The sequence below is a fragment of the Balaenoptera borealis genome (genome assembly GCF_965194805.1).
Source record: "Balaenoptera borealis genome assembly, chromosome: 4".
NCBI lineage: Eukaryota > Metazoa > Chordata > Mammalia > Artiodactyla > Balaenopteridae > Balaenoptera > Balaenoptera borealis.
The window spans coordinates 55,362,167-56,192,189 of record NC_138861.1 but is presented as its reverse complement, the minus strand read 5'-3'; the positions used below and the strand labels follow the sequence as shown (position 1 = coordinate 56,192,189).

Below are 830,023 nucleotides of genomic sequence, written 5' to 3'. Positions count from 1 at the left end.
ACCTCCCACGCTCGGGGTGGGAGGGCGGAAGAAGATTCTCAGGGGAGAAGCTCTGGAAAACCAGCTTAGAAATGCAGCGAGAAGTCCGTTAGCGGGCGTAAAGTTGTTGGCATTTTTAAGCCCCCAGAGTGACATACCAACTCCTGGCCGAGATGACAGACACCGCGCACAGCCAGCGCGAAAACCGGTCCCCGGGCCACCTCCCTGCTCGAAGCCAGGACCCCAGGAGCCAGGCCTGAACCCTCCCGGCCAGGACCCCAGACCCGGGATTCCGGACCTCGCTCTCGTCCCCAACACCCCCCTCATCGCCTCCCCCATCCCCCCTCCACGTGACAAGAGCCGGAACCGTCACTTCCGGCGGCGCAGGCCACGCGCCTGCGCGGGGCGCCTGGCCTCAGTGAGCGGTCGGCAGGGGCGCCGCGCCACCAACGGCCTCGAGTGGCGGGCGGCGCGGGTTCGGCTGGGGCGGCAGCGGTGCCGCGGGATGCTGTCCAGAGGGTGTGCGGCCTGAGCGGACCAGCCCACTCCGCGGAGGGGCCGGCCGCCCCGCCCCCTTCGCCATCTCCCTCTATTGCGCCCTCCTCCGGGACTCGCGGTCCGGGCGCCTGGTGCGGCGGCGAGGGCTCCCGGGGCACTGGCGGAGGCGGCCGCGTCGCCCTCGCACTCGGGCCCGCCCCCTCGCGCCCCGCCCTGTCCCCGCCCTCCTCGCCGCCCTCTGCGGGAGCCCGGCAGCTGCAGCGGAGCCGCGGAGCGGGCGGCGGGGCCGGGGCAGTGCGCTCGGCGCGCGCGGAATGTGAGGCTCGGCGGGCCGTAGCGCGCTCGGACGCTCGGACGAGCGAGGGGCGGCGACCCCTCGCGGACGCCCGGCCGCGTGCCGGACCGGGCACTCACCCTCTCGCTCGCCCTTGCGCGCGCCCCGCGCCCTCCAGCGCGCCGGCGGGACCATGAAGAAGTTCTCTCGAATGCCCAAGTCGGAGGGCGGCGGCGGCGGCGGTGGAGCGGCGGGTGGCGGGGCCGGCGGGGCCGGGGCCGGCTCTGGTAGCTCGTCCGTGGGGGTCCGGGTGTTCGCGGTCGGCCGCTACCAGGTCACCCTGGAGGAGTCACTGGCCGAAGGTACAGGCGCCTGGGGAGGCTCGGGCCGGCAGGTGAGGGAGGGCTGGGGTGTGGCGGTAGCTTCTCCAGGTCCTCGCCCGCTTGTCTTCTCGCGCTCCCGGCTCACTCTAACCCCTTCTGCCTCCTCTGCCTGGCCAGCGGGGGCTCTTAGAGTAGCTCGGGCTCTCGCTTTTAAGTCGGCTTTTCTCGCCGCCGGCAGCTCTGACCCGTGCACAGTTATTTCAGTACGAGTTTGTCATTTTCAGTCCTTCTTGACGCAAAGAAATAAATAGGAAACGTCTTAGCGAGTGCTGCGGTGTCGTGATTGGACCAGTGACTCATTAGAGGGTCAGACCGAGCAGGATTGGGGCTTTTCTGTCCCCGCTGTGGCTCAGGGGGGTGTCAAGCGTTGGCCTCACCACTCGCGACGCAGGGCACAGGACTCTGCAGCCCCGGCTGTTCAGCCTGGGTTTGCTCCTGCTCAGTCATCAGTTGAAAAACAATTTATTTCTGTGCGTGCGCGTGATGGAGGTGATACTTTGCCCCAAATTCAGTTAGTAGGTTGCTTTGGGGGAGCAGGTAAACTTGAAGTCCACTTATCTTTGTTTTTTAGAATCTTCTCTATCAGGCAGGGTGCTAGTCATACCCTTTCGGTATGTCTTCTTTGATAAGACTTTAAAAGACGATATGAAAGCAGGTTAACTTTCACTTGAGAAGTTTTGTGTTCGATTCTTCATTATCTTTATCAGACTATGTCAACAGTTGAGAGTCTGCTTACAAAAAAGTTTGCTCCATTAAAAAAAAAAGATCCTACACTTTTAGTTTTGTATTTCTTGTATAATTGGCTTGTAAGAAATACTCTTGTTTTATTGCATGCTTCACTGACTTGAGTTTTTAACTGCAGAATATTACAAAAATACTTTACAATTTCTCAAGAAGTTATTTGTTGATAATTTGCCCTTTTAAGTTTCAAGATTAAGAGAGAAGAAACCAAAGACAGTAGTTTTGGTTCTCTGAGGGTCAGTTGTTGATGTGGTTTGGAGACAAGTAGACTGAGATTCCACTTGTGTTTTTTGAAATGCCATAAACAATAGCAAATTAGTACAAAAGAAAAACCTGAAGATTTTTGTCTATAAAATATTCTAAAGAGAAAGAAATCTTGAATTATTCAGGATGGATGTCATTGTTTTGCAAGCCATTGCCCCTAATAATGAGCCTAGCTGAACCTTAGGTGGGAGGAGGATCTTTAGCTTGTCAAATAATGAATGTATGGTAATTGGTGTTGATAGACAGATTTACCATGCTGTAAAAGTTCCTAGTTCTTTATTATACGTTAACTTCAAGTGTTTGAGTTGTAGATTAAGCTATAGGTTTTAAGAAGACATGGCTGTTAACTCACATGCTGTACTTCTGTTTTTGAATTGTTGTAGTAACTAAAGGGTGGCTTGAATAACACTACTCACTTCATTTCACTAAATCCCAGATGGGTCTTTTACTTAATAAGAAATCATTGACATTTCATCAAGTTAGACTTTGGTAGCTTCTACCGCTGCTCCACGCATGTCTTGTCATTACCCTGAGCAAACCATTTTCAATAAAAAAGAAGTAATTTTGGAAAATGCAAATACAAATGAATTTCAAAAGGGGAGTGCTCAAGCACACACACACACAAAATTTAAAAAGATGTTTCCGTCACTAATGTCACTATTAGAGTGTTCCACTTACTTTTGCCATAAATTTGTCATTTCTCTTGGAAAAATCCGTAATCAAGTGCTAGGAGGAAGCAAGCGTTGAACAAACTCTTTTGGAAGATGGCACTTCCCCAACGCGACACCCCAGCTCCTGGAACTAGGCTTTTGGCCTTCCCCAGAGGGAAGGCTGAGGCCTAGGCTTTGTTCCTTGTGTATTTCTTCTATTTTCAGCACGCGCACCACGGAAATCATCTGTATTCGGTTTACTTTTTGATCCTGACAACATATTGTTATTTCATATGCTTAATATCATCTCTTCTTTCTGAATAAGTAATGCTACAATTTAGATAAGATGTTTAAGCACAAACGTGGTTTACATTCAAGAATGATCCTTCAATAATTTACAGATACATTTGCCCAATTGTAAGATTAGGGCAAGTGCTTGTGAAAAGGCGTTACTGTAGAGTTTAGAGTACCTGAATTGGGGAGAGGTGTACCATTGAGTGGGAAAAGGGTAGAAGCAAAGACAGGTCAAAAAACAAACTTAGTAGATTTTACATTTTTGCTTTGTGTCAGTGTTGTTTAAATAGAGGCAAGACCCTGTAGATGCTTTGTCCTGAGGTGTTTTTGCCATGCTACTGCAAATATAGGCAGCTTGCTCAGAATGACCTCTGCAGTGTCTTTGAGTCTTCAGTAAGCCTGGTGTGAGTGCTGCCGCCCCCCTCTTCAAATACATACTTGATTTTCATTATCCACGGTAGTCACGTTCTATAAAGTCGCTGTGACCAGTGATTTAGCAAATACTGAATCAGTGTTCCTAGGGGAAATAGTGTCAGGGTACCGCAAGCCTGTGTTTACAGCATTTTTGTCAACCAGTCACTATATAACCTTGTTTTATGTGTGTTTCTGTTTAAAGACACCTTGTTTAGTATATATTGTTGACTCGTTAACATTGAACTAATGGTCAACAGTACTGTAACTCAAGCCTAAATGAAGCTTAGTGAATACACAGATTTTCTCTGTAAGGGACATCATAGCCTTCTTGCACTAAGAAACGCTAGATGGACAACACTTGGGCACTACGCTTGGGGGCTCTTTTAAACAACAAACTCACCAATAAAAAACACAAAAATGAGAAAAACATGACACTACATAGACCTTGAAAAGGGCCCTTGTTTATAGCAGTGAGAGCTGAAACAAGGCAGAGCAATACCTCGTTGATTCCAGCTGGCTTACTCAAAATTTTCACCACTATGCGCATGTCTGCAAATAACTATGAAAGTGCCATTGTATTGATTATGGGATATTTTATTGATTTCGGGGATACAAATAAATTTTAGCAAGTAAGCAAGTTTACAAATACGAACTCTCCAAATAATGAGGATCAACTATATGTATGTATGTATAGGTATGTGTATGTATGTATATATTTACGTGCACATACATGTTTTATATATTATATATATTTAAAAACCCCACATTCTCAGGGGTATACTTATGTTCTATGTTATAACTAAACTATTGGTGTAGTTTCCTTTCTGAAATATTATACACTTTGTATCATAATCTCTTTCTAGTTAAGTATATAGATGTTTGAAAATGCTGACAACTTGCATCTTTTTAGTTCTTGCTCAAAGTTGAGAGGACTGATATCACAGTGGGCCATTTTTATGGTTTTCCTCGAAAACAATTTAGTTTCAGGAGTGGAATTTCAACTTCGGGCTATAGAAAAGAGGCAGAGCTATATGTGAATTTTAGCTTGAAACAGTGTCAAATTGTCAAGCACATATAATTCAATGTAACCGTCCAAGTTTTTACTAAAACGTAGGACTGCTTTTGGATCGTATGCCTCTGTAGACCTTCAGTGCTAGTCAGAAGCATTTAATATTGATTGATAATGCGAAGAGTGGGTTGTCAAGTAGACTTTTTCCCTTAAGTGTCTTTGGTAAAAAGCGGACTTATGGGGAGCGTGGAGAGCAGGACACCATCCAAAATTTGTTGACATAGTCTAATCATGAGGTTATGGGACTGGATAGGAGTGGTATTTTGAATACGATTGGATGCATAGGACTTTCTGACATGGGCATGGGGGTTATTGGCACTGTCAGTAATTGGAGGCCAGGAATTTACTACAGAGTTCTGTAAAAGTAGCTCAGTAGCTCTCAGAGTTAACTGCTTAGAGTAGGGTGAATTTAGGCTAGGTGTCAATTCTTATTGTTAATTTTACAGGAGGGTAGTAAGGTACATGTGATCTTGTAGGATAAATCAGTAAGAATCTTTAAGCATGGTATCTCATTTGCAGGAATTATCTGTGGCTACCCAGTAACATGTAAGTAAAAGTTCTTGAGAGATAACAAAGCAGAGGGGAGGATTTAGTAAAGATATCAACAACTGTTACTATTCCCCAACTATTTATTAAATGCCTTTTTTTTTAAATGCCAGGCTCTGTATTAGGTGCTATTTATACAGCAGAGAACAAAACAGGTATTTCTCTGGCATTATGGAACTTACAGTCTAGTGGAGAAGATAAATGTTAAACAGAATTAATCAGGTTAATGTAGTTAACAATTTTGATAATTGCCGTGAGAAGAAAGCATAGGGTTTTATGAGAGAATAACTGATTCAATTTGTATTGGAGGATGAAGGAAGGCTTTTTTTTTTTCTTTTTGATATTTTAGCAGAAATCTGAAGTATGAGGAGAGTTAAGTAAAGGCAGAGGTATGAAGGTGGCGTGGTATGGAGTATGTCATGAAGAGAGAAACTCCTATGTGGGGAAGAGTTTCAGGAACTGAAATATGTCCAGAGCTATGGACTATCATGAATGAATCACATGGAAGAAGGATCCAAGGTGGTTTTGGAGAGGACCGGGATCCAGGTCTTTGTATGCCATGTTGGGGATTTTAGATTTTGTCTGAAAATGCAATGGGAAGCTACTGAAGGATTTAAATTAGGGCCGTGACACGCTCCGATTTGTATTTCCGTAAGATCATGGTGTTTGCTCTATAGAGACTGTTTAAGAGGTATACAAATTAGATGATTAGTTAAGATGATGGCAGTGGGGATGGAGCCTGATGTTACTAATGCTTGAATGGGAAGACCTGGTTGTGGATTGGATGGAGGTGGATGTTGTAGGAAGTGTGAAGAATGACTTGCTTATGTACTTCTTGGATGAAGGAGGTGCTATTTATTGAGATGGGGAAGAGTAGAGAAGGAACAGGTTTGGGGATGGGGGGGTTTGGGAGGATATCCAGTAATTCCAGACATGTTTAGTTGAGATACCTGAGAGGGGAAATGCATGTCAAGTGAGAAGTTGAATATATTGTCCAGTACTCAGCAAAGGTGTTTGGACTTAGACACGTACTTCTGATTGGTGAGCATTTGGCTGTTATTTTAAGCCCGGGAGAGGATTGGTGTAGGCAGAGGGTGTAGAATGAGAAGGGGAAGGCTCTCATGAAGGACACCTGTGGAACATTGGTCTCAGACATTAGAGTTTACCAGAATCATTTATTTGGAGGGCTTGGCAAAACACAGATTGTAGAGCCTGACCTCCAAAGTTTGATTTTGTATGTCTGGGCGGAGCCCGTAATTTGCATTTCTATCAACTTGCTCATCAATGCAGATACTGCTGCTCCAGGAACAGTGCCTTGAGAACCGGTGATTTAGAGTAGGCAAAGACTGAAAAGACTAAAAAGGAGCTGCCAGAGAGGCAAAGGAATACCAGGAGACTCCGATGCCTTGAAACTCAGGAGTGAAGGGGAGGGAGGGAACAGTTGTGTTGCTGAGAAGTCATCTTACTTGGTCACGTGTTTTTGGCCAGGCATTCATGATTGTCCATGCTCAGTCATTCACCTACCTTCTGAGTCTTAGCTGTGGTTATTTCCTAGTAATGCTTTTTGCTCCAGCCACAGTGTGCGCCTCTCCTCCTTGCCCTGTGATTGAATCCTCTGTTTGCCTTTCACTCTGCTTGTGGCTGTCTAATCCTAGCTTCCTAACTGCTGGCTGTGATCACTCCCTTCTTCCTGTGGACATTTGTAGCTGTTTGCTTTTTTCCCCCTTATCACATTTAATCTTTTGTCTTGAGATGCAATTATGTAAGCACTTGGAAACACTAGGGAGGTTAATTATTGTTCCTGTCTCAAGGCCCCTAGCAGATAGTAAAATTCTTGAGGCTGAAAGGACTCTGTATTAATTGCTTTTTGTGTCATAAAAATTGCCTCACTGTATCATGGACATTCAAATACTTTTCAAAGGAAATGATTTTTGACTTTTTTTTTTTTTTAAACCAGAATTCTTTAATAGAATTTAAGACCTAATTTGCGAATTAAGAAGTACCAGTGGAGGGCTCTTTAGTTCTTGTCCCCTCAAAGGTCTTCTACTTATGTCTGGGGACCCTGAATTTTCTACTTTGGTGAAGACAAAGTTTCAAGACAAAGTTTGTTTAAGGCAAAGTGTTGTTTAAATTAGCTTTCTTGAAACAGCAAAGAAAGAATAATGTGGATGCCCCCTTAAGTCATCTTTCTCTATTGACATTATATTTTTCTTTATTTAGCAAAGGTGGCTGAGTTAAAAGAAGGAAAGTATTTTTACATGCAATTGTGAAACTGTTTTATATTCTGCAGTTGATTTTGACAGCCTTTTTTGGATGGAGAGCTTTTTGAGGACAGGGTCTTATTTATTTATCTCTGTATCCTTACTTCCTGTCCAGGATTTTTTTGTTGTTGTTGAATTAAACTATCAGGAAACATTGTTTCCTTTTCTGTAACACGTAGTTAATACCTATTATGAAGATCAGTAGGTAATGTGTGATATTGACAAGATAATTTGTGACAGTACCTAACAGTGCATGCCGGATCTCTCAATCAATATGGCTTAGTTTTAGGTTCAGATTTAGTTACAAGCTTTCAGTGAAATCTGATTCTGGCATTGTAGTACTTGCTTTTAGATTAGGTATTACATTTATCCTGAATTAAGTTTCACGTTTATGTTTGTAAAAAATCTGAATCATTTTGATTAGGTAATTATTATATGGCATTCAGTCACATATGATTTTTATGTTACAATCAGCTGTATAGAATTTTGACCTTGATAGCAGCATATGCTTTCACAATAATATTTAAGTAATTTGCAGTAAAGGATATTACATAGAATCTTATTAACAGATGCTTCTCTTTTAGGTTGTTTATGTTATCATTGTAGGGATAGCGGCTAAGATGTAAATTTGATTGTCTGCTGATATGTTTTCTCTAGAGGTGGCAGTTTTATTCAAGGACAAGATACTGACACTAAAACAATTCCCAATTTTCAACACTTCAAAAGTATGTAGTGGAAACTATACATTTATGTCCAATAAAGGGGCTAAATTGCACTGGTATGTCAAATTTCTTTGCTTTTAGCTGTAGTCAACTTTGTGTGCTTAGGGCTGAGCAAATTGGAAAGGTTGTCTTTGGTTATTTTAAAAATAATGGAAATAAATTAATACTTGTTAGTATTTTTCCATTATGGAGTGTGCAGGAGGGATAAATAGAAAATTGATGTTGTTAGTACTAAGGAACATACTAGAAGGTAGAATTGATGTCTGTTCTTACATTGATTCCTGATCTTCTTTAGTGTTCTTTACTAATCTTGTGTATTATCTGGGGTTCTCTTTCACCCCTTCTCTCCGTGTTTTTTTTTTTTTTTTTTTTTTTGGTCAAAGCTTAAAGTAGAACATACACATTTATTAGAACACGTTTGGTGGCTATCAAAATGATTAAAACCTTGATCTGGAATTCTGACATTAAGAGTCTGAATGGCAATTTCAGTGCTGCATAAGGTTTCATCAGCAAAGGCTTGAGACTGCTCATTCCCTGATTTTTTATCCTGCATCCATCTGGTGAACCATTTATGTACCCACAAGCCACTGTTTTTAGGGGACTCAGTTGGGACATTGAGTGGTTAATGACTGAGCCGTTTTAAATAGTTGGGCACTTAGTTAATTTGGAGATTCTCTGTCTCTGTATGTATCATCTTTACAAATGAGATCAGTCAGCACATTTCTGCTAAGTTTCAAAACTCTCTGTAGGAAAGTGGTTGTCGGGCCTTTCCACAGAGGGACTTTGTTTTTGGAATTTTGGGTTTGTCTTAGAATTCCAGTAACATTAAGGGCATAGTTTGGGACGTAACCTTTGGAGAGGCACTTTGCAATGGATATTATTTTAAAATGTGAAACAATTGTCGCTACTAGTTTTCCTATTTTAACATTATATTAAAATTTGAAATGATGCCTTCTTGGAGGCAACTATTAAAAAAAAAAAAAAGGCAGAACTTGGAGTCGGGCCAGCTGCTAATCCCAGTCAATGCCACTAACTCACATTGTAACTTTTTTTTTTAACTTTTTTGCATTTACTTTATTTTTTAATTAAAAAAATTTTTTAAATTATTTTTTAATGTTTTTTGGCTGCATTGGGTCTTCGTTGCTGTGCGTGGGCTTTCTCTAGTTGTGGCGAGCGGGGGCTACTCTTCATTGTGGTGCACAGGCTTCTCATTGTGGTGGCTTCTGGCTTCTCTCATTGCCGAGCTCTAGGTGTGCGGGCTTCAGTAGTTGAGGGTGCGTGGGCTCAATAGTTGTGGTGCACGGGCTTAGTTGCTCTGCTGCATGTGGGATCTTTTCTTTCTTTTTTTTAATATTGTGAACATTTACATACAATTAAAGTTCTTCAAAATCAGAATTTTTCAGAATCATCAATATACCATAGTCTACCATTCCAATACAATTTTCTGTTGAACTTTTTTCCAGTTTTTGACATTATAAATAGAAAGTAAAGAACATCCCTGTGCAAAACACATTGTCCACACATTGTGACATTTTGACCTCAGTTTCCTCAAGGAAAAAAAATGAAGTGGGTAAAGATGAACCTGTAACATCTTTCTCCATTTTAGCATTCTCTGATTCTGTCTATATAACTGAATTTTACTTCTCCTGGTGATAAGAGAGGAGCATGAGAAAGGAGGGATAATGATGAACAATTTTAGGATTGAGACTGTAATGAAAGGATTGTGTTTGATTATCATGCATTTGAGGTTTATTTATTTATTTTTTTTTAAAGGGGACGCTATTTATTTATTTATTTATGGCTGTGTTGGGTCTTCGTTTCTGTGCGAGGGCTTTCTCTAGTTGCGGCAAGCGGGGGCCGCTCTTCATCGCGGTGCGCGGGCCTCTCACTATCGCGGCCTCTCTTGCTGCGGAGCACAGGCTCCAGACGCGCAGGCTCAGTAGTTGTGGCTCACGGGGCTAGTTGCTCCGCGGCATGTGGGATCTTCCCAGACCAGGGCTCGAACCCGTGTCCCCTGCATTGGCAGGCAGATTCTTAACCACTGCGCCACCAGGGAAGCCCCTGCATTTGAGTTTTTTGGCAAACTTCAGTATAGGGTAGCAATTTATTTTTTATTCCACGGTATAAAGTTATTTCTTAATCATTGGAAAAAAGTCTTTTCTAAGAAGTTGTCTTATGTGGTAGCCTTAAGGTAGGGGATGGGTGCTCAAATAAAATTGTATGGCATTTCAGAGTACTATTTAATTTCAAAGGATGTACGGCCTTAGTTGCTGCTTTTGTCATTTTAGTAATTTGTGTTCTCCAAGTGATTCATTTATAATATATGTATTTTAGAGGGTATCTGGAAGTAAAGAAACTTTCTTGTTTTTCAAGTTTTTATTTGTAAAGAATATATGAGGAAGGGTATGGTTATACTTTATCTGAGTGAGTTTTCGGATAGAAAATTTAACCATGATATGTGTGAGGAACGTTACTTTTTGTTTCCAGTGCTGTCAGCTCTAGTTTGGGTCCCTAATACTTCTTAAAGAAGTACGTTCTTATGTGGACTATCCCTCCCATTTTATGCTCTTTACTCACCAAATCAACACTTGTATTCCTTCAAATTTATTCTCTCTGAAGTGGACTTCTGATTATGTCACCCTCTGATTTGCCTAACCAAGTGAAGTGCAGACTCATTACTCTGGGATTCAAGGTCCTCTGTAATGTGGCTCCAAGCCCCTCTCCAGCCTTAATCTCTCACTCCAACCCTAGGTGTATATCACTATTGCATATGTACTTGATATCTTCGGCACTTCTCTGATGCTTTCTCATTCCTGTTTTTCAGCTTGTGCTGTTACATTTGCTTAGAATGCAGACACCTGCCTCCCCAATTCTGTTGAAATTGGATCTTGCAGAATACATTTAAAATACAGTTAGTTATTTGCAATCTTTATTTTTCCATGAAACCCTGTTTGCAACCAAATGAGTGTAATTATGCCTTCCTTTGATGCCCTGTGTAGCAACTCTTGCTCATATTGCACTTATTTTACACAGCTTTGTTCTATTCCAAGAAAATGTCTAATAAAAAGTTTCCTCTGCTGCAAGATTAAAAGCTCCTTTAAGGTTTGGCTTATGTTCATCTTATATCTCTTGCAGTGCTGTACTCATGATAGGTATTCAGTACATTTGTAAGAGATTGAGTTTTTGAACTGAACAGCAGTCAGAAGGCCAGTAAAAATTTACTGTAAAACAATTGGATAGCAACCAGAGTTGACATATCCTGCTGTTCAGTTGATATTTAGGAGCAGATTGGCCCTGTTTTTCACGTTGTGTCCCTTTATAGAAATTAAAATAAGTAGATATATTTGATGATAATGTAGGTACAGTATTATCTAGATGGATGAAAAAAATACAACCAGATTTATTTTTGGATTTCTAGCCTGTTTTATTTTTGTTATGATTACAGGAACAGTACATCTTTGTTTTGTGCGTACTACATTGCTCTTTTTATTAGGTATGACTCTCAGAAATATTCCAGCCTGAGTTCCCTTGACCTATGGCATCTTTAAGAAAGCCACTACTGTGGGACAGAGAGAGCAAGCTGAAGAGGCCTAAAGTATGTGCTCTGAGTAGCTGATCTTAAGAAAGTAATAATGTTGGAAATGATCAAGTGGCTATGGCTTTCTCTTGAGTGGCTGATAAGTACCAAGGTTTAATGTGACAGCCAGAATCTAAGAGAATGAGAGATTCGCAAGAAGGGGGTCTCATCTCCTTAATGCTCTGTGTGAAGGAACATATGATCATTACTTTGGGAAACGCCTCTGACTAGTCTGTGATATCAGAGGTGATCATTTTCTAGGTAGAGAAACATTGAATTTTTAATTTTTTTTTAGATTAGGAAATTTGTAAGCCTTTAGTGTAACAGATCAGAGGGTAAAAAACCAAGTCCTTATGCAGTTTTCTTAGTAGCTAATCATTATCACCCTCAACATTCTTCTATTTCTTCTTTGGTTTCCTGGAAGAGAGGTTTCCAGCACACTCCTTCGCTTGCCTAATTGCTGTATTTACTTATTTTCCTTAATTTTTTTGTGGCTGGGCCATTGTTCAGGCTGGCTGGAGCTTTTTACATACTTAAGTATTGTCTTTTGAATGAGATGGTCAGTGGTTAGTCTAAATTTTAATATTCATTCTGGAATCATTAAGATATTAGTACTAAAATGACTTACACATAATATAGTAAAATATTTTACTTAGTGAATGTTGTCAGGACTATTTTTCTAGGGAGTGGGATTATGCATCACTGGTCATGATCCACTTCTTCATTCTCTGGCCTGCATAACACAGTCTCTCCTACTGAATGTTAATGGCCTATCTATTCTTTGTGTACAAAAAAAATGATGCCACTGAGTCATGATCAGTAGGATGTGTGTCTTGAGTTATTTTTCCAGAAGTAGGATGAGTATGTGCTTAACTGTGCTTAGGCTTTTTAAAAAAAAATTAATTAATTATTTAATTTATGGCTGCGTTGGGTCTTCATTTCTGTGCGCAGGCTTTGGTTGCAGCGAGCAGGGGCTACTCTCCATTGTGGTGCACGGGCTTCTCATTGGGTGGCCTCTCTGGTTGCGAAGTGTGAGCTCTAGGCATGCAGGCTTCAGTAGTTGTGGCATGCGGGCTCAGGAGTTGTGGCTCGCAGGCTCTAGAGCACAGGCCCAGTAGTTGTGACGCATGGGCTTAGTTGCTCCGCGGCATGTGGGATCTTCCCGGACCAGGGCTCGATCCCGTGTCCCCTGCATTGGCAGGTGGATCCTTAACCACTGTGCCACCAGGGAAGTCCCTGTGCTTAGGCTTTTAATAGTCTCTTTTGTGATCAATGACAGAAGTTTGTAAGATAGTTAACTAGTGTTGTACTGCAGTAATATAGACCTAAAGAGGTTTTTGTTTGTTTGTTTACCAACTAGCCTAGTTCAAATCCTAGAGAAGAGTTAACCAGATTGTTAAATCTTTGTTAATTGTTCGTCTTTTAGCAAAATATTATTTTTACAATTCTAAGGATCTCGATCCAAATTGATAGTTATATATTTTTAAAACCCAGTGAACTAGCTGTTACAGGTTTATGTTTTTCAGCTCACTGAAGTGGGAATTTAAGAAATGTTGCAGATACATGGATTGAACAAACATGTGTTTGTGTATGGCATTTTGCCCATAGTATCCTGTCTGTAAGGAATGTTAGAAGTGAGCTTGCAAGGTGCTATATGAATCCATCATGTTCAAAGTTGGATGTAACCATTTTGTTGTCCTATACATTTCTAGCATGAGAAACTCCTATTTACAGAGTTACGGTTCAAATTTGTTCTCACTTTAGAATAGTGGCTGTCTTTCTTCATAAAGGCTACGTGTATTTTAAAAGGTTATGGTGGGCCATTAGGTGTATTCTGAGGTCAATTCTATTGAGTTTTGCTTTTTGGAGGACTAAATAAAGGGATAGGGATGGTGGGTGGTGTACAAGAATCTGAGTTAAGGCAAAGACCTTCTCACCTTCCTTCAGAGAGGATCCCCAGTAGTCTATTAACTGGAGTTGGTGTTGCTGGACTAACAGTCTTTCTTTTAAAATGCTGCTGCGCCATTAAATCTCCCATAATTGTAGCAATTATCCAATTTCGGTGCCCTTATTTAACTATGAAAAAATAGAGTAAGGGATGAACCAAAGTTACACTGTTAGTGCTGGTTGTGGAGGGCAGAATTTAGGTCTCAGGACTTTAATTTAGCACTTTTTCTACCATGTGCCCTCCTTAATTGGCTCTTGCGCACATTCAAGCATTGGCCTTTGATTGGAGTGGGACTTCAAGCAGGCTTAAGGGACCAGGGGACTTTTAATATTCTGGAAGCAGCTGGAGTATTAATGGGTACCTGAGGAGTCTGAGGTGGAAGGAGGTATTCCCAAACATTTTTGAGTTAAAGTTTTCCCACTGTGCTCCTTGCTGAGGCCATCAAACTATGTGTTGCAGTTGTTTAAGATGTCAGGATTAATATGAAAAGGTTCAAAATTGCAACTTCCCCCAAATTAGTTTGTTGTCTCAGTCTAGAAAGATTCAGTCCTAAGTGAAATAATGTGTTTGAGAACTGTGAAGTAAGTAACATAAAATCACATTACTTTAGCTTCTTCATTTGAATCTAGCGTAGCAATATCTGGGAACTCCTAGTAGGGAGGAAAGTGAAAAGAAGAGAAATAGCTGACTTCTTATCCCCTACTTCCTTCTGTTCCTAGTTCAAGGTTATGGGAACTTTAAAGCTTAGCGTATGATGTGCTGTAATATCAAATCCCCTTTTGTATTTCATTTACCCAGTTTATGCTACATTTATTCAAAATAAAAAGACACAGGTTCTTTCAAGTTTTGTTTTAGATCATAGCACATATGCATCTGACTTAAGCCTGGAGTACTACACTTCTGAGTTTTTGCAGGAAATAAATTCATGTGACACCATAAAAATTTTCTTAAAAATGACACGACATTACTTCTGTGATATATGTGGCATATTTTTATACACATGCAAGTGAAAAGTTAGAATGGAATGGTCCTTGATCTATGATTTAAAAATATCAAAAGAAAATTTCTTAATATTTTTTATTAAACTATGGGACTATCACCATCATTATCAAGAAGCATTTATTTAATGTCTGTATTTTTCTAAGTAGAGAGTTTTTTTAAAAAATTGAGATATAATTGACATATAAGATTATATTAGTTTCAGATATACAACATAATAAGTCCATATTTGTATATACTGTGAAATGACCACCACAATAAGTCTAGTTAACATCACTACACATAGTTACAGAATTTTTTCTTCTGATGAGACCTTTCAAGATCTACTGTCTTGGTAACTTTCAAATATACATATAGTATTATTAACTGTAGTCACATTATATCCCCAGGACTTAGAGCTTTTTTATAAGCCAAAGTATAACCCCTCCCACCACCCATCTACCTCTAATATCTGTCTCTCCTTTACTTCAAACTTTAGAGACTACACCCCCTGATTATCTTTTCCCTCTTTTTTTCTCCATTAGTTATCTGATTACTTACTATATATTACTTACTATACTAATTACTATTAATTACTTACTATATCTATTCAGCATATCAACCTGTTTGTTTTTCTCATCTTAAAAGACAAAAATGAAAATAAAGCTTTTTTTGTGGTCTTTTCATGTCTCTTTCTTTCTGTCATTGACTTTTCTGAAAAAATAGGCTTCAGTAATGGTTCTCAAAGTGTGGTTTGTGGGCCCCAGGGGGAGGGATCCCCAAGACACTTTGAGGGGGTCTGTCAGGTCCAAATTATTTTCATGATACTTCTAAGACGTAATTGCCTTTTACACTGTACTGGCATTTGCACTGATGGTTCAAAAGCAGTGGTGGTGGTTAAAGCTGCTTTAAGACAGATCTACACAGTTGGCACCAAAATGTATTAGTAGTCATTGTATTCTTCACTGTCACATGCACTCATTTGTTGTTGTTGTTGTTTTAAAGCCAGTTTTTCTTAAGAACGTCCTTATGAAGCAGTAAAAAGTCTTTTCTCAATCTTGGCTCTTGAGTCCATGTCTTTTTTTTTTTCCCTGCTTGTGGTAAAATACACATAACAAAATTTACCATTTTAACCATTTTTAAGTTTACAGTTCAATGGCATTAAGTATATTCACATTGTTATGCCACCATCACCACTATCCATCTCCAGAACTTCTTCATTTTCCCAAATTGAAACTCTGTATCCATTAATCACTAACTCCTCATTCCTCCTTTTCCCCAGCCCCTGGTAAGCACTATTCTACTTTCTGTCCGTCTGAATATGACTATTCTAGGTACCTCATATAATTGGAATCTTACAGTATTTGTCCATTTGTGATTGGCTTATTTCATTTAGCATAATGTCTTCAAGATTCATCCATGTTGTAGCATGTATCAGAATTTCTTTTTTAAGTCCAAGTAATATTCCATTGTATGTATATATCGCATTTTGTTTAGTCATCCATCAGTGGACACATTTCGGTTGTTTTTGGCTATTGTGAATAATGCTGCTATGAATATAAGTGTACAAATATCTGCTCAAGTCCTTGCTTTCATTTCTTTTTGGTATATACCCCGAAGCAGAATTGCTGGATTAGTATGTGAAAAATTCTATGTTTAATTTTTTGAGGAAATGCCATACTGTTTTCATTGTGGCTACACCATTTTAAATTCCCACTAGCAGTGTACAAGGGTTCTGATTTCTCCTCATCCTCACCAACACTTGCTATTTTCTTTTTTAAATTTTATAATGGCCATCCAAATGGATGTGAAGTGGTGTATCATTGCAGTTTTGATTTGCATTTTCCTAAAGATAAGTGATGTTGAACATCTTTTCATGTGGTTATTACTGGTCATTTGTAAGTATGCATCTTTTTAATATGTGAATAAATGGGAAGTATACATGAAGTCCTTGCTGTATAATGAAGTATAGTGGTGTAATTGAGGAAAAGCACTTAGGTGATTGTTTGAGTTGTGTCCTGAACCTGCTGCTTTTTTCATGGAAGACTTTATTTGCAAGAATGACTGACAAACTATGGTTATTTATTTAGATTTGGGTATTTGGCAGACATTTTCTCAATTAAGTGAGCCTGTCACTGCAAGGAAAACAACTGTTTTTAATGGTAAGGTTTGAGCTTTCAAAAGAAAATTACAATTTTGGAAAACTTATATCTGCCATTGTGAACTTGACAGCTTCCCATCACTTAAAGACTTTTCTGAGGAGATAGGTGATAATATTAACAAATATGATTTTTAAATTATTTATTTATTTATTTTTGGCTGTGTTGGGTCTTCGTTTCTGTGCGAGGGCTTTCTCTAGTTGTGGCAAGCGGGGGCCGCTCTTCATCGCGGTGCGCGGGCCTCTCACTATCGCGGCCTCTCTTGTTGTGGAGCACAGGCTCCAGATGCGCAGGCCCAGTAGTTGTGGCTCACGGGCCCAGTTGCTCCGCGGCATGTGGGCTCTTCCCAGACCAGGGCTCGAACCCGTGTCCCCTGCATTGGCAGGCAGACTCCCAACCACTGTGCCACCAGGGAAGCCCGACAAATATGATTTTTAAAAAAGGGTAATGGGAAATTTGGTGAACTGTTATTTTCCAAATACATGACGTTACAAATACAAGATCGACCATTGGCTTCTAATATAACAGTGCAAAAAATTCAGTGATGTGGTTTTAGATACCATGTTGCAGTGACCTCTAAGAAACCACTAACTGTTATGTTTTGCTACAGTAGCAGAGAAGAATATCCATAGTTATTGGAAAAGACTATTAAGATAGTCTTTTATCTTTCCCTCTTCATGTATGTGTGAGGCTAGAGTTTCTTCATATGCTTCATTCAGCCAAAACCACATCACAGAAGATCTACTGCAGAAGCAGGTATGAGAATCCAGCAGTCTTCTATCAAGGCAAATATTAAAGAGCTTTGCCAAAATGTAAAGCATTGCCATTCTCCTTTCTAAATTTTTGTTTCGAAAAATACGGCTATTTTTAACAAAATGTCATCTATATTGATGTGTAATATTTTTATTATTATTTTCAATGAATTAATAAACATTAAAAAATTCTGTTTTAATTTCTAATCTGGTAAATGCAGATTGGTATAACCCACATAAACGAAAGCTCTCTGGGGTCTTCCATAATTTTTAAGACTGCAAAGGGATCCTGAGCCCAAAGGGCTTGAGAATTGTTGGGTATACATTGTATGGTCTAGCAAAACTGTGTAATACAGTAGCCACGAGCCACATGTGACTGCTACTTGAAATACGGCTAGTCTGAATTAAAATGTACCATAAATGTAAAATACACACGGGATTTCAGAGCCTGAATGTGAAAAAAAAAAAAAAAAGAATGTAAAAGATCTCATTAATTTTATGTTGATTGCATGTTGAAATAATCGTATTTTGGGTATTTTTGGTTAAATAAAATGTATTACTAAAATTCACTGGTTTTCACCTTTTTAATGAACGTAGCTACTAGAAAATTTAAAATTACATATGTGGCTCTCGCTATATTGGACATACGTTGGACAGTACTGGTCTGTAACGATGTACAGTTCAATGTGTGGACCCTACACTTTGCAGTTGGGGTTCTTCACCCGGGGTTCACAGACATCCATGTGTGTTTTTCTTAGGAGAGGGCTTATGACTCTCATCATATTCTCAAATGGATATGTGACCAAAGAAAAGTTAGGAATGTGTTGTAGAATGTGTAGACAACTTGCCTGAGTTACTGCTTGTAGTTACTTGGGCACTGCTCGTGGCTTGGATCTGGGGGAATCCCTTTCTCACACTTTGAATGGCTGGGTGAAACCTGTGGTGCTTGGGTTTTGGTGAGATGTAGTCTTGGCTGCTCAAGTTGGAACCTTGAATGAACGATCCCACAGAAATGTCTTTTTTTTTTTAGCGAGACACTAGGTATTATATAGTACTGTTAGTACTAGACTGCAGGTTGACCTGAGAACTTAATTATCACATGTAGGATTGTTGCTGTGGGAAAAATACTCTGAAACCCAAAGAGTAGTCTTAGGAGCTGTCAGAACACAGTCCACTGCTAAGTCAGGGATTTCATACATTTGATGCTTGGAATCTGATCAAATGAGTGAATTTCTTAACTTGATCATTCATAGAGGTTGAAAATAAGATATTAAGCATGTGTTAAAGTGACAGTACATTCCAAAGATGAAGTTATGGGATGCTTGCAAACCATTAATCCCTAATCATAGCGGGATTATATAAACAAGCCGCTGATTGGAGGATATGTGAATTAAGTGGTTGCATGTTTAGTTTGAGTTAGGTCCATGATGCTGTTATGTAATAGATTCTTGGCTTATGTTGTTCTCGTCAAGAAAGTCTTCCTGAAACAGTGAAATTTCAGGGCCTGCTTCAGTGAAAAGAGAATGCTGGATTGAGGGTATTCTAAACATAATTATTTCATTACAACTCTTTGTATGTTGGTTATATTGCCCATAGCATTTATCACAATATCCCATAATAACTTATTTTTGTCTTTCTCTCTCTGTAGACTTGTAAAATCATGTTTTCCAGAGGCTAGCCCAGCCACATACTAAAATTTGTTGAAAAAAAGAACATAGGAAGAACCCCCGTCTCATGGTTAGTTGATTGCAATTTGGGTGAGATGCATGAATATAGTGATTGGGTGAAGAGAGAATTGAAGGTAGGCTAAGAAAGCAGATGATGGTTGTAGAAAGCAGATGATGGGTTGTAGAATTGTAGAATTTAACTACAATTAAATACTTAATTGTAGTATTAAGATGTATTAAGATGTTGTTGAGGGAAACTGGGAAAAGTTGAAGGTGTAGGTTTTTTGTACTTAAGAGTTATAAGGCCAGGGAGTCCCAAGGAGAGGTTAGCATAATGCTGAATTTGGGAAGAAAAGACAAATTTAACCACAATATATAAGAATTGGCTAAAATTTGATGCTTTTGAAGCCTGATATTCTGGTGAGCAGGAAGTTGTGAAATCAGTGAGGGAGGATTGAGACTTAATACCCAGGCTTCGGATTTGTGAACGGAGGAGTTTTGAGATGTAAGAAAGGGAGAAATCAGAGTAGTAGAAAACTAAGTTTATATGTAGTCTTTTTCAGTTCTACAAAACAAAACAAAAAAACATTAATTCTAAAATCTGACTTTTCTGCTGTAGGAGAGAAAATAAGGATAAGGGAGGGGAAAAGATGTGACTAGAAATAACAGAAAGGAAAGTCAAAGATAGTGACTTCATTACAGTCTTACGCATGGGAGTTGTGATGAGGTGTCCTAGGGACTGGTGACAGAGCAGGGACGTTCGAGGGGAATATTCCTCTTTACTAGAATAACTGGTTCATTTTAAATGTATTAATTTTTTAAAAGTAATTTTGGGGAGTCATTCTCTAATATACTGCTTCTCAAACTCTAATAAGTATGTGGATCACTTGGGGATTTATTAAAATACAGCTACTGACTCAGCACATCTGGGGTGGGGCCTGAGGTTCTGCATTACCAGCAAGCTTTTAGGTGATGCCAGTGCTGTTATTTCCACAGGTCACATTCTCCTTTAGCCAGTCTCCTAGGAGGGAGAGAAAAAATACCCACCAGAGTGTTCAAAGCAGTTCATGATGAACGTCTGCTTTGTTAATGGGCTTCAGGTTGATCATTAGTAGATAGCAGGGCTAATGTAAGAGTTCTTAAACTTTACTTGGGGTGCTTATTGAACAGATTCCTGGACTTAAATCCCAGAGATTTAATCCTAGGTTTAGAGAACTGTCCAGAAAACTTCAGGTTTCATAAGCACTCTGTATAATTCAGCAGTGTTGGCATTTTGATTGGCATTACACAAAAACTGCATATTAATTTAGGATTGAGCATATTGACAATATTGAGTATTCCTTTCCAGGAACATAGCATGTCTCTCCATTTTATTGAAGTCATACATATGAGAATTACTAGAAATCTTGTAAGATTTTGGTTGAAAAACAAAGAAAAACGGGACATAGTACCTGTTGGGTGCATGTGAGAAACTTGCCTAAACTGTTTCAAAGTCTCTCTCATCTTTATTACGAAGGTCCTTTAAGGTCAAAGGGGACAGTGCATTAAGTAATTTACAGTTTATGGGAAAAATTTTTAGAAATATTGTTATATATATATATATATATATATATATATATATATATACTCACTAGGGGAGGAAATAACTGGTTTTATTTCTTTCCTTAGCTTTCTTTCTATACCATTTCTATAAATTATTTCACTCTGAAAAGAATTTGTTCTTAGAAAAGCTGTGATCGTGTACTTTCGAAGGTGTGACTTTCTAACAGTTGTCTCTGAACAGATTCCTTCAGGTAGGCAATATTTTTAGGGAAGTTGCAGTGGTTATCTGGAACCCTTTACTCAAGAGTTTCACTTTAGTCATTGTTAACCAAATGTACGCATAATTACTATTATGCTCTGTCAAATAAAGTATATTCTAATATAAACCTGCATGTCTTAAAGATCCGCAAGCTGAATGAGAGAACTAAAGTCTGGGTATCAGTGCTTTTAAGACAAAACTTGTTTTGATTTTTTAATGGTACTTGTTCTGTCTGAAATTTTAAATATCTTTATAGACCATTCTAACAGATGAAAATATCAATGATAAACATTATCAAATTACTACATATTGACATATTTTGATAGAGACTTTTAATTGTCTAGAGAACTTTCTCCTGCATTGCCAAATTTAATGTGTTCACCAGTTCTTAAGTGGACAGGACAACAGCACCATTTCCATTTTTACAGAGAAGGAATGTGAGGCCAACAAAGGTCAGGTACCCTTAGAAGCCAGTTCATAGGGGATATATATAGGACCAGAATTTGGAAAAAGTTATGCTTGCTGCATATGCCAGTAGAAGTAGTAAAAAATAACTTTTTTTGGATTGCATATTTCTTTGAGAATCTAATGAAAGTTATATAGATCCTTTCCTCAGGAAAATTTACATACATACAAATCCTGCACAAGATTTCAGAGAGTGTATAGATAGGCAAATTACTGTGTAATATATTTCTTGATTTTCTGTGATTTTTACAATATAAAAATGATATTCAAGCTTTTGTGTTTTAGTAGCTTAGATAATAGTGGCTATAGGTACTTATAGTATACATGAAAGTAATGGGAAGTAAAAGCACATAGAGAATTTATGTTTCTAACCTATACACAGATACTTGATTTTGGGGAGGAAATTCTGCTGCTGATTCAGATATTTGTGTGTGTGTGTGTGTGTGTGTATTCAAAGAGTTTTATGTACAATTTTTCTCTCAGTATGATTGGCTTTTCTATTAAAAGTACATAAAATGTTTGTAAGGCTGTGTCTAGTCTTTTTTTAAAAAATTTATTTATTTTTGGCTGCGTTGGGTCTTGGTTGCTGCACACAGGCTTTCTCTAGTTGCCGTGAGTGGGGGCTACTCTTCGTTGTGGTGCGTGGGCTTCTTATTGCGGTGGCTTCTCTTGTTGCGGAGCACGGGCTGTAGGTGCGCAGTCTTCAGTAGTTGTGGCACGCAGGCTCAGTAGTTGTGGCGCACGGGCTTAGTTGCTCCGCAACATGTGGGATCCTCCTGAACCAGGGCTCGAACCTGTGTCCCCTGCATTGGCAGGCGGATTCTTAACCACTGCGCCACCAGGGAAGTGAAGTCCCTGTGTCCAGTCTTATCTCTGACTCTCAGAGAGTTTGACCAAATTCTTCCTTACTGATGTGCTGCGGTCATACCAGTATGCACAGATGGGTTGTAGGTGTGCCGAGATGGTTCCGCCTCAGCCCTCAAAGTGGCCCTGTTGTGGTTGGAGGTCCCTGCTGGTCAGCTCAGTCCAAAAGCAGACTGTCATTTACATCATTTACCCAGGGGGCTGGCCAAGTGGTTGGACAGCACTTAGTTGGGTAATAGTACTGGATGGTTTTCTATTAGTAGGATAAATGCAGATTTAGACAATGGAATATTAAGCCCAGGGGATGGTAGAGGCTGGTGAGAAAAAATATGCTCTACTCTGCCTGACAGGCCTAATTAATTAGGAAATAGATTCAAGCTGTCTTTAAAAAGAAGGAATTAAACAAGCTATTCTTTCAGTTTGAGTCTTGTGTTTAGTAACATCAAGATAAACCAATTTGAAACTTGTAGAGTGGGCTTACACAGAATGTTTAAATATGTGTCTTTTTTTCTGTGCCAAGGTTTTGCTATCAGGCCTTGAAATAATAGACACTGGCTCTCTGCTGATACTTTGGCTCTGTGTGGCGATTTTTCTCAGTAGTCCCCTCCTCCCTTTCTGAAGTAATTACAGAAGGCACTGTGTTTACTTGGCACACTTGAGATTGTTAGACAAAGTGCTTGCATAAGCATCAACATGTTAGGGCTAGTGTAGTGATAAAGGATAGTGCCAGGAGGAGTTAACATATCCTGTTCAGTACACTCTATATCTTCTGTGACTTAAAAACAAATGTTTATCTTACTTGTACTGAATGAGGTGGAATTACCATGCCTCCTAACTTCTCATGCACATTCAGCAACACAGTTTTTTGTGGGTTTTGTTTGCTAACCATAGGCTGTAATGTATGGTTTTAATTCTACTTTAATGAACCAAATTATGGAATGTAGTTATGGGTGCAAGTTGTTTAGTGTCAAGTTAGCTTAATTTAATTTCTAGGTGTCGAAAAAAATGGGTTTTCCTACTCCTCTGATCATTGCATGTTAATGTTTTAAATTGGAAAGGCTTGAACTACAGCTGTCTTCAGAACTTTGATATAGAGCTATTTTTATTTAATAAAAATATGATTTGTATTTTAAAGTAAATATCTAAAATAAAAAATGGAAACAACTCATTTGCTAATGGACTTTAGATTGAATTGCCTTGCTTATATATAAGAAATATCTAATATATACTAAAACTATAAACAAGATTTTGGAGGATGAATATATTTTAAAAACTTTGTAAACCTTTCGTTGTATTTCAGAAGTTTTTAAAAAAGAATTTTCTTTTAGTATTTTTTTTTCTAGTAGCAGTTGTCCAAAATATTTTAAGATGGAGTTAGAACATTCCGTAGTGCTCAGTGGGCTCGTTTTCCTTTGCCTGGTGTTGATGTTTTACCTGTCCTTTATTCCCCCAGTCTCTCTATGTGATGAATGTATTCACAAACATAAATTCCCCAAATCTCCATCTCTGTAGTACACACCTCCTTGCCTCTGTTGTAGACATGATATCAAACTATTAAAATATAAAATACCAGAACGTCTCACCAAATCAACAACTTCTCTGTCTTCATTGGAAGGGAAGGCCACTCAGTCACCCAAGCGAGAAACTAGAGATGAGTCTGTCATCTCCTTTCCAGGGATACAGTGCCTTTATTATCTTTTGCCTGGACTCTTAAAGTAGCTGTGTGTGTGGGTGTGTGTATTAATGTCTCACTAACCTCTTATTAATGGTCTTCCTGTATCCTTTTAAGACCTTCTTCTTCATACTGAAATACCTTTCTAATTTGTCTCCTGCTTCTGCCCTTGACTCCTCTTCAATCTCTTCAAACAGTGCTTGCTAATTATTATCTTTTTTAAAAATTATTTTTTTGCTATTTTTTTTGACTGATTAGGTTCTCTTTCCTTTATTTCATTTTTTCCCCTCTATTAATTGGAAGTTTTATATATATATATTCCCTCTACTTTTTAGCAGTTTAACACAAGACTAAAGTTAGTATCTATTTACTGCACAAATATTATGAGAACCATAGAATGCTCTAACTCCTATATAACATCACCATTCTCTCCTGATTTGTGATATTATTGTCCAGGATTTTGCATCTATCTTCACTTTTCTTTAATCTACAAATTAGACATTACACTTATTGTTTTATTAGTCAGTGTTTAATAGTTATCCTCTTTGTTTATCATTCTTTCTTGTATGTCAGGCTTTCCATCTAGGCTCAGCTGCCTTTACTCTGAAACATTCTTCCTTTAAAGTTCCTTTAATAAAGGTCATTTTGTTAGCCTGAAAAGTTTTTATTTCATCTTCATTCTAAAAAGACTTTTGCTTGATACAGAATTCTAGGCAGATAGTTATTTTCTTTCAGCATTTTGGAGATATCATTTCATTGCCTTGCTTTTATCATTGAGAGGTTGGTAGTCACTCTAATTGCCTTTGTGGGTAATCTGCATTTTCTCACTGGTGGCTTTGATGTTTTCTCTTTGGTGCTGTATTCTTTTACTGTGTTGGTATAGGTATGGTTTTCTGTTATTTCATTTTAGTATTTTTGGGTTTTCTGAATCTGCTGATTGGTGTCTTTCATCACTTCTGGAGAATTCTCAACCATATCCTTTTTAATAATGCCTCTTAAGTGACAGACGTATATTGAATCTTTTCACCATATCCTCCGAGTCTCGTAACCTCTCTTTCCCATAACCTCTCTTTGACCCTTTGTGCTACATTTAAGTATATATCAGCACTCTGTTGCATTTAGATATATATTCCAGTTTTCCTCCTTCAGGTGTGCTTCATCTACTGTTTACCATTTTCAGTTATTGTAATTTTCATATTAGAAATACAATTTGTATGGTGTTATAAAATTGCCTGGCCAATTTTTTTGTTCCTGTCAATTTTGATAACCTCTTAATCCCTTTTTATACTGTCAGTTTCCTATTTTGTTTCTTTAAATATGTGGAACATAGTTATTTTATATTCTGTGTTTGGTAATTCCAGTATTTTTTAGTCTTTTCAAGTCTCATTGTGTAGTTTGATTGTTCCTTCTGACTTTTGTTCATGGTGGCTGGTTTCTTGAGTGCTCAGTGATTTCCTTCCTTCTTTTAAAAAATATTTGTTGTCTGCTCATATTCCATAGAATCTCAGCGGTTGGAGTTTTTTGAGGTCTGAGTGTCTTCCTCTAGAGAAAATGTGAGTTTATCTCTAGTAGACTTCTGGTTATACCCACCTGAGCTACTTTAAATTGTTGGCTTAGAATTTTTTTTGCTTGGAAATCTCAGGAGACTCTCTCACTTCATTCAGAGCTGAGGCTAAGGTCGAGGCATGTATCTCTTTAGCATCATTAGCAGGGTGGATTGGTTTCTATTTTACATTGAGGGTGAAGTGCTTCGTGGATCTAGGCTATATGTGGTGGTCCCATTGTGGCCTTCTGCCTTTCTCAGTGTTGGCCTTTGGCTCCAACGCAGCTTATGGATTCATGCTTTCTTCTTGTTTCCTTTTGTTTCAAGGAATTCTCTTGATCTGCCTCCATGATTATTATATCCAGCATTTTAAGGACTACTGTACTAGGAAGGTAGTCTACCATGAATCTCTAGTCTCCCTCCCATGTTGCTAGAAACAAAAATCGTAATTTAAATTTTAATATGGTCAAATTTATTCGTTTTCATCTTTTTGAGTTTTTAAAATATCTAATGTAAGAAATTCTTCCCTACCTCAAAGTCATACATACCTTTTCCTTTTAAAACTTCTGGTGTTTAATTTTTTAATATTTATATCTTTAAGTCATCAAATTTATGTTTGATGTGTTATGGGGTAAAGATCTAATTGACTAATTTATCCTTTTCCCAATGATATATATGCAATGTTTCTGATGTCATTTATCAATTTTAAAAATAACTTTCATATATAAGTCGATTTGTTTCTGAGTTTTCTCTGTTATTCTGTGGTTCTTATGCCATTATATAATCTTATCAGAGTTTATAATCTTGATAATCGGTAAAGTGACTAACCCCATTCCTTTATCTTATTTCTTTAAAAAATTGTTAGCTATTCTTATTAATTCCTTGCACTTCCATGTGAGCCTTAGAATCAGCATATCCAATTCCATGAAAAACTATTAAGATTTTTATTTAAATGACATTGAATTTATCAAATAATCTATGAGAAATTGAAAACTTTGTAACATGGAGCCTTCTTTTTCATAAATATATATAGAAAGCTCCACTTATTTAAGATTTCTTTGTCTTTTATTAACGTTTTATAATTTACCTCGTACATCTCCCATACATCTTCTGTTTGATTTATTCCTTGGTGCTTTTGTTGATGATATTGTTGTTATCATAAATGATATATTTATATTTTTTCCATTTTTCTCTTGGTTGCTCCTGTATAGGAATACAATTACTAGAGAATTACTTCCTAATGCAAATCTGATGAATATAAACCTTTGCTTAAAATTCTTCTGTGGTTTCTTTATCTTATGCAGGACAGAGTTCAGGCATCTTAGCACAATGATCTTAGCAGTGATCTTTCATGGTTAGAATTATTTCTGACTCTTTACCATGCCTCATCTCCCATAACTTCATAGTTTGGGACCTGTGCTTCAGCTATAAGGAGCTAATTGTAATTCCTTGGACATACTCTGATTTTTAAAATAAAAGCTTTATTGAGATATAATTATATATCATAGAATTCAATTTAAAGTGTACAATTTAATGATTTTTAGTATATTTTAGTATACAGATCTTCCTCGACTTACAATGAGGCTGTGTCCCAGTAAATCCACTGTAAGTTGAAAATATCATAAGTTGAAAGCACATTTAATACACCTAACCTATCAAATATCATAGCTTAGCCTACCTTACCTTAAACATGCTCAGAACATTTATATTACATCTGCCCACTTACAGTTGGGCAGAAACATCTAACACAAAACCTATTTTATAATAAAGTGTTGAATGTCTCATGTAATTTATTGAATACTGTACAGAAAGTGAGAAACAGAATGGTTGGAAGTGTTTCAGTTGTTCGCTCTCGTGATCATCGGGCTGACTGGGAGCTGTGACTCGCTGCTGTTGCCCAGCATCACAAAAGAATGTCCTACTGTATAACCCTAGCTCGGGCAAGGATCACAGTTCAAAATCTGAAGTATGGTTTTTCCTGAATGCCTATTGCTTTTGCACCATCATAAAGTCATGAGTTGAACCATAGTAAGTCGGGGACCGTCTATATTTAGCGTATTTGAACTACCACCACTATCTAATTCTATAGACCGTTTTCATCAATCCAGAAGAAGCCCTGTACTCATTAGCAATCACTTTGCATTTTTCCTTCCTTTCCCCAAACCCTTGCAGTCAGCAGTCTGTTTCCTTTCTTTATGGATTTGCCTATTCTGGGCATTTCATGTAAATGGAATAATATGTGGCCTTTTTGTCTGACTTCTTTCACTTAGTATATTTTCAAATTTCATCTATGTTTTAGCATGTATCCTATGTCATTCATTTTTATGACTGAGTCATATTGCATTATTTGGGTAATGCTACATTTTATTTGTCCATCAGTTGATGGACGTATGGGTTGTTTCCACTTTTTGGCTATCATAAATAATGCTGTTATGAACATTTGTGTACAAGTTTTTTGTGAATGTTCTTCTGGGTATATTTTCAGGAATAGAGTTACTGGGTCGTATGGTAACTCCATGGTTAACTTCTTGAGGGACTGCCAAAGTTTTCCACAGTGGCTGTACCATTTTATATTCTCTTGAAATTTATGAGGGTTTCCAGTTTCTCTACATCCTCACCAATACATTGTCTGTCTTTTTGATTATTGCCATCCTAGTGGGTGTGAAGTGGTATCTCATTATGGTTTTGATTTGCATTTCCCTAATGATTAATGATACTGGGCATCTTTTCATGTGTTTATTGGTCATTTATATATATTCTTTGGAGAAATTTCTATTAAAATCTTTTGCTTTTTAAAAAATTGGATTCTTAGTCTTTTCTTGTTCAATGGTAAGAGTTCTTCATAGATTCTGGATACTAGATTTTTATCAGATAAAGGATTTCTAAATATCTTCTCCTGTTCTTTGGATTATCTTTTCACTTTTTTTAGGGTTTCAAATTGAATATTTTATTAACAGTGCAGCTGTCTTTGTCTTTTTACTTTCTTAATAACGTTCTTTGAAGCACAAAAGTTTAAAATTTTGGTAAATTCCAATTTTTTTTTCTTTGGTTGATCGTACTTTTGGTGTCATGTGTTAAAAAAACCATTGCCTAATGCAAGGTCGTGATGATTTACACCTATATTTTCTTCTGAGTTATATAATTTTAGCTCTATGTTTAGGTCTTTCATCCATTTTGAGTTAACTTTTGTATATGGTGTGAGGTAGAGGTCCATTCAACTTCATTCATTTACATGTGAATATCCAGTTGTCCTAGCACCATTTGTTGAAAAGACTTCTTTTCTCATTGCGTTGTCATTCTTGTTGGATATCAATTGACCATAAATGTATGGGCTTATTTTGGACTCTCAGTTCTGTTCCATTGAGCTATATGTCTGTCCTTATATTGATTGCTCTAGCTTTGTAGGTAGTTTGAAATTGGGAAGTGTGAGTCCTCCAACTTTTTTCTTTTCAAGATTGTTTTGGTATTTTGAGTCCCTTGAGTTTCTATATAAATTCTATATAAATTTTAGGATCAGGTTGTCTAGTTCTGCAAAAAAAAAAAAAAAAAAAAAAGAAAGAGAAAAAAGGATTTGATAGAGATATTGGGAGTTTATTTATTTTTTTAAAGTGGGGATTTGGGGAGTACTTGGGGAATATTACTGTCTTAACAGTTCATTCTTCCAATCCATGAATGAGGGATGCTTTTATACTTATTTAGATCTTTAATTTCTTTCAGTGATGTTTTGGAGTTTTCAGTATACAAGTCGTTCATCTCTTTTGTTAAATTTATGACTTTTTTTAAGATTATTGATGCTCTTCAATAGAATTGTTTTCTTAATTTCTTTCTCAGATTGTTCATTGCTGGTGTATAGAAATACAATTGATTTTACAATAATGATCTTGTATTGTGTAACCTGCTGAACTTGTTTATTAGCTCCTTTTTGTGTGGATTTTTCAGGCTTTTCTATGTACAAGATTGTCATTTACAAATAGGTATTTTTACTTCTTTTCAATTTGAATGTTCTTTTATTTATTTTTCTTACCTAAATTACCCTGGGTAGACTCTCCTGCACAGTACTGAATAGAAGTGGAAAGAGCAGACATTCTTGTCTTGTTGCTGATTGCATGGGGAAAGTTTTCAGTCTTTCACCACTGAGTATGATGTTTTAGTAGATGCCCTTTATCACACTGAGAAAGTTCCCTTCTATTCCTGGTTTGTTGAGCACTGTTATCATGAAAGTGGTGGACTTTTTCAAACGTTTTTCTGTTTTTATTGAGATGATCATGTGCTTTTTTATTCTATTAATATGTTTTATTATGTGATTGATTTTTATATATGTTAAACCAACCTTGTGCACTCCTGGGGTAAATCCCACTTGGTCACAATGTATAATCTTTTTTTTTTTTTTTAAATATGTTTCTGGATTTGGTTTGCTATTATTTTGTTGAGAATTTTCACATTTGTAGTATAGGGACATTGGCCTGTAATTTCTTGCAATGTGATTGGTTTAATAGAATGCATTAAAAAGTGTTCCCTCCTCTTGCTTTTTAGAAGAGTTTGTGAAGGATTGGTGTTAATTCATCTTTAAACATTTGATACATTCACTAGTGAAGTCATTTGGTCTTGGGCTTTTTTTGGTTGGACGTGTTTTGATTACTAATGCAATATCTTTACTTGCTACAGGTTTATTTAAATCTTCTATTTCTTCTTGAGTCAGTTTGGTAATTTGTATCTTTATAGAAATGTATTGATTTCATCTAGGTTATGTAATTTGTTGACATAAAATTGTTTCCCTTACAATTCTTTTTATTTATGTGATGTTGATAGTATATCTCTTCTTTATTCTTTTTTGTTTGTTTTTATTATTTTTTATTGGAGTATGGTAGCCTTACAATGTATTAATTTCTGCTGTACAGCAAAGTGAATCAGCTATATGTATACATATATCCCCTCTTTTTTGGATTTCTTTCCCATTTAGGTCACCATAGAGCATTGAGTAGAGTTCCCTGTGCTATATAGTAGGTTCTCTTAGTTATCTATTTTATACATAGTAGCGTATATATGTCAATTCCAATGTCCCAACTCATCCTCACCCCCCCGCCCCCATAGCCATACATCTGTGTCTCTATTTCTGCTTTGCAAATAGGTTCATCTGTACCATTTTTCTAGATTACACATATAAGCGATATACGATATTTGTTTTTCTCTTTCTGACTTACTTCACTCTCTATGACAGTCTCTAGGTCCATCCACATCTCTGCAAATGACACAATTTCATTCCATTTTATGGCTGAGTAATATTCCATTGTATATATGTACCACATTTTCTTTATCCATTCTTCTGTTGATGGACATTTAGGTTGCTTCCATGTCTGGCTATTGTAAATAGTGTTGCAGTGAACATTGGGGTGCATGTCTCTTTTTGAATTATGGTTTTCCCTGGTTATGTGTCCAGTAGTGGGATTGCTGGGTCATAAGGTATTCTATTTTTAGTTTTTTAAGGAACCTCCATACTGTCCTCCATAGTGGCTGTATCAGTTTACATTCCCACCAACAGTGCAAGAGGGTTCCTTTTTCTCCACACCCTCTCCAGCATTTATTGTTTGTAGATTTTTTTGATGATGGCCGTTCTGACCGGTGTGAGGTGATACCTCATTGCAGTTTTGATTTCCTTTTCTCTAATATTTAGTGATGTTGAGCATCTTTTCATGTGTTTGTTGGCCATCTGTATGTCTTCTTTGCAAAAATGTCTCTATAGGTCTTTTGCCCATTTTTGGATTAGATTGTTTGTTTTTTTGATATTGAGCTGCATGAGCTGTTTGTATATTTTGGAGATTAATCCCTTGTCAGTTGCTTTGTTTGCAAATATTTTCTCCCATTCTGAGGGTTGTCTTTTTGTCTTGTTTATGCTTTCGTTTGCTGTGCAAAAGCTTTTAAGTTTAATTAGATCCCATTTGTTTATTTTTGTTTTTATTTTCATTACTTCAGGAGATGAGTCAAAAAAGATATTGCTGCGATTTACGTCAAAGAGTGTTCTGCCTATGTTTTCCTCTAAGAGTTTTCTCTGGCCTTACATTTAGGTCTTTAATCCATTTTGAGTTTATTTTTGTGTATGGTGTTAGGGAGTGTTCTAATTTCATTCTTTTACATGTAGCTGTCCAGTTTTCCCAGCACCACTTATCGAAGAGACTGTCTTTTCTCCATTGTATATTCTTGCCTCCTTTGTCATAGATTATGTGATCATACGTGCATGGGTTTATCTCTGGGCTTTCTATCCTCTTCCAGTGATCTATATTTCTGTTTTTGTGCCAGTACCATACTGTCTTGATTACTGTAGCTTTGTAGTATAGTCTGAAGTCAGGGAGCCTGATTTCTCCATCTCCGTTTTTCTTTCTTTTTCTTCGTTCTTAAAGAAAAAAATTTGGTTTTGTTGATTTCCTCTGTTAGTTTTTCTATTCTCTAGTTAATTTATTTTTACTCTAATTTTTATTATTTCCTTCTTTCTGCTTTGAGTATAACATGTCCACTTTTTCTAGATTTTAACCTGAGGAGTTAGGTTATTGATTTGAGAGCTCTCATCCTTTTTCGATGCAGTTGTTTACAGCTGTAAGTTCTCCTCCAAGAATTACTTTAACTGCATTTCCTAAGTTTTGGTATGCTGTTTTTTTTCATTTTCATTCATTTTGAAGTATTTTCTCATTTCCCTTGTGATTCCTTCTTTGGTCCATTGGTTATTTATAAGTGAAATTTCTCAAATTTATTTTTGTATTTGATTTCCAGTTTTATTCCATTGTGGTTGAAGAACATACTTTGTATGATTTCAATCTTTTAAAATGTTTTTTTTTTTTAATGCACTAACATATTTTCTATTCTGTAGAATGTTCCATATGTACTTGGTAAATGTGCTTTCTGCTATTGCTGAGGGGAGTGTTCCATAAATGTCTTCTAGGTCCAGTTGGTGAATAGTGTTCAAGTCTTATTTTCTTGTTGACCTTCTGCCTACTTATTCTATCCATTATTGAACGTGGGATTTTTAATTCTCCAACTACTATTGTTTAAACATCTATTTCTTTCTTCATTTCTGTCAGTTTTTGCTTCATGTGTTTTGGGGTTTTGTTTTAAAATATATGTATGTTTATAATTATTGTATTTTTCTGGTAAATTGACCCTTTTCTTGTTATAAAATGCCCTTCCTTGTCTCTGGTAACTATTTTTGTTTTAAAGCCTAATTTACCTGATGTTAGTATAACTATTCTGGCTCGTTGTTTGGTTACAAACATTTGTATGACATATATGTTACCATTCTTTCACTTTCAGCCTGTTTGTGTCTTTGAATCTAAAGTTTTTTTTTTTTTTTTTTTTAAGTAATTTCTGACTCTTTATTGATAGCCTCTACTTGGAGACATGATTTTTGTACATTTCTTTAGTTCTCTAGAGATGGTTTTCATTAGTCCTTTCAATGTATTTGTAATAGCTGGCTTAAAGTATTTGTCTAGTATGTCCAACATCTGGATTTCCTCAGAGGTGGTTTCTCTTGACTGCTTTTTTTCCCCTTCTATATGGACCATAATTTTCTATTTCTTTTCATGGCTGATAGATTTTTGTTGAAAACTGGGCATTTTAAATAACATAATATGGCAATTCTGGAAACCAGATTCCTCCACTCCCCAGGATTTATTGTTGTTGTTTTTTGTTTAGTGACTTTTCTGGAGTGATTCTGTAAAGTCTGAATTTTTTCTTTTCTTTTTTTTAATGCCCCTGAAGTCTCTGCTCAATTAGGTTAATGGTCAGCTAGTGATAAGACATATTTTGTTAAACACCTGGAATCAGTAAGTCTTCCAGCTTTTGCCAAGGGGCTTTATGTGTGTGTTGACAGGAATTCAGTTCTCTGATGCAGTTTACAACTGTGCTTATCCTGCCTTTCCTTGTTTTGCAGAACCTCAATGTCAGCCAGAGATGAGAGGCTAGGGCCTTCTCACTTCTGCCCTGGGCATGCCATTTTACTCTGTATGTGTGTGTGGCCTTCTCAGTTCCCAGGACCGTGTCATAGCTTTTCAAAGCCCCCTATAGATACCTTGTTTCCTATTTTTCTATGTAAATTATTTTGGTGAACTTCCTGTTATCCCCACCTTGTGTCACTGCCTAAGACAGCTGCAGTGTTATAGAATTGTTGCTGATTGTGTTCACCAACCACTTGAGTGATAGAGCTTTTTGCAGTGTGAGTTATGAGTCGGGTTAAATAAAGACAAACCCTGAGAATGGAGCTTTTCCAGGGAGCTACCTGACAGGTCTAATAGTGATGAGTCTTGGGCTTTTTGGTAAGTCTAAACCTGTTTTATTTCTTCCATTGTCTGCAGAGCTGCAGTTACTGTGGTTGTGAGCTTTATCTTTTCAAGACTACTGTGGAGCTGGGAGAGAATGATAATAGGACAAGTTAAGATGTCACAAAGCTCACTGTTTTTACTGAGATTGTCATTTTTCTTGAATTATTGCAAGTCTTTGTGTAATTTCCAGAGTTGTGAAAATAGAGGTTTTGACAATTTTTGCCAGTGTTCTTATTGCTTTTATGGAGGAACAGATTTTTGAAGGTCCTTAATTTTCTATTTTGGAAGTGTCCCACCTCTGATACTTTTACACTTGTTTTTTCCCCCATGCTTTACTTTACCTGTTTGGGAACTACTATACATCTTCAACATTCAGCTCATGTATTACTTCTTTAGTGACAACCTTTCTGATTTTTCTCCATATACTACAACTTTTTTTGTTTCCATATGCTTTGAATATAGCTCTTTTATTACACTTGTTATGATACTTTGTTTATCCATATTTCCTATAAGATTGTGGGATATTTGAGACTGCTTTTAATCTCTAGTTCCTGAGAGTTGAAGAATCCCTGGAGATTATCTATAACTGTCAACATAATTTTACAAATGAGACAGGCCTAGAGAGAGTAAAATAGTAAATACTTGACTAAGTATGTTTCTGAAACCCACTTTCTGCTAATCATGTAGTACATAGTCATTATGCACTTAATTATTAATATTATATAGAATTATAAAGCTGTGGTTATGTATTGTTAGATATTTGCAGGTGAAAACAAATCTATTAGATTTCATATATACATGTGAAATAAGATTAGGAGATGATAGATATAAAGCTAGTTAATTTTAAACACAATAGGAACTTTTTTCTTTCTGAACTTTATAAAAATAGTTTAAAAAATTGGTGTATATATATATAAGTAGTTTGATCTTTTTGAAAAAAATTACAAATGAGTGTTTTTGCCAAGTAATCTCTATCAAGAAGCTTAATTTTTTCCATTGATAAAGGAATTTTCTTATAACATGTTTTAGAAGTCATTTAAGAAATTTTAGGACCACTTTATAAATTACACAGGTTAATTTATTGACCTTTCATGTACTGGCTTCCACATACTGTTTTTTTTCCCCCAAAACGTTGAAACCCATCAAAACCTTTATCTCAATTTAGTTGACTTGGTTAGGGACAACTTGTAATGCTTTTGAAATTCTGTCAGTCTCAAGAAGTGGGAAATTTCCCACATTGTAGTTATCGAAAAGAATTTATGACCGTCTCTGAAGTCTGTTTCAAACAGAAGTGTTAGAGAACTGTGTTAAATTTTAGCGATGATGTGGAAAATCAATGTCAGTAACTTTGGTGACAATATTTATATTTTGAGTCTCTGGGCATATAATGTCTATACATGCAAATATATAATTTCTTTTGCGTAAGCTGGATCCTAAAGTGACATTTTAAGTATTATAGGGAACTATCTGTATTAGCCCACTTTATCTTATTGTTATCTAATACCCAAAACATAGGAGTATCATAATTCTGAATTATTGATTTTTGTTTGTAAGCTTCTACCTTGGAAACATTTTATATGGTTCTCAGTTAATGAGAAATACATGATATTTGTATTCCTATAGAAATAATCTTATAAATGAGGGCTAGCCTCTAAGGCTTGATCCAGCTGCTAATGTATGCGATGCCCGTCTAGGACTCTCTTAACTGCAAACAAAAGTTTGCAGTTGAATACATCTCAGCTTAGTGTACTGAAAAAGGAATTGTATTAGTTGAAAGACAAGAGACTCTGTGTCCTGAATGAAGCTGTACCTGAAGTCAACTGAGATTGCTCTGTATATACAGTCGTCCTTTGGTATCCACAGGGGATTGTTTCCAGGACCCCTTGGGGACACCAAAATCTGAGGATGCTCAAGTCCCTTATATAAAATGAGTTAACATTGGCATATAACCTATGTACATCTTGTATACTTTAAGTCATCTCTAGATTACTTATAATATCTAATACAATGTGAATGCTATGTGAATAGTTGTAAATACAATGTAAATGCTATGTAAATAGTTGCCAGCTTGTGGCAAATTCAAGTTTTGCCTTTTGGAACTTTCTGGAATTTTTTTTGGAAGGGGGGAAATGCTTTCAATCCGTGGTTGGTTGAATCTGCAATGTGGAAGCCGTGGATACGGAGGGCCCACTGTAGTCTATTATATGTTTAAAATTATATTAGCGTTTTTTTAAGCACTTTTAATGCTTGCACAAAATGCCATCCTATGTGACATATTTATGTAATTATTTGCATGTTGCTGGAAATATAGGTTTCTGTATCTTCACTAATAATTTCTTTATGGTAGAATTCTGTAACATAAAATCATGAGAAGAAGAATATGGATATTTTTAAGGCTCTTGATATATGATATATAATCTTTAAAGTATGGTTATGGTGGAAATATTTTACTAATTTCCACATCCACCAAGAGCATATAAAAATTATTGATTTTAGAACATCCTTGATGACAAGTATAATGAGGTTTTACTTTTAAATAATTGTTCTTTTTTCTGGGAAATTTTTTTTAAGATTCAGGAACACAACTATCCTCCTCATGGCTATAACTAATGATAGATGTATTAAGAATTCACGTATAAATAAGCATAGCTCTTAAATATATCTCTTTCACTTTGATCACTTCTCTGGACTTTATACTTGGAAATCTAATTGCCATTTCCACATCTCCAATTGAATGTCCAACAGGCATCTCTAACTCAACATGTCCCAAACTGTGCACTTGATATTCTGTTCCAAACCCTCCCTGTTGTCTGTCAAGAACTGTTAAGATGTTGAGATTTACCCTACTTGTTAAGCTGAGGAGTTAGCCTGCCATAGTTTCATAGATGGTGGCAGAAAACATGAGACAAAAGATTTTATTACAGTAATAGCTATAGCCAGAGTATCAGTGTTTGCTCCACTTCCCAGAGTCTCAGTTCCCAAAGAGCAACATGAAAGGGCCAGGTGATGCCTGTACATGAAGTGGATTGTACTGTATTACAGGAGAGGAACCCTGAGTTTACGGAACCACAGTCTTTTATAATGGGCATTAAGTTTGCTCCAGGGGAGATGGGGGCAGATGTTATCTTTATTATGCTGGGCAGTAAACGAACGTTCCCTTTGCTCTTGAGGGATACACTGGCTCTGTCTTCTGAGGCTGTTCACTATGCAGACAGTCCTGAAAAGATAGTCCACCACAAAGGCAGTTAGTGCCCTGCTTGCAAGATGGGCAGAAATGCGAGAGACCCATGTTAAATTGTTTTCCAGCACAGTCTTCTCCATCTCAGTTAATGGTGACTTCATCCTTCCAGTGTCTCAGACCAAAACCCTTGAAGTCATTTTTAGCTCCCATTTTTCTCACATCCAGTGTTGTCAAGAAATCCTGTCAGCTCTCTCTAAAAAATATATCTAGAATGTTTTCATTTCTCACTATTCCTACTGCCCTGGTCAAAACCACTGTCATCTTTCAACAGAATTATTGCAGTAGCCTACTAACTGACTCCCCTACCTCTAATGTTGCCTGCCTTCACTCTGTTCCCCACACAGTGGACAGAGTGGTCATATTAAAATATGAATCCAGTTATGTCACTCCTGCTCAGAACCATCCATTGGCTTTCCATTTTACTTAGAGCAAAAGGCAAAGTCTTTACTCTTATCCATATGTAAGAGCCTGTCTGATCTGTCTCCCTTTGAACCATTTGCCCTCTTTTTCTGTTATACTGTCCTTTGCTCATTCTGCTCCAGGCTTTCTGGTCCCTTTGCTATTCTTCAGACGTATCAGCAGGCTCCTGCCTTAGGGCCTTTGCACACCCTCTTTTATCTACCTGGAATGCACTTGCCCTCATTCCCTCACTTTCCATCTTTACTCAGAGTCACCTCAGGCTTTCCCTAGGCATCTAGCATCCAGATTAAGCATTTCAACCTCATCCCTACACCCAACACAATTTTCCAGTCTACGATCCATCCCCACTTTAATTTTTTTCTCTTCAGAATGTATCATTATCTTCTATATAGTGCATATTTTACTTGTATATCTTGTTTCAGTCTCTCTAGGATGTAAGCTCACAAAGAGCAAGGGTTTCTCTGAATTCCATATAGTTTTGTTTCTAGCACCTAGAACAGTGCTTGGCACCTTGTGAACAGTTAATATATGTTGTTGAATGAATGAATGAATGATTTACGTGGTAAAGAAGTGAAATTCTGTTTTCCGAATTTGTACTGTGTGTTAAAAGTATAGTCAGGGAGGGGATATGGGGATATATGTATACATATAGCTGATTCACTTTGTTATACCGCAGAAACTAACACAACATTGTAAAGCAATTATACTCCAATAAAGATGTTAAAAAAACATGGGGGAAAAAATATAGTCAGCACCAAGGGAAAATGGTGAATCCGAGGTTAATTGCATTTTATTCACGGAAGATCAAAGTAGTAATTGTAGTTTGTGAATTAAAGTACTACCAGCAGAACCAGTTTATTTATTTATTTTTTTTGAAAGTGAAATAATATTTATTGAATGCCTTTATTTTGTGAGACAGTCAAGCCAAATACATACTAACACAATTATGTTTAACCCACAGAGCAATCCTATGAGGTAGGCAGTTTTATCCTCATTGTACCATTGAATCTCACTGAGGTTAATTAACCTGCATATGATAACCCGGTTGGTAAATGGGAGATTACAGTTGAGTTCTCCTTAAATACTGTGCATAATGCTAAATTAAAAGTAAAATACAATATTCACTGGTAAAAAAGCAAATCATTAGGCCTTAGTTCCTTTCTCAAAATATTCAAATTAAGAATTTCTGAAATTTGTATGAACAGTGCATTGATACAGCATACACAAGTCAAGGTTGATTTCACTTGTGATCCTGGCATGTTTGCCTTCTTAGACCTCAGATATATAGATAGCAGAACCAGTTTATTAATGTTAAGTCATTCACTCAATAAATATTTGAGTGCCAGGCAAGGTGGTAGGCATTGATGATACTGGGGTAAGTGAGGTGTTACATAGTCTCTGTCCTTATAGAGCTCACAACCCAGTTGAAGGGAGAGGCGTTGAATAAGTATAATAGGTACAAACACTGTGGTGGATAAATTTTTAGAAGTTCCTGTTGTAGGGTTGCAAACTCAGATGCCTACACAGGCCAGGCAGGTAATGTAAAAGAGTAAAGTGAGCCAGTGAATCACGGAAACTTCAAGAATAGAGGGAGCTGTGATGAACTGCAGAGCACATGCCCAGTGTAAAGAGGATGGCAGGTGACAGCTCCATCTGATTGATGTCATATAGGAATGAGGACCCTCTCTTTCCTTATTTCCAAGTTTTTCAAGAGAAACTGAAAAATCTAGATTGTCATCTGAAATATACCGATCTTCTGAGGCACTGTGCAGTCCAAATCAAACATGGTTTTGACCTACGAGCCTCTTCTGTATAAAGAATACTGCTTATAAAGTAAGGTTCTATCAAGAAGAAAACTCTGGGGGGTTGGGGGGGGCATTGTTTCGTTTTGATTATCCCAATCTTCTTTTGTTCCTTCTAAATTTTAATGTTATTCCCAGATCCTACGTAGACTTTTTTTCTGGCATAACAAAGACAGGTGTGGATATAAAAATCAGTAGAATGTGAGATTTATGAGAAAAAAAAAACCCTCTGGCTTCATCTTATCAGTGTTGTGTAATTGGACTAGCTGCTTACCTTCTTTCTCAGTGTTTAGTTTATTCCTCATCTGTAGAATGGGAATAACAGTTAAATTGCCTCATAATGTTATGAGAACTAAATAAGGTAATGTGCTTAGCAATGCTTTATGTATTGTCAGGGTTGTATGAATGTTGTGCTCTTGCCTTTTCACTTTTCAACTCCCTCTCCTTTTGTTCTCCACCCAATCAAATGTAACTGATTTATTCTTTCATTGCCTTGTAGTAGATAGAACAGATACAATAACTTTGGCATGAATTTAAGTTAGTAATTCTTTTTAGGGATATTTTCACTTTTAAAAAAGAAACTTCTGGAGTCATTGCCTTAACCTAGAGTAACGAAACTGATGTATCACAGGCCAGTGGTCATTGGCTCAAATCCCACAGCCAAATAAGTGCCTGTTCCACTTAACTTGAAGATAGTTTCAAGTGACATTGCTTTCGTTGGCAATGGTTGGAACCAGAAGTTGCTGAACAGCTTAGTATTTCTTCTGTCTTGTTGACTAGCATGATGTCTGATGATATACACAATACAGAAAGACCATGTGTAATTTTATCCTTTCCTCTCATTTCCTTCCATTCCCTAGGGAAATAAACTTGATAGAAGTAAACACTACTAAAGCCCAGTCTTTCATAAACATGAAGTGCTTGTGTGTGTCGGGATATTGGAGCGTAAGGTATCTATAAGATACCATAAACATTTTCTGTGGTTAGAGACTTATGTTGCCTTTGGGGAAGTTGTGAGTCCGGATAATCAGCGGCATTGTTGTTCCTGTAAAATAATAATTCTCCGTGGTGCTGGTGGAGTTGTTGAATGGCAAGGGAGAGAAGAGTTATCTGGGGAAAAACATCCTAGGTCTTTTGTTCTTTTTCTTACAACTTTATTGTGAAAAATTTCAAAATATGCAGAAAATTTGAAGGAGTAGTACAGTGAATAACCATATGTTCATCACCTAGATTCAACTACTAATAACGTTTTACCACTTTTTTCTTTATACATTTAAAAAAAAAAACACATGGATAATTTTGAGTCAGGACTGTGCATTAGAAGAATTATTGTTCATTTTCTTAGGTGGGACAGAGGTACTGTAGTTGCATAGGATAAAGTATGCATTTTAAGAATGTGTATGTGTTTAAATACTCATGAATACTAATGAGTAAAATGACATGAATCTACAACTTACTTTCAAATAATTCACCACCAAAAAAACGTTTTATGTTTTTTTCAAAACTAGAATTTAATTAAGAATTATGTACTGAATTTGATTGTAATGTCTCTTAAAATCTAGAATAACCCTACCCCCCTCATTTAAAAAGTTTCAATTTATTTAAACTAAAAAAAAAAAAAAAAAAGAAAACAAAAGCAGTTCACCCATTTCTTTCAATCCCCCAACCCTTCACTTCTGGCAACCACCAATCTATTCTGCGTATGAGCTTAGTTTTTTTTTATATTTATTTAAAAAATACTTTAAGATTCTACATATAAGAGAAATCATATGGTATTTGTTTTTCTCTGTCTGACTTATTTCACTTAGCATAATGCCCTAGAGGTCCATCCATGTTGTTGCAAATGGCAAGATTTCCTTCTTTTTTTATGGCTGAATAATATTCGTGTGTGTGTGTGTGTGTGTGTGTATGGCACAGTTTTAAAATCTTTTCATCCATCAGTGGCCACTTAGGTTGTTTCTATATCTTGGCTATTGTAAATAATGCTACAGTGAACATGGGGGTGCATATATCTTTTCAAATTACTGTTTTTATTTTCTGCCAATAAATACCCAGAAGTGGAATTGCTGTATCAAATGGTAGTTCTATTTTTAAGTTTTTGAGGAACCTCCATACTGTTTTCCATAGTGGCTGCCCCCAATTTTAATTCACACCAACAGTGCACAAAGGTTCCCTTTTATCTACATCCTCTCCAACATTTGCTATTTTTAGTCTTTTTGATAATAGATGTTCTAACAAGTGTGAGCTGATATCTCATTGTGGTTTTGATTTTCACTTCCCTTAAAATTAATGATGTGGAGCATCTTTACATGCACCTGTTGGCCATATTTGTGTCTTCATTAGAAAAATGTCTATTCAGATCTTCTGCCCATTTTAATATCAGATTTTTAAAAAAAGACTATTGAATTGTATGAGTTCTCTATTTTGGACATTAGCTTCTTATCAGATACATGATTTGCAAATATTTTCTCCTGTCCAGTAGGTTGCCTTTTCATTTCGTTGTTAGTTTCCTTTTCTGTGAGAACTTTTTAGTTTGATGTAGTCCCACTTGTTTAGTTTTGCTTTTGTTGTTTTTGCTTTTGGTGTCAGGTTCAAAAAATCATTGTCAAGAGCTATGTCAAGGAGCTTACTGCCTATGTTTTCTTCTAGGAATTTTATGGTTTCAGGTCTTACATTCAAGTCTTTAATCCAGTTTGAGTTAATTTTTGTGTATGGTGTAAGATAGTGGTCCAGTTTCATTCTTTTACATGTGACTGTTCAGTTTTCCCAATGCCATTTGTTGAAGAGACTGTCTTTTCCCCATTGTATATTCTTGTTTCCTTTGTCATAAATTAATTGATGATACATATCTGGGCTTATTTAATTAATCTGGGCTCTCTATTCTATTCCATTGCTCCATTTGTCTTTTTATGCCAGTACCATACTGTTTTAGTTACCATAGCTTTGTAATATAGTTTGAAATCAGGGAGTGTGATGCTTACAGCATTGTTCTTCTTTCTCAAGATTGCTTTGGCTATGTGGGGTCGTTTATGGTTCCATACAAATTTTGGAATTTTTGGTTCTATTTTTGTGAAAAATGCCATTGGAATTGATAGAGATTGCATTGAATCTGTAGATTGCTTTGGGTAGTATGGACATTTAAACTATATTAATTTTTCCAGTCCATGAGCATGGATTACCTTTTCAGTAATTTGTGTCTTCTTCAATTACTTTCATTAATGTCTTGTAGTTTTCAATATACGGGTCCTTCACCTTCTTGGCTAAATTTATTCCTAGGTATTTTATTCTTTTTGTAAATGGGATTGTTTCCTTAATTTCTCTTAATTAAGAAATTCATTCATTTTTAGTGTATAGAAATGCAGCATATTTTTGTGTATTGATTTTGTATCCTGCAACTTTACTGAATTCATTTATTCTAACAGTTTTTGAATGGAGTCTTTAGGGTTTTCTATATATATATCATCTGTGAATAGTGACAGTTTTACTTCTTCCTTTCCAATTTGGATGCCTATTATTTATTTTTTCTTGCCTAATTGCTCTGTCTAGGACTTCCATAAGATGTTAGGAAAAGACGCGAACAAAGTTTTTGGCCAACCCAATATTTTGCTGAATAAGTGCGGTGAGAGTGGGTATCCTTGTCTTATTCCTGGTCTTCACGGAAGAGCTTTCAGCTTTTCATTTTTGAGTGCAATGTTAGCTGTGGGCTTATATGTCATATATGGCCTTTATTAGGTTGAGGTACGTTGCCTCTGTACCTGCTTTGTTGAGAGTTTTTACTATAAATGGATGTTAAAGTTTGTCAACTGTTTTTCTTTATCTACTGAAATGATCATATGATTTTTTTTAAACATTTTTCTTTATTTTTTTATTTCTGGCTGTGTTGGGTCTTCGTTTCTGTGCGAGGGCTTTCTCTTGTTGAGGTGAGCGGGGGCCACTCTTCATCGCGGTGCGCGGGCCTCTCAGTGTCGCGGCCTCTTGTTGCTGAGCACAAGCTCCAGACGCGCAGGCTCAGTAGTTGTGGCTCATGGGCCCAGTTGCTCCGTGGCATGTGGGATCCTCCCAGACCAGGGCTTGAACCCGTGTCCCCTGCATTGGCGGGCAGATTCTCAACCACTGCGCCACCAGGGAAGCCCGATCATACGATTTTTATCCTTCATGTTGTTAATGGTATATCACATCGACTGTTGTGGATGTTGAACCATCCTTAAATCCCTGGAGTAAATCCCACTTGATCATGGTGTATAATCCTTTTAATGTATTGTTGAATTCAGTTTGCTAGTGTTTTGTTGGTTGAGTATTTTGCATCTATGTTCATCAGGGATATTGGCCTGTAATTTTCTTGTGATACCCTTGTCTGGTTTTTATATCAGGGTAATGCTGGCCTTGTAAAATGAGTTTGGAAGAATTACCTCCTGTGTTTTTTGAAGAGTTTGAGAAGGATTTCTATTAACTTTTCTTCGAATGTTTGGTAGAATTCACCAGTGAAGCCATCTGGTCTTGGACTTTTGTTTGTGGGGAGGTTTTTGATTACTGATTCAGTCTCCTTATTAGTAGTAATCAGTCTGTTCAGATTGTCTATTTCCTTTTTTTCTTTTTATTTATTTATTTATTTTTGGCTATTTAGATGCTATTTTTTAAAAAATTTATTTTATATTAGAGCATAGTTGATTGTCTATTTTGTCATGATTCAGTCTTAGTAGGATTTGTATTTCTAGGAATTTATTTCTCCTAGGTTGTTCAATTTGTTAGTAATCTCTTATGATCCTTTGTGTTTCTGTGGTATCAGTTGTAAGATCTTCTCTTTCGTTTCTGATTTTATTTATTTGAGTCCTCTTTTTTTTCTTGGTGAGTCTATCTAAAGGTTTGCCAATTTTATTTATCTTTTCAAAGAACCAGCTCTTAGTTTCGTTGATCTTTTCTAGTGTCTTTTTAGTCTCTATTTCATTTATTTCTTCTCTAATCTTTGTTATTTCCTTCCTTCTACTAACTTTGGGCTTTGTTTGTTCTTTTTCTAGTTTCTTGAGATGTAAAGTTACCTTGTTTATTTGAGACTTCTCCTGTTTCCTGAGGCAGGCATTTATCACTATGAACTTTCCTCTTAGAAGTGTTCTTGCTGCATCCCATATATTTCGGTATGTTACATTTCATTTTCATTTGTCTCAAGGTTTTAACTTCTCTGTTGATTTCTCTTTAAGCCATTGGTTGCTCAGTAGCCTGTTCTTTAATCTCCACGTTATTTGTGAATTTTTCAATTTCCTTTGTGTAATTAATTTCTAGTTTCATAGTATTGTGGTCGGCAAAGATGCTTCCTGTGATTCCAGTCTTCTTAAATTTTTTTAGACTTGTTTTGTGGCCTAACATATGATCTGTCTCGGAAAATGTTCCATGTGCACTTGAGAAGAATGTGTATTCTGTTGCTTTTGGATGAAAAGTTCTGTACATACCTGTTAAGTCCATCTGGTCTATGTGTTATTTAAAGCTGATGTTTTCTTATTGATTTTCTGTCTGGGCATCTATCCATTAATGTAAGTAGGGTATAAAAGTCCCGTACTATTATTGTATTACTGTCTATTTCTCCTTTTAGATCTGTTAATATTTGCTTTATATATTTAGGTGCTCCTATGTTGGGTGCATAAATGTTACAAATGTTATATCTTCTTGTTGGATTAATCTCTTTATCATGTAACACCCTTCTTTGTCTCTTTTTACAGTCTTTGTTTTAAAGTCTGTTTTGTCTAATATAAGTATAGCTACTCCAGCTTTCTTTTGGTTTCCATTTACATGGAATATTTTTTTAATCTCTTCACTTTCAGTCTGGGTGTCCTTACATCTAAAGTGAGGCTTTTGTAGACAGCGTATAGATTAGTCTTTCAAAAAATTTATTCAGTCACTCTGTGTTTTTTGATTGGAGAATTTAATCCATTTATATTTAAAGTAATTACAGTTAGGTATGTGCTTATTGCCATTTTACTAATTTTTTTCTGCATGGTTTTGTTGTTTTCTTTCCTATGTTCTTCTCTGGCTTTCTTCTTTTGTGGTTTGATGGTTTTCTTTAATGGTATGCTTATATTTCTCTTTATCTTTTGTGTATTTACTACAGGTGTACCTTGTTTTATTGTGCTTTGTTTTATTGCACTTCACAGATATTGCATTTTTTACAAATGAAAGGTTTGTGGCAACTCTGCATTGAGCAAGTCTATCAACACCATTTTTCCAACAGCATTTGCTCACTTTGTGTCTCTGTGTCACATCTTGGTAATTCTTGCAGTATTTTAAACTTTTTCATCATTATTATATTTTTCTTGGTGATTCGTGATCAGTGATCTTTGCTGTTATTACGAAGACTCTCTGAAGGTTCAGATGATAGCATATTTTTGCAATAAAGTATTTTTTAATTAAGGTATGCACATTTTTAAAGACATAATGCTATTGCACCATTAACAGACTACAGTTTAGTGTAAACATAACTTTTTATATAATGGGAAGCCAAAAAATTTGTGTGACTAGCTTTATTGCAATATGCTTTATTGCAGTGGTCTGGAACTGAACCTACAATATCTCTGAGGTATGCCTATATAGGTTTTTGCTTTGTGGTTACCGTGAGTCTTACATATAACAACTTGTATCTATAATAGTCTATTTTAAGTTGAAAACTACTTAATAAGTTTGATCCCATTGTAAAGCTCAACGTTATTACTCCCTCCCGTTTACACTTTATATTATTGATATCACAATTTACCTCTTTTTATCTTGTGTATCTCTTAACTAATTATTGTAATCATAGTTATTTTTACTACTTTTGTCTTTGAACCTTCATACTATTTTATAAATGATTAATCCCCTGCCTTTACTTTGTATTTATCTTTCCAGTGAGATTTGTTCATTCATATGTGTTCTTGTTACTATTAGTACCCTTTCTTTTCAGCTTAAAGAAGTCCCTTTAACAAATTTCTTGTAAGACCTGTTTAGTTGTAATAAACACCTTTAGCTTTTGCTTGTCTGGAAAACTCTTTATCTCTCCTTCACTTCTGAGTGATAACTTTTCCAGGTAGAGTAGTCTTGGTTAGAAGTTTTTTTCTTTAAGCACTTTGAATATATCATGGCACTCCCTCTGGCCTGCAGAGTTTCTCCTGAAAAATCTGCTTATAGGCTTATGGGGGTTCCCTTGTATGTAACAAGTTGTTTTTATCTTGATGCTTTTAATGTTGTTTCCTTGTCTTTATCTTTTGACATTTTAATTATAATGTGTCTTGATGTGGGTCTCTTTGGGTTCCTCTTATTTGGAACTCTGGGCTTGCTGGAACTGGATGTCTCTTTCCTTCCTCAGGTTAAGGAAACTTTCAGCCATTATTTCTTTAAATAAGATTTCTGCTACTTTCTCTCTCTCTCCTCCTTCTGGGACCCTTATATTGTGAATGTTAGTCCGTTTGACGTTGTCCCATAAGCCCCTTAAGCTATCTCCACTCATTTTCATTCTTTTTTCTTTCTGCTGCTCTGATTGGTTGAGTTCCACTGCCTTGTCTTTGAGGTGACTGATTCTTCTACTTCATCCAGTCTGCTCTTGAACCCCTCTAGTGTATTTTTTAGTTCAGTTATTTATTCTTCAGCTCTGTGACTTCTAGTTGTTATTTTTTAATATTTTTTATCTCTTTGTTGAAGTTCTCACTGTTCATCTATTCTCAGTTTGGTGAGCATCTTTATGATCATTACTCTTTATTAGGTAAATTACTTATCTCTCATTCATTAGGGATTTTTTTTTTTTTCTGAGGTTTTATCTTGTTCTTTCATTTGAAACATATTCCTCTGTTTCTTCATTTTGCTTGACTCTCTGTATTGGTTTCCATACAGTAGGTGAAACAACCACCTCTCACAGTTTTGAAGGAGTGACCCCGTGTAAGAGATGAATCTTGTCATTCAGCCCTGCCTCAGCTTTTGGTTGTCTCTTAAACATCTGTGCTTGCCCAAGCAGCCTATTACATTTTTAATACCTCTCAGTGGTTGTGGATGTGCCAAGACTTGTCATTGTCCCAAAGGGACCACTTACTTTCAGATAGTTTATCAACAAAAATCATGTTTTAGAGTTTTTTTCAAAACTAGTAATTAATCAAGGATTATGTATTACATTTGATTATAATGTAGTCCTGCTCCCCTCATTTTTGTACTCCACATATGGAACACTGTACAAGAAAGCTAGCCAGAGTTAATCTCTCAGACTTTGTCTGTTTCTTTGTGTTATCATTTTCCATATTCTCCTAGCCCCTGTTTTCTGTAAACTGCAATATAAGCCATAAGTTTTATTAGGTTAAAAGTTTTTAACAAAGGTACTTCACAGGTGATGCTGTTTAATTACTTCATATTCCATCACATCAGGAAGCATATAATGTCGATATTAATGCCAAATTAGTGACCCCCAAATTTCTCCCATGAAAAGGAATGTTTTTCCTTTTGATACTTTGATACCATGTGACTATCCTATTTCTCATAAACCTTTCATCTAGGATTTTGTCATACAGTGGTGATCCTTGCTGAATCAGTTTCTTAATGTCATATTTCTCAACTTTGAGAGTTTTCTCCCAGTTCCACTGACAGTCTCTATCATTTTGGGGAGTGAGTAGAGTCCTTCATGTTGGGCAAGAAAACGGGTTGAGAACCTCAGTTACAGGAAACATTTAATGGTATCTAATTTTATGTAACTTTTTCCAAGTTGAATTTTCAGTTCTTTGGAAAGAAAATACTGATTAGGAACTGAGGGACATTCAGAATGCAAATTATATCTGATGAAATTGATTTCTTGTAGTGACTGGGAAACTTTTTTGCTTGTAGTCAGGTTATGTCAAAGAAATTAGTGTATGTTAGGTTTAACAAGGCAAACCTTGTTAAAAAAAAAAAAACCTTTTTTTTTTCTTTTCTCAGAGCAGTTTGGTTAATTCAAAAGTGACTTAACAGTTATGTTCTAAACACATTGATTATTTATTTTTCACTTACTATTGTGTGAGACCCTCATCAAATTGCTTAACAACTAGTGGAAGAGACAGATTGATAAACAGGATCAAATATGCTATATGGTATGGAACAGAAAGCTGTGAGAATTTTAAAGAGGTGCTGTGCATACAATTAGGAAGCCTAATTGTATGAACAAATATTTATTAAGGACCCAATTTGTAGTGACCTTTTGGACCACTACACATCCATTTTGAATTATGGTTACATTAAATGTTTCTTAATTGTTGTTTGATGACATACTTCTCATCTTCCTAAGTAGAAGATAAAATACATCCTTAAGTACAACTACTAGATAAGTGGTTGCATTCCAACAACAATTTTTTGACAGCAACTGGATGTCTATCAATTCAGTTCAGTTCTGACAGTACCCAGAGTAGGTGCAGACCCCACAAGTGGGACCAGTCCTAGAAGATTGCCCCCGTTTCAGATGACAGGGAACCACCAGCACTTCTGATGGACTGGGCTGACTGCAAATTTGGGTGTTCCCATGACACCCTCTTCAGGTTTGATAATTTGGTAGAACTACTCACAGAACTTAGGGAAGTGCTATAGTTATGACTACTATTTTATTATAAAGGATACAAATGAAAAACCCAGATGAACAGGTACATAGGATGAGGTCTAGAAGTGTCTCTAGTGCAGGAGCTTTTGTTCCCATGGAGTCAGGATGCACCACTCTCCCAGTATGTTAGTATGTTCACCAACCATGAAGCTCTCTTTACCTTGTTACTTGTAGTTTTTATTGAAGTAGCTTAACATAGGTATGGTTGATTAAATCATTGGTCATGTGATTGAACTCAATCTCTAATGACTCTTTTCTCCTCAGAGATTGGGAGGTGGGATAGGAAAAAGTCTGAAAAGTTTCAACTCTCTAATCATACACAGTAGTTGGTTTTTCTGGGACCAGCCTCCAACCTGAAGCTATCTAGAGACATCACCAGTAATCACCTCTTTAACATAACAAAGACCAATATCCGTCATTAATTATTTTATTTTCATGGGATTTTGAGAACATTTGGAATATTTTATAGTATTCTTGTAATCCAATATTTGGAAGTATAAATTTAGCTTTAATTTAGCAAACGTCCCTGGAACTGGGCTTGAACAATATGTTGCATTGGACATAGAAATATATAAGTGGAATTTGTGGTTACTGCCATAAATTCTTTTGATTTATGTATAAAATGAGTTAAAAATTGAAGTATGTGATAATATAGTCAAAACTCTATATAGAGGTGCCTGAGGGAGTGAGGAGCATGAATTGGGTTGGTCCTGAAAGCCTTCTGTGAAGAATGTGTGTTGGAGAATTTGGTGGATTATGGATTGGTGGCAAGCAGATAATGGTCCTCTCTTGGATTACTATAATGTCTCAACTAGTTACCTCCCACTAAATACATTCTTCAAACAGAAACAATATTAGCTAACTAATACTTAATCAGAAAATTTTGGAAAATATAGTATTTGGAGAAATACAAACAAATTATTCCATTTCATTCTCAGAGCAGGCACTGCTGAAGACCAGTACAGTGTTTACCATGTTTAGGTGTAAATCATAGTTGATGAACACATCATCTCTCTATGTAGAAGACTTAACATTTTGCCAGATCTATGTCTGATATAGGATTGATGAAATTATCAAACTTTAATTTTTAGGAACAGGGGTTTTACGAACAAAACTTAGTTAACATTTTTCCCCTAATTTTCCTAATCCATAGGGATAAATTTACTTTGTTATATGTACGGTTGAGAATGGATATAAAGCAGGGGTCCCCAGTGCCCGGGCTGCAGACTGCTACCAGTCCGAGGCCTGTTAGGAACTGGGCTGCACAGCAGGAGGTGAGCGGCGGGTGCGGGAACGAAGCTTCCCATCTCTCCCCATCGCTCACAGTACCGCCTGAACCATCCTCCCCCGCCCCCGCAGTCCATGGAAAGGTTGTCTTCCACGAAACCAGTCCCTGGTGCCAAAAAGGTTGGGGACCGCTGATGGATGGAATCCATGGTTCCTTCAGGAATTTTTTTACTGTGGTTCAGTGTGTACTTAACTAGGTTGTGCATCAGAACCATCTGGGGGACTCCCACTGCCGCCCCAGTTAATAATCAGTTCATATTATTATATATTCATAAGAACATATACGGAAGTAGAATAATGAGTAAGGGGTGGTTTAGCAAAATGTATGTATTTGGCCTGACTTGAGACCTTCTGATTCAGACTTGTCAGAACCTGGAAACTATTCAAGATAAACACACACACACCAGCTCACCAGGCAATTCTGATGCATAGTTGTGCTTGGGAATCATCGCTCTAGGGGAATCTCTAAAATATCTCAAAACAAATGCTATATAAATGATTTATCTTGACCTGTACCCATACTACTTCTGTATCTAGATATATTCTGTTTTAGCATTGACTTTAATTTTTTAATCAAATAAAATTTGAGCAGCTTAAGTAGCACTTTATTAATGCTACTAATTCGTTAATGTTTGCATATGAAATTATGTTAAATGAACATCTTTTAAAGAAATGCCCTGAATTGTTAGAGCTTTTACTTAAAGTACCTTTCCCAAACATCATCTTTTTCTCTCCTGGTAACTGCCTTGTGAGGTGTTTGATTTGATTTCCCCTACATTATATACATGGAAATCCAAATCTATAAGGTGGGAGTTGTACAGTTTCTTATACGTGCAGTTAGAGGATATGGAGACTCCGGAATGAATCCGTACTGATTCTGGACTGTCATCCTAGGAGCTCTTTTCCCCTGTTGTCTATCCCCAATAGTTTACTTTCCCTTTGAGCATTTTGCACTGAACTGGAGTGCTAGTGCCTTATCATTGCTGAGTTTGCTGTGTTAGAAGGGCTGACAAATTGATAAAAGTGACATTTTAAAAAAAATTTGATCTTGAAACTTCACTGAATTTATTCTAACAGTTTTGTGTGTGTGTGTGTGTGTGTGTGTGGGTGGGTGGGTGCGCGTGTGTATGTGGAGTCTTTAGGGTTTTCTTTTTTTTTTTTTTTGGAATTTTTGAATTTTATTTATTTTTTTATACAGCGGGTTCTTATTAGTCATCCATTTTATACACATCAGTGTATACAAGTCAATCCCAATCTCCCAGTTCATCACACCACCATCCCCACCCCCGCCGCTTCCCCCCTTGGTGTCCATACGTTTGTTCTCTACATTTGTGTCTCAATTTCTGCCCTGCAAACTGGTTCATCTGTACCATTTTTCTAGGTTCCACATATATGCGTTAATATACGATATTTGTTTTTCTCTTTCTGACTTACTTCACTCTGTGTGACAGTCTCTAGATCCATCCAAGTCTCTACAAATGACCCAGTTTCGTTCCTTTTTATGGTTGAGTAATAGTCCATTGTATATATGTACCACATCTTCTTTAGCCATTCGTCTGTCAATAGGCATTTAGGTTGCTTCCATGACCTGGCCATGGTAAATAGTGCTGCAGTGAATATTGGGGTGCATGTGTCTTTTTGAATTATAGTTTTCTCAGGGTATATGCCCAGTAGTGGGATTGCTGGGTCATATGGTAGTTCTATTTTTAGTGTTTTAAGGAACCTCCATACTGTTCTCCATAGTGGCTGTATCAATTTACATTCCCACCAACAGTGCAAGAGGGTTCCCTTTTCTCCACACCCTCTCCAGCATTTGTTGTTTGTAGATTTTCTGATGATGCCCATTCTAACTGGTGTGAGATGTTACCTCGTTGTAGTTTTGATTTGCATTTCTCTAATAATTAGTGATGTTGAGCAGCTTTTGATGTGCTTCTTGGCCATCTGTATGTCTTCTTTGGAGAAATGGCTATTTAGGTCTTCTGCCCATTTTTGGATTGGGTTGTTTGTTTTTATAATATTGAGCTGCATGAGCTGTTTATATATTTTGGAGATTAATCCTTTGTCCTTTGATTCGTTTGCAAATATTTTCTCCCATTCTGAGGGTTGTCTTTTTGTCTTGTTTATGGTTTCCTTTGCTGTGCAAAAGCTTTTAAGTTTCACTAGGTCCCATTTGTTTATTTTTGTTTTTACTTCCATTACTCTAGGAGGTGGATCAAAAAAGATCTTGCTGTGATTTATGTCAAAGAGTGTTCTTCCTATGTTTTCCTCTAAGAGTTTTATAGTGTCTGGTCTTACACTTAGGTCTTTAATCCATTTTGAGTTTAATTTTGTGTATGGTGTTAGGGAGTGTTCTAATTTCATTCTTTTACATGTAGCTGTCCAGTTTTCCCAGCATCACTTATTGAAGAGACTGTCTTTTCTCCATTGTATATCCTTGCCTCCTTTGTCATAGATTAGTGGACCATAGGTGCATGGGTTTATCTCTGGGCTTTCTATCTTGTTCCATTGATCTATATTTCTGTTTTTGTGCCAGTACCATATTGTCTTGATTACTGTAGCTTTGTAGTATAGTCTGAAGTCAGGGAGTCTGATTCCTCCAGCTCCGTTGTTTTCCCTAAAGACTGCTTTGCATACAAATTTCAAGATTTTTTGTTCTAGTTCTGTAAAAAATGCCATTGGTAATTTGATAAGGATTGCATTGAATTTGTAGATTGCTTTGGGTAGTATAGTCATTTTCACAATATTGATTCTTCCAATCCAAGAACATGGTATATCTCTCTGTTGGTATCATCTTTAATTTCTTTCATCGGTGTCTTATAGTTTTCTGCATACAGGTCTTTTTGTCTCCCTAGGTAGGTTTATTCCTAGGTATTTTTTTCTTTTTGTTGCAGTGGTAAATGGGAGTGTTTCCTTAATTTCTCTTTCAGATTTTTCATCATTAGTGTATAGGAATGCCAGAGATTTCTGTGCATTAATTTTGTATGCTGCAACTTTACCAAATTCATTGATTAGCTCTAGTAGTTTTCTGGTGGCATCTTTAGGATTCTCTATGTATAGTATCATGTCATCTGCAAACAGTGACAGTTTTGCTTTTTCTTTTCCAATTTGTATTCCTTTTATTTCTTTTTCTTCTCTGATTGCTGTGGCTAGGACTTCCAAAACTATGTTGAATAATAGTGGCAAGAGTGGACATCCTTGTCTTGTTCCTGATCTTAGAGGAAATGCTTTCAGTTTTTCACCATTGAGAATGATGTTTGCTGTGGGCTTGTCGTATATGGCCTTCATTATGTTGAGGTAGGTTCCCTCTATGCCCACTTTCTGGAGAGTTTTTATCATAAATGGGTGTTGAATTTTGTCAAAGCTTTTTCTGCATCTATTGAGATGATCATATGGTTCTTATTCTTCAATTTGTTAATATGGTGTATCACATTGATTGATTTGCATATATTGAAAAATCCGTGTCATTCCTGGGATAAATCCCACTAGATCATGGTGTATGATCCTTTTAATGTGTTGTTGGATTCTGTTTGCTAGTATTTTGTTGAGTATTTTTGCATCTATATTCATCAGTGATATTGGTCTGTAATTTTTTTTTTTTGTAGGAAATTTGCCGGGTTTTGGTATCAGGGTGATGGTGGCCTCATAGAATGAGTTTGGGAGTGTTCTTTCCTATGCAATTTTTTGGAAGAGTTTGAGAAGGATGGGTGTTAGCTCTTCTCTAGTTTGATAGAATTCTCACCTGTGAAGCCATCTAATCCTGGGCTTTTGTTTGTTGGAAGATTTTTAATCACAGTTTCAATTTCATTACTTGTGATTGGTCTGTTCATATTTTCTATTTCTTCTTGGTTCAGTCTTGGAAGGTTATACCTTTCTAAGAATTTGTCCATTTCTTCCAGGTTGTCCATTTTATTGTTATAGAGTTGCTTGTCGTAGTCTCTTAGGATGCTTTGTATTTCTGCAGTGTCTGTTGTAACTTCTCCGTTTTCATTTCTAATTTTATTGATTTGAGTCCTCTCCCTCTTTTACTTGATGAGTCTGGCTAATGGTTTATCAATTTTGTTTACCTTCTCAAAGAACCAGCTTTTAGTTTTATTGATCTTTGCTGTTGTTTTCTTTGTTTCTATTTCACTTATTTCTGCTCTGATCTTTATGATTTCTTTCCTTCTGCTAACTTTGTGTTTTGTTTGTTCTTCTTTCTCTAGTTTCTTTAGGTGTAATGTTACATTGTTTATTTGAGATTTTTCTTGTTTCTTGAGGTAAGCTTTTATAGCTATAAACTTCCCTCTTAGAACTACTTTTGCTGCATCCCATAGGTTTTGGATCATCGTGTTTTCATTGTCATTTGTCTCTAGGTATTTTTTGGTTTCCTCTTTGATTTCTTCAGTGATCTCTTGGTTATTTAGTAACATATTGTTTAGCCTTCATGTGTTTGTGTTTTTTACATTCTTTTCCCTGTCATTGATTTCTAATCTCATAGCATTGTGATCAGAAAAGATGCTTGATATGATTTCAATTTTCTTAAATTTTCTGAGGCTTGATTTGTGACCCAAGACGTGATCTATCCTAGAGAACATTCCGTGCGCACTTGAGAAGAAAGTGTAATCTGCTGTTTTTGGATGGAATGTCTTATAAATATCAATTAAATTTGTCTGGTCTATTGGGTCATTTAAAGCTTGTGTTTCCTTATTAATTTTCTGTTTGGATGATCTGTCCATTGGTGTAAGTGAGGTGTTAAAGGCCCCCACTATTATTGTGTTACTGTCGATTTCCTCTTTTATGGGTGTTAGCAGTTGCCTTGTGTATTGAGGTGCTCCTATGTTGGGTGCATAAATATTTACAATTGTTATATCTTCTTCTTGGATTGATCCGTTGATCATTATGTAGTGTCCTTCTTTATTTCTTATAATAGTCTTTATTTTAAAGTCTATTTTGTCTGATGTGAGAATTGCTACTCCAGCTATCTTTTGATTTCCATTTGCATGGAATGTCTTTTTCCATCCCCTCACTTTCAGTCTGTATGTGTCCCTAGGTCTGAAGTGGGTCTCTTGTAGACAGCATATATATGGGTCTTGTTTTTGTATCCATTCAGCAAGCCTGTGCCTTTTGGTTGGAGCATTTAATCCATTCACGTTTAAGGTAATTATTGATATGTATGTTCTTATTACCGTTTTATTAATTGCTTTGGGTTTGTTTTTGTAGGTCCTTTTCTTCTCTTGTGTTTCACACTTAGAGAAGTTCCTTTAGCATTTGTTGTAGAGCTCATTTGGTGGTGCTGAATTCTCTTAGCTTTTGCTTGTCTGTAAAGCTTTTGATTTCTCCATCGAATCTGAATGAGATCCTTGCTGGGTAGAGTAATCTTGGTTGTAGGTTCTTCCCTTTCATCACTTGAAGTATATCATGCCACTCCCTTCTGGCTTGTAGAGTTTCTGCTGAGAAATCAGCTGTTAACCTTATGGGAGTTCCCTTGAGAAATCAGCTGTTAACCTTATGGGAGTTCCCTTGTGTGTTATTTGTCATTTTTCCCTTGCTGCTTTCAATAATTTTTCTTTGTCTTTAATTTTTGCCAATTTGTTTACTGTGTGTCTCAGTGTGTTTCTCCTTGGGTTTTTATCCTGTATGGGACTCTCTGTGCTTCCTGGACTTGGGTAGCTATTTCCTTTCCCATGTTAGGGAAGTTTTCAACTATAATCTCTTCAAATATTTTCTCAGGTCCTTTCTCTCTCTCTTCTGCTTCTGGGGTCCCTGTAATGTGAATGTTGTTGCGTTTAATGTTGTCCCAGAGGTCTCTTAGGCTGTCTTCATTTTTTTTCATTCTTTTTTCTTTATTCTGTTCCACTGCAGTGAATTCCACATTCTGTCTTCCAGGTCACTTATCCGTTCTACTGCCTCAGTTATTCTGCTATTGATTCCTTCTAGTGTATTTTTCATTTCAATTATTGTATTGTTCATCTCTGTTTGTTTGTTCTTTAATTCTTCTAGATCTTTGTGAAACATTTCTTGCATCTTTTCGACCTTTGCCTCCATTGTTTTTCTGAGGTCCTGGATCATCTTCACTATCATTATTCTGAATTCTTTTTCTGGAAGGTTGCCTATGTCCACTTCATTTAGTTGTTTTTCTGGGGTTTTATCTTGTTCCTTCATGTGGTACATAGCCCTCTGCCTTTTCGTCTTGTCTGTCTCTTTGTGATGGTGGTTTTTGTTCCACAAGCTGCAGGATTGTAGTTCTTCTTGTTTCTGCTGTCTTCTTGCTTCTGTATTTCTTCTTGCTTCTGTTCTTCTTGCTTCTGCTGTCTTCCCTCTGGTGAATGAGGCTATTGGTAATTTTTTTTTTATTTTAAAATTATAATTAAGCTACAAAATATCCTATGCCAAAATAAGTTTTAAAAACTTAAGGTGGAAATTTTGTTTATATGTGACAGAAGTAATTGTCCTTTAGAATACCTGGCTATGTGTTTCAGATATGATGCTTTCTCGGGTACAGTTAACAGACTGTGGCATAAATAATGAGGACATTTATAATCTTACATGAGAGGTCTGGAAGTCTTGTGTAATTCAGTAGCCGAAGTAATTCAGTGTTCTGGGTCATTTTCTCTCTGATTCTTTTTTCCATCATGACCACATATGGTTGCCATAGGTCTAAAGATTATATTCTTATAGAACAAAATCCAAAAGCTGGAAGGAAGAGCAGAGCCTCGTCATAGAAATCCTTTTTTTGTTTTGTTTTGTTTCTTCTGGTTGGAAAATCTTTCCTGCAACCCTCAGCATACTTTCCCTTATGTCCCATATAGCCAAAATTGGTTACATATTCAATCCTAAATCAGTTGCTGACAAGAGGAAACGAGATTCCCATTATTGCCTTAGAACAGTGTTGGTTCAACCTCTGGAACTTTAAAAGGGACCCACCCATATGATGCTGTTGATGTCTCATATTAAATCACATCAGTGTTTTGTCATCACTGAGATGGAGAGGCTGATGGGTAGGCAATCACTAGTATTTGCCAAACTATAGTGATATAGTTAAGTTGTAACATTTTCCACATCCTATATAAGAAATATTCCCACTCAAATGATATTTGTATATTTTAACTTGAGAAGCATGTTATCCTGTATGTGCTACTTCATGATTGGCATAGGAAGCCAATGTTTTGGCTGTTAATTTAGTACAATGTGTTAGTTGTTTACTGTTCTTATTTTTGTCTTGTGTACAATCAGTTTATTTCCCTGTGAGATTAAGCTCCTCAGTGCCGTTACATGATTTTGGCAGGAGCTTCAAACTCTTCTTATTTAATCGATTCTTGTTCTTCTAGGTGGATTCTCCACAGTTTTCCTGGTGCGGACTCATGGTGGACTCCGCTATGCATTGAAGCGAATGTATGTCAATAACGCGACAGACCTCAACATTTGTAAAAGGGAAATTACAATTATGGTAAGTGAAAGAGTAATTCCATTTGAAAAATTTGGTGTATTTTCTTTCAGTTTTTCACATAACATTAACCAGCCTTTAGGCAAGCTGCTTATTGGCTTGGGCACATCTAGATAACCTTTGAAGTGTACTCTTTATAGCCATACTTAGGGCTAAATACAAAGAACTCCTACCTTTCCTCCCTTCCCTATTGTAGTTCAACAGGCAAGCTTCTCTGCTTTCTTTTTTCCTTTTTAAAATAAATTTAAATTATGGAATATTTTGAGAAGAGAAGAATTTAGAAAATTAGTGAACACCTGTTTACCCCCTACCCTACTTAAGAATTAAAGGCTTACAGATACAGTTGAAGCCTTCTGTGTATTCGTCTCTAACATTATCCTTATACTGTTATCCTCATCCAAAAGGAAACCCCTATCCTGAATTTGGTGCTTACCATTCCCTTGGGTATTTAATACATTCACTATATGTGTTACTATTCACAGACAACAGTTAGTTTTGCTTTTCATTTTTAAAATCATGCTGTAAAGTTGATTTGTGTGTGTGTGTGAACTCTGTAGTATTGGTAAGGTATGTTTCAGCAAGGAAAAAATTCTTCTTTAATATTAGGAAAAGTGAAAAATATTTTAATACATCATTAAAGAAAATTTCAGTTACTCAGTTAACTAGATTAAACATTTCGAGAAAATTACAGAATAAAACTTTCCTTTTTTTCTAGAGTTGCTAATTGTCAGTGCTCTGGATGGTTTCTTATTCTTGTTCTCCCCTCTTTCTCCTTCTCCTCCTCTCTTCCTCTTTTCTTTTATTATTTTCCTCTTCCTCCTCCTCATCCACTGTTTATCAAGTGCTAATATATATATTTAACATTTTTGTTTTATTGAGGTGAAATTCACATACTACACATTTTATAATTCACATTTTAAAATGAACAATTCAGTGGTTTTTAGTACATTCACAGTATTGTGCACAGACTGCCTCTACCTTGTTTTAAAACCTTTTCATCACTCCAAAAGGAAACCCCTGCCCATGAAGCAGTTGCTCCTCATTCCACTCTTGTTCCAGGCCCTGGCAACCACCCGTCTATGTTATGTCTTGATGGATTTACCTATTCTGGATATTTCATATACATGGAATCAAGCAGTATATGACCTTTTGTGTCTGGCTTCTTTCACTTACCATATTTTTAAGGTTCATCCACATTGTAGCACTTATCAGCACTTCATTCCTTTTTTTGAGTGAATAATATTCTATCATATATACTATATATGTATCAAAATTTGTTTATGTGTTCATCTATTGATGGACTTTTTAAAAAAAACATGGATAGACATTTGGGCTATTTCTACCTTTTGGCTATTGTGAGTAGTGTTGCTATGAATATGTGTACATATGTATTGTTTATTTTCAGTTCTTTTGGGTATGTATCTAAGAGTGGAATTGCTGGGTCATATGGTAATTCCACATTTAACTTTTTAAGGAACCATTAATTCCACAGCAGTTGAACCATTTTCTGTTCACACCAGCAGTGTTAGTTAGGAGGGTTCTAGTTTTTCCACTTCCTTGTAAACACTTGTTACTGTCAAGCCTCCCCAACTGCTAAGAGGGAGATTTTCTTATTTTGTATCAACATCTTTATCAACACACATATTTTGATCCTTTTTGTTTGAAGATAGGCACGTTTGTACAGTATGACATATCAGAATTCTGCCTTTATTGTCCCTATCCCTTAGCTAGACTAGAGTTGATTAGGCTTTGAGACTTGCTTTTTTTCAGGTAAGGCTATTAGTCAAAAGGGTGAAAAGATTTACTCTGAGATAATAGGGAATCTTAGACTAAGTTTTCTAACTTGAGCCCAGATATGGTATTGTACTGTAATTCTTCCTTTCAATAGAATTTGTATAATTTTCAGATATATAAAATATAGTCATCATCAACCTCAGCAAAACTCAGATCCTATGCTTTTAAATAAGATATTTTGGGGAGGTGAGCAGTTGTCTTCCAACTGTTTTTTGATGACTAATCCTTCACTATTTATGTTTATTTATGAATTATTCACATGTTCAGCTGCCGTTAGCCAATATCTCAAATTATATTAAACACTTAAAACTAGGTTTATTTTAATGATAGTGGATGTAAGTTATTTTAAACAGTATTCTTGATAAGAGTTTTTAATTTACAGACAGACCTTATTTAGATCATTATGATTTTTAACCTTATAAATGTTGATGATTGTCTTGTACTAGGAGCAAAAGTGTCAGATTTGCCATGTTCTTCTTATTTTCTTGTACTTGTAATATTAGTGTTATCTTTATGGTTTCTTTACAAAAATCCTTTTTAGCTATTTGTTTATTTTTTTAGGTTATTTAGTTAAAAGTACATACATTCATAAATTCACTTGACTAGGTGGACATAAATTGCAATATGTTGCAGACAAAACAAACAAACGAGAGTGTAATTGTTAGTTCATAAATGTTAGAGCTTAATTTCTTTATCTTTTTAAGATAAAAATAAGTAAAAGTTCTGATATTTTATTCTTGAGTCCCAAAGGACTATCTTGTACACTCACTTTTGGAAACTGTTACTTTTTTTTTTTTTTTTAATTTATTTATTTTTGGCTGCGTTGGGTCTTTGTTACTGTGTGCGGGCTTTTCTCTAGTTGCTGAGAGCGGGGGCTACTCTTCGTTGCAGTGCGCAGGCTTCTCATTGCAGCTGCTTCTCTTGTTGCGGAGCACGGGCTCTAGGCACATGGGCTTCAGTAGTTATGGCACTTGGGCTCAGTAGTTGTGGCTCACGGGCTCTAGAGATCAGGCTCAGTAGTTGTGGCTCACGGGCCCAGTTGCTCCGCGGCACGTGGGATCTTCCCAGACCAGGGCTCGAACCCGTGTCCCCTGCATTGGCAGGCAGATTCTTAACAACTGTGCCACCAGGGAAGCCCTGGAAACTGTTACTTTTGAATGAACCATCTCTTTCTTCCCCAATGAATTTAAAATAAGTATTCATTAACTATTTGCTTGTTAGGAACTGACAGTCACATATAAATAAACTTTCCATTGAAACTGTAGAAACCTTTTTGAAATGTGTCAGATTCCATACTTACACCTCAATCTTACTTTTTGAAATTCTTTAAACATATCAATTTAGACTTGAAATCATTGTTAATGATAGACCTTTAAAATATATGTTTGCCAGTTTTTAAAATTTTGTTTATTTTTTACAGAAAGAGCTGTCTGGTCACAAAAATATCGTGGGTTATTTGGACTGTACTGTTAATTCAATTAGTGATAATGTATGGGAAGTGCTTATCTTAATGGAATATTGTCGAGGTAAGTATTTTTCTGCAGTTGTTTTATGCTAAAAAAATTTGCCCGTAAAAATGGGTTAGCAGGTGTCCTGGTTTCTCCCAGGGCAGCTGTCACCTAATTCTGGGCATTCATTGCAATCTCAGCTTTAATTATTTGTCTAAATAAGGAGTGCTGTTAAAAAGTATTTAAAACCTACTCATAGTTGATGCAGTGATGATATGAGCATTATTTTAATGGACAATTAGAAAAATGCTGTTGGGTTTTAAACAGAAAATCTAAAACATAAAGAACAGTCACCTTTCCTGTTCCCTATACATTTCTTCTATAATCCAACCAAGAAGAGCATACTGTGTCCATATTAGTGTTGGAAGATTTTTTTCCAGCACGCTACCATGTTATCTTTGAACGTATTAGATGTAATAAATGCATTTTGATCTATAATTTTTATAAACTTACATTATGTGGTCTTTTGAAAACATCAGAAGATAGAAAACCACATTTTATTTGGATATAATGTGGTGTTTTCAAAGAAATATTTGCTTGTATAGTATGCCTTAAGAATTATAATAATAATTTTTAAAGTCCCTGAAATTTTTTTTTTTTTTTTTTACTTTAATGGGTGTAATGGGGGCAATTAATCCATTTCCTGCAAACTTGCTTTCCTCCCTCCCCCATCAGACTGTATCTGACAGTTTGGATTCTAGGGAGCCCTGGTTTATATATAAGTTCTCTTAAGACAGTTATGATTGTTAATTATGGTACCAGGAACTCTTGTCACTTCCTGAAGGTTGGAGGAGAAGGAGGTTGGTGATGATAATGGAGAAAATGTGGTCTCATTTACTCCAGTCTTGTAAGAAGGGGGAAGGACAGAGGAAAATGAAATGAATCAATATTATAATATCTATTGTGATATGTTTGTAACTTATTTCCATATATAATGTAAAAAATTAGATATTTTCTTGATTGTTTTTCCTTATTTATATATCATCTTCTCTACTGTAAAGCATTGTGATCTCTTTAAGGAGACGATACTGATTTTCTTTATCCTACTTTCCTGAATTCTAGCATTTAAGGTGCCAATTCTTAGCTGGATGAGAGTTGACTAATAGCTACTTGTAACTTGGCTACTTGTAACTTTTTAAAAATAATTGAATTGAGCATAATTATAATCCTGGATGAGTTTAATTGTCATCCAGAAAACATTTTAAAAGGGGAGCTAGATGAGCTTCAGTTTTTAGGCAAGTGAGTATTTGGGAGCCAATGGTGCAGTCTACTGCAGATAAAATTAAGTATCTTGTTAAAAAAAGTCATATCAAAATTTAAATGGGATGGTATAGCATTTTAAATTCAGTGGCAATAAGTGTAATCTCAGAGAGATGAAGATTGTTGAGGCTAGAAAAATGTTGACTTTTTAAATTTTAATGATGAAATTGGACAGAGTATAAAAGTTCTTGTTTAGATGATAACTGTTTGAAAAATATGTAAAGATTTGGGAGTTACATGCACCTTATTTTAAAAGACCTTCAGTATACATTGTTTGCTTTCTGAATCTGATTTTTAAATTTTTCATTAGAATAATTTTACTTTAATTTTCAGAAGACTTTGATTTTGAATAATGAAATTTTGTTTGTTTCTACATTTGAAATGCAGATCAAATAGAGCTTTTTAGCTTTTTTTGGGGACTGGATTTTGTGATTCAAGCCTTCTAGCCCAAAGATCTCTGAAGGGAAGAAAGAAGATTGACTTTTGTTTAAAGTTTATTCTACTCATTACAACATTGAAAGTGTGGAAAAGATAGAATGAGTTCAAGGTTATGATTTCTTTAGCTGTGAAAAGATGTTTCAAGAATGTGAATGAACACCAATAAAACACTTTTCTTACTGTTTAATTTTTGGATAAAATGAGTCAGGGTGTCTGACAAACAAGAGGATGGAGGAAATTGCTGCCTAGTCAAGTGCCTCAATCTTATATGAGACACTTTGAACAAATTACAACCAAATGGACCTGAGTTTTCTGAAAGTTGAGGATTGATAGGTAAAATAAATGTTTTTTTTCCCCGCTGCTTTAAAGTTCTAAGAAAAAACACCTATTTCAGAAAATATATGAGTATGCTGTTTAGGCAGTAATAATAGAAGGAACAGGTGTGTATGCACCTTCTTACAGATTACACAGTAGCAGACATTCATTTATTCACACTTGTTACAGGAAAGTTTCAAGTTAACATAAACTTGCCTTTTCAAATTTCCAAACTTGATTTCTGTTAGAATGCTGTGAATGAGTCATGTATTTACTTGCATTCTTAAAATATAATGATAATAAACTTTCTCTTAGTAATTAAGAATTGTCATTATTAGATTATCAATTATTATAATACATTGTAATATTTAATAATCCTCTCGGGGCTCATTGTTGTGGCTATTTGATTTTAGTAAGTTACTCTGCCCACTATCTCTTAACCTGGTTTAGAGCATTAGCCCCTTAACCCATCTCTCTTTTTCCACTCTTGTGATTCCTCCATCCCTCAATCAAGGAGATCTTTTAAAAGGTCAGATCAGGAAGTTTCCTTGGTTCTCAAGATAAAAATCTCAAGATAAAATCTTGATTTGTTTGTCTTGTCAGTATCATCTGACTTTACTCTCTTCTCTGCTTTCTAGACCATACCCACAGTGGTTCTCTTGAAGTTATTCAAAATCATTAAGCTCTTTCCCAAACTAGAGGCCTTTATATATGTCACTTGCTGTCACTAGTGTGTTCTCCCAGATCTCTGCCAGGTTAATTCCTGATTAACCTTCAGTCTCAACATAAATAATCACTTCCTTAGGCCTTCTCTGGCATTTTCTTCTCCCCATCCTCCTTCACTAATTTAAATTTGGGTTTCTCTCATTTTATCCTTATTGTACGTAATTATGATAAATACTTGTGTGATTGTTTAGTGTTTATCTCTGCCTTTAGACTATAAATTATAACCATAAAGAATAACCATTTCTTCAAATCTGTGATGCCATCAATTACAAGGTACACTCTGAATTTGAAGATGTTAAAATATGGCCAATAGCATTAGCAGAACGTCACTTATTTTAAGATGTTCTCATTTCAGAGATGTAAAATATGAAAAAAAAATGTATGTCATTGAATCAACACAATATGGTATAATAAGCATCCTTACATGAAAATTATAAAAAAAGCCAATTCCCCATTACCTGAGACCATAGACATTTCTTACTCTCTTTGTTTGTGGTAGTCTTCATTTATTAAAAATATGTCTTCTCAAAATTACTTTTTTGGTTAGCTGGGCAGGTAGTGAATCAGATGAATAAGAAGCTGCAGACAGGTTTTACAGAACCAGAAGTGTTACAGATATTCTGTGATACCTGTGAAGCTGTTGCAAGGTTGCATCAGTGTAAGACTCCAATAATTCACCGGGATCTGAAGGTATGAACTTTAGTCTACTTATGGATTAATGCCTTTTAAACTTTGGAGTTAAAAATGTTCTTGGACTGTCTTCATATAAACCAGTTTTTATTACTAGCACTGAGATTGGCCTCTCTGTCCCCAGCTACATGTCCTGAGGCTATATAAAGACTGACTATAGAATTGACATTGTGCTTTTCATGACCCTGAGGGTTGCTAGCACGGCTGTAGAGGTGGATTTTGTGCTCCCTACTTTGCTTCTGTTTTACAGAGCAGGCTTCTTTAAAAGGTTTCATATGAACAAAAATATGAACATCACTGACACAGGTTGGATATCCCTCCACACTATTCTTCCCAGTTCAGCACTCCTCCTATTTCTTATAATTCATTTTAAGCATCAGGGTGTTTTCCAGAGATATTGGAGGTGACCATACATGGGTCTCTTTACTCATTTATTTATAATTTACTGTAGTTTTAGATAATTTACTATAATTTGGTGATGATTGTCACTCTAAGGTCACTTTGTCTTACATTTTCATGGAATCTGACCTCTTGTATATGGTACCCACTTGTTAAATTGGAAAAAGTGCCCAAAGGGGATTGGACATTCCTGGTATCATATTGCTTGAGCTATCATTACACATATTGTTTAGAAGCATAGGTGTCCTCTTTGATACCTGCAAACACTAAGATTACAAAAATTCCTCTTCCTGAAATGCTTTATGCCCAGATATCCCATGGCTAATCTTTCCCCCACTTCAAATCTGCTCAGATTCACTTTCTCAGTGAGTCCTGTCCTTACACCACCTTATTTATAATTACAACCTAACCTTTCCATACTCTACTTGTTCTACCTTTTATTATCACTTGTCACTTTCTCTGATACTATAAAATTTGCTTATGTATTATGTCTGTTGGTTATTTTCTGTCCTCTCCCACTACGCTGTAAGCTTCCTGTGGGCAGGGATTTTTCTCTTGTGTACTGATGTATCCAAGCATTTAGAACAGTGCCTGGCACATAGCAGGGTCTCAATAAATATTTAATGAATGAATGAATCCTAATTCTGACTTATTATACAAAATTTATGAAAAGTGATAATAAAATGCTCTTAAGATACAAGAGAATAGAAGATGTCACTTAGAATATAGGTTGTTAACCATGAAAGCATCATCTAGGGACACCTGTACTGAAAGGATACAAGTCAAGGCAAGATTGAAATACTTGACTGCAGACCTCTGTCCCTTAATTTCGATAACCAGTATAGTTCATTTCAGTTCTCTTGAATATGCAACTTTTACATTTTCCCCAATAATTGGGTCTGATTTTTTTGCACTGTTGTAGCTCATTAACTTTTTAAATGTAAAGTTGATGTTTTCAGCTGAGTCTTCTTGATTTTAAAACAAAAAAGACATTGAACTGCATAATTTTATATAGACCATATTTCATATACTTAGTTCTTTTTACATGTGTAAATTTATGCAATCCTGTGTTTGTTTTAAGTAAGTTTCTTTTTTTTAAGTTGATTTCTTGTATAAATCTTTATTTTGTACAAATATTGAATATTTTTAAAAGTAGAGTAAAATGAAATATAGAAGAAAAATTGTAAAGAAACTGTAATGTGAGTATTTTGGTAGAGTTGAGAGAAATTGAATTACTCATTTAAAACTGTATCATAAAAATAAAAAATATTGTGTAAAAATATTAATAATAGTATCATTTATTGCATGTTTACCTTATTTCAGTCACTGTTCTAAGCCCTTTACATGTTTTAATTCTTTCAGTTTTTACAACAATCCCATGTAATAGATATTATTATTTTCCCCATTTCATAGATAAGGAGACTAAAGCACAAGAGTAGTTAAGCAAGTTGTCCAAGGGTACATACGCTAATAAGTAGCAGAGCTGGGCTGTGAACCCACATTCTCCTGTTTTAGAAACTGTGCACATAATTTTTATTTAAGTTACTACAACTCTGATCTCTAAGTTAAGGCATAAAGTCAAATCTGTGTTTTTCAGTGTAGTATTTTAGATAAAAATGGAATTAGGAGTCAATCAGAGGTAGAATTGTAATGGTTTTTGTTACCTTTCTATAGGTAAGCTAAGTGTCAGAAAAGGAGAAAAATGGAGGTGTAGTATAGACTCTGACTGCCACTAGTTCTTCTCTTCCATAGAAGCAGTTTTTGAGAGGACTTAGGGTTCCTTGGCTCTTGCAAAAATCATCCTGGGATGGGAGAAGCACTTCTCTGTTCTTAGTGAGAGAAGCAGTAGATAAAGTAAAGTATATTTTTGTTCTGAATCATTTGTCCTTTCTCACAATTTGAGGTATCCTCTTTCTCTCTCTCTGTCTCTACCTATCTCTCTCTGTCTCTCTCTATATATACATATCAGTGTTTATTGTGTAAAAACATTGTTATAAAAAGATAATTTTCACCTTGAAAATACTACTAATAATTGCATTTCTTTTCTGAAGGTGGAAAATATTTTGTTGAATGATGGTGGAAACTATGTACTTTGTGACTTTGGCAGTGCCACAAATAAATTTCTTAATCCTCAGAAAGATGGAGTTAATATAGTAGAAGAAGAAATTAAAAAGTAAGTGTTATCTTTATTGTGCTTTGTCTCATGGGAATTTTAGTTAACTTGAGTCTGTGACCAGCTCTTTTAATATAAATTTTAGGTATTCCATTAATAGATTTCTTTAAGATATTTCTGTGCCATAGACATTGATTAGTTTATGTCTCATCTAGTTCAATAGGAAATACATTTTACAATGGAAACAAAATTTTCATCTGCATTGTAAACAAATTTATCAAGAAATTTGTTAAATAAGCTATAGTAATTAGTGGAATCATTAAAGGGAGTTTGAAGTTATTGCTGAATTCAGTTAAACATCTGTTTTTATCAGTACTGAGGATTTGTGCTTCTTAGGAAAAAATTAAATTATTTGAAAACATTAAACTTCATATTTAATATTAAGAAGATTGATCTATTAATGCATTGGAAACTATGTGGAAAACTTGTTACTTTATAATATTGTATTGGAAAACTTTCTGTTAGAAATGTAACTCGTATCTGCCTTACGTTTTCTTAATCTTGTACTTTCCATGGTTGCTAGAGTACTATTATAAGGACCTTTCCCTGACTTTTCTGTTTTCTAGTTTTAGAAAATAGTACTGCTTGTAAATCTTAGGTTATCTTAATAAAATGATACAGAATGCAGAAAGATCTGTCAGAATAGAAATTTCTAAGTAGCTGCCTTTTCTAAGTTGCTTTTCTTCACTTCCTGACAAATTCTCAATTGTTTAAGGCTGCCTAGGAGCTTTCGTTTGAACTGCAACATATATTTTGAGATAGCTGAAGTAGAGCTGATCTTACTCTGGACCATTTGTATAAAACTATGGTTTTCTAGACTTAACATATTTCTACTCAGGAAACAGCCTATGATGATTATGTTAGATTCCATAAAACAAACTCCTTAGTAAACATATAAATGTCCTGAAGAAACAGAACAATGAATTATTGAATTAGCTTCTTGTGGATATTTGTATATACATATAATTTAAAAAGATTGGGTTGTGATGTATAGTGACAGCTGCAGAATTCTGCTCAAGCATCTTTGACTTGCTGGAAGTTTCATTTCTTGCTGTTAAGATCTGAAGTATAGTTAAGGTTCAGCAGAATTGTACACTAGTGATGAATGTAATAAGCTCATGGATTCTTGTGCTTTGTGGCTCAGTTGAGGAGTTAATGATCTAACCATTTATTCAGTTAACAGGTAATTATTTAGGGCCTACAATGTAGTGGACACTGTTGATGGTGCTACAGTATAGCAGTGAACAAAAAAAATAAAGTCCCGTCCTCATGTAGTTTATATTCTGGTTTCTTAGATCGCTCCTCTGTAGTAGTATCATCAGAATGTATCACCCAGTCAGGGTAATTTGGAAAAAGTAAGATGGTAGAATATTGAGCTTTAAGATACTCTGTAAAATGAAACATATAAACACTGAAAATGAATCCTAAATTATGCCATAATATAGGAATTCCTCTGATATTCTAATAATTTCTGCACCACTTTATTCTGTTCATTGAGCACTACTTTATTCTGTTCATAATGGATTTGGAGTTTTTATACTGGTAAATATTTATTCACAGTATCTTTTAATTCCAAATTGCTTATGCTGACAGTCAGTTTTAGAATTGTACTTAATTAGTGTAATTAATAATAGTTAATTATGGCAACGAGATTACTTTTAAAGCAACAATTATAAAAACAAACCTAAAGGAGATTTACTACTGTGTGCAAGGAATTATGTTAGAGTCCATAAAAACAAGCTGCTTAATAAACATAGAAATTAATTTTTTGAGAAGGTGGAAGCTTTACTTTTAAATTAATAGACTAAAATATTTTGATAAGGATATTTTCATAGTCAAATTGTATTATTTCATAGAAGAAATTCAAGGAAAACTACGTTTCCCATACGTCACCTTTATTTAAAATTTTTCAATTAAAAATTGTTTTTATCATTATAGATGCAATTGCACTTGTTGAATAAAAATGTGTATAGATGCTTTGTATTGTTTAATCCTTGATGGACTTTTAATGAGCTTTTAAAATAGTATTATTTCTTTATAATGTTATCGAACCTAAAAGTTTTTCGTAGTATTTTATGTAGAAACAATGTAGTATCTGTCTTTTTTTTTATATCTCCACTCCATTTTACTTATTTACTGCCAGGTATACAACTCTGTCATACAGAGCCCCTGAAATGATCAACCTTTATGGAGGGAAACCTATCACCACCAAGGCTGATATCTGGGTAAGGCCAAGAAAGGCTGACATTTTCACTAACCAAATTAACAAAATCTGATTATTTTCCCCCTGTCCTCCGCAAGGTATTTCCTAATAAGTAGCAGAGAGTGGTGGACAGTAAAGCTTCTTCTTCAGAAGAAAAATATTAGCACATATTATCTTCTTGATCCTGAGATGGAAAGCTTAGGTATAAAAAGGCAAATAAAGGATTTCCATATAATGTAACTTTTTACCACAGTATTTTTTAGAATTTAAATTATATATGATTGTTAACATTTTTTTTTTTATTTGAGTGCAATTTTGGTTGATCACAGTATGGAAAAGCTGGACATAATTCTTACGTAATATTGTTTATAATTTTCTGGAGTATTTTAGGATCTTTTTAGTGGAAACTAACATGAGTAAAACTTTTTAAAAATTATAAACATACTGTTGACTAACCTGTATATATTGAGGTTCTTTATCATTTAGCATCTATATGTGGATTGAATTATTGAGATATATCATGTTTCTATAGAGTTGAACTTTACGTTAGAGTGCCCACACTTCTTTAGAACTTATTTCAGAAGTAAAATGTGTTTGGGCTATATTTAATAAACTAGCAGGAAACTCTATTTTAGATGTGAATTCATTTAAATTTAACAGGTATTTAGCCATATCTACCACTAGTGGCTATGTTAGGGATGGAGGAAAAATACTCCTTTGGAAGTAGTTCTAGAATTTCCAAGAAAAGTCATTTATTTTGTTTTAAAACATAATGTTTAGAAAGTAGTCGAGTGTAACGTGTGAACCCAAATGAGTATCTTCTTGGTGCCCCTCTCCTGGCCTTCTCTTACAGGGGTTGGGATACCAAGTATTCTTGCAAGATAATAAAAAAAAGAGTATCTATCTATGATTGGTTTTCCTCTGTCTACGTAATATACACTTTTTCACCGATGGTTCTTAAATCTTGTGGTAGTTGAATTTTTGACCGTATACATAATTTAATCAAACCGGGAATAAGTTTGATTTAGGTAACTTGATACTGCTTACAGATCACCAGCTTGTGTGACTCAAATTCCATTCGCTCTTCTCAGCATTAACATTTGACTCATTAAATGGTTTATAGTAAATGGCTTGCAGTATAATGTAGAAAGCAAATTCAGTTGGATCTTAATTTATGAGACGAAGGTGTTAATTAGAGGAGGTAATTGTGGAAGTCTTTTCTGGCCTAATTTTGTGACTGATGTTGAAATCCACATTACCTAAAAGCATATTTCAACAGCAGAGGAAACAACAGACATTATAGCTTGACTGCTGTTTTGAAATCATCAAGGGTTGATTTAAAAAAAAAAAACAAAGTCTCTAAGAAGGTGATTGCTACCCAATATCTTAACAAAAAGGAGGGAATCTTTTTTTGTTGTTTTCATTTTTCACCAGGCTTCGAATGCATGCCAGGCAGCATACTAAATTGTCAGTGATAAGTTTAAAATTTATACCATTTACAGATTAGTATATGGGACAGTATTTCTATAATGGATAACTTGGTATAGCTGTGGGATGACAAATAGATAACTCAAAGATAAAAAAGAAGCCAGAAAAGTAATCAGAAAACAGAATCTGTGTTTATATGCTTGACAGAGTTTTAATTTCCATGATGCCATTTTAATGCTTGTCTTAGCTCAGATGAAATGCTACAACATTTTAGGTGTGAATTCAAGAATACCCAGAAAAAAAATGCTGCTGATTCAGAGGGTTATGATATTGAGGTTAAAGTATTCATTTAGCATATATATTTTGGGGAAAAAATTTTTGTTTTGAAGTTTTCATTGTAGGTTATTTTTATCCTGAGAACTAGGATGCTGATTTTATTGACCAGTAGGAAATTCAGTGAGAGATGCTTCATGTTACCTTTTAATGAGGAAAATTAAAGATGGTGATACTCAGCCTTCAAAATAAGGTCATTCGTTCCCTCCTGTTTCTTCAACAGTTCTCATTGTATCAAATGGATAAAGAGGGAAATGCCTTTGGTGTGAAAAAAAATTAGGACACCTCACTGTGCTCACACTCTGTAAAGCAAGAGTATTTTAGATTTATGTTTTTTAAGTACACTGGCATTGCTATCTAAAATTGTTATCTGGGAACTCCCGCAACAAAAGACACGTTACTAAAGGTTTGATTGACAAGATAAAACTGGCTAAAACGCAGTTTGCCTAACTATCATTTGGGCAGAAGAAAGGTGTAATTTAATGCAGATATTACACCATTAATAATATATTTTTTAGTGCTTTTAAAGAAGGCTTACGCTCAATTTGCTGCATAAAAGCTGCAAGTATCTTCCTTATAGAAAAAAAGCATTGTAAATTTTTTTAAAGCCACATTGAACTGGTTATTTCTATTCAGAATCTTAATAGTTTTGTTAGTCATATGGTAAACAATCTAGTAATGTTTTTGAACTAATATATTGAAATTTCTAGAGTCTTCAAACTTTTTTCATTGGAAGACTGTTATAGTATTGAAAATAATGTGTTGTAAGTTAATATTGTTGAACTCAGAAAGGTATTTCTGTATATTGTGATCTTCATAGTAGTTATAAAACTAGTGTATTTGTTAATTGGGTTTGCTAAGTTGCTGTGTGGAGAAAATCCAACAAAGGAAAGCTGATTTGCTAATTTTTAGATAGGCCAAATTTCGGTTATTGCTAATGTAATTGTATAGTTACTCCTGGATAATTTTATATAATCAATTTAGAATTAGAATCACCCCTTACACTCATAAGGCTTATAGGTGACACTTCCTGTGACAGCATAATGATTTCTTGAGCAGAAAATCACATTTTATTACTGTGTCTCAGGTTTGAGCTGTTGGCAGTTTAGCTAAAAATTTCCTGTGCTACTTTTCCAGATGCAATTTGTGTTTTAGGGTGTTTTGTCTTCATTGTCAGCAAGTAGATTTATTGGTGCTCTGATGTCTATGAATCCATGCAAGTGAAGCAGACAGAGCCCTTCCTTTTTGAGTTTTATATAGATTACCCAGGTACAAATATGACTAGTGTAATGTAGAATTAAAATTGTAGGATTATATATAGAAGTAGAGAATTAATTTTTATATTATGTGCTCAGTGAATAATATATTCTGAAATAATGACGTGCTCATGAAATCAGTGAAAATCAGGGAATAATCAGTATTGATGGTTGTCTGCTAAGTATAACTTCTGGTTAACTTGTACTTGGAATCTCAGGATTTTAAAACAGATATTATAGTGAATTTTCAAAAAATTCTGATCGGAGGAGCCTTGTGCTTACATCGTTGGTTGTTATAATATGCTAGTTATGTACTAAATATATATTTTCCTTGTGAAAGAAATAAAGGTGTAATTTTTCTCCCAAAGGGAACCAGCCACTTCTAATTTTAGTTATATCATTCATGATCTAGAGTTCCATGATAACATTAATTCAGCCAGCTAGCCACAGATGTGATAGAAAAATATGGTAATGATACAGTTAAATGCCTTTTTAAAAATTAAGTGCATTAATTTGTTTAAGTTGTAATTTGTGGAAAGATTGATCCAGTATAGAAACATTAGGCTTTTATTTCTTTTAATAACATATTTAGTTTTTGGTTTGTGGCTCCTTTTTTTTGTCTTGTGGTTAAGTTGATACTTGAGCTCTGATGATATTCATGCTTTGTTTTACAGGCCCTGGGATGTTTGCTGTATAAACTTTGTTTCTTCACTCTTCCTTTTGGTGAGAGTCAGGTTGCTATCTGTGATGGCAGCTTCACCATCCCAGACAATTCCCGTTACTCCCATAACATACATTGTTTAATAAGTAAGTACTTGGAAAATTTATTAAAAACATTATAAGATACAGTACTTAGGGCCTGCTGTTTCCATTCCTTTACCTAAACCTAGTCTTTTAATTTCATGTATTATAATTTTATGAAACTATAGTCAAGAAATACATTTAAAAAGATGTTTATAAGACTTCTATAGGAATGAACGCAGATTAATTAATGATTAGTACATGGGTATTTTTAAGCTCTAGATAAGGTTTTATAGAACATAGAGATTATGTAATTAAAGAAACTAGAATTTCTGGAAAAACTTAACAGCGTAACATTTAGTTATTCAGTCTTTGAACTTTTGAAATCCAAATATCCAGATCTGTTGCTTCTTTAGATCACAGTATTGCCAATCTTAGATAGTAGTTTATTTGGCCACTCTTTTTAGTATTCCTTATTGATTATAAAATTAGAAAGCAACCTAAGCGTATGTCAGAAGGAGAAATCCTGTGGGCCTTTGATTCCAAAAGAACACCTCAGTTTTCATTACAGCCTCTTTTAAGAATTTTTTCTTCCTTTTTGACAGGTACTGTAATTTAATATTTTATATATGCACATGGTACAATTTCTGAAAAAGATGATTTGGGGGAGGGGGAGGATCATCAGATATTAAATATGTTAGGAAGTTGCAGTATTTAAACAGCACTGCTCTGCACTGTTTCAGTTAAAGTGTTTCTAGCGTTTCTACTCTGTTTTTTCCATTTTAAACATCCTCTGTCATAGCCTCCAGCCACTGAGATCAGTGCAGTAGAAAAGAGGGTCAATGTAAATATATTTGAGGTTTTGTATAATAAAGATAGCAGGTCAACTCAGTGGGGAAGAACAGATGGAAATACAAAACTATATTATGCACTTGTGGATGAAAAATCAGACTGGATCTCTACTTGAAACATTATGCTAAAATTTCAGATAAATCAAAGACTTAAATGTAAAAAATAAAACATAAATGTACTTGAAGAAAATAGGTCTGAATTTATTTATAACACTGGAATAGGTAATGTGTAAACTAGGCTTTTAATCTCAGGACATAGAAAAGATGAATCCATGGACATATAAATTTAAGCCATTAAAAGTTCCCCCAAACCATGAACCCAGGCATAAAGTCAAATGACAAACTGGAAAAAAAAATTTATTACACACTTGACAATTGGCTAACTCATGTAACTCAAAAAGAAAAGGGCAAACACTCCAGAAGAAAAATAATCAAAAGAAAATGGAGCCTAAAAGGATATCTGGCTTTACTTTGCAAACTTATTTAAAGCATGATCTTTTTGTTTCTTTAATGTGGATTTGCTCATACATGTTGGAATTTGGAGATTATGTCAGTTGAACACAAAAATTACATTGCTTCACGTGGAATGCTTTTCCTAGGCGAGGGGAGGCAGGGCGGGGGGGGGGGGGAGCTGGTGTTATAACTTGTAGGGGAAGGAAGTAGCCTTGAGCTTGGCTGCTGCACTGCCAGCTTGTAGACTTTCCACTCTAACTGGAGAACATTAATATGAATGCTTGTACCTGAGGTTTCCTTCCCAGAGAGGTCTACCTCTCAGCTTTTGTGTGACTCTCTACCAACGGAGGGCCTCCTGACTAGCACCCGTGCTGGCTCGGAACTGCACTTTTATATTACTGGTTGAGACCCTCCTAGTCTTGTTTTGACGTGTTTTTATGTCCTCGTGGCAGCTTTCAGCCAAATTAAGCTACCTGCCTGGTCAGCCCAAGTTACCTTCCCAGATACCAATTAATGTTTTTGTCAGTGTTCTGGTGACAGAGCCGTATAGTTTTTTTTTTCAGTGGTTTGTCCCAGCTCTCTTTTCCTCATTAGCCCTGTTATTTTTAGCCTGCCATTTTGCAGAATGTGAATTTTTTTTGGAGAGCAAACATACTTTAGAGTATATTTGAATAAACTTCATACCCATAAGCTGCTCTGTCTTATCCAGTTGCTTTCTTCCTTCATTGTCCAAAAATTAGGGCATCAAAAGCATGGAAAAAACTCATTAATTGGAATGCTCAAAAAATAGATGGAGGAATTTACTTTGGCTGTTGAGTGTTCTGGCTAATTGAAGTTTAACCTTTTATTGAAGCCCTTGTTGTAAATCATTGTATCTGTGGCACTGTTTTGTTGTTAAGTATAATGCTTTAATCACAACTGGGCTGAGGATTTTATTGAGGATCTTGAAGTGTCTTAGCAACTCAGTATCCTCATTGGACAAAACTGTATGAGAGACTGGACAGTATATACCCTGATTCATGATTTAATTTGCTTATAGTGATGAGATCTTAATTTTTTTTTGTTTTTTGATAGTTACAACAAGAAATTTCTGGTTTATTTGCCAGCTATAAATGAGAGATTTTCAACATTTGATTCAGAATGCAACACAGTATAGATTCTAAGAGATCCAATCATTTCCAATCTTCCCTCTTGCCACAGCCAGTTTATATCTCAGGTTTATAAGTCCTGCTTAAACTTCAGACACAGGCTCCAGTACACTAACTCTGCAACTTAGGATTAGGTTCTCATTTGAGTAGACTGATAAATCACATACCAGCTACAGCTCCTACAGCCTGTAGGGATGGGATGGGATTCTGTTTCACATGTGAGGCTTCTTTCCATTTGAAATCTTATTTTCTTGTGTTAGGTTTGTTTGTTTTCCTTCTCTGTGTATGTGTTTGGGTATATGTGTTTGTGTATAGTCGGAAGGTAGAAAAGCTAAACACTGCAGACAATTTTAGGATCTAATTGGACTCTAGTTCATTGATGCTTTACTGGGCATCATATGGTTGCTTTATTTTTCAATAAATGTACAGATTTTAGGTTTTATCAATGTTAGTATAAATTCGACCATGTATTAATTTCTTTGAACTGATTTCTCAGAGCTAGGCAGAAATAAAAAAACAAGGTTGAATAAAATAAAAACACTCAAGTAAATGTTGGTATTTTATCTCCTGTCAAAGGGCTTTTGTGGACTTTACTTTTTAAATATTGTCTTGAGTAGTAAAAGCTTAATAACAAAGTAGAGATTTTTTAAAACCGGAACATACTTATCTATAATGCAGTGGTCTTTAGAAAACATTTAGATTCTTTGCAATTTTATTTTTTACATTTTTCACATGTGACCTTGCCTGTTTCTCACCATCCTATTTAGGTTTCTCTGTCTGCTTTTATAATAAACTAATTGGTGATTTACATTGCTTTCAAGTAAATTCTACCTTCAGAAACCAGAAACTACCTAGCTGTGCTCATAGTTTTTGAAAGTGAAGCTTTTTATTGCCAACTGTCTATTCATACAATGTAGTTGTCCCACATTTATTTATAAGATAAAGCATTTAAAAAATATATCTTCTTAGTATGAATAGATTTACTAATGCTGTTTACATCTATTTTATATGATTCAAGATTTTTGAAAATGAAATAGCCATGCTTAATCTTTGCTAAAACTGTATGGTTTGTGGTTATATAAGTACTTGAATACACTTTTGATTATCACCAGTTTGGTCAAGGGTAGTTATTATTATTTATATAATAATATTTAATAAATTAATGATAATAATTGTTAATTATATTAACTACTGTCCACAAAGCTCAGTTTATTAACTTTCTGCAGACTTTACTTCTTTTTTTTTTTATTTTTAAACATCTTTATTGAAGTATAATTGCCTTACAATAGTGTGTTAGCTTCTGCTTTATAACAAAGTGAATCAGTTATACATATACAATATGTTCCCATTTCTCTTCCCTCTTGCATCTCCCTCCCTCCCACCCTCCCCATCCCACCCCTCTAGGTGGTCACAAAGCACCGAGCTGATCTCCCTGTGCTATGCGGCTGCTTCCCTTTACTTCTTAAAAGTAGCAATTATTTAGAATTTTTCTTCTTAGCTTCTGTTAACTTTTCCAATAGACAAGTAATGGAGATGGATTGGGGGGGGGCAATGAGGAGAGAAGCACTTTCCATTTTTGGATCTAAGAGTTGAAAAGAACTTAGAGAATATTTAGAGGAGAATGAGAAGCATAACTAACGGGATTACTGAATAGTTTTGAAGAGTGAACAGAAGGCTGGTTGCTTCACCTTTCTTTTAGCTTCTGTTATGGTGGTTAAGGAAGTACATGTGGAGATTAAGAGCAATTTGGCTTTCGGAGCCAAATGGCCTAGGCTTGCATCTGCTCTGTCACTTATTTGGTACAGAATATGGGGCAGCTCCATTTATTTCAGTTTGATTTCTAAAATGAGCATATTAAATTACCTACCTCTTAAGGTTATTGTGAAAATTAAATGAATTATGAGAAGTGCTTCTTAGTATGTGCGAGTACTCAGAAAGAGATGGCCTTTAATGCTACTATCATTATTACTACTACAGCTCCCACTACCACTACTACTGATGTCATTATAATTCTTCCTGAGCTAACCTAATTTTTGATTTTCTGGGTGGGGGTCAGGGCATCTGCTGTCAGATACTAAGTAGGATGTACTTTCCCTGCAGAGATTTCTTTGGATGCTTTGAAGCCAAACTTGGTTTTTCGGGTTAAGGTTGGATATCAAAGGTTTACCATAATTTATCATATATTCCAGAATATACTGTTAAATGTAACTACTAAGATTAATTTTCTTACCTCTTAACTTTGTGCAGTGAAATAGTGATATATAATATATAATGAACTAGTCTGTTCTCTGTATCTGTCTTTTTTGTTTTTTGTTTTTTTAAGTGAGATCATATGGTATTTGTCGTCTGTCTGACCAGTTTCACTTAGCATAATGCCCTCACATTCATTCATGTTGTTGCAGATGGCAAGATTTCCTTCTCTTTTTTTAATGACTGAGTAATATTCCATGGTATGTGTGTGTGTACGCCTCTCATTTTCTTTATCCATTCATCCATTGATGGACACTTAGGTTGCTTCCATATCTTGGCTTTTGTAAATAGTGCTGCAGTGAACACAGGAGAGCAGATATCTTTTTGAGTTAGCGTTTTTGTTTCCTTCAGATACATACTCAGAAGGAGAATTGATGGATTATGTGGTATTCTATTTTCAACTTTTTGAAAGACCTCTGTACTGTTTACCACAGTAGCTGTACCAATTTACATTCCCACCAGCATTGCACAAGGGTTCCCTTTTTTCCACATTCTACCAACACTTGTTATTTCTTGTTGTTTTGATAATAAATAAAATTTATTTTAATACCTGTTTTCTGTGGGAAGCCAGGAACTTGCTTATTTAGATAACACTTAAAATTTATTATGGATGTTAAAAAAATACATACAAATATAGGCAGAACAGTGCAGTGGTTTATCATGTACCTGCTACCCAGCTTCAGTGATTTTCAACTCATGGCCAATCTTTCTTCATTTATGCTCTTCACCCACCGTCTTCCTATATATTTTTTTGTTGAAGAAAATCTCAGATATTTTAATGTACCTTTGAAAAGAGATCAGAGATTAAGATAGGGTTTCCTTGAAGGTTTTCAGTCATTGGCTCTGGGTTACCATTTGGGGAGATGTAAAGAGAGGGCTGTGATCAATAACTTCTAGGAACAGCTACCAGGGCTATCCCAAAAATACTATCCTGAGTGCCGTTTAGTCTTTACATTATGGTTGAACACATTTATTATTAGCTGTGAAATTTGGTTTCATTTCAACCGTCCATAGAATAAGGTCTGTAGAACATCTTTGCCTAACATGTAAGTTTCTATAATACTTTCCATAGGTCAACAGACAAAAATAACAAGTTAATTCTTTAAGTACTTATGATTGCAAAATTAGAGTGGGTATTTCTCTTTTCAGGTAAATTACTGTAAGTGTAGTAACTGGAAGTCTGTGTGAGAGAAAAAGTGTCTTTGTGGAAGGAAACAATGTTGACAAATTTTAAGCAGGAACCTTCTTTTGAGATCTCTGTCCAAAGTATTTTCCTATTAAATTTGTTGAGCTGTTAGATTAGAGATGCTGGTTTAACTTTTACTTAGGAGCTGGTATGGATCCCTCATTTTATGTAACTTGAATGGAAACTACTTCATTGGATTTTCGGTGTGCGTCCTCGACGTACGGGTAGGTTAACTTGGCCACTGCTGTGCTGCAGCAGCCGCTGCTTCTTCAGCTGCTCTTTTTGCTGGAATATGCAGGGATGGTGTACTTTCCTTTGCAAAATTAGAATAAGCATAATTAATTCGGCTGCCTTGGGCAAGTTTTTTTTTTTTTTTAAATTTATTTATATTATTTATTTATTTTTGGCTGCGTTGGGTCTTTGTTGCTGCGCGCGGGCTTTCTCTAGTTGTGGTGAGCGGGGGCTACTCTGTCGTTGAGTTTGAGAAGCACAGGCTTCTCACTGCAGTGGCTTCTCTTGTTGCGGAGCACGGGCTCTAGGCATGTGGGCTTCAGTAGTTGTGGCTTGCGGGCTCTAGAGCGCAGGCTCAGTAGTTGTGGTGCACGGGCTTAGTTGCTCTGCGGCATGTGGGATCTTCCCGGACCAGGGACTGAACCTGTGTTCCCTGCATTGGCAGGCGGATTCTTAACCACTGTGCCACCAGGGAAGCCCTGGCAAGTGGTTTTTATCAGGTAGTCTGATACATCAGTTGGAAATACTGTGGTGGTTTAGTCATATGCTACCTTCAGTGCTGAGACTGTTTTGCGTTCTTAGGTTGAATTAGTGATATTTGTGTCAATAGAAAGAGTCACACAAGTAAGAGGAGCAGAGAAGTACCCTTCCATTTCTATATGGCTTACTTTTTAAAAGTCGATTTTATATTTACAGTAGAAGCAAGCTTAATGGGAATGGTCTTGTGCTGACTCACATGATCATATTAAGTTGGGTAAACAAGGGTGTATTCTAGCTTCTCTGTCTGTTTTTAAAAACTTAAGTACTTGATTCACTTTTGGATGAATTAGACACATGTATTCCTTAATCCGCCCCTTCTCCTCAGGAGCATATTTCTATAGATGATATGGTTTTATTGTCATGAAGTAGGAGTTAATAAAACACTAGACTTGAAGTTTAATTATTGTGAGAGAAAATGGCTTTGGATCAACTACTTAAAAATTGAAATTGTCATTTTTTGGTAGATATGCTCCAGTGTTTAGCTGGATTAGGACTGATACCTCTACACTCCAGATTACATCATTCAGTAATGTAGGAGTACATTTTGCAATCCATTCTTTTGGAGAGTTTGGAAAATTACATTATTAAGTGCTTTAACAATGCCTTATTGAGATTTTTTCTTTTTCTTTTTAAATGGCTGATAAGCTTCAATATAAAAATATTCAGAGATAAAAATGTAACCATGTTCTACTGTGGGTTTCAGCCTCTTCATACTTTGAATTTAGAACCAAATTAGAGATGGGGCACAGGATCTCATTAGATAAAATGACAAAGCAGATTGCAGAACGGACTCCGAAGCCAAATGGGCCTATTAATGCATACACAACCCCCAAATATACTCTCACAGAGTCATAGACAATGTTGGAAAACCATGGACTTCCTCCTCAGAAGTAGGCCACTTGCAAAAAAAACCTGGTTCTGTAGAGAACATACATGTCCTGAGAATAAACTGTTGAAAGAAAGAGCAGCAGAGATGGACACGTGTGGGTGCTTCTTTCTTTTTTTTTAGTCTAAATTAGACAAATCACTGTCTTTCCCTTGGAGAGGAATGTATTATACTAATAGAGAGAGGTCACTAGCACAGTGGTTTTCAAACTGCTTGACAGTGATCCATGGTAAAAAATACATTTTATATATACATACACATAAAACAAGTTTCTTGAAACATTGCTTATACTTACAGTAATGCGCTCTGATATTTTCTATTCTACTTTACTAAAATAAATGCTAGTCATGACCTTTTAGGCTGATTTTATGTCACATAAATGGTATCAGTACAGTTCGACAAACTAAAGTGCCTCCAGGAGATGTATTCCCACATGGAAACATGAGCCAGGGGAGTTAGAGGTCCTTTTGTTTGCTTATAAGATGTTATCAGTTCTACCCACATTGGTAAAAGTCTGTTTAAATTTATCCCCATATCATGTACTGTTGTTACTTTTAAAACATGTAGTATCTGTTGGTATCAAGATAAAATATAACTTTGGAGGATGAAATAAACCTTGTAGATTTTTCAGATCTTTTCTGGATTTGAATGAAGTTGAATATACATTAATAAATATTAGAATTAAATGTTCTGAGTTAATTTCTAACAATGGTGATACAATAGTAAAATATCAATTTTATAAGTTATATCTGTTAGCCTTTTTAAGTATATAAAATCAAGTGATATGCAGAATATAATAAAACTGAGTTCAGAATCTCCCAAATAAATTTTTGTTTGTGCTTAGTGTCACTTGCCAAACAACCATGTTTTTAGCAAATAAATTTATCATGCTGTTGGAGATGTATTACACATTGTTCAAATATTACTTAAGTTTGAAAGGTAGATTTAATTCATTTTGATTTATAATTTTAATTTATCTGTTTATATACCTTGATATCTCTGTACATAATTTTGTTAGTAAATTTTAGAATATTATCTAATTAATGCTGTAAATTTTACATTGCAAATAGGTTTAAAAATGATTTGAGTAAGATAAGAACTTAGAGTTAATCAATGAAGCAGCGTTAGAATATGAAGAATACTTTAACAAAATATGGATTTTTTAGATATATAATTGAGTATAAATGTCAGCCTTCTTGTGAAATTGTATATTAACAAGTAGTTCAAGAAATTGACAAGTGGTAGTGGTCATTTTGGTTAGAAAAAAGGTCAGGCCTTTCAAGCAATGCTGTAGGTTTGGTGTGAAATCTGTTCATAATAGAACCATAAAATTATGCTTATACTTCTGAACATGATGTGGATAGCATGTTGAAATACAGAACTATGATGAATATTGCTGTCATCAGCATGGGAAAAAAGCATGTTTTAGGAAAATTATAGTGCCAGCCTTGTACTACTTTGTTAAACAGATTATAATGCATACAATTTAGTCTTCTCTTTATGATTTAGGAGCACTTAAAAATGAGTAGAGGTATTTTAGATAATTGTGAAAATAAGGACCCCTACTACAGCCCTGGAACTTTTTTGGATAATTCCCCTGTGTTTACTAAACTCACTTTTTCTTTTGCATTAGGGTCCCAGAAAAATATTCATATTTGTCGTTCATACTTTCAGTACAGAACTGTTCTAGGACTGATTTGTCTTTAGTTTGGGATAATGTATAAAATAGCAATTCTAATGTTTTCTATATACGTTAACAATGTTTGCTGGAATCATCACTGCTCTTAGAATGGAAATATATATATAATATATGTATATATATATTTATTTTATCCTTTTAATGTACCCCTAATTGCGTCCGTGTTCAATGAAACGTCTTAACATTTTGATCTTTTCTTGCAGGGTTCATGCTTGAACCGGATCCAGAATGTAGACCTGATATATTTCAAGTGTCATATTTTGCATTTAAATTTGCCAAAAAGGATTGTCCAGTCTCCAACATCAATGTAAGTAGTTTTGCAAGTAGGATATGAATTTAAAATCCATTTTATCTGTGCAGATATATATACTTTCGGAGTTACTTGTTTCAAGACAAGTGGTCTCATAGTATGTTTGTGATTAGTATTTTTGACACAAAGCTGCAGTTGCCAAACTACGTACTATGGTGCTCTGGGGAGCTACAGTGGACTTGAGGGCACTGCAGGATATTTTGCATATTTGAGGGAAACGCAGTGACCTCTGTCTGATACAGCACAAACTGCTGTTATTAAGTTGTTTGGGCCTAACTGTTGAAGAAACAGGACTGTTAGATTTTTGGGGAGCAGGTTGGGGCCGGGGTGTCATGAAAAATTACTGAGACACTGAGCACTCTAAAGTTTGGTTACCTTTGGCATAAAGAGCATCGGCAGCATTGTAAATGCAGAGAACTGGGTTCAGTTCTGTCTTTATCAGTGACTGATTTTGTATATTTTGGGGAGTTACTTAATAGTTTGTTACTTTTTCTGTAGAACAGGGATAGTAATTATGAGGATTAGAAATAATAAATGTAAATCCAGTGTCTAGGGCAGGGAAGCTGAGTTGGTAATAGCTATCACCATGCAAAGGCTTTGAATTGTATCTGGTGTCTGCATACTGTACTTAACTACATCAGATTAACAGTATATGGCGAGTCTGCTAATTTTAATAAAAGTCTAGAACCATCAGTGATTTTTAAGCTGTTCTCAACATTGTGAAGATCATTCTGGCCTGACTTGTTCTTATAGGTTTCTTTTGTGTATAACTTAATCCACCCCACTGAGAATAAAGAAGGAATTTGGTACCTTTTCCTTTTTGTTTCTTGAAGTTCTTACTATGTCAATATAATATATTCTCGGTTGAAGCTGAAAGTCATTACTAACATTCTAGCAATGAAAGTAGCTTTATTTGACGTTTGCCTGGATTTTTGGCTTTTCACTCAGCAAACATTTATTGAGTACTTACTATAAGCCAGACATTACAGAGGATAAACAAATGAGTGAAGCCTCTGCTCTTGTTTTCTAGACTTGACAAGCAGTGTCATGAAAATCACCTGCAGTATGTACAACAACACTGTATTCATGTGCTTGGTGTTCTGCTTCTTCTTCCAAAGAGTATGAAATAGTCATTGATTTACAAGTGTGATATAACCCTTTATACCCAAGATTCACCCATTTGTAAAGTGGATATAATGAGGTGGTTCTGTTTATTTTCCAAGGGTCTCTGTGGAACACAAATATATGAAAGTAACATTTGTATAACCTGCACTGATACTTGCAGATATATTGTGAACAATTTATAGATATCTGAGGTGAAGAGATTGTCTCAGAGACAATACTTTTAAAATTTAAGAATGTATCTGTAGTATTTAAGTAAAGCTTTCTGCAATTGAAATGAAAACTAAAAAGAAAAGTTTTATTTTTTCTTCCAAGAATTCTCCTATTCCTTCAGCTCTTCCTGAACCGATGACTGCTAGTGAAGCAGCTTCTAGGAAAAGCCAAATAAAAGCCAGGTAGGCAAAACTAGGCTGAAATTTGAAAAGGCATTTAAAAAAAAAGAGGACAGTTCTTGTTCTTAATCCTAGCAAGTGTCATTCATTAAATATCATCTTCACCCACAAAAAATGTCGTATTCCTTATTGCAAGTACAGAATAAGCTTTTTTATATGATATAACAGGGTTTGACAGCAGTTGCGCTTGAACTGCTCTTTCTCAGCAATCACGAAGTGATTGTGTAACTGGTGATGTTACACTGGGTCCTTTTACAGGGGTGAGTTGTCATTTCATCACATGGCAACTAATTTAGGAGATTTTATGTTTTACTTAATAGCTAGTATGACTTTTTTTTAATGTACTGAAAGAAAAAATAGCTATGTATAATTTATAATGAGTGGTTATAATGGTAATACTTTTAAGACTGATGAAGAAATATAATGTTTTAAATAATTTTTATAGTTCTTTACTACATTAATGTTTGATACGAATTACATAGATTAAGACCTAAATCTGACTAATGATTGAATTAATGACTGATTTTTCTTTTTCTCATGCTTTTTTTTTTTTGAGTTTAAAAGTTAATAAGCAGGACTGTATTTTAGATTATCAGGCAGGCATAATATTACATTTGGGGAGATTTCTTGGTCACCGTTTTTTGTATTATATTTTACTTATGCAAAGTATTTTATTTGACATAAAATACATAAAAAATATTTGTCACGCACTTGTTACATGCGAGATACAGATACTGAGTCCACAAAGAAAAAGCAGCAGTGTTTATTTCCAAGGAGTTCTGATCCAAATGAAGATAGACGGGTGAACAGTCACACCTTGATAGATATCAGGCAGCTCTGAAGGTGGAGGAAGGGAAAGAAGACAGGAGCACAGGAAGAATCCGGTGGGAGTTGCTGGGCTCTTTCTTGAAGGATGAATAGTCTAGTCACTTGGCATGATGGGCAGTGAAACGACAGCAGGCAAACATTGCCGGTGAAGGACAGCCTTTGTGAAACTACGAGGCTGGGGCATAATAAGGGCACATATACAGGAGTGGTAGGAAATGAAGCTGGGGAGGGGTAGGTAAATATCAGTCATGAGCAACTTTGTTTATATGTCATGCTGAGAAATTTGGATTTTGGCCTTTAGGCCGGTGAATTTTCAACTTCGCGGTCAGTTCTACTATTTGGAACTTGGTTGTCAGGTGTGTTATAAATAATCTGTTATTTGTAAATTATTGAAATATCACTTGAGAATGACTTAGTTTTTTAAAAAAAATACGGCATCACTCTAAAAACATTATCTTCATTCACTTAAATTTAAAATACTCTTTTGAGTAAGAGATGAAGGAGTAATGTGACATCTAACTTGCAGGAATCCAGCATGACTGACTGTCTTAACCCATGACATAGCTGTAGTTAGCAACTGCTGTTATAGTTGAGTGGTCATTATGAATTATTGTAGGGCTTGTCAGTTGAATTTTATTGTTACTTGTATTTTAAAATAATTATTTTGTTAATGATTAAATCTTTAAGAAAGTAGATACAAATTTTTTAAAAAGCATGAGTCAACTGAACAGTAATGCTCTGAATATCTTTTCACCATGACGCAAGTTACAGCTATACAATTATAAGGAAATGAAATAGTTAATGAAATAGTTAACTAAAATTCACAGTGCTATTCATAGTATGTTAAATCTATACATTATGTATATTAAAAATATAGGGTTCATTGGTGCTTATTGGTCAGTAATATAAGTTTACTTTTAATTGATAGTATCAGTAAAGAAGTTGAAAAATTCTAAACGTTAAAAAGTTGTAAATCTTTTTTTTTTTTCCATGTAAAAGGCATATTTCCAGAGAGGGGAGGAGGGGGAATCTTTAAATAGCCAGTATCATTATTAACATATTTTAAAGCTTTTATGAATATTATCTGCCTGCCCTGCCTTCAACCCGTGGCACTTTTTGTTTCACTTCTTAAAAGCCCCCATCCACCTCCCCAAAACTTGCATCTGCTCTTGGGACTGTTACACATGTGAAGCTTATGTGATTTATATCTTAAAGATGGAAGGGTTGAGAATCAGTGTCCTGGCAGAAGGAAACACTGAAGGATTTTAAGAGAAGAGAGTGTTTGTGTTTTAGGAAGATTGTTCAGGCTAGTCAGCAGAAAAGAGAAGAAAGGAAGCAAAAAACCAGCTCTGTGTCTGCTACAATAGTGCAAAGGAAGCTGCGTAGCAGTGTTGATATCAGTAATTACTCGTTCTTTCATTTTAGTTAAGTTTGTATTTTCACTTTGCCAAATCTGTCCAGGCATTCTCCTCCCATTTCTTCATAGACTGCTTACTTTCTTTTACTGTCTGATGAAATCATATTTATGTTTAACCTCCAGTTCTCACCTGAGCCTTCTCTAGCCAAGTTAGGTTAAAGGTAAAATTACTCCTCCATGAAACTCTTGACAGTACTAGCTTAGCGCTGGTTACTTTTTCTGTCTTACATTTTATTATATTTTCATGAACATGTGCCATATCTTTCTAGGTAGACTGTAAATTCTTTGAAGACAGGGTACTGAGCCCTATTAGCTGGATATCAGTAATTGTATAATAGATATTGGTACATTAGTGAAATAAGTTAGGAAACACTAGACTAAACAAAGTCTGCAGAACTTTTAATATGCTTTTTAGAGGTTTGCCCTGCTCATGTGTGTTGTGAATCCTTTACGGAGCTATTTAGAACCAGGAACAAGGCAGTGTGAGGTCTGGCCTATATACTACCCACTTAATGAAGAATGGGTAGACAAATAGGAAGATTGTATACAATATTTCCCCCAAATTACTTGAGTTTAGGGAGTACAGCATTGGTTTTAGTGCCATATGCATAATTTGAACTCAATAAATAATTAGATTAAATGAGATATAATTGGTTACATGTATACATGATCTTTTTATAACCTTTTAGTTCTATTTTCATATGACTTGTACCATCCCCATCCCATCTAAAACATAAATGTTATTTTTAGAAAACAGCACACATACAATGCATTTCTATGATTTTCCAAAATCTTTTGATTCAATTTCACATCCTTTCTTTCTGAGAAAGATAGTTGTTGAGAGGGCTCCCTCTTGTGGTATCTCCAGATAGAGGAAAGAACTGTAGAGTTCTGTGCAGTTACGATAGACAGGACTTTCTCTAAATGCCGCAGATGTGTACTTGATAAATCATATGTATGCAAAACTTTTAAGCGTCAGATCATTTCGAAAATGTGCTAAGGGAACTTGATAAAGAGAGTTTATTGCAATCCTTTTGAAAAGTGAACATAGACCCTGTTAAAAAATATTCAAGTTTTTGTTCTGAATTTATAGAAAGCAGAGTTGATAAATATGTAAGTTAAAGATTTTTCCTGGCCAATTTTGAAAGAGAAAAGCAAATGTCTGTGTCTCCTTGAATTATATTTAGTGTCTCTTGCTTTCAAAACTGCTTTCCACTTGACCACTCACATTTGTGGCCTAAACTAAGCCCTAGTGGGAAAACTTTTATATAATTTCCATTCAGTGTTTTAAGTAAAGCAAAGTTAAAGATTCAAGACGCTGAATGTGAGCTGATAGCTCCACCAGTTAAAAGTTTTGGCTTCTTTTGTTTTACATGCCTTAGGGCCTATTCTTTTTTTTTTTTTTTTTTTTTTTTTTAGGCCAGGAGTCCAAGCTAAAGGACACTATTGTTTGTTGTTTCTTATTTTTATTTCTCTGACTGGTTTAGAGAGTTGGCTCTCAGTTTTGTCCAAAACCTTATTGGGAAGACTTCTGTTTGCTTCCTTTATTTTATCTCCTTAAGAGCAATTCTATACTCTTTTCTGCCAGCTCCGGTGGCAGACTATAAGTGGTAGCAATCTGGCTTGAGGAAATTGGTTAGGTTTATTTTATTTACTTTCTTATCTTCATTAAACATTTAGTACTTGAAAATGAGACTTAGGAAGAAGCCAAGAGGACTAACATGATTATCAATAATAATAAATATGCATCTGTTGAAATAGATCCTTTATAGAACAAATAGTAAGTTAGAAGTGATCCCAGTATTTAGAATGACATGTGTTCTTCTGTTGTAGAATAACAGATACCATTGGACCAACAGAAACCTCAATTGCACCAAGACAGAGACCAAAGGCGAATTCTACCACTGCCACTCCTAGTGTGCTGACCATCCAAAGTTCAGCAGTACCTGTTAAAGTCCCAGCTCCTGGTGAATTCAGTAACCACAGACCAAAAGGTGATACAGCTCTGCCAACCTCGTCCCCTTTTTAGTTAATTTACATAAACCTTTTATGGCTTGGTTTCCTAGAAATGTAAATTATTGGCAGACTTACAATTGTGAAGCAGATATGTCACATAGTGCTTTAAGAAACATAAAGCTACTAATGTCTAATAAACCCACCTAATTGTTTTCCTGATGTTGTCAGCAAAGGTAAGGTACTGGCAGTATAAAAGTATGGTATGAAAAGCTCACAATCTGCTTATCTCTAGAGTCATCAACTAGTAGGGTTCGAGGTTGATACTAAAGTTCAAGAGTATAGAAAATTCTATATTGTATTGGAAAGGAGGAATTTGAAACTCTAGCCTTACAAAGCTTTAATGTTAAAGTGTTTTCAACTAGTATGTTTTAAATTAGGATACTCTAATTGTTAAAAGCCTACATTTTGAGTCTTAAGAACCTGGATTTGAGTCCTGTTTCTCCTATTTTTTAGTAATATGTGTTATGAAAATCCTAGTACCTATCTTATGGGACTGTTGTGAAGATTAAATGACTGTGTACTATAATGCCTGCCACATAATATGTCCTTAAGAAATGTTCACTATTAACTACTGTTACTACTATTAGGTAAAGTATATGCTCAGGGAAGACGTTTATGTTATCTGATGTAACATATGCCTGTGGTGATCAGGCCTACCTGATGGAGGAATAGGGAAAGGGAAAAGGGAACAAAAGGGGAATTTGAAGTCTTTTATGTCCAATTCCCATTTTACCATTTCTTAGCCTCACCGTTCTCTTCTGTAAAATGGGAAAACAACCATTCTGTCTATTATAAAGAGTAAATAACAAGTTGTATGGTATCTAGGAAAATTCTGTTTCATAGTAAGCATTCAGTGTTAGTTTTCCTTTTTCTACCTTTTGGGTTGGAGATGTTATTCTTTTTTTTTTTTTTAATAAAGCTGTATTTATTTATTTGTTTAATTTTATTCCTCTTTTCTTTTTTTTGGCCGTGACATGCGGCACGAGGGATCTTAGTTCCCTGACCAGGGATTGAACCTGTGCCCCCTGCAGTGGAAGTGTGGAGTCTTAACCACTGGACCGCCAGGGAAGTCCCGCTATTAGTCTTCCCTATCACATATTTTGGCCCTTCAGCCAAAGACCACTAGGAACACACTTATATTTGAATAAATTTGGTTTATTACTCAGGTACCCTGGAAATCTGTGGGAGTATCTCAGTAAGAAGGTGTCTGAAAAGACGTATTAAGGGATTCGGGCTTGTTTTAGGTAATTTTGGGGAGGTGGGGCTATAATATCATTATCATCATCTAGAAGGAGGGAAGCAAAAGCCTCATTTGAAAATGAAGCAGCATTTAGTCATATTGGCCAGGATTGAGAGAGGTTTGGTCATTTTTCTGGTTTGGACAGTGTTCCTGATTTTGTCAGTGTTGAGACATGATAATGGAGTAGTCTTGTCCTGGTCCATCATGCTCATAGGATGGCTTTGTCTGATGCCAGTGTTCTGTAAAATTGTTTATGTTTATCATGAGAACACCTAGACCTAAGTGTGTCAGGCCTACCCCCCCATGTCAGGGGCACCATTTCTCTTTCTTACATACTTCTAGCTTAAGTTGAAAAAAAATACTGTTTTTCCCCCCATATGTACATCTCTTAACAGTGCTTTTCTCACTAAATCTTATATAAAAAGTATGGAATGTAAAAAAAAAAAAAAAAAGGTCATGAAGAACCTAGGGGCAAGACGGGAATAAAGACGCAGACCTACTACAGAATGGACTTGAGGACACGGGGAGGGGGAAGGGTAAGCTGGGACAAAGTGAGAGAGTGGCAAGGACATATATACACTACCAAACGTAAAATAGATAGCTAGTGGGAAGCAGCCGCATAGCACAGGGAGATCAGCTCGGTGCTTTGTGACCACCTAGAGGGGTGGGATACGGAGAGTGGGAGGGAGGGAGACACAAGAGGGAGGAGATATGGGGATATAAGTATATGTATAGCTGATTCACTTTGTTATAAAGCAGAAACTAACATACCATTGTAAAGCAATTATACTCCAATAAAGATGTTAAAAAAAAAAACACATGAATAAATTTAAAAAATATATTCAGACAATACACTAGCATTCAGAACAATGTTGAAGTCCCCATTCTTTTTCTTTCCAGAGTAAACTAGCAGCAGTTTGGTATACATCCTCCTAGTCCTTTTTTATGTTCTTGCATGCATATACACAGATATAAATAATTCACGTTGGGTTAAACACAAATGGATTCATACTATACAGAGTTCTCTACAACTTGATTTTTTTTTTTAACTTAATATACTTTGGAGAGCTTTGCATATCAGTGCATATAGATCTACCATGTAGTTTTTAATAGGTATGTGATACTCCATCATATGAATGTACCATAGTTTATAAAACCTTTTTGGTTATTTCCAATATTTGCTATTATAAATAGTGTTGTGGTAAACATCTTTATAATGGACACTTGATTTCCATGTTAGCATTCTTCTTAGGAAGCTATTAAAGTATACTCATTTACAATTATTCAGATACTGCCAAATTACCATCCAAAGAAGACTTCAGAAATTTACGCTACAGCACCAACAAGGTGTGAGTGTCCTTTCATCCCTGTCCTTGCCAACACTTGATAGTATTGGTTTTTTAATTTTATTTATTTATTTATTTATTTATTTATTTATGGCTGTGTTGGGTCTTCGTTTCTGTGCGAGGGCTTTCTCTAGTTGCGGCAAGGGGGGGGCCGCTGTTCATCGCAGTGCGTGGGCCTCTTACTATCGCGGCCTCTCTTGTTGCGGAGCACAGGCTCCAGACGCGCAGGCTCAGCAATTGTGGCTCACGGGCCCAGTTGCTCCACGGCATGTGGGATCTTCCCAGACCAGGGCTCGAACCCGTGTCCCCTGCATTGGCAGGCAGATTCTCAACCACTGCGCCACCAGGGAAGCCCAATAGTATTGGTTTTTTAAAAATGTTTCCCTATTGACAGGTGAAACATTTTTGATTTTATTTTAATATTCCTGATTAACGGTACTGTTTCATGTTTACTGACCATTTGTTTTCTTCTGTGAATTGTCTTTTGCAATTTTCCATGAGATTGTTTGTCTTTTATTTACTTTTTATTGCTCTGAAGAATTTTATCTTCATGTATTCTGAATATTCTTTGCCAAATATATTGTAAATATTTTCTTCCAGTGTATCATTTGTCTTTAACTCATGAATTTACTGAACTTCTGTGAGCCTTCATTTCATCATTTGCAAAATGGGGAGTAATAGTATGAGGATTTAATGATGTACTCGAAAGCATGGTTTTCATGTAGGATTGTAGTGATGGTTTTTGGGAGTTCTCTGGTGCTCTGTGGGCTTGGCTTGAGAACCAAGGAGCTCTATTCAGCTTGAGAACACTAAAGAGAAGTCACAGTTTGTGAGGTGAGAGGGGAGTTCCATGAGTTATTGCATGATGCTCATTGGCTTGTGCTTGGGCTTCACCTGCAGCTGAAAGTGTTCTGCAGTTAGACATCAGGGCCTTAAAAGATGAATGTATAGCTGAGGAGCTGAACTTTTTAATACTCTTCCAACTGGAAATAAATACACTTAAAAGGCTAATCGTGGTTATGTCTGTGTGGCGGAATTATGGTTTTAATTTTCTTCTTGTATTTTTATAAACATTTTCAAGAATAATTAAAATGAACATGCCATTTTTTTTGTAATTGGAAGAATTAGAAATAGTTATAAAACGATTTTCATAGAGGTGTTGAATTTAAGGCCTGTGGAGTTTTTTTTTTTTTTTAAACATTTTTATTGGAGTATAATTGCTTTACAATGGTGTGTTAGTTTCTGCTTTATAACAAAGTGAATCAGTTATACATATACATATATCCCCATATCTCCTCCCTCTTGCGTCTCCCTCCCTCCCACCTTCCCTATTCCACCCCTCTAGGTGGTCACAAACCACCGAGCTGATCTCCCTGTGCTATGCGGCTGCTTCCCACTAGCTCTCTATTTCACATTTGGTAGTGTATATATGTCCATATATACACTACCACTCTCTCACTTTGTCCCAGCTTACCCTTCCCCCTCCCCGTGTCCTCAAGTCCATTCTCTAGTAGGTCTGCGTCTTTATTCCCATCTTGCCCCTAGGTTCTTCATGACCTTTTTTTTTTTTTTTTTAGATTCCATATATATGTGTTAGCATACGGTATTTGTTTTTCTCTTTCTGACTTACTTCACTCTGTATGACAGACTCTAGGTCCATCCACCTCACTACAAATAACTCAATTTCGTTTCTTTTTATGGCTGAGTAATATTCCATTGTATATATGTGCCACATCTTCTTTATCCATTCATCTGTCGATGGACACTTAGGTTGCTTCCATATCCTGGCTATTGTAAATAGAGCTGCAATGAACATTGTGGTACATGACTCTTCTTGAATTATAGTTTTCTCAGGGTATATGCCCAGTAGTGGGATTGCTGGGTCGTATGGTAGTTCTGTTTTTAGATTTTTAAGGAACCCCTCCATACTGTTCTCCATAGTGGTTGTATCAATTTACATTCCCACCAACAGTGTATGAAGGTTCCCTTTTCTCCACACCCTCTCCAGCATTTACTGTTTGTAGATTTTTTTTTTTTAACATCTTTATTGGAGTATAATTGCTTTACAATGGTGTGTTAGTTTCTGCTTTATAGCAAAGTAAATCAGTTATACATATACATATGTTCCCATATCTCTTCCCTCTTGCATCTCCCTCCCTCCCACCCTCCTTATCCCACCCCTCTAGGTGGTCACAAACCACCGAGCTGATCTCCCTGTGCTATGATGATGGCCATTCTGATTGGTGTGAGATGATACCTCATTGTAGTTTTGATTTGCATTTCTCAAATGGTTAATGATGTTGAGCATTCTTTCATGTGTTTGTTGGCAATCTGTACATCTTTGGAGAAATGTCTATTTAGGTCTTCTGCCCGTTTTTGGGTTGGGTTGTTCGTTTTTTTGATACTGAGCTGCATGATCTGCTTGTAAATTTTGGAGATTAATCCTTTGTCAGTTGCTTCATTTGCAAATATTTTCTCCCATTCTGAGGGTTGTCTTTTCTTCTTGTTTATGGTTTCCTTTGCTGTGCAAAAGCTTTTAAGTTTCATTAGGTCCCATTTGTTTATTTTTGTTTTTATTTCCATTTATCTAGAAGGTGGGTCAAAAAGGATCTTGCTGTGATTTATGTCATAGAGTGTTCTGCCTATGTTTTCCTCTAAGAGTTTGATAGTGTCTGGCCTTACATTTAGGTCTTTAATCCATTTTGAGTTTATTTTTGTGTATGGTGTCAGGGAGTGTTCTAATTTCATTCTTTTACATGTAGCTGTCCAGTTTTCCCAGCACCACTTAATGAAGCGGCTCTCTTTTCTCCATTGTATATTCTTAAGGCCTGTGGAGGTTTGAAGACATTAACATTGATGAAAAATGAATCCTTCTCTCTCTCTTCTTGCACTCTCCCTCCTTTTCTCCCTTTAGGGTTAAAGAGTCATATTTGAATTTATGGTAACTTGTTGGAAGAGAATATAGAAATTATAGTATATTGCATTTCCTCTTTTTGAAGTTGTCTGTCTCATCCTTTTTTGGTTATTTCAAAAGTTTATTCATAGGATTTTCCTATGGTAAAATTTATAAAGCTTATAAAAAAATGCCCATTTAGGAGACAGTGTTAGTAGATTCACTAGAGCAGCATTTATTGAACATCTGTTATGGAAAAAGTTCTTTCGGGCACTAAAAGAAATAATAAATAAGTCTTCACCCCATCCTTCAGTTAGGAAATAACCATGTAAACAATTAATATGTGCAAGGCAAAAAGAAATGTTATAAACTGAGTGGAAGCACTAAAGGAAGGAAGAAGGAAGAGAGATTTGAGATAAACTTTAAAGGTAAGAAGAGTTGCAGTGGGTGGAAAGTGGCATTCTAGACAGAGAATCGTGTCAGCAAAGATGCAGACTCATGATGGTGCATGATACAGTTGAGAAATGTGGAACATTTCAAATTGTCATGGTTGGTGTGTTCACGGAGAGATGAAGCGTGACAGATTAAGTGTCTCTAGGATGTTGACCTGTTCACGAGTTGTAACTGACAAAATTAACTTTCATGGGTACTTTTATTATAGTAAATAATCCCTTTAGACTCTACGCATACGGAAGTTTCTGTAAGATAAGGATATGAATGCCTTGGTTAATGATTATCGCAGTGCGTGTTTTGAAATGCAGCCGTTTTATTGAAGTCATGAGTATGTTAATGTAAGTTTTTGGAAACCTCTTTTAGGAGCGCTGAGACCTGGAAGTGGCCCTGAGCTCTTACTGGGTCAGGGGCCCGCTCAACAGCCTCCACAGCAGCATCGAGTACTTCAGCAGCTACAGCAGGGGGACTGGAGGTTGCAGCAGCTGCATCTGCAGCATCGTCATCCTCAGCAGCAGCAGCTACTTCAGGATGCTTATGTGCAGCAGGTGATGCTTGCGTTACTTGAGATACAGAAGTGCTGTCGTGGAATTCATGCCGCTCTTGAATTGCAGTGAATCCCCTTTTGTATCATGGGTGCTTTGAACTGTAGATGGAAGTAAACATTTTGCTCAGTTTCCTGATTATTAAAAGAATATGTAGTTTGGACTTCCGTAGTGGTGCAGTGGTTAAGAATCCGCCTGCCAATGCAGGGGACACGGGTTTGAGTCCTGGTCTGGGAAGATCCCACATGCCAGGGAACAACTACGCCCGTGCGCCACAACTACTGAGCCTGCGCTCTGGAGCCCGTGCGCCACAACTCCTGAGCCCACATACCATAACTGCTGAAGCCTGCATGCCTAGAGCCCGTGCTGCGCAACAAGAGAAGCCACTGCAATGAGAAGCCTGAGCACCACAACGAAGAGTAGCCCCCGCTCGACGCAGCTAGAGAAAGCCCGCTCACAGCAGTGAAGACCCAACGCAGCCAAAAATAAAAATAAATAAATAAAAAATTAAAAAAAAGAATACATATTTTATTTGCATTCTGTGAGATACTCAAGAGTACTCCTGTTGTAATAGGTTGTATCGTGGCTTTATGAAGCAAAGGATGTTCACCCAGTCATTTGGCATTGCAAATAAGTACTGCAATTTATGATGAATATTATCTTTTTCAGGTTACATTTTGAGTTCATATATATAGACTAAAAATGTTATTGTTGGAAAGGTGATATTAGACTTTCAGAAGTGATATTGTCTTGGGTTTTTGTTCTTATTCTTTTTTTGCCTGTGTTGGGGGTGTGTGTGTGTGTATGTGTATGTGTGTAGGGTTGGCATTTAGAGTTGGAAGGGACATAGAAAAAGATGACCGTAAGTTCTAGTCTGTCCTTTGCCTCATCAGAACCTGCACATCTGTAGTTTCACTAAACTATTTTAAATTTAATGACTGTCTTCATTGTCCTTCCATCATTTCCTGAACTATTTTTGAGCCAGTTATATGCATGGTACTTCTCATGGGTATACCCTGTCCTCTGGTCTTGACTGATAGACCCAGAGTGGAGGATAGTTAAATAGGGGTGCCATTGGATGGCCAGAAGATACCATTGAAGGGGAGACAGAGGAGCATGGGAATTTACTGTAATGGTTCCTGGACACAAGTCACTTCAGGGGTCTTCATCAGCTGGTAAACGTGTTTCGGTTCAGGTTTCTTCCAGACATCCTTAAACTGTGCTGGAGATGGTTTTAGTTGAATCTATTATGTTTCATAAATAATTTTGAAACCAATTCCAATAAGCTGATTTAAGTTATAGTCACTTACTGACTATAGGTATCTTACATTAGTGTTTGGACTATTGAGTACCCAAGTCATTGTTATGGTAAGATCAATACCTAAAAAAAAAAAAGGCTCTCGCACAAAAAAGGCATGAGTAATACTGATGAGTTTGTTTTTCCAATTGTAGTATCAACATGCAGTGCAACAGCAGCAGATACTTCAACAACAGTTTTTAATGCATTCAGTATATCAGCCGCAACCTTCCACATCACAGTATCCTACAATGGTAAGCGTTATGTAATTTCTAGAGATTTCTCTCTGAGTATACATTCCAGTGTTGGAATTCACAGTACGAATAGTATTATTCAGAATTTAATAATTCAGAATCAACTCAAGTTAGTTTATTAACATGTATTTTATCAAAGCCAGTTATGTATTCTCAAGCAGCTTTACATAGGGCTGAACGTGGATCTGGCACATCTTACCTGATAGTATATAAGGAGATGATTGGTTACCCAGGATCTCTTGTCATATGTCTCTCTCATTTGGCAAATGTCTGTTGAAGAAAAGAAAAGAAACCCAAAGGAAAGTTGCATTTGCTTCAGAGAATAGTTTGACCTGTTTTTGCAGCAACCGCTATACCAAGTGACTTTAAACTACCATATCATTTTTTCTTAAACTATTTAAAGGAGAATTTTTGAATCCTGCCGGGTGACCCTAACTTTCCAGTTCCTTTTTTTTTTTAAATTGAGATATAATTGACATAAGATTATATTCTTTTACCTGAAACTATCTACCTGAGATAACGTAATAATTCGATATTTGTATATATTGCAAAATGATCACCACAGTAAGTCCAGTTAAACAACTTCTTAAATAGATTGATTTCATCTTGTAGTTTTCTAGTAGTGAGCCACTCCTTCAGATAAAAATTGTTTTTCAGGTTCCTGATTCTGTTGCCAGTGTGAAAAGGAAGGAGCGTAGTAAATAGGTGCAATGCTGACAGTGCTTTAGTGACCTTGAGCGTTGTTCTGCATAACGGCATTTTTTGTTTCAGATGCAGCAGTATCAGCAGGCTTTCTTGCAGCAGCAAATGCTAGCTCAACATCAGCAGTCTCGACAACAGGCATCACCAGAGTATCTCACTTCCCCTCAAGAGTTCTCACCGGCCTTAGTGTCCTACACTTCATCACTTCCAGCTCAGGTTGGAACCATAATGGACTCCTCTTATAGTGCCAACAGGCAAGTATTTTTCCATTGAATACAAAGGAAGTTATTGTGGGAGTGGGTGTTATCATGGAGTGGAGTCACTAAGTGGCTCCTGAATTAATTTAGAGCCCATCTTAGAGTTCCCTTTTTTTCTCTTACTAGTCCTCTCTCCTGACCCCTTTGCATCTCCATCCTTCTTTCCATTTCCATCAGTTAATTCTGCTAACTGCTATTTGCAAATAAGGCTTAGCAACATCCAGCAGCATTTAAAGCTAAGAAAATTATTAGCTTATATGTTAAGACATTCTTTGTCTGACAAACTTAGTAGTTTAAAACGATGATAAACATTATCTCACACACTTTTCTTTGGATCAGGAATTTAGGAGTAGCTTACCTGTATGGTTATGACCAGGGAAAGGTCTCTCATGAGGTTACAGTTAAGATGTTGGCTGGGGCTGCAGTCCACTGAAGGCTTGCCTGGTACTGGTGGATCTGTTTATAAGGTCACTCACATGGCTTTGGGCAGGAGGCCTCAGTTTTTTGTCACATGGATGTCTCCAAAAGGCTGGTTGAGTATTCTCTTTGGCAAAATCAAAGACTGTTTTGAACAAGGAATTGTTTATTCTGGTTTCTTCAAGAACATGTGGTCCAAAAGAGAGGGCAAGGAGGAACCTTTGATGCCTTTTATGATCTAGTCTCAGAAGTCACACGTTGGCACTTCCACCATATTTCATTTGTTAGAATTGAGTCACTAGATCTAGCCCACATTCAAGGGCAGGGGAATTCGGTTCCACCCTTTGAAGGGAGGAGTGTCAAAGAACTTGCAGACATATTTTAACACGTGTTTGAAGTGTAGGTTAAGGTGACACCCCCCATTGAGTTACAGTCTGTGAAGAAGAATCCATAAATTCATTCCAGGAACAGGAGGAAGGTGATTCAGATAGGGAATCCTAAAGTTGTAAAAGGATCATTGACAGGCAGGAGGGGAATGCCCATTTCTCTTTGAGTTTTAACCTCTCTTATCTGTGTTTCTAGAACTCTGAAAGTCCTTAAAGGTAGTTTTGGAATTAGAGATGGGATTCCTTCATACGGAGGCAGGCTTAGACTTTGGCAGTTGGTGCATTCCTAGAGTGAGTTCTAAACTGAATTACATTTATTATTAAGATACCTAAGTTATATTTACTAGAAAGACTATCTACTAGTTGGCCAATTCTAGCTTTCAGTAAGTGTTTAAACATTCCACTCTTGGCTCAACTATACTGAAGGGGCTTGGGCTAGGGGATTAAATGGGCAACTTTTGCCCTTTCTTCCCTTTCAAGATCTGTGTGGTGGCAAATAGAAGTGAGCTCCCAAGGGGAAGGTGAATTTAAGGGGATGAGTCAAGGCTTGCAAAATTGAGATACTTCTTTAGAAGCACATAGAGATTCTCCCTCCATTACCAGTGTTAGAAGATGTGGATCTGAATTATTAAATGAACTTGACAACTTTGTTATACTGCCCAGTGCCTATGCTGCATTTCCAGGCTGGGTTGAGGGAGAGGTACCCAGGTATTCTTAGGTTAAGAAGGCTTTAAACTCTCATCTTCTATTAAAAGCCAAGAGGCCTATTGGATAACTTTCATAGAACCAGTAGTCCTAGGCTCCAGACTATAGATATTTTAAACACCATGAATAATTTATTATACAGAAAATAACCCTCCTCTAGTTTTAGGCAATTCCTAAAGCAATTCTAGCAGCCCACCTTTTGTTGGTAGCTATGTAGAGAATGTCTTTGTCAAAAGGAAGATTATTGTGGTGTCTCTCAGCATAACCAGGACATAAAATCACCTTATTCAGTAGTGATTTTAGAGTGATACTGTTTGATATGGCAACTGATTTTCACTTTAAGGTTTATTCACTATGATAAATAATAGTTAATATTTATTTATTTATTTATTTATTTTTTTTAACATACTTTTTTTTTTATGACTATTTGGTTTTTTTTTTTTTTTTTAAAGTATTTATTTATTTATTTATGGCTGTGTTGGGTCTTCGTTTCTGTGCGAGGGCTTTCTCTAGTTGTGGCAAGCGGGGGCCACTCCTCATCGTGATGCGCGGGCCTCTCACTATCGCGGCCTCTCTTGTTGAGGAGCACAGGCTCCAGACGCGCAGGCTCAGTAATTGTGGCTCACGGGCCCAGTTGCTCCGCGGCATGTGGGATCCTCCCAGACCAGGGCTCAAACCCGTGTCCCCTGCACTGGCAGGCAGACTCTCAACCACTGCGCCACCAGGGAAGTCCCAATAGTTAATATTTAATGAGTGCTTATTTATTTATTTATGTTCTCTCTGCTTTACATGTATTAAATCATTTAATCTTCTCAGTAACCCTATGAGGTAGATACTGCTACTCTTGTTTCACAGATAAGGAAGTTGAGACCTAGAGAAGTTAAGGGACTTGCCCAAGGGTACACAGCTAGTGACCTTTGTGGAGGTAATTCAAATCCCATGTGGTCTCCCTTCCAATCCATGCCCTTACTGCCACCTCCATCATAATAAAATGATCTGCTTTTCCAAGTATTTATAAAGTATGAACTAGGAAACTTTAAAATTTTCAACTATAATGTATTTTTTTCCTCTCTTAATTTTTACTCTAGGTCAGTTGCTGATAAAGAGGCAGTTGCAAATATTACAAATCAGAAGAACATCAGTAACCCACCTGATATGTCAGGGTGGAATCCTTTTGGAGAGGATAATTTCTCCAAGTTAACAGAAGAGGAACTGTTGGACAGAGAATTTGACCTTCTAAGATCAAGTAAGGGACACTTGAAGGCTTATTTTGCTTCACAGTAAAATAACAGCTCTATAATTATTCAGCAAGGCCAAAGACTGTTTTGGGATGGTAAAGAGAAAATTCTTTTTGCGCATTTGAGGGCAAAATTCAGGCCATCTTCTTTTACGTATACTATCAAACTATATTGTGTGCTTTAGAAATCAATTGCTTGACAGTAGCTATTAAACCCAAGATTGCTGATAATATGCTGATTCCCAGCACTTAAATACGCATATCTTTGAATGTTAATTCAGAAATCTCCAAAAAATGGAAAATTAATGTTCAGATAAAAAGGGAGAGATTAGTATCTTGTCTTACTAATCATTTTGCAGCTCTGTTTTCTTGCACACTCAGTAGAAGATATTGTGGGTCTGAGATGCCCTTTGAAAGTGCCTGAAAGAAAACATGGGCTACTACATTATGTTAATGTTTTGTAATGTCCTTTTAATGAGTGGTGACATAAACGGGCTGCCTTGTTGTCCTGGTATGGCAAAAGTGAAATAAATTCTTTTCCATTTTAAATCAGATATCTCAATGTTTTTACTTGCAGTCATTGCCTTTTCTTAAACTACCTAATATATATGTCAAGTCTCACTATACATATTTTAGAAGTTATTTTTTGGAAAAGGTATGTATGGAGTATTTTGGGGAGGTTGCAAAACAGTAGCAAAAAGCTCACTCCTGGAGTCTGTGGATAATTGTCAGGTTTCTGAGTCTTGTGGGTGTGTGTGTGTGCACGTGTGTGCCCAGTGTGTTTCCCCATTTTGCATGTGAAAAGAGGGTCTTGATGGTCCCTAGTTATAGTTCCTAGTTTCTATTTTATTTTAGGTAACTGGCCTTATGAGAACATTTATTAGATGAAGTACTTTGTTCCAAATTGGTATATATTTTATATAAAGTTTATAAATGCCCTGAATTCATGTAAGAATAGTTGTTTGGAGTTTAAATTGGTATTTTACATATTGGTTATATGATTATGAAAAATTAAATTGATTAAATGCAGATATAAAAATGAGTTCTGAGCCTTTAATAAAAGTTTGTTGACTTTGGTAAAACCAAACTTACATTTTTTTATTAAAAAAATTTGTGTTAAACTACAACATTTTTGTTTGGCATTTTTCCTACAATTTATGTTGAGTGGTCCCAAAAGCAAGGTTTTTAAAAAAGGAAGTAAAATACCTCTTTCCTTTAGGGAGATGGTAGGGGGATACAGGGGGTAACCAATCATTGTAATTTACAGAATTATTTTTAAAGCAAAAGGGAAAATTAAAATATTCATTTTACTGTACTGTGACCAGGATAGTAACTAAGGTTTGCTATATCAGTTTTTTCTACTCTTTGGGTGAACACTCCCCTCCCCACTGTTTTTAAAAAATAAATCAATGTATGGAATGGGTAAAGTATTCGCATATTTTTTGTGCCTTATAAAAATGTTATTCTAAGCTCCCTAGAATTTGTAGTGACACCCAAGTGTTAGTTACTTTGCATAGGCAAGAGTGGCGTACAAATATTCATGTATACCTAACTTCATAAAAATTAGATTTAGCATGTAAAACTCTTAACCAGCTATTTGCTTTCAAACTTTAAGGTCTGATTACATGTGTAATTTGTGTATGTGTTTGTATACACATGTGTATGCCAAAGAGAGTTCAGACTTCATTGCAGCATTAGCTATGGAAAGATATTAAATTCCAAATGACAGTGCAGGAGGAACTTTATCTGAAGGTCAGACTTGGAGCAACTCAGCCATTTGGGAAACTGCCTAGATGGTCCCCGAGCTATTGAAATCACTGTCACAAGGACAGTGTACTTAAATTGGCACATAGCACCAGAAAACGTGAATTCTGATACCTGGCCAAGCCATTTAACTAGGTTTAACTCTGTAAAGTCACTTAACTGCTGTTTCACTTACTCATTTATAGACTGGGTATAATGATGCTTACTTCATAGGGTTGTCAAGAAGATTAAATAATGTCTTTTAAGTGTCTGGGCACTCCATCAGTGTCACCTCTGCTTTTCTCACCTTCTGTATAAGTCTTTGGGCTCTGACTCCTGAGGTTATTGCTCTATAACCAGCATTTAAAAATTACATCTAAACTGTCAGGTTTCTCAGCTGGCAATTAAAAAAACCAAGTAGAAGGGGCTTTGTGGGCAAACACATCAACAGCAGAAGTGATGTATGACAGCGTGGAAAGAGATGGAAAAATGTCTGGTTTTCCCTTAATAATTGATAGTCATAGTAATGGGGTTCAACAAAGGTGAAATGTCTTTAATAAAGTTTATAAAGAAATCAATAAAGTATAGAATATAGTTTAGAAAGATTTCCTCCCAGATTTGACTTTATTATAATATTGAGTCATCTTTAGCACCCGTTTCACTCACAACCAATAAGGTATCTAATATTTGATCTACTTGATAAGGGTTTAAATTACACCGATGGGCAAAAGACCTCTTCTAGAACCTTAAGAGTTTCAGTAGACTAACAGTGTAATGAAAATTGATTGTTGGTCATTACTGGTTGGTTCCTCTGTCGCTATCAACTTTTTCCAAAATGAATAAATTATCAATGTGTTTGGAATATCAAATTTATCTTTTTTCTCAGTACAGATATTTATCAACAATTTTTCAAAGTCCTTTCTAAGATTTTTTATATTTGGCTTATGAAAGCTTTCCAATGAGAAACTGAATACTTCTATGTATGGTCCTTAAAAGTATAGGCATTGCCCATGTAATGATTGTTCAGAATAAAACATTGCCATTTGAGGTTTTATTTTTTAAATGGTATGTGGTTATTTATTTAAAAAAAGAAAAGAAAAAAAAAAAAAGGCAAAAAGATATGCTGTCTAGGAAATATTTTACTTGTGTGTATTTTCCAGAAGGTAATTTAAAAATTATATTTTGAAATACTAAAATTCCAAGATACTAGTAATTGGTGATAAAAAAACTGTTTTTTAGTGATCTTTAAGAGAACAGTTGAATCCAGCTGGCAAAAGGATTTAACATATAAAATATAAATCAAATTCTTCTTGCTTTTGCTTTCAGTGTAACAATATTTATGGTTTGGAATTTTTTACCTGTTCCTATTTAAGACTAAAACATTAAATCGAAATTAAGCGTTATTAATAAAGCTAGTCTCAATATTTTTTACAGTTTTAAGCTTGTATTTTTCATGGTCTTTTGTATCAAAGCATCCAGATTAGTATGTAAACTTTAGAAATCTAATTGTCATAATATTTAATACATTAAACACTAATTAGAATACAGGTGTTTGCTTTGGGAAAATTTTTAAGTTGCATTTGTTTGAATAGTTGTGTAGCTCTACATATTAATTAAAAGTAATACTTGATGGAATATTGTTTTCTTGTTGATAGTGGATTTATTGTTTATTTCTGTTTAAAATTGCATCAAAATAACTAAAAGGAAGAGTAGAAGAAACTAAAGACTGTGGTTGCTTTGCATATTCTACTGAATGTGTTGGGTTTTTTTTTCTGAAGCCACAGTATGAAATAGATATAAACATCTGTATATATAGTTAGTTTGTTGTAAAACATTAACTCTCACCATTTTAAGCTGATTCAGACCTATCACTGTTCCTTTAGGGCAGAATAACAGAACTTTTCAGGTATATTAGAACAGTGTCGAAAGTATCAGATGAAGACTATACTTTTAAACCTTATTCTTTAACCTTTTGGCTATTCAAGCCATTATCCATATAAGCTGCTGAATTAACTTTTTAGAGTATATTAATTTTCTGATGATAGTATGAAATACAGTTTGATTTTAGGATTTTAAAATCCTGTATTTTTGCCATTTGTATCCATTAAACTTCTTGAAAAGATACTGTCTTCATTCAGCACACAATTCTTTTGGGAAGGCAGAAAGAGGTAAGTTTCTTATATTGGACAAATCAAGCTCAAGTTTTGCTCTAATGAAAAGAAAACCAGTTCTTTGAAAATGGGGCTTAAATACATTTTAGGGGTGACTATGTATTTGAAACTCTACATACCATTTTGTTAGTTTTTATTTATAGGTAATTGATAATTAAAAAAATTAATATGTATGTTTATTTTTTATTTTGTGCCCTGGGACCCAGATTATCATGTGAACTTTAGAAATCTAAATGGTTTTTAAAAAATCTTCCATGGAAAAATTGATGCTGTGTTTTTTGGAACAATGAGAACATGATTCATTTTATAGTGAGTTTATTCTGCTTCCTGTTTTGAAATAATTGGATAAATGAACTTTGTATGGAACAGTATGTTCATATTTTAACCTGTGGGGACCCCATATATAAAAAATATTTGTTTACCCCTACATGATAGTATTTGTACTCTTGTCATAACTACATGGTGCTGTTTATACATTTACCATGAATTTACCATAGATAGATGGAGATAATACATCACTGCATGAGGATTCAAAGAACTTTAGTGGTAACTTTGCATTTTTATATGCTGGGAACCATTGGAACAGTAGTGGTTTATAAACCTGGAGAATGTGTTAATATGTAGATTCCCAAGCTTCTATTCAGATAATCTGATTCATTTGTATTATATTAGGTCTGTGATAGGACCCAGGTTTTGTACAAGAGTATAAATACATTTTACACAGGAGTCCTGGCAATTATGATGCAGATGGTTTAGGAAGGAAATCTGGTCCTGATCTTGACCTAAGTACCTGTAAACTATATACTTATATACAAATATATATATGTAAGTATAATTTTATTAGGGCCTGATAAAATTGGTAACCCACAGGTATCCTCTGTGATTCAGTGAATCTTAGGCCTCTCCTTAAAGTTTGATTGTGGCTTCCCACCACAATAAATTAAAGACACCCTTGGTTATATAAGGTGTTCTCCAACCTTATTTTTTCAGAAAGTTGCTATGAAAGTAACTTCTTTATAGTTAAGTGTTGGACAACAAAATATGAAAAAGCTTTTTTTCATAGTACAATCAGCATTTGTTACTGATTTCCTGAATTAAGTATACAGTGAATACCTTGAAAAAGAACATCTAAAATAAATTTTCATTGTTATCCATTTCTGTATTGGATTTGAAAATAACCTCTTAAGTTTTGGAAATTTTATTTGTGCATAAATCAGTTGTCAGATGTGTTGCCTTAAAATATTAATTAGTGCTTCAACAAAATTTTAAGTAAAAATTTAAACAATCTAAAATTTCATGTGGATATTGCAGAGTTAGTTTTAGCCATAAAAGCTCATAATTGTATCATAAAGGTGTTTAAAGAATCAGTTGTCCATAGCAATAATTGAGTATTTTCAGGATATTGTAGACTCTAGGGCCTTGCCTTCTCAAGCTTGCGCTCCCTGGACCAGCAGTGTCATGTCCTCTGGAAGCCTGTTGAACTGCAGAATTTCAGGATCCATTCCAGAACCATCCAGTCAGAATCTGCATTTTAACAACTCCCAGGTGATTAGAATGCACATTAAATTTGAGAAGCACTGTCCTAGGAGATTGCTGCTTTAACTTGGGGCTTTTTTTGTTTCACTCTGCAGTTACGAGTCATTTTTAAAGAATTCTCATTCTATTTGGATTCTCCCTCCCCATCCTGCCATCCCTTAGAACTCAAATGAAACCAGCATAGTTTACCCATAGAATTCCTTAAACATGAAAAGTATAGTCCTGGGAATGTTTAAAATATCTGTAAGGGCAAAATGGGTCCCTAATAGCATATGTTTGATTACCAAGAATCAGAGGATAGAGAGGCATTTTATAAAAATCCAGAAGTTCTCAACTGATAAAGTGCCTGCGATGTGCAGAGTTTAAGAGCAGGGAAAAATAATCACTACTAGGGAATTAGGATACATTAAATCTTCTTCAGACATACCAGACCTGCTCCCACCTTTGAGCCTTTGCTCTAGCACTTCCTCTGCCTGGTGTGTTCTTCCCCAGGTATCTACTCCTGCCTCCTTGGAGTCTTTTCTCACCTGGTACCTGTTAGAATCACTCTGTTTCACTCTGTTTATTACTGCAACCTGTGTCTGCTCCCTTAATTCCTTTTACCCTGCTCTACATTTTTCTCTCTAGCTTTAACAGTCTCTATTTCTCATGCTTGTTGCTTGTCAGTCGTTTTTCCATGCCAGCATATAAACTCCATGAGGGCAGGAGTCCTCTTTTTGTTTGCTATTGCATGCCCATTGTCTAGAACAGTGCCTGGCACATACTAGATGCTCAACTATTTGTTGAATGAAAAAACGAATTCTGTTGTTAAGGCTTTTAATTTAGTAGAGAAATATCTATATCTTTGCATTTGTATGTATGAGAATGGTTTAACCAAGTAATATGAGAAATGAACAATAACATAAAATGAAGTAACATATAGTGAATTACTTTTTATTGCTATTGAGAAATAGGATTTACCTATTTTATGAATGAAGGACCATTTGCAGTATTTTTTCCATGTGTGCTTTCAGAGAAAGTTTGCCAAATATGTCTCTGTTTAATAATCTGGGTTTAACTTCAGATCCAATATGTTACAAGTTAAAGACAACTGGTATTTAAATAAACCAAATTAAGTTATTTACTAGGTTAATTGTATTTAGTGAAATCTAGCACTGTGATTACATTGTTACACTTGGCCTTTGTAGCAACAAGTATGTATGAAAACTCAGGACTACCCACTAATACTTAAACGGATGAACTTTGAATCTCATATTTTTCAAGAAGGCTTTGTTTAATTTTCACGTTTATTTATACTGTATGCCACTTTTAAATTTAAAGATCGTTTTGTTTTTATTTTATTTTTTGTTTTGTTTCATCTTATTTTTGCAGACAGGCTCGAGGAGAGAGCATCCTCAGATAAGAATGTAGAGCCACTTTCCGCTCCACATAACCATCGTCCAGAAGATCCTTTTGGTTCTGTTCCTTTCATTTCTCACTCAGGCAAGTTACATAAGTAACATCATCACTATCCGTAAAAAAGTACACACAAGAACAATAACAGCAACAAGGGCAAAAACCCTTATTATAAAGCCGAAGTAGGAATCAGGTTTTAGTTACAGCAGATAGAACAGAAAATTATTTTAACCTTTAGCCGTCCTCGTTTTCCTGATGTTCTTTCCATTGGGTTATTCAATTTGTGCCTTTTGCAAACACAGAAAAATGCTGATTTGCGTAGTAGAACCATAACTGGTTCTTTCTACCTCGACTGTTGGATAGTATTGAAAAATTTCATGCATGAAAATATCTCTCACTTTTATATACTTAAAATACATTTACAGACATTTTTACACTTAGCTTTTGCTTAAAAATCCTGTTTTCCTAGTTTATACATGCTCTCTTGTAGCTGTGTTTACAAAGTATTAGTGACTTTGTTACAACTTGTGACAAATTACCTATTTTCTTCTTCTTGCTTTGATTTCAATCCAGAATTTAATTATTCACCATTTAAGAATATTTGTGATAATGTTTTCAAAGTAATTACCTAGTTAATGCTGTCGAAGATAACTAGGATGGAATAGGATCCCACTCTGGCATAAATGGATTTTTGTGTTTGTGTAGTTAGAGTGGGAAAATTGAGTTTAATCTTAGAAAAGGGAAATGCATTGCAAGAAATTATGCTTTACTAGAAGGTAAAGGTTTTGTTTAATATATTCAAGGTAATTGTCAGCTATGTTCTTTGCTTCTGTTTCATTTATTTCTCACTCAGGCAAGTAAAATATGTGACATCATCACTACCATTTAAAAAAACTTCATACAAGAGAGAACAATAACAAAAGAAAAGCATTGTGAATGTAAAGCCAAAATAAGAAATAGGTGTTCAGGATTTCTGATAATACACTGAAGCAATGTTATAGCCTTTCAACATTCAGATTTGGTTATCCAGAACAGTACAGTAACTAAGAGTGTTTCTGTATACTTTGATGTTCCATATTTTTACTCTTTGCCGTTTATTGAAAACAATCCATATTTTTGTCATTTTCTGTTAGCTTCCTTCAGATTATCTTTTTCATGAATGATATGAAATCATTAACTGGGGAAGACAAATTGACGGTGTCAGTTTACTTAATATGTATAGATGCACTCCCTCACAGCCCCAATACCCTAGGTCAAAAACTGTTACTGTCTTTTTGGGTTTTTTTAAATAATAGCACAAATGGTCTTTATAAATTCTCAAGAACGTGGTACTCAGTGACTTCAGATAGTGATCCATTTGTGGCAGAAAGCGGTTTCAGTACTAGCTCTTTTTCGTGCTCTAGAAGGAGTTACATAATCCCCTTCAGGTTCGTACATATCTATGCAACTTCTTGTCTGTTCTTTAATAGCTTCTGAAAGAACCCTGGGGAAATGAATAGTAGAATCAGGAACTAGAGTAAGCCTCAGTGATTTGCCTTTTCCGTGGGCACCCTTATTTTGGGGTTGGCCTAGGATTTCTGTAGTTAGAAATAATGCTCACAGATTTGAGCTTGATTGCTGCTGTTGCTGTTTTGTTTTTCTTTTTCCTTTGGGTATTTAACTTCTCTATTAGATTTTAAGCTTGCTGAGGGTTGAAAACATGAATTTTCTGTCTTTGAATCCTTCCCAGTAGCCAACCCAGTAAGTACCTATTAATATTCATTGGCTGTATGAAAAAATTAAGACTATTCCTAAAAATTCATACTCCTTGGTGTTAGGACAATGACCGTAAAAAATGCCCTTTGATATAAATGCTACTGCTCCAAAAAATATTTTAAGATTTAGTGTTAATAAGAACACTGGAATAGTTTGGTTATGAAAAATTGAGTACATAGACTAGAATAAAGGAGGGAATGGTCATAAGAGAAATGTGCCTCCAGAGAGAAGACAAGGCAATCACTTTGCTATATTAGCTTTGTTAATTTATTTTTATCAGATTCAAAATACATAATCAAAATTTAAAAATCTGAAAATAACTTACTGCCACTGACCTATTCATCATCAAGATTAGAAATACTTTTGTTATAAATAATTTTTAGGTAACAATAAAGTATTTGAAGGCATTCATTTTCCTCTAAGAGTAAAATAATTGAATCTCTGAAGCAAAAAACTTCCTCATAAGCTTTATGAAGAAATTGGAAAAAGAAAAAGGAATTCTACCCATTGAAAATATATTTCACGTGGCATTGTGAGCATCTGGAGATTTATAGGACTAGGACAGAAGAAAGGCAAGAAACTACTTCTAAGTGTGTGTGTGTGTGTGTGTGTGTGTGTGTGCAATACAGGGTGATATGTATATGTGATAAGCCATCTTACTTGAATCTGAGAGTTGACAATTCTGAACATAATTTAATTTTAGGTAAACCATATAGAGAATGCTAGTTGAGAATAAAATGAATTCAATCATGAGGCAGAATGCTATAAGAATTCTAGTGGCAAAGTGCATTTAAGGAGACACACTGTCTTGAATCTAGTGTTCCTTACACTGGTTTTATTAGGAATTGTGTTCCTTTTATTTTGAAAGAAAAATTTCTGTTAAAACTTTTAATCTTAACTTTGAAATTAATGAATTAGTTTTTACTTTGCTTTTCTTCAGTTGATCATAATTTTATAAAATTATTTTTAAGCTAAATTTTAAAGTTAAAATAATATGTGTATCTACTTTAAAAAGTTGGATTTAACAAGGTTTATAATGAAAAAAAGTCACTTCTCTGCTTGCTCCCTCCCTATACCCTTTCCCTGTACAGACTCCCTGGAGATAATTTTTCACTTCTGGCATTGTAATATGTCATGCTTATTCTTCTATTTCTTTTATTTCAATTTTAGATGATGTGTATAGACTTTGTATTTTGGAAAATGATGATTTAGATTAATTACACTGTTAGCACCCAGCCCCAATCACATGCACCTGTCCTTTCACTAATTTCCAGTACAGTTTTGACAGAAGGGTTGGTTGTTCATGTTGTTTAATGTGTACATTTTATGCATATGTAAGTATTTGTCACTGAGGTCCAGTATACCATTATTACATTTCCTTCTATAAGGTTTTATTTTTCCTGGAGTTAATTATAATGATGTTTATAAAAATGACTATGTTTTGTTCCCTGGTTTTTTCTGTACCCTGTCATTGATTCATCTCCATTTGGAAATGTAAATTTCCTCCCAACTTAAGGTGGCTGTCATTTTCATTTTTACTTGATTACGTCTCTCGCCGAGCTCTGCAGCCTGAGTTGGTTGCTTCCTGTGCCTGCCACACGCTTATCATCCTAGTATTGTCTTTTGCCTGTCGATCTTCCTGGGAATTCTTGGATCTCCTCTCTTTCTCTTTCTTGGTTAGTAGAGCAACTCCTCTAGAAATTTCTTGAGAAAATATATATGCATGGGGGGAAAACTTTTGAACTTTGCTGCCTTTTTTTCCTAACCTGACACTTGACTGATAATTTGGCTGGGTAAATAATTCTTTGTTGGACATAGTTTTTCCTTGTGAATTTTCAAGGTACTGCTTCATTGTATTCTAGCTTCAAAAAAAGGGATAGGGGGCTTTAACTAGAGGAATGGCTGCACTCTATGCCCCTAACCCTAGGTCCCGTAGCCTCTACTATTTAGAGGCGAAAATACCTGTTTCTTCTCCTTGTTAGCTGCGTGTACTGCAGATCTGGTACGGTCAGCAGCCTTAGTTTGTCTATATGGATGCCTGTTTGTTGCCTCGGCTTATGATGATCACTTTTGGACTTCTTAAGAAGCTTAGCTGAAGGTAACATTTTGGTAGACCATGTCTTCAAATGAATCAAATCTAGCTTTCCTTCTTCTTAGCTTCAAACATTTCTTTATGGGCAAGATTAAATTTTGTAATTATTCTTTTATGCAGAAATCAAATAATTATATCAAGAATCTGTTTGGTGCTGTATAGAAAGGGAATATCTTATTCCATAAGCTGATATCTTAATTATAATGGAATTATATATACCTTGTATGTCAGGTTACTAAGCTGATATTAGTAGTGTGGTGTGTCATAAAGAACATTGACTTTAGAATTAAAAAGCCCTGGGTATGCATCTTAGTTCTGTCCCAGATTAACCATGTGATACCGGCTGTTGCCTAATTTCTTAGAGGGTTTCTGTATCTTAAATTGGGGATAATATTAGCTAGCTGATGAGATTGTTGAAAGGATTAAATGAGAGCATGTTATACAACACGCGGACATCCTCAGTGTTGGTCGCTGTTGTGGCTCTTGTAGGTAGTGTTATTAAATAGTATTTTTACTACTTAACTACTAAATTCCAAAATCTTAGTGTTAAATAAGTTTTGAAGCTGCCATCTAGCTTGTAGTAGTACAGAGTTCCAGTAATAATAAGCTAACTACTGAATTACATCTTTTAATAAAGTGTAGAACCTGTCTATGAAGCTGTTCCCCACCAAGAACTGTTTTAACAGTGCCATTTCTATTTTTATTAAAGCATTAACTCCCAGTATTCTGTACAGTGTACACACAGACATCCTGTTAAAAGCATGGTGTTCGTTCCCAGTCCTGAAATGCACCCAGCCTTCCTTCTCCCCAAGGCATCGTGCTGCAGTTAGTTGAATTACAGCGTGGACAACCTAATTTTAATAAACACTCTCAAATTCTGAAACATAGTATTTGAAGAATTTCGTCACTGAAGTTTTAGATTTCTTGTATTGCATTTCATCTTTAATTAGGTTTGGTGAACTTCCTTTACTCTCCCCAACCCCAGACCTACCTCATGGGTCTCATTATCTAACAGGAGGTTAAATTGAATTTAGGGTTGGGAAGGTCACATCATATATAACGAATACTTGTTGGAACATAAATTACTACAGATTGTCAGTCCAATTGCTGGGTCATTTTATAAGCCATGATGAGTGTACTGTTTATAACTTTAGATTCTAGTAATTCTTGAAGATCAAGAATTTTCCTCTTCCAGAATGTCAGTAATAATGGTTACCATTTATTGAATCCTACTGTACACATACAGTGGAAACAGGCTCAGAGCAGGATCAGTGACTTGCTTAAGGTAAGATAGTTTATAAGCAGGAATCCAGCTCTGTCTGATGCTAAACTCTGTTCTACAAACAGTAGTAAAACAAAAGTGTTAAATGACTTGTTTTACCAGTGTTCAGTGGATGTTCTGTGTGAATCGTTCCACTTGTAGATGTGTTTTTGATGTATTTGTGGGACGACGTGAGCTCCACGTCCAACTCCTCCGTCACCTTGATTCCTCAAGTATCAAGGGACTTGTTTTAAATGAAAACCTACAATAACATGAGTGACGTGATAGAAATGTCAGTTTTAATCAGAGTGGCAAATATTGCCTTGTCGCTTGGCCTGTCTTGAGAGAAATCATACAGATTTTGATAAAACCTTCTAATCCAGTAATCCTTGGGTCTGGCATGGTAAATTGCTGAGAAATGATGGCAGGCAGTATGCTTCCAATTCAAAGTGAGCTTTAAAGTCTTACAGCCCCTCCCTTATACCCCAAATGATGAGACAACAGAAGGCATGTAATTACAATAGCAGTTTCAAGCCATTCATCCTCTATAATCCGATAGCAAGGAAAAGAACATCAAAACAAAATTTTCTTGAAACTGGAAGCTTCTTATGTGATTAAAAATGTACCACCTGTTTTATAACTAAAAGAACTGTCCTCTAAAAGATGGAAACCTGATTAGAAGACTGGTAATATGAATAGTATGATGCAAATATGCCCCTCTCCCCACATTGTTTTGGACGTATTCTAAATATTTTGTATTTTTTGATATAGTTTATAAAGGTTCATTTATGTGGTTTAAGAATACATATGCAGTATTTATTTAAAATAGTGTGGCATTACCCAGGATCTCATTCTTTTCACAAAGTATTTGTTTAAAAGAATACTAATAATAAGTATATGAAAGTCTGTGAAAATTGATGATAAATTTTAGCTTTTGAGTTTGGAGTCATCTTTTGGACTGTGTAAGACTATGATGTCTTTGAACTTTTAACATCTAGAAATATCTTTTTATGAAAACTTGAGCTTGGAATAGATGAATTCAGGTTCTTATGTTCTTCATTTGGTGGATTCATGTTCTTAAATTCATTTGGTTAGATAAGCTTGTTCTTCAGAACCTCCCAATTGTTTATACCTTTGTCAGTCATTTTCCAGATCACTAGAATCAGGATTAGTACATGGGTTTCACAACTGTTAAAGTGAATGATAAGTTTCTTGAAGTCAGGAATTGTCGTATCTTTGTATACCCCGTACAGTACCTTGATGAATGAATTCATTATCAAAGTATACTTTGGTAATCTAATATAAACTTTCTCTCTCTCACACACCCTAATAGTTAATGAGCTTTCACTAGATAAGATGAATTTTATTAATGTTCAGCTCTATCAGGTAAGTTCCATTATTGTCCTTATTTTACAGATGAGGAAACTGAGGCTTTTTTGGATGTTTATCTTCTGTGGATTTTGTAAAGTTGTATATGCTTTCATTTGTTGATAAAGCCTTATAGTATTTCCAGAACTTAACCCTACAGGGTTAAAGTATTTATCGTACTGTTTAACAAAGCACTGTTTACTGAAATAGAAACAATACTGTGCTCATTCTATTAGTTTTTTGTTTTTTTGTTTTAGTTTTTTAAAATTTTCAGGCATGGCTTTTGTAAATTTTCAGGCAGAATACAAAAGGAACACAAGACAAGTCTGTGGTTGTATTTTGTAGAGGGTTGGTGCTAAGCTATACTGAATGTTTGCTGGTGATGATATTCTACTGGTAGTTTAATTGTAGAATTTACAGATGAGAGTTTTAAAACTAGTGTCATCAGCAGAGAAGTCACTATGGCCTTAAACTTGGACAAGCCATTCAGCTTTTCCCTAGTTGCAAATTATTTATGTATATAAAGAGATTGGACTAGGTCTTTAAAAATCTCTTCTTGTTTTTTTGCTTTCAAGATATAGTTGAAACTATGAAACAGGATTAAGGTCACTGAAAGAAAGAAATGAGAAGAGAAACCAGAAAGCCAGGGGATGAGCATTGGTTGGTAGCACTGCATATTTTGAAGTGGTAGGAAGTCATGATAGTGCTCTGCCATGGAAAGCAAGGGGAACATTTTTGAAGATGTGGTTAATAAGATTGAAGGGGAAAGATCATAGCAAACCTTACAGGGCGATTTCACCCTAATGTTGTGTGGGAGCCTAAATGGTGGGGAGTTAAGAGATAATGTATGAAAACCCCTTGGCACTGCATTTTCACTCAGGACAATATTAGTTACTATCTTCTCTGATTCATTTCTCAGTACCATTAGAAATGTATAGTAGGTACTCCACAAATAACCATGAAATGATGGTATAATACATTGGCAATAGCAATAATATAGCCCTTGACTGAGTACCTACAACGTGCCAGCACTGTTATAAGCACTTTACCTGAATTCTCACTTTAATCTCCGCTACATTTCTCTGAGGCAGGTATTATTGCTGTGTCCCTACTTTACAGCCGAGGAAACCGAGACACTAAGTAATACCTGACTCCAAATGAGAACACAGGTCATCAAAGGACACTTTGATGAAGTAAGGGAAGTATACTGTATATTTTGATATAGACAGTTACCAAATGGTTAATTTGGTATTTCACTTGTTTAGTAAATGCTTGTTATTTTATGGATGGTACTGAATAATTGAAGCTCTACTTTGTTAGCTTTGAACTACTATCTTGAAATTCTATATAAGAGGTATATTAAGCCATAAAGCAGTGAGGATAAGCAGAATTTATGTGTGTAAATAAGTACTAGTTCTCGAGAGATGAATTTATATGCCACACGAGAATTTAAGACTTCATAACATCATTGCTGTTCTTAATAGTTTACCCAAATCTGCACTGCCTATCTTAGTCACTCACCTTATTCTCAGGATTTGGCTCTGATTAGATTTTGGCTATTTCCTGCAATCAAACCCAACCTCAAAAGATGAGGATTACTCAAAAAGCTGAAATTTTTACAGTTTGTAGTTAGTTCCAAGGCACAAAACAGAAAGAAAAATATCCTGACTAGAAGCCATCAAAATATCATTCCACTGTATTTAGTTTGAGGAAAGAAGAATGCCCTACTTAGAGCCAAAAATAAAGATTGGTCAATATATGAAATTTTACAGGGTTTTACCAATATCATTTAATGGAGAAAAATGCAACCTGAGGTATGATGCTGGGCACATTCTAGACATTTGTTTATGCTTTAAATACATGTTCCTGGCGCTTATTGTAAATATTACAGCTCCCCTTCTACCTACCTGAAAACCAGCCATTTTTGTGTTAATAATACAAATCCCAGTAAATATAGGGATTATTAGGATTTGGGATATATTGAATTATAAGGCAACATATTTAGGCTATACTTTTGGGAAATTAACTTAAGCAGTGAAATGATCCTGATTTAAATTTCATGGTAAACCAAATGTGTAATATTTGCTCTAACGGCTTAGAAGAAGCAGTCTAGCACCAAGAGCAAACAGTAGGAATATCTGAATTTTTTTTAATGACAGAAATATGTTTAGGCAAAGAAATAGGTTTTGAAAGTTGATGGCACTCAGCTATGAAGTCACATTTTAAAGCACTGTACATTGTACAGTTGGTAACCAACTTTCTAACTTGTAATACTTATTTTGACAGTCTTTTGTGCCTTTGGAACAGGACTAAAAGTCTTAGAATATATTGAAGTAATTTTAAAAAATTTTTATTGGAGTATAGTTGATTTACAATGTTGTGTTAGTTTCTGCTGTACAGCAAAGTGAATCAGCTATACATATACATATATCCACTCTTTATTAGATTCTTTTCCCATATAGGTCATAATAGAGTATCGAGTAGAGTTCCCTGTGCTATACAGTAGGTCCTTATTAGTTATCTATTTTATATATAGTAGTATGTTACATGTTGATCCCAATCTCCCATTTATTCCTCCCCCCCTTTAATTTCCATTTCTTTCTCAGTTTTTTATAGCTTCACAGTGAAGAGAGGAAAATTAAGTGGATGGCTGTTGTCACAGAAAGCGAAACTATGGTTGTAACTTGCAGCTTTGGAGCTTAACTTTTCCCCAGCAGGAGGTGCTACAGAGAGATAACCACTTGTACTTAAAATTGTACTTCATGGTGCTTAATATTTGAGCTGCTCTTAGTATGCTGGCAGAGAGGCCCATTGCTGCTCTTGACTCTATGTTAGTTTATGAAGGAGTGGAAGGATGGAGAAATAGGGAAACGTTTAAGCAGGGTCAGGGTGGGTAGGTTATGTGAATATGGGAGAAAAAAGGAATTTGGATAAATATTTTTGATTGCTTGTTTTAGTTTTATGAAGGGGTGACAATAAAAGAAATAAAACCAGTCTGTATACACCAACCAGAAATTTCCCCAGTTGCCCATACTTTTCAGGGATGTAATCTGAAACCCTAAAGATGGGATAGATCATTGCGGGTGTCTTTTCATGTTCTTTTTGAAAGTGATCCTTTCAATTTCTAATATTGTGCTCTCAACTATAGCTATTTAAAAATCAGAGATATAGTTTCCAGGATCCAAAATGCACCCTTGTGGTGTGTAAATATACATTTGTTTGCCTGCTTATTTTTGGCCAGTTCTAAAGTAGACCTGAGCCACTCTTGAATTAGCCATAGAATTGCACCCTCCTCTCTGCCCCCTCCCTATTCTTCCCTCTCATCTTCAACCACTGGGTCCAGAAAGTAGGTAGGAAGTTGGAGTATGATGTATGAGATAATTGAGTTTGGCCTTGCTCTGGAGATGATGACAGTTAACTTTACCAAGTGCTTTTGAGTCAGGCACTATCTTAAGTCCTTTCTTTACAACAGTCCTACAAAGTAGAACCTGTTATTATCATATTATTCTCTCGTAATATAATAATATATATTCCCTCATGTATGAGGGAACAGAGTAGAGAGAGGGTTTAGCTGTGGTCTTAGTAGAGATTGTTACTGGGTTAACTTTATTAGCTCTGTATTGATTTTGCATAAGGAAGGAATAACAGTAAATCGGTAAATTATGATTAAAAAAGGGGTTTTCTTTCCCCTCTCAAAGAAAAAGTGCATGATCATGGTTCTGTTTAAAATGCTGAAAAACTAGAAACAACCTAGACGTAAAACAACCTAGAGGTAAATAGTTCAATGCTATACATACAATGTTTTATTATGTTTCTATCAGAATTACTAAATGGACTATGTTGATACCTGTAAAAGATGCGTTAAAAATGGTAAGTGAAACCCTACAAATTTATATCCACACTGACAATTTAAAAAGCAGATCTGTATAGCACTTTACAACAAAGAAATACGTATCTGTATTAATACAACTTTGAGAAGCTGACAAAAGGCAGACAGAGTAGGGAGTAGAAAGTGACAAATGTGTTTTGGAAAGCAATGTTGACCATTTGGGTAAAGGAAACAGTTAATTTAGAAGACAAAGATTAATATAAGAATACCAAGAGAAGGACTCTTGTCCTATGTTAAATATTCCAGAAGATTTCTAGGAACAGAACTCTGTGCCCTAGAAATGGAACATTTTCCAGGGAAATTGTAGAGCGGCATTTTCCCTAAGTGCTTTTTGCAGAATTGTTTATAAAGGTTAATAGGTGTTACATGTAACAAATAAAAGTGTTTGTAGTGAAGCAAATTTGGGAAACCCTAGGCTTCATTCAGTCAGATTCTTCTGTGTACGATGTGTCAGCACCTTTAGTACGATAAGCATTTTCCAGGTGAGTGGTGGTGGTGAGAGGGGTACATTGTAGAGTGCAGCATTTCATAAACTCATTTGCCTGAGACCACAGAACTGTTTGCTTCTTGTTACGGGAATAGCGTTCTGCAGAAGACACTTTAGGAAACATACTGGAATGTTCCTGGAGGTGTCCATGAGCAGGCAGGAGGGGTGGTGCCCGTGTGGCTCTCTGTGGGTGGGTAAGGAGCCTGAGGAGGTACTAAGTTAACGTGTATCTTAGAGGGACTGTCCTAAAGTCAGGGGTGATTGCAAGTCTTTGCCATCGCATTTTTTGCTTTTGGATAAAAATTCATGAAAATAAGTGCTCTGGCTAATCTAAAAGTAACCTTTGTTTTTAATATCAGAAGTATGCTGTATGGAGAAGTCAAATGAAAATCTGCATTTGATTTGATTTTAATCTGTTAGGATTGAAGATAAGCTTATTATGAATATGTAAAGATACAGCATATAACTCTTGGCTGGTTTCAGGGAACTGGCAGTTGAATAATGGATGAAGATTATATTTGTATTTAAGTATAACTGATAGAAATCTCCACATCTTCTCTCCCCCTCACTCCTCAGCCCCACTAGATTTCCTCCCCACTCCCCACTTCACGGTTGTCAACAACCTGCATGAGCTGACCGGAGCCAGTGGCGTTTCCGTCCTCAGTTCATTGGGCTTCTTTGCGTCACCCTGCGCAGTTGTCTACTCCCTCCCCCGCAAACACTCTGCTCTCTTGGCTTCGGCAACATTACACTCACCTGCGTTTGGTCCTCCTCTCTGGCACTTCCCTGTTTGCTCTGCAGGTTCCTCTGTTGATTTCTAAATGTTCTACACCTGAGGGCTCAGTGGCGGATCCCCTTTTCCTCAGAGAGACGCTGAAGGGTTTTCAGCAGTAGCCACATGATTAGCGTTTCAGGAGGGTTATTCTGGTGACAGTGTAGAGGAGCAGTTTGAGGGATATGGGCCTGGAGGCAGACAGGCAAGTTTAGAGGCTAAGGAGTTGCTGGATGAAGATAAGGAGGGGATGGGATAGACAGCTGGCAGAGGGAGAGGAGGGACCCGATTCCAGAGATTTTAAAAACACTTATTTGGTGGGAAGAGGGAATACGATTTGCAGATTTCTGCTAGTTTGCAGAACTTGGTAGGTCGATGGAAGTGTTCACTAATTTAGAGGGAACTGGTGAGGACACATTTTAAGAGGAAAGATGATCTCTTTTGAAATTACTGAGTTTGAAGTAATGGTAGGAGATACATATTTATGATAAGTATTAGATGGATAGATGAGTATTCATGGTAAGAATCAGAGATCCACTCATTACCGTGTAAATGCTGATAACATACAAGTAGTTAGGACCCAGGGCAGGACATGCAGAGGGAGAAAGACAGCCAAGGATAGAACCCTGGGGAGCATACATGTTAAGGAGATGTTAGTGAAAGAGAAGTCTCTACAAATATGACCAAGAGGGAATAGTCAGAGAGGTGGGAAGACAACAGTGCTGACTTTCAAAGAGAAGGAAATAACTCACAGGTGTCCTATGCCATGGAGACCACTGTGTTAATAACGAGAAAGAAATGGTCCTTCCATCATAAGGTATAATTAGTTTCCATGACTAAAGACTATACTTTCAACCCTAGCTAATTGTTTTGAAAATATCTGATCTTAGAGGGGAAGGGATAAATGGATATGTGGTTGGATCAATTCAAATTGTTTCCTACCTCTGGAAAATCAATTCAATACACCAGTGTATTGGGAGGGCTGTATATTTTCATGTAAACTAACATACTATTTATCTTTACTATATATCATACAGTGAAATTGTAGAGCACTGTATTTGATGCAATTTTATTACCTATCATACAGTGAACATACTGATAGTTAAGATTTTTATTAAAGTAGCATGCTTTTAATGTAATGTCCAGTAGTATAGGTATGACAGTTTAAGGAAGATGTGGCATCTAGGGAAGGCAGATATCCTTGGTACCGTCTCAGTTCAGTAGCTGGTCCTTAGTTTTGATCAGGCTGTGGGGATGCACTCATATGTTAACCCAACTCATAAGATAACTTGTTTACAAAAAAACACCAGAATGCCAATTTAAAAATTACACAGCGAAACATAACTAAGCAGATAAGCTATTCACGCTTGCTGATCTCTGTGGGAAAACTTTATAACAGAGTTGAAATATAAGCAGAAGGCTGTTGGGTAAACGTGGGATCTGAGCAGGGCAGCTGTCTGGATAATCTTAGTTTGAAGGTGGAAGAAGAAAATGTGCTTGTGTACTGTATTCAGAGTCCTGTTCTGGGTACTGTAAGTGAGACTTAGCTGTCAGCGATCACCTAATGGTGAGGAGGTGGTGTGTAGGGTAGAGAGACAAGTAAGTCTGTCTGCACTGAAGGACCTAACCATCGACTATGAGGCCAGGTGCATCCCCCAAGCCTAATGATAAAGAACTGCCCTTACATCTTCCTCTAAGGGAACTGCCGTGAGTGATCTGTAATGCTTTGTGTTAGCACATAATGTTTACTGCAAATGGTTTTTGAAATGCATTGGAATGATATTAATAATTTTTCTTTGAATCTGCAGGTTCTCCTGAAAAGAAAGTTGAACATTCATCCATGAATCAAGAAAAGAGCACTGCAAACCCTATCAAGAATACAAAAGCAAGCCCAGTATCTAAAGACCACCGGACTGGAAAGAAACCCCCAGAGAATCCGTCAGTACACGGTCCAGTGCAGAAGGGGAACGATGAATCCGAGAGTGATTTTGAGTCAGACCCCCCTTCTCCCAAGAGCAGCGAAGAGGAAGAGCAAGAGGACGAAGAAGTTCTTCAGGGGGAACAGGGAGAGTTTAACGATGACGACACGGAGCCGGAAAACCTGGGTCACAGGCCTCTGCTTATGGATTCTGAAGATGAGGAAGAAGAAGAGAAACACAGCTCCGATTCGGATTACGAGCCGGCCAAAGCCAAGTACAGCAGCGCAAGCCCGGGCTACAGAGACACAGCTGGCAGTGCAGCGATCCAGGACCCGAGCGCAGCACTTCTCTCGCCCACGCAGTTACCCTCGGACGTGGGAGCGGGGGCTCCCGGACCGGAGTTCGATGTCTTCGGCGCTGTCCCCTTCTTTGCTGCGCGTGCTCAACAGCCCCGCCGAGGGGAGCCGGAGCAGGACCCCTGCCCCCAGAGCCGGCTTCCCGCCGCGGGGCTGGAGCCGGAGGAGTTCGATGTCTTCACAAAGGCGCCCTTCAGCAAGAAGGTGCCCGTGCCCGACGCGCCCGCTCTCCCCGCTTGTCCGCAGAGTGTGGATATATTTGGCTCCACTCCGTTCCAGCCCTTGCCCGCATCAGCAAGTAAAAGCGACAGCAACGAGGACCTTTTTGGGCTGGTGCCCTTTGAGGAGATAACCGGCAGCCAGCAGCAAAAAGTCAAGCAGCGCAGCTTGCAGAAACTGTCCTCCCGCCAGAGGCGCACGAAGCAGGAGGCGGCCAAGAGTAACGGGAAGCGGCACCACGGCACGCCCACCGGCGCCAAAAAGCCGGCCAAGCCCGCCTACCGCACCCCAGAGAGGGCCCGCAGGCACAGGAGGGTGGGCCGCCGGGACTCCCAGAGCAGCAATGAATTTCTGACCATCTCGGACTCCAAGGAGAACATCAGCGTTGCCCTGACCGACGGGAAGGACAGAGGGCACGTCCTGCAAGCCGATGAGGGTCTGTTGGACCCCTTTGGGGCCAAGCCGTTCCACCCCCCGGACCTGCCGTGGCACCCCCCGCATCAGGGCCGGAGCGACATCCGTGCCGACCACAACCCCGTCCTGCCCGGGCGGCCCAGGCCGAATTCACGCCACGGGTCGTTCCCCGGGGCAGATGCGTTGAAAATGGATGATTTTGGTGCCGTGCCCTTTACAGAACTCGTGGTGCAAAGCGTCACCTCACATCAGTCCCAACAGGCCCAGCCAGTCGAATTGGACCCATTTGGTGCTGCTCCGTTTCCTTCTAAACAGTAGATAACTTCTGATGGACTCTTCTTATTAACTCCTGTTTCAAAGAGAAAAGTATGAATAGTTTTATGAATTTGAAAGAAAATTTATTTGTATAGCTCTTTATATCATTCATTCTTACAGGTCAATCAGCATAGGTGATTTTTAAATAAACCAAATAGAAAAAGGAAGTATCTGCACAGGGTAGCAACTCCACGTCTCTTCCACGCAGGAGCAAAGGGAGCGAAATGGCAAGCTCTAACCTGGGGTTCCAGCTGCAGATGTGAAGGCACAGAAGTCCAGGGGAAGCGTGTGGGCCCTTTCCAGTCGTGTGGTCCCTGAAAAGGGACTGGAAAGCTGCAGCTTTATTTTTATAACAGAATGTCACTTTTGTGTGCGTATCCGAGGCTCATTCCAGAATCCAGCATTTAAAACTAAGGTTGTTTGTACATACACAAGTTGCATTTGTGGATTTTTTTTTTAAGGTCTCTTCTAATTTCCACATTGGGGAAAAAAAAAAAATCCACTTCTCATAAAGAATGAGGAAGTTATTATCTGGAGAGTGCAGAGATTTTAGTCCTTACACCTTTCTCTACAAAGCGGAGCCAGAGGTCACTGACTGTTGTGCCTAAAACTGTTTCATTTAAAAAAACAAGTGCCATTAATATGGAATATCTATGTAGACACCTTGAACAAAAACTAAAGAGAGATATCTGACAGGTGGAAAAATGTAGAGAAAAAACATGATACAAAGAAAAAAACACTCTACTTCAGGAACACTTTATGTTCTGGTTTTGAATGGCTTCTTGCTCAAAACTTATCATGTCCCTAGTAAAGCAGATTATTGGAAAAACTGGGAGTGAGGACAAGGGTCATATAGAGATTTTATTTTAGGGAACAATATGTAGCTAAAACCCTGAGCTTTTGAGACGTTTACAATGTAAAATCATGTTGCATTTAATAATGTGCTTTATTAAATTACCACCTTCGCCAACTATTCCCCAAGTCGTGAGCAGCAATTTCTGAGTTAGGTCTGGAGGGTGGAGTAGTTTTAATAAAGTGCACGGAACAGCGAAACCCACAAAGCCTTACCGGCAGGACTCGCGCATCCTGCCGCAAATACCTCTGCACTAGTAACAGGAGATCTGAGAGTGGCTGTGAGGTGTCAGATGACCAGGGGCTAGCATCTCGACTCTGCTAGTTAGCTGATTGTGTCTTTAGTGAAAAGAACCCAGCTACCAAATTGCCTTTTTCTTAACATCACAAATCCTAATTAGAAACTTGAGGTTTTATAGAAGTTGTTTAATAAGATAGAAATCACGTCTATGAATTAATGTGAATAGAGTATCTGTGCTTCCTGTGTCTCCAACTATTTTAAGTTATAATTAACTGTCCTTCCCTATCAAATTAACATTTAGAGGTTTCTAGAACCATTAAAGCTATTTACAAAAAAAGGGTGAAAACTCTTTTTCAACTGGCACTCTCCTCGATTGCTCTATTTTAAATTAACTCTCTTTGAGCCCAATTAAAATGTATTTTATGAGTAATCATACTAGAGTCTCTTAATTATAGTGCCCCAGTTGGGTTGAGCTATTTGCCCGTTTTCACAGTTCTAAACTTGGAAAGAAGCAAAGTATACGTAACTAAACCATCTATTTTTTATTGCTTCTCTCTTTTTTATGTTTTAAATCAGATACAACTTTTGTGGACAAAGGGGGAAGCAGTATGTGAATCAGAGTGAAGCAGAGGCAGACCAAGCATGACATTCATTACTGCTTAAAAGCTGTACTTTTAGAGCCCAAGTGCACCAGTTATTTGTCCTTGTGCCAAAGGCAAATATTATGTTTGCACCTTTTTTTTTTTTTTTTCTGATCCTCAGGTTGATTAATACTGCTAATGCAAATGCTCAAGTAGATGTGCTTTAAAACTTTACAAAGTAGATTCAAGTGATACTTTCTTTTAAAAGTGAAGAGTTGATGATTACACATAGTAAATTCATGAACTACAGTAGGTTTGTATCAAACAGAATCTGTTTTTTAATGAAATCTGTTGGTTGATGTATACACAGTATGCTTCTTTGACTATTATTTTAGTCCTTAGCCTTGGTCTCTGCTAGACCTCATGAGTTTCTTAATTTAGAAGCGGTAGGGATGAACTAGTATGGTTTCCTTGGGATGTAAACATGAAATACCTAGAGTCTGTCTGATACCAAGGCCTTGCTTACAGTTGTTTTTCAATACACTGAATAATTTTAAATGATTTAGATACTGATAGACACTTTGGCTTATAATGCTGGATAAATTCTAAGGAAACACTTTGACACTGTTTAAAATATTTACCTTCTTTTGTTTATTATATCATAGCCCAGTGACTTTTCTCTTGAGATTATAGCTCAGAAGAGACATTTAGGACTTAATAGGGGACCCAATGGGATAGAAATGGGGAGATTCCTTTGTGTTGAAGTAGAGGCATTTTCCCAAGGAGTACAGGATTAGGGTTGCTTTCCATTTCCCATCATGTTTTCCCACTACTGTTAGGTTGTAAGTCACTCCACACAGCTGATGCCCAGGTAATTAATTCCCTTAGAATTATGAGAATAAAGCTCACAAGACGTGTGAAAGAGCTTAACACATACTTGGTACACAGCACTCAGTAAAAGTTTGGCTCTATTATGGGATGGTCCAATTCTTGCTTAAGGAAGGAAAGTTGAAATCATGTTCGTATTAATCAGTTGTCCTCTGTGCTTCTTTAGCATGTAAAGTAGTCATAACTCTAAACCTGTAATACTTGAACATCACTAAGGGAAGTAAAATATTATGAAGCTAGCAAAAGTCTGAGGCCAAAGTTATTTCTGTCCTAACAGCTTTAATAATGCTTATTGATTTTGAATCATCTTTTTAAAAGTGGACCATTTGCTTATTTTAATATTATCACTTCAGCAAAATGTTAGTGTTAAAAAGATCAGTTTTTATGGCACTGAGGAATGTATCTGCTAAGACACAAAAGAAGTTGCTTGGTTATAGATATTAGGCAGAGGAGGAGAGGTTGTAGGCTGGATGAAAATTTAACTGACTAGAATGTTTATTCAAAAGTATCCATCGGGAAAGAGTGTGATGCTTCCACTGACTCGCCCCATCCCTGTGTGTGTGTGTGTGTGTGTGTGTGTGTGTGTGTGTGTGTGTGTGTGTACGTGGGCACAGTTATGACATTATTTGGAATTGTAGATAGATAGAAGCAGCTTTTGATCCTACCCTGTTTATTGTGTGACAGTGATTGATAGACTGCTGTCCTCATCTTGCTGGTGGGAAATACTAAGGTGAAGACCCCTCCTCTACTCTGGTGTTCATCAGGCGGAGTAGTTTTCCTACTATTCAGGCTCTCTGCTTGGTTTATTTTAGGTTGTGGTACTTCATATCAGCATTGCTAGAAGGTACATGTGTATTAGTATCACTAGTTCTGAGGAGTTTGGGTACATTTGTTTTAATATATATATAGAATGTGCAGTAAACATTTTCTTTTTTTTTTTTTTCTTTTTTAGCAAAATTACACATCATTTTAGGTCCAATGTTGAGCTGACAGATCTACTGTGAGAATAACAATGATAGTTTATTTGAAAACTTTTATACACAGTGGTGTTTATATATTAGGGTAAATATATAGACGCACACATGCATGTACATGTTACACCTCTCTACTGTGGAGTTAATGTGAATTTTTAAATTTTAAATGGAATTGCAACCACAATCATTACTAAAGGAACATTCACTCCTGGTGAGGGTTTACAAAAGCCACTAAAAGAATAAGGTAGACAGATGAAAATGCAAATGGCCATCATTTGGGGTTATTTTTATTTAAAAATTGTACTACTTTTGAAAGAGAATTGTTTTTATTCCTACGCTCTTTTTGTGATTGAAAAGTCATCTAATAGTAAGCAGAATAGTAATAGTAAGCTACTTTTTAATTGCTGGCAAACAGCTTTAAGTGCACTTTCTTTGATTACACTTCCATTTTTTGTTAAACTTGAATTTTCTGAAGCCTTTTATGTACCACTAAGCAAATAACTTTAACTTTTAATAAACCTGATTTACATCTTTATTATATTTCTAATTGTTGAAAACATACTTTCTAAAGTTAACTTCAATCCTCACATACAGCTGGAAAACTGTTCCATGAGACAGAATCAGTTGCTTTTTTTTTTTCTTCCTATGTCTAATTAATTAAGCACTAACTGATTTTAGTACTATATTGCCTTTACATTGCTTATTCTCATTGACTGAATCCTGTCCCTCATTCACTTTGTTTTGTTTGAAATTTAAAGTTATTTTCTTACTGTATTTATCATACCTACTGTTTTAATAATCTGCTTTCTTTAAATGCAATAAATCCCAAATGGATTGCATATTCTTTATAATCAGTGACTTCAGAGTTTTTCATTATTTGTCATCTTATTAAAAGTTTTGGATGCAAACTTCTAGTCAGTTCTTTCATTTACACCACAGACAGACATTAAGCACCTATTATGCACCAGCTAATGGAATAGAAAATGAATAAGATTAGACCTCTCTTCTAAGGAGCTCACAGTTTTGGATTTAAGTAAGAAAACACATTTTGACCTAGCATTTATACTACAAAAACAATAACACAACTTGTTCAGGGATTACAATTACTGATACTTACAACGATGAAGGTATGGCAAAAACATAAGACTTTGAAGTAACTTTTGAATGTTTGGCATAGTTTTTGCATTACATATAATTTATTTTTTAAACTCTTTAAAAACTGGTGACATTTTAACTGTTAAAAAATATTTAGTTTTAAATAAAATACTGTAGTCCTTGATTATGTCAGAAAAGAGGCTTTGGCATGTTAAAGAGAAACCTGTTTATTGGATTGATGGACTAAGTTTGGCGTCAAGATCGCAATATTTTTTTTTTTTAAACATCTTTATTGGAGTATAATTGCTTTACAATGGTGTGTTTGTTAGTCTCTGCTTTATAACAAAGTGAATCAGTTATACATATACGTATGTTCCCATTATCTCTTCCCTCTTGCATCTCCCTCCCTCCCACCCTCCCTATCCCACCCCTCTAGGTGGTCACAAAGCACCTAGCTGATCTCCCTGTGCTATACGGCTCGCAATATTATCTTATGTATTATTCCACAAACTGGAGTTTTAGATTGGTGGCTTGTGGAAAGATTCAACTTATTTGTTAGAAATGAACTTCTTCTTTTCGTAAGTAGTAACATTTACCTAAAGTTATGTGGAAAAATCAGGGCTTTGTTTCTTTTTAATAAATGGTACAAAGGAGCAAAATATCCGATGATGATAAAGGTTATTTAAAAAGAACAGTGTGGGATGTGCCACTGTTCAAATTCAGTTATAGTTAACTTCTTTCGAGAAGAGTGTATGCTGCAGTTAGAGCTGTTTATTTTGAGTAAGCTCACCCCTTTTTAAGGAAGTCCAACTCCAGCATCATATGTAAGATGTAGTTACGATTCTCCTGTTGAAAGCATGAGCTTTTGAAGTTTTATTTGTTGCACATTTAAAAAGATAGTTCACTTTTGCTTTAGATTGTTGGCAGTACTGAATTTACACGTGTGTCCTGCAGTGTTTTTGATCCCGGGTTTGTAGAGCATGACTACACCTTGGTGGCTATCATTCCTGTCCTCTAAGGATGGAAGTTTCACTGTTCATCAGAGACCCCCACTGTTGCTACCTCTCCTTTCTGAAAATGTTTTCTCAAAGGTAGTTTCAGTTTTGGATCATTCTCCCGCTATTCTACTCAGGAAGTATGGTACAGAATTTCAGGGGATGTAAGTACCCAATAGCATCCGTAGCTCTTTTCAGTGTAAACACAGTTATTGTGAAAATGCATGTAAAAGACACTTCTGCCCCTCCCCTAATAGCTGAGCTGATTCTTCACTGCACACACTTCGGCAGGGGTAAAATTACCCAGAATGATGATTACAAGTGAATACAGACCTACTCAGCTCAGCAGGAATCCAGAAATGCAGGCTTTGCCCCTTGATATTAAATGCAGGGCAAAGGATATCTCTAGGTAGGTACCTGCCAAATGGAGAGTTGTACAGCTTTATGCCAGTCAGTCACAATCTTCAAATCGGTTACTCTGTCCAGGCGGGATGCCATTAAGATGTGACACACATTCCCTGAAGCTTCATTCCTGATTCTAAAATATGATTGTGAAGCTGTTATGTATTATAAAGAATGACAAGCAGCACTTAACATATTTAGCAAACCCAGTTTATTTACATAATACATATTTTGCCATGCAGCTCATGAACCGCACTCAGTGTAACAAGAAAGACAGGCACTATCTTGCTATTTGAAAATGGTTTTATATAGAAAGATAATTCTCTTAAATGAATTAACTACAACCTTACAAATCACTGTAGACAATTTAAAACAGCCATGAATAATTTTAAAATGTAAATCTGTAGGTAAAGAGCTTTTATAGTTTACACACTGGTAAAATTAAAACCAGTCATTTTTAGTACTGTAGCTGAATAGTGTACTTTTAATCTTATTTTAATAAATCTACAAAACAAAAATAAATATACATTATTACAAGGCTCAGATTCATAGGCAATTTTTTTTTTTTTTTTTTTTTAGGCAATTTTAAATATTCTTTAACGTTAACAACGTCTTAAAAATTTTGCCAGTAGTGATGTGCACACAGTAGGTGGTCAGTAAATGCTGATATACAGAAGTGTTTATAGTTGACAGCAATCCACATTCATTCATTCCCTACTTTATAATAAGTACATTATAGTAAAGATAAAAAGAACTTTCTTAAAATATTTAATATTTTCATAAAAAAGATGAAATGTTTACAGGGTATAATTTAGTTCTCCTTTACAGTCAGACCTGTATGCTTTTCAAATTCAAGAACAGTCTTAAAGTATGGTCTTTTTATCGATTAATTCAGATGGCAAGTATTAAATAATTCATACACTATAACAAAAAACAAGACTATTTCTAAAAATTAAAAGAAAATGAAATTTAAAGTTCAATATGTTTTTATTTTGAGAAGATTTTATAATAAAAAAATGCCGCCAGACCTAAAATAACTGGACTTCTCCTTCATTTTTATATTAATTATAACTATGCAGTATATTCTGTTTGACCAAAATGACAAAATATCTGTTTAAAAGCAATAATACCAAAAAAAAAAAAAAAAAAAAAAAAAAAAAAAAGCAATAATACCATGTAAGCCAATAAGGGATGCTTTAGGGAAAATATATCCTATTATCATTTCACCAAAATCTTCTTTCACTTAGCATATGAATCAAATTTCTGGCCTTATGAGGTAAAATGGCCATTTTCAAAGTGGCGTTCCATCATAATAATGGGTATAATGTGGTGTGCCCTTAGCCTACTGGGGGAGAATTCTCCTTGCTGAGATACTAGCATGGGGAATTCATATTCCAAAAACACTACACTGAAAAGAAATACAAAATTTTACAGATGCATAAACTGAGGCACATTAAAGTAACATTCCAAATATCAGATGTATAAATGACATTTTGGGAATAAGCTTCACCATCAATCAACACCTCCTGATACTTAGAAATTCCAGTGTTCTGAAGATACACCAGTATTTAAAGCAGTTCCTGTCAACCCATTAAGAAACTTGGGTAATATTTTATATTCCAATAAACAACATGTTTTTATGAATGACTGCTTTATGGGATTTAACTTATGCATATGAAAAGACCAGAGAACAAGAGTGCTATGTTGTATGATGGGGCAGCGAGATCTAGTTTTTAAGTATATACAATGCAGTTTCAGGCCCAAATATTAGATAGTGTATATCAATACTGTGAGTTATCAGTGCAACACTAACACATGCATAAACAGAGAAAGACCAGAGCACAGGTGAATAATCATGTCATCAACTGGGACATCTGCATGACTTTGTTCTAAGGCTTAAGGTTCATTTCAGCGTCAAGAACTGGGCCATCTGGATTCTATGCCCTTGAAAGTAGCACCCATGTACCTGGGAACCCCCATCACCAGGAAATTTAAGACTGCAAACTCAAGAGAAGTGAAAAGTCTTCTGTTATAGGAATTTTGGAACGCCCAAACTACCGTCTACTGGCAAGAGCTCAATTATTATATGGAATTAAATAATATTTGAAATTGAAAAGCTTAAATGGCTAATAACTTGGTTATTAAACCACAGAATTTGTTGCCTGGTCATGTAATCGGTTCTTAACATGACTTTTACCTGATGGGAAATGACAATGCAAGTTCTTTTCCCTTTCTCAACGCCTCTCTCAACTTAAAGGAGAAGGGGTTTAAAGTTTTTGTTCTAGCAAACTAAAAAATCCAATGTTCCTAGGGAGGAGAGAACCTACAGCTGAAGGAAATAATATCTTAAGCGCCGGTTTCTCACAAACATTGACAGGCTAGTGATTACTCAAAATCACGATCAGCTTGTGTTAAACACAGGCTTATCGCAACCCTTGCCTTGATTAGGCACTTAAACTTGATCATCTACTCTAAGTATCACCTATTAAAGGAATCACACAAGAGGACTCCATTTTATAATGGAGGTGAGCCCTTCCTAAGGAAGTTAAGCTGGTGTTCAGTAAAAGTACTATTTCTACACTGGCTTCACATTCATTGTCATTCAGATGTTTGTTATGAATGCCAACTAATTTTCACTTTCTGTACAAGCAGCAAATTAGTAGTCTTAAGGGCCCATAAAACAGTTACAGATCCCCAGGTATATTTTTCCATTTTTATAAAGTATTACTCATGATATATCAAACCAGAGGGAAAAGGAAAAACTAATGGGAATCTTAGAAATAGTGGGGTATACAACTCCCTGTTATATATTGCTTAATAACTGAATACACCAGGTGGCCATACCTGAATTCACAAATGTGAAACATAGTCAGGACAAGGCTTGCTATGTCTGTACTGCATGACATACACTGTTGACTGATGCCACCAATATAACATCACTACTGCAAGGACATGCCATATTTGGTGGCTTGATCCGAGGTAGTTTAGTTGTCCTGGAAGGGAAGGTAGAGAGAAAAGAATATCGACTGTAATTATTGTGATATTAAAATAAAAATATATTTCCATCTCTGGCCCTGGAAATATGACTGAGCAGCAAAAAGATTTTGGCAGTCTCAGAGCACCTGGAGACCGACTGGAGATTAATTCAGACTGAAGTGTTTTCTAAAAAAATGTTAATTCATATTTGAGTGTGACTGTAAGGTGTTAAATTCATTAAGTATACTGGTGAATTTTAGAAATACTATTCCAAATGTCTTTTCAAAATTAAGACGTGGTTAATTTCAGGAATTTGACCTTTTGTCTCCCATGTCTCAACTTATATACCTGGTGAAGAAAAGACATTACATGAGAGAAGCAAAGGAAATTAGTGCTATAAATCATGGAGTTTATTAGGTATGAAGCAGATACACGGTTGTGTTTGGGTATAAGTCTACTTGAAGCACTTTTTATTTTAAGCAGGTGTGTAAGGAGAAAGCTCAGACCTGAATCTTGTGCTATCAGACGAATGGAACAATCTGCAAAATGTAATTAGTAATGAGTAATTAACTAAGGCTGATTAGTTCATATACAACTTAGGAAAATTACTTCATTTCTCTTTGTGGTTAAACAAGTTTAAATTCCAAGGAGATTAAATAACTAACATGTGGGAAGCATCTTGGAAAACAACAAAATAAATAACAAAATACAGAGCCATAGACATTTAAATGTAAATAATTTTTTCTTAGTCATGGTGCTTCTATGGTCACGTAATGTACTGGGTTGGCCAAAAGGTTCGTTTGGGTTTTTTGTAATATTTTATGGGAAAACTCGAACGAACTTTTTGGTCAATGCTATAAATATTCTCTAACCTTCTCTGTCTTCTCTTACCAAGAATAATAATCAGTATAGTAAGTAGATTTTAAAGTGTAAGTCAACAGGATCTTTTCTGTGGAGGTTCTTAGCCTCTTTTTGGTGCCATGGAACACTTTGACAGCCTAGTGAAGCTCACAGACTCATTTCTAAAAGCATAAAACACTGAGGATTATAAAGAAAACTGATTAGTTTGTAATACAAGTATCACAGACTCACTGAATTCTGTCCATGGACATCTTGGGGATCCCTGAACCCATCAAATACCACTGTGATGTTCATATACTAAAAAAAAAATTAACCTGAGCTGAAAGTAAGTTCTTAGGTTTAAATTTTTTGATTTCACAGTATTCACCCACCATCTCACCACCACTACAGCATGTTTCTCTTTAGAGCCAGGTAATAAATGAGGACTGGCCAGACAAGGAGTGTTTCATTTTTTATGATCTCTGTATCTCTGCTCAAATGTACCTGTATTTGCACACATTCAGCTACATGGGGCATGTTTTATGTCAAGCTCATCTTGAGAAAAGTTAAGTTACATAACGTTTGACCTTTTATAGGTGCCCTATATTAGACAATTGGGAACTTTTTAAAAAAATTTTTTATAAATTTATTTATTTTTGGCTGCACTGGGTCTTTGTTGCTGCACGTGGGCTTTCTCCAGTTGCGGCGAGCGGGGGCTACTCTTTGCTGTGGTGCACTGGCTTCTCATTGTGATGGCTTCTCTTGTTGCAGAGCACAGGCTCTAGGTGCACAGGCTTCAGTAGTTGTGGCGCACGGGCTTAGTTGCTCCGCGGCATGTGGGATCTTCCCAGACCAGGGCTCGAACCCGTGTCCCCTGCATTGGCAGGTGGATTCTCAACCATCACGCCACCAGGGAAGACCCCAAGTAGGAACTTTTGATCTGAATATTTTAAGGCCTAAAAACACTATGGCCATAATCACAGAGTGCAGACACCTTTCATTGGTTAATTTTCTACATCTATGATGAAGAAGAAATTAATAATAAAATAATTATTAATAAAGTGATACAAAAATGTATTTTACCAAAACTGTTTTCTGAGGAGAATTCTGACCCTGCCTGGCAGATGGGTGGTCTTCAATTCAGGGACATGTCCTAGTTATGTTCCCAAATCCTAATGTTTATATTCAGGTTCTTCTTTGTAGTCCGTCCTTATTTAAAACTCAGTGGAGAAAAGTCAAGTGCAGAGAGGAATGCCTGAGGTTCTGCAGTTTATTCATTCTATACTTCGGGGTTTCTCATCCTTTCTTCTTCCCCAACACACATGACGAGTGGCACGTCCTATCTTTGATTCACTGTGGAAGAGGTTCTTAACCCAGGAAGAAGGGAAGACAATTTGCAATTTGAATTTAAACTGCTCCCCTACTTCTAGCCCCCAAACCGAAAGACCACTGCCTTATGTCTCCTGTTATTCTTGACTTGAGCCAAAGGTCACCTGGACTTGCATCATTCTGTCCCTTCCTAAGCCACATATTTCATTTATGAAACTGGGGTTGAGGGGCATCATAATAACAATTGCTAAGATTTATTGAGTGCTCACTACTCGTGAGGAACTGTGCTAAATGTTTCATGTGCACTTTCTCATCTAATCCGCACAATGACCCCAAGAGAGAAATGTATTATCTTCATGTTTCAGAAGAGAAAACTGGGCTGAGAAAGCTTATGTGACTTATTTAGCTCATGCAGCTAGAAAGTGGCTGACGGGAGATTTGAACCCAAGCAGTCTGACTCCAGAGCTGAAGCTCCTAAACAAGCAAATACATGTTCTGGAGAACATTATTCACTCTACCCGGTGTCCTCTTAGTTATTTTCTATCAGAAGACGTTTTCCTCTGGACTGAAGAAGCAGGGAAATCTGTCCTTCTCTTAAGTTCCTGGATTGTGTGTATCTTGGGGACATGAAGACCCTTAACTTAGATTAATTTCCTCTTACCACTGGGTGCCAGGAAGCTGAAAGCCAGACTGATGGGCTTTCTTATATAGAAACTTACGATAGATACATTATGAAGGAATCCTAAACCTGGCTTCTTTTCATTATCCTGTTATTTTCCTTTGCCTCTTGTTTGTTTTATGGATCTCGCACATATATTGATAAATTAATTTTTAAGCATAAGCTGGTATACAAAGAAGTAAATGGTAATTGCTAACTAGTGCTCCACAAAAAAGCAGTGCCTGGGAGTTCATAACTGTGAAATGGTGGTGACCCTATCTACTGGACTCAACTCATACTGTGACAGTGAAAGATAAAGTTTGTGAAAGCCATTAGAAAGTTCAAGTTTTAGATAACATTTGAGAAGAGAAGAGCCATTCTATAATCAATAATATTGGAAAAAAAAATCTAAGTTTTGATGCTCTGAAACATATACCTCCACTATATATTTAGAATAAAGTTAGAAAACCATTATACAAGTGATACGTACCTGGAAAATACCTTTCTGGAACTTTGGAAATGTAGAATAGGAAAGCAAGAAGAGCAATCACATACATCACAATTACACGGGGTGCAAAGTCCTGAAAAGCAAAACATATTTTTTCACAGATCCTGCCCACTGTGATTGAATTCTCAATTTCTTATAAATCTAATTCATAGAATTAGACAACACACAGGAGTAGAATTCATAGGTGGGGTTTAAGTGTGTTAAATCTGAATTGCTTTTGCAGACAGTCTCCAATGAGAGAAAGCTTGCTCTCAATACTTCAGGAAGCAGTCCAGAGGAGTGGAACACAGAGACAACCCTAAAGGTCAGGGCACCAGGGCAGCTAAAGCTTCAACATAGTTTAGGTCCTAAGGGCGTCCAACTCCATCTACAACGTAGGTGCCTGGGTGGAATACGTATGGGAATGGCGTTGCCAGCTGAATAAGGAGAGACTAAACAGGGATTTGTGGCTGGAAAAGAGCCAAGAGGCTTGGCCCAACAATGAAATCTGTTCCACCATCCCAGACAAATGGCTCTCTTGAATACTACTCTACAAAGCAGTCCATCTCACAGCTCTCTTGGAAAGCTTTTCCTTGCTCTTAGAAAATCAGCCAGCTCTAATTTATACATGCTGTTCCTATTTCTGGTTATAAACCTAATTTACCAAGAAGCCATTGAAGAAATAAAGAGAAATTATTTCTCTTCCCTCTAACAGATATTTGAGAATCATCATGGGCCCCCTCCCCTAAATCCTATATCCTCAGACTAATCAACCTCAGATTTTGCAAACATTCTAGAACACAGCTTCACCCTGCCTCCCAGGGTTAGCTCTTTGGAACTTTTCATCTTTGGTTATGTGCCTCTCTTTCCATCTTTTTTTGCTGAACACAAGATGGTTCCCTTTTTTTTTTCCTTTTCTGAATTTCTTCAAAATCTACTGGCTTAATGGGTCTGGTTCTCTTTCTTTGTCACGATAAGCATAAAAGGATGTGTTTCCCTCATCCCAAAATTTCACTCACTTCTATGTCAGTAATTAGTTATTCATTTCTGGTTAGGATTAAATCTAGAGTGGCACTTCCCCATTCTATTTTCTGGGCATCGAAACTGTCAGAAAAACAATGTTTTCACAGATATCAGGATCACTGAAGTTATTCCTCACTACTATCTCACCTTTCTCCCAATTTACTCATCTTATAAAGAAACCATCACCGTCATCCTCAAGTTGGCAAAACAGCCAGATCATATCACTCAGTTCACTACACCACAGACTTCCTTTCTTTTTAGTTTTAGTTTTATATGCAGATGCTTTCCACCACGCTGCTGCCAACAGTATGTAAGCCTACTTTTAGTCCCCCCTTCTAAAAAAATATAATTCCTTTGAATAAAACCTGCATTTAAATCCCTATATTCCAAAGGTCCCATTGCAACAAGTGTATGCGATTTCTTCTAGATTTCTTGGCATAATTAGTTATGTTAAAAATTCTCAAGTTTACTCTCTAGCACACACTTAAGGCATTTTTATATAAATCTCTAAGAACTTAAGTCTTACTTCTAATTCCCTTCTCAAGCACGCTGAGGAATTCTCACTGAGGTTCTTCCTAATGTACTCCAACTGCTCCCCCATAATAACTAACTGTCTTTTATTTTTCAATATATTTTCCTTGCTGGGTGGAATGTGCTCCCACGGCTCTAGCTACCAAGACAGTAATGACTGTCAAATCTCCATCACCAGTCTCGAACTCCAAGCTAAATCCAGACCCTATCTCCACCTTTACATCCCACGGGTACCTCAAACTCAGGTCCAAGAAGAAATCCTTCCCAACTCCTTTTCCTCCACAAACAAACAAACAAATCAACTGCTCCTACTGGCATTATCCCTGCCTCAGATGACAAAGCTGGAAACTTGGGAGTCCTCCTCTACAGTAAGGACTTGGGGATTTACAACCTATGGGTAACAGAAAGAGAATTAAGAATGTGTCATCTCATAGAAATACATCCCAGAAGAAAACAGTTAGACTTCTACCACTACAAGGTATGTTTATTTATTTATATAGAGGTGAAAAATTATTGCATCATTATGCAATTAGAAATATGCCCTCAAATGACAAAGATCCACCTTCTTGGACTGATTACATTACTTTACTGAAAGGAATAAAATTGAAAGGACAAAAAAAAAAAAAAAAAAAAAAAAATGGGAAAAATACTGACCGCACTCAACCTACCTGTACGATAGGAGCACCGATTCCTCCATTGAGCCAAACCCAGTGAAGAGTAGGGATCACTCCATATCCCGAAACAGAACAAAAGATGACAGAACGGAGCCTCTGCCACTGCTGTGTGAGGTAATTGGGATGGATCTGAGCGAAGAACACCGCCAGGATCATGGCAAGCACTGTGATCAAGTACACCTGCCGCCAGTACTAGGAGGAAAGGAAATCACATTTTAATTGTTATTAACAATACGGGAAGGAAAAGAGTAATTTTCAGTTTTGGCTTCTACATTACACATTCCAAACTCTATTTATTTGGTATTTTCATTTCCAAACATGATTGCCTTCCTTCCTTAAAACAACACACGTTGCATACGACTGCTAGGTTTCTTAGGATGATAAACCAGACCCCAAAGTGAGCTGGTAAAGAACACATTTATTCACACAAAAGCATCTCCTGAGTACCTATTATATGCCGGGGTGATTTAAGTCCTGTGGAAACAAAGACGACTATGACAGGGGCTCTCTCAGTGGGTGAGCTCATAGGCTATGAGAGGGGCAGACATATAAGCAAATGATTATAATCTAATGATAAGTACTGTAACTGATTGTGAAGAGAATGTTGTAGAACTACAGAAGAGGGAGCAATTGATACCTGGATTAGCTAAAAAATGCTTCACAGAGGAAATGACATCTCAGCTGGGACTTGAGGAATATACAAGATTTTCATGAGAAGAGGGAGCTCTCAAGGAGAAGGAACAGCACACAGAGCAAGGAAGTTTTACAAAGGGAGGCTGAAAGGCAGATGTACTGTCGGGCTAAGTATTCGTACTTTACCACGCTGGCACTGAGGGAAAAGCAGAGTCCTTGAAGAAGGAGATGACGTGGTTGTTTTTCCAACTGACTTATTAGAATAACTCCGACATCAGTGAAAAATAGAGAGAGATGACAGGAAGCCAGCTAGCAGATATTATTATAGAATAACTGATTCAAGGAGAAAATAGGAGCATGGACTTTTGTTGAACAAGGTAGATGTTAGCACCAGATTCAGGAGACATCTTTGAAATAAACTAAAGTCTTAGTGGTTGACTGGATGTGTGAGAGGGCAGTAGAGGATGGTTCAACTGTTTCTAGTATGAAAGGCCATGCAAATGGCTTGTACTAATGAGCAAATGAACAAAGATAGTCCAGAGTGTGTGTGTGTGTGTCTGTGTGTGTGTCTCTGTGTGTGTGTGTGTGTGTGTGTGTGTGTGTGTGTGTGTGTGTGTGTGTGTGTGTGTGTGTGTGTTGGGGGGAGAAAATGGGGAAGCATGAAAGAATGTTCATTTAAAAATATATCAAGTTTGAAGGACTTAGAGAATATTTAGGTATCTAAATGAGCAGCTGAAAAGCTGGTCTTGAAGCTCAAAAGTTAGCATCACCTAGGACAGAGTTCTTAACCTGGGCTCCAAGGACTTCTCTGGGACCATTACACTTCTTGAAATTCACACGTCAAAATGACTGGTCAGTTTGTGCCCAAACGGACATTATCCGGGATGGAGGGTCCATGGTTTTCAATCTCATTCTCAAAGCAGCCTGCGTTCCTTAAAAGGTAAAGAGCCACTATAGCAACTGAATATTTGGAAATGATAAGATACCAGAGGGATGAAAACTTTTCCTTTAGATGATCATGGACTGTATTAGCTCTAACAGTCCTTTTTTTTCTCTTTAATCTACCTTGGACTTCTAGTTTTTCTGAAAAGAGATTTACAAAAAGTGTCCCGCTAGTCTCTTTGATGATCAGATATATTTGGGAAGAGGTAAACAAAAAACAGGTTTCAGAGAAATACATAATAAGCAAAACAATTCTAATATTACTTGACTGTACTCACGAGCCTTTTTTTTTTTTTTTTAAAGATACAAACAGTTTCATGCAAAATGAATAAGTTGTGAAAGGTGAGTAGATATGAATAGTTTACTACCAAAACCAAATCAATTTACAAGGTAAATGGCATGTACATTTAATTTTATGCTTATGTTCCAACGTAATCAGGCCTAAAAAGCAAATGGCTCACGTATAAGTGGCTACAATTATTAATGTTCTTACGTTCAAACCAAGTTATGATTTTTCGCTTTGCTAGTTTTACACTCCAGCAGTGTTGACAGTTTTCTATTATTGCGTAGCAACAAAGGTCCTACTTAAGAGTTCCCAACAGTCAGAGGACCCCTGCACTGCAGCCAATGCTCCTAGAAAGTGAAGGCTGGGGATACGGCTTGGACCACCTGCTCCACGGGGAGGGCTCGGGCACGACAGGCTCTAGTCCTGTGACTAGTAGGTACACTGCCCCTGGGAGAGCGGCTCAGTCTTGGCTCTGTAAGGGAAGGAACTAAAAGGATAAGCGGAAAACAAAAAAAAAAAGTATGGTAGGAGAGCAGGAGGACAAGAGAGTAGGGTCGATGGGGACCTTCTGAATGGGAGGCCTTGAGATGTACTGAGCCCTCAGGAAGATTCAGTTTGCCTTCTTGGCTGAGACATGAGGAGAGGGGGTGGTTTGGTTGGCCAGCATATTTAGATCAGTTGCTGTATAATTTGATCACAGTGTTTCAAATGCTGCTTTGCACAAGGCAAAAACTGACTTTTGTAACTTTAGGGTCAGAAAGAAGAGCTGATCTAGAACTCACAATAGACACATGTTTGTTCAAGACACTCACCACCCATCTGGTCCAAACATAAGACTAAGGAAAGGAAAACATATTTCTTACATAAGAACATGGGTCAACACACTCGCAGATATACCTTTTGCTTTTTTCTCACTGACAGAGGAGTAAAGGATGAGAAGGGAAAATGGAAAGCAGCAGCTAGCTTCATAATTTTAACAAGTGCTAACTTTACCTTCAACTCTATAAACACAAAAATAAAAGATACATAATGTACATCTGAGGAACCATGTAGCTGTATGGGTTTAGTGGGGAAACATTAATTTAATGTTTATGTTAAGTTTCAGAAAATAACAACATATATATATATTATTTTCCATTCCTTTCCAAGTTAGTGAAAGGAATAGGCACTGATAATAGATGTTAGAGATCACAAGGCCCTTTTGAAAAAGGCGTTTATGCCTCCACCAGACTTTTGTTTCTTCTATAAGTTAGTTAATTATGTGCTCATTCAGAAGTTCAAGGGAACCATGGCAAGAACACCCAAGACCTATATAAGAAAGGTAGAGTGTAAAATGTTTTAAGTTACTTACATTATTACAATAAAATGCATAAAATACGCCAGAGACATAGCAGCCCAGTATTCCAATAGAAATTCCTGCATAATCTAATGCCATCCATCTTCGACAGGTTTTTTCTGATCGATGGCAGGAAAAAAGATGATAGCCCACAGAGCAAAGCATACAGACCTATGGAAAATAAAACAAGTCTTAGCAAAGTGAAACAAACAAACAAAAAAACAAAAGCAACTCATGCATGATGTTCATGGAAGTGGTCAGGTCAAGTCCAGGCTTTTCAGCCAAACAGACCTGGACATGGACCCTAGCTTTGTGCCTGACTATATGTCATTTCCCTAAGCCTCAGTTCCTCATGGGTAAAATGGGGACAACAATCATAAAGAAAGAAATCTATAATGATAACTATTTTCTAACATAAAAAATTTAATGAACAGTGTAGTAAAAGGAAATCTACTGAGGCTTATTTTGATCTATGAATAAGTTTCCTTTTAAAAACTACTTACTACAGAATACATGTCCTTAAAGAAAAATAAATCAAAGAATATGGAATTGTATGATGTAAAAAAAAATAAACCCCTCCCAGTCAATCTATTCTCCAGTGGGAGCCACTGATAACATCTTTTTTGTGTTATTCCAGATATTTTCAATGAACATATCAAACACCTATGATATAGAAGTCCACACACGCAAGAACACCATATATACTTCTTAATCAAACAGAATCATACGGTCTGTTCTGCTATTTGTTTTTTTCACTTAAGACCTTTTATGTCTGTATGAGACTTCATTGTATAGAGTTTACTTTTAAGTTAAACATAGCTTTGCTGCATTCAAGGAAAAGTAATTATGACTTATGCTGACTTTATACGTTATCAAATTGAGAGCAAAGCTAATGTAATTGTATCAGTTGCTCTGAAGACTGATAAGGTTTCTACAGCTGAACTCCCTCTAGTCATTAAATACCTACTGCGTGTCATACAGTGGGGATACAAAGATGAAACCTCTACTCTCAAAGAGATTTTTCTGAAACAAGTGAACAAATGGTGATGTAGGAAGTCCTATAGGAAAAGTCGGTGCAGAGCACAGTTAGAAAATAGAGGAGGGAGAGTACCAGGTCTGTGGGTGCATGTGTGTACTTGGGGGTGGGACTGGCGGGCAGAAAAGAGCTACATATTTCATACAAGGGTTGCCACCTGAGCTGCACCTTAAGTTGACCTGGCATTCATCAAGGACATAAATAAAGGTGTGCACAGGTTTATTGGAGGGCCCATAGGAAAAGCAGCATATTGAGAAACACAGTATCATTAAGGAATGCTATGTGGCCTTCTTCATGATATGATTATGACAGATCCTATACATCAAGGAGTTTTAACTTCAGTGTTATGGGCTCTGTGTGATACTTCTGAATATTTTAAGTGCACCCTTACAGAAAGGCTGAGATGAGAGGTTACAGGCGTAGCCCTAGGAAGCAATGACTAGAGCCTACACTAAGCCAGGGACACTGTGGGTAGGGAAAATGGGCCAGATAAATGGTCATCTAGCTATTCTGTAGTCTGGCCATTAAACAAACCTAAGTCCCCGTAGCCTCTATATCAATATTCAAAACAAGGTTCCTAGCCACAATCTCATTTCTTCATCCACTATCTAAAATCCTTAACAGTCTGTGGCTTTGGCTACTACAAGTCAGAGTTTATTGACCCAATTAAACATAACTCTAAGAAGCTTGGTTATTTGTTTTCTCTGATTATCCTTGAGATAAAACACAGTAAATTCAGAGAACATGAAGGTGTATGTTCTCACTGACAGGGAAAGATCTCATTGTCGCAATGCCTAGTGACACAAAACAGCAAGCGCAGAGATGACCACAGCTCAGAAGGAGGTAGATAGGAAAGGTAGGCAGGCAGGTGTGAGGCAGCTGTGATAACACAAACATCTGGAGGAATCTGAACCCAAATGTCAAATGTGGAAGTGGAATTTCAAATGACTTTTCTTCCAAATACTTTTGTGTTTGCTTGAATTTCTACATGAGTATATGTTATAGTAATAATAACAACAATAAAGCTAATTTCATTGTGAAAAGGAAAATAAATGTGGAAAGAGAAAAACTACAGTATCAAGAGGAAAGTAAAATACATGGTATTCATAGAGAACATCTGAGTTTTAGAAAAGTTAACCTAGACTTAGTATGTTCTGTTTTAAAAGGGACGTGTTGTTAGAGTTGCTTAAAAAGCTGACTGAAAAATTATCTGACACTGAGTATGTCTCCGTTTTCTGGAAAGTTTCCTCCTGTGGAGTATCTCACTCTGTCCAGGTGGACAGGCAATTAAGCATGACATCCTACGTCTAAGCTCCTTGCCATGATACCCAAATACCTCGGGATTGGGTGAACAAGTTATAAATATAATTTCATAAAAATAAAAATAATAAAAATGGTATTTGTAAGTAGGGAAGATGTGCTCATTTGCCTTTAGAAGCTGTACTGTGTGTAACAGAAAGATCATTGCACTAGCAGTTAGGAGAAGAGGGTTCAACTGTCCTGCTGAACAATCCTGAGCAAGTCACTCTAAACACTTTGGGTGTTTCTTCACTGGCAGTTTTTTAAATTATTTCGTCTTCTCAGTTTTGCAATGCACTGCTTTCTTAAACCACTATGAAAATGAATGTGTGTTCCCTGAAATAACATCAGCTGTGGCTGGGTGGATAAAGGGCAGGCCTGGGATAGAGGAAAACATGTGGGATCCTCAAAGGAGATAATATCTGTATAACAGTAGAGTATAAACCAATTTTTCTTATATTCAGCACATCTTAGTCTATAAGATACATCTAAAAATTAAGTATGGAGAAATTGATTCATTTCCATTTTAAAAATTGGGATAGATTTTAAAGAGATGTTTAGGCTCCGATCAGGACAAAAATTAAACCTGAGAAAGAGCATACTTTAAAAAACACTTAAAGAAAAAATAATTTTCTAATAAGAACACAAAAATACAGAGTATTCTTTCCCTCAAAGAAATTTAAAATATGGTTCTAGGAGCTAGAATTAGAAGAAAAGGGGGAGGGAGATGTTCCCAGTGTGTTTCTTGATCATTTAAGTCCAAAGTTTTGAGTCAAATGATGAAGGCCTGAAACTGACTATTACACAATGAAAGCAACACCTGTGCAGTTTACTTATCGATTCCCCTCTCAGAGTAGCAGCAGGTTAACTGCAGGGAGTGCTGGCCTACTTTTGGAGGGAGAGGCATGATAGCTTCTTCTTTTCATTTCTATGATTTTTTGTACTCTCTGCATTTTTTTTTAAATTTAAAAAATATCAACTGGATTTTGTTCCACATTAGTTTTCTTTTTCAGAATTACCTGTTTGAAAAATTATTAAACATAACTTTTAAAGGCACTTTGTTACAGATCCCGGAAGAAAAATTAAAGTGCTGAGGAACACATACAAGAGGCTACAGAGGAGAAGAAACTGAAAGTATCTGAAATCAGGCACGTGTAAAAGGCCCAAAGGAAATTAACATTAAAGTGACAGAAAAGATTAATGCCAACAAAACAAGACATTAAAATTAAGACAGTATGGAAACAACAAATACAAAAGTCATAGACATATAAAAGATGAGAAATCTTCCCAAACAAGTTTTAAGCAGACAACAGAGTTCTACTTTAGTCGGCAAATACAGTACAGAGATTCCTATCTTTGTATTAATCTTAAAGCAGAGATGTCTAAAAAAAGGAAGAGAAAAGAAAGAAATTTTCTCAATCTTTAAAACTTACTGGATTTCAAATATACTCTAATAACATCCAAATACACTCTCATAAAAACATACTTTGGATGCTTATATTATGAAACTGAATAAGCTAACCTATATGCTATTTGGGGGCTCTTTAAAGCAAGTTGTGGGTGTGAAGTAAGGTCACCTGCCCAAGCTTGTCTGACTAAAGTTCTCTTTACCAATAATAGCGTTTGTGAAATGACTTACCTGGAAGCAGAAAAGGCAAATAGAACAAATTACAAAGTCTTCTCTGGATGCACTTGCTGAAGGTAACACAGATGTCATGTCATATATTCCCAGCGTGAAGAAGAGAAAGAAACCCAGCAAATGACTCCAGATGTTTACCGTCTCATTAGATAAAATAAACAAACTGGAAAAAACCAAACGTGCAGCTCAGATTCATATCTGTTCGCTCACTGTCAGCATTTAAAAGTTTATGGACAATTTTGGGGATTATCTAATACTTGCTACTTTAAGCCCTTAACCCCATCTTTACCTTTCTAAATTTGATATACCATCTCCATCAGTCCTGGGATCTTACAGTTTTTTCTTGCTCACCTCTATTATGTTTACCATTTCCTTCCTCAATTAGAGTTATTTATGTATAAATTCCATCTCATCCTCCAGCTTATCAACTCCCTGACGGCTGGCATGATTCATCTTTATGACACTACTGTTCCAAGCACAGTGTCTTGCTCAGATTAGATGCTAAATGTCTACAGAAACGAATGTGCAGATTAAAACTGGGTGCTAGCTATCATACTCTGACACTCAGTAATAGGTATCTGAAAACCCGCTAAGTATAAGGTTAGGCACGAACTTAAAATACCTTTTTAGTACTCATTACATGCAAGTGCAAAGTTAAATAGACTAGAGAGAAGCAGGATAAATGCAAATGGATCCACTGGAAATGTCCTTTAAGACAGGCATGCTGCAACAACTTTGCTGTGGTTGTTTTGAAACCAAACTAGTTTCCAGGTGGCACGAGTTTATTCTTTTTTTGGAACGACAGGAGGTTACTTTTACTATCAGTACTAATTGCCCTCTTTCAATACGCCCCAACTGGTTTGAGTTTAAGCAGTCTTGGCAGTGCAGGCCGGTGCAGAGCGTTCCCCGCCGACCAGGAGTCAGGAGGCTCAGTGTCCCTTCACTCCCACCCTGGGCAACAAATTAGCTCTGGGATCATAAGCAAGTCACTTCACCTCTCTGGCTTCAATTTCTCCATCTCTAAAACAAGGGAGCTGGATTAGATGCTGCTTCAAGTCCCTTCCAGCTCCTTCCTTAATTTTGTGAAATGTTTCTCCAGCTGTGGATAAGACTCATCAGATTATCGAAAGGTGATGTCATGACTAAAGGTTAAAATTCTCTTGCAAAATCTAATCTTTTGTTTAAACTAAAGTCTTTGACCTTCACTGATTCAGAATCCTTATTGGTAAGCACTAACATATAACTCTAATACTGAATTTGCAGCAGTCACCATGGTTCACATTTTCCCATGTCATAAACATAGCAGGGTCTCACACAATCAGACGGTCACCAAGGATAAAGTGGATCTTGTACTGTGGATTTCAGGCTTTATCCTGTATAAGCATCAGGTATAAAAACTACTGATATTGGGGAGTGGGGGAAGAGATGCCGGAATGTGAGGAGACACATCTAACCCCAGGACTGTTTGACAGCCAATACCACATTCTGCCTGTTGCCTCAGAACTTTTCATTGGTGAAACCCAGTATACACTGATTAACTGAGCAGAGAGGCATAATCTTGGCATGTTCCTTCCAACTAACAAGAGTATTGGCAGAACAGTTGTGACGTACAAAACCTCTCCTTATATCCAAAATGTGTCCTCGTCCCTCTAGACAAAGGGCAAAAGCTGAACCTGGAAAAGACCAAGCTGGTGGGAAGAGCACTTAGCAGAATATCCCCAGTAGGGGATCTACTCTTATTCTATGAGAAGTTAGACCTATACTCTGTTCTGCTTCAAAATCAACAATCAACTTCATCATCATCATCTATTTGGCTTCAAATTCAATGACCATGGTGATAACAAGTCACCATTTATTGAGAGCTTATTATGTACCAGGCTCTGTGTAGCATTTTACATACACAATCCCATTTCGTCCTTACTACTTTCTGAGGCATATACTGTAATTACCCTCATTTTTACAAATGGGGAAAATAAGGCTGGGAGAGGTTAACTTTTGTTCAAGGTCCCACAGCCGTTAAGTGGCAGATCTGCACACCCAAGTCTTTTTTACTCAACAGCCCAAGATCTAAAGCACTATATTTCACTCCTTAATCCATGAAATTTGGACCCTAATATTAGAACGCAGAGGTGGGTATAAAACTATTTAAGGCAACTGACTACCTGCTCTATCCTTGTGGAACTCTACATCCAAAGCAGGGCCCAGCTCTGATTTCTTCTGTAATAACTTATGCAAAGGAGTCAAAGGGGAGGAAAATGGCACTCAGGATTCAAATTGTGAAGTACCGTGGGCCATGCATCGAAGCCAAGTAGGGACGGACAGTGATGTCACCTTGTGACCCTGAGTCAGAGAAGCACTTTAAAGGCAGGCAGGGCAAAGGAACTGGGGTAAGACCATGCCAAAAACAAGATCAAGAATCAAACATGTGGTTGCTGCTTGAACAATTCAATGGCTCACATTCCAGCAGTGGGGTTTGTCACTACAGTGACCTGAAGCTAACCAACATGGGTACCTTAATTCTCTTAAAGTGGGGTCCTGTAATTAAGTACATACAGGGAGTTTTAACAGAAAGCTAGTCTAAGAACTAGAACACTAATTTTTCAGTTTTGTTTTTTTAAACCCAGGCTTTCAAGGGACTCAATTTTAAGAGTTTAAATGATGAAGAAATTCCTTTTTTAAAGACACTTCTATAGTGCTCTAGTGGAGGGCAGTGCCTGTTATAGGCTCTCTTTGCTATAGTGCTTTTCCCACACAGCGTTTTTTCACAATGGTTATTATGTAATAGTATAATTAGCTCTTTAATATGTGTCCCCCAGGCTAGTATTTTCATTAGAACAAGGGCCATACCTGCTTGTTCTTTGCAGGACCTGGTAGGGTACCTGGCACCTAGCAGGGGTTCCATACTATCTGTTGAATGAATAAACCAGGATTTCTAAATGTATGGCATTGTGAACTTGTTTCCTATTATACAGGCATTTATCTGGCCCCAAACATCTGAATTTCCATAGGGCTGCCTTAAAAATAAACAAAGCTTAGGTATACACAGGGGCAAGTATGGCTCAGTCATTGTCAGTGGGGTCGATTCCAACATGTATCCCAATAAGCACCAAATGGAATAAAGGATGTAAAATTCCTTTGTAAAGAGCAAAGCCCCACAGGAGCTAGTGATTATGATCATTGTTACTATCATTAGTCCATGGATCAAGTAGCCCGGCGGCGGAAGAAGGAAAGACAACGAGAAAGGAGAGGTGGCAGAAAGGGATGAAAAGGTCGGGGCAGCTAGGAAATGATGGGCACGGAGAAAAGCGGGGAAAGCAGCAGGCGGACCAGACAAAAAGGCTGTAGGTGAGGAGGAGGGGCCGCCGGCGCGCCCCCCCAGGCGCACCCAGCGGAGGCGGCCAGACTGTACCTTTTGATACACAGCCTGGAGGGCAGGTAGGCCCGGTAGCCGTCGGTGATGTACGGGTTGTCCTTGAGGGACACGGGGATCTGCTCGTAGGTGTAGAGGCGGATGCCGCGGGGCACCAGGACGGGCCAGTACTGGTAGCTGCCCAGCTCGATATAATGTGCGCTCTTCAGCAGCTTCTGATGCATCCTTCCCGGCCGCCGCCGCTCCCCAAGCGGGGAGCTCGCCCAGGCCCCGCCTCCCCGGGGAGGGGGCTTCGCCCCCGCAGCCCCCGCCCCGGAGACCAGACGTTGCGCGAGGTCCTACGGCCCGGCCGCTGCCCAGGCCGGGCTCCGCTCACAGGGCGGCCACTGCCGTCAGCACCCCGGCGGACCCGGCGGCGTCGTAGCCCTCTCTGACGTCAGCACGCCGCGGCGGGCCCCGCCCCTCGGCCCTGACTGGGGCCGAGGCGGCGGGGGCGGGGGCGGGGCCGCGGTCCGCGCGGGCGCGCCTGTACGCAAGGACCTGCGGGTTTCGCCCGGGGCTCCCGGGCAGCTCGAGCGCGTACGGGCGGCGGGCGGCCTCTCCTCTTCCGTGAGGGGAGCGCGGTACTGTACAGCGAATTCAAGTGGGTTTTTTTCTTATTCTGTTTTTAATTAGAAGCAATATGTGTTACATTTTGAAAATCAAGGGGAAAAGAGTAACTGGAAGAAAAATAGGAACTAGAGCTAACTCTTCACCGGTTACTTTTTATCGTGGAATCTCACACACTTGGGGTCAGAGGGCACCTTCGAGATTTTCTGGGCTAAGGTCAGTCCTTGCAAGTGGTTGGAAATAGAGGAAAACTGATGTACATGGAACTATACCAAAACCGAGCATACGCTGAGTCATAAAGAAAGCCCCAGCACATTTAAAGCACCAAAAGCATTCAGAGTGTTTTCCCTGACCACAATAGACAAACTAGGAATGAACAAGAAAACCGAAAAGCCCCAAATGATTGGAATTGAAACAAAACCCTCCTAAGTATTTAATGGGTTGATGAAGAAATCACAATGGAAATGAGAAAATCTACTGAACTGAATGATAGAGATGAAATATATCAAAATTTGGGGGGCAAATGTTATAGCTTTGTCTCCGGCTACGAATTATGATGCAAATGCTTATTCATAATGGCAACAGGGCAAAACATCAGTTTTGCATCCATATATGCGGAATCTTTAGCCCATTGTTTGGCTACATGCATGACGAGAATCATTCATGATGCCTATTATTTATGTTTTGTTATTGTGTTAGTAATATTAGTTGCTGTGTGAGAGGCGGTATGGTTTACTGATTAACTTCTGGGCTTTGAAGCCTTGCTACCTGGGTTTGAATTCAACCATTTACTAGCTAGCAAGTATTTAACCTCTTTGTGTCTCAGTTTTCTTACTAGTAAAATAGGGATAATAACAGTACTTTGTGTTGTAAGGATTAAATCAGTGAGTCCATGTAACACTCTGAGAAAACTGCCGGGCATATTGTTAGCCCCCCCAAAATGTTATCTATTATTAGAGTTCAAGGGAAGATATATTAATAGATAAAACTAGACAAATTTAGATAAATCCTAAACGGACTTAAATGTCATGTAAAAGGAAACACTGAGACTTTTTTTTAAGCCATGAAGCTAAAACTAATATTTAAAAGCTTACTGTGTGTTCAGTACATTAGCTCTGCTTAAGGTTACTGTGTATAGGAATTCTCATTTCCTAGTGGAGGAAGATCATGCCTGGGAATGCCTGCCATGCTCATAGAAGTCTTCTGGGAAGTTCCTTCAGCATGTATTCACGCTGGTGCCACAGGAGATTACCTTGTGGCCACCGGTGACCCAGAGTTGGATCAGTGGCCCATGAGATGTCCTAATGCAGATGTCCATGCAAGAGCAACGGTAATTAGCTTTCTTCGATCAGTTTCTTTCTTGGGAATTTGGCCTGGAGATGCGGGAAGAGAGCTTGTAACCTGGTATTTGAAACAGAAGTAGAAAGATGCCCAGAGATCATCAGAGACAGAGACCTGAGAATGGCGGCTGCATTATGATAATGGTGGGACACTAGAGTGAAGAATTAGGAATGGCAGCTGCTTTTATTGTCGTGAAACCTGTTGCAAAATGACTTCTGGACTGACTTCAATCATTTATAACCGATGTCAGTTCTCTCTAATTCATTCATGTGGTTTCATTTTTAAAGTAAGCAGTCTTTAACACTAAGTACTTAACTCCCACCCGTGCTTATGAAATGAATGGACAGATATGAAAACATAGATATAGCAACAATCCATGTATGAATCTAGAGAGAAAAAGAGGTCTATGAGTAAAAAAATGGAAAGAGCTCTATTTCTTCTTCCACTCAGGTCTGTAAGGCAGTGGAAGCAGAAGTGACATTGTTTTAGGGCATCTCTAACAGTGATAACGCAAAGGGGAGAGGGCACAGTTCCCCACAGATAGCTATGGGATTTTGCACTTTGAGGGCTCTGGCTGTTCAGTCATGGTGCTTGCCAGAAGACTTCAGTAGCATACCTGCTAAAGGAATGCCAGGGCCTCCCCCTCCTGGTGGGGGATCAACAGCTGCATCTAGCAGAAATCTCACAGTGCGCTTGAAGTGACAGGATGGGGAACTGAACTGCCCAGTAGGAGTTACTGAGAAAATGGCAGCATCTCATCATAAGCACCTGTGGTGAGACACATCTTGGCTTTAATACACTTGTGGTAGGGGGTGGGAAATTCTCGAGGAGTTGGGAGTCCTACATCTTCATGTGGGCCCAAGAGCCAGGAAACTTCAAATTTTTACTGTTGCTGTGATCAGTCTGTGTCCTACAGGGATTTGAGGTTTGGGGAAACTCAGATTGTGCCTTGTTTTATAGGATGGCTTTCAGTGATCTGGGATGGAGAGACATGGGGGCTTCATGGAGCATCTGGGATATTTTTCCCTTCCCTCCTTCCTTCTTGTTTATTCTTTTTACATTTTTTAATAGCTCTAATATGATATTGGAGCGAGACTTGCAGGTATTGGAATGGACGCACCATGGAAATTTACATTTATTGAATTCCAATTGTGTGCCACACATTTGTCCCAGAAAACAGAAATGAATAAGACATCTTTTAGATAGTCATCTTTACAAATCTGCACAGCAAATTGACATTTTGACTGCCTCCCCTCCCCCCCCCCCCCATGAAACTCTCTTTTCTAGACTTTTGAGACAACTCACACCTGGATGTTTTCCTTACCTTGCAGCCTATCCATTACAGAGGCCTTTGATAATTGCTATTTCTCTACCTGAGTATTAAACCAAGGTGTGTTTTAGGATTCTTTCTTCAGTTTTTTAAAAAATATATTCTATTTTTACTATATATATTTCTGTGGCTTCAGTTACTATCTTTAAGCTGATGTCTCACAAATCTGTAGTTTCAGGCCAGATCTCCTTTCTGTGCATCTGGATTCACATACAGAACTGGACATGGAAGCCTGAAATAATGAAAATGAACTTATTATCTTTCCTCCTGAATCTGTTTTTAACCCTGATTCCCTGTTCACTCAGTCTCTTAAGCCTTGGAATTATCTCCTCCCTTGGCCGTATTTTATCAGTACCTTCTTTTCCTTCCTTCTCCATCACCACAACCTTGCCAATGATTTCAACCCTCCTGTCAAATTAGGCTGATCTGAAGAAACAATGAACCACAAACAGTTCATCAACTTAACTATATCTTCTTTAATTCCATACCCAAGTCTCTGAAGAAGATGACAAAAATGGCGTGGATTGGTATCTCTGCAAATTCAGTTTACAGTTTCTGTGGAACTTTCAACACCACTTTGGATATTTTAACATTTGCTGGACACCTTCTACTCCCCACCCACCACCTGACATTAGCAGATCAACCCCTTCCTCTTTCACAGAGAAACGAGAGGTCAGAGAGTGGGAACTTCCTCAACTTTCTGCTGCTAACCCTCCCCCTCTAAGCTCACCCCAAATTAAAGCCCATCCTTTGTTTCCTTTCCTTTGTCTCAGTAGAAATGACCCCTTTGAACCCGCTACTTCAGGTCAATCTGCTACCTATTTTCTGGATCATGTTCCCTTTAGTCTCTTCATGGATCTTGCTCTGTCAATTACCTTTCTCTCAGATGTATCTCCAACATTCCCCTGTCTGTTTTTACTTTCCCTTTGGCTGTCTCCCGGGCTGAAGTCCTCAGTAAGTTCCCAGATAAAACTGAAACTCACAGCTCTCGCGCTGTGCTTTCTTTTTCAGTTGACACCTTGGATGTGACTTTTATTTGGATAGGATCTTTGCATATATAATTAAGTTTAATATCTCCAGATCATCCTGGATTTAGGGTGGCCCATAAATCTGATGACTGGTGTCATTGTAAGAGAAAGGAGAGGAAGATTTGAGACACAAGCACAGAAGAAGGCCACGTGAAGACAGAAGCAGAGATTGGAGTTATACCACCACAAGCCACAGAACCCATGGCCCATGGCACCACCATATGCTGGAAGAGGCAAGGAAGGGTTCCCTCCCAAAGCCGTTAGCATGAAGGTGGCCTACCCTACAGACTTAGGACTTCTGACCTCAGAACTCTGAGAGAATAAATTTCTGTTGTTTTAAGCCACCAAGTTTGTGACAGCCCTAAGCAACTAATACAGATTTTGGTATTGGAAAGAGGGGTGTTGCTGTAACAAAAGCTAAAAATGTGGAAGTGGCTTTGGAATTGGGTAGTTTATAGAAGTTGGAAGAATTTTGAGGTGTGTGATAGAGAAAGCCTAGATTTCCTTGAAGTGGTGGGTGGTTGGTAAAAACAGGGATGTTAAAGGAAATGCTGATGAGATCTCAGAAGGAAGTGAAGAGTGCAGTAGAGAAAGCTTCTATCATCTTAGAGCATACATGTATTGTCATGAACAAAATATCGGTAGAAATATGAATGTTAGAAGGTTCTTCTGGGGAGGTCTCAGGAGGAAATGAACATAGCATTAGAAAATGAAGGAAAGGAAATCCTTGTTATAAAGTGGCAGAAAACTTGGCTGAATTGAGTTCTATTGTTGGGTGAAAGCAGAACTTAAAAGTGATGAACTTGGATATTTAGCTGAGGAGATTTCCAAGGGAAGTGTTAAAAAATCAGCCTGGTTTCTCCTTGCTGCTTATAGTGAAACATGAAGGAAAGAGATAAATGGGAGGAAGGAACTGGTAAGCAAAAAGAAACAAGCATTTGATGATTTGGGAGATTCTCAAACTGTCTAGATCACAAAGAATGCTAAAATTAGGAAATTCATTGTTGGAAAAGCATGCTCTGGAGAGAGGATCAAGGATGTGGCTGGGCAACCTTTTGCTTAAGAGATTGTCTTGTAACTTATGGATTTACTCAACCATTCAGCAGAAGCCAGGAATAGTATGGGGCTATCCAGGAAAGATCTGTGGGGACCCTTCTGTCTAATGGAGTAGACCTCCATGTCATACAGAGGAGGCACACACAGTTTTTGAGAAAGTTGTATTAGCAGAAACACAGTTTGGACTGAAGGGGACAGAGAGAGGACAAAATGAAGGAAGGCTTGTGGACTTCTGAGATTCTACAGGCAGGAAGCTGGCTGATAGAGTTATTTGTTTGCAAACATGTGTTACCCTTCAAGAAAAAGGAAGAAATGTCTTCAAGGGCAGAGCCCCCGTGACACAGAGACTGGCAGGGTCCTGTCATAGGCCCAAAGAACAGAGCATCAGGCCACAGAGGATTATTTTCAGGCCTTGAAACCTAAAAGAATTTGTCCTGCTGGATTTGGAGCTTAGTTGGGAATGGTGACGCCTTTATTCCTCTTTTGCAATGGGAATGTCTATCCTGTGCCTGTCCCACCCTTGTATTTGGGAAGCAGGTAGCATTTTTTCTAGTTTCACAGACTCTACAGATAGAGAAGAATTTTGTCACAGGATGGATCATACCCAGAGTCTCACCCATACCAGATTTAGATGATTTAGATAAGATTTGAGACTCTTGAGCTGATGATATTTAGATAAGATTTTAGAGTTAATGCTCTAATGGGTTGAGACTTTTGGGATTGTTGGCCTAGGGTGAATGCATTTTGCATGTTCGTCACACTGTAGTGGGTTGAATGGTGCCCCTCTTCTCCCCCCCCCCCAAAAGATATGTCCTCCTGGAACCTGTGAATATGGCCTTATTTGGAAAAATGGTCTTTGCAGATGCAATTAAGATTTCAAGCTGAGATCAGCCTGGATTGGGTTGGGTCCAAAATCTGTGATGCCACCACCATCACCATCTTCCCTGGGTCTCTGTTAATAAGTTCTTTTTAGTCCTTATTTTACTGATTTATCTGCAGCACTTAATTGCTGACCACTTTCCCTTTCTTTCCTTCCTGAGTTTCAGTAACCATATTCTCCTGATTTTCTTATTTTTCTTAACATACTACCTTAGTCTCTTTTGTGATCACTTCTTCTTTTGCCTATCACATAAATATCCATGTTCTTAAGGGTTCTGTGCTTGATTTTTTTTTCTTGTCCCTTTACATACTGTAATTAGACTGTTACTGTCTTGATTCCTATGGTTTAATTTCCACATATATGCTCCTAGTTCCCAAATTTCCATCCTGAGCTATACACCTAAATATCCAGTTTCTTATTACGTATTTCCACTTTGATGTCTCTCATGACCTTCAAACTCAGGAACATATTGAAGCAAGTTCAAACTTTTTCTCTTCAATTCTTGTTTCACCCATTTTTATGGATAACACCACCATCCATCTAGAAATTCAGGAGTTATCTAAGGTAAGAGGTGGAAAATAAATACAACTCATTTGCTGACCCTGATGGATAAGCAGTGGCTCCTGGGAGAGCTGATTTGAGTTGTAAAGAGTATAATTTTTTTTTAAAGATTTTTTTGATGCGGACCATTTTTTAAGTCTTTATTGAATTTGTTACAATGTTGCTTCTGCTTTATGTTTTGGTTTCTTGGCTGCAAGGCATGTGGGATCTTAGCTCCCTGGCCAGGGATCGAACCCACAACCCCTGCACTGGAAGGAGAAGTCCCAACCAGTGGACCGCCAGGGAAGTCCCTGTAATTATTAATTAGGGATGCCTGCTCTGGGCTGGGGAGCATCGTTCTAGTCCTACTCGTTTGCGGTTATGCCCTAGATTCTTCCCTTATCTTCCTCTCTCACATTCAAATAGTCACCATATACTGTTGGATTCTGTCTCTGTTACGTCTCTCAAATGTATCCCTTTTCTTCATTCCTGTTGTCACTGCTCTAATATGTCACTAGCTACCTCTGGTCCCCACCTTCAACTCACAATTCAGTCTCCACCTCCATGCCCTTTAAAACCTAAATCTTATTTATTGCTATAAACAGATGGAGAGACAGACAAACCTATAATCTCTCGCTATACCCTACAGGATATACTTCAAGCCCTTTAACATAATATACCTCAAGACCTAGACCCTGACTTAGGATTGAGATGAGCCTTGTCTCTCCCAGCAGCCTTACCCACCAGACACGTGACATACCGAACTGCTCGTAGTTTCCTGAAGGCACCACATTATTTCCAATCTCCTTGCCTTTGCACATGCTGCTCCCTCTGCCTGGAATGCCCTTCACCAATTTTTCCCCTTTCTTTGCCAGAATAACTCCTATTAATTTTTCAAGTCTCTGCTGCAGCATTACGTTTTCTGGGAAACTTTTCATATACCCTTATTCCAGATATAGGTTCAGTGCTTTTCCTCTGTGTCCCCTTGGTGTGTATGCAAACTGTGGAATTGAACTTACCACACTACAGTGGAATTACCTTCTTTCTTGTAGGTATTTAGTGTCCTTTGAGGAATCTATTCTGTTTGCAGTTGCCGTGCCTTAGGTGTTAGGTGGTCAATATCTTTTTTTTGACCATGCAGTGCAGCATGCAGGATCTTAGTTCCCCAACCAGGGATCAAACCTTTGCCCGCTGCGTTGGGAGCGTGGAGTCTTTTTTTTTTTTTTTTTTTTTAAGTTAGCGACTATGCAAATATCCATTAATGGGGAATTTTTTAAAAAAATTTATTTATGTATTTATTTATTTATTTTTGGCTGTGTTGGGTCTTCGTTTCTGTGCGAGGGCTTTCTCTAGTTGCGGCAAGTGGGGGCCACTCTTCTTCGCGGGGCGCGGGCCTCTCACTATCGCGGCCTCTCTTGTTGCGGAGCACAGGCTCCAGACGCGCAGGCTCAGTAGTTGTGGCTCACGGGCCTAGTTGCTCCGCGGCATGTGGGATCCTCCCAGACCAGGGCTCGAACCCGTGTCCCCTGCATTGGCAGGCAGACTCTCAACCACTGCGCCACCAGGGAAGCCCTGGGAGCGTGAAGTCTTAACCACTGCACCTCCAGGGAAGTCCCAATATCTTTTTTTTTTTTAATTAACTTTTTTGGGGGGAAGTCATTATAGACTCACATGTAATTGTAAGAAATAATAGAGTCGTACCCTCACCCAGTTTCCCCCAGTGGTAACACTATAGTACAGTATCACAGCCATGATATCGACACGGACACGATCCAGGTACAGAATGTTTTCATCACCACAAGGATCTCTCCTGTTGTCTTTTATAGTCACACCTACTTCACTCTTACTCTCACCCCCTCCTTAACCTCTGACAGCCACTGATCTGTTCTCCATTTCTATAATTGTGTCATGTTAAGAATAGTATGTAAATGGAATCATACAGTATGTAACCTTTTGGAGTTGGCTTTTTCCACTCAGGATAATTCCCTGGCAGTTCATTCAGGTTGTTTCATGTATCAATAATTTGTTCCTTTTTAGGGCTGAATAGTACTCCATAGTATGGATGTACCACCATTTGTTTAACCAACTACCTGTTGAAGGACATCTGGGTTATTTCCAGTTTGGGGCTATTACAAATACAGCTGTAATGAACAATAGTGTACAGATTTTTATGTAAACATAATTTTTCATTTATTGGGGATAAATGCCCCCACATGCAATTGTTCAGTCATGGTTGTATGGCAATTGCATGCTTAGTTTTATATGGAACACCAAACTGTTTTACAATAAATTTTTAATGAATAAAGGAATGAGGATATAGCATTGTTCAAAATCTTTAGAGTGAATATTAGGATCAAATAAATCTGTTTCTACTAATTGCATAGTCAATCATATTAGCCACAAGAATGATATTCTAAATACATTGAAACATACTGCAGAGCAGAAATCAATAAAGCTTAAATGTGATAAGCTTCTTCATTACTCTAGGAGTCAGGGTTTTTATCCTAAACTGTTTATAGCAATAGTGAGTTAGATTTCTCGCAAATGATGTGTAGACACTGCACTATAATGTTTAATCTCTAAATGGCTGCACTTTGAAAATTACATTTAAAAGCCTCCATAAATGATAAACATAGTTTGTTAATCACTAACGTACACTAAACATGTAAACACAAATCCCTTCAAAATTTTTTTCTATTTTTATAGTGTTCCACTGGACACCATAAAGGTGCTACAACCTTGATAGCATTCTCACTTCATACCAAGTCTATCTTTTTATTTGAAATTCATACCCAGCACTTAGAATAAGGTTCTTCAGGTATCATGGAAGGAGCATGTGCTCTAGACCCAGATGGACACGAGGCTGAATCTGAAAAATATCGCTTCCTGGCAAGTTACAGAATCTCTCCTGGCTTTTATTTTCTCATCTGTTAGGTGAGGATCCTTCTAAACAACCTACATGACATGACATGACAGAGCTCTCAAGAGAAGCAGATGAAATAACATGTACAAAGTGTACGAAAGGCATCAATAATGTTCAGTTCCTTTCTCCTATGGCATTTTTATAAATTTTAAATTTGGATTTATCTTTTTTAAAAAATGTATTTTATTGAAGTATAGTTGATTTACAATGTTATGTTAATTTCTTCTGTATAGCAAAGTGATTCAGTATGTGTATATACACACACACACTCTTTTTCATATTCTTTCCCATTATGGTTTATCACAGGATATTGAATATAGTTCCCTGTGCTATACAGTAGGACCTTGTTGTTTATCCATTCTATGTATAATAGTTTGCATCTGCTAATCCCAAACTCTTCTATGGCATTTTTAATTTCCTGAGTAATAAGTTTCTAAGGCTTATTTATATACTTTGTCTTGTTGTCCAGGAGATTTAAAAGAATAAGTTTAAAAAAACCCAATCAGATCCAAGGAAATATTCAAGGGTAGTTGTTATAATCTGCCAATGAGCCTTCTTAAGATTAGAGATCGATATTAATATAAAGAAAAACAATTTATGCCCCATTGAAAAAGTTAACATCTTGGGACACAAACCTTATATTTCTTGACTTCTTTTTTCTTGGTAATGAATATACATTCATTACTAGTATACATTAGTTCAGTTCAACTAAGTGAAGGAATTGTGTTACTTAATGTGGACTAATATATTTTTATTTTTAATAATTAAATGCAATCAGAAACAAGATCACCACTGACAGAGCCCGGAATTTTAAACAAACACCCATTTAGAGAATGGCCAAGAGCACAGATCAAGAACTACTTAGAGAGATCACCATTTACAACAAGCAGGAATAGTAGCTTACTAATCATCTTGTATCTGATTTGAATTTATAAATTTGAGAAGTGGTAGCCTTTCCACCTGACTACTTGCTCTGCAAAATTTAGGAAGTTAAGTGTAATTGATGAAAAATGCAAGTTGACCTAATTTTGCATTTTTCAATGTTATTTTTGGATTACTATGGGGAGTCTGTGTATGTCAGAAAGAAGAATGAAAAGAGACATTTACCAGGAATATAAAGGAGCTACTCTACAATAAAAAGTGATTGGGTATATGTTTCAACTCTGTTGAGGCTAATAAGAAAATAGGTTTAAACAGTGGCGTTAAGCCAAAAAATCAAGGTTTGGCTCTGTTCTCTGGAGGCTAGGTACCACATGGGCAAGGTAGGGCTGTACCACAAGGCCATGCCTAACTCTGAATATCATCTCCATCAGTCCAACACAAAGGTCTGAATGATTTTGATTGGTCTTCTTCAGGAAGACCCCATTAAAATGTGTTCAAATTACCGTGGTGATATGATCTATTAGCCCTTGGCATGGAATAGTTTACCAGATCAGCTAAGTTGCTACCTAGACTGGAGCCCCGCGAAAATGAAGCACAGGCAGTTTAGTTTTGTTGGGAGTGTGGAAGATTATGGGAAGTTCCTGGCATCAAGTGTTTATAAGGAAGAATAAATGAGCTGAAAACGAGGTGGGGGGCAGAGAAAAGGAAGCAGGAGCACCCTGGAGTCTTGCAGGATCAGCAGACTGGAAACTTTTCAAGAACAGGAAACTTGTCTAGTTCGCCATTGTACACCATTGTTCACAGGTTAAATACCACAGTGCCTGGAACATAGTACCTGAACAAAAATGTTTATTGAACAGATGGTCTAAATTGGGAGGTGGTGTCTATTCTGAAAGGAGAGACAGAGCTCCTTAAATTTATATACCTAACGAAGTTTGCCTAAGCCTGGCCTTGCTGAAGGCTGTAGAGCCGTGGTTGGGGGAGGCTGTAGAATTTCTTTCTGTAAGGTCTTTAAAAACAAGACAGACTCTTATCTGTCGTGAAGGGTTTCTATGCAAAACAGAAGAATGATCTGAATAATTTGAAAAGCCTCTGACCCTCTTCATCCTTGGGCTTTTTTTTTAAATTTCAAGAAATGCATTGCAAAAGCATGTACAACCACCATTCACCATCAAGTAAGCAACAGTCATCATTTGTTGTGAGGCTGTTGTATGCCAGGCAATATGCTGAGTGTGTAACCCAGTGTGCATTGCCGAATTGTTTGATTTTTGAGAATTCCTGTGGATTTTACCATGTCGTGACACAGTCGTCCTGCAGGTGTCAGTCTTTCCCTGCAGAATGTTACCCATTGAGTCCTTGACTTCAGCCTTACACCGAAATAGGGCTGAGAAACCAGTGATTTTTAAAGTTGGTAACACTAAGGTTAAACAAAAAGATTGATTTATTACCTATATCTGAAATGAACTCCCTAAATATCAGCCTGACTGTTAGAAAGTTAAATTCAAAAAACTTTTTAAAAAATAGAAACCTTGGTGATTAAGTTCACATACTTTCTGAATGGCTTTGCAGTTTTACCTTATCTTTAGCCTAAAAGAAGATAACTTGTCCTATTTTCCTATTTTCTTCAGGAAAACTGAAACGACTTGTTTTTGAAAGGCAAGCTCAGAAGATGGATGAAAAGCTTCTGGCCTCCACTTATGCCTCGTTTTGAACCGCCCTGTCTACCTCATTTCTGACTTCTTTTCCCTTTTCTCAGAGGGGTTAGTGTGACTGAGCTTGGGGAAATGACTGGTCAGCTCTGACTGGTTCCTGGCAGAGGCAGAGCTCATCAGCCTCACTTCCCTCCACCTGGGGCTCAGCTTGTCCTTCAGGCATGTGGCCATAGCTGGGGCTGAGAGTACAGCCCTACAGGAACATGCCAGGGCAAGATGGAAGAGTAAAGCAGAATTAGCAATATGCCCAGAAATAGCAAATTTTGAATTGTTATCCCATGGTTTTTGCAAAAACACTCTTCGAGGCTTGCATCACTTTCTTGATGCTTCTGGGCAAATGCACAAAATATTTTCACCCCTGTAGCTCTGTATGTGGCTCTGGTGAGTCAGTATGTCATACACAGTGACAGCATCTGATTTTCTGGTATACTCTTGAAACATTTAGGGTTTCGCATCTCAGAGCTGTGGAATTTTTATCTCTTCCATCAGACCCCTGGGTCCAGCTTGAAGGCAGTACTTCTTAGAGTGCGGTCTGTTGATCACCTGCATCTCAATCGAGGGGGTGTTTGTTAAGGGAAAAAAAGGCAAAATCTTAGACCTACCTGTCTTCAGAACCATAGAACCAGATTCTCTGGAGGATTTACAAGAAACAACATTGATTCTTTCCCTCACTGAAGTTTGAGAAGTACTGAAAAGCAGTGCTCCCAGGAGCCATCAGTTCCCTGAGCACAGATTGCAAGTCTGATTTGGTCCTAGCTGCCAGCTGCTATCCCTGTTCACATGGGGTATCTTCAGGGCTCTTCCCCATTCCTTATTCTCAGTTGAAGTTTATGCCCAGAGCCTTTATTCACTAAAGATGATCTGAGACTCTCCAGAGTTCAGTGCATTTTAATGAAGTCCCCACTGATAATGTCAGGGGACCCTCAATTCCAGCACATTTATTCTGGATTAAGTCTGGCATAGTCAGGACCCCCTGCTTACCTTTCTCCTTTTCTCCCCCCATCTGTCGGGTGGTATTCCTGGCCACCTCCCTTCTCTTCTGTTCTTTACCTAGCAAGAAATGATCTCTTAAGATCTGATCCTGGGTCCTTCCTCAGGGACAAACTCCTCAAGTCCTCCAGGAAGAGGTGGTTGATCAGTCACAGAGCAGGGCACTCACTGCCTCGCTCTCTAATTTGTTTCCTATCAGCTTCTTGGAAGTAGTTTTCACCTTTTTTGTATCCCTGGCATCGAGCCTAGTGACTAGGACATAGTAAATGCTTACTGTGTGCTGACTCACAAAAGGATTTTCAAAAATCCTACCTCCCACTTCTATTTCTGTAAATCAGTGTAAACCAAATATTAATAAGTAAGCTCCTTGACGATAAGGCCCAGGGCTTCTTCATCTTTAACATGAAGAAATGAACCTATGCATGAAAATGTATCTCTCTCACTTCTGTTTCCATGTACCAATTTGAGATACTATTATATGGAACACTAAGGGGAGGGGCCATATCTCCCTCATATCCAGCTCTTGACATAGTATCTAGCACATACTAGCACTTGCTAAATGTTTGCTGAAATAAAATTCAAGAAGCTACCAAGAAATCACTCTCCGTGAACTCATGTAGTACAGCAAGAAAAGATAGCCTAACTTTTACATATGCACCTGGAATGTTCTCCCCGACAGAGAGTTAAAGAACTTGTCCTGGGTGCTGCACTGGGTAGAGATGGGTGCAAGACTAAAACCCAGGGTTGCTCAGGTGTGGAGGAGCCATTCAGCAGAACAGAGAGATGGGGTGCTTTCCTGGGTCACTGGCTGGGGAGCCCCCCAGTGAGGGTTGTAGGTAGTCCTCATTTTCCAGAGATGACCATTCAATACATACATGTCACCTTCCACCAAGCAGTTTTGCTTGTCCATCGTCTAACCGTAGTCTAGGGGAAGAATCTAGGAGGCCTTGTAAAGATTAAAGTCCATTATATGATAGTTTTAGTATGTGCATTTCTCCATCACAGGTGGGAAAAAACCCATCTTTTTGAGCCTGTTGTAATGCAGCATATAGAAGGTAGGGGGCAGTGCTGGAATACAATATATATGACAGAGGCAGAATTATAGAAGAGGTGACTTAGGCAAACTTAAGGGTCCTTTAGAGTCAGTTGGTTGAATTTTCTTGCTCTAACAGCATCCACTACCAGCACCAGCAAAAATATTAATGATCATGTATTTCATGGCTGGTGAGTGGCAGCGTTGATCTTTTGAACCCAAGTCTACAGATTTTTAGTTCACAATGTTTTTTATTACACTGTAATATGATTTCTTTCAGTAGGTTTTTTTGTTTGTTAAAAATAACTACCTATTTTTCCAGATTGTAAGAATAGTAAATTATCCTTATAAAATTCAGTCTTAGAGACATGGATGTTTAAGAAGGTAAAAGTGTCCATTTTCCCAACTCCCTTCCATATATAAGTAATGTTAACAGCTCAGTATATATTCTTATACTTTTTCTTATATATAAACTTATATCTTTTTAATAGAAATAGAAACATATTATGGATACTTTTTTCCATTGAAAGCTTTATGCAAAGTGCACCACGACTTGCTCAATGCACATATGGACTAATAGGTTTATGCACAGCTTTTCTGAGCTAATATATGTGGTTACTTTTAAATGTTGGTCCTGCAGCTCCTAACAATTGTTTTTCTCCTGTTCTTTTCCAGATTAGCGTTATTGTGATTTTAGCTCTTTTAATTTGTAACACATGGTGTGATTCAAACCACTGAGTCTTAGCATCTGTCAATGATAAGATCATTCTTTTTAGTGATACAAGGATGGTTGCCCAAATGTGGCAGAATTTGGCTTTTCATTTTTTGTTATGTTATTAATCACTGTAAAAAAGAACTTGTGGTAATTTTTTTTTTTGTAAATTTTTATTTATTTATTTATTTTTGGCTGTGTTGGGTCTTCATTTCTGTGCAAGGGCTTTCTCTAGTTGCGGCAAGCGGGGGCCACTCTTCATCGCGGTGCGCGGGCCTCTCACTAACGCGGCCTCTCTTGTTGTGGAGCACAGGCTCCAGACGCGCAGGCTCAGTAGTTGTGGCTCACGGGCCCAGTTGCTCTGCAGCATGTGGAATCTTCCCAGACCAGGGCTCAAACCCGTGTCCCCTGCATTAGCAGGCAGATTCTCAACCACTGCGCCACCAGGGAAACCCTTTTTTTTCTTCTTAAGCTTCAGTGAGTATCCTGAAGTCTCTTTTAAATTTCCACACAAAATTAAAACTAAGGTGGTTTTGGATTTTCCAAAGCAAAACTACTTTTCTCTGTCCCCCAAATTTGTATTCTAAATCATTTATGTAGCACTAGCTGACACTGCTCTCTCACACCTGGGAATCTTGTATGCTGCAGTCATAATGATGGAATAGGGCAGTCTGGCATGAGCAGTGGATGGGACTAACGTAATGGAGCCACATTGAGGCCGCTGCTGTGGTTAGAAAAGCTCACATTAGGACTCCCTTTGCAAAAGAGCAGTGACCTGTCTTCTTCAATACTGTCCCTGATGTTACTGATTTAAGGGTCTGGTTTTTTCCTTTGAACTCTTTCTCTTACTCTGTTTAGACCTATTTGTTTCTCATTTCATTCATTTTAACTTCAATTTTAGTATGTATTTCTTCTGATATAATTTCTCTATCTACATATATACACTTTATGAATATAGTAGTAGTATTATATATTATATATACATACACTTTATTAGTACAGTATTACTTGCTTAACATATAAAGAAATATACATTTTTGGTATTGGGTGTATGTGCTCAAATTCTTTTTCCTGATGGTGGTGTACGATAAAAAATATTTGAGACCACTGTACAATATTATGAATTTCTTGTGGACTTGGATCATTTCTTTTCTTCTTGATATCCCTAATTGCTTAGCACAATGTCTGGCCTATAACAGGGGATTAATAAGTATTGTTGGCTGGCTGGCTGGCTTGCTGGATAGATGGATAAATTAATAAATCATGTGACTGTGTTTCTCCTCTTGAGCAGGAGGTTATCTTAAGTTACCATTTAGTAAATACTTCAGGTACTAAGGACACATCTGGGTGATCAAACAACTAGACTCTGATAATTGATCTAGATGCTATGTTTGGATGAATTAAAAACTGATTCAGCTTGCCACATTTTCCAACAGTCCACCAGATTGATGGATTACCGCAAAATAAATGGTGAATATGATTGAGAAATTTTATGTAACTCTGCTCCCCAGGATTCATTTGTCTTAAATATTATCAGAATCCTATCTAGGGTTTAGCAAATGACATGATCTCCACAAACGTCTATGTTTAGATTTCTTTATATTTCTTCTCCCTTTGGTAAAAAGGTCATGTGGTTAGAGCAATACAATGACATGATCAGGGATGAAGAAGCAGGGGGAAAAGAAAAGTCCTGAAAAAGGTTTATGTGGCTCATATTCAACTGAAATGTTGACCCCCCCCTAACATTAGTCTTCTCACCCCCCAACTCTTTAAGGCAACAGTGAGGGGACTGAGGGTCATTGCCAAGCAACAGTGCCTCTGACTCAGTCTTCATGTCACCTCTCCTGTGGCTGATTTTCTCCTACGTTACTGCCATTCTTGATATTCCCTTTTACAACTACGTAAAACAGGACCTAGTACATAGTAGGAACTTGAAAACTGTTTGTGTATGAAACATGTCTTCTCTGTATAATTTGTGCTCACGTACATGCAAACGTACATGTCTTTGGTTGTGGAGGTGGTAGTCACGTGCCGGCCAGGGCAGGGCTGGGGGTGGTGGGGGGGTGGTACAGCATCTACACACTGCTCACCCAGCGTGGCTTGGTCAGGCAGTTCTGTTCAGCACCGCCTGTCTGCCTGTTGGTGAGGGAATGGCTGGGGAATGGCTGTTATCTTCTTCAGCTGTATCTTCTTTGTGATCCTCTTCCCCTGTGCCAATAGATACATAGACAAAAAGGCAGGTTGGACACTATAATAAACCCTGTGCTCTTTCCATCAGAATTTCCCACATCAAGTTCAGCTTGGTGCATTGCTGATGTTCTCTTAATTTTGCATGGTTGTTTTAACGATGTGGGCAAAATAGAAGGAAATGTGAATTTCTATAAATGGGGGCATAGTTTGGAGTCCAGCTATGAATTATATGAGTGTGTAGTTTTTGTTGATAAGACCATTTTCTGCCTCTCGCTCTTCTTTTTTTGCCTTGCTCAAAATCACATATTAGACATGAATGCCCTCTCTTAGTGCTGGTACCATGATATTCCTGACCAATTTTACAAGAGAAGAAAAGCGCATTGAGGCAGAATGGTTTCTACTAGCCAGTGAGGTGAAAGTTGTTCATATACTCTTCTTTTTATTGTAACTCAAGTTAGTTAACTTTTCAAAAAAGGTTTTAAGAGCCAATTATATGTGTCAGTGATTTTCCTTTACAGTGGGTGATTTAGCACATGTTACAATACAGCTGTCTTTTATGCTGGAAGAAGAATCTGAATCTTCCTCAGAACCATAGTAGAGAAATTGTTTATTACTCAAGATCTAGAACACACAATTTTTAGCCATTACTGGTAGAGTTACACTTTTTTCTTTATTGTCTGTGATTGGTACAAAGTGTAAGCCACAAACTCAGGCAGGCAAAAGATATGATTTTATTTTTCTAAAGCTTGCTTAAATTCTATTGTAACCTGTAACTGAACTGAATAGTGCCCCTCCCCAAATTCATGTTCAGGGACTTCCCTGGCTGTCCAGTGGTTAAGAGTCCACGTTTCCGCTGTGGGGTGCGTGGGTTCAATCCCTAGTCAGGGAACTAAGATCCCAAATGCCGCATGCGTGGCTCGGCAAAAAGAAAAAAAAAAGGAATAAACAAATTTGTGTTCACCAGGAGTCTGTGGGTGTGATGTTATTTTAAGATAGGGTTTTTGCAGATATAATCAACTTAAGATGAGGTCATGCTGGGTCAGGGTGGGCCCTAATAAGAAGAGTGGAACACGTGAACACAGTCAGGGAGAAGTGTGCAGGTGGGGTCAGAGATTGGAGAGATGCATCTACAAGTCAAAGAAGGATAAGGATTTCTGGCAACCATCAGAAGCTGGAAGAGGCAAAGAAAGATTCTTCCCTAGAGACTTCAGCCCTGCTGACATCTTAACTTCAGACTTTTAGCCTCCAGAACTATGAGAAAATGAATTTCTCTTGTCTTAAGCTACTCACTTCGGGGTAATTTGTTATGACAGCCCTGGGAAACTAATATTCAGCCTCTTTTTAAGTTGGAGTAGCAGAAAATTAACCTCATTAAATTTGGGGAATCCTTCCTCTTTCTCTGGAGTTACTTTAAGTAACAGCAAGATGTGATGTTGAAGTGGGGACCATCAGATCCTTGACATCACCAAGCCACACTGGTGTCCCTGATCCCTGAGCTGTCTCCCAGTTGGCCTGCACCTATTTCTTCTCTGAGATATTAACATCTCCCAGGACTTTAAACTAGGACAGTAGATTGCAAATCCCCTCTGTTCTTGAACCCCACAAACCTATTTGGTGGTGTTGCCACCTCTCCAGAACTTGGCCTAAGGAATGGCTCAGAGTTTATTACTGATGCATGTTCTCATTATTGAGGATTATTTTTCTAGCTCTTTATTTTTCTTCCCCCTTGTGGTGGGAAGGAGGTGGCAAATTCTTGCTCATTCATGTAGCTTTCTCTGAGATCTTTTGTCCATGTCTTAATTCTTTTTTTTTCCCCTAACAGCCTAAATTAGTGACTTTCAACTGGAGGTAATTTTCTCCCTAGTGGTCATTTAGAGATGTCTGGAGACATTTTTGCTTGTCACAGCTGGGGAGTGGGAAGGTTGCTACTGGCATCTGGTGGGTAGAGGCCAAGAATGCTGCTAAATGCACAGCTCCCGATACTTCCCAATTCCTCTTTGATGTAAATAAAGTATTTACATTAAAATATGAAATAGAGCATAGCATTTATTGGGACTTCTGAATTGGCTAGATAGCTAAACCACCTAATTTAGGAGGAGAAAAAAAATCTACTTTGGAGCCCAGCCTTTTTTGATTTACTGGAGGTGTTCAGATGAATTAGGCAAGTGCATATTTTAGCGAATTCATGCCAGGCTGTGAAGAATGTTGGGCTGAGAATGTATAAACATTCCTGCTTTTCTTACCAGCTGTTTAAGCAGGCAACTTCACACCTCTGGGCCTTGGTTTTCTCATGTGTTAGCGGTTTAAGCTAGGTTATCTCCGAAATTCCTTCCACTGAATTTTTCCCTGTGATTTAGGAACAGATTGTGAACAGAAATTTTTATATATAGATTCTTAAAGGTACTAATAAAAATCATCTTTTTTTCATGGCATTCTTTGGAAATATGGAGATTGCTAGTTGTTCAATAAAATTTATTCTCTTCTTCTTTCACGTGCCCATAAATTAGAGTAAAAGGATAAGCTTCGGGGCTTCCCTGGTGGCGCAGTGGTTGAGAGTCTGCCTGCCAATGCAGGGGACACGAGTTTGAGCCCTGGTCTGGGAAGATCCCACATGCCGCGGAGCAACTAGGCCCGTGAGCCACAACTACTGAGCCTGCGCGTCTGGAGCCTGTGCTCCGCAACAAGAGAGGCCGCGTTAGTGAGAGGCCCGCACACCGCGATGAAGAGTGGCCCCCGCTTGCCACAACTAGAGAAAGCCCTCGCACAGAAACGAAGACCCAGCACAGCCATAAATAAATAAATAAATTAAAAAAAAAAAAAAGGATAAGCTTCTATAATAAAGAGACCCACCAATATAGTGACTTTAAAAAAACAAGACCAGACCACATTTCCTATATTCCTTTGCATTTGGATGTGATTAAGTTCTCTCCAGTAGAAGGTGAGGGGAGGTGAGGTGTCTAAACTCTGACCCTAGTCCTGAAGGCAGTGGGTGTGCCTCCTTCATGCCTTCCAGTTTCCTCCAGCTGGAATCCCTGGTCATCCAGTTTCAAGCATCTAGGTGACATTGATGCCCTGGAACCTCAAATGATGGAACGGAGCAGAACTGTCCCACCAAATTGCATTGCTGTCCTCAGAGCTGTTTGGGGTAAGACACAAAATGGTTTTTTTAAGTCACTGTATTGTTAGGTGTTTTAATTATAGCAGCATAGCTTTTTACCATAATAAGTAGAGGAATTCTCTACATAAAGACTAAAACAGCAAATTTCAAAAAAGGTGCATGCTGTTATATCCAGTATGAGGTGCTAGTGTTGACTCAATATTTCATCACCAAAATATAAGTCAAACATTTTAAAGCAAGGAGAGGATATAGAAAAGATTAGGTCTATCTTGTTCATAATCTCTTTTTTTGTCACCAGGCTCTGTACCATTTTCTCTTGTAAATTCTGTACCAAATAATAATCCTCATAATCTACTTTGAGTTGACCTGTTTTGTTTTAGGCCTGACCTCTGCGATCAGAGAATTATCAGTTTCTCTATCTGCAGTTGCTCAAGTTTAGACTTAGTGTATTGTCTTTCCTACCATACTATTCCTCTTCTGGCTCTCTCTCTTTCTGGACTTAATGCACGGCTGGAACATAGGGCATGTGGCTATCACCCCTGTGTCTATGCACAATTGTCTACTGTAGCCATTTGGAAAGAACACCTGGGAGAGATTTCTTCCCTTTTTGCTGCAGGAAGGTAGAAGCAGAGGTAAAGGGGACTGGTGGTTTAGATCATCTTGGCTTTTATTGGAAAGGCAACAACTTCTTGCCAGTATTCTATAAAAATCACTACTGTGTGGCAAATGTTCTCTTTGGCTATTTTTATTGTGACTCATCTGTAAATTATAATAGTAATAATTATTAAGTATTAGTTCAAATATTATCCTAATTCTAACTCTGAACTGTCATCATGTTAAATGAGAATTTCATGTTTTAACTATTGTTGGGATAGATATTAATTGAATTACAAGATCATGAACAAGAGAAAGACTATAAATTGAATATTTAATTTTATATATGTTCAAATGTGGACAATTAGGTTAATCTTTCTCCTATTGATTTTGTTCTGTCTTAAAGGCAAAGTTCATTAGCTGAACTGTGACCTGAATGAAAGTGGCAATGATCATCTTATCAGTCTCTCCTCTTAGCTTTCTTTATATGGGCCCATCTTATGTACTTGGCATAGGACAGCTTGCAATATGGCTGCTGTTTGAAATGAAAATCCTTCCTAGGTTAGTAAGGTGATTTGGGTTAGAATGTTAGTTCAATGACTTTTTTTTTTTTTAATGAACTTGGAGTATAACTTCTGCTGATAATTTTAAATTGGTTTTTTGGAAAGAAAACTTTTTGCAAGCTTTAACTTGATATTAGTTCATGCGGGCCTACATAATTGATTTTTGTTTTTCAAGTGACAAAATGAGAGTTTAAATCCATACTTGCTTGCCGTGACTTCATTTGGATTTGACAAGGAGACCCACCTTTCTTCTGCTGTTCTGAGTAGGCAGCTGTGGATAGTTTCACAGGAAGCAAATCCCCAATAGGGAACTTTTTGGAGTTGTTGCATTTGCTCTTTATGCTCTCTGTGTTTTGATACACTGAACAAGGAATGTTGATGAGACATGAGGCAGAACAGCTTGTTCCTCCACAGCTATTTTGACTTTGCAATGCTGGCAATAGTAAAAAGAAAAAAAAAAAAAGTTTAGTGTGTTAACTAAGCAAACACATGGCGCTTGGAAGAAGGCTACGGAACAGCTAGGCTATTCTTGGTATCAAGAACCCTATTGCCTAGGGACTTTGAATTGCAGTTCATGAATGCATAGTACTTGGAGTTCTACATTTCTCTAGGTGTCCTTTGTCTCTGGGCGTGTTAATAGGAGCAAATGGTGTTGCTAATGACGTAAAATCCAAGTTGTGTTCAATAATCAAATTTCAGTACAAAGAAGATGCCTTAGAAGAAGAGACACCTCAAAGGATTCAGAATGTGATTATGGAAACAAAATTTGTTAAAATAAATACCCATGCTACTTTGGCTATTAATAAATATAGATTATCCTGAAGAAATAGAAAATATCAATGATGGGTGTTGGTTTGATTAGTGGCACTGCTAGGGATTTTAGAACAATGTGGATTATAAGCCTGATTTTGTGAGTTATTGCTGCTGTTCTTCACGGAAGTGATAGTGTGCCAGCTTTGAGCCAAGGCTTAAAGAGGCACGGCAAGCTTCCATCTGCCTCTTTTAAGCACCTACAATCTGCCATGAGAAGAACATGCCATAGGTAGCCACAGCTCCTTTTGCCAGGGTCCCAGAATCAGAGATGCAAGGAACCAGCCTGAACATTGGCCAAGCTGAGCCTAATTGAGCTCAGCCAATCCACTGCCAGCCCGCAGACCTGTGAGGGAAAAATCAATATTTTGTTGGTTTTAAACTCTTGAAATTTGGTGGTTGTTATAGCAAAACCCGACTAATACACTTTTATGAGAGGTCTCTAATTTCAGGCTGTTGGTATGTGAGAACCAGAGCATATCTGACACAGATTTTATGTACTGTTTCAGATAGAAACCACTGTTACTCTCTGTGGTTGCTGCAGTGTAGTCAGGTTTACTGACTACAACTCCGAGTGTCTGACTCCCCTCATCACTTTAGACTTGAATGGAATCCCAGTCCTGGGTGTGGCATCTGGCATCTTAAGTGGCCACCTAAAGAGCTGGATGACAGAGTCCAGAAGTGTGGTGTGCTAATTCCCATGGAACAAACTTTGATCACTGGGAAACTGAAGATGGGAGGGAGAAAGTAAGTATCCCTGACCCCTTCTTCCTCTTTTCCATGGACAGTTCCAACCACACAGCCACATGGCTCATCTGAAGAAGCCCTGTGTGGCCAAGCAGATGCTTCTGCTGAAGGATTTCCTCTTTTTACGACTCATCATGAAGCTGTGGCCAGCATGTTAACAAGTCGTTTTGCATGGCTTTCCATCCTTTCTTGCCTCATTTCCCTTTTTTCCTCACTTTTATTGCCCTACTTTTCACATCCCAAAGAAAGCACCAGCACTTAATCTTGATCCAGGCTCTGTTTTCTAGAGACCCAAACTAACACATAGACCTAGGCCATCATGTCAAGAAGAAGATGATAAAAATGGTGATTATGATGATGTCAGCCAATATGTATTGATGACCACTTACTGTGTGTCTAGCAATATGATGACTGCTTTGAATTCATTTCGTTTAATACTCACTACAGCTCATAAACTGGGTAATATTATTACTTCATTTTATAGAGGAAGAAATCAAAGCTTAAAAAGGTTTGATTATTTGGCCAAAATCTCATAGCAAGGAAGTGGAGCCAGCATATAAACCCAGATATTTCAGATGTCGTATCTTATGAGTTAAACCACTAAGTAGCACAAATAAACTGCAGGGCAGGTAATGGGTGCCAAATTGCAATGTCTGTGTGCTCCGGAGCACCCAATACAGTATTGCATATAGTATACATTTAATGTGTAATTTATTGATTTTACAAATAATTTATTAAGCTTCCACTTATTAATAATATTCTGATATAGACTCATTCTACTAGCATTCATAGATGGTCAGTTTTAAAAAATCAGTCTCTAAGAGCCATGTTTAATAGTAAAACATGTTTTAAATCAGAAGATCTTTTAGAATTTTATAGGGCTAGAGAGAGACCATAACAATTATCTTTGTATGTTTTTTGAAAGTAGTATTATTTATTTGAACCTGATGAATTTGGAACAAAAGGATAGTTATGACAGTAGGAGTACTCTTTTTTTTTTTAAACCCTCCTTGTTGCTTTATGGAGGCAGCTTATTGTAGTATAAAAATAGTGAACTAAAAATAAGTGGGTGTGATTTCTTCCCTTGAGGTTTTCACTAACAAGCTTATAGTTTGGGAAAATCAGTTTGGACTAGAGCTTCAGATGCATCATATGTAAAATGCAAAATTGGTTGAAGGCTATTTCTACCTCTGATAACATTTGTGATTTTCCTGAGGTTATTGGGGAAACTATATCCAGATGGCATCTGAAAACAGAGTTAAAGGCACCCTTTTCATGATATGTTCTGCTCTTTCCCTCTCCCAAAATTTTTTTCCTCTCTCTGTTTCTCAGTATTTCAGATTACTTGTTCTTTAGAATTCAGTTCAAATACCTTTGTGTGTGTGTGTGTGTGTGTATGTGAGAGAGAGAGAGAGAGAGAATCTTCCCTGCTTTCCTAGACAGTTTCCTACTTTTTACTCCTGAGTAACTTTACTTATCTATACTATAATTCTTTCTCTATCATATGTGATTATTTGTGTCTATGTCTATCTCTCACTAAACTGTGGACATTTTCAAAACCACAACTAAACATTTACTATACTTTAAGAAGGGAATCAATTGCAGTGGTATTACAGAAGCTACATCTTTTTTTTTTTTTTCCCCTAGATGCCTTATGTACTCATCGATTTTAATTAGGTATGAGCAGTTTGAGAGCAATTTTTGTGATCACCAAATTCCACTTTTGTAAAGATATACTAGCTCAAATGCGCAAGGAAACATGTACAAGGCTGTTTATTATATCCTGTTTGCAATAATAAGAAACTGGAAATATTCATATTTGTCCTTTAGTAGAGGAACAGCTAAATTCTCCTCCTTCTGTTATCTTTCTCCTCCTCCTCTCTCTCCTCCTGTACTAGTTCTCTACTAGTACTCCTTTCTTCTCTACCACTAGTGCTACAACCACCACCAATGACACAGTATTGATGCCACTACCAACAATAATTAATTATAAAGAGCTTATTGTATTGAGGAAGGGAGTGGGGAGACAGTATTTTGGGTGGTAGTAAAGGGACTTTTAAAATAATATTTCATATTTTAAAAGGACAAGACATTCTTTTTTATGGCTAGCAATTTAATCTGTTCTTTCTATGAAATCCTTATCAAGTCTAAGATTATGAAAATATTGTCCTATGCTTTCTTCTAGATGCTTCATGGTTCCAGCATTTGTTTGAGGATCTATGTTACATCTCACATCAATTTTTGTTCATGGAGTGAGGTAGGAGTTGAGGTTTACCTTTTTTCTTCATAAGGGTATCTAATCATTCCAGGATCATTTGCAAAAAGATTTTCTTTCCCCAATAAATTTACATGGCACCTTGGTTGATAATCAATTGACCATGTATGCTGTGGGTGTATTTCTGAACTGTCTGTTCTATTCTATTTGTTCATCTTATCTTTAAGCCAATACCACACTGTCTTGATAGATTTATCAGCTAGTGTTAAGTCCTCCAACTTTGTCCTTTTAAAATAGTATGTTGTATAATCTAGGTCATTTGCATTTCCATATGAATTTTACAATTGATTTGTCAATTTCTTTGAAAAAGATCGCTGAGATTTTATAGGGTTTGCGTTGAATGTATACATCTATTTGGGCAGAATGGATAAAAACAATATTGAAAATTCAAATTTATGCATGTGGTTTCTCTTTCCATTTATTCAAATCTTTAATTTTTATCAGAAATGTTTTATAGTTTTCAGGGAAGAGGTCTTGCATTACAATAACGTTCTTAGGTATTTTTGTGATGCTATTGTATATGATACTGCTTTCTTTCTTTCACTTTTCAGTTGTTTGTTGCTAATATATAGAAATACATTGTCCCCAAAGGTTTTCCATTGCACCTTCCTTTAACCCTTTCATACCTTTGTCATCCCTATGCAATCATTGATTTGCTTTTGGTCACTGTACCTTAGTTTGCACTTTCTAGAATTTTATATAAATAGAACTATGTAGATTATACTCATTTTGTCATTTATCATAATTATTTTGAGATTCAGTCATGATGTATCATGTATCAATAGTTTATTCATTTTTGTTGCCGAGTAGTATTCCATTGTGTAAATATGCCATAATTTGTTTATCCATTCACCTGTTGATGGACATTTGGATTTTTCCCAGTTTGGGCCATTAAAAATAAAGCTCACTGAACATTTGTGTACAAATCTTTATAATGGACACTTTTTTTCCATTTACCTTGGGGTAAATACCTAAGAGTGAAATGGCTGGATTTCATGGTAATTTTTTTAAAAAGCTGATAACCATTTTTCAAAGTTGTTGTACTATTTTGTAGTTCTGCCATCAGTGTGTGAGAGTTCCAGTTCCTCTATATCTTCACCAACACTTGGTATCACCAACCTCTATTGATTTGTGTTTTAATCTTGATTTTAGCCATTCAAATAGGTGTATAGGAGTATCTCGTTGTGGTTTTAATTTGCATTTCTCTAATTACTAACCATGTTAAGCATCTTTTCATATGCTTATTTGCATTCATATATATATTGTTTTTGCTTAAGTGTCTGTTCAAATCTTTAGTTCTTTTAAAAATTGAGTTAATTTTTTTCCTGAATTTTGAGAATCTTTATGTATTCTAGATACAAATTTTTAAATCATGTATACTGTTTGGAAATATATTTTCCCAGCCTGTGGCTTATTGTCTCATTCTCTTAACAGTATGTTTAGAAGAGAAGAAAATTTTGATAAAGTCCAATTTTTCATTTTGTTCTTTCATAGACTGTGCTTTTGTTGTATCTAAATAACCTTTGCCTATCACAGGGTTATAAAAGTTATTCTTCCATGTTTTCTTCTAGAAATTTTATAATTTTAGGTTTTTACAGTTAGGTCAATGATCCATTTCCAGTTAATTTTTGCATGTGGTACAAGGTATGGATTGAAGTTTACTTTTTGATTATGGGTACCCAGTTCTAGCGTCACTGTTGAAAAGACTATTCTTTCTCCATTGGATTTCCTTTGCACCAATGTGGAAAACAGTTGTCCGTATATGTGTGGGTCTGTTTCTTCACTGATCTCTTGGTATATATTTATACCATTGTCACATTCTCTTCATTACTTTGATTATAAGAAGTCTTAAAATCAGATGGTGTTAACTCTCCAACTCTGTTTGTCTTTTCAAGGGTTGTTTTTGACTATTTTAAGTCCTTTGCATTTGCATACATGTTTTCTGAATTTCAGTTTTTCAGTTTCTGCAAAAAGCCTGCTGGCATTTTGATTGGAGTCGCCTTGAATCTGTAGATCAATCTGGGGATAAATAACATCTTAACAATATTGAGTCTTCTGATTAATGCATATGTTATCTATTTATTTTGTTTTTCTTTAATTCTGTTCAACAATGTTTTGAGGGTTTCAGTGGTCAGGTTTTCTATATTTTTGTGTGATTTATTCCTAAGTATTTTGTATTTTTTGATGTTATTATAAGTGGCATTTTAAGTATTCCATTTCCAATTACTTGTTGCTGGTATACAGTAATTGAATCAATTTTTATATGTTGATCTTAAATCCTAAAACTTTGATAAGTTCACTTATTAATAGCATTTACTCTAGGTTTCATCAAATTTTTACACAGATGATCATGTTTTCTGTGAATAGAGACAGTTTTATGTGCTATTTATTACTTTAAATTTCCCCCAAGTTCTGCTTTAACAAAATCAGATAGTTTGTACTCTTTTTTTGGTCTGGCTTCTTTGAAACAGTATAATTATTTTGAAATTCATCCATGATCAAACTTCCTCTATATTTGTCCTGATTTTCTGTATAATTTTCCTCTCTATTATTGAGTGGAGTATTTATCTATAAATGTGTATTTGTCTAATTCTCCTTGTAGTTCTATCAGTTTGGTTTATGTACTTTGGCCTCTGTTATTAGGTTTGTAAACATTAGGATTATTATGTCCTTTTGATGATTGGACCCCCTTATCATTGCAAAATAACTCTATTTCTGATAATTTTCTTCTCTCTGGATCCTATTTTGTCTGATATAAATGTATTCACTCAACTTTTATTTTTATTAGTAAGTTTTATCTTTTTACATTTTTTGACTTTTAGCTTATTCAAGTCTTTATATTTAACAAATGCTTTTTGTAGGCAATGTTTTAGTTTGGACTTGCTTTTTAAAAAAATTCAGTTTGACAAACTCTAGGGTGTTGAGACCATTTATTTTCAGTAAGATTGTTGATATGGTTAGGTTTAAGCCATACTGATATTTGTTTTCTATTTGTCCCACCTGTTCTTTGTTCTTCTCTCTTTTTCTACCTTCTTTTGAATTAATTGAACATTTTTTCGTAATTCTATTTTATCTTCTTATATTTTGGCTTAAGACTATAACTCTTTGTTTTGTTATTTTAGTTTTGCTTTAGGGCTTATAGTACACATCTTTAACTTATAAAAAAGACACCTTCAACCATTTCACATATAGTATAAGAACCATTTCACATATAGTATAAGAACTTGAAAATACTATATTTCTATTTCTTTCCCCCAACCTTTATGCTATTTCACATGCAGTATAAGACACATGGGAAAACTACCCAAGTCCAGGGTAAGAATCATCCTGAGGTAAGAGCACCTGGCACCCAGGCAGGCCTGTAAGTAAAAATGCCATCTCACATTTCACATTTAGTATAAGACCATTTCACATATAGTATAAGAACTTGAAAATAGTATATTTCTATTTCTTTCCCCCAATCTTTATGCTATTGCTATCATACATTTTGTTTTCATGTATGCTCTAAACTGTGCACTACATTGCTATTATTTTTTTTAACAATTATCTTTCAAGAAGATTTAAATAAGGAAAATATCTAATATCTTCAATCAAGTAGTTACCTTTCATGTGCTAATCATTCCGTTATGTAGACCCATACATCCATATTGTATCATTTTCCTTCTTCCTGAAGGACTTTCTTTAACATTTCTTGTGGTGTGAGTTTGTTGTTGATGAATTCTTTCAGCTTTTCTGTGTCTGAAAAAGTCTATTTCACTCTTGTTTTTGAAAGATATTTTCACTGGATGCAGAATTTTAGATTGACAGTTTTCTTTCGTACTTTAAAGATGTTGCTTCATTGTCTTCTTGCTTACACTGTTTCCCATGGAAAATCTGCCATCATTTATTTTTGTACCTCTCTTTGTAATGTGTGTGTGTTTGTATGTGTGTGCATTTACTCTCTTTGTTTTTTAATATTTTCTCTATAAAACCAATTTTGACCAGTGAGATTATGGTATGCCTTGGTGTAGTTTTTCATGTTTCTTATGCCTGAGTTTGTTCATGTTTCTTGAGCTGCTTGGATATATAAGGTTATAGTTTTTATCAAATCTGGAAAATTTTTGCCATAATTTCTTTAAACTATTTCTTTGTCCCATGCCTCTCTCCTCTCCTTTGTGAACCCCAATTTCACATATACTGGGCTGCATGAAGGTGTTCCACAGCTCTCTATCGCTCTACTTGTATCTTTTAAAATTCTCTTTTCTCCCTGTTTCCATTTTGGATAGTATCTGTAGCTTCAAGTTCACTAATCTTATTTTTCCCTGTTATGTTTAATCTGCAATTAATCCGATCCAGTGTATTTTTTACCCCACACATTGTATTTTTCATTTCTAAAAGTTTGATTTGGTTCTTTTCTATATTTTCCATGTCTCTATTGAACTTTTTCAACATATGGAATGCATTTAAAATAACTCTTGTAACGTCCTTGTCTGTTAATTCTGTGATCTGTGTCATTTTTTATTAGGATTCAATTAGCTATTTCCTCATTATGGGATATATTTTCCTACTTTTTCATATGCCTGGAAATTTTAAATTTCATATGAGTTTTATCCTGTTGCATCCTGGGTATTTTTATATTCCTCCAAATATACCCGAGTGTTGTTCTGGGATGCTATTAAATTACTTGGAAACTGTTTGATCCTTTGGGTCTTGCTTTTAAGATTTTTTAGATGTGAGCTTGAACAGTGTCCATTCTAGGGTTGTTTTCCACTGCTTCAGTAAGACCTTCTGTATACTCAAAGCCCCATGAAGTTTTCCAGTCTGGTTGGTGAGAATAGGCATTTTTACTTACAGGCCTGCCTGGGTGCCAGGTGCTCTTACCTCAGGGTGATTCTTACTCTGGACTTGGATAGTTTTCCCATGTGTCTGTGCTGATCAGTACTTTGATAAATACACAAGGGTGGACTCATTGTAGATCTCTTAGGTTTTCTCTTTGTGCAGCTCTTTCCTCTCTGGTATTCTGCAATAAACTCTTGCTGCCTTGGGAGTGTTGGACCCTCATCGCTATCTTCCTAACTCAGTGTGTCTCTTAGTCTCCGTTTCTGAAGACTCTCAGAGTCTTAAGACATAGTTCAAAACTAGGGCTTGCCTCGTTTCCCCCACCCCCCTCTTTAGGAATCCCTATTCTTTATTGTCTGATGTCCAGTGTCTTTCAAACCATTGTTTCATATATTTTGTCTGTAGTTTGTTTCAGGCAGGGGATTAAATCTAGTCCTTGTTACTCCATCATGGCCAGAAGCAGATGCACACTGATTTATTTTTTAAATATAAAACCAACCTTGATTTTCTTGGATATACCCTACTTGACCATGGTTTTTTTTTTTTTTTAAATGCTGGTTTCAGGTTTTTTAAAAAATTTAGTTTATGAAGGATCTAGTCCTTCAGTTTTCTTTTCCTGTAATATCTTGGTCAGGTTTGTTTTTTTTTTAACATCTTTATTGGAGTATAATTGCTTTACAATGGTGTTAGTTTCTGCTTTATAACAAAGTGAATCAGCTATACATATACATATATCCCCATATCTCCTCCCTCTTGTGAATCGCTCCCACCCTCCCTATCCCGCCCCTCTAGGTGGTCACAAAGGAATGAGCTGATCTCCTTGTGCTATGCAGCTGCTTCCCACTAGCTATTTATTTTATATTTGGTAGTATATATAAGTCCATGCCACTCTCTCACTTCGTCCCAGCTTACCCTTCCCCCTCCCCATGTCCTCAAGTCCATTCTCTACGTCTGTGTCTTTATTCTTGTCCTGCCCCTAGGTTCTTCATAACCATTCCAGAATTATGCTGGCCTCATGAAATGAGTTGGGAAGTGTTACCTCTATTTTCTGAGTTTGTGTGTTTGTATTTTTTTCTTCCTTGAATATTTAGTAGAATTCACCTGTCAAGCAAATTTTGCTTAGAGTTTTCTTCGTGGAAAGTTTTTTGAGTACATATTTAATTTCTTTAATAGATAAAGACCTGTTTAGATGTTCAGTTTCTTCCAGTGTAAATTTTGAAGTGTGTGTTTTGAAGAAATGTGTTCATTTCACCAAAGATATAGCATTTATTGACATAAGTGTTTTCATAATATTCCGGTAGCATTCTTTTAAAATCTGGAGAATCTGTCCTCATAGTCCTTCTTTAATTCCTAGTAGTAATAATTTATGTTTTCTCCTTTTCACTTGATAAGACTTGCTAAGCATATATCAATTGACTTAATCTCTTCAAAGAACCAACTTTGACTTTATTTTTAATAGTTTTTTTAATTTTTAAATAGTTTCTCCTTTCCCCCTCTATGATGCATTCTGCCTTCTGCTACTTCACCAGCGATGAAAGCCTTCACTGGTCTCCTCTCTCTTAGAATGGGATCATAACTATGTAGATTTTAATTAATTTCGCTTTATTTATGTTTTCAATTATCTTGATAGGTTAAAAAAAGCTATGATTTTTGTGTATTATCTGGCTTTTCCCTTAGTCTTAGGTTTGAGCAATCATCTCCATGATTTCTGCATTCTGATCTTTTTGATTAATTAAAAAATTTATTTTAAAGCAAGCATCTTATTAAAGTCAAAAAAATGGGTTTTCAGGCAGAGTTCTACTTTCTACTGTCTGTGTAGCCTTGGATAAACTACTCTCTGGACCTGCTTTGCCCACTTCATGAAGTAAACTTTTAGCTACACATGGGCAAAGACTGGATCTATATTTTATTATCATTGCATCCTCAGTGCCTAGCAAAGTATCTAGTATGTACTAGGCACTAAATGGATAGTTATTGAACCAATGAAAGAGACTTGAAAGAGAAAATTGGATCTGATTTTATAAATTTTAATTAGCTCTAATTTTTAAACCTAGTTGAGTATTTTTTCACAAGTTTAAAGATTGGAATATGGCTCTTAAACAGGAATCCATAGAAATCTGTAGATCTGAAGAGGTATTCAAGTTTGATAAATACTGGGTTAGAAGATGGTTAAAAGATTGGCATTTGTGTGTTATTAAAAAATATGAATAGGAAGCTCCTATTCTCACAGGAAAGCCTCAGTTGAGAGGGAAAGCTGAGGCTGCAGGTCCATATTCTGCATCGAAAACATGGTAGTGATGCCTGGCTTGATACAAGATGCCTGCCTTAACAGGGTTAAGAGTCCGAGGGACAGAACAACAGGTCGAACCCTTGAATTTGTACCAGAGCCCCAGGAAAAGAACTGAAAGAGTGTGTACTTACTATCTAAAAGTGTAGTGATAATGTGAGGTGGGGGAAAAAAGATCATGATATGTGTGTGTGTAGGTGTGAACACAACATATGTATGGAGAACCCTCTTTACTGGTCCTTTAAAGTAATGTTCATGAAAAGTCTCTGTCTGGACTTTAGCTAAGCTACTCCATTGTATTGCTGTCTTGGCATCCATTTTGTTTGGCCAAGCAACCTGTGGGGGACTTAAACTGATACTTAGTCCCCTCATGCAAGGGCATGCCCTGGACAACAGCCTGCAGAGTCACAAGCAAATTAAGTCCCTGACGTGACTTCTCCAACAGCCTTATGATCGTTGCTTCCCCTGCCTCCCAGGGTCTTCACTTGTGCTTCCCTAGGTAAGACCCCTGTGGAGCCGACCAAAGCTCTGCTCTTTTTGGTTTCAATTGACCAATCCAGACTTAGCCCAGGAACCCCAAAGCACTCCACCCATGACCCTCATAAGGGCCCGTGCCCCAGGTCCTGTTGTTCTCTCTGTGTCTGCACCCTGCCTTGACCTTGTGGTGTGGTCCCTTGAGGCATGTTGTGTACTTCCTCTAGGACCTGTGAGTGATCAACTTCTCCCTTTCAATTTCTATTGTGGTCTTTTGTTGACTACCATATGGCACCCTGTGTTTCACTTAACAAAAATTAATTTAACGAAGTCCTAACGTTCTTTGATTTAACAAAAATAACCAACATTTATTGAATAGTCTATGTGCCACTCTCTGTTCCAAGTTCTTCACAAAAAGTTTAATCCTTATAGTAACACTGGGAGACTGGTACTATTTCTGTCCTCATTATTCAGATAAGGAAGTTGAAACACATAAAAGTTAAACTTGTCAGCATTTCACAGCTAGTAAGTGATAGAGCTGGGCTTGGACCCCAGATAGTCAGGATCTAGATCTTGTGCTCCTGACATCTCTGCTATGGTGCCTCCCTGGAAAGCATCTTAGTATTTTCATTGTTGTTTCTGGTATTATTGTTCTTATTATTCTGTACTTTGTTGGTAGATACTCGCTATGAATTCGTACTTGTTGGATTTCTACAGTCTTTGTTTCTTACAAAGCTTAAACTCCTGCCTTCTTTTTTTTACCATTCTTTTTTCTTTTCTTTTAGAGATCTTAGTTTTTTGACAAATGAAAAATTTATATATTTAAGGTATACAACATAATATTTTGATTTATGTGTACATTGTGAAATGATTACCACAATCAAGCTAATTAATATATTCATTACTTCACATATTTACTTTTTTTGCAGTGAAAACACTTAAGATCTAATTTTTTTGTTGTTTCTTTCATTGCCTCCTTTTTACTGAAATGTGGTTGATATACAATATTGTATTAGTTTTAGGTATACAGCAAAGTGACTCAGTCATGTTGTTATTTTCCATTTTAAGTTATTATAAGTTATTGAATATAGTTCCCTGTGCTATACAGTGAAGGATCTACTTTTTTAAAGCAAATTTTAAGTATGTTATATAGTATTATTAACTGTAGTCATCATGCTATACATTAGATCCCAGAACTTATTCATCCTGCATAACTGAAACATTGTCTCCCCATTTCCCCCCACTTCCCTGGCAACCACCACTCTACTCTCTGTTTCTGAGTTCAGCTATTTTAGCTTCTGCCTTTATTATCCCTAAGCTTAGCCAGGGCTTTTTGTTACCCTTGAAATGAAAGCGAAATCAACAAACATCTGTTACAGCACTGCTACTAGAATGACTATATTTTAGAACTGCCACTCTTTTTTTCTGAATCTGGTACCATAACTACTTGAACTAAAGATATTTAAAAGTATCAGTCAAGGTGCTGGAGCAGCAGTGGTGATAACAGCTCCACCTGTAGTGACAACAGTGAATGTGGCTGGGTCCATGGATGAGGTAGACAGATTTAATGGTGGCAGAGGAAATGCTGGGATTTCACATCTTTGTGTCTTCAAAATTGACTTACTGAACACAGATTATGGAAGTACAGTGGAGAAAAATATGGAAACAGCTCTCTCCCTCATGTACCTTATAGCCTATTGAAGGGAGATCAATAGCTCATGGATAATAAAAGCAAACACTTGAATAGAACATACTATGTACTGGACACCTTTCCAATTGCTTTACATGCACTGTTTCACGTATTCCACCCAATAATCCTAGGAGGTGGGTACTCTGATCTCCAGTTTGCAGATGAGAAAATTGAGGCACCAAAGGTTAAGAAACTTGCTCAAGATCCCACAGCTAATAAACAACAGAGCTGATATTTGAACCCAGGAAGACTGGCTCCAGAACCTGGTCCCAAACACTATCCTAGTCTACTAACAAATGGTGAGTCAACTAACAACTGTGAGAAGAGCTACAGAGACAATGAGAGGATGAGGGCGGAACTGAACCTAGTCTGGAGGGTCTCGAAAGCCTTGCCTGATGAACTGATGAGGAGGGGTGAAAAGACGCAGCCAGGGAAAGGTGTGTGTGTGTGTGTGTGTGTGCATGTGTGAAGGGTGGGGTGGCTGGCGGAGAAGCTGGAGGAACGTTCCAGGCCAAGGGAGAAGCTCATTCATAGGGCTTGTTGTAGAAACATCTCTGTAAATACCTTCAAAGTCAGGGGCAACTTGTGATTTTTTAAAATGCAAATTCACTTCATGTACAACTTTCAGGTCCTATTTCATAGCATAATGCAAAATGATGCTGGGTTTGTATATGCCTTTAAGCCAACTGTTGAGCACGTATCTCTTATGCTTCCTGCTTTTTAGGCAGTGAATGGCAAGAAGAAAAGGCTTGGGAATCCTGGAAAGCTAAGTTTATGTCTCAACTTCTTAGTCACAGTCATTTCTCAATTATTTAGGGTTGTGCTCTCTGTTTTGTTTTGTTTTTTTTTGACTAATAGAAAATGTCTTAAAAGTGCATATCTGAAGGCTTTCATTGCTTGTAGCTATCTGGTAACCATCAAACACCCCCAAGCTAGACAGTCAGGTTAGTTCTGAGCCCTATCCCTGAGCCAGTGGGTCCTTAAAGAGGAAGCTATAGTTTAAGCAAAGGCAAAAGGAATTTGGAGGGCTGTGGATTCAAGTACTACAAAGACAGAGTAGAGAGGAATGTGAGAAAGGGAAGGAAGAGGAAGTGGAAGACTGAAGCACTGAGACTTCTTTGCTCAACTTGGTTCTGTTCTAATATGTAGAAAAAAGAGATGAACTAGGAAGCAAATAGAAATTAGATTTTTAGCAAGCTTTTAGTGATTTCTCATTAAGTGACACGTGGTGTTTAGTGTTCCTAATGAGTTGCACTAAAATTATTTTTACATTTTTAGACATCTGTGGAGTGGTAAATGTGTTCCTAAATATTAGATATAATTACAAGGAAATATGTTTATATAAATCTATTTGGTAACAGGTTCTGAAGAGTTTTTTTTTAATCAGGATTTTGGATTATACATGACTTTGATTTGTCTCCTCCTTTGTCCTCATTGATCGAGAGCTGACTGTATTAGGTGTCTGAACTTGAGTGGACATACCAGATCTCTTTGAACCTTGGTTTCTTTTTTTTTTTTTTTTAGATTGATTGATTGATTGATTGATTGCTATGTTGGGTCTTCGTTTCTGTGCTAGGGCTTTCTCTAGTTGCAGCGAGCAGGGGCCACTCTTCATCGCGCTGCGCAGGCCTCTCACTACCGCGGCCTCTCTTGTTGCGGAGCACAGGCTCCAGACGCGCAGGCTCAGTAGTTGTGGCTCACGGGCCTAGTTGCTCCGCGGCATGTGGGATCTTCCCAGACCAGGGCTTGAACCCGTGTCCCCTGCATTGGCAGGCAGATTCTCAACCACTGCGCCACCAGGGGAGCCCAAACCTTGATTTCTTGATCTATAAAAAATGAAGCCACTCCCTGGTGGCGCAGTGGTTAAGAATCCGCCTGCCAGTGTAGGGGACACGGGTTCGAGCCCTGGTCCGGGAAGATCCCACATGCCGCGGAGCAACTAAGCCTGTGCGCCACAACTACTGAGCCTGCCCTCTAGAGCCCACAAGCCACAGCTACTGAAGCCGCGTGCTGCAACTACTGAAGCCCGTGCGCCTAGAGCCCATGCTCCGCAACAAGAGAAGCCACCGCAATGAGAAGCCCACGCACCACAACGAAGAGTAGCCCCCGCTCGCTGCAACTAGAGAAAGACCACGTGCAGCAACGAAGACCCAACGCAGCCAAAAAAAAAAAAAAAAAAAATGAAGCCAATATCTCTATTACTCAGGATATTTGTAAGGATGGCATAGATAATATGCAGCAAAGTATCTTGTGTAAGGTCTGGTACAGGCTAGATGCCCGAATCATTTAAATTCCCTTCCTTCCCTCCTTCCTTCCTCCCTCCCTCCCTTCCTTCCTTCCGGCCTGTCTGCCTTTTTTTTCCTGTCTTCTTCCCTTCATCCCCTCCTGGCAGTGGAGTAGGAGGTACAGAGGCCGTGTCTCAGGTTTGCTACTCAGAGGCTGGTGAGCTTGACTTAATCTTTCTACTCCTTAGTTTTCCCATTGGTAAAATGAAAGAATTTATTAAATAGGCCCTCTAGGAGTCCAGCAAGTTATCAAATTCTACAATCCATTTTTTTTGATTCTTGAGTTATGCATGAAAATATTTGAGTGTACTTCCAGTCACAAAGTTGTTCCAGTTTCTGCCTGTCAGAAAGAAGGTGTTGATCCTAGCTTTCCCCCCTTGTAAACCTGGGAAAATTTCCACAAAAACAGCTTGACTAAATTTATAGGTTCCCAGCTGAGTCAGCAGAATCCAGGCAGCTGAATGGATGAGTTTCTCTTAGCACAATGATGTTTGGTTACACAGCTGCAGCACTGGGGAGAAGAGACTGAACCAATATTTATGATGTGAGACTGTGACTTCAACTTTAAAACTAGTTCTCCTGGAGGATTTAGATCATGCTGTTTCATTTCCTTGGAAATATGAATAGCCATGTATGGTAGGCCACATAATGCCCTTCCTCCCACAAGATGTCCATTTTCTAATGCCTGGAACCTGTGAATATGTCAATTTACAGGACAAGAGGGATTTCGTGTGTGATTAAGTTACAGATTTTGAGATAGGGAGATTATCCTGGATTATCTATTGACCCTAATGTAATCACAAGGGGCTTCGTAGGGAGCCAGGAGGGTCAGAGGAAGAAAATAGTGATATAATGAAGTGGGGATGGGGGCATTGAAGATGCTATGCTGGTGCCTTTGAAGATGGAGGGTGGGTCCACAAGCCAAGGAATGTAGGCAGCTTCTAGAAGCTGGAAAGGTAAGGAAATGGACTCTCTCCTAGAACCTCCAGAAAGAATACAGCCCTGCCAACACCTTGATTTTAGCCTGTAAGACCGATTTCAGACTTCTGAACTACAGAATGGCAAGATAATAAGTTTCTATTGTTTCAAGTCACCATGTTTGTAATTTGGTAAAGCAGTAATAGGAAACTAATATACCATGACTACCAAAAGAAAAACTCTACATTTTGAGTCATTTATTCTTCCTCCAAATAAATCTGGATGAACAATTCTAAGGATGGGAGAAAAATTTTACCTACTACAACTTGGTAGTTGGAGAAAAGCCTTGGTGATTGGAGGTGGCCTGGACCTTCTAACACTTTGAGGTAAGAAAGGTTTGAAATTTCCATTCACTGGGGGGTCCAGGTGGGCTACAGAAAAAAGCTTCATTCAAGGGAGTTACTAATTTACCGAGGTGGAAATTGGTTGGAATGGGTCTGTTTCCTGTTGGGAATCTTTACAAGCTATTCAATTTCAGCTCTATTTCCTCTTCCTGCTCCAGGAATATGAACAAGATTGCCCCAGGAAGGCCACTGAGTATTGAATAAGATGATATTGAGACATTTACAGGTCTGCTGAATTATTCCATATCTCCTTTCCCCAGTCTAACTTTTCTATAAAGTTCAATATGATTTCTTTCCCCTGCTAAAGGTAGGTGGCTGTTAGCAAGAGGGTGTCTCTCAGGTAGAGCAACAGGGAGGGGTCATGAACAGAAAAGCAGCCATAGGTGGACATTGGGTGGTTCTCAATGAGGTTTTTTCTTCTCTAGGTTTCAGTGCAGCTTTGCTATAAGTTAAGAGGGACCCATCTGGAGGTCAGGTTCTGGGGAGAGGGCTCTGAGCCAGAGATTTGTGTGCAGGAAATTTCTTTAAGAGTCTTTTAGGAACACTTGTTTGGGAAGCAGAGTTGGACAGAAGGAGAACTGAAAACTGTGATTCAGTTGCAGCAGAGCCCTCAGCTGATCTCACAGGAAGCTCTGAAGCTTGAAAAGCCCTTCAGAGATGTCCTAAGTTTAGGTGAGGGGAGTGGGTCTTTGTACCCCCATATTGACTAGTCGTTGGATATGTGGCTGCCCCAGGGGAGTTTGCTTGATTTGGGGGTGAGGCATCTCCCTTCTGCTGAGGGCAGTACCCCGGGAGGGACTCAGCTGTGACCCACAAGCAGCCAGCACATCCAGGTAGCAGGGGAGACGGGTGCCTGCGTCCTGAAGCAAGGAGCTGGGTGGTGTACCAGAGCTACCCTACACCAGTGAGTGAGTGTGGAGAAAGGGAAAGCAGAGGAGTGAGATCGGCACCAAATTGATCACTCAGCTGGATTCCGGAAAGATGATTTATAGGCTCTATGCCATTGGCTTAGCGAAAGTTGCTTGCTTAATTACTTAGCTCCACTTTCCAGGAGTAACCCTTTTCATTGCTTCTACATCCCCATGAGGGTGAAGAATAGAGAATTAAAGTAGTTGAAGGTCAAAGATAAGCCTGCCTTTAAATCTCAAATTTCAACCTTGTTGAAAAAGAAAATTTCCATGTGCCTTGTCACATTTACCCTCTGAACATTTTCATCTCTGCCTTTTTTTTGTCTACCCTGAAGGAAATAGCATTAAGCAAAATAATTATACAAAGTTGGGGAGCAGAAAGGAAATCAGTGCAATTTAAGGACTTGGATTCAGTGTGACATATGTTTATGGAACTCCTACTGGGTCCAGACCAGATATATCATCAAATATTTATTTTAGGTAATAGAAAATCCATAGATAAGTACTTTTTTAAAGCATAAGCAGGCAGCAGTGTTGGACTGATGGCACATTAAGAAAGTCAGGAGTCTCTGGAAATTATGTTTTACAAATTATTCTTAGTTTGTTGCTGTTAAGTTGATGAAAAATCTATTTTCCTCTATAACTTAAGTAACACTGTGAGAACTACTGAAGGTAGAGTCTAGCTTAATTACATAAAGTTTCCAGTCTTTCTAATTGTTTATTCAGCCCTTGTCACCTCAGTTGTTAATTTTCCTTTTTTTCTTATCTCACTTTTATATTTTACAAATATCAGCCCCACCCTGTGTATCTTTATTATTAATTCATTCAACTTCTGTTACACAGAGATCAAACATTTATTCCTTTTTGAACATTTACTTCCCTACAAGCTTAGAAATATTTGACTGACAGCAATAGCTACCCCCATGGAGCCTGTGTAAACATGGGTTTATGAGCTGCTATGCAGGCCCCTTTGGTGATTTACTTTCTGGTTATTGGGATTTATTTATTTTTTGATGGAGTGGTAAATTATGAGGCTGTAGACCTCGCCAGGTTTCCAGGTATCAACTCAAAAAGCCTTGCTGGAAAAACTGTGGTTGGCATTGCAACACAGAGAATGACCAATGATGCATCATATATTTTTAATAGATATAATGTTTTAATAAACATTCTCCTCCTAAAGCAATGGATTTTAAAACAGGCTTTTGCCTTGATGTAGCCACCCAGCTGTGAGTTTTATAAGGCAACAATCTCCACATCATTAGATGTTATGACTAATATTCTAGCAACTGAAATAATAGCTATTTACATGCACATAAAAAGTTAAAATGACATTTAAGGTGCACCTACCCTCAGAAAAGTGTGCTTGTAAAAGTGATATCACAAGTTCCAAATTCATTTTTCCCATATTGACTTACCTTGCAAAGATCCCTTGCAAACCAAAAGGTAGCTTAGGAAACTTATCCCGCAGTGACACCTGGGACCTCTCCAACCTTGAGAGTAATGTAGGCTTGCCTTCCACCTCCAATCCCACTGCCCCTTAGAGTTCAGGCTTCCTGAAGATATCTGCCGATTTCATTGGCTCGTGGGTGTGTGGTCAGTTCCCATCTCTGCCTTCAGTGTTCTTATAAAGGAGACCTGAGAGAGCTTCCTTGCCCCTTTCCCATATGATGACATAGCGAGAAGTCTGCAACCTGAAAGAGAACCTCACCTGACCATGCTGGTGCCCTGATCTTGGACTTCCAGCCTCCAGAATTGTGAGAAATAAATTTCTGTTGTTTATAAGCTATCTAGTCTGTATTTTGTTATAGCAGCCGGAATGGACTAAGACATCTCCTAAGTGATTTATGCTATTAGAAGAATAAACTGAGCATATTTGGCTCAGCTTCTGCTATTTCCTCCAAATAAAGTATTCAAATATAGCATGAGTATCTGCTTGGATTATGATGATGTCAAGGATAATTTATTTCTTAAACTTAATCTAGTTTTAGTTATATAAAGTCGAAGACTGTATTTGATGTGAAGGAACTAAATTTTATTCAACCAAGTTTTAAAAATAACTTAGACTTCTGTGGATCCTCCCATGATAATTTCTTTTCTTTTTTGTATTATTTAAAAGATGTTGCTATATTTCCCATTCCTGAATAAGGTGGAATAAGTATCAGTGACTATCTCAAGCTTCTTCAAAGCTTTTCTTTACCTTAAACTATAATTTTGGGTGTTTGCAGGATCACGTTTTTAGGGTCCTTGTAAGTGAAATGAATCTGACTGGATCATTTTTCATCTTGTTCTACATTCTAATTTTGAGCTAAATATAACATTCCTTTAAGTGGTCCAACCCCCACCCCCCATGCTATGCATAAATTTCTTGAGGGTTTGAGACTGAGTCTCCTTTATGCCCTTTCCCTCTTGTAACCTTGCCTATAATAGGTGATCAGTTTTCTCCATAGAGTGAGTTCTTTTTTTTTTTAACATCTTTATTGGAGTATAATTGCTTTACAATGTTGTGTTAGTTTCTGCTGTATAACAAAGTGAATCAGCTATAGGTGTACATATATCCCCATATCCCCTCCACTTGCTCTTCCCTCCCACCTCCCTATCCCACCCCTCTAGGTGGTCACAAAGCACCAAGCTGATCTCCCTGTGCTATGCAGCTGCTTCCCACTAGCTATCTGTTTTACATTTGGTAGTGTATATATGTCAGCGCTACTCTCCTACTCTCTCACTTCGTCCCAGCTTACCCTTCCCCCTCCCTGTGTCCTTAAGTCCATTCTCTACGTCTGTGTCTTTATTGCTGTCCTGCCCCTAGGTTCATCAGAACCATTTTTTTTTTTTTACATTCCATATATATATGTTAGCATACGGTATTTGTTTTTCTCTTTCTGACTTACTTCACTCTGTATGACAGACTCTAGGTCCATCCACCTCACTACAAATAACTCAATTTCGTTTCTTTTTATGGCTGAGTAATATTCCATTGTATATATGTGCCACATCTTCTTTATCCATTCATCTGTTGATGGACACTTAGGCTGCTTCCATGTCCTGGCTATTGTAAATAGAGCTGCAATGAAGATTTTGGTACATGACTCTTTTTGAATTATGGTTTTCTCAGGGTATATGCCCAGTAGTGGGATTCCTGGGTCGTATGGTAGCTCTATTTTTAGTTTTATAAGGAACCTCTATACTGTTCTCCATAGTGGCTGTATCGTTTACATTCCCACCAACAGTGCAAGAGGGTTCCCTTTTCTCCACACTGTCTAGAGTTTTTATCATAAATGGGTGTTGAATTTTGTCGAAAGCTGTAGAGTGAGTTCTTCCTCTCTTAGTTTAGTAAGGGAGTGTTAGCCTGTGAAACTGTTTCGCGTGTTTGTTGGTTAGTACAGAAGAAAATATGGATTGATCTCCAAATCTCCATACTCTTATACCGAAACCATCTTTGATCAGGCATCCAAGAATTTTTGACTACTTTTACTTAATTATAACAGTGAGTATCGCTGCACACATCCCTTACTCCTTAGTCATTTAAAAGTGTTGCGGCATTTTATAAAGAATGGGGAAAAAAATCAGAGACCTTTTTCTTAATCGCTATAGTGTTTATTAATATTAATGAAACAGCATGAGAAACTTGCTTGAAGAAAAAAAACAAGAAAGTGGGCACTGGGTACCAAGAAAATAGAGTTGCCTTCTTGTCAGGAAGTAACGCTCCTATGACTAAATCCAATTGCTTCAAAAATGAGGAGACTTATTTCTTGTGATTTGATTGCCTCTCTCATCTTATCTGTAGGAATCCCAGGTTTCACAGTAGAATCATCCTGGCGTATGCTTTCTTTTTCAGTTTTGATACTGAAAAAGGAATACTGCACTGCCTAGCACAATATTTGAACAGCATGCCCACGGCTGCAGCTGAATCTTGAAAGACTTTGCGGGTTATGACATTCCCCTAAATGTGCTGAGCTTTCTTTAACCTTTCATAAAACATTGTGATCTTTATGGACTGTATCATATTGTGCAGTAATGTGCTTTATTGTCCACAGAATAAGCTTTTCTTAAAGATAATTGGAAAGCTGGAAATGGCTGCTATCGGCTGATTTTTTAAAAATACATTATTTCTGAAATGGGGCTGGTGTAATAATGACCCTATCTGTTCAAGATTTAAGATTTGTCTTGGCAGAGAAAATTGATCCATTTCACCTTTGTCTAATGGAAATTTTTATCTAGGATTATCTGTTTATGTAAATGAATGTTCCTCTGAAAAGGGAACTTGAGGGGCTGTAAATCTTGGTGACACTTCAGTTTCATAGGGGAGAAATTGGAAAGGATTCTAGTATTTATCTGCCTGAAATTGGTTATAAAAACAAAATTATCTTCATGTACCTCCAGCATCTGATGTTTCCTGGAATTTCATTATATTTTTGAATAATCCAGTGCAATAATAAGAATGGTGTTTCTATGTTACCTCATTCAGAAGTTGTTTTTACTTTTTCTATTTTCCAGTTGGTTTCTGATGCTGACATTAAAAAGGAAGTGAAGCCTTTTGCTTACTCACTCTTTTAGGGATGAGATTTTTTTTTCTGCGTAATCTTAATAGTCTTCAGCTATTGTAGGCTCGTTATCTGAGGTTATGTGAAATGTGTTAGCAGGACAGCCGTCATTTCCCTTTTTAAAAAACTATGGCTTTGGAGAACAAAAGTATGGACACCGAGTGGGGAAAGAAGGGGTGGGGGTGGTGGTGGTGGTGGGATGAATTGGGAGATTGGGATTGACATGTATACACTAATATGTATAAAATAGATAACTAATAAGAAACTGCTATATAAAAAAAAATATAAATGGCTTATGAATTCTGATCAGTTGACCAAATTCTGAGGTTAGTTTCAGAATTGCTCTACATTAAACAAAATATTTTGGTTCTTCAAAGTAGTTTTTGTACCAAGCATACTCTATCTATAGTATTTGGAAGTTGTAAGGTGATAACTTTGAAAAGTCATCACTGTTACGACAAAGTCTTTTTCCTCACGTTTGAAGGAAAATTGGAGAGTGAGATCAAATCATTTAAATGTCAGCTCATCAGAGAAAAATGGAGGTTAAAATTTTAATTGCATTCACTTTTTAAAAGAAATGAATTATTTCTTTATAGAGACTACTAACTATTACTATCTGGTAGTTATCAGGATTACACTGTTTTTATGTTTGTCTTGTAGCTACTTGCTTGGAAGTTTTTCTCCTCTAGAAAATATTTGAGTTATTTCCCCAGGATTTGAAAAAGAAAAATATATTGGCAACATTTTGCATTCCAAAGATGATATGAATGTAATTATTTAGCTATGTGACATTAGGACTGAAAATTGGTAGGAAATTTTATTTTTTTAGTATGAGTCCATTTATAACAAAGGGTAGAAAGGCAGCAAGCAGGAGTAGTGTTTGCTGCCGGGAATATTCTTCTAACAAATCATATTTTGACATCCATATTCACATTAATCATTGCAGCTGCCTTCCAGTATTAAATGGACATGAACAACAAGTAGGGTACAAAAATCATCCCTATTTTTCAGGAAATTGAAGGAAAATCTGGCATTATGGGATAGAAAATAGAGCACTCGGCTGGGAATCAGGAGAACAGATCTGGCTGGCTAAAGAATTGTGTGACTGTGGAAAGGTCATTGCAGCTTTCTAAATCCCAGTTTCCTCAACTTTAAGATAAAAATTGAAAACCTGTGCCAAAACACAGCTGCGCTGTGAGGCGTCAGAACAGTGGTTACTTTGGTGGGGAAGTGTTGGGAGGGACTTCAGTTGCTGTGGGGTTTCTGGAATGCTGCCAATGGTCTCTTTCTTGCACTGGGCGTAATTTACATAGTTGTGTTTACTTTGGGAAAATTCCTTAGGCAGCAAGATGGCCCAATGACCCAGGTACTTTTCCGGTTGTATATGTAGTTTAATTAAAAAGTTTCCTCAAATGCCTGCTATTTCACAAGATCCCTGGGGGGACTGTAACTGAAAACATTTGGAAAATGGTAATGTACATTCCAATTTTAGATTTAAGTCTTTGCAAACATGTACAGCTTTTTTGGTATAGATCACATGTATTGCTTTCCATATACCTCTAACCTGACCTCTTCTTATTTATTTATTTTTACTATGTGTTTCAGTACCATTATGAAAGTCCAATAAGTTTATTTTCTAATAAACTTTATCTTAGAGCATTAGTTGAGAAAAAAGGCCCGCAAATGCTATCATATGCAGAACCAATGCCATTATCACAATCTGAGACTCTTTAAATATTTCCTTTTACCTGGAAGATGCCTTGAACTCCCAGTCATTCATCCTGGTATCTACTCAGCAGCTTTTAAGGACAAAGATAGAAAACAAACTTTAATTGCACCTCTACTGACTTGCAAGCTACTCCCTGTATTTCTTACTCAGAGCCCTGGATGTTCTCATATGCTTCTTACTTTCTCCCAGCATCCCCCAGGCTTCTTTGGCTCTTCACTCTTTCCTCCCTCTGTACAGAATGGCTTGAGACTGCACTTTGGAGAAGATGTACACGGAACCCTGTCTGCAGGTGTCTGTATAGAAGGAAGGTACGGGTAGGGCATCAGGGCAGGTGGTGCAAATTATTGGGCCCTCGACCTGACGAGGTTGAGCATCAATCCACATCCTGCTTCATGTTTCTGTTTTCAGCCTTTTCCTCCTGTTAAGGAGTCGTCCCCCCCAACCCAACAACCCCGCAAGCCACACTTTTTCTTTTTCACTAGAGGGAACTCTCTTGGCAGCCCTGATTATTGACTGTCTAATCTTAGTATCTAAGTTGATTGCAAGCACTAAATACTGGTAAAGCTACATTTCCTCGACTGCTGAAGGAGGACTATGTCTCTTTATAGACCGAGAATTTAAGACATACATTTCCATGTGGTGGAAAGATGTGGGGCTAGGAGCAAGAAATCCTGGGCTCCAGGCTCCTCTATGCTGCAATCCAAGCCACATTGCAAAGTGGGTTGAAGCATGTTTTCTCATCAGGAACGTGGAGATAATAACTGCTCTCTGCCTAATCAGGCTTATTGTCAGGATTTAATGAGAGAATGCATTCTAAAATGTTTTGACAACTGTAAACTGCTTTGCAGAGTTCAGAAATTAATAAGTAGGGTTTTCATGCTGGATGCAACCTTTTAAAACATCTAGTTCAAGTCCAACCTTCTAATTTTAAAGATGAGAAAAGTATAACTATTAAGTTTTTCATATCAATGTTAAAAATAGCTCTATGATAAAAATAGTTACAAAATTGATATGTTCCAATGAACAGAAATCCTTCATTGAAACATTTAAATTTATAAAAACATAAGGGATAAATATTTGAACCCCTGAAGAATTCTTTGCTTTACAAAATCTTTCTTTTAAGTAGCAAGCCTTCTCTTTCAGGACCTTAAAAATTGTTCCAATACATATCTCTTGTACGAGGCTAGGAGTAGACATTTAGATTATGAAGAAATATGAAGTCAAGATGCTTCCAAGGAATATTCCAGAAATGCCAGGCCTTTGGAAGGCAGATTAAAATGTCAAGGTTGTGGTAGAAAGCAGGAGGTGTTTGGGGGACCCAAGGGCAGGACTGGCCTTTCCACCTAAGCTGGAGCTCCTCAAGGACTCTTCACTGGTTATATTTGTGAGGTATGAGGTAGCCTTATGCAGAGGAGACAAGAGTTTCTGCAGTGGGTCAGCCTGGGGTTGATTCTGGCTTCACCGCTTGTTAGCTGAGTGGCTTTGGGGACATGACTAAATGACTAAGCTTCACTTTCTATAGCAAGAAATATGCATGGAGCACTTACTATCAGAGTTGCAAGCACCCACTGAGAAGACCTTGGTAAAGAGACAGTCATCATGCATGACACAGTGAGTTCCCTTCTCCCTGCTGCAATCTCAAGAGTCTCGTACTGAGGTCTGAAGGGGTCCAATAAATAATACCACCTTGCCCTGCCTGAGGACCAATTCAGAGCCAATTGCATGATGGATGTAATATATATATTACAATGATACAAATATTTACCTATGTATCTGTGTTTCTATCTATGTGTCTATGTTTCTATCTATCAACATCCAATGTGAAATATATGTACCAATATCAGCTTTATTGCTGATAAAAGCTGGCTAGGAGGAATAGCTTACATATGAAGCAATAATGAACTTCTTGATACAGCATCCCAGAACTAGACCACACACTCTTGTCAGAGACAGCATGAACCAGCCATGGGCCTTCCCACGTGGATGCCTGCCCCTGTGGACTCAGGGTGTTGAGATGAAGACAAGGGTGTTTGTTTTCCTTGGGCCAGTCTTGCTCTCAGGAAGAAGGAGCGAGGAAGGCGCTAAGCCACTTATGTTTAATTTCTTCTTCCAAACTCATTAGACTGGTAAGTAACTTAACTTCCCTGCAAAAGAGAGAGAGTGGCAAGAGGGAGACCAGGGATGTTACATGAATGGATGTGCTTCCACTGGGAAGAAAATGTCAGCTGTGAAGGTCAGGATTTCCCTCAAAATGAGCACAGGGGGCGTGGTGCAAAGTATGTGGGAAATGCATGTTTGATGGATAAATGAGTTTGTATTTAACCCTAATAGAACTTCATTTTGTTAGATGAGAGTGATCATTTCAGGCAGTACGGAGCACTTTGGATTCTGGTTTTCTCATCTGTAGTAAAAATCATCCTACTTTCATGTGCTTATTAGAACAACATAATCAATACACCATCAGTGTCCTGATTTGAGGTACTAGAGGCTGACTGTTTTACAATGCAGGGCCACAGGGTGGGGTCATGGCTTAGTCCAATCACTAAAAGTCGACCTGCCTTTCAAGGTACCATTCCTTCATTAATTATCACTATTACTCAACTAGTGGATGATCTTTTTAGCTGCACTAGCTCTCTGTGTACATCTCTATTGTGGCCACAAATGTATCATGAGATATTTGGTCAGATGCTTTCCTGACATCAAATTATGCTATGAAATAGCAACAGTTTGGTGTAATAGAGAATATAGAGGCTCTATATTATTTATAATATTTATAGAGGCTCTACCATTATTTAAAATTTAAAATCAAACATAGGTAAAAAAACTTTCCACTTCTCACAATAACTAAGAGAATATTTTTATCTCAAAAGCAGCCTATAAAGACCTCATAAAATTTCAACCTACTTTTTCACTGTCAACAGACACCCGTTGGCAAATGTATTATAACTATGTATATATCTCTACTCTGTAGACATGGAGAAAGCAAAGACCCAGACAATTTTCTCGATAGATCAGAATTCACAAGTAACAGCAGGAATGCTAGAAGCTAGTCTGGGTGGGAGAGACACACTCTGCATGAACTCTTAATTTTAGTCAGCCGTGCTGAGAACAGAAGTCACTGCCAACTGGTTAGATATAAAATAAAAAAATATTATGTGCTTGGCGGAGTGGAAAAGTCATGCACTGCAGTAATAAAACTCAACGTATTTGTCGCCCAAAATAGAAAGGGCACAGTCTAAAACTTGAGGTTTGCCAGGTTGGAGGAAGCAGAGAAGTTTTATATTTGTCAGTGTTCCCTCAAAGCAACAATATCTTAAGTGATATGAGACATCGTCCTGCTGGATTTCGGCACATGAAGTTTATCCAGTGTCCCTGTGGCTGCGTTTTCCTTAGAATGTCCTTCTAAGTGTAAAGGGGAGTTCAGAGGCACCAAGTAAAAGGACAGAGGCCATGTAGTGTCTTGATTTTTCTCTTCTTTTTCACTTCTCAAATCCTAAGGGAGAATCGCATCATCTGAGGGCTAAGTTATTCAAATAGTAGCTTTTCTCCTATCTGAGGCACTCTGCTACCTGTCGTCCCCCCTCCCCACCAACCCCGCAAGCCACACTTTTTCTTTTTCACTAGAGGAAACTCTCTTGGCAGCCCTGACTATTGACTGTCTAATCTTATGTAATTAGCAGTATGATCTTATGGATTTTTAAAATTAAATTGGTCATGTATGATTATTTGGATAATAATCCAAATGGATGTAAAGTAACATCTTTCCATCATTAGAATGATTTTTGAGAACTTTTTGGGCAGAAAACAATGCCCACTTTTAGGAAGTAGTTGCTTGTTTTGAAAAAATTCAAACTTACAGTAAATTTGAAACTATACACACCAAAAAAAAAAAAAGAAAAGTAACTATGTGACGTGATGGATGTGTGAATTAGCTTGATTGTGGTAATCATTTCACAATGTATACACATATCAAATTATCATGTTGTGTACCTTAAATATATGCAATTTTTATTTGCCAATTATACCTCAATAAACCTGAAAAAAGAAAGTATAATACAACAAACTGCTGTATAACTTTTCCCCAGCTTTACCAATTGTTACCATTTTGCCCCTTTTGCTTTATTACTCTCTTTCTCTCTCTCTCCACACACACATACACACATACACACAAGTGCACGTGTGTATTGTTATTACTGTTTTTATTGTTTTTGCTGATCAGTTTGAAAATACACTGCAGACATTATTCCCCTTTATTTCTTAAAACATCAGCCTGTTCTTCTGAGGAATAAGAAAATTCTCTTACAAAAACACAGTGCAGTGATCAAATTCAGTAACTTTAATGTTGAAACAATGCTGTTATCTAGCATATACACATCTTACCAGCTGTTTAAATAATATTCTTAATTTTTCAAATTCCAGTTCTAGTTCAGGATCTCTTCATGGCATTCAGATATCAGGTCCATTCAGCTCCATTTAATCTAGTATAGGTTAAGGATTCAGTCTTTATCACAACATTGACCTTTTTTTTTTTAAACACGGGAGTCCAGTTGTTTCGAAGGATATTCCTCAAGTAAGATTTGTCTGATTGTTTTCTCATGACTAAGTTATGCATTTTTGTCAGAAATACGATATTTGCTGTTGTGTCCCTCAGTGTGCCACATTAGGGGCATGTAGTGTTAGTTTGTTCCATTATTGGCAATATTAATTTGATTGGTTGGTTAATGTGGTGTTCATTAGTTTCTCCACTGTGTAGTTATGGTTTTCCCTTTTTTAGTTAACAATTTATCTGTGGGGAGATAATGTAAGATGTTGTAGATATTCTATTCCCCATCAAGCTTTCACTTAGTGGCTTTAGCATCTATTTGTGGTCCTTATGTGTATCTGTTATTACTGTGATGTTTGTAAGATAGTTTTATAACTATATCAGTCTTTTTATACTCATTAATTGGCACTTTAATGCATAGAAGAATTTCCCTTCTATCATCTTATGTAATTAGCAGTATGATCTTATGGATTTTTAAAATTAAATTGGTTATAATCAGTTGCTATCACTATTCACTTTAAGGCTCAAATTGTCCCAGATTTGGTTGATGGGAGCCCCTTTAAGCTGGGTCCTAAGTTCTTTTTTTTCATGTTTCTGTAATTTTTGAGAACTTCCTTACTTTTTGGAACAATAAAGGCATTCTTGGAATGTTATATTCCAAGGATCCCTGGTTCTTTTTAGTAGAGAATGATATTTATAAACCAAGATCTAAGCAACTGGTATGCTCATGGCTATTGCAATGTCATTTTTTTTAGACTCCTGTATGTGTGTGTGTGTATATGTGTGTGCAGAATGAGCTAGGAAATCTATTTCTCTCTCTCTTTCTGATTCTGATTTCTGATCTTCCTTTCACTCTCCCTCATATTGATACTTCTAATTCCAGTCCAACACAGCAAGATTATTCATTACTTTCCCCCATTCCTTATTTGTATCTCTTTTCTCTGACAGTGAGAACATTGGCTCCAAAAAATTACATTTATTTACTCTATTTACACACTCACTAAACAAAGTAGTTTTAGAATACTTGTTTACCATCACTGACAGCAAATTTGCTAAATAGAATTCAAATTTTCTTTGTAGTTCTTTTTGTCTTTAGACTGAGTATATAATCAAATTGCCTTCTTTTTTCCTTCTTGTTCATGGCTAAATAATTTTATCTATCTATCTATCTATCTATCTATCTATCTATCTGTCTATCACATTTTCTTTATCCATCGATGGACACTTAGGCTGTTTCTATGTCTTAGCTGTTATAAATAATGCTGCAGTGAACATGCGGGTGAACATACCTTTGTGAGTTAATGTTTTTGTTTCCTTTGCTAGATACCCAGACATGAGATTACTGGCTCATATGGTATTTCTGTTTTTAATTTTTTGAGGAACTTCCATACTATTTTCCAAAATGGCTATACAAATTTACATTCCCACCAGTAGTTTACCAGGGTTCCCTTTTCTCCATATCCTTACCACTCTTGTTTTCTTTTGTTTTTTAATAATAGCCGTCCTAACAGGTGTGAAGTAACATCTCATTGTGGATTTGATTTGTGTTTCCCTGATGATTAGGGATGTTGAGTACCTTTCCATATACCTGTTGGCCATCTGTATGTCTTCTCTGGAGAAATATCTATTCAGTTCCTTTGTCCATTTTTTAATCAGGTTATTTATTTACTATTCATATATTTTGAATATTAACCCCTTATCAGATTTTTGTAAATTTTTTTCCCATTCTGTTGATTGTTTCCTTTGCTGTGCAAAAGATTTTTAGTTTGTTGTGATCCTACTTTTTAATTTTTGTTTTTGTTGCCTGTGCTTTTGGTGTTAGATCCACAAAATCATTGCCAAGATCAATGTCAAGTAGGTTTTTCCTGTGTTTTCTCCTAGGAGTTTTATGGTTCCAGGTTTCATGTTTAAGTCTTTAATTCATGCATTTCAGTATCTATTGAGATGATTATATAATTTTTATCTTTCATTCTGTTACTGTAATGTATCACATTCATTAATACGCATATGTTGAATCATCCATGCATCTCAGGGATAAATTCTACTTTGTCATGGAGTATGCTCCTTTTAGGGTGTTGTTGAATTTTAGGGTGTGCTAGTATTTTGTTTAGGGTTTTTGCATCTGTTTTCATTACAGTTACTGGCCTATAATTTTTTTTCTTGTGGTGTTCTTAACTGGCTTTGGTACCAGGGTAATGCTGGCTTCATAAAATGAGTTTTGTAGTGCTCCCTCCTCCTTAAGTTTTTGGAAGAATTTAAGAAAAATTGGCATTAGTTCTTTTTTTAGTTTTTGATAGAATTCACAAGTGAATCCATCTGGTCCAGGGTGTTTCTTTGTTGGGAAGTTCTCGATTACGGATTCAGTTCCCTTACTTGTTATTGGTCTGTTCAGATTTTCTCTTTCTTCATGATTCACTCTTGGTAGGCTGTATATTTCTAGAAATTCTTCCAATTCTTCCAGGTTATTCAATTTATTTGCATATATTTATTCATAGTTGTCTCATATCCTTTGTGTTTCTGTAGTGTCAGTTGTAACGTCTCCTTTTTCATTTCTATTTTATTTGAGTCTTCTCTATTTTCTGTTAGTCTGGCTAAGGCTTTGTTAATTTTATCTTTTCAAGAAACCAACTCTTAGTTTTATTGATCTTTTGTATTGTTTTCTAGTGTCTATTTCATTTATTTCTGTTCTAATATTTATTATATCCGTCCATCTTCCAACTTTGGGCTTAACTTGTTCTTCTTTTTCTGGTTCCTTGAGGTTAAGGTTAAGCTGTTGATTTGAGATCTTTCTTTTTCTTAATGTAGGTGTTTATCATTATAAACTTCCTACTTAACAGTGCTTTTGCTGCATCCTATAAGTTTTGGTATGCTATGTTTCTAATTTTGTTTTTTTCAAGATTCTTTTCTTATTTATCTTTTGATTTTCTTCTTTGACCCATTGATTGCTCAGGAACATGTTGTCTAATTTCCATATATTGATATTGGTGAATTTTCTAATTCTCCTCCTGTTATTGATTTTTAGTTTAATACTGTTGTGGTTAGAAAAGACACCTGATATGATTTCAGTATTCTTAAATTTGTTAAGACTTGCTTTGTGGCCAATCATATGATCTATCCTGGAGAATGTTCTATTTGTGCTTGAGAAAAATGTGATTTGGCTGCTGTTGGATGAATGTTTTGTATATGTCTGTTAGGACCTTTGCTCTATAGTATTAAGTGTACTGTTTCCTTAGTGATTCTCTGTCTGGATTATGTATCCATTGTTGAAAGTGGGGTATTGAAGTTCTCCATTATTATTGTATTGTTGTCTATTTTTCTTTAGTTCTGTTAATATTTGCTTTATATATATAGCTGCCCTGATGTTGGGTATACATATATTTATAATTCTTATATATTTTGGTTGAATTGACCCCTTTATCATTATATAATGACTTTCTTTGTCTCTTGTGACCACTGTTGCTCTCTTTGGTTACCATTTGCATGGAATATCTTTTTCTGCCTCTTCATTTTCAGCCTATGTGTATCCTTAGAGCTAAAGTGATGTTCTTGTAGATGGTGTATATGTTTGGGTCTTATTTGCTTTTTTTTTTTTAATCCATGCAGCCATTCTGTGTTTTTTGGTTTGAGAATTTAATACATTTACATTTGAAGTAAGTATTGATAGGTAAAGACATACTATTGTCATTTTGTTAATTGTTTTCTGACTGTTTGTAGTTCCTTTGTTCCTGTCTTCTTCTCTTGGCATCTTCCTTTGTGATTTGATGATTTTTGTTTGCAGTGGTGTGCTTTAATGTCTTTCTCTTTATCTATTGTGTATCTACTACAGGTTTTTTCTTTGTGCTTACCATGAGGTTTACAGAAAATATAGTTATACGTCTATTTTAAAATGATAACAACTTAACTTTGTTCACAAAACTTTACTCTTCTACTTCTCCCCTCCCCACAATTTTTGTTATTGGTGTCAAAATTTACATCTTTTAATATTGTGTACCCACAATATAAATTAATTTATTAAGAGATTATTAATAATTAACAAATTATTGTAGCTATAGTTATTTTCAGTACTTTTAAAATTTTTATACTGGAGTTAAAAGTGATTTACACACCACCATTACAGTGTTGGAGTATTCTGAATTTGACTATATACTTACCTTGACCAGTGAGTTTTATACTTTCATATGTTTTCATGTTGCTAATTAGCATCATTTTGTTTCAACTTGAAGAACACCCATTAGTCTTTCTTGTAAGGTAGTTCTAGTGGTGATGAACTCCCTCAGCTTTTGTTTGTCTTTGAAACTCTTGATCTCTCCTTCATTTCTGAAGGAGAGCTTTGCTGGGTATAATATTCTTGGTTGGCAATTTTCTTTTCTTTCAGCATTTTGAATATATTGTCTGACTCTCTCCTGGCCAACAGGATTTCTGCTGGAAATCTGCTGATAGTTTTATGGCAGGCAGTGGTGGAGGTGGTGGTGGTGGTGGGTAGTGTCATAGTTGCTTTGCTTTTTCTGTTTTCAAAATTCTGTGTCTGTTTTGACTTGATAATTTGATTATAATGTGTCTCAGTAAATACCTCTTTATGTTCAATGTATTTGGTTTTCTTTGAGCATCACCAGTCTGGGTGTTCATTTTCCTCCCCAGATTTTGGAAGTTTTCTGTCATTATTTTTTTAAAGAAGCCTTCTACTTCTTTCTCTTTCTCTGCTCCTCTGAGACTCCCATAATGTATATATTCTGTTGATAGTGTGCCATTAGTCCCATAGGCTTTCTTTATTCTTTTTTCTTTTTGTTACTTTGATTAGATAATTTCAAATGATTTGTCTTTGAGTTCACTGATTCTTTCTTCAGCTTGACTGAATAAGCCACTGAAGCTCTCTGTTGAAATTTTCAGTGCAGTCATTGTACTGTTTAGCTCCAGAATTTCTGTTTGGGTCTTTTTTATGGTTTCTATCTTTTTGAACTTCTCATTTAGTTCATGTATTGTTTTTATGATTTTGTTTACTTGTCTGTGTTCTATTGAAGCTGTGACCTTCTTTAAGTCAATTATTTTGACTTCTTTGTCAAGCAATTCATAGATCTGCATTTCTTTGGGGTCAGTCACTGGAGTTTTATTTTGTTCCTTTAGTGGTATCATAGTCCCTTGATATTTCATGTTTCTTGAAGCCCTGCATTATTGACTTCACGTTTGGAAAAGCAGTCATCTCCTCCAGTCTTTACTAACTGGCTTCATTAGAGAAAGAGCTTTACCAATCAGCCCATCTAGAGATTCTGGAGGTCTTTCTGATCTTTTCTATGGATGTGCCCAGTACACTCCTCTTGTTCTTTCTTGGGGGCAATATCTTAGGATTGTGTGCCTTTTCTCAGTCCCACAAAGTTGGGTGCTGAGAGAATTCCATTTATTTTCCCTAAGGGAGTGCCCTGAAGTGATCAGGTTATGTGCCTTCTCCCAATCCAGAAGAGTCAAGTTGGATGATGATATCCATGAGCTGTCTGTAGAGGCTTGCATGCTCCACTTACAGAGGAGCACAGGGTGCTGGCTACAGGGGAGAGCATGTGGAGTGCTGGGGGCATGCAAGGATTAGTTATGGGAAGCTCACAGGTGAGGTATCCTATGGACTTCATGGGCAGGGCCCTTGGTGGTGACTGCGAGCTGGTTAGTACAATCCACAGCTGAAGGCCACAGGCTGGTTGCTGTGAATCCCTGCTCTTTTTCCTTGCTCCTAGCTATCCCCAGACTATTCATCTGTGTTGATTATCTTTGTGTTCTGGGTTGGTGATCCAGAAGTAGGCCTCTTTGGTAGTGCCCTGCAAGGCTTGGAGAATCAAGTGCACACTTTGCTCTTACAGTCCCCTGTGGGAGAAACTGCAGGCTGAAGAGGTCTCTCTAAGTACTGGTGGAGGGGTAATGTGGGTAAAGTAAAACTGTTCTTCTTACCTTCTTCAATGTGTCTATTCTCAGACTTTTTGCTACACTGGGTTGCTGGATCCTCTCATTGGACTCCGGAGCGCCCATAAATGTGTTTTGGAAGTGTGATTGCCATGTTAAATGTTAAATGCACAAGTAGATTTTTTTAGATATTGTTAAACTTCCCTTCCAATAATGCAGCATTCTTCATTCCCAGCAATAATGTATTAGAATGTCCATTTCCTCATACCCTAACCAATTGAGTATGTTGTCAAGCTTTTGAATTTTTTCTCTTCTCACAGGTGAAAAATATTCAGTGTAGTTTTTCTCTTTTTTTATATGTAAGTGAGGTTGAACATATTTCCATATGTTTATGAGCCATCTTTTAATAATTTTTTTGTCAATTGTCCATTTTTCTATCAGGTTTCTGGGTCTTTCTTTCCCTTGATTTTAAGAGTTGTCTATTTATTAGAGACATTAGCTTTTTTCCCATTTTATGTATTGTAAGTATTTTCCCCCGATTTTTGTTTTTTGATTTTGCTTATGATATTTTCTTAAACTCATATGTAATCAATTTTGTCAATATTTTCTCTTAGTGAATCTGGATTTTAAGCCATAGTTAGAAAGATTTTTCCCATTTACTTTCTTCTAGTATATGTATAGTTTCATTTTTTATCTTAGATTTCTGATTCATTGCAATTTACTTTTGTATATGATGTGAGATATTCTATTTTATCTTTTTCCAAATAGATATTCTATAAAACCAAAACAATTTATTAAAAACTATATCTATGTCCATGATTTGAGGTATTACCTATATTAACATGTTCATGTATATTTGAGTCTGTTTCTGGGACTTTCTATTCTATTTTTCTTGTCTAAGTATTCATGCACCAGGGTCCTCTGTTTTATTTATACTCTGTGTAATATCTATGTCTTCTCCCCAGATAGCTATTTTTCCTATTATTATTTTAAGATTTACATTACATATATTTATTCTAGTTAGGGAAATATTTTTATCCATGTGTTTACATCAATTTATTTTAAAATTACACAAACATTTTAACAAAAATGTTCCTGTTTTGATAACAGTGGAATCCATCTTAAATTAGAACATTGATACAAATATGTAGAAATCAAAGCACTGCAAATAACCTATAAGATAAACCACTATCTTTAAAATCTCTAATAAATAATACCCATGTCAATATGTTTTAATTCTACTTGTTGTTAGTGTATTTTTTTGGAACATTTATAAAATTTGTCCAAGTTTTCAATCAGTAAGCACAAATTTGTTGCATGCAAATATGCAAAGTATCATGCTAGGCATTGAATAATATGATGATGATTAAAATACAACCTTGTCATCAAGGAATTCACAAGATAGTAGAAAAGATTGTCAACAAACAAGCTACTACAGTACTAAATAGCACAATATAAGATACACAGTGGAGGAATTTTGGAAGAGAAAAATCAATCCTTCGTGGAGGTCTGAGGGAGGGTCCTAGCACTTTGCAGGGGGAGGAGGCATTAAAATGAGTTCTGCAAGATACATGCGAGGCAATAAGGTAAAAGAACACTGTTGGGAATGGGAGACAGAGCAATAAGGGAGAGTAACATGCCTACAGATCCCGAATAAAGGAAAAGAGGACACTGGAATTAGAATTGTGCTAAAATTAAATGAATGTTCAAGTGAAGGTCATTTTATGATCCTTTGAAGTTTATCCTGAAAACAATGCAGAACCTCTGAAAGATTGCAACAAGGACATGATATCCAGATTGAAGTTCTAGAAAAGTCATCAGCAATACCGATAGTGAGCATTCATGTATGTCAATCTATGTTAGCAGCACTTGAATTTTTTGTTAGAAATATGTCTTCCTTGTTGGATGTTTTGGAAAAAAGAAAAATACATTGCCTTGAATTGTGGCGTTTTCTACACTCCAGTAAAATAAAAGCTTCCTGAGGATGGAGGCCATAACTTTTATTCCACACAGAGTATTTTACAAAATAAAATATTAAGGACCAGGTTTTGAGTTGATTGACAGTCACCGTTGTTTGGGGATGTTAGGATGCATGCCCGATAACATGGAATGCAGTTTTATTATGAAATAGTCTCTCTTTGTGAATGCTGCTGCTCTTTTCCTTAGCAGTGATCGGTTTCACAGAATTCTATTTTAACCTGTAAAAGTAAACCCAAAGAAACATTAATTATAGGCATCTCAGGTAGATAAGAAGATGAATTGACTTTTCAGCTTCCACATACGAGTATCTCAGTGGTAAAATAAAGAATTTTTCCCCTGGTCTCTCTTCTTTTTTTTTTTTTTGAAACATCTTCATTGGAGGATAATTGCGTTACAATGGTGTGTTAGTTTCTGCTTTATAACAAAGTGAATCAGTTATACACATACATATGTCCCCATATCTCTTCCCTCCTGTGTCTCCCTGCCTCCCACCCTCCCTATCCCATACCGCTAGGTGGTCACAAAGCACTGAGCTGATCTCCCTGTGCTATGCAGCTGCTTCCCACTAGCTATCTATTTTACATTTGGTAGTGTATATATGTCCATGCCATTCTCTCACTTTGTCCCAGATTACCCTTCCCCCTCCCCATATTCTCAAGTCCATTCTCTAGGAGGTCTGTGTCTTTATTCTCGTCTTGCTCCTAGGTTCTTCATGACCATTTTTTTTTTTTTTTAGATTCCATATATATGTGTTAGCATACAGTATTTGTTTTTCTCTTTCTGACTTACTTAACTCTGTATGACACACTCTAGGTCCATCCACCTCACTACAAATAACTCAATTTCATTTCTTTTTATGGTTAAGTAATATTCCACTGTATATATGTGCCACACCTTTATCCATTCATCTGTTGATGGACACTTAGGTTGCTTCCATGTCCTGGCTATTGTAAATAGAGCTGCAATGAACATTTTGGTACATGACTCTTTTTGAATTATGGTTTTCTCAGGGTATATGCCCAGTAGTGGGATTGCTGGGTCGTATGGTAGTTCTATTTTTAGTTTTTAAAGGAACCTCCATACTGTTCTCCATAGTGGCTGTATCAATTTACATTCCCACCAACAGTGCAAGAGCGTTCCCTTTTCTCCATACCCTCTCCAGCATTTATTGTTTGTAGATTTTTTGATGATGGTGATTCTGACCGGTGTGAGATGATATCTCTTTGTAGTTTTGATTTGCATTTCTCTAATGATTAATGATGTTGAGCATTCTTTCATGTGTTTGTTGGCAATCTGTGTATCTTCTTTGGAGAAATGTCTATTTAGGTCTTCTGCCCATTTTTGAATTGGGTTGTTTGTTTTTTTGATATTGAGCTGCATGAGCTGCTTGTAAAGTTTGGAGATTAATCCTTTGTCAGTTGCTTCATTTGCTAATATTTTCTCCCATTCTGAGGGTTGTCTTTTCATCTTGTTTATGGTTTCCTTTACTGTGCAAAAGCCTTTAAGTTTCATTAGGTCCCATTTGTTTATTTTTGTTTTTATTTCCATTTCTCTAGGAGGTGGGTTAAAAAGGATCTTGCTGTGCTTTATGTTGTAGAGTGTTCTGCCTGTGTTTTCCTCTAAGAGTTTTATAGTGTCTGGCCTTACATTTAGGTCTTTAATCCATTTTGAGTTTAATTTTGTGTATGGTGTTAGGAAGTGTTCTAATTTCATTCTTTTACATGTAGCTGTCCAGTTTTCCCAGCACCACTTACTGAAGAGGCTGTCTTTTCTCCACTGTATATTCTTGCTTCCTTTATCAAATATAAGGTGACCATATGTGCATGGGTTTATCTCTGGGCTATCTATCCTGTTCCATTGATCCATATTTCTGTTTTTGTGCCAGTACCATACTGTCTTCATTACGGTAGCTTTGTAGTATAGTCTGAAGTCAGGGAGACGGATTCCTCCAGGTCCGTTTTTCTTTCTCAAGATTGCTTTGGCTATTCGGGGTCTTTTGTGTTTCCATACAAATTGTGTAATTTTTTGTTCTAGTTCTGTGAAAAATGCCATTGGTAGTTTGATAGGGATTGCATTGAATCTGTAGATTGCTTTGGGTAGTATAGTCATTTTCACAATGTTGATTCTTCCAATCCAAGAACATGGTATATCTCTCCATCTATTTGTATCATCTTTAATTTCTTTCATCAGTGTCTTATAATTTTCTGCATACAGATCTTTTGTCTCCTTAGGTAGGTTTATTCCTAGGTATTTTATTCTTTTTGTTGCAATGGTAAATGGGAATGTTTTCTTAATTTCACTTTCAGATTTTTCATCATTAGTGTATAGGAATGCAAGAGATTTCTGTGCATTAATTTTGTATCCTGCTACTTTGCCAAATTCATTAAATAGCTCTAGTAGTTTTCTGGTAGCATCTTTAGGATTCTCTATGTATAGTATCATGTCATCTGCAAACAGTGACAGCTTTACTTCTTCTTTTCTGATTTGGATTCCTTTTAATTCTTTTTCTTCTCTGATTGCTGTGACTAGGACTTCCAAAACTATGTTGAATAATAGTGGTGAGAGTGGGCAACCTTGTCTTGTTCCTGATCTTAGAGGAAATACTTTCAGTTTTTCACCATTGAGGACTACGTTGGCTGTGGGTTTGTCATATATGGCCTTTATTATGTTGAGGAAAGTTACCTCTATGCCTACTTTCTGGAGGGTTTTTATCATAAATGGCTGTTGAATTTTGTCAAAAGCTTTCTCTGCATCTATTGAGAAGATCATATGGTTTTTCTCCTTCAGTTTGTTAATATGATGTATCACATTGATTGATTTGAGTATATTGAAGAATCCTTGCATTCCTGGGATAAATCCCACGTGATCATGGTGTATGATCCTTTTAATGTGCTCTTGGATTCTGTTTGCTAATATTTTGTTGAGGATTTTTGCATCTATGTTCATCAGTGATATTGGCCTGTAGTTTTCTTTCTTTGTGACATCTTTGTCTGGTTTTGGTTTCAGGGTGATGGTGGCCTCGTAGAATGACTTTGGGAGTGTTCCTCCCTCTGCAATATTTTGGAAGAGTTTGAGAAGGATAGGTGTTAGCTCTTCTCTAAATGTTTGATAGAATTCGCCTGTGAAGCCATCTGGTCCTGGGCTTTTGTTTGTTGGAAGATTTTTAATCACAGTTTCAATTTCAGTGCTTGTGATTGGTCTGTTCGTATTTTCTATTTCTTCCTGGTTCAGTCTCAGAAGGTTGTGCATTTCTATGAATGTGTCCATTTCTTCCAGGTTTTCCATTTTATTGGCATATAGTTGCTTGTAGTAATCTCTCATGATCGTTTGTATTTCTGCAGTGTCATTTGTTACTTCTCCTTTTTCATTTCTAATTCTATTGATTTGAGTCTTCTCACTTTTTTTCTTGATGAGTCTGGCTAATGGTTTATCAATTTTGTTTATCTTCTCAAAGAACCAGCTTTTAGTTTTATTGATCTTTGCTATCATTTCCTTCATTTCTTTTTCATTTATTTCTGATCTGATCTTTATGATTTCTTTCCTTCTGCTAACTTCGGAGTTTTTTTGTTCTTCTTTCTCTAATTGCGTTAGGTGTAAGCTTAGGTTGTTTATTTGAGATGTTTCTTGTTACTTAAGGTAGGATTGTATTGCTATAAACTTCCCTCTTAGAACTGCTTTTGCTGCATCCCATAGGATTTGGGTACTTGTGTTTTCATTGTCATTTATTCCTAGGTATTTTTTGATTTCCTCTTTGATTTCTTCAGTGATCTCTTGGTTATTAAGTAGTGTATTGTTTAGCCTCCATGTGTTTGTATTTTTTACAGATATTTTCCTGTAATTGATATCTAGTCTCATAGCATTGTGGTCAGAAAAGATACTTGACACGATTTCAATTTTCTTAAATTTACCAAGACTTGATTTGTGACTTGAGATATTATCTGTCCTGGAGAATGATCCATGAGCACTTTAGAAGAAAGTGTGTTCTGTTGTTTTTGGATGGAATGTCCTATAATTTTCAATTAAGTCCATCTTGTTTAATGTATCATTTAAAGATTGTGTTTCCTTATTTATTTTCATTTTGGATGATCTGTCCATTGGTGAAAGTGGGGTGTTACAGTTCCCTACTATGATTGTGTTACTGTTGATTTCTCCTTTTATGGCTGTTAGCATTTGCCTTATGTATTGAGGTGCTCCTATGTTGGGTGCATAAATATTTACAATTGTTATATCTTCTTCTTGGATTGATCCCTTGATCATTATGTAGTGTCCTTCTTTGTCTCTTGTAATAGTCTTTGTTTTAAAGTCTATTTTGTCTGATATGAGAATTGCTACTCCAGCTTTCTTTAGATTTCCATTTGCATGGAATATCTTTTTCCATCCCCCTCACTTTCAGTCTGTATGTGTCCCTAGGTCTGAAGTGGGTCTCTTGTAGACAGCATATATACGGGTCTTGTTTTTGTATCCATTCAGCCAGTGTATGTCTTTTGGTTGGAGCATTTAATGCATTTACATTTAAGGTAATTATCGATATGTATGTTCCTATTACCATTTTCTTAATTGTTTTGGGTTTGTTATTGTAGGTCTTTTCCTCCTCTTGTGTTTCCTGCCTAGAGAAGTTCCTTTGGCATTTGTTGTAAAGCTGATTTGGTGGTGCTGAATTCCCCTAGCTTTTGCTTGTCTGTAAAGGTTTTAATTTCTCTGTCAAATCTGAATGAGATCCTTGCTGGGTAGAATAATCTTTGTTGTAGGTTTTTCTCCTTCATCACTTTAAATATGTCCTGCCACTCCCTTGTGGCTTGCAGAGTTTCTGCTGAAAGATCAGCTGTTAACCTCATGGAGATTCCCTTGTGTGTTGTTTTTCCCTTGGTGCTTTTAATATTTTTTCTTTGTATTTAATTTTTGATAGTTTGATTAATATGTGTCTTGGTGTGTTTCTCCTTGTATTTATCCTGTGTGGGACTCTCTGTTTCTCCTGGACTTGATTAACTATTTGCTTTCCCATATTAGGGAAGTTTTCAACTATAATCTCTTCAAATATTTTCTCAGTCCCTTTCTTTTTCTCTTCTTCTTGTGTGACCCCTATAATTCGAATGTTGGTGTGTTTAATGTTGTCCCAGAGGTCTCTGAGACTGTCCTCAATTCTTTTCATTCTTTTTTCTTTATTCTGCTCTGCAGTAGTTATTTCCACCATTTTATCTTTCAGGTCACTTATCCGTTCTTCTGCCTCAATTATTCTGCTATTGATCCCTTCTAGAGAATTTTTAATTTCATTTATTGTGTTGTTCATCACTGTTTGCTCTATAGTTCTTCTAGGTTAAACATTTCTTGTATTTTCTCCATTCTATTTCCAAGATTTTGGATCATCTCTACTATCATTATTCTGAATTCTTTTTCAGGTAGACTGCCTATTTCCTCTTTATTTGTTAGATCTGGTGGGGTTTTGCCTTGCTCCTTCATCTGCTGTGTGTTTCTGTCTTCTCATTTTGCTTAACTTAACTGTGTTTGGGGTCTCCTTTTCAGAGGCTGAAAATTCGTAGTTCCCGTTGTTTTTGGTGTCTGTCCCCAGTGGCTAAGGTTAGTTCAGTGGGTTTTGTAGGCTTCCTGGTGGAGGGGACTGGTGCCTGTGTTCTGGTGGATGAGGCTGGATCTTGTGTTTGTGGTGGGCAGGTCCACGTCTGGTGGTGTGTTTTGGGGTTCTGTGACCTTATTATGATTTTAGGCAGCCTCTCTGCTAATGGATGGGGTTGTGTTCCTGTCTTGCTAGTTGTTTGACATAGGGTGTCCAGCTCTGTAGCTTGCTGGTCATTGAGTGGAGCTGGGTCTTGGCGTTGAGATGGAGATCTCTGGGAGATTTTTGCTGTTTGATATTATGTGGAGCTGAGAGGTCTCTTGTGGACCTGAACTTGGCTGTCTCACCTCAGAGGCACAGCCCTGATGCCTGGCTGGAGCATGAAGAGCCTGTCCTCCACACAGCTCAGAATAAAAGGGAGAAAAAGAAAGAAGAAGATAAAATAAAATAAAATAAAATAAAGTAAAATAAAATAAAATAAAGTTATTAAAATAAAAAATAATTATTAAAAATTTTTTTAAAGTAATTTAAAAAAAAAGAAAGAAAGAAGAGAGCAACAAAACCAAAAACCAAATCCACCAATGATATCTAGTGCTAAAAGCTATACTAAAAAAAAACAAAATAAACAAACAAAAAATGGACAGACAGACCCCTAGGACAGATGGTAAAAACAAAGCTATACAGACAAAATCACACACAGAAGCATACACATACACACTCACAAAAAGAGAAAAAGGGAAAAAAAAATATATATCATTGCTCCCAAAGTCGACCTCCCCAATTTGGGATGATTCATTGTCTATTCAGGTATTCCACAGATGCAGGCACATCAAGTTGATTGTGGAGATTTAATCCACTGTTCCTGAGGCTGCTGGGAGAGATTTCCCTTTCTCTTCTTTGTTTACACAGCTCCTGGGGTTCAGCTTTGGATTTGGCCCCGCCTCTGCTTGTAGGTCGCCTGAGGGCGTCTGTTTTCGCTCAGACAGGACGGGGTTAAAGGAGCAGCTGCTTCGCGGGCTCTGGCTCACCCAGGCCGCGGGGAGGGAGGGGTACGGAGGAGGCGGGGTGAGCCTGCGCGGCAGAGGCCGGCGTGACGTTGCAGCAGCCTGAGGCGCGCCGTGCGTTCTCCCGGGGAAGTTGTCCGTGGATCACAGGAGCCTGGCAGTGGCGGGCTGCACAGGCTCCCGGGAGGGCAGGTGTGGAGAGTGACCTGTGCTCGCACACAGGCTTCTTGGTGGCTGCAGCAACAGCCTTAGCGTCTCATGCCCGTCTCTGGTGTCTGCGCTGATAGCCACGGCTCGCGCTCGTCTCTGGAGCTCCTGTAAGCGGTGCTGTTGATTTCCTCTCCTTGCGCCCCAGGAAACAAAGAGGCAAGTAAAAGTCTCTTGCCCCTTCGGCAGCTGCAGACTTTTTCCCAGCCTCCCTCCCGGCTCGCTGTGGTGCGCTAAGCCCTTCAGGCTGTGTTCACGCCCCCAACCCCAGTCCTCTCCCTGGGATCCGACTTCTGAAGCCGAGCCTCAGCTCCCAGCCCCCGCCCGCCCCGGCGGGTGAGCAGACAAGCCTCTCGGGCTGGTGAGTGCTGCTCGGCGCCGAGCCTCTGTGCGGGAGTCTCTCCACTTTGCCCTCCGCACCCCTGTGGCAGCGCTCTCCTCCGTGGCTCCGAATCTTACCCCCTCCGCCACCCGCAGTCTCCACCCGCGAAGGGGCTTCCTAGTGCGTGGAAACCTTTCCTCCTTCACAGCTCCCTCCCACTGGTGCAGGTCCCGTCCCTATTCTTTGTCTCTGTTTTTCTTTTTTCTTTTGCCCTACCCAGGTACGTGGGGAGTTTCTTGCCTTTTGGGAGGTCTGAGGTCTTCTGCCAGCGTTCAGTGGGTGTTCTGCAGGAGTTGTTCCACATGTAGATGTATTTCTGATGTATCTGTGGGGAGGAAGGTGATCTCCATGTCTTACTCTTCCGCCATCTTGAAGCTCCTCCTATTATTTTTGTAATTATTCTTGCATGCTTATTTTTAAAATATGAACTTTCGTATAAACATGTTTAGTTTGACAAAAAATCTTTTGGGCATTTTTCTTAGTATTGCTTTACATTTATAAACTTAAGGCCAACTTGAATTTTAATTATTGTTAAATGCCCAGCACCTAGCATGTTGCCAATCTCATAACAGACATTTAACAAATACCTGTTGGATGGACAAATGAATGAATAAATGAACACTTTTATGGTTTACAGGTTTTATAACTTGACTCAAGTAGGCATGTCCTTGAATATGTTATATTCTAATGAAAAGTTTAAAAGTAACTTCTTGGGATAAAATTCTCAGTCACAATGTTAACAAGTGTATTTTTCTATCTTAAGAAAAAGGTCTTTATGTAAAATTATTTAATAACAACCACCCTATAGCATCTTTGAATGTATTAAAAAAAGGCACCCTTTCCTCAGAAACTTCACTATCATTTGTTGAAAAAATAATATCCTGAGTTTTTAAAGGATAAATTACTTCATTATTTAAATAAATACACAAATACATGATCTCTTACATGGAACTAGTTCCCCTTCGTCTTGTGCTCAACTGACTCACGGTCGTACAGGGCTGTCCTACATAATAGTGTTTAAAACAGATTTGAAGTAGGGTAATGACATGAGCGATGATAAAAGTTTCATTTTCACTTGAAGATGACAAGCCTAAAGACTAGAGGTAGGTACAATGTTCTGAGGTTTTCTCTTTAAGGGTTTCCATTAGCTTGTCTCTACTCTCTCTTATGACATAATTCCTATATCTTTGCAAGAAGAGATTTATTTACACCCTTTTCTGTGTGTACACACATGCACACAACTCCTTTCATTTTAAGAAATCCCAGTAGGCTTTTTAATCTCTTTGTGCCTCTTTCTCTGCTGAAATGCAGCTGCCTCAGCTATGGAAGAGAGCAGCCAACTGGCACAAGACAAGAAGTACAACAGTTGGCAGAAAGGAAATTTTGTTAATGACACCAACAATGTGAGTCAGTTTTCTTGTGAAAAGCTGCATGATTAAATCTTTGATGGAGAAATGGCAAACTTTTAGTCATCTCTTAGCATAACATGTTAGTCTTTATTACATACAATTTTTCAGTATCAATGATATTTCTTTTTTGAAAAGAAGGGAGCAGGGGAAACCATCCACCAACAAAAGATAAAAAGCTGTAAATATCGTTTGCCAAACTTTTTTATGTTTATGAATGTAAATTTTGTCATTTGCAGTGCCAGGTGAACAGTTAAGGATTTCCCTGGATTTATGGGAAGTTTTCCTCACTTACACATGATTCTGGGTAGGGTTAAAAGTGTCAGGTTTGAGAGCCAATGATTGGTGTAGCTACTAGAGCATGTTTCTTTCTGGCATCATAAACTCCATGGAAAGAGTTCAGGAATCATAATACAGGTGCGCTCACTGATGCATTGTTTGGATAAGCTCCCATGAGCTTTCATAAGGCTTTTAACTCACCAAGAGACAGTCTTCCATAGTAGTTAGAGGCAAAGAGTGTTGTCAGAAAGACCTGGTTCCTGTCTTGGCTCTGCTGAATTATTTTAATAAGTTAATAAGCTAATTTCTCTAAATGTTAATTATCTCATGAATAAAATTGGGTTGTGGATAAGACAAAAGCAATACACCTGTGTTGTGAGGGTTAGAATAGGGGATGCTTAGCATTCTACTAGCTATTATGTTCATTAATTAAGGTAGAACAGGAAGTTCTTCCCAGTTAGCTGTTTGTAAATGTGAACTGTGCAAAGTAGGGAAGGTTAATGGAGCAATACTATTGTTCTAAGTCTACATGTCATCTCAATTCCACAGAGCAAACAAGAATCTGATATCTAGTATTCAGTAATTTAATTGCCTGGAAACAATGGGTCACCACAGGTTTTCAAGATATTTTAGGGCAGTCTTTCTGGTGCCTTCCAAAAAGAAGCCACTGATCCTATTGTAAAAATGTCTTGTAAGATGTTTGTGGGACAGGAAAAAAAAAAAAAAGACGGGGAAAAAAACAGCATTGGGCAACTTAAGAGGTGTTAAGACTCAGTAAAAACTATGGCAAAAGTATCCACTGTTGATAAAGCCATTTTGCTCAGATGCAGAGCTATCTGATAGAAATTTCTGTGATAATAGAAGGAGTCTGTTTCTGTGTAGTCCAGTATGGTAGCCACGAGCCACATGTGTCTATTGAGTACTTTATATGTGTGTAGTGTGATGGAAGAACTGAATTGTTAGTGTTATTTAATGTTAGTTACTTTAAATAACCAAACATGACTAATGGCTGCTGAATTGGAGGGCATAGCTTTATGGTGTCCAGGCCATAACTGGAAGTGTAAATTATTCTGAAAAGAAAGCATCCCCTCAATCAACAATTTTTAAAGATCAGTGGTATGCCCTGTACCAAGATGACTTCCCGCTAGGTAGCATTTGTGTATATCTTCAGCGTAATTCTTGGGACATGGTTTGCCAGCACTGAATAAGTATAGCCCTGTAAATTTGGTTTTTGGATGCGCTGTAGTTCAGTAGGACTGAGCACTCACCTGACTAGGGCAGCTTGGCTGCGAAACCTTCATTCTCCCCACCCCCACCTCCAAGAGCTGTTATAAACACTGGAAAAAAATTGTGGACCATCTGTAGCTGCAGATGGGGATTTGTGGACGGTGTACAAGTTGCAGTCATGGAATCAGCAGAGATGCCCAAAATATGTCATCCAAATTGACCAGTCAAAATGGTGAGGAGAACATTATCTTGTTCGGATACTTGGTCTCACAAACACACCCTGGTGAATGGGCCCCTCATGGGGTCACAGGCTCATTCCGTTTCCTCATTCTCTGATAATACTACTGGTTTAACTTTCAGCAGTCTGGACTCAGTCTCAGGGACAGTTTCACTGCATGACCATCTGAAGTACCACAAAATGCATCGCTATTGGCATTTTCTACTATTGATTTTTTCCTGCACAAAATAAGTTGTGAGCAAGTGATCTTTTGTCTTGTTTGGAGCAATGAATACTGTGGGCAATGGATTATGTTGATTTGGTTATGCTGGTGAAGTAAAATTTTTTTTTTTATTCATCATCTTTGAGTTTTTCTTGTGTGAAGCCTCTAACGTACATAATTTTGCCATGTCAAGCTTAAAGTCACATCGAGGTTAATAGATTAAACTGTTTGAATTTGCTGAGAAGGCCACGGTTAAATAGGCAGTTATCAGCACCAGACCATGAGGGCCACTTAAGGTAACTTGGTTTATTTGTGAAGCCAACAGCCCCTTTCTCTCAGACCTAGAATTTTATACTTCTCTAAGTTGTGATAGATTCATATATTGCATTTAAGATGCATTATAATGATATTGAACATGGGGCGGTTTGAGCCTATGTATCTGGTAGAATGATTCAATAGAGAATGCCAATGTGGAAGAAAATAAACCAGAGCACCATTAACCTGGGTCTTTATTTGAGAATGCCAGGCTTCAGGAGACTCTCACAGGGCGTTTTAACTTGGAGAAAGATGTGGAATATTTTATAGGGCTTTAGCAGGAGGGGTCTAGCAGAAGTTCAGCATTTCTGGAATGCTTGGTTAAGGACAGTTCTCAGAGGAGATAGAATTTATTCTGTGGATGAGCAATGATTATTGAGCAATTTGGATTTTATCAAGAGGGCCGGAGAGGAACAGTTAGGGGCTAAGCCCAAGTACAAGAGGGTGGGGAGAACAGGCTACAGGGGACAAGGAGCTGCAAGAACCACTGTGGAAAATTTGCAGTCCTTCAGTATCTCTCACAAGTTATGCAATTAAAGAGTGTAATAGTGCTTTCTTTCAAGAAAAGAAAGTTAGGCTAATGAAGACCATAGTTCCATGGGTTTTTGTGACTGGGGAAATACATATTCTGAAGTAGGATATGAACCAAGCATTTTGGGGGCACAGTGGCTGTGGCCATGCTAGGTGGGCATTCTTACCCCCCACTCCTGTCTACAGGGAGAGGCTTGATCTGGATCTGTGGATCCCTACTGGCCCCTCTCTACCCCTGGAGAAGGAGGAGGGCTGGGCTTGAAAGGTGAGTTGGGAGGAGAAGCAAACAGCATGGCCCAGACCCTCCCAGGCCTGCACAGAGGGTGCAATCCAGGCAGCTCACCCTGCTGGGCAGTGAACTTGGAAGCACAGCTCTGCACTGTGCTGGTCCAGGTGACTGTACCCAGGTGTATGAATCTGATTCAGGGTGTACCAGCCAGGTTTGTGGCTGAAAATCTCACCCATGTTCTCTAGACCAATTTTACCAGTAATACGAGTGATGTTTTGATCTCCATCTATCTGAATTATGCATCTATTTTTCCATTAGTTCCAAATTTAGAAGTGGGGGGACAGGATGATTTAATTACTGACCTCCCAAAGGTAGGTCAATGGGCCTAGGAATTCTTGGGATAAATTTTAAATTATACTGTTGGTACATGGAAAAAATACATGGGTGTGATCTGGGCCACTTTCGGAATTAATTTCAAACCAAATAATAATAATAATAGTAAAATGATCACTGCTATTCATTAAACACTTAATATGTGCCAGGTAATGGCCTAAGCACTTTCCGTATGTTGTCTCAGTTTTTACAATAAATCTAATAAGTACACGTGATGATTAACCCCATTTTTTTCAGGTGAGGAAGGTGAGGTTTAGAGAGGTCGAGTAGCTTGCTCAGGGTCACTCTGCTGTAAGTGGTCATTCATGCCACACAGTTTCTCATAGGCCTGAGCCCTGCATCTGTCTCCTTGTGTTGGACCAGCTCACACCCTCACTGTTCCCTGGTGACTTATACAAATGGCCACTCTAGGGTATGGCCTTGAAACTGCTTTCACCTTCCTCCTGATTCCCTAACACTTTTTCTTTGGCTTTTATCTTTCTCTGGTTCCATATCCAGACTTGGATAGATGCCTCTGATCCCATTCTGTTTTGCTGACCCTCTGAACTCTGCTTGTCTCTTTTTATACCTCGGCTTTCCCATGCAGTATTTTACTTTGCTCATATCCTTGGATTTGTGGTCCCAATTACCTTGGTTATAAATATCAGATACAATTTTAGTTAACTTAGTCTCTTTCTCTTTTCCTGCAAGAGGAATATGATTCAGAGGGACTGAAGGAGGGGATTTAGACAGTAAAATCTTATATATTCAATGCTCAAAACAGCTATGTTATCCTGTGGTCAGGAAAGAATTATTCCTCTGAAATAGCCTTGCAGTATTTGCGTTACTGCTAAGTGATGCCTTTTGGAGAAAAATGCCCCGCAGATGATCGTGAGTTGCTGTCAGTGCACACAGAAGAGTAGTCAAGGTGAGGCTGAGATATTTAAGCTTAAGAGTCAGGCTCTGGGAGAATGTAGAGGACACCAAACACCCAGTTCAGGGTTTAAACAGATTAGACCCTGTGTTGGTCGATCCCCTAGAGAAACCAGCTTCACGTGGTAAATGTGAGGACCAAGCCCCGGAAAATGTGAAGTCAAAGCCAACAGGAGTACATGAATGGGAAGGTCTGGGGAGCTGGGAAGGCCCAAGGACTCTTGAGATCCGAGGTCCACTTTGTCTTGAAGGCACAGCCCTCTCACAATGCAGTCTTGACAACCATCTTCTAGGTACTAGGACTCACTGTTAATTGTAATCCATTTTGCTCATCTGGGCAATCGGTGAATATCTATCGAGCCTTTGTTAGGTGCACAGCACTTTCAGGAAGTACACGATATACTAGTGAACAAACTTTACATGCTGGTGAGGGAAATAGGGAGATTAGCAGTCATTGCGGGAAGGGCTGGAATTGTAGGGCCCTGCTGGAACGTCAAGGAGGGACGGACATCCAACCAGCTGTCCTTGAGAGGTCAAGGAAAGCTTCCTGTCTGTAGGCAGCGTTGTCTAGTCTTGGATTTTCAGGATAAGTAGGAGTCAGCAAAGTTTGGGGAGAGGAGTAAGAGTATTCCAGGTAACATGCTTGAGAAACCGAGGGCAAGAGAGAGCACAGGACCCTGAAATTACCCAAGGATGTTCAGATTAGCACAATCTCTGAGTGTGATATGGGGAATATCAGGAATTGACTCTGGATAGGGCAGCAAGAGGCTTGTAGCTCATGTTAAGGGTTCTGGAAGCCACTGAAGGATTTTGAGCAGGAGAGTGATCTGGTCAGGAGTTTATTTTACAGAGACTGCTGTGGCTTGCTCAGAGAGCAGAGTGGAGAGATATAAGTTCAGACACTGGGAAAACCAGTGTGCAGGTTGTGGAAGAGTCAAGGTGAGACGTGACAGTGCTTTGAATTGGTGTTGTAGCTGCATGAATAGAGAAGCGGATGGACTGCAGGAGCATTTTGGAGGTAAGATCTGCAGGGTTCTATTGTTCATTGGTGCAGGAGTTGAGGGTGAGGGCTAATTAGTCATTAAGGATGACTTCTAGGGTGGTGCTTGGACACTGGGGTGGATGGTATGGCCGTTGATGGAGACAGAGAACACGGGAGGAGAATAGGGCTGCTAGGGGCCTCTGATGACTGTCAGTTTAGTCTGGGCCATGCTGAGTGTGAGGTGCCTGTGGGATAAGCAAATGGACCTGTCCAGTAAGCCGTTGGATGTGGGGGTCTGAAGGCAGATCTGGCTGGAGAAGGGGTTGTGTAGTCCAGAGCATGCAGCTGGCAGCTGAGGCCACAGGAGTGGATAGGATGGAGAGCTAGTGTGTATGGAGGGATAAGACAATTTTTAGTGTCTTCAGTAATGAAAAGTGATAATCACTGTCTGAATAAAGCTTTAAACTTTTCTGTGCTTTACTTTGAACAAAAGATTTCTAAACTCATTACTTTATGCAGTTTCAAAAAGATCAGTACGTCGATCAATTTCCTTTATTGCCTAGGGATGACTAAGGTCTTGTTTTTCATTTGAATACTTTGAACATCCCTATTCTAATAAGAAGGGCCCCTTTCAAATATGAGACAAGCTAAAACCTGCTGTGAATAAACTTTATGTTTTAGCATGATAAGACAATGATTATTAAGTATGTATTGGTTCTACCATGTGTGCTGACATAAGAGCACTTAACAGGAAGTATGTTTCTTGCCCTTTGGCTATCAATCTTAAACAGTCACATCTGTCATGGACCCTCACAATGCAGATTTATCAGCAAGAAGATAGGAAAGCATGCATCAGGGCCATATTTCTCCCTACCTACTCTCTTGGACATCCCAGAGGCTGGTCTTGCCCTAGCATTCAAATGTTGTTTCTGAACAACAGACAACGTTACATGCAGTGGTGTGTGCTGGTAAATGTTAAAAAACTGGCTTTCTGGGAAAAGATAAAAATAAAATAAAAAACAAGTCTTGATTCGTAACACTGCTGATTTCTGTGCTGTCAATATTCCTATGTTGGTCAGTTTCAAGCTTCCAGCCTGACCTCCCTGACCACAGAGCTGGGAAGAGATGTGTAAAACCAGCACCCACCAGCTGGTGGGGGTCAGCTCCTACATGCCTACACCCTCTTCCCATTTCTGCAGACAGGTTCAACCTGGCAGACAGTATTTTGTTAAGAGGTGCTATATTTTGTTATAGTTTTGACAAAAAATATATTTTATCGTGTTTGCTACCAAATATGTTGGGAGTGGTTCCCAGACAGATGGAAGGTACTTCCAAAAGAGTGTATGTGAAATCAAGGAGGACAAGAGTTGTGGAAGGGAGGAGGTCGAAAGAAGAGGGATTCAGTAGAAAGATCAAGAGGCAGGAGGACAGTAGAGTTTTCCCCGGTTTTGTTCGTAGAGCCTTGCATTGCACCAGCGGGTGGGTGCTGGGCACTGTCGCCCCACTCACGGGTGGGTTAACTGCGCGGGGCTGCGGAGGCTGCAGGAACACCACTGCTGCTGTTGGAGCCCCATTCTCAGCCCAGAACATGAGGCATTGTCCAAACTGCCGCTTACCAGCAAGTGTCGAGGCCTCAACAATCAGTGTCAGTGTTTCTGTTGTTGTTGTTTTATTATTATTTTTAATTGCGGTATAACTGACAAACAGCGGTTGGTGTTCTTTGAATCTTCAGGCTTTGACTTTCCAAATCTCAAGTTGTCTAGAATTCTCAAACTTTCCCTTTCTGGATATTGAGGTTTGGAAGAATAGCTACAAAACACCCCAAGCCAATCCACACCCCCCCCTAACAGAAAACAAAGAAAAAACTGTTTCAACGTAAAGGATGTTCAGGAAATAATTTTTAATTCTTATAATTAAGTTAAAAATCCAAAAAAGCTTTGATTTAAAGTCTACCAAATGAACAGTCTGAGGAACTGAATGGCTTTTTAGAATGAGCTTTGGTTTAAGATTATATTGAGAACTTTACATTCATGTTCTTCAAGCAACAGTCCACATAAGGCTCTACTAAAACAATCTGGCTACAAACTATAAAAACATTTGTTAAACAAACAAATTCCAAAAGACTTTTTTTGTCAGTGCAATCTCAAGTACACAAAAAGAAAAGAGAGAAAATAGTTATTTGCTTTGTTTAGTGAAAGATTCTTTTTTTTTTTTTTTACTTAATTAAATTAATTTATTTTTGGCTGTGTTGGGTCTTCGTTTCTGTGTGAGGGCTTTCTCTAGTTGCGGCGAGCAGGGGCCACTCTTCATCGCGGTGCGCGGGCCTCTCACTGTCGTGGTCTCTCTTGTTGCGGAGCACAGACTCCAGATGTGCAGGCTCAGTAGTTGTGGCTCACGGGCCTAGTTGCTCCGCGGCATGTGGGATCTTCCCAGACCAGGGCTCGAACCCGTGTCCCCTGCATTGGCAGGCAGACTCTCAACCACTGCACCACCAGGGAAGCCCTAGTGAAAGATTCTTTGTGCCTGAATAGTCTATGGATTATTGTTTTTTAAAATATTATATTCTCTTTTACAGCCTAAATCCCCTAGGTAAGAGTTCTTGCCTGTTCGAGGTTTATGTGTTGAGTCATGAGTGTCTGTTTATATACGTATGAATCTCTGTGTGCTTAAATATAATACTCAAATAGATGCAAAACATAAATATACTCAGGGGCCGTAGTTAAGAACTGATTAAACAACACACTGAAGAGGAATGTATGATGTTTTCTCTCTGCTTCCTCTCTTCTCGCCCCTCCATCTCTCTCTCTCTTCCTACTGCTCTTTCTCTCCACACCTCTCACCCTTACCATTGGTCCTGCCCTGCCCACTAAAGCCTCTGCACCTTCCTGCTTGTAATTTGTCGCTAATCAGCTGTCACTGTCATAGCCATGATAAGAGGTTCATCTCTGGCTGAGGGTAATGGCCTTAAAAGTCACAGAGTCAATGTCAATGGGATCGCTCCAATTCAATCACTGAGCTGAATGAGGGATGGCACCTGCTGACATTAGCACTCATTTTGAGCTCAAGCATCTGGGCCCCAGTAAATAACCATCAGTGGGTGGGTCTGGGGGACAGGTCATTAGCCCCACGAAAAATAAATATCGCTTCCCTTGATGGCTGCGAGTAATTTAGCTCAGACGAGGAAATTTCACCCTAGATTAAGTATGATGAGCCAATATCAGTCAGAGGAGGCCAAACAGTGAGAGCTTGATGAGATAGAGGGAAATTTATATTCAGCTGGCTGCATGTGAGATGAACTCAAAGAAACGACTTACCCTTCCGGCCCATCTTCCTGTGCACACTCGGTGGTGGGTTTAGCTCATTGCTTGCCTTTTCTTCTTTAATTTTTTGGAGGGTGTTCGAAGTAGCAACTAGAGGCTAGACCAGGGAGAAAAAGGAGGACAGGATTCAAATGTTTCCCCACTTTGCATTTGTGGTTTTGTCCTCTAGCGTGTAATGTCACAGCTTTGCCCTTGTGCCAGCACTTGGCTAGTGGAAGGGCTTTGCCATGCCTGCTGGCTCTCACATGCAGACCTCCCCTCCTGAGAGAGCAGACTCAGCTTTAATTGTTTTGGAGGCCCTGGAGGCTCCTTTCCAACACTAGTAAATAAGCTCGAGAGGGAGATCAAGTAGGACTAGGTCCCTCCTTTTTGATGCTTGGGAAGGAAGAGCTACCACCCTTGATTCACAAGAACATCTTTTTATTTGTCCCTCCGATGTGATCCATCAAATCCAGAAGGGTTATTAATAGAAGGTCCTTATTAGAAGCAGTTTAGCTCACTTTAGAATCATACTTTATATCTGTAGGGAGCTGCCCTTGGTCCACCCTCTCCCTCATTGAACCTGATACATCTGAAAGCTGGGTGGATCAGCTTCCCAAGCAGTCTCTTACATTAGAAACTGGAGACAAGATTATTCTTTTGCTGCCTGCTTTGATAACAGACTTTGGAAGGTGTTTCAATAGCATATATATCAGCCACTAAACTATTTTCTAAGTCATGCCCATCTGATAATTAGCCAAAAATTCTATAGCATTTTTTAAAAGCAAGATTTTGTTACCTGACTTGTATATGTGAACTATGTTCTTATAGTTCTAGAAACGGTTTCATTACAGAGAAATGGGTCATAGCAGCAACAGTCATGGAGACCCAGAGGATGGTAAAGCATGGGTGCACGTGTAGTAAAAGGGAAATCTTGGACAGAGGCATGCGATGCAGATGCACTCTCATGTGGGAGATAAGATCAGTCCAGACTTCTGTGAAAGCTCTCACTCTCATAAGAGCTCAATAAATACTTCTTGATTGAATTCATAGAGACCTGCTGTGATAACTAAATGCACCTCATCTATGAGCTCATGGTACCTGTGTATTCAGAACGATGATCACAATTGTAAATGTAAAGGTATTTAGGTATTTATTTGTTCTTGATCTACAGTCAGTGCTCAATGAGTATTTGATGGATGAAGGTTAAACAAATATTTGCTTTAAGTCTCCCCTTATAGACTTTAAATTCCGTAGGAGCAAAGCCTGTCTGTGTCTTCGACCATTATATTCCTGTGCAGAGCTCAGGGAATGCCATGCAATAGGTGCTCAATAAATATTTGACAGATGAATAAAAATTTTTTGAGCACTTCTTATATGTCAGGAACTGCGTGAGGGACTAAAACGTATGGTATATATAAGATGGAGTTTATTATTTAATTGAAGAAAAAAACATATCCATATATAAGAAGTTCAAAAAAGAAGAAAGATGCACATGCTATACACAAATATTTTCTATGAGATAATCTGATGTTGCTTCTGTTTTTACCAACATGTGATATGAATTAAAGAAGGGAGTACTACCATTGTACAACTAAAGCTCTTGAGTAATTCCTGTAGGAAAGAAAATGTACTCCTTGATCTATGGAAATTCAAGTACAATGATTTTATGTTTGGTTCTTACCAGGTAAATGCCCCCAGGATATATTCTTGTTGAACATGTCAGACTCTTTAAGCTCTTCTGCCTCTTTAGCTGGTAGACTTTTTTCAGAGTGAGTTGTGAGATTCACAACTTTGTGATATATGTAGAGAAGGTATTTTATCAATTGTACAGATGAGAGAAGCAGAGGAATTAAAGAGACTTGCTCAATATCGCAGATAAAGCCGCACATAGATCCCAAGTCTTTATCACTAAACAAGTAAGGGAATAAGAAGGGCAGCATAAGTGTTAAAGTCTTTAATTTATCCGCACAGTACAATATTATCATCGTCCTCATTAAAAGACCCTCATGGACAGAAATGCAAAATGAATATAAAAGAATTCTTTTATTATGGATTTTATTATAGATACTTTTGTATGCGTCTATCAAAAAAAATTAATAATTGGCCAATACTTTCTGGAACCACAGTGGATGAAGTTTTCTGAGTCAGGTTATTTTAAAATACTAGCTATGCTTCTGGCAGGCTAAGCAAAGAGGTAAAAAAATAATTACTCCCATACTCCCTATTTCAATGATCTGAAATCAAAGAAAATTTTTTCTCTGCAGAATCTTTGGTATAAGCAGATTCTATTGATCAGATTACTTACGTTTTTACTTTTGAGGCAAATTAGATAACACTGATTCTACACTTTTGATTGTTTTGCAAAAAAAAAAAAACAAATAATTTTTAGAGTTGGTGTTTTTAAAATGTAGAATTCAAGTGTTCAATAAATTAAATTTAAAAAATAATGCTAATTTTAGGAATTAAATTATTTTCTTGTATTGGACAGCATATTTATTTCCATAATGAAAATTCCGACTAATAGTATTTATCCTAAGAATATTTATCTTATTCTAACATTTTAGAAGATGTATGTGTATAGATTCATACGTTTTGTATATCAAAGTGGAGATTGTTTCAGAATCAGATGCTGCTGTTTGTGTGACTAGCAGGTTGTCTGTTTTCTCTGGTTGTTCTCTCTCATTCTAAGAAACTATGGTCAAATTTTACTGTCTTTCTATGTAGTATACACTGAAGTGAAATCTACAGAGGCCCAGGGATTTAATTTCTTGAATATTTATGTTTGGCTTTTAACACTTTGTATAATCACAACATGGTTAAGCCTCATGGTTCAGCCTTAGCTGAAAAGTGATTTTTCTTATTTGGTTTTCTTATTTTAAGGTTTTGTTGCTAAAGGTGAAAAGTAGTAGAGCCAAAGGTTTAAGGGTGCTGACAGGTGTACACGCAAAATTTGTGGCTCAGATTTGGTCACTTTGGTATATGGGCCAGTGTTGTAGCTAAAACAGTCTTATGCTGGTCAGAGTAATTTGAATGAATTAAAGTCAAGTATCGAGTGTGCATGAGTGTGTGTGTGCATGTGTGTGTGTATGTGTGTGATGGATGGAGGGAAGAGGAATGGGATATTAATGGGCTCTTCCTTCAAATTCTGAACATTTCCACCAACCTTCCTCATTGTCACCATAGTCCTCTGCCCACTTTGACTTGGGAGTGGGTGGAAAAAATAAGAAAGAGAAGAAAAGAAAAAAAGTGGATGAGTGAAAGAAGAAAGAAGAAAAAGTAGAATTTAGTGTATATTTACATACATAGTAAATATAAATATACAGTAAATTAAAAAACTCAACAACAAACCAACCTGGTGCAAAGGCTCCTATAGAGAATAGGATTACTCTGTTCTAGAGGTCAAGGAGCTAAATGCTAAACACTTTACATACATTATTCTATCTAATCTTCACAATGATAATATTCCCATATTAGAAATGAGAAAAGTGAGGCTCAAAGAAGTAAAGTGAATTGTCTAAGCTCACACAATAATAAAAGGCCATGTCACACTTGGAACCCAGGTCTCTTTGATTGCAAAGCCCTGCTTTTAGCCACTGCATTTAGGAAATGCTTGTTCAGTTGAACTGAGTGTATAGAGATGCAGATTTTGTTTTAGGTTGTTTGGTGTATGTGGCCACCAATACAGAGAATGGCTGGGATATGTATGTCAGAATGACATTGGGAAATACATATATTAGGCCTCATCATTGGAAGGAGAGATAGGTGTTTTTTGTGTTTTGTTTTGGTTTTGCAGAAAAAGCAGGAGGATGTATTGTGTTTTGAGAGTTTGGCAGAGAAGTTGGTGCAAATGGTGACTGTTGTGATTTCAAACCATATGAAACAATACCATCATGGCGGAGGTGAAGACTTTTGCCTTTAGTCTTAGGTAATAAGGGACTTCCATTTTTCTTCTTTTTGAGAAAATGCACACCCTGTTTCTAAACCCCAAAATTGAAGGATGAGAGTGCAATAGAGCTGTGTTCTATAGAGCTTACTAAAATGTGGCCACCACTTGGTTAGTTAGGATTTTTGGATTATCCATGCTCCTTGGGCTTCTTCTTTTCACTCCTGCTCCAGCATTTAGGATGTGTCACTTTTGTTTCTGATTAGTCACCACAGAAGAAGGAGTAACGTTTGGCTTTGCTGGTTGTTAGCAGGAATTAATAGGAGATAAAGGTCACATTCCCTGGTTAAAATGAAGCTTAGGCATAAATTGTGTATAAAATATTCCATGTTTTTTCTCTTCCCTCTTAGCATAGTGACCTGAGAATTCTGTCCTTTGTAAGTTTGAAAATAAGCACTGGATGTTTGTCAGTCAACATTTGTAAGTACACACACACACACACACACACACACACACACACACACACACACACTCAATAACAACAGCACTTTGTCCTTCAGACTCACTTTACAGGACAGAGCTCATTAAATTTTCAGAGCTTGTCTGTCTTTCCTTAATCAGGTAGACAGGGTTGCTATGATGTGGTGATGATGGGGTGGACAGGACCTAGCTCAGAGCTAAGTAAGCCTACAGATAATTGGACTAAATTGGGAATTTTAGTATTGTAGGTTTTAATAGTAAATATGTTTCCTAGAAAGTTATATTTAAAAAGTTTTTCAAGTTAAACCCTATACTAAATCCACTGGGGTGATTTTTCTAAGAAAAATAGTCCCCCAAACCAGTATATAAATATCATACTTTTAAAGGATATAATCTCTAAATCCATTTGTTTTAGAAGTACCATTTCCATTTATTTAGAGTTTCTTTCAGTGGCGCATCCTGTAAAGATGATGATGACGATGATGATGATGGTAGTGGTGGTGATAAAGAAGATAAAGATTAACAGTATTAATACAAGATTCATCAGCAGGATAGTATTAGTAATAATAAATTACTAGAGCAATTTTGTTATAAGTTTTTGAAATGAGATTTTGGGGTTGTAGAATCTAAAGGACTTTGTCGAAAGGAAAAGATAAAAAATTTTAATTTTCATATTTTTACATTTCTCTTTTGATTTGGAAGTCTTAATTGTCCCTTTTATTCTGTAATAGCTGGCATTTATTATGACTTGATATCTGTCTGCAGTGTTTGTGCATGAGAAACTAATGAACAAACAGTTGACAAAGTCAACACAGTAAAGAGGTTGATGATGAATTGATTGCTATTACACAGGTATCCTGTGCATTCTACCAGTTGACATTTTGAACTTCTCCCCTAATGCAGGTTGCTTTCTCTCATCTAGGAAATAGATCAAAGGCAGGCATTCCCAATTAAGCCTGGTGAGGTCCTCTACCTCCTAATTACAGGCTAACTTACTGTGTCTAACTGTAACAGACATTTTGTTAGCAAATTGCTTTGGACACCCAAGTATGCCCAATAAAGCAAATAGTAAAATATTAGAGTTACTGGTGGAAGTGTTCAATGTGTTGAATTTTACGCTGAATAGTCTATAGTAATATCTTGGAGTCACCTACTTTTTTCTTTTGCTTTTCTTTTTAGAGGATGTTGTAATTTGACCATTAATAGCAAGACTATGACTTAAAAGTCATAGGGAGAGAAAAAAACAATGACTGTTGTCAATTAAAGAACTTAGAAGAATTTGCAAGAATATTGTAGGAGGGAATTCAAGTTTGTAGTGATTACAACGTTGTGGGAGGAGATTGATAACATAAAAAAGCTCATATGAATTTAACCAAATTGTATAAGAAGAGATTGTTGCAAAGAGTGGATTGGAACCCGAGTTTGTGTGAGTAAGGAAAAAAGTTTTATTTTACTTTTTGAAACTCTTTGTTCTGTTGCATTTTTTTTTTCTGTTTGAATTTTATGTTGATGGTAAGCCAAATGATTCAGATTTACATCATTGTAATACTGATATAATGGCAAAATGTGAGATTACAGAATGTAGAGCTCATAAATCAACTGTATTCTAGATTTATTTTTAGACATTTTACAGAGACACAGATGAAGCAGTTGATAAACTAGAGAATGGCTGTTTTTTAGCCATCTATTGTGCAATGTATCTTTTCTCTTACTTCTAAAATTTTTCATTAACAATTTTTTTCTTGAGTTCTCTTTACACTTCTTATTAAGATCAGGGTTACCATACTATTATCCACTCCAGACATCTTTGGCAAGTTAAATTTACTGGCTTCTGACTCTAGAGATGGGGTTAAATCCTTCCTTTTGTTTTTTGGTTCAAAACTTGTCCAACAGGGCTTCCCTGGTGGCGCAGCAGTTGAGAATCCGCCTGCCAATGCAGGGGACACGGGTTCGAGCCCTGGTCTGGGAAGATCCCACATGCCGCGGAGCAACTAGGCCCGTGAGCCACAACTACTGAGCCTGTGCGTCTGGAGCCTGTGCTCCACAACAAGAGAGGCCGTGATAGTGAGAGGCCCGCGCACCGCGATGAAGAGTGGCCCCCACTTGCCGCAACTAGAGAAAGCCCTCGCACAGAAACGAAGACCCAACACAGCCATAAATAAATAAATAAATAAATAAATAAATAAATAAATAAATAAACAAACCCAAAGTTAAAAAAAAAAAAAAAAAAACTTGTCCAGCAAACTCTTGGCAGTAAACCTGAGAGGGGTTTGTCAGTAGACTCATTGTTATTTGTATGACACCTTTGTTCTGTGTAACTTTTTGAACCCAGATCCTTTGGTTCATATAATTTAAATTTAACCAACATTCATTGAGCACATATTCCTTCCCTTTCTGTTCTTTAGTTTACAATGCAGTATATACAGCCCTTTATAGTTTACCAGGAATATGGAGTCTTTGTAATTCTTTACAGTTTCTAAGGAATTTTTGTCCATATTTTCTCATATGACATTGGTTTTATGTATACATAGATTTATGACATGATTACTACTCTGAAGATGCTTCCAATCAAATTGAAAAGGTAAACATAAACCTAAATGACTTATTACTCCATTATGTAACTTCTAAATAATCTTCAGTAGAGATTTGAAAAAGATATAATAAAATATAAGAACATATCAAATTTGACACTTTCTTACATAGATACACATGGCCTCACTTTTAGATATTTGGAAACTTTAAAGTGCTTTTTATTTTAGAATTTTTACATCAGATATTTGTATTAATAATGGAGAGAATAATACCTAACACTTGTAAAACATGTAATACTTTTTGAGGAGCTTTTAAATCTTGGATTTCATTTTATCCTCATTAATTTGATAATCTGCTGAGGTTCTTTTCTATCCGTTGATTTGATTACAATTGCTACATAGCAAAAAGAGAAATGGAATTACACTATATTAGATCTTGAAGGAAATATAAAGATTATCTAATCTAATGTCTTTACTTTAAAAATGAAACTCAGGCCAAGGTTAAGTGACTCATCTTAGGTCACATTGCTAGTTAGAGCCAAATCTTCTGACATTAAATCAATCGCGTTTTCTACCAAATCACACTGATCATGTCCATTACGGGTTTTTCAAGGCTTGTGCTCCGGAAGACTGATGGGTTCAGGTGTGAATTATCCAGTTTGACTCCCTGTCCCACCGGAATGCACTGTTCACTGCTTGCTCTCTCTTTCCTTCCTGTCTTCTTTCCTTTTCGTTTCTATGTCTACCTCTTTCTGTTCTTTCTTTCTTCTGTTTATTCAGATATTCAGTCATTCATGTACACTAGACAATCATCTGCTACATCTGTTTCATCTTTGCTTGCTAGAGTACGTGGTGGCTGAAGTTATTTGATACTGATACCATGGTATCAGATATGGTATTAGAATGCCTGTCCTGAGTATTTGAATATTAAAATGAGTCCATTTCTAGAACTAAAGAAAGTAGGCTTATGAAATAGAGATAGAATTTGTAACACTTCACTGAGTTCCCCAAGAATTTTTGTTGCTAGCAGAGCACGTTAACAACGTCTACCTAAGAGTGTAGATACTGAAATATTTCTGATCCATGGTTAATCTAATGTGGTATTCTCTGTCTGTCAAGGACACCAATGAAGTTTGTTGTAGAGTCCCATTGAAACCTTCAAAAGGTAAATGTAGGCCAACTCTGTCTCAGGGGTGAGGTGGCGGCACTCTGGGCTCAGATCTCACATGCATGACGGGCCCTGATTTAGATTTTTCAAGATCAGTTGTATACAGTCTCAGAGATGTGTTAACAGGATTGAAGGCTGTTTATCATAAACATGAGACCTTTTGTCTCATGACCACACCTCAACACCTATACTGCCCTATGTATTTTTTAAAAAAATTTATTTAGTGCATTTATTTTTGGCTGAAATGGGTCTTTGTTGCGGAGCGCAGGCTTCTCATTGCGGTGGCTTCTCTCGTTGAGGAGCACAGGCTCTAGGTACATGGGCTTCAGTAGTTGTGGTGCATGGGCTTAGTTGCTCTGCGGCATGTGGGATCTTCCCGGACCAGAGCTTGAACCCGTGTCCCCTGCATTGGCAGGCAGATTCTTCACCATTGCCCCACCAGGGAAGTCCCTGCCCTATGTATTTTTAAATCCTGTAATTATCTTATGACTAACCCAGTCTACACTGTATGCTTTTCTGCAAAATGTGTTAATTTGTTGAATGTGTGCATTGCATATATACATACTACAATTTTAACTGTTTTGGCTTTTTTTTCTTTTATCTTTAAAAGCTCTGAGATCCTCAGTAAGACATGGCAGAGACTGTTTTAAACTTTCAGAATCCATTTATTTTGTATTTAACTTCTCTTATATCTTGTTACAGATTTATATGGAAGTCGATATGTTTTTTGTGCTTAGATTGAGTTCTCATATGTTCTGCCTAAACATAGCCTCAGTAATACAGGTTATAGTGCTACTAGCTCTTGTTTAATTTAAAAGTTTCTTCCTTTTGCCTTTGGTGAGATTCAGTGCTGGTTTTTCAGGGTATGGGACTGAATCAGTGGTCACCTACTTATACCTCTTGTGATTTTATAGACAAGTGATATGTCCTCTGTGCTTCTTAGTTACAGAATGGAATATGCCAGTGCCCCTGGCCCTTTAGGTGCCCATCCCTGAAATTTTAAAAATACCATTGGGTTTACTTTGATGTTTGTTGACCGATAGTCACAAACATTGTCCCAGAAATTAGCACACTATGGCTGAAGAGGAGAATATTTTTTGTTAATTATTCATTTTCATTGTGTGAAAGTAAATCAACTTGGTTTTGGAAATTTCTTTTTTTAACATCTTTATTGGAGTAAAATTGCTTTACAGTATTGTGTTAGTTTCTGCTGTATAACAAAGTGAATCAGCTATATGTATACATATATCCCTATATACTCTCCCTCTTGTGTCTCCCTCCCACCCTCCCTATCCCACCCCTCTAGGTGGTCACAAAGCACCGAGCTGATCTCCCTGTGCTATGCAGCTCATTCCCACTAGCTATCTATTTTACATTTGATAGTGTATATAGCTCAATGCTACTCTCTTACTTCGTCCCACCTTACCCTTCCCCCTCCCTGTGTCCTCAAGTCCAATCTCTACGTCTGTGTCTTTATTCCTGTCCTGCCCCTAGGTTTGTCAAAACCATTTTTTTTTTTTTAGATTCCATATATATGTGTTAGCATACAGTATTTGTTTTTCTCTTTCTGACTTACTTCACTCTATACGACAGACTCTAGGTCCATCCACCTCACTACAAATAACTCATTTTCATTTCTTTTTATGGCTGAGTAATATTTCATTGTATATATGTGCCACATCTTCTTTATCCATTGATCTGTCGATGGACACTTAGGTTGCTTCCATGTCCTGGCTATTGTAAATAGTGCTACAGTGAACATTGTGGTACATGACTCTTTGAATTATGGTTTTCTCAGGGTATATGCCCAATAGTGGGATTGCTGGGTCATACGGTAGTTCTATTTTTAGTTTTATAAGGAACCTCTATACTGTTCTCCATAGTGGCTGTATCAATTTACATTCCCACCAACAGTGCAAGAGGGTTCCCTTTTCTCCACACCCTCTCCAGCATTTATTGTTTGTAGATTTTTTGATGATGGCCATTCTGACCCGTGTGAGGTGATACCTCATTGTAGTTTTGATTTGCATTTCTCTGATGACTAGTGATGTTGGGCAACCTTTCAGGTGTTTGTTGGCAATCTGTATATCTTCTTTGGAGAACTGTCTATTTAGGTCTTCTGCCCATTTTTTGATTGGGTTGTTTGTTTTTCTGATATTGAGCTGCATGAGCTGCTTGTATATTTTGGAGAGTAATCCTTGGTCAGTTGCTTCGCTTGCAAATATTTTCTCCCATTCTGTGGTTGTCGTTTCATCTTTTTTATGGTTTCTTTTGCTGTGCAAAACCTTTTAAGTTTCATTAGATCCCACTTGTTTATTTTTGTTTTTATTTCCATTTCTCTAGGAGGTGGGTCAAAAATGATCTTGCTGTGCTTTATGTTATAGAGTGTTCTGCCTATGTTTTCCTCTAAGAGTTTTATAGTGTCTGGCCTTACATTTAGGTCTTTAATCCATTTTGAGTTTAATTTTGTGTATGGTGTTAGGAAGTGTTCTAATTTCATTCTTTTACATGTAGCTGTCCAGTTTTCCCAGCACCACTTATTGAAGAGGCTGTCTTGTCTCCATTGTATATTCTTGCCTCCTTTATCAAAGATAAGGTGACCATATGTGTGTGGGTTTATCTCTAGGCTTTCTATCCTGTTCCATTGATCTATATTTCTGTTTTTGTGCCAGTACCATACTGTCTTGATTATTGTAGCTTTGTAGTATAGTCTGAAGTCAGGGAGCCTGATTCCTCCAGCTCCGTTTTTCCTTCTCAAGATTGCTTTGGGTATTGGGGTCTTTTGTGTTTCCATACAAATTGTGAAAGTTTTTGTTCTAGTTCTGTAAAAAATGCCATTGGTAGTTTGATAGGGATTGCATTGAATCTGTAGATTGCTTTAGGTGGTATAGTCATTTTCACAATGTTGATTGTTCCAATCCAAAAACATGGTATACTTCTCCATCTGTTTGTATCATCTTTAATTTCTTTCATCAGTGTCTTATAGTTTTCTGCATACAGGTCTTTTGTCTCCTTAGGTAGGTTTATATTCTTTTTGTTGCAATGGTAAATAGGAATGTTTCCTTAATTTCTCTTTCAGATTTTTCATTGTTAGTGTATAGGAATGCAAGAGATTTCTGTGTATTAATTTTGTATTCTGCTACTCTACCAAATTCATTGATTAGCTCTAGTAGTTTTCAAGTAGCATTTTTAGGATTCTCTATGTATGGTATCATGTCATCTGCAAACAGTGACAGTTTTATTTCTTCTTTTCCGATTTGGATTCCTTTTATTTCTTTTTCGTCTCTGATTGCTGTGGCTAAAACTTCCAAAACTATGTTTAATAATAGTGGTGAGATTGGGCAACCTTGTTTTGTTCCTGATCTTAGAGGAAATGGTTTCAGCTTTTCACCATTGAGAACGATGTTGCCTGTGTGTTTGTCATATATGACCTTTATTATCTTGCGGTATGTTCCCTGCATGCCTACTTTCTGGAGAGTTTTTATCATAAATGGGTGTTGAATTTTGTCAGAAGCTTTTATGCATCTAATGAGATGATCATATGGTTTTTCTTCTTCATTTTGTTAATATGGTTTATCACATTGATTGATTTGTGTATATTGAAGGATTCTTGTATTCCTGGGATAAACCCCACTTGATCATGGTGTATGATCCTTTTAATGTGCTGTTGGATTCTGTTTACTAGTATTTTGTTGAGGATTTTTGCATGTATGTTCGGTTTTGGAAATTATTGAAAACAACTTAAAAAGTTTAAAAAGAGCACTAAGTTTTTCAGAAGTCTAATGTTTGAGCTTCAATGTTGACATAATTACAAAAGTAAGACCCAGATGTTATAAAAATATTCAAAGTAAAACATTCCCCCATATGACTTTTCCATTCCCCAATATGACTTTTCATCATCAGTAACTTGGTGGGTATCTTTCCACATTTTTTCTACATCATATAAAGACTTGACAGGTCTTACCATTAAGTTATACTTATTTGAAAATGGTCAAAATGAAATGTTGAATAAGGCAATATTTCATTACTTTACTTTTACTCTAAGTGAGTGAATTCTGTAATTTCTTCCTTCTAAACAGCCCTTGAAATTACTGACTACAATACCAATGATGGAAGCAGAAGTAACGTAGTAGAAATAGCCCCAAATCTTGCAAAAAAAAAAATCTCAGATTCTGGCACTTACTAGCCTCACTAGTGGCATGACTTTGAGTAAATCATTTAATATTTTTTTGTTCTTTTCTGAGATTTGTTTGTAATTCTCTTATTCTCTTACCAGATAAAGAGCCTTTATACATGGGTTTTCTTTTAGAAAGAAATTATTTTATGAATAACAAAGAATGAAAAATTCAGAAAATTTTTACATAAAGGAATCACATGGCAAAAATAAAAGAGTAATTTCTAATGGGAGGAAGAGGTTAGTATTGACTATATTTTGGTATAGAGTAGATAGCTTTATATTATGATCCAAGGTAACACCCAGAATCATTAAACCACATTCTTAGCTTTTAATATAGTTTACCTTTCAAAAGAAAAGAAAAAAATGTTGCAAGAGATAAATCCAAACAAAATGGAAGAAATTTCATTATGATGTAATTCATTTTGCCTATATTCTTGTTTGTATTATGCCTCTCTTTGCAAAGCCATTACATAAACTCTAATGGATTAGATTATAAATTCAACTTGTATTTAAAATTCATCTGTGATACGAATATTAAGTTTCAGGCTGTTTTATATTGCTGGTGTTAGAAAATGAAATCAAGAAGCAGAAAATGTCTACAAATCTGAGGTCAAGTGGATATGTCCAAAGAATTCCAGGTAATGGAAAAGATAGATATGTTTTATCTAGTAAACAGACATACCCATCCATATTTTACTGAAATGTGAAGATGGAAACTATATTATTTACTCTCAAATTTCTTTAGGAACAGTGTTACAATCTTCTTTAGAGGTAAGTATCAAACTTGATGTCTTTCAGGGTTGTGATAGAACATTGCCAATCTATTTTTTGGTTATTGAAATTGGGCTGATAGAAACATGAATGATTCCATGATGTGTGGCAAGGCATTCTATCTTTATGGGCAGAGGAATAGCCTTGGAGAGTTGGGTTTTATTCTCCCTTCTGTCATGCTCCAGTTGTACAGCTCTGATAGTCGATATACTGTCCTTGGGTTTTCCTTAACCAGTTTAAAGCAAAAAACCTGTAGGCATTTAGATACCTACTGGGGACATTCAGTGGTGTACTGCAGTACAGTTCTGATACTAACCACACAAAATTAGCATCAGACACCACAGTTTTAAAGGCATGGTCCCCAGTAAGACTGTCCTCCCTTTAGATTCCAGCTGAGAATTTGGGGGTCCCCAGACCACCTGCACATCTGAACAACTGGCTACAAATCTAGGGCATTCCCACAACCTCTCCCTCAGATTCAATAATTTGCTAGAATAACTCCCAGAACTCAGGAAAGAGCTACACTAATGATTAAGTTACATTATCAAGGATATAAATCAGGACCAGCCAAATGTAGAGACTCATAGGGCTGGCTCTGGGAGGGTCCCGAATGTAGAATTTCCATGCTCTCTTCCCATGGGATCAGGGTGCATGAAACTCCTCCCACACTAATGCATTCACCAATCAGGAAGGTCCCTCAAGCTTTGGTGCTGATAGTTTTTATTGGGGTTTCATTATGTAGGCATGGCTGATTGAATGATTGTCCACATAATTGAACTCAATCTCCAGACCCTAGAGACTGGGATGTCAGGCAGATATCACAGATCAAAGCCCCAGTCATCTAATAACATAATCAGCCTTCATCCTCAATCTATCTAGGATCCTAACGTGAGTCACTTAATTAGCATAAACTCAAGTATGAGTCAAAGAGTGTGTAAATAACAAAGACACTCCTTTTTCTCAGGAAATTCCAAGGATTTAGAGTCTCCCTCCCAGGAACAAGGACAAAAGCCAGTCAGATTCTTGGTTATACAGCAAATGGTGTGCTCCAAAGCCCTCTCTTTAAAAAGTTAGTAGTTTTTTTCAACTATATATGCACCATAAACTAGTCATAAAGTCAGACTTTCTGGTTGTTTTGTAACTCCCTTCTCTTCTAATCTGTTCTTTTCCTTTCCTGGTCTGGTGGAGTATGAAATAGTGTTCTAATGTTGGTAATTTTTTTTTTTCCCTGGGAAAACTATGTGAATCAACATGGATTCTTACTTTGAGGCAAGGTCTAAAAGGATTAAGGCTGAGAATAACTTCTAATTTTAATAAATATTAAAAATATGTCTCTTCTTGCTGGCCCCATGCTTCTCAATATTCATTGACTTCAAATGCATAACTGTTGTGATTGATACTGTAAATCGTAGCAATATGATCAGTGGTCAGAGTTGATCTGATTTGGCTTTACCTATGCGCATGTCTTAGGATGAGACAGGTATGGAAATAATAGGCCCATCACTTTTATTTTTAAAATGCATCAGAGGAACAGACTGCTAAAATCCAACAGTTATTTATAGTTTGGTCTCAGCTCCGCCAATACGGCCTGTGTATAGAATAACATTAAAAAAATTACTGACAAATTTGATTGACTATTGAATTCGATCTGATTGGCTCCCATGATCTGACTCATTTCACTAAATTTTGTTGCCTCAGGATTAGAGTTATTATTGTTCCTTTTTTCAGAGAAACTTGAAAGAGGGAACAACATGAGAAAGCCTAAAAGTCCTAATTTCTTTTGGAACTTTTTAACCTTAATGGAACTAAATTAAGATTTTAAAATATGCAAAAATCATTTTCTATTTGTGAAAACCATTTCCTAACTACATGTTTCCTCTTGGTGGTGTTTGGATGGTAATAATGTATGCCTTTATGGTTTGTGAAGTTCTTAGAAGTATGAAATATGCCACGTGGTGGGTGTTATACTAGATGAAAATACATCAATTTTGATGTTAGTCACAGGGTGTGTTAAATGCACTGATTATGAAAAGCTTTTTTAGATTGGGCAACAGATATTAGGTACCTATTATCCATCTAGGGCTTGTTAGGGGAGCAGGAGAGAGAGAGATACTATATAATGAAATAGTTTATTTGTTGCCGGTAAGCAGCATCATATCTGTTGTTTAGAGTCATGGTTTATTTTGGCCAGGAAATTCCAATGAATCTCAAGGAGAAAAAGAGCATAGAGAAAATATACAGTTATCTCAAGGTTTGAGAACCAGCTGGTTCTTAATATTCACTTTCTGTTGTGGGTAAGAAATTAATATTTAGGTTGGAAAATGAGACTAAATATAGCAATTTAGGAGGAAGTACAGAACTGCATTTATTTTGTGTTTGCTGACTATATTACTGAACACTGTGAGCATGTTTTTTGGTATGAAAATGAATGTTTCTTTTGTGGGAGGATGCCATTTTATGTGGTGTTGAAATTACTCCCCTACAAACTGTATTTTATCTCAGGAAATGATTGGTGTCAAAAGCACTGCTTGTATCAAGATATATGTACAGAGTGGAGGTTGCTCAGTAATATATAGTGCCCTGATGGTTTATGTTGATGGTGTACTGGCACAATTTACATCAGCCATTCTTTTTTACCTTGAACTGTAAGGTACAATCACTTCTGGATTTATATTTGTAAGACTTTTAACCATTTAAGGAGTTATTTTTAACCAATTCACACATATTTATGATATTCTTGTTCTGTCTGAGTTGAAAATAAATATAAAACAGCATTGCTTGTGAGAAAATTGAACGGATAAGGACCTCTTTGATAAGCAGCATTGTTGATGCAAGTCGTAACAAAAGCAACAATTATTACTTTTAACAGTATAGGGTGCCCTTTTGAAATAGGTTGGTGTAGTGATTTAGCACTGAGCCTCTGGAGTCAGACTGCCCAGGTTTCAATCTCAGATCTGCTTGGCATGTGACCTTGGCTAAGTTGTTTAATCTCTTTGTACCTCAGTTTCCTAACTTCTTAAATGGAGAAAAGAATAGGATTGTTTTAACATTTACATGAGATAATATACAGAAAATACATAGAATAGTAAACTATTACTTTAATGATGATGCTTTACAATATCTCTAGTCCTTACAGCAGTTCTGATAAGTTATTTTCCCCTCCAAAGTATGGATATGGAACTGAGACTCAGAGAAGTTAAACGACTTGCCACGAGCACAGATTGGGGACTGAAATGTTAAGTATGGGGTTTCCATTCTCTAATTCATTTCACTAAGTTTTGTTGCCTCAGGATTCAAGCTATTATTCTTCCTTTCTTAACAGAAACTTTAAAAAGGGGATGCTATAGAAATATCTAAATCCTAATTTTTCATGGAATATTTTTTTTAACTCTAATGGAACCAAATATCATATAGTGTGCAAAAATAAACCATTATCCAGGCTACAAATAAGCGTTTTGGGGGAGGGAGTATTAATATTATCACTGAGTCGTAAGTATACAATTTATGCAGTGGGTTAAGTTGGAATTTATTTATAGTTTAGAGAAATTTGGAGAAATTTTTGAGCATGGATGTTGCACACAAACACACACTCTCTACAACCAGTTTTAATTACACGCACATTGATTATCTAATTTGAGTATTACCGTGCTAAATCTTACTTTAAGTTCTCATTAATCTAAATACCTATTTTACTTAATTAAATAATTTATGGATGGATAAACGACAAGGTTTTACTGTATAGCACAGGGAACTATATTCAGTATCCTGTGATAAACCATAATGGAAAAGAATATAAAGGAGAAAATATATATGTGTAACTGAATTGCTTTGCTATATAGCAGAAATTAACACAACATTGTAAATCACCTATACTTTAATTAAAAAAAATTAGGTCAATAATTTATGGAGATTATGAAAAAAGTTTCTCTCTTTTTTAACTGTTGTTAAAAATATATTTATTACAAAAATTTAACATATAAAAATATTGCAGAATATATGGAAGACAGAGGAAGAAATCAATTATAAGCCAACAGGGTGAGCAGCTGGGTTGACTATGTGGAGGTAGTGGGAGGGTGGCGTCCTGGAGAGAGCATGGAAGCTTCACACACCTTGCCCTGTGCATCTCTTCCATTTGGCTGACTGTTCCTGGGTTGTACCCTTGTTAATAAACCAGTAGTCTGGAGCTGTGGAATCTAAGTATGGCTGCCAAGAGGAATCCAGAAAAGCCGAAGAGCACAAGCACGTCACACCTTCCTGTACCCACACACACGTCAAACCCCAAGGAAGTGAGAGAGGATCAGCAAGAAGAAGATGCAACCAGGTGATTGCTGGGTAGGTGATCTGCAGTCTGCATCTTGAAAAACAGTTCTTGGAATGTTTGCTTCTTTGTCCCTGCTCAGAAGATTCAAACTCTCACCCCTCTGCAAATTTTCATCCACAGTGCAGGTGCAGATTCTTCCTTGTGGTTTCCATGTGGCTGACAGGGTCTTGGTGCCTGGTGTCAGGCCTGAGCCTCCGAGGTGGGAGAGCTGAGTTCACGACATTAGGCCACCAGAGACTTCCTGGACCCACGTAATATGAAACGGCGAGAGCTCTCCCAGAGATCTCTATCTCAAGACTAAGACCCCACTCCACGCAAAGGCAAGCAAGCTCCATTGCTGGACACCCCATGTCAAACAAATAGCAAGACAGGAACACAACCCCACCCATCAGCAGAGAGGCTGTCTAAAATCATACTAAGTTCACAGACACTCCAAAACACACCACCAGACATGGCCCTGCCCACCACCACCAGCAAGACAAGATCCAGCCTCACCCACCAGAACACAGGCACCAGTCCCCTCCACCAGGAAGCCTACACAACCCACTGAACCAACCTCATCCACTAGGGGCAGACACCAAAAACAATGGGAACGATGAACCCGCAGCCTGTGAAAAGGAGACCCCAAACACAGTAAGTTAAACAAAATGAAAAGACAGAGAAATATGCAGCAGATGAAGGAGTAAGGTAAAAACCCATCACCAAACAAATGAAGAGGAAATAGGAGGTCTACCTCAAAAAGAATTCAGAATAATAATAGTAAAGATGGTCCAGAATCTTAGAAATAGAATGGAGAAAATACAAGAAACATTTAACAAGGACCTAGAAGAACTAAAGAGCAAACAAACAATGATGAACAACACAATAGATGACATTAAAAATTCTCTAGAAGGAATCAATAGCAGAATAACTGAGGAAGAAGAATGGATAAGTGACCTGGAAGATAAAATAGTGGAAATAACTACCACAGAGTTAATAAAGGAAAAAGAATGAAAAGAATTGAGGACAGTCTCAGAGACCTCTGGGACAACATTAAATGCACCAACATTCGAATTATAGGGGTGCCTGGAGAAGAAGAGAAAAAGAAAGGGACTGAGAAAATATTTGAAGAGATTATAGTTGAAAACTTCCCTAACATGGGAAAGGAAATAATCAGTCAAGTCCAGGAAGCACAGAGAGTCCCATACAGGATAAATCCAAGGAGAAATACACCAAGACACATATTAATCAAACTATCAAAAATTAAATACAAAGAAAAAATATTAAAAGCACCAAGGGAAAAACAACAAACAACACAAAAGGGAATCTCCATAAGGTTAACAGCTGATCTTTCAGCAGAAACTCTGCAAGGTAGAAGGGAGTGGCAGGACATATTTAAAGTGATGAAAGGGAAAAACCTACAACCAAGATTACTCTACCCAGCAAGGATCTCATTCAGATTCGATGGAGAAATCAAAAGCTTTACAGACAAGCAAAAGCTATGAGAATTCAGCACCACGAAACCAGCCTTACAACAAATGCTAAAGGAACTTATCTAGACAGGAGAAACAAGAGAAAGAAAAGACCTACAAAAACAAACCCCCCAAAATTAAGAAAATGGTAATAAGAACATACATATCAATAATTACCCTAAATGTAAATGGATTAAATGCTCCAACCAGAATACATAGACTGGCTGAATGGATACAAAAACAAGACCCATGTATATGCTGTCTACAAGAGACCACTTCAGACCTAGGGACACATACAGGCTGAAAGTGAGGGGAAAGAAAAAGATATTCCATGCAAATGGAATCAAAAGAAAGCTGGAGTAGCAGTTCTCATGTCAGACAAAATAGACTGAAAAAAGACTATTACAAGAGACAAAGAAGGACACTACATAATGATCAAGGGATCAATCCAAGAAGAAGATATAACAATTGTAAATATTTATGCACCCAACATAGGAGCACCTCAATAAATAAGGCAAATGCTAACAGCCATAAAAGGGGAAATCGACAGTAACACAATAATAGTAGGAGACTTTAACATCCCACTTTCAACAATGGACAGATCAACCAAAATGAATATAAATAAGGAAACACAAGCTTTAAATGACACATTAAACAAGATGGATTTAATTGATATTTAAAGGACATTCCATCCAAAAACAACAGAATACACTTTCTTCTCAAGTGCTCATGGAACATTCTCCAGGATAGATCATATCTTGGGTCAGAAATCAAGCCTTGGTAAATTTAAGAAAATTGAAATCATATCAAGTATCTTTTCTGACCACAACACTATGAGACTAGATATCAATTACACGAAAAAATCTGTAAAAAATACAAACACATGGAGGCTAAACAATACACTACCTAGTAACCAAGAGATCACTGAGGAACTCGAAAAGAAAATCAAAAAATACCTAGAAAAAAATGATAATGAAAACACGAGCACCCAAAACCTTTGGGATGCAGCAAAAGCAGTTCTAAGAGGGATGTTTATAGCACTACAGTCCTACTTCAGGAAACAAGAAACATCTCAAGTAAACAACCTAAACTTACACCTAAAGCAATTAGAGAAAGAAGAACAAAAAAACTCCGAAGTTAGCAGAAGGAAAGAAATCATAAAGATCAGATCAGAAATAAATGAAAAAGAAATGAAGGAAACAATAGCAAAGATCAATAAAACTAAAAGCTTGTTCTTTGAGAAGATAAACAAAATTGATAAACCATTAGCCAGACTCATCAAGAAAAAAAGGGAGAAGACTCAATTCAACAGAATTAGAAATGAAAAAGACAAAGTAACAACTGACTCTGCAAAAATACAAATGATCATGAGAGATTACTACAAGCAACTATATGCCAATAACATGGCAACCTGGAAGAAATGCACAAATTTTTAGAAAAGCACAACCTTCCAAGACTGAACCAGGAAGAAACAGAAAATATCAACAGACCAATAACAAGAACTGAAATTGAAACTGTGATTAAAAATCTTCTAACAAACAAAAGCCCAGGCCCAGATGGCTTCACAGGCGAATTCTATCAAACTTTTAGAGAAGAGCTAACACCTATCCTTCTCAAACTCTTCCAAAATATAACAGAGGGAGAAACACTCCCAAACTCATTCTATGAGGCCACCATCACCCTGATACCAAAACCAGACAAAGATGTCACAAAAAAAGAAAACTACAGGCCAATATCACTGATGAACATAGATGCAAAAATCTTCAACAAAATACTAGCAAACAGAAACCAATAGCAGATTAAAAGGATCATACACCATGATCAAGTGGGATTTATCCCAGCAATGCAAGGATTCTTCAATATACACAAATTAATCAATGTGATACACCACATTAAAAAACTGAAGGATAAAAACCATATGATAATCTCAGTAGATGCAGAAAAAGCTTTTGACAAAATTCAACACCCATTTATGATAAAAATTCTCCAGAAAGTAGGCATAGAGGGAACCTACCTCAACATAATAAAGGCAATATATGACAAACCCACAGCCACCATCGTTCTTAACGGTGAAAAACTGAAACCATTTCCTCTAAGATCAGGAACAAGACAAGGTTGCCCATTCTCACTGCTATTATTCAACATACTTTTGGAAGTTTTAGCCACAGCAGTCAGAGATGAAAAAGAAATAAAAGGAATCCAAATAGGAAAAGAAGAAGTAAAACTGTCAGTGTTTGCAGATGACATGATACTATACGTAGAGAATTCTAAAGATGCTCTGAGAAAACTACTGGAGCTAATCAATGAATTTGGTAAAGTAGCAATATACAAAATTAATGCACAGAAATCTTTTGCATTCCTATGCACTAACAACGAAATATCTGAAAGAGAAATTACGGAACAAATTACCATTGCAACGAAAAGAATAAAATACCTAGGAATAAACCTACCTAAGGAGTCAAAAGACCTGTATGCAGAAAACTATAAGACACTGATGAAAGAAATTAAAGATGATACAAAGAGATGGAGAGATATACCATATTCTTGGATTGGAAGAATCAACATTGTGAATATGAGCATACTACCCAAAACAGTCTACAGATTTAATGCAATCGCTATCAAATTACCAATGGCATTTTTCAGAGAACTAGAACCAAAAGATTTCACAATTTGTATGGAAACACAAAAGACACCAGTAGCCAAAGCAATCTTGAGAAAGAAAAACGGAGCTGGAGGAATCAGGCTCCTGGACTTCAGACTATACTACAAAGCTACAGTAATCAACAGAGTATGGTAATGGTACAAAAATAGACATATAGATCAATGGAACAGGATAGAAAGCCCAGAGATAAACCACACACATATGGTCAAAGTATCTTTGATAAGGGAGGCAAGAATATACAATGGAGAAAAGACAGTCTCTTCAATAAGTGGTGCTGGGAAAACTGGACAGCTACATGTAAAAGAATGAAATTAGAACACTTCCTAACACCATACACAAAAATAAACTCAAAATAGATTAAAGACCTAAATGTAAAGTCAGAGACTATAAAACATTTAGAGGAAAACATAGGCAGAACACTCTATGACATAAATCACAGCAAGATCTTTTTTGACCCACCTCCTAGAGAAATGGAAATAAAAACAAAAATAAACAAATGGGACCTAATGAAACTTAAAAGCTTTTGCACAGCAAAGGAAACTATAAAGAAGACAAAAAGACTACCCTCAGAATGGGAGAAAATATTTGCAAACGAAGCAACTGACAATTAATCTCCAAAATTTAGAAGCAGCTCATGCAGCTCAATATCAAAAAATCAAACAAACCGATCCAAAAATGAGCAGAAGACCTAAATCAACATTTCTCCAAAGAAGATGTACAGATTGCCAACAAACACATGAAAGGATGCTCAACATCACTAGTCATCAGAGAAATGCAAATCAAAACTGCAATGAGATACCACCTCACACCGGTCAGAATGGCCATCACCAAAAAATGTACAAACAGTAAATGCTGGAGAGGGTGTGGAGAAAAGGGTACCCTCTTGCCCTGCTGGTGGGAATGTAAATTGATACAGCCCCTATTGAGAACAGTATGGAGGTTCCTTAAAAAACTAAAAATTGAACTACCATATGATCCAGCAATCCCACTACTGGGCATATACCCTGAGGAAACCATAATTCAAAAAAAGTCATGTGCCACAATGTTCACTGCAGTACTATAGTCAGGACATGGAAGCAACCTAAGTGTCCATTGACAGATGAATGGAGAAAGAAGATGTGGCACGTATATACAATGGAATATTACTCAGCCATAAAAGGAAATGAAATTGAGTTATTTGTAGTGAGATAGATGGACCTAGAGTCTGTCATACAGTTAAGTCAGAAAGAGAAAAGGAAATACCATATACTAACACATATATATGGAATCTAAAATTAAAAGAAAGGTTCTGAAGAACCTAGGGGCAGGACAGGAATAAAGACACAGACATAGAGAATGGACTTGAGGACACAGGGAGGGGGAACTGTATGCTTGGATGAAGTGAGAGAGCAGCATTGACATATGTACACTACCAAATGTAAAACAGATAGCTAGTGGGAAGCAGCTGCATAGCACAGGGAGATCAGCTCGGTGCTTTGTGACCACCTAGAGGGGTGGTATAGGGAGGGCGGGAAGGAGACGCAAGAGGGAGGGGATATGGGGATATATGTATACATATAGCTGATTCACTTTGTTATACAGCAGAAACTAACACACCATTTTAAAGCCATTATACTCCAAGAAAGATGTTAAAAGAAAAATTATAAGCCAACACCCCTAATACAGTTAGTAAGTCCAACTGTCTTTTAAATTCTTTATCATATTTCTTATGCATATCTACTTTAATGTAGTTAAAATTGTAATTTACACAATTTTGTTTCCTATTTTTGGTACTGTAAAGCATTTTCTAAGCTGCTACATTGTCTTTTTTTTTTAAACTGAGGTACAGTTTATTTACAATATTATATTAGTTTCAGGTGTACAGCATACTGATTCAAAATTTTTATAGATTATACTCCATTTAAAGCTCCTACAAAATATTGACTATATTCCCTGTACAGTACAATATATCCTTGTAGCTTACTTATTTTGTACATATTAGTTTGTACCTCTTAGTCCTCTATCTATATCTTGCCCCTCCCCTTTTCCATCTCCTGATTGGTAACCACTAGTTTATTCTCTATATCTGTGAGCCTGTTTTTTTTGTTGTTGTTGTTATACTCACTAGTTTGTTTTATTTTTTAGACTGTACATATAAATAATAACAAGTGGTATTTGTTTTTCTCTGTCTGACTAATTTTACTAAGTTTCTCTCTCAAGCTATTCCTCATACTCTCGAGATCCTTCGTGGTGAAAGCCTTTGAAATATAAGCTGTCACTGTTTGCAGGTGACATGATACTATACAGGGAGAATCCTAGAGAAGCTACCAGAAAACTACTAGAGCTATTCAATGAATTTGGCAAAGTAGCAGGATACAAAATTAATGCACAGAAATTTCTTGCATTCCTATACACTAATGATGAAAAATCTGAAAGAAAATTAAGGAAACACTCCCATTTACCATTGCAACAAAAAGAATAAAATACCTAGGAATAAACCTACCTAAGGACACAAAAGACTTGTATGCAGAAAACTATAAGACACTGATGAAAGAAATTAAAGATGATACAAGCAGATGGAGAGATATACCATGTTCTTGGATTGGAAGAATCAACATTGTGCAAATGACTATACCTCCCAAAGCAATCTACAGATTCAGTGCAATCCCTATCAAACTACCAATGGAATTTTTCACAGAACTAGAACAAAAAATTTCACAATTTGTATGGAAACACAAAAGACCCCGAATAGCCAAAGCAATCTTGAGATAGAAAAACAGAGCTGGAGGAATGAGGCTCCCTGACTTCAGACTACACTACAAAGCTACAATAATCAAGACAGTATGGTACTGTCACAAAAACAGAAATATAGATCAATGCAACAGGATAGAAAGCTCAGAGATAAACCCACACACATATGGTCACCTTATCTTTGATAAAGGAGGCAAGAATATACAATGGAGAAAAGACAGTCTCGGGCTTCCCTGGTGGCACAGTGGTTGAGAATCTGCCTGCTAATGCAGGGGACACGGGTTTGAGACCTGGTCTGGGAAGACCCCACATGCCGCGGAGCAACTAGGCCCGTGAGCCACAGCTACTGAGCCTGCACGTCTGGAGCCTGTGCTCTGCAACAAGAGAGGCCGCGATAGTGAGAGGCCCGCGCACCGCAATGAAGAGTGGCCCCCGCTTGCCACAACTAGAGAAAGCCCTCGTACAGAAACGAAGACCCAACACAGCCAAAAAAATAATAATAATAATAAAAATAAGTAAATTAAAAAAAGAAAAAAAAAGACAGTCTCTTCAATAAGTGGTGCTGGGAAAACTGGACAGCTACATGTAAAAGAATGAAATTAGAACACCCACTGACACCATACACAAAAAGAAACTCAAAATGAATTAAGGACATAAATGTAAGGCCAGACACTATCAAACTCTTAGAGGAAAACATAGGCAGAACACTCTATGACATAAATCACAGCAAGATCGTTTTTGACCCACCTCCTAGAGAAATGGAAATAAAAACTAAAATAAACAAATGGGACCTAATGAAACTTAAAAGCTTTTGCACACCAAAGGAAACCATAAACAAGACGAAAAGACAACCCTCAGAATGGGAGTAAATATTTGCAAATGAAGCAACTGACAAAGAATTAATCTCCAAAATTTACAAGCAGCTCATGCAGCTCAATATCAAAAAAACAAACAACCCAATCCAAAAATAAACAGAAGACCTAAATAGACATTTCTCCAAAGAAGATATACAGATTGCCAACAGACACATGAAAGAATGCTCAACATCATTAATCATTAGAGAAGTACAAATCAAAACTACTATTAGATATCATCTCACACCAGTCAGAATGGCCATCATCAAAACATCTATAAACAACAAATGCTAGAGAGGGTGTGGAGAAGAGGGAAACCTCTTGCACTGTTGGTGGGAATGTAATTGATACAGCCACTATGGAGAACAATATGGAGGTTCCTTAAAAAACTAAAAATAGAACTAATATACAACTCAGCAATCCCACTACTGGGCATATACCCTAAGAAAACCATAATTCAAAAAGAGTCGTGTGCCACAACGTTCACTGCAGCACTATTTACAATAGCCAGGACATGGAAGCAACCAACCTAAGTGTCCATCAATAGATGAATGGAGAAAGAAGATGTGGCACATATATACTATGGAATATTACTCAGCTCTAAAAAGAAACGAAATTGAGTTATTTATAGTGAGGTGGATGGACCTAGAGTCTGTCATTCAGAGTGAAGTAAGTCAGAAAGAGAAAAACAAATACTGTATGCTAGCACATATATATGGAATCTAAAAAAAAAAAAGGGTCATGGAGAACCTAGGGACAGAATGGGAATAAAGACGCAGACCTACTAGAGAATGGACTTGAGGACACGGGGAGGGGGAGGGGTAAGCTGCGACAAAATGAGCGAGTGGCATGGACATATATACACTACCAAATGTAAAACCGATAGCTAGTGGGAAGCAGCCACATAGCACAGGGAGATCAGCTCGGTGCTCTGTGACCACCTAGAGGGGAGGGATAGGGAGGGTGGGCGGGAGACGCAAGAGGGAAGAGATATGGGGATATATGCATATGTATAGCTGATTCACTTTGTTATAAAGCAGAAACTAACACACCATTGTAAAGTAATTATACTCCAATAAAGATGTTAAAATAAATAAATAAAATAAATAAATAAAAGTTTTGTCAATTCAGTAGATAAAAATGTTATCATGATGTTATTTTAATTGGTGATTTTGAATACTAGTGAGGTAGAACTTTTTTTTTTTGCGTGTGTGTGACTTGAATCTAATTTTTTTAGTTTGTGATGTTTGAATAGACATTTTACATTTTAATATAGTAAAATCTATTTTTCCATCATAATTTTGCAGGTTTCATACTGATAAAATACTTTCATAAGTTAAATATTTATCTCTATTTTCCTCCTGTTTTATAGAATTTAAAAAATCATTTAACTCCGTAATTCATCTGAAATACATTTCGGTGTACTTTGTACAATGAGTATCAAATTTAATTTTTTCAAATATATAATTTTTCCTCTGATTATTTAATGTTTTCTTCACTGTATATGTTATAGTCTGTTTCATGGCCAATTAATTCGTTCCATTGATCTGTCTGTTGATTTTTGCACAAGTTCTCAATTTGTTTTAAATAAGTTTTAAACTACATTTTGATGTTTGATGGAGTGCCCTTTCATTGTTTTTATTTTTCAAAAAACCTTTTGTGTTTGTATAGTTTGCTCATCCAGAGGAGTTTTAGAATAATTTTATAATGCTTTTTTTTCCAAAATATCCCACTGGAAAGAACTCACACATTTAAAATATTTTGTGTCTCTTTGTTTAGTTAGATCTTATTTTACATTTTCAGTAAAGTTGTATAGTTTTAGTAATATGTTTCACACTTTTTTGTCATAGTTATTTGTAGGCATTTTATATTCTTATTTGCTACTCTGAATGGGATTTTTTTCTATGATAGTTTCCAGCTCGATTTATTGGTGTACTACTTTTAAATAGTTTTTCCATAGTTGTTTATAATAGTTCCCACTGTCAATTTTGGCACCAGAGGGAGCTGTGGTGTAGTGGAAAGAGACCTCGTTAACGATAAGGCCTGACTCTGAGTCCTGGCTCTGTAAATTATTTCTGCTGTAGCCTTTTCCAGATCATCTATAAAATGGGAACATTCCTCCCACCTCTCACAGGGTGTTAGGAAAATTCACTGAGAAACGTTAATGTACATGAGTCCCTTGGCAGATGATCTGGAGGGGTTGAGATTGAGATTGAGAACTCTTGGGGGGTGAGTAGGCACTCACATAATGTGGGCAGCTATTACTCTACCTAGATGTGAGATAGCACTTAATGGGAAATGTGGTCCTATCTCTAGATGAGGAAAAGAAAAGATCATTAACAGCATTTCTAGGATTTGATATTAAAGTCAGCTTCTGATTTTTATGCATTATAAATATCGCATGAATTGAGAGGATAGATTATTAAAATGGCAGCATGTTGTTGTGGAACAAATAGTGATACGGAAGCCAGGGAATGTGGGTTCTGTTCCCCACTGTGCCACGTTGTTGGGTGATCCTGAGTGGTTCAGTCTTTTGGAACCTCAGTTTGCTAGTATGTAAAGCAGAGGTTCAAGTGTGAGACAAGACAGTACAGACAAATTGAAGATTGTTTCTGCAAATGAAATGAGGGTACTAAGTGGAATGCCTGATTTATTCTGCATGTGCTTGATGGTTCTCTAGATTGGGTTCCAGTGGCTTTGGTAGATATATGATACCTGATTTGGGTAGGTTTCATGCACTCTCTAAAATGATCGTCACTGTTGGATCAAAAACCATGGATCTTCCAGGAAAGCAGGGAAGTTCCTTATTTTTTTTTTTTTTTAAATAACAGTGGTAAAAATGCTGCAGGTTTTTTAAAAAAAATTAAAATACGTTTTAAAAAGTCTTCAAACTATTTATGTGGTTTTTTTTAGACGATTAAAGTGTTGACAGACTCTTAACTAGAGCCTTGGGGGGAGCAATGCTGTAATCCAATGAATAACATTCACGAATTCAGGATCATGTTGGATATTATCACTCATTACCACTGTGAGAGAAGGATGATTAAACTAATAGTTACTGGGAGACGTTTCTGGTGACAGGAGGCAATGATGAAAATAAACTGACTTCAATATACATTTAGAATCGGGAATAATGGGACGTGGCAGGAAGCCAATAAATGAACATGGCCCTCCGCTCTGATCAATGAATTACTTTCCTCTCTTTCTCCCTCCTCTTGAGAGCCGCACAGGAACCTTAATGAAAAATCAATAGCCCTCTGTAATTCAAAACTGGAATCAATCATTTGACCTGACTGTTTTATTTTTTAATTTTTTCCTTCCTAAGAGAATCAGCTCAAGACAGAGTTCAGTTGTAAAGATCAGTTCTTCAAAAAGCCTACAGAAGAAACCTGACATCAGTCCACAACAATTTATGCCTGTTATGGCCAAGGATTTTCTTCCTTGGCATTGCAAGGAGGATTGGGACTTTAGATTTACTTTCCACATCAGTTCTTACTTTTAATCCTTATCTTAAAACTTATTTTGCAACCACCATTAGTTTTGTTTTCTTAATGGTTCTATGGCAGTTACTGCTCTCAGTGCTGCAATGTTTAAAACATAGGTTTGTAGCTTGGGATGCTGTCTTTAGACCCCCCTGGGATCGAATGGGAACGAGTTTTTCCAGCAGCCCTCTGTGAATACCTTCTTCAGCAACTGTTAGCTGTGAAGTCTGTGCTCAAAACAAGTCAGGCCCCACATATCCCTGTCCTAGAAGCAATTAGTACAGGCTGAAAGGAAACTGGGATGTGGTTTTAAATTGTGTTTTCTGCTTTTCATTTCAAATCTACATAATACAGGACAGAGGTTTTCAGGGTCTCTACTAGCCCATATGCAGTGATATGCCAGTAAATCTTCAACAACTGACTCTCTTGTTGGGGACAGCTTTTCTTTGTAGAGTTTACTAGTTTCCTTGGTGTAAATATTCACATCATAGCTGATTTCAAGCTATCAACATGACTGTCACTGAACATGGAGTTGGGAGGAGACACACACAAAGGGCTCAGCTTGACAGCTGGTGCGAGCTGGTCCCAGGACAGTGCTGTGACTATTTGGCATCTTTGCACAAATTAGAACACAGCACCCACTCTGGGCAGATACAACATGGCTTAGTCAGTGGTATGGGGATTGGAGTTCAGTCCCTACTTCACCCCTTGGCCAAGCATAGCTGTGCAGTGTATGCGGTGTATTAACCTGCACAACAAGGTGTGAGCTCTGGGAGTTCTCACCTTGGGGGTCCATAAACCCTGAGGGGCCCGTGGATGGGCTTCTTATTGTACAGTCCTGTGTTTGTGTGTGTGTGTGTGTGTGTGTGTGTGTGTGTGTGTGTGCGCCTTTATCTAAGGAAAGGATCCATGGCTTTTATCAGATTTTTAAGAGTTCCTAATTCAAAAAGTTAAATCCATAAAAATTCTAACTACATTGGTAGAAATCTGACGATTTTGGAACTACTTTTAAATGCAATTTCAAAGGATATGGAGCCACAAGATCTAGTAAGAGTCCTGACTTTGTGGCTTTCTAGGAAGAAAGATGGAATAATTTTGCAAGTAGAGGCAAGAACAGAATTTTGATAGGTCTATGTATTTTTTAATACCTCATAGATTTATACAATATTCACATTCTGTATAATGATGCAGTCAGAAGGCAATAGGATTTGATTTTCCTGCATTCATCACATGCCAATCTCAACAACATGCATTAGGAAAATAGGGAAATATTCATCCCTTTCTGCCCTTTGTTAGTGGCACAGAACACTTCAAGAATCACTGATTCCTTTTCTGTCTTTGCCCTGGTGCTGGCCTTACACCCAATTTATGGTCATTTTGCTCAGGCTCATCCTGCACAATTTCTAGCATTCGGAGAATGTTTCTCATGGCAGCATCTAGTATCTGTGGCTGCTGATTGAGGACAAGGAGTGATAAAGGGGAAACACTGATCTCCACTTCAGCGGTTGAGGCTGCGTAAACCCGAGTTATAATCTGAGTGTTGCATATATAGAGGTTTAAAAAGTGCATTCCTGCTTCATATTTTCATTGAGTCATCTGGCAGGTCTCTTTGCCATTATTTTGTAGGGATTCAGAGGGCTTAAGAACATGCCCAAGGAAACTGAGAATTAGAAGCAGAGTCAAGTCCAAAACCCAACTCTTTTCAACTTTTGTCTGATGCTCTTTGCACTACTCCTATTGCTGCATTGTCGTCATATTCCTGCTTTTTCAAAGTGTTGAAGGCTGAAGCAGTCACATGTGCCAGTGAGCCAAGGGTGTGCTGATGGTAAACCTCAAGCCTGATGGTTGGAGTGTAGTTACTGTAATATTCCTGGTGACATTTCTAAAGGCAACATCTTTTGCGAGCAAGGACTTTGGAGAAACACAACCCTGGAGTGGACTCCTGGCTTTGCTCCTGTAACCACTATAAGTCTCAGTTTTCTTTTCTGTAAAATAGGGGCAACAGCACTTCCCTCAAGATTGTTGTGAGGATTAAAGCACTTAGCCCATGCCCAAAAAGCACATGTAGGCATTCACTGAATGGTAACTATGCTAATTATTTGTACCATACTCAACATTCTGATCCATTTACCACAAAAAATCACTATCTAGTAGTTCAGAGTCATAATTTATTTGACAAGCTTTAGTGGCAAATACCTGCACTAAGATATCTGGCAAAGGTTCCAAATAAGGCCACCTGGCCTATTAAATCTTTGTTTCTACTCTCTAAACACCCCGGGAGGCTACCCAAAGGGGGCTAATGTATCAAAGAAAAAAAAATAAAGAAAAGAAAATAGAACAAACCCTCATCTCCTTCAAACCACAAAACTCTCAGGCATAAGGTTTCTGATGACCTTCATTTCTAGCTCTGCGTAAGTCCAAAAAACAGACTGGCATCTCTGCTTATTTTTGTGGGCTGCTCCTCCAAGCATTCAGTAAGTGACATATCATTACATGATATTTCTGTTTCCACTTAATATGGTCCACATTACTGCTGAGTTACAAGTACTTTCTCTCATCACAAATATCCCGCTGCTACCGTCAGTGATAATCTATTCTTCTTATCTTCTGCATTTTTTCCGTGAATGTGTGGAAGATTTCTCCCCTGCTGGACAGATCCCTTCTGCTTCTGTGCCCCTGCTTCTGCTGTGTTGTCTGTTTGCTTAATGTCTGGGCTGCTGGCAAGAAAGCAGGCTCCATTCGTTGGCATGAAGCTAAGTACACCCCACCGTTGCCAAGTGACCATGCATCACTACGCCTGTATTTTAGGTTTCCGGGTGTCTTATCCCTTGACATCTTCTTAAGTCCAAGTGGGGAGGAGCAGTGTTTGAAATGTTCAGGATGCTGGGGCAGATGGATGCATTCCTGGAAGGGAGGCCCTGAGATCTGGCACAGAAGGACTGAATCTGCAGTCATTTCTCCTCCACCAAGGTCATAGTGGGGTTCAATTGGCATCTGACTCCCATCCCCGCTTTCTCCTTCCTTTCAAAAAAAACCTGTTCCAGTTGTCAAAAAAGACTTCCTTTAATTCCTCAAGAGAAGTTTTTCAAATTTCCCATTGCCTTATAAAGGCAAATTAATCCTCCCTCTCTTTTTCTTTTGACTCAATTTTTTAAAGATTTCTATTCTTCTCCCTGCCTTCCCTCCCCCCTTCCTTCCCTTCTCTCCCTCTCTTTCTTTTCCTTCCTTCCTTCCTCTTCCCTCCTTTTTCCTTCTTTCTCTCCCTGCCTCTGTAGAGTTAGCTTTATTTGTAAATTTTAGTTTAAGAGCATGGACTTGGGAGCCAGAGAGCCTGGTTTTGAATTCCAGCTCTGCTGCTTATCAACTGTATGTTGTAAGGCAGGTTATTTAATCTGTCTGTGACTCAGTTTACTCATCTGTAAAATCTGGATAATAATAGAACTTAATTTATAGGGTATTCTGATGATTAAATGAGTTAGTATATGCATGATTGTCACATAGTGAGTCATAAGTGTTGGCTATTACTCATCTATTTATTTATTTATTATTTTACAATCCAGATTTGTACCACATTGACTAGAGACATTTTAGGATGCACTATGATGAGTTTTAAACTTAGAAATGAGAAATAGAAATACAGTGCCTTTTAAAAATTTCTGTGAGCATTCACCCTATAAAATACAGAAAAAATAAAGAAAACATATTTAACGAAAAAGGCATTTCCTAGAACATACTTTGGTGTTGCCATTTTTAGGAGCAAGAAAGAACAATTATCCAGCCCTGAGTACTGTTGGCTTTGGTTGCATGCACCAAATTAAAATACGTACGTAACTAAATACAACTGTAAGTTTTCATTGCAATCTGCTGTATGTATTTTTTTGGGTTTTAGTCCCAGCTGTTCCATGTATATTTAGTTAAATAATGTACCTCTATAAGAACAAGTGTTATGCCTATTTTTAAAGGCACGTTTTAATTAACTGCACATATATGTTTTGTTTTACTTTTATAGAAAGTCCTCAGACTCAGGATTCGTTTTGCATGGCTACCTCCAGAACACGTGAGCACCACTGGATGCCAGAAAGTGGATTTTCTCTCAGGCTTTCCCCAGAGACAAAGCTGTTGGTAAGACCTTGAACTCAGGTCATTTTTCTTTGCACCATCTTATAAGTCTTCTTGGCATTATAGCCAGTAGTTCTTTTGCATTCCAGACAGTGGCGCCCCACATGTAAGAGCTTTATAAACATTGTTTGATGATATTTCTCTATCCTTGACCTGTCAACACGTCAGTGTCTTGTCTATAAAACTGAGATAGTATACCTATTCTTCCTGCCTCACCAAAATTTGTTAAGGCATAACAAACCATCTGTCATATATTTGAAACAATTTTCAGGATTTTGTTTTAGAGGATACTTTCAAATGCTGTTTGTCACCATACCTAGATTTCTAGGTAAGGTCCGTTTTTGTTGATTTGCTGGGGGAAATGCGTATTTAGATTCAAAATCAAATTATCAGGTGGAATATAAATAGAGAAAACAACAAAGTGTGTTTTTAATACTTTGGCATTTTCACATGAGTTCTTGCCAATCAGTTTCTTTTTTATGGCTATAAGCTGATTTTCCTCCCCTGTTAAGAACAAATGCCCTTTATTTTAATCAGTTTCTACTTGCTGACAGCTTTCTTTTTATATGAATTTCAAGTGCAGTAAATTATGTGGAGTTCCTGGTTGCCAAACTGTGCCCATGTAAAATCATATTGGTCCTGTCAACTGATAGACATAACTTACAAAAAGAAACTCTGGTTTGGAAAGCTCAAAAGCTGAAAGTTGGCTATCATTAAGATTTCATTTGCTTCCAAATCTGATTTCTGTTTTATATAGAAGAATAAAGGTTATGATTTCTGTTAAAATTCTTTTTTATGAGTACCAAAACATACACTGCATGCTTCATTAACATGCTGCTCCAAAGAGTAAAATTCCCAATGCCATTTGGTAACTGGGAATGAGGAAGGGGAGATGACTAGATGGCCCTGGACATGGATATCAAGTGGAACAATTAAACCACCTGGAGAACTATAGACATGGAAATGGGACAAGGGGTCTTTCACTGCCAGTTTGCTGATTAAAATCTGGGCCGAGTCAGAAGCGATCTCAAGCCATTAGCATCCTACCCTTGGCCAAGGGCCTACTGAGAATAAAATAAGTATGAAATGGGCTTGTTCAGCTCCCTAGGGCCCCAGCGCATTCAGATATTCCTCAGTGCTATACTCATTAGCAGTATCTTAAGAAAGGAACTTAAGCAAACCAAGTTCTGCCCATCCCCTTTAATTCTGAATGGACTGAATTGGCGGGGGTGAACCTTGTCTCTTGCTTCGATTGACGGTCACTCAATGGAGGGTCCCAATGTCTAGGCTTGTCAATCCATCACCTGTGCTGAGCACCGTAAAACAAACAGTATGGGCTTAGCAAGGCTGTTGACCTTTTGTGAACTGGAATGACATGTGCTTGCAATTGGAGGGTGAGATGGGGAAAAGGAGTAATAAAGGTCTCATTAATATACTAGATTTGGGTAACAATTACAGTGAGTGTTATGGAGACAAAGGGAAGGCTACCAGCCTATGCTGGAATCTCATAGGACTGGAGCTGTTAAGTGGTGGTAAGAGCAAGGCCCGTTTGCATGGATGCATGCACTGGGTTACTTGTGTGTGATACCTCTGCATACACATATGGGTACTATATAAAGTAAAATACTATTCTTCTACGATATGGATGTAGTTTACAAAAGTGTGACTGTATTGAGGATGATTCCACAAGTTCTGATCAAAGGTCTCATTCTTTTATGAGCTTATCTTCTATCAGGCTATAGGAGGTAAAATATTAGTTAAAACAGCCCCTGTCTGAGTTGAGATTTTGGTATTGGAGGGCTGGCTGGTGGAATGGAAAGAGCTCTGAACGGGTTAGCAGAGGACTTTTCTTTTAGACTCAGCTGTCCCACCCGAAAAACCGTGTAGTAGGAAGAAGCTTCTAAACCTGTCTGAGCTTCCTTTGCTTATAGGCAAATCCGAAGATTAGATAGATGATCTCTGGTCTCCTTTTCTAAAATTCTTGCTTCGGTGGTAATGTTGGTGGGACTCTTTACCTTGGTTTTTACTGAGTTGGGGTAATTTCCGATAGCCTTTCTTTGTCTTTCCCCTCCTAGGAAATCCTCTCGCTTTTTGTTCCTTTGAGTTTTTGGAAGAAAGGAAAAAGTGAGGAAGATGGTAAAAAGAGGTGAGAGAGAAGCAGAGCACTGGCCAGGGTGCCAAGCTGGCATTCAGCAGCCCCAGCCGGTGCTCTGCCCCTCTGTGCCTGCCTGGCAGCTAGACAGGAGCGCCTCTCCACCTGGGCGGATGCTGTGCCTCACAGTCAGGGAACAGCCTAGGGTTATAGCTTCACTTTATTTGTTAAACAAAAGGAGGTAATTAAAGGAGCTATAAAAATTCCCTCTGGAGCCTGTACTTGATCTGCACACTGGCTTGGTTTATTAATTGATACAGATTTCCGGTTCAGTTCACCGTGTGCCCATCAGTGAACAGTGATCTGTGTGGTCAGGGTCTGTGACCGCAGCGGTGTGGGGGCTCAGGGCTGCACACTGTGTGAGGTATGGCTCCCCTTTCTGAGCAAGTCAGTCACGGCAGGCAGCCAAAGACACGGATCCAGATATTCAGGTCACACAGGAGAGAGCAAGGAAGGAAGCCAGTGTCACTCATCCCATCTAATGTCCCCCTCTTGCCCTCCTTCTTCTTCTTCATGTTCCTGTTTTCCTGGTACATTTTATTTCCCCATTTTCTTCTCCCCCTTTCCCTTAAGTAGAGGTGACACAGATCAATACCTTTGATGGAAAGTAATAATCAGGCCTATTAAGTGACAAAGGTTTACTCTGTAACAGCTGTGCTGGCGGGAGAGGAGAGCTTGTCTGACTAATGAATCATGAAACAATCAGGCAGTAGCCATTTGTGTTTAGATCTGTAAATATGGTGTGGTTCAAGTGCCAGACCATTGCCGGTGCTCCAGCTGGGGGCACAGATGGTCCGCATTCAGAGCAGCACGAGTGTGAAGAAAGGGTTTTTTCCCTTTCTCTGTCCCACACTGCACCTCTCTGAGCCTCCCCTCAGCTCTGTGAAAGAGTAACTTCAGAGAAAGAAAGGAGACTCCTTTCAGCGGAGGACACACCTCCAATGTGCATTTCACTGTAGGTTACCAAGTACTGGTGGTTCCTAAGTGCTCCACCTGGGTGGAAAAAAATTGCTAATGGAAAATGTCACTGTTTTATATTCCCCTAAGAAGAATTGATATGTATGTGACTCTAAATATCTGCTTGATTTGTCACTGTGAAAAATATTCCTTTATACTTTTCTTATCCATTACTATACTTGACCTCCTGTTTTGTTCTTAGCTGTAAACTGAACAAATTGAGAGAAAAATGTATGTTCTAAGATGAGAAAGTCACATTTATATACAAAACTAAAGTTGTTCTTAAAAAATATGCTAACAATGTCTGTTGGGATTCTCTTTCTCTTAGTTCTTGAGGTAAGGATCTTCGTCTTCAAGAAACCAGAATTTCAAGAGCTAGTCATCCTGACCTTAATTAAATATGGTTTTGTGGGGTTTTTGGTTACCGTTGTTTACCTTAGCCAGGAAAGCATTTTTTTTTTTTTTTTTTTACTAGAAATGGAAGCTGAGCCTCCATTTGAAAAAAATCAACACTTAAAGTCATTATTGGTTGAATTATTTATTTATCTATTAATTTATTTGGTGGATCCATTTTTAATTGTTTTATTTTGTAATTTCTCATGGTGCTCAAAATCTTTGTTACTGAGGAGTTTCTGGTGAGTTCCTAGTAGAACTTGCATTGTGGCATCCTTTCAACCATGGGAAACACATTCTTCATCATTTTTTTTTTCTCACCTTTAAAACATGTAAAATATAGTAGGGGGAAATTTTATAAATGTTTAGGAATAGTTAGGAAAGACAGATATTTGAAAGTATATTCTGGAATTTACATTTTTCCCTTGAATTGGCCTCTCTTTTTGGGATACCCATTTTCTTTTGCTTCTCTGTTTAGAGAAATTAACAAAGAAAATCTTTTTCAGGATGAGCTACAATTATTGAAATAACTGCTATTGATTTTTCAGCTGAAGTGCTAAACTCTAAGTTTGCTTTTAGAATTACAGATATTTATGAAATATTTATGAGAGTACTAAGTTGTGATAAAATAGGTCGAGTGCAGTCTCCAAATAGCTGCTTGGGGCTGGCTGACTCTGTTCCCTAAGGATGGGCTAGTGTGAAGATGGCTTAGATTTGGCTTAAGGTTGCTGGTAATTTCAGTTTATTATTGAACCAGGAAAGAAGCAGTGCAAAGGGAGCAATGAGATTAGGTGGATGAGTGCCTGAATATACTTCCCCTTGGTCTCCCCATTTCCTTCAGAGGTACATCCAAGAGTTTGGTGGTCAAGGCCACCTGGTGGAGGCAGGATCTCAGAAGGGCATGCTCATTGCCATCTCTAATGCTTAGAATGTCACTATTCAAGGATCAATGTCATTGTCATCTAAGGAAAATCTTGCCATGCTATAGCTACATGTTTTCATATACTGATTGCTTCTCTGTGCATCAGGCCTAGAGCAGGTCTGGCCATAGCTTAACAGAAGTCCACTTTGGAAAATAATGGTGATGGATCTGGGACTTGCCCATTATGGGTTCAGCTTAACACTTGGCCCCTCTTCCCCAGACTATTTAAATACAACACCATTCCAATACTTGGCAAACTTGGAATAGCACCTATATAGAACGACAGCTTCCAGATGTTTTCAGTTGACTAATTGATCTAGCTCAGTCAGAAATACTTAAAAATTTGAGGCCACAAATCTCTGAAAATCTGATGGGAGACATGGACCCTCTATTTAGAAAAATGCTTGCTCCTACACTTGCATACATAATATTTCACCACCCAGTTTCAGCGGTTTCAGGGGTCTCCCAGAGCCCACCATGGTCTCCAGGTCAAGACCCCCTGCTTCTCTTCTTTGCTTAGCAACCTGATGAGTCGAGCCTCACCTTGGGTCCTTCAACTCCATCTCAAAATCATGCCACCATCTTGTTTTCTACAGTACCTGACTCCCAGTTTTATTCCTATCTCCCTAGTTTCTTCTTTTTTTTTTTTTTAAATTTTTATTTATTTTTTTGGCTGCATTGGGTCTTTGTTGCTGCACGCGGGCTTTCTCTAGTTGCAGCGAGCGGGGGCTACTCTTCGTTGCAGTGCACAGACTTCTCATTGTGGTGGCTTCTCTTGTTGCAGAGCATGGGCTCTAGGCACGTGGGCTTCAGTAGTTGCGGCACGTGGGCTCAGTAGTTGTGGCACGCGGGCCCTAGAGCATGCAGGCTTCAGTAGTTGCGGTGCGTGGGCTCAGTAGTTGTGGCACTCAGGCTCTAGGGCACACGGGCTTCAGTAGTTGCAGTGCGTGGACTTAGTAGTTGCAGCCCACAGGCTCTAGGGTGTGCAGGCTTCAGAAGTTGTGATGCGTGGGCTCAGTAGTTGTGGCTCACCCGCTCCAGAGCGCAGGCTCAGTAGTTGTGGTGCACGGGCTTAGTTGCTCCGTGGCATGTGGAATCTTCCTGGACCAGGGATCGAACCCGTGTCCACTGCATTAGCAGGCAGATTCTTAACCACTGAACCACCAGGGAAGTCCCACCCTAATTTCTTCTAATCAACTTTTTATTTTCTAACTTCAGTTTTTGCTTTAATTCACTATCATTAATGACCACCTCACTCTTTTCTTTCTGCTAATCTTGTAATATAATTGTTTCTCCAGATTTGTTTTGCCTTTATTTTTTTACTTTTCTATGTTTCCATTAATAAAATAAGTTTTATTACACTTGGCACATGCTAGGTACTTAAAATATTAATAGTAATAATATTTGTTAATTATTATTGAGAGCCTGCCAGGTATACCCTTATTGCTAGTTATCATAGCAATCTTGAAAGACAGGTTATATCCCATTGTATTGTTGAGAGATCTGGGGATTCTGGAGATTAAGAACTTAGTATATTTTTTCCCTTAAACTGATTTCTTATTTTTTCCTTGAATACACTTTTTAAAATAGGAAATGTTATCTCACTCCTAGAAGTGTAAAACAAAAATAATCAATTTAATTGCCAAAAGATAACTATAAAATACATAATACATAAATATTTTTCAGAATCTACATACCACCAAAAATCACCTACTGTATACCCTGTGACATAACCTTGCCCTTAAGCCATACTCTTTTCTGAAATTAGTGCTGGTTTTCTTTTCTGTTCTTCCCTTCTCCTCTCTCTTGCCTCTTTTCTTCCCTTCATAATTATCCTTCTCTTCCTACTCCTACTTGTCTCTCTGAGGCCTTTGAGTCCATCTTCTTCAAACAGAACATCTGATCTAGCCTTTCACCTAGGAATCACCAGACTCTCTTGGGTCAAGAAACCCAAGCATGTATTCCCTGTCCATGGTGTCTCTTCAGTGCAAATATTAGCACTGGAAAAGCATTATCCATGCCATTCTTGCTTCAGCTCCACACAGATGAGAAGGGGGCTTTTGTTTCATAGGCAGCATCTAGGTATTGAGGCTTCTCCTACGTGAGGTATTAGGTTCATTGGCTTGAGAGCCATGGTGTCAGACAAATCGCAACTGCTTCCTCTTTCAGACCTTTATACATTCACAGGTTCTGTTCTCAGCCCTCCTTTGTACTCAATGTATTCTTTTTCTTGAGGTGGTCTCAGGCAGTCCCATGACTTTAAATGCATTTTTATTTTTATTTATTTAAAAAATTTTTTTTATTGAAGTATAGTTGATTTACAATGCTGTGTGAATTTCTCTTGCACAGCAAAGTGATTCAGTTATACATATATATACATTCTTTTTTTATATAAATACATTTTAACTGTGTTGTTTCTCAAACTTCTATTTCCGACCTGGACCTCTTCCTGTCTCTACTCTTGTACCACTCCTCTCATGCAGCAGAATGATTTTTCTCAAGTGGAAATAAGATCACATTATTTGCTGCCTAAAGGTATCCAGTGAGTTCTTTTACTGCTTAAAAAAGAATCCAAGCTTATTAACACATAGGGCACACTGGTCCCTATGTGTTCTGGTCCATCCTACCTCTCTCATGTCATCTCCCTCTATGTCTGCCTTGTCTGTGAAGCTGCAGCCATCCTTACCACCCAATGAGTCCCAATTTCCCTCCTCTGTTTTTTTTCCCAAGGTACTTATTACCACATGACCTATTCAAGATTTTCTTGTTTAGTGTCTGTTTATCCCAACTAGTATGTATTTCAGTGATGACAGTGATATTTACCTATTTTATTCACTGGTGTATCTTCAGTGCCCAGAAAAATGCCTGGCATAGAGTAGATGTTCAAAAAAAATCTGTTGAATGAATGAATCCTAATATTAGTAGATGGAGGATGGTGAGATGATATTCCATTTCCTTTTAGGAAATACCATTTCTTTTCTCTAGTTGCATAGGTTAAGTCAAGGTTCAGATTAGAAGATATACACTCCTCATTTCCCACATTGCATCAAGGTCTGTAAAAATTTTTCATCTCCATCTCTGCACCTCATTTGTGCTATTGATTAATAAAGTGATAGTGTATTTGAATTGGGTCACTCAAGGTGAGAACTAGTGTGCCCCTTCAGATCTTCCTTCTTTTTTCTTTAAAAATTATTTTATTTTATTGTGATTCTATTATAAAAGAAAACATAATCTTCATTTAAAAACCAAACACTTCAAAATTATATAACATAGCTCTCCTCCCCTGACTACATTTCTGCAAAAAAAAAAAAAAAAAAAAAAAATGACCACGTTAGGAAGTTGTTCTATAGCCTTCTTAGATCTTATTTCTTCTTTATAAACTGTCGATTATTTTTATTAAACATTCACATTGAATAGAGAAAAGCTTGCTTTGGGGAAATGCCAAAAGTCGATAAAGGACCTGATCCTTGATGTTGGGAAATTTAAAACTTAAATATGGAGATAGGGCAAATATATGAAAAAGACAATACTTCTGAAGAAATACACAGGCAATTACTAATTAATTCTGTGAAAATGAGAAACATAAGTGCTAGAGGACAAAGAGCCATAGAGCAAATGTGGCTAAATGAGATGACTCGAGGAAGAGTACCTGCTGGTCCCAAATGATGTCACAATGGAAATAAGCAGTTCTTTATCTTTCTGTAGTGCTTTTCTTCCCGTGGTTTAAAACAACCCGCTAGCCCCAAGGAGAAAAAGTGTGCTTAAAGGATGTTCTCATATATATATAGTTAAAAAAAATAGGTTATCCCTCCTTAAAAAAATGGCCGCCATTGTTTTAAGCTGGAGAATCCCTGGAATAACTGTGCATTTCCGTGACACAAATGAATACACTGATATAATTCTATGTAAAATGTGAATGAATTTCTATCTATTCCTATGTAACCAGGGAAAGAAAAAAGAAATCCTTATGGGTGGCATGGGTAAAATTTACTTGCATGTAGATTATAATTTAAAATTGACTTCGGAATTTGTCAAGCCTTTTGACCTGTATTCAGAACACTTTGAGAGGGCTCATGCCAGCAAGTTACAATACTGTATTTATCAGCGGCCACCTGCAGGGCTTTAGTCTCCAGCTGCTGCTTTTTTTCAATCCATTGAAACTTTTAATTTAAAATGGCTGTAGACCAAATAGCATTGACTGAGAAAAGAAAGCCAAAGGGTAGCATTTCCTGAAAGCCATTATTTTATTGGGACAAAAGGGCAAGGTTTCCTGAATCCACCTTCAGAAGTACAGATATTGAACATGTGAACAATACTAGTGTTCTTCCAAAAAACCACATTACACCCCACCTCACTGGGTCTATTGATTGGAATGTTGTGCAAATGAAAGGAAATAAAGAAACCCAAACTGCTTCTTCTAACAAGGTGCCATCAATAATGCCCACATGGGCGAGCATTCCCTGATTTAAGATCTTGTCTCCTTCGTGCATCCACTTAAAGCCCTTGGATAGGGGAAAAACACCCTCCCTGCCCCAAACAGAATGTTAGATTAAGAAAGGTTCGTCCTATTCTGCTGCCCTATTTCTTATCCTGCCAGTTTTCTTGGGCATTCTCTCTCCTGTAGCATTCTTTCTCTTGATCATTTGTAGTACTGACTTGCTGATGTACATTTGTTCTCCTAAACTTAGACCCTGTGTGTGTGTGTTTACATATAATAGGAGCTTTGTTCTGATTTTTGAATGGGAAAAATTTTGCTTTTTGAAGGCATCTTCTTAGGAAGAACCATTGGGACAGCACAGCTGGCTTTTGAAAATGGAGTTTCTACTGAAAGTTTCCTGCTATTATCTTGACAACCTTATTATTATCAAAGCATTTGAATATTAGGTATGACAATGAACACTCACTGCAGGGAAGAGAGGAGCAAGGCCATAAGTGGGAGGGGACCACTAACAATTGTGCCCCCTGTTGCAGCCATAATAATTTAATATTCTCACACTGGGAGGCTCCATTTTGCTTGGCCTGTATTGAGCTACTCGATGTGTTGTTTCCCTTTGGCCAAACCATCAGGCTTGTCCCTTGAACAGCCTGTAAGACTTCAAATAAAGGATCATGCTGATAATGGCCTAAGGGCAGGATTTTTGTTTTGCATGGGAGTCAGTAATTTAACTATTACACAGAGGGAGGCTTCTGGGTTTTGAACAGAACTTATTTCAAGATTGTATTAAACTTGTTGATAGATCAATAGTTTTTCTTCTTATTGACTCCTTGTCTCTTCCTGAAAATTAGGGGTGACATACCGTCTAAGAGATGGAGACTAGATATATTGGAGTTGCCACATGCTGATGCCCTGTTCTGTTTGTTTTGTACTTTGTGGCTGGATACATTTTTTTCTTTTTCTTTTTTTTTTTTTCCTTCAGTGGATTTAACTTTTTTTCTGAATTTCTGCTCAGTATCAGGATGTGAAACTGTCATGTTAAAGATGCTAAGTAGAAGAGACAGATTATTCTTTCATGTAACTCCTACTCTTGTATTTTTCCTGCTATCAATGCAGGAGATAACCTTCCTGAGGTCTTTAAGACATTATCATTTGAAAATAGACTCATGAGCTCAGCTATATCTTGGCATAGTATGGTACAGAATATACTATAAGGAGGATTTGCCTTAGTCTGTATCACATGAAAGATTTTGTTATATTTTTATACCGTAACATCATACTATAACAAACATTTGGAGGATAGTTGTTATGGTGAGCTCTAGGGTATTTCTGAGAGAGAAAAGGAAAGAAAAAGATTAATACACTTTCTTCTTTGTAAAACTGATTTAGACTGTGAAATTGGGCTTATCCAAGGTTATGGAAGTAGCAGAGTGTAGTGTCAAATTAGGGCAACCTGACCACCATGTGGTTTTTGATTATCATGGGTTGTCTCCAAGACCTACTTTTGAAAAGAACAAGAAATATTAGTAGAGCTGTTAAGCATTTGGTCCTTTGTTTTTATTCATTACGATCCAAACAGTGGGAAGCTCTCACAGAAAAATGTCTGGCTTAAAATACCACATCACCTCGGGAAAGTGGATATTTCAGTTACTTATTTTTTTTCAGTTGCTGAATTTATTTTAGGAACTTGAAGCCTTTACCAGTTGATAAAGGGATGGTTTTCTTTTGACCATACCCTGGAGCAGAGTTTAAGCAATGTGAGCTCATTAAGAAATGCCAGGTTGTGGTTTGAAATGTCGCTTTAAGATTCCCATGTCCACAAGGGTCTTATTTCTTGTTTTGGAGTCCTGTGACCTCACGCATGAAGGTCAGAGGGCACTGTGGTACTCTGTGCACTTCTATTGTTTTCATTTGTACTCAGAATGGTGAAAAGAGTTATCATTACCAACTTTCATTTCCAAGTTGGGGTGATAGAGCATTTGACCATGAATTATTATTATTGGTATATTTATGCTGAGTCCCCATGGAGAACAAAGGCTCTTTAGGAAATGTGTCCTGAACAATGATATAATTGTTATCATGATGACAAAGAATGTAGTTTAGGTTAAGGAGCAGACCATCAAGGGAAACACCCTACTCTTTTCTTGTATGTGTGTATGTGTGTGTATAAAGTGCTGGACAAGCAAACAGCTGAAGGAAAGCTTAAGGGAAATTCTTCCTTTTTAATAAGAGCTATAAATGCTGATATATACATGTGTCTGGATGGCCGCATCTCTCTATGAACACCCAAAATTACCTAATCATCAATTTTAAAAGTGAGATGTGAAATAGACAAATAGACTATCCCATGTAGTATTTGCATTTTTAATTTTTAAAGGCACAGTGGTCCAAACTTGGGTCTCAGGGAAGTAAGAAGGAAGGAAAAACAAAACAAAACAAAACAAAACACAAATGCAGAGAGACATTAATACTTGAATTAATTCAGGCTCAAGGTAATTTAAAAGTTCTAGTAGAGAATTTGATGGGGAAAGTATAAGATAAAATTTCCATAAGTTACGTTTGCTAAGTGCTTGGTGGTAAGGATATTAAAATTGTCATCTAATGATTGATGCCGAATGTATATAGCAGGGCCACTGGTTTCTCCTGAGGAGCTCACGATTTCCGTAAGGTCTCACTTGACATCATCGTATTTTACAGTGCTGACTTGGCCCAGGCATTACAGCTAAAGGAGGCCGAATGACATGGCCTCCAGGGGTGTGGACTCTGAAGCTGATTGCCCTGGACTCAGTCCCAGCTCCACCAATTAGTGGTTGTGACAGAAGCAACTTATACCTCCCTATGCCTCAGTTACGTTATTTTTAAAATAAGACTGTTATGTAGATTAAATAGGATGTTGCAGTGCATGGCACATGCTAAGTTGTTTTATGTCTCTGTGCCTCAGTTTCCAGTTTTAGGGATAGTAACTGTACTTCTCCCATAGGGCTGTTGTTAGGATTTAATGAATTAATATTTATACGCAAAATGCTTAAAACAGAGCCTGGCACTGTGTAAATTTTAGCAATTATTATTATTCTACAGAATAAAGATAAGATTTTCTGAACTCCAGTTCTTTTACAAAACAATACACATGACTGTATATAAAGCAGATAACCAACAAGGACCTACAGTATAGCACAGGGAACTATACTCAATATTTTGTAATAAACTATAAGGGAAAAGAATCTGAAAAAGAATACACACACACACACACACACATATACATATATATAATTGAATCACTGTGCTGTACACCTGAAACTAACACAACATTGTAAATCAACTATATTTCACTTAAAAAAAAAAAGAAAACATACACAGCTAACTTCATGAGGAATGTTGTTCCCTTCACATACAATTCTTTAAAAAAAAATCAAAAGTGCTAGTCGGAAATTCTGGCACATTATCACACTTGTATCTAAAGATTTTGTAATCCTCTGTTGGAAGTCACATTAGGGTAAGAAGAAATCAATTTCCATGAAAACAACAATTAATATCATTAGGGACGTGCTCTCAACTTATTTTATCTTAATTATATTTTATTCAGAAAAAATAATTTGGATTCCAGAAAATGAAAAAGTAAATTGTAAGGACTCTCCTCTTACCTCCAGTAAATGACCTTTTTGAGAAAACTTTGTCCACTTTTAGAAGTGACTGACATTGATTTCTGTTAAATTCTGAGTACATTCTGTCCACTAGCAATGATCTGAAGATCATGCAGTTATTAGAGTTTTGTTTTGGAATTGAAATGCCTAATTTGAAGTCTTCAGACTTTGAGCCTTGTAAATAAGTTCTAATTATTTTCATTCATTCATTCATTCATTCATGCATTCATTCAACAAACAATATTAGGATGCCTGTGTGCCTGGCACTGGGCTAGGTGTTGGGTACCTTAAAAAGAACACCTTTTTTTTTTTTAAACTAGACTACATGACCCTGCTTCAGTGTTTTCCCCACTGTGGGTGTGAACTGTTACTAGGTTAAAAGATAAATTAAATTAATTGTGACCAGAATTTCTTAAAAGATGAAGTAGAATTGAGAAGAGCAGAGTATACTGCACATAATATTGTTTCCTGAAACTTTAAAAATATCTGTATTTCAATCTCTCTCTCTAAAACACATATATTTGTCACTATGTAAAATGTATTATTTAAGATTATGATTCAAAAACTTTGAAAAGCCCCACACGCAGTAGTAATCTGCACCTCTCTGCATTACACCCCTCTTCCCCGACCTCCTCTTCTCCAAACTGGCCCCTTTGCTTTCCTTTCAGCTTGCCAAGTGTACTCTCCTTGCAGGATCTTTCCTTGTGTGATCAGCTCTGCTTTAAAAGCAATTCCCTCAAATACATTTCCTTTAGGTCTTTGCTCAAATATCACCATCTCAGGGAGTCCTTGCCTTGACTGTTCTATGTAAAACACCATGCTCTGCATTCCCTCACCTCACATCCCTATCCTCTTTATTCAGCCTTACTTTATTTTTAGAGACTAGAGTTTAAGTAGGCTTTGAGGGACTTCCCTGGAAGTCCAGTGGTTAAGACTCCACGCTTCCAACGCAGGGGGCATGGGTTTGATCTGTGGTCGGGGAACTAAGATCCCGTATGCCATGTAGTGCAGCCAAAAGAAAAATACTAATAAATAGGCTTTGACGTGTTACCACTGTCTGACATAATTTGTTGTTTTTGTTGTTGTTTTGTGTCTTTCTCTCCCTATCAGAATGAACACACCAGGAGTCCAGGGAGTGGTTCTGTTCCCCACTGTACCACTGGCACCTAGAACAGTGCCTGGCGTGTAATAAATGCTAAAAAAAAGTTGTTGACTAACTAAAAGAAAGAACAAATAGATAATGGAATTGAGGGTCATGTTGGTCGTTACTTTATTGCATGTAAATGATCTTGGAAGGACTCTTAATTTAAGTTTCTTACACAGCCCCCAGAGATTTGAACTTGCCCAGGTTTCCAGTTTCATCAATTGCCTTTTCCTTCCCTTTCTCATCCCCCATGATTATGATTGCTGTGCTCTGACAACCTGGAGATCCCAGCAGTTCTGTGAATACACAAAACTGTGTCACACATCTGTGCCTTTGCTCACACTATTCCCTTTGCCTGCAGTGCCCTTCCCCTGACTCTTGCTTCTTCACCTGGGTAACTGTGCTGGCCCTTCAAGGTTCAGTATGATCACCCTAGCTGGGGAAGATGCTTCTTCTCTGTGCTTTAATATTACTCTGTCAATTTTAAACATCTATTTTCGTGACTTCTTCCTTATAAGCTACATGAGAGCTGAAATGAGTCGTTCATGTTTTTGTATTACCAGAATTTCCCATAGTGCCTGGCATGCGATAAGAACTCAATAAATATTTGTTTAACTGAAAGGAAACATGTTTGCATTTTTAGAAAGTTTATTTCTTATCTGTCTGAACTGTATTTCCTTGAAATTGACAACCGACCTTTGTTTGGCAAGTTTTATAAGATCTTTAATCCATTAACAAAGGCAGATATGTTCATGGCTATTTTGTTGTTTTTCATTTCTCAAAAGCAAACATTTCTTACACATTTCTTTGAATGAGAGGAGAGCTTATGTGGCATGGATGAAAGAAAGGTGGAAAGGCCCAGATGCAAACTGCACCCTCCATCATGTTTTTCTGTTGCACACATCAATTGTCTGGGGATGTTTTCTTCTTGCTTTGGCTTTTGCTTCATCTGTCTACTTCCTGAGAACTGACCCCTGGAGATGAGAAAGAGATTTGAGTAAAATGTGAAGTTGTCTTTTTAGATCCTGAGAATACCCTGGTAAAATATTTAGCCAAAATGAAGATTTTGGATTATGTGTGGTTTTCATTTACATTTGGTACTTTAGTTCCCTTTTACTGTGGATAATTGAGAGTTGACTGAATATGTCAACTAACCAACTAAATATAACCCTCTGAGGAAAATTTATTCTTTGCACTCCTTTGCTTTTTTACTGTGATGAAAAGAGGAAAAAAAAAAAAAAAACAGAGACTCAACGGGCTGTAACTTTAATAGGTCATTCCAGCCAGTGCTTACCTTCCGAAAATTCCGATAATACAGGGAAGACAATACAGAGATCAAAAGCAGTGATGAGATTTTTTAGCAGCATTAACCGTCATGACCTAGCAAAATGAAAGAAAATAGTTTAACAGAACTGTCAGCTTCAATATAGCTAATAAAGTCATGGATAAATGTTTATTACATACCAGAGACAGATCATTTCTGTACAGAAATTGAGGATGACCTTTACTGATAACTCTTATCTGCCTGATATCCTGAGAGAAAGGGAGAGGGAGAGGGGAGAGAAGCATATTTGCTGATATTTATGAAAGGAGAAATTATCATGTGCAAATAAAACATTTTAGCAGTGATTATCTCAAGTCACCCTCTTGCCCTTTCTTCCATCCCCACAGACATGCCTCATGGAGGTATAATATAGATTCCTCTCTAGGAGATCAAATGTGCCTGAAAGTGGCATTGGTAAATTCAGGGAAATTCTTCCTAAACTCACCGCATCTCAAAAAGCAAAGAATAGGAGCACTTGGATATGAATACTTACATCAACAATGTTGACTTTTAATTTCTTCTAAGATATTACAAAGATATTGCAATTAGTTAACATCCTTTTAATAAGATGGTCTCAATTTTAACTAGGAATTTCAGAGAAATTCGTAATAACCAATCCACTTCCATTCTGTCATGATATCCATAACATGTTTAGAATTTTTGAAAGACATTGATCTTAAATACAATTACTTACTGATATTAGTATTTTTGTTCTTCTTACGAAACTGTTGGAGGTGGTGATGGTGTAGCTAATGGTAGATGTTTTTTATTTTTATTCATTTGTTTTTCTTTTTTTATTCCAAAAGGAGATTTCCTGGTACCCTAGTTCAAACTGTACAATTCGAGTTGTCATCACAAATATAAGTGAACAGTTGATGTGATAATTGGGGTAATTTAGGGAAGAAAAAGTAGAAGATTTACCTGAAATATTTAAACCCTATGCTTGTTTTTTGTTTGGAGACACATGTCAAATCTCATTACATTGTTCCTGGAATAGTTCTATGTGTCTGGTAGCTGCCCAGTACATTATAATTAATGACAGTATTTAGGAAATCTTAGACACTTGGGTATTTTCCTACATATTCTTATTTTGACATATGTTTATATATAGGGCTAGTTTCACTCTAAACTTAAAGTTTTCTTCAGAAGGCATAAAACCCAACATCCATAATAGATTCAAAGTGGGAAAAACAAACCCGTAGTGAATGGAACTCTTTTGACATTGAAATTGACAATTCTCGTTTTAACATTAAATTTGATTTAGCAATAGAGGTGGAACTGGAAACCTCTTATTTCCTTAGCTCTATGACTTAATTAAATGTCTTTTTTTTTTTCTTCCCTTCAGAGGCTCACTTAATTTTTCCTTCAATTTTTTTCTTAAATAAGCCTACAGGCAACTGTTTTACACACCTTATAGGCAGAAGCGCTGCCAGAAGGGTTGGTTGTGTTTAGGAGCCACTGCTGGCTCTTTGCACTTAGAGAAAGGAAGTGCCTCCCCTCTCTCTGTCTTTCTCCCTCTCTTTTGCAGCTGCAGCTGTCATGCATTACCTTGGCCCATTTGGGCTTCTCTGAGCCACTGATTCTGCCACTATTGAGATAGGATGAGTTTTCCACAATGTCATAGGGGGCTTGTTTGGCATTTAATCTTGAATATAGACTCCACTGAGGCTGGAAAGACAAACAAAATCTTGCAGGTTAGGTAAAACAACAGTTTGTGCCTTGTCGTAAACATGTCATTTTGTGCCTCTGACCCAGTCCCCACACCAGGTTTTCCTCTAAACACTGTTTCTCTATTGACAAACAGGAACTGTTGGTCACACACACACATACAGAAACATGAACCCACAGAGAAGGAGGCAGAGCGGGTGCAAGCATCAGACATGGAAATCTGTCACCTCTCTTTGATCTTTATAGTTGAATGAATTTAGAAATTATAAGTTTGCAAATACATGGTAGAAGAAAGGAACTAGAAGAAGTCTTTAACTGTTTATGTCTACAATCTTAAACTGTCATTTGTTGGAGTTACGGAACTGAAAAGAATAGTAAAATTGTAGTTTGATGAAATTGTACTTCGAAGAAGACTGATTAGATGTTAACTGTAAAAGTCTCTCATTGGAATAACATCTATTTATAGTTTTCTGTGTTGTTCAGATTTGGCGTCTAAAGCAAGTTACAGCAAGAATGAGGTTGACATTTTAGTGCCTATGTGAAAACTGAAAGCCTCGAAAATCTATGTGGATTAATTTCTTAAATATGCTTTTTCAGTGAATGGTTATGAATACTTTGTCAAGACAGGCTAGTCAACCATACACATGTCTGACAAAGGACTCACTGATTCTGGTGTCACGTCTGCAATAGATATTAACCAAAAAGTATATCTGCTACGTGTCCTGGGTAATACAGTCTTTATGTTTTCCCTTTACCAGCACCGTATGTAGCCCTTTATTATAGGCTGCCACACGTAGTAACTCATTGAATCCTAATAACAACCTTATTATATTGGGTTGGCCGAAAAGTTCGTTCGGCTTTTTCTGTAAGAACTTTTTGGCCAACCCAATACATGGGGAAACAGGCACAGAGAACTTAAGCAATTCGTTCAAGGTTATATAGCTAATAAGAGGTGGAGCCAGCGTTTGCCCCAGAAAGTCTGACCCCAAAGAGCTTCTTCTTTATCATTGTACTTTGCTGCCTCTTACTATCAAGGGATTAGAATTGGTGTAGTTAAATATAATAGAGTCCATGTGGCTGTGAGAGGTGTGGTCTGAGTACCAGTGTTATAAGTAGCACTAAGTGATTGGGAAACATAACTGGCTCTTATTTTTCTACAGGTGGAGGGAGAAAAAGAAGGCAAACATAATATATGTTTATAATTACCTATGCTTATGGGGGTAAGGGGGGTAAAAATGTACTTCTCCTACCCCAGGTCTCTTCTAGTACCCCTCTTCATTTCCTGCATTGACTTTTGTCTTTTCTGCCGGTCTGTTTCAGCACTCAATGGGGTGCCTCAGTGCACAGGTCACAGCCCTTTCCCTCACAGAGTTCTCAACCTAGATGGGGAGACAGATTTGAGTCCTGCCCAGGGTGTGAGGGGAAGTAGACGGAGGGGACATCACAAACTGGCTGGGGCCAGGAAGGATGCTTGGTGCAATCTTTTGACTAAAAGGAAGTGAAAAATTACTTTTATAATCATAAAAAATAATTTCTGTTTATAAAAGTAATTCTTTAGTATAAAAAATTTAAAAAGTGTTGGAAAAGTGAGAAGAAAAGTACAGTCACCTTTAGGCTTAGCACACAGAAAGAAATACATAAAATTGTGGTGGATGTCAAGGCTTTTTTTTTTTCTTTTTGCCCCAGGCATATATCTTCATAATTTTGGAATCATATCAAATATAGTATTCAGTATAATATTTGAATATTTTCCTGAACATATGCTCTTCTGCAACATGACTTCTTTTGGTCTGCAAGTATTTATCATATTAGTGTACTATGATCTAGGGTATCTAGGTTGTTTCCACTTAGTCACTACTATAAACACAGGGATAATGAACATCCATAAACAAAAATGTGCAAGTCTGATGGAGCTAGAAGAATATGAAATTATTTATATTTTGTAATTTATGTTGCTCAATTGGAATCTTGAAAGAATATGTCAGTATATATTCCCACCAGCAGAGTATAAAAATTGATACTCTTACTAATACTGGTATTATTATTTAAATTTTTTGCCATTGTGATAGGAGACAAATGTTATCCAACTGTGAAGACAAATATTGTCAATTTGATGTTTTATTTCACTCATCGGTAATAAGTTTGAATATTTTTATATTTTTTGTCTACTTGGATTTCTTTTTGAAATGGAATATTCTCCTTTTTCATCCTCTCAGTGTGAATGTATTTGTTAATTAACTTGTAAAAGCTAAGTAATATGTTAACCCTTTATTCATGATATGTACTAGAGTATTTATTAAATTGTTACTTTCCTTTATATTTTGGTTTAGGTAACTTTGACATGTAGAAGTTTTCAATTTTTACTTGGTCACAACTATCCATTTTTCCAACTGGAAATCAGATAAATGTCTACCTACATATTTTTCTGGTAATATTATGTTTACATTATTACATTTACTTCTTTAGTGCATGTAAAATTAATTGCTCTAACTTTATTTTATCCAAATAGCAGATAAAACCAGAACTATTTCTTGACTGCTTATCTATGTGGTACTCACCTTTCCCTCCCAACAACGTAAACTTCTACCCTTTTAATTTATTAAGTGCATGTGTATTTTCATCTGTTTCTGGGCTTTTTGTTTCATTAATTTGTCTATTATCATATGAAAAAAATATCTAATTTAAATTATTGTTTTCCATCACTGAACATATTCATTATTATTAATCTTTTTAAAAAAAAATTTAGCTAGTTTTGAAAGTTTATTACTTCATATGATCTTTAGAATAATTTTTTCAAGTTCCAAAAAACAAAACAAAATACAGTGTGCAAAACAAAAATAAGACCACATGGAGATTTTTAAAAATTAATTATATTTACAATTTAATATGGAAAAATTTAAACACTGTAAAAATCCAGCCTTGTTATCCGTGTATATTTAATTAATTATTTTAATATTTTCCTCAGGAAATTTTTAAACTTTTATGAGTTCCACATATATCTTGTTAAGGTTATTTCTAGGTATTTAATATTTTTCATTACTACTGAAAATAGGATATTTTAAAGTGGTTTCTGTTGATATGTTGGAAAACTGTTGAATGTTTGTATATGTAGTTGATAAGTGACCATCTTATTGAACTCTTTTATTGCTTTCATACATTTTTCTAGTGACTCTCTTGGTGTTTTCTTTAACACATGTTATACTCCAGAAAGGTCTGTTTGTTTCTGCCTTTCTGGTATTCATACCTCTTACTTACTTTTCTTGTAGCATTGCACTGATTAGAATTTCCATGACAGTGTTTATAAGCTGTATCCCTATATGTTCTTAACTTGAATGGGAACATTTTTACTGTTTTTCCATTATGTAAAATGACATCTTTAATTTGCAAGTTACTTCTTCAACATATTAATAAATAAGCTGTTTAATTTTATTTTAAAATGTTTAAGTCAGAACTTTATCTCTTTATCAAACGCTTTTTTGGCCATTGATTTAGGAGAATATATAGTTTTTCTATTTTTGCTTATTTGTGGATGAAACAATATAATATATTGAACCATCTTTGAATTCTTTTAAGTCATCTTATTTGGTCAGTGTAGAGTTTTGTTCCATAGTTTTACATGGATTTGGTATCTTATCAGTTTTAATTTTATCACTCTTATGGACATCATTAAATGAATTCTGTTTTCCTCTGCTATGGAATAGACATGATCAGTTCCTCAAAAGATGGAAAGAATTTAACCATAAAACTGTCTGTGGAAATTAAATCTTTGGAAACCTAAAAATATCTTTTTTTCTGATTTTCTAAAATTCTTTGTCCTCCATTTTGATCATTTACAATATTTTCTTGTAAAGTTTTCAGTATCTTAAAGGTTTCAATTTCATAAAATTGTTCACAGATTTAATTTCTTCCGTAGTAATTACTTTATTCAAGATTTCTACATCTTTAATTTTGGTAGTGTATATTTTCCTAGAAAATAGTTGATTTGTGAAAATTATTTTAAAATCAATTTTATTGAAGCATAACTTAGATACAATAAATTCACCCTTTTTAAATTGTGATGGGTTTTGACAAACATATGCATGACCACATCAGGGCTGAGATATCAAACAGCTCCATCACACCAATAAGTTCCCTTTTACCCTCTTTTAGACGATACCTACATCCCTGGCTGCAAGCAACTGCTGATCTACTTTACATCACTATAAACTAGTTTTGCTTGTACCAGAATTTCATAAAGGGTGTCATTCAGTATGTACTATTTTTGGTTTGGTTTCCTTCATGTGGCATAATTTTTTAGAGATTCTAACGTGTCATTGTGCCTGTAAGTAGCTAGTTCCATTTTATTGCTGAGTAATATTACATTTTATGGTATACCATAATTTCTTTATCCATTCCCATGTTGATGTGCATTTGGGATGTTTGTAGTTTGAGGCTATTTCAAATAAGGTTTCTATGAATATTTGAGAAGAAGTCTTTGTGTAAACACTCATTTCCACATATGAGTGTAATTCCTAGGTCACATGATAGGTGTACGTTTACCTTTTTAAAGAAATTGTCAAACTGGTTTCTAAAGTGATTGTAACATTTTAGGTTCTCAGAGCAATATATGATGGTTCTAGTGGCTACATATCATCACCAACACTTGGTACTATTATACTTATTTAGACATTCTAGTGAGTGTGTAGTGATACCTCATTTTGGTTTTAAAGTGTATTTCTCTGATGATTACGGAGGTTGAATATTTTTAAACCAACTTTTCTGAGGCTTAATTGGTATAATAAACTATACATATTGCAAGGGTACAGTTTGGTAGGTTTTAACATATGTATACATTTGTGAAACCATCATGTAATCAAGATAATGTACATATCCATATCCAAAAAGTTTCATTGTGCCCCTTTGAAATTCCTCTCTTTTTTCCTCCCAACCCCCATCTATTTTCTGTTATTATAAGTAGTGTGAAAATTCTAGAATTTTATATAAATAGAACAATATATTATGTACTATTGTTTATCTTCTTTCACTTAGCATAATTATTTCAATTTTCATCAGTGTTGTTGTGTGTATAATAGTTTATCCCCTTTTTATCACTGAGCAGCATTCCACTGTGTGGATATACCACATTGTATTTCTCCATTCACGTATTGATTGGCATATGGACTATTTCTACTCTTTAGCTGTACAAATAAAATTGCTATGAACATTTGTATTTAAATCTTTGAATAGACATATTCCTTCATTTTGGTAAATACATAGGAGCACAATGGCTAGCTCATGAGTTATGTAGATGTTTAACATTTTAAGAAACTGCATACAGTTTTCCAAAGTGGTTACTATTATACATCCCTATCAACAGTAAATGAAAATTCCAATTGCTTTGCCTCCTCACCAAGACTTGGAAAGATTAGTCTCTTTAATTTCAGTATTCAAATAGATGTAGAGTGGTATCATATGGTAGTTTTGCTTTGCATTTCCCTGGTGACTAATGATATTGAGCATCTATTCATGTACTTATTTGCAATTTGTATCTCTTCGGTGAGCTGGTTGTTCAAATCTTTTGTCCATTAAAAAAAATCGCTTGCTTGTTTTCTTAGTATGGAGTGTTGTGAGTTATGTTTATATTTCGAGTATAATTATATGATTTGCAAATATTTTCTCTTTGTCTGTGGTCTGTCTTTTCACTCTCTTAATGCTGTCTTAGGCAGAGCAGAAATTTTAAATTTTCTTGAAATCTAATTTATCAATTTTTCTCATATGGATTGTGCTTTTAGTGTCATAGCTAAAAATTCTTTGCATAACTCAAGCTTACAAAGATATTCTCTTATTTTCCTCTAGAAGTTTTGTAGTTTTAAGTTTTATGTTGATATCTATGATCCATTGTGAACTAATTTTTGTACAAGTTTCAAGATTTGGATGCATGTTCTTTTGTTTTTTTTCATATGGATATTAAATTGTTTCAGCATCATTTGTTGAAAAGATTATCCTTTCCACTGAATTGCCTCTGTGTCTTTGTCAAAAATTATAGAACCATATATATGTGGGTATATTTCTGGACTCTGTATTCCCTTGCATTTATCTGTTTGTCTATAATCACTTTCTTCATTGTTATCACATTATGATAAGTTTCAGGTAGTATTAGTCCTTTGTACTTGGTCTTTTTCAATGTTGTTTTGACTGTCGTAGGTCTTTTGTATTTCTAAATGAATTTGAAATGAGCTGGTCAATTTTTACAAGACACTTTGCTAGGATTATGATTGGGATTGTGTTATAAATAAATTTTGGCAGAATTGACATCTTAATGATATTGAATCTTTTGATCCATGAATACAGTGAATTTTTCCACTTATTTAAGTCTTCTTTAATTTCTCTCAAATATTTTATGTTCAGTATACAGGTTATATACATCTTTTTTCAGATTTCCCCTAAGTATTTATATTTTTGATGCTTTTGTAAATTATGTATTTATATTAATTTCCCTTTGATCATTGTGAGTGGACATAAATACAATTGTTTTTTGTGTATCGACCTTGTATCCTTCAACCTTTAATACTAAACTCACTTAATTTTATTATTAAAGATTCCATTGACTTTCTACATGGTTGATCATATTGTCTGTGAATAAAGACAGTGCTTCTTCCTTTACAATCTATGCTTTTAATTTATTTTTATTGCCTTATTTCACTGGCTAGAACTTCTAGTACAGTTTTGTACAGTGGACTTCTTGCCTTGATCTTGATCTTAGAGGGAAACCATTAAGTCTTTCACCATTATTTAAAGTTTTAGCTACAGGTTTTTCATAGATGCCCTTTGTCAGGTTGAGGTAGTTCCCTTTTACACTAGTTTGCTGAGAGTTTTTGTCAGGAATAAATGTTAGAGCTTGTCAAATAGTTTTTCTGCATTTATTGAAATATGATATAATTTTTCTGTTTTATTCTATTAATATGATGAATTACATTGATTTTCAAAGTTTAAAACAAACTTGCTTTACTAGGATAAACTCTAGTGTCTCATGATGTATTTATATATTGCTGGATTTTATTTGCTAAAATTTTATTAAGGATTTTTGGGTCTTTGTTCATGAAGGATATTGGTCTATATTATTCTTTTCTTGAAGTACATTTTTTTGGTTTTGGTTTTGGTATTAACGAAATGCTGGCCTTAAACAATATGTTTAGGAATATGTATTCCTCTTCAGTTTTCTGGAAGAGTTTATATAGAATTGGTATTATTTCCTTTTAAAATATTTGTTAAAATTCCTCAGTGAAGCCATCTGGATGGGGAATATTTTAGTGTCAAGGTTTTTAACTAAAAATTCCATTCTTAATTGATATTGTAATATTGGGATTATCTATTTTTCCTTGAGGGAGCTTTAGTAGGTTGTGCCTTTCAAGGAATTTATCCATTTAATCTAAGATGTCAAATCCACTGGAATAAAGTTATTATACTATTCCCTTATTATCCTTTTAATATGTGCAGAATCTGCAGTGAAGTTGCTTCTATCATTCCTGATACTAGCAATTTGTGGTATCTCTTTTTTGTTTCCCATTAGTCTTGTTAGAGATTTATTAATTTTATTGGTCTTCCTAAAGAAGCACTTTGAAAAGCATTGATTTTCTCTATTGATTTTCTGTTTTCTTTTCAATTGATATCTGCTCTGATTTTTATTATTTATTTTAAATTACTTTGGTTTTAATTTGCTCTTCCTTTACTGAGGAACTTGAGGTCATTGATTTGAAACCTTCTATTTTAATAGACATTTAGTGCTATATATTTCCCTCCAAGTACTGCCTTAGAAACATCCCATAGATTTTGATATTGTATTTTTCATTCTCATTCAATTCAAAATACTTTCTAATTTCTCTTTTGATTTCTTCTTTGACCCGTAAAGTTTGTTATTTGTTTTTCAGATATTTTTCTTTTATACATTTCTAATTTAATCTGTTTGTGATTAGACAGTATATCTTATATGACTTGTAAATGATCCATGTGCACTTGAAAAGAATGCATATTCTGCTGTTTTTGGGTGGAGTGCTCTATTAATGCTAAGTACACCAATTTTGTTGATAGTGTTCATCTTCTATATCCTTAATGATTTTCTGTCTACTTGTTCTATCAATTATTGAAAGAGGAGAGTTGAAATCTCCTTCTGTAATTGTAGAATTGCCTATTTTTCCTTGCAGTCCTATCAGTTTTTGTGTTTGCAACTCTGTTATTAGGTTAATAAATGTTTAGGATAGGTGTGTCCTTTGAATGAATAGACTTCTTTGTCATTGTAGAATGATCCTTTTTTATCCCTGGTGATATTGTTTGCTCTGAAATTTACTTTGATATTAATAGAGCCACTTCAGCATGCCTTTGATTAGTGTTATCCTGGTATATTTTTTCTCATCCTTTTACTTTCAACCTAGTGTATCTTTATATATACAAGGTATTTCTTGTGGGAAGTATGTAGTTGGGTCTTTTTCTATCTAATTTGCTAATCTTTGCTATTGTAATGTTTAGGTCCTAGGTCATTTGCATTGATATGGTTAGGGTTAATTCTGCTATCTTGCTTTTTTTTCCCCCTGTTCGTTATTTTTTTTCCCTTTCCCTGTCTCCTCTACTTTCTTTTACTTTAATAGAGATTATTTAATGATTCAAATTTATTGCTTTTGTTTTATTGTTACTTATAACTCTTTGTTGTGTTATTTTCATAGTTGCATTGGTGTTTATAGTATATATTTTTAGCTTATCCCAGTCTATCTTCAAGTGATATGATTTACTTCATGTTTAGTATGAGTAATGTTTAGTTCTAGTACTAGTACTTTTGGATAGCTTTTTCTTTTCTTGGCTATATCTTCAAGCTCACTACTCTCTTCTTTGGCAATATCTACTCTGTTAATACCACCAATTATATTTTCATTTCAGACATTGTTTTCACCTCTAGAAATGCAATTTGGGTCCTTTTAAAGAATTTGTCTTCCATATCTCTACTTAACATGTCAATTTTTTCTCTAGCTTCTTGAACATATTGAATACAGTTATAATAATTTTAATATGTTTGTATATGCTATTATTTGTTTCATATTTGTTTTGAATTTAATTTATTGCGTTTTCTCATTATGATCATTTCTTTGCATGACTTTTAATTTTTAATTTGATGCCAGACATTGTGAATTTTAACTTGTCGGATTCTGGATGTTTTGCAATCCTATAAATATTTCCAAATATTTGTGCATTTATGTTGTACTTGAAAACAGCTTGATTCTTTCAGTTCTTGCTCTTAAGCTTTGACAAACATGACCATAACACAATTTAGTCGGTGGCTAACTTGCCCCACTACTGAGGGAAAACATTTCTGGGTACTCTACCAAATCACCATGAAGTATGAGGCTTTACACTCTGTCAGATTTGAACAAACATTAATTCTGGCTCTGTGTGTGCCTAAGGGATTGTTCTTTCTAATGCTTCTTGGTGTTTTCTCTCCAGTTTTTAGTAGTTTCTTCTAATAATTTCTGAATATTCAGGGGAGACCTTCTTCAGAGTTCTAGAATACTCTGTCTTCACAGTTCTCTTCTCTTTGATACTCTGCCTTACAAAGTCTGACTGTATTGACCTCCACAGACTTAACAACTTTTTCTTCAACTCAGAGAGACTTTTGCATTCCAGCTGATTCCTCCTGCTATGTACCATGGCCTGGACATTTTCTCCCTACGTTGGGGCCATCATCAGGTTAAACTCGTTAGGTTAGCTGATCTCTCATTGCTTGATTTCCAGTGTCTTGAGAACCATTGTTTTACTTACCTGTTCAGTTTTTTAGTTTTTCAGGCATGAGGAAAGATTTGTTCTCTGAAACTCCATTTTGACCAGAAGCATAAGTACTATTGAGCATCTTTTCATGTCCTTATTAACCATTCATATATCTACTTTATGACATGTCTTGTCAATTTTTTTCCCATTTAAAAAAATTGGTTAATTCATTTTCTTAGTGTTGTGTTTTAAAAATTCTTTTATATCTTGGAAAACTTTTAATGCCAAAAGTTTTAATATTGATGTAGTCCAGTTTATCAGGTTTTTATTTAATAATACTTTGTGTCCTATCTAAGAAAACCTGACCATAGAGATCATGAAGAGTTTCTCCTATATTTTCTTTTAGAAGTTTTATACCTTTAACTTTTATGTTTAAGTTTAAAATACATTTTAGGTTAAAATTTGTATCACATAATAGATGTGGTTCACTTTTCCACCTTTTGATATTAAGTTGTTCTAGCAATATTTGTTGAATGGACTATCCCTTTCAATCAAATTACTTAGACACTGGTAAAATCAATTCAGTTGTGGCTGTTTTTCTAGGCTAACTATTCTGTTCCATTGTACATTATGTCAGTATCGCTGTATTGATTCTTGATAGCTTTACAGTGAATCTTGAAATGAGGTAGTATATGTCTTTCACCTCTGTTCTCTTTCAAAATTGTGTTGAGTGTTCTAGATTCTTTGTCTTTTTATAATTTTTAGAATAAATATGTAAATTTCCACAAAATAGGCCTGATGGAATTTTGTCTGGGATTCTGTCAAATGCGTAGATCAATTTGGGGACGATTTACATCTTAAAATATTGAATATGTAATCCACGATCATAGTATATTTTCCCCCTTTAAAATTTTTCTTTATATTTTCATTAATTTCTCTTAGCAATGTTTCTGTTGTTGTCACTGTACAGGTAGTTCATATATTTTGTTAAATTTACCATTAAGTAATTCATATTTTAATGCTATTATAAATTGAATTTTTAAAATCATATTTTCCAATTGTTTGCTGCAAGTATTTAGATATACAGGTGATTTTTGCATACAGACCTTCTATATTGTGACTGTTAAAATCACTTATTAGTTCTGTTAGTTTTCTCCAGATTCTGTAGGGTTGTCTATGTGCACAATCACATGTAGAGACAATTTTACTTCTTCCTTGCCACTCTGCATGCTTTTTGTGTTGTTTTACTTTGTTTTCCTATGTCAGTGCAGTTGGTAGGGTAGGGAAAGTATTAAACAGGAGTAGTGAGAGGGAATATCCATGACTTCTTTCCCATTTTAGGGAGAAAGTGTTCAATCTTTCTCTACTATGATATTACTTATAGGTTTTTTATATGTATTCTTTATCAGGTTGAAGAAGTTTCTTCTATTCCCAGTTTGTTGATAGTTTTTAACATAATTGGGTATAGATTTTTGTCAAATTGATTTTCTTTATCTATTGAGATGACTATATCATTTTTCTCCTTAATGCCCTAGTTTGGTTAAGTAAATTGATTTTCAAATGTTAAACCATCTTTACATTCTTTGGATAAACCCTACTTGGTTATTATGCATTAACTTTTTCAATGTTGCTGGATTTCATTTGTTAATATTATATTAAGATTCTTTTTTGCATCTATGTTCATGAGAGTTACTGGTGACCTATTTTTGTTATGTCTTTGTCTGGTTTGGTATCAAAGTAATGCTGGCCATTTAGAATGAGTTTGGAAGTGTTCCCTCCTTCTTTATTTTCTAAGATATTTTTTGTAGCTTTAGAATTATTTCTTCCTTAACTGTTTGCTAGATTTCAACTAGTAAAGCTATTTGGGCTTACAGTTTTCTTTGTGAGAAAGTTTTTATTTCCAAATTTAATTTCCATACTAGATGGATGGTTTGTGTCAGTGTTAGTAATTTCTGTCTTTCAAGTAATTTGCTCTTTTCACATAAATTGCTGAATTTACTTGTTTGTTCTCTCCTTTTTTCCTTGATTAGTCTAATTAGAGGTTTTTCAATTTCTTTTTCAGAGAACCAGCTTTTGTTTTCTATTATTTGTCTATTGTTTTTCACTTATATGTTAATTGACTTAACATATCAATATTATTTCCTTTATTCTAATATTTTATAGTTAATATTCTGTTTGATTGTAGCTTCTTAAGGTGGAACTTTCAGATCATTTATTTTATGTTGGAAACTCTTCTTTTTCAACATAAGCAATTAAACCAATAAATTTCCTTTAAACACAGCTTTAATTGCATCCCACAAATTTTGATGTATTGTATATTTTTTTCTATCAGGTCAAATAGTTTTTAATTTTACTTTTTGCTTTTTATTTTTTTAATTAATTTATTTTTTTTATTTTATCTTTTTGGCAGTTTCTCTTTTTTTTATTTTTAATTTTTTTTTATTTTTGATTTTTTAAATTAATTAATTAATTAATTAATTTATGGCTTTGTTGGGTCTTCGTTTCTGCGCGAGGGCTTTCTCTAGTTGCGGCAAGCGGGGGCCACTCTTCATCGCGGTGCGCGGGCCTCTCACTATCGCGGCCTCTCTTGTTGTGGAGCACAGGCTCCAGACGCGCAGGCTCAGCAGTTGTGGCTCACGGGCCCAGTCGCTCCACAGCATGTGGGATCTTCCCGGGCCAGGGCTCGAACCCATGTCCCCTGCATTGGCAGGCAGATTCTGAACCACTGCACCACCAGGGAAGCCCACTTTTTGCTTTCTTATTGATCCATGGGTTTTTCAGAAAAGTGTTTTTTAATTTCAAAATATTGGGGCATTTCCAGATATTTTTTTATTGATTTCTAATTTAATACCATTATGATTGGGTTGTTTGTTTTTTTGTTTTTATATTGAGCTGTATGAGCTGTTTGTATATTTTGGAGATTAATCCCTTGTCCGTCTCATCATTTGCAAATATTTTCTCCCATTCTGTAGGTTGTCTTTTCATTTTGTTTATGTTTTCCTTTGCTGTTCAAAAGCTTTTAAGTTTAATGAGGCCCCATTTAAAAATTTTTGTTTTTATTTCCATTACTCCAGGAGACAGATCCAAAAGGATATTGCTGCAATTTATATCAAAGGGTGTTCTGCCTATGTTTTCCTCTAGGAGTTTTATAGTATCCAGTCTTACATTTAGGTCTTTAATCCATTTTAGTTTATTTTTGTGTATGGTTTTATAGAATGTTCTAATTTCATTCTTTTACATGTAGATGTCCAGTTTTCCCAGCACCACTTATTGAGAAGACTATCTTTTCTCCATTGTATATTCTTTCCTTATTTGTTGTAGATTAATTGACCATAGGTGTGTGGGTTTATTTCTGGGCTTTCTATCCTGTTCCATCGAGCTATATTTCTGTTTTTGTGCCAGTACCACACTGTTTTGATGACTGTATCTTTTTAGTATAGTCTGAAGTCAGAGAGTCTGATTCCTCCAGCTCCGTTTTTCTTTCTCAAGATTGCTTTGGCTATTCAGGGTCTTTTGTGTTTCCATACAGATTGGAGTGGGTGTGGAGAAAAAGGAACCCTCCTACACCGTTGTGGGGAATGTAAGTTGGTACAGTCATTGTGGAGAATAGTATGAAGGTTCCTTAAAAAACTAAAACTAGAACTACCATATGATCCTGCAATCCCACTCCTAGGCATATATCTGGAGAAAACAATAACAAAAAAATACATGCACTCCAATGTTCATTGCAGCACTATTTATAATAGCCAAGATATGGAAGCAACCTAAATGTCCACTGACAGATGAATGGATAAAGAATATGTGGTATATATTTACAATGGAATATTACTCAGCCATAATAAAGAATGAAATAATGCCATTTGCAGCAACATGGATGGACCTGGAAATCATCATACTAAGTGAAGTAAGCCAGACAGAGAAAGACAAATATCATATGACATTGCTTATATATGGAATCTTAAAAAATGATACAAATGAACTTATATACAAGACAGAAATACACCCACAGATATAGAAAACAGACTTCTAGTTACCAAAGAGGAAAGTGGGTGGAGGGATAAATTAGGAGTTTGGGATTAAAGTATACACACTACTATATATAAAATAGATAACCAACAAGGATCTACTGTATAGCACAGGGAACTATACTCAATATTTTGTAATAACCTATAAGGGAAAATAATCTGAAAAAGAATATGTATATACATAAATAACTGAATCATTTTGCTGTATACCTGAAACTAACACAATTTTGTAAATCAACTATACTTCAATAAAAAATACCATTATCATCAGATTACAAACTCTGTATGATTTCAATCCTTTTAAGCTTATTCAGGCTTGCTTCATTGGAACAAGTGTTCTATAATGTCACTTATGTCAAGTTGGTTGATTGTGTTCTTCAAGTCTTATCTACCATCATTTTTTGTGTGTCTGTATTCTATCAGTTTATTTTTAAGTGTTGAAATCTCCAACTATCATTGTGGATTTGTCTCTTTTTCTTTTCAGTTCTTTCAGCTTTTGCTTTAAATATTTTGAAGCACTGTTATTTACAGTATACACACTTATTATTTCTCTTTCTTCTTGGCTAATTGACACTTTTGCCATTTTAAAATATCTATTTTATATTCTGTCATATCCTTTTCCTGCAGTGTACTTTTCCTGATATTGATATAGCTGCTTCAGTTTTCTTTTAATTAGTGTGTGTATGTTTTTTGTTTTTCTATTCTTTTACTTTTAATCTGTGTCTTTATATTATAAGTTCATTTTTGGTAAATAGTATATGGTTTAGTCGTGATTTTTTTGTTCAGTTTGAAAATCTTTGCTTTTTTACTGGAAATTTCAGACAGTTTATAGATAACATAATTATTAACATGGTTGAGGTTAGTTTTACCATTATCCTATTTGTTTTCTTTTGGTTAGTTTTACCATTATCCTATTTGTTTTCTTTTGTCCTATATATACTTTTTCTCTTTTTCTGTCTCCATTTGAATTAGTTTGAGTATTTTGTAGTGTTTGTTCTTAGATATATATTTGTATTATTAGCAATGTATGTTTTATTTCACTTAGTTTATGCATAATTTACCTTATTATAATTTATATTCAGATAATATTTTGCCATTTTATGCATACTGTAATAATCTTAGAGCTGTATACTTCCATTTCTGTCCTCCAATCCTTTGTTATATTGTTGTGATAATTTTTTCCCATGTTATAAACTTCAAAATACTGTTATTATTATTTTAAAATACTTATTTATTTCTTAAGGAAACTTTAAAAATGACTAAAATATTTACTAGATTTACCACATATTTACCATATTGGCATGCATAGGTTTCCTTGTGTATGTTGAATTTCTATGTGGTTTTATTTTTCTTTAGCCTGAAGAATTAATTACTTTAACATTTCCTTAATAGAAGTCTGATGCAAAAATTTCTCTGAGGTTTAGTTTTTCCTAAAATATACTTTTTCCTTCTTTTTTTTCTTGTATTTTATTTATTTATTTATTTATTTATTTATTTATTTATTGAGGTATAGTTGATGTACAATATTACATAAGTTACAGGTGTACAATATAGTGATTCATAATTTTAAAGGTTATACTGCATTTATAGCTGTTATAAAATATTGGCTATATTCCCTGTGTTGTACAATATATCCTTGTAGCATATTTTTTAACCCTCTTTTTTGAAGAAGTTATTCCCAGATATAGAATTCTATTTTTACATGTTTTTTCTTTCAGCACTTTAAAAATGTCATTGCATTGTGTTTTGTACTGCATTGTTTTTGACATTTGAAGTTATTCTTATCTTTGTTCCCTGTTTTACATAACATGTTCTTTTTCAGTGGCTGCATTTATAATTTTCTCTTTAATATTAGTTTTCAGCAATTTAATTATGGTATGCCTTGATATGGTTTTTGTGTTTATTTTCCTTGTGTTTAACTGAATCTCTTAGAATGGAAGGTTTAAATTTTCATCAAATTTTTAAAAATTTTGACCATTATTTCTTCAAATATTTTATCCATCCTCTACTGATGGTTACTAGATTAGACCCAAAGAAATATCTATGACATGTTGTGATATATTGCTTGCTTTGAGAAATAATAATAGCAAAACAACTCCAATTTTAATATTGCTTTATAATTTTGCAAATTGCTTTTATCTACATTTAAGGTATTATTCCAACAATTATGAAAGTTAGTATATTTACTCTATTACCTCATAATGTAATTGAAGGTGACAGACACAAAGAAAATATCAAAGAACATTTGTATAATATGTTGTGATAAGTGATTGCAGTGGAGGCTTGCATTCTTCACCATGGGAAAGCAAAAAAAAAAAGAAAAAACTAACTGCCCTGTATTGGAATGGCTAGTCAGCCAAGGACAGTGACATTTCAGCTGGGTATTAAAAAATGACTATAAGTGTTCTAGCTAGAGGAAAAGGGAAGAGAAATAAGTCATAGAGAAAAGAACATTTGAAAAGGTTTGGAGGTTTAAACAAGCCTTCTTCTTCTTCTTTTTTTTTTTTTTTTTTTAAGCCTTCTTCTTTGAATTACAATGAGCCATTTGTTGTGGCAGAAGCTGGAGTACAAGGGCTTGTGAAAAAAAGAGGCGTTGAACAAATAGGTTGGCTCCAGATTGTGAAGGCCCTTGAGTGCTATGTTAACAAGTTTGGAGTTTGAAATAGAGATAGTATATTGTGCTTCCTTTTTACACTGATTTATTTTAAAGATATCAGGGGAATTGGTGATTTAACCAAAGCAAAGAGTAAGTGAGAAACTGTGACAGATAAGCTAGAAAACTGCCCTCATTTTACTCGCATGGGGCAGAGCTCTTTCCTGGTCTTTTGAGTTTGGGATGTTTGTGATGTTGGTGACGTTTTTTAGTTCAATGATTTAATTGACTAAGCTAAGAAGGAAATATCTGAAACTGACATGGACTCTTGCAAGAAGATTAGCTAGGGAAATATTAGATTTCCCAAATTTAGTCTCTATCCCTTTAAAACAGATAATTTAGCAGAGAATAAAAAAATCTTGAAAATTAATGGCAATTTTGAAACGGAATATTTTGTCAAAATCAAATTCATTTCATTAAATGCTTGAGAAGAATGCAATGAGTAAATGAGGTATGAATAACTGTAAGATGGGACAATTACCACCTCAGAAACAATGTATTTGTAAAGTTAATTCCTCTTGAACATGAACAATCCCCTTACACTTGACCCCTTTCTATTGCCTCTTCCATGCTTGAACTCTCCTTGAACTTTGAAGATCCATCTTGAGAGTATGATATGGCCATCTCTTTTGCATCTGGTTATTTTAACTCCAATTTGCAGCCCTAAAATGGCAATTATGGTGATATATTGCTCAAGTCACCTGACATGGATTAGTATCGGGATCAGCACATTTATGCACAGGAGTAGTGAATGGAGACTGCAGCTATGATTTTAAATGACTTGATTAATTCTGAAACAACATTTCAGAGTCCATTAGGTCCAGCAGGTGTTGGGGTGCAGACTGCTTTTTCCTTAAGCAGCATATTCGATTAAAGTGCCGAAGTATTTTGGATTCAGATATTATTTTTCCCAGAATAGTTCCCTTTCACTCTGTTAAATCCCCTTAACACTCAGCACTCCTGAAAGAGATCCTCTCCCTGTTCTGCCTCTACCTAAGTTCCCTTGTGTCAGTTACTGACCCACCAGCTCTGTTCGAGCAACTTGAACAGTGTGTTCTGTTCTTGTTCCAGAGGACGTTTACGGGATAGAACTCCTGCTAAAAGCTCCTGCTGACTCAGGTCAAAATAAGGCCAATTTTGCTGTTTATCCTAAGGACCATTTCATTAGCAACTCATGTCAAGGTTAGAAATGTGTCTGGTTAATGCCTTGGTTCAGTGCTTTCTTTTACCACTAAAAATACATGCACACAATGTTACGTGTCTTCCTTCTGCCCTCCACCCCATCTGGATGTCACTGCTTTAATAAAAACATGTAAGGCTGGGCTTTTCATTTAAGTTCTTTGGGGTTTCAAATTCCTAGATTCTTTGTTGATTTTCATGGATTCTAAGGTATCTTTCTTTGAAAAATTCTGACAATGGGCCTTTCATGCTTCATTACTTCCAATTCTCTTCTTTGCCACATAAAGAACATTTCAATGGGTCTATGGTGCAACAGTTGTAGAATAATCTCAAAACATGGCACAATGATTTGTTCTGTCTTCTGTTCTCCTAGAACAATGTACTTGTCTTTGTTATAGCACGTATCAACATGAATTCTAACTATGTGTGTATTACTACATCTGTCCTCCTTAGGGGTTAAAACTTGTTCTTTTATTTTTGTGCTAATTGCATATTTACCCATCCTTTAATTCATCCATCCAGCTATCCATTCATTCTCCTATCCTAACACATTTAGAGCTTTCCATTACTATTATTGTTGTTGGAGTTATTTGCTAAACCATGTGCTAGATACTCAATAAATATTTTCAATTACATTGAATTAATATGCTCTTAGAAGCCAAACAAAGAACAAATCGTACCATTTTAGTCACCTGCAATTAATACTGCCCTTATAAGTTTGTAATATAATGACAATATAATAAATACACAAAAATTGTGTAGGAATAGGAGACAGGACACTTGGGTACTAGTATCAGCTTTTTTTTACTACTGGTTGAGTAACTTCAAGAAGTCACATAATCTCTCTGTGAATTTTTTCATTAAAATATAGATAAAACTATTTGCACTACTCAACTTATGGTGCTGTTGAAAGGGTTGAATAGAAGAATATAAGTGAAAATATTTTAAAGCCATCCAAAAATACTATTTGATATGATGATTAAGTATATGGTTATGTTTCAGATGTGGTGTATCTGGGAATAATGTCACCCACAGCAAGAGAAATAGTGTTCATTATGAGGCTAGCATAAATAAACTGATAAGATAATTCTACTGTCCAAAGCCCCAAATTGTAAGTTTATATATACAATTAATATACTCGCAAATATCAATTTCCTTCACAAGAAATGGATACCAAGTTTTGCTATAACAGTTCAAATTTTTCTGTTTTACTAAAAGGAACAGTATAAAAATTGAATACAGATTATTTTAATATTGAAAACTTGGAGGCTGAGTTATCTAATAACTTTCCATGTTGGCTTTAAAATCATTATAATTTCAAAGGATAGCTTATAAATATAGTTTTTTAATGCATGAGCTTAAAAATTGAGACTTTTTCTCTTCTGTTATCTTTTTTCTTGCAAATACTGAAACAACTGTGAGATAGGACATGGGAGTCAGACAAATAGAAATCCTTATTACTTCTAACAACTGAATTAGTGAATATTACTTTAGATTCATGGCCAGAGAGGTCTTGCTAATTTATCACTCGATTTTAACCTTTCTTCTCTCCTTAGAACTATAGGCTTCTCCTTGCAGGGGTAGGTCTTGAGCTACTAAACTATCACATGGGAGAAGAGGCCCAAAAGCTTGCATCCTGCAGTTAAGCAAGATCTGAAAGAGTGGGACCCAGAAGATGCTGAGCTGAATGGACTTCATTACTTCTCCCAAATTTATCAATTAGATCAGTCATTCTTCCATGAGAGGACTGAGTTGAGGGAGAGCCTGAGTACCTCTTCCATGGCTTGCTCCCTGGGGAATAGAGTGAAAGTTTCCTCTTCTAGATGGAAACGAGAGAATTGGTAGTAAGTGTCCTCCATAAATCATTATTATCTCTTACCCACTAAGCAAACTCCACCACAGCAGAACTCTGGCTATGCCAAGGGGGACTGTCAACATCTACTGGACTCTCTGAGACACAGAAGAAAGGCCTTGCCCTTTTATACCTCTTCCCCAGCCCCTAAACCCCCGTCTCACCTTTGCTTTTTAAAAATCTAGCCAAGAGTTTGGTCCTCTTGTTTAACAACAAAACAAATCATTTCCCTAACGTATAATAGTCTATCTTTCACTTCAGGAAGTTGGACTTGTTAGTTGCTAAGTCTTCGTTTTGTTGAAAATATTTAGTGACTCAGTGATATAGTGTTCATATAGGGAAATCATGAAATTGCTCAAAAACTGATTGTTGTTGATTTTATATTGTAGAAGATCAGGTACTTCAAATCTCTTAATCGAAGTCAATAGTAAATTGGTCAATTACTGTTGAAATGAATGAAAAGTATCAAAAGGTTATTTCAGTGTATGATATTTTATAAATGTCATCATTTCAGCATTGTTTTACTTTTTCAGGCAACACTTTCTTGGGCAGGAAAAAAAAAACATCTACTGTGTGCAAGGCACTGTGCCAAATGCAATGGAAAATACAAAAAGACAAAAATATGAAGGGTTCCTACCTACCATATAGGAGCAATTTCATCTACAAGCATTTATATTCTTGTAGAAATGTACTGAAAAAAACCCCAATACTGGAGGCCAAGGACATAATACTGTCCAAAACAAAATAGAACAAACCCCGAATGGCCTGGATTAAAAATAATGGAAAAGAGACTGTAATGCTAAAGGCATGTATTCCAGCTGGTGGGAGGTGTATTAGAACAGACTGAACCAAGACTTCACCAGAACATTATACAGCTGGACAATAGCACAAAGCTCTAAGTGCCTGGGAGGGATCTTTGAATAGCTCACTTAGTCTTTCAGTTTGAATAGATGGTATTGGGCAGAAGCTTCTCATGTCTTGGAAGAGTGTGGGAGGAAAGAGAAGGATATATTATGAATATCTTATCTCTGAGCTTTAAAACGAGAACAGTGAGCTTCTCTCATCCAAACTGAAGTGAGGTGATCAAACTATTCCAACACCAAGAAACTGTGTAACTTAAACCTGGACATCTTAATGCCACAGGGAGTTTCCATAGATGGAATCACTTTATGGAATAGTACACTGTCATTTCTTGATTTTTCTTCAAGTTTCTTTAAGTAAAATTAGTTAATTTTCATGCAATTAAGGTTCATATCATCTTACTGGTTAAGAGAGATGTGTGCCCTCCTGAGAATGCCAAACGGGACTCAAGTCTGCCTTGAAGATCGTATTAGGGTAGTAAATAATGCTAGTTGTGTTTTTTTTTTTTTTTTTTTTTTTTTTTTTTTAATTTTTGGCTGTGTTGGGTCTTCGTTTCTGTGCCAGGGCTTTCTCTAGTTGCGGCAAGTGGGGGCCACTCTTCATTGCGGTGCGCGGGCCTCTCACTATTGCGGCCTCTCCCGTTGCAGAGCACAGGCTCCAGACGCGCAGGCTCAGTAGTTGTGGCTCACGGACCTAGCTGCTCCGCGGCATGTGGGATCTTCCCAGACCAGGGCTCGAACCCGTGTCCCCTGCATTGGCAGGCAGATTCTCAACCACTGTGCCACCAGGGAAGCCCTAGTTGTGTTTTTTATTTGTTGGTTTACTTCACAAACTTTCTTAGCTCCTGCCTCATCATTGAGTTATAGAATTCTTAAAGTTTGAAGTATTTTTAAAAATCATCTAAGAATAATCTCTCACCCATTCCAGTAATGTCTCCTAAAGCATCTCTCATAAATAGGCATAGGGAGTACATGACCTCCTGAGCAAGCCATAGTTTGGTAGTTTCAGTGATTCAAAAGTTCTTATTTTTAGGTTGAAACAAAATCTCCTACTTGACAACTTTCCCCCGGTAATCCCATTTCTGACCTTCAGATAAACACAGAGCAAATCTCCATGCCCCATCTGCAGATAAACTTCAAATGTTTGAATGTAACTCTAAAGTCTTCCCTTAGTTTTTCCTTTGAGCCAATCATATTCATGTCCTTCAGTTATTCTTTGTGTGGCATCTTTTTTCAGTAGGGTATCTTGGGAATATTATTCCTCTGTACTTTTAATTTCATTACCACTGAAATTACCAAACCACCTCCTTCTCTACTTTTTTTTGGACCTTTTCCACGTTTCCCTTCCCATACAAAATTGTTGCAAGGTGACTTGGGGGCATAAATAAGTGCTGGGCTTTGAATGAGCAGACAGACTCGTACAGTTTTAAAAGTTTGAGAGGGATTCAGAAGGGAAAGCTGTTTGCTTGCAAAGAGGGCTGCTCTGCAGACCACTGCTGTGTGCAAGTTGCTCACCAGTCAACTTCTGAATGGGCATGAAAACTTCATGGTCTATTTCCTTAGCATTTAGTAGTGAGTTGGAACAAAACAACTAGTCTTATTAGGTTCTACACGGCCATGTACGTATACCTCCGACCTTAGGTCTACTTTTTATGGGTCAAAACAGGAAAAACTATTTCCAAACACTTGCGGACAAAAATCTTTCTGTGGAAAGGTGTTTTATTTGGAGCCTAATTTATCTAAGTTTTGTGACTGTGTTTATTCATCGCACAGAATAATTTCTCATTTGTCCATTGTTTTTCTTTTTTTTAATTGAAATGTAATTGGCATTATGTTAGTTTCAGCTATGCAACATAATGATTCGATATATGTGTATATTGCAAAATGATCACGCAATAAGTCAAGTTAACATTTGTCACCATACATAGTAACAAAAATTTGAGAACTTCGAAGATCTACTCTCTTAACAACTTTCAAATGTGCAATACGGTATTATTATTATTATTTTAATTTTTATTTATTTATTTATGGCTGTGTTGGGTCTTCGTTTCTGTGCGAGGGCTTTCTCCAGGTGTGGCAAGTGGGGGCCACTCTTCATCGCAGTGCGCGGGCCTCTCACTATTGCGGCCTCTCTTGTTGCGGAGCACAGGCTCCAGATGCGCAGGCTCAGTAATTGTGGCTCACGGGCCCAGCTGCTCCGCGGCATGTGGGATCTTCTGGGACCAGGGCTCGAACCCGTGTCCCCTGCATTGGCAGGCGGATTCTTAACCACTGCGCCACCAGGGAAGCCCCTGCAATACGGTATTATTAACTATAGTTACCATGCTGTATGTTACCTCCCCATCACTTATTTATTTTATAATTGGAAGTTTATACCTTTTGGCTACCTTTACTCATTTCGCCCACTGCCTAATCCCCACCTCTGGCAACCAGCATTCTGTTCTCTGTATCTTTTTTGTGTGTGTAAGATTTTATATATAAGTGAGATTGTACAATATTTGTCTTTCTCTGACTTATTTCATTTAGCATAATGTCTTCAAGGTCCATCCATGTTGTTGTAAATGGAGTTCATTATTTTTTGTGGCTGAATAATATTCCATTTAATATATATACTACCTTTTCTTTATTCATTCATCCATTGATGGACACTTAGGTTGCTTCCATATCTTGCTATTGTAAATAATGCTGCAATGAACATGGGGGTGCATATAACTTTTCGAGTTAATGTTTTTATTTTCTTTGGAAAAATACCCAGAAGTAGAATTGCTGAATCATTGGTATTTCTATTTTTAATTTTTAAAGGAACCTCCATACTCTTTTCCATAGTGGCTGCACCAATTTACATTCCCACCAACAGTGCACAAGGGTTCCCTTGTTCTCATTTTTCTTGAATTGGTATTGCCTAAGAGTTGAAGTGCAAATACCAGTTATTATGCAGAAATAGCCATTTAGTTGATTGTAAAGGAACCCAGACTTTGACTATGATTATTTTGACGTTCAAAACCACATTCCCCTATGAGTTTTAAATCATAGCAGGTTATTCAAGCAGAAAAAAAAAAAAATTAAGGATGTCCTGAAATCCTGGTTTTACGTTAAGGAGAGGACTATGAAAAAAGGTGAATGGGTGTTCTAAACAGTTAGGGAAACTAATATATGTATTGAAGGGACGTGGGAGTGATGCCAAAGGTGTGTAGTGGAGTGGGAGTTCCTGGGAGGAGCATGAGTAAGAAGGTGATACACAGGGGACTGTGTCTTAGATGACCACCTCTTATTAGAACTTCTATAGCTGACACTTTCCCCAAACAACAGTGACTTGTTAACATATTTTGCCTGAGAAAACGAGTAATCCAAACTTCACATCCTTCCAGAGACTAGCAAGTGTACAGACTTCATCATGCCTCAATGCACCACAGAGGGACCCTCTTTTCAAGTCCACGCTGCACTCCTCTGGAGCTCCCCCACCTCCAAACCTTTGAGACACCAGTCTAACACTAGTTGTATCTGTAATGAATGAGGAGGAGTGGCAACACCCCATTCCCTGTCACAGAAAATTCCATTGAAATATTTCCTCTGAAGCAGAATCTGACCTCAGGCACACAGCATCCTTTGTTCACATTTCTCACCCTGCTCCCCACTAAAGAGGTGGATTTTAACACCAGAAGCTCAAGAAAGATGTGCAAAATAGAGCACAGGGATATACAAATCTTTATTTTATTAACACTGTAAATTCCATTTTCTCAGAATGGCCAATTCTTCCCTACCTAGCAGCAAAAAGACAGTTAAAGGGACTTTTGGTGACATTCCCTTTGTTTAATGAAGCTTGGCGTTATGGGCAAGTGCCTTGAACTGCCGTTATTATCCGCATGACTGAATAAGGGCTGAGGGTCCAGATCTGTGCAAAGAGTTTTATTGCAAATAGGCACATTGATCATTCATAATCAGACCTACCAGGTCAGCAGTGCTGAGATGCCAGCAAGCCCTGAAAAAGCTGACCAAGGGAGCAGTGGTGTTCATAGGTTAATGTAATATTCAAGCAGAATGAGATCTTTCCTTTTGTATATGCTTGTCTCTTGGCGTTCTTCTGACAGAGTGGGAATGAGAACCCAAAAGATTTGAACTGTATCCCATATAACCAATCACCAAATCATCCTCTGTTCATCTCAGGGCTCCACAAGTTTCCAGAGCCTGGGCTTCTTTTAGAGGTGCATTCCTTCTATGTAAAGGTTTTGCTTTGGATTTCCATTACCATACTATATAAGGTATTATGGAGCTGCTTCATGTAAATACATTGCCTTCTGATTCCCGATATTTAGTCACATTCAAAAGGGCGCATTTCAGTGAGATCACTATTTGAAGATTCAGTGAGTGTCAAACCACATGTTTGTTTCTTCATTTCTTTGGCTAGTAAGCTTTTAAAATATACTTTTGAACACATGAACATCCTACTTGAAAATTCAGCTTTATGGAAGTTATTGGACTTGTGAAAATGTGATGGACATATTACTATTATGATCAGTCGAAAGTATTTATCTCACAGCAGTGTCTTTGTGTATTGCATTGCCGACACCACAACACAGGGATGATTGAAAAGGTGAATGCCTTCTCCTAGGTTACAAATGTGAGAGAACTAGAAGCACATGCACTTTAGATATTTTGCCTCCCAATTCTGCTCAAAAAAGCAACAAAGCTAAGGAGGTGTTTATCTCTAAAAGGCACAACGGTATTGGCAGGGATTTAAAATTGGAGCCGATTATGAAGTCAAAGAGGAGGAGTTTGAGATTAATAGCATATGGTAAAAGCACCAGAAACTTAATTTGATCTTTTGTGTTCATACAGAAAAATGATGTCACTAGCCCACTGCGGATTGGATGTGCTTTGTGAATTATTTTTCTATTGGTGATGAATTTGCAATGATAAATCCATACGTGATCACTCAATTGACCTTGTGACTAATGATGAGCATATGTCAGATGGCTGGCAAGGGTGAGAGGTTTACTGAGTCATCTGAATGATGAACCCATGAGTTTGTTAGTGTAATTTCCTGATCGGCTATGCTAATTGAACACAAAGTGCACTAAAGGGTTAGGAGGGAAAATGTGACCAATTTGATAATCACTTCTCCAGATACTTGATTCAGGCAGTTATTGGAATTCAACTCAGGCCATGATTCTTCTATCATATGTTAAGAAATGGTGGGCTTCCCTGGTGGTGCAGTAGTTGAGAATCTGCCTGCTAATGCAGGGGACACGGGTTCGAGCCCTGGTCTGGGAAGATCCCACATGCCGCGGAGCAACTAGGCCCGTGAGCCACAACTACTGAGCCTGCGTGTCTGGAGCCTGTGCTCCGTAACAAGAGAGGCCACGATAGTGAGAGGCCTGCGCACCGTGATGAAGAGTGGCCCCCGCTTGCCACAACTAGAGAAAGCCCTTGCACAGAAACGAAGACCCAACACAACCAAAAAAAAAAAAAAAAATTAATTAAAAAAAAAAAAGAATAGCTCTTTAAAAAAAAAAAAAAGAAATGGTGAAGAATTTTTAATCTAAAACAACCAAATATATACATTTACATATGAAAGTGTTTTTAGATTTTTCCCCATATTATCAAATAAATTCAAGATCATCTGAAAATAGTAGTCCGACAAACTTTATCATTGATTTGTGCTTAGTCAAATATTTAGTTGATATTTAGGTCATAGTAATTTGATTTAAACCATTAATTGGAGGAAGCTGAATCATAGAATTTTAGAAATAAAAGGGACTTTATGGTTTAATCACTCACTTTATAAGTAAGTAAGCTGGAGGCTCAGGAAAGTAAACAACTATCCTGAGGCACTAGGCTGGAGATTGTCAGAGATTTAAACCTCAGGGCTCCTAATTTCTAGCTCAGTGTTCTTCGCCTTACACTTTGTAATAATTTGTATTCTTTAGTTTTTCACATGAGTATTCATTTCTGGTGCTCCCAAAAACTTGAAGAATATAACCATTGTGGTAAAAATGGTAATTTTGTATGAGACCCCTATTCTGTTTTCTATGGCTTGTCATTTATTTGGCTAGTAAGCTTTTACAATATATTTTTCAATGCATTCAGTACGTACTCTGTCCTTTTAAAAATGTTTTATTTGGAAATTATTTCCAACTTGTAGAAAAGTTGCAAGAAAAGCACAACGAACTCAACTTCCACAATATTAACATTTTATCATATTTCCCTCATTCTCTAATATGTATCCTTATTATTGTTTCTTTCTGGACCATTTGGAATTGTTGCAGATATAACCTCAGTATTTCAGTGTTTATTTCCTAAAAACAAGGGCATTTCCCCACATGAACACAGTATAACCATCAAAAATCAGGAAATTAGCATTACTATAATTCCACCATCTAATCCACATACCCCATTCAAATTTCACCTTTTGTTTCAGTTATATTCTTTAGAGGTTCAGGATCCAGTTGAGAATCATGTGTTGCAGTTAGTTTTCATGTCTCTTAAGTCTCCTTCAGTCTGGAACAGTTCCTTAGGCTTTTCCTGTGTTTTATGACCTTGACATGTTTGAAAAGTATGGGCCAGTTACTTTGTAGAATGCCCCTCATTTAGGTTAGTCTGAGATTTCTTCTTGATTAAATTTAGGTTATGAATATTAAGCAGGGATACAACAAAAATGATTGTTCTATTATTTTTAGTTTATAATACCAAGAGGTACACTCTGCTAAGATTTACCATTACTGGTGATGCACACTTTGATTACTTGATTAAGGTGATTTCTGCCAAGCTTTTCCTTTGTAAAAGTATTTTGTACTTATTAAAAAATAAGTAACTAATGAGTATCTGTGGAGAGATATTTGAGACCATGTAAGTATCCTGTTCCTCACCAAACTTTCCTCCATTAATATTAGAATCTATTAATGATACTTGTCTGAAACAATTATTTTTTCATAGTTGCCAAATAACTACTTTCTTTTTTTTTAAAGTTTTTCATTTTATTTTATTTATTTTTTAATACAGCAGGTTCTTATTAGTCATCCATTTTATACACATCGGTGTATACATGTCAATCCCAATCGCCCAATTCATCACACCACTACCCCCACCCCCCCACGGCTTTCCCCCTTTGGTGTCCATACGTTTGTTCTCTACATCTGTGTCTCAACTTCTGCCCTGCAAACCGGTTCATCTGTACCATTTTTCTAGGTTCCACATATATGCGTTAATATACGATATTTGTTTTTCTCTTTCTGACTTACTTCACTCTGGATGACAGTCTCTAGATCCATCCACATCTTAACAAATGACCCAATTTCGTTCCTTTTTATGGCTGAGTAATATTCCATTGTATATATGTACCACATCTTCTTAATTCATTCGTCTGTCTATGGGCATTTAGGTTGCTTCCATGACGTGGCTATTGTAAATAGTGCTGCAATGAACATTGGGGTGCATGTGTCTTTTTGAATTATGGTCTTCTCTGGGTATATGCCCAGTAGTGGGATTGCTGGATCATATGGTAGTTCTATTTTTAGTTTTTTAAGGAACCTCCATACTGTTTTCCATAGTGTCTGTCTCAATTTACATTCCCTCCCACCAACAGTGCAAGAGGGTTCCCTTTTCTCTGCAACATCTCCAGCATTTGTTGTTTGTAGATTTTCTGATGATGCCCATTCTAACTGGTGTGAGGTGATACCTCATTGTAGTTTTGATTTGCATTTCTCTAATAATTAGTGATGTTGAGCAGCTTTTCATGTGCTTCTTGGCCATCTGTATGTCTTCTTTGGAGAAATGTCTATTTAGGTCTTCTGCCCATTTTTGGATTGGGTTGTTTGTTTTTTTAATATTGAGCTGCATGAGCTGTTTATATATTTCGGAGATTAATCCTTTGTCCGTTGATTCGTTTGCAAATCTTTTCTCCCATTCTGAGGGTTGTCTTTTCATCTTGTTTATGGTTTCCTTTGCTGTGCAAAAGCTTTGAAGTTTCATTAGATCCCATTTGTTTATTTTTCTTTTTATTTCCATTACTCTAGGAGGTGGATCAAAAAAGATCTTGCTGTGGTTTATCTCAAAGAGTATTCTTCCTATGTTTTCCTCTAAGAGTTTTATAGTGTCCAGTCTTACATTTAGGTCTCTAATCTATTTTGAGTTTATTTTTGTGTATGGTATTAGGGAGTGTTCTAATTTCATTCTTTTACATGTAGCTGTCCAGTTTTCCCAGCACCACTTATTGAAGAGACTGTCTTTTCTCCATTGTATATCCTTGCCTCCTTTGTCATAGATTAGTTGACCATAGGTGTGTGGGTTTATCTCTGGGCTTTCTATCTTGTTCCATTGATCTATATTTCTTTTTTTGTGCCAGTACCATATTGTCTTGATTACTGTAGCTTTGTAGTATAGTCTGAAGTCAGGGAGTCTGATTCCTCCAGCTCCGTTGTTTTCCCTCAAGGCTGCTTTGGCTATTCCGGGTCTTTTGTGTCTCCATACAAATTTTAAGATTTTTTGTTCTAGTTCTGTAAAAAATGCCATTGGTAATTTGATAAGGATTGCATTGAATTTGTAGATTGCTTTGGGTAGTATAGTCATTTTCACAATATTGATTCTTCCAATCCAAGAACATGGTATATCTCTCCATCTGTTGGTATCATCTTTAACGTCTTTCATCAGTGTCTTATTGTTTTCTGCATACAGGTCTTTTGTCTCCCTAGGTAGGTTTATTCCTAGGTATTTTTTTGTTGTTGTTGCAATGGTAAATGGGAGTGTTTCCTTAATTTCTCTTTCAGATTTTTCATCATTAGTGTATAGGAATGCAAGAGATTTCTGTGCATTAATTTTGTATCCTGCAACTTTACCAAATTCATTGATTAGCTCTAGTAGTTTTCTGGTGGCATCTTTAGGATTCTCTATGTATAGTATCTTGTCATTTGCAAACAGTGACAGTTTTACATCTTCTTTTCCAACTTGTATTCCTTTTATTTCTTTTTCTTCTCTGATTGCCGTGACTAGGAATTCCAAAACTACGTTGAATAATAGTGGCAAGAGTGGACATCCTTGTCTTGTTCCCGATCTTAGAGGAAATGCTTTCAGTTTTTCACCATTGAGAATGATGTTTGCTGTGGGTTTATCATATATGGCCTTTATTATGTTGAGGTAGGTTCCCTCTATGCCCACTTTCTGGAGAGTTTTTATCATAAATGGGTGTCGAATTTTGGCAAAAGCTTTTCCTGCATCTATTGAGATGATCATATGGTTTTTACTCTTCAGTTTGTTAATATGGTGTATCACATTGATTGATTTGCGTATATTGAAGAATCCTTGCATTCCTGGGATAAATCCCACTTGATGATGGTGTATGATCCTTTTAATGTGCTCTTGGATTCTGTTTGCTAGTATTTTGTTGAGGATTTTTGCATCTATATTCATCAGTGATATTGGTCTGTAATTTTCTTTTTTTGTAGTATCTTTGTCTGGTTTTGGTATCAGGGTGATGGTGGCCTCATAGAATGAGTTTGGGAGTGTTCCTTCCTCTGCAATTCTTTGGAAGAGTTTCAGAAGGATAGGTGTTAGCTCTTCTCTAAATGTTTGATAGCATTCACCTGTGAAGCCATCTGGTCCTGGACTTCTGTTTGTTGGAAGATTTTTAATCACAGTTTCAATTTCATTACTTGTGATTGGTCTGTTCATATTTTCTGTTTCTTCCTGGTTCAGTCTTGGAAGGTTATACCTTTCTAAAAATTTGTCCATTTCTTCCAGGTTGTCCATTTTATTGGCATAGAGTTGCTTGTAGTAGTCTCTTGGGATGCTTTGTATTTCTGCGGTCTCTGCTATAACTTCTCCTTTTTCATTTCTAATTTTATTGATTTGAGTCCTCTCCCTCTTTTTCTTGATGAGTCTGGCTAATGGTTTATCGATTTTGTTTATCTTATCAAAAACAAGGCTTTTAGTTTTATTGATCTTTGTTATTGTTTTCCTTGTTTCTATTTCATTTATTTCTGCTCTGATCTTTATGATTTCTTTCCTTCTGCTAACTTTGGGTTTTGTTTGTTCTTCTTTCTCTAGTTACTTTAGGTGTAAGGTTAGATTGTTTATTTGAGTTTTTTTCTTGTTTCCTGAGGTAGGCTTGTACAGCTATAAACTTCCCTCTTAGAACTGCTTTTGCTGCATCCCATAGGTTTTGATCATCGTGTTTTCATTGTCATTTGTCTCTGGGTATTTTTTGATTTCCTCTTTGATTTCTTCAGTGATCTCTTGGTTATTTAGTAACGTATTGTTTAGCCTCCATGTGTTTGTCTTTTTTACGTTTTTTTCCCTGTAATTCATTTCTAATCTCATAGCGTTGTGGTCAGAAAAGATGCTTGATATGATTTCAATTTTCTTAAATTTACTGAGGCTTGATTTGTGACCCAAGATGTGATCTATCCTGGAGAATGTTCCGTGCGCACTTGAGAAGAACGTGTAATCTGCTGTTTGTGGATGGAATGTCCTATATATATCAATTAAATGTATCTGGTCTATTGTGTCATTTAAAGCTTCTGTTTCCTTATTTATTTTTATTTCGGATGATCTGTCCATTGGTGTAAGTGAGGTGTTAAAGTCCCCCACTATGATTGTGTTACTGTCAATTTCCTCTTTTATAGCTGTTAGCAGTTGCCTTATGTATTGAGGTGCTCCTATGTTGGGTGCATATATATTTATAATTGTTATATCTTCTTCTTGGATTGATCCCTTGATCATTATGTAGTGTCCTTCCTTGTCTCTTGTAACATTCTTTATTTTAAAGTCTATTTTATCTGATATGAGTATAGCTACTCCAGCTTTCTTTTGATTTCCATTTGCACGGAATATCTTTTTCCATCCCCTCACTTTCAGTCTGTATGTGTCCCTAGGTCTAAAGTGGGTCTCTTGTAGACAGCATATATATGGGTCTTGTTTTTGTATCCATTCAGCCAGTCTATGTCTTTTGGTTGGGGCATTTAATCCATTCACGTTTAAGGTAATTATCGATATGTATGTTCCTATGACCATTTTCTTAATTGTTTTGGGTTTGTTTTTGTAGGTCCTTTTCTTCTCTTGTGTTTCCCACTTAGAGAAGTTCCTTTAGCATTTGTTGTAGAGCTGGTTTGGTGGTGCTGAATTCTCTTAGCTTTTGCTTGTTTGTAAAGCTTTTGATTTCTCCATCGAATCTGAATGAGATCCTTGCCGGGTATAGTAATCTTGTTTGTAGGTTCTTCCCTTTCATCACTTTAAGTATATCATGCCACTCCCTTCTGGCTTGTAGAGTTTCTGCTGAGAAATCAGCTGTTAACCTTATGAGAGTTCCCTTGTATGTTATTTGTCATTTTTCCCTTGCTGCTTTCAATTATTTTTCTTTGTCTTTAAATTTTGCCAATTTGATTACTGTGTGTCTCGGCATGTTTCTCCTTGTGTTTATCCTGTATGGGACTCTCTGTGCTTCCTGGACTTGGGTGGCTATTTCCTTTCCCATGTTAGGGACGTTTTTGACTATAATCTCTTCAAATATTTTCTCTGGTCCTTTCTCTCTCTCTTCTCCTTCTGGGACCCCTATAATGCGAATGTTGTTGCGTGTAATGTTGTCCCAGAGGTCTGTTAGGCTGTCTTCATTTCTTTTCATTCTTTTTTCTTTGTTCTGTTCCACAACAGTGAATTCCACCATTCTGTCTTCCAGGTCACTTATCCGTTCTTCTGCCTCAGTTATTCTGCTATTGATTCCTTCTAGTGTATTTTTCATTTCAGTTATTGTATTGTTCATCTCTGTTTGTTTGTTCTTTAATTCTTCTAGGTCTTTGTTAAACATTTCTTGTATCTTCTCGATCTTTGCCTCCATTCTTTTTCCGAGGTCCTGGGTCATCTTCACTATCATTATTCTGAATTCTTTTTCTGGAAGGTTGCCTATGTCCACTTCATTTAGTTGTTTTTCTGGGGTTTTATCTTGTTCTTTCATCAGGTACATAGCCCTCTGACTTTTCTTCTTGTCTCTCTTTCTGTGAACGTGGTTTTTTTCCACAGGCTGCAGGATTGTAGTTCTTCTTGCTTCTTCTGTCTGCCCTCTGGTGGATGAGGCTATCTCTGTCTCATACGATTTCTAAGAAGATGGCTTAAGTTTCTTTGTGACTCTCAGAGGCGCTTACAAGAAATAACCCTAAGTTAAGTTTCAGTTGTGTTCATGTAATAAGCTAGATTTAGTTTTGCTTATGTGGCTTAAATGTTTTTTTCTACTCAGGGAATTCTCAAGTCTGGTCTCCATTTTGTGTTTAATTTTAACACTAATAAGTAGCTTTTTGTACATTCCTTAAGATTTTCTCCATTGATGATCAGGTTGTCTGAGCAGGGACAAATTTTATTTTCTTCTTTTCCAATTCATATGCCTTTTTTGTCTTTTCCTTTCCTTATTGTACTAGCTAGCCTCTCTAAAACAATGTTGAATAGAAAGGATGAGAGCAAACATCTTTGCTTTGTTCCTTGGAGAAGTTAATTTTGACATTGTAGGTTTTTGTAGAATCCCCTTATATCTTCTTTTCCTAGTTTGCTGAGAGTTTTTAATCATGAGTAGGTGTTCACTTTTATCAGATGCTTTTTATTCATCCCTTTTTAAACCTGGAAATATATTGAATTAAGTTAATAGATTTTTAAATGCCAAACCAACCTTGTTTTCTTGGGATAAAACCCACTTAGTCATGATATATTATTCATTTCATATATTTCTGTATTTGATTTGCTAAATCTTTAAAAGAATTTTTACATCTATTTTCATGAAGAATATTTGTATTTTTTTAAATAATGTCTTTATCTGATTTAGTTATCAGGATAATTCTGACTTCATAAAATGAATTGGGAAATGTTCTTCCCCTACCCTCCTTCTGTTTTCTGGAAGCATTTTGTGTATGTTTACTTGTTTTCCTTAAGTGTTAGGTAGAATTCACCCAGGAAGGTATAAATATATATGGGCCTGTTGTTTTTATTGTGGAAAGCTTATTCAGAATTTTTGTAAATCCAGGTGTTTCAGGTTACATATTTTTGGGTGAACTTTAATAGTTAGTGTCTTTCAAACTATGTGTCCATTTTATCTAAGTTGAATTAAGATAAAGTTGACCTTAAAGTTCCCTCATTCTTTTAATATTGATAAAATATTTAGTTATGACCCATTGTTTTTTTTTGATATCTGTAATTTGAATGTTGTCTCTTTTTCCTGATAAATCTGGATAGAATTATTCAATTGTATTGATCTTTTGAAAGATCAGCTTTTGGCTTCATTGATATTTATCTAATTCTGTTTTATATTTAATTGACTTCTACTCTTAATTATTCCCTAAACTCATCACATTGGGTTAAATTTCCTTTTTTTTCTAGTTTCTTAGTGCAGTAGCTGAATCCTTGATCTAAAATTTGATCTAAACCTTTTCTTTTTTCTAATACTTAAGCATGTTATGTATAAATTTCTCTCTGAACACTGCTTTAGCTGCATTTCTCAAATATTGATTTGTTGCACATTCATATTATCCACTTCAAAATATTTTCTAATGTCCTTTGTGATTTCTTCCTTGATTTGAGGTTTACTTAGAAGTAAGATATTTAACTTGAAAATATTTTGGTGTTTCTAGATGTTTTATTTTTGCTGATTTCTAATTTAAGTTTTGGCCAGAGAAAATAGTCTAAGATTTCCATCTTTTAAACTATATTGAGACTAATTTTATGGTCCAGCATATGATCCATCTTGGTTACTATTCCATGTGCATTGAAAAGACTATGTAATCTGAAGTTGTGGCATTATAGTGTTCTTTAAATGTCATGTAGATTAAGATGATTGACAGTGTTGTTCAGATCTACATTATTATAGGTGGTTTTGCTGGTTGTTCTATTAATTGCTGAGAAATGTGTGTTAAAGTCCCCAACTGAGATTGTACTTTTTCCTTTTTTTTTTTTCCAGTTTTTGCTTCCTATATTTTAAAGCTCTTTAATTGTGTCAAGTATATTTATAATTGTTTTTTCTTCTTTTTTTAGTATTTATTTTATTTATTTATTTATTTTTGGCTGTGCTGGGTCTTAGTTGCAGCACATGGGATCTTTGTTGCTGCATGCAGGATCTTTAGTTGTGGCATGTGAACTCTTAGTTGCAGCCTGTGGGATCTAGTTCCCTGACCAGAGATTGAACCCAGGCCCACTGCATTGGGAGCACAGAGTCTTAGCCACTGGACCGCCAGGGAAGTCCTTGTTTTATCTTCTTGATATGTTGACTTTTATAATGATGAAATATTCCTCTCTATCTGTAAAAATACCACCAGTCTTCAAGTTTATTTCTTATATCAATATTGTTGTTTTTGTTTTTTACAGATAAACATTTAGACAGCTTTCACTTTCAGTATTTGTGTTTTTTTTTTTAAGGTTTTATATGTAGAAGACAGTTCATTTATATCCATGTGGCAGTCTTTGCCTATTGATTCAAGTCCTTTACATTTCATGTAATTGTTGATATGACTGCATTTAGATCTGCTTTTTACTATACATTTGAAATTTTTCTTATTGAAGTTTTTCTTCTTTCATTTTTTTTGCCTTTTAAAAATTAATCAAATAAATTTTAAAATTCTATTTTCATACCTCTGCTAGCTTTCTATTTATATTTCTGCATTTTTTAGTGATTGCTGCAAAGGATAAATATACAGTTTATACCTATTCAATCTACTTAGAGATAATTTTGAATTACTTCTTTTAAAATATGGGAGCCTTATAACAGTATATATTTCCATTTTCTCCCCCTTCTTAAGACAATTGTCATGAACATATCTATTTACCCAATAAAGTAACAAATAACATGTAATAATTTTTTCTCTTATATACACATATAGCTTACAAAAAAATAAAGAGAAAAGAAAAAGTAGTTTTATATTTACCCATACTTTTACTATTTCTGATGCTCTTCATTCTTTCTTATAGATCTGAGTTGTCATCTACTGTCATTTACTTTCAAATTGAAGGACTCCCTTTAGCATTTCTTATACTGCATATCTGTTCCTGACAGTTTCTCTAATTTTTTATGTTAAAATGTTCTTAATTTGCTTTCATTTTTGAAGTATAGCTTTGCTGTAAATAATTTTTTATCCTTTAGTGCTTTGAACATGCAATCCCAATGTCTTCTGACTTTCATAGCTTCTGATGAGAAGTCAGTCATCAAATTTAGCGGTACTCTCACTTTCTCCAAACCTCTTGAAATGTTTTGCTCTGGTTTCTTTCAAGATTGTCTCGTTATCCTTTGCTCATAACAGTTTGTCTCTGATGTGTCTAGATATATATTTCTTTTTATTTACCTTGATTGTTATTTGTTGGCCTTTCTGGATCTGTAAATTAGTATTTTCTACCAAATTTGTAAATTTCTAGTTAATATTCTTTCAAATTCCTTCTGCCTCTCTGTCTCTCTCCTTTCTTTCTGGAATTCCAAATATGTGCACGTTAGACTATTTCAGAGGTTCTGTTCTTTTTTCCTCTGTTCTTTGGATTAGAGAATTTTTATTGATCTATTTAAAGTTCACTGATTCTCTTTTTCAGCCCTGTAAATATCTGCTAATGAACTCATCTAGCTAATTTTATGGATTCCTCCTTAAATTCCAGATGCTTTGCCATCTTTGGGCTTTGTACTCTGACACTTTGACCTTTCTGTGACCAAACTATACATAGTTGGGGAATGTACTTTGCTGGGAAAAGCATTAGGCTCAGATTCTGTATAGTTTTACCTTTCAAGAGATTATTTTTCTTTGGTCTCTTCCTGTGTTTTATCATAGTGTCATCCAGATATTTGGACAATTTATACTCTGAATTTTGATCTATTTCCTTGATTCTCTTAGCGTCAGGATTTCCCCTTTACATTTCTAGCTGCTTTCCCTGCACTGAACTCTGGTATCTGGCACTTTTACTCAGTGTGCCTATGGTTTTTCTCTACATCATTTTCTGTAGCTGTGGGGGTTATTAGTACGTTTGGACCAAAAAGTCATAAAGTCAAATTCATTTTCCTTTCAGTTACAGTTTTAAAAAATCTAAACTCTCTTCCTGCTCTGTCTGCTTTTGAATGTTTTATGGCATATCTAAATAATTGTTCTTTATTTTATCCAATTCTTGTAAATATTATCTGTGGAATGTTTACCTGACAATGTCACTCCACAACCATTTACCCTCTCCAGCATTGTCATAAATGGTGGTGTTCTACGGTGTTATTTCTCTGTTAATTCAGGAATATCTTCTTTCTATCTTCAAAATGTTCAGTATTTCTTTCTCTTTTGACATCTTTTTTTTGTTTTCCAGGAATTTTTTATTTATCCTTTTTTTCCTGTTATTTCATAAAATTTGGAATGGAGTAGAGATACAATGTATCCCACATTCATCCAGTCTTCTCAAAAGTGATTACTTAAATATCATGTGTCTCTTTTAAATTTCATATTTGTAAATCAGCTAAGTCTATGCAATTAAAAACATTTTGAATTACAGTTCTTTCCAAAAATAAGTTAGAGTAAAAAGCTAGAAATTGAAGTAAAAGTTTATTTGAATTTAGTTACTCAGAACAGAGTTTAGAGTTCGGATTAATTGCCAAATTCCCCACTTTATTTTCAGGTACATACTGTCTAATATCTTTGCTCTTCCTCTAAAAATTATTCTATAATATTTGGTTTTTCTATCCTTTATTTCAAATATATTTCTAAGCAGCATCTTATTCTTATTTTTATTCTTGGTTGTATTTTCGTGTCTCATTTACTCATCTAGACATAAACTTCTTGTGGGCAGGGCCTTTACTTTTCATGTCCAGAGAACTAACTCCAAGGCCTTGGGAATGTTGACTAAAAAGTCTATGTTTGTTTTATCTTTCTTCAATTTACTCTAATTACAATAGATGAAGAGAGGCCAATTCGCTTAAGAGTCCTAAACCTGAGCACTTCATTTGACATAAATTTTTTAAGGAGACTGCTTAAAAAGGTATAGATATTTTATTTCTTCCCCACCAGCTGGCTAAATATATAATATCCATTTTTTATTTTTGTTGTTTTTGAAGAAAATTAACTACTATTGCTTGAAAATTTCCCCTGCTTAAATATTTTTTTCTTTTTATACAAAACCTTTTAAAATTTAAGATATAGATGTTCTGCTCTTTAATTTTAATTTGTTAGAATTTTAAGATATTTTTTCAAGCAAGACTTATAAGATATGGTAATGTAAGATTTTAAAAATAATTTTAAGTATTTGTTTGCTCCATGTAGCTATAGTATGCCTATTGTTTTCAAGTCCAATAGTTCAAATAAGTAAAGAATTTATTGCCACTATATCTATTAAAAATGACACAGTGAGGAGCCCTCAAAAATTTGAGATTAGTTAGTTGCACATTACTTTGTCTGTGAATTATTATCTTCAGAGAAATAGATAAAAGATATATACAAGCAATTACTACCCTGTACAGTATATTATTTATGAAAACACTAAAGAATATGCTTATATATTTGTAATTAAGTTACTGATTGAATGCTGTGTAAATCATAATATATTATCTGAAGTTGTTCTAAATAATAAGTATTTGAAAGAATTATACAGAAACAATCTACCTCATCTTTGTTCAGTAAATGATTTGATATATTTTATTCTTCCACATCATTGACTATCATTATGTTTTAGACAGAGATGTGGGGGTATATTAATAATTCAAAAAAAAAGAACCCTTGTGATTAAGTTTTTTGTTTATTGTTCTGAACTTGTGATTTATTTTGACAATTCAAGTTAATAACGAGCATCTTATACTGGAGGAATTCAGTATTGTTTTATTATTTCACTTCTTTCATATTTACATAATTTGTAAGTATTGCATTGACAAAATTACAATAATAATCACAAGAAGCAAACAGTTATTTAATGCTGCCCTTCTCTTTCAGATACCCATGGAAGTTATTATTGTGGATCACCAAATATTTCTAGCTCTCTTCTTTCTGCATGCATAGTAAGAGAGCATTTACCTGTCCTCTTGATAATAGGTGTAATCACGTAACTTGCTCTAGGCTAGTGATAGGTATCATTTCCTTGTGAAAATCTTAAGAACCTGTGCATGGTTTGCCATGTTACTTTTCCCCTGTGGCAGAAATCTTAAATGTGTCTGTCAAATTTAAATCTCTATTATTTTGGGTCCTTGAGAGACTGTGATGAACAGAGCTATTGCTGAATCTCCCTGAACATGAAATGGGCTTTTATGTGATAAGTCATATGCTTTTTGTTTGTTACTGCAGTGTATTCTAGCCTTTTCTGACAGATGCAAAAATTGTTACCCAAGGGAGATGTCGTCATAAATCTGAAATATGTAACACTGGCTTAGCTTTCTGGTGGAAGCCAATGAATAAACTATTTTTGGATTCTGGAAGCATGGCAGTCTGTGTTATGTGGTGGCAAAATATTTAGTAAAGTTGTTTATGAAAATGTGAAAACAAGATAATGTACCTAATGAACTTGTAGCTCTAGGGCAAGGTTGTTAAAAACCAAAGCTTTAGTAGTGTGTGTTCCTTGATGGTGGCTGCATTTGATAAGGAATGATATGAAATAGACAGGACAGAAAAGACTTAGCTTGAAAGTAGAAATGAATGGAAATAGAGTACATGAATTCAAGGTCTTATAGAATTGAAGAGGCAATTGTTTATGAACTCCAACCAGTAAAACATAAAACTGGGAAGGATTTTAAGTTACAAGGGATGATTAAAATTCAGCCTAGTAACAACAATCAAATTAAGGTATATGGCTGTTTAAATTGCTTACAACCTCTGAATGGATTAAGATGTCTCAAAGTAAACTTCTAATTGGGGGTGTGATACCCTTTAACCATTAGAAATGGACAAAATGATTCAGGGGTATGGCTTTCCACCCAAAGCTTGATAGACTCAAGATACCAATAATTAAGTTGAAAGAATATTGCAAAGCAAAAAAGTATAGCAATTTTAAGAAATAAGACTAAAAAGAACTGTGAGTATGGCTATTGGCACATGAGGCTGACGGAAATACAATAAATAAAAAGCTAACTAATTTTTTCCTCTGAATTTTATTAAAAGTGGAAAGTCATGACTTGTTGATATCAAAGAAACCTTGTGGATTCAATCTAATGAGCAAATCTGATTTATTAGCAATTCATACAATTCAACATCACTCATCTTGAATTTACAGAAAGATTCATGACAAAATCCTTTACTATTAGGAATTTTTTACTAACAATATTTCTACCTGTGTTGCATTTGTAGGTATTTTATAACAGAGTTTAAATAGTGACATAAGTCCTTTCTTCACATTGTAAAGTTTTATAAATAATTTACCAACTTAATCAGGCTATTTTTAAAAAGCACATAAAATCTATATACTGGATATTTTCTCTATACATGCCGATAATAATTACTTTCAACACTTTCAAAGCATCCAGTGTTCTACCAATAATGACTAATATAATTTTCAACGCATATAAAAATTATATTTAATACAAAGACTTGATTTTTAGGTATTATTTACATGTTTCCTTAGTCGTATTAAAAAAAGAAACTCTTAACACTATAACCCATTTTATTCTTATTTCAAGGTTCACACAGCAGCTAATCTGGAACTTTGACTTGCTATACTAGTCCTAGAAATTATGTCCTCTAAGTGTTCTCTCTTTGAGAGTTTCTATTATAAAAGATTTTAAGGCCCACATTGAACCAAATAAAAGGTAGTGGGTATGTTTACTCATGTTTATTTATTTCCTTCCTTCTGTTCCTCCCTCTCCATCTTTTCTTCTCCTCTTCCTCATACTTCTTCATTAATAAAAAAATATCAGACAGCATTTGCAAGTACAGTAATGGCACTAATTACATAATTACTGAAAACAAGTCTACTATCTTTTAAAATTATGATCAAAGATGTTAAAACAAAGAAGATCATAATAATTCTGTAATAACAACAGTTCCTCCATGAAGAATAAATCAGTGTGTGAACAAGCATTGAAACACCATATGAAGAAAAAGTAACGTTGGTTATAGACCGAGAGACTTTTCCTGTGATACATCTAAGTTTTTGTGACTCTATGACCCTAGAAACATGAAAGGTACCCCCAAAGAATGATTGATTGGAATTCCTGTAGACTTTAGGGGTGAAAGCATAGATTTGGAAAACAAAAAGAAATGGCAAGTTTCTTTCACCCAAGCATCATACCTTTCCATAAGTAAAATATGGACATACATTTTTTAAACAGGCTATAAGAATCAAATTGTATAGCAGTTGCCTGAACAGATAAGTTGAGTTCTACTTGAACTCTCATTTGACTTTCTCCAAAAAAATGTTATTTCTAAGTTACTCGAATCCTTCCTTAAGCTTCTTGCTCAGTGGGAAGTGTAATGCAAATATTTTCAGATGAGTCACCTCCCTTTATAACTGATTTCTTAATATTTTGACTTTCTGGTTGGGAGCCTGCCAAAATAAGGCATGTCTCATGGATTGCGAGAGGATGGAGAGGGTATAAATAGGACACAAAGGATATCTTTTCTATAAGATAGTCAGATACCCAACTCTAGCTGAAAGTGTCAAGAATCCCATTATTCCCATAATCTGTTTTTAGTTTTATTATGTAAATTTTTAATGAAAAAGTTTTATTTCATTTTAGTCAAAGATACTTAAAATTTTTAAAAAATTTTTATTTGGGAGCATTTATTTCCCATTACACTGCCAAATATCTGTTGTTATAGTCACAGTGTATTGCTCTTTTTGACAGTGGAGGTTCAAAGTCTAGCTTGTTATTCGTGCCATATAGCTTTTTACATAAAATTTCAAATACACCCCTTAGGGAAGACATATATCTAAACCATCCAGGAGCCCTGACATTCCATGGGCAACTCTGTAGCAGGGACATATAAGCTTGTGAAAGCTGTGTAATTCTCTCCACTTGTTTGATTTACCTCTTTGGGGCAAGAGTGTAACCTTCATGTATTCCACCATCTATACAAACTATTTAATGACACATGAGAGCAGTCAATTAATTTAAAAATAAGTTTGGTCACTCTCTCTCATCACTATGAAAAATCATGTTCTCTTAAAAGGGGGTTTTGACATTAGATTTGATTTCTCACCACAACACAGAGATTCAGCCTTCTAAGTGAAAATGCTGCTAAACACGCACCAGCCTTTACTTCCATATTGCACTCTGAATTTATCTTGTTATTTAGAAAACATCTAGTGCAGCATATGAAATATGGAGACATTTTTAGGTAATCCTGTAATCTAAATGTAAGGAGGTAATACTCATTGAGCAGGGACTGATTCTGAAATAGTACTGTTTGGGGGACGTTACAGAGAAAATCCTTCGTCCACAATTTCAAATTGACCAAATTACACTAGAGATTGATTGTGTTTGTTTCAAAACCTATCTTTTCTTGCCAGAGAATACTGTATTTTAATGGATGTGGTTTGAAACAGACCAAGAAGAATGTTTGAAAGTTTCACTGACTTTTATCCCCTCGCAACTTCACCCACGTGAAACTGAGTCACCCATACAAAACAGGTCTTTTCTCCAATACAAATAATTCTTGCAAATAGATACCTGTGAATCATTAGCATAAGTGGGAATTGGCCAGGTTAGGAGGACGCAGGAGAGTGTATATGCAGATAAAATAACATTTATGAAAGCTGAATATGAGAGGGAAGAACACCAGAAGCACAAATTCCACACTTTTAAGAAGCACAAATTCCACACTTCTTCAAAGGCTCATTTGAAAAATCTTTTATGAAGGAAATCAGGAATCAGTTCAATACAGTGGTAAAAATAAACAATTAGAACAATTAGAAGAAACACTTTTCAGTTCTAATACCACTCATGATTCATTTAGTTAATAATTTTGTAATGAACATGTAGTATATGTCAGATACTGTGCCAAATTCTAGGAACCCCATAGTGAACAAGGCACAGTACCTACTCGCAAGAAATCACAGTATTGTAGGGGATATAGAAAGACTCCTACAAAAATCTCCAGACTTACCATCTCTTAGATGAAAATGAAGTTGCATTAGCCTTAATGCCTGAACTTGGCATGAGGCTTTTTGCTTCAAACCTACATAACTTGGAGACCTCAGTTCTCCTTCTAAGCCTCCTGAGTTACCTGAGAATTCCCAAGGGTGTCTCATATGTGCTCACAGGATCCTTTTGTGTTCTCCTTTGGGTTACTGCAAAGGCACTTCTGTCTGGTGCCTATGTGGTCACTGTTAGGTGCCTGGTGTCTTTGCAGTTACTGAATGCCACCTGACCAGTGTTCAGTTTCTTATATTCTCAACCCTGCAAAATCCTTGAGCTACCACCATGTTGCCATTAGGCTGGTATGACACACTGTTCTTCAACAAAATATAAAACATGATCTAAGCCCTACCTGTATGTTGTGCTTTGTCACCTGAACTCCCAAGAAGAGCGGCCTGTGCCCCAAGGCTCACAAAGTTCTGTCAGATCCAGCGCCTGGGGACAGGCTGGAGAAGAGATACACATTCTGTTCTTCATTTCCCGCTTTCCTCTTCCTGCTAAAAAAAATTTCTTCTCAGAAGTCTTTTTCCCCCCAATACAAATAATTCACACAGATAGACCGGCAAATCTCTAGCTAACAATTTAGCATACACAGAAGCATTCCATTTTGTAAATAAACAGTTAATTTTTATATAAAATAGACTATGATAAAAGTTATAACAGAGTTCACTTACCAGATTTTGGGGTGTGCACATAGGAAAGGTGCTGAGCCCAGGCTCAGGGAAGTAAAGGTGTGGGGCTGGATGGAAGTCTCCCTGAAAGACATGACAACAAAGCTGAGAATCTAAGGATGAGTGAGAGTTAGGCTGAGAGGATGCATAAGAGTGTATGTGCAGTTAAAATAGTGTTTATGAAGGCCCAAAGGAGAGAGAGAGAAGAACACATTTATTTAAGAAGTCCCAATTCTTCCCTTCCTCAAAGGATCAGTTGGAAATCTTTATTAAGCTTTCTCCTCTCACTTCCTGTTCATCTATTTATACCCTCTTTTTGCACTGATTACAACCAATCTTCTATTTTAATTATTTGTAAGCATATCTACCACCCATTGTTAGAAGATAAGCCCATTGTGGGTTCTGCTAAATTATTTTTTACACCCTTCACATTAATAACCATTTGCATGTAACAAGTGCTTCATTAAAAGCAACGTGCTTCATTAAAAGCAACATGCTTGAAGTGGCTAAGGATGCTTGGGATAAACAGATACACTTTTTGTGAACTAACTAACAGTGGCATGGAATGAGTGATGTGATAGAAAGCTCACTGGTTCTACGTAAAAAGGAAAGGCTGGGCAAGATCCGTCCTATCTGTTGTAATAATTTCTTAGTAGTTAGTGTTACCAGAGCATTTATGAAACAGTGATCAAAAGAATAATCACTTAGTTCTTTATATTCTACTTCTTAATTTACTAACACTAAATATCTACCTGAGCCAGGCACTCATTTTTTATTTAAAAAAATTAATGAAATAGATTTCATACAAAGTAATATATGACATACACATAAAGCCTAAAGGCTAGTAATAAAACAAAACTCATGTACCTGCCACATAGCTTAAGAAATGGAACATGTCTAAATAGTGTAATGAAAAATTTCTTCTCCTAACAAAATGGCAAACCAACATGGGCTGCTGGATTCCTCCCTCAGCTCTGGGGAAATTTTAGAACTTAGAACTAAAATTGTAGGAAAAATTAACATAATATGCTGGAGGAGACCAAATGAACGTGCCAGCATGCTGTAGCACTTGTTTTATTAGGAAGAAAGTTAAATTGGTCCTAAGTTAAATCCATCCATCATAAGAGCACATATAGAAAATATGACATAAACGGAATAAGAACACTCAATCTGATGGAAAGCAAGAATGGAGAAAAGCAAAGCAAAGAAAAATACAGAAAATGGAAAATATTTTTTTAAATAATAACAGTATTATGTTCTAAAATAATAGAACTTATAATAAAAACAATGGGTTAACTTGGCCAATTAAAGGTAGAGACTCTAAGATTTGATTTAAAATATTTAACAACATTCTCTACTAGAGTACCAGTTTTAAACAATGTCAAGATAATGTTGAAAATAAAAGCATGGGAAAGGATATGTAGGTCAGTATGAACCAAGGGAAAGCTGGGGTAACAATTTTAAGTTTGATAAAATAGAATTTGAGGCTAAAATATAGTTGACTAGAAACATATTGTATACTTAAGAAAGGAAGGATAGACTATCTGTAAAGCCCAGGGGGTATGCATATATAAAAAGAGGAAAGAGCATATGAACAATATGTTTGAGGTCCACACTGTGACGTTCATTGATTACATCTCCTATCCCACCTGCCCCAGAGGTAACCACTATTCCAAGTTTGGGGTTTATTATTTCTTTGTTAGATTTCTATTACTCCATAACAAATTACCAAACTTTGTGGCTTAAAACAGCACACTTTTATTATCTTACAGTTTGTGTGTTCCAGGGGTGCAGGCATTGGCTTAGCTGGGTCCTCTGCTCAGTCTCCCAAGGCTGCAGTTAAGGTGTCAGTTGCACTGCATTCATCAGAGGCTCACCTGGGGAAATATCCCTTCTAGCTCCCTCAGGTCGTTGGCAGAATTCATCTTTTTGTGGTTATAGGACTGAGGCTCTTGTTTCCTTGCTGACTGTTGGCTTGGAGTTGCTCTCAGCTCTTGAGTGTTGCTTACCATGCAAACTTTATCATGGGCCTTCCCACAGCATGTCAGCTTACCTCAGGGCCAGTGGGAGAATGTCTTACTTTAGTTGGCTAATATGGAGTCTTACGTAATGTAGTGTGATTACAGGAGTGACATCGCATCACCTTTGCCCATACTCATAGGTTCCGCTCATACTGCAGGGGAGGATTATACAATGGTGTGACTCATTAGGGGTCACCTTAGGGTGCGTCTGCAGTTTGCCTTGACTTTATTTTTTCATCATATATATATATGTATCCTAAAAATAGTTGTTTAGTTTGTATATGCTTTTGAATTCTACATAAATGGAATAATTCTATATATCATATTCTCTAATTTGCTTTTCCACTCATAATTATTTCTTGATTCATGCATGTTGATATGTCTCACTGTAGTCCAGTCTTTTCCATTACTATGTATATAGCAATCTATGGTAAAACTGTCACAAAATCGATTCATTTGTCTACTTCTGAAGAAAATTAGGCCTATTTCCAATTTTTGCTATTCTGAACAGTCTTGCTATGAGCATTCTTGTTCATGTTCTTGCTGCAAATGTGTAAGAATTTCTCAGGGATTATAATCCATTCTTTATACAGGGGCCAGAGTAAGTAGTCTTTTAAAAACTTAAATCAATTTAAACCCCTCCAGTGACATCTCATTGTACTTTTAAAAAAAAAATTTTTATTGGAGTAGAGTTGCTTTACAATATTGTGTTAGTTTCTACTGTACAGCAAAGTGAATCAGCAATACATATACATATATCCCCTCTTTTTTGGATTTCCTTCCCATTTAGGTCACCACAGAGCATTGAGTAGAGTTCCCTGTGCTATACAGTAGGTTCTCATTAGTAACCTATTTTATACATAGTATCGATAGTGTATATATGTCAATCCCAATCTCCCAATTCATCCCACCTCCCCCTTACCCCCTTGTTATCCATACGTTTGTTCTCTACGTCTGTGTCTCTTATTTCTGCTTTGTAAATAAGATCATCTATACCAGTTTTTTCAGATTCCACATATATGCATTAATATATGATATTTGTTTTTCTCTTTCTGACTTACTTCACTCTGTATGACAGTCTCTAGGTCCATCCACGTCTCTACAAATGACCCAATTTCGTTCCATTTTATGGCTGAGTAAGTCTATGGCCATACCACCCTGAACACCTGATCTTGTCTCATTGTACTTTGAATAAAATCCAAACTCGTTACCGTGGTTTACAAAGCCATACATGCTTTGGCCTTTGTCCATGTCTGTGACCTCTCCTTGGACTAGCCTTACCCTTGCTCATGTTCCACAATGGCCTTTTCCTTTTCCTCAAACATGTAAAGATTTTCATTCATTCTTGCCCTTAGGCTTTTGTACCCTCTTACTAGAATAGTCTTCTTTGTAGCCTTTGGATGTTGATTCCATCCCATCATGCATGATTTATCTCAAATAGTATCAGAGTGGCCTTTCCTAGCTACCAAATCCAAAGTAGCTTCCCACTCACTCTCAATCCCATGACTCTATTCTAATTCATGTCCTAAAATCTATCACTGTGATAGTTTTCTTTGATTTATTAATTTCCTGCTAATCTGTTTATCTCCCCATTTTGAATGGAGTGGCTTGCTATCTTACAGCAGGAATCTTTTTATACTACTCATCTGTATATTCCTAATACCTGGCCAAGTGTCTGGCACATATAAAGTTCTCAAAATTGTTATAGTACAATAAATGAGCAAAAAAATAACTACAGTATCGGAATTTGCAAAAACTGGTTGTATAGAAATAAAAGTAAAAAGGATTATGAAACAACTTTTCTACAGACTGCAGGTGGGCTCAGAGGATCTGTCTGTCCAATGTTCTCCTTTCTTGTTGAGGAATGTTGCCAAAAGCCAAAATAAAGAGTTTTCTTTCAGACAGAAGTTTGAACTAGGAAGATATGACATAACAATGCTGGATGAGTGAGTCTGGGGAAGGGTTGGGAAATGCTGTCTTTGCAGGCCAATCATGGGGCATTTATTTGTTGACAGCCTTACTGGCTCACTAATTAGAACTGTAAAATTTCAGGTGGGTGACAGTAGCTTATATACTAATTCTGCTTTTTGCCGCTGCAACTGCTGGGCAGCTAATGCTATAATTGATGGACACTGCCAGTTGCTGAAATGGATGGGAATTAATATTCAAATTACCATTGTTAGAGGTCATAATCACATTCTCAGTTGCATCTAAAAAGGAGTGTATTTATATTGCCTCTATCAATAAAACAATAATATAATTTTGGGGAACAAACATGCCATATTTACCTTGGGTGTTGAATATTATAAATATAAATATAAGTAGGTACATTAACTTTTAAATTTCTATCAATAATGTATTCAAGTTCTATCCCACCCTCAACTAACAGCCTTTTAAGAAAAACACAGGAAAAATAAAATAGCTAAAGAGATAAATCCTCAAGAAGAATAGTGTTTGTTCCAAACTATTGTTTGTTCCAAAATTATCTCAGAGCTCTTATAATTATTGAACATACCTGATCAATTAAAATAATATGTGCATCATCATGCTTTAAAGGAAATGAAACTTTTGGGAACACATTTTTTGTAATGGGGCATAGCCAGTTAATTGATTCTATATTGGTGAAATAGAATGTGAACTCTTGAAGTAGGATGCTCTTATGGTGGTCAAGGATTTTTGAAATGATAGTATATCACAATATTTATTTTTAAAACAATGATTATGTCATATTCATTCTGTTGTAGTGAATACAATTGGGAGTAAGAAAGTAGTGACAGATTTTCTTTTTTCTGGTTCTCTTCGTGTGCTTGCTTCTGACCATTTCTTTTTGGTTTTCCTCATGGGGTTGCAGCCTTGGGCCCACCTCTATTTTTCACTTACACAGTAATTCCATACTCTAGCTACACCTCCATAAATTCTGATTTAAGTGGTCTGAGGTATGATTGGGCATGAGTACCTTTTCAGTTGCTTCTAATATGCAGCTAGCATTGAGAACAAGCATTTTATGCTGTCTCCTTGAGTATTTCATTCACTCTTATAATTTGATCTACTATGCTGATGATTCACATATGTATATCATCAGCTCTAATTTAACCTGAATTTCACTTGAATAGGAAAATGCATGCTTGTCCTCTCTCCTTGGATGGTTTCAACATGCCAATACTGGACTCATCACCCACCAAGTCTCCTTCACTTCTTCCTTGATCTATTTCCTGCCTAGAATCCTAGAATCAATTATAGTCTTTGCTTTGCCTCTCCTACTATATTCAAGTGTTCAGCAATCCTGACACTTTGTCTTGTAACTGTTTCTCAAGTCTTTCCCTTTCTCCTCACCTGACTTTCTTATGTTTATCTAAGATCTTCTCATCTTAGCTTTCTTAATAGTTTCAACAGATTTCCCTTGTTCAGATCATCTTCTCTACCTTTCAAACCCACTCAGCATATCTATTTGGAATGATATATTTAAAACACAAATGTAACCACACTACTCACAGTTAAAATTCTTCAATGGCTTCTCATCATTTATTAGATCCAGCTCAGGCTTCATAGCAAAGGCAATTAAGTTAATTCCATGACTGACTTATGTTTCCTTTCTCATTGCCTGATTGTACATGATTCACACTTTAGTATCCAGGATATGGAGCGGCTTATAGTTGTCCCTAAACATCAAGTTCTCCTAATCCTTCATATTTTCGTTCATGTTCTTATTTCTGCCTAAAATTACGTTTCCCTGAGACTCACTTTGGGATGAAAGACACACATAGATTGAAAGTGAGGGGATAGAAAAAGATATTTCAGGAAATGGAAAATACAAGAAAGCAGGGTAACAATACTCATATCAGACAAAATAGACTTTTAAACAAAATTCATAAAGAAAGACAAAGAAGGACACTATATAATGATAAGGAGATCACTATAAGAAGAGGATATTATACTCATTATGATATATGTACCCAATATAGGAGCACCTAAATATATAAAACAAATACTCACATACATAAAGGGAGAAATTGAGAATACAATACAATAATAATAGGAGACTTTAACACCCCACTGACATCAATTGACAGACCTTCCAGACAGAAAATCAGTAAGGCAACAGAGATCCTAAATGACACAATAGACCATTTGGACTTAATTGATACTACATCCAAAAAACCCAGAATATACATTCTTTTCAAGAACTCACAGAACACTCTCTAGGATAGATCACATACTAGGACACAAAACAAGCCTCAACAAATTTAAGAGGACAGAAATTATTTCAAGCATCTTTTCTGACCACAACAGTAAGAAACTAGAAATCAAACATGGAAAGAAAAATGGGGGAAAAAAATCATATGGAGACTAAACAACATGCTACTAAAAAAAATCCCAATGGCTCAGTAAATTAAAGAAGAAATCAGAAAATACCTGACAAACAACAACGAAAATTCAACCTCACAAAATCTATGGGATGCAGCAAAAGCAGTTATAAGAGGGAAGTTCTTAGAAATACAGGCCTTCCTCAAGAAACAAGAAATATCTCAAACAACCTAAACTACTAAAAGAATTACATAAAGAAGAACAAACAAAACCTAACGTCAGCAGAAGGAAGGAAATAATAAAGATCAGAGAGGAAATAAATAAAATAGAGATAAAAAACAATGGAAAAGATCAATAAAACCAAGCACTGTTTTTTTAAAGATAAACAAAATTGACAAACCTCTAGCCAAGCTCACCAAGAAGAAAAGATAGAGGGCCCAAATAAACAAAATGTGAAAGAGGAGAAATCACATCCAATACTGCAAAAATACAAAAAAATCCTAAAAGAATACTATAAACAGTTATGTGCCAACATATTGGACAACCTAGAAGAAATGGACAAGTTTCTAGAAACATACAGCCTGCCAAAACTGAGTCAAGAAGAAAGAGATGATTTGAACACTAAAAGTGAAATAAAATCCGTAATAAAAAAAAACCAAATACTTATTTGTCTCACCACTAAAATATAAGTGGGAGCTGTGTCTTACCATCTTCATATCCTAAGTGCCTGCCTGGAACTATATCTGGAATTTAGCAGGCTTTAATTACACACTTTGAATGGAATGATTCCTGACATCTCCACTAAAGCACCATATGTCCTTTAAGCAAATCACTTCAGTGAGTGTGTTTCCCTACTGTGAAATGGTTTGATGAATTATGGCTATAAATTTTTTGTGATCATTTCTCTTAAGACATTTCAGAAAGCATCAGGTAATATATTTTTTTTAAAGGAATTCCTTTATTATTTATTTATTTATTTATTTTTGGCTGTGTTGGGTCTTTGTTTCTGTGTAAGGGCTTTCTCTAGTTGCAGCAAGCGGGGGCCACTCTTCATCACAGTGTGCGGGCCTCTCACTATCGCGGCCTCTCTTGTTGCGGAGCACAAGCTCCAGATGTGCAGACTCAGTAGTTGTGACTCACGGGCCTAGTTGCTCCGCGGCATGTGGGATCTTCCCAGCCCAGGGTTCGAACCCATGCCCCCTGCATTGGCAGGCAGATTCTCAACCACTGCACCACCAGGGAAGCCCAGCATCAGGTAACATTAACAAGAAAATGTCATCTTATTTCACAGTTGCTCCTCCTTACTTGATACTCCCTTTAAGGCATTCCTAGCGCTTTTATGCATGAAGCTGTCCTTACCTAATGCCTAAGTGCATTCTCTCCTTTTTGCACAGTCAATTCTTGATTATCCATGGTCCTGGTAGAAAGGGAGAGTGTAGAGAATCTAAAAATCTCATTTGCATCAACTGCCTCTTTCACCAAATCTTTTGCCAGAGACCATAATGAATGTAGAAAAGTTGGTGGAGGTACAAATGATCTATGAAATGGCAAAAACTCATGTTGTCAGAAAAAAAGAAAATGAAAAGCTCTGAATAATACACATCTAAATAGTCAGTCACAGAATAACATAGAATTGACCATATTTTAAAAATGAGAATTTAGTGTTTATGATAGGTGAAGACTGATGAGTTCCGTTTCTAGGGTATCTAGAAAGGATACTTAGACTTGTTTTAATCATAGGCAAAGTGAATGGTTGCATACATGCTATTGTGCCAGGTGTTCTGGGTTGATCCTGTTTCTCCAAATGTCACATTCACTCTCTTGCCTCAGTGCCTGCATTTCTGTCATTAAAATATACAAAGTATACTGAAAACAGGGGAAACCAAAAATAAAAATAAACCCCACCTACACCTAATATTTTTAGGTCTGGCTATCTTTATGCAATATAAATATATGTTTTTATATTCTGATCACATAGATTTGTAGGGACCATTGTATTCCATTCTCAACTTTAGAAGACAGTTATAAGGTAGGTGAGTCAATGTAAATATTATTTCTTTAGGCACTTACCAAATACTATGTTTTCTCAGTGGAATTGATAAGGTCAGTTGGAACTTTGAAAATGCTCTGGAAGCACCTGCAGCTTTTAATACCCATATCGTTTCAAAGGCTGATATTGCTGGAGATGGAAGATACTTAGATCTTTAAGGCATATTTTTTTGTATTAGGTTTCTCCAGAGAAACAGAACAAATAGGGCATGTGTTTGTGTGTGTGTATGTATGTTTATGTATGTGCAAAGAGATTTATATGAAGGAATTGGCCCATGTGATTATGGAGAATGACAAGTCCAAAGTCTGCAGAGTGGGCTGGCAGGCTAGAGACACAGGAAGAACCGTTACTGGCTCTTGAACTTTCAGTTCAAGTCCAAAGGACATTTGCTGGCAGAATTTCCTCTTGTTTGAGGAAGGTCACGGTTTTGCTCTATTCAGACCTTCAAATGGTTGGATGAGGTCTACCCATATTATGGAGGGAAATCTGCTTTACTCAGAGTTTACTGATTTAAATGTTAATCTCATCAAAAAACACCCTTACAGAAATATCCAGAATAATGTTTGACCACATAACTGGTCACTGTGGCCCAGACAAGTTGATAGATAACAGTAACCATCACATCCTTCATCTGTTAGATAATGAAAGGGGCCCAGGGAAGTGAAATTACTTGCCTGGTAGTTAAGCTCAGACTAGTATCCAAATCTTTTGGTTTCTTTATTGGTACCTTTTCTACCACAGAACACCGACTTTTCATAACTGTGATAATAAGAAAAAAAAAAAGCAGTATTTAGGTCTGAAATAAATGACTCAGAAATAAATGCCAATAGTGTTTCATTAAAAAAAAAGTCTATTGGACAGGACTCTCATGGTATTTCAGAATGTCTAGCATACTTGATCCCTGCCTAAATTGCCAGTAGTAGATTTGTATTATTTAAAAAAATACAGCTTTATTGAGATTCACATACTATAAACATCACCCATTTAAAGTGTACAATTCAGTGATTTTATTGATAGTATATTCACAAAGTTTTGCAACCATCACCACTACCTATTTCCAGAATATTTTCATCACTCCCCATTTCTTCTCCCTCCCTTCCCTAGAATCCACTAATCTGCTATGTCTATAGATATGCCTTTTTCTGGACATTTCATGTAAGTGTAACCATATAATATGTGGCATTTTGTGACTGGCTTCTTTCACTTAGCATGTTTTCAAGGTTCATCCATGTTGCAACATGTATCAGTACTTCATTCCTTTTGACTGCCAAATATTATTCCATTGTATGGATATACCACATTTTGTTTGTTCATTTGTCAGTTGATGGATATTTGGGTAGTTTCTACTTTTTAGCTATTAGAAATACTGCTGATATGAACATTTGTGTACAATTTTTTATGGGGACACATGTTTTCATTTCTCTAGGGTATATACTTAGGAGCGAAATTACTGGGTTATATGGTAACTCTATATTTAACTTTATGAGATGCTATCAGACTCTTTCTATGGTGGCTGCACCATTTTACACCATTAGCAATGTATGTGGTTCCAATTTCTCCACATCCTCACCAACACTTGTTATTACCTATTTTTTCTTTTAAAACCATCTTAGGGGGTGTGAAGTGGTATCTAATTATAGATTTGATTTGTATTTCCCTAATGACTAATGATTTTTAACATCTTTTCACATGCTTATTGCTGTTTGTATATCTTCTTTGGAGAAATGTCTATTCAGATCTTTTACCCATCTCTCAATTGCGTTATTATTATTTTTTACTTTTGAGCTGTAAGAGTTGTTTATATATTATGGCTATAAACCCATTTATCAGATATATAATCAACAAATATTTTCTCTCATTCTGTGGGACTTATCAAGGACACTTTCTTGATTGTTCATGAAGTATAAAAGTTTTTAATCTTGATGAAGTTTGATTTATATTTTCTTTTCTTTTTTTTTTTTTTGCTTGTGTGTTTGGTGTCATATCTAAGAGATAACTGTTTAATCCAGGGTTACAAAGATTTACTCTTATGTTTTATTCTAAGAGTTTTATACTTTTACGTCTTACATTTAGTTCTGTGATCCATTTGAGGTTTTGTTTGTTTGTTTGTTTTATATATTGTGAGGTAGGGATCTAACTTTATTTTTTTAATACAGATATCCAGTTGTCCCAACATCATTTTGAGAAGACTATTCTTTCTCATTCAAGGGTCCTGACACCCTTGTTAAAAATCTATTAACCTTAAATTTAAGGCGTTATGTCTGGATCTAAATTCTATTCCACTGATCTATATGACTATTTTTATGTCAGTAGCACACTGTCTTGATTACCGTGGCTTTGTAGTAAGTTTTGAAATCTGGAAGTATGAGTCCTCCAAATTCATTCTTTTTAAAAGTTATTTTGGCTATTCTGGGTTCCTTGCATTTCCATGTAAATTTTAGGGTCAGCATGTCCATGTCTGCAAAACAGGAGGTTGAAATGTTGATAGGGATTGTGTTGAATCTGTATATCATGTTGAGGAGTATTTTCATCTTAAAAATATTGTCTTTCAATTCATGAACATGTAATATCTTCCCTTTTACTTAGTTCTTCTTTAGTTTCCTTCAGTGATGTTTTGTAGTTTTTTAGTACATACGTCTTGCATGTCCTTTGCTAAATTTTTTCCTAAGTATTCTACTCTTTTTGATGCTATCATAAATGGAATTGTTTTCCTTATTTTATTTTCAGAATGTTTATTGCTACTATGTGGAAATACAATTGATTTTTGTATATTGATCTTGTATCCTGCTCTCATGCTGAGCTTGGCTCCTGTCATTTTGACAACTAGAAATTACTCCCATGTACAGTTGACCCTTAAACAACACAGGCTTGAACTGGGCAGGTACACTTATACACAAAATTGTTTTCAATAGTAAACACTATAATACTATATTATCCTTATTTAGTTGAATCTGCAGATGTGGAACCACAGATATGGAAGATCTGCATATAAGGAGGAACCACATATATGGAGGGTTGACTATAAGTTACACGCAGATTTTCAACTGCATGGAGAGTCAGTGCGCCTAACCCCCACATTGTTCAAGGTTCAACTGTATTTCCAAAAGCTTGTGGATGGGGGAAGGTGGTAATTTGCCCAAATGAGAATCCCAAATGAAGGGAGCCTGAGTATGGTCTGAAAGGTGAGGGTTGAATCTGTTGACCTGAAACAAATAGACTGTTATTTCCCCAGCATAAAGAATCATTATTTGGGATCAGCAGAGATTTGCAGGTCTGGGTCTGCAACCTTGGTGCATGCACCACATGCAAGTTCCTGCTCAGTAAGGGAAGGAGAACACTTTTATAGAGAGGAAAAGGAAGTTGAGAGTCTGTGGCTTTTCATTGGCTGAGTCCTTGCCAAGAAAGAAAAGGAGTCTTTCTTCTTCCTATAGGGCTGGGCTATTGTCACTGAGCATGAGAGGTCCCCCTACTGGTCTCCCAAATCTACTTAATTGAGGTTTCTGTTTATTACTTTTTTTTTTTTTATAAATCCCAGAGAACTAAATGGTTTTCCTGCTTAATAAAAAACTGGATTTCTTAGAATTGTCAGCTGTCAATGCTGGAAATTGGGATTACTAAACCTCTTGACATGGAAGAAGAGAGATGAATGACAAGGATGCACCTGAGAAAGAAAACCTATAGCTCTCATGGTGATAAACGAGTACTAAAGAGAAGAAAAGTCAGAGAGAAATTCCTTGTGGTTGGGATGTCAGAAGAATTGTAAAATATCTTATGTTGTATTTTTATTTTATACTGTGCATAATATCCCTTGATTTTAACTAATCCTTTAGTCAAAGCCTATAACACCTTTGTGTATGTTCATCTGGCATGGCAAGGGAATGAAACACTCTGGTTAATTTTATTCTACTTAAAAGGAGAGCCACCATGATATTATATAGTTTGCTGATTTCCTAAGAGCTAGAATATTGCAAAACATATTTACATTAAACTTTTCCTAGACTAAAGAGGCAACATGGTAAAGTATTTATATCATAGAAGGGGAGGGGAAAGACAGAGAATGAAATGCTCTAGGAAGTGTTTTTCTTTCTTTCTTCCTTCCTTTTCTTTCTTTCTTTCCTTCTTTCTTTCTTTCTTTCTTTCTTTCTTTCTTTCTTTCTTTCTTTCTTTCTTTCTTTCTTTCAATTCCTTTTTCTTCTAATACTTAGTTGACAACACTTAGGTTTTTTTTTAATATTTATTTATTTATTTATTTGGTTGTGCAGGGTCTTAGTTGTGGCAGGCAGTCTCCTTAGTTGTGGCATGTGAACTCTTAGTTGTGGTATGCATGTGGGATCTAGTTCCCTGACCAAGGATCGAGCCTGGGCCCCCTGCATTGTGAGCGTGGAGTCTTATCCACTGTGCCACCAGCGAAGTCCCGGAAGTGTTTTTCATAATTTGTCATATATAATACAATATATTTATGCTGTGGGGATTGTTATTATCATCACTCCATTTCACAGATGAGGAAACTAAAATTCACAGAAATTTAAAAATTATCTGGGGTAGTGCAGCTAGTAAATGGCAAAATCAGGTCCTTGATTCCAAAGCCCTTTCTATTTCCACTATATCATGCTGCTTTTTTAGGGCAGCTTTGTCACCCATCTGCAGGAGTGCTGTTAACATAGAAGACGATGTGAATGGTGCCTGCTAGAGTTGGGAACACAGTGGTCCTGAAGAGGAAGGAAGACTCTGGTCCTAGCTACGTGACCTGGGAAAGTCACTTGCCCTTTCTGAGTCTTAGTTTCTATAGCTGTACAATAAGGATACTAATATCATATCTCTCTCTTGTTTTTTTTTGAAGTATAGTTGATTTACAATGTTGTGTTAGTTTCCAGTGTACAGCAAAGTGATTCAGTTACACACACACGCACACACACACACACACACATACACACATATGTATATGAATGTATATATATGTATATATATATTCTTTTTCATATTTTTTTCCATTATGGTTTACTACAGAATATTGAATATAATTCCCTGTGCTATATAGTAAGACCTCATTTTTTTCATCTATTTTATATACAGTAGTTTGTATCTGCTAATCCCAAACTCCTAATTTACCCCTCCCCCGCTTCCCCTTTGGTAATCATAAGTTTGTTTTCTATGTTTGTGAGTCTGTTTCTGTTTTATAAATAAGTTCATTTGTATCATATTTTAGATTCTGCATGTAAGTGATATCATATGATGTTTGTCCTTGTCTGATTTACTTTACTTTGTATGATAATCTCTAGACCCATCCATGTTGCTGCAAATGGCATTATTTCATTCTTTTTTATGGCTGAGTAGTAGTCCAGTGTGTGTGTGTATATACATATACCCCACATCTTCTTTATGCATTCATCTGCTGATGGACTTTTAGGTTGCTTCCATGTCTTGGCTATTGAAAATAATGTTGCTGTGAACATTGGGATACAAGTGTATTTTCGAATTAACATTTTCTCTGGATGTGAGCCCAGGAGTGGGATTGCTGGATCATATGACAACTCTATTTTCGGTTTTTTGAGGAACCTCCATACTGTTTTCCATAGCGGCTGCACCAATTTACATTCCCACCAACATTGTAGGAGGGTTCCCTTTTCTCCACACCTCTCCAGCATTTATTATTTGTAGACTTTTTGATGATGGCCATTCTGACTGGTGTGAGGTGATACCTTGTTGTAGTTTTGATTTGCATTTCTCTAATAATTAGTGAAGTTGATCACCTTTTCATGTGCCTATTGGCCATTTGTATGTCTTCTTTGGAGAAATGTGTATTTAGGTCTTCTGCCCATTTTTGGTTGCATTGTTTTTGTTGTTGTTGTTATTGAGTTGTATGAGCTGTTTGTATATTTTGGAAATTAAGTCCTTCTTGGTCACATCGTTTGCAAATATCAATATTTTCTCCAAGTCCATAGGTTGTCTTTTTGTTTTGTTGATGTTTTCCTTTGCTGTGCAAAAGCTTATAAGTTTGATTAGATCCCATTTTGTTATTTTTGCTTTTATTTCTATTGTCTTGGGAGAGTGACCTAAGAAAACATTTACGTCAGAGAGTGTTTTGTCTATGTTCTCTTCTAGGAGTTTTATGGTGTCATGTCTTATATTTAAATCTTTAAACCATTTTGAGTTTGTTTTTGTGTACAGTTTGTTTTTGTGAAGAAGTGTTCTCAGATCATTGCTTTACATGCCGATATCATCTCTTGATGGCTGCCCTGGACTTTGTTGTGAATCATAAAAGATAATGTAAGAGGGCTTGGTAAAAATGTAAAGGTGGATAGAAATAAGGAATGTTGAAGAAGAGGTAGAATTCACATCAATCTCTTTATCTGTCTCCAGCTCATCATGAGAAACATTATTTTTCATTATACTAGAGGTGTGTGCTGGTGCCAGCACCTGGAGAGTTTTAGTTAATAGAATGCTGACTGACAGAGGCTCTGCCCCCAGGTATTTCTGTGGACTGAAGGCCTCCATGAGTGCAAGGCTGCCAGCTATATCCAGAATCTGTATTTAAAGGTGGATGCTTGGAAGACAGCTGGAGAGGCTGTGCTCGACTGGGAGTCTGGCAAGCTGCTTAGTATCCTGAAGAGGAAATGAAAAGATCCTGTAGCATGTTCTGTCAGGGGTCTGCAGGAAATGGGAAAGATTGCCCTATTATATTTATTGGAGATATTATTATTTGTTTTATGCTGTGTGGAAGGAGGGCCAGAGCTATAATCTATTGATCATTTAGTTTTATGAAGTTCTCAAATGGGTGATCTGGTATTTTTCTGACAGAGAGGCTATGGTTCCTGAACACCAGTAATAAGACTGTCATGTCATTTTCTTCTCATTGGTCTTTTTATTGCTTTTTATCTTTGCTGATATTACCTCTCTCCAACCTCACCTCCCCGTTTGCAACTGTCTTTTTATCTCCCCCCCCCGCCCCCGACCCAGGGCCACGTTTAGGACCAGCTTGATTCATTTCATAGAATCTGCCCTGTGTTTCTGAGAGATTATTCATCTTTGCTTTTCATGTTTCATCCTGTGAACCAGTCTGCCCGCTGCAGTCACTGTTGCAAAGTCTTCAGAGTAAACACTGGAATGTAACTTGGGAAGAAATAGGTCAGAGCAGCAGAGACCAAATGTTCATTTCGCAGCCACAGTGTGAGTAGAGGGGTAACAGAATGAGGTGGCTCTCTTTGTGGGCCTCAGTTTTCTGTCCACTCTTTCCGGATCTCCTGGGATGCCTGCTCCTTCAAGATCCCTGAGAGTCTGCGTGGATGCACATTGAGAATCTTCCTCATATCAGACACCATGGTTATTATGCTCCTTTTGCTCTATTATCATACAGAGAACAAAATTGAACAGATACATTCTTTCTCCCCCTCGTCACCTAGGAGTGCACTAAAGAACACAAAATCTCCTTAGAAAAAACTGCAAAACAGCTTGGCTCTCAACTGGTGACAAATGAGGAGCAGCGCCCCCGGGTGGTCGCCAGTGACCGCAACATGGATGAAACACCATCCTGCCCTCACGCCAGGCAGTCAACCAGATGAGGCAGTTTCAAGCCATTCACAGGCTGGCTGTGCCTTTGCTCCCCAGGAACACAGAGTTAAGAAAGAGGAGCCTTACAAAAACAAAGAGTATACCTTTAATGAATAGGTTGGCATGCATGCAATGAGAACAGAAAGACCAGCAAGGCAGGCAGTCGGTGCCCAGGCTAGTGAAGAGTTAAGCTCCGAATGGCTGTGGGATGCTGGTGTGATGGCTGGGGAACAACTGCCTAATGTCTTTTAACTGGACTGTTTAGCAAAGCATCATTATGAATGTAATTGTGTGCTTGTGCAGGCCCACCGCACAGAGGGAACGCTCACAGTAAAGGTATGATTGTATTGCCCGCTGCCATGCCAATTACTGGATATAAATGGCAGGGTGGCATGCATATGCCGGAGCTGGGAAGCAGAAGGTTAATAGACGAACAGCACCAGAAGAGCCCATTTATCAGTTTCTATTTATCTCTCCTTGGGAGGTGGCAGGTTTACAGTAAATACCTTCTGTCCTCCTAATTTTCTAATGATGGGGATAATGATGGAGAATGGTGAAGTCATTAACTGGGACAGGCTCTGTGCATCACTCTGTCAACCATATCTCCCCAAGACCTGCAATGAGAAGTGATAGGCCCCAGCTGTTCACCAGAATCCCCTCCTCCCATCCCCTCCACCCTAAACTGCAGGCTTGGGAAATTGCTCCCCAAATGAAGAAGACGGAGGCCCTGGGTGGGTGGAGAAGCATGAGAGAAGGGGAGCGAAGCTCTTCAGACAGAAGTACAGCTCTTCCTGCTATCCTCCCTTTGCATAGAACTTGGAGGAAGCACTGTTGATACAATGCTGGAATGCTTCTCCAGTGATGCCAGAGCTACTGTGAATTATAGGTAGAATTGGATAATGACTCAGTAATTGAAGTGAGTCTGCTGGGGGAGGGCAGAGAAGCAGATTTCACCAAATGTTTTTCTTTTCAAAAACTGGGAGAAATTTAAATTATATATAATTCATTTTCTCACCTCACCTCTAAATGAACTGGAGATACTGGAGGAAAATCCCTCTTGAAGAGGTAGAGCTTTTTCTTTAAAATTCTGAAGGTAGACTAAAACAGCTTAGATTGATTGGCTTGAATGTGCTTTTTTTCCCCTAATAGTGGTCATGAGGTGTCTATTTCATCTTACTGTTATACATAGAATCTTTCAGCTTTTACTTATTCCCTAAACAGCATAACTTAGATTTGCCTCCATAGTTTATAGAGCCCTTGAAAAACTATAATCTTATTTTTTATCTTTTTATGTGGTAAGCCCATTGGCTATTTCTAGAATTTGCCCTCTATTAGTTGAGGCAAGCTGGTATTTTACCTGTATGGGTTAGGGTTATTTTGCTATCAAATAATGAAGAACTGCTTAGGCCAACAATAGCAAAACATGAAAGTGTATCCTAATGACATGTTGTTATCTCAGGATCAGGATCTTGGGGCCTCAAGAATAGTCTGAGAAAATTGATATGCATATTGTTAGTACTATCACTCTCTCACAGGTCTTGCTGCTCTCTACTCACTTACTTCTTTTCTTTTTCTATAAATCTACTCCATTTTCCTCAGAACACACGATGGGAAATAGAGCTGCACATAGTGCCCCGCTTTGTATATTTCATGTGCAGACCTTGAAGATAGACCAAGTCAACTGATCTTTATCTGTCTTTCTCTCTTTCTTTCCACCTCCCTTCTAGGGGTGGAACTCTGCCTCAGTTATTTTCCCATACAGCCGAGACATTGGAATCAGTCATATGAACAGATGCATTATGAGGATGGAGTGACAGAGAGTCACCAGAGATAGGGAAGCTGTGAGTTATGAAGACAACCTATTAGGTGCCCACTATAGCTAATCCTTATAGAATCATCTGGTGGTAGGAAACAGGGGAAGAGCATAGTCCTGTCAGGATTTGCCTCCTGGGAAATTAACTTCAACAACACTGAAGAGTGATAAGCTCTCTTGGCATCAGACCAGGATCAATTCCCTGTTCTGTTACTTATTCACTGTATGATCTTTCCACCTCTCTGTAATATCAGCTCTGCAACAGGGATGCTAATAGCATTGTATGTATTAAGTGGGGAGTCGGGAGGACGAGGTGATGTCTCTGAAGTGCTCAGTCAGCACCCCACGTAGAAGAAGTTCCCTAAATATGTGGTGGCTATTACGGTTGTCACTATGAATTTTCCAAGTCTGATACGTTTCCATTCTCCAATGATGAGCCAGTCTTTTGTAGAAAACTTGTGGTGGACTGTATTTTCAGAAGTGGCCACTTTTCCAACCCTACATGCTCTTCCAGATCATGGTCACTCCCAACAAGATGTGGAGTTATTTCTCTTTCTCTTGGACTTGGGTGGGCCTTTGTGACTGCCTCAGTGAACAGAACGCAGCAGAAGTGGTGCTGAGGGACGCTGGATAATGAAATACGATATGGCTTCTCTCACGGCCAGCATCATGGGCATGTGACCTATGCAGTTGCACAGGGCCCTGCACTCAGAAAAGCCCCACGTTTGGTTTAATGCTCTATTGTTCCTGTCTTGAAATTTTTAGTATTTTTTGAATAAGGGGACCTGCATTTTTCAATCTGTACTGGGCCTCAAAAATTACATTGCCAGTCCTGCTTCCAAATGGCTCTCTCTCAGGACATATACCTTGGTATCCCTAAACCAAAGTGTAAGTAAGAAGACCAGCTACGCTGAAGATGTCATGCTGGAGAGGCCATGAGGAGATTACCTTGGGTTGGAGAGAGATGACTGAGGAGCTCCATTCCTCCAGCCTCAAGCTCTGGAGTCTTCTCAGCCCAGGTGGCAGATAAGTGAATGAACAAGTCTTCAGGTGATTCTAGACCCAGCCTTTAAGTCACTCAGCTGAAACTGAGTGGGGCACAGACAATCTGTCCTGGTCTCACCCTGCCCAGATTGTAGATTTGTGAGAAAAATAAATGTTGTTGTCTTAAGCTACTAGGTTTTGGGGTGGTTTGTTATATAGCCATAGATAATAGGAACCAAACCATTTCTGAGAATAACATTGAGAATGGAGTGTCTTAGTTCTGAAAGAGGTACAGATATAAATGATCAGTTTTTCTAATTTAGAGCACATTAACACTTACTGGTGTTATTACTACAAGAACCATCGTTTTCATTTTCAGCTTAAAAAGTTTTCAGGATATTTTGTATCACAATGTTATCATTATTACTGTCATTAGTTTATATTGTTCTATGAATATGAAGGTGTAATCTAGCAAAGGCAATATAGAATATGAAAAGCTGAAATCACAAATGCTTAGAATCACAGAAATAAGTATAATACAAATAATATTAAATATATCTATCATTTTTTTAAAATTTAATTCAAGTCTTTTTGAGCATTTACTGTGTATTGGGTATTGCACTGGGTGCTGGAGGTCCACAGACAAATGAGACAAATGTGGCCCCTGTCATCATGGAAGTTACAGTCAGATGTGGGTGAGGAACAGAGAGTAAACAAAAATACACATGAGAGAATTTATAATCATAAATAATATTATGTGCTATGAAAAGAAAAATCCACGAGGAACCACTGAGAGAGAACATCCAGGAAGGGCCTCTTTAAGGAGACACATTTAAGCTGAGACATGAAGAATGAAGAAGAGCCGGGAGAGGAGTGTTGGGGCAGAGACTAGTGTGTTCAGAGACCCTGAGATCTGACAGGACTTGGCATTTTGGCCCAGTGCCAGGGACTGGCTGTATGAAGGAAGTCTTTTTGTAACTGGTAGAAAGTTTGGATGTGAAGGCCCAGAAAAACATCAGGAAAATTGAGGAAATTTGTCTTTTCAAGAAAATAAAGCACAGAACTTTTGCTTCATAATTACAAGGCTCTCCTTTTCCTGTTCTTCCCTCTCAGTATTTTACAGCTGTGATCTATGAGACTTCTAGTAGGAGTATTTTTTTTTTTTTTAATTCTGAATTTTTTTTAAAACAAGTAATCTTATTCAGGAAAAAGAACCCACCATTACTTTGGGTAAATACAAGAAAAACATTTCACTGACTAATTGAGATTGTTCTGTAAAGTAATATTTAAATAGTATAGCATTCACTGAAACCTAAGCTGTGAAACATTCTTTTAGAGTTGATTCATTCATTCAGTCTATAAATATCTGTTATGTTCCTATTATGTGACTGGTGTAATGCTTGGCACTGGAAATAGTCTCTGTATTCTTGATATCTAAACATCTAGATATTTACAGTCTAGAATCTAGACTGTAGATAAAATGTGAGCAAATAGACAAACAGTAGTTTTATAGTTATCGTATAGTAAAATCTATGAAAGGGGAGGTACAGGTACTGAAGCATTTAATATGAATTTGGAATGAAAACAAGGATTATTTTAATGTAAACATAGCACCATTATTGGATGAGGTAACATAGATCTTGTACTTTTAGTGAAAATGTTACTATCCATTCATGGATTATTACTTTGTGCCTTATCCATGATCAATGTTTAATCTTAGATTGCCTCTTTCCTGGTTCTGGAATGTGTATTTAGGAATACTTAGCAAATGATGATTAAAAAGTCAAATCTACTATAAAATGCTATTAGCCGAAATGAATTACAAAAAGTAATATAAATAACATTTGGTTGATCTACTGCTTGGACATTCTATGTGAGACTAGCACATAGAATGTCTAATAAATATGCATTCATTATTTGTTTCCTCATTTATTTCTATTGTTTTCTCTTTATGGGTGTAGAAAGTTGATCAGGTTCAGAAATTTAGGACACTGAGAAGAATGTGAACACTATCAAATTTAGAAAGTAATATAATTGGCAGAAAAAGGTATGAAATTAGGAGCTTGGAAGTTTTGCCTTGAGTTTAAATTCCTTCATTCTGAGTCATAATCTATGGTTCTATCATTTGAACATTGGGAGAGTAGTGTTTTTAATGATTTCATGACTGCTCTATAGAGTATGAAATGAAATTAATTAGTGAGAAAATGCTATCTCTTAATAATACAGTTTCCCTCACAAGATCCATTGCCTCACATTGGAACAATTTCCTTGAATCACTCTTGAAACTATATATATTTTTTAAACTAATAAGACAGCTTCTGTTGCAAAACTATATATTAACCTATTTTAGGGGAAAAAAGTAGTTTTATCTTAGAATACATTTGGCAGCTTAATTACATGCTTTAAACACTTTCCTACAGAGGCCGAGGAGCTACTTATTTTGTGGCTTTTCTTCCAAGTGTCTGGTTGTCCACACAGATGAGCTCTATTTTATTTTGTTTCTTTTATTTTTTGGCTGTTCCACGCAGCTTTCGAGATCTTAGTTCCCCGACCAGGGATCGATCCTGTGCCACCTGCAATGCAAGCACAGAGTCCTAACCACTGGACTGACAGGGAATTCCCCAGATGAGCTCTACTTTAAACACATGACTGAAATCAACAACACTCAAAGCTTATTTCCAGAATGTTCCCTTGACATCTTCTCCTTCATCTACACAAGGTATTCTCAACTCTGGTAGGAACAAAGGTTATTAGAATTACCCACGGCAGCTTTTTTCAGCCACACATGTCCTTTGCCCTACCCTAGATTTAGAAGCACTGATACACACTAGTGAAGAATGACCCTGGTTCTTCTAGCCTCCCCCAAAGACCCTTATTTAACTTCAGGATGAAAGACTAGAGATGTCTCTATGCAGCTACTTCTCAGATATTCCTAAATAGTGGTAAGGGACATGAATTGTAAGTCAAACTGCCTGCCTGGGCTCCAAACTCAGGTTATCATTCACTAGCATTGTAATCTTAAGTGTTGAAAGTGATATTATGATGAACCACACAGATCCTCCTTTGGCTGAAGGACTGCTTCTCCCAGAAGGGCTATTGGCAGAGAGCCTTCAGAAGTAAAAAGGCTGTGTGCGCATGCTAGAGTAGATAGCTTATGTAAGACTGGAAACCCAGCAGAAGACTGTGACCCATGAGAGAGACTGATGATATACTAATGAGAAGGGTAGCAGCATCACTTAGAAGTTCAGTGGTGACTGCCCTCTGTAGCACAGGGCTGGAAGGAGGAGATGCCCTTGTGAACCGGACTCACTGACAGCAGTGGGGATAATAGGACTCCAGAACAACAGAGGCCAGGTGGTAGCACATAATCATCAGAACATGAATGGACATAATTACTGCCATGGATGGCAAAGTTAAAGGATGCCTGAAGTCTGCCCACTGACTTAACTCAGGAGCTGGAACAACAAGTCCTTCTTTAAAGGGGATCTAAGAGGTATCTCCACATTCACCACGGTGTCCATAAAGGTAGAATAAGTGGGCAGATAACAAGGGTACTAAATTTACATAATCAAAAGATATGAGGTAGAATAAGTGGGCAGATAACAAGGTTATCTGTGTCCATAAAGGTAGAATAAGTGGGCAGATAACAAGGGTACAAAAATTTACATGGTCAAAAGATATGAGTAATGCATGACCAAGAGGCTGAGGGCAGTTACCCCAATAAAAATGTACAATCCCTTACCCAGTTCTAGATCTGAGCCTGTTGACAGACCCAGAATGCACTGACTGAAGGAGATGCTATATCCCCAGAGTGAAGCATGGTAATGACTCCCACAGTCCTCGAAAGAGATGGGTGGCAATTTACTTGAGTAGCTCTATACTGGGTAAATAGGAGGGAGTACCCAGACATCTTAGGCACTGTTGCTCACAGAGTTTCAGTTGACATTGATACCTGGAAACCTGAAGCATCATTGTAAGCCAACTGTTAGACTGAGGGCAACTTTTGTGAGCCAAAAACTAGACGGGCAGAGGAGTGACATGATAGGACTTATACTTTTAAAGGGTAACTGTCTGTGGTATTGAGACCAGACCCTAGGGGTATAAGACTGGAGGTAAGGCAAGGAGGGTATTGCAAAAATCCAGGGGAGAGATTACTGTGGCTTGAATCATGGTGGCAACTGTGGAAGTGGTGAGATGTGGTCAGACTATGTGTGGAAGATAGAACCATCAGAATTTGCTGACAGATTGAGTGTGGGGTAGAGAGAAAGAGGAATCAAACATGATTCCCAAGTTCTACCTATTTGGCCTTCATGCGTAACAGTTTGCTCTGTACTGATTTAGAAAGTTCCAGTCCAAGTTATTAAACATCTTCAGTATTCTGAAGAAGTGGTAATAGAAGTCTTTCTGGGGTATACTTTTGAAGAGCTTTTAAAAATGAGGAGGTTGAAAGTCTAATATTTTTCACTCTTTTAGGAAGAGTGCTCCTTACCCCAAATGCCAAGCTTAGGACATTGATTAATGTCACTTATTCAGACCAAATAAATCTCTAAGTACTGATGAATCTAAGCATATGAACTAATGCAAACACAGTAATTGTGATGGTTAGTTTTATGTGTCAACTTGACTGGGTTAAGGGATGTCCAGATAGCTGGCAAAACATTATTTTGGAATGTGTCTGTGAGGGTGTTTCCAGAAGAGATTAGCATTTTAACTGGTAGACTGAACAAAGAAGATCATCCTCACCAATGTGGATGGGCATGATCTAATCTGTTGAGGGCCTGAGTAGAACAAAAAGGCAGAGAAAGGGTAATTTGCCCTCTTTGCTTGAGCTGGGATGTCCACCTTCTCCTGCTTTCGGACATCAGTGCTCCTGGTTCTCGGGCCTTTGGACTCTGAATTACATCACTGGATTTCCTCATTCTCCAGCTTGCAGACAGCAGATTGTGGGACTTCTCAGTCTCTATGACCCTATAATCTATCTACCTATCTATCATCCATCCATGACTTTGTGCCCAAAGTCATGACAGAATTATGTGCAAGAAATAAGGGTTTCAGAGAAACTTAATGTGGAAGCAGGGAGAGAATGGGCATACATCCATCTATCCATCATGTTGTTCCTTTTTTTCTGAGAACCTTGACAAACATAATCATCAACTTTATTACTAGTTGATATTCATTACATTTTTATTTGGAAATAGTATTCAATTAATTATTTAGGAAGGATACTTAAAGGTATATAAAACCACACCAAACAAAACCAAGAAAAAAACCCACCCTGATTCACTCTTGTTTCCTGAGACTGAAAACCATAAATCAGAATGAGTTGGGCAGTTTCATAATAATCGTAGAGAAATAGACTAGCAGTCATAGAGTAACTATAGTACTAGTAGATTTGGAAGGGACATTGGGGGCAATCCTGTTCAACCCTTATTTTACAGTTAAGAAAGCTGAGGCACAAGGAGCTTAAATAACTCAAGTTTGGCAGGACTTCAACCAGAACTGCTGTCTCCTGATTTTGCATTCCATTCTTCTTCATCCACACGACCACACTTCCTGCTCTCTTAGCTCACATTAGATGTGCGAAGTATACCAATATAGAAACTTTAGCAAGCCGGGTGGATATACTTTTGTGGGTGAAAAGAATAGGAGATTTTGAAGAGAGTTGGCGTCTTTTTTTTCTCCAGTAGGAGACAGAACAATGTATTATTGTATTTTTGGTTGGTGTAATTATGAAACAGGAGGGAAGTAACAACTGACACTGCAGAAATACAAAGATCATGAGAGATTACTACAAGCAACTATATGCCAATAAAATGGACAACCTGGAAGAAATGGACAAATTCTTAGAAAAGCACAACCTTCTGAGACTGAACCAGGAAGAAATACAAAGTATAAACAGACCAATCACAAGCACTGAAATTGAGACTGTGATTAAAAATCTTCCTACAAACAAAAGCCCAGGACCAGATGGCTTCACAGGTGAATTCTATCAAACATTTAGAGAAGAGCTAACACCTATCCTTCTCAAACTCTTCCAAAATATAGCAGAGGGAGGAACACTCCCAAACTCATTCTACAAGGCCACCATCACCCTGATACCAAAACCAGACAAAGATGTCACAAGAAAGAAAACTACAGGCCAATATCATGGATGAACATAGATGCAAAAATTCTCAACAAAATACTAGCAAACAGAATCCAACAGCACATTAAAAGGATCAAACACCATGGTCAAGTTGGGTTTATCCCAGGAATACAAGGATTCTTCAATATACGCAAATCAATCAATGTGATAAACCATATTAACAAAATGAAGGAGAAAAACTATATGATCATCTCAACAGACGCAGAAAAAGCTTTCGGCAAAATTCAACACCCATTTATGATAAAAACCCTCCAGAAAGTAGGCATAGAGGGAACTTACCTCAACATAATAAAGGCCATATGTGACAAACCCACAGCCAACATCGTTCTCAATGGTGAAGAACTGAAACCATTTCCTCTAAGATCAGGAACAAGACAAGGTTGTCCACTCTCACCACTATTATTCAACATAGTTTTGGAAGTTTTAGCCACAGCAATCAGAGAAGAAAAAGAAATAAAAGGAATCCAAATTGGAAAAGAAGAAGTAAAGCTGTCACTGTTTGCAGATGACGTGATACTATACGCAGAGAATCCTAAAGATGCTACCAGAAAACTACTAGAGCTAATCAATGAATTTGGTAAAGTAGCAGGATACAAAATTAATGCACAGAAATCTCTTGCATTCCTATACACTAATGATGAAAAATCTGAAAGAGAAATTAAGGAAACACTCCCATTTACCATTGCAACAAAAGGAACAAAATACCTAGGAATAAACCTACCTAAGGTTTATTCATGTTTACTTGGAATAATAAGAACTGTGTTATTTATATGATCAAGTGAGATTTTTGCTAGGCCTTGATGCCTAGGCTTCCCCTGGAGCTAGAAAGAGCTGTTGAAGTTTAGGAAGTTGGAAATGACAGTAGTACCCTAGAACTACACTGGAGCTGGTGGTCTGGGGTCACAGCACTTACAAGAGGTAGGAGGGTAAAGGAGACCCAAGACATGCAGGAGGAGGAAGGTTCCTCATCCCCTGACCTGTCTGGCCAGTCCTGGGGGCTTGTGCTTCACACCTCTTGTTCTCTCTGATTCCTTCTTAGCATTTAGTCAGGGACTCAAAAGCTTGTGTGGATAACAAATTCTTTAGAAATAGAGGGAATCTCTAATGAACACTGTAGATTGGGTAGAAAATGATTTTGAGATAAAATCATAAGGTTTTAAAGAAAAGTTAGTTGAAATCTTCTCAAAGAAAATGAAGAACTGGGGAATTTTCTCATATCTGCTTACATGTTCCTTAAATGCAACACATTCCTGATGCTAAGGTATTTGTTACGAGGGTGACGTGAGAAAAGGTGGGAAAACAGTTTCCTAATGCTATTCGTACATTCCCTGGGTCCTCACATCTTTGAGGGCCCTTGTAAGGATCCTGTGTGTGGATCACTGGGAACATTTGAAATTCTCAGGTAGAGAGTACGAGGGTTGGTCCCTGTGGTTCATTTTCCTTACAATTTACCAGCCAATGCTACATAAAGACCAGAAGAAGGAATGTAAATGTTTGTATTTAAAAACTCCAGACTGCTTTAGGGGCAAAATTTACCATGAACTGAATTACAACTGATGTATCAGCTCATTTAGCTCTTGCCTCCTTAGCTTTGAAACATCAAGTATGACATAAATCAAGATGTACATTAACAAAAATGGTATAAAACATCTGTGGATTCTAAATAAGGGAAAAATCACGTTAGTCACCACGTAAACAATGTGTGTGTGATAATTTCCATAAAAACAGAAGGTATCCAGGAACTCAAACAGGCAGAAGAGCTGAAATAAACCTTTTATCCCAATGCAAATAATGTAAAAAAGGAACCATCTATTGTCTCTCCCTGCCCCCCACAGCCCAGCATGTAAGGAGCATTAAAACAAATAGAATGACTCAATTTCTTTAAATTAAGACAAATAGATTCTTCTTGAAAGAAAGGGAAAAATAATTTCTTGTTGAAGCACGTAATTGCTGGCAAATGATCCTCTGGGTATTAAGAAGTCACACACTGCCCATTAGGGTTTGCTGGGACAGTTTGCTGCTTAATTCCGGACAGAAATTCTGCCTTTAAAATTATTGACTATGGTCAGTTTTGAAGAAAGGTGAGCCCTGAATACCCCATAACAAAAATACATGTGCGTTCTTATTTTGTTCTTATGGTCATTGTAAATACCTTTTGGCATCAAATAATTTAGGCGCCAAATTACGTTATGTTCTCAACTGATACATTTCTACTGGCAGCAAAAGGAACCAAAGATGGTTGATTGTGTGCATCAAGAGGCATTAAGAGAAATTCCCAAGTTATCATGCTCTTTCCTTTTCCCTTAATAATGACACATTAATCAAGTAGCCTTAGAAATCACAGATGTGGAGAGTTGTGGGGATAAGAGACAGGTCTTTTTCTTCCTTTGTCCTTAAAATCGTAAAACTTCTTATTTCAACAACCATTGTACCTGAAGTTAGCAGTTTGTTTCATTTGTGCTGTATAACAAAGAGAATGATATTTTCATTATTTGCGGTATATCAGTCTGTTCCTTTCCTTGCCCCCATTAACAATAAAAACCCATGCAGTTTTCAGCCATTATCATTTTTCTCCTGATAAACCATCTGTGACATGGAGACCTTGAAGCTGGGAGTTCTGACCACAATGTTCAATAGACTGTGCATGCAGCTTTTTCAGAGGTAACTGCTGTAAAAAATCAGCTCCACTGTTATTCCCCTCTGTTATGATTTTTCTCTCGCTCCTTTTTATATATGGCATGTAATGTGAGTTCACATGAATTCAGCCAATGACATTTTGCCTGACAATAGAAACTACATCTAAGGCTCTTACTGGATGCAAGAGTTGTCCTTTCCCTTAATTCCAGCTGCTCTTGCTGCTGTATTTAATTGAGGAGCTAGAAGGAAAATGTTCTCACTACAGAGTTGCTTTGTCCATCCTTTATGGAGTCTTTCCTTACAAGGTGCAGGAGCCGTCTGCCTTTTGGATAGATTAGGTCCACATGAACTGAGTTTAACACAGATAAAATGAAAAGGAATTAGATGAAAAGTCTTGTCCCCACCAACTGGTTTCATAAATAAATAAACTCATGTAGCTCTCCAGAGCCTCCTGATTTTTACTTCAAGTCTTTGTGAAGCTGAAGTGATATTAAATGGTAATATGGAGATAATGTCAAACATCAGTTATAAAAATAGATCTAAAAATAAATGTTAATGGATCACTTTTTGTGTTTGTGTATGTATTATTCACGGTTCTCCAAAGAAACAGAACCAATAGGATATGTGCCTATAAAGAGATTTATTTTAAGGAATTGGTACATGTGATTGTGGTGAGTCCCAAATCTGGTGGGGAGGCTGGCAGCCTAGAGACTCAGGGAAGAGTTGAGTCCAAAAGCTCTGCTGGCAGAATCCCTTCTTTCTAGGGAGAGGTCAGTCTTTGTTCTATTAAAGCCTTCAACTGCTTGGATGAGGCCCACTCCAATAATGGGGACTAATCTATTTGACCCAAAAGCCACCATTTTAAATGTTCATCTCATGCAGAAACACCTTCACAGAAACATCTGAATAATGTTTGACCAAATATCTGGGTACTGTGGCACAGCCAAGTTGACACATATAATTAACCATCATAGTGCACATATTAATGTTATATAAGCAACACTCATAGTAAGATATCCCTTGGGAAGTTTACAAAAGCTCAGAAAGTTTCTGAGCAGGACAATTATTTTATTTCCCATACACATACCAAGGGTAAGAGTTTACATTTTAGTTTTGATTATAGACTGTTACTATACATGTATGATCAGGAAGTTTGCACAGTCAGGATGTTCTCTGTTGAGTTCTCCTAGGTTGTAGTACCTGGTATTCTATTGTACTTTGGGGGGAGTCTTCCTGTATCAGTGGACATCTGTAAGGCCCATTATATAGTCACTCAAATAGTAATTTTAATCTCTATCTTCAATTAAGAAATTAGGCTGTTGCAAAGATAGAGCTTATTTTAATTTTTTTGAATTACAAAATATTAACACTGTGTGTGTGTGCGAATTTTTATTTTTTTAGCAAGTCGTTTCATAGAGTGTCTATAATTGGAATAAACTTTGTCTTCAGCTCATAATGCTTTGAGGGTGAACGACATTTTATTTGAATGTTGAATTTTAGTTGAATTTTATTTTTCCTTTGGGAGTATCTGAGCCAGTGATGGAACTGGGTCCAGATGAGGGTCCCTCACCTGTTACTTCCTGGGCCCCTCCTTTGTTCTTTCTTTACTGAGCTGTGAGACCCCCTTCCTTTTCTACTTTACCCCAAGAAGGATGACACAAACATGAAAAGAAATAATCAAGCTGAAGAAGGGAATGTGTATTTGGGGGGAAGAAAATGTTTTTTCACATGTAAGTTGATAATGGAAGCCCAGTGTTCTACTGTTCTTAGAGAGTGTACAGTCATGAGCTCATTTGAGGAGTACAGTTAATATTAATAGTATGAAATTTAAAGTTAACATAATTGTTTCTCTAAAGTGGGTTTGTACCAAGACTACTTCTGTTTTATATCCCATGATACTTTTATATTTTTTAGTAATAATAAGAACAGGTCAGCTTATACTGTAGAAAGTTGAGATTTAGGGTGTATCTTCTTGGTAGTAATTGTTCCTTTGAAGTAAATTATCTCTATAGGCAGTTTAGCTTCCTGGGAAAAATAAGTTCCCACAAATGAGATAAGAAGAAAAGTTTACATCTTGTCTTATTCTACCTGAGACCAGGTTTCATAATAACTGTGCTAATAACCAGATAAAAGCACTACAGATATAGTTGTTAATATCATACGGGGAGGATTAATAACTTTTGGAAACATTTCTCATCTACTCTGATCTGATTGTCCTTATAGATGGGAGATATTATCAGCATTTGAGTTAAACATGAGAAGTAAAATTGAGCGAAACTAGAGACAAATGGATTAATACATCTTTTGAACAATAATATTTAGAGATATTTCTAATTCAAAGTTTCCAGTGAATTTTAAACCCCCTTTGCTAGTTGTCACGGCCCAGAAAGTTGACTATACTTAAAACTTATTTTATTCTTAGTTTTGTCCCTATTTAATGGTTAGGCATATCTTTGAATCACAGACATTTTTCGCTTGCAAAATGGATGATACGAGTCAGATATATGTTTTAGGGAAGTGGCAAGTACTATTTATCAATTGTGTGGTTTTGGAAAACATGATGATACAGATGTTAAATTCAGGATATTTAACTTCTTCACAGAATATGAGTATTACTAAATTAGTTATTGGATATTTTCAAATGTTCATTTTACTAATTTGATAAAAGGCCTAGAGAATAGTTCAAATGACGACCTATCTCAAATATTCTGGAGAAATATATTATGAAGGATAATCATAGGTCATGGAGAGCTTCTATTCATCCAACAAGTATTTATGGAGTGCTTCCTGTGCACTTTACGTATTGTGCTAGGTACTGGGCATATTGTTTTATACACAGAAGCATGGTCCCTGCTCTCATGGGACTTCAAGTCCAGTGGGGAAGATGCACAATAAACAATACCCACAAACACACACATGCGTATACTTTGTAATGAGTGCTATGAAACAAAAGAATGAAGTGCTGAGAGAGAGAAAAACTTTAGGGTAGTTGTGGGGTTTACTTTAGATTGGCAGATCAGGAAAGGTCTTTCTGATTTGACGTTTATGCTGCAGTGTGAAGGTTGAGGAGACTGCCATGCAAAGGATGAAAGAAATCATTCCAGGAAGAAAGCTGAGTGTGTGTGAAAGCCCTCAGCAGGAACGACCTTGGGGAATTCCTGAAACTGAAAGAAGGCTGATGAGATTGGAGCATAGAGAGCTAGAGGGAGAGAGTGGAATGAGTTTGGGCTTTCAGTGTTCAGATCATCATGACTGTGGCAGGCATTAGGGTTTTACTCTAAATGCAAGTGGAAACCACTAACAGGTTTTATACAGAGATATGTATGATATGATCATTCAAACAAATTTAAAAACTCATGATATTTATTTCATGGTTTTAAAAGTACAGGATTTTGATTTTTTTTCACATGTAATATTGCATATTCTTAGTGTTTGGTTGTTTTTTTTGCCTTAGAGTCATTTTTGGTAGAGAAATAGCAGTCATCTATAACAATTACTTAGGAGAAGAGAAAAATTCTCCAGCTTGACATTGGGAAAGATGTTCAGCCACTCTTTTCGATGCCAGAACCCTGAATGTTAAAAATAAAATTTGGTAAAGTAATTTTAAGACAGTGATCCAAGAATATTTGCCTTGAAGTGTATTTACATTTTGTCATGTTACTGACTACATTCAGTAATCAGTAATATATTCTTTCTAAAGCTGTATTACATTCTTTGTAGAGCTCTAGTAAGGGGTGTTATTCTTCAAAGGTAGTCCAGAAATATACACAATGGTTTCAAATACCATATTAGCAAAGCCAAGCCATTGTTTACTGTTCTCTGTATGACCCCGCAGTGGTCTAAATCCTTTAGAGTCTCCTGGGTAAGGTAGGAGAATGAGAGAAAATACTGAGGTTTTCATAATTAAAAAATGCTTCCCAGGAAATGGAAGGAAACAGTTGTTTTGTTTTGTACCAAGCAGAAACCCAGGACAAATGCAATAACAAGAACATACTACTTCCCCATAAAAGATGATGAGGTATTTCATAATAATTTTGAGTGGGTATATGTTCTTTAACTTGTTGAAAATGAAAGAATGGAGTTTGTTGCTTCAGGCAAAAGAATAAAAATATAAACGTGACCCTTTAAAAAAAGTGAGGTGTGCTATACTAGTAAAAGAATTATAAAATGTGATAAAGGGTTAGATATGGACCTCATATGTTTTCTCTAAAGGTATAACATATTATGAGTTCAGAAATTTACAGTTTATATAACCTGCTTTACCCCATATTACAGGTGAATGAAATCAGAATTCTTTGCTGCTTGCCTGGAAGGTATTCCTTCTTGCTATGGAGGATGTGCCCTTGTGTCCAGATTCTGTCCCTGACAACCTGCGCCCGCTTCTCTGGTCCTCAGTTTTCTCCTAGGTAAAAATGAAGACCAGATGGCCGGGGAGGTACCTACTATGCCTCACATCGGGACTTTCCTGCAGTCTGAGCACTGGCCCTGAGCAGGCAGTGTGGGTGGGCGGCCCCGTGGTCCGGCGGCTGGTGGACCCTGTGCCCTCGCCTGAAGGCTTGCAGTAGAAAGTTAAGTCCGCTTCTGAGTGATTTTCTTTCACTTGTTAGAAAGTTCCAGGAAGAAATTACACATGCTGTGGTCATGATTGACTACAGTGAACAAGAAGGAGACTGAAAGACCATAAGGTGGTTTCCATTAAGGGGGAATTTCACTCCAGGGGCACATTATAGTTAAGTTTCTTGGTTAACAGTCCTGTAGTTTATTAGTCTCTGACCTTGTGCTTCTGATTTGAAGCTATGTAACTTGCTCCTGATTCTGTGTCCTCTTGTCTTGCCTGCTTTTGAAGAGGAAAAAGGTTAAAACACTTAGGATGTTACTAATTTTACTGTAAAATGTGGAGTTGAAGTTGGTGTGAGTGATTTGGCCACTTCAGTCTGTGCCTAGAATAGGATTCATTTTCTAAAATGTACTTCTTTTGTTAAAGCTCATCTACTGATACACTCATCATTTTGCCACATACTCCAAAATCTCTGGATGGAAATACTTAAACATATCTTCAGTGAGGTAATTTCATATATTTTCTGAATTAATTCTTAAAGAAATTCCATGAGCTAGGTAATATCCCATTTTTAGAGATAAAATCAAGGATCAGAGAAGTTAAATGATGTATCCAAAGTCATAACTGCTGGGACAGAAATTGTCCTACTGGTAAAGGAGATTAGCAATCACAGACCTATTGGTTTTCCCTTGCTTCACCAGCATGTTAAATTCATCATTTCTGCAATATTAAATATAAGGATAATGAGGGCACAACACAATCAGACGAGTAGCATAAATTTTTATTTTTAAGGTATTAAAAAAATCTCCATCATGCATTCATGGCAACAATTAAGCTCGTGGTAAGGCCAAAGGGTGAGAATGTTTAAATGAGTCTTTTTCTGCCATCCATTATCAACTTGGAAAATCAATACTAATAGGGAAGCACAAGAGCAAAGACTAAGTTTGTTACACGTGATCAGAAAATGAAACAGATCTACCATGTTAGTGTTGCTTTCAATTTATGGTGACATTTACTGAAAATATTCTGCAGTATTTGGCAAAGTTAAAAGAGAGATTATTCCCCAATTAAACAGAGGATCAAAGAGGGAAGATTAGGGAGGGAAATGTTGTCTATTTTTTTTTTTTAAGAAGCAAAATGTTTGGAAAGGTCAGGCTTTGAGTGAGGTAACCTCCACCACTTTTAGTATTCAGGTTGACTAATGAGCACTTCACGCATCATTCTAATGGTTACATTTATGCTGAGACAGAATAATAAAGCACTTTTCAATAACTGGTGCCGATAGCAACTCTATAGACAGAAGCTAAATACTTTCTCTATTATCTACTTAACTGCCAAAACATCTTAGGACCAAATATAAACTATGATTTTATAGTATAATATTTTTATTAAATCCTTTGGATTCATTTATTTAATCAATATTCAACAAATATTTATTGAGCTTCTACTATGTGCCAAGCCCTGTTCTAGACTCTGTAGAAACAGTGGTGTACAAAGTTTTGACATTCACAGCTTAAAATCTTCTCTACCTGGACACCAACATTTACTTCTAAGCGTCCAAAGTACTGGCTTTCACATTCTCTGTATCATCTACATTTCTATTAAGAGCCACGTCAAACAGAGATGCCTTCTTTCAGTTAAAGACCTCATGTTTCTTTAACATAAAGACTTGATGCTTCTTTAACAATCAAAACATATCCAAGGTCTGCCTTTCCTGGCAAACTAATGTCTGCAGAACACTTTTCAAATAGGAAGTGAAATACTGCAACTTATTTTGATGAAGAAGTCCATATTGTATTGAGAGAAATGCTAATTTTCAGGTAGTCCTGTGGTGATTTCCTTAAATGGTAAGTAAATATTGAAGAAACAGCCCTTTTTTAATGGCAGAGAAGTTTTTAAACTGTGACAAGTAGCCACAAAGATGCTTCCTGGGATTCATATGGGAAGTAGCCTAGAGGAAATAAAGTCACTTAAAAAGAATTTCTAAAATAAAAGATCATCAGATGAAAACCAGGGAATATCAGATAACAAGGCCAGTTTTCTCCTCAAAGAAATTGAAGTCACAGGTGAATCCTTCAGTGAATAATATAGAACTAGGGATTCAGTCTGTTCCGTTCACTTAGATCTCTGTGAGTATGAAACACTTGAGAACCCCTGGCTTTAATTGCTGAATGCCAAGTAGTGAAAAAAGATCCACTGTGTTTTTTTAGGGTCTTAATTTATGCATTGGTTGGCTTGCTCAGGCTCCATGAGTCTGGGAGAGCAGAGTGGTCTTCTGGAAGAAGATCAGCTGTTTCTAGCAAATGTTGTACATAGTTTTTTGTTAAGAATTCTTCTCCCCTCACCTTTGGCAGTGAAAAACATCTTTTGTGGAAATAACTACATATATTTCTAGAAGAGAAGTAGAAGCTGATATGTAAGTTTACTTTCTGTATACATACATTGTAGACACTTAGATTTACCTGAAATTAGCAAGTTAATTATATTAAGTCAAATCAGTTAATTGGCAGAAAATGAAAACAATTTCTTTTGTATTTTGTAGACCCAATTATTTTATTGATTACGTCTTTTTTAAATTTACTTTGAGACTTCTGAGTAGGTATTTATTACATTGAAAAAACTGTAGGTAAAATTTCTTTGTAGAGTTTAGTTTTTGTACAATAAGTCCCTTACATATGAACAAGTTCTGTTCTGAGAGCACATTTGTAAGTCCAATTTGTTCGTAAGTCCAACAAAGTTAGCCTAGGTACCCAACTAACACAATCGGCTATATATTGATAGTACTGTACTGTAATAGGTTTATAATACTTTTCACACAAATAATACATAAAAAACAAACACAGAAAATAAAGAAAACATTTTTAATCTCACGGTACAGTACCTTGAAAAGTACAATATTAAGTACAACAGCTGGCATCCAGAGGCTGGCATCAAGTGAACAGGCAAGAAGAGTTACCGACTGGAGGAGGGAGAGGAGGTGAGAGATGGTAGAGCTGAAGGATCGTCAGCAATAGGAGATGGAGGGCAAGCTGCAATTTCACTCACACCTGATGTTGATGGCACAGGTTCTGGTTTCTTGCTGGATTCAATTCTATCTACTCTCTTGAGAAAACGACCCAGTGATGTCTGGGTAGTAGCTCTTTTTTTCTTGTCATAGATGACATGGTAGCACTGGATTGCATTCTGAATGGCTGCTGCAGGCTTCATGTACCAGTCTACATTCTGATCCTGTGCCTCAAAAACTAACAGTGCCTCTTCACATAAAGAAAGTCCCCTCCCCATTTCCTGCATCGTGAATCTCTTTGGTTCTTCAGTTACTTCTTCTTCCTCTTGTCACTCCACTCTCTCAATTATTTTCACATTTGTTTCCGTTTCCATCTTTATCACTTGGAGCTTCTTAGCAGTACCAGCTACATCACTGCTTCTTTTACGCTTGCTTCCATACATCCTGGGCTTGAAATAAAGATACTGTACTACTCTATGCTATACAGTACTGTACAGTAAAGTACACAAAAGCACAAGCACTTGTAGAGGATGCACACAGGTGACAGTGTACGCCAGGCACATGAACTATATTATGTGATTGGAGATACGAACACACGTTTGCATCTTTGAAAGTTCTCAACTTGAAGGTTCGTATGTAGGGGACTTACTGTAATTGAATTTTACATGCCTAAGTTTGTTTTTTAATTGGAAGATCGGGGAACATATTCCATTTGTCATAGTTTTTTCCTTCACTTTGGGTTCTCTCTTTTTCTTTTCTTTTTTCTCCAATGGGCAGTACTGTACACATTTCATGCTTTTGTACATGGGCCACCATGTTTGGCAAAGCATCAGTTCTATTTCATTTCCTCATTCAAGGAGCCAGCTAAATACTCTAACAAAGTTGCAGATCTTTCACAGAATGCACAATGCCAAGACACCTGTCCTCCTCTACACTTCCTCTCAGACAGCACCTTTCTTCCCATAATTCACATGCAGGAGTCTTTCTCTGGGGTTTTGAAATTTAATGACTAGTGAAATCATGATGGGAAGACTATATATATTTAGAAGGCAGCTGAAGTGGCAAACTGATATTTTTCAAAGAACTGGTTGAGAGGATGCTGACATGTTTGGAGATTGGGTTTGGAATCAGGAATTTTTTAAACGATCCTCAAACTCTTTGGGGGTGGTTGCTATTTTAATGGATAAATAATTCTACTCGTTTAAAAAACAGACTTGCTATTTCTTTAAAAAGATGTTTCTACTCTCTCCTCCCCAATTAAAAATCTCCCATTTTGTAGATGTGGCTTTCATTTGAAGCAATATGGTATTCTTCTTTTTCCCCCCATTCTAACTAAACAAACTCTGTAAGAATTAGCTTTGAGTTATTCCATCTGTGGACTTTTAATTTTGTCATAAAAACACAGAAGCCTGGCAGGGAACTCTTTCCAACTGGCTACGTGTATCATCTTGTCTGAAAGCTGGTTAAGTAAGTATGGCATTTAAAATGAAATAAAAAACTTCATTTATGGAACTAGTTCACTCGAAGTGTTTGCCCACTTCTTTGACCATCTGTTTATGTTGACAACCACTGCCCCACATTGTGCCAAAGTGCCCTTGGCTATTAAAAACAGTGTTTTGTGTGTGAGTGGTGTGTGTGTCCTCACACATGTATGTGTTTCTGGGGTGCCATTTTCTTGAGAAATGTCTTGTTAAAGGTTTCATATGATCCATGTGGAGATATTTCAGGTCATTTGCTGTTCAGGAAACATTGAACTGAAAATGCTACAAGCCCACGCATTTTTAAAGACGCTCTCTTTCCTCCCCCTCCCCCTTGAAATTTCTTTTAAAAGACTATGAATATACTATCAAAATACCTGTTGAGTTTGACCAGCATGGTAGTGACATTGTGTGTTGAAGGTGAATCCAAATAGGAATCTAAATATTTCTGAGCACAGAAATACTTTAGAATGACTCCGGAGTTCTAAGCTGTTGGCAAGATTCTTTCTGTTAACAGAAATATTGATATTTAATTCAGCAGATGACAGGGTAACCCTTTTACATTTCACAGTGTAAATAAAGTCTTTGGGGGCAAGATGGCCTCCTTGTAGATGAAGAACTGTGGACACCAGGATTGCCAATCTGGCATCATCATTGTTTTTCATACTTTGAACAACTACTTATTAAAAACCAATCATCTGTGCACAACACTATTTTAAGCACTGAACCAGAGAAATAAAGAGGCACATTCTCATTTGTACCAAAATTGTAATTCTAGTGGGGAGGAGGAAATACAAATGATAAGAAAGATAAGATGACTAAGTGACAGATTTTGTCAAGTGCAGATAAAATTTTTATAGGAGTTCCAAGGATGGAGAGGTCTTGGTGGGCTGCTGAGTGCCAGTGACAAGTCAGCTTCTATTATGTAAGGCTGTACCTTCTCTTTCCTCAAAGCCCCTAAATTATCTGGAATACCTGTGAGTATCTGAGAGGCCCCTAACTTCCCCTGAGCATTGAAATACATAAAATAATGCCAGAGGAGCATAATGAGAGCAGGGATATTTATATACTTGAGTAACTCATGGGGATCCAGTGCAGGCTTAGAAACAAATTAAATGTACGATTTGGGGGCTAGTATAATATACTGTCACAGAACTCTTTTAGGTAAGTTGAATGCGTTTCCTTTGTCTGGCTCTGATCTGTAATTATTATTTTTATTATTACATTTTAATCCTCTAAGAAGTAATGATATTTATTTATTTATTTATACTGTTTGGTTTGTCAGCTTTTCAAATAGGTTTGCTTTTTCTCAAATCATTTTGCATGTTTTACCATCAATTGCCATAGAATTCTTTCTCAGAGCCTGGGTCGGGCTGAATAACAGATATCATTTCTGACAGCTGTAAAGTGAGGCTAATGAACATCCCAATGAGGGTGTCCTATGCCAGGCTTATCCATCCAGCTGAATTTGCATTGTGAGTGTCATGGCCCACTGCTGCCCAGGGCTGCAGTCATTTATTTAATGACTCAGTTCACAGGCATTACAGGGTAACTGCAGCATTTCATATTATTCAAGACAAATAAGGAATGCAAAAATGCTGCTTGGAGAAAAGTAACATTTTAGTTCTTCTCACTGACTGTGGCTTGTTGAAATGTTGAGCGTGATAGTTATTCTTGAGGTGTAAAACGTTAACAATTTCTATTAAGTATAGAAGGTCTATATTTCCAGCTGTGTCATTGATGGCATGCAGTTTTTCTTTGTGTTTATTGGGAAGGATTTTCAAGATGTGTTTATTTTCCTAACCTCCAGTATTTAAAGTGCAGACCATTCATGCATTTAGCAAATTGAACTGGCTTCTAGTAGTTGATACTGAGAAATACTTGTGAGAAAATGCGTTAACCAAAAAGAACTCAGTGTTAAATATGGATTATGTTTCACTTGTAATGAATTTTCTCCCCTTTCTTTGGATCTGTTTCCCTCCCCCCCTTTTGTTCATCTAAAATTAGTCTCGGTATTCAGTCTTATTTTGAATGCTACAAACTTGTTATTAAAACAGCAAGCTACATATAAAACAAAGAAAATGAATTGTCCTTAAGGGGAGGCAAAAAGAGTGTTAAAATAGCAATACAAAGGCACAAACTTCGGTTGAAAACATACAGTCATTAATAATGAAAACTTTTACCCTTTAAGATCTAAAAGTGGTGAAAACATAATTTACTATTGTTCCTATGATTAGTCTCTTGGCACATTTTATTTTGCATAGATTCTCAAGAAATGTTTAATGAATGAATGTATAAATGATTTTCCTTTGTGATGAAATCACACTGATGGAAATAAACACAGAAAAAAAGTCTAGATTCATAAAATGAGCCTTAGAAAATGACCATAAACATCATAGTCAAGACAACCAAGTCCTTCGATTTGTTCTTCCTGAATAAAGATATTTTCTTCTGAAGAGGGGATTTTTGACTACTTAAGAGAAAGTCAAAATTGGAAAAGTCCAACATGAGGTACAATTTGGGAAAGTAAAGTCTGCTGGCCACAAGTCCTCTCTCCCTACTATGAACTCCTACAACTGTGTAACTATATATCTCGTTTATAAAATGAATAGCTCTACACCTGGGTTTAAAGTTGTCTGTATTCATACTGATGGGCAGCAGAATATGTCACCCCTGAATGTGCCACTTTGGCACATGTGGATTATATCAAGCTGAAGAAAATCAAGGCCCAGCAGATTCAGGAAGAGCTTTTTACCTCCCCTTAACTGCCTAAAATAATTTAGATAGGGGACGTGTACCAGAGACAGCTTTTACCAGAGGTAACTTTTGTATATCAGAAAGACTTCTCCGCGTGGCATGGCGAACACTTGTTTACCATACATCTACCCTTCTCATCTTCCTATGAACTGCCTTCCTCCCATTTGAAGCCCCAGACCCCTCCCCTCTTCTCCTTAACGTAGGATGGTACATAGACCTCAATTACCAGACTGCTGGGGGAAGTATCATATTTTTATGGGGCTTCTGTAAGTGGGAAATTTGTTTTTCTCCTGTTAATCTATGTTAAATTAATTTTTAGACCAGCTAAAGAACGTAAAAGGGAAGAAGGGAAAATTTTTCTGCCCCCCAAATACTTCCCTTTCAAAATAAAAACTCTTTGAGACAGGTCTGTGTCTTCTTCATCCCTGTAGTTTTGCACTTGTGGTAGTTCAGTAATTGTTAAATGAAAGCTTGTTTTCATGTGGTCTTTCACAATATTGACGTTGGGAGATATATAACACATAGACCTGCGATAAACAATGACAATACAATGAGCTTGGGTTTAGGCATGAAAGTGTGGTGGGGGCTGGTCATAAGTTGGCCTGAAGACGTTTGAAGAAGCAGGGGAAATAAAAGAGTGACATGAACTTGGAAATTTATATAATGGAGTCCACTTGTAGGGGTCGGGAGGAGAGAAGAGCACAAACAAATGGTGGTATAAGAATGCATGGCTTATTAGAGAGCTTCCATATAGCTTGATGAGGAAATAGCAGGACACACACCTGGAAAGACAGGCAGAGGCAGGTTAGGAAGGGTCTTTCAGATCAGCTTGACTTATACCTGGTAGGTGATGGGAAGCATGGAGGATTTTATGCAGGAGATGATTAAATATTTTAGAAAGATTATTCTGGTAGCAGTGAGAGCAGTGGATGGGAGGGGCCCAAGACCAGAAGCAGGAAGACCAATCATCGTCTGCACTATAAAAAGGGTCATATTGCCATTCCCCTCCCTGTTTCTTGAGATTGCCTCCCCAATAAAATACTTGCAGTTGACTCCTTGTCTAAGGGTCTGCTTCTAAGGGTCCCAAACTTAGACAAAATTTGTTGAGAGGCAGGAGTTAATGGAAAGGGTAAGTCTGAAGATACAGAAAAGAGGAGAAATAATCAATGGAGCAAGGACTTTATGAGTTGAAGAGAGGAGTGGTGGTGATACAGGAGTCTAGATGAGAGCAGTAGAGGTAGCTATAACTGGGTAAAGTGTGGAAGACTTGCAGAGAATTATAAAAGGTTTCAAGCGAGCCAGATGCTGTAATTGATATGGGTAGCAAAAAGACACACTTAAATTATCATACATGAAGCACATCAAAGTACTTAATAAGCATACTTAAACATAAATTATCATTTGTCCTGTTGATATTGGTATTTCATAATTTTGGGTAAAAACCAGTTTCAAACATAAAAGAAATTTGAAAGCTATTCCTCTCTGAATTGCAAAACTAAAGAACAAAATTGAATGTGTTTATTACAAGGAAAGAAGTTTTTACTCTTTTTGGATAACAAAGATGAGACTTTGCAAAATTATTTTATTTTATTTATTTATTATTTATTTATGGCTGTGTTGGGTCTTCATTTCTGAGCGAGGGCTTTCTCTAGTTGTGGCAAGTGGGGGCCACTCTTCATCGCGGTGCGCGGGCCTTTCACTATTGGCCTCTCTTGTTGCGGAGCACAGGCTCCAGACGCGCAGGCTCAGTAGTTGTGGCTCACGGGCCTAGTCGCTCCGCGGCATGTGGGACCTTCCCAGACCAGGGCTCGAACCCGTGTCCCCTGCATTGGCAGGCAGATTCTCAACCACTGCGCCACCAGGGAAGCCCCAAAATTATTTTAAATTAAACAGCTTATTTGTATTTGGCCTAACATATTAAATCATTTAAAAAAAAAAACCCTCAACAACCAGTACTTGAAGAGACTTTCAAATACAAGAATAAAATTTCAGATAACAAATGGAGTATGGCAGTTTAAAACATTCACCGCATTCTGCTTTCTTCACATTTTTTACTCTAAAAGCACAGATTAACCTGTTAATAACTTAACCTTAATGGCCTGATGGCAAGAATCAGAATAGTGATGGCTTCATCCATTCAACATTTACCCATAAATTAATCATGCTGCTGCAGTTCTCTGCCAGACATTGGAGATAAGCCTCAAAGACTCCATTCTTCTCTTGGAGGAATTAGCACTTTAGTAAGAGGACCATACCTATAAAGAAATAATTACAACATAGTGTGATGAGTGAGTTAAGAAAGTCTTTCTACGTGATGTGACACTGAAGGTTCAGAGTGGGTCTCTAAGGATGAATGCGCGATTTAATAGTGTGACTCTGGAAGCTTAGGCGGAGGGAGTGGAGAGAGGGATGAGGAATGAGGTTAGAAACCAAGTAAAGGGCCAGTTTTTGAAAGGCCTTAGGTGGCACATATATCAATTAAGATTATGTTCTGCTGCAAGGATCAGAAAATCTTACTCCAGAGGCTTAAGGAAGTATGGAGTTAGTCTTTCTCACATACCTGACGATCTGGAGTATCTATTTGATAAACACTTACATGATGCCTGTTTTCTAAGTACTTTACAGATAGTAACTCACCAGGTGCTTATAACAACCCTTTGTAATGTGTATTATTTTTATCCCTATTGTACAGACGGAGAAACTAAGACATAGAGTAGTTAAGGAACTTAATATTGCACAAGTAAGTGATGGAATCAGGTTTGAATCCAGACGGTTTGTCTCAAGAGTGTCCTGAGTGACTCCATCATGGATTCCACTCTGACGTCAGGTGAGAGAGACTCACCACGAGAAACAGCAGGGTGAACCCTCCTCCCCCCGCCGCCCGAGGTAGGAGCAAGATTGGCACATTGGAAAACTACAAGGAAGCAGAAACAAGGAAGAAAAGACTCCTGTCTTACCTGAACACTTATTTGGTAGATAAAAGTAAGAACTTTAATAGGAATAATACATTCTAATCATTCAAGATCTCTGTGCTTCTGATCAGGATAAGATAATGTTAATTAAATTGTCAATTAAATATCCTAGAGCTTTGGGCTCTGCTAACTTACTAAATAGCAAGAAATAAATAAGAACCTACAGGATTAGACTCTCAAGAAAGATTTGTCAATAAGAGGTTAGTAAATACAGCCAGTGGTCACTTTGAGTGGGGTTGAAAGTTTATTTAATTCTCTAAACCTTATTTATGTGGGTAATCTTACTCAGTTTATATAATTCTATTTTTAAATAGAGTTTGAAATATGTTTTTATTCTAAACAAATGTATGTTTTTACACATGAAAAACAATAGTAAGCTTAGATTAAAGAACGCTTTATTCTTTCTCTCTCTCTCTCTTTTTTTTTTTTTTTTTTTGGCTTTTTAGATCTTTAAGTAAATCATTATTCCGGCATTATCTTTATAAAACATACAAAACCTATTATGTCATTCCTTTGCTGAATAAGAAAAAAAGAAGTTACTGTTGTCTCCTTTGCCTACAGAAGGCACCGCAATTTGGCCTGACTCTATACTTCCAGCTTCTTGTCCTGCACCTTTATGCTCTGTCCACATGGAATTTCTCTCCATTCTCTACACGCCCTATATCTTACATAGCCGATGCCCTTTCAATCCCTGTGCCCTCTACATTGGTTTCTATGCCCAGAATGCCTTTGTTCTTACACCCCAGAGGCATATAAGCTCAGATTTCATCTCCTCCATGAAGCCCCCTATAGCCACCCAGAGAGAATTATTAATGACTCTCCTCTGTGTTCCCATAACACTGCTAAGCTTTTACCTCTTTTTTTTTTTTTATGATGATGAATTAAGCTTTAATCTCTTCTAACACTCAGGTTTAATTAGATGTACTATATTCATAGAATCAAGGGAATTTGAGTTTGAAGGAGCCTTAGAGATCAGCTAGGACAACTTTTCATTTCATCAGAAATGATTGAAATTTGAAGGGACTTGTCCAATTTACTATTTCTGGCTAGTCCTAGGACTCAAACTAAACCTATTTCCTGGATCTGTGCTTTTTCTATTATAATATGTTGTAGCCATGTGGTAGATAAAATAGCTGTTCTCATCTCCTCCCCTCCCCCTACCTTAAGATGTCCACATTCTACTCCTTGGAACTTTTGAATGTGTTGGGTTATCTGACAAAGGGAAATGAAGGTTGTAGATTGAATTAAGGTTGCTAATTAGCTGAATTTAAAATAAGGAGATTATTCTGTATTTTCTGACTGAGCCAATGTAATCAAAAGAGTCCTTTAAAAGTGGAAGAGGAAGGCAGAAAAGCATCAGAGTGATGTGATGTGAAAAAGACTTGATTAAAGATGGAAGGGGACCATGAGCCAAGGAATGTGGGCAGCCTTTAGAAGCTGAAAAGGCAAGAAAATGAATTCTCTCCCAGAGCCTCCGAAAGGAATATAATCTTTCCAACACTTTGATTGTAGCCCAGTGAGACCCATTTCAGACTTCTGATCTTCAGATAACTGTGAGATAATAATTATGTGTTAAGCCACTAAATTTGTGGCAATTATTACAGCCTCAATAGGAAACTAATATAGGTACTTAGGTCCAAATAAGGTTAAATGGATAACTCAAAGCTTAGTAAGGAGGATTTAAACAGCAGGAGATATATATATATATATATATATATATATATATATATATATATATATATATATATATATATTTTAATTGGGGTATAGTTGCTTCACAATGTTGTGCTGTTTCTGCTGTACAGCGAAGTGAATCAGCCATATGTATACACATATTACACATATCCCCTCCCTTTTGGATTTCCCTCCCATCCAGGTCACCACAGAGCATCGAGTAGAGTTCCCCGTGCTATATAGTAGGCTCTCACTAGTTATCTATTCCATACATAGCAGTGTATACATGTCAATCCCAATCTCCCAATTCATCCCACCCCCCTCTTTCCCCCCTTGGTGTCCATATGTTTGTTCTCTATGTCTGTGTCTTTATTTCTGCTTTGCAAATAGGTTCATCTGTACAATTTTTCTAGATTCCACATATAAGCAATATTATACAATATTTGTTTTTCTCTTTCTGACTTACTTCACTCTATATGACAGTCTCTAGGTCCATCCACAACTCTGCAAATGACCCAATTTCGTTCCTTTTAATAGCTGAGTAATATTTCATTGTGTATATGTACCACATCATTTTTATCCGCTCGTCTGTTGATGGACATTTAGTTTGCTTCCCTATCCTGGCTATTGTAAATAGTGCTGCAGTGAACATTGGGGTGCATGTGTCTTTTTGAATTATGGTTTTCTCAGGGTATATGCCCAGTAGTGAGATTGCTGTGTCATATGGTAATTCTAGTTATTTTAAAGGTATATTTTATTTTGACAACTTTGGATTTATTCTGAATATTTTCAGTTTATTCATTCATTCATCCAACAAATCAATATTGAATGTGTGCCATTTGCCGTACTAGCACTGTGGTAGATTGAATTATTGGCCCTAATGTTTTCACTCCCTCCCTGCATCCACATCCTTACCGTGGCCTCATAATGCGTGAATTGTACGCCTCTTTTGACTTTGGACTTGGCCACGTGACTTGCTTTGCCAATGATATATGGAAAAAAGTGATAGTTTTGAGCCAAGGCTTAAGAGGCCTCACACAATTCTGCTTGCTCTCTTATGCCTTTGTCATTCCATTACCTTAAGAAGAGCTTCCACTTATCTTCTGCTACCTAGCCTGGACAATACATGAAACCCTTGGAACAGAGTACCCAGCTGACCCATGGGTCGTGAGTAAAATAAATGCTATTGTTCTATGCCACTGCTATTGTTGGGTTTGTTATATTGCCTTGTTATGGCAGCAGTAGGCTGGCATTGTTTTGCAAGCCAATGATCTAAACACACTTTCATAAGGACTATGATAGAGGAATATGCAGTATAAAACAGGTATTTCAGAGTACAAAGAAGAGCTGTATCAAAGCACCTAATATGGGAGAGTCAAGGAAGACTTCACAGATGAAGTGATATTTGAGCTGAGTCATAAAAGATGAATTTAATGTCTGTAGGCTGATAAAGAGTGTAGGTGGTTAGATAGGAGAGATTATGCAGGGTAATTACAACACCTTTAAGCAAATTTAAAGGGAATTGAGTTTCAGCTGAAGGAACTGGTATATATGCTGCTGGTTTACTTTGGTTTTGGTTTTTAAATAATTTTTCCATAGACGTGCAAAGTAATATTTATCAGGCACTTTGTTAAATGGATGTCATGTCTGCTTTCTGTAATGATAATCACAAGATTATGGTATACCTCTTTAAGAGAGTAAGAGAGCAGAGAAGCGAGAAATGAAAATGGACTAGTTTTAAGAGGGTCCTCATGGTCCAGGTAGAATCTATGCCTCCTTCACAGGTAAGGGGAGGGGAGGATCAATTTCCTGTCTCTCCTCTTATGCCCCAGAGAACACTACCAAAGTCATGCTTCCTTTTCTGAGATTATTTTTAATGCAGAATTATTCTTTCCAGCTGAATTGCTCCTGGCTCACTTGAATTGTCAAGTGGTCTTAATTGAGCATGGAAATCAATAACTAGTAAGAAGAATGAACAGATTATGAAAAGATCACGACTATTATTTGTTAACTGTGTCGTGAGTGGTGCTAATAAGACCAAATCCATTGTTTTATTTTCTCAATGTCTTGGTCTCTACTGAGCTCTGGGGCATCCTACTGTACCCTAACACTAGTCAGTTATTTCCCAAACGCACAATTTAAGCCACAAGGGGAAGAGAAGAAAGTACAGCATAATTTTCCAAATGATCCTGGGCCAGCAGTATTTTGTCCAGTAAGATACGTATATGTCATAATCACCATTTCAAAAGAGTTTTAAAATTCGTTCAAGAGCACTCTTGGGAATACTTGAAAGCCTATGCACATTGTGATGTCTGTTGAACTTCCCTCTAACATATCTGAAATTTACAATTTTAATTCATATGTAATGTATTTTTGCTACTTAAAAAATTTCATATTCACATACCCAGATTCTATGCAACCTGCGGGAGAACATGCATATTCTTTCTCTGAGGGAAATGGCATGCAATTCTAGCCTAAGCAGGGTTGAAGATGTTAATGAAGAGGGATCTGCAAGTGTAACTAATAAGATCTTATATTTAAACAATTCACAAATAAGTACCATGGCTGAATTTAGATACCAGATGTCAAACCACATAGTAATGTAGATACAGTTGCTTGCCTCCCTGTCACCGGTAGCCAGAAAGAAACAGATGGTTAAAAAGATATGTAGCTGAGGCAAAGCATGGAAATAGGAAACCACAGAGCAGAAATTCTGCCATTTAAGCAACAGTAATTTTCTAGTCTGGAAAACCTGGCTGTTTTATACCTCTACTTATACACTTAAGCAGTTTAAATGTGAAACATAGCAAAAATAGTCGAAGCAAGGTTGGCAACTTGCAAATTTTGCAATGCATAATTACATCTCAAAAATCTCGGAGGCAGACGCACAACAGTAAAAAGTAAACACTTGTATGCAGTTGAACACAATTATGTGGTGGTTATTACCTAAGCTCATTATAGCTTCAGAAGGGGCTCTGTGAACTTGCACTCTAACTAGAGGGCCAGGCAAAATGCAAATAAGAACCAAATTTGAAAGCAAGTGACAAAAAACAAAAAAACAAAAACAGATACAATTTAGACTGGGATCTATAATTTGGCTTTTAAAAATAATCCTCAGCAAGAATCATCCTCATTATAATAATGGCTTGTTTATTCTGCACAACTTGTTTGCAATTACAGACCCTCTTTCAAAGCTGATTTCAACAGGAAATAAGAGCATGCAAAAAAAGGAGAGCTTTTTGGTGGGTCAGTTGTTATAATTAGAGTGGATGCATATATGTATCATAAAACCATTTATGCCTTTACTCCAAGTCTTTTAATTTCAGATTCCTATCATTGAAATTGAAAGCCTCAAATAGTCTAATATTCTAAAAAATCATTATAATTGAATTTCTAATGAGGATGTCTATGGAGCTTTGTTCTTGGTATTTCCATTATAGGATTGGAGTCCGATGCATCTATTATGGTCAGGTGACCATGAAATGATGTGCTACAGCTGTTACAGGACATGTCTCTGTGGTGCTTAATTCACAGCAAATACACTTTTTATTGCTAATGTATTCCTTCATTCATTTCTCTAAATATTCATTCAAATATTCATGGGGTACCTGAACTAGGAGGCTTAGGTCATGGTTAAGGGTGCTAGGCTACCTGAGTTTGAATCCTGGCCCCATCACTTACTAGTTGTATGACCTTGGGACTTTCTGCCTCAGTTTCCTCCTCTTTAGATGAGGATGATTTTAGTATCTCCCTCATAGGATTGTTGTGAAGATAAACTGAGTTAATACACTTAAAATGCTAGAGGGTAACTGGCACATTGTAATATGCTACCTATTACTTGCTGGGCCTTGGGGACAGAGTGGTGAACAAGATGGAGCTGGTCCCTACACTCATAGAACTTATGTTCTGAGGAAGAAGGAAGAAGGCATTAAGCAACCAATCATCTACTTAATTGTTTAACTACATTTGTGATAAGGGCAACAACAAAGCGCAAAAGTGTGATGATATTGTATAAACAGGGGACTTGGCCTGCTCAGGACAGATTTTTGGCTTTCAGAAGGAAGTGATTTTAAAGACCTGAAGCATAAGCAGGAGTTATTTGGGAGAACAGATATTAGGAGAATATTCAGGGAAGTTTTTCTCCATATAAGAGCCATAGGAGAAATCAAATGTTTCATGCGAGGAAGTGCATAGAACTCATAATTAGAGACCCTAAGGCTGAGAGCGACTCAAACAATTACAAAAAGGGCTTGCCCATAAATTGAGTTTTCTTATCATTGCTTCCTCCTGTTCTTGCAGTTAGTCTTCCATCCTTCATAAACCTTTTATCCATGCAACTCACTGTGAAATCCTTGGTTTCATTTTCTTTCTAGTTCATGACAAAGTTGTTTTCCACTGTACCTTGTGGTTTTCAGGAAGTCAAAGTCCCAATTCAAAAATACATGTAAATAGATCTGTAATAAGTGTATGTAATAAATATATGTATATTTGTATGTATGTGTATAGAATGTTATATTAAATTTGAAACTTTTGTTTTACAAATTGGCTTCAGACCATTTGTAGAATTTCATATTCTTTTAAGATTTCTTTAGCTTTTGCTAAGTTTCATGATATTCCTTGAAAATAAGGTTTTTAAATGTTTTAAAAAATAATGCATCGCTGTTCTTTAATTCATTTACCCATTAGACATTTACATTGTTCCCAAATTTTAACCATTACAAGTAGTGCTGTAAAAATACCTTTCTAGAACAATTTGGGCAAATCTTAGATTCTTAGGAATAGTATTAATATATCAAAGACCACGGACTTCTTTTAAAGGTTCTTTGCACATGAAATAAAACTGCTTTGTAGAAATATCACATCAAATTTATCAGCAGTAAATGAAATAGCCGATTTCAATTATTTTTCAACAGTATTGAGTATTGATAAATAAAACATGGAATCTTGTTTTAATTTACAATTACTTTAATTACCATTGTTTGCCTGTTCATATTTATTTTACTTTCCCCATGAATCATCAAATTTTGTCTTTTGACAGTTTTTCTACTAGGATACTAATGTTTTTACACTATTTGTTAGAGCCGTTTTTTATATTAAAGTTAATAATCCTTTACCTGGTATATATGTGGAAGATTTTTTTTTTTAGTTCCCCCTGTTATTTTGGACGTTGTTTACATTTTTAGTGTTTAGGACTTTTTAATTTTTATGTGGTTGAATCTATAGATGATTCTAGTTAGTTTTTTTTTTCTTTTATTTGCTTTTGTAGTTAAAATCCTTCTCACCAGCCCTCCTCAGCTAATTCATGTAAATAGTCCATTTGAGACTTTCAGTTCTCTAAAATATTACTCCTAAATTTAGGCTCAATTTCATAGACATAGAATAAATGATGAATATTTAAACCACTTTCAAGTGGTTATTGAGTTATTTAGACATGTTTCCTAATGTCCACTACTGCAAGCTTATTAAAGTAATAATTTCAACCTATTGTGTCCTTTCTACTATCTTTGTTCTTACTACATTTCAAACAGGTGAATCCTGTGATGTGTTGGTAGTATTTGCCCTTCCCTGAGTTCTGTAATGTTTTCCTCAACTGGACTTCCGGTTTTTGGTTTTATGTGAACATAAAATGGAATTCATCTTCACAAAATCTCTTTATTGGCTATTAGGTTAACATAAAGAAAACAAAAATCATCCAGAATTACAATGTGAACTGGTAAACAACTGGACTTGTTTATTAATATGTAGGAATATTTCTAAGAGATTTAGGTTTATAGAAGTTTATATATATATATTGGTCGTCATCTATATACATTGCAGGGTTGCATTTAAAACAGTTGAAAACTGAAACTGATTTCTATGGCTAAGTTTTTCTTAGAGCCATACAATCATCTAGTGTGCTATTTAATATAGCCTCTTATTAGTTAAATCAACTTAAGAATTTCTCTATTCAACTTCATTGGACTTTTTATGCATGTAGAATGTAGGTATGTTGAAAATATTCGTATATGTTTTGCAAGACAAATTTATTTGTTGATGTATAATATTTTAAACAAGTATTTTAAAAGTTGTATCTATTGGGGCTAATTTTGAGGGGGAGCTTCTAACTATTCCAATGATGTTAGCATTGACAATTTTAGAGCTTTGCTTCCAGAATTATCTTCAAACCAGTTTATAAACCATGGAAAAATATCCAGGTCTCAAAAAAGAAAAGAAAAAGATGCACAACTAAAGTTGATTTACTCTTTTATTTGTTGTATTTCAACAAATGATGACTATTTGACTCAATTATTAAAGGTAGTCAAATGAATGTATTCTAAACTTTGAAGTCATTTGAAGCATCTTGCAGCACACATACTATAAAAGTATCATAAACAGTTGAGGAAACTTTGATGAATGGAAATAAATATAAGGAAATAGTAAAGGGCTATGTTAACCTATAGAAGTGCACCCACTTCATATTTTCCATAGTTGTTAGAGGTAGGTTATATGTTTGTTTCTAACCTTACTTGTAGTCAGAGGAAAGAAAAACAAAATCAATTACATAATGTATAGTGTCCATAAGACAAAATCACTGTTATCTTGGAGAAGTAAACGTTTTCTGATAGTGTGATTGAAATATTTAAAATATCAGAAAACACTACACATAAAATAAAAAGCAACCAAACTGGGAAAATGAAATAGATGTGATACTAAAAGGGTTAATAGTTCTCATGTATCTTTATGACAAAAAGATGAGCCCTCTAATAGAAAAAGAGGTAAGGGACATGAACAGGCAATCCTTAAAAGAAGAAATACAAATGATTAAAAACATTTAAAAAACCCCGATCTTATTAGAAATAATAGAAATGTAGATTGAAACATCGAGCAGAAGTCAGTTTTTTTATATATCAAATTGCAAAAAATTAAAATAATATACTTTTTTGTGAGGATTCAGGAAACCAACAGTCTCAAGCACTGCTGTTTAGTATGTAAACTGATATAATTTTTCTGAAAGGCATTTTTGCAATACATAAAGAAAGTTTTAATAGTTCACTTACCATCTGACTCAGCAATTCTTCTACTAGAAATGTATCATCAGGAAATCCAAGATGTAGTCAAAGATTTGGTAGCTGCAAAAAAGCTCACAGCAATATTGTTTATAATAAGGAAAATTCAAGTATTCTCAAGACTCAACAATGAAGGTTTTCTTTTAATAAATTATGGGACATCTCATATATCGGAATAACAATGAAACTATAGATTGATATTTCTTGACGTGCTAAGATGTTCACATTATACTGATTAGAGAAAAATCAGGTTGCAAAACAATATGTAAAGTATTGTTTTATACCTAATGTTATGGATTCAATTGTATGGCCCCCGTGCAATTTATAAGTCAAAGCCCTAATCCCCAATGTGACTACATTTGAAGATAGGGCCTTTAAGGAGGTAATTAAGGTTAAATGAAGTGATGAGTGTGAGACCCTAATCCAATAGGATGGGTGTGGTATATTAATAAGAGAAAGAGATGCCAGAGATGTGTCCCATCCACACCCCTACCTCTGCACTGCAGTGTGTGCACACAGAGGAAAAGGCCATGTGAGGACACAGCAAGGAAGCCGTCTGAAAGCCAGTAAGATTGGCCTCACCAGAAAACAACCTTGCTAGCACCTTGATCTGGGACTTCCAGCCTGAAAAATTGTGAGAAAATAAATTTCTGTTGTTTAAGCCACCAGTCTGTGGCATTTTCTTATAGCAGCCCAAGTAGACCACTATACCTAACATGCTTTTTAATATATTAGCATAGAAAATTAGCCAAAAAAGTCATACTCAAAGAGTTATCACTGACCACTGAATGGTGGGGATTTATGAGGGTTTTAAATAGGTTTCTTCATTTTTCATACTATCTTCCAATTTTTCTACAATGACATATTGTTTTGTAAAGTAATAAAAAACATAACTTTCCATTTAAAAAACAAAAAAGGATTCTGTTTTGGTGGGGCAGATGATGTTTTCAACAACTTCTCTATAATGCAATAATGAATTTTATATGCCTGCTTCTAATAAGGATCCTCAGTGTAGGTTGGTGTCAACCATTGAAGCGTAATTCCTTTTCAAGTAATTGTACAAAGGTAAAATTATGGCTTTTAAGCATAATATACTGATTGAGTTTGAAATCAGAATATTTAAAGAAATAAAAGAACTGCATGACCGGTCCTTCAGGAAGCTTCAATAAATAAATTTTGCAAAACTTGGCTTCCAGTAAGAATTGGACAGGAGTGGCAGAATATCAAGGTGATCAAAAGCTTCAGTTTTGGAATTAGACATCCTGGTTTTTCTTCCTGCTTGGCCTCTTACTGAGCCATTTCCAGAAAGCTATTTAAACTCTCTTAAGCCTCAGTTTCCTCATCTGAAAAATAGAATAGTATTAGCTCTCTCATAAGATTGTTGTAAGAATTAAATGTAGTAATATTTAAAAAGAAACTACCATAGGACTTAGCTGCTAGGGTGGAACATAGTAAATAATAAATGTTAGTTTTAAAAATAATATTATTTGAGAGTTCAAAGTTCTATTTTCTGTGAAGGAAATATTCTGTGAATGGCTTAAAGTAGAGCTATTCTGCATTTCTGGCTGAAGCAGATACCCATGATTTTCACATCTGTTGTTTTTAGCTCATATGTAAAATTAAAGCCTCTAAAACCAAACTTGGTCTTGATGAGATGTCACCTTGCCTCCATAAAAAAAGAGATTAAGCCCAGGAAGTAATTCTAGACTATTTTTTTTAAACTCAGTTTTGTTCCTAAATCAATATCCATAGTTTTACAACTTAATATTTTATAATAACTAAAGTAATAGTCACATCTGCATAAGGTTATACATATTTCACATGTTAAGTATGCTATGTAGGGTTATACCTCTTTATAGAAATTCCTTCTAGATTGTGAGCTTTAAAAAACTAAGGAATCATAGATAAAACTAATAATTTGGATTTTATGTAACAACAATAACAAACCCCGCAAATCTAGGGATCAGTAAATTGTAGTGACCTTAACAAATTATCTATATAACCTCTGCAAAACTGTCCTTTGCTTCTGGAACATAATTTTCAGGCTTGCATAAATTTTTCCTGATAATACTGTACAGTTGTATAATTGCAAGGATAATGTACTAAATGGCTATATGCCTTATTCCCGAAGTTTGTAAATGGACAGACAGGCTGGTGAGAAGTTTGCAGGCTGAACAATTTTTTGAAAATGTTGCCTAAATGGTACCATTTCCTGAAATATATTTTACAAGTCTTAACAGTACCAGGTAGCTTAAATGAGTTAGGATCCCTCCCTAAACTGTTAAATTAATATCAGGAAGCAATTTAGACACCAAGGAGAACTGAGCTCAATGTGTTAGTGAGATGAATAATTGAAGCCTTTGAAGTGGGTGATAGATCTTACTAAGTGACTGCTCTCTTATAAATTCCTAAACAAGAAGTCTTCATTGAGAAATGGTTGGGATAGCTGCCATTTGTCACTTGGCCTATGCATGCTTAATCACCTGCATTTTCAGACCACTGAAAGCATATTCAGTGTATTGTACACTGATACATCCACTGAATATGCAACCCAACTCCCCTGAGACTGACACAAGCCCTAGGAAGAAATTTGGCTTATTGTTGTTTTTCTGAGCCAATAAACCATTATTGTAAAAGTTAATATATCATTAGGAAAAAATAGGGATTTTACTGTTTCAATGCTCATTTAAGATTGCATACTTGGAATTATATTTTTATTTAAGTTAAAATTTTATATCAGACTTATTGTTACTCAACCCCCAATAACCCAGTTTAGGTTACATTGGCTGGTCAAACAGTGAGTCATGAATTTTATCAGTTACTACAGTAAAGGAATGATACAAGAGAATCTAAAAGGAGGTTCTAACTTCCACTACCCAGACCAGTATCATAAACTTTTCAATTCCTATATGCATAACATATGCTTGTATATATGTGAGATGTTTTAATTTACCCTGGGCAAGAGGCAGCCCAAAGTGATAGTTAAAGAAAACAGGCTCTGGAGACAGACACGCTGGCGGGATCCTGGCCGCTCAGGTCAGTTACTTAATCTCTCTAAGCTCCACTTTCCATCTGTAAAATGGTGAGAGTAATGGTGCCAAGCACACAGGGCCATGCTGAGGATTAAATGACACAGTGTGTGCCAGGGGCTTCGGTCCAGTGACTTGCACATAGTCATCATTACATACAGTTGTCTATTATTGAATCCTCTCATCTGTTTCCCTGCTCACACTATCCTGTGCTTTTTGCTCATTCCATCATACAAACCATCATATAAAGCATTAGGTGTTTATTGTGCTTTTTAAAACCTCTTGATTACATTAGTTGTCAGTCCAGAACCAGCACAATGACGTTGGCTGAGCAGTTAAAACATGAGATTTAGGAAAAGAAAGTCTTTTGATATGCATGCAATATGCAGTGCTAGATACTTTCTTAAACTGTGTAAGCATGTTTTAATAAAGGCAGCAGCAGATGAGAAGAATTTATAATAGCTAAGTTCCATATATTCTTGTTTCGGCTTGATAATTTGTCTTTGGTAAGTATGTAATTTTTTTTTTTTCACAGTAGTTATTCCCAGCTGCATATGTGTGCTGCAGAAAGAAAGAGCATATGGAATATATACTGTGTATATATACATATAGATATTCTGGCACTGGGCGTGTGGATTCACATGCATATACATGCACACACTCGCACTATCAGTCTATAGATGTCTATGTATAGAGAGACAAATATATGGATAGATATATACCCTTCTGCTCTTTTCACTGTGCTACGCATGTCTGAGGCAGCAAGAGTTCTGTTCTCCTCTCTATTCCCCACCCGCCACAAGCTGGAGGGCCAGAAGGTGGGGCGGTACCTCAGGATAATGGCAGCAGAAGGCAAAGGGAGCAGACAGCTGGCAAGCTCTGCCCCAATATGCTTCCCTGAAAGAGGCAAGGAAATTTCAGAAGATGCAATGCCTGAATGGCTCACTTTGCAGAAAAAAAGAAGCAAGGTAAAAATTCCTTAGAATGCAGTCCATTTTAATGGGTCTAGAATTGACCATCTTCTTATCACCACTTGGTAAACATCACCAAAGGTGTGAGTTTATAAACACTTCATCCTGAAAAATATTCCAAAAAGAAATGTCAACTTTTTTTTTTTTTTTCCACTCATGAGAGCTGTTCTCATAAGCTTAAAAAGACTGCCAATGCCAGGTGTCTCCCTGGAATTTTCTAGAACAAAAATGTACTGCGAAACCTCTGCTATCTTAAAAGTGGGAGCATAAGAAATTCTGGATAGCAGATCATAAGCACTACAACTTAGCTATTTTGAATGAAACATTTTCAAAGGTAATTTTATATGCCTCCTTGCCTTCTTAGGCAGATTACTCTAATTTCACACTTTCTTGATGACTCAGGGTCATCATTATGAACAATAATTTTTATTAGTAAAACATAATGCTCTTAGGTGCCACTGAAATGTGTAGGAGTATTCCCCTGTTATTAAAGCGTTTATTTTTCTTTTTTTGCTCTGGGCCATTATTTATCCCAAGGTCTATTTTGTCACTCTTAAATCAATTGTCTGCTTGAATTATGTAGTCTAATTTGTTAGGACATTATAAAAATCGGAAATAATCTCCAATGAGGGCTCAAAGCTTCCCCTCTTGTAAAGTCCTTGAAATGTACAATGTGATAAAAGCTTTTTGTGCTTGGTCCCTGGGTTGTAAGAGGTGAGGTTGATTATAGACTGAAGTCTAGGCAGACAAGGAATTTCTGTCTTCTTGAATATTATGATTTGTATAGTACCTTATAATGTTTTATTTTGTCCATAAATCTTAATCTTATCTTCACAATTAAATTATAAACTTCTTGGGACAGAGACTACATTGTATGCTGTTTTCTTCTTTCTTTATAACACCATATACAGTACTCTACACAAAAACTAGACATTCACTTACTTATACGTAGATTCCAGGGTATTTAAAAAAGTATACTGGTTAATTATTATCACAATTACAGAGGTATAAGATGGGGTTATCACGCTAATTTTGGCAACTGCCAAAAGCACAGGGAGACGACTTATTTGTGGGACACATAGGAGTATTGATGAAGTAAGAGATTTGGCATTCGGTCATTCAGCTCTGTGCTGAAAATGTTCACAGGCAGGCAGTGTGTATGGGCCAGAAATGTATCAATAGATGGCAAAAGCGGTCAGTATTTGTGATTCGTGGCAGATTTAGCTTTCGTTAAGATACCAATGATCAGTGCTAATCTAGTGATTTGAGACTACGGTGTGGTCTGACTGCCATTTTGAAATTACAGTTGACCCTTGAACAACATGAGTTTGAACTGCATGGGTCCACTTATACGTGGATTTTTTTTTCAGTAAATGCGTACTGTGGGACTATGTGATCCTCCGTTGAATCTGCGAATGTGGAACCACAAATATGGATGGCCAACTGTAAAGTTATAGGCGGATTTTTGACTCCTTGGAGGGTCGGCGCTCCTAACCCTTGCATTGTCCAAGGGTCAACTGTATTTGTAAATTCATAATTGCAAAGCCCTTTTCCTTAAAATTAACATTTGAAGTTTCAACAGCATAAACTATCCCATTACATGCATACTATGGTAGGAAAGCAAGCTTTTGTTTTAGATTTTATATGGCGTGATTTTATGTACCAGAACTTCATAAGATTAAAGCCTAGTTAAACTCTGATTTATTTTTATGTTTTTAATATAGTTGAATATTGTACAGCTTATATGCTGAGATATAGTGTGAGAGAGGAGGTCATTTTTCTGCTGATCTTTCTAAACATGATCCAGCTATTTATTTTCTACGTTATGTTGGTTTTAAATTAGGGAAGGGTCAGTGCATAGAACTCCTTTTATTCTTCACTTCCCCACTTGTTTTTGATATGCTTGCAATAACTAGCTCTACCCAGTTCCAACTGTACACCTTCTCAGGCAGTATTTCTTATGCAAGCATTAGCTTCCCACCATCCCTTAGCATTGTTTTCCTCCTTTAAAGGTATTTTCACATTCATTCTCCTCTATGTGACTCTCCTTGACTGAGTGCAAGGAAGATAATGCTGTTTTTCTTACACCTCTACCTCCTTTACCACTCTCCTCACAAGACCCATTGACATCAAAACCAGAAAATGTAAAATTTGTAGAAAGCTTTTAGGTTTTATATACAGATAGGTAAGCCTGGTTTGAGCTTATGAACTAGGTGCATCATACAGTTTATTGTATGTAGGTAAGTTTAAGCCTGTATTAGTTTAGATGCTTTTCGCATCAATTAAAAGAAAGCTCCAGCTCCACCTGCTTGGATAGTGATGGCATTGATAATCTCACATGAGATTTGGTATAGATGAGTGACCCAAAGATGGTATCAAGGGCTCCTATTGTCTTGTTTCTCTTAGCCTCCCTCAGCCTCAGCTTCATCCTAAATATCATTCCACTCCTGGTTTCAAGATGCCTTGGCTTTAGCCAACAGACAAGTCATTACATGCTTTTCTATTCACAAGCAATAGGAGTGTTAGAAATATGCTTCTCAAAGTGTGGAGTATCTATTCTTTTGTTTTTAACTGAAGTATAGTTGATTTACAATATTGTGTTAGTTTCAGGTGCACAGCAAAGTGATTCAGATATGTACATTTTTTCAGATTATTTTTCATTATAGGTTATTATAAGATATTGAATATAGTTCCCTGTGCTATTCAGTAAATCATTGTTGCTTAACTATTTTATGTATAGTAGTTTGTATCTGTTAATCTCATACTCCTAATTTATCCCTCCCCCTTTCCCCTTTGATATCCATAATTTTTCTTATCCATGTTTTCCATGTCTGTGATTCTATTTCTGTTTTGTATATAAGTTCATTTGTATCATTTTTTTTTAGATTCCACATACAAGCAATATCATATGATATTTTTCTTTCTCTGTCTGACTTACTTCACTTAGTATGATAATCTCTAGGTCCATCCATGTTGCCACAAATGGTATTATTTCATTCTTTTTTATGGCTGAGTAATATTCCATTGTATATATATACCACACCACATCATCTTTATCCATTTATCTATCAATGGACATTTAGGTTGCTTCCATGTCTTGCCTATTGTATATAGTGCCGCAAGGAACATTGGGGTGCACGTATCTTTTCTCCTGATATATGTCCAGGAGTGGGGTTGTAGGCTTATATGGTAGCTCTATTTTTAGTTTAAGGAACCTCCATACTGTTCTCCATAATGGCTGCACCAATTTACATTCCCACCAGCAGTGCAGGAGGGTTCCCTTTTCTCCACATCCTCTCCAGCATTTATTATTTGTACACTTTTTGATGATGGGCATTCTGACCAGTGTGAGGAGATACTTCATTGTAGTTTTGATTTTCATTTCTTTAATAATTAGCAACATTGAGCATCTTTTCATGTGCCTTTTGACCATCTATATATCTTCTTTGGAGAAATGTCTATTTAGATCTTCTGCCCATTTTTTGATTGGGGTTTTTTTTTTCTATAGTTAGCTGTATGAGCTGTTGGTATATTTTGTAGGTTAATCCCTTGTTGGTCACACTGTTTGTAAATATTTTCTCCCATTATGTAAGGTGACTTTTCGTTTTGTTGACGGTTTCCTATGCTGTGCAAAACCTTTTAACTATGATTAGGTCCCATTTGTTTATTTTTGCTTATTTGTTTTGCCTTGGGAGACTGATCTAAGAAAATATTGCTAAGATTTATGTCCGAGAATATTTTTCCTATGTTCTCTTCTAGGAGTTTTATGGTGTTATGTTATAGTCTTCTCTTTAGTCTGTTTAGGCCAGCTTAAGTCACATACCCATTTTTGACTAATAACAGCATCAGGCAAGGGCTGAACTCTCTCTGGCTTTGAAACATCAGGATGTCCCCTCTGGGGTGGGAGAAGGATCAGACATCACACACAATCGAGTTCTTTTAGGAAGAAGAAATGAGAAAAAAATATAGAGGCTGGATATTGGGAGATAATCACCGGTGTCTGCCACAACACGATGACATCATTTTAGAAACAGAGCTGTTGATGTTTCCGCTGTTTATGGAGTGCCCACTCTGCAAAACATGGAGATAGGCCTTTAATAAACAGTAATGTGCAGGAACTGACTTGTACTGGTTTTCTTGAGCTGATTGTTACATTTTCAGGAGTTTTGCAACCTGGTTGACAAGTCATTGATAGCTTTAGATTAACCATGTTGGGATTATCTATAATTACAGCCCTTACTTCATAGGATTATTGAGCGAGGATTAAAGGAGTGAATATGTATAAAATAGTTACAACAATACTTGCTAAAGAACAAGTGCTATACACATTAGCTATTGGTATCATTCAAAAAATTCACTTTAAGAAGAAAAATATCACTAACTTTGATAAACAATAAGTATTATTCAGTCAGAGTCATCAAAGGGAAATAAATATACACGAATCACATGTTCTTAACCACTCTGCTTTACTACTTCTTTATAGTCATTTATACACACAGAATACGACACCTATTAATGCAATTATTTTTTCTATTTAAGCTATGTCCAATCTTTTAGGGAGCAAGGTAAGAGATAAATGAATAAATAATTGTATAATACAGAAAAGTTGAAAATATGAATAGGAATAGTAAAGGAAAAAAATTCATCCAGAATCCTATTATCTAGAATATTCATTAATACAATTTTAGTTTATTTATTTCTAATATTTTCCTTGAGTTTGTTTTTTATATATTTGAGATCATAGTGTATCTTCTTTATTCATTTAATATTGCATTGTAAACATGTAACCTAGAAAATTTCCTACAATATTTTAAGAAGTTGGTGAATTTTTTGGAGGCATAGTTTATTTATTTATTTATTTTTAAAAATTTATTTATTTATTTATTTATTTTTCGCTGTGTTGGGTCTTTGTTTCTGTGCGAGGGCTTTCTCTAGTTGCGGCAAGCGGGGGCCACTCTTCATCGCGGTGCGCGGGCCTCTCACTGTCGCGGCCTCTCTTGTTGCGGAGCACAGGCTCCAGACACGCAGGCTCAGTAGTTGTGGCTCACGGGCCCAGCTGCCCCGCGGCACGTGGGATCCTCCCAGACCAGGACTCGAACCCGTGTCCCCCGCACTGGCAGGCAGATTCTCAACCACTGCGCCACCAGGGAAGCCCTAGTTTATTTTTTAATTAATGCTATCAATTAGAAAACTCTTCTATCTTAGATAATCAATTTGGTATTTTCTAGATTTATCCTCTTAAGTTATATTACCAATCATTGAAAGCTACTATTATTATATTGGAAGCAAAACGGAGAAAAAAAAATCTATGTCTGTTGTCACTTGTTTTTTGGTAACTGCTGTGTTTCTTACCAGACCTTATTAGCTTCATGTATTTCATATTCACCTAAGTCCTGGTGGATGGCTGGTAAAATTGAGTATATGCCCATGCCAGTATTGATGGAACAAAAATGACTTCAAAACAAGGCTTTTAATAACATGTATTCTGTTTTCCTTGCAATTTGTGGATTTTTTCCTCCAAACATATGCATATCTGAAATTCAAATCGAGTGCTCCTTACCTCATGCTCCCCTCCATAACTCTAATGAGGTGGAAAAATGTACGTTAATGATGGAAAGTTATTTAGTGCTGAGCAGAGTTAATTGCTTCTAATCACTGCTTACATCCATCTGGTTTTATGGTAGACAACAAACCTCTTCATTGGGCTTGCACATTGACATATTGTAAATCACAGAGATGCACTGGCATCTTGCATATTGTGCTTCTATTAGTGAGGCTGCATTTTCATAGAGCCCCAATGGCAGACATTGGGATACAGATCAACTTGTACATGTTCTGTTAGAACTGCAGGGAGCCCTAGTGAACTGGCTTCCCCGGGTTCACTTGGAAGGTGGTGGAAAGCTACTGCCTATCAAACTCTGGATGAAAAGCTGTGGAAGAGCACCTGAGATTGAATAGCATGGTCCCTTTGCCATAGAATTGGAGTTGAGGTGTTAATATTGGCAATTGTCTAATTTTTTTCCCAAAAGCATAGGGTTAAGGCTTTCATCTACTACTATCATTTGACAGAGTAAACAGGGAAAGTACTGCATGAACAAAATACCAAGGTTTAGAACTAAGCTTTATAACCTTTTATCTTCCCTTTTATTTTGTGTCCAACAATAACAGCTTCTTAAGGTTCAAAGATTTAAGCAATATTTTATCAGAACTTTAGGATGGTCAAAGGAAACCCATAAGCACATGAATTATGATAAGGGAAAGCTTTATTATAGCATAATTACACTTAAGCTAGAACTAATTAGGGTGTTATTAGTACAATGATGTCATTGGTCAATATCTATTGATAATAAGAAACTTAGGAAATTAACATGTGAAATATGACCTGCAATTCTGTGACAATCTAGAAAATTTGATAGGATAGTGTAATTACCATAATATCCTACATTGTAGGTGATGTTATTAGTTAAATTAGGCCATGGCGTGTAAGTCTTAAAAAAGAGAAGCAAGGAAGGAGAAGGGAAGAAGGGATGCGTATAAGAATCTGATACCACTTTTGCCTTCTTTGGCACCTGCTTATCTAATTCCTTCCTGTTAAGGGTGAATGATTTTAGAGAGAGGTAACTAAGTCATAAAAGGTACGAAATTTAAAGCTGACTAGTGATTTAGGTATTATTTGGTAATATGTACTATCTTCATTTCATAAATAATAAAACGGAGGCCCAGAAAGATTAAGTGACTTGTGCAAGACAAGTCAAAGAGTTACTTACATGGCAGCACCAGTGTCAGAGAACAGATCAATGTCACGTGTCTTCACTCAGATAGAAACTCATTAATTTGCAATCCAGACTACCAATGAAACCTAAATAAACGCAATGTGCTCCTGACCTCCACATTCCCCATTTTTATATCCTATGTTATGAAAGAAAAAAATGACAAGTTCTCATCAATTTTTGTGTTGCAAAAACAACTTAGACACTATCGTGTATGATAACTATATATTTAGCTCAATCTCTATATGTGCAATAAAACTCTGAAGTCCTTCAAGCTTTCTGAATCATGAAAGGAGGATTTGTGTAGTTTGGAGTAATAATTAAGTCTAACTTAAATATTAATAAGACTAAGATTTATTAAAAATTGGTAATCCATGTATGTTATACATGATAACTGTTGGTCCAAACCCCTCATTACCTATCAGGGTATATAAATGTTATTTCACCGTAGTTCAGTTTTTTGGACTAATTATCCTAAACTCACTCCTGGTATTTTCTAATATTTTAGTGCTTAGACTAAATTGGATTTTTGTGTCTTCCATGCTTCCTCTGTTCCCTTTACAACTGAGCTGAAATTGAATAAAATAAACCTGACTTAAATTTTTTGGAAAGATTTTCAACACAGCCACAATTTTGGTCTCAAGATTTTGCTTAGATTCTTCAAGGCTGAGGGGAGCTATATGCTCAATTGAACTCGTGTGCTTAAAATGTTTGTTTTAGAATTCTAGACTACCTAAGCAAAATTTTTGCACTCTAGTAAAATATTCACAGGCTCTTCTTTATTTCCCCTTATTCTCTTTCTTTCTTTTTCTTGGTTGAGAATTATGTGTATATACATACACACACATACATACACATGATGTATAACATACACATATGTATAGAATTAAATCATTAGGGAACGGATTTACAAATGAATTGTGCCCCTTTTAAAGTCTCTGCAATGATATTTCACTGTATTTTATTTGTAACTCATCACCTCACTAATGATTTGATTTGATTTTATGGTTGAAATGAGATTTTTAAAACTCTTTTGGCAGTATCTTTTCCCTCCTTCCACATCTTTAGCATTCAACATGAGTGGATGGCCAATATGGCCTTGGTTGATTGGATGAGGGTTAAATGAAGAGTAGCCATTACTTCCATTGCTTTAATTACGCCATCCTCACGCCATGATGGACCTTGCTCCATTTCCCTCCGGTAGACCTGACAGACTCTAACTGACCTAATTGATACCAGATGACAGCTCAAATAAGGCCTAATAAAGAAGTAATCACACTAATCTAATGAGCAAGCTGTTATGATACTGACTTATAGGAAGCTGTTTTTTAATCCCTCCATTTTTCTTTTATTCTCTATAACTACTACTCCCAATCTCCTTTTCTTTTATTGTAGAATCAGAGGACTTAAATGGACCTTAGGGGAGTGTCAGCTCCATTTCCTGTTCTTTGCTCTATAAGATATGCATTGACATAATTTTTTTCATCTTTTAAATATGGAAATGTCAAACATACTGAAAAGTTGGAAGGTTAGTACAATGATCACACATATAACCACCATTCACTTTCAGTAACTGTAAATATTATTTTTTGCCATGTATGTTTTATCTGTACATTATTATGTATATTATATATTTTTCTGAATCATTTGAAAATGTCACATGCATTATAACATTCCATCCCTGAATATTTCATCCTGTATTTTGAAAAATAAGGTAGTCTCCTAAATATGCATATCATTAACAAATGAATAATGATATCCATTTTGTATTCAAATTTTTCCAATTGTTCAAAGTAACTTTTTTTTAAAAAACGTTTTGTTTTCAAACCATATCTAATCAAAGCCCCATTAGTTTATGAACATTTCCTTGCTTTCTGGCATAATAAAATAGTCTTAGGCTCACCTTGTACTTTCCTTGTCCTAGATCTGAAATCAACCATTGTTCCAAGGAGCCTAAGATCAAGATATGGGCTGTTACGCTCATTGCTACAGGAATGTCATTACTTCTATGACTTTTCAGTGGAATAGCTGAGGTGTACGTGTGTGTGTGTGCACACATGTGTTGAATTCCAAATAATATTTCCTCTTCAATTTTAATATTACAGTGTGTCTTAGCTTTTTAGATTAGCATATATATGATATACATATATATAATATTTATGTTGAAAGTATTGTTACCTAATAGCATTAACATATTTAATTGCCTTTTTGTATAATATACATAAAATGGTTTTAATATATATAAAATGGTTTTTAATATACATACAATGGTTTCTAAATTATAATACCAATATTGCATCTAAATCGAGTTAAAGATTTCTCTATGAGTTGCTGTTTTCTTTTTAGATTGTATCCCACTTAGTGGGTATAGCCAGAGTATTACACTCAAAAGTTGCTTGGAATAATATTCTGCATGATTAAGTTATTCATTTGAGTACATGAACAGTAAGATTTATTTGCTTCCGGTTTGGGGGATTGCTTTTTTATTCAAATTTATGTTTTGACTGTGTAAAAAGATTTACATGGGTCAGAAGTCTATATATAAAATAGTATTCATAGAATTCTTACTTCTATCCTTATATATCTATATTTCTCCCAACTCCACCCAATTCAGATAACAATTTTAGTTTCTGTTTTATTCTTACAGTGTTTTCTTTTGTAAAAATAAGCAAACAGCTGATCACAGGGTGTCAATTCTCCTGCACCTGGAGGTTGCACATGCATGTATGAGAGGCAGGGTTCCATATCTGGAAGTCTAGAAAAATCACAGGACAGTAGTCAAGCAGTACCTGGTACAGGTGTGAAATGAGAGGCAAGACTGAAAGAATGTGCCTCCAGGGGACATGAGGCCTGTGTCAGCCCTGCTGTAGACCAGCTAGTGCTAGTGTTGCTTTGGTCAAAAGACAGGTCACAAAACTCAGTCCGCTACCAATCTCAGAAATCTTCAGTATAGACAACATAAGCTCTTTTTCTGTTCATTTGTTTGTTTCTTCATTCAGATCCCTTTATTTTCATTCATACAGTGACTATCCTGAACATTTGAGCCTCATCGTGGACATTATTCTTCTCAAGTTTGAAGATCTCTTACTTCCCAATAAATATAATTTTTCAAATCTAATATTACTATCATTTGAATCTTTTCCCTATTTCTTGTCCCTTGAAAAGCTAAATTGATATACTCTTAGTAAGTACCTAACCTACTCATTTTTAATATTTTTCTATTCTAACTTTTGAAGAAAGCATACTTATTCCTGATTCATGTTTAACACATGTGGAATATCTCCCAAATCCCTTTTAGTTCTACTCTAAGAAATCACATATTTGTGCAATTTTTGTTTATTCTATAAATTACTACCTTTATGCTTCTGAATTTTCTTTGTTCTTTAATTTTGTCCCCACTTTAAAAAAACCTTTTATTACACAAATATTACATATCACTTGTGTAAGTTAAAAAAAAAGATGTAAAAAGGGGGGGAATCTCTCTCTCCTTTGCAACCTTGTCCTTCTGAGACATATGACATAAACTTTTTGCTATTTATGCTACCATATTTTTATCTGCTTATAGAAACATATACACACATATGTAGGTATTTTACCTACCTTTTTCCTAAAAAATGGAATCATATTTACACATCCCCTGGTAATTTCTTTTCTTTTTTTCTTTTTTCTTTTTTTTCCACTTGATAGTAACATCTTCCTTGGTCTATAAGTTCAGATCTAACTTACCGTTTTTAAATAGCTGTATGACATTCATTATTCTGGATACACAGGTTTTTTTCAAACATTCTCTTCTTTTTGTATGTCCAGGTTGTTTCCAGGTTTTGTGATTTTAAATAATTTTACAAGAACTTCTACATATATCCTACATCCTCATGCTTTTATTTCCACAAGACGGATTCCTAAGTTTGGGAATGCTGGGTCCAAGGATATACATGTTTAGTATTTTAATAGATATTCCCAGATTACCTTTTGCTTTGATTTCTAAGATGACCTGGACACATGGATGTTGTCTTAGTTCCTCTGAAAAGACACCTGAGATTATGATTTGGGTGCAAGTAGTTTGTTTGTGATGTCAACCCAGGAAACTAAAGTGAGGGAGACATTAACTCAATCTACTTCAAGAGAAAATCTCTGTGCGAGGGTTATATACTGCTCTCTCCATCAGCTCCAGGTATGGCTCCTCAAGGTACAGCAAGGATGCATCTTACTTGCACCACAACTGCATTAAAATCAGTGGGGCTACGGATCTATGATGTGGTACATCATAAATGCCTGCTATAGATGTTGACTGGAAACTTATTAAATATTTCTTCTATAATTATTTCAATCCAAATATTTTTAAATGTTGTCTTGTTTCATTAATATTTTATTCAACAACTATTTCTTGGGCATCCACTCTGAGCCAAGCACTGCATTAATTATCGGGATACTCAATTGAGTATAAACAAACCAACCAGCCAAAACACAGTCCTTCCTCACATGGAGTTTCTAGCTTAGTGACAAATAAGTGCAGTAAAGGAAAGGAACATGATTCTACAAAAGTGTAAGACCAGCAAGCCCCCAAACCCTGACTTGGACTGGGGATCTCTGAGAAGTATTTGCTGAGAAAGTTCCTTGAGCAAAGATCCAAAGTATGAGCGGGTGCTAATCATGTGAAAGTGGAAGGTGAAAGTGAGAAGTGAGTATTCCAGACAGAGGGAGTGGCATTTTTAAGGGGACTATGGTGAATCTGAAGAACTTACGGAAGGCCAGTGTGGCTAGAATTTTGAGAGTGTGAGAGTGAGATAAAGAATGGAACAAAATAATGCTGGGACCAGTTGATCAAGGTCAACATCAACAACCATACGTCATGTTGCTAGTATGTACCCTTGATGTTATGTGATGACAGTGACACTTTACCTTCATGGTCTTCCTCTCCAAAACTCGTAACCCCAGACTGATCATGAGAAAAACATCAGATAATCCAAATTGAGAGACATTCTACAAAATACCTGACCAGTACACCTCAAAACTGTCAAGATCATTAGAAACAAGGGAAGTCTGAGAAACTGTCACAGCCAAGAAGAGCGTATGGAGGCATGATGACTAAATGTAATGTAGTATCCTGGATGGGATCCTGGAACAGAAAAGGACATTAGGTAAAAATTAAGGAAATCTGAATAAAGTATGGACTTTAGTTAATAATAATGTATTATTATTAATTATTAGTTCATCAATTGTAACAAATGTACCATACTAATATTAATAATAGGAGTATATGAGAACTCTGTATTTAAAATTTTTCTAAATATAGAAGATTTTTCTAAAAATAAGTTTATTTTAAAAAAATAATTCTGAAGATGTAGTGGTTGGAGTTACGTTTTGTAAGGCCTCATAGGCCCTGTTTAAGGTTTTGGTCTTTTTCTAATACACTTGAAGAGCACTGATCTTTTAGACAGATGTACCATGATTAAATTTACTTTATTTAAAATCTCACTGTGGCTGTAATGCCAAGCACTGAGTGGCAGGTGTGGAGCAGGAAATCCAGTTTTAAGGCTCTTAGTATTCTTGGCAGGGGATGATGGAAACATGGACTAGGGTGGGACAGTGGAGAGAGCCTGAAATGAACAGAGTTCATCAATTTTGTGGGTAAAAATCATGGCTTTGGGTAGCTACCTTGACATCCTCAGAAATAATGAGCTTGAGAGAGAAGATAATACAATTCATCTTCTCTCTGCCACTGGGCTGGCTTCCATTTTCTGGTCTAGAGGACTTAATGGGTTTAATGGAAGAAGACTGAATGAGGTCTGGAGTCTTATTGCCAGCTCTTTGGTGAGTAGTAGTAGGCTTTTCCAACTAAACAAGACTCCAAGTTAATGGTTGCTAGTTAGTATAGATTATAGGCTGCAGGCATAGGGTGGTCTCCCTTAAAAGAGCTACCTGCAACTGGTGAATTGTCAATCCATCTCTCTCTTATAGTGTCTTATTAAAAATATCAAGATGCAGTCAAGTCAGAAGGTATACTTACATTCTGGCTCTTTCCATGTGCTTGCCCCTGTGGTATAGGTTCTCTGGGGAAGTGATATCCTTTCAAGTTAGTTCATGTGACAATTTTATAAAATTTCTTATCATGGTATAACAATGGTTACCAACCTCTAAGTCTATAAAATCTGTCTGTGTTTGTGTGTGTGTTTTGCCATTGACATCCTGACCACTAAATGAATGCCACATATTTCAGGTTTTGTTCAGCAAAATCCTAATATTAACTATCGAAAAAAATTTTTATTATGTGTGGGATAAACTACCTGTAATAAAGTGACCAAAAATAGGGTGATTCAAACAAGATAACAGTTTCTTTTTTTCTATAAAACAGTCTGAGGAGAGCAGGTAATCAGGGTGAATAAGCAGCTCTGCCTCATGAGATCATTCGTGGACCCAGGTTCTCTGTCCTGTAGTCTCACCATTCCTTAAGGTGTTCTCAGCTCCCTTGCCCAAGTTATTGTGTGTATCAGTAGTTCATTCCTTTGTATTGCTGAGTAGTTACTCCATTGCGTGGATGTACCATAGTTGTTTCATCCATTTACCAATCAGAGGGTATTTGGGTTATAATCAAGGTTTTGGCAATTATGAATAAAGTTCCTATAAACATTCATATACAGGTTTTTGTGAGAACATAAGTTTTTATTTCTCTAGGATAAACACCTAGGCGTGGGATTCCTGGGTTATATGGTAAATATATGTTTGATTAACCATATAAGAAACTACTGAACTTTTCCAAAATGGCTGCACCATCTTGCATTCTCACCAGCATGTATGAGAGTTGCTAGTTACTTCACATTCTTGTCAGCACTTGGTATTATCAGGCTTTTTGATTTTCGACATTCTAGTAGGTGTGTAGTAGTATCTCACTGTGGTTTCAATTTGCATTTCCCTAGTGGTTAATGATTTTTGAACATCTTTTCATGTGCTTAGTTGCCATTTGTATGTCTTCTTCGGTGAACTGTCATCTTAAATCATTTGCCCATTTTTCATTTTGGGTGTTCATTTTCATAAGTTTTGAGACTTCTTTATATAGGCTGAATACATGTCTTTCATCAGATATATGATTTGCAAACATTTTCTCCTAATCTTTGGTTTTTATTTTCATTTTTTAAAAGTGTTTTAAACAGAGTAGACATTTTATTTTTCATGGAGCCCAATATATCAATATTTTCTTATATGGATTGTACTTTTGGTATTGTATGTAAGAAATCTCTGCTTAACCCAAGATCACAATGGCTTTCCCCTGTCTTTTTCTAGAACTGTCATGCTTTTAAATTTTATGTTTGATCTGTGAATATTTTGAGTTAATTTTTTGTATAGTGTGAGAAACGGTTTGATATTTTGTTTTTTGCATATGGACATTCAGTTGTTCCCGCACCATTTATTCAGAAGCCTCTCCTTTCTCCATTTGAAATACCTTTATTCTTTTGTAAAAAATCAATTGAGCAAATATTTGTGGGTCTATTTTTGGACTATTTGATTGATGTATCTATCCTTTAAGGAAGATCCTAGTATATCTGTTATATAGATGAGGAAATGAGGCTCTAAGAGGTTAGGTAACCTGCCCAACATTATCATAAACACACGCAAGAGTTAGAATCATTCAATGAACTATTAAAAATGCTGTTTAATATTAGACCAAATACTTAACTCTGCTTTAACTCACCACTATATCTGTCCTTCACAGTTTAAAAGATCTTTTGGTCTGCATTTATTAGTAATAATAATAGCTAATATTTAATATTGCTTGCCATGTACCTGCATGATATCAAGACTTTGGATACATCATCTCATCTAAGCTTCACTACAATCCTTTGGAGAAGCTCTTATTATTATACCTTGTCACAAGAAGTGGGACATAGAGATATCATGTAACTTCCTTAAGGTCCCAGAGTTTGTAAGTAGTAGCTGAACTCAGGTCCTCTTATTTACTTTTAACCATTACATCATTCTGTCAAACTGAAAGTCCAGCTGTGCAACAAATCAAGAGTCTACCTACATTTCCTGGTACCTGGTCTATATTTTTCAAAAGATTGTACAGAAAATTCTCCAGTATAATCCATGTGCATGGTTTTCTCCTAACCTATGGTGCCTACAGTACACAAGCACTTTACTAATTGCTTATAAATTATTGTTCAAAACGAGGTTGGCTTTTTTGAGAAGAAGCTATCAGAGAGACCAGAATGCCATCTTGGAGTTTATGACAGGGACTGATGTCCTGACATCGGCATTGCTTATAATAAATTTTATGTGCAAAAAAACTTAGGAGGTTTTGGGGGTTTCTTATGCAATGTTAAATATAACTTCTTCTGGACCTGAATATTAGGGCCATGTAAGATAAGGATCTTAATAGAGTGATTGTTTGAGAACTTAGAGACTCATTGGAGTTGGAAAAATTATTTAATTGTACCAGTTCCACTGTTCTACTCTTCCTTCAGGAATTGTGTTTCCCAGAAAAAGCTTCCTTTACTCCCAGAATTGCAGCAGAGATTCCCATTGTGTATTATCATAACACTCTCTACTTTCTTAGCAACACTTGACACATTTTAATTCTTTATTTAATTTCTCAGTTAATATGTATATTCTCTAAAACACTGTATGAAAGGAGGATTGTGCCTTAGTCAGAGCCTAGCATAGTGACTATACTTACCAACTGTTCCAGAAATACCTTTCAACAAAGTGACCTAGAGAGCAGCTAGGGCCACTAGCATAACTGGCTTCTTGTATACTTTTACAAGGGAGACTAAATATTGGTTATGGATTATCATTCTAGAAAAACAAGCCTATTGGTCTGGCATAGTACTAGTCATATAAATAGGTAAAATTAGCAATTTCCCTTTGGTGAAATAATGGGGGAGAAGATTGGGAACATAGAGGGAATTGCTAATGGCAAAGACACTGGCATTGAACTTCATTGCCTTCATAATTCTACAAAGGATATTCCAGAGAAGTTGCCCTCCCTACTTACTTCCAGTAGGGGACCTCGGGCTTTTTAACTCTTCATCTCAGAATATTGGCAACCAAATCCCATGCTGGAAGACTGTAGACCAGCATAGCTGGTAGTAGGAAAGCAAACTTTTCCAAAAAATGCTTTACTCCTTTTTGAAACTGTCAGCTTGTTTCTTGGAGGTTTGTATCCACCTGTAAACGTGATCCCATACTTTCTAGTGGATGAGTCATGTTGACAACATCTAAACCAATTAATCAATCTTTTAACATTATGAAAAGAGAGACAATCAGATAATGTGCCTCCTAATGAGATAAAGTAGGGAGGTAAAACATATGATTTTTATGATTTATTATTGCCAAAAACCAATTAAATATAAGCCTGATCAAGCATTTAGATCCACTACCCATTTTTCAGGAAATAAAAGGCAAAAAGGAGTGTTAAATAACACCATGGGAATGCATTCCACAAAATCCTGAATGTGGAATATTTTCTAGGACAAATCACATGTATATGTGTATGAAATACGTATGTATGACATAATCAGGGATATTTGAACAATAAATCGCTATTTAGGAACATTAAGAATTTATTGTTAATTTTTTCAGGTATGATAATGCTATTGTGATTCCTTTAAAAAAAAAAAATAGAGTTTTGGTTTTTTTTGGCTGCTCCACACAGCTTGCAGGATCTTAGTTCCCTGACCAGGGATTGATCCTGGGCCACCTCAGTGAAAGTGCTGAGTCCTAAACACTGGACCGCCAGGGATTCAAGAGTTAACTTTTAGAGATATATTTTGAAGAATTTATAGATCAAATGATATGATATCTGAAGTTTAACATAATCCAGCGGGGGTGGGGTATTGTTGAGAGTATAAATAAAACAAGATTGGACGTACATTGATAATTGTTTAATCTAGGACAGGGTACATGGTATAAACCACAATTCTCTACTTTTATATATGTTTGAAAATTTCCATAATAAAAAATATTTTTTAAAAAAGTCACTAAAATAGTGATCATACATTTGAAATTTTTCTTTTAGCTCCAAAGCAGCTGTTCCATTTTTCACAACTCTTCTTAGATCTGTTTTCTATTTCTAAAATTGTGCTGTGATGAAGAATGCTTTCCATAAGTACCCAGGTTTCTTTTCTATGTTAATGTTTATAACATTCTTCAGAAGCTTATAAAGTTTCATCCACACGTCAAAAATAATAGTTGGCTTTCACATTTCTGTAGCATGTACCAGGCAAAGTGAGGAAAGGAATCTAATTCTCCAGTATCTCAGTGTAGTTTTCTATCCACAACTACTACTAAATTATGAGACAGATGACTCATATAAACACCCAGATCCTTCTGGCCTATCATATGAAATGAGAATTTGTTCTTGAGGATAACATCTGTTAGAGAGACTTTTATATAATATCTGACAGCCCCAAGATTCCTTGAATGCTTGACAACTGCCATGGGGATATAACTGAGCAGAGCGGTAGAATAACCAACACTGGAATGATTCATGCTCCGTTAGCCTCACCATGAATTACTTTTTGTTTCTCACAAGGAAGACTGTGTCACATGTGTCACTGAGAGGGAGCATGGGTTCTGAACTAGTTCTGCCACTGTAACGTTTATGGCCAAGGCAAGTTCCTTGTCTTCTTTGAGCTTTATTTGTAAAATGGTGATAGTAATACCTAACCTCACAGAGTTGATGGTGGGGATTAAATGAGATGAGAGTATATAAAATACCTAGAACGGTGTCTGCCATGTGTCTAAGTCATCGTTACCTGGTCCTAGCTATTATCAGCAAAGAAACTGCTTTCCTTGTTTTTTTAAACTTGTGTGCTTTAATACCACGTTTAATGAGTTGGATTCAAGTGTTTTTCTACAGCCTCCCTTGAAAATAGGAAGTTAAGCCTCCTTCCATGTATTTATGGAATGGCTGCACTGTCACTGATTAAGGTGACTTTAGAAGATAATCTTTGAAAATCAGAAACTGTTGTGTAAGATGCCCTCCTCCAAAATCTATGTGATCAGTTCAATTAATTTAGTTATGAGGGGATGTCTTTTGCAATCAATTTATCTTGGAGGTGTAGTATTGATTTTGTCTCTCCAGTATTTTTTTTAAAAAATGGGAATCCCTTTTTTTTCTTGTGAGAACCGCTCCTTCCCATTTTTGGTCTATGTGAGGGGTCAGCAAACTTTTTCTTAAAGGGTCACATAGTAAATAGTTTAGGCTTTGCAGGCTATATGTTCTCTGTTGCAACTACTCAATTATACCATTGTAGCAGGAAAGCAGACATAGACAATACATGAGCAAATAGACATGGCTATGTTCCAGTAAAACTTTACTCACAAAAGCAGGTAGCTGACTTGTGGGCCGTAGTTTGCTGACCCCTGGTGTATGGCATTCAGATGAGATGACCTTCTCCTTCATTTTTAATTTCAAGTATAGCCACGTGAGTCAGAACTGGCTAATAAGTATATTTTATCCATCTGGTCACTGTGATAGACTCATGATGGGCATTTGATTTAAGCTGGACCAATCAGAATTAGGCCCATGGCTTTTGCTATTACTCTTAAGGGAGATGCACTCTCTCTCAATTGGGGTTACTTAGTTGGTAGAATATATTCCTGGGGTTACTGGTGGGCATCTTGTCACCAGAATGGGGAAGTCCACCTGGGAGTAGATCCAGCACAGAAGAACACAGAGCTGAGAAACAGATGTGAGAACTGAGACCTTTTGTGTCAACAAGAGTTAGTTGTTTGTTTCAGGAAAACTCTGGCAGGAAAGAGAAAACTGTAAAACCAATCAATTAAGTTTGCTCTTTGTGTCAGGTGATGCTTTCTTTAAAATCTTCGCAGGATAACATGATTTCAGGTTTATCTTTTGCTATATAAAGTTGGGGCTTTGATTTTAAATATATCTATAAGCTAGAACTATCTATGTCTATCTGGATTAGACCCAGAATTATGAATTATTTTAGAAAAGTTTTGGTCCTGTAAGAGTTAATTTCCTTGCCCCATGGCCCATTCCCAAGAAATTTCAGTGGCGTTCTATTTAAGCAATATCCTGTTAGTCTTCCCATTTCCTAAAATGATATCAACCCTAATCACTCCCAGGGTGGACAATTATCAAGGCATATGGGTCTACATTTAATTGGCCAAGAAAAAGAACTACAGTCCAGCTACTTTCCAGGCAGTGTAAATTCAAACTCACTGACACTTTTATTTTTGGGTTAATACAGACAGTAAAAAGCTGTGAATTTAGGTCACATTGTTTTGCTTTTGTTGAACCATACCTCAAAGCTTTGCTATTAGTTTACTGAAGGTCATTATTAGAAATAGCCCCAAGAAACTTGTTGCAGTTACTAGATGGATATCATTAAGAATTTATTCTCTATATCAGGCAGTGTCTTTTTAGTAAGAATCATGAGAAAAAGTTCTTTCAAATCTCAGTGCCAGGAATAAATCTGATTTTTTCAAATCAATTGAATAGTTTTAAAAAATCTTATGAATATCATTAATCATGAACTTTTTCTCTTTAAACAAACTACTAAGGTACTTAGTGTTCAGTTTATGACTCCCTTTTTGTAGAAGTATAGGATTTTATGGCACATCTTTTTGAGAAATACCCTTCAGTCATCTTTTTATTTCAGCCATTAGTTTCCTTTTATCCCAGTTTCCTAACTACTTTTAATTTATCACATAACACTATGAGATAGTATGTCAATATCTACATTATGCTTCCTTGTTCATTAGTAAATAGTGAAATGTAGCCACGAAGAGAGAAAGGAACAACAAAAGGAAAGTGAGAGGGTATGAGGGGCTGACTTTTTAAAATAGCTTATCTCAGTGTTTTGCCTGGATTGCCACTAGGTGTCTTTTCTGGCATAGGAGAAGCCACGCACATATTCGGATTTTATTGCTTCTCAACATTTACAGGCTCTCAAAGAGAATCCATCTCTCTGGGGACATAAGACCCAGAGTTGAGAGCACCCACAGGATTCATGCTTCTCTGACTCTGGGGTTCTCTTTAGGGCTTTACCAGATGGAAAACTAGCACCTCAGAGCCAGTGATGTGGTGAGCTAACAGGCTTTATCGACAGATGGAAGACCCCAAGTGTGAATGAAAACAGCTTCAGCTTGAAAATGAAAAAAAAATCTGAATCCAGTCTATGTAAGCAAATACCCATATCAAACCAATTATCTAAAGGAATTGGTCTAATGGCTACCTTAGTGACCCTGCATAAGAGATATTTACCTGTCCAATATTTTGTTAATGCTTTTGAATAGGTTAGACTAGGTTGAGAAAGAATGATGTTTTCCTCTTTTGAATGTGAACCTAACGTAGGGTGAAGAGGTCCCTTTTGTTGTGAGTGGTGACAGGAGAGTTACAGTTTGGGGCAAACAGAATTCTAGGCCAACAATTTCACCACACATTGTTTGGAAAACCTTAGGTATATGCCTGTACTCCTGATTTATCTGATTGTAAAGAAATAAATGCGTGATAATTGGATCACATAGATAGATCATAGTTCCATGATTCAGAAATAGAACTGAAGTTATGAAGTGCTTGCCTCAAGTAAGTCTCCAGGTTGATCCCTTTATAACCCTCCTATTTAAAAGTTTCCTATTTCCAGAAATACTAGCATTTATGCAAAGAGGATACTTCTAGTACTTGGTTTATTTATTGTTGTTAAATAGTTTTTATAGATTAATTTTACAACCTACTTATCATAATTATACAAATCTTATAAGAATGCATCTTTCTTTGGTTAACAGTTTATATTTGTTCTATCCGATGCAAAGAGAAAGTATTGACAAAATTATTACAGGTATTATAACCTTTTTTCACTAAGCCTCTGTGTGTTTCTCAGCTTAAAAAGAAGTCCAGATATACATATTCCATTCCACTGACCACTATTTCACATATTTTGGGGGGTTTTAAGTATCATAAAAATTGAAAAGTATTTCTTTTGGTGACTCTAATCTATGAATGTAAATATGCTTCAGATAAAAATCATGAATCTCCACCTTAATTTAGAAGGATCTCTAATATTAACTGAAATCACTTACAAAATGTATTTTATGGGGAAAAATAGATTTTTCCCCCCTCAGGTTCAGACAATCTAAATTCCATCTTAACACTGATTTTTAAATTTTAAAGAAATGATACATCAAATAGAAGGGCAATATATATTTGAAAAATTTTAATTTGAAGAACATTTTATGATTTAATTAAAATTGTAATTGTATCATTGCTGGTAGTAATACTACCAGTAGGTCTTTGATAGGGCAGAATTCTTTCATTAAACCTGAGTGAAAGTATTCAAAGTTGAATATTGAAGTTCCCCTACAACGTTGCCTTCCTGCCGTTGGGAACAGAGAATCCATGCAGCAAAGTTGTAAAGGGCCACACAAACAGAACCATGTCTGAGGTGGCAGAGGAGCTTCACAGCCATGGGACCCTTCTGCACAAGTGTTGACACTGTATTGGTCATAATGGTGCCTGGTCCGCCATCTGTCGGATAAAACAACTCAGCGTGCTAAGCGTTGTTGACAGGACGATGGGCAGGTTGCCTCCTTTGGCGGCTCTCTGGCTGACCCTTCCTCAAAGCCTGGCAAACTTTCAAAGGTCTGTTTCTGCTGGGTAAAATACCATCAATCTGCCTGCCTCAGTATTTCCCTCTTCTTAGGGTACATGCAATATTCTTTCTGAAGGGAATGGCTATTAGCATATTCCACTGTTCTAAAATGGTGAGACTTGGGCTGCCTAAATTGGGTCATGTACCTATAAGCAAAAGGCACATGTAAACGTGCCTTTTGTTTATAGCTAAAATTTACCAGATGCCAGAGGGACATCTGATCGGCAATGGAGGTTAAAGGCATGATGGTTCTAGCGATTACTGCCAAGTGAGAAGGATGGTAAGGTAAGTTGTAAGCTGAATGCCCTCACGTCTAGCTGCTCCTCCACAGAGCAATATGCAAGTGTAGTCAGATTTCTAGAGACAGCCAGTTGTCAGTGGTTAGGGAACAGCTGTGGAATTTCAGACCTTCGGAGGAGGGTACTCTTTTCTTGACAATAACCTGTGATTTTTTTTTTTCCTTCTAAAAAATGGTTTTAGTGAGGTATAATGCAATTTATATACCACAAACTCACCCATCTTAAATATAGAATCCAATGATTTAAACACTGCCACCTATCACCTTTTACTTAAGTAGGCAATCTTCTTCATTATGACAGTGTTTGATAATATGTTGTAGTTATGATTGTTCTGATTTCTATTTGCATTTTAAACTATTAGCAATTACTGAGGGCAGTTTTACATGATGATTGAAGATTAGTGAAAACAGAAACTTAGGTCTAAGCATTGCAGAAAAGCTGGTTCAAGACTATGATCCTCAAATCTTTACTTCCAAACTTCATGTGTAGTCCCATTTTCCTTGTCATGACAAAATATGTGCAGTTTATTTGGTGCCATAATTTGGAGTATTATACTCCCTGTTTCCAGAGATCAACAAATCAATTCATCATATATGCGTAAGATAGAAGCTGTATTGCCAATTTAATGTCTATATGGAGTTTGCACTTAAAAAACATCTTTTTAAAGGCTCTGCAGGATCCCACTTTATGAAGTCTGTATCCTAGGCAACTTCAAAGCTTTCTAAGGAATATGCCAAGTAGACAGCTGCTGTAGCTACTACCAAAGAACAAATCTTTTTCACCTTGGCATCTGGGTTTTCCATTTGTTGGCCAAAATAAGCACAATTTCAGTATTGTCTTTAGCCATCCAATAAATACCAGTGGATAAAGCCATTGGGATTACTGGTGAAGAGCAGTTGTTTGTTAAATGCCATAAAGCCTTGTTATTTTGGCTGTTAAAAATGTTTTCTGAGTTAAAAAAAATATGATAATCCATGTTATTTAACTGAGATTTTCTGTGAATTCCTTCCTCTTCTTCTTATAGCCCACTAAAACTCTGATGGGAAGGTATGCTATAATTTAAAAATTATTGTTACTTAAAACTTGAAATAAATTGTGGAATGAGATTTCAAAGCACAACTTGGATGGCCATACATTCAATAAAACTAATTTATGGAAATGTAATATAATAAACAGAGAACATGGGGAAGATGTATTAAGGACATTACAAAAGACTCATCTCAATTTCCCATTAAAAAATCACCTAGAGTATTATGATGTGTATTAGCCCAGGTTACCTAGAAAGCAGAGCTTGAGACAAAGCTGATGTGCTATTGGGGAGTGCAACCCCGGGTAATAAGAGTGAAGGAAAAAGGGAAATGAGGTCCGGAGGAAGGAAAGCAAATAAAAATCATTTGTTAACTAGTTGGCTACAGATTCACAAAAAACATGGCCAGCTGTTCAGTCATGAGCGGATTTGTCTTCTGAGATGATGTCTGGAATCCCTGTGCCTTAGAATAATGATCAAAAGGAGAAAAGGGATAGGTTTATTTGTCAGCTCCTAGTTGCTCCTGTATCTCTCTTGGTAAAAATTCATGCCATGGACACATGTCATTATGCTTCTGGGTTGTGTTACCTGGCCATTTGGGCATCTGCTGGGGAAATCCAGGCCACACATCTCTTAGTGTGATCTGGTTGAGTTGGACAGGAACAGGTAAACTTGCTGTGCTTTCTCCCATGACAGGGGCCATAGAGGTCTGCCTAAGTCCAGACCCCACTCTGGGGAAGATTGAGAGAGTGGTATTAAGTTAAAGGTGACAGTGGCAGCTGCCAGGATTCCATTGATCAAGTACACAAGACCTGGGAGTCAGGTAGTACGAAATAAATCTAGGGAGTCTCAGAGCTGGATTCAGTATAGAATGTTATTCACTTTGTAGAAATGCAATTTGTACGCATCATTAACATTTCATGAACGTATTCTGGTTGTCTACTCTGTCTTGAGTGAGAGACAGCCAGAAGTACCAATATTGTTAATGTCTGGACTAGATGATCAGGGACTTGGAAGGCATAGGAAAGGAGGATTGGTGACAAGAAAGTCTGATGGTCTTCTTGGAATGGGCACAACTGTGAAGATCTTTGTTTCCAATGTTAATATCCACCAAAGTGCATCCATCTTAATAGTCAGGTAGACAAGATGACATGTTCTATAGTGGTCAGTCAGCTTCTTTCCCCAGCTGCTCTGCTGCTTGTTTAATGGGTCCCTGAACAAAGTAGCCACGATATCAGAGATGGAGGCTATGCATGGGCTCAGCGTCATGGTGTCCCCTTACCAAGGCTGACGTGATGAATACAGTTGTTGAGTACCTAACCTGCTGTTAGCAGAGAGCAACATTGAGCCCTTGATATGGTACCATTTCTCATGGTTACCAGCTATACCCTTGGTGGCAGATTAATTACATTGGATGTCTTCCATCCTGAAGGGGCAGACATTTGTCTCTTGGAATAGACATATTTTGGATATAGATTTGCCTTTCCTGCCTGTAAAGTTTCTTCCAGCACTGGACTAACATAATGACTTGTCCTCTTCATGGCATTACATACAGGATTGTGTCTGGGCAAGGGCTCATTTGAAAGCAAAAGAAATGTAATGATGGGCTCATGCTAATGGAATTAACTGACCTTTCCAGAACTGACATCACTCAGAAGTGGCTGGCCTAATTGAAAGGTGAAATGGCTTACTAGACCAGTCAGTTATGGTGTGAGTTGGGAGACTGTATTCTGAAAGGATGGGGTTCTGTTTTACATGATGCAGTATATGCATTCAGAGACCATTATATGAGGCTGTCTTTTCTATAGCCAGAATACATGGGTCTGGGAAACAAGGGATAGATTTACAGTGCTCTTCTCAAAATAACACATAATAACCTACTCACAAAAGTTTTGCTTCCTGTCCCTGAAACTTTGAGCTATGCTTCTTTGTAGATCTTAATTACCAAAGGGGTTGAGGTTTAGGGGTGAGGGGTGGGGAATGCTTCCATTTGGGGGTATAATAATGAGTCCGCTGAATTGGAAGATGAGACTGCCACTTGATTATTTGGGGATTCTTAATCTACTGAAAAAAATAGGTCAAAAGAAAAATGGGTGTTACTTTTCTGGTTGGGGTGATTGATTCCAAGTATCAAGGGGAAATTTGGTTGCTGCTACACAATGAGGGTAAAGAGGACAGTGTTTGAAATTCAGTGGATTTCTGGAGTGTCTCTTAGTACTTTCATGTTCAATAGTAAAATTCAGTGGGAAACTACAGCAACCACAAAAAGGCAGGATGACTGAGGACTCAGACTCTTTGGGAATAGAAGTCTGGATTACTCTACCAGGTAAAGAACTGTAACGAGCAGAGGTTCTGGCTAAGGGCAAGGCAAATATGCAAATATGGAATGGATAGTGCCAGAAATCATCCAATATCAGCTACAGTCTAATGGCCAGTTGCAGAAACAAGGACCACAGTATCTTTATATATTTTCTTTGCTTGTAATATTTTTATATACTGACCATTTCCTTCTCTCTTCTTTCCATTTAATTTCATATAATAGTCAGTGGAGATTATAATTTAGTCTTTAAGTAACAGCATATTTAGTGGAATTATGACAGAACTTGAGGAATAATTGATAAGTCCAGCAATGGATACAATGACTGTTAGGAGTATGCCTCTCCTCGTTTTGGGGAAAGGGTAAAAATTCATCACTTGTAAGTAGGATAGCTGAATCTTGTTAGGTGAAAATATAGAGTTGTATTATTGTTGTATGGAAGTTCAAATGTGTTAGAAGGGTGCATATGGAGACTGAGTAGCCAAAGAGGTGGTCTGATGGTCTGTGACAATGATCAATTTTTGCTTCCCAGCTCCAAATCTGCCCTTCATTGCCTGCTTTGCAAAATGGAGATGGAGCCTATAAGCATTTATCTTTTGCAGCAGATATAATATTAAAATTTGTCAGTAGAGAGCACTGGAGGAACATTGCAGGAAGAAGGGGGCTTCCCTCCCTGGTTCTAACGTCCTCCAGTTGCTTCTTCTTGCTCGTAATGCCTGGCTGCCAGTGGCACATGTGGGAGACATCTAGTGGTACTCATTCTCGTTGAGCTTCAATGGCAGTCTTGTGGATGGCTTCTTGGCAAGTTACATAGGCACTCACAAGGGTAGAGACCAGTGAGTTTTGTAAACACTCCAGCAGTCATATTTCACAACAGTGGTTCACCTGCACCTTGGAGCGGCATTTCCTGCTTGTTAGTTCCAACCATAGTTCCCTGCCTGCCAGTCTCAGCCCACCTGTACTTGGGAAGGTATTTCTGGCTTGGCAGTTCTGTCTGCAGTTACTTGTCTGCCAACTTCAGCTCACTTGAAACCTAGAGGGGTGTTTCCTGATTATCTAGCAATCATGGATCCATCTGACCTGGGAAAACTCCGTGAACTTCTCTGGGATTCAGTGGTTTCCAACAATACCTTCTCTGATGAGGTCTGAACTCAGATTTAGAGGATCCTCTTCTAAATTTAGTCCTTCATAGAGTATTCTCCCTCAGCCCCAGAGTATCTTCTAGCATTTGTATCCCATTGTACTTAATTATGTTTATAATCCTTATATTAAACTGTCCCTGTTGAAATTACTTTGTGTCTCATGATTCTGTCATGACCGATTCACTACCTATCTGTAAGATTTGGAAGAAATTTTGTATGTCTAGGAGATTTTATTCCAGATATCTTAGTGCATATTATTCAATTTGGGATTCAATTCTTACCCTTGAATATGAACCATATGTCAGGGAAACATTAGAACTATAGACTGCATGGTAGTTAAAGTATTCACATTATAGGAGCTACCAGGATGGGTTACCACTGACCTGTGAGATGGTTTTTAGGTAAGAGAGGAGATTTAAATTCCCTTTAGCCATTTTAATTATAGATAAGAATTACGCTTTGGATAGTTTAAGGAATCCTACTGCTTACTAGACCTACTTAATGATGGGATTTCCCCTAGTCATGAACTTCAGGGGTCAAATTTTTTTAGGTTGGTTACCCAAGTCATTTTATGGAATTTGATAAAGTTGGAAATCTCTGGGCAGTGGTCTGAGATTAATGCAGGCCTCTTTCTGATGTACAAGTGATTGAAAGAAAGCCCAGGAGCACAACCCACCATGAAAGATATTCTCAGGTTCTGAAGACTGCAGGACCCCTCCACTGTTATATCATGGTCTTAGTTGGAAAAGGGCTGCCTTGATGGTTATTCATGCCTAGGAAGCTTCAAAAAAGATGAAGAAATCATGGAGATGGTGTTCCCTTTACCATTATCTTTAAAAGATCATGACAAAATTGTCAGGGGAAACTAAAACAGAAAATATATGGTTCATGTCCCTCCCCCTTCAGACACACTTACATCAATAATGTTTGAAAGATGGGTAATTGGGAAGTAATTTAATCTTTCAAACTATCTTGTTCTTTTTTTTTTAATTGCATGTTCCCCACCCTTCCCCTCACGACTAAACTATAAGCTCCATGAGTGCAACTGTCTTTTCTGTCCTATTCAGCATGGTATTTCTTGTATGCTTATTGTCTTCTCTTTGAGGCAAGTTCACTGAAATACCACCAGTCCTGCTTCATTAGGCTACTTCCAATAGTACTAAACCATAAGATATTAGTATATGTCTGTTGAATGAATGGCAGATATATTGCCCAACTTTTCATTTAGTATTTCTCCATTATCTGCTTCTTAGTAAAATATTATTTGGTGCACTGAAATTGTGACAGTTGTTAATGTTTCTATCACTATGATATGTTTCCAAGACAAAAATTTTAAATGAATAATTTTACTCTTCCATTTAAACATTCTATTGTTGCTCTTTAAAAAGATAATTTAAGCAGTTTTTTAAATAGAAATACTCCAAATATCAATTTAAAAGAATCTTTTAAAATACAATTAAGGGGCTTCCCTGTTGGCCTAGTGGTTAAGAATCTGCCTGCCAATGCAGGGGACACGGGTTCGAGCCCTGGTTCGGGAAGATCCCACATGCCTCGGAGCAACTAAGCCCGTGCGCCACAACTACTGAGCCTGCGCTCTAGAGCCCGTGAGCCACAAGTACTGAGCCCATGTGCCACAGCTACTGAAGCCCACATGCCTAGAGCCCATGCTCTGCAACAAGAGAAGTCACCGCAATGAGAAGCCCGTGCACTGCAACAAAGAGTAGCCCCCGCTTGTCTCAACTAGAGAAAACCCGTGCTCAGCAACGAAGACCCAAAGCAGCCATAAATAAATAAATAAATAAATAAATAAAAATACAATTAAGGGTTTAAGCTAAATGGACATGTACAAAGAAAAATTTAGTGATATCTTCAGGGAAAAAAAAAGAGCAGTCCATATATGAAAAATAAGTAGCAATTAAATCTTTAAAACCGACTTATTTAACATACTTTGAAAAATGTGAATAAATTCATCAATTGAACTTGCTTATGTCTCTTCCTAAGGCAGTTTACAACAGTGTACTAATAATCACAGCATGTGCTGAATAGTGAGCTGTGCACTTATCATGCATTCTTTCATTTAATAAATTAGTATACTTGTCTAAAGAATGCAAAAAGACCTTGAATGTGACTAAACCCACTAATCATTGGCTTATAAATTTATTACAGAGATTCACTTAGAATTCAAATTCCTTTCATCTAGAAATTTGGGGTTTTTTTTTTTCCCTAATTTGTCAGAATCACCTACTCTCAAGATAATAAGGGCTGGCCCAGTTGGTGCTGCCTGAGTGACTGGGGCCCAGTTTTGGTTTCTAGAGGCAGAGGTAAGCCAAGAAGACCCCCACAGAAGGTTATGGGCTCCAGAGATCTGGAGTCACAGCCAAGTCAGGGGTATGAGAAGGTTCAAACACCAACTGTGCTGCTGCAGAGGTAAAATTTGAGGCTCTGATACTAAAGCCAGGAGTTCAGAGGTGAGTATGGTTTAGAAAGCAGTGAAAAACAGATCGTGAAAAAGTTCAGGGCTGGGGATATTTGGATTGATTATTGAAGCTATCCATAGGTGTTTCGATAGTTCATCTTAATAGGTCCAGGAGAGAGTGGTGGTTTGTCTGGCTTAGGAAGACATACACAGGGAAGATCATTACTAGATCTGTATCGTAAACATTTGATTGTTCACTTGGAAATCTATCATTTTTTCCAGATTTTTTGGTCACCACTGAATTTTGGGGAATTTCATAACCTCCCCCCACCACCCCCTCCTCCGCCAATTTTTCATTCCAGGTTTCTCTGGTATGGCTTCCTCACAAGCTTATCTATCCCAATTCCTTTTTCATTTACCATATTCTCCCAAACATCCAGTTCATAGGAAATTGAAGCACAATAGTAGTTCTTATAGCAGACAAAACTTAATGACTTGGAACCAAAGGATCTGAGGATAAGAAGGGACCTTACTAGATTATTTATCCCAATGCTTTAATTTTAAAAATCCACTTATTCAATACTGTTCATTGAGCCCCTAAAATGCACCAGACATTCTTTTAGAATTAGGGAAATAAAGGTGAACAAAAGAAATTGAATACTTGTCTTCATGGGGCATACATTTGAGGATATAGATAATAAACAGATAAATATAGAAATGTGATATAAATTATAGGTAAATGCTACATAAAAAATGATAATAATGACATAGGGAATGATGGAAGGAAGAAAATTGATTAAGAAAGGCCTCTCTAAAAAGTGAAATTTGATCAGATAACTAAGTAAAGAGAGGAGAAGAAATTCATGTTGCAGGTGTGAGGGAAGTGCGTCTGAGGAAAAGGCAACAAATACAACAATGTAGGGCAGGAAAACATTTGAGGATCAGAAAGGGGGCCAGTGAGGCTGAAAAGGAGTGAGAGAAGTGGAAAGAGAAGACATTAAATACATAGGGGCCAGATCACACAAGGCCTCAAAGACCCGTGGTGCAGGATTCAGAACTGATTTGAGTGCAGTAGGGAACCATTAAAATATGTTTATCAGGGGAAAGACGTGACATATACTTTTTAAAAGTACATATGAATGAAGAATGTACTGAAGAAGGGCAAGAGAGAATGCAAGAAGACCGGTTAGGAGGCTCCTGAAGTTGTCGAAGTGAGAGATGATGGTAGCTGGGAAGAAGACAGTCACAGTAGAGGTGGTGAGAAGTAGTCCAAATTGGTATATATTTTGAAGTTAAAGTCAACAGGACTTTTGGTTGACTCTATAGAGACTGTAGTGAGGATAAGAGAGGAGTCAATGTGACTGCAAGGTTTTGGACATGAGTGGCAGGATACATAACATTTACTGAGCTAGGAAAGACTGAGAAATAATCATGTTTTGGTGGAAGAACCAGTAGTTCTAGTTTGGATGTCTCTTAGACATTCAAGCAGAGTTATCAAATAGGCAGTGAATATAAAAATATGGAGTTTGGGAGACATCCAGGATGGAGATACCAAGTTGTAGAATCTGCTGTGTGTTAATAGTATTTCATTGGACAGGATGAGATTACCCAAGGAGTAAGTATAGAGCAGAGAAGAGACTGTAGACTGAGTTCTAGAGCACGCCAATGTCTAGCAGTGAAAAAGAAGAAGAAAAACCAGCAAAGGAGATTTAGAAGAAGTGGACAGTGAAGTAAGAGGAAAACCGTTACTTTTCTAGAAGTGAAGTGAAAGTGTTTGACAGAGAGAGGAAGGAAAACTAAAGTTTGGTTATTGGGCATGGCCAGAAATATGTTGTTGGTGACCTTAATGTAAGTCATTCCAATGGAGGAATGAAAGTCTGACAAGAGAAAATTCAAGAAGAAATGGGAAGTGAAGAAATACTTTAAAAAAATAGGGATGGTAGTTGTAGGAGATGCCAACTCTAATAAGTGTTTTATTTATTTTTTTAAACTGAGAGATATTAGAAAATATGCTGACAAGAATGATCTGTCATGGGTAGGCTTTTGAGTTTGAGAGGAGGACACATTGTCAGACTTTTATTTGTCAAAATAGATGAGCTTTGTATCGGGAGAAGAGGTAGTTTTCTGTTGACATCTTCATTAGAATCAATAGCATTGAATATGAATAGCTCCAGATTCCCTCTTTTAAGGCAAACATAAGTAACTTCCCATAGCTTGCTCTGCCTAACACAGATTCCCAGGCATCTAGGCATGTGGCAGGAGTGGCCGACCTGCCAAACTGTGTGTCTGGTCCTGTGTGATGGATTGGTGGGCTTTGACAAATGGCCCATGCCCGGCAGCACCATTGGAGCTGACTGACTCTGGCAAGATTAATTGTTTTAGATTGTACAGACATCTTTCAAGAGGGAAGTATTTCTGTTTATCTACTGTCCATCACGAAAGGGTCCTTTGTAGCTTGTCATAATCCATAAGGAGGAACAAAACATTTTCATACCTATCAAGGATGCTTTCAACTATTTCCTCAGTTCCTTTTACATCCTCGGTGTCAATAAAAATATATTGATTTTCTTTTGTAGTTGTTAAACTTTCATTCTAAGTTATCCTTAGCACCATCTAAGAGTGAAAATTAAAATGAAAAGGTCTAAAGAGCAAGGTACACCATTATCATATTTGTAAATACTTGTCTATATGTCTTAGCTCCCTTGAGAGATACCATAGGGCCTGAAATGTATTAACTATTCAACAAATGTTTGTTTAATTTATGAGTGAGATACATAACACTATTTTAGGATAATGGGACTTCAGAGGAATATTAAAAAGACTTTGACCTTTTTCTTAGAAGGAACAAATTGATAAAATATATTTCCAAGTGACATATATTCTACCTATATTAGTCAAACATTTATATAGAGATTATTTTATGACAGGCACTGTACTAATTGCTTTACAAATACTAACTCATTTAATTTCTTAAGTTGGTATTGTCACCATTTTACACATGAGGAAATTGAGGGATGGAGAAATTAAGGAAGGTTACACAGCGAATAAAGGGCAGAGCTGAGTTTCAAACCCACGAAGTCTGACTTCCGAACTCTAAATTCAACCATATGGTTTTGCCAAATCATAATGTTTGGCAGTTTATTTAATGTAAAATATTTTTCAGAATAAATTACTGTTGACCAGGAGTAAATATAAATAGAATACTGCATTTCAAACTGCTTTGAAATTTGAGAGATTCGTGGTTTGGGGTCCACAAGACTAATAGTCACTGCTTATTGTACACTTACTCTTGTCAGGTGTCATATTAAGTTCTTTATATATCTTACCTCAAATTCTTAAATGATAAATCTGAGCGATAGGAGTTATTACCCCATTTTAAAATAAGGAAATTAAGGTGTGAGTGGAGGAACAGGAAATCAAACCCACATATGTCTTACTTCAAAACCACAGGTCTAGGGACCCAGCAGAGAAAATAAAAGAACCAACTTGAATAAGTCAACTTCATAGAGAAGATAGAGTCTGCCAGGTTGAACTGTAATGTTTTTCAAAGCTGGGATTGAATTTAAGATTGTTTTGTATAAAAACTCTTATTTTATAACATCTAAATATAAAAATTTCCAGAATTTTTAGATTTATGTTTTGGTCAATAATTTTATTTTAATTCAAGTAGAAAACAATGGAGAATATAAAGGAAAAAAGGGATCAGTATCAATAATATAAATGAAAGTATTCTGGGCACAAAATAATTCATTGTTTTTTTCTTCCTAAAGAAATTTTGTATTACTAGGAATCAAGACTTTTAGGCTCCATCTTCTTTTGTTCACCTACAGTTCTACCATTGTTATAAGAAAATAATAACTGACATTTAGCTTACCATAGCCAGCTGCCATGTAAAGTACTTTATATGCACTGTGTAATTTAATCTTTACAATAACCCTATCAGTTATATACTATTATTATTTCATTGATTAGGAAACTGAGGACCAGAGAAATAATCACTTGCTTAAATTCACTCAGATACTAAGTGGCAGAGGCGAGATATTAACTATGGTCTATATGACTCTGAAGTTCATTAAGCATAGTCATTGTAAATTATAGTAACCAATGATAACTGCTTAACTCTTTAGAAATCACTTCTGTATCCTTTATCACATATGATTTGTGAGAAAGGCAAGTCAGATAAAAGGAAGGCCATAAAGATCTTGAGTTAAGAAAAGCTTTTTTAAAAAATGCACCAAAGACTATATTAAAGTACGTACTTCTGTTCATCAAAATATAAGAAATGAAAATGTAAGCCACAGAATGGGATAAAATAATCTCAAAACCTATAACCAACAAAGGAATAGACTCTTCAGAATTAATAGAAGAAAGGAAGATAACCCATTACAAAATGAGAAAAGACGTTGACAAGCACTTCACTACACCACAGGGCAATGAACATATGAAAAGGTGCTCAAATTGATTTCCATCAGGAAATGCAAATTAACTTCACAATACAATATCATTTTGGCTAAAATATAAAGGTAAAGATATAGAGAGTGACTAGAACCCTCATACACTGCTGGTGGGAGGATAAATTTCAGATATTTTGGAAAGCTATTTGGCAGTTATTTACTAAAGCTGAATATGTATGCATACATACCCCATGACCCTTCTGGCAACCACCTGTTTGTTCTCTGTATCTATGACTCTGATTCTGTTTGGTTTATGTTTGTTCATTTGTTTTGTTTTTTAGATTCCACATATAAGTGAGATCATATGGTTTTTGTTTTTCTCTGACTTATTTCACCTAGAATAATACCCTCTAGATCCATCCATGTTGTCACAAATAACAAAGTGTCATGTTTTGGGCATGGCTAATATTCCATTGTGTATATATGCTATATCTTCTTTATCTATTCATCTGTTGATGGACACTTAGGTTACTTTCCTTTTTTTGGCTATTGTAAATAATGCTGCAGTGGATATTGGTATGCATATATCTTTTTGAGTTGTTGTTTTTGTTTTCTTTGGGTAAATCCCAGAAGTAAAATTGCTGGATCATATGGTAGTTCTATTTTTAATTTTTTGAGGAAACTCCATACCATTTTCCATAGTGGCTTCACCAATTTACAATCCCACCAACAGTGCACCAGGATTCCCTTTTCTCCACATCCTGGCCAACACTTGTTATTTGTTATCTTTTTGATTATAGACATTCTGGCAAGTGTGAGGTGGTATCTCATTGTGGTTTTGATTTGCATTTCCCTGATGATTAGTGATGTTGAGCATCTTTTCATGTGCCTTTTTATGATCTATATATCTTCTTTGGAAAAAATGTGTATTCAGGTCCTCTGTCTGTTTTTAATCTGGTTATTTGTTTTTTTGATGTTGAGTTGTATAAGTTCTTTGTATATTTTGGATATCAATCCCTTATCAGTCATATCATTTGCTAATAGCTTCTCCTATTCAGCAATTGGCCTTTTCATTTTATTGATGGTTTCCTTCACTGTGCAAAAGCTTTGTAGTTTGATGTAGTTTCATTTGTTTATTTTTGCTTTTACTTCCCTTGCCTGAATAGACAAATCCAAAAAGAACTATTGCTAAGGTTGATGTCAAAAGAGCACACTGCCTATGTTTTTTTCTAGGAGTTTTATGGTTTCAGGTCTTACATTTAATTCATTAATCCATTTTCAGTTTACTTTGTATATGGTGTGATAAAGTAGTACAGTTTGATTCTTCTGCATGTAGCTGTCCAGTTTTTCCCAACATCATTTATTGAAGATGCTGTCTTTACCCCATTGTATATTCTTGCCTCCTTTGTCAGAGATTAATTGACCATATAGCATGGCTTTGTTTCTGGGCTCCCTATTCTGTTCCATTGATGTTTTTGTGCCAGTACCATACTGTTTTGATGACTGTAGCTTTGTAGTATAGTTTGAAATTAGAGAGCATAATACCTCCAGTTTTGTTCTTCTTTCTCAATATTATATTGGCTATTCGGGGTCCTTTGTGTTTCTATACAAATTTTAGAATTCTTTGTTCTAGTTCTGTGAAAAATGCCTTTGGTATTTTGATATGAATTGTACTGAATCTGTACATTGCCTTGGGTGGTATGGTCATTTTAACAGTATTAATTCTTCCAAACCATGAGCACAATATTTCTTTCCATTTGTTTGTATTGTTTTCATTTTCTTTCATCATTGTCTTATAGTTTTATAGTACAATGTTTCACCTCCTTGGTTAGGTTTATTCCTGTGTATTTTATTCCTTTTGATACAGTTGTAAATGGAACGGTTTTCTTAATTTCTCTTTCTGACAGATACTTGTTAGTGTACAGAAATGCATTAGATTTTTGCATATTGATTTTGTATCCTGCAATTTTACTGAATTCATTTATTAGTTCTAATAGTTTTTTGGTAGCATCTTTAGGATTTTCTATATATAGTATCATGTCATCTGCAAACAGTGACAGTTTTACTTCTTCCTTTCCAATTTGAATTTCTTTTATTTCTTTTATTTATTTATTTATTTAGTCTGATTGCTGTGACTAGGACTTCCAATACTTAAGTTGAATAAAAGTACTGAGAGTGCGCATCCTTGTCTTGTTCCTGATGTTAGAAGAAATGCTTTCAGCTTTTCACCATTGAGCATGGTGTTGGCTGTGGGTTTGTCATATATGGCCTTTATTAAGTTGAGGTATGTTCCCTCTCTACTCGCTTTTTTGAATGTTTTTTTCCTCTCATTTTATTACAAAGAAGTTTAACAGTACAGAAAAGTCACATGATCTTGGTGGGTCTGTTGAGTGTTTTTATCATAAATGATGCTGAATTTTGTCAAAAGCTTTTTCTATTGAGATGATCATATGATTTTTTTTTTTTTTAAAGATTTATTTATTGATTGATTACTATGTTGGGTCTTCGTTTCTGTGCTAGGGCTTCTTGTAGTTGCGGCAAGCGGGGGCTACTCTTCATCGCGGTGCGCGGGCCTCTCACTATTGTGGCCTCTTTTTGTTGCGGAGCACAGGCTCCAGACGCGCAGGCTCAGTAGTTGTGGCTCACGGGCCCAGTTGCTCCGCGGCATGTGGGATCTTCCCAGACCAGGGCTCGAACCCGTGTCCCCTGCATTAGCAGGCAGATTCTCAACCACTGCGCCACCAGGGAAGCCCTGATCATATGATTTTTATTCTTCAATTTTTTTGATATGGTGTATCACATTGACTGATTTGAGGATATTGAATAATCCTTTTATCTCTGGCATAAACCCCATTTGATCATGGTGTATGAGCCTTTTAATGTATTGTTGAATTTGGTTTACTTATATTTTGTTGAGAATTTTTGCACCTATGTTCATCAATTATATATTGGCCGGTAATTTTCTTTTTTTGTGATATCTCTGTCTGGTTTTCATATCAGGGTGATGATGGCCTTGTAGAATGAGTTTGAATGCATTCTGTCCTCTTCAATTTCTTGGGATAGTTTGAGTAGAATAGGTGTTGACTCCTCTTTAAATGTTTGGTAGAATTCACCCGTGAAGCCATCTGGTCCTGGACTTTTGTTTGTTGGGAGTTTTTAAATTACTGATTCAATTTCATTACTGGCAATTCATCTGTTCACATTTTCTATTTCTTTCTGATTTAGTCTTGGGAGATTGTATGTTTCTAAGAATTTATTTCTTTGAGGTTGCTCATCTTATTTCCATATAATTGTTCATAGTAATCTTATGATTATTTGTATTTCTGTGGTGTTGGTTGTAACTACTCTGCTTTCATTTCTGATTTTATTGATTTGGGCCCTTTCTCTTTCTTTCTTGATGAGTCTGGCTAAGGGTTTATCAGTTTTGTTTATCTTTTCAAAGAACCAGCTCTTAGTTTCATTGATCTTTTCTATTTTTTTGAGTCTCTGTTTTATTTATTTATGCTCTGATATATTTTTTTTCATTCTACTCACTTTCGGTTTTGTTTATTCTTCTTTTTCTTGTTCCTAATGGTGTAAGGTTAGGTTGTTGATTTGAGATTTTTCTTGTTTCTTTCTGTAGGCTTGTATTGTTCTAAACTTCCCTCTTAGAACTATTTTTGTTGCATCCCATAGATTTTGAATCATTCTGTTTCCATTTTCTTTTGTCTCTGGGTATTTTTAAAATTTTCTCTTTGATTTTTTCAGTGATCCATTGGTTGTGTAGTAGCATATTGTTTAGTGTTCACCTGTTTGTATTTTTTTGCAGTTTTCTCCTTGGAGTTGATTTCTAGTCTCATAGTGTTGTTGTAGGAAAAGATGCTTGATATGATTTAAATGTTCTTAAATTTACTGAGACTTGTTTTCTGGCCCAGCATGTGGTCTATCCTGGAGAAATTTACATTTACAATTGAAAAGAATGTGTATTCTGCTATTTTTCGATGGAATGTTCTCTGTATATATCTATTAATTTAATCTGGCATAATGTGTTATTTAAGGCCTGTGTTTCCTTACTGATTTTCTGTCTGGATATCTTCCCATTAATATAAGTGTAGTGTTAAAGTCCCCTACTATTATTATATTACTGCCAATTTCTCCCTTTATGTTTGTCAATATTTTCTTTATGTTTTTGGTATTTCTATGTTGGGTGCATATATACTTACACTTGTTATATCTTATTTTGAATTGATCCCTTTGTCATTATGTAATGTCCTTCTCTGTCTCTTGTTACAGTCTTTGTTTTAATGTCTATTTTGTCTGACATAAGGATTGCTATGCCAGCTTTCTTTTTATTTCTGGTTGCTTGGAATACCTTTTTCCATCCCTTCACTTTCAGTCTGTATGTGTCTCTAGATATGAAGTAGGTCTCTTGTAGGCAGCATGTATATTGATCTTTTTTTTTTATCCATTCAGTTACTCTGTGTTTTTTTCTTGGAGCATTTAATCCATCTACCTTTAAAGTAATTATTGATAGGTATGTACTTATTGCCATTTTGTTAATTGTTTTCTGGTTGTTTTTGTAGTTCTTTTTTGTTCCTTCTTTTGCTACCTTCCATTGTGATTTGATGACTATCTTTAGAGTTATGTTTGGATACCTTTCTCTTTTTTTCTGTGTGTATCTATTATACTTTTTGTTTGTGGTTATGATGAGGTTCATATATAACAACTTATATAAATTTGCTTATTTTAAGTTGATGATCTCTTAAATTCAAATACATTCTAACCACCCTATATTTTTATGCCCCCTCCCTCAGGTTTAATGTTTTTGATGCCATATTTTACATCTTTTTGTTTTGTGTATCCCTTAATTACTTATTGTGGATATAGATAATTTTACTACTTTTACCTTTTAACCTTCCTACTAGCTTTATAATTGGTTGATTTACTGTATGTCTGCCTTTACCAGTGAGATTTTTTCTTTTATAATTTCCATATTTCTAGTTGTGGCCTTTTCTTTTCTGCTTAGAGAAGTCCCGTTAACATTTCTTTTAAAGCTGGTTTAGTGATGCTGAACTCTTTCAGCATTTGCTTGTCTGTAAAACTCTTTATCTCTCCTTCAAATATGAATGATAGCTTTGCCAGGTAGAGTATTCTTGGCTGTAGGTTTTTTCCTTTCATCACTTTAAATATATTGTGCCACTCCCTTCTGGCCTGCAGTGTTTCTGCTGAAAAGTCAGCTGATACTCTTTTGGAAGTTCCCTTATATGTAACTAGTTGATTTTCTCTTTCTGCTTCTAAGATTCTCTCTTTATCTTTAATTTTTATTGTTTTAATCATGTGTCTTAGTGTTAAATTCTTTGGGTTCATCTTGTTTGGGACTCTCTATGCTTCCTGAACCAAGATGTCTGTTTCCTTCCACAGGTTAGGGAAATTTTCAGGTATTATTTCTTCAAATAAGTTTTCTGCCCCTTTCTCTCTCCCTTCTCCTTCTGGGACCCCTATAATGAAAATGTTAATATGCTTAATGTTGTACCAAAAGTCTCTTAGTCTGTCCTCAGAATTTTTTTTTTTCTGTTCAGCTTAGGTGATTTCCACTACTCTATCTTCCAGTTTTCTGAGCCAATCTTGTGTATCATCTAATCTACTGTTGATTCCTTCTAGTGTATTTCTTTTTTAAAAAATTTCAGTTATTGTATTCTTCAGCTCTGTTTGGTTCTTCTTTGTATCTTCTGACTCTGTTGAAATTCTCACTGTGTTCATCTGTTCTTCTTCCAAGTTTGGTGAGCATCTTTAGGATCATTACCTTAAACTCTTTACTGGGTAGATTGCTTATTTCCACTTCATTTAGTTCTTTTTCAGAGATTATGTTTTGTTCCTTTGTTTGGAATATATTCCTTCATCTCCTCACTTTACCCAGTTCTCTGTGTGTATTTCTGTGTGTTAAGAAGGTTGTCTATGTTTCCTGATCTTAAAGAAGTAGCTTTATGTAGGAGATGTTCTCTGGGACCCAGTAGCATGCTTCCCACTAGTCACCAGAGCTAGCAGTGCCCCCATGCGGGCTGTGTATGCCCTTCTACTGCAGTGGGGCTGACTACTGTTGGTGTGCTGGTAGGCAGGGCTCACCCCCATTCTGGTTGGCTGTGAGATCTTGCCTTGTGTGGTGGATGCTGGCCCACTGGAGAGCAGGGTAGGCTTCTTGAATGGTTGACTGCATGGCCTGGGGGACTTGGAGTGGTGCTATCCCACTGGTGGGCAGGGCTGGATCCCCAGTGCTAATAAGCTAGAAGGAGAATTCCAGAATGGCACTTCCCAGTGCCAGTGTTATTGCAGTAGAATAAACTCCCCAAAATGACTGCCACCAGCATCTTGATTCCCATGGGAACTCCTAGTTGCCTCCTGCCTCTCCAAGATCAGCAAGAGGGGCTATCCTAGGCTCCTTTCAAACTACTGTCTATGTGCTGGCGCTCACAGCATGTAAGGTTTTGTGCACGCCATTTAAGAGTGGTGTCTCTGTTTCCTATAGCCCTCCTGCCCTCCCAAACATAAACCCTGCTGGTTTTCAAAGCCAAGTATTCTGTGGGCTTGTCTTACCAGTGAAAGACCTTCAGGCTGGGGAGTTTGATGTGGGGCTCAGATCTCTTGCTCCTGGGGAAGGACCTCTACAGTTGTGATACTCCTCCCACTTGTGGGTCACAGACCCAGGTATGCAGGTCCTAACTATACTATGTCTCTGTCCCTCCTGCCCATCTTGTTGTGGTTCTATCTTTACATCTTTAGTTGTGGAAAATCTTTTCTGCTAGTCTTTAAGTTATGACCATAAATAGTTGCTCTGTAAGTAGTTATAATTTTGGTGTGTCCATGAAGAAGATGAGTTCAGAGTCTTCCTACTTTGACATCTTGGCCAGCTTTCTGTAATTATATATATTCTTGTAGCCATGTCAAAAAAGTTAATAGTAACTTGTAAAATTAATTTTAATATACTATATGTGTATATATAAATGTATATATTTAATTAAAACAATATATAAGCTATTATTTCTATATAAAATCAAAATAAAAATTATTAATTACATACTTTACAGTCTCTTTTTGTACTAAATTTTGAAATCTGCTGTGTATTCACATTTGCAGCACATCTTAATTTGGAATAGCCAAATTTCATGTGCTCTATAGACACATATGACTATTGACTATCATATTAGTAGCACAGTTTGAATTCTATTTTATGTTTACAAATTAGCTAGAATAATTTTATGAGGAGACACTTGCTTCCAATCCTAATTCTCAAGTTCACAGAGGAAGATAGAGCTAGAATATCCAAAAATTACCCATTTGCTCTTCCAGCAGTATGTACATGGCAGTCTCAGAAAATAATACTATCCCTTTTATCTCACTGTAATTATTTGAGTTAAATTTCTTTTGCATATACCCTCCCATTTTTGCCCCATGTTTTAGAGTTGTACTATTACTATATTGACAGAACATGTAACCATTACATTATATATTCTCTTTTACTTCTCATTTAATCTTAGTTCTACCGGTAACTGTATATTTAATGCTCATCACAAGTCTTTGGTGGTGATGTTTCTCTAGTCGTTTTGATTGTCTGAATGAAGCTTATTATACTCCAAGAAGTTTCTTCTCAGTATGGGGACTTTTCCAGAAGGGAGATCTAATAGGTCATTTTTCAGAGTTCATAGGGCCCAGAGTGCAACAGATTCTTTATACCTTACTGCACGCTCATTAGATTTACCCTCTATTGGACTGGTCAAATCCATTTACAGTTTTAGATGCTGTGTCAGTGTGGCTCATTTTACTTTCCAGTGAATATGTGTTTGGTATTGTGGGGTTATCATAATCTGAGGTCCATCAGACATCCTATTATTTCCTTCTGCTTTCTTCTGCATGGATTCCAGAAAAACACAAATATAGTGGCTGCTGGTGGTTTGTCCTCATCCACTTTTATTTTGAGGTTAATTGGGACACTTTGACACTTAGTTTTGTTGTAATTGTCCTTTGGTTTTTGTTTTACCATGTTTTTATATGGAGATCTTGTAAGATGCAAAAATTATGCTGCCATCATAGTTGCCATTTCTCCAGAATACAAAGCTTTTAAATCAGCTTCCTGAATATCCAAATTCCAACTAGGAACACTTGATTAACACATGACTAGGCCATCCCTGTAGGGTAAAGTAGGATGAATTTGGACATTAGATTATAATATACATAAAATTTCTATTTTGGCTGTGTAAACACCTACTACACCTACTATCCATCCTCTGGGCTAGGAAAGCATATTCAGGATTATAGCCAGCTGATTTTCGTCTCTTCTGAACATTGATTGAGACTAAGGAAGAGAAACCACTTGAACATAGAAGGCTTGAAAATAACCTCTACCAAGAGGGAAGGAGAAACTCAACTCCATCCAGAAAACTGGAGTTGAAATCCTGATGATGTACCTATTAATCTCTTTGACTTTTGGGAAGTTATGTATACTCACTGAAATTTAGTTTTTTCATTTCTAAAATGCTTTTTTTTTTACTTGACTAGGAGTATTGGGATTAAAAAAAAAAAGATGCAGTGTTTTAGAGAGCACCTTTAAACTAAACACACTTTTTTTAACAGGCATTTTAATTTTATTTATTTATTTATTTATTTATTTATGGCTGTGTTGGGTCTTCGTTTCTGTGTGAGGGCTTTCTCTAGTTGTGGCAAGTGGGGGCCACTCTTCATCACGGTGCGCGGGCCTTAGAGAGCAACTTTAAAACTAGCAAATCACTCATTTAAATTATTTTTATTAAGTCTTTTCTAAATATTACTTCTGTGCTGCTATAAAAACCAATGGTGGATCCTCTTTGGCCTTAGGGCTATACTGATTTGAATAAGTACCTTTTAAAAGTGCTAAACTAAAATGACACTGAGACATTTGAAGGTTCTCTAACAAAGAAATCCAACAAAGATTTCTCTAACAAAGGCATAATAAATAGCCAAGTTATTACTTTCTTTTTTTAATACAGCCTTTTGTTGATGACACTGGTAAATTTTGACTTCTATATTCAAGCTGGCTGGACACCCTTGGGCCAGGCAGCCATCTGCCTTGGATGCTTCAGGTGTTGTTTTGGCTGAATGTGAGACCAAATGACCTCTGAAACACCTTCTATGATTCTACTATTTCATTAGGAAACAGTGTATATCTTTAGAAAGTTGTATAATACTATATTCCCTATACTTTCCAAGTAACTATATACATAAAAGAATGTAAGAGTCAGTGGAATGGAAAAGCTCAGATGGTCATGACTTTCACATTAATTTGTATCACTGATGTAGGAGAAGAGATAGGGATAGACTAGGATAGGGGCTAGTCTAGGATAGGGGCTAGTCTAGGGATAGGGGCTAGTCTAGGGATAGACTAGGATAGGGGCAAGATGCTGATATTCTCTACTAGAAACTTGTGTATGGATCAGCTGGGGAATAGATAATCATTTTAAAGTTCAACTTTGAAGAAGATAGGCTTTTGGGGGAAATGTGGGGACAGGGGTTGAACCTAGGCATTATAATTGTGTTCTATGTCATATTGTCACTTAAGGTCCTGAGTCCTTAGCTCTTGAATAGCATCCAAGTGTATAAAAATATCTAGAGCAGCATCCTGAAAGGTTTTTCCTTCAAATATTGGTTCTAAAAAATACTCTCTGAAAAAATAAATCATACTAAATGTTAATAATAACAAATAAATCATGTTAAACTTATTAAAAAACACTGCATGCTATATACCCCTCTTGGAGAGTTGATGGGATATTAGCACATAAAAGCTCTGAAAAATACTATAGCTCTGAAAAATACTATAGCTTAAAAATACTATACCCACTTATTCATCTATAATCTGGTGTTTCCAGGTGACACCCCACCTTCTCTTTTTATTTGCAAAAAGCTATTAATAAGTTAGAGACAAGTGGGTATCTGAGATGAACCCAAAATCTTTGAATCTAACGATATGAACTGAAAGTTGGTACAGATGGCAGTGTCATGGATTCATGTCCAGGCTTTCAGCAATCCTAATAATATTTGAGTGCCTGAAACTGGAAAATCAAGTGACCAGCAGTACAATTTCCAGCCATGTTAGTGGATAAGAAGAAGAACCAGAACCCCTGCTGAAAATCATAGGAGGATAAACTTATTAAACATGAGGAGAAAAGGAGTCCCATGTATGAAATATAGCATAGTGTGATGTTTTAGAGTTGGAGAGCCGTACAAAGAATGAATGAGTTTGCTTGGAAGAAATGAGCTAGACAAAGGTTATAAACAAACAAGTATTTGGTTAATATAATTATTCTTAATTCCCTGTGCTACCTCTTACTATGGAGGTTGAAGAAATCTAAATAGCCACTTTTCTAGTTTCACCTGTAGCTGTGGGTGGCGATGTGACTGGGTAATAGTAGTGAAATGTAGGGGGAATTTGAGAAGCTTGTGAGAAACATTTTGCTGCTGTTCAACAATAGGGAGAAGTCTCTGTCTCTTGCAAATATTCTCCAGTTCTGCATCCTTTCTTTAAATGAGGCTTGCTACCAAGAAGTGAGAAAACCAAGGACAAAATGATGGTGGAGTCTGTGTTCCTGAGTAGATGAATCAATTATAAGTACTAATTATGAACTTTTATTTAATAAAAAACAAGCTATGTGTATTTAAGTCATTGTTAGTTGAGTTTCTGTTAATAAATACGCTCTAACTGGTAAAGTAAACGTGTTCTAAAGGGCATAACTATTAGACATTCTGTGAACTCCACTGTTTCAAAGACATGCAGTTCCAAGCTTCCAATAAGATTATAAAGTTATCAAGTATTTATTAAATTAGTATTCTATATCTAGCACCATGCTAAGGATATAAAAGAAACATCAGACTGTCTCTAGCCTTTAGAAACTTTCACAGTAACAAGGATGACAAGATTTAAATAAATAAAACAACTAGAGAATACCTAAGGTATAGTCACAATATATATATATCCATGTTATAAACTATAAATACTATAAACTTTCATACAAGGGAAAGAGCAGTTTGTCTGGATCAAAAAGAGAGCAAGGAAAATCATGATATTTTTATCCCTTTTTTTGTAGAGCAGTGACAGGTAGCCATTCAATAAAAGTTTATTAAATTGAAAAATTATTTCTACAGTCTTGAAGAAAGTATAGGATATGGAGGACATGCAGAACAGGAAAATCATTCCTCTGGGGTCTATACATATGTTGGTGCGTGTGTATGTGTGTGTATGTACATATATGAGACAGGGAAATTAACCATGAGCAATGACTTCAAGAATTGACCCCATGTGTGCTCAAGAAGTTGAAAGTATAATCTCTAGGAGGTCTTAAATGGCAGGTAGAATTTGTATCTAGAGCAAAAAGGAAGCACCATGAGTTCTTGGGCTAACTGAATGAGATCATGAATGTAGAGTTTTAACAAGATTAATGTGATTACAGTATGCAGGATACAGTGGCAAAGAAAAATCATTTAGGGGATTATTACAGCAAATATGAAGCTTAGCAGTGAGTGTTTTTATAAGAGTAGCGGCAGCAGGATTGTAGGAGAACGAATTTATTTATTTATCTGAGAGATGTTACGAGAAAAGCACTTTTTCCTCCCTTGCCTTCTCTCTTTCTGTCACTCTCTCTGACCATGGTTAAATATAACCATTCTCCTATTCTACCCCTGCACCCAAGAGGGCATACATATGTGGCTGAAAAAAAAAAAATATATATATATATATATACAGCAATATCAACTGGACTAACTTTAAATTCATGACCCCAAAATCTCAAGTAAGTCTTTAATGCTATTTGGGATTCCTACTAGATTTCCTGAGCTAAGTTATACTCTCATTCTTCTAGGTACTTTATAATCTTCTCTCTCTTCAATTCTCCAACACCCCATACCCCATATTCACCCTCTCTCTATCTTCATGGACGAACCAGAAACCAACAGAAAACAACCTCCGCATCCTCCCAGAAGTCTACTCTTCTAACCTCATCTGAGCCCATAGATTCTGCCTTGCCAATGTTTCACTTTGGATGTACTGTCCCTTCTCTTATTTAAGTCAACACGTTGTCCTGTGCACTAGATCAGCCCTATTTAAAGTACACACAACGGGCTGCTGCTGGTTATGGACTGGTAACTGTTAACCATGTGTGATGACACAAGTACAGAAATAGAGGATAAATGTATAGAAACTTTTGTAACAATTTGACAGAGTTGATTTTGTCTTTTGAATCTCAGAATTTTAAAAATTGGTGTTGTATATAACGTGACTGTTTTCTTATTTCATGATTCTAATAATTTTTGTATTGTATTTTATAAAGCTTTGGACTTTGACAGGTTGAGGGGAAAACATGGTTTTTCATCACCAGATAGTTTGAGAAACACTAAGTTTGATCCTGTTTCCCTTGAGAATGTCTCTCCGGCAATTGCTCCCTCTCAGAACATAAAATTTTTCTTTAAATCTGTATCATTTCCATCATTATGCAAATAAGCTGTACTAGCTCCCATGTTAAAGTAAACTTCCCTTAACTTGCCGTTCCCCTTCATCTCCCACTCTGTTTCTCTGCTCCTTTTACAGCAAAACTACCTGAAAGACTTGTCTGTTCTCACCGTCTACCGCGTACTTTCTTCCTATTGTCTTTACGCCATTTCAGTGAGGCTTATCCACACCGCCCCAAAATACCTGACTTTGTCAAGCTCACCAGTAATCTTCACATGGCCGCATCCAATGTTTCATTCTTGTTTGTTGTATTTCTTAATCTATCATCAGCTTTTGGCACCATTATTTACTCCTCGTGCTCCTCGAAATTCTTTCTGTGCTTAGCGGAGCAGCATTCTTTGTGTTTCTCTTGCCTCACTGGCCACTTGTTTCAGTCTCCTTTGATGGACCATTCTTACCTTTCTCTAAATGCGAGCTTGCTTCAGGACTCAGTCTTTGAACTTTTTCTAATCTGTACCCATTTTCTTGGTGATCTCATCCAGCTCCATGGCTTTGCTGACCATCTCTAGCCTGATGAGACCCCCGCCCCAGCTTCCTTCTCATTACTGGATCCCACTGATAGAGCCTCTCTGAATCCCAAATTGCATATTGATATATCTAGTTGCCTATTCAGCGTCTGTCTGAACATCGAATTGACATTTCAAACTTAAAATATCTAAAGTAGGCTCCTTTTCTCCCCCAAACCTTTTCCTCTCCCAGCCTTCCACATCTCAGTAAATAGTAATCCCATACTTCCAGTTGCTTGAGTTAAAATCTCTGGGGTCATCTTTACTCCTCTCCTTTCCTTAAACCCTGTGTCCAATTTATCAGCAAACGCTGTTGGCTTTATCTTCAATTTATATTTCAAGTCTGACCATTTTCCCCCACTTCTGCTAGTCCAGCACACCATCACTTCGCTTCTGGATTTCATCAATAACCTCCAAACTGGTATTCTTGCTTCCATTTTTGCTCCCTTACAGTCTTTTCACCACATGACAACAGAGTGGTTTCTTTTAAAACCTAGGTCAGATACGCCAGTCCTCTGCTCAAAACCCTCCACTGGTACCCCTTTCACTCAGAAAAATAGTTCAAATTATTAAGCTGGACCACTGGCTCTACCTGATCTGGCCCCCTGCTCCCACTAAGACTCACCCCATTCCCCTCTCTCTAGCTTATTTCCTTCCACCCACAGGGGGTGTCTTGCTGTTGTTCCTGCACACACTGAACCCTTTCCTGCTTGACAACCATTGCACGCCTACCTCAGGGCCTTTGCATGTACTATTACTTCTGCCTGAAATGCTTCTTCCAGTTATATGCAGGGCTTGCTCCCTCATCTCATCAGATTTCAGCTCATTTCAACTTATCAAGGGGCATTTCCTGACCAGGTTTTGCAAAACAACACTAATCCCCCTACATCATTCTCTATCCCCTAACCCTGCTTTGTTTTTCTTTATAGAGCACTTTTCACCTACCTATTAAAACATTTTGTGTTTGTTTGTTAATTGTTTGTTTCTCCCCTTTAGAATTATGATTATTATGATCAAAATCCTTTTAAAAATTATCTTTAGTCCTTGGAATTAGTTGGGTCCACGCTTGGTCCTTTTGCCTGTTGGGCAAACTAGGCCACAAGCTCACATTCCTCTGCTCCCTGTGTCCAGTGTTGTTGTCTGTGCCTTTTAGACATGACTCTCTCCCACCCACCTGCCCTCACATCCCCACTTCTCCTGAGTGTCCATTACACGGACATTCAGTTTTATAACAGAGTGTGGGACTTGCAGGGGCTCTGCCACAGCCCTGCTCATCCAAAGTCATTTAGTGAAGGAGTCCATTACGATCGGCACTCTCAGAGAGAAATCCCCTGCGATAGAGGCAGCTCTCGGCAGCCACAGTTCTCCACATAACGGCATTCTGCTCTGCCTGGCACGTGTCCTGATGGGGACTCTGCCCCCTGGAAAAATACCAAATCACATGGAAGCATCGAATAATGGCCACTGCAGCAATAAAAACCAAATGTTCCCAGGATTGCCTGAAGAGAAACAGAAGAAACTGAGGTGCTCAGTGGCAGTGGTCAGGCACCTGAGATCCTGTGCTCTCTTGCAGTTGGGTGTGCGCCGAGTTCACAGAGAAACGGACACTTTTACACTCCCAACACTCAAGAATCCTTTTGTGTGGGGAAGGGAGAATTTTTAAAAATATCTTCTTTTAGTTGAAGGCACCTGGGGAATTTTTCCAATAACTAGTGCAAGGAGTTTTCATTTCCAGGCTGCAGGAAGACCACAGAGGATCCCTCCCTTCCCATTCTATTACCTCTATTGAGTCACCACTTCCTTTGGGAGCAGAAAGCAGGGACCAAGAGGAAAGAAAGTGTGTATTTACTAAGATTGTAATTAGGATTGCAGTCTTTCAATGAAGAATTATTCTATTAAACCAGTAAAGTCTTTTGGAATAACATATTCCACCAAATGAATTTCAAACTGTTTAAAGAAAAAGCACATTGAAAGACAAAAAGCATGTTTTGTTAAATTTTACGGTAGAATTGCTAGAATGGGAATAATTTGGCCACATATTAGCAAGCTTATATATTTAAGCAAATAGGAATCCTTTGAGTAGATATAAATAATCAAAACATAGACCTATATCACAACCTTCTTCCTGAAGAAACACTATTTATGTATCTTGGCTAAGGGAAAGCTGTGAAAAATCTAATAATAGACTTCAAAAAAATGCAAGTTTATTACAACTAAATGTGCTTTCTTGCCACAGAGAACAGAATGAAGAAAACGAATTTCAGTGGTAGAGATTTACATAAAAGTTGGATGAATTTTCAGAGGGTGAAGGTCATTATACTTGGGGAGAAACTAGTAATAAAGGATAAACCGCTTTAGCAGTGGAATTCTAAAAATGTTGAAAGCCTTAAACGTTCATCTACACTTAATGTTTGGACAAGTCATAGACTATTCCTGGTTTTTCAACTGTATAATGAAGAGGAAGATCCTTACAGATCCCATTATCTGTAAGCACATCCTTGCTTGGAGGCAAAGGGCTAAACTATTTGAATGGTTGTGGTTTTCCCAGGTAGAAATTTCTTGATCACGAAATAGCATAACTACAAATAGAAAGCCTGGGGCTGTACTCTGACACAACAGCTTCAGGGAGAACTTCTGGTTCTGCATCCTTCTCTTCTGGGGGAAACACACTTTCAGTACCTCTGGTTGCTGGCATGACACCACGTGAGGGGTATATGTCCCCATCCCGGTGACTGGGAAATGGCATGTGCACTAAGCCCTCAACAGCACTGAGGAGTTTTGGGGTGTGTGTCTTCAATACTGTGGGAGCTGACGTTTCCGTTGCTGTTTCCTAGGAGAAAACAGCAGCTTCTGCCTGCCATATGTTCATATAACACTGCATGCCAACTTGCATGCCATATCATGCCAGCCTGGAAACAAGTATGTTCACCAGTACTATATTAGAATCATCCAACTTGAAATCTAATTAATAATTTGCTGTCTTCCTGCAGCCCTTGAAGACAAATGTGAGAGCAACTTTGTCATGTTTATTAAGAATATACTTATCTTATGTTGTTTTAATATGGACAATGGAAAAGGGAAACTTCAGAATCTGTGGAGCGTTGGTGAATCTGAGTGAAAGGTTCAAAGGACTCTCTGTATTGTTTTTGAAACTTTCAGGGAGTCTAAAAGCATTTCAAAATAATTAAAAAAAAAAAATCTGCGATACAAACTCAAAGCTGTCCTCATGTATCAATAGAATAAACAATAACTTTTATAGTATCATTTCAGGCATTTATAAAGTGCACATTTACAAAGTCCATGTCAGAAATTAAAACTCTGATTCCATTAGATCTTTTACAGATCACTTTAGTGTGAATGAGAGATTGAGGGAAAAGTTATGAGAAAATGAATGACGAAGGTCAAGGATGCTGACCTTCCTCTGCTTTACAACCCTGTCCAAGGTTATCCTTGAGAAGAATTTTTCATCGTACTCTTAAGATTGGGCTGTTGGTGAGTGAAGGCTCTGTGTTTTACTGCAATATAAATAATTGGGACCATTTTGCAGTTTTAAAAGGAAAACTTAAGTGATTGTACGTCTTGAATATCTTTACTTTGAGCATCTCTCTTAAAGTGTAAGCAATAAGTAAGGTAAGAAAATACAGGAAGACTATATTAGAATAATACATTTCAGAAATGAAAGCAAACTCAAAATGTCATGCCAGCCTTCTGAGAATTAGGTAGAGGATGTGGTAGGGAGGCTGGAAAATTCAGAGTATCTGTGTTCTAATGCAGTACTTTTCTCATGACCATTAAGCAGATGTAAAGTGACTGGAAGAATGCCACGTATTTGTTAATGTATATTATAACTATTCCTCACCAAAATTTATATATATTTGTGTGTATACACACTTATGTATATTATATATGCTATATACATAAGTCTGTGTTGTAAAAGCAACATCTTTGTAAGTAGTACAAGCACTACTTAAGGCTTCAAAACTAGTTCTTTTCCCAGTAGCAACTACAGACTTATAATTGATGTTTTCAAAAGAGAATCTGTACAGTTTTCAAAATTTGTAGGAGTTTTACTAAAAGAACCACATTTCCTGGAAAGAAGTGATGATTTTATTCTAATTCAATCCATTCTGTTGGATATATATTTAGATCAAAAAACTAGGTACAGTGATTTGAATTAATATCCCACGCAGTGGCAGAAACCTAAACTATATAACCGCTTATTTTTTAGGCAAAATGGTAGAATAAAGCCCTCACTGACCATGGAATGAGACGTGGACTAGATGAAAAAAGCAGTAAGATGCATTTTGAGCACTTACCTTTCTTCTCTTCTTCATGTTTCTTTTGATTAGAAACTACAGTGATGTTTATTGTGTATGAATTATGATTTCAGACTGGGGTTCTTCTCTTGCGGGTTGTGTCAGCAGTGTTGTGGAATGATGCTAAAGAAGTATCAGAGATTCATGGAAAGTGGAGTGGGAGCTGTGATCCACTTCCACTTACCAGTTGCTACCTAACGTTTAAAAAAAAACCATTTTATGATTCTTAAAATTCTGTAGGTCAGTAATTCAAGGACAGTCTGTCTCCACTCCATGGTATTTAGAGACTCAGCTCGGATGGCTTGAACAGCTAGAGATGGTTGGGATGGCTGGGATCCTGGCCTGTCCAGGTTGTTCATTTGTTCACACATCTGGCACCTGGTCTGGGGTGTCTGGAACATCTGGGGAGAGGCTGTTATCATTTTCTCTCCATACAACCCCTCCACATGGCTACCTTGGGCTTCCTTACAGCATGGAAGTCTCAGGGTAGTAAGGATTCTTCCATGGTACTTCCCTCAGAGCAAGCGTTTCAAGATGAGGGAAACAGAAACTGCCAGTCTTCTTAAGAATGAGGCCCAGAACTGGCAAAGTATCGCTTCTGGCATGTTCTATTGGTCAAAGCAAATCAGAGACCACTCCAGTTTCAAAGGACTCCAGAGATTTCACCTTTTGATGGGGAAATGACATACAAGTACAAGGAAGGGAGGAATTGATAGCTAGCTTTGGAGACAAGCTACCACAGCGATAAGGAAATGTTTCAGTTTACATAGTTTTGTAGATACTCATGTAGTCTTAGATAGATGATACTCTATTATTTTTGTAGGTTAAAAAAATCCATGGATTAAATAAAACTATGTTTGAATGTGTGGAAAGACAATTTTAGACATAAATTCAGAGGCAGCTGGAACATAGAAAGTTGTATTAGACCCTGCTGTAGTCTCCATAGGAAAGAAAAAATAGTAGAGACCAATTGCCCGAGTCACTTTAGGCTGGAAAAAAAAAAAAACACACCCATGCAGTAGGGATCAGTGTTGCATTGGCAAGGAGGTACTATTGGTCTTTTTAACTCCAAATATCTATGATGTGTTGTACCGTTTGTATTCTTTTGTGCCCGATAAAACTGTGTCATAAAGTTCACTGAACTGTTAACACTGTCTGTCCATTTGGGGGATTATATCCAAGCATGTTGCCAGGTCCCTGGGATGCTACCAAACTGCATAATCTATCACCCAATGCAACGTGTTGGTGCGTTAAAGGAAGTTAAGTACATTGCAGCTGCAAAACTCCTCTAAGCAGAACACTTCTTCCTCTTCTGTGAAAAAGAGTGCAAAAATTCTTTCATCAGGTTATTTGCAAGTCCCTTGCTCCTCGGTGTCAGCTGCCCTTGGCTGCAAGATAACCATAAAACATTTACTGCAAAGCCATGAAGAATCCATATGTCCATTTGATGTGTCAGGCCACCAAGAAGCCAGAGCTTGTGGGGTAGCATAAGGATATCTGAAGGTGACACATGCTGTCAGTTGATGAACAGAGATGCAGAAGGGGATTCTGGCAGCCTTTATCTTGGCCTTGACAACTTGTGATGGTGACCAGGTGGGGTGTGTTATCTTAATAGTCTGGAGCTCTTGTGAATTATTTGCTGATAGATGTAAACAGCTGTTATTCTTGGTAATGGAAAGCAATTAGAAACATCTGTACTCTTGGCTATGAGTAATGCCTCCTATCCTCACTGCTCCCAAGTGCCAATTGGAAATAACTACATCATGGGGATGGTGTTGGCAATTCTACACTGCATTATGGGCTGATGATTAGTACTGAGCTGTGAAGAACAAGAGGTGAAGTGTGGGAGAAAGAGCTTTTACCTGGGATTTACAAAGCAAGAGGGGAAACTTACTGCTTTATCTGTGCAACAGAAGGCAAGCACTATAGGTTTGGAAAAGTACATTTGCATCAATCTCAGAACTATCTCAATATAAACAGTCACCAGTTCCTAAAGGAAACAATGTTGATTTGTTCATCTGATAGGTCTAACATAGTGAGGAAGCATGGGGGCCAGGTTTGCATCCCAGCTCTGCTACCTATGTGACTCTGGGCAAGTTGCTTAACCTCTCTTACTCTCAGTTTTCTCATCTATAAAATGGGTATAATACCTACTCTATAGCATGGCTGTGAGAGTCAAATGATTAGTATATGAGAAGCGCTTAGAACGGTGCACAGTGAATAGTAAGTACCCAGGCATCGTAGCTATGATTGTTACTGGACCTCTACTATGTGTTTGGCACTACTAGCCTCACAGCCTTGAGTGGAACATTCGAGATGGCTACTCTCATAGTGATCACAGCTTTATGTAATATTCATAAAAGTATTTAAGCCTCAGCCCAGTACATAGTAGAAACTTAACATAGTTTATTTCCCTTTTATTTTGCTTTCTGGGAAAGAGCTATGTGCTAGTTTCCCAAAGACTGAAAACTAGGACCTATGATGGGTCCTAGATACTATGTCAGGTCCTAGTTTTTGATGGCTTGAAAGAAATAGGAATGTGTAAGTAGCTACCTACAGGGTAGATAATAGTTACTTAGAAGAATTTTGTTGCTAGATTTGTTAAGTAATTATATTCTAATACTCTCTCCTCACAGAGATTTCTGTAGATTTCTCCTTACTGATGCTCATTAAGTTACACAGTACACACACATTGTCAAGTTGAAATATACTATTATCTCTATGCCTCATCATTTGGAAAAGATAGAGACCAAGTTCTGTGCCTGAATACAATTGTCACAGTATATAGTTTCATGGTGGAGATTTCAGAGGAATACAAATGTTTCTTATAGGGAGAGGAGATGAAGAATTTGAAAGAATTCTGTCATAAGAAAGGGGAAAATTGAAGCAATATTTTTTCTACAAGTTGAGTATCATTTTAGGAATGATAGTCTACCAGACAGAGACTTTATCTTAGGGTAAGATCATATTTTCACTCATTCATTTAACAACTATATAATCAGCTTCTCTTTTGTTATATATACTAGTAAAATGAATAAGAATAGGACATAGACCTTGCAAAGTTACACTGATTTTTATGCATGTTCTATTGATTTAGAATTTATATTTGATGTTTGCATAAAGATAGCAGATTATCCTGAAATCTAAGTGTACAATCTAGAATTGTGAAAATAGGTCAGGGTTCTAGTTTACTATGGACAAGGATTATAAAATTGAGATGTTTGAAAGGAGAAGTGAAAGGGTTTCAAGAAAAATGAGAAGATCCTTAGAGCTAGGTGATTTAGAACTTAAAAGGATATGCTGTAGCAATATGCTAAATTTACAGTAAGTCTGACATTCTGTTGGATACTAACAAATGCTTATTAATTATGTTTAGGAACCTTACAATATAGGGGGAGGAGACCTTAAACCAATGCTTAATCACCTTGACAATACATTTGCTATTTTAAAAAGGACTAGAATATTTTAATGCTTTTTTTTTTTTTTTTTTTTTTCTGTTGCTAAAAGTCTTTCAATGTCTTGCTCAATTGCTTGCAGGAAGGGAAGGCATGGATTTCACTATTCTCATTTATCAGCTATAGGAACTGAGAGTTAGGGCATCCAATCCATTTTACAGTAATTAATTAAAACAAGAATGACTTTCAATCTTTTGGCTTCTACTTGGAAATCTTGCTCTTTTGACCTTGTTCTTGGTTGTAAGGAGAATGCATTTAAAATGCAAAGTTTGACTAAAAAAGACAGAAGGAGTCAATGGAGACTGGCAAGTGCTCAAAAACATATCTGCAACCATCATGAAGAAAGAGACAAACACTGGGAGAACAGCTGAAAATGAACTCTGTCTCACCAGGTGTCCTGGAGTGATTTATTTGCAAGCTTCTCTAGAAAGAATTTGGCCAGCAGAAGCTTCCCTTTCTTTTGTTTCCATTTCTTGGACTCCCCATGACTATCTCCTCTGTCAACTGCAACCTGAACTCTATCCAATTAACCAGTTCTAGGGATTCATATTTTTTCTTTGACATCTCTCCTCTCCACTGCCTTATTTTTGTCCCTTGTTGTCTCCCACTTGGACTCTTGTAATAACCCTCCAATTGAAATCCCTGTTCCTATTCTTCTCCTCTTCAAATTCATCTTCCACTCAGTTGCCAGTGATCTAGTCAATGAGCATCTGATCACACTGTATTATTTCTTAAACACATCCTATTAGTTCCCATTGCCAAAAGAAGGTTCAAGTTTCCTCACATAGGAGGCCCTGAATTACCCAGTTTCTACTTCTTCAATCCCATCTTTCACTTTCTCTATTTTTAAATTTGTTCCAGAAACTGCTTATAATCACTCTGTGTGTATGTCTTTGTTCATACCATTTTCTTTGATGACAATGCCCTGTTCATGTTTCTTTGCCTGAAAAACTCCTAGATAAACCTATGGATGTCTCTCTAGTTACCTCTGCTAGGAAGCCTCTGGACCTCTCAGGGCATAATAGTGATGTTTTCCCTGTGTTGTTTGTTGGTCCTTTCACTACCATTCATATCTCATTGTTTTTAATGTATCTGCTTGAGGTCTAGACTGTCAGCTACTTGAAAGCTGAAAATTGCACCTTATTGATATTTTTATCCTTAGTATCCTTTATAGTAGGTTCTCAATAAATATTTGTTTGATGATTAAAAAAAATACCAGTGATGATAATTATAATAGTAATGTGGTTACATACTATGTGCTGGACACTGAACCAAGTACTTTGCCTGAATTTTCTTACTTAATTCTCCTCGTAGACCTAGGAGATATGCACTACCATTATTCTCATTTAGCAATTGAGAAACTGAGGCTTAGAGTGAATGTGTAACTGGCATTAGGTCGCAGAGTTAGTGAGTGATGGAGCCAGAGTTATAACAAGTCCAGCTGGCTCTCGTCAATGTTTATCTGAACTGGACTAAATTTTGCCTAAATCCTTGGTTCTCGATTTAGCCCTGCAATTTGCTTGCCATGTAACCTGGAGAGTATGACTCATCCAATTTATGTCCTCATCTAGAAAGGAGAATAATGCCTTCCCTATTTTGTGTATACACAAAACAATTGCTATTGTCCCAATTATCCCAATGTCCCTAATCCTTTCCCACCCATGAACAAGGCCAGATGCCTTAAAAACTGGTCCTTGCCTCTCAGTTCCAAGATCTCTGAAAATCTCTCCTGGCTTCACCTCTTTGTTGCCTACTCCATATGGACTTGATGCTATAGAGACTGTCCTTGTAGTTGCTGAGCCTACTGAACCCTAGGATGCTCTTTTGGATTTCTCATCCTTTCACTCTTTCAACAAATATGTGTTGAGCACCTGCTATGTGCCAGACGCTATTATAGAGACTTGGGGTACACATCAGGGAATAAGGTGTAAAAACCTCTGATCTTGAGGAGTGTATATTCTAGTGGGAGTGACAGACAATTAAAAACAAATGTAATAACTAAGTTAATTATATAGTAGATTAGAAGGTGGCACTGTCAGTGTCTCAACTCCAAGCCATCACTTTGCTATGATGACCAATCTTGGCTCTGAGGATCCAGTGCTGGCCAGAGCTTCTGAGTCTCTCTCTGTGCCTAAGAGAATATTTTGGATAAATCACCTGCTCAAATGAGTTAATTAATCTGAAAATATGTTGTAAACCTGTTTTATATCTGCTTATCTCAGAACCATATTACCTTCCGAGGTGTTAGCCAGCAAGGTCTCAGAGGAGATAACCCAGGACTTCCCAGGTAATAGGATATATCCCTGGCCTTCCTGCCTAAACCAAATCCCTGGTGCTACTGGATGGGAGAGGAGGGTTCAGCTGAAGAAGAGAATAGGTAAATAAATAGATAACATAGACTAAGAGTTGTCAGGACTTGGCCTCACTGGATGTGACTGATATTCGGGAAAAATCCAGGGCTGTTAATTAAATAATTAGCGATTTATCTACTAATTCCACAAACATTTATTGAGCATCTACCATATGTCATGCACTGTTCTATCTCCTAGGGATGCTGTGGTGAACAAGGCAGACAAGTTCTTTGTTTTCATGGAGTACACATTCTACTGAGAGTGGACTGACCATAAGCAAATAAATAAACAGACAATATCAGGTGGCAATAAATGCTATGATGAAAATAAAAGAGTAAAGTGATAGAGAAGGATTAGGCTCTGTTTATCTAGACTGAATACTCCAGAAAGACCTCTCTGAGGAATTGATACATATACAGATATCTGAATGAAGGGAAGGAACCAACCATCTAAAGATCTGAGGGCAAGTGTCCCAGCAAAGGGACCAGCAAGTACAAAAACGCCAAGGAAAGAATGAGCTGGGCGTACTTGAAGAACCCGAAGAAGGCAAGTAGTGGGCAAAGAGTATAAAGAGATGAGGACACAGCAGTAAACAGAGCCCGCTTTATATGGAGCACTGAATGCCAGGGTTAAGGGGTTTAATTTGGAAGGTTTAAATAGAGCAGTTATATGATAGCAATTCTGTTTTTAAAGAAAGTCACTCTGGCTAATGTGTGAAAAAGGAATTGTAGTTATGTCAAGAATAGGAGCCAAGCAATATGTTAGAAGACAATAGTAGCTATGGAAATGGGGTTCATGGATTCAGGAGATATTTTAGAGGTAGAATTGACAAGGCTTGCTGATGGATTAGATGTAGGAAGGAGAAGAAAGGAAAGGATTTCTAAATATTTGCATGAGTAACTATGTAGATGATGGTTCTATGTATTGACATGTTAAAAAACATGAGAGATTTTGCAGGTCTTGCAAGTTTTGTTTTGGGTATGTTAATGAGAAGCGTGTTAGAAATACAAATGAAACTATCAAGAGGTCAATTAGATCTAAAAGTCAGATATAGGTAAAGTTCAAGGCTAGAGAAATAAACCTCAGAATCACTGGAAATATAGATAATCCTTAAAGCCATGGGACTGGATGAAAGAAATCACCTGGTGAGAGGGTATAGCTAAAGAACCAGCTCCAAATTCTGAGGCTTTCCAACATTTAGGTCTATCTGAGAATAAGGAGTCAGCAAAGGAATGGCCAGGAAGGACAGAGGGAAAATGAGCAGAGTGAAGTATCTTAGAGTCAAAAACAGAGAGGCTTTCCAGGACAGAATGGTCTGATGCTCCTGAGAGGTCTATAAAGATGAGAACAGAAATATTACTGTTGGATGTGAAAACGTGCAAATCATTGGTGATCTTAACGTGCAAGCTCAGTGGATGACGGCAGAAAGCCTGCTGGAACAGGATGAGGAAAAAATGGGAGGTGATGCAAGAGAGGCAGAGACTATAGACAACTTTTGCAAGAAATTTTGCTGTGAAGGGGGTGGTAAATGGGGTAGTGGAGAGCAGAATGTTAAGATTTTTTTAATGCACAAAACTAAAGGTTCTTTGTATGCTAATGAGAATGAGCCAACGGAGATGGGAAAACTGATAATGCAATGTAAAGAGAGTTCTAATGGCTGGAGGAAATTTTTCGAAAATCCCCGGGCTGAGGTATGAAGGATGCAGTGGAGACCTGACTTTTGATGGGGGGGGGGGGGAGGGAGGGGCCTATCTTCCAGTGAGACTGGCAGGAAGGCAGAAATGACAGACGTTCTGGTAAACTGGTAGCTTTAGCATTGGAAAGATGGAACTTGGCTCATTGCTTCTATTTTAATCAAAAGAGCTGAGGCACAATTTCCAATCTGGGTACTGGAAAAATGGTGGAACAAATCACAAAAACGTAGAAAATCACCATGGGTGTATGCAAACTTCACAGGATCTATGGAGAAGAACAGAGGGCTTAGGATAGCCTTCTAGTCACTTCATCTGTCTGTGATCAAAAGTGGCCTCACTAGCTATGCATATCTTTCAAACGGTGCAAGTTGGGGAGGAGGATACATAATTTTGCAAAATCTAAAAAGGTATTTTTAGTATCAGGACTAGAAAATTAGTTACAGTGGCATATTTTATTTCTTTGTGGAACCAGGGAGCATATAAATATATATATATTTAATCTTCAATTATGTCCATTGGAATTATAATGAACCAGTGCATCCCCATTAACTGCCACAGGGCCAAGGGCCCTTAACCAATATTTGTTGAATGAATGAATGATGTGATTTGAAGGACTCGGAAAGCAAGGAATGACCTTTTTCCCGGATAGGTGGGGGGATAGTACTTGAAAGAAACAAAGCTTTTGTAAATGTAATGCTTTGTCCCTAAACTTAAAATCAGAAGAGTTCAGTTCAGAGGGAACAGAGCTAAGGAAGAAGCTCTTAGGAAATTTAACTCAACTTTTATCTAGCTCTGGAAATCACTAATCAGAGTACTTTAAAAGGTTGCAGAGAAGGTTGTAACCCTAGGTTACAATTTCATGTTCTTGTCCTGGCAGTAGTATCCCACCAAAGTAATGAAACGCAATATGAATTAGTATAAAGGGGCCTCGTTAACAAAGTATCTTTCTAGTTAGTTCTAAATAGAATCCTGACTGTCATAGAGTGTCTTCATCTATGGCAGGTCATCAATTTTGATATCCCTGTCTATCAATCAAGTCCAGGTAGGAGTATCAGGTTCATTATGTGAAAAAATACCTGCAGTTAATCACCATAGGTAACAATGTATAACAACAGATTCTAGTGATTTTCTTGAGGAATGGTGAATGCCTTTAGGAATGTGCAAATTGAATATGAAAGTATTGATTAGAAGGTAGGTGACCAGTTTAATAAATTCTTTGCAAGAGTGTAGATTTTTCAGTCAGGCGCGTTTAGAATCAGTTGCATATTACACTGATAGCTTTTGCAGCATTGGGCAGAGCCAGTAGATGGTGGTCTTAAGTTGCAAGTTGCTTTTACAGTAACACCTGTCAACATGTGGAATAACTACCACTCTCCACAAAATGCCAAAATTCACTTTCCATTCATCGGATGCCGTAAATTGGAAGAATATGGCACAAGAGAGCATTTGAGGTGATATGTTAACTGTCATAACACAGCACTTTAAAATGATGCAGTGTTTTTATCAGAATATGTTATAAAGAACTTTATCCCTTGTTTATCTCTTCTCAAGAATAAAAGAGATTTTTAATTTCTTAATTAGAATGCTGTCTGTTGGAATTCTGAAGAACTAAGACCAACACTAAGCTGCAATATCTAAATAAGATATCCACTTAACATTCTCTATTGTTAAATGCACTTTAGAGATTCAATTGCAAGAGTATTACAATACCTTGTAATTATGCAGACTGACTAGAATTAAAGACTTTGGAAATTAATTTTGATTTGAAATATTAAATTAAGTAGAATGTTTTATCATAATGGCATAATTTAAAACTAACTAAAAATAGCATTAATAATAATCATGATCACTCTCCTTTCATTAAAAGAAGAGATTTAGCACTAAATTATTAAATGATCAAATTTATGGTGCCCAAGTTAGTAAAGATTTTGTAGTAGTGTAAATCATGCTACATGATTTCTGTCCAGTGGCTATGGCAAATTAGTCACTATAGTAAATTTCAGAGGGTATTAATAATACAAACACTTCAGCGCTGGGAGCTTTGGTAGAATGATACTGCATGCATCCTTGGGCATTCAAATATTCCATTTTTTCCTCCCAGCAGTGTATTATGTAACTGCCATGGGTAGTAGCAGGGATGGACAATTATACCTTGGACAAAAGAAAAGGGTTAGCCTTTTATTTTTATAAGCCAACAATTTATGAGAAGTGATTTCTGCTTCCTAACATTAACCTTTGGCCTCTTTCTATTCAATAGTCCTCTGATTTTATTCTGAAGTTATACTATGTTCTAAGCAGAACATATGTTGCTTGTTTTCTTTAATAATGCTCAGATCAACTCAATTTAACTCTACAAACTAAATAAAGGGAAGAAATGATTTGCTTTTAAACTTATTTAAAATCATCCTATTATATATATACATTATATATATAACATATATATGATTTTTTTTTCATAATTGAATTAGCTGCACCAACATACCAGCTGTGAAATGAGTAAGCAACCTAAAATGGAAAGCAAATACACACCAACCTCTTGAGTGATGAGGCTGGGGTTGGTGATAAGGTGAAGGGGGGTTTGCTTTGTTTATTTTATCTGTTTCTTAAGGAAAGTTTTTGTAGATATTCTGAAGTATTGGATAGATTTTTGTCTGTATTTAATACCTTTGAATGTTTCTTTCCTCTTAAGCCACAGATATGGTTTTTAGTATCTGACCCATATTTTGGAAAGTTATCAGATCTGAAAATCTCAGAAGTCATGTGATATTGCAACTGATTGGTACAGGTGTAAAAATGTGTGATTCACCCAAATCACTCTTTAGAACTTTGTTTCTTTTCTAGTCTAAATATCAATGTCTATGGTTGTCTTGTACTACAAAGACTATGTGTTACATACCTGTTAATACACAATGGAAGTTTTAGAATATTGTGGGGAAATAAGTCACCTCACCATATATACCATTATCGATTAATTTTTGAGAATGTTTAGCAGTATTTTGGACCAAGAATGCTAATTTAGGGTAAACCAGCCACTTGCTACTTTTCTTTTATATAGTAACATTCTGACTGTGAGTTTATCCCATGTCTTTAGCATTACCCAAATTACTCTGGCAAAAGGAAATACATAGTGCAGCAGAAGATGCTCATTGAAAACATGGATTGAAAATGGTGCAAAGTCCAGGTAGTGCATTCTCCTTCACAGAGTTGTGGGGTGTCATTCACAAGTTATTAAGGTAGCCTGTTCATTTGGTCATCTGTGTAGCATGTTCATAGCATTAGTAAAGTAATAGGTGAATGAAATCAACACAACTGGTGTATCTATAGTCTCAAAGTCTCTGTAGCTTAAGGTAATTGTACATATGTATTTTCTTAGCAAATTCATTCAACAGCTGGGATATTCAGTAGAGAACTAAATTCGTCATACTGAGACATTTAACTAGACTCAGGAGTCAAACAGACATCTGAAAACATCTATCGACTCATTAGTATTGTTTCAGTAACTGCTTTGGCTTTTATGTAACTCAGGAAATAGGAAATCATAACATCATAAATAGTGTTAAAGTGAACCATAGATGTAGCCAGAGCAATTTTAAGCCAATCATTTCTCATTAAGCTAATGCTAGTAAAGTTTCTTATTCAGATAAGTTTTTTTTATTCTTTTTTCTTCTTTTGGCTATTCAATGGCCATGAGGTGTAATAAGTTTTAGCAAATTAGGGCTGAGGTCTCTTAGGTTAGTTTTATTCTTCGCTGTAAATTACAGCAGCTTTATAACTGCTTAACACAGCTCCTGAATCAAGAAATGTCACACCTGAATTTTTTTGTTCAGGCTGAATGGCTGGCATTAAAACGAGAGAGAGAGAGCATACAAGCTCTTAGAATTCAGGATTAAAACTGCTGCTTTCAGATTGTCAAACTGATTTATATTTTAACTGTTGAGCAGCTGAAATGGCAACTAAATAGAATTATAATACACTAGCATCTTCCCATATTTTTTCTCTTTGCAGATTATAATTTGGCAAATTATTAAATTTTTGAATAGCACTCTGTGTACCTTCTTTTGTTGAATTGGACTTTGTATTTTGGATTTTATTTTGGATTTCAGGCTCAAAACAGTGAGGTATGACTTAAATTACTTGTTTCTCAGACTTCACATCTGTTATTTTCAGCACAAAAGCCAGTCACTGCTATGAGAAGGACCTTCGCTTAGTAAGCAGCAGGCTTACATAAGAAGATGCCGTGACAATAAGAAGGGTTTAGCAGCTTTCAATAGGTCAGCAAATGAGACTTGTTTGCTGTTTTCCTGTTTTTCTCATTGACAGTTCATTATAAAATGAAGTAGGTTATTTTTTTTTCTGACTGGATTAGCAAAAACAGAAAAGTAATTAATACGTAAAGTACCAAATATGAAATATTACTCTGCACAGAGGCATTTCACACTTCATTGATTTCATGAGTAGGCCAGAGGTGCCAGAACGATAATTAATATGTTGTAAGGGAAAAATTATTATGCAAGGTCAGCAGCATTTCAAGACTTTATAAGGAAGAGGCATGAAAAGATATTCTGAAACTATTTCTTAAATAGGGTTTAAAATTGGGTTTTAAAGGAATATTTGAAGAAACACAGGATCTTTCTATGAGAAATTAGTAGGACTTTTTCATTTATCACTGAAAGTATGCCTCTTTATGCAAGCATAATGTATATCAATATACTGGCATTTGGGGAAAAATATGAATAAATATGTGTGGGTAAGTATGTGTGGACTTATGCTTGGGTATATGGCCATCATTATTTACATTTCCAAATTTTCAATGAAGTAGAAAAATTTAGAACTCAAGCAAATTCATTTATATTATTTTAAAATTACTAACCAATACATGTTCCACAAAAAACAATTTAAATCTCAGAAAAACAAAACCAAAGACACCATTTGTGCTGCTATAAAGATGTTAATCTTTTGGTGTGTATTCTTTCAATATTTTTTCTCTAGGAAATGTATATATTTTTAATGGAATACTGTAGTGTTTTCCAGTGTGTCTTTTCACTTACTATGTGATTATTCCTTTAGATGATTCAATTTTTTTCTACAGAATTTTTAATGGATACATAATGCTTCACTGGATATAGCATAATGTATGTAAGCAATCTTCTGCAGATGCATACAGATGCTTTCCAATGTTTTTAGAAAATTGCAGTGACCATCATTAGAGCTATATCTTGATCATGCCTTTTGGACGCATCTCTAGAAATGGAATTCTGACTGCTTTACAGGTATTACCAAATTATCCTCCAGAAGGGTCATCTCAGTTTACTCCCAACACAGCGTCTGTTTCAAATTCACTCTCAATTGTGATTTTTAAAGCTCTTCTTTACTCTGATGTCATGTAGTAAGTAATGGATTTTCCAGGATTAATTGAAGATGATTGAGAGAAAATCTCTTGAAAGAATTTCAAACGCAAACTATTTTCAGCGATTACCTTAAGACCAAAATAAGCAAGATCATTTAATATTATATTTTTATCCCAAATTGAAAACTACTAATAGCCATCATTTAGTGAGTGCTTACCATCTATTAGTAATAACTTTGCAACAATTCTGTGTGCTTTAATCAATCATCTCATATTTTATCCTCACAATTACCCTGCGAAATAAGTTTTTTATGTCCCTTTTAAAAATAATGGAGCCAAAACTCAGACAATTTATAAATAAATTGTCTAAAGTCGCATAGCTGGTTGGTGGGAAGCCGACATTTGAATCCAGAACAGTATGAATCAAAAGATCATATTTCAGCTACTACAGAAAACAAGAAAGATAACTTGTGACTGTGAAAATATTGTACCTCAAAACAGCACATATTGTAGCTTATTTGTATACTTACAACAACTACATTTTATCTCAGTTTAGTGTCATTTTAGTATTATGACTGAAGGTGCCTGCTTGGATAAACTATGGATTTTTACCACCTGGACCTGTGGTAAGAAACAGTGGGTCTCATTTCTCAAACATGAGGTGCCAGGAAGGCTGGTGCCAGGTTGGCAAAGGAGGTTCTCACCCTTTCTCAGTGCATATGGCTCTCTAGTGTAGGAAGCTACCAGTAGCCCTCTCATTTTCTCTCCTCTGCTCACAAACTGGAGTCCGTACGACAGTTTGACTTGCTTGTTAACCTCCTTTTTGTGGGTGAGTTTGAGGCAATATAAAGAAGGAAAAAGGCAGAAAACGGAGAGCAGGGCAATGTTGTCTTCCTTGGGAAACTTTCCTTGGCACCAAGACATTGTTCTGAAGTTGGACCAGCAGGGAGCAGCCTCTCTGATAGAATGTCTCTCTGCTGACACAGTTCTGGCAGGGCTAAGATGGGAGATGAGAAGAAGATATATTCCAGACAACATTCAACCCCAAATGTAACGGGAGTTGATAAAGAGAAAGGACGAAGGTATTCTCTATTCTAGATATGAAGCTCCACAAAGTAACGTAATTAGGGCCAGAAATTGTCCTGTTGTGGCATTCCAAATGCATCCTTGAGCCTCTGTCCTACTCATTATGAATCTTTATCCTTTCCTCTCCCCCTGCTCCCTCTCTCATCAGCAGGCTAAAGAGAGGATACATCTCTAGCTTAAGCTTGGGGCTTTTTGGCACGAAGCTTGATTGTCTCGGTTTTCTCTTGGCAGATTTAAATTGTTAGAGAAATGAAACTCGTTTGAAAACAGTAGGCCCTGGCAGGCACTCTCCCAGGCATTGCCCAGGACTCCAGGAACAGTTGTCGACTTGCTGCATGGCATTTGTCTAGGTTGGGTTTGATCTTATTCTCAGATCCCATATGGTAAGAAATAATTCAGTTTTAAAGTGTCGTGTGTTTTATGACTGTGGGGATTGAGGTCAGAAGAGAAAGAGAGGTTGCTGCATATGGAGTTTGCAGATTTTTTTAATACTGAAACCAAGATTTAATGAAGATGGGAGATTAAGGAAAAATTTTATCTTATTTGCGTGAATAAGAGACAAAACAAAACAAGGTATTTTGTATTTTCTCTGAGTATAAATCTTTATTTGATTATGGTGCCCTTAACTTTAAGATAGTTCTACCACTATGGAAGAATAATATTATCGACAACTAATATGCATATATAGTGGGTTAGACATTAGAAACACATCACACACAGTACTCAGCTTGAAAAATATTTTAGTATATGAATGGAGAAACAAAAGAAAATAGTACCATTTCAAGTAGTATTAGTTCTAACATTATCCAAGTTTTTGGTTTACTTTGCAAGAGCATATACTGCACTATATAAAGTAACCAGCAGTAGATAATAATATGCTTAGTGGTACTGATGAGACATTTTCCAGCGTATTTACAAGTTTTTCTATAGATTCCTAATAGGACAGAGTAATGGTAAATAATTTGGAGCAAAAACAGCCCCCAAAATACTTGGGATAAGTTTATAGATATGCATAATTTTTAAAACCAATCTCTTGTGACACCAACACTGCTATTTGATTATGTAATTATAAATTTCATCTTCCTTCCTCTATCTTCATACAACCATGTGGGAAAAGACATGAACACTTAACAGCTGGAGCTGTGAACACAGAATGGATTTCAGAGCAACTAAATGTGTCTGCTGCTCCAAAGAACATTTCAGGCATCATAATTAGCCAGTGTTTTAAACCACTAAATCTCACATCTACTACCTCTGTTGACTTTGGCCACTCCACCACTATCAATTCTTCGACACACAGTCTCTTCCTGTCATTTCAGAATCTCAGCGCGTCAAACGCAAGACCCATTTCCTAGACTCAATTTAATATAGACTGTTATGCACAATGATACACACAAAACTATAAATAAAAACTTTCTGTCTTTGGCAGTTCATGGAGTTGAAATAGGTTATCATTTGACACTTCAACCCTGATTTTTGACCTGGATTTATTCCTTACATATCTGACCATCAACTTTAGTTAACCCAAGTGAGTAGAAGCTAAAACAGGGTAGACTAAACAAGGAGTAGAGGATCGATCTGATTAAATCTACCAATTTGTGCATCTGTCTGACTTTCATCACTTCTTATGATTGTATATAAAATACCTGCTGTGGAATGGGGGATTAAGCCCATTCCAATTCTTGATGCTTTTTAACTTTACAGATGTTAAAGGCATTCCTTCAAACCTGTTCATTTGCAGAGCAAGGCTTTTCCAGATGGGAATTAGAAAGCAAGATTTGACAAAATCTGCTTCTCTGTATTACAGTAATGCTCCTGTTTCTGCTAACCCATTCATTTTCAGGTTTGATTTACCTTTTTTGCCTTGATCTAAAAGCTCTGTGGCTTTATAGGATTATATTTTGCTGTATTCAGGTTTTGAATGAATCATAGTGTATGCATTTTAATATGATTTCTCTGATTCCAAAGCCAGGATTAACCTGTTGTTTTGATTAAAAAGATTTTATGTTTAGATTTTAGAGGAAGAGTGTTAAATTTCTCTAGTTATTCACTGATTCCCTTATGTATAAATAGACAAAAGAAAGTATGTTGGCTGTATTGATGGAAGAAAGGGGAAAAAGCACAATTTTATAAAGAGTTTGAAATATTAATACTTAATATAAACTGTTACATAAATCAGAGTGAAAGTGTCCTTAGCACTGAGTTTTGTATTCCCTATTTTGACATCTTGCAAAGTTGAGACTACTGAAGTAGACCTAATTGGAACTATGGTAAAGAGAAATATTGGTAGCTGGTTAGGTCATAGAAGTTGGATATAAAAAATTGGTTACTTTGGTACTTTAAACTTAAACAAAAAGTACTGACTTTTTTTTGTTTGTTTCTAAAAAAGTGGTTATGGAAAGTAGGAAGATGCAGTAGGGGTTCCTGATGTTATTTTAAGGGATAATAGTGTAGGAATAGCAACATCTTAGAGATGCTTAGAATGTGACAGGCAGTGCTCTAAATCCTTTACATATGTCAACTCAATTAATCCTCACAGCAGCCTTATGAGGTTGATACCATTATTTTCATTATATAGATGAAGAAACTAAGATGCAGAGAGGTGAAGAAAATTGTTGAAGCTTAGATGACTGGTAAATGGCAGAACCGTGGTCCAAACCCGGGAAGTCTGGTTCCATTCCATGCTCTTACACACTATACTAATTGTGTTTACATGGTCATACGTCTAGTTTCTGGCCTACCCAGAGATGATGTAAAACAAATTAAGCTCAATCTAATGAGAATATGGTAAAGACCAAATGAGAAATTGAGTAAGCAACTGGTACATTTTTTCTCTCCTGCACAAACTTCCTTTTTTAATGTAGAAATTCCAGATATAGGTTCTACATTCCTAGATTTTAAGCACACTCCCTGTGCCATGTTGCTAAGGTTTTAGCCTGTCACCCATCTCTTTGGACCTATTACCATGTAGTTTCCCTTTGATCTCTCCCTACACTTGAGGAACAGACATATAGGGTGAAGAAGAATTTAGTTGTGAAAACTATAGCCAAACAACCCCGATTTTCCTGCATCTGGGACTGGGGAAGTTTTGAAGTTTATATATACGTTGCTAAATAAAGGTAGAGACAGTACACACCCAAATTGAATTTTGGCAAGTAGAAAACGGTGACGTTTACAAACATGTCTAAATGCAAACCAGCAAGTAACCACTCTTTATTTAAAAAATAATGAACTTCATTTCATCTCTGCAATTTCTGATATTTACAGGAAAGACCCCTTTCCTTTGTTTATGTCTGGCAGCTTCACTCGAATCACTAAGATGCTTTTACCCAGCTTCTTCTTATAAAGAAATCAGACATTACTCTCTGTCCTTAATGAAAGAGGATTTAAAATTTAAATATAAACATTTCAATGTATCTGAAAGATAAAAATGAAGCTGAAGTGAAAAATTACAGTTCATAGTTTTCTGGGGATGGACAGTTTGTGTACTCTTGTTTGCATTTTCAACTAGATTCTGAACTCCTCAAAGAAAAAGCTTCTTATTGACTGTTTTTGTAAAATTCATCCCTCACTCTTCTCTCCCCATCCCCTTACCCCATTCTGTATCGATTTCAGTCATGTGCATATAGTAGATACTTAATAAATATTTGCTGTGTGAATATATTTACTTTCCATCACTGAAGCTATTTTGAGGATTATTTCTCAAACAATAAAGGGGCTTATAAAAACTATAGTAGACAAGGTCTGAAACAGAGTTTGAATGTAAATCAAGCATCTGTCTCCAGGTCTTTGATTTTGACTTCCTCCAAATAGTGCTTGACTGTAAAGCATACAGGCATGTCAGTGAATCTTCTGTTGAAGGGCTCAAGAGGTGTAATGAGAAAGAAGAGGTGAGGTTGGAACTTGCTTTCTGGCTGCACGCTTTGCCTTTCAAGCAGTAACTGAGTTGCAGCATAAGGTGTGAAATTAGGACAAATGTTCCAAGTCCTAGAAAACGAATTATTTTATTTAACTCCATCCTGCTTAGAAAATTTGTTTCAGGATTACAGGCTTTCAGGAGAGATTGGTGACTAAGGAATGTTCAGTTTGAAATGGATAATCTTTGACGATGAAAGCTAAAATAAATGCTAACACAAAGAAGCAGCTTTGATAATGATGCTTACAACAGTATTTCAGTGTTTAGTTTCAGACACGTAAGGAAGGACACTTAAACTCTCAGGAGTTAGTTTATTGCCTAAAATCATAATATCCCCAATGTTAAACACTGGGAATCTGTCACTCCAATTTTCCAGGTTCCCTGGGTAAATTCAAGATTTTCAGGATTGAGAAAGGGGCAAACCAGTCAGATAGTGTAGAGGGGGACGCAAGAGAAAAAAACATATTTGAAATGTTAGATATTCTATAAATAGTGTATATATTCTTCAGTTGTAAAAGATCTTTCTTGTTTAAACAAAAAAGATAACTAAGAAAAACTAGATAGTCGAGGATAAAGTATTATGCTTCTCATAATATTTTCTATCCCCATCATTGATAAAGTAATGCAGAACAGATTATTACAACCCTGAACTCTTGTTATTGATTTAATATGAAATACATAATTTTTTCTTCTGCTCTGAGAGCTCTATTCCTCTGAGAGAAGAATGTCTTTAAATTATTGCATTAGATGAAAGCTCTAGTTGCTTGTACTCAATCTTGAGCTGAGCTAATATTTCTAGACAGATTATTAAAAGCCACTTTTAAGAGACCCCTTTTTCTTTTCTGCTATTTGAGATTTCTTTCCTTAATCAAAATTCCTCCTTCTGGAATTAATTCTTTTTTTGTAATTTTATGTGGAAGTAGAAATAGCTCTATATTGAATTTTTATTATATGGCCAGCAATGTTTTGAGTACCATATATTAACTCACTTAACCGTCACAATAATGCCTTGAGGAATGTTGCTAACTATCCCCATTTTACAGATAAGGAAACCAAGGCACAGGGATATTAAGCAACTTGCCCAGGGCCACACAGTTTCTCAGTATGAAGCCAGGCTTCAGCTTCTGGTGGCCATCCTTTTAACCAATAAGCTATATTCATACATGGTCCTTGAGAGAGAGGACCATGTATTGTTCATCTTTGTATGCCCACACCTTGGTAATCAGTGCCCAGTACGTAGCAGGCACTTACAAAATATGTGTAAAACTGAATACTTTTGAGCTCTAGAATGTCTTTCCTTTCGTTTCATTTCATTTCATTTCACTTCACTAAGTTCTCATCTCTGCAGCCAAACCCACATCTTGTCCCTTTTTATCTGGGTAAGAGCTCCTCATTAATTTCCCCCATTCAGTCTTCAATTGATACCAGTTTAAAGTACAGTTTCAAACTTTTCACTTCATTCCCTTGCTCAGAAATCACCATGGATCCTCATTACTTTTGAACTCTTGCGTCTGGCATTCCAGGCTCTCTATTCTTTGTCCTAGCCTCCCTTCTTTCTTACCTTCCACAGCCCTGTCCATGCATTCAGTATGCCAAATTGTACTACTCAGTGTTGTCATAGAATGCCCTGAGGTTTCACATTGATCCCCATCCATTGACTATTGAATGTCTTTCCTTTGCTGTTGTGTTCTTGTGAGATTTTCACCCTCATCTAATTCTCCATCTATGATTACGGCTATTGATTCTTCAAGGCTCAAATCATTTGTTAACACTTTAGTGACATGTTATACTCAATGATTTCCCTTGACTGTGTTTCTTCCCACTTTTGATCTCTAATAATACTTGACTACATTCTGCTTTATATTGAATGCTTTTATCTTTTCATTTTTAAAAAAGATTTCCTTCTTTCTTGCTAGCTTATAAACCTCTTGAGATGAAGAATTATATCTTCCTCATCTTTATCAAGAGCTGACAATGAAACAAACAAGAAAATCCATGGGTATAACTGTTAGACTACCACCAAATATTTATCATTTTTCTTTCTTGAGGTCTATTTTGAGAAACTTGCTATCGCAGATCATTAAACTTTATAGCAGGAAGAGACACTTGCAATGATTTCATTACTTGCCTTATTTTATCAATAAGAAAACTGAGGCCTGGAGAAGTTAAGACACTTCCTGAATGCCAAAACTTAATCCTTGCGATCGCTTATGCTCAGTCCTGAGCCCTGTCCTCTATGTAATGTTGCCTCACTAGATTTTTGAAAGATGAAAAGTTTTATAACAACAGGATAAAGGACTTTGGAAGTTTCCAAACAGCATCAGGTTAACTTTTCACAGACCCTTCAGTGATTTGTCCAGCAGAAAAAGACTGAAAAGGGTGGTAAGCATATGTTGTAACTATGGTTTGAACGTTTAATCAAACTCTGACTAATGGTTTTCATAGAGATTGGTTATAAAAATTCACTTCCTTACGTTGAATCTTAGTTTATACTTTAACTTTTTTGATATCCGTTATATCAGTTGACACTCTCTCCCTCCAAAAAGCAAAAACAAAACAAAACAAAAACTGTCAGATATCTTGGATAAGTATTGTTTCCCATTTGATGGGTAAAGAATTTCAAAGGAAGCAACTCTGTCAATATTAGCATTGTGACCTTAGCCAGGACATTAGCTGGGAAGGATCCTGCCCTCAGATTGTGGATACCAGGGCATGCTTCTTCCTCAAGAGAGGGTAACTCTAACCTCTGGATGTGACTCTGTGATATCCCAGGTATAATTTTATTAGCAAAGGAGACTGCAAGTGACAGGTGCTGATAAGTCTGAATCAGCACTGCTGAACCAGCCACGACTGCCAAGCCGTGGTGTGGTCCAGCTTGGTTTTCCCATGCGCTTTCAGGTGATGGAGATGTCATGCTTTAACATGTCCAGTTAGGCTACTAATGGCAATCTACCTTCTTAAATGAGACGTTGATGCCCAGAGGGGCAAGGACTCCCAGACACTGAGAGAATAGAACTATTTGGGGAAGTTGTGATAATGACATGGAATGACATTAAGAAATGTTTCCCCTGAAAGATGCAGGCAGATGATTTTTCTAAGGTGGTGTGCAAAATACATGCCTGTGATTGTGTGTGGAAAGAGAGAATGGCTACAGAGGGAGCAATGCTATTAAACTGGATTTTATACTTGCTGTGTACTTCAAAACATGTTTCAGCACAAAGAGCACTTCAACTTACAGTCCAAACTTCTCACACTGGTGTTCGAGGTACCCCTACAATTTTGCCTACCTACCGTGCCACTTTGTCACTTGTTCCTTTCACATCCCACCTGCTCCAGTCACACAGGCTGCTCACTGCACTTACAACCTGCTGATTCAGCAAAATCCAAATAAACAAACATTTGTTCAATGTCCACCATATGCTTGGAATTTCACTAGAAGCTAAAGAAGAAAGGAGGAGGAGAAGTCATTGCTTCTGTCCTTAAGTATTGGAAATCTAGTGGGAAAGACAAGCAAATACATGAATGAATCTGATATGAAATAGAATTAGCAGTAGGGAAGGCAAAGTGTGGAAAGGTAAATTGGAGTTATATGAGGACATTAAAGGGTTGTTTTAATTGTGTGCATGTGCACGCGTGTGTATGTGTCTGTTTAAAACAATGGGAGTCCCTAAAAGGTTTTGAACAGGGAGTAAATGATTAGAACATGGATGGGCATTATGAAGGATAAAATGGAGAGACAGATATTAAAATTAGGGAAGCCACACTTTAAGTAAGTTGTAATAGTTCATGTGGGTTATGATAAGGGCCTAAATGGTAATCACTGGAAGTAGAAGTGAGATGGAAGGGGTGGTGGATTCCAATAGCATTGCAAGAAGAATGCCACTATATTACATGGGTAAGCATGGAAGACATGGTTTGCATCCTGTTTCGGCCATTCATTAGCTTTGTCACCTTAAACGAATCAATAAATGACATAGGCATCATTATCCTTATCAATAAAGTAAAATTATCCTGACATCCATATCAGAAGTGTGTTTTTAGTTCAATGAAATAATCCTTGAAAATGCCTGGCACAGAATAAGCACTCCATGTTATCAATCAGTTATCAATGTTAACTGATATTATGATTGTGGATGAGTTTTAAGAAAGATGGCTGAAGAATTTGACAAGAATATTCTCCCCCAACATTTTTTTTTACTTTAAAGTATTTCTTTCCACGTTCCTCTTTGCCTTGATGGAATCTGCTCAGCTCTGTTGCATTTCCACCATGACTTCCTAGAATAGTCCTGTGCATAGTGAGTGATCTTTCCTGTGTCTGAGTTCCTAAAATATTGATTACCTGTACTTGTCATTAGTTACTTACCATATACCCCATTTTGCTGTTAAATATTTTGCTCCCTTTCTTATTTCAGTTAATTTATAAATTCCTTCAGGGTTGGTGCTATTTCTTTTTTCTTTTCTTTTTAAGATTTATTTATTTATTTGGCTGCGCCCGGTCTTCAGGTGCGGCATGTGAGATCTTGTTCCCTGACCAGGGATCGAACCTGGGCCCCCTGCATTGGGAGCGCAGAGTCTTAACCGCCGGACCACCAGGGAAGTCCCGGTGCTACTTCTTATATTTGTATCCTTCATTGTACCTGCATCAGCTTATACATTTGATCATTATAAAAATTGGTTTATTGATTAATATTGACTAATATGTCAATGCCTACCAGAATTCAAATAAATTGTAATGCAGATTAACCAGAGAAAGCAGTTTCACCTCAGGCTCATTTCTTAATTCTAGAATCCACTTTTAGATCCTCTGCTCCAGGTCTTTAAAAGGACAGTAAAATAAGTTAAAAATATTTCTGCACAGAGTGGTGATAAAGACGGCACCAGTGGAAAAGCAGAAGAGCTCCAACCTGGGGTTTAGCAGGCATGAGGGCTCCAGCTAGCTGAGGGACAAAGCAGAAAGCAGTTGAGTCTAAGGACCATTCTATAATAACCCACAATGAGTATGTAAATTTGATTCTACTTTGTAAGACAAAGATACCCTTTTCAATAGTAGTTAATTTTCATTCCATAACTTACTGTATTCTAAGAGGCTTAAAATTAATTTGTCTGTAATGGGAGGCAGTCTCACTTTAAGCAGTCTCTAATTTCTTTGGAAAATGGCAGATGCTAAGATGCTTCTATATGTAGCAGAAATAGAGAAAAATTAAAGATTGGCTGAACTAATTTCCTCTCAATCTATCGAGTTGGTTTATTTGGCCTTGTACTAGTAGAAGTACATATGTAATTTTACAAACCAACATATGGAATATGTTGAGAGTATGAATGTGTATGTGGGCTTCAAGAGCATCAGAGGAGTTTTGCTTTGAAATATGCACTTTAATATAAGTTGATACCATATAAGTAGAATGTCTTGAAATTATATTGCAGATGTCTGCTTTTAATAACTTGATGAAATTTTCACAGAAGATCTAAGCAGCATGCTTAACAAGTTATCAATGAGTTTTGTTGTTGTTGTTCAATGTCGTATCTTTCTTCTATTTCATTTAGTATCTGTATTTTAAAACTCACCTGTAACTGTATAAGGAAAGATATCACATAAAAGGAATTCCATGTAGAATTGAACTGGCATGGCTCCTGAGATCATATTGAAATATCTTTCCATCTATCTATCCACTCTTCTGTCAGGCTCCCCAAATGTACTGATTTCCTCTTCTGTGGGAAGTGCTGTTAGTACTCTGATGTGACAAGATAGTTATTCAAAGAAAATATGACTGACTTATTCCTGTTCAGTTTGGGTTGCAAATGCCAAAAATCCACAGAACAATCAAAATGGTGGTAGGCCAAAAAAAGAAAGGAAAAGCAGTTGATGACCAATGTTAATCTGACAAATTTTAAGTATATTTTTTATAAAAACGCTCAAGTGCTTTGTAACACCATAACACAGTCTCATTTCAGTTGTGTCATTGCATCATCTGAGATTATATAAATATATATATAATGTATATATCATTATATGTTTAGTATATTTATTTGTACTGCATGTGTGTATATAAATATACACACATATTTCATATGCCATATATTTCATATGCCATATCTATGGCATCGACTATCTCATAATAAGTGTTATGTGTAACTTCCAAGTAACATGATTTAAAGAAGAAATTGCTTGCCTGCCACGTCTTCTCTTTCTCCCTTCTTACAAGCTAGAATTTGGACTAGATCCAACCTTATCCAGTGCAGAGAAGAATATTCTAGGAAATGGAAGAGTCACGAGCTCTGTAGAGAAGGAACTTCCCCACTAGCCTGGAAATGCACACCAGACCTTTAACCAAGAAAGAAATAAAATTCTGTTTTGTTCAAGCCATTGAAATATAGGACCTTTTGTTATAGCTACTTAAAATATACCCAAAGTGATATGTTTGCCATCTTGACTTTTTTATTTGTGCACATTCTTCTCTTTTCAGTCCTGTTTTCTCAAAGCTTTTTTCATATGCACCAACATATTTTTTAAAAGCATGCAAAATCATCCCTAATTGGTAAGGAAACAAGAGAGGTAAATTTACAGGTTAGTTTTTACTATCATTGGAAACATGACATATATCATTGGAAAAACATTGCAAAGTTACTATTTTCAAAGTTTATTTTCAGATGCAAATCTCATCATTTCTTCTTAACCTTTATTAATCAGTGATGATGCAAAAGATAATAGTAGTGGTGGGCTTGTTGAGGTAGGACTTAATTTAACAGGAGAGGAAAAGGAGAAGATGGCCATTGAAATATAGCTAGCTGTTCTGTCTCTACTAGTGAACTCAGGAAGGCTTTTGAAATATAGCTAGCTGTTCTGTCTCTACTAGTGAACTCAGGAAGGCTTTTGTAGCAGACAGATTTTGGTCTGAGAAAAACCATTTGGATGACATTTTAGAATTAAGTCAATAATGCTTCCTCTATTGTTTTGGGGGAGAATATAATTGATAATCTTTTGATTAGGATAATGAATGATACCTCTTTCATATTTCTTGATAGGCTTACAACTTGCTGGGATTAAGTTGGCAGATTTGCATAGAAACCAAGTAGCCTTCTAGGAGTATGAATATGATAACGCAGACCTTTTCACTTTAAGGACCAAAATGATTAGGATGTCTCTAATGAACCTAGATGGCCCAGTCTGAGAGGAAGATCTTCAGATCTTCCCTGAGCTCTTTTATCTCTACGTTATGCTTTTGTTTTTAAGATGTGTTCGTTTTATTGATTTTAAAAATTCATGTTGACATATTTGGCCATAATTTTCTTCTGCTTCGTGGCATATTTTTCTTTCTTTCTTTTTTAAATTGAAGTATAGTTGATTTACAATATTGTATTAGTTTCAGGTATACAGCAAGGTGATTCAGGGGTGTGTGTGTGTGTGTGTATCACATCTTCTTTATCCATTCATCTTTTGATGGACGCTTAGGTTGCTTCCATGTCTTGGCTGTTGTAAATAGTGCTGCTATGAACATTTGGGGTGCATATGTCTTTTCGAATTAGAGTTTTTGTCTTTTCCAGATATATATATCATGACATATTTTTTGTAGTGAGAGTTCTTCATCTGTCATTTATCCTGTTCTTGTATCTCTTTTGTCTTTTAATTGTTAAAATATTTGGGCTGAGATATTTATATACTTCAATGCAATTAAAATTGAGGATATCCTCTATTTAGCAGAATTTCCTCTGATCTTATTAAGAGCCTCAATACCTGTAGATAGTATTTCCCAACTAAAAATATTATAGTCTACAGAGGAGTCAGTTGAGTGTCAAGAAATTTTAATTTTATTAATCATAAAATGCAATTTTAGAGAAATTTTCAGGCAATTTTATTAAAAGATTAAAAATAATACAATATTGAAAAAAATACATTCTTCAGAGAAGTGCCAGTGACACAGTGTTAGAGCCAGATACAGCTAAGAAACTAGCTAAAGAATGTGAATATGAACCAAGAATAATTATCTTCCTTTTTTTACCACCTTCTTCCATTTCCCCCACCCCCAATCCCTACCTCTGGCAACCACCAATCTGTTCTCTGTTTCTATGAATTCAGTTTTTTAGATTTCACATATAAGTGAGATCATACAGTTTCTGTATGTATTTCTCTGACTTATTTTACTTACCATAATACCCTCAAGGCCCATCCATGTTGTAGCAAAGGGAGGGATTACCCGTTTACTTTTGAATTTTCAGATAATATATAAAGAGACATTTTTATTTTGCTTCAATGTACAGATATGTTATTTTTATATTTTTAGCACAAATTTTATTTTTGAAAAGAGCTGTTAATAGAAATATTTCATTGGGACAGCCAACATAATAAAACCACATTGTAAGTTACTATACATATTTTGAAGAAATTAAATAATTTTAACTACTTTTAGTGCCCTATTTCATTCTCAAAAATACCCTGGTTTGGGATTCTTATATGGTTATCTTCCCTGGAAAGTATGTTTGTGAGAGACTTGGAGTCAGCACAGCACCTGAGCCTAGAGAGTGACAGAGGAGGGCTGGTTTCAGGCAAATTGTAAGACTGATTTAGGAGCCCCTTCTGAGCCCCTCACCCTAATATAATGAGTGTACTATATACCTACCTGGGTGCAAATTAAAAGTACTCTGTCAATAAAAAGGTGTAATGTTGAGAGCCCAGGCCTCCTGTGGCGAGGAACAGACATAGTTGAATAGAAGCCTAGGAATAAAGAGCATGCTTTTCTTCCTCCCCGCACTGGCCCCCAGCCCCAGCAGGCTGCACTAAGACACTGTCACGAGGTTGGCATCTCTCTATCATTGCAGCAGTAGCCTTTCCTCATGGGCTGAATTCTTTGTTCTTTAGTTCTTCATGTAGAGAAAGCTGCTGGGACTGACCCCTGTCCTTTCTGGATGACATCTGACACATGTCCAGATACGTCAGCACTACCATGGGTGGAGTTTATCTTCAAAGAGAGACCCCTCCCCCATCATGCATGAAAGAAAATGGTGCTTAATAACTGGATAAAACATTTGACATAGATCTTAAAGATTAGTCCAAGAAATCTTGGAAAATAAGGCCATTATTATCATACTGCTTTTTAAAATTTTTGTTTATATTCCATATATTTCCCAAAGTGAAACATTACCACTGCTACTGTCACGTGGTCATTAGTTCATTTTGGGTTTTCTGAGATCTAGATTCAGTAGAGTTTGATGTGCCTAAAATTTTACAAGTCATTTGAAAGATTGTTCACATCTTCCAGAAAAGCCAGCACGGAGCAAGTGAACGGGGCCTTCTTCCTAAGATGTGCGTCTAAGTAGGATGCCGGCCCATGTTTGTTTCATGTGAGTGATGTCCTGCTTCCCAAAGACATTATTTCACTTCTTGCTCTCATTTGCTAGGAAGCAGTGAAATGGGGAAGCTTTTCATACAAACGCAGAAGCAAGGAGATGTGATATTATTATTTATTTGTTCATTATAAGGACACTTAGCAGGGTAGAATGTTTGAAGAAGAAAAAAAATGTCATCTTTAGTAAGAGGACCTCAAACTAGGCCTTTTTCCTTATTTTGTAGGTACTATTAAAAAAATCTGAAATGTCATAACCCTGTAATTCTTGAGAAGCTAGTTTCCATTATTTTTTCCCTAGTAATTTACACATATCTCTTCTTTATACCCACTTTGAAATCAATTAGCAGATACTGCTTAATGTCTCCTTCTTCAGTTAACTCATTTGTAACAGATTTTTCTATGTAGAATATGGTTTCATGCTTTCTGTACGCAGCTCTGGCAAGCCCCTTTCCAACTAGTTATGCGACATTTCACTCTTCTTAATAGAGAGAGTGTGATGGGAGAATATTCACAGCCAAAGTTTAAGCAATTAAGGGAACATTGATTTCCATATGTAACCACTGAAAAACTGGATGTTTATACCAAGTGTCAGAATTTTGTCTGAGCACGGTAGAGATGGCTTAACTTTGGGCCTATCTTCATTTCCTTATTTACCTTTAAAAGAGAAAGAGAAGTGTGTTTGCTAGGGCTGCCACACCAAAGTACCACTGACTGGGTAGCTTAAACAAGGGAAATTTATTTTCTCTGGAGCTAGAAGTCTGAAATTAAGGTGTCTTAATAAGTTTAGGTTTCTTCTAAGGTCTCTCTTCATGGCTTGCAGATAGCCATCTTCTCCCTGTGTATTCACGCGGCCTTCCCTCTATATGTGTCTGTGTTCTAATCTCATTTTCTCATAAGGATTAGGGCTCAATCATATTGATTAGGGCCAATTTTAATGACCTAATTTTAACTTAATTACCTCTTTAAAGAGCCTGTGTCTAAATAGAGTCTTATCCTGAGGTACTATCGGTTAGAACTTCAACATATGAATTGCGTGGGGCCAGGGGGGTTGCATAATTCAGCGCATAATAGGAACCATGCCTATTACTTTTATATTTCAATAACAGTACTTTAAAAAATGACATTGTTTCTCCTTCTTGCACTTTAAAAGTAATGGAACATGTCTACGATTGTAGGACATCTACATAGGTAAGTATAAATCTTGTTGGCATTTTAATTTTCTCACTGGAAATCTTGTTTCCATGTGCAAGTACTAAAGGTTCTGGGAGATTTTTTTCATTATTGCTCTCCTTATGAAAGCAGCTGTTCAATGAACACGGCATATTTTGTTACCTCATCAAGAAGCAGAGGAAGATTATGTTGTGATCAGGTTTTGTATGGCTATAGTCAATGCTTTTCTGATTGTCTGAGCCCCAGTGATTGATTTAATAGGTCTACTCCAGGGCAGTTACTCATCCCTGGTATTTGTCCAACTCAAAGCTCCACGTTATTTATGTAAACGATGCTTTATATGCCTTCCATGAAGATAAATCCAAGTTGACAGAACTGTTTAAGAGATGAGTGTGCCTCCCAATTGGGATTACAGTCACAGAATTTATCTTTAACTTTTATGTCACTTCACTGGCAAATTGGGAGCTTTGGAGGATAAGAGGATAAGATATGACTGGGAGAATCTATTTTCTGCCCTGAAGGTAGTATTTTGACATTCCAGGAGACTGTGCATCTAGGAAGATTTTGGAACACAAATAAAGAAAAACAGGCTTAGGAACAGATGACTTATCTTTGAAAAATGAAAACACCTCTAAACCACGGGAGAAATCTTAAACCAGAGTCATTTAGATATACTCGGCACTTGGAAAATGTTCTATGTTTAATGAGTGATACATTTTTAGCTTTGGCTAGGGATTTTTTCTTTTACATGGTAGAACATGAGCCTCATGTGTTCTTTACATATGTGTTTGTTGGAAGATCAAAGGGGTACGTGTGATTTCTGGTTTGAAAATGATGGAGTGAGTCTATGAATTCTTTTATAAGAAATCCTCCAAAAGCCAAAAAAGAAAGAAGAGAAAAATTAATACAAACTTGACCTCTGATGGGACTGGGAAATATATGAAACCTCCAAACAATCATAGCAAAGTAAGAAAAAAAGGAGCTGCCAAGAGCAATAAAGGCCAACTGGGACAGATGAATATGTAAAGAGAGGACATGTATAGTGACAGAGCTCAGCAAAAGCTCTACACAAATCTCTCAAAAAAGTATGCTACAGTGAAATATAAAATAATTCATATTTTATTTACAACATTGGGAATAGGGAACATCTCTGGATACTTGGAAGTCAGAGTCAACTGAGGAATCACCTGAACAATCCATATTTGCAGAAAGTAACCTCTGGTTGTGGGAAAAAGGAGGAGAGACACTTTATATCGTTAACAGTGCTGCAGTGTGTCAGCAGGGAAGATATAATAGCTAAAATCACTCAGGCGCACAGGCAATTCTGTCATTAGCAGAATTGCTGGGAGCCTGCAACACAGTCTTATCCACTCTGCCACCCAAACCGTCTTCAAATGGCTGATGGGGAGGTTGCTCATTTAAAAGATGAGTGATCATAACAGGAACAAGCAGAGGCTTTAAACAAAGCGATTACAGGGGAAAAAGAGAGGTAAAGAAATAGGAAAAGCAAATATCAGATGATGAACAGTCACCAAGAAAAATATAGCACGGAGGAGATAAAAATTATAACCACATATGTCATCAAGAATTCCTAAAATCCCTTAATGAGACAATTATAACTGAAACAGAAATGGCCACAGTAGAGCAGAAGAGCTCAGGAAAGATGCCCCTCTAGATACACTCCTTACTCTTCTCTATCCTGATCTGTTCCCCAGGAGGCTGACCTCTAAACTATTCTAAAGGTTTTCTAGCTTCTAGTTGGCCTTGGCCAACTGAGAGTACTAGCAGAAGAATGGAGGGGGAGAAGAGGTCAAGTTATTCCCTTGGGTCCCCCTCTGGGGTCATGCTGGGCTGGCAACATCCCTTGACTAAGGAAGGGGAGGCTTTTTTTTTTTTTTTTTTTTTTTGACGGGTGTTACTTTTTATTCCTTCTGGTTTACAAAAAGAAAGCTCAAGGTGCTGCTGGAGGCCACAGTTCAAATCACCTCTGCAATCTGCCTTAACCCTGAGTGTCCTGTTCCCAGGGGCCCTGCCCAGGAAGGCAGCAGCTCCCCTGCATCTCCATCTGGGCAGCTGAACTTCGTGTGGAGCAGTGCTGTGGCCGCGGGGCCCAGGCTGGGCGTGAGCCACAGAAGCAGCATTAGAAAATGCCAATGCACACGAGATTGCGGTCCTAGTTATGGACCTGTCGTGGGGCCCCATTCTCCACCATGGAAATACCAAGAAAAGCAGAGGTTCAGGAAGGAGAGGCTTTTAAACGGCTCTCTCTTTGGATTCTAGTTACCACTCCCTCCCTTTGCCCCTTCAGACCTACAGTCAGTAACAGTGGCCCCCAAGGAGGTACTGCACTAACCCTTGTGAGTTCCCTACATCTGCTTTCACCTTTGTATTCAATCCCTTTATTAATTCTCTTCAGTTTGAGTGTGCCGTCTGTTTTCTGCAAAGATCCTAACTAAGATGATGAAACTGGCAAAACCCAGAAATGAAGTAGAAGGAAGAAAATTAAATACTATAGACATGAGCCAGATTGGAAGAAGCACTAAGGAGGATAGGTTCTTCTGAAAACACAGGCACAATTAATGGTAGGAATTAGAAAAGATGTAATATGAGATCAGAATAAATATAGTTTAAAAAGGCAAGAGAGAAAAGAATAGATATGGAAGACAGGCAAATCAGTGTCATGGTCAAAGAGAACCAAAATAATGTAACCAGACACATATTTAAAGATATAACCCAAGATAACTTACCAACAATAAAAGACTTGAATCTATAGATGGGATACATATGCCATATCCAAGAGAAAAAGTGAGACAATGATCAACACCAAAATCCATCCTAGAAAAGTTTCATAGTTTCAATATATATTGACATGTAGTCTGCATCCAGATAAAAAGATCAAGAGACTTAAAGGGGAAAAAAATGCAGGATAACCTCAGACTTCTCTATATCAATACTCAAAACTGTGGAACAATCAATGCCAATTAAGGCTTGAAAAAAGAGTGACTCAAGAGTCTTTATAACTAGACCAACTGCAGTTCAACATTGAAGCAACAATTTTGAACATATAAGAATTCAAGGAATATAGTTTTTCGAGTTCTTTTTAACTTCAGCCTTCCTTTGATGAATGGAGAAACTACAACAAAAGGACTGATGATGAGAATTGAATCCATTGTCCCTGGAACTAAGATCATAATGTGAGAATTATGGTAAAGATTAGAATGTAAATGTTAAAAATTGGACAATATAGAAATTATATATCCAACAAAAGTGAGGAGATGAGAGGGAAAGCAGTAAGAGGTGGAATAAATATGCTGATCTCTTTGTATCATAAGATGGATAGCAATATTATTTAAAGCTGATAAAGTAATGGAAATATAAGGCTATGTAGAGATATAAAGATGGATTGATTTTGGTGGTGTCAGGGAACAGATGACACACTCAAAAGGGTGACTGAAGACAGAGAAAGACAAATATCATATGATATCCCTTACACGTGGAACCTAAAACAATCGTACAAATGAACTTATTTACAAAACAGAAACAGACTCACAGACTTTGAAAACAAACTTATGGTTACCAAAGGGAGGGAGGGATAAATTAGGAGTTTGGGGTTAACGTATACACACTATTATATATAAAACAGATAATCAACAAGGACCTACTGTATAGCACTGGGAACTCTACTCAATATTCTGTAATAACCTATATGGGAGAAGAATCTGAGAAAGAATGGATATATGTATATGTTTAACTGATTCACTTTGCTGTACACCTGAAACTAATACAACACTGTAAATCAACTCTGCTCCAAAATAAAGTTAAAATTTTTTTAAAAAGGGGGTGACTGAAGAGAGTTAAATGAGGGTCTGATTATAAAAACCTGAGAAGAACAAAAGAGATGAACAAGGGATGATGTAGCAACATCAGGAAGCTGCTACCATTCCTGGGACAGAAGGGACAAGGGGAGGAAGGTACTACCAGAATATGAAGAAAGAAGCACTCATGGGAGATTATCTGCTGGACAAGAGCTGTTGCCATAGGTAGAGGAAATAAATCAACACTCCAAATTGTGGCTGGGGAAGAAGAGCTGGGGGGTAGATATCCTGTTCTCTTTTTCTCTTTCTACTTGGTCGCATTGACCCATCCCAGCTGGAAACTAAGGGGCAAAGGAATCCAGTCAAGGTGATCAATAGGGGTCAGCCTTCCACGGTATAGAGCAGTATATCTTAGCCACACTAAGTCACACCCTTACACTATGCTCCCCTTTCCCTCTGCTGATCCTCAGCTAGTTGAGTGCTTTACCTGAAGATGACCCAAACCTTTATGCCCATAGGATCTAAGTCATTCAGTTACCACAGTTTGGGGACGGTACTTTTAAGCAAGAGAGTACTAAGATGTGTCTCAGTGAAACTCCTAGGTTCTAGACATAGTCTTCTTTGCCTGAGTATGTGACAACAACCCAATTTTCCTTCTGGAAAGTAGCATCAATCATCCTGTTCAAAATGGTTTGCTGGTTTAGAAGCATGAGGAACCCAAAACGGCCAGGGACAGTCACAGGTTCCAATTTAATACACCTGGTATAAATATTCCTCTCTAGAACACTAGGACCACTAAACCCACTGAGCCAAGACATCAGGGGTGACAAGCAGAAATTGCTTAAGTGGGTTATTAGGCACAGTATGAGAGGGCTTACTACCATCCCACCTCCTGGCTCCCAAACCTGTACATGCTGACAGTTGGAGACATAACACTATACACTGACTCCTGGTTTAAGGCATATAGAAAGTTTCCCAAATTCTCAAGGTTGAATACCACTGAGCTTTCAGTTCAGTTATTGTTGTTTTATAGCAGCCATTTCTAGAAGATGAGGCATAGCGTAAGACGAGTGATTCCACAGGCATGAGCCCACTGCTACATTTCCTTTGTTGTAAAATGGGTTCCTTGTTTGTGTAGCTTTATATGGCAATGAATAAGGCATTCTTTAAGTTCGCAAATAATGGTATTGGCAGAAGTGCTGTAGACTAGAACAGAAATTCATATATTTCTATAAAGGCAAATTGCTATACCCTCCATGAGAGAAGGGATACAATGTGATCAACTTGCTACACTTGGCACTTGGCGGTGGTGGTAGTCATATCAGCTTCGGTGATAGGTATATGTAATATGTTTTCTAGTTCTAAAAAATTAGAAAATTTAGGAATATCCTAAATATTAGAATTTTGAAAATAAATTCAGCTGTCTTTCATTGTAATGAATTTCCAGTCATTGAAGTTGTTCAGGTAAATGCTAATGGATGCGATATTAGAGATTCACACCTTCAACTGAATATTGTATCTTTTCCTTTGAGGCTCTTACCATTTACCAAGTTATACCTCACTAGTCTCATTCATTTTTGTAAATGCTTGTGAACTCCATTCCTGCGTTATGTGTCAAAGTCCCTCTCATTTGCTCTGCCTTTACAAATGTTGTACTATCCCATTTTATCCGTCACTATCTTTGCTTTGCTAACCTCTTCATATCTTTAAATCTCAGCCCCAGTGTCACTTCTTCCTGGAAGCCTTCTCTGTTTTTTTGGTTGTTTGTTTGTTTGTTTTTGTTACAAGTCTTGTTTGTTTTTGTTACAAGTCTATCTCCCTACTAAGTCATGAATTCCTTAAAATACTGTATATCCTGAGTATATCTATCACTCTGTACAGTGCTTGACACAGTGGATGGATGGATGGATGGATTAATTCGTTGATTAAGATTTGTATCATTCTAGCCTAATCAGAGACAAGACGTATAGCAGCATTTCTGCAAAAGGAGGCAAGGCATGTAGAAAGAAAGTGGTCAATGTTAAGGCATATTAATTTTGCTCCAGGAAGTAAAGTAGCTGTAGGACAATAACAAAGTAACAACAGGACAAGTTACAATTTTTAGATTGAAAAGCTGTAGAAACATTACTTGAAAGGAGAGAAAAAATATGTGCTTGTGAACAAATAATTTCCCCTCTTATTTTCTATGGTCAATTCAACTCAAATAGTCTCCGATTATAACAATTTTGCATGAAGATTCAATTTTACTTATGATCTAAAAGACCAGAACAGTCTAGAGAGAAAATTCTATTTTATTGATATATTTCTAAAATATTCTATTCAATAGTACTTTACTTCTTTTACAATGTGAAAGGCGTCTGCATTCCATATTGGAAATATATGGGCCCAGTTTCTGTGTGACCAAATAAATCACTACTATGTTCTAGTTTGATAACTTTGCCCCTGTGTAATCCTATGGATGTGAAAGTATATATGAGAAGCATCAAGATAATTGTTTTGTGAAGGGAGACCAGTGTTCTCTCATGCCCTATAGCCTTTAAAAAAGATAAAAAGAAGGAAAAAACCTTATTAATGCATGCTTGGAAAACAACTGCAGTCATTTTCCTGGCTGAAGATTAAATTATTGTACATTATAGTGTGCATGTCTGTGATAAGTAGATTACTATAGATCATTCCAAGAGAAGGTGGAGGGAAGATTGCACTAACATTAGCTTCTCTGGTATTTGTAGGCTGTAAATTTCTTTAAATGATAGATGTAAAGATGGAAGACAGATGGATAGAGGAAAAGACAGACTCAGATACTGGATGAGTTAGTACTGCAGCCCGCGCTCCAGCGCTGTCTTATTACCACAAGGCTAGCAAGCATCAAAGTCCCCCACATCCCCCCGCTCCCTCCCCCTGAAATGTACCGATTTATATGAAAATTAAGATTACAAATTAAAGCTTGGCTATCCTGGAGTTTTCCAGTTCATCAGCCATCCAATAAAAATGATGTCAAGCCTGTATGCATAATTCCCAGAAGATTACTTTGTCCTTACAGCTAAGCCCTGTCCCTGATATGAAAGATCTCTATCCACTTTTATTGAAATAAAGAACTAACATTCATAATCCCAATATTGATGTATAATCTTCATTATCTCCTGACCCTCTTGAGGTTCCCCCAATCTATATTACTTCAGATTTGTTTATTTATAATCCTTATGTATTTACCTTTACTGAGATAGGATTAAAAACTGAAAAAAAAAAAAGCTCCAAAAAATCCTTATGATCTCATGATTGAGTTTCAGTTCACCAACAATCAACTAATGTGTTAGACTGAGTTTGTTTGTTTGTTTTTGTAAGTGGCTCTTATAGTAGTCTAAGCTTGAAAAGGCATTAATTGGTCCCCTGAGTGTCCCTGTTTCATTAAATGAATTATTGCCAATCCAACCTGGTTTGTGAAATGATGGCAGCATCCTCTTTTCCTATTTGCTAAAAAAGGTGGGGGAGGGGTGCATGAAAAGAGAGACACAGATAGAATAATCCAGATTAACTTTTATCTCTTCGGAAGTTTTGATTCATAACTATGGTTAATTACTGGTAAACCACAATCCACCAACTTTTTCCCCCCCCAAGAGCCTTAATGGCCTCTGGCTATGCCTCGGGCTCTTAACTATCACACTAGTCATTAATGCTGGTCAAGATGATTTCTTGGAGATTATTGCTCATTTTTTTTGTAATAGACAAATCAGACTGTTCCGCACAAAGAATGAAATGGTAGTCATTTTTTCCCCTTTCAAAAAGCATAAACACCTATGACAACCACATTTTACTGTACTCTTAAAACATTTCAAACATTATTTTAGTTTTATTTCTAAAGTGAAAACCAGGTTTGCAATGTCCTGGTTTTCACTGGTCATCATACTTTCTTACTTTAAATGAATTTTTGTTATTATATTTGGAGAAACACATCTTGATTAAGAGATTTGCTAAGTGTTCTTAGTTATTTGTACTTCTTAGTTTACCTTTTGTGCAAGGAAATATTAGGATAATATTATTTGGCTTTTAGATTTGAAAACAGGGAAAATAGAAGTACTTTACTATTGGCGCAGAACTGCTCTGGAGTGTTTCTTCTTAAAATAACATTTATTCTTTGATCGTAAAGGATTCTTGCTTTACCATTATTTGATATAAAGTGGGATTTTGTATAATCTTCATTGGTTCAATTTTTCCTCATCTGTGAATCCTTTCATTTCATTCATTCGTGCTTTTACTTGAGCACCTGTTATTGCTTGGGCATACTCAGAGATAAATCTGAAGAGAATGGAGAAGACACTGAGAAGACAGAAACAGCTTATGATCACTAAATAATTTTTTGCATAACAAGATATTCAAATGTAAAGTTCTGTATTAGAATTATTAGCTTTATTAAAATGTTTACTCACCAATTAGAAGGGAAGTAACTGGAACCAATATTTATTGTGCACCTACTATTTTCTGGATGGGTGCATAATTTACATGAATTATCTTACTTAACCCTTGCAACAGCTTTATAGTCCTTAGAGCAACCCTACAATTATTCCAGTTTTATAGGTGTATAAATTGGGACATTAATATTGTTGAAGATGTGGGAGAAAGAATAAAAAAGAATTGGAGGAAAGATGAAGAAAAGAAAGTTTCAGGTCTTAAAAGCAAACATTGCTTCGTAGTACTCTATGCCTTCATTTGCTCATAGATAAGAAATGCATTTACTCTTTCCTTTGAAAACTGTGGCCCAAGGTGGCAGGACACCTCATGGAGCCCTAGTTTAGATCTTCCAATAGACAGGATAAGAATATTGACGAAGCAGGTTTATCCTACCAGAGATTCATTTGAGTTAAATATAAATATTCTTTAGAGGAGCAAGCCTTCCAGTTATGAATAATTTTGTGTGAATTTTAAAAAATGCTTATTACCAGCTATGATGTAGGATCGCTCTATCTACCTATCTATCTATCCATCCATCCATCTATCTACGGGAAGTGGGGACAGAAGGGGAAAAGGTATTAAAAAAGTGATCTGAGTGTAGGTTATTTTGAAGGAATTCTGGTGCAGGTTAGAGGTGTACAACTTAAGCCAGAAAAGAGTAATAGAATACTGGGTATCAGGGATGGAAGAAGAATTCAGGGTGAAAAAGTGAAAATTCATTTATGCCCTTGGCTTAACCTTGCCCCGTCTGACATAAGACAGTGTGTACCCTGTCCTGGAAAATGTTTATAATTTATAAAGCTCTGAATTCTCAGGGATAAGCCATGAATTACAGAGTGATTCTAAAAGCTTTACATTCTATGATAAGCCACTATAATGTTTTTTCCTCATCAAAGACAGGAACTTGTTTTTTAACATAAGTGACCAAAATGTTTTCCAATTAGAATTGTACTAGTATACATAATTTTAAAGTACAAATACCGCTTACTTTTTTTATTCAGGATGTCCAATTATTCTGAAACTACTTCCTTTCAATGCCCAAATAAAATTCTAATCAGTGATCAACAAAATGATCTGTATTTTTTCTGGACAAGGATAAGAGTGGACCTAATAGAAATTTCATAAACAATATTTGACTTTGTAACAGCTGACACTTTCACTCCTAAACTGATTTTCTAACTCTGACTCTGGATTTCTACCATCAGCTGACAAATGGCTATCAGGTTATTTCATGAATGTATCATTTCGACATGGTTGTCATCCTTATAAAGCAGGGTATATGCAATTATTTAAATATTTCTAAAGCAGGTGCTTCAGAGACTCCAGGTATAACCTAGAATGTACGGGCTTAACCCCTATGTAATATTACCACCCATTAACTTGAAACAGTTGAGACAAAGATGCTAATCAATTAGGCACACAAAAGCTGTGATACTTGAGCCTTAGATGCTTACTGGATATAATCTACCCACCCTGTCCCCTCTGATTCTCCCAATTATAAGGAAGAGAATAAAATTAAAGAACATGTATGAAGTGGTAGAAAATATATCATGGATCTTTGTTTTTCATACTTCAGTACTTTACAAGGGATATACAGTAGGGGCAAATTTTAAGGGGCTCAAAATCTGTATCTTCAGCTTCCAAATGTACGTCTTCCTAGACTGATGTGCCTTAGAGCCCTTCTGTGGTGTTGGTTCTTCTTTCTCAACTTTCCTTCGCACTAATCATTCTGCCACTTTTTAAAGAAAGGCGTATCTCTCACTCACTGGGAATCTCACTAAGTAGGGCACACTTATTTACCAAGACACAAAACTGTCTTGGATGCCAAAGGAACAATTAGAAATATTTATTTCCTAGAAGCCTCTTCATATAAGGGAGTCCGTAACTTTTCAGAATTCTTTATAACATCTATTATTTAACAAAGTTTAACTTATGTACCTCCTTTAAGCAATAAAAGTAGGGACTGTGGGACTTAACACTACTTAGGGCTCTGGTGATGGAAAATCAGCCAGATGCTAATGTACTACTATAGTTTACTAAAGTTTTTGAGTATGTGAAAACTTTCATCACTTTCTTTTTTTTTTTTTTTTTTTGGTGAATCTCTTTTACCTAAACCATGCAAATGGGAGAACAAGTACAATTTGATTCACATGAATAATCTTATTACATATGAATGCCTAGGTCATAGAGAGCAAGAGATAAACTTTTATTAAGCCTCTTTTCTTTTTAAATGAATATATAGACAGTTGATTTGCTACATTTACAGGAATTCACTCCCTTCTTCATACGTCATCCCTTAAAATATTCACACACGCACACATTCGTCATTGCTGAAAAGCTGATTTTTTTTTCTGGATGGCTAGAGACGAAAAAGAAAATGATCAGTTATTTTGCACCAGTTTGAATTTGGGGACAAAAATCTCTGAAAGTAAAAATGTTAGCAAAGTAAAAACGTTAGCAATAACATTTACACGTCTTCTTACAAATTACAGTGCAGTTTTTCTTATACTGTCTCATTACACAATAACCCAGAGGGCATGGAAGTTATTTTTCCCTAATTTATATATGAGAAAATTGACATGCCAGAGGATATCCAGGTAGTAATAAGCCAAACTGGGACTAAAATTTAAGCCTTTGGAGTCAGGTCTGTGATCCCACTCTATTAAACCACCTCTTGTGAAAATTGCTCAATTTGCTAAGGACTGTATTCTCTAAGTAAGCTTTTATAATATGTAGTTGAGGTGATGACCTTATACCAAAAGTGCAAAATCTATCTTAATTTTGGTTAGGAAAGCAATATATGTATGATTTATAATGAAAGGACTTTTTTTTTTCCCAGAACTTCACAAAATTCAATTCTTATATCCATATAAGGAAACAAGCTGTTGAAATAACCCTTCAAGTGTGCCTCAAGGAAATGATCTGTGTCCTTTAAGATTTCAAAGAAGCATTCATGTCTAGGAAAAAGTATAAAGAAGGGCTGTGATAAGTCACTTGGTCTGTTTCATCAGTTTTTTGGCTGAGTACTGTTAATAAAAGTTCTAACTCAGAACACCCAGATGATGAAGGGATATGAGAAGCTAATGACACATGAGTAGAAAGGCATGTGATTCCAGACTGGCCTGTTGTCTGATTCTTAACTGAACATTGAAATGTTTGAGCTTTTTGTTCTGGAAACAAATTAAGAAAAATTCAGTGTGATTTGTGAGTGTTCTCACTCTTCAAGCTTGTGCTATATGCCACTACTGCCAAATTGTAGCTATTGTTTGCTTGACTAGAACTTGGAGGAAAAAAAGGATAAAACTAGGAAATGGGGAGTGGGGCATTGATGTGGGAGGACTGGGGAAAAAATGGGCAGGCAAGTAATGACAAAAAAAAAAAATGCTTCTTTGGACAAATAAATTTAAATCTGGAGAGCATCACCATGGAAAAAGTGCCCTTCAAATTACCTTCACGAGGAATTCAACACCTTACTAGTCTGTGATTTTCAGATGGCAGCATGTAAAACAATCACCTGGAGGCTTGTTAAAAATAGAGGATCTGTTTTGTAAACAGATCTCTGAGCTGGAGTCAAAGAAACTATATTTTTAACATACCACCTGGGTGACTTTGATGCAATAGGTCCATGAACTATACTTTGAGAAAACCTGGGCTAGAAATTCTTACCCCTGGATAGAAATTTTCTCTTGAAATTGTTTCCCACACCACTTTAATCCACATACAGATCTCATACTCCAGTTTTTAAAATGCGATCATTTTCAATTTCTATGTCAAATGTCAGCATGGGAAAAATTCATAGTGTCTAGGGTAATCTATGGACCAACGAACACAACAAATTAATAGTTCAAAAATTTCATATACTGTTAACTTGTTTGGAAGTCAAAGATGAGGAAATATTAACATATCAAGGCATTCTAATAATAATAGATGATGTAATGTCAATTATTATCAATGTATCTCATATATTGTATATACAGTGTTTTTGTTTTACACATTTTGATGAAATATATTTGGAATTTTTATTAAAATTATTAGGCCATCAACCTTATACGACAAAATTCCAAAGACAAACAGGATTTGTATGTGTATTTAAGAATGGGACTCCGAATTATTTAGGTTCTAATCCAAACTGACCTAAAGGCTAGTCACAGATATTTTCGACTAGGTCCAGGGTTGCAGATGAGTGTTAAGACCCTTACTAGTCAAAGTGTGGTTCCTAGCCCAGCAACATCAGTGTTGTCCAGGAACTAGTTAGACATGTAGACACTCAGGCCCCACCCCCGACCTACTGAAACAAAATCTGCATTTTAACATGATCCCCCAGATGACTCATCTGCATGTGAAAACTGGAGAAAACTTCCTTTGAGCTATTTCAGAGTCCTTATCCTTTCCAAATTTTCCCAGCTTTGGACTAACTTCCAGCACCACTCCCCACTTTTCCCACACATCCACATACCCCATTATTTTTAGACAATCACCTCTTGTTTGTCCCTTGTTCTTATCTCTAAAGGGAAAAATCACACCGATTCTAACTAGGTAACTCACAGACTTCATTCACAAGTTTCTCTCTATTAGCCAAAGAAAACTTTGCATCTTGATAATATTTCTGAACAATTTGCTAACAGACCTGAGCCCACCCAGGTAGTTTCTTTAAAGCAGCAAGTAAAGGAGAGGGTGTGGGTCGTTTTCTACAGCTAGTCCAATGGTATTCACCATTAACTATCCTATATCCTTGCTTCAAAGCCCTGCTTTGGCCTCTCTAGGTTTGTACTTAAGGAAAAAGTGGTCAGTCCATTAAAAAGTAATAAAAATAATTTGCCCCATGTAAAAAGAACAACGCTATTACATAAAGCAGTATCATAGGCTCCCACAATTTCAGTGCTGCAGAAGCTGTTGCCGCTGCTAAATCACCGTGATCACCCTGGAACCACTGAGAACATGCTAATTTATGCCCAAAGTATTATTGTTTATTTTACTTCCATTATCTAAGTAGGCACAGTCCAAATTAGGTAGGTTGCTATAACTCTGTCTTCTCCTGGTATGAGACTGGGAAAAGGGATATAACAGTAACAAAGAAAAGCAGCCAACGGTTTTAGTAAATAACACTGCAAAAGTCAGGTATCATTTCTTATTTTCCAATTACTCCAGTTCCTATCATCAAGTTGAGTAGAGACAGTAATGTGCTTGGCGCTAGAGAGAAATCATTCAGGTAAGCTGAGGCTACTCCTTCTGTTTCTCCATCTGCTAAGCTGTTCACACGAAGACATATTGACAAGGGCTCAAGGAAAACATGGAATATTTCATCAGTAAGATTATGCTGCCCTAGAGACAGATGTTAGAAAGCTGTTATATTTAAAAATAAAGAGATAAGCAGATGCTTGAGGGGAAGGAATAAAATAGTTTTAGAATTGGGAAAGAAAATTAAAAAGAAAAAAAGGAAAGATGGAAAGATAGATGAGAGGTTTGTATTGGCATAGGAAATGGCAAATCCTTATTGTGTAGGAAAAAAACTTCTATGTCTGCCTCAGGCAATCATTTACTATTAGGTAGGCATTCTTAGAGTGCATTCTTAGAGAAGATTTGTAAGAAGAGCTTAGCAGGGCTGATCATGATTACAGAGAACAGATTTATCTGTTGTCATAAGATGGTTAATGTCAGGGCTTTGACTTAAAACCATATACACTAGTTTTCATAAAAATATAAACATGAGAAATGTTATATACTATGGTAATTCACATTCAGTGAATATAAAAACATTAATAATAACTCTGGATTTATCTGGTGACTTTCACTGCACTTTGTCAAAAGCGGTCAAAACACTTTGTCTTCACTTATTTTTACTGGGGAAAATAGTAAATAGGATTATAATAGAGGGTTATCTAAATATTTACAAATGACATATAGTTGTCATGTATTAAGTCAACACAACATTTTAAAACAGTAGATTCTCCTTTTTTTGCTATGGTTTTCACACTTTTATAAATAAAATGCAAAAAGTAGCAATAGGAAAGTGAAAGGAACTTTGGCTTTGAATTCAAATAACTTGGGCTCAGATCCTAGATATTTACTTCGCCTCTTTGAGCTTCAGGTTCCCCATCTATAAAACAGGGATAATAATACCTACCTCCTAGGGTTGCTGAGAGGATTAAATATATTGTTAATAAAGGCCCTAGCACTGTGCCTGAACATTATAGGTCCTCAATAAATGGCAAGTTATGTCACTAACAAAAAAACAAATTGATACAAACAAGCAGATTAGATATTCCAATTTAATTACTGGTTGTCCTTTTCTTGAAATCTCCAAGTTCTGATTGCATAGTAGAAGCCCTTACTCACCACTTCCTCCCGCTGGGAAGGAGAATGAGAATACCTCCTCAAGAAAGGGGAGGACGTGACAGAGGACAGGTTCCCAGAGAATGGAAGAGGAAACAGAAAACTTCTACCAGAAAAGATGAAGAAGGAAGAGGAAGGGGGCATGAGGTCTGACTTGACGGTCCTGACTACCCCCTCAAGAATGAAAACCCAGATAAATAATGGCAAAAACAGAAAGCAGAGGAGTTCAGGAGTTTGCCCTGCTTTCTGTTCTGCATTCTCGGAAGAGACAACCTTGCAAGACAAACTACTACAAACAGAATAAAACGGCAGCGTGGTGTGAGTAGGCCAAGGAAGGTTCTGTGATGGAAGGCCTCAAACTTCCTTGGCTCTTGTGCAGCAGGCTCTTGTGTCCACGTAATCCTTCACTCCCAGCAGGGCATGTGGAAGGTTGAGAGCTGACAGTGAGAAGCCATTGGGGTCTCCTTGAGACGACCCCAGAGCAGATGCTGCAGAGCTCACAGGCTAAGCCAGGGCTCAGAGGGCAGACGTGGCCGAGACATGAAGACCTGCAATGCTGTTGAGAAGTGAAAAGAGAGCAAGTGAGCAAAGGAGGGCTACAGGCTCCGACAGAATAAAATACTGGTTTAACCAATGACAGACTTTGGCAGCAGATCAGCAAGGCATTAATAGCCACTTTAGACTAGATATATCTCCATGGAAGCCAGTGAGAATTGAGTGGACAACACAAAGATCCACATGTGGATCTGGGGCTCTTCTCCTCTCCCTGCCGTGAGGACACCTGAACTTTTTCTAACACCTAAAAGCCGTTTCTGCCAGGAGAAAGGGGAGGAGGGAGGACAGTGAAAGGCTGAGATCTACCCCAAAGATCCTATTTTTTTTTTTCTTTCACACACACACACTGTATTTTATTTTTACAAGAGATAGACTGACACCAAGCATTGTACATGGATGACCACAACAAAAGCAACAATGGTTGCAATTACCAAACATGAAACACACTCATACTATGTCATAATATTGACATTCAGTCCAGTAATCCTCCACTGTAACAGCTCCTTTACTTTGCAGTGAAAATTGATTTGTATATTCTTTGCCTCTGAGTCCTTGTGGGATTTTTTTTTTTTTTTAATTCAGACAGAAAGTCACAAAAATTATAATCATCCTCATCAGTTCACTCAGTCCCATGTAATTAATTTTGTTTTTCATCTTGATCTTTTGTTAGCACTTTTATGAGTTCATCAGTTTTTCATTAGAGTTCTGAAAATGCTTCTTCATTCAGTTCAGCAGTACAGTCAGTTACCAGAAACCTGTACTTGTCAGAGTCTTTTCCATGAATTTCTTGAAGATGAAACCCTTTTATACGAACATATTTGCAAAAGCATCGGAGTACACCCAGAACTGTCTGTAAATGACAAAAGACTTAAAAATGACCACTGTTAAAGATTTGATGAAAGCTCATAATAATGCAGTTGACAAGAAAATTAGTTATTTCTGAGATATACATTTTAAAGTAATAACTAGGATTATTACTTATAACATTATACCAGAACATATAAGATTTTTAGAAATTTCATGTAATGTCTGAAACATTTATATTAACATATTTCCATACATATTTCCATACAAATACAAATATAAGATTTTTAGAAATTTCATGTAATGTCTGAAACATTTATATTAACATATTTCCATACAAATAACCCAATAAAAGTTTAGTATTAGTTGTTTTGTTTGTTTGTTTTTTTATACTGCAGGTTCTTATTAGGCATCAATTTCATACACATCAGTGTATACATGTCAATCCCAGTCGCCCAATTCAGCACACCACCATCCCTACCCCACCGCAGTTTTCCCCCCTTGGTGTCCATATGTCCATTCTCTACATCTGTGTCTCAACTTCTGCCCTGCAAACCGGCTCATCTGTACCATTTTTCTAGGTTCCACATACATGCATTAATATACGATATTTGTTTTTCTCTTTCTGACTTACTTCACTCTGTATGACAGTCTCTAGATCCATCCACTTCTCAACAAATGACTCAATTTCATTCCTTTTTATGGCTGAGTAATATTCCATTCTATATATATACCAAATCTTCTTTATCCATTCGTCTGTTGATGGGCATTTAGGTTGCTTCCATGACCTGGCTATTGTAAATAGTGCTGCAATGAACATTCGGGTGCATGTGTCTTTTTGAATTACAGTTTTCTCTGGGTATATGCCCAGTAGTGGGATTGCTGGGTCATATGGTAATTCTATTTTTAGTTTTTTAAGGAACCTCCATATTGTTCTCCATAGTGGCTGTATCAATTTACATTCCCACCAACAGTGCAAGAGGGTTCCCTTTTCTCCACACCCTCTCCAGCATTTGTTGTTTGTAGATTTTCTGATGATGCCCATTCTAACAGGAGTGAGGTGATACCTCATTGTAGTTTTGATTTGCATTTCTCTAATAATTAGTGATGTTGAGCATCTTTTCATGTGCTTTGTGGCCATCTGTATGTCTTCTTTGGAGAAATGTCTATTTAGGTCTTCTGCCCATTTTTGGATTGGGGTGTTTGTTTCTTTAATATTGAGCTGAATGAGCTGTTTATATATTTTGGAGATTAATCCTTTGTCCGTTGCTTCGTTTGCAAATATTTTCTCCCATTCTGAGGGGCGTCTTTTCGTCTTGTTTATGGTTTCCTTTGCTGTGCAAAAGCTTTGAAGTTTCATTAGGTCCCATTTGTTTATTTTTGTTTTTATTCCCATTACTCTAGGAGGTGGATCAAAAAAGATCTTGCTGTGATTTATGTCAAAGAGTGTTCTTCCTATGTTTTCCTCTAAGAGTTTTATAGTGTCCAGCCTTATATTTAGGTCTCTAATCCATTTTGAGTTTATTTTTGTGTATGGTGTTAGGGAGTATTCTAATTTCATTCTTTTACATGTAGCTGTCCAGTTTTCCCAGCACCACTTATTGAAGAGACTGTCTTTTCTCCATTGCATATCTTTGCCTCCTTTGTCATAGATTAGTTGACCATAGGTGCGTGGGTTAATCTCTGGGCTTTCTATCTTGTTCCATTGATCTATGTTTCTGTTTTTGTGCCAGTACCATATTGTCTTGATTACTGTAGCTTTGTAGTAGAGTCTGAAGTCAGGGAGTCTGATTCCTCCAGCTCCATTTTTTTGCCTCAAGACTGCTTTGACTATTCGGACTCTTTTGTGTCTCCATACAAATTTTAAGATGATTTGTTCTAGCTCCGTAAAAAATGCCATTGGTAATTTGATAGGGATTGCATTGAATCTGTAGATTGCTTTGGGTAGTATACTCATTTTCACAATGTTGATTCTTCTAATCCAAGAACATGGTATATCTCTCCATCTGTTGGTATCATCTTTAATTTCTTTCATCAGTGTCTTATAGTTTTCTGCATACAGGTCTTTTGTCTCCCTAGGTAGGTTTATTCCTAGGTATTTTATTCTTTTTGTTGCAATGGTAAATGGGAGTGTTTCCATAATTTCTCTTTCAGATTTTTCATCATTAGTGTATAGGAATGCAAGAGATTTCTGTGCATTAATTTTGTATCCTGCAACTTTACCATATTCATCAATTAGCTCTAGCAGTTTTCTGGTGGCAGTTTTAGGATTCTCTATGTATAGTATCATGTCATCCGCAAACAGTGACAGTTTTACTTCTTCTTTTCCAATTTGTATTCCTTTTATTTCTTTTTCTTCTCTGATTGCCGTGGCTAGGACTTCCAGAACTATGTTGAATAATAGTGGTGAGAGTGGACATCCTTGTCTCGTTCCTGATCTTAGAGGAAATGCTTTCAGTTTTTCACCATTGAGAATGATGTTTGCTGTGGGTTTGTCATATATGGCCTTTATTATGTTGAGGTAGGTTCCCTCTATGCCCACTTTCTGGAGAGTTTTTATCAGAAATGGGTGTTGAATTTTGTCAAAAGCTTTTTCTGTATCTATTGAGATGATCATATGGTTTTTCTTCTTCAATTTGTTAATATGGTGTATCACATTGATTGATTTGCGTATATTGAAGAATCCTTGTATCCCTGGGATAAATCCCACTTGATCGTGGTGTATGATCCTTTTAATGTGTTGTTGGATTCTGTTTGCTAGTATTTTGTTGAGGATTTTTGCATCTATATTCATCAGTGATATTGGTCTGTAATTTTCTTTTTTCGTAGTGTCTTTGTCTGGTTTTGGTATCAGGGTGATGGTGGCCTCATAGAATGAGTTTGGGAGTGTTCCTTCCTCTGCAATTTTTTGGAAGAATTTGAGAAGAATAGGTGTTAGCTCTTCTCTAAATGTTTGATAGAATTCACCTGTGAAGCCATCTGGTCCTAGACTTTTGTTTGTTGGAAGATTTTTAATCACAGTTTCAATTTCATTACTTGTGATTGGTCTGTTCATATTTTCTGTTTCTTCCTGGTTCAGTCTTGGAAGGTTATACCTTTCTAAAAATTTGTCCATTTCTTCCAGGTTGTCCATTTTATTGGCATAAAGTTGCTTGTAGTAGTCTCTTAGGATGCTTTGTATTTCTGCGGTGTCTGTTGTAACTTCTCCTTTTCATTTCTGATTTTATTGATTTGAGTCCTCTCCCTCTTTTTCTTGATGAGTCTGGCTAATGGCTTATCAATTTTGTTTATCTTCTCAAAGAACCTTTTAGTTTTATTGATCTTTGCTATTGTTTTCTTTGTTTCTATTTCATTTATTTCTGCTCTGATCTTTATGATTTCTTTCCTTCTGCTAACTTTGGGTTTTGTTTGTTCTTCTTTCTCTAGTTTCTTTAGGTGTAAGGTTAGATTGTTTACTTGAGATTTTTCTTGTTTCTTTAGGTAGGCTTGTATAGCTATAATCTTCCCTCTTAGAACTGCTTTCGCTGCATCCCATAGGTTTTGGGTCGTCGTGTTTTCATTGTCATTTGTCTCTAGGTATTTTTTGATTTCCTCTTTGATTTCTTCAGTGATCTCTTGGTTATTTAGTAACGTATTGTTTAGCCTCCATGTGTTTGTCTTTTTTACATTTTTTTCCCTGTAATTGATTTCTAATCTCATAGCGTTGTGGTCAGAAAAGATGCTTGATATGATTTCAATTTTCTTAAATTTACTGAGGCTTAATTTGTGACCCAAGATGTGATCTATCCTGGAGAATGTTCCATGCGCACTTGAGAAGAACGTGTAATCTGCTGTTTTTGGATGGAATGTCCTATATATATCAATTAAATCTATCTGGTCTATTGTGTCATTTAAAGCTTCTGTTTCCTTATTTATTTTTATTTCGGATGATCTGTCCATTGGTGTAAGTGAGGTGTTAAAGTCCCCCACTATGATTGTGTTACTGTCAATTTCCTCTTTTATAGCTGTTAGCAGTTGCCTTATGTATTGAGGTGCTCCTATGTTGGGTGCATATATATTTATAATTGTTATATCTTCTTCTTGGATTGATCCCTTGATCATTATGTAGTGTCCTTCCTTGTCTCTTGTAACATTCTTTATTTTAAAGTCTATTTTATCTGATATGAGTATAGCTACTCCAGCTTTCTTTTGATTTCCATTTGCATGGAGTGTCTTTTTCCATCCCCTCACTTTCAGTCTGTATGTGTCCCTAGGTCTAAAGTGGGTCTCTTGTAGACAGCATATATATGGGTCTTGTTTTTGTATCCATTCAGCCAGTCTATGTCTTTTGGTTGGGGCATTTAATCCATTCACGTTTAAGGTAATTATCGATATGTATGTTCCTATGACCATTTTCTTAATTGTTTTGGGTTTGTTTTTGTAGGTCCTTTTCTTCTCTTGTGTTTCCCACTTAGAGAAGTTCCTTTAGCATTTGTTGTAGAGCTGGTTCGGTGGTGCTGAATTCTCTTAGCTTTTGCTTGTCTGTAAAGCTTTTGATTTCTCCATCAAATCTAAATGAGATCCTTGCCGGGTAGAGTAATCTTGGTTGTAGGTTCTTCCCTTTCATCACTTTAAGTATATCATGCCACTCCCTTCTGGCTTGCAGAGTTTCTGCTGAGAAATCAGCTGTTAACCTTATGGGAGTTCCCTTGTATGTTATTTGTCGTTTTTCCCTTGCTGCTTTCAATTATTTTTCTTTGTCTTTAATTTTTACCACTTTGATTACTATGTGTCTCGGTGTGTTTCTCCTTGGGTTTATCCTGTATGGGACTCTCTGTGCTTCCTGGACTTGGGTGGCTATTTCCTTTCCCATGTTAGGGAAGTTTTCGACTATAATCTCTTCAAATATTTTCTATGGTCCTTTCTCTCTCTCTTCTCCTTCTGGGACCCCTATAATGCGAATGTTGTTGCGTTTAATGTTGTCCCAGAGGTCTCTTAGGCTGTCTTCATTTCTTTTCATTCTTTTTTCTTTAGTCTGTTCCACAGCAGTGAATTCCACCATTCTGTCTTCCAGGTCACTTATCCGTTCTTCTGCCTCAGTTATTCTGCTATTGATTCCTTCTAGTGTAGTTTTCATTTCAGTTATTGTATTGGTCATCTCTGTTTGTTTGTTCTTTAATTCTTCTAGGTCTTTGTTAATCGTTTCTTGCATCTTCTCAATCTTTGCCTCCATTCTTATTCCGAGGTCCTGGATCATCTTCACTATCATTATTCTGAATTCTTTTTCTGGAAGGTTGCCTATCTCCACTTCATTTAGTTGTTTTTCTGGGGTTTTTCCTTGTTCCTTCATCTGGTACATAGCCCTCTGCCTTTTCATCTTGTCTATCTTTCTGTAACTGTGGTTTTTGGTCCACAGGCTGCAGGATTGTAGTTTTTCTTGCTTCTGCTGTCTGCCCACTGGTGGTTGAGGCTATCTAAACAAAGATCCTATTTTAAACCTAAAGACGCCACGATACTTTTGCTTGTCATCTTCAAATTCTATCCCATCCTACTCCACTCAAAAAGAAATTTATCTCAATTCTAATGAAATGAAAGGCCTTTTTAGCTCTTGATAAGCTAGACGCAATGTGTCTAATTCTATAAGTCATATTTTCTTTCTGTGAGACCTGGAGATGAAACCAAAATACCAACTGTCTCTTTATTCATAACTTAAAAGTGTCCTTATTACATTAGGTAATAGGAAGTAGTACCTTATGTACATTTTCTCTCCTTTCCATTTTTAAATTCTGCACTGGTAATTTGGGAGGGTCCGTCTTTCCTTCCTTCCTTCTTTCAGTGAGTATGTACTGAGTACCTACCATGAATGAATAATGTGCCAGGAGTTAAGGAAACAAAGATAAATGGGACATGGACCCTATCCTTAATAAGGAAGAAAGGTTTGTGTGATATGTAAATGGAATATATCAATTAAAGAAAAGCTAGTGCAGTATTGCTTCCCATTGCTGAGCAACTGCAAACATAACAAAACAAAACAACAGAACCTTACAACTGCAAACATGCATTCTTTACCCATCTATCAAACGCACACAGAAGTAATAAAAGTTGACTGTTAGGCACAGAGCAGTTAAAAAGCATTTTTGTACAAAATCTTAATTGCAGAGAAGTCAGTTCTCAGAATAACAACAGTAAATCAAGGTGCAGGACATTCAGAAGCATATAATACAAAATCTTGTTTTTTTAAAAAAAGTGTATTTGCTGTAATGGAAGAGTAATAAGATGTGGGAGAATAGGCCATAAAGTCTATCATCACCTTTTTCAAGTTGTTTCAAATACTGTTAAGAGAGGCCTGCAAAAGAAGTTATATAAAAACCAAACATTCTATAGTTCTTTTAGTGTTCTCAGTAAATATTCCTTGGTATGTTTAAGACATTAAGATAAAATATGAATATTACAGTCCTTAATTTATTAGCTTATGAAGTACAAATTTTTACATTACTACGATTCCTTAAAGGAGGGCAACAGCAGCCTGAGAAATACCTTGTTATCATTACTTTCTGAAAACAAAACAGACTTTTATGACCTGACTTTAAAAAAAAATTCCTGTGATGTTCTGAGGATGTCAGTCTAAAGAAATAGCATTGCAGAATGTTTCAGGAAGGCTCTTTGAACCACTGCCATTCACAGAAGAATGGTTATTATCTTCTCTTTCTTACTTCTTCCACCATAAAGCTCCTTAGCATGGAAAGAGTACAAAATTTAGGAAAAGCCTCTGCTTTTATCAGTTACCTCTGACAAAGTTGGTATTTCAGTCATCCTAAATGTACATCATACACTGATTGAAAAGTGACATTACTGGAGATTATAAATTAATTCAACAAATGATACTATCTGATTAGTATTTCAAAACAATATTTTCTCTCTTCCCAACCCCCTCCCCTCTATATCTTCATACAGTGCAGCTACATTTGAAATCTATGGTTTCTGGCATATCTGGGGTAAGGTTATACTAGGAATTTACCAGACCTGTCAGTCTCTAACTTTCTTCCATATTTCATTATATCATCCCAGCTATAATTAGTTGTCTGGTAAAATTAAGAACAGTCTATTTCAGTGAATGCTCATGTGAACATTTAACAACTTTTTGTTAGGATGACAGCTTAGCGACAGAAAGAATCAACCAAAAAAGGAGAGTCACTGAAGTAACCTTGGTTAACTCAATATTGCCAGCTCAATGGAAAATTCTAAGATTTTGCATTTTTTCCCCTTTTTTGTTATTAATCACCCACATATTTCTTGTCAGGAGCGTCAATTTGATGGCATTCCTGCCTCAACTAGCATGTTTTGAACTGACCTGTCTTCATTGCTACGGCTCCCTAGAAACTCTGCTGTTGATGAGCGTTGATTCAGCTGAATGCTTTGACATTCAGCTTGTCAGTGAAAGCTATTTTAATCATTAAGATGCATCTCCCTTCCAAGACTGCAAACTGTTGCTGCTCATACACAACATTCTATCATTTGATTAGTGTGGAGAAGAAAAGAGCCTAAATAGTTGCTATTACTACAGATTATATTAAGAGCTAAAATTTACAGAATAAATAAGTGTGTGTGAGGTATTGTGCTAAGCAATTTACAGGGACTGTCCATTTAATGCTCACTATGGTGGAGTCTCACCATCTGAGTTTGCACCCCTGTTCTCCATTCACTGTCTGAATGACATGCAGTTCTCATCTGTAAAATGGAGTAATAGTACCTACTTCAGAGGGAAATTAGGAGGACTAAGTGAGACAATTCATACACAGCACCTAGAATAGTTCCTATGACATAGTGTTCTCATAGTGTTATTAGTGATTTTTATTACCATTTTGTAGATGAAGACCTCCAGTTTCCTTCACCAGCTGCCCTACTCACCATCACTTCTAAATCTTCTAACTTTAACTGTCTCTGGTGCCCAGACCCAAAAGAAGATAAGGGAAAACGAAAAGTTATTTCTTTCAGGACTTTCTTCTGTAGGTATTTTAACTCCAGTTCCACATGAGGAATGACAGAATTGTGGAAAGATAATACTTTTGTAGTATTAACCTTTTTTTTTTTTTCCCCTTTCTTTCTTTCTTTCTTCACAGTAGCCTTTTCCCATTCAGGCAGCTAGGTGTATGTCTTAGTAATGCCCTGTTGAATGGGATGGAGGTGAGGGATGGTAACTGAAGCCTTAGACAATTTGGGGGATTTCCAAGTAGAGGGGTCATTTCGTCCAGGCTTTAACAAGAGATCTAAAGGCAGCAAGGTGGCAGGATCCCAGTTTCCCATGCCGAGGTCTGTGCAAGAGCAGAAGACCTATGTGTCATGTGACTAAGCAGACAGCCTTAGACAGCTGCACAGAGTTCCCTGTGCCATGTTATGGAGGGCGGGCAGCAGAGTAATCCCAAGCTCCTAGCTGGACATGGAAGCAGAATTTCTCACAGTTCAGAGCACCACTAGGATGGTTCCCATTGTTGCAGAAACTAAGCTGTGTGGTTCCCAGAACTCCTTCCTCTTCCTCCTGGGCATACAGCTAAACTACATTACCTAGCCTCCCCTGCAGTTAGTAGGGAAAATAGGACTGACCTTCAAAACGTATGTGAACCTCTGTGTGTATTCTCTTCCCTTATCTGCAAGCTGAATGTATATGAACCAGTAGAGGACATATGATTCTAGAAAACAGCATTGAATCAGGGGTTCTTCACCTGGGATCCATTAATCAAATTGAGGAGAACCATGAACTTGGATTTGGAACAAAAATAATTCTGTATTTTCCCTAACCTCTAACTGAAACTTAGCATTTCCTTCAGTTATGAATGTAGGCCCCAATGAATAGTAATATTTGCAATACTTGTGACTTTATCACCAATACAAATCACAGGTATTTTCATATTATATTACAGCTGTTGGAGGTATCTCAAGATACAATTCACACTCAATTTGCTTTTAAGTAACAATATTAGACCCACTGCTAGACTTTTTTTATTACATATGCTAATAAAAAGGCACATATATAACATAAGTTTATTATAAAATAATTTGGTAACAGTATTTCAATAAAATTGGTTTCCTTTGTGATCTCACAGATTTTCATGCCATTAAAAGACAATTTTCTGAGGAGTCCTTAGGCTTCATCAGATTGCCAAAGAGGGCTAAGGAAGAGATGGAGTCCTGAATGACTTCATGGAGGAGGGCCCTTCTTTTCCTCTCTCCTTCACATCCCCACCACCCTGCTGACTCATATTGGACTGTGATGTGAGAAATTAGCTGCTATTGTATTAAGTTATTGAGATTTGGAGGTTAATTTTTAGGGCAACTAGCCTAGACACACTAATACCCTTGCTACCAAAATGGCCCAAACATGGCAGAGAGCACCCGAGACCTGAAGAGGCCTCTGATTGGAAAGGACCCAGAAGGGACTCATGAGGACCAAAGATTAGATGGAGCCAGTGAAGATGTCTCAGAGGATACTAACATGGAAGGACAGTTTTGCTAAGTACAAGGAACAACTCCTTCATCTTAGAAATAAAGTTCAATTACAGTAATATAACTGCCACACAATAATTTTCTTACTACTATTTATTATTTTCTTTTTCCCTACTAGGGTGACAGTTATTTTTGTTTCTCACATCAGATATTAAGTGCTTTTGAATTCATCAAATTATATATATAATATATAAAACTATATATATACAGTGTTAAAGCAATCTCCAATTATCTTCATTTACTTAAAATATTACTCAGGTAGAGTGTAACAACTGAAGAGAAGCCAATAACCACGAAGATAAGATGCTGTATAATGTAAACATCAGCCTGTCCTAATCACTGGTGTATACCAAGCGCCAAGCCTCATGCCAGGCATATACACGTTTTTATGAATGAGTAAATTAATCAAACAGCATTTATTTTAATTATATGCAGTGTGTGTCACTCATGACTGGACTTTGTTATGAGAAAGTCGCTGCCTTTTTCATATGTAAGGGTAAGGAGAGTAGGTTTGGAAGTTAAAGCTTCTACACTGAGCCTAAGGGAAATTAGTCTTTTTAAACTACTTTTCAGTGTCTGCTTAGTATTAGTATTAGGGTGTAGTCGGAAGAACCATAATTGTTTTTGTTCTTTGACTTTTCATGTTGATTTTCATACATTCAAGAGTGAAGAATAGCATAATGAACCCCCCAAGTACCCATTACCCAACTTCAGCAATTATACATGTTGCCATTCTTATTTTATCTATTCCCCCTGCCTTGACCTTTTTTTGCTGGAGTATTTTTTTTTTTTCTTGCTGGATTATTTTAAAGTAAATTCTAGGCCTCATATTCTTTCAACTCTAATTATTTCAATATATATCTCTAACAGATAAGAACTTTTTTTTTAACATAATACTACAATACCATTTAGCTCACTTAACAAAATTATTAACAATTCCTTAATAGCATATACAGTCCATGTTCAAATTTTGCCTGGTCATCTCAAAATGTCTTATATTTGGTTTGTTTAAGTCAAACAGTCTCCACAATGGTTGTGTTTGGTCAACATATCTCTAAAGTTTAATAGATAAATTCCTCCTCCCTCTTTAAAACATTTATTTGACATTTATTTGTTGAAGATACCAGGTCATTTGTTCTGTAGAGACTGTAGCTTAACATGTCCCTCTATTATTATTATCATTATTTTATTTTAATAAAAATGGTAGTTAGATCTAAGGCCTTGTTTGAATTCAAGATAAATTTTATACACACACACAAAATTTTCTTTTGGCAAGAATATTTCATAGGTGTCACTGTGCACTTCCTATTGCATTTGGAGGCACATAATATTTGTCTCTTTCATAGTGATGTTACACTTGACCAGTGACTTCAACAGTTGCCAGTCTGATCCATCATTGCAAACTGCTCCAACTTTCACCTAATGGTATTAGTCATTGACAATTGGCTAGATCTATTATTTCAAGAGTTGCAAAATGGCAATTTTATAATTCTGTCATTCTTTCTGTCTTTATTAGCTGTCATTCTATAAAGAAGAGATTTCTTTCATTGACTATGTGGATACCCGGAAATACAATTCATACCGAAAAGGCAGGATAAATGCTTGTTTCTTTTACTGAATGTAATCTACTTTCAGCATGGAGTCCTATTAACTTCCAATAGTGAGCAATGAGTTTCCCCCAACCCACTCTACACTCCTCCCCAAGGTCCACATGTGGTTTTCACAGTGAAACCCATCAGGGCTAGAATGGGATGGGATTGGGCTGACCCAGGTATGGTGCAGGAATTTAGGGGAGATAGGGACTGGGTCAGGGAAGAGAGAATACGTACCTTAAGCAGGCTCTAGGAGGTGGAGTCTGAGTCTTCTGAGCTGTCCTGGGCACGGGGGCCTTCCGTGGACTCACTGGGTTCCTTGCTGTCACTGTCACTATCAGTGGCCAGGTTCTTCTCTTGACAGGCCTCTTCAGAACCAGGAAGTGTGCTGCCCTGGGACCTCCTGGTTCTCCCTGGAGCCCAGCACAACATACCTGCCCTTCTCCTTCAGCTCCAGCTGCCTTGTAAGCTCATCTGCCATCTGCGACAGACCCGGCTTTATAGCACAAGCATCTTCTCCATCTGCATAGTATTTGGGTTCCACCTCACTAACCTGAAAGTTGAGAGCGTTAGAATAGAGGTGCAAGGCTGCCCGGTTACTCTTCCTGACATGCAGGGACACGTACTTGGCATTAAAGTTCTCTATCATGGCCCTGGAGGCCTGGCCCATCAGCTTCTGGGCCAAGCCGAGGCGCCGGTGTGAACGCTTCACAGCCAGGGAGCTGATATGTCCGTGGGGGCCATCATCTGGGTCCTCCTCCAATTTGGCAAGGACGGAGCCCACAGTCTTCCCGTCCTCATCCTCAGCGATGTAAGAGAGCTGGGGCCAGGAAAGGCCATGGTAGAAACAGTATTTCATCCGGTAGTTCTCCGGAAGGCAAAGGAGGTTGCAGGGTTGCAGGTTCATCAGGTCGTCTGGCCGAGCACTGCGGATGTTCATAATGGCGGTGGGTAGCGAGCCGGCTCTGACGGCGGAGACTGGGAGAGAGGGTACCGCCAAGCACAAGGGACACTGTTTGCCTCGGGGGCTTGAGTCCAGGGGGGCCGAAGCTGCGAGGCCGGATGGCGTGGAGGCTGGATGGCGGGAAGGCAGGATAACCAGCAGACGGAAGGGGCGGTGCTAAGATACGGCTTCCGGAAGTGTCCGCCTAGTCCCAGCCAATGAGGTTTTCACTTCATTGTGCGTGTGCGCGCGCATGGCTGAGGGGGTGGGGCAGTGGAGTTCATTATGCTCTCAATGTTTTTTTTTTTTTTTTAATTTTATTTATTTATTTATTTATTTATGGCTGTGTTGGGTCTTCTTTTCTGTGCCAGGGCTTTCTCTAGTTGCGGCAAGCGGGGGCCACTGTTCATAGCGGTGTGCGGGCCTCTCACTAACGTGGCCTCTCTTGTTGCGGAGCACAGGCTCCAGACGCGCAGGCTCAGTAGTTGTGGCTCACGGGCCCAGTTGCTCCGCGGCATGTGGGATCTTCCCAGACCAGGGCTCGAACCCGTGTCCCCTGCATTGGCAGGCAGATTCTCAACCACTGCACCACCAGGGAAGCCCCTCTCAATGGTTTTAATACAATGTTTGATCCATTGTCGTCATTATTCTTTTACTTGTTTCAATTGTAACGTTTTAATTTAGATACATCTGTATAAATGTTCACGAACTGTATAAACCCATGTAACCTGAGTTTAGAGCAAGAACTAGAACACTGCGAGGACTCCAGAAGCCCCCCCTTGATGCCCCCTTCCAGTCCTCCTTGCCTCATGTCCCAAGAGTAACTGTGACCTAGATTTCTAACAGCCTTTATATACATGGACTCATAATGCATACACTGTTTTTGTGTCTTTTTTTTTTTTTTCTACTCGATACTTGTTTCAGCTACCTTGTTGTGTGTAGTTGGGAATTCTTTATACTCTTTCCTGTTTGATATTCCATTGCCTAAACATATCACAACTTATTCACCCATTCGACTGTTGTTGGCCATTTGTATTATTTTTAATTTAGGAATAGTAGGAATAGTGTAGCGAAACGTTCTGGAGCATGTTTTTGTTGACCCATGCATATTTATCTAGGATTAGAATTACTGGGTCAAAACATAACGTCATATTCAACTTTTATGTAAATACTGCCAAGCTATTTTCCAAAATGGTTGCTGCACATTTTCATCAACATTTGGTATTTCTCATCTTTTTCATTTTGGCCAAGGTGGGGAGGTGGGGGAGAATGGTAGTATTATATTGTGGTTTTATTTTGCATGTCTCTAATGAAGTTGAGCACCTTTTTTACATGCTTATTAGCCATTCTAAATTCTTTTTTTATGAAGTGGTTGTTCAAGTCTTTTGTTCATTTTTCTATTGGGTTGTGTGTATTTTTCTCATTGATATTTAAGAGTTTTTAAAATATATATATTCTGAATATGACTCCTCTGTCAGATATATTTATAGTGAATAGCATCCTCCCTTACTGGTTGATTTTTCATTCTCTTAATGGTTATTTCTGACACCAAGTGGGAATTTTAACATAGTCCAATTGTCCACTTTTTTACATTTCATGGTTAATGCTTTTTTGTGTCCTGTTTAAGAAATCTTTGCTAACTCCAAGGTCACAGAGACATTCTTCTATGTTTTCTCCAGAAACCTTTATTGTTTTACATTTTATGTTTACATATGCAATCTGTTGGTATTTATTTTTGTGTATGTTGTGAGGTAGAGGTTCAGCTGTTTTTGCTTCCATGGATATTCTAACCATCTAGCACCATTTATTGAAAAAAATCACCTTTCCTCCACTATATTGCATTCTTGCCTTTGTCATAAATCCTAAATTGCATTTCTAGATACATTGTAAAAATTTTATACCACCTTGATATAGCAAGGTATGTGGTATTTCTTTAATAGTGCAAAGAAGTCATATTTTATTAGTACCACTTGCATGTAACCTGACTGTAAGCCTTAGAATTATCTATGTATCTTATACAGTCTTCCTTTCCCATTTCCTGTCATATCATTACCTGGAAACTCAAACACCAAAATTAATTCTGTTGTGATTAGATGGTCTCTTTTCTTGTACCATTAGCTAGGTCATGGTTATACTCTAACTCATGTAGAAAATGTGTGCAGCATTCTTTCCAATAAGGTTACACACTCCTTTACTAGCTGAAGTAGTCTACAGCCATGTGATTTGTGTAATATAGCTTGAAAAGCCACTATTTTTTGTTGTAATTTAACACTTAGTTGTGTTTTCATTAATAAGTTTTTAAGATTTAAGATAAGACTTTATATCCTTGATGTTTTGATTGACTCTATACATTGAAAAAGTTATTTCCCAGTATTATTTCCATTCAGAAATTTCTGTTTTATGTTAAACGTCACTCCATGGGCAAGGATATATGTTTTGAGATGACATGGCTCTAAAAGCTTAATCCAGAAAGTCATTTGGTTCTTCTATTATAGGTTCTTCTTTAAAAAGCATGGACTATCAGAATTTGAGTTCATTGTGGTCTTCTATAGAACAGCGTATCTTTACTGGACTTCCTAAAGTGTAGGCTTGACAAATGAGGCAGGTGTGACAAGATAGACGAACTTAGAAAAACTCAAAACTCACATATCAATTATGTATCTGTCATTTATGTTGTCATCACTTTTATTTACCTTTTTCATTCCATAGGCCATGAAAGCAAGATGAAGAAGATCCTTGGGCCTGTACAAATTTGGGAAAAAGAGTCACCCTATTAGTAAGTTTTGTTTGTTTGATTCTGTTTAATCCTGAATCTGAGGACTAATCTTAGAGTAAGGCAACAACAGAAAGAGTTTTCAGAGGCAACTAGTTGGACCCAGAAAGAGAAAATGGCATTTACTTTGGCTGTAGTGGGAACCAAAGCATTTCCATGCCTAAGTCTTTTAGAGAGCAAAACACTTTATGACAGCTATATGATAATGTGTAAGAGATCATCAATGAATGAACAAATAAACATTTTTTATACCTACTGAGGTGATGAACTCTCATTGTTTCCTGCATTGTCCATAGTCATAAATAAGACCAAAAATTATAAATTCAGCCATGTGGGTAAGCAAGAATAGACAGCAAAGAAGAATTTTCTACGTTCTCATGTTGCTGCATATTCCAAACCCACCTTTTTTCTGTCCACCAACAGGGCAAATCTACATAAAATATGAGGTCAGTAATTTTGAAAAAAAAAAGTTTTTGAAGTTAATACTGGATTTGAACAGTAGACAGGGGCTGTAAGACAGTTATGAAACTCCCCTCGCATTGAAATGGGAGCAAACAGAATGGATTTAATATGAGCCCAGCCTTCTCTGTTTGCAGAGAAGAATAAAATTGCATATTTTGTTAGGCTAATATTAGAATATGATTGTGTCTTTAGAAGTGCTGTGACTGTGTGGGGAATAGCTATAGTCAGAGAGGTCGGGGCAGAACTGACTCATACTAAAGAGTGGGCCATTCTCTGTTTTCATGAATCTGTGTTCACACCTAAAATAGTTTCTTTTTCCTCACAATGTAAATATATATAGGCTTATCATTACCAAGAAGATTTAGTGCTAGGGTTCTCTACAAGGTTTGTTTAAAGAAGAAAAAAAGACTATTTGGCTTCTTGTGACAAAGGTCATGGCTCTGGGATGTTCGTTTAAATTGAATGCAATAGAAGCTTTGGGTTAGAAGCATATCCAATATGCTATGTAAGTTGTAGCTAGCTAAGCCCAAGAGGGTGGACATTTGTGAAATTTAAGTGGACCTTGGGACCATGAGACTGGTTTTTATCCTAGAAGATGACCTCACTTTTATTGGTATAGGTATGTAACGTCCCAGGTAATGAAGCTGAGACAGGCATCACCATATATATATTTTTAGAAGCTTTGTAACATATGGTCTACACGAGTCATAAGATTTAGGTATCTCATCTTTCAGTGAAGGAGTGGATAACAGAAGGTCATCAACATCTTGGATAAGGGCAGAGTTTCCAATATATAAAATGTTATCTAAATCCCTTTCCAAATGTGGGAGTTCAAAGAAAATCTTTCAATATAGTCTCAAGGAATTTGGGTCAATGTGAATTGCAGGTCTATATGGCTCTTGGGTTGTACTGGAAAAGAAAACAAATTAGAACAAAGATCCACTGCTATAAAATATTCAGTAGTATATAGCAAGCAGGATCAGGATAGCAAGGGGACAGTATTGGGAATGACAGAAAAAGAAGGTAACACCATAGCATGCAATGCTGGAAGATCTTTAAAATTAAGAATATCTCTGCTAGGTTTCTTGCAATGTCTAGTGGATAGAAATGTGAGGGATTCTTTTTAAACATGTTCTTGAAGTAAGCGGATGATTCAGCATTGTAATTGATCCAGAATGTGATATGTAAGCAATGCTTGTAATGATCATTGTGTGTATGGGAGAAGAGCCTGGGAAGGCTTCAGAGAAACATAGCATTTGCTTTGATTCTTCCTTATCTTTTCAGATTTGGTTCAAATATCCTCTTTTTTATGTAGTCTTTTTTGGCTCCTAGCCCCCTGGAAAAATGAATTACTTTCTTATTTGTGTGCTCCTCTCAATCATATCTATGTTTTATGTGTTTCATTTACTTTATTCTTAATTCCTATCTTATTTGGTTCTTGAGGATATGACCCTGTCTTATGAAAATAGTTTTTTTCCCTAAGGACTAGTAAATTGTATGCCTCGTAGTAGGTCTTGAATGGATGCTTATATAATGGATATGTAATTAGAGGTATAAATATATTAAGACAGGCTAAGCAAATCCTTTATGCAGTCCAAATAAATTGTATGATTATAGTACATATTTTTATGTAATGATATCCATTATTGTTGCTAAAGTGTGTAATGAGAAAATATGATGGTACTTATGCTGCATCACTTTCTATACTTAGCATTATTTTCCCTAACCAACTACATTATGTACCAAGTGCTATAATGTCTAGGCTACTCAGAGATGTGCAGATCATTTTCATTATATAAAAGAAAAGTAAATTGAACATAATTTAGCAATCAGTTTACAGCTCTAGATTTCTCTTTTATGCCTGGGAAGTGAGTTGGTCATTGTCTATTGTACTAATATTCATTTTCGACTCCTCACCCATAAACTATGTGTCTCAGACTTACTTTCCAACTAGCTTCCAGGTAGATTTGCTCCATTGGAGGCCCAGGAGGGGGTAGGGGAAAGGAGATGGGAGAGAGGAAGAATGGGAGAAGCCAGGGTATTTCTCCCCTACTAGCTTATCCTTGGGTGGCATCTTCCTGCAGTGGCTGGTTTCCACTGTGCTTTTAGCTCCCCACTAGACAGCCTCTGCTTTCCCACCCGGTAATCATGGCTTCTAGTCTCTGGTAATAAGACTTTCTCCTTTGTCCCTCCAGCCCTAGAAGTGGTAGTGGTGTCTTGCCATTGCTAATCTTTTGGTTGCTTCACCATCCCCTGTTGGCTTCTCAGCTCTTCCATCAGTCATTACCTATGTATTAAATTTCCTCAATTTAAATTACCTGGAGGGGTTTGCTAGCTGGTCCCTGACTGATAGAAATTATAGTAATTGACTATGGTTTTAATGTAAATTAAAATTTTATGTTATTTTTCTCGGTCTGACATACAGAACCTAAATACTGCAGTCACTTAGAATGATAATAAGACAAAATATTCAGAGACAGTCATGGATTCACTGTTCTCAGGTATGGGAAGGGAAGACCTCTTTAGACTAATTGAATTCCTGCTGGCAGAGGTACCAGAAACCTGTTCCGTCAGTTCCATATTATTACCATGTAAGTGTCCCAGTTGTTTCTAAGTACCAATAGGAAGTCAAGTACTATAAGGGTTTTGGAGATTGTCAGAAGTCACTTGTAGTTAGTATTGTGTCAGAAGCAATTTGTATGCAAGCTCCTAAACATCATTGCATGGAAATAGAAGTAGAAGTGAAGATGGCAATAGAGAAGGAGTGATGACCAGAGACTAACTGATTCATCTGAAGAGAAGAGCTCTTTAAGAAATCATGCTGGGCGTAGTGAAAAGAAGTTTGACTTCCATTCTTGGTTCAAATATTTATTTAGCTGTGATCTTGGGCAGACCACTTATCTTTTGGGAGATTTTTCTTTTCTCCTCTAGAGGATAGAAATCTAAATATTAACCCTGCTACTTTGTTTTGAGAATGAAATGGGATAATGTATATAAGAGCTTCATGCAAAGGACTATTATTATTATCAAATATAAATTTTTTTTAATGGAAGAAGTTATCTTGAAGCCCTGAAAGTGCTGACTGATAAATATACTTGATGAGAACAAAAATTTGGGGCAAGGTGAAGGAAATATAGCAGACGCAGAATGGCAGACATTATGAATACGTTTCAAAATAACTAGATTAAGAAAAGTAGTACTGGAATGACAAAAAAGCAAGGGAACAATAGTCTCTAGGTTTTGAAAGGACACAAGAGGAAAAACTAATTTATCTCACATTTTCCCATTTAAATCTTGTAATTTGTTCCATTGTTAGTTACAGAATCAGCCTTTTTAAAAACCTCACTGACACATTTTATTCCATGATCTCTTTGGAGCATTGGATGCAACCAAATGCTCTCATCGTATTGTGAAGTAAGAAGTAGAGTGATTAAGTGAGAGAAATAAAGCTACTTGAGAAATTAGTCATGGAATTTTAGAGAGAACTGAGGATGCCAAATTCCTACATAAATTGCTTTTGGTTTCCTGGTGTGCAACTAGTTGCCAACATGTATAAATGCTGTTGCTTTATAATCTCCATGCTGCATGGTCCTGTCACTTTGAAAGTAGCTGATTTAATTATTATTTTGTGTGTGTGTGCGCGTGCAGAATTCAGCCACTTAAAGAGTGACTTCTTTCTCAAACTCAAGGAGCTAATAACCCTTCTCAATAATTGTCTATGGGGAAAAGCTACTTTTGTTTTTCTAGTGTTTCTTTCAAAAAGAAATTTCATTTAACAACCATGCCAAATGTAGTTTTCTTGTTGGGTTGAACCACATGATATCTTGAATCTTTTCTAGTTCTAAAGTTCTGTAACTGTTAGTCTAGCACAGATGAATTTGGCTGTTGTTGGAGTGGGCTGGTGGGACTCGAAGAGGAGAGGGATGATGTGGTGACATGATCCTGTGATATTAAGTTGAAATTCACTAAATGAAAATCATTTCTTCTAACCTAACAGCAATAACTATTAAAATGTTTGCACCAAAAGGGGAAAACTGGTGGATTCTCTTTTCCTCAGTGTTAGTGAAAAGTCTTTGTAGCAAACAATTTGCTACCTTTCTCAAGCCACAAGAGTAACATATAAACAGTACCACCCTGTTTACAACCATTTCTGTAGCTCTAGGTTACAATTAATTCGCATAGTAGAATGTGTTAGAAGTGTCCAATAATTTAGGGATACACAGTGATTCTAACTGATTATGAGAATTAACACTTTGTGAAACCTGATTTAGCATCAATTTGTTATAAGTGATGAGTGTGCAAGAGACATGGGTACATCTGTACAAAGTCTTACTGCAAAGTGTAGTTCCCGTCATAGCTCTAGGTCAAATAATTGGCTTTAGCTATTGTGGTCATCAAATTCAGGACTAGCTTTGGAGAAGCATAATTAGATTTGGAAAAACCAGTGTAAAAACAGAGAACTGACTTACTTTCCAATATTTCATCCAGAAAAATCATGAGTTCAGGTTTGATGGAGTTTCTCAGGACCCTTAGTACAGTAATTTCCCAGATTCACCATTCAAGATGTGTAATCAAAACAGCTCCATGTTATGAACATAGGTTGTGTGTTTCAACTGGATAAATAATTCATCCACAGTCAAGTTGTAAGTTAAACACTGGTTTATGATTCACTTTTTTAATTAATTCAAGAAATGTGAAGCATATTTAAAATTTTTCTCTCCCTCAGTTTTCTGCCTCTGTGTCTTTCTCTCTCACTTTTGTTAGCACTTGGGTTTTCTCTCGGCTTCCCTTCCCCAACACAGCACAGATTGAACATGCAAAGCACACAACACAGAAGAAAGACGACACCTGGGTCACTAGTCTCCTGGCTCACTTTGCTAATCTGCCTCAACTGCCATCACTAATTAGGTTGAAGAGATGACTACAGCCATGGCTGTTACTGCTGTTGCTGTATTTAAATGCAGTTGGAGAGCCATACATAATTTTTTTTCCACTTGATGAACTTATTATTCAATTTCTAATCTAGGAAGACAAGAGATTAACTTTCTGGAATTTGGGGACCTTTTTACAGGATTATGTACTCATAATGGTGAAATACATCTTCCATTATAAAAGGGTGTTTGTAACTTATCTGCAGAGTTTGATAGATAGTAAAATAAACACTCATGTACTCACCGCTGAACCTAAGAAATAGGCTAACGCCAATACCTTTGAAACCACTTTTATAACCCTCTCAAATATCTTCCTCCCCCAGAGGTGATCTCAACCTTGACTTGTACAGTATTAACCATTCCTCATCAATATCTGTCCTTAAATGACCTATTATTTGACTTTTCCTATTTTAATAATTATATAAGTAAAGTCATAGTGTGTATACTTGCGATTTGCAATTTTTTTGCTCAGCAAGCTTTTGAGACTCATCCATGTTGGTATATTTTATTTAATTTTATCATAGTCTAGTGTAACATTGCATGACTACAAAGAATTAATTTATTAATTCATTTGCCACCCATGGAGATTTGGGTTATTTCAAGGTTTTCTGTTGTTTTTTGCTATTACAAACTGTGTTATTTTTCTATTGCTGCATAACAAATGACCACAAACTTAAAGACTTAAAACAGCACAAATTTGTTATAGTTTTGTGGGTCTGGAGTCTTGGTGCAGCCTGGCTCAGCTGGTTTTCTTTGCTTAGGATCTCTTAAAGCAAAAATAAAGATGTTGGTCAGGGCTGCAGTCGCCTCAGAGGCCCACTGTCCTCTCCCAAGTTTAGTTCAGTTGTTGGTAGAATTTAGTCCTTTGTAGTTGTTAGACCGAGGTCTCCAATTCCTTGCTGTCTGCCAACTGCAGACCTTTCTCAGCTTCAGGGTCCACCCACCTTTCCCTGGCATGTGAACTGTTGCACAACATGGCATTTTGCTTATTCAAGGCCAGCAAAAGTAATATCTTTAGTTTTGAATCTTTTCTACCTCTTTTCAAGGCTCCCTGATTAGGTCAGGCCCACCGAGAGTGACATTCATTTGGATTAACTCAAAGTCAACTAATCAGAGACCTTAATTACTTCTGTGAAATCCACTCCTCTGTCATATAATGTAACACAATCATGGAGGTTATATCTCATCATATTCACAAGTTCTGCTCACACTTAAGGTGAGGGCATTATACAGGATACCAGAGAGTGGAAATCTTGGGGGCCATTTTAGAATTCTGCCTACCACATAAACAATTCCGTAAATGAATAATCTTGAATATGTCTCTTGTTTATTTTCTTGTAATTGTAGAAGTTCTTTATATGTTTTCTAACTCTTCTAAGTTTGGCTGAATTGTTTCAAAATGGTTTTAATCTATGCAGCCACCATTAAGAGAGTTTCTCTTCTATGCATGTTCAGTAACAATTAGAATTTATATTTCAATTAATTTTTATAATTTTCTTTATTAAAGTCTTGTCCATTTGTTAGACTTATTCCTAGATCACTCATATTATAATTTTTAAATTACATTTACTAATTCTTTCTTGCTAAAAACTTTTATGTATTAATCATATTCAGTGAACTCACTAGATTATCTTATTGTTTTTAGTAATTTGTAGGTTTAAAAAATTCTTCTATGTGGACAAATGTGTCATTTAACTAATAATGACAACTTTTCCCCCTTTTCAATTCTTCTGTTTTGTATTGCCTTTTCATATCTTATTGAGCTGGGTAGGTCCTCCATATGATGTTGAATAGAAGAAATAATAAACATTATCTTTTCTTTGTGATTTTAGAGGTAAAGCTTTTAATGCTTAGCCATTGAATATGATGCTTACTATATGTTTTGGGTGGATGTCCTTTATCCTTGTCCTTGTCTTCACAAATTGATGTAAAATTTCAAGGGTATTCTAACAAAACCTCAATAGGGACTTTGAGGAATTCAACAAGATGATTGTTAAATGTATATGAAAGATGAAAAGATTCAGAATAACCAAGATACCACTGAAGAGAAAGAAAAATATGTGGGAACATGACCTACTAGATACCAAAACTACTTATCAGAGATAAAGAGGGTCATTTCATGATGATAAAAGATCAATTCATCAACAGGACAACAGGATAGAACAATTCCAAAGGTTTATGCAACTAATAACAGCTTCAAAATACATGAAGCAAAAACTGATAGAACAGAAATAGTTCTCAATTATAGCTGAAGATTTCACTGTCTTGCTCTAGTAACTGATAAAACATATAGACAGCAAATCACTGAATATATAGAACACGTGAACAGTGCTATCAACCAACTCTATCTAAATGAATTTATGGCACAATTTATCCCCAAATAGCAGAATCTATAGTGCACATGGTACAGTTACCAAAATAAACCATATTCCGGTTCATAAAACAACTCAATACATTTAAGAATATTTAAATTATACAATTCCATTTCTGACCACAATGGAATTAAGTCAGAAATAAATAACAAAAGATACTGGAAAATAACCAAATATTTGGAAACTATACAGCATATTTCTAAATATCTTATGGGTCAAAGAAGAAATTACAAGGGCAATTGGGCAGTATTTTGAATTGAATGTGTTAATACTTAAAAAAAAGAGATGTCAATGGTATTTCTAATGTTATCATTGTTAGATTGGGTGGTGGGTTCACAAGTGTTTGCTTGTTATTATTCTTTAAGGCTTTAATATATGTTACATATATACTTCAGTTTATTAAAAATATACAATTAAAAGATAAATGTAAAATTGTCTGAAATAAACATGTGGAGAATGCTCTGAAGAAAGACCGTATAGGCATAATCCAAAGTGGATTGGGGCTAAATATACCCATATGATAAATTTCAAGCTTTCAATAATAAAGAACATTAAATCTCAGGCTACATTACATAGAGTCACTTGGTTAATTGTTGCTATTTTTACTTCTAAAAACATGTGACCTTGAATAACACTTGAGAACATACCACATCCCATGCTTGTTGCAAGTTCAGGTTCTCTGTAGTCTTTGTCAAAGAATAGAAAAGGAACATATGTGCTCCGTGCAGTTGCTTGTATCATTAGGAAAAAAAAAAAAAAAAAAAAAATCCACAGCATCTGCAATTCCTTGTTTAATTAGATCCTGAAGCAATGGCTGCAGCTGAGCCATTTATTGCTTCTGTAAACCAGAGGCAATAGAGGGAAGATGATTTTCCTAATGTCACTTTTGAAAGGGGAATATGATGGTAACAGCATAGGTGGGAGAACCCAGAGTGAAGAACTTAGACTGACCTCTGATGTAATGGAAACAACTAAAGAGAGGCAGCATGTTCAACATCTGGTAGCAAGGCATATGAAGTGGGGATAAAAACTGTGATGTCAAAGCAGGAAAAACTCAGATTTTACTAGAGTCACCAACCAAAGGATAATTATCAGTAAAATGTCAGCTCCTAATTCAGTTTTTATCATAATATAATGAGTAAATACCTTCATTCTTAAATCATTTTAATTTAATATGAGATATTTTTTGGAATTGTGTGTATAAAGAATTTTCCTGAGATATGCTCCTCAACACAAGCACAAATTGAACCATTGTTAATCTATTAGATTTTTCTTTGAAGTCAATAGTTACATGTTTTTTTTATTGGTAATTTTTAATTATTTTTGGATAAAAAATATAGTCTTCAAATAACTGTAATTCCCCCAGGCGAATATTTACCATAACAAAATATTTGCTGCCCAAGATCATTATATGTATTTTCCTAGTCCTTGAAGATTAAAGTGTAAATAATCCTTCCTTCCCAATATTGATAAACTTGTTTTTTAGATTCAAAACTTGCTTTAAAAAAAGATTATGTCATAAAGATTGCATAGAATATTTTTACTATTGGCTATAAAATATATCTTTAAAAACTCTTAATATTCACGGTACCTCAGAAAAATGACATTTTCATAACACTAAATGGAACCAGAAAAGCGTGTCAGATTTATAAAACTGTTTATTCCTACAAAACTATGAGAGTGGAAGGCTTTTAAAGAGGGCTGGCATGAGGCACTTCATTATTTTGAATGCCCGATTAATGTTCATAGTTTTCCGTTGCTCACTTTTATGTGGAGGTTGGTCTGAAATGCAGTATATTATGCAATGGTTTTGTCATGTATCAGGGATGATATTAACAGTCTAATGCTAAACAGGTTCTGAGGAAATGAAGAGGGAAAAAAATGACTTACTATATTTACCCTGAAACAAGATTCAATCTGCCACTGTGTTTAATGCTATATTTTTCATTATCTCACAAGCATATGTTGAAACCGCTACAGATGATGAAGTTAGCTGCTGGGCAGAGTTATCACCAATGCTCTCCATCTTTATTTTAATGAGAGGAATGAGCAAATTGTTTGTGACCTTTGTCAAGGGCTTCCTGGAAGATAGGAAACCTAACCACAAAATCACTAGCCTGGAGCCCTACTGAATATTCAAAACCACCATTCCTAGAATAAAATGTCTTATAACAAAGCTATTGTTTCTGATAGAGTCTTGTCTTGAACAAAAGGTCCAGCTAAAGGTAAAATATATTTTCTTTTAAAATATTACATGTGTAATATTTGTTAGTGGTTGTATTGGGTCTGTAAGGAAAACACATTTCCCTCAGGTCAACGGATCCTTAAAAATAACAATGCCTGCTACCAGTCAAGATACTGGAATCTTAGCTAACCCTGGCACATTTTAAAAATCGAGCCTCCTGGGTTAGACGGAATCACCATATCTAAATAGCAATACGTAGTAGCATCTATTGAGCACTTACCACTGTCGCTGTGCTAAGCTCTTTACTTGGTTATCTCATATAATCCTTACTCTGGAGATAAATCCTGTGATTATCTCTGTTTTATAGATTGCTGAACTGGACAGAGAAAGACCAAGTAATTTGCCTAAGGTTACCCAGTCAGTGTTGGAGCTCAGATAATGAAGCTCAGACCCAGCTCATCTGATTCTGGGTGCCTCATTACTGCACTATACTGAAGGAATCTGGATTTCCCAAATTGCTGTCTTTTGGGATGATCTTAGTTATTATATAAATGATATATATGGTATTTCTGTCAATTAAAGGATAAAAGTCTTTGGCTTCTGTGGCGCACACTCAATTATCCCACTAAATTTGTAAGAGCAATGGATAGCCTATGTTTCCCTGTAGGAGGATTGCATTTCCATCCAAGAATTATCATAACCCACCTCTACCTTGAAAATATTTTAGACATATATTTGGTACTGTCTGGAGAACAATATATTAGATGACATTCACTTTACTGCTATGGACTAAATGTCTCCCCACAAAATCCTAACCCCCAGTATGATGGTATTTGGAGGTGAGGCCTTTGGGAAGTAACTAGGTTTGATGAGAGAATGAGGGTAGAATCCTCATGATGGAATTAGTGTCCTTATAAAAAGAGAGCAGAGAAACCTCTCTCTCTCTCTCTCTCTCTCTCTCTACCAAGTGAGGACACAGTGAGAAGGCAGCTCTCCGCAAACCAAAAAGATGACCCTCACCAGATACTGAATCTGCTGGCACATTGATTTTAGACTTCTCAGCCTCCAGAACTGTGAGAAATAAATGTTTGCTGTTTGAGCCACCCATCCTATGTTATTCTGTTATAGCAGCCTGAACGGAATAAAACAGATGTCATTCACTTTATTGTCATTACACAAGCGAGAAAGTCTAAGCTAATATAAGCAGGTGTTTGCAAGTTATCACGAAGAACTCTGAACTAGGAGTCCAAAGACATGGCTTGGTTTCTTCTTTCATTGAATAGCCACGTATTGCTCACTCAATCTCCTTATGAATTGATTTCTTAAAAAAAAAAAATGAAAATCACTTTTCATTTAAAAATAAAACATAGTAATTTCTTTTTAAAAATATTCACAAAAAATATCCTTTTTAAATGCACTATAAATACACTTTTTAAATGCACTTCCATATCACTATTTCATAGAAACTCCACTCTCTCATTATTAAATAGATATTTCAAGAGTTATATTATGAACCAGTACATTGAATTTGCCCAAACTAAATGACTAAAGCCCCTGACACTGAATTTCAATCATATAATTTTATGTATGTGCATCTGTTAGTTGAAAAATTGGATATACACTGTCAAAATTTTTTAAACTGAAAGCTGTTTTGTAACATATTTTAAATGGAAAAATGGAATACAGTGTTATTCTCTTAGCTTGTTTCATTCTTGTTTGTTTTTTTTTTGTGGTTTTTTTTTTTTTTAGCTTCAGCAAAGAATTCTTGTCACCACATTAAAGAAATATGGACAGTCTTCAGCAATGAAATTGATAGTGAGCAAAAATGAAAATAAAACCATGGTTAATCATAAAAGACATAGTGAGAAGAGCAAAATTAGGGTTTGGAAGTGAGGAAAACCTATAAGCATTACTTTTTAAGAGTTATATCATTGGAACAATGTTGTTTAGTCCAACCTGACAATCCTATAAGCGATGACATACCAGTGGCACCTACTGATTCAGGTCCTCTTTACAGGGTTAGTCCTGAATGGCTTGACCTAATCTGAGCATGACGTATCTTTTCAGCTGTCTTAAACCTCTCAGGTCCATTTTTACTGATCATTATTCAGTTCTGATCTGGCCTAGCCTCTTAGGGGCTAAACATGAATCTTTCTACCAGTGGCCTCACTACCAGAAGCACATTCACGGAAGAACATGACAAATAGCTGTCCTGGTATGAACTGGCCCCCAGGTGGAGTGCCCACGTGCTTTGCCTTGGGCTAATGGTCAGGACTCAAACAGATGTGATGGGAAGTCTCATTGCTGTTTTATCAATTTATGCCGATTGATTTAATACTATAGTGGCTGCTACAAGAAGTTTGCAAAGGAAAATACATCTTGAAGATAATAATAGCGATATACTCTAGACTTCCATAAAGAAATTCTGAGAGAAGGAATGTTACCTGAAAGTGGTCTCCTACTCGTATGTCTTTTTGTAAAAAATTGAAGTAGAGTTGACTTACAACACTATATTAGTTTCAGTTGTACAAGAGTGATTTAATATTTTTACAGATCACGCATCATACAAAGTAACCCCAATATTGCCTGTGCTGTACATTACTTCCCTGTGACTTATTTATTATCTAACTGGTAGTTTGTGCCTCTTAACCCCCTTCACCTATTTCTCCCATCCCCCGCTGCCCTTCCCTCTGGCAACCACTACTATGTTCTCTGTGAGTCAGTTTCTGTGTTGTTATGTTTGTTCATTTGTTTTGCTTTTTAGATTCCACATGTAAGTGAAAACATGCTGTATTTGTCTTTCTCTGTCTTAACTTATTTCACTAAGCATAATACCCTCCAGGTACATTCATGTTGCTGCAAATTGCAAGATTTCATTCTTTTTTATGGCTAATATTCTATTGTGTGTGTATATATATATATATATATATATACACACACACACACACACACACCCCACAACTTTTTTATCCATTCATCTGCCTTCTTGTGTTATCATAGACGCTATCTTTGGCTGTCGGGATTGTAGTCTGTTTACACTAAGGTAGAAACCATTATTAAAGGAGTAAAAGTGATGTAAAATAAAAGGAGTGGAATTTGGAGTCAGGAAAGCTAATTCCAGGCTACCCATTGGGAGGGTCCAGATAAACCTCTCTCTGAGACATTTGTGGTTAGAGTTCTGCAAAACAGGGCTCTTAATTCCTACTTCATAAGACACTTTATAATATTAGAAAAAGATATATTAAAGACAGCATATATCCTAATAGGCATTAAGTGATCAATTAGTGCTTGAATATGCTTTTGTCTAGAGGCAAACATATTTATTCTTGTTTTATAAATGTAATTCTGACTTTCTGTAACATACTGAAACCATTGCTGATCCTAGTATGAGTGTTACACCTATTCATTCATGCACGTTGCATATTCAGTAAATATGTGTGCACACTGAAAAGTATGCATAGGAACACCTACATCCATATTCGCCTCTAAATTCAGATGCTTTGTGGACTCTCTGAAGCCCATTTGTTTTTTTTTCTCTATGTCCACAAATCCTAGAATAAGACATTTTGATTCAGAGCCTCTATTTCATGACATTTGTTTGGATGATTAAATTGATATAGCAGCACTAATAATGCTATCTGCCAAATGGTCCGCATTCCTTTGTCTTCTTTGATTATGCCACTGTTGGCTAAAGAATCAGGGAAGAAACTTCTAAAATTTGATTTTCTTTGTAAAAGCTGACTGGCTATATTCCAAGGGAGCAAAGCCAGATTATCTTTGGAAATTGAAACCAAAACCCTGGACTTGAGATCAGAGACCTTAGTGCTACCATTCATTAATACTGTTTTGATATCCAGCTCTTGAAAAATACTCTGTATGAACAATTGGGGAGTCTAGCAAAATAGTTTTGACATTTTGCTAACATTAGTGCTTCAACACTGAACCATCTGCTGGAGAGTTCTGAGTCTGAATGAAAGGTGTAAACCTGGATTAGCATCGATATGGTTTTCTATCAAGTTTGGCTTATTCTCATCTCACTGGATGTTTTCCAGGTCCCTTTGGAAGCCAAGATTGCCACTGTAGAGTGTAATGCCATATGTTAAGATTCATATGACATATTACCTAAAAGTCATGAATTATCATACCGTGTCTCTTTACAGAGCTGTGATTAGAAATGTTTATGTAAATGCACCTCCAAAGAAAAATGGTACCCACTGTTAGGCAACACTATGCATGGTAGAAATGACGACATTCCCTGACTCAAGTGTATCTTGAAAATAGTCTAATCCTGGCATAATGAAAAGTCAATGCCTTTTCCTAAATGTACTGATCTTAGAGGGGAGAGGACAGATCAGAGAAGTCACTAGGAATAAGCCAGGAACTTCTCTGAAACAATAAAATTACCAAGAATAATGACTCTAAAAGCTAAGTGATATGTCTAAGAGCAAGTCAAAAATTGCAGAACATATTGTGTTACTCAAAAAAACATAAAGATGAATGTTTTGTTCTGTTGAATATTTCAAAATGTAATATATATACAAACACACCCGTATTTATCCACACATACAAACGTACACATGGTATTCTCTAGTTGTTAATCAAAGATTCTGCAGGTTATAAGTAGAGCTTGACATTTTTCCCTAATGTTATTCAAGAAATGGATAAATGGAGCTCATCTTGGGATCTAAAAATATGACACAATATTTTGACTTTTAAAAGGCTTTGGAACTGCTCACTCTGTATTTCTTTATGCACAAATGGAAGGTAAGTATGTCGAGCTACTATTGCTACTAGTAAAAACAATAGACTTGCACAGCTCCAGCTACATCTCTTATTCTAGTCCCTTGCTATGAAACTTGTTATGGGTTAAGACATTAGGATTAGACTAACTTTGGGCAGGGAGACTGTTTCTATATTCTAACCAATGTTCTATATTTTATATTCTAATTAATGTTCATAGATACTGACAGATATACATTTATACTTTTCTTAGAGTATCTAGGATAGTTGTTTGATTACTGCCAAATGTTAAAAGAAAATACTAATCATTGTAAGAAACAAAGATAAGTCTTTGAGAACAAAACATCAGGCTTGTTTAATCTTCTGGATGTGTGACATTAATTTATTCTATACATGAATTAGTAATGAAAGATTAATTAAGACTGGTAATTCTAGGAACTTCCCTGGTGGCGCAGTGGTTGGGAATCTGCCGGCCAATTCAGGGGACACAGGTTCGAGCCCCGGTCCGGGAAGATCCCACATGCCGCCGAGCAGCTAAGCCCGTGCGCCACAACTACTGAGCCTGTGTTCTAGAGCCTGTGAGCCACAACTACTGAGCCCACACACCACAACTACTGAAACCTGCGTGCCTAGAGCCCATGTTCCGCAACAAGAGAAGCCACTGCAATGAGAGGCCCACACATCTCAATGGGGAGTGGGCCCTGCTCGCTGCAACTAGAGAAAGCCCGCACACAGCAAAGACCCAAAGCAGCCAAAAATAAGTAAATAAATAAATTTATTAAAATAAATAAATAAATAAAAATAAAATTGATTGGATTTGTTATTAAAAAAAAGAAAAAGATTGGTAATTCTATACATCAGCTGTAGGAGAGATATACATTTCTATACATAACAATAAATAATTAATTTTGTCAGTAACATTTTCTCTGTATATTTTAAATGATCTAATATATACGACATTCAAATGTAGGAATGTTTCCACATATAACTAGTCCAAATTATAAAGATTTCCAAATCTTTAGGAAATTATATGGAAGTAAGATTTTTTTATACATACATACATAAAAATATGTACATTCATGTAGCTACAAAATGAATAGCTACACCCAAACTTGCTGGCCCATATTTTACTCACTCCAATCAGACTTGGTGGGCATGTACTCAAGGTTCAGTGTCACTGTGGGATCAGCATGATCGGCTGTCACTGGTTTCACTGACATCTGTCCCCACAGTGAGACAAGCTGCAACATGAATTATTGAAGACATACACATGCAGATCTGTGTCATCATTATGCCAAATAATACACGTTGCCACACTCAAAAGCTGAAAGAAGTCATGGCCGACATTGTCTTTAACCTTTTTGATGATCTGCTACTGTATTACAGGTATAAAAGAGAAATACAACACATTTTGTGATTGGCTTTTGTTTCAGGTTAAAAAAAATCATCTCCCCACCTCCACCGAAGAGTTTTTATCTGCTCTCTTTAGCAGATATTTGCCAAATGGTTTGAACATGCTCATTTTGTTAAATCTTTCTGTTTCATCAGATGATTAATACCCTATAGTTAAATGATAAAAACAGAATTAGTCTCCTCATTTGTAAAGTGATTTCAATTTGGCAGATTAGTAGATGTTACTTCACTGAAAAAAATGTCTCTAATTGGGGGAGTTTGAAGCACCCTTATGAAAAATAATGCTTATATCAGTAATCTTTTCTAAAGTTATTGGGGAATTTAAACAAGAACATTGTGGATATTCTTATCAAACAGGAAATATACTCCAGAATAACAACTCTAGGGTCCATCACTTGAATATTTTATACTACTCTGAAGCAGTGCTATTGTAATACAACCCCCCAAAACCTCACAAAATTATATCTCACACTCAAGTTTTACCTATTATTTTTTATAGTTTTATGTTTATCTATTAAGGGTTGAATGATATATAAATATTTGTAATTCTGGGGCAAATGTGATTGCTATGTACTAATGATGTTACTATTTAATTGAATGATTCAAATATAACTCCTGTGGTTATATTTGAACAAGTTGCTTTAACCTCTCTGTGTCTCAGTTTTATTCTGCTGTTAAATGGCATATTTGCCTGCTGTGCAGCGTTGTTGTATAGGTAGAATAAACCAGTAACTGTAAAAATGCTTCACAAATTCAGAACACTTATTTAATATCTACAATAGTTGTTTATAAGCTAATAGCTCTTATAATGACATTCCTCTGGAGATATTTATTTGCATTTTAACAACAGGATCTAGGAAATTTCCCAATAATTCTAGCTATCCTGTCTTATTTTCCACTCCATTCTTATTTCTATTTCTAAGTTGATTGTCAAACACTCAGAAACTTGAATGGTGTCTGTGGCTCTTAGAAAAAAAATTTTGGTACACTCACTGCTTAGAAGAATGGAGTTGGATATTATTGGGAGAAAATTCTTCTTGGCTCTCTCATGTTTCTTCACCTCTTGTGGTCAGAGGAACTGACTGCTTTTGTTCTGGGCCATTATTTAAAGAATGTTTCCATAGTGAATAGCCTCGGAAGATAACATTTTCCTCCAGAGCAGTGGGCATACGTGCTTACTGTCCCGTGTAAAAGATTTGGGTTTTCTGAGCTCAGAGTTCCTCTCTGTAATGCAACCCACTGCACATGCAGATATCATCTGGCCCTTTTTCTGTGGCCCTGTTGGAACTGGAGCTCAACACAAATAATAGTTCTATGACCGCTGCTGTTATTGCGAGTAATAAACAAATCCTTCATCTTTGACCCAGGACGCTTTTACTAGCATTCATGAAACTGTAGTAGGCTAACTTGTTAGATTGCAAGTACAGTAAAATCTCAGACCCTTCACGATTCTTGGTAGATACTTCTAGAAAAAAACCCCCACTGTCCCAAAGTAGTTACCTCTTCCATGAGGAGAGACTGGGGGAAACTGACCTTGAAATAAAGGAATTACAAGGCAAGAAAGAATGAATGGAGTGGAGTCTAAGTTCACTACTCACTCCTGCTGATGCCAGGCTGTCGATAAAGGAAGGATTAAATGAAGTACAAACCTGATGATGTTGGGAATAGGAGTTTCTTGTGGAGAGATATAGGTAATGAATTCCTGATTCTGTACCTTTAACCTGCCTTCACCCACCACACAGCAAATACCTTCTGATCATAAACCAAAACAGTTCTGATATGGTTCATAGCTATTGCCCAGAAAGTTGCTTGTTCTCCTGCTGACTTGCTCCCATCCATCTCCCATCCAGTTCCTAGATCTTAACATTATCATCTGGTTAATTCCCTGTTTCTTCAGTTTGAACCTGATGTTTTTCTGACTACGAACATCAACACACTTTGGTTAAGAGGTGTTCTTTCATTTCTTTCTTGGATATTTTCTTAGAAATTAGTTGGGATTTTTTTGTTTGTTTTTGGTTTTGCTTTGGATAGCTGGTATATTTCTCTCTCTTTCTCTCTCTCTCTCTTTCTGTCTCTCTATCTCTCTCTTTTTTTTTTTTTTCTGGTAAAAATACTACATGCTTAGCCTTGACAGATCATTCTCCCCTTATTCTCAACTACATACTTGGATCAGATCAATTCCATTCCAAGTTCCTTTTGTGAAGTTAATTAGCATATTTTACCCTTCTCTCTACAGTGATTCCAAGATGGACATAACTTAACCAATCCATTAATCTCAAGTATTTTGCTGGTTATTCTGAATCAGATCTTGATGGAGCTGAACAAGTAGACACAGTTTTGGTTGCTGCAGCAGCCATAAACAGACCTGATGGGATAGAGGAGACAAATAGAGAAACAGGTTTCTGGTCACATAATTTTTCATGCTGGATCAAGGCTTATTGTCTGATGCTATTGATGGACTTTTCATTCAAATAATACTGTAACATTCCTTTTTGGGGTTGAGTTTTCTGATATAAGCAATGGAAAATATCCTAATTAATAAAGATAATATATACTGCCCTGGATTCAGTCCTTTAAGGCTCAATTCTTGGTATTGACAGAATCATTGTTCTGGTTGAGCCAATATAGATCTTCTAAAGTGGTGTTTACAATATTCTGGAGAAAGATTTTTTAAAAATGGAAAAAGAAAAAGAGTATTGGTAAATACCATTGTTTGGGAATGCAAGTTGACCCAGTAAATTCATGTTGCCTCTGCCTGGATTGAGTAAAATTTTGAAGCCAATTAAGTTGGTCCTATGGATTCAGTATCTTTTTTATGTGCCCTCTTTCTTTGTCTATCAGAGTTCTGTAAACTTTGACTCCTGATATCTTGCTTAGTTGCCAGGCACCTTATATTCTTTCTTTCCAGACCCCTGTCCAATCTAGTTCTCAAAGACTTCACACTGAAGTGTTGGTTCCTGTGTGTGCGTGTGTGTGTGCATGTGTGAACTCCCTGGAGAATATGTCAGAAATCTATGAGTCCTTTTCCACCAAATATTCACCCAAATGCATTTAAACAAAAATTTGCATATAGTTTAAGAAGGCTTACTATTTCTCTAAATCTTGTCTATGGTACAGGAGTCCCAGGTTAAGAGCCCATTCATTAAGTTATAAATAACAGATAATACCTTTATGTGTTAACCCCTCCCCCAAATATTTTTATTTGCACAACAGTTAGAATCTTAAATAAAGGATACAGTTCTAACTGTGTAACTCTGTGTACTATCCAGTGGTTGGTATAAGGTAATTTGGGTGAAGGCACCTTCTGTCTTTCCTGAAACCTCACTGGTTCAAAACCTTACCTACTGTATTCTTACTGGTCTAGTATGTGAAACTGGGCATTAATGGGAATCAGAGAGCTAGTTCCTAGTCATTATATTGGAGTAATAGTCTTCTGTAATAATGTAATAATGTACTACATTAATAATGTAATAATGCTGACTCTGTAGCAAACAGATTTGACAGTTGTCTATATGGAGTAATTTTTGCATTGTGCTCCATTATTCCCCAGGCTAGTGTGAGACCAGAATAAACCTTGGAGAAGGTTAGTTTCCTTTCAAACTCAAAGAGTTGAGGGCATACAGTTAATTAAATAAAAAAATCATAATGCACTTCTAGGTACTTGACTAGGGTGTGTAAATTACCAAGATTGCATTAAGTATAAAGTTGTTTTGTGCCAGAATAAGAGAAAAAGATAGACATCTACCTTACTCCATATGTCTTCATACGTCTTATAATCCAGGGTATGCATATGTAACTATAAAATTCCATTTTTTAGTTTATCATATATGCCACACTTTAAATATTATTTGCACACAGCTGCAATATATTTCATTTCTGAATATTGAATCAATTTGTGCTACCTTGCATTTCTGAGGGCAGGATAAAGAATATTGGGAGGGAAAAATCTTTATAAAGAATTCATAGTCTCATTTAAAATGTGATTGAACGAGAAAAAAATAATTTTTCAAAAAATCTGTCTTTCTCTGCTCTAATCCAGTTATAAAAAGGATATATGGAAAATACTTGCATTGTTTGCAGATGATATACTTGTCCCCCCAATGTTAACTTATTTATGAGTATGCAAATTTTATGCAAAATTAGGATACTCCCCTGGGGGTATAACATTCTACTGTCAGCAAGATATTCCAAAAACAGATGTTTTAATATAGTCTTTAGGACTTGATGAGGGAAATTATGAAATGCTATGTGAAGCCAGTTTTTTGTAATTTGACAAATTTTCAAAAGCATATTGAAATCTACTCTAATGTATATCATTAGAGTAGATATACAAACCCTCTTTTACTAGTAATCAGAACACAAAAGGATTTAGTATGGCAAAAAAATAATAATAAAGATGTGTCATCTTAAAGGACTTTTCTGAATTCAGGCATTTCTTTCCTTTTATGGCTATGATTATATTCAGTTTTTTGTGTGTCCTGTACCAAAAACCTGCACTAATTTGAGCTTTGTGAGAATGGATCATTTATTACAATATACTCCAAATACTAGTTTAGCTTGTATAAAGCAAGTTAGGATTACAGATTCTTCACAATTTTCAGAGATTGAGAGCCTTTATAGAATTACTCTAGGTTTAACTATAAGATAAATCCTTTATTTAAAATGGGACAGAAAAGCCCACTGATTTGATATCTCTCCCGCTAGACCTCATTTAATTAGGAAAATAAACAAAAAGCCTTTCTCATTTCATCTCACAGAAATTTGTGAAGTAGTGGCTTGACATATGGCATGTCAGGTGTGCGGGACAGTAGCCACTTCACCTCCTATTTCCATTTCCTAACCATCCATCCCCGACTTCTCCAGCTAAATTCTTAAAGGTACAGAAATATGTTTGTTCAATAAGGAGAACTAGGTCAAATACACCAAAGTTGCTAATTTTTGCGAGCTTCTCCAACATGAAATATTATATAAAGTTGTATTGGTATCGTTTGTAGCCAGAAGTTCTGATTAAACAATGAAAACTCTTTTAAAGAGCTACAGCACAGTAGGCCTGTGAGAAGAACCTTTTTTTTCCCTAATGATATATTCCTGTTTTAAAAAAAAATCTGGGCTTTTGGCTCTCAATACCAATTTGCATGCTGTTTTGCATACATTTACATATGACATTCCTGAGCCCCTAATTCCAAATATGTGAAGTAAAATAAAATTAATTAAATAGGGTACATGACTACAGTTGAATTCCAACTCGATGGGAAGGGCATGGCACACACTTACAAAATATATAACAGATTTAAAAACCAATCATTCTAATTGCATTCCAGATGAAGAGCCAGTAATCCTGAAGCTGAAGATGGCTATGCCTCAATTCTTCTTGGCAGAGGGCTTGCCAGGGACTCCTTTGGCATATCCTGCCTTTCTGACTCTCCTAGTCACATCTATTAGAGGTCACGTCATCGTCATTATTATCATCAGTCTGCATTTTTAACATTTGTACATGTACATACATGATCTTATTTGATTTTCACATCAACCCTCTGAGGGAAACAACAAGAAATGATTTTCCTTAATTGAGAAATGTAGAACCTGAGAACAAGAGAGGTTAAATAATTTCCCCAGAAATATATTTATAGTAAGCAGCAAAGTTGGGGGGGAAAAAGCTGGGATAGTCTACAGTTTACTTCAAATTTGGTGTTCTTTTCTCTACTCCAAGATGCTTTCCCTATCTCCTCCATCCTAGCTTTGCAAATTAGATCACAGCTGATCAGTTTTTTTGTATTTATTACCCCTTTCCCCAAGCTCTTCTGGGGCTCCCTTATGTAGCCTTTTTCCCTCCATCACTTCAGATTCTTAATATTTTAATTTCTTCTCTATTTCACTTCTTTGACTTGTCTTAAGAAAAAGATCTTATAAACTCATTTGTGCTCCAATGTTTATGACTTAATGTACTACAAAGTAATCTTACTTCAGCAAACCTAATGGACACATATTTATGAATTTATTGAGAATCTATTATATGCCAAGCACTTCTCTAGCTTTTGGGTACAACAACATGGAACAGAACAGTTAAAATATATTGCCCTCTTGGAACTTAAATTTTAGGGTCAGGTGAAGTGGAGATAGGCAATAAATAAACTGTAAAGTATATTGAATGCTATAGTATATTGATTATAAAGCTATAGAAAAAACGCAAGAAGAAAGAGGATAAGGAGTGCCAGATTTTGGTTGAGATTTGCTCAGTTTTAAATAAAGTATTCAAGGAATGCCTTGATGAGAAAGTGACATTTGAGCGATGACGTGGGGAGGTAGGAAGTGAGCTCTCTAGAAGTCTGGGGGAAGACTCTTCTGGTCATGTGGAAGAGCAAACAAAGTTTCTGAGACAGGAGTACAACTAGCATATTCAAAGAACAGCAAGGAGACCATTGTGGCCATTGGGAGGACTTGTGCTTTTAACCAAATGGGGAGAAGCAAGTTCCTTCTTCCTCTGACTTTGCAGTCTCCCCCTAGGAACCTCTCTCCCCTACTGACCAAATCTAATATCATCATCTGCTGTAACCCAGCTCTATCACCACAAACTGGAGTATAGAAGAGTGAGTTGAGATCTGAGAGAAAATTGCCCACAATCAACGCAACTCTCTTTCTTCACCCTTGAAGCTGGGCTGGCTACATGACTTGCTTGACCAATAGAATTTGGCAAATTATATTATTTGATTGTCAAAGGTAATCTCAAGAGGCAGCTTTTGCTCACTTTGGTTGCTACCTTGAGATCACCATGTACTGAAGCCAGTCTTAAAGTCTTAGAGGATGAGAAGCCACATGAGGGAGAGCCAAGGCATCCCAGAGGCCATCTTGGATCTGTCAGTTCCCATTGGGAACTAAGAGGTATGTGCTCAGCTATATTTCAAGATTGCTATGCATGAGGACTGCTGTGTGATTTCTGTTATTCTCCTCAATGAAGAGGAGTGTCTAATGCAGTGCTCCTGTCTCTAGCTCACCACTGTATGAGAAACAGATGTCTTAATAATTTGAATAACTTGTCTTTTTAGTAAACAGATCTCTGGATCACAAGGAATGCAGCTAAGGGGTCATATCTATATCTGGACCAGGTGCAGATTGCGGGATAGTGGAGTTTGAGCCTGATGCTGTAGTAATGGGATGAGAGTTAGAGGAGAGGGGTGAGCAATTTTTTTGCATGTGTGAGGGATGGAAATAATTGTAATCAGAGGGTAGACTGTGATCGATTGAAAAACATGGCTGCATTATTTTGTATCGCCTTTCATCAACATGTGTGGTCTAGCTAGTCCAGACTACCAGAGAATGAAAGCTGTGTGGAAAACTGAAGTTCCCTAACCAACAGCTATACCAACCCTCAGACCTGTGAGTAAGACTGTCTTGGATCTTCCAGCCCAACTGGAAGTCTCCAGCTGAATGCAGCTGCAGGAGTAAGCCCAGATGAAACCATCAGAGGAACAGCCCAGCCAACCCACAGAATCAGGAGAAATAATAAATCATTGTTGTTTTAAGTCACTAAGTTTTGGGATGTTTTGACTCACAATGGCAGCCAATAAGCACCATTTTAATAGGATCACTCTAGCTATTTTGTTTAAGGTTGTCTATAAGGGGCAAGGGTAGGGAAAATATGATAGGAATTGGAGAAGGTAGAGAAGCATAAAGACAAATCAAACATAATCCCTTCCCTCAAGCTTAAACTGTAAATTTAATTTTAAGAGACATACAAGATTTAAAGCAAAGAAATGGATCTATGACGGTGGATATTAAGGCAACAAGAAGTGAATAAGAAAAGGTGATTTTTAAGGCTAGGCTCATTACCAATGTCCCTAAAATTAGACAATGCATAAAAAACTGACTACAGTTTCTGGAAAAATAGCATAATAATAAAAATTATATATATCATTTGAATGTATTAACTCATATAATCCTCACAATACCCTGTATGAAAGAGTATATTATACTCTATAAGAGTATATTACACCCATTTTATAGGTGAAGAAATGTGAGGTTAAGTAACTTACCCCTGTTTTATAGCTAGTAAGAATTGGAGCTGGAGTTCAAACCCAGGCAGACCTGAAATTCTAGAGTCTGTGTTCTGAACAATTCACTACGCTATACTTCAAAGCCAAAGAAGACCTTGAGGGAAGGTCTCAGTTAAGTAACTGACATTTATTGAATTTTAATTTTTACTGGATTACTATTAAGCATATTACATTTTATTGGATTCTTGATGTGTAGATACAAGCTCTTTATTTTTTGTCCTTAAAATTATCCCATTTAATAGTTAACTGTGAGACTCAGTCTACCTATAATGGGTAGAAAAAAGTGACGAAAAAATTTTCTAGAGCAGCTGATACTCGAGTTAGGTATTGTAAAAAGAACAAGTGAAAAATATCTTTGAAACTTCTATGCACATCCAAATTCCTATCTAGCTTTCAAATCCCAATATAGAGATGTTTTCTATAAAGACAGTTCTGATTTTCCCCACGCTGAAGTAATTGCTTTCTTCTGAATTTCCTGAACAATAAATGTCTTTTAGAATATATGTGCTGTTGTATCTGATGTTTGCTTACAGATATGCTGTATCTCTTTTCAGATGGAATCCAGGTCTGATTTATGTTTGTATTCCTTTTGTTGCCAATGGGATGAGTGGATAGATGGGTGGAAGAATGAATGTATGATTAGAGGATGGATGGATGGATGAATCAACAAATCTCATGCTTTTGAACTAATTCACACTCTTAACTCAGGTTTTCAACATTCCTAAGGGAATATTTTCTGTAAAAATGTTTTTCTGATGTGCTGAGATAAATTAATGGGAAGGTACTGAAACATATCCTAGAATTGTGCAGGTAGGAGGCATATGCCATATTGTTTGGCTTGATTACTTATCTTTTCACAAAATCTACCTAATAATTATTCTCTTCTGTCTCAAAATTGCCATTTTTTAAAAATCAATTCGTTTTTGGGCATCTGTTTTAGTGTCCATATGTAAGGCACTATTTTACTGAACCGCTGGGCCTTTATTATTTCTAAACAAAGTCTCTCCTACCAAAATATAAGTTTCTTGCTTCTTAATTTCTACTATGGAGACCACTTCATATACTTAAAAAAGGTAAATGAGTTACCCAGGACTATCACATAGTTTGCAGGGGCCCAGTGCAAAATGAAAATATGAGCCCCTTGTTTAAAAATTATGAAGACATTCAAGATGGTGACAGGAGGGCTTCCCTGGTGGCGCAGTGGTTGAGAATCTGCCTGCCAATGCAGGGGACACAGGTTCGAGCCCTGGTCTGGGAAGATCCCACATGCTGCAGAGCGGCTGGGCCCGTGAGCCACAACTACTGAGCCTGCGCGTCTGGAGCCTGTGCTCCGCAACAAGAGAGGCCGGGATAGTAAGAGGCCCGCGCACTGCGATGAAGAGTGGCCCCCACTTGCCACAACTGGAGAAAGCCCTCACACAGAAACGAAGACCCAACACAGCCATAAATAAATAAATAAATATTAAAAAAAAAAAAAAAAAAAAAGATGGTGACAGGAGAGCATTAAATCAAGTTCAGGGCCCTTCTAAGTGAGTATGTGAGGGTATGGGTTGCATACCCATGAAGTGGGCCCTGGAGTTACCCACAGCCTTTTCATTTGTAGCCTCAATAAGTAGCTCTTTTACCACATAGGCAGAGTGAAAGACCTACCTACTCCACTTTCCAGTAGAGGGGAAAAAAACATTTGATGATAATCACGAAGTGTCACTGAATATGCACACTGTGGGGTGGTTAGGTATGTATATATCTGCTCTGGTTATTGAGATATTAGGACTTTATTGAATCTATTTCTACTGGGTTTATGCCGAGGAGTGGACTTGCTAAGTCATGGGTATGCATATGTTCAGCTTTAAGGGATACTGCCAAACAGTTTTCCAAAGTTATACAAATTTACACTCACCAGCAGTGTATGAGAGTTCTGATTGCTCCACATTCTTGCCAACACTTGATATTAAAGCCTTTTTTATTTTAGCCATTCTGGTGTGTGTGTAGTAGTACCACATTGTGGTTCTAATGTTCACTTCTTGGATGACAAATAAAACTGAACACTTCTCCGCATGTTTGTTGGACTTTTAGATATCCTTTTTTTGAAGTGTCTGTACAAGTCTTTTGGCTATTTTTCTACTGGGTTGCCAATATTTTTCTTATTTATTTATAGGAAGTCTTTATATATTCTGAAGATATGGGTCCTTTCTTGGGTATATGTGTTAATATCTTTTCCCTCTCTGTGGGTGGCCTTTTCATTCTCTTAATGGTGTTTTTAGATGAACACTGGTTCATGTTTTTAAAACACATCTCTTTTTTTTTGAATTTTTGAATTTTATTTCATTTATTTTTTTATACAGCAGGTTATTATTAGTTATCCATTTTATACATATTAGTGTATATATGTCAACCCCAGTCTCCCAATTCATCACACCACTCCCCCGTCCAACGCCACTTTCCCTCCTTGGTGTCCATACATAAAACACATCTCTTAATGGAACATTATCAGAAAAAGAACCTAAAAAGACAAAAAGACTGTCTATGAAAAAACATATGTATCAGCATTTGTGCAAATGATACTAAATTGATAATGACGAAGATAAAAGTAATAGACATGTATAGCCAAACAGCAAGAATAACACTGATGATTCATTAAAAGCAAAATCAAAGAATTCTCTATGAAATTGTGGGAACTCCAACTATCTGCATGTGTATGCACAGTAGGATCTTTGTGATATTGCCAAATGCTGTGTGGCAGCCAGACTTCTTAGCAGAATACTAAACGTTCAGTAAATTCTAATAACACTTTAATTTTGATTCACGAGTACTAAAGTTTAATAACACTTCTTAATTAAGCAGGTTATTGGTATTTAGTTTTTAGACCTTTTTCATACTTAAAAGAGTCTCTAACACAGGTCTGATTAATTCCGAATAATGAATAACAAATGCAAATTTCTTTCTGGCTTTTTATCTGCATTCAAATTTGCCTGTGGTCAGCTGTAACTTTCAGACTTTTTCCTTCTATAAAAACTTGTGTTAACCAGTCTTCCCCAAATGCATTTGTATTATTGCTTGCTGCCCCCTAACACAGACTTGCTTGTGATACATACCTTTCACAGACATTTATATTTTGTCATCAAAGGGTATAATTTTGTTTGCTGGCTGTTTGTGATCATTCATTTTTCATCCATTCATTCATTTATACATTCAATAAATATTAGTTGTACATCTGCTAGACACTAGGAGAACAGCTGTGAACCAACCAGACAAAAAAATCCCTGCTTACATGAAGTTTGCATTCCAGTGGAGGAGAGACAGATAAGACACTATATATATATATATATATATATATATATATATATATATATACACACACACACACACACACACACACACACACACACACACAGTAGAGAGAGAGAGAAAGAGAGAGAGAGAGAGTTGAATGATAAGAAACACCATGGAGAAAAATAATTTTGGGAATGCAGATGGAGAGTAGGGGTCGTTTGCAACTTCCATTATTGTGGTCAGAAAAGACCTTAGTAGGAAGATAATATTTCAGCAGAGACCTGAAAGATGAGGAAGGAGCCCTAGCTACATACAGATGAGCACTCCAGGCAGGGGGACTGAGGGAGCACAGATCTGTAGGCAAGGGAGCGCTTAGATGGAGATGACATCAATGTCGTTGTTGTAGACACTACATTCATTAGACGTTGAAAGAGTTCTATGACGATTCTGAGACAATTTGAAATCACAGGCAAAGTTGTGACCTGTGATCAGGAATGAGAGATCAATTGTTTCCACCTTTTCGCACACACACACAATGTGGGGGGTTACTTTATTTCCTGGGCACTGAATTATTCGTAGTTTAAAATTAAGAAAATAATTGTGTCAGAGTCTGTTAGAATTCAGTATGTTAGTATTCCAAAGTTCACAAGGGAGGCAAAAAGCCCTGTGCTGATTATGGTGACGTGTAGCCACAGACAGATGCTGATTACCAGGTGCTGTAGCTTCCAAGGTTCTTCTCCTCTTAGTGTTCTTTTTCATACCTTTATTATTTGGGTAAATGAATAACCTGTTAACAAAATTAGCTATTTATTCAACTGATACAATTGAGTATGTTAATAAATGTGATCTTCATAAAGAAAGAAGCAATAAGACTATTGGTCAGGATTCTATGAACCACTTTTATTACCTTGAAGGTGGGATTTTTGAAAATTATCATGTCCATGTAATTGATATTAATCTAGCTCAGAGCAACTTTTCACTATCCTTCTAAAAGGGTAATGATTTTCTGAGAACTCCAATAAAAATATTTTCATAAACATTTGCAGGAGTGATTATGAAACATGTCAGAAGAACTACAGTGATTACTGAAATATACCATGATGAAAATTGGTTAGCAAGAGTTATTAGAACAGTTTGGAAAAAATCCATCTGCCTAAATAGAAAAACAAAGCATCAGATTCACTGCACTGAAATCATTATTCTTTTTCTTGTTGAATTCAATGATATTGAAATCTTAGTTCAATAATTCTCAGCAAATTATATGTGACATTATTTACTTGTGGATGTATTTTTCTTACAGCTAATACATTTCTAGAGCCTGCCTTCCTTCCCTTTTTCCCTCCTTTTCTTCCTCCCAGTCTCCTTTCTTTTCTTCCTTTTTTCTTTCTTTTATGTGTTTTTCTTTTTATCTGTGCAACATACCTGATTTGTTTAATCTTTAGGAGGGCAGCTATATGGACTACAATCTCATGACTGGCATGCACTCCAGCATTGTGTATTTAGCGATATTCTAGGATGTTCCAAGAGCAGTATCCCATAGGAGGTGAGCTAGGCAATCAGTACCCTTTAACCAATTGATAATTGTATAAACAATAAATTTTAATTTTTTCCATTCCAACCAATAAGTTTACCTTTCTACTTGATCAAATATGATAGCTTCTTTTAAGCTTCTAAAAACCTCCTCAAAATTAATATAGGTCTGAATTTTGATGGTAAAGTATCTTGTTTGTAGAATATGACAAAATATCTTGCCAACCAGAATAATACTATTGGGTGTATGATGTTAACAATTTTCAAAGTGATTTCTCTTTTGACCTTCTTAGTTATTTACATGTAATTTAATTATTTGAAGTTACGTTTTGAAAATGAGATTACCTTTCCATTATGTTTATTTGGTTACATGGGATATCCCTAACACTTTAAATGGAAAAAAAAAAAAAAAAAACAACCCACAGGGATTTGGATGCTTGTATATTAATGAAAAAGAAGTAGATTTAACTAGATAATTCATGTAACAAATTTTTATTGTGCACCTACAGACATGACTCTTGTCCTCCTCGAACTCAGAATAGCATATGGAAGACAGACTGTTGTGATATTAGCAAAGACACAAATATATAATCACAAATTGTGATGTGTGGTGGGAGGGAAAAGAAACAGGTTCTGTGAGAGAGAATGGGCTGGAGAGGACTTACTTTAAATCTGATGGGTAAAAAAGTCTCTGAAGCACTGACATTTAAAGAGACCAGAAGCCAGTCACTCTGAAGGGTATTCCAGGCAAAAGACCACAACGTGGAAAGACCCCAAAGCAAGTCTTACAACCTTTTTGTTATATTTCCAAGGAAGGCTCACATTTCCATTTCTATTTCACTCACGGTGTGAGACATATATGGAGCAGCTAAAGGACTAATTTGCCTTCATCAATCCTTTTTTCATGGCTTATCCTATTTAAAATGTCAGTGTGGCCTCCAGTGTTAGTGACTCTAGTTCAGGACTCAATATGTGGTTTAGATATTTTCCACTACCGATATTAGGTTGAACTAAATGAAGTCACCATTTTTTGTGGGTCAAAACCAGACGACTGCTGGCAATTTCACTTGGTTTCGTCCGCATATCGCCTTTTGTTCTATGGATCCTAGAAGATCTCTAGTAGTAATTAGATCACTGGGATGTTTTTGGAGAATAAATTGGAGAGCATAGACTTATTTTGAATGTTATTCGCCACCTCAATTTCTGAAAGTATTGATGTTGCAAAGAAAATGGGCTCTGTGGAAATACTTTTACCTAACTGCAGATCATCAAATTATGGAAGGGAATTATGCGTACTTCTTACTTTTTATATTTTCGATACATTAGTTTATCAAAACTCCAATATTAAAACATTTTAAAAGCATAGTGTTTTGAAATATTTTTAATATCTCAGAATATGATATTTTTAATGCAATGTAAAATAGTTTTGAAGTTCTATAGTTTTGTTGTTTAAAATTATTATTATCCTTCATTTCTACCACATTTCTACTTTATTGTTATTATTATGTCTTTATTTATACTAGAAATCATATCTCTATCGGTATATCATAATCATGTAGGGAGCTCTTGAAAGATAGATTCTGGGTTCCAATGAATATATAATTGATATCAACTAAATCAGAATCATTGGGAATCTGCATTTTTCATAATCATCATAGGTAAGTCTTCCTTACTTTAAAGTGTGAAAAAACTTCTCCAACCATACTACTCAGCCATAAAAAAAGAATGAAATAATGCCATTTGCAGCAACATGGATGGACCTAGAGATTATCATACTAAGTGAAATAAATCAGAAAGAGGAAGACAAATACCATATGATATCACTTATATGTGGAATCTAAAATATGACACAAATGAACTTATCTACGAAACAGAAATAGACTCACAGACATAAAGAACAAACTTGTGGTTGTCGAGAGAGGGGGTGTGGGGGAGGGATGGACTGGGAGTTTGGGGTTAGCAGATGCAAACTATTATATACAGAATGGATAAACAAGAAGGTCCTACTGTATAGCACAGGGAACTATATTCAATATCCTGTGATAAACCATAACGGAAAAGAATACAAAAAAAGAATGTATATATATGTATAATTGAATCACTTTGCTGTATAGTAGAAATTAACACATTGTAAATCAACTATACTTCAATAACATAAATTTAAAAACAAAGAAGCAAAAATTTCTCCAACCAGATAAATCATAGATGATTGTATATTGGCTTTTCTTTGTTTTAAGTACTTCTGCGGTGTCACTGAAGAATATATGCAGGTGAGGATTAAATACAGTAGCAGCTATAGATGATAGCAAAAAAGCTTGCTCTACCACTTCAAAATGTTATTTGTTTTTGAATTTTATTTTATTTTTTTTATACAGCAGGTTCTTATTAGTTATCTATTTTATAACCACTTCAAAATGTAAAGATATATGTATGTTTGCACTTATAAAAATAAAAATATGATATATTATGGGATGTATATTTCTAAAACTAAGTGCCTGAAAGTGAAATTCTCAAAAAAACAGGAGTAATTCTTCCCAGAGAGAAAGTATCTGTGGTCAATTTTACTGTTACATACCAACAATTAAAAAAAAAAAACTGAATGAATACAATTATAGCAATAATTGTAGTAGCTTGTAGCGTATACACTTTGCAAACTGCTTTGTTATACATTATTAGATTTTTGTTTCCTTGTTTATATTCAGTCTAATTCCTTATTTGATTTCAGCTTAATTTTTTACTTGTGAAATCACTCGGTTTTATTAAATTTGTGTTCCTTTTAAATTTCTTTGGCTCTCAGACGTTGTTAACCTATAACCAAAACTCCACTGAGAAAATAAGTTTTGAGCTAAAGTAGATAAAGTTTACTGTGATTTCTATTTCTGACTCTTTCGAAAACTTTACCTTTATTTGTGGTATCTATGTTTGGCTGAAGAAAGCCATATGGTCAACGAAAACACTCAGAAGTCGCCTAAAACGAATCCCCAGAAAGCTGGTAAACTATAACTTTGAACTGTGATGGTCACGTACTGCTTTTCACCAGCCAAGAAGACCACAACAGCCAAGCTTTTTATAATGATTAAAAAAATAAATAAAAAACTATAAACCCATGATTGTATCTTCTCTCAGGAAGTCCTGGTGGTAATACCTGAATCATGGGTACAAGCCTCATTGATTCATACTAATAGGGAGTTCCACCACACCAACTTTTTCTTAAGACTCTATCTTTCCTTTCATTTAGGGGGTCGTTTCTAGTGGTAGTTGAATCAGCGTTGCAAGTCAGTCTTAAGGATTTAGTTGATCCTGCAGCATTGAGATTTTATCTGAAAGGTCTTCAAGACTTTCATTGTCTTCCAAATGTCTTCCCCTCATTTTAGTTTCTCACATTGTGGGTTCTCTTAGTGAGAATATCTTTTCCCTGTAACAGTTATTCACTTAAAAAGCCTTCAAAATATTACGCTGAAGGTTCTTTGAAGAAAAATACGACTGCTCGTGTAAACAATTAATGGTTGTTAAGCATGGCAGTGTATATTATGACAAACAACACATGCTACATTATGCCAGCTGGTGTAATGATGTGATAATGGCTGACTCATTAACTCTGGCACACAGTTTACGATGCCCTTCTATGACAGGATTAATTGATTCACACATACATTAAAACAAAAATAACTGCACTGAAATTCAGCTGGAAGCCTGGCTCCTCATTTGTCATAAACAATGCCATTGGTGATAGCTGACAAAGACCCCAATACTGAATGGGGTGAGGTTCCCTTACTGACCTCACCTTTGTTTCTGACTGAGAACAAGAGCCTTGGAAACACACCAGAATGCTTCAAGGTACAGGCTTTCCCTGGAAAAGAGTTCATGTAAGAACAAAATATATACACACATATGGTTTTAACAGTGAAATTGTTCAATGTACTTTTTCTAAAGCAAGTCCAGCAACAAAACAACCATTGTTAAAGGGTGTCATCTACTAGAAATATAGTTTAGATGATTTCTCCAAATTATTAGATATTTAAAGAATTTATTTCAGATACCTAATCAAATACTTCTTAGAGAGCTTTTTGGAATTGTAACAAATTCTGACTTATATTAGGCAGTAATAAATAGAGGACTCACCAGGGCGCTAACTTTTCTGCTTTGCCTCAGCTGCCAATTTTATCTCTTATTTTAAGTGTGAGGATTGGTAATGCTTAAAAATCGAGGCTAGGCAACTTTTTTACCTAAAACCTGGAAATGTAATAACAATCTTATTAACTTGGAAGGCTTACTCATTTTAATATGTCTATATTATTATTCTAGGGCACTTTAAACTCAGAACTAAATTATTTCTTTACTAAATGTTTTTTGTTACAACTGAGACCATATATGTTACATTTAACAATTTCTAGTTGGTTCATTAAATAAAAACTAAATTGTATAATATGATTTTCATTTTAAAAGTGCTTTAGATATACTGTATTTATTATTATTGTTGGTATTATTATTACTAGCAATTATGGCATAAATGTTGGAGGATATAGAAAACACAAGAGTTTACCTGAGTATATTTTATTCAGTATACTGAAAGATAAAATGTAATAGAGGAAAAACATGCTAACATAAAAAAATTATAATTCCTCTGATTATTTTCATTAATTTTATTCATTTTACCATTTATGTTTTCAGACCTAAAGGAGGCATGTCACATCTTTACGTTGAGCTTGAATATTCTTCTAGCTGGTCAAGTAACAAAGTGATTTGTTAATGTTAATGAGCGTTAAAGCCTAAAGAGAAGCTCACCTGTCATCTTGGAAGAAAGAAATGGAGTAATCAATTTACCTTTCTTTTTACCTTGCTAATTTCCATTATAGCATTAAGACACTAATTCCAAACTTCTTCATTATCAAGGGATATTTTTCCATTTTTTCTTCCATAGATCACTTTTTATAAAATTTTATGTCGTTATTATCAAACCCATGTATAATGGTGACAACTTAAAAGATTCAATGAAAACATAAAGAATATAATTAGAGATCATCCATAATTTCATAACCCAGAGATATTCACAATTAACAGACTAACATATTTCTTGTTAGAGTTACTTTATGTATAGAGTATATATTTTTTTCTAAAATTGAGATATTATAAATATGACTTTATATCTATTTTTCTTTCTTCTTATGATTATATCCTGAAAATTATATATTTTATTAAGTGTTTCAAAACCAGTATTTTTAATGGCTATTTAACATTTGCTTCAATACCTTCAATACCAATAAAATTTTATTTATTTATTTATTTATTAACATCTTTATTGGAGTATAATTGCTTTACAATGGTGTGTTAGTTTCTGCTCTATAACAAAGTGAATCAGCTATACATATACATATATCTCCATATCTCTTCCCTCTTGCGTCTCCCTCCCACCCTCCCTAGCCCACCCCTATAGGTGGTCACTAAGCAATGAGTTGATCTCCCTGTGCTATGTGGCTGCTTCCCACTAGCTATCTATTTTACATTTGGTAGTGTATATAAGTCCATGCCACTCTCTCACTTCATCCCAGCTTACCCTTCCCCTCCCCGAGTCCTCAAGTCCATTCTCTACATCTGCATCTTTATTCCTGTCCTGCCTCTAGGTTCTTCATAACCATTTTTTTTTGATTCCATATATATATTTTAGCATATGGTATTTGTTTTTCTCTTTCTGACTTACTTCACTCTGTATGACAGATTCTAGGTCCATCCACCTCAATACAAATAACTCAAATTCGTTTCTTTCTACAGCTGAGTAATATTCCATTGTATATATGTGCCACATTTTCTTTATCCACTCATCTGTTGATAGACACTTAGGTTGCTTCCATTTCCTGGCTATTGTAAATAGAACTGCAATGAACATTGTGATACATGACTCCTTTTGAATTATGGTTTTCTCAGGGTATATGCCCAGTACTGGGACTGCTGTGTCATATGGTAATTCTATTTTTAGTTTCTTAATGAACCTCCATTACTGTTCTCCACGGTGGCTGTATCAATTTACATTCCCACCAACAGTGCAGGAGGGTACACTTTTCTCCACACCTTCTCCAGCATTTATTGCTTGTAGATTTTTTGATAATGGCCATTCTGACTGTTGTGAGCTGATACCACACTGTAGTTTCGATTCACATTGCTCTAATGATTAGTGATGTTGAGCATTCTTTCATGTGTCTGTTGGCTATCTGTATATCTTCTTTGGAGAAATGTCTATTTAGGTCTTCCGCCCATGTTTGGATTGGGTTGTTTGTTTCTTTGATATTAAGCTGCATGACCTGCTTGTAAATTTTGGAGATTAATCCTTTGTCCATTGACTTGTTTGCAAATATTTTCTCCCATTCTGAGGGTTGTCTTTTGGTCTTCTTTATGGTTTCCTTTGCTGTGAAAAAGCTTTTAAGTTTCATTAGGTCCCATTTGTTTATTTTTTTTTATTTCCATTACTCTAGGAGGTGGATCAAAAAAGATCTTGCTGTCAGTTATGTCAAACAGTGTTCTTCCTATGTTTTCCTCTAAGAGTTTTATAGTGTCCAGTCTTAAATTTAGGTCTCGAATCCATTTCGAGTTTATTTTTGTGTATTGTGTTAGGGAGTGTTCTAATTTCATTCTTTTACATGTAGCTGTCCAATTTTCCCAGCACCACTTATTGAAGAGACTGTCTTTTTTCCATTGTATATCCTTGCCTCCTTTGTCATAGATTAGTTGACCATAGGTGCGTGGGTTTATCTCTGGGCTTTCTATCTTGTTCCATTGATCTATGTTTCTGTTTTTGTGCCAGTACCATAATTGTCTTGATTACTATAGCTTTGTAGCATGGTCTGAAGTCAGGGAGTCTGATTCCTCCCACTCCGTTTTTTTCCCTAACGACTGCTTTGGCTATTCGGGGTCTTTTGTATCTCCATATAAATTTTAAGATTTTTTGTTCTAGTTCTGTGAAAAATGCCAGTGGTAGTTTGATAGGGATTGCATTGAATCTGTAGATTGCTTTGGGTAGTAGAGTCAATTTCACAATGTTGATTCTTCCAATCCAAGAACATGGTATATCTTTCCATCTGTTTGTATCATCTTTTTTTTTTTTTTTAAACATCTTTATTGAAGTATAATTGCCTAACAATGGTGTGTTAGCTTCTGCTCTACAACAAAGCGAATCAGCTATACATATACAATATGTTCCCATTTCTCTTCCCTCTTGCATCTCCCTCCCTCCCACCCTCCCCATCCCACCCCTCCAGGTGGTCACAAAGCACCAAGCTGATCTCCCCGTGCCACGCGGCTGCTTCCCACTAGCTATCTATTTTACATTTGGTAGTGTATATATGTCCAGGACACTCTCTTACCCTGTCACATCTCACCCCACCCCCTCCCCATATCCTCAAGTCCATTCTCTAGTAGGTCTGTGTCTTTATTCCCGTCTTGCCACTAGGTTCTTCATGGCCTTTTTTTTTTTTTTTCCTTAGATTCCGTATATATGTGTTAGCATACTGTATTTGTTTTTCTCTTTCTGACTTACTTCACTCTGTATGACAGACTCTAACTCCATCCACCTCATTACAAATACCTCCATTTCATTTCTTTTTATGGCTGAGTAATATTCCATTGTATATATGTGCCACATCTTCTTTATCCATTCATCTGTCGATGGACATTTAGGTTGCTTCCATGTCCTGGCTATTGTAAATAGAGCTGCAATGAACATTTTGGTACATGACTCTTTTTGACCTATGGTTTTCTCAGGGTATATGCCCAGTAGTGGGATTGCTGGGTCGTATGGTAGTTCTATTTGTAGTTTTTTAAGGAACCTCCATACTGTTCTCCATAGTGGCTGTATCAATTTACATTCCCACCAACAGTGCAAGAGTGTTCCCTTTTCTCCACACCCTCTCCAGCATTTATTGTTTGTAGATTTTTTGATGATGGCCATTCTGACCGGTGTGAGATGATATCTCATTGTAGTTTTGATTTGCATTTCTCTAATGATTAATGATGTTGAGCATTCTTTCATGTGTCTGTAGGCCATCTGTATATCTTCTTTGGAGAAATGTCTATTTAGGTCTTCTGCCCATTTTTGGATTGGGTTGTTCGTTTTTTTGTTATTGAGCTGTATGAGCTGCTTGTAAATCTTGGAGATTAATCCTTTGTCAGTTGCTTCATTTGCTAATATTTTCTCCCATTCTGAGGGTTGTCTTTTGGTCTTGTTTATGGTTTCCTTTGCTGTGCAAAAGCTTTTAAGTTTCATTAGGTCCCATTTGTTTATTTGTGTTCTTATTTCCATTTCTCTGGGAGCTGGGTCAAAAAGAATCTTGCTGTGATGTATGTCATAGAGTATTCTGCCTATGTTTTCCTCTAAGAGTTTGATAGTGTCTAGCCTTACACTTAGGTCTTTAATCCATTTTGAGTTTATTTTTGTGCATGGTGTCAGGGAGTGTTCTAATTTCATACTTTTACATGTACCTGTCCAATTTTCCCAGCATCACTTATTGAAGAGGCTGTCTTTTCTCCACTGTATATGCTTGCCTCCTTTATCAAAGATAAGGTGACCATATGTGTGTGGGTTTATCTCTGGGCTTTCTATCCTGTTCCATTGATCTATGTTTCTGTTTTGTGCCAGTACCAAACTGTCTTGATTACTGAAGCTTTGTAATATAGTCTGAAGTCAGGGAGCCTGATTCCCCCAGCTCCATTTTTCGTTCTCAAGATTGCTTTGGCTATTCAGGGTCTTTTGTGTTTCCATACAAATTGTGAAATTTTTTATTCTAGTTCTGTGAAAAATGCCAGTGGTAGTTTGATAGGGATTGCATTGAATCTGTAGATTGCTTTGGGTAGTAGAGTCATTTTCACAATGTTGATTCTTCCAATCCAGGAACATGGTATATCTCTCCATCTATTTGTATCATCTTTAATTTCTTTCATCAGTGTCTTATAATTTTCTGCATACAGGTCTTTTGTCTCCTTAGGTAGGTTTATTCCGAGATATTTTATTCTTTTTGTTGCAATGGTAAACGGGAGTGTTTTCTTAATTTCATTTTCAGATTTTTCGTCATTAGTGTATAGAAATGCAAGAGATTTCTGTGCATTAATTTTGTATCCTGCTACTTTACCAAATTCATTGATTAGCTCTAGGAGTTTTCTGGTAGCATCTTTAGGATTCTCTATGTATAGTATCATGTCATCTGCAAATAGTGACAGCTTTACTTCTTCTTTTCTGATTTGGATTCCTTTTATTTCTTTGTCTTCTCTGATTGCTGTGGCTAACACTTCCAAAACTATGTTGAATAATAGTGGTGAGAGTGGGCAACCTTGTCTTGTTCCGGATCTTAGTGGAAATGGTTTCAGTTTTTCACCACTGAGGACAATGTTGGCTGTGGGTTTGTCATATATGGCCTTTATTATGTTGAGGAAAGTTCCCTCTGTGCCTACTTTCTGCAGGGCTTTTATCATAAATGGGTGTTGAATTTTGTCGAAAGCTTTCTCTGCATCTATTGAGATGATCATATGGTTTTTCTCCTTCAATTTGTTAATATGGTGTATCACATTGATTGATTTGCGTATGTTGAAGAATCCTTGCATTCCTGGGATAAACCCCACTTGATCATGGTGTATGATCCTTTTAATGTGCTGTTGGATTCTGTTTGCTAGTATTTTGTTGAGGATTTTTGCATCTATGTTCATCAGTGATATTGGCCTGTAGTTTTCTTTCTTTGTGACATCTTTGTCTGGTTTTGGTATCAGGGTGATGGTGGCCTCGTAGAATGAGTTTGGGAGTGTTCCGCCCTCTGCAATATTTTGGAAGAGTTTGAGAAGGATAGGTGTTAGCTCTTCTCTAAATGTTTGATAGAATTCACCTGTGAAGCCATCTGGTCCTGGGCTTTTGTTTGTTGGAAGGTTTTTAATCACAGTTTCAATTTCAGTGCTTGTGATTGGTCTGTTCATATTTTCTATTTCTTCCTGGTTCCGTCTCGGCAGTTTGTGCATTTCTAAGAATCTGTCCATTTCTTCCAGGTTGTCCATTTTATTGGCATAGAGTTGCTTGTAGTAATCTCTCATGATCTTTTGTATTTCCGCAGTATCAGTGGTTACTTCTCCTTTTCCATTTCTAATTCTATTGATTTGAGTCTTCTCCCTTTTTCTCTTGATGAGTCTGGCTAATGGTTTATCAATTTTGTTTATCTTCTCAAAGAACCAGCTTTTAGTTTCATTGATTTTTGCTATTGTTTCCTTCATTTCTTTTTCATTTATTTCTGACCTAATCTTTATGATTTCTTTCCTTCTGCTGGCTTTGGGGTTTTTTTGTTCTTCTTTCTCTAATTGCTTTAGGTGCAAGGTTAGGTTGTTTATTCAAGATGTTTCCTGTTTCTTGAGGTAGGCTTGTATTGCTATAAACTTCCCTCTTAGCACTGCTTTTGCTGCGTCCCATAGGTTTTGGGTCGTCGTATCTCCATTGTCATTTGTTTCTAGGTATTTTTTGATTTCCCCTTTGATTTCTTCAGTGATCACTTCGTTATTAAGTAGTGTATTGTGTAGCCTCCATGTGTTTGTATTTTTTACAGATCTTTTCCTGTAATTGATATCTAGTCTCATAGCGTTGTGGTCGGAAAAGATACTTGATATGATTTCAATTTTCTTAAATTTACCAAGGCTTGATTTGTGACCCAAGATATGATCTATCCTGGAGAATGTTCCATGAGCACTTGAGAAAAATGTGTATTCTTTTGTTTTTGGGTGGAATGTCCTATAAATATCAATTAAGTCCATCTTGTTTAATGTATCATTTAAAGCTTGTGTTTCCTTATTTATTTTCATTTTGGATGATCTGTCCATTGGTGAAAGTGGGGTGTTAAAGTCCCCTACTATGATTGTGTTGCTGTCGATTTCCCCTTTTCTGGCTGTTAGTATTTGCCTTATGTATTGAGGTGCTCCTATGTTGGGTACATAAATATTTACAATTGTTATACCTTCCTCTTGGATCAATCCCTTGCTCATTATATAGTGTCCTTCTTTGTCTCTTGTAATAGTCTTTATTTTAAAGTCTATTTTGTCTGATATGAGAATTGCTACTCCAGCTTTCTTTTGATTTCCATTTGCATGGAATATCTTTTTCCAACCCCTCACTTTCAGTCTGTATGTGTCTCTAGGTCTGAAGTGGGTCTCTTGTAGACAGCATATATATGGGTCTTGTTTTTGTATCCATTCAGCCAGCCTGTGTCTTTTGGTGGGAGCATTTAATCCATTTACATTCAAGGTAATTATCGATATGTATGTTCCTATTCCCATTTTCTTAAATGTTTTGGGTTTGTTATTGTAGGTGTTTTCCTTCTCTTGTGTTTCTTGCCTAGAGAAGTTCCTTTAGCATTTGTTGTAAAGCTGGTTTGGTGGTGCTGAACTCTCTCAGCTTTTGCTTGTCTTTAAAGGTTTTAATTTCTCCATCACATCTGAATGAGATCCTTGCTGGGTAGAGTAATCTTGGTTGTAGGTTTTTCTCCTTCAGCACTTTAAGTATATCCTGCCACTCCCTTCTGGCTTGCAGAGTTTCTGCTGAAAGATCAGATGTTAACCTTATGGGGATTCCCTTGTGTGTTATTTGTTTTTTTTCCCTTGCTGCCTTTAATATGTTTTCCTTATATTTAATTTTTGACAGTTTGATTAATATGTGTCTTGGCGTGTTTCTCCTTGGGTTTATCCTGTATGGGACTCTCTGTGCTTCCAGGACTTGATTAACTATTTTCTTTCCCATATTAGGGAAGTTTTCAACTATAATCTCTTCAAATATTTTCTCAGTCCCTTTCTTTTTCTCTTCTTCTTCTGGGACCCCTATAATTCGAATGTTGGTGCGTTTAATGTTGTCCCAGAGGTCTCTGAGACTGTCCTCAGTTCTTTTCATTCTTTTTTCTTTATCCTGCTCTGCAGTAGTTATTTCCACCATTTTATCTTCCAGGTCACTTATCCTTTCTTCTGCCTCAGTTATTCTGCTATTGATCCCATCTAGAGTATTTTTAATTTCATTTATTGTGTTTTTCATCATTGCTTGGTTCCTCTTTAGTTCTTCTACGTCCTTGTTAAATGTTTCTTGCATTTTGTCTATTCTATTTCCAAGATTTTGGATCATCCTTACTATCATTATTCTGAATTCTTTTTCAGGTAGACTACCTATTTCCTCTTCATTTGTTAAGTCTAGTGTGTTTTGACCCTGCTCCTTCATCTGCTGTGTGTTTTTCTGTCATCTCATTTTGCTTATCTTACTGTGTTTGGGGTCTCCTTATCACAGGTTGCAGGTTCGTAGTTCCCGTTGTTTTTGGTATCTGTCCCCCGTGGGTAAGGTTGGTTCAGTGGGTTGTGTAGGCTTCCTGGTGGAGGGAACTAGTGCCTGAGCTCTGGTGGGTGAGGCTGGATCTTGTCTTTCTGATGGGCACGTCCACCTCTGGTGGTGTATTTTGGGGTGTCTGTGGCCTTATTATGATTTTAGGCAGCCTCTCTGCTAATGGATGGGGCTGTGTTCCTGTCTTGCTAGTTGTTTGGCATAGGGTGTTCAGCACTGTAGCTTGCTGGTCATTGAGTGATGCTGGGTCTTGATGTTGAGATGGAGATCTCTGAGAGATTTTTGCCGTTGGGTATTACGTGGAGCTGGGAGGTCTCTTGTGGACCAGTGTCCTGAAGTTGGCTCTCCCACCTCCGAGGTACGGCCCTGATGCCTGGCTGGAGCACCAAGAGCCTTTCATCCACACGGCTCAGAGTAAAAGGGAGAAAAAATAGAAAGAAAGAAAGAAAGAGGCTATAATATAGTGAAGTAAAATAAAGGTATTATAAAGCAAAGCTATACAGACAAAATCTCACCCAGAAGCATATACATATACACTCACAAAAAAAGGAAAAGGGGAAAAATTAATATATCCTGCTCCCAAAGTCCACCTCCTGAATTTGGGATGATTCGTTGTCTATTCAGGTATTCAACAGATGCAGGCACATCAAGTTGTTTGTGGAGTTTTAATCCGCTGCTTCTGAGGCTGCTGGGAGAGATTTCCCCTTCTCTTCTCTGTTCGCACAGCTCCCAGGGTTCAGCTTTGGATTTGGACCCGCCTCTGCATGTAGGTCGCCTGAGGGTGTCTGTTCCCCGCCCAGACAGGATGGGGTTAAAGGAGCAGCTGCTTCGGGGGCTCTGGCTCACCCAGGCCGCGGGGAGGGAGGGGTACAGAGGAGGCAGGGCAAGCCTGCGGCGTCAGAGGCCGACGTGACGTTGCACCAGCCTGAGGCGCGCAGTGCGTTCTCCCAGGGAAGTTGTCCCTGGATCACGGGAGCCTGGCCGTGGCGAGCTGCACAGGCTCCCAGGAGGGGCGGTGTGGAGAGTGACCTGCGCTCGCACACAGGATTTTTGGAGGCGGCAGCAGCAGCCCCAGCGTCTCACGCCCGTCTCTGGGGTCCGCGCTGATAGCCGCGGCTTGCGCCCGTCTCTGAAGCTCGTTTAGGCGGCGCTCTGAGTCCCCTCTCCTTGCGCGCCACGAAACAAAGAGGCAAGAAAAAGTCTCTTGCCTCTTCGGCAGCTGCAGACTTTTTCCTGGACTCCCTCCCAGCCAGCTGTGGTGCGCTAACCCCTGCAGGCTGTGTTCACGCCGCCAACCCCAGTCCTCTCCCTGTGATTCGACCGAAGCCCAAGCCTCAGCTCCCAGCCCCGCCCGCCCCGGCGGGTGAGCAGACAAACCTCTCGGGCTGGTGAGTGCTGCTCAGCACTGATCCTCCGTGCGGGAATCTCTCCGTTCTTTCCTCTGCGCCCCTGTTGCTGTGGGGTCCGTGCTGATAGCCGCGGCTCGCGCCCGTCTCTGAAGTTCGTTTAGGCGGCGCTCTGAATCCCCTCTCCTCGCACACCAGGAAACAAAGAGGGAAGAAAAAGTCTCTTGCCTCTTCGGCAGCTGCAGACTTTTTCCCGGACTCCCTCCCGGCTAGCTGTGGTGCACTAGCCCCTTCAGGCTGTGTTCATGCAGCCAACCCCAGTCCTCTCCCTGCGATTCGACCGAAGCCCAAGCCTCAGCTCCCAGCCCCGCCCGCCCCGGCGGGTGAGCAGACAAACCTCTCGGGCTGGTGAGTGCTGCTCAGCACTGATCCTCCGTGCGGGAATCTCTCTGCTTTGCCCTCCGCACCCCTGTGGTTGTGCTCTCCTCCATGGCTCCGAAGCTTCCCCCCTCTGCCACCCGCAGTCTCCGCCCGCGAAGGGGCTTCCTAGTGTGTGGAAACCTTTCCTCCTTCACAGCTCCCTCCCACTGGTGCAGGTGCCGTCCCTATTCTTTTGTCTCTGTTATTTCTTTTTTCTTTTGCCCTACCCAAGTACGTGGGGAGTTTCTTGCCTTTTGGGAGGTCTGACGTCTTCTGCCAGCGTTCAGTGGGTGTTCTGTAGGAGCAGTTCCACGTGTAGATGTAGTTCTACTGTATCTGTGGGAAGGAAGGTGATCTCTGCATCTTACTCTTCCGCCATCTTCTCTCCTGAGTCTGTATCATCTTTAATTTCTTTCATCAGTGTCTTACAGTTTTCTGCATACAGGTCTTTTCTCTCCTTAGGTAGGTTTATTCCTAGGTATTTTATTCGTTTTGTTTCAGTGGTAAATGGGAGTGTTTCCTTAATTTCTCTTTCAGATTTTTCATCATTGGTGTATAGGAATGCAAGAGATTTCTGTGCATTAATTTTGTATCTTGCTACTTTACCAAATTCATTGATTAGCTCTAATAGTTTTCTCATAGTGTCTTTAGGATACTCTATGTATAGTATCATGTCATCTGCAAACAGTGTCAGCTTTACTTCCTGTTTTCTGATCTGGATCCCTTTTATTTCTTTTTCTTCTCTGATTGCCGTGGCTAAAACTTCCAAAACTATGTTGAATAATAGTGGTGAGGGTGGGCAACCTTGTCTTGTTCCTGATGTTAGTGGAAATGGTTTCAGTTTTTCACCACTGAGAATGATGTTGGCTCTGGGTTTGTCATATATGGCCTTTATTATGTTGAGGTAAGTTCCCTTTATGCCTACTTTCTGGAGGGTTTTTATCATAAATGGGTGTTGAATTTTGTCGAAAGATTTTCTGCATCTATTGAGAAGATCATATGGTTTTTCTCCTTCAATTTGTTAATATGGTGTATCACATTGATTGATTTGCATATACTGAAGAATCCTTGCATTCCTGGGATAAACCCCACTTGATCATGGTGTATGATCCTTTTAATGTGCTACTGGATTCTATTTGCTACTATTTTGCTGAGGATTTTTGCATCTATGTTCATCAGTGTTATTGGCCTGTAGTTTTCTTTCTTTGTGACATCTTTGTCTGGTTTTGGTATCAGGGTGATGGTGGCCTTGTAGAATGAGTTTGGGAGTGTCCCTCCCTCTGCTATAGTTTGGAAGAGTTTGAGAAGGATAGGTGTTAGCTCTTCTCTAAATGTTTGATAGAATTCACCTGTGAAGCCATCTGGTCCTGGGCTTTAGTTTGTTGGAAGATTTTTAATCATAGTCTCAATCAGTGCTTGTGATTAGTCTGTTTATATTTTCTATTTCGTCTTGGTTCAGTCTTGGAAGATTGTGCTTTTCTAAGAATTTGTCCATTTATTCCAGGTTGTCCACTTCATTGGCATATAGTTGCTTGTAGTAATCGCTCATGATCCTTTGCGTTTCTTCAGTGTCAGTTGTTATGTCTCCTTTTTCATTTCTAATTCTATTGATTTGAGCCTTCTTCCGTTTTTTTTGGATGAGACTGGCTAATGGTTTATCAATTTTGTTTATCTTCCCAAAGAACTAGCTTTTAGTTTTATTGATCTTTGCTATCTTTTCCTTCATTTCTTTTTCATGTATTTCTTATCTGATTTTTATGATTCTTTCCTTCTGCTAACTTTGGGGTGTTTTTGTTCCTCTTTTTTTAATTGCTTTAGGTGTAAGGTTAGGTTGTTTATTTGAGATGTTTCTTGTTCTTGAGGTAGGATTGTGTTGCTATAAACTTCCCTCTTCGAACTGCTTTTCTTGCATCCGATAGGTTTTGGGTCGTCGTGTTTTCATTGTCATTTGTTTCTAGGTATTTTTTGATTTCCTCTTTGATTTCTTCAGTGTTCTCTTGGTTATTAAGTATTGTATTGTTTAGCCTCCATGTGTTTGTATTTTTTACAGATTTTTTCCTGTAATTGATACCTACTCTCATAGCGCTGTGGTCAGAAACAATACTTGATACAATTTCAATTTTCTTAAATTTACCAAGGCTTGATTTGTGACCAAAGATATGAACTATCCTGCAGAATGTTCTATGAGCATTTGAGAAGAAAATGTATTCTGTTGTTTTTGAGTGGAATGTCCTTAAGTCCATCCTGTTTAATGTATCATTTAAACCTTGTGTTTCCTTATTTATTTTCATTTTGGATAATCTTCCCATTGGTGAAAGTTCGGTGTTATATCCCCTAGTATGATTTTGTTTCTGTCGGTTTTCCCTTTTATGGCTGTTAGCATTTGCCTTATGTATTGAGGTGCTCCTATGTTGGGTGCATAAATATTTACAATTGTTATATCTTCTTCTTGGATTTCTCCCTTGATCATCATGTAGTGTCCTTCTTTGTCTCTTGTAATAGTCTTTGTTTTAAAGTCTATTTTGTCTGATATGAGAATTGCTACTCCAGCTTTCTTTTGATTTCCATTTGCATGGAATATCTTTTTCCATCCCCCCACTTTCAGTCTGTATGTGTCCCTAGGTCTGAAGTGGGTCTCTTGTAGACAGCATATATATGGGTCTTGTTTTTGTATCCATTCAACAAGCCTGTGTCTTTTGGTTGGAGCATTTAATCCATTTACTTTTAAGGTAATTATCGATATATATGTTCATATTACCATTTTCTTAATTGTTTTGGGTTTGTTATTGTAGGTGTTTTCCTTCTCTTGTGTTTCCTCCCTAGAGAAGTTCCTTTAGCATTTGTTGTAAAGCTGGTTTGGTGGTGCTGAATCCTCTAAGCTTTTGCTTGTCTGTAAAGGTTTTAATTTCTCCGTCAAATCTGAATGAGATCCTTGCTGGTAGAGTAATCTTGGGTGTCAGTTTTTCCCATTCATCACTTTAAATATGTGCTGCCACTCCCTTCTGGCTTGCAGAGTTTCTGCTGAAAGATCAGCTGTTAACCTTATGGGGATTCCCTTATATGTTATTTGTTGTTTTTCCCTTGCTGCTATTACTATATTTTCTTTGTATTTAATATTTGATAGTTTGATTAATATATGTCTTGGCATGTTTCTCCTTGGATTTATCCTGTATTGGACTCTCTGCACTTCCTGGACTTGATTAACTATTTCCTTTCCCATATTAGGGAAGTTTTCAACTATAATCTCTTCAAATATTTTCTCAGTCCCTTTCTTTTTCTCTTCTTCTGGGACCCCTATAATTCAAATGTTGATGCATTTAATATTGTCCCAGAGGTCTCTGAGACTGTCCTCAATTCTTTTCATTCTTTTTTCTTTTTTCTGCTCTGCAGTAGTTATTTCTACTATTTTATCTTCCAGGTCACTTATCCATTCTTCTACCTCAGTTATTCTGCTATTGATTCTTTCTAGAGAATTTTTAATTTCATTTATTGTGTTGTTTATCATTGTTTGTTTGCTCTTTAATTCTTCTAGGTCCTTGTTAAACGTTTCTTGTATTTTCTCCATTCTATTTCCAAGATTTTGGATCATCTTTACTATTATTACTTTGAATTCTTTTTCAGGTAGACTTCCTATTTCCTCTTCATTTGTTTGGTCTAGTGGGTTTTTACGTTGCTCCTTCATCTGCTGTGTGTTTCTCTGTCTTCTCATTTTGCTTTACTTACTGTGTTTGGGGTCTCCTTTTCGCAGGCTGTAGGCTCGTAGTTCTTGTTGTTTTTGTTGTCTGCTCCCAGTGGCTAAGGTTGGTTCAGTGGGTTGTGTAGGCTTCCTGGTGGAGGGGACTAGTGCCTGTGTTTTGGAGGTTGAGGCTGGATCTTGTCTTTCTGGTGGGCAGGACTGCATCCGGGGGTGTGCTTTGGGGTGTCTCTGACCTTATTATGATTTTAGGCAGCCTTTCTGCTAATGGGTGGGGTTGTGTTCCTGTCTTGCTAGTTGTTTGGCATAGGGTGTCCAGCACTGTAGCTTGCTGGTCGTTGAGTGAAGCTGGGTCTTAGCATTGAGATGGAGATCTCTGGGAGAGCTTTCGCCATTTGATATTACGTGGAGCCGGGAGGTCTCTGGTGGACCAATGTCTTGAACTCGGCTCTCCCACCTCAGAGACACAGGCCTGACACCTGGCTGGAGCACCCAAACCCTGTCAGCCACACGGCTCAGAAGAAAATGGAGAAAAAAAGAAAGAAGGAAAGAAAATAAATAAATAAAATAAAGTTATTAAAATAAAAAATAAAAGTAATTATTAAAAATTAAAAAGTAATTTAAAAAAAGAACGAACGAAAGAAAGAGAGCAACCAATCCAAAAAACAAATCCACCAGTGATAACAAGTGCTAAAAACTATACTAAAAATAATAATAATAATAACAGACAGACAGAACCCTAGGACAAACGGTAAAAGGAAGGCTATACTGATAAAATCACACAAAGAAGCATACACATACACACTCACAAAAAGAGAAAAAGGAAAAAATATATATATATCGTTGCTCCCAAAGTCCACCTCCTCAATTTGGGATGATTCGTTGTCTATTCAGATATTCCACAGATGCAGGTACATCAAGTTGATTGTGGAGATTTAATCCGCTACTCCTGAAGCTGCTGGGAGAAATTTCCCTTTCTCTTCTTTGTTTGCACAGCTCCCGGGGTTCAGCTTTGGATTTGGACCTGCCTCTGTGTGTAGGTCGCCTGAGGGCCTCTGTTCTTCGCTCAGACAGGACGAGGTTAAAGGAGCAGCTGCTTTGGGGGCTCTGGCTCACTCAGGCCACGGGGAGGGAATGGTACGGATGCGGGGCGAGCCTGCGGCGGTGGAGGCCAGCGTGACGTTACAGCAGCCCGTGGCGCGCCGTGCGTTCTCCCGGGGAAGTTGTCCCCAGATCACGGGACCCTGGCAGTGGCGGGCTGCACAGGCTCCCGAGAGGGGCGGTGTGGAGAGTGACCTGTGCTCGCACATGGGCTTCTTGGTGGCGGCAGCAGCAGCCTTAGCATCTCATGCCCGTCTCTGGGGTCCGTGCTGATGGCCGCGGCTCACGCCCGTCTGTGGAAATCATTTAGGTGGTTATCTGAATCCCCTCTCCTCGCACACCCCGAAACAATGGTCTCTTTCCTCTTAGGCAGCTGCAGACTTTTCCCCAGACTCCCTCCCGGCTAGCTGTGTCGCACTAGCCCCCTTCAGGCTGTGTTCACGTGGCCAACCCCAGTCCTCTCCCTGCGATCCGACCGAAGCCCGAGCCTCAGCTCCCAGCCCCGCCCGCCCCAGCGGGGGAGCAGACAAGCCTCTCGGGCTGGTGAGTGCTGGTCAGCGCCGAGCCTCTGTGCGGGAATCTCTCCGCTTTGCCCTCCGCACCCCTGTTTCTGCGCTCTCCTCCGTGGCTCCGAAGCTTCCCCCGTCCCCAGTCTTTGCCAGTAAAGGGGCTTCCTAGTGTGTGGAAACCTTTCCTCCTTCACAGCTCCCTCCCAGAGGGGCAGGTCCCATCCCTATTCTTTTTCTCTGTTTTTCCTTTTTTCTTTTGCCCTACCCAGGTACGTGGGGGAGTTTCTTGCCTTTTGGGAGGTCTGAGGTCTTCTGCCAGTGTTCAGTAGGTGTTCTGTAGGAGCTGTTCCACGTGTAGATGTATTTCTGTTGTATTTGTGGGGAGGAAGGTGATCTCCCTTTCTTACTCTTCCGCCATCTTGAAGCTGCCTTATATTGATTCTAAATTTCATTTATTATAATGAGATGTGCTGTAATGAATATGGGTCCTATGTTTTGAAAAGTTTGATCTATAAACAAATTGAATTTGCCAACAAATAATTCAGATGCCACATCATTTAAAAGTTAATCAAAATCATATAACTGCAGTCCAGATTTTCAGATCAACATTAGAAATCAGTGTTGTTGCCCTGAATTAGTAATATTTCATCCAAAGTGGAAAGGAAGGGTTATGTTTATTTGTTACTATGTTATTTGTCAGGAAAGCTCATGATCTACCTGCCACGTGTTGACATATGAGAAACAGCTCTGAGACCTACAAATTGACACTACTACGCTAGCAGATAACACTTAGTCACACTTTACAAGGATAAGTAGAATTAATGGTTGGTATTATTTATCCTCCCTACCTTAAGAAAAAGAAAATGTTTTTCCAAAGAGGTGAGTGTGACTATGTAAACCATAGCAATAAGAGTAAGCACTGAAGAATTTTTTTAAAGATAGATAGGTAGGTAGGTAGATAGATAGATAGATAGATAGATAGATAGATAGATAGATAGATATAGAGATAGGTAGATTATTGGCTATGCCTTTCAGGATGAGACATTTATATTGTGGGAAGAACTGTGTCCAGCCTGAGGTCAGAAATGTGCTGTGTCGCTTCTTTGCATGCTGCTTCTGCTTGTTGAAGTTTTCTCAGTGTTTGGTTGGTATGCTTAATAGTTTGTGGTTTAGCATTGTGGTAGCTTCCTTATTTCATTGAGATCTCTTGCTTCTTTATTCTTTTAGGTTACTAAATTCCCCAGAATACAATTCGGTATGCAGCACTAGATATCAGTTTGTCCTAAGGGCATCGTGTGCTGCTTTATCAGCAAATTAAATTCTTTTTTTAAAAGACAATTAATATATTTGTTTGTTTATTTTTATTTAATTTCTTTTGTCCTCTTCTTTTGGGGTACCAACTATTCATTTGTTGGATACCTATTAATGGATATTTATTTCTATCATCAACTTTACAATCATTTTCACTTTCTTATTCTTGCCAATTTTATTTTGAGTGATTTCTTCAAGACTATTCCCTTCAAGCCTACTTGTGTTCCCAACATTATTTTATTAGTGTTTATTCTAGTTTTTGGTGCTTCCAATGTAGTTCATGTATGATAGAGCTTTCTTGTCTCAATTTTGTTTTGAATGAGCTCTTCAAGCCCACCTGTGTTTTGTGTCAATACCTTTTTAGTCACATTTATTCTAGTTTTTGGTGTTTCCCACAGTTTCATGTCTCTAGTCATGTTTATTTTTGTCTCCCATTTCTATTTTAAGCTCTGCCTCATAAATTTTAATCTTTTTGTTGCTTTGTAATGTCCTTTGTATCATTGTGTTTCCTTTTTCAGCTCTCTCCTCTGTGTGGGTATGTATATATAAGATATATATCTTAGTCTGTTCAGGCTGCTAGAAAAAAAATACCACAGACTGGGTAGCTTATAAACAGGAGAAATTTATTTCTCACAGTTCTGGAAACTGGAAGTCCCAGATCAGGATGCCAGCATGGTCAGGTGAGGGCCCTCTTCTAGGTTGCAAGACTGCCAACTTCTTTCTATATCCTCATGTGGCAGAAAGGGAAGGAGTGAGAGTTCTATAGGGTCCCTTTTATAAGGGCACTAATATAAGGTACCAAAGGCCCAGCTTCCTAATACCATCACATTGGGCATTGGGATTTAACATTTGAATTTTGGGGGGACACAAACATAGCATAGCAGCAATCTCTCTCTCTCTTTCTCTCTCTCTCCCCACTCTCTCTGAGAGACAGCTGTAATTTCTTTGAGAGTGTAGACAATTATTTGTCAGACAATTTTCTGTGTCTCTTTGGATGATTACTTTTGTGATGTATGTCTAACACAGTGAATGTTTGCTATTTGCAGACATAGTTCTAAGCCCTTTATGCTAATTCTCTCATATAATGTAAGTGCTTCATTTGCTTTGCATATGCTATTGTCCGACCCCCACTTCTGCTACTTCTTATTCTTCTCCTTCTCCAACTCCTCCTTTTCCTTCTTCTTTCACATTTCTTTCTGATTTTTAGTCAAGTTTGAAGGAATGGAACAAGTTACTTACAGTAGATGGTAAAGCACTACGACTGTGAGGGAATTACGGAGTAGGGTGAAGTTGACAACACATTCTGCTGGGCTTGTTGTCTCCAACACCGTCTCTCAAAATATATTATTTTCTTATACAGTAGGAACATTTCTGTTTGGTGTTCTTGCAGTGTTGCATACAGAAAAGCACTTTATATCCATTGCAACTGGGCTCTCACTAATTTCTTCTTCCCCCTTACTCTATCACGCTTCTAGCAGTGACAAATTCACCACTCACCCTTCTTTTCTCAACCAACCTCAATCTTAGACCAGGAATTGCAAACGCAAGTACCTACTCAAAGGACCAGATATATAGACCTTACAAGTATACCAGCTTTGATAAGCCAGTATATTTTTTACATTAAAAAAAGTCTTCTAAAAATTATACAATAAGACATTTTTTTCTCAGTTTTTTTAGTCGAACTCCAGTAGAAACTACAGTTACAAATAAAAAGATAAACCACATACATACACGCACACAGACAAAACAAAATAAAAAAATAAAAGTTTGAAAAATAGAGGTATCTGAATTTCATCAATCTCTACAGTTTCACTTAGTTATTTTTCCATTGCAATTCAAATAAAATGAATTTCATACTGACCAAGTGCTCACAATTGCCCAGTTCTTACCCTTGATACTGAGCAGGGCCCTATGGGGCTCCTGTGCACAAAAGCCTTTCTGTGTCCCCCATTTCTTTGATTACAGGAAATTGGCTTCATTCAGCTACCATGAACTTCCCTGAGTTCCAACAGGCAGATTCAAGCAGTTTGTTAATTAGGGAAGGGAGAGGATGCGAGACAAAGGAGAAACAAACAGTCAAGAGAAACAATAGTGCAGCCTTGGGGCAAGGTCCTGGTTCCCCATCAAGGGATACATAGAACAATATATTTGAGCTGTTCTGCAGACACTGAAACCCTCACTAGGTGGAAGAAATTAATGGTTAATGGTGGTATGCTACACATAGACCCCAGATCAGTTGGAACCAGAAGGTTGATGATGCTGACTCCTACTTACCTCACCACCAACCAATCAGAAGAATGTCCAGGAGCTGATCACACCCTCTTTGAACCATTACTATAAAGCTTCTCACTACCCCCTCCAATTTGGTGACACACAATTTTGAGGACATTAGCCCGCTGTGGCCCCCTTCGCCTGGCAAAGCAATAAAGCTATTCTTTATACTTCACCCAAAACTCTGTGTCAGAGATTTAATTCGATGTTGGGGTACAGAGGCTGGATTTGGCTTCACCCTCTGCTTTTTCTTGGTGAAACTTTAGTCAGGCCTCTCTCCTTGCTGTCAATTCTGCTCATCTCCAAGCCTGAGCAAACACTAAAAACCAGGACAAGCTCCCTTTATCAGCTTATTCCAATAACTGGCTGACCACAGCAGGGTACTTTTCCTATCAGACTCCCTGGTCATTTCCTCTTGCTTGCCCAACTTCCTCTTAAAAGTTCCTGCTAATCTTTCCTTATGCTTTGCATTTATTTCTTAGGCCTGCCATCACAAATTACCCTAAACTGGGTGACTTAAAACAACAGAAATTTATTCTCTTACAGTTGTGGAGGCTGGAAGTCCAAAAGGTCTTCAAGATGCCAGCAAGGCCATGTTCCCCCTGAGACTCTGGGTACAATCCTTCCCTGCCTCTTCCTAGCTTCTGGGGGTGGCCGTTAATCATTGGCATTCCTTGGTTTATAGCCACATCACTCCAACATCTGCATCTACCTTCACATGGCAGTCTTCCCTCCTGTTTTCACATGGTCTTCGTATAGTCATACTGGATTAAGGGCCCACCCTCCTCCAGTATGACTTCATCTTAACTCTGTGCAATGACTCTATTTCCAAATAAGGTCACATTCTGAGGTAGTGGGGATTAGGATTTCAAATATCTTTTGGGGAGACACAATTCAACTCATAACACTTCTCCTTACCTTACAAAAGAAATACTTTTTCTGTTTTATGTTGAGATGCTTGAAGATTTCTGAGATTGGAAACTATTTCAATAGTCTTTCGTCTAAATTAAGCTTTTCATTATCCAAATCCAGATTTGTGTTTATTTGACAATATTTTATGGTGATATAGTATGATTTCATGTTTAAATAAAATTTGTTCTATCACTTTCTATTAATCCATGCAGGATTAATGAGCAATAAAAGTTGATGATTTGGGAGATTTGTTTTGTTTTGTTTTGTTTTTTTTTCATTGATGACACGTGTCATTTTTACAAAAAAACATAAAAGTTATTTTTTGAAATAAAACCTTCATGAAAAAACAAGTATTTTTTTTCTCTTTCTTGCACAAAAGACAGAAAGAAAGACAGCTGGTGGTGAAATGCTTAACAAGTTACTGGCAATATAAAACTGGAGGCTACATCTTAATTGGCTAATTCAAACAGGGCTGACTTTAAAATTAGACACTATTCATATGAAAATTAAAAATTCAGCCAATCTTCTCTATGACTGACTTTGGTTTAATAACATTAAACCCAAATCTGTGAGTCTAATAATCTACACTGTATAGAAGACATCAGAATGTTTTACTCTTTGTCCAAATATTTGTTATTATATAAACTTTTGGATTTAAAATGATTTCCTTTAGAATTTATAATATATTGTGAGAAGTCAAGTTTAAATACAGAAAACTTGGTGAGTAGCCCAGAAGAGAGTCTTTAACATACAGTCTTTAGAAAGAGGTAATATTAAACATATAACTAAAAGACAGGTCACTGAATGTGTACAGGTATATTTTAAAACAGATAACTTGGATGAAACCAGAATCCTCAAATTTCAACATTTTCTATTCAGATAAATGACAATTAATTCTCAAAGTGAAAGAGTTTTAATCCAATGATTCATCTTCAATGAATCATCTCATTCAAAGAATGGTAGAAACGAAGATAATGAAGCCATCAAGACAACACTAAAGTCAATTCCATAAGTACAGTTAGGAGTAACTTGGAGTAACATGAGCGACTGTTGGCTTAACAAGAGTTCAGCAACTTGGAAATCTCTGTAGATAAGAAGGATCTATGATGGTTATTGAGAAGGAGAAATAATGAGAAGGGGAGCTCTGCAATTAACCACAGGAAATCAAGAGATGCCTTTAGAGTCAGAGAAATAATGCATCTGCCCCTTAATATTTTCTAATAGTAAACTGGAGGTAATGGCAGGTAACCCTCCAGGCTGTGGTAAGGATTAAGAGAGATAGCATATGTTAAATCCTTAGTACATTGTGTAGTTCATAGTAGATATTAATCTTCTAATTTCCTCTTCCCTGGATCATAGGATAGATTTACCAGGTTAAATTACAACTCCCAGTTCAGAATCAGTTCAGCAATCCCATTCAGAAAACAGCATGAACTACACATTTATTTTAAAATTGTATTCTTTCAAAGAAATTGCTATTGAAGTTATTTTTACTCTCAAATGCATCTGTGCCTTTCTCAGTCAAAATGTGAGTCTTTCCGATGTAAAAATTTTATTATTTAACATCTTCATATAAAGATATTTTCTATGGATTAAACCTATGAATGAACAATATTTTAATAAATGCATATGATTTAAAAAGCAGCCTTTGTATTCCTAATCATAGTGCAGATAAATATCTCTTGTCATGGAAATCAAAGAACTATTGCTTTGAGTTGTAACCTGAGTTCTTTCCATAGTATGCAGTGCTGACTAGTGGCTAATTTATGAAGAAAACAACTTAAAGTGTGTATTTTGCATGGCAGAGCAAGAATTCTAGTACTACGTATCTGCCCAGTATGACAGTGTCCCACAACATTATAATTCATTCATTCACACATTCATTCACTCATCCTGCACATTCACCAAGATATTTATTGCCTACTACTCTGTGCCTCATGCTGTACTAGACATAGGTTCAAACACACAATTAAACACTGTAGACAAATGCCATGTTCAAGAAATTAAAGGAAGATCATGTGTCTAGAACACAGAGAATGAGGGGCTCTAAGTGGGAGATGAGGCAGGACCAGACCATGTTAAGCCTTGAAGGTCATGGTGAAAGTTTTAGTATTTATCCTAAGAATAGTGAAAAGAAGTGAAGACATGATAAAATTTGAATTTTAACATGCATATCACTCTGGTTCTACAGCGGAGAAGACCGGAAGGATGAGAGGACCATAATTAGGATGCTATTAAAGTTAATATCGTAAATATCTAAAAAAGGGGAGGATCAACAAACGAGGAGGGAATTTAAAAAAATAAAGTAAATAGCTGGTGAGAAACAGTGGTAGTTTGAAGTAAGGTATTGGTAGCAGAGCTGGAAAAATGTGAATGGATTTAAGAAATATTTATGATCTAAGATTGGCAAGATTTTGTGAAGATAGGGATATGGTCTAGACAGCAATGAGATTTGTGGTAGGATGAGGGAGAGATGTCAAACAAGATTTCTGGATTCCGAGACTGCATCGTGACACCACCGACTGTGATAGAAAACATTACAAAAGGATCATGTTAGGGAGTAAGGCTATTGGATTGGGTCTAATCTTTTCATCAATCTTTCTCCCATACCCAAAGTTTGTAGTACTTCATTGCTTCTATCATTTTTTACTAGATTTTTTCCCTATTACAAAAGTAATCCAGGCTATTTTTTTAAAAAAAGGAAAGAGAACTATAGAAAAAGACCAAAAAAATCATTTATTGTTCTATCAATTTTAATAAAACAATGGTAAAAAATATTGGCTAGATAGTATATGAATATTTTACTTTACTTGAGATTTAAGTCCTTATGAGGGTATATTTGTTCTCAGTCTAACTTTTTGAAAGGAGTCTAAAGTGTAAATCCAGGATAAATTTAAGATGTAATTGCTAAAAGTTAGAAAAAATTCTAGTTAACCTTAAAATTGGCTAAAAATCATTATATTAGAATTTTCTAATCAATTGGAGGAAAGAGGCACTACCTTGAGTTATCTTTAGAGCTTCTCTATTTATTCAGATGTATTGTTCATATCATATATGACTGCAGCTGGCATTCTGAGAGGTTGTCATGTTTCAGGAGAGTGATGACATAGTGGGACACACAAAGATTTTTCTAGGTTATGTAATGTGAGAGAATTTACCCTTTGGGATTTTAAATTGCAGACAGGACCCCTGCTAATGTTCCACTGTTCAAGAGCTCCAGCTTTATTAGGTAATACTGACTTTTCCAAATACGATATTTTATACAGAGTAGTTCTTTAATGTAATCACAAAGTGTGTCGTTAAGGAAATGTGCTGTGTCTTGAATGAAGGAAATTCAGACAAAAATAAATACAGATGAAACAAACAAATCATATAATCAACTTTCTTCTGTTCTACAGCTGACCAGAGTTTAAGTAATTTCATTGATCCTTTAGCTATAAATCGAGAAAGACTAACAGAAATTTTATTCAGTGAAAGGTATAATTCTTCAAAACATGCAATGTTTACACTGGTTAAAAGTTAGTGCCTTCAGGATTCTAGGCTTAGATTTTGTATGTGTGTGTGTGTGTATGTCTCATATCTGACTTAAAATACTGCCAATTTTCTGACAGGCTTTCAGTTCTAGAATGTACAGGGCATACATGTGGAACAGCTAAGTGGTATTTCAGATTCGTTGTTGATATGCTGAGCAATATTAACATTATTTTTAAAATTTGAATTATAAGAGTTTCTAGGAGCCATTTTAGAGTTCTGGATATTATCTCTGTTGAAGAAAGAATACAAAAACTTTAAATATGAGGAAAATATTCATCTTTTACTCATCCATCATTTTTTAAAAATTGAACACCTATTCTCTGCCAAACTCTACTACAAGGGAACAAAAAGGAAAAAGAGAGGTAGCTCCTACTTTAAAGAAGCTTGTAGTCTAGTAGACAAAAGAGGCAATCAAACACATAATTAAGATATAATTTATTAATTGCTCCTAGAGGCAACAACATTTTATGAGAACTCCAAAGAGGTAGCCCAAAATTCAGCCTGGGAAGGAGCATCTATTAGCCAGGAGTCTTTTCATTTGCATGTGATAGAATTCCAACTCAGGCTTAGCCAAACGTGGATTTATTTTCTCACATAACTGAGCAATTGCCTTTGCATATACTTGGGATGGAGTACTCCTGTCAAATACTGGAAATTGTGGAGAGATGGAGATGGGATAACGTCTTCCATTTTAGTAGACTTGAGGGATGGGCAAGTGTCTCATCTCAGTCTCTTTCTTGCCCTGTTGAGAAGGAATTTCGGAGTCCAGAAGCAAGGGATGGAAAGGCCAAGAACCAGAAGTCCTTTCAATGAGTTGAGGCTCATGAGGCTGTGTTGTTTGTACACTGGTTTAGTTGGTCGAGTCAAGGAGTTTATTATAGTGGGCAGTCACTTAGGCTAACAGTTCTCAAACCTGACTGCAGTTTAATATCACTTTCATAATTTAAAAAAAAGTCAATGAATTAAATCAGAATTTCTGGTGATGGGGCTCTAGCATGGATATTTTTAAGTGTTTGGATGTGGAAAGGAAAAGAAACTGTGGTTTTTCTAGACCCAGATGGTGCAGAGACTACTTACCTACACAGGAGAGGGTACAAGTGAGATTTTGTAAAGGACAGCGGGCAGAGCAAATGGCAGTCTCGTGAATCAACACTCCTCATCGTTTTTCATCTAAGGCAGTGACCTCAGCGTGAAGGCTGGAGCAACCCTGCATTGACCAGAGGCTAAGGACTTGGGGAGATGGTATTTCATGAAATAACTTCAAGAAATAACATCTATTATTATCTTACCTTTGGTTTTACCCCCAGTCTGATGTAGCCCCAGGGGAAGTAGCTATCACATTTTTATATTTATTTGCTTATGCCACACAATACATTCTTCAAAGGTAAAGTATCTTATTCATCTTTGTATTCCCACTGCCTGGAGGACACAATACCTGGCACATACAGGACACTCAATAAATGACAACTGGATTAATGAATCTAGTGAGGTCATAGCACTATCTCAAGTTCTCTATCCTGAGGTTATTTGAATTTGTTGGAAAACGTAGAACTTTCAATTTGTGAAAATAGAAGTACTTATCAAAAACTGTACTTCTATAATATTTCGGCTTTAAGAGGTAGCAACTCAGAAGCAGGTTATTATGCAAGATTGACCAGAAAATCTCTGGGAATAAAAACAATAAAATTCATGTGTCTGTTTATTCATTTAAAGAAGCAAACCAAAAAACCTCCAGCTCAACAAATTTTTCTGTTGTATTTTAAAAAATTGGCCCTGTGATTACATTCTAGAGGAGAATAAACAGGAATAGTGTCTTTTCATATAGTTTATATATTCTGTTAAGAACATTCATGAAAAATAATAACCTCTGAAATACCAGCACATTAGGAAAGGTCAAGTTTAAAATGCCACGTTTGTTGGACATTTGACATGCTTTGTTTTCTGTTGGCTGGTATTCATCTTTAAAAATGTCCATTTTGATAGCAGATCTAATATCAAATGCATTTTTTTTCTTGCTGAGTATTCTGCATTTTCTCTTGTAATAAAGGTTCTGGATCCAGACAAGGGCAATTCTTTTGAGGACACATAAGGCAATAGCTTGTAATGCAGTTACTTGTCCAAAGAGTTCTTGGCTCTGTAGTGTTGACAGTAACAGAAATGGATTTGGACATCCCAAACCCAGTCAGATATGACTAGGAAGACAATGAAAGGAACAGATGGATATCTTTACAAAGCGACAGTTTCAGAGGCACACTTGAAGTCATGCTTATTTTTTCAGGATCTGTGAGAAAGGGTAGAGACAAGGGTCAGGGAGAAGGACTTAAATCTCTCTCTGGTGAAAAACCTCTCCTCAGAGTCCTAAAGGTTCTGGAAACTAAAATGCATATTATTCAGGTTTATTATGCAAAGAATATTGAAATTTTGAACTATTGTTTTATGGATAATATATGCCACATTTAAAGGCATATAAATTAACTAGCTTTAGAGAGTATATTTCAGTACATAAAATACAAGTTCTTCATTATTAGGATATGTTTTCCTAGAAAAGAAGACAAGAATAATTGAACCATCACAATGAACCCTACGTCCTAAGATTTCTTTGGGGACATCCTAATGAGAGTCCTACCATGGATCATTCAATCTCTCCCCTTCGCTGTTCTCCTTTGTTCTCTGATTGTTCACAGTCAGCCATACTTTCATATCAATGCAACTAAATGCGTATGCCAATACAACATAGGGGTGGTGAGAGAATTTTACTTAGTGTACAGTTTACTGGTTTCAAAAGTTTTCAAGGCAGCTGTAGCCACTATGGAGAACAGTATGGAGGTTTTTCAAAAACTAAAACTATAGTTACCATATGATCTAGCAATCCCACTCCTGGGCATATATCCAGAGAAAATTCTAATTGGAAAAGGTGCATGAACATTGGGGAATGTTCATAGCAGCACTATTTACAATAGCCAAGACATGGAATCAACCTAAGTGTCCACTGACAGATAAACAGATAAAGAAGATGCGGTGTATATATATATACAGTAGAATATTACTCAGCTGTAAAGAGGAATGAAATATTGCCATTTGCAGCAACATGGATGGACCAGGAGATTATCATATTAAGTGAAGTAAGTCAGACAGAGAAAGACAAATATCCTATGATATTTATGAGGAATCTAAAAAAAATGATACAAATGAACTTATTTATAAAACATAAACAGACTCACAGACATAGAAAACAAACTTATGATTACCAAAGGGGAAAGCTGGAGGGGGAGGGATAAGTTAGGAGTTTGGAATTAGCAGATACAAACTACTATACATAAAATAGATAAACAACAAGATCCTACTCTATAGCAGCAGTCCCCGACTTTTTGGCACCAGGGACCAGTTTCGTAGAAGCCAAGTTTTCCACGGAGGGGGCGGGGAGTATGGTGCAGGTGGTAATGCGAGGGATGGGGGGTGGCAGATGAAGCTTTGCTCTCTCGTCCGCTGCTCACCTCCTGCTGTGCGGCCAGGGTCCTAACAGGCGGTGGACGGGGGTGGGGACCCCTGCTCTATAGCACAGGGAACTTTATTCAATATCTAGTAATAAACTATAATGGAAAAGAATCTGAAAAAAATTATACATATGTGTTCATACACACACACACACACACACACATAACTGAATCACTTTGCTGCACACCAGAAACTAACACAGCATTGTAAATCAACTATACTTCAATAAAAAAAAGTGTTTGGCAAATCGAACCTAGGAGAATGTGGACAAATAAATGCTAAAAACAAGGAAAAAAAAGTTTTCATGGCAGCAAACGTTACCGTGTTTCTAGAGAAGTATTTTTCTCCAATTGCCTATTGAAAACAAAATGCCTCTGAATCTTGTTATTTTGGGAATAGGACATTTTAATAAAAACAGCAATAACCAGAGGGAATATATGGATTTGGAGAAGGGCAAATAATCTATTTAGAAATTGTCACCATAACGATCATTTGTAAGTTTTATGTTACATAAGAAGTGTGATCTAGGGTGTTGTATTGGAAGTTACTTAAATCAGCTCTGGGCAGTTGATAACCACAGAAAGCAAAGTTTTTTTTATTGTGGTAAAGTATACATAATATTAACTGTTTTTAAGTATACAATTCAGTGGCATTAAGTACATTCACATTGTGTACAACTGTCGCTACTGTACACCTCCAGAAATTTTTCTTCATCCTGAACTGAAACTCTGTACCCATGAAACAAAAACTCTTCATTACTCCCTTTCCCCTGCCCTTAGTAACCACTATTTTCTGCTTTCTGTCTCTATAAATTTTGACTCTCAAATTATTCCCATATAAGTAGAACCATACAATATTTTTAATTTTGTGTCTAACTTCTTTTACTTAGCATGATGTTTTCAAGGTTCACCTATGCTGCAGTGTGTATCAGAATTTCCATCCCTTTTTAAGGCTGAATGATATTCCACTATATGTACATAATGCATTTTGTTTATCCATTCATCTGTCAGCGTACATTTGGGTTGCTTCCACCTTTTGGCTGCTGTGAATATGCTGCTATGAACATTGGTGTACACATGTCTGTTCGAGTCTCTGCTTTCAATTCTTTTGGGTATATACCTAGAAGTGGCATTGCTGGATCATATGGTAATTCTATGTTTAATTTTTTGAGGAACCATCATACTGTCTTCCACAGCACCTGCACCATTTTACCTTCCAACCAGCAGTGCACAAAAGTCCCAATTTCTCTACATCCTTGCCAATACTTCTTTTTTTTTTTGATGATAGCCATCCTAATGGGTATGAAATGGTATCTTTTTGTGGTTTTCATTTTCATTTCCATAATGACTAACCACGTGGAGCATCTTTTCATGTGCTCATTGGCCATTTGTATATCTTCCTTGGAGAATTGTCTATTAAGCCCAATTTTTACATGGGTTGGGGTTTTTTTGCTTATGTTTTTATTGAATGGTAGCATTTCTTTATATATTCTGGATATTAATCCCTTATCAGATATATTATTTGCAAATATTTTCTTTCATTCTATGTGTTGTCTTTTTATTCTCTTGATAGTGTCCTTTGATACAAAGAAGTTTTTAATTTTGATAAGTCCCAATTAATTTATTTTTTTCTTTTTTTGCCTATGCTTTTGGTGTTATATCCAAGAAATCACTGCCAAGTCTAATGTAAGAATTTTTTAAAAATGTATTTTCATAGTCTAGAAATCTTGATTACATAACTTCTCTTTCCACTCTTTAGTTATACTTTTCACATCCTCATAATCACACAAAGGACAACTCGGTTGCCAAATAATGCCTTAGTTTTTAAGCCTGTGCTTATAATACACATAATTAAGCCTGTACTGGGTCTATGATTAGTATTTCCTTTTTTTAGGAACTGTTTTGAAATTCAATTTTAAAGATATAGAAACCAAAGAATCACCCAACTCTTCTGTCTTTATATCCTATTTGTCAATAGTTATACTGACAGTACTAATAGCAAACTCTTACATGGGGCTTACCCACTACCAGGAATTGATCTAAGCTCTTTACATACATTAACTCATTTGCTCCTCAAACAATTCATTTATTCCGTAAAACTATCATTATCATTATCATCATCACCATCCTCATCTTCATCTTCATTTTAGAGTTGAAGAAACTGAAGCACAGAAAGGTTAAGTAACTTGGCAAAGGTCACACAGTAAGCGGTAGAGCCCAGATCGAAACCCAGTAGTCCATGCCCTACTGCTACTCCATGCATTCTCTCAATAATGAAAGCTAGCAGTCAAGGAGGGACAGACATGAGATTTTTATCATGTTACTTACCTCAGCATAAACCTTTTGTGGAGCTCTAGTCCTTACAGGAAAAAAAAAAAAAAAAGACCTATGTTCTTAGCTTGATATTCAAGGTTCTTCAAAATCTGGCTCCAACTTTTATTACCCTGCTTTCCAACATTATCTTCCTCTGTTTAAACTGATAAGCTTAAAAACTGTGGAACTTGTCTCTGATGCTATTGCTCGTATTATTTCCCACAAGTAAATTTATTTTCATCTCTCCATCCTTATCTATTGATATCCTATCCATCTTAGAGGTCTGGTTCATATCTTAGAAGGCTGGTTCTGCCATTATATTTTCCTTCTAATTCCAGATACGAGTGTCCTTTCCCTCCCGTATCACCTACTGCATATGCAGTCCATTCATTTGCACATTCATTCGTTCATTCATTCATTCCCTAAATAGTACTTTTCAAATACTGCCTTACTTCATGGCCATTTCTTTATATGACTTATTGCCACTACTAGATTATAGAGTCTTGGAAGGCAGGTATCATGTAATTCCCACTTTTATATTTCCCATGGTACCTAGCAGAGGGGGAACTTAATAAATATTATAGATTGATTCATTGATAAGCTGAGTTATATGACCAAACTAAGATGGGCATTCTGATTTTTATGAGAGATTATTGCTATGAGGATAATCCCTCTTTATTCATAAACTTCTTCATGATCAATGAGAAACTAAGGATTAGAAAACTCACATATGAATTAACTACTGTATACTAAACTAAGCATCAAACTAATCAGGAAAGAAAAAGACAAAGGATAATGAAATCTTGATTTTGTAATAAATGGTGGGCATTGTGGACTGGATATAAGGACTTGTTTTTTAAAATAAGGAAATTCGGGAGGGAGGGATAAATTGGGAGATTAGGATTGACATATACACACTACCATATTTAAAATAGATAACTAACAAGGACCTACTGTATAGCACAGGGAACTCTACTCCATACTCTGTAATGACCTATGTGGGAAAATAATCTAAAGAAGAGTGGATATATGTATTGTTTAACTGATTCACTTTGCTGTACACCTGAAACTAACACAATATTGCAAATCAACTATCCTCCAATAAAAATTTTTTTAAAAAGATAAAAAATAAATAAAATAAGGAAATTTGATAAATTTGACTGGGGTAGAGTTATTTTTAGAATAATGCAGTAGGGTTAACTTAAATGAATTAATAAAAAGCAATACAAAGAATGAGTACTATTAAAAATGGAAGTAACTAGTTATTTAGAAGATTTTTGAAAAGTTATAATGCAATAACTGATTTCTAAGACAAGTTAATGATCATTCTTCTCAGATCTTTAAATCTCACCAAGAATCCATTTTTCACTCCTAAATAATGAGGATAACATCTACTTTTTAAGATGAAAGAATGATATTCATCCTGTGAAAGGGAAAACACCATAAACGAAGTCTTATTTTACATCTCTAATTTTGTCTGCCTAGAAAAAGTGCAGAGATTCTCTTTAATATGACAGCTTCCAGGAAGAGACATGGTAAGTGAAAAGATCACAGGTGAAGTGCACCTAGAAGAACAGGTGGAAGACAGAATATAGGTATTCGGATGTTAAATGCCAGGCTGCTTAGCTTACCTGTGAAATGGTTGCAATTAGCACATTTAAAGCGGTAAGGTAAAATGAACAGATTTCTGTTTTCAAGAGAAGTGCGGCTATGTGGATCCCACGCGCACAGGGCGGCGCCTCAAAGCACAGCCGTAGCGAAGAGAGGCCACGTGGCCCCTGCTGGCCACCGTAGGGCACCGAGTTGCGGGCTCTGAGTCCTAGTCCGTCTCAGACACGGGCCCAGAGTCAGGTCGGTCGCACAGCCAGCGGGAAGATGACTCTCCTCCTTCCACCCCTTTCCACGACCCCAGAGCAACTCTGAAATGAGACCGCTGACATGTCGAATAGACTCTGATCTTTGGAGATGGGAAAAGGAATGCACAGCAGAAAATCAGGCATGAACAGCTGGAGAACAATGTCGCGGCAGAACTTGAAGACACCAGCATCCTGGAGGCTCGAATTGTTGCTTCCACGGTCCAGATTCACAGTTATTAAGAACCTGTGTAGCAAGATCGAAAGGTCAAAGCCGGTAAACGTTCTCTGATGTTGAGCAACTGTAAGCAAGCAGGAACACATGGGGCCTTCCCAGGACAGGCCTTCCCCCATATCCTCTGCTTTAGCTCCTCTCTGAAGTACCTAGCTAATAGTATTTGATGCACATTTCCTGAGTCGTTTTGCAGATATAAAAACCCCCCTCTCCAACAAATGGAAGATATTAACTGCTTGACAACCAGGAGCACATAGCCCCAAGCCTCCTGGAGCCTAAGGGACAGATAATGTTAACCCCTGTGTCACCACCCTGCTACATCACCATCAGCCAGTCAGAGAATTGTGCACAAGCTGATCACACCCTGCGACCACCCCGCCCCCGCCCCCAACCTGGCATTTAAAAGTGCTTTGCTGAATCCCTTCAGGGAGCTCGGGGCTTTTGAAGGTATGAGCCACCTCGTCTCCTTGCATGGCCTTGCAATAAACCTTTCTCTACTTCAAACTCGACGTTTCAGTTTGTTTGGCCTCACTGTGCATCAGGCACAGGAACTTGCATTAACACAACGACTAGAGGAAGAAGAAGCTCAAAGAATGTTCATAAGAACAATCAGAGGGGCTCTGAAAGAACGAATAGCTGGAGATCTGCTCCACTTTCCCCTCTGTGCCTCTGAACAGCTCCTGCAGCTGGGAGACCTAGAAGGCTCTGCCCAGAGGTAAGAGGGCCAGGGGGCTCCCTTTGGGGGTTGGTGTGTGGGGATTTCCAACAGGTCTGGGATGCTGGAAAAGAAACAATAAATTATGTAAAATCAGAGACAGAGGTGGGAAGGGAACAGGAAGGGAGGGAGAACCATGGTGGAAATGTAGAGGTTACATTTGAGAGATGGGAGAGGAAAAGTTAGGTTACTGTAGTATATCTGGTACCATTAATTGTGATGCCTGAACTAAAAGAGTGTGAACAAAAGGGAAGAAACAGAGAGAAGAGACTTTTAAAGTCAGTTCCCCTAAAGTGGTTCCCTGAGACTTAAAACAGTTCTGAATGTTGAGGGGAAAATGCTATGCAATTACCACTGCATTTCTAAGTATTTCTAAATCTGATCTTAGAGAAAACAAGCAGTTTTTATTTTTAAAATTGAAATCTTCGAAGAAAATTTGGCATACCTATAGAAGAAGAAAGTTCAGCTAGGTTCTAATCCCAGCACTTCCAGGCACAAAACAGCCCTAACACCTTGGACCATCACCACTTCTGGACCCCAGTTTCTAAATATGTAAAATAAGGGGCCTGAGGTATAAGATTCCCAATTTCTAGCTAAAATTCATTAGGGACCTGTTTTAAATTTAAAGTTTCATCTCTCTTAGGTTATCTTCTTTTGCAGTCTCTAAAATCTGGAAAACGCAAAGTAAATGTTTCCATTCTCCAATGACATGACAAAATGAGACATGAGGAGATGCTACAGAAACTATTTTGTAAAGATTTATACCCTTTTTGTTAATGTTCTTTTTATTTGTGGGCATTGTATGATTCTCATAATATACACTGGAGCTGGTATGAGAAGGTGAAACTATAGTGAACTTATAGAAACAAATAGGAGAGGAACATACATATAAACAGGCAAAGAATGCATTGACAGCAATAGAGCTGAAGTGTAGAAGCTGTGAGGGGATGAATGAAAGATAAATGATCTTCCAAGTACTCATCTAGACAAACATTTGGTACATAATTTGTTTTTGATACAATTGTAATGAAAGTCATTCTTCTCTATGGAACAACAGGCCAGATCTTTAGCACATTGCTGCTTGGTGCCCAGTGGGCAGTGTGTGCCTGATTGCCAGTGCCAATTTTTAGCGCATGTTCATCTGCAGGATATTAAACAGATTGCCGTCCTTTTGATGTTTGTGAATATGAGTAGTAAATACCATATGATATGAGTCAATGGATTTGTTTCAGGAAAAAGAAAAAGACAAAGAGGAGGGCAAAGAAGGAAGAGGAGGTGGAAGAAGAAGAAACTTGCATCTCTCCCTGAAATGAAGGAATGAGCTAGGTAAGTCTGAAAGTATATCAGTTTTTTGGAGATGAGTAGCAAGCTTTGTATCAAGAAAGGAATGGTACCTCTACCAGCGCTCTCCCAATTTTCTGGCATGTTTAATGACTAAGGAAATGGCTCCCCAAAGAGTCTGTAAACATTTTTTTCAGGAATAGAAAATCACTGGAGAATAGAAAATGATTTTATTATAGTTCAGAATCTTCCAGAATGTGCCTCGCTTAAGTGGCCATAAAAATTGTATGTGTGTATGAGTATGGAAGTATGCACCAAATTATTTGTTGAGCAAGACATAACTATCTTTTATAAGAAATTTATAAGTTATTATTACCTTTTCTTTCATCTTGTAAAAAGTCATAACACAGCTGTTTGAGGTAGACAAAGCCCAAAAAAGCCCTACCAGCTGGGTGAAGCTAAAGGAACATTATAATATAAAAACTTAGATTTTAATCTTACTCCCAGCATGTTTGTAATGACATCTAGTAAGTTATTTAAACTTTTCACTTCTTTTGTATTAAAAGATGTTGAGCTAGAAGCTTTCTCAAGCCCCATCCACCTGCAGGCTCTGCTTACATCATGAAAGTAGTCTTGGAGTTTTCACTGAGAAAATTGTTTTTGAAAATACTAAATTCTAGGCAAGTAATCATATTCTCCTGATGAATCATCTCCTCAGTTCTAAAGCTATACCCTTTTTAGATTGGGAAGGTGATTTTCTTGTTCTTTTCCTCATTGTTCTCAACTGTGAAGCTGAGCTAATGGTAGATATCTGTGGCCTATTTAAAAAAGAGCTGAGAAGAAGTGGTCAGTTTATTCGGTAAGATATACTTCAGGCCAGACAAACCTTATCTTACAATGAGAGAGAGAGAGAGAGAGAGATATCCTAATCGAAGCTTCCTGCTGCAAGGTGTCTACTCATCCCCTGCTCTGGTCACTTTGCTAAGTCATACAAAAGTGGAAACAGGGACATGCAGTTAAGCAGGTTGCTTACTTCAGTTTAGAGTAAAAGCTAGACAGATCAGAGTTATTCTCATTTGCAATCATTACAACATTTTTATCTTGGTTTTTGCCTAGCTCTCTTTTGAAGCTCCTAGTATAGACATATAATGTCTCCTCACTGTTTTGGGTTTGCAAATGTTTTTCAAGCTTGGATTTCCTATGACACTTGAAAAACATCCTTTAATAACTGAATAGGAGAAAGATTTGTGGATTATTTACAATGAACTGAATTTCATAGTTAGTTGAATATAAGATTATTAACAGTCTTATCACCCTCTACTTTTTTCCCACCAAAGGTCAAGGCCTTCTTTTCTTTTCTTTTTGTAAAATAAATCAGTTTGTTGAGGGCTGATATGATAATGAACTGTAATGTATGCTAAACACATAGAGGACAAGGGTCACATGAAATTTCTCTAACGCTCAAATAAATCTGGCCATAAAGGTTGTTGATGGAAACTATGGAGGAATATTTAAATATTAAGTTTATTCATTTTGTTTTGATTGAAACAATCAGAATGGACTATGGCGCTGTCATTTCCGTGGGAGGCTAAAGTAGGTGACTGTCTGAGATGGTACAGTATTTGCTCTAGACTTTGCTGGAAGATTCCTCTAGGGGATCTTATTTGTTCTGATTAAAAAGAAAACAGCATGGAAACAAATTTTCCATATCTAACAGTCATAGAGTAGGTTTATAATGTTCCACCTAAACGCGGATTGTTTAATGTAACATTTATACTGATGTATTGGGAAAAGGGCTTACTGGTGAGTGAATCAATAGCTTCCCTGTGAGCTTATGAGTATGAATATCAAAATAATAATATAAGCACCAGAAATCAGGCACAAACAGATAATAATTTAAGATTCTCTACCAGGTGAGGAGGGGAAGATGCTTATCCCTCTAAGTCTGATGTCTATGGCTGCCACTCCTAAAGCTGCTTCTACATGGATACCATATAGGGTGTCTCTAATTAGATTTAATAGTACAGCTTGTTTCTCTTTGGATACCTTTAACATCCCTTTCCCTTCACGGCCTTCTTTGTTTCTTCTCTCTCTTCCTCCTTACTGACCCTTCTCAGCCGCGACTTGTTTTAATTCACAAACTGTATCTTGGGAAAACAGTATCAGAATTAGATGCTTTTCATTCTCCTGGTTAGTGTTTGAGCTCATGCTCTCTCACTCACACCTATGCCTGACATTAAATGATGACTGCTGTTTTATAACGTGCATGTGATGAGAGGCCATCGTCATAATTTAACTGTGTAGTTCTGCTTAGTAGCAATATAGAGAAATTATTAATAGCTAATTTAATAATAGAATATACAGAAGCTCCTTTATAGCCTTGGGGCAAAGGACTGTAATTTACCAATATAATGTAAGTTAAATTATGAAAGTGAGACTTATAAAGGCAAAGATATAAAAAGGAAAAGATATAATCACAGGAGTATAATATTGAAGAAGTGAGAAAGAATGAGATACTGAGTTTGAGGACTTTTAGTCTGATTTTCTTATGACATCTTTGTTTGTGACTCTTCAAAAAGCCAGTTGCAGTGGGTCCCAGACTGAGAATTATGAACAGATAAATGAAATGGGAAATATTTGTTTTCAATGATACTAGACATTATCATGTATTTTGCCAGCCTAATCACACACATGACTTCAAATAAAGCTCATAGACCTTCTAGAGATAGGGACTGGCACACCCCATGCTAGCAAACTGTAGAAGCAGAGGATATATCAGTATGCTTAATGGAGAAGAGCAAAGAATTAACCTACTTGAGCAAACTTTGGTTATATTCCTTCAGAGTTTGAGGTAAGCTTTTTCTCTTTTTAAAAACAGTTTTATTGAGGTATAATTGACATATAATAAACTGCACATATTTAAAGTGTTCAGTTTGATTAATTTTGACATAAATATTCACCCTTGACACATCACCATAATTAATATAATGAGCATATTCATTCCTCCCAGTTTTTCTTTGTGCCCCTTTGTAATCATGCCTCCTACCCCCTGCTGCCCACTCCTCATTCCCATCCCCCTGCCTGTCCCCACCCCCCAGTTCCCTGGCAGCCACTGATATGCTTTTTGCCATTATGTAATAGTTTGCATTTCCTATAACTGTATATGGATAGAATCAAACACTACATATATACTACTCTTTTTTATCTGGCTTATTCCACTCAGCTTAATTATTTTGAAATTCATCTATGTTGTAGTGTGTATCAGTAGTTGCTGGATAGCTTTTCATTTTATGGATATACCATGGTTTGTTTATCCATTCACCCGCTGGTGGACATTTGAGTTATGTCCAGTTTTTGGCTGTAACAAGTAAAGTGCTATGGAAAAATCTTTGTATAGACATATGTTTTCATTTCTCTTGGGTAAATATCTAGGATAATGTGATAGATGTATATTTAGTTTTTTGAGAAACCGTTAAACTGTTTTCTAAAATGTTTGTAATCATTTTACATTTTCAGTAGAATCATATGGGAGATTCAGTTCCTCTACATCTTTACCAAACTTGATATGGTTTTCTTTTTAATTTTAGGCACTCTAGTCAGTGTGTAGTTATATCTCATGCAGTTTTTCTTTCTTGGTTGTTAATATGGTGAAGTATATTGATTGAGTTTTCTAGTTACACTGATTCATTATCCTAGCTTCCCCCCAGTTGGTCATGATGTCTTATCCTTTTTATGCATTGTTAGATTAATTTTGCTAAAACTTTGTTTAGAATTTTTGCATCATTGTTTATAAAGGATATTGATTTGCAGTTTTTTTGTTTTGTTTTATTTTTTGTAATGCCTTTGTCTGGTGTTGGAATCAGATTAATGCTGTAATCTTGGCCTCATAGAATGAGTTTGGAAGTGTTTCTTCCTTTTCAGTTTTCTGGAAGAGTTTGTGTAGAATGGGTATTATTTCTTTATCATTGAAGAAATAACTCCCATTTGGGCTTGGAGTTTTCTCTGTGAGGAGGTTTTAAACTAGGAATTCAATCTATTTAATAGATATAGGGCTATTCAAGTTATCTGTTTTTTCCTTGAGTTTGGTAGCTTTTGTTTTCAAAGAAATTTGTTCATTTCATCTGAGTTGTCAATTTACTGAGATAAAGTTTTCATAATATTCCTGTATTATCATTTTAATATCCTTAGAATCTATAGTGATATCACTCTCATTCCTGATGTTGATAATTTTTGTCATCTTTTTTTATTAGTCCAGTCTGGGCTTAAAGGTTATCAATTTATTGATATTCTAAAAGAACAAATTTTGGTTATATTCATTTTTGCTATTGTTTTTCTATTTTCTATACCATTGATTATTGCAATCCTCTTTATTTTTTCTTTTCTTCTATTACTTTGCATTTAATTTGTTATCCTATTTCCAGTTTCTTAAGATTGAAGCTGAGGTCACTGATTTGAAACCTTGTCTCTCTTCTAACATAGGCCTTTAGTCCTAGAAATTTCTAAGTGCTGCTTTAGTAATATCTCATAAATTTTGATATGTTGTGTTTTCATTTTCATTATGTTCCAAATATTTTCTATTTTCCTTCTTTATCTCTTCAACTCATGGATTATTTAAAAGTTTTAAATTTAGTTTCCAAATATTTGGAGATTTCCAAAAACCTTTTAAATTTATTGAGGCTTTTAAATCCTTTTAAATTTATTGAGGCTTGGTTGATAGCCTAAATGAGGTCTGTCTTGGTAAATATTTTATATGCACTTGAAAAGAGTATGTATTCTCCTACTGTTGGGTGGAATGTTATATGAATGTCAATTAAGTTATTTGATAGTATTGTTCAAATCTATATCATTAATTTGTCTACTTGTTCTATCAAATGTTGAGGAAGAGATATTGAAATCTCTTACTATAATTGTAGATTTACCTCCTTTTTCTTTCAGTTCTATCAGATTTTGCTTTATGTATTTTGAAGCTCTGTTATTAAGTATATATATGTTTAGGATTGTTATATCTCTTTAATGAATTGACCCTTTTATCATTGCAAAATGACCTTGTCCATCACTGGTAATATTCTTTGCTTTGAAATTTACCTTCTGATATTAATATAGACACTTCAGCTTTCTTTCCATTAATATGAGTATGGTATATCTTTTTTTTTTTTTTTTTTTAACATTTATTTATTTATTTATTTATGGCTGTGTTGGGTCTTCGTTTCTGTGCGAGGGCTTTCTCTAGTTGTGGCAAGTGGGGGCCACTCTTCATCATGGTGCGCGGGCCTCTCACTATCGCGGCCTCTCTTGTTGCGGAGCACAGGCTCCAGACGCGCAGGCTCAGTAATTGTGGCTCACGGGCCCAGTTGCTCCGTGGCATGTGGGATCTTCCCAGACCAGGGCTCGAACCCGTTTTGCCTGCATTGGCAGGCAGATTCTCAACCACTGCACCACCAGGGAAGCCCAAGTATGGTATATCTTTTTAAAATCCTTTTTCTTTTTGACTATTTTTTTCTCTTTTTCTGAAATATGTTTCTTGGAGGCAGTATATATTTGAGTCTTTCTTTTTTATCTAATATGACCATCTTGCTTTTTAATTGAGGTATTTAGACCATTTATATTTAATGTGCTTATTGGCATGGTTAGGTTTAAATGTATTTTCCTACTATTGTTTTCTATTTTCTTATCTATTCTTTTTTTCCTTTTTCATCTATTTTCTGTCTTGTTTTGGATCAAATGAATATTTTTATAGTTCTGGCTTATGTACTAAATTTGCTTATTAATTCTAACTTTTTGTTTTGTTATTTTAGGATTTAGAGTACTTAATTAACAGTGTAACTTCAAATGATATTATACCACTTCCCATATAGTATATGGATCTTACAGTATTTATTACACTTTCATTTATCTACTTCCAACTTTCTTGCTATTTTTGTTTTCTTCTGCATATGCTTAAACTACATACTATATAATTAGTTTCATTTGAGCAATCAGTTCTTTTTTTCTGCTTGAAAATAATGCTTACTGTAGTATTCCACAGTTTTTTTTCCTTTTTCTTCCAGTATATATCCAGCTAAGGCAATTAAGTTAAAAAGTAAGGTATAAAATACAGTTAACAACATAATACACTTTGTTTTGTATCAATATAAAATATTTAAATTTTAAATACCACCTCTTTAAAAAAAAAGTTTCTCCTGATAAATAGTATGCATGCTCATTGCTCGCTCTCTCTCTCTCTCTCTCTCTCTCTCTCTCTCTCTCTCTCTATATATATATATATATATATATAAATGTTTACCCTAAAATATTTATGTAAGTACTGGTCCACTTAAGACTACCCTTCTTCTAAGCTTCATCGATGGTCTCTCTATATGAAGTATATAAGCATATATGTTACACATACCAAGTAAACTACATAAAATATAAATATGAAAAGAAAAAACAAAGGAAAACATGTCCTTCTTCCTATAGGATTTACACAGAAAATTAGTGTAATTAGTGAGGACATGTAAAATGTCTGAAGAATTTTGATGACTATCTTCTAGGAAAATAGCTATGAGAATACTAAATTTCTATTATAAAAACTTACGTTTCCATTAAACATTCAGTGAAGGTATTGTGGTCTCCCTAATATGTGCAAAAGAGGACTTTGGGATCCATTCAAAACAACAACTACAATAAGATGTCCCTCAGTTTTAGCAGGTTAGTTACACCTCTTAATCAAGTGCGTGTAGCACAGAAAACTAAATCCTCGTCCATAAGTGTTAGAAAATGTTTGATGAAAAATTCCATAGACAGAATCTGAATATTCTATATTTTAGAGGGAGTGGAGCAGGATTTCATGACAGTGGAGGGGGTTGACTCCCAGTGGTTGGCCTGACCTTAACTGCTGATGTTAAAAAACACACCAAATGTTTCTGCAGTGTTTTCTGCTGTAATTTATTTATTTCTAGCCATAGGTCTACTTGTAGGGTTCTCATAAGCCATGCAGCAAGTGGTTTATAAATAAAGTCAGTCTGTTATAGCGTCATTACATTAAGAGACAGAATTGCTGGATTTTTTTCATTCTGTAAAGCTCACATCTTGAGAATCCATGTTTGATAATATTATGGTACACCTGAGATGTATCTTGCTCCAATTAACATTATCATGCTAGTCACTATAAAAAAACCCAAGGGTAGACTAGAGAACGTAGTAGGTTCACTACTTTCAGGAGGCTGAGTTGTAACCCAACCCATTGACTTCATCACAGCTTTCTTCCATGTAGAATAACGAATTTCACTTTCTGTGGCTTTTATCTGTGGTTCAAACCGTTCCATCATGACCATTGACAAATCCTCAGGTTTAAGACTCCAAACGTCTACCCCTTCTGCAGCTCCTGCTGCCATGGCAGCTCCCAGGGCAGTTGTTTCAGGCATGGAGGCTTTTATTACTGGAATATGCAGAATGTCTGCTTGCAGTTGCATAAGAACTTTGTTGTTGGTCATTCCTCCATCCACCTGCAAATGACTGAGTGGAATTCCACAGTCATGGTTCATGGCATCCAAAATCTCTCGGGTTTGGAAACAAATAGCTTCTAATGCAGCAAAAGCAATATGACTTTTATTGGTGAACTGAGTGAGACCACAGATTATCCCTCTTGCAGTGGGCTCCCAATAAGGTGCGTATAACCCTGAAAAGGCTGGGATGAAGTAGCAGCCATAAGAAGTACCTACTTCTTTAGCAAGTTTTTCACTTTCTTCTGAGGTCTTTATAATTCCAAGATTGTCTCTTAGCCAGCGAATAACAGCACCGGCTATAGCAACAGAACCTTCCAGTGCATAACATACTGGCTTGTCTTTGCCTAGCTTGTAAGCCACTGTGGTCAGGAGGCCATGTTCAGAAAATACACACTTATGACCTGTATTACATAGTAAGAAACAGCCTGTTCCATACGTGTTTTTGGCTTGTCCTTCCTGGAAGCACATTTGTCCTACTAATGCAGCAGACTGGTCCCCCAAACATCCAGATATTGGCACACCTTCCAAGGCCCCAGTTTTCATTCGGCCATAGATCTCAGAAGAACTCCAGACATTTGGAAGAATGTCCATTGGAATTTCAAAAAAGTTACACAGCTTTTTATCCCATTCTAGAGAATGGATGTTGAAGAGCATTGTCCTACTTGCATTTGTTACATCTGTACAATGGATACCTCCATTAACTCCTCCTGTCAGACTCCAGATAAGCCATGAATCAATGGTACCAAAAAGAGCTCTACCTTCTTCAACAGCCTTTTGAACTTTTCTCACATTGTCAAGAATCCAACGAAGTTTTACTGCACTGAAGTAAGTGCTAAGTGGAAGGCCTGTCTTGGACTTGACGAAGTTATTACTTCCTGGAATTTTTTTGCTAAGCGTCTCAACAGTAGACTGGGTTCTTAGATCAAGCCACACCACAGCATTGTAGAGCGGCTCTCCAGTTAATTTGTCCCAGATAACAGTGGTTTCCCTCTGATTGCTGACACCGATAGCTTTTATGTTGGATATATCAATACTGAGTTCTTGAAGTTTCTCACATGTTTTCTCTATACATTCATAAACTGACTGAAGAATTTCCTTAGGGTCTTGTTCTACCCATCCTTCTTTTGGGAACTCTTGGGTTAATTCCACTTGATGGTGACTAAGTAGTTCCGCTGTTTTTGAATTGAAAACCGTAAAATGAGTGAAGTCAGTACCCTGGACCACTGCCCCCACCAACGGCCCCACAACTGCCGTCTTCGGAGCTGCCATGAAACCAGTAGGTGGGCTCAGCTGCTCCGGTGCTCAGCAGCTGTGGTGCCGTTTCCCCGGTGATGGAGGTGTTGGTGGGGGTGGGGTACGCAGAACGTCAGGAGCGTCAGGATCATAACGCGCAGGCTCAGTAACTGCCTAGGCTGGACCTGAGCTCGCTGGGGCATGCTTTGTCCTCTAACCGGCGCTGCATCTTTTCACCCCACTACTTTGGCTCGCGCTCCACCCTCAACCACTCAATTATCTTTTAAGGAGATTTAAGCTTAAAAAAAAATCGTATATTTACCGACATAATTATTGTTACTTGTGCTCTTCATTGTGTTGTGTGGACCCACATTTCAGTTATCGCGTTCTTTCTGCCTGTAAGATTTCCCCCAGTATTTCTTGTAGTGTGGTCTGTTGGAAATGAATTTTTACAACTTTTGAACATCTGAAAAGCATTTCATCTAGTATTTAAAGATATTTTCTCTGGATATAGAATTCTTATTAACCTTTTTTTCCTTAAATTTCAGTGCCTGGAAACTGTTGCTCCGCCGTCTTCTCTCTTGTGTTGTTTCAGGTGTGAACTTCACTGTCAAACTTATTTTTTAAATGTCTGTTTTTCTCTCACTGTCTTTAAGATCTTTTTCTCTTTATCAATGGTTTTGGTCAGTTTTATGATGATATTACTTGGTGTAGTTTTCTTATTTTCTGTGCTTGGGGCTCATTGAGCTACTTGGGTCTGTGGGTTTATGGATTTCATCAAATTTGGAAAACTTTGGGCCATTATTTCTATAAATATGTTTTATTTTTCCTCTCTTCTCTGCTTTAGGGACTCCAATTACATATATTGGCATTCACTGCTGCTCTACTCATTATTATAATTATCTTCTCTTTCTGTGGTTCATTTTAGATAGTTTTTATTGCTATGTCTTCAAGTTTACTAATCTTTTCTTCTCCATTGTTTAATCTATTAATTCATCTATTGTAGTTTTCACCTCACATATTGTAGTTTTCATCCCTAGAAGTTCAATTGGATTTTTAAAAATATAAACTTAGGTTTTTGAACACATGGCATACAGTTAGAATAACTTCATTTCATCTTCTGCTAATTCTAGCATCTGTGTCAGTTCTGGTTCAATTTTGACTGATTAATTTTTTCTCCTCATTATGGCTTGTATTTCTCTGCTTCTTGGCATGCTTGATAATTTTTGATTAGTTGCCAAACATTGTAAACTTTACCTGGTTGGATTGCTGGTTATTTTTGTGTTCCTCAAGACCTTGAGCTTTGTCTTGGGATGCAGTTAAGTTACATGGAAACAATTTGATTCTTTTGGGTCTTGCCTTTAAGATTTGTTAGGTGGAACAGGACAGAGTTTAATGTGGGGCTAATTATTCCCCTTACCTGTGATGAGATCCTTCAGTGTACTTTACCCAAGGCCCATGAAAAATGAGCTTTTCATGGCTGGTGGAAATAGTCCCTGTTCCCAGTCATGGGTAAATACTGGGTACTGTCATCATTAGTCTTTTCATATGCATCTCTCCCCAGTCTCATGTAGTTTCCTCACACACATGCACTGATCAATACTGAACTGAATACTCAAAGGGGATACTCTGAAAGTCTCCAGAGTTCTCTTCCTGTACAACTCTTTTCTTTCCAGTACCATATTCTGCACGGTCTAGCTGCCTTTGTCTCTCTGGATGCTCAGCTCTATCTCCTCACTACAGGGTTTCCACTGGGCTCCACCTGGGTTTTCCTTCCTAGTGCTGTGGCCTCAATACTCTCTCAAGGCAATAGGATAGGGAAGTCACAGTATTCATGCTACTTGTTTCTTGCCTCTGAGAGATCACTGTCCCTCATGGACTGATATTCAGCATCTTATAAACTGCTGTTATATAATTTTTGACTTACGTGAAATGTCTCATATATTTTGTCCATTTTTTAATTGTTTCAAATGATGAATGAAGATAAATCTAATCTCTGTTACGCCATCATTGTAAGAGTGGAAGTCCACTGAATAGAAGCTTACATTTTCAGATTGATTGTAAAGTTGGTGAATAAATATTTATCTACTCATTAATTTTAATTCATGAAATGTCCAATCAGTGAATGGCAATTTTCTGCATTAGGCCATAGGCTATACTTTTAAGTTAGCTCAAGGATGCAGCTCATTTATCCTTAGTGAAACCAACAGAACAAGATAGAAAATACCATAAAAATCAACAATATTGTTATTTTCCTATTTTAACTGGATCATATTTTCCTTTTAAGTAAACTTTTTAAAGGAAGTCAGAAAAACAAAATTAGCAACCAGATTTAATTTGAATAGTAGGGGACTGAAATCATCAGAAGATGGTACAGATTTTCCTGATATCTTTGTTAAGTTTTAAAATTCAACCAGAGCTTTCCTAAGCAAACATTTAGAGGCAACACTTACCAGTATGCCTGTTTACCATACTATGTTTTAATTCTCATGAAACAGATTAAAAAAATTAAAAAAATTTTTTTCTTCCCAAGTATTTGGCAGTAGTAAACATTCTGTGTACAGATTATTCAATAAAAAGATTTGACCTAAAGTTTGTTTTCCACTTTCCCTCTACCCTGCCACCCCAGTATATACACACAAATGTCCCAATCATATTAGTTTTTGAGCCTAGGGATACTTTAAACATTTTGTTTTTAATACAAGTAACATACATAAAGTCATCAGTTCTGTCTATAAACTTGTTTACATACTAGTTCCACTGTGAGTAAGTTGTAGCCACTAAATAATCAGATAATAAGTGTCTCAATTTAGTTTAGAAAGGAAAGTTGACCAGATTGATTTAACTTTCTTAGAGTAATTACAAACTATTGATGGATTTAACCAAAACTGAGTAGCAATGCTTTTTTTGTTTGTTTGTTTGTTTAAACTAAGAAGCTTAAACTAAGTCTACTATTTTTACATTATAGAAATTAAAAACATTAACTCTTTTGATTGTTAGTCTCTAATAGCCTCCCTATATTTTAATTTAAGCACCTCTGAAATAATCATTGGTACTACCTTATTTTTGAAGACATTATACTTTACAAGGAAATTATTTCATTTGTGTCATATTCCATACAAATACAAATCCTTTAACGATAGTCATACTATTCAGAATAGTTCCCCAAATCAGATATTTCTTCAAAAAGTCTTTTAATAGAAGATTGCTAAAATTAGAGTTGTTAAATGAATTGACTTTCTATTATTACTTATTTACCTTTAAGGTCACTCTTCTATAGTGCAGTTACTTCTTAATATAAAATCTTTTAAATGATGTCCACACTGTAAAGTTCAAAATTTAATTGTTCATTCAGTAATTTGACAGATATGCTTTGAGAGGTTGCTATATATAGGCTCTATTTTAGACAATAATATAGCGATGCATGAAACATTCTTCCTGCACTTATTATAACATCTAAGTTAAGAACAATCCCAACTACTTGTCTATATTGGCATATCTTCCTTTGCGCATCTTGTTTTAGCGAGCCATTCATTTAATTATTATTTTTCCCCTGTCAAGCCCTCTAAATTATAAGTTCAATTAGGGCAGGTATTTTGGCTGTTTTATTCAATCTTGCATCTTCAGCATTTAGAACAGTGCCTGACCCTAAGCAAAAACTCAAGAAATATTTATTGAATGAGTTAATGAGCACCACTATATATGGTTCTCACTTTAACTAATTATCATAAAGTCAAGTTAATTTTAATTTTGATTGCTGGATGGGCTATTGGTTATTCATTTTACAATCGAATATAATAAGGTAGATTGATGAATAGATAAAAAGATGGATAAATGAAAAGATAAATGGTAAAATTAGTATAGTAAAATATTAATTGTAGAATCTGTGTGGTAGATAAAATGGTGTTGGTTCTTTCAATTTTTCTATGTTTGCAAATTTTTATAACAAAATATTGGGAAAATATAATGCAAAAAAAAAGCTGCAAAACAGTTAATAGAGATCTATTTCATACAGGTTCTTTTGTTTGTTTGGAGGAATAGTTGAAAGGAATAAAAGAGTCAATGCCAAGTTTATGTAAATTTGAGAGATTCTTTGGTGGCATAATCTACTTATAGTTGTTCATCCCAAGAAAACCATTAATTGTGAATCATTTTTGTTAAGGTATTTGCACTTTTATTGTAGGAATTTTCTTCTGCTTTTTATAAACCTTGTAAATCTTAGAAAGCCAGCTGCAGGTTTAACCCTTTATTTGGCTTTTAACAAGAAATATGAGGTGTTCAGGAAGGCTGCTACTCTTTTCAGTCTCTAATGAGTGGGAATCAATTTTGAAAGTCTTGATTTCACCAAATTTGCACATACCTTGCCTTGAATTTGAGAGTGTGCACCCTGATGGTAAGGGCACTGAATTATATAGTTTGTGGCTAGGAAATTTAACTTTTTTAAGATTGTGTCATAACCAATGCATCATCACAGTTGGTAATCTTCAAAACGCTGACGCATTTTTCTACATGCTGTTCCCCAATGTGCTGGACCAGCTGTTGAGAGCCATGCCCTCCAATTGCCTGGAAGACCTCTTCTTGGACCACAAATCACCTAACAAACTATCCCTCTTTGTTCTAATAAAGAAGGGAAAAATTAAAGTGAGCTACCGTGGTTTATTACTCACATTTTCTCTGTTAAGCGCGGGCTGTGGGAGTCACTGCATTCACATCAGGAGGCCTTGGCATTCTGGGTAAGCACTCATAACAGACAGGCCAATGAGTTTCATATTCGCAGCTATGAAAGTGATTGTATGAATGCTTGAATCTTGAAATTTTTGACTGTGTGTGTGTGTGTGTGTGTGTGTGTGTGTGTGTTCTTTGTCATTTTCCCAGTGAAAATTGCCCTGACATTGATCTCAATGTTAATGTATTCCTGCTTACATTTGACTTTGGAATATGTTATGGCTAATTATCATTACACAGAATAAAAGAGCAGAACCCTGAGTGAGGTGCTTGGGTTTAGGGACAAAGGGAGGCCTATTCAGCATCCTGGCTCTAGGCCCAACAATTGTAATCGAACATCTTGAAACTGGTGGGACCTCTGCATCGATTTTTTTCCTTTTTCTCCCTCACTTTTTGAAGGGGGGTAGAGGAAGAGGGTTAAGGGATTGAAGGGCTGAAATTTCCCCTTGAACATGATGTCAATATGTTGGCATGTCTCCTTTTATTAAGATGCCATCCAACTGATAACAAGTCCTGCTGTGTTTTACCAACATAAAAAATTAGACTGGAGACCGAGGAGCGGCAGGTGGCTTTTGGCACCAAGAAATAATCACACTTGATGTGGAAAGTAAAGTAAAAGGAGCCATCTGTTCACTGCAGGAGGACGTGAAAAATCACATTAACATATTGTCACTAACATCATGAAATACACAGTTAATAATAAATTTAGTTATCATGGCAAGTCGTGTTGGATACTTACTCTGAAACTGTAGAATGTGAAAATGCTCTGTCTTGCCCACCCCATCTTTTTTTTTTTTCTTTTTGGAAAAAAATAGACATTACATCTTGCTGTGTGTGTGTGTGTGTGTGTGTGTGTGTGTGTGTGTGTGTGTGTGGTGGAGTTGGGGGGAGGAAAGTGTTTCATTTTAAAGCCTAGCTATTGTTCATTATTGCTGACTAAGTGAGCAAAAGAATCTCTCATGCAGATGGAATGAATAACTTATTTGATTCTGCCGCTTATTATCTATCATGTTCCTCTATAGCCTGTTACCTGGATGGAAAAAAAGACATGTAGGCAATAAACAGGTTGTTTTGATGATGTCCCTTGCACAAGACCCAGAGCTTGCAAACCCTTCTGTGACAGGCTCAGAGGTGGCAGAGTGCTGCCTGAGAGGAGACTCAGAGGCTGTGACCTTTTCTTGAATGTCTAATGGGCATCTCACTCTGCCTTTAGTCAGTAAACTGTTCTGATGTGTACTGTCATAGTGGATTTTGTGTGTGATGCCTGCATATACTTTACAAGAGAACAAACGTGTTAAAGCATCAGGATGGGAAAGTTTTCTTGCACTTTTTTTTGGTGCATGTGTTGTTTACATATGTCAATAAAATAAAGAAGCTACAGAGGCTGGAGATCAAACTAAACTTGGGAAAATTGGGGTTATTGTTGCTGAGTCATTGTTAGAGCCATGTTTACACACCTTTTGCTGTAACAGTGCGCTATCTAGTTTCTTGCAGTCATTGTTGACTATCACGACAAATCTGTGACTCAAATCCAGATCATTAGTAGAATTATTAATATCAAAATCTCAGTCTCACTGTTTACAAAATTACAGTTGTCATACAATAGAATTCTAATAAATAACTTGACCAACCGTTATTCCCCAGTTATGGTTGTTGATCTATATCCAGTCATTATCACATTTACTAGAAAGTGGCAATATATAGATAACTTCAAGAATATGTGTATGTAATTGTGTAAAGAACATTAGAATAAAAATCAGGATTTTAGTTCCAGCTCTGACTAACTAGCTTTATGATATTTAGCAAGTCCAATTATCTCCCAGACCCTTTTTTCTTAAGGGTAAAATTTAGGTACTCTCTAAAGGAACTTGTCCCTTCTAACATTTAAAGATTTTAGAAAATGTTGTCCAGTGAAACTTGATTTTTATTTTAAGTTAATAGAGGGAAAATGGTGTGCAATGAGCAGTCATTTTTGGTCATACATATTTACTCATAAAACCTGAATGACCCTGGAAGGTAATATGTGAATTTGGGTTGCTACCTTTCATTCATCAGGTTGTGATGGCATTTGGAGAGAGATCTGTTTTGTTGGAAACGAGGTGGTGGTGGACTTTTCTTCTGTTACATGTGTGGCATTCTGTCACTAAGGGTAAATGTTATCATATATTCCTGACTTAGGTGCAGACTCTGCCACCTCACTCAAGTCATCACTGTGTCTCATGCATAGAGACTTTTTTATTCTTTAGAAACATTTCTTAAAAATGATACAGTTTCTGTTATTTCAGTTAGATTATCTGGACGCAGAATCCACTTAATTTTCTCCACTGGTCTTGGATCATATGCTGGTTCACCTTCCTGGATGTCCTTCCTTCTCTCTTATACCATCTACCAAAATGTCAGCTCATTTTTCTTCTTCATGGAAACCTTTCCTGACCCCTTAACCTTAGTTTAATCCCACTGTACCTTATACCTCCCTTTTTCTAACCGTCATTGCACTTGAATTAATTGTTTGGTGTATGCCATCTCTGATGGCCTATAACCCTCATGAAGGCAGCCCCTTGTCTCTTTGTCATGGTCACCAATAATGCCAGGCATATAAAACATTTAATAAGTATCATTTTATCGACTGATAGTTGGTTACTCAAACCAACTGTCAGGTTTTATCAGGTTTCAGGGAAAATAGAATGGGTCTTTGGCATTGGCATTATTCTACATTTATCCTGAAAGTCTCTGATGAACTTGAGGGTACTATTCCAGGGGTTATCATTCCTATGGAGGCACAGATAGAACTAGACACCATTTTAGGGTTCTTCTGGAGCAATTAGAATGTCTAAGGGACATCCTAGCATGGACATCAAAATAGTTCATGGCTCTTCCAAGGCTCTTAGATTCATTTTTATAATAGCCTGAAAATATATTATCAAAAAGTTGAACAATGTACTTAATAAATCCTCAGCTGGTCCTGGGGCTGATCCAAGAGTATGAATCTACCAAAGCATTTAAGTCTTACATGGACAAACTATTCTTCAGTAGACTGGAATCCATCATTGAACTAAATTTTACCCAGCTTGGGGGAAACATGTAGGTTTAATTTTATGGAGATGAAAACTGGCAAAGGAATATGTTTTATAATATCAAGTAGGAACTATATATATCTCTTCATGTGTTACCTTGCTATAATGTTTAGAATGAAATGAATTTGCCATCAAATTAAGTATGATTTGAAATGATAAAATGAGTTACCTGTGTTCTCCCCAAAGTTATTGTCAGAACTGTTACATAAATAGAGTCACATATGTCACATGGAAAATACGTGCTTAACTCATTTTATATTTATTATTTTAATACATATTTACTGAAATATGTTTATTAGTAATAAATAATCCCAGTAGTAGGAGACATAATTATTGCTCTATTGTTTTATTAACTGAAAATCTAGTAAAAAGCAGCCACCAGGAATGAAAACGTCTGTGGTAATCATCTAAAAAGGTAGATAAAACTAGGAAATCATCAGAGTGAATGATACTTAATTATACTCTCTAGAAAGTTGCCAAATGTTTAGACTTAGGTTGGGAATATTTTGCCACAATGCATAAAAATTACCTCAGACCCTTAGAGGCAGTCGTACAAACTGACAAGCATTTTCAGAATTGACAGTCCCCCTTACCCAGTAGATATTTCATTCCCTGCATGCTGGGCTTCTTTGCAGTTGTTGAAAACCAAGGCAGATGGGCACTCCAGTCAGCCTGAGGGGACAGGAATAACACACTTCAGAGCACCGGGTGCCATGAGATTCCTTCTTTTCATCAGACGGGCTAATAGACCCACGGAGGCCAGGAATTCAGTCATATCCTAGAGGGTCTTGCAGGTGGTCATCATTGAAGTGCCTGGTAGACTTCCTGGCCGACCCCTGGTTTCACAGAGAGTGTTGAAACTATAGCTCTTTCACTGTGACAGCCAGGCTTCGACATGAAATAGCATATTAGAAAAACTCTGATGGTTTTGCAGGAATGGAGAACATTCAGAGGTTGATGCTGATGAAGAATTCTTGTGTTTTTCTTTTCTCCCTCTCTCTTTATTATGGTAAGAACGCTTAACATGAGATCTCCCTTCTTAACAGATTTTTAAGTGTATAATGCAGTATTGTTATCTTAAGGCACAATGTTATATCTTAGATCTCTAGAACTTATTCATTTTGCATAACTGAAATTTTATACATGCTGATTAGCAACTCTGCATTTCCCTCTCTCCTCAGTCCCTGGCAACCACCATTCTGTTCTTTGCTTCTATAAGTTTGACTGTATTTGATAACTCATACTGGTGGAATCATGCAGGATTTGTCATTCTGGTATTTGTTTCTTTTCTGTTTTTGTTGGCTATTACCACATATCCTTAGTAATTCCATCTATCAATAAGTACCCTTTGCTCTTCTTCCTCTGAACTTCTGAGGCATGCAGTGACTCTTGATTCAGCACTATTAATTCCTTTTTAATATCTGGTAACCCTTTTTCTCTGATTACGGTGTAAGCTACCTAGGGGGACAAGATTGCTTGAGTCATTCTATAGTCTTAGTAACGCCTTGCACATAAGAATAATAGTCTATACTTTTGCGCTTCTCCTTTTTCCTTCCTTCATTAATTCAAGAAATATTTACCAAGTATCAACTATTAAATAATTGCTAGAATAGCCTTTGGGATAAAATCGTGAACTAGACAGACACGGTCCTTGTCCTTATGAGGTTATAGTGGTGAAGCAGGCAAAAACTGAGTAAATGAAGGTAAACAAATTGCAAATTGTAATAAGTGTTAAAAGGGAATAAATGACTAAAACTGAGTATAACTGGGGGGTGGTAGAGGTGACTGGATTCTCTGTTTTTCTTGCTATTTGTTTTTCCCATTTTTATCTTAGCTGTCCCCTCTTCCAAGTCAAATACTCTGAATCTCTTCTTTCAGGTGGGTGTATGTCTACAGAATAAGAACCATGAAAGGCTAACCACTGTTATTATTTTCTTTTTCCACTACACCTCTCCTGGGTGTGTATAAGCAGATTGCCTACAAGTAAGGAGAGGTCATGGCTTTTCAGTGACCAGATGCAGTATGCCTTACCAAGTACCATACATACAACAGATACTATGTACAGAATAATTCTGATTAAATTAGAATACAGAAGAAATGCTTTGCTAACACTGAAAAGTTAGACATGTTTTCAGAACAGTACTCTTATTATTAATATCCCCATTGGCATATAGTTTTTACAAGCCAAGAGCCATGCTTATAAAGCCCATAGAAGGTTTATGATGAGTGTGTACAGAAGGGAAGAATGATGGACTCTGGGAGAAAATTATTATTATTCCTTGATTATCCTAGTTCAAGACTAGTTATACATGCCATTAAGCACCCTCTTACATGTCTTAATATATAGCTTTACAGTGGAAATAAACAGATACACAGGCTTACTATGTAAATTAAGCTGCAAACAATTAATATGTTACCTTATAGAAGTGATAAGAAATCAAATATGGCATACGGGTTTATGGCTAACTGAGGGAACATGATTCTTGAATGTACGTAAATACCAGTAAATCCATCAAGTAATCTGCCTTAATATTCTGCAAAAGGTAGACCCTTGAGGGAGCTATGTTTACAAATTGAACTTCAAAAACTAAGAGAGATGAAGAACTTAGAAGCTTAGAAAGAGGTACTATGTTAGTTCACTAGGGCTGTCTCTAAAAAAGTATCACAGACTGGGTGGCTTAGACAACAGAAACTTATATTCTCACAATTATAAGCCTGAGATTAAGGTGTTTGCAGGGTTGTTTCCTCTGAGGTCTCTCTTCTTGGCTTATAGATGACTGTGTTCCCCTCTTTGTCTTCACATGGACTTCCCTCTGTGTGTCTGTGTCCTAATCTTCTCTTCTGAGGACACCAGTCAGATTGGATTAAGACCCACCCATATGACTTCATTTTACCTTAATTACATCTTTAAAGGCCCTATCTACAAATACAGTCACATTCTGATGTACTGCGGGTTAGGACTTCAACATATGAATTTGGGGGGACACAAACCCATATCAGATACTAAAATAACAATTACTGAGTAAGTCAGGGCCAGGGTCTAACCAGGAAAATGAAAACCACTTCAATTATTTGCAACAGAGGGAATTTGAAGCAAGAAATTGATTTCATAGGTGATAGAAGTGTTGCAAATCCAAATGAGATAGTGAGGCAACCCAAGGATTAAAAAGTAGGAAAGTCCTTTGTATATTCTTGCTTCCTTTGTTATAGATTAATTGACCATGGGTGTGTGGGTTTATTTCTGGGCTTTCTGTTCTGTTCCATTGATCTATGTGTCTGTTTTGGGGCCCATACCATACTGTTTTGATTACTGTAGCTTTGTAGCTTAGTCTGAAGTGAGGAAATGTGATGCCTCCAGCTTTGTTCTTCTTTCTTAAGATTGTTTTGGCCATTTGGGGGGTCTTTTGTGGTTCCATACAAATTTTAGGATTATTTGTTCTAGTTCTGTGAAAAATGCCCTTGGTATTTTGATAAGGACTGCATTGAATCTGTAGATTGCCTTGGGTAGTATGGTCATTTTAACAATATTGTTTCTTCCAATCCAAGAACATGGTATATCTTTCCATCTTTTTGTGTTGTTTTCAGTTTCTTTCATCAGTGCCTTATAGTTTTCCACATACAGGTCTTTTACCTGCTTAGGTAGGTTTATTCCTAGGTATTTTCTTTTTGGTGCAATGGTAAATGAGATTGTTTCCTTAATTTCTCTTTTAGATATTTCATTGTTAGTGTATAGAAATGCAACAGATTTCTGCATATTAGTTTTGTATCCTGCAACTTTATCGAATTCACTGATGAGCTCTAGTAGCTTTCTGGTGACATCTTTAGGACTTTCTGTATATAGTATCATGTCATCTGCAACCAGTGACAGTTTTACTTCTTCCGTTTCAATTTGGATTCCTTTTATTTCTTCTCTGATTGCTGTGGCTAGAACTTCCAAAACTCTGTTGAATAAAAGTGGCGAGAGTGGGCACCCTTGTCTTGTTCCTGGTCTAGAGGGAATGCTTTCAGCTTTTTATCCCTGAGTATTTTGTTAGCTGTGAGTTTGTCATATATGGCCTTTATGTTGACGTATGTTCCCTCTATGCCCACTTTTTGGAGAGTTTTTATCATAAATGGACATTGAATTTTGTCAAAAGCCTTTTCTGCAAGTACTGAAAAGATCGTATGGTTTTTGTTCTCAATTTGTTAATGTGGTGTATCACATTGATTGATTTGCAGATATTGAACAATCCTTGCATCCCTGGGATAAATTCCATTTGATCATGGTGTATGGTCCTTTTAATGTATTGTTGGATGTGGTTTGCTAATATTTTGTTGAGGATTTTTACATCTATGTTCATCAGTGATATTGTCCTGTAATTTTGTGTGTGTGTGTGATATCTTTGTCTGGTTTTGGTATCAGGATAATGCTGGCCTCATAGAATGAGTTCAGGAGTGTTCCTCTCTCTGCAATTTTTTTGAATAGTTTGAGAAGGATAGGTGTTAACTATTCTCTAAAATAATGAAATTAGAACATTCTCTAACACCATATACAAAAATAAACTAAACATGGATTAAAGACCTAAATGTAAGACCAGATACCATAACATTCCTAGAGGAAAACATTGGCAGAACACTCTTTAACATAAATCGTAGCAATATTTTTTTGGATCCATGTCCTAAAAACAAAGGAAATAAAACAAAAATAAAGAAATGGGACCTGATTAGACTTAAAAGCTTTTGCACAGCAAACGAAACCATCCATAAAACAAAAAGACAACCTACTGAATGGGAGAAACTATTTACAAATGGTATGGCCAATAAAAGGTTAATATTCAACATGTATAAACAGCTCATACAACTCAACATCAAAAAAACAAACAACCTGATTAAAAAATGGGCAGAAGAACTGAATAGACATTTTTCCAAAGAGAAAATGCAGATGGCCAACAGGCACATGAAAAGATGTTCAATATTGCTGATAATTAGAGAAATGAAAATCAAAACCACAATGAGACATCACCTCACACCTGTCAGAATGGCTATCATCAAAAAGATCACAAATAACAAACACTGGCAAGGATGTGGAAAAATGGGAACCCTTGTACACTGCTGGTGGGAATGTAAATTGGTGCAGCCACTGTGGAAACAGTATGGAAATTTCTTAAAAAGCTAAAAATAGAACTACCATATGACCCAGCAGTTCCACTCCTGGGTATATATCCAAAAAAACCAAAAACACATATTCAAAAAGATACATGCATCCCAACGTTATAGCAACATTATTTACAGCAGCTGAGATATGGGAACAATTAAGCGTCCATCAACAGATAAATGTATAAAAAAAGATGACGTATATATATACAATGGAATACTATTCAGCCATAAAAAAGAATGAAATTTTGCCATTTGCAGCAACATGAATGGACTTGGAGGGCATTATGTTAAGTAAAGTAAATCAGACAGAGAAAGACAAATACTGTATGATTTCACTTATATGTGGAATCTAAAAAATACAGCAAACTAGTGAATAAAACAAAAATGAAGCAGACTCACAGATATAGAAAACAAACTGGTGGTTACCAATGGGGAGAGGGAAGGGGGGAGGGGCAATATAGGGGTAGGAGATTGAGGTATAAAGTATTAGGTATAAAATAAGCTACAAAGATATTATTGTACAACACAGAAATTAGCCAATAATATTGTACATCAACTATATGTCGATAAAATTAAAAAAAAATAAATTTATACATTTTTTCAAAAATGAAAAAAAAAGTCGGTAACTCCTTTTTTTTTTTTTTTTTTTTGGCCACACTATGCAGCCTGTCGTATCTTAGTTTCCTGATCAGGGATTGAACCTGTGCCCCCTGCACTGGGAGCGTGGAGTCCTAACCACTGGATTGCCAGGAAAGTCCCAGGAAACTTTTTGTAAGCCTAGAATAGAGGGACAAAAGGAAGAAGTAGTACTGGCAGAGACAAGGATGGGATTACCTGGCAGAAGCTGGAACCACACAGGGCCTGGAAACACTGAAGCTCCAAAAGAAAAACAGGTGCTGCCAGAAATAATGCTCAAGGCAGACAGAGGGAAGAATACTCTGTTTTCTCCCTTCTTCTTACTCTCCATTTTTCTGCCAGGGCCCTTTAATAGCCAACCCTGGACAGAAGCCTGGCAATTATAGGCTGCCGGGGTCTGTCCTGCGTTACAGACAAAGTAACAGGAAGGCAAGGAGTGAATCTGAGGCCAAACAAGCCAAAAACTGGCACAAGTGCTAAAAAATAGAACATTATACAGTGATTCGAAATGGTCCTTCAAATTAATGAAGGCAGATTTACATATTTATATTTATGGTTAGTGACTGTTATATAAATCTACCCACAAGTGCCCAAACAAGACTTACTTTATTTTATTCTTGTAATTTCTTTAAAAATATTTCTTTCCTTCTTTGCCTGGAAGATCCATTCCCCCTCCCACCCCACAATCTGTGCATTTCTAAATTCTAAACATTGTGTAAAACCTTGCTTTAATTCTCCTTGAAGTTTCGCAAATTCTTCTTTTCTTCTCTTCTTAATCCCATTCACTCTGTCTATATTGGTCTCAGGGCACTGAGAACTTTCCCATCTATATGAGCAACTATTATTTATATACCCAATATGTAGTTTTTAAGATCAGGGCCTGGAGTCTTTATAGTTCGCATAGTTTTTTGAATACTGCAGCTTGCATATTATTAAAGATCAATAAATATATCTAATGAATAATAAAACTTAAGAAAACTCTTATAATATTGACTTTATTCCCACTTAGTATTTTTAATCTTATTATCTTTCCTACCATTTTTTCCATCATCTTTAGCATTCTGGATAACAAAGCTAATAGAACACAAGCATTTTTTTTCTTTTTGATTCCTTTTTGAGGGAAGATATATTTCATGTTATGGTTATGTAGATGAGAATCCTTAACATGGGATTCAGAGAAATTACCCTCTTGTCCCATCTAAATATCAAAAGGCACATGAAATTTTGAATGTGTATTCTAAGTTAATAGGTCTTTTCTATTATTTTCCCCCCTTTTTTGCATGATCACTTTTGTAGATCTTGAAATAAATCTCTTCCTTCCACTGACATTTATTGACTATGAGCCAGGCATGCTCTAGGCTTTTAAAATATGTCAGGAAACAAAACAGACTATTTGTCCCTTGTATTCTAGCAAGAATAACAATAAACATAAAAAATAAATTGTAAGTTCACTGAAGGCGATGTGTAATATGAGGAAAAAACTAGAATTAGTTTGAGGTTAGTAAGATTGGAAGTGTCAGGATGGAGGTAGGGAGCTGACTGCCATTTAAATAGGATGGTGAGCATCAGTAAAGGTGACATTTGAGCAGAGACTTAAAGGAAGTGATAAAGTTGGCAATACCGGTATCTGGAAAAGGAGCTTTCCAGGCAAAGAGAATAGGCTATAAAGGCCCTACGGTGGTAAAATGCCTAGAACAGACATTCCCAAGCTTTTTAATTTCATGGAGCTCACAGTGTCTAATTTTTTTTCCCACAGTGTCTCTAGACCAAAAGAAATACCTAACAGTTCTATTCATTAGGTAGTTTGTCACAGACAACTTAATAAGTGTTTTTGTCAAAATTTAATAGTCATTTGGAAAACTAATATACATACATTATAGATAAGTAATATATATATATTTTTCATTCTTAAATAACTGCAGTTACTTTCGAATGGACTTTGCGTTCCTGTTGGGGACTCACCTTGATCAAGGTGGTAGGATGTGGTCAACATTTAGATATATGTTGAAGGTAGAGCTGGTAGGATATGTTGATGGATTAGGTGTGAAATATGAGGAAAAGAGAGGAGTCAAGGATGACTCAGATTTTTGGGATGAGGAACTGGAAGGAAGGGGTTGTCATCATCAAGAGAGGGAGGGTAGACAGCAGGTAAGCAGTTGTGGGAGCTCCATTCTAGAAACGTTCCATTTCAGGTGTGATAATAGTTAGACATGAAAGTAGGCAGCTGGGTTTACGAGTGCAATGTTCAGAAGGGAGGCATGGGATGAAAATGTGCTTTGGCCTGGTGAGAGGTACAGAGACAGTGGGTAAAGTCCTGGAGCTAAATGAGACCTTCCAGAGAATAAATGTAGGTGGGGGAGAGAAAGGATCCAAAGACTGAACCTTGGGACCTTCAATAGGAATAGATTTGGGAAAAGAGAAGGAACAAGGAAGTAGATTTAGAAAGTTAGGGGAAAAACCATGAGAGCGTGCTATTCTGGAAGTGCAGTGAAAAGGAGGTCATCTACTTTGTCTAATACTGCGGAAAGGACAGTAAAGATAAATAAATAAAATGCAGTTTGGTAAACACTTCAGTAAACTCAGAAATGGAATTCTCTTAACAAAATAGCTAGTGTTACTGTGTGACAATAACACAGTATCAATCAATGCAAAATTGCTATTAGACTTTTCCATTAAAAAATGAGAAAAATCAGGAGATCTGCACTTCTGATTTTAGAGTTTATTAGCAGTATCTAGCAATACACTATAATGAGTTTTAAAACAAAATGGAAAATTCTTAAACCTTAAGAAAGGTAATTAAAAATAGTCTTAGTAATCTTGATCGGCAAAATTTGTTTTCAGTTAAAAACTATTGGCAAGAGAAATATGTTTGAGGTCCACTGCTGTTTTTGCATAGTGACTTAATACATAGCAAGCGATGCTGAATATTTGCAGAACATCTGGTAAGATCAGGTAGCAGCAGTTTCCTTTTCAATATGTTTTAAATGGCAGTATGATAAAGCTGGAAAATAACAATTTTAATGTTCCTTTAAAATTGACTTTGCAAAGAAGCAATTTTATTTCTGTTTGCTCTAACTGCTTGAGTTGGTTTCCTCACTTCAGACTAAAATTTCCTTAAATAAGTTTGATAGAAAACATGTTAAATTATATTTCATCATTCTAAAACAAATCCTCAACTATCTCACTTTCTTACTGAAACCTTGTATTGTCAACAGCTTACTTATTCTTTATTCCAAAGGCACCATTATTTGAAAGATTGTAATTTCTGTGATTTCTGTATGTTCTCAAAGTCAAACAGACCCCTCCTTGTCTCTCTCTTTCCTATCCAGCCTGAATCTCATGACTGACCGTCTGAACCATACTTTCACTGGCTGTGTCAGTCTGGATTCAGTTAAGAAAACAGAGCCACACTATATATTTAAAACACGTGGAATTTAATATAAATAATTAATGACATGTGATGGATGAACTGAAAACCTAACAGGGGATGGTGAGAAAATTCAAAGATTCGCAAAAATAGGAAGTTGCTACCAGCCCCAGGGCTGAAGAGAAAACTTGAAAAGGTAGCACTCCCATAGTCCAGAGGTAGAGGCTTACTGGAGGGAGCTAGAACTATGGTGAGGGCCGCTTGGTGGGCACTGGTATCAGTAAGGGATAGTATGCGCAAAGACAGTTGGAGGAGATATAACTGTTTTCAGAAAGACCAGTCAAGCAGAGAAACAGGGGTTAAATAGCCCTGGTGTATCTATCATTGAATCTAGTTAGAAAAAGGAAAACCACAGCGATTCTTATTATCATCATCATTCACAGGTACACAATATTTATTGAGTGAATGAACAGCGTATGGCAAGACAAGCCTTTAGAATATAACTGATTAGTAAGAAAGGTCCACTGAGTCATAGGCAGAGCTGTGAATAAGGAACCTGGAATTCTTAGATAAGTGTTCATAGATAAAGCTTTATTGGAGCACAGCCATGATTTTAAATTTAAAAGTTGTCTATGGCTGCTTCCACATTACAAAAGCAGAGTTGAGTAGTTGTAATACAGACCAGACAGACCACACAGTCTCTGCTATTTACTATTTGGCTAATCATAGAAAAAGTTTGCCCACCTCCGCTTTACACCCAGAGAGAAATCATACAGCCATGCTGATTAATATTCACTTTTTAAAAAAATTTTTTAAAATTTTATTTTATTTACTTTTTTATAAAGCAGGTTCTTATTAGTCATCCATTTTATACACATCAGTGTATACATGTCAATACCAATCGCCCAATTCATCCCCCCACCCCCCCACCCCCCACCACTTTCCCCTCTTGGTGTCCATACATTTGTTCTCTACAGCTGTGTTTCAATTTCTGCCCTGCAAACCGGTTCATCTGTACCATTTTTCTAGGTTCCACATATATGCATTAATATATGATATTTGTTTTCTTCTTTCTGACTTACTTTACTCTGTATGACAGTCTCTAGATCCATCCACGTCTCAACAAATGACCCAATTTCGTTCCCTTTTATGGCTCAGTAATATTCCATTGTATATATGTACCACATCTTCTTTATCCATTCGTCTGTTGATGGGCATTTAGGTTGCTTCCATGACCTGGCTATTGTAAATAGTGCTGCAATGAACATTGGGGTGCATGTGTCTTTTTGAATTATGGTTTTCTCTGGGTATATGCCCAGTAGTGGGATTGCTGGATCATATGGTAATTCTATTTTTAGCTTTTTAGGGAACCTCCATAGTGTTCTCCATAGTGGCTGTATTAATTTACATTCCCACCAACAGTGCAAGAGGGTTCCCTTTTCTCCACACGCTCTCCAGCATTTGTTGTTTGTAGATTTTCTGATGATGCCCATTCTAACTGGTGTGAGGTGATACCTCATAGTAGTTTTGATTTGCATTTCCCGAATAATTAGTGATATTGAGCAGCTTTTCATGTGCATCTTGGCCATCTGTATGTCTTCTTTGGAGAAATGTCTATTTAGGTCTTCTGCACATTTTTGGATTGGGTTGTTTGTTTTTTTAATATTGAGCTACATGAGCTGTTCATATATTTTGGAGATTAATCCTTTGTCTGTTGATTTGTTTGCAAATATTTTCTCCCATTCTGAGGGTTGTCTTTTCGTCTTGTTTATGGTTTCCTTTGCTGTGCAAAAGCTTTGAAGTTTCATTAGGTCCCATTTGTTTATTTTTCTTTTTATTTCCATTACTCTAGGAGGTGGATCAAAAAAGATCTTGCTGTGGTTTATCTCAAAGAGTATTCTTCCTATGTTTTCCTCTAAGAGTTTTATAGTGTCCAGTCTTACATTTAGGACTCTAATCTATTTTGAGTTTATTTTTGTGTGTGGTGTTAGGGAGTGTTCTAATTTCATTCTTTTACATGTAGCTGTCCAGTTTTCCCAGCACCACTTATTGAAGAGACTGTCTTTTCTCCATGGTATATCCTTGCCTCCTTTGTCATAGATTAGTTGACCAGAGGTGCGTGGGTTTATCGTTGGGCTTTCTATCTTGTTCCATTGATCTATGTTTCTGTTTTTGTTCCAGTACCATATTGTCTTGATTACTGTAGCTTTATAGTATAGTCTGAAGCCAGGGCGTCTGATTCCTCCAGCTCTGTTTTTTTCCCTCAAGACTGCTTTGGCTATTCGGGGTCTTTTGTGTCTCCATACAAATTTTAAGATTTTTTTGTTCTAGTTCTGTAAAAAATGCTATTGGTAATTTGATAGGGATTGCATTGAATTTGTAGATTGCTTTGTGTAGTATAGTCATTTTCACAATATTGATTCCTCCAATCCAAGAACATGGTATATCTCTCCATCTGTTGGTATCATCTTTAATTTCTTTCATCAGTGTCTTATAGTTTTCTGCATACAGGTCTTTTGTCTCCCTAGGTAGGTTTATTCCTAGGTATTTTATTCTTTTTGTTGCAGTGGTAAATGGAAGTGCTTCCTTAATTTCTGTTTCAGATTTTTCATCATTAGTGTATGGGAATGCAAGAGAGTTCTGTGCATTAATTTTGTATCCTGCAACTTTACCAAATTCATTGATAGCTCTAGTAGTTTTCTGGTGGCGTCTTTAGGATTCTCTATGCATAATATCATGTCATCTGCAAACAGTGACAGTTTTACTTCTTCCTTTCCAATTTGTGTTACTTTTATTTCTTTTTCTTCTCTGATTGCCATGGCTAGGACTTCCAAAACTATGTTGAATAATAGTGGCGAGAGTGGACATCCTTGTCTTGTTCCTGATCTTAGAGGAAATGCTTTCAGTTTTTCACCATTGAGAATGATGTTTGCTGTGGGTTTGTCATATATGGCCTTTATTATGTTGAGGTAGGTTCCCTCTATGCCCACTTTCTGGAGAGTTTTTATCATAAATGGGTGTTGAATTTTGTCAAAAGCTTTTTCTGCATCTATTGAGATGATCATATTGTTTTTATTCTTCAATTTGTTAATATGGTGTATCACATTGATTGATTTGTGTATATTGAAGAATCCTTGCATCCCTGGGATAAATCCCACTTGATTATGGTGTATGATCCTTTTAATGTGTTGTTGGATTCTGTTTGCTAGTATTTTATTGAGGTTTTTTGCATCTATATTCATCAGTGATATTGGTCTGTAATTTTCTTTTTTTGTAGTATCTTTGTCTGGTTTTGGTATCAGGGTGATGGTGGCCTCATAGAATGAGTTTGGGAGTATTCCCTCCTCTGCAATTTTTTGGAAGAGTTTAAGAAGGATGGGTGTTAGCTCTTCTCTAAATATTTGGTAGAATTCCTGTGAAGCCATCTGGTCCTGGACTTTTGTTTGTTGGAAGATTTTTAATCATAGTTTCAATTTCATTATTTGTGATTGGTCTGTTCATATTTTCTATTTCTTCCTGGTTCAGTCTTGGAAGGTTGTACCTTTCTAAGAATTTGTCCATTTCTTCCAGGTTGTCCATTTTTTTGGCATAGAGTTGCTTGTAGTAGTCTCTTAGGATGCCTTGTATTTCTGCGTGTCTGTTGTAACTTCTTTTTCATTTCTAATTTTATTGATTTGAGTCCTCTCCCTCTTTTACTTGATGAGTCTGGCTAATGGTTTATCAATTTTGTTTATCTTCTCAAAGAACCAGCTTTTAGTTTTATTGATCTCTGCTATTGTTTTCTTTGTTTCTATTTCATTTATTTCTGCTCTGATCTTTATGATTTCTTTCCTTCCATTAACTTTGGGTTCTGTTTGTTCTTCCTTCTCCAGTTCCTTTAGCTGTAAGGTTAGATTGTTTATTTGAGATTTTTCTTGTTTCTTGAGGTAGGCTTGTATAGCTATAAACTTCCCTCTTAGAACTGCTTTTGCTGCATCCCATAGGTTTTGGATCATCGTGTTTTCATTGTCATTTGTCTCTAGGTATTTTTTGATTTTCTCTTTGATTTCTTCAGTGATCTCTTGGTTATTTTGTCACGTATTGTTTAGCTTCCATGTGCTTGTGTTCTTTAAGTTTTTTTCCCTGTAATTCATTTCTGATCTCATAGCGTTGTGGTCAGAAAGGATGCTTGATATGATTTCAATTTTCTTAAATTTACTGAGGCTTAATTTGTGACCCAAGATGTGATCTATCCTGGAGAATGTTCCATGCGCACTTGAGAAGAAAGTGTAATCTGCTGTTTTTGGATGGAATGTCCTATAAATATCAATTAAATCTATCTGGTCTATTGTGTCATTTAAAGCTTCTGTTCCCTTATTTATTTTCATTTTGGATGATCTGTCCATTACTGTAAATGAGGTGTTAAAGTCCCCCAACATTATTGTGTTACTGTTGATTTCCTCTTTTATAGCTGTTAGCAGTTGCTTTATGTATTGTGGTGCTCCTATGTCGTATGCATATATATTTATAATTGTTATATCTTCTTCATGGATTGATCCCTTGATCATTATGTAGTGTCCCTCTTTGTTTCTTATAATGGTCTTTATCTTAAAGTCTATTTAATCTGATATGAGTATTGCTACTCCAGCTTTCTTTTGATTTCCATTTGCATGGAGTGTCTTTTTCCATCCCCTCACTTTCAGTCTGTATGTATCCCTAGTTCTGAAGTGGGTCTCTTGTAGAAAGCATATATATGGGTCTTGTTTTTGTATCCATTCAGCAAGCCTGTGCCTTTTGGTTGGAGCATTTAATCCATTCATTTTTAAGGTAATTATTGATATGTATGTTCCTATGACCATTTTCTTAATTGTTTTGGGTTTGTTTTTGTAGGTCCTTTTCTCCTCTTGTGTTTCCCACTTAGAGAAGTTCCTTTAGCATTTGTTGTAGAGCTAGTTTGGTGGTGCTGAATTCTCTTAGCTTTTGCTTGTCTGTAAAGCTTTTGATTTCTCCATCGAATCTGAATGAGATCCTTGCTGGGTAGAGTAACCTTGGTTGTAGGTTCTTCCCTTTCATCACTTTAAGTATATCATGCCACTCTCTTCTGGCTTGTAGGGTTTCTGCTGAGAAATCAACTGTTAACCTTATGGGAGTTCCCTTGTATGTTATTTGTCGTTTTTCCCTTGCTGCTTTCAATAATTTTTCTTTGTCTTTAATTTTTGCCAATTTGATTACTGTGTGTTTCGGCGTGTTTCTCCTTGGGTTTATCCTGTATGGGACTCTCTGCACTTCCTGGACTTGGGTGGCTATTTCCTTTCCCATGTTAGGGAAGTTTTCGACTATAATCTGTTCAAATATTTTCTTGGGTCCTTTCTCTCTCTCTTCTCCTTCTGGGACCCCTATAATGCAAATGTTGTTGCGTTTAATGTTGTCCCAGAGGTCTCTTAGGCTGTCTTCATTTCTTTTCATTCTTTTTTCTTTATTCTGTTCCACAGCAGTGAATTCCACCATTCTGTCTTCCAGGTCACTTATCCGTTCTTCTGCCTCAGTTATTCTGCTATTGATTCCTTCTAGTGTAGTTTTCATTTCAGTTATTGTATTGTTCATCTCTGTTTGTTTGTTCTTTATGTCTTCTAGATCTTTGTTAAACATTTCTTGTATCTTCTCGATCTTTGCCTCCATTCTTTTTCCAAGGTCCTGGATCATCTTCACTATCATTATTCTGAATTCTTTTTCTGGAAGGTTGCCTATCTCCACTTCATTTAGTTGTTTTTCTGGGGTTTTATCTTGTTCCTTCATCTGGTACATAGCCCTCTGCCTCTTCATCTTGTCTATCTTTCTGTGAATGTGGTTTCTGTTCCACCAGCTGCAGGATTGTAGTTCTTCTTGCTTCTGCTGTCTGCCCTCTGGTGGATGAGGCTATCTAAGAGGCTTATGCAAGTTTCCTGATGGGAGGGACTGGTGGTGGGTAGAGCTGACTTTTGCTCTGGTGGGCGGAGCTCAGTAAAACTTTAATCTGCTTGACTGCTGATGGGTGGGGCTGGGTTCCCTCCCTGTTGGTTGTTTGGCCTGAGGCAACCCAACACTGGAGCCTACCTGGGCTCTTTGGTGAGGCTAATGGTGGACTCTGGGAGGGCTCACGCCAAGGAGTACTTCTCAGAACTTCTGCTGCTAGTGGCCTTGTCCCCACAGTGAGCCACAGCCAGCCCCTGCCTCTGCAGGAGACCCTCCAGCACTAACAGGTAGGTCTGGTTCAGTCTCCCCTGGGGTCACTGCTCCTTCCCCTGGGTCCTGATGTGCACACTACTTTGTGTGTGCCCTCCAAGAGTGGAGTCTCTGTTTCCCCCAGTTCTGTCGAAGTCTTGCAATCTAATCCCAGTAGACTTCAATGTCTGATTCTCTAAGAATTCCTCCTCCCGTTGCCAGACCCCCAGGTTGGGAAGCCTGACGTGGGGCTCAGAACCTTCACTCCAGTGGGTGGACTTCTTTGGTATAAGTGTTCTCCAGTCTGTGAGTCACCCACCCAGCAGTTATGGGATTTGATTTTACTGTGATTGTGCCCCTCCTACCGTCTCATTGTGGCTCCTCCTTTGTCTTTGGATCTGGGGTATCTTTTTTGGTGAAATCCAGTGTCTTCCTGTCAGTGATTGTCCAGCAGCTAGTTGTGATTCTGGTGTTCTCACAAGAGGTAGTGAGAGCACGTCCTTCTACTCCGCCATCTTGGTTCCAATTCAATATTCACTTTTTTTTTAATTTTTTTAATTTTTTTTATTTTTTTAAACATCTTTATTGAAGTATAATTGCCTTACAATGGTGTGTTAGCTTCTGCTTTATAACAAAGTGAATCAGTTATACATATACAATATGTTCCCATATCTCTTCCCTCTTGCATCTCCCTCCCTCCCACCCTCCCCATCCCACCCCTCTAGGTGGTCACAAAGTACCGAGCTGATCTCCCTGTGCTATGCGGCTGCTTCCCACTAGCTATCTATTTTACATTTGGTAGTGTATATATGTCCATGACACTCTCTCACCCTGTCACATCTCACCCCAACCCCTCCCCATATCCTCAAGTCCATTCTCTAGTAGGTCTGTGTCTTTATTCCCGTCTTGCCACTAGGTTCTTCATGGCCTTTTTTTTTTTTTTTTTTCCTTAGATTCCGTATATATGTGTTAGCATACTGTATTTGTTTTTCTCTTTCTGACTTACTTCACTCTGTATGACAGACTCTAACTCCATCCACCTCATTACAAATACCTCCATTTCATTTCTTTTTATGGCTGAGTAATATTCCATTGTATATATGTGCCACATCTTCTTTATCCATTCATCTGTCGATGGACATTTAGGTTGCTTCCATGTCCTGGCTATTGTAAATAGAGCTGCAATGAACATTTTGGTACATGACTCTTTTTGAACTATGGTTTTCTCAGGGTATATGCCCAGTAGTGGGATTGCTGGATCGTATGGTAGTTCTATTTGTAGTTTTTTAAGGAACCTCCATACTGTTCTCCATAGTGGCTGTATCAATTTACATTCCCACCAACAGTGCAAGAGAGTTCCCTTTCCTCCACACCCTCTCCAGCATTTATTGTTTCTAGATTTTTTGATGATGGCCATTCTGACCGGTGTGAGATGATATCTCATTGTAGTTTTGATTTGCATTTCTCTAATGATTAATGATGTTGAGCATTCTTTCATGTGTCTGTAGGCCATCTGTATATCTTCTTTGGAGAAATGTCTGTTTAGGTCTTCTGCCCATTTTTGGATTGGGTTGTTCATTTTTTTGTTATTGAGCTGCATGAGCTGCTTGTAAATCTTGGAGATTAATCCTTTGTCAGTTGCTTCATTTGCAAATATTTTCTCCCATTCTGATGGTTGTCTTTTGGTCTTGTTTATGGTTTCCTTTGCTGTGCAAAAGCTTTTAAGTTTCATTAGGTCCCATTTGTTTATTTGTGTTCTTATTTCCATTTCTCTGGGAGCTGGGTCAAAAAGAATCTTGCTGTGATGTATGTCATAGAGTGTTCTGCCTATGTTTTCCTCTAAGAGTTTGATAGTGTCTGGTCTTACACTTAGGTCTTTAATCCATTTTGAGTTTATTTTTGTGCATGGTGTCAGGGAGTGTTCTAATTTCATACTTTTACATGTATCTGTCCAATTTTCCCAGCACCACTTATTGAAGAGGCTGTCTTTTCTCCACTGTATATGCTTGCCTCCTTTATCAAAGATAAGGTGACCATATGTGCGTGGGTTTATCTCTGGGCTTTCTATCCTGTTCCATTGATCTATATTTCTGTTTTTGTGCCAGTACCAAACTGTCTTGATTACTGTAGCTTTGTAATATAGTCTGAAGTCAGGGAGCCTGATTCCCCCAGCTCCATTTTTCGTTCTCAAGATTGCTTTGGCTATTCAGGGTCTTTTGTGTTTCCATACAAATTGTGAAATTTTTTGTTCTAGTTCTGTGAAAAATGCCAGTGGTAGTTTGATAGGGATTGCATTGAATCTGTAGATTGCTTTGGGTAGTAGAGTCATTTTCACAATGTTGATTCTTCCAATCCAGGAACATGGTATATCTCTCCATCTATTTGTATCATCTTTAATTTCTTTCATCAGTGTCTTATAATTTTCTGCATACAGGTCTTTTGTCTCCTTAGGTAGGTTTATTCCGAGATATTTTATTCTTTTTGTTGCAATGGTAAACGGGAGTGTATTCTTAATTTCACTTTCAGATTTTTCGTCATTAGTGTATAGAAATGCAAGAGATTTCTGTGCATTAATTTTGTATCCTGCTACTTTACCAAATTCATTGATTAGCTCTAGGAGTTTTCTGGTAGCATCTTTAGGATTCTCTATATATAGTATCATGTCATCTGCAAACAGTGACAGCTTTACTTCTTCTTTTCCGATTTGGATTCCTTTTATTTCTTTGTCTTCTCTGATTGCTGTGGCTAACACTTCCAAAACTATGTTGAATAATAGTGGTGAGAGTGGGCAACCTTGTCTTGTTCCTGATCTTAGTGGAAATGGTTTCAGTTTTTCACCATTGAGGACAATGTTGGCTGTGGGTTTGTCATATATGGCCTTTATTATGTTGAGGAAAGTTCCCTCTATGCCTACTTTCTGCAGGGCCTTTATCATAAATGGGTGTTGAATTTTGTCGAAAGCTTTCTCTGCATCTATTGAGATGATCATATGGTTTTTCTCCTTCAATTTGTTAATATGGTGTATCACATTGATTGATTTACGTATATTGAAGAATCCTTGCATTCCTGGGATAAACCCCACTTGATCATGTTGTATGATCCTTTTAATGTGCTGTTGGATTCTGTTTGCGAGTATTTTGTTGAGGATTTTTGCATCTATGTTCATCAGTGATATTGGCCTGTAGTTTTCTTTCTTTGTGACATCTTTGTCTGGTTTTGGTATCAGGGTGATGGTGGCCTCGTAGAATGAGTTTGGGAGTGTTCCTCCCTCTGCAATATTTTGGAAGAGTTTGAGAAGGATAGGTGTTAGCTCTTCTCTAAATGTTTGATAGAATTCACCTGTGAAGCCATCTGGTCCTGGGCTTTTGTTTGTTGGAAGGTTTTTAATCACAGTTTCAATTTCAGTGCTTGTGATTGGTCTGTTCATATTTTCTATTTCTTCCTGGTTCAGTCTCGGCAGTTTGTGCATTTCTAAGAATCTGTCCATTTCTTCCAGGTTGTCCATTTTATTGGCGTAGAGTTGCTTGTAGTAATCTCTCATGATCTTTTGTATTTCTGCAGTGTCAGTGGTTACTTCTCCTTTTTCATTTCTAATTCGATTGATTTGAGTCTTCTCCCTTTTCCTCTTGATGAGTCTGGCTAATGGTTTATCAATTTTATTTATCTTCTCAAAGAACCAGCTTTTAGTTTTATTGATTTTTGCTATTGTTTCCTTCATTTCTTTTTCATTTATTTCTGACCTTATCTTTATGATTTCTTTCCTTCTGCTAGCTTTGGGTTTTTTTTGTTCTTCTTTCTCTAATTGCTTTAGGTGCAAGGTTAGGTTGTTTATTCGAGATGTTTCCTGTTTCTTGAGGTAGGCTTGTATTGCTATAAACTTCCCTCTTAGCACTGCTTTTGCTGCGTCCCATAGGTTTTGGGTCGTCGTATCTCCATTGTCATTTGTTTCTAGGTATTTTTTGATTTCCCCTTTGATTTCTTCAGTGATCACTTCGTTATTAAGTAGTGTATTGTGTAGCCACCATGTGTTTGTATTTTTTACAGATCTTTTCCTGTAATTGATATCTAGTCTCATAGCGTTGTGGTCGGAAAAGATACTTGATACGATTTCAATTTTCTTAAATTTACCAAGGCTTGATTTGTGACCCAAGATATGATCTATCCTGGAGAATGTTCCATGCGCACTTGAGAAAAATGTGTATTCTGTTGTTTTTGGGTGGAATGTCCTATAAATATCAATTAAGTCCATCTTGTTTAATGTATCATTTAAAGCTTGTGTTTCCTTATTTATTTTCATTTTGGATGATCTGTCCATTGGTGAAAGTGGGGTGTTAAAGTCCCCTACTATGATTGTGTTGCTGTCAATTTCCCCTTTTATGGCTGTTAGTATTTGCCTTATGTATTGAGGTGCTCCTATGTTGGGTGCATAAATATTTACAATTGTTATACCTTCCTCTTGGATCGATCCCTTGATCATTATATAGTGTCCTTCTTTGTCTCTTGTAATAGTCTTTATTTTAAAGTCTATTTTGTCTGATATGAGAATTGCTACTCCAGCTTTCTTTTGATTTCCATTTGCATGGAATATCTTTTTCCATCCCCTCACTTTCAGTCTGTATGTGTCTCTAGGTCTGAAGTGGGTCTCTTGTAGACAGCATATATATGGGTCTTGTTTTTGTATCCATTCAGCCAGTCTGTGTCTTTTGGTGGGAGCATTTAATCCATTTACATTCAAGGTAATTATCGATATGTATGTTCCTATTCCCATTTTCTTAAATGTTTTGGGTTTGTTATTGTAGGTGTTTTCCTTCTCTTGTGTTTCTTGCCTAGAGAAGTTCCTTTAGCATTTGTTGTAAAGCTGGTTTGGTGGTGCTGAACTCTCTCAGCTTTTGCTTGTCTGTAAAGGTTTTAATTTCTCCATCACATCTGAATGAGATCCTTGCTGGGTAGAGTAATCTTGGTTGTAGGTTTTTCTCCTTCATCACTTTAAGTATATCCTGCCACTCCCTTCTGGCTTGCAGAGTTTCTGCTGAAAGATCAGATGTTAACCTTATGGGGATTCCCTTGTGTGTTATTTGTTGTTTTTCCCTTGCTGCTTTTAATATGTTTTCTTTATATTTAATTTTTGACAGTTTGATTAATATGTGTCTTGGCGTGTTTCTCCTTGGGTTTATCCTGTATGGGACTCTCTGTGCTTCCTGGACTTGATTAACTATTTCCTTTCCCATATTAGGGAAGTTTTCAACTATAATCTCTTCAAATATTTTCTCAGTCCCTTTCTTTTTCTCTTCTTCTTCTGGGACCCCTATAATTCGAATGTTGGTGCGTTTAATGTTGTCCCAGAGGTCTCTGAGACTGTCCTCAGTTCTTTTCATTCTTTTTTCTTTATCCTGCTCTGCAGTAGTTATTTCCACCATTTTATCTTCCAGGTCACTTATCCTTTCTTCTGCCTCAGTTATTCTGCTATTGATCCCATCTAGAGTATTTTTAATTTCATTTATTGTGTTTTTCATCGTTGCTTGGTTCCTCTTTAGTTCTTCTACGTCCTTGTTAAATGTTTCTTGCATTTTGTCTATTCTATTTCCAAGATTTTGGATCATCCTTACTATCATTATTCTGAATTCTTTTTCAGGTAGACTACCTATTTCCTCTTCATTTGTTAGGTCTGGTATGTTTTGACCCTGCTCCTTCATCTGCTGTGTGTTTTTCTGTCGTCTCATTTTGCTTATCTTACTGTGTTTGGGGTCTCCTTTTCACAGGCTGCAGGTTCGTAGTTCCCGTTGTTTTTGGTATCTGTCCCCAGTGGGTAAGGTTGGTTCAGTGGGTTGTGTAGGCTTCCTGGTGGAGGGGACTATTGCCTGTGTTCTGGTGGATGAGGTTGAATCTTGTCTTTCTGGTGGGCACGTCCACGTCTGGTGGTGTGTTTTGGGGTGTCTGTGGCCTTATGATTTTAGGCAGCCTCCTTGCTAATGGATGGGGCTGTGTTCCTGTCTTGCTAGTTGTTTGGCATAGGGTGTCCAGCACTGTAGCTTGCTGGTCGTTGAGTGAAGCTGGGTCTTGATGTTGAGATGGAGATCTCTGAGAGATTTTTGCCGTCTGGTATTATGTGGAGCTGGTAGGTCTCTTGTGGACCAGTGTCCTGAAGTTGGCTCTCCCACCTCAGAGGCACAGCCCTGATGCCTGGCTGGAGCACCAAGAGCCTTTCATCCACACAGCTCAGAATATAAGGGAGAAAAAAATAGAAAGAAAGAAAGAGGATAAAATAAAATAAAGTAAAGTTATTATAATAAAAAATAAGAAAAAAAATTATTAAGGGTAAATGTATTCAGAAAAAATTTTTTTTAATTTTTAAAAATAGATTTATTAATTTTTTATCGTAAAAAATAAGAAAAAAATTTTTAAGAAAAAAATTTATTAAGAAAAAAAATTTTAATTTTTTAAAATAAAAAATATGAAAAAACTTATTAAAAATTTTTTTAATTTCTAAAAATAGAAAATATGGAAAAAATTATTAAGAAAACATATATTAGGAAAAAAATTTTTTTTAAGTAAAAAAAAAAAAAAAATGGACGGACCTAACCCTACGTCTAATGGTGAAAGCAAAGCTATACAGACAAAATCTCACCCAGAAGCATACACATATACACTCACAAAAAAAAGGAAAAGGGGAAATTAATATATCCTGCTCCTAAAGTCCACCTTTTGAATTTGGGATGATTCGTTGTCTATTCAGGTATTCAACAGATGCAGGCACATCAAGTTGTTTGTGGAGCTTTAATCGGCTGCTTCTGAGGCTGCTGGGCGAGATTTCCCTTTCTCTTCTTTGTTCGTACAGCTCCCGGGGTTCAGCTTTGGATTTGGACCCGCCTCTGCATGTACGTCGCCTGAGGGCATCCGTTCCCGGCCCAGACAGAACGGGGTTAAAGGAGCAGCTGCTTCGGGGGCTCTGGCTCACTCAGGACGGGGGAGGGAGCGGTACGGAGGAGGCGGGGCGAGCCTGCGGCGTCAGAGGCGTCGTGACGTTGCAGCAGCCTGAGGTGTGCAGTGCGTTCTCCCGGGGAAGTTGTCCCCGGATCACGGGACCCTGGCCATGGCAGGATGCACAGGCTCCCGGGAGGGGCGGTGTGGAGAGTGACCTGTGCTCGCACACAGGCTTCTTGGTGGCGGCAGCAGCAGCCTTAGCGTCTCCTACCAGTCTCTGGGGTCCGCGCTGTTAGCCGCGGCTCGCGCCCACCTCTGGAGTTCGTCTAGGCGGCGCTCTGAATCCCCTCTCCTTGCGCACCGCGAAACAAAGAGGCAAGAAAAAGTCTCTTGCCTCTTCGGCGGCTGCAGACCTCCTCTCCGGCTCCCTCCTGGCTCGCCGCGGCACGCCAACCCCTTCAGGTTGTGTTCGCGCCGCCAACCCCAGTCCTCTCCCTGCGATCCGACCGAAGCCCGCACCTCAGCTCCCAGCCCCTCCCGCCCCGGCGGGTGAGCAGACAAGCCTCTCGGGCTGGTGAGCGCTGCTCGGCGCTGAGCCTCTGTGCGGGAATCTCTCCGTTTTTCCCTCTGCGCCCCTGTTGCTGTGGGATCTGCGCTGATAGCTGCGCGGCTCGCACCCGTCTCTGGATTTCGTTTAGGCAGCGCTCTGAATCCCCTCTCCTTGCGCGCCACGAAACAAAGAGGCAAGAAAAAGTCTCTTGCCTCTTCGGCAGCTGCAGACTTTTTCCCGGACTCCCTCCCGGCTAGCACCAAAGCCCAAGCCTCAGCTCCCAGCCCCCGCCCGCCCCGGCGGATGAGCAGACAAGCCTCTCGGGCTGGTGAGTGCTGGTTGGCGCCAAGCCTCTGTGCGGGAGTCTCTCCGCTTTGCCCTCCGCACCCCTGTGGCTGCGCTCTCCTCCGCGGCTCTGAAGCTTCCCCCCTCTGCCACCCGCAGTCTCTGCCCGCGAAGGGGCTTCCTAGTGCGTGGAAATCTTTCCTCCTTCACGGCTCCCTCCCACTGGCGCAGGTCCCATCCCTATTCTTTTGTCTCTGTTATTTCTTTTTTCTTTTACCCTACCCAAGTACGGGGGGATTTTCTTGCCTTTTGGGAGGTCTGACGTCTTCTGCCAGCGTTCAGTGGGTGTTCTGTAGGAGCAGTTCCACGTGTAGATGTATTTCTACTGTATCTGTGGGAAGGAAGGTGATCTCCGCGTCTTACTCTTCCGCCATCTTGCCCCTACCCTCTCAATATTCACTTTTAAGGCCATCAGTTTTTCTTATACTTGAACTTGGTCAATTCTCAGCATCTTTAACAGATCTTCAAGTCTCTACTCAACACTCCCCCATTTACTCCAAGCCATGGACTATGTTCTGTCACTTCAGTGATAAAATTGGGATAAAAAGAAAGTGCCTTTTCTTATTTCCTGCTTGAAAGCTACAAACATATATATTTGTGAAGTCTGCCTTTCTTTTTTCCTTCCCGTTCTGGAGAATGAGGTATCTCAGGTATCTCTTTCATCTCTTTCTTGACCTCAGCCCATCCCACCTTTTCCTTCACCATCAATCCAACTCGTATCATCAATCTCTGTCTCCCTTCTAAAGACATTACGGAGTAGTAGCCAGGAACTTTTAAATTTGGCCAGCTAGGCTCTGATTCTACCTTCACTACTTACTAATTACATAACCATTAGCAGTTTCTTTTCATCTTTATTACCCTTAGCATCCTGCTCTCTAAAAATAATTGTTCAGAGAATTTTTGTAAGCATCAAATAAAATCCTACATGTAAACACTTAGTGTGGTGCCTATTGTGTTTAATATAGTTTAGGTATTTTCAAAGTATCACTAAATTTTTACCACCAGCACTTCAACCTCTAAAAATATTCAATCATCTCTCAACCTAAAGAGAAAAAAAGCAGTCCCTTCAATCCTGTGCCACCTTTGGTTACTACTGTTTTAAACCTCACCTTTTCATTCAAACCCTCCTCCCCCCCACCAAGTAGTCTTATTATCTCACTATTTTACTCTCCTTTCATTTTATTCTTTAATGCATTACAATTGGATTTTCTCCTTTAACTGATCTTCTGAAAATGCTCTTGAAAAGGTCAACAGTGATGTCCTAATTCACAAATCCACTCATACTCCCCAGTCTTTATATCATTTCATCTCTCTGCAGCATTCAATCTTGTTAACTGCTCACTCCTTTTGAACGATTCCTATCCCTGGCTTCCAACACATTACAGTTTTCTGATTTCTCAGCTGTTTTTTCTTTTCTCTTTCTTGGGTGTTTCTTCATCTATCCATGATTGAGGTTTTATCTGTCCTCACTGCTCATGTCATATCATGTACTTACTGGGTGATTTTCTCCAGTCCCAAGGTTTCAAATTGATATTCATATGCATACAAAACTACAACCCAGATCTTTCCCAAGTTTAAGCATAATATAACTGCCTGCCTTTTGTACATTCATATCAGTATGATCTACTTTTAACTTCAGTATATCCAAAGACTCATATTCTTTCTAAACCTGATTCTCTTTCTTCATTTTTTGACAGTCATGGCTATAATCACTCAGTCAGAGAGCTCTGAGTCATTCTTGACTCTTCTTTTTCCCATACACTCCAAATTCAATGAATCTCGAAGTCTAGCCAATTTTTACTCATAAATATCTCATGCTATTTTCTAGTGTGAGGACTTACACTATGGCTCTTCTCTTTAAACTTCATCATCTCCAAACTATGCCACAGTAACAGCCTCTAACTGAAAGCCTCTCTACCTTCAATTTTTCCTCTGTCAAATCCAAATTCCACACAACAGCCAGCTCTGTCTCTATGTATTTCTGCTCATGCTGACCTCCTACATAAACCCCTCAAAGACTCCTCAGTGAGTGTATGTTAAACTCTAAGCTTTTTCACGTTCCATATAACATCCTCTGAATTGGGGAAACTGTCTTCCTTTCTAGCCTCATGTCCTGCTGTTCTAAAATCGTATTTTATATTTTTGCAACACTAAACTGAGGGTTCAGAAGTAAGGATCATCAAGCTCTTTTTTTCTCTCTGGGCTTTGCTCTTGCTGTCTTCTATAACATCCTTCCTCCATCTTTCCTCCACATAACCAAGTGCTTCTGCATCAGTTAGAGTCAGCTAAGGCGCTCTCCTCCAGTAGGTCTCCCCAGTCTAGATTCGGCTCTTTTTTATATTTCCTTCTGTTTTAGACATTGCATTTTGTGTTGTATTATAATTATATAACAGTGTTTGGAAATGAATTGGCATTTCATATCTCTTAAAAATTGTTTTGGTTTTTTTTTGTGGAAAGAATCATGCAAGGGTTTATTCAAGACCTAATTTTATTTAAGTGTTACTTACAACGTAAAGGGCTAAGTGCTGAGATGTACAAGGGTAAATAAGAGATAAATCTTCCTTTTAAGGGCAGATAGTGAAGTGGAAGCAATGTGACAAACAGAGAGTTAACTAATTTACAGGATAGAACAAGGTAGAAAGTGGTAAGTACAGAACAGTAGTGAAGATTAAGCATTGAAAGAGTTCACGTGAGATAGAGATTAATTCCATATGGCATATTTTGCCAGATATTCAGAGCACTAACCCAAACATTTTGACATTATACCAGTTCAACTGAAGAGTTATGATCTGTGATCACGTTGCTACTAAAACTTCAGGGCAAATACAGCTCGTGTTGCATAGCCTCACACCTCTTGTTTGACCAGTTGTGTCTCTGATGCCAATTTCTTTGCCATCATGAGTTTCCTTCTATTCCACAACCCCTTGCCCATTATTCATTTACAGATCTTTAAAAAAAATTATTTCTTCATCTTTACATTTTTCTCCAAGAATTTGAGAAAAATGATAAGAAAACAAAAACATAAATGCCATTTTCCACAAGGAGGTAGGAAAGTGACAATGAGAAAAATGAGGACGACTGGCAATAGAAAAGGTGCCCAAATAAATTTAAAAAAGAGCAATAATAATACAGCTCCATGAAATATCTAAGGTAGGTATAATTATCTCTTTTATGGATAAGGATATTGAGGCTCGGCATTGAGAAATAAATTACCTAAGTTTACACATCTAGTATCTTCAGAGCGGAACATAGAGCCACAAAGCAAGAAAAGAAAAGGATGAAAAGAAGACAAAATATGACAAAAAACTTGTCACTGGCAGTAGTCATGAGAAGTCCTTCTTCTGCAAAATGTCGAGAAAGTTTACAGTGGTGTTTAAAATAATTAACTTTATGTTTGATGTGTGTGGGCATATAAAATTAGAAACTGAAAATATAAAGGCTGTCCTAATTTGGGTGTATCTTGGTAATATTTCTGAGATTGATATCAGCCACTCTTCCCTCCACACAGTCTCCAGTCGCACCCCACCCCTATCTAGGCCCGCCCACCTTTCCCATTGTAATCACACTACAAAAGCTCTCCAAAGACAAAATAGACTTTAAAATAAAGACTATTACAAGAGACGAAGAAGGACACTACATAATGATCAAGGGGTCAATCCAAGAAGAAGATATAACAATTGTAAATATTTATGCACCCAACATAGGAGCACCTCAATACGTAAGGCAAATGCTAACAGCCATAAAAGGGGAAATTGACAGTAACACAATAATAGTAGGGGACTTTAACACCCCACTTTCACCAATGGACAGATCATCCAAAATGAAAATAAATAAGGAAACACAAGCTTTAAATGATACATTAAACAAGATGGACTTAACTGATATTTATAGGACATTCCATCCAAAAACAACAGAATACACTTTGTTCTCAAGTGCTCATGGAACATTCTCCAGGATAGATCATATCTCAGGTCACAAATCAAGCCTTGGTAAGTTTAAGAAAATTGAAATTGTATCAAGTATCGTTTCTGACCACAACGCTATGAGACTAGATATCAATTACAAGAAAAAATCTGTAAAAAATACAAACACACGGAGGCTAAACAATACACTACTTAATAACCAAGAGATCACTGAAGAAATCAAAGATGAAATAAAAAAATACCTAGAAACAAATGACAATGAAAACACGACCACCCAAAACCTATGGGATGCAGCAAAAACAGTTCTAAGAGAAGTTTATAGCAACACAATCCTACCTCAAGAAACAAAAACATCTCAGGTAAACAACCTAGTCTTACACCTAAAGCGATTAGAGAAAGAAGAACAAAAAAACCTCAAAGTTAGCAGAAGGAAAGAAATCATAAAGATCAGATCAGAAATTTATGAAAGAGAAATGAAGGAAATGATAGCAAAAATTAATAAAACTAAAATCTGGTTCTTTGAGAAGATAAACAAAATTGATAAGCCATTAGCCAGACTCATCAAGAAACAAAGGGAGAAGGCTCCAATCAATAGAATTAGAAATGAAAAAGGAGATGTAACAACTGACAGTTCAGAAATACAAAGGATCATGAGATATTACTACAAGCAACTATATGCCAATAAAATGGAAAACCTGGAAGAAATGGACAAATTCTTAGAAAAGCACAACCTTCCAAGACTGAACCAAACAGAAATAGAAAATATGAACAGACCAATCACAAGCACTGATATTGAGACTGTGATTAAAAATCTTCCAACAAACAAAAGCCCAGGACCAGGTAGCTTCAGAGGTGAATTCTATCAAACATTTAGAGAAGAGCTAACACCCATCCTTCTGAAACTCTTCCAAAAAGTTGTGGAAGAAGGAACACTCCCCAACTCATTCTACAAGACCGCCATCACCTGATACCAAAACCAGACAAAGATGTCACAAAAAAAGAAAACTACAGGCCAATATCACTGATCAACATAAATGCAAAAATCCTAAACAAAATACTAGCAAACAGAATCCAACAGCACATTAAAAGGATCATACACCATGATCAAGAGGGGTGTATCTCAGGAATGCAAGGTTTCTTCAATATATGCAAATCAATCAATGTGATACACCATATTAACAAATTGAAGCAGAAAAACCATATGATAATCTCAATAGATGAAGAAAAAGCTTGTGACAAAATTCAACACCCATTTATGATAAAAACTTTCCAGAAAGTAGGCATAGAGGGAACCTGCCTCAACATAATAAAGGTCACATATTACAAACGCACAGCCAACATTGTTCTCAGTGGTGAAAACCTGAAACCATTTCCACTAAGATCAGGAAAAAGACAAGGTTGCCCACTCTCACCACCATTATTCAACATAGTTTTGGAAGTTTTAGCCAGAGCAATCGGAGAAGAAAAAGAAATAAAAGGAATCCAAAGCATAAAAGAAGAAGTAAAGCTGTCACTGTTTGCAGATGACTTGATACTATACATAGAGAATCCTAAAGATGCTACCAGAAAAGTACTAGAGCTAATCAATGAATTTGGTAAAGTAGCAGGATACAAAATTAATGCACAGAAATCACTTGCATTCCTCTACACTAATGAGGAAAAATCTGAAAGAGAAATTAAGAAAACACTCCCATTTACCATTGCAACAAAAGAATAAAATACCTAGGAATAAATCTACCTGAGAAAACAAAAGACCTGTATGCAGAAAACATAAGACACTGATGAAGGAAATTAAAGATGATACAAACAGATGGAGAGATACCATGTTCTTGCATTGGAAGAATCAACATTGTTGAAATGACTATACTACCCAAAGCAATCTGCAGATTCAATGCAATCCCTATCAAGCTACCAATGGCATTTTTCACAGAAGTAGAACAAGAAAATTAACAATTTGTATGGAAACACAGAAGACCCCAAATAGCCAAAGCCATCTTGAGGAAGAAAATCGGAGTTGGAGGAATGAGGCTCCTGGACTTCAGACTATACTACAAAGCTACAGTAATCAAGACAGTATGGTACTGGCAGAAAAGCAGAAATATAGATCAGTGGAACAGGATAGAATGCCCAGAGATAAACCCACACACATATAGTCAACTTATTTTTGATAAAAGAGGCAAGAATATACAATGGAGAAAAGACAGCCTCTTCATTAGTGTTGCTGGTAAAACTGGACAGCTACATGTTAGTACACTCCCTAACACCATACACAAAAATAAACTCAAAATGGATTAAAGACCTAAATGTAAGGCCAGACACTATCAAACTCTTAGAAGAAAACATAGGCAGAACACTCTATGACATAAATCACAGCAAGATCCCCTTTGACTCACATCCTAGAGAAATGGAAATAAAAACAAAAATAAAGAAACGGGACCAATGAAACTTAAAAGCTTTTGCACAGCAAAGGAAACCATAAATAAGATGAAAAGACAACCCTCAGAATGGGAGAAAATATTTGCAAACGAACCAACTGACAAAGGATTAATCTCCAAAATTTACAAGCAGCTCATGCAGCTCAATATCAAAAAAACAAACAACCCAATCCAAAAATGGGCAGAAGGCCTAAATAGACATTTCTCCAAAGAAGATATACAGATTGCCAACGAACACATGAAAAGATGCTCAACATCACTAGTCATCAGAGAAATGCAAATCAAAACTACAATGAGGTATCACCTCACACCAGTCAGAATGGCCATCATCAAAAGTCTACAAACAATAAATGCTGGAGAGGGTGTGGAGAAAAGGGAACCCTCTTGCGCTGTTGGTGGGAATGTAAATTGATACAGCCACTATGGAGAACAGTATGGAGGCTCCTTAATAAACTAAAAATAGAACTACCATACGACCCAGGAATCCCACTACTGAGCATATACCCTGAGAAAACCATAATTCCAAAAGAGTCGTGTACCACAATGTTCATTGCAGCTCTATTTACAATAGCCAGCACATGGAAGCAACCTAAGTGTCCATCGACAGATGAATGGATAAAGAAGATGTGGCACATATATACAATGGAATATTACTCAGTCATAAAAGGAAACGAAATTGAGTTATTTGTAATGAGGTGTATGCATCTAGAGACTGTCATACAGAGTGAAGTACGTGAGAAAGTGAAAAACAAACAACATATGCTAACATATATATGGAATCTAAAAAAACAAAAAAAAATATTTCTGAAGAACCTAGGGGCAGGACAGGAATAAAGACGCAGACGTCGAGAATGGACTTGAGGACACGGGGAGGGGAAGGGTAAGCTGGGACAACATGAGAGCGTGGCATGGACATATATGCACTACCAAATGTAAAATAGGTAGCTAGTGGGAAGCAGCCACATAACACAGGGAGATCAGCTTGGTGCTTTGTGTCCACCTAAGAGCTGTGGGATAGGGAGGGTCGGAGGGAGATGCAAGAGGGAGGAGGTATGGTGATATATGTATACGTATAGCTGATTCACTTTGTTATACAGCAGAAACTAATACACCATTTTAAAGCAATTATACTCCAATAAAGATGTTAAAAAAAAAAAAAAAAACTCTCCAAGCCCGGCAATCTGGACCACTCCCTGTTTTCAGAACACACAGTAATCTCTCATCTCCATGCCTTGGTTCCTGCCATTCCTTTGGCCTGAAATTCTAACTATCCCAGGCACAGTTCACATTTTAGATGCAGTATCTTTTCCTTTTTTGAAATCTGAATTACATGCCAACTCCTATAGAGGGACTTTACTGATCTCTAACTGGAAATGTTTCCTCTTTCTTCTGTATCTAGACTGTAGCAGCAGTAAGTAACATTTGAATATTATAAATACTATAAATTTTGATGGTGCTGTTAAAAACACCACCCTATTTTAGACTGACAAGGTATCTTGTGAAGAGGCATTATAAGATCCACTTTATGGTGAAGAACTTGAAGGTCAAACTGATAGTCCTGTTGGCCACAACAGCACCTCCTTGGACGTGAGCAAAAGATTCACCTTCCATGGCCCCTACACTCTAAGACTCCAGTCTGGGCTTCATCTGACTATGTTCCTCCCAAAGGGTGAGGACTCTAATAGGCCAAGAGGAGCCTGTGCCCCCTGCCTTTCTGTTCCAGGGACTCTTGAATTCTTTACCTGTATAGCTCTGAGCCCATTCTCAAGGCCTGCTTGGGTCTTCTTTCCTGGCTGTATCCTCCTCAGGGCAGACAGGACAGCTGTTATTTGCAATCCTAAGCCAGATGTGGCCAAAGCAGAGCTATTTTCAAGGAAGGTGAACTGATCTCGGACATGGACCAGGAATCCACCCCTGTGACCTGAAGGCCTTCACATTTTGGACAGGAGCTAGGGATGGAAACAGAGGGGCTGTGGGCTGGGATCCAGAGGTCAATTTTCCCCATGCCTCCATGCTTTAGAAGAAAATCTGAGGAATCTGAGAATTCTAAATTTGAACCTTCTAGGTTGTTTTAATATTTATTGTCAAGGTGGAATAGGGTAGATCATATTTTATTTAGCATTTCATTAATTTGATTTATAATTTTAAGTATTCAGATATATGGTATGAGGCCTCCATTTGTTCTTTTGCCTTTGCTCCCATAATCTTAGAGACTGGCCTATGCCCCAAGTCACCAAGTCACCAGGGAGAGACCAAGACTGTATCCAGGTGTTTCATGTTTTAATGTGATGTTTCTATGGCACCAATGTTTCAAAAACTTGACTGATCATAAGAATCATTAGGGTGCTAGAAGCTGGCTAAAATGTAGGTTCCTCTTTCTCCTTCAGTGATTCCCAATCAGTGGTTCGGGTTAGCGCCCAAGAATTTAATGAAGGCTCCAGGACAATTTTATGCTCAGGCAAGTCTGGTTTGGGAAACACCACCCTACTCAATCAGTAATCAGCCATTGTACCATTTAGATGGCACTTATAATCAACCTTGTACTGCAGATATTTGGATGTTTTATTTTTCTTAGTAGATCTTCATCTCCCTGTCTGAAGGAACAATTTCATGTACAGCTTTTTATCTTGCATAACCCCCCATAGTACTTTTTTTTACATCAGAGGGGTAATAAACATTTATCTTTTATCTGATAAAAGATAAAAGATTAATATTTGGAATTCTTTTGTATAGTATCTATGAATAGTATATATGAAAGTGATATAATTTTTATGTCTTATTATACAGAGGCAAAGAAAATTAAGAAGGTTGCCCTTGTATGTATTATGTATTTTTATACATATTTCTATTAAAGTTTCATACTCTATGTTCCATTAGCTATGAGCCATTTGAGGTCAAATGTTCCATTTTGATTTCTTCATGACATAGTGTAGTGGGCATGGAGATGCACTACCAAGATCTCCCTTTAATTAAGGACTTGTTTCCTCATCTGTTAACTGGTCACAGTTGAGGCATTAAGGTCTGACCATTTCAGCTCATGGTGAAATAATTTTCATGGGCTGTGTACATTTTAGAGCTTCCTGTTACGTTGGCCAAGGCTTTGTTGGACCTGCACTGAAGTTGAACTTCTCCTTCTTCCCATTTCTGTTTCCTCCTTCTTTCCAACTGTGTTGAGTCCTAGTAAATATCTGACACACCAAACACTGTCTCAGCATATGTCCTTAAGAATCCTGCCTGTGACATCTAGCTTATTGGAGACTCAATAAATATTTCTTGAGTATATGGTAGACACATAACAACAATGCTAATCAACATATAAAATGCTTACTATGTGCCAGGCACTATTCTAGGTATCTTATATGTATTATACATATAATAACAATATTGTATAATAACATATATTAATATAAATATATTATTATATTGTTATAATTTTGAGGTAAGTACTATTATTATCCCCATTTTACAGGTGAAGAAACTGAGACACAGAGAGGTTAAGGAACTTGTTCAAGGTCACATAGTTGGTAAGTGGAGCTTATATTAGAACCTGGGCAATCTCATTCCAGAGCCCATGTACTTAGTCATCTAATTAAAGTGACTCTCCAAAGGTATTTACTTAATATTTACTGGATAAATGAATTCAAAATACATTTCTGTGATATGAGTAGTCAGTTAACATGTTATTGATTAATTATGCTTTGGGGTATTTGAACATATAGATGTCATTACTAGATTCTAGTAAATTTGTTTTTATTCTTCAGCATGAATTTTAGAATGAGTAATTTTTAAATTTACCTATTAGAAGATATTTATTCTTGATTTTTCCTCCTATATTTGAGAGAAAACTCATGATTATTTTCCTGTTCTGGCCTCATCATTCTATCATGATAGTAGCCAGGCTTTTGTACAAGTTCTCTTTTTTAGAAATCATTTGGAAAAGACTATGTAATGGCCTGTGGCCTACTATTCTTAGTATGTGGGCTGACTATCCTCCGTGGTCCTTGCTTCTCCTCGGTTCAAAGCCCTACATTGAAAGGGTATAATAAGGTGGTCTTGGCAGTGATGCATTGGCCAGCCTTGAGTCAGTTCAATAGTGAATTTTGTTCCCATTTTCCTAGGGTGGGTTATTGTCTTGGGCCTCATTTCGAGGTTTACTTGCTGAATACCCTCATTTCTTCATTCTTGGCTCCCATGTTGTCCCCAGATCTTACAGGAATTGAATTTCCTGGTCAGAACATCTGGTTACAACTTTTCATTTTTAGTTAACTGCTGCTGTTTGCTTGGGTGATCACAGCTAGGAGAACCTATAATTAAGTCACCATCAGCTTCCTACCCTGCTTGGGAAATATTCTACCTAGTTTTTACTGTGTTTTAGAATTTTTGCTAAAGGCATTCAACCAATTGCCTTTTGCCCCTCTGTCTCTGAACTAGCCTCCTAGTTCTCCTTCCTTCTTGTTATTTTCATCTGTTCGACACCAGTATGACTGATCCCAGCCTTGCTTCTTTGTTGATACTCTTGTTAGCTGATTCTATAATCTACTGGGAGAGATTATTGCTGGCCTTATTTTATTGGACCACATTTCTTGTTGTCTGAGTTTCAGTTATATTGATCTTACAGTTATTGAAAAAGTAACTGGCTTGTCAAATTATTACAGATTAAATCTATGCAGAAAACTTGATCCAAAGACAGAAGACTCCTTTTTTGGTTGAGAGCTCACTTTCAAGCCTGCATTATTTAAATAATTTTCCCTGGTTTGTTGACTTTTCCAAAATATCATCAAACAGTACAACATAGAAGTCATTTCACTTCATATTTTCTCAAATCTTAGTAGTAAATTATTTATTGGCAAATATTTATTGAGTGGCTACTTAGACTAAGTGTGGCTCATGCTTCCAGGTGCAAGGAATGGAATGCTTTCTGCATCTGCATTTCTTACTTTTCACATACTTGCACTTCTTAGCCAAAACTCATGATTACTCTGTGAAGATGCTAAGGGAAGCATTATTATTCTTATCGCAAAAATGAATTAACAGAAGCTCAGAGAAGTTCTGGTGACTTGTTCAAGTTCAGTGCAGACTAGCACTGAGGTTAAGACTTCAGACATCCTATGTGAGTCTTCTTTTCACTAAGCACATTAAAGATTAGGCATTAAGAGATTAAAACCCATAGGGAAATGTACATTAGACATATGTGGAATTGCCTACATTAAGCAAATCTGATAAAAGGAATTGTAACATGTCTACAAAACAAGTAAGTGTTTAGAGTTTTTTTTTTTAAGCAATATTCTAACTTACTTCCTTTTTTTCTGAAAACGTGATGAACCTTTTGGAAAATTCTTCAGTTCCATCATGCATCTATTAGTAGACGTGCTGTCATTCAACTCACTTGGATGGTCATTTTTCATAATGCTCTCCTTGAAGTACCCTGACAAGAAAAAAATATAAGCTATTTCGCATAGGGAGATGTACAGCTGGGAGAATCTAACCCACTGGTATTTCTGGGATACTTACTTGCATGATAGAGTAAATACAGGCAATGCATGGAGAGACACAATGTAAACTGTTACTTCGAAATGCTTGCTTTTGGCTCAACTTCCTCACAGGCGTTTTACAATTTACAAAGCAGTATGGAGTAATGTTGACAACTTCTGTGTTTACAAATTCACTGGTTTCTCTTTACTCGAGGCAGGATTTTTGGTTTTGGCAACTTTTCAGATGTTCGTCATTTCTTCCCAATGTTTTTGCATCTATTACTCTTTATTAGCATAGATGTTATTTTATCTCAAGCTGAATGGGCCTCGTTGAGGCCATGTGGCTTAAAAGAGGAAATATTTCTTATTCAGCTGGATCTGATGCAAGGTCCTAGCCTGAATTCACTGAATTTAATACATCAAAAGAAGGATTTTATTTTACCAATGACTGAAAAGCAGGAAAGTGTGAGTTGCGTGCGATATTAAATGATAATCTTCATCTTTTTCAATATGAGGTACTGAGAGAGCTTTTGAAAACAGTTACTTTGTCACTTTTAAGAAAATAAGACATAATGAGAACAGGTCTAAAGCTGTTATCACTTCAGTGTTAAGGAATACCTTTTTTGGCGATTTTTAAGATTCTGAGATAAATATCTCTAGGATGGTTAAAATGTTGCCACACCTATAAAATGAAAGAAGGATTAATTATTTAGTAATTGTTAGTCTTAAAATAAAAATACTAGCAAGAATAACAGCTATCGTTCGCTGTGGGCTTGTTCTATGTCAGACAGTATTCTAAGAGCTTCATGTGGATTACTCATTTAATCCTCAAAACACATTTATGAGGCTTTCATTATACCCATTTTACAGATATGAAAACCAGAACACAGAATGTTTAAGTAATTTGCCCAAATAGATACAGCTAACCAGTGGCAAAGTTTGGAGTTTAACCCAGGAGTTTGTGCTATTTAAATGCTAACTGTGAACTATTCATTGGACTGTAGTTATGGGTTATTGCCCTCCAGGGTTTATATCTCCCAGAGAAAAGGCTGAAGGCAGTGTACATATAACAATGTAAATTGTACAGCAGCCACTGTTGGTTTCTAAATAAATGGAGAGATGTATCCTATTCATAGATTAGATGGTTCAATATCATTATTTTCCCTAAATTTATATAGAGATTCCTGTAGATTATTTTGAAGAAATAGACAGCTATTTCTAAAATTTATTTGGAGATGGAAAGTACGCAGAATGCCCAGTTTTAAAAATTATAGACTTCCACCACCTGATTTCAAGAATTAATATAAAGCTAGAATAATACAGTGTGGTTTTGGAATACAGACAAATAAGTAAATGGAACAAAATAGAAGGTTTCAAAATAGATGCACATATATAGGATTAATCGATTTTGAAAAAAATGCAAAGGGAATTTCAATCAAGGAAGAAAGATCTTTTTAACAAATGCTGCTGGAACAATTAGACATCTATATGAAAAACTCCTATGTCACTACTTACACACCAAAAAAATCATTTGAAATGGATCGTAGAGTTAAGTGTAAAATCCAGGATCATAAAGCTTCTAGAAGAAAACATAATGTAATATATTTATAACCCCAACATTGGCAAAAATTTCTTGGAGAAGACACAAAAAGCACAAACCATGAAAGAAAAAAAATGTTAAATTGAGCTTTATCACAATTAAAATTTTCTGTTTATTCAAATATACCAGTAAGAAAATGAATATAAAATGTCTCGTATTCAGAATATATAAAAAACTTCTCTAAGTCAGCAATAAAAATTCAAATAATCCAATTAAAAAAGAGCAAAAGACTTGACAGAGAAGATATACAAATAGCCAATAAATGCATGAAAAAGTGCTTAACATCATTATTCATAAAATAAATGCAAATTCACAATGAGATACCACTTCACATCCTCTAGAATACCAATAAATGTTATTACAGATATGGGTGGCCCGGGACTTTCAGACATTGACAGTGAGAGTGTCAAATTGTACAACACATTTGCCCTATAGCATCACAATTCCACTCTTAGGTACTTATTTAAGAAATATAAAAATATATGTTTACAAAAGATTTAGATAAGAATATTCTTGTTCATAAAGTCCAAAATTGGGAAACAACACAGATGTTCATCAATAGTCAAATGGATAAACAAATTGTGGTATACAGATCACTACTTAGCAGTAAAAATAAATAATGCTGATACATGCGTCAAATAGACTAATCAGGCCCTGGCATTATTTACCTGTTTGTGAAGTTCTTCTGAAATTGGAACTAATGTATTAATGGCAACCACTCTTCACTTTTTAGTACATATAAAAGAAAACTTAAAATTGAAAATGAGCTACATTAGTTTAGACACACAGCTGTTTAACCTAAATGAAAAATCATGCTGAATAAAGTTACATGAAATGCAACTTTTGCAGCTACATATATTAGTCTTCAGATACATTACTTTAAAAATAACTACTAACAATACTTTTCCCAAGATCTGTTTCTTATGGTTTTCAGAGGTCAGTGATATTGCCATGGCTCCCAAGGTGAATGACAAACGTCAACATTTTTTTGTGAAAATTACATGTTCCTTATCGACCTTACTTAGAAATGTAGTTCTTGATTTTTCATTACAATGAATTCTGGTTTTATTGAGTCCATTACTGCTGAAGAGTTTAATACGGAATACAAATGCTTACCAAAAAAATAAAAATATTTGTAGACTTAAACATACAATAGTTATAAAACTACTGTAGCAAAAGAGTACACACTATGTCCATGTTGTTTAATAGAAATTTGGGCAGTGATGGAAATGTTCTATATCCACACTGTCCAATACTGTAGATTGCTAGCCAAATGTGGCACTTGGGATGGGGCTAGTGTGGTTGAGAAACTGAATTCTTAATTTAATTTAATTTTAATTAATTTAAGTTTAATCATGTTTAATGAACACCTATTGGACAGCACAACTCTATTCTCTCAACAACAGGCTTACTCAGCCTTTATTTCCTACAAACCTTATAGTTACAGGCTAGTTGCATGCTCAGCTAACCCGTACCTTTCCTCTCACTTCGCCTACTGTTGACCTGATAACTCATGCATCTTCCAGGCTGTGATGTGGGCCACAGAACAACTGGATAGAACTCTAAGTGAACATCTGGTACAGCCATGTCAAATACTTTCCCCACTACCATCCAAGACCAGAAGGCATTAGCTGTCCCTGGCTTTTAGAGTTTCAACTTAAACTCCTTTTCTGTGAGTGCTCAATATGTTGTCCTTGAAAGGGAACTGTTTGCTGTATTGCATGTAGAAAGTATTGGAGATTCTAGTTACTGTTGATCACCTTTTAGATTTAACCACAATGTTGCTGCACATGCCTCTCACAAACTGTCATAGAAAGAGCTAGAATTAGGTAGAGGTATAAGCCGTCTTGCTTCATTTTATGCATCTATTGATAACAGTACTTATTATTTTTATTTATTTATTTATTTATGGCTGTGTTGGGTCTTCGTTTCTGTGCGAGGGCTTTCTCTAGTTGCGGCAAGCGGGAGCCACTATTCATCGCGGTGCGTGGGCCTCTCACTATCGCGGCCTCTCTTGTTGCGGAGCACAGGCTCCAGACGCGCAGGCTCAGTAGTTGTGGCTCACGGGCCCAGTCGCTCCGCGGCATGTGGGATCTTCCCAGACCAGGGCTCGAACCCGTGTCCCCTGCATCGGCAGGCAGACTCTCAACCACTGCGCCACCAGGGAAGCCCCTTATTTTTAAAAATATAAAATTCAGGAAAAACTACTAACCTAGATGGATGCCTGGACAATATATATAATCTGGGACTGTCCCAGGAAAATGGAAACATATGGCCATCTAAAGGATAAGACATTATCTTGCTTCAGACAAAAATTTAATTGTGGAGAAAAATAAATAAAAGCATAAGGAATTTATAATTGGAATAAAAATTCTGGAAAATTTTAAAAGCTTGAAAGAGGTGAAATATACTTAAAATGATTGCTTTCTGGGCAAAAATCTGCTACTAAATTATCATCTGTTCTCTCAAAATAAAGTGAAAAATTAAATTTATGTGAAATTCACAGTTGAAAATACTTTATTTCTTGTAAGACAACAATTTCTATTAAAAGCCAAGTCGTTCATCTGTGATTAAAAGCAAATTTCTGGAGTTTCTGGAAATCAGAGCAAAAAGAAAAGATAATAAATATTTCTACTTATGAATTCATAGTTTATTCCTGAAAAGTATTCAATTTCTAAATTAAATATTTGGAATAATAAAGAAGGAAATGTTTTAAGACATAAGTTTTTAACGAGATCAGTGTGTCCTCAGCTTATTTGGTAATATGTAATGAAACAAGCAACTGATCCTGCAATAAAATAATAGTTGTCACGTAAAACTGTCAATTAAATTGATATTTTTTAGTTTTATTGATTTGTTATCACATATCTCAGTCCACCGTATACAGTTATAAGATGCATCTTCAGCAAATACATCTGCATAAATTCATCTGCCTAAAATGAGGGATTTAGCTTACAATGACACCACCAAATCAGTGGAAAATTTAACGGAATTAAAGCAAAAATTAAGAAGGAAAATGAGTGAGAATTATATATACTTAGTCATTTACATCTTTTGAATTTAGTAGTGATAAAGATTTGTAATGAAAGAAGTCTGACTGTCACCACTGTTATATAAGTCACTAGTCAAGTATTTCTGGAAAAATGCTCAGGTTTACAAAATATGTAGGTAGAGCAAAAGCATTAACTGCAGGAGCCTTCACTTGTCTAAAAGACATTGTACCCATTATGCATTATTGGTGGAGATGGAGGAGATCCCAGAGTTGAGCAGTTGTATTGAAAGCTCCTCGAACACTCAGATGGCCAGGGAATCAAGGGGTGTGTGGGTACTGATTTCCAAATTTTAATTTATCTCAGTTTAAAATTTCTTTATAGTAAAGAAAGTGTTATAGGAAATCTTTGAAAAAATATATAAGTAAAGTAATATGCTTGTCCTTTGTGTTCAAAAGTGTCTTGCTTGGAAATCTGAAAGAAAACTTTCTTGCTTGGCATCTGGAAGAACAAATGACAACTTCAAAACTGTTTTTCCTTCTGAAAAGAAAATTTCTGAAAAATAGATAACAGATTAAAGAGTAATTTAAAATCCATTTTATTAGAATAACAAGACTGTTCTTATATTTAAAATTTATTCTACTAATATAATTTATATACAATGCATTTTGGAACCACCATTTAATTGGGAAAAATGATTTTTGGGTAAGTATGTATCTAAGAATTTTAGTTTTAAAATGACTTACTACAGCCCTATAAACTTAATTTTATCTTACTTATGAGTATCTTAAGTTCATCAAAGCTACTTAATCATCTCAGTACTGTGTTCATACTACACTGCTTTCAAAGTCATACTCCTTTCACCCCTAAATTATTATATATTGCTTAGATTTGGCTAATCACTCACCTCACCTTTATTCCAGCCCTGCTTCATTGCATTTGTACTATAAACTATGGGACTAAAGTCAAGGTTTCTTCTGCTCTTAGACTCCTTAGAATGCTAACATCTGGTATTTTTGTTTGGACTTTGAAACGGATAGCATTTTTGTTTAATTTCAGAACCTATTATTTCAAAGAAAAGTTTTATGTTTTAAATCCTTTTTTTCATTAATTAGATTATCCTCAATCATTTAAAAAAATAGCTACAGGTCCATCATACCTTTCCCGAAATGAAAACATATATAAATTATTTTGATATGTACTTAGTGCTTTTTAAATCTCTAAAGGTATCATCTCTCACCCTTTTTTAAAGTGGATAGATTGATTGATTTGGATTTTGTTTCTCTGATTTATTTTATTTTATGTTAAAAAATTTTTATTGGAGAATAGTTGACCTACAATGATGTGTTAGTCTCAGGTATACAGCAAAGTGAATCAGATATATATATATATATCCATTCCTCCCAGACTCTCCTCCCACACAGGTCATTACAGAATATTGAGTAGAGTTCCCTGTGCTATACAGTAGATCCTTATTAGTTATCTATTTTATACACAGTAGTGTGCATATGCCAATCCCAGTCTCCCAATTAATCACGTCCCACGTTTCCCCTTTGGTAACCATAAGTTTGATTTCAAGATCTGTGAGTCTGTTTCTTTTTGTAAATAAGTTCATTTGTTTCATTTTTTTATTAGATTCCACATATGAGTGATAACATATGATATTTGTCTTTCTCTGTGTGACTTATTTCACTTAGTGTGATAATCTCTAAGTCCATCCCTGTTGCTGCAAATGGCATTATTTCATTCTTTTTTATGGCTGAGTAATATTCCATTGTATGTATATACCACATCTTCTTTATCCAATGTCCATCGATAGAGGAATGGATAATTCCTCTATCGATGGACATTAAGTTGCTTCCATGTCTCAGCTATTGTAAATAGTTGCAACAAACATTGGGGTGCATGTATCTTTTCAAATTATGGTTTTCTCTGAATATATGCCCAGGAGTGGGATTGCTGGATCATATGGTAGTTCTTTTCTGATTTCTTTACAAACCTGTCATTCTCCACCAAAATTATCAACCATTTCATGGTATGGAGAGTGGTCACTCTCTTCAAAAGTTTTGTAAAATGAGAAACTGGCTCTTTATAAAGAAGTTTGTTATGGAATCTCCTGGAATGACATCTCTACTACAGTAACACCTGAAAAGTTTTATATCCCAGTACCTATAAGAGTACCTGTTGACAGAAGACATTCATTGTTTGTGGAACAAAATGTACCACTCAAATGCAAATTTCTGATTGGTCATTGCCCTTGTAATGCCACTCTCATTCTTAACCACATTCTTAATATAATTTCTATAAGTTTATTCTCCTACATTTCTTTTTCAGTTTTCTGGATGAACTTATTTTGTCATCCAGTGGCAATTTTAGTAAAATCATCTGGCGTTTGGCCAACAGAGGGAACTTTTGTGTATATCTAGTCTTATCCAAGTGTTCAGATACCAGTTTCTGAAACTTTAATAATTCTATGAAGGTAGTAGCTACATAGATAGATATTTATACTATATTTTTATTTAAAAGAAAATGATTCTCCATATCTGGAGTTATAAAACTCTTTGATGAAAAAATGTCAAAAGATTTATTTGATTACCCTGGTACTTAAATGGGTTGCCAGGTTGGTAACTAGGAGAATTTGCTCTTTATAATTTAGCTCAAGAAAGAGCATGCTTTCAATGCATGCTCTCATGCTCTCAAAATATCCTGTCAAAAGACCTTGCTGAAATTAATGGCTTAGAACTGATGCTAAGCTTTCAAGGATGCTGCAGTGATTTATTGAGTGGTGCCAGTCTCCGTCTTCCTAGGGTGGAGAGCACTTGTCTTAATGTAACAGGGCTAATATTACTTCAAGCTGTTGTCAGTTGACTTGGTAAAATTGCTTAGATACACTCCCCATGCAGTTAGCTGGGGATGATTACCCTTAAGTATTCACAGAGCAGAAGCCCTGGGGAAACACTAATTAGCCACCTGCAAGGAAAAGGTTCCTGCCACACAAACAATCTCCCGAAGTCTCTGGGCTGTAATGAGGACCAAGCCCCAGTGACAAGGCCTGCTCTGTGCTGTGCTACCGCATCAAGGTTCAGCAGTTTTCAAGAAGAAAGTGACTGTAGTCAGGCCTGGGACTGCACGGAATCTACTAATCACCACACAGAGACTTCGGATGCTTTGAAGCCCCAGGAGGGAATCCGCTCATATGAGCTGGAGGAGACACTGGCATAAGTTGTTGAGGAGTCAGGGAGGAGGAAATCTGCTTAAATATGTATAGATGTAGGGTATATTGAGATCCCTTTGGTCTTTGCATAGTTAATACCTTGGTCTCTTTCTTCTAATTAAAAACAAACAAACAAAGAAAAAGTATAGCTTCACCCAACCTGGCTAGCTACTTTCCTAATGTCTATAGCTTCCCTCTTCTTTCTCTTCCATTAACAGAGCAGTGATCAGTTTCACAATAAAGAAAGGATGGCTTGAGGGTGTGTGTGTGTGTGTGTGTGTGTGTGTGTGTGTGTGTGTGTGTGTGTGTGTGTGATGTGTAGGTCCATTTGTTTGTGGCTTCACAGCAGGAATGTGACTGGATCTGTATCAGAGATAGATACAGTTTATCAGGTCTCCACGATGGAGAACTTTGGGGATTCAAAAGTTAATGGAAGGAGAACAGATAACCCTCCCTTGCTCCCTAATAGTCATAAAACGTAGGAGAAAGAGGAAACGTATGCATTCTGAAAATGTTTGCTAGAGGAGAATTGAGACTTGATCAATCTCTCAATTCTTGACAGTGGAAGAAATCAGTAGGGGCTTCCTGTGGCTAAAAATTGAAACAATGAAGTTGAGAAGCATAAAGAAGGACCGTGAATACCCACTAATGTCTAAAATAAACTTGGATCCTTGATTTATAAGTAAGCAAAGGGAAACGTTCACTTCTACGTGGGAAAACAATGATTGCCAACGATTTGGAATGTAGTGGAATTCTTCTATTGATAGCAATTTCTAACCTGGGCTTTTGTTGACACTATAGCAAATATGACTCAATTGTTAATTTCATCTCAAACTCCCAGAGAAGGCCAAGAAGTTTTGCATATGAGAACTAAATATGAGGATTTTTTTTATTGTACCACAAATTTTGGAGATTATATATAATCTCCACTGAGAAAATTTGGAATAAATGTATTTGGGGTAAAATGCTAGAAGTGGCTGTGTTATCCATGTGGTATTGGTATATTTAAAGGATTTTGATTATAGTGCTACAATTTAAAGGGAAGATAAAACAAAAGCAAAATAGCATAGGCACAAAATGAAAGTACTGAGTTTTTTTGTTAATGAGAAGTAAAGGAGAGAAAATGATTTTTAGATAGGATACTTACCTATATTGAAGAGTAAATATTAATATTTTGGTAAATAAAATCCTTATTAATAAAATGAATAAAGTTTAGCAGGTATCCTTTGTTGTAGCTTTGCAGAAAATCAGATTCTTGAGTGAAAATTTATGCAAAGAGTGTGGGATAAATTCCTGTAATGCCAAATTTTCTTAGGACACCTTGCTCTCAACTACATTTTTTGGTTGTGCTATCCTGATTTTTTAAATTTTATATAATGGAAATATCTTTCAGGGGTGAAATATTTTGTTCTAATTTCATGACATGTATTTTACAATAATAAAGTCAAACCAATTTTACTCAGAGCCTTAAAATCTGATTTTATCACCCTTCTGCAAAATATAGTTTGAAAGATATTCTTCAGGGCACTTTTAAAGAAAAATGGCACTTCATGGAGTTAAACAGGCAAGGAAGACTTTATTGAAGACAATTGCAATAGGGGTCAAAAATATCTCAAAAAGAGAGAGAGATTGAACTCAACTCCTTTGAAACAAAAGGCGGAAATGTTTGTAAGCATGGGGTAAGCTAATGGAAAAGTCCAGGAGGATATTAGGGTGAGGTTGGTGAAGGTGATTAGGCCATCCATGTTTGCTAATTAGTTTTTTTGAGTCCCTGCTCTCCCAGAGACAGACAGATAGGAGCCCTATCTTTCGTAATGATTGCATTTCAAAGAGATGGCCACAAGTTCTTGAGACAGACATTCTTGGATTGGAAAACTGGCTAGAGGCTGGGAAAAGATCTGCACCTCAAAGGCCAAGGAAAAGAATTTACAATGACAAGTTGTAAGTAAATGCTCTAAGAAAGGAGGCCAGGGACCTCTAGTCAGGAAGAAACCAGTCTGGACTTTAGTCAAGCCAAGGGGAACATTAAGGCCATTTTTTGTATCAGTGCTGATATATCACAGTATCAACAACCATAAATGTCATTTATTTTCTCCAAAACAGCCTCAAGATCATGAAAGTTTTCATTTTTCAATTCTCATAATCCCTGTGTAATATGGAACAAATAAAAGTTGACTTGAAATATACAGAGAAATAACTTCTGAGAAATCTATCAAATACAAATTTTAGAAGTTAGTCATAAGATAATCATAAATTATAAACAAAATAATTATTACCAATTTACTATTGAGATATGATCTCGTGCCAGGCCATGTGCTAAATTCTTTTCATATATTACCTCATTTTATCCTCATACTGATCCATTAGTTGGGTAGATGACTATCACCATTTTGCAGATGAGGAGAATAGTATTCCCAGAGGTTGTGACTTCCTTTGAGTCCCACAGGTAATGAGTGAAGAGTGAAAGTTGATTTTGGACTTTTCACCAGAGTGTGTGACCAGATGTATTTTGTATGAAACATGAATATACACTTTTTATCTACTTTTATTGCGACTGTTAACTCAGCGTGTGAAAAGCCTACTTTTTGCATCTAATGTAGATCTATGGACATTACAACAAAACTCTGTAAACTCTGTGGGTTTATGAAAATAGTTTGAAAGACCCTACAGCAGGTGCTGAGGAATACTGGCTAATATTTCTGGAAGAATTTAAAAAGATGTACATCCGTGGTGTGACTTAGGTGGATTCTTACATGAATCAAAGGGAGAAGGACTCTCTGAATACATTTCCTTCCAAACTTGGGATTCAATAAAGCCACTAAACCCTGGTTTTCATTTTAGCTGGTAAGTGGAAGTAGCTACATTACTAACTGCGCTCTAACAATAAGCTTTCATTTCCAATATTTTGTTCACTTTTTATATCAATATTGCTAAAAGTTAAAAGTACAGTTAAAAGTACTTTTTTTTAAAAAAACATCTTTATTGGAGTATAATTGCTTTAAAATGGTGTGTTCGTTTTTGCTTTATAACAAAGTGAATCAGTTATACATATACATATGTCCCCATATCTCTTCCCTCTTGCATCTCCCTCCCTCCCACCCTCCCTATGCCACCCCTCTAGGTGGTCACAAAGCACCGAGCTGATCTCCCTGTGCTATGCGGCTGCTTCCCACTAGCTATCTATTTTACATTTGGTAGTGTATATATGTCCAGGCCACTCTCTCACTTCGTCCCAGCTTACACTTCCTCCTCCCCGTGTCCTCAAGTACATTCTCTACATCTGTGTCTTTATTCCTGTCCTGCTCCTAGGTTCATCAGAACCATTTTTTTTTTTTTAGATTCCATATATATATGATAGCATACGGTATTTGTTTTTCTCTTTCTGACTTACTTCACTCTGTATGACAGACTCTAGGTCCAGCCACCTCACTACAAATAATTCTATTTCATTTATTTTTATGGCTGAGTAATATTCCATTGTATATATGTGCCACTTCTTCTTTCTCCATTCATCTGTCGATGGACACTTAGGTTGCTTCCATGTCCTGGCTATTGTAAATAGTGCTGCAAGAAACATTGTGGTACATGTCTCTTTTTGAGTTATGGTTTTCTCAGGGTATATGCCCAGTAGTGGGATTGCTGGGTCATATGGTAGTTCTATTTTTAGTTTTTTAATGAACCTCCATACTATTCTCCATAGTGGCTGTATCAATTTACATTCCCACCAACAGTGCAAGAGGGTTCCCTTTTCTCCACACCCTCTCCAGCAATTATTGTTTGCAGATTTTTTGATGATGGCCATTCTGAGCTGTGTGAGATGATATGTCATTGTAGTTTTGATTTGCATTTCTCAAATGATTAATGATGTTGAGCATTCTTTCATGTGTTTGTTGGCAATCTGTATATCTTCTTTGGAGAAATGTCTATTTAGGTCTTCTGCCCATTTTTGGATTGGGTTGTTTGTTTTTTTGATATTGAGCTGCATGAGCTGCTTGTAAATTTTGGAGATTAATCCTTTGTCAGTTGCTTCATTTACAAATATTTTCCCCCATTCAGAGAGTTGTCTTTTGGTCTTGTTTATGGTTTCCTTTGCTATGCAAAAGCTTTTAAGTTTCATTAGGTCCCATTTGTTTATTTGTGTTTTTATTTCCATTTCTCTAGGAGGTGGGTCAAAAGGGATCTTGCTGTGATTTATGTCATGGAGTGTTCTGCCTATGTTTTCTTCTAAGAGTTTGATAGTGTCTGGCCTTACATTTAGGTCTTTAATCCATTTTGAGTTTATTTTTGTGTATGGTGTTAGGGAGTGTTCTAATTTCATTCTTTTACATGTAGCTGTCCAGTTTTCCCAGCACCACTTATTGAAGAGGCTGTCTTTTATCCACTGTATATTTTTGCCTCCTTTATCAAAGATAAGGTGACCATAGGTGTGTGGGTTCATCTCTGGGCTTTCTATCCTGTTCCACTGATGTATATTTCTGTTTTTGTGCCAGTACCATACTGTCTTGATTACTGTAGCTTTGTAGTATAGTCTGAAGTCTGGGAGCCTGATTCCTCCAGCTCCGTTTTTCTTCTTCAAGTTTGCTTTGGCTATTCGGGGTCTTTCGTGTTTCCATACAAATTGTGAAGTTTTTTGTTCTAGTTCTGTGAAAAATGCCAGTGGTAGTTTGATAGGGATTGCATTGAATCTGTAGATTGCTTAGGTAGTATAGTCATTTTCACAATGTTGATTCTTCCAATCCAAGAACATGGTATATTTCTCCATCTATTTGTATCATGTTTAATTTCTTTCATCAGTGTCTTATAATTTTCTGCATACAGGTCTTTTGTCTCCTTTGGTAGGTTTATTCCTAGGTATTTTATTCTTCTTGTTGCAGTGGTAAATGGGAGTGTTTTCTTAATTTCTCTTTCAGAGTTTTCATCATTAGTGTGTAGGAATGCAAGAGATTTCTGTGCATTAATTTTATATTCTGCTACTTTACCAAATTCATTGATTAGCTCTAGTAGTTTTCTCGTAGCATCTTTAATATTCTCTATGTATAGTATCATGTCATCTGCAAACAGTGACAGCTTTACTTCTTCTTTTCCGATTTGGATTCCTTTTATTTCTTTTTCTTCTCTGATTGCTGAGGCTAAAACTTCCAAAGCTATGTTGAATAATGGTGGTGAGAGTGGGCAACCTTGTCTTGTTCCTGATCTTAGTGGAAATGGTTTCAGTTTTTCACCATTGAGGACGATATTGGCTGTAGGTTTGTCATATATGGCCTTTATTATGTTGAGGAAAGTTCCCTCTATGCCTACTTTCTGGAGCGTTTTTATCATAAATGGGTGTTGAATTTTGTCAAAAGCTTTCTCTGCATCTATTGAGATGATCATATGGTTTTTCTCCTTCAATTTGTTAATATGGTGTATCACATTGATTGATTTGCATATATTGAAGAATCCTTGCATTCCTGGGATAAACCCCACTTGATCATGGTGCATGATCCTTTTAATGTGCTGTTGGATTCTGTTTGCTAGTATTTTGTTGAGGATTTTTGCATGTATGTTCATCAGTGATATTGGCCTGTAGTTTTCTTTCTTTGTGACATCTTTGTCTGATCTTGGTATCAGGGTGATGGTGGCCTCGTAGAGTGAGTTGGGGAGTGTTCCTCCCTCTGCAATATTTTGGAAGAGTTTGAGAAGGATAGGTGTTAGCTGTTCTCTAAATGTTTGATAGAATTCGCCTGTGAAGCCATCTTGTCCTGGGCTTTTGTTTGTTGGAAGATTTTTAATCACAGTTTCAATTTAGTGCTTGTGATTGGTCTGTTTGTATTTTCTATTTCTTCCTGGTTCAGTCTCGGCAGGTTGTGCTTTTCTAAGAATTTGTCCATTTCTTCCAGGCTGTCCATTTTATTGGAATATAGTTGCTTGTAGTAATCTCTCATGATCCTTTGTATTTCTGCAGTGTCAGTTGTTACTTCTCCTTTTTCATTTCTAATTCTATTGATTGGAGTCTTCTCCCTTTGTTTCTTGATGAGTCTTGCTAATGGTTTATCAATTTTGTTTATCTTCTCAAAGAACCCGCTTTTAGTTTTATTGATCTTTGCTATTGTTTCCTTAATTTCTTTTTCATTTATTTCTGATCTGATATTTATGATTTCTTTCCTTCTGCTAACTTTGGGATTTTTTTGTTCTTCTTTCTCTAATTGCTTTAGGTGTAAGGTTAGGTTGTTTATTTAAGTGTTTCTTGTTTCTTAAGGTAGGATTGTATTGCTATAAACTTCCCTCTTAGAACTGCTTTTGCTGCATCCAATAGGTTTTGGGTGGTCATGTTTTCATTATCATTTTTTTCTCAGTATTTTTTGATTTCCTCTTTGATTTCTTCAGTGATCTCTTGGTTATTAAGTAGTGTGTTGTTTAGCCTCCGTGTGTTTGTATTTTTTACAGATTTTTCCCTGTAATTGATATCTAGTCTCATAGCGTGTGGTCAAGAAAGATATTTGATACGATTTCAATTTTCTTAAATTTACCAAGCGTGATTTGTGACCCAAGATATGATCTATCCTGGAGAATGTTCCATGAACACTTGAGAAGAATGTGTATACTGTTGTTTTTGGATGGAATGTCCTATAAATATCAATTATGTCCATCTTGTTTAATGTATCATTTAAACTTGTATTTCCTTATTTATTTTCATTTTGGATGATCTGTCCGTTGGTGAAAGTGGGGTGTTAAAGTCCCCTACTATGGTTGTGTTACTGTCGATTTCCCCTTTTATGGCTGTTAGTATTTGCCTTATGTATTGAGGTGCTCCTATGTTGGGTGCATAAATATTTACAATTGTTATATCTTCTTCTTGGATTGATCCCTTGATCATTATGTAGTGCCCTTCTTTGTCTCTTGTAATATTCTTTGTTTTAAAGTCTATTTTGTCTGATATGAGAATTGCTACTCCAGGTTTCTTTTGATTTCCATTTTCATGGCCTATCTTTTTCCATCCCCTCACTTTCAGTCTGTATGTGTCCCTAGGTCTCAGGTGGGTCTCTTATAGACAGCATATATACGGGTCTTGTTTTTGTATCCATTCAGCCAGTCTATGTCTTTTGGTTGGAGCATTTAATGCATTTACACTTAAGGTAATTATCGATATGTATGTTCCTATTACCATTTTCTTAATTGTTTTGGGTTTGCTATTGTAGGTCTTTTCCTTCTCTTGTGTTTCCTCCCTAGAGAAGTTCCTTTAGCATTTGTTGTAAAGCTGGTTTGGTGGTGCTGAATTCTCTTAGCTTTTGCTTGTCTGTTAAGGTTTTAATTTCTCCGTCAAATCTGAATGAGATCCTTGCTGGGTAGAGTAATCTGGGTCATCGGTTTTTCTCCTTCATCACTTTAAATATGCCCTGCCACTCCCTTCTGTCTTGCAGATTTTCTCATGAAAGATCAGCTATTAACCTTATGGGGATTCCCTTGTGTGTTATTTGTTGTTTTTCCCTTGATGCTTTTAATATTTTTTGTTTGTATTTAATTTTGGATATTTTGATTAATATGTGTCTTGGTGTGTTTCTCCTTGGATTTATCCTGCATGGGACTCTCTGTGCTTCCTGGACTTGATTAACTATTTCCTTTCCCATATTAGGGAAGTTTTCAATTATAATCTCTTCAAATATTTTCTCAGTCCCTTTCTTTTTCTATTCTTCTGGGACCCCTATAATTCGAATGTTGGTGCATTTAATGTTGTCCCAGAGGTCTCTGAGACTGTCCTCAATTCTTTTCATTCTTTTTTCTTTATTCTGCTCTGCAGTAATTATTTCCACTATTTTGTCTTCCAAGTCACTTATCTGTTCTTCTGCCTGAGTTATTCTGCTATTGATCCCTTCTAGAGAATTTTTAATTTCATTTATTGTGTTGTTCATCATTGTTTGTTTGCTCTTTAGTTCTTCTAGGTCCTTGTTAAACGTTTCTTGTATTTTCTCCATTCTATTTCCAAGATTTTGGATCATCTTTACTGTCATTATTCTTAATTCTTTTTCAGGTAGACTGCCTATTTCCTCTTCATTTGTTAGGCCTGGTGGGTTTTTGCCTTGCTCCTTCATCTGCTGTGTTTTATTCTGTCTTCTCCGTTTGCTTAACTTACTGTGTTTGGGGTCTCCTTTTCGCAGGCTGCACGTTCATAGTTCCCATGTTTTTGGTGTCTGTCACCAGTGGCTAAGGTTGGTTCAGTGGGTTGTGTAGGCTTCCTGGTGGAGGGGACTAGTGCTTGTGTTCTGGTGGATGAGGTTGGATCTTGTGTTTCTGGTGGGCAGATCCACCTCTGGTGGTGTGTTTTGGGGTGTCTGTGGCCTTATTGTACGTTTAGGCATCCTCTGTGCTAATGGATGGGGTTTTGCTACTGTCTTACTAGTTGTTTGGCATAGGTTGTCCAGCACTGTAGGTTGCTGTTGTTGTGTGGAGTTGGGTCTTGGCGTTGAGATGGAGATCTCTGGGAGATTTTTGCCATTTGATATTACGTAGAGCTGGGAGGTCTCTTGTGGACCTATGTCCTGAACTTGTCTCTTCCACCTCAGAGGCACAGCCCTGACGCCTGGCTGTAGCACTAAGAGCCTGTCATCCAGACAGCTCAGAATGAAGGGGAGAAAAAAAAGAAAGGAAAGAAGAAGATAAAATAAAATAAAATGAAATAAAGTGTAATAAAATAAAATAAAGTTATTAAAATAAAAAATAAAAAAGAATTATTAAAAAAAATTTTTTTAAGTAGTAAAAAAGAAAGAAAGAAAGAACAACCAAACCAAAAAACAAATCCACCAATGATAACAAGTGCTAAAAACTATACTTAAAAACAAACAAACAAAAAGAAAAATGGACAGACAGAACCCCTAGGACAAATGGTAAAAGCAAAGCTGTACAGACAAAGTCACACACAGAAGCATACACATACACACTCACAAAAAGAGAGAAAGGGAAAAATATATATATATCGCTGCTCCCGAAGTGCACCTCCTCAATTTGGGATGATTCTTTGTCTATTCAGGTATTCCACAGATGCAGAGTACATCCAGTTGATTGTGCAGATTTAATCTGCTGCTCCTGAGGCTGCTGGGAGAGATTTCCCTTTCTCTTCTTTGTTCGCACAGCTCCTGGGCTTCAGCTTTGGATTTGGACTGGCCTCTGCGTGTAGTTCGCCTGAGGGCGTCTGTTCTTTGCTCAGACAGGAAGGGGTTAAAGGATCAGCTAATTCAGGGGCTCTGGCTCACTCAGGCTGGGGGAGGGAGGGGTACTGATGCGGGGTGAGCCTGCGGCGGTGCGGCAGAAGCCGGCGTGACGTTGCACCAGCCTGAGGCCCGCCGTGCATTCTCCCGGGGAAGTTGTCCCTGGATCACGGGACCCTGGCCGTGGCGGGCTGCACAGGCTCCCTGGAGGGGAGGTGTGGATAGTGACCTGTGCTTGCACACAGGCTTCTTGGTGGTTGCAGCAGCAGCTTTAGTGTTTCATGTCTCTGGGGTCCACGTGGCTCACGCCCGTCTCTGGATCTCATTTAGGCGGTGCTCTGAATCCCCTCTCCTTGTGCACCCCGAAACAATGGTCTTTTGCCTCTTCAGCAGCTCCAGAGTTTTTCCTGGACTCCCTCCTGGCCAGCTGTGGTGCACTATCCCCCTTCATGCTGTGTTCACGCTGCCAACCCCAGTCCTCTCCCTGCGATCCGACCGAAGCTCGAGCCTCAGCTCCCAGCTCCCGCCCGCCCCGGCGGGGGAGCAGACAAGCCTCTCGAGCTGGTGAGTGCTGGTCGGCGCCGATCCTCTGTGCGGGAATCTCTCTGCTTTGCCCTCCGCACCCCTGTGGCTGCGCTCTCCTCCGTGGCTCCGAAGCTTCCCCCCTCCACCACCCGCAGTCTCCGCCCACGAAGGGGCTTCCTAGTGCGTGGAAACCTTTCCTCCTTCACAGCTCCCTCCCACTGGTGCAGGTCCCATCCCTGTTCTTTTGTGTCTGTTTTTTCTTTTTTCTTTTGTCCTACCCAGGTACGTGGGGAGTTTCTTGCCTTTTGGGAGGTCTGAGGTCTTCTGCCAGCGTTCAGTAGGTGTTCTGTAGGAGCTGTTCCACATGTAGATGTATTTCTGATATATTTGTGGGGAGGAAGGTGATCTCCACGTCTTACTCTTCCGCCATCTTGAAGCTCCCCCCTAAAAGTACTGCTTTTAACTGACTTGTTGACTTGGATATATTTTAAGAAAAGTGCACATAATTTAGGCTTATTGTGTCAAAATATTCCCAGGAGTTTCATTTAATGGGAAACCATAGCTAATAAAAGAAAGATTTATAAATGCTGATCTCTGTGACTTATTTCACTTTTATCAATATAATAGGATACTATCAAAAAATTATTTGCTTAAATCTCATCTAGTATCAAAATCTTCCTTTCAGGGCTATAGTGGGGAATAAGATAGGTCTAGTTCCTGCCCTAACAAAGATTGCAGTCCAGTAGTGGAGCAAGGTAGGCTTAAACTTCATCCATTTCCTACTTCTTGTTTTTTATTTCAAGTAGAAGTCATCTTCTTTTATTTTTTTTTAATTGAAATATAGTTGATTTACAATACTGTGTTAGTTCTGGCGTACAGCAAAGTGATTCAGTTATATATATATATGATATATATGTATATATATTCTTTTTCATATTCTTTCCATTATGGTTTATTACAAGATATTGAATATAGTTCCCTGTGCTAAACAATAGAGCCTTGCTCTTTATCCATTCTCTATATAATAGTTTGCTTCTGCTAGTACCAATCTCCCAATCCAACCCTCCCCTGCAGCCCTTGGCAACCACAAGCCTGTTCTCTATGTCTGTGAGTCTGTTTTTTTGTTTTTAAATAAGTTCATTTGTGTCATATTTTAGAGTCCACATATAAGTGATATCATATGGTATTTGTCTTTCTCTTTCTGGAAGTCATCTTCTTTTAAACCAAAAATAAAATAAAATTGAGAATTAATTTTAAAAAATGATACCAAGACCAGTTATGCTATTAGACTTTTATACAAAGGTGATTATCAAGAAAAGCCTATTTGATATTAATTTTTATCCTTAATCCTGGTTTTCTAAACAGAGCATATTTACACCAGGTACTGAAGATAACTGAAGGAATACCAACTAAGAATTTTCTGAATAGGTGAGGGAAGAATCTGATTCTTTTACTCTCTTAATACTTGATTGTTCAGAGAACCAGGGAAGGGAAGCTATTAGTCACCAATAGCATAGTCAGTCTTTATGTGGTCTGGTAGTAAGAGAAAGGGCTACCCCCTAGTTACAACATTAAATCATAAGACTATAGTCGGGTTTGTCTCTCAATCCTGTGTTTTCCAATAGCAACTAGTGCTCAAGTAGTAGATCTTAGATATTGGACTGTAATATGGTTGACACTGTTATTATTTATCATTCTAATATCTTCTTGGTTTTTCATCACATATCATGCCATTTCACTTATAACTAAAAGTAAACTAAAAAGAAGTTACAAGATTTTTCTCAGGACTTCTTTTTTTCTAAGGAGCTTCAAGTCAGCTACAGTTACTATGCTTCTTACTCTTTCAGCAAAGCTCATTAAAAAGAGTAGCAGTGCGTTAACATAACACTAATAACTACCTCATTGTATTCTCAGTGGCTTCTTTTCTGTCTTATAATTACATTTAATAACAACAGCAGCTTAGGGTATGCATCAAGGTTCTGTTTTCCTAGGCATTGTTATTGTTCCTGAAAATGCTGAAAAATCTTATACTTTATATGGATCCTGTTAAAGACTTACATATGTGTGTCAGTGAGGCTTTCTTCACATAATTCTAATGTTGATACTGCCTAATTATATTAGTCTACTGATATATACTGTGTGATTACCTACAGAAATGGGTGAAAGTATTTATTAAAATATTTAGAAAGCAAAGAGAAAAAAGGTTTTTGAGCAGGCACCATGCTGAACATCAAATACCTGGATCGTATAAACTTTTAAAATGAAAACAAAAATAGTAAGGATTTAGTTGGTGCATGCTTTTTTCATATATACTAGTACAATAGACAATGGTGTCAGGTTATTTTTTATCTATTACAACAGAGGGTTATAAGCAAAACTGTTTGAATTATTTTCAAAGCAAGAGATAGCCACCCACATGAAGTGCTTCTCTCCCATGAAGTACAGGATGTTGCATGGGTTGCTGTTAATTTCCTATGTCCTGACTGTGAGTGGGTGAGTTGAGTGAGTGAATCAGTGTTGATGCTCAAAGACTTTCCAGCCTAAGAAGTTCTTAGGCTGTTTAACACGTTCCATGTAATCCACTTAATTGCACACATAAGCTTGTTAGGAGAACTTCCAGCGAAAAGAATCAATAATGTATTCAGAGCACAGTTGGAAGACACTGATAATGGAGGTTTCAGCTGTCCAGAGTATGCTGGCTGATTCACTTGTGAGTCTTGGTGGCCTGGTCAATAATTAGGCCAATAGCTTCTGGAGCTTGCTGGTCAAGATTTGAGATTCTGATTAAGTGACAGTGGGAGTGAATTAGGAATCTGACTGCCATATATTACAGCCTAAATTATAATGAGGGGATCTTCTAGTCTAGTCAGTTAATTACAAAACCCATAGCCTTAATTCCAGAGATACTAATTAATGTCCAAATGCATGACATAGAAAGTGTAAGGTGACGTTTTACATTCTGTAAAACATATATGTAACTGTTGAGCAAACTCCCAAATGAAAATTAGGCTATGCATTGCTTTACTGCACTTACTGAGACTGCTTTTTTTACTTTTTCATTTTTGCCATTTAAAAATGAGAGTGTCAATGATGTTGGACTGCTATCTTTATCTCTCTCTGTTGCTCTCTTGCTCTTTCTCTCTCTGTTTCTCTGTTCTACCACATCTGATTATAGTCATTTTGGTATAAAGAAAAAAATTTTACGTCTATGTTGGCTTACATTGAAATTTCCTCACTATTTCTAGAAATATTTAGAAAAATATCAGAAAATAATTGGAATGACATTAGGAATATAGAAGGCCAATGTAATATAAATTCTATTTGTATATGGCCCTAATAATAATATATATCCAAATTCCCAGTGTGAGGCAATGAATTAGATGCTTATTGGATGTTCCAGATGGATTTGAGTAAAGAAACAAAACTCTCACAAAAATTGCCTTATTGTTATTGAAGGTTTTACTTCTATTTACATAAATGTAAATTTCAGTTAATTTGGGGTTTAAAGAAAAGGAACTCATCTAATCCACAAGTACTTGTGGAGTATCACATGTACAAAGCATACAAAGTTGCTATTCACAAGCGTCACATGCTAGCAGGGTGGGGTACAGGAAATAATACATACATACATACATGGATACATAAATATACACATGCATAAATAAGTAAATAGGAGAATTTCAGATCATAAAACACGGCAATAGGAGAATTTCAGATCATAAAACATGGTAATATCATAAAAAAGTGAGGGGTATGGGATTGACTTTTTAAAAAAAACTCAGAGAAACCCTCTCTAAAAAGCTGACATTGTAACCTGAGATTTCAGTGATGAGAAGGAGCCAACCATAAAAAGATCCAGAGGAAAAGGAAGCTCCAACACAAAGGCTCTGAGGAGAGACCAAGATGACCATCAAGATGATGGGAAAGAGTGATGGGATTACAAGGTCAGAAACATAGACAAATTCCCACCTTAAACTCATAGACTTCTCTGAAGAATTTTCCTTGTTGAACAACAGTGTTGGCACATAGTAGGGTTTCAATAAATACTCATTAAATCAATAAATGGATAAGAAACAGCTCTCTTAAGTGAAAATGATATATAGTTCTGAAGTTCCTGATGGACTTATATTGTTACAAACTGACCATTCTGGTCAAGACAAGAATAACAATGCAAATCTGACGTTACGATACCATACTGAATTGTCTGAGTTCCAATCTACTAAGTTAAGAATTACACTACATTAAAATTTGTCACTTTTTTGAAAATGAAATTTTAATAAAATGATGTAATACATGTAAAAAAAAGAATCATAGAATCAACAAATTTGAAACCTAACAGAAACACCAGAAATCATCTAAACTCTCTTGCTAATTGAAATTTGGTCCAAGGAGTAGCAGCATCAGCCATCACCCTGGAGCTTGGAAGAAAGTAGAACCTCAATTCCCAACCCTTCCTCTCAAATGAGAATTTACACTGGAACAAGATCCTAAGGTGATTGATTTTTAGACACATTAAAGTGCGAGTGGTACTGCTGTAGAACAGTAATTTCCAAATCCTAGATTTTGCAGTCCTTATGAGCAATCACTTGGAGTAAGGATTTTTTATTTTTAGATAACTGGGCCCCAACCCCTGGGATAATAAAATTCTGGATTAGGAACATGGGTATTAAACAAACAAACAAAAATTGTCTAGTTGATTCTAATTCCTTCATTTGTAAGGGTTGCCAGATTCGGCAAATAATACAACATACGTACATTAAAAAATTATTTGCCATTTATCTGAAATTCAAATTTAACTCAGCATCCTGCATTTCATTTGGCAGCTTTGTTCATTTGACATATTAGCAGAGTTCCAGTTTAAATTCCTTTTTTTTTGATGTGGACCATTTTTAAAGTTTTTATTGAATTTATTACAATATTGCTTATGTTTTATGTTTTGGTTTTTTGGTCACGAGGCATGTGGGATCTTAGCTCTCTCCAGCCAGGGATTGAACCTGCACCCCCTGCATTGGAAGGCGAAGTCTTAACCACTGGACCTCCAGGGAAGTCCCTAAATGCCTTTTATAAAAAGTCCATCACTAAACATATAAGAGCTAGGATTCAAGCTGAGGTCTCCTGAGTACAAGAGTTCTTTGTCAACTATAAATGTATAAAAAATAAGGCACTGATACCTGTGTCAATTAAATGACATTTTCTTCATGTTCTTAATTTGTTGATAGTCTTATGCAGCCCAATATTATAAATCAGCTATTGTAGATAGCACATAAAAGAGAAAAGTGTGCCTCTAAATTCAAGAAAACCAAATAAAATTTCTTACAGTATGGTTACTTCCTCCTGAATAATCCAATAGTTTAATTTAAAGAGAAATGCCAAGTACTGGAGGTTTGTTATTTTTAATCTTTCTTTAATAACACCTTGTAACTGGAGGTTTTCTGTTAACTCAACTGTGGATAAATTTGAACATAAAAAAATTTAAAAATCTATATAATATCTATTTAAATAAAGAGTTTTTTTCACTAAAATAAAGTCTGAAGCCTAAAGTCCTCTCACAGAATACTATTATACCAGTCCTTTGAAAATAAAGGGATTTTCCATATTAGCTAACACATGAGCGTTACATTTGGAAAGTACAGAAATGTAGAAAAAGAAAAAAGTTAATTAGCCATAACCATATGACCAGAAGACAATCACTGTAATGACTGAGCATATTATTTGCCAAATAGTTTTCCCTGTAAATATTTTTCGTTTGTTTTTCATAGTTGTAATAATATTGTACCATAATGTTATGTTGTGCTTTTGGACTTCATATTATATCATAAGCACTTTTCTTATTATTACAAATAATGCTTCATTCATCATCAATTAATATCCAGTTGAGTAGATATGCCCAAGTTTTATTTTTCCCCTCAATTTTTCTGAGTTTGGGAAGTATTGTACAAATTCCAGCCCTGCATTAATCACACTGTAGAGGACTCACAGCAAAACAGAAGAAAATGTGGCCCCTCTCTTCACCTTAGCTCATATAAACCTCTTCAATCGTGGGAGAACCAAAGAGAGTGCCCCCTTGGGGAAGTGCAGGGCCTCAGTTACTGAGCAGTTATCCCAGCTTCCTATTATTTGAAAAATAACAGAATTTAAGCTGGTTCCTACATACAAGAACTCTGAAAGCTCAGTGAAATTGAACCACAGCTGTCACTCCTGTGTAAGACTAAATCTAATTTGTTGGGTGGAAAGAGTTAAATGAACTTTAACTGAAAAGCTCTCTTTCTCTTCCTCTCAGAGTAGAAAATAGCCAAGGGCAACAGCGGATGACTAATGTGTAGAATATTGCAATTAGTATAGCAAGGTACTTACAGGGATCAAATTAAAAAATTCATTAACGTACGCACTTAATTAAGAAACACTTTTCAGTTTACATGATAAATTATGACACCTATTAAATCTTCCAGTACAAGCTGTAATGTCTTCTTTGCTCCCCGGTGGAGAACTACCGCCTTTGAGGTCCTTTGAAACTCCCCAAGGACCGGAAGCATTAGTTACCAGTGTATTAAAAACAATGCTTTCCTCCTGCAAGGTGCAAGAGCATCTTTATTGGAAACTAATTTCAACTTAAAAAAAGCATCAGGGAGCAGGAGGCTATCATGCTTCAAGCCAATGATAACATTGAGTGACCTTGAAAAGGAAATAGTTTTTGCCCCCCAGCATTCCCAAAAGGGAAGTGACAGAGATGAGGTCTGTTCTGTGTTTGCTTTTGAATCTTTTGTTTTGTCTCTGTCCTTCTCCTTCTCCCTTTAAGAATAAATATTACCAATGGAGAAAACATATTGGAAATAAATTAGGTTAGTAAGTCAGTGGTAAATATGCTTTTTTTGTTTTCATTCAATGGGAAGAACTAGGAGGGAGAGAAGAAAGGAAGAGAGTAAGGGAGGATCGGAGGGATAAAAGTAAAGGTCAATAATAAATGCATAAGGAAATCAGACCTATTACCCAGAATCTAGTGGTATCTGAGACCTTTCTTCATTGTAGAAAGTATGGATCTATAGTGATAATAAAACTTTACATTTCTATTATTTTACTCAGAGTCTCTTCAGTATCTCCTTTAATATTCTTTATAACCCTGGAACTAGCAGAGCAGGTAAGCGAAGCTAGAGAATCAAATTGCTTTCTCGGAGTCAAACATATTCATGATATCTGTCACAATACTCTTTTCTCTAGACTGCAGAGTCTTTACGATTAGGGCCAATGCTTTAATGGACCTTTGTACAACTTGATAGTTTGGAAACATTTGCGTTTCTGCTCTGTATGACCTCGTTGTGCCACGGCTGTAATTATTACTCTAGCTTACAAATCGCGGAAGTAGCACAGATTGCTGGCAGTGCTGAGTAGAAAACCCCAACCTTCTACTCACCTTTCTGTTTTTTGTGAGGCATCTGAACTGTCCTCATTTGTAGAAAGGAAGATTACAGGGAGGAAGTTGTGGAGCAGAAGTCATAAGAATCTGGGGCAGAGGAGGCAGAATTGACAGAGCAGTGCCTTTCCTGGCTCATTTCTCCCTGAACCTGTCCCCATCGGGAGTTATGTTTTGGGGTCATAGCTTCAATTCCATAAAGCAACCCCAACTTCTGACTTATAACATGTGGCCCATACTGTCTTTATGTCTTCTCTTTCAGCACTGTTTATCACTCTTTAATTTTTTTGTTCCTATGCCTATTATAGAAGCAGTATGAAAACCACCTTGAAGAACATTTTGAAGAAAAATTTAAAATAAGCTCTAGCACAATTATTTTCATTTATATATCTGAACAGAAGCTACTTCAGCCTGCATTATCACAATCTGCAATTACCAAGTGCTATAGCAAGAATTTTAACAGATGAGTGATGTAGGAGATAAGAGGTACATGGGAGAAGTATAGCTTGAAACGGTCCCCCATGATTCTGATACTCCTCTCTTGGTTGAGAACTGGTGCACAACAGATGAATGGATTTCAGACTTTTGTCAACTGAAACCCAGAGTAAAATCAAACAAATAAACAAAAATTTACATTATCTACACACTTACACACGTAAGTGCATATTGTTGTGTTCTGAGTAAGAGACAACCGTGTGTCTACAACCCAGCTAAGAGACATGGATCAGCTTCCATGGAATGTCCCTTAGTTTATAATTGTGTCAGAGGCGCCAACCATCTCATTCCAAGACTGTGGGAATAGTGTGAGCTGTTCTTAGGATTGCCCTAACCAGAACGCAAGGCCAGTGTTAAGTTGAAGGACTCAGTCTGGTACAGTCTGTTTCCTAAGCCACTCAGATCCGCTTGACCTCTAATGATATCTGAGTCATGTCTAGAATCAGGCTGACCTCCCTTTTTCCATCATTGAAGTCCAATCCTTCAAGTCCAGCTCCTGAAGTATAATCCAATCCTTCAAGAAGGTAGTCATTTCCTGACTCCTCAAAATATTTAGAAAGAGTTAGCAAACCAAGTTGTTATTTCCACTGTTGCTTCTGACCCTGAATACATAACTGGTATTATTACCTCCCTCTTAGAGTGCCCATCAAAGGTTGTCTTACTCCAGGCCAGCACTTCAGTGAGCCAGAGTTACTTGTCTGGGGGAATAAACCCAAATTTTTATTCTCAGAAGTCTGACCTTTTTGTTATACTATCCTGGGCTAGCTTTGGTTGCTACAGTTACTCATTTACTGTTAACCACTGGGCAATGAAACAGCAAAACGTTTTAAAACCCCTTAAGTTTTGGTCATACTCCTCCTTGTCTCCATTGTGTAGCAGCAAACTTAGGTTATTATGATAACCAGAGTAGATTATCCCCACCAGTACAATAATTCCTTTCTTTGCCTGCCACTCTGCTACCAGCAAATAGAGCCCAGAATGGCCAAAATAATTCGAAGCTTCCATTTCAGTGGAACCCTTCCTGTGTGTGACTCCTAGCAGAAGGAATATTCCCAGGAACCAAAATCTCTAAGCAGACAGAACCTAAGCTTTGGTGGCAAGAAACACAAATTCTGCAAGTAGGACAATGGGAGTAATAAGGACATGGGACCAATCTTACTTCAATTTCTTGGTTCTTATATATTTTAGTGTTTAGTATATATTGGTCAGTAAAAAAATACATAAACCTAATCCTGGAGGTCAGCACCCTAACTGGCCATGTGTTGCCCCTGAACCAGTACCTTAGCTGAGCCTTTCATAGGCTATTTCACCATCATATCATACTGGCATCTTCTAGATGATGGACAATGCTAGGGCAGTGGATACCATGATCTCATATCCCTTAGTCCATTAATCCCTTGATCCAGGGGATTATTGTGTGAGATATGATGTCAATTGATCAGGTATTTTATAGGCCTTCAGATGGCAGTTACGGATGAGGCACTATGGACAGGAAAGGCAAACTCATCTCTGAGTTTACTGACTCCAGTGAAGACAAGTTGTTACCCCTTACTAGGTGCAAGAGGTCTTATATAATTGACCTGACAGGTGGTTGGCTTGTGTCCCCAAGGAATGGTCCCGTGTAAGACTTAGTAGTGGTCTGTGATGGAAGGTTGGGTTTTTAGTAATAACTGAATATACTTCCAGCCAATTCTCCCTTCATATAAAATGAACAATTAAATGCACTGCTCACAACTCTGATGAATAGGAGAATGGGAAAATTTCCTTTTACCTTGGCCTTTGGACCACCTCTGTGTGAGATTTTAATGAAATAGTGGTTTATTTGCAGCTAGTGCAAATGTATATTGCCTAACTATGAACCAGGCTCTCGTCTATCACAGAAACATTTAATGAAAATAAAGATATCAGTTGAAGAAGAAGTGCTGGAGTAATAGAAGTAGGAGAATGGGCATTGCATTGCACCTAATTATATGAATTGCTCATGCTATCTGGAAGTGCCTAGATTAAAAACTGAGTGTATCAGTTCCATTATATAATGAATTTCTGCTATGACTGGGTGAATCTGATAACATCCAGTCATGATGGGCAGCTATATTTTCATAGTTTTTGGTATCCCATTTTCAGGGGCTCAGGTTCTATTTAAATTCATTAGCAAGCCATTAGCAAACTATTTGTGAAATGGAGAATTTTCTGCCATAGAAGTCATAACCTTCCTCTAGAACTCAGTCTGTGCTGCACTTTTCCTATTGGGGCTTGCCAGATTTCAGCTTACTTCCTAGTCATCATAGATTCCTCTAGTATGTTGGAAATGCTAGATCACATGGTCTGAACAACAGGGAAGCTTGCAATAAAGCTTGTACAAAGTAAAAAGCCCTCTCTTTCTCTGTACCCATTTGAAACTGGGAGCCTTTCAAGTTATCCAGTAAATAAATTGGATCAGTTTTCCCATGTGTGATTTATGCTACCATTAAAAGTCAAAGAAGCCCACTGAGCACTGTGTGTATTTATCAGTGTTATGATAAGTAAGAGTTTAGATAATAGGGAGCCCCATTCCGTGGTATCATCCCTATCAACTCCAGCCTGAAACAGACGGGCTACCATAGATGCCCTTAGGCTTTTCCAATGTGCCTTACTGATGGTTAACTGTTTTATATAGTTTTGTTTTGTTTTTTTAACAAGACATTCAGTGTCAGCAAAAGCAGTAACCCACACACATATTCCTTATAATCACTATGTCCCCCAAACTGATTGCCTTAGAGTTTGGATTTTCCCAGAAGCAGACCCTGAGACTAGCACTGAGTGCTCAGATCCTATTTAGAAAGTACGTGTTACACCAGTAGGGAAGGAAATGTATAAAATAAAAGATGCATTATTAAGCCAACTAACACAGTCAGCATTTGAAGCTTAATCCCACAGGCAGCCTTTGGAAAACTATAAAACCAATGCTTCAAAATTAGTCCACCCATGGACAAGGGAGCTGTGGTAGTTTCATACCAACTCCCAAGAGTCTTCAGTTGAAGGTTGCTGGTAGGAGTGTTAATTCCTTGACATTTTCAATCTGCTATGCACATGGGCATTGAGGCTTTCTATCATTCTAGGAAAAAGCATTTAGAATCGCAGATGCAGATATTGTTTCTTAAAAGACAGCAGAGTACCCTCAGGCAGAAAACCTGAGGGTGGGATGCTGATGATATTTGCCAGACTTTATAGATATCCATACTTTATAGATGTAGATATTTGATGACCCTTATAGATAAAAAGGAAAAGGTGAGAGAGAGATGGGGGAAATGGCCTCATTTGGGAGGCACCTTAATGTTACCAAGAGTGCAATCTAGAAATAAAAAAATTAATATGTTCATTTTTATTTTTAAATAAAATATTTTAAAATTAAATTATTTAAAAATTGTCACACCCCAATCCCCTCCATTTATCTTACAGGACTGGAATAATATTATATTCTTTTTTTTAATCATTTTTTAAAACATCTTTATTGGAGTATAATTGCTTTACAATTGTGTGTTAGTTTCTGCTGAATAACAAGGTGAATCAGCTATACATATACATATATCCCCATATCTCCTCCTCTAGCGTCTCCCTTTCACCCTCCCTATCCCACCCCTCTAGGTGGTCACAAAGCAACTGAGCTGATCTCCCGGTGCTATGCTGCTGCTTCCCACTAGCTATCTATTTTACATTTGGTAGTGTATATATGTCCATGCCACTCTCTTACCTCGTCCCAGCTTACCCTTCCCCCTCCCCGTGTCCTTAAGTCCATTCTCTACGTCTGCGTCTTTATTCCTGTCCTGCCCCTAGGTTCTTCAGAACCATTTTTTTTTTAGATTCCATATATATGTGTTAGCATACGGTATTTGTTTTTTTCTTTCTGACTTACTTCACTCTGTATGACAGACTCTAGGTCCACCCACCTCACTACAAATAAGTCCATTTATCTTACAAGACTGGAATAATATTATTTCCAATAGCACTATTGCTTACACGGTCAGACTATACAAGAAAAACATAGGGGTGAGGTTTGCTCATTTGTTACTAAATTTTACTGACTTAATTTTGCTGCAGAGTGGAAATTCCAAATAAAATTATTTAATTTCAAAGTCAGACTTTTTTTTATGGAGTCTATTTCTTTCAGTGGTATTTCATGTTTTAAAATATAAAAGAAATAGGTTTTAAAGGCTCTTGAAACTTTTAAAATAAATCATTGAATGGAAATGTCAGCATGAGGCTATTTTTTGTCAGGTATTCAGTAATAGATCATCCTTATTAGTGATTTTGTTTGCAGATTGTTTTGTGTGAAATAAGATCCCCTATGAACGCTCCAAAACAGCCTGTAATGGCTGCTAATCACCCAAGTGTCAGAGCTTATAGCTTCAATATATCTTTCTCAGACTACATCAGAAGATAGTAACAATTTCAAGAAATAGTGCTTAAAACTGCCATCAAATAAATTCTCAGTCCCATTTCAGCTAAATGCACATTTCTCTTTATGACAAAGGAGGGCAGTTGTCCTTAGTCATGAAGAAATTCTCACTGAAATCTGACTTTCAACTTTTCCTAAAATAAAAAAAAAAACAGGAGTCTTTATTGGGAAAGGATTATTCAAGTAAGATGGTGTGATCTCTGGACGGAATGCTGAAAGGTCTCCTCTCAGCTCCAGTGTCACCTTGGGCAGGGTGTTTTTCTGAGCCTATGCCACCTTTTCTTCCCTGGTTAACAGAGTTAGTGTTTTCTGCTCCAGCCTGTCAGTTCCTGCTTCTTTTACATTGTCTCCATAGTCACTGGCTCATTCTCATGCTAGCTGTGGTCTTCCACTTGCATTTGTGATTCAAGCTAGCTACTTTCCTTATGGAAGTAAATAAAGACTCTTGGACTGAATTGTCACTGGTTTTCTTACCAGTGCCTTAATCTGGGTCCTTGCTTTGCCCTGCTCTGATATTACTTGAATCTGTGATTTCCCTCCTTGTTCTGCCACATGATATTAAGAGCATTTTGGTTGTTGTGTGTGTGCCTTAGTTTATGAGCTTCTGATTTCTCTCATCCTCACTCTTGCATGTCTTTGGACTGAGTTGCCCACTTAGTTTTTTTCTTATTATTTTATTTTATTTTTTTATCGACATGTAGTTGATTTACAATGTTGTGTTAGTTTCAGGTGTACAGCAAAGTGATTCAGTTATACATACATATATGTATTTTTCAGATTCTTTTCCATTATGGGTTATTACAAGATATTGAATATAGTTCCCTGTGCTATAGGCCTTTGTTGTTTATCTATTTTATATATTGTGGTGTGTATCTGTTAATCCCAAACTCCTAATAACAGGTGGCTTGATTTTGGCGCTTGTTCTCCTGAGCTGTGTGAAAGAATTAATCCTGAGTGTTCTTCCTTCTCTAATTGCCTGATAATTCTGTCTTTATATGACACTGACTAATTCATATATCATTGTGTTTTATGGATATGTTTTCATAAATTCTCACCTAAGTTTTTACTACATGCCTCCTTTAGAGTATATAATATTTTGTGTATTCTACACAATTTTGTGTACTCTAAAAACTAATATAAAAAGTGAAAAGGCAGATTATCCCTAGAGCAAGATGTGGAATGGATATAGACTTCAGTCACCATCTCAGAGTGGAATTCCTATTCTTGGGTCATATGTTTGGGAGAGGTTTCCTTCAAGCAGAAGAAAAAGATATAAGGAAACCTATGGAAATTTGAGCTGGCACCTTGATGAACTCTGGCTCCCAAATCTTTGAAACATTTATGTTAAAAGTAGAAGCTAAGAAATGTATTTTTTCTGAAACTGCAAACAAGTGTCTGTGTTGTGAGAGATAGGTGACTTGAATATAATTTGGGGGCAGAGTGTGTGTGTGTGTGTGTGTGTGTGTGTGTGTGTTTTGAGAAAATCACCTGTACAGGACATTTAGTCATGCAAATATAAAGCAAAGAACATCTTCAGGTGATAAAATATAATTTTCAGAAAAAATATTGAACTTTGTTTAATTTGTCTTTGATTCATACGGCATATTATCAATTTCAACTTCTCATGTACAATGAAGCACAAACTGCTTTTTGTTTTAATACTCACTTATACAGCATTCATTCTTTCACATTTTTTAGCATCTATTATGTGACAACCACGGTGAAATTACTGGGGACACAATTTCTCTTCTTTTGAGAAGCTTTCAGTCTAGTGGAGGAGTCTATAACATTCCTAAAAGATACTTTTTTAGAATCAGTAGCTGATAATAGAAAATTACACATTCTTGTTTCTTAAAAATAAGTTATGCCATGCATAAAAAAATCCTCCTTATATTGATTTCTATGTAATTATAGTGGGTAGGATATAATAGTTATCTATATAATTGTATCCATTTAAATATCCTTTCTAGTTCTTATCCTGGAGTAACTTGGATTTAAAGGCCAGAGTTGCTGAATTATTTCTGGTTTCCAATGACTATATTAAAATGAAATGCCTTTACAAAATACCAAGGGAATGCTTAGATGTTGAGGCTCTGGTAAAAATGGGTCATAAACATGAACAGTGCAAGTCAATAATACTGCTCTCCAAGAATGAGAGAACTTGATACAGCAAGAGAAACAGGCAAAATGAACCACTTCGATTTTTTTCCCCAAAAACACACTACATAAAATCAAAGTGCCATACCATTTTTTCTCAAAACTTCCATTATAACAAAAATAAATTGCAAAATCAAAGAGTGATCAACCCCGGAGTATAACAGTTCCCAGTATTCGTTTATCTTGAATGGGAAATTGACACACATATCACTTTGAAAAATTATGATTTATGCCCCTAGTTCATTTTTTTCCTTCCACTACCATCACCCAAGACTACCTTCTGTTTGAGGGCAAACCCAGTACCAAACACCTGTGTGGCAGCTACGGTCTCTGCCTGATCCATCTGCAAGATGAGTCTGTGTGCCAATTCTGATTATTCAGGTGGGACTAGACTCTTTAGACATTTTTAAGAGTCTAAGAAACATTAAAGAAGTAGCTTATCTTTTCCCACCAGCTTTCTTTGATCTAAGTGTATTATTGTTTTATTTCCTGTCTTCTCTCTGATAGGAGTGGCCTTGCATATCAATGAGGCTTTACTTGATCCAGGGCCAGCCAGTCTTTGTGGGGTAATTAATTGGCATACTGATTGGCAAAAACCCAGCCCAAGTTTTTGTAGGTGATTTTTGGCACAGGTAATTGTCTACTTGTGAATAATTTAAAAAATTGTGGTTAGCAGAAGGTAAGTAATATTTTGATTCTGAAGCAGCTTACAAATTACTACATAAAATTAAAATGCCAATGAGTTTAATTTTAATTTTAAAATATTTTTGATTTATCTACGTTCTGGACGTAGGAAAACTATTTTTGAGTATTTAAGATGTTTCCAGTATACTGTAAAAATGCTGCAATTTTTACTTCAGATGTAAAGAAGTTTTATTATTTCTCTTCTTTTGTTAACAATGAAGTGACAGCATGGAAACATTTTTGTGGGCTTATTTATTTATTTAAAAACTATATATTGAACCCCTACAATGTATAAACAACTATATGAGTGATTTGGACTTAGTCTTTGATGCATAGAATATTATCTATAAAATCATAGATGACAAAAGCTTACAAAATTAATTTAATCAAGAAGCAACTATTAAACTCATTGACTTATACAGTTAATTTACATGCATTTTACTGTATGTAAATTTCATTTTACTATATATAAATTATACCTCAATAACCTGACTTTAAATAAGAGAAGAAGCAATTGAGCATCTATAAAATGATCAAAATCATGCTGGTCACTGGAGCTAGAGTGATGACTCGGATTTAGTCCCAATTTTCAAAAACTCACCATCAAATAAAGAATATAGTAATTCATATGAAAGGTAACCGCTTGGCAGTACAAAATGCAACAATGGAAGCGTGTTAAAGGAGGAGGATGTGGTATATAACGAGTGTTCAAGTAATTTTTGGAAGATTGAAGAGAGAGACATTTAGGGAGAAAAGGTTTAAACTTCTTGTGGTATGTAAATCATCTCACTCATTCATGTATTACTTTTGACAAACCGCTTCCAGAACATCTTCCTTGAATCCTTTATCTGGGCCAATAGCCCTTCTCGCAGAATTCTGGCCATGGTGCTGCCACGGAAATTTTGATTTTACAATACTCAATTAGATTATTAATTCCTCCAGGACAAAGTTCCATGCCTGGCCTAAGGAAATTGATCCACACATATTTACTTACTTTAACTAAACTGAATAGAAATGGTAGCAAAATGGATAGTCAAGGAGCTTTTCAGTTGGGTTTGGGGAGAATGGAACTTATAGCAGAGAGAACTGTTGGTCCTGAAATAACAAACTGTGTTCAGACCACCATAAATAATTTGATAGTGTCAAGGGCATGGGGCAGGAGTAGAGGGAGGAAGATAATTGGAAGAGACAAAACTGGAGAGTATACAAGGAGGGTCTTTCTTTTAAGAAGGCTATTTTTTTTTTAAACCTATAAGTGCTAGGAGTCATTGAAGAATTTTAGGCAATGCTGTAACATGATCAGATTTGTCTTTTGGATAATTCACTTTCCTGAAGAATGACATTAGGAGGGTAATTACGGAAGTAGGAATTTGGTCTGGAGATATTGAAATAATTCATGCAAGAGGTAATGTGGGCTATAACTAGGACAGAGACAATAGAATGATGGACAGAGTTTGGATCCAAGAGACAGAATTGTCAAGGCTTTGATGACTAGTCAGTTATGGTTCTTAAAGAGGAGAAATTGTCAGGGGATAATGCATTTCATTTTGCACATGTTGAGTTTGAAGCAGAGATGTATAGTAAGCAATTAGATACCTGAGTTTTGTATTCAGAATGAAAATGTTAGTTCAAATAATAGGAGTCTGAGATCCTAAATAGACAAGACGTAGAGAAGAGGGGAAGAGAGCAGAAGACAAACTGTTAACTAAATGTTGTCTTAATTTATTGTGTATACAGAAGGGAATCTAGTGGAGGAAGTGCAGGATGTTTGGAGATGAAGAAAGAGAAGCATAAAGAATGACAGTGAAAAATCAACTCAAAATAGCCCAATTATTTTCTCACAGTTTTTGTGGTTCAGGAATATGAGCTTGGCTTCTCTGGATCTTCTTCATAGGGGCTAACACAGTTGCTGTCAATGTGTCAGCCGGGACTGGGCTTCATATGAAAGCTCAACCGGGGAAGAATTTACTTCCAAGTGCACATGGTTGTTGGCAGGATTTAGCTCCTCATGGGTTATTGGAATGAGGACCCCACTTCTTTTTTGACCGTTAGCCAGAAACTGCCCTCAGTTCCTTGCTGCATTGCTGCTTGTTTCATCAAATCATGGAAGCCAAAAAAGCAATACAGAGAGTTTGCTAGCAAGACAGAAGGCACAGTCTTTTGAATCCTAATTATGGAAGTGACATCCTATTACCTTTGCAGTAACCTATTGGGTAGAACGACGTCACCCATGGGGGAGGAGATCACACAAGGGCATGAATACCAGAAGGTGGGGATCACTGGGGGTGGGGCATCTTACAAATCTGTTTACCACAGTTGGTGACCTTTTCCAGGATAGTGTTTAGAAGAGTTTCAGTGGAATACTAGAGGCAGAAACCAGATCCCAATGGTTGAGAAACAAATGTCAAGTGGAGTTTTGTGAGACACCTGTCTTAAGAAGCCTGACTGAGAAAGGAGGGAGAAAGTCAGGAGGTTGGAACAAGGAAAGGCTTTCTAAGGATGAAAGAGAATTGAATGGGTCTATTAGTGAGGAGAAGGAACCATTAGAAAGAGAAGGAGAAGAAACAAGAGAAGATGGAGGGGATAACTGAGAGAGCACGTTACTTGAGAGAGTGTAGGATATGACAGCTCAGAAAAAGAGAAGGGTTAGCAATAAACAGGTAGAGGAGCATCTTTTCTTCAGTGATAGAAAACAAGAAAATAGTTGTAGTCAATGTAGGTAAGTTTGTAAGGGGAGAACTTTGACCTAACTCACACCTGGTAACTTCAAGTTTCCTGCTGAGGTGGAAAGAGAGGTGAGAAATAATCTGTTTTGGTCTAAGGCTCAGAGGCAAGCATAGAGTTGAGGAGGGTAACAGTTAAGAATAGCAGCTGAGGACTTCCCTGGTGCTGCAGTGGTTAAGAATCCGCCTGCCAATTCAGGGGACATGGGTTCAATCCCTGGTCTGGGAAGATCCCACATGCCACGGATCAACTAAGCTCGCGAGCCACAACTACTGAGCCCACATGCTGCAACTACTGAGCCCACGTGCTGCAACTACTGAAGCCCGCACACCTAGAGCCCATGCTCCGCAACAAGAGAAGCCACCGCAATAAGCCCGTGCACTGCAATGAAGAGTAGCCCCCGCTCGCCACAACTAGAGAAAGCCCACCTGCAGCAACGAAGACCCAAAGCAGCCCCCAAAATAAATATTAATAAAAAAGAATAGCAGGTGAGCTGGATGGGAGAAGGTAGCAATAACTGAAGGTGGCACCTAATTACATCTGAGTATGTTTCCTATGTATAAGCTGCCTGTAATGTGTAATAGTCAATAAGCCTTTAACCTTTTTGATTATGAGAATGGTGTGATGAAAAAACTGTTTAAAGAATAACTTGGCCATGCTGTAAATAGTTGAGTTAGAGATGGGAGACCATGGCCTTATGAAGAATACTGAAGCACCTGTGGCTGTAATTCAGGCAGAAAGCAGTAAGTTTCCAAACCCAGATGGGAGGGTTAAGAAAAGGGATGGTTAGACAAAAAATGTCATTATAACACTGGAATGAGATAGATGATCATGAGAATAGAATGAGGATGAGAAGGAGGAGGTATATGTTGATAGACTGGAGTGATAGTCAGTGCCTAAGAACTGAGCTTTATGTCTCTAAACAAGTAACTTTGTTGATTTTAGAGATCCTGACATCCTTCAGCTGTCTTATTCTGCTACCTCAATCAACTGTTCCTCTAATAAATCAAAAAGTACACATAAACTGCAATTCAAGAGATAAAGTTCATTCACCAATAAGTAAGGGAATTTTTTTAGAATGTGCAGGTATCATAAAAATCAGGTTACCCGAATGTCCTTAAATGTGAGACTGTCTCAGGGTAAGGGGAAAATTGAATATTTCCTGAGTGATGCTCTAAGAGGGCCAACCAGCCTGCCGTGATACCTGTGAACTAAGAGTTCAACTCATTATGAAACCCCTTTGCCCATTATCACTTAAACGTGGTTGAATGTTCTAGCCTAGTCCAGGACACAACAAGAATGGAACATGAGTAGGGTAGTTTTGATTTTTAATAGATTAGGAAGAAGGTTAGGATCATTGAAAGATGCTAAATGAAAATATAGAGAAATTTACAATCCATAGGTATCTGCAAGACTAATTTAAATTTGCATTAACCTACATTTAAGTATCAACCGTTTAAGCTTTCATTTTCTGTAAGTGGGCTGGACTGCTTGGTGGCAGGTCAAAATTGTAAATAGCAAGCCTGCACCTCCAAACTTCTCTAAGGCTGCCAGAGATTGAATGCTTAATTTATGGTTAATGCATGATTAAGCGTTAAATGGCAGTCAGAGGGACTTTCTGAGATTATCTGATTAGCTTTTAGCACCCAGAGATCTCTTCTCAGTGGAATTTGTGCTCTGTAATTAAGACCCAGTAGTATAAATGTCTAATAGAGAATTTTGATTCATGTACCAACAACACAATCACAAACGGCAAGTTATCAGCATTTAAGAAAGGATTTGAGATTTTGAATATCTAGTGAGTTTTTCTTGAAGAAAAACTCTTTTATTATTATTATATAAAATTTAATGTCTGACTTTGGGACTACATGAAAAATGTCTTCATTTTGTTGCTTTGAAAAGCAGAACAATAAAATGCACTTGATCATTTAAAAATTACTCATTTTAAGTAGGTGTGTGTTAATGTCTGGCTCAGGTCATTACTGAGCTATTTTAGGGACGCATTATGTCAAAAACCTCCAAGTTTGAATTATCAAAACTGGGGATGTATAATTAGAGTTAATTTTGTTATAACTTATTTGGACTTTACACACAGGAATTTACATATCAGGAATTTGATATTTCAGTTGTGTAGCTACTAAATTATAAATTTTAGAGGTAAAAAATACTGGAAGTTACCTTTCTCTGTGTTTTTATCAAAACATATTTTTTAGGATGCTTGTAGCCTTTTCTTGAAGAGAATTTTATTGTTAAGCAAAGTTCTGCATGTCTCTTTTCTGAATGATTTTTCTGAATCATTAATGTTACCATATATTGTATATCAAAAAGAGGGCTACTTTATCAAACATTCATCCACACAGATCCCTGCATGGAACTCATTTGGAAAACAATATTTGTTCAATTCCTGTAGTTTACAGATGAAGTAACTAAAACCCTGGAAGGCAAAATGATCTTCACAGGGCCACGTATCTACTTAATGACAGATGCAAAATGCATAACAACAAAGTTTGAGTTTCATCTCTGCTATCTTGCTCTTCCACACTAAGAATGGATCTCTCAAACAAACATTCTAATAAACAATATCTTTTGATAAATGTATACTAATCTTCTAAATTAGTCGTTCGGGTTAAATCTCTTTGAAATTCAGAAGTCAGTATCAAGTCATGGGTTTCCTTTTAGATGACACATCTACCATGCTCATTTCAAATTATTTTTTGTCATAAAATAGAGCTTAAATAAGCAGCTTTTCATGAAAAAAGGAGATGAATTATTTTTTAAGGAGATGATTTATTTTTATGAGATGAGTCATGAAAGACTTGGTTTAAATAATATATATGTAAGGCTTTTCTAAAAAGTTAAAGGAAATTAAGGTGCCATAAATATATAAATAATAAAATGCCTTTAAAATACTTCTCTTTTTTGTGCTTTTCCCCTTTCAACTGAATCTGTAATAATACAGTTCTGTTATATTCTTAAATACAAACATCTGCTCGAAGAGCAATGCCGTCTTAATCATCTCATTTGCAGGAACAAGTGTTTGACACATATTGACAGGTTTGTAGGCTGGAGCAGTGCCATATGACCTTTCTATAGTACACAGAATGCTGGAGGTAGGCCAGTGGGTGTTGGTTAGGAAAGAAGGCAAGGAAAATCATTTAGCTTTTCATTTCCAGGTAAAACAAAAAAACCTTTATATTTCAACAAGGCAGAACAGTCAACTAAAACACTGATGTGTGAACTTACCACCCACAGTCTTTGTTCATCAATACAATACTCTACTTACAAAATATTAAAATGATATCTGAAAAATAAAATACTTTACTTCACAGATCACCTGCCTTTGTCATCTTTAATATGATCATGATTTCTCAATTCTTTCCGTGAGGCTTCTAAGTCGCTTCATAATTTCATAAATCTTACCAACATTTATTTATCACGCACAAAAATTGTTACATTTCCTTGCCTCTGTTTCGTAAAGGTTGATAATTTAATTCCTTGGATGTTTTCTCTAAAAAGAATTATTTCAAAACCCTTAAATACTTTTATTTTTGCCAATTAAAATTTTTCTTCTTAATTTATGAACTTTTCTTTCTCAAGGACTCTAATTATCTTCTCTTTTGCACTTACAGCCTAATAACTGGTTAATCTTGTTCTTTCAGAAATGGATTGTTCTTGGAATAGTCATGGGTTTTTGCAAAGCACAGGTGGATAAAGTGTGGACCTCATGCTGCTGCTGCTTCTGTCACTGCACTTAAAGAGAAACACTAAATACAGCAACTAGAAAAAAAAAAACCCATCAAATAAAAATGAATAATTAAAATTATAAGAAGTTTATAAAACTTAGTAAGCTTTGTGAGTTATATAAAAATGACTAAATTCCTGCTTTAATTCAGAGTATGCTCACACTAATGATAATAATGCACTGGACTTTTTTTTAGCACATTCTTTGTTATTGGCCAGAGTGCAATATGAGTTGTCCTTTAACCTCATCCATAAGGATTTGAATACAAGAACACAGAAGGAATCTGGTGAAGAGTATTAAAATGACTTACCTTAAGAGATCTAAATTGTATTTGCTTATTCATGATTCTATGCCAAATAAGAAAGAGATAACAATTAAACATCCCAGAAAACTATAAGCTTGTAGATATTAACCTTAGAAGAAAGGATATACATGTTTTGAGTATATACTAAAACTCCCGATATTTCTACCTATAGCCTGAAAAGCAAAATTCAGGAAGACTATACATAAAATAATTTTATACATTATTAACATCACTACTCTAGTGGGGCAGAAATTAGTTCAGACAGAGGTATACTTTTCTTCCTTCCCTTGTCTTCTCCATGAACCTGTCCTTTCTCCCCATCCTCCTCTTCCTTTTATCCCGTCCTCTTCCTTCTCTTTCATATTTTCCTCACTCCTTCTTCACTTCTCTGATCCCCTTCTCTATTACCCTTTCCTTCCTCGTCCCCAAAGACTCATTCCTTCCTCTTAGAGCCCTACTTCATACCAAGAATTCTCATCTTCAAATGGATGAATAAGTAGATGCAAAATTATAGAAATTTTTTTTTTTGGAATTTCTTAAAGATGAATTATTTCTTAGGTATGTATCATCAAGCTGGGACATTCACTAAACAGATGTCAATTAGATTTTTGGTGAGTTTCCTGCAGCTTCTAGATTCTCTTTTCTCTTAAAAAAAAAACTTAGTAAAGGACTTGATTGGATAGTTCACAAAAAAGGAAGTACAAATGGCTTATCAATTATAAAAAGATGCTCCGTGTTACTTGTGACTAAAGAAATGCAAAATAAACCATTAGGGAGATGCCATTTTAAATATCAAGTGTCAACTGTGTATCTTTAAGCAATAAATATATTTAAAAAGAAGAAAAAAAGTTATTTCATTTTGCAAAAGTATTCTTGACATAAAGACTGCTGTTAGATTGAGTTTTATATCCCCCCAAAGTTATGTTGAAATCTAATCCTCAATGTGTTAGTATTAGGAGGTGGGGCTTTGAGGAGGTGATTAGGTCATGAGGATGAAGCCCTCAGGAATGGGATTAGTGCCCTTATAAAAGAGACCCCAGAAAGCTCCCTTGCCTCTTCTGCCATGTGAGGACACAGGGAGCAGGTAGTCATCTATGAACCACAAAACCGATTCTTACCAGATGCTGAATCTACTGGTGCTTTGATCTTGGACTTCCTAGCCTCCAGAACTATGAGAAATAAACGTTTGTTGTTTATAATCCAGTTTATGGTATTTTTTTGTATCAGCCCAAATGGACTAAGACAATTACCTTAGTACATATAAAACACAAAATCATTTTGAGACTACAGGGTATCTGAGAGTCACCTACTTCATAAATTCTTTCTGGATTTATAATATAAAAATACTCTCCTTTCTGGTAACACTCTATCTGCATCCTTCTTCTGATAGTTCTCATTTCTAATGCATGTGTCCTGTCTCTTACAGTTGTAGGATTCTAGGAGGCAGAGAAGCTTCCACATTACCCAGCATGGGCCCCCCTTTATCTTTATGGGTCCTCAATAATGATACTGAATGAACTACAAAAGATCATTAAAGACTAAGAGATCAGTGTGTAAACTGGACTTTGAGCCTAAGGTTTAGTGGAATTGAAAGGTGATGCCAAATGCTGCTTATGCACAAAAAGTTATACCTACAAAGGATTGACTCAATGTGGAGATCCCCAAATTAACTGGCTCTTTAGATCAAAGAATTGAGAACCCTGGAAAAATAATAAATACATTTTCTGGAAGGAATCACTATATTATCATGTCATTCATTTATAACTGAACCCAGTTTAATTTATTAGGTTAACCTAGGCAGAAGAAGGCCAGGCCAATTTGGTTTGAAGAGTATGGCCAATATTGAGGGAGAGATCAGGAGTGATCCATGGTTCACCCCAGTGTTGGAGAGGGTATGGAAGAATTTTCAGGACACTGGGCTGAGCATGGGGAAGAAGTTGGAATGGGCCCTGGCTTTGAGGTAATGCATGAATTATAAGGGATTAGTCATTAGAGGTAGGGTTGTAGCCCAGAGGGAAGAGTCAAGAAAGAACTTCAATTTCACAAAAAAATGAGTCATATTTTGGGTTATGAGCATAATTTCTTATGCTGGGAAGAAAAAAGGGATCAGAGAACTATGTTCTAATCTAGACTCTAATGGCCTCTGAGGTTTTATGGATCTTTTTATCCTGCATCTCATTTCCCCCATCTGTGAAAATAAGATAACTTATACTATCTACCTTGCTAAAGGGTGACATGTAACTACAGCTGTTATTATTAGAATCAGTGAGTTTTAAAATACAAAGCTCTATTAATAATTAAACACACTTTTAAAAATGGTGGCAAAATATACATAACATAAAATTTACCATTTTAACAATTTTTAAGTGTCCAGTCCAGTGGCATTAAATGTATTTGCATTGTTGTGCAACCATCACCACATCCATTTCTAGAACTTTTCCATTTTTCTGAACTGGAACTCTGTCCCCATTAAACAGTAACTTCTCATTTCTCCCTCCCCTATCCCCGGCAACCACCATTCTACTTTTAGTCTCTATGAGTTTGACCACTCTAGGTACCTCGTATAAGTGGAATCAAACCGTATTTGTCCTTTGGTGTCTGGCTTATTTCACTTGGCACAATGTCTTCAAGGTCTATCCATACTGTAGCATGGATCAGAATTTCATTTCTTTAAGAAAATAATTTCCATTGTATGTGTATACCACATTTTGTTTATTCATTCATCCATCAACGGCATTTGGGTTGTATCTAACTTTTGGCTATTCTAAATAATGTTGGTAAGAGCATTGCCATACTAAACACGCTCTATTTTTAAAAGAATTAGTATTCTAGTTAATAAAACATACAGAATTGTACAGGTTTGGTAGGAATAAGTTTAAATTATTCAAATGGATTTTAGATAATATCACCAATAAGCACCAGATTTAGTTTCAGAGATTTTTAAAAAATGCAAATTGAGTATTTGAACAGCCCAAGTGATATTAGCACTTAGCACTTAGACTGTTGTAACTTAACATCTGGGCTCCATCATGTACAAATTATATAAAAACATCAAATGCCAGAAACTGAGCTTTCCTAATTCTCCTTATTCCCCTTAAAATTATTTTTAAAGATTTTTTTTCTAATCCTCTTTGTAAGGTTCCATTCAGCAAGTTTCTTGCTTTTCTCAGGGCCTAACCTTAAAGTGTGGGGCATGAAGATAGCACATGTGTTTGTACAATGAGATGTTTAAAGTAAAATTTTCATAAATGAATGTTTGGGTCAGAACAAAAACCCTTTACTTCCCAGTGGATAGAAATACATCTCTGAAGACTGACATAGTTTTTGGTCAAGTTATAATGTACTCAAGACTTGGGGAACAGTTGGAAGTGAGTGGTGGAGAAAGGGGAAATTCCAAGAAAATAGGGCATGGAAATCTGAATGAAGCAATTCTCTGTCTTTTAGTGAAGAAAGGAACAAGAAGGCAAAACACACAAGGGGTTCTTTCTTTTGTGGAATAATTTGGTGCCTTTCAAGTAGCTTCTGGAATCACTACCATAACTTGGCAAGGTTGACAAATAAAATTGAGATATGAAACAAAGGGAGAAGACCATGCTTCATTAGGCATTACTTGTTTTCTTCTATGATAATAGAGAAATTTGTGTCAAAAAAGAATAAAAAATCTGTAGTGTAGTTATTTACTGAATCCTCCTTGTACTCACAATTGAAACTTAATTTGATCTAACATTAAAAACAAAGTTAGTGGAGAACGAGAATTATGTTTTTCATTTCTCAATTGAACTCTCCAGATGCCCCTCTACATGCTTTCTCTAATCAGAGCCAGAAGTAGGAAAATTCTAGACTAAATGAAATGAAGCACAGAAAGTGTGTTCAGGGTGTCAAATGTTTTCGGTAGATCCATGTGTCCTACTGAGCTGGATGGAGCCTTGATTCTGGAATTAAAATCTTAACTTGCCTGTTTGATTTGTGACCTCACCACCTAATAGTTGATTTAACCATATTTTTAGTATTTAAGAAAATGGTCCTAAGCTAGTAAAGGATCTCATACATAGGTCGAAATATTCAGGATAAACTAGATACAGGCATACCTTGTTTTTTTGCACTTCACTTTATTGTGCTTCACTTTATTGTGCTTAGCAGATACTGCGTTTTTTACAGATTCAAGGCTTGTGACAACCCTGTGTTGAACAAGTGTTTTGGCATCATTTTTCCAACAGCATTTGCTCACTTCACGTCTTTGTGTCGCATTTTGGTAATTCTCACAATATTTCAACTTTTTAATTATTATTATATTTATTATGGTGACCTGTGATCAATGATCTTTGGTATTACTACTCTAACTCACTAAAGATTCAGAAGATGGTTAGCATTTTTTAGCAATAAAGTATTTTTAAATTAAGACATAATCTTAGACATAATGCTATTGCATACTGAAGACTGAAGTATGGTGTAAACATTACTTTTATATGCCCTGGGAAACCAAAAAAAATTTGTGACTTGCTTTATTGCAGTGGTCTGAAACCAAATCCACAATGTCTCCAAGTTATGCCTATAATTATGTGGAATTTAATAATATACTAAGTTGCCAAAGGCTTTTATTAGTCCTCTTCTGATTAATTTCAGTTTAGTTAACACATGTCTTTGGATGAAATATTTAACTTCCCTGGTCAATATTATTTTCATTTAGTTAAATGAGGAGCTTACACTAACTTATCCCTAAACTCCCTCTTACCTCTTAAATTTTATAGTTCTGTTTAACCTCAGTTTCTCCATCTATAAAATGGGTGTATTCTTAACAGGATTTTTAGATTTCTTTTCTCGACCTCTGTTACTAATCCCCAGTTGGAAGTGATTCTTGGTGAAGGGAACATCTGTTTCACAACTGTATAGATAAGGATGATATTGGTCTTATATTAGGGGACATTAGGTGACCTTGCACAGTAGAGAAATGCATCTATGTTGGTTATCTTTGATATTGCTCATCTGTCTTAGTGATTGTTAACTAGTTATACCACATTTTGGCATCACAATTAACCAAAGGTTCTTGAGCCCTTTTGAGCAAGTTTTATGTTGACTCATATCAGTCTCTTCTCATAACTCTTTACAGAATTCTTGAGAGCAAAACAAAATTTTAAATGTACTTTCTGTTATCTGAGGGATTGATTTTTTTATACAATGTTTCTGCAGTTTTCTAATCAGCAAGGGCACTTTCCTCTGGGTGATAAATATGTTAGTATGTTTTACGGAGTCAGTAAATCAGGAACAATAATAATAGTAAAAAAAGCACCATCCATAAGTAACTTCAGATTGCAATTTATGTAATGACATCACATCTCTTCTTTAACTAAAGCACAGAAGTCTCATTTACCTGCAGTCTGATAAACACTGAAAATTCTTTCAGGTTGAAATTTAATATAGGCACATAATATATGACATTTGTATTCAAAAGAGATAATGAAGAGAAGATGAGAAGAACTGATAAGCAAATGATGTGGTAATATATGCCGTAATGGGGAAGACAGAGGGTGGACAGATGACAGAACCACATTTCTTTTTTAAACACAGTTCCCTGAATTTTGCAGCACGTACATTTCTAGACAATGGAGACAGATCAAAACTCAAGTGGTGACAAGAGAGTTTACTGCTGTGGTTTTAGTATCTTCCATTCCATGAATATTTATCACAGGAGCATCACACAGAACACTTCTCCCTGCTTATTGCAATCATTTGCTGTACATGCCATCATAGTTAAACGTTCATACATTTTTCTGTTATGAGGCTTACTATTTTGTGGCTTAAAGCGTCTATGTGCCTCAATAAATGCTGCTTTTAATTAGGCTGAGATGAGGAGCAACTTTTTACTTTTATAAGAACATTTTGTGACTTTTAAAAATGGTTGTTCCCTTTTACTAATTCAATTTAAATCTGAAATCAGTTTACCTTTTAATAGTGATCTCTTTCTAATCTGATATACTTCTTTTATCTAAGGTATCTCTATTAACATCAACATATTACAATTCATGCAATCATTTCTCTCATCTCTACCATATAGCATTTAAACCTGATTCTAGAGACCAGATTTGGCTTAGTCAAACAAACTCCTAAGGATGTTTGGTATAGTTGTTGTAAATAAAAGCTATATACATTTGCTCCACAGAAACTATTTTGAAATTAAAACTCACAAATGTAAAGTGACAAGCTCTGTACTGATTCGTGCATATCAATATGTGATTTGTAAATACACATTAATGTCTGTCAACCTTGTCAATTTTCCTTTTTGTCTCAAAAGCAGTGACTACAATTCTAATTACCATTTGATTCCAACTATTCATAATCATATTGTTTTGCCAAATTGGTTATAACAGAATTAAATGTGGTAATAAGACACAATCAAAATTAAGGAGATTGTCCAATATAGGAATTTCTTCAGTCCGTATAGAGAGTTATTTATAGTAATTAATTATAAATAATACTAAATACCTTATGTTGATTTGTTTTGGAGTTAGAGCTGAGAAAATGTGATATTTCATTGAAAACAAAACAATTCTTCTGAAGTTTCCTGATTCTTTTCTACTCAGGGCCAACCCTTTCATTAGATCAATTTTTAAAAATTGCAGTGACAACTCTAATTAAATCATATTTCCAATTTTATGTGATGATAATTATATCCTCTCCTCAATATGTTAACTTATTAAACAAATGTCAACTTATACCTGAAAGAGTGGACTTGTGAATGTTAAAGTAATCAAGAAACGAAAATTCCTTAAAATAAGATGTCCTAAGTTAGGTAGATAGTAAGTCCCATGAGGGTAGGAAGATGTTTATCCTATTCACTGTCAGATTCTCACTGCCTAGTACAGGATCTGGCACACAGTAAGCAAATAAAAGTACTAGTTCAACGAAATAAAATGCAAGAGGTAATTTTATCAAATACCCTTGTTCCACACACTTCTCATTGCTATATTCTTCTATAGTTTTGTTCATAATTTCTTTTTTCTTGAATTTCTTTTCATTATTTCTTTATCTGACTAACACTCATCCTTCAGAAGTTTGAATGATTTGGATCATTTTATCCAAGAAGTTTCTTGGCTCCCCACGACTGAGCAAAGCATTCCCAAGGCTTAATACTTTATCCTACAGTTTACATGATTCTCTAGATCAAGCTTAGGTTCCTAATCTTTGGATAGCTAGTGTTTAGCACAATGCCTGGCACATAAAACCAACTCAATAAATATTCATTGAATTTGAATATGTTTAAGGACCAACGAACCACTGTATCTTTTTGAGATGGAGAGAGAGTGTTCACTGCTTGTTAGTTTGTTTTCAGTTACTTTTATATGTTCTTACATTAAAATGTTTTTATGTTCATGCCAATGAAAATTTAATAGAACAGCAAACTCTACTACTTAAAAATATTTTACCTGTGATTTGGAGATTGTTTCTGGTCATTATTTAATGTGACTGGTATGTTGTTATGGTGATTTAAATGATTTGCCTACATGTGCCCACGTGACTATAATTCTGTTCATAAAACATTTTGGCTATGACTATCTTTGTCCGTATTTGAAAGAGAACTTTGCTATTTTTCCAATTTTAGGGGATACCCAAATCATCAAATCATTCACACAATTTCTGTTAATCTCAAATGGTCTGATTAGACTTGCTTTTGAATAAAAAAGTAGAATGACAATGAATGTTAGCCTAGTAGAAACTTATAGTCTTAAAAATCTGACCAACTGGATATCAGTACTCCCAAAGAAAGAGGGAAGTGAAAGAAATCCGAAAGAATTAACATGATAAGCAATTTACTCTCATCATATTGACCCCACCGCTTTCTCCTTTAAGCAAAATGGAATCTTTATCTTAACACAATTTATGGACAAGAGATATAGAATAATTTGCTTGGCTAACTTAAATATGTTTTAGGATGAAGAGGTTTTATAAAACACCTGTGTATTATTTACTCAGGCTTTTTTTTTGATTCTCATGAAGACAAAACAAATTATGATCTATAACAGATAATGGCTAAATCGTAGAAAGCCATTTAAACTATGAATTAGTGACCAGCCTATGTGTAGCTGTCACCTTTATTTACAGCTAACAGGGCCCCAAATCATATGATTTTGGAGACATCTAATTCTATACTTTGATTTCCACCCCCTGTTGGTATTAAGGAAAAAAAATTCTTAAAAATCTGAACCACAAATATTCCTGAAACATTGCCTGCCTTGAACACGTCCAGGAAAGATATCATATATGTTCTGAAAACATTGTTTTTAAATTGAGTTTTGATAAACCGAATCTCTGTTTCAATGCTTTAGAGATTCATTTTTTAAATGATATAATAGGAAACCTCCATTTTGAAAGTAATTTTATATCCTCTTCTCTTGAAACTTGTCTAAAACCACAAGGAAAACAATATACAGAAGTGAGGGGCATTTGTAGCCCAAGCAGATTGGAAGAGTGATAACTGAGCAGAACTGGAGAACATCCATCCTCAGTGCCCCTCACCGGTGAGGCACTTGCCAAAACGCAAGTAATTTTCCCAGAATTAGGCCAGAATAAGCTCAGATATTGGAAGAACATGATACCAGGGGAGGCAAGAGTGGAGAAAAGAGATAAAATCAAAGATACTATTTGAAAGTCCATCTAAGAAGTAATAAGAAATCTAGGTTTTTGCTCCTTGCTCCTTCCTTCTCTCCCCAGCCAAGTAGTCACGCAGTTAACCCTCACCCACCTCTGTGGAAACAGATGGTATGTTTTCTGGAGAAACTGAATCAGAAAGGATCTAGGCATGAGGGATATGAGGCATTCGTTTAAATAAAAATGAAACTTGAGTTATTCAGTGATGTTTTAACCAGTGGGTAATTGTATAGCTTCATGTTGTCTTTTGTCGTAGAGGGAAAAGTGGAAAACATGCAAATTTATTAATATGATGCACTGGTTCAAATAAGTCCATTTCTTACATATTTTATTTTAAGCAAACTTTTGACTTTTAGTTTTCTATTGAACTTTAGTGAATTTTAATATACACAGAAAAGTGCACAAATAAGAAATGAAAATGTTAATGTGCTCTTTGTGTAACCAACACCTCCATGAAGATATACAACAATGTCAGCACCCGTGGGGCCCTCCTCACAGGCATTCCTAATTCCCAAAGCAAACGCATGTGATTAATTACCACAGATTGTTTTCTGCATTTTTTTTTATTGTGGTAAAAAACACGTAACATAAAATCTACCATCGTAATCATTTTTAAGTGCACTATTTAGTAGTAAGTATTAGCTTCATGAACTTTATGTCCAGTTCTCTCCCCAGGTTCAGGAAGGTCTCAGCCATTATTTAGATAAGCTTTCCAACCCTTCTCTTCTCTTCTTCTGGGACTCCAATGACCATACATTATTTCTCTTGATGACCTCAGGGTTCATCCATGTTGTAGCATGTGACAAGATTTCTTTCCTTAAAATTCCACTGTAGACTTTTTTCATTCCTTTTTCTTTGTGCTCCTCTGATTGAATAGTTGTATTGATCTGTCTTCTAGTGCACTGATTTCTTTTCTTCTGTGTGGTCAAGGCTGATATTGGACCTCTCTACTGAATTCTTTAGTTCCGTCATTTTATTTTTCAGCTCCAAAATTTCTGTTTGTTTCTTCTCTATGTTTTCTATATCTTTGTCTAACTTCTCATTTTAATGTATTGTTGTCCTGATACCATTAAATTGTTTATCTGTGTTCTCTTGTAGCTCTCTGGGCATCATTAGAACACTTATTTTCAATTCTTTGTCTTGTAATTTCTGGATCTCCATTTCTTTGGGGACAGTGACAGCAGGTTTACTTTATCCATTTGACAGTCATGTTTCCCCTGATTCTTTTTTTTCCCTATTGCCTTATGTAGGTGTCTGCACATTGGAAGAAGCAGTTATCTCTTCCAGACTTTATAGACCGACTTCTGTAAGGGAAGACTTTCACCGCAGATGAGGGGCACGCTGAGCATGCGGTAACCCCGGGTCTACCAGTGCAGGGTGCCAAATGTGGGGACATGTGACAGTACTGGTTCCAAGGGGACATGATGTCTTGTCTGCTTAGACCACTGGACAACTGTGAGGTCCTTGGTGAGAACTGCAGGTGGTCCACAGTGACTGCAATGGCTGTTAGGGTCTTCAGCAGTGCCTCTGGCTCCAGTAGCAAGGGACAAGGGCTGGCCGCAGTGGTGAGCAGAGCTGGTGGTGTGCACACACTCAGATGTGGGGACCACTGCGTGGGCCTATGTAATGGCAAGGGATGGTTGCAGACACACACTTAGGCAGCCAGGGCAGACATCAAGGGCCAGGGCCAACCACAGGCTCACTGTGGCAGCTGCAGGGGCTCTGGCTATCAGCGTGCTCTCCTGTGGTGGCTCACTTATCTCCTGACAGTGTGCACTGCAGGGGGAGCTGATGACAGGCATCACCCTGGTGGCATGCAGCTGCACAGCTGGAGTGGCTAACCCGGAGCCCGTGCACAGCAGTGAGTGTCAGCTGGAGTTGTCTAGGTTGGTGTCCTGCATTCTGCAGCCACAGAGGCCTGAGGTGGCTGCTGGTGTGATTCCGACGCTCTGGCAGGAGCGGAAGGGGAGGGAACAGAGAGGCTCAGGTGTCCACTAATATGAATACCCACGGGGCGAAAGCTGGTGAAATATGTAGGGGTCCACGGTGGCTGTGCTGGCCCTTGGTTCCTTCTTTAGTGGCAAAATCTGCTGAGTTTATCTTCAGAGCAGATCTCTGTGGACCTTGATTGCTCCTGCTCTGTGTCTGCTATTAATAGCTCCAGCTTTTCTTCTTTGTTCCTAGCTGTGTCTATACATCTCAGCTTTGCTGGTCTGGGTGGGGTGAAACTGAACTGGGACATTTTGCACCATATTAATGTGGGTGTCCTTCCTGTGCCTACCACATAGCAATTTTTCCCCATCCATTTGCACTCAGTATATCTTTATCTTAATGTTAAAGGTCATCTTTTTATTGCATATGGTTGGTTTTGCTGTTTTATCCATTTTGACATTCTCCATCTCTTGACTAAATTGTTTAGTCCATTAAACTTAATGTAATTATTGATATGAGTTTTGGTTTATAATTTCATTAGTGTTATTTTTCTATTTCTCTCTTTTGTTTTTTTCCCTTTCTTATACCTTTCTTGCTTGCTTTTGGTTATTTAAATATTTTTCAGAATTGCATTTAAATTTGGTTTTTTTTAGCTATCCTTTTTGCATTATATTTTTATTGATTGCTTTAGGGATTACAATATAAATGCCTATGTTTTTACAGTCATGTTAGATTAGATTTTGTACCACTTTATGTAAAATTTAGAAACATATCAACTATATTGGCCCTTAACCCCACACACGCCTCACTATCCTTTATGCCCATATTCATATATTCTGATGCTCTTCATTCATTCTTAGGAGTCCAGTTTCTGTCTGGTATCATTTTACTTCTGGTGAAAACTTGCCTTAGTATTTATTGTAGTACTTTTTTTTTTTGCTTTAGCTCATTACATCTTTATTTCATTTATATTTTGTTGCATATACAATTCTAGGTTGGCATTGTATTTTTGTTTTGTTTTGTTTAGTATCAAAAACTTGAAGGTGTTGTTCTATTTTTTATGATGAGAAGTCTACAATTTTTCAATTGTTGTTCCCTTGCATATAGTGTATCCTTTTTTCCCTATATACTTTCCAGATTTTCTCTTTCTTCGGTTTTTACAAATTAGGTTTATTTTGCATCTAGGAATAAATTTCTGAACACTATATTCTGATTGGCATTTTTTGAGCTTCTTGATTCTGTTCATTCATATCTTTCACCAAATTTGGGGAGTCTACTAGTATTTCCTCAAAAAAATATTATGGCTCATTTTCCCACTCCTCTCCTTCTGGGATTCACTTAACTGTATATTTTATCTTTGAAGTTATCCTATTTAAAAAAGTCTAATTTCTATTGATTTTGCTTCAAGTTTACTAACTTTCACCTGTCATGTCCAATTTACTCGTAAGCCAATCTGGTGTATTTTTCATCCTTCAGATTTTATATTTTTCAGATCTGAAATTTTCATTCAGTTCTTTATTATATGTTCTATTTCTGAGTTTTCCTCTGTTTTAATTCATGATATTTTCTCCTACCTCACTGAGCATAATTATATAGTTTCTTCAAAGATTTTGTCTGATAATTCCAACATTTGTACAGTAGACTTTCTGTCTCTTGACAGTTGTTTCCTTTGAGACTGGGACATATTTTCCTGCTCATACTATGTTGAGTAATTTTGGATTGTATCCTGAACATTTTGAATCTTATGCTGTGAAGATTCTGGGTTTTGTTGTATTGCTCTAAAGACTATTGACATTTTTGTTTTAGTATTAATTAACGGTACAGTGTGATGACTGTGGGGACAGCAGTTCAGCTCTCAGTTCAGTTCTTTGGGTCTTAGCTGCAAGCTGCTTTTTGTTTACCCTATGCATACATAGTTTAGAGATCAGCCAGAGACTGGGGCTGAGTTTAAACACATATCTTGGACTTCTTTTTCTCTGATATTTTTTTCTTCCCCATGGCTCCCTCTCGCCTGTTGGTGGCTCTGATTACCAGGGAAGGTACCTTATTCTAGCCAAAAAGACTACAGGCTTTTTATGGCCATTTTGGCCTTCCTGTATGCCCCCACTTCAACTTCAGCTTCTCTCAGGGAAAAGTTACAATAAATTTTAACTGACTCTATGCTGGACACTTACTCTCAGTTATAATTTCTAAAATCTGATTGCTTGTGTTTAGTCTCCAGGGCCTTCAGTTAGTGTTTTATCTTTTTTATATTGTCCAGAAGTTTATCGATAATATTTGTAGAAGGATCAGTTTATTAGATTCTCATTTTTCCATACCAGAAGTGAAAATTCCTCATGGTAGTTTTAATTTGCATTTTCCTCATGACTAATGAAATTAGGTACATTTTCATATGTTTATTTGCCATTTTTATGTCCTGTTTTGTAAAGTGCCTGTTCAAGTCCTTTGCCATTTATTTTTTTCTGTTAGGTTGCCTGCATCATTGATCTGTAGAAATGTTTATACATTCTGATGCATATTTGTTGTCAGATTTATTAAAAATACTATCTTTCATTCTGTGGCTGGTATTTTTGTTCCCTTTGTCTTTTGATGAGCAAAAGTTCTTAGTTTCAATGCATTCCAATGGAAACTTTTTTTCACTTGTGATTAATGTTATTTTTCTGTTTCCTTTTGTGCTTAGTTTCCAGTTTAGGGAAACTTTGCATGCCCTAAGATCAAGAAATTATTCTATGTTTTTTCCCAAAGATTTTAAAATTGTCATACTTTCAAAGTTAGATGTAGAGTCCATATGGAATAGATTTTATGTATGATGTAATGTAGGATCAAAATTTGTTTATATAAATATCTGATTGACCCATTTATTGACAAAACATTATTATTTCCCTACTGCACTGCAGTTTTACATTTGCCATAAATCCAGTAACTGAACATATGTAGGTCTGTTTCTTGACTTTCTATTCAATTTTATTGATCTGTTTGTTTATACCTGTATGCCACACTGTCTTACTTACTGTGAATTCTTAATAAATCTTGATATCTGGTAATGTAATTCATTCACTTTATTCATCTTAAGATTGTCAAGGCTATTCCTGATACCTTGCAATTTCTTATAAATTTTAGAATTAGCTCATCCATTCTCACTAAAGTCTTGGATTTTGATTTCATTGAATCTATAAGTTAATTTGGGAACACTGACATCTTTAAAATAGTCATCTAACCCATGATTATGATGCATACCTCTACTTATTTATATTTATTATAATAGCCTTATTGAGATATAATTTACATAACATACAGTCTACCTCTAAAGTTGCATAACTTCAGTGATTTTTAGTATGTTCGCAATCTTGTGCAACCATCACCACTATCTAATTTTAGAACATTTTCATCACCCCCAAAACTCTACCCATTACAAATCACTCCTCATATTCTCCTACCACCCCAGTCCCTGGAAACCCCTGTCTACTCTCTATCTCTACGGATTTGACTGTTCTGGATATTTCATGTGTGATATTATAATTTATAATAAGAAATATATATTTGTTTTTTGTCACTGTTCCTGGCACAAGAGTTCTTAAACCCTTTGAATTCCATCATTTCTAAGTTATGAAATAAAGGTGTCTTTTGTTATGTTAATGAGGTGACTTTTGGAAAGATGGGTCACCTAAGGATGGGAGCTGTTCACCAGAGGAACCAACCTTGTGATTAGAGAGTTGGATATTTCAGTCCCACCCCCAGACCTCCAGGAGGAGAAGAGGGGCTGGAGATTGAGTTAGTCACCAATGACCAGTGATTTCATCAATCATGTCTCTGTACTGAAGCCTCCATAAAACCCCCAAAGGACAGGGTTTGGAGAGCATCCAGTCTAGTGAACACATGGAGGTGATGGGAGAGTGGTGTGCTCAGAGACAGAATAGATGCTCCATGCCCCTTCCCATATACTTTGCTGTTTTTGAGTTCTGTCCTTTCATAATAAACTGGTAATCTAGTAAGTAAAATGTTTCTCTGAGTTCTGTGAGCTGCTCTAGCAAATTAATCAAACCCAAGGAGGTCACGTGAACCTCCAATCTATAGCCAGTTGGTCAGAAGCCCAGGTGACAACCGGGACTGGTGATTGGTGTCTGAATTAGGGTGGGAGGCAGTCATGTAGGACTAAACCCTTAAACTGTGGATCTGATGCTATTCCAGGTAGATAGTGTCAGAACTGATTTGAATTGTGGGACTCCCAGCTGGTGTCACAGAATTGCTTGGCGATGTGGAAAAAAAACACACACTGGAATTAATGTCAGAATTGTATGAGATAAATAGGAATAACTTTCCTTGCATTGAAGTCAGCTTTGTCTGAAATGAGCATAGCTACTCCTTCTTTCTTTTGAATAGTGTTATCATGACACATTTTTCTCCATCCATTTACTTTTCATCTATATGTGTCTTTATGATTAAAGTGGGTTTCTTAGAGACAACATATAGTTGGGTCGTATTTTGATTCACTCTCACAATCTCTATCTTTTAATTGGCGCATTTAGACCACTGATATTCAAAGTGACTGTTGATATAGTTGGATTAATGTTTACCATATTTATTACCATTTTTTGTTGTTGTTGCCCCTGTTCTTGGTTGCTATTTTGTTTTCCATTCTTTTCTGCCTTTTGTGGTTTTAGTTGAGCATTTTATATGATTCCATTTTCTCTCCTTTCTTAGCATATCAATTATACTTCTTTTCTCACTTTTGATAGTGGTTGCCCTAGAGTTTGCAATATATATTTACAACTAACCCAAGTCCACTTTTAAATAACACTGAACCTCTTCATAGGTAGTATGAGCATCTTATCATGAGGAAATAATCCTAATTCTTCTCTTTTATCCCTTGTATCATTTCTGTCATTTATTTTACTGATATATAATCATAGTTTTTTTCTTGATAGTCAGACGTGATGTACCAGGTAAAAGAAACTCCTTACAGTGAGGTGGTGGTAGGGTGTGGGAGGTGGGGGAGCATTCTATAATCCTATGATTAAGTCTTAGTCCTTTAGTGAGTCTCTTCTGAACTGGTAACTTCACAAGTGTTTTTCAGGGGGGTTTTTGCCCTCTTTAGGTGGGACAGGATGTCTCACATGGGCTGGAGTTGAATATTTTCGTTCTCCCATGTGGAAGACTAGAGCTAACTGGAGTTGGGTACTTCCTTTTCCCCAGGTCAGTTGTGCTCTGATAATACCACAGCAAGTTAGGCTCTGGCTGGTTAACTAGTTTCTCCTGAGGGCAGGACTTGTTAAGAAGAACAGACTGTTCTGATGTATTTCAAAATGCTTTTTCTTCCCCTCCTTCCTGTCAGAAGCCCCAGGGGATTTTTTTCCCCCAATATTTACTGGGAGAACCTGTTGAGCTTCTGGAGGTAAAACTCAGAAAATTGTGGGAAACCTCCTATGACCAGATCCTCCTAGAGTTTTTAATTCTCAGAGTTGTCCAAACTGAGCCTCCAGTAATTCATCAATCACAGTTCACATTTTCCTGCTGTAGCAGTGGTTCCCTTATAATTTCCACATGTGAATCTCTGTTTTTGTAAGCCTTGACTCCCTGTATTCACCTGTCTCTTCAATCTTGGGGACAGTGTTTCACTGTGTCCTTACCTCTCTTATGAATCCAAAAAGAGTCGTTGACTTTTCAGTCTGTTCAGCTTTTTACTTGTTGTTAGGATGGAGTGGCAACTTCCAAGTTTCTTACATGTGGAACTGGAAACTGGAAGTCCAACATTTATTTTTTAAATGATAGATTTTAACTGTACTTATTTCCATATGCTTTTTGTATTGTTGTGGTAATATATTTTATCTGATTGCTTTTAATATTTTTCTCTTATTCTTGCTTATCACTTTGATTATGCTATTCCTTGGTATGGTTTTCTTTGCATCTGTCCCACTTGCAATTCATTGAGCTTCTTGGATATGTGGTGTTTTTTTTTTAAATAACCAAATCTTGAAAATATATGGACATTTTTCCCTGAAATAATTTTCATACCCCAATCTCTCTCATCTTTTCATGGAAATAGAATTATATGTATGTTAACTGTCTCATTGTCCCAAAGGTCAGTGGGCTCCCATCCTTTTCAGGATTTTTTTCTATCTGTACTTCAGTTTGAATAATTTCTAATATCCTGTCTACAAGTTCACTGATCTTATTTTCTGCAGTGTCTAATATGCTGCTAAGACAAAACAGTGAATTTTTCATTTCAAGTATTAATATTTGCAGTTCTGGAACTTCTGTATATATTTTTTCAGTTTCTATTTCCATACTGAGAGTCCTCATCTGTACCTTCATTAAAATTATCTTTTAAATTCTTTGTAATGGCTACTTTAAAGTCCTTATTGCTAATTGTATTATCTCTGTTATTGCTGGTTCTGTTTCTATTGACTGATGTTTCTACTGGTTATAGTTTCTTGGCAGGCTTAGAATTTTTGATTCAGTAGTTTGCTATATTTCTTTAATTAGTGCTTTTTTGTTCTGGCACATGATTAATTTTCTCTTTACTTTTTGATCAGATTTGTACTTTTGAGTCTAATTTTTAAGATTTATTAGGGTAGGGCTGTGGCTGGTGTGATCTGTAGGATAATGCAGGGATAGAGAGGTTGTAATATAAGGCATGACCTTTCTGTGATGACAGCTGAATGCCTATGGTGATCAACAAGGTCTTTTTTTTTCTGGCTTGTTGAAATTTGATTGTCCCCAGGCATGTGTAGGCTCCAGAATCCCTTTTCAGCTTACAGATTCCTGGGAATTATTCTTCCCTGGTGCCATGGAATCTTGTCAATTTCAGCAATTGAAATAGAAAGTTAATAGCATTCTAGGAATATCTGTATCTTTAACATATATTGTTTATAATCATTGGAGTGTAGAAATGTAATTTTCTTATTTTTTCTGTAACTGAATTTGATTTGCTCATGAGCCCCCACTTCTGCTATGGTCTGGTGAGGGTCATATTCACAGAAAATTAATCTTGTCAATCAAACATAATTCAATCCTTTCAAGTTTATCTTTTTTGTCTCTTTCAGGAAGTTACTAAGCTCAGTACTTGAAAATTCAGTTAATTCAAAGTTGAAACTCTTTATCAGAGCTTTCCTTTGGTTCACAGGTTGTTTTCTTTCGTTTTGCATTTCTGAGAAGGTGTCTGAGCACCTAAACTATATATGTATCATTATGGTATTTGATATGAGAAATGGGAAGTGACCATTTTATGTGCTGTTCCATGATTCTTGTTGGATTTTGCTTTGGTATATCTATGGCTGATGTGATTTGCTCTTGGCTCTCTCTGCATGGTGCCCCTCTTCTGATGTGACTACTACTCTTCTTTTTATTGTTGTACTTATCCTTTGAGATCAGTTAGAAATGCCACTGAAACCCAGCTCTGGGCTGTCCACCCCATGGCCTCTGTCACTGGGTGATACTCATGCTGCCATGATGCAATATGCTCGGGACATACCTACTGGTAGTTAATTCTCAAATACTTTCTGCACCACTATTCAAGAGGATAGGACATTTTTCATATCTCTTTCATGTTTCCTAAAGTCAGGAACTGCCTTCAGCTTGTGTAAAACTAGCCAAGGCACTATTTTTATTCTACAGAAGGCCCTCTCTCATTAAATCTCCAAGATGGACGATAGGGCCCAAGTCCCGTATGCTCTGAGATTTCCAGATTTATTTGGGTGTCTTTCTTTATTCACATATGTGTGCTTTCATGTGTGTGCACACACACACACAGACACACATTTTTGTCCCCAGGAGCATACCAAGGAGAAGGACCCATACTAGCATCTAAATTCTCTGGCTTGTCTCTTCCTTATCCATTTCCTTGCCTGAATACAGAAATATTTTTTTTTTCTTAATCATGTTACTCATCCTGCAATTTCTCTTTGGCTATGGTTAACAAGTAAAAAATAAACCTTAGTGGTTTCAGCTCTTCTAGATCTGGTTATCAATATTAAATGAGAATTGGAGGAACTAAAAATAAAAACCATTGATTCCTTAGGTGCAGGAGGTGTTGCTATTGGAAATCTGGTTTTCAGGACTAATGTTTCTTACAAACGTGTTCGGAAAGCCAAGGTTTAGCAATGAGTTTTTTCTCTCTGCTATGTCTTTGCTTTCAAAGGAAGCCATAGCTGCCTCAGCTTCTATGTGGGAGTTATAATGTGGAGACATCAAAAGTTATTGGGAAAGAGTTTCTGAGATAATTCATCAGAGATGATATTCTTCGGTATATACTCCACATCTGTATGTCCCTGTATGTATGTATATGTCTATTATCTATCTGTCTACTTATTATCTATCTATTTTCATCATCTGTTAAATCAGTAAGATGCTCCAGGAAGGTAGGGATCACTTTCTGTATTTGCTGCCCATAATTACTAGACATTAACAATTAAAAACAAAAAAACTGACATTTTATGGGTGAAAATAATATAACATGCTTTTACTTAACCTTCTTTAATTGTTAGTAAGTTTGAGTATTTGGTGAATTTTTGAATAAGTTTTCCAGTTTTTTTCTCTACCTATTGATTTCCATATTTTTGTTCCCCTGAATTAATTTTGTTTTATATTTTTCCTAGAAAATAATCTGTTTTATCTAGAAATTTATGCTTACTTGCATAGTGTTATAAAAAGTTATCTTTTTAATTTTTAAATCTCTATTATGCTTATACTTATATTTCAATTATTATTCCAGGTTTTGTGGATTGTTATATTGCTTCTCTCTTTCTCTCTTTTGTAACCTTATGTCAGTCTGCTTTATTGACTCTTAAAGGATATAGCTCCTGGGTTTATAGATAAAGCCTACTTTTTTCTTTTTTCTTATCTATTATTTTTCTGTTTGTTAATTTTTTAATTTCAGCTTTATTGAGTTTTTAAAATTTCACCGTTATTGAGTGTTAAGGTTTGTTTCCGCATTATTGAGACCTGTCTTATTATTTGTCTAGTTTTTGATGTTGAGTTTTCCATTTGTTTCTAGTCTTTCTTGAACAATATTATAGTCATTTATGACTAGGAATTTTACTATGAATATAGCTTTAGCTATATGTCATTAGAGTAGACATTTTTTTTTTGAACTGTGTTTAATAACTTCATTGTACATCTCTTCTACCTAAGAGTTCTTTAGGTAGGAGTGTGCCTTTTTGAAATCTTGAAATGGTTTTGTATTTTCATTTAAATTTTTAAAAATTAATTTGTAATTTAATTAAATTGTACTCTGTGGCAGTGATTTGTATAAATGTCCCTTTGGAACATATTAATGCTATTTTAATTTACCTGGCTCAAATTTTAATATTAAAGACTTTTATCATGTCTCATCTAATTTGTACTAAACATTCACAATAATTTTTTGCTTTATACTTTTTGCTACCTTATTATTCAGCTTTTATTTTTTCCATTCTGCCAATTTTTATCGTGAATTTTATTATATTTTATAATAAGTATTTTATTGCTACTCTTGCTTTCTTTGTATTTATATGATATACTTTTGCCATTTAAAAACTTCAGTTAGCACTTCTGTGCCATTTACCCTTTGGTCCTTTTCTGTTAAATAAAGACTTAAAAAAACCCAAAAACTTTCAGTTTGAGTGTCCTTACTTTTAATTGAGCTGCTAAAGCCTTTTACATTAATTATGATGATGTTATTATTTTTACTTTTTATCTTGTCAGAGATTTCTATTTCGTTTCTATTTCCTTTCCACCTGTTGTCTATTGTATATACTGCATTTAAATTTATTTTTTTCTATAGAGATTTGGGAAGCATGCACAGAAAGCATAGTTTCCTAAATTCTAAGTGTTTTAAAACTTACTTGAATCCATTTTTCTCTTGTCATCAATGAAAAGAGTAAAACAGTAACTATTATCATTCACACCCCTCCAGCTCAGATGATACATTTAGCATGCTTTTCTGGTTTCTATTTATCCCTCACATTATGGTTTTGCTTATATATCTCAGATTTCAGGTCTAGTTTATTAATTATTAGTTCAATATTTTGTATTTTATTTTGATAGTACTATGTTTAAATTCTAAATAATGACTATTTTCTTATTGGTATTTATTTCTTAGTTGATTTAAGTATATAGTTAAATAATTTTTTTCCACAAAGAATTTTGAGTGACATTGCCTGTGATTCTAACATATCTGAAAACAACTTTTATGGGCATATGAGCCTTGAATCTCAGTCTTTCCCCCTCAAAACTCTGTAAGCAATTTTCTTAGCATTTAATTTTGGAAAGAGAAAGTCTAATCTGAATTCATTCTGCTTTTTGTCTCTTTATGGTTCATGGGGTTATCAGACCATATGACTGAGAAATGTATACCTAACTGCAGATGTTTACATTAGCAGTAGTAATTTTCATACTTTTTACTGATCTTAGAGTATTCTGTAGGGGAGGAAGAAATTTTCCTCTACTTATCCTACGGTCCATGTAACAAAGACAAATTAACAAGAGAAAAACAAGTTTATTAATGTGTATCATGCATGTAACACATGAGAGTACACAGAGATGAGTAACTCAAAGAGGTGGCTTAGAATTCTGGCTTATATAGAATCTTCAACAAAGAACAATAAATTTGTAGAGAAATGACAGGACAAAGGAAAGTGGTTCCAGGCTTCTAAGGGTGGCAAGTTATGGGAAGGTAACTGTATGGGAGGAAACTAAAGGGGTAAGATTTGTTTGCAGATTTCTCTGGTGTCATCTCTGTGCTTACAGTCAAGGCCTGCCCAGTAACGGAAAATTTATATCCTGTCTTTAGGCAATAAAAAGGGGAGGGTAGAGAGAGCTTTTCCTGCATTTGCCATATCTTAATTGCCTTCAACTTAAAATAATTTTTATGTCAAAGAGGTATGTTTTGGGGTGACATTCTGGATTTCTTCAGTGCCTTTCATAATATTGTCTTTCTCATGTTAAGAAATTTATCACAGCAGCTCTTTGCTTATTTCATTCACCTGCTCATGCAGGAAGCCTGATGACCATGCAGGCTCTCTGGTTGTCTTGCCTATCTACCTGACAGATAATTTGCCATTAGTCTTGGAGTTGAAAGGCCATTGTAACCTGTCCACTGCTTTTCTCAAATGCTGATCTTTTATGGGGAGGAAAATAGTGAGTTGGTTCTCTAGGCTTCCAACAAAACTTCCATGTGAGTATAAGATCTAGCAGAGATTCTTTTAATTCTCTACAGAGTGAGAGACTGAGAGAGTGGTGCTCCTCATAGTTCCCAGAGATGATGCAAGCTTTCTCTTGTTCTGATATTTGTTTAGTTTTTTCCAAGGAAAAAATTGTGGAAACTGTGCTCAGATCCTCAGTCTACTGTAATTCTAGCACTTTTGGGGTCTTATTTTTAAGTCTGATAAAATTTGGGAAAGGAAGAAGAGAAGCTTCATTTCATGCTTTCTGGGAAAAGGAAGCCCTACAGAAATGATATCCAGGATGTGGAAGGGGTAAGGTAGTGCATCATTAGTATGTAAAGCCTTGCTCCAGATAAATGGCTGGCAGTGTCAGTGAGAAAGAGAGGCAAAAAACCTTCTTTTGGACCCAGCATTTTTGCTGTTTGGAGGAAACCTTTCAACCAAACAGTTTGAGTCTGATCTTCTTCCTTCTGCTGGCTAGCTGTACTGTGTCTTGCACAGTGTAGCCTCCCTTTTTGTCTGTGACTCTTTGACACCTCCACCTCCCTGCCAGCCTGGTGTGGCTGATCAAGCTGTTCAAACAACTGGAAGACATCAGAAGTTAAACACTCATTATTTTAATTTGATGCTAATCATGTGTTAATGAGACTAATCCTTGCAATGATTCAGGTAATTTGCTTAATGGCTGCCGAGAGTACAGATTACAGCAATCAGTCACGTCTGATAAGATGTCTGTTGTGGAGAAGGCTGTCAGGTGAATGAGGTGGGAAAAGACTCAGGAGTAAAGGTCTCATGTCAGGCATGTTCTGTGTTGGAGGGTGGGGGCTGAAGGAAGACAGCTCAGAAACCCAAATTTTCAACCAGAAACGAGTATCCTAGTGTTCCCGTTTAGGAGGAAGAAGTTAATGTTGACAGGCTCTCTCATCTTATAGTGACACACATTGAAATAAGCTTGAACGTTTGAGGAGACTTGGATACACAGTTCATTTTGTTCTAGAGAAAGGATTAACTAGGCATAATATCAGTGGTAAGCATATTCCTCTGTTGAGTTGAAATCCCTTTTTGTAATAAAATGTCAAAGAAAGAAAGAAAATGAATTCACTCAGAGCTAAAAAAGATGACTTTTTCTTCCCATACTTAGGAAATACAGGCTAAAAACAAACACCTTAACTGAATCCTTATGTTATTTTATTGAATCCAAGTATTGTGAGTCCACAAGGCCATATAGATACAATCACTGACATGCTTAGAATAATCAATGAGTATTAAGTTTGGGGGCATCTTGACCTCTACAACATTACTAGCTTGAATCATGACATATCTTTTTTCTCTTAAAATACAGGAATTTAATAAATTTCTAAATACAGACATACAGAAATAACAAAGCATTTAGGAGGTAGCAAGTTAAAAAATGTTGCCGGTTATTTGCTTTGGCTTAATTTCTCCATAATGATAGGAAAAATAAAAAAATTTAGGTAAATAATTTGTTTTAGATTTCTGATTTGTCTCATTCTCAAAATATTTTTGTGAGAAGGAGGGGTGAGTGAAAAGGAAAATAGATTTAGTCATAAGGGAAGTTTTGTAGTTTATTTTGTGTTTAACTTAGTCATTTTGATATACTCATAATACCATTTTATACTACTGTGGACCCTGATTTAGTTCAATTTAACAAACATTTCTCCAGTGTCTATTATTCTCTTAGTCCATTTGGGCTGCTATAACAAAATACCATAGACTGGGTGGCTTATGCACAAGTAACATTTATTTCTCACAGTTCTGGAGGATGGGAAGTCCAAGATCATAACATTGGCAGATTCAGTATCTGGTGAAGACCTGCTTCCTAGACAGTGTAACCTCACACGGAGGAAGCAGGGAGGGATTTCTCTGGAGTGGCTTTTATAAGGGCACTAATGGTATTCATGAGGGCTCCACCCTCATGACTTAATCACCTCCCAGAGGTCCCACATCCAAGTACCATCACAATGGGGATTAGGTTTCAACATGTAAATTTGGTGGGGGTAGGAGCACAAACATTCACTCCCTAGCAATTATCTTCCAAGAGCTGTTTGTTTACAAGGAGAAGAGGCACAAGGATCATTCTGAGAAACAAAGAATGTGTTTACCTTATGAAAATGAGGGTAGGAATGCACAAGGAAGGAAAAATGGAGATCCAGCTATTTGAAGACAGGATATCCAACTGTTATAACCAGGAATATGAGTTAACAATGTATTAATGACAATGCTTTTATGAGACTTTTTTTAAGGATCAAGATGCTGTTTTAGAAACATCTAACAAATAAGAGAACTACTACCTATGGAGTGCTCTTAAAAGTGGCCCACTGACTAGAAATTGAGAACCAAAGCTTATAAGACAGGCAGACCATTGTTTTTGTAGCAGTTATTGTTTTGGTTATTGTTATTATTATCATCTGTCTCATTTTATCTAAGGTAAAGAGAATGCAAGATTCAAAGTGTTCATGCTGAGGCAAATTCCTCGCCAGCTGTGCACCTGTGAAACCAAACAAGTTACGTGCTTCCAAAATACAGTGGTGTGGGTCAGGCACTGGACGGACATTTCCCGAAAGGAAAAAATAGGAAAGAAGAAATGGTAATGGGTCCTAAATTAATTCAAAATCTAACAGGGCAAGCAACATTAAGCCTTATCCTTGAAAATGATCCTCCTTGGCTTGATGCTCTGCCTTCCAGACCCACTCGGGTGACAACGCCACACCAATAGCTTGGCAGGATAGCCACGTAGTGGCTCTGTACCTGTGCCCCAGCCTCGCGGTGGCCCTTTGATGGGACCTCACCCCTCCACCTAGGTGGAGGCAACCGTGCCCCTCAAGTCCATGCCCTATATATGCTGGTAGAAGTAGTGTCCTGAGGACGCTGCCAAAGGTTGCTGTCTGTGTTCTTTGCAGGAGTGGCCACCATGACCTCCTCTGCACTGAGGCCTGCTAGAGCCACACCTGGGCAACTGAGGAACTGGGGTGAAGGAGCAGAGCCCATGATGTGAGGCAGCACCTGCTGAGGTCTCATGTGTTGGCCCCTGGGCCCTTGCACTCTGGGCCTGTGATGACAGTGGCAGCTCTGATTATGTCTGAATCACTCTCAGGATCATTCTTCCATCATTTTGGAGAATAGCTCTTGGCTTCTGTTGAGATGGCCGATTCATTCTAATCTTATCAAACAGTTACTTGGCCATACCGTTGGTGTTCTCATTTTTTGAGATATGGATAGGCTGAGAATTTTCCAAATCCTTATGCCTGCTTTCTTTTTTTTTAACAATTCCATCTTTGAAACATTTCTCTCTTCTTGCATTTAACTGTAGGGAATCAGGAGGAACCAAGCTGTACCTTCAACACTTTGCTTAGAAATAGCTTTAGCTAAATGTCCAATTTCAGTGCTCCCAAGTTCTACCTTCTGCAAAACACTAAAACACGAACACAACTCAGTCAAGTTCTTTGCCACTTTATGAAAAGGATCAGCTTTCCTCTATTTTCCAATAATATGTTCTTCATTTCCATCTGAGACCTCATCAGAATGGCCTTTACCTTTCGTATTTCTACCAATATTCTTCTCATGATTACTTAGGTGTTCTCTCAGAAGACTGAGGCTTTCCACAGCTCTCCTGTTTTCTTTCTGAGCTCTCACCAGAATCGCTTTTAAAGGTCCATTCACAGGAATGTAGGCTTTTTCTGGTATGCACCTCCAAACTCTTCCAGCCTTTACCCAGTTCCAAAACTGCTTCCACATTTTTAGCTATTTGTTACAGCAGTACCCCACCAATTTCCATCTTCATCTATTTGGGCTGCTATATCAAAAATACCATGGACTGAGTGACTTAATAAATATTTGTTTCTCACCGTTCTGGAGGCTGTGAAGTTCAGGTTCAAGATGCCAGGAGACTCAGTGTCTGGTGAGACTAACTTCTTGGTTCATAGACAGGTGTCTTCTGTGTCTTCACTTGGCAGAAGGGGCAAAGTAGTTCCTTGGGGCCTTTTTTATAAGAGCATTAATGCCATGCAGGAGTGTTCTGCACTCACGACCTAATCACCTCCCAAAGACCCATCTCCAAATATGATCACATTCAAGATTAAGTCTCAACAAATGAATTTTGGGGGGACACAGACATTCATTCTATAGCACAATTCAATGGAAGAAAGATAACTCTCAATAAATAGTACTGCAGCAATTGAAAATCCCTAGACAAAAAAATAAACTTTACTGGTAACTAAACCTCATACCTAAACTGCCACTTAACTCAAAATAGACCATGGATTTAAATGTAAAATATAAAACTATAAAGCTTAAAAAAACAAACAAACAAAAAAACAGGAGAAAATCTTTTAGATCTGGGGCTAGGCAAAAAATTCTTAGACTTGACGCCAAAATCATGATTCCTAAAAGGAAAAAATGATAAATTGAACTTCCTCAAAATTACGAACTTTTGCTCTGTGGAAGACCCTGTTAAGAGGATAAAAATACAAGCAACAGACTAGGAGAAATATTTGAAAGCCACATATCTCACAAAGGAGTTGCATCTAAAGCATATAAAGAATTCTCAGAACTCAAAAGTCAGAAAATGGGTAATTTATATAGAAACAGGAAAAAGATGTGAACAGTCATTTCCCTGAAGAGGATATACTATTGACAAATAAGTACATGAAAATATATTCAACTTCATTAGCTGTTAGGGAAATGCAGATCAAAACCACAAGGAGATATCCTTGCAAACCAATTAGAATGGTTAAAATAAAAAATTGTGGCAACACTAAATGCTGGCAGAGTTGTGGACAAAGTAGATCACTCATATTTACTTGTGTAAATGTAAAATGGTAGAGCCACTCTGGAAAACAGTTTGAAAGTTTCTTAAAAACTAAACATGCAATTGCCATAAAACCCGGCAATTATACTCTTGGGCATTTATTCCAGAGAAATGTAAACTAAGATAAAAATCTGTACACTGATGTTTATAACAGCTTGATTCATGATACCGTAAAACCAGAAATAACCCAGATGCCCTTCAATGGATGAATGGTTAAATAAACTGTGGCACATCCATAACATGGCATATGACTCAGCAATGACATTACAATAACAACCTTGACACCTCTCCAGAGAATTATGATGAGTGAAAAGAGAGCCAATTCCAAAATGCTACTTATTTTATGACACCATTTATATAATATTGTTGAAATGATAAAATTAGAGAAATATAGAGCAGATTAGTGGTTACCAGGGATTAAAGAGGGGGTCTGGTGGCAGAGAAGTGAGTGTGGGTATGAAAGGGCAACATGAGGAATCCTGTGGTGATGAAAGTTTCTGTAGTATCTTGACTGGATCAATGTCAATATCCTGGTTGTGATATTGTAGTTTTTCAAGATATTATCTTTGGGAAAACCTGGGGAAAGGTAAATGCAATTTCTCTAAATTACTTCTTAGAACTGCATGTGAATATATAATTATTTCAAAATAAAAAGTTTAGTTAGTTTAGTTAGAACAAAAAGCTAGTTTCCAACAGATCTCAAGTTCACTCTCCACTCCTAAAAGACAAACACTTATTCTATGAGATGTTTGCATTGGTAAATTGAAGTAAAGTGTTAAATATCCAACAAATAGTTCTCAGAGAACATTTGAGTTCTAGACTGTTCATTAACCATTGCTCTTCTGTTCTATCTACATTGTCCAATACTTCTAAATAATACTTGAAATTTAAAAAATGCTCAGCCTCTGGAACACCCATTACATTCAGACATCACTCTCTCTTTGTGATTTATGCGTTATTTTTTGTATTGTAAACAGGATGAAATTCTACATGTTTTTCTCGCATATATTACGTACTAAATTGATAGTGAATGTTTTTAAAAGTGACAATTCAAATCCTCTTTTGCCTGCCAGTTAAAAGACGTAAGCTTTTCTATGCTCTGGCAAAAAATTAGAGCAGAATTCCAACTTTTTCAAAGTTTGGTAATTTGGTTTCATTAGGGAATTATTAAATAATTTGGGGAGATTTCCCTCACATGTTTTAAAAATAATGGAAAGTTTTACTATTCAGTTTTCTTTCCAGTTCTATTCCTGTGTATCCCTTATTTCACCCTTTCCTCTCAAGTACTATTTCCTTCTCTTTCTTGTAGTTTTACCCTTCTTAATTTTTCTTCATTGATATTCTTTTTCTCAAAAATATGTCAAAGGAAAAGACTTGTCGGATCCCACAGAAATAACTCAGAATGCCCCTGAGGGCATTAAAGGTTATAGATCTAAGTCAGAAGTGCTGTGTTTCCCAAGTAATTTTAAGGAGAAGTTTTACAAGATGTGTCTCAGAATGAGAGATTTGCTTTCTCCATACAGTTTATGCCAGTAGGCTAAAGATGGAGAATGAATATCAGAGAACATCTGAGGCCAAATACATTTACATAACCCCAAGACACATTTTGGTATTTATTTTTAGACTGATGATTTGAAAAATATCACTTCTGTTTTGAATATACTTCTTATGGCCAATTTTGCTTATTCATATGTGTTTAAACTTGGGTTTTATGCAGTGTGTATTTGAAATTCAAGCTAGCATATCTCCTGGTAAAGAAGTGATGACTCCTTTCCAAAGAAAAGAAGAGGGAGCCTGACATTTTTTGCTTAAGGTCTATGGCACTAGACAGAAATTTACATTAGTATGAAACTGCTGTAGCTATAAAAGGTTTTCAATCCCCACCTTCCTTTTAGAAGAGACATTGTCAGCTCAAAATTAATTACTAAAATGTGAAACAAATCAAAATACAAAACAAATCAGGCTGTTAAGACAAACATTAAAAATCAAATTATGCTCTCAAAATAGGCAATTTACAGCTTGGAAGGGTAATTGGCAAACCTGAAATGCATACAAATAGTCGAAATTACTGACTCAAGTGGTATATTACCTATTACCTATCTGACAATGACTCTTGAAAAAGGGTAGAGATTCTATTATTTTTCATGATTTAACAGCAAAATATGGTATAACACTCTGTTTAAAAGAGTCTGAAGGAGGATTAAATTGAAGAAAGAGCTTTAGCTGAAAGAGAAATGGGTGTTGAAGCTATATGTCAGGAAGAAGCATGGATTGATTTTAAAGTTTTACAGCCCTATGTAAGAAATGAACACTCTCTCCGGAGGCAACCACTGACCACAGTGTTTCAGTAAATCATTTGAATTGGTTTACCTTACTGGTTTTGGAAAATAGGACATGACACACCTAATCTGACAGCTGAGCTATCAAATGTGATGTTTAGAATCGTCTCAGGGATAAAGTTCCCTGAACATTTACAAGTTTATTCACCAAATCCCATTTCAAATTCTAAAACAAAGAAGTCATTTTCTGCAAATCTAGGCATTTTCATATTGCCACTATATTCCTTTGTACATTGGGAAAAAAACCACAACAACTGTTCTCTTGAAATGGCAATATTTACCATTTCGATAGCAGCAATGTGGGGCAGGAGACAGTGGTCAAAGAGGGCACAGAGCATAATTTTAAATGTCAGGACAGGAGCCAATCTCTTTGTGTTTCTGAAAGATATTATTTTTCCCTGGGGCTTCCTACCTATTCTGTCATCTCTAGTCCACTATTATCTTCTATCTTTGGGTTTCTTTTAACTGTGTCATTCAATATCCCCTTCTCAGGGCATACTTTTTTCGGCCCTGCAGAGACTCAAGTCACAACCAGATTTTCTCAGCTTGGCCTTGTCAATAGTTTTATGACTAGTAAGGTCACTAATTTTCATATGTGTTTGATGTAACCTAGACCAGGACAGAGTTGGGTTTTTTTTTTAACAGCTTTATTGACGTATGACTAACATGCAATAAATTGCCCATATTTTAAATGTACAATTTAAAAAGTTTTGACAAATGTTTACACCTGTGAAATAATCACTACAATCAAGAAAGAACATATCATCACCCACAAAATTTCTCCTGGTGTCTCCTTCAGATCCTTTCTTTCCATTCTTTTCACTCCCTCTCACCAGGAAGCCACTGAGGAAACCTTTATCACTATAGATTAGTTTGTCATTTCTAGAGTTTTATATAAACAGTACCATACAGTGGACACTCTTTTCTTGTCTGGATTCTTTCGGTCAACAGAATTATTTTAATATTTATCCATTTTGTTGTGTGTATTATTGCTCATTCCTTTTTATTGAGTAGCATTTCATTGTACAGAAATACTATAGTTTGTCCATCTGTTCATCTGTCAATGGATATTTCAGTAGTTTCCAGTTTGGGGCTTTTAAAAATAAAACTGCTATGAACATTCATGTACAATTCTTTCTATTGATGTGTGCTTTCTCTTCTCTTGGGAAAATAGAAGTGGAATGATTGGATTGTACAGTAGTTATATTTTTAACTTTTTAAGAAACTGACAAAATGTTTTCCAAAGTGGTTTTTACCATTTTTCATTCCCATCAGCGGTGTATGGAAGCTCTAATTCCTCCATATCTCCTCCAAGACTTAGTATGATTAGTTTTTTAAATTTTAGCCATTTTAATTGGTGTGTGGTAGTAGTTCAGTGTTGCTGTAACTTGTATTTTCCTATGGATTAATCGTGTTGAACATCTTTTCATGTTCTTATTTGACATTCTAATATTTTCTTTAGTAATATGGCTGTTAAATCTGTTGCCCAGTTTTAAATTGGGTTGTTGTCTTATTGTTGAGTTTTGAGGGTTCTTTATACATTCTGGACACGTCCTTTATCAGATATATGCTTTGCAAATATTTCATTCTCTGGCTTGCTTTTTGTTCTCTTAAAGTTATCTTCTGAAGAGCAGAAGTTGTTAATTGTGATGAAGCCCAATGTATTAATTTAATTTTTATGGATCATTCTTTTTGCATCATATTGAAAAAACTTTGCTCACCCCAAAGGCACAAAGGTTTTTCACTTAAGTTTTCTTCTCAAAGTTTTATCATTTGCAGATTTACATTTAAGTCCGTGATTTGTTTTTAGTTAATTTGTGTGTGTGGTATGAGGTACAGTTTGAAGGTTTTTTTTCTTTTGCATATGGATGTCTGTATCAATACCACTTGACAAAAAGACTGTCCTTTCTTCCCTGAATTTCCTTCGTAGCAGAGTTTTTAATGAGAACTCACTGCCAGAAAGATATTCACTAAACAATATCTGAATGATAGCATAAATAAGTTCAGAAATCACATTAGTTTTAAATAGAGTGTAAAAGAAGTGTTTATAGGTCTACTGTGCAAGAATAAGTTTAAATTGACCACTAAGGACTTTGATAAATGTCCTCTAGCATAATCAGCACTTGGAAAATATTTGTGAAAAAGTGAATGAGCTGGGGACCTTCAAGATGGCGGAGGAGTAAGACGTGGAGATCACCTTCCTCTCCACAAATAAATCAAAAATACATCTACATGTGGAACAGCTCCTACAGAACACCTACTGAACGCTGGCAGAAGACCTCAGACCTCCCAAAAGGCAAGAAACTCCCCACATACCTGGGTAGGGCAAAAGAAAAAAGAAAAAACAGAGACAAAAGAATCAGAATGGGGCCTGCACCAGTGGGAGGGAGCTGTGAAGGAGGAAAAGTTTCCACACACTAGGAAGCCCCTTCACTGGTGGAGATGGGGGGTGGCGGAGAGGAAGCTTCGGAGCCACGGAGGAGAGCACAGCAACAGGGGTGCAGAGGGCAAAGCGGAGAGATTCCCACATAGAGGATCGGTGCTGACCAGCACTCACCAGCCGGAGAGGCTTGTCTGCTCACCTGGCAGGATGGGTGGGGGCTGGGAGCTGAGGCTTGGGCTTCGGAGGTCGGATCCCAGGGAGAGGACTGGTTTTGGCTGGGTGAACACAGCCTGAAGGGGGCTAGTGTGCCACAGCTAGCTGGGAGAGAGTCTGGGAAAAAGTCTGGACCTGCCGAAGAGGCAAGAGACCATTGCTTTGGGGTGCGCAAGGAGAGGGGATTCAGAGCACCAGCTAAACAAGCTCCAGAGACAGGCGCGAGCCATGACTATCAGCGCGGACCCCAGAGACAGGCATGAGACGCTAAGGCTGCTGCTGCCGCCACCACGAAGCCTGTGTGCGAGCACAGGTCACTCTCCACACCGCCCCTCCCGGGAGCCTGTGCAGCCCGCCACGGCCAGGGTCCCGTGATCCAGGGACAACTTCCCCGGGAGAACGCACGGTGTGCCTCAGGCTGTTGCAACGTCACATTGGCCTCTGCCGCCGCAGGCTTGCCCCGCATTCCGTACCCCTCATTCCTCCTGGCCTGAGTGAGCCAGAGGCCCCTAATCAGCTGCTACTTTAACCCTGTCCTGTCTGGGTGGGGAACAGACACCTTCAGGCAACCTACACGCAGAGGCAGGGCAAAATCCAAAGCTGAACCTCAGGACCTTTGTGAACGAAGAAGAGAAAGGGAAATTTCTCCCAGCAGCCTCTGGAGCAGTGGATTAAATTTCCACAGTCAACTTGATGTACCCTGCATCTGTGGAATACCTGAATAGACAATGAATAATCCCAAAATTGAGGCAGTACAAGAAGCGAATAAAGATGCAGACCTACTAGAGAATGGACTTGAGGACACGGGGAGGGGGAAGGGTAAGATGGGACAAAGTGAGAGAGTGGTAGTGTATATGTGGACATATATACACTACCAAATGTAAAATAGATAGCTAGTGGGAAGCAGTCGCATAGCACAGTGAGATCAGTTTGGTGCTTTGTGACCAGCTAGAAGGGTGGGATAGGGAGGGTGGGAGGGAGGGAGACGCAAGAGGGAACAGATATGAGAACATATGTATATGTATAACTGATTCACTTTGTTATAAAGCAGAAACTAACACACCATTGTAAAGCAATTATACTCCAATAAAAATGTTAAAAAAAAAATTGAGGCAGTGGACTTTAGGAGCAACTATAGACTTGGGGTTTGCTTTCTGCATCTAATTAGTTCCTGGTTTTATGTTTATCTTAATTTAGTATTTAGAGCTTATTATCATTGGTAGATTTGTTTATTGATTTGGTTGCTCTCTTCCTTTTTATATATATATATTTTTTTTTTTCTCCTTTTTCTCTTTTAGTGAGTGTGTATGTGTATACTTCTCTTTGTGATTTTGTCAGTGTAGCTTTGCTTTTACCATTTGTCCTAGGGTTCTGTCTGTCCGTTGTTTTTTTTTTTTTTTTTTTAGTATAGTTTTTAGCCCTTGTGGATTGGTGGATTTGTTTTTTAATAATTTAAAAATTTTTTTATTTTAATAACTTTATGTTATTTTATTCTTTCTCTCTTCCTTCCTTCCTTCCTTCCCTTCCTTCCTTCCTTCTTTCTTTTTTCCTTTCTTTTTTTCTTTCTTTCTTTTCTTTCTTTCTTCTCTTTTTTCTCCCTTTTCTTCTGCGTCATGTGGCTGACAGGGTCTGGGTGCTCCAGCCAGGTGTCAGGACTGAGGCTCTGAGGTGGGAGAGCCCAGTTCAGGACATTGGACCACCAGAGACCTCCCGGCTCCACGTAGTATCAAATGACCAAAGCTCTTCCAGGTTCTCCATCTCAACGCTAAGACCCAGCTCCACTCAACCACCAGCAAGCTACAGTGCTGGACACCCTATGCCAAACAACTAGCAAGCCAGGAACACAACACCACCCATTAGCTAGTGTGCCACAGCTAGCCAGGAAAGAGTCTGGGAAAAAGTCTGGAGCTGTCTAAGAGGCAAGAGACCATTGTTTCGGGGTGTGCAATGAGAGGGGATTCAGATAACCACCTAAACGATCTCCACAGCACATTAAAAGGATCATACCCCATGATCAAGTGGTGTTTATCCCAGGAATCCATGGATTCTTCAATATATGCAAATCAATCAATGTGATAAACTGTATTAACAAATTGAAGGAGAAAAACCATATGATCATCTCAATAGGTGAAGAAAAAGCTTTCGAAAAAATTCAACACACATTTATGATAAAAACCCTCCAGAAAGTAGGCATAGAGGGAACCTACTTCAACATAATAAAGGCCATATATGACAAACCCACAGCCAACATCATTTTCAATGGTGAAAAACTGAAACCATTTCCTCTAAGATCAGGAGCAAGGCAAGGTTGCCCACTCTCACCTCTATTATTCAATATAGTTTTGGAAGTTTTGGCCACAGCAATCAGAGAAGAAAAAGAAATAAAAGGAATCCAAATCAGAAAAGAAAAAACTAAAACTGTCACTGTGTGCAGATGACATGATACTATACATAGAGAATTGTAAAGGTGCTACCAGGAAACTGCTAGAGCTAATCAATGAATTTGGTAAAGTAGCAGGATACAAAATTAATGCACAGAAATCTCTTGCATTCCTATACACTAATGATGAAAAATCTGAAAGAGAAATTAAGGAAACACTCCCATTTACCACTGCAACAAAAAGAATAAAATACCTAGGAATAAACCTACCTAAGGAGACCAAAGACCTGTATGCAGAAAACATAAGACATTGATGAAAGAAATTAAAGCTGATAAAAAGAGATGGAGAGACATGTTCCTGGATTGGAAGAATCAACATTGTTCAAATGACTATGCTACCCAAAGCAATGTACAGATTCAATGCAATCCCTATCAAACTACCACTGGCAGTTTTCATAGAACTAGAACAAAAAATTTCACAATTTGTATGGAAACACAAAAGACCCCGAATAGCCAAAGCAATCTTGAGAAAGAAAAATGGAGCTGGAGGAATCAGGCTCTCTGATTTCAGACTATACTACAAAGCTACAAATCAAGACAGTATGGTACTGGCAGAAAAATGGAAATATAGAGCAATGGAACAGGATAGAAAGCCAAGAGATAAACCCATGCACGTATGGTCAACTTATCTTTGATAAAAGAGGCAAGAATATACAATGGAAAAAAGGCAGCCTCTTCAATAAGTGGTGCTGGGAAAACTGGACAGGTACATGTTAGCACACTCCCTAACACCATACACAAAAATAAACTCAAAATGGATTAAAGACCTAAATGTAAGGCCAGACACTATAAAACTCTTAGAGAAAAAACAGGCAGAACACTCTATGACATAAATCACAGCAAGGCCCTTTTTGACCCACCTCCTAGAAAAATGGAAATAAAAGCAAAAATAAACAAATGGGACCTAATGAAACTTAAAAGATTTTGCACAGCACAGGAAACCATAAACAAGATGAAAAGACAACCCTCAGAATGGGAGAAAAGATTTGCAAATGAAGCAACTAACAAAGGTTTTATCTCCAAAATATACAAGCAGCTCATGCAGCTCAATATCAAAAAAACAAACAACCCAATCCAAAAATGGGCAGAAGACCTAAATAGACATTTCTTCAAAGAAGATATACAGATTGCCAACAAACACATGAAAGGATGGTCAACATCACTAATCATTAGAGAAATGCAAGTCAAAATTACAATGAGGTATCACCTCACACTGGTCAGAATGGCCATCCTCAAAAAATCTACAAACAATAAATGATGGAGAGGGTGTGGTGAAAAGGGAACCCTCTTGCACTGTTGGTGGGAATGTAAATTGATATAGCCAGTATGGAGAACAGTATGGAGGTTCCTTAAAAACCTAAAAATAGAACTACCATATGACCCAGCAATCCCACTACTGGGCATATACCCTGAAAAAAAACATAATTCAAACTAGAGTCATGTACCACAATGTTCATTGCCGCACTAATTATAATAACCAGGACATGGAATCAACCTAAGTGTCGATCGACAGATGAATGGATAAAGAAGATGTGGCACATATATACAATGGAATATTACTCAGTCATAAAAAGAAACAAAATTGCGTTATTTGTAGTGAGGTGGATGGACCTAGAGTCTGTCATACAGAGTGAAGTAAGTCAGAAAGGGATAAACAAATACTGTATGCTAACACATATATATGGAATTTAAAAAAAAATGCTTCTGAAGAACCTAGGGGCAGGACAGGAAAAAAGACGCAGACATAGAGAATGGACTTGAGGACACGGGGAGGGGGAAGGGTAAGCTGGGATGAAGTGAGGGAGCGAATGGGACATATATTCACTACCAAATGTAAAATAAATAGCTAGTGGGAAGCAGCCGCATAGCACATGGAGATCAGCTTGGTGCTTTGTGTCACCCTAGAAAGGGTGGGATATGGAGGGTGAGAGGGAGACCTAAGAGGGAGGAGATATGGGACATATGTATATGTATAGCTCATTCACTTTGTTATAAAGCAGAAACTAACACACCATTGTAAAGCAATAATACTCCAGTAAAGATGTTAAAAATAAATAAATAAATAAATAAATTGCTTTTTTAAAAAAGTGAATGAATAAATGCACAAATATTTAGCCTAGTAGAATGTGTAGGTCATTTTTCTTAGTTCTGCTGTCTAAGCTAGTAATTCCTTTCTTTTATCGTCTTACAACTGCTTGTTTCATTTGACATGGTACTTGTAGTCATCATGTTTTTCCACAGGGACTGAGAGTCTAAGGATTCTATAGAATTTGACCACTTTCTTTGTAATTTTTGACTTCACGTTTTACAATGTTCCTAAGACTGTCTCCGCAGGATTGAGTCCTGGTTGCCAACAATGACAAAAAACTAATTAGTATATATTTATGGATTTATTTTACCCTTCCTTGCTCATTTTCCCTATTCCTTCAGTTTTGCTTCCTGGATCAGTCCAAAGTAAACTATCTGAATGTAAGTTCTGGTCTTAGGATCTGTTTTGGATCAACCCAAAATTCATGGATGAATTACTGGCACAATTCTTTTGAAAAGCTGCCAAACCCTGACTATGGAATCAAGTATTTAATTATTTGGCAAACTGATGAAAACCTAGCTTACTTCAATTTTGTAATATTGATTTTAGACAAAATTGAAAATAGTTTGTTATTCAAACTATGGTGCTTAAAATGTTTTATCTGTATTGGATTCTTTATGTGACTCTTTGTAACAACCATGTTTAAATTCTTTGTAATATTTGTTCCAAATCTTCTCTAGCCTTAAAATAGTATAAATATAGCCAATATTTTATAATAACTATAAATGGAATATAACCTTTCAAAATTGTGAATCACTATATTGTACACCTGTATCCTATATAATATTGCACATCAACTATACTCCAATAAAAAGAGAAAAATTGTTAAGTACTCAATAAAAAATGAGACTAAAAATGATTAGATTTAGGACAAAATTCTCTTCAGTGTGAAAATGCTATATTGTTATTTGCATTATTTCTCGTATTAGTTCTGGGTCATAGACAATATCTTGAACAAATTCTATAGATATAGCCTTTCACAAAAGCCAGGCTAAAAGAACATTGAAAGGAATAGAATTGACAGTAATAGATAACAGATATAGCACATATTGAATTACTTATATATATGTAGTGCTGCTTTAATGCTTTAAGGTATAATGTCTATTACATATTTTGTATTTCTTAAACTTATGACTGATTTTCATGCCACCATTATGGTTTTTACTTTGACTTTGCTGAAGAGACAAGTTTTGATTTCTTGTGTCATCTGCTTAACCCTGTAATATAATAGTAATGCTCCCCAAATTGGGATTTCAACTTATCTCCACTTAGGGTCTTATGGTTTAATTATAACTACTGATTTTTTTGGATGCGGTTTTGCTCATTATATTTTCTTTTTTATTTTGTTGGATAACATTGTCATTGGTTTGTTCACTCCTCAGTTTTTTCAATTATTTTTATGCACTTTGGGTTTAATCAATTAATTTTCCAAGCTGTAAATTATCCATTTTGAGATTCTAATTTGTATTTAATGTATGTCTTAACACCATGATTTGTTTCATGTTTGTAATTAATTTTGAGCTTTGAAAATAAAATTGCATGACAAATCATTATGGGCAATGCCACTGCCATAGACAGCAAAGATGAAATTTGTCATATAAGCAAATTTTCTTTTTATTTTGATGTTTTTCAGGAAAGTTTTAGCAGTTAAAAAAGAGTGAGATTGTCATGTCAGTCCAGCTAAATAGCAGGTACACTTTTATATTAAAGCAGCACTCTTAATATCTAAGTAATTATAATATGTGCTAAATCAGTTATCTATTACTATATAACAAACCACTCCAAAATTTAGATGCTTAAGACAATAACAGTTTATTATTTTTCACAAGTCTGTGCATCACACGGGCTGTTGTGTTGATCTGGGCCAGGCCTGGTTAATCTCCCATGCGTCTATGTTAAAAGGACATGTCAGGGGCTTCCCTGGTGGCGCAGTGGTTGAGCGTCTGCCTGCCAATGCAGGGGACACGGGTTCGAGCCCTGGTCTGGGAAGATCCCACGTGCCGCGGAGCGGCTGGGCCCGTGAGCCACAACTACTGAGCCTGTGCTCCACAACAAGAGAGGCCACGATAGTGAGAGGCCCGCGCACCGCGATGAAGAGTGGCCCCCGCTTGCCACAACTAGAGAAAGCCCTCGCACAGAAATGAAGACCTAACACAGCCATAAATAAATAAATTAATTAATTAAAAAAAAATTTAAAAAAAAAAAAAAAAGGACATGTCAGTAGGTGGATCGACTTCCGGAAATTGGCTGATTGTTGGGTGGGGCAAATGACACTACTGTGCTGCTCTCTTAACATTCAGCAGCCTAGACAGGGCTTGCTCATGGGGCAGTTGCTGGACTTGAAGGGCAAGAGTGAAATCATGGAAAATCCCTTGAAACCTAGTCTTAGAACTGGCCCTTAATTTCCTCCACGTTCTATTGGCCAAATCAAGTTACAAGCTCAGTTACAAGTTACAAGTCTGACAGCTCAGACATAAGGGATGGAGAAATAGAGTCCTCTCTATGGAAGGAGTGGCAAAGTTATTTTGTAAGGGACTCAGTTCAAGGAGGGGAAGAATTGTGGCCATTTGTTCAATCTGCTCTTTTCAATTAAGTCTGATCTCCCAAACAACCTTTCAGTTTTCAAGTTTTTCATGAATATTCTTTTCCTACCTCTTCTCTCCATCTCATTCATAAAGTATATCTCTGAAAATAGATATTTTGTGCCTGCAGATGTATCATTTATTATTTTTAATATTTCAGAGATCTCTATGTTATTAACTTATATTTTCCTTGTGAATATTATGGCAGTCATAAGAGTACATAATAAGAAAGTTTAAATAAATAAGTTTTGTGACCTTTTTGAGGTAATAAACACATGTTACTATATAATGTGGAAGTAAAATTTGTCATATAAACCTGAAACTGTAGTTTTAAACCTGTTCACTCTCAATTTCTGTTTCATTGATTCAAATGCCACTCCATCACTTATTACCTGCATGATTTTGGGCAAGTTTCTTATCCTTTTTATGTCTGAATTTACTCATCTTTAAAATGGACAATAATAGTATTTGCCTTATGCTTTTGTTTTAGGAATTAAATTAGGTAAATATGTAAAACACTTAGAACAGTGCCTGACATATAGAAATACTCAATATATGAAAGATATTATTTGGATTATTAACCAAAGGACTATTGTTGCCTATCAGCTTGTCATCCCTTATCCTATATTTTGTGATTTCTGTAGAAGAATGTAACGCATTGGAGGAAGAAATGTTTTGGAATTCAGAAAACAGTACTGATTGGGAAAATTAGACTCATAAAATGTTCAATTTATATTTCAGAATTGAATTGGAAACAATTAAATTAAATTTGGTGTAACAGACACCTGACCATTTCCTGTTGTGTTAGTCCTTGTGATAGATGCTGCTGATATAAGGAGAAGTAAGACATGGTCCCTGCCCTAAAGGAGCAGAAAAGATTCCCCATACTCATCTTTTCCCAGGGTACCAGATTGAGCACAGTATTTCTTTTTAGAGTGGTTCCTGGGCGTATTTTATGGTCATATATGAACAACACTATTTTAAATTACTTTTTTCCTGTTGCCAGTAGGGGCCAAAGATGATGTTATAAAATCTGGGATAGGTTGTATCCTGGGAGCTGGAGGTGGGCTGTGTGTTTAAACAAATTGCAAGTAACTTTGTGGATCCTTTGAGGAATGCTTTCCCAAATATCTGTGGTACATGGCAATGAAGAGAAGGGATTTAAGAGTGAGAAAGAGTACCAGCCAGTTAGCCAGAAGGACGGTGGGAGAGAAAGAGAGTGAAAGTAAACATTTGAATTTAAGTTGGGAAGGGAGTAGAAGGAGGGGTGGTTGATAATGGAAATGTGTTCTATCTTCTGGAATATGAATGAGAGAAGTATAGTGTGCTGACTTTTATATGTGTATATCAACTTCAGAGAAAACTACAGAACATTTCCAAGAAAATCTAGGAAAGCAAAGTTTAAGGCTAACTAAAGTGAGTTATTCTAAACCACTGAATAATTATTAAGAGCATTTTTGAGGTTTCTTGAACTTTCTAAAACATTGAGCCTTCCAAGTGTTCATTTAGTAATTGTTATTAATCATAATGACAATGTGTTATTAATATAATTAATGAAATAACACATTAAATTTTTATAGCAGTCCCTAGGTCACAAACCACATGCCCAGTATCTCAGTTTGATGCCAACCCCAGGCTGTTTCCCAGTAAAGATCAAATGAAAAAGTCCCCAAAGAAAAAGAACCTGTATGCTTTTGTTGGGAGGAGTGGCTCCTGCCACCAATTCTAAGAGTAAAAGAAGCCCAGGGTTTAGAAACATAACACAAATATTATGTTCGATGATAGATAACCATTTCCCAAGTACGCGGTCTTATTATTTTTCAACAAATCCAATCACACGTGAAACAAAATCTAAAGAATTATACCTATATGTGAAAGGATTGACATGCATACGTGTTTCCTCTTATTTTTTACTCTATTCTTTAATAATAAACTTGAAACAAAAATTGCATCATAAGAAAATAATAGTTACCTTATTTAGTCACTTGTAAAATGGTTCACTTATTAAGTCAGAGCTTTATCTAAACACCTTTAAACGGATACTTAAATGAGATTTTTAATGTGAAAATTTGATAGCATATTGTATATTTGACAGGGTGGTAGCATATTTGGGGACTTTAGAAGGTGATTTTTACTAAGATCTATACTATTATGTTAATGTTCCCTAAGATTCTGTTAGGAAAAAATTTTAAAAATAGATAAGAAATAGGATGGTAGGGGGAGAGACAGAGAGAGAGAGAGAGAGAGAGGGGCTAGCTATCTAATTTTAGCTCATAGATATACAATTTATAGTTTTATTTTGAGAAAATGCCATCTTTAGTATTCAATTTTTCTTTCCACAACAACCAAAGATAGTGTTCACTTTGCTATAATTCTCTTCACTTGCCTTATCTATGTTATCTTTCTCTACCACACATTTATGTTAGGCAGCTTAGACTTACTACAAAATAGAAATACATTTCTTAGCAGCTGTTACCATAACTCTAAAAATACACATATTTTCTTACAGAATTTCAAACCTTCTGGGCTTCTTCCCAGTGCTAAATCCTGTCGACTGGATTTACTAGGATGAGGAGAGAAAGAAGTGTTATATTTTAAGATAATTTCTTTTCTAAACACCTAGAAAGGTAATCATTCTGGCATTTTACAAAGCATGTCAATTAGCTTCCTTAATGCTCTCTCCCAAATGTTTGTTCTTCAGTTTTATCTTAGCCTTTCGCCTTCTTGCATATTCATTGTTTAGTTGTTGGGAATCATGAACTCACTGGAAAGAATATATTCAGAACTAAAAAGTTGGGTATGTCTTTGCACAGGGCAAATTTGAACAGCAGTTTCACTTATGCTTGGGGTATGCTAAGCTGAACTTTCGATCATGCCTCCGAGAGAGTAATTTCTGCCCAGAAAAGGCTTAGCCTCTCCTGGAGTTTAATGTTATACCACCAAATCTAGCATATTGTTTTGCTTTTCCAGAATAACAAGTGTATTACTAATTACCTAACAATTATGTAATGAAAAGTCCTAGGAAATGGCATCCTTCTGGAGACTTTGTTGACAGTCAACCATTGCACAATGGCAGGATTGTGGAGAAGTGAAAGAAGACTGTCACCTCCACCTCATCCCAACAAAACACTTCCCCCAACACACACATGCACACACACACAGCATTCTAGCTACACCCATGGCGCGTACCCTTATTTGAGTTCTATTCTTACAGGACACAAATAATTGGACTTTAGGTAGTTGGCAATTCAATTCCTCCTTTCCAAAGAGCTTTCCTTTTCTCTCTTCACTCTCCATCAGTTAATCTGAGCTTTTTTGTTCTGCTAAAGGAAGATAAGGGAAAAAAATGTTTCTCAGCTCTATTTAATCACTGGCAAGCCAGCATTGGAACTACTGCTTCATGAAGACTGCCAAAAACATGACCTAGTTATTGCTCCTTTTTGTGGCATCTTACCGTGTGGTTTGTGGCACTTTGGAACACAAATTCGCAGTTACCAGAAGTTAGGTTTATCACTGTTGCAAAGCCACTGAGTTCTGATCCAGAATCTCACAAACTGGTGCATGCCCACGCAGATCTAGCCTGTCCAGATAGACTGAACAGGAGGAAAAATGAAATGCCAAGAAGGAAGAAACTGGGTCCTAATTAATCAGAAACAAATAAGTCATTTTAATGGTGATGTTGAAGGAGATAGAGATGTATTCTTACGGGAACCCTATGTTTCACCAGGATGACACTGTGAAATTATTATACTGCCAGTTGTTGTCACTGAGTTGTGGAATCCTGAAAAACAAATGAGTCATTTGGAGTGTGTTCTTATTTTGTGTTTTTATATTTTAATGCACTTCAAGATGTAACACAGCTTCATGGCCTCTTTTATTTTTCTTTTTCCTTATACTCGGTTTCAAAGTGATCCCTGATTAGCAGATGGGTGGATGTGGAAACATCCACTTTATCTGCAGAAATCAATTATAAAAAGGTGACAAAATACACTCAACACACAAAAGGTTCAGGAGACTTTATAGTGGGGAAATCCAACTCATTGCCAAACACATTTTTTAAATAAAGAGATTTGACTGTCATTAGGATTATCTTGTTCAGTAAATATTTGTTAGGCATTTGCACTTTTCTACTTCTGTTGCTCATTTCATTTCTGCTGCCTGAAATATTCTCCACCCACTGCCTTCCCCTGAAGACCAAACCCAAATGTCATCTATGTCCTAAAGCTTCCTTTAATTGCATTTCTCTCCTAACCCCTCAGTCCTTCTGTCTCCTTTCACCAAAATACTTTACTGTTTTATTTATGCATCCATCTTAAAAACACAGCCCATGCTACCATTTTGAAATCTTCTCCATCTTTGAGAGTTAGGCTTCTCTTATTCATGTGTGTGTGTGTGTGTGTGTGTGTGTGTGTGTGTGTGTGTGTGTGTGTGTTTACAGTGTATTGAATCTAGTACTGGCTTAAGAAAATATTATGTTAAATTTTAATCAGTGTTCCATTTCTAGTTTTTCAGCACCTTGTCGAACACTCTGGCATACTAAAAATGGATCACATATTTTCCTTGCAAACAGTTTCAAATTTGCATTTTTAATGAGAGCTGATGGAATTGTGACAGGACATGAAATTATTTGGTGGGTTCAGAATGAAGCTATTAATAGCTTGTCATATAGTTCATTGTGAAGTGGCTGTAGGACCTTCTCTAAGTAACAAAGAAGTTGGGAATTTTCAAACAAGATAGTATCAGATAATATGACTTCTGATGGACTAGAAATAATAACTTCTGGGAGCTTTGTGTTGCGCAGAGATTTTATCACAAATGGTAAGAGAGGGTCAACCTCTTTCTTCCCTCTTTTTGTACTATGTTATGGGATTGGTTGTTTTCTATTTTTTATTTTTTTGTTAGAGAACTATATTAGGACAATATGGACAACAGTGGAGAAGTCCATGGGGAAATTTGGAAATTTTGGCCTTTTTATTTATCAGTATAGAACTTGCATTAGCTTTCAGAGCATCCAAAAGAAAATATAACCATTTCAGAAAAGAAAAAGAAAGAAAAGGACCATGTTTGGAGACAGGGATAATAGAAATTATCTGAAATTGGAGAATAAAAAAATACAGTATGAAAAGCTTAAAACTGGGCAAGTTTGTTCAAAATGAAAAAAATGAATGATTGGATCTTCTTTAGGATTTGGTTGGTGGAGATATTTTTGTGACTTGCTTAAAATGGAGCTGTTACATAGGACATTAATTGGCATTCAACTACCGAATAGAGTCTAGGAATAATTTATATTCTGAAGTTTCTGCAATATTTATGAGTTATGACAACTTTATCGCCAAGCTCACGAATAAATGGTTGTTAAATAACAAGAAAAATGTATTAAAATGAAAAGCATTTTAAAATAAAATTCTCTACTATCTTAATACCTACACTGTATTATCACCTTATCATATTTATTTTTATATATTCATTTCTGTGTTTTATAAATCTATTTCCCAACCTATCTATCTATCTATATATATATTATTTATCTCTCTATATAGCATACTCAATATACAAGGCTGATGCTATGTTATAATACATTTTATATCATAAAAAGGTGCTCAATAAGTATTAAGTTAAATAAGTAAATATTGAAGAGGATTGATCTTAGACAGACCTAAATATCGTTTCACCTCAGAAGGTGAGCTATGTGAAAAATAATGAATGAGATCTGAGGTGACAGTTTCAATTTTCCTAAAAAATAAATACTTGTGCAATAACAATTTTTAAGGGATATTAAAGATAAGTGCTTTACGTTTTATTTTTTACTAACGTGAGTGAATTAAAATCTCAAAAGAAAACTACATGGATGAAATTATCAACTCTCCATGTCTGTTTCCTGGATTTCTAATCCAGTCATTCAACGATTTAAAGTGAAACACAAGACCAATCTCTAGTTTAGGTTGTATCCTGAATAGACTTCTTCAACTGTCTAGCAGACACACAACTTTTGCTCTGCTATAGTGGTATATTTTCCTTACATTCATTCAAAAGGAATCTTGTGATCTCACTCCAACTAGGAGACATCTGTTATTGCAGTCACAAGCTGAGAACTACAATTTAATAATCAATAACTGGCAAAGGAAAATAATTTTTAAAAATCTCCAAGTAAATGATTTAACTAAGAAAAAGAAGCCAAAAAAATAACAAAATAAATCCCAGAATAACTTTTTTTAAAAATTAAAATGAACAAGTCTCAAGTAGTATATTTAAACTTGGATTAGTATTTAGAAAACCTTACTTCCTTCTTGCTCTTGGGCATGTCATGGGCCTTGGTATGACCATCCTGTTCTATTTTCAAAAGCAGGTACATAGCAACATACTGGTGACATTATATTGGCATAACAATTTGCCTAATATCGTCCTTATAATAGCATACTTTTTATATAGCATATTGGGTTTAGGATACCAACAGGACATGTGACAATAGAAGCACAAAGAAAATTTGTACCACAGTTTTGTGCTGAGTTTTATGCAGTTTGTTCCCAGAAGTTATGAGACCAGTAAGAAATTCTGATGGTAAATTAGTAAAAATATAATGAATAGTCTTAATATATAAAACCTTTAACATGCCCACAACTGGACCCCAGAGAGGTGATAGGACTCACAGCTCTTGCTTCTCTGTATCAATGCACTCCACGTATCCCCCGTAGTTTTAGAACAAATCACACAGATTAAAAGAGTGGCATTGCACATACGACTCAGGCAGATTATTGTGAAACACCAGATCCACTAGAGCCACATGAAGGGGGAAATCCAGAATTTGAATTAAACCATGTTGGAATTTTATAGGTATTGATTATTGGATGAAGAGTTATTATTCAAACTGCTGCTGTGGGTTCAGAAACAGGAGGTTCCATAGACTCTGACTTTTATGGACCTTAAAATAATTCTAAAATCATCTACAGAAAAAGGACTAAGCATACCTGAACAAAAACTGTCTTGAAGATTTTGATTAGAGAAGAGTGTTAGTCTTTAGCCACAGATTGCTGACCTTCAAAGGAAACTAAAATTGGGAGCACTTTGTTTTGCTAGGTTCCCTGGGCCTGACATTCACAGTTTTGTTTTGGGGAGGTTGCTTGTCATGATTTGAGATATTCTTCCTTTCTTTTTCTGTACTGTGTGTGTGTGTGTGTAACACTGGTGAGTGCCCAGTGAGACTATATAAATATATATATATGTATATATACACATATATACACACATTTCATCGTTCTCTACACTACTCAACTGTTTTTTGAATGCTTTCTTATCAAAGTCAGCATTCTTTGAGGCCCCATTGTAAAGTACTCCCCTGCCCTCAAACATCTTAAAATCTATTTGGGCAAGAATTTTCTTCATTGATCACTTAGGTCAAATGAGCACCTCTGTTATAAAGGATTCTCTAGGGAAGGAAAGCATGTAGGCCCCAATCTTCATATATGTATGCATAACATGCAGATATAAGCATGCAATTTCAGAATGTACTTTTAGGAGATTTAGAACCAAAGCATGAAGAGGTAAATAATGCATGGTTGGAGTGGTGTTTTTGGAGTGTAGGGAGGATAGTAGAAGCTGGAAGGGGAGAAAGCAGAAAATTACCCAGTGTAAAGCAACATTTACATGGAGGGTGGGGTGAAAACAGTTACTGACAATTATGGCTGTTTCTAACTTAATTATGGCTATCCTGCTTTGGTCTACCATGGTTGTCTTATGAGGAAAGGGCAATCAAGACTAAGTCGCATTTGTGGCATGTGATTTGAAGCAATTTTACTGTCAGGAAAGTCTTGTTCTACACAGGAAATATCTGACATGCCATGTCCATATTCATCTCATCATTGGGTTTTGAAGGCTATGGTGTAAACTACCATGAGAATTGGTTCAAAAGCATTAATAGCCAATATGTTCAATCTCTTGCCTTTTTCTCCACCCCCAATCTCCCCACAGCACATATTCCTAATTTGCCACGTTGAGTTCTGATTGGACAGGAAGGTACAAAAGCTCTTCCCTCTGCTTCGATAAGAAAGCTATGTCTGATAATGATTCCATTGCAATCACCAGATTGAATCTCTATCAGGCAAAAAAAATATTACATCAAAAATGAATAAATCAAACAAACCTGCCATTTAAAAACAACTAATAGGATATTTAATAAAGCATGTCCAATTTGATGACATATTAAATAACTTAAGGATATTAAAGAGTGATTCTAGATATCTTACTAAAAGTACATCTATCAGTTGCCAAAAGGATAAAGACATGATTCAACACTAGTCTCCATCAGCATATTTCCCTTATTCTGCACCGTAATAGCAGTAGGCTATTTGTTAGGGCATGGAAGAAGTACCTGATGTAGAACTAGAAGCTATAATAATATTTTTTTGAAAAACACTATAATTGGTGTTCAGTCAATTTAAGAATTCTATATAGGCACAGAATGAGAAAGATCAGTCATACAGGTAAAGAATAATCTAGATTCCTTTGATACAAATGCTCTTTATTTTCCATGAAGATATTTCCATTATAACACAGACTATTATGCTAATGGTGCAACTGGAAGAGAAGTTACATACGTATTTTCTACCTAAATTACTCGCATTTCATCATTCTCTACACTATTCAATTGTTTTTTGAATGCTTTCTTATCAAAGTCAGCATTCTTTGAGGCCCCACTATAAAGTATGCCCCCTGCCCTCAAACATCTTAAAATCTATTTGGGCAAGAATTTTCTTCATTGATCACTAATAGAGGTCAATAGAGCACCTCTGTTATACAGGATTATCTAGGGAAGGAAAGCACATAGGCCCCAATCTTCAACAGCTCATGTACTGTTCTTACTTTTTCAAACAATTTCACAGATTTCATTTTTTAATTTGTTTCAGAATTCCTATGATGTAAGTAGGATAAATATCTTAAGAGAGAAATTGATACCCAGAACAGTTAAAACATCAAGGTTTACAACTAATTAGCAGAAAATAAAGTATTAAAAACCAAAAGGAGATTGCCTCACTGGGCTAGGATTTTTTCCACTGTTTTATCTTGTCTCTCATCAGTGATAAAATTTCTCTGGGTAGAGAACAAAGTGTAAAAAAATTTATTTTGAATATACATATATCAAAATGTATAAAAGCCTCGTGTGTGGAAAGCTTAAGAACAAGCAGCTAGAAGCAGCTCTGTCTACATACCCAGTAACCAACTGGTCTAGGTAGTTGTACCAAAATTATTTTTCGTGTAGACACATAAGTGTGTCCCATTTTTACGGTAGAGTCATAACAGAGATCTGAAAGTATTAATCATTGAAATGATGTAATAAAATGCCATGATTGATTTAATCAAGATGATTCTTTCATAATTTTTCAGAATTGTTCAGTAGTCCCCAAAATAGAGTTTGGCCAAATTTCCCAGTGGGTCTAACAAGCATGTGCTTAAGACATCAACAAAGCAGAGGCACCAAAAAAAAAAAGTTGTTTTAAGAATTTAATATTTCAAAAAGAAAAGAAAAATTAGAAGCTTATAGGGGAGAAACAGAGTGCTGAGGAACTTCTTCACCCTCATTTTATCATTTAGTATTAATTTCTTAACTATTTTGTGTTAGGTAGTTCTCCTTCTTCGTCTCTTCCATCCTTATGCTTTTCTAAAGGTCCTAATATCACCCTGGTAAACAGTGTGGATCCATGAGCCTTATGGAAGGCATCAGGAACAAAGAGGAGTCCAAGAATGCTCAGACATGTGCAAAACTAGAGAAATGAGCCACAGAAGCAGGGAGAGATCATGGTAAATGGGCATTGACCAAAATGCTTATATGTGAAAGAACTCTGGCAAGACCAATCTCTTTTTTAGTCCCAACTTTATCAACTACTAGTTCTGTGACCTTGGGAAGCCTACCTAATGCCCTTCAGTCAGATTCCTCATCTGTAAAATGGGAAATAACTTAAAGGGTCATATTAAGAATTAAGTAAACTGATGTACATAAAGCAGTTCATTCTTGGCACATAGTAAGTGCTCAGTGCAGATTACCTACTAAGTTTATCACTACGAAGGGCTTCCACATTCTATCTCCACACCCTGTATGCCCAGAAGACAGAGCCTTCTGTTATTTGAAAGTTTATTAATATTTAAAATAAATCCCCTCCTGAGTTGGAGCAAAAAATCACAAATAAGTCACCTTCTTTCAGCAATTGTTTCTTAATTGGAATTATGGTACCTTATCATTTGCTTATTTACGTGTAAATGCTTACTAGTGTTCATATCCCGCCATCATTTTCCCATATGCAGTTCTTGTTTATCCATGAAGTTGGGGACGTAAATCATTATTAAAGAATATGAAATCTAGAAATTACGCTTAATCCTTCCTTTAGTTAATAGTTTTAATCTCATTCTCCCAGTTGTATCTTCTGGAGGATATAGCTGTTATCAAGGCAGATATGGTTTCTGCCCTCACTGAGTTTATGTTGGACCTAATTAATAATCCATACATCAACATTTACCTCAGTCACAAACAGCATAGTTTGCAGGTTTCCAAAAGATAATGTTAAAAAACATTACTACTGGAATAATTATACTTTGGGGTTCAGTTTTCTAATTATTTTTGCAATTTATATTTCTAAAATGTAGGAAAGTTAACATGGTTTCAAAGATCCCCCTCTTTTTTTTTTTTTCCTTCAGAAATCTTTTCTGGCAGTTACAAGTTCAGAATGCTTTTGTGCATTCCAAGCAGTCTTGCCCAGATTCTGCCACCTGTTCCATCATTCTGGGTATATTTAGGGTATAGTTCTTTTCCATATGGGCAGTGTAATTCCATTAAGTAGAAATCCAGCACAGTTACTTTTTTTTTTCCCAACGTTAAACCTCGAGAGTTAATCGTCCATCTGTGTGTAATCATCAATTCCATTAAGCCTTATGGCCTTGTCAGATTATCAAACATTTTAAACAGTACTCCTTTCTTCACAGGAAACACATTTGAAAATTGAGGGCATGATGGAATCTAAGTTTTTGAGTCTGACTCCAAGGACCCACAGTAGTTTATATTAATCCTGGGTCAGACTTCATCTCCACTAGATGACTGAGCATTGAGTATGACAGCAAGAGACTCAGTGACACATATCGATCTAATTCAGTCAGATTTCTGAGCAAACAAGGTACGATGTTCAGCTGGCGAAGATGGATCAAATGTTTCACTGGTTTTGTTTTTACTTGCAAAGCTTATTTTCAAATTTCTTGTCACGGTGACTGAATCACAATGGGTATTGAAGAGAACCATCCTCAGGCATAGGTGATGTGTGAAACAAACCTTGAGCTTTTTCTCTTGCTTGTTTTTATAGGTTTCTGTTGCCTTTTGTTCTGTCAGAGACTAGATTTTCAAAATCCGGACTTTCACTGGGGAACTTTATAGAAGGAAATAGTGTGGGCAGATTTCTCAACAAACAGAATTTGAAGTTTGATTTTTTTAATGGAGTGAAAATACTAATAACTGTCCACAAAATATTACCTCTTTCAGTATCTTTGTCCTTATTTTGTTAGTCAAGCATGGATGACAATGAGTCAAATGAACAGAGGTAAAGAAAATTAAAATCAAGAATTCTGCACTCTAGATCACAAAGTACAACAGGCGTGGTTGACTGAGATCTCAGGAGGGTTATTTTCTCATTCCCTTGCCATGGAACCCTCCTAACATATTTATTAAAGAAATTGAATACAGCACTTACAATCAGCATATCAAAAATCTTCCATTAAAATAATACAATTAAAACACTGCACCTAGGCCACTGGAGACATAATTTGTTGTACAGTTGATGGACTGTAAGTTTTTTTTAAATAAAGAAATAGAAAATTTTGTTGTCTTCTACAATCTAAATCTTAGGACAAATTCTGTGTTCTGTTTCATTTATGTTATTTCTATGCAAAAATTGAAATGTTTACGGTTTGGGTCTATCCAAATCCAAATCATCCAATTTATATTAGAATGAATATTGTATTTCCAAAAACAACACAAAGACTTTCTCATAGATCTGGAGGGTGTCTGGACCCAGGCGAAGCAGGCTGTGTATGGTCTGCTGGCTGGAGATCTAGGCACACAGAGGGAGAATCTTGGCCTTTATAGAACAGCAGGTCTGGACAGCCTAGCCCACTGCACAGCCAACTTTAGAAGCCCTTCCGGAGCAAATCTGGCCCAGAAGGCTGCACATATTTTTGCCTGGATAGACCCCTTCATGTTCAACAGGAATCTCTGCGGTGATGATGAGGTCCTCCATATTGCTCACACAAAGCTACAGCATGGGACAGGAAATCTGGCTCTTTAACCCTCTGGCTGCTGCACATGACTATTTGGCTAGCAAAGCAGAAAAGTGTCGACAGCCTAAGGTTTAAATGATTAGTAACAGGTTTTTGAGTGATTTTCCCAGAATGTGCTAGTATAAATAGAGGACTGTGAAAGTGTGGTTTGAGGGATTTTTTTTCTTCCTTTGGTATTGTGATTTGTTTGTTTCCGTTTCTTTTCATGACACATTCCCTTTTATGACTGTATACCCCCAAGCCTAATACCCAAATGCAGATGGAAGGGAAGGTGCCCACCTCCACGTGCTTCCTAGTCAGAGTCAGAAAAGCCTCTTAGAACATTGTTATTTCAAGCAAGATTTGAGGCTCTTTCTATTTTTAATGAATAATAGGCCACTTATTAAGAACTGAATACTTAAGAAGCAGTGTTGCGCTTTCCCTTATGAATTTTCTTTTCCATATTTGTTGTCTTTGTCTTTAGAAAAAGATGAAACTGACAGGTAAATACATGTCCAAGTGGCTCATTAGATGTAACTTGCACACTGTAATAAAAGGGTGAAAAAAATGACATCTAATCAGTAGAACTGTCACCAACTAATGCAAAGCTTTGAGCTTAGTATTGAAATAAATCAAATTAACTCAAGCTAAGACAGATATCTTAAAATGGGTCATGACAACCTTCTGCTGGAAATACAGTTCTGTTCAGTAATAAAACAGTTTTTCAAATAAACTGTATTGTTTTAAATATGTATGAATGAGTCAGCCATTAGCTCCTACTTGTGTTATGTTATGGATGGAAGAGAGAAAATATGCCTTGCCACGGCTTAGTATGTATGGTGAAAAACAAGCTATTCTACTTTTTAGCATGAAAGAAAAATGAAGTATCAAAATATGGGAACCTCTAGGACTTAAATAAGTGAATGAAAGAGACCAACACACCTCTAATTCGTATTTATCAACCGTTCTTATCTACCTGGCATTTTATGTGTGTTCAACCTCCATAAGTCTCCTACTACAGTAAAGAAGTACTGTATTTAAACAATACGGAACAGGAGAAAATAGTGTTTTCTCTTAGCATATGCAGAGGTGCCATCTCTCCCGACTTAAAAAGAAACCCTCTTTCTAGCCCGTGTTCCCATGTAGATGGTTCAGTTTCTCACTCCCCTTTACAGACAATCTTTTTGGAAGACAAATCCAGTTCACTGACTTCACTTTCACATGTCTATTCCATCTGTCTTGCACTTACCACTCTACTGAGACAATTCAGACAAAGTCCTCTAAAACCTTTAGATTGCTGAATCCTACACACATGTTGATCTGTCTTGTCCTATTTAATGTGACCTTACCTCTCCCTGTTGCGTTATTCTTGACACTCGCTTTACTTCCTTGGCTTCTGTTATACTACTCTCTTCTTGGCCTCTTAATTGATCTTTCCCAGCTTTCTGTATGGGATTCTTCCCCTCCATCTACCTGTTAATTTTCATGTTCCTCCTGATTATACTACCTTGATCTTTTTCTCTTCTCACTTGCTGTGCTCTGATCTGAGCTAGGGCACTCATTCCCACAGTGTGAATTATGACTCTCTTGGTGAAAACCCCTGAATTAGTTAAGACTCTTTTGGATACAAATCACAGAAATAAAACATAAACAAGCATAAGGCATAAAACTCCAAATTTATTGGCTCACATGACTAAAACATTCAGGGGAAGGTTACCTAAAGGCTTGGCTGGATCCAGTGGTTCAAAAATATAAGCAGACCTCTGTCCTTCTTAATCTGTTACCTTTTTTTCCTTCTGTATTGGCTTTGTTTGCAGACTTTACCTGTATGAGGACAAAGCTGGCTATTTAATTACTCTGGACTTGCTTGTTCTTACAGCTAATGATCGTGCTGAAAAGAACACTAGTCCCTCTGCCCCAGCATCCTTACAAGTACTTAGTTTTGTTTTCTGGTTGGCTTGGCTTGGGTCACGTACACTCAACCCTGAGAAGGGAGGCAAATGCCCTTGACCGATAGTCAAACCAGAATCAGTAACGTAGGAAAGGGATATGTTCACAAAAGGAAGTAAAGAACAGATTTAAAGCAAACAGACAAACAAACAAACAGAAAACCTCTATTTGAACTCCCAAATCTATATCTTGCTTCTGTATCACTATTCTAAGATCCAGACAAACATATTTGTCTTCATGAATATAGGTATTTCAAAATCACATGCCCCAAACTTAAATCAGGATTCCTTATACTCCTACCCCAAAATGTGTTTCTTTTATTGTTTTCAGTAGTGCCACCACTACCTAAAAAATTATCCAAAGCGGAAACATAGAAAATTTAAAACTTCTGCTTTTCAGTTCTATCTTGTAAAAACCCATGAAATATATTTATATTTGTTTTTTCTTCTCCAAATATATTGCTATTACATCATTTCAGAAATATATTATTTTTATTTATTTTATTTTATTTTATTTTTCTTGGCTGTTTTGGGTCTTCATTGCTACACATGGGCTTTCTCTAGTTGGGGTGAGCAGGGGCTACTCTTCGTTGTGGTGTGTGGGCTTCTCATTGCGGTGGCTTCTCTTGTTGTGGAGCATGGGCTCTAGAGCATGTGAGCTTCAGTAGTTGTGGCACATGGGTTCAGTAGTTGTAGCTCGCAGGATCTAGAGTGCAGGCTCAGTAGTTGTGGCGCAGGGGCTTAGTTGCTCCGTGGCATGTGGGATCTTCCCGGACCAGGGATCGAACCCGTGTCCCCTGCATTGGCAGGTGGATTCTTAACCACTGTGCCACCAGGGAAGTCCCAGAAATATATTATTTTTAAACTAAAGAACCTCCTAACTGGGCTTACCTCCCTCTAATCTATTTTCCATATTGCTACCTCATTATCTTTCTAATACATAAATATGGTAAATATAGTTATTTTACTCATCTGCTTTAAGCCAACTCATCCACCGGATGAATTTTTCTCCAAACTGGTTCTCTCTCACTTCACACTCAAATCCAAAACGTAAGCCAAACTACGCTAGAGTTTTCCAAATGTGTCATTCTATTTTTGCTTGATATCTTTGAACACAGAATTCCTTTGTCCTAGAATAACCTTCCTTTCCCATCTTTTTAAATTTATCTCACTAGAGCTATTTTAAATACCTTCAGGCTGAGTTGAAAATTTCCCCTTTTCAACCATGAACCTTGTATGTGATTCTATTACCATGCTTATTGAAATGCATTTTTTTTACATTACTGGTCTCTCTCTCACGTCTGAACTCCTGATGGAGGAACATCCTTTATTAGAGTTATTGGACTTCTTATGGGTTTGTTAAATTATATCCAAGGATAATCACAATGTCTGGAATACTGTGTGAAAACAAATTTGCATTGAGTGAATGCATGCAGGCATAAGTGAATCAATGAATGTGATAGTATTCAATAATCTGAGATTATGAAAACAATGACTACTACCCAAAAGGTAATGAGGAATTTCATTTTTAGGCAAAATTTAAAGGAAAAGCTGTAACTTCTGATATTAATAATTTTAACAATATTCGTAGTTTAGAACGTATACAAATGTTTCAAGCACTTTCACATCAAAAGCACCTTTTGTCTTTGCATTGGAGGCCAAAACAGATACCATTGCATTTGGTACTACAGTGCATATTTGATGGAGAAACTGAGGAGCAGCGTGATTGTGTGGCCACCTGGCCACCGCAGGTTCAAGGAGGGTGTTTGTAGTAGAACTAGATCAAAGAAATCTCTGTTCCACTGGTCATTTAAAAGCATAAATGAGAACTGTTCTCCAGGATCAACAGAGAAGGCCAGAGCATCCTATTTTAATCAATTATAAAAGTTCTCCTTCTCCAATCAAAGAAAGGTATTAGTGAAATGAATGAGAGTAATTAAATCTAATTTAGTCATGCAAATGAGTTTAATTAAAAGAAATCTACCTTTTAATAACTTCAGGGGAAAATGCAGTTCCTTACAGAGTTTAAAATTTAGTTAAGCTCACAAGACACAATAGCTGAACTGATGAGACCACACTGTTGTAATCTGCTTGTGTAAATATTGACACATGTAGCATTTAGTTTGTCTCACAGTGATAATACTTGCTCTAGGCTTCTGATGAAATCTGGCATTGATAATTATTAAAAGATGCCTGTTAAAAATGCTCTTACCCATCATGTTAATTCTATGAATAAGATTGCTAATACATTGACCTCCATTAAAAAAAAAAAAAAACTCTTCCTTTCTAAACTAGAGTTTAAGATAATAATATAAATCCAACACTTATTTAGCCTTCACTCAAAGTGGAAAATATTGAACCAGGTAAAAAGCAGGGTAGCATGGGGCAAAGAGTAACAGGACGGTTCCTGTCCTGAGGATGCTTACAGTCTGATATCTGTCATGTCTTCTGTCTGTAATAATTACGGACAGAATTTTTCAGAATGCAAATACAAAACCTGGATGCCAAAAGAGAGGATTAAACAAAATCCCATGGGAGAACATAAAATGGAACACTTATTTGGAATGACCGGGAGGAAGCAGGAAACTCTTCCCTAACGAAGGGGAATTTGAGCTGCCCTTAGAGATAGATGAGAATTTAACAGCGGAAACTATGGTGAGGAGAAAGATGGAGTCATCAATCACGAACATTATGGAAGACAAAGTCGATGCTTTGTTTAGAGCTTTATTAGTCTGGTGGGCTTAAATCACAATCTACACAACAAAAATTTTAGAAAATGAGGTCCTACAGCTAGCCAGATGGCAGACTGGAGGGACTTTGAATGCCATACTTAGTGTCATGATGTTTATCTGCAGACAATACAGAAGTGGCAGAGGTTTTTGAACAAAAGAGTGGCAAGTCTACATTTGTCGTTTGTAATGAAAACTCTGATTAAGGGTGAAGAAGAATTTATAATCAAGAAAGCATAAAGAAAAAGAAACTGTAGGAGTTTGTTGAATAATCTGAATGAGAGGTAAGTAGACTGTGGTTTAGGGCGGTGGAATACAAAAGAGGGAAAAGATCTCAAAGGCTTTACCAGCATTTCAATTTGGCTGTCAGTGTGGGCAATGATGCTCTCAACTAAATTAGGGAGGACGGAAAGGGAGGGAAGAGACCCTCAATGAAGTCCACCCACACCACTGTGCGTAAAATGCAGCTCCCAGCCTCTCGCAATCCCCTGCCTCTATTCTACTTTTTCTTTTCGCCATGCTTCTATCATTCTATATAATTTACTTATTTCTAAGACATACTGCTTTCTTCTTAAATATACATTCCACCAATGCAGGGATTTTTGCTCTGTTGTTCACTAATGAATCTTGAAAGTCTACAGTATGGTAAATGTATCGATATCTTAAATGTCTAATGCATAGTAGAATCTGCACATAGTATGATTGAAAAATATTTGCTAAATGAACAATGAAAAATTATAATTTTGAAATCAAGTTGTGAAGTAAAAACCTAAAAGTAAAAAAACATAACTTGCAAGACCTTGAGCCATCTACCCCTGTTTACTTCTGATTTCTCTTCTTTTACTATTCTCCATGGTATTCCATACTGCAATTATACTGAACTCGCTTTAGCTCTATGAATCTCTCAGTTGTAGAATTATATCCAGAGGTAATCACAATTATCCAGGCCTTTATACATATTTTTCCCTTCCTTAGGAATCTCCAACCTACTCTTCTTCCTGCATCCCCTCTGCCTAGCCAACTCCTCCCCATCCTTCAGAGATCAACACTTTCCTATAATGCTTTTTTTTTTTTGCTCAGCCGTGCGTGCGGCCTGCGGGATCTTAGTTCCCCAACCAGGGATGGAACCCACATCCCCTGCATTGGGAGTGTGGAGTCCTAACCACTGGACCGCCAGGCAAGTCCCAACACTTTCTCTAAAGAGTCTTCTGATTCACCAAATCTGGTGTGGATACTTACGATTTGTCCTTCCACAACATCCCATACCTTCTGTCAGAGCAGTTTTCACATTGTACTGATATTATCATTAGTTGCCTGGGACTTGTCTACTTCCCCATCAAATTGTATATTCCTGAAGGAGCCTGTCAAAACCTTTCACCAACATTTCCCATCACATAGCACAGGACCTGGCATATATGAGCACTTAAATACATTTGTGTTCAAAGAGTAAACACTGAGGTTCAGTCTTCAAATGTCAACTTCAAAAATTTTAACATAGAAAGAAAAGGAATTCATAAAACACTAATGTAGAGGTATTCTTAATTAAAAGAGAACAAAATTGATTCTTATGTGATTGTACTATTGTCTCATTTAAGCAAAATATGAGGCAACTCACAGTGACAAGGATGGAAGAGTTTGGGTTTGAGAGTAAACTGAAAGTAGATAATACCTGGAATAATTATCTAAGGAAACTAGGTAGAGAGATGACAAGAGATGAACTAATTGAATCAATAAATCAATAAATTCCTGATCAGAATCAAAGGGCACGGGTAAGGGTAAAAGTTATTTATTTGCAACGGAATTGCTCTCTGATTTATAAGATAAGCTAATTTAAAATTGAAAATATTACGAATAAGTATTGATATTTTACAAGGCAGTAGTTAAAGTTAACAATTGATTTTATTCTTTTAAGGAAGAGACATAGAATGTGATGCAGAGTCAGAAGGTCTGGGGTCTAGAGTGGGGATGTGGGGCTGTTTAGGGGGATACTCTGGTTACTGACTTTGGTAGTAAGAGAGGGTGCTTACTCAAAACCACTGCTTATAGTTGTGCTGTTTACACCTTGCACAACTATTCCATGCAGGGAGCCAATGGGAGCCGCAACACAGCTCATACTCTGCTTGCCCAGCCACGTGCTTGATATAGGCCTGCATCTGCTGGGAACAAGGGACATATTTTTCTTACTTTCACCATGGCCTTGACTGCCTGCCAAGGCATGCAGCTACAGGGCTGCCTTCCGCTAGAGAGGAGGTATTTTTCTTATTCTCCCAAAGGCACGATATGGACTAGCAACAACCCTCCCTGCATGCGAGGGCATGGGAGCCCTACTTCAAGTTTAACAACTAAACACTAACATCTGAAGTTTTGCATTCACATTACAAATGCCTTAAAACATTTGCCATCAGAATCAATTTTAGGATAAGGTGATAATGGTATGATCCAATGAACATGAGATGGCATTAACATCAGCCCATCCAGGACTTTAATGGAGTGATGTTAGCTCAATTGCCACCTTAAGTATATTGTTGGAAAGAGCTGGAAAAGATTGAATACGTGATTATATACAGAGAACAATAGATAAACTTGTGAATAAGTAAATATTTCTATTTTTCTGTCTAAGTTTATGGCCAAGTTTTTACCCTTGTGTATGGCTATATCCTGTAAGCTCAGAATTCCTGTGGTTTTATCGGTGGGGAAAGAGGAATGAAACTGGATATGCTTCCATTCTAGATTTCTCGATGATTCTGAGTTTATTTGTATTAGTTTCAATGTCCTCATTTTTCTTAAATGAGGATATTAATGAAGACACCTATGAAAATTCAAGGAAAAATATTGAAAAGCACAAGGAAAGAAATTGGAATAACTGATTATCTCTTTATCTCATCTGGAATGAAGATTTTACCTTGTCTTTAATTGGGGTTTGTCATAAGAATACTAGAAGCTATTATTCAAAACATTTAAAGTACAATTTTTTTAGAATTTAAAATTATAACTTGGTTTTAATTATGAGACTCAGAGAAAAGAGTTTTTCAATCATGTGTTTATTTCTTCTAAGAGATTTAGTAAGCAAAGTTAAATGTGTTATTACAGATTATATACCCAAATACATGATCGCAGACTTGTGATGAATCAGGTTTTCTTGCACACAATTCAGGTTTGCACATATGCTTTATTTTTCATTCTGCAAGTAAGTAGAAAATTAGAGATGAATTCTCTTAAGAAACTGTAGTTTAAAGAGACTCCCCAAATATTAATACCTCTTCTAAGCTGAGAACCCTGGTTTTTTTATCCTGATTACTTTGCATCATAAGATTTTTTTTCTTTTTCTCTTTTTGACTTTTGAACCATTTCTTCCACTGGTGAAAACATTCCAAGTTCTTTTGCAATGTCATCATGTGCAATTGCTAATCACATTTTAATTTTCTATGATAAATAATTATTGAAAAAAAAATGACGTATGTGTGTGTTTGTGTGTGTGTGTACAGAGTAGTAACCACCAGAAGCTTTACTCAGTTGCTACCACGCTTGAGCATCCAACAGTGCAAGGTGATAGAGAGCAAGTCCATAAACCTAGAAAGTTCAATAGTTACCAATAAATTTGGTGGATTGTAGACATGGTAAAGAAATTAGTTCAAACTGTTAGTATTGATACTGTAGGAGAGAAACTCAAGGGAAGGGTTTTTTTGTTTTATTTTGTTTTGTCTTGCTTTATTTTCAGAAAAAATAGGAGAAGCATAGTGCCTGATTAGGAAGATGCACATTGGAAATTATTGAGTTATTGCTCTATTATAAAGTGATTTCTGTCCCTCATTGGTACTGACTTCACAGAGTATAGCATTAGAATGAAGAACATGATCTCTGGAGTCAACATACTTGGTTTGAATTCTGATCATGCAACCCTTGACAGGATATTTACATCCTTTAAGCTTTTATTTCATCTGAAAAATAAAGGTGATGTGCTTGTATGTCTATTTTACAAGGCGGTTTTAATTATTTGTATCAGTCAGATGGGATCAGTAAAACAGAAGTCATCATACGTATCCCAGATATAAAGGTTTTACTATCAAAGTAGAGGCTTTCAAGGCTATTGGCCCACAAGCCCCCATTATAAGTCAAGGAAACTGCCTCTAAGGTCACGGAAGCTATCATTGGGGATCTTAGACTAAAGTACCAAAACACGTGGTTCTGAAGGAAGTTCTCAGGGAAGTTGCTGCAATTCTTAAGACTCTTTGAGGATTTTTCATCAGTTTTCTCTGTCTGCAGCAGCAATGCAGGTGACTTTCAAGGGCTCACCAGAAGACCCATAAGTTTGGCTGAAACTGCCTCTGGAGAATAAGAACTTCTTTACTTCAATCTTCCTAATTGCCTGCAGTTTTCTATTGTTTGCAAACTTGAAGCAGAAATCTTGCAAAAGGAGGATTCTGGGAAACAAATTTCCCAGCTTCACTTCTGCAATACAGAGGAGACCTTGTGGCCTAGTGGTGTCAAGTACACATTAGACACATATTTAGAATAATGCCTGGTGAAAAACAGGCACTTAGCAAATATGGCATAATACTATATTATATTTTTCTAGCTGTGGATTGAATTTGTATAACAAATCTAAGTCTGCAGTAACATTGAGATATATATATATTTGCTTTCCCTCAAATGTTATTTCTCTTTAGTATGTCTCTTATTCCCTCTTCCTTCTTTTTCCTAGTAAAATTTCACTTAAAAATTATCATGAATGAACTAAGAGAAAGCAGGATTATCTATAAGCCCATCAGTATGGCCAGGAAAAGTATATTGCTATAAGGTTAGATGATGTGGTACAACAATTCACATCCTTAGTCACGGAAAACTATGGTGGGTAAAGTCAGGGCCAGCATGAACATTACTGCCCTTCCTATTGAAGTCCCAACCATCATGACAAATGCCTCCTCTGACATTCCAGAAGCAGTAGTAGGAGTAAGCTGCTTGCCCAGCTTCCCACTGCACTTGGCCATAAAAAGATCACTTATGCTTCTAAATTTCAGACGGTTGAGGGCGCAGAGGACAATTTCCTAGTGAAATTTCATTAAGAAAAACAATTTATCATGAATGACCTAAGAGAGAACAAGATTATCTATAACCCCACCAAGATGGCCAGAAAATAGTTAATGGATGGTATTACTATTTCTTTTCTCGAATGTACTGAAAATTTTATAATGAACCCTTTCTTGCTTGACAAATCTATTAACTACATTTTACTTGCCTTCTAGCTTAAGAATACTTAACGGTGGCAAATTACTTAATTGTTCTCTATGGTAGTTGAGCTGGTAATATTGAATTTTAGAGATTTTAATATATTTTTCCTTTGTGGTTTGAGAAATAGTCTTACCCATTCTAGAAGGGAACTTTATCCACTAGCAAAAGAGAAACAAATTGAAGCATCAAACTTCTTTGTGGATGAAAAATCAATGACGTCATTCTAGGAGATTTTAATTTTTAATTGGCTTGCTGTTTTCTCATTTGTATTCGTATTCCTGTAGTACCTCCGTGGCAAAGATTGCTAATAATAACCAATATCCATTTCCTTTTCCTTCTGTTTTTCTTGGCATACAGCTAAATTACATTTTCTTCCCCCTTGCAGTTAGTTTAGGTATATATAATACCATTTTACACAAAGAATATGGTATAACAACGATATTATTTCTAGGTCTGTCCTATTAAAATTTCCCCTGTTTAATCTATCATTTTCTTCTTCCACAGTGATTCTGGGGACCTGTTAAATTTGGAGGCACTGAGATAGAAAAATCTTGTGTGTCTGAATGACTGCTTGCAGATTCTACCACTGTCCCTCCCCTCCCCACATCACCAATATCATTGGGATGTTAAATAAGTTAAGCGCTGAAATTTTATTGTATTGAACTACTGAGATTTCAGACTTTGTTAACTGCAGCCTAGCCTAACCTAACTAATAAAACCTGAGACAGTGATGAGCATGAAAGAGGTAACAGTTGCCAAATTAAATCACAGAAAGAATTTTTACCACAAATATCCTTCAGGTTTGCAAATCTTGGATTGTACTCAGTTAGCTGGTTTCCGTACCCCAGTAGTGAGTCAGTGAAGCTTAGGTGCTCTGATTTGTTCAGCTGACCCCAGTCTGGATGCAAATGTGTTTTTAGGCATCTTCCACATGGAAGGAGATACTCATCAAGTTTAACTGAACAGTCCTGTGATTCACAGCTTGTCTTTTGAGAAGAGTGGAGGAAATTGTGTCATTTATCATAGGTAATTCCAATATGGCTCACACTATCAATCTCCCTGACAATCTCCTCAAAAACTCAAAGTCCAATCTGTGGCTGGAAACTGTCCAGATGATAAGCATCAGGATGCTTTGGGCCAGGCCTGCTGCAACACCTGCTCTAAAGTCAGATGTATCATCTGCAGTGAATGTAACCCAGCTGATGAAAAGGAATCCAGCAGTGTAGCAATATTACTATATGCAAGTAAGAAGGGACTTGGTTCATCTCTTTATTTGAACCAAGCAATTATACAGTTATAGGAATAATTGTTCTCTTCCTTCGCAACATGTGTAGAAAAACCTGACCAACTTGTGGCAAATTAAAATGTTCACATTCTTGGAAGATAAGAAGTTTAGAGACGGAAAATAAATACATTATGAATTGGCTGTCCCAGTTGGACACTAATTTAGAGAATTTTAAATATTTTTCCTTAATGCTCACTATGGATAAATAAATAGAAGTAGATTTTTAGTTTTAAATGATTCAGCAACCTTGTTTGTGCTATTTTTATCTTTGAAAACATTTCCTTTCCCCTGCCTCTGACTTTAATGTGCATTCTAAAAATACCCATTTTTCTCCTTGTATAACTTTGCCTTTCTCATGAGAGTATTTGGTTAAGGAATCACCTCAATCTGAGCCAGTCATAGTATTCTAAATCCTTAGCCACAGTGATTGGTCAGGAACTGGCCACATGGCCCAAGCTGAGCCAATCAAGGTCCTTTTCCAGATTTTTCAAATTTGAATGAGTAGGAAAGATATTTTTCTTGGTCATGAAGCTGTAACAATTTAAGTTCAGGAGATGTCAGCTGTATTGTTTATGCCAGCTTGGGAAATCCAGGACAGCAAATAGAGATACTCCTGAAAGGAGAAATGAAGAGCCTTGTCAGCATTTAAATTCCTGGTTCTTGTTTTATTTGAGGTTGGCTTACCTTCTGCCTTTCTTATATATATAGTTTGGTTCTATGACATATATTTGATCATATGAACCAATAAACTCCTTTCTGGCTCAAGTTTAAGATTAAGCATTTAGTCACTTGAAAGCATCAGTCTTATTAATACAACCATTGGGGAGTCTTTTTCTAATCAATTTGTTGTGGTATAATTTAAATACAATAAGATGTATATACTTTAAGTGTATATGTTAATGAGTTTAACTGGTTTATGTACCCATGTAGCCCTCACCACAATTAAAGTATAGAAAATATATGGTGTTACAACATCATCAACATGGTTAAATCATTTTCTACCATCTTCCCCACAAAGAACATGTAGTTTGACTATCACCCACATAGGAGAGGGCCTTTGCGGAAGTCCAGGAGTCCAGTGGAGATGTTACAACACACCATTGGAGCAAAAACAGTCTGAGATTGAATGCATTGAAGAAGATAAGAAGAACAGGGTCACTTTACTCACATCACTCCTTCCCCAAGATGGCACAGCTTAGTGCCAAGAGAGACCTTCTTGGCCCATGATTTCTCTGACAGGGAAAAGTGAGAATGCCTGGTTTCTTGGTGCAAGACTCTGCCAAAGAAGCCCTTTTCTTTCTCACACAATCCAGAGTATTGAGTTGTGAGCTGCATGACTGGGGAGCAGTGAGTGGCTGGGAGAACAGCAGCCAGGGCTCTGAGTGAAACATATCAAGGGGAGGTGGCTACTACTAAGTCCATCGAAGACCCCCAGCAGGAAGCCTGCCCACAAGCCAGGGGATGCCTTACCTGAAGATCCCCTCAACTGTCCCACAGGCACCCCCAGTGCTTCATGTGCTTCACCCACATATTCCCCTACCTCATGGCTGCTCTCTGTGCATGTCCCTAAGGGTGGCAAGAGCAAGCCTTTGCAGATAGCTGGTGAACATGCACAGAAAGCTGGCCTGACTCTGCAGAAAGTGCACAAACTGAGCATTCAGCACCACTCTAGGGAAAGCAGAAGGGAAGCTGTCAACACTTGGCCTGACTTTGTAGGCACAGAGTCTTATGAAATCCCCCGCAAAAGGGAACAAGAAGTATAGAGCAGGTGTATCCATAGAAAAGATCTGAGAAAGCCTCAGAACCCTCAACAAGGCTGAAAGGAGGTATTTCTTTCCCAAAGCCAGTCAGTAAAGACTGGAGGAGTTGATGGCTTCTTCAGATGTAAAGACAGCAATGCAAGGCTTTGAAGAACTTGAAAAGTTAAGGAAACATGACACATCTTTATTTTCCCAATAAAGATTTCAAAATAATTGTTTTACAGAGCTCAATGAGCTACACTAAAATACAGAAATATAGTTCAACAAAATCAGGAATGTAATATGTGAACAAAATGAGAAGTTTAACAGAGAGATAGAAATAATAAAAAAGAACCAAACAGAAATTCCAGAGCTGAGGAATACAATAAATAAAATGAAAAATGCAGTAGAGAGCATCAATAGCAGACTGGACCAAGCAGAAGAAAGAATTTGTGAAGTTGAAGACAGGCAATTTGGAATTATCTAGTCTGAAGAGAACAACAACAAAAAAGAATGAAAAAAGAGTGAAGTCAGCCTAAATGAACTATGAGATACCATTAAGAGAAATAATCAGTATATTATTGGAGTCCCAAAAGAAGAGAGGGAGAAAGGGGCAGAAAGCTTATTTAAATAAATAATGGCTGAGAATTTCCCAAATATGGGGAGACATTTTGATATACAAGTTCATGAAGTTCATAGATCCACCCATAATTTCACCCAAAGTGATCTTTTTTGAGATACATTATAATAAAACTCTCTAAAATCAAAGACAAAGAAAAATTTTAAAACAACAGAGAAAATAAAATTCCTGGCATATTAGGGAATCCCCATAAGGCTTTGAGCAGATTTCTCAGCAGGAATCTTGCAGGCCAGAAGAGAGTGGAATGATATATTCAAAGTGCTGAAAGATAAAAAACTTCCAACCAAGAACACTTTACCCAGCAAAGTTGTCTTTCAAAATTGAAAGAGATAAAAACCTTTTCCAAACAAAAGCTAAAGGAGTTCGTCATCACTGGATCTGCCTTACAAGAAATGCTGAAAGGAGTTCTTCAAGCTGAAATAAAAGGATGCTAATTAGTAACATTAAAACATATGAAAATATAAAACACACTGGTAAAAGTAAGTATGTGATCAAATTCAGAATACTCTAATACTGTAATATTGTGGTGTGTTAATCACTTTAGTATAAAGGTTAAAGACGAAGTATTAAGAATAACTGTAATTTGTTAATGGATATACAATATAAAAAGAGGTAAATTGTGACATCAAAAACATAAAATTTGGGGAGGAGGGAAGTAAAAAGGTAGAGTTTTGTATGTGATCAAAGTTAAATTGTTAACAGCTTAAAATAAACTGTTGTATCTATATGATGTTTTATGTAAGCCTCATGATAACAACAAAACAAAAACCTACAGTAGATACACAAAATATAAAGAGAAGGGAATCAAGAAAAAGACACAATGCCCTGAAATACTCCCCTATTCCCCTGCCCAGGCAATCTGCCCAGCTCGCAGCCATGGGCAACCACTGATCTGCTTTCTGTCATCATAGAATAGATTTGTTTTTTCTAGGGCTTCATATAAATGAAATCACGCAACATATACTCTTTTGTGTTTAGATTCTTGCACTCAGCATGTTTTTGAGATTCATCCATGTTGTTGCATGTATTATTAGTTCATGCCTTTTTATTGCTGAGTAATGTTCTATTATATTATATGCCATAATTTGTTTATCCACTCATCTATTGAACATTCGGATTGTTTCCATTTGGGGGCTTTTTTGAATAAAGCTGTCATGAGCATTAGTTTATAAGTCTTTGTGGAGACACGTGTTTTCATTTCTCCTGGGTAAATACCTAGAAATGGTATTGCTGGGTAATATACATGTATGGTTAACTTTATAAGAAACTGCTAAACTGTTTCTAAAGCAATGTACTATTTTACATCCCCAGCAGCAATGTATGAAGGTTTGAATTATCCTCATTCTTGCAGACACTCAATATAGTTAATATTTTAAATTTTAGCCATTCTAAGGTGTGTAGTGTTATTTCATTGTAGTATAAATTTTTATTTCCTGATGACTACTGATGTTGAACTTCTTTTTGTGTGCTTATGGGATGCTTGTATATCTTCTTTTATGATGTGTCTGTTCAAATGGTTTGCTTATTTTTATTGGGTTATTTTTCTTATTTAGTTTTAAGATCTTTGTTTATATATTGTGCATTGTGGCCATTGGTATGTATATATTCTTTCACTCTGTGGCTTGTTTTTTCATTCTCTCGATGGTATCCTTCAGAGACAAGATGTTTTTAATCTTGATGTAACCACTGAGTTTTTAAAATATTTATTAGACTTTATTTTAAGTAGACTTTATTAATAGACAGTAGTCTGGAACTAGCCACTAGGAGCAAGGAGGACACATACCACACCTCCGTGGCCATGGTGATGAGGGTTGAGGGAAAGAATGCTCTGATGAAAGGTGTGTCTTCAGGAGAGAGCCAAGTTTCAGTTAGAGTTAGTAGGGGAAAGGAATAGTAAGAGAAAAATAGTATAGGCAAATATTTAGATATAGAGAAGAGAATATTTGAGAAGTCAGGACCCAATTTGTCTTGTTCCTCACTCTGAGAAAAAGCAAGCCATAAATTACTCATTACAAATCTAAACCCAGATAGCCACTGTGCTAGACACTTTGTCCCTGAAGGTTTTATTTCCTTTCTTAAGTTCCCTTTGGCTTCTGATTTTTCTTGAACAAGCCTGGCATTCCCTCACCTTAGGACTTTTGCTCATGGTCATAGCCTAGATCCTATCAGTGCCAAGAAATGCACCCATCTACTATCTTGGTTTTAAGCATGTCACTTTCTGATCACTCCTGTATTTCCAGTCTCTATTTTCAAGAATTCCAACTTCTATAGTCTTTCATTCCCAGTGTGATCTACAATTATTTGTTTTACCTACTTTTTATTATTTCTCATGTCTCGTGTATTTACTTCCCTCTTTATCTCGTTAATATTTATTGGCAAATCACTAAAATTGTCCCCTTTGTGTGTACTCCCAATTACCTTGTCCATTCTCCCTTCATTGTACTCAACATTATACTTCCCTGGAGAAACACTCACTCCAAATATCTCCAAATATCTCACTGCTTCAAAGCTTTGCACAGGCCACAGCATCTCAACAAAGCCTACCCTGACCACTCTGTTTCCTCCTAACACCACCAAAATTGGTACTCCCAATTCTTAATCTATTTTATTTTTTCATCACTTTTATCATTCAACATATTAAATAGTTACTTATTTATTAGGTTATTGTTTATTGTCTCTCTCCCCACTTCCTCCAGAGACTGTAACCTCTATAAGGGCAGGGATCTTTGTTGCTTTGTTCACTACTGTATCCCTACCCCTTAAAGCATTCAGCTCTTAAATATTTGTTGAATGAGCTGAGGCAACAATGGGAGCGATTTGGGAGTAGTGTTATGTTAAGGGTTCCTTGTATATATGCCAAGACATGAGGGTGAGGCAAAGGAATATTTAAGTGAAAAGTAGATGATCCTAAGAAATACTGGGATACTGAGCTAAATGGATGAGATGAAAGCACAAATTGTAGATAGTGAGATTGGGAGCAAGTGTTTGAAGTTAGTGGACCATTCAGGAGCTGTGTTTGTCAACCACGGGCATATGGGAAGAGGTACTTTTTTTTTATTGCCAAGTGTGGCTTATAATGAAGGCTGCTCTGGAAAGATACTACACATCTTACTGTGTGCTTTTACTACATTAAATGATTTGAAACCATTATACATAATTTAGTATCAGGAATGGAATGACTTACAATGATGTCAGTTGGCTAGGAAACCAGGTTGATTTTTTTCTTTTTTTTTTGGCCACGCTGCACAGCTTGCAGGATCTTAGTTCCCCTACCAGGGATTGAACCCAGGCCCTCAGCAGTGAGAGCACAAAGTCCTAACCACTGGACAGCCAGGGAATTCCCAAGGTTGATATTTTTAAACCCCTATTGAATTTTTTTTTTTTACAAATTTATTTATTTATTTATTTATTTATAGCTGTGTTGGGTCTTCGTTTCTGTGCGAGGGCTTTCTCCAGTTGCGGCAAGTGGGGACCACTCTTCATCGCTGTGCGCAGGCCTCTCACCATCGCGGCCTCTCCTGTTGCGGAGCACAGGCTCCAGACGCGCAGGCTCAGTAGTTGTGGCTCACGGGCCCAGTCGCTCCGCGGCACGTGGGATCCCCCCAGACCAGGGCCTGAACCCGCGTCCCCTGCACCGGCAGGCAGACCCTCAACCACTGCGCCACCAGGGAAGCCCCCCTATTGAATTTTTGAGTAAAACACAGAATATAGTTTAAGTACATTGATGTATTTATCATAAAATAATAATAACAATAACATTAGCATTGATAATCTTTTGAAATGGATAGTTCCATGGATAGTTTAATAAGAGTATTAGTTAGTGAAGAAAAAATAGAAATATTCAATCCAATGTTGTCATTAACTTTAATAACTGAGATGTGTTCCCGCAGGAAAAAAAAACAGCCATAGACTAAAAAGGGAATGAAATGATAGGCAATGCATTACTAGGATTGTCGGAGGAATTTTCAGACCTTTATTTCATTTTATAAGAACATCATTCTTTTATTTGTAGAGAAACTTAAAAAGCATGAAATGACTTGACCTTTGCAGAAGACCCAGAGGAGAAAAACAAGACTTAGTGAGGTTTAATTAATTGTCCAAAGTTCCCTGATTAGAAAATGATTTGACTTAAGATTTTTATCCAGGTCAACTGAGTTAAGTGTGGTGCTCTTTCCACTATATTTAAAATAGAAGAATATAGACTGTAGGTGCTGTGCTAAATTTAGGTCTAAATGTAGTTTTTTGGGGGAGATTTGGATCAGGAGCTAGTATAATTAAATAAAGCATGGGGTAGTGTGGTTGGCTAATATTAAGTGAGTCATCATTTTTCCAAAGAAAACATAGTTGGCTAACAGGTACATGGAGAGATGCTCAACATCACTAATCAACAGGCAAATGCAAATCAAGACCACAATGAGCTATCACCTCGCACCTGTTAGAATGGCTATTATCAAAAAGACAAGAAATAACAAATGTTGGTGAGGCGGTGGAGAAAAGGGAACCCTTGTACACTGTTGGTGGGAATGTAAATTGGTGAAGCCACTATGGAAAACGGTATGGAGGTTACTCAAAAAGCTAACAATAGAACTGTCATATGATCCAGCAGTTCCACCTCTGGATATTTATCTGAAGAAAATGAAAACATTAATTCAAAAAGATATATGCCTCCTCCCCACGTTCATTGTATCATTATTTACAATAACCAAGTTATGGAAATAATCTAAGTGTCCACAAGTGGATGAATGGATAAAGATGAAGTGTGTGTGTGTGTGTATGTGTAAACTATTCAGCCATAAAAAGGAATGAAATCCTGCCATTTGTGACAACATGGATGGACCTTGAGGACATTATGCTAAGTGAAATAAGTCAGACAGAGAAAGACAAATGCCATATAATCTCAATTTTATGTGGAACTTAAACAACAACAAACCAAGCTTTGGTTACAGAGAACTGTTTGGTGGTTGCCAGAGGTGGGGGATTGGGGTTTGGTGAAATGGGTGAAGGTTCTCAAAAGGTACAAACTTCCAGTTGTAAACTAAGTCATAGGATGCAAGGTACAGCATGATGACTACAGTTAATAATAGTGTCATGCATATTTGAAAGTTGCTAAGAAAATAAATCTTAAAAATCCTCATCACAAGAAAAAAACTTTTTTGTGTAACTATGTATGTTGATGGCTGTTAACTAGACTTATGGTGATCATTTTGCACTATACACAAATATTGAATCATTATGTTGCACACGTGAAACTAATATAATTATATCAATTATACCTCAAAAAAAACCAATGAGTCAAAAGGCCAGATTTATTCCAGGGGATGAAAGTGATCTGTGTTTGAAAGTGCATATTTCTAATCCTAGACTTTTTTTAATGAACTGCTACCTCTTGGAATCTTTTTCTTTTTCTGCCAGTCTTAGTCTCTTTAGAGCTGAAGAGATTGCTGTCATGTTCTAATCCTTTCTCTCTCATTATCAGTGGAGAATTCTATATCTTCTAGCCTATAGTGGATCCCTACAGAGGTGCCTATATCCCCAGAATATTTGACTGGGGGCACTGGAGAATAGGAGCTACTCAGCTTCTTCTTTACAAGACGTTTTATCTCCCCTTTCCTAGGTCAGTAATAATAATATAACTTCCATTCTCCTTCAGAGCTTGGAAATTTTTCCCTTTCCTAGAAATGCCAATGATTATACTCACAGGCCTTGAAACTGAGATTTTCATCTTTGCCTATTGATTTACAATATGCTTAGGCATTTACTAGATTGTATCTTGTTAACTAGCATATGAGAGAAAATGGATATAAAATAACTTAAAATTTTTATTTTGGAGCTTCCAATTTTGTCAAAGAGAATAGTTGTAATCATTCTCTTATATATATATAAATGTTAAATATAATTTAATAGAGAATAGGTTTAATTAAATAAGATTATCTAAGCATTAATGATAAGGTTTTCTCTCTTCTTTCCTTTGTGTTGGCTTTCAAAGTTATGCAGTGTTACCTCTCATGCTTTAAATTTTGCAAACATCACTGTTCATCTCACAGAATTAGTGAAAGTCTTTCCAGATGTGGATTTGATTAATAGAAGATTACTAACTGTGGCTAATTACTGATAATGATAGTATCACAAGGCAACTTCCTCACCAAAGTCACCTTGGTCTTTCCTGGTTGCTAATACAGAAAGAACCCCACACATACCCCCTTTGCCAATCAACATGAAAACAGTAATATATAAACTTCGGTGTGCTTGATAATTAATATAGCTGCTCTAATACTAGCCTTTTAGTATAAAACAAATTGTCATTTAGAGATGTGTGAGAACTTCAGCCCTCTGGATTCTGGTTTCACACTGTGGATAGATGAGTCTCACAGAACTGGTGTCTGAATATTCAGAGTGATAGGTAGTGACCTATCCCTGTTGGATCCTTTAGAGCTAAAGTTTCCATTTTAATTGTTCTGTCACCCAGAAACAAAGGAACAGAGCCAGTGTGGTATGAAGAGGAGTCAAAATATGTTCTTCCCTTTCCTACTCACTTCCTGCAGAGGCTCGGCCCTCTAGCCCTTATTGACTTTTCTTGATGTCTTCCCTCTTCCAAAGCTCACGTAGTAGGCCATATGCTGCTTCTCATAAAAGTGACATTAAAAGTGAAATTCCCTGAAGCTATGAAAGTGAACAATCAGCAGTCAATTGAATAACAACTTGGAGACTCCTTCTTAATATTCTAGTAGAATGGACAGCAAAACAATACAGACTGAGACAAGAAGACTTAAAAAGGGTGGGGCATAGTATTTAAAGTGACATTTGAAGAATGAGCATGAGTCAGACAACAGTTTGGAGGTTAAGAGTGGTGGGGAGAGGGTTTCCAAGCAGAATAAAATGGCAAAGCAAGGAGATCTAAAAGATCACGGCTGGTTCTAAGAATTACACTCAGCTTTGCAGTTTAACATGAAAAGAAAGTATGGAAAATGAGGCCAACTAATTAGACAAGTGTTTGCCAAAATATTCAATAAAACTGAACAAAATCAGGCTGAGGGAAGGCTGTGTAAATGTTGTCTAATCCTCTGCCGCTTTCCTTCTTTCACTTATTTGCATTGCCTGCAACCAAAAAGTTTCCCAATAAAGGTCCTGCAAGACAGACCTACTTTAACGTACAGATAGCATCCATTACTTTATGAAAAATTAATTTGTTACATATTAAAGAGTTGGTTTTCCTACCTTGGTTAAGTATGTACTCTTGCTTAGAGAACTCTTCTTCAAATGTTGGGCAAAGGTTATAAGGCAGAGTTGTCAGTACAACCCAGGTCAGTGGATTACAAATCCCAAATTAATTGTGACTGAGCTTATGAGGCTGCACTAGCTTTGTAGTGGACTAGACAGGGATTCAGAAGAAAGCTGACAATAGAGAAAAATTGGAGTCCATTTAGAAAATCCTTGCAAAAGAGTTTAGAGCAGTGCTTACAAGCGCTGGTGTGTGTGTGAATCACCTGGCAATTTGTTAATAATGCAGATTCTGACACAGTGGATCTGGGTTTAGGTTTGGGATTGTGAACTTCTAACAGGCTCCCAGGTGATACTGATGCTCTTCGTCCTTGTACCACACTTCCAGTAAGAAGGGTAGAACGTTTTCTGATCAGAAATCCTTCTCTGCCCCTTAGAAGTAAGAGAAATAAGAATTATTAGAAAAACTAATGCATCAGTGCCATATCCCTCTATTGAATCAGACTTCATCTACTTATAATCATCTTTCATCTACTTATAGTGAGAGAGAAGTATACTTAAGTCTTCAGAAGTAAATTACAACATTTTCCAAATCAGTTTCTGGATACCTAAATTTACATCTAAAGCCAAATAATTTGCGCGTATAAGATGTCCACCATCCCATGGGGTGACTGTCCCATGCCCCAGGAACCTCTCAGTCTTGGCCAAACTGGAATGGTTCACCATCATCTGGGAAGCACATTTGCATTATGAGAATTGACATGGTCTTGTCACCTTATTACCTATGAAAACATTGAAAACATCATTTTAAAAAATTAAAATGCCATATTTGGAAATAATTTATTTTGTAATTTGGAAGATGAAAGAAGGAAAATTAATCTCTTTCATGACAACGTAACCTAAAACTTACTTGCTGAGATAAGCTGTTAACTCTGTGACTTTTCTTGCTCTTTCAGTTCTTAAAAACTTGGACTAAAGAGAAAATATTGAATTTAACATAGAAAGTGGGCTTTGTTTTTGACTCTTTTATCTATTTATCCTTGCTTTACTTTGTCTACCTCCTGAGTTTCCCACATTGTTTTCTGATATATTATTACAATTGTTCAAAATATTAATGGAACAGAATATCTTCTTTTAAGTTATGAATGCAATCAATTTTGAGTCTTTAATTGTAATTTTTTTCCATAAAATTCTTTTAATTTAGCCTAATATAATGGCACATCAACCAGTAATAGGTACATTAAATTGAATCATGATGCTCATATACACATTTTATGACACAATCAAATATCCTAATGCATTAATTCATATCAATCAGTTAATAAAATCAAATAGGAAACATTTCGCTATTGCTGCTAACTGTACTTATACCATTTACTAGACGAGAAATCTAAAAGAACTCAACAACTTGACTCTCAGGACTTTTCTGCTTAGATGTCTGTGATTTGACTATTACTCTGGGTTTTACTAAGTTGATTGGTTGGTGGATAAACTAAGAACATGCCTAAATTTCACTTTATGCTTCAGGTCTTCTTGAGGTGAAATCATTCTTGCCAAATTAGTAACACAGGAAATGATACCAATATTGTCCCAATCTGATGGAAAAAGTGATAATGGCCCCCCAGAGGTACCTTAAATCTTGCGTATCATTGGCACACTATTAGGAAGTCATTACTTTTAGTGCACTAAGTAGTAACCCACAGTGCTAAGAAAGTTGAAGATGAATGATCAAAAAGCAAATTATTTGATGAATTAACCAGTAAATACTCTTTGGGTTACTATTTTTAACCTGGAACTGTAATAGATGTTGTTAGAGATGCTGGTATATACAATATATGTTATCTTACCTCAAAGAGTCAAAAAGTATTTAGTAAGACACAACTAATATAACCTGAAACAATTAAAAGGCAATTGAGTACTCACCTATAAAGAACTATAAGCTCAGTAGGATTTTATGTTCAATGTGTTGCCTTTTTTCCTTACCCTTTTTTTTTTTTTTTTGAAAATGTAGTGTGTGTTTGGTGCTAAGCCAAGTACATTATATTGTGCTTTAGTGGGAGACCTAGTTCAAACTAGCTTAAGGAGACCTAGTTCAAACTAGCTTAAGGCAAGAAGGGAATTTGTTGGAAGAAAACTGGAGTGTCTAACGACAATGAAGAGTTGACTAAATATACTGCAGGAAGGGCAAGGATTCAGCTGGTTCTGATCTCAGGGACACTAAAGGCTGAGACCTGAATGCCATTAGGCCCTCTCTCTCCTCTGCGTGGGCAAGTTCTGTTTTGTTCTACCGCATACCACCTTCCTCCATATGGGGGGGAACATAGCTCTGACAGCACTTAGTTTCACATTTCATGGGTAACACACCAGATGCTGCTGTCTTTCCCTATTTGAATGCAAAACATTACACAAAAGAATTCAAACTGGCCTAACAGGGCAGGTAAAGCTCCCACACTCAGACTGATAAAATATGGTTAAGTAGCCTGAGTCTTAAATGAGTATAAGAATATCCAGCAGAATTAAAATCTGGGGTAGAAGAACAGTTCTCAAAAGAAGGGAAAACTGTTCCCAAAAAAGGAAAAGGTGCTGGGCAGTTATAACATAGAAGTTCACCGCCTACATAATCCTTGTGTAAAACTTTCAATGCCTTTAAAAATTAAATATTTTTATTTTATTAAAATTTATTGTTTTCATTTTATACATTTGAAAGGTGGTTGTACTCTTTCTTCTACACATTATACTATGCTGACTTTCTGGATGTAAGGTGCATAACTGGTAATTTTATTTGTTTAGTTTTATCTTTGACCCTATTTAAGCTATGAGGTCTCCACTGAATGGCCAACTCCTGAGGTCAACTGAATAACGTTTTTAGACCCTTGCCTCACCTGAATTCCAAAACCTGTCCATGTCTCTTTTTTGGTCCTCCTACACTGGATTTTGACGTTGGTATCTTCCTCAGATGTCATGCTAAATGTATGTACCTGTTTTATATAAAGTGTTTCTCTCCCCCAGAACGTCATCTCAGGTTGGATTCTGCATGTGTAACTGCCCAACCCCTAGGAGTGCCATTCTCCAAATGAATGGAACCTCCTGGAATCCTGAAGCATGGAAGCTCCATCTCAGGCCTGTGCATCATTCTCACCAATTCTGCTTGGTCCAACTTGTGGTGTTGTTCTTTCCAGCCTACTCCATTCTGTATTTCCCGCCCCTCCATTGCCTAGACTAACTACATACTTCCAAAGGTTGAGTTTTTTTCTGGTCCTTCTCAGAGTGACGGTTATTTTATACAATAAGATAAATTAATTGAATATGAATACATAAAGGATTTCTTGTCCAATGTATAGTGAACTCAGAAAGCCAAGATGGTAGCCTCTAATACAACCTTCCCAATTATTCAAATGCACCATCTAATTGCAACCACCTGGCTAATATGGCATCTCTTCGCTGCCTTTGGACAACCATGGCTTAGCTGTGTAGACCATATGTTATCACTCAGGGCTTCCCGTAAATTCCACCCCCAAGCTCCAGCTAAGGGACTAGTGAATTGTGTGTGTGGAAGGGCCTAGCACATGCCCATTAATGACTATAATGACATTTAGAAATGGGTCATTTTTCCCTTTCTCAATAAAGATAGGCTTTGTGGATTTAAATCACTAATGCTGGGGTTTTTTTCCCCTCAGCTTTATGTTACCATAAAAATATTGAAGTGTAACAAATGGTTTGCTTATCTATCGTTATGAATAAAATAGTTGGAAATAGCTTAAAAACAGTTTTCTGCTTTTATTTAGCTGAAAAAAATGTCAGTTTCTATAGCTTCCTTTTATGCAGATGAAAATCCTACTCTTTTGCAGACGTTATTATGAAGGGATATCATTGATCATGTCCTCAGGGTAATAAATAATTACTCTACCGACTATTGCTCTGAAAGAAACTGACATGAAGTAGTTTCAAATTAACCACTGCTAATTGCATGCGTTGTTTCATACTTATTACAGCAATCTGATTAGCATGCTACTGAATAGAACTGGCAGGAAAAGTTCTCTCTCCTCTATTTTAACTTGTTTTAGTTAAAAACTTGACTAAATGTAGAATTTACATTGACTTAGAAGTTGAAAATTTTAGTGCTGAGGTAAACAGGACCAGGATGGTATAATGAGCTTGACCTCTGCCAGAATTTTTTTATTTTCATGAGTTTATGTTTGGAAAATGGGAGTATTTTTCAAATTCTAATAGGAGAAAAAAGCGTCCTTTATTAAATTCATAATATATTCTAGATTTAAAAGCCATAAACTTCTGATACCATCAAATTCAATAATGTATTTGACATAAAAAAGAAGTTCCAACTCACAATTTAAAATGGAGTTTGTTTGTAAGAATAAAAAGTAAATTTTAGCCTTGTTACTAATTTGCCATAAAGTTCTAAATAACTATAAAATGGAACTTTTAAAAATTGCTATTCCTAGTTACCTTCCCAAATTATTGGAATGATATGAAACAGTGGATGAAGTTATGTTATGCTTATAAATGTGAAGTTAATTACCCCAATGAGCATTTTTATCATGGCTATCCTATTGTTCTGTCCTGGGTTCAAAGGCAAATTATACACTGACAATGATTATATATTGACAATTTTTGATTAAAGTTTCAAGTCTACATTTTATGTACCTTTGTTTTACAAACACTTAAACAGTATTCTCAATGTACTAGATACAGATTTTATTCTATGTACTTTACAGTTACTAACTCATTTAATCTTTAATATGACCCCATGGCATAAGTACTATTAATATCCCTATTTTAACAGAGAAGGAAACTGAGGCACAAAGAGCTTAAGTAACTTTCTGAAGATTAGAGAGTTAATATATGACAGAGCTAGGATTCAAGTCCATAGAGTCTGGCTCCAGAGGCTATGTACTTTACTGATATAATATGCTGTTTTAGCAATATGGCCCTGGAACATTTGAACATCATGTCAATTGATAAGGTAAAATGTACTTTTGTGAAGGATGGCATTGAAATTGATTCTTATGTTGTTATAACTTTAAAATGTTGGCCTGGGCTCTGATGTATAGCTGATACTGTTTCCCAAGTATAGACTTCTTATCTACCTATGACCTCCTGGCCTTTCTTTGAATCTTTGTGCCTATATTCATTCTATGGCCGAGCATTTACTCAACGCCCTCAACCCTAGAAGTCCGTCTACAATCAGTGGTATGCAGTAGCCCCCTTATACTAGCTTGGACTATGCATATCCTTTCCCAACTCTGAGTTTAATGACCTCACACTGATAGCTTGAAATCAGCCATGGTAGAAGTATATGCAATAGGGAAACCAGAAAATGCCTTCTCCCCCATCCCTTGCTCCACCGCTTTGGAGATCTGGTTTATTTCTACAACACTACCTACAATATACTACCGTTATGTCCCAGTATGAGCATATCCCAAAACACTAAAGTTTTCACACATCTTTACTTTATGCTCCCATATGGCATTAGGAAGTCAACATTCATGAGACTGAGCTCATCCCAGAACCCAAAGAAGAACCAAAAATGGTGAAATCTCAGCAATGGGAATATAAAGGAGTCCTCTTAGCTAAGGGAAAGCACTATATGGCACTTGTGCTTTCCCTTACAGTTCTGCACTTAAGGCAGACATTGCTAACCAATTATGACATGACAGAGCCTGACCCCAGCCCCAGAATCCTCCTCAACAAAGTTGTCTAGAGTCTAGACAGCCACTGCCAACCATTCAGATTTGGTACATGACATGAAATTATTTACCATCCCTCCTAGAATCAGAAATTCTCATGATCCTCTATGATATTTCCACTCAGTATAATTTATATTGCTTCCCTAAGCTATAGAAAGATTTTTAAAATGACTACAAAGGGAAACTATTTAAGTTGTTTGGATAATTTAAATATTTACAGCCTAAAATCTAGCTGCTATTCTTGCTGATATAACAGATTATATAATACTCTACAAGATATTTTGACATTTATAATTTTACTAAAGACTTCATACTCATGGACTGACATTTATCTATGATTAAAGATATATATATGTTTGATAATATTCCTTGGCTAATCAATGGAAATGTATGTATTCTTTGTTAGTGGAAAACAACCCAATCTTAATGTTCTCTACCTTGGTGATCAAAAGGAGAGAACTTCTTACCACAGATCGAAATTTTATTATTAAAACATCCTCTGAAGATAGAACAGCCTAAAAAAGTTTAAATATTACCCATTTTCTCCTCATCCTCCTCTTTTCCATCCCAAGATCAAATTTTTATAAACTACGCCCTTAATTTTTTATGGTTTAGAAAAGGAAATGGCAGGGATGTGATACATTATTTCTAGAGCTCGAGTAATTATGAGGTAAGGAGGGATCATTTACCTGTCATACAATAAAAACCATCTGTAAGTTATGAGATTGTGCTACCTGTATCTGATATGAATAAAGTCACTTAATAGCTACATATATGGTGAAGAGAGTTTATTATTTCAAGAAATTACTATCCAGCCATGTGAAATGGCATATGCATTTGCAAAATTCCCAAATAATAAGAGACTATGTGCAAATGCAAAATAAGAGTTTTATAACAATAGCTGTTCAAGAAAAGAAAGCTGAAGGTAAATGGAGAAGTTCTTTAAGAGCAAGGTCCTGAAGTATGAGTGAGAATCAGATGGGTGAGGAGGAGTGAGAATAAAGGGAATGTGAGAGGGCTAGCATGAGCAAAGACTCAGATGAAGGACTTGGCATGCCTTAGTGAACAAACATGTATCAGAACACAGGCATCTGCAGTGGGGGACAGTGGTCATAAAGAATGAGTGACTTTGAATGCAACACAAAGAGTTTGGGCTTTGTTTAGAATTATGTTTTGAGATTGGCCTCATCTCAGTCTATAAAGCCATTATATATTTATCTCATGTTTTATAAGCAGAGGCATACTAATCTAGCTATGAACCCTTGCTTTGCAAGCGTAAGTGTCTTATCTAATGTTATGGGAGCTGTGAAACAAGCACAGGATTTAGAGTTAGGAAGACCTGGATTTGAATTCTGGGACTGCCACTTACTAACCAATGATTTCTGTGTGTTACTTAACCTCTCTGAACCTTTGGTTCTCGATGAAGGTAATATTACATAGCTACAGAGGCTGGGGAGGGGAGATAATTATGATTAGTCATGTTTCTTCCTTCCACTGCAGTTTTGTAATCAGTTGAGAGAGCAATACAGGATTTGGAGAGAGGGAGATCAAAATATTAGCTTCACTGGCAGCCTATATGGATTACCAAACAAGGTTCAGATCTGTGGCACAATAGGGCTTCCTAGTCCTGAACCGAAGGGGTGACAGTTTCTGTTGGTTATCATGTGAGAGCTGACTGACTACTTTCATGAATACACGAGACAGACATCTTCAGAAATTACCAGAAATATTCAGGTGATGGGATGAGGCATTTCCAGGGTTTGACTTTGGCAAGGGTAATTAGAGTAGAAGGCATGAGGCAGCATATTACTATCAAAATGGCCCCATTTTAAATTCCATGCTAGAGAGGCCAGTGGAAATATGACACCAAAAGAAGTAAGTGAAATTATCACAGAGGTAAAGGTGGGAGCACAAACAAGGGAGAAACAATCAATTCTATCGGGAATGAAGAGTGAGCAGGAAAGGTTTCATAGCCCTGGTGCTTCAAGAAGGAAGGAAAAACAGGCTCTATCCCTTCCATCTCTTTTAAGAGCAACCAAATGAATTCTTGGATCTGGCTGCTGAGAAAACATATGAGTCATAACTTAGGATCAGCTGGATATAAGAGGATTCCACCAGCAGTCCATGAAAACCAATGTTTTTTAAGCATCTATTGGGCCACTACAACAATCAGCAAGATGTTTCAACAGTTGAGTCCATTGTCAGCCCAGCCAGCTTTTAACTATATCACAAAAACTGGCCTGGGGATGCAGCCCAAGATTATTCCAGCCCTGCCAGAAATTCCCTGTCTGTTACAAATTTCTGCCCCAGTGGGCTTTTCATAGTTTTGGCATTTTCGTTATAGATCAGTGAATCAGCTAGCCTACAGGCCAAGGAGAGAAAAAAATTAAACCTCCCAAATAAAAGTCAACCCAGCTAGGATGTCTTCATCCATCTTTCAGTGGGAGAAAAATACAGCTGGGCTCAGTGACTTCTATCAAAAGCAAACATCACTAGTTGGATTGTTTTGTTTGTTTTTTGTGCTCTCAAGTTTCGGAGGGCATAATAAAGACAAAGCCTCAGCAACATCACTCAGACGATTTAGTTAGTTAGTTTGCAAAGCTTGGGTAGTGACACTTCTGCAAAATGCACAGGCACATGAGCAAACACAGAGATGTGTGAATTCAGGAAAGCAGCCAAGTGCACATCAGAGCTGAGGAATGTCACAGTGAAATGAAGGAAACTTGTAAACACCTATCAGTATTTTTAGGTAGAGAACGTTCTAACATATTGCCAGTGGGTGCTGCCTATGCGTTCATTTCCCTAAGCTTTAAAATCAACTGATATTAAAGGTGATTTGAAAGCAATGAAAAAATGACAGCTTTATTAATCTAGATGGTGTGTGTAAGAGAGTGTGTGTGTACGTGTGAGTGCGGGTGCCCAACGTGTGACTGGCTGCATGTGCAGACTGCATTTGTAAAGTGGGTCTTGTACAGACGAGGGAGCCCTCTACTGATTAGAAACTGTATTAAAGATAAACTGTAGAGAGCTGCTTTTAGTGTATTGCTTGTGTATCCTCCAAAAAGCCAGACATTTTGCTTACTTCTTTTTCAGATCATGAGAGGAGACTTTTTTTAAGGAACTGTAGATGTCAGTCAGTCATCGTGTGTGTGCAAGTGTATACAATTCTGCTTAAGGTAAAAAGTCTTCAATTTATTTAAAAAGTGCATCTACATCTACTCTTCAACCTTTTAATATAAAGGTGCTTCTGCTGTAACACAATTAATCCACAGATGTCTACATGACTATAATGAAAATGTGTGACAGAGATCACAAAAGCATGTGTCTATTACAGTACTTTGGTTCACCAGACGTTATTTTTCCCTGGTGGATGTATTATTTATTTTACACATTTTTCCCAAATAGGAAAGAAGACAATTTTCAGGGTGACAACAGGAACTAATTCATATGAGCATATTTAAATGGATTCTATTTTAATATGCATAATTAAATCATATTACTCTGGTCAGCCTAATTATACACTATATATAGTCAAGACCTATATATAGTCAAGGGTAATATATAGTTCTTTTTGTGTTTACATATCTGATTTTTAACTTCATGTTTTTGCAAAATACAGTTTAATCCTTCAATCATTTAAGTCAATGGAAGAAAATGAAATATAATCAGAAATACTGTTCAGTTATTTTCAACATGGCTGGCCTAACAGTATTATGGGATAGTCTTCCTTACCTCCGAAATGTTGATTACTAGATTGTTTATTATTAGATTGCTAAGCACTCTGGCCTTTAACAAAGAATTAACATTTTTCTTAGAAGTTGGCTTGAAATTTCATTTTTTTATGAATTGAAAAAGGAGCCTTTGTGAAATCAGTATTTTTCTTAGAAGTAAACTCTCAGCTTGGTGCCATGTGTTGGTAAAGAGCTACATCTGGAGTTAACATGGCAAGATAACTAAGACGTGAGAGTGAAGGAGTTTTGATATCCATCATCTTTTGGCCACTAGCATTGATTTTGCTTCTATGCCAATGCCCCCTGCCTCTCCCACTGATCCATCATTCCTTCTGTGGTTCCAACATTAAAGGATAACCTCTGCCTTTCTTTCATTTGAGGATGAAATTAGAAAAGATAAACCAGGTAAATCTAAGATAATCAATGTACCCTATCTAATAACAGCCACCATTTATGGAATGCCCAACTGTGCCAGTCCCTTGCCAAAAATTAGCCCAAACCTTATTAGAAATCTGCAAGGCAAATATCATTGTCCCAGGTTGTTGGTTGGTATTCTTTTGCTTGCAAATGATAAATCATATTCAAATGAAGTTGAGCAGAAGAAGGGGACTTCATTAGAAAGACACTGAAATGTCTCACAGAATCCAAAGTCAGTTAGTGCTACTTTCATAGCTTCGTTATAACTATGGTTAAAAAAAAAAAAATCACAGTCTTTACTTTCGGGTATTAAACTACAAGTTTAGATATTCTGTTCATTTCTGACCCTGATTTTTATTTTCTTTAAGACAGAAAATCATTTTTGCTGTTTTTCCTCATGTTTTCCACATATATCTGAGTAAAAATAAATGTCAAATCGATTCATAAACCAGCTAAATAATTTTCATAAACCTGCTATCTAGCTTGTAATGCTTTCAGACTACAGGAGTGCACAGTAATCAACTCTAAGTGAGATAGAGTTTCACAGTTGGTTTTTATTTCTGTCACTTGTGATTCCTAAGTAAAACACTGGCAGAGCCCTCTGGCACCCCACCCCTTCCTCGTGTGGTGAAGGGGCTGGTCCATGTACTGACTAGGGAAATGGCCACGTAAGTAGGATGGGCAAGACTGCAGCAGCAGAGAGTACTGTGCCTGTCCTCATAGTTTAAGTGTATCTCCACCTTGCCGATGGAGCAAATGGTGACTCTGAATCTAAATGCTCCTAATCTTGTTTAATTTGCACCATCCTTGGAATCTACCTTTCAGTTCAGCTTGTCTGCTGGGCTCTGCTTTGAGGTTTTGCTCCAGTGTCCAACTCCATAGAGGAATCCCCTGTACAGCAAGCCTGAGTGATCATTCAGTCTCCAGATGGAGAGCAGACATCAGTGCATGGTACCTGGATTAGAATATTAGGTAGTGGGGGTGAGGATAAGGTAAGATAAGTTCACTCAGGACATCTGATTTCTTTTCACTCCTGAGGACGTTGTTTGGGACAGGGAGGCCATGATGATGGGATGGGGTTGAGCTGTGTTGGGAAAGGCAATCTGGTGCATGCAGTCTTTTGAGCCCCCAGTAGGCCGTGTAAAAATGGACCTAGGGGCTGGAACACTTCCTCACCAAGAGATAAAGAGTTCACACAGTCTGTGCTGGATTTATTGCCTACCACAGGAATATCTTTCCCTGTGTTCAAGCTCAGTGTATGCTCCTTTTTCCTGCTTAAGCGTGTGCGTTAACATGGCACCTCACCAACCCTACTAGTATACCTGTTCTCCACGGGGTGGGGATGGGGTCCTTCCACTGTGGCACGAGAGGAGTTAAGTAGGCCAGTTGCTATAGGGAGAGACCCCCTAGCCATGGGGGACTGATGGCCACTATTGGAGCTGGTATGGTTCTGTCTCTCCTCTTTGAAGTAAAGCATTGTTCCATCCAGTGCTTGATTGTGTTGTGTTTTCCTGGGCAATTTCAATACCAAGATGCAATGGGCAGAAGTGTATGGACTTCTATTCCTAGTAGTCAGCATAGGGATGATCTTCGCTATCCTCCTTGTAGTCAGATCCTCCCCTGGGATTGCTAACCAGTGCAAGGTGTTCTGCTCAATAAGGTGGTTCTGCATTTCACTTATAACAAAGACCTGCTTCCCTTAGACTGTTCTCCTATCACCAGATGAGGGCAAGATCCTGTTGTACAGTTTGTTGGGAAGTGGACACATTCACATACCCCATGTATATAGTATCCCTTAGAATACAGCCACAGACAAGATGCACCTGCATGGTACCCCTTGGAGCTGGGCAAGAAGGAAACTGCTGTTCCTTGATTTTACCTAATACTGGCGATGGGTTATGCAGGGTCTATGTTCTGTTCAGGGATCAGAAATGGATACATAATATTTGGGCACAGATATAAAGTTTGTACAGGCAGAGGTAATTTAATCAAGCCTGAAAAAGATATGATTGCATGTTACTTCTTAGAAGAATCATTTAGTATGCTACATTTGCAATGAGTTAATTTAACTGTCTGGGAAAAAAAATCCATGGAATATTGTGCTCATGTACACTCAGCAAAGCAACAGTATTATTTTAATTTCGAAGCTGTTACCCCACATCATTTATAACTACTAGGTAAGCAAACTGATTCTTTTATATATGCAGTTTTCTACTGAATAAAAATAAGCGGTTATTCTGTACCTTTCTAGTACCTTTGTCTTGTGATAGAGGTGTGTTCTAACGTTTTCTCTTTGTTCTTCATAATGGCACTGTTTTGTAATACTTTTCAAAATGCAAGACTCTCCAAACTTTATAGCTGACTTACCTGAAAGCACACTGTCTCATGGGTTCACTGGACTGAAAATGTAGTTCTGGTTCAAGAGCACAGCTAGCACAGGGATAAAATGCATCCTGTCCAGGAGAGGCCTGGGCTGAGCCATTCCGTTGAGCATGTCACAGCGCTAGTCACCTTCCCAGTCTAGGGATGTTAAGAATACATTTTCATCATGCAGCAGTTTGGTCTCACTAGACTCTGTTGGAAAACACCATCTGTTGTTTCTGGAAAACTCTTAGACATTTTATTGACACTCGAAGCCCTATTTCATTTCCTGAACATTTGTTCCCTTGAAAACCTGATGCCTCTTAAAATTTAAATATATAAAAAATAAACTTAAAATGTAATACCCAGGGAAGTTTATGATTAAATAGTGTTTATAAATAGTATAGCTCAGTTCTTGGAATATAGGAAACACTGAATAGATATTATCAATATTGTCATAATCCTTCTTAGTATTCAAGTGAGATTTTGCCAATTGTTCTTAAATGACGTATAGAATCCACATCAGTGTTAAATAATTTGACTACTCTAGGTGTCAGCATAAATAATCATAAAATGGTGTGAAAGTTTAAAATCCAAAGTTGGCAATTACTCTTCTATCTAATTGCAGGAGTTAATGAGTGACTGTGAACTCGGTCATTTGCATAACTCAGCTGTGTCAGTGTTTAGGGTACTCTGCAAAGATATGAATTCAGGGTCCCACAATTTGGAGTCATGAACCTGGATTCAATCCCAGTTCTCTTGTTGAGTAGCTATATGCCTTGAAATGATTCACAGTTACTGCATGATCCAGATTCTCAACCTTTTCCTGAACTACTCTTCCTCGACAAAGACTCTCCAAAGACATTTCACATCCAGAAAGCAGAACAGTGGTTAAGAATGTGGAATTTAGCATCTGATGGATCTAGTGGGGTCCCCTTTCTAAACTCACTAGCTATGTGACCTTGGGAAGCTTCCCAAACCTCTATATAAAACTCAGTTTCTTATTCTGGAAACTGAAAATAAAATTAGTATTAACTTCATAGTTGACTGTGAAGATTTGACAATTTAGTAAAGAAATATTCATAGCACAACACTTGCAACATGCTTGAGTTTTGAAAAGTTATTAGTTCTAACAATTATTATCTTTATTATTATTTTGTCTCAGTTTTCTCATCTCTAAAAAAGAAAAATTGTATCAGTTTTGTCTATGCTATATGTTGTTTTGAGTATCAAATGAGGCAATGTGGTATATAAAACCTGGTATATAAAAAGAAAATTTATAAATTATTTTCTTGGATAATAATAAAAAAATACTTGGGAAACAGTGTCAAATGCTATGGCTTAGAAAATGTCTTGCCGGAAGACATTTAATATTAAGGTTCTCTATGTCTACTACTGTAAAAGTAAAAAAATAACTCTGGAACTGTAGTTAATATTACCCAGCTCTTGTGACCTGTCAAGAAGAAAACTACATTGTCCTAGATCAGTAGGTTAATCTAGTTAAAGTTAAACTTACTGGTGTCATATATATAAAGTAGCCGTTTCAGTTAAAATTTCCTTTTTCAATTAACAGATGGGACATTGTATTTTATTGCTGTTGTTCGCAATATTCTCCAGATAGGAAGGCTGCTGTTTCTAAATATCCAATCTCTTTTAAGATTCTCTGAAAATTAAAAATGTGAAAGACTATTAACCAGTGGTAAATATTCCTTGAAACCTGTGTACCTAGAGAGGTCTTATTTTTTCATAGACAGATTTGCATATTCTTTATATTCTTCTAAGCAGATTGCCAGATTTTCATTCTTGAATTTGTGTACTGGTCACCCTGAAGAGTTGCTTTTAACACAGTATTGTATAGTTCTGGAATAGCTTGGGGCGGTTTTTCGAAGATATTTTCGTAACGTTACTATGTAGATGATTCTGTCTTTTCTTCAAAATTGTTAGAACTCTTGATGCAAGTGCAAAACAGTGTTCATAATATTTTAATATATGTTCATATTGAGACTAATCTGAAAATATTTAGTACAACTTATCAAAATGGTATTCAAATTCAGGCTTTTTTCCTGTTATACTGGTCAATTGAATTGAATCTAAAGTGGAAAATTCAAACAAATAATAAATGCACACAAAACGAGACACGAGTAAGCTGCATGTAATGATTGGAATTAAAATTAGCATCCTCTCCGGGGAGGGGGAAGGGTAAGCTGGGACAAAGTGAGAGAGTGGCATGGACATATATACACTACCAAATGTAAAATAGATAGCTAGTGGGAAGCAGCCGCATAGCACAGGGAGATCAGCTCGGTGCTTTGTGACCACCTAGAGGGGTGGGATAGGGAGGGTGGGAGGGAGGGAGATGCAAGAGGGAAGAGATATGGGGACATATGTATATGTATAACTGATTCACTTTGTTATAAAGCAGAAACTTACACACCATTGTAAAGCAATTATACTCCAGTAAAGATGTTAAAAACAAAATTAGCTTCCTCTCATCTCTTGTCTGACCTTAAATGAAATATTTTTTAAGAATCTATCCATAATCCTCTTCTCTTTTCCATAATGCTTTCCATGAGAGATAGTATCCAATCTTTTTACTTTAAATTCTACTCTTACTCTCAGTGACTTTCCTTTTCTATCTTTCTTTTGAAATTCGTATCTGTATTTCCAGAAATCCGCCATACATTTCCAGATGTTCTACCAGTGTGTCCTATATGACCGCCATTGAACTATCCTCTCCACTCTTTTCCATATATTCTGTTCTTTTTTTCCATATATCTGTTCTTTTTTATTTTTCCTATATTATTGAATGCCATATCATCCACCTAAACCTCCAAAGTAAAAAAGCTTAGAAACATTATCAGCTTTTCTTTTTCACACATTTTCACATCTAAGTATCTCTCGTACTGTCTCTCTTCTTAGTTGAATCACTGTTTTAGTCCAGTTTCTCCCCATTTCTTTTTTTTAATATTTTAAAATTCTTTATTAAAGCAAGCTTCTTAGCTGCACTTTGATGGGGTTGTATAAAAAGCATCACAGCATTAATCCCATCAACACCAAAGTTACTGCAATCACGTTCATTTATAAGCATTCATTAAATTTGCTATCACCATCACCACATTATTGCAATGTCAAAGAGACTGAGTCATTTCACTTCTTCAAGAAAAATTACATTGACACGGTTACTGAAAGCTTTCAGTAATAGGGAGAAAAAATTTTTCTTAACTATTTCAACACAGAACAGAATGTTCAGGATCCTATATTTAATAAAAATATCAGCAAACAGGGTACCATCTTGGTCTATAAATGATGTTCTCCACAAGGGACTTACAAGTGTTTTTAAAACACCACTAAGGGGACATTGGTGAAAGTTTATCTTTGACACATTTTTTAAAAACCTGTTAGTAGCTTTGCCATAAAACTGATTTAAGGTAGTTGGGTTTTTTTCGGAAACATTTAGAACAATCCAACACTTGGTATTAAAACTCAGATCAGCACACTGTACTAAAACATAACAGCAGCATTTTATAGACTAGCTGCAATTTTCACTAGCTGTGTTCACCAACCGTTTAACAGAATTTTAGTGTTCTCCTAAGCCATATGCATGTCTCATATAAACAAGTATTAATGGGTGTTTTGAATATTCTTCACCAACTACAAGAGGAGGAGAATCTGCCTGTATTATCTCTATTGGTGTTTGTAAAATGTGAGACAGGGCTCTTAGCTCAAGCTGACCTCCCCATGCAGCGTTGTTTATGATATCATCACAGTACTTTCCAAACTCTTCTGAAGTATACATATCTCCTGTATTAGGATTTGTTAAAAATGGCAGAAAGTCTTCCACGTGGCTTTGCATAGAGTCAGCAGTCTGACATCTTAAGGCAGCCACAGTCAAGACTGCAGTCCTGTTCTTTCAGTTGATCTTCAATGGCTCTGTACATACAGTGGCCATCAGATGGAATCTGTTTAATTTCCAACTGTCTAGCTGCCAATATTTGAGCAAGTTTTTCACTTTCTACATGTCTAGCTCCAGTTAAGTTTTCAATTTCAGCTTCAGCTATCCTTTCTTCCCGCTCCTTTTCCAGTGCAGCTTTTTTATCCCATCTCTCCTGTGCTTTTGATATCTGAAACGGCTGATTCTCAAGAACCAAGTTTGAAATATTGACAGCAACAGAATCTATTTTACTCTCCTTAGAAGTCAGCTTCAATTGCTCCAGCTCCTCTTTATGTTTCTGTTCCATTTCTGCTTCTAACTTAGCAACATCTTCAGTAAGTTGCCTCCTCCTCTTTTTGTCATTCTTAGGGACAGCATTCTTCATACCCTGAATTTTGGCTTGCAACTCCTTCTTCTCTTTGCGATGCCTTCTCACCAGCTGCTCTTCCTCATCAAGCTCCTCTGTCAAGACTGCCTCCATGACGACTAGGTAACCCTCTCCCCATTTCTTTTATATTGCACATTATCTCTGTGTCTGTCTCTACTCTCCCTCTCCTCCAGTGTAACCACATTTATTAAATGTGGTTCATAAAATATATATCTCCTCATGTTACATGCTTAAAATCCTTCCTTGGGCTCCTATGACCATTAAAATCCAAATCCTCAAGTGCCAAACAAGAGCTTTAACAATCAAGCCTCATTTTATCTTTACAGACTTGGGCTTACAATTGTCCCTGTGTCCATTTTTATATTCTATATGATGCATTTTGTTTGGTATTCTCTTCTTACGTTCAGTGTTAAGTGGACAAATTCTCACTGATTCTCTAATATTCTGCCCCAATATTTCTGTGAAGTTTTTCTTGACATTCCTTTTCCCCATGTCCCTCTGGGGTTGTACAGCGTCACAGCCCTGTTGTGTGTGTGTGTTGTATGCATGCATTTATAACTGTAATCATTCCCTTATAGATTTGTCTCTGCTGCTAAACTGAGGAATTTTGCCATTTATGTCTTTAAAATTCCTATGCTTAGTTGGTCCCATAGTAAATGTCATTATCTATTTTGAATGAATGAATGAGAGATGAAGTAGCCAGCCACCCCAGACTAGAAGATGAATCTCCTTCTGCAATTCACTATATCTATACCTTGGATATAAATTTTTAGAGTTTTAGAGGGTATGAAAACTACATCAACCATTTCCTGTCTAAAATGAGTGTTTCTTCACAGATTGCTTTTCCATGTGGTCATTATTAAACGCACCAGTCAAATGTGTTTTGATTCACACACCAGTCAAATTTAGTCAGATTCATTGTTTTTGTCATTGGCAGGAATAGACTTTGAATTTTCTCCTCAGAATAATATTTTACACCCAGAAATTATGATCTCCAGGAATAAAGTTTCTTACATCATTTAGGGTTGATTCTCTTCCATATAGGTCTTGGCTGAGTTTGGTTTCCAGTATGGCATTCATGTTCAAAGCTAGAGGGAACACTGGGTTCAAACTATAAAATAAGTGAGTGATTACAGAAGGATGATTACCAGGGTGGTGTGTGTTTGTGTGGGTGTGTCTGTCTGTGTGTGTGTGTGTAGTATGTATTCTGATGGTCCACTTCCGGCATTAACAGGGCTCATAAAAACATCTTGTACAGCATCTTTTTTGGCCCAAACAGTGTTTCACTGTCTCTGCCTGAAAACTATAGAAAGTTGTCTGTTTTGCACATTAGTACAGGATGTGATAAATTGGTTTGGGTTACTGTTAGTTACTTCTCATAATTCTCCTATCCCCAAATGATTCAATTCAAGCCAAGCTATTGCTCCTGGTACTTGACTATGAAATTATGAATATATCACAAGGAGAAAGAAGTTACTCACAAGGCTTTAAAAAAAATAGATCCTCAATTTTAACACTTGTCAGAAGTATTAGGACTTACCATATTGTACATTGCTATTTAAATAAGGCACTTATGTCTGTGTCCATATAATATAAATGTGACTTGACCCAGAAAACTATTCCTTCTGGAAAATATGTACAATATCTGCCAAAAAGGCACTTGGATACTTTGTTTTGTCAAGACTTATTTCTCCTCTTGGGCAAGGTTTGAAACCAGAGCCATGAGCATTTACACTGGTCAGTAATTCCCAGAAACATTTTTGGAAAAGACACAGAGAATTGCCTTCAGCCTCAGCGCCTTTCCATTTGGCTAATTTTCCTGCACCTGTTAGAATTGTTCTGCATGCCAAGTGGCCTCCATGCTCTCCAGATATTTTGTCTCAGTCTGCAGAATCATGACTCTGTGCATGGTTAAAACAGAGATATGTCCCGCCAGAGCTTGGCTTTATTTTTCAGTGCCCTTGGTGCTCTAAACTGGACTAAATGCTTAGTGGTGAGAGGTCTTATGATATAGATGGGTGCTGCTCTGATAAGACAAAACTCTGAGTCTCTGGTATAACTCTGTTTTATTCTTTTAATGACTGCTGTAGCAGGAATGAGTTCAGCCACACATAACAGAAAATCTGACAAAGAGTGGTTTAAAAAGAGGAGATTTTATTTTTCTTGCACAACCAGAAACCTAGGGGTAGGCAGTCCAGACCAGCACAACAGGGACCCAGAACCTCCTTCCACTGAGTTATCTTGACATATTGTCTTTCGTCCTCATACTTTTCAGATTGTCGTCACCAGATGGCTATTACCCTTCCAGGCTTCCAGTTCCAGGCTTCATGTCTCAGCCTTGAAGAAGGGGAAGGGGAAAAGGGCAAAATGTCTTTCTTCTAGTGTATCTTTGTCTTTTTAATTAGGAAGGAAGAGACGGTCTCCCCTGAGACTTCTGCCTACATCTCATTGGCCTGAATTGGGATACCTAGTCATCCCTAGCTTCAAGAGATGTGGAGAGTAGATTTTACTCTCAAAGTCAGGATCTGTTAGTAAGGAAGACCGGGGTAGTGTGTTTTGGGCGGGCACAGCTGTATAACATTCCAGTGTGTGTGATAGCTCCCCCATTAGTAGGTCTTCAGATCTACTCTCTACCCGTCTTCATTCTGCTGTCTGCCCCAGGGCTTGATCTATCTATGTTCAATAGGCCCCCATTCTTTCTTATGTCAGGTTCTCTAGAAGCAGATCCTGAAATGGGGATTTGAGGACACGTGATATATCGAGAGAGTGCTTTCAGGAGAAAGCAGCAGGGGAGGCAGATAGAAGGAGCCTCAGAAGAATGTGGTTTCATGTGAAATCTAGCTTGGTACAATTCCAGGATCCCAGGGGGAGCTTCGGAGCATAAACTGTGACACAGTCTTTTCCCACTTGAGGCAGGGGAGCAGGGTTTTTGTAGCACCTCCGCAGTCAGTCACAGAGGATTTGTAACTCCCAGGAGCCTCCAGGTAAGGTGACCTCAATCACCCAAAGGTAATCCTTTTAAGAAGGGTGCAGGGGTAAGCCTTTAGCAGAAGCACCTGCAGCAGCTGGGGAATGGACATGCCAAGCAAATCCTTGAGAGGGATTTCAGTGCTCTGGGCTGCAACCAACAGCTTCTACATGAGCTTGCTGGCTTCCCTTGGATTTGACCGGTGGGGAGGTAGAGCATGCTATCAGCAAGAAGGAAGAGAGGGAGGTCAAGGTGTTTATTCCCTTGGCTTCCTCCCTGCTGAATTTCTTCCTAAGAACTCTTCAGTATATAAGAAAATGTCAACTCAAAACTGATAAAGCAGTTAGATTCCATTTTGAAAAGACATGAGGTGCACTAGAAGAATTAAGCTAATAAACAAAAAATTCTCAAGCAGTGAATCATGGACTTTCATGGATAATAAAAATAATTTTGAATTTGTTCTCTTCACAGTTACTGGATACAGAAAAACCAAAACAGATATTTCACTTTCTAAATGATTATATTTTTAATTTAGAAAAAAATTTTCACCCTAAATTGTAAGAAACTGCATATAAAATGTGCAAAAAAAGAAACATTCCTTTAAAATGTAGGGAAGAAATAAGGACATGGAAATATCTGCATGACTATGAAGAAGATTCACATACAAATAATTCCCAAACTGATTTCTATAGAGACTGTTTTCCAGACATTATAGATCAACTATAGTCCTGACTGAAGCGAGATCTGAAAAAAATATATATATATAGCAAGATACTAAATTTGAAATTTTAAAATAATATCCTAGTACTGAAAAAATTTAAAGCAGAACTTAAATACGGTATGGACCTAGTTACTGCTTTAAGAAGAGGTAAAATTGCTATATAGGTGATAGTGATTTATATGCTACATTTAAAATATTTTGCAATAATTTCTATAATAATTTATTATATATGACCCTGTTACAGAGTTTAAAAGTGATTTGTAAAATTCATGATTAATTTCCAAATATATGGAATGCCTTTTAAGTGTCATAAAGAAATTCAGGTGTGACTCAGAAAAATGACGATTCTCTGAATGGAAATTAATTAAAACGATCCATCAAAGAGCTACAATGTCCTGATAAATAGTGGCTAATCTGTCATTGCTGTAAATAGAACCCAAATTATGTGAAAATATTGATTATAAAATATAAATATATATTTGCCTGAAATGAAGGCAAAAATAAATTTTATCAGAAACATATAATACTTAATGAATTATGTATCTCTTAATTTGATTATTTGTTTGACCATAACAGGCCTAAAGAGAACATTCAGACAAGCACAATAATAATTCAACTAAGCTATCTTTGTTACTTTGCTGATTTTCAGTCATATAAAAAAGCATAGCTGTATCAAAAATGTATATGCATATATATTGATCTCATTTCTATTAAAGTATACTTATCAAGGTAGGAGGACAGAACATGTTTTACTGATGAATTATTAGCTTGATGAATAAACTTTAAATATTAGACATGGGTTATGTCATCCTCCATTTGCTCTTTTGCTCCAGGCCCACAAATTTTAGATGCAAGCACCTGCCTCTCTTTGCTATTCAAGACGAGTTTGAGCACTTGACCTCTACCAGCATTCTGTAAAGTTTCAGCCATTGCAGTAAACTTTGTTTTGTCAACAGTGATATAAGGATGGTTTAGCACTTAGTTAACAAGGTAATTAAGTTTTCTCTATTTCAACAGTTTGAATAATTGAAATAATACTATATAGACTCAGAGCAAAGGCTTTAAAGTCCAATATGAGTTTAAAATCTGGCCTCATCAATTATTATCTAAGTAGATAAGGGCAAGTTAATTAACCTCTTCTGTCTTCCATCTCCACCTCCAAAATAAAGATAATTTTGTTACTGCTTTGGGTTGTTGCGAAGTCTAATAGTCTTTAGCACAGTAAATAGTTATTATATAGTAGCTGCTATTTATATTGTCGTGCTGTCATGCCAACAGAGCACATAGGTAGACCACACGCACACCAGACCTGCCTGAGCAGCATTCTGAGGAAAACCTTGGAGACAGGCACAGCAGCAGATGTGTGGGACTCTGGCTGTCCATGTGCTCTTGGGCAGACCCAGAAGTCTAGCCAAGCCAGAATTCCAACCCTGGGAGAAAGACTCTGTCCTTCAGGTCACAGGGGGGTCTTAAGCAGCATGATTACAGAACATCCATCCATCACCTGGCCTGAGCAGGGACTGTGATACGATAGCAGTGTGGTGTGGAAGAACCTTTGCCCCAGCCTTATTTTGCTAGCAAATGAGTGCACCCATGGGGAGTGAGAGCAGCGGCCCCAACTCTAGTGTGATCAGGGAACTGGGTCCCAGTGGAACTGAGTGACAAGGCAGGATTGCTGCGGGATTTGCACGTCAGCATTTCTGTTTGAGGAAGCTCTACCCCTAATCTGCTTTGATGAGGAGGGTGGTGGTCTCCATCTTGGCTTGACCAAGATTTGTTGCCTTAAGGACAGGGCAGTGGCAAGTTTTCAAGGAGGTTTGTAGGGGGTCAGCTCGTCTTGTGGAAGACCAGCCTGCTGGGGACCAGTCTTGGACAAGTAATCTTTTAACCCTCAAATAATATTAATAATACATGTATCGAATTTAATGGTGATAAAATGAGTTTATGTTTCATTGGCTACCACTTCCATTTTAAGACTGTGTCTAAACTTGAATAATAATTCTCACTAATAGATTTATAATCCATGTAAGTGTATGTGAGGGGGGCTTGCTTAATATAGGGGTACATTTAATTTTAGTCTTTAGATGATCTTTAAAAGCAAAGTCCACTTTCTAAGTGTATGTATTTTTAATGACAAGAGAAAAAAAGTAAAAAATAATTACAATAAAAATATGCAAAGAAAGGAAGATAGTAACATGTTTAGTTATGAGTTTATGGCAGAATAAATAATTTTCCTAAAATGCCATATTTTGAGATAGAAAAGTGATCTGATTATGGCTTTTGCTTTTTCATTCTCTCTTTACGTGAGAACTCTGTACAACTAATTCATCATACATACAAACACACACAAAATCATTTAAGGAACTGATCTTTTATGTGCCAAAATTCCACCCAAAATTGCAGATACAAACCCTTGCCAAAGGGTTTATTTTTAAGACTCGGATAGCTTGTTCACTGTGTCATTTCCAGCATGCACCCACAAACCACTAACGACACAGAAGAGCAATGAAAAAGAATCAACGTGGAATAGCTTAACGACACTATGTTGCAAACTGATGACGTGTATGTGTTGTTCCCTTAGAGAGGTTAATAAATTTGGTTGAAAAGTGTATATGCTCTCATCCTAGGAGACTCCAAAACAGAATCCTCATGCACATATTTTCTTTTAAGTATGTGAAATTGTTAGTCTGCTTTTGCAAAGAGAAAGACTAGAGTTTTGCTGTAGGATACTCAGTTATCTTCCTGTGAAAAATGCTAACTTCATTTTAGTGCTTCAAGGAATAGGTGTTTAAGGTTGGGTGTTTTGCTCCCTTATAGAACTTGGACACATGATCTCAGGGCCTATTATTTCAGGTCAGGGGAATGAATTCACTTGTTCCTGCCACAATCGAGTGTTGTTCCTGAAGCAACACAGTCTACCCTTGACCAAGGCAAGACTGATATGACGGTGTCTTGGAGGAATCGAGGTTAAACATCTAAGCATAATTTTTGCTCCCCTAGTGTGTTTTATCCTATTGCAGAAGTTGTTTGGGGGACGCTGCCAGGCTTGGATAGGTGAACGTAAGCAGGGTGAGCTGCTGTGGAACACAGCACCAGGGCTAGAACTGAACACTGTAACTCTTGATAACGTGTCCTGATTCAACGTGTCCCTTCCCAGTCTTTACGCCTCATCGCCTCACTAACTCCCTCTTGCTTCATCTTACATTGCCTAAAGAACATTGACTTTGTGTACTGTTCTTTCAGCTTAGAATATCGGATCCTGGCCACTCCCTCTCTCTCTTTCACCTCACGAGCTATGTTTTGCCCTCCAAGTCCTGGCTTACTGTCCCGGCCCTGATTTGCACCCCATTGCGCCAGTCCTAGCACTGCCCGCTTGCACTGATTGTGCTTTGCTGGGCCATAGAGACTGAATACCTCAGCGTCTTACTTTCTCACATATTTGAGTCTCACCTTCAGAGCAATTTCTATAAATTATAAAATGCTTATGAGAGTTATGTGAATATGTAAGCAGGGATGAAATGAAGTCCAAGAATTTTCTCTTTTTTCCCCCATAACCCTCCGTATACTATTAGAAATGAAATGGGCTTAAGATGCAGAAAGCAACCCTACACAGCCCTAAAAACAATGTTTGGCAGAAAATAAATATTAGGAATTTTAATTTTTATAATCATTGTTAATAAAAGTAGAGTATATTCGTTTTAAAGCATGGTCAATCATAACAGTTACTTTTTCTTTTATATGAGGATTAACCATTACAATAAAGTGTATTTTGACATTGAGCAAGAAATAATTTTAAAAAAGAAGTGTGTGTAAGAGAAAGGACAAATGAAAATAACATAGGGAACAGCTACTTACTTATATCTATAGGTTAGCAGGGGACTATAGGCCCAGAGAAAGGTTTCTGAAAGAATCAACACACTGCAAACACTTAAATGAAGTTTGAGTTATTCTGGGAGGGGACATCCATATTGAATTCCTGAAGAAATCGAGAATACAGCACTATTAAAAAAAAACAAAGAACAGATTTTCTATTTGAAATAGTAAGTGAAAGAGGAAAAAATAGTTGAAGAAAATATGAAAAGCTTAGTGTTGTATAATGAAAGCCGACTAATTCCCTTAAAGATGGATGAAGTTCCTAATAAAGGTCAGTTTAAAGCATACTTCAGGATGCATATCTATACCCATTATGCATATAAGATACCACATGATATGGTGGCCAATATATTACAGATTACAAAGTATCTTTTTTTAAAAATTTATGTGGATTTTTTTTAACATCTTTATTGGAGTATAATTGCTTTACAATGTTGTGTGAGTTTCTGCTGTATAACAAAGTGAATCAGCTATATGTATACATATATCCCCATATCCCCTCCCTCTTGTGTATCCCTCCCACCCTCCCTATCCCACCCCTCTAGGAGGTCACAGAGCACCAAGCTGATCTCCCTGTTCCATGCAGATGCTTCCCACTAGCTATCTATTTTACATTGGGTATTGTATATATGTCAATGCTACTCTCTCACTTCGTGCCAGCTTACACTTCCCTATCCCCGTGTCCTCAAGTCCATTCTCTACCTCTGTGTCTTTATTCCTGTCCTGCCCCTAGGTTCATCAGAACCATTTTTCTTTTCTTAGATTCCATACATATGTGTTAGCATATGGTATTTATTTTTCTCTTTCTGACTTACTTCACTCTGTATGACAGACTCTAGGTCCATCCACCTCACTACAAATAACTCAATTTCGTTTCTTTTTATGGCTGAGTAATATTCCATTGTATATATGGGCCACACCTTCTTTATCCATTCATCTGTCGATGGACACTTAGTTTGCTTCCATGTCCTGGCTATTGTAAATAGAGCTGCAATGAACATTGTGGTACATGATTCTTTTTGAATTATGGTTTTCTCAGGGTATATGCCCAGTAGTGGGATTGCTGGGTCATATGGTAGTTCTATTTTTAGTTTTTTAACGAACCTCCATACTGTTCTCCATAGTGGCTTTATCAATTTACATTCCCACCAACAGTGCAAGAGGGTTCCCTTTACTCCACACACTCTCCAGCATTTATTGTTTGTAGATTTTTTGATGATAGCCATTCTGACCTGTGTGAGGTGGTACCTCATTGTAGTTTTGATTTGCATTTCTCTAATGATTAGTGATGTTGCGCATCCTTTCATGTGTTTGTTGGCAATGTGTATATCTTCTTTTGAGAAATGTCCATTTAGGTCTTCTGCCCATTTTTGGACTGGGTTGTTTGATTTTTGACATTGAGCTGCATGAGCTACTTGTAAATTTTGGAGATTCATCCTTTGTCAGTTGTTTCATTTGCAAATATTTTCTGCCATTCTGAGGGTTGTCTTTTCGTCTTGTTTATGTTTTCCTTTGCTGTGCAAAAGCTTTTAAGTTTCATTAGGTCCCATTTGTTTATTTTTGTTTTTATTTTCATTTCTCTAGGAGGTGGTTCAAAAAGGACCTTGCTGTGATTTATGTCATAGAGTGTTCTGCCTATGTTTTCCTTGAAGAGTATTAGAGTGTCTGGCCTTACATTTAGGTCTTTAATCCATTTTGAGTTTATTTTTGTGTATGGTGTTAGGGAGTGTTCTAATTTCATTCTTTTACATGTAGCTGTCCAGTTTTCCCGGCACCACTTATTGAAGAGGCTGTCTTTTCTCCAGTATACATTCTTGCTTCCTTTATCAAAGATAAGTTGACCATATGTGCATGGGTTATCTCTGGGTTTTCTATCCTGTTCCATTGATCTATATTTCTGTTTTTGTGACAGTACCATACTGTCTTGATTACTGTAGCTTCATAGTATAGTCTGAAGTCGGGGAGCCGATTCCTCCAACTCCGTTTTTCTTTCTCAAGATTGATTTTACTATTCAGGGTCTTTTGTTTTTTCCATACAAATTGTGAAATATTTTGTTCTAGTTCTGTGAAAAATGCCATTGGTAGTTGGACACGGATCACATTGAATCTGTAGATTGCTTTGGGTAACATAGTCATTTTCAGAATATTGATTCTTCCAATCCAAGAACATGGTATATCTCTCCATCTGTTTGTATCACCTTCAATTTTTTTCATCAGTGTCTTATAGTTGTATGCATACAGGTCTTTTATCTCCTTAGGTAGGTTTATTCCTAGGTATTTTATTCTTTTTTGTTGCAATGGTAAATGGGAGTGTTTCCTTAATTTCTCTTTCAGATTTTTCATCATTAGTGTATAGGAATGCAAGAGATTTCTGTGCAGTAATTTTGTATCCTGCTACTTTACCAAATTAATTGATTAGCTCTAGTAGTTTTCTGGTAGCATCTTTAGGATTCTCTATGTATAGTATCATGTCATCTGTAAACAGTGACAGCTTTACTTCTTCTTTTCCGATTTGGATTCCCTTTATTTCTTTTTATTCTATGCTTGCTGTGGCTAAAACTTCCAAAACTATGTTCAATAACAGTGGTGAGAGTGGACAACCTTGTCTTATTCCTGATCTTAGTGGAAATGCTTTCAGTTTTTCACCATTGAGAATGATGTTGGCTGTGGGTTTGTCAAATATGGCTTTTATTATGCTGAGGTAAGTTCCCTCTTTGCCTACTTTCTGGAGGGTTTTTATCATAAATGGGTGTTGAATTTTGTTGAAAGTTTTTTCTGCATCTATTGAGATGATCATATGGATTTTCTCCTTCAATTTGTTTATAGGGTTTATCACATTGATTGATTTGCGTATATTGAAGAATCCTTGCAATCCTGGGATAAACCCCACTTGATCATGGTGTATGATCCTTTTAATGTGCTGTTGGATTCTGTTTGCTAGTATTTTGTTGAGGATTTTTGCATCTATGTTCATCAGTGATATCGGCCTGTAGTTTTCTTTCTTTGTGACATCTTTGTCTGGTTTTGGTATCAGGGTGATGATGGCCTCGTAGAATGAGCTTGGGAGTGTTCCTGCTATATTTTGTGTTCCTCTGCTATATTTTGGAAGAGTTTGAGAAGGATCTGTGTTAGCTCTTCTCTATTGTTTGATAGAATTCGCCTGTGAAGCCATCTGGTCCTGGGCATTTGTTTGTTGGAAGATTTTTAATCACAGTCTCAATTTCAGTGCTTGTGATGGGTCTGTTTATATTTTCTAATTCTTCCTGGTTCAGTCTCAGAAGGTTCTGCTTTTCTATGAATTTGCCCATTTCTTCCAGGTTGTCCATTTTATTGGCATATAGTTGCTTGTAGTAATCTCTCATGATCCTTTGTATTTCTGCAGTTTCAGTTGTTACTTCTCCTTTTTCATTTGTAATTCTATTGAGTCTTCTCCCTTTTTTTCTTGATGAGTCTGGCTAATGGTTTATCAATTTTGTTTATCTTCTCAAGGAACCAGCTTTTAGTTTTATTGCACTTTGCTCTTGTTTCCTTCAGTTCTTTTTCATTTATTTCTGATCTGATCTTTATGATATCTTTCCGTCTGCTGGCTTTGAGGTTTTTTGTTCTTCTTTCTCTAATGGCTTTAGGTGTAAGATTAGGTTGTTTATTTGAGATGTTTCTTGTTTCTTAAGGTAAGATTGTATTGCTATAAACTTCCCTCTTAGAACTCCTTTTGCTGCATCCCATAGATGTTGGGTCATTGTGTTTTCATTGTCATTTGTTTCTAGGTATTTTTTTATTTCCCCTTTCATTTCTTCAGTGATCTCTTGGTTATTTACTTGTGTATTGTTTAGCCTCCATGTGTCTGTATTTTTTGTCTGTAATTGATATCTAGTCTTATAGCATTGTGGTTGCAAAAGATACTTGATACAATTTCAATTTTCTTAAATTTACCAAGGCTTGATTTGTGACCCAGGATATAATCTATCCCAGAGGATGTTCCATGGGCACTTGAGAAGAAAGTGTTTTCTGTTGTTTTTGGATGGAATGTCTTATAAATATCACTTAAGTCCATCTTGTTTAATGTATCATTTAAAGCTTGTGTTTCCTTATTTATTTTCATTTTGGATGATCTGTCCATTGGTGAAAGTGGGGTGTTAAAGTCCCCTTCCATGATTGTGTTACTGTTGATATCCCCTTTTATGGCTGTTAGTATTTGCCTTATGTATTGAGGTGCTCCTATGTTGGGTGCATAAATATTTACAGTTGTTACATCTTCTTCTTGGATTGATCCCTTGATCATTATGTAGAGTCCTTCTTTGTCTCTTGTAATAGTCTTTATTTTAAAGTCTATTTTGTCTGATATGAAAATTGCTACTCCAGATTTCTTTGATTTCCATTTGCATGGAATATCATTTTCCATCCCCTCACTTTCAGTGGGTATGTGTCCCTAGGTCTGAAGTGGGTCTCTTATAGACAGCATATATACAGGTGTTGTTTTGTATCCATTCAGCCAGTCTATGTCTTTTAGTTGGAACATTTAATCCATTTACATTTAAGGTAGTTATCAATATGTATGTTCCTATTACCATTTTCTTAATTGTTTTGGGTTTGTTATAGTAGGTCTTTTCCTCCTCTTGTGTTTCCTGCCTAGAGAAGTTCCTTTAGCATTTGTTGTAAAGCTGGTTTGGTGGTGCTGAATTCTCTCAGCTTTTGCTTGTCTGTAAAGGTTTTAATTTCTCCATCGAATCTGAATGAGATCCTTGCTGGGGAGAGTAATCTTGGTTGTAGGTTTTTCCCTTTCATCACTTTAAATATGTCCTGCCCTGCCTTCTGGCTTGCAGAGTTTTTACTGAAAGATCAGCTTATGGGGATTCCCTTGTATGTTAACTGTTGCTTTTCCCTTGCTGCTTTTAAAATGTTTTCTTTGTGTTTAATTTTTGATAGTTTGATTAATATGTGTCTTGGTGTGTTTCTCCTTGGATTTATCCTGTATGGGACTCTCTGCACTTCCTGGACTTGACTGACTATTTCCTTTCCCATATTAGGGAAGTTTTCAACTATAATCTCTTCAAATATTTTCTCAGTCCCTTTTTATTCTCTTCTTCCTCTGGGACCCCTATAATTCGAATGTTGGTGTGTTTAATGTGGTCACAGAGGTCTCTGAGTCTGTCCTCAATTCTTTTCATCCTTTTTTCTTTATTCTGTTTTGCAGTAGTTATTTCCACTATTTTATCTTCCAGGTCACTTATCCGTTCTTTTGCCTCAGTCATTCTGCTATTGATTCCTTCTAGAGAATTTTTAATATCATTTATTGTGTTGTTCATCATTGTTTGTTTGCTCTATAGTTCTTCTAGGTCCTTGTTAAACGTTTCTTGTATTTTCTCCATTCTATTTCCAAGATTTTGTATCATGTTTACTCTCATTACTCTGAATTCTTTTTCAGGTATACTGCCTATTTCCTCTTCATTTGTTTGGTCTGATGGGTTTTTACCTTGCTCCTTTTTCTGCTGTGTGTTTGTCTGTCTTCTCATTTTTCTTAACTTACTATGTTTGGGGTCTTCTTTTTATAGGCTTTTAGTTCCCATTGTTTTTGGTGTCTGCCTCCAGTGGCTAAGGTTTGTTCAGTGGGCTGTGTAGGCTTCCTCGTGGAGGGGACTGGTGCTTGTATTCTGGTGGATGAGGCTGGACCTTGTCTTTCTGGTAGGCAGGACCACATCCGGTTGTGTGTTTTGTGGTGTCAGTAACCATATTATGATTTTTGGCAGCCTCGCTGCTAATGGGTGGGGTTGTGTTCCTGTCCTGCTAGTTGTTTGGCATAGGGTGTCCAGCACTGTAGCTTGCTGGTCGTTGAGTGAAGCTGGGTCTTAGCATTGAGATGGAGATCTCTGGGAGAGCTTTCACCATTTGATATTACATGGAGCTGGGACGTCTCTTGTGAACCAGTGTCCTGAACTCGGCTCTCCCACCTCAGAGGCACAGGCCTGACACCCGGCCGGAGCACTAAGACCCTGTCAGCCACAGGGCTCAGAAGAAAAGGGAGAAAAAAAAAAAAAGAAAGAAAGAAAAAAATATAAAATAAAATAAAGTTATTTAAAAAAATTATTAAAAATTAAAAAGTCATAAAAAGGGAAAGAAAGATAAAAGAGAGCAACCAAACCAATAAACAAATCCACCAATGATAACAAGTGCTAAAAACTATACTAAAAAAGAAAAAAGAAAAAGAAAAAAAAAACGGACAGGCAAAACACTAGGGCAAATGGTAAAAACAAAGCTATACAGACAAAATCACACACAGAAGCATACACATACACATTCACAAAAAGAGAAAAAGGAAAAAATATATATATATATATAAAGTAAGAGAGCAGCCAAATCAATAAACAAATCTACCAATGATAATAAACTCTAAATACTAAACTAAATGATAATAAACTCTAAATACTAAACTAAGATAAACATAAAACCAGAAACAAATTAGATGCAGAAAGCAAACCCCAAGTCTACAGTTGCTCCCGAAGTCCACTGCCTCAATTTTGGGATGATTCGTTGTCTATTCTGGTACTCCACAGATGCAGGGTACATCAAGTTGATTGTAGAGATTTAATCTGCTGCTCCTGAGGCTGCTGGGAGAGATTTTCCTTTCTCTTCTTTGTTCGCACAGCTCCTGCAGTTCAGCTTTGGATTTGCCCCCGCCTCTGTGTGTAGGTCGCCTGAGGGCATCTCTTCTTCGCTCAGACAGGACAGGGTTAAAGTAGCAGCTGATTTGGGGGCTCTGGCTCACTCAGGCCAAGGGGAGGGAGGGGTACATAATGCACAGGGAGCCTGAGCTGGCAGAGGCCGGCGTGATGTTGCAACAGCCTGAGGCGCACCGTGTGTTCTCACAGGGAAGTTGTCCCTGGATCAAGTGACCCTGGCCTTGGTGGGCTGCACAGGCTCCCGGGAGGGAAGGTGTGGATAGTGACCTATGTTTGCACACAGGCTTCTTGGTGGCTGCAGCAGCAGCGTTAGCGTTTCGTACCCGTCTCTGGGGTCCACACTGATAGCTGCGGCTTGTGCCTGTCTCTGGAGCTCGTTTAGGCAGGCAGTGCTCTGAATCCCCTCTCCTTGCGCACCCCGAAACAATGGTCTCTTTCCTCTTAGGCAGTTCCAGACTTTTTCCTGGACTCCCTCCCAGCTAGCTGTGGCGCACTAGCCCCCTTCAGGCTGTGTTCATGCAGCCAACCCCAGTCCTCTCCCTGGGATCCGACCGGAGCCGGAGCCTCAGCTCCCAGCCCCCGCCCACCCCAGCGGGTGAGCAGACAAGCCTGTCGGGCTGGTGAGTGCTGGTTGGCACTGATCCTCTGTGCGGGAATCTCTCCACTTTGCCCTCTGCACCCCTGTTGCTGCGCTCTCCTCCATGGCTCCGAAGCTTCCCCCCTGCCCACCCCCTGTGTCCACCAGTGAAGGGCCTTCCTAGTGTGTGGAAACTTTTCCTCCTTCACAGCTCCCTCCCTGAGGTGCAGGTCCTTTCCCTATTCTTTTGTCTCTGCTTTTTCTTTTTTCTTTTGCCCAAACTAGGTACGTGGGGAGTTTCTTGCCTTTTGGAGAGTCTGAGGTCTTCTGCCAGCGTTCAGTAGGTGTTCTGTAGGAGTTGTTCCACATGTAGATGTATTTCTAATGTATTTGTGTGGAGTAAGTTGATCTCCACGTCTTACTCCTCCTCCATCTGAAGCCCTCCTCTATAAAGTATCTTTATTTTTAATTTCTCAATTAATTTTGATAGTGACTGTGAATTGGGTAATTCTGTCAACATTTGCTTTTTTAGGTGAATAAACTGAGGCCTAGAGCAGTAAATTAATCTTCAGATAGGCTTATAGTAAGAGTCAAGACTCAAACCCATGTCTACTGATTCCATGACTTGGGATTCCTAACTTTACTCTTTTTACTTCACCACAGCTACCTTATAAAGTCTGTCATAAATAGTCAAAATTGGAAAGGCCCTTAGAAATCTAAGTTGTCCAAACTTTCATCCAAAATACATTCATTCAGTAATGCTAGTCATCAGCCCCTGCTTGAGAATTATTTTCATCCCATTGTTGAAGAGCTCTAATCATTGGAATATTGTTTCATATATGAAACCAAAATTGGACTTATAGCATATTCTGGTATGCCAAGGAACGGGTAATGTGATCTAGACATGATGCTTCAATAACCTTAAGACTTACCTTAAGAATAATTCTACTCTAGAGCAAGCAGGGTTACAGCAAAATTTCACATCTGTAGTGGGATAGAGTGAGAGAGAGGATGTGCTCTTAGAGGCAGACAGACCCAGATTCGAATCTTGGCTTTACCATGTGTTAGTTCTCTCTGAATTTCTGTTTGCTAATATAAAATGAGGATGGTGAGACCTATTTTTCAGGGTTACTATGAACAATGATTAACTAGTGTATGTGCATAGTTGCATAGTAGATGTGCATTTTTAAAATGTAGTTATTATTATGCATGGCTAAGGACTTACACTCACTTCATATAAGAGAATATGAGAGAATTGGAATTTTCTAAACAGTAAATTTCAAAGTTTAAACCCAATCCTTTGATGAACTGCTTCAAAGTCTCTTAGAATTCCAACAATTCCTTTTTGTTTCTTGGGAAACTCAGAAAATATGTAAGAACAAGTTAAGGAAAGAATGAACGAAGATAGAAAGCTATAGATTTACGTGTAATATGAAAAGATTTTCACTCAGTATATTTATGAAATAAGTTTTTCCATCTTTAATTTTTCATACTGGCATCCAGAAAAGGGAACACTTGCAGTTTGGTAGGGTTGCCTTTTTGCTACAGACTAATAATTTATTGTTGTTTTTCCTTCTTCACTCTAAGGCCTCCATACATGTCTATAAACAAATGAAATTACCTACAAGTTAGCAAATGTTGTGTCCTTGAATGATTCTAAATTGAGAATCTTGGTAATTAAATCTTGTTCATAGGAGGGTATTTAAGCAACACAACTGTGCCATACTACTACATATTTGGATTTATTTTGTTCCCTTAAGTCTCCTTTTTTCCTAGAATAATATGTCTAGTTGACTTTATGATTCTCAATTATAATTCTTCATAAGCAAGGCAAGTCAATGATGAGCTAACAATAAAAAAGTGTTCATTTTAAGCGAAGAAATGAACTGTAATTGCTATAATGTGTCCCTAGTTTATTAGTGTCACTGACAACAGGACAGACCAAAATCATACAATTTATATATTTGCGTGCTTGCATTAAAATCATGAAGAACATTAATTAGTATAAATGGTGGATATTCCCAAATCTAAACCTATGTTAAATATCCAATGTGGTCAAATATGTGCAGATTGGGGCTATGACATATACTTTTATGACTCTGGAGATCTAACTTATGAACATTGTTACAAGGTTTTTAATGGACTGAAAATGAAGTCAGATTAAACTTCTTCCTGATGATACTAAAGCTCCAATCACAACACACAGACTAATAAATGTTATCTTTTAAGTAATGAATATCCCATCAAAGTCCTTTTAATTTGAATCAAATTGTAATTGGAAATGTTTTGGACACTGTAGAAAACCATAGTAACTCAGAATATAGAACACACATTTGGTTCAATATCCAAATTTTGAGCAGTTAGTTTTTGCAGGACACGACACTCATTGCTGAAGAATATGAGAGAGAGGAATAAGGCAAAGTCTGTAAAATCCAGGGGCTCACAAACTACTAAGGTGCTATTGTGAGATATACCATCATTTTATGTAACACAAACAAGTGAAAAAACAAAACTGTCAAGCAGTTATAAGATGTCATTGCATTGGCTGTAAGATGTGTACCTATTTCAGAGATGTTAAGTGTGAAAAACTATTTATCCTAGAACCCATGAAATGCTGTAGTTGGGAACTCTAATGCAAGCTATGCTGTAATAAAGTTGCAACATGCCCTGAGAACAAAGAGGAAAATAAAAATTTTGACCAGAAGATCAGAGAAGCCTTATAAAGAGGAAACAATTGTGTGAATCCTTGAGAGAAGACTAGAGTTTAGACTTGTGCAGAAAGGTTGGATAAGAGAGCATTCTCAAAAGAGAACACAGGAGGACGTTCAAGATGGCAGAGGAGTAAGACGTGGAGATCAGCTTCCTCCCCACAAATACATCAAAAATACAGCTACATGTGGAACAACTCCTACAGAACACCTACTGAACGCTGGCAGAAGACCTCAGATTCCCCAAAAGGCATGAAAATCCCCACGTACCTGGGTAGGGCAAGAGAAAAAAGAAAAACAGAGACAAAAGAATAGGGACAGGACCCGTAACTCTGGGAGGGCGCTGTGAAGGAGGAAAAGTTTCCACACACTAGGAAACCCCTTCACTGGTGGAGACAGAGGGTGGGCAGGGGGCAAGCTTTGGAGCCACAGAGGAGAGCGCAGCAACAGGGGTGCAGAGGGCAAAGCAGAGAGATTCCCGCACAGAGATTAGCGCCGAGCAGCACTCACCAGCCCCAGAGGCTTGTCTGCTCACCCGCTGGGGCGGGCGGGGGCTGGGAGCTGAGGCTCGGGCTTCGGAGGTCAGACCCCAGAGAGGGGACTGGGGTTGGCTGCGTGAACACAGCCTGAAGGGGGCTAGTGTGCCACAGATAGCCAGGAGGGAGTCTGGGGAAAACTCTGGACCTTCCGGAAAGGCAAGAGACCTTTGTTTCAGGGTGTGTGAGGAGAGGGGATTCCTTCCCAGTGTGGCCACAGAAGGCAGAGCACTGCCTAAACGAGCTCCAGAGATGGGCATGAGCTGCGGCTATCATCTTGGACCCCAGAGACAGGCATGAAACGCTAAGGCTGCTGCAGCTGCCACCAAGAATCCTGTGTGCAAGTGCAGGTCACTCTCCACACCCCCCTGGGAGCCGGTGCAGCCCGCCACTGCCAGGGTCCGGAGATCCGGGGAAAAATTCCCTGGGAGAACATACGGCATGCCTCAGGCTGTTGCAACGTCATGCCGGCCTCTGTTGCCTCAGGCTCACCCCGCATTCCAATTATGACTACCGTACCCCTCCCTCCCCCATCCTGAGTGAGTAAGAGAGCCCTTATCAGCCACTGCTTTAAACCCCTCCTGTTTGGGTGGGGAACAGACTCCTGAGGGTGGCCTACACACAGAGGCGGGGCCAAAACCAAAGCTGAACCCCAGGAGCTGTGCAAACAAAGAAGAGAAAGGAAAATCTCTCCCAGCAGCCTCAGGAGCAGCGGATTAAATCCCCACAATCAACTTGATGTACCCTGCAACTCTGGAATACCTGAATAGATGACAAATATTCCCAAAATTGAGGTGGTGGACTTTGGGAGCAACTGTAGACTTGGGGTTCGCTTTCTGCATCTAATTTGCCTCTGGTTTTATGCTTAGTATAGTATTTAGTGCTTATTATCATTGGTGGATTTGCTTATTGGTTTGGTTGCTCTCTACCTTTTGTCTGTGTGCATGCTTCTTTGTGTAATTTTGTCTGTATAGGTTTGCTTTTACCATTTGTCCTAGGGTTCTGTCTGTTCATGTTTTGGGTTTGGTTTTTTTGGTGTTTTTTTTTTTCTCTCTTCTTTTTCTTCTGAGCCGTGTGGCTGGCAGGGTCTTGGTGCTCTGGCCGGGTGTTTGGCCTGAGCCTTCGAGGTGGGAGGGCCGAGTCCAGGACATTGGACCACCAGAAACCTCCTGGCCCCATGTAATACCAATCGGTGAGAGCTCTACCAGAGATCTTCATCTCAACACTAATGCCCAGCTCCACCCAACAGCCAGCAAGCTCCAGTGCTGGACACCCTATGCCAAACAACTAGCAAGACAGGAACACAACCCCACCCATTAGCAGAGAGGCTGCCTAAAATCATAATAAGGTCAAAGACACCCCAAAACACACCACTGGACACAGTCCTGCCCACCAGAAGGACAAGATCCAGCCTCATCAGAAATACAGATCAATGGAACAGGATAGAAAGCCCAGAGATAAACCCACACACATATGGTCACCTTATTTTTGATAAAAGAGGCAAGGATATACAGTGGAGAAAAGACAGCCTCTTCAATAAGTGGTGCTGGCAAAACTGGACAGCTACATGTAAAAGAATGAAATTAGAGCACTTCCTAACACCATACACAAAAATAAACTCAAAATGGATTAAAGACCTAAATGTAAGGCCAGTCACTATAAAACTCTTAGAGGAAAACACAGGCAGAACACTCTATGACATAAATCACAGCAAGATCCTTTTTGACCCATCTCCTAGAGTACTGAAAATAAAAACAAAAATAAAGAAATGGGACCTAATGAAACTTAAAAGCTTTTGCACAGCAAAGGAAACCATAAACAAGATGAAAAGACAACCCTCAGAATGGGAGAAAAGATTTGCAAATGAAGCAACTGACAAAGGATTAATCTCCAAAATATACAAGCTGTTCATGCAGCTCAATATCAAAAAAACAAACCCAGTCCAAAAATGGGCAGAAGACCTAAATAGACATTTCCCCAAAGAAGATATAAAGATTGCCAACAAACACATGAAAGGATGCGCAACATCACTAATCATTAGAGAAATGCAAATCAAAACCACAATGAGATATCACCTCATACCAGTCAGAATGGCCGTCTTCAAAAATTCTACAAACAATAAATGCTGGAGAGGGTGTGGAGAAAAAGGAACCCTCTTGCACTGTTGGTGGGAATGTAAACTGATACAGCCACTATGGAGAACAGTATGGAGGTTCCTTAGAAAACTAGAAATAGAACTACCATATGACCCAGCAATCCCACTACCGGGCATATACCCTGAGAAAACCACAATTCAGAAAGAGACATGTACCACAGTGTTCATTGCAGCACTATTTACAATAGCCAGGAAGTGGAAGCAACCTAAGTATCCATCGACAGATGAATGGATAAATAAGATGTGGCACATACATACAATGGAATATTACTTGGCCATAAAAAGAAACGAAATTGAGTTATTTGTAGTGAGGTGGATGGACCTAGAGTCTGTCATACAGAGTGAAGTAAGTCAGGAAGCGAAAAACAAATACCATATACTAACATATATATGGAATCTAAAGAAAAAAAATGGTTCTGATGAACCTAGGGGCAGGACAGGAGTAAAGACACAGAGGTAGAGAATGGACTTGAGAACACACGGAGGGGGAAGGGTAAGTTGGGACAAAGTGAGAGAGTAGCATTGACATATATACACTACCAAATATCAAATAGATAGCTAGTGGGAAGCAGCCATATGGCACAGGGAGATTAGCTCAGTGCCTTGTGTCCACCTAGAGGGGTGGGATAGGGAGGGTGGGCGGGAGATGTAAGAGGGAGGGGATATGGGGATATATGTACATGTATAGCTGATTCACTTTGCTATACAGCAGAAACTCACACAACATTGTAAAGCAATTATACTCCAATAAAGATGTTAAAAATAAATAAATAAATAAATATTTGGTCATATGGAAAAAAAGAAAAGAGAACACAGATGCTTAAAGTTTTGGAGAACCACAAGAATCATATAAATGCACAATAGGCCACCTGGGAAATAATGAGAAACAAGTGAAACGTGACAAATTGGAAATTTTGACTGGGGCATTGAGATAAAATAGAGGTGCTGGACCATATGATAAATTTCAAAGGATTTGGCTACAAACCAATTATCTGACTTTCCTGAGCTTAACACATCAAATTGTAAAAGGGTTGAAAAACTGATAATAGGAAGACTAGAGAGGAGAATTTCTTTGGAGAGACTTGCACTGGTGGACTTTTTCTCCCCAGTGTAGGAAATTTAGTGAGGGGACTTTAATAGGGCCCCTCAGAGGGCTTCAGTTGTGTGCCTTGTAGTCAAGGGTATGGTGGCCTCGTTCTATACTCTGCCCAGTGGTCTACGCAGCCAAGTGGAGGGTCACATCTGGGTTGTAACCTCCTCTTCTAGCGTCAGATGCTTGTCCATTTGAAGGACCAGACATGGAAACTAAGATAGGGTTGTTACTTTAAAAGGGGCCCTGCCCAGATGGTGGCCTTACAAAGTAAGTAGACTCCAGCGTGAGACGCTGTGGGAAAGCCCTGGGAGCTGAGAGGAATTTGGGGAAACCAGCTGAAGGAGAGGACCTGCTTACAGCGGGAAATTTACATTCAAAGCAAGAGGCAGCTTTAAACATTGATCAGGACCGGCCATCTGACCTTAGTATTAGTCAGGTAAGCACTTTCCTTCCCCTTACCTCCCTTTCCTACCCCAGCTCCAGCGTTAAGTGGTCAGAAACAGCAGTTGACTATTGAAGGAGGAGGTGAATGACACAAGAGGAGAATTTCTTCTCCCTTTTCTACTGCAAGCAGTAGTTGATCCCAGGACAGCTTAGAGGAAGGAACGAAATTTAACTTTACATTAAATTTAGAGTTTTGATTGGTATATTCAACTGGCAAATTTAGTCCCTGAATTCAGATTATAACTCAAAGAGAGTAAAAGAAAGAATAAATCTAAGAGAAAGTAAAAGGTCCTGGGATTGTCTACTTTTGCATTTGGGGCAGGAGAAGGAATACTCACACTGATCAGTTTTAAAGGGATGGTGAAAGACAAAAAGCAAGTTACTTTTATGATGACGGTCCATTAATTCAGGTGTTCAACATGCAGGTTACACAAGGCATTAAGAGGAGTTTGGACCAAATGGCATGGGGCCTACCTACCAGACTAAGAACTCTGGATTTTATTTTGTAAACTGACGGAGACAGAGGGTTTTGAGCAGGGGACCGACTGACGGGATCACATGTGTCTGTTATAGTTTCAGTTCTTTGCATTAAAGGACATGCTTCCTTACATCGTACATTACAGAGGGCTGTGTAGCTTTACTGGTTCTGTATAACTTTTAGTACTGAAAGTGCACATTACACTCTTTTGGTGAGGTGGATATTAAACCTAAGTAAAACATCTATGCTATCATAATACTTTGGGGTATTATTACAGAAGTCAGATGAAAAGACCAAATACTATAAGAAAGTTTGCAACAACTGAACATATAGAACGGGAAAAAAATGTCCATCTAAATGAAATGGATGGTATAATGTTTAACTATGAGTACAATAACACTGTGTAACAAAACCCACACATTCTCAGAGTCATGCAACAATAAGTTTTTATTTAGTTAACAAGACTGTGGGTTGGCTGATCTAGGCTGGGCCCAGGTTGGGTAATACAACTCTGCTTCGTGAGCTTCTCATTTTCCTCATGGGCCTAGCAGGTTATCCCAGACATATTACCTCACAGTTATGGCAGAGATGCAGTAGCACAGGTAGAAATGCAAAAGAGCTTTTTAAACTTTAGGTCATGACAAGCCTGCAAGCACTCTGGAGGTAAGAGCAAGTCACACAGCCAAATCTAAGTTAAACAGTGAGGAAATAGATCAAATTTTCCGTGGACATTACTGCAAAGTCACATGATGTGATGGTTAATTTTATGTGTCAACTTGATTGGGCCATGGGCTGCCCAGACATTTAGTCTTATGTTATTCTGGGTGTGTCGATATGGGTGTTTCTGGATGACATTAATATTTGAATTGGACCCTGACACATAGCAAAGGGGTTGAATAGAGGGAAGGGTGAAGAATCCAGGCCATTAATGTAATCTACCCAAGTGGTTACCTAAATCAGTACCATTGCAAAACAAAGAGAAAGTCTGTTCAAAATACAACACACAGATACATACACGTGCACACACACACTCAGGCACATACACATATGCCATCAACTACCTTGTGACAAATGCAGGTATTATCAATAATACCAACAATAGTATTTCTATATTTGATCCCTGTTAGACAGGATGGGTGGCCTGAAACCTTCTTAGTGAAAAGCCAAATGAAGACTGAGAAGGAAACTTTCTGTTCTTCAACAGTAGCAGAATTAAGGCAAGTTCAGGCAGATGGAGGTGGAGGTAGTGGGTACTTCTGTGTTTTTTTCTCTATGTTCAGTGTGCTGCTGGATACCAGGGACTTTTTAGGAGCTCTGTGTGTTGATTAGACCTCCTTCTAATGTTTGTGTATGAAGGTACCTAGATTAGGCAGAGGAGCTAGACTCCAGGACTTTCACCTGAGATTTTCTACTGAGGAAATCTCTCCAAGATTCTTGTGCCTCAAGTCTTAGAGAACCAGCTGGGGTAAGATCAGGGTAGATGGGCCAGGGAGGGAAAAGTGCAGAATACCTCCTGGGCCTCTACAACTGCCCTCACTCATATACATCACACACCACTTGTGTTAAACTTTAGATTTTTGTCTCACAGTTTTTCCACCTTCATGTCACCTATATCGTGCATTTATTTTAGCTATTTTAATTTTCTCCTTTATTTGATTTTTACCATTTTATCTTCCTCTTTTTCTTTTTGATCAAATTATAATTTATCCACTTTTTTTAAAAGTTTGAAGTTTCTTTTTTAACCTCACTTTTATAAATGGCAACCCAGACGCTCACATCCCTTGGGAGTAATAGCTTTGTGGGTGGTTTGTAGCCCAGCCCTCCTTCCCGATTCATGGGACTTCTGCAGCGCATACCGTTTCTTCATGAGTTACACCTTGCTGTGAAACACAAACGCACCACAGCTATGCCAGAGCTGCAGAGCCGGTCCAAAGGTTGCAAGGTTGTTTTCTCCCTTATTCCGTAACCTGCCTTGTCCAACTAGCAGAAGATTTGCAAGAAGCCCCTGTCTCCTCATGAAGAAAGGCGGGGGACCGGGAAGTGGAAACCTGGATCCCTCAGTGGAGCTACCAGGGCTGCGAGTGTTCTCTGTCTAAGTAGATTCCATCAGTCTTTAATGTGGGCCGTCTGACACTGACTGTACTTACTATGGATTATTCTTGCAATTCCTCTAAGAGGCCACATGGCTTTTATTTCTTTTTTTAATCAAAGAAGGTCTTGTGCGAATATGGAGACTGTAATGGAACCTACCTGGAGCCCAGTCTGGGGAGCTCATTTGAACCAGCAAGGACTAGAAGCAGATCTTCTTACATCTGAGTTTTTCAAACATAGCTTGTTAATGCTATTTAGCTTAAATATCTAAAAAGGAGGAAAATTAAATACATTATAATGGGCATGGTGAAGGTAGACCGACTTTCCAAGACAAATCCTAGCTCTCTGTCACTTACTAGCTAGACTTCTCTGTGCCTCAGTTTCTTTGTCTGTATAATGATGATAATAATATTACCTACCTCATCAGATTCTGTGACATAGAAATAAGTTATGGTATGCACTGCATACATATTTGTTCAACAGAGATCCATGCATACATAAATAAATACATGGGCTGCTAAGTATTACTTCATGGCCAATAATTACAGAAGAGTGAGACTTGCACTCTCTTTGAAACCAGAGAGCAGGCTCAGGGAAGAGGACTCACTCATGCCCTCTCTCAGTTGAGATCCTGAGCCAGTCCTGCTGAGTGCACAGAGTATACGTATGCCTCAGGTTGAGTGCGTGTGGCTGAAGTTCATCTCATGCCAGAGCTTTGGTGTCTAGAAGTAGGGTGATGCCAGAGCACCTGATTCCCCCTTTTATGGTGCACTCCATCAATATTGATCAGTATCTACACTGAGGATTTTTTCATTTGGAGCCTGCGCCCAGCCTAGCTCTCACCAGCCCCCTCCTCTAAGCAGCTGGGTCTTATTCATTGAATCTACAGCCTGTAGTTTCTGGTTAAGCATGGATCAATGGCCCCTGAAACAATACGAAGACTCACTCACTCTTAGTTCCACCTGCCACAAGAAGGTGATCTTTCCCCCCAGAGAGTATCCTTCCTCCATGGTTCCCTATCTAAATAAATCACACTACCATTCTCCAAGATGCCCTAGCCCCAAACCTGAAAATTACTTTTGACACCCCCATTTACTTATCTCACCGTAGCCCACTGATCACAAAACAAGTCAGTGCCCCTTTCTAAACATCTCTTAAATCCATCCACTCCTCTCCACCACACTGCACCACCATCTCTCCTAGGTTCTACAGAGGTCTCCAAACTCACCCCCTGCCTCCTTCCAACCTGTTCTCCTGACCAAAGTCAGAATTATATTTTGTAATAGCAAATCTAATTATGTCACTCCCTTGATTTGACCTTTCGGTGGTCTTCCAGTACTTTTCAGATAAAAAACAGTCATTCATGTAACTAGGCCTACAAAACTGCCCATTCTGGCCCCTGCCACTCTGCCCCTCTCTCTTCACACTGATCTTCTCTCAGCTGCTCCAACCCTCCGTGAGGTTTCTCACCTCAGGCACATGCCTTCTTTCCCTCAGCATGATACACTCCCTCCTGCCCTGCCCTGATTGACAAAAATGTACTTGTTCATCCTTCAGAATACTGTCTATACTAGACTGCTCAGGCTACCATAACAGAATACTACAGACTGGGTTTATTTTCTCACAGCTGTGGAGGCTGGAAGATCAAGGGTTGCTTTCTGGTGAGACCTCTCTTCTTGGCTTGCAGACTCGCCTTCTCACTGTGTCCTGCATGGCTTTTCCTCTGTGCAGGCATACTTCTGGTCTTTTTCTTCTTCTTTTTTTTTTTTTTTTTTTGAAGGATATTTATTTAACTTTTTTTTTTTTTAAAGGAATTCCTTTTTTTTTTTATTTTTTATTTATTTATTTTTGGCTGTGTTGGGTCTTCATTTCTGTGCGAGGGCTTTCTCTAGTTGTGGCAAGCGGGGGCCACTCTTCATCGTGGTGCGCAGGCCTCTCACTATCGCGGCCTCTCTTGTTGCGGAGCACAGGCTCCAGACGCGCAGGCTCAGTAGTTGTGGCTCACGGGCCTAGTTGCTCCGCGGCATGTGGGATCTTCCCAGACCAGGGCTCGAACCCGTGTCCCCTGCATTGGCAGGCAGATTCTCAACCACTGCACCACCAGGGAAGCCCCTGGTCTTTTTCTTCTTATAAGGACACCAGTCCTTTGGATTAGGGCCCCACCCTTATGACCTCATTTTTACCTTAATTACCTCCTTAAAGGCTCTATCTCCAAATACAGTGACACTGAGGGTTATAACTTTAACACATGAATTTAGGGGGACACAATTCAGTCTGTAACATCATCCAAATACTACTTCCTCAAATACACATAGGTTAGTCAGGACTCTCTTACATATGCACAAAATTATAAATAATTTTAAAGTTATTTGGTTAATGATAGTCTCCCCTAGTAGAGTATAAGCTCCATGAGGGTAGGGCCATTGTATGTCTTCTTTGCCAATATGTCACCAATGCCTAACATAGTGCCTTGCACATAGTAAGCACTCAATAAATATTTAATAAATAAGTGGATTCATACTGCCATGTTTTTGGTAAAAAGAGCTTTGGATGTGAACACCTACCCATATTAAACCAGAGATCACCTCACCCTTTGGATATTTTTCTTTGGACCAGCTAGGTGCTCTCAAAGACAGTAGGTTTTGTATTCTATTTAGGCCTCCTTAGCACCTATCTTACAACAACCCTGTTTTTTATACTTTTTCACAACATACTAGTGAAGGAAAGGGAGAAAAACATGCTTCTCAAAAAAAAAAATTAAAAAAAAATCACACACCAGTGTTGCTTGATACAGTATCCATCTCAGGCTGCCAGCTGTCTTCCAGGATTCTTCCCCCTCACTAACCCTCTGAATCCAGTTTATCTGCTACCTACTGAATACCTCTTGTAACCATGTAATCATCTCCTGGGGTCGTTTCCTATTTCTCCTCATCACTTTTTTCCTACATTTCTGTGGTTATCCTAACTAGATTGATCTATTTCTCCCTAAAATGCCAGTCTGTTCTCCCATGTTTTAAACATGCTCTTCAGATAAAACTAAAGTAATTATCACAACAAGGCCTAAATCCTGCAAATCCTTAAAGTCCTGCCCTCTGCCTACTTAACAATCTTATCTTGTGCTCTCCATTGCTCTTGGGAGCAAGTCCAAACTCTTTATGACAGTTTATGAAGTCTTGTTAAAATCGGAACTGTTAACAAATTGTCCAGCCTCATCTTTCACCAGCTGGAACCATTTCCCTTCCCCTCGGCTCCCCTCGTTCATTCTCATCTATGGCATTCATGATGATGTTGCCTCTTTCTGGAATCCTTTCTCAGTTATTCATCTGGTTATCTCTACCATTCTTTCATGTCTCTCCATAAATGGTACTTCCTCCAGAAAAACTTCCTCATTCCCCAAATTTGAGTCTGGAGTCTAACAACCTATCCTTTATCGTCTTAGCAGTCATCATGAAATATCATAATTTCCTATTGACAAGGCTACTCTTCTCTACTCAATCTAATTTAATTTTTCAAATGAGGGGGAGGTAGTTTCATTAAAATAATGTGTGCATAGCTCCTGAAATCCATGGCAACAAAAGACAGCCAGACTCCAGAAGAGACTGGGACTAGTAGATGGAAAACCATTGAAAAGTAAGCCCACCATCCCTTAGATACGATGCCCCCCTCTTTGTCCCTGCTCTTCTCTTCCTGTCTTTATTATTCTTATCTTCCTAAAGATTAGCTACTTTGACTTCATCACAAAGCTGTAACTCTTGACTTTTCATGTCCTCAGTTCCAATTTCACAGAGAAACAGACCAGGAGAAAATTCTGATTGGCCCAGCATGGATAGGTGTCCATCACTGATCCAGACATCTCTAGCCAGGGAGGAAAAGTCATATAGTATGAACTTCTGCTGGGGACTTCAGATTTTGGGGTTGAAAAGCAAATCTAAGAAAAAGTCATCTTATTGCTGACCTGAATAGTGCCTTTGGGTGAATTAGAAAAATATGCCCATCCCTCACAAAAGGGATGTACTGGTAAATGCTGGAAAGTTATTATAAAAAGTATATCTGCAATAAATATACATAAAATGACTACAAATGTTAATAATTCTCCCTAGATTTACAAGCACAAATGCACAAATGTACCTAGAAGGCCTGGTTGGGGTTATCATGAACTAAGCAGACAACTCAATTAACTTTATGTAGTCAATATTAAAAAGTAAAGCTATTATTGGCAATAGTAGTTCTGTGTTGCAAATTGGTATAGGCAAATATTGTACAAAAGAAAGCTAAATTTATTGTATGTGATTATAGAGAAAAAAAAGTCTTATTTATGCCAAATACATATTTGTTAAAAGGAACTCATGGAGGTTATTTGTAAAAATTCCTATGTTATACATAATTATTAAATTAGAAGATAATTTTTTGTTAATTTTTAATTCAAATTGTCAGTCACTGGAAGGCATGCTGACTGGAATTAGAAACCTATTATATCTGAATTTTATGGGCTCAGAGACTATCTCCAAATCACTTAGTGACTAAATGTCACATCTAGCCTATACCATATTGTCACCCTCTTTCTTCAAATCTCTAAATTATGAAGCTTCCTTTCAATAATCACATTTGTTTATGACCTCCACACTCCTTGTTATGGTTTAATCTGAAGATAACTTGGTCTGTTTTCTTGGTAGCAGATGATGACATAAGTAAGTAACAGACATGAATTAGTGTATGGAAAAAATTATAGAATTGAGAAACCAAGGTACCTTATCAGTTGGCAGAAAAAGAGATGGTAGTAGATTTGGAATGTTTTGGAAATAATGTTGACAAATGGGTAAATGAGATGATCACTAAGGGTTTATTTTGCCTTTTGTAAACATGACTCATATGATTACACTTTCTTTAAAGAAAACAGGAGCTAGCAAAATGCCATAACAACATTCAAGTATAAAATAAAAAGACCTTAATGCTGATGTGAAGGAGTAGTGCATGAAAACAATAAAATAGTAACTAATCAACTGAAAAAGTTAAAAATGCAAGTTATCAGACTAGGCTGGTTCAGGCACTGGTGAATTCTTCTCTGGGTTTGCTCATTTTCTCTGCAGCAGGCATATTATAGACCAAGTTGATGTTTCTAATGCACAGACATTCTTCATAACATGCACCTTAAATGGACTTTAATGATAAAACACGGGAGAGCAGAATATTTCCTCAGGCAGTTTTCTGGCTATGCTTCCTACAATCTGAGAGTGAGAGGGTTAAGTGTTGTGATCATAAACCATACAGTAATTGCTCTCAGACCTATTAGCAGAATGTCTTGCATAGAGTGTCATCCTGCCATTCCCCATGGGTCCTGTTCACTAAGCCCTTGCATTTTGACAGTTATTATCATCCAAGCACAAAACATCATCGTTACAACACAGAGCTATCTGCATAGTAATGTATCAACATCAACTTGGTTTCCGAGAATAATTATTAAAATCTTGATTTTAATTGGAACATGGTAAAGGAAAGCCAAGTTTTTACATTTATTTTTAAAAGATGCTAACAGCAAAATTAATTTCTATGGCGATCACAAGAAACAGACCTATATGTATCCCCTTCCGAGGGAATGTTATCACATTTACAGGAAATCCGGAGTCCTGGGCATACTTCTTGTGCACTCACTTTGAAAATATTGCCTGTACATCTGACTCTCTTTAGGATTCTGTGGCATGTAACTCATACACTGCAAAGTTCTGAGGAAGCTAATTTTTCAGCAAAATGAAACGTTTCCCCTCCTAACTCTTTTGCTGTAATGCTTGCACTACAAAACTCTCCCATTCATCAACATTACTCATTTCTCCTTTATTACTACGTATTTCTTGATTTGTGGACTTGGATCTCTTGGCTTGTTTTTCCACTCCTTAATTTTATTACAGGGAGTAACTGTTTTAAACAAAGAGCTTCCTGCTTAGTGAAGTTGAATCCTCATTCCTTCACTCATTAAATAAATATTTATTGTACTCATCTTTTAAAATAGTTGACCAGAATTCACTTGTCTTTTTATCCAATCACTTATTGACTGAGTGCTTACAATGTTGCAAATTTAGTAGGAGCTCTCCTAGGTGCTAGATATACAAAGAAAAATAATACACCGTGCTGTTGAAAAGCTATGTGGCTATGGATTATAGTCTGTGGTCATGTAGTGAATCAGACAGAGATGAGATCCTATCACAGTGGTCTCATTCATACACATCTTCCTTACCTTGAAACCTCACCATAGTCCATTTATCCATCTTTGAGTAAAACAATGCCTACAGAATACTAAATGCTACAGAAAATGTATAATTAATAGGAGAAGAGTATTTCTGGTTTCATAATATAACTTCTAGTTTAATTCAACAGGCCAGAATAATGCTATATAACACTTGTCCCCAAACCTCAGTGGTTTAAAATAATAACTAAATCATTATTGTTCACAGGACTACAGGTTAACTGGGAGGTTCTTCTAGGCTTGGCTGGGTTCCCCATGTGTTAGCAATTACCTATGGATTGGGTAGGCAGCTTTGCTTATTTTGGCTGGACTCTTTTATGTATTTGGAGGTCAGTTGACTGATGGCTGGTCTGGAATAGCCTCAGCTCTTCTTCATGTTCTCATGAAGAGACAGAGATATAGGAGTAAGCAAGCCCAACTGTTAAGAGTGCAAGCAGAAATAAACACACATGCATTTTATTAAGCCTCTGCTGTCATTCTATTCTAATTATGAATTTGTATTTCTCCTCAAGCTCTTCTTAAGTGGTATCTTAAACATCACAGAGTTCTGCTTCTCCCTTCTCTTTCTCTTTCTTTCCTTTCCCCCTTCCTTTCCCTTCCCTTCCTTTTATGTTCCTTCTTTCCCTTTTTCCTTCCTTTCTATTCTTTTCCCTTTCTTTCCCTGTGGTGTTGGATTGGATTTGAAAATATTGGTGTGATTTCATTTTTCAATGTCATTTGATACATATAGAAATAAATATAGATCTAGATATACATACATATATTCTCTACTGTTGTCCACTCTGAGGATCTGAGAGAAGAGACACCCCAATAGCAGTTAGCACCCAGATACTGGCTTCGCAATACTATTTTATGCTAAAAGAAAACAGAGTTCCCTGGAGAAATGGTTGATTTCCAGGGCTAGGGGCAGAGATAATCAAAGATGTGGCTGGGGCATTTTGTGGTGCTGCAACAATGACAGACACATGCCAAAAGGACTCAGAAGCTCACTTGAAGGAGCTTCCACTTGCCAAATCTGGGACAATTTTAACATCAAAATGAAGAATGGTGGTAATGGATTATAATGCACAAAATGAAATCGGAATCCATGAGTCCATATTATATGAAAGTAAATAAATGAATATATAAAATTTTAATCAGAAGTGGGACATGTATAATTTCAAAGTACCACCCCACAAAATATGTACTAATTTAACAAGGAAGAGTATTTTTACAGTGGAGACACCTAACAGGTACAACATTAATCACTTGACCAAAGTGAATATTCTCAGCAATGGGACAAATTGAAACTGTGCACGACTTGATAGGCTACAATAAGATCACAGCATCACTTCACTGATATTTTTGCCAAAGATGCACAACGTGACTCTAAGCATGATGAAATATCATACAAATTAAAATTGAGGAACATTCAATAAAATAACTTAGATAGTCTTGTTGTGGTTATGTTAAAAAATGTCTTTGTGGGAAATAAATGTAATCATGGCTAATAACACTTCTGGTCAGCAACTTTACTTTTAAATGGTTTAGCAAAATGAAAAGTTCTTTGTACTGAGTATCCAACTTTACTGCAATTATTTCAAAATTAAAAAAAAAAAAAAATCCTCCTCTCCCCCCACCCTCCTCAAACTGCGTAGGTCTTAAAAATCAGTGGCATTTAATAGTTCCATGAGCCCAAAGGCAAATCTACATACAATACAGTCACAGAACAAATAGGACCAATGGTGGATACACTCCTCAATTTCAATCTTGAGAAAATAAATAACTTCTTGAGCATTTACTTCATGCCTGTCACTGAATATATATTATTTCTAATCTTTTACTAGTATTCACTAGTAAGGTCTAAGAAAGTATGTTTCAGGCAAGTTAAGTCACACTTTTAGGAAAGAATGCAGTTGGGATTTAAACCTCTGTCTGTCTGGCTTCAGAACTCACCCCCTCCTGCAATATGCTACCACCACGTCTTCCAGGAGCTATAGCTTTTATGTGTCATGGTTTCATATGAGAGTTCCAAATTATTTCCATTTTCCTCAAATATTTCCCACATCAGCCAGACATATAACTGAATTCCTCAGTGTTTAGTAATATCTTTGAGATAAGGTATTTTTCCCCAGAAGCTCCTGTAAAGGTGATCACTAATGAATGGGATAATTTCAGTGGAGAAATGAGGAAGAAGAATAGTAGTAATTTATATTTCTGGGAAGATTAGAGCAAGAGGACAAATTGAAGGCTGTGAATTAGGACTAGAAGAAGGGTAATCTCCAAGAGGATGAGAACTTTTTGCTTAGAATTGTGTCTAGTACAAAATAGGTACTCAATAAATAAACTTTGAATGATTGAATGAGTAAACTGGAAACAAGGAGATTCCAAAGAAAAACTTTGTCCTACTTTACCATTTTGCCTAAAGGTAATTTGAGTTCCAGCCAATATGTATTAGATATATTTGTGAGCGTACTATGGGTGCAATTGATCCAGTTATGCCAAATAATGACTCCTTAAGCAGTACTGGTTTCAGCAGGAAACATTTAAATATATATGAAATTTTTCCATGATGTCTATTAATCCTAATGTAAATCTTATTGATGCTGCATAATGAATGCTAATCATGGATATAAGACAGTTGATGACTGTTCAAGTGCACTATAATTTGATTTGGCATATCCAAAATAGTTTTGTCCCCTGATAAAGCTCTTACAATAAATGTCTAAGTGTTCCTGCCAGAAGATATCAACATGACAAATATAGCAAAACTATCCAGTGCAGGTCAGGAATGACTTCCAAATGTGGAACAATTCCCAAGTGTCTCTGGATAATACAACAGCAAAAACAACAAGTTCTTCAGTGGTTGGTATTCTTATGTCCAGTTGTTGATGGGCAATAGAAAATATCACCACGCAAACCAAACCTCAGAATTCCCATCAGTCTTATGGATGGAACCCAGCTTGTAAGTCTGCCCAGAATCGAGTGGGAATTAATTCTTTGACACCATGTGGCAACCTAATTTGTGGATTCCTTCCCTCCTGAGTTATTGGCAGAGGAAAATATAGTGTCAGTTGGATTGTTTTCTCACCTGAGCCGTAGTTATTTCATGCTAGTGTTAATATGAACAATGACCAACAGTAGAAACAGAGAAGTGGTGATTAACGTAAGTTTAAAATTTCAGAATTTTTGAGATCCTTTGTTGAAACCCTCTGCTAATGTGATAATACATTTTTATTTATGAGAGAAAAGAGAAATGTCCTGTTTCTGAAATTCTTTTGGTATATCGCTAAATACCTTTCCCTGCCACACTGTGGATCAACAGCTGTATGCCATCCTTATTGCAGTCCTCTATATCAGGGGTCCCCAACCCCCGGTACCAGTCCACGACCTGTTAGGAACCGGGCTGCTCCGCAGGAGGTGAGCGGCGGGCGAGTGAGCTAAGCTTCATTTGCCGCTCCCCATCGCTCCCATTACCGCCTGGACCATCCCATCCCCCCCATCCCTCGCATTACTGCCTGCGCCACCCCCCACCCCTCCGTGGAAATATTGTCTTCCACGAAACCGGTCCCTGTTGCCAAAAATGTTGGGGATCGCTGCTCTATATAGTGTAGATACTACATGTAATTCTGCAGGTAATGCTATATATATATTCCCATGCATTTTATAGTGGTCATGGATAAAGATAGACTACTCCTAATGAATTATTTATCTACCCAGTAATCTAAACTAGAAATTTAGGATTCATTCTTAGCTTTTTCCTTCCCTCACGTCCCCCAACTCTACCCCAACTTACTTCCAATAATCATGTCCTATTGATTGTGCTTTCTAAATATTTCCAGAATTAGGCCCTGTCTATTCTTACTACCACTATCTATCCTTTGACTCCCTCTAGAGTTTCTCAGGTTACTTCAAGAGCCCCCTAACTTGTTTCCTTGCATCTAACCTTGACCCCACTAAATCCATCCTCCACATAACAGAAAGTTTTAAAATCTTTCTTAAAATTTTCCAGTTGTCTGCCATTAATCACTCTCTACAAGAAGGAAGACCTTAACTGTCTTGTTCAGTGTTATATCCCCAGTGCCCAGAACATTGCCTGACACCAAGTGAGCACTCAACGGTTATATGTTGAAGGAATGAATATATGGTTCCTAAGCAAAGAGCATAACAGACTTACCTGGGGCTACTCCTCACTGCACACACCAGCCCTCCACTGGAATCTCTGATAAGTTCCTGACCTAAAGAACAGAGTCTGTGTTTCTTCACATTGTGTGCCAGGGTCTTCCTCATCTGGCTGCTGCCTATAATCCCAGCATCAGATCCTGCAACACCTTTTAATTCTGTACATTCAAGGAATGATAAATTACTTATAGCACTCACACACTGCCCCAGTTTCATGCCCTGTCCATCTGAAATATATTTTACCTCCTCTTTGCCCTTACCAGGAATTCTTCTCTGGTCAGTTCCCTTCCCTCCCCTGTAGCCACACCAACACACATTTCTTAGATTAAGGAAGAGACTCAGAATATTCTGTGCATTTAACTCTTGTTGTCTTTATTACCTTACCCTGTAACCATCTGTTCAAGCATCATTCATCCTCCCTAGAGTGCCATGTTTTGGGATTAGAGACCATGATTTACTCACTTTTGTATCCTTAATCCAAAGCACAGGGTTTGGTATACTCAATATCAGTTTAGGGAAGGAATAAATGATGCCCAAATTAGAGAAAAAAAAATAGTTTAAGTAAGGATTATGCTGTATCTATGCTTCCATTGTGTTGTGGTTTTAAAATTAAGATACTCTCTTGATTAAGCCTTTTGTTCCACTGAGCAATGATAAAAAGTATATTAACATTACAGCAGTCAGATCACAGTTTAACATTATATTTTTGCAGAACAAACCCAGGCTTCTCTAACACTTTCTTTGCTGGAGTGTGTAATCAAGACATTAGCTTTCACCCATACCAATCAAATATTACCAATCATAATAGAAATGTAAGGAGATCATTGCTTATATTAGTGATTTTATCTTTCTTTGCTAAGCCTGTTTGCTGGTGTTCTATCTTTAGTGAACAGAGTTCACACAAGCTCCGTCTGACCAAGTTGCTAACACCAGATTTCAGATGGAATGTGAAGACTTTTGTGCAGAGCTGCTTTTTATGTGGCTGTGAAGTCTGTCCTTTAATTAGCATTCCTATCGGTTGTTTGCAAAGCATGCTGTTTAATCTAATTTTTATACTGAAAAAGAAAAAAAGAAAACAGGAGTATTTCTTGCATAGAGTCAGTGACAGAAAAACATGTTTGGATTTTTTAATCAAAGGGATATGAAACACTTAAGCTTGGACATTCATTATCTCTGCAGAAGTTCTGATGGGCATGAGACCCAGGGGCAGTGGGGCTTGGGAGACATGCACTGGGGCTGAGGTTAAAAACCCAGCTGGGTTCAGTGTCTCTCTGAGAAGCATGGTTGCTATTTTTGTTAGAAGTAATTCATGGTCAATAGGGACTGGCTTTGTCCCTTCTCCTCTTTTGAACTGAACCTGATGGGTCTCTTGTTATCCATGGAGATGCTACTTCTGTGCCCACAGCACTTTTCAATTCATTATCCCCTTTAGACAAGTGATTGAGTCCCCCTGTAATACCTTTAATGGATGCTGTGTTGCTAAACCAAGAAAGCTTGGGATGGAAGAGACAGGTATTTATTTTTAATGGGGTCACCCTGTATCAGGTGAAACTCTTTGCATATGGGTCAAATGCAAGTGTCACACTGAGTAGATGTTTCTATAAGATGAGCTGGGAGTAGAGCTTGTTCATGCTACGGTTCCTTAGCCACCTGCCTTTGAAAGTATGGACTGCTAACAGGCTTGTAAGTCATCCTTGTTGACAACTAGTGGCATGGAAGAGCAAGACTCAGAGACAGAACTTGGCCATTTTTTTTCCAATGTACATACAAAGATTTTGTCTTTTTGATATTTCAGACACTGATAATTCTAGCAATTCAAGCTTCTCTTTGTATACCGAGAGACAGGTTTTTGTAAAGTATTAGATTTTTCCTTGCCTTTCTGAATAGGCTTGACCTAGTTGCTATGATAAAGAATCTTTGCACTGTGGAATTTATATCTTAGGAATCACATTTGCCTTCTTCAAACTTCTCACCTTCAGTACTTTCAAAAATATCATTAGTAAATTAAATCCAAAAGCCCAACATTGTTATTCTGCCCTTCATGTTGGACATAAGCATTAGAAATCAAAAACATATTAATATTTTATTCTTTATTTTTAGAAAAAAGCAAGTAGCTCATTTTTTTTTAACATCTTTATTGGAGTATAATTGCTTTACAATGGTGTGTTAGTTTCTACTGTATAACAAAGTGAATCAGCTATACATATACATATATCCCCATATCTCCTCCCTCTTGCATCTCCTTCCCACCTTCCCTATCCCACCCCTCTAGGTGGTCACAAAGCACCGAGCTGATCTCCCTGTGCTATGTGGCTGCTTCCCACTAGCTATCTATTCTACATTTGGCAGTATATATAAGTCCATGCCACTCTCTCACTTCATTCCAGCTTACCCTTCCCCCTTCCCTTGTCCTCAAGTCCATTCTCTACATCTGCGTCTTTATTCCTGTCCTGCCCCTAGGTTATTCATAACAATTTCTTGTTTTTTTTTTTGGATTCCATGTATATGTGTTAGCATACGGTATTTATTTTTCTCTTTCTGACTTACTTCACTCTGTATGACAGATTCTAGGCCTATCCACCTCATAACAACTCAATTTTGTTTCCATTGTATATATGTGCCACATCTTCTTTATCCATTCATCTGTCAGTGGACACTTAGGTTGTTTCCATGTCCTGGCTATTGTAAATAGAGCTGCTATGAACATTGTGGTACATGACTCTTTTTGAATTATGGTTTTCTCAGGGTATATGCCCAGTAGTGGGACTGCTGAGTCGTATGGTAGTTCTAATTTTAGTTTTTTAAGGAACCCCCATAGTGTTCTCCATACTGGCTGTATCAAATTACATTCCCACCAACAGTGCAAGAGGATTCCCTTTTCTACACACCCTCTCCACCATTTATTGCTTGTAGATTTTTTGATGATGGCCATTCTGACGGCTGTGAGGTGATACCTAATTGTAGTTTTGATTTTCATTTCTCTCATAATTAGTGATGTTGAGCATCCTTTCATGTATTTGTTGGCAATCTTTATATCTTCTTTTGAGAAATGTCTATTTAGGTCTTCTGTCCATTTTTGGATTGGGTTGTTTGTTTTTTGATATTGAGCTGCATGAGCTGCTTGTAAATTTTGGAGATTAGTCCTTTGTCAGTTGCTTCATTTGCAAATATTTTCTCCCATTCTGAGGGTTGTCTTTTTGTCTTGTTTATGGTTTCCTTTGCTGTGCAAAAGCTTTTAAGTTTCATTAGGTCCCATTTGTTTATTTTAGTTTTTATTTCCATTTCTCTAGGAGGTGGGTCAAAAAGGATCTTGCTGTGATTTATGTCATAGAGTATCCTGCCTATGTTTTCCTCTAAGAGTTTTATAGTTTCTGGCCTTACATTTAGGTCTTTAATCTATTTTGAGTTTATTTTTGTGTATGCTGTTAGGGAGTGTTCTAACATGTAGCTATCCAGTTTTCCCAGCACCACTTATTGAAGAGGCTGTCTTTTCTCCATTGTATATTCTTGCCTCCTTTATCAAAAATAAGGTGACCATATGTGCGTGGGTTTATCTCTGGGCTTTCTATCCTGTTCCATTGATCTATATTTCTGTTTTTGTGCCAGTACCATACTGTCTTCATTACTGTAGCTTTGTAGTATAGACTGAAGTCAGGGAGCCTGATTCCTCCAGCTCTGTTTTTCTTTCTCAAGGTTGCTTTGGCTATTTGGGGTCTTATGTGTTTCCATACAAATTGTGAAGTTTTTTGCTCTAGTTCTGTGAAAAATGCCATTGGTAGTTTGATGGGGATTGCATTGAAACTGTAGATTGCTTTGGGTAGTATAGTCATTTTCACAATACTGATCCTTCCAATCCAAGATCATGGTATATCTCTCCATCTGTTGGTATCATCTTTAATTTCTTTCATCAGTGTCTTATAGTTTTCTGCATACAGGTCTTTTGTCTCCTAAGGTAAGTTTATTCCTAGGTATTTTATTCTTTTTGTTGCAATGGTAAATGGGAGTGTTTCCTTAATTTCTCGTTCAGATTTTTCACCATTAGTGTATAGGAATGCAAGAGATTTCTGTGCATTAATTTTGTATCCTGATACTTTACCAAATTCATTAATCAGCTCTAGTAGTTTTCTGGTAGCGCCTTTAGGATTCTCTGCGTATAGTATCATGTCATCTGCAAACAATGACAGCTTTACTTCTTTTCTGATTTGGATTCCTTTTATTTCTTTTTCTTCTCTGATTGCTGTGGCTAAAACTTCCAATACTATGTTCAATAATAGTGGTGAGAGTGGGCAACCTGGTCTTGTTCCTGATCTTAATGGAAATGGTTTCAGTTTTTCACCATTGAGGACGATGTTGTCTGTGGGTTTGTCATATATAGCCTTTATTATGTTGAGGTAAGTTCCCTCTGTGCCTACTTTCTAGAGGGTTTTTATCATAAATGGGTGTTGAATTTTGTCAAAAGCTTTTTCTGCATCTATTGAGATGATCATATGGTTTTTATAAGTAACTCATATTGTACACTGATACATTCTTATTTTTCCTCATTGTTCTATTTTTAAAAAGAATTACTAATCTATGTACTGTATGTTTCAGTGACTCTAAGTGTTGATTATGGTTCTGCTATTAAATAGCTGGATAAAGTGTGTATAAGATTTAATTTACAAATAAAATAATGGGGTGAGATGGTAGCTTTCTTGCATCTATTTTGATTTTATGAATTTATGATCTTGTGCTCTTTGGGAGACTGGAACATTATTATGTTGCTTAGAAAGTAACATCATATGATTCTTACAGAGACTCTATGTAGTATTTAACTTTTTAAAGTGAATGAATTTTAAACCTGCTTTATTTGGTTTCTTAACAGTTTTTCTGAAAAAATAATAGTAAATTAAGGTAACTAACAAGGTCTTAGAAAGCAGCCATGTTATTAGCATTATTAAAGGGTTTATGACAACATACCTTCCCTGAGCTGTCAGGATGTTGCCCATAAGAGGCACTCAGTGAATGAGCCCAGCAAGGTGTATGGTTCTAAGAATCTGTCCAACTCAAACAAGACATATACCAATATCCCCAGTATCTAGCAATGAGGGATTTTTTCCTTTAAAAAAAGATTTTCTTTAAAAAAAGATTGTCTATACAACTAAAATATGGTTATACCACTATAATTAGCTAATAAACACAAAGCAGTAGGTTTATTCAATTCAGCCTGGGACATTACAAATGTTTCAAGTAGCTACCATGTTCCAGGCTTTTGTCTAATTGTTGGGGGTATAAAAATATGTTAGACAGGCTGCTGTAAGAACCTCATAATCTAGTTGGTGAGTAAAGTCACCTGAAAATAGCATTTTAATTCAATATTGTAAGTTCAAGGTGAACTCTGCCATGCAGGGAGAGAAGGGGCCTTTGGGGCAAATCCATGGAAGGAAAGTTCGGCAGAAGAATCAAAGAGGGATTCCAAGAAAGATAATTTCAAAGCTGTATTTTGAACAATGTGCAGGAATTTTTCACAATGTGTTACAAGTGTGTCTCAGTGTGTGTGGTAATGTGTACATATATGTACATGTATGGGTGTGGATGTGAGAGGAGCAAACAAGAGGAAGAGGCAAAAAGCTTGAGTCAAAGAAGGAGCATATAGAGAAAGATTATATTTTTATTAAGTACAGCAATTAAACAGATGGGTGTCATATAGAGAAAATATGTAATTGGTTGACCCTTTTTTTCAATCAGTTGGTATGCAACCAATAATGAGTAACTCTTAATTCTGCAAAAGCAAATGCAATGTTAATTTATGAGGAAGACCAAATGACACATGACTCTGCTAATCAAACGTAGTGTTATTATACAATCTTTTACTTTATGTATAAATAATTTAATTATTATTTAAATAACTATTTCAACCACATCAGAGAAAAATTTGGAAAGTGAAGGGGAAAAAAAGAAATTCACCACCATATCATAATGACTACTATATTTCATTTGGGTGTTCTTTCTGTTTCTTCAAATATATTTTTTTTAGTATATATATGATAAAATTCATTATTTTTTTGTATAGCTCTGAATTTTGATGAATGCATATGGCCACATAATCATCACCACAATCAAGATACAGAACAGTTCCATTACCCTAAAAAAGTACCCTTATGTTATCCTTTTGTAGTCAACTCCTCCCCTCATTCTTATGCCTAGAAATTACTGATCTATTCTCTGTCCCTATAGTTTTTCCTTTTCCAGAATGTCGTAGAAGTAGAATCATACAGGTTGTAGCAATTTGTACCTAGCTTCCTTCACTTAGCATAATGCATTTGAGATTTATCCATGTGGTTGCATGGATCAATAATCCTTTTTTTTTTTTTGGATTGCTGAGTATTCCATTGCATGGCTATACCACAGTTTACCATTCACCAGTTTTAGTGCTTTTGCATTGTTTCCAGTTTTTAGAGATTATAAAGTTGCTATAAACATGAATGTACAGATTATTTTGTGTGTGAATATGTTTTCATTTCTAGATGTGGAATTGTTCAACCATGTGGTAGGTGTAGGTTTAACTTTATAAGAAACTGCAAAACTGTTTTTAAAGAGACTTTAACATTTTGCATCTCTACTAGAAATGCATGAGAGTTCTAATTTGAATCCTCATCAGCACTTGGTATTGTCAAATTTTTTTTTTAGCTATACTAACATATGTGTAGTAGAATTTCATACTGGTTTTAATTTACACTTCCTAATGACTAATGATGTTAAACATTTTTTTCTTATGCTTATTGCCACCTAGATACCTTCTTTGGTCAAACATCTATTCAAATCTTTTGCCTATTTTAAAATTATGTTTGTTTTCTTACAGTTGAGTTTTGAGAGTTCTTTTCATATTCTTGGTAAAGTTCTTTGTTGGATATTAAATTCATAAATATTTTCTCTCCTATCTTTTTATTTCCTTGATAGTGTCTTTTGCAAAGCAAAAATTTTAATTCTGGTGAAATTCTATGTATTATTTTTTTCTTATACTGGTGATGCCTAAGGTGTTTTTTTTTTCATTTAAAATGTCTTTTTAAATATTTGTAGCCTTAGAATGAGTGCAATTTTTTATTTTCTATTTTCATTAAATATTATATCAAGAGCACCTTTTGGTGTTATTATATACTTTCTACAATCATTATTTAAAATAACATACTTTTCCATAGAGAATGATAAGTTCATTCATTCAGCATAAATTTATTGAATGCCTATGATATACAGAGCATCATAGTAGCAAGCAAAACAATAACAGTCCTGCTTTCACATTAAGGTTGCATTCTAGTACAACATTCTCCAAAGTTACTTGATTTATTTATTAAAAATGCAGATTATCTAGTTCTTTCCTTGAAAACCCTGATTTAATTGGTAGGAGGTGAAACCCAAGAATTTTTTTTTATGAGTGCCTATAAGTCAAATTTTTAAAAATTAATCACATGAATATTAAAAATATTATATACTGTTACATAATTATTTTAACCTTATTGAATATTTACATTGCTTTTTATTTTTCTATAATAGATAATTATGTTAACAATGTGCTTTCATCATTTTTAGCAAAGTCCACCAACACAGGATAACTGTAAAGATAAACAATAATGGGCTGATAGATCCACATATATATGCCTCTTGCGAAAACAAATTACATTCTGTTCAGATCAGTCCTTTGGTAGCTGATAACGGCAATATCCAGGTTGCTTGAAAAGTGGGTATTATTATCTTGTCTTTGTGTGTACTCAACTTGAGTCCACTTTTATAGAAATAAAATAACTTTATTTTCATGACTAACTCAGATGAATAGTATGAGTGAAATTTATATTGTTTTCCTGAGAACCTCTTAATGTAATTTCAGAAAACTAGAGCTATGTGGGAAGAGGAATAAAACACTGTGAAGGATCTATATAATAGGAAAATACAGAAGAACTTCTCAACTGATGTTCTTTTCAAACAAAGTTGTAGCCCAGCTATACTATGTTTAGTTTTTCGAGCTTGTAACTCTATATTCACTCTCAGAGGTGGGAGAGCGTAATACCCAGGAGAGTCAACAAAATGCACATGATTATTGTGATTAAGTCCAAATATGAGGAGTTGAAATGACACATTAATACAAACCCATTTCCTTCATTGACCTTAGCGCTCGCTCAGGCTTTGTCAAGATATACATTTATGACCTGATTATCTGCTTCTTGAAACTCCAAACTCCTTAATTGACTTTAAATAATATAATTTTCCTTATATTATTTTATTTAAAATAAATAAATTTTATTTAAGTAAGAGATTTAAGGAAGTTTTTATTTCCTTAAATCATTTTATTTAAGTAAGAGATTGTTGGTCTTTTCCCACAAATATGCACAGTGAATCTTTCTAAAAAGAAATAATTTCCAGAATCTTAGGATTAGTAGAGTTAAGTATTCAAATAAATGATGAGTAAGTAAAGCACACTACAAGTGTCTTCTATTCATTATAAATTTTGAAAAGGTTTAAAAGTGAAAAGTGGTAGTTCTACATAAAAAACATGTTTATTATGAAAAAGTATATATTTAGTACCTGGTTTTCAGATCATAATTATTACATCCTACATAGTATAACTTTTTTAATAATTATTTTCACCAACTTCTAACAAATCTCTCAAGTTCAACATTTTGGTAAGCACAAAAATGTTTCAAGATCTACATCTGAGAATTTCAGCTCTTGTACCTATTTTTCAGACCCAGCCCATTGAGTCAACAAATTCCTACTAGTTCTTAAGAATATAAAAGGTACTGAACTCACCAGAAGGTAAAGGAGCTCACCTTTACTATATCTGGGTATAAGCAATTTTGCATGGTTCCTCTCATTTGACCCTTACCATAATCTTTTAAAGTTGGCATAAACACTTTAGGGATGATGGAAGCTAAGTCAGAGAAACCGCAAAGTGAACCTTTTAACCTTGACATCTTGCACCTCCCAAGCTAGTAGAAAAAGTGATTCTTTTTTGATGGAGTGTGATCATATGACCTCATGGGTATGTCATTAATTGACGTCAGAAATAAAACTTTCCCATAATCACATCATTACAATACTCCTTGTCAACCTTTGAAAGGCACTGAAGTAATGCACGTAATACTTAATATGTTTGCACGATGAATGCGTCTAAATGATTGCCCATAACACTTTAGAAAAGGAACACGATCTCCTTATTGAAGCATTTGTCTACAAATGAATCAATTTCTCTCTCTTTCAACGTTTATCTGCAAGTATTGTGAAACTGGTGCTTTAATCCACATTATCACTTTTTAAAAATCCAAACAGAATTTTGTGATTCCTGCTTTATAAATGAGGAGACTAAGGCTCAGAGATGTGAAGGTGATTCCGGCAGTCAGTGGCAGAGCCGGGATTTCATCTAGATCAGCTGAAATCAAAGTCCATGACATTGCCTTTGTACTTCTTATCTAGGTGGTTGACAAATTGCTAAATCTGCAATGCATGTAACACTTTCCACCTTAAATTTTTGCATGTCATCTCAATGGACATCCTGACAATTCCACCTGAAGCTTACTTTTTTTTTTCTTTTTTTATACTTGGCTCACCATTACTCCTCTCCAGGTTGGTATCAGAGAAAATCTCCCAGTTTTACTTTAATTGGCATTGGCAACATGTGGTCTCTGATAAAAAGCATATTTTCTTTCGAGACTGCAATCATCAGTTGGGCTCATATTTCTTGGCCTCTCCATCAAGCTGAACTTATTTGGAAAAAGAAACAGCAGCTTGTGGGTTACTAAATGCCAGAGAGCTGAACTTAAAAAAAGAGAGAAGAGAAAAAGTCACACAGGAAAACAACTTAAAAATACATTTAGAAAGCTTCTGTGTATGTGTGTGTGTGCGCGCGTGTGCATAGGCTAACATCAATCACTCCGTTCACGTATTAATATATATGCAAAACCAGTCGTGTATGCAAAACTCTTAAAGGGCATGATTTTTACCCATAGCCTATTTATTCCAAACACAGCTAAATGAGGAAGCCAAATATAGAAAGTGATGCTCCAGGGGCCCTACGGCCTATATAGAATTTAAACTCAAATGATTTGCAAAATCACTACTAAGACAGCTTGCTCATACTGTCAGCGTGCCAGCACCAGAAGCTTGTCGTGTATTTTTGTCTTGGCAGATGCACATTCTGTTATAAAGGTCTGTTCATCTGATGTCTTTCTTGTTTTCAGGTAATGCTCAGTGCCTTCTTGCAGGGGGAGGCGCGTTGTGAGCCAGTGTGGCTTCTCCCTTTCCTGCAACAGAGGCAGTCTACACTCTGACCGTGTCCTGGTTTACCTCCCTCAGGAGTTCATTTCTGCTCCACTAAACTGCAGGTCATGGGTGTTCTCGTTTCTTCTTTTTTATATGATTTAAATGGATTTCCAACATCTGCCAGGGCAGAGGAAATAAACTAGTGTTAGGTAATATCAATGAAATGATTACATTTCTTTAAACGTCACCTTAGGTTTGAGGAGTTTTGAGGGTTTTTTTTTTTTTTTTTTTTAAGACTAAAACATGGTTTCCCAAACTGATTAGCATAGTTTTTAAGGCACTCTGAAGTGTTTGTTAGGCTTCCATGCTGGTCTCCATATGCCTCTTTTCAATTACATGTGCCGCCACAAGGATGGCTAAACGAAACGCTTCTTTAAAAACAGAAAGCAAACTGTTAGGCTTTGTGCAGTGTAACTAGTTAGAGTGCGACATCTCAAGCTGCCCTGATTTCATCACCAAACTGCTAAATGTTCTCTTTGCAGAAATAGCCATTAAAATGAACCTTAAATTGAGATACTCTGTGGGAATTAACGGGGAGGTAGGGGAATTGGAAGGGATTAAAAGAATATGAAATGGAGTTCAGACCATAGTTGTCCTGGAGGCTATCTATGGAGAGAATTTTTATTATTGATGGTAATAAAAGTAATAATAAGAATAATAATAGTTCTATCTAATGTTTATTGAACACATCTTATACGTTAGGCATGATTCTGATATCTTCACGTTATGTCAATTTATTAATCTGGTTAATTAATCATCAAACAAATCTATAAGGAAAGTATTATAATCTTACATATTAGGAAAGTGAGGCAGAGAGACTTAGTAATTTTCCTAAGAGCAAGCAGCTGAGATCAGGACCAGGGAGTGTGGCTCCAGAATTTACATCTTATTTTAAGGCTACTTGGAGAAACAAATGCAAGGATTGTATTAGGAAGCCCTTTGTTCATCTGTTCTTTTGTTGCTGTACACTGGGTTATATTACTAGATTGTAAATTCTGAAGTATCACCCACTAGAATGCCTGTTATACAACCAGTTCTCAGGATATGTTTGTGGAATGATTGAATAAATGAATGAATGATATCTTACTTTCTGGGAAGTGCCATAAGTAAACCAATTAGAGTGCAAAACAAGACATCAGTTGGACAAAACAAACAAACAAAAACCAACTTGTGAAATATCTATTCAGCTTCTCATTAACTCTTTTCTTTTTCCAGCTTTATTGAGAGATAACTGACATATAACGTTGTGTAAGCTTAGGGTGTATGATGTGATGATTTGATACACATATATTTAGAAATGCTTTACCGCAATAAGGTTAGTTAACACATCCTTCACCTTACATAATTGCCATTTTGCTGCTGCTGTTGTTGTTGTTAAGGTGAGAACCTTAAAGCTCTACCCTCATAACAACTTTCAAGTATACAGTAGAGTATTGTTAACAATAGTCACCATGCTGTACATTAGATCCCTAGAACTTATTCATCTTATAACTGAAAGTCTGCACCTTTGACCAACATCTCCCTATTTCTCCCACCCCTCAGCCCCTGGCAACCACCATTCTACTCTCTGTTTCTAAGAGTTCAATGTTTTTAGATTCCACATATAAGTGAGATCATACAGTATTTATCTTTCTCTGTCTGACTCACTTTACTTAGTATAATACCCTCAAGGTCCATCCATCTTGTTGTAAATGGCAGGATTTCCTTCTTTCTCCTGGCTGAATAATATTTCACTGTATATATTCAGTGTGTGTGTGTGTGTGTGTGTATATATATATATATATATATATACACACACACACACATACATACATACATATGTGTATATATATCACAATTTCTTTGTCCGTTCATCTATTAACAGACACTTGGGTTTTTTTCATATCTTGGCTATTATGAATAGTGCTGCAGTGAATATGGGAGTGCAGATATCTCTTTGAGATACTGATGTCATCTCCTTCAGCTATAGACCTAGAAGTGGCATTGCTGGATCATATGGTAGTTCTATTTATAATTTCTTGAGGAACCTTTATACTGTTTTCCATAGTAGCTGCACTGCTTTACATTCCCACCAACAGTACATGAGGGTCCCCTTTTCTCCACATCCTCACCAGAACTTATGTTATCTCTTGTCTTTTGGATAATAGCCATTTTAACAAGTGTGAGGTGATATCTCATTGTGGTTTTGATTTGCAATTCCCTGATGATTAGTGATGTTGAGCACCTTTTCATATACCTATTGGCCATTTGTATGTCGTCTTTGGAAAAATGTCTATTCAAGTCCCCTGCCCATTTTTAAATCAGATTGTTTGTTCTTTTGCTATTGATTTGTATGAGTTCCATGTATACTTTGAATATTAACCCCTTATTCTATATCTGATTTGGAAGTATTTTCACCCATTCTGTAGGTTGCTTTTCATTTTGTTGATGGTTTCTTTTGCTGTTCAGAAGATTTTTAGATTGATGTAGTCCCACGTGTTGAATTTTGCTTTTGTTGCTTATACTTTTGGTGTCATATTAAAAAAAGTTATTGCCAAGACCAATGTTAAGGAGCTTTTCCCCTATGCTTTCTCCTAGAAATTTTATGATTTCAAGTCTTACATTTAAGTCTTTAATCCATTTAGAGTTATTTTTTGTGAGTGGTATAAGATAGGGACCAGTTTCATTCTTTTGCATGTAGATATCCAATTTTCCCAACACCATTTATTGAAGAGACTACTCTTTTTCCATTGAATATTCTTGGCTTCCTTGTCAAATTTTAGTTGATCATATATGTGTGGGCTTATTTCTGCGCTCTCAATTCTGTTCCATTGCTCTGTGTGTCTGTTTTTATGCCATTACCATACTGTCTTGATTCCTATAGTTTCATAATATTGTTTGAAGCTAGGAAGTGCAATGCCTCCAGCTTTGTTTTTTAAGATTGCTTTGGCTGTTTGGGGTCTTTCTTGGTTCCATATGAATTTTAGGATAGTTTTTTCTATATCTGTGAAAAATGCCCCTGGAATTTTGTTAAGGATTGCATTGAACCTATAAATGATTTGAGGTAGTAGTAATATTTTAATAGCATTAACTCTTCTGATTCGTGAACATGGACTATTTTCCCTTATATTTGTGTCTTTTTCAGTTTCTTTTATCAATGTCTTGTAGTTCTTGGTGAATAGACCTTTCACTTCCTTGGTTAAATTTATTCCTAAGTACTCTGTTACTTTTGATGTATTGTAAATGGGATTGCTTCATCTACTTCTTTTTCAGGTAGTTCATTGTTAGTATATAAAAATGCATTTGATTTTTGTTATAAAATATTACTTTTTTAGATTGAGAGGCATTGCAACATGGTAGAAAACACATACACACTAATTTGAAAGCCAACTCAAGTTCTAGTCTTAGCTATAAGGCAGTCACAAACTCACCATTTGATTGTATTTGGTTGCTTCAATTTGGACTTCAGTTTCTGTTTGGTAAATAAGAGTATTTATTTAAAAGCAATCCCTTTTAATTCTGATGATATATAATGTTTTCAAGCAATTGAAATTAGAACTCACCATTTTTTTTTTTTTTTTGGAAAGTACTTCCTGAGTATTCATGGAATGGTTCTAATATATCTATTTACAAGTATGGAAAATGTTACTTTCACAAATGCTAGTAGGGGTACATGATCTCTAAGAGAGAAGGAGGGATATTTTATTTTCTGTAAATAAAGTGAAGAAAGTTGCTTGGAGTACAGTGGAAGTTGTTGAGTTCAATAATATTTAGTACATACTAGAAGATCCATAAAAATAGGTAAATAAAAATTTTTAAACTTCCACAACACAGTGGAATCTTTTGGAATCACCATCAAATCATTTGTCTTTCTTTTATACAATGGTTGTGTTTCTAAGAACGTTGTGTATATTTAAATAATTATAAAATGAATAATATTTTAAACATACCAGAGACATTGATTATTTAATGGAAATAAACAAATATAGAGAAGAATCCTTTGATGAATACATTCTCAAAGTTTAAATGTCCATTTAAGGGAGTTTCTACTTAGCAAATAAAGTTGTGATTCAGAATAATACAAAATCCACAGGTGCTATATCTGTAGAAAACATGGGAGCAGACCAAAGATGGTTTGACTTATTTCTGGAATAGGATTTTGAGTTACAGGTATACTTGGTCACAGGAATCATAGGAAATCCAGACACATGGAAAACCAGATTTATACGTACGATAAATTATTTTAAGGGTTCTCTGAACACCTATGCCATCATCCATCAACGTGAAGCTGCTTCTACAAATGTGCATGAATTTCCTGAAAGGATTTATAATCTAGCCAATACGGTACATTCTGAATGTGTTACAGCAAGGACAGATTTACAGGAGACAATCTGCCTTCATGATGATTGCATATTGTGGCATTTCTAGTCCATATGGATCAGTAAGACTTGGATAGCAGGCATTTGACCTTCAAAATCATGCAAATGTGAAACCAGACTTCTACTCTTACAGCTGAGAACGTCAGTGGGACTTCTTCAGCTTATTCTGGAGGCATTGATTAAAACATAATTTGACTTCTAAAAGTTATTGAGATTTTATGTTAATGCTTATTTCCCCCCCCACCCCGTGGAGAATGATTGAGTCTTTTCCTCCCCTCATCCACATTCCCTCTGGCTAACCTTCGCTCATTAACACCCAGAACTCAAATACTGATCATTTAAGAGAGAACTTGCTAACTCAGAGCCACAGGCTAACTATAAACAAGACCTCATTCCTTTTTGTTCATGCCATAGTTAATCTCTAGTAATAACTTCTGAAAAACCTTTGAAAAGGTCTCAGAGTAGCTTTCTGTCAGAGGCCTTAGGAAACTACATTTTCTCACCACAAAACCTTGATCATGCCAGATATAATCAGACTGTTTATCTGGCAATGTTAATTTTCTGGGTTTACAGTATAACAATTCTCCAAGATTATTGGAACAGAATCACAAGAAGTTATATCTTTAATTGCCCAGTTTTTCGGGGTTTTTTTTTTGCTTTTAAAAAATTCAGTGCAAAATGGTGTCACATTTTCTAGAGTGCAGACGAGACTGTGCTTGAATAAATGCATTTTGCTAAAGCAAAAGTAATGTAAAAAAAAAAAATCTCAAGATTGAGAGAAACAATTTCAATAGTTTCCCTCTTTGTGAATCCTTCAGGGAGAGGCAGCCTAGAAGATATAAGCATCTTTGTGACCACACTCTGCCAAGCTGAAGATAACAAGCAAAACTCTGTCATAAAATGTGAAAAAAAAATAGATCTCAGCAGTATCTCTGCTTCTAAAGGGGCCAAATCTTCCCATCCAAGCAAATCCAACCACCTCAATTACTCCAAAATCTTCCATAAAAGGGTGACTTACAAGCTTCTGGTCTATATAGGCTTTGGGCTTTTGGCTATATGCCTTAAAAAACTTATTTGCTTGCTATTTTGTGTATTCCTGCTTTAAGATTGTGCTTCTAGCAACTCATTTTAAACTTCTTATGAACTCTTTATTGATAAAGGACAAATCTTCTTATATCACCTGACTCTTGTCTTGTAACTCAGTTTAACCATTTCTCAAATATAAATTTCTTTCTGTCCTATAGTAAACTATAAGTTTTAGTAGATGCAAAATTTAGTGTCTCCAACTGCTTAGGATTAGGGCAATGTTTTCCAGTTTTGTTTTGGAAGATGTAAATGTCCAGTATACTCAGAATCCAAAACATCCAATACTAACAACTAGCATTAATAACAGAACATATTATGCACAGTTGATAAGTCTAAGTCCTTTCCATGCATTTCTGTTCATTCATTTCTTGTAACAACCCCATGAAGTAGGTGCTCTGGTTGTCCTAATTTTACAAATAAAGAAAATGAGGTCTGGAGAAGCTAGGCAGCTGCCAACTATCCATCTTTGGTCACATTTGGCATCATGAATCAGAGTTTGAAATCAAGCAGTCATTCTCAAGAGCTGGCAGTCTTTACCATTTGCTCATACAGACAATGGATAATGAACTGATGAATATTTATTCTCATTGTTTATTGACTTGCTCAAGTGCTATCTTCAATCAAAAAGTTCAATAGAACATTGAAAATTTTCATAAATTATAAAGTCACCCTATTAGATGGATAAAATGATAGCCCATACTCTTTTGATTACTGTAGCTTTGTAGTATAGTGTGAAGTCAGGGAGCCTGATTCTTCCAGCTCCATTTTTCTTTCTCAAGATTGCTTTGGCTATTCAGGGTCTTTTGTGCTTCCATACAAATTGTAAAATATTTTGTTCTAGTTCTGTGAAAAATTCCATTGGTAATTTGGTAGGGATTGCACTGAATCTGTAGATTGCCTTGGGTATTATAGTCATTTTAACATTATTGATTCTTCCAATCCAAGAACATGGTATATCTTTCCATCTGTTTGTATCATCTTCAGTTGCTTTCATCAGTGTCTTCCGAGTACAGGTCTTTTGCCTCTTTAGGTAGGTTTATTCCTAGGTATTTTATTCTTTTTGTTGTGATGGTAAATGGGATTGTTTTCTTAATTTCTCTTTCTGATCTTTCACTGTTAATGTATAGAAATGCAATAGATTTCTGTGCATTAATTTTGTATCCTGCAACTTTACCAAATTCATTGATGAGCTCTAGTAGCTTTCTGGTAGTATCTTTAGAATTTTCTATGATGTATCATGTCATCTGCAAACAGTGACAGTTTTACTTCTTTTCCACTTTGGATTCCTTTTATTCTTTTTCTTCTCTGATTGCTGTGGCTAGGACGTCCACAACTACATTGAATAAAAGTGGTGAGACTGGGCATCCTTGTCATGTTCATGATCTTAGAGGAAATGCTTTCAGCTTTTCACCATTAAGTATGATGTGGAAGCAACCTAAATGTCCATCGACAGATGAATGGATAAAGAAGATATGGTATATATGCAATGGAATAATACTCAGCCATAAAAAAGAATGAAATAATGCCATTTGCCACAACATGGATGGACCTAGAGATTACCATACTAAGTGAAGTAAGGCCAGACAGAGAAAGACAAATATCATATGATATCACTTATATGTGGAATCTAAAAAAAAAGAGATACAAATGAACTTATTTACAAAGCAGAAATAGATGCACAAACATAGAAAGGAAACATGTTTACCAAAGGGGAAGGAGGGAGGGATAAATTAGGAGTTCGAGATTAACATATACACACTCCTCTATATAAAATAACCAACAAGGACCTACTATATAGAACAGGGAACTATACTCAATATTTTGTAATAACCTGTAAGTGAAAAGAATTTGAAAAAGAATTAATATATATATATTATACTGAACTGAAGCACTGTGCTGTACACCTGAAACTAACACATTTTAAATCAACTATACTTCAATTTAAAAAAAGAAAAAAATACATACATTTATCTAAAGAAAATAAAATGATAGCCCAGTACTTTGAAAGTACAGACACCAGCAACTGGGAATGTGATAGATGGAAATGACCAGTCGTAGGCAAGTCATATTCTCATGAGATCTCAATTTCCCCTGATCTAAAATAAAAAGTTAGAACACATAAGTTCCTAGATCCCTTCTGGACCTGACCTTCTGAGACCTTATGGTAAATCTTTAGTGCTAGTGATTACAATTGTAGTTTAGGATGTTGTTTTTACTTGTAAAATTTCATATATACAATCATAACTCAGAACAAGAAGAGCACAGACTGCTCATTATGTTTCTTTGTAAAAAAAGAATCCATATCTGGAAGCTTTACTTCTAGCCTATAAAGACCACTACATAATTCAGTATAGAAGCCAAGAAGGTATAATTTCTACTCCAGAAGAACCAGTGTGGCACATTCAAAAAAGCCTTTTGTAAAAGGGAAATTGGAGATTGCTCCTTGTAAGACTTTCTTTCCTGCTTTTAGTATAATCCTACTGTATGTATCTGTATACTCTATCCATCTAAAATGGTCTTGCCTATCTCCCCTAGAAGAGTGGAGGGTGAGAACGGGAAGTCAGAGCATCCCCCGCCCTTGTCTCCCTTGGCATTTCCACATGTGGCTGGCCTCCTCCAGTTGCCAGCCTCTACTGGACAGTGCTCTCTGTGAGCAACTCTTCACAGCCTTCTAGCTCCTGCTGAATGGCCCTGGCTTCTGGGTTCTGGAAACACCACCTCTTTCTTTTGTTCTTCCAGCTTTAGGGGTGGTACTTTCTGTTGTTGCTGATCTTTGGTTTGTCTCACCATCTTCTGTTTGACTTTCAGATCTTCCATAACCCATGTAACTCTGAATTAAATGTCTTCATGTGGGAGATCTACAGTGGCTTCTATTTTCCTGATTGGGCTCTGGTTGTTGCAGGTTAACTGGTTGCAGACATGCTGTTTCTGATGCAAGAGACACAGGAAGTAAAAACAAGTATTCTGGAAAACAAATCAATCTGAAATATTAGATGGAATAATAGTATTAGGGCAATATGGACAGTTTTCATGACTCAATGACTCACTTTCATCAAATCATGTTAGAATACCTGATATCTTTCATTGTTGTTCTCACTTTTAAATGATTTTCTTGCTGCATTTTGCACTGTGGAATCTACAGGTCTTTCTATGTCAGGTTATATAATTCCAGAATGATTTAAAAACATAAATTGCCCAAGGTTGAATTAAATTCTTTCTAACTGCTTTGAAATGAAGGGACCATGACATGAGTGCAGGTTTCAATTTATAAATGCACAATTTCAGCCAAAGAAAATATGTAGATAAATAGATCTGCAGGTTTTCTACATTTTCCGCTGTGAGGTTCAGTGGGTAAGCAGCAGTCTGGAACTCAGAAGCCTTTGAAATATCCTCTACTCTGCCCCTCATGTTCAGTGACATTGAGTAAGTCACTAAATTGGAGGCAACTCTGGCTCTGAAGGGAATGATCGAGTGTCTGGGACAGCAATTCATTTTAAGATAAAACAGGCTTCAGAGATGTTCAATGCTAGGAAAACTTAACGAACAAAATAACATTTGGATGTGTCCATTTGTGTGAAGCCCTCTAGAGAGTTTTCTCTATTATCATAACCAGTCCTGTTTAGTTATCTCTGTTTTCGTTGATGCCTGTGGGGATTTATATGTCTAACCCCCATTCCCATTAGCTCCACAGACCCCCTAGAGAGGAATTTATTTTACAAATTCAAAACAATTGCTTAGTTTTCATTTGAATTAAATTTCCCATCACTTCCCACTGCAATCAATGTCAGCTGGTTAGCGCAGAAAACACTGAGACTTAGGTTAAAAGTATTTGCAAACATGCAATTAGGAATTGACTAAAACAGTTTTCTACTTCTGTGTTTGATTAAAGCATTAACTGCCATCTTCAGCACTACATGCCAGATGTCTTAGCAAAAGGTTACATTCCTCACTTAAAGGGGTACTTTATCCCTAGGCCTGACCTTGTTTTAAGAGAGCAGAACATCACAGTACTCAGTCCGGAAATCTCATAATCTGATCCCAGCAGTCTGATTCAAGTTGCCCTTAGAACAAGACAGTGAAATACTCAGCACATGTTTTACCCCTTCCTCCCCTGTGTCTCTGCCAGACATTGACAATCACTCATGGCACTTTTTCTCACTAAACTCTTCTTAACCCAGTGTTTCAGGAAGCCTTTATCAATTGGTTGAAGCTATCACATAGACGTAATTATTTTTTAAACCTGCTTTGGAAATATAATATGAGCCATTTAACACAGGGTTGACTTCAGGTATTTATCTTAATATGAAGCCCTTGGACAATTTTAGCAAATTAATGTCTTTCAGAAAGTATCATTGTGGGATTAAAAAAAATTTTTTTTTTATAAATTTATTTATTTATTTATTTATGGCTGTGTTGGGTCTTCGTTTCTGTGCGAGGGCTTTCTCTAGTTGCGGCAAGCGGGGGCCACTCTTCATCGCGGTGCGCGGGCCTTTCACTGGCGCGGCCTCTTGTTGCGGAGCACAGGCTCCAGACGCGCAGGCTCAGTAGTTGTGGCTCACGGGCCCAGTTGCTCCGCGGCATGTGGGATCTTCCCAGACCAGGGCTCAAACCCGTGTGCCCTGCATTGGCAGGCAGATTCTCAACCACTGCGCCACCAGGGAAGCCCTAAAAAAAAAAAAAAATTTAATGGAAGAGAATACTGTGACATTTATTGGAAGTAACTAGTATTCTAGACCTCCAGTGAATAAATTTTCTCTATGAACAGGAAACAATGAAAGCTAAAGGCAAGGGGAGAACAACATAGAAGATAGTTTTTATTTCATAGAGGTAGGCTTCTGAGACCTGGAAGGGACATTATTTGGGCATAATATCTAAATTGGAGTTGGGACACGTATGGTTAGGGGGTATTTAGTGATGGTGAGGAGAAGAGAGAGAATGTAGTGTTTTGGTTCGACAAAAAGTAGATACCATCTCACCTGATTTTTACTTTCTAAGTTTAAGGAGTCTTTTCTTTTTGGATGATGGGAGATGCTTATATAAAATTTTATAAGATGGTTATATAAATTTATAACCTGGTTCTTTGGGGAGATTTTTGCAACAACCTATCTGTAGAATTGATTCAAGTAAATATTTCTTGAGTAATTACTGCATTCAAGACACTGTGTTTGGTAATTTCACTCTTCACATATAAAATACGATAACAATACTTGTCTTGCCAACCTCACAAGATTGCTGGGAGGATTAACAAATATGTATAAAAGTATTATTAGACTATCAAATACTACTTTTATTATAGTCATATTTTAATGATAATTATATTTACACAAGGAGGGAAAAGCTTTAATAAGTATTAATCCTTAATATGGAAATGTGAGGAAAGAAAAAATCAATAAAGGATTGCATGAGATTACTTAGAACAGTCTGGAATTTTAGGGCTATCATATATATTTTGAGACCTAGCAACAATGTCTGGCTCATAGAGATGCACAGTAAATGTTGCAGAAATGAACAAATGTTTGAATAAAAAATGAGACTTTTTGCCTTTGCCTTGCCTGTAATTATGTCTGTCTAGTCTCTTTTTTTCGTGCTGCCTGGACTTTAAGCTTGCCATGTTTTCTGGGTCTTCATAAACTAAAGTTTTGTGAGAGCAAGAAGACTTTGCTGACTCCTTTCCTTCCATCAGGCCATTACATTCCCATAGGCTTTTGCAAAGTCTCATCTTCCAGCTTCTATTCATGGTATGACCATCTTCACAGATGCTTTTATCTGCCCTCAAAGCTTCAATTCCCATTTCTATTTGAGAGACTTAATCTAAATTTCTAGGCCTGACCCACATTTTCTATGACCTGCTGGATATTTCCTCATCTAGATATTCTCTTCTCTCTCTCCTCGTCCCTCTCTCATATCAATCATAAAGCCAATAATTCAGTTAAGAATCTTGCAGTTATTATCATTTTGTTCTTCTCTCCCTTTTCCCCAGCCATCCTCCGCTCACACTTAAACCTAGTTCCCCATCACAGAGAGTTCTGTATCTCCATTCCGCAAACACACGTGCTCCACTTTCTATGCCCATTGCTTCTTCTTTGGGGCTGGTAATTAGCCACTTTGGACTTTGGTCATACCTTTCTAATCACTTTCCCTAACATCGCGTCTCCAAGCCTTTCCTACTACAGTGTATCAAATCTGCTTGTAACAGGGTTAGCTCTCTGAAATACAATCTGCTCAGGTAACCTCTCGTCACCACGCTGTATGTCCTGCTGGAAACTTCATAGCTCTAAGTCGTCTGTAAAATAGAGTGTAGACTCCTGAATGTGTCTTTCAAAGCCTTCCCCAGTCTGACTTCTGACTACCTTTTAGCCTCATCTCTTGGTTCACTTTCAGTTACCCTAAGCTTCAGTCATTTCAGAACTACTTATTCTTTCCAGAGCATTGTCTCTGTGCCTGTGTTCAAGGTATTTCATCCACCTGGAATGACTCTCTTTTTCCTTGTAATCAAATTCATATATATTCTTTAAGGTCCAGACACAAAACTTTCCTTGATCTTCCTTTTAGATTCTAAAAATGACTATCAGTCAGTTGTTCATTCCTTGGAGTTCTCGTTTAACTTTGGTTATTCTTCAGTTGAAGTATCTATATCATGCTTTGTATTATTATATGGAAATTTGTATGTGCTTCCCTCCCCCCTCACTGGAATGTAAGCTCTTGGACAGTGGAGATTATGCATTATTAATCTATGACCACTGCCCCACCCCTAAATATCTGACACATATATAATAATTACTCATTACATTTTTATTGAATTGAAGTTTTGTAGAAAAAACACTTTGAAATGTTACTAACACTTAAAATTAATAATATTTGAGGAAAGTGAGCCTTGATTTGTTTGCTGTGGAGTCAAAATAAATTAGTGGAGAAAAACTATTGGGGCAATGTATAAAGATCTATTAAATTTTGCCTTTCATCTCTATTTCATGTACATCTATATATGTGTAAGAAAATGTATTAACTGTACACATGTTTTTATGCTTTCAGGCTAATTGATACAGACCAAGTGAAGAAGATAAAATTAGCTAATTCTGAGCAATAGCTAGTTGGGAAAGGAAAGATATTGTTAAATGACAATGATTACTATGCTTAATACCAAACAAGATTTTTGTAAGATTAGTTGTTTTGGATGAAATTCTTATAGATCAATTTCTGTTTCTTTTAGGTAAAAAAACTATTCATTGTAAGGTCCGAACAATACTTTCAAATTTAAGGTAAAGAGAAAAAATAACTTTCTCAAAATTAATTATTATTAAGGAAATTCAATATAAAGAGCAGCAAGTGAATTATATGATTTTTGCTAAACTGACCTCAGAATTATATAACATTTTACTTATGAAAATATTGCCCAAATTACTGAGAATCAATGATTGAGAATACTTCCCAGACTCAGTTCAAAATGCAGGTGACTCCAAGTATAGAAATAGAAAGCTCTCATCCAACAGACATATATGCTTATATATATAACTATCTGAATGCAATATTAGACATAAAAAATAGAAATTAGTCCAATTATTTAAAGATCAGCAAAGTAACAAAAGGAAACAACCATTTAAAGGAATAGTGAAATACATTTGATCTATAAGTTTATCACATCTTAATCAAAATTGAGAATTGCAAAATTAAGAATTGCAGCTGTTGATAAAATTTTACTAATTTTATTTAATATTTAAATGTTCTTTAACCCAATAGAGTCTAGAGATACTTTTTATTAACTTTTAAAAAGTATTTCTTGATACAACATAAGGATCAGAAACCAATTTTCCAGAAGAGCAATTAAAATAAAATGGAGTGGCTATAATTAGTATAAAAGAGCTAAGAAAATAACTTTGCTATTTAGACGTGAAGGTAGAATAAGGTTATTCAAACATTATATTGCTTTTAGTAAAAATCTATTCTGTAAGGGTGACAGTGGGACACGTTCCCTGTCCCTCTGGCTATAGCTTCCTAAATATTCTAATAACTCAAGTAAACTGCGGGTACAAACAACGCAGCTATGAATGTGTCTGGAGAGTCTGCATCTGCCTTCCTTAATCAACTTCCTTTCCTGAATATGAATTGCAATAATGAGTCAATTAACGTCCTCAAATGCCAATGAGATGCAAAAGAGATTGGTAGCAGTGGTCGTGGCAATGCATTTCGGGAGCTGTTCCAATGTCTGGAATTTAACGAGAATCACACACTGAGCTCACAACTGATTGTTTATCTCATGCAAACGTGACTGGCTGGCACTTTGTGCTGCAGCCTTCCCTGTGGCTTCCCCAAGAAAGTAGGCAAGACAAATCTAACCTTATTAGCAAGAAAATCTCTTTGGTTTGGAGCCATTACTCCTAAGGCTTAACTTCCAACCTCCTTACTCAGATGAAAAGACAGGCTTTTGATAATGTTTTGCATTGATACTTTACACATATTCAGAAATTATGACCCTTTTTGGTATATGCTAACAAGTAATTAGCAATCTATTTTCAAGTCACAGCCTCTAACTGCTATTCCTTCAAGGTACATTTAAATAGTTTACTGTAATTTATTGTCTTCTGTCTGCCAAGAGCTTTAAATATATTACTGTTTATCAAAGTACATTTTTTGGTTTACTTTCATAGTCTTTTTTATTGAGAGATAATTGACATATAACATTGTATTAGTTTTAGGTGCTTAACATAATGATTTTGATACATGTATATATTGCAAAATGATTGCCACAATGAATTTAATTAATGTCCATTACTACAGATGGTTACAAATTTTTTTTGTTATATATTATTGTTTTCTTCCCATTTTAAAGGCAGTAGAACTGAGGCTCAGAGAGAAGTTTATACAACTACTGAATAGCAGTGGCAAACTGAAATCAGGCCTATCAGCCTTCATGCCCATGTTCTTTGTACCATGAAACAATGCTCACAGCTATGTGAGATTTGATTTCCTACCTAACTGTTTACATAAAATTTAAGAGAATATTTATTAAGACTCCGTATTTCAAAACGGCAATTCTCTCTCTTTAATTTTATTAAAAATCCTTCAGGTTTAATAAATATTATATGTTTCAGTGCAATTTACCTCTCAGATTTTTCAGTTTCCTCATTTTAAAAGCCTGGACAGCTGGCTGACCACTTGGCAAACACAAGACCCCCAAAGTAAAATGATAACTCTGGCCGCATGGCCACTTTTCCCTGACAGATTGGAACCCCTCACTGGCCATATTTTAATGTAAAAACTGAACTACTGAAATTCAGTCATATGCTTTCTTCCCAGGGAGTCGAGAAGTGTCTTTCTGAAGAGTACATAGGCATCCATAATAAAATCTGCCATGCCAGAGTGACCAATTTAAAGCTTGTTCTTCTGAAAATTCATCTTCTCTAATTGTAGCTCTAGCCAGAATGGTCAGAAAGACATAGTTTAGTGAATTTCCATGAAAGTCAAGTTATCCTCAAGTTAAGTAGGTTAAAAAAAATCTAACCAAAGATGGTGGCTTTGTTTGCACAAATTATTAACGCTATTTTAGCCATGCCTTATGTGGTCTTGTGACTTGAGACATGGTTAATTCCTGTTAATTGTTTATATCTAAGTTATGAAAAAATTCTTACATTTTGAAATGAGACTCCTTTTATCCTAAGAACCCTTTTTGCAAATCCTGACACTTTTCTATTTAGCAGAAATTCTAGAATGATTCTCCCTCATTAAGATGCATCCTATAGAATAAAACATACTGCATTTAAAATGCAGTAAAATGCTGTGTGTGTCATTATCTATGCTCCCTTTACATGTTTGATTAAGAAAAAGGGTAAAATATAATGACCTTTCATTCATTAAATGTCTTCTCTGTCAAATAAGGACTGATGTGACAGTAAGTTATGGTCTAGCCACCTTTCGTAAACAAACATAGAGGGCTGTGTTAATAAATGTGCAGTGATCCTTCGCCCTCCTCAGTGTTACAGCTTAGGGGCTGAAGACATCACTTTATTTTTTAATGTTGGAATCATATGATGTTGGCTCCTTCAGAAACAAAATACCTAATGGGACTTCAGTTTAAATGTTTTAAGAATTAAAGCCAAAGTTTAACTATGGAAACCCCTGCAGCAGAATTCCAAAAAAAAAAATTACATATGAGTAGTTCTCAAGAAAAAAAAATACTATGCCTTTGGAATCCAATATAAAACAAAACAGTTTAGCTATTTCTGAGTCTTGTGAAATGATGCACAGAAAAGTAAATCCACAAAGGAATTTCACAGTAAGTCATTGCTGCAAACAAATCATACTTTGACTTGCTTCAGTTACGTTCAAGACTATATTTTAAATTACAGAGCACAAGCAAAGTGAGCTGAAAAAGGATCCTCTTGTATTTCAGTGACGTGGCCTGGAGGTGGTAGCTAAATAGCTCTTTACACACATTACTGAATAATCTATACACTCAAATAATTAAAAGCAACAATCCCAGTTTACTCATAAAAAGTTCTTCCAGAGTCCCCTTCAGAGTAGTTACAGATGTTCCTCTGCTTCCAATCTAAATGAGCTTCAATAAAATGATTTTACAGCCCTCCTTGGTACATTTAGATTCCTAATGAATAAAAAAAAAAAAAAAAAAATTCCCCTTTCCTTCAACCCCATTTAAACAAATTGGAAACTAAGTTCTTTACCTTTTCCAGAAATAATCTAATAGTTGATCTAAGAAAAACTTTTAATAAAAACTCTTATGTTCAGTCGAGTTCCCTATAGCTCTTAAAATTTGGCTCTGTAGAATACGGTTTTAAGCAAGGTTCTTATTTTATGAGATCACATAAAAATTGGCACTGAGGGAACCTGAAAGGTAGGGTTGGGGTTGACTTGTATCATGGATTTAAAGTACTTTGTGATTTTAACCTAACACCTGTGGGAAACTCTTCCTAATCAAATTCTGAATTTCTGATGTCTGAATTTCTTTGGAATTTCTGAATAAGCTCAAATAAACTCTCACTAAACTAAGAAAGAGGTTTACACCATCTCACTGAAATAATGACCAGTGGTTAAACTTCAACCAAACTGCAGCAGTTAATTACCATAGCCATCTCCTCTACGTTCTCAAAAAAGTTCAATATGGGACCTTTTGATAATATATTCAGTAGAATCTCACATTCTGCAAACTGGCTTTTTCCCAAATTCTGCCATCTGATCTGTTTTCTGCTGGTGCCTTTCATTCTCTCATAAGGCAGGTGGTCAGAATTGAACAGACAAGTAGTCACCTCATGGTCAAAAAGACGCTTATATTATGATAAACTGACCCCATGACTGTCAAGTGTTTTTCACTGTTCCTGGAGCACAGTGAACATTTTTTTAATGTGTACTAATTTGGCAATTAAAACAATTTATTTATTAATAAAATGTATGTATATTGATTCTGATAATAAGGAAACCATCTTTAAAAAGTCAGGTATTCAACAAATAATATTGCAAAATTCCATTCTTTCCAGAGTATTCTTTTTTTTTTTCTCAGTAAGAAAAGGTCCGGGACTTCCCTGGTGGTGCAGTGGTTAAGAATCTGCCTGCCAATGCAGGGGACACAGGTTCGATCCCTGGTCCGGGAAGATCCCACATGCCGTGGAGCAGCTAAGCCCGTGCGCCACAACTACTGAGCCTGCGTGCCACAACTCCCGAAGCCCACACGCCTAGAGCCCGTGCTCCACAACAAGAGAAGCCTGCGCACCACAGCAAAGAGTTACCCCTGCTCACCGCAACTAGAGAAAGCCCGCGCACGGCAACAAAGACCCAACGCGGCCAAAAATAAATAAATAAATATATTAAAAAAAAAGAAAAGGTCCAATACATAATGTTTTTCAAAGGACTCTGATACTTGATTTATCAAGAACTGAGACCATGAAAGCAAGAAATATTATCATATCAGTGAGTTTGTAATTTATGAACTTCTTCATTTATAAAAACAAAAACCTCTCCTGTGAATTAGGAAGAAGATGCGGCAGTAATGGGTGGTCATTTGAAGCAATGTTCTACTCAATATTTTACAAGTCATAGGAGGAATTGGCCGTTGGCTGAAGTAATCAGTGGAGAGTTGGAGTACATCTCTAAGACTCTGTGAACAGACTATGAACTATCTTAAAGATCAGTTTGAGTATACTGTTTAAAGCTTCTCAAGATAAACTTTTTTTCTCGATGACATCATTTTTCTGCCACATACAATTGAAGCATAAGTTCTCGTTCACAAAATGCATAATCATTCAGGATTATTGTCTAAAATTGTAAAAATATTTAAATTGCAGCCATGTAACTAAAATGCAGCTATAATTTCTTGCCAATTAAATGCCAGATAACGACTTGGGCTGGCCAGCCTTTCATCACTACTTCTGACTCCCTCATGACAGACCCAGCAGTGATGGAGGAGAGACTTCATAGGAGCAAAGACTGCCTGAAATGTGTTCACCTTTTGGATTCGTTCTTTCATTTCATAAGGAGACCAATAGATAATTACATAATTTAAAGCTGGATGTCTTAAAAAAGCATACTTTCTAATCCTTCATCTTATACTTTGTTTCAATCACTTTGGCCGCCTTGCTGTGGTTTGGACACACCAAGCACACTGCCGTCTCAGGGCCTTTGCACTTGCTTTCCCCTCCACTTTCCATGCTCTTCCCCCTGATTTCAGTATGGTTCCCTCCCTCACTTCTTTTACGTTTCTGTTCAGATGTCTCTTCATCAAAGAGGATTTTCTTGTCCACACATTGTAAAATATTAACTACTCCTATTCCAAAATTAATCACTCTCTAGCCCTTTATACAGCTTTATTTTCCATCTTGGCCCTTAGTACCATGTTGTATATTATACCTTTATTGAGTTATTGGTTTACTGTTTCTCCCACTGAAATGTAAGTTCCACAAGAGCAGGAACTTTGCCTATTTTGTTTATTAGTGTAACCCCACACCTATAACTATGCCTGGCATATATTGGTGCTCAATAAACGTTTGTTTGTTAAATGAATGAATAAAGTCAACCTCAGATATTTGGAGAAGCTATTGTGACTCTCCTATATGAATCTCACAACAGAGGGAGGTATCCTTAAAAATTTGTCAGTGATATATTTTTAAAGTGTTGTATGTATTTGAATATTTTAATTTTTAATTCCAGTGGTTTACTTTGAGGACTTATGTTTTATTTGTAAAGTGAGCTTCTCTTGGTATGGCTGAATAGAGAGATCTGTTATTCTAAACTGTAACCTCATAATTCCCATAAGACTCTTCATATGACCCTGGATGATTGGAATGATAATCCCATCATCAATGCTCCATCTGTTATCTTTGGGTAATTGGGACCCCATTATCAAAAAATCAAAAGATTTGATATTTTTCTCATTTTTACTTTCTAGATACAGGTCCTAAACCTACAAGAGCTACAAAGAAAAACCATGACAGAAGCTTGTCGAAATTTTCAGAGTTGTCTTATACATGTTAGATGCCTCTCTATTCAATTTGAGGGAATTAGGCAGTTTCTAAAGACTTTCAATTTGTCGGAGTTTGGAAGAGGGCTGTATTTATAATTAAAATGTTGGAAGAATCTGTATTAGTATTCTGTTGATGGTTTGATCAGAGCATATCTTCCTGGGGTTGCTTCCCCTTACTTCCTCTTTTTTGCTTCACATTCACACAAGTTCATGGGAGAATACTTAAGATTATTGCCTCTACTCTTTAAGTAATTCAGATTGTACATTCATCAGCAATATTAGATTCTTTGGTCACATAATAAATATCAGATTACATATTTAGTGTAGGGCTGGATGTATCATAGTTTGGTACAGATTTGTGTTTGCATAACTGTGAGTTACCAGCTGTATGACTTTAAGGAAATTCCATAATTTTTCTGTAAAATAGATATAATAGCTGCCTCAGAAGTTGATTGTGAGAATTTAATGAGATAATATTTTTAAATTTGGCATGATATGCAAATTACACACAAGCAGTCTTTGAACATATCAATATTTAATTTCTTTTACTTTCCTTTGAAGGAAAGTTATTTGAAGAACCTTCAAAAACCCACTCTCTTTTGATAATAATGCCAATATTAAGATTAACACCTTTGATTATTAATTATAATATTGGCTAATATTTACTGGTTACTTATTTTGTACAAAGTGCTCTGCTAAGTAAAAGATATAATTTATCTCTTTTAAACCTCACAACCACAGCACAGTGTAAGTATTATTATTTTCCTCATTTGAAGTTGAGAAAACTGAAATTTGTAAAGGTCAAAGAACTTCTCCAAGGTCACACAGGTCCAAAATGACAAAGCAGAGATCTGAGTTTAGGTCTTTCTGATAATAAATCACACCCATTTAACCAGTATGCTAAGCTATCTATTTTATGAGTGTCTTTGACAGTATAGTGTTTGAAGGCACAAAGATGTATAAGGATTGTATATACGTATAAAATATATATTGCATGTATGTATACTATAAGTATTTCATTTCATTCAATTGCAGAGAAAATTTATCGATTACTTAGTATGTATATGACAGTTTTGTTAGATTCTGTCATATATGTAACTATGAATATAACCTTTGACTTCACGGAGCTCTGTGTGTGTGTGTGTGTGTGTGTGTGTGTGTGTGTGTGAATATATTCTTTGTGTGCCTATAAATATCAGAATGAATCATTGAACTGAGGTTTAAAAGGTTTTAACAAATATATTCATCATACAAAATTTGTTATTATTCTAGTTATTCCTAGAAGTCAAACTGGATGCCATCAAAAAATGGAACTCTTTATGAAGCAGAGGACAGTGTGACGTAAGCTCATCAGATAGACTGTGAGGGAATAAACTTTGAAGGAACATTAGGAGCAAAATAATACTTTTGACTATAATGATCTCCATATATAGGCACAGATTCCTAGAATGATAGAGTTGAAACAGAGGTTCACGATCTATGCTGGTTTGTTGTACTTTGATATGGTAGGTCTTTGATAAACAAATCAATGAAATATCTATTCCAATTTTTCAATTACTAGATAAAGAAAAAGAGCACTAAAGTCGTAAAGGAACTTCGCCCCATTTCACACATTAAGTTAAATCCCAGCCCACCAGGATTTGTGACAGTGACATATATAAACATTAATTGTTAAATAAAAAGCACTAAAACATGTGTTCATGTTTCAGTCTACCTTCCATGAGTCTAAAGTTACTCACCTGAGAAAGGGGGGTACATGAGCACCTGCTTCTTCTGTAAGGCCATACACAAAAATTACCACTGATGGAACCGTCATTTTATCAGAATAGGCCATGAGTGAAAGGAACATTTAAACTCAGTCTCATCAACTGAAGTCTTATTTTTGTAAGAGAAAGAAATTGTAGTGGAGGAAAGGCAAGTGGTGACTTGGAATGAATTACTCCATCCCTTTGTTCTTACGGGCAATTAAGTGACACAGCATCATCACTTTTGGGTTTTCAATAAAGAACCCTTAGAACTACGTGGGATTGGCCACTTTGAAATTTGGTAATTTATCATTTATGTTGCAAATCACATACTTTCCTTTACTAGTCTGTTCAATACCTTCCCTTCAGATCATCATTATTCTCACCACTCATGTTCGTGGCAGATATTTCTAATTTATTATGGCATTCTTTGCTGTTGAACCTAAAATGGTCTCAAAATTCTTAATAACATGGCACTCCAAGTAGCCAATACCAGTTGATCAGCAGTTTTACATGCGACAAAAGCTATTTGCCCTTGCTGGTTCAACAGGAAAAACTGAGGGTATTGAATTAGAGGGTTCAGTTCCAGTAATTACTCTAATTACTGCATAATTCTGGACAGGACGTTTAACCTCCCAATGTCTCAGTTTCATTGCCTATGTAATGGAGACAATAATTACTTTTATAATAATTACTTTTTCAAAGTTATAGGATTGTAAGGATAAATGAGATTGTGTATCCTTGGAGAAAAATTAAAACCTCAAGAATACCTATACCAAAGTAAATTATTGTAATTACCTAAGTATGAAGAAGTCCCTAACGATATCCAAATGCAAAACTTTTTCCCGTTTTTGCTTCTTTTACCTCTAAGGCCTCCGTTCCCTTACCTATAAAATGTCAATAGTATTACATATAGAGTTATTATGAGGATTAAATAAAAACATATGCAAAAGGCCTTAATACAGCTTTTCGCAGAATTCAAACTCAATAATGTCATTATTATCCTCCTCACTAGCTAGCTCTCTGGCCAGTGCTAGCAAAGTTATGGTTGAGTTGGCCCTGATCCCTCAGCATAAATGAGCATATTCAGGCCACATCAATATAGAAACCAGGAGGATCCAATGCATGACGACTCTAGTTAACAACACTGTATTATATACTTACAGTTGCTAAGAGAGTAGATCTTAAATGTTCTCACCACAAAAAGGAAATGGTAATTATGGGAAGTGATGGAGGTGTTAACTAACCCTTCTGTGGTAATCATTTCACAGTGTATAAGTTTATCAAATCATCATGTTGTATACCTTAAAATTACACAATGTTATATGTCAATTCTATACCAATAAAGCTAGGGGGGAAAAAAAACATAAAAACCAGGAAATAAAATCTGGCGAAGGTTTGAGGTTCTGATAGTGATGTATGGGACTGGTTATATTAGTTTGATGATTCACTCCAGAAAAAGTAGATGGGGTGAGAGAGGGGGTGTATGTCTGCCAAGAAATGAGAATGAGATGAATTCAGTGGTAATCCAGAGGGCTACAGCTCCATGCTAGTGAAAACATGATGATGACATCATCATCACCAGAGCTAGTGTGTACTGAGGGCTTACTAACTGGCAGACACTAAGTATGCAATATGTTATATATAATATGTAATTTTACATATATTATCTTATTTAACCTGTTAGCAATCAATTCTATGAAAGCCTATTTTACAGACATGAAAACTGAGACCTGGAAAAGTTAAATAATTTCCCCAATGCCAAAACTTGGAAGGGTTAGAACTGAAATTGAAATCAGATATAACTAACTCTTAAGCACATAATTAATATAAAAACCAAGCTGTGGTCCATTAATCCAGTAGATTTCTTAGTGAGAAGAAAAAGTAAGTGGAAGAATGAGGAAAGAAGACCTTTAGGAGTAGAGTTGCAAAATAAAATACAGAATGCCTAGTTAGATTTGAAATTCAGTTAAAATAAATGATATTTTAGAATAAATGTGTGCCAAATATCATTTTTTAGATTTGATACATGTATATATTATGAAATAATACAGTAAGGTTAGTTAACATATCCTTTACTTCACATGATTACCATTTTGTTGTTGCTGTTGTTAAGGTGACAACTTTAAAGCTCTCTCATAGCAACTTTTAAGAATACATTGTGTTATTGTTAGCTATAGTTGCCATGCTGTGCATTAGATCCCTGGAACTTATTCATCTCATAATTGAAAGTTTGTTCCCCTTGACCAACATCTCCCCAGTTCCCCCACCCCTCAGTCCCTGACAGCAACCATTCTTCTGCTTCTATGGGTTTAACGTTTTTAGATTCTATATATTAATTGAGATCATGCAATATTTGTCTTTCCCTATCTGACTTATTACCTGTATCATAATGCCCCCAAGGTCCATCCATATTGTTGCAAATGGCAGGATTTCCTTCTTCTTAGTGACTGAATAATATTTCATTGTATGTGTGTATGTGTGTGTGTGTGTGTGTGTGTGTGTGTGTATATAAATATATATATAATCACATTTTCATTATCCACTCACCCATCCACAAACACTTAAGTTGTTTCCATATCTTGGCTACTGTAAATAATACAGCAATAAATATGGGAGTGCAGATATCTCTCTGAGATAGTGATTTTATCTCATTCAGATATATACCCAGATGTAGGGTTGCTGAGTTATATGGTAGTACTGTTTTTAGTTTCTTGAGGAACCTTCATATACTGTTTTCTATAGTTGTTACACCAACTTGCATTTCCATCAGCAGTGCACCAGAGTTCTCTCTTCTCCACATCCTCACCAGCATTTGTTATTTCTTGTCTTTGGGATAATAGTCATTCTAACAGATGTGCGGTCATATCTCATTGTGGTTTTGATTTGCATTTCCCTGATTTTTAGTGATGCTGAGCACATTTTCATATACCTGTTGGCCATGTGAAAGTCTTTGGAAAAATGTCTGTTCCAGTCCCCTGCCCATTTTTTAATCAGATTGTTTTTTGTTGTTGTTACTATTGAGTTGTGAGTTCCTTATATATTTTGGATATTAATTACTTGTCAGATATCTGATTTGTGAATATTTCCTTCCATTCTTTAGGTTACCTTTTCATTTTGTTGATTGGTTTTCTTGCTGTGCAAAAGTTTTTTAGTTTGATATAGTCCCAATTGTTGATTTTTGCTTATGGTGCTTATACTTTTAGCATCATATACAAAAAAAATCATTGCCAAGAATAATGTTAAGGCATTTTCCCCCTATGTTTTCTCCTACGAGTATTATGGTTGCAGATCTTATGTTTAAGTCCTAAATCCATTTGAGGTTTTTTTTGTTGTTTTTTTTTTTTGGTTTTTTTTGTGAGTGGTGTAAGATAGGAGTCCCATTTCATTCATTTGCATGTGGGTATTCAGTTTCCTCAGCACAATTTATTGAAGAGACTATCCTGTCCCCATGAAGTATTTTTGGCTCCTTTTTCACATATTAGTTGACCCTACATGCTTGAGTTTATTCCTGGGCTCTTGATTCTGTTTCATTGCTCTATGTATTCATTTTTATGCCAATACCATACTGTTATGATTACTATAACTTTGTAATATAGTTTGAAATCAGGAAGTGTGATGCCTCCAACTTTTTTCTTTCTCAAAATTTCTTTGGCTGCTTGGGGTCTTTTAATTCCATAGTAAATTTATGATTATTTTTTCTATTTCCATGTAAAAGAATATTGGAATTTTGATAGGGATTACGTAGACTCTATCTTTGGTTAGTACAGTCATTTTAATAGTGTTAATTCTTCTGATTTATGAATACTGAATATCTTTTCATTTATTTGTGTCTTCTCAATTTATTTCATCAATATCTTACAGCTTTTGGTGTATAGATCTTTCATTTCTTTGGTTAAATCTATTCTTAAGTATTTTACTCTTTTTAATGCTATAGGAGTCTTTTTTGCTAAATGTGGGGACTTTTAAAAGAGAAAACAGCAAAGAAAGAGTAAAGAAAGTTTTTACAGGGTGAAATATGTACCTAAGGGGCATTAGTATGGGCAAAATTCTTTTTTTTTTTTTTTTTTTTTGGGCAAAATTCTTAATCATGTCTAATGCAGGCTACTTGATTTTTTTTATTTCAGAGGAAAAGAATATTTGTAGAAGATACAGAATTTTTTCTACAAAAATGGTTTTTTATCAGTTTTTTAAAATTTATTTCAGGCTGTGAAGTTTTGGGGATCTAATAAAAGCTATGGACTATCTCTCCAGAAAAGGCTTATACATAAGCCCATACTTCTCTCCCAAAAAGCCAGTAGACACCATATTAAAAATCCATGCTTCGAGGGTTCAAAATGGCCATGTAGGAAAATCCTGAACTCACCTCCTGCCATGAATGCAACAAATCTACAACTATATATGGAATAATTCCCTTGGAAAGGACCTGAAAACTGGATGAACAAAGTCTCCACAGCAAAGGGTAAAAGGGCAGCATCAAAACAGGGAGGAGAAACAGAGATACAGTCATGCCAAGGAAAAAAACACAACCCCAGCCATGGTGATACACAATCAGGAAGGATCACAAAGATACGGTTATTTTTCCTGAGGACTGAAGGTCTGAACTTCACATCAGGCACTCCAGACCTTAAAGTTTGCACAGGAGAGATTAACCCCCAAAACACCTGGCTTTGAAAACCGACAAGGAATATATCCAAGAAAACTATAGAAAAACAGGGAATGGAAAACCTTATTGTAAAGCACTCACAAGGGAACTCGACCTGAAAACAAACACAAAAACACCAGACTGTAAAGCACATGGACCACAGGTGAAGGGGACCACTTACTAGTTTTGGATCTTCTGCCAAAGAGTCAGGAGCTAGTTGGGATGCTCCCTGGTGATTGAGACACTGGCAAGATCCATTTTTGTGATCTTGGGCTACCTTGCCAAAAAAGAAAAAAATGGGAAAAAAACACAAAAATGTGAAGAATAAACAACATGCTACTAAATAATCAATGAGTCATAGAAGAAATCAAAGAAGAAATTAAAAATACCTAGAGACAAATGAGAGAACAGAAATACAACATACCAAATTATAAGATTCAGTAAAAGCAGTTCTGAGAGAAAATTTCATAGCAATGCAGGCCTACCTCAAGAAATAAGAAAACAATCCCAAATAAACAATCTAACTTTAGACCTAAAGGAACTAGAAAAAGAATGAATGAAGCTCCAAATTATTAGAAGGAAGGAAATAATAATAAAGATCAGAACAGAAATAAATGAAATAGAGACTAAAAAATATATAAAAGATCAATGAAACTAAGAGCTAGTTCTTTGAAAAGATAAACAAAATCAACAAGCCATTAGGTAGACTAACCAAGAAAAGACAGAGGGCTCAAATGAATAAAATCAGAAATGAAAGAGGAGAAATTACAACTGATATTACAGAAATACAAAGGATCATAATGGGCTATTATAAACAATTATGTGCCAACAAATTGGACGACCTAGAAGAAATGGATACATTTCTATAAACATACTCGTTTCCAAGACTGAACCAGGAAGAAACAGAAAATCTGAATAGACTGATTACTAATAAAGAGATTAAAATAATAATCTAAATGTTCCCAACAAAGAAAAGCCCAGGACCAGACTGCTTCTCTGGCAATTTTACAAAACATTCAAAAAAGATTTAATACCTATTCTTCTCAAACTCTTCCAAGATAGTGAAGAGGAGGGAAACCTTTCAAACACATTTTACAAAGCCAGTATTACCCTACTACCAAAACCAAAGAAAGACACAAAAAGAAAAAAAAGAAAAGAAAGAAAAGGAAAATTACAGGTCAATATCCTTGATGAACATAGATGTAAAAATTTTCAACAAAATATTAGCAAACCAAATCCAACAATACACTAAAAGGATCATACACCACATTCAAGTGGGTTTTATTCCAGGGATGGAAAAATGCCTTCACATCTGCAAATTGATCAATGTAATACCTCACATTAACAAAATGAAGACTAAAAATAATATGATCATCTCAATAGATGCAAAAAAGCAGTTGACAAAATTCAACATCCATTTATGATAAAAACTCTCAACAAAGTGAGCATAGAGGGCACCTCCACATAATAAAGGTCATATGTGACAAACCCACAGCTAACATCATACTCAAGGACAAAAAGCTGAAAGCATTTCCTCTAAGATCAAGAACAAGACAAGGATGCCTATTCTCCCCACTTTTATTCAACATAATGCTGGAAGTCCTATCCACAGCACTTAGGAAAGAAAAAGAAATAAAAAGCAACCAAATTAGAAAGGAAGAAGTAAAGCTGTTACTATTTTCAGATGACATAATATCATATAGAGAAAACCATAAAGACTTAACCAAAAAACTTAGAACTAATAAATGATTTCAGTAAAAATCACAAAACACAAAATAAATATACAGAAATCTGTGGTGTTTCTATACACTAATAAACTATTAGGAAAAGAAATTAAGAAAACAATCCCACTTACAATTGCAATAAAAAGAATAACATATCTAGGAATAAACTTAACCAAGGAGGTAAAAGATCTATACTCTGAAAACTATAAGACATTGATGAAAGAAGTTGAATAAGAAACAAAAAATTGAAAGATGTACCATGCTCATGGATTAGAACAATTAACATTATTAAAATATCCGTAGTACCAAAGCAATGTATAGATTCATGTAATCCCTATCAAATTTCCAATGGCGTATTGTACAGGACTAGGACAAATAATTCTAAAATTTGTATGGAACCACAAAAGACAGTGAATAGCCAAAACAATCTTGAGAAAGAAAACTGGAAGTATCATGCTCCCTGATTTCATACTGCAAAGCTGTAGTAATCAAAACAGTATGGTCCTGGCAAAACAGACACATAAATCAATGGAAGAGAATTGAGAGCTCAGAAATAAACCCACACGTATGTAGCAATTAATCTACAGCAAAGGAGCAAAGAACATACAATGGAGAAAGGATAATCTCTTCAATAAATGGTGTTGGGAAAACTGGACAGCCACATGAAAAAGAATGAAACTAGACCACTGTCTTATACCACACAGAGACACTAACTCAAAATGGATTAAAGACTTGAATGTGAGACCTGAAACAATAAAATTCCTAGAGAAAACATAGGCAGTAACCTCATTGACATGGGTCTTAGCAATGTTTTTGTGGCTCTGACTCCAAAGGCAAGGGAAACAAAAGCAAAAATAAACAAATAGGATAACTTCAAGCAAAAAAGTTCTACACATCAAAGTAAACCATCAACAAAATTAAAAGGGAACCTACTAAATGGGAGAAGACATTTGCAAATTATATATCCAACAATGGGTTACTATTTTAAATATACAAAGAACCCATGTGACTTAACAACAAAAAAACAAGCAACCCAATTTAAAAATGGGCAGAGGATCTGAATAGACATTTTTCCAAAGAAGACATAGAGATGGCCAATTGACATGTAAAAAGATGTTTAACATCACTAATTATCAGAGAAATGCAAATCAAAACTGCAATGAAATACTGTCTCACACCTGTTAGAATGGCTATTATCAAAAGACAAGGAATAACAAATGTTGGAAAGGACGTGGAGAAAAAGGAACCTTCATACACCATTAGAGGGACTCTAAATTGGTGCAGCCACTATGGAAAATAGTATAGAGATTGAGATTCCTCAAAAATTAAAAATAGAACTACCACCTCACCCAACTATTTCATTTCTGGGTATTTATCTGAAGAACACAATGTTAATTCAAAAAGATATATGCACAACTATGTTCACTGCAGCATTTTTACAATGGCCAAGATGTGGAAACAACTTAAGTGTCCATTGATGGATGAAATGGATAAAAAAGATGTGAGATATATATACCTGAGCCATAAAAAAGAATGTAATCATGCCATTTGCAACAACATGGATGAACCTTGAGGGCATTATGCTAAGTGAAATAAGCAGACAGAGGAAGACAAATGCTATATTATTTCAATCATATGTGGAATCTATTTTTAAAAATGAACAAACAAAAGAAAACAAAAACAAACATAGATACAGAGAACAGATTAGTGGTTACCAGAGGGGAAGGGTGTTGGGGGTGGGTAGATGGGTAAAGGGGGTCAACTGTATGGTGTTGGATGGTAACTAAACTTGTGATGATGATCACTCAGTTGTGTACACATATGTTGAACTGTAATGCTATACACCTAAAACATATGTATAAAAAATGCTTCAAGCCATTCAAAAATAGCATGGCTTACTGAACAATGTACCTTGAAGTCAGAAAGACATGTCTCACATAGTAGTGGACTAGTATTGTTTAACAACAGACTCAGGGTGGAAGAGCCCTGATTTACAGCATTTGCCAATTTCCATGGTATGAATATTCCCACTGTGGCTGACTTCAAGCTACCTGTGTAGCATAGCATCAATGAACACAGAGTTAGGAAAAAATGCACGGTAGCACAAATATTCCATACATATGCATGCATGTAAAAAACCTCAAGAACAGAGATAATAGTGAAATGTAGTAAAATAATTAAAATGGGATGAGTTTTGAGTACTTATTACCTTTGTATTTAATATAATTTATGTCGTAAGTTTATATAATTTAATTTTTAACAATGGCCATGTTTAACAGTAGCTTGCAAATTCCCTGAAAATTTATTTTATTTCTTTGTTCTCTGTGCTATGCAGTAGAACCTTGTTGTTTATCTATTTCATATATAGTAATTTGTATCTGCTAATCCCAAACTCCTAATTTATCCCTCCCCACCCTTGGAACCATAAGTTTGTTTTCTAGGTCTGTGAGTCTATTTCTGTTTTGTAAATAAGTCCATTTGTATCATGTTTTAGATTCAACATATAAGTGATATCATATGATATTTGTATTTCTCTTTCTGACTTGCTCCACTTAGTATAATCTCTAGGTCCGTCCATGTTGCTGAAAATGGCATTATTTCATCCTTTTTATAGCTGAGTAGTATTCCATTGTGTGTGTGTGTGTGTGTGTGTGTGTGTGTATATATATATATATAATCACATTTTCTTTATCCATTCATTTGTCCATGGAAATCAGTCTACTGTAAATAGTGCTACTATGAACATAGAGGTGCATGTACCTTTTCAAATTAGAGTTTTCTCTGGATATATGCCCAGGAGTGGGATTGCTGGATCATATGACAACTCTATTTTAAGTTTTTTAAGGAACCTCCATACTGTTTTCCATAGTGGCTGTACCAATTTACTTTCCCATGAACAGTGTAGGAGGGTTCCTTTTTCTCCACACCCTCTCCAGCACGTATTGTTTGTGGACTTTTTAATGATGGCCATTCTGACTGGTGTGAGGTGATGCCTCACTCTAGGTTTCATTTGCATCTCTCTGATTATTAGCAATGTTGAGCATCCTTTCATGTGCCTATTGACCATCTGTATGTCTTCTTTGAAGAAATATCTGTTTAGGTCTTCTGCCCATTTTTTGATTGGGTTGTTTGTTTTTGTGTAATTGAGTTGTATGAGCTGTTTATCTATTTTGGAAATTAAGCCCTTGTTGGTCACATCATTTGCAAATATTTTCTTCCAGTCCATAGCTTGTCTTTTTGTTTTGTTTATCCTTTCCTTTGCTGTGCAAAAGCTTTTAAGTTGGATTAGGTCCCATTTGTTTGTTTTGCTTTTATTTCTATTGCCTTGGGAGACTGACCTAAGAAAACATTGCTATGATTTATGTCAGATAATGTTTTGCCTGTGTTCTCTTCTAGGAGTTTTATGGTGTCCTGTCTTATATTTAATTCTTTAAGCCATTTTGAGTTTATTTTTGTGTATGGTGTGAGGGGATGTTCTAACTTCACTGATTTACCTGCAGCTGTCCAGCTTTTCCAACACCACTTGCTGAAGAGACTGTCTTTTCTCCATTCTATATTCTTGCCTCCTTTGTCAAAGATTAACTAACCATAGGTGTGTGCTTATTTCTGGGCTCTCTGTTCTGTTCCATTGATCCATATGTCTGTTTTTTGCCAATACCACATTGTTTTGATCACTGTAGCTTTGTAGTATTGTCTGAAGCCTGGGTGGGTTATGCCTCCAGCTTTGTTCTTTTTCCTCAGGACTGCTTTGGCAATTCTGGGTCTTTTGTGATTCCATATAAATTTTAGGATTATTTGTTCTAGTTCTGTGAAATTCCTTGAAAATTTAACAAACAGCTCTTGCTGGTTCAGTACATCAGTGACTTGGCTCCTCATGGAATCTCTAAATAAGTCTCATCGTTGTCAAAAAAAATTGAAGAGAGGTAATATATGTAAAGTACTTAGAATTTTTTGAATAGAACAAGTAATTATAAATGATTATTATTGTTATTAATATTAATGAGCAGCTTTATGCTTTTTATTTTCATCAGTGACATGAGAGGATTAATATTTTTGTGGAATTTTTGTATGTTACTGTTCAATAAATACAGAGTGAGGGATGTGCTTTGTTCCTTCCAGTGCCTAAGGCATGATCTGACAGTAAATTCAATTTTGAAAGGTATACTCACTCACTATTGATAAATTAATCCCACAATATCACACTATAAATGGAACTTGGCAATTTCAATACAATATACTTTAAAAGTGGTATATTATGTTAAATTTCCCATAGAATAGTATATAATTTTCTTCAAAGTATTCTAAGGGTTCACCTGGACACTGAAGTTTACTTATTTATTTTCTTTTATCTGTACTATCTGCCAATTTTAGGTGCTTAGAGAGTAACTGGATCTCAATATTTATATGCTCCCGTTAGAACAATAATCCTTGCTGGACTTTTAAAATTCATTAAATAATATATTTTCTTGTCTTGCTCCCTTTACTTTTCTCTTCCTAAATATGACATGGATATTAAAAGTAGTATTGTGCTTTTTCTGTAGACTATCTAACCATTTAGACACAAAGAGGGAACAGCAACATCACTGAATGTATTTTTTTTGTTTCATAAATTGCTCCTTTGTTTCTCTAATATGTCGATAGACTGCAGACACTGTATGTTTCTCTATATCACTTTCCTACAGCAGGATGAAACTGCCAGGATCCCTTCTAAAAGGTCATCATTTATAGAATAACCACAAATGTGATCAATCAAGTCATTCCAATGGAGCAATAACCAATGTGACCTCAACAGACTTTGGCTTTTGGAGCCAGATCGCTTTAGTGACAGACATAACCCTGGTGGGTCGGCAGCATCCTTCACTGCTCACTCTGCCATCTGCCACTGTGGAAACTTCATCATTAAAGGCAGAGTTGTTGCTGGACAAATTTGCAAATGGTTTCGAGAGCATTATTATTGCACAGAATGTTACCATCTGTAAGTAGGCAAATCTGAATTACAATGCATGTCTACCCTACCTAACTTTCTTTCTCTATGTATATCTTAATAGAAAATGTGCATGCATATATCTCAAAACTGGGAACACTTCTTTTTATATTATGGAATTATAGCCTTGCAAAGGGCCTCCACAGCTTAACTTCCTACTTTTAAGTACATCTGCATCTAAACTATCATAGATCAAAGAATATCTATTTTATTTTGCATTTAGTTGTCTCTCTTTATTCACAAAGTATTTTTAATTTTTTGTTTGATTTTACTCACATTATATTACATTATTAGCAAATATTCACATTAACATATATATACATATATATCTTTTAAAAAATATTTCAGTTATATCTTTTTTTTTAATTAATTAATTTATTAATTTATTTATTTATGGCTGTGTTGGGTCTTCGTTTCTGTGCGAGGGCTTTCTCTAGTTGTGGCAAGCGGGGGCCACTCTTCATCGCGGTGCGCGGGCCTCTCACTATCGCGGCCTCTCTTGTTGCGGAGCACAGGCTCCAGACGCGCAGGCTCAGTAATTGTGGCTCACGGGCGCAGCTGCTCCGCGGCATGTGGGATCCTCCCAGACCAGGGCTCAAACCCGTGTCCCCTGCACTAGCAGGCAGATTCTCAACCACTGCGCCACCAGGGAAGCCCTCAGTTATATCTTTGAGATATTACTACCTGTCTTCTTGCAACTAGCATGGAATAAATTATAAAGATTATAAAAACAATATAATGAAAACATTAAACTAGAATTTCCAATTTATAAACCAGGTGCTGTTTTATATATATAATATGTATGAGATATATATGTATGTAATATTTATATATATTCATATTATTTAAGTCCTACTGCATAGGATTAGGATTATTATAATTTTAGCTATATAATTATAATAATATGGTATATTATATTGTTATGTTATTCATATTATATTATTAATATTGCCATTGAACAACAAGGTAACAAGGCACAGAAAGGTAAACTGATGCTCAAGATCACACAGTTTGGTAAGTGGAGATCAGGGATTCTGAACTCAGCCAATCTAGGTCCAGAATCTGTGTTATTCGTTGATTTGAGTCTGTGGATCTGTAGAGTCTGCAAATAGGTTAATGGATGTTCTATGGTGATGATGGGAGTAAAGGAAGATGTTCCATGGACACAAAAAGGGTAAGGAATGGCATTATAGAGTTTTCGTCGTCAAGTGCTGGTACTCAAATATGCTGCCTAAATATACCTGCTTCTCTTTGCTGAGTTTTAAAGACAGAAGGCAAATGTCAAATGGTGTACAAAATACTGATTCATTATTAATATAAGGTTAAGGTCTTGACACCTGTCCAAGATGTCTGCTTTGTAAGTCTTCTACCCCACCATATAATTCTCCTGGCACTGCTACCTGGCCATCTACTCTAACAAACCAGATGCTATGTTGACCTAATCTCAGACAGAGAGCAAAGAGGTTCACCTGGCCTGTATGGAGGCCAGTGGGTAGTAAATCAGGTGTGAAGGCCAGGATCCTATCTTTAAGTCACAGTAAGCCTTCTCATTTGAAAACGTGGCCCAATGATTGTCTCATTGTCTGACAAATCATACGATCCCCTCTCTCTTCTGTGGAAAGGAGCTAGTAAAGGAACATGGAGAGAGGGCAGAAGCTTAGATTGTTGTTTCCTCATGTAAGGGATAATGGAAAACCAGGAGCAGACACTCAAAACACTATCTCTTCAGTTCTCACTATAGACTCTCTTTGATATTAAGAAAACATCTTAGCAAAATTAGTGTTTGGAGATGTTCTATAGTAAAGTTAGGTTAATAGGGCTAGTGTATGAATAATGATAAAATTATATGAAAAATGGTAAAATAAGGTCAACTCCAAATTATTTGTATCATTAAAGCCTTTTGTTCATCAATTCCATGCCAAAATATGGCAGCATTTTGACAATGAGAAAAAATAGATGAGTAACACTAATACTTCTTTCATCCAGCTTATAATGGAATCATATAGCTTTGCTTAAAAATTTATGTTCAGTAAATGATGTGATAACATTGACAAAGAACTAGAGTTAAGAGACAATGGAGAAGCCATTTTCTTCCATAGTTAAAAAATAGCAAATCATAGTACTTAGTACTGTCTAATATGTCAATGCCCTATGCCCTAATTTTTTTCTTTATTCTGCACTGAATGAAAAGGCTGAAGTCTAGGAGAGTCACAGCTGTGTGGGAAGGCTAAACAACCCCATGGCAAAAACACTGAGGACAGAGATGATGTCAATAATCTGACATGCCTGCCCTTGGATGGTTCCAAAGAAGATAGCTCCTTCTCATCTGTTATGAGGTATAAGAGGTATAAGAAAGCTGTTGGAGCTTTGGCTGAAAAAAGATACTCATGTAACATAAATACACGTAATTTCTGAGGCCGTAGATGGTCTTGTTATTTATTTTATTTAAATATGTCCATAAATGACTAATGTTGAAGGTTTATCTTAGCTTGAGATGCTATAACAAAATATCACAGACTGGGTGGCTTAAACAACAGATATTTATTTCTCACAGTTCTGGAAGCTAAGAAGTCTAAGATCAAGGTGATTCAGTTCTGGGTGAGATCCCTCACCTGGCTTGTAGATGGCCGCCTTCTTGCTGTGTCCTTATATGGTTGGGAGAGAGAGCACTGGTTTCTTTTCCTCTTCTTATGATGATACTAATCCCATCACGAGGACCCCACCCTTATGATCTCATCTGAACCTAATTATCTCCTAATGGTTTCACCTCCTGATACCGTCACATTGGGGGTTAGGACTTCAATATATGAATTTTGGGGGAACACAAACATTCAGCCCATAACAAGGTTGTAAGAGGGATTAGGTGTTCTAGTAAGACGACCTGGGAAGAGGAGGAAGTGTTTGCAAACATTTATATAATGTACAGTAAAATATTCTTATCGGCCACCTGTCTATAGTGTTTCTTTAATTAGACTATGAATCATATCAAGGTGCCCAAAATTGTACTGACACTTGAGAATGAAAAATTAGAACTACAATACCTCTGATTTAGTCTTCTTTAAAATTAAGTTGAGAATATTATGCAGGTGTCAAAAGGAATGAGGAAGTTTTGCATAGACTGATAAGGCATGACTGGATATATTAAATGAAAAAAAATCAAGATGCAAAATAGTTTTTAATAGTAAGCTACCTGTGTGTTATGTGGTAATGAAAAATAAATATAGATGTATTGTTGCAGAAAAATTTTTGGAAGGACATATCAATGTTATAAAAATGGTTGCTTAAAATGGGAAAGAGGTATAAGATAAAGAGAGCAGTTAACTTATGTAACAAGACTTCTCTAAGTATGTATTTTTACATAATTTTCACCTGGTAACATATATTATTTTCATACTCAAAAAATTAAATTAACCTAAAGTGAAAAAAATAAATAGCTAATTCTAATAAACTCAACAGAACTGAAATGAATAAACCAGCTCTATATCAAGTTGGTGACATAAACACACAGAGTTAATACTATTGTAATTGACTTTTATATTCAGTATTATGACTGTATATCCTTTTATACTCAGTATTTTGACTGTATGGAATATATTCTTAAGAAAAATTGAGCTGCAAAAAAGTCTTTTTTTTTCTTTTTACTTTTTCTATACTGTTTTTTTTTCTCAAAGCTATTATTTATTCTGTACAAGTTTCCACTGTACATCACACATTTTTCTACTCTTGCTTACACAGTAAACAAGTGTACACCAGCCCTTTGGCTCAGGTTCACAGGTCTTCCCTGGAGAAGGGTGTCAGGCCACTTAGAAAAAAGTCTTACATTTTATTCAATAATCTAATTGTTAGAAATATTATTGATATTATTCATTTTAAAGTATGTGTGTCATATCTGTGTGTGTGTGTGCATGAGAATAATGCAAATAAGAAATTATATATAAGACCTGATTTGTGGACTTCTGCAGATAATGCTTAAAAATAAGATGAGAGGGCTTCCCTGGTGGCACAGTGGTTGAGAGTCTGCCTGCCGGTGCAGGGGACAGGGGTTCGTGCCCTGGTCTGGGAGGATCCCACATGCCGCGGAGCACCTGGGCCCGTGAGCCACAACTACTGAGCTTGCGCGTCTGGAGCCTGTGCTCCGCAACAAGAGAGGCCGCGATGGTGAGAGGCCCGCGCACCGCGATGAAGTGTGGCCCCCGCTTGCCACAACTAGAGAAAGCCCTCGCACAGAAACGAAGACCTAACACAGACATAAATTTAAAAAATAATAATAATAATAATAAGATGAGATAGAAAAATAGATCATTTTTCTTCCATTCATTTTCTACTGAAGCTATGTAGTTTGGCTTAAAGATTTGGATTCAGTTTTAATGTGAAAACATTTAGAGTTCTACCAGAGAGGACACTTTGGCCCCTGACTGCTTGTTCAAGAGAGAGCCCCCGCTGCTGCTGCCACTGACTCATCTCCAAGCGCTGCCTGGCTCTCTTGGACTCCTCGGGGTGAGGGCGTGGCCTTCCCCATGTCTGCCATAGAAGGAGCATCAGCTCCAATGCCCGATCTGACCTGACAAGACCCCAAAACCCTCTAGCTCCTCTCATTTCTTGTGCACTCAGATGATACGTGGCCTAATAGAGTGTGGGATTTGGTGTCCTTAGTGACTTCCTAGAAAGGTCCAGGCAACACACATGAAAGTGCAGGGCCACTAACAACTCTTGGGGCGAACTTTGACCAATGATCCAGGAGGGAGCCTGAAAATTAATTCCCCTCACTTTTTTCACTGCAAGGGCTGTTCTGAGGCACAGTGGTTTCTGAAAGCCTGATTGAAATGTTTCCTACATAACTGAGCTTCTTCCCCTTCCTCAACTCTCTTCTACCTTCACTCTACCTGCCTAGGTTTGCACCTTCCAATGAAGCCTTCACAAGTAATCTGCCTCAGGCTCTGTTTTGTAGATAATCAGGGTTAAGAAAGCAATTATGTTAATGCAGTTAGGAACAAAAAAGTTTTTAGAGTAAAAGGAAAAAAAAAAAATATATATATATATATATATATGTAGGTATGAAAGCAAAGGTAACTAAAAAATATCTTGTAATTCAATTCAAATTGGAAATATCTGTATGAATTGACAAAGAAAAAAAACCAACCTCCTAGTTTCCTTCTTTTGTCCACTGAAAAGCAATCATAACTTAATAGCCATAAGCATATTTATTAACTGGATTATGGTCTGTATTTATTACATTTTCACAAATGTACCTGAAGAATGACGGTTTTTAAGTCTAGGGCAGCCTTTATAAGATTAACCTGAGATTTTGGGGAGGCCACAATGCAAGCTATCAAAGAATATGAGTTATGTTAAAAGGCCATAGATAGACACTAAAATGAAGAGGATCTGAATAGCCAAAGACAGTAAAATTTGAGCATCAAAAAGAATAATGAATACAATTTATTGGAACACATACATTATGTAAAAATCCATAAGTTCATAATACATGAGAGAGAACCAACAAAACAAAACTCAATTCATTAATCACTTTATTTAAAAGCAAAAAATTAAGAATAAAAATTTATCTTGCTTTTCCTTTAGGAACTAAATTTGAAGATAACCAAATAGCCCTGGCTAATGAGGGAAAGTTCTTTATGAAGAATTCTCACTGAAAGATGTTAATGGAATGATAAATTAGAAAAGCATGATTTTTGTAACCTCTAGTAAAATAATTGATATTTATTTTGGATCTTATCAGAAAGTGAATCTCCAAGTTGCTTCTCTAAGAAAAGAGCTTTCTATAATAATGAAGAGATTGTGTAAATAGATTAAAGGTATATTGGTTTATAACCTGGAGACTAGGAACTTTTTAATAGTAAACTATATTTGTGAGGATATTTGTTATATATTGTTCATGTAAACCTTTAAAATGTTTTTCATAGAAGGTTGATTTTATTCACCAGATCTGTGATAATTTAGCCACTGATTATGACCTCATTGATTAAGCTCCTAATAATTAGAGTAGTATTAAAGGAAAATGCAGACTCTTTTAGTATGTGGAGCATTGCTAAAATACTTTCTTCTCACGAAATGTTATTACTATTCTTTTAATGTTTCACAAATTTACATCATCCTTGCACAGGGGCCATGCTAATCTTCTCTGTATCATTCCAATTTTAGCATATGTGCTCTTGAAATGAACACACAAAATGTTATTTTAAAAGTAGATTAAATCTGGTTCTGGCAGATTAAATTTAAAGTTTAGAGTAGAAGCTTAATGGATCAGATCAATGTTCAATGTTTCAAAAGTAACTGGCCACAGTGTGAAGGGTATGTTGTGCGTAGGGGATCAGGTAGACAATGTTTTAATGACCTGAATTTAGTTAGTGGCAGAAAGAATGGAGATGATGATCTGAATTTGAGAGGTGTTCCAGAAGTAGAATTAATAGGATTGGTCATTGATTGGATGGGGGCAGAGGGTGGAGAAGAGGAAATGTTAAAGGGAAAGTCAAAATATATCCCAATGTAGTAGTTTAGGTGAATGTTTACAGACCGCAGGGGGTTGAGCAATGACTAAGAGATGAGGGAAAGCTTTTTGAAAGCCTCGTATCACCGTATAACAGCATAACACTTAAGGCATTTAAAAGTCTGTCCTTGCACTGTCCTAAGGATCTAAGAAGTCAGTGGTACAAATCCATTATGCAGTTTCCCACCTTATGTTTTTATTTATACCATTTTTTCCAGTATGGAATAATCCCGCCCTCACACGTCCTATGTTAAATCACCCTGGTTCTTCAAAGCTCAACTCTAGAATACATCATCCCCCAGAAGAGGTCAATTATTTCTTTTTCTATGTCTCCATAAAACTTAATTTAAAACTTTACTACAGCCCTCATAACGTCATGTTACTTTAAATCACATGCTTCAGTCTATTCCACGAGAATATGCTCAAAGTCTCAACTTGCTTGTTGCATGAATGAAAGTCTCCTTATGTAAATTGCTTTGTCTAATTTAACATTAAGTAATTAGGATGCATTTACCTACTCTTGTCATTCACAGTGCTAAGCTTCTGCTGCTGAAACAAGTCAGACTGTTATGGTCCCAGCCCTCTCAAAGCTAACACTTAGTAGAGGACACAGAGGATCAAAGAGACTAATAAGAAACAGGGTGTCATAAGTTCAATAATCATTATGACGGTGGTGATGACAATGTTAGCTATTGAGTACTCTTATGTACCAAGCATGGTTCCAAGCACTTATACATCTTACATACTCTAACCCTCACAGAAACTCAGTGACGGAGGAAGTACATAGTACTTTTATAGATGTTGGTAAGTGGACACATAACCAAGACTTTGGGAGACAGTGAAAGCTTCCCAAACACAGTGATTTCCAAGTTAAGACCTGAAAAAAATGACTAGGGATTAGTCAGGTAGGAAAGAGACAGAGAAAGGCGGGGCCGGGGGGCGGGAATGGAGATAAAGAAGAGGAAGGAGGAGGAGGAGGAGGAAGATGAGGAGGAGGGGTAGGTGTATGTATGTGTGTGTGTGTTTAGGTGAGAGTTAGAGAAAGGAAAAGTGTTTCTAACAGGAAACAAAGGGCAAGGGCCAATCAATATATGTGTTTAGCGGACATTGGGCTTTCTACTTCTGAAGTCAGACCATCAATATCATGGAGTTTAATTCCTTTGGAAACCGTCACAAAAGCTAAAAGCTGAACCGGATCCATTGTCCTCATTTTACAGATATGAGCCCTGAATCCCAGTTAAAGGAAATGAGTTCCTGGTGCAATGCAGAGTCACTGGCAAGAGCTGGGTTCCCAGGGCCAGGCTCTTTCCAGGACACTATGCTGCTGCCTCTGTGGATCGTTAAATGGTTTCTACTCCAGCCAGCCAACAGTAAATGTATGCAGTGTTTTATGATTCCCAACCACCACATTCCAGCTCACGTTCTTCTCTTGATTATTATTTAACAAGAAAAATATAAATTATGAAATATAATAGTACAAATCTGTACTTAATCTCCAAACAGATGTGATCTAGAAATGATTCTGCTCAATCTTCCCCTCAGCACATCCGTTCCACCATGAAAATGTGTCATGACTTTTTATCTTGCAGGCTAGAATTCCATCTTCATCACAGCCCTGATGGACAGTCTTAGTTTCCTCTTATTTTGAGGTGGTTTTTATATCAGCTGTAAGAGCATGATGGCCTTTGGAGACAGTTCCAGTTCTGGGTCTGCCACTAACCAGCTGTGTGACCTTGGGCCAGTTCCATAACATCTCTACAGTAGTAGCTAGCAAGACTCATTGAGTTCCTGTGGAAATTAAGGGGCAACATGAATGCAAAGTACAAAGCACAGTGCTTGGTACCTTGTACGTTTTGAAAATATTTGAGTTGTGAGATATATTTTTAACACCAAATCATAAAGTCAGAGCTTAAAAAAATCAGCTACCTTAACCGTTCCACTTTACTGATAGCATCTGTAGACTGGTAAAGTTCTTACTTGCCAAAACGAAGTATATATTTAGTTCCTACCACTAGACTATGGACTTTGTAAGAGCAAAGACTGTGAATTTCCTCTATATTCTGGCAATTACCACTGTGACAAGCATATAGTGAACGTTCATAAATATAAAAATTGGTTGAATTATCTAATTATTTGGTGTCTGAGCCAAGGCTAAAACTCAGGCTTCCTGACACCCAATTCTATTTTTTATTTTTCACTATACCAAAAATTAAGGTAAAATAAACATCCCTGATTCTTCATTTCGTAAAGCATATTCCGGGGAAAGTTGGGGCTTAGAAATTTCAAGGTATTCTGTGATGTTCCAATATGTTGCTTTTCATTCTGCCTGAACCCTTTGGTACAAATTCACATGAATATTAATAGTTGGGAAGGGAATGAGACCCTCAGTTGAGCAGTTAGGAAGTGAGGCAGTGCTTCGCGTGAAAGCCCTGCTGGGTGGTGGATCTATGGCATGGCTCAGGCACTGTGTTTATGCATTTTAAATTGCTTTCTTTATAACTCCAGTCCAGAGGAAATATCATCTCTGAGCCAAACTGGGGCAGGGCATTCCAACCCAGTGAAGTGGAATTTGAGAAATCTCAAACAGGCATCATACCCCTTGAACTTGGCTACGGCTAACTATGTAGAAACATATCCCACAGTGAGCTCCTTCCACATACTATACTTACCAAAACCATTACGTTATAAAGAGAGCATGAACAAATGTTGTTTCCAAACCTGCTTAAGTTGCTTAAGCTGTGGAGTTCCTGGTCCTAATTTTAGTAGCAGCATCAATAGCTGATGGAAATACTGCTGTGTCTTGCAGATGTGAAATACCATAGAAACCTGACCAGTTTCTCTTGGGATGACATCAGATTCTCCTAATAATCGAGTGAAAGCTTTTTGGATTCATTTACTTTAAAAAAAAAAAAAAAATCCACTCTTGATGGTTGAAAAAAAGTGAGCAGTGGTCCCCACTCCTCCCTCTTGGGTCAATGATAAAACATACACAGAACAGATGATTCCTGTCTGCCAAATATGGTTGGAAGTATAACATTATCCTTTAACTTAACATTGATAAAGCAATTTGCTTTAAGAATGGGGGTGCGAGTGGCATGGACATATATACACTACCAAATGTAAAATAGATAGCTAGTGGGAAGCAGCCGCATAGCACAGGGAGATCAGCTTGGTGCTTTGTGACCACCTAGAGGGGTGGGAGGGAGGGAGATGCAAGAGGGAAGAGATATGGGAACATATGTATATGTATAACTGATTCACTTTGTTATAAAGCAGAAACTAACACACCATTGCAAAGCAATTATACTCCAATAAAGATGTTAAAAAATATAAAAATAAAAAAAAAGAATGGGGGTGATGTGATGGTTTTCAGACAGTAAACTGTGCTAACTGCTTGAAAATGCACACAATTTAGGAGCTGACAGGTTCAGTTCTCAAGTGGAGGAGGTGCAATGTGATGTCTTGGCACTGGTTAAATAGTCAGTCCTTCCACTGCCCTGTCTGTGGGAAATATGCTAATAGCTTATTGCTATAGCCTTTGAACTCCCAGGGCAAGTGAAGCCCAAAATTCCATAGCCCTGATGCCAGTGGGTCTCATCACATTTGATGGATGCAAATTACCTCGGCTTTAATATTTCCATTGATCTGGAAGGTATTAACAAGGGATTTTTAAAAATCACAAACAGGATCCTACAGAATCAAATCTTGCTCCAAGATTCCATTCAGTTTACTCTTGCTAACATCTAGTCTCTTTGATATGGAAATGTCTCCTGACTTTTCATACTCCATATTGACAGCACATATTTTAGCTCCATCATCACCCAACAAATTAAAGTGAGGCTTTAAAAACAGTATGTTTCTTTATATTTCATTTTTCATCAAACAAAACAAAAGCTGAGAAAAAATAATAAACCTCTTTTTGTGGAATAATTTTCAAAAAGTCCTTAATACTAGGAAAGCTTATATTTTTAAGGAAAGGACAGCCAAAGGTCTGGTTTGGCGTAGGGAATAAAACTGCAAGTTAAGCAATGGAAACAGACTAATTTTTCCCAGTTACAAAAGAAAGAAAGAAAGAAATCTATGGCGTGTGGTAAAGTGTCCCTCTTATGAGGTTCATGACTCAGACTGGAAAGCTCACTGAGGGATAAGAAATCATTTTTACTGGATGATTTTTTGGGATATGTTTGAATGTATACACTGAGCAAATATTTTAAAATATTTAAACTTGGAATGTTTGACACAGTTGTGATTTGAAGTTGCTATGTGGATTCCTGTAACAGTGAGGGTTTTTCTTTTCTATTCTGGTTTGTGTCCATGTTGCACTTTTATTTTTCTTTCTGGATGGATGGGCTACCAGAGGAAGGGAGGGTAAAAAACAGATTGAGATAGTGCACAAAATTTTCCTAAGCAAATACAAGGTGTGGACTTTGTTGTTGTTTCTGTCAGATGATGAACTTCTTGGCCACATAATAATCATGTTCATATTCTCATTATATTACAACTTTTTGGTATCATTGCATGCCAGGGATTTGCCCTTTATGGATATAGATACTCTTTCTCAATCAGACAACCTAGGTGAATAAATATATACAAGTTGCTATAATGCTGGAAATCTACTCTGGCAGCCCATCTCGTGTTTGGACTGCTTTTAGTTGGTCTTCATTTCAGGATAATATACTGAGCCAGGTCACAGACATAAACATTAACCCTGGCACTGCAACCTTGTTGGCTTGTACCGTGCTAGAATTTGAGGTCTCTTTTTAGAATTAAGACTCCAGTAGTGATTTAAACCAAATTAATCCCTCTGGCCATATTGGTTTAGTTCAACTGCAGGATGTCTTAATTTGGTCAGAGGTGCATTCACCAGAAATTAAAATAAACAGAAGAATATTTGTTATTCTCTTACAGAAATGCAAAACTAGTAAGTATAATATAATTTAATCACTGAATTATTCAGAGTTTTCATCAACTCTTCATTATTTAAAATATGTCTTGTAGTAAGGATGTTTGAGCCTATTTTAAAAATATATATGTAATATATATTTGTATTTATAAAATCATTGATATTTAAAAATTATTAACCATCTTTTGATTAAATACAATATTTTAAATTACTTCATCTGAAAATAAAGTTTACCCGTGAATACTAAAAATTCTGTAAGCTAAATAATTCTTTTTTGTATTCCTCATAACATCCAGCATAGAGATTAGCCAAAATTTATATAAGGAAAGAAGACCATAGGGATGTTGGATTAAAACTAATGTAAATTTTAGGTCCTATATCTGTCAACTAGTGTCACAATAATGCTGTGTAACAAAGCACCCCAAAACCCAGTGACTTAAAACAACAATCATTTATTCCTGCTCACCAGTGAGTTCTTTTCTGAGCTCATCTCAATATTGTAGGACCTTATCAAATGCATCTGGTTACAATCAGCATATTTTCAACTTTCAGGCTGGAAATCTTCTCCAATGCTGGCAGTTCAATAGATACCTCTTTTCTTTCTTTGGAGTTGTCAGAGGTGACAGTTTTACCAAATGTTTTGACACCAGATAACATTTTTCCAGACTCTTGTCAAAGTTTCTTTGCTCTCTGCCACTTTATCCCCAAAAGGATATCACATATTTCAAGTATTTGTTATGGCAGCACCCCACTTCCAGGTACAAATTTCTGCAGTAGTCAATATTGCCACAATAATACCACTTAGCAAATCACCCCACAAAATTCAGTGGCTTAAAATATCCTTTTTTCTCTTTTGTGTATTTGTAGGTCAGCTAGGGCTTGGCTGACCAAGCTGGGCTCAGCTGGTCTTGGCTCCAAGCTGGGGGTTGGGTCCAAGTCTTCTCTAGTCACTGCTGTGGGTTAGACTCAGGTCTCCTCCATGTGTTATGATTCTGGGGTCCAGGCTGCTACTGCTTTAGCTATCCAGGGGAAGTTCTTCTCATGGTAACTGCAGAAGCCATGGCCAGACACAAGCACATCTCCCTACTCTGCTTATGTCACATCTGCTCACATCTTTTTGACCAAAGCCAGTCACATAGCTGAGGGTTAGGGAAATACACGTTGTCTACCCCAAGGCCTTGGCAAAGTATAGATGTATGTTATTACTAGAGGGAACTAAACAATTTTGATCAATAATTTAATTTACTATAGGCCCCTCTGTTGAAATTTCACTGAAATAATCCAAGTTATCATTATTCTGCCAAAGATGATGGGAAGTGATAACCTATTTTTCAATTCCACATTCAGCATTCTTATTATATTTTCTAAAATAGCATGCCAATAGTAGGTAATATTAAGCCAGTTTAATAATCTTATAATCAGCCAGATCATAAAGTTGAAAAGATTTCTAAAACAAATGAAGCAATCATTTGTGCATTTTATAAAGCTTAGTAATTTTCTTAGGAATTAATGAAGTAACAGCCAAAGAAAATCATCAGATCTGACTCTACTTTTTAACTTATTTTGAAAGATTCTTTACAATACAATACCATTAGGGAATAATTTCTGTTAATTCCTTCTCTCAAAAACACCTGGCAAGCTTATATTAATGATAAGCTTTCTGTCTGAAATCTAATTCTTTGTTCTGTCATAACCTGCATACATTCTGTTGGGTCCTAAATGGTGAACTGGCAGTGAGAGTAGAAAGTAACCACAGCCCAAAATTATATTGTTCAAAGGGGATCAAGATACTCAGTCTAAATTCATGCGGCAGTCATTGCCCAAGGGATCTACCTGGATGGGCAAAGGCAAGACAAACAGAAGCTTTGAGCAGAGTTTAATTATAGGGGTTAAAGGCAGTTTTGTTCCTAGATGCATATGGAATGTGTCCATGTTGAAACTGGCAGTCACAGAAGCGCAGAGGCTTTTTCTAATAACCCTGAGTGAGGAGGCCAATTTGGCTCTGTTGCAGGAATACTTCAGATCTCATTTACTGACATGAAAGAAGATTCTAAGAGTCTGCCATTTTGTTAAGGATTGGCTAAAAAACTAGTCCTGTATTATAAACAATTGGCTGGCCTTTCTCCCTGGTTGCTGAGAAGTATTCTATAAATTTCTGGACTTTCTGGAGTAATAGGGGTATTTTTGCTATTCATGGTGGGCCCCTAAATCGTTTGTGATCATGAAGCTGACCATACCAGAAATACCAACCATGTCATTAGAGAGTTGGGGTTTTGAGCCATGCGCTATCAGCTGGACTTCCAGGGAGGGAAGAGAGGCTGGAGTTCAGTCACGTAGCCACTGATTCAAGCAATCATGCTTACGTAATGAAATCCCCGTAAAACTCTGGACATCAAAGCTGGAAGGAACCGTCTTGTTGGGAATATTCTCTGCATGTTACTATGCACTGATGTGCTGGGAGAGTGATGCATTCTGACTTCACTTGGAGATGACACTGGAAGCTTCAGGTCTGGAACCCTCTCAGACTTCACCCTATGCACCTCTTCTTTTGTTTCGTTCTGATTTACATCTTTCTTTCTTTCTTTTTTTTTTTTTCTCTAATAAAACTGTTCTCATAATGCTTTCCTGAGTTCTGTGCGTTGTTCTGGACAGTTATTAAAACTGAGGGGTATTAGGAACCCCAAGTTTGTAGTCAGTTGTTCAGAAGTGAGGGTAGCCCTGGAAACCCCAGATTGGTGGTCTAACTCCAGATAGCATCGGTATTGCAGGTGGTCAGAGCAGAGCCTGCAACTGTAGTAGCTGCCCCTGGAATGAGAATGGGCTGAGACAGACAACACATACTGGTATCTGATCTCCCTTAGGTAACAGGAATTAAATAAGCACAAGAATTAAATAATTATCTAAGTGATACATAAATAATATTGCAAGTATAATTATTATTTTAACTTTTATACCCTTAAAGTGCTTGAAGAAGAAAAAAATATTTACCAGTTATACAATATATAGGGTTGTGACATCATTTATCTGTTTTTTTTTCTTTATCCATTCCCATTGTTCTGTGCTCTGTTCTGTGTCATGGGGGGCTAGAAGGCTGGAAACTACATTTCCCATCCACCCCCACCATCTTGCTAGCTGGCTTCCTATTCCTACAATGGGAGGTGGTGGAAAGATACAAACTGAAAGGACACAAGATATATTTCTTGTGCTTTTCTCTTGTAGGCTGTGCCTTGGGCAGTGGTGGAATCAACAGCGGAGGTACAAGCTCCTCCACAGGAGTATGGACTCCACATTTCTGTTCAGATTTCTTTTTTTTTTTTTTTTAATTTTATTTATTTATTTATGGCTGTGTTGGGTCTTCGTTTCTGTGCGAGGGCTTTCTCTAGTTGCGGCGAGCGGGGGCCACTCTTCATCGCGGTGCGCAGGCCTCTCATTATCGCGGCCTCTCTTGTTGCGGAGCACAGGCTCCAGTCGCGCAGGCTCAGTAGTTGTGGCTCACGGGCCTAGTTGCTCCGCGGCATGTGGGATCTTCCCAGACCAGGGCTCGAACCCGTGTCCCCTGCATTGGCAGGCAGACTCTCAACCACTGCACCACCAGGGAAGCCCCCAGATTTCTTTGTAGAGGTGATAGAAACAGGAGGTGCTTCAGATGCTCCTAGAACACAGCCGCTATAGCTACAGGCTTTGGGATCTTGCAGTGTCAGTCGTGATATGAGCTCCTGGTTTCCTTCAACTGGTTCCAGTGGCAGCAGTTACAGCAGCCTCAGCTACACGGTGACCATGGATCTGGGTGATTTTCCTGCCTCCATTCTAGGAGTGGTAGCAGCTTTGTATACTTACTAATATCTGGGTTACTTCACTTCTTTCCTTTGGGTCCCCCAGCCATTCTGTCACTTTTGTATCCAGTTACTTGTATCTCTCCATTTGAAATATCAATATTTTCCTGAACAGACACAGACTAATACAGAGGGCAAGTAATATATTCCTGAAAAATTCTGTCAAATGGAATTTTTACAAATCAAAAAATATTGTATGTAAATAGGAAAATTTTATTTTAGAAGTAAAAAAAAATGAGGCCTTCTGAAAGTGATACACCCATTTCTGATTCAAGTGCTCATTACATAATTTATCTGCTATACAATATTTTATTTTATACACTGCTTCTTTTTTCTTTTAAAAGCTTGTGATATTGTGATTTTTAAGAAATATATATTTGGTCATTCAGATGACCAAAATATATTTCTCATATATATTTGGTCTTCTTCCATGGTTCCTGATGACCCTAAGCTCCCCAAACCTTCGGAATTTCCTAAGGGTTGAGAGTAATAAAGATGTCTTTTGTTATGTTAATGAGGCGACGTCAGACTCCACCTAGGGATGGAGGTTGGTTGCCATACGAACCTACCCTGTGATGAGAGGGTTGAAACCTTCAGTCTCACCCCACACCTCTGGAAAGAGGAGAGGAACAGAAGGTTGAATCAGTTGCCAATGACCATTTATTTAATGCCTATGTAATAAAGCCTCCATAAAAACTCAGAAGGACTGGGTTCAGAGAGCTGAGTTGGTGAACACGTGGGGGTTTGGGGAAAGTGACTTGCCTTGGGCATAGAAGTTCTGCACTGCCCCTTCCCACATACCTTGCCCTATGCATGTCTTTCATCTGGCTGTTCTTGAGTTCTATCCTTTTATAATTAACTGGTAATCTAGTAAGTAAAATGTTTCTCTGAGTTCTATGAGCTGCTCTAGGAAATTAATCAAACTGGAGGATGGATCGAAGGAACCTCTGATTTACTGCCAGTCAGTTTGAAGTACAGGTATCAACCTGGACTTTTGATTGGCATCTGAAGTTCAAGGAAGGGGTCGTTGGAACCTCCAATCTGTAGCGGGTTGATCAGAAACACAGACAGCAGTCTGGGCTTGAAACTGAAGTATGTAGGCGGCAGGGGAGAGTCTTGTAGGACTGAACACTTAACCTGATACTATCAGGATATCTGGTGCTATCTCTGGGTAGATAGTGTCAGAACTGAGTTGAATTCTTGGACACCGTGTATAGAACCCCTAAGATGACCACTGAAGGAGAAGTCAGGAGAGATGCTGACTTACCAGGATTGTAGTTTACATCCATCTAAAAATGGAGACGAAAGGGTAAAAAGAAGAAATCCCCAGAACTTGAAGCTGTTACCTAGGTCTCTTTCACCCACTGTGAAGCACTGACCAACAACTATCACCCAAATACAGGTTACTCTTTCCTCCTGTGACACCTCAGTCACAGGGGACAATCAGATGAAAAGCAAGTATTCTACAAATATGTATGTTATTGTAAAGCTAGGAATGAACTCATGAAGGAAAAGAATGCCAAAATGAATTTTTCTCTAAAGCTTTATTTTACACAATATTTTCAGTAAAAGAAAAATATTTTTAAAATATTTGGGTTTGTGCAGGGTTGGTTCTAGAATGAGGTAAGGCATTTGCCTTTGAAGCTAAATTTAAGGGGCTGCCAAAAACCTCTGGTCATCAACATAAGTAATATTCTTATGCAAGATTTTTAAAAGTCACAATTAGTGCAAAAAATCCATGAGGAATAAAATATCAAAATGTTAAGGAAAGACAGGAGCAGTATTACTGTTTTTTGCTTTTGCCTCAGCCTTCAATATAGCTTGGCATGTCACTGATTTGTTGACTAAAATTAGTATATTTTAAAACAGTATTTTTCAAGCTCCTTTTTTATGTAAGGAGTTCAAATTCTAGAGTTAAGATCTGAGAAGTCAAAAAAAGTATTTTTAAAGACTCTCAAGGTCCAAGATTGCTTACAAAAACTCTACCTGGTTAGTCATTTTCTTTAGCAACAGTTGAAAGCCAAAGGCAATACTCTTACAAATCCAATATGAAGAAATATTTTTAGGCTCAGAAATTTAGAGCAAAGTATTTTTTGCAGGGCCAAATTCTTCTCAGCCTCCTGTAGAACATTTTTGTTACTGAGTACGAAGTGCTGCTAAGTGCTGAGGATAGTGATGCATACAAATGTTTTTTCTTAATTTTCAAAAATGCACTTTGAGTCCAGTGCTATTGTTTCACAAACAGAACCCTGGAGGATAAAATTAAAAAGTAGTTTTCTTATCAGCTTCTCTAGCAAATAGGGGCTCGTCTTGACAGTCTCTTTCCTACCTTGTAAGATGGGAACAATTTACCAACTCTCTTTTACATGACAAAGAAGCTCTAGGGGTCTTAAAGTCTAGGAAGTGCTTTGAGCTACGGAATTTTTTGGAGTTTAGGCTCCCTAGTGATCGCGTCTTCCCCTCTGCTGTGTCCCACAACCAGGTTTAGCACAAGGAGTGCTGTTGAATAAACAAAGACCTTGGACTGCCACCCGTGGTCAGAAGACCAGCATTTAATACCGACTCCGTCTCTTGGTGATTGTGTGGTTTTCATTAAAATACTTAATGGGATACTTAACCTCTTTGGGCCTCAAAGAGGCCCTCAAAGTTTCCTCACTGATAAAACACAATAAGGTGTAGCGATTAAATCCAGCTTTAAACAGATAAAGTTGTTGTCTATAAGTTGCCGTGTCACCTAGTACAAGGGTCAGCAAGTTTTTTCTGTAAAGGACCAGATAGTAAATATTTTAGGTTCTGCAAGCCATATGGCCCCTATCACAACTACTCAGTTCTGCTGCTACAGTGCAAAAGCTGCTACAGACAACATGTAAATGAATGGGCCCGGCTCGGTTCCAGTAAAATTTTACAAAAACAGGTGGCCGGCCAGATTTGGCCCTTAGGCCATGGTTATGCCAATTCCTGACCTAGTGTAACATAGTATGGATATAAGCACATAGAATATCTTTTCATGCTAAAGATTACTAGACTCTAAACTCCATGAGAACAGGAGCTTCTTCTGTTTGTTTGTTTTTTTTTTTAAACTCTACCCTAAAGCTTTCTTTTTTTTTTTTTTTAAATTTTATTTATTTATTTATTTATATTTTTTTATTTTTGGCTGTGTTGGGTCTTCGTTTCTGTGCGAGGGCTTTCTCTAGTTGCGGCAAGCGGGGGCCACTCTTCATCGCGGTGCGCGGGCCTCTCACTGTCGCGGCCTCTCTTGTTGCGGAACACAAGCTCCAGACGCACAGGCTCAGTAATTGTGGCTCACGGGCCTAGTTGCTCCGCAGCATGTGGGATCTTCCCAGACCAGGGCTCGAACCCGTGTTCCCTGCATTGGCAGGCAGATTCTCAACCGCTGCGCCACCAGGGAAGCCCTTCTGTTTGTATTCATCATTGATTGACTCTCTAAGAACTTAATCAAAGTCTTTCACATTTTCAGGAGCTAATTAGCTTCTAAACTCAGAGAGTGGTGCCTGGAACTTAATAACTGAATGAAAAATAAGATAGGTATCTTTTCATTCTGAATATTCTATAAGGCATAAAGTTATGATAAGACTTTATACCTGTTCTTTCCACACTTGTTTTTACACAACTGACAACTGGTTTGGAGTCTTGCCTTTTTTTTTTCCCTCAGCATAAGATCAGTGATAGAAAAAGAGGTAGTGCTACAATGATTAAAAAAGGAAATGCACATAATCTGGATATTATGTCATTTATGCCCAAGCTCACAAAAAAAGTGTTCAGGCCCCTGGGAGTAAACATCATATATCATTGTGATGTATTAGAAACAAAGGGATTATGAACCAGCTCTGAGGTAGTCTTCCAACAAAGCAGTATTACAGGTATGGTACCATCTGGAGCTTGTGAAATTTGTATGTAAGCATGGTGCTTAATATATAATTTTAATGGAAATATGACATAAATCATTAAGCATTTCTTCTTTTCCTGGACATCCTCTGTCTTTTCTTTCTTTGCAATCTCTCTCATGAATGCTTTATTCTAGAGGTGTGGTGTTTCTGAAGTTATTAAACATATGCAGGAGAGATTGTATCTGAAAACTGGACTGAGTCAAAAGGCTAATGTTGTCACCAAATAGAGATATCATTCACTGACAATTCTGCCTTCGGTGGGTCTGTTAATCTGTAAGGAAAGACATGAGGCTTCCTACACTATTATCTATGAAAGGCTTTTGCAAGAATAAGAATGTGTAGAAAACAATGGAAAAGTAGAGTTTAATGTGGAGTTATTTTACTCTTCAAAGAATTTTTAAAAAATTACACATAATCCTACACAAAAATATTTTAATTTCAGAACTTTTAGAAAATACATACTTAGAAGTCTGTGATCTTAGGAAAATGATAAAATTTTAATGTGAAAATTAAGGTAAATGTTAAGCAAGCAAAATTTAATATTCTACATTAGCCTTACCTAAGAACAGTATGACAGAGATGATTTTTCAGTTCTGTTTATTTACATATCAAAAAGTTAGTACATGCTTTATTACATCAAAGATTTGTGTTTGGACCTGGGAAGACCACAGAGATGCATTGGAAGGGACCCTAACACTGAAGGAACTTGCCATGTAGTTCAGGAAATAGATTGCATACGAATGACCCGGGGAAGAAAGTAAGCAAGAGTGGATGAGGTAAGAAAGAAGCAGCTATGCTGAAAGTGGCTGGAGGTGGACCAAGTGTAAAAAGGCCCAGATTTAAGTTTCAGGATGGGATGTTGTTATCATAGGGAGAAAGATCCCATTTCAAATTCCATCCTAACATATGGTCAATGGCAAAGAGCCCCAGTGGGGCATTGGCCAGAAGAGCAGGGTAATTGGAAAAACTACTGCTAGGTGTTAACTTCTGAAGGAGAATATCAACGAAAATACTAATACCCAGATTGGAAAAAGAATTCAAGAAGGGTCATCTTCTCTTTTCCTGGTGTTTTTTTAATCGCGTTATAATAAAAATCAAATGCAAAATGTTATTATCTAAGGTGGCACCATATAAAATGTTGATTTTCTGGCATACATCTGGATTACACTTGGAAACAAATCCACCACCATCCTGTTGATGTCTGCAGAATGTAGAAATCAAAGAAAGGGCAAAAGCTGGATTTCTGACTGAAGTTATCAAAGAAAATATGAACGATGTTAACACCTAGAGTTAACCTCTATCTTAAGATTGCCCCTAGCATTTAGTGACCAGAGTTAGAAAGTTCTGTTTAAACTTGTAAAGGCTTGGGCATTTCCTGAGATGCTAGTTCAAAGCTTGGGAGTCCCCAGTCTTAAAGATGCTGTGGGAAACAGTCTATATGTTCTAATATTTACTATCCAGAAGAAAAAGGGCAAAATTTGTCATTTTTGCTGTTTTCAAATTTTACATATTAAAACACTCAAAAACTGCTAGAGTCATAAGGTTCCATGTTGCCCCTTTAGTTCAAGGTCATTACAAACCCATATCCTGTGTGGATCAATGACCAAGTAGATGCAGAGGAAGGAGATTGTTACAACGGACTGGAAAATGGCTGTTCACCTGAGACCAGAAAGGGGATTTTATTAGCACAATGAAAGTCAAATATACATAGGAGCTGCACATTGGAAGAACTTAGAACAAGTTGTGTTCTGCTTTGCAGTACCCTGAATGATAAGTGTGCATTTCTATATGGTTTTTGGTAATACTGCAATATGATACTGATTGCAGGGTCACATTGAAGGAACTGATTTTTTTTTTTTTTTTTTTGGCTGTAGTTAATTTACCTATCCTTTTCCTGAAATGCCAGTTTTAGGCATTTCATGCAAGCACAAAGCTAGAAAGATAATAAAAGCTAAATGAGTGCTTGGCATATTTCTCAGACTGTAATGAAACCAGATTAATTGAGAGAGTCAGCAAATCACAGTTATCAATCAAATGGTGAAGGTGGTGGGTACAGATGCCAGGTCTGATTTGTTCTTCTGGTCTAGAGAACTTGTTTTTTGTTATTGATTATTTCTGTTTGGTGTTCTCATTATTCTTAAAAACAGAACAACATACATTGTCATACTAGGTCATACACTTCAACATGAAAGTGTAGGTCAAAGGTATATAGTAGGTTCAATTTTTGAAAAGAATCTGCCTAACAAATATCTGGTCCTAAAAGTGAAAAGGAACATATATACACTACCAAATGTAAAATAGCTAGTAGGAAGCAGCTGCATCACATGGGGAGATCAGCTTGGTGCTTTGTGATCACTTAGAGGGATGGGATAGGGAGGGTGGGAGGGAGACGCAAGAGGGAGAGGATATGGGGATATATGTATACGTATAGCTGATTCACTTTGTTATACAGCAGAAACTAACACAACATTGTAAAGCAGTTATACTCCAATAAAGATGTTAAAAAAAACTAAAAAATAAAATAAATAAAAAATAAAAGTGTAAAGGAAGCAGATGATCTAATTGCAAATATAAATAAAAAGAAAAGAGCCACTTAATTAGTGCATCAGTGAATCTGGATAGATTGAAAACTCACTTCCCACTCAACTCTAAAATTACTCCTCTTTGATAATGGAAAAGATGTCATTGCAGTGATTTCAGAAATAATGAATTTACCAAGAAATTTAAGAAAAGAAAAGGATAAATCCCAGGACTTTGGATTTAAAGAAAATATTGTTCCTCTTGAATTTTCATTCACCTCCTTTTCTTCCTCTATTTGATCTTGCTTTTATCTAGAAAACGGAAATAGTCTTTTTTTCTTCCTCTTTTCTAAATAAAAGACTGTTTCTTCTATTCATACTGGATTCAGAACGAAAGTAATTTTCACCCTAGTTCTAAATTTTTAAAATGTGAAGTTCAAAAGATTCGAGATTTTTGGTTCCAAACACTTTACTAAATGTAAATGTCGACAAACAAGTCATCCAAGTCTCAATTTTTATCATTTAGCTTCTGATGAAAAAAGGAACTGGCTTTAACCACAATTTAAGGGAAAGAACAGTTGCTTCTCTCCTACTGATAAAAATTTCAACACTATAGGCAAGTTCCCTTGATGCTAATATAGATATGGTGGGCCCAACAGACAGGTGGAGTTGGCAAATAAATGTTCATTTCTCTCTTTTATGACTCAATGTTATCATGAGGGAAATGGAGAACATTTACACAACACAGCTGTGTGGGATTCTCCAGCTCGTCTATCAAGATAACGCAGAGCCTTTTACTCCCCTGCAGTTTGGCAACCAGTACAGATCTGAGTAGGAGATAGAAGATTACTCTCAAGTTCTTGGCTGTACTAGAAGTGCAAGTTGTGTTTTGGAATTGCGACTGTTATCTATCAGTTTAAGAGTCTCTGGTGAAAGGAAACTCACTACTTTCCAGAGAGACTTTTCTATTTTTGACAACCTCTAATTTTTAGAAGGTTCTTCATTGTAGTTATTCTTCAACCTACCAAAGTAGAATTTTTACTTACTATTTCTAATTTTATACTTCAAGGTCACCCATAGGAAATGAATTCTTTTTGCATACAAATACACCCTTAAATTCTTGAAAGCAGTCGTCATGTCCATCAGGCTGATGTTCTAATTAGTCTAATAATTTCTCCTGTGAGGAGGTCTTGAGTCTTTTCTCCTTTGGACAGAGTGACTTGGCTCAGCACCCAAAATGTGATCAGATTGTGGAAGAATAAAGTGGGTCTGTTACCCTGGCTGACCTGATGGCTTGACTTTGTCAACCATAGTTCAGTTCTTCCTCTGGTCTCAGCTCAACATCTGAAAGAGCAATCAAAGATGCTGCTGGCCATTCTTAGGAATCATATTTGCCTCAGGAAGCAACACAGTTAATGCAGATAAATAGTAATAATTTATACTCTTAAATTCCTCCAGAAGTAAAAGGATTTTGGGGGGAAAAAATAATCCAGAGATAAAAAGCCAGACTTGTCATCTTCCCCCACCAACCTTTTACTCTTCCACTTAACCAGACTCAAATGTTGTATCTTTTAGTCTCCTTCATCTATGCCATATCCAGTGAGTTGTCTAGTTTCACTCCTACCACCATTCTTGTCCCTGGACCTCATGGCTAAATGAATGCCTTAGATTCTTATGGTTTGGTGTGGCCTTAGTGGCATCTAGCTCAACCATGCACCTAGCTCAAATCCTCCCTAAATCTTCTTAGTCTCAAATGTAGTTAAATTGAGTGAGAGCAACAGGGTTTAGGAGATTGCATAGCTGAACGGACTGAAAAGCTCATTCCAAGTAGAAAGGGGATCTTACTCTATTTCCAAAGATTCTTGCACAGGAAAATGCAGATGCAATATTGTCAGGTACAGGTTTTCAAGAAAAGCAGAAATCCATATTTTTGAATAAATTTCTTTGATTTTTAAAAAGTTTTCTTTTCTTTTTTTTTTAAAGTTGGTCCTCCCAAGTGTGTCCTCGAGATGGTCTAGCCCATTGGCATCAGCTTGGTATCTTTGTTCCATAGTCACATTTTCTCAGTTGTCTCAATAATTCTTATAATAACCAGAAAAGTATTAAAGAGATTATTTAGACACTACAAATGATACAATAGAGTATGCAACAGCTATGATACAATGTTAAATAAAAAGATGAGAATTACATGTATAATATGAGCAACAATTATAATTTTTAAATACTGATTTAGGGAAAAAAGACAATGAGAAAACATGAAAATGGAGTGAAATACTATGGGTAATTTAAATTTTTTCTTCTTTCTCCTATAGAACATTTTTTGAATTCTCTCCTATGAGCCTACACAGCTTCAAAAAAGAAAAAGGTTATAAATATCTCTCAACTGTTATACGTAAGTAAAAGGAAAATCGGAACACAAGATTTCACTGAGACTAGAGCAATTTCTTGATGTGTTAACCTTCCCTTGTAGAATGTCTGTACTTTTCAGTCTTCTTGTGTTCTTTTTTAATGCTAATACATGCTCAAATTACCCTTTCTTCAGAATCAATTTTGGTAGAAAAACTAGAAATGTAACATCAAGATGAAGGGGATGGAAATGGAAAATGAAAATACTATATTTGTTAATAAGGGTTTGAAATAAGAGGGAGAATCATATATTGGATACAAGATTGATCAAATCATATTCTGGCTCTTTCTAATGGGATTTGACTTACTTAAAGCTAACATTTTTTTTGAGCACTTAGTCAAGTTATTATTATTATCTCCATATATTATCTCCATATTAGTGATAAAGAAACTTAAACCTAGCAAAGTCAACCTAATTATCACAGAAATCCGAAGTGCCAGAGCCAGGGTCCCAATCCAGGTCATGATCTCTCCAAAGCTGTCACAACTGACCATTGCTTACAAGCCAAATAATCTCAAGTCAAAATAAAAGCTCCCTGCTCCCTGCCACACAATAAAGCAAAACAAAACAAAATTAGAATTTGGGGCTTTTCTAATATGTCTCTTCCCTCATCAAATTTGTGGCGTATCAAATGGATCAGCCACCATGAACTATTGAACATAGTTATGCTTCTGAGGAGGTTTCTCTTCTTTCCTTCTCTTCATTTTTTCCCCCTCTCTGCACATACCCATGTAATAATTGTGGCTGGCAATATTGTGTCACAGGTTACTGTACCCTTCCTTGCTGTACCACAAGCAGGTAGAAAACTTGAAGGACTATTTGATTTGAGATTTCTTCAGTGAAGACAATATAAAGAGCAAATAAGCTACATCTCTGCTGTAGTAAATCCACTGCAACATGACATTGTGCATGCTGGCTAGCTCCATGTGTTAGGCATCTCTTTTTATTATGTACTCTTGATGCTTCCACATCCAGGGCCTTGCTGCCCTGCCCAGGGCTAGCTAAGTCCTAGAGATAGCAAACAACTTACTTGGGAGCATGTTTTTCATGTCAGACTAACCTATCCACAGCCCATAATGCAACCACTTCCTCTGTTGGGCTCTTACACTCAAGAGGCCACTGTGCCTCTGCCCTAATCATCCCTGGCCCAGGTACCTCACGACCAGGGACAGGCCCTCTGCCCCAGAACCTACTGAAATTCTTCAAACTTGCCGATCCTAAGCCTACTCACCCTGCCTGGCCTGTTCCTTCCTATGGCAACTGCAATCGAGGAGTTTGCCCATGCTTTCCTCCTGCTCCCTCTGCTTCCTGGCCGACCCTGGTGCTTTCCCATGTGGCCCCCATGGCCTGGCATGCCTCCTCCTCTTGGTGTGTATGAATGTATCTCTTTTTTTTTTTTTAAGTTTTATTGTCATCAAAGATATGCATATACATAGTTTGAGGAGTCAAAGTTGTTTTGTTTTGTTTTTTTAATTTTATTTATTTATTTATTTATTTTTGGCTGTGTTGGGTCTTTGCTTCTGTGCGAGGGCTTTCTCCAGTTGCGGCAAGTGGGGGCCACTCTTCATTGCAGTGCGGGGGCCACTCTTCATCGCGGTGCGCAGGCCTTTCCCTATCACGGCCTCTCTTGTTGCGGAGCGCAGGCTCCAGACACGCAGGCTCAGTAGTTGTGGCTCACGGGCCCAGTCGCTCCGCGGCATGTGGGATCTTCCCAGACCAGGACTCGAACCCGTGTCCCCTGCATTGTCAGGCAGATTCTCAACCACTGCGCCACCAGGGAAGCCCCAACATATCTCTTTTCAATGGCAATTGTCTCCTGAGCTGTTAGCCTCACCATATCTGTATAAAAACAAAATCTATATTTTAAAACACTCCAGAAAGCCTCAGTCTCACAGCAGGATTCACACTCCCTGGAATTCTAGGTTTATTATTATGAGTCTGTTTGTGCTGGGCATTAACAGTGCAGAGTCAGCTGTGACTCCAGCTGGGGCTTTTGCAGCCTGGTTTGGACAACAGCTCATAAATAACTCCACTCATATTAAGGGATATTTGTTAAGTGTAGTGACAATGCATATAAACCCTTTTTGTGATGCAGATGGTTAAATACAGAAACAAGTTATGTCAGTGTTTAAAGCGCTAGACAAGTTTCATTATGGACCTGCCACCAGAAACCATTGTGACCCCAGACAGACTTAGACCCGTCCTGTACTAAATGAGAGCATCTCAGTTCTAGGTAAGAACTTAAAAGTAAAACCAATGGAATGAAGAGTTGCAAGATTAAAACCTAAATGTTTAAACGCAACTCTGAGAAAAGTTTTGAATGCGTAAAATGAATTCAGGCTGGATAGAGAATGCTCACAACTATCTCATAAAGCCTTGTTTATTTTCTCTTATGAAGTCTTGCTCCCTCGGTACCCTTTCCTTGCCAATATGTGACGTTCTCAGGGGCAGTTTCCAATCACCGCTGCTGCCAGCCAGCTGGTCACCACAGCAGTCAATACACTGACCCTGGAGAGTACCAAGACGCCCCACTGTCAGCCAGTTTGCATGATGCAGCCTAAGCAATGTGAAAGCCCCAACCGTCCCTGCGCTCTCTGGCTCTAACTTGGCAGTTTCGGGAGGCTGCCAGGACAGCACCAGGAGGAAAGCCAGGGGAGTGGTGTGCCAGAGCCAGCAGGTGGCAATGGCCAATAGCAGCTCAGAAGGCAGATTAGTCTTTCCAGCAGTTAAGACAGCCAACAGAGGTGGGAGCCAACACTGCCCTTGTTATCCAATGTATAGGCATTGTTATAAATGACATCGGAGCCCCCTGTACATTTCTCATTGGGCTTGTTAGCCAGGTGGCAGTTTTACCAGAGTCATCAATGCTCAAAGCAAAGCGTATGCTATATCATTTAACTTGCATTTGAGGACGGGGAATTACATTTCTTGGAATAGTGTCTTGGAGACACAATAACAATGATCTCTGGTTTTTATGCACCTGACAGACGGCCTCTAAGTCAGACTTACAACACTGCTCAAAATTAGAGGAGGAAATGCTATCCGACCATTTTAGAAATTAGAAACCTTAAAATATAGATATGATGTTTTGGAATTAGGGTCATGCAAAATTTGAGGTAGAGTCATAATGGAAATCCAGGAGTTCCGAATGGCATTTTTACACACAAGCCAGCATGTCAGTTGGTGGAGTGTATAAAACTCTGAGTGGTGGCAATGTATGTGTGTCCACGGTCTATTCAACTCAAATGACAGGACTGAAAGACAGTGGAATACAGACCTCTCTTCATTTTGATCTAGAATAGGAGTATATATGTACTAGAGAAGGGGAACATGTTTATTATAGAATTTGTTCTAAATCCCTTCAAGAGCAGAGATAATATAGGAAGCAGATGTTATAAGAGATGTTTTCCAAGTTGGAAGAAGTTTCAATAAGTTGTAATGTTTCTGAAATGAGAAAGGTCTAGCAATCAACAAATATTTATTGCTCGCCTATAATGAGTTCAGCACTGTTCTGGTACTTACATATTCGAGAAATACATTTAAGAAAACTAAGACCAACTCTGTGCTTTTAAGGGCATTACAATGTGTTGACAGAGCAAAACTAATGAAAGAATTAGCAGCCAGCCTTAAAGGAGACTGTGTCTAGACTCCTCCTGCAGTTAGGCTAGGAGGAAAGGAGAGACTCGTGAAGCCTGGCATGGTACAAGGAGGCTACATGGAGGAGGAGGGGTACACTTGGCTAGGCCTTAGCATGGGTAAGATTGGGCACCAAAGGCCTCATCATACAGAGCCCTAGACTAGGAGTCAGAGTTTCGTCTGCCACAACATAATGACGATTACTATAACGAGTTTCAGTCACTGAGAATCAGTCATATGCCAGGAACTATATTAGAATACTGGTGAACAAGACAGGTTGTGATAGTTTTTAGAAACAGAGAAAGGAGTCTTGTAAAAAGCCTATTAATGCTGCTACGTCCACTCAAATTCCATTTCGATTGCAATCCGTGCTTTGGAACCATCACGGAGGTCTAAGAAAACAAACTTACCCAAAAGAAGAAGGAGACCATATTGGCTCACTTAAAACTTCCTTCCACCTCCTGTCTTTACAAAGCCAATGCTTCTTTTTATGCCTCTTTAAAAAGCGGAACCAACTAGAAATGGGGTGGGGAGCTGAAAGCTCTTTTTCACCCTCTTAACCCCCTCAATCCCCAGGGGATAAATACCTTAGCTAAAGCCCTAGGACTCACGAAAATACATCTTGAAAATCACTGGATGTGCTAATTCATCAAGAACTTTTTGACTCTATGATCCTGAAAATAAAGCCAAGAATACCAGGTGGCAATTTTAAGTTCAAGCAAAGGCTACGGATGCATCGTCTCTAAAATATTGTCCTGATACGCAAGTTTCTGGACCTGGGTATAGGGTCCCTCCCTTGCCACACCTCAGTTCATCTTTTTTCCAGGTCAGTGTGTGGTTTTATTATTAGGCTAACATATCCCCCCTTTCTTTTGCTGTTATCAATGTCAACTTGCTAACGCGGGGCTTGCTCATGTTTTTATTCCAGAGTTGCAAGAAAGGTAGGCTTCAGTCATTTCTCTCTCACAAGAACAGTGAACATTTTACATGACAGAGTCATTTCGCACTTCTCCTTGTCTCTTGGCTGTTTTTAAGCAGCATCTAGCACAACTTGTTTAGAACTGCTGCTTCCTGGCTTTGGATTTGTTTCAAGTTAGGTTTAAAAAAAAAAAAAAAAAGGAGAACATTTTGAGCTGACTTCCTCTCTGGTATCGTTCTCAGCTCATTTCGTTCCGTTCAGTTCTGAGACACCTGGGTAAACTCGAAGGCATTATTCAGGTCTCTCCTGACATGTGCTAGACCCATGATAAAGTTCCACTTTGTCCTTCATATTTGAGAATATGGACACTGCCGTCAGAAGGACAGATTGTGGCTGAACCGAGACATTCACAGTTACCTGCCTGTTTCCCTTCTGGGTGTCATGTCCCTGAGAGAGCAGCCTAGGGGGTTTGGAGGGTGATCTTGACTACAGAACAGGGTCATGTGGACCACTACGGTTCAGGGGTCCTCAGGGGACTCACTAGCTGAACAGGGTCCAAGTTACAGGGCTAAGTTCCTTCTGTCTCCCTTCTTCCCCCAACTCCCACCTTGAGATAATTCAAAAGGGTGAATTTACATCATAATGCGGAGGCTTTAAGCACAGC

General features: G+C 36.8%; 5 protein-coding genes, 1 long non-coding RNA gene and 1 pseudogene across 18 annotated transcripts in view; 3 read left to right on the top strand and 4 right to left on the bottom strand.

Moving 5' to 3' along the window:
• The first annotated feature begins 386 nt into the window (after positions 1-386).
• On the top strand, positions 387-126,493 carry BMP2K (BMP2 inducible kinase). 6 transcript variants are annotated; one of them, XM_082389334.1, is made up of 17 exons: positions 995-1,113; positions 19,158-19,246; positions 57,450-57,568; positions 60,780-60,885; positions 64,154-64,296; positions 66,747-66,868; positions 69,012-69,093; positions 72,763-72,895; positions 82,277-82,380; positions 83,821-83,900; positions 87,976-88,136; positions 94,454-94,635; positions 96,085-96,183; positions 96,955-97,139; positions 99,739-99,896; positions 106,709-106,819; positions 120,165-126,493. In XM_082389334.1, the coding sequence occupies exons 3-17, from the start codon at positions 57,512-57,514 to the stop codon at positions 121,580-121,582; spliced, it is 3,141 nt and encodes a 1,046-aa protein (XP_082245460.1). In that variant the 5' UTR covers positions 995-1,113; positions 19,158-19,246; positions 57,450-57,511; the 3' UTR covers positions 121,583-126,493. The 6 variants fall into 6 exon arrangements, with proteins under 6 accessions (XP_082245458.1, XP_082245459.1, XP_082245460.1 ...); XM_082389332.1 differs by lacking the exon at positions 19,158-19,246 and having other exon boundaries at positions 387-1,113; XM_082389335.1 differs by lacking the exons at positions 995-1,113; positions 19,158-19,246 and adding an exon at positions 25,511-25,531.
• Positions 121,476-147,089, bottom strand: PAQR3 (progestin and adipoQ receptor family member 3). 7 transcript variants are annotated; one of them, XR_014243746.1, is made up of 7 exons: positions 146,706-147,089; positions 143,297-143,459; positions 139,338-139,493; positions 136,120-136,317; positions 133,901-133,991; positions 127,623-127,743; positions 121,476-121,613 (listed from the first exon to the last, which is right to left on the bottom strand). XR_014243746.1 is itself a non-coding variant. In XM_082389438.1 (7 exons), exons 1-6 carry the CDS (start codon positions 146,888-146,890, stop codon positions 130,458-130,460), a joined length of 936 nt encoding a protein of 311 aa, XP_082245564.1. In that variant the 5' UTR covers positions 146,891-147,089; the 3' UTR covers positions 121,487-121,613; positions 130,452-130,457. The 7 variants fall into 7 exon arrangements, 6 of the variants coding, with proteins under 6 accessions (XP_082245564.1, XP_082245563.1, XP_082245562.1 ...); XM_082389438.1 differs by lacking the exon at positions 127,623-127,743 and adding an exon at positions 130,452-130,600 and having other exon boundaries at positions 121,487-121,613; XM_082389437.1 differs by lacking the exon at positions 121,476-121,613 and adding an exon at positions 130,452-130,600.
• An 85-nt stretch (positions 147,090-147,174) lies between these two features.
• Positions 147,175-495,142, top strand: LOC309627472 (uncharacterized protein). Its single transcript, XM_082389459.1, has 6 exons — positions 147,175-147,309; positions 148,431-148,605; positions 171,910-171,981; positions 254,157-254,269; positions 478,235-478,301; positions 493,424-495,142. Exons 2-5 carry the CDS (start codon positions 148,453-148,455, stop codon positions 478,239-478,241), a joined length of 345 nt encoding a protein of 114 aa, XP_082245585.1. The 5' UTR covers positions 147,175-147,309; positions 148,431-148,452; the 3' UTR covers positions 478,242-478,301; positions 493,424-495,142.
• Positions 474,141-476,142, bottom strand: NAA11 (N-alpha-acetyltransferase 11, NatA catalytic subunit). The gene is given in 2 exon segments (XM_082389449.1): positions 474,141-474,981; positions 474,983-476,142. Coding segments are annotated over 2 exon segments (690 nt in total). The 5' UTR covers positions 475,523-476,142; the 3' UTR covers positions 474,141-474,831.
• A 54,599-nt stretch (positions 495,143-549,741) lies between the features above and the next one.
• On the bottom strand, positions 549,742-558,869 carry GK2 (glycerol kinase 2). Its single transcript, XM_082389371.1, has one exon. It carries the CDS (start codon positions 553,326-553,328, stop codon positions 551,667-551,669), a length of 1,662 nt encoding a protein of 553 aa, XP_082245497.1. The 5' UTR covers positions 553,329-558,869; the 3' UTR covers positions 549,742-551,666.
• Positions 558,870-703,365: 144,496 nt separating this feature from the next.
• LOC309627460 (deubiquitinase OTUD6B pseudogene) lies at positions 703,366-733,988 on the bottom strand (annotated as a pseudogene). Its single transcript has one exon. The product of its transcript is annotated as a deubiquitinase OTUD6B pseudogene (transcript).
• Positions 733,989-815,747: 81,759 nt separating this feature from the next.
• The window catches only part of LOC309627482, a 46,641-nt gene continuing 32,365 nt past the window's right edge, over positions 815,748-830,023 (top strand). The window contains exon 1 of the long non-coding RNA XR_014243757.1: positions 815,748-830,023. This exon is cut by the window's right edge and continues 4,148 nt beyond it. This is a non-coding gene — a long non-coding RNA (uncharacterized lncRNA).

Excerpts from the sequence above, each read along its gene's own strand:
- LOC309627472 (XM_082389459.1), top strand. The coding sequence starts at position 148,453 with ATGCCTGCCATGCTCATAGAAGTCTTCTGGGAAGTTCCTTCAGCATGT. Across the intron at positions 148,606-171,909 it reads ATGTCCATGCAAGAGCAACG|ATGCTTCATGGTTCCAGCAT; the intron begins GTAATTAGCTTT and ends GCTTTCTTCTAG. Across the intron at positions 171,982-254,156 it reads ATTTTTGTTCATGGAGTGAG|AAAGTCCTCAGACTCAGGAT; the intron begins GTAGGAGTTGAG and ends TTACTTTTATAG.
- GK2 (XM_082389371.1), bottom strand. The coding sequence starts at position 553,328 with ATGGCAGCTCCGAAGACGGCAGTTGTGGGGCCGTTGGTGGGGGCAGTG.
- PAQR3 (XM_082389438.1), bottom strand. The coding sequence starts at position 146,890 with ATGCATCAGAAGCTGCTGAAGAGCGCACATTATATCGAGCTGGGCAGC. Across the intron at positions 143,460-146,705 it reads TCCAGGCTGTGTATCAAAAG|TTTGTTTATTTTATCTAATG; the intron begins GTACAGTCTGGC and ends GGTTTTTTCCAG. Across the intron at positions 139,494-143,296 it reads TTTGCCTTTTCTGCTTCCAG|GTCTGTATGCTTTGCTCTGT; the intron begins GTAAGTCATTTC and ends TATTTTCCATAG.
- BMP2K (XM_082389332.1), top strand. The coding sequence starts at position 945 with ATGAAGAAGTTCTCTCGAATGCCCAAGTCGGAGGGCGGCGGCGGCGGC. Across the intron at positions 57,569-60,779 it reads AAAGGGAAATTACAATTATG|AAAGAGCTGTCTGGTCACAA; the intron begins GTAAGTGAAAGA and ends TATTTTTTACAG. Across the intron at positions 97,140-99,738 it reads TCCTCTTATAGTGCCAACAG|GTCAGTTGCTGATAAAGAGG; the intron begins GCAAGTATTTTT and ends TTTTTACTCTAG.